This window comes from Pleurodeles waltl, chromosome 7, assembly GCF_031143425.1.
Source record: "Pleurodeles waltl isolate 20211129_DDA chromosome 7, aPleWal1.hap1.20221129, whole genome shotgun sequence".
NCBI lineage: Eukaryota > Metazoa > Chordata > Amphibia > Caudata > Salamandridae > Pleurodeles > Pleurodeles waltl.
In genome coordinates, this window is record NC_090446.1 from 565,437,575 (window position 1) to 566,591,007 (window position 1,153,433).

Consider the following 1,153,433-nt stretch of genomic DNA (forward strand, 5'->3'; position numbering starts at 1 on the left):
GGAGACGAGGAGGAGGGGGACTCAGTGGAGGCAGTGGATGTTGGCGTGTCTGCATGTGTGTGATGCTTGCGTGAGTGCCTGTGGGATGTGTGGTGCTTATGTTTGCCAGAGCTTCCCTTGTGTGTTGACGTGTGTGCATGCTGGTCTGATGGTGTGCTTGGGGTAGGCTGAGATACAGGGGTGTGGGTCTGGGTGGAGGAAGTTGGAGGGGGGAGGCTAGAGACAGGGACAATAGCTGCCATCAGTGCTGAGGCCAGAGTCTGAAAAGCTCGCTGTTGAGCTTCCTGACCAGAATGAATGCCCTCCAGGAATGCATTTGTTTGTTGCAACTACCTCTCTACACCCTGGATGCCATTCAAAATGGTAGGCTGCCCAACAGTGAGGGACTTGAGGAGGTCAATGGCCTCCTAACTGAGGGCAGCAGGGGTGACTGGGGCAGGGCCTGAGGTGCCTGGGGCAAAGGTGATGCCCACCCTCCTGGATGAGCGGGCACAGGGCAAAGGCTGAGGGGCTGCTGGGAGGGTGGTGCTGGTAGGGGGGGTGGCGGCTGTACCTGTAGATGCAGGGGGCACAGATGTGGCCACCACCACAAGGGAGCTCCCATCAGAGGACGAGTCTGTATCACTGGTGTCAGCTCCTGTCCCCGCCGTGGAGCTCCCTTTGGCCTCCGTCCCACTGGTGAATTCCGAGTCCGTAGTCTCGCCCTCCAGGGCCATGTGGGATGCAGATCCCTCCTGCTCCGGGGCCACTGCTCCTCCGCCTGATGATGCTAATGCACACTAGAACAGGGAGACCACAAAAAGGGGGGGATGATAGAAGAAAGACATGTTGAGTGCATGCATTACCGCTACCGTTGGCGGACACAACAGACACAGAAGCCCCCTGCACTACGCCGCGCACTTGGGATCCACTGTTCAATCCCTGGGACATGGCCTACAAGGCTATGGCCGACATCTGCACACATGGATGTCACAGGAGCCTGACTAGGTGTAGTTGGCACTGTACACAGGTGGGGTGGGGTGCCACAGGGTCTGCCAGAAGAAGGGGACCTAACTAGCACACTCGCCCTGGCCTAGGGAAAACACAGCCCACCTCCCCCACCCAGACACCTCCACTGCGTGCTGAATTAGCAGAATGAGAGTGTACTCACCCCCTTGTGGCTGCTGTGATGCCCTCAAGCGCCCATCCAACTCCGGGTACGCCACCACCAGTATCCTGAACATCAGGGGAGTCATGGTGCGACGGGCACCCCTCCCACGTTGGGAGGCCATCCCCAGCTGGGCCTCCGCCGTCTTCTTGCTCCAGCGGTGAATGTCCTCCCATCTCTTACGGCAGTGGGTGCTCCGTCTGTGATAGACCCCCAGGGTCCGGACGTCCTTGGCGATGGCACGCAAGATGTCCTTCTTCTGGTGGGCGCTGACCTACATGAATTGTACAGGGGAAAAAGAAAAGTTGTTACCAACTGCACCGTCACAGTCATTGGCCCCCATCCCTACCCTTGCCATGTGGCACATGCACTCACCGTCGTTTTATGCACGCCTCAATCTCCCCCCCCATCTTTCATCCAACCCACTCCACACAGGCATAGCCCATACAGCATGCTCCCAGTGTAATTACCTGTTTGTCTGGAGGACCGTAGAGTAGCGTGTACTGGGGGAGGACCCCATCCACGAGTTTCTCCAACTCCTCCGTGGTGAAGGCAGGGGCCCTTTCCCCAGACGCACAAACCATTGTCTCTTCCAGACTGAGGTCACAGCAGCACTTGCATGGAAGGTCCTCTCCTGTCGAAGATCAGGTATCGAGTGATTGAACAGGTAGAAAATGGCAGTCACGTCCGCGGCGCTACGTACCGTCACCGCCGGCGTACATCGTCAATGGTTCTTGGGACCCATAGGGTCCAATGTTAACCAATGCAGAATTGTGCTGCGGTCTCCGACCGTCTACCACAACGGTGTACAACGCCAGCTCAGTTACCTCACATCCCATTGTCCCACTTTACAGGTCAGGCAGCCACCATTTCAGGGGCCCACATGGCTTAATTTTTAACTGCGTCACACATACCTAGGCCTTGCCTCAACACTCATACATGCAAATTTCAGATTATGAATCGTGTTCTGTGTAAGCTGTGGGTACGTACCTCTGAGTTGGTTGACTCTGTGCTCGCTGTTGTCCTTCATAGGCACTGTCCGCTGGGACATGTGAGGAGATGGCGGCATCCTCCTGTGTACAGACCGCTGGTGGACCTGTCGACGATGGAGGAAGGACATGTGATCATCACCTACAGGCTTGATCGTGCCACAATCCTGAAACTGTGTGCCCAGTTGGAGCCAGACCTGATGTCAGCTATCCGCCATCCCACAGGAATCCCTCCTCAAGTGCAGGTGCTGTCAGTACTCCATTTCCTAGCAAGTAGGTCATTTCAAACAACAGTGGCCCTAGCATCAGGGATGTCCCAGCCTATGTTTTCCAACGTGTTGTCCAGAGTGTTGTCTGCCCTGCTGAAACACATGCGGAGCTACATCGTTTTCCCTCAGGTGGAGGATTTGCCTACAGTGAAAGGTGATTTCTATGCCCTGGGACATATCCCCAACATCATAGGTGCCACTGATGGGACACATGTGGCTTTGGTACCCCCTGCAGGAGTGAACAGGTGTACAGAAACCGGAAGAGTTATCATTCGATGAATATGCAGATGGTGTGTTTGACAGACCAGTACATCTCCCATGTGAATGCCAAATTCCCCGGCTCAGTGCATGACGCTTACATCCTGCGGAATAGCAGCATCCCTTATGTGGTGGGTCAACTCCAGAGGCACTGTGTGTTGCTATTAGGTGAGCACCTGGAACCAAGTCAGTGGCAATGGTTGTCTGGGTCTGGGGATATCCCTACAGGTAAGTGTGTGTCTAACAGTTGTCCCTCGCCATTTGCAGGTGACTCTGGTTACCCCAACCTGTCATGGCTACTAACCCCAGTGAGGAATCCCAGGACAAGGGCAGAGGAACGCTACAATGAGGCCCATGGGCGAACTCGGAGGATTATAGTGCGGAACTTCGGCCTCCTAAAGGCCAGGTTCAGGTGCCTCCATATGACAGGTGGATCCCTATTCTACTCACCAAAGAAGGTGTGCCAGATCATCGTGGCCTGCTGTATGCTTCAAAACTTAGCTTTGCGACAACAGGTGCCTTTTCTGCAGGAGGATGGTCCAGATGGAGGTGTTGTGGCAGCTGTGGAGCCTGTGGACAGTGAAGACGAGGAAGCAGAAGAAGAGGACATCGACAACAGGAACTCGGTGATCCATCAATACTTCCAATGAGACCCAGGTAAGAATACAAACCTGCCTACTACATGTACTTTAACACTACTAACTCTCTACTGTCTGTCGTTTTCACCCAGTGTATGGTTACTGAGTTGTCACTTTCCCTTACGATTTCACAGATGTGGGTCCCACTGTGTGACATCTGCTTTGTTTCCTCATGGACTAGAGCTGTGTGACATAGGTATGTTGACATTACAATTGAAAGAGCATTTTGACACTGTAATTGCTAACACACTATTTCGATATCACAGACAGACTCCAGATTGCTTTGTGCTTTAAGGGTGTTTATTCAAGTGCTCAATATTGGAGGGTGCTGTAAAATGGTGAAGGGTGATGGTGGAGGAATGTCCATGGCAGAGTCCAGTCTATTAGTCTCACAGGTGCATTGCCCAAATGGGCATAGGAAGTGGAGCTGGGGCAGTTTGAGGATGGACAGGGTGACATGGTGGGACAGAAGGATGACAATCAGGGTGGTCTCATTTCTTGGCAGGGATCTTGGCATCGTTCTCTGTCTTTGTCCTGGATCTCAGGAACCGTTTGCGGGGTGGTTCTACCTCTGCAGGGGGTGGGGTGCTGGTGTGGTGGTCCTGTGGCGGTGCTTCCTGTCCACTAGCGCCGGCAGAGGTGGTGGGCAGTTCATCGTCCAGGCTAGTGTCAGGGGCCCCTTGTTGTGCCACAGTGTCCCTCCTGGTGTTGAGGACTTCCTTCAGCACCCCTACGATGGTGCCCAGGGTGGAATTGATGGATCTGAGTTCCTCCCTGAATCCCAAATACTGTTCCTCCTGCAGCCGCATGAGTCTCCTGAAACTTGGCCAGTACCGTTGCCATCGTCTCCTGGGAATGGTGGTAGGCTCCCATGATGTTGGAGAGGGCCTCGTGGAGAGTGGGTTCCCTGGCCTGTCCTCCCCCTGTCGCCCAGCAGCCCTCCCAGTTCCCCTGTGTTCCTGGGCCTCCGTCCCCTGGACCGTGTGCCCACTGCCACTGCCCCAGGTCCCTGTTGTTGTTGGGGTGGTGGGTTAGCCTGGGTTCCCTGTAGTGGTGGTCACACTGCTGCTTGACGTGTCCTGGGGACACAGGTATGGGCCCGTTGGGTGGGTGCTGTGCTGGTGTTTCCAGAGGGGGGAAGCTCTGTGGTGGCCTGTGACTGTGTCAGGTGAACCGACTGTCCAGTGGTCCCAGATGGGCCGGGTTGGTCATCTAGATCCAGTTGGACAGAGCTGCTGTCATCACTGTGGGCCTATTCTGTTGGTGATGTGGACATGTGTGGACCCTTCTGTCCGGTGACATTGGGTAGGGGTCCTGCAGGGGTATAAAAGGATGTTTATTGCATCTGTGTGTGCCATGGTGTGCAATGGGTTGGTGACCATGTACCTCAGTGCTTGCATTCCTGTGTGGGACCTTGTGTGATGGTGGTTTAGGGGGGTGTATGGGTATGTGCAGTGGCCACGCTTTGGTAATGGGTGTCCATGCTTTGTTGTTGCATGCAGGGCTTGGTGTTGGGATGTCTGGTTTGTGATATTGGGACATTTGTGAGGAGTTTGAGTGATGGGGGTGAGGGCGAGGGTGGGGGTATGTGATAGCATGCAAGTATGGTGGGGGATGTAATAGTTAAGAGTTGACTTACTAGAGTCCATTCCTCCATCTACTCCTGCGAGGCCCTCAGGATGGAGAATCGCCAAGACTTGCTCCTCCCATGTTGTTAGTTGTGGGGGAGGAGGTGGGGGTCCGTCGCCAGTCCGCTGAACCGCAAGGTGGTGTCTTGAGACCACGGAACGCACCTTCCCCCGTAGGTCATTCCACCTCTTCCTGATGTCATCCCTATTTCTTGGGTGCTGTCCCACTGCGTTGACCCTGTCCACTATTCTTCGCCATAGCTCCATCTTCCTAGCTATGGAGGTGTGCTGCACCTGTGATCCGAATAGCTGTGGCTCTACCCGGACGATTTCCTCCACCATGACCCTGAGCTCCTCCTCAGAGAACCTGGGGTGTCTTTGCCGTGCCATGGGGTGGCGTGGGTGATGTGTGGGGTGGTGTGTGTAGGGATAAGTGGGGTGAGATTTAGTGGTGTGTTGTGTGAGGTGCGTGGAAGTTATGTGGGTGATGGTATTGTGTGCCTGTGGATGCTTGGTAGTAGTTTGTAGTGTCTCTCTCTGGCCTTCTTTCGGTATTTTGGTCGTAGGTTTTTTTTGGGTGATGTGGGTGTGTGTTTTATATTGTAATGGGTGTGTGGGAGTGGTGTGTGTATGTGTATCAGGTGCGTGTATTTTGATTTATCCAATGTGGCTGTGTTTTGTAAGAGTGTGTGTATTTTGAGCGCAGCGGTGTGTACCGCCAATGGAATACTGCGGTTGAAAGACCGCCACGTGGATTCGTGGGTCGTGATAGTGTGGGCGTATTTCTGTTGCCGCGACAGTGGAGGTTTTGTTTTCGCCAGTTTATCACTGACCTTTGGTGTGGCGGACTTGTGTGGGTGTCTCCATTTTGGCGGATTCCGAGCGTGGTCATAATGACCGTGGCGGAATTCCGCTGCCGCGGCGGTGTTTTGGCGGTCTTCTGCACGGCAGTAAGCAGCTTTTGCCGCCACTGTTGTAATGAGGGCCTATGTGTCATAGGATGAGTGCAAAACAAAATTGAAGAGGTGAAGCAGTCTCCAACGTGATTCCAAAAATCTTGGGATTTAATGTCAATGTCCCAATTCAATCCAGTCAATCATTCAGTAATATTACCAATAGTCATAATCTTGATGTCTCTTTGTTCTGTTCAGACCCCACAGCCAACACGTGTTTTGTCCAGGGGACACCACATCGACTTCATCAGGGCTGAGAGGCAAATCCGCCGTAACTCACATATCCTGAAAAGTCTATTCTATAAGTCTCCTATTTGAGAGGAACTTTAATGCTCCCATCCGAACACCGCATCCGTTAAATAGCCATTTGAGTCTGCTGAGAATATGACTCCGTAAGAGAAGCTGCGGTAGCGGGCCGAAATTCAAACAATATGTTATAGTTGCGAGTACGCAGCTGCACCAGGTCACTATACGTCACCCCTATGGTAGGCCCTCTCAGTCCAGAGGGCAAGGTGCCTGTACCTGTGTTTGAGGGCACCCCTGTACGAGCATAGGCACCACCACAAACTCCAGACCCACTTTCCTGGATGTTGTGAGTGCGGGGATGCCATTTTATGTGTGTACTGGACATAGGTCACTACCTATGTCCAGCTACATAATAGTAACTCTGGACCTAGGCATGTTTGGAATCATACCCCAATACTTTTGCAAGTATTGGTTGTATGATTCCATGCACTCTGGAGGCTCCTTGCATTGCTCATACAGCCTTCTGAGGTTTTCCAGGCAGCCCAGGCTGCTGCCACCTCACAGAGAGGTTTCTGCCCTCCTGTTGCTTAAGCAGCTCAAGCCCAGGAAGACAATACAAAGGATTTCCTTTCAGAAGGGGGTGTTACACCCTCTCCCTTTGGAAATAGGTGTAACATGGCTTAGGAGAGGTAGCCTCCCCAAGCCACTGGTATGCTTTGAAGGGCACATTTGGTGCCCTCCATGCATAAACCAGTCTATACCAGTTCAGGGATTTCCAGTCCCTGCTCTGGCATGAAACTGGACAATGGAAAGGGGAGTGACCACTCCTCTGTCCATCACCACCCCAGGAGTGGTGCCCTGAGCTCCTCCAGAGGGTCCCTAGGTTCTGCCATCTTGAATCCAAGGTTGGCAGGGAAATCTGGGAGCATCTGAGTGGCCAAGCCAGGCAGGTGCTGTCAGAGCCCCCTCCTGATAGGTGGTCACCCAGCCAAGTGACAAATTCCCCTTTCAGGGATATTTAAAATCTCTCGTTTGGGTGGTTTCTCAGATTCATCTTGCAAGACTCCAGCAGGATTCTTCTGCAGCCCTTACTTTGACTTCTGACCAAAGAAACTGCATCTAAACTCTCCAAGACCCGAAAATCTGCAACAAAGACAAAGACTTCACCTGCAACATTGTTTCTACGGCTCCTTTCAGCTTTTGAAACATTTCCCCCATCATGCATCTTCTGAGGACAGCCCATCTTCAGTCTGCATAGGAAAGAAGAAGGAATCTCCCTTGGAGGAAAGGATTCACTCCCTGCATCTGCAGGTGCCAACAGCAATAACGACTGGCTGCGTGGATCCCCTCTCCTGCTGAGCTGCGTGGATCCTGCAACACGGTTGGTGGTTGGAAGTGGTCCAGATAGTCCTCTCTACCAGCTGTCCAACTTGGGTGGAGGTAAGGCTTTGCCTTCCCAAGCAGGACAGTACCCCTGTGCATCGCGTCCTTTGCAGCTGTCAAGGGTTGTTGGCACTTCATCCAAGGGGTCTTCGGTCTTCATGTAGCTCCAGCCCACAGCACTCCTTCCTGCAATGCACTGCTCCCTGTGTGACTCTCCTGTGGCTTGGGACTCTTTTTTGTAGTGCTGCATGAGCTCCATTTGCACCTTCTGTGTCCCAGTCCTGTGGGACTCCTGTGTGTGCTCCCTGTGCTTCTGTGGGCTCTCTGCGATGCTGAGGGCCCCCTCTGTGTTCTTCTCCTAGGTTGAGTCCTCCTGATCCTTGCTGGTCCCTGGCAGCAGCACTTTCCGCCAAACGCAAGTTTTGCCTGTGCCAAGGCTTGTTGGTGGAATCCAGACACGCAAACCTGACTGCAATCTTCCTTCCAAAGTGGGTCATCACCTGCATCCTCCAGGAACTCAACTCCAACTCCAGGACTGCAGTGCTGACTTTCCTTGTTTACCGTCTACGACTCCTGCAATTCTCAGCTTGGTGGGTAGGGGCTCCTGCCCCCACTGGACTCTGCTGTGTTTTCTGAACTTGCTCCCTTCTTCCCAACAGGTCTTTCTCCTCTGGAATCCACTGTTGGTTTCGTGCAGTCATCTCTGGGTTTTGCAATTCTCTTGTTTTCTTCTAAGTGGGTGTTCTGGGGAAATTCTAGTAATTTGCTCCTGCTTTCCTGGTTGCTGGGGGTATTGTGTTACTTACCTTTGTGCTTTCCTGGTACCTCCAGCGACCCTCTACACACTCCACTTACCTGGGTGAGGGTGACACTCTTGCATTCCTTTTTTAGGATATGGTTTGTGCTCCCCATAGGTCTACAATTCTCTATTGTGTTTTACACTATTTGTACTGTTTTCTAACTATTCTTATGCCTATTTCTGACAACTAGTGTATATAACTTGTGTATTACTTACCTCCTAAGGTAGTATTGCCTCTATAGTAATTTTAGTGCTGTGTTACCATAATAAAGTACCTTTAATTTTGTAAAACTGAGTGTATTCTTTCATGTGAGTACATGCTTTGTGACTACAGTGGTATTGCATGAGCTTTGCATGACTCCTAGATAAGCCTTGGGTGCTCATCCACAGATACCTCTAGAGAGCCTGTGTTGGAAATGGCCTTTCTGCAGGGTCATCCCCAGACTTTTTGCCTTCCTCCTTCTCTTTTTCTGACCTCATTTTTGCTGGCTTTACGACTCTGTGCACTGTACCACTGCTAATCAGTGCTAAAGTGCATATGCTCTCTCCTTAAAACATGGTGACATTGGCTCATACCCAATTGGACTATTTCATTTACTTATAAGTCCGTAGTAGAGTGCACTATATGTGCCTAGGGCCTGTAGATTAAATGCTACTAGTGGGCCTGCAGCACTGGGTGTGCCACCCAATTAAGTAGCTCCTTAACCTTGTCTCAGGCATGCCATTGCAAGGCTTGTGTATGCAGGTTCACTGCCAATTCGACTTGGCATTTAAAAATACTTGCCAAGCCTAAAACACCCCTTTTTCTACATATAAGACACCCCTAAGGTATGCCCTAGGTAACCCATAGGGCAGGGTGCTGTGTAGGCAAAAAGCAGGATGTGTACCTGTGTAGTTTACATGTCCTGGTAGTGTAAAACTCCTAAATTCGTTTTTACACTGCTGTGAGGCCTGCTCCCTTCATAGGCTAACATTGGGGCTTTCCTCATACACTGTTTGAGTGGTAGCAGTGGTAGCTGCTGATCTGAAAGGAGTAGGAAGGTCATATTTAGTATGGTCAGAATGGTGATACAAAATCCTGCTGACTGGTGAAGTTTGATTAAATATTACTATTTTAGAAATGCCAGTTTTAGAAAGTGAGCATTTCTCCGCACTTAAATCTTTCTGTGCCTTCCAATCCATGTCTGGCTAGGTTTAGTTGACAGCTCCCTTGTGCATTCACTCAGAAACACCCCAAACACAGGATACTCAGCCTCACTTGCATACATCTGCATTGTTTTTGGGTCTTCCTGGGCTGGGACGGTGGAGGGCTTGACACTTACATGTCAAATGACAATAGCCTGCACTCAGACAAAGGACTGCCACACCCCCTACTGGGACCCTAGCAGACAGGATGGAACTGAAAGGGGACCTTGTGCACTTCTAAGCCGCTCTTTGAAGTCTCCCCCACTTCAAAGGCACATTTGGGTATTTAAGCAAGGTCTCTGACCCCACCAACTTAGACACTTCTTGGGGTAGACACTCTACCTCACAGACACTTCCTGGAGAAGAGAACCTGAACTAGAACCTGCATCCTGCCACGAAGACCTGCCTGGCTGCTCAAAGGACTCACCTGTCTGCTTTCTGTGAAGGACTGCTGCCTTGCTGTTGCCCTGCTGCCTTGCTGCTCTCTGGCTGTGGTGAAGAAGTGCTATCCAAGGGCTTGGATAGAGCTTGCCTCCTGCTCCCTGAAGTGTCAGGACCAAAAAGACTTCATCTCTACACAAAGGACGCCTTGTGCGGTGAAATTCGACGCACAGCCTGCACCGCAGTGAAACATTTCACCACACGCCAAACCGGAATGGCACAGCCCGACTTCACAACAAGAAGATCGACGCAGCACCAGCGTAGCGACTGGAAATTCGATGCATGGCCTCACCAGATCGACGCACAGCCAAGCAGGAACGACGCAGCCCGACTTCCAGAGAGGAATCGACGCAGAGCCTGCCATGAGGTAGAAAATTTGATGCAACACCTGCCGGATCGACGCAGCTCCTGTGACTTCATCCTAGCAGCGCCGGAAATCCACGCATCGTCCCTGGGGCATCTGAAAACCCGCAACCCGTAGAGGATCTAAGACCGAGCGCTGGAAATTGACGCACAGCCGTCCCTGCGTGAAAACTAAACAACGCATCGCCGTATGAGGCCCAAGAAATCGACACACACTCCTTTGTTTCCACACATCTCTACCTCTGCGGTCCTTTGCAGAGATTTTTCAAGCGAACCAGGTACTTTGTGCTTGAAAGAGACTTTGTTTTGCTTTTGAAAGACTTAAGACACTTTGGGGGTTATTCCAACTTTGGAGGAGGTGTTAATCCGTCCCAAAAGTGACGGAAAAGTGACGGATTTACCACCAGCCGTATTACGAGTCCATTATATCCTATGGAACTCGTAATACGGCTGGTGGTATATCCGTCACTTTACCGTCACTTTTGGGACGGATTAACACTCCTCCAAAGTTGGAATAACCCCCTTTATATCACTTTTCAGTGATATCTCAACATATACTTATTGCATTTTAATAGTTTTGACCTGAATTTATCCAGATAAATATTATATATTTTTCTAAACACTGTGTGGTTTATTTTTGTGTTGCTATATGGTGTTATTGTATGTTTTATTTCACAAATACTTTACACATTGCCTTCTAAGTTAAGCCTGACTGCTCAGTGCCAACCTACCAGAGGGTGGACAGGATAATTTGGATTGTGTGTGACTTACCCTGACTAGAGTGAGGGTCCTTGCTTGGACACGGGGTAACCTGACTGCCAACCAAAGACCCCATTTCTAACATTGGTGGCAGCGGTGGGATAGGACTTGTAATTGTGCAGTGACATACAGTAGCTAAGTATTTTACTACCTACCCAAAGTTGAAGGTCAACTTGATTTTTTTCCTTTTTCTACAATTTCCTTTTTCTGCCTGAATTTTAACTAAATCCTCACTCAACATGTCTCTGGCTGGGTCTCAAGCAGGAGCTGAAGATTTTGACCTAGCCAAGCTGGAGACATATACTGTCAAACAGCTGAAGGGGTTCTGCAAGGAGATGGGAGTACCCACTCAGGGCACCTCCAGAAAGGAGGAATTTCAAAAGGCACAGAGGGACTGGGCAGAAGCCCATTCAGAGGAGGATGTTGACATAGAGAGTCCAGAGGATGGCCACTCAGATGATTTCTTGCCAGTAGTGGGGGGTGTTCCCCCTGGAATTGTGCCTCCTGGTAAACCAGGGAGCAGTGTCTCTGACCGTGTCCTGACCGTAGAGGAAAGGAGGGAGGAGAGATCATTTCAACTGCAAATGGCAAAGTTAAGCATGGAGGCAGAGGAAAGGAAAGCTTAAAGAGTGGCAGAGGAGAGGAGAGCTGCGGCTGCAGCTGTCACGTACTGCGCTGGACTTCTCACCTCTGGATTTCGGATTGGCGAATACACCAAGTCTTCTACAGGTCCTGGATGCTCCCAGATAAGGGCGACCCCTTCTAGTAGCCACGGTGCCGCTTGAAAGGCTACGCCAAAGCAGACCGTACCCTCCAGAAGGAGTCCCAGAGGGAAAAAACCCCAACACTGGGGAAAAAACCTCTAACAGGAACTCCAGAAGGAAAACAAGAAAAAACAGGACTTGACAACAGGAAACAAAAATAGGCAATATCCAGGGTACAAGGCAGGAAAAAAGGAACAGGCAAAAATATCCCAAGGAAAAAGCAGGAACAAAGAACAGGCAAAAATCTCCCAAGGCAAAAGCAGGAACAAAGAACAGGCAAAAATCTCCCAGGGCAAAAAAGCAGGAACAAAGAACAGGAGCGAACAGCACAACCAGAAGGAAGTGTTTGCAACGCAAGGAGGAACAAGACTGACTGACTTATATACTGAGAAAAGGGAAGTGACATCACAGGAAAGGGAAGTAACACCATCTTGGATTGGGAAAAGCCCATAGACCAGTATAGGAAAAAGGAAGTAGTATAAAGAGAAACAGAGCATGCTGGAACAAAAACACGAAGAAGACAAGATGGACACAACATGGATAGAGACAGGCAAAGGCCCAACAAAAAACCCACCACCAACAAGAAAAGAAGAAAAAAGGCTACACGTAAGTGTAGCGCGACCGGTAGCAAAATATATGCTTCCCAGAAAGCTTAGTCAAAAAACGAGGGGAACGGCGCCCCGAATATCGGTAGCACGTTCCACCCGCGAGGACAGAAAGAGACGCCGCGTCAGAGCGCGGCGTTACAGTAGGTCCCCTCCCCGAGGCTCCAGGTTTATCAGGATGATTGTCAAAAAACAGGCGAACCAAACGGGGAGCATGGACGGAGGAAGCATCTTCCCACGAACAGTCACTGAGGGGGTATCCTTTCCAGTGGACGCTGTAGTTTGCGTCGGAAAATTCTGGAATCACAGATCTCCTGGACTTCATACTCAGGCTGTCCGTTGATAGAAAGAGGAGGTGGACGTTGGAACTGGCGATGGTAAGGATCAGGAACGAAGGGTTTTAACTGGGACACATGGAAAACAGGATGAACCCTCCAGGTATGAGGTAAGCGGAGACGCACAACTACAGGATTCAGGATGTGCGAAATTCGAAAGGGTCCATAAAAACGTGGTTTGAACTTATTGGTGGAAAACCGGGATGGTAGAAATCTGGAAGAAAGCCATACCTTGTAGCCCACTTGATACAAAGGTGCGGCTTGCCGATAACGATCCGCCTTTCGCTTCATAGCTTGTTTCGAAGCTAGGAGAGTAGTGTGAAGTAGGCCCTGGATTCGACGGATCTGTCGTGAAAAAGAAGTGACTGCAGGCACAGAAGAGGATGTTCGAGAAACAGTAGTGAAAGTCCTCGGATGAAATCCATAAGTACAATAAAAGGGTGTGGTCTTAGTCGCACTATGTATTGTGTTGTTATAGGAGAACTCGGCAAGAGCAAGATATTCTGACCAATTGCTTTGTGTGGCAGTACAGTAACATCTCAGATACTGCTGAAGTTCTTGATTCACTCGTTCAGTTTGCCCATTCGTTTGTGGATGGAAACCCGAGGATAAAGAAATCTCAATGTTAAAGAAGGCACAAAATGCTCTCCAGAAACGTGAAACATATTGAGGCCCTCTGTCCGAAATGACCTCAAGAGGAAGACCATGGAGGCGAAAAATATCTAGTAGAAAAATGCGACTCATTTCTGGGGCCGTTGGTAGTTTCTTCAAGGCTGAAAAATGGGCCATCTTGGTGAATGAATCTACGGTTACCATGATTACTTGGTTACCAGAGGAAGTAGGTAGAGAGCATATGAAATCAGTGGATAGAGTACACCAAGGAGCGGAAGGAACAGGTAAAGGTCTTAATAAACCTGCCACCTTAGTTCGGGGTGTCTTAGTCTGAGCACAGACTGGGCATGCTGACACATAGTTTTCAGTGTCTGTCTTTAGCGAAGGCCACCAAAAAGATCGCTGAAGCAGTTCCTGGGTCTTCCTGATACCTCGATGACCGGCTATAGGAGAATCATGGCACATTTGCAGGGCTTCTGTCTCCACTTTCTTGGTAGGTAGGAAGAGAGCATGTTGATGATAGAAGTAGTTGTCCTTCTTCTGCAAAAAAGGAGTCACTTTATCCCATTCTGAAGCAGACAGAAACTGGTACTCGGATTGAATGCGTTCTTGAAAAGATTGAGTAGCTCCGATGATTCTGCTAGACTCAATAAGATGTGGAGAGGAGTTCTGGGCTATGTCAGGATATCTGCGGGATAAGGCATCTGCCACTAAATTCTGGGAACCAGGTATGTAAGTGATCACGAAATCGTACTGGCTAAAGAAGAAAGCCCATCGAGCCTGACGACTGTTGCGACACTGAAAGCTCCGAAGACACTGGAGATTACGGTGATCAGTCCTAGCTTCAAAAGGCTCTCTGGAACCCATCAGGAAATGCCTCCATTCCTTACAAGCTACTTTGAGAGCGAGTAGCTCTCGTTCCAGTACAGAATAATTTCGTTCAGCCTCTGATAGAATAAGCGACAGATAAAAGATTGGATGTTCCAATCCATCATTGTCTTGCTTCTGCAGCAAAACTGCTCCAATAGCTCTGTCTGAGGCATCAGTCACGACGATAAATTTTTGGGTATTGTCAGGATGACGCAACACGGGTGCTTGGGTAAAGGCTGTCTTTAATTCTTGAAACGCGTGTTCAGCCTCCTTGGTCCAAATGAAACCCTTCTTCAGGTTCTCTTTCTTAATTGTTTGTGTTATGAAACTTTGTAGGTGGGCAAAGTTCTGAATAAACTGACGATAAAAGTTTGATTATCCAAGAAAACATTGTGTTTCTTTAATGGACGTTGGAGAAGGCCAATCTAATATGGCACTGACCTTGTCACGATCCATGGATATTCCGTGTTGATTAATACAAAACCCGAGATACCTTACTTCAGATTTATGGAACTCGCACTTCTCAGGTTTACAAAACAATTGGTTTTTCTTGAGTCTTTCCAGGACTTGCAGGACATGATCTACATGGTGCTCAGGATCACAGGAATATATCAAGATATCATCCAAATAAATGACCACATATTGATTGAGTATATCAGAGAACACTGAATCCATAAATCGTTGAAAAACAGAAAGGGCGTTGGTCAGTCCAAAGGGCATAACACGATACTCATAATGCCCAAAAGGGGTACGGAAAGCAGTCTTCCATTCATCTCCTTCCTTGATCCGAAGGAGATGATAGGCACCCCGTAAATCTAATTTAGTAAATATCTTGGCTCCTTGAATAGCATCCAGTATATCTCTGATTAAAGGCAGTGGATATCGATCCTTAATCGTTATTCTGTTAAGTTCACGAAAGTCCACACAAGGACGCAGATCCTGAGTCTTCTTTGGGACGAAGAAGAGAGGAGCCCCAGCGGGAGACGTGGAAGGAGCAATCAAACCGTTGTGTAAGTTGTCGTCTAAATATTCCCTTAACACCTTCTTTTCTTGGTCTGTCAGAGAATACATTCGACCGAAGGGAGCGACTTCATCAGGAATTAAAGGAATAGCACAGTCATAACTGCGATGAGGTGGCAAAATAGGATTACTGGGTTTCTGAAAAATCCTGATATATTTCTGATAACAATCTGGAACCCCCTGGATAATATTGATAGAGTTAGTGTTATCCTGAGTTGACTGACAGGACCTTTTTGGAGTCCAATAAGAAGTAGTAGAATAACAATTCTGTTGACAAAATGAAGACGTTAGGGATATAGTTCGTGTTTCTCAATTGATATAGGGGTTATGTCGAGCTAACCAGGGCATTCCCAAAATCATGATGTGATTTGGTGAGGCTATGAGATCGAAGGCAACGTGTTCTTGATGCCCCCCAAATGTCAAACAAAGAGTAGGAGTTGAGGCCACCACAGGTCCTGCGGTTAACGGAGAGCCATCCACTGTGTGAACCTGCTCAGGGGTTTCTTTAGGAATGCGGGGAATTCCTTTACTAGTAGCCCAGGTCTCATCCAGATAGAGTCCACTGGCTCCACAATCAAGGAGAGCCAGAAGATGTTCTTCTTGATCTTGTGAACTCTGTAACTTGACCGAGAGGATAAACAGGGTGGACATGCTTTCTTTGGAGGAACATATTGATGGTACTTCAGCTCCTCCCGTCTCCTTCCTCCTTACAGGGGACGGGAGCTGGCGTTTCCCGCAGGCCTTGAGGGACGTACCGGACAACTGCGGATCAGGTGGCCAGCCTTACCACAATATAGGCAAAGTCCCCTTCGTCGTCGTTCCTCCCTTTCTGATTCCGTCAATGGCCCACGAACCAGATCTATCTGCATGGGCTCTTCATGGGGAGGTGGAGAGGCTTCAGATGGACTATCTTCCGTTCGCCGACTGCTAGCACGGAAGGTACCGGGCTGGTATGGAGCTCTAGTTCTACGTCTTTCCATCTTGCGCTCTCGAAGTCTATACTCGATGTTCATAGATTGATCCATTAATTCTTTCAAAGAACAAGCTGGGGAAGAGTGTACAAGCTCATCTTTAATTTCTTCACACAGGCCTCGGCGGAAAAGGGTTACGAAGGTGCGTTCTACCAAGGAGGTTTCAGCTGCCAGCTGTTTGAAGCGGGTTATATACTGTAGTACATCCTGATTACCATGCTGAATGTCACATAAGGCTTCTTCAGCTGCTGCTTCTACCCCAGGTCTCTCAAACATTTGTTTGAAAACAGTCAGGAAAGCAGAATAGTTAGCCAGGACTGGGTCATCTGCAGAAACCAGAGGAGTCGCCCAAGCAAGCGCTGGACCAGACAAGGCGCTGATCAGATAGCCCACCTTAGTCTTATCCGAAGAAAACTGGAGTGGACGAAAGGCAAAGTAAACCGTCAGGGCGTCCAAAAATTCCTTTATCTTTAAAGGATCTCCGGAATATCGAGGAATAGTAGCAGATACGGGTGGTATGTCCATTGATCGGGAAGACAAGACCTGTCGTAGCGCAGTGTTCTCTGCCCGTAACTGTTGTAACTCTTGGGCTTGTTGTTGGACAGTCTGCAACATAGCTTGAGCATTTTCTGACACCTCTCCCTGTGGATCTTCCATGGCGCTCTCGCAACGCAGAATCTTTTGGCGTTGCAATCTGTCACGTACTGCGCTGGACTTCTCACCTCTGGATTTCGGATTGGCGAATACACCAAGTCTTCTACAGGTCCTGGATGCTCCCAGATAAGGGCGACCCCTTCTAGTAGCCACGGTGCCGCTTGACAGGCTACGCCAAAGCAGACCGTACTCTCCAGAAGGAGTCCTAGAGGGAAAAAACCCCAACACTGGGGAAAAAACCTCTAAGAGGAACTCCAGAAGGAAAACAAGAAAAAACAGGACTTGACAACAGGAAACAAAAATAGGCAATATCCAGGGTACAAGGCAGGAAAAAAGGAACAGGCAAAAATATCCCAAGGAAAAAGCAGGAACAAAGAACAGGCAAAAATCTCCCAAGGCAAAAGCAGGAACAAAGAACAGGCAAAAATCTCCCAGGGCAAAAAAGCAGGAACAAAGAACAGGAGCGAACAGCACAACCAGAAGGAAGTGTTTGCAACGCAAGGAGGAACAAGACTGACTGACTTATATACTGAGAAAAGGGAAGTGACATCACAGGAAAGGGAAGTAACACCATCTTGGATTGGGAAAAGCCCATAGACCAGTATAGGAAAAAGGAAGTAGTATAAAGAGAAACAGAGCATGCTGGAACAAAAACACGAAGAAGACAAGATGGACACAACATGGATAGAGACAGGCAAAGGCCCAACAAAAAACCCACCACCAACAAGAAAAGAAGAAAAAAGGCTACACGTAAGTGTAGCGCGACCGGGAGCGAAATATATGCTTCCCAGAAAGCTTAGTCAAAAAACACGGGGAACGGCGCTCCGAATATCGGTAGCACGTTCCACCCGCAAGGACAGAAAGAGACGCCGCGTCAGAGCGCGGCATTACAGCAGCTGAGAGAGCCTTGGCTGAAAATAAACTTTTGTTGGCTCATGAACTGAGTCTCAAGGAGCTGGATCTGAAGGCAAAGCAGTCCGAGTCCAGCAGTAATGGTGGAAGTATACATGCAGAGCCTGCTGCAGAAAGAAAGGTTTGTATACCTAAAAACGTTGTGCGCAGTTATGTGGTGGGAGATGACATTGATAAGTGGCTGGCTGAGTACAAAAGTGCACTAAGGGCTCATGGGGTAGAGCAATGGGGGGCAGCCTTGTGGTGGTATGTACCAGCTGTGGGGAGGGACACACTTCTTACACTGGATCCTAGGGATCAGAACATATATGCACCCATGAAGACCGCTTTACTTGCCAAGTTTGGGCTGACTCCTGAGAAATACCGTCAGAGGTTCAGGGACAGCACCAAACTCTCCACACAAACTTGGGTAGACTGTTTTGATTTCTCTGGTAAGACACTGAATAGATGGATGTGGGGCATTTAATTTAATTCTGAGAGAGCATATGCCCAGTCTTTGTTCTACAGAGTTGTGCCAGCACTTGGTTGACAGCAAAGTGACTGATCCTAGGAAGCTTGCTGAGGAGGCGGACCTCTGGACTAGTACCAGAGTGTCCAAAAAGGTACCTGGGATTGACCCCAAGAAGGGTGGTTCCAGTTCCCCCCCAACAGAGTGAGGGGGGGACTAGAGATGACCCAGACAAGTCCCAGAGTAAGGGGGAGGAAAGGGTTCCCATGCCCCATCTTAGAAACAGGGTGGTAGTTCTGGAGGGCGGTGACCCAAAGCATCCCATTCCCAACCCCGCTGCTATGAGTGTTCCCAACTAGGATACAGGAAAGTGGACTCTGTCTGTCTAAAGAAATCACCCACTATTGGGACCTGTAGAGGGGAGGCCCATGTGGCCTCAGGGGAAAATAGTCTCCAGGGGAAAGTCGTAGACCATGCCTTCATCTCCTTTAGTTGGGAGGTAGCCTCAGAGGGTAGACTGGTGATCCCTGACGGTGGAGTCATCACTTCCACCAGGTGGGAGTGAATGGGATCCCAGTCACCGCTCGGAGAGTCACAGGGGCTAGTCTTACCATGATGGTTAAGAGACTAGTGTCACCAGAGCAGTACACCAGACAGGTGTGTAGAGTGACTCCAGCCATTGGGGAGGATTTCTTCCGCCCCATGGTCCTGGGGTCCCTATAGTGGGGTGGGCAGGTGACCCAGAGGTGGGTCATAGTTAGTCTCCAGCTGCCCATTGACTGCATTCTAGGGAATGAGTCACCCCTAGTGTCAGGAGAACTGAGAGGGTTGACCCCTAGGGGCGCCCTGACAGTTCAGATGTCTGGCAGTACCACTCCCCAGAGGAGGGTATGTGAGCCGAGATGTGGAGGCAAGGTGAGGAAGGACTCACCCTGGTCCTCTGTTCAGCCTCAGGGTACAGATGCTGGGCTGAGTGACCAGTATCAGGGACCCACCCCTGAACTGGTGAGAATAGAGAAGGGGTGCAAGACCCCTTGGGCTACTGCCCACCATTCTGGGATGCTTCAGGAGCCCCTTGGGAGCTCCTTACCAGTCCCCCAGCTAGAGGAGAAGCTCACCCAACGGCCCCCGTCAGGGTCTCAACTTAGCAGTGGATGGTCTGGGGCCTGGCTCTTGATACTGACAGCTGTCAGTAGCGTCTGTTGGTTTCTGTACTTGTGGACAGAGTTTTCCCTGGGTTGGGGACAGACATCAGGCCCAAGGAATGGAACGGTCCACATCACTTTGTTGGCCATGGTGGTACTTTCTGCATACTGGGATGCATCTGTGCACAAATTAAAGTTAGGAGCTTCACAGATGGGGTCCTCAGGTGATGAAAAGGTTTCCCCATGGGTCAGTTCAGTGGCCCCAGAGAGTATAGACAGAGGAGCCTCACTGAGTCAGAAAGCGTAGAACTGGCAAGTGCCACTACAGTAGTGGGCCATTGTCCATGTTCTATTGCCTTAAGCAGGGAAGTCCATGAGTATTGATTAGTCTACCATGGCTTTAGGTTGGTAGGGGGATATGTTGGAAATGGCCTTTCTGCCGGGTCATCCCCAGATGTTTTGGCTTCCTCCTCTTTTTCTGCCCTCATTTTTGCTGGCTTTAGTACTCTGCGCACTGTACCACTGCTAATCAGTGCTAAAGTGCATATGCTCTCTCCTTAAAACATGGTGACATTGGCTCATACCAAATTGGACTATTTAATTTACTTATAAATCCCTAGTAGAGTGCGCTATATGTGCCCAGGGCCTGTAGATTAAATGCTACTAGTGGGCCTGCAGCACTGGGTGTGCCACCCACTTAAGTAGCTCCTTAACTTTGTCTCAGGCATGCCTTTGCAAGGCCTGTGCATGTAGTTTCACTGCCAATTCGACTTGGCATTTAAAAATACTTGCCAAGCCTAAAACTACCCTTTTTCTACATATAAGACACCCCTAAGGTATGCCCTAGGTAGCCCATAGGGCAGGGTGCTGTGTAGGCAAAAGGCAGGACGTGTACCTGTGTAGTTTACATGTCCTGGTAGTGTAAAACTCCTAAATTCGTTTTTACACTGTATTGAGGCCTGCTGCCTTCATAGGCTAACATTAGGGCTTCCCTCATACATTGTTTGAGTGGTAGCTGCTGATCTGAAAGGAGTAGGAAGGTCATATTTAGTATGGTCAGAATGGTGATACAAAATCCTGCTGACTGGTGAAGTTGGATTTAATATTACTATTTTAGAAATACCAGTTTTAGAAAGTGAGCATTTCTCTGCACTTAAATCCTTCTGTGCCTTCCAATCCACTTCTAGCTAGGTTTAGTTGACAGCTCCCTTGTGCATTCACTCCCCAAACACAGGATACTCAGCCTCACTTGCATACATCTGCATTTTTTGGGTATTCCAGGGCTGGGAGAGTGAAGGGCTTGACACTTACATGTCAAAGGACAGTAGCCTGCCCTCACACAAAGGACTGCCACACCCCCTACTGGGACCCTGGCAGATAGGATGGAACTTAAAGGGGACCCTGTGCACTTCTAAGCCACTCTTTGAAGTCTCCCCCACTTCAAAGGCACAGTTTGGTCTTTAAGCAGGGTCTCTGACCTTACCAACTTAGAGACTTCTTAGGGTAGACACTCTACCTCACAGACACTTCCTGGAGAAGACAACCTGTACCAGAACCTGCATCCTGCCAAGAAGACCTGCCTGACTGCTCAAAGGACTCACCTGTCTGCTTTCTGTGAAGGACTGCTGCCTTGCTGTTGCCCTGCTGCCTTGCTACTCTCTGACTGTGGTGAAGAAGTGCTATCCAAGGGCTTGGGTACAGCTTGCCTCCTGTTCCCTCAAGTGTCAGGACCAAAAATACCTCATATCTACACAAAGGACTCCTTGTGCGGTGAAATTCGACGCACAGCCTGCCAGAAATGACACGCAGCCTGCACCGTGGTGAAAATTTCACCGCACGCTGAACCGGAACGATGCAGCCCGACTTCGCAACAAGAAGATCGACGCAGCGCCAGCGTAGCGACTGGAAATTCTATGCACAGCCTCACCGGATCAACGCACCGCAAGCCGGAATGACAGAGAGGAATCGACGCAGAGCCTCGACGCAACACCTGCCAGATCGACGCAGCTCCTGTGACTTCATCCTAGCAGCGCCGGAAATCCACACATCATCCCCGTGGCGTCTGAAAACTTGCAACCTGAAGAGGATCCAAGACTGAGCGCCGGAAATCAATGCACAGCCATCCCTGTGTGAAAACTAAACAACGCATCGCCATGTGTGGCCCGAGAAGTCAATGCACATCCCTTTGTTTCCACGCATCTCCTCCTCTGCGGTCCTTTGCAGAGATTTTTCACGTGAACCAGGTACTTTGTGCTTGAAAGAGACTTTGGGGGTCATTACAACCCTGGCGGTCGGTGTCAAAGCGGCGGTAAAACCGGCAACAGGCCAGCGGTAAAAAAAATGGAATCACGACCGTGGCGGAAACCTCAGACGGCCACGGCGGTACAAACAAACACCGCGGCGCTAACTGCCAACAGATAAGCGTAAGACAAGGTTCCGCCCACTGTATTACAACAGGCCAATCCTCCACCTTTTCCGGGGCGGATTCACCGCAAACAAAAACATGGCAGAAACAGGACTTGGAAGGGAAAACGCTCACCTCTACACAGCCCACGAGGAACCAGGACGCCACGACGCCACGGAGCCCGAGCTCCAGATACTACCAGCCTTTATCTTCCTGCTCCTCTACCAGGAACAACAAAGACGGCGGCGAAGACCACGGTGAGTACTGCACCTATGACACAGGGGAGTGGGGAGGGAAAAAAGAGTGACATACACACGCAACACGCAACACTCCCACCCTCACCCTCACCCACTACAACACACACACAAGTACATGTAGATACATTACATTTACAACTCCCAACCCTCCCTGGAAGAATGCAAGGACAAAAGGAAATGAGTCTAACGTTTGTAATCTATTCAAATACAGTAATCAAAAAATATATATATATATATATATATATATATATATATATATATATATATATATATATATATTTACACTATAAACAAATATATACACCAAGAATACAAGTCCAAGGTATTCTACCATCATAGTCCGTGGACCACTGGGCCCAAAATGCATGGGCGAGGCCCACACTCAATACCTGATCAAAACTGAGAGAGCACTGCTGGGGCTTCAGACAGAAATACAACAGGCACCTCAGGAGGAAGGGAAGGGGGGGCACCTCAGCCGGATGAGTGCACGACACCAGATCCACAAGGGGGCTCCATGCCCACTGCTGTATCCTGGGGAGTGCAAAGCCACAGTCTCACAAGTCTTTACAGTGGGTGGGTTGCCCACTGCTTTATCCTGGGGAGTGCAAAGCCACAGTCTCTCAAGTCTTTCCAGTGGGTGGGTTGCCCACTGCTTTATCCTGGGGAGTGCAAAGCCACAGTCTCACAAGTCTTTACTGTGGGTGGGTTGCCCACTGCTGCATCCTGGGGAGTGCAAAGCACAGTCTCACAAGTCTTTACAGTGGGTGGGTTGCCCACTGCTGCATCCTGGGGAGTGCAAAGCCACAGTCTCACAAGTCTTTACAGTGGGTGGGTTGCCCACTGCTGCATCCTGGGGAGTGCAAAGCCACAGTCTCTCAAGTCTTTCCAGTGGGTGGGTTGCCCACTGCTGCATCCTGGGGAGTGCAAAGCCACAGTCTCACAAGTCTTTACAGTGGGTGGGTTGCCCACTCCTGCATCCTGGGGAGTGCAAAGCCACAGTCCCTCAAGTCTTTCCAGTGGGTGGGTTGTCCACTGCTGCATCCTGGGGAGTGCAAAGCCACAGTCCCTCAAGTCTTTCCAGTGGGTGGGTTGCCCACTGCTGCATCCTGGGGAGTGCAAAGCCACAGTCTCACAAGTCTTTCCAGTGGGTGGGTTGCCCACTGCTTTATCCTGGGGAGTGCCAAGCCACAGTCTTTCAAGTGGATGCCTTACTCCACTGGTTCTGGAGGGGGCCTTGTGCCCAGAGTGCTTCATCCTGCCAAGGACTGAGGTAGTGGATGTAAATCTCCACTGGTTCTGGAGGGGGCCTTGCGCCCAGAGTGAATCATCCTGCTCGCGGCGGCCTCAGTAGTGTCGGAAGCTTTGGCGCTCATTGGCCTGCGGTGCTGGTGGCGGTGGTGTCCTTGGCAGCGGTGCTGGTGGCGGCGGTGTCCTGTTCAGCGGTGCTGGTGGCGGCAGTGTCCTGTTTAGCGGTGCATGTGGCGGCGGTGTCCTTGGCAGCGGTGCTGGTGGTAGCGGTGTCCTTGGCAGCGGTGCTGGTAGCGGCGGTGTCCTGTTCAGTGGTGCTGGTGGCGGCGGTGTCCTTGGCAGCGGTGCTGGTGGTGGCGGTGTCCTGTTCAGTGGTGCTGGTGGCGGCGGTGTCCTTGGCAGCGGTGCTGGTGGCGGCGGTGTCCTGTTCAGCGGTGCTGGTGGCGGCGGTGTCCTGTTCAGCGGTGCTGGTGGCAGTCTTGTCCGCTGTGCAGGTTTTCGCCGACATGCCTGTTTTTCTGTGCCCCTTCCCCACCTTGGATGGTGGCGCAGCTGTCTTCCCACTCCCAGCTGTACCCCTGGGAGAGGCTTTGGTGGTAGATGTTTTGCTCTCTACCGCCGGGCACTGGCCAACTTTTTGTGCTTTTGAGGTGGGGGACTGTCCGTGGTCTGGCTCCTTGGCACACTGGCTGCCTTGCTGTTTGGCGCACTCCAGAAGCCGGTTACTACTGGCACCAATGTTCCCGCAGATGTTGTGGCTGAGGTGCTGGGTTGGGACCTGGAAAGGTGGGCCCTAGGAGACTGAAGGGGTGGGGGAGGTGAGGGGAAGAGGTCAAGGTTGGACAGGAAAAGTTTTTGGGACACACTGGGATGGGTAGATGGAGGGGGTTTGGGAGTGGAGGAAGAGGTAGTGGTTGTAGGAGGTGTACGTTTGCTGACTTTGGGTGAAGGTGCATGGGCTGGAGGCTGTCGTGAGAAGGATCGCTGTTGGGTGGGTGTGTGGCTGCATTTGTGTACCTTGGGAGGTGGGCTCACAGACACACAGGGAGAGGACACAGGGGATGTGTGAATGGTAGTGGGGGTGGTGACTGCACGTGAGCGGGGTGTGGTAGTGGGTGTGCTGGTGATGGAGGTAGTGGCTGAAGATGTAGTGCATGCAAGGTGTGAGTGGAGATGAGACTGGGAGGGAGGAGGGAGACGAGGAGGGGGGGACACAGTGGAGGCAGTGGATGTTGGTATGTCTGCATGTGTATGATGCTTGCGTGAGTGCCTGTGGGATATGTGGTGCTTATGTTTGCCTGAGCTTCCCTTGTGTGTTGACGTGTGTGCATGCTGGTCTGATGGTGTGCTTGGGATAGGCTGAGGTACAGGGGTTTGGGTCTGGGTGGAGGAAGTTGGAGGGGGGAGGCTAGAGACAGGGACAATGGCTGCCATCAATGCTGAGTCTGAAAAGCTAGCTGTTGAGCTTCCTGACCAGAATGAATGCCCTCCAGGTATGCATTGGTCTGTTGCAACTGCCTCTCTACACCCTGGATGGCATTCAAAATGGTAGACTGCCCAACAGTGAGGGACCTGAGGAGGTCAATGGCCTCCTCACTGAGGGCACCAGGGCTGACTGGGGGCAGGGCCTGAGGTGCCTGGGGAGAAGGAGATGCCCACCCTCCTGGGTGAGCGGCCACGGGGCACACACTGAGGGGCTGCTGGGAGGGCGGTGCTGGTGGGGGAGTGGCAGCTGTATCTGTAGATGCGGTGGGCACAGAGGGGCCTGCCACTGCAAGGGACCTCCCATCAGAGGAGGAGTCTGTGTTGCTGGTCTCAGCTCCTGTCCCCGCTGTGGAGCTCCCCTCACCCTCCGTCCCACTGGTGGCTTCTGACTCCGTTGTGTCGCCCTCCAGGGCCATGTGGGATGCAGCTCCCTCCTGCTCCGGTGGCACTGCTCCTCCACCTGATGATGCTAATGCACACAAGAACAGGGAGACCACAAAAAGGGGGGAAGACAGAAGAAAGACATGTTGAGTGCATCCAGTACCGCTACCGTTGGCGGACACTACAGACACAGAAGCCCCCTGCACTACGCTGTGCACTTAGAGTTCCCTAATTAATCACAGGGACATGGGTTACAAGGCCTATGCCCGATTGCTGCACACATTGAAGTCACAGGAGCCTGACTAGGTGTAGTTGGCTCTGAACACAGGTGGGGGTGACTTAAGAAGGGACCTTGCCTACTAAACTCGCACTGGCCTAGGGGAACCCACAGCCCACCTCCCCCACCCGGACACCTACAATGCGCGCTGAATCAGCAGAATGAGAGTGTACTCACCCCCTTGTGGCTGCTGTGATGCCCTCAAGCACCCATCCAACTCCGGATAAGCCACCGCCAGGATCTGGAACATCAGGGGGGTCATGGTGCGACAGGCACCCCTCCCACGTTGAGAGGCCATCCCCAGCTGGGCCTCCGCCGTCTTCTTGCTCCAGCGGTGAATGTCCTCCCATCTTTTACGGCAGTGGGTGCTCCGTTTGTGGTGGACCCCCAGGGTCCGGACTTCCTTGGCGATGTCACGGCAAATATCCTTCTTCTGGTGGGCGCTGACCTTCAGGAATAGTATAGGGGAAAAGGAGAAGATATAACCGTCCACACCGTCACAGTCATTGGCCCGCATCCCTACCCTTGCAATGACGCACATGCACTCCTCGTCGTATCATGCACGCCTCATTCTCCCCCCCCTATCTTTCATCAACACCACTCCACACAGGCATTGCCCATTCGGCATTCTCACAGTGTACTTACCTGTTTGTCTGGAGGACCGTAGAGTAGCGTGTACTGGGGGAGGACCCCATCCACTAGTTTCTCCAACTCCCCCGTGCTGAAGGCAGGGGCCCTTTCCCCAGACACATGAGCCATTGTCGCCTTCAAGACTGAGGTCACAGCAGCACTTGCAGTGTAGGTCCTCTCCTCTCGAAGATCAGGAATCAAGTGAATGAACAGAGAGAAAATGGCTGTGACATCCGCGGCGGTGCGTACCATCACCGCCGGCGTACATCATCATTGGCTCCTGGGACCCATAGGGTCCAATGTTAACCAATGCAGGATTGCGCCACGGTCTTCGACCGCCTACTGCGACGGTGTACAATGCCAGCGCAGATACCTCATATCCCCTTGTCCCACATTACAGATCAGGCAGCTGCCATTTCAGGGGGCCACATGGCATTAATTTTGACTGCGTCACACATAGCTAGGCCTTGCTTAAACACTAATACAGCCATATATCGATTTTCAAACGTTTTGCTATAAAGTTGTGTTTACGTACCTCAGTGTTGGTTGACTCTCTGCTCGCTGTTCTCCTCCATAGAGCACGTCCGCTGGGGCAGGTGAGGAGATGGCAGCATCCTCCTGTGTACAGACCGCTGGTGGACCTGTCAACAATGGTGGAGCGACATGTAATTGTCACATACAGACTTGATCGTACCACAATCCTGGAACTGTGTGCCCAGTTGGAGCCAGACCTGATGTCAGCTATCCGCCATCCCACAGGAATCCCCCCTCTAGTGCAGGTCCTGTCAGTACTCCATTTCCTAGCAAGTGGGTCTTTTCAAACAACAGTGGCCATTGCATCAGGGATGTCCCAGCCTATGTTCTCCAACGTGTTGTCCAGAGTGTTGTCTGCCCTGCTGAAACACATGCGCAGCTACATCGTTTTCTCTCAGGTGGAGGATTTGCCGACAGTGAAAGGTGACTTCTATGCCCTGGGACATATCCCCAACATCATAGGTGCCATTAATGGGACACATGTGGCCTTGGTCCCCCCCCTGCAGGAGTGAACAGGTGTACAGAAACCGGAAAAGCTACCATTCTATGAATGTGCAGATGGTGTGTTTGGCAGACCAGAACATCTCCCATGTGAATGCCAAGTATCCTGGCTCAGTGCATGATGCTTACATTTTGAGGAATAGCAGCATCCCTTATGTGATGGAGCAACTCCAGAGGCACCCTGTGTGGCTAATAGGTGAGGCCAAGGTCCCAACACAGTTGACATAGGTGTCTGGGTGTGGGGTTGTCCCTAAGGGTTAGTGTGTGTCTAACAGTTGTCCCTCGACATTTGCAGGTGACTCTGGTTACCCCAACCTGTCATGGCTACTGACCCCAGTGAGGAATCCCAGGACAAGGGCAGAGGAACGCTACAATGAGGCACATGGGTGAACTAGGAGGATTATAGAATGCACCTTCGGCCTCCTGAAGGCCAGATTCCGGTGCTTCCATCTGACAGGTGGCTCCCTATACTATTCACTGAAGAAGGTGTGCCAGATGATCATGGCCTGCTGTATGCTGCACAACCTGGCTTTGCGACGCCAGGTGCCTTTTCTGCAGGAGGATGGGCCAGATGGTGGTCTTGTGGCAGTTGTGGAGCCTGTGGACAGTAAAGAAGAGGAGGCAGAAGAAGAAGATGTCGACAACCGAAATAGCATCATCATGCAATACTTCTAGCTTAAGTCTATCATTTTCACTCAGTGTATGGACCCTGACTTGTTACTTTGGCTTTCCATCTCACAGATCTGGGTCCCACTTTGTGCCCTCTGCTATGTTTACTGCTGGTATGTGAACAACTACATTGAAATTGCTATATCCCAGAGATGTTGCAATTACACATTTGTGAAAGCACAGACTGACTCCAGCTTGTTTTGTGATTGAAATGTGTTTATTTCTGGGCAGGGGGTTGTAAAATGGGCTGGGGTGATGGTGGAGGAATGTCCATGGCAGAGTCCAGTCTATTTGTTTCACAGGTGCATTGTCCAGTGGGGCATAGGAAGTGGAGCAATGGCAGTTTCAGGTGGACAGGGTGTCAAAGTGGGACAGAAGGGTGACATTCAGGGGGTCTTATTTCCTGGCGGGGGTCTTCGCAATGTTCTCTGTCTTGTTCCTGGATCTCAGGGACCATTTGCGGGGTGGTTCTCCATCTGCAGGGGGTGGGGTGCTGGTGTCCTGTTGTTCCTGTGGCAGTGCCTCCTTTCCACTAGCGCTGGCGGAGATGGAAGGCTGATCATCGTCCAGGCTAGTGTCAGTGGCCTGTTGGTATGCCACTGTGTCCCTCCTGGTGTTGAGAAGGTCTGCCAGCACACCTGCAATGGTGACCAGGGTGTTGTTGATGGACTTCAAGTCCTCCCTGATCCCCAGGTAGAGTTCCTCCTGCAGCCGCTGGGTCTCCTGAAACTTGGCCAGTACTGTGCCATGGTCTCCTGGGAATGGTGGTAAGCTCCCATGATGTTGGAGAGTGCCTCGTGGAGTGTCGGTTCACTGGGCCTGTCCTCCCCCTGTCGCACAGAAGTCCTCCCAGCTTCCCTGTTATCCTGTGACTCTGTCCCCTGAACCGTGTGCCCACTGCCACTACCCCCAGCTTCCTGATCGTCCTGTGTTAGTGGGGTTGCCTGGGTTCCCTGTAGTGGTGGACATACTGCTGATTGACGTGTCCTGGGGACAGAGGGATGGGCCCGCTGGGTGGGTGCTGTGGTGGTGTTTCCTAGGGGGGAAGGTTCAGTGGTGGTTTGTGACTGTTTCAGGGGAACCGACTGTCCCGAGGTCCCTGATGGGCCGGGCTGGTCATCTTGATCCAGGCGTGCAGAGCTGCTGTTGTCACTGTGGGCCTCTTCTGTGGGGGGACTGGATATGTCTGGAACCTCCTGTCCAGTGACGTTGGGTAGGGGTGTAAAGGCATAGTTATTGTATGTGTGTGTGACATCTTGTGCAATGGGTGAGTTACCCTCTACTCCTGTGCTTACATTATTGGCTTGGCCCTTGTGTGATTGGGGATTTTGGGGCATGAGTGAGTCTCTCTACTGGACATGCTTTGGTGATGGGTGTCCATGCATTGGTGTTACATGCAGGGCTTGGTTTTAGGATGTGCGGGTTGTGTTAGTGGGGTATCTGTGGGTTGTTGAGGTGATGGGTGTGAAGGTGAGGATGGGAGTATGTGATGACATTCAGTGGGGTGGGGGGATAAAGTAGTAAAGATTTGCCTTACCAGCGTCCAGTCCTTCTGCTACTCCTGCGAGGCCCTCAGGATGCATAATTGCCAAGACTTGCTCCTCCCATGTTGTTAGTTGTGGGGGAGGAGGTAGGGGTCCACTGCCGGTCCTCTGTACAGCTACTTGGTGTCTTGCAACCACGGAACGCACCTTCCCCCGTAGGTCGTTCCACCTCTTCCTGATGTCATCCTTTGTTCTGGGGTGCTGTCCCACGGCTTTGACCCTGTCCACGACTCTCCGCCATAGCTCCATCTTCCTAGCAATAGATAAATGCTGTATCTGTGACCTGAATAGCTGTGGCTCTACCCGGAAGATTTCCTCCACCATGACCCTTAGCTCCTCCTCAGAGAACCTGGGGTGTCCTTTTGGTGCCATGGGTGTAGTGTGAGTGGTATGTGTGAGAGTGTGTGGGTTGATGTGTTGGGGTATGTGCTGTGAGGTACGTGGATGGTGTATGGGTGATGGTGTTCTGTGGCTCTGATTCAGTGGGTGCTCCTGGCTTGTCTCTCTCTCAGTAGTCAAATCTTTTGGGTCGTAAAGGGTTGTGGGTAATGTGGGTGTGTGTTTTATAGTCTTGTGGGTATGGTGTGTGTATGTGTGTCAGAAGTGTGTAGTTTGAATTGTCCAATGTGGTGCTGTTTTGTTAGTGTGTGTGTATTATGAGCGCAGCAGTGTGTACGGCCAATGGTTTACTGCGGTTGAATGACCGCTGCGGTGATTCATGGGTCATGATGCTGTGGGGGTATTTCTGTTGGCGTAACAGTGTGGGTTTTGGTACCGCCAGTTTATCACTGACCTTTGGTCTGGCGGACTTGTGTGGGTGTCTGTATAGTGGCAGATTTCTCTGTGTGGGTCATAATACCCTTAGCGGTATACAGCCGTCAGCACGGCGGTAGGCGGCATTTACCACCAATGTCTTAATGAGGGCCTTAATCTCCCCATGCCTGAAACCAAAATGAATGTGTCCTTTTGCAATGTAACTGATGCTCATGTAAAGTACTCCAATACCTTTCCAGTGTGCGCTATATAAAACTGCAAAAAAACAAAACAATTAAGTGTCTTGCACACGTCTGTTATTGGGCTATATGTGGGCTATATTTGGATGATATTTGTGCTACATTTGGGCTCCTTTTTCTCTGGTGGCCATCTTGAGAGACTTATTTGTTATGAAGCTTCCTAATATCCTCATTTACTACAGTATCCTTAACAGAAAGTGCTTTCAGTTTTTCACTTCAATTCCATCATGGTGTTTAGATGTGCCACACTTTTGGTATAAATTCAGAATGTTGGCACTCCAGTTGCACATTAGAACTCTGTAGAGAAACTGCTGATCACTAGGGAGTTAACTAGCAGCCTGCTGCAGGTGTTGAAAGTGAATATTTCAGTCTCCATGTCAGAATGTTTTAAAGAAACAAAAGAGGAAGATATTTAGGAACTCACTTAAAATGTGTCCTAATTTTCTTTTTACAGCATTAACCATAATTTCTATGACAAAATGAACCCCCTCATTTTGTTCCTTTCTAAATTAAATGTTGTAAGTTTTACCAGTTTGATTCAACCAAGAGGGCTTCAGTTGTGCCACAATTTTGTCATAAGTAAGACTGTTAGCGTTCTAGTCGTTTTTTAGAACACTCTGGGAGGCTGTAGTACATCACAAGGGAATCAAATGACAGGTTGCTCCTATTGGAAGTACATTTTTTACTGAGAATGTCAGACTTCTTTCTCATGTGGCAGTGAAAGATAGTGTGAATTTACAGAAATGATGCTGTCATTTCAGCTTCTGGAGCACCTTCTATAACATATGTGGGGGAATCATGAGAAAACAGTTTTCTCTCAAACATGATTCATGAAATCCTAGCAGAAGGCTTTTCCACATGGTAAAATCACTTTAGCAACAAATGATTAATATGGTAATTAAAATCTGTTATAGCCCTTTATACATTCTCCTTTTTGTGACCCTCAAAACCTGCCATTTACTCCAATGTATTTCAATTTCTTTCATTGGGAGCTATCATTTATATTGGTCCCAAGATGGCTCCTGGCAATTTTGGTTGAAGTGCTGACAGCCAATCAGATCTCACTATGAGATCTGTGCTTAGGCTCCAGCCTAGATATCTATATTTCTTTGTCCTTTAATATCTCAAAAACTATTGAACAAATTTACACCACATCAGAAGAGCATGCTTTCTGGACCAAGAGCTAGCTTTCTGACAAATTTAATGTAATTCCATCCAATGGTTTAGGCTGTAGTCGTGTTCAAAATCCCCATGGGAATTAACATGGGGAATGAACTTTTTTGACAGCCCCTTTCTCTCAGTCCCCCGCTTGACAGGTCACCCTGAAACTTATCATGCACAATAAGACACAGTAGGACACTTTTTCTGGAAAATGTTGTGAAGGTTTGTGAAATGGTACCAAAATGATAGACAAGTCCAAAAACGCTTTTTCTATGGAAACTAGGTTCTAGCTATAACTTCCTACTAGTGACCGCCAGTAGGTAATACATATGTGTGGGCATGTGGACTACATAATGGAATCTCATGCCACGTCTGATTGAGTTTGTGCGGTATGTACTGGTATCACAGGACACACCTTTACAAATGTGGCACTCTTACAGAGATGACATTCAACATACCAAGTTATCTTTTGTTTGATTGGTTGAATGTGACAATGCTAGTGGTTCGCATGCAATGATCTCTCCAGAATTAACCAACTATGTGCACTGTACGTTTATCACTTGTGCAATAGGCCTGTACGGTGCAAACATGACTTATGGAAAAGTGACAACAGAACTGTGGGACTAAGGAACCTGTCATTAGGAAAAGTCACACATTGTTAATGTGGGTGAATGGGAAGATGTTCCAGGTCCGGGGGTTACCTTAGTCACCATTCCAAATGTAGTCTATGTAAAAGCATTCAGGGCTACTATTGGTTCAGAACACTTATTTTGGGAACATCCAAGGATCTGCAGATCTACAAGGAGATTACCCTGTGCATCAGTTCTATTGCCACCTTCTGCGGCCCAGCCTGGCCCATGGCTCATAATGGACAAAACTCATTGTCAGGCCTTGCTCTCTGCTGGCTGATCATGCTGACCCCACATATACATCATTTTTCTGCCACTTCAGTATATAACAGTACATCTTGTGGCCATCGTATATGTGAGCTCAAGGTTGTGGGGCACTCTGAAAGGGTCAGTGAGGTTTAGCTAGCTCTCAGACAACAGTTTCACAAGGCCTGATCTGGGCTGAGTGATATGTGGGGCTGTACACATTGCTGCCATCATCCTCAACTGCTTCTAACAGCATACATACACAGCTCATGCTGTAATGCAAATATATTCTTTCTCATGTACCATCATCTGATCATCAAAAATATAATTGATACCCTGAATATTTTACTTGCATAGATATGTTAATGTAACACAAGGATGATCTAGGGCGTATCACACATCACACAACAAACTGGTGGTTTGAAATACGCAGAGTACAGGGCTCAACAATCCATAACATTTTCATCCTATGTATGGACCACAAAATGTAACTACAGTCACCCAAAAAAACTCTCTGGGCCTCAGAGGCAGATTGTAGCATGTGAAAAAGGAAAAGATGGTGTTGAACAGAGTCAAATATTTATATGATGTTGTGAAAGCTGAATTAATTACTAATAAATTTGCTTTGATTAATGGCTAAGGATTTACATGAATTAGGCTAACATATGAAAATGGTGTGTCTTCGAAAATGTACCCACTTGAGTTGCCACCATAAAGTATAAGACAATTAATTAAAAAAATCACAATTGTGAAATCTGAATCAATTACTAGTACATTTTTTAATGATTAATGGTTAAGAATTTACATGAATTAGGCTAACATAGAAAATAATGTGCGTCTTGGAAAATGTGCCCACTTGAGTGGCCACCATTACACGTATGAAAATTAATTTTGAATTCACATGTATAGTTTAAATAATGTGTTCATGTAGAATGAAATGTATTAATGGATTATATTAATATATTAATATAATGTATTTGCTTAAATACTATTGAGCTCTAATTAATTTCGAGGTTGGGCCTAGTCGCGAAAGCCTCATGTTACGTTCCATGGCCTAATAAATGTTCGTAAATGTCTTGTGAAAGCAGAGAATTAATATTGTTCATTGTTAACACTCCACTGACCAAGCGATTTGTAAACATCTTAAACTTTCTCATGAGAACTGCTTGTTGAAATGTTCTGCACTAGAAGTTGATACTTTGTAAACTTGATGCATGAGACGAAGACGTTCCCAGGAAATAACAATGGACGCACCGACTGCAGCTAGGATTGCAACTAAAAAGTTGCCTGGCGAAGCTGACCATGGGAACAGGAGAAGAGAAGCCAATCATTGACATGCGAAAGACTGTCTAGTTTTATTTTAGATTTTGAATTCAGAGACTATTGGTCCTACTATAAACGTACAATTTTCTGACCAATGACGGCACGAGAAAATGCTTTATAAATTTTGATATCTCCAAACCACACTTTACAGAAGAGGAGTTCATTTCTTTAGTGTAGCATGGGCAGATGCTTTTCCATTCTAGTCCTGTTAGAACCTATAACCCACCCTTTGTCTGATAGTTTGGTAGTTCTATCCCATTCTCTACCCCTTAGAAATCCTGTTCATGGAGCTGAGCAGTTCCTGATGTTTTCTTCTTAACTTTAGCTTTATTGATTAGTCTGATAATGGTAGATGTTGATTCCTTCATTTAACGGTCCCTGAGTGGTTCAATTAACTTAGAACCCAACCGTGGTTGAGCAAAATCATTTCATTGTCCTTTGCTGAAGCTGACCAGGTGGATGTCCAGCTGACGAAGAAGTCACAGCTTGCTGATCGATGCAGGACAGGTATATGAAATGTTATGTTTTTGTTATAGATTTGTGTTCTTTTCTTTCAGGTACCAACCACTAGTTTGATAGAGCCCTAGTTAGATGTTTTCCAAATTAACGTTTGACTAAATTGTTTTGCATGAAGCCCAAACATGCTATTCTAATTGGAGGGATAATTTGTATGCCCAAATGTTGAAAATGTTATTATCAAAGAGTTAATTTTGTTCACATGTTGTGTCTAGATGTATGCTATCTATATTGTTCAGTTATTGATGTTATTAATTAGAACTGTAACTCTCGAATGTTTGATAATAACGCTTTAGTTTCTTTCACCGCTTTAGTCAACCTGTGTTGTTTGTATATGCTTATCATCTAGTGTTGAGATTAATTTACATGATATTAGCATTGTTAATATAGGGAAATAAACTTTCTAATTTTACTAAAAGGTGTAGTTATTTATGGCCACATGATTCATCATGATATATAAAGATTACTGACTCAAAGTTTCTAGTAATTGATTTGTTGAACATGTTATGTTGTTGCTGGTTAGATTATGGGTAAAGATTGGATACATGGTGGAATCACTCTAAGCATATACAAAAGATCCATTGAACCTCTAAAGCGTTTCCTTATAAATAAATTACCAGAGATCAAATAAGGCCAAAAGCTCTCACAATGCAGTTACCTGTTCCTCTGGTGAGCCATAGAGCTGACCATACAGGGAAAGGACCTCTTCAACAAGTTTATCCAACTCCTCTGGAGAAAAGACAGGGGCCCTCTCACCTACATGGCCTGGCATGACAGCTCACTGAGTTCGCAGACAGTAGTTAAAGTGGCAGAGGTATTGATGGCAGCAGTGTCAGGAGGCAAGAGAGGTTTTATCAAACCATGGTGTACATAAATGCCACATACATGCCACGTACACAGTCATCAGCATAGAAGGGCACAGCCATTGGGCTGCGACTGTTACAGTCAACAACGTTAACCTATGGTTGTGTCCATCATGGATGAAACTGCCGCCTCCCGGCTCTTTCAACATGTGCCGTCAGCCTCCAAAAGTCGAATGCATGAGATCAGGCACCCACCATTTTAGCAGTTGACACTACAGTATTGGTGACTGGTAAATATGTCAGCACCACTATAAATGTGTTGGAACATGTTTACGTATGCACTACTTCATTGATCTGTAATGTCTTCTATACAATCATCAGTGTAGTGTGTTACTGGTCATAAATGCCATATAACATCAGTACACTGTACACCACCGGTGACCGTATTTTGGGAGAATCCAACATGTATACCACCTGTTGTGAGACTCATGGCAGTATTATGCTTTCTGGCCACAGGATTCTTTCAATATACAGTAGCTATATCTGGTGGTATGTCACAACCTATGTTCAGTGGTGCAAGACGTGCTATCAGCAAAGATGAAAAACATTGACAGCTATATCAGATTCCCTAGACATGAGGAATTAGCCAATGTTAAGGTTGACTTCTATGAATTTGGTCACCTCCCACATGTGGTGGAAGCCATTGATGGCATCCATATTGCATTAGTACTACTGCAAGCCAGTGAACAAATCTATCGAAACAGGAAGCTCTTCCATTTTATCAACGTGCAAGTTGTCTGATTTGTATATTTCAAACATCAATTCCCGGTTCCCAGGTTCAGCCCATGTATCCTTTGTAACGCAGAGCGACACCATAACCCAGCTCATGTCACAACTACAACCAGAGAGAGCCTGGCTTGCTGGTAAGTAACATCTGTCCTAACTTTGTGTGTGCAATGTCAGGTACTATAATCAGGAAGTCTGTGACTCATTGTAGCACTTATGTCTTAATACAAAACAAGAGACTCAGCATGTCCCAACCATCAGGGGTGGCTCCTCTATTAGGGTGGAGGAGCATCGCCCCCCACACCACCACCAGCAGCAGAAGCTGCTAACCTTTCACCACGAAGGGATAATAAACTAGGTTGAATATCCCTTCGTGGTGTATGGGGTGGGGCCATGGAGGTGACGGGCAGTGAGGGGAGTGCACAGAGCACTCCCCTCAGAACGCATGTGTGTGTTGGCCGGCCGTCTCCGGCTGGCCAAAGACACATGCGCAGTAGGCTCTCTCCAGCCCGGCACTGTGTTTACGGGCTGGATAGAGCCTGCACAGGCTCCCAGTCTGTCTGGAAGCACCCTGTCTGGGAACACCCAGCCAATCCTGATGCTGCTCTTAGCAGTCAGGACTGGCTGCAGGGCAGGCTGGGAGCTTGGGCCTGCCTGCAGCGACGACGAGGGAGAGAGGAGTGCGCAGCAACAGAGGAGTTACGTTTTTATTTTTTTAAATAAAATGTTACCCCTGTAATAATGTGAATCCACACGAGATGAAGATATGTGGTAGGAGGTATTTATTACAGCCTCAACCAACAGCCAGCATATCAACTGTCATGCAGAGAACCCTGCATCACAGAACCTCAGAACAAGCTGGTTCCATGCCATGGCTCCATGCCAGAACACTGGGAATGGAACCAGCTTGTTCTGAGGTTCTGTGATGCAGGGTTCTCTGCATGACAGTTGATATGCTGGCTGTTGGTTGAGGCTGTAATAAATACCTCCTACCACATATCTTCATCTGGTGTGGATTCACATTATTACACTGGCGACGAAGGTGGGATAAAAAGGAACCCAGAGGAAGGGACAGCCTCAACAACAACAAAGAAGGAAGAGCTTGGATTATTTAAGAGAAAAACTGAGATAACTTACAGAGACGTGCTGGGAGAGGATCGAGCGTCTTGCAGCATGTTCTAGCGGAGAAAAGTGTGAAATTGCGGTTGTAGGGGCTTTGTGGAAAGCTGTTTGAGCATTTACTAAGGATCAAAGTGGTCTCTGGATGCTTCACGACGTCAGAAGGACAGTGAGCAATTGAAAAAGGACTGTAAGCTGTGGGAATTGTTGGCGGCCATCTTGAGTGTGGTGAAAGGAGAAAAACAAGCCAGATTGACTGAAGAAAATAGACTGGATGTTTGGTTGCGGCCATTTTGAGTGAGGAAAACGATCCGAGATTGCTCAAAGAGAAAGCAAGCCCAACTGCCTGAAGAAAACAGACTAAATGTTTCGTGGCGGCCATCTTAGATGAGGAAGAAGGAATTTTTTTGTATTTTAAAAAAAAAAATTTTTTTACAGCGCAATTGTTGGAGGACATCGAAGAAGAACATCGACGGTCTATCGGAAGTTGAAACTTAGACGGAGACTGGATAAGGATCACTATATTGGTTTGTGGTCACGGGAATATACATTTCTTTGGAAACTTTATTGCACTTGTGGAATACAAGTATTGGGCGTTGTAAAATGAAGTAAACTGAAAAGGTCGTCTCTGCGGTGACAAACACACCTGAAGACCCGTGTTTCATATAGCGGCATCGTGCTGGGACATACGGTGACTGGGAAACCTTTTGGACTTTAAGTACTTTTAGCAACTAGTAGGGTTTGGAATATATTGTGGGGAAGAAGTGTTTTACACCTCTTGTGAGTATGCAGAATGTTACGGCGCCGCCGTTTTTCTTGTCAGATCCAGGAGAACCGGTTATTAAGTGGAAGAAATGGAAAAAGATTTTTGAGAATTATGCCAGGGTGTGTGGTACGAATTTGAGTGGTGAAAGGAAGCAGGCACTTTTGTTACATTGTTTAGGGGGTGAAGGACAGGAGGTGTTGGAAAATCTACCTCCATTGTCGCAAGCTGATCAGAGGGGGTTGAATGAATATGAAATATGTGCAAGACAACTAGATTTACATTACTTGCCAAAGATTAGTACTATTATGGAAAGGTACCATTTTGGTTTGCGGAAGCAAGGGAAAGAGGAGAGTGTTGAAGAATATATTACAGCGTTACGGAAGTTGGCTTCAAGTTGTAAATTTGGGGCGTTGGTAGAAGAAAGGATTAGAGATCAGTTTGTGCTGAGGTGTTGCAGTGATAAAGTGAGGGAAGAACTCTGGCTAAAGGACGAGCCACCGTTGGATGAGGTTGTTAGTATTGCAAAAAGGGTAGAGCATATGTTAAAGTGTGTTGGAGAACTAAGTAAAGCACATAAAGAAGACAAGGTCAGTGTAAAAGCGCAAGAAGTGGAGTGTCAAGTCATACAAAAGGATGAGAAGAAAAAAAAGTATGAGGGTGTCCGTGAGAAAGGTGTTGTAATTGAAAATAGCGCAGAAAAGACACAGGGGAATAGGAGGTTTGCAACACCTTTTCAAGGAAATTGCTACAGATGTGGAAGATTTGGACACATGGCTAATGCAAGTGAGTGTCCTGCTAATAGGATTACTTGTAATGTTTGCGGAAAAAGAGGACATTTTGGGAAAAATTGTAGGATGAGGAATAGGAGAGATTCTAGATCAGAAATAAAGGAAGTCAGTTTTCAAGTTAGTGAGAGTGAGGTGGAACATCCCTCTGAATGGGTTTTGGTGGGGGATGTTAGAGTCAAAATGAAATTTGATTCATGCTCTCACATCACGTTTCTCTCAAAGGATCTTTTTATGAAGAATTTTCAAGGAAGGAAGAAACTGTTCAAACCTAATATTAAACCTACGGGTTATGGTGGGTTGCCAATTAAGTTATTAGGTTATTTTGATGACTGCATTGAGTACAATGGTAGGTTCACTGATGCTAGGATTTATGTTGCTGAGAGGGGTGATAATTTGTTGAGCTGGAGTCATCAAGCACGTTTGGGTGTCATTCTCAATCCTAATGCACATCCATCGGTTCAGGTACAATCTATTGAGGGTGACGAAAACAAGTTTGTGAGAGCTTTTGGGGAATTGTTCAGTGACACCTTGGGGTGTTTAAAGGGGTACAATCACCATATTAAGTTGAAACAGGGCGCAGTACCAGTTGTGGCAAAAGTTAGACGCATTCCCATTTGTGTCCAAGACGCTGTACAAAAAGAGATAGATAAATTGTTGTCCACTGGTGTTATACAGCCTGTAGAGGCAACGGAGTGGTTAGCTCCCATTGTTGTGGCACGTAAACCAAATAATGAAATCCGTCTATGTGTGGATCTTCGTGCCTTAAATAAAGAAGTGGTGGTTGACAAGTTCCCACTTCCCAATATTGAGGAATTAGTATCATCGTTGGATGGTGCTTGTTATTTTACCACTCTGGATATGGTATCAGCATACCATCAGGTTCCGTTGAGTAAAGAGTGTCAAGAATTAACGGCTTTTATTACGCCAATGGGGGCCTTCAAGTTTTTGCGTATGCCGTTTGGGCTGGTTTCTGCGGCCTCAGTATTCCAGAGGATTATGGAAGATCTTTTTAAAGGCATTTCAGGCGTAAAGTGCTACCAGGACGATGTATTAATATGTGGGAGAGACGTGAGAGAACATGATGAGAGGTTGCATGCGGTGCTTAAAAGGATGCTTGATGCTGGGTTATCTCTTAGGCGAAGCAAATGTAAATTTGGAGTCACTGAACTGGACTATTTGGGTCATCATATTTCACGGCAGGGGGTGAGTCCTAAAAAGGATTTGGTGGACACTATCGAAATGTTAAAAGAACCGTGTACAAAAGATGAGGTTTCTTCATTCTTAGGTATGGCAGAATTTTATAACAAATTTATACAAAATTTTGCAGATAAGACAGTAAATCTAAGGAAGTTGATGTGTAAGAATGCAGAGTTTGTTTGGACGGAAGAGTGTGGTACAGAATTTAAACAAGTAAAAAATGATCTCAGGAATGCACCAAACTTACAAGCTTTTGTACCTGGGAATCCCACTTTCATTGTTACTGATGCGAGTATAAAGGGGCTGGGTGCTCTTCTTTTTCAGATCAGGAAGGGCCAAGAGGTGCTAATAGCTTGTGCTTCAAGATGCTTGAAAGGGGCAGAGATAGGGTATTCTGTTATAGAGAAGGAAGCGTTGGCAATTTTCTGGGCCATAAACAAGTTCAGAAAATTTGTGTGGGGATCTTCTTTCGTAGTCAGGTCTGATCATAAACCCCTGAAAGAAATTTTTGAGAAGAAGGGTTTGGACTCAATTTCCTCGAGGATCAGGAGATGGGTCATTTCCTTACAGGAGTATAACTTCATGTTTGAATACATTCCGGGAAAGACAAATGTAATGGCAGACTGTCTGTCGAGATTGGTGGAGGTGGTAGGGAATGATAAATCTCAGGATGAAAATGATCAATGTGATGCTGAGTGTGGCATAAGAGTTTGTGATGTTACGCTGGGGGCTGTAAAGGAAGATGAATGAAGGGATGAGTTGCAAAAGGATAGTGAATTGTGTTCTGTGATGTCTCTTTTGGAACAGCATAAGTCTCGAAGTCTGGTTAAACCTTGGTCGTTAGTTGCGAATGAGTTAGCCGTTGTTGATGGTATTCTAATGAGGGGCACAAGAATGATTCCCCCATTGAGTTTGAGAGAAGTCATCGTGAACATGGCTCATGAAGGGCATATGGGCATTTCTAAAACCAAAGAGCGCATCCGTCAGGATTTCTGGTGGCCTGGATTAGATTTGATGGTGGAACGTACTGTTAGGGAGTGTACACCTTGTCAAGCTAGTGATAAGGTGCTCAAACCAAGATGTTCACCTATGGTTTGTAGAAGTTTACCAAAAAGTCCATGGGATAAATTAGCTATCGATATTGTGGGGCCATTGCATGGAGAACATCAGACTCCTTACCTGTTGGTGTTGCTGGATTTGTATTCACGATGGGTGGAGGTGAGTTTGGTGAGAGAGATCACTTCTCAATCTGTGATCAGTTTTTTGGAATCTGTGTTCAAATGCGAGAGTTTTCCTAACTCTATTCTTTCTGACAATGGTCCGCAGTTCTGTTCTGCTCAGATGGACGAGTATTTTGTAAAATGTGGAATTGTACATAAAAAAATTGCGTTATATCATCCAGAGGCGAATGGTGCTTTGGAGAGATTTAACAGGACTTTAAAAGAGAGTATACAATTAGCAAAGGTAAACTGTTTAGATTGGAGAAAAGAACTGCAGGATCGTATAACAGCTTACAGGTACACTCCTCATGCATCAACGGGGAGGACTCCTTTTGAACTGCTCAGGGGAAGGTCTCCAAATACTTGTTTGTGTCCTGGCTGGATGGTTGCTGGGAAGGGTTTGAAAAACAATGGTATTGGGGAATGGGGAGACAAAGAAGTGTCTCTGCAAAGCAAAAGGAAGATTTATGTTGATAAAAGGAATAATGCGAAAGTTACAAATTTTGAGGTTGGAGATAAAGTAAAGGTCAAAACTCCTGTTGGGTGTCAAAATTGGTCAAAATATACCTCTCCAAAAACTATCATTAAGCTGTTTAAAAATGCTGTCAAGACGGATGATGGTTGCATCTGGAATCATAGTCGTGTAGCACATTTTGGGGGCTGTGGTGTGGCCGACAGGAGAGATGATACTTCTTATCGTTTTCCCTCTGACATTGATTTAAGGTCTGATCATACTTGTAGGAGTGTCAGAACACGCAGGTTTCCTTTACATTTGCGTGATTTTGTGTAGTTCTTTCTACCCTCTTTTTCTTTCTGTTCAAATGTGTTTTTGTTCTCATGTTACTTCTGTTCTAATGTAAAGAGGAAGAAGTGTAATGATGTAACATGGCTCCATGCCAGAACACTGGGCATGGAACCAGCTTGTTCTGAGGTTCTGTGATGCAGGGTTCTCTGCATGACAGTTGATATGCTGGCTGTTGGTTGAGGCTGTAATAAATACCTCCTACCACATATCTTCATCTGGTGTGGATTCACATTATTACAACCCCGCCCTCACGAGCGCTGCACCTGCCCCGCCCTGCCCCTTTACAGGTCAGTGAGCCGCGACTGCCATCAATCAATCAATCAATCAATCAGTTTTTATAAAGCGCAACTACTCACCTGTGAAGGTCTCAAGGTGCTGGAAGTGGATCTGGGCCTCATTCGAAAAGCCATGTCTTGAGGTCCTTCCTGAAGATGGTAAGTGATAGGCTTTGTCTGAGGTGGGTGGGTAGGTTGTTCCAGCTCTTGGCTCTGAGGTAGGTGAAAGGTCTTCCTCCGGCAGTGGTTTTCCAGATGCGTGGGATGGTGGGTAGTGCCTGCTGGGTGGATTGGAGGGGTCTGGCAGGGTTATGGAAAGAGATGCGATGATTCAGGGAGGCCAGTAGGATGTTGGGAAGGGCCTTGTAGGTGTTGGTGAGTAGCTTGAAGTTGATTTGCTTCTCCACCGGGAGCCAAGAGGAGTCTCAGGTGTTGGGAGATGTGTTCCTGGCGGGGGAGGTTCAGGACGAATCTGGCGGAGGCGTTTTGTATGAGTTGTGGTTTCCTGATCTTCTTTGTCGTGGTGCCAGCGTAGAGTGCGTTGCCGTAGTCAAGCTTGCTTGTGACTAGGGCATGGATGACTATCTTGCGGCAGTGATCCGGGATCCATTTAAAGATTTTGCGGAGTTGGCAGAGGGTGCGCCAGCAGAAAGAGGTGATCACGTTTACCTGTCGGGTCATTGTTAGGGAGTAGTCGAGGTTGATTCCCAGGTTACGGGTGTGATCAGACGGGGTAGGTGGGACGCTGAGCGATGTGGAGTTTCCGAGGATGATGAGCTTGGTCTTGTCTGAGTTGAACTTGAGGCAGCTCTCCCTCATCCAGGCAGCAACGGCTTCCATTCCAGTGTGAAAGATCATCTTGGCTTTGTCTGGGTCTTCAGTGAGGGATATGATGAGTTGTGTGTCATCCGCGTATGACACGATGTTCATTCTGTGGCCTCTGACGATGGCTGCAAGTGGGGCCATGTAGATGTTGAAGAGCATTGGGCTCAGGGAGGATCCCTGAGGGACTCCGCAACTGACTTCTGTTGGTTTGGGTATGAAGGGTGGGAGCCTGACTCTCTGTGTTCTTCTGGTGAGGAAGGAGTGAATCCATTGCAAGGCTTTTCCATGGATTCCTGCATCGTGGAGTCTGGTGCGTAAGGTGCTGTGGGAGACCATGTAGAAGGCTGCTAAGATGTCAAGGAGTATGAGTGCTACGGTGTGGAGTCTGCAGATGTTATCGGTGGCTGCAAGAAGAGCTGTCTCAGTGCTGTGGTTGCTGCGGATGCCAGACTGGGAGGTATCCAGAGAGCTGTTGTCTTCACTGAATTGTCACCGCTGTGACTTGATGGCTTTTCCCAGGACTTCAGCCAGGTAGGGTAGTAGCGAGATGGGCCGGAAAGTTTTGCGCTCTGATGGGTCGGCTGTGGGTTTCTTCAGGACAGGGCAGACTTTGGGGTGTTTCCAATCATCAGAGAAGGTGGCTGTTTTGATGTTCAGTGTCTTGCAGAGTTCGAGGGCTATGGATGCACTGGCTTTGTTGTAAATGTGGTGAGGACAGGGGTCTGTGAGAGCTCAGGGAGGAATGCTGTTTATGATGATTTCAGGCTCTTCTGTGGTGAGAGTGGACCAGCTGTGGACAGTTTGGGTGGGTTTTGGGGTCTGGGTCGGTCGTAGATTCTGATGTTGGGTGGGTTCTACAGGAGGAAGCTGTCATAGATGTCCTTAATCTTGTGGTGGAAGAAGGTGGCCAGTTTGTTGCAGAGGTCTTGCGAAGGGGGGAACAATGGTGGCTTCGGAGGAGGATTGGTGAATTTGTTGATTACCGTGAAGCGTTCTCTTGTGTTGTGCAGGGAGATATTGATGCGTTCCCGGAGTGTGACCTTTTTTGCATTCTTGATGCGTCAGTGATAGGTGGCAGTGGCCACTCTGAAGGAGGTGAGGTCTTCACTGGTTTTACAGTTTCTCAATTTCTTCTCTAGGTACCTGCAAGTGCGCTTGGATTGTTGGAGTTCGGTGGTGAACCAACTGGCTCTTTTTGGGATGCGATTGACTGAAGTGGATCAGAGGGGGCTATGGAGTTGGTGCATTCGGTGATCCATGCATTGAGATTGCGTGCTGCGGTGTTGGCATCGTCAGTGGGGGTGATTTGGCAAGCGTTGTGGTGAGTTGCTCGTCTGTGATTTCGTTCCATTTCCTGTGTGTGGCCCTGGGGTCACGGAGGCAGCTGTTGGGTGTGGTGATGGCAAAGTGTAGGTAGTGATGGGCGGTTCAGTCCGGGATGGAGATATTCTTGATGGTAATCCGGTTTCTGGAGGTGAAATTGAGGTCTAGAGTGTGCTGCGGAGTGCGTGGCGCGGTGATTAGTTGGAATCCGAGGGTGGTGAGATTGTCAAGTGGGGAAATGGTGTTTTGGTTTTTGCGGTCCTCGAGGTGGAAATTCAAGTTGCAGAGGAGGAGGTAATCGTCTTGGATTGCGATCGGGATGTCTGGTCCAGAGCTAGGGTTGATCCAGGTCTCGGTTAGGAATGGAATGTCCAGATGGGTGGAATCGATCAGGTCCCAAAGTTCTGTGGTGTGCTTATGGAGGTAGCATATATTTAGAAAGAGGCAGTTGATGAGGTCGTGGCAAGGGTCGGTGGTTTCAGGTTTGGGGTGTTCTGGTTATATGTTTTGGCTGGACCTGAGGTTGCAGTTCCGGCAGGAAAAAGGTCAGCGGATGTCTTTAGGAGCACTGCAGTGAGGGACCAATCCTGCACACCTGGAAATTGACACATCACCTTGCCGTGTGTAAGGAATCAACACATTATTTCTGCTGTGGCAGAAGAAACAATGTATCGCTTTATTTTCCGATGCATCTCCTCTGCGGCCCCATCTGTGTCGTTATTTGTGACACATCCCAGATACTGTGTCTTAAAAAGATACAACCACTGATTCTTATAGAATAAGACCCATTGAAACCTTTAAAAAATGATATCTTGACTTGTGCAATTAGATTTTTGTCATTGTCGTCATATTTTAGTCGGATAAATATTATCTATTTTCCTAAACTGGTGTGGAGTACCTTTTGTGGTGTTTTCAATGTGTTACTGTATGAGGTATTGCATAAATACTTTACACAGTGCCTTCTGAGTTAAGCCTGCCTGCTCCTTGCCAAGCTCCCACAGAGTGAGCACAGGATAATTTAGGTTGTGTTGTGACTTACCCTGACTCGGTTTGGGGCCCCTACTTGGACAGGGACACCAGTTGTGACATGGAAAATAACTGAATATAGGCAAGAGCACAATGGCATTTTGTTTTGAGTTACAGAACCAGAGCCTCATGATAGTTGTAGTCATGTCACTTTCGAACTCCCAAACCTAGACAAATGGTAAACTCCATGATGAGTAAACATCAGTCGCAACGTGGCAAACAAGTGGACATAGGAAAGAGCACAATGGCCTCTGGTTCTGAGTTACTGAAACAGGGCCTTGTGGTAGTTGTAGTTATGTCACTTTCTAGCTCCCAACACCAAATAAATTGTAAACTCCATGATGAGTGAACATCAGTTGTGATATGGCAAAAAAGTGAATATGGGCAAGAGCACAAAAGCCTCTTGTTTTGAGTTATTGAAGCAGGGCCTTGTGGTGGGTGTAGTCATGTCACTCTCTCTTCTTCCCAACACTTGACAAATGGCTCTCTTATATACCTGTTTCCACACTGCAACTAGGTTGGACTATACATTTACATACTGACACATATAATGGGTCCTGGGATGATATTTTGATAATAAAACACTTACAAACCCCATTCCAACATATAGCATGTAACAGAGATGAATACATGTGCTGTTATGTATGACAATACACATTGACAATCTAGCGTCTCTGGTATTTTGAGTATTGCATGCTAGGAAAGTAGAAGGACAACACAATGGCAAAAGTTGAGACGTGAGCATACAGGACATTGAAGTTTTGTGACAGTTCCTATGGTATAACTTACCAGACTCCACTCCCCCCAGTGGCATAACAAAGGCCCCCGCAGCACCTGCGGTGCAGGAGGGGTCCGAGTTCCAGGTGGTCCCCTCAGCACAGAACATTGTGTACAGATAGCAGGCCCCTTTTCTGAGTCCAGGGGGTGTGGGCGCCCTCCACGTACTTTGCAGGGGGACCCGCTCAAGTTTTGTTACACCATTGGCTCCCCCAGATATTCCTGTCAATCCCTCAGGATGCAGGATGTCCAAGACCTTCTCCTCTCACTGAAAGAGTTGTAATGGGGTGCTGTGAGGACCACCACCAGTCTTCTGCACCTCCATGTTTTGCTTGGAGGCAAGAAAACACACACCTTCTCCCTCAGGCCATTCCACGTCTTTCTAATATCCTCCTTTGTGTGCAAGGTGCTGCCTACAGCATTCACTATGTTGACTATCCTTTGCCACATTTCCATTTTCCTACTGAGAGGAAACTTGGGCTCCAAGCAATTGTGGCTCTACTCTTATGATTTCATCCACCATGACTCTCAACTCTTCCTCAGAAAAACATTGATTTTTAGAACAGGACATGACTGTAAATTAAAGTAGGTGACAAGAACTAAAATAAACAAGGACAAGTAATATTGGGAAAAAATTAGAAGAAGTGTGTGGAAAGCATTAAATGGGATGGGAAAAAAGAGTTGCCTTATCTCACAGAAATAAAACAATGATGTGTGGTCTCTCTCTTGCTGTGCTGCAGTAGTGAGGCTAAGGATCATGGTCTGGGATGGGATGTTTTATAGTGTGATTTGCAGGTGTGTACACTTGGTCAATGGATGTCAGCTGGTTTCATCCAATGGGCACTGTTCTGGTGCTTTGGTGAGAGCGTATCGCGACAGCCTACCGCTGTCAGCAAACATCTGCAACGGGTCCACCGGTACAACTGTGGTTTTGTAATCAGCTCGGCGGTTAGCCATGGCCATAATGGCGAGAAAGTATGCACCTCCAACATTGCACCTGCTGTGCTGCTGACAGGTAGTACTCCGATGGCGAAGTTGACGGTTCAGCCTTCATACATCGTAATACACCATATGGAAGTCTGCGGGCGCAGAGGTCTTCTTGGACCACCGCCATGGCGGACTGGCAGCCCAACCACCAAACTCATAATCGGGCCCTTAGTCTCCTATATTCTAAAGTTCTGCCATCCTAAATACACAGTCCCATTATCTTAGTAGGAACCATATGACATGCTGCTTCCAACATATTAAAGTCAGGTGCTTATTTAATGAGTCTCCTGAGTAGTTTCCCTTGTGTGCCCAAGGTGCCCTATTTACCTTATACGGAGACTTCCGTGGTGAGAGGGATCAAATTCTCCTCAGCAGCAAAGGAAGCACCTATATTTGTCTGCATGTTGTTCAAGCTTGAACCTCTAAAAGGATACCCTATTTTAGTATTTCCTTCCCTGAATTACATTAACAAAGATGGTGAATCTAGTTGATATTCTTGTCTATTGTAGACATGCTTTTACAAAAAATTTACTCCAAAATAGGCTATCTAATGGGGGAGGAGATGTTACGTTCATGGTAAAGGCACAGGATGCATACAGAATTTAGGGGGTCATTCTAAGTCTGGCGGGCGGCGGAGGCCGCCCGCCAGACTTCCCCCTCCGAAATACCGCTCCGCGGTCGAAAGACCGCGGAGGGTATTCTAAGTTTTTCCCTGGGCTGGCGGGCGGTCGCCAAAAGACCGCCCGCCAGCCCAGGGAAAAACTCCCTTCCCACGAGGATGCCGGCTCGTAATCGAGCCGGCGGAGTGGGAAGGTGCGACGGGTGCTGTTGCACCCGTCGCGTATTTCACTGTCTGCCAAGCAGACAGTGAAATACTTGTAGGGGCCCTCTTACGGGGGGCCCCTGCAGTGCCCATGCCAGTGGCATGGGCACTGCAGGGGCCCCCAGGGGCCCCGCGACCCCCCCTACCGCCATCCGGTTCCCGGCGGGCGGACCGCCGGGAACTGGATGGCGGTAGGGGGGGTCGGAATCCCCTCGGCGGCGCAGCTAGCTGCGCCGCCTTGGAGGATTCAATAGGGCGGCGGTACACTGGCGGGAGACCGCCAGTGTTGCCGGTCTGACCGCGGCTTTACCGCCGCGGTCAGAATGCCCTGCGGGGCACCGCCGGCCTGTCGGCGGTGCTCCCGCCGACCCTGGCCCCGGCGGTCTAAGACCGCCGGGGTCAGAATGACCCCCTTAATGTTTTACTCATGGGTCACCTTTCCTGCAGTTGATGCCAACACATACGTAAGCAGTGGCCAACCCACCAGGCCAATACAGACCATATCAATACTTAGAAATACCTTTAACATTTCAGGAACATCAAAATTGGTTCCAAGGTGCCTATCCATAAGTTGTTGAACATATTAGATTGACTTCCCTGAGTAATGACGGGGACACATGGCCAGTTCTAGCTGCCTTCTCATCATATCGAAACATACAAAATTTAGCAGCAGACGATTTACGCCCCATACACTAATCTAGTAAGATTATGCAGACACTTAACACACTTTGTTAACCCCTTCGCTGCCAGGCCTTTTCCACCTCAGGTGCCAGGCCTTTTTTTGGTTATTTGGGGCAGGGCGCGCTTAGGCCCTCAAAGCTTTTTGTCCACATAAGCTACCCACGCCAAATTTGCGTCCTTTTTTTCCAACATCCTAGGGACTCTAGAGGTACCCAGACTTTGTGGGTTCCTCTGAGGGAGACCAAGAAATTAGCCAAAATACAGTGATTTTTTTTTCTTCTTTTTTTTTAATTGGAAAAAAGGGCTGCAGAAGAAGGCTTGTGGTTTTTCCCCTGAAATTGGCATCAACAAAGGGTTTGCAATTCTAAAATCACCAGCTTCCCAGCTTTCAGGAACAGGCAGACTTGTATAAGAAAACCCAATTTTTCAACACAATTTTGGCATTTTACTGGGACATACACCATTTTTACGATTTTTTGTGCTTTCAGCCTCCTTCCAGTCAGTGACAAAAATGGGTGTGAAACCAATGCTGGATCCCAGAAACCTGAAAAGTAGACAAAATTCTGCATTCAGCAATGGGTAATTTGTGTAGATCCTACAAGGGTTTCCTACAGAAAATAACAACTGAAATAATAAAAAAATATTGAAATTGAGGTAAAAAAACAGCAATTTTTCTCTACGTTTTACTCTGTAACTTTTTCCTGCAATGACAGATTTTTGAAAGCAATATACCGTTACGTCTGCTGGACTCTTCTGGTTGCGGGGATATATGGGGCTTGTAGGTTCATCAAGAACCCTAGGTACCCAGAGCCAATAAATGAGCTTCAACTTGCAGTGGGTTTTCATTCTATACCGGGTATACAGCAATTCATTTGCTGAAATATAAAGAGTCAAAAATAGGTATCAAGAAAACCTTTGTAATTCCAAAATGGGCACAAGATAAGGTGGTGAGGAGCAGTGGTTATTTGCACATCTCTGAATTCTGGGGGTGCCCATACTAGCATGTGAATTACAGGGCATTTCTCAAATAGACGTCTTTATTTACACACGATCTTGTATTTGGAAGGAAAAAATGTAGAGAAAGACAAGGGGCAATAACACTTGTTTTGGTATTCTATGTTCCGCCAAGTCTCCTGATAAAAATGGTACCTTACTTGTGTGGGTAGGCCTTGCGCCCACAAAAGGAAATGCCCCAAAACACAACGTGGACACATAAAATTTTTCCACTGAAAACAGAGGTTTTTTTACAAAGTGCATACCTGTGGATTTTGGCCTCTAGCTCAGCCGCCACCTAGGGAAACCTACCAAACCTGTGCATTTTTCGAAACTAGAGACCTAGGGAAATCCAGTATGGGGTGGCTTGTGGGGCTCTCACCAGGATCTGTTACCCAGAATCCTTTGCAAACCTCAAAATGTGGCTAAAAAAACATTTTTTCCTCACATTTCGGTGACAGAAAGTTCTAGAATCTGAGAGGAGCCACAAATTTCCTTCCACCCAGCGTTCCCCCAAGTCTCCCGATAAAAATGGTACCTCACTTGTGTGGGTAGGCCTGGTGCCCGCGACAGGAAATGGCCCAAAACACAAAGTGGACACATCACATTTTCTCAAAGAAAACAGAGGTGTTTTTTGCAAAGTGCCTACCTGTGGATTTTGGCCTCTAGCTCAGCCACCACCTAGGGAACCTACCAAACCTGTCCATTTTTTAAAACTAGAGACCAAGGGGAATCCAAGACGGGGTGACTTGGGGGCTCTCACCAGGTTCTGTTGCCCAGAATCCTTTGCAAACCTCAAAATGTGGCTATAAAAACACCTTTTCCTCATATTTCGGTGACAGAAAGTTCTGGAATCTGAGAGGAGCCACAAAATTCCTTCCACCCAGCGTTCCCCCAAGTCTCCCGATAAAAATGGTACCACACTTGTGTGGGTGGGTCAAGTGTTTGTGACAGGGAAGAGCCAAAAACACGTCAAAATTGAGGGAGCACCAAAGTGGGTCCAAAAGGGCAGTTTTAAAAAAAACATTTTTAGGCTGACAAGTGCAGCAGAAATGTTATCGATATAGGTGAGACAATGCTGGGTGGTAGGAATTTTGTGGATTCCTGCAGATTCCGGAAGGTTCCATCACAAAAATGAGGGAAGAATGTGGGCTTTCCAGCAAAGTTGCAGGTTTGCAGGGCATTGTGGGTAAGGAAATGGTGCGGGGTGCATGTGAAGCACACCACCCTGGAATCAACTAGATGTTTAGTTTTCAGATGTGTCTAGGTCTTGTGGATTTTTCTCCATGGCAGCCTCCCAAGGAAAAAAAGTGCAGCCCTCACCATTCCAAGTGGGACGATTTTGAGAGTTACCAAGCTCTCATGACCCAAATGTAAAACAAGAACCAAAAATAATCAAATGTCCTCTTGCTTGCCATGGGATAAGATGTTTTAGTGTGCGGGGGAGAGCTGAATGACTGTTAGCCCCTTCAGTTCGGGCCGGGGCACAACCAGGCCCATACTGGTTGGTAGCCACCACCCCACTATTTTCTTTTATTGTTTTTATTCCCTGGCATCTAGTAGACTTTCTGACCCCCTGGGGTGTGGATCGAGGGTAATTGCCCAATCTGCCCACTGGTGGGCAAAACAACTTTGGCCCAATTTATTTGGGGTGGGGGTATGGCCATACCCTCGACCTCTTATTTTGACAAAAAAATCTTCCCTGGTCTCTGGTGGGCTTTCTGGGCCTTCCAAAGGGGGGCTGTTATGGCCAACAGTAATGTGCTCCCATGAGAGACCCTTGCCCAAGGGGCTGCCCCCCCAAAGCAAAACACACACATACACACACACCAATCCATGGTGTCTAGAGGTTTCTGCCCCCTTTGAGGGCAGATTGGCCTAACAAAAATAGGCCGATCTGCCCCTGGGGGGGAGGCAGAAATGGCCGAATAATAATTTCCTCCCCCCCCCCCCCCCGGGAGCGACCCTTGACCAAGGTGTCTAGTGGTTTTCTGCCCCCAGGAGGGGCAGAAATGGCCTAAAAGTAATTTGCCCCCCTGGGGAGTGGCCCTTGCCCAAGGGGCCACTCCCCTTATGCGCAAGTACAAAAAAATAAATCCCTGGTGTCTAGTGGTTTCTGCCCCCCCCCCGGGAGCAGATCGCAAGGCCGATCTGCACCCAGGGGGGGCAGAAATGGACTAATAATAAGTTGTCCCCCCCCCCGGAGCGACCCATGCCCAAGGTGTCGCTCCCCAAACATAAAAAAAAAAACAATAAATACAATGATCCCTGGTGTCTAGTGGATTTCTGCCCCCAGGAGGGGCAGAAATGGCCTAAAAGTCATTTGCCCCCTTGGGGAGTGGCCCTTGCCCAAGAGGCCACTTCCCTTATGCGCAAGTACAAAAAAAAAATCCCTGGTGTCTAGTGGTTTCTGCCCCCCCCTGGGGGCAGATCGCAAGGCCGATCTGCCCCCAGGAGGGACAGAAATGGCCTGATAATAATTCTCCCCCCCCCCCCCGGAGCGACCCTTGCCCAAGGGGTCGCTCCCCAAACATTAAAAAAAACAACAACAAAAATGTATACAATTTTCCCTGTTGTCTAGTGGATATCTGCCCCCCCCCCGGGGGCAGATCGGCCTAATAATATTAGGCCGGTCTGCACTGGGGGGGGGGGGGGCAGAAATAGCCAAGAAATAAATTGCCCCCGAGGAGCTGCCCTTGCCCAAGGGGCCGCTCCCCTTATTTGAAATAACAAAAAAAAACCCTGGTGTCTACTGTCATTTCTGCTGCCCGATCGCATCACGATCGGGCAGCAGAAATGCTCAGAGAGACATGAAAGGAGAGGCAAGGCTTTTCCTCTCCTTTCATGCCTCTCTGCCCCCTCCACGTGATTGGAGGAGAAATGGTTTTGCATTTCTCCTTCGATCGGCGCTGGAATGTGCTGACGTCATCAGACGCCACAGGGGAGTTACGGGGGTGGGGGTGGAAGGGGAAGCGATTCCCCTTTCACCTCTGCCCAGCGGAGGGGGGTGCACGGCCATCTGGGGGAGCGCTAGCGCTCCCCCCGGGGGTCTATAGCCGGACGAGGTGGTCTCATCCTCGGCACCGGGCAACCAGTGCCGAGGACAAGACCACCTTGTCCGCGGCACCCAAGGGGTTAAGCACACCCTAAACACTGTCCCGATGAGGGCTGCTCAAGCTGTCCAACCACATTTGGCTACACCTGGGATTAACCCAGTAACTATTAATGCTATTATTGTTAAAGTACCCACCAGACGGGAGGAAATGTCTTTCTGGATAGCTCAAAAAACAAGGCAGCTTGGAGCAGTGTTCCCCCATAAGGGCCCCCGAGACAAAGATAGAATTTTCACAATGTGCTTGCCACTTCGGATGGTACCCTCTGTTGATGACTGGGCAACATGGGGAACAGTCTTTTCTGCAATTTATACCATAACCCATGATACACAATTTTTGCTGTTTTACCAGATGGGTTGAAACAGATTCAAAATGAATATGGAGCTGCCCCTGCCCTGGATTTGTGGATGAAGTTAATTGGAAATTTTGCCACAGTATCCTCAATTATTTTAGGAAACATGAAAGAGGAAGCAGCAACATTGACAGTCTGCCAACATCTTGCACACGTTTCTTTAATAGATCAGGAGTGCGAATTACCAAAACTTATTGTAAAAACATATACATCAATAGGTCATGGAAATTTGAGGTCCAGACCAAATAAGCCAAAGCTTAAAGGTAATCCTGAAAAGGATAATGCCAAGCAAGCACAAGAGTCTTCTGAAAATGCTGGGGCAAACAAAGATCAAATAAACAGTGGTGGCTCCTCTGAAATGGTGGCGGAGCATCACCCCCCCCCCCCCCCCCCACCAACAGCAGCAGCAGCTGCAAACTTAAAAAATAAAACTATAATAAATAATGTTTAATAATTTTTTATTTTAAAGAGCCGGGCCATGGGGGAATGACAGCCATAGAGAGGAGCGGTGTGCACTTCCCCAGTGCGCATGTGTGTTAGGGCAGCTGTCTCAGGACGGCCAAACACACATGCGCACTGAGCTCTCTCAAACCCAGCACTGTGTTGCTTGATTGGAGAGAGCAGCCAAAGCCATGGCACTCAGGCCAATCCTGATGTTGCTCTCATGCTGCCAGCAGCAGAGAGCAGAAGAACGGCAGTAACGCAGAGTCAAGGTAAGTTTTTGTTTCAATTTTTTATTGCTTTTGTTTTGTTCCACCCACCGCCCTGCCATTTTGCCTTGTCGCCAGCCGTGACTTCAAATAAAGACAAAATAAAGTCACAGGGAGGATCTCCGTAGCTGGACAGCTCTGAAAAAACATTACAATTAATATAACTGTGATACTTTAAAACAGCCCGACAGGTATCAGTACACTGATACACTCCCTTCTAGTTCCTTTCAGGACTCATCTGAGAAGTGGTCCGAGAGAGCAGGGTGTTCAGAGCGCAGATAAAAAAAATACACTAAATTGAAAAATGACTCACAACGGTCATCTGATATCATCATAAAAAAGGAAGAGAAACTTCCTGAACAAAAACCCCAATTTAAAAAGAAGAAGGTTGCAGAACGTTCGGTGAAATATGCCACATATACTGAGACCATTACTGAGGAACAGGACATGGGCAGTAACTCTGCTAGACACATGGCGGAGGTAACATTAGTCTGCCAGAATCTTTGAGCGATTCTGGATGCGAAAGCAACTAATGATTACTTAGAAGAAGTAACACCAGATAGGTAAAATCCCCCCTCCAGACAGAGTATACAAATTAAACATTCAAATTGAGGGGGGCATAATGCGCACAATTAAATTAATAATCTGGGAAAGATCAACCTTGTTCCAGCACAAGTAAAACAAGCATACGCTGCAGACTGAGCTGTTGCACAAGCCCCTGTGTTATACCGCACCATGTGAGCTGGGATAAGGACTTGCCTTATCATGTAATACCCATAACACTCTGTGAGCACGTCTGGCCTTATTTGATCTCTGGTCATTAATTTATAAGGGGACGCGTTAGAGGTTGGATGGACCTTTTGACTACAGTTAGAGTGATTCCACCATGTATCCAATCTTTACTCATAATCTAACTAGCAACAACATAAAATGTTCAACAAATCAATTATCAGAAACTTTGAGTCAGTAATCTTTAAGTATCATGACCCACGTGGTCATGAATAACCACACCTTTTAGTAAAATTAGAACTTTTATTTCCCTATATTAACAATGCTAATATCACGTAATTTAATCTAAAAAAAAAATGTATAGGCATATACAAACAACATAGGCTGATTAAAGCAGCAAAATAATCTCAATTTAACGAAATCACTTATCATCAAACATCCGAGAGTTACAGTACAAAATTAATAACAAAATAATCTCAATTTAACGAAATCATTTATCATCAAACATCCGAGAGTTATAGTACAAAATTAATAACATCAATAACTGAACAATAGAGATACCATACATCTAGATTCAAAAGGTAAACAAAATCAATTCTTTGTTATTAACACTTGTCAACACACTGGGTATACTAACTAACCCTCCAATCTGAATAGCATGCTTGGGCTTCATGCAAAAGTTTAGTCAAAAGTTAATTTGGAAAATATCTAACTAGAACTCCATCAAAATAGCAGTTGGTACCTGAAAGAAAAGAACAAAAATCAATAACAAAAACAATAGCATTTCATATACCTCTCCTGCATGGATCATCAAGCTGTGACTTCTTCGTCAGTCGGACATCCGCCTGGTCAGCTTCAGCAAAGGACAGTAAAAGGAAATGGCTCAGTCACGGTTGGACTCTAAGTTAACTGAACTAACTTAGAAAGGGCATCAAGCTAAGAAACTGCATCAATAGCATTTACAATATATCTATAAGGCTACAGTTGAGAAATGGGACATCAGGACATGCTGTGCTCTTTGCATGAGACTGAAACAAGAACAGGATAGAAAAGAACTGAACTGCAACACCCTAGGAAAAAGACTAACTCCTGTCTGCCAAGTGTAGTCAGGATAACTAAAATTCATAAAGTTCTTTCTCACTTCGCCATTGGTCAGAATATTATGTTTTCACAGTAAAACCAATAAACACTAATTTCTAAATCTACTATATAACTAGACAGTCTTTCACACATTGATGATTGGCTCCTCTTCTCCCGTTTCCAGCTTCATCAAGTAACTTTTTAGTTGCAATCATAACTCCAGTCAGTGCGGCCACTGTCCTGGCCTGGGAACATTCGCTTCTCACACATCAAGGTAACATTTATATCAATTCATAGTACAGTATATTTCAGCAGACAGCTCTAACAAGAAAGTTTAAGACATTTACAAATCATTTGGTCAGCACCGTGTGAACAATGGACAATATTAATTTCCTGCTGTCCCAAAACATTTACAAACATTTACTTATGCCATGAAACTTATCATGATGCTCTGTCGACTATGCCCAAATCCCGAAATTAGCAATGCCTAATACTTTTAGGCAAATACATAACATTAATACATTAGTATGATCCACTAATACAATTTATTCTACGTGTGCACATTATTTAAACTATAAGTTTGAATTATTTATTAGTTGTTGTACACGTTATGATGGCCACTCAAGTGGGCACATTTTCCAAGAAACACCATTTTCACTGTGTTAGCCTAACTCATGTAAATCCTTAACAATTAATCAATGCAAATGTATTAGTAATTAATTCAACTTTTACAGTTCCAGTCCGCATGTACAACCAGAATACCCAATAAAGCATGATGTAAAAGCTCCAGTGAGAGAAGTTCTCTCACAACCTGAGTACCAGGGAGTAACTGAAGCCTGTGTTTCCACTATGAACAACGCCTTGTTCTCAGTAGCTAATCCGGATCACTCCTGTAGAATAGTCTTAGATTACAGACATTTGAATAGCCACACACGCACATTTGTAATAGACAACTCACACAGTATAGCATTAATTAACAATATTGTTCGTAAAAAATACAAAACTATCCTGGATATTTCCAATGTGTTATTTTGCCAAAACACAGAGCCTGAAAGCAGTGATCTAACCACTTTTTCAAAGCTCGGCGCACAATACAATTTTTACCAGCTCCCCCAGGGGTATGAGAACAGTCCTGAGCTGTTCTGTGGAATGTAACACCAATATTACATGATATTGATCCAGAAGCATTGTCCTATGTCGATAACATTTATCTGACAGATGATAACTTAAACACTCATTTAGCCAGAGTAGATCGCATAGTTTTGAAATTTGCAGAACATGGCTACAAATTCAACTTTAAAAAAATTAAAATTGCCTTCCTCAGTGTCCTGTTCTTAAGATACGAGCTATCAAATGAAGGGAAGAGCCTTGCATCACACTTCCTTTGGAAGTGTGCTCGATTATAACCACCAAATGCCGTAAAAAACTACAATCCTTTTTACGGTTCTTCAATTTTGGCAGAACCTACATACCATATTATCCACAATGCATTGAACCATTGTATGATTTAATATGCCCCGATTTTTCCAGCAAACATTGCACACCAGAACACACACGAATACTCAGATCACTACAGACCGACATGCTTGAAGCAAAACACACACATGTAAACAAAACAAACTTGATCATCCAGATAATGCCAGGTGCCACTGGCCTTTACCTACATCACATTTAATGAAGGTGACACAGTGTTGATTGCATATAAATCACATTTATATTCCAGTGCTGAAAGACCACTAGCTCAGGAAAAATGCATCATTGTTACTCCCGTTCCAGCCTTAGAGGCTGTAACAAAGGCTAGCATCCCAAATGCAAAAGCCTTACATCCTAGATGGCTACAATAAGCCACTTTGCCGCTGATGTAGATTATGTGTTTGACCCTAAATTACAAACTTAAGAATTTCTCCAGTGTGAACTGGAATACCCCATGCCCATTAACATTTTGCCTCTTGATCAGTATAAGTATATATATATATATATATATATATATACACTGATGGTTCAGTTCAGTCTGCTAAACACTAAACACCAATACTCCCTGGTTTGCGTATTGAGGGATGGAGAGTTCCCCCATCAGCAAATTTTCATGCAGTCCCTAGGGGATTGCACTGCACAACTGGCTAAACTGAAAGCTTTGTTCCAGCACTGGAGCACATAGATCCTGAATTTCCCACTCTTATAGTGTGCAATTCGAATTACTGTCTCCAGTCTTTTAATGAAAACGTCCATTACTGGTACCTCAATGGATTCAGGGACTCTAAAGGAAATATTATCAAGCATAAAGTGTTTTGTGGAAAGGTGGCCCAGAACTTAAAGATAATCTGCCACAGGTTCATGTCTACATACACTGAGTCACTAACGTGTAGGAATACGTTCTAGGGAATTAATTGGCTGATGTAGCAGCCAAATCTGCAGTCATTACTGCTACTTTAGCTGCGATTACTTGTTCCCATATGAAGGTGGATGAAGAAATACTGGCTACTTTGTAAGCTTCAGGTGACAGGACCCTTTTACCAAAAGCATGTCCAGCAAAATATTCATACTATTTAGGTGCCAAAAACTTTCCTTCTGTAACCCATCCAGGGGTGGGTGATCAGGTGTTCCCCAACCAAGACGGCAGGTTAGAATTAATCACAGCAGCACATGAGGGGATAGCATCTGCCCATGCTGGTGTGGGGGCTACAGTTTCATTGCTGCAAAAATGCACTTTTAATTACCCCACAATATATGACACTCATGATATCTTTGATAACATCATTGATAATATCAATGTAATACTTGCAGTAAAAGTTTTAAAAGTTTTGATGAAAAAACTGTGCATGGCAAGGGTGCAAGTTATAGTTACCTTAGGGCACAAGTTATAGTTACTTAAGATAACTATAACTGATGAATTTCTATGGTTTCATACCTTTAAATTGTGAGCCTAGCTATAACGTCCCTGCAACCTTTAGTTTTTTAAGTAAACATATATGTATATATACATGTACACACACTCCACAAACAAGTTACAGTGCCCTCGTCCACCTGCAGCAGTGTTCTACGGTGGGGTTCGGATAGCCCAATTAAATCCACACCAACAGTTCCTTAATGTAGAAAGAACAGCCACAGACCCAAATTGCCAAAGCAAAGTAATTTAATGAGTGGATAAACACTGAATGAGACAATTGAATGACCACAGATGTTACCAAATGGTGACTCGCCAACAAATCACACAGTACAATGGTACCTTATATGAGATGCTTGTAACAGGAACGTTATAGTTAGGTTCATATTTTACTCGCAGAAAACCATAGAAATTTAGAAGTTAAAGTTATAATTATCTCAAGTAACAATAACTTGTGCTCTAAGGTAACTACAACTCGCGCCCTCGCCATGCATTGTTAATTACTCCACATATTACATCACTCATAACATCTTCTATGACATCATTAAGAACATCACTGCAATAGTTATATATATACATAAAAAACAATATGTTGCCCTATTAAATAAAGGGCTATGCAACGTGTGTACCCCTTCAATATGTTTTTGATATGTGATTCTGTACACCAGATTAAATTATCCTACGAGATGATATAAGAACTTGCTCTCCCTAATCCTTCTGTGGTTAGGTCTAGGGTATTGGGCGACTGAACACATATTTTTATATAGGTTCTCTTGCAGAGGCACCATGTTGTTGCTGTCTAACTCCCTAATTGCAGGCTTCTTCCAGATTTTTTGCAGTCGGCAACAGATCTCTCCTGCAGGTAAAATTATTAGTGACAACTTCCTGTCCCTGGAGACTTTTGCAGCATAGGACCACCAGTCGCAGAAAGGAAAGTACTTGTGAGAATTCTGAAATGGGAATGTGTGGAGCGCTTTTCAAGTCCAGAGACAAGAGTGATCTGAACAAGTCTGCAAATACCCGGCTGGGGTAGAGGGAGGTCACCCGCTATATCCTTTCCCCTCCTTAGCTCTCCCATGCCTGTATGATCTCTTCCCCTCCAGAGTGGACACATCTTGTCCAGAGATAACCCCTAACCAGAACTTCCCATTTCCCTTATGTCATTAAACACTGGCCTTTATTGTGGCGGTACTGTGAAAACTGCAGTAGTAATGCCCTACCGCTTCCTCCATGATTTTCCTACGTTCCTCAGCCTTTTCTTCACGCACATTTCTCCAGGTTTTCCCGAGCAACATGTGCACACGGAAAGGAACTCGGAAGTGCGTTTTCTGCGCAACTCTGAATCCAGATTTAGCCTTAAACTGGAGTTTATGGCTAAATCACTGCCCCTGGCCCGACAGTCTACTCTTCACCTTTCCCAATGATAGCATCTTCCTGGGGTCCGTGCCTCCTTCTCAGAGCTCCCTAGCTCTCGAGCTAGACGTACGCTCTACAAATCCCAACACATTCATGCGGAATAGGCATTATCACAATTCTTATAACGAGGTATTTGTATTTTGTCGGTATTAAATGAATGCTCACCACTTCGGCCCTCTGCACAGTACCCAGTATGAGATTCAAGGTATTAGCACCGCGAGGTCAAAGGTCGGTCAAGCTCTGGAGCTTGACTCATCCTAGATACTAATGCCCACCGAAGCTTATATTTGGGACTATTCTTTATTATCCTCTGATATATAGGATATAACATACTTTAACAATGTGGTAGCAGCACGTGGCCTATGGGTTCGTTTTATGGCACCACTGATGTTTCCAGGGAACTGTATTAGAGAAGGGAAGTAGGTTGTGACCTTACATAAGCACTTCGGATTCGCAGCAGCTGCCTAAACTTCACCATAGACTATCACATTGCACAGAAAGGGGAGGGGGCATTTCTGAAATTCATTTCTATTCATGGACATAACTGCTTTGGTCCGCCCTCCGTACGTGTAAACATGCGCACGCTTGAACTTAGAAGACATATATAAGCAAATTATAACTTTAGTAGCAATGCATGTGCAGAGCTGTCAGTGTAATGAGACGCACAGCTCCTTTTCTTGCTGGCACTAACAGGAAGCTATGTACATGGTAACTAACTCAATCACTTCCTAAGTCATATCCAAGATGAAAAAGATAATTTCTTTGCAGCTGCCTCCCATACCAAGGCACTCAGTTAATTGTTTAGAAATAGTCATACGTTTAAGTTATTTAGGAAGAAAATGTTGAAGGTAAAGTGTGAACAAGAACATGTGATTTTTTATTTTTCTTATTTTCACCTGATTCACGGATCCTCCTCGATTTTCAGTTAGCCTTTTTAGAAAATGTTTTTTTGCCCTGGCAGGGTGCCAGGGGGCCCCAGCACCAATGCTAGTAGATCAGGGTATTCATACCCTGCCAGCCTTTCTCTTTTTTTTTTACACATATTTTTGGGGAATCAGCTGAGACAAAGTCCCAAAATGGCTGGCAACACTTCCGGGTTGAAGTGTTGGCAGCCAATCAAATCTCACTATGAGATCTCTGGGATCCTCAGAGCCTCTGGGTCCCTATATATCTATATTTTTAACCTTTAATAACTCCAAAACTACTGAACAGTTGTACAACAAATCACAATCTGCGCACCAAGATATAGCTTCCTGCCTAATTTCATATGATTCCGTTCAGTGGTTAGAGCAGTAGTCGTGTCCTAAGACCCTTTGGGAAAATGCACTGGAGAAATGCGTTTTGTGTCCCCCCTTTTACTTAGCCCTTTCTTCAGAATCACCCCAAACTTTCAAGACAGAAGCTGAAGTGAGTGGCACACTAATTTTGAAAATTTCGTAAAGATTCATCAAACGCACCAGAGCTATTGGCAAACAAAAAATGCCTTTCATATGGAAACTAGGTCCTAACTATAACTTCCTACTGGAGACCAACAGTAAGTTATATATATATATATATATATATATATATATATATATATATATATATATATTTTTTTTTTTTTTTTCACAAAAAAAACAGGTTGGCTGAAGGTTTAAGTTAGGTTCAGATTTTCCACACATAAATCCATAAAAATTCAACAGTAATGGTTATAGTTATCTCAAAATACTGTAACTCGTGCCCTATAACTATAACTGCCATGCACTGCTAATTACCCCACAATTTCCCGCACTCATGACATCTTTAATAACATAATTGATAGTAGCAATGTAATATCTGCAGTAACATTTTTGGTGACAAAACTGTGCATGGCGGGGCACGGGTTATAGTTACTCTAGATAACTCCAACTGTAACAGGTGAATGTCTATGGTTTTGTATGTTTAAAATGTGAGCCTAACTATAACATCTATTTCCTAACTATAATGTCCCTGTAACTTTATGTTTTTTTCAGTGGAAAAAAGTATATATATATATACATATATATATATATGTATATAAATATATATATATATATATATATATATATATATATATATATATATATATATATATAACTACACACACACACACACACATATATATATATATATATATATAGTACACAAGCTCTATGTGGGCCCCCAACTATATATATATATATATATATATATATATATATGTATATATATATATATATATATATATATACAAATACATATATATATAGTACACAAGCTCTATGTGGGGCCCCCGACTCTGCAGGGCAACCTCAGCTACAAGGGCAAAGCATCCCATTGTAACATCAACCAGCACAACAATGCCGAGGCACCAGTTCAAAAAAACATCCAAGCGTTTATTCACAATATAAGCAGCAACTCAGAACAAATTATGATGTGTTTCTGCTGGAATGCCTTGATCACAGGTAAGTAATTGCAGGTGTTCTCAAAGCTAGTGCTGATAACGTGTAACCCACGTGGCTTATTAATCACAAAATGTATTTCCCATAATGCACCGTAATGTTATATCCTTTTACTGCATAATGTAATCTTAAAAATGCTGAGTGTCAAAGATACCACGGTTCCAGCTTGTATTCTTTGTAGTGCACTTGGTTTGCAAAGCTGCTGCCCTTATTACATTATTAGCCGCAAGGAAGTTTAGAACTGATAGAAGACAGGTGAAATACCTCCCTCCCATCCCTTGCTCACCTCAGTATTTTAATGTCTCTGATAACTGCCTTATTTTCAAGAAGGCAAATGGGTCGTGTCCCCTCCATTTTATGATTCAGTCCACAAGCTCTGCGAAAGGAGCCCCTGATCCCACAGGGCAGCCTCAGCTCCAAGGGCAAAGCATCCCCCCTCCCTTGGGCACTTTAGGCCTCAGGGTCCCCAGATCCTGACAACATATTTCAATATGAGGGGGGCACGTGGCACCAAACTCAGGCCGATTTTGGCCCCATGGACCTCAATCGCTGGGGCCTGACCCCTTATTTAATGGGGAGTGAGGCATACAGACTACCTCCCAGGGCTGATTTTGCCCCCCAGGGACCATCTCCAGGGCCCTCGATCTATGGGTTTTTTAATGCTATTTTCTTACTATAACACCCATGTAACCTTTGTTTTTTAGTGAATTTCTAGGGCTTTTTAACGGAAAGTAATGTTTAATTATCATACATTATTCCAACTGCCACTGTGCACAGCCTGCGGCCAACACTCCACATGCAGCCAATCTGAGGGCTATTGATAACTTAAAGAGAGGGGGCCATGCAACTCCTCCAGCCTCTATGTATGCGTGGCTGGACCCTGGGGGATGGGTTCCACAAGGTCAAAGTCAGCTGGGGGGGGTGGCTGTGTGCTTCCATCTCATTTTTCAATAAAGATGGACCCCAGGGGATGGGGTCCCTGGGCCCAAAATTGACCTGCGATGGGGCCCTCTGCCCCTCTCCCACTTGTTAATAAGGCTGGGCCCAAGGGATGCGTTCCCTGGGGACAAAATCAGCCTGTGTCAGGTGGCTGCATGGCTCCCCTCCCTGTCTCAATTTCACCTGGGCCCCACAGCTGAAATCGCCCTGGGGAGGGGACCATGCACTGTCCCTCCCACCAAATAGAGATTAATGTTCCTCCCGGGACCGGATCCACCCAGGTGGCTTAAAAAATGAACAAGCGAAGGAGACCTTATTTTTTTGTGTTTTTTTTTTTATTTTGACACGGATCCTCCATGAATTTCTGACAAAATAAAAAAAAAATGTTTTGGCCCCAGGTGGGATCTCTGTGGGACCCCACCAACAGGTCTAGGGGTCAGCATAATGTCACTCTGCCCCCTTGTATTTTTTTTATTTTTTTTGGAACTCAGGTTAAGTCCTGAGTCCCAAAATGGCTGCCACCCCTTCCTGGTTGAGGTGGTGGTAGCTAATCATGGCATTGCTGTTGGTACGTGGATCCGCTGATACACCACTCTGGATCCCGATCTCTAGATATACATACAACTTTTTTCTTTAATTTTGCCTTAGTAACTTGAAAGCTACTGATCATATTTACATAAAATTACAAAAAGCACTCTTGGGACACTAAGTTTTGGCTTCCTCTTGACAAATCACCTGGAAACTTTCCAGCCAGAAGCTGAAGTGAGTGTCAAAGTAGTTTTGAAAATGTATATGTGTGTGTGTGTGTGTGTGTGTATATATATATATATATATATGTATATATATATATATATATAATAACTTAAAAAAACAAAGGTTACAGGAATGTTATAGTTAGGTTCTGAATTTACTTGTGCAAAACTGTACAAATTCCACAGTTATAGTTATCTCAAGTAACTATAACTCGTGCCCTCAGGTAACTGTAACTCACTCACACACATAGGCCCTTATTACAACCCTGGCGGTCCAAGACCACCAGGGCTGTTTTGGCTGAAGCACCACCAACAGGCTGGCGGTGCTTCAGAGGGGATTACGACCGCGGCTTGCAGTGCTTCCCAGGGGATTACGAGTCCCCGACCGCCAGCCTTTTCCTGGCGGTTTGAACTGCCAGGAAAAGTCTGGCGGTACGGGGAGTGGCGGGGCCCCTGGGGGCTCCTGCACTGCCCATGCCACTGGCATGGGCAGTGCAGTGGCCCCCTGACAGGGCCCAATGCAGGTTTTCACTGTCTGCTATGCAGACAGTGAAAAGCGCGACGGGTGCAACTGCATCCGTCGCATGGCCGCAACACCGCCAGCTCCATTTGGAGCCGGCTCCTATGTTGCGGCCGAGATCCCCGCTGGGCCGGCGGGCAGAAACCAGGTTTCCGCCCGCCGGCCCAGCAGGGATCTCATAATGACCGTGGCGGTGGTGCAGCCACATTTGTGGCCGCCCGGCATTCACATCTTGGCGGGCGGCTGTAGCCGCCTGCCAAGGTCATAATGAGGGCCTTAGACTTGAACCCTCAACCTTCAGTGTGTGAGGGACCAAGAAGGTAACCAATAGGCTATAGGTGAGCTGTTACACCTTACTAGTGTGATGGTATGATATCATTGAATGGAGAGGCTATTGCAATAACAATCTCTCTGTCTCTCTCTCCATTCCATTGTAGAATGGAAGAGTGAGAGATTGAGAGAGATAGAGACATTTAGAGAAAGAGATTGACAGAGAAAAATTAAGAGAGAGAGAGAGAGAGAGAGAGGGAGGTTTTTTTAGGCTTTGATGAATGGTATACTTAAAATGAGATAATTCTGGACAAATTGAAAAGAAAAATGTATTTATCAAGTAAAATGAGCGAGATCACCTTTGGTATGTAGGTGAACATTTTGAAGTTGAAAAGAAATTTAAGCAGGGCAATGACCACTGACACACCTAGATTGGAACCCTTAACCTTTAGTGATAAGGTTTAAGACATACTTGTTAGAGAAAATGTAGTGGGTGGCCGCGTGGATCTCTGGGACCCCGGGACCAGCATCTTCCTGAGGTAAAATATTCATCTTAAATGGGAGAAGGGCCACAGAGCCCACCAACCCTATGCCCATTTTGGTCCCAGGGACCCTATCGTCTGGGGTCTGTCCACGTCTTCCTGGGTGCCCTGGCCCCACCAGGGCACCTAGAATAGTGTGATGGGGACCGCGGGGAGCCTCAAAGCCCCCACTGTCCCAGCTGACTCCCGTCTCCTGCGATAGCTAGCATTGCACCCGCATGCAAAGATCTGCTGCAAAATGTGACTCCCTGTGTGTGGGAGCAATACTTTCATCTCTTGCATTTCTGTTGATAGGGAAAGAGATTAAGGGGGTCATTCTGACCCCGGCGGTCTTAGACCGCCGGGGCCAGGGTCGGCGGGAGCACCGCCGACAGGCCGGCGGTGCCCCGCAGGGCATTCTGACCGCGGCAGTAAAGCCGCGGTCGGACCGGCAACACTGGCGGTCTCCCGCCAGTGTACCGCCGCCCTTTGGAATCCTCCAAGGCGGCGCAGCTAGCTGCGCCGCCGAGGGGATTCCGACCCCCCCTACCGCCATCCAGTTCACGGCGGTCCGCCCGCTGGGAACCGGATGGCGGTAGGGGGGGTCGCGGGGCCCCTGGGGGCCCCTGCAGTGCCCTTGGCATGGGGCATGCAGTGCCCGTGGCATGGGCACTGCAGGGGCCCCCGTAAGAGGGCCCCTACAAGTATTTCACTGTCTGCTTGGCAGACAGTGAAATACGCGACGGGTGCAACAGCACCAGTCGCACCTTCCCACTCCGCCGGCTCGATTACGAGCCGGCATCCTCGTGGGAAGGGAGTTTTTCCCTGGGCTGGCGGGCGGTCTTTTGGCGACCGCCCGCCAGCCCAGGGAAAAACTTAGAATACCCTCCGCGGTCTTTCGACCGCGGAGCGGTATTTCGGAAGGGGGAACTCTGGCGGGCGGCCTCCGCCGCCCGTCAGGGTCAGAATGACCCCCTAAATCTCTGCTTCCAGGAAGCGGGAGCAGTTTCTCAAATCTCACTTGTTGGAAGCGGAGTGTTTGCTTCTGCTTGGCAAGAGCTGTCACAACTCCTGACAAACAAAAGGAAACAGCTGTCTTCCAAGGGTGGGCACCTCAAGAGACAATAGGAGCTGGCCCATGAGGGTGGCAGTTCCCAGGGCCATAAATGGCCACCCTCCTTTGTTTAGCGCGAACTGGCCTCAGGGAGGTGGTAGTCCGCGGGGCTGTATATGGTCCTGGTGGGAGGCCACCTGGCCCACTCTTTCATTTAAAATAACTCATTGGACCTGGGGAGGGGGTGGTCCTAGGGGCCAGAGGGGTCCGCATGGAAGCCCTCTTTAATATTCAATGTAGGCCCAGGGAGGTGATGGTATCAGGGCCCAAGGGGGGTCCACGCTGCCCCCTAGCTTTTTTTTATATATAGTCCCGGCAAGGTGGTGGCCATGGGGCCAGGGGGGTCCGCACAGCCCATGCATAGTTGTCAAATGTAGCCCCGGGGAGGTGGTGGTCCCTGGAGCTTTTAAGAACCCTAGGAAGGGGGGCTCCATGCACCCCCTCCTTTTTTTTTTTAAACTAACCATGCCCCCGGAACCTGGCTTATCCAGGGGCAAAATTATCAGCAAGCCCGGGAGACCACTCTTGGTTGATTTAATTCATATCAACATTTTTGAATATTCTCAAATTTTGTCGTGAATTTAACAAAAAAATGCTTTTTCTTTTTACCTAGTATGCTCCCAGGAGGATACCTGCTCCAAGGCTAGGGTGTTATGGTATTCATACCCTGCACCCTTTTCTTTTTATTCAGTTTTTTTTGGGACTCGACTGAAGCTCAGTGCCAAATTGGCTGCCAACATTTCCTGTTTGAAGTGTTGGCAGCCAATCACTTCTCCTCACGCGATTGGCAGCATTTGCAAAGTCATCACGACCCTAGATATACAAATTTGGATTTCCTTCAATTTCTCAAAAACTGCTGAGAAGGATTTAATCCAAATAACAAAAAGGGCACTTTGTAGACAAAGAGCTACCTTTCTGCCACATTTGGTGCAATTCCATCCAACAGTTTGGGCTGTATTTGTGTCTAAAATCCCCTAAGGTAATTAACATAGGAAACACAATTTAATTTCCCCCCCTTTTTTCTCAGCCCCTGCTTGACGGCTCGCCCCAAAACTTTACATGCATCCCCTACGAGACCCAATGTGACACTTTTTTAGAAAAAATTCATGAAGATTCATCAAACGGCGCCAAACATATAGCCAAGTCAAAAAAATGCTTTTTCTATGGAAACTAGGTCCTAACTATAACTACCTACTGGCAATCGGCAGTAGGTTATATATATATATATATATATATATATATATATCACCAGGTCCTTGTGGTCACAGCAATGGATGGTGAATGTATATCCAGCAAAATTTGGATACATGCACCTTACCAACTTAGAAGAGCAGTCAGCTCAGCTGTTGGTAAATGTTTTTCCCCCCTTTTGTTGTCCTGCAGGTTCCAGGAGAGATCAAACAAAAGGAGCAGAAAAACACCAGGAGATCAGTAGCACAAGGAACAGCAAGTGAAGAAACCTACAAGATCCAGATCAGTGGGAGAGAGGAGAACCAGAAGAGTAACCATTGTGGAAAAAGACACATTTCACAAGTTTTAATTTGAATTACAGGCAAATGGGGACTCTTGAGTGCAGTTTTTATAGTGCCGTACTGGAGAATACTGACAAAGATTAACGCTGTCTCCAGTAAGCCAGGTTGATGCAGAGGAATGCAGGAAGACTAGGCTGTGCCTTCCGCTCCAGCCTCCTCCTCACTTCCTGGGAGTGGGCTGTGCTGCGCGGCCCTGTTCAGACACGCAAACACAGCTGTGACATTGCAGCCCTCCTAAGATCCTTCCCATTGGTTTGGTTTTGCCAGGATATTGCACATGAAACCTTCTAACAAGCCGAGATGCATGCAGATACCCAGCATGTTCCTAGGATCTAATCTCTGGACCATAACCTTTCTAGTTTGTGAGATAGAAAATGTGTCCTCTCACTCTTTTGAATCTAATATTTCTTTTACCTTATATTCTGGTTTGTCCCCAACCTCCACCGGTGGTGTTACCGTATTCAGGTGAATGTCATACATAACTGGTTTGATCAAAGACACATGAAAACTGGGTATACTGATTAAGTAGTAGGCAGGGCTAGTTTAAGAGCTACAGGACTGATTATTTTACAAACCTAAAAGGGCCTCACAAATTTGGCTTGGAATTTATTTCTTGCCTTAGAAGACATAAATATTTTGTGGATAGGTATACCAATTGGAACTATCTTGTAAAGTTTGGCACCTAATATGCTGTTCCAGACACTGATTCTCTCTCTCAGTTTGACCATCCGTTTGTGGGTGATGGCTAGAGGAAAGCCTTAACTCAATGCCTATCAAGTAACACAAGGTCCAGAAAAAGTAAGAAATGAGCTGTGACCCATGACCCAAAATGAGGACAGAAGGCACCCCATTTAACCGGATAATGGCCTGTGTAAATACCTCTGCCTATCTTTTAGCTGTAGGGAGACATTTTAAGGAAGTTAAGTGTGCCATCTTAATAAATGATCCACTGTTAACAGAAATGTATTTAGTCCTTCGGGTGTGCACTGTAATTCCACAATAAAATCTAAAAATAGAGTCTGCCAAGGCCTAGGGAGATCATATATAGGCAGAAGTAATCCCATAGCACTGCCTGTGTAACGTTTCCCTAAGCATATATAGCACTTTTCCAAAAAACCTTGAGAGTCTTTTATCATGGTGGGCCAACAGAAATGTTGTCGTACAAGGTCTAGTGTTCTCTTCCCCCTAGATGACCAGTTAACTTACTTGAATCACTTGAATCAAGAACATGTTTTTGTAGCCTAAGAGAAGGCAAATATAGACCCTCATTTATGTAGTGGAACTGATTCTTTTCTGCACTGGCATATCGCTGTAGAACTGTTTTACTTTCTTTTGTGCTTTGTTCTTCTTGGACTATGGTAAAAGTCTCAGTGGTTACAATCCCTAAAACTTTGTCAGCAGGTATTATGTATGGAAGATCAAGCGTACGTTCACATGGTTCATAACCATATCTAGAGAGGGCATCTGCCTTACCATTTTTCTTCCCAAATTGGAAAGTGATAACTGACATCTGCTCCCTTCTCAACTGCAGCCAAACAGCAGCCCTCATTCTACTAGATCTTTCAGCCGCCTTCGATACAGTGTACCACCGCACCCTATGCACTAGACTCCACACAGCAGGCTTACGCAGCAAAGCCCTTCGGTGGATACACTCCTTCCTGACAGGCAGAACACAGAAAGTCAGGCTCCTGCCACACCTGTCGAAACTTACAGATATCAGCTGATGAGTACCCCAAGGATCCTCGTTGAGCCACATGCTGTTCAACATCTACATGACCCTGCTTGCCCCAGTCGTCAGGAACTACGGTATGAACATCGTCCTACACTGATTACACCTAGTTGATCCTCTCCCTGACCAAAAACCCCTCAAACAAGAAGAATTTCAAAGTCGGGATGGAAGCGGTCGCCACCTGGATGAAGGAGAGCTGCCTTAAGATGAACTCTGACAAGATCGAGATTCTCATCCTAGGATCTTCGTCCTCAGTCTGGGACGACTCCTGGTCAACACTTGGCAGCCCCTCCATCCCCACAGAGCACACACAAAACCTCTGCGTCATCCTCGACTCAGCACTCACCATGACCAGACAGGTCAACTCTGTGCATCTACCTGCTTCCACAACCTCCAACTCCTACAGGAGATTGATAACAACTGACTGCCCAAAATCCATGACATACGCCCTGATCATGAACAGACTTGACTATGGCAACGCCTTCTATGCTGGAACCTCCAAGAAGAACCTGCAAAAAATCCAAAATGCCACCACCAAACTCGTCTTGAACATCCTCTGCTGATAACACATCACAGGATACCTGGGAGACCTCCGCTCGCTCACCGTCGAGAAGAGGATCAACTTCAAACTCCTCGTACATGCCTACAGAGCCCTCCAAAACATTGGACCCAACTTCTGCCTCACCTGGTACTCCTCTTCCAGACCTCTCCGCTCCTTCCAGCAGTCGCTCGCCAACGCACCCACATAAAGAAGTCCTCAACTGAAAGAAGGTCTTTCACCTACCTGGTATCAAAAGGTTGGAACACCTTACATCTTCACCTCAGACAGTCGCCATCATTACCTAATTTCAGGAAGGACCTCAAGACCTGGCTCTTCGACTGAACCCTGAGGACATACCCCACAGCTCCTTGAGACCCCATGGGTAAGTAGCGCGCTCTAAAATAATTGATTGATTGATTGATCCTTTTTATGGATTGTTGAATCCAAATAACCTTGTATTTGACATTTGACTTGACCTTCTCCCAGATCTCCTGTCCCACAATGCAAAGGATGAATCAGTGAAGGGAGTAGTGCTCTCCCCACACTAACAGAAGAGCAACAGAAAGACTGTCACCAATTGGACTGTTCTCCCCAACACCTGGACTGACACAGTGGTGTGTCCACACCATTGTCACTGGTGACAGCTTACTTGTCAATATGAAAATCTACAAGTTGTCAAAAAAGGTAAAAACCAGCATCCACGCAGAAGTGGAGGAGATGCTGTCCTGGGGGTGACTGAGCCCAGTGGTGCTGGTACCTACGGCCAACCCCCAAGAAGAAACCCCAGGACGGAGGTTCTGTGCAGACTGCATGGGACTCAGTGCCATACCCAAACTAACGCACACCCCATCTCTAGTGCTGATGAGCTCATTGATCAGTTAGGGGCTCCTGGATATCTCAGTACATTTGAGTTAAACTCTGGGTGGGGCAGATTGTCCTGACTGTGGGAGCCAAGGAGAAATCCGCATTTGTAATTCCTGAGGGTCTCTTCCAATTCAGAGCCATACCCTTTGTCAGGGGTGTGGAATTTAATAATATATCTACTTGTCTATGGGACAAGTTGCTTCTTAAATCTTCTTGTCCTGTAAAAATATCTGCTTGTCCCTTTGGTGCCATGCAATGTGGCAACGAATTATGGGAGCAATCTCAATGTACAAGAGCTCTGATAATAGCGCCTCTAGTTACTCTAGTTATGCCAAAGCTAATACTATAGTAGAGCTTTAATACTAGCAGTTTCCTCATGTTTCCACCTTTCCGCAGATCTACTTACTGGGGCTGAAGGTAGCAGAAAGCAAAAGTTCCACGGTTTGAATGCCCTTTTGAGTCTGTGCAGACCTACTAACTTACATGTTTGGAATTTTTTTCCTGACAAGGGCGAAAGTAAAGCTTCTTCTTTGGTTGGGGAAAAAGTACATAGAGAGAAAGTAAACTTGTAAATGCTCAACTGATTTTCACATGAGTAAATCTACACATGCATTCTTTGCTCCTGCTAAAATACAGTTTACAAATACTTTCTAGAAGTATGATTTCCTGGTCTATTTCTGTAAATTCTTGTGAGTTCATGAAATTCGTTGACCTGCACTAATGCAAAGACATTATGGGCCTGATTCTAACTTTGGAGGACGGTGTTAAACCGTCCCAAAAGTGGCGGATATACCACCTACCGTATTACGAGTCCATTATATCCTATGGAACTCGTAATACGGTAGGTGGTATATCCGCCACTTTTGGGACGGTTTAACACCGTCCTCCAAAGTTAGAATCCGGCCCTATGGGTGCACTTTTGTGACTTTCTTTAGGAATTGGGCTCCTAATTAGGTCTGGCGTTAACCAAGATCTTTTGTTTTTATTAAAATTCTATCTCCCTCTATCAATCTATCAGCTGGCTTCACTGTGAGTGGTAGCAATCTGTGAATTTACAAGAAACATGGCACACATGTTCAGTGCCAGAAATTACTGTGTTAATGTGTGCTTTTTGAGACCAAACAATATTTTTGCTTTTTGCCACTGTTTGTTATGATGGTGAGGGCTTGGCAGCTCCCCCAACAATAAAGTTTTACAAAAGCCATGTCAAAAGAAGAGGCACGTTTACAAAACCAAAAGACTGACCACCAGTGTCAGACCCATTGGATTTGCAAATGCTTGTTTATTTTCATGTTTCCCATAATCTTCAAGAAACTGGTTACACTGATTTTGCATTAAGAATATTTTTGGGAAATACTAGCATGCATCAATACACTTTACTAAATTATGCTTCAAAGAAATGCTACCTAAAATTTCACAGTATTAGCAAAACATTTTTTCCAGTTTTTGTGAACATTTTATTTTGAAAGCAATGAATCATCAATCTTGCTTTCAAGCTTCTGCACATACTTGCATTTAATCAGAGAGCATTCTCTGCGCATTATACATAGCCTTGTATTGTTAAACTTTGTAAATGTGTATACAAATGTTTTTTTACTGGAAGCACAATCAGTAACATTTATTTAGAGTGCTCACCCTAATTAATGAACCATGAACACAATTTTGACGAGCATTAACACATGGACACAAAGATTACCTCAAATGCAGAGAATTCCCTTCCCTGCTCCATAATGTGATACTGTAAACTGTCAGCCAAAGGGTATGAGCTGCAGGGACTTGGGGCTACTTATCCCAAGCACAAAATAAACATGATAATCTGCTGTTCTTCACTTCAAATTATACATCTTGGGTGTCGGGGAATTGGAATTCGACACTCCTGCCTTTGGGATGTGCAATGCCCCTGCACCTTTCAGAGGCTGGTCAACAGGGAACTGTCGAGGCTGGAGACCTTTAGTGCAGCATATTTGGATGGTGCTGCTATCCTTAGCTCCACTGGGGAGGAACACCTGACTCACCTCAGGGAAGTGCTTGAAGTCCTCTGCCAGGTGTGATTCTCCATCAAGACTAGCAAGTGCCAGATATAGCTGGGGCTACCTAATTGGTTTGGAACATGTGCAGCCTCCCCAGTCCAAGATCCAGACTGTCATGGCTTAGGTGCCTCCCAAAACCCAGACAAGGGTTTACAGGAGCTTTGTCAATGGTTATGGCACCATTGTGACCCCCTGGCAGAGACCACTACTAAGAAGCAGCACAAGAAGGTCATATGGACAAGAAGTATCAGACGTCCCTTCACAGCCTGAAGGAGGCTCGCTGCATTGCATCCATGCTCACGACACTAGATTTAATCAAGGAGTTTGTTGTCCAAACAGGTGCCTCAGATTATGGCGCTGGAGCAGTATTGTCACAGCTGAATGAAGAGGGTCAGGGGCAGCCCATTGCCTTTGCCTTTATTAGCAGATCTCTGCTCTATAGACATCAGCATTGGAATGTCATATATTGGGAAGCCTTTGCTGTAATTTAGTCCCTGAAGAAGCTGAGACCCTACCTGTTTGGAAATCACCTCTGAGTTCAATTTGACTACAGACCTCTCAGGTGGCTTATGCAGATGAGAGGGGAGAACCCACAACTGTTGAGGTGGTCTGTCTCCCTGCAGGACACAGACTTTACAGCACAGCACAGACCTAGAACCAAGCAACCAAATGCAGACAGCCTTCCCAGCTTATTCCACTTAGATGAACAGAACTGCCAATAGTATAGCTGAATTGCTCCTCATCTTTTGTTGCGGGGTGGGGACTATGTGAGAAAGTGCATTGGGACACTGCTGACAAGGCTCCAGTCCACGTGACATGACCCCGAAAACATGTCAAAATTGTCTAAAACCTAATTGGCATATTTAACTTTCCTACAAGTCCATAGTATCTGGTGCCCAAAATAAACCGCTGGCAGGTAAAGTTAACTTTTAGTGTGAAGATCAGCCAAAGGCTGATGCTTGCACTCCCTCCCCAGTGTATCTGTTGACCTTTGGCCAACACTGAGGAGAGTTTAAAGGAAACCTTCGGGGCTAGCACCAGAGGGTTCCTTCTTTTTTTTTAACTGGGTGGGAGCAAAGAGTAATCACTCTGTTTCAGGCCCCCGAATCCATCCCACTCATCAGCAATGCAACACACCATCACAGATTCCCCACCAGATGGTGAGGAACAGCAGGTGAGTGTTGTCTCGTGTTCTGGTGGGGGAATTTAGGCTGAAAATGGGATTCCCATGGTTGAGAGAGATAGTCTAGAGAGTCTGCCCTTTCCACTGATGCCTTCCTCAATCAATTTCCTGCTTGTGGATTGCAGTCACGCTGCAATCCACAAGCAGGAAACCACTAGATCATCAGGGATTATCTGTGTTTGGGTGGGGGTTTACTCACCTTGGAAATTGGGCTGACCTCCTCCCCTCCCCCGGGGGCATAAAAGTCATTTTGGAATATGTTTTTCCCTGTGGGGCATTATCGTGACCCACAGCAAAATGGTAAGCATATTTTTTTGAATCTGGAGGAGCAGGACCCTGTTGGGAATTGGCCGACCTGCCTTGGGAGGCCATAACAAAAAAATAAAGCATGTTTTCCCCTTGGGGGGTGTACTTGCTCCACCAAGGATTGTACACTTGTGACCGCAAGTGAAAAACAAAATGGTAACCATAATGTTTGGATTTTCGGAGTAGTGACCCGCCCCCACCCCTCCGGCAAATGGGCTGACTTCCCATTGGAGATTAAAAATTGTATAGTTTCCCCAGGGGGAGGCATAATCACACCCCAAGGTGGGTACGATTGTGCCACTCAGGGGAAATTAATGGTAACCATTAGTTTATGTTGTTTGGGCAGTGGATTGGTCCCACCTAGAAAATGTGCCAAACTTCCCCGAGGGGGAATAATTATTTATTTAGAAGTATGATTTTCCCGGTGGAATCACATCCACCAGGGACAAAATGGTCATTGTCCACTGGACCACCAGGGAGTATGATAGCCCTTGTAATAGGCATGTTTTTAGTGTTGTCTATTGAAATTAAAAACTACCACAATGTCGAAATGTGAGCTACTTTTGATTTTGCCATGATAAAGGCCAGACTGACAAAGATTTGTGCCATGTTTGTGTGCCTATTTTCACGCATACCCAAAGCAAAGTCTGTCTTCAAATTTTATTTATTAACCAATGCAAAAGGCTATTTAAGTTGCAAAAAAAAAAGTAACCACGCATTGTGCTGCCTTGTGTTACTTTTCCATGGGTAGTGCATCCACACTTGGTTTTTGACACAAAGCCATATCTACATAGACTTTTAGACATCGCCTGCCTGAGGCTGGCATAACAAGGAGTTTTTTTTAAGGAAGAGAATACTTCCTGTGCAAAAACAATCTTGACCATAACATACACACTCTTGCACTATGACACAAGGGTGCCTGTGTTGGGGCAAGGCAGCACACAGTGCACCGGAGCAGGGAGAGAACAGAACTGTATTATGTCTTTAAAGATTTGGTCCAGCTCTGCTCACACCAGGTAATACAACGCAATAACTATGCTCAATGCATTGCAACACTTGGCGCAAGTAGTATGTTGTGGTACTGCTTATGTGGCATGTTCAAGCATACATTTTTAGTGTTTGTGCAAAAGCTACTGCAGCTTCAATAAGCTAAGTGTTTTATTTACTTTTTTGCCTTTGCACTTTGTCACAAACTCACAGACACAGACCCCCACCCGTGGATGAGCTATGTGCTTTTACAGTTTGTCACACACATCTCACAGACACACCCACCCACCCATCAATTTAGAATCATATATATGCCTTCTTAATATGACAAGTATTTTGGAGGTAAGGTTATATACAGTAAGCAGAGATGGCATCTCAGCAGATGGCTGCTGTCCAGGCCCTAACTTGAGTTAAGGAGGACATCTCTGAGGCTGGATCAGACCAAATACTGAGACAGCATACGAGGAAGAAAAAATGGAGCAGAATCTGGAAGCAATTTTTCAGGCGGCAGAGTTCCATCTGATGACTCACCTTCCAGTGATTGTGAGGAATATGGTCCCTGCAGTCATAATGACAATCTGTGCATCGAAGAGACTGTAGCAAGGTAGATCAGCCCAAAGAGCAGGCTCGTACAGCAGCAAGAACAGACTGAGTGTACTCCTAGCGGTCCCTGAATTTAGTGCAGCCCCTAAAACCCCTGTTCACTGCTCTACATTCTTCTCTTTGTGGATCAAACAAATTTGTATGCCAAACAATTTTTTGGGGAGCAAGGAATCACTCTTAGGCCTCATTCTAGGCCACACGGGAGCGTATGATCCAGAAGAAATTTCTGGGCCTTACACTGAAAATGTGTATAGAACATAAAACAAACATACAGTCCTGCTGGTCTACTCACATGGTTTCGGTAACACCAATCTTCGCACTGGTAATGAGCAGACATCAGTGATGAAGTAGAAATGTTAGTACTGCCCCTGACGTCGCAGTAATCATCTATACGTGACAATCTATGCATTTTGTTAATCAAAGTGCTAATAGTTTTGTTGTAAAGTGATGCACTGTAAGCTATAATTAGTGTGCATTCACTGTAGGCTGTTAGTTGAAAGTGATGTGGTACATCCTTTACATTTCATGTCTAACAAATGAATTTGCTTCCATGTTATAATTCATGATGTAAATGTACAGTCTGTGCTAAATGACAAGAAAATTCAAGAGAGAAATGTTTTAAATGTTACATGTAAGAGTTCAAGTTTATAGTTTTGTGTCATCGTTACATGAATGGGTTAACAGAGTTGTTTTGTTTTAAAGCTTTTGTAGCATGAACACTGGAAAAAAACATTAATATTGAATTCATAATTTGAATGTTATATGCAGATTAATTGCATAAATGAATCTGCTGTTTTATTTTGTTTGCTTAGCCAGAGTGAGGCCTGCAAGGCCCTGTTTTCTTGATTGTGCAGAAAACGTTTAGTCATTCTTGCTAACGTGAACTTTTCTTTCAGACTTCATTCCCATGAGTTGCTAGTTTGGTAATAGATGCCCTATTGTTTTACACACAGAGTAAGCTTGGGAACTAACCTTGTGTACAGTACATTCAGGAACTGTGGAATGAAGTGTGTATACAATTGTTTCAACCCGCACAGACTAGCCAAGATGCAAGCCTTTTTTCATGATGAACTTGGGAATCTACAGTGATGTTGCAGTCTATCTCATATGACTGCCTTCTATTGGACAATTGCACCTTTTGTGTCATGTGGAATGATGGATGAACTAATCATCTTGCACTATGAGCTTTAATATATCGTTCCCCAGAAGGATTTGCAGCATTCTTCTTTCAGAGATCTTTCCTGCTCTCCGCGGATTGGCAAACCCTTGGACTCTGAAAGGTACAGTCCGCTCTACCCATGTCTCTTTGAAATGCCTTTCTAAGACTTAAAGATTTTTCCCCGACCTATAAAAGAAGACTCTTGACTAAGCTTCTGAAATGCTGACGCCTTCCCTTTTTACTTTTAGTTTTTGCCAACCTTAGTTAGCAACCTGTTACCCCAGATTTCCTTTTTGCAAATTCTTTTTGTGTTTTTTGCTTTTTTGCCCACATGTTTAACCCAGCACTTTAACATGGAATAACCAAATCACAGAACGGTGAGTTGCTGCGAGGTGCATATTTGACATTATTATGTGTTTGCGCTTGTATAGGGTGGTTGGTGGGAAGCTGCGCTCAAATTGGTGGACAGTGCTGTGTTGTGGGATTTAAATTGCTTCCTAATTTATACAAAAACGTTATTGAGATTTATTGAATTTGATTGCAAATCAAGTTCTTTAAAGCATTAAAAAGTGCATTAAGAGGAGATTAATTTATTCCAGTGAGAAAGGGTATAGAAACACCACTGAAGGTACTCCAGATAAATTATGTTATGTTCAAAAAAAGGTCCTCATGCATGTTTGTGTCTTGAATAATGGTGCAAAATAACAGATACAAAAGGTGCATTAGCATTTCCCTGCATGTGTAATTTTTAACATAAGAATTCTTGAGAACCTGAGGCCTGTACTTTATGAGATGAAGCTGCCTCCAAGACCTGCACAATTTGAAACACTTACTATGTGGGAACACATAGCCCACCCAAAACTGAAAGACAAATATCAAAATAGACTGCAGAGAGCATTAAGGACAATTGCAGAGGCTAGATGGGATGATCAGCAGAAAGCATTGAGGAGATTATTGAGCAAACTTGATTGTATCCAGGTGCGACTAGTGAAGAAGGAGAAAGCATTAAACTAAAGAGTAAGAGTAAGGGCTTCATTACTACCCTGACGGTCTTAAGACTGCCAGGGCTGCGGTGGTGGTTGTACCGCCGCCAATATGGCGGCCTGACTGCCACATTAAGACTGTGGCAGAAGTGCCACGGTTGGACCGCCAGCACCACCAGTGTTCCTCCATAGGAGGGACTGGCGGTGCTGGTGGTCCTAATCTGCCAGGGCTGCGCTGCAAGCAGCACAACCCTGGGAATTTCAACCCCCCTTCTCCGCCAGAGGTTACATGGCAGTAGCACTGCCATGTAACAGTTGGCGGAGACAGGGTGCAGGGTGCCCCCCTGGCCAGTCCATTCATTCCTTTTATGAGAGATTGTTTCAAACATTACAGTGGAACTGAAACCATAGGAGCTAAAGATATAGGTAATTTTGTGTTCAGATTCATGCAAGGATTAAAACCAGAGATAATTGACATGAAACTGCAGCATTTGATTTGTTGGCAAAACAAACTAGTTGACGTAATCCTGCAGTATGCAAAGTAATGCAGTGATGAGTTCGAATTGAAGCAGAAAAAATTGAAAAAAAGGTGATGGTGATGCAATTAAAAGCTGCACAGAAAACTAGCTAGAGTCCGCAGTTGGTGGTAAATACTAGTGGTATACAAGGATTGCAGCAGCAGGGAACTAAAGTTTTCAAGCGCAATGGTAGAGGACGTGGTGTTTGGCTTGAGCAAGGTGTTTATGATGTCCAGGCTTTCAAGAGAACTAATCCATGTCACATGTGCAGAAATGTGGGACAGTGGAAGAGAGAGTGTTTTCTTAATGTGAAAAATAATGAGATGCAAAATGAAAGTGTCATGCAGGTTCAAAGACCCAGAGTGCAAAATGTAAATGTGCCCCAAGGACAGCAGATGCAGATACCTCAAGCCCCAGTGGCTCAATAGTGGCTGAATTTGAATCAGGTTGCAAATGTGGATGTAAATCAGTTGGCATCACAGTATCCATTAATTGATCTGAGTGATCAGGATTTTTCGGAGGTTCTTCAACTGGATTGTTTAGACAATGTAGACTGACTGCTAGGTGCTTCCGTAGAAGTAGATCAGCATAGTCCATGTGTAGATGCAGTTTTAATGGGTTACCATGTATCATTTCTTGCTCACACTGGGGCTATGCGGTCTACTGTTAGGCCAGCAGAAGTATCAAGTGTACCCCTTTCAGGAAGAAAAATTCAGGTTGTAGGAGTCACAATTAAACCATTGTCCAACCCAGTAACAGAGTCTGTCCTTATAAAAATAGGTTCATTTGAAGATGTGCATCAAATCGTGGTGAGCTATTCAAGTCCTGTGAGCTTGTTAGGTCATGACCTATTGTGTAAATTAAATTGTTCCAGTAGGTGCACACCCCGTGGGATAGAAATTCAAATAAATGATGAAGTGTACCATCTAAAATTGTAAATCACTAACCGAGTGTACCCAATGCTGATATGTAATGATTTGCCCGAAGATTTAAAAGACATTGGCCCTCATTACAACCTAGCAGTCGGTAATAAAGCGCCAGTATTACCGCCAACAGGCCAGTGGTAAAAGAAATGGAATTCTGACCACGGCGGAAACCGCCCATACTGACAGCCACTTTAACACACCGACCGCCACGGCGGTAGCAACAAGCACCACAGCAGTAACAGCCAACAGCCATCCGGAAGACACTGTACCGCCCACAGTATTACAACAGGCCTATCCGCCACCTTTTCCGGGGCGGTACCAACGACATCAAAAGCACAGCAGAAACAGTACACAGAAGGCAAAGGACCCACATCTGGAGACTCTAGGAAGAACCACGACGCCATGCAGTCCGAGTTGCATATTTTCCCCATGCTTATATACCTCTTCATGTATTACAAATAGCAACGCCAGCGAAGACGACCACAGTGAGTACTGCCACCTAGCACACAAGGGAGGGGGGAGGAAAAAGAGAGTGACACACACACAACATGCAACACCCCCAACACCATACACACAAGCAGATGTGATAATATCACATATCTACCCCGTACCCTTCAGGAATAATTGAAGGACAAAAGGAATTGATTAAAGTGAATGTAATAAGATAAAATAATAGAAATTTGTGCTTCAAAATCAAAACAGTATATATAAATTTGCAAATAGAGGGATACTGACCAGTCCTTAATGTCCGTGGGCCACAGGGCCACATCACATAGGCCAAAGCCCCACTTGACTCCTGCAACAACACGGAGAGAACACTGCAGGGGCATCAGGCCTTGTGCCCAGTGTGCTTCATCCTGGCAAGGATGCGGTGGGGGGATGGCTTCTTCCACTGGTTCTGGAGGTGGTCTTGTGCCCAGTGTGCTTCATCTTGGCAAGGATGCGGTGAGTAGATGGCTTCTTCCACTGGTTCTGGAGAGGGTCTTGTGCCCAGTGTGCTTCATCCTGGCAAGGATGCGGTGAGTGGATGGCTTCTTCCACTGGTTCTGGAGGGGATCTTGTGCCCAGTGTGCTTCATCCTGGCAAGGATGCGGTGAGTGGATGGCTTCTTCAACTGGATCTGGAGGGGGCCTTTTGCCCAATGTGCATCATCCTGGCAAGGATGCAGTGAGTAGATGGCGTCTTCCACTGGTTCTGGAGGGGGCCTTGTGCCCAGTGTGCTTCATCCTGGCAAGGAGGGGGGGAGTGGATGACTTCTTCCACTGGTTCTGGAGGGGGCCTTGTGCCCAGTGTGCTTCATCCTGGCAAGGAGAGGGTGAGTGGATGGCTTCTTCCACTGGTTCTGGAGGGGGCCTTGTGCCCTGTGATGCAGCACTTGGGGAGTGCAAGGTCACAGCCTCTCACCTGGGTGTCACTCCTACAGGATTTGCAGGGTCCAGGACACACAACAGCCCATGGAGGCAGGACTACACACTGGCCGCCGACGGTGATGGCTGCTCAGTAGTGGCAGTGGTGGTGCTGGTGTTGGGGATGCCAGTGGTGGGGGGAGGTTCCAGCCCACCACCTGCAGCCTCAGATGGCTGCCCACTGGGGCTGCTGCTGCTGGCAGTGGTGCTGGTGGCGGTGCAGGCAGTGGTGGGGGAGGCTCCAGCCCTTCCCCTGCAGCCTTGGACGGCTGCCAACTGGGGCTGCTGCTGCTGGCAGTGGTGGTGATGGCGGTGCTGATGGCGGTGCTGGTGTCGGGATGCCAGTGGTGGGGGGAGGCTCTAGCCCTTCCCCTGCAGCCTCAGGTGGCTGAACCACCATGGTTGGTGGTGGGGGCTCAGAATCAGTCCCAGCACCAGTCCTCCTGTCCTTCCTGCCTCCATCGTGGTGCTCCCCTCGCCCTCCAGCCCACTGGTCGGTGGGTTCGGCCTCCTGGGCCCTGTGGGAAGCAGCTCCCTCCATCACAAGTGCCTCTGCTCCTCCGCCAGATGATGCTAATGAAGGATAGGGTGACAAAACAAAAAGGGGGGGAAGAGACAAAGGATACACTTGGTCATTGGAAGCAACAACACCACCGCTGGCGTACACGACACCCACACACACAGGGAACAGCCCTATGCACTAGGCAAAGCACTACCAGTCACAATGCTAGTCACCAACATGGTACCTACCCTGCAATGTCCGGCCTGGCCTAGGGGCACCCACAGGCCCACACCCCACCACGCGCAAGTAGTATGTTGGGAAACTGTACTCACCCCCTTGTGGCTGCTGTGATGCCTTCAAACGCCCATCTAGCTCCAGATAGTCCACTGCCAGTATGCGGGCCATCAGGGGGGTCAGGGTTCTACGGGTACTCTTTCCTCATTGGGAGGCCACCCCCAACTGGGCCTCTGCTGTCTTCCTTGCCCAGCGTCTTTGGTCCTCCCACCGTTTGCAACAGTGGGTGCTCCGCCTGCTGTAGTCCCCCTGGGTCCGCAAGTCCTTGGACGATGGCACGCCATATACCCTTTTTCTGATGGGCGCTGGCCTGCCGAAAAAGAAACATAGAAAAAGGTATCAGTCATACCGTCCAGCCTGTTACACGCATGGCCCACCATAGTCCTCACATCGCACGCACAGACATTGCCCACCATACATGTATCACACTGCCCAGAACCCTTCCACCAACCTCCCCTACACGAGGCCCTCACACACAGCACTCCATGCATCCATGCCCCTTGCATCGTGCTCACAGTGTACTCACCTGTTGGTCTGGAGGCCCATACAGCATTCGGTACTAGGGTAGAACCCCATCCACCAATCTCTCCAAATCCGCAGCGATGAAGGCAGGGGCACTTTCCCCTTGACACCAGCCATGGTAGGTTCCAGGCACAGGTTACAGCAGCACTTGCAGTGTAGGTCCCCTCCTGTTGAAGGTCAGGTAGCAAGTGAGTGAACAGATAGAAAATGGCGGTCACGTCCGCAGCGGTGCGTACCGTCACCACCGGTGTAAATCACCATTGGCCACTGTAACCCATAGGGTCCAGTGAGGAGTTGCACAGCGGTACTCGACTGCCTCCTGCAACGCGCACAATGTCAGCTGCATTACCTATTTTCCACATGTCCATCCACACAGGACAGACGGATGCCATTTCGGGGGGGGGTATGAAGCCATGGCACCTAACTGTATCACAGTACACATAGGCACCATTTGGGCCTATACAACTACATACTGTTACAGTCACAACATGCAATGCAGTGTAGTGTTTGGAAATGTGGAATACTGACCAGCTGCTCACCGTTTTGCCCCCTAGATTACAACCGCTGTGGATGAATAGGAGATGGAGACATCCCCCCGTGTACAGACCCCTGGTGGACTTGGCAACATTGAAGGACAGGCACATTATCCTCACCTATGGACTGGACAGGGCCACAATCACAGAGCTGTGTGCCCAATTGGAGCCTGACCTGATATCTGCTATCCGTCACCCCACTGGGATCCCCCCTCTTGTGCAAGTCCAATCTGTGCTCCATATCTTGGCAACTGGCTCCTTCCAAGTGACAGTGGGCTTGGCAGCAGGAATGTCTCAGCCAATGTTCTCAAAAGTGCTGACCAGAGTGTTGTCTGCCCTGATTAAACACATGTGCACCTACATTGTTTTCCCCCCGGTGGAAGATTTGGCCATGGTGAAAGCTGACTTCTATGCAATGGGACACATCCCCAACATTATTGGGGCTATTGATGGTACACATATTGCATTTGTGCCCCCCCCCAGATAAATGAACAGGTGTTCAGAAATCGAAAGAGCTTTCACTCAATGAATGTGCAGATAGTGTGCCTGGCAGACCAGTACATCTCCCACGTCAATGCAAAGTATCCTGGCTCTATGCATGATGCAAATATCCTGAGGAATAGCAGCATCCTATATGTGATGGCTCGACTCCAGAGGCACCGGGTGTGGCTAATAGGTGAGCCCTGGTTCCCACCCAGTGGATATTGGTGTATGGGTATGGTGTGGGCCCTAAGGGTTAGTGTGTGGCTAACAGTTGTCCCTCGATATTTGCAGGTGACTCTAGTTACCCTAACCTCTCATGGCTACTGACCCCTGTGAGGAAGCCCAGGACAAGGGCTGAGGAACATTACAATAAGGCACATGGGCGAACAAGAATAATAATAGATAGGGCATTAGGTCTCCTGAAGGCCAGGTTTCATTGCCTCAATCTAACAGGTGGATCACTGTACTACTCACCCAAGAAGGTCTGCCACATAATCGTGGCATGCTGCATGTTGCATAACCTTGCCTTGATACGCCAGGTGCCTTTTCTCCAGGAGGATGAGGCTGGAGATGGGTGTGTGGCAGTAGTGGACCCTGTGGACAGTGAAGATGAGGAGGCAGAGGGTGAGGATGAGGACAGAACAGCTATTATACAACAGTACTTCCCGTGACACACTGGTAAGATACTGTAACTTCACTTTGCATTGACAGTTTTGTATTTGACATTGTACTTGGCAGGCAGATTCTCCCAATTCTTTGACACTTACTGTACCCTTTGGCATATCTATTTTCAGATTTCTGTGCCCCACTCTGGCACCTGGTGTGTTGACTGCAGCCAACTACAGGTCATTCCTATGTATACATTACTGTACAGTTGTATTGCAGTGTTTAAACCTTGTTAAACAATTACATAGCTAAATCATTTGACATACTCCATCATTGTATTTTTTCAAAGTGTGTTTATTTAAGTGCTAATAGGTAGAGAGGTTTGTGCAGTGGGCTGGGGTGATCGTGGTGGAAAGTCCAGGATAGAGTCAAGTCTATTTGTATCACAGGTGCATTGTCCAAGGGGGCATAGGAAGGGGAGCAATGGCAGTTTAAGGTGGACAGGGTGACAGAGTGGGACACAAGGGTGACAATCAGGAGAGTCTTATTTCCTGGCGAGGGTCTTGGCAATGTTCTCTGGCTTCTGCCTGGATCGCAGGGACCGTTTGCTGGGTGGTTCTCCTTCTGCAGGGGGAAGGGTGCTGGTGGCCTGTTGTCCCTGTGGCGGAGCCTCCTGTCTATTAGTGGCAGCGGAGGTGGAAGACTGTTCATGGGTGTGGCTAGTGTCAGGGGCCCGGTGGTGTGCCACTGCCTCACCTATGGTGTTGGCCATGTCTGCCAGCACCCCAGCAATGGTGACCAGGGTGGTGTGGATGTACTTCAGGTCCTCCCTGATCCCCAGGTACTATCCCTCCTGCAGCCGCTGGGTCTTCTGCAACTTTTCCAGTATCTGGCCCATCGTCTCCTGGGAATGGTGGTATGCTCCCAGGATGTTGGTGAGTGCCTTGTGGAGAGTCGGTTCCCTGGGTTTGTCCTCTCCCTGTCACACAGCAGTCATCCCAGCTTCCCTGTTGCCCTGTGCCTCTGTCCCCTGAAGCGTGTGCCCAGTGCCACTGACACCAGGTTCAGGATTGTCCTGTGTTTGTTTGGTTACCTGGGGTCCCTGTAGTGGTGGACACACTGCTGATCGACGTGTCCTGAGGACAGAGGTATGGTGCCACTGGGTGGGTGCTGTGCTGGTGTTTCCTGAGGGGGGAGGCTCTGTGGTGGTATGGGACTGTGCCTGGTTAACCAACTGGCTGGAGATCCCTGATGGACCAGGTTGGTCATCCAGCTCCAGGAGACCAGAGGTGCTGTCAATACTGTGGGCCTCTTCTGTGGGGGGACCGGATGTTGCTGGCACCTCCTCTCCGGTGACGTTGTGTGGGGACCTGTGGGGATGTAAATGCAGTGTTATGGTTTCTGTGTGTGACATCATGTGCATGGGTGTGTTGCCCTGTATGGTTGTGATTGCCCTGTCAGATTTGCCTTGTGTGAGTAGTGATTTTGTGGGCTAGGTGGTTGTCTCTAATGTGCATGCTTTAGTGATGGGTGTCCATGCAGTGTTGTGAGTGGTGTCCATGCATTGGTAGTGCATGCAGGGCTTGGTATTAGGATGGGAGGGTTGTGATGGTGGGGTGTTTGTGAGGTGGTGAGGTGATGGGGGGAGGGTAGGGGTAGGGGTATGTGATGTCATGCAGGTAGGGGGGTGATAGTAATAGAGATTTGACTTACCAGAGTCCAATCCTCCTGCTACTCCTGCCAAGCCCTCAGGATGCGGTATTGCGAAAACTTGCTCCTCCCATGTTGTTAGTTGTGAGGAAGGAGGTGGGGGTCCACCGCCATTCCTCTGTACAGCTATCTGGTGTCTTGCAACCACGGAATGCACTTTCCCCATAGGTCATTCCACCTCTTCCTGATGTCATCCCTTGTTCTGGGGTGCTGTTGTCAGGAATCCCCAAGGTGCCTCCTGCGTTATCTGTCAGCATCCCCAGGGATTAGGGTTAAATCATATCTCTGTTCTTGGTTAAATCTTCATGTTTCTAAGTAGACATAGGCCCTCATTCTGACCCTGGCGGTCAAAGACCGCCAGGGCGGAGGACCGCGGGAGCACCGCCGACAGGCCGGCGGTGCTCCAATGGGGATTCCGACCGCGGCGGTAAAGCCGCGGTCGGACCGGCACCACTGGCGGGCTCCCGCCAGTGTACCGCCGCCCCATTGAATTCTCCACGGTGGCGCAGCTTGCTGCACCGCCGCGGGGATTCCGACCCCCCCTACCGCCATCCAGATCCCGGCGGTCTGACCGCCGGGATCTGGATGGCGGTAGGGGGGGTCGCGGGGCCCCTGGGGGCCCCTGCAGTGCCCATGCCACTGGCATGGGCATTGCAGGGGCCCCCGTAAGAGGGCCCCTACATGTATTTCAAATACGCGACGGGTGCAACTGCACCCGTCGCACAGCTTCCACTCCGCCGGCTCGATTCCGAGCCGGCTTCATCGTGGAAGCCTCTTTCCCGCTGGGCTGGCGGGCGGTCTGAAGGCGACCGCCCGCCAGCCCAGCGGGAAAGTCAGAATTACCGCTGCGGTCTTTCGACCGCGGAACGGTAACCTGACGGCGGGACTTTGGCGGGCGGCCTCCGCCGCCCGCCAAGGTCAGAATGAGGGCCATAATGTGCTGTGTTACACAATTGGTTTTATCAATGCATTTTTTTTTTACCGATGCTTGTTTGCTAATGCGAGCAGGTGTAGACAGGTGCTTCTAATTGGGTGTGGAGTAGACATGTGCTTCTAATTGGGTGTGGTGACTCATCCACATGTGGAAACTCAACTGCTTTCCCGATTGGCTATAAATAACAGAGTGAAGCATGCCTCCCTGCTTGGCTTTGTTTTGCTTCCTGATCTCAGCATCTGATTTGGCAGTCCAGCCCCTGCTGTCATCCTCGTATTCAGGACTTTTGAGGCAATTCTTTTCTTTGTTCCTGTACCAGATGACACCAGGCATTCCTCTAGCACTCCAGAAAAGACTGCAGCTAAGTGACTAGTATTCTCCAGGGAGTTTGTTCTTTGAGTGCCACGCTTTCCTAGCACAGCTGGTGTATTTCAGAACTTGTATTTTGGCAAAGTGCTCATCTTGAAGAGACAAATGCATTTCTGAACATTCTACATTATTATTGTAGTTACTTGCCTAAATGTGCTTCAGGAAATCAGCTTGAGCTCAAGTACTACAAAAAGTGACAGTGCAATTTTAAAAGAGCATTTAAGCGACCTTTCTTTCTCTAATAGCATAACTCTTGGATTTAAATTGTGTCATCCATGCCTGTGTTTCAGGTTTGAGGAATTTGCTTTTGAAGGGGTTTTCACACACACATTGAAACCAAACCAAACTGTGCCCCCCTAACTGTTTTAACCCAAAATGGACATTTGTATTTCTTGGATTGTTTTTGCTCCTTTTAGTTTAACCCTATGCACGCAGGAAAGTTATACGTGATATCATTAATGCCCTTGTTTGTCTTTCTTGTGCATGATAAGTGCAACCACAGTTCTAATTGTAGAGTGCAACAGTGAATCTCTGTGAAGCCAGCCCTAGTGTTGCAGTACTTATTGTTATGGAACTCAGTTTGGGTTTTTGGTAATGCAGTGTTAGTAATTGTGCCAACAGTTATTATTATCCAAGAAAAGTGCTGGAGCATCCAGGTGTTTTTCCACCGCTCCTGTGCCCATATCAGAAAGAGAGATTCAGTTTCAAGGAAGTTGAGTGCACTAACTCTACTATCACTCTGTCAACAACGACCTGCCCCCGAAGATACAGGGTGCCTGGCTGGACCGGCAAGACGTGGCAGTGTTTTGTCTTTCTCTTCCACTCGCCCTTTCCTTTTGGGACACCTGCCGGGGTTTCTGTGTCCACCAGGAAGTGCCGAGAGGTGTTCCAGGAGGTCGGGGGCATACCATCGCCCCTGCAGACATCCTGCTTTTCAGGTGAGTGGCTCCGTCTCAACATTTGTCCCATGGCGTTGACCCTGTCCACGATTCTCCACCATAGCTCCATCTTCTAGCAATGGATGTCTGCTGCCCCTGTGCTCTGAACAGCTGTGGCTCTACCTGGATGATTTCCTCCACCATGACCCTTAGCTCCTCCTCCTCAGAGAACCTGGGGTGTCTTTGTGGTGCCATGTGTGTAGTGTGTGTGGTGTGTGTGAGGGTGTGTGAGGTGATGTGTTGGGGTCTGTGCTCTAAGGTGTGTGGATGGTGTATGGGTGATGATGTTCTGTGGCTCTGGTTCTGTGGATGCTCTTGGTGTGTCTCTCTCTCAGTTGTCAATTTTTTTGAGTCGTAAAGGGTTGTGGGTAATGTGTGTGTGTTGTATAGTGGTGTGGGTGTGTGGGTGTGGTGTGTGTATGTGTGTCAGGTGTGTGTAGTATGAATTGTCCAATGTAGTGTTGTTTTGTATGTGTGTGTGTGTATTTTGAGCGCTGTGGTATGTACTGCCAATGGTTTACCGCGGTTGAATGTCCACTGCGGTGATTTGTGGGTCATAATGCTGTGGGCATAGTTCTGTTGGCGTAACAGTGTGGGTTTTGCTACCGCCAGTTTATCACTGACCTTTGGGCTGGCGGACTTGTGTGTGTGGCTGTATAGTGACGGATTGCTATGTGTGGGTCATAATATGGGTAGCAGTAAACCGGCATGGCGGCGGTATGTTGGCGGCAGTCGGCATGGCGGCAAGCGGTACTTACCGCAAATGTCATAATGAGGACCATTGTGTCACCTCAAGTGTGGGATTTTTCAGGGAAGGTCATAGGACTCATTAAATGAGTTGAACCTGTAAAAATAACAGTGAAGCCAAATGCAGTGTATCAGAAAATCCCCCTGTATAGCATGACAACTGATACAATTGCAGGAATTACTCCCTTGAAAAATTGTTTAATCAAACAGGGTATCACGCAGGAGATAATGGGAAGTCGATGCAACTCTCCCACTAAGGGACTTTGGAAGTCCAATGGAAAATACTGCATAGTCCAAGACCTTAGAAAGATAAACAAGATAGTTGTTCCATGTTGTCCCCTGGTATCAAATCCAGCAGTAATTTTATTCCAAATTCCATGTGAAGCAGAGTGGTTCACAGTGATAGACATTTTCTGAGCATTTTTTCATATTGTTGCATGAGGAGGGCCAGTTTCTCAGTTGGCAGTCGTTTGGCACGGTGCTGAGTTCCATAAGGGTATACTGAGAGTCCATTGATTTTCAACTAGAACTGAAAAAGAATCAGGAATCACTTAAAATGCCCTACCATTCAGTCTTGGTACAGTACATTGATGACCTATTTGTGGCATTAAACACTCACGAAACATGTAGGAGAGACACATGCCCTTTCAAACTATTTAAGAGAGAATGGACATAAAGTTTCCCTGGCAAAATTACAGTATTGTAAGAATGAAGTTCTGTACCCAACTCACCACATTGAAAAAGGTGTTAGGAAGGTTTTACAAGAAATAATCTCTCTACAATCCTGAAAATGAATCCCCCTACCACTCAGAAAGAAGTCACAATGTTTATAGGAATGGCTGGCTACTGTTGTCAGTGAATTCCAAACTTTTTCCTTTTGGTCAAGCCTTTACAGAGGCTGACACACAAGGATGTGTCTGATCCGGTACCATTGGATGACTAGTGCAAATGGCCTTCACAGAGCTGAGAGAAAATCTGTTGTGCCCCAGCTCTGGGAAGGCCTGATTATAATAAATGTTTTTCTTTATACTGCTGTGAGTGGGAGGGATGGGGTATCTCAGTTTTGACTAGGTTGCAGTGAAATGCAAACAAACCTGTTGCCCATTTTTCGGCCACTCTTGATTCTGAGGGTCCACCATTGCCCGGCTGCCTTAAAGCCATTGCAGCCATGAGCGTTGGCATACAACAGTGTGAAGGCACTGTCATGGGTCATCCCCTGAATGTTTTTGTTCCCACCAAATAAATTGTTAACCTGAACGAAAACCCAGCATCTTACATGTACACATTTGACCCGTTATTAACAGGTGATCCTCGCCGCACCTAATGTGAATCTGAAGCGATGTCCTGTGTTGAACCCTGCCGACCTGTCATCTACCCTTGTTGAAAATGTCAGTGATTGTACTGATGAGGTTGAGCATGACTATCTCAATGTTACTATACCGTGTACCAAGCCAAGACCTGATATTTAAGACATTCCCCTAACTGAAATTGATTATGTCATGTTTTTTTATGGTTCCTGTTTAAGAGACAAAAGTGGAACACTGAGAGCTGGATATGCAGTTTGCACAGTCTCAATTGTTATCGAAGCTTCATAGCTTCAAGAATTCTTTTCTAGCCAAGTAGCTGAATTAGTTGCTCTTACTAGAGCATTCTGTGTTTTCGAACAGCTGAAAGTGACAATTTTCTCTGATAGTCAGTATGGCTTTGGTGTCGTTCACAACTTCAGTCAGTTGTGGTCCCAGAGAGGCTTTATGACCTCTTCTGGATCACCCATCAGGAATGAAGACAAAAATTACAACTTGTTGAATGCATTACAGTTGCCTTCTCAAATTGCAGTTGAGAAGTGCGCCACACATCACAAATCTACTGATTATGTAATATTGGGAAATACGTATGCAGACAATATGACGAGATACTGTGAACCAAGCTAAACTTCCTTTAAGGGAGAGTGGTGTAATGAAGCAAGTGATGAGACAAGTCAACATTTCCTGCTAACTGCTGTTAATTCATGGGAATAAGTTAAGAGATTGCAGCAAGAAGTGAAAGAAGAGGAGCAGCAGAGTTGGAATACAGCTGGATGTGTCAAAAGAGATGAAGATGATATTTGAGTTGCAAGTGATGGAGGAGCTGTGTTACCAAACAGTCTTTTAATCACCTATCGCTAGACCTTATCATGGACAGGCTCATTTAGGTCATCATGCACTTATTAGAACTTTTAGACAGGCATGGTTTAGCCACAGATTCAGATTAATAGCAGAAGCTGTGTGTCACAGATGTATCACATGCCAGGAGATGAATGTAAGGAAACGTACAATAGTCACACTGGGTCACATAGGTAGATCAGGAGGACCATTCAACAGAACGCACTTGGACTTTTTTGAGCTATCTGTATGCAATAGCTTGAGATACATCTTGGTTATTGTGTATGTTTTCTCTTGGTGGATTGAAGTTTACAAGACCGGGAGAAATTATAGTCTCACAGTAGCAAAGTTATTACTTAGCAAGTTGATTGCATGCTTTAGATTCCTGACTTCATTAGAGTCAGACTGAGGGACACACTTCAACAGTGAGGTCCTAAAATTATTATGTGCGGCATTGCAGGTTGAGCACAGACTACATTGCAGTTACAGACCTGAGGCCTTCTGCACTGGTGGACAAGTTAATGGCACTCTGAAGTCTAGACTTGCAAAAGTATGTGCATCCAGCACTCTGAAATGGTCAGACACATTGGCCCTCATCACAATCCTGCCAGTAAATTCCACTTTCCGCCATGCTGAAGACCGCCAACATACTGTTGCAGCGGCGGAATTCCGATACAGATATCATGACCCACAGCTCGAAATCCGCCACAATACAGACACCTACAAAAGTCTGCCACACCAAAGGTCAGTGATAAACTGGCAATACCAAAACCTACACCGTCAAGCCATAAAGAAAACGCCCACACTATCACGACCCACAAATCAACGCGGCTGTCTTTCAACCGCAGTAATCCATTGGCGGTACACACCGCCGCCCTCAAAATACACACACATTTACAAAACACAACTACATTGGACAAATCGAAATGCACACACCTGATACACATACACACACCACACCCAGAAGAAGATGGAGCTATGGTGGACAATTGTCGACAGGGTCAACGCAGTGGGACAGCATCCAGAACAATGAATGACATCAGGAAGAGGTGGAGCGACCTACGGGGGAAGGTACGTTCCGTGGTATCCAGACACCAGATTGCTGTACAGAGGACTGGTGGTGGACCCCTACCTCCTCCCCAACAACTAACAACATGGGAGGAGCAAGTCTTGGCGATCATGCATCCTGAGGGCCTCGCATGAGTAGCAGGAGGACTGGACTCTGGTAAGTCATATCCTTACTACTACATCCCTCCAACCCCACCTGCATGCCATCACATACTCCCACTCTTACCCTCACCCCCATCACACCATCAACTCCTTATGGCCCACTATCACAACCCATACATCTCAATACCAAGGCCCTGCATGCAACACCTATGCATGGACCACTCTCACCAAATCATGTCCAGTACATAAACCCACACAGACCCCAAGCCAACTATCACAAAACGGCAAACACAATGACGCAAGCACAGGAGTAGAGGGTACCGTACCCAATGTACAAGACGGCACACACTGATACTAAAATTATGCATTTACACCCCAACAGGACCCATACCCAATGCCACCGGATAGGAGGTGCCAGACATATTCAGTCTCCCCACAGAAGAGGCCCACAGTGATGACAGCAGCTCTGCACACCTGGATCAAGATGACCAGCCCGGCCCATCAGGGACCTCTGGACAGTTGGTTCCCCTGACACAGTCCCAAACCACCACAGAGCCTCCCCACTCATGAAACACCAGAACAGCACCCACCCAGTGGGCCCATCCATCTGTCCCCAGGACACGTCAATCAGCAGTGTGTCCACCACTACAGGGAACCCAGGCAAACCCACCAACCCAAGACAATCAGGGACCTGGGGTCAGTGGCAGTGGGCACACGGTTCAGGGGACAGAGGCACAGGATAACAGGGAAGCTGGGAGGACTGCATTGCGACATGGAGAGGACAGGCCCAGGGAACCCACTCTCCACTAGGCACTCTCCAACATCATGGGAGCATACCACCATTCCCAGGAGACCATGGGCACGGTACTGGCCAGGTTTCAGGAGACCCAGCGGCTGCAGGAGGAACACTACCTTGGGATCAGGGAGGACTTGAAGTCCATTAACACCACCCTGGTCACCATTGCAGGGGTGCTGGCAGACCTTGTCAACACCATGAGGGACACAGTGGCACACAAATGGGCCCCTGACACTAGCCTGGACGATAAGCAGCCCTCCACCTCCACCGGCGCTAGCGGACAGGAGGCACCGCCACAGGAACAACAGGCCACCAGCACCCCACCCCCTGCAGAAAGAGAACCACCACGCAAACGGTCTCTGAGATCCAGGAACAAGACAGAGAACATTGCCAAGACCCCCACCAGGAAATAAGACCCTCCTGAATGTCACCCTTCTGTCCCTCTTTGTCATCCTGTCCACCTTAAACTGCCATTGCTCCACTTCTTATGCCCCACTGGACAATGCACCTGTGATACAAATAGACTGGACTCTGCCATGGACATTCCTCCACCATCCCCCCAGCTCATTTCACACACCCCCTCCAATTATTTGCACAGAAATAAACACCCTTAAATCACAAAACAATCTGGATTCAGTCTGTGCTTTCACAAATGTGTAATTGCAAAATCTCTGGAATATAGCAATGTCAATGTACTTGTTCACATACCAGTGTTACACAGCTGTAGGCCAGGAGTAAACATAGCAGAGGGCACAAATTGGGAGCCAGATCTGTGAAATGGAAAGCCAAAGTGACAAGTCAGGGTCCATACACAGAGTGAAAAAGGCATACTTATGCTAGGTCCTACAATAATATGAGATGTGGGAAGCAGTTCCATCTTCTTACCTGTGTCTCACTGGACGTATTGCATGATGATGAGGTGTCTACATCTTCTTCTTCTGCCTCCTCTTCTTCACTGTCCACAGGCTGCACAGCTGCCACAAGACCAACATCAGGCCCATTCTGCAGAAAAGACACCTGGCGTCGCAAAGCTAGGTTGTGCAACATACAGCAGGCCACGATGATCTGGCACACCTTCTTCGGTGAGTAGTATAGGGATCCACCTGTAAGATGGAGGCACCGGAATCTGACCTTCAGGAGGCCGAAGGTGCGCTCTATAATTCTCCTAGTTCGCCCATGTGCCTCATTGTAGCGTTCCTCTGCCCTTGTCCTGGGATTCCTCACTGGGGTCAGTAGAAATGACAGGTTGGCTTAGCCAGAGTCACCTGCAAATATCGAGGGATAACTGTTAGACATCATCCAAACATTAGGGAATCTCCCATACCCAGACACCAAATGAAACTGTGTGGGGACTTTAGGCTCACCTATTAGCCACACACGGTGCCTCTGGAGTTGCCCTATCACATAAGGGATGCTGCTATTCCTCAAAATGTAAGCGTCATGCACTGAGCCAGGATACTTGGCATCCACATGGGAGATGTACTGGTCTGCCAAACACACCATCTGCACATTCACTGAATGGTAGATTTTGCGGTTTCTGTACGCCTGATCATTCCTGCGGGGTGACAAATGCCTTGTGTGTACCATCAATGGCACCAATGATGTTGGGGATATGTCCCAGGGCATAAAAGTCACCTTTCACTGTGGGCAGATCCTCCATCTAAGGGAAAACGATGTAGCTGCGCATGTGTTTCAGCAGGGCAGATAACACTCTGGACAACATGTTAGAGAACATTGGCTGGGACATCCCTGATGCCATGGCTACTGTTGTTTGAAAAGACCCACTGGCCAGGAAATGGAGTACTGACAGGACCTGCACTAGAGGGGGTATTCCTGTGGGATGGCGGAGAGCTGACATCAGGTCAGGCTCCAACTGGGCACACAGTTCCTGGATTGTTGCACGAATAGTCTGTAAGTGATAATAATGTGTCTCTCTTCCATTGTCGACAGGTCCACCAGGGGTCTGTACACCGGAGGATGCCGCCATCTCATCACCTGCCCCAGCGGACGTGCCCTATGGAGGAGAAGGGTGAGCAGAGGGTCATACAACACTCAGGTATCACAATGTTCTTTTGCAAACACGTTACAAATTCTCCATGTGCCTTTGTCTGTCCATATTCCTGTCCTAAATAGGTGTTACACAGTTATTTTGCCTGCCATGTGGCCCCCTGAAATGGTGGCTGCCTGACCTGTAAGGTGGGACAAGGGGAAATGAGGTAACTGCGCTGGCGTTGTGCACCGTTGCGGTAGGCGGTCGAAGACCTCGGTGCAATTCAGCATTGGTTAACATTGGGCCCTATGGGTTCCAGGAGCCAATGACGATGTACGCCGGTGGTGACGGTACGCACCACCGCGGACGTGGCCGCCATTTTCTAACTGTTCCCTCACTTGATACCTGACCTTCAACAGGAGAGGACCTACACTGCAAGTGCTGCTGTGACCAGTGTCTGGAAGCAACGATGGCTACAGTGTCTGGGGATAGGGCCCCTGCCTTCACTTCGGAGGAGTTGGAGAAACTAGTGGATGGGGTCCTCCCCCAGTACACGCAACTGTACGGTCCTCCAGACAAACAGGTGAGTACACTGTGAGCATGGTGGATGGCACATGATTGTATGGAGTGTCGTGGATGGAAGAGGGTGGGGGGGGGGAACAGGCCAGCATGTGAGGATAGTGTGTGTGTATGTATGTCTGGGCCAGGGTGAGAGGTTTTTAGGCAATGCATGAGAAGAACTGTACGGGATAGTAACATCCATTCTTACTTCACTTTTCCTCTAGGTCAGCGTCCACCAGAAGAAGGGTATTTGGCGGTCCATCGCCAAGGACGTCTGGACCATAGACGGAGCACCCACTGCCGGAAAAGATGGGAGGACCTGCGCCGTTGGAGCAAGAAGACGGTGGAGGTCCAGCTGGGGATGGGCTCCCAACGTGGAAGGGGTGCCCGTCGCACCATGACCCTACTGATATACCGGATCCTGGCAGTGGCCTATCCGGAGTTGGATGGGCACTTGAGGGCCTCACAGCAGCCACAAGGGGGTGAGTAGAGTCTCATTCAGCTGACTCTGCGCGCTTTACGAGGTGTCTGGCTGGGGGAAGTGGCCTGTGGGTTTCCCTAGGCCAGGGAGAACTTGGTAGGGTAGGTCCCTTGTTAGGCAGGCTCTGTGGCACTGCTACCCAATCGTGGTAGTAGCCATCTACACCTAGGCAGGCTCCTGTGGGTTCCAGGTGTGCAGCAAATCGGCTTAGACATCGTCCCCATGGGCAGGTGATTCTCCTAAGAACTGTTAGTGCACTGGGCTGCTCTCTATGTGTTGTGTCCGCCAACAGTAGTGGTGTTGCATGCACTGACCATGTGTATCTTCTGTCTTCCCCCCCCTTTTTGTTTTGTCACCCTGTTCTTGTGTGCATTAGCATAATCTGGCAGAGGAGCAGTGGCACAGGAGCAGGAGGGAGCTGCATCCCACATGGCCCTGGAGGGTGAAGTAACAGAGTCTGAAGGCACCAGTGGGATGGAGGGCGAGGGGAGCTCCACTACGGGGACAGGAGCATACACCAGCGACAACGACTCCTCCTCTGATGGGAGCTCCCTTGCGGTGGCGGGCACGTCAGTGCCCACCGCATCAACAGGGACAGAAGCCACCCCCCCACCAGCACCACCCTCTTAGCAGCCCCTCAGCGTGTGACCCGTGCCCGCTCACCCAGGAAGACGGGCATCTCCTTCGCCCCAGGCACCTCAGCCCCTGCCCCAGTCAGCCCTGCTGCCCTCAGTGAGGAGGCTATTGACCTCCTGAGATCCCTCACTGTTGGGCAATCTACCATTTTGAATGACATCCAGGGTGTTGAGATGCATTTGCAACAAACAAATGCATACCTGGAGGGCATTCATTCTGGGCAGGCAGCCCAACAGAGAGCATTTCAAGCACTGGTCTCAGCACTGATGGCAGCCATTGCCCCTGTGTCCAGCCTCCTCCCTCCAACTTCCTCCACCCAAACCCAATCCCCTGTACCTCAGCCTATCCCAAGCACACCATCAGACCAGCATGCACACTCATCAACACACAAGAGTGGACATGGCAAACATAAGCACCACACATCCCACCGGCACTCACACAAGCACCATACCCATGCAGACACAGAAAAATCCACTGCCTCCACTGTGTACCCTCCTCCACGCCCTCCTCCTCCCTCCCTGTCTTGTCTCCACTCACACCTGCATGCACTACATCCTCAGCCACTACCTCCATCACCAGCACGCCCGTCACCACACACCGCTCACGTGCAATCACCACTCCCACTACCATTCACACATACCCTGTGTCCTCTCCTAATGTGTCTGTGAGTCCTCCCAAAGTACACAAATGCAGGCAAACACCCACCCAACAGCCATCCACTTCACAACAGCCTCCGGCCCATGCACCTTCACCCAAATTCAGCAAACGTACACCTCCTACAACCACTACCTCTTCCTCCACTCCCAAACCCCCACCATCTTCCCATCCCAGGGTGTCTAAGAAACTTTTCCTGACTAACATTGACCTCTTCCCTACACCACCCCAACGTCCTTCCCCTAGGGCCAGGCTTTCCTGGTTCCAGCCCAGCACCCCAGCCACCAAATCCCCAAGCACAGTGGTGCTAGCAACTCCGGTCTCAACGCGTGCGCCACCCACCAGGGCTGCCAGTGTGCCACCTAGCGAGGCCAAAGAGCAGGCCCTTCTGCACCTACCAAGATGAAGAAGGTGCCCACATCCTGGAGGGAGAAGCCGCACCACCAGCAAGCAAGGGCTCCTCCAAACTAAAAGGGGACAGTGGCAAGACACCAGCAGCAACATCAAATGGGGGAAGAGACACAAACCGAAGAGTAGGTCAGGACAGGGCACGTGGCTCCGACTGAGGAACCAGAGTCACCCCTTCCGTCAACCACTACACCAACCTGTACGGCTGTGGACACCGCCACCTGCACCGCCACTAGCACCGCCACCAGCACCGCCACCTGCACGGCCACCTGCACGTCTGCTGCCTCAGCAACAGTCCCCAGCATCATCCCTAGTGGGCAGCCATCCAAGGCTGCAGGAGACATCCTGCTGTGTCACTCAACAGGTGCAGACACATGCACCACCGCCAGCACCTCCACCACAGACACCGCCGCAAGCACTGCCACCAGCCCAGCGACGTGCTCAGACAGTGCCACCACAGCTGACATGGCAATCATCCCCAGTGGCCAGCTGTCCGAGGCTGCAGGAGACGTCATGGACCCTGCCCAGCATACACGAGGCATGACTCTCAGCACTGTTTGCACCTGCAGGTGGCAGGCGAAGTCGCAGCAGGGTGGAGTGTGTCTCTGCCTCCATGGCGTATCATGCTACCTGTTCCCTGGCAATCTCGTGGCACACACACCCAGGTGAGGGAATGGGACCTGCCACACTGCATGTGAAGCCCTCTGGGCACAAAGCCCCCTGCAGAACCAGTGGAGATTGACATCCACTACCTCAGTCCTTGGCAGGATAAAGCACTCTGGGCACAAAGCCCCCCCCCAGAACCAGTGGAGATTGACATCCACTACCTCAGTCCTTGGCAGGATGAAGCACTCTGGGCACAAAGCCCCCTTCAGAACCACTGGAGATTGACATCCACTACCTCAGTCCTTGGCAGGATGAAGCACTCTGGGCACAATGACCCCTCCAGAACCAGTGGAGATTGACATCCACTACCTCATTCCTTGGCAGGATGAAGCAATCTGGGCACAAATCCCCTTCCAGAACCTGTGGAGATTCACATCCACTACCTCAGTCCTTGGCAGGATGAAGCACTCTGGGTACAAATCCCCCTCCAGAACCAGTGGAGATTGACATCCACCACCTCAGTCCTTGGCAGGATAAAGCACTTTGGGCACCAAGCCCCCTCCAGAACCAGTGGAGACTGTTATCCACTTGAGAGACTGTGGCTTTGCACTCCCGAGGATAAAGCAGTGGGCAAACCACCCACTAGAGAGACTTGTGAGACTGTGGCGTTGCACTCCCCAGGATAGAGCAGTGGGTAAACCACCCACTAGAGAGACTTGTGAGACTGTGTCTTTGCACTCCACAGGATAGAGCAGTGGGCAAACCACCCACTGGAAAGACTTGTGAGACTGTGGCTTTACACTCCCCAGGATAGAGCAGTAGGCAAACCACCCACTGGAGAGACTTGTTAGACTGTGACTTTGCACTCCCCAGGATACAGTAGTGGGCATGGAGCTCCCTCGTGGAGCAGTGGCGTTGTGTGTAGAACTTGCACTATCTGATTTTTATTGATTACAACCGTTACAATCATTTCCTTTTGTCCTTGCATTCTTCTAGGGGGTGAGAGCGTGTATATGTTATGTTGCTGCATGTATTTGTGTGTATGGTGTTGTGGGTGAGGGTGGGGGTATTGCGTATTGTGTGTGTGTGTGTCACTCTCTTATCCCTCCCACCCTCCCCTGTGTTGTAGGTGCAGTACTCACCGTGGTCGTCGACGGCATCTTTCCTGCTCCTGATACAGAAGGAGGAAGACCAGCATGGGCAGGACGTGTAGTTCGGGCTCCATGGCGTCCTGGTTGTTCGTTAGGTGTCGAAAGGTGAGTGGTTTCCCTTGTGTGTACTGTTTCCGCCGTGCCTTTGATATCGTTGGTTCCGCCCCGGAAAAGGTGGCGGATCGGCCTCTTGTAATAGTGTGGGCAATACATTGTGTTCCGCCTGTCTGTTGGCGGTTACCGCCGCGGTGTTTGTTTCTACTGCCATGGCAGTCGGAGTGTTAAAGTGGCTGTCTGTGTTGGCGGTTTCCGCCATGGTCGTGATTCCATTTTGTTTTCCGCCGGGCTGTTGGCGGTATTACCGCTGTTTTAACACCGACCGCCAGAGTTGTAATGAGGGCCATTGTCTCTTGTTTTGATGAGTATGCATATTACTTCTGACAGAAAGACTGGTTTGTCGTCCCATGAAATCATCATGGGAAAATCCAAGAGATTGCCAACTGTGCCTGCCCTTGTGAATATCATAGATGATTTGGTACTGAATTATTGCAAAGGCCTAGCTGACGTGGTTCGAGCTGTGTCTCATCAGGTTGGACAAGCTAGCGCACAACCGAAACAGGAACTTTGCCATGACCTATGTCCAGACGACTGGGCCATGGTGAAAAAACACATGATGAAATCCAGCTTGGAATCACATTGGAAGAGGGCTCACCAGGTAGTGTTGGTCACTACTGTGAAGTGTGCTGGTCTCTCTAACTGGGTGCACACTAGTTACACTTCCAAAGTGCCAGGTCCCCTAGATAATACAGCACCTGTCCCTGAAGGGTCAGTTACACTGAGTGAGAGGGATCAAGTTAGACAAGCTGTTGGGACTGGACAATTGGCTGATACAGCATAATTGCAGTCTAAGGGGAGTCTGAGCAAGCCAACAGTTGTGGTTGGTACAGAAGTGTTGAGGCCGAGTCAGCTTGCTTCACAAAGCTCAGATGCTGACGAAGGACCAGATGCTGTAACAAACAAAGTTGTACTTGGAGACAGTTGGTCAAGTGAGCAAACTCTGCCAGCTGTACAAGTGCCCCCAATGATTGCGGAGGAAATTAAAGATTCAAGTCAAAGTGACAGTGAGGCAGAGAGTCTTTAGTTTAACAATTTGAATCCAGTTCAACATTCCTGAGTTTGTGGTTGCGTTAGAGCTGAACTTGAAAATCTCATTACGCTTGATGAACAAAGACATTATGGTGGCCATTCTGACATTGGTGGTGAGTGTTAAAGTGGTGGAAATACTGCCAACAGACTGGCGGTAAATACCGCCAAATTATGACCATGGCAGTGATCCCTCCCATAGACAGCCAATGTAACTCACCAACCGCCAGGGTGTTAGCACCACAGACTACAGCAGTAGCTATCAATAGCTCACCATATTATGATGTAGCAAACCGCCAGGATTTCCGGGTCAGAACCAACGCCATCAAAAGCCTGGCAGAAACACTGCACACAAGAGGAAAGACTCACCTTCAGGGACACAGAGGACTCTGCTGGAGTCTGGAACCGGAACATCAATTTTTTCCGATGCTCTTCTACGCCATGGCCCTCCTGGAACACCAACTCCGACGGAGACGATGACAGTGAGTACAGGGAGAAAAAGGAGAGTGACACACACATAACACACACCATTCACACACACACACCATACACAGAACCAGCTGCAGAGTAAAACCAATGCCACAGGACCCACGTCTAAATTAAAACAAGGACCACAGTGAGAATCAAGGAACACTGTAATTTGATGCCAGCATCCACCATATTGTCTATTCGAAAGCAAATGCAGGCGTTAATGTCCAGAATGGGCCAATGGCCAGTCCAAAGTACAGAGTTGGGCACAGTCCAAGGCCCAACTTGACTCCTGACACAATCCGGAATCCACTGTGCAGGGGCATCATGTTGGAAATGGGCAGGCACTTCAGAGGGAATGGGGGGCACCACAGCTGAAGTGGAGCACATGCCCACTGGTTCTGGAGGGGGCTCCTTGCCCAATTGTCTCTGGTGGGGAGTGTAAGGCCACAGTCTCTGAAGTGGGGAACATGCCCACTGGTTCTGGAGGAGGCTCCTTGCCCAATTGTCTCTAGTGGGGAGTCTAAGGCCACAGTCTGTGAAGTAGGGAACATGCCCACTGTCTCTGGAGGGGGCTCCTTGCCCAATTGTCTCTGGTGAGTAGTGTAAGGCCACAGTCTCTGAAGTGGGGAGCATGCCCACTGGTTCTGGAGGGGGCTCCTAGCCCAATTGTCTCTGGCAGGGAGTGTAAGACTACAGTCTCTGAAGTGGGGAACATGCCCACTGGTTTTGGAGGAGGGTCCATGCACAACAGTCCCTGGAGGGTGGCCTACATGCCCTCTGCTGGAGGTGTGGGCTGCTGTGCCTCTGCTGGAGGTAAGGTCTCCTTGCCCTCTGCTGGTGGAGGGGGCCTCTTGCCTCTCTTTGGTGGTGGAGTGGGAACCTTCCCTTTCTTTGGTGGTGGAGTAGGATCCTTTGCAATCTTTGGTGGTGGAGGGGGATCCATGTGTCTCCTCTTGTGATGGGTCCCTTTAGCCTTTGACATGTCACTGTTGTTCTTGTCTCCAGGGCTAGGAGGTGCCTCCACTGTCCCCGTCTCATATCCCTTGGTTTTCACCACCCTAGTCCTCCCTTTCTGAGGCGGAGGTGTGCTCACAGTAGGAGTGGCAGCCATCACACTCTGGGGCCCCTTTGTGCCCGCAGCTGAAGATTTGATGGGAGCAGTGGCAGACTGTTTGGTTGAGGTGCTGTGCTGGGTTGTTGGGACCCTGCACTTACAGGCAGGACGGGTGGGTGGAGGGGAGGGAAGAGGTCAAGATGGGCAATTAAAAGCTTCTTAGGGATGTTGGGGCAGGATGTGGAAGGAGGGATGGGAGTGGAGTTTGAGGGAGTTTTTGTCGGAGGTGTACGTCTGCTGGGCTTGGTTGCAGGTGCATGGGCAGTGTGTATGTGTGAGGTGGATGGCTGTTAGGAGTCTGAGTGTGTGCGTTTGTGTCTCCAAGGAGGGGGCAGACAGGGTGGAAGAGGACAAAGGGATTGCGTGGATGGATGTTGTGGCGGTGTCTGCAAGTGAGATGTGGGTGCCGCTTGACGTTGTGATGGTGGTGGTGGCTGTTGATGCAGTGCATGCAGGTGTGAGTGCGGATGTCACTGTGAGGGAGGAGGAGGGGGAGACAGTGGAGGCAGTGGATGTTGTTGTGTGTGCAACTGTCTGTTGTTTGTTTGAGTGCCTGTGGCCTGAAGTGTGCTGCCTGTGTTTGACTATGCTACTCTTGTGTGATGTTTTGTGTACATGCTTGTCTGTATGTGTGCATGGGATGGGTTGGGGTTGAGGAGACTAGGACTGGGAAGTGGTAGTTGGAGGGGGGACGGTAGGAACAGGGACACTTGTTGCCAGGAGAGAGGAGGCCATAGCCTGAAAAGATCTCTGTAGGGCCGCCAACCCACTGTGGATGCCCTCCAGGTATGCATTGCATTGCTGTATAATGGATGCCAGCCCCTGGATGGCATTCACTATGGTTGACTGCCCTACAGAGATGGATCTCAGGAGGTAATTAGCCTTCTCACTGAGGGCAGCAGAGCTCACTGGGGAAGGGCCTGAGGTGCCAGGGGCAAAGGAGATGCCCACCCTACTGGGTGAGCGGGCACAGGCAACTCTGTGGGGGGCTACTGAGAGGACGGTGCTGGTACGGGGGTAGCAGCTGTACCTGTAGCTGGGGTGGTTCCAGAGGTGTCCGCCACCACCAGGGAACTCCCATCGGAGGAGGAATCAGAGTCAGTGTTGTCACCTCCTGTCTCTGCCGTAGTGCTTCCCTCGCCCTCTGTCTCACTGGTCCTCTCGGCATTGGTGGACTCTGCCTCCTGGGTCCTGTGGGATGCAGCTCCCACAGTCGCCGGTGCCCCTGCTCCTCTGCCAGATGATGCTAATGCACACATGGACAGGATGACACAAGAAAATAGGGGGAGGGAGGGACAAGGGAGCACTGGTTCAATTATAGCAGCAACACCACAGATGGCATACACATTACCATCACACACAGGGATCAGAATTGAGCACTAAGCATCGCAGTGGCATTCCATTGGCTAGGTACCACAGCAATATGTGAGCCAAACACCGCCAACTGCACCCCTCCTGGGACCAACTAAGCCCTGTCTGACATGGAATGCCACCTAGCTAGGTTACAAGATTTTGCAATACACCCATTTACCTTGAGCTGGACCACGCAGCAATGTCTGAGCTGGCAATAAGGGGCACCCACTAACTTACACCCACCACCAGGATCCCATGCCAGGCAACAAAATGGTTGTCATGCTCACTGTACTCACCCCCTTATGGCTGCTGTGCTGCCCTCAAGCGCCCATCCATCTCTGGGTAGGCCACCACCAGTATGCAGGCCATCAGGGGGGTCAGGTTCCGACAGACACCCCGCCCTCGTTGTGAGGCCATCCCCAGCTGGGCCTCTGCAGACTTCCGGGACCAGCGTCTCAGGTCCTCCCATCTTTTCCTGCAGTGGGTGCTCCGCCTGCGATAGACCCCCAGGGTCCGCACGTCCTTGGTGCCACAATCCATTCTTCTGATGGGCGCTGAACTGCAGAGGTAATACAGACAGGAGGACACCATTAACCATACAATCCAGCCTGTCACACATATGGCCACTAAATTACATTTCCATCTCCATTGGCATACACATCACCCGGCGCTCTGGTTGTAGACTGCCACCAGACATACCCCCACCCAAATGACACACTACCAGCACACACATCTCCATGCAACCTTGTCGTATGCATCGTCCCCATGGTGTACTCACCTGGTGGTCTGGAGGCCCATACAGCTATCCATACAGGGGTAGGACCCCATCCACAAGGTGTTCTAACTCCTCCGAAGTGAAGGCAGGGGCCCTTTCCCCATCACACAAGCCATGGCAAGATCCAGGCACGGGTCACAGCAGCACACGCAGTGTAGGTGTTGTCCTGTGGAAAGTCAGGAATCAAGTGAGGTTATAGACAGAAAATGGCGGTCACGTCTGCTGCGGTGTACACTGTCACCGCCGCCGGTGATCCACATTGGACACTGTACTCCATAGAGCCCCAAAATAGCACAGAGGTGCAAGACTGCCTTCCGTCATGACACCCAACGCCGGCAGAGTTACATCACTTCCACCTGCCCATACTTACAGGACAGGCGGTCGCCATTTTGTGGTGGTGGACGACAATCAGACATTGGAAACTGCGTCATTGCTGTAAATTGTACATACATTGCTATTCACATTGTCCGATTACATACATGCTCAGTTACACTAGGGTGGCGGTTCCATTGTTCAGTTTGTGACACTCTTCTCACTCTTGTGTCCCTTAGATACCTACCACTGCGGAGGAATAGGACGAGGAGGCAAGACCCCATGTGCAGACCCCTTGTGGACTTGGCTACACTGGAGGACAGGCATATAATACTGACCTATAGACTGAACAGGGCCACAATCACAGAGCTGTGTACTAGAATGGAGACTGATCTGATATCAGCTATCCGTCATCCCACTGGGATTCCATCTCTTGTGCAAGTTCTATCAGTGCTCCATTTCCTGTCAACTGGTTCTTTCCAAGTGACAGTAGGCTTGGCAGCAGGAATGCCACAGCCAATGTTCTCAATAGTGCTGGCAAGGGTTTTGTCTGCCTTGCTCAAACACATGTGCAGCTACATAGGTTTCCCCCAAGTGGAAGATTTGGCCACTGTGAAGACTGGATTCTATGGAATGGGACATATTCCTAATATTATTGGGGTGATTGACAGAACACATATTGCATTAGCCTCCCCCACCCACAATGAACCGGTGTTCAGAAATCAGAAGAGTTTCCACTCACTCAATGTGCAAATGGTGTGCCTGCGGACCGGTACATCTCCCACGCCACTGCCAAGTATCCTGGGTCGGCGCATGATGCCTTTGTCCTGAGGAATAGCAGCATCCCAAATGTGATGGCACAATTACAGAGACACAGGGAGCGACTAATAGGTGAGCCAGAGTTCCCACCCAATATATGTCCGTGTATGCCTTCTGGAGTCATCCCCCATGTCATTGTGTAAGCCTAATGTTTGTCCCTCTATTCTTGCAGGTGACTCTGACTACCCAAACCTGTTGTGGCTCCTGACCTCTGTGAGAAATGCCAGGACAGGGGCTGAGAATCTGTAAAATGAGGCATATGGATGAACCAGGTGGATCATAGAACATACCTTCTGCCTCCTAAAGACCAGGTTCAGATGCCTCCATCTGACAGGTGGATCCCTGTGCTACTCCCCTGAGAAGGTATTCCAGATAGTTGTACTATGCTGAATGTTGCACAACCTGGCCCTCAGACGGCATGTGGCTTCTCTGCAGGAGGAGGATATTGGAAATGCCCCTGTGGCAGCAGTGGACACTGAGGACAGTGAGAATGAGGAGGCAGAGGATGTGGACAACAGAACATCAGTAAAACGTCAGTACTTCCAATGACACACAGGTAAGACAGTGGAACTGACCATTCCTCTAATTATTTATGTTTTCTCTGTGGCTGTAGCAGGATGGCAGTCACTCCCTTTGCATCTCAACTGACTGTCACCTATGCCTTCTCAATTTGCAGATGTTGGTGGTGTACTGATGTGATGACTACAGACAGCTACAGGTCATTATTTGTATACTATAACAAAGTTCATGTCAATTGCACAAGATGTAACTGGTAACATAATTGCACATTTTCATCACATAAAGCACTATCACTCCAGTTGTGTTCAAGGGTGTTTATTGTAGTGAAATTCATAGAAGAAATAGTGCAATGGAATGGGGTGATGGTAGAGGTAAGTCCAGTGTATTGGTCCAGTCTGTTTGTAGCATAGCCCAAGTGTTGAAGCGGCCATAGGAATGGTAGCAATGGCAGTTAAAAATTAGACAAGGTGAGACAGTAGAACAGAAGGGGCGCATTCATGAGGGTCTCATTTCCTGGTGGTGGTCTTGGCAAGTGTCTCTGGCATCTGTCTGGGTCGCAGGGACCATTTGCGGGGTGGTTCAACTTCTGCAAGGGGAGGGGTGCTGGTGGCCTTTGGGTACTGTGGCAGGACCTCCTGTCCACTAGCTGCAGCAGATGTGGTGGGCTGTTCAGTTGACTGGCTAGTGGAAGGGGCCCGCTGGTGTTCTGTATAGTCCCTCATTATGTTGGCCATATCACCCAGCACCCCTGCCACCATGATGCTGTTGAGGGCCTGCAAATCTTTCCTGATCTCCTGATGGAGTACCTCCTGCAGCCACTGGTTCTCCTGCATGTTCTTAATAATCTGGCCCATCTTGTCTTGAGATTGTTGGTAAGTCCCCAGGACATTAGTTAGTGCCTCCTGGACAGTCGGTTCCGTGGGCCTGTCCTCCCCCTGGCGTACAGCTGAACTCCAAGTGTCCCTGTCCCCCTGTGCCTGTGTCCCCTGAACAGTGTGCCCACTGCCACTGGCCCCAGAACCCTGATTGTCTTGGAGGTGAGGTGTGGACTGTGGTCCCTGTACAGGTGGGCACACTGCTGATTGATGTGTCCTGGGGACAGAGGTATGGGGACGCTGGGTGGCTGCTGTGGTGTTGGATACTGAGGGGGGGAGGCTCTGTGGTGGACTGGGAGTGGGCTGGGGTGACCGACTGACCAGTGGTCCCTGATGGGGGACTGGATAGTCATGGCACCTCCTCGCCGCTAGGATTGGCTGGGGCACTTACTGTGAATGTAAGTGATGCATTATGCTTCATGTCCGTGACATATTCTACATCCCTAGCTTACCCTATATTGTTGCTGTTGCCCTGCCCCCTTTGTTTGTGTATTTTGATGTATTGTGTGATTGTTAGTTCTCCATGCTGTGCATACATTAGTGGTGGGTATACATGCAGGGCTGGGAGGGCCTCACACACATTGGCATGGCATGCAGGGCTTGGCATTGGGGTTAGTCAAATGTGTAGGTGCACTGTGTGGGATGGAGTGGAGTGATTGGAGTCAGGGTGAGGGGGTAAGATGGCATGCAGGAATGGGGGTGATAGGTAGTAAATATTGACTCACCAGTGTCCAGTCCTCCGGTAACTCCAGTGAGTCCCTCAGGATGCAGTATTGCCAAGGCTTGCTCCTCCTATGCTGTCAGCTGTGGGGGAGGAAGTAGGTGTCCACCACCAGTCTGCTGCATGGCGAGCTGGTGCCTTGCTGCCATGGAACGTACCTTCCCCGTGGTTCGTTCCACCTCTTCCTGATGTCATCCCTTGTTCTTGGCTTCTGTCCCATGGCGTTCAACATGTCCACGATTCTCCGCCATAGCTCCATCTTCCTGGCAATGGAGTTGTGCTGTACCTGTGCTCCAAAGAGCTGTGGCTCTACCCTGACTATTTCCTCCAACATGACCCACAACTCCTCATCAGTGAAACAGGGGTGCCTTAGTGGGGACATGGTTGTTGTGTGGTGTGTGTTGTGCAGTGGGTCTTGAATAATGCGTTGTGGTGTGGCTTGCATGATGGATGGATGGGTGTTAGTGGTGTGTGTAGTTGTTGTTGTGATTTGTGTGGCTATCTCGTGCCTATTTTTCATGTTCGTAAAGAGTAGTGGGTAATGTATGTGTGTGTGTTTTATAGTGCTGTAGGTTGGTGTGTGTGGTGAGAGGGTGTGTGTACCAGTGTCAGGTATGTTATATTAGTTTTGGCCAGTGCTGTGTTGTTTTGTATTTGGGTGGCCATTCTGACCGCACCGGTGTGTACCGCCAATCATTAACCACTGTTGAATGTCCACCGTGGTGATTTGTGGGTCATAATGTGGTGGACGTTGTTTGTTGGCGTAACAGTATAGGTGTTCATCTGACACTTTACCACTAAACTTTGGTCTGGCAGATATGTGTTTGTGGCAGTATTCTGTCGGTTTCGTGTGTGTATGTCATAATATGGCAAACGGATGTCCGCCTCTGCAACGGTATGTTGATGGTAAGAGGGATTTACTGCCAGTTTCATAATGAAGGCCTATATTTTGGAAGTGATGACAAGTGACTACGAGCTGTGCTTTCATTAGAGACATTTGAACTTTTATTTGAGGCTTTTTAAACATTTGCTCATAGAAAACACTTGATGAACTTTCTAGAAGATCAAGGAACATTTTGTATATAATTTGAAGTTTTTGGAAAAGAGATTATTTAGATTTTTTTGCTTTGCTCCAAAATAATAAAAACGACTGAAAGAGACAGTTGATATTTTTGCTTCCACATTTGTATTTTTGATTTCTGCATTTTTAAATTCCTGGCCTGAAATTAGCGAACTCATGGAGTCTAGTGGACACATGTGTAGGATCAATAAGTTGTAACAGTCATAATGATTATATTATTGCTTATTGGATTGTGTTTACCAACACCTAGTAGTTCAAAGAAGGTTAAATCAATAATTGCCCGAGGTTTGCAAACCCCATAGCAAATCAAAAGTCTTTGCTGAATGAGAAAGAGTTGCGTGCAGATGGATCCAGAGGTGATTTGTCTAGGAATGTTTATTACAAAATAATAAATGAGTATGTATAAACAAGGGACGATACAGATTGTTATGTGGGCACCTTGTTGCCTTCATCATTGAGTGAAGGAATTGATTATCACAGTATACCCTTAACCTATGGAATTTCCTGTAGCTATTGCTAACATTTTTATATCAGAAGGAATATTATCGATAATATTACTCAACCATGATCTTGTTTTCTCGATTGTCCCTATTATGAATCATTTGAGCAGCATGGAAAAGGTGAAAACATTGCCACAGCGGGAGGTTTCTTTGAACCAACCCTGAATTTTGGTACAACTTTTTTCCCACAGAAACAACCTGATCTGTATTCTTACTCCAGTAGAAATGGAATTCATTAGGCAAGTTGAGGACAGAAGAAGATGAATGAAAGCTAAAGTAGAAAAGGAAATACTGCTACCAAGTTGGGAAAAAGAAAAAGAGATTCTTAGCATTAGATTGGCAACCTGTAGCGAAATTATGTGTATATAGAAGCAAGTCAAAGACTGACACACTTTTTGTAGGGACTAGTGAATCTAGACATATTTTCGTTTAAAAGTGTGTTGGCATTTATGTTGAATGGACAAGACCCCACCATACCCGGTTTTTATTTCATTTGTGGGAAAAACGGGTGTTACAAACTGCTGAAAGACTGCTATGGTACATGTTATCTAGAAGTAGTCTTTCCAAAGATTTAATAAGAGGAGCATTTTAATGATTGTGCATGGGCTGAGAAGTCAAACTCTTGAATCAAGAGAGATGCCAGTGCTTCAGAAGTAGTAGGTGATATTTTTGGTGCCATAATTCCATCAGTGAGTGTAATATTGAATGATCACACGATAAGGAAGTTATTGACTACAGTAGATACGCTTTCTACAGATACAGCAGGTGCTTTTTTGTTAGTTGACAGAGAAATTGTTGCCTTAAAATCAATGACAAAAGAGGGTGGAGTTTGCAAAATGTTACAAGTCCAACATTGATGGACCTTTATTCCTGATAATAGTAAGGAGTTGAGGAAATATATTTCAAACATGACAGAATTGGAAAAGGACCTGAAGGAGTTAGAAGCGAAAGGTGCCTGGGAAGCAATAGGTAGTGGTCTTTCAGCAGTTGCAAAGTGGTTTAGAATTTTAGAAAAAGGACTTATTGAAACCATCATGAGACCTATATTGATAATAGCCCTAAGGCCCTCATTCTGACCCTGGCGGTCGGTGATAAAGCGGCGGCCAAGCCGCCAACAGGCCGGCGGTCTAAAATATGCAATTCTGACCCTGGCGGGAACCGCCAACACAGCCCGCCAACTTAACACTCCGACCGCCACAGCGGTACAAACAAACAGCGCGGCGGTTCCCGCCAACAGCCCGGCGGCAGACAAAGTACCGCCCACCCTATTACGACCCACCAATCTGCCACCTTTTCCGGGGCGGGAGCACCGCCGATAAGAACACGGCGGAAACAGACTACGAACGGGAAAACGCTCACCTCTACGCACTCCACGCGAGATTCCGGCAGTATGGAGCCAGAGTTGCAGGTCATCCCCGCACTCCTATTCCTGCTCATATACCAGGAGCACGCCCGGCGGCGCGGAAGACATCGGTGAGTACGGCACCTACGACACAGGGGAGGGAAAAGATTACCGGCACACACCCACCCACCCACACCCACTACAACACACACATCAATGCATTCCCACAGATCACTGTCACAACCCACAAACCACCCCCCTCCGAAATAATGCAAAGACCAAAAGAAGAGATCATAAACGGGCAGATATATTGAAATATGTACACCAGTAATCCCAATAAATAAATAAACTATGTACAAAATATATACAGCTACTAAATGTAGTCCAACCACTGTCCGTGGATCACAGGGGTCCTGTGCAAAGGGGCAAGGCCCAGTCCCACGACAAGAACTCCACGGAGAGAACACTGCAGGGGCATCAGAAAGAAAATAGGACAGGCACCTCAGGGGGAAGGGAAGGGGGGGCACCTCAGCCACTTGAGTACACGTCGCCAGATCCACGAGGGGACTCCATGACCACTGGCCCATCCTGGGGAGAGCAAAGCCACAGTCCATACAGTCCATACAGTGGGTGGCCTGCCCACTGGGCCATCCTGGGGAGAGCAAAGCCACAGTCCATACAGTCCATACAGTGGGTGGCCTGCCCACTGGGCCATCCTGGGGAGAGCAAAGCCACAGTCCATACAGTCCATACAGTGGGTGGCCTGCCCCCTGGGCCATCCTGGGGAGAGCAAAGCCACAGTCCATACAGTCCATACAGTGGGTGGCCTGCCCACTGGGCCATCCTGGGGAGAGCAAAGCCACAGTCCATACAGTCCATACAGTGGGTGGCCTGCCCACTGGGCCATCCTGGGGAGAGCAAAGCCACAGTCCATACAGTCCATACAGTGGGTGGCCTGCCCACTGGGCCATCCTGGGGAGAGCAAAGCCACAGTCCATACAGTCCATACAGTGGGTGGCCTGCCCACTGGGCCATCCTGGGGAGAGCAAAGCCACAGTCCATACAGTCCATAACAGACCCCACTGCCACTGGAGGAGGCAAGTTGGCCAGAGGACATCCTGCAGCCCTGCCCGAGATAGATCCTGCCCTGCCACGTCTGCCAAAGGGCCAGCGGTTCTTGCCCTGAAGGGCCCAGTTCAGCGGTTCTTGAGACGGCGGGGCCCAGTTCAGCGGTTCTTGAGACGGCGGGGCCCAGTTCAGCGGTTCTTGAGACGGCGGGCCCAGTTCAGCGGTTCTTGAGACGGCGGGGCCCAGTTCAGCGCTCCTTGCCTTGAAGGGCCCAGTTCAGCGGTTCTTGAGACGGCGGGGCCCAGTTCAGCGGTTCTTGAGACGGCGGGGCCCAGTTCAGCGGTTCTTGAGACGGCGGGGCCCAGTTCAGCGGTTCTTGAGACGGCGGGGCCCAGTTCAGCGGTTCTTGAGACTGCGGGGCCCAGTTCAGCGGTTCTTGAGACGGCAGGGCCCAGTTCAGCGGTTCTTGAGACGGCGGGGCCCAGTTCAGCGGTTCTTGAGACGGCGGGGCCCAGTTCAGCGCTCCTTGCCTTGAAGGGCCCAGTTCAGCGGTTCTTGAGACGGCGGGCCCAGTTCAGCGGTTCTTGAGACGGCGGGGCCCAGTTCAGCGGTTCTTGAGACTGCGGGGCCCAGTTCAGCGGTTCTTGAGACGGCGGGGCCCAGTTCAGCGGTTCTTGAGACGGCGGGGCCCAGTTCAGCGGTTCTTGAGACGGCGGGGCCCAGTTCAGCGCTTCTTGAGACGGCGGGGCCCAAATCAGCGGTTCTTGAGACGGCGGGGCCCAGTTCAGCGCTCCTTGCCTTGAAGGGCCCAGTTCAGCGGTTGTTGAGACGGCGGGGCCCAGTTCAGCGCTTCTTGCCTTGAAGGGCCCAGTTCAGCGGTTCTTGAGACGGCGGGGCCCAGTTCAGCGGTTCTTGAGACGGCGGGGCCCAGTTCAGCGGTTCTTGAGACGGCGGGGCCCAGTTCAGCGCTCCTTGCCTTGAAGGGCCCAGTTCAGCGGTTCTTGAGACGGCGGGGCCCAGTTCAGCGCTTCTTGCCTTGAAGGGCCCAGTTCAGCGGTTCTTGAGACGGCGGGGCCCAGTTCAGCGGTTCTTGAGACGGCGGGGCCCAGTTCAGCGGTTCTTGAGACGGCGGGGCCCAGTTCAGCGGTTCTTGAGACGGCGGGGCCCAGTTCAGCGGTTCTTGAGACGGCGGGGCCCAGTTCAGCGCTCCTTGCCTTGAAGGGCCCAGTTCAGCGGTTCTTGAGACGGCGGGGCCCAGTTCAGCGGTCCTTGCCTTGAAGGGCCCAGTTCAGCGGTTCTTGAGACGGCGGCCAGTCTATGGCCAACTGCTAATTGCCTGGTGGTGCCCTCCTGGGCAGCGGGGATGGTGCTCCTTCACTGCCCACCTGGGCTGTGGGTGGTGGGGCCCTCCTGGCCAGCTGGGCTGGGTCCTCCCTGGGCAGCGGCTATGGGGGTGGTGGGCTCTCCCGGGGCAGCTGTGCCGGTTCCTCCCGGGGTAGCGGCTATGGGGGTTGTGGGCTCCTCCTGGGCAGCAGGCCTGCTGCCTGACCTCTCCAACTTGCTGCCCTTGCCCTCCTTAGTCGTCGGCCTGTGGCCCTTTCCTCCCTTTGGAGCTGTGGCTGGTGACTGTCTCTGGGTGGTGTCCGGGGGGGATGTAGAAGGCGGGCTCCTGCGGCGCCCCTTCCGCCTTCTGCTCCTCTTCCCAGGGGGTGGGCTGGCTGTCCCCTTGCTGCTGGGCGAAGATCCAGACATGCGGGCTGGCGGGCTCCAATACCCCTGCACCCTTGTCAAGGGGGCTGCAGGGCTGGTGGTGGCTGAGGTGCTCTTCTTACCCCGACGAGAAGGAGGGGGGGGCTCAGGGTCAGGAAAGAAGTTAGTAGTGGCGAGGAAGAGCTTCTTGGGACAATGGAGAGTGGTAGGTACAGTGGGAATGGGAGTGGAGGGAGAGGATGTGGTTGTAGGTGAGTCACGTTTGCTGTCTTTGGGTGCAGGTGTAGGAGGGATAGGCTGTCGTGAGGTGGATGGCTGTTGGGTGGGTGGGTGGCTGCGTTTGTGTGGTGTGGAAGAGGGGGTGACAGACACAGTGGGAGAGGACACAGGGGACGTGTAAATGGCAGTGGGGGTGGTGACTGCACGTGTGCGGACTGGAGTGGAGGGTGTGCTGGTGATGGAAACACTGGCTGATGGTGAGGTGAATGGAGGTGTGAGTGTAGACGTCACAGGGAGGGAGGAGGGAGACGAGGAGGTGGGGGTCACAGAGGTGGTAGTGACTGTTGGCATGTCTGCATCGGAATGTTGCATGTGTGAATGTCTGCGTGATCTGTGGTGCTTATGTTTGGATGAGCTTCTCTTGGGTGTTGAGGTGTGTGCAGGCTGGTCTGATGGTGTGGGTGGGACAGGCAGAGGAACAGGAGACTGGGAGGAGGGAGTTAGTAGAGGCAGGCAGGAGACAGGGACAATGGCTGCCGTCAGTGCTGAGGCCAGAGCCTGGAACGATCGCTGATGGGCAGCCTGACCCGAATGAATGCCCTCCAGGTACGCATTGCTGCGATGAACCTCCCTCTCCACCCCCTGGATGGCATTCAAAAGGGTAGTCTGCCCAACAATGAGCGTCCTCACGAGGTCAATGAGCTCCGCACTGAGGGCAGTGGGGGTAACAGGGGCAGGGCCTGAGGTGCCTGGGGCGAAGGAGATGCCCGGCTTCCTGGCAGAGCGGGCACGGGGCGAACGCGGAGGGGCTGCTGGGAGGGCGGAGATGGTGCGCTGGGTGGCGGCTGTACCTGTAATGGCGGGGGGCACGGATGGTGCCACCCCCGCAAGGGAGCCCCCTTCCGAGGACGTGTCCGTGTCGCTGCAGGGTCCAGTCGTCCCCGTCGTGGAGCTCCCCTCGCCCTCCGTCTCACTGGTCCAGTCTGACTCTGTGGCATGGCCCTCCTGGCCCATGTGAGATGCAGCTCCCTCCTGCCCCGATGCCACTTCTCCTCCGCCTGATGATGCTGATGCACACAAGCACAGAAAGACAAACAAAAAGGGGGGGGGAGAGAGAAATAAAGGCATATTGAGTACATGGATCTCCGGTACAGTTAGCGGACATGACAGACACAGATGCCCCCTGCACTAAGTTGCGCACTTGGGGTACGCTACGCATTCCGTGGAACATGGCCTACACGCCTAGAGTTGACAACTGCACCCATGGATGACACGGCCCAGGGATGGCTGTACTGACAAACTACTGAGGGTGGTGGCTGGGGACACAGGGGCTTACGGGGGTGCCCAGCCTACAGATATCGCCCTGGCCTAGGGGGACCCCCAGCCCTCCTCCCCCACCCAGACACCTCCACTGCGCGACAACAGAGTAGATAATGCTTGTACTCACCCCCTTGTGTCTGCTGTGCTGCCCTCACGCGCCCATCCAATTCAGGGTAGGCCACCGCCAGGATCCGGAACATCAGGGGGCTCAGTTGACGGCAGGCACCCCGCCTACGTTGGGAGGCCATCCCCAGCAGAGACTCGGCGGTCTTCTTGGTCCCGCGGCGGATGTCCTCCCACCTCTTGCGGCAGTGGGTGCCCCGTCGATGGTGGACCCCCAGGGCCCGGACTTCCTTGGCGATGGCACGCCAAATCCCGATCTTCTCATGGGCGCGGACCTATGTGACACGTACAGGGAGGGAGAAATACCACGTTCAAGTTTCTCAGCATTTTCCTTTCCAGTGGCCCAACGCCCCCCATCCCCGCCAGGCCCCCCGCCATGCCCAACATGCCCCCCATCCCCGCCATGCCCCCCGCCATGCCCAACATGCCCCCCATCCCCGCCAGGCCCCCCGCCATGCCCCCCGCCATGCCCAACATGCCCCCCATCCCCGCCAGGCCCCCCGCCATGCCCCCCGCCATGCCCAACATGCCCCCCATCCCCGCCAGGCCCCCCGCCATGCCCCCCGCCATGCCCAACATGCCCCCCATCCCCGCCAGGCCCCCCGCCATGCCCAACATGCCCCCCATCCCCGCCATGCCCCCCGCCATGCCCAACATGCCCCCCATCCCCGCCAGGCCCCCCGCCAGGCCCCCCGCCAGCCCCAACATGCCCCCCATCCCCGCCAGGCCCCCAAGCCAGCCAGTGGCCCCAAATCCATATTGAATTAAACTCACTTGTTGGTCTGGAGGACCGTAGAGTAGCGCATACTGGGGGAGGACCCCATCCACAAGTTTCTCCAACTCCTCTCCAGTGAAGGCAGGGGCCCTTTCCCCAGTCGCAGCAGCCATTGTCCCTTCCAGACCGAGGTCACAGCAACACTTGCAGTATAGGTCCTCTCCTGTGAAAGTTCAAGTCGCAAGTGGATAAGTAGATAGAAAATGGCGGTCACGTCCGCGGCGGTGCGTACCGCGGCGGTGCGTCCCGCCACCGCCGGCGCCCTTCGCCATTGGCTCCTGAAACCCATAGGCTTCAATGTTAACCAATGCGGCTTCGCGCCGCGGTCTTCGCCCGCCGCCCGCCGCGGTGTGCCACGCCAGCGCATTGACCTCACATCCCATTGTCACACTTCACAGGTCAGGCAGCCGCCATTTCCAGGGCCCACATGGCTCAATTTCAACTGCGTCACACAGGCCTAGGCCTTGCATAGCCACTCAGACACGCCATTCACTGCATAGAGAATCGTATACTGTGCTAGCTGTGAGTACGTACCTGTGGGTTGCTTGACTGTGTGCTCCATGTTGTCCTTCCTAGGCACCGTCCGCTGGGTTGGGCGAGGAGACGGATGAATCCTCCCGTGTACCGACCGCTGGTGGACCTGTCGACAATGGAAGAACGCCACATTATCCTGACCTACCGGCTTAACCGTGCCACTATCCATGAACTGTGTGCCCAGCTGGAGCCCGACCTGATGTCCCCCATCCGCCAACCCACAGGGATTCCCCCTCTGGTGCAGGTCATGTCAGTACTACATTTCTTGGCAAGTGGGTCATTTCAGACAACCGTGGGAATTGCTTCCGGAATGTCTCAGCCCATGTTTTCGAAGGTGTTATCCAGAGTGTTGTCTGCCCTGATGAAATCCGTGAGGAACTACATCATTTTCCCTGAGGTGGGCGAATTGGCTACAGTGAAGGGTGATTTCTACGCCCTTGGACATATTCCCAACGTAATTGGTGCCATTGATGGGACCCATGTGGCTTTGGTTCCCCCAAGAGACAGGGAGCAGGTGTACAGGAACAGAAAAAATTACCATTCAATGAACATCCAGGTGGTGTGTTTGGCTGACCAGTACATCTCGCATGTAAATGCCAAATTCCCAGGGTCAGTGCATGACGCCTACATCCTCAGGAATAGCAGCATCCCTTACGTGATGGAACAGCTACAGAGACACCGTGTATGGCTAGTGGGGGACTCTGGGTACCCCAACCTGTCGTGGCTACTGACCCCAGTAAGGAATCCCCGGACCAGGGCAGAGGAACGGTACAATGAGGCCCATGGGCGTACTAGGAGGGTGATCGAACGCACCTTTGGCCTCCTAAAGGCCAGGTTTAGGTGCCTGCATATGACCGGTGGATCCCTAATGTACTCACCTAAGAAGGTGTGTCACATCATCGTGGCCTGCTGCATGCTTCACAACCTGGCTTTGCGCCGCCAGGTGCCTTTCCTGCAGGAGGATGGTCGAGACGGTGGTGTTGTGGCAGCGGTGGAACCTGAGGAGAGTGACGAGGAGGAAGACGACGGGGCTGAAACAGACAACAGGGACAGAATCATTGAACAGTACTTCCAATAGGACACAGGTAACATTTCAAAGATAATTTAGTAAATGTTAACTACTCTGCAGCATCTCTGCTGCCTGTCTATTTGCCCCAGTGTATGATGACTGAGTTGTGGCTTTTCCCTCCCTATTTCAGATCTGGGGTCCCCACTACGAGTCCTGTGCTTCGTTTCCCCATGGACTACAGCTTTGTGGCAGCTGTTTGTTGACTTCACCATGTACAAGGACATATTTGCACTGTCATGTCAATTACAATCTATTGAAATCACAGCCAGACTCCTGATATTTTGGTGCAAAATAGGTGTTTATTGAAGTGCTCAAAATGGGATGGGTGGTTTCAAGTGGGTGGGGGCTATGGTGAAGGAATGTCCATGGCAGAGTCCAGAGTAACAGTCACACAGGTGCATTGTCCAGAGGCCTGTGGAGAGATGGAGCATGGGCAGTTCAAGGATGGACAGGGTGACAATGTGGGACAGTGGGATGACATCAGGTGGTATCCTTTGCTGGCGGGGGTCTTGACATCCTACTCTGTCTTCTTGCGAGATCTCAGGGCCCTCTTGCGGGGTGGTTCTTCTCCTGCAGGAGGTGGGGGTCTGGTGGGCTGCTGCTGTGCGGGGGCCTCCTGTCCACTAGCGCCGGCGGAGGTGGATGGCTGTTCTTGGTCCAGGCTAGTGGCAGGGGCCCTTGGGTGTTGTTCAGTGTCCGCCCTGCTGTTTACGAGGTCCTGCAGCAGCCCTACCATGGTAACCAGGGTGGTGTTGATGGCTCTGATGTCCTCCCTGTACCCCCGATAGTGTTCCTCCTGCAGCACCTGGATCTCCTGGAACCGGGCCAGTACCGTCGCCATCGTCTCCTGGGAGCGGTTGTATGCTCCCATGATGGTGGTGAGGACCTCGTGGAGAGTGGGTTCCCTGGGCCTCTCCTCCCCCCCCTGTCGCACAGCTGCCCGCCGAGTTGCCCTGTTTCCCTGGGCCTCTGCCCCCTGGCCGGTGTGCCCACTACCACTGCCCCCAGGTCCCTGTTGTTGTTGGGGTGGTGGGTTATCCTGGGTGCCCTGCACCGCAGATTGACGCGCCCTGGAGACAGAGGCATGGGCCCGCTGGGTGGGAGCTGTGCTGATGTTCCCAGAGGGGTTTGGGTCTGTAGTGGCCTGGGCCTGTGTGAGGGGAACCGACTGTCCAGAGGTCCCCGATGGTCCGGGCTGGACATCGGTGTCCAGGTCGACAGAGCTGCTGTCATCGCTGACGGCCTCTTGGGTGGGGGGTGTGGAGAATTCTGGCCCCTCCGCCGCGGTGTGTTGACGGTCGGGTCCTGCAGGGGTATAGAGGTATGGTTATAGTTTAAATGTGTCGCATATGGGTGTATCTGTGGGTTCTCGTGTCCCCAAGTGCTGGCATTCGTGTGTGGGGGCTTTGGTGAGGGTGGCTTGTGGGGGGGATGTGTATATGCATTGGGCATGCTTTGGTGATGGGTGTCCATGCTTAGTGGACGCATGCAGGCCTAGGTTTTGGGATGTGTGGGTTGTGATGGTGAGACATTGGCGGGGAATAGGTGTGCTGGGGGTGGGGGTGAGGATGGTGGTGGGGGTGAGGATGGTGGTGGGGGTGAGGATGGTGGTGGGGGTGAGGGTGGGGGTGAGGATGGGGGTGGGGGTGAGGGTGGGGTTCGAGGATGGGGGTGAGGGTTGGGGTCTGATTTGGCATGCAGGTGGGGGGGAAGCAGTATTGAAGCTTCAACTTACCAGTATCCATTCCTCCGCCGACTCCTGCGAGGCCGTCAGGATGCAGGATGTTCAAGACTTCCTCCTCCCATGATGTGAATTGTGGGGGTTGAGGTGGGGGTCCTCCGCCAGTCTTCTGCACGGCGATGTTGTGCCTGGATACCATGGAACGCACCTTCCCCCGTAGGTCGTTCCATCGCTTCCTGATGTCTTCCCGATTTCTGGGGTGCTGTCCCACTGCGTTCACCCTGTCGACAATCCTCTGCCATAGCTCCGTCCTCCGGGCAATGCTGGTGTATTGTATCTGTGTGCCGAACAGCTGGGGCTCTACCCGAACGATTTCCTCCACCATGACCCTGAGTTCTTCGTCTGTGAAGCGGGGTTGTCTTTGGGGTGCCATGGGGTGGTGTGTATGATGTGTGGGGTGGAGTATGTGTATTTAAGTGAGTTGAGTGTGGTGGTGTGTGTTGTTTTGTGTGTGGATAGTGTGTGGGTGATGGTGTTGAGTGGCTGTGGCTGTTATGTTTTGGATGCTGGTGTCTCGCTCTTGTCTTCTTTACGAATTTTTAAGCGTAGGGGTTTGTGGGTGATGTGGGTGGGTGTTTTATATTGTATTGTGTGTGTGGGAGTGGTGTGTGTATGTGTATCAGGTGTGTGGGATTCAAATCGTCCAATGTGGCTGAGTTTTGTTCGTTTGTGTGTATTCTGACCGCGCCGGTGTGTCCCGCCAATGGAATACCGCGTTTGAATGACCGCCGCGTGGATTCGTGGGTCGTAATGGCATGGGCGTATTTCTGTTGGCGTGGCGGTGGAGGTTTGGTCACCTCCACCTTTCCGCCGACCGCTGGTCTGGCGGTCTGTTGTGGCGGTCGGATTTTCGGAGGTTTGCCTTCTGCGGGTCAGAATGACCGTGGCGGGTTTCCGCGACCGCGGCGGGATTATGGAGGATTTCTGACCGGCGGTAGGCGCCTTTTACCGCCGAGGTCAGAATGACCACCTAAGTGTCTTAGTTGCAGTTGGTCTTTATAAGTTGATCAAAAAGCTGAAAGAAGTCAGAGCAAGGAGATTGGAAAGAGAAGAGGGTGTTGAGATGGAGACTGGGCAATGCATATATTACAGTGAGCAGTTAGAGGAGTCTTGGAATGACCTTTGAAATTTTGAACTGTCTGATTGAAAATGAGACATTGATGTTCATGTGATGGCCTGATTTACCATCTGAGTGGGGACTGATGTAGCAGGAATTTTAGTACTGCCCCTGACTTCACAGTGATCATCTATATGTGACAATTAGTGTGCATTCCCTGTAGGCCAGTAGTTGAAAGTGATGTGGTGTAGCCTTAAAATTTCATGTCTAACAAATTAACTTATTTTCATGTTATAATTCATGATGTTAATTAACAGTCTGCATTAAAACAATAAGACAATTCAAAAGAGTAATGTCATAAATGTTACATGTAAAAGTTGAAATTTGTCTCTCTGTGTCGTTACATGAATGGGCGAACAGAATACATTCATTGTAAAGCTACTGTAGCAAGAACACTGGCAAAGTTTATTAATATTGAATTCATAATTTGAATGTTATATGCATATTAATTGCATAAATGTATGTGCTATTTAATTTAATTTGTTTAGCCTAAGTGAGGCCGGCAAGGCCCTATTTTCTTGATTGAGCAGAAAATGTTTAGTCATTCATATAATGTGAACTATTCTTTAAGACTTCATTCCCATGAGATGCTAGCTTGGTAATAGATGCCCTATTGTTTGACACATAAGGCATTATTACGAGTATGGCAGTGTTTTGGCAAGACAAAAAACAGCTAGATTTCAGAAACTGCCAGGACATGGGAGGACGGAAAAGAGTCAGCCCCACCATCAGCCCAACAAAAATCCACACAACAGATTACGATCCGCAAATCACAACAGCTGTTCTTCCATTGTGGAAAACCATTGGTGGTGCGAACCGCAGCAGTCTCAACTCACACCAAACTGAACACAACACCACATTGGATAGTTTGAATACCCCAGACCTGACACACATCCTCACACCTGACACACCTACACACTCCACTATAAAACAGACCCCTATACAACCCACAATCCTTTGCAACCAAAATACCACACACAGCCACAGACAAGCAACAGTTTAGAGAGAAACAAAAAGCAAAATTAGGTACCCATTTACATTTCACTACGCAGAGATCACACACCTGCACAACATACACAACACACATTTTACTACCACACACAATCCACAACAAACGTCAGCCACTCACATCACCTACACCTCAAAATGTACCTTTTTCTGCAGTCTTTTTTCTTTGAACACTACAACACTGTTTCACCACCAATACCATGTCCCCAAAAAAGCACCCATGTTTCACAGATGAGAAGTTGAAGGTCATGGTGGGCGAAATTGTTAGGGTAGAGCCACACCTGTTCTGAGCACAGGTCCAGCAAACGTCAATTGCCAGGAAAATTGAGTTGTGGCAAAGAATAGTTGCCAGGGTCAATTCTCTAGGCAGTTATCCATGCACAAGGGAGGACATCAGGAAGAGGTGGAACGACCTCAGGGGGATGGTATGTTCCATCACATCCAGGTACTAGCTAACGGTAATGAAGACTGGCAGTGGGCCCCACCCTGACAGAAATACCTGGGGGAGTTGAGTTGGGTAAGATCCCACAAACTCCATGTCACCCAATTGTCATGTCCTGCATGCTCCCTCACCACCTTAACCCACCACAATTAACATACCACCCACTACACCTCTGTCCAAATGTTCGTATACCCCTCTCTGGCATGCCACATGTCCACTAAACTTACCTGGCTCCACAGCCCTTGAGAATGTCACATGAAGTACAGGCAACTCCTAGCACTACTACTCCCAGAATGCAATATCCCACCATTGTGAAAATCTGATCAGTTCACCAAATATGAGATGTCATGCATGTGAAACTAATTACCAATCTAACCCAACTTGTATGGACAAGTGTGAAATAGTAAATGCCAATGACAGCAATGAAATGACCCACTCCCACTATAATCACAAGCAAAACACAGCAATAGCTGAGTGCCTGTAATGCTATCTCTATTTAACCACTGATTCTATCTTTGATTACTGATTCCATTTTGTGCTTAGCTTAGCTTCAAATGCTGCCACATCAGGGTTGGAAGTATTTTTTCACGCACAGCTTGTTTTCTACATTGAACATGTTTCCGCTCTTCTCACCAGAGCAGGGAACATATTGTGGGGGATGCGGAGGTGATAAGAGTGTACCAGGATGAGAATGTTTATAGCAGAGAAAGGTACGCTCTGTCATGGGGATGCACATTGGGATCTGGCCAGTTCTTTTGTGTGTTTTCAACAAAGCAATTTCACAACTTACTTGAAGGAAGGGGGAAGGTTACCAGAACCTTGCGTTTGTTTAATGTACATAAGGTGGGAAATCTTGGCGCTGAGGCGGAAGGAACTCATTTTGAGGGTAGACGCACTGCTCAAATGTCCCATTGAGGAATGTTTCCCCTGTCTAGGCTGTCCAGGGTTCCACAGCTTGACGTTGGCAAGGACGAGGAATATGTTGGATTCAATCCCCATGATGATGCATTTTTAATTCTTAGTTATCTAGCTTTGCTGTGTGAATGCATAAATATATATATATATATAATCACTGCATACAAATTCATTGTTGATGTATTGCACTTTTTCTGCCTATTATTGTTCAACTGCAGTGATTATTTTAGTATCTGCACGTGTTTTGCTGCATTCAAGTTAAATTCTCACGTTAGTATTCTTGTATGTCCTCGTTTGAGATCTGGGAAGTGCCTCAATAAATTCATTACTCAGACTAAGAGTACTGCATTCTTTAGCCTTGTTCCCTTTTAATTTGAAGCTAAACAGAATAATGTGGCGTAGTCGTTTATTGGATACAAAGTGAAATATTTAATTGTGAAAAATGTTTGGCAAAGAGTCAAAGGCAGTTTCCCAGGTGCCAAATAACATACCAGGGTGGGAAAGACCCCCTATTGTATATTTGCAAATTAATGGTCTTGTGGAGAAGAATTATGTGAAAACTGGGTAGGATGTGTTATTGATGCTGAACCAAAAAATAGTTTTACTCTGTTTGCAGAAAGTGCCAGTAGAACAGGGATGCTATTTATCTATTTTAGGGAGATGGGGCTGGATTCTGTTGTCTGCATATAGGAAAATGCATAAAACGTATGCACAGTTAGACCAAGAAAATCAGCAATTGGAGAGGCAGTTAGTTGACTCTAGAAATAACATAACCATGCAGGCTTGTCAGAATAAGTTATTGCAAGATAAAATAGATACTGTCGCAGATATGGCAGCCGTTCCCGTTGCCCAATACAGATATCATAAACGTAGGGGTAGAGTAAATCAAAAGAAAGTTCATTTAGCTATTGCTAAAGCAGGCTTAAATTGAGGGACAGAAAACTGGGACGCTAATATCTGGGATTCCATAGATTTTTCCAATTCCACTGATGAGTCATTTGAAAAAGATGGGGGCCAGCTTGAGCCAAACGAACAGAAAGTGATTTGTGCACAGCCTATATTTAGACGGAAAATACAGGGCACCTCACAAAACCGAGGGGCGGGGTTGAAATGCACTCACTAGAATATTATACATAACAGGAAGTCAATTATATCATAGACAGATTCAAGCAGAGATCTGGCGAAACATTACTTATATGGATGGTGTGATTATTTGCACAAGAGCCTCTGGAGTAATGTTAGATATAGGAGACACTCCTAAGTTTTGTACTCTTTGCACTGACCCCATAATACAGGAGCAATTTAGGGATTAATAGGATAACCAACAAATCACCCTACTGTAGCTAGCTGTAGTGGTGTGTAACCATACGCACGGACCTCTCTGTGTCAGTATAAAATACAATTATTTGCCTTGCTCCTCCAGCTTACAAGCAGTTAATAATGACTCTCCTAATTCATCAGACATAGCAGGCATTGAAAGATGTACTGGAGGCGGTTCGTGAGTTAGGAGAGCTTGGAAACTGGATAAAACCAGAGAGAGCCTCAAAGGTCTGAGAATCGCACAGATAATAACAGAGTATCTAGGAGAGACACGATCATGGCATTACTGAAGGATGATGTCAACAAGAAGCAGATTGATGGGATAGATACCAAAAATTTGTGGGAGATGTACCATAAGCGAGGGCTGGACAGAAAGAAGGGCAGCAGGAAAATGAACAAGCAGGATAATAAACTGAGTGAATCGAGGCCAGCCACAGATGCAGGAGGAAGAAAAAGAGAGGGAGAAAAATGTTTCTTCACAAGGCAAAGAGGAAGAAGATTTGGAAAGCGATTGATTAACTATCAAAAACAGGGAAGGAGGAATCTCCTCGCAGATATGAGAGCATATATCCAGACCTGACTTGGGCAAAAAATTGACGGGTTCAAATCAGATTAGGAAACAGGCGAAACTCCAGTACATGGATGGGCTTGTAAAGATAACAGACTGGATGTTGATTTAGAAATTCACTGGAAGCATAAAAAAGTTCAAAGGGCCCTGGCCTTAGTTGACACCGGAGTGGAGGCCCTTTTTATTTATCGAAATCTAAAAAAGTGTACAGGTCAGCACTACACCATCATAAGGTTGGGTGGAAAGCAAATCCCTGCAGTGCAGGCTACTGTTCAAATTAAAATAGGGAGAATGCCAAAAAGAGAATATACTGTTTTGATTGTGCAACTCCTGGAGTATATACTGGGAACTGACATTCTGAAGGGGATGACTTTATACTTGGATGATTGTTGTTATCGGTTTGGATCAAAGAGATACATTTCAGTGGCAACAGTGAGGGTGAGTCATCTGAAGATACCCCCAGTGAAGGTGCCCCCAGCAACCAAGGTGGTTAGTTTGAAACATTACTGATTCCGGGAGGACATGAGGAAATAAGTGAGACTATACAGGAGCTGATGGAGGCAGGTGTGGTGGCTCCAGTCACCGCTGAGGGGAACAATCCTATGTGGCCTGTGCGCGGAGCAGATTGGCGCTATAGAATGACGATTGACTATCACAAATTGAAGAAATAAATGCCCCCTTTGACTGCTGCAGTCCCCAACACCATCACTCTGATTGAAAGAATACAAAAACATTACGGGACCTGGTATGCAACCATTGATGTTGCCAATGCTTTCTTTTCTATAACATTGGCCCCTGAGAGTCAGGAGCAATTCAGTTTCTTGTGGAACGGCAGACAATTCAGAATGCTAACACTCCCCCAAGGGTATGTACATAATCCCACCATTCCTCACTGGCTGGTGGCAGAACACTTGGATGAAGTATCTGTCACTTCATGGGTGCAATTATCTCATTATATTGATGATGTACTGACTAAGGGAGAGACACAAGAACAGGTACAGACTCAATTGGACAGGTTTGTGGAACTCTTGCAGAGCAAAGGGTGGATGATCAATCCAGATAAGACACAAGGACCCTCTCAAAATGTAAAGTTTCTAGGAATTCAGGTCAATAAGGGACATTTAGAGGTGTTGCTGCCGGCAAAACAAAAGATATTAGAATTTGCCACTCCCCGTAATAAGCAGGAGACTAATGCGGTCATTACAACATTGGCGGTAAAAGCCGATTACCGCAGTGCAAAAGACCGACAACACTCCGCCACGGCCGTGGAAATTCGCCACAGCTATTATGACCCACAGCTCGGAATCCGCCAAAATTCAGACACCCACACAAGTCCGCCACACCAAAGGTCAATGATAAACTGGCGATAACAAAACCTCCACCGTCACGGCAACAGAAATACGCCCACACTATCACGACACACGAATCCACGTGGTGGTCTTTCAACCGCAGTATTCCATTGGCGGTACACACCGTCGCGCTCAAAATACACACACTTTTACAAAATACAGCCACATTGGACAATTGGAAATACACACACCTGATACACATACACACACCACTCCCACACACCCAATACAATATAAAACACACACCCACATCACCCACAAACCCCTACAACCAGAATCACTGAGAGAAGGCCAGAGAGAGACACCACACACAACTACCAAGCATCCACAGGCACACAATACCATCACCCACAGAACTTCCACGCACCTCACACAACACACCACTAAATATCACCCCACTTATCACCACAAACACCACCCCACACCTCACCCACACCACCCCATGGCATGGCAAAGACACCCCAGGTTCTCTGAGGAGGAGCTCAGGGTCATGGTGGAGGAAATCGTCCGGGTTGAGCAACAGCTATTCGGAGCACAGGTGCAGCACACCTCCATAGCTAGGATGATGGAGCTATGGCGAAGAATAGGGGACAGGGGTAACGCAGTGGGACAGCACCCAAGAAATAGGGATGACATCAGGAAGAGGTGGAACGACCTACGGGGGAAGGTGCGTTCCGTGGTCTCAAGACACCACCTTGCGGTTCAGCGGACTGGCGGCGGACCCCCACCTCCTCTCCCACAACTAACAACATGGGAGGAGCAGGTCTTGGCGATTCTGCATCCTGAGGGCCTCGCAGGAGTAGATGGAGGAATGGACTCTGGTAAGTCAAATCTTAACTATTACATCCCCCACCCTACCTGCATGCTATCACATACCCCCACCCTCGCCCTCACCCCCATCACTCCAACTCCTCACAAATGTCCCAATATCACAAACCACACATCCCAACACCAAGCCCTGCATGCAATAACAAAGCATGGACATCCATCACCAATGCATGGCCACTGCACATACACATACACCCCCCTAACCCACCATCACACAAGGTCCCACACAGGAATGCAAGCACTGGGGTACACGGTCACCCACCTATTGCACACCATAGCGCACACAGATGTAATAAAACATCCTTTTATACCCCTGCAGGACCCCTACCCAACGTCACCAGTCAGAAGGGTCCACACATGTCCACACCACCAACAGAAGAGGCCTACAGTGATGACAGCAGCTCTGTCCAACTGGATCTAGATGACCAGCCCGGCCCATCGGGGACCTCTGGACAGTCAGTTCCCCTCACACAGTCACAGGCCACCACAGAGCTTCCCCCCTCTGGAAACACCAGCACAGCACCCACCCAGTGGGCCCATACCTCTGTCCCCAGGACACATCAATCAGCAGTGTGTCCACCACTACAAGGAACCCAGGCTAACCCACCACCCCAACAACAACAGGGACCTGGGGGCAGTGGTAGTGGGCACACCATTCAGGGGACAGAGGCCCAGGGAAACAGGGGAACTGGGAGGGCTGCTGTGCGACAGGGGGAGGACAGTCCAAGGGAACCCACTCTCCACGAGGTCCTCTCCAACATCATGGGAGCATACCACCACTCCCAGGAGACGATGGCAACGGTACTGGGCAAGTTTCAGGAGACCCAGCGGCTGCAGGAGGAACAGTATTTGGGCTTCAGGGAGGAACTCAGATCCATCAATTCCACCCTGGGCACCATCGTAGGGGTCCTGAAGGAAGTACTCAACACCAGGAGGGACACTGTGGCACAACAAGGGACCCCTGACACTAGCCTGGACGATGAACTGCCCACCACCTCCGTCGGCGCTAGTGACAGGACTGCCATCCACAGGACCACCACACCAGCACCTCACCCCCTGCAGAGGGAGAACCACCCCGCAAACAGTCCCTGAGATCCAAAACAAAGACAGAGCATGATGCCAATACCCCGCCAAGAAATGAGACCACCCTGAATGTCATCCTTCTCTCCCACTTTGTCACCCTGTCCATCCTCAAGCTGCCCCAGCTCCACTTCCTATGCTCATTTGGGCAATGCACCTGTGAGACTAATATACTGGACTCTGCCATGGACATTCCTCCACCATCACCCCTCACCATTTTACAACCCCCTCCAATATTGAGCACTTAAATAAACACCCTTAAAGCACAAAAGAATCTGGAGTCAGTCTGTGATTTTGAAATAGTGTATTAGCAACCTCAGTCCTTGGCAGGATAAAGCACTTTGGGCACCAAGCCCCCTCCAGAACCTGTGGAGACTGTTATCCACTTGAGAGACTGTGGCTTTGCACTCCCGAGGATAAAGCAGTGGGCAAACCACCCACTAGAGAGACTTGTGAGACTGTGGCGTTGCACTCCCCAGGATAGAGCAGTGGGTAAACCACCCACTAGAGAGACTTGTGAGACTGTGTCTTTGCACTCCACAGGATAGAGCAGTGGGCAAACCACCCACTGGAAAGACTTGTGAGACTGTGGCTTTACACTCCCCAGGATAGAGCAGTGGGCAAACCACCCACTGGAGAGACTTGTTAGACTGTGACTTTGCACTCCCCAGGATACAGTAGTGGGCATGGAGCTCCCTCGTGGAGCAGTGGCGTTGTGTGTAGAACTTGCACTATCTGATTTTTATTGATTACAACCGTTACAATCATTTCCTTTTGTCCTTGCATTCTTCTAGGGGGTGAGAGCGTGTATATGTTATGTTGCTGCATGTATTTGTGTGTATGGTGTTGTGGGTGAGGGTGGGGGTATTGCGTATTGTGTGTGTGTGTGTCACTCTCTTATCCCTCCCACCCTCCCCTGTGTTGTAGGTGCAGTACTCACCGTGGTCGTCGACGGCATCTTTCCTGCCCCTGATACAGAAGGAGGAAGACCAGCATGGGCAGGACGTGTAGTTCGGGCTCCATGGCGTCCTGGTTGTTCGTTAGGTGTTGAGAGGTGAGTGGTTTCCCTTGTGTGTACTGTTTCCGCCGTGCCTTTGATATCGTTGGTTCCGCCCCGGAAAAGGTGGCGGATCGGCCTCTTGTAATAGTGTGGGCAATACATTGTGTTCCGCCTGTCTGTTGGCGGTTACCGCCGCGGTGTTTGTTTCTACTGCCATGGCAGTCGGAGTGTTAAAGTGGCTGTCTGTGTTGGCGGTTTCCGCCATGGTCGTGATTCCATTTTGTTTTCCGCCGGGCTGTTGGCGGTATTACCGCTGTTTTAACACCGACCGCCAGAGTTGTAATGAGGGCCATTGTCTCTTGTTTTGATGAGTATGCATATTACTCCTGACAGAAAGACTGGTTTGTCGTCCCATGAAATCATCATGGGAAAATCCAAGAGATTGCCAACTGTGCCTGCCCTTGTGAATATCATGGATGATTTGGTACTGAATTATTGCAAAGGCCTAGCTGACGTGGTTCGAGTTGTGTCTCATCAGGTTGGACAAGCTAGCGCACAACCGAAACAGGAACTTTGCCATGACCTATGTCCAGACGACTGGGCCATGGTGAAAAAACACATGATGAAATCCAGCTTGGAATCACATTGGAAGAGGGCTCACCAGGTAGTGTTGGTCACTATTGTGAAGTGTGCTGGTCTCTCTAACTGGGTGCACACTAGTTACACTTCCAAAGTGCCAGGTCCCCTAGATAATGCAGCACCTGTCCCTGAAGGGTCAGTTACACTGAGTGAGAGGGATCAAGTTAGACAAGCTGTTGGGACTGGACAATTGGCTGATACAGCATAATTGCAGTCTAAGGGGAGTCTGAGCAAGCCAACAGTTGTGGTTGGTACAGAAGTGTTGAGGCAGAGTCAGCTGGCTTCACAAAGCTTAGATGCTGACGAAGGACCAGATGCTGTAACAAACAAAGTTGTACTTGGAGACAGTTGGTCAAGTGAGCAAACTCTGCCAGCTGTACACGTGCCCCCAATGATTGCGGAGGAAATTAAAGATTCAAGTCAAAGTGACAGTGAGGCAGAGAGTCTTTAGTTTAACAATTCGAATCCAGTTCAACATTCCTGAGTTTGTGGTTGCGTTAGAGCTGAACTTGAAAATCTCATTACGCTTGATGAACAAAGACATTATGGTGGCCATTCTGACATTGGTGGTGAGTGTTAAAGTGGTGGAAATACTGCCAACAGACTGGCGGTAAATACCGCCAAATTATGACCATGGCAGTGATCCCTCCCATAGACAGCCAATGTAACTCACCAACCGCCAGGGTGTTAGCACCACAGACTACAGCAGTAGCTATCAACAGCTCACCATATTATGATGTAGCAAACCGCCAGGATTTCCGGGTCAGAACCAACGCCATCAAAAGCCTGGCAGAAACACTGCACACAAGAGGAAAGACTCACCTTCAGGGACACAGAGGACTCTGCTGGAGCCTGGAACCGGAACTTCAATTTTTTCCGATGCTCTTCTACGCCATGGCCCTCCTGGAACACCAACGCCGACGGAGACGATGACAGTGAGTACAGGGAGGAAAAGGAGAGTGACACACACACACACACAACACACACCATTCACACACACACACCATACACAGAACCAGCTGCAGAGTAAAACCAATGCCACAGGACCCACGTCTAAATTAAAACAAGGACCACAGTGAGAATCAAGGAACACTGTAATTTGATGCCAACATCCACCATATTGTCTATTCGAAAGCAAATGCAGGTGTTAATGTCCAGAATGGGCCAATGGCCAGTCCAAAGTACAGAGTTGGGCACAGTCCAAGGCCCAACTTGACTCCTGACACAATCCGGAATCCACTGTGCAGGGGCATCATGTTGGAAATGGGCAGGCACTTCAGAGGGAAAGGGGGGCACCACAGCTGAAGTGGAGCACATGCCCACTGGTTCTGGAGGGGGCTCCTTGCCCAATTGCCTCTGGTGGGGAGTGTAAGGCCACAGTCTCTGAAGTGGGGAACATGCCCACTGGTTCTGGAGGAGGCTCCTTGCCCAATTGTCTCTAGTGGGGAGTCTAAGGCCACAGTCTCTGAAGTAGGGAACATGCCCACTGTCTCTGGAGGGGGCTCCTTGCCCAATTGTCTCTGGTGAGGAGTGTAAGGCCACAGTCTCTGAAGTGGGGAGCATGCCCACTGGTTCTGGAGGGGGCTCCTAGCCCAATTGTCTCTGGCGGGGAGTGTCAGACTACAGTCTCTGAAGTGGGGAACATGCCCACTGGTTTTGGAGGAGGGTCCATGCACAACAGTCCCTGGAGGGTGGCCTACATGCCCTCTGCTGGAGGTGTGGGCTGCTGTGCCTCTGCTGGAGGTAAGGTCTCCTTGCCCTCTGCTGGTGGAGGGGGCCTCTTGCCTCTCTTTGGTGGTGGAGTGGGAACCTTCCCTTTCTTTGGTGGTGGAGTAGGATCCTTTGCAATCTTTGGTGGTGGAGGGGGATCCATGTGTCTCCTCTTGTGATGGGTCCCTTTAGCCTTTGACATGTCACTGTTGTTCTTGTCTCCAGGGCTAGGAGGTGCCTCCACTGCCCCCGTCTCATATCCCTTGGTTTTCACCACCCTAGTCCTCCCTTTCTGAGGCAGAGGTGAGCTCACAGTAGGAGTGGCAGCCATCACACTCTGGGGCCCCTTTGTGCCCGCAGCTGAAGATTTGATGGGAGCAGTGGCAGACTGTTTGGTTGAGGTGCTGTGCTGGGTTGTTGGGACCCTGCACTTACAGGCAGGACGGGTGGGTGGAGGGGAGGGAAGAGGTCAAGATGGGCAAGGAAAAGCTTCTTAGGGATGTTGGGGCAGGATGTGGAAGGAGGGATGGGAGTGGAGTTTGAGGGAGTTTTTGTCGGAGGTGTACGTCTGCTGGGCTTGGTTGCAGGTGCATGGGCAGTGTGTATGTGTGAGGTGGATGGCTGTTAGGAGTCTGAGTGCGTGCGTTTGTGTCTCCAAGGAGGGGGCAGACAGGGTGGAAGAGGACAAAGGGAATGCGTGGATGGATGTTGTGGCGGTGTCTGCAAGTGAGATGTGTGTGCCGCTTGACGTTGTGATGGTGGTGGTGGCTGTTGATGCAGTGCATGCAGGTGTGAGTGCGGATGTCACTGTGAGGGAGGAGGAAGGGGAGACAGTGGAGGCAGTGGATGTTGTTGTGTGTGCAAGTGTCTGTTGTTTGTTTGAGTGCCTGTGGCCTGAAGTGTGCTGCCTGTGTTTGACTATGCTATTCTTGTGTGATGTTTTGTGTACATGCTTGTCTGTATGTGTGCATGGGATGGGTTGGGGTTGAGGAGACTAGGACTGGGAAGTGGTAGTTGGAGGGGGGACGGTAGGAACAGGGACACTGGTTGCCAGGAGAGAGGAGGCCATAGCCTGAAAAGATCTCTGTAGGGCCGCCAACCCACTGTGGATGCCCTCCAGGTATGCATTGCATTGCTGTATAATGGATGCCAGCCCCTGGATGGCATTCACTATGGTTGACTGCCCTACAGAGATGGATCTCAGGAGGTAATTAGCCATGGACAGGATTACACAAGAAAATAGGGGGAGGGAGGGACAAGGGAGCACTGGTTCAATTATAGCAGCAACACCACAGATGGCATACACATTACCATCACACACAGGGATCAGAATTGAGCACTAAGCATCACAGTGGCATTCCATTGGCTAGGTACCACAGCAATATGTGAGCCAAACACCGCCAACTGCACCCCTCCTGGGACCAACTAAGCCCTGTCTGACATGGAATGCCACCTAGCTAGGTTACAAGATTTAGCAATACACCCATTTACCTTGAGCTGGACCACACAGCAATGTCTGAGCTGGCAATAAGGGGCACCCACTAACTTACACCCACCACCAGGATCCCATGCCAGGCAACAAAATGGTTGTCACGCTCACTGTACTCACCCCCTTGTGGCTGCTGTGCTGCCCTCAAGCGCCCATCCATCTCTGGGTAGGCCACCACCAGTATGCGGGCCATCAGGGGGGTCAGGTTCCGACAGGCACCCCGCCCTCATTGTGAGGCCATCCCCAGCTGGGCCTCTGCAGACTTCCGGGACCAGCGTCTCAGGTCCTCCCATCTTTTCCTGCAGTGGGTGCTCCGCCTGCGATAGACCCCCAGGGTCCGCACGTCCTTGGTGCCACAATCCATTCTTCTGATGGGCGCTGAACTGCAGAGGTAATACAGACAGGAGGACACCATTAACCATACAATCCAGCCTGTCACACATATGGCCACTAAATTACATTTCCATCTCCATTGGCATACACATCACCCGGCGCTCTGGTTGTAGACTGCCACCAGACATACCCCCACCCAAATGACACACTGCCAGCACACACATCTCCATGCAACCTTGTCGTATGCATCGTCCCCATGGTGTACTCACCTGGTGGTCTGGAGGCCCATACAGCTATCCATACAGGGGTAGGACCCCATCCACAAGGTGTTCTAACTCCTCCGAAGTGAAGGCAGGGGCCCTTTCTCCATCACACAAGCCATGGCAAGATCCAGGCACGGGTCACAGCAGCACACACAGTGTAGGTGTTGTCCTGTGGAAAGTCAGGAATCAAGTGAGGTTATAGACAGAAAATGGCGGTCACGTCTGCTGCGGTGTACACTGTCACCGCCGCTGGTGATCCACATTGGACACTGTACTCCATAGAGCCCCAAAATAGCACAGAGGTGCAAGACTGCCTTCTGTCATGACACCCAACGCCGGCAGAGTTACATCACTTCCACCTGCCCATACTTGCAGGACAGGCGGTCGCCATTTTGTGGTGGTGGACGACAATCAGACATTGGAAACTGCGTCATTGCTGTAAATTGTACATACATTGCTATTCACATTGTCCGATTACATACATGCTCAGTTACACTGGGGTGGCGGTTCCATTGTTCAGTTTGTGACACTCTTCTCACTCTTGTGTCCCTTAGATACCTACCACTGCGGAGGAATAGGACGAGGAGGCAAGACCCCATGTGCAGACCCCTTGTGGACTTGGCTACACTGGAGGACAGGCATATAATACTGACCTATAGACTGAACAGGGCCACAATCACAGAGCTGTGTACTAGATTGGAGACTGATCTGATATCAGCTATCCGTCATCCCACTGGGATTCCATCTCTTGTGCAAGTTCTATCAGTGCTCCATTTCCTGTCAACTGGTTCTTTCCAAGTGACAGTAGGCTTGGCAGCAGGAATGCCACAGCCAATGTTCTCAATAGTGCTGGCAAGGGTTTTGTCTGCCTTGCTCAAACACATGTGCAGCTACATAGCTTTCCCCCAAGTGGAAGATTTGGCCACTGTGAAGACTGGATTCTATGGAATGGGACATATTCCTAATATTATTGGGGTGATTGACAGAACACATATTGCATTAGCCTCCCTCACCCACAATGAACAGGTGTTCAGAAATCAGAAGAGTTTCCACTCACTCAATGTGCAAATGGTGTGCCTGCGGACCGGTACATCTCCCACGCCACTGCCAAGTATCCTGGGTCGGCGCATGATGCCTTTGTCCTGAGGAATAGCAGCATCCCAAATGTGATGGCACAATTACAGAGACACAGGGAGCGACTAATAGGTGAGCCTGAGTTCCCACCCAATATATGTCCGTGTATGCCTTCTGGAGTCATCCCCCATGTCATTGTGTAAGCCTAATGTTTGTCCCTCTATTCTTGCAGGTGACTCTGACTACCCAAACCTGTTGTGGCTCCTGACCTCTGTGAGAAATGCCAGGACAGGGGCTGAGAATCTGTAAAATGAGGCATATGGATGAACCAGGTGGATCATAGAACATACCTTCTGCCTCCTAAAGACTAGGTTCAGATGCCTCCATCTGACAGGTGGATCCCTGTGCTACTCCCCTGAGAAGGTATTCCAGATAGTTGTACTATGCTGAATGTTGCACAACCTGGCCCTCAGACGGCATGTGGCTTCTCTGCAGGAGGAGGATATTGGAAATGCCCCTGTGGCAGCAGTGGACACTGAGGACAGTGAGAATGAGGAGGCAGAGGATGTGGACAACAGAACATCAGTAAAACGTCAGTACTTCCAATGACACACAGGTAAGACAGTGGAACTGACCATTCCTCTAATTATTTATGTTTTCTCTGTGGCTGTAGCAGGATGGCAGTCACTCCCTTTGCATCTCAACTGACTGTCACCTATGCCTTCTCAATTTGCAGATGTTGGTGGTGTACTGATGTGATGACTACAGACAGCTACAGGTCATTATTTGTATACTATAACAAAGTTCATGTCAATTGCACAAGATGTAACTGTTAACATAATTGCACATTTTCATCACATAAAGCACTATCACTCCAGTTGTGTTCCAGGGTGTGTCGATTGTAGTGACATTCATAGAAGAAATAGTGCAATGGAATGGGGTGATGGTAGAGGTAAGTCCAGTGTATTGGTCCAGTCTGTTTGTAGCATAGCCCAAGTGTCGAAGCGGCCATAGGAATGGTAGCAATGGCAGTTAAAAATTAGACAAGGTGAGACAGTAGAACAGAAGGGGGGCATTCATGAGGGTCTCATTTCCTGGTGGTGGTCTTCGCAAGTGTCTCTGGCATCTGTCTGGGTCGCAGGGACCATTTGCGGGGTGGTTCAACTTCTGCAAGGGGTGCTGGTGGCCTTTGGGTACTGTGGCAGGACCTCCTGTCCACTAGCTGCAGCAGATGTGGTGGGCTGTTCAGTTGACTGGCTAGTGGAAGGGGCCCGCTGGTGTTCTGTATAGTCCCTCATTATGTTGGCCATATCACCCAGCACCCCTGCCACCATGATGCTGTTGAGGGCCTGCAAATCTTTCCTGATCTCCTGATGGAGTACCTCCTGCAGCCACTGGTTCTCCTGCATGTTCTTAATAATCTGGCCCATCTTGTCTTGAGATTGTTGGTAAGGCCCCAGGACATTAGTGAGTGCCTCCTGGACAGTCGGTTCCCTGGGCCTGTCCTCCCCCTGGCGTACAGCTGTCCTCCAAGTGTCCCTGTCCCCCTGTGCCTGTGTCCCCTGAACAGCGTGCCCACTGCCACTGGCCCCAGAACCCTGATTGTCTTGGAGGTGAGGTGTGGACTGTGGTCCCTGTACAGGTGGGCACACTGCTGATTGATGTGTCCTGGGGACAGAGGTATGGGGACGCTGGGTGGCTGCTGTGGTGTTGGATACTGAGGGGGGGAGGCTCTGTGGTGGACTGGGAGTGGGCTGGGGTGACCGACTGACCAGTGGTCCCTGATGGGGGACTGGATAGTCATGGCACCTCCTCGCCGCTAGGATTGGCTGGGGCACTTACTGTGAATGTAAGTGATGCATTATGCTTCATGTCCGTGACATATTCTACATCCCTAGCTTACCCTATATTGTTGCTGTTGCCCTGCCCCCTTTGTTTGTGTATTTTGATGTACTGTGGGATTGTTAGTTCTCCATGCTGTGCATACATTAGTGGTGGGTATACATGCAGGGCTGGGAGGGCCTCACACACATTGGCATGGCATGCAGGGCTTGGCATTGGGGTTAGTCAAATGTGTAGGTGCACTGTGTGGGATGGAGTGGAGTGATTGGAGTCAGGGTGAGGGGGTAAGATGGCATGCAGGAATGGGGGTGATAGGTAGTAAATATTGACTCACCAGTGTCCAGTCCTCCGGTAACTCCAGTGAGTCCCTCAGGATGCAGTATTGCCAAGACTTGCTCCTCCTATGCTGTCAGCTGTGGGGGAGGAAGTAGGTGTCCACCACCAGTCTGCTGCATGGCGAGCTGGTGCCTTGCTGCCATGGAACGTACCTTCCCCGTAGGTCGTTCCACCTCTTCCTGATGTCATCCCTTGTTCTTGGCTTCTGTCCCATGGCGTTCAACATGTCCACGATTCTTCGCCATAGCTCCATCTTCCTGGCAATGGAGTTGTGCTGTACCTGTGCTCCAAAGAGCTGTGGCTCTACCCTGACTATTTCCTCCAACATGACCCACAACTCCTCATCAGTGAAACAGGGGGTGCCTTAGTGGGGACATGGTTGTTGTGTGGTGTGTGTTGTGCAGTGGGTCTTGAATAATGCGTTGTGGTGTGGCTTGCATGATGGATGGATGGGTGTTAGTGGTGTGTGTAGTTGTTGTTGTGATTTGTGTGGCTATCTCGTGCCTATTTTTCATGTTCGTAAAGAGTAGTGGGTAATGTATGTGTGTGTGTTTTATAGTGCTGTAGGTTGGTGTGTGTGGTGAGAGGGTGTGTGTACCAGTGTCAGGTATGTTATATTAGTTTTGGCCAGTGCTGTGTTGTTTTGTATTTGGGTGGCCATTCTGACCGCACCGGTGTGTACCGCCAATCATTAACCACTGTTGAATGTCCACCGTGGTGATTTGTGGGTCATAATGTGGTGGACGTTGTTTGTTGGCGTAACGGTATAGGTGTTCATCTGACACTTTACCACTAAACTTTGGTCTGGCAGATATGTGTTTGTGGCAGTATTCTGTCGGTTTCGTGTGTGTATGTCATAATATGGCAAACGGATGTCCGCCTCTGCAACGGTATGTTGATGGTAAGAGGGATTTACTGCCAGTTTCATAATGAAGGCCTATATTTTGGAAGTGATTACAAGTGACTACGAGCTGTGCTTTCATTAGAGACATTTGAACTTTTATTTGAGGCTTTTTAAACATTTGCTCATAGAAAACACTTGATGAACTTTCAAGAAGATCAAGGAACATTTTGTATATAATTTGAAGTTTTTGGAAAAGAGATTATTTAGATTTGTTTGCTTTGCTCCAAAATAATAAAAACGACTGAAAGAGACAGTTGATATTTTTGCTTTCACATTTGTATTTTTGATTTCTGCATTTTTAAATTTCTGGCCTGAAATTAGCGAACTCATGGAGTCTAGTGGATACATGTGTAGGATCAATAAGTTGTAACAGTCATAATGATTATATTATTGCTTATTGGATTGTGTTTACCAACACCTAGTAGTTCAAAGAAGGTTAAATCAATAATTGCCCGAGGTTTGCAAACCCCATAGCAAATCAAAAGTCTTTGCTGAATGAGAAAGAGTTGCGTGCAGATGGATCCAGAGGTGATTTGTCTAGGAATGTTTATTACAAAATAATAAATGAGTATGTATAAACAAGGGACGATACAGATTGTTATGTGGGCACCTTGTTGCCTTCATCAGTGAATGAAGGAATTGATTATCACAGTATACCCTTAACCTATGGAATTTCCTGTAGCCATTGCTAACATTTTTATATCAGAAGGAATATTATCGATAATATTACTCAACCATGATCTTGTTTTCTCGATTGTCCCTATTATGAATCATTTGAGCAGCATGGAAAAGGTGAAAACATTGCCACAGCGGGAGGTTTCTTTGAACCAACCCTGAAATTTGGTACAACTTTTTTCCCACAGAAACAACCTGATCTGTATTCTTACTCCAGTAGAAATGGAATTCATTAGGCAAGTTGAGGACAGAAGAAGATGAATGAAAGCTAAAGTAGAAAAGGAAATACTGCTACCAAGTTGGGAAAAAGAAAAAAAGATTCTTAGCATTAGATTGGCAACCTGTAGCGAAATTATGTGTATAAAGAAGCAAGTCAAAGACTGACACACTTTTTGTAGGGACTAGTGAATCTAGACATATTTTCGTTTAAAAGTGTGTTGGCATTTATGTTGAATGGACAAGACCCCACCATACCCGGTTTTTATTTCATTTGTGGGAAAAACTGGTGTTACAAACTGCTGAAAGACTGCTATGGTACATGTTATCTAGAAGTAGTCTTTCCAAAGATTTAATAAGGGGAGCATTTTAATGATTGTGCATGGGCTGAGAAGTCAAACTCTTGAATCAAGAGAGATGCCAGTGCTTCAGAAGTAGTAGGTGATATTTTTGGTGCCATAATTCCATCAGTGAGTGTAATATTGAATGATCACACGATAAGGAAGTTATTGACTACAGTAGATACGCTTTCTACAGATACAGCAGGTGCTTTTTTGTTAGTTGACAGAGAAATTGTTGCCTTAAAATCAATGACAAAAGAGGGTGGAGTTTGCAAAATGTTACAAGTCCAACATTGATGGACCTTTATTCCTGATAATAGTAAGGAGTTGAGGAAATATATTTCAAACATGACAGAATTGGAAAAGGAACTGAAGGAGTTAGAAGCGAAAGGTGCCTGGGAAGCAATAGGTAGTGGTTTTTCAGCAGTTGCAAAGTGGTTTAGAATTTTAGAAAAAGGACTTATTGAAACCATCATGAGACCTATATTGATAATAGCCCTAAGTGTCTTAGTTGCAGTTGGTCTTTATAAGTGGATCAAAAAGCTGAAAGAAGTCAGAGCAAGGAGATTGGAAAGAGAAGAGGGTGTTGAGATGGAGACTGGGCAATGCATATATTACAGTGAGCAGTTAGAGGAGTCTTGGAATGACCTTTGAAATTTTGAACTGTCTGATTGAAAATGAGACATTGATGTTCATGTGATGGCCTGATTTACCATCAGAGTGGGGACTGATGTAGCAGGAATTTTAGTACTGCCCCTGACTTCACAGTGATCATCTATATGTGACAATTAGTGTGCATTCCCTGTAGGCCAGTAGTTGAAAGTGATGTGGTGTAGCCTTAAAATTTCATGTCTAACAAATTAACTTATTTTCATGTTATAATTCATGATGTTAATTAACAGTCTGCATTAAAACAATAAGACAATTCAAAAGAGTAATGTCATAAATGTTACATGTAAAAGTTGAAATTTGTCTCTCTGTGTCGTTACATGAATGGGCGAACAGAATACTTTCATTGTAAAGCTACTGTAGCAAGAACACTGGCAAAGTTTATTAATATTGAATTCATAATTTGAATGTTATATGCATATTAATTGCATAAATGTATGTGCTATTTAATTTAATTTGTTTAGCCTAAGTGAGGCCGGCAAGGCCCTATTTTCTTGATTGAGCAGAAAATGTTTAGTCATTCATATAATGTGAACTTTTCTTTAAGACTTCATTCCCATGAGATGCTAGCTTGGTAATAGATGCCCTATTGTTTGACACATAAGGCATTATTACGAGTATGGCGGTGTTTTGGCAAGACAAAAAACAGCTAGATTTCAGAAACTGCCAGGACATGGGAGGACGGAAAAGAGTCAGCCCCACCATCAGCCCAACAAAAATCCACACAACAGATTACGATCCGCAAATCACAACAGCTGTTCTTCCATTGTGGAAAAACATTGGTGGTGCGAACCGCAGCAGTCTTAACTCACACCAAACTGAACACAACACCACATTGGATAGTTTGAATACCCCAGACCTGACACACATCCTCACACCTGACACACCTACACACTCCACTATAAAACAGACCCCTATACAACCCACAATCCTTTGCAACCAAAATACCACACACAGCCACAGACAAGCAACAGTTTGAAGAGAAACAAAAAGCAAAATTAGATACCCATTTACATTTCACTACGCAGAGATCACACAGCTGCACAACATACACAACACACATTTTACTACCACACACAATCCACAACAAACGTCAGCCACTCACATCACCTACACCTCAAAATGTACCTTTTTCTGCAGTCTTTTTTCTTTGAACACTACAACACTGTTTCACCACCAATACCATGTCCCCAAAAAAGCACCCATGTTTCACAGATGAGAAGTTGAAGGTCATGGTGGGCGAAATTGTTAGGGTAGAGCCACACCTGTTCTGAGCACAGGTCCAGCAAACGTCAATTGCCAGGAAAATTGAGTTGTGGCAAAGAATAGTTGCCAGGGTCAATTCTCTAGGCAGTTATCCATGCACAAGGGAGGACATCAGGAAGAGGTGGAACGACCTCAGGGGGATGGTATGTTCCATCACATCCAGGTACTAGCTAACGGTAATGAAGACTGGCAGTGGGCCCCACCCTCCTCCCCCTACTTTCACATCTTGGGAGGAGAAGGTCTTGGACATACTGCATCCTGATGGCCTGACAGAAATACCTGGGGGAGTTGAGTTGGGTAAGATCCCACAAACTCCATGTCACCCAATTGTCATGTCCTGCATGCTCCCTCACCACCTTAACCCACCACAATTAACATACCACCCACTACACCTCTGTCCAAATGTTCGTATACCCCTCTCTGGCATGCCACATGTCCACTAAACTTACCTGGCTCCACAGCCCTTGAGAATGTCACATGAAGTACAGGCAACTCCTAGCACTACTACTCCCAGAATGCAATATCCCACCATTGTGAAAATCTGATCAGTTCACCAAATATGAGATGTCATGCATGTGAAACTAATTACCAATCTAACCCAACTTGTATGGACAAGTGTGAAATAGTAAATGCCAATGACAGCAATGCAATGACCCACTCCCCCTATAATCACAAGCAAAACACAGCAATAGCTGAGTGCCTGTAATGCTATCTCTATTTAACCACTGATTCTATCTTTGATTACTGATTCCATTTTGTGCTTAGCTTAGCTTCAAATGCTGCCACATCAGGGTTGGAAGTATTTTTTCACGCACAGCTTGTTTTCTACATTGAACATGTTTCCGCTCTTCTCACCAGAGCAGGGAACATATTGTGGGGGATGCGGAGGTGATAAGAGTGTACCAGGATGAGAATGTTTATAGCAGAGAAAGGTACGCTCTGTCATGGGGATGCACATTGGGATCTGGCCAGTTCTTTTGTGTGTTTTCAACAAAGCAATTTCACAACTTACTTGAAGGAAGGGGGAAGGTTACCAGAACCTTGCGTTTGTTTAATGTACATAAGGTGGGAAATCTTGGCGCTGAGGTGGAAGGAACTCATTTTGAGGGTAGACGCACTGCTCAAAAGTCCCATTGGGGAATGTTTCCCCTGTCTAGGCTGTCCAGGGTTCCACAACTTGACGTTGGCAAGGACGAGGAATATGTTGGATTCAATCCCCATGATGATGCATTTTTAATTCTTAGTTATCTAGCTTTGCTGTGTGAATGCATAAATATATATATATATAAACACTGCATACAAATTCATTGTTGATGTATTGCACTTTTTCTGCCTATTATTGTTCAACTGCAGTGATTATTTTAGTATCTGCATGTGTTTTGCTGCATTCAAGTTAAATTCTCACGTTAGTATTCTTGTATGTCCTCGTTTGAGATCTGGGAAGTGCCTCAATAAATTCATTACTCAGACTAAGAGTACTGCATTCTTTAGCCTTGTTCCCTTTTAATTTGAAGCTAAACAGAATAATGTGGCGTAGTCGTTTATTGGATACAAAGTGAAATATTTAATTGTGAAAAATGTTTGGCAAAGAGTCAAAGGCAGTTTCCCAGGTGCCAAATAACATACCAGGGTGGGAAAGACCCCCTATTATATATTTGCAAATTAATGGTCTTGTGGAGAAGAATTATGTGAAAACTGGGTTGGATGTGTTATTGATGCTGAACCAAAAAATAGTTTTACTCTGTTTGCAGAAAGTGCCAGTAGAACAGGGATGCTATTTATCTATTTTAGGGAGATGGGGCTGGATTCTGTTGTCTGCATATAGGAAAATGCATAAAACGTATGCACAGTTAGACCAAGAAAATCAGCAATTGGAGAGGCAGTTAGTTGACTCTAGAAATAACATAACCATGCAGGCTTGTCAGAATAAGTTATTGCAAGATAAAATAGATACTGTCGCAGATATGGCAGCCGTTCCCATTGCCCAATACAGATATCATAAACGTAGGGGTAGAGTCAATCAAAAGAAAGTTCATTTAGCTATTGCTAAAGCAGCAGGCTTAAATTGAGGGACAGAAAACTGGGACGCTAATATCTGGGATTCCATAGATTTTTCCAATTCCACTGATGAGTCATTTGAAAAAGATGGGGGCCAGCTTGAGCCAAACGAACAGAAAGTGATTTGTGCACAGCCTATATTTAGACGGAAAATACAGGGCACCTCACAAAACCGAGGGGCGGGGTTGAAATGCACTCACTAGAAGATTATACATAATAGGAAGTCAATGATATCATAGACAGATTCAAGCAGAGATCTGGCAAAACATTACTTATATGGATGGTGTGATTATTTGCACAAGAGCCTCTGGAGTAATGTTAGATATAGGAGACACTCCTAAGTTTTGTACTCTTTGCACTGACCCCATAATACAGGAGCAATTTAGGGATTAATAGGATAACCAACAAATCACCCTACTGTAGCTAGCTGTAGTGGTGTGCAACCATACGCACGGACCTCTCTGTGTCAGTATAAAATACAATTATTTGCCTTGCTCCTCCAGCTTACAAGCAGGTAATAATGACTCTCCTAATTCATCAGACATAGCAGGCATTGAAAGATGTACTGGAGGCGGTTCGTGAGTTAGGAGAGCTTGGAAACTGGATAAAACCAGAGAGAGCCTCAAAGGTCTGAGAATCGCACAGATAATAACAGAGTATCTAGGAGAGACACGATCATGGCATTACTGAAGGATGATGTCAACAAGAAGCAGATTGATGGGATAGATACCAAAAATTTGTGGGAGATGTACCATAAGCGAGGGCTGGACAGAAAGAAGGGCAGCAGGAAAATGAACAAGCAGGATAATAAACTGAGTGAATCGAGGCCAGCCACAGATGCAGGAGGAAGAAAAAGAGAGGGAGAAAAATGTTTCTTCACAAGGCAAAGAGGAGGAAGATTTGGAAAGCGATTGATTAACTATCAAAAACAGGGAAGGGAGGAATCTCCTCGCAGATATGAGAGCATATATCCAGACCTGACTTGGGCAAAAAATTGACGGGTTCAAATCAGATTAGGAAACAGGCGAAACTCCAGTACATGGATGGGCTTGTAAAGATAACAGACCGGATGTTGATTTAGAAATTCACTGGAAGCATAAAAAAGTTCAAAGGGCCCTGGCCTTAGTTGACACCGGAGTGGAGGCCCTTTTTATTTATCGAAATCTAAAAAAGTGTACAGGTCAGCACTACACCACCATAAGGTTGGGTGGAAAGCAAATCCCTGCAGTGCAGGCTACTGTTCAAATTAAAATAGGGAGAATGCCAAAAAGAGAATATACTGTTTTGATTGTGCAACTCCTGGAGTATATACTGGGAACTGACATTCTGAAGGGGATGACTTTATACTTGGATGATTGTTGTTATCAGTTTGGATCAAAGAGATACATTTCAGTGGCAACAGTGAGGGTGAGTCATCTGAAGATACCCCCAGTGAAGGTGCCCCCAGCAACCAAGGTGGTTAGTTTGAAACATTACTGATTCCGGGAGGACATGAGGAAATAAGTGAGACTATACAGGAGCTGATGGAGGCAGGTGTGGTGGCTCCAGTCACCGCTGAGGGGAACAATCCTATGTGGCCTGTGCGCGGAGCAGATTGGCGCTATAGAATGACGATTGACTACCACAAATTGAAGAAATAAATGCCCCCTTTGACTGCTGCAGTCCCCGACACCATCACTCTGATTGAAAGAATACAAAAACATTACGGGACCTGGTATGCAACCATTGATGTTGCCAATGCTTTCTTTTCTATAACATTGGCCCCTGAGAGTCAGGAGCAATTCAGTTTCTTGTGGAACGTCAGACAATTCAGAATGCTAACACTCCCCCAAGGGTATGTACATAATCCCACCATTCTTCACTGGCTGGTGGCAGAACACTTGGATGAAGTATCTGTCACTCCATGGGTGCAATTATCTCATTATATTGATGATGTACTGACTAAGGGAGAGACACAAGAACAGGTACAGACTCAATTGGACAGGTTTGTGGAACTCTTGCAGAGCAAAGGGTGGATGATCAATCCAGATAAGACACAAGGACCCTCTCAAAATGTAAAGTTTCTAGGAATTCAGGTCAATAAGGGACATTTAGAGGTGTTGCTGCCGGCAAAACAAAAGATATTAGAATTTGCCACTCCCCGTAATAAGCAGGAGACTAATGCGGTCATTACAACATTGGCGGTAAAAGCCGATTACCGCAGTGCAGAAGACCGCCAACACACCGCCACGGCCGTGGAAATTCGCCACAGCTATTATGACCCACAGCTCGGAATCCGCCAAAATTCAGACACCCACACAAGTCCGTCACACCAAAGGTCAGTGATAAACTGGCGAAAACAAAACCTCCACCGTCACGGCAACAGAAATACGCCCACACTATCACGACACACGAATCCACGTGGTGGTCTTTCAACCGCAGTATTCCATTGGCGGTACACACCGCCGCGCTCAAAATACACACACTTTTACAAAATACAGCCACATTGGACAATTGGAAATACACACACCTGATACACATACACACACCACTCCCACACACCCAATACAATATAAAACACACACCCACATCACCCACAAACCCCTACAACCAGAATCACTGAGAGAAGGCCAGAGAGAGACACCACACACAACTACCAAGCATCCACAGGCACACAATACCATCACCCACAGAACTTCCACGCACCTCACACAACACACCACTAAATATCACCCCACTTATCACCACACACACCACCCCACACCTCACCCACACCACCCCATGGCACGGCAAAGACACCCCAGGTTCTCTGAGGAGGAGCTCAGGGTCATGGTGGAGGAAATCGTCCGGGTTGAGCAACAGCTATTCGGAGCACAGGTGCAGCACACCTCCATAGCTAGGATGATGGAGCTATGGCGAAGAATAGGGGACAGGGGTAACGCAGTGGGACAGCACCCAAGAAATAGGGATGACATCAGGAAGAGGTGGAACGACCTACGGGGGAAGGTGCGTTCCGTGGTCTCAAGACACCACCTTGCGGTTCAGCGGACTGGCGGCGGACCCCCACCTCCTCTCCCACAACTAACAACATGGGAGGAGCAGGTCTTGGCGATTCTGCATCCTGAGGGCCTCGCAAGAGTAGATGGAGGAATGGACTCTGGTAAGTCAAATCTTAACTATTACATCCCCCACCCTACCTGCATGCTATCACATACCCCCACCCTCGCCCTCACCCCCATCACTCCAACTCCTCACAAATGTCCCAATATCACAAACCACACATCCCAACACCAAGCCCTGCAAGCAATAACAAAGCATGGACACCCATCACCAATGCATGGCCACTGCACATACACATACACCCCCCTAACCCACCATCACACAAGGTCCCACACAGGAATGCAAGCACTGGGGTACACGGTCACCCACCTATTGCACACCATAGAGCACACAGATGTAATAAAACATCCTTTTATACCCCTGCAGGACCCCTACCCAACGTCACCGGTCAGGAGGGTCCACACATGTCCACACCACCAACAGAAGAGGCCTACAGTGATGACAGCAGGTCTGTCCAACTGGATCTAGATGACCAGCCCGGCCCATCGGGGACCTCTGGACAGTCAGTTCCCCTCACACAGTCACAGGCTACCACAGAGCTTCCCCCCTCTGGAAACACCAGCACAGCACCCACCCAGTGGGCCCATACCTCTGTCCCCAGGACACATCAATCAGCAGTGTGTCCACCACTACAAGGAACCCAGGCTAAGCCCCCACCCCAACAACAACAGGGACCTGGGGGCAGTGGTAGTGGGCACACCATTCAGGGGACAGAGGCCCAGGGAAACAGGGGAACTGGGAGGGCTGCTGTGCGACAGGGGGAGGACAGTCCAAGGGAACCCTCTCTCCACGAGGTCCTCTCCAACATCATGGGAGCCTACCACCACTCCCAGGAGACGATGGCAACGGTACTGGGCAAGTTTCAGGAGACCCAGCGGCTGCAGGAGGAATAGTATTTGGGCTTCAGGGAGGAACTCAGATCCATCAATTCCACCCTGGGCACCATCGTAGGGGTCCTGAAGGAAGTACTCAACACCAGGAGGGACACTGTGGCACAACAAGGGACCCCTGACACTAGCCTGGACGATGAACTGCCCACCACCTCCGTCGGCGCTAGTGACAGGACTGCCATCCACAGGACCACCACACCAGCACCTCACCCCCTGCAGAGGGAGAACCACCCCGCAAACGGTCCCTGAGATCCAAAACAAAGACAGAGCATGATGCCAAGACCCCGCCAAGAAATGAGACCACCCTGAATGTCATCCTTCTCTCCCACTTTGTCACCCTGTCCATCCTCAAGCTGCCCCAGCTCCACTTCCTATGCTCATTTGGGCAATGCACCTGTGAGACTAATATACTGGACTCTGCCATGGACATTCCTCCACCATCACCCCTCACCATTTTACAACCCCCTCCAATATTGAGCACTTAAATAAACACCCTTAAAGCACAAAAGAATCTGGAGTCAGTCTGTGATTTTTAAATAGTGTATTAGCAATTACAGTGACAAAATGCTCTTTCAATTGTAATGTCAACATACCTATGTCACACAGCTCTAGTGCATGAGGAAACACAGCAGATGTCACACAGTGGGACCCACATCTGTGAAATCGTAAGGGAAAGTGACAACTCAGTGACCATATACTGGGTGAAAACAACAGACAGTAGAGAGGTAGTAGTGTTAAAGTACATGTAGTAGGCAGGTTTGTCTTCTTACCTGTGTCTCACTGGAAGTATTGCAGGATCACAGAGGTCCTGTGGTCGATGTCCTCTTCTTCTGCTTCCTCGTCTTCACTGTCCACAGGCTCCACAGCTGCAACAACACCGCCATCTGGACCATCCTTCTGCAGAAAAGGCACCTGTCGTCGCAAAGCTAAGTTGTGAAGCATACAGCAGGCCACGATGATCTGGCACACCTTCTTTGGTGAGTAGAACAGGGATCCACCTGTCATATGGAGGCACCTGAACCTGGCCTTCAGGAGGCCGAAGGTCCGCTCTATTATCCGCCGAGTTCGCCCATGGGCCTCATTGTAGCGTTCCTCTGCCCTTGTCCTGGGATTCCTCACTGGGGTCAGTAGCCATGACAGGTTGGGGTAACCAGAGTCACCTGCAAATGGCGAGGGACAACTGTTAGACACACACTAACCTGTAGGGATATCCCCAGACCCAAACAACCATTCCCACTGACTTGGTTCCAGGTGCTCACCTAATAGACATACACAGTGCCTCTGGAGGTGACCCATCACATAAGGGATGCTGCTATTCCACAGGATGTAAGCGTCATGCACTGAGCCAGGGAATTTGGCATTCACATGGGAGATGTACTGGTCTGCCAAACACACCATCTGCACATTCATGGAATGATAACTCTTCCGGTTTCTGTACACCTGTTCACTCCTGCGGGGGTACCAAAGCCACATGTGTCCCATCAATGGCACCTATGATGTTAGGGATATGTCCCAGGGCATAGAAGTCACCTTTCACTGTAGGCAAATCCTCCACCTGAGGAAAAATGATGTAGCTCTGCATGTGTTTCAGCAGGGCAGACAACATTCTGGACAACACGTTGGAAAACATAGGCTGGGACATCCCTGATGCTATGGCCACTGTTGTTTGAAATGACCGACTTGCAAGGAAATGGAGTACTGAAAGCACTTGCACTTGAGGGGGATTCCTGTGGGATGGGGGATAGCTGACATCAGGTCTGGCTCCAGCTGGACACACAGTTCTAGGATTGTGGCACGATCACGCCTGTAGGTGATGATCACATGTCTTTCCTCCATTGTCGACAGGTCCACCAGCGGTCTGTACACCGGAAGATGCTGCCATCTCCTCACGTGTCCAAGCGGACGGTGCCTATGAAGGACAACAGCGAGCACAGAGTCAACCAACTCAGAGGCACGTACCCACAGCTTACAGAAAACAAGAATCATAATCTGAAATTTGGCCTGCATGAGTGTTGAGGCAAGGCTTAGGTATGTGTGACGCAGTTAAAAATTAAGCCATGTGGGCCCTTCAAATGGCGCCTGCCTGACCTGTAAAGTGGGACAATGGGATGTGATGTAACTGCGCTGGCATTGTACACCGTCGTTGTAGGGGGTCAAAGACCGCGGCGCGATCCTGCATTGGTTAACATTGGACCCTATGGGTCCCAGGATCCAATGACTATGTACGCCGGCGGTGACGGTACGCACCGCCGCGGACGTGACCGCCATTTTCTATCTGTTCAATCACTCGATACCTGATCTTTGACAGGAGAGGACCTACACTGCAAGTGCTGCTGCGACCTCAGTCTGGAAGAGACAATGGCTCGTGCGTCTGGGGAAAGGGCCCCTGCCTTCACATTGGAGGAGTTGGAGAAACTCGTGGATGGGGTCCTCCCCCAGTACACGCTACTTTATGGTCCTCCAGAGAAACAGGTATGTACACTGGGAGCATGCTGTATGGGCTATGCCTGTGTGGAGTGGGGTGGATGAAAGATGGGGGGGGGAGATTGAGGCGTGCATGAAACGACGGTGAGTGCATGTGCCACATGGCAAGGGTAGGGATAGGAGCCAATGACTGTGACGGTGCAGTTGGTAATAACTTTTCTTTTCCCCCTCTACAATTCATGTAGGTCAGCGCCCACCAGAAAAAGGATATTTGGCGTGCAATCGCCAAGGAAGTCCTGACCCTGGAGGTCCACCACAGACGGAGCACCCACTGCTGTAAGAGATGGGAGGACATTCGCCGCTGGAGCAAGAAGACGGCGGAGGCCCAGCTGGGGATGGCCTCCCAACGTGGGGGGGGTGCCCGTCGCACCATGTTCAGGATCCTGGCGGTGGCGTACCTGGAGTTGGATGGGCGCTTGACGGCATCACAGCAGCCACAAGGGGGTGAGTACACTCTCATGCTGCTGATTTTGCGCGCAGTGGAGGTGTCTGGGTTGGGGAGGTGGGCTGTGGGTTTCCCTAGGCCAGGGCGAGTGTGCTAGTTAGGTCCCCTTGTTCTGGCAAACCCTGTGGCACCCCACCTGTTGACAGTGCCAAGTTCACCTAGTCAGGCTCCTGTGTCATCCATGTGTGCAGATATCGGCCATAGCCTTGTAGGCCATGTCCCAGGGATTGAACAGTGGAGCCCAAGTGCGCGGCGTAGTGCAGGGGGCTTCTGTGTCTGTTGTGTCCGCCAACGGTAGCGGTAATGCATGCACTCAACATGTCTTTCTTCTGTCGTCGTCCCCCTTTTTGTGGTCTCCCTGTTCTTGTGTGCATTAGCATCATCAGGCGGAGGAGCAGTGGCACCGGAGCAGGAGGGAACTGCATCCCACATGGCCCTGGAGGGTAAGACTACGGACTCGGAGTTCACCAGTGGGACAGAGGGCGAGGGGAGCTCCACGGCGGGGACAGGAGCTGACACCAGTGACACAGACTCGTCTTCTGATGGGAGCTCCCTTGTGGTGGCGGCAACATCTGTGCCCCCGCACCTACAGATGCAGCTGCCTCCCCCCTACCAGCACTGCCCTCCCAGCAGCCCCTCAGCCATTTCCCCGTGCCCGCTCACCCAGGAGGGTGGGCATCACCTTCGCCCCAGGCACCTCAGGCCTTGCCCCAGTCACCCCTGCTGCCACCAGTGAGGAGGCCATTGACCTCCTCAGGTCCCTCACTGTTGGGCAGTCTACCATTTTGAATGCCATCCAGGGTGTACAAAGGCAGTTGCAACAAACAAATGCATTCCTGGAGGGCATTCATTCAGGTCAGGCGGCCCTTCAGCAAGCTTTTCAGACTCTGGCCTCAGCACTGATGGCAGCCATTGTCCCTGTCTCTAGCCTCCCCCCTCCAACTTCCTCCACCCAGACCCAATCCCCTCTACCTCAGCCTATCCCAAGCCCACCTTCAGACCAGCATGCACACACCTCAATACAGAAGGGAAGCTCAGGCAAACATAAGCACCACACATCCCACAGGCACTCACGCAAGCATCACACACATGCAGACACACCAACATCCACTGCCTCCACTGTGACCCCCTCCTCCTCATCTCCCTCCTCCCTCTCTGTCTCATCTCCACTATCACTTGCATGCACTACATCTACAGCCACTACTTCCATCACCAGCACACACACCACCACACCCCACTCACGTGCAGTCACCACCCCCACTACCATTCAAACGTCCCCTGTGTCCTCTACCAGTGTGTCTGTGACGCCCCCTCCCAAGATACACAAACGCAGGCACACACCCACCCAACAGCCATCCACCTCACAACAGCCTCCAGCGCATGCACCTTCACCCAAAGTCACCAAACAAACACCTCCTACAACCACAACCTCTTCCTCCACACCCAAACCCCCTGCAGCTACCCGTCCCAGTGTTCCCAAGAAACTTTTCCTGGCCAACCTTGACCTCTTTCCCTCACCTCCCCCACCCCGTCCGTCTCCTAGGGCCCGACTCTCCAGGTCCCAACCTAGCACCTATCCACAACATCTCTGGACCAGTGGTGCCTGTAGTCACCGGAATCTGGAGTGCACCGGCCACCAGGGCAGCCAGTGTGGCACGGAGCCACAGCACGGACAGTCCCCCACCTGTCAAGCATCAAAAGTTGGCCAGTGCTGGCGGGAGAGGGGGAAGACTCCAGCCACCAAAGCCGCTCCCAGGGTTACAGGTGGGAGTGTGGAGTCAGCTGCGACACCTTCCAAGGTGGGGAAGGCCCACAAGAAAGTCAGCAAGTCTGGGAAGAGCAGCATGGCGGAGAAGACCGCCATCATCCCCGCTGCCCAGGAGGCCACTGCCACCCGCCCAGCTGCCCAGGAGGCCACCGCCAGAACCAGCCCCGCTGCCCAGGAGGCCACCGCCATCATCCCCGCTGCCCAGGAGGCCACCGCCACCCGCCCAGCTGCCCAGGAGGCCACTACCATCATCCCCGCTGCCCAGGAGGCCACTGCCAGCACCAGCCCTGCTGCCCAGGAGGCCACTGCCATCATCCCTGCTGCCCAGGAGGCCACCGCCAGCACCAGCCCTGCTGCCCAGGAGGCCACCGCCATCATCCCCGCTGCCCAGGAGGCCACCGCCAGCACCAGCCCTGCTGCCCAGGAGGCCAGCTCCAGCCCTGCTGCCCAGGAGGCCACCGCCAGCACCAGCCCCACTGGGCCATGAAGGACCGCCAGCACCAGCCCCGCTGGGCCAGACAGGACCGCCAGCACCAGACCCGCTGGGCCATGAAGGACCGCCAGCAGCTGAGTCGCTACAAAGGACCCCTCCGCCACAAGCACCGCTGAACATAGCACCGCCGCCACAAGCACCGCTGAACAGGGCACTGCTGCCACAAGCACTGCTGAACAGGGCACCGCCGGCACATGCACCGCTGAACAGGGCACCACCGCCACAAGCACCGCTGAACAGGGCACTGCTGCAACAAGTACCGCTGCCAATGACACCGCTGCAACAAGCACCGCTGGCCCATGAGCGCCAAGGGCACTGACGCTACTGAGTCCATCATGATTAGGATGAAGCACTCTGGGGACAAAGCCCCCTCCAGAACCAGTGGAGAATCACATCCACTACCTCTGTCCTTGGCAGGATGAAGCACTCTGGGCACAATGCCCCCTCCAGAACCAGTGGAAACAAACATCTACTACCTCTGTCCTTGGTAGGATGAAGCACTCTGGGGACAAAGCCCCCTCCAGAACCAGTGGAGAATCACATCCACTACCTCTGTCCTTGGCAGGTTGAAGCACTCTGGGCACAAAGCCCCCTCCAGAACCAGTGGAGACAAACATCTACTACCTCTGTCCTTGGTAGGATGAAGCACTCTGGGCACAAAGCCCCCTCCAGATCCAGTGGAGAATCACATCCACTACCTCTGTCCTTGGCAGGATGAAGCACTCTGGGCACAATGCCCCCTCCAGAACCAGTGGAGTATCACATCCACTACCTCTGTCCTTGGCAGGATGAAGAACTCTGGGCACAATGCCCCCTCCAGAACCAGTGGAGACAACATCCACTACCTCTGTCCTTGGCAGGATGAAGCACACTGGGCACAAAGCCCCCTCCAGAACCAGTGGAGACAAACATCCACTACCTCTTTACTTGGCAGGATGAAGCACTCTGGGCACATAGCCCCCTCCAGAACCAGTGGAGAATCACATCCACTACCTCTGTCCTTGGCAGGATGAAGCACTCTGGGCACAAAGCCCCCTTCAGAACCAGTGGAGTATCACATCCACTACCTCTGTCCTTGGCAGGATGAAGCACTCTGGGCACAAAGCCCCTCAAGAACCAGTGGAGACAAACATCTACTACCTCTGTCCTTGGTAGGATGAAGCACTCTGGGCACAAAGCCCCCTCCAGAACCAGTGGAGAATCACATCCACTACCTCTGTCCTTGGCAGGATGAAGCACTGTGGGCACAAAGCCCCCTCAGATTCAGTGGAGTATCACATCCACTACCTCTGTCCTTGGCAGGATGAAGCACTCTGTGCACAATGCCCACTCCAGAACCAGTGGAGACTGTTATCCACTTGAGAGACTGTGGCTTTGCACTCCCCAGGATGGAACAGTGGGCAAACCACACACTTGTGAGATTTGAGAGACTGTGGCTTTGCACTCCCGAGGATGGAACAGTGGGCAAACCAGCCACTTGTGAGACTTGAGAGACTGTGGCTTTGCACTCCCCAGGATGGAACAGTGGGCAAACCAGCCACTTGTGTGACTTGAGAGACTGTGGCTTTGCACTCCCCAGGATGGAACAATGGGCATGTGGCCGGCCCCCTCGTGGATTTGGCATCGTACACTCAACCGGCTGAGGTGCCCCCCCTTTCCCTTCCCCCTGAGTTGCCTGTTTTATTGCTATCTGATGCCCCTGCAGTGTTCTCTCCGTCATTTCGGGGATTGAGTGTGGGCCTCGCCCATACCGTGTGGGCCCAGTGTTCCACAGACTTCAATGGAGCACTACCTGGACTACTATTCTTGGTGTATATTTTGTTTATAGTGTATATATATATATATATATATATATATATATATATATATATATATATATATATATATATATATTTCTGCATACTGGATTTTAATATATTACAATGGTTAAACTAATTTCCTTTTGTCCTTGCATTCTTCCCGGGGGTGTTGGGGGTAACTGTTATGCATCATGCTGTATTAGTGTGTGTGTTGTCGTGGGTGAGGGTGGGGGTGGGGGTGTTGCGTGTTGCGTGAGTGTGTCACTGTTTTTTCCCTCCCCCTCCCCTGTGTCGTAGGTGCAGTACTCACCGTGGTCTTCGCCGCCGGCGTTCGTGCTCCTGGTAGAGGAGCAAGAAGATAAGGGCTGGCAGGATGTGGAGTTCGGGTTCCATGGCGTCCGGATTCCTCGTGGGGTGTGTAGAGGTGAGCGTTTTCCCTTCGAAGTCCTGTTTCCGCCGTGTTTTTGTTCGCGGTAAATCCACCCCGGAAAAGGTGGCGGATTGGTAAATTGTGATACTGTGGGCGGTACATTGTCTCCCACCTGTCTGTTGGCGGTGACCGCCAAGCTGTTTGTTTGTACCGCCGTGGCGGTCGGAGTGTTAAAGTGGCTTTCTTTGTTGGCGGTTTCCGGCATGTCGTGATTCCAATTATTTTCCGCCGGCCTGTTGGCGGTCTTACCACCGCTTTAACACCGACCGCCAGGGTTGTAATGACCACCTAAGCAATATATTGGACTCTTTGGTTGGGACAGTATATCCCTCACTTAAGTCAGATTTTGGCCCCTTCGAACAAAGTGACAAGAAAGAAACAGGAGTTTGAATGGGGAGGGTAGAGGCAGTGTGTGTTTGATTTGGCAAAGGAGGCAATTCAACAGGCTTTAGACTTCTGGCCAGTACAGGAAGGAGAAATTGAGTTACATGTAACCGTTTAGGGGCAATATGTAAATTGGAGCATGTGGCAAAAAAAGAAAAAGGGTGCCCCTGGTATTCTGGACCAAAAAGCTACCAGATGCTATAGAGTGAGATACTCCCTTTGAGAAACAGTTACTTGTGTGTTACACAGCTCTAGTGGATACTGAGCAGGAGCCTGTGGTAATGTGATTCTGAGACCTGAGATTCCAATAATGCAGTGCATGATGAGTTCACTTAAAACTCACTGAACAGGACATACACAAGAGGCCAGTATAATTAAGAGGAAGTGGTACATACAGGATAGGGCCCAAGTGGGACCAGCAGGGACAACAGCCCTGCATGAACAGGTGGCACAGGCCCCCGTGAAGGATGATGAGAGGGTGCAGGAGATACCACAGATAAAAGAGTCACCAGTGAAGTGGGGTGAGCCATTTGAATCCTTGTCTCCTGGGGATAGAAAGCATGTATGGTTTACCGATGGTTCAACCAAATATGTGGGGGCCAAAAGACATTGGACGGCAGTGTCATATAATCCAGTAACCAAGAAAGTTGCTATCCACTACAGAAGAAGAGAAAGGTAGTCATTATGCAGAATTGTATGTTGTATATCAGGTGCTGAAACAAGAATTGCCTGGCACCTGGCACATTTATACTGATTCTTGGTCTATCACCAGTGGGTTAGCCACCTGGCTTCCCACATAGCCTGCACATAACTGTCAAATACATTCCAAAGTGGTGTGAGACAAAGAATTGTGACAAGCAATTTGGGAAATGCAAGAGCAAAGTAACATTATTGTGTATCATACAGATTCCCACTATTAGAAATGGGGTCTCTAGTTGGCAGTCAGTTTACACCCTGTCCAAGATGGGACCCTCACTCTAGGCAGATAAGGGAGATGCCCAGCTTAGATATCCCCTGCTCACCCTCTTGGTATCTTGGCACAAGCAGTCAGACTTATCTAGGAAGCAAGGTGGAAAGCATTTGCACATAACACACAGTAATACGGAGAAACACTACAAAAGGACACCACACCAGTTTTAGCAAAATAGCCAATATTTATCTGTGAAGACCAAGACCAAAGGGAGAAAAATCCAACATACAGTAATAAAGATATGATTTTTACAAGGATTACTTAACAATACACTTCCTTGAAGTCCAAACCTCCATCTGGGGCTATCACGGTGCCGTGGACAACAAATCCAACAGTTTCAGGCCAACCGCTGCATCGCGGGCCAGCTACAGTGTCGGGAAGACCCACAAACAGAACCTTGGAAATGTAGGGCATTGTGATCCCTGCGATGAGATCTTGACTGCGGCGTCACTGGCGTCACTGGCGTCACAGGTGTCGGTTCTGGAGGTCGGTGCAGGGGTCATTGGGCCCTTGAAGTCATACGTGTTGCAGATCAAACTCCGGGCTGATGACAAAGTCAGGAGCGCTGGCATGCATGCCGCCTGGGCTGCGGTGCGAAGCGGGATGATGTGACGTGCGGTGCTCACAGGTCATGGTACAGACAGTGGCTGGGTGACGGTGTCCTGCGGCGATGGTGAGACCAGGGCTGCAGGGTGAAGCACGGCGGTACGATGTGTGGTGCCTCCAGGTCACAGAGTAGGCAGCGGTGTCGTTGTTGCTGAAGTGCTGTCGCTACTAGGCTCAAGGCGGCGGCACGGGCGGGCTCTGTGTGGTGTCCACGAGTTGCGGTACAGACAGGGAGTCGATGGCACTGGCCTCAGTGGACCAGGGCTGCAGTGCGGGATGGCACCCTGACCCTGGTCTGTACCCTGAGGCTGGACCGGGAACAGAGGTGAATCTCTTCCTCCCCTATCCCTACTTCCAGGGTTCAGAACTTCCCCACCTTGGAGAGTACCCCTAGAAGTCACACGGGGTCTGTACCCGTAGAATGGACCACACCCTGGTGAGCCCGGACTTCTGGGACAGTAACCATAGCCCTCCCTCCCAAGGGAAACACATTCCCTTGTGTGGTGGGCAAGAGTCTGTCTGGTGCAGGTTTCCAGCCTCCTGTCCATATGACAGTGCATGAAAGTCCCAGGCCAGAAGTGATATCACCAGGGTCATTCCTCGGAAGCTCTGACCTCAGAGGTGACCCCTGGCCCTCCAGGTTTTCCACTGGAGATCGTCTACCCCCTCACCCCTCTGTCTCGTCTCCCGTACCCTCCACTCTGGAGTGGTACTTCTAGACACTAGAACTGGCGGGATGTTGGTGACAGCCGCCGCCCAAGTTACCGACACCATGGGGGCCACTTCAGTAGATGGCCTCCTGGTACAGGCTAGGGCCTCCCCCCCTGGTGTCCCCTCATGGAACACCCATCCCATGGGACTGGGTGTCGCGCAACCTGGGCCTCTGCCCACCCCCACTCCCTCTCTCCTGAGACAGGACATGGGATCCCTCACCAATCCCACTACATGGGGACCTACCCGGCTCACTACAAACCTCCCCCACCTCCCTTGGTTGGGAAAACCTAAGCCACTTCCTTCAAATGCCTCTTCGGAGTCTCTGGTACTCACCCAGAGGTCTGCCTCCAGTGCCAGTTCCGTGAGGTCAGAGAACTCACACTCCACATGGTGTTGGCATAGCTCTGGAAAACAATGACTGAATATATGTTCTCCAGAATTCACATCACATAGTCCCTCACATGTGTTAACCAAACTACCCTCCACCTCACCATTCAGTGCATCGAAAAGGTACCCCAAATCATCCTCCTGAGACTGGTGAGACAGTATATGACTGTACCTGATACTCAACCCACACTCTTCCAGTGTGTCTCCATACTCTCCTACTAGGGCTTCTACTGGGGGGAACCCTTCTACCTGTCACTCTCACCTAGAACCAAGAGAGCGTCAAACCCATCACTAGGAATATGATTCCCCGTGTCAGTATCCCAATCCACCTCTGGCCCTACCACATAAACCTGAACCTCCTGGTGTATGTCCCCCCCCTCTTTTAAGTTGGGCACCAAGTCTCTGAGCATGTGAGCTTCTTCCTCAGTACCGGATGCAACACTTTTGCTGCCACCAACTGAACTGGACTCAGCCCTCATGACTTCCAGCTTCAGCTCTCCAAAGCTCAGTTCATGAGCTACAAACATTTCTTTTTCCTTGGCTAAGGCTCTCTCAGCCTCAGCTCTCTCGAGCTCTTCATCCAACTCTCTTAGCCACTGCTCCTGAGCGAGGAGCCACCCCTATCCCTATTGTTCCCTTTCAGGGCCACTTCCCTCACTTTCAGAACAGTCCTCCTCCTCGGAATAATCTACTTGTGTTGCTTGCCAGCGTTTCAGCTCATAAGAAAACAAGACAGACTCAAGATCCTACCGTCTGTACATTCTCTTCACAGCCAGTTCCCTTTCCTTGCAGAAAACCTTTAGCCCCCTCATTGTATAGATGAACAGGTGCCAGAAGTTGATTTCCATTCTGCCATGGCCTCACAGGTGCAACTCCTAACCAGATTCCAAGTATCAACAATATATTCATGAGGACACCAAAGAACAAAAAAGGAAAAACAGTATTTGGTTTGTAGTGGTTTGTGATATGGTAGTAGTGAACACCAATCACTGTAGGTCAAGTGCAAATGCAAATCCTGTCCTCACTGCTGACAACCAATGTTAGAAATGGGGTCTCTAGTTGGCAGTCAGTTTCCACCCTGTCCAAGTAGTGACCCTCGCTCTAGTCAGGATAAGGGATATACCCGGCTCAGATAACTCCTGCTTATCCCCTTTGTAGCTTCGCACGAGCAGTCAGGCTTGTCTCAGAAGCAATGTGTAAAGCATTTGCTCATAGCAAATAGTAATACAGTGAAAACACTACAAAAGGACATCACACCAGTTTTAGAAAAATAGCCAATATTTATCTGTGCAAAACAAGACCAAATCAAGAAAAATCCAACATACAGTAAAATAGATATGAATTTTGCAAGAATAACTTAAAAATGCAGTTCCTTGAAGTCAATAGCTCAGTCTGGGGCTATCATGGCATTGTGAACAACAAATTTTAAAGTTCAGGCCGATTGCAGTGGCCCGGACCAGGTACGGTGTCGGAAAGACCGGCAAACAGTAACTTGGAAATGTAGGGCGTTGTGATCCATGCAATAAGATCCAGAATGCAGGTGTCGCTGGCGTCGGTTCCGAAGGTCGGTGCAGGAGACGTCAGGCCCTTGAAGTCACACGCGTTGCAGATCGAACTCCGGGCTAATGAAAAGTAAGGAGCGCTGGTGTGAATGGCGTCAGGGCTGCGGTGCGAAGCGGGATGATGCGACATACGGTGCCCACAGGTCACAGTGCAGGCAGCGGCTTGGTGAGGGTGTCCTGCAGCGTCGGCGAGAGCTGGGCTGCGGTGGGAAGCAGGGTGGTGCAATGTTCTGTGTCTCCAGGTCACGGAACAGGCAGCTTTGTTGTTGTTTTTGCTGAATTGCTGTCGTCGGTAGGCCCAAGGCGGCGGTGTAGCGTGGGGAGGGCTCTGTGCAGAGCCCACAGGTCTCGGTGCAAACAGGGGTGTCTGTTGATGATGCTGGAGTCAATGGCACTGGCATCAGTGGACCAGGGATGCGGTGTGGGACGGAACTTTGTGCACCACACAAGGGGTGTCCACAGGCCATCAGCGTGTTGCGTCGTCAGGGATGCCAAGGCTGTGGTGTGAGCAAAGCGGAGTGCGGGCCCACAGGTCATGGTGCCAGCAGCGGCCCGGTGTTGGCATCAGGTGGTGCCATCGGTGAGACCAGGGTTGTGGAGCAATGTGGGGCACGGCTCTGTGTGACGTTGTCAGGTCACGGTGCAGGCAGCGGGCATCATTGATGGCTCGCGGAGGCTTTTCTTCTGTTGCAGTAAAAAACCCACAGTTCTCAGTGCTGTAGGCAGATGAAGCTGAAGTCAATGATATTCCTAACACTTCTAACAGGAGGCAAGCTCTACTTCAAGCCGTTGGTGTAGGAAAGTACCATCTTGCCTGGCATGTTACCCCCATTTTTCACTGTATATATGTTGTTTTAGTTGTATGTGTCACTGGGACCCTGGTAACCCAGGGCCCCAGTGCTCATAAGTGTGCCTGAATGTGTTACCTGTGTAGTGACTAACTGTCTCACTGAGGCTCTGCTAATCAGAACCTCAGTGGTTATGCTCTCTCATTTCTTTCCAAATTGTCACTAACAGGCTAGTGACCATTTTTACCAATTTACATTGGCTTACTGGAACACCCTTATAATTCCCTAGTATATGGTACTGAGGTACCCAGGGTATTGGGGTTCCAGGAGATCCCTATGGGCTGCAGCATTTCTTTTGCCACCCATAGGGAGCTCTGACAATTCTTACACAGGCCTGCCACTGCAGCCTGAGTGAAATAACGTCCACGTTATTTCACAGCCATTTTACACTGCACTTAAGTAACTTATAAGTCACCTATATGTCTAACCTTTACCTGGTAAAGGTTAGGTGCAAAGTTACTTAGTGTGAGGGCACCCTGGCACTAGCCAAGGTGCCCCCACATTGTTCAGAGCCAATTCCCTGAACTTTGTGAGTGCGGGGACACCATTACACGCGTGCACTACATATAGGTCACTACCTATATGTAGCTTCACAATGGTAACTCCGAATATGGCCATGTAACATGTCTATGATCATGGAATTGCCCCCTCTATGCCATCCTGGCATAGTTGGCACAATCCCATGATCCCAGTGGTCTGTAGCACAGACCCTGGTACTGCCAAACTGCCCTTCCTGGGGTTTCACTGCAGCTGCTGCTGCTGCCAACCCCTCAGACAGGCATCTGCCCTCCTGGGGTCCAGCCAGGCCTGGCCCAGGATGGCAGAACAAAGGACTTCCTCTGAGAGAGGGTGTTACACCCTCTCCCTTTGGAAAATGGTGTGAAGGCAGGGGAGGAGTAGCCTCCCCCAGCCTCTGGAAATGCTTTCTTGGGCACAGATGTGCCCAATTCTGCATAAGCCAGTCTACACCGGTTCAGGGGACCCCTTAGCCCTGCTCTGGCACGAAACTGGACAAAGGAAAGGGGAGTGACCACTCCCCTGACCTGCACCTCCCCTGGGAGGTGTCCAGAGCTCCTCCAGTGTGCTCCAGACCTCTGCCATCTTGGAAACAGAGGTGCTGCTGGCACACTGGACTGCTCTGAGTGGCCAGTGCCACCAGGTGACGTCAGAGACTCCTTCGGATAGGCTCCTTCAGGTGTTAGTAGCCTATCCTCTCTCCTAGGTAGCCAAACCCTCTTTTCTGGCTATTTAGGGTCTCTGTCTCTGGGGAAACTTTAGATAACGAATGCAAGAGCTCAGCCGAGTTCCTCTGCATCTCTCTCTTCACCTTCTGCCAAGGAATCGACTGCTAACCGCGCTGGAAGCCTGCAAAACTGCAACATAGTAGCAAAGACGACTACTGCAACTCTGTAACGCTGATCCTGCCGCCTTCTCGACTGTTTTCCTGCTTGTGCATGCTGTGGGGGTAGTCTGCCTCCTCTCTGCACCAGAAGCTCCGAAGAAATCTCCCGTGGGTCGACGGAATCTTCCCCCTGCAACCGCAGGCACCAAAAAGCTCCATTACCGGTCCCTTGGGTCTCCTCTCAGCACAACGAGCGAGGTCCCTCGAATCCAGCGACTCTGTCCAAGTGACCCCCACAGTCCAGTGATTCTTCAGTCCAAGTTTGGTGGAGGTAAGTCCTTGCCTCACCTCGCTGGGCTGCATTGCTGGGAACCGCGACTTTTGCAGCTACTCCGGCCCCTGTGCACTTCCGGCGGAAATCCTTTGTGCACAGCCAAGCCTGGGTCCACGGCACTCTAACCTGCATTGCACGACGTTCTAAGTTGGTCTCCGGCGACGTGGGACTCCTTTGTGTGACTTCGGGTGAGCACTGTTTCACGCATCCTCGTAGTGCCTGTTTCTGGCACTCTCCGGGTGCTACCTGCTGCTGAGAGGGCTCCTTGTCTTGCTCGACGTGCCCTCTCTCTCCTGGTCCAATTTGCGACCTCCTGGTCCCTCCACGGCCACAGCAGCGTCCAAAAACGCTAACCGCACGATTTGCAGCTAGCAAGGCTTGTTGGCGTTCTTTCGGCGGGAAAACACTTCTGCACGACTCTCCACGGCGAGAGGGATCCGTCCACCAAAGGGGAAGTCTCTAGCCCTTTTCGTTCCTGCAGAAACCGCAGCTTCTTCTGTCCAGTAGAAGCTTCTTTGCACCCGCAGCTGGCATTTCCTGGGCATCTGCCCATCTCCGACTTGCTTGTGACTTTTGGACTTGGTCCCCTTGTTCCACAGGTACCCTAGATTGGAAATCCACAGTTGTTGCATTGTTGGTTTGTGTCTTTCCTGCATTATTCCTCTAACACGACTTCTTTGTCCTTAGGGGAACTTTAGTGCACTTTGCACTCACTTTTCAGGGTCTTGGGGAGGGTTATTTTTCTAACTCTCACTATTTTCTAATAGTCCCAGCGACCCTCTACAAGGTCACATAGGTTTGGGGTCCATTCGTGGTTCGCATTCCACTTTTGGAGTATATAGTTTGTGTTGCCCCTATCCCTATGTTTCCCCATTGCATCCTATTGTAACTATACATTGTTTGCACTGTTTTCTAAGACTATACTGCATATTTTTGCTATTGTGTATATATATCTTGTGTATATTTCCTATCCTCTCACTGAGGGTACACTCTAAGATACTTTGGCATATTGTCATAAAAATAAAGTACCTTTATTTTTAGTATAACTGTGTATTGTGTTTTCTTATGATATTGTGCATATGACACTAGGTGGTACTGTAGTAGCTTCACACGTCTCCTAGTTCAGCCTAAGCTGCTCTGCTATGCTACCATTATCTATCAGCCTAAGCTGCTAGACACCCTATACACTAATAAGGGATAACTGGGCCTGGTGCAAGGTGCAAGTACCCCTTGGTACTCACTACAAGCCAGTCCAGCCTCCTACAGTTGGAGAAACTTCACAGTCAGGATACATAGATAAGTCCAGTTTTTGTCCTCCTTAAGGCAGACGCAGCAGCTGCAGGTCAACCCAGCAAAGCACACACAGCAAAGGGGCAGTATTCCTTCTCCAGCTCTTCTCCTTGGCAGAGGTTTCTCTTGATCCAGAAGTGTTCTAAAAGTCTGGGGTTTTGGGCCGACTACCTATACTCATTTCAGCCTTTAAAGTAGGCAAGCTTCAAAGGAAAGTCTCTGTTGTTCACAAGATCCTGCCTTACACAGGCGTGGCTACAGACACACCCCAGTGGGGTGGAGACTGCATTGTGTGAAGACAGGCACAGCCTTTTCAGGAGCAGATGTCAGCTCCTCCCTTCCCAACCTAGCCTAGGAAGACTCATCAGGATATACAGGATACACCTCAGCTCCCTTTGTGTCACTGTCTAGAAGAAATTCACAAATAGCCCATCTGTCAGTCTGACTCAGACATGTATTCCACAGCAGACAGAGGCACAGAATGGTTAAGCAAGAAAATGCCTACTTTCTAAAAGTGGCATTTTCAAACAAACAATCTAAAAAAACAACTCTACAAAAAAAATGATTTTTAAATTGTTTGGAGACCCCAAAATCTAAAGCTCTATCTGCTCCCAATGTGAAACTGCATTTAAAAGATATTTACAGGCAGTCCCCATGTTAACCTATGGGAGAGGTAGGCCTTACAATAGTGAAAAACGAATTTGGCAGTATATCACTATCAGGACGTGGAAAATACACCAATAAATGTACTAAATTTTAAATGCATTGCACACTGGCCATGGGGCTAACTAGGGCCTGCCTTAGGGGTGCCCTACGTGTACATAAAGAGAAGGTTTGGGCCTGGCAAGTGGGTGCACTTGCCAGGTCGACATGGCAGTTTAAAACTGCACACACAGATACCTCAGTGGCAGGCCTGAGACATGTTTACAGGGCTACTCATATGAGTTGCACAATCAGTGCTGCAGGCCTACTAGTAGCATTTGATTTACAGACCCTGGGCACACATAGTGCACATTACTAGAGACTTGCTAGTAAGTCAAATAGGCCAATCGTGGATAACCAATCAGAATCACAATTTACACGGACAGCATATGCACTATAGCACTGGTTAACAGTGGTAAAGTTCCCAGAGTCCTAAAGCCATAAAAACAGGTCAGACAAAATAGGAGGAAGGAGGAAAAAAGTTTGGGGATGACTCTGCAAAAAGGCCAGGTCCAGCACCCACTGTCTCACCGACTCACTAGAATGATGGTTTAATTCCCTTGTAGACAACAAAGCTAAAATCTCAGAGGCAGAAGTAGGGAACAGGATTCTGACTAGGTGGGGATATCTAAGTGGGCGCACCAACAATTGGATTTGAGAGAGAAAGCCACTAACAGGTGGGCAGAGATTAGAGAGATGCACATTCCCCTAGATTTGATGAAAACAGTTATCATGCAGTGTCTTATTTGTTAACGCACACAGCAGAGATCTGTCACACAAACTGTCAAAGGTCAGTTGGGGATAGGGAAGTTGCAGGGCAGATTGATTACATTGGGCCACTACCGACTAGTAGAGGGTGTCAATACGCCTGCACAGTAGTGGACACTTATTCTGGTTACCTGATTGCCGTCCCTTACAAACATACCACTCAGTTCAACACCATCAAAACTCTGAACTTGTCAGTGTTGTATTACCAAGTCCCACTCCACGTCCAGAGTGATAACGGGTCACATTTCAAAGGAAAATTGGTGCAAGATTATCGTTCACAACACAATATTGAGTGGATTTATCATATTGCATACTGTCCACAAGCTGCAGGACTGATTGAGAGAATGAACAGCTTACTGAAAGCCCAATTATGAAAATTATCAGATGGAACTTTGAGAAACTGGAGAGAGCATTTAAATGAAGCCCTCCAAATTTTTAATAACAGACCTTTGACAAATGCAGAGACCCCTTTCATGCAAATGTTGACCCCAGTGTTACAGATACAACCCCATGTAGCGACCAACACCATCATGTATTGGTAAATAAAACCAGGAGCCTTAGCTCCTTACCGAGCCACACCAGAATCTGCAGGTCTTGATTTACATGCTTTGAATATGTACAGACTGAAACCAAGAGACATGGCACTTCTTGAAACAGGTATTGGAATACAGATTGCCCCGGAGCATTTCGGATTGATCGCTCCCTTATCTGGGTTGGCACTCAAAGGTATTCAGGTCTTGGGGGGAGTGATCAATGCAGGCTACCAAGGAGAGCTTACAATTATTCTTTTGAACAGTGGAGACATTGACTTGATAATACAACCTGGAGATAGAACTGCGCAGATTGTAATAATTCCAGTGTATGGAGGAATAGTGAAGAAGTGGACTGCCCCAGCCCTTTTTACAGTAAGTGGGGAGGGAGGGTTTGGCTCAACTGACAAAAACCCTGGTGCTAAGGTATGGGTAGAATCCCCAAATCATTCTCCTGACGTTATAGTGAAGGGCAGGGACAACATCCTAATAATCATGAAACCAGGAAAGGACAAGTAGGAATGTGTACCAGCTGATAAATGTTATTTGAGAGAACGAGCATACTTGTCTCTTTTACAAATCATACTTCAAGGTGTTTTTGTGCTAGCTGGTCTACGTGGTCTCCCTTCAGTCTTTGCGAGTGGGGTCAGGAGGGACTGAAAGCCCCCAGCTCCGAAATGAATGACCAACCACGCTGGTCGACACCTTTACTGCATCAGACCGATAATGTTTTGGTCTATCTAGTCCAAGCAGCGCTCAAGAGATCGGATTACTGTATGACCAATATGAGATGTAATATCAACATGCTTGGTCGCCCGACCAACTCCTGCCAGGGTTTTGCTGCAAATCTTTCATGACACCAACAAGGATGGAGCAGTTCAAGAAAGTGACGTGTTGTCACACTTCACATTACATGAATATTGCAGGTTTTACCAAGACGTAACGGATGAGAAATGGGATAACCTAACCCAAGTGATTACTTACAATATTACTACAGGTGATGTCTGCTACAACGTAATATGTGATACTTACAAAATCAAATAATGTGCTCAAATGTGCCTTGAGATAACCACAGAGTCTCCTCAAGAGATCAAGTGGGAACAACAAGTACTGCATCAGCATAGAAACGATAACACTTGTAAGAATATGGACAATACCATGTTTTGCCAACATATTGTGACTGCTACTAGCCACATCAAGCATGTCAAACTACCAGTAGTGTGGTTGTTCTCTTGTGGAAATAACACTTATGCATACATTCCTGCCAATATAACAGGTGGACTGTGTGCTTTTACGTGGTTAGGACTCCTGATCTTTCCATTTAATTCTGTCCATACTCGCTATCCAAGGGAAACAGTTCAATTAAGCGAAGACTGTGACTCTGAAATTCAGTTATTATCTAAATCAGAATATGTGAGTTTCAGTATTTCTATAGTAGGTGTTCAATGGTTAACTAGTTATAATACTCGAGTTATTAATAAGTTAGCATGTTTGATGGTTAAAAACATCAATCACACATCCATCGCATTAGCAAAATTACTCCTTGATATACAAGGCACAATAAAAGCAGCATTGCAAAACAGAGCAGCCATTGACTACTTGCTCTTGAAGCATGACCATGGCTGCTCAGAGTTTGAGGAAATCTGCTGTTTTAATCTATCAGACCACTCTAATTCTACCCAGTCTTATTCTGACGCTTTACATAAAGTGGTGAAAGGAGTAAGACAAGATGTTGACAAATGGTGGTGGGACTGGTTAGTTAGGGCAATTACACAATATTTTAGGTGGAATACTCGTAGTGATTTGTATTATAATAATACTATGTTGCTGTGTACAATGCATATCTAATCTACTTACGATGTTTAGACCGAAAAAGGTTACTTTTGGACCTGATTTTAACCACCGATTTGATATTGACCACTGACTCCATTTTGTGCTTAGCTTAGCTTCAAATGCCGAAACATCGGTGTTGCAGGTATTTTTCCAAGCACAGCTTGTTTTCTACATTGAACATGTTTTCGCCCTGCTCAGCAGAGCAGGGAACATACCGTGGGGGATGCTGAGATGATAAGAGTGTACCAGGATGAGAATATTTATAGCAGAGAAAGCTCTGTCATGGGAATGCACATTGGGATCTGGCAAGTTTTTTTGCGAGTTAGAACACAGACCACGTACAGCAATTTCACAACTTACTCGAAGGGAGGGGGAAGGTTACCAGAACTTTCCTCTTGGGTTTGTTTAAGGTATATACAGTGGGAAAGCTTGACGCTGAGGCAGAAGGAACTCATTTTGAGGGTGGAAGCATTGCTCAAAAGTCCCATTGGGGAATGTTTCTCCTGTCTCAGCTGTCCAGGGTTCCACAGATTGACACTGGCAAGGACAAGAATGATGTTGGATTCATTCCCCATGGTGATGCATTTTTAATTCTTAGTTATCTAGCTTTGTTGTGTGTGTACATAAATATATATATTCACTGCATAAATATTCATTGTTGATGTATTGCACTTTTCTGCCTATTATTATTCAACTGCTGTGATTATTTTAGTATCTGCAGACGTTTTGCTGCATTCAACTTAATATTCTCGTACGTCCTCGTTTGAGCTCTGGGAAGTGCCTCAATAAACGTATTATTCAGACTAGGGGGGTCATTATGGAAAAGGCCATCTTCCAAACTGCAACGGTCAGGTTGCCGAAACAACTGGTAGCAAAAGAGTTTCTGCCCGCTGGCCCAGCGGGAAACAGCCCACAACATTGACGCAACTCATAATTGAGCCGGACGGCAATGCTCCAGTGCGTAGGGTGCACCAGCATCCATCGCGCTGTTCACTGTCTGCATAGCAGACAGTGAACAGCATGACAGGGCTTGCCATGGAGGCCCCTACACTGCCCATGCCAAGTGCATGGGCAGTGCAGGTGCCCCCCTGCACGCGGTGTCCACCAGCCTTTACATGGCAGTGCTACTGCCATGTAAAAGCTGGTGGAGAGGGGGGTCGTAATCCCCAGGGCGGCGCTGCTTGCAGCGCCGCTATGGAGGATTAGGACCCCCAGCACTGCCAGTCCCTCCTGTGGAGGTAATGGCGCAACCGCCACAGTCATAATGTGGCAGTCAGGCCGCCGCCTAAACGGTTGGACCAAAGCTCTGGTGGCAGTGTGACTGCCACCACGACCCTCGTGGTCTAAAGACAGCCAGGGTCGTAATGAGGCCCTGAGAGTGCTGTATTCTTTGCATTCTTTAGTCTTGTTCCCTCTTAATTTGAAAATAAGCAGAATAGTGCCCAATCCTTATGCCATTAAAATAAAGATTCCTAAGATTGTTACTCTCCTGGGCTGGAAATGTAGATGCCAAAGTGGATACACGTGCAGTTCATCCAGTTACAGGCCAATGTCTCTTGCTCACTCCCATACTGTGTCCCTACTCTGACAGTATAGTGGATTGTACACTTCTTTTTGTACCATGTATCATGTCAAACACTTCACTAGACAATAAAGATGAACACCCATGTCAATAATCAGACAACATAAAATGGTATCAGCAGTCCAATCACTACCAACATCGTTTAACAGCTTCAAGCATGGTGTATGGTATTGAAATTACAGAGTCACGTGTTGAACTAAATAAGATTGTGCAGCAGCTGTCATTGTCACTTCTGGGGATCATGTTAAGGCACTGTCCCACAGCAACTCTGTGGTCCACTTCTCCCAATGGCACCATGGACAGAATACCAGAGACTATCACTACCCCTCTGGATGGAGGCCCCAGTGAGAACAACACCCCTGGATGTGTGGATACTGAAGAAGAAGCTGGCCCATCAGGGACACCTAGTCAGTCAACAACTTTCAGCCTCACCCTGCCCACATGGACTCCTCCAAGCCCTTTTGCATCTACATCACAGGCAACCATTCACCCCAAACCTGTGTCCCATCATCCATTGTCTGCCCCACGATACAGGTACCTGAGTTTCCCCTTGTCACCCCTGACAATGATGGTCCTACCACCATTTAGAGTTGGCATAATGTGCCAGAGGCACGTGCACATGGGAGTAGGGTACGTGGGAGGGATGGTGTAGGCCAGAGGATGGGGGCTCAAAGGGACAATACTGACCAGGAAACCATCTCCCAAGTCTTGAGAGCATACCAAAATTCCTCAGCATGATGGGCCAGGTAATCACCATGATGGGGGAAATCCAATAGCTGCAGAGGGGGGACTACCACCAGGAAGTCATGCAGCAGTGGCAGGCACAAAATTCCTGCCTGGCGTCCATTGCTTGGGTGCTAAGGGACATCAACACTACCCTGGGTAGGTCTGAAGCACAACATCAGGTCTCTTCCACTAGTAATGACTATTCAGGCCCTTCAACATCTGCTGCTGCTAGTGGAATTGAGGCCCTGCCATGGGAGGGACAAGCCTCAGAAACACTACCCTCTGTAGCAGAGGATCCTCCTTGCAAAGTGGTCGTCCACCCAGAAATCCAGGAGGAGCAGATGCCAATACCAAACCCACTGCTAGGAAGGGAACCTCTCCTGACTTGTTCCCCTTGTGTGCCACAGATACACCCTGTTGACTGTCTGAAACCAATCTCAATTTTCCCATGGTACAAAGACACTGGACTTGTGTACCCTAATGTTGTAGCATCTACCCTCATGATCCCAGCCACCATGACTGAACTCTTCACTGATTATTTTGTGTTTTTGTAAGGTACTAGTCACACATATTGTTTATGTTTCACAATAATTACACTTCAACACAGTGTCATTTATCAACCATGTACAACTGTAATGCGTGCCAACTCTGCTATCTATATGTCCCCCTGTACTGTACAACCTATGTTATAGGCATCACACGTGGACTCTATCAGCAAGATACTCATTACATTAGGATTCCAATATGACAGATTCAAAAGCAGTTGTATACTACATTTACACACATTTATTAGTAGACATGCAAACAGCACATAGAGTATAACTGATAGTAACATCAGGAATGTTTGCTAAGGCATCAGACACTGCTAAACCACAGGATACAGAAGTTAGGGAAATGTCAGTCTTCCTAGAAGCCAGAAGGCATAAAGATTGGTTCTTTGTATAATTCGGTAAAGCCTTATCTCATAACCATAACTTTGCTTCCCAATATTCATACCCCATGGTACAGACAGATATCAGTACTGATGTCCCAAGTCCAGGGATCTTTCCCTTACACTGGTCACATACCTGTTTGCTTGCCACTCACCTATGTCAGTCCACAGGGACATGTTTATTGGTCTGCAAAGTAGGAACATACTGACAGCTAGGTTCAGGGTAGGTTGCATCAACAAAAACCATTGTGATGGGAGAGGCTATGGTTCTACATTTTCACATGTGCCAGACACATACAGACACAAAGATGACACCATTTGACCACCTCCAGTACCATACAGGTTATCTTGATGGGAAAACACAATTTCACCCCGGTGTGCTGACAGTCTGGCCATGTTAGTTACACTCCACATACTCATGACAATTATTACCTGGTTTCAGCTTTGTCCACTTCTCATGTCTGCCTGCAATTCCCATCTGCTTTTACAACTGTCTGTGACTTGCAAAGGATGAGGAGCCAAACTGGAATTCGGCAAATCTGTGATTGACATAGATAAGAGATAGGACACATCAGAAAACATTCCTCAATTCAGACAAGGCATGTCCACAAGAGTGCCTTTGCATGTGCATTAACAAAACATGACACTGTAGATCACTGTTCTGTCCACAATACAAAATTGCAGTCTGCATGTACAATTCACTCATAGGCATTGGAGCTACCTAAAATCTCACAATTGAGGTAAAAAGGATGTGACATGCTACCCATCAACTCTAGGTTACAAATTAAAATCACTGCGTCAAGAATACATCACATATCTTGAGTCAGTTGAAGTACTGATTGATTAAATCTGCAATGAAGTCTCCTGCTTCATTCTCATCTGGCTCATCATCACTTGGCAAATCTGCATTTCCACCCACAGGTTCTGCTGGCTCACCCTCATCTGGTAGGAATGGTATCTGACGTCTCAGGGCAAGATTGTGAAGCATGCAGAAGGCAATAATCATTTGACATACCTTGTTGGATGAGTAGAGGAGGGCTCCTCCTGATTTGTCCAGGCAGCAAAATCTTGCCTTCAAGAGCCCAAAAGCCCGCTCCACGACACGCCTTGTCCTTCTGTGGGGTTCACTGTAGCGGATTTCCCCTGGTGTGGTTGGGTACCTCACTGGTGTCAACAACCAAGGACGGTTTGGATAGCCAGAAGCAAATAGGTAGAAATACACAAACATACTTGGAGAACAAGCACAATTGTGATAGCAGGAGATAATGTTTGCAAACACATATCAAATCTGACTTACCAACCAGCCAGGCCCTCTCTGTGTTGATTCATCGGCAGTGGGATATTGCTGTTCCGCATCATGAAGGAACAATATACTGATCCTGAATACTTTGCACTGATTTGTGAAATGTACTGGTCTGCCAAACACACAACTTGAACATTGATGGAGTGGTAGTTTTTCCTGTTCCTATATACTTGTGCATTGGCACTGGGGAGAACCAAGGCTACATGGGTGCCATCTATGGCTCCAACCACATGTGGAATGTGTCCCATTACATAAAACTCTACCTTCACATAGGCCAAATCTGCACGTTGGGGAAACCTGGTGTAGCTGTCCAGGTGTTTCAACAATGCTGAAAGTACATCCTTCAAAACCAGACTGAACATGGGCTGAGACATTCCTGCAGTTAGGGCCACTGTATTCTGAAAGGACCCAGTGGCCAGGAAGTGTAGCACTGACATCACTTGAAGGAAGGAAGTATGCTATAGGGATTGCAAATGGCAGGCATCAGATCTGACTCCATCTGATTACAAAGATCCATGATTGTATGACTATTCAGGTGATGTGTCTGGATAGTATGCCTCTCCTCCATGGTGTGCAGGTCTACTAGTGGGCAATACACTGGAGGTTGTCTTCCTCTCCTCATGCTAGGGTAACTACGTGGAAACGTATACATTTTGTATATGACAAGAAAAATGCATAATAATGAACATTTACACATACAACTCAAACATATCTGAATCAAGGTTGGTTACAACATCTGACATCTACAATACAGCATATTTCTATGCATCCTATGACACTCCCCTTGGTGCACATTCCCTCAATTACCACAAATTCCTCTGTTGTACAGCTTTAACTACTCTCATGCACAAATTGAATATTTAACATGAAGGCTGTGCTTACAGATATTTAACACATTATAGTTATTTGTTAATGATGCAGATTCCAATACTTTTCCATACATGACATGTACTCAAAATGACAGCCGCCTGACATACTGTACTGGACATGTGGAAGTGATCTAACTGCCAGCGGATATCAAAATGGAGGTAGGCAGTCACAGCCCAGGAGAAATTGCCATTGGAACACATTGCTGCCTTTGATGGTTTTGGGCCAATGGCGATGTCCGCTGGTGGTGACGGTCCTGTACATGGCGGACGTGACCGCCATCTTCTGCAGTATTGCTCACTTGACTCCTGACACTGCTGTCAACTAGACCTCCAATACCTGAGCTCCTGTGTACAGCCTCTAGGAGCTATCATGCCACGTCCTGCAGGTGATAGGGCCCCAGCCTTCACCACAGAAGAGCTGGGCAAGATCTTGGAAAAGGTCCTACCCCTGTATGAACAGCAATATGGTGCATCAGAGGAGCAGGTGAGTCAAATGGTATACCTATGTTTGAAAGGCGGGGTGTTTGATGGTGTACCTGAAATTTAAAGTTGTGAATGTGTTGATGCATGCCAATGCTAAATTGTGCATGAGTATGTACTGAGAGGATAGAAATGTTTGCCTACTTACTTTCACTAAAGTGTTCTGTACACTTGTGTTGATATGGTGCATGTGGACATGACTTTTTCGTTTCTCTGTGACATTCATGCAGTTTCGCTGATTGCTGAACCTTTTGGGCTCTGAGAAGTACAGTCCTCTCTACCCATGCCCCTTTAAAATCCCTTGCTTAGACTTAAATATTTTTTCCGACCCAGAGGAGAAGACTCTTGACTGAGTTTCTGAAATACTGATGCCTTCCCTTTTTACTTACTTTTTGCCAACCTTAGTTAGCAACCGGTTACCCCAGATTTCCTTTTTCCAAATTCTTTTGGTCCTTTTTGTGCCTTTCCCTTTTGCCCACATGTGTTTAACCCAGCACATGTTAACATGAAATAGCCTAATTGTAGAGTTACCCTATGTTTAGGTTACTAAAATTGTAGAATTGAACTAGCTAAATGATAAACAGAATTAGTCAGTGTCTGTTTCCACCTTTTCAAAATTTTCTGTTTCTGCTATGTGTTGCATTAATCGAATGTTTAATATTTTTTATGTTAATTTGTTTGAACTTCTGTAGGAGGTTTGGACAGCCTATCATAATTTTGTATCTTTACAGTTTTGTCTTTAGCATTGTCTATGCTACTCTGAGCCTTCATTTGTAATTTTTAGAAATGGGGTCTCTAGTTGGCAGTGGTGTACACCCTGTCCAAGTAGGGACCCTCGCTCTAGTAAAGGTAAGAGAGTCACATAGCGAAGATAACCCCTGTTCACCCCTTGGGAGCTTGGCACACACAGTCAGGCATATCTCAGAGACAATATGTAAAATATTTGTACACACACACACACACCCACACACGGCAACACAGTGAAAACACCAGAAAAGTACTCCACAACAGTTTAGAAAAATATCCAAAATTTGTCTGAGCAAAACAAGACTAAAACAAGAAAAATCCATACACATGTGAAGATATCACTTTTCAAAAGTTGAAATGAGTCTTAATCCTTAGCAATCAATGATTGTATCTTTTTAGCACAAAGTACCTGGAATGTGTCCAAAAAAAAAGACGATGTGGGCCACAGGGGAGGTGATGCACTGAGAAGCAAAGCGATGCGTTGGTTCCTTACTGTAGAGGGGTGATGCGTCAATTTTTTCTTCACAGGAGACTGATGTGTCGGTACCTTAGTGGCAGGGGAGGTGATGTGTTGATTCTCTCTTGGCACTAAAGGTGATGCATTGATTTCCGTACACGCAGCCTCAGTTCGTTATTGCGGTGTGAGTCAGTCAGAAATTGACACCCTGTGGAAGATGCATGGAAAATCCAGATGCTCTTGGTTGGTGCAGCCGTGAAACAGGCACTGCGTCGATTCTTCAGCCGCGGAACAGGCACTGCAATGATTTTTCAGCCCGAGGCATCAGAGCGTGGATTTTCTTCTTCAGGTCACCAGCTTACGCTTCCAAGTGCCCAGGGACTAGAGTTGGCACCACTTGCCAAGTCAGGGCTCTCAGCAGAAGAGCAAAGGCACTGGCAGATGAAGTCTTTGATGTCCCTGACAGAAGGCAAGCTCAGTTCAAGCACTTGGAGAACCTTGGAAAGCAGGATGTAGAAAGCAAAGCCCAGTCCTTTCACTTCCAGGACAGAAGCAGCAAGCAGTAGGCCAGCACAACAAAGCAACAGACAGAGTGGCAGTCCATCCTACGGCATCCAGCTCTTCTTCCTGCAGAATGTCCTCAGTTCAGAAGTGTTCTAACTCTGTGGTGTCAGAGGTCCAGTAATTATGCCCATTTCTAACTTTGAAGAAGGCAAACTTCAAAGAAATGTCTTTGTAGTGCACAAGACCCTGTCTTTGCTGCCCTGGCCCCAGACACACTCCAGGGGGTTGGAGCCTGCTTTGTGTAAGAACAGGGACAGCCCTATTCAGGTGCAAGTGTCAGCTCCTCCCATCACTCTAGCCCAGGAAGACCCATCAGGACTGTCTAGAGTGAATTCAGAAACTGTCATCTGACCCAGATGTGTATTCCACAGACAGGCAGTGGCACAGAGTGGTCAAGCAAGGAAATGCCCACTTTCTAAAAGTGGCATTTTCAAACTTACAATTTAAAAAATAACATCACCAAAAGTGTTCAGAGATCCCAAACGCCAAATCTCTCTCTGCTCCCAATGGGAGATAACACTTAAAAGATATTTCAAGGCAATCCCCTTGTTACCCTACGGGAGAGATAGTCCTTGCAATGGTGAAAAAATAATCTAGCAGTATTTCACTATCAGGACATGTAAAACACACCAGTATACATCCTACCTTTTAAATACAGTGCACCCTGCCCATGAGACTGCCTTGGGCCTCCCTTAGGGGTGACATACATGTAGTAAAAGGTGGGGTTTAGGCCTGGCAAGTGGGTGCACTTGCCAGGTCGAAATGGCAGATTAACACTGCCCACACAGACACTGCAGTGGCAGCTCTGATACATGTTTACAGGGCAACTTATGTGGGTGGTGCAATCAGTGCTGCATGCCTACTAGTAGCTTTCTGTTTTATGTTCCCTGGGCACACATGGTGCACTTTACTACAGACTTACTAGTAAATCAAATATGCTAATCATGGATAAACCAGTCACCAATACAGTTTAAACAGAGAGCACTTGCACTTTAGCACTGGTCAGCAGTGGTAAAGTGCCCAGAGTCCAAAAGCCAACAAAAACAAGTCAGAAAAAATAAGAGGACGAAGGCAAAACGTTTGGGGTAACCCTGCGTAAAGGGCCCTTTCCAGCAGTAATAAACACCCTTGGACTTTATTTCAGCTTGGAGTATTCTTTGTGTGGCTAAATGAGGCATACTTTTAATTTAAATTGATTGTTGTGAAGTTTTGATCCTCTTGTCTCAACACCCTTATGCTGGCTGAAAAGATCTATCAACCTTGTCCAAGCATACTCCTGAGAAGGAATATGCTACAACATCAGTTTATGCTATTGCAGCATATGCTGCATTTCATTGATAGTTCTGCTGCATTGCTCCAGGACTATTCAAGTTGTTCAAAATTCTGCCTGCCGTGGAACATTTGGCTGCCAGGTTTCAAGAGATATGTCCTCTTGGAAAGAATACAGCCATTGATGAGGGCTGGATGATGTACAAAGAACGGCTGCTTTTCAGACAGTATATAGCTAGCAAAAGAGATTGCTATAGCATTAAAATGTACATGTTCTGCGAAAGCTCTACCTGTTACATATACAGCCTGAGAGTGTATACAGGGAAGAACTCAGCTGTAAGTCCTCTAAGTTGACCTTCCATGCTAGGACTCACAGCAAATATTGTATTGGAGCTTGTCTACGATGCTTTAGAAAGGTTATAACCTTTATGTGGCAACTTCCATACATGAGTAAAACTGTTCCGTGAGCTGTACAAAGCTGGTACTGTGGCATGCGGTAGAGTTCAATGTTGCAGCAAAAGATTCCTGCAGGAGCTTGTTTGTAAGGCGCTCCAAAAATCCTAGAGCATTGTATTGCGTTTCAACAACCTGCTCCCAGTCAACTTCTCTGATAAGTGGGATGAGAACATGCTTACTACAGTCTATGATGAGAGAAGTTTCCTAGTCATGGTTTTGAGTCAGTTGGCTAAAGTTCACCAGCCTACTTGTACACTTGATTACAATATGTACATGGGCGGAGTGCATAAGCATGACCAGGTACTTTAGCCATACAACGCACATCATAAAACCCACATATGGTTTAAGTAGCTGTTTACCCACCTGATTCAATAGGCAACATACAATGTGTATGTCGTTTACCATCAGACCACCATAGAAAGACAGATGCCTTTCCTTGACCTTCAGTTGACCTTCATTGAAAGTCTTACTGCTGAAGAAGCAGTAGTCTGCAATCCCTCTGCTGTAGAGAACAAGGCAAGGCTGCAGGATCAGTATTTTAATGGTGTCATAACCGCAACATCACTCAACTCACATCCATAAACTGCAAATAGTTTAGCACAGCGATTGCCCTAAAGATGCATGAAATACATATTCTTAAACTTCAGGTACCTGTAATGCAAGGCGTTAGTAATAGTTCACTTGGCAAGTATACAGGATTAGTCAGAACTTTGAAGGAGAGAGAGACATGAACAGGTAGGAGGTGCTATTGCATATGTACAAAGCAGATCGCGAAGGTAGTAGAACTAAGCATGGCATCATTTAATCTTTTCCAAAGGACTCAACCCTATCTGCGCCACACTCACCCCAATGCTAAATTACTCCCTCACTCAACAAACCAGATGACTCCAAACCATACAGAATGCAGCAGCCCGGCTTATCCTCAAAATCCCACTACTCACACCCTGGACCTCAAATAGCTTCACTGGCTCCCCATCTACATGCGAGCCCTCTTAAAACTCATAAGGCACACTTTGAAAACCTTACACAACACTGGACCAGCATACTTCAACAACAATCTCAGATTTCAGAAACCTTCCAGACACTTCCACTCAGTCAGACTCCTTCCTACTCATTCACATCCCATGCATATGCAGCACCAGAACAGGCAGAAGTACCTTCTAACTTACTCTGAAAGCCTGGAACAGCATGTCATAACACATCTGCACAGCCTCTAAAATTCTTGAATTGCGCAAGAAGCTGAAGTTTTGTATAATCAAGTACTCAAGTTCATGGCTCAGCCCAGAGTGATCAGTGGCAGGATACCTTCCCACGTGATAGCCCACTTTACCGATACACATAACACTACATGGAACTTTGCACCCCACACTACACATGTGGGAAATAATTGTGGCCTGCTTGACATGTTCATCCTCCATCAGAATGTGGGGATGTTCAGTTCACCATACAATTGCATTACTGTCCCAGCATTGTACATAACTGTGGACAGGACACAAGCCACATTGTCACTGAGTCCCCTGTGTGCAAAAAACTAACATCCTTAGTGTAGGAGGCTGGCCTGCCTTGTAGTGGGTACCTTGGGTACTTACACCTTATCCCTTATGAGTGAAATGTAGTAGTGTTCTGGCAGTTTAGGCTCATAGAGGTAGCTATAGCAGAGCAGCTTAGGTGGAACTAGGAGACATGCAAAGCTCATGCAATACCACTTATAGTTACACAGTACTTATACACAAGTAAAGACAATACTCTGTGTTACCAAAAATAAAGGTAGTTCATTTGGGTGACACAGTACCAAAAATATCTTAGAGGCAATACTCCTTGGAGGTAAGTATTATACACATATATACAATATATACACTAGACACCAAAATAAGGTAAGTAATTAGACATAGGATAGTGCAAACAATAGGATATGCTATAGAATGCAATAGGAGAAAATAGGTGTAGGAGCAACACAAACCATATACTAAGAAAGTGGAATGCGAATCACAAAGTCCCCCCTAGACAAGTGTAGTGTGTGCAGAATCGCTGGGAGAGTAAGAATACAGTAAAGGTAAGTAAATTACCCCACCCCAGATCCTAGAAAAGCAGGAGTAAAGTACTGCAAGTTTCCTTAGGACACACTACACCTCATGATTAGAATTATTGCAAGAACCAAACAAGTCTGCAAACAACAAACAGTGGATTCCTGGATCTGAAGACCTGCAAAGGAAGGAGAACAATTCCAGAAGTCGAAAGAAGTTCCAGGAAGGACAGGAGCCCCTGCCAACCCAGAAGAGGGTGCAAAAGAAGAGTCCCCGGTTGGACAAAGACTGCAGAAATGCACCCTAGGAAAATGCCAGCGGGTTCCTGCATGATGCAAAGGATGTCCCATGTCGTGCAGTTGGATGCAGGCGAGCTTTGGTGCTGTATTCCTCCAACAAGCCTTGGTTCCAGCAAAGTTGCGTTACGCGTCAAGTAGGCACTGTCTGAACCCAGGGGTGTGAGGAGGAAGAGGGGTCTCTCAGAGAGCCCTTAGAGCTCTAGATAGCACCCACAAGAGTCCCAGGACACTGTAAGAAAGGAGGTGCAAAATGTGGTTCGGGCAGCACTACAAAGGAAGGTCCCACGCTGCCGGAGAACAACTCAGTGAGTTGAGCATTGCAGGATAGAGTGCTGGTGACCTGGGCCAGGCTATGCACGATGGAATTTTGCAAATAGTGCACAGAGGCCTCAGGAGGTGAAGAAGACACGGTGGACAAGGGTACTGTCGTTCTGGGGGAAGGCAAGGTCTTAACTCCTCCAAATTGCGACAGCAGGACCTCAGGACAGTCTGTGTCGATGGGGTCCACCCTCTGTGTTCTAAGGATCACGCTTGTCGCTAGGAGAGGAGTCCAAGAGAACCAGTCGTCCACTTAGAAGGTGCCTGCGTGAGCAGGGGAGTGACTCTGTCACCCCACAGGAGATTTTTTCGGTCCTTCTGGTGCAGGGTAAAGACAGGGAGTCCTCAGAGCGTGCACACCGTGGAAACTGTTACAGTTGCTGGCTGGAGTTGAAGTTGTAGAGGAAAAGTATCCCTTGTGGATACTTTGTTGCTGTTACAGATGTTCCTGGAGCAGGCTGCAGTTGATCCGAGGTCAGAGGATGAAGTAGTAGTTGCAGAGAATTCCTGCTGGAAACTTGCAAGTAGAATCCAAAGAGAACCTACGGGAGAGACCCTAAATAGCCCTGAGAGGGGGATTGGCTACCTTATCAGGTAAGGACCTATCAGGAGAGGTCTCGGACGTCACCTGCTGGCACTGGCCACTCAGAGCACTCCAGAGTGCCCCCTTGCAAAGCAAAATGGCTGAAGTCTGGGACACACTGGCTCTGGGCACCACCCCTAGGGTGGTGATAGATAGGGGTGTGGTCACTCCCCTTTCCTTTGTCCAGTTTAGTGCCAGAGCAAGGGACAATGGGTCCCTGAACTGGTGTAGACTGGCTTATGCAAGGAGGGCACCATCTGTGCCCTTCAAAGCATTTCCAGAGCCAGGGGGAGGCTACCCCTCACCAGCGTGTAAAACCTATTTCCAAAGGGACTGGGTTCCAATGTATTGAAGCGTGTATACTGCTCCTATGTATGTAATGATTATATTACCCACAGAGCCTACGGTTGCTTAACAAATCTCTTCATAGATTTTAAGTGGTATCCACAATTTGAACCATACCTAGATACTATTCCCGACATTTTAGGCAAAAGCTTATATGCCAGATTCCGCTTTGGGTCGCTGCCGCTGAAGTCATTGGTGTGCAGATGGGGTACAAAAACAGTTACAGATATATGCCCTGTCTGTGGCGTAACACCTGAGACAGTTGAACATTTTATGTTCTTTTGCCCCGCTTACTCTCTTCCCAGGTCTAAGTGGATTTGTAACATTTGCCGTGAAATGGGGATAAGAGATTGTGCTTCTACCTTGAGGATTTTAAAAAGTCACCACTCTATGATTTTAATACACGCTATCAGCAAGTATTTACTGGCAGCATGGCGTATACGCAATTCCGTTATCAGGACTGTGTCTTAATCACAAGTGGTCTATATTTTTATTTCTTAAAGAATTTTAGGAGGGGTTTGTAGCTTCATTGTGTATTGCTGAGGAATTTTTTAACTGAATTGTATTTTATGTATTTATGTCTATATATTACTTTGGATTGTATTATTATTATTGTATATTCGCTTTGATGATCGATTGATCGAATAAAGCATGTTTCAAAATCAATCTCTCATTTTTTTGGGATTTGAACACCCCGAGGTGTAACTTACATTGATTCAACTCACTTTCCCTTAATACCCAGCAAAACCTGAAAGAGCTTAATTGGCTAAGATCCTCATTTATTTACAATTTGTGTTGGAAATTTCTGGAATCTGTTGTGATCCACAAATTGACAATCACTGAGTTTTCTCACGTGTCTTCAAATAAAAATAAAACTTAGTTGTTGAGGGTGGGTTAGGACCTCAAAAGGAAAGGACACAAAACACAACATGGGCACATAAAAAAATTTACACTGAAAACCACCTTATTTTCTCAGTGTGGCTGACTGTGGATTTTCGCTCTAATGTAACTATAACTCGTGCCTTCGCATTGCACTGCTACTTACCCCACAAATGACATCAGTACCGACATCTTCTATGACGTCATTTATAATATATCTTCAATATTTGCAAAACAGTTATTGGTGAGAAACCTATGCATGGTGGGGGATGAGTTAAAGTTACCTTAGAGCATGAGTTATAGGCCCTCATTACAACCCTAGCACTAAATCCCGCTTTCCGCCATGCTGAAGACTGCCAACATACCGTTGGGGTGGCAGAGTTCCAGTACAGGTATTATGACCCACATCTCGGAATCCGCCACAATACAGACACCCACACATGTCCGCCACACCAAAGGTCAGTGATAAACTGGCAATACCAAAACCTACACCGTCACGCCAACAAGAATACGCCCACACTATCACGACCCACGAATCAACGTGGCGGTCTTTCAACCGCGGTAATCCATTGGCGGTACACACCACTGCACTCAAAATACACACACATTTACAAAACACAACCACATTGGACAATTCAAAATACACACACCTGATACACATACACACACCACACCCACAACACTATAAAACACACACCCACATTACCCACAAACCCTTACAACGAACAAATTTGGAAGAAGCCCAGAGAGAGAGATTATCAAACACAACACCAGCATCCGCAGACACACAACACCATCACTCATACAAGATCCACGCACCTCAAACAACACACACCAATACATCCCCCCACACATAACAACATTCAGCACCTCACACATCACCCACACCACATCATTGCACCTCAAAGACACCCCAGGTTTTCTGAAGAGGAGCTCAGGGTATTGGTGGAGGAAGTCATCCAGGTCGAGCCACAGCTTTTCGGATCACAGGTGCAGCACACCTCCATTGCAAGGAAGATGGAGCTATGGCGGAGAATCGTCGACAGGGTCAACGCAGTGGGACAGCATCCAAGAATACGGGATGACATCAGGAAGAGGTACGTACGGGTGAAAGGTGCATTCCGTGGTCTCAAGACACCAGATTGTTGTACAGAGGACTGGCGGTGGACCCCCACCTCTTCCCCCACAACTAACAACATGGGAGGAGCAAGTCTTGGCAATACTGCATCCTGAGGGCCTCGCAGGAGTAGCAGGAGGACTGGACTCTGGTAAGTCATATCTTTACTACGATATCCCCCACCCCACCTGCATGCCATCACATACCCTCACTCTTACCCTCACTCATGTCACCCCTTCATCTCACATATGTCCCACTATCACAACTCACACATCCCAATACCAAGGCCCTGCATGCAACACCTATGCATGGACCACCGTCACCAAAGCATGTCCAGTACAGATACCCACACAGACCCCAAACCAACTATCACAAAAGGGCAAACACAGTTATGCAAGCACAGGAGTAGAGGGTGCCTCACCCAATGCACAAGATGGCACACACAGATACTAAAACTATGCATTTACACCCCAACCCCCTGCAGAAGGAGAACCACCCCGCAAACGGTCCCTGAGATCCAGGAACAAGATATAGAACATTGCCAAGACCCCCACCAGGAAAGAAGACCCTCCTGAATGTCACCCTTCTGTCCCACTTTGTCACCCTGTCCACCATAAACTGCCATTGCTCCCCTTCCTATGCCCCATTGGACAATGCACCTGTGAGACCAAGAGACTGGACTCTGCCATGGACATTCCTCCACCATCACCCCAGCCCATTGCACACCCCCTCCACTTATTAGCACAGAAATAAACACCCTTGAATCATAAAACAATCTGGAGTCAGTCTGTGCTTTCACAAATGTGTAATTGCAACATCTCTGAAATATAGCAATGTCAATGTACTTGTTCACATACCAATGTTACGCAGCTGTAGGCCAGCAGTAAACATAGCAGAGGGCAGACATTGGGACCCAGATCTGTGAAATTGAAAGCCAAAGTGACAAGTCAGGGTCCATACTTAGAGGTAAAAAAGCAGATTTATGCTAGGTCCTACCATAGTATGAGATGTGGGAAGCAGTTCCATCCTCTTACCTGTGTCTCACTAGAAGTATTGCATGATGATGTTGTTTCGATTGTCTACATCTTCTTCTTCTGCCTCCTCTTCCTCACTGTCCACAGGCTCCCCAACTGCCACAAGACCACCATCAGGCCCATCCTCCTGCAGCAAAGGCACCTGGTGTCGCAAAGCCAGGTTGTGCAACATACAGCAGGCCACAATGATCTGGCACACCTTTGGTGAGTAGTATAGGGAGCCACCTGTCAGATGGAGGCACCGGAATCTGGCCTTCAGGAGGCCGAAGGTGTGCTCTATCATCCTCCTAGTTCGCCCATGTGCCTCATTATAGCGTTCCTCTGCCCTTGCCCTGGGATTCCTCACTGGGGTCAGTAGCCATGACAGGTTGGGGTAACCAGAGTCACCTGCAAATATCGAGGGACAACTGTTAGACATCCTCCAAACATTAGGAAATCTCCCATACCCAGACACCAAATGAAACTGTGTGGGGACTTAAGGCTCACCTATTAGCTACACACGGTGCCTCTGGAGTTGCCCTATCACATAAGGGATGCTGCTATTCCTCAAAATGTAAGCGTCATGCACTGAGCCAGGATACTTGGCATTCACAGGGGAGATGTACTGGTCTGCCAAACACACCATCTGCACATTCAAAGAATGGCAGCTTTTGGGGTTTCTGTACACCTGTTCATTCCTGCGGGGGGACAAATGCCACATGTGTACCATCAATGGCACCAATGATGTTGGGGATATGTCCCAGGGCATTAAAGTCAGCTTTCACTGTGGGCAAATCCTCCACCTGAGGGAAAACGATGTAGCTGCACATGTGTTTCAGCAGGGCAGATAACACTCTGGACAACACGTTAGAGAACACTGGTTGGGACATTCCTGATGCCATGGCTACTGTTGTTTGAAAAGACCCACTGGCCAGGAAATGGAGTACTGACAGGACCTGCACTAGAGGGGGTATTCCTGTGGGATAGCGGATAGCTGACATGAGGTCAGGCTCCAACTGTGCACACAGTTCCTGGATTGTTGCACGATCAAGTCTGTAAGTGATAATTATGTGTCTGTCTTCCATTATCGACAGGTCCATCAGGGGTCTGTACACCGGAGGATACCGCCATCTCATCACCTGCCCCAGCGGACGTGCCCTATGGAGGAGAACGGTGAGCAGAGGGTCATACAACACATAGGTTTCACAAAGCTGTTTACCACAAACATTACATTTTCTCTGTGTGCCTTTGTCTGTCCGTATTCCTGGGCTAAATAGGTGTGACGCAGTTATTTGGCCTGCCATGTGGCCCCCTGAAATGGCGGCTGCCTGACCTGTAAGGTGGCACAAGGGGAAATGAGGTAACTGCGCTGGCATTGTACACCGTCGCGGTAGGCGGTCGAAGACCGCAGCACAATTCAGCATTGGTTGTCATTGGGCCCTATGGGTTCCAAGAGCCAATGACGATGTACGCCGGCGGTGACGGTATGCACCGCCGCGGATGTGACCGCCATTTTCTATCAGTTCCCTCACTTGATACCTGACCTTCAACAGGAGAGGACCTACACTGCAAGTGCAGCTGTGGCCTGTGTCTGGAAGCGACAATGGCTACAGTGTCTGGGGAAAGGGCACCTGCATTCACTGCGGAGGAGTTGGAGAAACTGGTGGATGGGGTCCTCCCCCAGTACATGCAACTGTACAGTCCTCCAGACAACTAGGTGAGTAAACTGTGTGCATGGTGGATGGCACATGATTGTATGGAGTGTTGTGGATGGAAGAGACGTGGGGGGACAGGCCAGCATGTGAGGATGGTGTGTGTATGTATTTCTGGGCCAGGGTGGGAGGTTTGTGGCCAATGTGTGAGAAGAACTGTACGGGAGAGTAACATCCATTTTAACTTCCTTTTTCCTCTAAGTCAGCGCCCACCAGAAGAAGGGGATTTGGCATGCCACCGCCAAGGAAGTGCGGACCCTGGGGGTCTACCATAAACGGAGCACCCACTGCCGGAAAAGATGGGAGGATATGTGCCGCTGGACCAAGAAGACGGCGGAGGCCCAGCTGGGGATGGCCTCCCAACACGGAAGGGGTGCCCGTCGCACCATGACCCCCCTGATGTACCGGAACCTGGCGGTGGCATATCCGGAGTTGGATGGGCGCTTGAGGGCATCACAGCAGCCACAAGGGGGTGAGTACACTTTCATTCAGCTGACTCTGTGCACATTATCAGGTGTCTGGGTGGGGGAAGTGGGCTGTGGGTTCCCCTAGCCCAGGGCAGACGCGCAAAGGTAGATCCATTGATTTGCAGCCTCATTCCCTGTCCAACCCCAAAGGTGGTATTTGCCCTCTTCACCTAGTCAGGCTCCTATGGCTTCCAGCTGTGCATAAAATGGTTCTCAACAGAGTCCCCTATGGGCATGTGCTTTTCCCCTGCGCTGTCAGTGCATGGCTTAGTGCATAGGGCTGCTCCCTTTGTGTTGTGTCTGCCAATGGTAGTGGTGTTGCAGGCATTGACCATGTTCCTCTTCTGTCTTCCCCCCCCCCTTTTGTTTTGTCACCCTGTCCTTGTGTGCATTAGCATCATCTGGCGGAGGAACAATGGCACAGGAGCAGGAGGGAGCTGCATCCCACATGGCCCTGGAGGGTGAAGTAACAGAAGGCAAGGGGAACTCCACGATGGGGACAGGAGCAGACACCAGAGACAGCGACTCCTCCTCTGATGGGAGCTCCCTTGCGGTGGCGGGCACCTCTGTGCCCACTGCATCAACAGGTACAGCCGCCACCCCCCTACCAGCACTGCCCTCCCAGCAGCCCCTCATCGAGTTTCCCGTGCCCACTCACCCAGGAGGGTGGGCATCTCCTTCGCCCCAGGCACCTCAGCCCCTGCCCCAGTCAGCCCTGCTGCCCTCAGTGAGGAGGCTATTGACCTCCTAATATCCCTCACTGTTGGGCAATCAACCATTTTGAATGCCATCCAGGGTGTTGAGAGGTATTTGCAGCAAACAAATGCATACCTGGAGGGCATTCACTTTGGCGAGGCGGCCCAACAGAAAGCATTTCAGGCTCTGGCCTCAGCACTGATGGCAGCCATTGTCCCTGTGTCCAGCCTCCCCCCTCCATGGACATGGCAAACATAAGCACCACACATCTCACAAGCACTCACACAAGCATCATCCCCATGCAGACACAGCAACATCCACTGCTTCCACTGTGTCCCCCTCCTCCACGCCCTCCTCCCCCGTCTCGTCTCCACTCACACCTGCATGCACTACATCTTCATCCACTACCTCCATCACCAGCACGCCCATCACCACACACCGCTCACGTGCACTCACCACCCCCACTACCATTCACACATCCCCTGTGTCTCCTCCCAGTGTGTCTGTGAGCCCTCCTCCCAAAGTACACAAACGCAGGCACACACCCACCCAACAGCCATCCACCTCACAACAGCCTCCGGCCCATGCACCTTCACCCAAATTCAGCAGACGTACACCTCCTACAACCAGTACCTCTTCCTCCACTTCCAAACCCCCTCCATCTTACCGTCCCAGTGTGTCTAAGAAACTCTTCCTCCCAAACTTTGACCTCTTCCCTAAACCTCCCCCCCTCCTGTCCTTCCCATAGGGCCAGGCTATCCAGGTCCCAGCCCAGCACCTCAGCCACCAAATCCCCCAGTACAGTGGCCTCAGCAAGTCCGGTCACATCACGGGCGGCACCCATCAGGGCTGCCAATGTGCCACCTAGCGAGGCCAAGTAGCAGGCCATTCCGCCACCTGCCAAGGTGAAGAAGGTGCCCACATGCCAGAGGGAGAAGCAGCACCTACCAGCAAGCAAGGGCTTCTCTAAGCCAAAAGGGGACAGTGCAAGGCACCAGCAGTGACATTAAAGGTGGGAAAGGGACACAAGCCGAAGAGCAGGTCAGGACAGGGCACGGAGGCTCCAGCTGAGGGACCAGAGTCACCCGTTCTGTCAACCACAACATCAACCAGTATGGCGGTGGACACCGCCACCTGCACCGCCACCACCACCAGCACCGCCACCTGCACGTCTACTGCCTCACCAACAGTCCCCAGCATCATCCCCAGTGGGCAGCCGTTCAAGGCTGCAGGAGACGTCCTACTGTGACCCTCAACAGGTACAGACACATGCACCACCGCCAGCACCTCTGCCACAGACACCGCCGCAACCACCGCCACCAGCCCTGCGACGTGCTCAGACAGTGCCACCACAGCTGACATGGCAATCATCCCCAGTGGCCAGCTGTCTGAGGCTGCAGGAGACGTCGTGGACCCTGCCCAGCATACATGAGGCATGACTCCCAGCACTGTTTGTACCAGCAGGTGGCAGGCGAAGTCACAGCAGGGTGGAGTGTGTCTCTGCCTCCATGGAGTATCATGCTAACTGTTACCAGGCAGTCTCGTGGAACACACACCCAGGTGAGGGAATGGGACCTGCCACACTGCATGTGAAGCACTCTGGGCACAAAGCCCCCTCCAGAACCAGTGGAGTAAGGCATCCACTACCTCTGTCCTTGGCAGGATGAAACACTCTGGGCACAAAGCCCCCTCCAGAACCATTGGAGTAAGGCATCCACTACCTCAGTCCTTGGCAGGATGAAGCACTCTGGGCACAAAGCCCCCTTCAGAACCAGTGACGACTGTTATCCACTTGTAAGACTGTGGCTTAGCACTCCCCAGGATAAAGCAGTGGGCAAACCACCCACTTGATAGACTTGAGAGACTGTGGCTTTGCACACCCCAGGATAAGGCAGTGGGCAAACCACCCACTTGAGGGACTTGTGAGACTGTGGCTTTACCGTCCCCAGGATAAAGCAGTGGGCAAACCACCCACTTGAGAGACTTGTGAGACTGTGGCTTTGCACTCCCCAGGATAAGGCAGTGGGCAAACCACCCACTTGAGAGACTTGAGAGACTGTGGCTTTGCACTCCTCAGGATAAAGTAGTGGAGCAGTGGCATCGTCCGTTCATCCGGCTGAGGTGCCCCCCTCCCCATGAGGTGCCTGTTTATTTTCCAACTGATGCCCCTGCAGTGTTCTCTCCGTTTCGAGTCAGGTATCTTGTGTGGGCTTCGCCCATGCATTTTGGGACACTGATCCATGGACAATCATTTCATTAATATCCAGACTTGTATAGTTAGTGTACATATTTGTATATACTGATATTTGAATTTGGCCTATCTGATATTTAAATGATTACACTTGTTACAATCATTTCCTTTTGTCCTTGCGTTCTTCCTGGGGGTGATGGGGTGTATATGTAATGTTGCTGCATGTATTTGTCTGTATGGTGTTGTCAGTGATCTAGAAAAATTGCAGCCTTCTCAAAAACAAGAGAAAGAGAACTTGACGAAAGATCAATGGGAAGCATTGAAGGGCCTGATGGATAATCAGTCAATAGTGATTAAACCTGCGGATAAAGGAGGCAACATTGTAATTTGGAACAAGGATGATTATATAGAGGAAGCATATAGACAATTAAATATGAATTTGAACTGTTGCAAACTGACGGAGAATCCCATTAATGACCTAATATGGGACCTAAATGAAAGATTAGAGAAGTGGTATTCAGAAGGATTGATCAGTTGTGATGAAAAATTATTTATGATGAATGATAATGCAATTATGCCAACGATATGTTTCTTGCCAAAGATCCACAAAACCTTAGATAAACCTCCAGGCAGGCCGATAATATCAAGCTGTGGCTCATTATATGAAGGTGTTTCAAATTATGTAGATCATTACTTGGCCCCAATGGTAAAAGATCTGAACTCATATATTCAAGATCCTGGAGACTTTTTAAGATCATTGGATGGTGTAGTATGGCAGTCTGATTATTTGTTGGTAACGATAGATGTGGTTTCACTGTACACCTCAATTTCACACCAAGTGGGGATGAACGCAGTAAAATTCTTTTTGTGGCAAAAAAGCATTCATTTTTTGAAACATTCTGAGATGTTATTGGAGATGATAGAACTGTGTCTCAATAATAATATTTTCATGTTTAACCATCAGATTTACAAACAAATCTGTGGGACAGCGATGGGAGTATCCTTTTCTCTAAGCTATGCAAATCTCATGATGGGGTGGTGGGAGAGATGCATAGCTTGGGGTAAAGAGAATGACAAATACATGGATAAAGTGGTGATGTGGTTGCGGTACATAGATGACTTGTTCTTGATCTGGCATGGAACTGAGGAAGAATTTGAGGAATTTTTCAGCAGATTGAGTAGGAATGATGCTGGATTACAATCTACCTATAACACAAGTAAGAGTTTGATTTAATTTTTAGATGTATTAGTGTATATTGAAGCAGGAAAATTACAAACTACATTACATAGGAAACCTACAGCAACCAGTAGTATCCTACATGGAACTAGTTTTCATCCTAGAACACTGATTAAAAGTATTCCTTATGGGGAGTTTATTTGCATTAAAAGAAACTGTTCAAATAAACAAGATATGAATGAGAAATTTGATGAGACTAGACAGAGATTCATGAATAGGGGATACAAATTGAAATCAATAAAACATGGTGAGATGAAGGCAAGGGAAAACACATGAGAACAGGTGTTGGTCAAGAATAGATATGCATCAGAGCAATCAATGATGGAAAAGAATGAGATTAGACTGATCTTGGATTATAGTAAAGAGAACCAACAAATAGTGAAAATATTGAACAAATATTGGCATCTGATTCAAAAAGATAGCGATATTGGACAAAGAGTGGGCATTCGCCCCTCAATTACATATCGGAAAGTACCATCCTTGAAAGACATGTTAGTAAAAAGTCACTTAGAGACGTCTAAAATTCCTAATTGATTATCAGAGGGGAACAAAGGTTTCTTTTGCTGTAGAAAATGTAAAGCATGCAAGATTGGATGTAACAAAAAGGTCATAACAGACTTTAGAGGAAGAGAAATTGTGATTAGAGAACAAATCACATGTGAAACATCTTTTGTTGTATATGTTTTGGAATGTCGATGTGGTCTTAGATACATAGGGAGTACTATATGCCCCCTGAAAAAGCGTATTTTAGAACATATAAGGGTGGTGAAAAATGAGGACACTACGTATGCTATGACCAAACATTTGAAAACTCACTCAGCACTAGATTGGTTGTCCATGAAATATTATGGCATTGCGACAATACATAAACATGAACGAGGAGGTGATGGGTTCAGAGATTGAGACGTTTGGAGTCCAGATATATCATTAGATTGAAGACCAAGATGCCATTTGGGATTAACTATGACGAATAATTATATTGTCATCTTTAAGTATGGTTGTATAACATGAACTAGATTATACTGTCGATGCAAAAATCAATGTAGTATATTAATTGAAAAAATTGAATAGTTATAATTTAGAATAACTGGGGTACTAAACCCTATAGGTAAATGACTAAATATGAGCTGAAATATTGTTTGAAAAAATTGGACAAATGGACCTGGATATCTGTGAGGATGGGACTTAAATATTGAGAACAGTGTAATATTATAACAAATTGAAATGATGTGTAGAGTAGATGTTGTTATGTTTATTTTATTTTGTTTTTACTAATCTGTTACACAGAGTTGTTTGCTGGTTTTCTTTGCTATTAGCATACACTGGGGTTAATAAGGTTATTGGTTTGGTGTTAATAGTAGCGCATATTATGAAGACTACATATCCCAGAATGCCACATAAGGGCATGGCTTAGAGGACTAGTATAAATAGTGCACGTAATGGACTGTATAATTACCGTGATCAATACCGGGAAGGTCGAAACGCGTTGGTGTTAGTTTGTTTGGGGTCTTTTCATGTAATAAAAGAAGATTGATGTAATCCTGTGAGTGCAGCATCCTTGACATAATTGTCAAACTGGTGTGAAGATTATTCATGGGATCAGGTCCTTCCCTGGTGCAGGCACCGACACAAAGTGAGTGCGCCCTTTCTGGACCTTGTAGAGTTGATATCTATATATATATCTATATCTATTACTATATATATATATATATATATATATATATATATATATATATATATATATATATTTATATCACTCCCACGCCTCTTGGGAAACGTTCAATATTGTCGATCCTCCGAAAAAGGAACAAATTGCCAAGGCCACAAACGTCTTGTGAGCAAATAAACACTTTAATGTTGTGGCAACACCCAACGCATTTCAGAAAGCTACGTTTCCTTGTTCACAAGTAAATACAATGCCCATTTCTACCTTATTTGAATCAAACAGTGCTTCTGTGTACAATATCACAACATAGACGATGGACTTCTCTGACTTCATACTATTTTAAGAAATAACATCGGCCATCTTAAAACATGTTCTTATCTATTACATTTAACTATCAATGCCCCGCAATAGTGGCCACCAAAAAAAATTGCCCTACATTCTTTCATAATTATTCAACAAATATCTTTACCCAAGTGGGTTCACTAAGTCCAAATCTAATTCATAATATAAAACACCATTTTAGCTCATATGTTATCGCCACCGCAGGAGGGGATGGAGTCTAAATAGTCACAATTTATGACAATAAATTGATGACATGCCACTTATGACCATATTTTAACACTGGTGGAGACTGTGCTCACAGCAGAGACTCCGCACTCGTGGCAGAGATACTGTATGGTTGTGAATAGCGGACTCAGCACACAAGGTGAAATCTCTGCACACAAAGATCTTGCCATGGTAGCGAATAGGAGACCTACACATGGCAATTCATAGGAAAATGATGTACACCCAAAATCAGTCAGGCATACATTCACTTACAAACACATATGTACTGCGCAAAACCTACCAACTGTTTCTTTCCTCTTCAGCATTTGCCTCCTGCTCCTTACTGTGGTGCTTACTACAGGACACTTGCTGAACCAGAGATGTTGCCTGTGCTGAAGAGGAAGCAAAATTTCACTGAGGAGGAGCCAGGCCTTGTAGTTAAATTTGTGGTGCAACACTAAAAAAACATACACGGGTAGCCTCCATTCTCCTTCAGTGGTACCCTGAACACAGTCTTGTGGCAGAAGGTAACTGATTCAGTCAACGCACTGGGAGAGGGGGTCCAGACCGGGGGATGGAAAGAAAAAATGGAAGCATGAAAGGTGGTGGATGAAGGAGAAGTTCTCCAGGATTCAGCTTGCTAGACTTCTTCCTGGATGACCAAATAGAGCCCATCTCCTCCTCACCCCTTTGGGAAGGACGTCCTCTTTACTGTGTACCCACACCTGCTTTATGGACATCCCCTTCCAAATACCACAAATGTGGTACCATGTAAGAATATACGCCCAATCCCCATACTTTACCTAACTTTAAACCTTCTCTGTGAAATCTGCCAGACAGTTGGTTCACTTATTTATATTGATTTTTAATTTCAATATGAATTTTGACAATGTAAGGGTAAGAATTTAGTTTATGTCTGGCCTAGTTCAAGGTAGCCTAATATCATTTAGTGTCTTTCAAAATGAGTGAGCAAACTTGTACCTAGCATAATATTGTTTGACTCACAATGACTTATTCCAATTTGTATGTCTTTCTTTCCTAAAATCTTCTGTCATACAACACTATTGGTTTCAACTTGCGAAAAACATCAACTGTGACATCAGGGGACATATTACCAGCAGCTTTTAGGCCCTCTATCATCCATTCGTCTGGTAAGTCTGGGACCTGTGATATTAACTTTTGCATCTCATAATACAGATAATCATTAAGGGGGTTATTCCAACTTTGGAGGAGGTGGTAATCTGTCCCAAAAGTGACGGAAAAGTGACGGATTTACCACCAGCCGTATTACGAGTCCATTATATCCTATGGAACTCGTAATACGGCTGGTGGTATATCCGTCACTTTACCGTCACTTTTGAGACGGATTAACACTCCTCCAAAGTTGGAATAACCCCCTAAGTCTTTGTTATCTTATTAGAAAGTATAGTAACATGTCTCAAAGCATTTCATGGTGGTTTCTGTAATAAATCTGCTTTTGTGTTCATGAAGAAATGGTAAGGTTGACTATATCAATTGCACTTACATTTTCTTTCTCTACTTGCAGCATCTAGGCATTATTTTTCTTGTACAGCTACAAGGACCCAGGAACAGCAGCTGACATCATGGGGGATCTCCAAAGTACTCATCCGTGTGACTTGAGTTGGTGCGTTCACATTTTAAATGATAAATCCTTCATACCACATGTTGATTTAGCTTAACATGTTTATAATTTCAATTTATTTAGAAGGAAATATATTTATTAAAGTATTGTGTAATGGCATTATAAATGGAATATGATGTATTTCATCTATTGCAATTTTCTTCTTGCAGGTACTGAGGACACTGATCCGGACAAGGATGCTGAAACACCTACAAGTGGAGAATGGCAGGCAATCCCGGAAGAGAAACTAATCCTTCTCCAAGCTGCAATATCTGTGGCCAGCACAGAAGGATGACAGCGACTCGGAGCTGGACAAAGAGGAGGACACTGATGAAAAGGAGGGCATTGTTGCCTCAAAACCCAAAATACTAATTTACACCCAAAAGACCACTTTAAGGCTAAGCAGTAGTATTCCTCGTACATCCCTTCTGAGGAATGCCAGTCTCATCCCATCAGCCATGGAGGTTATGTCTGCCTGCACAACAATCATCTCAACACAGCCCTCACTTCCCAAGTCTCTCTGTACAACCTCCTACACACTCTTTCCATGAAGGTGTACCTCAGGTCTTATCTCAATCATCTGAAGGAGGGAAGACTCCTGGCGCGGAGCAGGTAACCCTAATCTTGGGCTATCAGTCAGGCAACCATTGAAGCTAAGTCCACCCTGTGCAACAATCACCTTAACACAGCCCTCACTTCCCAGTTCTCTTTGTACAATCTCCTACACACTCTTTCCCTTTCACATCCCCCACCTGTACCACCACCTGCCTCACTTGCACCAACACCACCTGCCAACCATCATCACCACCTGCACAATCTCAGCACCAACTTAAGTACCACCTATACAACGACCCAGAATGCGTTCACAGTTACAAAGACTCACACCATAGGCATTGCCTAGGCATAGTAGTAGGAGAAAACCCACATAATAAGTGTGTTCAATTATTTGTGTAACAATTTTCTTTAAATAAAAATATGAGCACATTTAACACTATAATCTGGTGTCAACCTTTCATTTGGGTGAATGTTTTTACTTTATTTCCACATCTGATATTTGTATTTATGTTTTCTTCTTTGTACATTTTTATAGGCAAATCATTTTAGAATAGAATAAACATATAGAAAGCATTTTCAGAATGACAATACATTTTATTTGGAGGACATACAATGCATTATAAATTATATTTACTGCATTAAAAAAGAGATTTTGTTTGTTTTAAAATTGTTTATATCTTTTTGGATCAAACCTAGAAAAAATGAACCCTTGTTGATCAAAAAACTGTTCTTGGGAAAAAGGACAAAACTAAAAACTAAAACTAATAAACTTTTAAGGTAGAAAGAAAAAGCTAGCTTGTGCACATTTTTTTTAAAAAGGCAGGAATTGTCAACGGAAACCAGTCTACACACAAAAGTATTAAAAAAAAGTTTATAGTCCCAAACAAATCCAAAATCAAAAGTCCACTGTCCCTTATGAAATTAGATATTGGAATCTGACTCCACAAGCCAAATGATGTGTCAAAACTCAGGGTCCTGTTTGGGGGCAAAATTCACTGACTTTCCTCAATTTTTTATTTTTATGATGATGTTTAGATACTCCTCTGACACAGGTGTAAATTGGCTGGCCAGGGCAGGACCAGACACACCAAGGGAAGAAAGAACATGAGGGGTTGCAGGGAAAACAGTGAGGACAGACATACTGAGAACAGATTACAGGAGGTGGGGCAGTTTGAGAAGGCAGACAAGATATAATAGCTGTAGTTAAGTTGGTGATGTCGCCAGTTAATATTTGTAGCTGCCCATAAAAGGTCTCTCAGAGAATCGGATTGCTCCCATAAAGTCCCAGATATCCTCGGAGAGTGCTTCCTGGGTCTCTCCAATTAACACCATCACCTCCTAAGGCAGCAGCTGTAACAGACTCAGTAGGAAGGGATTAGACATCATAAGAGCAGACTCTGGGGGTCATGACAACCCTGGCGGGCGGTGTTAAAGCTGCGGTAATACCGCAAACAGGCCGGCGGACAAAAAAAGGGAATTACGACCCTGGCGGAAACCGCCAACTAAGACAGCCACTTTAACACACCGCCCGCCACGGCGGTACAGACAAACAGCGCGGCGGAAACCGCCAACAGACAGGCGGAAGACAATGTACTGCCCACACTATCACAACACACCAATCCGCCACCTTTTCCGGGGCGGATTCACCGTGGATAAAAACACGGCGGAAACAGCTTTTGCAATGGGAAAACGCTCACCTCAACACATCCCACGAGGAATGAAGACACCATGGAGCCGGAACTTCAAATACTCCCAGCCCTTGCATTCCTGCTCATCTACGACCAACAGCGACGTAGGCGCAGAACATACCGGTGAGTACTGCACCTACGACACGGGGAGGGGGGAGGCAAAAGTTAGGGGGACACCCACCAAACACCCCCACCCCCACATATCACAACATACACACCAATGCAGCCACAAAAATCACAGTTACAACCCACAATCCCTCCAGAAGAATGAAAACACAAAGCGAATTGCGGTCAAACTTTGTATGGTGCCAATATACTACTCATAAAAAAATATACTGATATATATCACGAAATCTGTCAAAAATAAATGTACAATACAAGAAGTAGTGCAGATATGTACACAACAATGTCCGTGCACAAACAGTCCAAAAATGCATGGGCGAGGCCCACAATAGATACCTGACCAAAATCCGAGAGGACACTGCCGGGGCATCAGATTGAAACACTACAGGCACCTCAGGGGGAAGGGAAGGGGGGGCACCTCAGTCACATGAATGCGAAGCCAGATCCACGACGGGGCTCCATGCCCATTGGTGTATCCTGGGGAGTGCAAAGCCACAGTCTCTCAAGTCTTTACAGTGGGTGGGTTGGCCACTGGGCCATCCTGGGGAGTGCAAAACCACAGTCTCTCAAGTCTCTACAGTGGGTGGGTTGCCCACTGTGCCATCCTGGGGAGTGCAAAGCCACAGTCTCTCAAGTCTTTACAGTGGGTGGGTTGGCCACTGGGCCATCCTGGGGAGTGCAAAGCCACAGTCTCTCAAGTCTCTCAAGTGGGTGGTTTGCCCACTGTACCATCCTGGGGAGTGCAAAGCCACAGTCTCTCAAGTCTTTACAGTGGGTGGGTTGCCCACTGGGCCATCCTGGGGAGTGAAAAGCCACAGTCTCTCAAGTCTCTACAGTGGGTGGGTTGCCCACTGTGCCATCCTGGGGAGTGCAAAGCCACAGTCTCTCAAGTCTCTCAAGTGGGTGGTTTGCCCACTGTACCATCCTGGGGAGTTCAAAGACACAGTCTCTCAAGTCTTTACAGTGGGTGGTTTGCCCACTGTACCATCCTGGGGAGTGCAAAGCCACAGTCTCTCAAGTCTTTACAGTGGGTGGTTTGACCACTGTACCATCCTGGAGAGTGCAAAGCCACAGTCTCTCAAGTCTCTACAGTGGGTGGGTTGCCCACTGTACCATCCTGGGGAGTGCAAAGCCACATCTTCGCAAGTAGATGCAGTTCTCTACTGGTACTGGGTGGGACTGGTGCCCAGACTGGATGAGTCTCCCCGTGAAAGTACATGTCCTATCACAGTCCCAGCTGCACATGGGAGAACGATGCCTGATGTGCCGGACTATTCATACCCACACGGTCTTTGGCCTGTTCAGCGGTCTTCACCATGGCAGTCTTTGCCCTGTTCAGCGGTGCTTTGACATGGCAGTCTTTGGTCTGTTCAGCGGTGCTTTGCCATGGCGGTCTTGGCCTTGTTCAGCAGTCTTCACCATGGCGGTCTTTGCCCTGTTCAGCGGTGCTTTGCCATGGCGGTCTTGGCCTTGTTCAGCGGTCTTCACCATGGCGGTCTTTGCCATGTTCATCGGTGCTTTGCCATGGCAGTCTTTGGCCTGTACAGCGGTGCTTTGCCATGGCGGTCTTGGCCTTGTTCAGCCGTCTTTACCATGGCAGTCTTTGGCCTGTTCAGCGGTGCTTTGCCATGGCAGTCTTTGGCCTGTTCAGCAGTGCTTTGCCATGGCGGTCTTGGCCTTGTTCAGCGGTCTTCACCATGGCGGTCTTTGGCCTGTTCAGCGGTGCTTTGCCATGGCAGTCTTTGCCCTGTTCAGCGGTCTTCACGATGGCGGGCTTTGCCCTGTTCAGCGGTGTTTTGACATGGCGGTTCTGGTACGGATATTGGTGTGTGGCATGACGAACTCCACACTGGACGTTGGTGTGTGGCATGACGATCTCCATACTAGACATTGGTGTGTGGCATGACGAACTCCATACTGGACATTGGTGTGTGGCATGACGAACTCCACACTGGACATTGGTGTGTGGCATGACGGACTCCACACTGGACATTGGTGTGTGACATGACGAACTCCATACTGGACATTGGTGTGTGGCATGACGAACTCCACACTGGACGTTGGTGTGTGGCATGACGATCTCCACACTGGACATTGGTGCGTGGCATGACGAACTCCATACTGGACATTGGTGTGTGGCATGACGATACTGGACATTGGTGTGTGGCATGACGAACTCCACACTGGACATTGGTGTGTGGCATGACGAACTCCATACTGGACATTGGTGTGTGGCATGACGAACTCCATACTGGACATTGGTGTGTGGCATGACGATCTCCACACTGGACATTGTTGTGTGGCATGACGAACTCCATACTGGACGTTGGTGTGTGGCTTGACGTTTCATCATTGCCCAGCGGGGCTGTGGGATTCTGGACCCTCCTGGACACTGACTCCGGTGGTGGCGGTGGTCTCCTGACCAGTGACAATACTTTGGCCCTCCTGGGCTATGACTCTGGCGGTGGTTTCTGGACCAGTAACAATACTTGGGCCCTCCTGGGCTGTGACTCTGGCGGTGGTTTCTGGACCAGTAACGATACTTGGGCCCTCCTGGGCTGTGACTCTGGCGGTGGTTTCTGGACCAGTAACGATACTTGGGCCCTCCTGGGCTGTGACTCTGGCGGTGGCGGTGGTCTCCTGACCAGTAACGATACTTGGGCCCTCCTGGCTATGACTCTGGCAGTGGTTTCTGGACCAGTAACGATACTTGGGCCCTCCTGGGCTGTGACTCTGGCGGTGGTTTCTGGACCGGTAACGATACTTGGGCCCTCCTGGGCTGTGACTCTGGCGGTGGTTTCTGGACCAGTAATGATACTTGTGCCCTCCTGGGCTATGACTCTGGCGGTGGTTTCTGGACCAGTAACGATACTTGGGCCCTCCTGGGCTGTGACTCTGGCGGTGGTTTCTGGACCAGTAACGATACTTGTGCCCTCCTGGGCTATGACTCTGGCGGTGGTTTCTGGACCAGTAACGATACTTGGGCCCTCCTGGGCTGTGACTCTGGCGGTGGCGGTGGTCTCCTGACCAGTAACGATACTTGGGCCCTCCTGGGCTATGACGCTAGCGGTGGTTTCTGGACCAGTAACGATACTTGGGCCCTCCTGGGCTGTGACTCCGGCGGTGGCGGTGGTCTCCTGACCAGTAACGATACTTTGGCCCTCCTGGGCTATAACTCTGGCGGTAGTTTCTGGACCAGTAACGACGGTGCTGGCGGTTGTGTTTGGACTGCCAGAAATGATGGCGCACTTCTCCGCCGTGACACTCACAACAGGTTGGGGAGACTTCCTCGGGACCTTCCCCACCTTCTTTGGAGTTACAGATGACTCACCAATCGCCTTCGATCCCATTTCACTTTTTGTCCCACCAGGAGTCTTGACACGGTCCCGTCGTCCACTCTCCAATTTCAGAGCCTTTACAGGGGGTGGGCTGACAGTGCCTTGGCTCCGGGTCCTACTGCCTGCCCTGGTGGACGGGGCACTCCAAAAACCTGGTACACGCACCACTGGTACTGGAGGCTTTTTGGCTGAGGCGCAACGACTGGACAGATGAACTGGAAGGGGGGCGGGGTGGGGGCAAAAAGGTCAATTTCACAGAGGGCCAGTTTCTGACGGACACTGGGATGGGTGGCTGGAGGGGGTCTGGGAGTGGAGGAAAAGGAGGTGGTTGTAGGAGGTGTCACTTTAGGTGTTTTGGGTGCAGGTGCAGGTACTGGAGGCTGTCGTGAGGTGGATGGATGTTGGGTGAGTGATTGCCGGCGTTTGGGTACTTTGGGAGGGGGCGTCACAGACACACTGGGAGAGGACACAGGGGACGTGTATATGGCAGTGGAGGTGGTGAGTGCAGGTGAGCGGCTTGTGGTGCTGGGTGTCCTGGTGCGAGTCCTAGTGCCTGTAGATGTGGTGCATGCAGGTGTGTGTGTAGACGACACTGGGAGGGAGAAGAGGAGGAGGGGGACACAGTGGAGACAGTGGATGTTGCTGTGTCTGTATGGGTGTGATGCTTTTGTGAGTGCCTGTGGTATGTGTGGTGCCTATGTTTGCTTGAGCTACTTGTGTGTGTTGACTTGTTGGTCTGTAGGTGTGCTTGGGATGGGCTGGGGTACAGGGGATTGGGTCTGGGTGGAGGAAGTTGGAGGGGGGAGGCTAGACACAGGGACAATGGCTGCCATCAGTGCTGAGGCCAGAGATTGCAGGGTTCGCTGAAGGACAGCCTGACCAGAATGAATGCCTTCCAGGAATGCATTACTGTGTTGCAACTCTCGTTCTACACCCTGGATGGCATTCACAATGGTAGACTGCCCAACAGTGAGTGACCTGAGGAGGTCAATGGCCTCCTCACTGAGGGCAGCAGGGGTGACAGGGACAGGGCCTGAGGTGCCTGGGGCGAAGGTGATGCCCACCCTCCTGGGTGAGAGGGCACGGGGCGAACGCTGAGGGGCTGCTGGGAGGGCCGTGCTGATAGGGGAGGTGGCGGCTGTACCTGTAGAAGTGGGGCGCACAGATGGTGCCGCCACCACAGGGGAGCTCCCATCGGCGGACGAGTCTGTGTCGCTGTTTGGTGATCCTGTGGCCGACGTGAAGCTCCCCTCGCCCTCTGTCCCACTGGTGAATTCCGAGTCTGTGGTGTGGCCCTCCATGGCCATGTGGGATGCAGCTCCCTCGTGCTCCGGTGCCACTGTACCTCCGCCTGTTGATGGTGATGTACAGAAGGACAGGGAGAGCAGGAAAAGGGGGGAGACAGAAGAAAGAGAGTTTTAGTGCATGGCATACCGCTACCGTTGGCGGAAAAGACAAACGCAGCAGCCCCCTGCATTACGCCGTGCTCCTGCCCTCTGCACATGCAATTTCTGGGATGTGGCCTACATGGCAATGGTAGAAATCTGCCCACATGGATGGCAAAGGGGCAACTATACATCAATTTGGCTTATTTTAGAGCTGGTGTAGAGTGCCACATGGCCTACATAACGTAGGGGCCTTGCCTACCTAACTCGCCCTGGCCTAGGGACACCCACAGCCCACCACCCCCACCCAGACAGCTCCACAGCACGCAAAGTCCATAGGCTGAGGTTGTACTCACCCCCTTGTGTCTGCTGTGATGTCCCTAAGCACCCATCCAACTCCGGGTAGGCCACCGCCAGGATCCTGAACATCGGGGGGTCATGGTGCGACAGGCACCCCTCCCACGTTGGGAGGCCATCCCCAGCTGAGCCTCCGCCGTCTTCTTGCTGCAGCGGCGAATGTCCTCCCATCTCTTACGGCAGTGGGTGCCCCGTCTCTGGTGGGCCCCCAGGGTCCGGACTTCCTTGGCGATGGCACGCCAAATGTCCCTCTTCTGGTGGGCGCTGACCTACATGACATGCACAAGGAAAGAGGAACAGTCATTACCTACTGCACCATCGTTGTAATTGGCCCACTCCCAAATCTATCCCTATGGCCCATTCATCCCCATGCATGACTGTTCTATGTACTCTGCCCCCTTCCCTCATCCACCCAGCCCTCTCCACCCAGGCCTAGCCCATCCAACGTGCTCCCTGTGTACTAACCTGTTGGTCTGGAGGACAGTAGAGTAGCGTGTACTGGGGGAGGACCCCATCCACAAGTTTCTCCAACTCCTGTGCAGTGAAGGCAGGGGCCCTTTCCCCAGACGCAGCAGCCATCGTTGCTTCCAGACCGATGTCACAGCAGCACTAGCAGTGTAGGTCCTCTCCTGTCGAAGGTCAGGTATCTAGTGATTGAAGAAATAGAAAATGGTGGTGACGTCCGCAGCAGTGCGCATCATCACCGCCAGCGCACCTGTTCATTGGCTCCTGGGACCCATAGGGTCCACTGTTAACCAATGCAGCATTGCGCCGCGCTCTACGACCGCCTACTGCGACGGTGTCCAACGCCAGCGCAGTTACCCCACAATTCCATTGTCCCAGTTTAGGGGTCAGGCAGCCGCCATTTCAGGGGCCCACATGGCTTCAATTACTACTGCGTCACACATACCGAGGCCTACACTCAAAACCTTTCCCGGATGGGTTAATTGTCTGTTGTAGTCTTGTGTGTAACTGTGGGTACATACCTGGAGGAATGCTGACAGTTTCTTCGCTGTTGTCCTTCGTAGGCACTGTCAGTTGGGACATATTGGAAGATGGTGGAATCCTCCGGTGTACCGACCGCTGGTGGACCTGTTGACAATGGAAGAGCGACATGTCATCGTGACCTACCGGTTTGACTGTGCCACTATCCAGGAACTATGTACCCAGTTGGAGCCAGACCTGATGTCACCAATCCGCCATCTGACTGGAATCCCCCCTCTAGTGCAGGTGCTGTCAGTACTCCATTTCCTTGCAAGTGGGTCATTTCAGACACCAGTGGCCATGGCATCAGGGATGTCCCAGCCTATGTTTTCCAACGTCTTGTCCAGAGTGTTGTCTGCCCTGCTGAAACACGTAAGGAGATACATCGTTTTCCCTCAAGTGGAGGATTTGCCTACAGTTAAAGGTGACTTCTATGCCCTTGGACATATCCCCAACGTCATAGGTGCCATTGATGGGACCCATGTAGCTCTGGTCCCCCCCGCAGGAATGAACACGTGTACAGGAACAGGAAGAATTATCATTCGATGAATGTCCAGATGGTCTATTTGGCAGACCAGTACATCTCCCAGGTTAATGCTATGTTCCCTGGCTCAGTGCATGACGCCTACATCCTGCAGAATAGCAGCATCCCTGATATGATGGGTGAACTCCAGAGGCACCGTGTATGGCTATTGGGGGACTCTGGTTACCCCAACCTGCCCTGGCTACTGACCCAGTGAGGAATCCCAGGACCAGGGCAGAGGAACGGTACAATGAGGCCCATGGGCAGACTAGGAGGGTGATCGAGCGGACCTTCGGCCTCCTTAAGGCCAGGTTCAGGTGCCTCCATATGACAGGTGGATCCCTATTCTACTCACTGAAGCAGGTGTGCGACATCATCATCGCCTGCTCCATGCTCCATAACTTGGCATTGCGACGCTAGGTGCCTTTTCTGCAGGAGGATGATCCAGATGACGGTGTTGTAGCAGCTGTGGAGCCTGTGGAGCCTGTGGACAGTGATGAGGATGAAGCTGATGAAGAAGAAAACGACAACAGGGAGTCAGTCATACAGCAATATTTTCAGTGAGACACAGGTGAGTACAATTTCATGTATCACATAATATTACATTTCACACATCTACCTCTATCCTGTACCTACATTTCACTCCCTATTTGTTAACTGAGTTGTCCCCTTCCATTTCAGTTTCAGTAATGTGGTAACCTACGTGTCAACAGCTTGCACCCTTGAAAGGCTTGTGATGTGTGACATTGGTATGTTGGCCTTCCAATGGATAACCTTTTTTAACACTGTAATTGACAATACAAAGTTCACAATCATTGACTGACTCCAATCTTATTGAGGTTTCAAGGGTGTTTACTGAAGTGCATAAAAATTTAGGGGGGTTGTGAAATGGGGATAGGTCATGATGGAAGAATGTCCATGGCAGAGTCCAGTCTATTAGTCTCACAGGTACATTGCACATCTGGCCATTGAAAGTGGAGCTGGGGCAGTTCCAATGTGGACAGGGTAACAAAGTGGGACAGTGGGGGGACAATCAGGGTAGTCTTATTTCCTGGCGGGGGTCTTGCCATCTTGCTCTCTCCTGTTCCTGGATCTCAGGGACCGCTTTCGTGGTGGTTCTCCATCTGCAGGGGTGGGGTGCTGGTGTGTTGGTCCTGTGGCGGGGCGTCCTGTCCACTAGCGCCGGCGGAGATGGTGGGCAGTTTGTCGTCCATGCTGGTGTCAGGGGCCCCTTGGAGTGCCACGGTGTCCCTCAAGGTCTTTTGAATGTCCGTCAGCACCCCTACGATGGTGCCCAGGGCGGAGCCGATGGTCCTGAGCTCCTCCCTGAACCCCAAATACTGCTCCTCCTGCAGACGCAGGGTCTCCTGCAACTTGTCCAGGACCGTGGCCATCGTCTCCTGGGAGTGGTGGTATGCTCCCATGATGGAGGAGAGGGCCTCGTTGAGAATAGATTCCCTTGGCCTGTCCTCCCTCTGTCGCACAGCAGCCCTCCCAGTTCCCCTGTGTTCCTGGGCCTCTGTACTCTGGACCGTGTGCCCACTACCACTGCCCCCAGGTCCCTGTTGTTGTTGGGGTGTTGGGTTAGCCTGGGTGCCCTATAGTGGTGGACACACCGCTGATTGACCTGTCCTGGGTAGGGAGGTATGGGCCCGCTGGGTGGGTGCTGTGCTGGTGTTCCCAGAGGGTGGCAGCTCGGTGTTGGGCTGTGGCTGGGCAAGGGGAACCGACTGTCCTGAGGCCCACGATGGTCCGGGCTGGTCATCAGGATCCAGTAGGGCAGAGCTGCTGTCGTCACTGTGGGCCTCTTCTGGGGGTGGAGTGGTGTTGTCTGGACCCTCTGGTGTGGTGACGTTCCTTCGGGTTCCTGCGGGGGTATAAGTACATGATTATTGCATGTGTGTGTTTCATGGTGTGCAATGTTTGGGTGTGCGTGTACCCCAGTGCAAGCATTCCTGAGTGGGAGCTTGTGTGGTGATGGTTGGGGGGTGTTGTGGGTCTGTGCACTGGGCATGCTTTAGTGATGAGTATCCATGCTTTCCATGCTTAGTTAGGTCATGCAGGTTTTGGGGTTGGGATGGTTGGTTGGTGTCATGGGTAGATAGGTGAGGATTTGGAGTGATAGGGGAGGGTGTGAGGGTGGGGGTGTGTGATAGCATGCAGGTAGGGTGGGGGATATGATAGTTGAAATTTGACTTACCAGTGTCCGTTCCTCCAACGACTCCTGCGAGGCCCTCAGGATGCAAGATGGACAAGACTTGCTCCTCCCATGTTGTTAGTTGTGGGGGAGGAGGTGGGGGTCCGCCGCCAGTCTGCCACACTGCGATGTTGTGCCTGGATACCGTGGAACGCACCTTACCCCGTAGGTCGTTCCACCTCTTCCTGATGTACTCCCTATTTCTTGGGTGCTGTCCCACAGCGTTGACCCTGTCCACTATTCTTTGCCATAGCTCCATCTTCCTGGCTATTCATGTGTACTGTACCTGTGAGCCAAATAGCTGTGGCTCTACCCTGATGATTTCCTCGACCATGACCCTGAGCTCCTCTTCGGAGAAGCGGGGGTGTCTTTGGCGTGACATGGGGTGTTGTGTGTGATGTGTGGGGTGGTGTATGTGTTGATGAGTGTGGTAAGTGTAGTGGTATGTGGTGTTTTGTGCGTGGATGTTGTGTGGGTGATGGTGTAGTGTGCCTCTGTGTGATGGTATTCTCTATTCTGTGCTGTCTCTCTCTGGCCTTCTCTCAGAAATTGTGGTCGTAGGGGTTTGTGGGTGATGTGGGTGTGTGTTTTATATTGTATTGGGTGTGTGGGAGTGGTGTGTGTATGTGTATCAAGTGTGTGTATTTGTAATTGTCCAATGTGGCGGTGTTTTGGAGCTGTGTGTGTATTTTGAGCGCGGCGGTGTGTACCGCCAATGGAATACCGCGGTTGAAAGACCGCTGCGTGGATTCGTGGGTTGTAATAGCATGGGCGTGTTTCTGTTGGCGTGGAGGTGGAGGATTTGTTTCCGCATGTTTATCGCTGACCTTTGGTGTGGCGGGATTGTGTGGGTGTCTGAATTTCGGCGGATTCCGTGATGTGTGTCATAATGGCTGTGGCGGTCTCCCGCAGCGGCGGTGGTGTATTAGCGGTCTTCTGCACGGCGGTAAGCGGCTTTTACTGCCAATGTTGTAATGACCCCCTCTGTGTTGGGGCAGAATTGTCCCTTGACTCTTATTCTTCCAGACGAGCACTTGGAGGGAAAGTGGATACAGCTGGAGGTCCTGATGGTATTAGAGCGGGGTCCCTGGAGTAGAGGGGCCTGTGGCAGTCGGGATGGTGTTGGGGCCTGCTCTAGGGATACTGCTACTTGTTCATGTAAGCCAGGAGGAGAACCTATATCTTCTTTCCTCTGGCTGGTAGTGCCCAGTTCCACTGTCCCCCAGCAGAATCTTAAGCCTCCACCTGGAGCAAGGCGGTAGCCCCTTGAAGCTTGCTGCTTGGGCAGTGAACATTCCCGAGGGAGGGAGTGTCAGCACCTCCAACCAGGAAAAGCATTGTTCTACAAACCAGAGAGATGGATCACTCCCACAAGGTTTGTAGATTGGGTGTCTGGAGGTGGCAGGCTCGATAGGACCAGTCAGCAACCATGCCAGGGTAGTTAGCTTTTGCAGGGGGCAGCTCTAATGTGACCCCTGGGTGCATTTAGGGATAAATCCAATACTAGTTTGGATTTATCATTCTGAGTTGTTTGATACCAAACAACCCAGGGTTCAGAGTGGCCATCATGTAGCTGGGGAAACTCGTATTGACCAGTGTCTTGCACATGTATTAAAATGGCTACTCTGTTTACTCACTATGTGCCAGGTTTGGCAAGGACACAGTGGGGGCATATTGCTCATGCAGCTATGACCTCACATATAATGTGGGGCACCCTGCCTTAGGGCTGGAAGGCCTGCCAAATGTGTGTCTTATCTCCATTGTATGCATTGTATGGTGGACAGGGCACACAGGCAGTGTGCCATGTTGAGGTTGTGTTTTGGGCTTGCACCAGGACACCTAGCCTGCCAGGACAGTGCTGGGTCCATCTGGATGCATGGCCCAAGAGGGTGGCACAGAATCAGTGCTGTTGCCCTCAGGAGCCTACCCTTAGTACGCCATGCCCTGGGTATCTAAGTACCTTTTACTAGGGACTTATAGTGGTAGCTAAAGGTGTATCTAATTGTGCCAATGTATCAAAACAGTTTTAGGGAAAGAGCTCTGGTGCAGGGAACCTGGTTACCAGGGGCCGTGGGCACTACAATTTTTAGGCTACAACATACATCAGGCAAAAAGTAGGGGCTATCCATGTCAAAAAGAGAACTTTTCTCACACTCAGTACTAAAATAAAGACAGGCATGGTTTATGCACCTAATATATGTGTGGTTATATAAGATATTTTCATGTTTGACCTAAACTATGAGGGCCTGATTCACAAAGGTAACTTACCCTTTTGAGTAGGTTTAATAGTTTTGGTATTCACAAACTCCACGTTCGTAGTAATTTACACTTTTGTAGTAGGTCCAACACTCCACATTGCCTACCCTTAGTTCCTCAAGACCCTCCCATTGAAAATAATGGATGTAGAGACACAAAATAAAACACCATAGAAAATAATGCTAAATTAGATAACAAGTCAAAAGTTACAAATATAAATAAATTAAACTTAATGTTAAAATATTTATATAAAAAGTAAACTTGTACTATTTAATTATAAAATATTTAATAACGTGTTTCAACTTTAAAAAATAATGTAACAATAAGGGTAACATATACATGCTATTTTATAGAGCTTTCATATTAATTTATGTTTAATTATTTTAAATCATTTAACTTAATGTTATTTCCTATTGAGCTTTATTTTAAGTCCCTAACTCCATTATTTTCTGTGAGATATTGTTCTGTAATGTTGATCTGGCTAAGTGAGATGGGTATCAAGTGAGCATGAACTAGTGCTATGAATCAGTATGTTGATATCTGTGTCGGTTAACAGATGTTTAGATGGCTTTATTTGTTATTCCTGTAGCCTTGAAGAAGTGGTTTTACTGTGAAACACGTGTTAGCTATACTTTTTAATTAATGGCCACTGGACTCAACTATTGTTTATTTGGCTGTACCTTGTGATTAATGGCAACTGGACTTACTTGCTGTTCATTTGGAGTAGATTAAAATGCTCGGCGTTTTTAAGCCATATGTATATTTTTTTAATTTCTTCCGTAGTGTTTAAAGATTGATGTGAATAATACAATTATCTGTAAAAAATGTAACAAAAAGATACTGTCACAAAAGTGTATTAGATAAGCTCCCCAAAAGGGAAATGGCTCAGCGGGTTGAGCAGTGCAGGACCATTGTTATCACATAACCCTGTTGTAATAGTAGATATTCATAAACTGGGCTGATGACTGATTGGGTGCTGGTTGTGGTCGCCACCTTTCCAACAGAAAAATACTGACCAATTGTTGTTGTTTTAAGTCTTGAAAGTCCTGGAACTTCTACTAAACAGTGCTGTAATCAAAATAAAAATCATATGCATTAATTTGTAACATTACTTTCCTACTTTGTTTACTTTAAATATTATTCCTGGATCATTAACGCAGCTCTAGAACACATTTCAAAGTGCTTTTTATGTATCTTTGCTGTTTGAAGTGTGTACAGATGGAGGCTAAAAAATACTGTCTTAATGTGGTTTTGTTTATTTCTGTACCGGCTGGGACATCAAAATACCGGTGGTGAAGGTAGAAAATCTGGCAACCCCAGTGCTGGTTAAAGGAACACCTGGCGTGTCAAGACAACGTTTTATTCACTTTTCTCATACTAAAGCTCGTTTATTTGCTCCATCGCGGTCAGTGAAGTCTGTCTTCTGTGTCTTTATGCCACTGACAATCTATGGTGGCTGTTTAACATCATTGGCTGTGTAATAGATATGAAGGAGGGACAACACGGCACTCGTGGTATGACTCTCCCTACTTCCAGTGGGTGTTGACGCACAAGCCACTTTAAAGTTATTGACTTTATATTTTTATTACATTTCATTACGTCTGCATGTAAAGTCAAAATCGAATTAGTTATTTTTATTTATACGTATCGAGGAATACCGTTCAGAACCCTATGCGTTATGTCATTGTTTTTCAGCTTTTACATTATTCAAAATATTGCACAATGTAATGTGGCAGGTACTTTCTGAAATTGCAAATCTATTTATCCTGTTTATGAAATGTGTGCTTGAGGCTACTACGACGGGATCTTTGCACTGTTACGATAAACTCACCGTTCTTCAATCAAGCTTTTTTTTTTTTTTTTTTTTTTGTATTAGAGTCGACAGCGTCGTGGCGCACAGACGTCACCGAACGGCTGCCTCGCGATGGTAGAACGCGTGTGTAGTGAGCGTGCGCGGCTGTCGTTTCACGCCTCGCGCCGCGTTACGTAGAACGCGTGAGGGAGGGCGCGAGTGTGGCGCAGTCTGTGTTAGTGACTGAGAGCGAAGAAACGAGCACCGAGTCCTTTAACGTGCGGAGGAGGCGGCACCCGGGGGCGGGAGGCCACCCCCCCCCCCCCCCCCGTGGAGGTGAGAGCTGAGGGAGAGTTACTTAGGAGTAAACGTCGCACGGGCCCTGTGGAGGGACTTTCTTTTGGGACCGTAAGGTTGTCATGGCCTACATTTGGATATAGGCAGGTTGATCACCGGTAGGTAACAGGTCTGGGGTTTTGGTTTTAGAGCTGGTGAGTGGTAGCCCACACGGGGGAAACGTCAGTGCTGGAGAGTGAGTGACAGCCTACATGCAGGAAACGTTTTAGTTATGAACCGTTCACCGCACAAATGAATGTTTGACCGATATAATGTATTCGTAGAAACTCTTTTAAGCTTAGACGTTTGAGTAGGTTTCCTCATACTGTGCACATCACCCTACTAAAGTAGAGTATTACTCGACTGACCCCGTGACTGGGATGCAAGTGATTGTTAGAGTTGGAGACAGTTGATACTTTCTACTCCTTCAGAATTGAATGTGTTGTTACCCTTGGATCACAGTACTCCTTCCTGAAATATTTATTTTGCGGTTCATTTAAAGAACTATAACAACACTTAATGAAAGAAGGGCTATATATATATATATATATATATATAGCAAAGGTGTTGCAGAAGCCAGCTTTAAAATAAGCATTTTTGGTTGGTAATGTTAGACGTTTAATGTTACGAGAGCTGGTAAGTGTGAATGCAAGGCATTGGGTATATTACATAACTATGTTTCAATATTTATATTAGACGAGGATTCAGTTGACATGGAGGCATGAGGTTGAAATTCGAGATTATGATGTTTAGTATATTTTAATTTTCTTTAGGAAGATATGTATTTTAGGGCAATTTTATGCCCTAGGAGTTGCTAGGAGTGAGTTCCTATGGCCCGCCTCAAGCAAGTTCAATTAAGTCTTTGGTTTGCTTTGCAGTAATCGACGTGGTAGGGGGAGTAAATGATACACTTAAAAGGATATTAGTTTGGTAATTAGTGGGTGGTGTGTTCATTTGAAGAAGATTAGGGCTAATAGCTCATACAGTGCTCTAATTTTGACAGACCGTTATTCCGTTTTGTGGTGATAGTTTGAGGCGGTGTGTGTGTCTGGGTATTGAGAGGTCTAGTGGCAAACATGTATTGCTATACCCAGTTGATAGATGGTCTAGACTTAATGGCTGCCAAATGCCATAACTCACGTGATAGCAGCCTGCATTTTGGATTTTTTTTTATTAAATTTATTCCAGACTGTCGCAGGTACTTGGCTAAAAACTACTGCCACCTATGAGGGGGTAAATATTTATCATAAGTTTGAGTATGCAGCACTTAACAGAGATGGCTTTCCACAGAAGTGTCAGTGACTAGTCTCTCTAAAGCCCAGTTAGTAGACTGAAGTGAAAACCTCCAATTTTAAGAAAGTGATAACCCCGCCGCACCTCCATTCTTTTAGATGGGCATTCTTTCTTTTTGGGTTTGGTCTAACAAGAGGCGCAAGCTTTCCGGTTGCAGAAGATCTATTGTGTGCTCACCACAACTCAGACAATGAGTTTGTGCCCCACCCATTGCTTGTGTTCCATTTGCTTTATTGTCACTCATTTCGTTATTTGATGGCCTGTCTTGCCCATCATATTTGTCCCTGGACACTAGTATAGCCTCTTTCAATGCTTTTACTTGGCTGGATTATATTCTTCCATTGCTCACTTTTAGGGAACTACTTTTTTTTCAGCACTCCATAATAGTGCACCTTGACTTCGTGTTGTGTGCCTGCCCAACATCTGACACCCCCCCCCCCCCCCCCACCCACATGCCTCATATTGCACTCCTCCTTGTGTACAGCTTTTCCCAACTGCCTGCAACTTGAGTGTTCGTTTTCTATTTTATTTAAGCCACCCGCTGCGTGATCTTACATCCCTCAATATTATTAGAAGACAAATCATTCACATTTTTTTCCATTTCCGATCTAAATGGTGTCTGCCGTGTTATTTCCTTCAAAAAAAGAAAATCACGTGCACCATGTCTTCCAACCCCCCCACATGCTCTACAACATTATCAAAGCCAATTGATCCAAAGGGTGTGAGACCCGTTGGCTTTGCCAAAGCTTGTTTGAGGTGTAAGAGTGCGTAGACCTCTCTGGGGTTTTGAGAGAGAATATCCTCAACCCTCCTTTTGGGATGTAGACATCACTGCTTCCAATTGAGTAAGTAGATATTGTCAGCTGTACTTAGGAGCCATTCATTCCATTGGGTAGGGGCAGAGAATGCCAAAAAGTAACTATCACCCCACAACGTTTCCAAATGTTGAAAACTGAGCAGCAGAAACAATTTTGTATAAGTGTGAGGTTTGACCCCCCCCAAGCCTAAGGTATGAAGGTAATCTTCCTGTATATTTAGGAAATGGGTGTTGTCCCTATTAGAAGAGTTTGAAGGTCCCTAGCCCACTTTTGGAAACTATCTTCAGTCAGTTTGGCAGAGGCTCCTTACATTGACTGCTAATGGCCTGCAAAAATGTTCTTCATACATTTAATTTTAATGTTTTATTTTTTTGTACGCTTACATTGCATGATAGTGGAAGCATAAGTTGTATGAAGTAGACTGTTATCATCATACCTAATGTAGCATTCTTTGAAATTGACCCTTTGTTTAAATGAGAAATAGGAGAGTCTTCATTGTATGTGTGCGCTGAAGTTATGTTTTAAAGTGTATTTGTAGTTTTCACTGGCAATTCTCTAAGTTAATCCGAAGTAGGCCTAGAAGCCGTCCACTTTCAGGAGGGAATCGCCTGATTTGCTTGGAGTACAACCACCATTGGTATTAGGACAATGTTTCAAATATGAAGTATTTACCATTTGCTTTTAAGGGGCAGGGAAGTTGGGGTGTTTATATGGTTCGAGGTGCATTGTAGAGTCTAGCTGTAGCTCTTTATCACAATAAACAACATTAAGTTACCAGTGATCTTAAAGGAAATAACATTTTAATAATTTTGATTCTTGCTTTTATTTTATTTTCAAAAGGGTATTCAACTGTTTTATTCTTCACAACAATGAGGCAATATGTTTTGTTTCATGGTATTAAGTGTCTATATTAAGATAGTCAGTCACCCAATGAATTACCACCCTTCTGGTGTTAAGGGTACAATATCATGGTAGCAAATACAAAGTGCTTGCAAGAAACATAATTCTGCAATGAAGTGTGGTGCAAAAAATGTATTCTACAGCACCTAGAAATTCTAGGCAGACATCCATTCATGTACTAACCAGGCCTGGACCTGCTTAGCTTCTTAGATCAGGCAAATTTACTTGCTTTCTCAGTAGTGTGACTGTATGTCCTCCTGCCTGGAGAATGGATGACCAGTTCCCATATTGCTTGCAATTTAGTGCCAACAGAGGAGCTCTTCCCTCATCTCTGTCGTAATCAGAGTGGACTGACTCTGCAAACAAGGCGTTCATTATCCTTTTCCCCTCTCTACGAATAAACTGATTGGGGAATTTTTATAGATGCCTTCTATGTCTGTTGCTGGACACCACTTACACTTGCCAAGGACCTCTGATTGTTACCAGGGACTCTCATCACTTATGAGATCCTAGACTGTTCAGAGTATGTCATCACAGAGGGCGAAGGTGTGAAATGGGGAATTAGGAGTTTAGTCCTACCGCCCATAAATGGTCGGGTTTATCGACCCATCTTAAGGACGTTATCATTATTCTAGGTCTTACATGTTATGGCCAATCCTACTATGACTTAGCATGTGTTCATGGCTTCAGCCGGGCCAATCAGACTAGCAGAATAGATTATATAATATTTGATCTCAATCTTTCCCCATATATGAAGGGGATGGCGATCCTAAAGAGAGAAGATGGTGATCACAATGCCATCCAACTCCTGATGTGAATGTATTTAATATCAAGGTCTAGTGGACCAGTATTTATCTGTACTATACAGAAAATTATCTCTCTTGAATATTAGGCATATGTCAAAATTGCCCCATGTCAATGGTCATCCTCTGCTAATGTCCTAAATCTATATTAATGTTGCAGAGGCGTTAGATATTTTGATAAACAGTACTCAAATGGCTAGTTAAACCTATTAGGACTCTAACAGTTGATGAGAAACTTTATGATGTCCTAAGAGAAATGTTCAATAAGGCAGCTAAGATCAAAACTAACTACAGAGCTTAACAGTCCTGGATTAATTAATAGTGTAAGGAGCTTAAGTCTGTTCTTACGGCATCTATCAAAAGCAAAAACCAAGAGAAGTTCTAACTATATAGAAAAAATTACAAATGTACACAGGGAGTTCGGAATAGGAGAATGCACTGCAACACGTTTTGACTGTATTCGAAAACTAATGAGACTAATGGAATATTTAGACCTTGAATGATATGAGATACCAGGAATATCAAGTTCACTAGTGATAACAATAGAAGAAATCCGATGCTATCAGTAAGAAAGTGCCACTTTTTGCATGGTTACACCCCCCAACTTTTTGCCTAGTGTTGATGCCCACTTTGATTGAAAGTGTTCCGGGACCATGCTGACCATGCCCCAGCACCAGTCTTCTTTCCCTAAAACTATACCTTTGTTTCTACAAATGGCACAGCCCTGACCCACAGTTAAGTCCCTTGTGAAAGGTACCTATGGTACCAAGGGCCCTGTGGCCAGGGAAGGTCCCCAAGGGCTGCAGCATGTATTATGCCACCATGGGGGACCCCTCACTCAGCACATGCATACTGCCTTGCAGCATGTGTGTGCTGGTGGGGAGAAAAAGGCAAAGTCGACATGGGACCCCTCTCAGGGTGCCATGCCCACAAAGCACTGTCTGTGGCATAGGTAAGTCGCCCCTCTAGCAGGCCTTAAGCCATAAAGCAGGGTGCACTATACCACAGGTGAGGGCATAGCTGCTTGAGCAATATGCCCCTACAGTGTCTAAGTCCATTCTTAGACATCATAAGTGCAGTGTAGCCATATTAAGTAAATGGTCTGGGAGTTTGTCATTACGAACTCCACAGCACCATAATTGCTTCACTGAATACTGGAAAGTTTGGTATCAAACTTAGCACAATAATCCCCCACTGATGCCAGTGTGGTATTTATTGAAACATGCACACAGAGGGCATCTTAGAGATACGCCTGTATGTTAGCCCAACTGCTAGTGTAGTGATGACCGGTCTGTGCCAGCCTGCCTGACGAGTTTCTGACCATCTGGGGTGAGTGCCTTTGTGCACTCTGTGTCAGAAACAAAGCCTGTCCTGGGTGGAGGTGCTTCACCCTGCAGGAACTGTAACACCAGCTAGGGGAGATGCCCCCCTGCCCTCCCCCACTCCCCTTGGACAAAACCCAACTTTTGGCGGCAAGTCTGGCAGGAAAATTAGGCAAAACAGGGAGGAGTGACCAACCCTAAGGTGTCCAGAGTAAAGGTGAGCCCCCTCTCCCCCATCCCTGCAGAATCCTCTATCTTGGTTTGGAGGACAGGGACCAATAGGGATAGGAATGTGCCCCAACCCACAAAGGGAGTGGACACAAGGAGGGTGTAGCCACCCTCGGGGATAGTAGCCACTGGGGCTTCTGCCCTCTGAATCCTGACACACCCCTAAATCTAAGATTTGAGGGCCTCCTGGAATCCAGCCCAGTGGGTTCCTGATGACCTACAAAGAGAAGGACTGCTTAGCCTAAAAACCCAGCAGACCCTAAGGAAGACAACAACTGCTTTGGCCCCGACACTACCGGCCTGTCTCCTGCTTCAAAGAACCTGCAAGAAGAACAGCAACACATCCAGTAGGCCCAGCGACCTCTGCCGATTCCAGAGGACTGCCCTGCACCACAATGGGCCAAGGACTCCCAAGGACAGCGGCTCTGTTCAAAAGACACTTTCAACTAAGGACTCCAACCTCACTCTGGATGCGTGAGTCCTGACCCCTTTGCACCTGATGCTCACGGCCCGTGTCCAGGTGGTCCACCCAGCAAGAAAGGGTCCCCAGACAATTGGTAACAAGAGCCCACCCTGGGTCGACCCCTCCAAGCATCCACAATGACACCTGCACCTGCAGAGGGACTCCAGAGGAATCCCTGACCGCGAGCTCCGGGCAAAGATATCCAACGCCTAGAGGGTTCACTGCACCTGCATCTCCCTGGCTTGGGAGAACCTGACCCCTGGTGCAGCGTCGACCTGCAGGAGGCCATCTTTACCTGTCTGACCAGTGGTGTATACAAGAGACCCCTTACACCCCCCCCCCCCCCCTCTGTCCGACCTCACCTGCAGCCTCTAAGTGACCACTGGGTCCCCCTCATAGAGTTGCATTGGAAACCAGGCACCCCTAGTGCAGCTGATGGTGTGTGTTTGGTGCCTACTTGGGGCCCCTCCAGCCCTCTCTTGATCCACCCCCTGGTGTGCTGTCTGAGTCGGGGGTAATTTAACCTGCTGGCTGACTGGATACCCCCCATCTCCATAGGAGCCCACGTTAACTGGACTGTCCTTTGACCTGCACCCGACCGGCCCCGTGTTGCTGGTGGTGGGTCTTTGGGGTTAACTTGAACCCCCAATGATGGACTACCTAAAACACAGAGATATGAACTGTAAGTTGAGGACTTACTTGTAAAACTGTACAATCTTTTCTTCCCCCATGAACTGTTAAAAATTGCACAGTCCGTTTTTAAAATAGCTTTTTGCCATTTTAAAGAAAACTGTATACCTTGTTGATTCCATTCAAAGTTCTGATTATAACTATGCGAAGTACCCTACATTTTATGTACTTGCCTGCAAACTGAATCTTGTGGTTCTAGAAATAAATTAACCAAACATATAAAATCCTATTGGTCTGGAGTTAAGTCATTGCGTGTGAGTTTCTTCTATTGCTTTTGTGTGTGTGTGTGTGTGTGTACAACAAAGGCTTATCAGAGGGTAGTGTTAAGCAAAACTGCTCGACCACACAGCGACAAATAGAGAATTAGCATTATCTATTATTCCCTTTGCCACGTCTCTGGGGAACCCCTGGACTCTGTGCCCACTATATCTCATTTTGATATATGCAGAGCCAGGTTCGTACACTATTGGTGGAATAATATTTAAACATAACATAATCTGCATATGTAAAAGCTATGTTGCACCAGTTAAGCTTTGCAGCTCTGCAGGATTCTTCAGCAGAGGCCCATTAAGCCACAAAGTCAGTCTTAAAAGAACACTTTTTTGGCTTTTTTCATGAGGGTCACAAAAGTGTAAGCCTAGAAATATTTCAGACAGGTTTCTGGCCCACAAATGCATGCCATTATTTGAGCCCTTCCTTGGCAACTTAGTTTGTCCAACATCTGGTCTGACTCTTAATGGGTTCTTAAAAACGTAATTGTTTTTGCATGCGTTTGAGCAAGAACTTCTGTGACAATGAAAAGTAGAGATTGAATACGTACCACTCGTGTTTAGGTCGAGCCTAGGCAGTGCACATGTGCTGTGTCTCAACATGTTGTAATCTACATCTGTGGGCTTGCACCATGCCCATGACTTTCATTCGTTCCTTGGGCTGCCTTTCAAAATTCCCTTGATTTCATAGGTAAATGCTTTACCTTTGTCACGCCTTGAGGCTGCTTTGTTACCGCCTTGGAGACTGACCCTGTTACATGGATTATTGCATGACCGGCCATATACTTTACCTAGTGTGGCACATTAGTTTGTTTTCTTCTTTTGCCTCACTGCTTTGTGCTGCACAGCTGTATTTCTTCCTCTTCCTTCTTTTGGGCATGCAGGTGTTTCTTTGTGGTGCCTGCGTACAAAAGCTGCAAGCTTTAGGGGCGTTCTTTTTAAAAAATGTATTTACATTTTTTTAAATGTTTATATAGATTTTGATTGGAGGAGCGCCCTGCATGAGGATGCGAAGTTTCATATAGCATAACTTCGATCTGAGGAGTGCTTTACATGAGTGCAACTTACGTACACGTTTTTAGCAGTTGAAAAATATACAAACTGGAGCATTTAAAACAAAAATTACCAGAAATCCTCAAAGTGGCTCTCCTGGCACAGCAGGAGAGCAGGTAAAACATTACTGCACTTGTGGAAACTTGCCCCATAATCAGGGCTTTCAAAATCATAAAAATGTTTCTAGGCCTGCAGGTCGAGTAACTTAAATAATCTACTCAACCTAACTGTACCGTATTTGACCCGTAAAAACATCTCAAATTGTGTGATCCTAGGCAAATAGTTTACATAGTCACCTCTTACTTAATTCTCACATATGAGTGCACCTTCAAATATGTGAGCTCAGCATTTCTGCAATACAAAAAAACCTCTTTTGTTTGATTAAGTAGACAAGTTTGCTGCATGCATCACAAGAATCTACCCCACTTACCCATGAGGTCTAGCCCACAAAACCTAGGACTTCTTTTAGTTTACTAACACCATTACCATCGGGGATGTAGTGTTTCTCAGTTTGTTTAAACACTCCATTTTAATAAATATATTACTAAACCATGATGTGGTAACATATTGTCATTTACACACAGTAACTGTCCAAGAAATGTCCAAAAAACACTTCACTAACTCACAGCTTTACTTAAGTATGTTGTGTCTTAACAATATGTGAAAATTGGGTTTCAGAAAACAAATCCTTTACACATCAACATGTAAAGTATTCTGATTAGTTTTCATCCTACTAAAATAATTTTCTCATCACACAAATATACAAAAGGGCTTTCACAACTACTGAAATATATTTTGAAATGTTTGCACAGTTGACTTTGTCATTTAAATGTTGTGTGTTAAGAAAAACCTGACGCCCTATATCGTTTCATTTAACATTCTAAGCAATAGGTCACACAGTTCACCTTACAGAGTCCTGGAATTCTGCAGTCAGAAGGAAAATTAATTGTAAGAAAAACTGACTTTTGACCTCTGTCTGTGAACACAGAGCAAATGTGACCTAAGATCAAGATTTAAAGGCATCTTTTATTGACCCTGCACTTTTCAACTGAACAGAACACCTGTTTAGTGTCAACTCCAGAAGGGATGAGTGCGTATTAAAAATTGCTCGACCTGATCAAATAAGACTCGCCAATTGGATTGGTCGAGTGGATTTGTTGAGCCCTGATAATGCTTTGTGGGGCATTTCCTTTTGAAAACATTTTTGCCGTTCCTGTGGTGGTCCTGAGACAATGAGACCACCAAATCGTTTGACACTACATGCTCTTTCTGTCGAGGTCATCAGTGGGTCCCCACATTAGGTTGGGACCCCAAAATAGTAATCCCTCCCACTATTCAATGTGTTTTTAAGCTCTCATGCCTGGAACTTTTGTTTCACAGCCAGGAATTGTTTGGGCTTTAAGGGTCTTGTTTGTAATAGTATTGAAGTAGGCCTGCAAATGTGTAAAGTACTACTCCCTCTAGGGGATACACATATGATTACACCGCATTGCTTTCTGCCATTCTGTTTTCATGTCAGTATGCCCTCTAGGGGCTAACTACTTGTTTTACATGCCCTTGTTTGTAATATTATAGGCTTGCTAGGCCTGAAAATGTGTATTGCGCTAAGTCGGTGGTTTCTAACCTATGTCCCCCGGATTCCAATAATGATTCAGTGGGGGTCCACGGAAGTTAAAAGGTTGGGAGCCATTGCACTACATCCTTTAGGGGCTAAATATATTGTTGTGTAGCCATTTTAGTTGTAGCTCCATGCACGTTATTTTAACACACTAGGCCGCTGTGCACTTTAACCTAGATATATTTTATTCAGCTTTGTATTAGTATTATTACAATAACCATTTCTACGGTCTTGTTTTATTTTCATCTGTTTTTGCCTAGGCCAGCACTCAGTTCTCAAACAAGACATTCTTGACCACTCTGTGCTTCTTTCAAGGCTGCAGTTCGGTACATTGCCGGTGAACGTGGTAGAAGTTTAGTCTCCAACATTTGTAGAAAATACACATCCTTACATAGGGACATTTTCTCAGAACATCAGCTGTGTTATTATATAAACACTTCCTTGTCCCTTATGTGTTAGAGGGAGATTCCAGCCAGGGAACCACGACTGTATGCTGATAGCTTCGCTGCAGATGCTAACGCAGACCACAGGCCTTTGCTCAGGTTTGGGGGTTGATATCTTCCCATGGGAACCTGAAAGGCAGAACTAGAGCTTAACATGCTGTACTCAAATGATAACTTAGATAGGAAATAGTCCATCGATCATAGTGACAATATGATAGTGTTGTTTTTATGCTTCACTCTTTTCATCACAATTTTAATACTGTCATGTTGGGTCGTTCTGGTAATTGCAGCTCACGCTTTGCTATCCAAGATGCAGTCGTTTTATTAAAAAAATGATTGAAACCTATACTGCCTCTGTTTGTCATTTATATATGAGACTGAATTATAAATGAGAGAACCGGATGCGACCTGAGTGAACACGACTTCCCTGAGAAGCCTAATCTGTCATGCGCTCAGCTGCCCGATCATCACTATCCTTCGGTAGAGATGAGGCACTGCCAGTTAGTGGGAGCAAAACCCCGATTAGAGCAAAAGGTGTCACCCGCAGTGGGTTAGACTCCGTCTCCCACACCATGGTCGATTCTGCAGCTCAATATTCAGTAGTCTCATTAGAATAATGAGAGTCTACACAACTATATGATTACACTGCATTACGTTCTGCTGTTCTGTTTTTCATGTGGTTATGCTCTCTAGAGGCTGATATTCGCTGCACTCGGAAACTCTCCCCATAATGGTTTGCGGGGCATTCTTTTTACATAACATTTTTGCCCATAAATCACCGAACGCCGTGCTCTTTCTGTCTAGGTCATCTCTGGGTCCCCACATTAGGTTGGGGAGGAGACCCCAAAAATAATATGACCAATATAATAAAAGATGGCAACATTTACATTTGTTTGCTGCCGGTAGCGGAAGAAGGTAGATGGCAGTGCCTTACTTAAATGCAGGGCCACTGGAATTGTGTTGGAGAGGACCAAATACGCCCAGGCAGGTTTGAACAATTTATGGGGCAAGAAAAGTTATGCATTTCCAACACCAATAGCTCTAACTCGAGCAATTGGGAGACCTATTGCATTGCAAATGCTGATTTTCTTTTGCATTGTGTGTGTTTGTTCCCTGGAAGAAATGGATTCTACCTATTTGTTGTATGTCAGGGATTGGATAGCTTTTAGAAGCTCTCAGAATTTTAAGAACTAGTAGATGGATTAATTGTCCATAGTGTGGCTAAAGTTTTGACCACCATGTGTATGAGATGAAACTTCTGTGGTGCAGGCACATAAAAGCTAGATGCAGAACAGAGGGATTGATTTTTTTTTTTTTTTTAGTATTTCTGTTCATGTTATATGATTAGTCGTCATAGCTGGCCTTGGATTTATATTGTTTATGAACTGTGAATTTGACTTTTTATACTTTTAATCTGATAGTATTTTATGTTGTGTTTTTTTTAAAGTGTAAGGGTATTTTTATGCAACATAAACAAGATTTATTGAACGTGTATCCTTATTCTTTAAGAAATACTTCTCAAATTACCATGTACAAGGATGTGGAATTCCTCTAGCCTGACCCCAGAACATATTGTCTGCTTTGTCCTTAAGGCAAGTAAGCCCATCCCCCTGCAGCACAAATCTTTTTGCTGCTGATTTACAGTGCCACATTATGGATCAGGAAAGGGCACTGTCTGCAGTTAATATTTGAGCCCATATGTCAATGATAGAACTAGTATTTAAGGTTCATAAATGCAAAACCTTTATTAGGGCAAGTGCGCTAAGGAAATGTTGTAAGCCATGGAGTGCGCTACTGACAGTGGTGCCAATATAATAAAAAGTATGCAAACATTTACAAAGTTTAACAATATGAGGCTACGTTTAGTGCTCCCATAACGAGCTCTGATTAGATGCAAATATTTGCAGAGTTTTGAAAGTATAACTCCTAATTCTTAGCTTTCAAAATAAATTGTTCACAAAAATGTGCTTAATAAAAAAATGTTTTGGCAAGCTACTGTAAAATTTTAGGTACCATTTCTTGGAAGGATCATTTAGTAAAATGTGTTTTATGCTAGTATTTCCCAAAAAATTTCTTAATTGAGTATCTGGGTAACAAGCTTCAACAGGATTATGAAAATAACCAAGCATTGGCAAAGCCTAAAGGTCTGATGTTGGTGTTAAGCATTTTGATTTTGTTAATGCATATGTTTTGGCATTTTTTTTGGTACAACTTCATAGCTGTGGGAGCTGTCGGTCCCTCAACACTATAACAAGCATTGACTAAATGTTTTTTTTTTTTTTTAATTGTTCTCAGAAAGCACACTAACATCCTGGCACTGGATAGAACTTTGTGTACTGATTTGCTCATTATGAAAGAGCAGAATTCAGTCACTCATTGAAGCCAGTCTATAGATAAAGACAGACATTTAATAACAACAAAAGGTCTTGGTTAACACCAGACTTAATTAGGGGCCCAATTCTTAAAGGAAGTCACAAAAGTGCGCCCATGGTACGTCCTTGCATTAGTGCAGATTTAAGGCTTTCTTTAATTCACGACAATTTACAAAAGTAGGCCAGGAAATCGCACTACTTGATAATATTTGTGAATCGCATTTTAGCACAAGTGAATATCCATATGTAGATTGTCATGTGAAAATCTGTTGAGCTTTTACAAGTTAATTTTCACTCCCTCCCCCCCCCCCCCCCCCCCCCCCAAAAAAAAACCCTGGAAGAAATTTCCCTTCTGCTCTATCAGTACATTTCCAACCTTTCTCAGTATGGGAAAAATTTTGAGAGAGGCTGGTGAAAACCCCTAAAAATGAAGTTAGGTTTGTACAGACTCAAAAGAGCATTCCAACCCTAGAACTATTAGTTACCCATACTTACAGGCCCAGTACATAGAGCTGCAGAAAGGTGGCAAAATAAGGGAATTGCTGGTATTCAAACCCATCTATATTATGAGCCCTGGCATAATCAAAGAGGCTATAATCAGAGCTATTATATAATGGAATTGCTGCCATAGATGGTACCAGAGGGACAAGTGGATTTTTGTTCTTACTGGCCAAGTAGATTTTATGTAGCAACCTGTCTTATGGAAAAGTAGATATTTTATAAAATTCACACCCCTGCATGTAGAACAAACATAATGTTTCAACTGTCCAGTGTTTTTTTTTTTTTTTTTAGCAGTTGAGCTAGCTTCCGGACCTAAACAAAATACCTTACACGCTAATCACTCCAGCCTCTATGATTGATGTATTTTTTATTTTAAATATAAATTCCTAGCATCCCTTACTCATATAAACACAAGAATGACATCCTATATATCAATTATGCTAATTGTTGTTCATTGGGATTCCTAAAACAAGCAATAAATCAATCATTTTTAGGGAGCCTTTTATTGAACTTGTACTTTTTTTTTTTTTGCATGTCTGCTTGAAAGAACTTGTAGTATTCAGATATCACTTCGTGTGTACAAGCTTTTCCAGATGATCTCTACTGATAGAAGGTACTGTAGTTGTTGCAGTAGTCATACATGCATTCCTTGTATGTCAGTCTTAGCATTGGTTTCATAGTGTAAAGGGTGACAATAAGAATAATTGGAACTTTGATGACATAAGTGTTTAATGTGTTGGTGCTCATGGAACGATGTTGATTAGTATATTGGCCTTAACTATGCATTGAGGAGATGAGAATAATTTAAGTTGAGCATGGTTATGCTGGCGCTATGTGTTAGATGCATGATGTAGTCGCTAATCGCTCACATGCGAGGTATACTCGAGAAAGTGAACGTGTTCATGTGTCAAATTGTTCAGTGTTGTTGGTGGAGATTTATAAACAGAGCTGAGATAAATAAATAAGATGGCTAAGTGACTTCTTAGCCCCATGCAGGTTGAGTGCAACAAATGGGATGTATTGGTTCTTGTTGTAGTCTGTTGTGCTTGAAATATGGGAATAAAGTGTTGTTTTGGGGAAGAGCATTGAATGTGGCAACCAGTTTATCCAGTTTCAGGAAGCTCCCGTTGTTGCTGCGCCCTCTAGCCTCCTTATTTCTGAGGGCTGTACTTTTCAGATTTAACCTGTGAAAGAACTTAACTGTACCATTCAACTGCCAATGGGACCAGGGGTATAGACCTTCCAGCAGTGAGTAATGCAGTGTGTTGCCAACAGCAAGACAAAGACTGGGAAGCAAACCAAGGCTTTGTCTTTTTTAGGGTGCTTGAATAGCCCCAGTGCACCCTTGCGCTTTAGGTAAGAATAAATGTAAATTAGTCAGTGTGGTGTATGGCAAGTAGCTCATTTCAAGTATTTTGTGTACAATTAGTCATGAATATTTTCCGCTGACCCAGTGTAAGAAATTGGGCTATTGGTTAAGGGGTGGAAGCTCCATTCTGGCAACAACCAAAGGGTGAACCACAAGGCTTAGCACAAAACAGTCAGTCTTGTCTTAGAGGCACTGTGTAAAGTGTTTATGCAGAACACATACAGTAGTTAAGTTTTAAATGACCACACAAGAAAAATCTTAAGTTTAGAAAAATAGGTCAAACTGTACTAAGTGATGCCAAAATGCACAAAGTGCCAAGATTGAGCTTATCTGGTCGTACAGGACTGAGACAAATTCGCAAGTTAAAACAGAGTGCAGGCAGGACACAGTACCACATTTAACCTGGTAAGAGTTTTACCTTATGTCCTTGATTCAAGGTCTGCTCAGTGTTTGTTTGCAAGACTTTGCATCAGTTCTGATGAAGCTCTCAGTGGTGTGGCAAGCCTTTGAGGGGCCTTATGACGCTTCACACCGGAATTTATGGAACTGCAGTAAGGCAAGGAGGAGTTCTCTGATACCAGTGAAGGGTTTAGGGCCTGTGGAGGCACCTCTTGGGAATTAGGGACTCCAGTAGAGGCCAGCAGGGCTTTGGCAGATCTTGAACTCTTGGCTGGCATCGGTACACCTCCTTTCCTAACTGAAGGTTCCATCAAATCTGTCATGATGTGAAGCCCCACAAAGCCTCTCCGTTTAAGCTGAGAGTTTCATCAGAACTGACTCCAAGCTCTCTCTGCTGCCGCCTCCTGCACTCTGAAATGAATTTTTCACGCTAGGCTTTGAGAAGGTCATTTTTTTCAGAGGGATTAACGTGGTCCCTGTATCCAGCCAGCACTCCATTGTAGTCTGCCTGAAGTTGTGATCAGATGACCTCAAGTTGCACTTTGTGCTGTTACGTACTGTATCTGCTTGAGGCTTTATAGTTCTACTGACTGTACTTGTTGCTCTGGTATAATTTTATTAAAATTTACTGAATTGGTGTGAAATTTGTAATCTTTTGTGTTTTCACTTTTACTGTTTGTGTGTAATAAATGTATGATTGAAACAGCCGTTGGCCAGCACTTTATTGAAGTCTATTTGCCTGAAGAAGTCTTGATTGTTCTTCCAACAGTGTATTTTTTATACTGTTGTTAATTAATTGAGTTAACAGATTTAACAATCTCCATTATTGTGCAGAAACCTCTAATTCACACGAGGTGTCTTACCTTAAATGATTCCTACGTATTGTTTGAGAGAACCATAAATGCAAGCGTGAACAACAAACCTGGACACACATACTACCTCAACTGTGGACAATTCCTTTTCCTTCTCCACAATTTGGTCCTTCAAACTGGCAATCAAAGGGTTTGTGCTGCAGGGGGGGTGGGCATCTTGTACCATGGACAAAATAAACATAATTTGTTTTACTTGACTCCAATCAACATATACTGTGCGTCGGGCTATAGGAATTCCACACCTTTTGTTCCTTAGAGGCACTTGAGGAAGAAGACGTTCTTGGCCTATCCTATTTAATGCTAATTTAGAAGGTGCTGCTGCTTGAACTCTGTACAGTCTATTAGTAAAGTAGTCTGCTACTCCTAGTAGCACTGCATTGCAGTAGTCCTACCTGCTCAGGATGGCACTCTGCACAGCCAGTGCTCTGGCTTGGAAAGGTAACATAGGCAGGAACTTCCTTTACTTCCAAAGAAGTACAGGGCAGGTAGCTGCCGTCTTATTAACATGGCTCCCCATATATAATTATCAAAAGTAACCCCCAGATTGCAGACTTTCCTTGAGGCTTTTAGATCATCATCCTTTGACAGTGGCCAGAAATCAGTTGGAGGTTTCATGGAGACTTTAATGGCTGAAAAACAAGGAACTGCTGTTTTGTTCCCATTTATTTTTAAAGCATTATTGCCTGGCCAATTGACTTCTCTTTCAGACAAATGTAGAAATAGTCCAGTAAATCATGCTTATTGCTTTCTAAAGACCGCGTCAAATGTGTATTATTTTCATACTTGACAAACCTGATATTGTGGGATTTAATACATGCCATCAGAGGCCACATATAAACATTACAAAGAATTGGACTAAACTTGACAGCATTCTGTTGGTTATGATCTAATCCAATTCAGTACCATACTGCCAATGCCACTCTTTACTGGTCTTGCCAGTAGTGTTTTTTGATTAACCTTGTCAGAAACGGTTGACAGGTCAAGAAGCATCAAAAGCGCCGATTGGCCTCTGTCCCCACTCGTCTGGAGTTTATTCAGGTCCAGTAACCCTGCAGATTCAGTTCCACGTCCAGGTCTAAAGCCAAACTGTTTCTCCTTTGTGAAGTTTTAGTCTTTCAAATGTGTAGACAGTTTTTCTTACATAGCGTTTTAAAATGTTTACAGGTAAAGGGAATAAAGATAGTGGTCTGTAATTACTTAGCATGGAGGGCTTTTTCAGTAAGAGGTGATGGGGTGACTATTGCTTTAAAAAAAAAAAAAAAAAAAAAAAATTCAAGTCTGGAGGACTAGGCCTGATTCCAGTGATTGATTACAGAACTGCAAAAGCTAAAAGGAAAAAAAAAACTCCTTGCCCACATTTTTCCAAATTCTATGCATAAAGGATCTAAGGGAGAGCCTGACTGTTATGCTTTGCCTCAGACCATGAGGGAACGAAGTGAAAGGAATGCAGGACTCTTAGCCTGAGCAACAAATTTATTAACGCACTCCCCAGGTTACACGAAGATAACGTGAGCACTAGATGTGAATGCAGCAACACACATGCAACTCTTGAAATAATCATAGCCGTGGAATAATAATCAATGAAAATGCTATACAGATCATATTCATGCATCACCATGGAGCTTGAATCCAGCATCAGCCTTTGTCTCCCAACGTCAAGTTGGGTAACTCGTGACAACTGAGACAAACGAGAACCACCCCAAAAGGGATTTACTCTGAGCAGTGTGTCCACCCTCCGAGATGATTTCCTTCTCTGTGTCAAGCTTCCCACCATATACCCTTAAACTTAAGAGGAAGGTTCTAGAAACCACCTCTCCCTTTGAGTAAGTTGTGAAATTCACACGTTGGCCGTACCAGGTCGTTGTTGAGAAAACACGCTAGAGGCTGGCCAGATCTCACGGTGTATCTCCAAGACCGAGCTCTACCCTGCTCCACCATAAACATTCTTAGCCTGGTGCATCCTTTTCAGTATTGTCTCACACGTTGTGTTCCCTTCCCTGGTGAGAAAAACAAAAACATGTTAACGGACTGTAAAAAATACATGCACCAGCTGTGTGACTGCTTTTGAAGCAAAGCACAAAATGGAGTCAGTGGTTAAGATGTAGACGGTTATATACAGATAGCATTACACTGATGTAGTAGACAGAGCTATTCCACGAAAGTAATCCTTGGTCATCGTTCAAAGACTTCTAGCTTATTGGGATTCTGCCTTCAAAGTATCAAACTGCTATTAGGCAAATACCTTTCCTTATGTTGGCCTGTGTTGTTTATGCCAGTCTCTGCTTCGTCTCATCCTGGCTAATTTCTCATTCTGGAAGTTAAATTCCTTTACATAGTGGATTATTGCCTATATGAAATGTTTTTAACAAAACATTCATAGGCCTGTGGTGAATGGTTTCCTAGAGGGTTTTGAACATGTTTTCTGACTTATTAGTAGTCCGGTTTCACCTTGAGAACTTATGGTGCTTTCTAAACTGATCAAACCTCCCTTTCAACTGATAGACATCTTTCTTGGAACAGTAGATACAGCAATTGCTGTGAGAGTTGTATTCAGACCTTGTACTACCACACTCATCCCAGTTTTCTTCCCAAAAGTAGTGGTGGACTTTCATGTCAGATTTTATTACTGACTTTATTTTAGAATCCTTCAGAGATACTCCTTGACATTATTATTATGGATATAAATAATGTTGGAATTCTTTCTAGGTGAAGCAGTTTATTCAATTAATGTATGTTAGAATGGATTTAGCCACTTTGTTTCTAGGTGGGTAGCGTGTCATTCTTTACTTTCTCACCAAGTTCACAAAACTCTAGAACAGACCTAAGCCCATTCTACAGGGGACACATCAGTTAGATTTCTTATTTTTAGTAATGTCCTCCACGTATGAAAATGTAAAACTGTCAGTTGAAGGTCTGTACATAGCTTTACAACACACTAGTTGGGGTAAATGAATGGGATAACGCCCTTAAGTAATGTTTGGTTAGAACACATTATCGATCCACTTTAATTTGAGGTTTGATAGCTTTTCTAATCGTTTGGATCTTTTGAGAAACCCCTGGAGGCTATTTGTAACTGTAGTTATCCCTGAGAGAGGAGTGCTCATTAAAAGCATACACAAGGCTACCACCTCCTTGGTTGCATGATAAACCTTTTTCTTTCCTAATACCCCAGAATCTACCTTTACTGTAAAAATTAACTAACCTAATGTCCACTGACAGAGGATGATGGAATACTAGAAGACTGATTCCTTGAACAAGTGATGCCAGCTATTTAGGGTTGAGCACAAAGCGCTCCGTCCCTGGTGCATTCTCTCTGTGGGCTTGTAACCATGCCCATCAGTTTGGTTGGTTCGTGGGCTTGCCTTTTAAAATTAGCTTGATTTAATTAGTGAAAGGCATGCACGTGTCATGCCTTTTTGCGTGTTTAGCCTGCCTCAAGTACACAGGTAAACTGCTGAAATCATACGAGGCTCGGTGTTTTCAGCATGGTTTCTGAACTATTTTTTTTCTCTTTATTTCGTTGGTAGGGTGATCTCGCTGGGCAGTAGTAGTGCTTTGCATGACATAGATCCTGTTACATGGAAAATTACGCTTTTGCAGATAAGTTTCACTGCGAGCGAACTTCTGTTTCTGTTTGTGTGTTTACTTTGCGCTCTTGGTGGCCGTCGGCTCTCTTATGTGAAACTGTTCTTACTTTTCAGTCTGTGGCAAGAAAAGTCCTCCGTTCTATCATGTTTGTATTCTTTCCGTACTCTTTTGTATGTTTCATTGGTGTTTATTTTGGGGGGTTTTTGTTTCCACCTTCTGTGGCTTGGGGTAACTGTCTTGGGCTATCAGACCATCTGATGATAGTGATGAATTTATGAATCCCATATTTGATTCTGAGGGGGCATCTTGGTCCTGTAAAAGGAAAAATGTCCACCTGCAATTTTGGTAAAAGAAAATAGTTTGTTTGAGGATATACAACAGTGATATTAGTTTTTAATCCATGATGTAAAATTTGTAAATTTAAAACTATCATGCCCTTATTTCATTTACTAAACATCTATGTTGTACCATTAGCAGTGTAAATAGGTAAAAGTGGGATCGTATTGGTGGAGATTACAGTATGTGTGACACAAGCTGTTATTGGAAATAAGTAAGCTTTAAAATGTACTTTAGGTATTTTTCCGGTCTTTTGGGATGTTGGGCAAATTGTGAGCAGAAAATACAATTTTAAACCATTATTTGAATGGCTGTTTGTATTTTTTTTTAAAGATCAATCATTTGTTAAGCGCGCTACTCACCTGTTAGGGTCTCAAGGTGTTGGGGGTGGGGGGTTGGGGGAGGGGTCAGGTAAAGTACTTGGGATTCTTATGAGCAACTTTGAAAAGTGTTCTGCATTGTAGGATCTTCATTGGCAATCCTACATTTTAGAATAGTGTGTGTGTATACACCCCAGCGCAGTTTTATAGCGGTAGTGACCACTGGAACATCACAGAACGTTGTCAGACTTTCCATAGATAAGCAGCACCCTGTGTGCCTATTAAAGGCTATTTGCTCCTGGAAATAAACTGATTAGACAACTTTTGAGCCATTTCAAGACTGAATTGCAGTATCTGATGCTTAAAAAGGGGTGAAATGTTGGAAGAAATGCAGTTTCGTAGGCTTAAATTGAAAGCTGAGGAAAAAGTGTCTTGCCCTTACGGCTCCAGGGGCTTCCCCTTATACTCTATTGGGAGTTGCCACACTTCATTGATTATCATAACTGCTAGAGGTTTTGGCTATTTGGCAGCATGAAAAAATGAAACAAAATTCTCTCGAGTGTGGAGAGTGTACTTTGGGGTGGGGGGGGGAATTGTTTCTCTATTTAGAGAGTTTGCTCAGTGTTTGAATATTTGTAATCCATGCTGTAATAGCTGCTTTCTCTCTTATCTAGTGACCTTTAGGCTTCTTGGAAGAGGTTTATTCACTAATTGATGACATTGCATAGGCTAAAGGGGAGGTGTCTCAGGAGTCATAGTTAACAAAAACAACAAATCTCACCAAAGGGTGGTTTTTCTCTATGAACTTAAGTCCCTCCTTACTAGAGGCAACCTTGCTCAAACCTTTTCGTGTAACCCTTACTCTTTTAGAGACCACCACTTGGCAGTGCAACATTCCTAGACACATTTCTAGACACAGTCTCCAAACTTTTTATAATATATTGAAACCTATGTATCTTTGGTGACTTGAACATATGGTTTTACAAACCTAATACGCACACCCCAGAATCATTCTCACTGGGCTAGACACACACAGCCTACATAAGCTCATGCTGAATATCACATATCACATGGCATAATTTACAATCCATTTTTGCCACCCAAACAGTCACATTCTAAAAGATTACTCTGGTCACATGGTGAGACCATTACTTGGTTGCCTTCCAAGTTGTCTTGCAAGTTGTGGATTCTGAACAATCCACAAATGTTAAATAATTGTTTATGGGGCAGAAACAATTAAACGATATTAAGGAGTTTCAGAGAACAAATAAGAATTAGAACAGGCAGGAAGAAGTTGCCAGCACTGCAAGGACAAGAAAACTAGAAGTCATTTGTTATGTTAATTTTTTATTTAATATGGTCGTTCAGTTGTACATAATGTCTTATTGGTTATATAAGGTAACAAAAATGCTTAACACTTTAACTTCTCAACATGCTGCACAGCAGCCACGCTTCTCCACAACAGCTTAAAGACATTAAAAACCAATAGCTCCGGCTAAGCACTTACACGGTACCAAAGGCGTGACCCATTGGCTGTTCCAATGCTTGTAAATACCTGTTGGTCTTTTTGAAAAAGCTCATTATTTCCTCCAATTAGAGGTCCACCATCCGCATTGAACATTGTTCTGTCTTAACTGATTGGTTTCCCTGTTGCTCTTGTATACATGGCTACATTGCAGCATCTATCCTAAAAAGCAGTTTTCCTCGTTGCCATCACCTATGCTCAAAGAGCGAGATAGTTGTAAGCTTTATCGGATATAATGCTTGCACTTTTTTTCCAGTCTGATAGTGTTAATGAGAATGCACACTCCATCCAAAGGCTATTTCAAGACACTTACATTTTTCAAACTATTACTCAGCCCACTTTCTTCACCAAGCCTTCTATGCAGTAGCACGTGCCCTCCAGACATTAGTAGAGTCCTTTGCTTCTATCGTGACCAAACCAAGGACCTGAGAAAAGTAACTTTGTATTTACTGTTGTCAACTAGGGCAACATCTAGTATCGTTTGTCACATGGTAGTAGTCCGCAGACCCGTCAAGCAGGGAATCTTAAGGCTTTCTCTACCAGAGACAAAGCAGCTACTACAGCATGAGTTTCTTCTCTGGCTATCAGGACTATTTGTAATACTCTGTCCTTCAATTCTTTAGCTGAGCACGGTATTACATCTGCTGGGGGTCTTGGCAAAGTTGATTTTACCTCAGGGTAGCTATGAATTAATCACAAAGGTCTGTTCCTGCTCTTCTTGCTTTCGCTGAAAATGGTGGTGTTTTTTCCTTCTGTTAACCCTATATGTGCGGAAAAGATGGAGGGGTATCAAACATGTTATGGGATTGAAAGAAACAGTTTTTTGGGAGGAGGTTTTCAATAGTGAAATGGATTGTAGATTAATTCTTACAATTTTCCCCATCAGTTATTCTTAATTTTATGATGTTACTTTCAATATCCAGACTTTTGCCCAATTGTCAGGTGACTTGCCTGTAGCATTTTGTTAAATGGAGCAGTGCTGTACACATTCTTTTTACAACTTTGTAGTGTTGTGTCTCCATGTTGCCGCCTTGCATGTTTTATGTGGGGTTTACTGAGGTAATTATCTAACCTGCATTTGCATATTCCATCTTGGAGGACTTTGATTTTACCTTTTCTCATGCTATTTGTTTCTATTGTGGTCTGCTGTTCTTTAATCAGTCGTGTAGGGCAACTGGCAAGCATTTAGGTGCAGCTGTATCACAGATGTGCACAGCTCCAGTTTTCTTGTTTGCTGTCTGACTTCTGAGCAGCTTTCCTATCTTAAACTAATGTTGTCCATATTGGCTAACAAACATAGGCTTTGAATTGCATATGTGTTTTATTGCTGTGCTGTAGACTTTGCAGGTATAATGAAAAGTCTGCACAGCTCCTAGATGAACCGGTTTGGAAGGATTATAGATACCTTCACTGTAATAAAGGTAGCTGCTTTGTGGGGGACAAACAGTGATAATTTACCATACTTTAGAAGCCTCAGTTGACATAACACTCTGTGACTTACAATGGCATCTTTGGCATCTCTTAAAGTTAACATCAGGCTACATTTTATGTTGCTGTACTACTCACCGATATCCCACCCCCTCTCACCTGCTGTAAATAGTAGATGGTGTTGGGGTTTTTGCCTGGAAAACTGACTGTTCCTGGTCACTTCACTCTATGGCTTGAAGCACCTTCATTCATTGGAGACAGTTCTTTGAATGATTTACAAGTTCATTCTAAACCTGCTCAGCTCAACCCCACTTTTAGTGGGTTAATTCCTGGACCACATTTAAGATACTTTGCTCTACGTTTACTGTAAATGATCATTTTTTTGCTTGGGCGGCCCATTTGAGCTAACCCGGAGTAACCCAGACCGTGAATTACCTATCCCCTTTAATTATCCTTTGTGACAATGGCTTGAATTATGTCTTGAAATAACTTTTGTTCTCTCAGGGACAATCCCCTTTAACGAGAGGAGTGTACTAGCCGGGCCTTCTTTAAAAGAAAAAAAGAAAAATAAATTAAGTTTGTCAAGGAGAAAGGAAATACCAGTATTACTCTTATGAATCCTAATGCCATTTGTTAACCACATGGCAGACTGCAAAGCCAAACTGCAGCTGTTCCTTGGTGGAAGGCCTATAGATATAGTATATCAACTAGTCCTTAATTTATGCCAAACCAGCAGTATCTTCAAACTTTTGAGTGAGGTAGCCAGGTTCACTCATACGGTTTCAGTCCCCAGGGAATCAGCCATACAAGTCACCCCGTAGGACCTGGGTTTCTCAGCGGGAAGTCTAGGCCAGTCCCATTCACATGCCCATTTCGAAACCCCAGGTCCGTTGTGCCTAGTAAGTTCATCTCACAATGGACCCCAGATGGCCCTAGGTGGAGGCAACAGGCCGCAGTAATACATAGGTGTCACGCCCCTGTTGCATGGTCATGCATCTTTAATCTGTGCCTGCACAGTAAGCACCATCTGTTCCTCTGTACCACGACTTAGCAACTCATTGCTTAGCCAAAGCCAGCACTGTAAAATACCTTCTTGCACGAGGTCTTTATTTCATGTTGCACAAGAGAGCTCGGTAGGGAGTATTAGTTGAAACTGGAGGATTGTTAAAGTATGCTTTGCCAGAATTCATGTGTTGACTGACACAACAGAGCAAGGTGTATAAATTCAGTGTGTGTGGCGTGACACCTAAGACACTTGGGTCGATCTGTCCTCTGCATTTTTCTGGGTGTGTTACATGTTGTTTTTCAAAACTTAAAATTTAGTATTATGTACCTGTAATTTGGGGAAATGTGCTGTCTGAGCACAGCAGTATCTTCAGCAGTCTTCAGAAATCACACTGCTGATGTCTTGCTCCCATGTCAACCTGCTGTGGTCTGTGCCTGCCTAACCTTGGAGAATTTGTGTTTTTGGAAGTCAGGACACTAATCCCTCTGCCTGAAATGAACGGTTATAAAATTCCTGCCAGTATGTAGATGGCTAATCCTATTATTTTTTTTCATCACTCCTAGTCTCTTGGATATCATAATGGTTGCACTCACCACGCTAGATATCCACAACAAAGACAAGTTTCCTGTAGTGTGTCTAGGCAGGGAATCTAGGGCCAGATATACAAACCTATTTTGCCATAGACCCAAGATGAGTAAAACTGCTTAGTACATATGTCCCCTAATTTCTTAGGCTCATTAGACGCAAAGTTTTGTGGTCCAGACTTTTTGCTTTGTACACTTTGCCTTTTTGTATGCAAGCTTCACACAATCTTTTTGGCACTTACTTGAAAATCTTGAAAACCATTAAGGGTAGCTTGCAGTTTAATCAATCTTGCATTGCACATTTCCACTGATTGAGCTAGTAATGTTGAAAATTAGGTCTTGCAAAATACACATGTTTTAGTTACCCTTGAGTGTATTAGGCATCCTCTGAACCCATAAGTATTTAACTGAGTCTTGTGCAGTTATTCCCCATTTTAAAGAAGTGGAATTGTCTCCTGCAGTAAAAGTCAAATTATGCACTTCAAACGCCTCATCTTCAATCTGATGGGAACTTAAAAAGGTGCCTTAGATCTTTTATGCTTTCATTCTGAAGTGGCGTAGAGATGCTCCTTGCAATTAGCACACTTTCTGCATGGACAGTATATTCTGATAGATGTGTTTTCTCAAGGTAATGATGCCAAATCTCCTCAGCCCCTTCAGGTGGAAATGGAAGAGTATACATGATGAATGATGGTCTAGCTGTGCTTAGCTATCTCATCCTACATCTGTTTTCCAGGCAAGTGTTTTCTAACTTTATGCTACCAGTGTGGTGTTTAATTTAAAACAAGATTCTACCTACACTTAAGTGAGAATAGTTGGGGAGCTACAAGCTTTCTTCTCCTGATGAATACTTTTTTCTGCATATTCATCTCTTTTTGCAGATGGTAGACTGGATACAGAAAAGCACTCTTGCGTTCACTCATCTGTACCAGCACATGTCGCCATTGAGCTCTGTGACTCAGTCCACCCCAGACTTGACAGAGCAGTTTATAGGTTCGACCCCTGCACACTGTCTTGTCACTTACTCTGCACTAAGGGTTGATCCAGAGCTCCCCTACAGATTTCGGTGTTTACTGATTACATAATTTTTGCCACTGACTATTGCATGGTTCAAGGTGTATTGTGTTACAAACAGATGTCTGTCACAGACCTACACAGTAGCTGTCTGATGTTTTGGAAGCAAGCGTGGCTCCAAGTTCTGTGACCGAACCTCCTTTATGCCCCAAAAGGCAGTCTGGGTGCAGTGGGAGCCAAGTTTACATGACTGAGCATAAGAAACAAGGCCCTTCCTGTTCATCCTTGACAGGCAGGTTCAGGTGTAAGGAAAATTCAGATTGGAAGATAAACAAGCGTAAGTGAAGCTCTGCAAAGTCAATGTGCTCCCACACTGGGGATGTCACATAATTGGCATTTGTGGAAGCTAACCCATACTACTTTCCTCTTCATCGTGATGTCTCATCTGTAGCTGATGTGCCAGAGGCTTTAACAGGTTGCAGATTTTATGGACTTACGGAGTTTTTCATTTTGGGTGCATTGTAGATACTTACTGTTGGAGGCTGGTCTGGTGTGTGGTGGACACTTATGGTGTAGGCACCTTAGACCAGGTCCAGGGAACCCTCATTAGTAAGTGTTAGTGTCTAGGAAGCTAGGGCTCTCTAGTGGTAGCTGTGGTGAACAGCCAAGACTTATCTAGGAGAAGTGTGAAGCACTTGGAATACTACACCGGGCTCGAATTTAAAAAAAAAAAAAAAAAAATGTTACTAGACCTGCAGGTCAAGTAACTTAAATAATCTGCTCAACCTAACAGTAATGTACTTGACCCATAAACAGGTCTCACATTGTGTGATCCTAGACAAATAGTTTAGAGTCGCCTTTCACTTAAATTGCACCTTCAAATATGTGAGCTCAGCATTTCTGCAGTACAAAAAAACCTCTTTTGTTTAAGTAGACAAAAGTTTGCTGCATGCATCACAAGAATCTAGCCCACATACCCATGAGGTCTAGCCCACATAACCTAGGACTTCTTTTAGTTTACTAACAATATTGCCATCAGGGCAGTTTTTTTAAACACTCCATGTTAATAAATATATTACTAAACCATGATGTTTTAATATATTGTCACCTACACAGTAACTTTCCAAGAAATGGGCAAAAACCTCTCCCCTAACTTGAAGCTTTACTGAGAAGTATATTGTGTACTAACAATCTGTGAAAATTAGGTTTCTGAAAACATATCCTTTGCACATCAACATGTAAAGTTTTCTGATTTGTTTCCATCCTATTGAAATATTTTTCATCACACAGAAATATAAAAAAATATTTTAAAAAAGGCTTTCGCAACTACTCAAAATATATTTTGAAATGTTTGCACAGTTGCCTTAGGCCCTCATTATGAACACGGCGGTCATTCCACTGACCGCCGGCCCCCCTGGGACTCTGCCGGCCGCACTATAAACATTTTGCTCGGCCGGGACATTGCCGGCGGCTCCGGTCAATGCCTCTGTGCGGTGGGGGCAGCTCCACCCATTGTGCAGATCACTGCCCGTAAATCGGGTAGTGACCTGCGTGATGGGGCACTGCACAGGGTCCCTGCAGTGCCCAGCCCTTCGGTGGGCCCTGGAGCACCTCTTCTGCCAGCCTTTCCCCAGTGGGGGAACCCGCAAGGCTGTGGGCAGTAGGGATCAATATACTTTTGGGCTGTCTTTGCCTGTGTCCATTACATGGCGGTTCAGCCCGCCATGACCGTGGTGGGCTTTCCACCTGCTGCCGACATGACGGGCTGAACTGCCGGGGTTCATTATGACCTCCTAAGTCATTTAAATGTTGTGTGTTACGAAAAACCTGACACCCTATATCCTTTTATTTTACATTCTAAGCAGCAGGTCACACAGTTCACCTTACAAAAGTTCTGTAACTCTGCAGTCAGAAGGAAAATTAATTGTAAGAAAAATTGACTTAACCTCTGTCTGTGAACACAGAGCAAATGTGACATAAGAACAAGATTTAAGGGCGTCTTTTATAGCCCCCTCCACTCTTCAACTGAACAGAACACTTGTTCAGTCTCAACGTGCAAGATTGGACAAGTAAGTATTGGAAATACCTTGACCTGATCAAATAAGAGTCGACAGTGCAAGTGGTTGAGTAGATTTTTCGAGCCCTGCCACAGTAGTCACACAGTAATATATCACACATGAAAGGAGCCACACAGTGTTGCAAAAATAAAAGTACTTTATTCTTATGGATACAACTACCTGTGGATTCCTCACCTAATGAATTCTCTCCATGCGTAGCATTCGGCTGAAACTTCTCCCTAGCTCTGTTCGTCGGCGAGGACTTCACAATTGCCCGACTCCACGTGGCTCCGTCGGACGTCATCGTGTCAATAAGAGCCCTCGCTGACGTCAGTTCCCTTTTTTCCGTGCCGGATAACGGTTACTTTTCTGGCTACCTGTATCGTTTGCTCTTCGGAAGGGATACTTTGTATTTTTCCTCGATGTTGGCTCCAAAGAAATCGGGTTTTAAGTCCTGCAGAGAGTGCGGAGGTTGGATGTCGATGACTGATCCTCACGACGACTGCCTTTGGTGCCTCAGTTCAGATCATGACGTCCAGGAATGCGGGTCATGTCAGAAGATGAATCCAAAGGCATTGGAGGAGCGTGAGGCTAAGCTATTTTTAGCCAAGTCGAAGGAGAGGGAGCGGCACCATGGATAGTCTTCAGGGAAGTCGACTCATAAGAAGCGGCGTCACTACTCCGACCGACACAGAGTCACAGAGGTCTCCGTCGACTCGCCGCCGTAAGTCTTGGGAACGGAGTCAGATGGTGTCCCCACAGCCAGTGACTCCACAGACGCCCCCGGCGGGTCAGTCTTCGAGGTTGTGGAGCCTCAAAGTCCTCAGGCTTCTCCAGCGCATCCAGGCGCGCAAGAGTCCAGTCCGGCGCCGGCTCCTCGGGGCTATCTGGCGAGGGGACGGATCCGGTGGCATTTCTCATTGCCTTGTTTACCATATTCTAAATTATGGCTCTGGGAGGTGGTGTGCTGGCTGGCTCCGCCGGTCCCCTGGCATTCAATCTCGGCATTCCCGCTCCATACAGGCCGACGCCGTTTATGCTGTTCTGTCTGGCTGGAGACTCTAACCAGGCCCCTTTGCCGGCAGCGCAGCCGTCGAGGGAGAGGCCTTTGACGCTGTTGTCGGAGGAGATGGAGCCTTGAGGCCGGATGGCGTCGTTGGATGCAGGGGCTTTGTCCAAGGCTCCGGTGAATCAATCTACGGCGTCAGGAGGATCCGGAGATTCTGTCATGATGCCTTCTCAGCGCCATTCACAGACGTCGTTGCACTCCATGTCGATGCCAGGGCTGGAGGCCAAGTTGAGATCCAGGCGGAAGGCCCTCAGGTTGCTGGAGGAAAGGGAATGCCGGAAACAATTGCTTGAAGAGGGGGAGATTGCTGATCCCCAGAGTGAGTTCCCAGGACTGGATACAGTGAGTGGGCTTTATACTTCCCCTTAATGGGATCTGGCCTCCCCAGGGAATATACGGAGGAGGCAGCCACCTTCCACTCAGTCATTAGAAAGGCTGTGACTTTTTTTTTTTTGAACTTCCGTTACCTACAGCTCAGGTTAAAACCAACCTGTTGATGGAAGTTCTGCACCCTGCTTCAGCCATGGCGGATCCTCCTTTGCCATTTAGTGAGGCTCTTTTGGAACCAATAGAAGAGGTGTGGAAGAAGCCTGTGACCTCTTCAACTGTCAGTGGTCAGGCGTTATAGGTCTGCCCCGGGGGACCCTGAGTTTTTGTCGAAACATCCTTCGCCAGAGAGTCTGGTAGTGCAGGCATCCTGTTCTTAGAGATCTGCCCTTGGTTCTTTTCCGGTTGTTCCATCGGACCGAGAATCCAAGCGCATGGAACAATCAGCCAAGAAAGTGTTTTCGTCGTGTAGCATGGTTCTAAAATCTGCTTGTATTCTTGGCAGATACATACATGCTATAATGGACGCGCCAAAGACCTTCTACCAGACATGCCCCAGGACTTGCATGGCCTACTCTCTGATGCCCAGGCGGCGGTTACGCAAGTTATTCTGTCCAGGCTGGATACCACGGACTATGTTGCAAGAGCCATGGGAAATTTTGTTGCCACCAGGCATCATGCGTGGTTGCGCACTTCAGGATTTTCTTCGGACGTTCAGGCCACATTGTTGGATTTGCTTTTTGATGGGGCGAAACTGTTTGGATCTAAAGCGGACTCTGCGCTAGAGCGCTTTAAGGAATGTAGGACCACTGCTGGGTCATTGGATATGCAGGCTGCTTCCACCCCGTTTCGATCATTTAGGCGGCTGTGAGTTTTTGGAAGAGGAGCTTCCTTTTGTGGGAGATCACAGCAGCCGGGACAGCAATCTTTGAGCCTCCCTTATCGATTGTTTAGGGGGAGGGGTAGGGTCTGCACTAGAGGGGGCACCCAGCAGCAGCACCCTTGCTCTCCCTGTGGAGGGTTGCCACAAGGAAAGCAGCGCTAGTCCTCTTGCCATCGTCTCCCATGTCTCTCCGGTAGGGGGGGAGGCTTTCTCTTTTTCTTCCCATGTGGGAATCCATAACATCAGATTCCTGGGTCATCAGTATGGTGATCGAAGGCTATGCTCTAACCTTTCGTTAGATTCCCCGTCCCTTCCTTTTGTTCAGAAGATCATCTCCTGTTGCTAGAACAGGAGGTTCTCTCCCTATTGTTGAAGGGCGCAGTGGAGTTGGTTCTGGAGCAGGAGAGGGTTCAGGGGTGCTATTCCAGGTACTTTCTGATTCCCAAAAAGGATGGTCATCTGAAACCTATCTTGGATCTGAGGATTTTGAATTGGTTCCTCAAACAGGAGAAATTCAAAATGCTGACTCTAGCACAGGTACTTATGGCGTTGAATAAGGAGGAATGGATGGTGTCGGTCGACTTGCAGGATGCTTATTTTCCCATTCCCATTCTCAAGTCGCACAGGAAATATCTCCGGTTTGTGGTAGGATTGCAGCACTACCAGTTTGCGGTTCTTCCTTTTGGTCTTCCTTCCGCACCTCGGGTATTCACAAAGGTGATGGCGGTTGTTGCAGCAGACCTCAGGAGGAAAGGGATAGCAGTATTCCTTTACCAGGACGATTGGTTGATCAAAGCCGAGCCTCCGGTGCATCTGCAGCTGACAACCCAGTTGTTGTTCAGTCTGGGTTTTTCAATAAATGTGCCCAAATCTCACCTAGAGCACTCAACGCCTTCTGTTCATAGGGGTACTGGGCACGACAGTGAATTGGACCTTTCCTCCGCCACAGCGGATCCAGGACATTCAGGCGTTGATTCCGATGTTTCAAGAAGGAGTGGTGGTTCCAGTCCTCAAGGTCCTTCGTCTGCTCGGCCGGTTTGCTTCTTGCATTCTGTTGGTCACTCATGCACGCTGGTACATGAGGGCTCTTCAGTGGTGCCTCCGAAGGAAGTGGTTTCAGCACAGAGGAGATCTCGGAGTCGATAAGCATCTCCAGAGACACTGCAGCGGATCTCCGATGGTGGGCTGCAGACAGAAACCTTTCTCAAGGAAAGCTATTTTCGCTGCCTACTCCGGTGATAACGGATGCCTCCACTTTGGGGTGGGGAGCTCATCTGGGGGATCTGGAGATCAAGGGTCGTTGGTCTCCAGTAGAGCAGATGTTTCATATCAATCTGCTGGAACTTCGGGTGATTCGTTTGGCCCTCAAGGCCTTCCTCCCTTCCCTTCGCGGTCAGTCGGTTCACATCCTAACAGACAACACGAATTCAATGTGGTATATCAACAAGCAGGGAGGTGTAGGATTGTACCTTCTTTGCAGAGAAGCTCTGTGACTCTGGTCATGGACTCGGGACCATCAGCTTTGCGTAATAGCAAACCATCTGGCCGGGGTTCAAAACGTGCGGGTGGACAGTCTCAGTCGCTTCTTCTCAGATGACCACGAGTGGCGTCTGCATCCGGATCTGGTTCTTTACATATTTCGGATGTGGGGTTTTCCCTGAATAGACCTGTTTGCCACTCAGGAGAACGTGCACTGTCCGTCGTTCTGCAGCCTTCAGTATCCAATGGGGGGGGCGCGTTTCAGATGTCCTGGTGCGAGCAGTTGCTTTATGCGTACTCTTGAATCCTCGGGTTTTGAGGAAAATTCGCCAAGACCGGGCCCAAGTCATTCTAATAGCTCCGGATTGGCCACGAAGGGTGTGGTATGCAGACCTACTCCAACTCTTGCTGTGCCCTCAGCTCAGTCTCCCTCTCAGGGCAGATCTCCTCATGCAGTCGCAGGGGCTGGTTCTACACCCCCACCTCCAGAGCCTGCACCTTCATGCCTGGAGATTGAACGGGGCTTTGTCGTTAGCACAGCGTGGTTGTGCTGTGGCTACTACTAAAGGCAATTTTTCGGCCTTCTTATGTCTTCCTGATCAACCCTCTCTGTTAAAATCTCCTTTTGGTTTTAAGATTTTTGAAGGGGCTTACTAATAGGTTTCCTCCCACTCCTTTCGTCAGTACCCAGTGGGACTTGAATCTGGTGTTCACTTTCTTTTGATGGGCTCTCCCTTTGAGCCTCTTCATTCTTGTCCCTGGAGGTATTTGTTTTTAAAAACTGTGCTTCTGACAGCCATTACGTCGGCTAGATGTGTAAGTGGGGACAATCCATCACTCTCTCGACGTTCTACCCTCCTCTGCATCCATCTAAGGAGGAGGAAAGACTCCATCCTCTGGACCCCAGGAGGGCTCTCTGCTTTTATATTGACAGGACGAGAGTTCCGCTTGGATGACCAACTCCTTATTGGATACATGGGGAAGAGGAAGGTGAAGGCCGTCCGCAAGCGAACGCTCTCCAGGTGGGTCGTTCTTTGTATTAAAATAGGTTACTCATTAGCGAAGAAGGATCCTCCTGGGGGGATCAGAGCCCATTCCACCAGGGCCAAGTCGACCTCATCGGCTCTGGCCAGAGGTGTTCCGGTGGCGAACATATGTAAGGCTGCGACTCGGTCTTCCCTCCACACCTTTTGTAAAGCATTATTGTCTGGATTCGGAGGTGCGGAGAGAGCCATTTTGCGCGGTCTGTGCTGCAGGAGTTCCTGATGTGACCAGACAGGCACCCTCCTCCGAGGTGGTACTGCTTTGGGACTCTATTCATTAGGTGAGGAATCCACAGGTAGTTGTATCCATCAGAAGAGCAAGTTACTTACCTTTGGTAACGCTTTTTCTGGTGGATACACTAGCTACCTGTGGATTCCTCGTGATCCCTCATGCCTCCCTGTTGTCAGTCCGGTTATATCGGGATCGCATTGGGTGTGCACTTCAGTGTATTCATTTCTATATATGTGCATATATACATAGTTGCATTTCTGGTTATTTGCAAGTTTTCAATCTGTTCATGATGGTATGCACCTTTTACAGAGGTCTGTAAAAGTTCTATCTAAAGGTTTTATTGTTTATGATCATTGAGTGTTTAGATTGTCGATCTTTTTCTATCCGTCTCAAAGGCAAGTAAAAAATGGCGTAAACTGACGTCGGCACGCCGGCGAGGTCCTCTTACTGCCACGATGGCGTCAGGCGGGGCCGCGTGGAGTCGGGCAATTGTGAAGTCCTTGCCGACGTGCAGAGCTGGAAAGAAGTTTCCGTCTAATGCTAAGCATGGCGAGAACTCATTAGGTGAGGAATCCACAGGTAGCTAGTGTATCTACCAGAAAAAGCGTTACCGAAGGTGAGTAACTTGCTCATTTAGCATCCGAACAGCAACCGTACACAAATGTACCTCATCCCGGAGTGAACAAACCTGTCTCGGAAAAGGCAACAAACATCCATGGAAGCAAACCAGAACATAATGAGACGCGAAAAGGAACAAACCGACTTTAAAACCTGCAAACATGGCACTACAACAAAAAACCTACTTCATCTTCTCTAAAAGGCACAATAACTCATCAAGGCATGACATTGACATTCAAACAGTCCCAGGCTAGTCGTCTCTTATTCAACTGCCTACCAAGGAAAGTGATGGTTCAGGCAGACAGATTTATGATTATAGCAGACAACGCGCCTTAAATAACTCCTGCACTGTGTAGGAAAGTACCATCTTGCCTGGCATGTTAACCCATATTTCACTGTATATATGTTGTTTTAGTTGTATGTGTCACTGGGACCCTGCCAGCCAGGGCCCCAGTGCTTATAAGTGTGCCCTGTATGTGTCCCCTGTGTGATTAACTGTCTCACTGAGGCTCTGCTAACCAGAACCTCAGTGGTTCCAAATTGTCACTAACAGGCTAGTGACCAATTTCACCAATTCACATTGGCATACTGGAACACCCGTATAATTTCCTAGTATATGGTACTGAGGTACCCAGGGTATTGGGGTTCCAGGAGATCCCTATGGGCTGCAGCTATTCTTTTGCCACCCATAGGGAGCTCTGACAATTCGTACACAGGCCTGCCACTGCAGCCTGAGTGAAATAATGTCCACGTTATTTCACAGCCATTTACCACTGCACTTAAGTAACTTATAAGTCACCTATATGTCTAACCTTTACCTGGTAAAGGTTGGGTGCTAAGTTACTTAGTGTGTGGGCACCCTGGCACTAGCCAAGGTGCCCCCACATCGTTCAGGGCAAATTCCCCGGACTTTGTGAGTGCGGGGACACCATTACACGCGTGCACTGTACATAGGTCACTACCTATGTACAGCGTCACAATGGTAACTCCGAACATGGCCATGTAGCATGTCTAAGATCATGGAATTGTCACCCAATGCCATTCTGGCATTGGGGAGACAATTCCATGATCCCCCGAGTCTCTAGCACAGACCCGGGTACTGCCAAACTACCTTTCCTGGGGGTTTCACTGCAGCTGCTGCTGCTGCCAACCCCTCAGACAGGTTTCTGCCCTCCTGGGGTCCAGCCAGGCTTGGCCCAGGAAGGCAGAACAAAGGACTTCCTCAGAGAGAGGGTGTTACACCCTCTCCCTTTGGAAAAAGGTGTGAAGGCAGGGGAGGAGTAGCCTCCCCCAGCCTCTGGAAATGCTTTCATGGGCACACATGGTGCCCATTTCTGCATAAGCCAGTCTACACCGGTTCAGGGACCCCTCAGCCCTGCTCTGGTGCAAAACTGGACAAAGGAAAGGGGAGTGACCACTCCCCTGACCTGCACCTCCCCTAGGAGGTGCCCAGAGCTCCTCCAGTGTGCTCCAGACCTCTGCCATCTTGGAAACAGAGGTGCTGCTGGCACACTGGACTGCTCTGAGTGGCCAGGGCCAGCAGGTGACGTCAGACTCCTTCTGATAGGCTCCTTCAGTTGTTGCTAGCCTATCCTCTCTCCTAAGTAGCCAAACCTCCTTTTCTGGCTATTTAGGGTCTCTGCTTTGGGGAATTCCTTAGATAACGAATGAAAGAGCTCATCAGAGTTCCTCTGCATCTCTCTCTTCACCTTCTGCCAAGGAATCGACTGCTGACCGCGCTGGAAGCCTGCAAAACTGCAACAAAGTAGCAAAGACGACTACTGCGACATTGCAACGCTGATCCTGCCGCCTTCTCGACTGTTTTCCTGGTGGTGCATGCTGTGGGGGTAGTCTGCCTCCTCTCTGCACTAGAAGCTCCGAAGAAATCTCCTGTGGGTTAACGGAATCTTCCCCCTGCAACCGCAGGCACCAAAGAACTGCATCACCGGTCCTCTGGGTCTCCTCTCAGCACGACGAGTGAGGTCCCTTGAACTCAGCAACTCTGTCCAAGTGACTCCCACAGTCCAGTGACTCTTCATTCCAAGTTTGGTGGAGGTAAGTCCTTGCCTCCCCACGCTAGACTGCATTGCTGGGAACCGCGTGTTTTGCAGCTACTCCGGCTCCTGTGCACTCACCGAGGTTTACCTTCGTGCACAGCCAAGCCTGGGTTCACGGCACTCTAACCTGCATTGCACGACCTCCTGGTTGTCCTCCGGCGGCGTGGGACTCTCTTGTGCAACTTCGGGTGAGCACCGTTTCACTCCACTTCGTAGTACCCGTTCCGGCACTTCTGCGGGTGCTGCCTGCTTCTGAAAGGGCTCCTTCTCTTGCTGGACGCCCCCTCTGTCCCCTCACCAATTGGTGACATCCTGGTCCCTCCTGGGCCACAGCAGCATCCAAAAACCCTAACCGCGAGCTTTGCAGCTAGCAAGGCTTGTTTGCGGTCTTTCTGCGGGAAAACACTTCTGCACGACTCTTCACGACGTGGGACATCCACCCTCCAAAGGGGAAGTTTATAGCCCTTGTCGGTCTTGCAGAATCCTCAGCTTCTACCATCCGGTGGCAGCTTCTTTGCACCCAAAAGCAGGTGGCATTTCCTGGGCATCTGCCCACTCCCGACTTGATTGTGACTTTTGGACTTGGTCCCCTTGTTCCACAGGTACTCTCGTCTGGAAATCCATTGTTGTTGCATTGCTGGTGTTGGTCTTTCCTGCAGAATTCCCCTATCACGACTTCTGTGCTCTCTGGGGAACTTAGGTGCACTTTGCACCCACTTTTCAGGGTCTTGGGGTGGGCTATTTCTCTAACCCTCACTGTTTTCTTACAGTCCCAGCGACCCTCTACAAGGTCACATAGGTTTGGGGTCCATTCGTGGTTCGCATTCCACTTCTAGAGTATATGGTTTGTGCTGCCCCTATCCCTATGTGCCCCCATTGCATTCTATTGTGACTATACATTGTTTGCACTGTTTTCTATTGCTATTACTGCATATTTTGGTCTTGTGTACATATATCTTGTGTATATTTGCTATCCTCATACTGAGGGTACTCACTGAGATACTTTTGGCATATTGTCATAAAAATAAAGTACCTTTATTTTTAGTATATCTGTGTATAGTTTACTTATGATATTGTGCATATGACACTTGTGGTACTGTAGGAGCTTCACTCGTCTCCTAGTTCAGCCTAAGCTGCTCTGCTAAGCTACCTTTTCTATCCGCCTAAGCTGCTAGACACCCCTCTACACTAATAAGGGATACCTGGGCCTGGTGTAAGTACCCCTTGGTACTCACTACAAGCCAGTCCAGCCTCCTACAGTGTACATGTGTAAAGAAATGTGTCCCTGTTGCAGTTACCCCCCACTTTTTGCCTGATACTGATGCTGACTTGACTGAGAAGTGTGCTGGGACCCTGCTACCCAGGCCCCAGCACCAGTGTTCTTTCACCTAAAATGTACCATTGTTTCCACAATTGGCACAACCCTGGCACCTAGGTAAGTCCCTTGTAACTGGTACCAAGGGCCCTGATGCCAGTGAATGTCTCTAAGGAATGCAGCATGTCTTATGCCACCCTAGGGACCCCTCACTCAGCACATGCACACCGCCTCACAGCTTATGTGTGCTGGTGGGGAGAAAAAGACTAAGTCGACATGGCACTCCCCTCAGAGTGCCATGCTAACCTCACACTGTCTGTGTTGGATTTATTAAAAAATGCACACAGAGGGCATCTTAGAGATACCCCCTGTATTTTACCCAATTGTTCAGTGTAGGACTGACTGGTCTCTGCCAGCCTGCTGCTGAGACACGAGTTTCTGACCCCATGCGGTGAGAGCCTTTGTGCTCTGAGGACAGAAACAAAGCCTGCTCTGGGTGGAGGTGCTTCACACCTCCCCCTGCAGGAACTGTAACACCTAGCAGTGAGCTTCAAAGGCTCAAGCTTCGTGTTACAATGCCCCAGGGCACTCCAGCTAGTGGAGATGCCCGCCCCCTGGACCCAGCCCCCAACTTTTGGCAGCAAATCCAGGAGAGAGAATGATAAAAACAAGGAGGAGTCACTGGCCAGTCAGGACAGCCCCTAAGGTGTCCTGAGCTGAGGTGACTAACTTTTAGAAATCCTCCATCTTGTAGAAGGAGGATTCCCCCAATAGGCATAGGAATGTGACCCCTCCCCTTGGGAGGAGGCACAAAGAGGGTGTAGCCACCCTCAGGGCTAGTAGCCATTGGCTACCAACCCCCCAGACCTAAACACGCCCTTCAATTTAGTATTTAAGGGCTTCCCTGAACCTAAGAATTTAGATTCCTGAAACTACAAGAAGAAGAGGACTGCTGAGCTGAAAAACCCCTGCAGAGGAAGAACAGAAGACACCAACTGCTTTGGCTCCAGACTTACCGGCCTGTCTCCTGCCTTCCAAAGACACCTGCTCCAGCGACGCTTTCCAAGGGTCCAGCAACCTCTGAATCCTCTGAGGACTGCCCTGCTTCAAGAAAGACGAGAAACTCCTTAGGACAGCGGCACTGCTCCAAAACCCCCCTGGTCTGCGCTCCGAAGACGCGGGTACTTACCTGCTGGCAGACTGGAACCGGGGCACCCCCTTCTCACCATTGAAGCCTATGTGTTTTGGGCACCTCTTCGACCTTTGCACCTGACCGGCTCTGAGCTGCTGGTGTGGTAACTTTGGGGTTGCTCTGAACCCCCAACGGTGGGCTACCTTGGACCCAAAACTGTAACCTGTAAGTGACTTACTTACCTGTTAAAACTAACAATACTTTACCTCCCCCAGGAACTGTGAAAATTGCACTGTGTCCACTTTTAAAACAGCTATTTGTGTTTTATGTAAAAAGTATAAATGCTAATGTAATGATTCAAAGTTCCTAAAGTACTTACCTGCAATACCTTTCAAATGAGATATTACATGTAGAATTTGAACCTGTCGTTCTTAAAATAAACTAAGAAAAGATATTTTTCTATAACAAAACCTATTGGCTGGATTTGTCTCTGAGTGTGTGTTCCTCATTTATTGCCTGTGTGTATGTACAACAAATGCTTAACACTACTCCTTTGATAAGCCTACTGCTCGACCACACTACCACAAAATAGAGCATTAGTATTATCTATTTTTGCCACTATCTTACCTCTAAGGGGAACCCTTGGACTCTGTGCATGCTATTCCTTACTTTGAAATAGCACATACAGAGCCAACTTCCTACAACATGAATCTCCAAATATCGAACAGCATCAGCTGTCCATTCCAACGGGTATTCCATTTGCACCGGTAGTGTTGTTCGTGTGAGTGGATAAACAGTAGACTCCTCCCAGTTTACGCAAAGCCTGGAGTGCCCACCTAAGCAGTATTATCTCCCTTAGGATCAGATATAGATTGTGGGCCAGATTCCAAATGTAGAGCTATGTGTCATCAGCATAAGCAGAGACGTCAAGTTGTGCTCAGGGTATATTAGCCCCTGGTGTTAGTGGTATTCCCTCAGCACACACAAGTGGCTCTACCACCAAAGCCTATAGCAGAGGAGGGTGGGCATCTCTGCCGATGGCAATGGGCTCCAAAATTAGTGTGGACCCCCACAGTGAGTTGCGTATATTGAGCGTTAACCAATTTGAGAAAATCCTTGCCGACTCCTACCCTCTTCCATAGAGCGCACATGAAGCCCCATGCCGCCAAGTCGAATGCCTTTTCTGTAACCATAAAGATCGCTAAGGCACATCTGACTGTGAAGTCCGTGCTACCCCAAAGAAGGTTCAAAGATTATACGCTAAGGAGCAACCTGGAATAAACCTGGTCTGCTCCGGTCCCACCCATGTGGCATGAGCCGATTGGCTGTTTTTTTGGTGTATAGTTAAGTGTCAACTTTCAACAGGTACAGTGGTTGGTAGGATGGACACTCATCTGCTGGTTTGCCTAGCTTCAGAATCGTAGCAATTAACGCTTCTCTCATAGTAGGCGGCATTGTGACATCAGTGGCCATCACAGTAAACAGTGTATTTAGATGAGGTATTGGTATATTCTAATCAGCTTTGTAGAAAGCTACCGTGAGGTCACCCGTGCCTGGTGCTCTCCCCGCCATCTTGTCAATGGAGCCACTAGCCTCTCTACTCATTCGAGAGTCATTTCATGGCTTTATGAGCCATATAGTCTGTGGTAGCATCAACGTCCGATGTGTGCTGAGCATTGTATAGTGAGGATTAGTTCCTGCCAAAGCAATCAGCTGTTGCTTCTGTAGTGGGGACCAATTGACCCGTTTCATCTTGCCCTTCTAATATAGCATCATTGTCCCGTTTGGGACCGAACTCTGCTGCCAAAGTGGCATCTGGACGCTGTCCTTCACCGTATGCCTGAACAGTTGCATATTTTCCAAGATGATTGACTTCACAGTGAGCAAACTAATGGTATTCATCAATCTCGGCCCTTATGGGAGTCAGGAGATCCCTGTCTCTCTGGACTCTGTGTTTCTATAGGGCAGCAAATTCCTGCTATAGGTTAGTTAGTCGAGTGCAATAGAGCGAAGCACTCCTGCATGCTTTGATTTGGCAATATCTATGAAATAGACCTTGACGATTTCCCAGATTGTTGCAAACTTATCAACTGAATCCAAGGTAGTTCTGAAACATTCTTCTATCGCTATACACAAGTCTTCTGTGAAGGCTGCATCCAGCAGTGACTATGGTGGGACATGCCATGTAGTGGTTTTTTAAAGTTTTATATTTATATAGTGTGTGTGTGTGTGTGTGTGTATATATATATGTGTGTGTACATTTTTTTTGTTATATTTTTTTTTAAAAAAGTGCCAGCAGCACCTCTGTTTCCAAGATGGCAGAGGTCTGGAGCACACTGGAGGAGCTCTGGGCACCTCCCAGAGGAGGTGCAGGTCAGGGGAGTGGTCACTCCCCTTTCCTTTGTCCAGTTTCGCGCCAGAGCAGGGCTGAGGGGTCCCTGAACCGGTGTAGACTGGCTTATGCAGAAATGGGCACCATCTGTGCCCATGAAAGCATTTCCAGAGGCTGGGGAAGGCTACTCCTCCCCTGCCTTAACACCTTTTTCCAAAGGGAGAGGGTGCAACACCCTCTCTCTGAGGAAGTCCTTTGTTCTGCCATCCTGGGCCAAGCCTGGCTGGACCCCAGGAGGGCAGAAACCTGTCTGAGGGGTTGGCGGCAGCAGCTGCAGTGAAACCCCTGAAAAGGCAGTTTGGCAGTACCCGGGTCTGTGCTACAGACCCGTGGGATCATGGGATTGTGGCAACAATGCCAGGATGGCATAGAGGGGGCAATTCCATGATCATAGACCTGTTACATGGCCATATTCGGAGTTACCATTGTGAAGCTACACATAGATATTGACCTATGTGTAGTGCACGTGTGTAATGGTGTCCCCGCACTCACAAAGTCCGGGGAATTTGCCCTGAACAATGTGGGGGCACCTTGGCTAGTGCCAGGGTGCCCACACACTAAGTAACTTAGCACCCAACCTTTACCAGGTAAAGGTTAGACATATAGGTGACTTCTAAGTTACTTAAGTGCAGTGGTAAATGGCTGTGAAATAATGTGGACGTTATTTCACTCAGGCTGCAGTGGCAGGCCTGTGTAAGAATTGTCAGAGCTCCCTATGGGTGGCAAAAGAAATGCTGCAGCCCATAGGGATCTCCTGGAACCCCAATACCCTGGGTACCTCAGTGCCATATACTAGGGAATTATAAGGGTGTTCCAGTATGCCAATGTAAATTGGTGAAATTGGTCACTAGCCTGTTAGTGACAATTTGGAAAGAGATGAGAGCATAACCACTGAGGTTCTGGATAGCAGAGCCTCAGTGAGACAGTTAGTCATAACACAGGTAACACATACAGGGCACACTTATGAGCACTGGGGCCCTGGCTGGCAGGGTCCCAGTGACACATACAACTAAAACAACATATATACAGTGAATTATGGGGGTAACATGCCAGGCAAGATGGTACTTTCCTACACTAAACCACCGCTTTTTGGGGAGATTACTGCTTGTTAGCCTATGCACAGCATTTGTATCTGCACCTACACATGCCACTGAACGGAAAATGTCACTTACCCAGTGTACATCTGTTCGTGGCATGAGACGCTGCAGATTCACATGCGCCCTCCCACTTCCCCGGTAGCCTGTAGCCGTTCTTAGTTGAATGAAAATTGTAAATATGTAAATAAATATTCTTTTGATACACGTTAAGTACATACATAACTACTCCATTGCATGGGCACCTCTAATATACTCACAACTCCTACTTCACCCACTGTGGGGAAAACAATCTAAGATGGATTTGACGCCCATGCGCAATGGAGCCGAAAGGGAGGAGTCACTCGGTCTTGTGACTCAAAGACTTCTTCAAAGAAAAACAACTTGTAACACTCCGAGCCCAACACTAGATCGCAGGATAATGCACAGCATGTGAATCTGCAGCATCTCATGCCACGAACAGATGTACACTGGGTAAGTGACATATTATATATATATATATATATACACACACACACACACACACACTATCTCCAACTTTCATCATTGCATACATGACTGTTACATGTTAGCTTATAACGTACAATTACACTTTTCATACAGTTCAAAATTGAATTGCTTACTCTCCTTCCTCAACTGCCCCAGGATGCATATCTCTTTCTACAGCGGGAATATAGTACAACAACCACCTAGAAAATAAAGTAATCTTTTTAAAATTGGCCCCACTAAGTGCTTTGTGCAACACCTCGTTGTGTTCTCTCCAATGCTGTATCTCTTACATCCTGGCATAGTGGTTATTCACACCAAGAGGTGGACGGTTATCTTAGATGCCCCTGCATCCTGAAGTAGTTTATACCATTTCCCAATACCTAGTTGGTTATCATAGAAAGCCTGAGCGATGGGTTTATTTGCGTAGCTCAATGGTTGTCGCACTAGGTGCAAAAGGTGTTGAATTTGACAATATGAAAATTTTAAGTTTTCTGGAACATTGCGCCCATTACACAGTGTACCCAGGTTTTCAAGCGATCCACTATGTAAAAATCCTCTAAGGTCTTAAAACCTAGCTCTTCCCATAGCAGTATAGTGCTTTGGCTTAATTCTACTCCCAAACACCCAATGTCCCTTACTCGAAGGAACGAAAATGCCTTGTCAATTTGATATTTACGCTTTACCTGTGACATAATTGTTTGAATCATAACTGATCATTTATATCTGACCCTTTTTGGTAGGCGAGGAAATTAAAAAGAAATGCGAGAGACGGACATTCATTTCTAACATCATCTGATTGAGATAGGAATTACATATTGGCTTTTGTGCTACCCTCGGCACCCAATCAAGTACAGCTGCTTCGTAATAAGCTACCATATTGGGAAAAGCTAACTCTCCGTCTTCCACTGAAAGAGATAACTTAGCCAATCGGAGCCCTGGCTTCTTGTGATTCCAGATAAATTGTCTCATTAATACGTTTAAGTTATCAACACTTTTTTGGAACCCACAGAGTCACGCTTGAAAAGACAAATAACCGTAATGGAAGGATCGACATTTTGACCAAAGCAGGCCTTCCTATAATAGACCTAGGAGTCTCCTGCCATTTAAGTAACCATCATTTGTATGTTTTTGGAGAACATTCATATGATTCAGTTGAAACAAATCTGCTGAACTCGGAAATACGTATATAACAAGATATCTAATGGGATGCAAGGCTGAGTATGCAACACATATCTTGCGGCAGGACCGACACCCCTGTTTTATACAACAATGCCCCTGATTTAGATTGATACATTTTGTAGCCCCCTAGCTCGGAGAATACCCTGATTTTTGCAAATGCTCTATCGATATTCTGATGTTACGCACTAAGATATAGGATCATATCTTCCGCAAATAATTTTACTCCGGGAGGTAGAGGGGTTAGAATATTTGAGTCCTGTCGAATCGCTGCAGCTAGCGGCTCAATGAAAAGTACGAACAAAACTGGAGAGAGAGGGCAACCCTGTTGCGTGCCTCGCGTTACTTGTACTGATCCTACGGTCTGGTCATTGACTGAAATTATTGCTTGAGCCCCTGCATAGAGAGTATGTATAATCTGAATAAGTTTCCCAGGAAAATCAAACTTTGCAAGCACCATGAATAGCACATGCCATTGTAGTAGGTCAAACGCCTTTTCGGCGTAAAGCTTCATAATTACTGCCGGATGACAGCTATGCAATAGATAATCCATAGTTTGTATTAAAAAATTAGTACTGGTGGATAGTAGCCTACCCGGCAGAAATCCGCACTGATCCTCATGTACCAGTGCTTGAGCAACCTGAGCTACGCGAACTGCCAGAATCTTAGTAAAAAGTTTGTAGTCCTGGTTTAGCAAACTAATTGGACAATATGAACAAGGATATTCCGGTGGTTTATCTTTTTTAATAAAACTAACCACAATTGCGTTTGAAAATACGGAGGGAACCTCCATTTCTAGTATCACATTAAATACATTTTGTTCATATATCAGCAATTTGATCTTCTAGAATCTTGCAAATTTCTGCTGGGAGGCGATCCTCACCTGAAGCTTTACGGTTGGAAGCTTCCCTTATTACTCTAATAACTTCTTGAGAGGCGATAGGAGATAGTAATTAAGTCTGTGCCTCCGCATCTAGCCTAGGTAGAAGTATTGCATCTAGATATTTTGGGATTTGTGAATCATTTACTTGTTTCTCCTCTGTAATAGCTTAACGTAGTGTGAGAGAAATACTTTTTCAATCTTGTTAGAATGCATGACCATCCTACCCTGCTCTTCATCAAAGATGGCTTTTACTAAGTTAATACTGGCACGCTTTTTGATTGACTAAGCAAGAAATCTACCTGCATGCTCACTTTCTTCATATTGACGTTGATAACTAGTATGTCTATCAAGTATTTCCTTAGAAAAAAAGAAATTTCTTAGATTGGCCTGGGCCCTTGCCAACCCTTGTAGTGTCTCCGGACTAGAAAATAGTTGTTTTTGTTTTTAATGCCTTTTCCAGCTCATTTTGCAGTTTAGCGCTCTTTTCACAAGCTGTTCTACCTAGATGGGCTTTGAATGAGAGAGCCTTCCCTCGTATGAAGACCTTGACTGCCCCCCAAATGTAAAAAATAGTGGCGGATCCCTTATTTATCTTCAGAAAATCAGTTACTAATACTTTGAGGTTAGTTACCCAGTCTTCATCTGCCAAAAGCGACCTATCAAGGAGCCATTGTGAACGACGATGCTGATTAGCCGAATCCTTGAAATCATCAAAATCGATCCAAGGAACTGAATGGTCTGAAAAAGAGTTTGCGAGTATTCCTGTTATATGCCATTTTAATCTAAATGAGACCAGAATAAAATCAATTCTTGATGCCGTATTATGCCTTTTAGAATAACACGTGTACTGTTTAACATACAGATGGTCAGCTCACCACGCATCTACTAGACCTAACTCTTGTATCAGTTTTGGCAAAAATTGCGCTGTTTTTGGTTTCTTATGTGTTTTATTCTTACGTGATGAGTCCCACTAGGTATTTGGCATAACATTAAAGTCCCCTCCTATTATAAAATACAGTTGAAGGGAAAGATGCGTATATAGTGTCTCCATTGGCTTTATATCATCCTCTATTGGACCATAATAGTTTATGAAATGGGCCTCCTTATCTGCTATTGTTGTGGAGACCATTATCCATCTCGCCTGTGGGTCTTGAATAACCCTATTTATTTTCCCTACGAATCTCCTGGAGAACAAGATTGCCACACCTCGTACGCGGCATCTACTGAAGCATAAAAAGAATAGGCAATATATGGCAGAAGTCTTGGTAACTTAGTGTTAAGCTTTAAATGTGTCTCCTGTACAAAAAGCACTTGAACCTGTGCTGTTTCCAGCCAACTAAGCGCAGCACAAAATTTCACATTGTTATTGGCCCCATTCAAATTACAGGAGGCTACTCTTAATTTAGATTCCATCCTTATGCAAAATGTTGTTCCTTCCTGCTAAATCCCATCACCCGCGTACTACTGATTTCACCAAACTTTTATCTTTTTCTTTTTTTTTTTTTCCCCCTCAGGCAAGCAATCAAGTTGGATGGCTAGCACCTGCATTTTTCGTTCTAACTCCCCTTTGAACCCCCCACCCCCGTGAAACTCTCCCCTCCCTACCCCGACCGATCCAACCCGTCATGAATCCATCGGACAGTGCACCACCCCCTCCCTGAGGCCAAAAAAAACAACATTAGGGTGCATTGACGTGGCACCTGATAGAGCCTTGGCCTCGAAAGAGCAGCAAGGCGGAGGATCCACACTGTCACCAGCATACAAAAGCTAATTGTCCAATTGAAAAAATACCTTGAACGACTGGCACTCTTCCCCCCCCCCCCCCATACATTTCACATTCCCTACACCTCATGTCAATATGTGCTGTCCTTGTTCCCTAGCTTATGAAGGGGAACAGATGTAAGTTCCTACTAAACCATGAAAAGCATACAATATTGAAACATCTAAATATCAATATGTAATTTGTAAAATATGGCCGGACGCGCCAAACACAGACTTCTAACTATTTCTTTTTTTTTTTTTAACATGCTGCTAAAAGTTCCTTGCTTCCGGGACATTTTGAAAGACTTTCGCTTGACCCTTGTACAGTACTTTGTTTTGCTAGTTGCACTATACCAGCCGGGGCCCCCAATCTTTTGAAATCATCAATTAGTCTGACAAACTCCCGATGCCGATGGGCTGCTGCAACTGATATGTCTAAAAAACACATGAAATCTAGAACCATCGTCCAATTTAAATTCACGTGCTTTCCTGGCTTTAGAAAGAATTTGCTCCTTTATTCTAAAATTGCCAAAATTAACCAGAATAGTACATGGATACTTTGAATTAACCGGACGCACAAAGGGTACCCTATGAGCCCTCATGCTGGATAAATCTCCTTCCGTGTTTGACCTGTCCGGAAGGATGATTTTACCAATAAGTTCAGACACCACCTTAGTTACAGATGAACCAGCTTCCATCTCGTCCAGAACCTCTACAAATCTAAGGTTGGAACGTCGTGATCTGTTTTCTATCTCATCTAGCTTATTTTGTAAATCTTCTAGTTCGGATTGGACTCGAGATGTTGTCGTCTCCACTTGGTTATTGGTGTCCTGCGAAAGAAGAGTTAAATGAGTATTACATTGGTTCAACTGTTCCTTTGTTTCCCTACAAGTTTCTTCCTGAGAATTTTATGGATCGAAGTTCTGCTAAGATCTGGCCCATCAACTCCTCCATTGTTGCAGTAATATTTGTGGTGCCTTCTGTATTCACTGTAATGAGGGGGTTCTGTAAAGAGTTAGGTGTCGAAAGCAAAGTGTTGGTTGCTAGGTTCTCTGAAGTTAGATTAAGTATCCTTGATCCCCTTGATACTCCAGCAGCGGTGGGAGGTGCTGTAATGCTAGTTGTAGCTTCTTCTGGCAGAATTGTACTCTTGGATCCTCCTTTTAATGAGCCTCCTGCGGTCGCTTTAGTTGGTTCTTTAGCATTACTGGCAAAAAAGCCGATAGGCTTTCCCCTTGTATTGAGAGGATGTCATAGAGTGAGAAGGAGGGAGATTGTTTGATAATACTAAGGTTGGTGATAAAGAGGGAGTCACACCTGTCGAACAATCTTGAAAATGCAGGTCGGCCGACCGCACTGCTGATTTATACAGAGTCTTCCCCTATGCCGAGCTTGGGCATGACAGAGAGACCTGATAAGGAGGATGTAGAGTCCTGGCTCCTTGCAGAATCTCTGAGAGACTGATCCGTCTTGTTGATGAGAGCTATGCCTATACCTACCCAAGGCAGGAGTGAAGAGTTTAGATTTTGCTCCTTTCATGTGTTTTTGCCACTGTCCGGGGGGGGGTCATACATTTCATCGTACTCTGAGAGGGGAAGGAGCCTATGACTGGGCTAAGTCGAGATGAGACTGAAGTGGAGTAAATAAGACTATAGGGAGTGGCAGCCAGATAGGTAACTTGACTGTCTTAAGTACGGGAGGTGTAGGATCCACGAAAGTGAGTGACAGGGGTGGCAGGAGTAGCAGGAGCAGCAGGGGCTACCAGGGAAAACAACTGCATCCACATAACTGCAAACCGCTCCTGGCGTGCTCCCCAGACCCCTGTTCATTTTAAAGGAACATCTGACGGCTTTTTTTTTTTGGCAGTCTTTTTCACTCCTTCCAAACATACAAAGTATCCATGCAAAGTTTCTTTATACTGGCTACCACAACATCTTATGCTGCCACCCCTATTCACCCAAACCACATGTCCCACTCCAGTGCTCCACTTATCTGGCTGACTGTTGCGATCTGTGTCATTCGTCTCCCTCCTCTCCTCTCTGCTTGCCCATGCTTCCTGCCTTCTTAGGTGTCCTTAAGATGTACAGCCAGTAATTGAAAATGAGGCAATACTAACAAATGCTGGAGACCTCAGACTCGTGCCGACCGCGCTACACCCCTTCAATAAAGAATTTCATTCGGAGCCATCTCCCAACCTCCCGATGAATCTCGAACAGGGAGTGGGGGGGTGCACCGACAGCCGCTCAGTGCCAGCGCGGCGCAATCTTCCGCGCACGGCCGGCCGCCATTGCTACTCCATGCGGAAGCTCGTTAATCATGGAGCATGACGGGAGCTCCACGTGACCGCTTGTGGCTTGTATGTATAGTCTGTGGGGGAAGAGCCAAAAACATGTTGAAATTGAGGGGGAACCAAAGCACGTCCAAAAGGCCGGCTTGGAAAAAAAAAACATTTTTAGGCTGACAAGTGCAGCAGAATTTTCATCCGTATAGATGAGACCATGCTGGGTGGTAGGAATTTTGTGGATTCCTGCAGATTCCAGAAGGTTCAGTCACAAATGTTGGAAAAATGTGATTTCCAGCAAAGTTGGAGGTTTGCAGGACATTGTGGGTAAGAAAATGGTGCGGGGTGCATGTGAAACACTCCACCCCGGAATCACCCAGATGTTTAGTTTTCAGATGTGTCATGGGCTTGTGGATTTTTCTACATGGCAGCGTCCCAAAGTCCAAAAAGTGCGTCCCTCACCATTCCAAGTGGGACGATTTTGAGAGTTAGCCAAGCTCTCATGGCCCAAATGTAAAACCAAAATATTCAAATGTCTTCTTGCTTGCTGTGGGATAAGATGTTTTAGTGTGCGGGGATGAGCTGAAAGACTTACACCCTTCAGTTGGGGTGGGGGCATAACCAGGCCCATACTGGTTGGTAGCCACCACTCCACTATTTTATTATTATTTATTTATTTTTTAAATTCCCTGGCATCTAGTAGACTTTCTGACCAACTCCGCCCCCCTTGTGTGGATCAGGGGTAATAGCCCCATCTGCCCACTGGTGGGCAGAACATCTTTGGCCCCATTTATTTGGGATGGGGGTTTGGCCATATCCCCGTTCTCTTATTTTGGGGTAAAAAAAACACTTCCCTGGTCTCTGGTAGGCTTTCTGACCCCCTGTCTAAAATGCATTTATCTGTATTCAAACCAGGTTTCACAGAAGAGTTCTGCATACTAACAAGCTCTTGAGATCAAAGCGATGAGAGGCTTGCGTAGATTGTAGGTCGTGAAAATTAATAACATATTATAATTGTATGTAAATAGCACTGATGATCAATTCTACACATGCATATTTGCTTGTGCTAAAATGCATTTGTCAAATATTTTTAAGAGTGCGATTTCCTGGTCTAGTTTTGTAAATTCTTGTCCATTCATGAAAGCTGTAAGCCTGCATAAGTTGCATGGACATGTATTTTGTATGCACCTTTGTGATTTTATTTAAGAGCTGGGCCTCTAATTGTTTATCCGAGACACTTCGTTTTTGTTTGAGAAAAATCTGTCCCTTTGTTGCAGCTCTTCACTGATAGACAGCTTTCTACTCTCTCACAGGGAGCACGTTAGCATGTAAAGTAGTTTTGTTCAGTGCCCTGAACTACTGTAGGAGGGTGTGCTTTTCGAGACCAAAAATATTTTTTGCTTTTTGCCAGTTTTTGTTATGATGGTAAGGGCCCGGCAGCTCCCCAACAGTAAAAGTCTTACAAAAACCATGCCAAAGCGAGACACGCATTGACAAAACCAAATGTCTGACCACCAATGTCAGACCTATTGTCTATGCCAAAGCATATTCATCTCATGTTTTCTCTAATCCTTTTGGAACTGGTTACTATGAATTTTTTTTTTTTTCTTCCCAATATTACCATTTTTTGGAAATATTAAAATGCATCAACAAGTTTTACTGAATGATTCTTCGAAGAAATGGTACCTACATTTCACAGTATTTTAGCAAAACTTTTTTTTTTCGTTGTTGCATTTCTTTTTGTGGACATTTTATTTTGAAAGCAAAGAATCACCAATCAAGCTTTTGCAAATATTTGCGTCTAACCAGAGTGCATGCTGGGAGCATTATACATAGCCTCATATTTTTAAAATTTGCAAATAAGTATACACATTTTTATACTGGAACCACTGTCCGTACAGTCCGAGCTTAGAACATTTTGTTAGTGCTCACTCTAATAATCAAGACTTTGCATTAATAAACCATAATTACAAATTCGAACAGCAGTAACATGTGAACACACTTTACCTTAATTGCTAACAATGCCCTTTCCTTGTCGATAATGTGGTACTGTAAACAATCAGCTAAAGCGTTTGTGCTGCAGGGGGCTGGGCCTTCTTGTCCCTAGGTCAAAATAAACATGCAAACTAGTTGTCCCTTGACCCCGAAAAGAATGTCCTGGGCTTGGGGCTATAGGAATTCCATACCTTTTAGTGCCACTAACCAAATTAATACTCCACCACAGTGCCTTTCAATTCCACCCCACACAATGCCACTCCACAGTTCTGCTTCACGTCACACAGCGCCCTTCCACTCACTGCCACCTCACTCTGTTCCACTCAGTTGTAAATTTTTATTATATAGTGCTTACTACTCCTCACAAAGCTTTGAATCACTTTTCAGTATGCCATGCTTCTCCACTCAGTGCCACTCCAATCAAGGCCATTTCTCATCCACTCTGACCCTTCACTCCACCTCATTCCACTCCCCACCCCTCCACTCTATAGTATTTTTATGTATATAGTGCTTACCGTGGTGAGATGTTGAAATTCTTCAGCATGCCGAGCCTCTGCACTCCATGCCACTCCACTCTCAGCACCACACCACACATTGCTACTCCATGGTGTACGGTGCCACTCCAAGCCTCTCCAACAAAGCCAATGGATCTCACACAGGCAAAAGCTACTAACTTTGCCAGTGCTTGTTGCAGTTTGCTGCAGGTCCTTTTATTTCCTTTCGGTACATGTTTTTTTATGCACTTTTACATTTTTGGCTGAATGCATGATTACGCTAGGGCTGCTGTGAGCGGCATGCATGTGTGATGATACATTAACATATACACATTGTTTTTTTATTTTGTGTTGCTGTACAACAGAATAAAAAAAAAAGCTCAAAGTGAAAAGGGGCACCATGTAGCCTAAATCTAATTGTTTAGTACCTGTATTGTGCTAATTACTACTTGCTGTGATACTGGTTATTAATGGTTGTGTAAAAGCACAAGATTTACGAGCAAATCATTTACATCTGCTTCTGGAATTCTTTATTGTTTTATATTATTTTCTTTTTTTTTGCTAACAGATTTGATCACACAAGCCTCTTCATCCAGTCATGTACAACGGTATTGGACTTCCCACCCCCCGGGGCAGTGGCACCAACGGATACGTGCAGCGTAACCTGTCTGCGGTACGTCACAAGAAGGATCGCACAGACTACAAGTCTGAGGAAGAACTGAGGAAGCTGGAGTCCCTCCTGGTCAAGAAACCCAACCAGGACATCCTGGACCACGAACGAAAACGCAAGGTGGAACTGAAATGCCTGGAGCTGGAAGAGATGATGGAGGAACAGGGGTAAGGGCTATTGGGACGTAGTCTCTTTCATAATGCAGATCTTAAAACCGTGAGCATTGTCTATTTTTGTGATTTCTTTTTTCCTTTCTTACAGTCATTGGGAGGGTATGCATGTGGCTTTCGGTGAGGCATTAGTTGGGTAATTTATTGAATTTCCTGGATATGCTTGTTCTGTTTACATCTCCTTGATGTAGATATGCGAGTGGAGTTTAGCTTCTCTGTAACTGTAATTACCTAGTATGTGATGGATATAGATTTTTTGTTTTTTAATATTAAAGTGTGCATATCAACCTAAGTCAAACAAGCATGTTCTAAAATTCAAAATCCCCCCATTAATTATCCCTGCAGCAGTCTAGGTTCATCTAGGCTTTATCAATAAGGCTCATATTATCTCATTTATGAGGACTAACATCTTTGGCAACACTGGATACACCATTGTTAAAAAAATAAGACAAAAAAAGCATTTTATAACCCACTCCTGTGTGCTTTCTCAATATTACTTATTGTCCACATCCTGTCCTGATGAAGGTAAATTTTTTCCTTCATTCAAAATGAAATTAGAAGAGAATCTTATTTTTTTGCTTCCTTTCCAACAACAGTCAAGTAGCGCCAACATGTTAGGCAGCATCTGTACTGCGTGTGGTGATAATGCCTTATTTGTGGAGCGAGGTGTTGATAGCATGATGTCAGTTGTGCATTAAAAGAAAAGGTTAAACGGTGTGATAGATGGTTAAAGTAGGGGTTCAGATGGGTGACCGGTGTAATGTTGGAAGTAGTCGGAGGGTAGGGAAAGGTATTTATGTTTTAAGGTAAGAGTTTGTGAGATTGTGGGTTTTCTGTTTTATAGGTAAGCAAGATAAACGTGAATTTGGTTGTACTGTATTAGAGTAGTGAATGTGGTGTAGTTTGTGGGAGTCGGAATGTAAGGGTTTGTAAGTGACCTAGTACTGGATTGAGTTTGAGTGAAGAGTGGATTGACAATGCTTTTTATAGAGTGATATGTTTGTTGTTTGTGTGCATGGCTGTGTTTGTGGCTCTGTCTTAGAAGGTAGTTTTAAATAATGAAAAGTGCAGTATCTCTGTCCCTAGGCCTGATGTGGCCCAAACAGGTGATTTATCTTGTCCTTTCCATCTGGGTTGAGACACTCTGATCACTAGGACTATTTAACCTTGGAGCTCAGAGGACATTGGACCAATGGGAACTCCAGGTTAGCCAGCCAGCACCCTACCCACCAGTGAGAACACTAGCCCTATCAAACAATCAAAACCCAAGCCCTACTTCCAATACAAGCCTAAGCAAGCAATCACAACCCTAACCAGATCAACCAATCTGACCCTAAGCCCTAGGTCTATTACAAACCCTAGCAACTAATTCAGGCTTGGGTGTAATAAAAATAAAAACGGTTTTAAGAGCGTGTCATTTTAATCTTAAGAGGCTGTGTAAGCTGTGAGTGGAGGAGGAGGAGGAGGAGGAGGTGGCCTGTTCAGGTGGCTGCCCTCTGTATCCTGCGGTGACAAGTGGGCCAGAGGCAGCCTAGTAGATGGGGGAGCCCGTTCTGCCTGGGACAGCGGAATACACTTCCTCCTGGAATCCAAAGGGACCCCTGTGAGAGCCAGAGCCCCACAGAGGAGTCGCAGGCACAGCAGCAGTAGGATAGCGGGCTGGGGTTGGCGGCTTGCGCTGGATGGCCTGGCCACTGCAGCACTCCCTGGTGGTTGGGCACTTGATGCCAGGCCGGTGTGCACTGATGGAAGGTGCACAAATGATGCAGACTGGACACCCCCCTCTTAAGCATCTCCCTGACTGAAATGGGCAGCTGACTGGCATGGAGCTGGCAGTGCAGCCACTGCAGAGGCCCAAGTTCTGCGTGCGATGGGGTCGACCGTTACCAGCGCGGGTCATTGCTTTCCAGATTTTGCAACAAGCATCTCCAGTGTGGCATAGTGGAGGCAGGAGCTGTGGAGGGGGCAGGCCTGCCGTGGAGGTTTGCAGTGGCAGGTGGACTCTGTCTCCTCTCACTCACACAACCCTTCCTGCCCCCACACCTCTTCCTTCCCCTGAGCCAAAGTCTGAACACCATAGGTACTTGCACGTTAGGCCAACAATGAAGCCTGGTGCCCAGAGGGCATTAACACTATTTGAAAAATGGCTGTTTAAAAAACTTGTGAACAAAGGCATGATTTCAGATCTCTACTGCGTATTACTTACAGCACTCCCATTCCCGAAACCGTTAGGGCAAGTGCGATGGGATCAAGAAATCAGTTGGGTACTGAGGCCTAGAGACTGGGAGGAGATCAGTTACAGAGCCAAGGCTACGGTTCGTAATGTAACTAGAATCAAAACCACTGTGAAAATCTCCACATACCCGTACCACACACCCCTTCTTCGTCTGCACAAATGTTAGCCAACACGCTCAGCTGATGGTTGGTAACAGCATGGCCACAAAACATTCCTCCATATACCTTGGGAGTGCCCCAATATCTCGCAATTCTTGGACCAGGTACTCCAAGACAGTGATACACACCTGGAGACACGACTACCCCACTTACCAGCCTACACAATCTTAGGCTTGTCCAATCCACTTACATACCTGCTTAAATCCCATAAGGACTGGTGCATTGGTCTAGCTTTGGGTGCGGTGCATCAAGTGATCTGAACACACTTTGACACAGCCACGATACCCAATTACTTAGTCTGGCTTCACAGACTCTGGTACATTTTGGGAACTGAGAAGCTTTTCTAGGTTCTTACACAACAGAGAGACATTGACTTGGAACTATGCAAACAATTTTCCACACTATTGTCTCAGGAATTTCGGGAACTTACATGCCCCAAATATCTAAGGGTACTGAGACTCTTGGAAATAAATCCGGCGAAGGGAGCCCACCACACTAAGACTTAGCTTTCATAGACACTTTACCCTTTTCTCAGTCATAGGTCTGAGTGGCCCTGGGAGGGTGGGCGCAGATGAGAAAGAGGGATGTTTTCCATGTTTCTTAGAATTGTTGAACAACGCTGGACTTACACCTGTGATAGAATCTTGATTTGCTGGCATGTTACCTACCTTTCCTAATAAAGATTTAAACCATTAAAAAAACACAAAAACTGAATTTGTAGATACAGACACTCTACAGACACTCGCAGGCACACTTTAAACCACAAACCAGATTAAGCAGTCTTTTAAACATTCAGGTTAGGCTTAGGGGAGTGTATTTGTTTGCATATTTGGAGTCGATTTGGTTTTGTTGGGTGGGGTTGTTGCCTTTACTAGCCTTAGTTCAGTTTAGGAAAATCAAGGAGATGTAACCTGTCTCCCTGAAGAGAAAATATGCAGTTTTAAAGGTAAGTTGTAAAGTATAAAAGGAGAAGATCTAAAAAATAAAGTGGCTGAATTACAATTAGCCAGCTAATCAGGGTAGCCTCCCTCTTACAGTTGTTAAAGACCCCTCAATCTAGCCTCATTCTGACCCTTCTTTAACCACTCTAGTGGGATTAGTAATATCTCTACATCTTTAAAGGTAGAAGGAAATCATAAATGACGTGTGGGTGCATATTATTGTAAGTGATGGACCAGTTTCAAGGCTCCTCCATTAGTCGACCCAAAACCAGAATTGAAATGAAAACTAGCCAACGTGCTAAAGGAGTCTTCCATGTTGCTCACAAAACATGCAGAAAAGCCATTCCCTGCCTCACTTTGTGGGTGAGGCACGGATTGAAGATATTTTCTGGGTAAAGACCAAAAGAAAGTATTTGGACTAACGCAGAGTCTCAAGCTATGAAATTAGATATCTGCTGTGGCTCTTCAAGATGTCTGGTCTCACCCCCTAATAGCAGAGAGAGAGTATGTAGGAAGTTGGCTCTGTATGTGCTATTTCAAAGTAAGGAATAGCATGCACAGAGTCCAAGGGTTCCCCTTAGAGGTAAAATAGTGGTAAAAATAGATAATACTAATGCTCTATTTTGTGGTAGTGTGGTCGAGCAGTAGGCTTATCCAAGGAGTAGTGTTAAGCATTTGTTGTACATACACATAGACAATAAATGAGGTACACACACTCAGAGACAAATCCAGCCAATAGGTTTTGTATAGAAAAATATATTTTCTTAGTTTATTTTAAGAACCACAGGTTCAAATTTAACATGTAATATCTTGTTTGAAAGGTATTGCAGGTAAGTACATTAGGAACTTTGAATCATTTCAATTGCATGTATACTTTTCAAGTTATTGACAAATAGCTACTTTAAAAGTGGACACTTAGTGCAATTTTCACAGTTCCTGGGGGAGGTAAGTTTTTGTTAGTTTTACCAGGTAAGTAAGACACTTACAGGGTTCAGTTCTTGGTCCAAGGTAGCCCACCGTTGGGGGTTCAGAGCAACCCCAAAGTCACCACACCAGCAGCTCAGGGCCGGTCAGGTGCAGAGTTCAAAGTGGTGCCCAAAACGCATAGGCTAGAATGGAGAGAAGGGGGTGCCCCGGTTCCGGTCTGCTTGCAGGTAAGTACCCGCGTCTTCGGAGGGCAGACCAGGGGGGTTTTGTAGGGCACCGGGGGGGACACAAGCCCACACAGAAATTTCACCCTCAGCAGCGCGGGGGCGGCCGGGTGCAGTGTAGAAACAAGCGTCGGGTTCGCAATGTTAGTCTATGAGAGATCAACGGATCTCTTCAGCGCTGCAGGCAGGCAAGGGGGGGCTTCCTCGGGGAAACCTCCACTTGGGCAAGGGAGAGGGACTCCTGGGGGTCACTTCTCCAGTGAAAGTCCGGTCCTTCAGGTCCTGGGGGCTGCGGGTGCAGGGTCCTTTCCAGGCGTCGGGACTTAGGTTTCAGAGAGTCGCGGTAAGGGGAAGCCTCGGGATTCCCTCTGCAGGCGGCGCTGTGGGGGCTCAGGGGGGGACAGGTTTTGGTACTCACAGTCAGAGAGTAGTCCGGGGGTCCTCCCTGAGGTGTTGGTTCTCCCCCAGCCGAGTCGGGGTCGCCGGGTGCAGTGTTGCAAGTCTCACGCTTCTTGCGGGGAGATTGCAGGGTCTTTAAAGCTGCTCCTCGAAACAAAGTTGCAGTCTTTTTGGAGCAGGTCCGCTGTCCTCGGGAGTTTCTTGTCTTTTTCGAAGCAGGGCAGTCCTCAGAGGATTCAGAGGTCGCTGGTTCCTTGGAAGGCGTCGCTGGAGCAGAGTTCTTTGGAAGGCAGGAGACAGGCCGGTGAGTTTCTGGAGCCAAGGCAGTTGTCGTCTTCTGGTCTTCCTCTGCAGGGGTTTTCAGCTAGGCAGTCCTTCTTCTTGTAGTTTGCAGGAATCTAATTTTCTAGGGTTCAGGGTAGCCCTTAAATACTAAATTTAAGGCGTGTTTAGGTCTGGGGGGGTTAGTAGCCAATGGCTACTAGCCCTGAGGGTGGGTACACCCTCTTTGTGCCTCCTCCCAAGGGGAGGGGGTCACAATCCTAACCCTATTGGGGGAATCCTCCATCTGCAAGATGGAGGATTTCTAAAAGTCAGAGTCACCTCAGCTCAGGACACCTTAGGGGCTGTCCTGACTGGCCAGTGACTCCTCCTTGTTGCTTTCTTTGTTCCCTCCAGCCTTGCCGCCAAAAGTGGGGGCCGTGGCCGGAGGGGGCGGGCAACTCCACTAAGCTGGAGTGCCCTGCTGGGCTGTGACAAAGGGGTGAGCCTTTGAGGCTCACCGCCAGGTGTCACAGCTCCTGCCTGGGGGAGGTGTTAGCATCTCCACCCAGTGCAGGCTTTGTTACTGGCCTCAGAGTGACAAAGGCACTCTCCCCATGGGGCCAGCAACATGTCTCTAGTGTGGCAGGCTGCTGGAACTAGTCAGCCTACACAGACAGTCGGTTAAGTTTCAGGGGGCACCTCTAAGGTGCCCTCTGGGGTGTATTTTGCAATAAAATGTACACTGGCATCAGTGTGCATTTATTGTGCTGAGAAGTTTGATACCAAACTTCCCAGTTTTCAGTGTAGCCATTATGGTGCTGTGGAGTTCGTGTTTGACAAACTCCCAGACCATATACTCTTATGGCTACCCTGCACTTACATTGTCTAAGGTTTTGTTTAGACACTGTAGGGGTACCATGCTCATGCACTGGTACCCTCACCTATGGTATAGTGCACCCTGCCTTAGGGCTGTAAGGCCTGCTAGAGGGGTGTCTTACCTATACTGCATAGGCAGTGAGAGGCTGGCATGGCACCCTGAGGGGAGTGCCATGTCGACTTACTCGTTTTGTCCTCACTAGCACACACAAGCTGGCAAGCAGTGTGTCTGTGCTGAGTGAGAGGTCTCCAGGGTGGCATAAGACATGCTGCAGCCCTTAGAGACCTTCTTTGGCATCAGGGCCCTTGGTACTAGAAGTACCAGTTACAAGGGACTTATCTGGATGCCAGGGTCTGCCAATTGTGGATACAAAAGTACAGGTTAGGGAAAGAACACTGGTGCTGGGGCCTGGTTAGCAGACCTCAGCACACTTTCAATTGTAAACATAGCATCAGCAAAGGCAAAAAGTCAGGGGGCAACCATGCCAAGGAGGCATTTCCTTACAGAGTACCTGAGATTTATAGTATAAACCTGTCTACCAATATACATTACTAATGCGTGAAGAACATATGGGGGACACATATATGGCAGTAATAGCATTGACATTGGTGAATATTCATCTACCCTTAACTACATGACTAAAAAGCCTCATACCTTTTGAAAAGTAGAACACCACTACATACTGCTGTGATTCCCACGCTCCATGGGGGTTCCCGGTATGTTGAGGTTGACTTGGTAAACGCCAAAGAATGAGGCACATCCCATTGTGCCCTCTTACTCAGACAGTGTACCATGGCTGCACCCGGTGTCCTTTGTGCTGCAGCCCTTGACCAATTAACTTGAGCCTCATAACATTCCTCTTCCACCAAACAGGCCTCACTCTTCATTGCTTATTTGGAATAGACTCAGACGATGAGTATGAAGCAAGAGAAGTGGAAAATAGGTTTGATGATCTCCAGGATGCTGGTGGCTCAGATAAATCTGGATACTGGCTCCTCACTCCCAGGCCCTACCAGTGAGGAAAATTCTTTAGTTGCTGTGGCTGTGTGGAGGGTGGCTAAGGTCCTTGATCTCTAGCTCCCCATCTTGGCCGTAAAAACAAATGCAATAACTAAAGTTGATCAATCAGGGCAGACCAATACTGGGCCCCTGTTTTCCTTTATTGAGGCCCTCACTGATGCTCTTTTAGGCGCTGGGCTGAACCTTGCTCTTCTCCAGGTTGTGATGAATCTTTTGACAGGGCTCCAGCATTTGCTTCCTCCTTCTCCCTTTGTTACGGCACAGTGGAATCTTAACTTTGTCCTCACATATTTCATGTGCACTTACTTTGAGCCTCTGCACAGCTGTCCACAGAAATACAGCTTAAGTTACCATTTAAAGTGAATTGAGACAAAACAAATGTATTTATGATTTTCTATTTAAACAAATGCTGTGTCTGGCTGTACGCAACAAAACACAGCTCTACAGCACCCCAAGGCATAAATAACAAAGTCCTCCCTGAGCTGGCATGGGTGCAGTCAACACTCTTACTGTGGAACCTCAATTTGCCAATGATGCACCCAGTAAGAAAAAATATTAATGCAGCAACCTTTAATAAACACTGGTGCATTACTTCTGCCTTCTGTTTTATCCTTGCTTTTAAGTACCCGTTACTTTTTATAAAAAAATAAACTATTGCCCTTTTCCCCACATCCTATACAGGCATGCTGCGATCTAAAATCTCATTGCTCAAACCTTCAGTAAAAGCTTGGAAGAAAATAGTGTTTGACCATTGTAGACAATTATATATATTTTTTTTTAAACTAGGACATGTATATTTTAACGCTTTGCATGTCCTGCCAGTGAAAAAACCTAAAAGTCCTTTTTAACTGTGGCAAGCAGGTTCACCCATAGGTAGATAACTTATAATGCTTAATTTCAGTTTAAGAGCAGCTACGAAAAAAACTATTCAACAGCACATTTTAATAATAATTTAAAATCCGACTTACTGCTGGAGTCAAAGCACACTTTCAAAAAGTTTTTTGATTTTCCAGCCTAAGCCAAATGTGCTTTCCTGCTAGTGTTGAGTATTCATTTACTTGTTAATGCCTCCCCTGTGGTGAGATGTGTATTGCTCTCAGTGCACAATGGCCTTGGAAGTGGCGAAATGCTTTTGCTCCCTGAGAAGTATCAGTGTTGCTCAACTTCAAAGGGTGTCTACCCTGTCACTGGGAGATATAGGTCACACCTAGGCCTGCCTCCCTTTTTGTCTTGCTAGTCAGCCTGGCTCTGTACACAGTAGAATGTTGATCTGCCCCAGGACTGGTTTGGCATGACCACAAAGGGAGGATTTGACCATTCTCCTAACCATTCCTGTGGGTGAGCACAGGGAGCTCATCAGGCAAAGGAAGCTTCTGCCATGTTGGATTAGGTAGAGGAGGGCCGTGTGGTATGACTTTTATTGAAGCACACAGAAAGTACTGCAAAAATAGGTACGTTCACTCCTAGGAAGGAGAAGAGACCCCATTGTCTATACCTCAAGAGTGCTGAGCTTTTGTATTGATCGTAGAAAACACTACAGTGGATGATCAGCTCTTTGTGGGTCACACAGTGCAGGCCCGTTGCATTTGACCACTAACCTGTTCATAGCTGGTGATCAAGGCTTCTTCCATACAGTCAACACCCTGTCCAATAAGGCTTCATTAGCAGGACCGCAAATGACCAGTACAAGATATCGTGGTGGCCTACATGTTGATGGACACCATACAGAAGTGATTCTTAACCTTTTTAACTTCTGTAGCCGCCACTTAACCATTACTAGAACTAGAGGACTAACTGAAATCCCGGGATCCCTAGTTAGATATCATTGGAAGCCCGGGACTCTGACCTAAACATTTTCGATGATGTGAACCTCAAAACACATGCACTAAAAATATAGAAACGAGCAATAGAACAAATGATGAAATGTTCACAAACATATAAAAGAACAAAAATGTATTTTAATGGGGAAAGCTGAAGCTTTTCTGATTAACTGATGGCACTCATTGTCCACACTACATTCTTTTTGATGAAATTGCACTTCTTCCAAAAATCAGTCTGAGGATATTAACATTTTTTGCCTCCAATTTCAAATTTCTTCACATTTTACAGAACGTTTTACATTTTTCTAGGACAGGAAATGTACAATTTCATGTTCTGATCATTTTTTAAGCAGCTACGTTGGAGTTCATAAGGTAGCATCAGGAAATGAGTAAGATACTTGGAACTGCCCCTCCCGTTTATTGAATCAAACATCCTTACTGAGGTGCTCCAGCCATCCAAAGTCACCTGAATCAGTCTTGCTCTTTAATGAAGCCTTATTGGACCAGATGTTTGCTGCATTGAATAAGCCGCCTTCATCACCAGCTGTAAGCAGGCTAGTGGTCAAATCTTAGAGGCCTGCACCGCATGACTTTTTAATTTTTATTTTTTATTTTTGGTGTCAACTCACAACCTCAGAGTCTAGTGGTGCAGAGTTCTAGTTCTAAGCTGTCGCTGAGAGCTTTTACTGCAGTGGACAGAGAATCCCCAAAAAAAATAAGGCAAGTGTTCTCAGTTGACAGCCTGTCTTTAAAGCTTTTAAACATAACATGTGTAGGAAGTTGGCTCTGTATGTGCTATTTCAAAGTAAGGAATAGCATGCACAGAGTCCAAGGGTTCCCCTTAGAGGTAAAATAGTGGTAAAAATAGATAATACTAATGCTCTATTTTGTGGTAGTGTGGTCGAGCAGTAGGCTTATCCAAGGAGTAGTGTTAAGCATTTGTTGTACATACACATAGACAATAAATGAGGTACACACACTCAGAGACAAATCCAGCCAATAGGTTTTTATGTAGAAAAATATCTTTTCTTAGTTTATTTTAAGAACCACAGGTTCAAATTCTACATGTAATATCTCATTCGAAAGGTATTGCAGGTAAGTACTTTAGGAACTTCAAATCATCAAAATTGCATGTATACTTTTCAAGTTATTGACAAATAGCTGTTTTAAAAGTGGACACTTAGTGCAATTTTCACAGTTCCTAGGGGAGGTAAGTTTTTGTTAGTTTTACCAGGTAAGTAAGACACTTACAGGGTTCAGTTCTTGGTCCAAGGTAGCCCACCGTTGGGGGTTCAGAGCAACCCCAAAGTCACCACACCAGCAGCTCAGGGCCGGTCAGGTGCAGAGTTCAAAGTGGTGCCCAAAACACATAGGCTAGAATGGAGAGAAGGGGGTGCCCCGGTTCCGGTCTGCTTGCAGGTAAGTACCCGCGTCTTCGGAGGGCAGACCAGGGGGGTTTTGTAGGGCACCGGGGGGGACACAAGTCCACACAGAAATTTCACCCTCAGCAGCGCGGGGGCGGCCGGGTGCAGTGTAGGAACAGGCGTCGGGTTCGCAATGTTAGTCTATGAGAGATCTTGGGATCTCTTCAGCGCTGCAGGCAGGCAAGGGGGGGATTCCTCGGGGAAACCTCCACTTGGGCAAGGGAGAGGGACTCCTGGGGGTCACTTCTCCAGTGAAAGTCCGGTCCTTCAGGTCCTGGGGGCTGCGGGTGCAGGGTCTCTCCCAGGCGTCGGGACTTTAGGTTCAAAGAGTCGCGGTCAGGGGAAGCCTCGGGATTCCCTCTGCAGGCGGCGCTGTGGGGGCTCAGGGGGGACAGGTTTTGGTACTCACAGTATCAGAGTAGTCCTGGGGTCCCTCCTGAGGTGTCGGGTCTCCACCAGCCGAGTCGGGGTCGCCGGGTGCAGTGTTGCAAGTCTCACGCTTCTTGCGGGGAGCTTGCAGGGTTCTTTAAAGCTGCTGGAAACAAAGTTGCAGCCTTTCTTGGAGCAGGTCCGCTGTCCTCGGGAGTTTCTTGTCTTTTCGAAGCAGGGGCAGTCCTCAGAGGATGTTGAGGTCGCTGGTCCCTTCGGAAGGCGTCGCTGGAGCAGGATCTTTGGAAGGCAGGAGACAGGCCGGTGAGTTTCTGGAGCCAAGGCAGTTGTCGTCTTCTGGTCTTCCGCTGCAGGGGTTTTCAGCTGGGCAGTCCTTCTTCTTGTAGTTGCAGGAATCTAATTTTCTAGGGTTCAGGGTAGCCCTTAAATACTAAATTTAAGGGCGTGTTTAGGTCTGGGGGGTTAGTAGCCAATGGCTACTAGCCCTGAGGGTGGGTACACCCTCTTTGTGCCTCCTCCCAAGGGGAGGGGGTCACAATCCTAACCCTATTGGGGGAATCCTCCATCTGCAAGATGGAGGATTTCTAAAAGTTAGAGTCACCTCAGCTCAGGACACCTTAGGGGCTGTCCTGACTGGCCAGTGACTCCTCCTTGTTATTCTCATTATTTTCTCCGGCCTTGCCGCCAAAAGTGGGGGCCGGGCCGGAGGGGGCGGGCAACTCCACTAGCTGGAGTGTCCTGCTGGGTTGGCACAAAGGAGGTGAGCCTTTGAGGCTCACCGCCAGGTGTGACAATTCCTGCCTGGGGGAGGTGTTAGCATCTCCACCCAGTGCAGGCTTTGTTACTGGCCTCAGAGTGACAAAGGCACTCTCCCCATGGGGCCAGCAACATGTCTCGGTTTGTGGCAGGCTGCTAAAACTAGTCAGCCTGCACAGATAGTCGGTTAAGTTTCAGGGGGCACCTCTAAGGTGCCCTCTGGGGTGTATTTTACAATAAGATGTACACTGGCATCAGTGTGCATTTATTGTGCTGAGAAGTTTGATACCAAACTTCCCAGTTTTCAGTGTAGCCATTATGGTGCTGTGGAGTTCGTGTAAAACAGACTCCCAGACCATATACTCTTATGGCTACCCTGCACTTACAATGTCTAAGGTTTTGCTTAGACACTGTAGGGGCACAGTGCTCATGCACTGGTACCCTCACCTATGGTATAGTGCACCCTGCCTTAGGGCTGTAAGGCCTGCTAGAGGGGTGTCTTACCTATACTGCATAGGCAGTGAGAGGCTGGCATGGCACCCTGAGGGGAGTGCCATGTCGACTTACTCATTTTGTTCTCACCAGCACACACAGGCTTGTAAGCAGTGTGTCTGTGCTGAGTGAGGGGTCTCTAGGGTGGCATAAGACATGCTGCAGCCCTTAGAGACCTTTCTTGGCATCAGGGCCCTTGGTACTAGAAGTACCAGTTACAAGGGACTTATCTGAATGCCAGGGTGTGCCAATTGTGGATACAATGGTACATTTTAGGTGAAGGAACACTGGTGCTGGGGCCTGGTTAGCAGGGTCCCAGCACACTTCTCAGTCAAGTCAGCATCAGTATCAGGCAAAAAGTGGGGGGGTAACTGCAACAGGGAGCCATTTCTTTACAACATGCCTTTTGGGAAGCTTTACACCTGCCATATGGGATATGTCACAGCTGCTGTTTGCTTCAGTTATCGGACTATCTCTAGGGACACTTTTTTTTTCTTAGCAGGCGTGGGATTAAAAAGTAGCTTCCAGCAGGTCACTCAGTCTGGGCTCAGCAGACTCTGTAGCAAGGGTTATAGGTCCAGGGGTGTGTAATTCCTATTGCCCGATGTCCAGGACCTATTGCTTAGGGTCAAGGGCAACACGTTTTCATCTGTTTTGTCCTTTGTCCACGTTGTGGAGCAGGGAAAGGAATTGCCCTCAGTTAAGGTAATACTTGTGTCCATATTTTGTCGTTTGAGCTTGTATTTATGGTTCATTAATGCGAAGCTTTTATTAGGGTGAGCTCTCTAAATACATGGTGTAAGTTTGGACTGCACTACCTACATTGGTTCCAGTAAATTGTGTTAATTTTTGCATGGTTTAACAGTAGGAGGTTACATGTAGTGCACTCCGAATGCTCTGATAAAACAAAAATGTTTGCAGTAGTTTGAAAGGAAGAGTGATGATTTTTGCTTTCAAAATAAACTAATCACAGAAAATGCATCTAGGAAAATGTATTTTCTCTTCAGCCACTTTTTTCCCCAACCCTGGAGGAAGTTTTACCTCTGCCATTATCAGGAGTAAACCCAACGTTTCCTAGTATGGGAAAAGCTTAAAGAAGAGCTGGTGAAAACCAATAAAACATGCAAGTTAGTAAGTATGCACAGACTCTCAGGGCATTCCTAGCCTGGACCTTTTGCTTACTGCTACCTCCAGCCCCAGTAGATCTGTGGGAAGGTGGCAACATACGCAAATTCATATTCAAGCCCTACTGTAGTACTAGCCCTGGCATAGTCAGACTATTAACAGAGCTCTTGTATATCAAATTGCTGCCATAATTTGTTGCCGCTCTACATGGCATCAAAAGGGACAAGTAGATCTATGAAGGAACATGTCCTATGGACAAGTAGGTAATATATAAAATTCCACACACTTGTGGGTCCTTCAGTCTGCCTCTGCCTTTTTACTGGCTCTGCATGATATGGTTCTCATTGAACGTTCAGACTGCTTCAGTGGCTCTGTCTCTGTCATTTAACTGAGTGAGGCTGTGAGAACCAGGCTGACTCATCCATGAAGTGGTTTGAATTCAGCAGAGCAGCAGTATGCTCTTTAGGACCCCAGACTCCTCAAAAGGTCTATGTGTAGCTTTATTGTTTTGTGTCAATCTTTAACTTCCAGCAGAGACAAACTGCAGCCCCAGCAACAACTCAGGAATTCACTGCTTGGACACCACATGGCACAGTAAATGGCAGTGACCGTACCATTGAGACAATCCCCTCCTTTCCTGCCTCAACTAGAAAGTATTTCTAGCTCTTTAATGGAACATGAGACTGGTCGGAGGTCTGGTGTCATCCTTCTTACAGGCCTGGAAGACAATAAATTAAGACCAGTGGGGTTAATCCGATTGTAGAAAGGGGGTATCCATGACCCTTTCCCCATCTCCTCCCTTTATTTCTCTACCCAAAGTTCTGCCAGTCAGAAACCTTTCTTCATATTCTACAGCTTGTGGTAATGACCCTGCTGCTGAAAGGAGCAGTGGAGTTTGTGTCTGAGCAGGACATTGAAGCCTGGAAGTGCCATCAGTAGAAACTCTCAAAGGCCTGCTGTATGTGTCCATTCCTAGCCCTCAAGATCTTGAGCCTCTTCCTTTAAAGTGAGACATTCAAAATGATGTCCCTGGGCCAGGTTCCTTTTGCGCTGGAAGCAGAAACTGAATGGCAGTGGCTCTTAACCTGTGATCTGGGGACCCCTGTCTGGGGTCTTCGAAGCCTACTCTCAAGGGGTCCATGACTGCTAAAGAAAATTAAATAGATTAATGGAGAACATATAAATTAAGAAGCAAAATGTAAAAAAGAAAAATGTTAAAGGTTCTGTAGATAATGAAGGACTTTGATTTTGGAGGCTAAAAAGTGTTAGCATGCTCAGATTGATTCATGGGTGAAGTGCAATTGCATCACAGATTATAGTATGGACAATGAATGCCATCAGTTGAATTATTTAAAAAAAAAAAAAAAAAAAAAAGTTTTAACCTCCCCATTAAAATATATATTTTTTGTTTTTTTTGTGTGTGTTTTTTTCACCATTTGTTTGAATGCTTATTCCTATATTTGTGGTGTGTTTTTGTTTTAAGGTTAACCATCAAAAAATACTTAGGTTGAGATCCTGTGCTTCTGGTAATAACTCATTGGGGTCTGCAGCTTCCAGCAATAACTAATTGGGGGTCCCTGGATTTCAGTAATGATTCAGTGGTAGTCTTCGGGTTTACTCACTACCAGTTTCCAGTTGTCTGAGTTTTTCCTTAATTGGACAACCAGCTCCTCAAAAACATGTTGCTGCACATGTAGTTGCCTCTTTTGCAGGAAAGAGCAGCCTCTCTTTTTTTTATTTAGGTTTTTCATTTAGTATGTTCAAGATCAACCTGGAGACCTCCCTGGCTTCTGTTCAGGGGCAGTCCTGGATAGGACATCACTTCAAAGAATCATTCCTCCCCAGAGGAACTTCCCTGCTCAGGTCGTGAATCTGTTTCGAGAAGGAACTCTGATTCCAAAACTGATGCTTATCTTGTATCTTCCTTGTCAGTTATGCATCCTGGCAGATTGAGGACTCACTAGTGGTGCTACCTCAGGCAGTGTTTCATCATGCTGGAGCACCTATTTGACACAGTTTTGTTCTCTGTGCACTTCCCCTGTTAGGGGACAACCGATCAACGGAATTTCCTTCCAGCCCCCCTGAGCCCTGGCAGCAATGGTGACTGACACTTGCACTCTAGTTTGGGGGACATATCTGAAGGGCCTGGAGAGCAGAGACCTGTGGTCCTCAGAGGAGCAGTTTCTGCATATCATCCTCCTTAGGGTTATTAGGTTGGTGCTCAAGGCATTCCTTCCCTTTCTTTGTGGTCAGTCTGCCGATAACTTGACAGACCACATGAATACTGTGTGGTGTATTAATAAGTAGGGAGGGGGGGGTGGTGGTTGGGATTGCTTTGGGTTGAGGTGGTGAAGTGTTTCGGGTGAGGGGGGAGGTTTTGGGGGTGAGGAGGGGGGGGGAAATTGGGGTAAGAGTGAACTTATTTTCTCTCTTGGCAAGACTGAGGTTCTGGTCTTGGGCGGACCAGCATGGAACCTGGATGGTAGCCAACAATCAGACCAGGGCCAGTGGCCTCAGTTGGTGTCAGACCCATCCACTATCCCTCTTTGATGCCCTCTAGTGTCTGTTGCAGGGATTATTGGATTGGATTATTGGATGATTTGTTTTGTTGTGGTGGAGTTTTCCAAAGAGTTCCTTCCACACTCTGGATTATGAGTGTTTGGCAAGACTGGGCCCATGTCTCTCATTACCCTGTATTAACTGAGAAAGATGTTCTATGCATTCCTTTTTCACCTCTGTGCTCCCCTGCTCTGCCTACCTTTCAGTTTGGATCTCTCCTCTCAGTCAGAGGGACAGGTTCTTGGCACCTCCACCACCATGTCTCGAGATTGAGCATGGGACAGCTGCAATCAGAGGAAGATGGCTTTTTGTTTGTTTGTTTGTTTGCTTGCTGTGATTCAGCCATTTGTGTACTTGGGGCAGTGGAACAGATTTTCTACTTTGTGGACTGATAGTTATTGATCCCTTGTAGACTCGCCTGTCAAACTTCCCCCAGGTTTGCACTCCTGTTAGCACAACAAGAGTGTGCTGTTGGAATGGTCAAAGGAGAAAACCTGGGGAGATTGGGGGAGGGAGTGGAGGCTGTGGCTATGGCTCAGATAGGTAAAGCTGCACCATGGGCACCCCCTCACACCTTTGGAGAACATTACTACTTTAATTTGGAGGTGAGAAGGATTGGCCATTTTGCTTATTCTGTTCTCCCAAGATTTCCTTGTCTAACCATCCTTAAAGGCCCTCCACCTTATGGGGTACTGCTTGGGCAATTTATTCAGAAGGTCAGGAAACTGTGGAGATAAGGATCCACCTGAAAGATAGTTACAGAAGGTAAGTAACGTTTTGTTTAGTAGTACAGATGTGCTTTATGTACTGTGGAGCCCTCCAAAAACAAAAAATGAAATGAAAAAACGTTGGGTTGTGCAGGGTTTTTGAGGCAGCAGGGGTCAGTGGGAGAGCAGTTGGTGAGAGGCAGCTGGCAAGAGCAACAGAGGCCCTTGAGAGTGGGCTCAAATATCAGACGGGAAGGGGGGTGAGGAAATCGGTGCTCAAGCTTGGTGCAAGGGATGAAGGAGCAACGTAGCACACTGGGGAGGCAAGGAAGCAGCAGAGTAGAGAGGGCATGAGAACACTTGCAGTGTCCATCAAGCCAGAAAAAGCGTAAAGAGGCAATGCTTTACGGCAGGGATACACAAGTTGTCTGGTGACCCAAAGTCACTTAAAGTGCAAAACAACCAGTGGCTAAAGTTGTCTGACCCATTGTCCCATGCTGAGGTGGGAGAGATGTTAATGGCAATTAAATAGCTCAGTAGATGAGTGTGACCAAAACCCCCTTTAATTGGGTAAATATGTATTTTTATTAAGAATTTGTTGAAATTTTGTTTAGAGATAGGAAGGGGGAAATAATGGCCTATGAAGAATTAAGTGGCGTTTGGTAAGAGTGTGAGGAAGACCATAACATGCAGGAGGATCCTATTATATTGTTGGAGATGTATGCCTGATTGCAGGTGGCAAACGTAATGTTTTGAGTTTATGGGATGGCAGTGGAATATTCTTGTGAAATTTAGGGTGTGCCTAATTAAGTACCATTGTGTGTTGCTTTGGACTGTAAGGTTAGGTGGTTTTGTTTGGGGGGGGGGGGGAGAGAAAATGATGATAAAGGGCTAGATAATAGTTAGAAGAGGGTACAGTGATTAATTTACTTTTTTATTTTTTTTATTTTTATTTTTTTTTCCTTTTTTTTGGTCATTTGATCTGGGGGTTGAGTGGAATAGTTGAGGGAATGTTCCACAGCAGTGAAGACAGAAGAAAAATCCTACCTTATTTTTTCTCTGTTAAGAGTTTGAGCTGCAGATATTGGGGTCTTTTACCATAGTAGGCACTGTAAGTGATGATTAGGTACTATTCAGATGGTAAGTATTACCATTACTCTGTTTTGTTCTCCATTGTTCATCCTTACCATAACTTGATATCCACTCACGATATCTTGTGTAACACAGGTATGCAGGACCAGAGATCCAGGAGAAGGTTGCCACGTTCAGACAAATGCTGTTGGAAAAGGACCTAGCTGTGGGAAAAGAGGAAGAGAAAACAAAGCCAAAGTAAGCAATATGACTCTGGCACCATAACCGTATTTTGCTATAAATGGTAGACTTCATGAAAAATGCTGCATCTGATGTGAAGCCACACATTACATCAATGTCTCATCAGTTAGTACCCTGTGTCTGTTAAGTATTCCTTTCACTGACCTTTCCATCAGTCAGTATTTAAGGTACCAGCCAAGTTGTCCTCTGATCTTGCATTACTGTTTGTACAGAGTACATCTTGCTGGATTGACAGCTGTCACGGCATGCAGTTTTGAGTACTATTTGTAGTAAGCTGATTTAGCTACTAAAATGTAAAGTATTAAGCCAGGTTTTAGTGTGTTAAGTGCTGCCTGAATGTACGTCCTCTTAATAAGGGTATTCTCTTCTGTGTGTGTGTGTATATGTGTGTGTATATGTGTGTGTATATGTGTGTGTATGTGTGTGTGTGTGTGTGTGTGTGTATATATATATATATAATCTCTATCTCATGTCTAATTTTCATTGAGCTTTCCTTTTAATATAAAACAAAATCAAGAATTTCTGTAACTCAAAGAAAGGAGGCATAGATAACAGTACTATGTTTCATTGAAGAGAAAACTGTAATGAAAAGCACAGACGTTTTTTAGCCAATAGGCTGCATTCAGATTAACATGGTAAAGCAAATGTGACCGTGTCATTAAGGCCTCAGACCTCCCAGTATCCCACCATGCCTCAGAGGTCAAAGAAAGGAGATAGGTGGCAGTTAAATCAGTTCTTCTTTCTGCCTCCTTCAGAAAGGATCCCTGAGCACTTTCTCTTCATTTTCTATTTATTTTAATTTTAATAAGTGATCTCTCATAAATTCAAAAGAACTCAACCTCAAAATAACTCAACCTCACTCAACATTTATAAGTACATTTGGTACTTCTCAACACTTTATCTGACTGAAAACGAACATTTTTATCAGTCAAAATGCCATCCCTCTTTTACAGATGCCCTTCCTGTGGGAGGAAGATGGCAGTCTCGGACCCTCATTCAATCTTCATTGCTTGTTTACCAACTTCTCATAATCCTGAAACATGTCATCATTATAAAACCCTCTCAAGAAGAACTTTCAGGTACAGAGGGAAGAACCGACTTCATGCACTTACAGAGAGAGGAAAGGTGAAACCTTCAAGTGGCCTAGGGGATGGGCATGTCAAAAACCTCCTTTACATAAGCCCTTCTCAATGGAACATCGAGGAAGGTCAAAAGAAAAATGACGTTCCTCGCCTCAATCATCGGGTTGGAGAAAAGAAGTGCCTATCTGTTCCCTGTTGGCATCAATGTCAACAAGTCACCGGCAAGACATGGGCGATAGACGTCAGAAGCTCCAATCCAGTCGACATCTACGTGGCCGACATTGCATAAGTCTGTCGAAACATGGTCACTCGACGTCAAGACAACCTATATCGACAGCGGCAGGTTCACTGTTGACTAATCCGACGCCACAAGATATGTGGATGGCACAGGATTCAATGTCAAGGCAACTGACGCTGACTCCACCTGCCGAGGTTCCAATATTGCTGTTGGGAGAAAATCGACGTTGAGTCAGAGTCTGCAGAGAAACAGGCCCAGGTCGATGTTGCAACCAAGATTCTCGACGTCAAGAAGCAGATTTCTTTCATCAGATATGTTCATGAAGGGACTGCAACAGGGAGAAGGTAAGTCTCCACTAGAATCTCTGTGTCTCCCCCCCCCCCCCCCCCACGACATCTTACTCCCGGTTCGGATTATTCATGGATCTATTCCTCATCCAGAATGCCTACGCCTGCGCATACACAATCAATAACGTCACGCAGGCCTAGGAGTTCACTCAGAGGGAAAACACCAAGTAAACACCAACAACCTTATAGATCTCCATCTAGATCTACACATACAAGGTCTCGGTCCAGTTCATGTCACCACTGCCGTTCCAGGTCTTGATGAAAACACAGATCACCCTCTTGGTCTTGGAGTTCTGGTTCCTCCTTAAGGGACTACTCCTCACTGCTGTTGGACTCCCCTCCCCTTAGAGTTCCCATGTGGGCGACCTGATTACATTAAATGATGTCCTCATCAGAGGGGCGACGAAGCAAAACATTGACATTGCAACACCTGTTTTTACTTCGTTGATCATGTTTGAAACTCCTCGTCACAGGTCTTCTTCCAGAGCACTGCTCCCTTTAGTAGCCGGCCGCCTTGAACCTGCCATGCAGCCTTTTCTTGATCCAGCATCTGTTCGAGCTGTACCATCAAGACTCCAGAAAGAAATATAAGGCACCTGATCAAGACCGTTTTTCTCTGATCAGCTCCTCCCCTAGATTTGGTGAGTGTGGCAGCTGCAAAAAAGAATCATGCCACTGCTTCATAGTCAACGGCACCACCGGATAAAGATAGTAAACAATTTGACTCCAAGAAATGTGTAATACCTGTAGGAAGTTGGCTCTGTATGCACTATTTCAAAGTAAGGAATAGTATGCACAGAGTCCAAGGGTTCCCCTTAGAGGTAAGATAGTGGCAAATACTAATAATACTAATGCTCTATTTTGTGGTAGTGTGGTCGAGCAGTAGGCTTATCAAAGGAGTAGTGTTTAGCATTTGTTGTACATACACAAGCAATAAATAAGGAACACACACTCAAAGACAATTCCAGGCCAATAGGTTTTTGTATAGAAAAATCTCTTTTCTTAGTTTTATTTTAAGAACCACAGGTTCAAGATTTACATGTAATACTTCAAATGAAAGGTATTGCAGGTAGGTACTTTAGGAACTTTGAATAATCAAAATAGCATACACAGTTTTCAAATAAATCACATATAGCTATTATAAAACTAGACACAGTGCAATTTTCAAAGTTCCTAGGGAAGGTAAGTAATTGTTAGTTTTTGCAGGTAAGTAAACCACCTACGGGGTTCAAGTTTGGGTCCAAGGTAGTCCACCGTTGGGGGTTCAGAGCAACCCCAAAGTTACTACACCAGCAGCTCAGGGCCGGTCAGGTGCAGAGTTCAAAGTGGTGCCCAAAACGCATAGGCTTCAATGGTGAAGGGGGTGCCCCGGTTCCAGTCTGCCAGCAGGTAAGTACCTACGTCTTCGGAGGGCAGACCACGGGGTTTTTGTAGGGCACCGGGGGGGGACACCAGTCCACACAGAAAGTACACCTTCAGCAGCGCGGGGGCGGCTGGGTGCAGTGTGCAAACAAGTGTTGGGTTTGTAATAGGAATTAATGGGAGACCAAGGGGTCTCTTCAGCGATGCAGGCAAGGGGGGGCTCCTCAGGGTAGCCACCACCTGGGCAAGGGAGACGGCCTCCTGGGGGTCACTCCTGCACTGGAGTTATGATCCTTCAGGTCCTGGGGGCTGCGGGTGCAGTGTCTTTTCCAGGCGTCAGGATCTGGGAGTCAGGCAGTCGCGGTCAGGGGGAGCCTCTGGATACCCTCTGCAGGCGTCGCTGTGGGGGCTAAGGGGGGACAACTTTGGTTACTCACAGTCTCGGAGTCACCGGGGAGTCCTCCCTGAAGCGTTGTTTCTCCACCAGTCGAGTCGGGGTGCGTCGGGTGCAGAGTTGCAAGTCTCACGCTTCTGGCGGGAAATGCTATTGTCTTGAAGTTGCTTCTTTGGAAACAAAGTTGCAGTCTTGGGTGAACAGGGCTGCTGTTCTCGGCAGTCCTCTGAGGATTCAGAGGTCGCTGGTCCTGGGGAAAGCGTCACTGGAGCAGTTTTCTTCCGAAGGGAGGAGACAGGCCGCTAGGGCTGGGGCCAAAGCAGTTGGTGTCTCCGTCTTCTCTGCAGGGTTTTTCAGCTCAGCAGTCCTCTTCTTCTTAGGTTGGAGGAATCTGAGTTCCTAGGTTCAGGGGAGCCCCTAAATACAGAATTTAGGGGTGTGTTTAGGTCAGGGAGGGCAGTAGCCAATGGCTACTAGCCCTGAGGGTGGCTACACCCTCTTTGTGCCTCCTCCCCAGGGTAGGGGGGGTCACATTCCTATCCCTATTGGGGGGATCCTCCATCTGCAAGATGGAGGATTCATAAGTCAGTCACTTCAGCTCAGGTTGCCTTAGGGGCTGTCCTGACTGGTCAGTGACTCCTTGTTTTTCTCATTATCTCCTCTGGCCTTGCCGCCAAAAGAGGGCCGTGGCCGGAGGGGGCGGGCAACTCCACTAGCTGGAATGCCATGTGGTGCTGGAACAAAGGGGGTGAGCCTTTGAGGCTCACCGCCAGGTGTTACAGTTCCTGCCTGGGGGAGGTGATAGCATCTCCACCCAGTGCAGGCTTTGTTACTAGCCACAGAGGGACAAAGGCACTCTCCCCATGTGGCCAGCAACATGTCTCGAGTGTGCCAGGCTGCTACTACCAGTCAGCCTAGACAGGTAGTCGGATAAGGTTTCAGGGGTCACCCCTAAGGTGCCCTGTGGGGTGTATTTGACAATAAATTCCACACTGGCATCAGTGTGCATTTATTGTGCTAAGAAGTTTGATACCAAACTTCCCAGTTTTCAGTGTAGCCATTATGGTGCTGTGGAGTTCGCGTTTCACAGACTCCCAGACCATATACTCTTATGGCTACCCTGCACTTACAATGTCTAAGGTTTGGCTTAGACACTGTAGGAGCACAGTGCTCATGCACTGGTGCCCTCACCTATGGTATAGTGCACCCTGCCTTAGGGCTGTAAGGCCTGCTAGAGGGGTGACTTATCTATACTGCATAGGCAGTGTGAGGTTGGCATGGCACCCTGAGGGGAGTGCCATGTCGACTTACTCATTTTGTCCTCACCAGCAGACACAAGCTGGCAAGCAGTGTGTCTTTGCTGAGTGAGGGGTCGCCAGGGTGGCATAAGATATGCTGTAGCCCTTAGAGACCTTCCCTGGCATCAGGGCCCTTGGTACCAGGGGTACCAGTTACAAGGGACTTACCAGGATGCCAGGGTGTGCCAATTGTGAAAACAAAAGTACAGGTTAGGGAAAGAACACTGGTGCTGTGCCTCAGCACACTCAATTCAAAACATAGCATCAGCAAAGGCAAAATGTCAGGGGGGTAACGATGCCAAGGAGGCATTTCCTTACAAAATGGTACAGTCCAGCCAAGACCAACTGCCAAGCCATGTCCTCCCTGAACCGGATTACATGCAACCTAGAAGTCGTTTTGCCTTGCTAAGGACTCAACAGCCAGGTATAGCTTAAGTCCAATCTCACAGTGACTGCAGGACCCATATCTGGTCATACCGGTTCCACTTAAGATTAACTGCAACAACAACAAGGTGATGGATGAAATTCTTGAATTAATCTCAGCTCCTGGCAATCCCTCTGATGCCTTCTTTTAAAGTCTGACTTGCCTCCAGTGTATTGCTAGAGGTGCGTTGTTAGATATGAACAGTGTTGCGAAATGACCTATTTTTGGGTGGTCACCCCCAATGTTTCATATTTTTGCCTGCTGGTAATCTTGAACTCCTAACACTGGTGTCTAGCGCTCAAAGTATGTGTTTGTCCCTGAAAACATTTTGAAAGTTGCTTAAAACTTGATAGGTGCACTTACCTTTCCTATAAGGTCTTACTATATGGTGCAGAAATACATCCAGAACTTGCAGAATGCTGTACCTATGTGCCATCCATTACAGTGGCAGTGAAAGTTTGGCTTCAGACCTATCCTATGTTGCCTGACAGCAGCAGCTTTAACCCTGCCACCCAGCAACTAGACCTGAACTTGACTTAGCTGTGTGCCTCAGCCTCCCATATATTCATGTGGTTATTTGGGCACTAGAGAAGGTTTAGCATAGTTTGAAAATTGGCAAAAAGAGATAATACTAATGCTCTATTTTGTGGTAGTGTGGTCGAGCAGTAGGCTTATCCAAGGAGTAGTGTTAAGCATTTGTTGTACATACACATAGACAATAAATGAGGTACACACACTCAGAGACAAATCCAGCCAATAGGTTTTTGTATAGAAAAATATATTTTCTTAGTTTATTTTAAGAACCACAGGTTCAAATTCTACATGTAATATCTCATTCGAAAGGTATTGCAGGTAAGTACTTTGGGAACTTCAAATCATCAAAATTGCATGTATACTTTTCAAGTTATTCACAAATAGCTGTTTTAAAAGTGGACACTTAGTGCAATTTTCACAGTTCCTAGGGGAGGTAAGTATTTGTTAGGTTAACCAGGTAAGTAAGACACTTACAGGGCTTAGTTCTTGGTCCAAGGTAGCCCACCGTTGGGGGTTCAGAGCAACCCCAAAGTCACCACACCAGCAGCTCAGGGCCGGTCAGGTGCAGAGTTCAAAGTGGTGCCCAAAACACATAGGCTAGAATGGAGAGAAGGGGGGTGCCCCGGTTCCGGTCTGCTTGCAGGTAAGTACCCGCGTCTTCGGAGGGCAGACCAGGGGGGTTTTGTAGGGCACCGGGGGGGACACAAGTCCACACAGAAATTTCACCCTCAGCAGCGCGGGGGCGGCCGGGTGCAGTGTAGAAACAAGCGTCGGGTTTTCAATGTTAGTCTATGAGAGATCTCGGGATCTCTTCAGCGCTGCAGGCAGGCAAGGGGGGGATTCCTCGGGGAAACCTCCACTTGGGCAAGGGAGAGGGACTCCTGGGGGTCACTTCTCCAGTGAAAGTCCGGTCCTTCAGGTCCTGGGGGCTGCGGGTGCAGGGTCTCTCCCAGGCGTCGGGACTTTAGGTTCAAAGAGTCGCGGTCAGGGGAAGCCTCGGGATTCCCTCTGCAGGCGGCGCTGTGGGGGCTCAGGGGGGACAGGTTTTGGTACTCACAGTATCAGAGTAGTCCTGGGGTCCCTCCTGAGGTGTCGGTTCTCCACCAGCCGGGTCGGGGTCGCCGGGTGCAGTGTTGCAAGTCTCACGCTTCTTGCGGGGAGCTTGCAGGATTCTTTAAAGCTGCTGGAAACAAAGTTGCAGCTTTTCTTGGAGCAGGTCCGCTGTCCTCGGGAGTTTCTTGTCTTTTCGAAGCAGGGGCAGTCCTCAGAGGATGTCGAGGTCGCTGGTCCCTTTGGAAGGCGTCGCTGAAGCAGGATCTTTGGAAGGCAGGAGACAGGCCGGTGAGTTTCTGGAGCCAAGGCAGTTGTCGTCTTCTGGTCTTCCGCTGCAGGGGTTTTCAGCTGGGCAGTCCTTCTTCTTGTAGTTGTAGGAATCTAATTTTCTAGGGTTCAGGGTAGCCCTTAAATACTAAATTTAAGGGCGTGTTTAGGTCTGGGGGGTTAGTAGCCAATGGCTACTAGCCCTGAGGGTGGGTACACCCTCTTTGTGCCTCCTCCCAAGGGGAGGGGGTCACAATCTTAACCCTATTGGGGGAATCCTCCATCTGCAAGATGGAGGATTTCTAAAAGTTAGAGTCACCTCAGCTCAGGACACCTTAGGGGCTGTCCTGACTGGTCAGTGACTCCTCCTTGTTTTTCTCATTATCTTCTCCGGCCTTGCCGCCAAAAGTGGGGCCTGGCCGGAGGGGGCGGGCAACTCCACTAGCTGGAGTGTCCTGCTGGGTTGGCACAAAGGAGGTGAGCCTTTGAGGCTCACCGCCAGGTGTGACAATTCCTGCCTGGGGGAGGTGTTAGCATCTCCACCCATTGCAGGCTTTGTTACTGGCCTCAGAGTGACAAAGGCACTCTCCCCATGGGGCCAGCAACATGTCTCGGTTTGTGGCAGGCTGCTAAAACTAGTCAGCCTACACAGATAGTCGGTTAAGTTTCAGGGGGCACCTCTAAGGTGCCCTCTGTGGTGTATTTTACAATAAAATGTACACTGGCATCAGTGTGCATTTATTGTGCTGAGAAGTTTGATACCAAACTTCCCAGTTTTCAGTGTAGCCATTATGGTGCTGTGGAGTTCGTGTTTGACAAACTCCCAGACCATATACTCTTATGGCTACCCTGCACTTACAATGTCTAAGGTTTTGTTTAGACACTGTAGGGGTACCATGCTCATGCACTGGTACCCTCACCTATGGTATAGTGCACCCTGTCTTAGGGCTGTAAGGCCTGCTAGAGGGGTGTCTTACCTATATTGCATAGGCAGTGAGAGGCTGGCATGGCACCCTGAGGGGAGTGCCATGTCGACTTACTCGTTTTGTCCTCACTAGCACACACAAGCTGGCTAGCAGTGTGTCTGTGCTGAGTGAGAGGTCTCCAGGGTGGCATAAGACATGCTGCAGCCCTTAGAGACCTTCCTTGGCATCAGGGCCCTTGGTACTAGAAGTACCAGTTACAAGGGACTTATCTGGATGCCAGGGTCTGCCAATTGTGGATACAAAAGTACAGGTTAGGGAAAGAACACTGGTGCTGGGGCCTGGTTAGCAGGCCTCAGCACACTTTCAATTGTAAACATAGCATCAGCAAAGGCAAAAAGTCAGGGGGCAACCATGCCAAGGAGGCATTTCCTTACAGTTGGGCTTTCTCTGTTTTTTCAAAGTATGGGTTTAGAACATTTTCTGAAAAATCTCTAAATCGCCAGAGGCACCAGCCTTCTTCAAGTATAGGGCCTTCAGTTCCATTGTGTTTGCGGCCCTAGAAGGGGGGGTTTACCTTCTCAAAAGATGAAAAGTTCCTTTCTGAAGTAGAATTTGCAAACATTTTCGAACTTTTGACTTTCAGATGTTTTACTTGAAGCAATCCACTTAGTGGATCAGACCAGGCCTCCATCTCGGTCAGCCTCACATCGTGACTAGGTCCCAGTCTAACGCTTCATAGACTATAATTGACACCTTGCACTCTTTCGTGTGATTTTCACTTGTCTTAAAAAATTCTTATATTGGCTGTGGTGTGTGACTTTTCCTAATGCGTAGCACTGGCTAAAACCTTTACATGATACCTTTAATTTAAGCCTAAGTGCTTCATGTTGCATTTTCCAAGACTGAGTGTAGGTTAATTTAATTGCATTTGTGCAACATTTAGCCAGTTTTTTTTGTTGTTTTTTTTGGGTGGGGGGGGGTGGGGGGGGGGGGGGGGGAGTGGTTCCGGTCCTCAGGACACATGAGAACGACCAAGGGTGCCACAGAAAGGGTAAAAGCATGACTCCCACAGAACTGTCTCAGCTCCAACTGGAAGTCCAAGAGCTGTTACAAAAACAGCCCGTAGAAAGAGCACACACAGAAAAGATGAAGAATTACAAACTGTGGATATTTACTGGTGTCAAACATGGATCAGTCACTATAACCAATAGTGCACCTACAGATACTAAACAGGTGTAAGGAAATGCCTCCTTGGCATGGTTACCCCCTGACTTTTTGCCTTTGCTGATGCTATGTTTTGAATTGAAAGTGTGCTGAGGCCTGCTAACCAGGCCCCAGCACCAGTGTTCTTTCCCTAACCTGTACTTTTGATTCCACAATTGGCACACCCTGGCATCCAGATAAGTCCCTTGTAACTGGTACCTCTGGTACCAAGGGCCCTGATGCCAGGGAAGGTCTCTAAGGGCTGCAGCATGTATTATGCCACCCTAGAGACCCCTCACTCAGCACAGACACCCTGCTTACCAGCTTGTGTGTGCTAGTGAGGACAAAATGAGTAAGTCGACATGGCACTCCCCTCAGGGTGCCATGCCAGCCTCTCACTGCCTATGCAGTATAGGTAAGACACCCCTCTAGCAGGCCTTACAGCCCTAAGGCAGGGTGCACTATACCATAGGTGAGGGCACCAGTGCATGAGCACTGTGCCCCTACAGTGTCTAAGCAAAACCTTAGACATTGTAAGTGCAGGGTAGCCATAAGAGTATATGGTCTGGGAGTCTGTCAAACACGAACTCCACAGCACCATAATGGCTACACTGAAAACTGGGAAGTTTGGTATCAAACTTCTCAGCACAATAAATGCACACTGATGCCAGTGTACATTTTATTGTAAAATACACCACAGAGGGCACCTTAGAGGTGCCCCCTGAAACTTAACCGACTATCTGTGTAGGCTGACTGGTTCCAGCAGCCTGCCACACTAGAGACATGTTGCTGGCCCCATGGGGAGAGTGCCTTTGTCACTCTGAGGCCAGTAACAAAGCCTGCACTGGGTGGAGATGCTAACACCTCCCCCAGGCAGGAGCTGTAACACCTGGCGGTGAGCCTCAAAGGCTCACCCCTTTGTCACAGCCCAGCAGGGCACTCCAGCTTAGTGGAGTTGCCCACCCCCTCCGGCCACGGCCCCCACTTTTGGCGGCAAGGCTGGAGGGAACAAAGAAAGCAACAAGGAGGAGTCACTGGCCAGTCAGGACAGCCCCTAAGGTGTCCTGAGCTGAGGTGACTCTAACTTTTAGAAATCCTCCATCTTGCAGATGGAGGATTCCCCCAATAGGATTAGGGATGTGACCCCCTCCCCTTGGTAGGAGGCACAAAGAGGGTGTACTCACCCTCAGGGCTAGGGGCCATTGGCTACTAACCCCCCAGACCTAAACACACCCTTAAATTTAGTATTTAAGGGCTCTCCCTGAACCTAGAAATTAGATTCCTGCAACTACAAGAAGGACTGCCTAGCTGAAAACCCCTGCAGAGGAAGACCAGAAGACAACAACTGCCTTGGCTCCAGAAACTCACCGGCCTGTCTCCTGCCTTCCAAAGAACTCTGCTCCAGCGACGCCTTCCAAAGGGACCAGTGACCTCTGCATCCTCTGAGGACTGCCCTGCTTCGACGACGACAAGAAACTCCCGAGGACAGCGGACCTGCTCCGAAAAGACTGCAACTTTATCCAAAGGAGCAGCTTTAAAGAACCCTGCAATCTCCCCGCAAGAAGCGTGAGACTTGCAACACTGCACCAGGCGACCCCGACTCGGCTGGTGGAGAACCAACACCTCAGGGAGGACCCCCGGACTACTCTACGACTGTGAGTACCAAAACCTGTCCCCCCCTGAGCCCCCACAGCGCCGCCTGCAGAGGGAATCCCGAGGCTTCCCCTGACCGCGACTCTCTGAAACCTAAGTCCCGACGCCTGGAAAAGACCCTGCACCCACAGCCCCCAGGACCTGAAGGACTGGACTTTCACTGCAGAAGTGACCCCCAGGAGTCCCTCTCCCTTGCCCAAGTGGAGGTTTCCCCGAGGAAGCCCCACCTTGCCTGCCTGCAGCGCTGAAGAGATCCCTTGATCTCTCATTGACTTCCATTGCGAACCCGACGCTTGTTCTAACACTGCACCCGGCCGCCCCGCGCCGCTGAGGGTGAAATTTCTGTGTGGGCTTGTGTCCCCCCCGGTGCCCTACAAAACCCCCCTGGTCTGCCCTCCGAAGACGCGGGTACTTACCTGCTGGCAGACTGGAACCAGGGCACCCCCTTCTCTCCATTGAAGCCTATGCGTTTTGGGCACCACTTTGAACTCTGCACCTGACCGGCCCTGAGCTGCTGGTGTGGTAACTTTGGGGTTGCTCTGAACCCCCAACGGTGGGCTACCTTGGACCAAGAACTGAACCCTGGAAGTGTCTTACTTACCTGGTAAAACTAACAAAAACTTACCTCCCCCAGGAACTGTGAAAATTTCTCTAAGTTTCCACTTTTAAAATAGCTATTTGTGAATAACTTGAAAAGTATACATGCAATTGAAATGATTCAAAGTTCCTAATGTACTTACCTGCAATACCTTTCAAACAAGATGTTACATGTTAAATTTGAACCTGTGGTTCTTAAAATAAACTAAGAAAAGATATTTTTCTATACAATACCTATTGGCTGGATTTGTCTCTGAGTGTGTGTACCTCATTTATTGTCTATGTGTATGTACAACAAATGCTTAACACTACTCCTTGGATAAGCCTACTGATCGACCACACTACCACAAAATAGAGCATTAGTATTATCTCTTTTTACCACTATTTTACCTCTAAGGGGAACCCTTGGACTCTGTGCATGCTATTCCTTACTTTGAAATAGCACATACAGAGCCAACTTCCTACAACAGGCATATGACCATTGTAGGAAGTTGCCTCTGTATATACTATTTCAAAGTACGAGATGGTGTGCACAGAGTCCAAGGGTTCCCCTTCGAGGTAAGATAGTGGCAAAAGTAGATAATTCTAATGCTCTATTTTGTGATAGTGTGGTCGAGCAGTAGGCTTATCAGAGGGTCGTGTTAAGCATTTGTTCTACACACACAGGCAATAAATGAGGAACACACACTCAGACTTACTCCAGGCCAATAGGTTTTTATATTGAAAAATATATTTTCTTAGTTTATTTTAAGAACCACAGGTTCAAGATTTACAGTTAATACTTTAAATGTAGGTACTTCACTTAGACACTTCAGGAGCTTTGAAAATAGCTTATTGCCATTTTTACAAAGACTGTTATATTGCTTTTATTCAAAGTGGACACAGTGCAAAAATCAACAGTTCCTTGGGGGAGGTAAGTAAAGGTTAGTTTTGAAGATAAGTAAAACACTTACAAGTCTCAGTTCTGAGGCATAGGCAGCCCACTGTTTGAGGTTCAAGGCAACCCCAAAGTTACCACACCAGCAGCTCAGGGCCGGTCAGGTGCAGAGGTCAAAGTGGTGCCCAAAACACATAGGCGCCTATGGGGAACAGGGGTGCCCCGGTTCCAGTTTGCCAGTAGGTAAGCACTTGTGTCCTCTGGAGGCAGACCAGGGGGGTTTTGTAGGGCACGGGGGGTAACACAAGCAGGCACAGAAAGTACACCCACAGGGGCGGCCAGGTGCAGTGTGCAAACAGGCGTCTGGTTTTAGATTGAAAACAATGGAGGGAGAGGGCGTCACTTCAACGATGCAGGCAGGCACGGGGGGGACTCCTCGGGGTAGCCACCACCTGGGCTAGGCAGAGGGTCGCTTGGGGGGTCACTCCTGGACTGGAGTTTGGTTCCTTCAGGTCCTGGGGGCTGCGGGTGCAGTGTTGGTTCCAGGCGTTGGGTCCCTTGTTACAGGCAGTCGCGGTCAGGAGGAGCCTCTGGATTCTCTCTGCAGGCGTCGTGGTGGGGGCCCAGGGGGGTCGTCTCTGGTTACTCACGGGCTCGTAGTCGCCGGAGAGTCCTCCCTGAGGTGTTTGTTTTCTGCAGGTCAAGCCGGGGTGTCCGGTGCAGAGTGGGAAGTCTCACGCTTCCGGCGGGAAACGTGTGGTCTTTAAAAGTTGCTTCTTTGTTGCAAAAAAGTTGCAGGTTTTTGAACAGGGCCGCTGTTAACGGGAGATTCTTGGTCCTGGGGGTCAGGGCAGTCCTCTGAGGCTTCAGAGGTCGCTGGTCCCTGTCTGTGTTGCTGGAGTAGGTTTTCGAAGTTGGAGACAGGCCGGTAGGGCTGGGGCCAAATCAGTTGTAGTCTTCCTCCTTCTGTGCAGGCTTGTAGGTCAGCAGTCCTTCTTTCTTCAGGTTGCAGGAATCTACATTCCTTTGTTCTGGGGTGCCCCTAAATACTGAATTTAGGGGTGTTTAGGTCTGGGAGGGCAGTAGCCAATGGCTACTGTCCTTGAGGGTGGCTACAACCTCTTTGTGCCTTCTCCCTGTGGGGAGGGGGGCACATCCCTTATCCTATTGGGGGAATCCTCCAAACTCAAGAGGGAGGATTTCTCAAGGCAGGGGTCACCTCAGCTCAGGACACCTTAGGGGCTGTCCTGACTGGTGGGTGACTCTTCCTTGTTTTTCTCATCATCTCCTCCATCCTTGCCGCCAAAAGTGGGGGCCGTGGCCGGAGGGGTGGGCATCTCCACTAGCTGGGATCCCCTGGGGCGCTGTAACAAAGGGGCTCACCGCCAGGTGTTAGTTCCTCCAGAGGGAGGTGAGAAGCACCTCCACCCAGTACAGGCTTTGTTCCTGGCCACAGAATGACAAAGGCACTCTCCCCATGTGGCCAGCAATATGTCTGGTGTGTGGCAGGCTGGCAGGAACTAGTCAGCCTACACTGGAAGTCGGGAATGTTTTCAGGGGGCATTTCTAAGATGCCCTCTAGGTGTATTGTACAATATATTGCACACTGGCATCAGTGTGCATCTACTGTGCTGAGAGGTTTGATACCAAACTTCCAGTTTTCAGTGTAGCCATTATGGTACTGTGGAGTTTGTTTGACAAACTCCCAGACCATATACTCGTATGGCTACCCTGCACGTACAATGTCTAAGGTTTTGCTTAGACACTGTAGGGGCATGGTGCTCATGCACATATGCCCTCACCTGTGGTATAGTGCACCCTGCCTTAAAGCTGGAAGGCTTGTTAGAGGGGTGACTTCCCTCAGAGTGCCATACCAACCTCACACTGCCTGTGGCATAGGTGAGTGCCATGTCAACTTATTTTCTCCCCACCAGTACACACAAGCTGTGAAGCAGTGTGCATGTTCTGAGTGAGGGGTCCCTAGGGTGGCATAAGACATGCTGCAGCCCTTAGAGACCTTCCCTGGCATCAGGGCCCTTGGTACCAGGGGTGCCAGTTACAAGGGACTTACCCGAGTGCCAGGGTTGTGCCAATTGTGGAGACAAAGGTACAGTTTAGGGAAAGAACACTGGTGCTGGGGCCTGGTTAGCAGGGTCCCAGCACACTTTCCAATCATAACTTAGCATCAGCAAAGGCCAAATGTTACGGGGTAGCCATGCCAAGGAGGCATTTCCTCACAACCATACTCCAGGAGGCCCTACTGCAGCTCAGAAGCGGACACTAGATAACCACTATGGAACTGAAGGGCACTTGTTAATGAACGAATAACAAATGCATGTCCTTAGGTTTGTTATGGACAAGGTACACTATCAATTCAGTCTTATTTCCTTGGAGACCAGGTGTTCACAAACCTCCTGTCTGTAGTGGCTGCACGCTTAAGAACGAGAAGGATGCCTCTAGCTGAACGACTGACTAGTGAAGGCGAGTTGACAAAAAGGATGCTGGAGGGACAGTCCTGCTTATCTTTACGGGATGGGGTTCTTCATGAAGGCAAACTCAAACCCTGTACACAAACAAGCCCTGCTATTGAAAAATAAAAATCAAGCTCTCCTCTACCAGGGAAGAAAGTCTGACGGTGATGATTGTGAAGAAACTCTGGGCATGGTGGTGTCCTGCTCATTTCATGCCAAGTTATGCATGTGACCCAGAGAGGAGTGGCTTTGAAATAAATGGTTTCAGGCTACAGGGAGTAGAGAGAATCTAGTGGTTTTCACACAGGCAGTGCAGAAATTGAGAGTGGTGGAACCCAGATAACAGTAGGGAGGCCACTCAGGACTCCAACTCCAACAGACACCACAACAGATGCATCCCACACGGGTTAGGTGGCACACAGCACCTAATCACCAGCTGGACATGGAGCCAAACAGAAGCTGTGATGCATGTGGGAAGCTGGTCTGGAGTGTATGGTGAGCACTTATGGTGTTATCACCTTCTACCAGGTCCAGGTATACCCTATTAATGAGGTGTAGTCTGTGTCTAGGAAGCCAGGCTCTCTAGAAGTAGCTGTGGATGAGCAGCCAAGACTTATCTAGGAGACATGCAAAGCTTATGCAATACTACTGTAGTCACACAGCACTTGCACACATGGAAGAACCACAGTGTTAAAATATAAAGGTACTTTATTATGGTAACACAAACGCCAAAATTCTATATAGGAAATACCCCAACTGGAGGTGAGTAAAGACACTAATATATACACGTTTGGAGTCAGGAATTAGCATAAAAGGCCATAGAAAACAGTGAAAGCAATAGTAAGTACTGAAGACCTGGGGTTAGGGTGAACAAACCATATACTAAGAAAGTGGAATGTAAACGTCTGACCCCACTCAAGGAAGAGGTAGAGAGGAGTTGGAGGAACTAGGAACCCCAGAAGGTAAGTACAAGAGTAATATCACCCCCAGAGCGACCAGTAAAGAGTAAGATTAAGTACCAGGTTCTTCTTAAACCCATCAAAAGGACCCCAAAAGAGGATTTTGCAAGACTGCAAGAAACAAATGGTGGAATCTTAGTAGAGGAAGACCTGTAATGGAAGAGGACCAAGTCCATTTCATGTTGGAGTGTCTGGTGGTGGCAGGAGCCACTTCCCACCTGTCTGTGGCTGCAGGACCAGGTTAACGGTGGACGAAGACAGACAGCAGTGCAGTACTGGAGCAGCTGAAGAGTTTCTGAAGTGATGCAGTTGACGTCCTATGCTGGAAGGATTTCAGCCTCAGTGGTGTGTGAAAACCACCAAGTCTTGGCAAAGGCAAATGTCGTGGAAGAAGAAATGCGAAGCTGGAGGAGATGAGCAAGGTCCAGGAGGACTCAGCCCACGGAGGGGAGTCCTGGGTGACCCTCAGCAGTGAGGAGTCACAGGAAGAGGAGGCAGCTGCAACAGGCTGCCCACAGGCAGCAAGCACAGGAGTCGTGGTGAGGCCCACGCAGTGCACCTAGAAAGGAATCCCTCTTCACTGGAGAAGCACGCAGAGGGCTCTGCGTCGCAGGGAAGAGTGCTGGAGGCTGGGGCTACATGCAGCCTGAAGATCCCTTGGAGATGCCAAAAAGTCTTCATAGCTACAAGAGATGTAGTGCACAAGGGTACTGTCCTGCATGGAGAGGCAAGGGCTTACTGTCTCCAAGCTGGACAGCTGGTGGAGAGGACCATGGGGACCACTCCAGACCACCACCCGTGATGCAGGATCCACGCAGCTCTGGAGGAGGGGAGATCCACGCAGCCAGTCATCGTTGCAGCTGGTACGTAAGCACTCGGGGGGGGAGTGACACCTTAATTCCAAGGGAGATTCCTTCTTTCTTCGTGTACAGACTCATCCCCCTTCGAGGATGAACAGTCAGGGAAATGTTGCAATTGCTGGATGGAGCAGAAGAAGTAATGTTGCAGAGTTGTTGCTGTAGGTGCAGATTGTTGGTTCCTAGAGGGTCCAGTTGCAGTTCCATTGGCCAGAAGGTGAAATAAACGTTGCAGAGGCATTCTGCTGGAATCTTGCACATCGAATCAGAGGACCATCCAAGAGGGATACCCTAAATAGCCCTGGTAAGAGGGATTGATCACCTAGCAGGGTGACCACCTATCAGGAGGGGGCTGTGACGTCACCTGCCTGACCTGGTCACTCCGATGCCCCCAAAGGCCTCTGCCCACCTTAGATTTAAGATGGTAGAATGAAGTGGCCACCTAGAGGAGCTCTGGGCACCACCCCAGGGTAGTGATGGACATTAGAGTGGTTGCTCCCCTTTCCATTGTCCAGTTTCGTGCCAGAGCAGGGACTGGAGGTCCCAAGACTGGTGCAAACCGGTTTATGCAGGGAGGGCACCAAATGTGCCCTTCAAAGTACACCAGTGGCTTAAGGAGGCTACCCCTCCCAAAACAGTTAACATCCATTTCCAAAGGGAGAGGGTGTTTGCCTCCCTCTCCCAAAAGAAATCCTTTGCTCTGCCTTCCTCTGCCTGGACTGGTCAGGCAGCAGGAAGGCAGAAACCATTCTGTAGGATGGCAGTGTGGGCTGTCTGGGGAAAACCCTTCAATCTGGTAGGAGCGAAGCTGGGGGTCCTCTAAGGAGCCCCTAGTATGTCAACAGTATTGGGGTATGATTCCGGCATGTTTGATAACAAACATGCCTAGTTTTGAAGTTACCATTATGTAGCTTTCCACAGGAATTGATCTTTGTCAGTATACAGGTAAAATGGCTTCCCCGGACTTACGAAGTGGAGGAAAATGGAGCTGGCGTTTGTAGGGGCACCTCGACTCATGCAGCGGTGCCCTCACACAGTTACTTGCCCCCTGGGTAGGAGGTCCTGCCATAGGGTGACTTAGTGTGACCTGGTGCAGTGACCTGTAGTGAAAGGGTGCATGCACCTTTTCATATAGGCTGCAATGGCAGGCCTGCAGAAACATTTTGCATGGGCTCCCGTGGGTGGCATAATACATGCTGCTGCCCATGGGGGGGGGGAACCCCTGGTGCCCTGGGTACCATATACTAGGGACTTAAATGGGGACATCAGTATGCCAACTGTGGAGTGTTTTAAGTCATGGACAACCGAAGTGAGGGGGAGAGAGCACAGTCACTGGGAACCTGATTAGCAGGATTCCAGTGAACACAGTCAAATCAGGCAAAAGGCCCTGGGGGTAACCATGCCAAAACAGGGTGCTTTCCTACAAAGCATCTAAATATGTTGAAGCTAAAGATGTTGTTCTAACTCCCTCCCCCCGCCACCAAACACCTATCGTAGTACAGACAACATTGCCACTATATGTTCTACCTCAGCAAGGTAAGGTGTGGAGGGGAGGAGGGTGGGGTAGGAACACTGATATGTACCTTCAAAAGTACCACAGGAAATAAAGCGATGGCCCAACAAGAGACGCACAGATATAGTACATAGCAAGAATACAAAAGGTAAAGGCAGATGCCCTAAGGAGGAACGGAAACCGCTTGCACGAATGGGAGCTAAGACCATTTTGTTTTTCAGTGTTTTGAAGATGGGGGCGATCCAACATTATATCTGTTTGCAACATCAGACAAATTACAAGCCTTTGTGTTGGGTATCCGCACTAGCAGTCAGAGGGGAATTCCGTTGATGGACCAGTTGGGGTTATCTGCATATGCGTTTCACCCAATCCCACTGGTGATAAAGCAGAGCAAGCAGTCATCAGTAATGCTAATCCTTGTTGTTCCCCATGTCAGACCTGGTTCTCGGACCTAAAAAATTCTCCCAAAGAGAAATACCGAAGATAACAAACTTTCAGGTCCTCTTCACAATGCAGAAGGGACAGATGCGCAGAGGGGAAATGCTACGCATCTAAGTAGAATATATATGCTCACTGCTGCAATAGAGGAGGGTTGCCTAGTACTGGAACACAGGAAACTGCAGGTTTAGATATCGAAAATGTCTTGGACAACAAGTTGACCTATGCATCCATTAAGGCACACTTTGTGGCCACTATTTCAGATGAGTAGAATTTTCTTTGCTGCATCCATAATCCGATTCCTAGGATTTGCAAAGAGTGGTCCACCACATGCCATACACGCACTGATGTGGAAGCTAAACTTCATGCTCAGCAAGCTGATGACGGAACCTTTTAAAAAATGTTTGAAAACTAGACACCCGCTGGATTCCAGCGAGGTGTGGCTTGTGTGGATTCCCCCATTTTTTCTAGGCCAGAATCCCTTGCGAACCTCAAATCTGGCTTTAAAGTCACATTTTCCTCACTTTTCTTTGTAGGATCACTGCGCTGGGAGAAATTTCCTAACAGCCAGTGTTCCCCTCGGTCTGCCGATTATAAACGATACCTCACTTGTGTGGGTGTCTGTTTTACTCTACTTTTGAATGAGCCAAAATATGCACACTGAAAGGAGTCACAAGCCAATGACCCCGTTTGACTACGAGAAAGAGTCCTCTATCCCCACGGGAAATATCAGGCATTCAATGTCTAAAATCATGATTAAGGTCTCTGAATCTCCTACTGTCGATCAGGGTCTCTTTTATCGCTTAAAAAAACAAAACAAAGAAGCTTTATTAAAAATAAAAAAAAAAAGCCTGCTTGTGCAAGAAGTACTAAAAAAAAAATGCTGACTATTTTAGATCAGGGTTGGAAGAAACAGGTTGGAACTGGCCAGTTTCCCAAGGTCTCTCTCCCAAGCCTAAGCTGTTCCCTGCTGTACCATCCTTATGCTGACTAACTCCTCCATATTATGTCCTAGCTCTTCGGTGAGAAAGAACACGCAGAATAGAAAACACGTTGCATGACATGTTTGTACAGAAAACTACTCGTACCCTTAACGTAACAGTGAAGCTAAGTCTAAACTGATTACAAAATGGAGTCTGTAACTGGTGATCACTAATGTGAGGTGATGGTGGACAGCTAAGCCAAGTGTAAAGTGGTGTGACACGAAGTCAGTGGTCAAAATAAAAGTATCACTACAGTGGCCCAGGTGCTTGCACAGAGAAAGGCCCAAAACATGGAGAGATTGTGGGGAATAGCACAGCGAGTTGATAAACACAATTTTATTTTTTAAATACATTTTTAGGCTGACTCTGCTTTGGGGACCCACACAAGTGAGGTATCCTTTCCCTTTGGAGACTTAGGGGAACGCTGGGTGGTAGGAAGTTTGTGCCAGCACAGTTGTTCTACAAAAGTGAGGAAAATGTGTGTTCGATGGCATCTGTCGCTGTAGATACACATGGTTTGCATAGCTCGCCATCTGGTGTTGGGTCGGAGTGTTACAAGTTGTTTTTCTTCGAAGAAGTGTTTTCGAGTCACTGGACCGAGTGACTCCTCCTTCTGTGCTCATTGCGCATGGGCGTCGACTCCATCTTCGATTGTTTTCTTTCCGCCATCGGGTTCGGACGTGTTCCTGTCGCTCCGAGTTTAGGAACGGAAAGATAGCTGAAAACGGAAGATTTTCGACAGTATCGTTGCGATCCGGTTCGAGAAACACATACGACGACGCATTGAACATCGAAGCGCTTCGGTGCCCTTCGGGGTAGATTTCGGCACACCGTCGGGGCCTAGTCGGCCCAACCGCGTGGAGAACGCCGATGGAACGGACCCCGTTTCGATTCTGCCCTGAATGCCACAACAAATATCCCTATACGGACCAACACTCGGTCTGTAACCTGTGCCTGTCACCCGCGCACAGCGAAGAATCCTGTGAGGCCTGTTGGGCGTTCCGGTCCCGAAAAACTCTGCGCGACCGTCGAGCGAGAAGACTGCAGATGGCATCCACGCCAAAAGGCAGTTCGAGACAGAAGAGGAACAGGAGGAATCCTTTTCCATCCAGGATTCAGACTCCGACGAACTCGACAATACAAAAACTGTGAGTAAGACGTCGAGATCAGAAATTAAAAAAGGCAAAAAGGCCCAGGGGACGCCACTGCCAACCGGCCATGGCTCAACCCAAATTCACGGTGACCAACAATCGGCACCGAAAAAGGCCCATTCAGTGTCAAGATCGTCCGACTCCGGTCGAGACACCGGCACGCAGCCTCCTCGGGACCGAGAGAGTGCTAAAGAGAAGCATCGACACCGAGAGTTCGGTGTCGACACGGATCGACGCCGAGACAGTGGCGCCGAAGACCATAGAGGCCAAGATTTTTCGGCACAGAAGAAGAGGAAGGTTACCTCGGAGCCGAAAAAAGCACCAACAGACCCAGTTTCAGGCTCCTATACTGAAGAACATTCTATGTCTTCACAAATGAAAAGACACAGATTCGAACAAGAACTGCAATCCACTGAAGTGGATCACACGCAAAAGCGTATCTATTCAGCAGGGGACAGGGAAGATCAGTACCCTTCCACCTGTAAAAAGAAAGAGAACACTTCAGTTTGGAGCACGAGAGGCTCCTCAGCAACAAACAGCAAAGACGGTAACACCTCCTCCCTCGCCTCCACCTGTAACTCCGGCTTCGCCACTTTACACCCCGTCACATTCGCCAGCTCACACCGCCATGAGCCACAACGACCAAGATCAAGACGCGTGGGACTTGTACGATGCACCAGTGTCTGATAACAGCCCAGACACATACCCAACTAGGCCATCACCACCTGAGGACAGCACAGCCTATTCACAAGTGGTGGCTAGAGCAGCTCAGTTCCATAATGTGGAACTACACTCTGAACAAGTAGAGGATGACTTTTTATTTAACACCCTCTCCTCCACCCACAGCTCCTACCAAAGCCTGCCTATGCTCCCAGGCATGCTACGCCATGCAAAGGAGATCTTCAAGGAGCCAGTTAAAAGTAGGGCAGTAACGCCTAGAGTGGACAAAAAGTATAAGGCGCCTCCTACGGACCCTGTATTCATCACCTCTCAGCTGCCACCAGATTCTGTGGTGGTAGGGGCTGCCAGAAAACGGGCAAATTCACACACTTCTGGGGATGCACCTCCCCCAGATAAAGAAAGCAGAAAGTTCGATGCAGCCGGGAAGAGGGTCGCTGTCCAGGCAGCAAACCAGTGGCGCATCGCAAACTCACAAGCGCTGCTAGCGCGATACGACAGAGCCCACTGGGATGAGATGCAGCACTCATTGAACATCTCCCAAAAGATCTACAAAAAAGAGCAAAACAGGTTGTTGAGGAGGGTCAAAACATCTCCAACAATCAAATATGCTCCTCTATGGATGCAGCAGACACAGCCGCAAGGACCATTAATACGTTGGTTACCATCCGTAGGCACGCATGGCTCAGAACGTCTGGATTCAAGCCAGAAATTCAGCAGGCAGTACTTAACATGCCAGTAAACGAAAAACTTCTGTTCGGTCCGGAGGTCGACACAGCCATAGAAAAGCTCAAAAAGGACACTGACCCTGCCAAGGCCATGGGCGCGCACTACTCCCCGCAGAGCAGAGGATCTTATACCACCTTCCGCAAAACACCTTTTAGAGGAGGGTTTCGGGGTCCGGTCACACAAGCCAGTACCTCACAGTCCGCACCGTCCACCTACCAGGGACAGTACAGGGGAGGCTTTCGGGGCCAGTATAGAGGAGGGCAATTCCCTAGGAATAGAGGAAGATTTCAAAGCCCCAAAACCACTATCAACAAGCAGTGACTCACACGTCACTCACCTCCCCCCACACAACACCAGTGGGGGGAAGGATAGGTCAATATTACGAAGCATGGGAGGAAATAACTACAGACACATGGGTCCTAGCAATTATCCAACATGGTTATTGCATAGAATTCCTGCAATTCCCTCCAGACATACCACCAAAATCACAAAATGTATCGAAACACCATTCACAGCTTCTAGAGATAGAAGTTCAAGCACTACTGCAAAAAGATGCAATAGAATTAGTACCAAGCACACAAATAAATACAGGAGTTTATTCACTGTACTTCTTGATACCAAAAAAGGACAAAACACTGAGACCAATTCTAGACCTCAGAGTAGTAAACTCATTCATCAAATCAGACCACTTTCACATGGTCACACTACAAGAAGTGTTACCATTGCTCAAAAAACACAACTACATGACAACCCTAGACCTCAAAGACGCATATTTCCATATACCAATACATCAATCACACAGAAAATATCTAAGGTTTGTATTCGGAGGAATACATTACCAATTCAAAGTATAGCCTTTCGGTTTAACAACCGCTCCAAGGGTATTCACAAAATGCCTAGCAGTAGTCGCTGCACACATCAGAAGGCAGCAAATACATGTATTCCCGTATCTAGACGTCTGGCTAATCAAAACCAGTTCGCTCATACAATGCTCAAACCACACAAATCAAGTCATACAAACCCTCTACAAACTAGGGTTCACCGTCAACTTTGCAAAATCCAACATTCAGCCAAGCAAAGTACAGCAATATCTAGGAGCCATAATAGACACGACAAAAGGAGTAGCAACGCCAACTCCACAAAGAATTCACAATTTCAACAGAGTCATTCAACACATGTCTCCAAATCAAACAATACAAGCAAGAACAATACTACAGCTCCTAGGCATGATGTCCTCATGCATAGCCATTGTCCCAAACGCAAGACTGCACATGAGGCCCTTACAACAGTGCCTAGCCTCACAGTGGTCTCAAGCACAGGGTCACCTTCTAGATCTGGTGTTAATAGACCGCCAAACTTACCTCTCGCTTCTATGGTGGAACAGTATAAATTTAAACAAAGGGCGGCCTTTCCAAGACCCAGTGCCACAGTACATAATAACAACAGATGCTTCCATGACCGGGTGGGGAGCACATCTCAATCAACACAACATAAGAGGACAATGGAACATACATCAAACAAAACTGCATATAAATCATCTAGAATTATTAGCAGTTTTTCAAGCACTAAAAGCTTTCCAACCAATCATAACCCACAAATACATCCTTGTCAAAACAGACAACATGACAACGATGTATTATCTAAACAAACAAGGAGGAACACATTCAACGCAGTTAAGCTTATTAGCTCAAAACATATGGAAGTGGGCAATCCACCATCAAATTCGCCTAGTAGCACAGTTTATTCCAGGGATCCAGAATCAACTGGCAGACAATCTCTCTCGATCACCAGCAAGTCCACGAATGGGAAATCAACCCACAAATTCTGAACACCTACTTCACACTCTGGGGAACACCTCAAATAGACTTATTTGCAACAAAAGAGAACGCAAAATGCCAAAACTTCGCGTCCAGATACCCACACAAGCAATCCCAAGGCAATGCCCTATGGATGAACTGGTCAGGAATATTTGCTTACGCTTTTCCTCCTCTCCCTCTCCTCCCTTATCTAGTAAACAAATTGAGTCAAAACAAACTCAAACTCATTTTAATAGCACCAACGTGGGCAAGACAACCCTGGTACACAACACTGCTAGATCTATCTGTAGTACCCCACATCAAACTGCCCAACAAACCAGATCTGTTAACGCAACACAACCAACAGATCAGACACCCAGATCCAGCATCGCTGAATCTAGCAATCTGGCTCCTGAAATCATAGAATTCGGACACTTACAACTTAACCAAGAGTGTATGGAAGTCTTAAAGCAGGCCAGAAGGCCATCCACTAGACACTGCTACGCAAGTAAGTGGAAAAGATTTGTTTGTTACTGCCATCATAATCAGATACAACCACTAGACGCAACTCCAAAACATATAGTAAATTACTTGCTCCATTTACAACAAGCAAAGCTAGCCTTCTCTTCTATTAAAATACACCTTGCAGCAATATCTGCATACCTGCAGACTACCTATTCAACTTCCTTGTATAGGATACCAGTCATCAAAGCATTCATAGAAGGTCTTAAAAGAATTATACCACCAAGAACACCACCTGTTCCTTCATGGAACCTAAACGTGGTCCTAACAAGACTCATGGGCCCACCTTTCGAACCCATGCACTCTTGCGGAATACAATTCCTAACCTGGAAAGTTGCCTTTCTCATCGCCATTACATCTCTGAGAAGAGTAAGTGAAATTCAGGCGTTCACAACACAGGAACCTTTTATACAAATACATAAAAATAAGGTCGTCCTACGACCTAATCCAACATTTTTACCAAAAGTTATTTCACCGTTCCATCTAAATCAAACGGTAGAACTACCAGGTTCGATGGCATCTGTCGCTGTAGATACGCATGTTCTGCAATAGCTCGCCATCTGGTGTTGGGCCGGAGTGTTACAAGTTGTTTTTCTTCGAAGAAGTCTTTTGAGTCACGGGACCGAGTGACTCCTCCTTTTGTCTCCATTGCGCATGGGTGTCGACTCCATCTTCGATTGTTTTTTTTTCCGCCATCGGGTTCGGACGTGTTCCTGTCGCTCCGAGTTTCGGAACGGAAAATTAGCTAATTTCGGAAGATTTTCGTCGGTATTGTTGCGTTCGGGATCGGCGTACTTAGATTCCACACCGCATCGAAGATCGAAGAGCTCCGGTGCCCTTCGGGGTAGTTTTTCGATCCTCCGTCGGGGCCTGTCGGCCCGACCGCGTGCTGAAGAACGCCGATGGAACGGACCCCGTTCCGTTTCTGCCCCAAATGCCACAATAAATACCCCTACACAGACCAACACTTGGTCTGCAACCTGTGCCTGTCACCTGAGCACAGCGAAGACACCTGCGAGGCCTGTCGTGCGTTCCGGTCCCGAAAAACACTCCGAGACCGTCGAGCCAGAAGACTTCAAATGGCGTCCGCACCGACAGCCCAACGGGAGTTCGAGGAACAGGAAGAAGAAGGTACCTTCTCGATCCAAGACTCAGACTCCGAAGGATTCGACGATACACAAACCGTGAGTAAGACGTCGAAAACCACACAAAGAAACATTTACAAGGCCCAGGGGACGCCACTGCCACCAGGCCATGGCTCGACCCATAAATTCGGTGACCGACCGTCGGCACCGAAAAAGGCCCAAACAGTGCCGAGATCGTCCGACTCCGGTCGAGACACCGGCACGCAGCCTTCTCGGGACCGAGAAAGTGCTGGAGACAAGCCTCGACACCGAGATGCCGGTGTGGACACGGCTCGACGCCGAGACAGCGGCACCGAAACAGATCGACGCCGAGAGGTTTCGGCCCCGAAAAGGAAAAAAGTCACCTCTGAGCCGAAAAAACACGCAGACAAAGTTTCGATGCCGAAACAAACTGCAAGCGACCCAGCTTCAGGCTCTTATACAGAAGAGCACTCGCTAACCTCCCAAATGCAAAAGCATAGGTTTGAGGAAGAGCTACAAGCAACTGATGTGGACCATACGCAAAAGCGTATCTTCATTCAGCAGGGGACAGGAAAAATAAGCACCCTTCCCCCCATTAGGAGAAAGAGAAGGTTGGAGTTCCAGACGGAACAAGCACCACAACCAAAAGTGGTGAAAAGAGTTACACCACCACCCTCTCCTCCGCCCGTGATTAACGTTTCACCAGCACAAACTCCATCACACTCCCCAGCTCACACCACCATGAGCCAGGGTGACCAAGATCAGGACGCATGGGACCTATACGACGCCCCAGTGTCAGATAACAGCCCGGAGGCATACCCTACAAAGCCATCTCCACCAGAAGACAGCACCGCGTACTCTCAGGTGGTGGCTAGAGCAGCACAATTTCACAACGTAAGCCTCCACTCAGAACAGGTCGAGGATGATTTCTTGTTCAACACACTCTCCTCCACCCACAGCTCCTACCAAAGCCTGCCTATGCTCCCTGGTATGCTCCGGCACGCAAAAGACATATTTAAGGAGCCGGTCAAAAGTAGGGCAATCACACCAAGGGTGGAAAAAAAGTATAAGCCGCCTCCTACGGACCCGGTTTTCATCACTACACAGCTGCCACCAGACTCTGTTGTTGTAGGAGCAGCTAGGAAAAGGGCCAACTCTCACATCTGGAGATGCACCACCCCCAGATAAAGAAAGCCGCAATTTCGATGCAGCTGGTAAGAGTCGCAGCACAAGCTGCAAACCAGTGGCGCATCGCGAACTCCCAGGCACTACTTGCGCGCTATGACAGAGCCCACTGGGACGAGATGCAACATCTCATTGAACATCTGCCCAAGGACTTCCAAAATAGGGCAAAACAAGTGGTTGAGGAGGGACAGACCATCTCCAACAACCAGATACGTTCCTCCATGGACGCTGCAGATACAGCTGCACGGACAATTAATACATCTGTAACTATCAGAAGGCATGCATGGCTCCGAACGTCTGGATTTAAACCAGAGATTCAACAAGCAGTTCTCAATATGCCTTTTAATGAAAAAGAACTGTTCGGTCCAGAAGTGGACACAGCGATTGAGAAACTCAAAAAAGATACGGACACTGCCAAAGCCATGGGCGCACTCTACTCCCCGCAGAGCAGAGGGAATTACAGCACATTCCGTAAAACGCCCTTTCGAGGGGGGTTTCGGGGTCAAAGCACACAAGCCAGCACCTCACAAGCAACACCGTCCACTTACCAGGGACAGTATAGAGGAGGTTTTCGGGGACAATATAGAGGAGGGCAATTCCCTAGAAATAGAGGGAGATTTCAAAGCCCCAAAACCCCTACTACTAAACAATGACTCACATGTCACTCACCCCCTCCACACAACACCAGTGGGGGGAAGAATAGGTCATTATTACAAAGCATGGGAGGAAATCACTACAGACACTTGGGTTCTAGCAATTATCCAACATGGTTATTGCATAGAATTTCTACAATTCCCTCCAAACATACCACCAAAAGCACAAAATTTAACAACACACCATTCCAATCTCCTGGAGATAGAAGTGCAGGCACTATTGCAAAAGAATGCAATCGAATTAGTGCCAAACACACAAATAAACACAGGAGTTTACTCACTGTACTTTCTGATACCAAAGAAGGACAAAACGCTGAGACCAATCCTAGACCTCAGAGTAGTGAACACTTTCATCAAATCAGACCACTTCCACATGGTCACACTACAAGAAGTATTGCCATTGCTAAAACTGCACAACTACATGGCAACTTTAGACCTCAAGGATGCTTATTTCCATATACCAATACACCCATCGCACAGGAAATACCTAAGGTTTGTATTCAAAGGAATACATTACCAATTCAAGGTACTGCCTTTCGGATTAACAACCGCACCAAGAGTCGTTACCAAATGTCTAGCAGTAGTCGCAGCACACATAAGAAGGCAGCAAATACATGTGTTCCCATATCTAGACGACTGGCTAATCAAGGCCCATTCGTTAATAGAGTGCTCAAATCACACAAATCATATCATATAAACCCTCTTCAAACTAGGGTTCACCGTCAATTTCACAAAATCCAAAATTCTGCCACGCAAGGTACAACAATACCTGGGAGCCATAATAGACACATCAAAAGGAGTAGCCACTCCAAGTCCACAAAGAATTCAAAATTTCAACACCATCATACAACGCATGTATCCAACACAAAAGATACAGGCAAAGATGGTATTACAACTCCTAGGCATGATGTCATCATGCATAGCCATTGTCCCAAACGCAAGACTGCACATGAGGCCCTTACAACAATGCCTAGCATCACAGTGGTCTCAAGCACAGGGTCACCTTCTAGATCTGGTGTTAATAGACCGCCAAACTTACCTCTCGCTTCTGTGGTGGAACAACATAAATTTAAACAAGGGGCGGCCTTTCCAAGACCCAGTGCCACAATACGTAATAACAACAGATGCTTCCATGACAGGGTGGGGAGCACACCTCGATCAACACAGCATACAAGGACAATGGAACGTACATCAAACAAAACTGCATATCAATCACCTAGAACTTCTAGCAGTTTTTCAAGCACTAAAAGCTTTCCAACCAATAATAGTTCACAAATACATTCTCGTCAAAACAGACAACATGACAACAATGTATTATCTAAACAAGCAGGGAGGGACGCACTCCACGCAGTTAAGCCTGCTAGCACAAAAAATTTGGCATTGGGCAATTCACAACCAAATTCGCCTAATTGCACAGTTTATACCAGGGATACAAAATCAACTCGCAGACAATCTCTCTCGAGATCACCAACAAGTCCACGAATGGGAAATTCACCCCCAAATTCTGAACACTTATTTCAAACTCTGGGGAACACCTCAGATAGACTTGTTTGCGACAAGGGAGAACGCAAAATGCCAAAACTTCGCATCCAGATACCCACACAAACAATCCCAAGGCAATGCCCTATGGATGAACTGGTCAGGGATATTTGCTTACGCTTTTCCTCCTCTCCCTCTCCTTCCTTACCTGGTAAACAAACTCAGTCAAAGCAAACTCAAACTCATATTGATAGCACCAACTTGGGCAAGGCAACCCTGGTACACAACGCTGCTAGACCTATCAGTGGTACCCTGCATCAAATTGCCCAACAGGCCAGATCTGTTGACACAGCACAACCAAAAGATCAGACACCCAGATCCAGCATCGCTGAATCTAGCAATCTGGCTCCTGAAATCCTAGAATTCGGGCACTTACAACTTACCCAAGAATGTATGGAAGTCATAAAACAAGCAAGAAGGCCATCCACCAGGCACTGCTATGCAAGTAAATGGAAGAGGTTTGTTTGCTACTGCCATATTAATCAAATACAACCATTACACACAACTCCAGAACATGTAGTGGGTTACTTGCTTCACTTACAAAAATCTAACCTAGCTTTCTCTTCCATTAAGATTCACCTTGCAGCAATATCTGCATACCTGCAAACTACCTATTCAACTTCCCTATATAAAATACCAGTCATTAAAGCATTCATGGAGGGCCTTAGGAGAATTATACCACCAAGAACACTACCTGTTCCTTCATGGAACCTAAATGTTGTCGTAACTAGACTTATGGGTCCACCTTTTGAACCCATGCACTCCTGCGACATACAGTTCCTAACCTGGAAGGTGGCATTTCTCATCGCCATTACTTCCCTGAGAAGAGTAAGCGAGATTCAGGCGTTTACTATACAGGAACCTTTTATACAACTACACAAAAATAAAGTCGTCCTAAGGACCAATTGTAGGAAGTTGGCTCTGTATGTGCTATTTCAAAGTAAGGAATAGCATGCACAGAGTCCAAGGGTTCCCCTTAGAGGTAAAATAGTGGTAAAAAATAGATAATACTAATGCTCTATTTTGTGGTAGTGTGGTCGAGCAGTAGGCTTATCCAAGGAGTAGTGTTAAGCATTTGTTGTACATACACAAGACAATAAATGAGGTACACACACTCAGAGACAAATCCAGCCAATAGGTTTTTATATAGAAAAATATCTTTTCTTAGTTTATTTTAAGAACCACAGGTTCAAATTCTACATGTAATATCTCATTCGAAAGGTATTGCAGGTAAGTACTTTAGGAACTTCAAATCATCCAAATTGCATGTATACTTTTCAAGTTATTGACAAATAGCTGTTTTAAAAGTGGACACTTAGTGCAATTTTCACAGTTCCTGGGGGAGGTAAGTTTTTGTTAGTTTTACCAGGTAAGTAGGACACTTACAGGGTTCAGTTCTTGGTCCAAGGTAGCCCACCGTTGGGGGTTCAGAGCAACCCCAAAGTCACCACACCAGCAGCTCAGGGCCGGTCAGGTGCAGAGTTCAAAGTGGTGCCCAAAACACATAGGCTAGAATGGAGAGAAGGGGGTGCCCCGGTTCCGGTTTGCTTGCAGGTAAGTACCCGCGTCTTCGGAGGGCAGACCAGGGGGGTTTTGTAGGGCACCGGGGGGGACACAAGTCCACACAGAAATTTCACCCTCAGCAGCGCGGGGGCGGCCGGGTGCAGTGTAGGAACAGGCGTCGGGTTCGCAATGTTAGTCTATGAGAGATCTCGGGATCTCTTCAGCGCTGCAGGCAGGCAAGGGGGGGGATTCCTCGGGGAAACCTCCACTTGGGCAAGGGAGAGGGACTCCTGGGGGTCACTTCTCCAGTGAAAGTCCGGTCCTTCAGGTCCTGGGGGCTGCGGGTGCAGGGTCTCTCCCAGGCGTCGGGACTTTAGGTTCAAAGAGTCGCGGTCAGGGGAAGCCTTGGGATTCCCTCTGCAGGCGGCGCTGTGGGGGCTCAGGGGGGACAGGTTTTGGTACTCACAGTATCAGAGTAGTCCTGGGGTCCCTCCTGAGGTGTTGGATCGCCACCAGCCGAGTCGGGGTCGCCGGGTGCAGTGTTGCAAGTCTCACGCTTCTTGCGGGGAGCTTGCAGGGTTCTTTAAAGCTGCTGGAAACAAAGTTGCAGCTTTTCTTGGAGCAGGTCCGCTGTCCTCGGGAGTTTCTTGTCTTTTCGAAGCAGGGGCAGTCCTCAGAGGATGTCGAGGTCGCTGGTCCCTTTGGAAGGCGTCGCTGGAGCAGGATCTTTGGAAGGCAGGAGACAGGCCGGTGAGTTTCTGGAGCCAAGGCAGTTGTCGTCTTCTGGTCTTCCGCTGCAGGGGTTTTCAGCTGGGCAGTCCTTCTTCTTGTAGTTGCAGGAATCTAATTTTCTAGGGTTCAGGGTAGCCCTTAAATACTAAATTTAAGGGCGTGTTTAGGTCTGGGGGGTTAGTAGCCAATGGCTACTAGCCCTGAGGGTGGGTACACCCTCTTTGTGCCTCCTCCCAAGGGGAGGGGGTCACAATCCTAACCCTATTGGGGGAATCCTCCATCTGCAAGATGGAGGATTTCTAAAAGTTAGTCACCTCAGCTCAGGACACCTTAGGGGCTGTCCTGACTGGCCAGTGACTCCTCCTTGTTATTCTCATTATTTTCTCCGGCCTTGCCGCCAAAAGTGGGGCCTGGCCGGAGGGGGCGGGCAACTCCACTAGCTGGAGTGTCCTGCTGGGTTGGCACAAAGGAGGTGAGCCTTTGAGGCTCACCGCCAGGTGTGACAATTCCTGCCTGGGAGAGGTGTTAGCATCTCCACCCAGGGCAGGCTTTGTTACTGGCCTCAGAGTGACAAAGGCACTCTCCCCATGGGGCCAGCAACATGTCTCGGTTTGTGGCAGGCTGCTAAAACTAGTCAGCCTACACAGATAGTCGGTTAAGGTTCAGGGGGCACCTCTAAGGTGCCCTCTGTGGTGTATTTTACAATAAAATGTACACTGGCATCAGTGTGCATTTATTGTGCTGAGAAGTTTGATACCAAACTTCCCAGTTTTCAGTGTAGCCATTATGGTGCTGTGGAGTTCGTGTTTGACAGACTCCCAGACCATATACTCTTATGGCTACCCTGCACTTACAATGTCTAAGGTTTTGTTTAGACACTGTAGGGGTACCATGCTCATGCACTGGTACCCTCACCTATGGTATAGTGCACCCTGCCTTAGGGCTGTAAGGCCTGCTAGAGGGGTGTCTTACCTATACTGCACAGGCAGTGAGAGGCTGGCATGGCACCCTGAGGGGAGTGCCATGTCGACTTACTCGTTTTGTCCTCACTAGCACACACAAGCTGGCAAGCAGTGTGTCTGTGCTGAGTGAGAGGTCCCCAGGGTGGCATAAGACATGCTGCATCCCTTAGAGACCTTCCTTGGCATCAGGGCCCTTGGTACTAGAAGTACCAGTTACAAGGGACTTATCTGGATGCCAGGGTCTGCCAATTGTGGATACAAGAGTACAGGTTAGGGAAAGAACACTGGTGCTGGGGCCTGGTTAGCAGGCCTCAGCACACTTTCAATTGTAAACATAGCATCAGCAAAGGCAAAAAGTCAGGGGGCAACCATGCCAAGGAGGCATTTCCTTACACCAATCCTAAATTTTTGCCAAAGGTTATTTCACCGTTCCATCTAAATCAAACAGTGGAACTTCCAGTGTTCTTTCCACAGCCAGATACCGTAGCTGAAAGGGCACTACATACATTAGATGTCAAAAGAGCATTGATGTATTACATTGACAGAACAAAGAACATCAGAAAGACTAAACAACTCTTTATTGCATTTCAAAAACCTCATGCAGGAAACCCAATTTCAAAACAAGGTATAGCCAGATGGATAGTTAAATGCATCCAAATCTGCTACCTTAAAGCTAAACGACAGCTGCCCATTACACCAAGGGCACACTCAACCAGAAAGAAAGGTGCTACCATAGCCTTTCTAGGAAACATCCCAATGCAAGAAATATGTAAGGCAGCCACATGGTCTACGCCTCACACATTCACCAAGCACTACTGTGTAGACGTGTTATCCGCACAACAAGCCACAGTAGGTCAAGCTGTATTAAGGACATTATTTCAGACTACTTCCACTCCTACAGGCTGATCCACCGCTTTTGGGGAAATAACTGCTTACTAGTCTATGCAGAACATGCGTATCTACAGCGACAGATGCCATCGAACTGAAAATGTCACTTACCCAGTGTACATCTGTTCGTGGCATCAGTCGCAGTAGATTCGCATGTGCCCACCCGCCTCCCCGGGAGCCTGTAGCAGTTTGGAAGTTACCTTCAATTATTTATATATGTATCATCTCAACCTTAAATAGGTGCATACTTAGTCACTCCATTGCATGGGCACTATTACTACAATTCAACTCCTACCTCACCCTCTGCGGGGAAAAACAATCGAAGATGGAGTCGACGCCCATGCGCAATGGAGACAAAAGGAGGAGTCACTCGGTCCCGTGACTCAAAAGACTTCTTCGAAGAAAAACAACTTGTAACACTCCGGCCCAACACCAGATGGCGAGCTATTGCAGAACATGCGAATCTACTGCGACTGATGCCACGAACAGATGTACACTGGGTAAGTGACATTTTCATTTTTTTCCCACAGCCAGATTCCGTGGCTGAAAGAGCACTACATACATTAGATGTCAAAAGAGCATTAATGTACTACATTGACAGAACGAAGAACATCAGAAAGACTAAACAGCTATTTATTGCATTCCAAAAACCTCATGCAGGTAACCCAATATCAAAACAAGGTATAGCCAGATGGATTGTTAAATGCATCCAAATCTGCTACCTTAAAGCAAAAAGACAACTGCCCATTACTCCGAGGGCACATTCAACAAGGAAAAAAGGTGCTTCAATGGCCTTTTTAGGAAACATCCCAATGCATGAAATATGTAAGGCAGCCACATGGTCTACGCCTCACACATTCACCAAACACTACTGTATAGATGTGCTATCCGCACAACAAGCTGCAGTAGGTCAAGCTGTATTAAGAACTCTATTTCAGACAACTTCTACTCCTACAGGCTAAACCACTGCTTATGGGGAAATAACTGCTTACTAGTCTATGCAAACCATGTGTATCTACAGCGACAGATGCCATCAAACTGAAAATGTCACTTACCCAGTGTACATCTGTTCGTGGCATCAGTCGCTGAGATTCACATGGGCCCACCCACCTCCCCGGAAGCCTGTAGCAGTTCAGAAGTTACCTTCAATTTTGTACATTTGTATATATATTATTTAAACCTTTAATAGGTACATACTTACACATTTCATTGCGCGGGCACTATTACTATAGTACAACTCCTACCTCACCCTCTGCGGGGAAAACAATCGAAGATGGAGTCGACGCCCATGCGCAATGAGCACAGAAGGAGGAGTCACTCGGTCCAGTGACTCGAAAACACTTCTTCGAAGAAAAACAACTTGTAACACTCCGACCCAACACCAGATGGCGAGCTATGCAAACCATGTGAATCTCAGCGACTGATGCCACGAACAGATGTACACTGGGTAAGTGACATTTTCATTTGAGGTTTCCAGACGAGTCTTGGTAAGAAAATGTTGGGAGATTCACGCAAGCCACACCTCCCTGGACTCCACCTGGTTATATATTTTTTTATTTTAAATGTCTGGGTTTGGTATGTTTCCCTAGATGACTGCCGCACACGGAACCAGAAACGCAGGTTCGTCACAATTGCACGGCTCCACGCGACTCCATCTGACGTCACTGTGCCAATGAGAGGTCCTCGTTGGCGTCAGTTCCCTTTTTTCTGTGTCTTCGAAGCGAACGGTTTTCTCCTAGCTCTAGCTACTGTTGAAGGTGTTCCATCTTGTTACTAGTTACAATCCTGTTTCTGGTTACAATGTCTCCTTCTTGGAAGTCTGGTTTTAAGCCGTGTTGAGAGTGCGGGGGTTGCATGTCTGTTACTGACCAGCATGATGATTGCCTTTGGTGTTTGCGCTCCGAGCATGATGTCGAGGAGTGTGTATCCTGCTATAGCATGAATCCTAAGGCTCTGAAGAAGAGGGAGACCAAACTCTTTTTGGCCAAGGCGAAGAAGGGACATAAGAGTCATCGCAGGTCCTTTCTTACACTTCGTCTAAGAAACACAGGAGGCGACGTCATGACTCTCGGCGTCGCTCAGCTCCGAGCAGTTCAAGATCCTGGTCTCCATCTCAGCAGCGCCATGCGATGTGGAAGGTTAGACTGTGACTCCGCAACCTCAGAGCCCTCAGGCTTCTCCGGTGCCATCGGTCTTCGAGGTAGTTGCACCTCCAGAGTCTCCTCGATTTTTCACCTGCGGCACAGGATTCGGATGTTCAGCAGGTGCAACATGGAGACCAGCAGTATCCTCCCTTCCAGGCTCCAGGAGCGGATCCAGCTGCATTTTTAAATGCCATGTTTTCTATGTTTAATGCTATGGCCCCTGCTGGTGCACCGGCTGGTCCCACGGGTCTGTTAGCATTTTCGTAGGGCTCCCCAGCTCCTTAGAAGGTGGTGCCGTTTATGCCATTCTATCTGGCTGAGGGTGCCGGTTCGGCGCCGATGACGTCGCCTCGAGGTCCTGCAATTCTGATGACGTTGCCTTCTAGACCTAGGGTGCTGATCTTATCGCCCCGTCAATCGATGCCGATGATGGAGCCTCAGGTGTCCACGGCGCTGATGGTATCTGATCCGGATGCTAGATTAGACCGAAGTCAGCCTTCTCCTGTTCCGCTCCTTTCAGTTCTGAATCCGGTGTCATTGACGCTAATTCTACGTTGACTCCGAGGTTCGAGGCCAGGCTGAGGTCGCATTGAAGGGCTTTGAGACTTTGAGAAGAAGAGTACCAGAGGCAGTTGCTGGAAGAAAGGGAGTTTGTGGAGCCCTTGGGAGAATATCAAGGGCTGGATTCGGCCAGTGGGCTTGACACTTCCCGGGAATGGGACCTTTCTTCACCAGGGGAGTTTAGGAAGGAGATGGCCTCTTTCCATTCTGTAATTAGGAAGGTGGCAAATTTTTGGGATCTTCCGTTGCCTGCTGCAGAGGTAAAACAAATATTCTGACTGAGGTCCTGCACCCTTCTACTTTGGCAGATCCATTGCTTCAGTTTAATGAAGCTCTTACGGAGCCTATCTTACAGCTATGGAGGAAGCCTGTCATCACCTGCTGTCAATAGGTCTTTGGCAAGGAGGTACAGAGTGGCGCCTGGGGATCCACCAAAACATCCTACCCCGGAGAGTCTGGTTGTTCAGGCCTCTTGTTCCACACGGTGTGCACCAGGCTCCTTCCTTGTGATTTAGTCGGACAGGGAATCCAAAAGGATGGCACAGTTGGCGAAGAAAACCTTTTCTTCTAATGGATACAACTACCTGTGGATTCCTCACCTAATGAATACACCCATTGCGCCAGCACTCGACGGAAATCTTCTTCCTAGCTTCTGCACGTCGACGAGGACGTCACATTTGCCCACGCGACGCCGTCTGACGTCATACAGGCAATAAGAGGGCCTCGCCGACGTCAGTTCCCTTTTTTCCGTGCCATTTGAAAGTTATCTTCGAGGGATCTACTGTTGCTGTTCGGCAGTTAGTGTTTTTTTTTTTTTTTGGGCTGTGTTTTTCTCTGAAGTTACTATGTCTCAGAGGAAGTCCGGTTTTAAGCCCTGTCGAGAATGTGGGGGCAAAATGTCGGTAACGGACCCACATTCTGACTGTTTGTGGTGTTTAAGTTCCGATCACAATGTGGCCAGGTGTGATTCATGTCAGCACATGAATCCGAAAGCCCTGAAGGAGCGAGAGGCCAAACTTTCTATGGCAAAGTTGAAGAAAAAGGAGAAGAGGCACCATCGAAAATCCTCCTCACCGAAGTCTCATCGTTATCGAGACTCCCGGCGCCGTCGAATCACGGCACCGGTTGAGTAAGGAGAGGTCCCGGTAGAGGTCGCCATCGTCTCGGCGTCTGAAGACTTGGGAGGTCAGTCCCCACAGTCACTCCACATCCGTCGACGCCGTTGCCTTCTCCAGCCTCTCCGACTTCGCCCGGATCTTCGGGCCAGCCGCCTTCAGTATTTGAGGTTCCACAGCCTCAAATGTTCTCGCAGACGTCTAGGTCGGTGTCACCTTCGATCCAGGCACCCCAGTATCCGGCTTTTCCGGCCCCTGGAGCCAATAATACCGCATTTTTAAATGCAATGTTTTCCATCTTTCAGCAGATGGCTCCAGGTGGTGCACCGGCTGGGCCTTCGGGTCCTTTGGCTTTTAACTTGGGTGCTCCGGCTCCGCTGCGACCAGCACCCTTCATGCCCTTTCTCCCCCTGGGGAACCTGGGCTCGGCTCCGGTGGCGGCTCCGGTGGCTCCAGAGTCTTCGGCTTTGGTGTTTCGGCCCGTGACGCTGTCTGGGCCTTCTGTGACTCCGAAGCAGTCTTCTCTTCATCCGACTCCTGGTTCGGCGCCGAAGTTACCTGTGGCTCCTGTTGACCCGGTGTCGGACGGATCCAGTGATTGAGGAGAGGCTGCATTCGAGGAGACGTGCTCTCCGTCTCTTGGAAGAACAAGAGTATGAGCAGATCCTGGAGGAAGGAGAAATTGAAGACTCTGTTGAGGGTCTTCATGGGCTGGACACCGCTAGTGGCCTTGATCCTTCCACTGAGTGGGACTTGTCATCTCCGGGGGTGTATACTGAAGAGGCGGCCACTTTTCATGCTGTGATAAAGAAGGCCGCTAACTTCCTGGAACTGCCTTTGCCAGTGACTGAGGCGAAGCAGAATCTGCTGACAGAGGTATTGCATCTGGCCTCTACATCAGCAGAACCTCTTTTGCCGTTTAACGAGGCGCTGCTGGAACCTGTGTTGGAGGTCTGGAAGAAGCCGGTATCTTCTTTGGCTGTCAATAGGTCTGTGGCCAGGAGCTATCTAGCTGCACCGACTGAACCTGGCTTTCTTACCAGACACCCTACGCCTGAAAGCTTGGTGGTCCAGGCTTCCTGCTCCGCAAGGTCTGCACCTGGGTCTCTTCCATCAGTGCCATCGGATAGGGACTCCAAGAAGATGGACATGCAATCCTGAAAAGTGTTCTCGTCATGTTGCATGGCGTTAAAGTCCACCAATGCTACGTGTATTTTAGTGAGGTACATTTATGCTCTGATGGACGAAATAACATCTACGCATACAGAGGTTCCTCAAGGGCTGTTGAATCACGTGTCTGACGCTCAAGCTGCTGCAACCCAGGTTATCCAATCTGGGTTGGATACAACTGACTCGGTGGCTAGAGCGATGGGCACGGCTGTGGTTACGAGAAGACAGGCTTGGCTTCGTAACTCAGGATTTTCATCAGATGTGCAGTCGACCCTGTTGGACCTCCCTTTTGATGGAGACAAGCTCTTTGGTGCCAAGGCAGATTCGGCCTTGGAGAGGCTTAAGGAGAGCAGGGCCACGGCCAAGTCGTTAGGATTACAAGCCACTTCGTCTGCCTCCTCCAGATTTTTTTAGGAGGTTTCGAGGAGTTTGTCGTGGCTCATCCTCCTCCTCCTTTCGGGGGAAATTCCAACAGCCTACCTCTTCTCTCGCCTATAGATCTTTTAGAGGGAGGGGTAGGGTTCGTACCAGGGGAGCCTCTCAGCAGCACTCTGCCTCTTCCTCTGGAGGGGTGCAGCAGGGGAAGCAGCCTTAGGCTTCCACCAATTCCCACTCCTCTCCTGTAGGGGGAAGGTTACTGTATTTTCTTCACAAGTGGGAGGTCATCACATCAGACGCCTGGGTTACCAGCATTGTGAGAAGGCTACACCCTTCCTTTTCGGGAGTTTCCGCCCCCCATCCCGCCCCGCCCATCTTATTGTTCAGAAGAACACCTCCTGTTAGAACAGGAGGTTCAAGTTCACCTTTTAAAGGGCACGGTGGAGTTGGTTCCAGAGCAGGAAAGGGGTCAAGGTTGTTATTCGAGGTACTTCCTGATTCCCAAGAAGGATGGTCGGTTGAGACCAATCCTGGACCTAAGGATCTTGAATTGGTTCCTCAAACAGGAAAAGTTCAAGATGCTGACCCTAGCTCAGGTGCTTTTGGCGTTGAACAAGGGAGATTGGATGGTGTCTGTCGACTTGCAGGATGCTTATTTTCATATCCCGATACTCAAGTCGCACAGGAAGTATCTCCGGTTTGTGGTAGGGTCGCAGCACTATCAGTTTGCGGTCCTCCCATTTGGTCTTACTTCAGCACCTCGAGTCTTCACAAAGGTGATGTTGGTGGTTGCGGCAGAGCTCAGGAGGAAGGGGATAGCAGTATTCCCTTACCTGGACGACTGGTTGATCAAAGCCAAGTCCCCGGAGCTTGTGTTGCATCATCTGCAGTCGACAACCCAGTTGTTGTTCGACCTGGGCTTTTCGGTGAACATGCCCAAATCTCACCTAGAGCCCTCTCAGCGCCTCCTGTTCATAGGGGCAGTACTGGATACAACATTGAATCAAGCCTTTCCTCCTCCTCAGCGGATTCAAGACATTCAGGCGTTGGTTCCAATGTTTCAAAGTGGAGCGGTCATTCCAGTCCTCAAGGTCCTACGTCTGCTCGGTCTGTTTGCCTCTTGCATACTGTTGGTCACGCATGCTCGCTGGCACATGAGGGCTCTTCAGTGGTGCCTCCGAAGGCAGTGGTCTCAACACAAAGGAGATCTCGAAGGTTCGGTCAAGATCTCCAGAGATGCTGCCACGGATTTGAAGTGGTGGATTGCGGACGACAATCTTTTCCGGGGAAGGCCGTTCACGCAGCCTCCACCAGTTACCACGGTCATAACGAATGCTTCCACTCTAGGATGGGGAGCTCATCTGGGGGACCTGGAGATCAAAGGGCTTTGGTCTCCTGAGGAACAGATGTTTCATATCAATCTGTTAGAGTTACGGGCTGTACGTCTGGCTCTCAAGGCCTTCCTCCCATCCCTTCGCGGTCAGTCGGTTCAGGTCCTGACGGACAATACTACCGCGATGTGGTATATAAACAAACAGGGAGGAGTGGGGTCGTACCTTCTCTGCAGAGAAGCTCTTCGGCTATGGTCCTGGGCAAAGGACCATCAGATTTGCTTGGTAGCAAATCATCTGGCCGGAGTCTTGAATGTACGTGCGGACAGTCTCAGTCGCCATTTCTCAGCCGACCACGAGTGGCGTCTCCATCCAGTCCGTCTAATCTTCCAGATGTGGGGGTTTCCTCGGATAGATCTGTTTGCCACCCGGGAGAACTCGCACTGCCCGTTATTCTGCAGCCTCCAGTATCCGGTGCAAGGAGCTTTGGGGAACGCGTTTCAGAGAACCTGGTGCGACCAGTTGCTTTACGCATTTCCCCCCATACACTTGATTCCTCGAGTGTTGAGAAATTCGCCAAGACCGGGCCCAAGTAATCTTAATAGCTCCGGATTGGCCAAGGAGGGTGTGGTATTCCGACCTTCTCCAACTCTCACTGTCCCCTCTGCTCCGTCTCCCTCTCAGGGCAGACCTCCTCTCGCAGGGGCAGGTTTTACACCCCAACCTCCAGAGGCTGCACCTTCATGCCTGGAGATTGAGCGGGGCAACCTGAGTTCCTTTTCTCTCCCGCCTGATGTAGTGGATGTTATCTTAGCGGCCAGGCGACACTCCACTAAATCTATCTACGCTAATAGTTGGTTTAAATTTGTGGTATGGTGTGGAGAGGAACAGATTGATCCCTTACGTGCTCATTTGTCAGACGTTTTATCTTTTGCTTTGTCTTTAGCACAGAGGGGTTGTGCAGTGGCTACTGTTAAGGGTTACTTGTCTGCTTTGTCAGCCTTCATTTGTCTTCCAGACCAGCCTTTGTTATTTAAATCTCCTATAGTACTTAGATTTTTGAAGGGCCTTATGAATAAATTTGCTCCAAATCCTTTCGTTATGCCTCAATGGGATTTGTCCTTGGTCCTAACTTTCCTTATGGGGTCCCCTTTTGAACCTATGCATTCTTGTCCCTTAAGATTGTTAGTTCTTAAAACAGTTTTCCTTGTTGCTATAACATCTGCAAGGAGAGTGAGTGAGTTGCAGGCTTTATCGGTAAAACCCCCTTATACAACTTTTTACGGGGATAAGGTGGTGTTGAGGACCAAGGCTGCTTTCCTTCCAAAGGTTGTTTCACCATTTCATTTGGCCCAGACAATTACTCTGTCCACGTTTTACCCTCCGCCTCATCTTTCAAAAGAAGAAGAGACTACACCGCTTGGACCCAAAAAGGGCGTTAAGCTTTTACATAGACAAGACGAAGGATTTCAGGCTGGAGGATCAGCTTTTCATCGGATACGTGGGAAAGAGGTGAGGAAAGGCAGTCCACAAGAGAACACTCTCCAGGTGGGTTGTTCTTTGCATTGAAATGCGTTACTCTTTAGCAAAGAAGGATCCTCCTGATGGTATTAGAGATCATTCCACCAGAGCTAAGTCGGCCACTTCGGCCTTGGCCAGGGGTGTTCCGGTGGTCGACATCTGCAAGGCCGCAACTTGGTCGTCCCTTCACACTTTTGCGAAACATTACTGTTTGGACTCTGAGGTCAGAAGGGACGGCCATTTTGCACGGTCAGTGCTGCAGGATTTCTTGGTTTGACCATTCAGGCACCCACCACCGAGCGTGGTACTGCTTTGGGACTCTATTCATTAGGTGAGGAATCCACAGGTAGTTGTATCCATCAGAAGAACGAGTTACTTACCTTCGGTAACGACTTTTCTGGTGGATACATTAGCTACCTGTGGATTCCTCACGGTCCCACCCGCCTCCCCGTTGCCTGTTTGGGCAAACCAAGTAATTCTTGAGTGTGCTCCTCTTGGTTTTGAGGATTGGTATATAGTGTGTATGTGTGTGTATTTTTTTATATATAGTTCATATATTTATTTACTTGTTTCTAATAAAAAAAAAAAAAAAAAAAATTGGTAGGCCAACTTTTCAGAATGATGTATTTATTTGAAATGTCATTAAATATTGCTATTGTTCTTTCATCTCAATGGATTATTATTCTCAGGCACGTAAAAAATGTTGGTACTGACGTCGGCACGTCGGCGAGGACCTCTTATTGCCTGTATGACGTCAGACAGCGTCGCGTGGGCAAATGTGACGTCCTCGTCGACGTGCAGAAGCTCAGAAGAAGATTTCCGTTGAGGGCTGGCGCAGTGGGAGTATTCATTAGGTGAGGAATCCACAGGTAGCTAATGTATCCACCAGAAAAGTCGTTACCGAAGGTATGTAACTCGTTATTCTTGCAGTATGGTACTCAAGGCAGCAAATGCTACCTGTGTTCTCAGCAGATACGGGCACGCCCTGATGGATTCAGCTAGGGCTATGGTTCCTGACCTGCCGCAGGAGGTGCAGAGACAATTTGGAGAACTCCTATTAGATGCTCAGGCTGCAGCAAAACAGATAATCCAGTCTGGCCTGGATTCCACAGACTTAGTGGCCAGGGCGATGGGTACCTCTATTGCTACCAGGAGGCACGCATGGTTGAGGTCCTCTGGTTTTTCCTTTGATGTACAGACTTCTCTCTTGGACTTGCCCCTTGATGGGGAAAACCTTTTTGGCGATAAAGCTGACTCTGCCCTAGAGCGCTTCAAAGACCGTCTGGCCACAGCAAAGTTTTTGGGTCTGTAAGCCTCCTCTACTACTCCTTTCTGATAGATACAACTACCTGTGGATTCCTCACCTAATGAATACTCCCATGGCGCCAGCATTCGACGGAAATATTCTTACTAGTCTCTGCACGTCGACGAGGACGTCACTCTAGCCCACGTGACGCCGTCTGACGTCATACAGGCAATAAGAGGTCCTCGACGACGTGCGGACGTCAGTTCCCTTTTTTTCCGTGCATTCGAAACGGTTATCTTCGAGGGAGCAACTGTTACTTTTGTAGTTACAGTGTATTTTTGCTGCGTAGTCTTTCGCTGTGGTAATAATGTCGCAGAGAAAGTCTGGATTCAAGCCTTGTCGTGAGTGTGGAGGCAAGATGTCGGTGACGGATCCTCATTCCGATTGCCTTTGGTGTTTGAGCTCCGACCACGACGTCTCGACTTGTGATTCATGCCAGCACATGAATCCGAAGGCCCTCAAAGAACGTGAGGCGAAGTTGTTTATGGCAAAATCGAAGGAGAAGCATCACAAGAAGTCTTCTTCTCCAAGACATCGGCGTCATCGAGACTCCCGGCGCCGTAGAGAATCTCGGCGTCATTCGAAGGAGACTCGTTCCAGGCCTTCGGATCGGCGCCGAAGGACATGGGAGATTAGTCCCACGGTTACGCCGCATCCTTCGACGCCGTTGCCCTCTCCAGCGTCTCCAACTTCACCTGGACAGGCGTCGGTGATTGAGGTATTGGAGCCTCAGGTGTTTTCTCCGGCGCAGACGTCGAGGCCGGCGTCTGGGTCGCCTCCGAGACGGGCACCTCAGTATCCGGCTTTTCCCACCCCTGGAGCCGATAGTTCCGCATTCTTGAATGCGATGTATGCCATCTTCCAACAGATGGCTCCAGGGGGTGCTCCGGCTGGGCCTTTGGCCTTTTCTTTGGGTGATCCTGCGCCTCTTCGGCCGGCACCCTTTATGCCCTTTCTCCCTTTTGGGAACGTGGGCTCGGCGCCAGTGTCGGCGCCGGTGGCCGCTCCGGTGGCTTCACAAGGATTGGCCCCGGGGATTTCCATCCCGTCGACGTCGGGATTTCGGCCTGTGACTCCGGTGGGTCCATCTGCTTCAGCTGCTCTTTCGTCGGCGCCGAAGTTACCTGTGGCGCCGGACGCGGCGTCGGTGGCTTCTGAAGATCGGCGCCGATCTTAGACTTCGGCGGAGGCATTGTCGACTCCGCGTATTGAACAACGCCTTCATTCGAGGAGACGTGCTCTCCGTGTATTAGAGGAGCAGGAGTACCAACGAGCCCTGGAGGAAGGAGAGCTAGAGGACTCGGGTGATGGGCTGCGTGGTCTGGAGTCGGCCAGTGGGCTGGACACTTCCCCTGAGTGGGATCTTTCGTCCCCGGGAGAATATACTGAGGAGGCTGCTTCCTTTCATGCAGTGGTACGGAAGGCAGCTAGTTTTTTTGGACCTGCCTTTGCCGGTGGTGGAGGCTAAACAAAACCTTTTAACAGAGGTGTTACATCCGGCCTCAGCTGCGGCGGAGCCTCTTTTGCCATTTAATGACGCTCTGCTGGATCCGGTGTTAGAGGTGTGGAAGAGGCCGGCATCTTCCCCAGCAGTTCACAGAGCCGTGGCCAGGAGGTATCGGGCGGCTCCGACTGACCCTGGTTTTCTATCTAGGCACCCTACGCCGGAGAGCTTGGTGGTGCAGGCCTCCTGTTCATCCAAGTCAGCGCCTGGTTCTTTCCCGACGGTGCCTGGGGACAGAGATTCTAAGAAACTAGAGGCGCAGTCCCAGAAGATTTTTTCGTCCTGCAGTCTGGCGTTAAAAGCCACTAATGCAACCTGTATCCTGGGGAGGTATATTCATGCTCTGATGGATGACATTTCCTCATCGTTTACAGAGCTTCCCCAGGGTCTTTTGGATCTTGCTTCAAATGCCCAGGCTGCTGCGACCCAGATTATCCAGACGGGACTGGATACCACCGACTCGGTAGCCAGAGCAATGGGCACAACTGTGGTGGCAAGGAGACAGGCCTGGCTCCGTAACTCGGGCTTTTCTGCGGATGTACAGTCCACATTGTTGGATCTCCCGTTTGATGGGGACAAACTGTTTGGGGCCAAGGCTGATTCGGCCTTGGAACGTTTTAAGGAAAGCAGGGCCACGGCTAAGTCGTTAGGGCTCCAAGCTCCTTCTGCCACGGCCTCTTCCAGATTTTTCAGGAGGTTTCGTGGATTTGGGCGTGGCTCTTCCTCCTCTTCCTTTCGGGGAAGATATCAGCAACCTGCCTCTTCCCATCCCTATAGATCTTTTAGGGGGAGAGGTAGGGTCCGCACCAGAGGAGCCTCTCAGCAGCACTCTGCCTCTTCCTCATCCTCTGGCGGGGTGCAGCAGGGGAAGCAGCCTTAGGCTTCCGCCATTTCCCACTCACTCCTCTCCTGTAGGGGGAAGATTACAGCATTTTCTCACGAAATGGAAGACTGTTACAACGGACACGTGGGTTCTCAGTATTGTGGGAAAAGGCTACACCCTTCCCTTTCGGGAGTTCCCGCCCCTCATCCCGCCCGCCCTTCTTATTGTTCAGAAGAACACCTCCTGTTGCTAGAACAGGAGGTACAAGTCCTCCTTTCAAAGGGCGCGGTGGAGTTGGTCCCAGAGCAGGAAAGGGGTCGAGGATGTTACTCAAGGTATTTCCTGATTCCCAAGAAGGATGGTCGTTTGAGACCAATTCTGGACCTGAGGATCTTGAATTGGTTCCTCAAGCAGGAAAAGTTCAAGATGCTGACCCTAGCACAGGTGCTTTTGGCGTTGAACAAGGAAGACTGGATGGTGTCTGTCGACTTGCAGGATGCTTACTTTCATATCCTGATACTCAAGTCACACAGGAAGTATCTCCGGTTTGTGGTGGGATCGCAGCACTATCAGTTTGCGGTCCTTCCGTTTGGTCTTACTTCAGCACCTCGAGTCTTCACGAAGGTGATGTCGGTGGTTGCGGCAGAACTCGGAAGGAAGGGGATAGCAGTATTCCCTTACTTGGACGACTGGTTGATCAAAGCCAAGTCCCCGGAGCTTGTGTCGCATCATCTGCAGTCAACAACCCAGTTGTTGTTCGACCTGGGTTTTTCGGTGAACGAGCCCAAATCTCACCTAGAGCCCTCTCAGCGCCTCCTGTTCATAGGGGCAGTACTGGATACAACATTGGGTCGGGCCTTTCCTGCGCCTCAGCGGATTCAAGATATTCAGGATTTGGTTCCAATGTTTCGAAATGGAGCGGTAGTTCCAGTCCTCAAGGTCCTTCGTCTGCTCGGTCTGTTTGCCTCCTGCATTCTGTTGGTCACGCATGCTCGCTGGCACATGAGGGCTCTTCAGTGGTGCCTCCGAAGGCAGTGGTCTCAGCACAAAGGGGATCTAGAGGGTACTGTCAAGATCTCCAGAGATGCTGCTGTGGATTTGAAGTGGTGGATTGCAAGCAACAATCTTTCACAAGGAAAGCCGTTCCAGCAGTCGCCACCAGTGGCCACAGTCATAACGGATGCTTCCACTCTAGGGTGGGGAGCTCATCTGGGGATCTGGAGATCAAAGGTCTTTGGTCTCCAGAGGAACAGATGTTTCACATCAATCTGTTAGAATTACGGGCTGTACGTCTGGCTCTCAAGGCCTTCCTCCCTTCCCTTCGTGGTCAGTCGGTACAGGTCCTAACGGACAATACTACCACGATGTGGTACATAAACAAGCAGGGAGGAGTGGGGTCGTACCTTCTCTGCAGAGAAGCTCTTCGACTATGGTCCTGGGCAAAGGACCATCAGATTTGCTTGATAGCAAACCATCTGGCCGGAGTCTTGAACGTGCGTGCGGACAGTCTGTCGCCATTTCTCGGCAGACCACGAGTGGCGTCTCCATCCAGATCAAGTCCGTTTAATCTTCCAGAGGTGGGGGTTTCCTCGGGTAGATCTGTTTGCCACTCGAGAGAACGCGCATTGTCCGTTATTCTGCAGCCTCCAGTATCCGATGCAGGGAGCGTTGGGGGACGCGTTTCAAATAACCTGGTGCGGCCAGTTGCTTTACGCGTTTCCTCCCATACCCTTGATTCCTCGAGTATTGAGAAAGATTCGCCAGGACCGGGCTCTAGTCATCCTAATAGCTCCGGATTGGCCAAGGAGGGTATGGTACTCCGACCTTCTCCAACTCTCAATGTGCCCTCCGCTCCGTCTCCCTTTCAGGGCAGACCTCCTCTCGCAGTCGCAGGGGCAGGTTCTACACCCCAACCTCCAGAGTCTGCACCTACATGCCTGGAGATTGAACGGGGCAACCTGAGTTCCTTCTCTCTCCCGCCTGAGGTAGTGGATGTTATATGAGCGGCCAGGCGACACTCCACTAAATCTATCTACGCTAATAGATGGTCTAAATTTGTTGCGTGGTGTGGAGAGAGGCAGATTGATCCTTTGCATGCTCATCTATCGGACGTGTTGTCTTTTGCTCTGTCTCTAGCGCAGAAAGGTTTTGCAGTGGCTACCATTAAGGGTTATTTGTCAGCCTTCATATGTCTTCCAGACCAACCATCTTTATTTAAATCCCCTATTGTTATTAGATTCTTGAAAGGTCTTCTAAATAAATATCCTCCAAAGCCATTCATTATGCCGCAATGGGATTTGTCCTTGGTCCTGACTTTCCTTATGGGGTCCCCTTTTGAACCTATGCATTCTTGCCCCTTAAGGTATTTGGTTTTAAAAACAGTCTTCCTGATAGCTATAACATCAGCAAGGAGAGTGAGTGAGTTGCAGGCCTTATCAGTAGAGCCCCCTTATACAAATTTTTATGGGGATAAGGTGGTGTTGAGGACCAAGGCTGCTTTCCTCCTGAAGGTTGTTTCACCCTTCCATTTGGCTCAGGCAATTACTTTGTCCACGTTCTATCCTCCGCCTCATCCTTCCAAAGAGGAAGAAAGACTGCACCGTCTGGACCCAAAGAGAGCGTTGAGCTTCTTTATTGATAGAACAAAGGATTTCAGGCTGGAGGATCAGCTGTTTATTGGATACGTGGGCAAGAGGAGAGGAAAGGCAGTCCACAAGAGAACACTATCCAGGTGGGTTGTTCTTTGCATTAAAATCTGTTACTCTTTGGCAAAGAAGGATCCTCCTGAGGGCATTAGAGCTCATTCCACCAGAGCTAAGTCGGCCACTTCGGCCTTGGCCAGAGGTGTTCCTGTGGTCGACATCTGCAAGGCCGCAACTTGGTCGTCCCTTCACACGTTTGCAAAACATTACTGTTTGGATTCTGAGGTTAGAAGGACGGCCATTTTGCACGGTCAGTGCTGCAGGATTTCTTGGTTTGACCATTTAGGCACCCACCGCCAGGCGTGGTACTGCTTTGGGACTCTATTCATTAGGTGAGGAATCCACAGGTAGTTGTATCCATCAGAAGAACGAGTTACTTACCTTCGGTAACGACTTTTCTGGTGGATACATTAGCTACCTGTGGATTCCTCACGGTCCCACCCGCCTCCCCGTTGCCTTTCTGGTCTTACCAAGTAATCCTTGAGTACGCTCCTCTTGGTCTTTGAGGGTGCAATAGATGTTGTATTTATATATGTATATATCTTTGTGTATATACTTGATGTGTATATATATTTTAAAAAAGAGAGAGTTATATATATGTGTATATAAAAGATTTACAGTTATTCATGCAATGTTGTGTATTTTTACAATATAATGGGATGTTGCCTTGCTCTTTCATTGCATTGCCTGGTTGTTCTCATGCACGTAAAAAATGATTGGTACTGATGTCCGCACGTCGTCGAGGACCTCTTATTGCCTGTATGACGTCAGACGGCATTGCGTGGGCTAGAGTGACGTCCTCGTCAACGTGCAGAGACTAGTAAGAAGATTTCCGTCGAATGCTGGCGCCATGGGAGTATTCATTAGGTGAGGAATCCACAGGTAGCTAATGTATCCACCAGAAAAGTCATTACCGAAGGTAAGTAACTCGTTCTTCAGGTCCTTTCGGAGGTTCAGGGGGTTTGGACATGGAGCCGTTTACCGTGGGAGACCCCACTCCACAGTCCAACAGCCTGCCAGCCTCCCTTATATGTCCTTTAGAGGACGAGGGAGGGTTTGGATAAGAGGGGACACCCAGCAGCATCCTGCATCCTCCTCTTTCTCTGGCAGACAACAAGGGAAACAGCCCTAGTTTTCTGCCCATTTTCAACCACACTTCTCCTATAGGGGGAAAATAACGTTTTTTTTTTTCTCCATTAGACTCCTGGGTTCTAAACATTGTGAGGAAAGGCTATGCTTGCCATTTTCAGGAGATTCCACCCCCCCCTCCCCCCAACCACCTCCCATCTCTCCCCATCCCTCGTTTTGTTCAGAAGACCATCTGTTGCAGTAGGAGGTTCAGATCCTGTTGTCAAAAGGTACAATGGAGTTGGTTCCATAGCAGGAAAGGGGTCAAGGTTGTTGTTCAAGATACTTCCTGATTCCCAAGAAGGACGGTTGTTTGAGACCAATCCTAGACCTGAGGATTTTGAATTGGTTCCTCAAACAGGAAAAATTCAAGATGCTGACTCTAGCGCAGGTTCTTCTGGCGTTGAACAGAGAGGATTGGATGGTGTCTGTCGACTTGCAGGATGCTTACTTTCATATCCCTATACTCCAGTCGCACAGGAAGTGTGTAAGGAAATGGCTCCCTGTTGCAGTTACCCCTACTTTTTGCCTGATACTGATGCTGACTTGACTGAGAAGTGTGCTGGGACCCTGCTAACCAGGCCCCAGCACCAGTGTTCTTTAATCTAAAATGTACCATTGTCTCCACAATTGGCACAACCATGGCACCCAGGTAAGTCCCTTGTAACTGGTACCCCTGGTACCAAGGGCCCTGATGCCAGGGAAGGTCTCTAAGGGCTGCAGCATATCTTATGCCACCCTGGGGACCCCTCACTCAGCACAAACGCACTGCTTGCCAGCTTGTGTGTGCTGGTGAGGACAAAACGAGTAAGTCGACATGGCACTCCCCTCAGGGTGCCATGCCAACCTCACACTGCCTATGCAGTATAGAAAAGTCACCCCTCTAGCAGGCCTTACAGCCCTAAGGCAGGGTGCACTATACCATAGGTGAGGGCACCAGTGCATGAGCACTATGCCCCTACAGTGTCTAAGCAAAACCTTAGACATTGTAAGTGCAGGGTAGCCATAAGAGTATATGGTCTGGGAGGCTGTCATGCACACACTCCACAGCACCATAATGGCTACACTGAAAACTGAAGTTTGGTATCAAACTTCTCAGCACAATAAATGCACACTGCCAGTGTACATGTTATTGTAACATACACCCCAGAGGGCACCTTAGAGGTACCCCCTGAAACCTTAACCAACTACCCGTGTAGGCTGACTGGTGTTAGCAGCCTGCCACACTCGAGACATGTTGCTGGCCACATGGGGAGAGTGCCTTTGTCACTCTGTGGCTAGTAACAAAGCCTGCACTGGGTGGAGATGCTATCACCTCCCCCTTGCAGGAACTGTAACACCTGGCGGTGAGCCTCAAAGGCATTCCAGCTAGTGGAGTTGCCCGCCCCCTCCTGCCACGGCCCCACTTTGGCGGCAAGGCCGGAGGAGATAATGAGAAAAACAAGGAGGAGTCACTGACCAGTCAGGACAGCCCCTAAGGCAACCTGAGCTGAAGTGACTCTGACTTTTAGAAATCCTCCATCTTGCAGATGGAGGATTCCTGGGATGGGAATGTGACCCCCTCCCCTTGGGAGGAGGCACAAAGAGGGTGTAGCCACCTTCAGGGCTAGTAGCCATTGGCTACTACCCTCCCAGACCTAAACACACCCCTAAATTCTGTATTTAGGGGCTCCCCAGAACCTAGGAACTCAGATTCCTGCAACCTAAGAAGAAGAGGACTGCTAAGCTGAAAATCCTGCAGAGAAGACGGAGACACTGACTGCTTTGGCCCCAGCTCTACCGGCCTGTGTCTCTTCCACCACCCCCTCCCCCCCCCACCAAAGACACTGCTCCAGCGACACTTTCCCCAGCGACCTCTGAATCCTCAGAGGACTGCCCTGCTCTAGAAGGACCAAGAAACTCCCGAGGACAGCGGCTCTGTTCACCTAAGACTGCAACTGTTTCAAAGGAGCAACTTTAAAACAACTTGCGTTTCCCGCCGGAAGCGTGAGACTTGCTACTCTGCACCCGATGCCCCCGGCTCGACTGGTGGAGAAACACTTCAGGGAGGACTCCCCAGCGACTGCGAGACTGTGAGTAGCCAGAGTTGTCCCCCCTGAGCCCCCACAGCGACGCTTGCAGAGGTAATCCCCAGGCTCTCCCTGACCGCGACTGCCTGACTCCCAGATCCTGATACCTGGTAAAGACTCTGCACCCGCAGCCCCCAGGACCTGAAAGATCAGAACTCCAGTGCAGGAGTGACGCCCCAGGAGGCCCTCTCCCTTGCCCAGGTGGTGGCTACCCCGAGGAGGCCCCCCTTTGCCTGCCTGCATCGCTGAAGAGACCCCTTGGTCTCCCATTGAAACCTATTAAAAACCCGACGCATGTTTGCACACTGCACCCGGCCGCCCCCGTGCTGCTGAGGGTGTATTTTCTGTGCTGACTTCTGTCCCCCCCAGGTGCCCTACAAAAAACCCTTGGTCTGCCCTCCGAAGACGCGGGTACTTACCTGCTGGCAGACTGGAACCGGGGCACCCCCTTCTCCATTTAAGCCTATGCGTTTTGGGCACCACTTTGACCTCTGCACCTGACCGGCCCTGAGCTGCTGGTGTGGTAACTTTGGGGTTGCTCTGAACCCCCAACGGTGGGCTACCTTGGACCCCGTAGGTGGTTTACTTACCTGCAAAAACTAACAAACTCTTACTCCCCCCCCAGGAACTGTTGAAAATTGCACCGTCTAGTTTTAAAATAGCTATATGTGATTTATGTGAAGTGTATATGCTATTTTGCTAATTCAAAGTTCCTAAAGTACCTACCTGCAGTAACTTTCATTTAAAGTATTACATGTAAATCTTGAACCTGTGGTTCTTAAAATAAACTAAGAAAATATATTTTTCTATACAAAAACCTATTGGCCTGGAATTGTCTGAGTGTGTGTTCCTCATTTATTGCTTGTGTATGTACTACAAAAGCTTAACACTACTCCTTTGATAAGCCTACTGCTCGACCACACTACCACAAAATAGTGCATTAGTATTATCTCTTTTTGCCACTATCTTACCTCTAAGGGGAAACCCTTGGACTCTGTGCATACTATTCCTTACTTTGCATACAGAGCCAACTTCCTGCATTTGGTATCAAACCTCTCAGAATAATAAACCCACACTGATGCCAGTGTTGGATTTATTACAAATGGACACAGAGGGATTCTTAGAGATGCCCCCTGTATTTTACCCAATTGTTCAGTGCAAGACTGACTGGTCTGTGCCAGCCTGCTGCTGAGAGATGAGTTTCTGACCCCATGTGGTGAGGGCCTTTGTGCTCTCTGAGACAGAAACAAAAGCCTGCTCTGGGTGGAGGTGCTTCACACCTCCCCCCTGCAGGATCTGTAACACCTAGCAGTGAGCCTCAAAAGCTCCGGCTTCGTGTTACAATGCCCCAGGGCACTCCAGCTAGTGGAGATGCCCGCCCCCTGGACACAGCCCCCACTTTTGGCGGCAAGTCCAGGAGAGATAATGAGAAAAACCAGGAGTCCCCACCCACCAGTCAGGACAGCCCCTAAGGTGTCCTGAGCTGAGGTGACCCCTGCCTTTAGTAATCCTCCATCTTGATTTTGGAGGATTCCCCCAATAGGATTAGGGATGGGCCCCCCCTCCCCTCAGGGAGGAGGCACAAAGAGGGTGTAGCCACCCTCAAGGACAGTAACCATTGGCTATTGCACTCCCAGACCTAAACACACCCAGAACCTAGGAAATCAGATTCCTGCAACCTAAGTGGAAGAGGACTGCTAAGCTGAAAAAACCTGCAGAGAAGACTGAGACATCAACTGCTTTGGCTCCAGCTCTACCGGCCTGTCTCCCTCCTTCTAAAGACACTGCTCCAGCGACGCTTTCCACAGGGACCAGCGACCTCTGAAGCCTCCGAGGACTGCCCTGCTTCTAGAAGGACTGAACTCCCGAGGACAGCGGCGCTGTTTACCAAAGACTGCAACTTTGCAACAAAGAAGCAACTTTGAAACAACACGCGTTTCGCGCCGGAAGCGTGAGACTTGGCACTCTGCACCCGGCTCGACTTGTGGAGAACAATCACTTCAGGGAGGACTCCCTGGCGACACTGAGACCGTGAGTAGCCAGAGTTGAGCCCCCACAGCGACGCCTGCAGAGGGAATCCCAAGGCTCCCCTTGACCGCGACTGCCTGCTTCTAAGAACCCGACGCCTGGTAGGGACACTGCACCCGCAGCCCCCAGGACCTGAAGGATCCGACCTCCAGTGCAGGAGCCATCCCCAGGTGGCCCTGTCCCTTGCCCAGGTGGTGGCTACCCCGAGGAGCGCACCCCCCCCCCCCCCCCCCCCTCTCCCCCTCCCCCAAGCCTGCATCGCTGAAGAGACCCCTTGGTCTCCCATTGATTTCTAATACAAACCAGATGCTTGTTTGCAGACTGTACCCGGCCGCCCCCATGCCGCTGAGGGTGTACTTTCTGTGTGGACTTGTCCCCCCCCCCCCCCCCCCCCCTTGGTGCCCTACAAAACCCCCCTGGTCTGCCCTCCGAAGACGCAGTACTTACCTGCTGGCAGACTGGAACCGGGGCACCCCCTTCTCCATTGAAGCTTATGCGTTTTGGGCACCACTTTGACCTCTGCACCTGAGCTGCTGGTGTGGTAACTTTGGGGTTGCTCTGAACCCCCAACGGTGGGTACCTTGGACCCAAACTTGAACCCCGTAGGTGGTTTACTTACCTACTAAAACTCTTACTCCCCCCCCAGGAACTGTTGAAAATTGCACTGTCTAGTTTTAAAATAGCTATGTCATTTATGTGAAAACTGTATATGCTATTTTGCTAATTCAAAGTTCCTAAAGTACCTACCTGCAATACCTTTCATTTGAAGTATTACATGTAAATCTTGAACCTGTGGTTCTTAAAATAAACTAAGAAAAGATATTTTTCTATACAAAAACGTATTGGCCTGGAATTGTCTGAGTGTGTGTTCCTCATTTATTGCTTGTGTATGTACAACAAATGCTTAAAACTACTCCTTTGATAAGCCTACTGCTCGACCACAATACCACAAAATAGAGCATTAGAATTCTCTATTTGCCACTATCTTACCTCTGAGGGGAACCCTTGGACTCTGTGCATACTATTCCTTACTTTGAAATAGTGCATACAGAGCCAACTTCCTACAAAGTATCTCTGGTTTGTGGTGGGGTCGCAACACTACTAGTTTGCGGTCCTTCCGTTTGGTCTTACTTCAGCACCTCAAGTCTTCACAAAGGTGATGGCAGCAAGTCTCAGAAGGAAAGGGATAATCCCTTACCTGGACGATTGGTTGATCAAAGCCAGGTCTCCAGAGCTTGTGTTGCATCACTTACAGATGACAACTCAGTTAAGTCTGGGTTTTACGATAAATGTACCAAAGTCTCACCTGGAGCCCTCTCACTGCCTCCTGTTCATAGGGGCAATACTGGATACTACATTGAATCAGGCCTATCCTCTGCCTCGGCGGATTTATGACATCCAGACGTTGATTGCAGTGTTTACAAATGGAGCAGTTGTTCCAGTCCTCAAGGTCCTACGCCTGCTCGGTATGTTCGCTTCTTGCATTCTGTTGCCAACTCATGCACGTTGGCACTTGAGGGCTCTCCAAAGGTGCCTCCGCAAGCAGTGGTTTCAACTCAAAGGGGATCTCGGAGTCTAACGATATCCAGACACGCTGCAGCGGATCTTCGATGGTGGGCTGTGGATGGCAATCTTTCTTAAGGAAGGCCGTTTTCACTGTCACCTCCGGTGGCCACGGTCATGACGGATGCTTCCAGTCTAGGGTGGGGAGCTCATCTGGGGGCTTGGAGATCAAGGGTCGTTGGTCTCCAGTGGAACAGACTTTTCATATCAATCTTTTAGAATTGCAGGTAATACGTCTGGCTCAAGGCCTTCCTCCCATCCCTTCGTGGTCTGTCAGTTCAGGTTCTGACAGACAACACTACAGCAATGTGGTATATAAACAAGCAGGGAGGAGTAGGGGTGTATCTTCTCTGCAGAGAAGCTCTGTGGCTCTGGTCCTGGCTTCGGGACCATCGGATTTGCTTGATCGCAAATCATCTGGCCGGAGTGCTCAATGTACGTGTGGACACTGTCGCCATTTTTCAGTCGATCACGAGTGGCATGTCCAGCCGATTCTGGTCCTGCACATCTTTCAGATGTGGGGGTTTTCAAGGATCGATATCTCTGTCCCCCAACCAAATACCCTTGATTCTTTGGGTTCTGAGGAAGATTTGCCAAGATCGGGGTCAGGATCATTGATCCTTTGAGGGCCCACCTTTCCGATATTCTGTTATTTGCTTTAGATTTAGCACAGAAGGGTTTTGCAGTTGCTACTGTTTATTTTTAAAAAAAAATATATTAACATTTTGTTTTTACACAGTTTCATGCTTGTACATATTACATGCATTTTTGCGTACATTGTTGTATTCTACTTTTTTCTCATTGTTTGCATCTTTTATTATCATTAGACTTAATGATTTTTATTCAGTAGATTATGTACATTTACTCTATTAAGTTACCTTTCGTTACTGCAATTCGCTGTGCTGTGTATTAAACAATCCAACATCAAACCTGACCCCTTTCTTCTTTATAACTTGGGAGAGTGGTGTTTGGGGCTAGGTGTGGGAGGGTAGGGGTGATGGAGGGGAGATAGAGGTGAGGTGAGGGGAGGGGGAACCCGAGGTGCTCGGTGTATAGTCTCTGCTGACAATCGGATTAATTTAGTTGGGCGTAGGGAAAGGAAGAAGGGGAGAAAGAAAGGAGAACAAAGGACCATAAACGGTCAACCTTTACGACTTCGTGCGATTGGCTTTCGTGGTTGCTAGTTTGGAGGCACTGTAATGTGCTCGTTTTTGAATGAGGGAGGACGGGGGTCCGGGGCGCATCGGCATTCGGCGAAGGTGGCGGGTCGCTCACCACGCCCACTGGTTATGTCAGTGGTTCAGGGGTCAGGGATTCAACTATCCACCCACCTTTATTCTTTATGCATTCTATGTGTGGTTTGGGTCTGATTTTGGGTGCCTATCTATATGTTTCCACCATTTGGTTCCGTCCTCAATGTGATTTGAGTTGCACTGGTTTCTCCTACTGAGTTTACCATTCTCCTATTTATATTCTCCCAGTTCGTCATTCTATTCTCCCACCCCGGGGCTATAGGAACCTGGCGAATATTTCTGGCTTCTTCCGCCTTTAGGACCTGCAGTTCAGCTCTGGACCATGTTGATATATCCCTTTTCCAGTCAGATAATTGAGGGTGAGCCGCAGCCTTCCAGCCCCTCGAGATTAGCTGCTTATAAAGGGCCAAGGAAAGGTCCAAAAAGCGCCATTCCACTTTTCCGCATAGTGCCGCTGGTCTGAGACCCAGCAGGCACAGTTCAGGGGTGGGTCTCAAGTCAATTTCAAACAATTCAGACAGGGTAGGCAATATTTCCCTCCAGCCCGTCTGGATCACAGGACAATTCCAAACCATGTGGTCAAAGTCTGCCCCTCCTCCTCCACATCTCGGACAACTCCCCAAAGCCCCTCCGTATATACGGAACAATCTGTGAGGCGTGAGGTAGGTTCTATGCAAATAATTATACTGGATATATCTTAACCGTGTATTACGTGATATTTTCTGAGGGTAGGCAAGTGTCCTCCTCCATTCGGAGTCAGTTAATTCCCGCCCTATTGTTCCCTCCCATTTTCCTCTCAGCGACCGTAATGGATCCAAGGCTGCCCCTGCTTGGGCCCGATATATTTTAGTGATCAGATGTGATTCCTCTCCTAATGTCAACAGCGAGTGCAGAACCTCGTGTATTGTAGGCTCCGCATTCACTGTGCCCCAGTGAGTCTTAAGAGTATGTATTAATCTCCCATAAAGCAGGAACTGCCCACCGGGAACCCCTTTTTCCATTAATTCAACAAATCCCCTCAGCACTCCCTCCTCGAAGAGTCCTCCCACTACTTCTATTCCAGTTGACAACCAGGGGCCAAGTCCGGTGTTTCCCGGCCCTTTCCCCTTGGGTTCTATGGCAAGCACCGCTAGTGGTAGAGCTGGGGAGTATGGAGGGCCCACTCCCACTCTCTTCATGCATCTTTTCCAGCATGCCAGCGCCACTTTTATCATTATATTGTTCCCAGGGGGGGGTTTATCTTCCTGTTTGTCATGCATGTCGCAATCCATGCCGAATCTATTGGTCCTTGGGCTGTGTATAGATCAAGTTGGCCCTGGCCCACTAGCCAGCCGGATATCCACTGTAGTTGGGATGCTAGATAGTATGCTTCAAAGTCGGGGGCTCCCAGGCCACCCGCATTGGGTGGTCTGCAAATAGTTGCAAGTGTAGTTCGTCTGCGCCCATTGTCCCATATTAGTTCTCCGAGTAGTGCATTCAGGTCGCGGAACCATGCTCGGGGTAATAGTATTGGTAAGTTGGCAAAGTAGTAGAGGAGTCGGGGGAGCATGATCATCTTGGACAGCGCCACCCTGGCCATCACAGACAGCTTCAAAGAGCGCCAAAATTCTACCGAGGGTCTCAGGGATCGGAGCGCGCTACCAAGATTGCCCTCTCTTAAGTCTCCCACGTCATGATAAATCTGGATCCCCAGATATTTAAATGTCTGTGGGGCCCATTTCAGATCTATTTGGCATGTTGCTGGGCAACTATATCCGGGCACCAGGGGGAACACATATGTTTTATTACGATTAAGGCGCAATCCCGACACTACCCCAAATTCCTCCAGGGCGGACAGGGCCCAGGGGAGGCCACTCGCCCCGTCTCTAAGATAGATCAGGATGTCATCTGCATATAGCGATATAATATGGTCAGTAGGCCCTCACTGAATCCCTCTATCAGCTCCCTCCCCTCGTACCCAGGCCGCCAGGGGCTCCATCGCTAGGGCGAACAACAATGGGGACAGGGGACACCCCTGTCTGGTTCCTCGATGTACTGGGTAGGCTCCAGAAACTGTCCTACCTGTCTTGACCCTTGCCAGCGGGGATGAGTATAGCAGGTCCACCCATTCAACCCAGCCCTCCCCCAGGCCCATCTTCAGCATTGTCGCCCTCAGGTAGTCCCACCTAATTGAGTCAAAGGCCTTTTCAAAGTCCACTGCTAGCAGGGTCCCGGTTGGCGGCTTCGATTCACTAGGCATATGTATGATAGAGTAAATACGCCTAAGGTTTAGGGAGGTGCTGCGACCGGGTATGAAACCGTTCTGATCAGGATGTATCAGGGTGGGCATAAGGGGCAACGGGCGATTGGCAAGGATCTTACTGAGGATCTTAAAGTCGCTATTTAGCATTGATAGCGGGCGGTAGTCTGTCACCGATGCTTCTTTGCTGTTTGTTTTAGGAAGTGGCACTACCAATGCCTCGCGCAATGTGCGTGGGAGTTCTCTGTTCTTTGCCGATTCCCTATACATTTCTAACAGTCTGGGGACCAGTAAGGTTTTATATTTTTTATAAAAGTCCATAGGAAGACCATCTGTTCCCGGGGTCTTCCCAGGGGCCAATTGTGTAATTGCCTCAACCGTCTCTTCCGCAGTCACTGGGCCCCCCAAGCCGACCCTGCCCTCTGGACTCAATACTGGCAGTGGAATCGTAGCTAGAAAGTTGTCAATGGTCCCCCTTTCCATGTCAGCGGGCCTCCTATATAGGTGTGTGTAGTAATCTCTAAATGTGTCATTTATGGATTCTGGGCTGAGTCTACGTGTACCTCCCCTGTCTAATACGCTTGCAATAGGGTCACTATCTCTATTCGGGCGCACCAACCATGCCAATAGTCTACCAGACCTTCCCTCCTCTGACTGTATGGATGCCAAGTGTCTTTGCATATTATGACATCTAAGTCGCTCTTCAGCCTGGGAGCACTCTCTACGTGCACGATCGTATTCTTCGTCCACTTGCCCTGCGGCGCCCTGTTTCAGCTCCCCCTCGTGTATGACTCTCTCCAACGCATTTAATTCTCTCTCGAGCGTGCGTTTTATCCCTACTGACTGGCCAAGACAGTGACCCCGTGTCCCCACTTTAAGTGTCTCCCACTCCATGCCTCTGGAGGAAGTGGATCCCTGGTTAGTTTCTATAAGTTCTGTTAGGTAGCATCTTAATTCCTCCCTATATGCCTGATCTTCAAGCGCTGTCGGGAGCATTCTCCATGCCGGTATGGGGGGTCTGTCCTGTGATGCTCTCCACGTCAGTAATAGAGGGTTGTGGTCTGATATTGTGCGGGCAAGGTATTCAGCATGGGTCACTCTACGAGCCAGTCCCGGAGTACAAACTATCCTATCTATTCTGGTATGTACCTGGTGGAGACCCGAATAAAACGAGTAGTCCCTAGTCACTGGGTGTTGTAACCGCCAAGCGTCCACTAGGCCCCAGGCGTCTAGCCACCCAACTAAGTTTTTAGCTGTTTTGGTTGATGCTGCTCCCAGCAGTGGGGGGGTAGATCTATCTAGGTCTGTGTCGAGCACTGCGTTAAAGTCTCCACCTATCAGTACTTCCCCCATGTGTTGTCGGGTAAGGTGCCTAGACAGTCATCATAAATGTTGTTTGGTCCTGGTTGGGGGCGTATATGCAACTCAGGGTCAACTGGAGCCCCTGTAATCTCCCTTCCAATATGACAAACCTTCCCTCATTGTCAATGTTGGAGGAATCAATCGTGAAGGGGACCCCCGCCCTAATCCAGATCAAGACTCCCCTTGCGTAAGCTGAATATTCTGTGGCGAACACCTGCCCCCTCCACCTCCGCCTTAGCTTCTCTCCCTCTCCGAATGCGAGGTGGGTTTCCTGTAGCATAGCTATTTGCACCCCTCTCCTTTTCAGAAAGGAAAGGATCCTATGTCTCTTAGCAGGAGTACCCATCCCCCTGACGTTCCAAGTTATGATATTATAATTCGCCATCCTATTCTAAAAGCCTGTTGCATGAAGGGCCGGCACACCCCAGGCCCCAATCGAGGCCCCCACAAGTATGTACCTTCCACATGTTCGTACCATTTCGCACGTGTAGCCGATATAACTAATAACTGCAAACCCCAACTCCCCATCCCCAGGGCACCTTCGGAACTGTAGGCTGCCCAATAAGTACTGCAACACAGCAAATTATTCAAACACATCACTTCAATACTCGCCAGTCAGGACTGACAGGCAAGAGTCAGGTTCGGGGGGCGGCCAGGTCCGGAGGGGCCATTTCGTTTCTTATCTTGTCTCGCCTTTCAGCGCCGGTGCGGGGCCAATCTATGCAAGATCATCAGCGGTCTGCGGGGTCACTTTTGGCGCATAAGTCGAGTCCCCAGAGCCGTCGGGCGAAGACACTACCGTGTCTTCCGATTCTTCTTCAGATATCTCCCGGGTCGGCGATTCTCCACTCACTTTGGCCGCTGCCTCCAGAGCCTCCCTCCTGCCAGTTTCTCTCTGTGTCCTCGTTGGTGCTGGTCTCTGGCGGTCTCTGAGCCTTTTCCCCTTCGGGGCCCGCCGGGTCCCGTTCTTCCCACGACTTTCCGGTGTCACTCGCGTCGACCGTGTCCCCGACCTTTCGAGCCATTCCCATGCCTCCTCGAGCCTGGAAGAACGTGGTCTTCCCTTCCGCGATCACTCGTAATCTTGCTGGGTAGAGCAGCGAATACTGTATCCCCTCTTCACGCAATGCTCTTTTAACGGCTAGGAAGGAGGCACGCTTGTTTTGGACCTCTAAGGTGAAGTCAGGAAATAGTGTCGCTTCACCATTGGCTATTTTAAACGGGCCCATTTCCCTGGCTTTCTGTAAAAGAATGTCTCTGTCCCTGTAGTGCAGGAGCCTAGCTATTACTGTTCTCGGTGGCCTGCCAGGAGCCAGTGGACTAGCCGGTACCCGGTGTGCTCGCTCCAATGAGTAGAAGGGGGTCAGACATCCCGGTGCGACAACTGTGCGTAGCCATTTCTCCAAAAACTCCAACATATTCGGCCCCTCGGCTCCTTCAGGGAGGCCCACCATACGTATGTTATTCCTTCTGTTCCTGCCCTCTGCTTCTTCAGCTCGCTGTTCAAGCTTCGCCACTCTGCCAACCAACGAAGTCACCTCCGCTGATACATCATCATGTTTTGGGACTACTTCCGCTAGCGTTGCCTCCGCTTCTTTTACTCTATCCGCCAGTTTGTGATGATCAGCTCTCAGGAGGCCCACCTCTATCGCCACCTGATTGATGTCGCGCTGTAATGTGGATTTGGTGTCCTCAATGGCGCCCAGAATTTTGTCAAGAGTGTCTTGCATTTTGTTTTGCGGCTGGCTTTGCGTGGTCTGTTCATTCTCCCCCAGTGGTGCATGTGCCGGGGTATCCATGGTCTTACTCTTATGCTTGCCCTTGGGGGGCATTTGCAAGGCAAGTAGGGGCGACTCAGCGAGGCTAGCGCCCAGTGCGCTTAGGCCCAGAACCACTAGCGGTCCCCCGCAAACCGAATGCTCTCAAGTGCGCCTTGCTCAGTCCCCCCCCTTCGCACAATTTCTGCTCCATAGGCAGGGGATCAGTTTTTGGCTAAAACGGAGCTGACACTCTATTATGGTTCTGCGTTGCTGTATGCATAAGTGTTTGGTTCAGCAAGGACCTTCGATCCGGTTCGGTCCGGTCCAGCAAAGGGAGCCCCGTACCCGGCAACACGGGTCCCCGACCTCCAACACAGGAAGATGGCAGTAGGTGACGTCAGGTGAATCCCCGTTGTCTCGCCCCACAAAAGACAGCCAGCGCTCAGCCCAGGGCACCCGGGGCGCGGTAGTTTGCGTTGTGGGCCCCCAGTGGTTCCCGGGCAGCAGACCCCAGGGCTCCGGCCATGTGTTCCCCAGTTGGACACGCTCGAAGTGGACTCCTTACCGGGTGGTTCCGGAGGGCCTCTCACCTCCGTTTCTCACAGGTCTGCGTAGACTCTCAGTCAGGGGAGGGCGTCAGGCTCCGTCCTCCAAGCAGAAGGCCGGCCGATGCTGACAGGGGCCTCCAGCAGGCGCTCCGGGCCTCACCCCATCCTCCGGGCGGCACCGCCCTCGAGGCCAGCGCCGGGCGCCGAGCCCCGCTTTATTCGAGGCCGCGCCGACGCGCGTAAGTCAGTCCAAGGCCGCCCCTCAGGGCCGCGGCCGCACCCCGGTCGCCCCGCCCGTGACGGCCGCTGCTCCCCTGCTCGGGGAGCTCTCTGGCTCAGTGCGTCAACGCTTCACCCGCCGGCCGGCCGGGCCGCGGCCTCCTCTCCGTCCCGATCAGCCCGGGACACTCAGGGACCCGCTCCGGGGGGGTAAGACCGCACCTCCGCGATCTCCCCTTCCACGGCAGCCGCCGCTTACCGCTCCGCACACCGGAGCACCCGCCTCAACGCCTCCAGGCACCGATGCAGAGTCGGCCCCTCCGGAGCCGATCCTTCAAGCGTGCGCCATGCTCGGCTCCGTGGCCACTGCAGTTGCTACTGTTAAGGGCTATTTGGCAGCACTGTCAGCCTTTCTTTGCCTCCCGGATCAGCCCTCCTTGTTTAAATCACCTATTGTTGTTGGGTTCCTAAAAGGTTTAACTAATAAGTTTCCTCCCATTCTTTTTTTTTTATATGCCTCAGTGGGATCTGAATCTCGTTTCAACTTTTTTAATGGGGTCACCGTTCAAACCCATGTATTCATGCCTGCTAAGGTTTCTAGTACTTAAGACGGTTTTTCTGATAGCTGTAACCTTGGCTAGGCGTGTTGGTGAGCTTCAGGCTCTTTCTGTTAAACCCCCCCCCACCTTATTTTTTTCATGATAAAGTGGTGCTGAAAACCAGGATTACTTTCCTACCAAAAGTTGTTAATCCTTTACCCTTCCATCTTTCTTCACTGCTCCTCACCCCTCGGAGGAAGAGAGGCTTCACCGTTTGGACCCCAAAAGGGCTCTCAGTTTTTATATTGAGAGGACGAAAGACTTTAGCCTGGAGGACTAGCTGTTCGTGGGGTATATTGGACTGAGGAAGGGCAGAGCAGTCCATAAAAGAATGATCTCCAAGTGGGTCATTTTCTGTATCAAGGTTTGCTACTCGTTGGGAAAGAAAATTCCCCCTGAGGGTATTGGAGCCCATTCCACTAGGGCGAAGTCCGCCACTTTGGCCCTGGCGAGGGGGGGTTCCGGTGGTGGATATTTGCAAGGCGGCAACTTGGGCATCCCTCCACACCTTCGCAAAGCATTACTGCTTGGACTCTGAGGTTAGGAGGGACAGCCATTTTGCCTAATCTGTGTATTGCAGGATTTCTTAGTGTAACCAGTCAGGCACCCACCTCAGAGTGCGGTACTGCTTTAGGACTCTAATTATAAAGTGAGGAATCCACAGGTAGTTGTATCCATCTGAAGAACAAGTTACTTACCTTCAGTAATGCTTTTTCTGGTGGATACAATAGCTACCTGTGGATGCCTCACAGTCCCACTCGCCTACCTGTTGCCTGTCTGGTTACACTAAGTTGTTTGTTTTTTACAAGTGTATGTAAATGTTGGTATTTGTTTACATAAAAACAATAGTTTTGATTCTATCGCATCATTGTGGTTTTATGTATATATGTATTCATTGGAGCTATTGCGAGGTCGGTTTTCACCTGTTCGCATCTAAGGCATGTAAAAAGAAATGGGTGAAACTGATGTCAGCACGCCGGCGAGGACCTCTTATTGGCACGGTGACGTCAGACGGAGTCGCGTGGAGCCGTGCATTTGTGTTGTCCTCGTCGACATGGAGAGCTGGGAACAAGATTTTCTGTCGGATGCTGGTGCATGGGAGAATTCATAAGATGAGGTATCCACAGGTAGCTATTGTATGTACCAGAAAAAGCGTTACCGAAGGTAAGTAACTTGTTTGTTACGCTCACGTTAGTTCCCAATAATTTTGGGTGTGGTGACTTATGAAACAGCCGGTCATATACAGCCCAGGCTTAGGTCAATTGGGGCAGTACATACAAGTCTCCTCCAGATAACTCTTTGGGCACAAACTCTACATTTCCTTTTTTTTTTTTTTTTTTTTTTTTGCATGGGAGGAAGGTGATCAGGAAAGTGGCGATGTTTCAATCTAGCCACATCCTCCACCACTGTTTCTCTAGGAACTCTTGTCTGTTTAACCACAACAAGGCTGTCTATCAGACTCGTGAAATTTAACAGATTTCATCCTTGACTTATTGGAACCATCCTTGAACACACAAGCATCAAAAGTTGCTAAATGGAACAAATGTATAGCCAACTTTTCAAACCAAACGGAAGACTTAAGATGAGCAATGTAAGGTTTCAACCTCTGATCTACTCAATCCCTGGCACCTTAGTGGCCTTGGCATAAAACATGTTGCCCCTCCCAAAAAAAATTTACATCTACAACAAACAAATCCCTGCTGTCTAGTGGGCATTCCTGCTGCCTGACCGCGGTGCGATGGGGCAGCAGGAATGCTGAAAGACATTGATGGAAAGGAAAAGCCTTCCCTCAATAGCTCTTTCGAATAAATCGCTCCCCACCCCAAAGCCAGGGGAGAAACTTAAGTGTGTGCTGACGTGATTAGAGGCTTTTTGGGGGGGGTTATAGTGGGGTAGTAGGGGTCAGGATGTGGTAGGGGAAGTGCTCCCCCACCCCTTTCAATCCCTGCCATCAGGGGGTGGGGGGGATGGGGGGTGTTGGGGGCAGCCCACAGCTTGCACTCCCCTGTGGGCTGGGTGCAGGACATAAGTTACCTCATCGGCAGTGCTATAGCCAAGGACGTAACTGGTGCTTGTATATGGCAGGTTTCATCAAAAATATGATTAGCTTTCAGTTGGATCATTAGATTCAGTTAGGCAGATGACAGTTCACGGAGGCCAGTTAGAAACACAAATGTTGTTATTATTAACCTGTTCTAGCCTTTTGTCGAATTTGTTTATTGAATGTACTCATCTACTCACGTAAAAACGGTTGTTTAACAGTAGCAGCTGTCACACACACTGATTGCAGCATGAACAAAATGTTATTTTGTTAGCAGCCCTTTTGGACACAGAATGTTGCACATGTATGTTGAGGCGCATCCTCAATATGAGACTTGGGTAAAGTGTGATGTAAATGATTAGTTTGCAAATTCTTAACAGAATTTTAGAATTGCAAGGCACATGTGGCTTTCACATTGTTTCGTATCACTATTCATGTATGTCATGATTCATATGTTCAGGATTCCTCGTTATTCTACAATCCTACTGTCTGTTTTCCATATGTATTGCACACCCACATTGATATCAGGTTTACACTACATGGTGTTTAAAGACACTAATGGTGCTGGTTATGGGTTCACAGCATGTTTAATGGTGGCATGTTGGAAAGCAGAGCACGTTGCTTCCATAATGTATCTAAACTTGCAAATATTCCTTTGTTTAGCTTTATTTAGACCATTCTACAAGACAAAAGGAAAACAGAGGCTACACAGAAGGAAAAGTACAATGACTTTCCAGAGCAAAAAGAAAAGGGAGGAGCAAAGCAATGAGCAATAGACAAGATAAGGGAGGGATCATTTGAATGGGGGTGGGTGGAAAATGACATAGGCTTTAAGCATATGTGGGAGAACATCTAGCAACAAGGAGTATACAGGACGGTGGAGCCATAGCATCAGGAGTAAAAAAAAACATTGAGCAAGGTAGGAATCATCAACATTATGGAGACAGATATTTCCGTCATCCTCTGTATCCGAGGTTAATGTTAAGTCTCGGAGTGGTCCCCATATATCTTTCGGCCAAGGAGTAGGAGGTTGTAGTTAGGCATACAGCTCACTTTGGGTATATCAGTAAGCCTGGTCTTGTAACCAAGTCGCCACGGAAGGTAGAGTATCACTGCCCCAGTGGAGGGCTACCTGACGCGTAGCAATGCAATGGCAGCAAAGCGTTGTAGGCCAGTAGGAAAGGGCTTAACATAACCCAGGAGGGCCATTGGCAGGTTTGGGCTAAGTGCTTGTTTGGTCATGTGAGATGAAGTGGAACAAAGGCCTTGCTAATATGTTTGGATCTAAGCTCTCTTCGAGAAAATCAACATGTTCTGCTTTGCATTTAGGATAGTGGTGTGATATAGCAGGGTCCAGTTTAGCCAGCGCTTTAGTTGTATAGGCGCAATGCATTTACTTATGCTGCAGTTTGAGACGGTGATTATTAGAAGTCTGTTTAGTTTACATGCAACAGTTCCAGCTTTTGTCAGGTATTGGGTACCCCAAATAGTTCTCCGTTATAAGAAATATAGTATAATCGGGAAATCAGGTAGGGGGTGTTGAGGGGAGGGAACGCCCTCGGTTCTTCAGGATAAGCAGGCAAAACACTGCGTAAGGTGCTGTGTAAGCGGTGAAGTATAAACCTATCCGTTTGTGGTAGTTCATCCGTCTGTCATGGCAGAGACAGATTGCAGGGTGTTGTTAGCAAACAGGTCACCCATAGTTTGGAGTTGATGTGTGTTAAGCGAACATTGAGTCAATCTCTCATGTAAGTGGGAGCCAAGGGTTGTTGAGAAAAATCTACGGGGAATAAAGCTTATCATAACCTACATACCGGAGGAGTTTGGGCCATACCTAGCATGTAGTACGAAGTGTTTGCATCTGACAGGTTTCTGGGTAATCCCTGTAGTAGGATAGTAGAGAAGGGCAGAGTGAGGGCTTGTGTTTTTTTTTTTTTTTTTTTTTTTTTTTTCTAGCCTTAGAATCTGGATGGTACCATTAGTAAGCAAAATATGATTGGGTGACCAAATAGAAACGTAGGTCAAGGACCCCAAAGCCGCCGCAACCATAAGGAAGTATTAGTGTCCCACCATATACTGGTGCAGTGGGCAGCCCCTATGAGCTGCGTAAGTACGCTGCACAGCATGGCGAAGAAACTATTAGTCAGGGCAATAGGTATATTTAGGAACTGGTCTAAAAAATTTGGGGAAATCACCATTTTAATTATGACGATGTGCCCTGCTATCTAGTGCCTAATTTGGATTGAAAGTTTGTCCACAGTGGGACATAGCTATGCCGAATCACATAAGAGCTATCTCTATGCAGATAGATATCGAGATATTTGGGGGAGTCTGCACACTACTGTAGAGGCTAATCTGTAACACAGGGTGCCATTGCATCAGTCAGTGGAAAATGTTCAGACTTATTACAGTTAATGGACAAAACCGAAAAGGTCACGAAAGGCACCACTTCCCTTATTGGGGGGTGGGAGGGGCGCATTCACCGCAAGGCCCTGAACAAATAGTAATGTATCAGCACATAGTGAATCCAGTAATGGACTGTGGTGAAACCTGAGGTCCCGATCCAAGTGATATACTTGAAAGTTTCAGGCAAGGGGGTCTATGGCAATAATGAATAAAAGTGGGAAAAGTGGCATCCTTGTCGGGTCTCTTGTGTTGGGGGAAATCTCAGGTAGTGTGCTGTTGACCAACAGATGCGCTGGTTGGGGACTCTTAGCAGTTTAATCAGGTCTCTGAATCCCCTGGGATCCCCTGTTTCGCCAGTGTTAAATGTAAAAATGACCACTCCAGAGAATCTCATGCTTCTTCAGCTTTTAATAAAGCAACCACTGCAGGGATATGTGGGGAAATCTGACACTACCGCAAACACTGTGCGGTGATTAATCGAGATGGATCAATGTGGGACAAACCCTGACTGCCTGGGGCACAATAAATACGATCCATCAAGAGAGAAAGGTATGTAGCAATATTTTATGGTTGTGGTTTAGTAATAACAAAGGCTTATAAGAGGTGCAGAGGTGGGGAATTTTCCCGGTTTAGGAAGCAAAGAAATAACTTCCAAAAGATGGGTGCAGGTTGACATACCTAGCTCTAAGTTGCCAGTAAGTGTGGAGTTAATGTGGTTTTATATGCCTTATAAAAGTTGCCTGTGAATCCATCCAAGCCAAGTGCTTTGGAGCCACTCTACGCACCAATAGCTCGAGATCACCTTGCAGGTGATGGGAGATGCTAAGAATTGTTGTTGATCACCATGACAGTTTTGGATAGGTAGTCTGCCAAAGCTGCCTCAGGCATACTTGTGCGGGAGGTATATGATGGTTTATAATAAGTAATGAATTCAGTCACAATGGTGGCATTATCAATAGTTACTGTCATTATGCAGGAGTAAGCTTGATACATATGACCTTCTAAGGCAGGCGTAATAGCTGAGCTGAAGTTTGACCAGGTCTCTCCCTCACACCATATCTATGTGCCCTGGTGTATTTACCCAAGTATGCAACCTCCCGGGAGGCCAACTTTTGAAATTCTTGTAGTGTGGATCTAGTGCTCAGTGATGGCTGGTGCGTGGGGGACATGGACTGGCAGTCCAAGTTGTGATGTTTTCCCTCTACTTTAGCTAGGTAATTTCTAATGCTGTAGAGGACTCTAGCATGTTCAGCTATACATACCCCCTTATGTATGCCTTGAAGGCTTCTCACAGTGCTGAGCATTTCAGCACTGACCCTGTGTTTATCGGAATAATTGTATCACAGTGCTGCAGAATGTTTTGTCATACGGGGCATTTAAAGGGAAACGGTAAGTTCTCACTGGTGGATTTTGGCATGGGACTTGCAGTGTGGCCATCATTGGGGAGTGACCTTAAAGAGTGTGGGTATTGTGAGTAATGTTGGAGAGCCACAGAAGTATCCCAGGAGACATGTACCAATACTACATGCAGGTCCAGACGTGTGGAGCAGAATAAAAGGTGGCTGTTGTGTCTGATCAAGGTTATCATAGCGTATAATGTTGAATTACTCACCTAGGAGAACTTTAAAACTACCCATACGGCCTGAAAGTGTCCAGAAGAACCCCAATTAATCAATGTTGGGCACATAAATGTTTACTAGTAAGATGGTCTCGCCCACCAGTACCCTGGATGCTAGGAGATATCTCCCCTCTGGATCAGAGACAGAGTTGTTACTCGCAAAGGGGATGTTTTTGTGGATTAATAGGCACCCTCCTCAGGAGTATGAACTGTAGTACACAAAAAAGGGATTGGTGCCGCGTAAGCACTCGGAGCGAGGCAATAAGTTAGCATTTCTACAAGAGACTCGCTTATCATAGTGTCTATCTGGTTAAGAAAGGACTTGTTTTCCTTTTGAGTTATTGTTAGGGCAAAAGTATGATCCCAGGCATCCTGAGGCATCATTTAAGCAGTGGAGTGTGTTTTGCAAGTAGGCAGGTTGAGACGCTTGGAATGTCATGCGAGAAAGAGGAGCGTAGCATGTGTAGATAAACACAATGACAACAAGTCCCATAATCCCCTCTCATACTGGGGTAGTCAGCCACTAGTGGATCCATTTAACTAACCAGCAACTCAGTAAACAAACATTGATGGTGTACACCTAGACGTATGACAATGCTTGGGTGACGTCACCAGTGTATATAGTTGACCTGTAGAGGTGTCAAGTTGAACTGGAAATATAAATAACGCCTTCAGTGTATGTGAAGTTTCATTGTGCAGCACGTTATCAAGGCTATTGCAGGGTTAGCGTCAATAGTGAGGGGGCCGGGGAGCTGGCAGAATGACAGCATTCAGTTGAGGATGGGCTAAGCTTGTGTTGCTTACCTGACCATAGAATCCAATATACCAACCTGCAGACAACATATCTACCTAATATCTTGTATACAAGATGAGTGCTAGGAAGCTGCGGTAATATTCCTGTTGAGGCATGCTCTTTGATAAGCTTGGGGCTGAGCCCTGGGCCTGTCACTATCAGCTCAGTATATGCAATGATTGGAGAATACAAGTTATAATTTAAATGTACTTTGTTAAAATGCCAATAAAATAAGTGTTTAAAAAAAATTGTTACTTGCAGAATAGTTTAGCATCCGCAGGGGCTTTGAACACATGGTGGTTACTGTTCATCTCAACCCGTAGCCGTGTAGGGTACAGCAGCATATCGGAGGCCACATTCCTGAAGGGTAGATTTAAATTCAGAAAACTTCTGCAGCACCTCTTGGACATCTGTGTGAAATCTGGGAAGATAGACATGCCCTGATATTGTAAGGTCCCCTTCTCTCGGACCAGGCATGGTGCAGTATCCCAAAAGATGAGCAATTATTGGGTGTGGGGGTACACTTATAACAGGCCTCAGACCAAGTGTCCTGTGGGCTCTTCCCACAACAATTGTGTCAGTAAAAGGCTCCCTGACAAACTCCTGTAATGCGAATATTATTGCGGCGGGAGTGTGCCTCCAGGTCTTCATTTTTTTGTGGCAACAGTTTTCAACAGGTGCTCCACTCTATAAAACTGCTTTCTGGTGTCAGCATTTTCATCCTTCATTTCTAATATTCGTTACGCCCTATCCAATCTAGTAGCATGACGATCAGTTTGTTCACCTTTCAATCAACTGTAACACAGGCTTTCCTTTTGTTAGTACCAGGCCTGCTTTCATTCTTATTCTCTTTGCTCCAGTTAGAACTGTTATCTTTTGTTCTCAGTGTGTCAGAGACCCACCAGCTGGCAGAGGCCAATGAGAAGAAAAACGAGAAGCTCCGGGCAGCCTTTGGCATCAGTGAGAGTTATGTGGACGGAAGTTCCTTTGACCCAAACCGTCGCACAGCTGTGACTGCAGCTGCATCAGCAAAGCATCAGGAGCAGCAGAAGCAGTACAGGTAATAAATGGTCTTGTGTGGTTGAAGTCTTGTGTCTTGCTACCACAAACAATTCTGACTACACCATGTTGGTGGTGATCATTTATGGGATCAGTCTGTGAGGTGTTGTGGATCCTGTTTTTCATCCTTTTTTGTTTCTCTGCTGTGACCGTGCTGCATTGCTGGTATTTTACCAATATTTATTGTATTTGACCCAGAATGCTAATTAAGTCTTCTCTTTAGTTTGGCATTTTCTCTATTCAGCAGTCCTACTTTAATTTGTTAATCTTTAACTGAATACAAATCAGCCATTTCGTCTTTTGTATCCTGAAATGTAGTCTCGATTCACATGCTTTCCACAATGCTCCCATCTAGTGGTTGTGCCTCGATGTGTCCTGTCAAGATGTTTTTGGTTAGCGAGTGGTGGTGGGGGGGGGAGGTGAGGGGGGGGCTCTTGCATGATGTCTGTAATCACACAATGCCCCTGTGAATGCTCACCATTTGAGGTACTTCCGTTTTCCTACTGTTGGTTATGTAGGCGCATCATTTGAGCTCCTGTGTTTTTTTTTTTTTTTTTATAACTAAAGATCTAATACCTTGAGGTACTTAAAGAGCTTAAGAGTGGCCAACAGGATCGAGGCTGGGGAGAGTTTGTTTGAGGGTTCTGTTGAGGAGGGTTTCAACTTATTTTGAGGAAATCTGGCTTGCATGGGATTCCTAAGTTCCTCAATGCCACTTTAGAGCATGTCTAATTTCAGAAGATCTCTCAAGAACTAGTTAATCCTGCTGTTCCAGCTTTTCCCTGCTCTGCAATGTCACACCGAAAAAAGGACTTCAGGCCATGTGGGACATGGACACAAAGATCACAATCAGAGGATCCACACAGTGTATTTCCTCCATCCGAACCATATACCAAAGGACTGCTAGGTATAATCAAACCTTTTTTCCTAAGACCCTAAAAGTTTTACTGAGAATGCTTCTAATTTGGCTACAGAGACTTGAAGCTAAAGAGAATCTCCTTTTTGAGGAAGACTGATTCTTCCAGGGTGCAAAAATCCAGGACAGGGATAGATCCCCCTGAATGGGCTTATTGAATCACCGAAAACATCCCACAAAGGGTCTGTGAGGCATTGTAGAAAATTCAGAGGAACATGCACACACTTCAAAAAGGGGCAACAGCTCCACAGAAAAAGTACTTTAAGAACCTGCACACCATCATTACATTTTCATTCAAGAAAAAGGACATCCATGTCTCTCCTGTTGGTGACCAAAAAGCCTAAAATGACTTCTGAGGCAATTTCTTTCATTGACGATGTGGTTGTTCGTCCTCATTGTCCGTGTTCAGTGCCACCACTGTTGCTTGCACTTTATCCACAGTGACGTCTCCGATGCTGATTGGCGTTACCTCTATCAATAAAGACTGTCACCTGCAGAGACAATCTTGCCAATCCCTACTTCTCCCTGTATGGTTCTGCCTTTTCCTCCATTACATCTATTGGATGTATGTTGCACAAAATCATTCAGAACTTCTAGTCTAATATCAGGAGGACGAGGAGGCAGGTGGCCAATATTAGTTTTACAGAGGGGACCAGCAGCAATATGGTGAGGCCTAATCACCTTATGATCCACAACAGGAGCAGTCGATTCAAATGGCATTAGACTTCGTTAATAACCTAAAACATATGCTTCAGGATTATTACAGGAGTTTCCATGATCCAGCATCTTTGGAACCTCCACCTGCATCCCACACGTCTCATATAATGGGTACTACCATTGCCCGTCCGTTTTCCTCACCCTTACCCGTTACCCCTCTACCTACACTGGCAAATACCATAACGGATCCGGCAGAGGGTGAACATCCTTCCTCGGTTGAGGACTGAGAAAAGGGAGAAGTAAGGGACGCTGCTTCTCTTCCTAATGAATGTGATTACTTGATCCAGAGGCTCTCCTCCACCAGTGGACTAACCACCTCACGACATAGGTAGCTTTCATGATATGGAAGGAGCAGCAAAAAGGTTTCATTTGCCTAAAACACCAAGTAATCTGATTACTTTCTTTATGATTTTCTTAGACCCAACAAAGAAAAATTGATAAGCTCTGTCACATACTGGATTTGATATCGCCAAAAGGACTAAAGGCAATGAGAAATCCAGCAGCCGTAGCTGCTGTTACCTAAACTTGACAAGAATTTTAAAGCGCCGGAGGATTCCCCTGGTTTAGTTGGCCAGTCCCAGCCGGATTCCGCTAAATCACAAGCATCTCAGACACTTTATTGAAACCTGTCAATTTAGATTACTAGACCACCTGACAGAGGGCTGCGGACTGGACAACATTCGCAAGCGTTTTACCACCATGGCAGCCACTACAGTTGGAGCGGCAAATTTCCTGGCAGCACTAGGGCATTACATAAGGCAGATGTGGTCGGGCATTGCACCATATCTCAACCTATTGCTATAGGAATCAAAGTTGGAGGCTAAGAAGATTTTTCAAGAAGGTGAGAACATCTGCAGAAATTATAGACTGCCATTGATGTCTCCTCTACAGGTTTTAGATAGCTGGCAGGAGCTGTAGTGCTCTGCAGGCAAGGCTGGCTTAAGGCAACAACCTTCAGACCTGAGGTTCAGGCAAAGATCCTGGATATGCCATTTAATAGCGAGGAGCTTTTCGACAAACATGTTGATGACCCACTACAAATCATTAAATCACATAGTGACACTGCTAAGTCACTGGGCACCTTGCAGATGCATAGAAAGCCCTTTCGTGTAGTGAGAGGAAGAGGCTGTTTTTCATGCGGGGGGGGGGGTAAAATCAACCTTTCAGACAGCAGCAGTCGTTTTTGGGCCAATACTGTCCGCAATATATTCAACCGTATTGTCAACCTCCCCCGGCAGCCTACTAACACCTGGCTAGAGGAAAATCTTCAAGAGGCAGAGATTCCACCAGGGTGGCCATTACTTCTCCCAAATTCAAGCAGAAACTTGGAAGCTGCATATCCATTTTTCTTCCACAATGGTCCAAAATAACTATAGACAAATGGGTCCTGGATGTTGTAGCTCGAGGACACAACCTCAGTGTTACACCAAAATGGGCACTGCCTCCCTATTTCAAGTAACTTCTGCTACAGATATCAATTGTGCTGGCAAAGGCTGCAATAGATGAGTCCTGAAGACTCAGTGGGGAACCTGCTTCTACTCATGTTTCTCCCTTGTACGGAAAAAGTCTGGAGACTGGCACCCTATGTTAGACCTTCAGGAACTCCACAAAACAAATGTACGTATTTTCTCTTCATTCATGCTATTTAAGCTAAAAGTTCTGGTGCACTGAGAAGATTCTTCAAGTACTTTGGACTACTACAGACAAGGAGTGTTCTCAGAGGTAGAAAAACGTAAGCAGAGTGCTCAGCTGATAGAAGTGATGGATCTCTCCAACCATTCCAAGTAAGCTCAGGGAGAGCAGAGACTTCAACCTTGAAGATGTTTCACAGAAGATTGAAGAGCAAAGACTTTACCATAAGTTTACAGGTCCCCATAGACGAAAGCTCACTGACGGAGCCAAAGATAGGGCACCCAGCCTACTGCTTAATATGCTGAAGCAGAAGTCTCTGATCACTTTAGTAACAACAAAAAATCAAGCCCTTGAAGCTTAAAAACACCACCAGTCAGAGGAGCTTGTGACAGTTGCCTTACTTCCAGGTGAGAGAAGTACCTGTAAGGATCTTGCTAGAGGGTGTCGCCTTGACTTTAGAAGACCATTGAGAGAGAAAGGAGGAGGACAGGCACCCTTAACTGGAAACATCCCAAGGGGATGACCAAACCTTTGTTGTAGAAGTCAAGGAGAAGAGGGCATTTGAGGCCAAGATACAAATTCTGGTTCAAAAGAAAAAACCCTTTGAGGAAAGTTTGGCTCCTTGCAGGTATCTGAAGTTGTTGGTTATGGTTTTAGGTATTAAGAGACAAGCACATGACACAAAGATTATAGAACAAGAGTTAAAATACTCATTTGGGACACTCTTCCATGAGTCAGATGAGCTAGGTTTTCACAGGCCTGTGATAGAAACTTTGTAGCAGAATGTCAAGGTTGACACAACACAGGAAGAAACAGACTTGTAGATGTCTATGCCTGCTCCAGTTCAACCCCCCCACTGTCTTTTGAGTGCAGATCTGTTTTCTCCTGAACCCAGCCTACAGGAATAATTAATTCATGCCTGTGCTCCCAAGTCCAGCAACCCAAAGATGTTTTTGCAAGAGTATAACTAATAAAGCTGTGACAGCTCATTGGGGAAAAAAATAGAGCTTCGAAGCAGACTCACTAACCACACTGCAAGTAAAATCGCTTTGCCACTGGCATCTATGGGGAATCTGCCTCATAAAGAAAGTAACAGGCTAGAGGCAGCAGGAGAAACATGTCAAATGCAGCTGCGACACAGTAGCGCATAGCTAGCTCTGATGTTCTTTTAAGCAGATATGCACCCAAACAATGGGAGAACATGGAGGACTACATGTCACACTTCCTGGAGAACTGTCGGAAAGAGCAAAACACCTAATGGGATAAGTAACAAATATTGCTGACTCCTGCCTTGAGTCGGTATTAGACTTTGCGTCTTATCACAGGCTTTAAACCAGAGCTGCAGTCCAATACCATTGATGTGCCACTGACAGGAAATCAGCACTTAGGCCCAAAGTAGGAAACACTACGGAGGTAATGAAAAAGGCAAATTAAATGGTATAAGGCAGCAAACCTGCAGACTAAACTTAGAAGAGGGCAATGAGAGCAGGCTGGCATAAGTCCGTATTTAACATCCTCAGAACAGGCTTAGCTTAAGTAGTGAGATGGGGCCGTTTAGTAGCCCAGACCCAGCAGCAGCCTCCCATGTTCGGGGGTTTGGTGGTTGGGGGGGGTGGAATATTGCAAAATACCTCGCCGTGTGTTCTGACAGGCAACACCTAAAACTCCAGGCAAGTTTGAAACTATCTGGACCATAAAACCCTTATCTACCATTTTGATCCAGGGTCAAGGAACCAGTGATATTTCTCCTTTCTAATACATTATGCAGAAATGGTATCACAAAATTAAAGATGAGATGATTATGTGCCTGGGTTTTTGTGCTGAGTGACGTTGTGATTTCTTTATTCTTCTTGGGGTATAGTTGCCCATTGCTCAATGTCAGGTTGAGATTTGAGGTACCTTTACTAATTATGACTTTGATGCCATTGATGTAGGCTTAATCTAACTTTTTTACAGTGGCAATGTTGATGATGGAATATGATTTGCTGGTAAGTACACTCTTTTTAGCATACTTACCCCCACTTTTTGCCTGGTCTCAGTATCCTTTGACTGTTTTTCACTGGGACTCTAACAAGAACCCCAGTGTTTGTGCTCTCTCCCTCAAAAATTGGTTGCTTAGGTCTTTGCACACCCCACAGTTGGCATACTGGTGTCCCCATGCAAGTCCCTAGTATATGGTACCCAGGCATTGGGACACCAGGGTTTTCCCCATGGGCTGCAGAATGTATTATGCACCCATGGGAACCAATGCAAAATGTATCTTCAGGCCCGCCATTACAGCCTGCTTGACAAAGGTGCATGCACCCTTTCACGGTAGGTCACTGCACCAGGTCACTGTAGGTCATCCCAATGGCAGACCCTCTTAGCCCAGAAGGCAGGTAGCTGTGTGAGGGCACCCCTGCACAAGCAGAGGTGCCTCCATTTTCATGGACTTCAGTGCAGAGAAACCATTTTAGCTGTGCACTGGCGTTAGGTCACTACCTATGTCCAGCTACATAATGGTAACTCCGAACCTAGGCTTGTTTGGTATGAAACATGCTAGAATCACATCCCAATACTGTTGCCAGTATTGGCTGTATAATTCCATGAACTCTTGGGGCTCCTTAGAGGACCTCCATCTTTACTCCGACTAGCTTGCAGGGATTTCCTGGGCAGTCTGTGCTGCTGCCATCCTACAGATTGGTTTCTGCGCTCCTGCTGCTTGATCAGCTCAGGCCCACGCCAGCAGAACAAAGAATTTGCTTTGGGAGAGGAAGGCAACACCCTCTCCCTTTGGAAATAGGTGTTACATGGCTTGCGGGGAGGGGGGGTAGCCTCCCCGAGCACTGGGATGCTTTGAACAGCACATTTGGTGCCCTTCTTGCATAAACCAGTCCCTGCTCTGGCATGAAACTGAAAAATGGAAATGGGAGTTACCACTTCCCTGTCCATCACTACCCCAGGAGTGGTGCACAGAGCTCCTCCAGGTCGTCACTTGATTCTGCTATCTTGAGTCCAAGGTGGACACGGGCCCCATGGGAGCATCTGAGTGGCCAGGTCAGGCAGGTGACGTCACAGCCCCCTCCTGGTAGATGGGGACCCTGCTAGGTGACCAATCCCTCTTAGGGCTATATAAAGTCTCCCTCTTGGGTGGGTCCTCAGACCCGACTTGCAAGATTCTAGCAGGACTCCTCTGCAATGATTACTTCGACTTCTGGCCACTGCAACTACAACTGGACTTCACTGGAACCTACAATCTGCAGCTCCAGCGACGACTTCGCTCTTCACTATTGTTTCTCCGGCTGCTTCCAGCAACCAACATTTACCTGGCTGCGCATCCTCCGATGGCGGCAAGTCTTCAATCTGCAGCAAGAAGGAATCTCCCTTGGAATGAAGGAGTCCCTCCCCTGCATCCACAGGCACCAAATGCAATGATGACTGGCTGTGTGGATCCTCTCTCCTGCAACTCTGCTTGGACCCTGCAACACAAGTGGTGGTCTTGAGTGGTCCCCTTGGTCCCTTCTACCAGCTGTCTAACTTTGAGGTGGTGAGTCTTTTCCCCTCTGTGCACTATAGTATCCCTGTGCACCGAAACGTTTGCAGCTACCAAGGCTTGTTGGCTCTTCTTCCAAGGGATCTTAAGGGTCTGCGTTGCCCTGGCCTCCAGCACTCTTGTCTGCAGCGCATAGTCTATCTGCTGCTCCAGCGATGTGGGACTCCTTTCCAGGTGTGCTGAGTGGGCCTCACTGCGACTCCTGTGCCTGCTGCCTGTGAGTTCACTGTGGGGTCTGCTTCCTCAACTTCTGGCTCTCCTCACTGCTGAGGGTTGCTTGGAACTCCCTTCCTTGAGCTGAGTCCCCTCGGACCTTCCTGGTTTCCAACAGCTCTGCAACTTCTCTTCTGCAACTCTTGCATTTGCCAAGACTTGTTGGTGGTTTTTCCACACCACTGACTGACTCTTCCTTTGACGTGGGACATTGACTGCATCACCTATGGAACTCTTCCTTTGCTCCTGTGCTGCATAGCTGAATCCTGGTCCTCACCGTCTATGTGGCCCTGCACCTCCAGGAGGGTGGGTAGTGGCTTCTGCCCCGAAACACTCGAACTGGACTTGGCCCCCTTCTGTAGGCCCTCATCTGTCTGGATCCATCTTCTGTTTCTTGCAGTCTTGCTTGGGTCTTGCACAGTCCTTTCACAAAGTTTCTCTGTGGGTTTGGGAAAACACAGGTACTAGTCTCTTCTCTCCTGGTCGCTGGGGTTGCACTCTGGTACTTAACTTTTGGGGTTCCTAGTTTCCCTTCAGCTCCCCTCTACAGATCCCACTTACCTGGGTGGGGGTCCATTATTTGCATTCCATTATTTTTTTTGCTTATGGTTTGGGCTCCCCCTAGGGTCACTGTTATTGTACTGTTTTCTGTTACTTTCCATGCTCATTCCTGACAACTAACGTGGATATATTCTACTGTACTAGCAAGTGTTTACTCACCTGCTGGTAGAGCATTGCCTGTAGAGTATTTTAGTTTTTGTGTCACTAAAATAAAGTACCTTTATTTTTGTAACGCTGTACGGTTCTTTCATGTGTGTAAGTGCTGTGTGATAAGTGGTATTGCTTGAGCTTTGTGTGTCTCCTAGATAAGCCTTGGCTGCTCCACCACAGCTACCGCTAGAGAGCCTGGCTTCCTAGACACAAACTACACCTCACTAATAGGGGATTCCTGGACCTCGTATAGGTGCTAACAATTCACCAGGCCAGCTTCCTACATCATGCAATTTCTTTCAGGCCCATCATAAGATCCTAGATCTCCCATTCAATGGGGCAGACCCTGTTTGGCAAACAAATAGATGGCGTCCTGCAAGGGATAATTTCAATCACAGCAAAGCCCCTAGGGACTCTTCAATTCATAAAGCAGCCCTTTCGAGGTCCCAGAGGGGAGGCTTTCCATCACGCAGGGGAGCCTCTCAGCAGTACAAATATCCGCTTACTCCTCTTATTTCCAGTCATTCAGACCACAATACTCTCAAACAATCTCTACAGGCTGCCTACAGACCCATGTCTACAGGTAAAGCAGGACGCCAAAGAAAGGACAAGTCATCAACAGTGACTTTACCCAAGGTCTGGCTTCCTGGATTTCCTTGAATTCCAAACTTGGAGTAAAGATTTCCCAATACATTCGGCGTTTGCAGCACAATAATTCGGACCAGTGGGTTGTAGATCTTGTACAATTTGGTCACATCCTGGAGTTTTTGCAGATTCCATCAGCAAGACCTCCTCATGCCCCCAACCAAAAGCACTTCTTCCTCCTCAAACAGGAGGAAGTGGCTACGCTCCGAAAGGGAGTGATCAAAAGAGTTCCTATTTTAAAGGTTCTACTCCTTTGTAGCTCGCAAGAAGTGGAAGGAATGGCTTTTTCTTTTTTTCTTCTAGATCTCGGGGACAAATTGCATACCTCAAAAGTAGTTGTTCTGTAGAACACTGCAGGAAATCTTCCCACTTTTAAATCCTGGATATTTAAGATCGATACAACTACCTGTGGAATCCTCACCTTATGAATTCTCCCAACGCGCCAGCATTCAGTGGAAACTTGCTTCCCAGCTCTTCGCGTTGATGGGGATGTCACAATTGCACTGCCCCGCACGCGACTCAGTCTGACCTAATCGTGGCAACAATAAGTCCTTGTCAATGTGCTGATGTCAGTTCCCTTTTTTCCTCGCCTTCGATGCTGTTTTTTCCTGTTTCTCGAGCAGCTACTGTTTCAAAGGTGTCCTGTTGTGCTTGTTACAATGTCTCCGCCAAAGAAATCCGGTTTCAAGCCTTGTCCTGAGTGCTGGGGTTGTATGTCAGTCACAGACCCTCATGAAGACTGCTCGTGGTGTCCAAGTTAATTCAATTGGTATATATCACCTTACCACAGTAAATAGTAAAAGTACTTCTACTAGTGTAAGGCGCACGAGGAGTGATACTAGGGAGATCACTTTGGTCCTGAAGAGGAGTTTAGGGGCAAACTCCAAAACATGTAGACCACTAAGGAGGACAGGTACATATTATACCCACCCTCCTGACACCCCTTTTTAATCATACCACCCCTGTGAGACATATTAAACTAGTAATATTATCCGGAGGGGGGGCATTTTTAATTTACCAAGACCCCACTACTATCCTTTTCTAGTATCCGCATCGCTGATACCAGTAGTGCTCCTATGTATTCTGTTGATTGCAGTACACCTCGTTCTGCAGCAGAACGGGAAGAAACCCAATGATGAAACATGCCTTCAAGGGGTAACCCTGGTGGGTGAGGGTTATTCTCATAAACCTATTTTCTGTTGAAGTTTTTTCCCTCTGGATTGGGTCTCTAAATACGTTTGGTGAAATGCAGAAATAGGATCAGGCTGGTGGAACCCAAGGGTGGATTCTGGGCGAGAAGGACCTGCAAAAGAAGGGGACAGAGTCCAGACAAGCTGAAGTGTCCAGGTGAGGGAGGAGGCAATGCCCACCCTTCTGTAGCTGAAGTTCTGGGGCATTGGTGATGGATGAAATCCAGCTGCTAGGTCCAGTAGCTGTAGAGGAGTACCTTAATGTAAGGAAATGCCTCCTTGGCATGGTTACCCCCTGACTTTTTGCCTTTGCTGATGCTATGTTTTGAATTGAAAGTGTGCTGAGGCCCGCTAACCAGGCCCCAGCACCAGTGTTCTTTCCCTAACCTGTACTTTTGATTCCACAATTGGCACACCCTGGCATCCAGATAAGTCCCTTGTAACTGGTACCTCTGGTACCAAGGGCCCTGATGCCAGGGAAGGTCTCTAAGGGCTGCAGCATGTATTATGCCACCCTAAGAGACCCCTCACTCAGCACAGACACACTGCTTACCAGCTTGTGTGTGCTAGTGAGAACAAAATGAGTAAGTCGACATGGCACTCCCCTCAGGGTGCCATGCCAGCCTCTCACTGCCTATGCAGTATAGGTAAGACACCCCTCTAGCAGGCCTTACAGCCCTAAGGCAGGGTGCACTATACCATAGGTGAGGGTACCAGTGCATGAGCACTGTGCCCCTACAGTGTCTAAGCAAAACCTTAGACATTGTAAGTGCAGGGTAGCCATAAGAGTATATGGTCTGGGAGTCTGTTTTACACGAACTCCACAGCACCATAATGGCTACACTGAAAACTGGGAAGTTTGGTATCAAACTTCTCAGCACAATAAATGCACACTGATGCCAGTGTACATTTTATTGTAAAATACACCACAGAGGGCACCTTAGAGGTGCCCCCTGAAACTTAACCGACTATCTGTGTAGGCTGACTGGTTCCAGCAGCCTGCCACACTAGAGACATGTTGCTGGCCCCATGGGGAGAGTGCCTTTGTCACTCTGAGGCCCGTAACAAAGCCTGCACTGGGTGGAGATGCTAACACCTCCCCCAGGCAGGAGCTGTAACACCTGGCGGTGAGCCTCAAAGGCTCACCCCTATGTCACAGCCCCGCAGGACACTCCAGCTAGTGGAGTTGCCCGCCCCCTCCGGCCCCGGCCCCCACTTTTGGCAGCAAGGCTGGAGAAAATAATGAGAATAACAAGGAGGAGTCACTGGCCAGTCAGGACAGCCCCTAAGGTGTCCTGAGCTGAGGTGACTCTAACTTTTAGAAATCCTCCATCTTGCAGATGGAGGATTCCCCCAATAGGATTAGGGATGTGACCCCCTCCCCTTGGGAGGAGGCACAAAGAGGGTGTACCCACCCTCAGGGCTAGTAGCCATTGGCTACTAACCCCCCAGACCTAAACACGCCCTTAAATTTAGTATTTAAGGGCTTCCCTGAACCTAAAGATTTAGATTCCTGCAACTACAAGAAGAAGGACTGCCGAGCTGAAAGACCCCTGCAGAGGAAGACCAGAAGACACCAACTGCCTTGGCCCCAGACTTACCGGCCTGTCTCCTGCCTTCCAAAGAACCTGCTCCAGCGACGCTTTCCAAGGGACCAGCGACCTCTGAATCCTCTGAGGACTGCCCTGCTTCGAAAAAGACCAGAAACTCCCGAGGACAGCGGCACTGCTCCAAAAGAACTGCAACTTTGTTACAAGGAGCAGATTTAAAGACCCCTGCAATTCCCCGCAAGAAGCGTGAGACTTGCAACACTGCACCCGGCGACCCCGACTCGACTGGTGGAGAACAACCAACTCAGGAAGGACTCTCCGGCGACTCTACGACTGTGAGTAACCAAAGTTGTCCCCCCTGAGCCCCCACAGCGACGCCTGCAGAGGGAATCCCCAGGCTCCCCCTGACCGCGACTGCCTGAACTCCATTTCCCGACGGCTGGAAAAGACCCTGCACCCGCAGCCCCCAGCACCTAAAGGAACGGAACTCCTGTGCAGGAGTGACCCCCAGGAGGCCCTCTCCCTTGCCCAGGTGGTGGCTACCCTGAGGAGCCCCCCCTTTGCCTGCCTGCATCGCTGAAGAGACCCCTTGGTCTCTCATTGAAAACCATTACAAACCCAACGCGTGTTTGCACACTGCACCCGGCCGCCCCCGCGCTGCTGAGGGTGTACTTTTTGTGCGGACTTGTGTCCCCCCCCCGGTGCCCTACAAAACCCCCCTGGTCTGCCCTCCGAAGACGCGGGTACTTAGCTGCTGGCAGACTGGAACCGGGGCACCCCCTTCTCTCCATTGAAGCCGGTGTGTTTTGGGCACCTCTTTGACCTTTGCACCTGACCGGCCCTGAGCTGCTGGTGTGATAACTTTGGGGTTGCTCTGAACCCCCAACGGTGGGCTACCTTGGACCAAAAACTGAAACCTGTAAGTGACTTGCTTACCTGTTAAAACTAACAATAACTTACCTCCCCCAGGAACTGTGAAAATTGCACTAAGTGTCCACTTTTAAAACAGCTTATTGTTTTATGTGAAAAGTATACATGCTAATGAAATGATTCAAAGTTCCTAAAGTACTTACCTGCAATACCTTTCAAATGAGATATTACATGTAAAATTTGAACCTGTGGTTCTTAAAATAAACTAAGAAAAGATATTTTTCTATAACAAAACCTATTGGCTGGATTTGTCTCGGAGTGTGTGTTCCTCATTTATTGCCTGTGTGTATGTACAACAAATGCTTAACACTACTCCTTTGATAAGCCTACTGCTCGACCACACTACCACAAAATAGAGCATTAGTATTATCTCTTTTTGCCACTATCTTACCTCTAAGGGGAACCCTTGGACTCTGTGCATGCTATTCCTTACTTTGAAATAGCACATACAGAGCCAACTTCCTACACACGCCCTTCAAGTACTTGTAGGACCTGAGATTATCCTCTCCTTCCTCCTGTGCTCACCATTTTAACCTATGCACAGCTGCCCTCTTAGACTGCTGACCATGAAAACTGTCTTCACTGTGGTTGATCAAATCTGCTAGGAGGGTTAGTGAATTGCAGATGCTTTCTGTCCATCCCATGCACACTTCATTCTTCCCAGACAAGCTGGTTCTTATAACCTCTGTGAAAAACGATGCCTTATTTCTGATACTACACCTTTTCACATTGGACAGAACATCACACTGTCCTTCTTCCTGCCCTCTCATCAAACCCAGTAAGAGGAGAGATTCTACCTCCTGGACCCAAAAAGATTGTTGTCATTCTACATAGATCGTACAAAAGAACCTCAAGTTAATGACAAACGCTTTCTTGGGTTTATGGGGGCGAAGAAAGGGAAGTATTTTCAGAAATGAACCTTCTCTTGGTGGATTATCTTCAGTATTCAGATTCGTTATACAGTGGCAAAGAAACAACCCCATGAGGGTGTGAACTCCTTCTATAAGAGCTAAATCTGTGACTACTGTTAGCTAGAGGAGTCGGATTTCTGGGCATCTGTCAGGCAGTTCCCATGTAGCTGCTGCACATGTTTGACAGACCCCAGTGTCTGGACAGTTCACTTCAGAGAGAAAGGCATTTTGCCAGCTAGGTTCTTCAGGATGTTTTAATGTAAATAGTCTGAAGACCCATTTCCAGGAAGAGCTGCTTTGGGATCTATTCTAAGGTAAGAAATCTGTGTCTAGAAGTCTGAGGTAAGCAAGTTACTTTCCTTCGGTAACACTTTATCTGGTAGAGACTATCTAGCCACAGATTCCTTATCAATCCTCCTCAGTTCTTGAATACAGAGATCCTTCAGGACCTTATTTGGCACACTAGTCATTACTTCCTCAGCTTGACTCGCTGGGGCCATATCAGTATAAGTACTACATACAACAGTTCTTGGGTGGATGATGCCTACGACGCCACACTGAGTTGAACGACTGCACCTACAGGCATGCACAGGGATTGCTAAAAAAAATTCTGGGCCCTTTGTGATGCCTGGGCATTAGTCTGAGGTAAGGAATCTATGGCTAGGTAGTATCTACTAGATAGGATGCTGCGCATGCTTGACATCAGAAGAGCAATTTTGTACTACATCCACGAAGCAAGAGAAATAAAGGCAGCCAATTCTTTGTCTATCAGCCCCGCTTCCATAGTGCACCAGTAAGCAAGGCAACCATAAAAAGATAGATAGTACAGAAAATATAGAAGTGCCATGTAACAGCAGGAGGTGCCTTGGAAGAAAAGCCAAGACCCATTCTAGGGCAGTTCTTGCATTTATCGACAATGTCCATTAAGGATGTATGCAAGACAGCCACATGGCTATATACACACACACACCTTTTCCAAACACCACTTTCTGGAAGCCCGAGCAAAGAAGGAATCAGGTGGGCCTGCGTTCTAAAGAGCCCTAAAGTACCGGTTTTCAAATACAAGCTCTTTGTAGACGTTTGTGTGTCCTTGTGGGAGATTGGACTACAGAGTCAGTGCACAGCATGAAATGAAATGGTTGCTTACCAGTAGGAGTATTTTCGCATCTTGAAGAGTTTCACATGTGACCCATCCGCCTCCCCAAAATGAAACCTTTGCAACTACATATAATAGTGTTACTCACTTTGGACCAGTGAGTCTTTGATCTTAGAAAGGGGGTACACCATACCTTTCCTTCAGGCTTCACCCTCCATACCATCCTCCCTTTCACAAAGCCATCTCTTCATCTTGCAGCAAGAAGTGGCAGTACTACTCTTCAAGGGGACTGTGGAGTTAGTGCCGGAGTAGGACATGGAATAAGGGTGTTGCTGCTGTGTATTGCTGGTTCCAGAAAAGGACAGTGTTTTTGTTGGATCTGTAGGGAAATGTGTGGTTTCTGGTGTAATTTCGACTGAAAGTGCCCTGGGTTCCTGCTGACCAGGTCCAGATCGTTCCCCAAAACTGCAGTCGTTTTTCCCTGCTTGGCAGAACCTTTAGCAACCACACAAGTCCCTAGTAAAAGATACCCTGGGGTACTAAAGAGACCCTAAGGGCTGGAGCATGAATTGTGACACCTTAAGGGACCCCTCATCAAGCACATGACAGGCTGCCATTGCAAGCTGTGTGTCTTGGTGCAGACAAAAGTGAAAACATGACATGGCACAGAGCCTGTTTGCCATGTCTCCTAACACTGCATGCAATATATGTAAGTCCCCCCTCGAGCAGGTCTTACAACCCTAAGGCAGGGTGCATTATATTACATGTGAGGGCATATCTGCCTGAGCAGATATACCCCTGCCATGTCTTTGTCGATCCTGAAACATACTAAGTGACCAAGGAATCCATTTTAAATGCATGTGCTGGACACTGGCCAGTACGAGTTTCCCAGCTACATGATGGCTTCTGAGTATGCACCTGATGCCCACGACCTGTGGTGAAGCTTTCAACGGTGCCAGCCAGGTTTCCTAGCTGTCTAGAGTCCGCGTCCACCCGGGTTTCACCCCTCTTGGATTCCCACAGGTTGCTTCTGCACCTAGGCCCCATTTCCCGGGCCTTGTGGTGGGAGGAAAAACCAGACACCTCTGGCATCCACTGCACCTGTTTCCCCTGACTGTCTGAGGTGGGTCACTGGTGCCAACGATGTCCTTCTTCAGATCCACCATGGGTCCCACCTTGCTGGAGTCCCGTTGATGTCGGCAAGCCTCAACACACAGGAACCCTTGACAGCGGGTGCTCCCGGACTGAGAAATCCGATCCCTGCGAACATTTATCGCCCCTGGGCCTTGGATAAATGGACCAAAGGTGCACCTACGTCCCCGAGACCCCCATGCCTACAACCTATCTATTTGTTGTCCCTGACTTGCTTCCTGGCCGGAGCCTCCAGCCTGTTTCTCACAACCAATTCCCATTGAAAACCATTGGGTATCTGCCCCAGTGCTGCCCTGGAGTGACCTGCTGGCGTGGTTCTGATGAGTGCCCAGTACTTGCCTCAGCTCTCTGAGATTGGCCTAGTAAGTTGCTGTTGACTGGGTGTTTCCTCCATAGGTTAGCATTAAACTCTGAAATTGCACGGTCTGTTTTAGAAACTGGAAAGTATTTGTTTGAAAACTTACTTACCTTGTATCTAAGTTCTTGGGTTTAAAGTGTGTGTTTGTGTGTGTGTTTGTGTGTGTGTTTGTGTGTGTGTTTGTGTGTGTGTTTGTGTGTGTGTTTGTGTGTGTGTTTGTGTGTGTGTTTGTGTGTGTGTGTTTGTGTGTGTGTTTGTGTGTGTGTGTTTGTGTGTGTGTTTGTGTGTGTGTGTGTGTGTTTGTGTGTGTGTTTGTGTGTGTGTTTGTGTGTGTGTTTGTGTGTGTGTGTGTGTGTGTTTGTGTGTGTTTGTGTGTTTGTGTGTGTGTGTGTGTTTGTGTGTGTGTGTGTGTTTGTGTGTGTGTTTGTGTGTGTGTGTGTGTGTGTGTGTGTGTGTGTGTGTATGTGTGTGTATGTGTGTGTATGTATGTGTGTATATATGTGTGTGTGTGTATATATATATATATATATATATATATATATATATATATATATATATTTATATATATATATACACACATACACACACACACACACACACACACACACACATACACACATACACACACACACACACACTAGTATTTTTCTAAATTGGTCTTGGATGAATTCTTCGAGTATGTCTCATTTATTGTCTCTCAAAGGCTTAGCATTACTCTGTTAAGCCTCACTGCTCACCCACACTACCACAAAATAGAGCATTAGTCCTATCTTTTGCCTCTGCAAACCAACTGGGGAATCCACTGGACTGACTCTATTTAGTGCACCATATAGAGAGCCAGCTTCCTACAGTATCATAGACTTCAGGGACTTGAATTTCTTCCGCAGGGAAGAGAGATTTAGTGTGTGTTGAGCCCTGCTGAGGTGTTGCTGGCTTTGGAAGCTGGGGACTGGATGGTGTCACTTGATCTGAAGGATGCGTATCCACTTTCTAGCTTTGCAGCAGGAATCTTTTCAGGATTCCTATGCTGTGCAGTATTCTGCCATCTAGTGATTGGGTCTGGAATATTTCCCTTGTTCCTGTAGTACTTTTTTTTTTTTTTTTGTGTTGTGCTTCGGGTCGACCATTGGGTGCTTTGTCTAGTGTCCTGTGATGTTTTACGCCCTCTTCTTACACTGTTTTTGTGGTTGAATTTTTGTTGTCGTCGTTTGGTCTGGATGCACCTCTGAAATGTCCCCAGCTTGTGAAGAAAAAGTAAGATTGCGTCTAATTTTGTTGGAGTTGGAGGAAATCCATGCAGCATCCTCAAAGGTACATCACCATTGCCAACTGCCACCACAAATTTGCTCAAAAAGATGAACACTAGGTCTGTAATTGTTGTCTCTGAGAGCTGTGAAGCGTGCATAGCGTTCAAGTAAGACTTAGAAATTGAGAGTAAAACAAAGGCAGGCACACCACGCAAAGCAGGGACCGAAGCCTGCACCTTTCCTGAAAGATCTCAGTCTCTCAAGCAACAAAGTTAACATTACCCAGGGGGCTGAATGTGGAAGCTTGGACGTAGAGCTAAAGTTTGAGCTGAAAAAAACTAAGGAAAAGACAACCCTGGGAGCCCTGGAAAAAAAAAACTCTGGCGGTAATCCATATGTGGGGAGTTAAAGTAGATGAAACTTACATCAGGAAAAAAAAAAAGTTGACCAAAGGCAAGGTCTACCAAAACGACACCCTTGAATCCTATCCTAGGAATACTGCAAGAGGGAAACAAAAAAAGACCAAGATGTCTAAGGACTAATAAGGTTGAGATGCTTTCACGTCAAGACTTGAGGGTGACAAACGAAAAAGATGATGATCGAGACCCTGAAAAAAGACAATTCGACGTCAAAGAGAAAATCGTAGATGACTGTCGACATAGAAGATTGGGCTGCTGAATTAGAAGAAAGAAACGTTTCAAAGCAGAAATGGAGGCTTTACTCTAGAAAAAAAAAGATTTCAACGTTTCACTTAAGAAATACAGAATCCCACATAAAATTCAACCAGAAAGGGAAGAACATCAAATAGATCTTGAAGATTTAGAACCACCATTAACTCCTGAACCCTAGGAGGAGGAAGACTAACAACAAATTTTCTTTAAAGAAGAGGCGGGTGAGAGCCTCCAAGTCACCCAGGATGAGGCGGGCTCAGTTTACAGAAATGCAGTGGCAGGATTGGGTATTAAGTTACCCATCAAGACCATTCCCCATCTGATTACATTACCATGTATGGGCAGGTAATAGAGAGCAGCAGACAAATACGGTGTACAGCTGGGAGAAGGACAGCTCAAACCTGTTTATTATCAGAAACTTTTACACACACAAAAAGCGAAATTTGCTCATGTTTCCTAGTATTTTAGATCAAGGTAGAGAAGCTTTTAAGGAGCCTGCAACTTGCAGAGCCATAACACCACGAGCAGAAAGGAAGTAGAAGCATTCTAGCAAGCTTACGTTAAGGGCAGAGTACCTGTTGATTCGGTACTAGCAGCAGCTGCTAGGAAAAGAGCAAATATCCTAGCAACATCAGGTCCACCCCCTGATAAAGAAAGTAAAAAGTTGGACTTGGTTGGAACGAAATTTGAAAGTGGTGCAGCTAATCGCTGGAGGATTGCTAATTCAGATACCTTCCTGAGCAGATATGCTTATCAGCAATAGGAAGAAATTGCAGAATTTATGGTGCATCTTCTACAGCAATATAGAAAGAGCAGCAGCAATTACTGAGGAAGGCAAAAGTATTGCTAGTATGCGCTTAATCGGCACTAGATGCTGTCACAGCAAGCAGACAAATGATGGCTGGAAATACTCTTAAGATGGCACGCATTGCTAAAAATTTCAGGTTTCAAGCCAGAGGTGCAGGCAAATATAAACTCATCTTTTAACGGGGAAAAACTATTTGGAAGATGATGGAGCAAAATCAATGGGAGCATTACGATTTAGGGCAATATAAGAAGAGGAAATAATGTTAACAGAATACCTTCAGAAAGAGGAAGGTGCATTTCTGCAGCATCCCATACAGGATTTCAAACCACTCCACAAACAGCGATCTTCGCATCATTGGTAGTTCCAGACAGTCACTGCAACCCTTTCGAGGTCGAGCATGAAGGAAGACTCTATCACACAGAGGAGGAACAACCTCCTCAAAGTGACTGCATAACTCAGATAAACCTCTCGCACAACACCTGTGGAAGGAACAATAAAGAATTTTCTTATAAGTGGAGGAAAAGAAAATCAGACAAGTGGACTGCAAATATAAAATTCGGATATTGCACAGAATAATTAAAGTTGCCTCCAACAAGACCACAGAAAAAAACACTCAAAAGAAGAGACTACAAAATTAATAAAGGAATAAAAAAAATATTTCAAAAAGATGTAACGGAGCGTTCCTCAGAAAGAAGTCAACAAACAAAACTACTTGACTTATTTCCTAATTCCAAAACCAGATTCGGTCTTTGGTCTAAAATTCATAAACAAATCCATCCAAACCTAAATTTGAAATGACAATTCTACAAGAGATCATTTCACAAATTCAAAAGGACGACTACTTGCCAACAATAGATCTAAAAGATGCCTACTTAAATATTCCAGTGAACCGCTGTCACAAATAATATCTAAGGCTCGCGCTGAACAAGCATTACCAATTCAAAGCCTTAGCTTTCGGCATTAAATCTGTACCAAGAGTGTTTACCAAATGCTTGTCAGAAGTGGCATAAATATCTGAGAAGATAGGCCATACATGTATACCCATAGCCAGACAACTGGCTTATAAGAGCAAACTCTTATTTAAAAAAATGCTAAGCTGATGTTCCTAAAGGTGTATCTACTCCATGCAAGATAAGATTTTCAATAAATGTTGAAAAATCAACAAAACCAGAACATGAAAAGTTGTTTCAAGGAGCAAGAATCAACACAATAGAAGGAAGTGCATCCCTCAGTGGAAGGAGAATAGAAGCTTCAGGAGACTATCTACTAGAAGGGCCAGTCTCTGACAGTGTGTACTTTGGGGAATACTAGGAAAGATGGGATCTTGCATACCTTTAATAACACATGCAAGATTACGTGAAGTTGGAAAGATCTAGTGTTAGTAACTCAGAAGATACAGGAGGAAATGACCTGGTGGAACAGAATTAATTTAACAGAGGGAAAACTATTCAGCAACCAACTCAGCAGTAATCATCGCTACAGATGCTTCTCACTTGGGTTGAGGTGCTCACATGGGCACTTTGAAGATTGGAGGAATTTGCAAGGAACAAGAGGCAGTACAAAATATCAACGTCTTCGAATTATAAAGAGTGTTTTTAAAAGCCTTTAAGAAGCAGTTGTGGCGAAAGTTCACTAATTCAAACAATCAATACAACAGTAGTGTTTTATATCCACAAAGGAAGTGGGGGCAGACCACTCACTTACCCCTTATCAAAATGAGTGCAAGATACTTGGTCTTTCTCTGGAAGTTGAATGGCTATTAAGTGTATCTTCCTGTGTAGTGCCCAAATCCATGTTCAAGCTGGCAGATAAGCAGAAAGGCTGCATCCGCTCATGAGTTGGTGTTGAATCAATCAGTACTCCGATTAGTCAACAGTGGGGGAACACCAGAAATACATCTATTTGCAATATGCAAGCACAAAATGCCAAAATGTTACGTCCATGCACCCACCAAACTAGTCTCTGGGGGAATGCTCTATCGATAAATTGGTCAGGGAAATTTGTAAATGCATTTCTGCCAATTCCTCTATTACACAGAAAAAACAACAAATATAAAAAAAAACAAGCTAAAAAATAAGGTAAGAAACCCTTTCATTCTGTGCTCTCTCTCCTTGGAAGTGCATCCTTACATACTACCAATTTACAGTCCTCCCTTTTTTATTGTTTGACATCGGCACCTCCCGTCTTCTCCAAGGTGATGAAGGTGGTTGCGACCCTTCTCAGAAAGTTGGGCATCCCAATCTTCCTGTCCCTGGATGACTGGCTAATCAAGCCCGGTTTGCTTGATCAGTGGTAACAAGCCATCTGTAGTTGAGCCTCGTTACTGTTTAACCTGGGCTTTTCGATCAAAGAGCCCAGAGTTTACTTGGAGCCCTTCCAGCATCCCCAGTTTTTTTTAGTCTGTCCCGGGCACGACCCTTCTCAGCGCTTTCCCTGGCTCAAAATTGTTGGCATCCAAGAAATGGACCCTTTTCCAGAGGATGCATGAGTTCCAGTCCTGAGGGTGCTACCTGGTTTGTTTTTCTGGCTTCCTGCTTTTTCCTGGTCACGTTAGGGGCGTTGGCACTTGAGAAGCTCTGCTTTGCTGCACTGGAAGTGGCTTGGTGGGGGGAGTGAAGCAAACCAGCACTGTGGGATGGCTCCGTCCCCCTTTGACCATGATCATGGCAGTGACTCATACTTACACTGCAGGGTTTGAGAGGCTTATCTGGAGGACCTGCAAATAAAGCCTTTGTTCTCCAGTGGAACAGGTGCTTCACTTCGAACTACTGGATCTGCATGTTATTCAGTTGTTGTCCAAGGTCTTCCTCACCTCCATCCAATGACGGTGCACCTAGATCTTAACCAGTAGAAAGTGAGATGTGGTACATAAGAAAACAAGGAGGAGTAGAGTTTTGTAGGAAGCTGGCTCCATATAGTGCACTAAAATGAAGTGCATTGTGCAGAGAGTCTAGGGGATCCCCAGTTGGTATTGCAAAGGCGAAAGTAAATAAGACGAATGCTCTATTTGTGCTAGTGTGGGCGAGCAGTTAGGCTTATCAGAGGGTGGTATTGTGAAGCATGTGTTGTACTCAGAGGCAATAAATAACACACTCAAAGAATATATATCGGAGAACCATTTCGAAAAATAAAAAATCTTTTCATATGTTTTAAACCCAAGAACTTTGTATTCCGATTAGTAAATGTTTTAGCATAAATACTTTGCAGCTTCAGAAATCAACACTTAATGCAATTTTCAGTTCTCCCATTGTTATACTGTGGAGGAAAAACTGTTTAGCAAACACAAGGTGAACAACGACTTTCGAAACTAATCTCAGGGAGTTAAGGTAAGTACTGGGCACTGGTTTGAACCACACGAACAGGTCAGGCCGAGGGAGGAGGTGCAGTAAAGCATCAGGTGCCCAATTGTGAAGACAGACTGCAGGATCTGGCTTGGAAACCAGTCAGGGACAGCAAGCAGGTAACTAGACTTGGGTGCTTGGTGTCTTTAGGTGTTGGGTTTTCACGCCCGCGAGCACTCACGGTCATGGGGTCCTTTTAGTTGAGGCTGCAGGAGTAGTTTGGAAGTGTGGCAGAGGTGGACCCAGGGTGGGCTTTAGATCATAGGAGCCTAGGGACATTGTTGGCACCGATGACCAACCTCAGCTGGGGTTAGGGTTCACAGGTGTAGTGGTTGCTGGAGATGTCAGATTTTCTCCCTTCACAAGCCTGTGGGGGAGAGGGCCTGCGTGCAGAGGCTGCAGGTTTTTCAGAAGAGTCCAATATGGGTGAGAATTACTGGATTCGGTCTCTGGTCAGCTGGGGGCCAGAATTGGCACTGTTGGCTGGCTTCACCTCAGGTTGTGGACATCGGGTGCAGTAGTCACTTCTGGTTTCTGGGGTTCCAACAGCTGCAGAGTCCTCTTAGGAGTTTCTTCTTGTAGGGCAAGTCTGCTGCCTACTGGAGACTTGAGTGTTTATTGAAGGCTGGACGAGTTGGCTTCTTGTGCTGGATCCTTTGCGGTCAGCAGTCCGGCCAGAGGCTGGTACCAGGTCAGCTGCTTCTATTTTTCCTTTTCTGCAGGTGCAACTCTTCTTTGTCCTGGTGGTCTTAGGTTGTCGATCTGAGTTTTAGGGTTCAGGGGTGCCACCTGAATAGTTAAGTTAGGCGTGTTACAGGGAGTGCCAGGCAGTAACCAATGGACTGACCACCAGTAGGGTGACTACACTTCTTATGACCACTTCTGCTGGGAAGTGGGCATAACCCTAGTGGCCTAATTCCTTCCAAGCAAGATGGAGGAATTTGAAAAGTAGTGTCCACTTGAGATCATCCACCTTAGGGATGGGGACTGACATGAAGTGGGCTCTTGTCCTAATTTAACTAATATTCTGCCTGGGCTGCCACCAAAAGCGGTGTCTAGACAGGGCTGTTGATTTCTGCCATCTGCGCATTACAGAGGAGACCTGGCCTTTGAAGCTCTGTGCCCTGGAATGACCATCCTGCCTGGGAGAGGTCACACTTCTCCCAGGGCCCAAGGTGTCTGTGGTGGCTGAACTGGTGAGGACTTGTCAGTAAGCATACTAGTAGTTAGGAGGTTTTCTGGTGCCCTCTGTGTGCAATTTTTAATAAATCCATTAGTGGGATCAGTGAGGGTGTTTTATTCTGCGCTGTTATATATCCAACATCCCAGGACTTAGAGGAGACCTGTAGTTGGGGAGCTCGTGATGACCAGTGACCAGCATGTGTACTTACGTTTTCCCTGTCCACTTACTATGTCTGAGAATTGGAGGAGCCATAGCAGAGTCATAGCTGCTCATGTATTAATTGTAGGAAGCTGGCTTTTTATATACTATACCAAAATGGGGTATAGTGTGCACAGTCCAGTGGATTCCAGAGATTCAACAGAGGCTAAAATAGATAATACTAATGCTCTCTTTTGTGGTAGTATGGTCGAGCAGTGAGGCGTATCAGAGGGTAGTGCAAAATATTTGTTGCACACAAAAAGGCTGCTGGCTGGGTCCAGGCAGTCTGTTGTGGAATACCAGACTGGACAGGTAGGAGAGTAGCCTGATGGACCGTCTGTCGGATTCCCCAAGGCCAGGGGGCTGACGAAGCAGGGATACCTTTGGGTCTTCGTGGATCCTTTTGCGGTCAGGAAGGTCCTCTGGATTTAGGCTGCATGTGTCAAGTTGGTCAGGAGGGCTCAAGGTCTGAATCGCCTAGGGACCTCTTCTGGTCCAGTGGGCCACCTGGACACGGCCGTGGGCATTGTGTGAAGAGTGGGCAGGACTCGTGGATCTGAGGAGGCTCTGAAGTCCTTTTGGAAGGGTTCTTGTGGATGGGGCCACTGTCCTCTGGATTTATTGGTCCTCTGCTGGGCAGGCAGCCCTCGGAGTTTGTAGAGGTTGCTAGTTCTGCAGGATGTATCACTTTTTTGTAGCAGGAGTCTTGAAGCGGCAGTCAGGCTGGTAGGGCTGGGGCCAAGTCAGTTGTTGTCTGGAGTCTTCATTTCTGGGTTCAGCTCTTCAGTTCTCGTTCTTGAGGTAGTCCTGAATCTGAAGAGCAAGGTTCAGGGGTCCCCCTCAATACAAGATTTAGGGGCATTACAGGGGTCAGAGGACAGTAGCCAAAGGCTACTGTCCCTGAGGGTGTCTACACCCTTCCTGTGCCCACTCCCTTGGGTGTGGTGGGGGGGGGGGGCTGGGCACAGTCCTTTCCCTGTTTGCTACTATCTTCCAAAGCAAGATGGAAGATTCTGCAAAGAGGGCGTCACTTCAGCTCTTGACACCATATGGGTGGTTCCAGCTGAAGTGATCACTCCTTGTTTTTCCTAATTATTGTTTGACCATGTCAAAAGGGCACTTGCCTAAAAGTCTCAACTCCTTTTCCTAGACAACATATCTCTTCATTCAAGATTCCAGTTATCAAAGCCTTCATGGAAGGCCTCAACAGTCATTCCACCCAAGGTTTCCCGAGCCCCATCATGGAACTTTAATATTGTACACATTAGTCTCATGGCATCACCTTTTGAGCCTATGCCGTCCTGTCCTTCGCAATTCCTTTTTGGAAGGTAGCCTTTTTAGTAGCCATCTCCTCTCTAAGATGTGTAAGTGAAATACACGCTCTAACTTTAGAAGAACCATTCTTCCAGTTACATAAAGACAGGTTAGTTCTTAAGGCAAACCCTAAGTTCATTCCAAAAGTAGTTTCACCATTTCACATTAATCAATCGAGCTGCGTGTCTTTTTTTTTCCACAACCAGACTCCGTTACAGAGAGAGCTCTTCACACACTAGCTGTTATAAGGGCTCTTATGTATTACACTGATAGGACTAAACAGTTTAGGAAATCCAAACAGCTTTTTGTGGCATTTTCCATGCCTCACAAAGGCAATCCAATTTAAAAATAAAAAAAAATAGCATAGGCAGATGGATAGTCAAGTGTATTCAAACTTGCTATCTTAAAGCCTAAAGGCAGTTGCCTATTACTCCCAGAGCACATTCCACTAGAAAGAAGGGTGCTTCTATGTCTTTTTTTAGGCAACATTCCAATAGCGGACATTTGTAAATTTTGCTACGTGGACTACACCACATACATTTACTAAATACTATTGTGTAGTGGTGCTCAGAACAATTTTTCAAGCAACTCCTACAGGCTAGCCACTGTTTATGTGGACGGGTCTGCTTTTACAGTCCACGCAAAGCATGTGTATCTACAGCCACATATACCATTGAATGGAAAATGTTACTTACCCAGTAGACATCTGTAGGAAGTTGGCTCTGTATGTGCTATTTCAAAGTAAGGAATAGCATGCACAGAGTCCAAGGGTTCCCCTTAGAGGTAAGATAGTGGCAAAAAGAGATAATACTAATGCTCTATTTTGTGGTAGTGTGGTCGAGCAGTAGGCTTATCAAAGGAATATTGTTAAGCATTTGTTGTACATACACACAGGCAATAAATGAACACACACTCGGAGACAAATCCAGCCAATAAGTTTTGTTATAGAAAAATATATTTTCTTAGTTTATTTTAAGAAGCACAGGTTCAAATTCTACATGTAATATCTCATTTGAAAGGTATTGCAGGTAAGTACTTTAGGAACTTTGAATAATCACAGTAGCATTTATACTTTATACATAAAACACAATAAGCTGTTTTAAAAGTGGACACAGTGCAATTTTCACAGTTCCTGGGGGAGGTAAAGTATTGGTAGTTTTAACAGGTAAGTAAGTCACTTACAGGTTTCAGTTTTGGGTCCAAGGTAGCCCACCGTTGGGGGTTCAGAGCAACCCCAAAGTTATCACACCAGCAGCTCAGGGCCGGTCAGGTGCAAAGGTTAAAGAGGTGCCCAAAACACATAGGCTTCAATGGAGAGAAGGGTTTCCCCGGTTCCAGTCTGCCAGCAGGTAAGTACCCGTGTCTTCGGAGGGCAGACCAGGGGGGTTTTGTAGGGCACCGGGGGGGGACACACAAGTCCACACAAAAAGTACACCCTCAGCAGCGCGGGGGCGGCCGGGTGCAGTGTGCAAACACACGTCTGGTTTGTAATGGTTTTCAATGGGAGACCAAGGGGTCTCTTCAGCGGTGCAGACGGGCAAGGGGGGGGTCTCCTTGGGGTAGCACCACCTGGGCAAGGGAGAGGGCCTCCTGGGGGTCACTCCTGCACAGGAGTTCCGTTCCTTCCGGTGCTGGGGGCTGCGGGTGCAGGGTCTTTTCCAGCCGTCGGGACTTTAGGTTCAGGCAGTCGCGGTCAGGGGGAGCCTCGGGATTCCCTCTGCAGGCGTCGCTGTGGTGGCTCAGGGGGGACAACTTTGGTTACTCAGTCTTGGAGTCACCGGAGGGTCCTCCCTGAGGTGTTGGTTCTCCACCAGTCGAGTCGGGGTCGCCGGGTGCAGTGTTGCGGGGAGTTGCAGGGGTCTTTAAATCTGCTCCTCTGTAACAAAGTTGCAGTTCTTTTGGAGCAGTGCTGCTGTCCTCAGGAGTTTCTTGTCTTTCGTGAAGCAGGGCTGTCAGAGGATTCAGAGGTCGCTGGTCCCTTGGAAAGCGTCACTGGAGCAGGTTTCTTTGGAAGGCAGGAGACAGGCCGGTAAGTCTGGGGCCAAAGCAGTTGGTGTCTTCTGTTCTTCCTCTGCAGGGGTTTTTCAGCTCAGCAGTAATCTTCTTGTAGTTTCAGGAATCTAAATTCTTAGGTTCAGGGAAGCCCTTAAATACTAAATTTAAGGGCGTGTTTAGGTCTGGGGGGGTTAGTAGCCAATGGCTACTAGCCCTGAGGGTGAGTACACCCTCTTTGTGCCTCCTCCCAAGGGGAGGGGGTCACATCCCTAATCCTATTGGGGGAATCCTCCATCTGCAAGATGGAGGATTTCTAAAAGTCAGTCACCTCAGCTCAGGACACCTTAGGGGCTGTCCTGACTGGCCAGTGACTCCTCCTTGTTGTTTTCTTTGTTTCCTCCGGTCTTGCCGCCAAAAGTGGGGGCCATGGCCGGAGGGGGCGGGCAACTCAACTAGCTGGAGTGTCCTGCGGTGCTGTGACAAAGGGGTGAGCCTTTGAGGCTCACCGCCAGGTGTTACAGCTCCTGCCTGGGGGAGGTGTTAGCATCTCCACCCAGTTCAGGCTTTGTTACTGGCCTCAGAGTGACAAAGGCACTCTCCCCATGGGGCCAGCAACATGTCTCTAGTGTGGCAGGCTGCTGGAACCAGTCAGCCTACACAGATAGTTGGTTAAGGTTTCAGGGGGCACCTCTAAGGTGCCCTCTGGGGTGTATTTCACAATAAAATGTACACTGGCATCAGTGTGCATTTATTGTGCTGAGAAGTTTGATACCAAACTTCCCAGTTTTCAGTGTAGCCATTATGGTGCTGTGGAGTTCGTGTAAAACAGACTCCCAGACCATATACTCTTATGGCTACCCTGCACTTACAATGTCTAAGGTTTGGCTTAGACACTGTAGGGGCACAGTGCTCATGCACTGGTGCCCTCACCTATGGTATAGTGCACCCTGCCTTAGGGCTGTAAGGCCTGCTAGAGGGGTGTCTTACCTATACTGCATAGGCAGTGAGAGGCTGGCATGGCACCCTGAGGGGAGTGCCATGTCGACTTACTCATTTTGTTATTCACTAGCACACACAAGCTGGTAAGCAGTGTGTCGGTGCTGAGTGAGGGGTCTCCAGGGTGGCATAAGACATGCAGCAGCCCTTAGAGACCTTCCCTGGCATCAGGGCCCTTGGTACCAGGGGTACCAGTTACAAGGGACTTACCTGGATGCCAGGGTGTGCCAATTGTGAAAACAAAAGTACAGGTTAGGGAAAGAACACTGTTGCTGGGGCCTGGTTAGCAGGCCTCAGCACACTTTCAATTCAAAACATAGCATCAGCAAAGGCAAAAAGTCAGGGTTAACCATGCCAAGGAGGCATTTCCTTACAACATCTGTTTGTGGCATGTAGTGCTGTAGATTTACATGCACCCTCCCGCCTCCCTGGAAGCCTGTGGTCGTTGTAGTGGCATTTTTATTTAAATATTGTATACATGCAAATACACTGCATGGACATCTTTTCGTACTCTATATACTCCTTACCTCACTGCCTGTGGGAAAATAGTCTAACAAATGACTTTATGCCCATGCGCAGTATGACCGAGAGGAGTCGTCACTCGATCTTGTGACTCAAAGATTTTTCGAGCAAAAACTTGCAACACTCCAGATCCAACACTGGATGGCGGACATATGTAAATAATGTGTATCTAAAGCACTACATGCCATGAACAGATGTCTACTGGGTAAGTAACATTTTCTTTCCTGCATGTCCAGGTGCGAAATGGGCCGTGGGGCAGGGGTGTCGACATTAGTTCTTTGAGTAAAGCCAGATCTGCATTCCGAAGACAGTAGGCTTCTCTGAAGCCCTTCTGCCTTGGAATGCAGATTTGCAGGTCATTGTTTTGGGTGGGGTGTGTAAACTCCTCAGGTAGAACAATCTTTGTTTCTGACCATCCGAGAGCACAGGCTCTCATCCGAGCGCTCAAACACATCTGATGGTGGCAGGCTGGCTAAAACTAGTCAGTCCGCAGACTGGTAGAATTGACCAGTGTCCAGCACCTGTACTTAAAATAGCTTCCCTGTTCAGTCACTGTCTGAGAATCATCAGACGTAGAAGGGGCATATCTGCTGTTGCACATGATATAATGCATACTGCCTTAGGGCAGTAAGGCCTGATATAGGGGTGACTTGGATATATTGCATGCATTGTTTAGGGGACGTGGAACATAGGCTGTGTGCCATGTTGTGTTTTTACTTCTAGCTGCACCAAGACACACAGCCTGCAATGGCAGTCTACATGTGCTAGTTGAGTGGTCCCTGAGGGTGGCACAATACATGCTGCAGCTCTTTGGGATCCTCTTTGGCACCCGTGCCCTAGGTCCCAGAGGTACCATTCACCAGGGACTTGGGGGCAAACAAATTATCAATTGTGGGACAATTCTACAGATTTAGAGAGAGAGATGTGGCACTGGGAACCTGTTTAGCAGGAACCCAGTGCAGTTTCAGTCGAAATTGCATGATGCACCAGGCAAAAAGTGAGGGTGACCATTCCGAAAAGGGACACTTTCCTGCACAACTCCCCCACCAAATGAATGAATGAGACTGCCTTACTGGGGTCTTCCCCTTAGACTGAGACTCTCTTGGGAAAGGTTAGTCTGGTTTGGCATAGTCAGTACAGATCTGTTCCACTATAAAGTCCATTCCCTGCAGGGAGATAGACCACCTTAGCAGTTTCCGGTTTTCACCTTCCATTTGCCTCAGCCATCTGAGAGGCCTGTGGTCAGTTTGAACAAAGAAGTGAGAACCAAACAGGTATAGTTTCAACTTCTTAAGAGACCAGACTAAATCAAAGGCTTCCCTTTCAATGTCACTCCAACAGTGCTGTCTGGGGAGTAAACTACTGCTAATGAAAGCAACCGGTTGGTCATGGCCATCATCATTTGGTCTTGGATAGGACCTACTCCTATCCCATGTTCAGAAGCATCTGTTGTGCTTCCTTCTGTGTCAAAAACCTTTTGACAGCTGTCAAGTTCACTTTCTTTGTCATCTTTTTGGAGGTCAATTCTGTGAGGGGTGCTACAATGGTACCACACCTCCTCTAGTACCCAGTCAAGCCAAGGAATGTCCTTACTTGGGCCTGGGTGGTTGGAGCTACCCAGTCCAGAATTCTCTGGATCTTGGGTTGTAGTGGTTGAATTTGGCCTCAACCTACAAGGTGGCCCAAGAATTCAATCTTGCCCTACCCTATCAGGCACTTGCTGCCCTTGATAGTGAGGCCTGCACTTCACAGCACTCCATTACCTTTGCCAAGGTGGATCAAGTGATCCTGCCAAGTGGATATAAAGACAGTAATATCACCAAGAAATGCTGCACTAAAGACTTCCAACCCTGTGAGGACTTCATTCACCAGCCTTTGGATGGTGGTGGGGCATTCTTTAAACCAAATGGCATAACAGTGAACCGGTAATGTTCATCTGGGGTAGAGATTATTATTATTATTCTTTTTTTTATTTTTTTGCTCCAGGGTTCAGACAAGACTGCCAGTACCCTGATGTCAAATCAAAAGTATTGAGAAACTTAGCTTCCCCTAACCTGTCAGCGTTCATCTGCTCTTGGGATAGGGTGTGCATATGTCTTGGTGATAGAATTGAGACCTTTTATATCCCACACATAACCTCATCTCTGGTTTCCCTCCCTTGGAACGGGGTTTGGGGGACTAAGACCACTTGGCTAACCTAGGGGGTGTCAGAGGGCCCAATTACCAGCATCTTGCTTACTTCAGCTCTGATGCTACCCTTAAATTGGTCAGTTATCCTGTATATTTGCCTTTTGACAGGCAGATGGTCACCAGGGTCTTCCATCATGGAGACACCAGTTATTCTGACCATGGGAGAGGGAAAAGAGCTCAGCGTACTGCTGTTGAAATTGCCTGCAGTCCTCTTGCTGCTGGGCAGTGAGGATGTCTGATAAGACCACTCCAACTGATCCTTCTTTGGGGCTGAGAGGAGATCAGGGAGAGGCTCACTCTCCTTCCTTATCCTTATCCTCATCAGTGACCATCAGCATGGCCACATCACCCCTGTCATGAATGAGCTTTAGGCGGTTTACATGTACAACCCTAGGGTTCCTAGGAGTGCCTAGGTCAATCAACTAGGTGACCTCACTCTTCTTTCAAAGATGGAGTAAGGGCCACAACATTTATCCTGGAGTTCCCTGAGAGCCACAGGCTCAAGTTCCCACACCTTCTGCACTGGTTGAAACTACACTATGGTAGCCTTTTAGTTGTACCAGAGCTTCTGGAGCTCTTGGTAGCCCGCAAGTTTTTGCATACTTTTTCCATGTACTTGGCCATTCTGAGCGTAGGCCGCGCGCATAGTCCGTTTTCTAGGCTCTTTGAGAGGTCTCTCCATCCTTCCCTCTCTAGACACAGTGGTCCCCTTACAGAATGAGCAAACAGAAGTTCAAAGTGTGGGTGGGGAAAGCCTACTCCTTCTGTGGCACTTCTCTGTTGGCGAAAAGTAGACATGGTATCAGGATATCCCATCTCCTTTTGAGTTTTTCAGGGATACTTGCAATCATGGTTTTGTTAAATCTCTAAACCAAACCATATCCTTGTGGGTGATATGGGGTAGTGAACTTAAGTGTCTCCACATCCATTCAATATTCCAGGTTCCAGCACCTCATTTTCACCCTGGACTTTGGATTTTGCTGCGATTTTCACACACACCCATTCAACTATATCCAGTAGCTGCATTTCCCCCCCCCCAATCTTATCCCATGCTGAGGACTAAAGATCATTTCTTAGAAGACATGCCACAGGAATTGGAGGATACCACCACCTTTTTCTGGCCAGTAACCACAAAGGTCACCATTGCCATGGGATGGTCTTTATCTTGGTTGTCAGCATTGATGACTGTGTAAGTTTCACCATTCAGATAATGTTCTGGGGAATATCGGTTTTTCATTCACCATGGTGACACTTGCACCTGTATCCCTCATTGCTTTGTCTCTGATCCCATTTATATGAGGCTGTTATCTGTACTTTTCCAGGTAGTGGGGCAGACAGCCAGGGCAGCTACATCCACACCACTCTCAGACTAAAGCTGCTTGTGTGAGCTCTGGCATGGACAGGGCTTTTCTAGGATCCCATATTGGCACCTATCACTGCAGCAGGAGCTGCATGTGCTCTAGGGGGAATTCTTTTTGGGACAGGCATGGTCTCCAGTTTGGTGCCCATTCACTTTCCAATTAAATCACCAAGACTTTTTAGTGTCCCAGTTCTTAGCCTGGTACCCACCCTTGCTCTGTATCTTGTCTTTCGGGCACAGCCTCCTGAACAGGTTTTTGGCGGCCTTTAGAAAACTTTGCTTTTATTTTTAGACTGGTGGTTCCTTGGTGGTACTTAGCAACCCCTTTCTTTTTGGTCAACCCCACCATGAGTTGTCTTGGATACCATACTCTTGACCAAGTGGGCTGCCTTCTTTCCCAACTCTTGCGGATAAAGTGGACCTAGGTCTACCAGATACTGATGTAACATCCCCTTGAGCACAATTACTCTTCAGGTGCTCTTTCATTATTAAATTATGAAGCCCTTTATAACTGTGCACCTTGTTCCCTTTCAACTAGCCACCCAGTGTCTTGACTGAGGTCAGCAAAATCTGCTACTCCGCGGGCGTTTTCTGTTGCTCGGGTGGAGACGGACAGTCTTTCTACGCTTTTCGAAGTTTAAACAGCTTTACGACAAGACAACTTTGGCACGATCGTCTTAGTCGGCTGGCAGGGTTTGCGGCGAGTCATTCACCAGCCTTCTGTACTTTCTTTTGTGTCCAAGTGTCCTTCTTGAAGTCAGTGGGAGTTGCTTTTCTGGTGTCAGGGGATTCCCTAAAGAATGAAATGAGGGTTTTGTGTAGGGTATTAGCCAATGGATTCTTACTATTGGGGTTACTGCATCCCATAAATGACCACTTCCTGTGGGAATTGGGCATAACCCTGTCCCAGCGATCCTAAATCCGGCAACACCAAAATTAGAGATTTCTAAATATTATGTCCAATGGGGCATAAATTCCATGCCTGTCTGGTTGTCATCTCTTTTGAGTGAAGCCAGATCTGCATACCAAGGGTGGTAGGCTTCTGTGAAGCCTCCTGACTCAGACTCAGAATGCAGATTGGGTGGGGTGTGCTAAAACGTCTCCTAGTTCAGAGTTTGTTTCTGACCGTCCGAGACCAAAGGCTCTCACCCCAGGGGGTTAGAAGCATGTGTGGTGGTTGCAGGTTGTCTAAAACCAGTTAGTCCGCGCACTGGTAGTTGGTAGGTTTTCAGGGGGCTTCTCTAAGGTGCCCTCTGGGTGCATGTATTAATAAATCCATCACTGGCATCAGTGAAGGATTAATAATACCATGTGTTTGATGCCAAACATTGCTATTTTCAGTGAAGCCATTATAGGAAGCTGGCCTGGTGTGTACTGGACATCTATGTTGTTGTCACCTCATACCAGGTCCAGATATCCTCTATTAGTAAAGTGTAGGGTGTGTCTAGGAAGCCAGGGCTCTCTAGAGGTAGCTGTGGATAAGCAGCTAAGACTATGTAGGAGACATGCAAAGCTTATGCAATACCACTAATGTCACACAGCAACTTTTCACACATCAAAGAACCCCATTGATACTTTATTCTAGTGTTGTCAAACTATAATAACTTATAGGCAGCACGCCCCTCCACCCACCCAAACTAGGGGAGGGCTAAACCATACATTAAAAGTGGAATGCGAGATAGTCCCTCACCCAAGAATGTGGAGTTGTTAGAGGGGAGCTGGAAGATCTAGGGATCCCAAGAGGTGAGTACCTGGGTAACCCCCGGCAACCAGGAGAGCAGAGGTAAGTACCTGGTCTCCCGAAGGACTAACAGGAGGACTTGGAAAAAAGATTGTACAGGAACAGGACCAGACTAGAAGAAACCAAAGGTGATTCCGGTAGAAGACGACCTGCTGTGGGGGGGCAGGAGCTACTACCCACTCTACTGTGGATGAATAACCCAGTCAACAAGGGAAGAAGACCAGCTGTGGAGCCCAGGAGCTGAAGATGAGTCCTTGAGCGGTGCAGATGGTGTCCATGTTGGTTGTTAGGTTGCAGATGATTAGTGGTGTTGGAGAACCACCAACAAGCCTTGGCAAATGCAAGAGGAGCAAAAGACGAGTAAGGAGTACCAGCAAGATCCAGGGGACTCAGCCCTTGGAGAGTCCGGGGTGACACTCAGCAGTTGGGAGAACCAACAGACTCATTCGCAGCCCCCACAGGCAGCCCACTGGCAGCAGGCACAGTAAGTAGCAGTGAGGCCCAGTCAGCACACCTGAAGAGTTTCACGTCGCTGGAGCAGCAGAGAGGAGACTGCTTGGCAGGAAGAAGTGCTGGGGATACTTGAAGCCTGAAAGCCCCTTGGAGCAGGAGACAACAAGCCTTGGTAACTGCACAAGTTGCAGTGCACAGGGTTACTATCCTATAAGAGGCAAGGGCTTACTGAGTCCCAAGATGGGCACCTGGCAGAGGACCAAGGGGACCACTCCAGACCACTGCCTGTGATGCAGGATCCATGCAGTTAGAGGAGAGCAGATCCACACAGCCGGATGACGTTGCAGCTGGTGCCTGTAGATGCAGGGGAGTGACTCCCTTACTCCAAGAGATTCCTTTTTGCTTCTTGGTGCAGGCTGAAGTCTTGACAACCTCAGAGGATGCACAGTTGGGGAACTGTTGCTGGAAGAAGCTGGAGAAACAATGTTGCACAGCAAGGTTGCAGCAGAAGTTGTAGACTTGTCGGATCCTGAAGACCCCAGTTGCGGTTCCAATGGCTAGAAGTGGAAGTAAATGATGCATAGGAGTCCTAGTGGAGTCTTGCATGTCGAATCTGAGGACCGACTCTCAAGGGAGTCCCTAAACAGTCCTAAAAGGGGTCTTGGTCACCTAGTAAGGTGACCACCTAGAGGAGGGGTCTTTGACATCTCCTACCTGACCACTCAGAGGCTCCCAGGGCCCTTTGCACATCTTGGTTTCAAGATGGCATAATTAAGTGGCCACCTAGATGAGCTGTGGGCACCAGCCCTGGAGTGTTCACTCCCCTACCTTTGTCAAGTTTTGAACCCAGACAGGGACCGAGGGTCCCTGGACTAGTGCAAACTGGTTTATGCAAGGAGGGCACCGTGCGAGCCCTTCAAAGCAAACCAGTGGCTTGGGGAGGCTACCCCTCCAAGTCTTGTAATACCTATTTTCAGTGGAGAGGGTGTTGCCGCCCTCTCCCAAAGAGTGATTTGTCCTGCTTTCCTCTGCCTGGGCTTGTCAAGCAGTGGGAGGTCAGAAACCTATAGTGGTGGCAGCAGTGCGGGCTGCCCTGAAAGCCCCTCGAGACTGTTAGGAGCAATACTGGGGGTTCTCTAAGGGCCCCCCAGGGTGTATAGAATTATACAACCTATACTGGCAACAGTATTTGGGTATGATTCAGACATGTTTGATACCAAAAATGCCCATTATGTTGCTGGGCACTGGTCCTGCACACTGGTAAAATGGCTTCCCTGCACTTTCGAAGTCAGTACAATGAGTCTTGAGGTAGTAAGGGCACCTCTGCTCATGCGAAGATGCCCTCACAAAAGGGTGCTTCCATCTTTTACGAAGACTGTAATGACATATTGCATGGGCTCCCAGGGGTGGAATAATACATGCTGTAGCTGTTTGGGGATTCCCTGGTGCCCCAAATGCCCAGAGTACCTAAGTATTATATACTAGGAACTTATAAGGAGGCACCAGTATGCCAATTGTAGAGTGCACAAAAGGCCTAGGCAACCAAATTTTGATGGAGAGCCCACAATCACTGAGGTCATGGTTAGTAGGATCTCAGTGTTAAATAAACTAAGCATGCACATAGGCAAAAAGTGGGGGTAACCATGCCAAACAGAGGGTACTTTGCTAAAGCCATCATGGGCAGACCTAGTAGCGGCATAGCTGCTCCTGTGGATATGTCCTCACATGTAATTTGATAAGGCCTGCTGTAGGGTTGACTTGCAAATGCTGCATGCAGTGTTCTGTTTTTAGTATTAACTGCACGCAGCCTGACTTGCGGGGGGGAAAAAGGAATTTCCAATTGGTGCACAATTGTACACCTTCACGGAGGGAGATCTGGCACTGGGGACCTGGTTAGCAATAACCCAGTGCACTTTAAATCAAAAATGCATCTTGTGAAGGCAACAAATGGGGTTGGTGAGGTCAAAAAGGGGCACTTCCCTACACAAGACCCGACAAGTCCTTCTAATTGGTCTGGATTGGCCAAAGAAGGGTATGGTATGCAGACCTTTGATGCTTCTCCCTAAGTACCCGCTCAAGCTGCCATTCAGACTGGACCTTCTTTGTATGTTGGTGCATCCAATCTCCGAAACATCCACATTCATGTTTGGAAATCGAACTGTACATTTAGGTTTCTTTAAGCTTCCTCTGGAAGATGTCCACTTAATTGTATCAGCTTGTTGTGCCTCCACAAAATCTGTTTATACTAGGATATGGAACAGCTTTGTTCATGGTGCCCTTACAACCACATTGACCATCTTCATGTGCATTTGTAGCAAACCCTCCTGTTCACACTCACTAGCATAGCAGTTGATGCCGTAAACTGGGTATTTGACTGCATTGTGTGCACTTCTGCCTCTTTTGTCCTGAGCAATCTGAGACATTGGCCCATTTTGTTTTTTTTGTCCTAGGTATCTGGTGCCCAGGAAGAAGTGGATAATCGCCTTCTACAGATCAATGGGGATAAGGAAACATAATATATCCTTGCGAATCCTTTCTAGTGGCACAAGTGATAAGGTGGCCTTTGCCAAGTACTTACAAAACGCTTGGGCCATAAGAACTAGAGAATACACTGCTGATTGATTGGATTAGCTATAATTACCCTAGGCCTCTGTTGACCATTATGGGCATGAAACCACGAAGGCTTTCTGTTAAAGAAAAAGGAAACTTGATGTTAGATCTATAAAATCAGATAGTTGTTGTAAAGAAATGGCTCCCTGTTGCAGTTACCCCCCACTTTTTGCCTGATACTGATACTGATGCTGACTTGACTGAAGTGTGCTGGGACCCTGCTAACCAGGCCCCAGCACCAGTGTTCTTTCACCTAAAATGTACCATTATCTCCACAATTGGCACAACCCTGGCACCCAGGTAAGTCCCTTGTAACTGGTACCCCTGGTACCAAGGGCCCTGATGCCAGGGAAGGTCTCTAAGGGCTGCAGCATGTCTTATGCCACCCTAGGGACCCCTCACTCAGCACAGACGCACTGCTTGCCAGCTTGTGTCTGCTGGTGGGGAGAAAATGACTAAGTCGACATGGCACTCCCCTCAGGTGCTTGTGGCATAGGTAAGTCACCCCTCTAGGAGGCCTTACAGGCCTAAGGCAGGGTGCACTATACCACAGGTGAGGGTATAGGTGCATGAGCACTATGCACCTACAGTGTCTAAGCAAAACCTTATACATTGTAAGTGCAGGGTAGCCATAAGAGAATATGGTCTGGGAGTCTGTCAAAAACGAACTCCACAGCTCCATAATGGCTACACTGAATACTGGGAAGTTTGGTATCAAACTTCTCAGAATAATAAATCCACACTGATGCCAGTGTTGGATTTATAAAAAAAATGCACACACAGGGCATCTTAGAGATACCCCCTGTATTTTACCCAATTGTTCAGTGCAGGACTGACTGGTCTGTGCCAGCCTGCTGCTGAGAGACGAGTTCCTGACCCCATGCGGTGAGAGCCTTTGTGCTCTGAGGACAGAAACAAAGCCTGCTCTGGGTGGAGGTGCTTCACACCTCCCCCTGCAGGAACTGTAACACCTAGCAGCGAGCTTCAAAGGCTCAAGCTTCGTGTTACAATGCCCCAGGGCACTCCAGCTAGTGGAGATGCCCGCCTCCTGGACCCAGCCCCCACTTTTGGCGGCAAGTCCAGGAGAGATAATGAGAAAAACAAGGAGGAGTCACTGGCCAGTCAGGACAGCCCCTAAGGTGTCCTGAACTGAGGTGACTCTGACTTTTAGAAATCCTCCATCTTTTAGAAGGAGGATTCCCCCAATAGGGATAGGAATGTGACCCCCTCCCCCCTGGGAGGAAGCACAAAGAGGGTGTACCCACCCTCAGGGCTAGTAGCCATTGGCTACTAACCCCCCAGACCTAAACACGCCCTTAAATTTAGTATTTAAGGGCTCCCCTGAACCTAAGAATTTAGATTCCTGCAACTTACAAGAAGAGGACTGCTGAGCTGAAAACCCCTGCAGAAGAAGAAAGAAGACACCAACTGCTTTGGCCCCAATCCTACCGGCCTGTCTCCTGCCTTCTAAAGAAACTGGCTCCAGCAACGCTTTCCCCAGGACCAGCGACCTCTGAATCCTCAGAAGACTGCCCTGCTTCAAGAAAGACTAGAAACTCCTGAGGACAGCGGCCCTGTTCCAAAAAGACTGCAACTTTGTTTCAGAGGAGCAGATTTAAAGACCCCTGCAAATCCCCGCAAGAAGTGTGAGACTTCCAACACTGCACCCGGCGACCCTGACTCGACTGGTGGAGAACCAACACCTCAGGGAGGACCCTCCGGCGACTCCGAGACTGAGTAACCAAAGTTGTCCCCCCTGAGTCCCCACAGCGACGCCTGCAGAGGGAATCCCGAGGCTCCCCCTGACCGCGACTGCCTGACTCTAAAATCCCGACGGCTGGAAAAGACCCTGCACCCGCAGCCCCCAGCACCTGAAGGATCGGAACTCCAGTGCAGGAGTGACCCCCACGAGGCCCTCTCCCTTGCCCAGGTGGTGGCTACCCCGAGGAGCCCCCCCCTTGCCTGCCTGCACCGCTGAAGAGACCCCTTGGTCTCCCATTGACTTCCATTGGAAACCTGACGCTTGTTTCTATACTGCACCCGGCCGCCCCCGCGCTGCTGAGGGTGTACTTTTTGTGTGAACTTGTCTCACCCCCCCCCCCCCCCCCCCCGGTGCCCTACAAAACCCCCCTGGTCTGCCCTCCGAAGACGCGGGTACTTACCTGCTGGCAGACCGGAACCGGGGCACCCCCTTCTCTCCATTGAAGCCTATGCGTTTTGGGCACCACTTTGAACTCTGCACCTGACCGGTCCTGAGCTGCTGGTGTGGTGACTTTGGGGTTGCTCTGAACCCCCAACGGTGGGCTACCTTGGACCCCAATCTTAACCCCGTAGGTGGTTTACTTGCCTGCAAAACCTAACAATACTTTACCTCCCCCAGGAACTGTGAAAATTGCACTGTGTCCACTTTTAAAACAGCTATTTGTGTTTTATGTGAAAAGTATATATGCTACTGTAATTATTCAAAGTTCCTAAAGTAATTACCTGCAATACCTTTCAAATGAGATATTACATGTAGAATTTGAACCTGTGGTTCTTAAAATAAACTAAGAAAATATATTTTTCTATAACAAAAACCTATTGGCCTGGAATTGTTTCTGAGTGTGTTCCTCATTTATTGCCTGTGTGTATGTACAACAAATGCTTAACACTACTCCTTTGATAAGCCTACTGCTCGACCACACTACCACAAAATAGAGCATAAGTATTATCTCTTTTTGCCACTATCTTACCTCTAAGGGGAACCCTTGGACTCTGTGCATGCTATTTCTTACTTTGAAATAGCACATACAGAGCCAACTTCCTACAGTTGTCCTGTAATTGATCTAACAAATGAGTTTTTATATTTTAATTCAGTATAATTATTTGTTCCTTTTTTTAATGTTTCATGTGGAAATTGTGCTTTTGATCATTTATAATCCTGTTGCATGGTAATTGACTGTTATTTATTGGATACTTTTATGGCTTCAGCCGAAATAAAGTTATTTATTGATATTGACTGCATTGTGTGTGTTCCTCTGTAACCTAAAGACCACCTCTGTGCAGCTGAACTTCTCTGATCATCTCCCCTCTCATAATGCTTTTTCTGAAGCCTTTGACTAATTTGTTTCTGCCAGCCACCTTTGTTGTTCCCCAGTGGGACCTTAATCTTATGTGCACGTTTTTGATGAGGTCTCTGTTTGATCCACTTGTCATTTGCTTGTTACAGATGTTAACTTTCAAGACAGGCAGTTTAATGCGGCTCCCATTTCACCTCATTTTTCCAGGGCAAATAGTTTTTTTGACCAGGGCTGCTTTCCTTCCTAAAGTGGTGACTCTCTTACTTAGGCAAGTCCATCACTCTACTGACCTTATATCATCCACCCCCGTTTTTCAAAGGCAAAGGGAGGAACTGCAGAAGCAGCGGTTCTAGGAGTAATTGAAAATAGGAAATTACCTTGAAGCAGTGGGCTCGCAGTTGAGAATTATGGTTATCCTAGGGCAAGACTGTTTTTATGCTCTGGTTGACAGCGCAGCTGTTGCCAGACCACTAAATCACCAGGAAAAGGACTTTGGATGTACCCACATATTGGGAGCTAAGAGTACATGTTTTGATTGGACAGAAATTGCCTGCTCCACAAATCCCTCTTAACAACTGAAAACATAGTGATCAGTTATCCAGTTGCCTGAGGTTTAACTTTCAGGGGGACAGAAGTGACATTCTAATGCTATTCAAGTGTCTTCGATAACTAGATAATTTATGGTGTTTTTCTCTTATAAGAGGTCAGTTACTAACCTACTTAGATTTTGAGGTCTGCCTTGACAGTAAAACTGTCACCTGACGTTTTAACCAGTATTCTACAGTTCTTCGCTTCAGCACAAATACTTATCCTTTCCTATGCTACCTACATGTAATGCTTCACACTACCATACAGTATTCTAATAAAGGCAGACCTACTGGCTTTGCCAATGCTTGTTCAACATATGAAACTAAGCATGCATTTCTTAAAATACAGCGATCAGTTACAAGTATTAATGCAGACATTGGTACCAAAATTGTAGGGGCATGATTTTTCCAAGCACCTCAGATATAATGCTCATGCAATCTCTCTTGCAGTATGGTTAAAGAATCTGCCAGTTCGCGCTCACCTTCTCCAGCGATTGCCAAACAGAAGAAAAAGAAGAAAAAGAAAGACAGAGGCCGGTAAGTACACGTGGAGTTAGGATTCTGTGGTGTAGAGTGGTTACTCCCATTTTCCTGTATAATTTACCTTTTCTGATTGAAATTATTTAGCTTTGGCTCTGTTCACGATACTCGTGCATGACTTATTTCTCTTCACATAGCTGGCAATCCTTTGAAAAGGGTTGAATGCAATAATTTGAAAATGGACGATTTCACATACCCTATCTCCATAATTTGTGATAATCTGAGAGGTCAGTAGTGGATTATTTCGTAGGCTTTCTTTATGATTTAAGTTTTGTGGGTGCAGTTTTATTTAGCCTTTATTATATTTTGCACTGTCTGTTCCTTGTAGGGCGTGGCTCAGTAATACCTAATTGTCCAATATTGGATTTTTCATAGATTCACATGCTTGAATTGTTCACCATTGTCGAAGCGGGAGTCCCACAGTACCATAATAAAGCAGAATGTAAGAAATATAAAAGTCTGTAATGCCAGTAGGCCATCTATCGTTGTAAAAAAAAACAAAAAAAAACAAAAAAAAAACCTTGAGCTATGACCATTCAGGCCTTGGCACCGTCTAGAATACTCCCAAGAGGCTGATTTCCACAGATTTTTCAACTGCACCTCTTGTGATGATAGTCTCCTTGAGCCCTGCTCAGTTTCTTTTCCCAGTTTTCAGCTTTTAGAATGCCTGAGTCTACCAAGAAATGTCTGTTTTGTTCCTGCAAATCCTGTGGGAAGAGAGAGCTGCATGTGGATGACCCTCAGAAACTGTATCTGCTGCCTTTACCCACAACATTTGGCAAAGGAGTGTAACATTTGCTGATCTTTCTCTTCAAAAGGTTTGAGAGACAGAAGATTACTTCTGTAGCTGCAGAAGTCAAGATCCCAGAGTTCCAGCTCTTCGGATGAGAACAGTGATTCAACTGTAAGGCCCCATAAAAGGCCAAGATCCTCTGAGCAGGGGGTTTAACGAGAGTAGGAAGGCCTTGAAGTCTCACCACAGAGACCCTCACATTCCTCTTATCTCTGCAGGGTCGGCCTTCTCCCAACCATACACCATCTCTTAAAAAAGGAGCTTCACTGCTCACCCTCATCTTTTCTGTTGATCTAAAATCCCTCTCACACCCCGGCAACAACCCCACTGTTGACAATAGTGTCCACAGCTACCATCACTACTGACTCGTAGACATCATCTTCGAACATAGTTGTCAACAGGTATTACTGCTTCCATATTGTCCACTAAGATATTTGCCTCTAAGTCACCATCGATGGTGGATTTGACATCACTACCACCGTCAATACCATTGATGAAGCCAACATCATTAAAGACAGCTGAAGACTGCTGCACCACCATTGATGGCAGCACCACTATTTACATCTGTCGTTGACGACACCGTTGACTAACACGTTATCAACTGATGCATCCACTACTATAAAAATGACAAAAATAACAGATTGCCTTGCGCTTTGAGGTGATGTCTCCAAGCAGAATTTCAGCTTTGCTTCCAAGCCATTTGTTAGACTGCCAGCAGTCTGAAGATGAAGAACATTTTGGGGACACAGACAGACCCTCAGAACTTCGAGTGAAGTATCAAGAGGACGATGAGGAAGACTACCAGCAAAGCTAAAAGTCTTATTACACCCTGCATAGCAAAGACTGACTATCCTCAGCCTAGGCAATATGTTATGCAAATGCCCACCTCCCTGGTTCAGGATTTGCAGGCCATGCTGCACTATTATGGAAGCTGGTTTCCAGACACTAACCAACAACCACAGCCAACACAACCCCAAGCTGTTTCTCCTACCACACCAAGAAACATCCCTCGGCCACCAATGCCCAAGTTCACACCAGCCTCACCTATTGTTCAACCTTCTAGGAAGGATGATGCTTCTACAGAAGATGAACGGGAAGAGGGAGAAATCCTTTGTCCACATCAACTGCAGGACGATTGTGACAATTATTTAGTCCGTACTGCATCTCCTCCACCTCCTCACCCCTGAGACTCTTCCCCTTGAGGACATTGAGGATTTCCACAACTTAACGGGCCGAGCTGCTGCATGTTTCCACCTACCAACCTCTGTTACGCAGTCGAACAGTTATATCCATGACTTTATAGAGCAGGCTCGAAAGTCAGTAAGAGCCATCCCCATCTTAGATTACGTCTGTAGTGAAGGGCTTAAAATCCTGAAAACTCCAGCTACGGTTCCTCCAGTTCCACCTCGCCAGGATAAAATATATATATGGCCACAGAGGAGAAGATTCCCCTGCTATTATCATCGCCCGCCCTAAGCCTGCCTGTCATCTCTCAGAGCTCAGATGCTCAAAAAACCCTTTGATTCCCCTATCTATTCCACCAGATAAGAAAGGCAAACGTCTGGTTAATGAGGGTGAAGAGTTTTTCGTGCATGTTTGCCATTACTGTCTGTACAGCCAACACTCTTGCAGTCCTAGGGTGTTACGACCACCAGATGTGATCAGATATCAGCACATTGCTCGATTTCATCCCTGAGGAAAGTAAGTTTGAAGTGAAGAAGATACTGCAGGAGAAAGAGCATACTTCATAGATTGATTGTACCCACACCATCACTTCCACAGGTTTCCGCCAATTAGCTGGAGCAGCAGTTTTAAGGTGCATTGGATGGCTAATGGCTACATCTTTTAGACAGGAGGGCCAATCAAAAATCTTGGAGGTGGCCTACAATGGCAAAAGTTTATTTGGGAAGCACATTGACAACACCTTTTTGGCACCATAAACTGACAGACTGCCAGGTATTCCGGCACTTTACAGCTCAAGAAATAGCCCTTTTGTGGTGCCAGTGGGAGAGGTTTCTCTTCTTACAGATGTGTAAGGAAATGCCTCCTTGGCATGGTTGCCCCCTGACTTTTTGCCTTTGCTGATGCTATGTTTACAATTGAAAGTGTGCTGAGGCCTGCTAACCAGGCCCCAGCACCAGTGTTCTTTCCCTAACCTGTACTTTTGTATCCACAATTGGCAGACCCTGGCATCCAGATAAGTCCCTTGTAACTGGTACTTCTAGTACCAAGGGCCCTGATGCCAAGGAAGGTCTCTAAGGGCTGCAGCATGTCTTATGCCACCCTGGAGACCTCTCACTCAGCACAGACACACTGCTTGCCAGCTTGTGTGTGCTAGTGAGAACAAACCGAGTAAGTCGACATGGCACTCCCCTCAGGGTGCCATGCCAGCCTCTCACTGCCTATGCAGTATAGGTAAGACACCCCTCTAGCAGGCCTTACAGCCCTAAGGCAGGGTGCACTATACCATAGGTGAGGGTACCAGTGCATGAGCATGGTACCCCTACCGTGTCTAAACAAAACCTTAGACATTGTAAGTGCAGGGTAGCCATAAGAGTATATGGTCTTGGAGTCTGTCAAACACGAACTCCACAGCACCATAATGGCTACACTGAAAACTGGGAAGTTTGGTATCAAACTTCTCAGCACAATAAATGCACACTGATGCCAGTGTACATTTTATTGTAAAATACACCACAGAGGGCACCTTAGAGGTGCCCCCTGAAACTTAACCGACTGTCTGTGTAGGCTGACTAGTTCCAGCAGCCTGCCACACCAGAGACATGTTGCTGGCCCCATGGGGAGAGTGCCTTTGTCACTCTGAGGCCAGTAACAAAGCCTGCACTGGGTGGAGATGCTAACACCTCCCCCAGGCAGGAGCTGTAACACCTGGCGGTGAGCCTCAAAGGCTCACCCCTTTGTCACAGCCCAGCAGGGCACTCCAGCTTAGTGGAGTTGCCCGCCCCCTCCGGCCACGGCCCCCACTTTTGGCGGCAAGGCTGGAGGGAACAAAGAAAGCAACAAGGAGGAGTCACTGGCCAGTCAGGACAGCCCCTAAGGTGTCCTGAGCTGAGGTGACTCTGACTTTTAGCAATCTTCCATCTTGCAGATGGAGGATTCCCCCAATAGGGTTAGGATTGTGACCCCCTCCCCTTGGGAGGAGGCACAAAGAGGGTGTACCCACCCTCAGGGCTAGTAGCCATTGGCTACTAACCCCCCAGACCTAAACACGCCCTTAAATTTAGTATTTAAGGGCTACCCTGAACCCTAGAAAATTAGATTCCTGCAACTACAAGAAGAAGGACTGCCTAGCTGAAAACCCCTGCAGAGGAAGACCAGAAGACGACAACTGCCTTGGCTCCAGAAACTCACCGGCCTGTCTCCTGCCTTCCAAAGATCCTGCTCCAGCGACGCCTTCCAAAGGGACCAGCGACCTCGACATCCTCTGAGGACTGCCCCTGCTTCGAAAAGACAAGAAACTCCCGAGGACAGCGGACCTGCTCCAAGAAAGGCTGCAACTTTGTTTCCAGCAGCCTTGAAAGAACCCTGCAAGCTCCCCGCAAGAAGCGTGAGACTTGCAACACTGCACCCGGCGACCCCGACTCGGCTGGTGGAGATCCAACACCTCAGGAGGGACCCCAGGACTACTCTGATACTGTGAGTACCAAAACCTGTCCCCCCTGAGCCCCCACAGCGCCGCCTGCAGAGGGAATCCCGAGGCTTCCCCTGACCGCGACTCTTTGAATCCAAAGTCCCGACGCCTGGGAGAGACCCTGCACCCGCAGCCCCCAGGACCTGAAGGACCGGACTTTCACTGGAGAAGTGACCCCCAGGAGTCCCTCTCCCTTGCCCAAGTGGAGGTTTCCCCGAGGAACCCCCCCTTGCCTGCCTGCAGCGCTGAAGAGATCCCGAGATCTCTCATAGACTAACATTGCGAACCCGACGCTGGTTTCTACACTGCACCCGGCCGCCCCCGCGCTGCTGAGGGTGAAATTTCTGTGTGGGCTTGTGTCCCCCCCGGTGCCCTACAAAACCCCCCTGGTCTGCCCTCCGAAGACGCGGGTACTTACCTGCAAGCAGACCGGAACCGGGGCACCCCCTTCTCTCCATTCTAGCCTATGTGTTTTGGGCACCACTTTGAACTCTGCACCTGACCGGCCCTGAGCTGCTGGTGTGGTGACTTTGGGGTTGCTCTGAACCCCCAACGGTGGGCTACCTTGGACCAAGAACTGAACCCTGTAAGTGTCTTACTTACCTGGTAAAATTAACAAAAACTTACCTCCCCCAGGAACTGTGAAAATTGCACTAAGTGTCCACTTTTAAAACAGCTATTTGTCAATAACTTGAAAAGTATACATGCAATTTTTATGATTTGAAGTTCCTAAAGTACTTACCTGCAATACCTTTCGAATGAGATATTACATGTAGAATTTGAACCTGTGGTTCTTAAAATAAACTAAGAAAAGATATTTTTCTATACAAAAACCTATTGGCTGGATTTGTCTCTGAGTGTGTGTACCTCATTTATTGTCTGTGTATGTACAACAAATGCTTAACACTACTCCTTGGATAAGCCTACTGCTCGACCACACTACCACAAAATAGAGCATTAGTATTATCTATTTTTACCACTATTTTACCTCTAAGGGGAACCCTTGGACTCTGTGCATGCTATTCCTTACTTTGAAATAGCACATACAGAGCCAACTTCCTACAAGATGTGAATACAAAAAACACCAACAATTTCAAATTCAATCTCAAAGGTTCTCCTGCCATCATGCCTATCGCCAGCCACCTTCAGTAGCCTACAACAAACTTCATGCCGAAAGCATCCCCCCACCCCCAGGATAGAGATACAGGCTGCAAACAATGACCTAGATCATGTACTGGCTACACCCACTCCTTCCTTCCATCCATGTGGGTGTGAATATCTCAAACTACCTCTGCCACTGGAAGGAGATGACATCAGACAAATGGGTGTTGGTACTGGTAAATTACGGCCATATCTTGGAGTATGTGTAGAGACCACTAACCCATCCTCCGAAAGTAGTGCACCCACCCTCTCTTCACTTACTGAGGTAAGAGTCATTGATAATGATTTCCAAAGGTGCTATGGACAAGGTTCCCCCTCATCAAAGAAGTTGAGTATTTTACTCCTGTTTTTTTTCCTTGTGCGAAAGAAGACCCATACTGGACCCTGACTAAAGAGGAGACCGTTGCAAGAGGAGCTACAAAAGCAATGGATCTAGTCTCAGAGCTCCTTCAATAGACTTGATCAGCATTACCTCAAGGATGGTGGAAACGTTAGCATGATGGTTTTGCATAGATCACATCCCTCACGGCCTAACGGTCCTGACTCCTGTTCTAGACTTCGTCATCACGATTGATGCTTCCCTATTGGGCTGAGGGTGGCAATTTACAGCACCTGCAGATTCAAGGGAAATGGTCCAACCTTCAAAAAACTAATGCACATCAATAGCCTGGAACTAAAAGTGATATTTCTCACGCTTCAAGATTTTCTGCCATGAATAATGGGCTCCTCCATCCTGGTCTGGACAGACCACATAACCAGCATGTGTTACATCAACAAACTGGGAGTAACCCGGTCTCTGTCTTTCTCAAGCAGCCCAAGCTTTTTGGGGTTGGTTCAATAAAAAAATAAACATTCTCTGTGGCCCAGACAACACAGGTTTATGGAGCAGATTCTCCTGTCTGTGATGAACCCCTCCGTCTTCCTAAGAAACAAACACTTCTAATGAGGAACCAGGGCCAAGTTTTAGAATGGAGCCAGCTTCTCTCCAGTTGCACGCATGGCTCCTGAGTTTTGGAACGTAAACAACAATTCATAAAAAGGCTATTCAGAACTTATCCACCAGTGCAAGCGCCTCCCCTGGAATGGCATCTCAACGTTGTCCTCTCGCAGTTAATGAAGTCCCCTTTCGAACCAAGACTGAACTGAAGTTCCTCACATGGAAGGTCACTATACTTCTCGCTCTCACTTCCACCAGAAGAGTCAGTGTGATACAGGGCTTCACGATCCTGGAGCCCTTCTTACGCTTCAGACAAATTTGGTCGTCTTGGAAGAAATCTGAGGTTCATTCCTAAGGTTCGTTCCCAGTTTCACCTCAGTGAACCTATACTTTGGATATTTCTTCCCAGCCCTACCAAACGTTGTCTAAAGTTCTTCCTCCACCGTACTAAACAGATTTGCAAAACGGATCAACTGCTAGTCCTTACAGTCAAGGGAATTGGGTGACTGCAATGATGAAAGCCACAATAGCGCAGTGGATCTCAGCAACTGTTCAGTTTTGACATTCGAAGGGTGGCAAACCCCTGATGAGAAAAGCGAAGGCACATCCCACAAGCAGTATCCTTTTCAGCTGCTCTCTTCGCAGGCATCTCACTAGGGAAAATATGCTTAGCTGCTACATAGGAGAGCACCCACTTGTTCACAAAGCACTACTTCCTAGAGTCAACAGTGTGGTGACTCTACTGTGGGGCAGGCTGTGTTACGTCATCTAATTCCAAAAAGTTGAGCCTCTATAAATAGGTGTCTATTCATATTAATTCTAATGCTTTCAGTCAGTTGTATATTGTCACTTTCTTCTTCTGTTATTGTTTATTGATCTGAATGTTTATATATGAATGATTACAATTTCAAATGTATGTTGTATTGGCTATTATGAAAAATGTTCTGCATTTACCCATCATCCTCTGAGTACTTCAGTTGCCTACACTACGGCTTGCTATTCTAATTCAAGCATGTGAATCTATTAAAGATCCAATACTGGATAAGAAAATGTGTTACCTATCTGTAGCTGCAGTTATCCAGTATGGTTATCTTTCATTGATTCACATGTGACCCACCCTCCTCTCCTGAGAGACTCCCCTTAGAATTAAAGATGTTATTTCCACTTGTATTCGAAAATCTGATGGAATCAACCTCTTATGGGTATTCTAGAGGGTGCAGGCATCTGATTGTTCATAGTTGAAGTTTGGCCCTTTTTAAAAAAAGGACATAGATTGGATATTTAAACAGGTGGCCTACTGCCATTGTAGCCTATTATAGTTGTCACATACTGCTTTATTATGGTACTGTGGGACTCCCACTTTGACGTCTGGGAATGATTCAAGCATGTGAGTGTATGAAAGATACCAATACTGGATAACTGCAGTTACAGGTAAGTAACTCGTTTTCTTTTTCCTCTAAATTTACCTATTGATATGCGTATACTTTAACAAAAGTTTTTTTTCCTTTGTAGGAAAGTGGTTAACCTCCACTTTTTGCCTGGTATCTGATCCAATTTTGACTGAAAGTGCATTGGGTCATGCTAACCAGGTCCCCAGTGCCAGATATTTTTCCTAAAACTGCACACCGGTTTTCTCAATTTACAGAACCTTTAGTATCTTCTCTAAGTCCCTAGTAAATGGAACCCTTGGTGCCTGGGTGTAGGAAGTTGGCTCTGTATGTGCTATCTCAAAGTAAGGGATAGCATGCACAGAGTCCAAGTGTTCCCCTTAGAGGTAAAATAGTGGTAAAAAGAGATAATACTAATGCTCTATTTTGTGGTAGTGTGGTCGAGCAGTAGGCTTATCAAAGGAGTAGTGTTAAGCATTTGTTGTACATACACATAGACAATAAATGAGGTACACAAACTCAGAGACAAATCCAGCCAATAGGTTTTGTTATAGAAAAATATATTTTCTTAGTTTATTTTAAGAACCACAGGTTCAAATTTTACATGTAATATCTCATTTGAAAGGTATTGCAGGTAAGTACTCTAGGAACTTTGAATCATTACTTTAGCATGTATACTTTTTACATAAAGCACAATAAGCTGTTTTAAAAGTGGACACAGTGCAATTTTCACAGTTCCTGGGGGAGGTAAGTTATTGTTAGTTTCAACAGGTAAGTAAGGCACTTACAGGTTTCAGTTTTTGGTCCAAGGTAGCCCACCGTTGGGGGTTCAGAGCAACCCCAAAGTTATGACACCAGCAGCTCAGGGCCGGTCAGGTGCAAAGGTCAAAGAGGTGCCCAAAACACACAGGCTTCAATGGAGAGAAGGGGGTGCCCCGGTTCCAGTCTGCCAGCAGGTAAGTACCCGCGTCTTCGGAGGGCAGACCAGGGGGGTTTTGTAGGGCACCGGGGGGGACACAAGTCAGCACAGAAAGTACACCCTCAGCAGCGCGGGGGCGGCCGGGCGCAGTGTGCAAACACGTGTCTGGTTTTCAATGGAAGTCAATGAGAGATCAAGGGATCTATTCAGCGTCGCAGGCAAGGGGGGGGGCTCCTCGGGGTAGCCACCACCTGGGCAAGGGAGAGGGCCTCCTGGGGGTCACTCCTGCACAGAAGTTCCGTTTCTTTAGGGGCTGCGGGTGCAGGGTCTTTTCCAGCCGTCGGGAAATGGAGTTCAGACAGTCGCGGTCAGGGGGAGCCTGGGGATTCCCTCTGCAGGCGTCGCTGTGGGGGCTCAGGGGGGACAACTTTGGTTATTCACAGTCGTAGAGTCACCGGAGGGTCCTCCCTGAGTTGGTTGTTCTCCACCAGTCGAGTCGGGGTCGCCGGGTGCAGTGTTTCAAGTCTCAAGCTTCTTGCGGGGAGTTGCAGGGGTCTTTAAATCTGCTCCTTGTAACAAAGTTGCAGTTCTTTTGGAGCAGTGCCGCTGTCCTCGGGAGTTTCTTGTCTTTTTCGAAGCAGGGCAGTGCTCGGAGGATTCAGAGGTTGCTGGTCCCTTGGAAAGCGTCGCTGGAGCAGGGGTCTTTGGAAGGCAGGAGACAGGCTGGTAAGTCTGGGGCCAAGGCAGTTGGTGTCTTCTGGTCTTCCTCTGCAGGGGTCTTTCAGCTCAGCAGTCCTTCTTCTTGTAGTTGCAGGAATCTAATTTCTAGGTTCAGGGAGAGCCCTTAAATACTAAATTTAAGGGCGTTGTAGGAAGTTGGCTCTGTATGTGCTATTTCAAAGTAAGGAATAGCATGCACAGAGTCCAAGGGTTCCCCTTAGAGGTAAAATAGTGGTAAAAAGAGATAATACCAATGCTCTATTTTGTGGTAGTGTGGTCGAGCAGTAGGCTTATCCAAGGAGTAGTGTTAAGCATTTGTTGTACATACACATAGACAATAAATGAGGTACACACACTCAGAGACAAATCCAGCCAATAGGTTTTTATATAGAAAAATATCTTTTCTTAGTTTATTTTAAGAACCACAGGTTCAAATTCTACATGTAATATCTCATTCGAAAGGTATTGCAGGTAAGTACTTTAGGAACTTCAAATCATCAAAATTGCATGTATACTTTTCAAGTTATTCACAAATAGCTGTTTTAAAAGTGGACACTGCAATTTTCACAGTTCCTGGGGGAGGTAAGTTTTTGTTAGTTTTACCAGGTAAGTACGACACTTACAGGGTTCAGTTCTTGGTCCAAGGTAGCCCACCGTTGGGGGTTCAGAGCAACCCCAAAGTCACCACACCAGCAGCTCAGGGCCGGTCAGGTGCAGAGTTCAAAGTGGTGCCCAAAACACATAGGCTAGAATGGAGAGAAGGGGGTGCCCCGGTTCCGGTCTGCTTGCAGGTAAGTACCCGCGTCTTCGGAGGGCAGACCAGGGGGGTTTTGTAGGGCACCGGGGGGGACACAAGCCCACACAGAAATTTCACCCTCAGCAGCGCGGGGGCGGCCGGGTGCAGTGTAGGAACAGGCGTCGGGTTCGCAATGTTAGTCTATGAGAGATCTCGGGATCTCTTCAGCGCTGCAGGCAGGCAAGGGGGGGGTTCCTCGGGGAAACCTCCACTTGGGCAAGGGAGAGGGACTCCTGGGGGTCACTTCTCCAGTGAAAGTCCGGTCCTTCAGGTCCTGGGGGCTGCGGGTGCAGGGTCTCTCCCAGGTGTCGGGACTTGGGATTCAAAGAGTCGCGGTCAGGGGAAGCCTCGGGATTCCCTCTGCAGGCGGCGCTGTGGGGGCTCAGGGGGGACAGGTTTTTGTACTCACAGTCTTAGAGTAGTCCTGGGGTCCCTCCTGAGGTGTTGGATCGCCACCAGCCGAGTCGGGGTCGCCGGGTGCAGTGTTGCAAGTCTCACGCTTCTTGCGGGGAGCTTGCAGGGTTCTTTAAAGCTGCTGGAAACAAAGTTGCAGCTTTTCTTGGAGCAGGTCCGCTGTCCTCGGGAGTTTCTTGTCTTTTCGAAGCAGGGGCAGTCCTCAGAGGATGTCGAGGTCGCTGGTCCCTTTGGAAGGCGTCGCTGGAGCAGGATCTTTGGAAGGCAGGAGACAGGCCGGTGAGTTTCTGGAGCCAAGGCAGTTGTCGTCTTCTGGTCTTCCGCTGCAGGGGTTTTCAGCTAGGCAGTCCTTCTTCTTGTAGTTGCAGGAATCTAATTTTCTAGGGTTCAGGGTAGCCCTTAAATACTACATTTAAGGGCGTGTTTAGGTCTGGGGGGTTAGTAGCCAATGGCTACTAGCCCTGAGGGTGGGTACACCCTCTTTGTGCCTCCTCCCAAGGGGAGGGGGTCACAATCCTAACCCTATTGGGGGAATCCTCCATCTGCAAGATGGAGGATTTCTAAAAGTCAGAGTCACCTCAGCTCAGGACACCTTAGGGGCTGTCCTGACTGGCCAGTGACTCCTCCTTGTTGCTTTCTTTGTTCCCTCCAGCCTTGCCGCCAAAAGTGGGGGCCGTGGCCGGAGGGGGCGGGCAACTCCACTAAGCTGGAGTGCCCTGCTGGGCTGTGACAAAGGGGTGAGCCTTTGAGGCTCACCGCCAGGTGTCACAGCTCCTGCCTGGGGGAGGTGTTAGCATCTCCACCCAGTGCAGGCTTTGTTACTGGCCTCAGAGTGACAAAGGCACTCTCCCCATGGGGCCAGCAACATGTCTCTGGTGTGGCAGGCTGCTGGAACTAGTCAGCCTACACAGACAGTCGGTTAAGTTTCAGGGGGCACCTCTAAGGTGCCCTCTGTGGTGTATTTTACAATAAAATGTACACTGGCATCAGTGTGCATTTATTGTGCTGAGAAGTTTGATACCAAACTTCCCAGTTTTCAGTGTAGCCATTATGGTGCTGTGGAGTTCGTGTTTGACAGACTCCCAGACCATATACTCTTATGGCTACCCTGCACTTACAATGTCTAAGGTTTTGTTTAGACACTGTAGGGGTACCATGCTCATGCACTGGTACCCTCACCTATGTTATAGTGCACCCTGCCTTAGGGCTGTAAGGCCTGCTAGAGGGGTGTCTTACCTATACTGCATAGGCAGTGAGAGGCTGGCATGGCACCCTGAGGGGAGTGCCATGTCGACTTACTCGTTTTGTCCTCACTAGCACACACAAGCTGGTAAGCAGTGTGTCTGTGCTGAGTGAGAGGTCTCCAGGGTGGCATAAGACATGCTGCAGCCCTTAGAGACCTTCCTTGGCATCAGGGCCCTTGGTACTAGAAGTACCAGTTACAAGGGACTTATCTGGATGCCAGGGTCTGCCAATTGTGGATACAAAAGTACAGGTTAGGGAAAGAACACTGGTGCTGGGGCCTGGTTAGCAGGCCTCAGCACACTTTCAATTGTAAACATAGCATCAGCAAAGGCAAAAAGTCAGGGGGCAACCATGCCAAGGAGGCATTTCCTTACAGGCGTGTTTAGGTCTGGGGGGTTAGTAGCCAATGGCTACTAGCCCTGAGGGTGAGTACACCCTCTTTGTGCCTCCTCCCAAGGGGAGGGGGTCACATCCCTAATCCTATTGGGGGAATCCTCCATCTGCAAGATGGAGGATTTCTAAAAGTTAGTCACTTCAGCTCAGGACACCTTAGGGGCTGTCCGGACTGGCCAGTGACTCTTCCTTGTTGCTTTCTTTGTTCCCTCCAGCCTTGCCACCAAAAGTGGGGGCCGTGGCCCGAGGGGGCGGGCAACTCCACTAAGCTGGAGTGCCCTGCTGTGCTGTGACAAAGGGGTGAGCCTTTGAGGCTCACCGCTAGGTGTTACAGCTCCTGCCTGGGGGAGGTGTTAGCATCTCCGCCCAGTGCAGGCTTTGTTACTGGCCTCCGAGTGACAAAGGCACTCTCCCCATGGGGCCAGCAACATGTCTCTAGTGTGGCAGGCTGCTGGAACCAGTCAGCCCACACAGATAGTCGGTTAGGTTTCAGGGGGCACCTCTAAGGTGCCCTCTGTGGTGTATTTTACAATAAAATGTACACTGGCATCAGTGTGCATTTATTGTGCTGAGAAGTTTGATACCAAACTTCCCAGTTTTCAGTGTAGCCATTATGGTGCTGTGGAGTTCGTGTAAAACAGACTCCCAGACCATATACTCTTATGGCTACCCTGCACTTACAATGTCTAAGGTTTTGCTTAGACACTGTAGGGGCACAGTGCTCATGCACTGGTACCCTCACCTATGGTATAGTGCACCCTGCCTTAGGGCTGTAAGGCCTGCTAGAGGGGTGTCTTACCTATACTGCATAGGCAGTGAGAGGCTGGCATGGCACCCTGAGGGGAGTGCCATGTCGACTTACTCATTTTGTTCTCACTAGCACACACAAGCTGGTAAGCAGTGTGTCTGTGCTGAGTGAGGGGTCTCCAGGGTGGCATAATACATGCTGCAGCCCTTAGAGACCTTCCCTGGCATCAGGGCCCTTGGTACCAGAGGTACCAGTTACAAGGGACTTATCTGGATGCCAGGGTGTGCCAATTGTGGAATCAAAAGTACAGGTTAGGGAAAGAACACTGGTGCTGGGGCCTGGTTAGCAGGCCTCAGCACACTTTCAATTCAAAACATAGCATCAGCAAAGGCAAAAAGTCAGGGGGTAACCATGCCAAGGAGGCATTTCCTTACACTGGGGTACTAAAGAAGGCCCCTTAGGGCTGCTGCATGAATTTTGCCACCCTCAGGGACCCTTCACCAAGTACATGAAAGGCTGCCATTGCAGGCTGTGTCTTGGTGCAGACAAAAGTAAGACACGACCTGCATGCAATACATTTAAGTCACCACATGGACCTTGCAGCTCGAACGCACGGTGCATTATATTACACATGTGGGCATATTTGCACAAGCAGATATGCCCCTGTTATCTCTGTCTGTTATCAGATATAGTAAGTGACCAGGGAAGCCATTTTAAATGCATGTACTGGACACTGGAGTTCCCCAGCTATAGGATGGCTTCACTAAAGATACGGATGTTTGATACCAAACATCTCGTATTGGTGAACATACACTGATTTCAGTGTTGCTTTACCAATGCATGCACCCGGAGGGCAACTTACAGGTTTCCCATGAAACCCTACCAACCTCTGGTATGCTCGGGGACTAGTTTCTGCCAGCCTGCCACCTGAGACCCCTAAGGTGAGAGCCTGCTGCTCTCAGGGGTCCCAGAACAAAAGCCTGTTTGGGAAGAGAGTGCAACACCCCTTCCCACAGGATGATCTACTGATTAGGCTTCCTCAGATGGCAAGCATCAAAGGGCTCCCACCTTTCAAATGCAAATCTGGCTCCCCTCACAGGAATAGAGCTCCTTTGGCACCTGGACAGGTGGGAAAAGTAGCTAGTCAGATAGGTGTGCCACCTGCGGGCTAGTACCACCCCTAAGGTGGGCTACCTCAAGGTGAACACTATTTTGCAGAAGTAGCCATCTTGGCAGTAGCATACTTGGGAGTTTTGGGACAAGGTTATGCCCACTTTCCACAAGAAGTGGTCCTATAGGGGGTGTGGTAATCCCAAGGGCCAGTAGGGAATTGGCTGCTACCCTACATACCCCTAGCACCTCTAATTTCAGTATTTAGAGAAGCCCCTGTCACTAGAGAAGGCGATCCTGATGACCTAAGAAGACCAAGGACACTGAAGAGCCACGACAGCAAAAGAGGAGAAAAGAAGCAACTGACTTTGTACTGACCCCACCGGCCTGTCTGCATTCCTTGTTGAAATTTGCACCACTGACGAGTCATCCTACAGCTGGGACTCGAGAAAACTAGGAGGACTTCCAGCCTTCGATACAGGCTCGACCTCCTATGAACACCAGACTTACCACATCCCCTACACCCCCAAAAAACCTCCAAAGAATGGACTCTGAGGCCTCTAACTGCCAAGACCCGACACCTGAAGTCACCCCTGCACCTACTATCTCCGATCAGAGGTGGAGTGGTCCACCAGTGCCAACAAGCTTCCCTAGAGTCTGAGTCCATTGTGGTTTCCTCCCATCTAGCCCCCCGCCTCCCCCCCAATGACTCTCCGTATTTGCCTGCAGCCCACCTCTCCGACAGCCTCTGAGGTAAGAGAAACACAACACTTAAAAACCAGTCAAATCCAGCTCAAGTCCCACAGCACCCCCGTTTATAACCTACCTTTTGGTTTTCCTCCACTGGTTTCCTAGCCAGAGCCTGCAGTTTTTCTATGGAGACTGCTCCCCATTGAAATACATTTTGCACCCAACGCCATAGTGCACCTCTGCACCCAGCTGCCCCAGTGCTGCCTTTAGTAACAAGTTGATGTGCTTCTGACCCTTGCCCAATACTCACCTTAAGTCTGGGAGATTGGTCCCGTAAGGTGTCTGACAGTCCCTAATTGCAGAACTTGTTTTTCCTCCCATAGAATATCATTGCAGAACTCAAACTGCAGTGTGTCCACTTTTTAAATTGTAAAGAATTAAAAAAGTACTTATCTGAATGATTTTTTGTATACTGCCTAAACGTATGTAAATCTACTTGTCATTTTTATAAATTGATGTGAAGATCCTTGAGTTGTCTCGTTTGTTGTTTTTTTTTTTGTTTTTGTGTGCATTTGTAGATGTGTTACACTTGTGTGTTAAGCCTAAGGCTGCTCGGCCACACTACCCCTAAATATACCACTTTGGGGTTGCATAGCATGCACTGCTCACTCACTGGGAACCCTTGGACCCTCTACACAGTATTCACATACCACATAAAAGGCCAGCTTCCAACATTGGTGGTGCAGCGGCTGGGATGCAAGACTTTACGTTTACTGTAGCACTTGGTTGATAAGCGAATCCACAGAGGAATCCAAAAATTGTCTTTAGATAAGTATTTGTTCGATGGCATCTGTCGCTGTAGATACGCATGTTTTGCATACCTCGCCATCTGGTGTTGGGCCGGAGTGTTACAAGTTGTTTTTCTTCGAAGAAGTCTTTCGAGTCACGGGACCGAGTGACTCCTCCTTTTGTCTCCATTGCGCATGGGTGTCGACTCCATCTTCGATTGTTTTTTTTTCCGCCATCGGGTTCGGACGTGTTCCTGTCGCTCCGAGTTTCGGAACGGAAAGATAGCTAATTTCGGAAGATTTTCGTCGGTATTGTTGCGTTCGGGATCGGCGTAGTTAGATTCAACACCGCGTCGAAAGATCGAAGAGCTCCGGTGCCCTTCGGGGTAGTTTTTCGATCCCCCGTCGGGGCCTGGTCGGCCCGACCGCGTGCAGAAGAACGCCGATGGAACGGACCCCGTTCCGCTTCTGTCCCAAATGCCACAATAAATACCCCTATACAGACCAACACTTGGTCTGTAACCTGTGCCTGTCACCTGAGCACAGTGAAGACACCTGCGAGGCCTGTCGTGCGTTCCGGTCCCGAAAAACACTCCGAGACCGTCGAGCCAGAAGACTTCAGATGGCGTCCGCGCCGACAGCCCACCGAGAGTTCGAGGAACAAGAGGAAGGAACCTTTTCGATCCACGAATCGGACTCCGAAGGATTCGACGATACACAAACCGTGAGTAAGACGTCGAAAACCACTCAGAAGAAGATTTACAAGGCCCAGGGGACGCCACTGCCACCAGGCCATGGCTCGACCCATAAATTCGGTGACAGACCGTCGGCACTGAAAAAGGCCCAAACAGTGCCGAGATCGTCCGACTCCGGTCGAGACACCGGCACGCAGCCTTCTCGGGACCGAGAAAGTGCTGGAGACCAGCATCAACACCGAGATACCGGTGTAGACACGGCTCGACGCCGAGACAGCGGCACCGACGAAGATCGACGCCGAGAGGTTTCGGCCCCGAAAAAGAAAAAAGTCACCTCAGAGCCGAAAAAAGATGCAGACAGGGTTTCGGTGCCAAAACAAACTGCAACCGACCCAGTTTCAGGCTCTTATACAGAAGAGCAATCGCTAACCTCCCAAATGCGAAAGCATAGGTTTGAGGAAGAGCTACAATCAACTGATGTAGACCATACGCAAAAGCGTATTTTCATACAGGAGGGGACAGGAAAAATAAGCACCCTTCCCCCTATTAGAAGAAAGAGAAGATTGGGGTTCCAAACTGAACAAACACCACAAACAAAGGTGGTGAAAAAGGTTACTCCACCACCCTCTCCTCCACCTGTAATTAACGTCTCACCAGCACAAACTCCATCACATTCCCCAGCTCACACCACCATGAGCCAGGGTGACCAAGATCAGGACGCATGGGACTTATACGACGCCCCAGTGTCGGATAACAGCCCGGAGGCATACCCTACGAAGCCATCTCCACCAGAGGACAGCACTGCGTATTCTCAAGTGGTGGCTAGAGCAGCACAATTTCACAATGTAAGCCTCCACTCAGAACAGGTCGAGGATGACTTTTTATTCAACACCCTCTCCTCCACCCACAGCTCCTACCAAAGCCTGCCTATGCTCCCTGGTATGCTCCGGCACGCAAAAGAAATCTTTAAGGAGCCGGTCAAAAGTAGGGCAATCACACCAAGGGTGGAAAAAAAGTATAAGGCGCCTCCTACAGACCCGGTTTTCATCACTACACAGCTGCCACCAGACTCTGTCGTTGTAGGAGCAGCTAGGAAAAGGGCCAACTCCCACACATCTGGAGATGCACCACCCCCAGATAAAGAAAGCCGCAAGTTCGATGCAGCTGGTAAGAGAGTCGCAGCACAAGCTGCAAACCAGTGGCGCATCGCTAACTCTCAGGCACTACTTGCGCGCTATGACAGAGCCCATTGGGATGAGATGCAACATCTCATTGAACATCTGCCCAAGGACCTACAAAAGAGGGCAAAACAAGTGGTTGAGGAGGGACAGAACATTTCAAACAACCAAATACGCTCCTCCATGGACGCTGCAGATACAGCTGCACGGACAATTAATACATCTGTAACTATCAGAAGGCATGCATGGCTACGAACGTCTGGATTTAAACCAGAGATTCAGCAAGCAGTTCTCAATATGCCTTTTAACGAAAAAGAACTGTTCGGTCCAGAAGTGGACACAGCGATTGAGAAACTCAAAAAGGACACGGACACTGCTAAAGCCATGGGCGCACTCTACTCCCCGCAGAGCAGAGGGAATTACAGCACATTCCGTAAAACACCCTTTAGAGGGGCGTTTCGGGGTCAGGGCACACAAGCCAGCACCTCACAGGCAACACCGTCCAGTTACCAGGGACATTACAGAGGAGGTTTTCAGAGACAATATAGAGGAGGGCAATTCCCTAGGAATAGGGGAAAATTTCAAAGCCCCAAAACCCCTACTACTAAGCAGTGACTCACATGTCACTCACCCCCTCCACACAACACCAGTGGGGGGAAGAATAGGTCATTATTACAAAGCATGGGAGGAAATCACTACAGACACTTGGGTTCTAGCAATTATCCAACATGGTTATTGCATAGAATTTCTACAATTCCCTCCAAACATACCACCAAAAGCACAACATTTGACAACACACCATTCCAATCTCCTGGAGATAGAAGTGCAGGCACTATTGCAGAAGTTTGCAATCGAATTAGTACCAAACACACAAATAAACACAGGAGTTTACTCACTGTACTTTCTGATACCAAAGAAGGACAAAACGCTGAGACCAATCCTAGACCTCAGAATAGTAAACACATTCATCAAATCAGACCACTTTCACATGGTCACACTACAAGAAGTGTTACCATTGCTAAAACTACACGACTACATGACAACTTTAGACCTCCGACGCGTATTTCCATATACCAATACACCCATCGCACAGGAAATACCTAAGGTTTGTATTCAAAGGAATACATTACCAATTCAAGGAATTGCCTTTCGGATTAACAACCGCACCAAGAGTCTTTACCAAATGTCTAGCAGTAGTCGCTGCACACATCAGAAGGCAGCAAATACATGTGTTCCCATATCTAGACGACTGGCTAATCTAGGCCCATTCGTTAATAGAGTGCTCAAACCACACAAATCAGATCATACAAACCCTCTTCAAACTAGGGTTCACCGTCAACTTCACGAAATCCAACATTCTGCTGTGCAAGGTACAACAATACCTAGGAGCCATAATAGACTCAACAAAAGGAGTAGCCACTCCAAGTCCCCAAAGAATTCAAAATTTCAACAACATCATACAACGCATGTATCCAACACAAAAGATACAAGCAAAGATATTACCTAGGCATGATGTCTTCATGCATAGCCATTGTCCCAAACGCAAGACTGCACATGAGGCCCTTACAACAGTGCCTAGCATCACAGTGGTCACAAGCACTTCTAGATCTGGTGTTAATAGACCGCCAAACTTACCTCTCGCTTCTATGGTGGAACAACATAAATTTAAACAAAGGGCGGCCTTTCCAAGACCCAGTGCCACAATACGTAATAACAGATGCTTCCATGACAGGGTGGGGAGCACACCTCGATCAACACAGCATACAAGGACAATGGAACGTACATCAAACAAAACTGCATATAAATCACCTAGAACTGCTAGCAGTTTTTCAAGCACTAAAAGCTTTCCAACCAATAATGGTTCACAAATACATTCTCGTCAAAACAGACAACATGACAACAATGTATTATCTAAACAAACAAGGGGGGACACACTCCACGCAGTTAAGCCTGCTAGCACAAAAAATTTGGCGTTGGGCAATTCACAACCAAATTCGCCTAATAGCACAATTTATACCAGGGATTCAGAATCAACTCGCAGACAATCTCTCTCGAGATCACCAACAGGTCCACGAATGGGAAATTCACCCCCAAATTCTGAACACCTATTTCAAACTCTGGGGAACACCTCAAATAGACTTGTTTGCGACGAAGGAGAACGCAAAATGCCAAAACTTCGCATCCAGGTACCCACACAAACAATCCCAAGGCAATGCCCTATGGATGAACTGGTCAGGGATATTTGCTTACGCTTTTCCTCCTCTCCCTCTCCTTCCTTACCTGGTAAACAAACTCAGTCAAAGCAAACTCAAACTCATATTGATAGCACCAACTTGGGCAAGGCAACCCTGGTACACAACGCTGCTAGACCTATCAGTAGTACCCCACATCAAATTGCCCAACAGGCCAGATCTATTGACACAACACAACCAAAAGATCAGACACCCAGATCCAGCATCGCTGAATCTAGCAATTTGGCTCCTGAAATCCTAGAATTCGGGCACTTACAACTTACCCAAGAATGTATGGAAGTCATAAAGCAAGCCAGAAGGCCATCCACCAGGCACTGCTATGCAAGTAAATGGAAGAGGTTTGTTTGCTACTGCCATATTAATCAAATCCAACCATTACACACAACTCCAAAACATGTAGTGGGTTACTTGCTTCACTTACAAAAATCTAACCTGGCTTTCTCTTCCATTAAAATACACCTTGCAGCAATATCTGCATACCTGCAGACTACCTATTCAACTTCCCTATATAGGATACCAGTCATTAAAGCATTCATGGAGGGCCTTAAAAGAATTATACCACCAAGAACACCACCTGTTCCTTCATGGAACCTAAAAGTTGTCCTAACTAGACTTATGGGTCCACCTTTTGAACCCATGCACTCCTGCGAAATACAGTTCCTAACCTGGAAGGTTGCATTTCTCATCGCCATTACTTCCCTAAGAAGAGTAAGCGAGATTCAGGCGTTTACAATACAAGAACCTTTTATACAACTACACAAGAATAAGGTCGTCCTAAGGACTAATCCTAAATTTTTACCAAAGGTTATTTCACCGTTCCATCTAAATCAAACAGTGGAACTTCCAGTGTTCTTTCCACAGCCAGATACCGTAGCTGAGAGGGCACTACATACATTAGATGTCAAAAGAGCATTAATGTATTACATTGACAGAACAAAGAACATCAGAAAGACTAAACAACTATTTATTGCATTTCAAAAACCTCATGCAGGAAACCCAATATCAAAACAAGGTTTAGCCAGATGGATAGTTAAATGCATCCAAATCTGCTACCTTAAAGCTAAACGACAGCTGCCCATTACACCAAGGGCACACTCAACCAGAAAGAAAGGTGCTACCATGGCCTTTCTAGGAAACATCCCAATGCAAGAAATATGTAAGGCAGCCACATGGTCTACGCCTCACACATTCACCAAGCACTACTGTGTAGACGTGTTATCCGCACAACAAGCCACAGTAGGTCAAGCCGTATTAAGAACATTGTTTCAGACTACTTCCACTCCTACAGGCTGAGCCACCGCTTTTGGGGAGATAACTGCTTACTAGTCTATGCAAAACATGCGTATCTACAGCGACAGATGCCATCGAACTGAAAATGTCACTTACCCAGTGTACATCTGTTCGTGGCATCAGTCGCTGTAGATTCGCATGTGCCCACCTGCCTCCCCGGGAGCCTGTAGCAGTTCGGAAGTTACCTTCAACTATTTGTATATATATCATTTCAACCTTAAATAAGTACATACTTAGTCACTCCATTGCATGGGCACTATTACTACAATTCAACTCCTACCTCACCCTCTGCGGGGGAAAAACAATCGAAGATGGAGTCGACGCCCATGCGCAATGGAGACAAAAGGAGGAGTCACTCGGTCCCGTGACTCGAAAGACTTCTTCGAAGAAAAACAACTTGTAACACTCTGCCCCAACACCAGATGGCGAGCTATGCAAAACATGCGAATCTACAGCGACTGATGCCACGAACAGATGTACACTGGGTAAGTGACATTTTCATTTTCATCCTTCGACATTTTTGTAAATTGTTTCAAAATGGCTGTAGGGCCTTGGTTAAGTCCCTGTGTAGAACGGTTTAGAACCTCAAGTTATAAAGTAAGTTGGGTCCTTACAAGTACACATTTTTTGTAAGTCCTTTAAAAGTTCACAACTACTTTAAACACCATGCCTGCGCTAGGGCCTTCCCAGTAACTCAACCTGGCACCTTATCAACATCTTAAGGTACCCCATGTTAAGGAGCTCTGTAACGCATGGAAAATTGCAACAGGGTCTAAATCCTCAAATGTCTATCTGCAGCAGTTGCTGGCAGAGAATTAGTATTTGGCAAACAAAAATCCCCCGACTGGGGAAGAGGGGAAAAGGCAGAGGTGGTTGAGGATGACTGACTCCATCTTACCCCTTCAGACAAAATAACTCCACTGAGAACACTACTAGTAGTGTGTCAGAAGATTTAGATAAGAAAAAGCTTAGATGGGCCTAGAATCCATCTCTGGTGACAGCATACTTATAACTAGGGAGGAAATGTGTAACCCTTATAAAGGCCTCAAATTCCTCATAGAAATGTGGGCCCGGAGGCTCTTCCCAATCAAAGGGATCCCTAAAAGGCTTCAGTATCCAAAAGCCTTGCAGTCTTGACGCAAACTTAAGACCCTACCTGTCCCCACAAAAGAATGCCCTTTAGTGCACCTGCAGTAAATGAAGTAGTAAGTCTCCAGATGGGTCCTGACCATGTCAGTTAACCCTCTCAGGCAACTACAGTTTCATAGGGTGGGTGGATGTAGCTGCCCAGGCTGTCTGACCCAGTTATCTGGAGAAATAGACAGCCTTATATTAATGGGATTAAGGTTTAAGCCCTAAGAGACACTGGTACCAATGTCACCATCATTCTCTCGTAGGGGATTTCCATGTATAGTCATAAGCACTGAATAGTTCCGCGCGCCTGCGGGGACCCCGGAGCACTGTTGTGTAGTATATTCTTAAGTGCAATCATCAGCTCCTTGACAAAAAAGGTCTGTGAAAAACACTTAAGAATAACAATGTGCAGCCTATGTGAACAACTACACAGACCAAATTGTTAGAAGAAAAAAACAGTTGTAGTGTAAATTCACGTTTAAACCTCTATTTATTCTATAAATACATAAATAAATACATTCTCATTTTATTTACACCTCTCATGAGAATAAAACAATGTAGGGCAGTGTAGCCCATAGGCTGCCATTATACAGAATGAAAATAGAGCTGTGCCTTTAAGAAAGTAAAGTCTTCCTGTTTCCCATCATGCACAGCAAAAGGCAGTTGCCTCAGTTCTTTTTTCCGGCTCCTTTCTGACAGGACCCTGAAGCATTGAGCTCTACCTCACAAAATCCTTTTGTGACAGAAATTCATTTAAAATCTTTTGAATTTCATTTTCACTCGACGTTTTTAACATTGAGTGATCATTTTCTGCTTTTTTCTGTTAGATTCTGACAGAATTTTGAGGTTTTTCTACTTACAGAAATGCCTTCACTGTTTGACAAATGTCCTTCTTGTGGCAGAAAAAAGGCCAAAACAGATCCACATCGGGTCTGCATAATTTGCCTTCCATCCAGCCACAAACCGGAGTCGTGTGACATCTGCAAAACCTTCTCCAGAAGGACCCTTCGTGACAGGGAGAAGATCCGACTCCAGGCGAAAGAGGACAGGAGGAAAAGTGGTCATTCTACCACAGAGCGAGGAGAAGGTCAGTCTTCTACCAGGGCTCACACTGGTTCCTCTATAACTCCGACCAGACCGGCTCAAAGACGGCACAGGTCTCCGTCGAGGCACGGAACGGCGCCAACATGCTCGCCGTCGAGGAGTGGTTCGCCGGCGAGAAAGACATCGCTCGCCGTCGACGACGATTTCGCCGTCGAGACGGCGTGGACTTTCGCCGTCGAGATCTGGGTCACCGTCGACACGGCGAGGACGTTCCACGTCGAGGAGATCTGAATCCGGTTCGCCGTCGAAACGGCGAGATCGATCAACGCCGAGGGGTGCTCGACGTCGTAGACGTTCACCGTCATCACGGCGACGTCGAGGGTCGTCGTCGAGAGATTCTCAACAACGAGAAGAATCGACGGCGAAGGGCACTCGCCGTCACCGTACTTCGTCGAGGAGTGTGTCGACGTCGAGACAATCAAAAAGACCTAGGAGGGTTTATACAACCTCAGAATCCTCGGCTTCACTCATCCTCCTTCCAGCGTCTCCACAACTCTCTCCTCGACAATCACCATTGCCACAGACGCCGGTAACACCTACGGCGCCTCTTCCGGCTCCGCCTTCAGAGTCTGTTTTGAGGACTCCATCGCGGTCTGTAAGACGTTCGGGACATTCCTCTAGACGCTCTTCTTCCTCTCGGCACCGTCATGACTCAGAGATCTCAGCATTCACATCACAGGCGTTCTTCTTCGTCTACACGGGACTACTCTCCAACCCTATCGGACTCACCGGCCCCGAGAGTGTCCCCCATAGATGATGTGAATACGTTCCAGGAGGTCTTAGTACGAGGGGCAACCAAGCTGAACATCCCGCTGGCGGTACCTGCCCCATCGACGTCAGTGATCTTCGAGACCTTGCATCACAGGACATCTTCCAGACCTTTGCTTCCACTGGTTCCAGGTCTCCTTGAACCAGCAATGGATATTTTCCTTGCACCGGCCGCAACAAAGTCTGCTCCTTCCAGACTTATTAAAAAATATCGTCCACCAGAACAAGATCCTCTATTCTTGAGGTCGGACCCAGTTCCTGATTCGGTGGTCATAGTAGCGGCAAAGAAACTGCATTCAACCTCACCATCTTCTTCTTCACCTCCAGATAAAGAGAGCAGAAAGATAGATGCTGCAGGACAAAAAGTATGCTCTACTGCAGCCGTCACGATGAAGGCAGCCAGCGCTACTGCGTTATTAGGGCGGTACGACCGTGCCCTCTGGGACTCTTTAATGCAGTTTGCGGAACAACTTCCTAAGGATAAAAGGGAAGATTTCCTGGAGGTCGTGGGTGAGGGAGCCATGGTGTCTAACCAAATTATAAGTGCTGCAGCTGATTCTTCGGTGCTATCCGCACACAATTATGCACACGGGATAGCGCTCAGAAGGCATGCATGGTTGAGACTTACATCACTCAAACCTGAAGCGCAGCAGAGAATACAAAACCTGCCTTTCTCGGGCTCCACCTTGTTCGGTTCTCATGCCGATGACGAGATGGCTAGAATGAAAGCTGAACTAGATACCTTGAAAGCGGTAGGCATGGAAAGACCGAAAGAACAAAGAAAGGTTTTCCGGCCATATCAACGACGACTTTTCACCCACCGGTATCAGTCGCCACACTGGATGTCTTCGCGCCCCCAGCAGCAGCAACAGCAGTATCAAAGGGGTTTCTCTACTCAGCGAAGGTCGACAAGGGGTCGTTCAACACCTCAAACTCAGGCAACTCGACAGGCTCCCACGTCTAAGCCCTGAATCTTTGCTTCCCCCTCCTCCGTTATCCACTCCGGTAGGGGGAAGTATCTCAAATCATCTGGACGAGTGGCTACGCATCACAACAGACGCCTGGGTATTGAATATTGTGAGACATGGTTACGCTCTCAGATTCACCAGTTCTCCACCATCTGTTCCACCCAAAACAGCCAACCGCTATCTCGAAGCTCTACAGTTAGAGGTCAATATCCTATTGCAAAAAAGAGCCATAGAACCCGTTCCCATCAGCCAACAAGGGAAGGGGATTTATTCGAGATATTTCCTTGTACCGAAAAAAGACAAACGAGAGTTTCGTCCCATCTTAGATCTGAGGACAGCAAACAAATGGATTCGCAAAGAAAAATTCAGGATGTTAACCTTACACCAAATTTATCCACATCTACGTCAGGGCGACTGGCTATGTGCGATAGATCTTTGCGACGCTTACTTTCATATCCCAGTAACCAAGAAACATCGAAAATTCCTAAGGTTCACCGTCGGAAAACGCCATTACCAATTTGCAGTTCTACCTTTCGGCCTAAAATCAGCGCCAATAACTTTTTCCAAATGCATGGCGGTAGTAGCCGCCCATTTGAGGAAACAGCGAATATTCGTCTACCCCTATCTAGACGATTGGCTCATAAAGGCCTCCAGTTGTCTCGAGACACAGCAACATTTCGAATGGACTCTACAACTGCTGCAAAAACTTGGTCTTCAAGTCAATCTCCTGAAATCTACAGCAACACCTGTTCAGAGGTTGCATTACTTAGGGGCCATTGTAGATACCAGGCTAGGAAAGGTGTTTCCTTCGGAGGAACGACGGTTATCGATTCTCCAGAAGTGCAAACAACTGCAGGAAAGACCTCAAGCCACTGCAAGAATAATAGCTTCTCTACTGGGCTCGATGGCGTCTTGTATCCATCTGGTTCCCAATGCTCGCCTCCATATGAGACCATTGCAGGAAAATCTGGAGGATCAGTGGTGTCAACTGAGGGACGATTGGGAGAACAAAGTCCTTCTTTCTCCTCACACCCTACAATCCCTCAAGTGGTGGTGTTTACCCAGCAATCTCTTGGTGGGGATTCCGTTCCAACAACGGCCTCCATCTCAAACCATCGTAACAGATGCGTCACTAATCGGATGGGGGGCGCACATGGAACATCTTCGAGTCCAAGGCGAGTGGTCACAGAGAGAGAGTCTCTATCACATCAACCTGCTGGAACTTCGCGCAGTCCACCTTGCGCTCAAAGCCTTCCTTCCCTCTCTGAGAACGGAAACTCTCCTTCTCCAGACAGACAACGTGGCCACTATGTACTACGTGAACAAACAAGGAGGCACCCGGTCCAGAATTTTATCCAGAGAGGCTCAGACAATCTGGCATTGGCTTCTAGCCAGGAACCTGTCACTAGTGGCAACTCACCTGCCCGGCATCCAGAATGTTCAAGCGGATGCCCTCAGTCGGGTAATGGACGAGAACCACGAATGGGTACTACACGACGACGTCGTTCATTCCATTTTCGCACTCTGGGGTACCCCCTCTACAGACCTATTCGCAACCCCAGAAAACAAAAAATGCCAAAACTTCGCCTCCAGATATTACCATCCAGGGACACTGGGGAATGCCCTGTGGATAAGCTGGTCAGGAGCATTTCTTTACGCCTTTCCACCGCTTCCCCTGATTCCGGCGGTCCTCCAGAAGCTGTCCAATGTTCAGACCAAAATGATCCTAATTGCTCCGGAGTGGCCACGCCTGTGGTGGTTCCCAGACCTTCTTCACCGGTCACTCAAACCACACATCAGGCTACCATATCGTCCGGACCTTCTCACGAAGTTCAGAGGGCAGATATCTCATCCCAACCCCTCATCGTTGAGTTTGGCAGCATGGCTCCTGAGCTAGTGCAATATGGACACTTGAACCTACCTCAGGACTGTATGGAAATTCTGAAGGAAGCAAAGCGCCCTTCCACACGATCAGCCTATGCAAGCAAGTGGAAGAGATTCTGCATTTGGTGTTTACACAACAACATTGACCCGGTTTCCTGTGGGGAACAATCTATCCTGCCATACTTGTTAAGTTTGGCAAAATCGGGCTTACAACTGTCGTCAATAAAAGTTCACTTGGCGGCGATAACGGCATACAGAAAGAGTCCTTCACAAACTTCCTTTTTTCGGATTCCGATTATTAAGGATTTCCTAGAAGGTTTAAAGAAGGTTTTTCCTCCCATTAGAAAGCCTTCTCCTCCATGGGAACTGAACGTTGTCTTATCACGTCTGATGCTGCCGCCATTCGAGCCGATACATAAGGCATCGCTGCAGCATCTCACATGGAAAGCTGCTTTTCTGGTGGCAATCACTTCAGCGCGTAGGGTCAGTGAAATCCAGGCCCTTTGCGCTCAGAAACCCTACACGGTTTTTCATTCTGTGAAAGTGGTAATGAGAACTCATCCAAAATTTTTACCTAAGGTAGTCTCCGACTTCCATGTGAACCAAACAATTTCATTACCGACTTTCTTTCAGAATCCAGCTACCCCTGCTGAGAGAACTCTGCACTCTCTGGATGTAAAGAGAGTCTTGAAATTTTACTTGGACAGGACAAAAAGCTTTCGAAAATCACAACAGCTTTTTATTAACTATGGCCCAATCAGAACAGGTTTGGGCACATCTAAACAATCGTTATCCAGGTGGATTGTTTCATGTATAATGTTATGTTATCAGTTAGCAAACAAATCCCTTGGTGGTAGGCCAAAAGCCCACTCTACCAGAGGGAAAGCAGCTACTGTAGCCTTGATGAGAAATGTCCCTTTGGCAGAAATATGCAAGGCTGCCACTTGGAGGTCGGTCCATACCTTTACTAAGCATTACTGCCTTGATACAGACGCTAGGGCAGATGCTCAGGTTGGGCAGGCTTTGCTCAAGAATTTGTTTGCATGATTCATGTTTTTCTCAGTATTCTTATATCTACTCCACCACGGTTATGGGGATGGGCTTGCTACTCTATTCAGTGCTTATGACTATACATGGAAATCCCCTACGAGAGAAGGAATGGTTTCTTACCTGTAACTCCAGTTCTCTCGTAGGGGTATTTCCATGATAGTCATAAGCAACCCTCCCTCCTCCCCGGTGGAGTTGACATAGAACATGAATATTATGGAGGTTGGTACTCCAACAAATGTTTTGTTTTTCTTCATGTCGGGTTAATAGCCTCCAAAAAAGAACTGAGGCAACTGCCTTTTGCTGTGCATGATGGGAAACAGGAAGACTTTACTTTCTTAAAGGCACAGCTCTATTTTCATTCTGTATAATGGCAGCCTATGGGCTACACTGCCCTACATTGTTTTATTCTCATGAGAGGTGTAAATAAAATATGAGAATGTATTTATTTATGTATTTATAGAATAAATAGAGGTTTAAACGTGAATTTACACTACAACTGTTTATTTCTTCTAACAATTTGGTCTGTGTAGTTGTTCACATAGGCTGCACATTGTTATTCTTAAGTGTTTTTCACAGACCTTTTTTTGTCAAGGAGCTGATGATTGCACTTAAGAATATACTACACAACAGTGCTCCGGGGTCCCCGCAGGCGCGCGGAACTATTCAGTGCTTATGACTATCATGGAAATACCCCTACGAGAGAACTGGAGTTACAGGTAAGAAACCATTCCTAACTGAGCAACTAGTGTCCTCAGGTCAATACTTAAGTGAGACGTATACAGTCTTCAGTGCTGAAAATGAGGGTAAGGTAAATCCCATGGCGAAGGTTTCCTTAGAATGGGAGGGGTTACTGGCCAAAAGAAGGTTATTGTATCTCCTGCAGACCCTGTACAATGTCTACAATGCAATGATCTGGAGTCCTCTGCTTGGGCTGAGGTCGAAAGAAAGACTCATGAAGCTATGCTGGGTATCCCTGAATGGTTGTGTGACAACACGAGCACAGAGCAGAGTGGAAAAAGTAGGGGTGGAAGGTTTGGAAACCAGCTTCCAAACAGATGTTCTCTCCTCGGGGAGAAACTGGTGAGCCTCGGAGGGAGCTGAGTCCCAGGATCTTAGGCATTAATAGGCAGAGCTGTTGGGCTGAGGGGGGACCCTCGAAGGAAGATCTGTGCCAAGGGCAGAGGACCTGTCCCACTCTTAAGGGCCTGGGACAGCAAGCTACTGATCAGGAAAAGGGAGAAGTCAGTGGCTACCACAGAACGTTTTTGGACAAGGGACGACTTTACACTGATGCCAGAGACCCCAAACCTGGTGAAACTAGGAGTGGCAGTGCCTCAGTAGTTCTGAGAGTTTATCCTCACTTTGGCCTGTGATATCTGCCTAGCTGGGCATCTTGGCCAGACTAAAACGTGGAGTAGGTTGGTGAACAGAAGGTCAAGGAGTTTTGTAACTCCTGTCGCCAGTTAAGCCATTGGCAAGACAGATGGCCACCCAAAGGCCCCCTTCATTCTACTTCCAGTGGTTGAGGTTCCCTCTAAGAAGTTAGGATTTGCCATTGTTGGTCCCCTAGATCCTCCAACTGCATCAGGAAACGGACGTTCGATGGCATCTTGTAAGGAAATGCCTCCTTGGCATGGTTGCCCCCTGACTTTTTGCCTTTGCTGATGCTATGTTTACAATTGAAAGTGTGCTGAGGCCTGCTAACCAGGCCCCAGCACCAGTGTTCTTTCCCTAACCTGTACTTTTGTATCCACAATTGGCAGACCCTGGCATCCAGATAAGTCCCTTGTAACTGGTACTTCTAGTACCAAGGGCCCTGATGCCAAGGAAGGTCTCTAAGGGCTGCAGCATGTCTTATGCCACCCTGGAGACCTCTCACTCAGCACAGACACACTGCTTGCCAGCTTGTGTGTGCTAGTGAGGACAAAACGAGTAAGTCGACATGGCACTCCCCTCAGGGTGCCATGCCAGCCTCTCACTGCCTATGCAGTATAGGTAAGACACCCCTCTAGCAGGCCTTACAGCCCTAAGGCAGGGTGCACTATACCATAGGTGAGGGTACCAGTGCATGAGCATGGTACCCCTACAGTGTCTAAACAAAACCTTAGACATTGTAAGTGCAGGGTAGCCATAAGAGTATATGGTCTGGGAGTCTGTCAAACACGAACTCCACAGCACCATAATGGCTACACTGAAAACTGAGAAGTTTGGTATCAAACTTCTCAGCACAATAAATGCACACTGATGCCAGTGTACATTTTATTGTAAAATACACCCCAGAGGTGCCCCCTGAAACTTAACCGACTATCTGTGTAGGCTGACTAGTTCTAGCAGCCTGCCACAAACCGAGACATGTTGCTGGCCCCATGGGGAGAGTGCCTTTGTCACTCTGAGGCCAGTAACAAAGCCTGCACTGGGTGGAGATGCTAACACCTCCCCCAGGCAGGAATTGTCACACCTGGCGGTGAGCCTCAAAGGCTCACCTCCTTTGTGCCAACCCAGCAGGACACCCCAGCTAGTGGAGTTGCCCGCCCCCTCCGGCCAGGCCCCACTTTTGGCGGCAAGGCCGGAGAAGATAATGAGAAAAACAAGGAGGAGTCACTGACCAGTCAGGACAGCCCCTAAGGTGTCCTGAGCTGAGGTGACTCTAACTTTTAGAAATCCTCCATCTTGCGGATGGAGGATTCCCCCAATAGGGTTAGGATTGTGACACCCTCCCCTTGGGAGGAGGCACAAAGAGGGTGTACCCACCCTCAGGGCTAGTAGCCATTGGCTACTAACCCCCCAGACCTAAACACGCCCTTAAATTTAGTATTTAAGGGCTACCCTGAACCCTAGAAAATGAGATTCCTGCAACTACAAGAAGAAGGACTGCCTAGCTGAAAACCCCTGCAGCGGAAGACCAGAAGACGACAACTGCCTTGGCTCCAGAAACTCACCGGCCTGTCTCCTGCCTTCCAAAGATCCTGCTCCAGCGACGCCTTCCAAAGGGACCAGCGACCTCGACATCCTCTGAGGACTGCCCCTGCTTCGAAAAGACAAGAAACTCCCGAGGACAGCGGACCTGCTCCAAGAAAAGCTGCAACTTCGTTTCCAGCAGCTTTAAAGAACCCTGCAAGCTCCCCGCAAGAAGCGTGAGACTTGCAACACTGCACCCGGCGACCCCGACTCGGCTGGTGGCGATCCAACACCTCAGGAGGGACCCCAGGACTACTCTGATACTGTGAGTACCAAAACCTGTCCCCCCTGAGCCCCCACAGCGCCGCCTGCAGAGGGAATCCAGAGGCTTCCCCTGACCGCGACTCTTTGAACCTAAAGTCCCGACGCCTGGGAGAGACCCTGCACCCGCAGCCCCCAGGACCTGAAGGACCGGACTTTCACTGGAGAAGTGACCCCCAGGAGTCCCTCTCCCTTGCCCAAGTGGAGGTTTCCCCGAGGAATCCCCCCCTTGCCTGCCTGCAGCGCTGAAGAGATCCCGAGATCTCTCATAGACTAACATTGAAAACCCGACGCCTGTTTCCACACTGCACCCGGCCGCCCCCGCGCTGCTGAGGGTGAAATTTCTGTGTGGGCTTGTGTCCCCCCCGGTGCCCTACAAAACCCCTCTGGTCTGCCCTCCGAAGACGCGGGTACTTACCTGCAAGCAGACCGGAACCGGGGCACCCCCTTCTCTCCATTCTAGCCTATGTGTTTTGGGCACCACTTTGAACTCTGCACCTGACCGGCCCTGAGCTGCTGGTGTGGTGACTTTGGGGTTGCTCTGAACCCCCAACGGTGGGCTACCTTGGACCAAGAACTGAACCCTGTAAGTGTCTTACTTACCTGGTAAAACTAACAAAAACTTACCTCCCCCAGGAACTGTGAAAATTGCACTAAGTGTCCACTTTTAAAACAGCTATTTGTCAATAACTTGTAAAGTATACATGCAATTTTTATGATTTGAAGTTCCTAAAGTACTTACCTGCAATACCTTTCGAATGAGATATTACATGTAGAATTTGAACCTGTGGTTCTTAAAATAAACTAAGAAAAGATATTTTTCTATATAAAAACCTATTGGCTGGATTTGTCTCTGAGTGTGTGTACCTCATTTATTGTCTTGTATATGTACAACAAATGCTTAACACTACTCCTTGGATAAGCCTACTGCTCGACCACACTACCACAAAATAGAGCATTAGTATTATCTATTTTTACCACTATTTTACCTCTAAGGGGAACCCTTGGACTCTGTGCATGCTATTCCTTACTTTGAAATAGCACATACAGAGCCAACTTCCTACACATCTGTTGCTGCAGATACACATGTTGTGCACAGTCTGCCATCTGGTGTTGGGTCGGAGTGTTACAAGAAGTCTTTCGAGTCACGAGACCGAGGGACTCCTCCTCTTTGCTTCCATTGCGCATGGGCGTCGGCTCCATCTTAGATTGTTTTTTTTCCGCCCTCGGGTTCGGACGTGTTCCTTTTCGCTCCGTGTTTCGGGACGGAAAGATAGTCAAAACTTCGAAAAAATTACGTCGGTATTGTTTCGCTCTGGATAGTTAGAATCGACACCGAATCGTGAAGAGCTCCGGTAGCCCTTCGGGGTAATTTCGATCCCCCGTCGGGGCCTGGTCGGCCCGACCGCGTGTAACGTCGACACCGATGGAACGGACCCCGTTCCAATTCTGTCCTAAATGCCACAATAAATATCCATATACGGACCAACATTTGGTCTGTAACTTGTGCCTGTCACCCGAGCACAAAGAAGAAACTTGTGAGGCCTGTCGTGCGCTCCGATACCGAAAAACGCTCCGTGACCGTCGAGCCAGAAGACTACAGATGGCGTCCACGCCGACAGAACACCGAGAGTTCGAGGAACAAGGAGAAGAGGAGGAAGCCTTCTCCATCCATGAAATGGACTCGGATGAATTCGACGTAGACGAAACTGTGAGTAAGAGGTCGAAAAGCACACAGCACAAGAAAATAGACAAGGTCCAGGGGACGCCACTGCCAACTGGCCATGGCTCAACCCATAAAGGTGACCGTCCATCGGCACTGAAAAAGGCCGAACTGGTGCCCAGATCGTCCGACTCGGGTCGAGACACAGGCACGCAACATTCTCGGGACCGAGAAAGTGTTGCCGAAAAAGATCGACACCGAGAAGGCTGAGCCGACGCTGCTCGACGCAGACAGCGGCACCGAGGATGATCGAAGCCGAGAAGGCTCGACTCCGAAAAAGAAGAGATTCGCCTCTGAGCCGAAAACGAAAAAGGACACAGTTTCGGTGCCAAAACAACCAGCAACCGAAACCACTACCGGCTCATATTCAGAGGAACATTCATTGTCCTCTCAAATGCGTAAACACAGGTTTGAAGAGGAGCTACAGACTACTGATGTAGACCATACACAAAAGAGGATCTTCATCCAGAGTGGAACGGGGAAGATTAGCACTCTTCCACCAATCAAGAGAAAAAGGAGACTAGAGTTCCAAACTGAACAACTAACACCACAAGCAAAGGTGGCAAAGAAAGCAACTCCGCCACCCTCTCCTCCACCTGTAACTCAAATATCACCGGCACAAACTCCGTCACATTCACCGGCTCACACCACCATGAGTCAAGATGACCAAGATGCTTGGGACCTATACGACGCACCAGTGTCAGACAATAGCCCAGAGTCATACCCTACCAAGCCATCACCACCCGAGGACAGCACAGCCTATGCGCAGGTGGTAGCTAGGGCAGCAGAATTCCACAACGTGTCGTTACACACAGAACCTGTCGAGGATGACTTCCTTTTTAACACCCTCTCCTCCACCCATAGCAACTACCAAAGCCTGCCTATGCTTCCGGGAATGCTAAGGCATGCGAAGCAAATCTTCAAAGACCCTGTCAAGAGTAGAGCAATCACTCCAAGGGTAGAGAAGAAATATAAAGCACCTCCCACAGACCCTGCTTTTATCACCTCTCAACTGCCACCAGACTCAGTCGTGGTAGGAGCAGCTCGCAAAAGAGCCAATTCACACACATCGGGCGATGCACCACCCCCGGATAAGGAAAGCCGAAAATTCAACGCAGCTGGGAAAAGAGTCGCTGTACAAGCTGCAAGCCAGTGGCGCATCGCCAACTCTCAGGCGCTCCTAGCGCGCTATGACAGAGCCCATTGGGACGAGATGCAGCATCTCATCGAGCATCTACCCAAGGAATTTCAGAAGCTGGCAAAACAAGTGGTTGAGGAGGGACAAAACATCTCCAATAACCAAATACGCTCCTCTATGGATGCAGCGGACACAGCTGCAAGAACAATAAACACTGCAGTAACCATCAGAAGGCACGCATGGTTACGCACATCTGGCTTTAAGCCAGAAATACAGCAAGCAGTACTCAATATGCCGTTCAACGAACAACAATTGTTCGGACCAGAGGTTGACACGGCGATTGAGAAGCTCAAAAAGGACACTGACACAGCCAAGGCCATGGGCGCGCTCTACTCCCCGCAGAGGCACTTTCTGCACCTTCCGTAAAACAACATTCAGAGGAGGGTTTCGGGGTCAGGCCACACAAGCCAGCACCTCACAATCAACACCGTCTACCTACCAGGGACAGTACCAACGGGGAGGTTTTCGGGGCCAGTACAGAGGAGGACAATTCCAGAGAAACCGGGGGAAATTTCAAAGCCCCAAAACCCCAACAACCAACCAGTGACTTACAAGTCACTCAACCCCTCCACATAACACCAGTGGGGGGAAGACTAAGTCAGTTTTATCAATCATGGGTGGATATAACAACAGACACTTGGGTCTTAGCAATTATCCAACATGGTTATTGCATAGAATTTCTACAGATCCCTCCAAATATCCCACCCAAAACACAAAAAATGTCAAAACAGCATTTAGACCTCCTAGAAATAGAAGTTCAAGCACTACTGCAAAAAGAAGCAATAGAACTGGTACCATGTACAGAAATAAACACAGGAGTCTATTCACTGTACTTTCTAATACCCAAAAAGGACAAAACACTGAGGCCAATCTTAGATCTAAGAATACTAAACACCTACATCAAATCAGACCACTTTCACATGGTCACGCTACAGGAAGTGTTACCACTGCTAAAGCAACAAGATTACATGACAACCTTAGATCTCAAAGACGCGTATTTCCACATACCGATACATCCTTCGCACAGGAAATACCTAAGGTTTGTATTCAAGGGAATACACTATCAATTCAAAGTCTTACCGTTCGGTATAACAACCGCACCAAGGGTGTTTACCAAATGCCTAGCAGTAGTAGCCGCACACATCAGAAGGCAGCAAATACACGTATTCCCGTATCTAGACGATTGGCTAATCAAGACCAACTCGCTAACAAAGTGTTCACAACACACAGAGTATGTCATACAAACCCTCTACAAACTTGGGTTCTCCCTCAACTACACAAAATCAAACATTGTGCCGTGCAAAATACAGCACTACTTAGGAGCGGTAATCAACACAACAAAAGGATTAGCCACTCCGAGTCCACAAAGGGTTCAAAATGTTCACAAGGTCATACAGGCCATGTATCCAACACTAAAAATACAGGCAAAAGTGGTTTTAAAACTCCTAGGCATGATGTCCTCATGCATAGCCATTGTCCCAAACGCAAGACTGCACATGAGGCCCTTACAACAGTGCCTAGCATCACAATGGTCACATGCACAGGGTCACCTTCTAGATCTGGTGTTGATAGACCGCCAAACATACATCTCGCTTCTATGGTGGAACAGTACAAATTTAAACAAAGGGCGGCCTTTCCAAGACCCAGTGCCACAATACGTAATAACAACAGATGCTTCCATGACAGGGTGGGGAGCACACCTCGATCACCACAGCATCCAAGGACAATGGGACGTACATCAAACAAAACTGCATATAAATCACCTCGAATTACTAGCAGTATTCCTGGCGCTAAAAGCATTTCAACCCATCATAACCCACAAATACGTTCTTGTCAAAACAGACAACATGACAACAATGTATTACCTAAACAAGCAAGGGGGAACACACTCGACACAGCTAGGTCTCCTAGCACAAAAGATATGGCAATGGGCAATTCACAACCACATTCGCCTAATAGCACAGTTTATTCCAGGGATCCAAAATCAACTAGCAGACAATCTCTCTCGAGATCACCAACAGGTCCACGAATGGGAGATTCACCCCCAAATCCTAAACACTTACTTCAAAATTTGGGGTACACCGCAAATAGACCTATTTGCAACAAAGGAGAACGCAAAATGCCGAGACTTCGCATCCAGGTACCCACACAGACAGTCTCAAGGCAATGCTCTATGGATGAACTGGTCAGGGATATTTGCGTACGCTTTTCCCCCTCTCCTTCCATATCTAGTAAACAAATTGAGTCAAAACAACCTCAAACTCATATTAATAGCACCAACATGGGCAAGACAACCTTGGTACACAACACTACTAGACCTGTCAGTAGTACCACACGTCAAGTTACCCAACAGGCCAGATCTGTTAACACAACACAAACAGCAGATCAGGCATCCAAACCCAGCATCGCTCAATCTAGCAATCTGGCTCCTGAAATCCTAGAATTCGGACATTTAAACCTCACTCAAGAATGTATGGAAGTCCTAAAACAAGCTAGAAGACCATCCACTAGACACTGCTATGCAAGCAAATAGAAAAGGTTTGTTTGCTACTGCCATAATAATCAAGTTCATCCATTACACGCATCCCCAAAAGATGTAGTGGGATACTTACTACACTTACAAAAGTCAAATCTAGCCTTCTCTTCCATAAAAATACACCTTGCAGCAATATCTGCATACCTGCAGATTACCCATTCAACTTCACTGTTTAGGATACCCGTCATTAAAGCATTTATGGAGGGCCTAAGAAGAATAATACCACCAAGAACACCACCAGTTCCTTCATGGAACCTTAACATCGTCTTAACAAGATTCATGGGACCACCTTTTGAACCCATGCATTCTTGTGAAATACAATTCTTAACCTGGAAAGTTGCATTTCTCATTGCCATCACATCTCTAAGAAGAGTAAGTGAAATTCAGGCATTTACAATACAAGAACCTTTTATCCAAATACACAAAAATAAGGTTGTACTAAGAACCAATCCTAAATTCCTACCAAAGGTTATTTCACCGTTCCACTTAAATGAAACAGTAGAGTTACCAGTGTTCTTCCCACAGCCAAACTCAGTAGCTGAAAGGGCACTATATACATTAGATGTCAAAAGAGCACTAATGTACTACATCGACAGAACAAAGGAGGTTAGGAAAACAAAACAACTGTTTATTGCATTTTAAAAACCTCATACAGGAAACCCAGTATCAAAACAAGGTATAGCCAGATGGATAGTTAAGTGCATCCAAACCTGCTATCTTAAAGCAAAGAGACAACTGCCCATTACACCAAGGGCACACTCAACCAGGAAAAAAGGCGCTACCATGGCATTCCTAGGAAATATTCCAATGCACGAAATATGTAAGGCAGCCACATGGTCCACGCCTCACACATTTACTAAACACTACTGTGTAGACGTGCTATCCGCACAACAGGCCACAGTAGGTCAAGCCGTACTGAAAACTTTGTTTCAGACTACTTCCACTCCTACAGACTGAGCCACCACTTTTGGGGAGATAACTGCTTACTAGTCTATGCACAACATGTGTATCTGCAGCAACAGATGCCATCGAACTGAAAATGTCACTTACCCAGTGTACATCTGTTCGTGGCATTGGTCGCTGCAGATTCACATGTGCCCACCCCGCTCCCCGGGAGCCTGTAGCCGGCGGAAGTTATCTTCAACATTTGTACATTTGTATATATATATATTACTTAACCTTAATTTGTACATACTTATTCATTCCATTGCATGGGCACTATTACTAACACACACAACTCCTACCTCACCCTCTGCGGGGAAAACAATCTAAGATGGAGCCGACGCCCATGCGCAATGGAAGCAAAGAGGAGTCCCTCGGTCTCGTGACTCAAAAGACTTCTTCTTGTAACACTCCGACCCAACACCAGATGGCGGACTGTGCACAACATGTGAATCTGCAGCGACCAATGCCACGAACAGATGTACACTGGGTAAGTGATATTTTCATTATGCTAGTTGTAGTGGATCATGGAACCAAGTATCCTGAAACAATATCCCCGAGGAGTACTACTGCCCCTGCAGTAGCTAGGGCCTTCATTGGTATATTTACCAGTGGGTTTTCCAAAGTAGGTGGTATCAGACAGAGGTGCAAACCTCATGCCTGGCTACCTGAAACACATGTGGGCTGAATGTAGTGTGGCCTCGAAGTTCACTACCCCATATCACACACAAACCAGTGTCCTTGTTGAGAGATTCAGCAAGACATTAAAATGTATGATTGGTGGACTCCCTGGAAAAACTCAGGAGATGTCTTATTCCATGCCTGCTTTTCGTTTACAGGGAAGTGCCACAGAAGGGATTAGATTTTCCCCCTTTGAAATTCGGTTTGGACATCCTGTGAGGGGACCACTTTGTCTTGTGAAGGAAGGATGGGAGAGACCGCTCAGAGAACCTAAACAAGATATTGTGGGCTATGTTCTTCACCTTTGCTCTCAAATGGCTGAGTACAGGAAAGAAGCTTGCAAAAACCTTGAGGCCACCAAGAGCTCCAGAAGCTTTGGTACGACCAAAAGGCTCCACTGCTGCAGTACCAACCAGGACAGAAGGTATTGGTGTTTGAGCCTCAAGGACAAATGGAGTGGACTCTGCCCTATCCTGGAAAGAAAAGGGAAAGTCATCTGCCTGGTGGACTTTTGGCTCTTGCAGGAACCCCAAAAGGGTTATCCATGTTAATAACCTTAAACCCTATCATGACAGAGCTGAGTTGACTGTGCTTTTGGTCACTGATGAGGGACAGGAAGCGGAGAGTGAACCTCTCCCTGATCTCCTCTCCAGTAACCCCAAAGGTGGCTCAATTAAAGGAATGTTTTTTCAGACACCCTCACTAACCAACAGCAGACTGACTCCAAGCATGTCTTGCATCAATATGCTGAGCTCTTCTCTTTGACTCCTAGTCAGACTTCCTGATGTACATGTTGATGAGGTAGTGAAAGAATGGGCTTCCTTAAAGTAAAACGGATATTTGAGATTTCCAGCCTTTGGAAGGCTATGGATTATCGATCGACAAAGTCCCTAATTTAATTAGACTGTCTCATCATGTCAAAGAGCTTCAAAGCTAAAGTAAGCAAGATGCTGGAATTAAGAGTCATTGAAAACTCTGCAAGCCCCTTGACCAGCCCAGTTGTCTTAGTCTCAAATGCTTATTCCCAGGGTGGAAATACCGAAATGTGGTTTGTGTGGACTATAGGGGCCTCAGTATTGTGACCAAAACAGTTGCACATCCAATTCCTAAGGCCAATGAACTAATTGACAGGTTAGGGGCAGCCAAATCTCTCAGTACTTTTGATCTCTCATCAGTGTACTGGCCGATAGGTCCAACCCCTGGAGCAGAAGACTAATCGGCTTTCTTCACTCCTGAAGGGCATTTCCAGTTTACTGATATGCCCTTTGGATTAAAGAATGCCCCTGCCACATTCCAAAGGTTGGTGAATAAAGTCCTGACTGGAAGACTTTGGTGCAGGGTATCTTAATGATATTGCTCTCCTTAGCTCCTCCTGGAAGGATCATCTTGATCCATCTGGGGGGAGGGACCTAGAGGCTCTGAAAAGTACAGGCCTCACTATCAAGGCAAACAGGTGCCAGCGAGGGCAGGGTCAGGTTGTGTTCTTGTCACCTTGTAGTTGGAGGCCAAGTTCAACCACTAAAACACAAGATCCAGATAATTCTGGACGGAGTAGCTCCAACCACCCAGACCCAGTTCGGGGGCATTCCATGGCATTCCATGGCTTACTACAGGAAGTGAAAGGAAATGGCAATATTGTCGCAACTCACAGAATTGACCTCCAAAAGGATGCGCAAGAAAGTGAACTGGACAGTGAGCTGTCAAAAGGCCTTTGACGCTCCTGAAAGAAGCAATGTGCTCAGCACCTGTTCTAAAAGCTCCAGATTACACCAAAGCAGTTTCTAGTGCAGACAGATGCCGCTGAACATGGATGAGGAGTAGTCCTATCCCAAATCAAGGATAACTGAAGGAAAGTGCCCCCTTTTGCCCCCCTCCCGCATCCCCCAAAAAGTCACACAGCTAAGTCCCTTGTAAAAGATACCAGTGGTACCAAGAACTCTGTCGCCAGGGAGGTTCCCTAAGGGCGGCAGCATGTATTGACACCCTAAGGAACCCCTCACCAAACACCTGCACACTGCCATTGCAGATTTTGTGTGTTGGTGGGGGGGGGGGAAAAAAAAGGTAGTCGACATCGCATCCCTCCCAGGGTGCCATGCCCACAAAACACTGCCTGTGGCAGAGGTAAGTCACCCCTCTAGCAGGCCTTGAAGCCCTATGGCAGGGTGCACTATACAACAGGTGAGTGCCTAGCTGCATTAGCAATATGCCCCTACAGTGTCTAAGACATTGTAAGTGCATTGTGTCCATATTAGGTACATGGGCTGAAAGTTTGTCATTACAAACTCTACAGCATTATAATGGCTTCGCTGAATACTGGGAAATTTGGTATCTCACTTCTCAGCACAATAAACTCACACGGATGCCAGTGTTTGATTTATTGTAAAATGCACACAGATGGCAGAGATGCCCACTGTATTTTACCCAACCCTTTAGTGTAGGGCTGACCAGTCTGTGCCAGCCTGCCACTAACAGGCAAGTTTCTGACCACATGAGGTGAGATACTTTGTGTTCTGAGGGTCAAAAACAAAGCCTACTCTTGGTGGAGGTGCTTCACATCTCACCGCTGCAGGAACTTCAACACTTTGCTGTGAGCCTCAAAGGCTCAGGCCTCCCGTTAGTGCCCCAAGACACTCCAGCTAGTAGAGATGTCTGCCCCCTGGACCAAGCCCCACTTTTGGCGGCAGGCCTGGCAGGAAAGTTAGAAAAAACAAGGAGTGACCACTTCAGCTGAGACCACCCCTAGGATGTCCAGAGCTGAAGTGACACCCTCGTTCCAGAATCCTCCATCTTGTGTTGGAGAAGTGACCAATAGGGGTAGGAATGTGTGCTCTTTCCCAAGGGAGTGGGCACAGGAAGGAGTGGCTACCCTCAGGTTAAGCCATTGGCTACTGCCCTTTGACCCTTATAACATCCCTAAATCTAGTATTTAGGGCCACCCGAACCTTTCTCTGCAGATTCCTGGTGACCTCAAGGAGGAGGACTGGGGAGCTGACCCCAGCAGTGAAGACTCCAGATGACAACTGACTTGGCCCCAGCCCTACTGGCCTGTCTGCAAGCCTAAGACTCTTGCTAAAAAGGCGACACATCCTGCAGGACCAGCAACCTCTAGACACCCCCAGAGGACTGCCTGCCCATCAGAGGACCAGGAATTTGAGGGGACAGCAGCTATGTCCGCAAGAAACAGCCCAGAAGAACTATAGAACCGCCCAGACCCATGAGCCCTGCACATGATGCCCATGGCCTGTGTCCAGATGGTCCACCGGTCCAGAGAAGGTCCCCAGGTAATTCTGACCTTGTCCGCCCTGGGTGGCTCCTCCTGGCCAACATGACCCCTGCAGCCTAAATCCAGAGGACCCCCCTGACTGACTGGATCCGATAAAGATTTCTGACTCCTAAAGGTACCCGCAGCCCCCTGGCCTTGGGGATTCTGACTGACGTGCCAGCAAGATCCAACAGGCACCTCTCCTCCTTGTCCAGCCTTTAGTTTTCTGCAACTGACCCTCTGGACTCAGCCTGCGGTATCTTTGTGTCCCTCTGGGTGTCCCTCATTGAAAAGCATTGGGTGCCCGATGCTGTGTTTTAACCATGCATCTGGCTGCCTCTGTGCTGCTGAGGTTGTGTGTGTTTGGTGCTGACATGTGGACCCTCTCGTGCTGACCTAAACTCCCTGGTCTCTACCCTGAAGTTGGTTGTACTTACCTGCAACCTGTTTTCTTCTGAGTTCCACCAGTTCTTATAGAATTCCATTGAAAACCTCTGCACCTAGCTGGCCCTAAGTTACTGGTGGTGCACCTTTGGGGTCAACTCTAACTTTGACCTGTGGACGTTCTAACCCCCGAAGACTGGTATATTAAGTTGCAGTCTTATCTATAAACTGTGCTAACACTTCCTCCCCTAGGACTGCATTGGTTCCTATGAGAAATTGCTACTTTTTTAAATTGAAAAGTTAATGTGTTTTACCTGCAAAACCCAAACAACGTGCATTTGATATAAAAGCTTGATAGAAACTTACAACTGTACTTACCTGCAGCAAAGATCCATTTGGTTCTAGATATAAACACATTTTTTTTTTTGCTATTTAAAAACATCTGTCTGGAGTTAGTCATTGATTGTGTGGTTCATTTCTTGACTTTTAGTGTACAACGAATGCTTTCCACTACCCTCTGATAAGCCTAACTGCTCTACCTCACTACCACAAAAGAGAGTATTATTATTCTCTACTTTAGCCTCTGTTAAGCCTTTGGGGGATCCATTGGGCTCTGTGCACTCAATACCTCATTTTGCTTCCTACAGTGACCATGACCAACCTGTTGGTTTCATTAGCAGGAGGTTACTCCCCAGAGAGCAGCATTAGAGTGCCATTGAGATGGAAGCCCTTGCTGTGGTCTGGTCCTTGACGAAGCTGAAGCCATACTTGTTTGGCTCGTGCGTCCTAGTTCAAATTGACTACAGGCCTCTCAGATGGCTAATGTGAATTAAATGTGAAACCCCCAAACTGTTAAGGTGGTCCATCTCCCCATGGGGAATGAACCTTCCATTAGAACACAGACCTGGTAGTGACTATGCCAATGCAGATGGACTTTCCAGGTCCTTCCACTTAGTAGATGAATACTCTCTTGGGAAAGGTTGGTTTTATCCTCTTCCGTTTGGGAGGGGATCATTAGGAAAATGTCTCTTGATGACATTGTCGTCGCCCCCCCCCCCCCCAAACACACACTTTTGGCCTGGCATCTGATAAAATGTCTGAGTGCACTGGGTCCCTGCTAATCAAATCATGTCCCCAGTGCCAGCTCTTTTTTAAAATTGCACTTGGCAAATCCTTTAGCGTCCTGTGTAAGTCCCTTGTAAATGGTACCTCTGGTTCCTGGTTCATAGGACTAGGGTCCCTAAGAGCTGCTGCATAACTTGTGCCGCTCTAAGGGACCCAGCATCAACCTCAAGCACACTGCCATTGTAAATTGCGTGACAAGGTGCTCCCAAAAGTGAAAACAAGAGATGGCTCAGTGTCATGTCCCCTAAACACTGCATGTAGTGCTGGTAAGTCTGCCTTACAGCAGGCCTTACAGTGGTAAGGCAGGGTGTATTAAATTAAATGTGTAGGCATATCTACACAAGCAGATATGCACTTGCTAGGTCTTTCTTGATACTCAGACATAGTAAGTGTACAGGTAATGTTTTAAATGCATGTACTGGACACTGGTGAATATGGGTTCCCCAGCTACTACATGATTGATTCACTGAAAATAGGTATGTTTGGTATCAAACATTTCATATTAATAAACCCTCTGTGATTAGTGATGGATTTATTAATACATGCACCCAGAGGACACCTTAGGGTTGCCCCCTGCAAACCTACCAAAGGCTGGTGAGCTCACTGACTTGTTTTAGCCAGCCGGTCATCAATGGATGATATTTTCTCCCCAAGAGGGGAGAGCCTTTGCTCTCTCGAGGTCAGAAAGAAAGCAGTTCGATGGCATATGTTGCTGCAGATACACATGTTTGGCACAGTCCGCTGCCTGGTGTTGGGCTCGGAGTATTACAAGTTGTTTTTCTTCGAAGAAGTCTTTTTTGGTCACGGGACCGAAGGACTCCTCCCTCTTCGGCTCCATTGCGCATGGGCGTCGACTCCATCTTAGATTGTTTTTTTTCCGCTGTCGGGTTCGGACGTATTCCTTTTCGCTCCGTGTTTCGGTTCGGAAAGTTAGTCAGAATCTCGGAAGAAAGCGTCGGTATTGTTCCGTTCGGTATCGGGATAGTTAGGTACATCGACACCGATCATCGGAAGACTTTGGGGTAGTTTCGATTCCCCCATCGGGGCCTGGTCGGCCCGACCGCGTGCGACATCGAAGCCGATGGAACGGACCCCGTTCCGTTTCTGCCCAAAATGTCACAGTAAGTATCCTTATACAGATCAGCACTTGGTCTGTAACTTGTGCTTGTCCCCCGAGCACAAGGAGGATACCTGTGAGGCCTGTCGAGCCTTCCGGTCCAGAAAAACACTCCGGGACCGAAGAGCCAGGCGTCTACAAATGGCGTCCACGCCGACAAAACAACGTTTCGACGACGAAGAGGAAACATTCTCGGTTCCGGACTCAGAATCCGGAGACTCCGACGTCGAACAACAGCAACAAACTGTGAGTAAGACGTCGAAAAGTAAAACCATCGAGAAAACGAAAGCCCAGGGGACGCCACTGCCAACAGGCCATGGCTCGACCCATAAAACAGGCGACCCGTCTAAGGCGCTGAAAAAGGGCACGCCCATAGCGAAGACACCCGACTCCGGTCGAGGGACCGCCATGGAGCAACCTCGGAGCCGAGATAGCGGCTCCGAGAGACAAAAACAAGATACCGGCACCGAAAAACATCGGCACCGAGAATCCATGCCGAAAGGAACAAAAATTCTGTCGGTGCCGAAACCGAAAAAAGATTCTCTCTCGGCGCCGAAAAATACCACACCTTCATCCTACACAGAGGAACAAGGAATGAGTGGCCAGATGCACAAATTTGGACAAGAGCTCCAAAGTGTAGAATCAGACTACACACAAAAGAGACTGTACATCCAGCAAGACACAGGGAAGATATCAACCCTTCCCCCAATAATGAGGAAAAGAAGGATCAGTCTCCTCAAGGATGACGCACAACCACAAGCCAAAGTGGTTAAAAAAAGTCACGCCTCCGCCCTCTCCACCACAACAGGCATCGCCGGCACAAACACCGCCACAAATGCACTCACCAGCGCAAACTACCATAAGTCAAGATAATCAGGATCAAGACGCTTGGGACCTATACGACACCCCAGTGCCGGACAATGATCCAGATTCATACCCCACAAAGCCGTCACCGCCAGAGGACAGTACCTCATACTCACAACTGGTGGCTAGGGCTGCAGAATTCCACAATGTCCAACTGCATTCCGATCCTATAGAGGATGATTTTTTATTTAACACCCTCTCGGCTACACATAGCCAATATCAATGTCTCCCAATGCTACCAGGGATGTTACGGCACGCAAAACAAATTTTTGAAGAGCCCGTAAAATCAAGAGCCATCACCCCAAGGGTGGATAAAAAATACAAACCACCACCCACAGATCCAGTGTTTATTACTTCGCAGTTACCACCTGACTCCGTAGTAGTAGGGGCAGCTCGCAAAAGAGCAAATTCCCATACATCTGGCGACGCCCCACCTCCGGACAAAGAAAGCAGAAAATTTGATGCGGCAGGAAAAAGAGTAGCATCACAGGCAGCCAACCAGTGGCGCATCGCAAATTCTCAAGCGCTGCTGGCCAGATATGACCGCGCTCACTGGGATGAGATGCAACTTCTCATAGACCATCTTCCCCAAGAATACCAAAAAAGGGCGCAGCAAATAGTTGAAGAGGGACAAACGATCTCAAACAATCAAATCCGCTCTTCACTGGACGCAGCCGATACTGCAGCGAGAACAGTCAACACTGCTGTCACCATAAGGAGACACGCTTGGCTCCGCACTTCAGGCTTCAAACCTGAAATCCAGCAGGCTGTCCTTAATATGCCCTTCAACGAAAAACAACTTTTTGGCCCTGAAGTGGACACAGCCATTGAAAAACTTAAAAAGGACACAGACACGGCCAAGGCCATGGGCGCACTCTACTCCCCGCAGAGCAGAGGCTCTTTTAGAAAAACTCCATTTAGAGGGGGTGTAGGAAGTTGGCTCTGTATGCACTATTTCAAAGTAAGGAATAGTATGCACAGAGTCCAAGGGTTCCCCTTAGAGGTAAGATAGTGGCAAAAAGAGATAATACTAATGCTCTATTTTGTGGTAGTGTGGTCGAGCAATAGGCTTATCCAAGGAGTAGTGTTAAGCATTTGTTGTACATACACATAGACAATAAATGAGGTACACACACTCAGAGACAAATCCAGCCAATAGGTTTTTATATAGAAAAATATCTTTTCTTAGTTTATTTTAAGAACCACAGGTTCAAATTCTACATGTAATAGCTCATTCGAAAGGTATTGCAGGTAAGTACTTTAGGAACTTCAAATCATCAAAATTGCATGTATACTTTTCAAGTTATTCACAAATAGCTGTTTTAAAAGTGGACACTTAGTGCAATTTTCACAGTTCCTAGGGGAGGTAAGTATTTGTTAGTTTTACCAGGTAAGTAAGACACTTACAGGGTTCAGTTCTTGGTCCAAGGTAGCCCACCGTTGGGGGTTCAGAGCAACCCCAAAGTCACCACACCAGCAGCTCAGGGCCGGTCAGGTGCAGAGTTCAAAGTGGTGCCCAAAACACATAGGCTAGAATGGAGAGAAGGGGGTGCCCCGGTTCCGGTCTGCTTGCAGGTAAGTACCCGCGTCTTCGGAGGGCAGACCAGGGGGGTTTTGTAGGGCACCGGGGGGGACACAAGTCCACACAGAAATTTCACCCTCAGCAGCGCGGGGGCGGCCGGGTGCAGTGTAGGAACAAGCGTCGGGTTCGCAATGTTAGTCTATGAGAGATCTCGGGCTCTCTTCAGCGCTGCAGGCAGGCAAGGGGGGGATTCCTCGGGGAAACCTCCACTTGGGCGAGGGAGAGGGACTCCTGGGGGTCGCTTCTCCAGTGAAAGTCCGGTCCTTCAGGTCCTGGGGGCTGCGGGTGCAGGGTCTCTCCCAGGCGTCGGGACTTTAGGTTCAAAGAGTCGCGGTCAGGGGAAGCCTTGGGATTCCCTCTGCAGGCGGCGCTGTGGGGGCTCAGGGGGGACAGGTTTTGGTACTCACAGTATCAGAGTAGTCCTGGGGTCCCTCCTGAGGCGTCGGATCTCCACCAGCCGAGTCGGGGTCGCCGGGTGCAGTGTTGCAAGTCTCACGCTTCTTGCGGGGAGCTTGCAGGGTTCTTTAAAGCTGCTGGAAACAAAGTTGCAGCTTTTCTTGGAGCAGGTCCGCTGTCCTCGGGAGTTTCTTGTCTTTTCGAAGCAGGGGCAGTCCTCAGAGGATGTCGAGGTCGCTGGTCCCTTTGGAAGGCGTCGCTGGAGCAGGATCTTTGGAAGGCAGGAGACAGGCCGGTGAGTTTCTGGAGCCAAGGCAGTTGTCGTCTTCTGGTCTTCCGCTGCAGGGGTTTTCAGCTGGGCAGTCCTTCTTCTTGTAGTTGCAGGAATCTAATTTTCTAGGGTTCAGGGTAGCCCTTAAATACTAAATTTAAGGGCGTGTTTAGGTCTGGGGGGTTAGTAGCCAATGGCTACTAGCCCTGAGGGTGGGTACACCCTCTTTGTGCCTCCTCCCAAGGGGAGGGGGTCACAATCCTAACCCTATTGGGGGAATCCTCCACCTGCAAGATGGAGGATTTCTAAAAGTTAGAGTCACCTCAGCTCAGGACACCTTAGGGGCTGTCCTGACTGGCCAGTGACTCCTCCTTGTTTTTCTCATTATTTTCTCCGGCCTTGCCGCCAAAAGTGGGGCCTGGCCGGAGGGGGCGGGCAACTCCACTAGCTGGAGTGTCCTGCTGGGTTGGCACAAAGGAGGTGAGCCTTTGAGGCTCACCGCCAGGTGTGACAATTCCTGCCTGGGAGAGGTGTTAGCATCTCCACCCAGTGCAGGCTTTGTTACTGGCCTCAGAGTGACAAAGGCACTCTCCCCATGGGGCCAGCAACATGTCTCGGTTTGTGGCAGGCTGCTAAAACTAGTCAGCCTACACAGATAGTCGGTTAAGTTTCAGGGGGCACCTCTAAGGTGCCCTCTGTGGTGTATTTTACAATAAAATGTACACTGGCATCAGTGTGCATTTATTGTGCTGAGAAGTTTGATACCAAACTTCCCAGTTTTCAGTGTAGCCATTATGGTGCTGTGGAGTTCGTGTTTGACAGACTCCCAGACCATATACTCTTATGGCTACCCTGCACTTACAATGTCTAAGGTTTTGTTTAGACACTGTAGGGGTACCATGCTCATGCACTGGTACCCTCACCTATGGTATAGTGCACCCTGCCTTAGGGCTGTAAGGCCTGCTAGAGGGGTGTCTTACCTATACTGCATAGGCAGTGAGAGGCTGGCATGGCACCCTGAGGGGAGTGCCATGTCGACTTACTCGTTTTGTCCTCACTAGCACACACAAGCTGGCAAGCAGTGTGTCTGTGCTGAGCGAGAGGTCTCCAGGGTGGCATAAGACATGCTGCAGCCCTTAGAGACCTTCCTTGGCATCAGGGCCCTTGGTACTAGAAGTACCAGTTACAAGGGACTTACCTGGATGCCAGGGTCTGCCAATTGTGGATACAAAAGTACAGGTTAGGGAAAGAACACTGGTGCTGGGGCCTGGTTAGCAGGCCTCAGCACACTTTCAATTGTAAACATAGCATCAGCAAAGGCAAAAAGTCAGGGGGCAACCATGCCAAGGAGGCATTTCCTTACACAACCCCCCCCCAAACGAAAGAGGATGAGACTAACCTTTCCCAAGAGAGTCTTCATTTTCTAAGTGGAAGAACCTGGAAAGGCCATCTGCATTGGCATGGGCAGTCCCAGGTCTGTGTTCCACTATAAAGTCCATTCCCTGTAGGGAGATGGACCACCTCAACAGTTTAGGATTTTCACCTTTCATTTGCATCAGCCATTTGAGAGGTCTGTGGTCAGTTTGAACTAGGAAGTGAGTCCCAAAGAGGTATGGTCTCAGCTTCTTCAGGGACCAAACCACAGCAAAGGCCTCCCTCTCAATGGCACTCCAACGCTGCTCCCTGGGGAGTAACCTCCTGCTAATGAAAGCAACAGGCTGGTCAAGGCCATCATCATTTGTTTGGGACAAAACTGCCCCTATCCCATGTTCAGAGGCATCAGTCTGCACAATGAACTGCTTAGAATAATCTGGAGCTTTGAGAACTGGTGCTGAGCACATTGCTTGTTTCAGGGTGTCAAAGGCCTGTTGGCAGTCCACAGTCCAGTTTACTTTCTTGGGCATTTTCTTGGAGGTGAGTTCAGTGAGGGCTGTCACAATGGATCCATATCCCTTCACAAACCTCCTGTAATACCCAGTCAAGCCAAGGAATGCCCTGACTTGAGTCTGGGTTTTTGGAGCTACCCAGTCCAGAATAGTCTGGATCTTGGGTTGGAGTGGCTGAACTTGGCCTCCACCTACAAGGTGTCCCAAGTAAACCACAGTTCCCTGCCCTATCTGGCATTTGGATGCCTTGATAGAGAGGCCTGCAGACTGCAGAGCCTTCAAAACCTTCCTCAGGTGGACCAGGTGATCCTGCCAGGTGGAGCTAAAGACAGCAATATCATCAAGATAAGCTGTGCTAAAGGACTCCAAGCCAGCAAGGACTTGATTCACCAACCTTTGGAAGGTGGCAGGGGCATTCTTTAAACCAAAGGGCATAACAGTAAACTGATAATGCCCATCAGGTGTGGAGAATGCTGTCTTTTCTTTTGCTCCAGGTGCCATTTTTATTTGCCAGTACCCTGCTGTCAAGTCAAAGGTACTTAGAAATTTGGCAGCACCTAATTTATCAATGAGCTCATCAGCTCTTGGAATTGGATGGGCATCTGTCTTGGTGACAGAATTGAGCCCTCTGTAGTCCACACAAAACCTCATCTCTTTCTTTCCATCTGTGGTGTGAGGTTTGGGGACTAAGACCACTGGGCTAGCCCAGGGGCTGTCAGAGCGCTCAATTACTCCCAATTCCAGCATCTTGTGGACTTCCACCTTGATGCTTTCCTTAACATGGTCAGACTGTCTGAAGATTTTGTTCTTGACAGGCATGCTGTCTCCTGTGTCCACATCATGGGTACACAGGTGTGTCTGACCAGGGGTTAGGGAGAAAAGCTCAGGAAACTGTTGTAGGACTCTCCTACAATCAGCCTGCTGTTGGCCAGAGAGGGTGTCTGAGTAGATCACTCCATCTACTGTGCCATCTTTTGGGTCTGATGACAGAAGATCAGGGAGAGGTTCACTCTCTGCCTCCTGATCCTCATCTGTTACCATTAACAGATTCACATCAGCCCTGTCATGGAAGAGCTTAAGGCGGTTCACATGGATCACCCTCTTGGGGCTCCTGCTTGTGCCCAGGTCCACCAGGTAGGTGACCTGACTCTTCCTCTCTAGCACTGGGTAAGGGCCACTCCATTTGTCCTGGAGTGCCCTGGGAGCCACAGGCTCCAGAACCCAGACTTTCTGCCCTGGTTGGAACTCAACCAGTGCAGCCTTTTGGTCATACCAAAACTTCTGGAGTTGTTGGCTGGCCTCAAGGTTTTTGGTTGCCTTTTCCATGTACTCTGCCATTCTAGAGCGAAGGCCAAGTACATAGTCCACTATGTCCTGTTTAGGCTCATGGAGAGGTCTCTCCCAGCCTTCTTTAACAAGGGCAAGTGGTCCCCTTACAGGATGACCAAACAGAAGTTCAAAGGGTGAGAATCCTACTCCCTTCTGTGGTACCTCCCTGTAAGCGAAAAGCAGACATGGCAGGAGGACATCCCATCTCCTTTTGAGTTTTTCTGGGAGCCCCATGATCATGCCTTTTAATGTCTTGTTGAATCTCTCAACTAAGCCATTAGTTTGTGGATGGTAGGGTGTAGTGAATTTATAAGTCACTCCACACTCATTCCACATGTGCTTTAGGTATGCTGACATGAAGTTGGTACCTCTGTCAGACACCACCTCCTTAGGGAAACCCACTCTGGTAAAGATACCAATGAGGGCCTTGGCTACTGCAGGGGCAGTAGTCGACCTAAGGGGAATAGCTTCAGGATACCTGGTAGCATGATCCACTACTACCAGGATATACATATTTCCTGAGGCTGTGGGAGGTTCTAGTGGACCAACTATGTCCACACCCACTCTTTCAAAGGGCACCCCCACCACTGGAAGTGGAATGAGGGGGGCCTTTGGATGCCCACCTGTCTTACCACTGGCTTGACAGGTGGGGCAGGAGAGGCAAAACTCCTTAACCATGTTGGACATATTGGGCCAGTAGAAGTGGTTGACTAACCTCTCCCACGTCTTGGTTTGTCCCAAATGTCCAGCAAGGGGAATGTCATGGGCCAATGTTAGGATGAACTTCCTGAACAGCTGAGGCACTACCACTCTCCTAGTGGCACCAGGTTTGGGGTCTCTGGCCTCAGAGTACAGGAGTCCATCTTCCCAATAGACCCTATGTGTTCCATTTTTCTTGCCTTTGGACTCTTCAGCAGCTTGCTGCCTAAGGCCTTCAAGAGAGGGACAGGTTTCTTGTCCCTTACACAGCTCTTCCCTGGAGGGTCCCCCTGGGCCTAAGAGCTCAACCTGATAAGGTTCAAGCTCCAAAGGCTCAGTTCCCTCAGAGGGCAGAACTTCTTCCTGAGAAGAGAGGTTCCCTTTCTTTTGCTGTGTTGCAGTTGGTTTCCCAACTGACTTTCCTGTTCTCTTGGTAGGCTGGGCCATTTTTCCAGACTCCAGCTCTACTTTTTCACCCTGTGCCTTGCACTGTGCTCTTGTTTTCACACACACCAGTTCAGGGATACCCAGCATTGCTGCATGGGTTTTTAGCTCTACCTCAGCCCATGCTGAGGACTCCAGGTCATTTCCAAGCAGACAGTCCACTGGGATATTTGAGGAGACCACCACCTGTTTCAGGCCATTGACCCCTCCCCATTCTAAAGTAACCATTGCCATGGGATGTACTTTTCTCTGATTGTCAGCGTTGGTGACTGTGTAAGTTTTTCCAGTCAGGTATTGGCCAGGGGAAACCAGTTTCTCTGTCACCATGGTGACACTGGCACCTGTATCCCTCAGGCCCTCTATTCTAGTCCCATTAATTAAGAGTTGCTGTCTGTATTTTTGCATGTTAGGCGGCCAGACAGCTAGTGTGGCTAAATCCACCCCACCCTCAGAAACTAGAGTAGCTTCAGTGTGGACCCTGATTTGCTCTGGGCACACTGTTGATCCCACTTGGAGACTAGCCATACCAGTGTTACCTGGATGGGAGTTTGGAGTGGAACCTTTCTTGGGACAGGCCTTGTCTCCAGTTTGGTGTCCATGCTGTTTACAGCTATGACACCAGGCCTTTTTGGGATCAAAGTTTTTACCCTTGTACCCATTGTTTTGTGAAGAGGCTCTGGGCCCACCCTCCTGTGCAGGTTTTTGGGGGCCTGTAGAAGACTCTTTACTATTTTTAGTTTTGGTTGTCTCATCACCCTTCTGCTGGGGAGTCTTTGTGACCCCTTTCTTTTGGTCACCCCCTGTTGAAGTCTTGGACACCCTTGTCTTGACCCAATGGTCCGCCTTCTTTCCCAATTCTTGGGGAGAAATTGGTCCTAGGTCTACCAGATGCTGATGCAGTTTATCATTGAAACAATTACTTAACAGGTGTTCTTTCACAAATAAATTGTACAGCCCATCATAATTACTTACACCACTGCCTTGAATCCAACCATCTAGTGTTTTCACTGAGTAGTCAACAAAGTCAACCCAGGTCTGGCTCGAGGATTTTTGAGCCCCCCTGAACCTAATCCTGTACTCCTCAGTGGAGAATCCAAAGCCCTCAATCAGGGTACCCTTCATGAGGTCATAAGATTCTGCATCTTGTCCAGAGAGTGTGAGGAGTCTATCCCTACACTTTCCTGTGAACATTTCCCAAAGGAGAGCACCCCAGTGAGATCTGTTCACTTTTCTGGTTACACAAGCCCTCTCAAAAGCTGTGAACCATTTGGTGATGTCATCACCATCTTCATATTTAGTTACAATCCCTTTGGGGATTTTCAACATGTCAGGAGAATCTCTGACCCTATTTATGTTGCTGCCACCATTGATGGGTCCTAGGCCCATCTCTTGTCTTTCCCTCTCTATGGCTAGGATCTGTCTTTCCAAAGCCAATCTTTTGGCCATCCTGGCTAACTGGATGTCCTCTTCACTGGAGTTATCCTCAGTGATTTCAGAGTTGTTGGTCCCTCCTGTGAGGGAACCAGCATCTCTGACTATTATTTGTGGAGTCAGGGCTTGAGAAGCCCTGCTCTCCCTAAGTAGGACTGGAGGGGGGGAATTTCCCTCCAAGTCACTATCTTCATCCTCTGAGTTGCCATCCTCAGAGGGGTTGGCCTTTTCAAACTCTGCCAAAAGCTCCTGGAGCTGTACTTTGGTAGGTTTGGGGCCCATTGCTATTTTCTTTAGTTTACAGAGTGACCTTAGCTCTCTCATCTGTAGATGGAGGTAAGGTGTGGTGTCGAGTTCCACCACATTCACATCTGTGCTAGACATTATGCTTCTAAAAGTTGGAATACTTTTTAAGAAACTAAAACTGGTTCTAGAATCTAATTCAAACTTTTAACAAACTTTTAAACTCTAAAAGAAATGCTAAACAGGATCTAACACAAGGCCCTAGCAGGTCTTTTAAGAATTTAGAAAACTTTTCAAATTGCAAAAATCAATTTCTAATGACAATTTTGGAATTTGTCGTGTGATCAGGTATTGGCTGAGTAGTCCAGCAAATGCAAAGTCTTGTACCCCACCGCTGATCCACCAATGTAGGAAGTTGGCTCTGTATGCACTATTTCAAAGTAAGGAATAGTATGCACAGAGTCCAAGGGTTCCCCTTAGAGGTAAGATAGTGGCAAAAAGAGATAATACTAATGCTCTATTTTGTGGTAGTGTGGTCGAGCAATAGGCTTATCCAAGGAGTAGTGTTAAGCATTTGTTGTACATACACATAGACAATAAATGAGGTACACACACTCAGAGACAAATCCAGCCAATAGGTTTTTATATAGAAAAATATCTTTTCTTAGTTTATTTTAAGAACCACAGGTTCAAATTCTACATGTAATAGCTCATTCGAAAGGTATTGCAGGTAAGTACTTTAGGAACTTCAAATCATCAAAATTGCATGTATACTTTTCAAGTTATTCACAAATAGCTGTTTTAAAAGTGGACACTTAGTGCAATTTTCACAGTTCCTAGGGGAGGTAAGTATTTGTTAGTTTTACCAGGTAAGTAAGACACTTACAGGGTTCAGTTCTTGGTCCAAGGTAGCCCACCGTTGGGGGTTCAGAGCAACCCCAAAGTCACCACACCAGCAGCTCAGGGCCGGTCAGGTGCAGAGTTCAAAGTGGTGCCCAAAACACATAGGCTAGAATGGAGAGAAGGGGGTGCCCCGGTTCCGGTCTGCTTGCAGGTAAGTACCCGCGTCTTCGGAGGGCAGACCAGGGGGGTTTTGTAGGGCACCGGGGGGGACACAAGTCCACACAGAAATTTCACCCTCAGCAGCGCGGGGGCGGCCGGGTGCAGTGTAGGAACAAGCGTCGGGTTCGCAATGTTAGTCTATGAGAGATCTCGGGCTCTCTTCAGCGCTGCAGGCAGGCAAGGGGGGGATTCCTCGGGGAAACCTCCACTTGGGCGAGGGAGAGGGACTCCTGGGGGTCGCTTCTCCAGTGAAAGTCCGGTCCTTCAGGTCCTGGGGGCTGCGGGTGCAGGGTCTCTCCCAGGCGTCGGGACTTTAGGTTCAAAGAGTCGCGGTCAGGGGAAGCCTTGGGATTCCCTCTGCAGGCGGCGCTGTGGGGGCTCAGGGGGGACAGGTTTTGGTACTCACAGTATCAGAGTAGTCCTGGGGTCCCTCCTGAGGCGTCGGATCTCCACCAGCCGAGTCGGGGTCGCCGGGTGCAGTGTTGCAAGTCTCACGCTTCTTGCGGGGAGCTTGCAGGGTTCTTTAAAGCTGCTGGAAACAAAGTTGCAGCTTTTCTTGGAGCAGGTCCGCTGTCCTCGGGAGTTTCTTGTCTTTTCGAAGCAGGGGCAGTCCTCAGAGGATGTCGAGGTCGCTGGTCCCTTTGGAAGGCGTCGCTGGAGCAGGATCTTTGGAAGGCAGGAGACAGGCCGGTGAGTTTCTGGAGCCAAGGCAGTTGTCGTCTTCTGGTCTTCCGCTGCAGGGGTTTTCAGCTGGGCAGTCCTTCTTCTTGTAGTTGCAGGAATCTAATTTTCTAGGGTTCAGGGTAGCCCTTAAATACTAAATTTAAGGGCGTGTTTAGGTCTGGGGGGTTAGTAGCCAATGGCTACTAGCCCTGAGGGTGGGTACACCCTCTTTGTGCCTCCTCCCAAGGGGAGGGGGTCACAATCCTAACCCTATTGGGGGAATCCTCCACCTGCAAGATGGAGGATTTCTAAAAGTTAGAGTCACCTCAGCTCAGGACACCTTAGGGGCTGTCCTGACTGGCCAGTGACTCCTCCTTGTTTTTCTCATTATTTTCTCCGGCCTTGCCGCCAAAAGTGGGGCCTGGCCGGAGGGGGCGGGCAACTCCACTAGCTGGAGTGTCCTGCTGGGTTGGCACAAAGGAGGTGAGCCTTTGAGGCTCACCGCCAGGTGTGACAATTCCTGCCTGGGAGAGGTGTTAGCATCTCCACCCAGTGCAGGCTTTGTTACTGGCCTCAGAGTGACAAAGGCACTCTCCCCATGGGGCCAGCAACATGTCTCGGTTTGTGGCAGGCTGCTAAAACTAGTCAGCCTACACAGATAGTCGGTTAAGTTTCAGGGGGCACCTCTAAGGTGCCCTCTGTGGTGTATTTTACAATAAAATGTACACTGGCATCAGTGTGCATTTATTGTGCTGAGAAGTTTGATACCAAACTTCCCAGTTTTCAGTGTAGCCATTATGGTGCTGTGGAGTTCGTGTTTGACAGACTCCCAGACCATATACTCTTATGGCTACCCTGCACTTACAATGTCTAAGGTTTTGTTTAGACACTGTAGGGGTACCATGCTCATGCACTGGTACCCTCACCTATGGTATAGTGCACCCTGCCTTAGGGCTGTAAGGCCTGCTAGAGGGGTGTCTTACCTATACTGCATAGGCAGTGAGAGGCTGGCATGGCACCCTGAGGGGAGTGCCATGTCGACTTACTCGTTTTGTCCTCACTAGCACACACAAGCTGGCAAGCAGTGTGTCTGTGCTGAGCGAGAGGTCTCCAGGGTGGCATAAGACATGCTGCAGCCCTTAGAGACCTTCCTTGGCATCAGGGCCCTTGGTACTAGAAGTACCAGTTACAAGGGACTTACCTGGATGCCAGGGTCTGCCAATTGTGGATACAAAAGTACAGGTTAGGGAAAGAACACTGGTGCTGGGGCCTGGTTAGCAGGCCTCAGCACACTTTCAATTGTAAACATAGCATCAGCAAAGGCAAAAAGTCAGGGGGCAACCATGCCAAGGAGGCATTTCCTTACAGGGGGGTTTCGTGGCCAACCCACAGACACCACCAGCCAACAAACAAGAACCACACCATATCAGGGTTCCTTCCAAAGGGGAGGTTTCAGGGGATATAGAGGGGGTCAATTCCCAAGGAGTAGGGGAAGATTCCAGACTCCAAAAACACCTCCACCTAAACAGTGACTTTCAAGTCACGCAACCCCTTCACTCAACACCAGTGGGGGGAAGACTAAGCCAATTCTACCAATCTTGGCAACAGATTACAACAGACAATTGGGTATTAGCAATAATCCAACATGGCTATTGCATAGAATTCCACAAATTCCCACCAAACATCCCTCCCAAAACACACAAAATGTCACCACAACATTTAGAACTTTTAGGACTAGAAGTTCAAGCACTACTGCAAAAGGATGCAATAGAGTTAGTACCAGTACAACAAAAAAACACAGGAGTTTACTCCCTGTACTTTCTAATTCCAAAAAAAGACAAAACATTAAGACCAATATTAGATCTCAGGACACTAAATACCTACATCATATCGGACCATTTTCACATGGTCACACTACAAGACATCATTCCACTGCTCAAACAGCAAGATTACATGACCACATTAGACCTAAAGGATGCGTACTTTCATATACCAATACACCCTTCTCACAGAAAGTACCTACGGTTCGTATTCAAAGGAATACATTACCAATTCAAAGTGTTGCCATTCGGAATAACAACTGCACCAAGAGTGTTCACAAAATGTCTAGCAGTAGTAGCAGCACACATCAGGAGACAACAGATACATGTGTTCCCTTACCTAGACGATTGGCTAATCAAGACCAACACAGTAAAAAAATGCGCAAACGACACCACATGTGTCATACAAACCCTTCACAAACTGGGGTTTTCCATCAACTATACAAAATCACACCTAGAACCGTGTCAAACACAACAATATCTAGGAGCAACCATCAACACATCAAAAGGAATTGCCACTCCAAGTCCACAAAGAGTGCAGGCATTCCACAAGGTAATAAGTGCTATGTTTCCAAACCAAAAGATACAAGCAAAATTTGTGCTAAAACTTCTAGGCATGATGTCATCATGCATAGCCATTGTCCCAAACGCAAGACTACACATGCGACCCTTACAACAGTGTCTAGCATCACAATGGTCACAGGCACAGGGTCAACTTCAAGATCTGGTGTTGGTAGACCGCCAAACATACCTCTCGCTTCTATGGTGGAACAGCAAAAATTTAAACAAAGGGCGGACATTTCAGGACCCAGTGCCTCAATACGTTATAACAGATGCTTCCATGACAGGGTGGGGGGCACACCTCAATCACCACAGCATTCAAGGACAATGGGATATACACCAAACAAAATTTCATATCAATTACCTAGAACTGTTAGCAGTATTTCTAGCGTTAAAAGCCTTTCAACCCATAATAACACACAAATACATTCTTGTCAAAACAGACAACATGACAACAATGTATTATTTAAACAAACAAGGAGGAACACACTCAACACAATTGTGCCTCCTAGCACAAAAAATATGGCAGTGGGCGATTCACAACAACATTCGCCTAATAGCACAATTTATTCCAGGAATACAAAACCAACTAGCAGACAACCTTTTGCGAGACCACCAACAAGTCCACGAATGGGAAATTCACCCCCAAGTTCTGAACAAGTACTTTCAAATTTGGGGAACACCCCAGATAGATTTGTTCGCAACAAAAGAAAACTCAAAATGCCAAAACTTCGCATTCAGGTACCCACACCGCGAATCACAAGGCAATGCTCTATGGATGAGTTGGTCAGGGATATTTGCGTACGCTTTTCCCCCTCTCCCTCTCCTTCCATATCTAGTAAACAAGTTGAGTCAAAACCAACTCACTCATACTGATAGCACCCACATGGGCAAGACAACCTTGGTATACAACTCTACTAGACCTTTCACTATTACCGCATGTCAAACTACCCAACAGGCCAGATCTGTTAACACAACACAAACAACAGATCAGGCATCCAAACCCAGCATCATTGAATCTGGCAATTTGGCTCCTGAAATCCTAGAATTCGGACACTTAGACCTCACACAAGAATGCATGGAGGTCATAAAACAAGCTAGAAAACCTTCCACTAGACACTGCTATGCATCTAAGTGGAAAAGATTTGTTTACTACTGCCATACCAATCAAATACAACCATTACATGCCTCTACGAAAGACATAGTAGGATACTTACTACATTTGCAAAAAGCAAATCTCGCTTTTTCATCTATAAAAATACACCTCGCAGCAATATCTGCTTACCTACAAACTACTCATTCATCGTCTCTATTTAGAATACCAGTTATTAAAGCATTCATGGAAGGGCTAAAAAGAATTATACCACCAAGAACACCACCAGTTCCTTCATGGAATCTTAACATCGTCTTAACAAGACTCATGGGTCCACCTTTCGAACCCATGCATTCCTGTGAAATGCAATATCTAACCTGGAAAGTCGCATTTCTCATTGCAATCACATCCCTCAGAAGAGTAAGTGAAATACAGGCATTTACCATACAAGAACCATTTATTCAAATACACAACAATAAAATAGTTCTAAGAACAAATCCAAAATTTCTGCCAAAAGTAATCTCACCATTCCATTTAAATCAAACAGTAGAATTGCCAGTGTTCTTCCCACAACCAAATTCTGTGGCTGAAAGGGCACTACATACATTAGACATCAAAAGAGCACTAATGTACTACATTGACAGAACAAAGCTAATCAGGAAAACAAAACAACTGTTCATAGCTTTTCAAAAACCACACATAGGAAATCCAATCTCTAAACAAGGCATTGCTAGATGGATAGTCAGATGTTTTCAAACATGCTATCTTAAAGCCAAAAGAGAATTGCCTATTACACCAAAGGCACACTCAACCAGAAAGAAAGGTGCTACAATGGCCTTTCTAGGAAACATTCCTATGAGCGAAATATGTAAGGCTGCAACCTGGTCTACGCCTCATACGTTTACTAAACACTACTGTGTAGACGTACTAAATGCACAAGCTACAGTGGGCCAAGCTGTACTAAGAACATTATTCCAAACTACTTCAACTCCTACAGGCTAAACCACTGCTTTTAGGGGAGGTAACTGCTTTATAGTCTATGCCAAACATGTGTATCTGCAGCAACATATGCCATCGAACTGAAAATGTCACTTACCCAGTGTACATCTGTTCGTGGCATTAGTCGCTGCAGATTCACATGTACCCTCCCACCTCCCCGGGAAGCCTGTAGCCGTTTAGAAGTAGATCATAAATCTTAAACATTTGTACATTTGTAAATAATTATTATAAACTCTTAACGTACATACATATTCACTCCATTGCATGGGCACTATTTATAGCAAACAACTCCATCCTCACCCTCTGCGGGGAAAACAATCTAAGATGGAGTCGACGCCCATGCGCAATGGAGCCGAAGAGGGAGGAGTCCTTCGGTCCCGTGACCAAAAAAGACTTCTTCGAAGAAAAACAACTTGTAATACTCCGAGCCCAACACCAGGCAGCGGACTGTGCCAAACATGTGAATCTGCAGCGACTAATGCCACGAACAGATGTACACTGGGTAAGTGACATTTTCATTCTCTGGCAGGGGTGTTGCACACCCCTCCCAACAGGAGCACTTGCAAATATGCATTCCAAAGCAGGAGGCTCCAAGAAGCCCCACCGCCTTTGGTATGCATTTATGGCCTTCTTCAGAGGAAGCTCCTGCCTCCCCACCTGACCAGGCAGGAAAATAATCAAAGCAGGAGGTATGTTGCATTTCCAGGCTGGACACATCACTAGGGTGACAAGCCTGAAATGAACACAGCCTTAGGAATTCTGCCATTTTGTATGTGGTGGAATTAGGAATTCTGGGACAGGGTGATGCCCACTTTCCAAGGGAAGTGGTCATCTAGGCGGCGTAGCGACCCCAAGGGTAAGTAGACTATAGGCATTTGCTTTAAGGCCCCTAAATTGTGTATTTAGGGGACCCATTGATACTCGGATCTTGGATCTTTGCTGGAAGACTGGTGTCCGAAGAACAGAGGCGTATGTCAGGCTTTGCGCCATTCCTGCCAGTCTGCCTGCTGCACCTGACCCTTGTGTATCCAAGAAACCGGAATAACTGCCAGTGATCGACAAATCACCAAGAACTCTCATGGAGCAGAGGGGCTACTTATCTGCATCTGCAGGCAATGAAAGAGAACTGTGATGACTGGGACTGCAAAATCCGACGCCGGACATCCGCACTGCACCGAGCTGCAGTTGGCCAGTGGTGTCATTGTGGTTCCCAGACCCTCTAGAGATGAAGCCCACCATGAATTTGCCCACTGACTTCTGGACATCGTCTACAGGTGTTAAGAGCTCTGTCAGGTGGACTGTTGATTCTGCCATCTTGAAAATAAGATGTGCAGAAGCCCCTTGGATCATCTGACTGGTTAGGCCACCTAGATGAGGTCTCGGACCTCTTCTGATTGGTGGGTCACTTCAGACTGACCAACCCCCTTTTAGGGTTACTTAAAGCTCCCCCTAAGGGTGGGGCGTAAGATTCATTGAGCAAGGCTGTTCAAGGAACACTCTGCCAGACATCTTCTGCTTCTGGCCTCTGGAGTGGCTGCTGGTCCAATTCTGGAACTTAAACAAGACTGTATCCAGTTGTTAGGGCTCCCACTGCATCATTGTTTCTCCAGGTCCTGCAAGATTTCTGCAACATACGTGACTGTGCATCCTCCAGGCTCTGCCTGCATCCGCAATCAGCACCTCACAACAGCAACCGGCTGTTGGACCCTGCTGTCCCATGGAAAGCATAGAGGCTCTGCTCACAGGTGGTGGTTCTGCGGTTCTCTCCGTGTCCAACTTGTCTTCTGACCAACTTGGGAGACTTGTTACTCCTTACTGCAACCACTGGAATGTAACCCCTGTGCACCGCAACTGTTGCTCTTGCCAAGGTGTTAGCTCTTCCTTCAAGAAGATCTTTGAGCTCTTAGAAGCCCCAGCCTCTAGCACTCAGCAACTCCAAGTTCAGGTTTCTCTCTGTAGTTCCTGCAACATGGGACTCCTGTGTTGTTGTGCTGCTGAGGCCTACTTGCGACTTCCTGTGCCTGCTGCCAGTGGGTCACTATTTGGGGCCCCTCCAACTCCGGCTGGCTTTCCTTACTGCTGAAGGTCTGCCCCCCCACCCCCACACACCCCAAAACCAAGGGTCGATTACTAGGACCTTTCTAATCCTCCAGAATCTGCAAACTTCCTTGCAACTGCTATTTGCCCTGGCATGTTGGTGACCTTGCTGGCTACTGACCATTCTGCAATCTGACGACTGACACGGGACAGCTGGTAAGCGACTCCAAGGATCTCCTGCTTCCCCTTGGACTCGTAGCTGGACTTTTTCTTTCACCGTCCTGTAGGAACTTCACATCCAAGAGGTTTGGCATTGTCTACCTGCACCGCCTGGATATCTGTGTGGTCTGGACACTATCCTCTTCGTTTTCAGGTTCTTCTCGTCTGGTCTCCCCCTTTTGGTTCCACAGCCTGGTCCACGGGTCATTACAGCAGCTGGACAACCAAGGCTTCTTTTGACTCCATCTAGGGTTTCCGTCACAGTTTCACCTCTATGCACCTGGGCTCCCTGGTGTAGGTACTACGGTCTTCTGGGTATCCATGTGTATGGGCACTCTCCAACCTTCTTTGTGCTAATTGTTTTCCTCAGGGTCCACTGGGAAGGGTCTTGAATCCAACTGTTTGACACCAGGCTCAATATCAGCTCTGCACCTGTGGGATTTCTAGTACTTAACTCTGGTAATTTACTACTCTCCCCTATCCCTTGGGATCATAACTCTTACCTTGGTTGGGCACCTCCATTCTTGTACTGCTTTCTTAGTTTATGGTTGGGCCCCAACGTAGGGCCCTATGTATTTTTATGCTTTTTCTGTTATTACGAAGTGTATATTTTTGTGTGGATATATCTAGGTGGAGATATATCAATTTTAGAGTAACTTTAGTGTTGTAATAAAGAAACCTTTTATGTTTGCCATGTGTGGCTGTGGATACAAATGCCCAGCATAAGTCCACCATCTTGTGTTAGGTCTGGAGTGTTACAAGTTGCTTTTGTTTGAAGGATCCTTTTGAATCACGCGATCAAGTGACTCCTCAGTGATACTGTGCATGGGCCTGGAGTGCTTTGTTTTTCTCTCCGCCATACTCTCCGGTATTTCCTAGTCTCTGTCTACTCTGAACTGTTTTTTTCCGTCTTTCTTTCAGCGACGATATTGTACTTCGATCAGGGTTTCTATTTATCTTGTGGTCGGTCCGATTTTCCACACCAGTAGCTGACTAACTGCCATTCGGGGCGTCTGCGCCCATCTTGGGCCTAGTCCTCCACATGGTTTCGGACTATATAGGGTTAATAGAACATACTCCATTTTGGTTCTGCTGTTGATGCAACTCTAAATTCCCACACACTGACTAATATCTGGTGTGTATTTTGTGTCTCTGTCCGGACCACAACGAACAGAGTTGTGATGTCTGCCATTCCTTTTGGTCAAAAAAGTCACTCTGGGACACAAGAGTTCGTCTATTGGAGATGGCGTTCAGAACACCAGATAACACTCTAGATACCTTCAGGGAAGCGCTTGCGCACGAGGAGCTGGACGATTAGGAGGCCTTTTCTATCGAAGACTCAGTCTGATGTCCAAACAGATATTGAGAGCCAGCCTATCAATGCTGAGTAACTAGTGAGTAGGACATCCCCCTACTCCCCTTACAAAGACTCTAAAGAAAACCCAGAAGCAGGTCCTCGGACCACCCCTGCCTTCGGGCCATGGTCGAATCTGAAAATCACCTTCGGTGCCCCACCTTCTGGCCCGACACTACAAACTGGCAAGACCAAGTCATCTTCATCCTCGACCTTCAGCTCTGAAATATCACAGGCACCTTTGGGGTTGAGCAGATCCATCAAACCGAGCACTTGGGCACTGAGCACAAAAAACCTCTGCAACCACTTTGGAGGCGACAGCTTCAACCCGACCGAAGATTCTGGCTCTGAAAATTTCAGAACATATGACTGTTTCTTCTAGAGACTCCAGTCATTCCTCCGAAGCAGCTTCACCAGTTGGAGCCTATTCTAGAGATAATGGACGCTCGCCAACTCCATATTCAAAAAGTAACAGGGAGAATAATTGCTCCCCACACCAATTCCTATTAAAAGGAAGCTCACTTTGGACACTGCTCCTTCCCCTAAAAAGGTCTCCAATGACAAGGCTGTAATCAGACCTCAGCCGTCACCACCACACTCGCCAGTGCTTCCTTCTGCCCCTCCAATCTTCAACACCACTTACTGAAACACAGTGTTCGATGGCATATGTTGCTGCAGATACACATGTGTGGCACAGTCCGCTGCCTGGTGTTGGGCTCGGAGTATTACAAGTTGTTTTTCTTCGAAGAAGTCTTTTTGGTCACGGGACCGAAGGACTCCTCCCTCTTCGGCTCCATTGCGCATGGGCGTCGACTCCATCTTAGATTGTTTTTTTCCGCTGTCGGGTTCGGACGTATTCCTTTTCGCTCCGTGTTTCGGTTCGGAAAGTTAGTCAGAATCTCGGAAGAAAGCGTCGGTATTGTTCCGTTCGGTATCGGGATAGTTAGGTACATCGACACCGATCATCGGAAGACTTTGGGGTAGTTTCGATCCCCCATCGGGGCCTGGTCGGCCCGACCGCGTGCGACATCGAAGCCGATGGAACGGACCCCGTTTCGTTTCTGCCCAAAATGTCACAGTAAGTATCCTTATACAGATCAGCACTTGGTCTGTAACTTGTGCTTGTCCCCCGAGCACAAGGAGGATACCTGTGAAGCCTGTCGAGCCTTCCGGTCCAGAAAAACACTCCGGGACCGAAGAGCCAGGCGTCAACAAATGGCGTCCACGTCGACAAAACAACGTTTCGACGAGGAAGAGGAAACATTCTCGGTTCCGGAATCAGAATCTGGAGACTCCGACGTCGAACAACAGCAACAAACCGTGAGTAAGACGTCAAAGTAAATCCATCGACAAACCGAAAGCCCATTGGACGCCACTGCCAACAGGCCATGGCTCGACCCATAAAACAGGCGACCCGTCGAAGGCGCCGAAAAAGGGCACGCCCATAGCGAAGACACCCGACTCCGGTCGAAGGACCGCCATGGAGCAACCTCGGAGCCGAGAAAGCGGCTCCGAGAGACAAAAACAAGATACCGGCACCGAAAAACATCGGCACCGAGAATCCATGCCGAAAGGAACAAAAATTCTGTCGGTGCCGAAACCGAAAAAAGATTCTCTCTCGGCGCCGAAAAATACCACACCTTCATCCTACTCAGAGGAACAAGGAATAAGTGGCCAAATGCACAGATTTGGACAAGAGCTCCAAAGTGTAGAATCGGACTACACACAAAAGAGACTGTACATCCAGCACGACACAGGGAAAAAATCAACCCTTCCCCCAATCATGAGGAAAAGAAGGATCGAACTTCCAAAGGATGACGCACAACCACAAGCCAAAGTGGTTAAAAAAGTCACGCCTCCGCCCTCTCCACCACAGGCATCGCCGGCACAAACACCGCCACAAATGCACTCACCAGCGCAAACTACCATAAGTCATGACGATCAGGATCAAGACGCTTGGGACCTGTATGACACCCCAGTGCCGGACAATGATCCCGAGTCATACCCCACAAAGCCGTCACCGCCAGAGGACAGTACCTCATACTCGCAACTGGTGGCTAGGGCAGCAGAATTCCACAATGTCCAACTGCATTCCGATCCTATAGAGGATGATTTTTTATTTAACACCCTCTCGGCTTCACACAGCCAATATCAATGTCTCCCAATGCTACCAGGGATGTTACGGCACGCAAAACAAATTTTTGAAGAGCCCGTAAAATCAAGAGCCATCACCCCAAGGGTGGATAAGAAATACAAACCACCACCCACAGACCCAGCGTTTATTACTTCGCAGTTACCACCTGACTCCGTGGTAGTAGGGGCAGCTCGCAAGAGAGCAAATTCACATACATCTGGCGACGCCCCACCTCCGGACAAAGAAAGCCGAAAATTTGATGCGGCAGGGAAAAGAGTAGCATCACAGGCAGCCAACCAGTGGCGCATCGCAAATTCACAAGCGCTGCTGGCCAGATATGACCGAGCACACTGGGACGAGATGCAACTTCTCGTAGACCATCTTCCCCAGGAATACCAAAAAAGGGCGCAGCAAATAGTGGAAGAGGGACAAACGATCTCAAACAATCAAATCCGCTCTTCACTAGACGCAGCCGATACTGCAGCGAGAACAGTCAACACTGCTGTCACCATAAGGAGACACGCTTGGCTACGCACTTCAGGCTTCAAACCTGAAATCCAGCAGGCTGTCCTTAATATGCCCTTCAACGAGAAACAACTTTTTGGCTCTGAAGTGGACACAGCCATTGAAAAACTTAAAAAGGACACAGACACGGCCAAGGCCATGGGCGCACTCTACTCCCCGCAGAGCAGAGGCTCTTTCAGAAAAACTCCATTTAGAGGGGGGTTTCGTGGCCAACCCACAGACACCACCAGCCAACAAACAAGAACCACACCATATCAGGGTTCCTTCCAAAGGGGAGGTTTCAGGGGATATCGGGGGGGTCAATTCCCAAGGAGTAGGGGAATATTCCAGACTCCAAAAACACCTCCACCTAAACAGTGACTTTCAAGTCACGCAACCCCTTCACTCAACACCAGTGGGGGGAAGACTAAGCCAATTCTACCAATCTTGGCAACAGATTACAACAGACAATTGGGTATTAGCAATAATCCAACATGGCTATTGCATAGAATTCCACAACTTCCCACCAAACATCCCCCCCCAAAACACGCAAAATGTCACCACCATTTAGAACTTTTAGGACTAGAAGTTCAAGCACTACTGCAAAAGGATGCAATAGAGTTAGTACCAGTACAACAAAAAAACACAGGAGTTTACTCCCTGTACTTTCTAATTCCAAAAAAAGACAAAACATTAAGACCAATATTAGATCTCAGGACACTAAATACCTACATCATATCGGACCATTTTCACATGGTCACACTACAAGACATCATTCCACTGCTCAAACAGCAAGATTACATGACCACATTAGACCTAAAGGATGCGTACTTTCATATACCAATACACCCTTCTCACAGAAAGTACCTACGGTTCGTATTCAAAGGAATACATTACCAATTCAAGGTGTTGCCATTCGGAATAACAACTGCACCAAGAGTGTTCACAAAATGTCTAGCAGTAGTAGCAGCACACATCAGGAGACAACAGATACATGTGTTCCCTTACCTAGACGATTGGCTAATCAAGACCAACACAGTAAAAAAATGCGCAAACGACACCACATTTGTCATACAAACCCTTCACAAACTGGGGTTTTCCATCAACTATACAAAATCACACCTAGAACCGTGTCAAACACAACAATATCTAGGAGCAACCATCAACACATCAAAAGGAATTGCCACTCCAAGTCCACAAAGAGTGCAGGCATTCCACAAGGTAATAAGTGCTATGTTTCCAAACCAAAAGATACAAGCAAAACATGTGCTAAAACTTCTAGGCATGATGTCATCATGCATAGCCATTGTCCCAAACGCAAGACTACACATGCGACCCTTACAACAGTGTCTAGCATCACAATGGTCACAGGCACAGGGTCAACTTCAAAATCTGGTGTTGGTAAACCGCCAAACATACCTCTCGCTTCTATGGTGGAACAGCAAAAATTTAAACAAAGGGCGGACATTTCAGGACCCAGTGCCTCAATACGTTATAACAGACGCTTCCATGACAGGGTGGGGAGCACACCTCAATCACCACAGCATTCAAGGACAATGGGATATACACGAAACAAAATTTCATATCAATTACCTAGAACTGTTAGCAGTATTTCTAGCGTTAAAAGCCTTCCAACCCATAATAACACACAAATACATTCTTGTCAAAACAGACAACATGACAACAATGTATTATTTAAACAAACAAGGAGGAACACACTCAACACAATTGTGCCTCCTAACACAAAGAATTTGGCAGTGGGCGATTCACAACAACATTCGCCTAATAGCACAATTTATTCCAGGAATACAAAACCAACTAGCAGACAACCTTTCGCGAGACCACCAACAAGTCCACGAATGGGAAATTCACCCCCAAGTTCTGAACAAGTACTTTCAAATTTGGGGAACACCCCAGATAGATTTGTTCGCAACAAAAGAAAACTCAAAATGCCAAAACTTCGCATCCAGGTACCCACACCGCGAATCACAAGGCAATGCTCTATGGATGAGTTGGTCAGGGATATTTGCGTACGCTTTTCCCCCTCTCCCTCTCCTTCCATATCTAGTAAACAAGTTGAGTCAAAACCAACTCAAACTCATACTGATAGCACCCACATGGGCAAGACAACCTTGGTATACAACTCTACTAGACCTTTCACTAGTACCGCATGTCAAACTACCCAACAGGCCAGATCTGTTAACACAACACAAACAACAGATCAGGCATCCAAACCCAGCATCATTGAATCTGGCAATTTGGCTCCTGAAGTCCTAGAATTCGGACACTTAGACCTCACACAAGAATGCATGGAGGTCATAAAACAAGCTAGAAAACCTTCCACTAGACACTGCTATGCATCTAAGTGGAAAAGATTTGTTTACTACTGCCATTCCAATCAAATACAACCATTACATGCCTCTACTAAAGACATAGTAGGATACTTACTACATTTGCAAAAAGCAAATCTCGCTTTTTCATCTATAAAAATACACCTCGCAGCAATATCTGCTTACCTACAAACTACTCATTCATCGTCTCTATTTAGAATACCAGTTATTAAAGCATTCATGGAAGGGCTAAAAAGAATTATACCACCAAGAACACCACCAGTTCCTTCATGGAATCTTAACATCGTCTTAACAAGACTCATGGGTCCACCTTTCGAACCCATGCATTCCTGTGAAATGCAATATCTAACCTGGAAGGTCGCATTTCTCATTGCAATCACATCCCTCAGAAGAGTAAGTGAAATACAGGCATTTACCATACAAGAACCATTTATTCAAATACACAACAACAAAATAGTTCTAAGAACAAATCCAAAATTTCTGCCAAAAGTAATCTCACCATTCCATTTAAATCAAACAGTAGAATTGCCAGTGTTCTTCCCACAACCAAATTCTGTGGCTGAAAGGGCACTACATACATTAGACATCAAAAGAGCACTAATGTATTACATTGACAGAACAAAGCTAATCAGAAAAACAAAACAACTGTTCATAGCTTTTCAAAAACCACACATAGGAAATCCAATCTCTAAACAAGGCATTGCTAGATGGATAGTCAGATGCATTCAAACATGCTATCTTAAAGCCAAAAGAGAATTGCCTATTACACCAAAGGCACACTCAACCAGAAAGAAAGGTGCTACAATGGCCTTTCTAGGAAACATTCCTATGAGCGAAATATGTAAGGCTGCAACCTGGTCTACGCCTCACACGTTTACTAAACACTACTGTGTAGACGTACTAAATGCACAACAAGCTACAGTGGGCCAAGCTGTACTAAGAACATTATTCCAAACTACTTCAACTCCTACAGGCTAAACCACCGCTTTTAGAGGAGGTAACTGCTTTATAATCTATGCCACACGTGTATCTGCAGCAACATATGCCATCGAACTGAAAATGTCACTTACCCAGTGTACATCTGTTCGTGGCATTAGTCGCTGCAGATTCACATGTACCCTCCCACCTCCCCGGGAAGCCTGTAGCCGTTTAGAAGTAGATCATAAATCTTAAACATTTGTACATTTGTAAATAATTATTATAAACTCTTAACGTACATACATATTCACTCCATTGCATGGGCACTATTTATACCAAACAACTCCATCCTCACCCTCTGCGGGGAAAACAATCTAAGATGGAGTCGACGCCCATGCGCAATGGAGCCGAAGAGGGAGGAGTCCTTCGGTCCCGTGACCAAAAATACTTCTTCGAAGAAAAACAACTTGTAATACTCCGAGCCCAACACCAGGCAGCGGACTGTGCCACACATGTGAATCTGCAACGACTAATGCCACGAACAGATGTACACTGGGTAAGTGACATTTTCATTTCACCGCATGGTTCACCACCACCTCAGTAAAATTTGGGTGACATTCCATATTACATAGACCCTTGTGATTCATATGAACCAGATACTGCCCTGCCAAATGACCCAAATTTATATCCAGCACAGCCATCTCCTCCAGAAAACACAACATCTTATCAGCAGGTCATAGCAAGGGCTGCAGCATACAGACCCTATTGGAGAGGATTTCCTCTTTGACACCTTGACTACCATAAAGTCAGTTTCTCCTTATGTTACCCAGCATGCTTATACATACTAAAGATATTTTTAATGAACCCGTAAGATCTCTGGTTATCACCCCAAGGGTCGATTTTTTTTTTTTATTATTTTTTTTTAATTTTTTTTTTTATTAATATTTTTTTTTTTTTAAATTAAAAAAAAAAAATCTAAGCCCCACCTACTGATCCTCTATTTATATGGGATCAAATCCCTCCAGACTCAAAAGTGATAAGTACAACACACAAATTTGCTAGTAGTAAATCCACAAGATATTCGCCCCTCTCCTGAGAAGAAAAGCCAAACATTAGATGTAGCAGGGAAAGGAGTACCTGCACAAGCTACCAATCATTGGTGTATCGCCTATACTCAAGCATACATCCGGCAGTCCTCAACATGCCATTTGACAGAACACTTATTTGGCCAGGAAGTGGCTAACAACCTTAAAAAAAAAATAAAAAAAAACTTAGACTCGGAGATAGTAAAAGCTATTGGAGGCTTTACTCACCACCACACAATGTGGTAATTTTCATTACCTACAATTCAGGGGAGGCTTCGAACCACCCTCTGAGCCTTCCAGCTCTAAAAACAAAGCTCCCATTTGTGCAATAGAGGTTCCATTAGGGAATCTGTAAAGAAATGGCTCCCTGTTGCAGTTACCCCCCACTTTTTGCCTGATACTGATGCTGACTTGACTGAGAAGTGTGCTGGGACCCTGCTAACCAGGCCCCAGCACCAGTGTTCTTTCACCTAAAATGTACCATTGATTCCACAATTGGCACACCCTGGCATCCAGATAAGTCCCTTGTAACTGGTACCTCTGGTACCAAGGGCCCTGATGCCAGGGAAGGTCTCTAAGGGCTGCAGCATGTCTTATGCCACCCTAGAGACCCCTCACTCAGCACAGACCCACTGCTTGCCAGCTTGTGTGTGCTAGTGAGAACAAAATGAGTAAGTCGACATGGCACTCCCCTCAGGGTGCCATGCCAGCCTCTCACTGCCTATGCAGTATAGGTAAGCCACCCCTCTAGCAGGCCTTACAGCCCTAAGGCAGGGTGCACTATACCATAGGTGAGGGTACCAGTGCATGAGCACTGTGCCCCTGCAGTGTCTAAGCAAAACCTTAGACATTGTAAGTGCAGGGTAGCATAAGAGTATATGGTCTGGGAGTCTGTTTTACACGAACTCCACAGCACCATAATGGCTACACTGAAAACTGGGAAGTTTGGTATCAAACTTCTCAGCACAATAAATGCACACTGATGGCAGTGTACATTTTATTGTAAAATACACCACAGAGGGCACCTTAGAGGTGCCCCCTGAAACTTAACCAACTATCTGTGTAGGCTGACTGGTTCCAGCAGCCTGCCACACTAGAGACATGTTGCTGGCCCCATGGGGAGAGTGCCTTTGTCACTCTGAGGCCAGTAACAAAGCCTGCACTGGGTGGAGATGCTAACACCTCCCCCAGGCAGGAGCTGTAACACCTGGCGGTGAGCCTCAAAGGCTCACCCCTTTGTCACAGCCCAGCAGGGCACTCCAGCTTAGTGGAGTTGCCCGCCCCCTCCGGCCACGGCCCCCACTTTTGGCGGCAAGGCTGGAGGGAACAAAGAAAGCAACAAGGAGTCGTCACTGGCCAGTCAGGAAAGCCCCTAAGGTGTCCTGAGCTGAGGTGACTCTAACTTTTAGAAATCCTCCATCTTGCAGATGGAGGATTCCCCCAATAGGGTTAGGATTGTGACCCCCTCCCCTTGGGAGGAGGCACAAAGAGGGTGTACCCACCCTCAGGGCTAGTAGCCATTGGCTACTAACCCCCCAGACCTAAACACGCCCTTAAATTTAGTATTTAAGGGCTACCCTGAACCCTAGAAAATTAGATTCCTGCAACAACAAGGACTGCCCAGCTGAAAACCCCTGCAGAGGAAGACCAGAAGACAACAACTGCCTTGGCTCCAGAAACTCACCGGCCTGTCTCCTGCCTTCCAAAGAACTCTGCTCCAGCGACGCCTTCCAAAGGGACCAGCGACCTCTGAATCCTCTGAGGACTGCCCTGCTTCGACGACGACCAGAAACTCCCGAGGACAGCGGACCTGCTCCAAAAAGACTGCAACTTTGTTTCAAGGAGCAGCTTTAAAGACCCCTGCAACTCACCGCAAGAAGCGTGAGACTTGCAACACTGCACCCGGCGACCCCGACTCGGCTGGTGGAGAACCAACACCTCAGGGAGGACCCCCGGACTACTCTACGACTGTGAGTACCAAAACCTGTCCCCCCTGAGCCCCCACAGCGCCGCCTGCAGAGGGAATCCCGAGGCTTCCCCTGACCGCGACTCTCTGAAACCTAAGTCCCGACGCCTGGAAAAGACCCTGCACCCGCAGCCCCCAGGACCTGAAGGACCGGACTTTCACTGCAGAAGTGACCCCCATGAGTCCCGCTCCCTTGCCCAAGTGGAGGTTTCCCCGAGGAAGCCCCCCCTTGCCTGCCTGCAGCGCGGAAGAGATCCCGTGATCTCTCATTGACTTACATTGCGAACCTGACGCTTGTTCTAACACTGCACCCGGCCGCCCCGCGCCGCTGAGGGTGAAATTTCTGTGTGGGCTTGTGTCCCCCCCGGTGCCCTACAAAACCCCCCCTGGTCTGCCCTCCGAAGACGTGGGTACTTACCTGCAAGCAGACCGGAACCGGGGCACCCCCTTCTCTCCATTATAGCCTATGCGTTTTGGGCACCACTTTGAACTCTGCACCTGACCGGCCCTGAGCTGCTGGTGTGGTAACTTTGGGGTTGCTCTGAACCCCCAACGGTGGGCTACCTTGGACCAAGAACTGAACCCTGGAAGTGTCTTACTTACCTGGTAAAACTAACAAAAACTTACCTCCCCCAGGAACTGTGAAAATTGCACTAAGTGTCCACTTTTGAAATAGCTATTTGTGAATAACTTGAAAAGTATACATGCAATTGAAATGATTCAAAGTTCCTAATGTACGTACTTGCAATACCTTTCAAACAAGATATTACATGTTAAATTTGAACCTGTGGTTCTTAAAATAAACTAAGAAAAGATATTTTTCTATAACAAAACCTATTGGCTGGATTTGTCTGAGTGTGTGTACCTCATTTATTGTCTATGTGTATGTACAACAAATGCTTAACACTACTCTTGGATAAGCCTACTGCTCGACCACACTACCACAAAATAGAGCATTAGTATTATCTATTTTTACCACTATTTTACCTCTAAGGGGAACCCTTGGACTCTGTGCATGCTATTCCTTACTTTGAAATAGCACATACAGAGCCAACTTCCTACAGAATCCTACATAGGTTCAAACAACAAAGGCAGAGGGAAGACCTGCACCGCCAGAGGATCTGCTTCCATTGCACGACAGTGACTTACCTTCTACCACCTCACCCCTCTCAAGCAGGAGGAAGACTCCAATTTCTACCCACAATGATCCGATATCACCACATACTTGGAGCTCACTTCCACGCCACCAAACATTCCCCCTCTCACTTAAAAATTCTCACAAGAGCATCTTTCTCTTCTCAAAGAAGATACAATCCCTTCTTCTCAAAGGAGCTAAAAAGAACCAGACCCCTTCCCACAGCAAGGGTCAGGAGTATACTTCCTATACTTATTTCAAAGAAGGATGTTACTCCGGCTAATCCTATATCTCAGACACTTAATTTCTACATTCTCTCAGAGCGTTTCTGTGGACGGGAGGACGTGGACTACCCTCCCCCAGTAGGATCCCCCGTGCCGATGAGTGCCCCTGGGGCACCGAGGAGAGTGGTCTCAGCACGAGGGGTCCTATAGGAAGAGCAGAGTGCCCCAGGGCACCAGGCAGAGCCGGAAGCACCAAAAGGAGAGGACCCAAAAGCCAGGACTCACGCAACTGCTCCAGCCGTGCCCCAGGAGGGATGTGGCTTAGCCAGGTACAGGCTCAGGGCTAGCACTGGGTACAAAAGAGCATGGGGAGAGAAAAGGGGCAGGGATGGTGGTGCTGAGGGGAAAAGTTGCACTATAATATATTCAGTCATCACAAGGTGCAAGTGGAATTAAGGAATTGGTGTGGTGTCACTACTACTTCCCAGTCTTACTAACACAGGCCTATTCATTCCCCCCCCCCCCCTCCCCCACACCATTAGTTCTACAAGCAGTTAATACTCTAAAACCACCTACCTGACCACAAATCTGTTGTTGTCTCCTCTTGCTCGGGGGTCTTACATCAGCCAGAACACTGTCGTCACAATGCCTAGGAAGGAAAGAAGAGGAAAGATAATACAAAGACACTAATCACCAGCAAGTTTATCCTGGGTCTCAAAATATGCGAATTAGACAGTAAAAACATAACTATATTCCCTGAACTGACTTTTGTGTGCTAAATTAATTTCCTGTACTACCACCACTCTTATCCCAACCTTTAACAATTTCAATATGGTCCTGCTCCAAGATGTCATTCCACTGTTAAAACAGGGCAACTTTATGACAGCCTTACATTTAAAAGACGCTGACTTCAATATTCTCATTCACCCAGCACACCACAAAAATTTCAAATTCATAATTGCAGGGAAACATTCAAGGTCTTTCCTTCCGGGGTCATAACTGCTCTCAGGGTCTTCACAAAATGTCTAGCAGAAGTTTCTGCATTCTCAGACTTCAACACATTCATGTATTCCCTTGCTTGGATGACTGGCTCATCAAAGCCAGTAGTTTACAACACTGTTAGCATCACACAACTCAGTGGATCTCCTCCAAACTCTGATTTATCAGCTTTCTCAAATCCCATCTCCAACCTTAGCAGATTTAGCCCTATCTAGGAGCGGTGCTCAATGCACAGATATGGTTAGCATATCCAAGTCCAGCTTGGATTCAGACTTTTCAAACCTTCATTTCCCAACTACAGGAAGACTAAACTTGCACAGTAAGGTCAGTGATGCGCCTATTGGGGATGATGCCTTGCATTGCCATTGTACCTCATGCCGGACTGCACATGCATCAACTGCAGCAATGTCTGTCTTATCAATGGTTTCAGTCACAGGGTTATCTCCAAGATAGTGTTGTTGGACTGCCAAACTCGCTGCTCTCTCCAATGGTGGAACCCCACCAACCTCTCTAACAGGCTTCATGTATCTATTACTTGGAAGTGCAAGCAGTTTCCCTAGCAAATAAAGCTACTGTTCCACAAACTGCTTCTAGTCTGTACCGACAATATGACAACTATGTATTATCTGCAAAACCAGGAGGGGACATGTTCTTAGTGGTCTCATCTTGCTCAGACAATATGGAAATGGGCAATTCACCACCACGTTCACTTAGTGGCAGAGTATCTCCCAGGCATGGACAACCAGATTGCAGACCTCCTCAGCAGGATGCAGCAACAAGTCCACAAATGGCAACTCCAACCAAAAGTCCTTCACCAATACTTTCAGAAGTGGGGAACACCCCAAAAGGACCTCTTCGCCACCGCAGAAAATATAAAATGTCATAACTTTGCATTCACAAACCCACTCGCTCAGTCCACGGGCAATGCTCTATGAATGAATTGGTCAGGGATATTTTCTTATGCTTTTCTGCCTCTGCCACTCATTCCGTCTCTAGTTCGCAAATTGAGACACAACTCAGTCCCCTTGATCCTTGTACCTCGATCCTTGTACCTTGCACATGAGCACGTCCAGCTTGGTTCACAACAGTTCTACACAAGAAGCTCCCCAACAGGCTGGACCTTCTCACTCAAAATCAAGTACAGATAAGGCACCCAGACACACACGCTGAACCTTGAGATGTGGCTCCTGATGTCATAAGGTTTAGTTACTTAATCCTACCGCCATAATGCATGGACATTTTAAAAGAGGCACTTAAACCTACAACCAGACAGTCTTATGTTTCAAAATGGGAAAGGTTTATATGCTACTGTCACCCTTAACACATTGACCCACTCAAAGCCTCAGTCCAATGCATGAACTTCTACATTTACAGAAAGCAAATTTAGCATACTCCTCTTTGTCTTCATTTAGCAGCTATAGCTGCTTACCTCCAAAATGGACAACACATCCCTTTATTCGGTATTCAAGTTATCAAAGCCTTCATGGACGGTCTCAAGAGCCATTCTACCAATGGGACCTCCAGCGCCATCATCAAACCTTAAAGTTGTCCTTTTTAGGCTCATGGGTACACCTTTTGAGCCAATGCTTGCATGCCCTTTACAGTTCCATTCATGGAAAGTGTTTTTTTTTTTTTTTTGTAGCTACCACTTCCCTAAGACATGAACGCCAAGCTCTAGCCTTAGAAGAACCATTCTTACAAATACAGAGATAAAGTAAGGTTCGATGGCATCTGTCGCTGTAGATACACATGTTCTGCATAGCTCGCCATCTGGTGTTGGGTCGGAGTGTTACAAGTTGTTTTTCTTCGAAGAAGTCTTTCGAGTCACGGGACCGAGTGACTCCTCCTTCTGTCTCCATTGCGCATGGGCGTCGACTCCATCTTCGATTGTTTTCTTTCCATCGGGTTCGGACGTGTTCCTGTCGCTCCGAGTTTCGGAACGGAAAGTTAGTAAATATTGGAAGATTTTCGTCGGTATTGTTGCGTTCGGGATCGGCGTAGTTAGACTCAACACCGCATCGAAGATCGACGCGCTCCGGTGCCCTTCGGGGTAGTTTTCGATCCCCCGTCGGGGCCTGGTCGGCCCGACTGCGTGTCGAACAACGCCAATGGTACGGACCCCGTTCCGTTTTTGTCCCAAATGCCACAACAAATACCCGTATACAGACCAACATTTGGTCTGTAACCTGTGCCTGTCACCTGAGCACAGTGAGGAGACTTGCGAGGCCTGTCGCGCGTTCCGGTCCCGAAAGACACTCCGTGACCGTTGAGCCAGGAGACTTCAGATGGCGTCCACGCCGACAGCGCACCGAGAGTTCGAGGAACAAGAGGAAGAAGAAACCTTTTCGATCCACGAATCGGACTCCGAGGAATTCGATCAAAGAACCGTGAGTAAGACGTCGAAAACAACACATAAGAAAAGTGACAAGGCCCAGGGGACGCCACTGCCACCAGGCCATGGCTCCACCCATAAATTCGGTGACCGACCATCGGCACCGAAAAAGGCCAAAACAGTGCCGAGATCGTCCGACTCTGGTCGAGACACCGGCACGCAGCCTTCTCGGGATCGAGAAAGTGCTGGAGAAAAGCAACAACACCGAGATAGCGGTGTAGAAACGGCTCGACGCCGAGACAGCGGCACCGACTAAGATCGACGCCGAGAGGTTTCGACTCCAAAAAAGAAAAAAGCCACCTCGGAGCCGAAAAAAGATACAGGCAGGGTTTCGGTGCCAAAACAACCCGTAACCGACCCAGGTCCAGGCTCTTATACAGAGGAGCAATCACTGTCCTCTCAGATGCGAAAGCATAGGTTTGAGGAAGAGCTGCAATCCACCGAAGTGGACCATACGCAAAAACGTATTTTCATACAGCAGGGAACAGGAAAAATAAGCACCCTTCCCCCTATTAGGAGAAAAAGGAGACTGGAGTTTCAAACAGACCAGGCGCCACAAACAAAAATGGTGAAAAAGGTGACTCCGCCACCCTCTCCTCCACCTGTAATTAACGTCTCACCAGCGCAAACTCCGTCACATTCCCCGGCTCACACCACCATGAGCCAAGGTGACCAGGATCAAGACGCTTGGGACTTATATGACGCCCCAGTGTCGGACAACAGTCCGGAGGCATATCCAACAAAGCCCTCGCCACCAGAAGACAGCACAGCATATTCTCAAGTGGTGGCTAGAGCAGCACAATTCCACAACGTAAACCTCCACTCAGAACAAGTCGAGGATGACTTTTTATTCAACACCCTCTCCTCCACCCACAGCTCCTACCAAAGCCTGCCTATGCTGCCAGGTATGCTTCGGCACGCAAAGGAAATCTTCAAGGAGCCGGTCAAAAGTAGGGCAATAACGCCAAGGGTGGAAAAGAAATATAAGGCACCTCCTACAGACCCTGTTTTCATCACCACACAGCTGCCACCAGATTCCGTCGTAGTAGGAGCAGCTCGGAAAAGAGCCAACTCCCACACATCTGGGGATGCACCACCCCCAGATAAAGAGAGCCGCAAGTTCGATGCAGCTGGGAAAAGAGTTGCAGTACAAGCTGCAAACCAGTGGCGCATCGCTAACTCTCAAGCACTACTTGCGCGCTATGACAGAGGCCATTGGGATGAGATGCAACACCTCATCGAGCATCTACCCAAGGAACTACAAAAGAGGGCAAAGCAGGTGGTTGAGGAAGGACAGAACATATCAAATAACCAGATACGATCCTCTATGGACGCAGCAGACACAGCTGCAAGAACAATTAATACATCTGTGACCATTAGAAGGCACGCATGGCTAAGAACGTCTGGGTTCAAACCAGAGATACAGCAGGCAGTGCTCAATATGCCATTCAACGAAAAACAACTGTTCGGACCAGAAGTGGACACGGCAATCGAAAAACTAAAAAAAGACACTGACACTGCTAAAGCCATGGGCGCACTCTACTCCCCGCAGAGCAGAGGAACCTACAGCACCTTCCGCAAGACACCCTTTAGAGGGGGGTTTCGGGGTCAGGCCACACAAGCCAGCACCTCGCAGGCAACACCGTCCAGCTACCAGGGACAGTACAGGGGAGGCTTTCGGGGCCAATACAGAGGAGGGCAATTCCCTAGGAATAGAGGAAAATTTGAAAGCCCCAAAACCCCTACAACCAAGCAGTGACTCAGATGTCGCTCACCCCCTCCACACAACACCAGTGGGGGGAAGAATAGGTCATTATTACAAAGCATGGGAGGAAATAACTACACACACTTGGGTCTTAGCAATTATCCAACATGGTTATTGCATAGAATTCCTACAATTCCCTCCAAACATACCACCAAAAGCACAGAATTTATCAAAACAACATTCCGAACTTCTGGAAATAGAAGTTCAAGCACTATTTCAAAAGAATGCAATCGAATTAGTACCAAACACACAAACAAACACAGGAGTCTATTCACTGTACTTCTTAAAACCAAAAAAGGACAAAACACTGAGACCAATCCTAGACCTCAGAATACTAAACACCTACATCAAATCAGACCACTTTCACATGGTCACGCTACAAGAAGTGTTACCATTGCTAAAACTACAGGACTACATGACAACCTTAGACCTCAAAGACGCGTATTTCCATATACCAATACATCACTCGCACAGGAAATACCTACGGTTCGTATTCAAAGGAATACATTACCAATTCAAAGTATTGCCTTTTGATTTAACAACCGCACCAAGAGTCTTTACAAAATGTCTAGCAGTAGTGGCTGCACACATCAGAAGGCAGCAAATACATGTATTCCCGTATCTAGACGACTGGCTAATCAAAACCAATTCACTAACAAAGTGCTTACACCACACAAATCAAATCATACAAACCCTCTACAAACTAGGTTTCACCGTCAACTTTGCAAAATCCAACATTTTGCCGTGCAAAGTACAACAATACCTGGGAGCCATAATAGGCACAACAAAAGGAGTAGCCACTCCAAGTCCACAAAGAATTCAAAATTTCAACAAGATCATACAACGCATGTATCCAACACAAACAATACAAGCAAAGATGATATTACAACTCCTAGGCATGATGTCTTCATGCATAGCCATTGTCCCGAACGCAAGACTACACATGAGGCCCTTACAATAGTGCCTAGCATCACAATGGTCACAAGCACAGGGTCACCTTCTAGATCTGGTGTTAATAGACCGCCAAACTTACCTCTCGCTTCTATGGTGGAACAGTATAAATTTAAACAAAGGGCGGCCATTCCAAGACCCAGTGCCACAATACGTAATAACAGATGCTTCCATGACCGGGTGGGGAGCACACCTCGATCAACACAGCATACAAGGACAATGGAACGTACATCAAACAAAACTGCATATAAATCACCTAGAAATGCTAGCAGTTTTTCAAGCATTAAGGGCTTTCCAACCAATTATAACTCACAAATACATTCTTGTCAAAACAGACAACATGACAACAATGTATTATCTAAACAAACAGGGGGACACACTCTCGACGCAGTTGAGCCTTCTAGCACAGAAGATATGGCGATGGGCAATTCACAACCACATTCGCCTAATAGCGCAGTTTATTCCAGGGATCCAGAATCAACTTGCAGACAATCTCTCTCGATCACCAACAGGTCCACAAATGGGAAATTCACCCCCAAATTCTAAACACTTACTTCAGACTCTGGGGAACACCTCAAATAGACTTGTTTGCAACAAGAGAACGCAAAATGCCAAAACTTCGCATCCAGATACCCACACAGGCAGTCCCAAGGCAATGCCCTATGGATGAACTGGTCAGGGATATTTGCCTACGCTTTTCCTCCTCTCCCTCTCCTTCCTTATCTGGTAAACAAATTGAGTCAAAACAAACTCAAACTCATATTAATAGCACCAACTTGGGCAAGGCAACCCTGGTACACAACACTGCTAGACCTATCAGTAGTACCCCACATCAAATTGCCCAACAGGCCGGATCTGTTAACACAACACAACCAACAGATCAGACATGCAGATCCAGCATCGCTGGATCTAGCAATCTGGCTCCTGAAATCCTAGAATTCAGACACTTACAACTTACCCAAGAATGTATGGAAGTCATAAAGCAAGCCAGAAGACCGTCCACTAGGCACTGCTATGCAAGTAAATGGAAGAGGTTTGTTTGCTACTGCCATCATAATCAGATCCAACCTTTACACGCAACTCCAAAGGATGTAGTGGGTTACTTGCTTCACTTACAAAAATCTAACCTAGCCTTCTCTTCCATTAAAATACACCTTGCGGCAATATCTGCATACCTGCAGACTACCTATTCAACTTCCCTATATAGGATACCAGTCATTAAAGCATTCATGGAAAGCCTTAAAAGAATTATACCACCAAGAACACCACCTGTTCCTTCATGGAACTTAAATGTTGTCTTAACAAGACTCATGGGTCCACCTTTTGAACCCATGCACTCTTGCGAAATACAGTTCCTAACCTGGAAGGTTGCATTTCTCATCGCCATTACATCTCTAAGAAGAGTAAGCGAAATTCAGGCGTTTACAATACAAGAACCTTTTATACAACTACACAAAAATAAAGTCGTCCTAAGGACTAATCCTAAATTTTTACCAAAGGTTATTTCACCGTTCCACCTAAATCAAACAGTGGAACTACCAGTGTTCTTCCCACAGCCAGATTCCGTAGCTGAGAGGGCACTACATACATTAGATGTCAAAAGAGCATTAATGTACTACATTGACAGAACGAAAAACATCAGAAAGACTAAACAACTATTTATAGCATTCCAAAAACCTCATGCAGGAAACCCAATATCAAAACAAGGTATAGCCAGATGGATAGTTAAATGCATCCAAATCTGCTACCTTAAAGCAAAACGACAACTGCCCATTACACCAAGGGCACACTCAACCAGAAAAAAAGGTGCTACCATGGCCTTTCTAGGAAACCTCCCAATGCAAGAAATATGTAAGGCAGCCACATGGTCTACGCCACACACGTTCACCAAGCACTACTGCGTAGACGTGCTATCCGCACAGCAAGCCACAGTAGGTCAAGCCGTGTTAAGAACATTATTTCAAACCACTTCCATTCCTACAGGCTGAGCCACCGCTTTTGGGGAGATAACTGCTTACTAGTCTATGCAGAACATGTATATCTACAGCGACAGATGCCATCAAACTGAAAATGTCACTTACCCAGTGTACATCTGTTCGTGGCATCAGTCGCTGGAGATTCACATGTGCCCACCCACCTCCCCAGGAGCCTGTAGCAGTTCGGAAGTTAGCTTCAACTTTGTACATTTGTGTATATATATATATTATTTTAACCTTAAATAGGTACATACTTAGTCACTCCATTGCATGGGCACTATTACTACAACACAGCTCCTACCTCACCCTCTGCGGGGAAAACAATCGAAGATTGAGTCAACGCCCATGCGCAATGGAGACAGAAGGAGGAGTCACTCGGTCCCGTGACTCGAAAGACTTCTTCGAAGAAAAACAACTTGTAACACTCTGACCCAACACCAGATGGCGAGCTATGCAAAACATGTGAATCTCCAGCGACTGATGCCACGAACAGATGTACACTGGGTAAGTGACATTTTCATTATTTGAACAAACACTAAATTCCTTCAAAGTAGTTTCACAATTCCATCTCAACCAATGAGTTGAATTACTAGTTTTCTTCCCACAACCAGGCTCGGTTGCAGAAAGAGCTCTTCACACAGGAAATCTAAACTCTGTTGCTTTTTCAGTACCTCATAAAGGCAGCCCGATATAAAAAAATGGTATAACCAGATGGATAATCAAATATATTCATATTTGATATGCTAAATCTAAACGTCAGTTACCTGTTATCCCCAGAACACACTCAACTAGAAAAAGAATGCTTCTTTGGCTTTTCTAGATAACATCTCCATAGCCGATATATGTAACGCTGACTCTTGTTCTACACCACATACATTAACTTAAGACTATTGTGTAGATGTATTAGCATGCCAACAAGCGAATGTTGGCCAGGCAGTACTCCAAACACTTTTCAGTCAACTCCTACAGGCTAGCCACTGCTTATATGGAGGAACTGCTTTAGTCTGTGCAAAGCATGTGTATCTTCAGCCACACATGCCACTGAACGGAAAATGTTACTTACCCTTTAGACATCTGTTCGTTGCATGTAGTGCTGTAGATTGAACTACACCCTCCCTCCTCCCCGGGGGCCTGTAGCTGTTAAAGTTACATTAACATATAAATATTGGACATAAGTAAATACATTGTATGGTCATCTTTTTCTTTACTCTATATACTTAACTCACCTGCCTGCGGGAAAACAATCTTATAAAGGACTCGATACCCATGCGCTGCATCACGGAGTAGTCGCTTGATCCTGTGAATCGAAAAAAGTCTTCAAGCAAAAACAACTTGTAACATTCCGGACCCAACACTAGATGGCAGAATTATGCAAAGCATGTGAATCTACAGCACTACGTGCCACAAACAGATGTTTACTGGGTATGTAACATTTTCCTTTTGCAACACCTGGTGTGGTTCCTTCTTGTGATTGAAATAGCACATACAGAGCCAACTTCCTACACCAAAGTAAGGAATAGCATGCACAGAGTCCAAGGGTTCCCCTTCGAGGTAAGATAGTGGCAAAAAGAGAATACTAATGCTCTATTTTGTGGTAGTGTGGTCGAGCAGTAGGCTTATCAAAGGAGTAGTGTTAAGCATTTGTTGTACATACACACAGGCAATAAATGAGGAACCCACACTCGGAGACAAATCCAGCCAATAGGTTTTGTTATAGAAAAATATCTTTTCTTAGTTTATTTTAAGAACCACAGGTTCAAATTCTACATGTAATATCTCATTTGAAAGGTATTGCAGGTAAGTACTTTAGGAACTTTGAATAATTTCATTAGCATGTATACTTTTTACATAAAACACAATAAGCTGTTTTAAAAGTGGACACTTAGTGCAATTTTCACAGTTCCTGGGGGAGGTAAGTTTTTGTTAGTTTTGTCAGGTAAGTAAATCACTTACAGGTCTCAGTTTTGGGTCCAAGGTAGCCCACCGTTGGGGGTTCAGAGCAACCCCAAAGTTACCACACCAGCAGCTCAGGGCCGGTCAGGTGCAGAGGTCAAAGAGGTGCCCAAAACTCATAGGCTTCAATGGAGAGAAGGGGGTGCCCCGGTTCCAGTCTGCCAGCAGGTAAGTACCCGCGTCTTCGGAGGGCAGACCAGGGGGGTTTTGTAGGGCACCGGGGGGGGACACAAGTCCACACAGAGTACACCCTCAGCAGCGCGGGGGCGGCCGGGTGCAGTGTGCAAACAAGCGTCGGGTTCTCTGTAGATTTCAATGGGAGACCAAGGGGTCTCTTCAGCGGTGCAGGCAGGCAAGGGGGGGGCTCCTCGGGGTAGCCACCACCTTGGCAAGGGAGAGGGCCTCCTGGGGGTCACTCCTGCACAGAAGTTCCGTTCCTTCAGGTGCTGGGGGCTGCGGGTGCAGGGTCTTTTCCAGCCGTCGGGACTTTAGGTTTCAGGCAGTCGTGGTCAGGGGGAGCCTCGGGATTCCCTCTGCAGGCGTCGCTGTGGGGGCTCAGGGGGGACAACTTTGGTTACTCACGGACTCGGAGTCGCCGGAGGGTCCTCCCTGAGGTGTTGGTTCTCCACCAGTCGAGTCGGGGTCGCCGGGTGCAGTGTTGCAAGTCTCACGCTTCTTGCGGGGAGTTGCAGGGGTCTTTAAATCTGCTCCTTTGAAACAAAGTTGCAGTTCTTTTGGAGCAGTGCCGCTGTCCTCTGGAGTTTCTTGTCTTTCTTGAAGCAGGGCAGTCCTCTGAGGATTCAGAGGTCGCTGGTCCTTTGGAAAGTGTCGCTGGAGCAGGTTTCTTTGGAAGGCAGGAGACAGGCCGGTAAGACTGGGGCCAAAGCAGTGGTGTCTTCTGTTCTTCTGCAGGGGTTTTTCAGCTCAGCAGTCCTTCTTGTAGTTTCAGGAATCTAAATTCTTAGGTTCAGGGGAGCCTTTAAATACTAAATTTAAGGGCGTGTTTAGGTCTGGGGCTTTAGTAGCCAATGGCTACTAGCCCTGAGGGTGGGTACACCCTCTTTGTGCCTCCTCCCAAGGGGAGGGGGTCACATCCCTAATCCTATTGGGGGAATCCTCCATCTGCAAGATGGAGGATTTCTAAAAGTTAGAGTCACTTCAGCTCAGGACACCTTAGGGGCTGTCCTGACTGGCCAGTGACTCCTCCTTGTTGTTTTCTTTGTTTCCTCCGGTCTTGCCGCCAAAAGTGGGGGCCGTGGCCGGAGGGGGCGGGCAACTCCACTAGCTGGAGTGTCCTGCAGTGCTGGGACAAAGGGGTGAGCCTTTGAGGCTCACCGCCAGGTGTTACAGCTCCTGCCTGGGGGAGGTGTTAGCATCTCCACCCAGTGCAGGCTTTGTTACTGGCCTCAGAGTGACAAAGGCACTCTCCCCATGGGGCCAGCAACATGTCTCGGTTGTGGCAGGCTGCTGGAACCAGTCAGCCTACACAGATAGTCGGTTAAGGTTTCAGGGGGCACCTCTAAGGTGCCCTCTGTGGTGTATTTTACAATAAAATGTACACTGGCATCAGTGTGCATTTATTGTGCTGAGAAGTTTGATACCAAACTTCCCAGTTTTCAGTGTAGCCATTATGGTGCTGTGGAGTTCGTGTAAACCAGAATCCCAGACCATATACTCTTATGGCTACCCTGCACTTACAATATCTAAGGTATTGCTTAGACACTGTAGGGGCACAGTGCTCATGCACTGGTGCCCTCACCTATGGTATAGTGCACCCTGCCTTAGGGCTGTAAGGCCTACTAGAGGGGTGACTTATCTATACCTGCATAGGCAGTGAGAGGCTGGCATGGCACCCTGAGGGGAGTGCCATGTCGACTTACTCGTTTTGTTCTCACTAGCACACACAAGCTGGTAAACAGTGTGTCTGGGCTGAGTGAGGGGTCTCCAGGGTGGCATAAGACATGCTGCAGCCCTTAGAGACCTTCCTTGGCATCAGGGCCCTTGGTACCAGGGGTACCACTTTCAAGGGACTTATCTGGATGCCAGGGTGTGCCAATTGTGGAATCAAAAGTACAGGTTAGGGAAAGAACACTGGTCCTGGGGCCTGGTTAGCAGGCCTCAGCACACTTTCAATTCAAAACATAGCAGCAACAAAGGCAAAAAGTCAGGGGGTAACCATGCCAAGGAGGCATTTCCTTACAATTGGTTACTGACTGACCGTTGTGGTGTGGCAAGTGCTTTACACTCCTACTGGCTAAGCTTTAACTGCTCACAACAGCTACCCCTAGACACCTTTAGCTATTTAGACACCTAACACCATCACTTTGGGTTGCCGGGACACTGTATAAGGTGCCACATAAGAGGTATACACCATAAACTGAGAGCCTCCTGCACCCAACACCTGAAGTCACCACTGCTCCCCTTGTCTTCAAGTTAAAGTGGATCACTGGTGCCAACAAGGTTCCCCAGCTCTCCCGAATCAGTCTATTGTGGTTTCACCCCTCCTGGCCTCCCCTATGATGCCTGCAGCCTCTGCATGCAGCCCTTCCTCCACCGTGACCTCGTTGGTAAAGAAAACCTGACACCTAAGGATACCTCTGGACCTGTTGCCCCTGAGCTGTGGAGAAGAGGACCAAAGGTGCCTACCTTTGCCCGAGCTTTGGGAGGCCTGAGCCCTGCTGTTGGTTCAGCCTTACTGGCCTCCTGGCCAGAGCCTGCAGCCTCTTTTCACAGTGACATATTTCCATTTAAAAGCATTGGGCACTCAATGCTGTTTGTCACTTTGCACCTGGCCGCCTCTGTGGTGCTGGTTGTGTACTGCTGGTTTGTCTTGGACCCTTCCCACTACTTAGTTAATTCCTGCAGATTGGTCTTGTAAGTCGCTGTACTTAACCAGTTTGCAGAACTTGTTTTTCCTCCCATCGGATAACATTGCAGAATTCACAAATTGCACAATTGTCTATATTTTAAAGTAAAAGGAATTCCTATTCAAACATGTACTTCACTGAATGATTTGTCTCTGATGCCTAAACATATATAAAGATACTTGCTATTTTTCTTTTTGTAAATTGATGTGGAGCTCCTTTGTGTTGGCTCATTTATTGACTATTTTGTGTATTTGTGTATGGCTTTCACTCCTCTGTAGTAAGCCTAAGGCTGCTCGACAAAATTACCCCTAAATAGAGCACTTTGGATTGCACAGCAAGCCCTGTCAACGTACTGGGAACCCCTGGATCCTTTACATATTATTTGTATGAGGCAGGCTCAGTTTATGATGTACATCTATAGAGTGGAACCTTATACTGAGTCCAGGCAACCCTTAGTGATAGTGACTAGGCATCCAGATGGCAAAAACTCTCTAGGTCTAGCTGAGGCGAGCAGCGGAAGCCTATCCTGGAGGCATGTAAAGGACTTACAGTACAACAGTAGTCAGACATTAACTCACTCTCACAAGAAAGAACCACGCAAGTGTTGCAAAAATGAAGGTTACTTTATTAAAGCAATACTACTAGACTAGCATTGGTAATTCTTCTTTTGGAGAGATCTAAACACAATGTATGCACAAAATAACCAACAGAAATAGCATAGAATATACAGGGCCTTATTGGGGGTGGTGGGGTTGGGTGGGGGGTGACGGGGACAAACCATATACTAAGAATGTGGAATAGTGAACCCAATCAAGGTAAGAGGGGTAGTGGGCTAGGGGTAGATAACGCCAGAGGTAAGTACCAGTACATGTCCCCAGTGACCAGATGCGAGGTAGTTACCCACTCAGTCGTCCCATAGGCTAACACAGAGGGTAATGTTTGGAGTTCATGTAATTCAGGACCCTTCCCAGTGAAACCAGCAGATGAGGATATCTGGAGTGTCCCCGCCCCAGGATACCCAGAAAACAGAAGTACCTACGCACAGGACCTGGATGCAAAAGAGAAAAGGGACTCTGAACTCAGTAGAAGCCTCTGATTCCAGTTGTTGTCACCACTCGTGGAACCCAAGGACGGTCACACCTCTTCCTTGCAGGAAATCCTTTGTTCTGACTCTCTGGTCAGTGCCAGGCTCACCTGCAGGTGTGCCGATTAGTGTTTGGGGTCAGCAGCAGCGTTGGCTGGCAGCTAGAGCTTGTAAGACTGCACAGACAGAACTTTGGGGATCCTCTAAGGAACCCCCAGAGCACATGGTATCATTCAGCTAGCAGTGGAATGTAAATAGGTGCAGGATTCCAACATGTTTGATACCAAACATGCCTAGGTTCGGAAAAAGCCATTATGTAGTTGGACCACTCATGTTGACCAGTGTCCACTACATAACCTAAAATGGCTTCCCCACACTTGGGAGTCCAGGAATTCGCCTGGGGGTGTGTAGGTGCACCCTGCTCATGCAGGGGTACCCTCACACTTGGGGACACCCACCCTGCCCTTGGGCTGAAGATCATACCAGAGGGGTGACTTAGTGTCTTAATTGCAGTGACCAGGTTAGGTGGTGAAAGGGTGCCTGCAGCATTTCACGCAGGCTGCAGTGGCAGGCCTGCAGACCATTTACAATGCCTCGGATACCAGAGTACCATATGCTAGGGCCTTGGTTGAGTGCACCAGGATGCCAATTGAGGGTGTGAAGTTTACCAGCAACCGAATTTATAGGAGAGGGTCCGTCGCTGGGCTCCTGATTAGCAGCATCTTAGTGATCTAGTCTAAGCACACTGACAGCAGGCAAAAAGTGGGGGTAACTATGCTAGAAAGATGGTACTTTCCTACAGTATTTACGTACCACATAAAGGGTCAGCTTCCTACAATATGTATTTATTGCACTTGCAAAAAGTGAGATTAATGTGCACTTATATTTATTTACAAATAGCTGTAGTGGCAGTTTACATGCAGAACAGGCAACATTTTTGTCTGCCTTTAATATGCTTGTGGTCACAACCTTCGTGGTATATCTGAAGAGGAAGATTACTCCAAGAAATCTTTAGGCACCAACCTGGAGCACCAAGTATAGATTTTTTAAAATCTTTTTTTATTATTTTCTGCACAGATACTTGACAATAAATTCTACCATTTCAGTGACAGGATTTAGCTGATCTGTGATACAATGATACATTAACAACAACTTAGGTCTAATTACATCTGTCAAGGTTCCTCTTCTTTAGTTCACTGCTGAATCAAGAATTGTAGGTGGTGCTATGGACAACAGTTTTGACTGAATCAGTTTCCCATTTTTTCACATTCAGTGTGGTGGTGGGGTATTGTGTAATATTGCCCTCTATGATGTGTGCTCAGACTGTTTGTTTGTTTTTACTTCCTTTTGGAACGCATGAGGCCTGATCTGTTCCCCATTATGTCCGGTGTTGTGGGTGCATGATCCCGCAGTGTGTTTAGGGCCCGTTGGCATTCCCCCATAACCCTGCCATTTTAACCCTTGCTGTATGCTGGGTCAATATCAGTCTGTTTGTGCATTCACAATGGGTGTGTTCTGTGTGATTATTTTCCCATGTGTGCAGGGCAGTGTTCAGGATATCCTCCTCCCACGGTCTTATGTTATTATAGGGGTTCATGGTGGACGCGCATCATTTTTGACCTCCACCCTAGTGACAAATGTTTCCCAAGCATCGCTTCCAGTGTGTGTCTGACCTCCGTCTAGGAACCTACGTAGTACTTGATGCTCTGTTCGCGCCCAGCGCAATGTCAAGGCCCGCCACGCTTTCAATTCTGGTGCTTTAGGGGCTTTCCAGTGCTAGGTCTGCAAACCTATGGATATATCTGTGCTTTTTTTCACTTATCCTAACACCCAATAAGCAGGATCTGGGGTCCAGCGGGAATAAATAGTCTGTTTCTGAGATGTCAGCTACTGCTCCCTGCCACACAACCTCCAGGGGACCACCCTCCCAAACCATGTGATAGAAGTGGGCTGACGGGGAACCGCAGAGAGGGTCGGACCCAGGGAACATGCGCCTCAGCTGAGCAGGTGAGAGGTACGTCTGTGTATAATTGACTTGGATGTACCGGAACCTGGGGTTTCTTGACACCCTTCGAGTGTGATATAGGGCCTGCGACCAATCCTCAGGAGATAGCTGGTTCGGTAGAACAGCCTTCCATCGGCCCCTTACATTCTCCAATCCAGTTTCGGGGAATCTGTTTAAAACTTTATAGAGATTTGTTATGACTTTAGTTTGACTGTCATATAGCAACATATGGTGTAGTGCGGGGGAGATAGTTGGTTCCCGGTCACCTGACGACCACGCCTTCTTAAGTGGCATATAGAAAAATATGCTATAATTTGACCCGGTCCCACTGACGTAATGTCTTTTATGGATTCAAATGACATTAGTACGCCTTCCTAAAGCAATCTCCTGCCGTTAATATCCCCGCTTCTGCCCAAGCAGCAGTGGAGTACGTTCCAGACATATTACCCCTTCCCGGGATTTGTCCTAGGGGGATAAGGGGAGAGTATGGGGACCTCATGTGACCCTTTTGTATATACAGTTTCCAGCATTCATGTGCAGCTATCATTAATGGATTACCGGAGGCACCTTTTGCTAAATTATTCGACAGCCATGTAATCAGCGGCACGCCGTGCAGCTGTGCATTGATCCTTGCAGATTCTGCTGATCCGGTCTGTGTATCCAATTTAGTATCCATTGCAATTGCGCGGAAGTAAAGTTCAAAGTTGGGGGCACCTAGTCCACCCTCACTTAATGGACGATGCAGGTTGGCAAGTGCCATATAAGTCCCAGTAGTACTGTATTTAATTAGCGGAAAAAGCTTTTAGGCACTGCGACCGGCAATGTCTCAAAATGGTAGATAAGGCGGGGGAGTAATAACATGTTTGCCACCGCCACTCTGTCTAGTGGCGACAGTGGCAGTGAACACCAGAAGTGCAGGGATCCCTTCATGGAGTTCAGCGCGCTCCAGGTTGCCATCCCTCAAATCTCCAGGCTTATGATAAATGTGAACTCCTAGGTATTAGGATGTATCAAAGCACCACCTCAGTCTCCCTCATCTCCATAGGCCAATCAGTCAGTGGGAACACACAGGATTTATCCCAGTTCACCACCAATCCCAATATTCTCCCATACTCATCTAGCAGGGAGATCACCAAAGGCATTGTTTCACACCCCCTTCCCACATATATCAATGCATAGTCCGCATATAAGAAGACAATGTGGCGAATTCCAGTTCAGAACACCCCCCATTGCACCCCCACCGCTCGCAGCTTAGACGCCAATGGTTCCATCGCAATGGCGAACAATAAGGGAGACAGTGGACACTTCAGCCTGGTACCCCTGCTATTGGGGAAGCTGTCAGATACAATGCCTCCCGCTTTCACTCTGGCCCTGGGTTCAGCATATAATGTCGAGCACCAAGTATAGTTATTAGAAAACTGATGGATCCTCCTTTCAAACCACTATACTTGTGTAGAATGTATTTGTCCTATTATAAAGTAGCCTTTCTGGTTGCTGAACATCTCTAAGTTGAATTAGTGTACTAAAAACATTAACTGTGGCGGAACTATGTGTACAGTTACACAAGGAGTGATATTGAGGATAAACACCGAAGATTCTAGCAGTGGGAGTCTGCATGCCAACCAAGCAATTACATTGCTGATCTTCTTACCAAACCCAGAAGATTTGGTGGAAAGGACATTTAGGAGAGAATCTTTAGGATTGACATGTTGTGGCTTATTTCGCCTGCTAGCGGTACACTCGCCCATTTCCCCCCTTCCCCCCCGGCCGTTTTTTTTATTTTTTTTATTAACATTATTGTTGAATATTTGGTGCTAGATGCCATTTGATGTGTTGTAAGATGTATGGCACAGAAACTCATCTGCATGGCCACTATTTTTTTTTTTTTTGCAGTTGGGTAAACTAAAATGCTCCAGGGGAATTGAGGGCCCACCGAAAGTCGAGCAAAGTTTCCAAAATCTTTGAAAATCCATTGATGGATTGAGGAACAATGAAGATTTAGGGATAACGCTGGCAAAAAATAAATAAAATAAAAATCCTACATTAGAATTACCACTATAGGGATCCTGAGACTATTAAAGGAGATGGAGAACACTCCCTTTAGATTTTGCCCAGTGTCACCACACGTTTACTCACAAGGATACACTGGATCTGGCACCTCTGCCTGCCAAAAGATCCTAGCACCAAAAGCTGCAGAGTGCATACCAAGTTCAGCCCCAGACCCAGGAAGCAAGAGAAGAACAAAGATGGGTGAATTACACCCTGATGTAGACTGCATTCAAGGCCCTCTGCATATCTAGAGAGAGGGAAACAGTTAGTAAAAAAAAAAAAAAGAGGAATCTGACACAAAGGATAGTGTTGTATATCTGGAAAAGCAGTGATCTTCGAGGAAGATACTGAAGAAAGGTGAACCTAGGATGTTCCTGCAGGTAACACCACAAAACTGCAGTGGGACCGAGCTGATACTATGAGTCGAAGTCTTTGAGGGAGTTTTCAATGTCAAAGCTCTGACTGAATGGTGGCAAAGACAGAAGAACTCCACAGATCCAAAGAAAATGATACTGTAGAGCAAGCCCTCAAACAAGCTCAGTGAGGAGAGGTGATTGATTTTATCCCTTCCCTGTCTCAAAGGACAAGAACGTCTTTGAAGAGAAAAATAGTGGATGCTTGATGCTGAACAGGTGCTAAATGTTGAGAAGAAGCAGAGATGGTTTGAAGCCGAAATGGTGGCCCTCTTGCAAAAGGACTTCGATGGGTCACTCAACGGTTTTCACATCCCAACCTGTGGAGCTCAACAGGCAGGAAGAGTGGCATAAAGGATGATTTTCTCTTTAACCCCACTTTTTTTTTTTTTTTTTTTTTTTTTTTAAGCAGAGCCTCTATGCGGAAGAGAATGAAGACCTTGTCTGAGTAAGAGAATCAAGTAGAAGAAAACTTTCCATGACAGCTTGGCCCAGAAAATGGATTGGCAAGATCTCAATGCATATTTGCCAGAAACATTAGTAGAATCATGCTTCTTTGATGCCTTTGCTGCCTGATGATCTTGCAGTGTGCAATGCAGTCCTCTAAAGAGCTGAAGATGGAAGAGAAACAGAATGTCATGTTTTTTCTGGACAACCTGTTGCTCTATTAAATAACAGCTAAATGCTACTAAACCAACCGTTAAGGCCACCAACAGTAGTAAGAAATTGAGAAACTCGTACAACAATACAGGGAGGGGCAAAACTGTCTCACAGAAGGGAAAGCAATCTCTAACACCTGGCTAAAGTGAGAACAATATACCTCAGACAATGCAAGCAGGCAGATATGAACGGGCACAACCCTGAAGAGGCGGTCTTGGCTGCAGGTTTAAAATCCAGTGTAGGAAGTTGGCTCTGTATGTGCTATTTCAAAGTAAGGAATAGCATGCACAGAGTCCAAGGCTTCCCCTTAGAGGTAAAATAGTGGTAAAAAGAGATACTACTAATGCTCTATTTTGTGGTAGTGTGGTCGAGCAGTAGGCTTATCCAAGGAGTAGTGTTAAGCATTTGTTGTACATACACACAGGCAATAAATGAGGTACACACACTCAGACAAATCCAGCCAATAGGTTTTGTTATAGAAAAATCTTTTCTTAGTTTATTTTAAGAACCACAGGTTCAAATTTCACATGTAATAGCTTGTTTGGAAGGTATTGCAGGTAAGTACTCTAGGAACTTTGAATCATTACATTAGCATGAATACTTTTGTCATAGAACACAATAAGCTGTTTTAAAAGTGGACACTTAGTGCAATTTTCACAGTTCCTGGGGGAGGTAAGTTATTGTTAGTTTTCACAGGTAAGTAAGTCACTTACAGTTCTCAGTTTTTGGTCCAAGGTAGCCCACCGTTGGGGGTTCAGAGCAACCCCAAAGTTATCACACCAGCAGCTCAGGGCCGGTCAGGTGCAAAGGTCAAAGAGGTGCCCAAAACACATAGGCTATAATGGAGAGAAGGGGGTGCCCCGGTTCCAGTCTGCCAGCAGGTAAGTACCCGCGTCTTCGGAGGGCAGACCAGGGGGGTTTTGTAGGGCACCGGGGGGGGACACAAAGTAGCACAGAAAGTACACCCTCAGCAGCGCGGGGGCGGCCGGGTGCAGTGTGCAGACACGCGTCGGGTTTCCTTCAGGTTTCAATGGGAGACCAAGGGGTCTCTTCAGCGATGCAGGCAAGGGGGGGGCTCCTCGGGGTAGCCACCACCTGGGCAAGGGAGAGGGCCTCCTGGGGGTCACTCCTGCACAGAAGTTCCGTTTCTTTAGGGGCTGGGGGCTGCGGGTGCAGGGCCTTTTCCAGCCGTCGGGAAATGGAGTTCAGACCGTCGCGGTCAGGGGGAGCCTGGGGATTCCCTCTGCAGGCGTCGCTGTGGGGGCTCAGGGGGGACAACTTTGGTTACTCACAGTCGTAGAGTCGCCGGAGGGTCCTCCCTGAGTTGGTTGTTCTCCACCAGTCGAATCGGGGTCGCCGGGTGCAGTGTTGCAAGTCTGACGCTTCTTGCGGGGAATTGCAGGGGTCTTTAAATCTGCTCCTTGTAACAGCAGTCCTTCTTCAGGTAAGTTGCTGGAATCTAAATCTTTAGGTTCAGGGAACCCCTTAAATACTAAATTTAAGGGCGTGTTTAGGTCTGGGGGGTTAGTAGCTAATGGCTACTAGCCCTGAGGGTGGGTACACCCTCTTTGTGCCTCCTCCCAAGGGGAGGGGGTCACATCCCTAATCCTATTGGGGGAATCCTCCATCTGCAAGATGGAGGATTTCTAAAAGTCAGTCACCTCAGCTCAGGACACCTTAGGGGCTGTCCTGACTGGCCAGTGACTCCTCCTTGTTATTCTCATTATTTTCTCCGGCCTTGCCGGCAAAAGTGGGGGGCCGGGGCCGGAGGGGGCGGGCAACTCCACTAGCTGGAGTGTCCTGCGGGGCTGTGACAAAGGGGTGAGCCTTTGAGGCTCACCGCCAGGTGTTACAGCTCCTGCCTGGGGGAGGTGTTAGCATCCCCACCCAGTGCAGGCTTTGTTACTGGCCTCAGAGTGACAAAGGCACTCTCCCCATGCTGCTGGAACCAGTCAGCCTACACAGATAGTCGGTTAAGTTTCAGGGGGCACCTCTAAGGTGCCCTCTGTGGTGTATTTTACAATAAAATGTACACTGGCATCAGTGTGCATTTATTGTGCTGAGAAGTTTGATACCAAACTTCCCAGTTTTCAGTGTAGCCATTATGGTGCTGTGGGGTCCGTGTAAAACAGACTCCCAGACCATATACTCTTATGGCTACCCTGCACTTACAATGTCTAAGGTTTTGCTTAGACACTGTAGGGGCACAGTGCTCATGCACTGGTACCCTCACCTATGGTATAGTGCACCCTGCCTTAGGGCTGTAAGGCCTGCTAGAGGGGTGTCTTACCTATACTGCATAGGCAGTGAGAGGCTGGCATGGCACCCTGAGGGGAGTGCCATGTCGACTTACTCATTTTGTTCTCACTAGCACACACAAGCTGGTAAGCAGTGTGTCTGTGCTGAGTGAGGGGTCTCTTAGGGTGGCATAATACATGCTGCAGCCCTTAGAGACCTTCCCTGGCATCAGGGCCCTTGGTACCAGAGGTACCAGTTACAAGGGACTTATCTGGATGCCAGGGTGTGCCAATTGTGGAATCAAAAGTACAGGTTAGGGAAAGAACACTGGTGCTGGGGCCTGGTTAGCAGGCCTCAGCACACTTTCAATTCAAAACATAGCATCAGCAAAGGCAAAAAGTCAGGGGGTAACCATGCCAAGGAGGCATTTCCTTACATCCAGTATCCAAGCTTCAGTGATCCACTTGCCCTCCACAGAGGAAAACCTTTTTGGTTCTTCGGTGGAGGAGGCACTGCAACAAATCAAATAAGCAACTGCAAAGTCTGTGGTGTCCTTGTAGTTTCTAGGATCTTTCACTGGGGCTTTAACAATAGTCATAACCATTGAATATTTCCACTTGTGGAATCCTGAGCACTTTTGAAAGTACGTTAACATGCAAGAACTCTTCATTGGAGAAGGCGTTTCTTATAATTTTGGCAGCTAGTCTGTGGGGTCTGGTGGCCAGTTTTTCATTTATTTTTCTTTAAAATAATCCTAAATAAAATATGTATAGATACAGTCTCTAGAATAGAAGCCAGAAAATGGCATACACAACTTATATTATTTTTTTAAATTTAATTAAATTAGGGACTTTGTTGATAGATAATCCATAGCCTTCCAAAGGCTGGAAATCTCAAATATCCGTTTTACTTTAAGGAAGCCCATTCTTCCACTATCTCATCACCATGCTGTGTGAGTGGCAGTTGGGCAGTTTTAACATTCTATTATTGTATTCACCATCTTTGGTGTCTTTCTTTGGGTTTAATCCATTTCCTGGGGGGGGGGGGGGGGGGGCAACTATTTTTCATTTTTGTTGTTAAACACCCTGACCGTAGTAAAAGGAACACTTGTACAGATGCAAATGAAGTGCATCTTATGTCTGCAAATCATCCTTGTCTTGGACAAGTTTAAGCAAGGTTTTATTTTATTGACCATCCCAAAAGGAAAGAGGGGAAGATGAGGCTTCATGGTCACGAAAATAGGTGACTTGAAGTGACCTCAGGAAACAGGCAGACATGGATAAAAATGATCTCATCTGGGGTTATGATCTAACGATTCCCATAAAAAAGGCTCAAACAGCAGACATCATTGCAATTATTGTTCATGTTATCAGTGTTCAAGACTAACATGTTGGTAATTTACGGAGGTGCCATTTCTTTCCATCATGGGCTGCCTCACTGTTGAAATTCCACTTGATGTTGGTGAGATCTAGGATGTTAATGTCGAAGAACATCTTCATTAAAGCACAGCTGGATGTCTCATCAAAGGGCAGTCCTCCGTCCTCAGGACCCCTTGAACCTGACTTTGGTTCAGCACACATTTTGGAACCAACTTAACATCTGGCTCCAAAACCTGCGCATGTCCCTCTTTTGTTCATGCCAGTACCAGCTTAGCCTGTGCAGGAGGGTTCCAGTGCCAAATCTGATGTGAGATGCAGAGTCCACCTCGACTGAGATTGCGCCTCAACTCCACTCCAGCTCTCCCAACCCCTATACAGTATACCTCAGATAATACACCCTGCTACTCTGGATCTGTCCTCAGAGGCTTCCTCGCTGTGTGTGATTCTGCCATAGTTCGCTGCCACCTGCAAATGACAGTGTCCCCACATTGTGACAACAGTTTATACATGGTCCTTCAGGAGGCTAATGGGCTTGATTCTTCCACTGAGAGTTCATTTCGCTTCTTGAACCCCCAATTGAAGAGTGTGCTTCCTTTGCTGTTGTGATTGGACTAGCGTAAGAAATTGGGTGGCTGGTTGAAGGTGTTAAAACCTATTCTTGATAAACTACAATCTGTGTCAGGGTGAAGTCAAAAGTGAACTCCAAATTACCGTATGCTCAACCTCCTGGTAGCTTGGCACAGAGCAATCAGGCTGAACTTATTGCCGCTGTTGAAACCCAAGAAAAGTTTAGAAAAACAAAATCACTTCCGGGTGTAACTGTTACAGGGTAGATTTGTGCCATACATGTTGATCTAAAAGTTGTAAGCTTTAAAAATGTAACAGGTAAATGACTGGTTTCTTACTTGCCAAGTCATACTGACTGCATTTTTCCCATCCTCCTGGCATTACCCTTGTTTGCTGACTTAGAGCATTGTATACATTATTTTTATTTTTTTTATTGCTTGGCTAGTTAGCTAGATTGTTATTATTGTGGCCATGGTACACGATTGCATATGAGTGACCTCAAAGTATAGAGCCCTTTAATGAATGCCCCACCTCCTCAGTAGGTTTCACTAGCACATGAGTTGTAAATGTAAAACACTGACTGGGCATTGGCACTTTAAAAAAAAAAAAAATCTTTTATTCTCTCTGCTTCATCAAATTGCAGGGGGTAGTAAGTTCTATGTAAGTGCGATTTCAATACTCATTTTTCAGTTAATGAGCACAAATATGTGAACTGAAGCTGTCCTTCTACTTAAACTTTTAAGCGTGCCCTTATTTATAAAATCAATTGTACAGATTTGATTTCCCCCCTTTTCTGGACCACTTCTATTGTGAGCGTTAAGTGTTTTACAAAATCTTAACTTCTATTCCCTTCTGCTTCTTGCACTTAATCTTGATTGCACAATAGGAGTAGTTTGGTTATCCAGGGGGGTGGATTAGTATTGTTGTCCTGGGACACCATGGAGTCAAAAAATAACTGCCAAGAACTGACTGCCCAGTACCCAAAGTAAAGGCGTCCAACTGTGGCTTAGAGAGAGAGAATCCTTAGCAAAGGCCTTTCTTTTTGCCATGCTGCCCACAAGTTTATTTCCTTGAGAGTTTGGGCATGAACCTTTTGACTACCGGGAAACCTGTTCCTAGTAAGGAATTGAAAGTAATTCAATTAAACTCCTTTTAATCTTAAGCATGAAGGAGAGTTGAAGAACATGCTGTGGAAATTAGCAAAGAATATCTGCAGTCTTAGTTTGAGAACCCTTTCATTTGTTCCAGTCAGTTTATGCACGTTTATCTTTGTCTAAAAATATCATCTTTTCATTTAAATAACTGTCGATCTGCCCATTTTTAACTCCACACACTAGTATCATACTAAACAATCTTAGTATTCTTTTAATCTGAAAAGGGCTTTGAGATGATATTTTAACTGAGAGTAGGCCTTGAGACTAGATTGTTCTAAGTCAAGGGCATTTTGTCCAACTTTAAAATCACTCTTGGTTAGATGGAATACTTTTGTGTACACGTCTGATTTTCAGCATGCAAAAAGGCACTTGCCTAGTAAATCAAGTACTCATTTTATTCCTGGAAAGGTAAATACAATGGTTTTGAGATTACAATGATTGATATTAGAATATTTCACTTAAAGATGAGCTGGTTGATTCTGGACCTTAGTATCATTTTTGACAGGTGTCTGCTTTTTTATTTTTAAGGTTTTCATGATGATGATTCCATAACTAGGAACAGAGTATTTTACCTGTAATTATGGTGAACTCTCATTGTTAACTTACTCACGACCCTCCCCTTTTATAGAGTCTGTGCCTTGGTGTGCCTGAAAATAGAGCATGTAGCTTTCATGCGTTACAGTAAATGATTTAAGGCTGATGATCCTAAAATGGATGCACCTGATTGTGCAATGCTTAAGATGTTTGGACCCTTCAGGATTTGATTTATCTATTAAGGTCCTCTAGATGACTTTGTGGAGCTTACAACACCCTGCCCTTCTATCATTTTTGAACTGCATTGCCCCCCCCCAAAAAAAAAAAAGAATCTCCCCACCACCTGTCAATGGACCTTCTGGCGTAAGTGATTTTTGTGACACTAGTTTGTCTGCAGTGGTTGTTATACTCTTTTAGGAGGGGCAGCCAACGTTTTCCACTATTCTGAGTGCAGTGGCTATTTCCCTCTCGTCCATTGGCTGTACCATTACTGAATGGTAATAAGTTTGGCGCAAAGTTCTTATATGCCATATTTCTTCCTTTTATTTTGGTTGGGGGTGTTGGAGAACCTCTGACTGGCTCCTCCTTGTAACTGGGGTATTTTGCCTTAATGTCTAGAGCATGTGTAAAGAGTGTTTTCAAGTTATGAATGGAGTGGTGGGTGCCTTCTGGAAAAGCAGTATGTGTAGTTTGCACATTATGCTTAGCTGGTGACTTCCATATCAGGCATCAAAGGATTTATTTACATAACTGTCTGCTGTATGAAAGCCCCCTCTTTCTATCAAGGTTACCTCCACTTTTTGCCTGATGCCAGTATGCTTAGACTGTTTTCACTGGGATCCTGCTAATCAGAATCTTGGTGATTGTGCTCTCTCCTCCGAATTTGGTTGTTTTGGTACTTCATACACTCCACAATTGGCATACAGGTGTACCCCTGTAAGTCCCTGGTTGATGGTACCCAGGGCGTTGGTACACCAGGGGTCCTCCATGGGCTGCAGCATGTACTATGCGACTCATGAAAGCCCATGCAAACTGTCTATGCAGGGCTGCCATTTGCAGCCTGCTTGAAAAGGTGCATGCACACTTTTACTACTGGTCACTACACCAGGTCACTAAGTCACCCCTTTGGTAGGCCCTCTCAGCCCAAAGAGCAGGGTGCAGGTCCCTGTGTGTTTGGGCACCCCTACATGAACAGAGGTGCCCCATCTAACTCCAGTTCCCTGAACTTCATACGTGCGGGGAAACCATTTTATCTATGTACTGGCCACTGTTCACTACCTTTGGTCCAGCTACATAATGGTTACTCCGAACCTGGGCAGATTTGGTGTCTAACATATGAATCATATCCCAATACTGATTATAGTATTGGTGGGATGATTCCATGCACCCTGGGGGTTCCTTAGACGATCCCCTAGTTGTGCTCCTCCCAGTCTTTCAGTTTGGCAGCCCGCGCTGCTGCAGCCCCGCTGACATGATTTTGCCCTCCTACTCCTTGACCAGCTGAAGCAGGGAACTGCAGAACAAAGGGTTTACTGTAGGAGAGTGGTGAAACCTCCTATCCTTTAAATTAGGTTTTACTAGGCTGCGAAGGGGGTAGCCTCCCCACGCCACTGGGCTGCTTTGAAGTGCACATTTGGTACCCTCCTTGCATAATCCAGTTTGTACCAGTCCAGAGACTACTGGTCCCCCGCTCTGGCACAAAACACAAAGAAAAGGGGAGTGACAACTCCCCTGTCTAGCGCCACCCCTAGGCTGGTGCCCAGAGTTGCTCTCTGCAAAGACCTCTTCTGCTCCTGGGCTACACAAGAACTGAACAAGACTGCACCGATTGATGACCTCTCCTTGCAGCATTGTTTCCGCGGCTCTTGTCAGCATTCTGCAACATCTCCACATCTGTGTATCCTCTGGGGTCAGCAAGACTTCAGTTGCAGCAAGAAGGAATCTCCCAGCGACGTCCAGCTGGTGGGGGGGGGGGGATCTTCCGTATTCTGGATCTTAGAAGATTTTCCAACACAGGTGGTGGTTCTGAGGGATCCCCTGGGTCCTCTCTGCCTTCTGTCTAATGTGGGAGACAGTCAGCCACTAGAACAGAATCCCTGTGCACCTCAACTGTTGAACCAACCAATGCTTATTGACTCCTGCTCTGAGGGATCTTCATGCTCCAAGTAGCCCCTGCACTCTACCTCTGCAAGGACAGTCTCCTCTATTCTTGTCCAGCGACGTGGGACTCCTCTTGAGGCGTGCTGTCTGGGCCTCCCTGAGACTTACTGTGCCTGCTGCCAGATGGTTAATTGTGGCGGCTCCGACTGCTTTTGCTGCCTCTCCTGCATCCTGAGGGTCAGCCTAGATTCCCCTCCAATGGTCGAATCCCCAGGACCTTGCTGGTCCTCTACAGCTGCACAATCTCCAACAGATCTTCATGCATTTGCCTGTGCTTGTTGGTGGTGCCACTGACCTGTCAGCAATCTGGCAACCATCCAGGGACAGCTTGTAGGCCACTTCAGGGACTCATCTGCAGCAGGGCTTCATCCATCACTGTTGACTCAGATCTTCAGGTTCACAAGGGTGGGCATTGGTTCTCTTCCAGGGGATCCTCATCATTAGTCATAAACATTGAATATTCCCGCCCTTGTGCAGGGACCCCGGAGCATATATAAAATACACACATATTATACATGTGTAGAACAGCAATGCAGGCTATAATGTTAAACAGGCTAAAATGCTTTATTTCTATGAAGTTTTTTTTTTTTTATATTCTAAAATTACAATAGAGAATAAATATCTACCCAAGCCCCCAAAACTGGACTTGGGGAAGTAAGCAGCAGTAAACTCTAGAGAAAGAGAAAAAAACTGCATTGAAAAACAATGGAGCATTCTTAGCCAATAGGCTGCATGCAGGTTAACCCAGGAGAACAATAAAAACTTTGGCACTGTGCCTTTAAGACCCTGAGCACCTCCAGTATCCCACCATGCCTCAGGGGTGAAGGAAAGGTGACAGTTGGTTCACAGTTAGGTCAGTTCTTTTTTCCGGCTTCTTCTGAGAGGATCCTGGAGCATTGAGCTCAGTTTTTTCTGAGAAAAATCCTTTAAAAAGCGTTTTTTTCCTGTTTCATTCGACAGATAACATCTTTGTCTGTGTTTGGCAGTTTTTTCCTGACAGAAAAATGCCTTCACTTTTTGTCAAATGCCCTTCTTGTGGGAAGAAGGCCCAGTCAGACCCACACTCTTTGTATTGTGTGCCTGCCTCAGAGTCACTGCCCTGACACTTGCAAGCACGGCAAGAATATGTCAAAGAGGACTCTAAAGGACAGAGAGAAGATCAGGCTACATGGGCTTCATGAGAGGCAGAAAACATCGTCCTCCTCTCTTCCCATGCAACCAGCAGGCCATTCTCAGGAGAGAATGGCTAGGTCGACGTCAGCAGGTAGGAAAGTACCTGTTTGTTTCCCATCGACGACGTTGCTGCCACCGTCTCACCGGCATAGATCGCCGTCGACGGCGAAAGACACGACGTCGAAGGATACGGCGTTGAGGGAACACCATCGCAGGGGCAGATCTCCGTCGACGGCAGCCCGCCGATCGACATCGAGCCATCGCCGGCGTGCCCGGTCTCCGCCAAAGGCCGTACGCCCCCCGTCGTCAAAAGACGCAACACCGAAATCGCCACGACGGCATGAGACATTCGCCGTCGACTTCCCACCGCTCCACGTCGAGGCACACGACGGCGAGGTCCAAAGATCGCCGTTCGACATCGAGACACTCTACGTCGAGGCAAGAGCAACCGATGGGGCGCCCTTCGTCGACACAGGTTTTACCTGTCCCGCAGGGAGTAGAACATCGCCCTTCGCCAGCAGACAAGGCCGCACCATCTCCCGTGGTCTCCATACCGAGCGACTCATCTCGTTCAAGAGCGGCATCATCTGGGCATGTTTCGCCCATCAACCTATCTCCAAGATGGCTAGAGAGCCTTAACAGACCAGCGGCCTCCCCGGATTCGCAGTATTCGCGAATGTACTCGCCTACTGCCTCCCTTCCAAGAACGCCATCACAGACAGCAAGGGCAGGACGGGCTCGTTCTGCTCCTCGTCAACCGACCGCGAGGCCTGGGCGTTCTGCTACAGCGTCTCGCAGCAGGTCTTGTTCTCAACGACGATCCAGGTCTCGTTCACGAAGATCACCCTCTTGGTCGTCGTCAGGATCATCTGTCTGGCGTTACTCCCCCACCCTAACAGATTCTCCACCTGCTAGGGTCTCACCGGTGGATGACATTACCACGTTTAACGAGGTGCTGTTAAGGGGAGCGCAGAAATTAAACATAGAGGTTCCAGAGCCATCTACCTCCTCGTCAGTCATCTTTGAGACTCTGCTGCATAGATCAGCGTCAAAAAAGCTACTGCCTCTAGTGCCTGGTTTGTTGCAGCCAACCATGGACACTTTTCTGGCCCCAGCTATGCTCAAATCTGCCCCGGCTAGGATTCTGAAAAAATATAAGGCTCCCGAACAGGACCCTTTGTTCCTAAGAAAGGATCTGCCACCGGACTCTGTAATATTGTCCGCAGCCCGAAAAACCCACTCGGTGGCATCATCCTCCACGGTCCCCCCGGATAGAGAGCAGGCATCTAGACTCTCTGGTGAGAAAGATGTGCGGTACGGCGGCTTCGGCAATGAAAGTCTCCAGTGCTTCTGCACTCCTGGGCAGGTATGACCGTTCTCTGTGGGACACCCTCAATAGATTCACAGAGAAATTGCCCAGAGAAGACAGGCAAGATTTTCAAGAGATCCTGCAGGAGGGATGCCTGGTATCCAACCAGGTTATCAGCGCGGCGGCAGATGGGGCGGATCTAGCTGCACATGGGTATGCACATGGAATCTGTGCAAGAAGGTCTTCCTGGCTGAGACTGACTGGGTTAAAACAAGAAGCACAACAGAGCATCCTGAATCTCCCATTCTCCGGGAACTCGCTGTTCGGTACCCATGCAGACGAGGAAATGGCCCGCATGAAGACCGAGGTGGACACCATGAGGGCTGTAGGCCTGGAGAGAAAGAAAGATTTCAGGAGAAGGTATAGGCCTTATGCCAGGCACCCTTTCCAGCAGAGGGTTCAATCCCCTCACTGGTCCCAGAGGCCACAACAACGGCAGGGACGCCCTCTCTTTCAGCGAAGGAACACAAGGGAGCGAGGGTCAAGTAGACCTCAGCAGTCCACACCGAAAGCGCCGGCCAAACAATGAGATCTCGCTTCCCTCGACACTGTACACCACTCCGGTGGGGGGAAGTATTGCAGGTTTTCTTCACGAGTGGCACTCTATCACAAGAGACAAATGGGTGCTCAATATTGTCAAATGGCTACTCTCTCCTTTTCAAACAGCCTCCACCACACTTGCCACCAGCCAAATGCAATCCATCTCATCTCAGCCTGCTGCGCAAAGAGGCTCTCGCCCTCTTACAAAAGAATGCCATAGAAAGGGTTCCACCTGCGCACAGAGGAAAGGGAGTTTACTCCCGTTATTTTCTGGTGGCGAAAAAGGGCCGAGAGGGCGTCTTCAGACCAATTCTGGACTTATGGCTGCTGAACAAATACATAAGAAAACAGAAGTTCAGGATGCTAGCGCTTCACCAGATTTTCCCTCAACTACATCAGGGAGACTGGATGTGCTCCATCGACCTGCAGGATGCATATTTTCACATCCCAATAGCTCCCAAGCATCGGAAATTCTTGCCCTTCCAAGTAGATTCAAAGCATTATCAGTTCAGAGTTCTACCATTTGGCCTGAAATCTGACCCACGCGTCTTCTCAATGTATGGCGGTGGTAGCGGCACATCTTCGGAAACAAAAGATATTCATCTACCCATACCTAGACGACTGGTTACTGAAGGTTTCTTCTCCGGAGCAGGCGAGAAGCCATCGGGACATTGTGCTCAGGGTTTGCGAGTCTCTAGGTCTTCAGGTCAATTGCCAAAAGTCATCCTTGATTCCAACACAGAACCTTCACTACCTGGGAGCTATAATAAACACAGAACTCCAAAGAGTGTATCCTTCGGAGGAACGACTATCCTCAATAGACAGGAAGTGTCAGGACCTGTTGAAAGCCAACGCACCTACGGCACGTCAGGTGACATCGCTGCTGGGCTCCATGGCATCATGCATTTTCATTGTCCCAAATGCCAGACTGCACATGAGGCCCCTCCAAGAGGCATTGGAGAGCAACTGGAGCCAAAGGACAGGTCGCTGGGAGGACAGAGTGCGACTACCGGCAGCGGCACTTCAGTCATTGAAATGGTGGATGCACAGACCTCACCTGTCAGTAGGTGCTCCGTTTCACCAGGTAGTTCCATCCGACTCTCTGGTAACGGATGCGTCTCTTTAGGGATGGGGGGCTCATCTGGGTCCCCTTCAAGCTCAGGGCCTGTGGTCAGACAAGGAAAAGCAGTACCACATCAATCTGCTGGAACTCAGAGCGGTCCATCTGGCTCTCAAGTCTTTCACACCATTAATTCAGGGGAAAACTCTCCTAATACAAATGGACAATACAACCACGATGTATTATTTGAACAAACAGGGGTAGGGATCTCGTTCCTCCCTATCTCGAGAGTCCCAAACGATATGGCATTGGCTCCTGGCCAGAGGAATGTCACAGCGGTTCACCTGCCAGGACAACAAAACGTGGAAGCAGATTTCCTGAGCAGACACCTAGAGGACGCACACGATTGGGTCCTACACGGCGAAGTCGTCGAATACATCTTCGCTCAATGGGGTCGGCCTCAATTGGATCTCTTCGCAGACGAAGTAAACAAGAAATGCCCAGACTTCGCATCCAGGTTCTACCGTCCGGGATCTCGAGGTAATGCCCTGTTGATCGACTGGTCAGGGATATTTCTCTACGCCTTTCCACTGATTCCCCTCATACCGGCAGTGATCAACAAACTTTACAGATCCAGAACCAGAATGATTCTCATAGCGCCACAATGGCCCCGTCAATTCTGGTACACAGATCTCCTCAACCTATCCGAAAAACCTCACAGGAGGCTGCCGTGCAGACCGGATCTTCTGAGCAGAATGGAGGGCAGGATTCTACATCCCAACCTACCCTCTCTGAGCTTAACAGCATGGCTCCTGAATTCCTGCAGTATGGGCACCTAGGGCTCTCACAGGAGTGTATGAACATCTTGAAAGAGTCCAAACGACCTTCCACGCGGCGTTCTTACGCTTTTAAGTGGAAAAGATTCTACATATGGTGCTGTCAACAAGGCCAGAATCCCATACGGGCTCAGGAGGATGTCATACTGTCCTATTTACTTCATCTGGCAAAGTCCGGTCTGCAGGTATCCTCCATTAGGGTACATTTGTCTGCCATTACAGCCTATCGTAAGTCACCTTCTCAGGAATCCTTCTTTACGAAACCTGTAGTCAAGGATTTCTTAGAAGGTTTGAAAAAAGTTTTTCCGCCCATTCGGAGACCATCTCCTCCATGGGAACTGAACATAGTATTGTCAAAACTTATGGGCCCTCCTTTTGAGCCTATACACAAGGCCTCTTTACAACACCTTACGTGGAAGACGGCTTTTTTGGTGGCCATTACTTCGGCGAGGAGGGTCAGCGAAATTCAGGCTTTGTGTTCCAAAGAACTGTACATGGTTTTTCACGACAATAGTGGTTCTGCAAACTCACCCATCTTTCCTTCCGAAAGTGGTGTCAGAATTCCATATCAATCAGACTATATCTTTACCAACTTTCTTTCCCAATCCGGAGACTCCGGCAGAGAAAGCATTGCACTCCTTAGACTTGAAAAGAGTGCTGAAATTTTATTTGGATAAAACAAAATCGATTAGACATTCCAACCGCTTGTTTGTAAATTATGGTCATTTGAGGACAGGAGAGGCAGCGTCTAAACGAACTGTATCAAGATGGATAGTTTCTTGTATTGTTAATACTTACCAGCTGGCTAATAAACAATTACTAGCTAGGCCTAAAGCGCATTCCACAAGGGGAAAAGCGGCTACTGCTGCCCTCCTTAACAATGTTCCAATATCTGAGATTTGTAAGGCTGCTACATGGAAGTCTGTACATACGTTTACTAGACATTACTGTTTGGACTCAGATGCAAGAGCGGATGCCCAAGTGGGGCAGGCCTCTCTGAGAAATTTATTTGCATAATATGTATCTATTCCTGCACTTCTATTAGACCGTCCGCACAGTTTAGGGATGGGCTTGCTAATCTATTCAATGTTTATGACTATTGATGAGGATCCCCTGGAAGAGAAGGAGACCTGTAAATCCTAGTTCTCTTCCAGGGGTATCCTCATCAAAGTCATAAACAACCCACCCTCCTCCCCAGACTCACGTCTCCTAGAAGTGCAGGACAGACTGTCTTTCGAATCAGTTACACAGATTGTCACCGTAAAAAAGTACTGACCTAACTGTGAACCAACTGTCACCTTTTCTTCACCCCTGAGGCATGGTGGGATACTGGAGGTGCTCAGGGTCTTAAAGGCACGGTGCCAAAGTTTTTATGGTTCTCCTGTGTTAACCTGCATGCAGCCTATTGGCTAAGAATGCTCCATTGTTTTTCAATGCAGTTTTTTTCTCTTTTTCTCTAGAGTTTACTGCTGCTTACTTCCCTAAGTCCAGTTTTGGGGGCTTGGGTAGATATTTATTCTCTACTGTAATTTCATAATATAAAAAAAAAAAAAAAAACTTCATAGAAATAAAGCATTTTAGCCTGTTTAACATTATAGCCTGCATTGCTGTTTTACACATGTATAATGTGTGTATTTTATATATGCTCCGGGGTCCCCGCACAAGGGCGGGAATATTCAATGTTTATGACTTTGATGAGGATACCCCTGAAAGAGAACTAGGATTTACAGGTAAGTAACTTATCCTTCCTGCCTCACCTGGACACTCCTGTGTGGACGGAACTCTGTCTCCTTCTTTTGCAGGTCATTCTTCAACCGCAATGTCCCCATATTAGCCTATGGAATGACCAGGTAACTTACCTCTCTGCACTGGCTGCTGGGGTTCTTCTAGGTTCTTATATTTCAGGGTCCCTCTCCCTCAGCTCTTATTTAACTACTCCATACACTCTGGTTGGGGGAAGGGGGCTTGCTAATTTATGCTTTTCCTGACTATTTACCAGTGCATATTTTGTGTTCATACATCCAGAGGGAGGTTTACTAATGGTAGTCTAGTTTGGTGTGCCTAATACTAAATTACCTTTATTTTTGCAGCACTGTGTGGTTCCTTTCATGTGGGATATGTTACTGTGTGCCTACTGTGTATTGCATGTGATTCACATGCCTTCTAGATAAATCTTGGCTTCTCAACAGCTACCCTAGCTCTCTAGACACTAACACTATCTAATCAGGGTTGCCTGGACCTAGTATAAGGTGTAACACCATAGGTGTCCACCACACACTGGACCAGCTTCCTACATCTTCCTATCTTAAAAGACCTTTGGGTGGAAGGGGTCTCCTGCCCATTCCTTTTGTTTCTGGTGATGGTACCAAACTGTAGCTGTCTTCCTCAATTTCCTGTGTTGTGCCGCCATCTTTGGTGCCAGCACTCTAGTGGAAGGCAGTGCACAAGACCCCTGAGCCAGCTTGAACTGGTCTTGGTGTGAAAGCTGGACTGTGAGCCTGCAAACCCTGGTGAGGAACCGAGATGCTCCTCTACTATCGTGTTTGACAATGTTTGTTTTTTAGCAGTTCTAATAGTCTTTTCTCAGTTTTCTCCCACCTTAGCTCCTAGCTGATTTTTCTACTCAAGGGTTTATGAATTTTAATGAAGGTCTTAGGAGGGATGACTACGTACCTCCTTCTAATCCTAGTTCCCCATTAAGGGTATCTTCATGAAATTCATAAATACCCCAGCTATTTCTATGAAGATAGTGCTATTACGAAAGTTCAGAGAAAGCAAATTAGAGCCATACTACCATTAGATGAGAAAATTATGCTGTTGGTCCACTGCATTGTTGATCTTAAAAACATCTTGTATGCCTTAAAGTAACTTTTATTTAACAAAGGCTACTTGCTCAACTTTTTACTTCAGTCTTTTCTTACAGAAATTAAATTGAGAAAAGTAAGGCAGCAAAATTGTTCACTTTTAATGTTCGGGCACATATTGTGTGTTCAGTGGTTCTGCTGGTAGGTGACAATAGCGCAGTACTCCTGATTTTAATGAGCAATCCCCATAATAGAGAACGCGTATCAAAATTAATTTTTTCTTAAACCAACCAATCCAGAACTTGCCTGGGTCCATGAAATCTTGGATTTAATTAACTCCTGTCTCAAATAGTTTTTGACTTCTCACTAATTTTCACTTTAGGTCTGAAAGCAGCTCATCGTCTCGCAAAGAAAAGAAGAAAAGCTCTAAGAAGAGCAAGCACAGGTATGATGTCCTTTACCTATACTGTGCCTCTTCTTAGCTGTGCTCATGTTGTTCCAAACCCCTTTGCGTCCAGTGAGCATGGCAGTAATAGGTGTCTGGTTGCCGTTCTTTGTGGCTTAGTCCCAGCCGCCTGCAGTCCTTAGTGTATCTCATCTTGGCGTGTCAGCTGTTCTTGCTGCTGTGAGGTCATTCCTGTGCAGGACAAGTGTAGATGCTTGATGTCATATTTGAGTGACAGGTCATGCTGTTCTTCCAGTTAGGAAGGTGCGAAGTCCTGGCAGTTTGCTGACCTTGCTTTGGCTGGCAGTACTGTGTCTTGAGTCAGGGGCAGCTCTGGATGCTTGTCTGGTGTATGTAAACAAAAATGTTCCTGAAGGAGTCACTTACACTTAAATTTAATGTGGTGTATTAATCCAACTATTTAACTTAAATCACAAACAGGCCACCAAGCATTCTTTTTTCACAGTAAAGATATGTTTGAGGCATGTGTTTATGAAAATAGCAATGCTTTGCATTCTCCTGCGTCCAGTGTTGGGTCCGGATGTGTGCAAATTGTTTTTCTTCCAAGAAGTCTTTCGAACGAGGAGTTTGAGTGACCCCTTTTCCTAGTGGTAATGCGCCTGAGTATCAACTCCGTTGTTAGATTATTTTCTTTCTGACGACTGGTTCGAGCGTGTGTACGTGTGCTGTGGTTCCAGACTGTTATGGTGCTCTTTTCAGTTTGTGCTATACTCTTCCTTGTTGGTATTGTTTAGTTCATGCTATCCTATTCTGTGTATCGAAGTACAGCTGCATCGCTTGGGTGGATGTGCTTCGACTGCAGCCCCTAAAGGGCTTCGTCCTTCTGGGGGTTCTTTCTCTGTCTCCATCTGGTTCCCCAGAGAATGTGATGCTGGTGTTGGAACAGACACTCTTCTGTTACTGCCCTCGCTGCCACGTAAAATATCCCTGCACCGAATTACATCAGGACTGTAACCTGTTTTTGTCACCAGAACAGAGCCAGATTGCGAGGCTCGTCGCTCCTTCCGCTCCAAGAATACCCTCAGAGACCATCTAGCTCATCGGCTTGAAATGCAGCAGAGAGAAATCAAGGACACTTCTGGCATATTCAGCCGTGAATAAGTCTGTGAAGAACACCACCCTGAAGCATCCATTGTGGCGGTGTTCTCTCTTTAGGGCAGTTCTGGCTCCGACCTTGAGGTTGGCTTGGAGATGCAGGACGTTACACCGGCTCAACAGTCCGTAGGTATAGTACCCCCTGTCTCAACGCAGTCTTCAACACTCTAGGAGACATGCAGCTCCTTTTGATAAAAAGGCCCTCGATCCACCACTGCCCCCTGGCAACGGTGAGCACCAGGTGACTGCTTCATGCTCCCTGCCCCACCGGCTCGGTACTGAAACACCAACCTAAGCTGGAGCCTTCACTGTCAGCACCTCAGTGCTGAGCCGACCGTCGAGGCCCGTTGCTTCTCTACAGAGTGGAACACCGAAACAAAAGCATGGGTTGGATCTGAAAGCCTCAAAGCAGTCTCTGAACACTGATTCCTTCAAACCAGTGGTGCCTAGCCTCCATAGACTGCAAGAGAAGCTGGAGGATCGACAAAAACAGATCCACATCCATCCTCATATTAGCTGTATCCTTACCAAGCCTTCAGCTTGGTTTTCTCCAAAGGCATCTGTCTTTCCAGGAGGATGTTGACACCCCAATACCAGCAAAACAGAAGAAATTGGACAAAGCCACAAGCCCTTTCCCAACACCCTCACCACCTACACAACCACAACTTCCACCAGACTCTCCTTCTCCACCACAGTCTGTTGGAGATCCCCTAAATATCTTATCTCAGGGTCCCCCGGGAGATGATACAGGTGGCACAGTGCAGGACATGACACTTTGGGACACCACCATATACTGACCCCTGGGACACCTATGATATTGACCTTCTAGGAGACACTGACCCAGTTTTATATCACACCCTCACTTGCTGACACTTCAACAGCATATCGGGAGCGAATAGGTAGGGCTGCATTCTTTCATGGTGTACAGCTCCACAAGGAACCTTTGGAAGAGAGTTTCCTATTTGAAACCCTTTCGTCTACCCATAGGGCCATTTAGTATTTACCCTTGTTAAAACTCATGTTATGCCACACATTTTTTAAGGACCCTATTAGGGCTGGAGTAATAACACCCAGGGTCTGTTATTTAAAAAAAAAAAGTGTATATATGTTGGATGGCATGTGTAGCTGCAGATACACATTCTATGCATAGGTCCGCCATCTAATGTTGGGCTCGGAGTGTTAAAAGTTGTTTTTCTTTGAAAATGTCCATGTATTTTCTTATCTGGATGACTGGCTGCCATACTCAAGCTACCATAGATCTACTCCATTGCTTAGGCTTCACCATCAGTATCGCCAAATCTCACCTTCAACTTTTACAGGTTCAGCTGTATCTAGGAGCTATTCTAAACACACAAGGAGCCTTAGCCTATCTCAGTGCTGCAAGATTCTCTTCCAGGGGATCCTCATCAATAGTCATAAACATTGAATATTCCCGCCCTTGTGCGGGGACCCCGGAGCATATATAAAATATATACACATTATACATGTGTAACAAACAGTCATGCAGGCTATCATGTTAAAAACAGGCTAAAATGCTTTGTTCGATGGCATCTGTCGCTGTAGATACGCATGTTCTGCAATAGCTCGCCATCTGGTGTTGGGCCGGAGTGTTACAAGTTGTTTTTCTTCGAAGAAGTCTTTCGAGTCACGGGACCGAGTGACTCCTCCTTTTGTCTCCATTGCGCATGGGCGTCGACTCCATCTTCGATTGTTTTTTTTCCGCCATCGGGTTCGGACGTGTTCCTGTCGCTCCGAGTTTCGGAACGGAAAAAATTAGTTAATTTCGGAAGATTTTCGTCGGTATTGTTGCGTTCGGGATCGGCGTACTTAGATTCCACACCGCATCGAAGATCGAAGAGCTCCGGTGCCCTTCGGGGTAGTTTTTCGATCCTCCGTCGGGGCCTGGTCGGCCCGACCGCGTGCTGAAGAACGCCGATGGAACGGACCCCGTTCCGTTTCTGCCCCAAATGCCACAATAAATACCCCTACACAGACCAACACTTGGTCTGCAACCTGTGCCTGTCACCTGAGCACAGCGAAGACACCTGCGAGGCCTGTCGTGCGTTCCGGTCCCGAAAAACACTCCGAGACCGTCGAGCCAGAAGACTTCAAATGGCGTCCGCACCGACAGCCCAACGGGAGTTCGAGGAACAAGAAGAGGAAGGTTCCTTCTCGATCCAAGACTCAGACTCCGAAGGATTCGACGATACACAAACCGTGAGTAAGACGTCGAAAACCACACAAAGAAACATTTACAAGGCCCAGGGGACGCCACTGCCACCAGGCCATGGCTCGACCCATAAATTCGGTGACCGACCTTCGGCACCGAAAAAGGCCCAAACAGTGCCGAGATCGTCCGACTCCGGTCGAGACACAGGCACGCAGCCTTCTCGGGACCGAGAAAGTGCTGGAGACAAGCCTCGACACCGAGATGCCGGTGTCGACACGGCTCGACGCCGAGACAGCGGCACCGAAACAGATCGACGCCGAGAGGTTTCGGCCCCGAAAAGGAAAAAAGTCACCTCGGAGCCGAAAAAACACGCAGACAAAGTTTCGATGCCGAAACACACTGCAAGCGACCCAGCTTCAGGCTCTTATACAGAAGAGCACTCGCTAACCTCCCAAATGCAAAAGCATAGGTTTGAGGAAGAGCTACAAGCAACTGATGTGGACCATACGCAAAAGCGTATCTTCATTCAGCAGGGGACAGGAAAAATAAGCACCCTTCCCCCCATTAGGAGAAAGAGAAGGTTGGAGTTCCAGACGGAACAAGCACCACAACCAAAAGTGGTGAAAAGAGTTACACCACCACCCTCTCCTCCGCCCGTAATTAACGTTTCACCAGCACAAACGCCATCACACTCCCCAGCTCACACCACCATGAGCCAGGGTGACCAAGATCAGGACGCATGGGACCTATACGACGCCCCAGTGTCAGATAACAGCCCGGAGGCATACCCTACAAAACCATCTCCACCAGAAGACAGCACCGCGTACTCTCAGGTGGTGGCTAGAGCAGCACAATTTCACAACGTAAGCCTCCACTCAGAACAGGTCGAGGATGATTTCTTGTTCAACACACTCTCCTCCACCCACAGCTCATACCAAAGCCTGCCTATGCTCCCTGGTATGCTCCGGCACGCAAAAGACATATTTAAGGACCCAGTCAAAAGTAGGGCAATCACACCAAGGGTGGAAAAAAAGTATAAGCCGCCTCCTACGGACCCGGTTTTCATCACAACACAGCTGCCACCAGACTCTGTTGTTGTAGGAGCAGCTAGGAAAAGGGCCAACTCTCACACATCTGGAGATGCACCACCCCCAGATAAAGAAAGCCGCAAGTTCGATGCAGCTGGTAAGAGAGTCGCAGCACAAGCTGCAAACCAGTGGCGCATCGCGAACTCCCAGGCACTACTTGCGCGCTATGACAGAGCCCACTGGGACGAGATGCAACATCTCATTGAACATCTGCCCAAAGACTTCCAAAATAGGGCAAAACAAGTGGTTGAGGAGGGACAGGCCATCTCCAACAACCAGATACGTTCCTCCATGGACGCTGCAGATACAGCTGCACGGACAATTAATACATCTGTAACTATCAGAAGGCATGCATGGCTCCGAACGTCTGGATTTAAACCAGAGATTCAACAAGCAGTTCTCAATATGCCTTTTAATCAAAAAGAACTGTTCGGTCCAGAAGTGGACACAGCGATTGAGAAACTCAAAAAAGATACGGACACTGCCAAAGCCATGGGCGCACTCTACTCCCCGCAGAGCAGAGGGAATTACAGCACATTCCGTAAAACGCCCTTTCGAGGGGGGTTTCGGGGTCAAAGCACACAAGCCAGCACCTCACAAGCGACACCGTCCAGTTACCAGGGACAGTAAAGAGGAGGTTTTCGGGGACAATATAGAGGAGGGCAATTCCCTAGAAATAGAGGGAGATTTCAAAGCCCCAAAACCCCTACTACTAAACAATGACTCACATGTCACTCACCCCCTCCACACAACACCAGTGGGGGGAAGAATAGGTCATTATTACAAAGCATGGGAGGAAATCACTACAGACACTTGGGTTCTAGCAATTATCCAACATGGTTATTGCATAGAATTTCTACAATTCCCTCCAAACATACCACCAAAAGCACAAAATTTAACAACACACCATTCCAATCTCCTGGAGATAGAAGTGCAGGCACTATTGCAAAAGAATGCAATCGAAATAGTGCCAAACACACAAATAAACACAGGAGTTTACTCACTGTACTTTCTGATACCAAAGAAGGACAAAACGCTGAGACCAATCCTAGACCTCAGAGTAGTGAACACTTTCATCAAATCAGACCACTTCCACATGGTCACACTACAAGAAGTATTGCCATTGCTAAAACTGCACGACTATATGGCAACTTTAGACCTCAAGGATGCTTATTTCCATATACCAATACACCCATCGCACAGGAAATACCTAAGGTTTGTATTCAAAGGAATACATTACCAATTCAAGGTACTGCCTTTCGGATTAACAACCGCACCAAGAGTCTTTACCAAATGTCTAGCAGTAGTCGCAGCACACATAAGAAGGCAGCAAATACATGTGTTCCCATATCTAGACGACTGGCTAATCAAGGCCCATTCGTTCATACAGTGCTCAAATCACACAAATCAGATCATACAAACCCTCTTCAAACTCGGGTTCACCGTCAATTTCACAAAATCCAAAATTCTGCCACGCAAGGTACAACAATACCTGGGAGCCATAATAGACACATCAAAAGGAGTAGCCACTCCAAGTCCACAAAGAATTCAAAATTTCAACACCATCATACAACGCATGTATCCAACACAAAAGATACAGGCAAAGATGGTATTACAACTCCTAGGCATGATGTCATCATGCATAGCCATTGTCCCAAACGCAAGACTGCACATGAGGCCATTACAACAATGCCTAGCATCACAGTGGTCTCAAGCACAGGGTCACCTTCTAGATCTGGTGTTAATAGACCGCCAAGCTTACCTCTCGCTTCTGTGGTGGAACAACATAAATTTAAACAAGGGGCGGCCTTTCCAAGACCCAGTGCCACAATACGTAATAACAACAGATGCTTCCATGACAGGGTGGGGAGCACACCTCGATCAACACAGCATACAAGGACAATGGAACGTACATCAAACAAAACTGCATATCAATCACCTAGAACTTCTAGCAGTTTTTCAAGCACTAAAAGCTTTCCAACCAATAATAGTTCACAAATACATTCTCGTCAAAACAGACAACATGACAACAATGTATTATCTAAACAAGCAGGGAGGGACGCACTCCACGCAGTTAAGCCTGCTAGCACAAAAAATTTGGCATTGGGCAATTCACAACCAAATTCGCCTAATTGCACAGTTTATACCAGGGATACAAAATCAACTCGCAGACAATCTCTCTCGATCACCAACAAGTCCACGAATGGGAAATTCACCCCCAAATTCTGAACACTTATTTCAAACTCTGGGGAACACCTCAGATAGACTTGTTTGCGACAAGGGAGAACGCAAAATGCCAAAACTTCGCATCCAGGTACCCACACAAACAATCCCAAGGCAATGCCCTATGGATGAACTGGTCAGGGATATTTGCTTACGCTTTTCCTCCTCTCCCTCTCCTTCCTTACCTGGTAAACAAACTCAGTCAAAGCAAACTCAAACTCATATTGATAGCACCAACTTGGGCAAGGCAACCCTGGTACACAACGCTGCTAGACCTATCAGTGGTACCCTGCATCAAATTGCCCAACAGGCCAGATCTGTTGACACAGCACAACCAAAAGATCAGACACCCAGATCCAGCATCGCTGAATCTAGCAATCTGGCTCCTGAAATCCTAGAATTCGGGCACTTACAACTTACCCAAGAATGTATGGAAGTCATAAAACAAGCAAGAAGGCCATCCACCAGGCACTGCTATGCAAGTAAATGGAAGAGGTTTGTTTGCTACTGCCATATTAATCAAATACAACCATTACACACAACTCCAGAACATGTAGTGGGTTACTTGCTTCACTTACAAAAATCTAACCTAGCTTTCTCTTCCATTAAGATTCACCTTGCAGCAATATCTGCATACCTGCAGACTACCTATTCAACTTCCCTATATAGAATACCAGTCATTAAAGCATTCATGGAGGGCCTTAGGAGAATTATACCACCAAGAACACTACCTGTTCCTTCATGGAACCTAAATGTTGTCCTAACTAGACTTATGGGTCCACCTTTTGAACCCATGCACTCCTGCGACATACAGTTCCTAACCTGGAAGGTGGCATTTCTCATCGCCATTACTTCCCTGAGAAGAGTAAGCGAGATTCAGGCGTTCACTATACAGGAACCTTTTATACAACTACACAAAAATAAAGTCGTCCTAAGGACCAATCCTAAATTTTTGCCAAAGGTTATTTCACCGTTCCATCTAAATCAAACAGTGGAACTTCCAGTGTTCTTTCCACAGCCAGATACCGTAGCTGAAAGGGCACTACATACATTAGATGTCAAAAGAGCATTGATGTATTACATTGACAGAACAAAGAACATCAGAAAGACTAAACAACTCTTTATTGCATTTCAAAAACCTCATGCAGGAAACCCAATTTCAAAACAAGGTATAGCCAGATGGATAGTTAAATGCATCCAAATCTGCTACCTTAAAGCTAAACGACAGCTGCCCATTACACCAAGGGCACACTTAACCAGAAAGAAAGGTGCTACCATGGCCTTTCTAGGAAACATCCCAATGCAAGAAATATGTAAGGCAGCCACATGGTCTACGCCTCACACATTCACCAAGCACTACTGTGTAGACGTGTTATCCGCACAACAAGCCACAGTAGGTCAAGCCGTATTAAGGACATTATTTCAAACTACTTCCACTCCTACAGGCTAATCCACCGCTTTTGGGGAAATTACTGCTTACTAGTCTATGCAGAACATGCGTATCTACAGCGACAGATGCCATCGAACTGAAAATGTCACTTACCCAGTGTACATCTGTTCGTGGCATCAGTCGCAGTAGATTCGCATGTGCCCACCCGCCTCCCCGGGAGCCTGTAGCAGTTTGGAAGTTACCTTCAATTATTTATATATGTATCATCTCAACCTTAAATAGGTGCATACTTAGTCACTCCATTGCATGGGCACTATTACTACAATTCAACTCCTACCTCACCCTCTGCGGGGAAAAACAATCGAAGATGGAGTCGACGCCCATGCGCAATGGAGACAAAAGGAGGAGTCACTCGGTCCCGTGACTCGAAAGACTTCTTCGAAGAAGAACAACTTGTAACACTCCGGCCCAACACCAGATGGCGAGCTATTGCAGAACATGCGAATCTACTGCGACTGATGCCACGAACAGATGTACACTGGGTAAGTGACATTTTCAATTTCTATGAAGTTTACCGCATGTAGTACCGCATGAACAACTTCACAAGGGTCCGTTAGAGGAATGCCTATTGCAACAATGGTCTCTGGAACAATTTGCAGATCTAGTGTTGATAGATAGCGGCACTCATTGAGCTCTACAGTGGTGGAACACAAAAAGCCTGTTACGAAGGACACCTTTCCTCAACCCTGATCCCCACATCACTCTGACAACAGATGCATCACTCACAGCAAGGGGTGCACACTTGGAGGATTTTGCCATATAGAGTCCCTGGGACACCAACTACCAGAATCTCCAAAGAAACTACCTAGAGCTTCATGCTGTTCACCTAGCATTGGAAGTGTTTCTACCTCACTTGGCTGATTAGTTTGTCCTAGCCCAGACGGACAATAGAACAGCTTGGTAGTATCTATAAAAACAGGAAGGGGATGGGGCACATTCTCCACCGCTGTTATGCCTATTCAGAGCTTTTGGCACCCAGCTCTACATTATTAATCTTTAAGCGGAACACCTTCTGGGATCCAACAATGTTTTTGCCGACCTCCTTAGCAGGATGCAGCAGCAAGAGTGGGAACTCAATCTGCAGTCCCTCTTCCCTTACTTCCACAACAGGGGATTGTAGGAAGCTGGCTGCTTCTCCAGTATTGGATCTTTCAAAGATTCCCATGCTTGAATAATTTGTCATCAAAGTGGGAGCCCCACAGTGCTATAACAAAGCAATGTGTATTACTATAATAGATAGACTAGCATTGGGCCGTAGCTTTTATAGCCTGTATGTATTTTTAAAAAAAGGACCAAACCACAGCCTTAACCAGTCAGGTGACTCCACCCTCTAGAACACTCCACACAGAGGCTGGTTCCCTCTGATTTTCTACCGTAAGTTGTGTGGTGGGAGTCTCCTTGAGCTCTGCTCAAATTACTCGTTTCTCTCAGCTTTTTCAATGGAATTTATTTCTAAACATCACTTCTACTGCCTCCAGGTTCTGACTGGACACTGTCCCAACTCACTAAAAAAGGACTTTCCAGAACCTGTGACACCTGTGGGAAGAAAAGGCTCCATTTGTATGACATAAAGATGCATATATTGCCTCCATCCAGAGCATAAGGTGAGTGTAAAATTTGTTGCCCCTTTTTTCAGAAGACTCTGAAAGACAGGGAAGGCAAACGTTTGCTCTGGCTACAGAAGCTAAAGACCAAAGAGTGCCCTTTATCTGCGGAGGGTAGAGATCAGTGTTCAGACTTCATCTTCCCCTAAAACACTTCAAACTACAGAAAAAGTGCCTCAGAACCACCTGCAAAGGTAACTAAAAAAAAATCCAAACATACCACTACTGGGCACGAGAAGAGATATGAGGACCTACAAGAATTAAAAAAAAATAAAAACTTGGCAGAAAAGGTTTGCTCCTATTCTACCAGTGGTTCCCTGAAAGAAGCTCTCCCCAAGTGGTGTTCAGTCTGTGCCGTCGACAAAACACAAGAAAAAAACACTAGGCTCCACAGATGTACACTTGTCGACAGACACAGTTGACAGTGTGCTAGCCAACCAGGTCTACATAATGACGTTGACGTTTACTACAGTGGTGTCTCATATGATGATCTCCTTGTCACCGCGGTATTCGATGAGTATCACAATGAGGATAGTGAAACGCCAGTTGACAGATTCAATCGACTACTTCCTTACTCAACTTACCATTAACAACGGTATCCTCGCTGGTGCTCTGTTGCCTTCGATGCTGTGCTAGAGGATACTGTCAACAATGAACTTTTCGACAATGACACCATCGTCGATAAAGCTACTGTCGACTACCTTCTCATCTGGGTAGAGGACATCAACAATGGAACAATCAAAGGCTGGAGCAAAAACACCTACAAAGATGTTTCCTCTGTTGTGTTTGATTCCTGTAAGGGATAAATCGTCTGCATCTATGCTTCTGCCAATTCACACCTCCCCCGAGTAAGGTGTTGCCCTATGTGCTTGCACACCTCTTATACGAAGATAAAGGCTCAGAGGATGGAGGTCTCTTTGGAGTACCTGGTAGTGCATTCCTACTACATGTAAAGTGCCAGGACTTTGAGGATGATGGTGAACACTATCTCTGTGTGAGAACACTCAAACATACCATCATGAAGATTCAGTGCAAGACCAGCAGGAGTCTTATACTTCAATGCCTATGCCGCTGGTAACAAATGTACTCTGTAAAAGACTCTTTTGCTACAAGCGCCACAGCATGTACATTTGTTGCAAACGCCTTCACTGTTGCCCTAACTATCATGTGTGATTGAGGCACCTGCTGCCCCTATACAAGAGTTGGCAGATACTTTAGCTCACACGCCTGCTGACGATGCTCCGTCTACTGAGGAGGATAGAGAGGGAGAGTTACGAGACATTACCTTAGAACCAAATGAGTGGGACAATTATATCATCCCCACTCCATCCCCACCGGTGGCGGCACCAGTAGAATCTCTGCCAGAGGACATTGGTGGCTTCAATAATTTAGTGGAGAGGGCAGCCAAGTGATTTTAACTTCCACTGCTTACCAAAGAAACAAACTTCTTCCTATATGATTTAAAGGAACCGCCAAGAAATAATTGAGGGTTATCCCGATTTATAGATTTTATTTGACAATTTCTTAAAGCCATGAAGCACCAGCTACGGTTTCAGCAGTCCTCCCATGATTAGGTAAGAAATACAAAAGTCTTGATGACTCAGCAACTTGTCTTATTGGGCTGCCGAAACCAGACTCCATGGTATAGCAAGCAGCACAACATTGCTCCAAGAACCCCTCCACACTAATTTTCTCTCCTCTGGACTGAGATGAGCGTCAGCTCGATAATATAGGCAAGAGATTCCCCTCCATGGTAGCCTCAGTCAATCAGTATTTGTAAAGCTCACTACTCACCTGTGAGGGTCTCAAGGCGTTGAGAGGTGGGTGAGGGGCTGCTACTGCTCGAACAGTCATGACTTGAGATGTCTCCTGAAGGTAAGTAGGTCCTGTGTCTTAAGCAGGTAGGTGGGAAGAGTGTTCCACGTCTTGGCGGCAAGGTGGGAGAACGATCTGCCACCGGTGGTCGTTGTATGGATGCATGGGACGGTGGCGAGGGCAAGGTCGGTGGAGTGAAGCGGTTGGGTTGGGGTGTAGATGGAGGGCCATCTGAGGTATTCTGGTCTGGTCTGGTGTTGTGCAGTGCCTTGTGAGCATGGGTGAATAGTTTGAATGTGATTCTCTTGTTGATGGGGAGCCAGTGTAGGTCTCAGGTGGGCTGTGATGTGGTGGGGGATGTCCAGGATGAGGCATGCAGAGACATTTGGTATGCATTGCAGTCTTCCTTGTAGCTTGGCCGTGATTCGGAACAGTAAAAGCGGCAAACTCACTGCTATATTGGACGATTACGACTGCCAGATGTGGTCAGGTATGTCCACTTTAACTTTCTGACAGAGGACACCAAGTTGGGAGCTTGAAAGATTCTCCAGGAGAGGGAAAGGATACCTACAGAGATTTTTGTGTGCCATTGATGTGGTGACTGAGTTCAGGCAACGTGCAGATGCAGCAGTTCTCCACAGACGGATGGTTAAAATCCACTTCCTTCTGCCCAGAGATCCAGAGTACTATACTGAGCATGCCATTTGATTTTGAATTGTTGTTTGGCACACACCTGGATGGTGCCGTACAATCAAGGCTGACACAGATACAGCAAAATTCCGGGGACGCTCCTGTCTCCCCCGCCCTGTGGCGCAACTCAACACATCCTTCAATCATTATTGGATCGGGTGGCAGCCCAAACCTGTAAAAAGCCAAATTTTACTCTCCTTGGTGATTTCAATATTCACGCAGAGGATCAGGCTAATGCCTCCGCCAAGAGACTGATTTCTGATATGGTGGCCTTAGATCTTACCCAACGAACCATAGGCCACCCCCATGTTAAAGATCGTACCATTGACCTTGTCTTTAGCAACATAACCGATTTAACGGTTCTGCCCCCTTCCCTCTTGGTTTGGTCGGACCGCTCTTTAATCTTTTTCTCTTCCGGTCCGAGGAACCAAAAAACCCTCCCAAAGCACCACGCAATCCAATAGGCGCAGGCGAAAGCTTAGGGCCAAGGAATGGATGGGCTCCCTAGAAATAACCGTTCCCACATTGGATGACAATATGGCCACATTAGAATTATTTAACAATTGGAAGCTTAGACCTAATACTTCCATTTACATCCAGGCCAAGGGGGGTTTCATAGGGGAAAAAAAAGTGCCCCTTGGTTCTGAATTTGCCTTAGCATGATAAAGAGGGACTGTATAGGCAGCTTGAGCGGAAATGGAGGAAAACCTATGATATTTCCTCCAAGGAGGAATATAGGAAGGCGATCAGAAGGTTTCATGCCGAAATTAAAAAAGCTAAAATTCTCTTCCAGGGGAGCCTCATCAATAGTCATAAACATTGAATATTCCCGCCCTTGTGCGGGGACCCCGGAGCATATATAACATACACACATATAAAGTATGAAATATGCACAAAAAATATATATAGCATTTTTTGTAGACAAATTTTCATACTAAACTCGTATATACATGTGTAAAACAGCAATGCAGACTATAATCATAAACAGGCTAAAATGCTTTATTTCTATGGAGTGTTTTTTTTTTTTAAAGTCCTTTTCAAAATTACAATAAGAGAAACAATATTTACCAAAGCCCCACAACTGGGCCTAGGGAAATAAGCAGTAGTAATCATCAGAGAAAAAAGAGAAAAAACATTGAAAAACAATGGAGCATTCTTAGCCAATTTGCTGCATGCAGGTTAACACAGGAGAACCATAAAATTCTGCCACTGTGCCTTTAAGACCTTGAGCACCTCCAGTATCCCACCATGCCTCAGGGGTGAAGGAGAGGTGACAGTTGGTTCACAGTTAGGTCAGTTCTTTTTTTCGGCTTCTGAGAGGATCCTGGAGCATAAAGCTCTCCGTTTTTCTGAGTTTTTCTCAGAAAAATACTTCAGAACAGTATTTTTCCACCTTTACTCGACATCTAACATTTTTGTCTGAGTCTGGATGTTTTTTCCTGATTGAAAAATGCCTTCCCTTTTTGTGAAGTGCCCTTCCTGTGGGAAGAAGGCCCAGTCAGATCCACACACTCTCTGCATTGTGTGCTTGCCTCAGAGTCACTGCCCTGACACTTGCAAACACTGCAAGAACATGTCAAAAAGAACTCTGAAGGACAGGGAGAAGATCAGGCTTCATGGGCTTCATGAAAGGCAGAAAACATCATCCTCTTCGCTTCCCAGGCAGCCAACAAGCCATTCTCAGGAAAGACAGGCTAGATCGACATCAGCAGGTAGGAAGATGCCTGTTTGTTCCCCGTCGACGTCGTTGCTGCCACCATCTCACCGTCATAGATCGATGGCGACCCGACTGACGTCGAAGAATACGGTGTCGCAAGAACATGGCCACCGCCGGGGCATATCTCCGTCGACAGCAACCCATCGATCGACGTGGAGTATTCACCGGCGTGCCCATTCGCTGCCAAAGGCCTTGCACCCCTCGACGCCAAGGAAGGAGACGTCGAAATCGCCTCAGTGGCGAGAACGAGGACATCCGCCATCGGCGGCCCACCGCTCGACGGCGAGCAGGTTGCGGTCCAAGGATCGCCGGTCAAGGTCGAGGCACTCCACGTCGAGGCACTCAACGTCTAGGCAGGAACAACATGCGGCGCTCCCTTCGATGTCGTTACAGCTGTCGACGTTGACACAGGTTTTACCGGTCTTGCAGGGAGCAGAGTATCTGCTTCCGCCGGTGGATAAGACCACTCCATCTCCGGTGGTCTCCATAAGAAGTGGTTCATCTCGGTCGAGAGCTGCATCGTCTGGGCATGTCTCGCCCATCAATTTGTCACTGAGGTGGTTGGGGAGCCTTAATAGACCGGCCTCCCCGGACTCGCAGTATTCGCTGGACTCAGTCATATTGGCCGCAGCCCGAAAAACACACTCGGTAGCATCATCCTCCACGGTTCCACCTGACAAGGAGAGCAGACATCTAGACTCTCTGGGGAGGAAAATGTGTTGCACGGAGGCCTCTATGATGGTCTCCAGCGCTTCTGCACTCCTAGGCAGATATGACCGTTCACTTTGGGACTCACTGACGAGGTTCGCAGACAAATTGCCTAGGGAGGACAGGCAGGACTTCCAGGAGATCCTTCAAGAGGGATGTCTGGTCTCCAACTAGGTCATCAGCGCAACGGCAGATGGGGCAGACTTAGCTGCACATGGATACGCACATGGAGTTTGTGCAAGAAGGTCTTCCTGGTTGAGACTGACCGGATTAAAGCAGGAAGCACAACAGCGTATCTTAAATCTTCCGTTCAACGGAAACTCGCTGTTTGGTACCCATACAGACGAAGAGATGGCACGCATGAAGACTGAAGTGGATACCATGAGGGCAGTAGCACTGGAGAGGAAAAAGGACTTCAGGCGAAGGTATAGGCCTTACGACAGGCGCCCTTTTCAGCAGAGGGTTCAAACCCCTCATTGGTCCCAGAGGCCACAGCAGAGGCAAGGACGCCCGCTTTTTCAGTCTTGTAAGGCCACGAGGGACCGAGGGTCAAGAAGACCACAACAGTCCACACCCAAAGCGCCAGCCAAGCAATGAGAACTCGCTTCCCTTAACACTGTGCACCACTCTGGTGGGGGGGAAGTATCACAGACTTTATTCACGAGTGGCGTGGTATAACAAAAGACAAATGGGTGCTCAACATTGTCGAGAATGGGTACTCTTCTTTTCCGACAACCTCCACCGCACTTGCCACCAGCCAAATGCGATCCGTCTCACGTCAGCCTATTGCGCAAAGAGGCTCACGCCCTTTTACGAAAAAAAGCAATAGAAAAAGTTCCAGTCGCACACCGAGGGAAGAGGGTATACTCCCGTTATTTTCTGGTAGCGAAAAAAGGCCGAGAGGGTGTTTTCAGACCGATTCTGGACTTACGACTACTTAACAAGTACATAAAAAAGCAAAAGTTCAGGATGCTGGCCCTTCACCAGATTTTCCCTCAGCTACATCAGGGGGACTATGTGCCCCATCGACCTGCAGGATGCGTATTTTCACATCCCGATTGTTCCCAAGCATCGGAAATTTCTGCGCTTCCGGATAGCCTCACAGCACTATCAGTTCAAGGTGCTACCATTCGGCCTGAAATCTGCCCCTTGCGTTCTCAAAATGCGTAGCAGTGGTAGCGGCACATCTACGGAAGCAAAAAATCTTTATTTTCCCATACCTAGACGACTGGCTACTGAAAGCCTCCTCTCCGGAACAGGCGAGAAGCCATCGGGACATTGTGCTCAAGGTTTTTAGGTCTCTAGGTCTACAAGTGAACTACCAAAAGTCCACCTTGATTCCAACGCAAAATCTCCACTACCTGGGAGCAATATTAGATACAGAGCTCGAAAGAGTGTATCCTTCGGAAGAACGACTATTATCAATAAAGAAAGTGTCAAGACCTGTTGAAGTCCGACGCACCTATGGCCCGTCAGCTGACATCTCTACTGGGTTCCATGCATTTTCATTGTCCCGAATGCCAGGCTACATTTGAGGCCCCTCCAAGAGGCGCTGGAAAACTGGAACCAGAGCACAGGCCGCTGGGAGGACAGTGCGGCTGCCGATAGGAGCACGACAGTCGTTGCAATGGTGGATGCACAGACCTCACCTGTCAGTAGGAGCTCCGTTTCACCAGGTAATTCTATCGGACACTCTGGTAACGAATGTGGCTCTTCAGGGATGGGGGGCTCATCTAGGTCCCCTTCAAGCTCAGGGCCTGTGGTCCGACAACAAAAGGGAGTACCACATCAACCTGCTGGAGCTCAGAGCGGTCCATCTGGCTCTCAAGTCTTTTGCTCCATTGATTCAGGGGAAATCTCTCCTAATACAAACGGACAATACGACCACAATGTATTATTTGAACAGACAAGGGGGGAATGAGATCCCTACCCCTATCTCGGGAGTCTCAAACAATCTGGCATTGGCTCCTGGCGAGAGGAATTTCGCTTACAGCAGTTCACCTACCAGGTCAACAAAATGTGGAGGCAGACTTTCTGAGCAGACCCCTCGAGGACGCCCACGATTGGGTCCTGCACGTCGAAGTCGTCGAAGACATCTTCGCTCAATGGGGTCGGCCTCAATTGGATCTCTTCGCAGACGAGGTAAACTGGAAATGCCCAGACTTCACGTCCAGGTTCTACCGTCCGGGATCTCGAGGGAATGCCCTGTTGATCGACTGGTCAGGGATATTTCTCTACGCTTTTCCACCGATCCCCCTCATACCGGCAGTGATCAACAAACTCTACAGATGCAGCACCAGAATGATTCTCATAGCTCCGCAATGGCCTCGTCAGTTCTGGTACACAGATCTCCTCAACCTATCGGAACAACCTCACAGGTGGCTGCCGTGCAGACCGGATCTCCTTTGCAGGCTGGAGGGCAGGATACTTCACCCCAACCTTCCCTCTCTCAGCTTGACGGCATGGCTCCTGAATTCCTGCAGTATGGGCACCTAGGGCTCTCACAGGAGTGCATGAACATCTTGAAGGAGTCCAGACGACCTTCCACGCGGCGTTCTTACGCGTTCAAGTGGAAGAGGTTCTACATATGGTGCCGTCAGCAAGGTCAGAATCCTATACTGGCTCAGGAGGAGGTCATACTGTCTTACCTACTCCATTTGGCAAAATCCGGTCTGCAGGTATCATCTATTAAGGTACATTTATCTGCCATTACAGCCTATCGTAAGTCACCTTCTCAGTAATCCTTTTTTACGAGACCAGTAGTCAAGGATTTCTTAGAAGGTTTGAAAAATGTTTCCACCCATTCGGAAACCCTCCCCTCCATGGGAGCTGAACATAGTGCTATCAAAACTTATGGGCCCTCCTTTCGAACCTATACACAAAGCCTCTTTGCAACACCTTACATGGAAGACAGCTTTTTTGGTAGCCATTACTTCCGCAAAGAGGGTCAGTGAGATTCAGGCTTTGTCCTTCAAAGAACCGTACATAGTCTTCCACGAGAATAGAGTGGTTCTACAAACTCACCCATCATTCCTACCGAAGGTGGTGTCAGAATTTCACATCAATCAGACTATTTCTCTACCAACTTTTTTCCCCAATCCGGAGACTCCGGCGGAGAAAGCTTTGCACTCCCTAGATTTGAAAAGAGTGCTAAAATTTTATTTGGATAAAACCAAGCTAATTAGACATTCGAACCACTTGTTTATAAATTATGGTCATTTGAGAACTGGGGAGGCAGCATCAAAACGAACCATATCTAGATGGATAGTTTCTTGTATTGTTAATGCATACCAGTTGGCTAACAAACAACTACTTACTAGACCTAAGGCGCACTCGACAAGAGGAAAGACGGCTACTGCTGCTCTGCTTAATAATGTTCCAATCTCTGAAATTTGTAAGGCTGCTACATGGAAGTCTGTACATACATTTTCTAGACATTACTGTTTGGACTCTGATGCAAGAGCAGACGCCCGAGTTGGGCAAGCTTCTCTGAGAAATTTGTTTGCATGATACATATCTATTCCTGCACTTCTATTGGACAGTCCGCAGAGTCAGGGGATGGGCTTGCTAATCTATTCAATGTTTGACTATTGATGAGGATCCCCTGGAAGAGAAGGATGAGTTACTTACCTGTAAATCCTAGTTCTCTTCCAGGGGTATCCTCATCAAAGTCATAAACAACCCACCCTCCTCCCCGGACGCACGTCTCCTAGAAGTGCAGGACAGACTGTCTTTCGAATCTGCTGCACAGCTTGTCACCGTAAAAAAGTACTGACCTAACTGTGAACCAACTGTCACCTCTCCTTCACCCCTGAGGCATGGTGGGATACTGGAGGTGCTCAGGGTCTTAAAGGCACAGTGCCAGAATTTTATGGTTCTCCTGTGTTAACCTGCATGCAGCCTAGTGGCTAAGAATGCTCCATTGTTTTTCAATGTAGTTTTTTCTCTTTTTTTCTCTGACTACTGCTTATTTCCCTAGGCCCAGTTTTGGGGATTTGGTAAATATTTTTTCTCTTATTGTAATTTTGAAAAGGACTTCCCAAAAAAAAAAACTCCATAGAAATAAAGCATTTTAGCCTGTTTATGATTATAATCTGCATTGCTGTTTTACACATGTATATACGAGTTTAATATGAATTTGTCTACTAATACTATATATATTTTTTGTGCATATTTCATACTTTATATGTGTGTACTTTATATATGCTCCGGGGTCCCGCACAAGGGCGGGAATATTCAATGTTTAGGACTTTGATGAGGATACCCCTGGAAGAGAACTAGGATTTACAGGTAAGTAACTTATCCGTACTTACTATGCAGAAAAAAATTGAACAGAGCTCCAACTCGTCGAAGGACTTTTTTCGTGTCTTAAATGATTTTACCACCCCCAGGCGTACACCAAAGCCATAGAGGGCACTCAAAAACATAGCAATGACTTAGCTTAATTTGTTCAGAAAAAGATGTCAAATATTCATGCAGCCTTTCCGATAAGCCTTAACCGCTCCCCAGTCTTAGACAACCATTGTAGCAATGGCCCAGCAAGGTTCACGCAGATTCCCCCTCTTTCCTCTGAAACAATCCTGTCAGTAATGACCACACAAGTCTGGATCCCCGCCGTAAATATTTGGACTAGGAGCCTCCACAATAGTACCAGTGTTAATAGTTAGTAAACCTGTGTAAGGAAATGCCTCCTTGGCATGGTTACCCCCTGACTTTTTGCCTTTGCTGATGCTATGTTTTGAATTGAAAGTGTGCTGAGGCCTGCTAACCAGGCCCCAGCACCAGTGTTCTTTCCCTAACCTGTACTTTTGTATCCACAATTGGCACACCCTGGCATCCAGGTAAGTCCCTTGTAACTGGTACCTCTGGTACCAAGGGCCCTGATGCCAGGGAAGGTCTCTAATGGCTGCAGCATGTCTTATGCCATCCTGGAGACCCCTCACTCAGCACAGACACACTGCTTACCAGCTTGTGTGTGCTAGTGAGGACAAAATGAGTAAGTCGACATGGCACTCCCCTCAGGGTGCCATGCCAGCCTCTCACTGCCTATGCAGTATAGGTAAGACACCCCTCTAGCAGGCCTTGCAGCCCTAAGGCAGGGTGCACTATACCATAGGTGAGGGCACCAGTGCATGAGCACTGTGCCCCTACAATGTCTAAGCCAAACCTTAGACATTGTAAGTGCAAGGTAGCCATAAGAGTATATGGTCTGGGAGTCTGTCAAACACGAACTCCACAGCACCATAATGGCTACACTGAAAACTGGGAAGTTTGGTATCAAACTTCTCAGCACAATAAATGCACACTGATGCCAGTGTACATTTTATTGTAAAATACACCCCAGAGGGCACCTTAGAGGTGCCCCCTGAAACTATATCCAACTATCTGTGTAGGCTGACTGGTTCCAGCAGCCTGCCACACTAGAGACATGTTGCTGGCCCCATGGGGAGAGTGCCTTTGTCACTCTGAGGCCAGTAACAAAGCCTGCACTGGGTGGAGATGCTAACACCTCCCCCAGGCAGGAGCTGTAACACCTGGTGGTGAGCCTCAAAGGCTCACCCCTTTTGTCACAGCACCGCAGGACACTCCAGCTAGTGGAGTTGCCCGCCCCCTCCGGCCACGGCCCCCACTTTTGGCGGCAAGGCCAGAGGAAACAAAGAAAACAACAAGGAGGAGTCACTGGCCAGTCAGGACAGCCCCTAAGGTGTCCTGAGCTGAAGTGACTCTAACTTTTAGAAATCCTCCATCTTGCAGATGGAGGATTCCCCCAATAGGATTAGGGATGTGACCCCCTCCCCTTGGGAGGAGGCACAAAGAGGGTGTACTCGCCCTCAGGGCTAGTAGCCATTGGCTACTAACCCCCCAGACCTAAACACGCCCTTAAATTTAGTATTTAAGGGCTTCCCTGAACCTAGGAAAACAGATTCCTGCAACTTACAAGAAGAAGAGGACTGCTGAGCTGAAAACCCCTGCAGAAGAAGAAAGAAGACACCAACTGCTTTGGCCCCAGTCCTACCTGCCTGTCTTCTGATTTCTAAAGAAACCTGCTCCAGCGACGCTTTCCCCAGGAACAGCGACCTCTGAATCCTCAGAGGACTGCCCTGCTTCAAGAAAGACTAGAAACTCCTGAGGACAGCGGCCCTGCTCCAAAAGAACTGCAACTTTGTTTCAAGTAGCAGATTTAAAGACCCCTGCAACTCCCCGCAAGAAGCGTGAGACTTGCAACACTGCACCCGGCGACCCCGACTCGACTGGTGGAGAACCAACACCTTAGGGAGGACCCTCCGGCGACTCCAAGACTGTGAGTAACCAAAGTTGTCCCCCCTGAGCTCCCACAGTGACGTCTGCAGAGGGAATCCCGAGGCTCCCCTTGACCGCGACTGCCTGAACTCCATTTCCCGACGGCTGGAAAAGACCCTGCACCCGCAGCCCCCAGCACCTAAAGGAACGGAACTCCTGTGCAGGAGTGACCCCCAGGAGGCCCTCTCCCTTGCCCAGGTGGTGGCTACCCCGAGGAGCCCCCCCCCCTTGCCTGCCTGCGATGCTGAAGAGATCCCTTGATCTCTCATTGAAAACCATTGTAAACCCGACGCGTGTTTGCACACTGCACCCGGCTGCCCCCGCGCTGCTGAGGGTGTACTTTTTGTGCTGACTTGTGTCTCCCCCGGTGCCCTACAAAACCCCCCTGGTCTGCCCTCCGAAGACGCGGGTACTTACCTGCTGGCAGACTGGAACCGGGGCACCCCCTTCTCTCCATTGAAGCCTATGTTTTGGGCACCTCTTTGACCTTTGCACCTGACCGGCCCTGAGCTGCTGGTGTGATAACTTTGGGGTTGCTCTGAACCCCCAACGGTGGGCTACCTTGGACCAAAAACTGAGACCCGTAAGTGACTTACTTACCTGTTAAAACTAACATTACTTTACCTCCCCCAGGAACTGTGAAAATTGCACTAAGTGTCCACTTTTAAAACCGCTTATTGTGTTTTATGTAAAAAGTATACATGCTAATGTAATGATTCAAAGTTCCTAAAGTACTTACCTGCAATACCTTTCAAATGAGATATTACATGTAGAATTTGAACCTGTGGTTCTTAAAATAAACTAAGAAAAGAGATTTTTCTATAACAAAACCTATTGGCTGGATTTGTCTCTGAGTGTGTGTTCCTCATTTATTGCCTGTGTGTATGTACAACAAATGCTTAACACTACTCCTTTGATAAGCCTACTGCTCGACCACACTACCACAAAATAGAGCATTAGTATGATCTCTTTTTGCCACGATCTTACCTCTAAGGGGAACCCTTGGACTCTGTCCATGCTATCCCTTACTTTGAAATAGCACATACAGAGCCAACTTCCTACAACCTGTCACTATCAGTTGGCACTGTTCCTCATCAATGGAAACATTGCAATTGTAAAACCACTGCTTAAAAAGCCCAATCTCGACCCTGCTTCACTCAACAACTATAGACCCATCTCCATGCTTCCAGCCCCTGTAAAGATACTGGAAAAACGCATTAACACTCATCTTTCAAGTTTCCTGGAGGCAAACAACCTACTGCATCACTCTTACATGGGTTTTAGACCGTTACATTGCACAGAATCTGCATTGATTGCAGTCACTGAAGAAGCAAGATAACACATGGATCAGGGCATGGTATCTGCAATAGTGCTATTAGATCTTTGTGCTGCATTCGATACGGTTGACCACCGGATTCTACTTCAAAGAATAAGGGAAACCGGAGTTACAGAAAATGCTCTATGCTGGTTCTAATCATCTTTGGATGCACAATCATTTCAAGTGCTGGACCAGTCATTTTAGTCCGGCTGCTTTGAGTAGCTGGGGCGTGCCTCAGGGCTCCTCTTTGAGCCCTATGCTATTTAACATATATATATGAGTCTGCTGGCTAAAGTAGTGGAACCCTTTGGTCTTTCTCTAGTGTCTTACGCCGACGACAGTCAGCTTGTGGTCTCCTTTTCCACTGACTAGAACTCCTTCAATTCTCAACTTATTCCTTGTCTTCAGGCGATAGCCAAGTGGATGTTGGATTCTAAACTGAAGCTGAATGGAGAAAAGGCTGAGGTCATGTTTTTGGGTCCTCACTCTAACCCAAACCCAGCCTTTCCAATTGACCGTCTATTAGGAGACCTTCCTGCACCCAAACTAAACATCAAGAGTTTAGGAGTATGGTTAGACCCTTGGTTGGCCATGGAGTACCAGGCAAAAATATTCTCCTCCTGCTTTGGTTTACTCAGACTGCTCAGGAAATCTCGAAAAATAGTCCTATTCATCGCAAAAAGGCTTATCATACAGGCTTTAATAATAATATTGCGATTAGACTATGGGAATGCCTTGTTTCTTGGAGCACCGACATATGTGGTGAAAAAACTACAGGTGGTTTAGAATGCTGCCGCCCGCCTTCTCTTTAAAATACCAAGCTATGAATCTGGCAGGTCTGCTCTATCCTCTCTGCATTGATTCCCCATGGAGCAAAGGATAAAATTCAAATCTCTGTGCTATATTCATAGAACCCTACAAGGCAAAGGCCCACTTATATTGAAAACCTTAGCCTCCTTCCATGTCCCTGCAAGACAACTGAGATCATCCTCTGCTGACCTTGCATCCATTACTCGAATTTAAAAAAAAAGCTAAATGGGGAGGACGATCATTAGCCTATATTGGATCTAAACTGTGGAACTCTTTACCACTGAATCTTTGACAAACCAGTCATGAACTTGCATTTCGAAAGCTATTGAAAGCCTGGCTGTTTCAGTTGCCCTTCCCTAAGGTTGTCTTAGAAGATTTCTGTATAGCGCTGGGAGGCCTTTGGGTAGCTATGCGCTTTACAAATATTCATAACCTATCCATCATGCTTTAAAAAATAAATTAAAAAAATTGAGCAATAGAAGTTGTAAAACTTTAGAAGGAATTGGTGTTATTCTCCCATTTATTTCTAATCAAAACACCATCTGGGTTTGGCGTCCCATTCTTGACCCCACAAAGGTTAAACAAGTTTCTAAAGAAGCAATCTCTGCAAAGCTCCGCTTCAGGATATATTACACCTCCAAAACACGGAAGATCATATGACATCACTGGACCTCCAAGACACTAACCTGCACGTCCTAATACACCCAAAACACCACAAATTCCTCCACTCCACTTCTAGGTAGCTGGTACCCACTTACAATAGCTGCTCATCTCAGATGAAGAATGTCTTTCCATACTTGGGCGATTGGATCATATGTGTCTACACATAAACAACGAGCAACATCCACATTCATCTGCCTCTCATTGTTCACCAAACTCCGTCTCATTTTCAACTGTCAGAAATCTCACTTACGACCCAAAACAAGGTTAACATTCTGGGGGTCTCTAGTGAAAAACAAAACATTTCCCTCCCAAGACAGGCCGAGGAAGATTTGACAACTAGCTCACAGGCTGTCCACAAGAAAGTCAGTTTCTGTTATGCACATCATTCATTGGAATGATTTCTTCCTGCATCCCTCTTGTCCCAAATTGCTGACTACACATGTCCACTTCAAGAAGAACTGGACAAACAATGGCTCCAGATGCAAGGTTCTCTTGTAGGGGATTTCCATGTATAGTCATAAGCACTGAATAGTTCCGCGTGCCTGCGGGGACCGCGGAGCACTGATGTGAAGCATATTCTTAAGTGCAAATACCAGCCCTTTGAAAAAGGTCTGTCAAAAAACACTTAAGGATAACAATGTGCAGCCTATGTGAACGGCTACACAGGCCAAATTGTTAAAAAGAAAAAAAAAAACAGTTGTAGTGTAAATTCACGTTTAAACATCTATTTATTCTAGAAATGTAATAACAAATACATTCTCATATTCTATTTACACCTCTCATGAGAATAAAACAATGCAGGGCAGTGTAGCCCATAGGCTGCCATTATACAGAATGTAAATAGAGCTGTGCCTTTAAGAAAGTAAAGTCTTCCTGTTTCCCATCATGCACAGTGTAGGAAGTTGGCTCTGTATGTGCTATTTCAAAGTAAGGAATAGCATGCACAGAGTCCAAGGGTTCCCCTTGGAGGTAAAATAGTGGTAAAAAGAGATAATACTAATGCTCTATTTTGTGGTAGTGTGGTCGAGCAGTAGGCTTATCCAAGGAGTAGTGTTAAGCATTTGTTGTACATACACATAGACAATAAATGAGGTACACACACTCAGACAAATCCAGCCAATAGGTTTTGTATAGAATAATATCTTTTCTTAGTTTATTTTAAGAACCACAGGTTCAAATTTAACATGTAATATCTTGTTTGAAAGGTATTGCAGGTAAGTACATTAGGAACTTTGAATCATTTCAATTGCATGTATACTTTTCAAGTTATTCACAAATAGCTATTTTAAAAGTGGACACTTAGTGCAATTTTCACAGTTCCTGGGGGAGGTAAGTTTTTGTTAGTTTTACCAGGTAAGTAAGACACTTACAGGGTTCAGTTCTTGGTCCAAGGTAGCCCACCGTTGGGGGTTCAGAGCAACCCCAAAGTTACCACACCAGCAGCTCAGGGCCGGTCAGGTGCAGAGTTCAAAGTGGTGCCCAAAACGCATAGGCTTCAATGGAGAGAAGGGGGTGCCCCGGTTCCAGTCTGCCAGCAGGTAAGTACCCGCGTCTTCGGAGGGCAGACCAGGGGGGTTTTGTAGGGCACCGGGGGGGACACAAGCCCACACAGAAATTTCACCCTCAGCGGCGCGGGGGCGGCCGGGTGCAGTGTTAGAACAAGCGTCGGGTTCGCAATGGAAGTCAATGAGAGATCAAGGGATCTCTTCAGCGCTGCAGGCAGGCAAGGGGGGGGCTTCCTCGGGGAAACCTCCACTTGGGCAAGGGAGAGGGACTCCTGGGGGTCACTTCTGCAGTGAAAGTCTGGTCCTTCAGGTCCTGGGGGCTGCGGGTGCAGGGTCTTTTCCAGGCGTCGGGACTTAGGTTTCAGAGAGTCGCGGTCAGGGGAAGCCTCGGGATTCCCTCTGCAGGCGGCGCTGTGGGGGCTCAGGGGGGACAGGTTTTGGTACTCAGTCGTAGAGTAGTCCGGGGGTCCTCCCTGAGGTGTTGGTTCTCCACCAGCCGAGTCGGGGTCGCCAGGTGCAGTGTTGCAAGTCTCACGCTTCTTGCGGGGAGATTGCAGGGTTCTTTAAAGCTGCTCCTTTGGATAAAGATGCAGTCTTTTTGGAGCAGGTCCGCTGTCCTCAGGGGTTTCTTGTCGTCGAAGCAGGGCAGTCCTCAGAGGATGCAGAGGTCGCTGGTCCCTTTGGAAGGCGTCGCTGGAGCAGAGTTCTTTGGAAGGCAGGAGAGAGGCCGGTGAGTTTCTGGAGCCAAGGCAGTTGTTGTCTTCTGGTCTTCCTCTGCAGGGGTTTTCAGCTAGGCAGTCCTTCTTGTAGTTGCAGGAATCTAATTTCTAGGTTCAGGGAGAGCCCTTAAATACTAAATTTAAGGGCGTGTTTAGGTCTGGGGGGTTAGTAGCCAATGGCCACTAGCCCTGAGGGTGAGTACACCCTCTTTGTGCCTCCTCCCAAGGGGAGGGGGTCACATCCCTAATCCTATTGGGGGAATCCTCCATCTGCAAGATGGAGGATTTCTAAAAGTTAGTCACCTCAGCTCAGGACACCTTAGGGGCTGTCCTGACTGGCCAGTGACTCCTCCTTGTTGCTTTCTTTGTTCCCTCCAGCCTTGCCGCCAAAAGTGGGGGCCGTGGCCGGAGGGGGCGGGCAACTCCACTAAGCTGGAGTGCCCTGCTGGGCTGTGACAAAGGGGTGAGCCTTTGAGGCTCACCGCCAGGTGTTACAGCTCCTGCCTGGGGGAGGTGTTAGCATCTCCACCCAGTGCAGGCTTTGTTAGTGGCCTCAGAGTGACAAAGGCACTCTCCCCATGGGGCCAGCAACATGTCTCTAGTGTGGCAGGCTGCTGGAACCAGTCAGCCTACACAGATAGTCGGTTAAGTTTCAGGGGGCACCTCTAAGGTGCCCTCTGTGGTGTATTTTACAATAAAATGTACACTGGCATCAGTGTGCATTTATTGTGCTGAGAAGTTTGATACCAAACTTCCCAGTTTTCAGTGTAGCCATTATGGTGCTGTGGAGTTCGTGTTTGACAGACTCCCAGACCATATACTCTTATGGCTACCCTGCACTTACAATGTCTAAGGTTTTGCTTAGACACTGTAGGGGCACAGTGCTCATGCACTGGTACCCTCACCTATGGTATAGTGCACCCTGCCTTAGGGCTGTAAGGCCTGCTAGAGGGGTGTCTTACCTATACTGCATAGGCAGTGAGAGGCTGGCATGGCACCCTGAGGGGAGTGCCATGTCGACTTACTCATTTTGTCCTCACTAGCACACACAAGCTGGTAAGCAGGGTGTCTGTGCTGAGTGAGGGGTCTCTAGGGTGGCATAATACATGCTGCAGCCCTTAGAGACCTTCCCTGGCATCAGGGCCCTTGGTACCAGAGGTACCAGTTACAAGGGACTTATCTGGATGTCAGGGTGTGCCAATTGTGGAATCAAAAGTACAGGTTAGGGAAAGAACACTGGTGCTGGGGCCTGGTTAGCAGGCCTCAGCACACTTTCAATTCAAAACATAGCATCAGCAAAGGCAAAAAGTCAGGGGGTAACCATGCCAAGGAGGCATTTCCTTACACTACTCCTTTGATAAGCCTACTGCTCGACCACACTACCACAAGATAGAGCATTAGTATTATCTCTTTTTGCCACTATCTTACCTCTAAGGGGAACCCTTGGACTCTGTGCATACTATTCCTTACTTTGAAATAGTGCATACAGAGCCAACTTCCTACAAGGGTTTTGAAATTTTACTTGGACAGGACAAAATGCTTACGTAAAACACAACAGCTCTTTGTTAACTAGGGCCCAGTTAGAACAGGGTTGGGCACGTCTAAGCAATCTTTATCCAGGTGGATTGTTTCATGTATAATGTTATGTTATCAGTTGGCGAACAAATCCCTTGGTGGTAGGCCAAAAGCCCACTCTACTAGAGGGAAAGCAGCTACTGCAGCCTTGATGAGAAATGTCCCTTTGGCAGAAATATGCAAGGCTGCTACTTGGAAGTCGGTCCATACCTTTACTCAGCATTACTGCCTTGAAACAGACGCTAGGGCAGATGCGCAGGTTGGACAGGCCTTGCTTAAGAATTTGTTTGCATGACTCATGTTTTTTGTCAGTATTCTTCTGTCTACTCCACCGCGGTTATGGGGATGGGCTTGCTACTCTATTCAGTGCTTATGACTATACATGGAAATCCCCTACGAGAGAAGGAATGGTTTCTTACCTGTAACTCCAGTTCTCTCGTAGGGGTATTTCCATGATAGTCATAAGCAACCCTCCCTCCTCCCCGGTGGAGTTGACATAGAACAGGTTGCCATAAATATTATCGATGTTGGTACTCCAACAAATGTTTTGTTCCTTCATGTCAGGTTACAAGCCTTCAAAAAGAACTGAGGCAACTGCCTTTTGCTGTGCATGATGGGAAACAGGAAGACTTTACTTTCTTAAAGGCACAGCTCTATTTACATTCTGTATAATGGCAGCCTATGGGCTACACTGCCCTGCATTGTTTTGTTTTATTCTCATGAGAGGTGTAAATAGAATATGAGAATGTATTATTACATTTCTAGAATAAATAGATGCTTAAACGTGAATTTACACTACAACTGTTTTTTCTTTTTTTTTTTTAACAATTTGGCCTGTGTAGCCGTTCACATAGGCTGCACATTGTTATTCTTAAGTGTTTTTTGACAGACCTTTTTCAAAGGGCTGGTATTTGCACTTAAGAATATACTTCACATCAGTACTCCGGGGTCCCCGCAGGCGCGCGGAACTATTCAGTGCTTATGACTATCATGGAAATACCCCTACGAGAGAACTGGAGTTACAGGTAAGAAACCATTCCTTCCTCATTCAGATACTATCAACAATGAAAGCTGCCATGTTTTGGTGGACGCACGCTTCACATCTGGTCAGAGGGCTCTCATATCAACAACAAATTCCCAGCTATATCTTAACAGATGCTTCCCTAGAAGGTTGAGGTACCAACCTCCAGGACTTGCAGATCAGCGGCAATTGGAGTCCAGGCGAAACAAAATTTCACATTACTCAACTGGAGCTCAAATCTATCACATTGGCACTGGTAGGTTTTACTCCACAAACGAGGCACATGCTCAACAGCGCTATCTCGTCCGGCGCAGGTCATCTGGAACTGGGCTCTTCATCATCAAATATTGCTTAAAGCTGATCATGTACCAGGAGTGTCCAACCTGATTGCAGGCTCGCTAAGCAGGACCAGCATTCTGTACCATGAGTGGGAGCTAGACCAGCACATTTTTGACAGGCTCTTCCACATGTGGGACAAGCCGAACTTAAACGTATTTGCTACAAAGGAGAACAAGAAATGTCTATTTTTTTTGTGCAAGTTGGCATCCCCAAGCGGGATTGTGGGGAATGTTTTCGGCAGTCAGGAATCTATGCTTACACTTTTCCCCTGATCACAAGGTTGCGCAACAAATTGAAAACAGCCTTGTCTACTTCTCCTCATAGCCCCCAAGTGGCCCCCACACAGCTCTGGTTCACAGAGCTCCTGTTCCTTTCGGAACAACCCCATGTCCAGCTCAAGCGAGCACCAGTGTTGACAGTGAACCAAAGTTTTACTTACACAGGACCGATCACATCTGCAAAGCATACAATTGTTGATGGCGTTTTGTGGTATCAGAAAAGGTCTTCCAGTAACCAAACTGACTATCAACAGATGGATTGCATCAACTATGCATTTTAGTCACCCACAAGCTGGAAAGCCATTGCAGGATAAAGCCCATTCAACCAGAAGTGTTTCCACATCTGATGCTTTTGCTGAGCAGCAATGTGGTCCAGCAGATAGGTTTACAAAGCATTATTGCCTGGATGAAACTCATAAGACTGATGCAGCTGTGGAACGGGCAGTGTTAAGACATTGGTTTCAATAACATCGGACTATTTTACTTTTTCCCCACAGTCTGCCAAATGTATGTTACAATGATAGGATTGTTCTTCTTTTCCTTCATTGCTTTTTATTCTGATTCAAGCATGTTAATCTATGAAAGATCAAATACTGGAGAAGAAAATGAGTTACCTGTAATTGTAAATCTCCAGTATTGGTATCTTTCATAGATTCACATGCGACCCACCCTCCTTCCCTTAGACAGAAGAATTAATTCACACTTATGCTAAAAAAATATGAGGGGACTCAGCCTCTTGTGAAGAGTACTGTCGCCTGATTTGCTAAGGTTTGTGGTTTGGTCTTTTTAATTTATTTTTATTAAATAAATTGATAGGCTATGATATTTAAGCATAAATGCCAGTCTATTATAGTAATACACATTGCTTTATTATAGTACTGTGGGACTCGCACTTCGACTGGGAATGATTCAAGCATGTGAATGTATGAAAGATGCGAACACTGGAGAACTACAGTTACAGGTAAGTAACTCATTTTCTTATATATTATACCAGTATGAGGTATAATGTGCAAAGAGTCCAGGTATTCCTTTATAAGAAGGCATGGGCTTGCTTTAGCAATGCCAAGGAACTCTTTGTGTTGGTAGTGTGGTTGAGCAGCTTTAAGCTTGTCAGAGAGGAGTGTTATACATTTATCATAGAAAGTTAATAAATGAGATACACAACTCCATAAGGAAATCCACGCCAATTTACAAAAATAACCACTATCATTATATATGTTTAGGCACCAGAATCAGTACGATCATGTAAGTATGTTTTGCAATAGAAATGATCACAGTTATGAAAAGTCAACATTTGGTGCAATTTTACTGCAAACAGGTACTCCACAGCAACGTACAGGATCAATCTTTCAGACTTAGTGTGTATAGGGCCAGGTCCTAGGCTGCACCAACAGGTCACCATGGGCAGCACTAGGGTGGCTGGGAGCAGTTGTGCAGGACAGTATCAGGTGCCCTGTTGAAGCCAAAGTGGATCAGTCTGGTCAGAAAGGCCCTGTCGGTAGGGGCAGGGTTCTAGTCCCACCGAGCCAACACGTGAGCTCAGGTCTCATGAGACTCTGACGTGGGGGACACCTTAGGTCCTCTTCTTGGTCCAGGGCAGCCAGGAGCAGTGGACCATCTGGATTCCGTCACCTGAGGTGGTGGAGAGGGTGCTGCAGAAAGATGCTGCATGTTTCATCAGGAAGTTCAGTGGGTGATCTCAAGGTGGCCTTCGTCCCTTGAGGGACTGGGAACAACGCTGACACTGTTGGCTCCCTTTTAGCTCGATCTAGGGTGCAGTGGTAGTGTCTTCTGACAGGTTGTGGCGGTATGGGGTCATCTCAGTTCTTTTTGGGGTGCCTGCAGGATGCAGGGGAGCCGGTCTGCTGTTCAACAGGAGTTCCTGGTTCTTGGGTGAAGGCTGGCAGCCCTCCCTGGCTCTTTGAGGTACAAGCAGCTGCAGGACGAGGTGTCTTCGGCACGATTGTCGAAGCAGCTGGCAGGGTTGGTGTTGAGTCAGTCACTGGTCTTCAGTTCTTGCTTTTGCATCTATTCAGTGTCCTTCTTTCAGGTCGTCAGGATCTGGTTTTCTGGTGCCAGGGGCTCCCCTAAAGACTGAATTTAGGGCCATTAGGGATGTGAAAGGAAGTTGCCAATTTGGTTACTTACCCCTGGGGTCACTATACCCTCTATATGACCACTTCCTGTGGAAGCAGGGCATAACCTTGTCCCAGAGTTTCTAGTTCTGCCATAAGCAAGATAGCAGACTTTTAAATTTTGTGTCCACATCCGGCAGCTCACCTGAAAGATGGAATAGACCTGACAGGTGGACACACCTTTTTGGCTACTAATTTTCCTGCCTGTCCAGGTGCCATATGGGCTTGGGGTTGGGGGGTTGACATCTCTCTGAGGGAAGCCAGATCAGCATATCTAGGCCGGTGAGCTCTTTGAACCCCCCTGCCTTGGCATGCAAATTTACAGGTTTTTCATGGTGGGAGGGGTGTTTTAACACGCCTGCCAGAGTAAGCTTTATTCTTGATCCCTCGAGAGCAGAGGCATCACCCTTTGGGGTCAGAAACCTGTCTGTTGGTGGCAGGCAGGCTAAAACTAGTCGGCCAGTACACCAGGAGTTGGTAGGTTTTTCAGTGGGAACCTCTAAGATTCATTGGAATCACTGAGGGGTTATTAATGCAAGATGTTTGATTCCAAATATTCCTAGTTTCAGTGAAGCCATCGTGTAGCTGGGAAACTCTCAATGACCATTGTCCAGCGTATGTATGTAAAATGGTTTCCCTGATCACGGTCTAAGAATCGACAAGATATAGCCGGGCCATATCTACTCTTGCAGATATGTCCATAGATGTAATATAATGCACTGTGCCTTAGGGCTGGAAGGCCTGCTGTAGGGGTTACTGCTATATGTTGCATGCAGTGTTAGTGGGCATGGCACACAACTGTGTTTCTTTGGTGCACCAAGACATGCAGCCTGCAATGCAAGTCTGCATGAGCTAGGTGAGGGGACCCTGAGGGTGTAACAATACATGCTGCAGCTCTTGGGGACTGTCTTAGGTAGCCATGCCCTAGGCACCTAGGGTACCATTTACTAAGCCTCTTAAGCAGGACAAAACAAGTACACGATTGGGAGATAAATCCACAGGTGATTCAACAATACTTCCAAATGTGGAGAATACCAGAAATAATAGACCTTTCCCCCCGCAAAGGAAAACTCAAAATGCCAAAACTTCGCGTCCAGGTACCCACATCCTCAATCCAAGAGCAATGCTCTATGGATGAATTTGTCAGGAATATTTGCTTACTCTTTCCCACGTCTCACTAATTCCGTTCTTAACCAGAATGATGAAGCAAACCTTGCTCACTATGATACTCATAGCTCCCATGTGGGCACGTCAATATTGGTATACAACACTATTGGGCCTGTCTGCAGTGCCACATCCCAGTCTACAAAACAGACCAGATCTGTTATCTCAAAGTGGAGATCAAATCACACATCCAAATCCCAGCATACTCAAGCTTGCGAGTTGGCTTCTGAAATCGTTTGGGTCCCAACTGAATGTATGGAGATTATAAAACAGGCATGTAAACCCACAAATAGTCAGTGATTTCCAACTAATTGGAAACATTTTGTCTACTATTGTCAACCAAAAAACATTGACCCACTTAAAGCTTCTGTACAGGATATTGTATGCTACTTGCTCCACCTACAAAAAGCAAACCTCAAATATTCCTCTATTAGGATACATTTACCAACTTTAGCTGCTTACCTCCAAAACAGACAACATACTCACCTGTTTAGGATTCCTGTTACAAAGGCTTTTATGGTGGTTCTTAAAAGGGTTATTCCACCTAGAGTTCCGCCAGCCCTGATCTGGAAACAGAATAATGCACTCAAGACTTATGGGTCCACCATTTGAACCCTTGCTCTCTTCAGTTTCTGTCATGGAAGGTTGCATTGTTAATAGCAATCACTTCTTTAAGGAGAGTTAGTGAAATTCAAGCATTCACTTTAGAAGAACCTTTCTTTCAAATTCATAAAAACAAAGTAGTTCTTTGGACAAACCCACATTTTTCTACCAAAGGTGGTTTCACCTTTTCATAGGTCAGTGGAATTACCATTCTTCTTTCCACAGCCAGATTCAGTTGCTGAAAAATCTCTTCACACTCTTGATAAGAGCTCTCATGTATTTTATATAGAGCAAAGGATTTAAGAAAGTCCAAACAACCTTTTGTGTGTCTTTCACAACCTCACAAAGGTAATCCTATCTCCGAGTGGGTTAGCAAGATGGATAGTCAAATGTATCGAAACTTGCTATCTTAAAGCTAAAAAAAAGGTAGCAGTAACTCCTAAATGTCATTGAAGGTCATTTTTTCCACTAGGAAAAAGAGCTTCAATGGCATTCTTAGGGAATATACCAATAGCAGACATATATGTAAAGCAGCCACGTGGTCTACACCACACTCCTTTACTAAACATTACTGTGTGCATGTACTATATCGCCAACAAGCAAATCTTGGACAAGCAGTGCTTAGAACACTATTTTAAACTACCCCAACAGGCTATCCACTGCTTATTTTAGGAGGGAAATGCTTTACAGTCTATGCAAAGCGTGTGTAAATGAAAACGGTTTGTATACTACTGTCAACCTAAAAATATAAATCCACTTAAAGCATCAGTACAAGATATTGTGTTTTTTTTATTTACAAAAGCAAATCTTACCTTTTCCTCTAAGATTAATCTAACGGCCATATCGGCTATCAGCCTACCTACAAACCATACAACATACCTCTCTGTTTAGAGTTCCTGTCATAAAAGTATTTATGGGAGGACTTACACGCATTATTCCATCCAGAACTCCTCCAGCTCCATCATGGAATCTTAATATTGTACCCACAAGACTTAAGCATTCCCCATTCGAGCCCATGCACTCTTGTGCTATTCTATTTCTAACATGAGAGGTTGCTTTCTTGGTAGCAGTTACTTCCTTGAGACGAGTAAGTGAAATTCAGGCATTTCATTTACTCTAGAAGAACCTTTCTTCCAGGTACACAAACACAAAGTAGTACTTAGGACAAATCCAAACTTTTTGTCTAAAGTGGTTGCACCTTTTCACATTAATCAGTCAGTGGAATTGCCAGTCTTCTTTCCACAGCCATACTCTACTACTGAAAGAGCTCTACACACTCTTGATCTAAAAAGAGATCTAATGTTTTATGTAGACAGAACAAAGGATTTAGGGAAACTAAACAACTTCTTGTTGCTTTCCAACAGCCTCATAAAGGTAGTCCACATTGTCTTGTTCGCAACAAGGGAATGGTTACACGCGGTTACAGCCCTTGTGTTCTCTATCTATTCAGCTGCCTGGGCTAGCAGCCGCCTGAGTGCTGTCACATATTTTGCACGTCTTGCCAGCGCCCATGGAGCGAAGTGAGAAAAACAAAGGTTCGATACCTCCATACAGGACCATGCTCCCTGAGCCAACGCCAGTGGTATTATTGTCTTATTTCAGCTGCTAAACTGGGACAGCAGCACAGCATGTGTAGGCAGGCTTCTCGGGGGTAAGAGCAGAGCCTGCAGGCACTTTTTTGCCTGTGTACGTACCAAGAAGGATTGAAGTCCTTAATTGGGAGGACTAGTGTTCGCATGTAAAGATTTCGGTGCCGAATGCCTGCATTTATTGCTGCTAGGAGGTTGGATGTGTTATCTAGATAACAAGCCAATGTTGGACCAGCAGTGCTCAAAACACAATTTCAGACTACTTCAATTCCTACGGGCTAACTACCGCTTACTTGGGAGGATAACTGCTTTTTAGTCTATGCAAAGCATGCGTCTCTACAGCTACACAAGCCATCAAACTAAAAATTTTACTTACCCAGTAGACATCTGTTTGTGGTGTGTAATGCTGTAGATTCACATGCACCCTCTCCTCCCTTGAAGCATGTAGACCTTGTAGTAGTAGATATTATAGATATGTATATACATTTCGTGGACAACAATCTAACAAAGGACTCAATGCCCATGCGCAGTATCACTGAGAGGATGAGTCACTCGGTCCCGTGACTCAAAAATATTCTTCGAAGAAAAACATAACACTCAGAGCCAAACACTAAATAGTGGACTTATGGGTAAGTAATATTTCCCTATATATATACACGTATGCATGCAGCCTATATAATAAAGGTAAAAAGCATGTCTAATTTTCGTTGCATTTTCCTTTCATAAATATCAAAAAGAACTCCTTAATTTGTGAAACTCCGAAAGAAATGAGGCATAGATAACAGTACTGTTTTTTATTGAAGAGAAAACTAATAAAAAGCACAGACATTTTTTAGCCACTCAGCTGCATTCAGACTAACATGCTAAAGCAAACTCATGGCACTGTGCCTTTAAGGCCTCAGACCTCCAGTATCCCACCATACCTCAGATGTCAAAGAAAGGTGGCAGTTAAACCAGTTCTTTTTTTTTTTTTAATGGTGAAGTAGAGCATGAGAAAAGTCCACTAAAACATGAACTGCAGTGTGACTTTGAGGATTCCCCTCGACCAGAAATAGGCTTCTTGCCAGAAGCTTGACAATATTGGTGGTTCACCTACCAGGATCTTTGAACACCCTAGTAGATTTTCTGAGTGCACATCTGCAGATCATCACAACTGGGTTCTAAACGACAACGTCTTTAAACTGTTTTTCAGGAATCAGGGCAACCGCAAATATACCTATTCGCAGACGAAGCAAACAAAAAATGCCAAAGCGTTGCATCCAGGTTTTACCGTCCAGGGTAAAGGGCAGTGCCCTTTTGATCAACTGGTCAGTTTTCTGTATGTTTCCAATTCCTCTAATTTGGAAGGTCATCAAGTTCAACAGAGCCAGGACATGGATGATCCTAATGGCTCCTGCGTGGCCTCACCAGTGGTGGTACACGGACCTACTTCATCTCTCAGAGAAACCACACATGAGATTGCTGTGCAGACTGGATCTCCTTCACAGATTTGGGGGTGGGGTGGGAAGGAATAGTCCATTCCAACCTTCCTTCCATGAGCCTAACAGCATGGCTCCTGAATTCCTCCAATATGGCAGTTTAGGTCTTTCGCAGGAATGCATGGACAATCTCAGAGTTCAAAAGACCATCAACGAGACGCACATATGTGCTTAAATGGAAAAGATTTTATATGTGGTGTATCCAGAATAATTTCCATCTGATTATGGGGCAGGAGGATTCATTTTACATTACCTGCTTCATCTGGCAAAATCAGGTTTGCGTTTTTCATCGAAAAAGGTACATCTTGCAGCTATAACTGCTTATAGAAAATTGCCTCGGACATCCTTCTTTCAAATGACTGTTAAAGATTTTTTAGATGGTTTAAGGAAAGGTTCCCAGTTGCCCCCCATCCCTCCCACCACCATTTATACCCCCTCTACTTCCTGGGAGCTGAATGTGGTACTTTCAAAACTGCTGGGTTCTAATTTTTAGCCCATATGTCTTCCCTACAGCATATCACATGAAAAAATGCATTTCTTGTAGCTAGTACTGTGCGCAGAGTAAGTGAAATTCAGGCTCTCTGTACAAAAGAGCCTCACACTCTTCCATGCCAATAGGGTAGTTATGAGAACCCATGCTAGTTTCCTGCCAAAGGTGGTTTCTGACTTCCATATTAACCAAACGATTTCACTCCCTAAGCTCATCCCCAAATCTTCCACACCAACAGAAAGAGCTCTACACTCTTTAGATCTAAAGAGTTCTAAAATTCTGTTTTAATTAAACGAAAGACATTAGACAATCTGATCACTTATTTGTGAACTATAGCCCAATGAGAACAGGCCTGGCTGCTTTCCAAACAAACTATTTCTAGATGGATAGTTTTTTGCACTGTATTTTCCTGTCAGATAGCCAATAAGCAATTGACTGCCAGGCCCAAAGCCCATTCTACCAGGGGCAAGGCAGCAACAATAGGTCTCCGGAAAAATGTACCCAATTTCCAAAATCTGCAAAGCAGCGATGTGGAGATTGGTACATACTTTCACAAGACATTACTGCCTCGATTCATATACTAGAGCAGACACCCAAGTGGGACACTCCTCTGTACAAAACCTGTTTAAAAGAACTGATCAACTGCTGTTGTTTAATCTAGCTTTGTCTGCAAGGGTATGGGATGGGCTTACTACTCTATTCGGTGCTTATGACTATTGATGAGGATCCCCTGGAAGAGAAGGATAAGTTACCTGTAATCCTATTTTTCTTCAAGAGGAATCCTCATCAAAGTCATAAGCAACCCTCCCACCTCCCCAGATGAACCGTCTGATACAGCAGTTCATGTTTTAGTAGAGTTTTCTCATTCTCTACTTCACCGTTAAAGGGCTGGTTTAACTGCCACCTGTCACCTTTCTCTGACCTCTGAGGCATGGTGGAATACTGGAGGGCTCTGAGGCCTCAAAGGTGCACGGTGCCATTTATTTCCTTTACCATGTTAATCTGAATGCAGCCTATTGGCAAAAAAGTCTGCTTTTCACTACAGTTTTCTCTTCAATAAAACATAGTACTGCTATCTATGCCTCTGTTCTTTTTGAGTTTGAGAAATTCTGGAGTTCTCAGACAAGTTTATTACCTTTGTAATATAGGCTGCATACATACGTATGTGTATGTATATATTTGTGTGTATATATATATATATATATAATGTTCGATGGCATGTGTAGCTGCAGATACACATGCTTTGCACATCCTGCCATCTAGTGTTGGGCTCGGAGTGTTACAAGTTGTTTTTCTTAGAAGAAGTCTTTTCGAGTCACAAGATCGAGGGACTCCTCCCTTTTTGGCTCCATTGTGCATGGGCGTCGACTCAATCTTAGATTGTTTTTTTTCCGCCATCGGGTTCGGACGGGTTTCTTTTCGCTCCGTGTTTCGGTTCGGAAAGATAGTTAGAATCTCAGAAAATTTGACGGTATTGTTTGCGTTCGGTATCGGGTTAGTTACAACAGATCGACACTGACTTTTTAAGAGCTCCGGTGGCCCTTGGGTTTTTTTTCGATCCCCCGTCGGGCCTGGTCGGCCCGGCCACGTGTCTCTTCAAGGCTGATGGAACGGACCCCATTCCGATTATGCCCCAAATGTCACAACAAGTATCCGTATACAGATCAGCACCTGGTCTGTAACTTGTTTGTCTCCAGAACACAGAGAAGCTACTTGTGAAGCCTGTCGAGCGTTTCGGTCGAGGAAGACATTAAGAGACCGAAGAGCAAGAAGACTGCAAATGGCGTCGGCGCCGACAGGACAAAGGCACTTGGAGGAAGAAGAAACCTTCTCCTTACAGGAGTCTGACTCTGACGAGCTCTATCCAGAAGAAACGCCTAAAACCGTGAGTAAGACGTCGAAACATAAAACTCACGAGAAGACCACAAAAGCCCATGTGACGCCAGCAGGCCATGGCTTAACCCGAAAAATAGGTGACTGATCGGCACCGAAAAAGGGCACGCTTGTGTCAAAGTCATCCGACTCCGGTCGAGATACCGGCACACAGCAAACTCGAGCCCGAGACATCGGGTCCGAGCAAGTTCAGCACCGAGAAGGCGGCTCCGAAACGAGTCAGCACCGAGAGACCGGGACGCCGAAAATAAAGAGTGTCGTCGGAGCCGAAAAAGGCTACCGAAAAGGTTTCCATTCCAAAACATCCAGCCTCGGAACTGAAATCAGGTTCCTACACAGAGGAACAAGGACTGTCCTCTCAAATGCAAGGACATAAGTTCGAACAAGAACTACAATCAATGGAGCCAGACTACACTCCAAGAAGGCTCCACATCCAAAAGGACACAGGGAAGTTAAGTACTCTTCCACCAATTAGGATTAAAAGAAGACTTGCCTTTCAAGAAAAGGACAAGCAGCCACAGGCAAAGGTGGCAAGACGAGCAACACCGCCACCATCTCAACCGCCATCAATGCACACATCACCGGTGCCACTCCACCACTGATGCAATCCCCAACTCATACTGGAAGGAGTCAGGATGATCCCAACGCATAGGATCTTTATGATGCGCCAGTGTCGGATAACAGCCCAGACTGTTACCCAGCAAGGCCGTCGCCACCTGAGGACAGTACAGCCTACACACAGGTGGTGTCAAGAGCAGCAGCATTTCATAATGTCACCTTGCATGCAGAACCGATTGAGGATGACTTTTTGTTTAATACACTATCCTCCACTCATAGCCAATACCAAAGCTTATCTGTTCTACCTGGAATGCTAAAACACTCCAAACAGGTGTTTCAGGAGCCTGTGAAGGGCAGGGCCATAACTCCAAGGGTGGAGAAAAAGTACAAGCCACCGCCAACAGACCCTGTGTATATCACGCAGCAATTAACACCAGACTCCGTGGTAGTAGGGGCAGCTTGCAAGAGAGCAAACTCTCACACCTCGGGAGACGCAACACCTCCAGACAAGGAGAGTCACAAGTTCGACCCTGCGGGGAAAAGGGTTGCAGCACAAGCAGCAAACCAATGGCGCATTGCCAACTCACAAGCACTGCTGGCTAGATATGATAGGGCTCATTGGGACGAAATGCAGCATTTCATTGAACACTTACCCAAAGAGTTCCAGAAAAGGGTACAACAAGTGGTGGAGGAAGCACAAAGTATCTCAAATAATCAGATACGGTCGGCAATGGATGCAGCAGATACAGCTGCTAGGACAGTAAATACTGCAGTAACCATAAGGAGACACGCATGGTTGCGTACGCCAGGATTCAAGCCGGAAATACAACAAGCCGTGCTGAATATGCCTTTTAATGGACAGCAGTTGTTTGGGCCGGAGGTGGACACTGCTATCGATAAACTTAAAGACACAGATATGGCCAAAGCCATGGGCGCACTACTCCCCACAGAGCAGAGGCACATTTCGCAAAACGCACTTTAGAGGGGGGGTTTCAAGGACAAGCTAGAGAACCCACAACCAAGGCCCACTTATCAGAGCCAATATCAGCGGGGAAGTGTTCGGGGACAATATAGAGGGGGACAATTCCAAAAGAGTAGAGGGAAGTTCCAAAACTCCTCAAAACAAGCAGTGACTTCCACGTCACAAATCCCCAACACACAACACCTGTGGGGGGGAGACTAACCAAGTTTTACAAACATTGGGAGGAAATAACAGACACTTGGGTCCTGGCAATTATCCAGCATGGTTATTGCATAGAATTTCTCAAATTCCCTCAACGTCCCACCGAAAACACACAATATGTCAAAACAACACATGGATCTTCTAGGACTATCCAAGCGTTGCTACAAAAAGGAGCAATAGAATTAGTACCAATTCAACAGAAGGGAACAGGAGTTTACTCTGTATTTTCTCATACCCAAAAAGGACAAAACTCTAAGACCTATATTAGATCTCAGAACATTAAATACCTACATCAAATCAGATCACTTTCACATGGTGACATTACAGGTCGTAATCCCACTGCTCAAACAACAAGACTACATGACAACACTGGACCTAAAGGATGCATATTTCCATATACCGATGCATCCTTCACACAGAAAGTACTTAAAGTTTGTATTCCAAGGGGTACATTACCAATTCAAGGTGTTGCCATTCGGAATAACAACTGCGCCAAGAGTTTTTACAAAATGCCTGGCAGTAGTGGCCTCACATATCAGAAGGCAGCAAATACATGTGTTACTGTACCAACACGCTAGAACGGTGTTCACAACACACAAAGTACGTCATGGAAACCCTCCACAAACTAGGTTTCTCAATCAACTGCACAGTCACACCTTCAGCCGTGTCACACAGCAATACTTAGGGGCGACAATCAACACAGCAAAAGGGATTGCCACTCCAAGTCCACAAAGGGTACAGGCATTTCACAATGTAATACAGGCCATGTATCAAAGACAAAAAATACAAGTCAAAATGGTGATGAAACTCCTAGGCATGATGTCCTCATGCATAGCCATTGTCCCAAAAGCAAGGTTGCACATGCGGCCCTTACAACAGTGCCTAGCATCACAATGGTCACAGGCACAGGGTCAACTTCTAGATCTAGTGTTGATAGACCGCCAAACATACACCTCGCTTCAATGGTGGAACAATATAAATTTAAACCAAGGGCGGCCTTTCCAAGGCCCAGTGCCTCAATACGTCATAACAGATGCCTCCATGATAAGGTGGGGAACACACCTCAATCAACACAGCATCCAGGGTCAATGGGACACTCGGCAAAGACAGTTTCACATACATCACTTAGAACTAATGGCAGTATTTCTAGCGCTAAAGGCATTTCAACCCATAATAAGCCACAAACACATTCTTGTCAAAACATGACAACGATGTATTACCTAAACAAACAGGGGGGAACACACAACACGCTTGTGTCTCCTGGCACAGAGAATATGGCATTGGGCGATTCACAACCACATTCGCCTAATAGCACAGTTTATTCCAGGGATTCAGAATCAGTTAGCAGACAATTTCTCTCGGGATCACCAACAGATCCACGAATGGGAGATTCACCCCCAAATACTAAACACTTCCAAAGTTGGGGAACACCACAAATAGACCTATTTGCAACAAAAGAAAACGCAAAATGCCGAAACTTCGCATCCAGGTACCCACAAGATCAGTCTCAGGGCAATGTGTTATGGATGAGTTGGTCAGGGATATTTGCATACGCTTTTCCCCCTCTCCCACTCCTTCCATATCTGGTAAACAAATTGAGTCAAAACAAACTCAAACTCATACTAATAGCACCAACTTGGGCAAGACAACCTTGGTACACAACACTACTAGACCTCTCAGTAGTGCCTCATGTCAAACTACCAAACAGACCAGATCTGTTAACTCAACACAACAGATCAGGCACCCAAATCCAGCATCTCTGAATCTAGCAATTTGGCTCCTGAAGTCTTAGAATTCGGACACTTCGACCTTACACAGGAATGTATGGAAGTCCTAAAACAAGCAAGGAAACCAACCACTAGACATTGCTATGCAAATAAGTGGAAAAGATTGGTTTATTATTGCCATAATAATCAAATTCAACCTTTACACGCATCTGCCAAAGACATTGTAAGCTACTTACTACATTTGCAAAAGTCAAAGCTAGCTTTTTCATCCATTAAGGTACATCTTACCGCAATTTAAGATTATCTGCAAATTACGCACTCAACTTCACTATTTAGGATACCAGTCATAAAAGCGTTTATGGAAGGCCTAAAGAGAGCTATACCACCACCACAAACACCACCACCAGTTCCTTCGTGGAACCTCATCATTTTCTTAACACGACTCATGGGTCCACCTTTTGAACCCATGCACTCATGTGAAATGAAATACTTAACATGGAAAGTTGCATTTCTAATCACCATCACATCTCTAAGAACAGTAAGTGAGATACAAGTATTTACCATACAGGAACCATTTATTCAGATACACAAGCATAAAGTAGTTTTACAAACAAATCCCAAATTCTTACCGAAAGTCATATCACCGTTCCACTTGAATCAAACAGTGGAACTACCAGTGTTCTTCCCAGAGCCAGATTCTGTAGCTGAAAGAGCACTACATACATTAGACATCAAAAGAGCGTTAATGTACTACATTGACAGAACAAAACAAATTCGGAAAAAAAACAATTATTTGTTGCTGTCCAAAAACCTCATGCAGGAAATCCAATTTCAAAACAAGGCATTGCTAGATGGATAGTTAAATGCATTCAAACCGGTTATCTCAAAGCAAAAAGACAACTGCCTATTACACCAAAGGCACACTCAAATAGAAAGAAAGGTGCTACTATGGCCTTTCTAGGAAACATTCCAGTGACTGAAATATGTAAGGCAGCCACATGGTCCATGCCTCATACGTTTATCAAGCACTACTGCGTGGATGTGTCAACAACACAACAAGCCACAGTAGGCCAAGCAGTACTACGAACTTTGTTTCAAACAACTTCAACTCCTACAGGCTGAACCACCGCTTTTGGGGAGATAACTGCTTACTAGTCTATGCAAAGCATGTGTATCTGCAGCTACACATGCCATCGAATGGAAAATGTCACTTACCAGTGTACATCTGTTCGTGGCATGAGACGCTGCAGATTCACATGCGCCCACCCGCCTCCCCGGGAGCCTGTAGCCGTTTCGAAGTTGATCTTGAACATTTGTAAATTTGTAAATATCACCTTGTACTACATTATGTACATACATATTTACTCCATTGCATGGGCACTATTACTATAATACACAACTCCTACCTCACCCTCTGTGGGGAAAACAATCTAAGATGGAGTCGACGCCCATGCGCAATAGAGCCGAAAGGGGAGGATTCCCTCGATCTCGTGACTCAAAGACTTCTTCGAAGAAAAACAACTTGTAACACTCCGAGCCCAACACTAGATGGCGGGATGTGCAAAGCATGTGAATCTGCGTCTCATGCCACGAACAGATGTACACTGGGTAAGTGACATTTTCCATATATATATATATATGTGTGTTCGGTGGCATGTGTAGCTGCAGATACACATGCTGTGCACAGTCCGCCGTCTGGTGTTGGGCTCGGAGTGTTACAAGTTGTTTTTCTTCGAAGAAGTCTTTTCGAGTCCTGAGACCGAGGGACTCCTCCCACTTCGGTTCCATTGCGCATGGGCGTCGACTCAATCTTAGATTGGTTTTTTTCCGCCATCGGGTTCGGACGTGTTCCTTTTCGCTCCGTGTTTCGGGTCGGAAAGTTAGTTAGAATCTCGGAAAAAATCGTCGGTATTGTTGCGTTCGGTATCGGGTTAGTTAGAACAAATCGACACCGAATCTTGAAGAGCTCCAGTGGCCCTTTGGGGTAATTTCGATCCCCCGTCGGGGCCTGGTCGGCCCGACCGCGTGCGACTTCAAGACTGATGGAACGGACCCCGTTCCGCTTCTGTCCTAAATGCCATAATAAATATCCGTATACGGATCAGCATCTGGTCTGTAACTTGTGCCTGTCCCCCGAGCACAAGGAGGATACGTGTGAAGCCTGTCGAGCGTTTCGGTCGAGGAAGACGCTCAGAGACCGAAGAGCCAGGAGATTGCAAATGGCGTCCACGCCGACAGGACAACAACGGTTCGAGGACGAAGAGGAAGCGTTCTCGATCCATGAGTCTGATTCGGGGGAATCCGACGCCGAAGACATAGCAACCGTGAGTAAGACGTCGAAAATTAGGACTCACAAAGTCCACAAAAGCCCAGGGGACACCACTGCCAACAGGCCATGGCTTAACCCTAAAACTAGGTGACCGAGCCAAGGCACCGAAAAAGGGCATGCTGGTGTCGAAGTCATCCGACTCCGGTCGTGATACCGCCACACAGCAACCTCGGAGCCGAGACACCGGCTCCGAGAAACTTCGGCGCAGAGACAGCGGCGCAGAAGATGTTCGGCACCGAGATACCACGCCGAAATCAAAGAAAAGTTCTTCGGAGCCTAAAAAGACTACCGAAACGGTTTCGGGACCGAAAAAAACCTCGGAACCGAAAATTAGTTCCTATACAGAGGAACAAGGACTAAACACCCAATTGCATAGATTTGGGGAAGAGCATCAAACTGTAGAAACTGACTACACTCAAAGGAGGCTTCACATCCAGGAAGATACAGGGAAGATAACCTCTCTTCCCCCAATCAAGATGAAAAGGAAACTTGCCTTCCAACAAGGGGACAAGCAACCACAAGCAAAGGTGGTAAAGAAAGTAACGCCACCACCACCTTCTCCACCACAATCAACACATGCATCACCGGCGCAAACTCCACCACTAACGCACTCACCAGCTCATACCACAATGATCCAGGATGATCCCGATGCATGGGACCTCTACGACGCTCCAGTGTCTGACAATAGCCCAGACTCGTATCCAACTAAACCGTCACCACCCGAAGACAGTACATCATATGCACAAGTGGTAGCAAGGGCAGCCGAATTCCACAATGTCTCACTACATTCGGAACCTATTGAGGATGACTTTCTCTTTAACACCCTGTCCTCCACCCATAGCCAGTATCAGAGCCTTCCCATGCTCCCAGGAATGCTAAGGCACTCAAAACAAATATTTCAGGAGCCAGTGAAAAGCAGAGCCATAACTCCAAGGGTGGAGAAAAAATATAAGGCACCGCCCACAGACCCTATATTTATTACAGCACAACTAACACCGGACTCAGTAGTTGTGGGGGCAGCTCGTAAGAGAGCCAACTCTCATACATCAGGCGACGCACCACCTCCAGACAAGGAGAGCCGCAAATTTGATGCAGCAGGGAAAAGAGTTGCAGCACAAGCAGCAAATCAGTGGCGTATCGCCAACTCGCAAGCACTCTTGGCACGATACGACAGGGCTCATTGGGATGAAATGCAACATTTCATCGAACACCTACCCAAAGAGTTCCAAAAAAGAGCGCAACAAGTGGGGGAAGAGGGACAAAGTATCTCGAACAATCAGATACGGTCTTCCATGGATGCAGCCGATACAGCTGCAAGGACAATAAACACTGCAGTCACAATACGGAGGCACGCATGGCTGCGCACTTCTGGGTTCAAACCCGAAATCCAACAGGCTGTGCTCAATATGCCGTTTAATGAACAGCAATTGTTTGGGCCGGAGGTAGACATTGCCATTGGAAAAACTAAAAAAGGACACCGATACAGCCAATGCCATGGGCGCACTCTACTCCCCGCAGAGCAGAGGCACATTTCGGAAAACACCTTTTAGGGGAGGGTTTCGGGGTCAACCCACAGAAACCAACACTTCAGACAAGACCACCTACCTACCAGGGTCAATATCAAAGGGGAGGTTTTCGGGACAATATAGAGGAGGCCAATTCCCAAGAAATCGGGGAAAATTTCAAAGTCCCAAAACCCCTCAAAATAAACAGTGACTCACAAGTCACACAACCCCTTCACACAACACCTGTGGGGGGGAAGACTAAGCCAATTCTAGAAATCTTGGGAAGAAATAACAACAGACACTTGGGTCTTAGCAATTATCCAACATGGCTATTGCATAGAATTTCTCAAATTCCCTCCAAACGTCCCACCGAAAACACACAATATGTCAAAACAGCATATAGATCTTCTAGGACTAGAAGTTCAAGCATTACTACAAAAGGACGCAATAGAATTAGTACCAAGCCTACAGGAAAACACAGGAGTTTACTCACTGTACTTTCTAATACCAAAAAAGGACAAAACTCTGAGACCAATACTAGATCTCAGAACACTAAATACCTACATCAAATCAGACCACTTTCACATGGTCACATTACAAGATGTAATCCCACTGCTCAAACAGCAAGACTACATGACAACATTAGACCTAAAAGATGCGTATTTCCATATACCGATACATCCTTCCCACAGGAAATACCTAAGGTTCGTATTCAAAGGAATACATTACCAATTCAAAGTGTTGCCATTCGGAATAACAACTGCGCCAAGAGTCTTTACAAAATGCCTGGCAGTAGTAGCTGCACATATCAGAAGGCAGCAAATACACGTGTTCCCTTACTTAGACGACTGGTTAATCAAGACCAACACGCTAACAAGGTGTTCACGTCACACAAAGTATGTCATACACACCCTTCACAAGCTGGGTTTCTCCATCAACTATGCAAAGTCACACGTTTTGCCGTGTCAAACACAGCAATACTTAGGAGCGACAATCAACACAACAAAAGGGATAGCCACTCCAAGTCCACAAAGGGTTCAAACATTTCACAAAGTAATACAGGCCATGTATCCAACACAAAAGATACAAGCAAAAATGGTATTAAAACTACTAGGCATGATGTCCTCATGCATAGCCATTGTCCCAAACGCAAGATTGCACATGCGGCCCCTACAACAATGCCTAGCATCACAATGGTCACATGCACAGGGTCAACTTCTAGATCTGGTGTTGATAGACCGCCAAACATACATTTTGCTTCTATGGTGGAACAGTACAAATTTAAACAAAGGGCGGCCTTTCCAAGACCCAGTGCCACAATACGTCATAACGTATGCTTCCATAACAGGGTGGGGAGCACACCTCAATCAAGACAGCATCCAAGGACAATGGGACATACATCAAAGGAAGTTTCACATAAATCACTTAGAACTGTTAGCAGTATTTCTAGCGTTGAAAGCATTTCAACCCATGATAACCCACAAATACATTCTTGTCAAAACAGACAACATGACAACAATGTATTATTTAAACAAACAGGAGGGACACACTCGACACAGTTGTCTCCTAACACAAAAAATATGGCATTGGGCAATTCACAACCACATTCGCCTAATAGCACAATTTATTCCAGGGATCCAAAACTAGCTAGCAGACAATCTCTCTCGGGATCACCAACAAACCCACGAATGGGAAATTCACCCCCAAATACTGAACACTTACTTACAAATTTGGGGAACTCCTCAAATAGATCTATTTGCAACAAAAGAAAACTCAAAATGGCAAAACTTCGCATCCAGGTACCCACACCATCAATCCCAAGGCTATGCTCTATGGATGAATTGGTCAGGGATATTTGCGTACGCTTTTCCCCCCTCTCCCTCTCCTTCCATATCTAGTAAACAGATTGAGTCAAAACAAACTCAAACTCATACTAATAGCACCAACATGGGCAAGACAACCTTGGTATGCAACACTACTAGACCTGTCAGTAGTACCTCATGTCAAGCTACCCAACAGGCCAGATCTGCTAACACAACACAAACAACAGATCAGGCATCCAAACCCAGCATCGCTGAATCTAGCAATTTGGCTCCTGAAATCCTAGAATTCGGACACTTAGACCTCACACAGGAATGTATGGAGGTCATAAAACAAGCTAGAAAACCTTCCACTAGACACTGCTATGCAAATAAATGGAAACGATTTGTTTGTTACTGCCATAATCAAATTCAACCATTACACGCATCTCCAAAAGATATAGTAGGATATTTACTACATTTGCAAAAATCAAATCTAGCTTTTTCTTCCATAAAAATACATCTCACCGCAATATCTGCTTACCTGCAGATTACTCATTCAACTTCCCTATTTAGAATACCAGTCATTAAAGCGTTTATGGAAGGCCTAAAAAGAATTATACCACCAAGGACACCACCTGTTCCTTCATGGAACCTCAACATTGTCTTAACAAGACTCATGGGTCCACCTTTCGAGCCCATGCATTCTTGTGAAATGCAATACTTCACGTGGAAAGTTGCATTTCTCATTGCCATCACATCTCTAAGAAGAGTGAGTGAGATTCAGGCATTTACTATACAAGAACCATTTATTCAAATACACAAGAATAAGGTAGTTCTAAGGACAAATCCAAAATTCTTACCAAAGGTTATCTCACCACTTAAATCAAACAATAGAATTACCAGTGTTCTTCCCACAGCCAGATTCGGTAGCTGAAAGAGCACTGCATACATTAGACATCAAAAGAGCTCTAATGTACTACATTGACAGAACAAAACTAATTAGGAAGACAAAACAACTATTTATTGCCTTTCAAAAACCTCCTACAGGAAATCCAATTTCAAAACAAGGCATTGCTAGATGGGTAGTTCGGTGCATTCAAACCTGCTATCTTAAAGCAAAGAGGGAGCTGCCTATTACACCAAAGGCACACTCAACCAGAAAGAAAGGTGCTACCATGGCCTTTCTAGGAAATATTCCAATAAACGAAATATGTAAGGCAGCAACATGGTCTACGCCTCATACATTTACTAAGCACTACTATGTAGATGTGTTATCTGCACAACAAGCCACAGTAGGTCAATCTGTACTAAAAACTTTATTTCAAACTACTTCAACTCCTACAGGCTGAACCACCGCTTTTGGGGAGATAACTGCTTACTAGTCTATGCACAGCATGTGTATCTGCAGCTACACATGCCACCGAACGGAAAATGTCACTTACCCAGTGTACATCTGTTCGTGGCATTAGTCGCTGCAGATTCACATGCGCCCACCCGCCTCCCCGGGAGCCTGTAGCCAGTTAGAAGTAGATCTTGAACATTTGTACATTTGTAAATATATTACTTCAAACCTTTATTTTGTACATACGTACTCATTCCATTGCATGGGCACTATTACTAGCATACACAACTCCTACCTCACCCTCTGCGGGGAAAACAATCTAAGATGGAGTCGACGCCCATGCGCAATGGAACCGAAGTGGGAGGAGTCCCTCGGTCTCGTGACTCGAAAAGACTTCTTCGAAGAAAAACAACTTGTAACACTCCGAGCCCAACACCAGACGGAGGACTGTGCACAGCATGTGAATCTGCAGCGACTAATGCCATGAACAGATGTACACTGGGTAAGTGACATTTTCCATATATATATGTGTGTGTGTGTGTGTGTGTGTGTGTGTGTGTGTGTGTGTGTGTTTGTAAGGAAATGCCTCCTTGGCATGGTTACCCCTTGACTTTTTGCCTTTGCTGATGCCAAGTTATTTGAAAGTGTGCTGAGGCCTGCTAACCAAGCCCCAGCACCAGTGTTCTTTCCCTAACCTGTACCTTTGTCTCCACAATTGGCACAACCCTAGCACCCAGGTAAGTACCTTCTAACTGGTACACCTGGTACCAAGGGCCCTGATGCCAGGGAAGGTCTCTAAGGGCTGCAGCATGTCTTATGCCAGCCTGGCGACCCCTCATTCAGCACAGAGACACTGCTTGCCAGCTTGTGTGTGCTGGTGGGGAGAAAATGACTAAGTCGACATGGCACTCCCCTCAGTGCCATGCCAACCTCACACTGCCTATGGCATAGATATGTCACCCCTCTAGCAGGCCTTACAGCCCTAAGGCAGGGTGCACTATACCACAGGTGAGGGCATAGGTGCATGAGCACTATGCCCCTACAGTGTCTAAGCAAAACCTTAGACATTGTAAGTGCAGGATAGGCATAAGAGTATATGGTCTGGGAGTCTGTCAAATACGAACTCCACAGCACCATGATGGCTACACTGAAAGCTGGGAAGTTTGGTATCAAACTTCTCAGCACAATAAATGCACACTGATGCCAGTGTGCACTTTATTGTAAAAATACACCCAGATGGCATCTTCGAGATGCCCCATGAAAACATACCCGACTCCATTGTGGGCTGACTAGTTTTTGCCAGCCGGCCACACACCAGACATGTTGCTGGCCACATGGGGAGAGTGCCTTTGTCACTCTGTGGCCAGGAACAAAGCCTGTACTGGGTGGAGGTGCTTCTCACCTCCCCCTGCAGGAACTGTAACACCTGGCGGTGAGCCTAAAAAGGCTCACCCCCTTTGTTACAGCGCCACAGGGCATCCCAGCTAGTGTAGATGCCCGCCCCTCCAGCCACTGCCCCCACTTTTGGCGGCAAGGCTGGAGGAGATGATGAGAAACAAGGAGTCACACACTCCCCAGTCAGGACAGCCCCTAAGGTCTTAAGGTATTTCATTCAGGTATCTTAGGAATGGATAAGTTACTTACCTGTAAATCCTAGTTCTCTTCCAGGGGTATCCTCATCAAAGTCATAAACATTGAATATTCCCGCCCTTGTGCGGGGACCCCGGAGCATATATATATATAAAATACATACATATCATGTGTAAAACAGCAATGCAGGCTATAATCATAAATAGGCTAAAATGCTTTATTTCTATGCAAGTTTTTTTTTTTTCATATTATAAAATCACAATAGATCATAAATATCTACCTAAGCCCCAAAAACTGGACTTAGGGAATTAAACAGCAGTAAATAGCAGAGAAAAATAGAAAAAACCACATTGAAAAACAATGAAGCATTCTTAGCCAATAGGCTGCATGCAGGTTAACACAGGAGAACCATAAAAACTTTGGCACCGTGCCTTTAAGACCCTGAGCACCTCCAGTATCCCACCATGCCTCAGGGGTGAAGGGAAGGTGACAGTTGGTTCACAGTTAGGTCAGTACTTTTTTACGGTGACAATCTGTGTAACTGATCAGAAAGATAATCTGTCCTGCACTTCTAGGAGACTTGAGTCCGGGGAGGAGGGTGGGTTGTTTATGACTTTGATGAGGATACCCCTGGAAGAGAACTAGGATTTACAGGTAAGTAACTTATCCTTCTCTTCCAGGGGATCCTCATCAATAGTCAAACATTGAATAGATTAGCAAGCCCATCCCTAGACTCTGCGGACTGTCTGAAAGAAGTGCAGGAAAGAATACATATTCATGCAAATAGATTTCTAAGAGAGGCCTGCCCCACCTGGGCATCCGCTCTTGCATCCGAGTCTAAACAGTAATGCTTAGTAAAGGTATGCACAGACTTCCATGTAGCAGCCTTACAAATCTCGGAAATTGGTACATTGTTAAGGAGGGCAGCAGTAGCCGCTTTTCCCCTTGTGGAATGTGCTTTTGGCCTAGCCAGTAATTGCTTATTAGCCAGCTGGTAAGTGTTAACAATACAAGACACAATCCATCTTGATATCGTTCGTTTAGACGCTGCTGCTCCTGTTCTTAAATGACCATAATTCAGAAACAAATGGTTAGAATGTCTAATCGGTTTTGTTTTGTCCAAATAGAATTTCAGCACTCTTTTCAAGTCTAAAGAATGCAATGCTTTCTCAGCCGGAGTCTCCGGATTGGGAAATAAAGTCGGTAAAGATATAGTCTGATTGATATGGAATTCTGACACCACCTTCGGAAGGAAAGATGGGTGAGTTCGCAGAACCACTCTATTATCGTGAAAAACCGTGTACGGTTCTCTGCAAGACAGAGCCTGAATTTCGCTGACCCTCCTCGCTGAAGTAATGGCCACCAAAAAAGCCGTCTTCCACGTAAGGTGCTGTAAAGAGGCCTTGTGGATAGGTTCAAAGGGAGGGCCCATAAGTTTTGACAGGACTACATTCAGTTCCCATGGAGGAGAAGGTCTGCGAATGGGAGGAAAAACCTTTTTCAAGCTTTCTAAGAAATCCTTGACTACAGGTATCGTAAAGAAGGATTCCTGAGAAGGCGACTTACGATAAGCTGTAATTGCCGACAAATGTACCTTAATAGATGATACCTGCAGACCAGACTTCGCCAGATGAAGCAAATAGGACAATATGACATCCTCCTGAGCTCGTATGGGGTTTATACCTTGTTGAGAGCACCAGATGTAAAATCTCTTCCACTTAAAAGCGTAAGAACGCCGCGTGGAAGGTCGTTTTGACTCTCAAGATGTTCATGCACTCCTGTGAGAGCCCTAGGTGCCCATACTGCAGGAATTCAGGAGCCATGCTGTCAAGCTCAGAGAGGGAAGGTTGGGATGTAGGATTCTGCCTTCCATTCTGCTCAGGAGATCCGGTCTGCACGGCAACCTCCTGTGAGGTTTTTCCGATAAGTTGAGTAGATCCGTGTACCAAAATTGGTGGGGCCATTGTGGCGCTATCAGAATCATTCTGGTTCTGGAGTTGTAAAGTTTGTTGATTACTGCCGGTATGAGGGGAATCGGTGGAAAGGCGTAGAAAAATATCCCTGACCAGTTAATCAACAGGGCATTCCCTTGAGATCCCGGACGGCAGAACCTGGATGCGAAGTCTGGGCATTTTTTGTTTACTTCGTCTGCAAAGAGATCCAACTGGGGTCGACCCCATTGACCGAAGATGTCCTCGGCGACTTCGTCGTGTAGGACCCAGTCGTGCGCGTCTTCTAGATGTCTGCTCAGGAAATCTGCCTCTACGTTTTGCTGACCTGGCAGGTGTACCGCTGTGCTAGACATTCCCCTGGCCAGGAGCCAATGCCATATCGTTTGGGACTCTCGAGATAGAGGTAGTGATCTTGTTCCCCCCTGTTTGTTCAGATAATACATTGTGGTTGTATTGTCTGTCTGACTTAGGAGAGATTTCCCCTGAACCAATGGAGAGAAAGATTTGAGAGCCAGATGGACCGCTCTGAGCTCCAGTAGATTTATGTGATAGTTCTTTTCCTTGTCGGACCACAGACCCTGAGCTTGGAAGGAACCCAGATGAGCACCCCAACCCTGAAGAGACGCATCCGTTACCAGAGTGTCGGCTGGAATTGTCTGGTGAAACGGAGAACCTATCGACAGGTGAGTTCTGTGCATCCACCATTGTAGTGATTGAAAAGCCGCTGCTGGTAGTCGTACTCTGTCGTCCCAGCGACCAGTCTTTTGGCTCCAGTTGTTCTCTAATGCCTCCTGAAGGGGCCTCATGTGTAGCCTGGCGTTCGGGACAATGAAGATGCATGAAGCCATGGAGCCCAGAAGCGATGTCACCTGACGAGCAGTAGGTGCATCGGCTTTTAATAGTTGTTGACACTTCCTGTGGATCGATAAAAGTCGTTCCTCCGAAGGATACACTCTTTGGAGCTCTGTGTTTAGTATAGCTCCCAGGTAGTGGAGGTTTTGTGTTGGAATCAAGGTTGACTTGTTGTGGTTGATTTGAAGACCTAGAGACTCGAAAGTTCTTAGTACAATGTCTCGATGTTTTCTCGCCTGATCCGGAGAGGAAGCCTTCAATAACCAGTCGTCCAGGTAGGGGTAGACGAATATTTTTTGTCTTCGAAGATGTGCCGCTACCACTGCTACACATTTTGAAAAGACTCGGGTGCAGACTTCAGGCCGAATGGTAGGACTCTGAATTGGTAGTGCTGTGACGCTATTTGGAAACGTAAGAATTTCCGATGTTTGGATGCTATTGGGATGTGAAAATATGCATCCTGTAGGTCGATGGAGCACATCCAGTCTCCCTGATGCAGTTGCGGAACAATCTGGTGAAGGGCTAGCATCCTGAACTTCTGTTTTCTTATGTACTTGTTCAGGAGCCGTAAGTCCAGAATTGGCCTGAAGATGCCCTGTTGACCCTTTTTCGCCACCAGAAAGTAACGGGAGTACACCCCTTTTCCTCTTTGTGCCGGTGGAACCTTTTCTACAGCTTTCTTTTGTAGGAGTGCAAGAACTTCCTTGCGTAGCAGGCTGAGATGAGAAGGAAAACATCTTGCTGGTGGCAAGTGTGGAGGAGGTTTTTTGAAAAGAAGAGAATAGCCATGTTCGACAATATTGAGCACCCATTTGTCTTTTGTGATGGAGTGCCACTCGTGAAGATGATGCGTAATACTTCCCCCCACCGGAGTGGTGCACAGTGCTGAGGGAAGCAATGCTTCATTGTTTTGTTGGTGTCTTTGCTGTAGACTGTTGAGGTCTACTTGCCCCTCGGTCTCTTGTGGGTCTACGCGCCTGAAACAGGGGACGCCCCTGTCGTTGCTGTGGCCTCTGAGACCAGTGAGGGGTTTGAACCCTCTGCTGGAATGGGCATCTGTCGTACGGCCTGTACCTCCGCCTGAAGTCTTTCTTACGTTCCAGGCCCACTGCCCTCATAGTGTCCACCTCTGTTTTCATTCGGGCCATCTCTTCATCCGCGTGGGTACCGAACAACTAATTCCCGCTGAATGGGAGGTTTAAAATACGTTGTTGTGCTTCCTGTTTCAGACCAGTGAGCCGTAGCCAGGAAGACCTCCTAGCGCAGATTCCGTGCGCATACCCATGCGCAGCCAAATCCGCCCCGTCCGCCGCCGCGCTGATGACCTGGTTAGATACTAGGCCCCCTTCCTGCAAGATTTCCTGGAAGTCCTGTCTCTCTTCCCTGGGCAACTTCTCTGTAAATCTGTGGAGTGAGTCCCACAGAGAGCGGTCATATCTGCCCAGAAGTGCTGAGGCGCTGGAGACCTTCATAGCAGATGCCGCCGTACCGCACATCTTTCTCCCCAGGGAGTCTAGGTGTCTGCTCTCCTTATCCGGGGGGACTGTGGAAGATGATGCCACAGAGTGTGTTTTTCTGGCTGCGGCTAAGATAACAGAGTCCGGTGGCGGATCCTTCCGCAGGAATAAAGGATCTTGCTCCGGAGCTTTGTACTTCTTTTGAATCCTAGCCGGGGCAGACTTGAGTGGCTGGAGTCAGAAAGGTGTCCATAGTAGGTTGCAGCAAACCCGGTACTAGTGGCAGCAGTTTTCTCGAGACCGATCTGTGTTGTAGAGTCTCAAAGATAACTGAGGATGAGGTGGCCGGCTCCGGTACCTCAATATTTAGTTTCTGCGCTCCCCTTAAAAGAACCTCATTAAAAGTGGTGATATCTTCCACCGGTGAGATCCTAGCAGGTGGAGAATCTGTCAGTGTGGGGGAGTAGCGCCCAACAGACGATCCTGAAGAAGACCAAGAGGGTGATCTTCTGTGTGGTGTTCGCGACCTGGTTCTCCTTCGGGAACGAGACCTGCTACGAGAAGCTGTAGCAGAGTGTGCAGGTCTTGTGGTCGGCTGACTAGGAGCAGAACGAGCCCGTCCTGCTCTAGCTGTAGGCGATGGCGTTCTAGGTAATGAGGCAGTAGGAGAATACATCCTAGAGTATTGGGAATCCGGGGATGCTGCCGGTCTATTCAGGCTCTCTAACCATCTAGGTGATAGAGTGATGGGAGAAACATGCCCCGATGAGCCCGCTCTGGAATGGGATGATGCACTCCGTATAGAGACCACCGGTGAGGGAGCTTTATCCGCTGGCTCTACTGCCTGTGACACAGCTGAAGGTTGTGTCGACATCGATTGCATCCTCGACGTCGAAAGATGTGATGGCTCGGCTGTTCTCGACGTTGAAGGTCTTGATGTCGAAAGCCTTGACGTTGAATGTCTCGACGCCGAGCGTCGATCGCGGGATCTGGACCTACTCGCCGTCGTGTGCCTCGACGTTGAGTGGCGAGTGGTCGACGGCAGATGTTCATGCCGTCGTGGCGATTTTGACGTCTTGTCCTTCGACGCCAAGGGGCGAGACGTTCTCGACGGCGAACGGGAGCGCCGGAGATGGCTCGACGCCGAACGGCGGCCTGCCGTCGACGGAGACGTACCCCTGTGCTGTCCATGCTTCGACGCTTTGTCCCTCGACGTCGGTCTGGACACAGTCGACGGCGATCTATGCCGGTGAGACGGTGGCAACGATGACGTCGATGGAGAACAAACAGGCACAATCCTACCTGTCGACGTCGATCTGGCCATTCCTTCTGTTGGAGGCCTGGGAAGTGAAGAGGATGTTGACTTTTTCCTCTCCTGAAGCCCATGCAGCCTGATTTTCTCTCTGTCTTTGAGAGTCCTCCTTGACATCTTCTTACAATACTTGCAGGTGTCAGGACAGTGACTCTGTGGCAGGCAGACTATACACAGAGAGTGTGGGTCTGACTGGGCTTTCTTCTTCCCACAAGGACATTTTACAAAAAGAGATGGCATTTTCTGTCAGAAAAGACTGCCAAACTCAGACAAAAGATGGTTCGAGAGTAAACAGGAAAAACACTATTTTTAGGGATTTTTCTGTAGAAAAACTCAGAAAAAACTGAGAGCTCAATGCTCCAGGATCCTCTCAGAAGAAGCCGGAAAAAAGAACTGACCTAACTGTGAACCAACTGTCACCTTCCCTTCACCCCTGAGGCATGGTGGGATACTGGAGGTGCTCAGGGTCTTAAAGGCACGGTGCCAAAGTTTTTATGGTTCTCCTGTGTTAACCTGCATGCAGCCTATTGGCTAAGAATTATTGTTTACTTCCCTAAGTCCAGTTTTTGGGGCTTAGGTAGATATTTATGATCTATTGTGATTTTATAATATGAAAAAAAAAAAAAAAAAAAAAAAAAAAAAAATTGCATAGAAATAAAGCATTTTAGCCTATTTATGATTATAGCCTGCATTGCTGTTTTACACATGATATGTATGTATTTTATATATATATATGCTCCGGGGTCCCCGCACAAGGGCGGGAATATTCAATGTTTATGACTTTGAGGATACCCCTGGAAGAGAACTAGGATTTACAGGTAAGTAACTTATCCATTCCTAAGATACCTGAATGAAATACCTTTCATTTAAAGTATTGTTTGTAAATCTTGAACCTGTGGTTCTTAAAATAAACTAAGAAAATATATTTTTCTATATAAAAACCTATTGACCTGTAATTCTTTTGAGTGTGTTCCTCATTTATTGCCTGTGTGTGTGTGTACAACAAATGCTTAATACTACCCTCTGATAAGCCTACTGCTCGACCACTCTACCACAAAATAGAGCATTAGAATGATCTCCTTTTGCCACTATCTTATCTCTAAGGGGAGCCCTTGGACTCTGTGCACACTATTTCTTACTTTGAAATAGTATATACAGAGCCATCTTCCTACAGTCGCCTACAAACAAAATTGCTGTTATCCCTAAACCAGCAGTCCCGTCTAGGAGCGACAGTCCAGCTACAATAGAAGCATGGGTTTTTATATTATATCGATATGACCAAGTCCTTCTGTTAAATATAATGTTTTTTTGTTACCTTTTACAGCCTCAAAGGTCACACCGTATCAGAAGCAGATATTGGTAGGGGGATTCAGACCTTGTCCACCCAAGGTCCCAACTGCACTGGCTAACAGGGTGCCGCCATGGCCTTTCTTTGAAAAATATGTTTTAACTCCACATATCTTCAAAAAGCATTACTGTTTGGATGTTCTTGAAAGGCAACAAGCTTGATTAGATCAAACGGTCCTAAGGACTCTGTTTCAGACCTCTGCAGCGTCCACTGCATAGCCAGTGCTTAAGAGAATTGTTTTACAATTGATGCAGAGCATGTTTAACTACAGCCAAACATGCCATGAAATGTTATTACTTACCTTGCAAGCATCTGTTTGTTGCATATAGTGCTTTAGATTCACATGTGCCCACTATCCTCCCTGGAAGCCAGTGTTTGCTACTGATATTTTCAACTTACTTAATTTTTATATTTACATGTATAGTCACTATCCCTTGCTGCTCACTACTCTATACTTACATCTGCTGTACAAAAAACAGTAACAATTGGGGCCATGCCGCACCCTTTCAGTGCCAAGAGAAGTTACCAAAGCTTTGACACTCAAAAGACACCTTTGAAGAAAAACAAGTTGCAAGAGTTCCAGCCCAACACTATAATTACAGGAGTATTCAGAGCATGTGAATTTACTGCACTACATGCTTCAAACAAATGCTAACAGGGTAATATAATACTTGTCTTTTGTTTGCAATGTAGTACTGAGCATTAGCTACCCTGCTACTGTCACTCTAAAATTGGTTTTGGTTAGCCTTTATGTTGGACATATTTGCTGAGGGGGGAAGAGCAGCACTTGCTGATGCTCTGTTGTCTGTTCCTTTTATAGATCTGAATCGGAGGTTAAGAAGCGCAAGCACAGGTGAGCCATTAATCTTAACTATGAATTATTTTATATAATGGATGTAATTCAGTTCGGAGTGTTCCTTTTCTGTAGAACAGATAGAGCTTTTCTCTATGCTAATCTGGTTTGGTTTCCGTGTTAACTGAACCTATATTTAAATAAATGTCACTCTGCATTTCCTTAAAAATATCAGTTTAACGTTTTTTTCACCAACTATCTTTAGTTGTGTTGTGCAGGGGGGAAAAAACTTCTTTTTTAAATTGTGCTTATACTTAGTTTTAAGATCACTGTTTTAAATACTGATTGCACTTACACTTTTGGTGCAGCAGTGAGATGCCATTTTTGTTAGCACTTCGTTTGCCTTCCCTCTAAAATGACAGCAGTGCGTGGACACCCACGGCGGGCATGCCGAAGGCAAGCCTATGTGCGCGTCCAAACGGGACCAGGAACTCTGCCTTCTCCTCAGTAAGTAAGGTAGTCTACTTCCTGCATAAATAATCGTTACTAGGAAATCCTAAATAGAACTGTCTTCACTCTATTAACGTCTATAATGGAGGAACATCTTCTAACAACTCTTCCATCTCCTTGCTGGGAGGACGGGGTGTTGAGGAACACACTTCTGATAAAGCCAACCGGGGCATGTTACTAACTATTTGTAGATCTCTCCCAGCAAACAAGTTATATATTTTTGCCCTGATACGTTAAGAAACTGGATGCTCTCTTCCTTATGGATCCATGGTGTGTAGGGCTTGCCCAGGCTTTGCCCTTCAAATACTACGTTACACGCTAGGACCGTGAGTTCAAGAAGGGAGGAGAGCTAGCTATCATCCTCAATGATGAGTTCAGTTGCATTACTGACTGCACATATAGCTGACTGCGAAAGCATGGCCTTTGCTATACATTTCTCCCATACAACTACTTTCTCTGGTATTCTGTTACATAGACCTCCTGGTCCAACTGTTTTCTCTCCCTGCCAGAAGTAGCAGGACACATGGCTAGTACTAGAGCAAATGTGTCTATTTTAGGGGATTTGAATCTTCTCCTATAAGACATAGCTAATGCCCAGGTAGTTTGTCTTTGGGATTTGAAATCTGTGCAGTTATCACAGAGGGTGTTGGGACCCACTCGTGAGAAGGACCATCTGCTAGATGAGGTCTTTTTCTACTGCTAATATGCAACCGGCCCTTTAACCTCTTCCTGTTATTTGGTGAGATCATTTCCTGATCCCGTTTACTGTGAAACTTGGACACTCCTAAGCAAACCCCAAACTTGCCTGTGAGACAAGTGAGTCAGGTTGAAATAATCTACTGATGCCTTGAGACCTGCGCTTCAGTAATCTAGACTTTTTCTAGGGTCCAATCCAGCCCTAGCAAATGACAGAATCTCTGAATGGTTGGAGTCCACGCTCGATTCAGTACTCCGGAATAAAATTTTTAAAGCCCCCCCCCCCCCCCCCCCCCCCCCCCCCCCCAATGACTGGCACCAATTTGGACAAACTTAACACACCTTTAACTTCGGGCAGCTTTACTCAGCTCTCAGGTCCTTTGGGGAGCCTGATTTAATTTTACTTGATACCCCAGACTATTCTAAGTAAAGTAACTTATGTGATCTTCCCCTTGCTGCTTGATCTGGCTAACCTTTCTTTTATCAAGGGTATGGTCCTAAGTTTGTGGAAATATGTTATAATTAAAGCACTACTGAAAAAACCTTGACCCTCAGGAGCTAGGGAATTATCGTCCTATTTATCTCTTGCTAGGGATATGCAAAACCCATGAAAAACGTGTTCATATTCAGCTTTCTGACTTTTTAGAGAGCTTTTTTCCTACATGTTACACAAATTGGATTCTGCCCCTTTCATGATTTGGAGGTACTCTTTTGGCACTGACTGAAGAAGTTAAAAAGTGTTTAGGTGTGGGAGGATTAGCTGCAGTTATTCTTTTGGAGCTCAGTGTTAAATACTGTAAATCATAATATATTCATGGACAGAATACAGGTTGCTGGAGTCACTGGCATTGCTTCAGCATGCTAAAATCCTTCCTCTGAGACAGGACTTTTCAGTTTTTTAAGCGAGATTGTACATTTGACTTGTTCCCCCTCATGTGGTGTACCCTAGTGCTACTCTTTGAGCCCAACCTTATTTAACTTTATATATTAAACAGTTGGCTGATAACGTCCTTTCCTTTGGGTTTTCAATATTATCATATGCAGACTGTACGCAAGTGTTCTCCCCCCCCCCCCCCCCCCCCCCCCCCCCCCTTGACTCAGAATCATGACTCTGCATCTCCTACCCTGGCCCCTGTTTTGAATTGGTAGTCAAATGGATGGAAAGCTCCTTTCACTAATTGATTTCAGGCAAAACAGAACTGGGGGAAGAACATGACCACTTCAGCTGATCGGGTGTCTAGGTCTTCCCCTGGTTTCTGAAGCAGCCATAAAAAGTCTAGGACTGTGGCTGGACATATCTTTAACACTTAACACTTGACACTCAGGTTGTAAAACTAGCTGCCACCTGTTTTGGAATTCTGAGGATGTTACTTAAGATTCTCCCTTTTCTCTCCTCTATCTCAAGGAGATTGTTGGTCCAGGTGCTTATTTTGTTGTGACTGGACTACGGCAATTCATTGTATCTGGGTGCTCCTAAGCCACATTAAACAAACTTTAGGTAGTTCAAAACTTGGTGGCACAGATTATGTGTAACATACCAAGACATCAATCGGCCCTCCAGGCCACACATCTACACTGTCTCCCCATAGCACAGATGATATTTAAGTAATTGTATATTGCCCACAAGACAGGCCTTACAAGATAAAGGACCCTTAATTTCTCGACCCCTGTTAGCCCTTTTTTTTTGTTGCAAAGATTTCTGTCATCAGGGAAGTGAAATATGGAGGGTGCTCATTTTTCTATAATGCCACTAAACTGGAATTGCCTCACTCGCTTCTCCCTTTCGAGAAGGAACTCGCTTTCAGAAAACAAAGATATAGCTCTTCTAAAATGATTGAGTTCCTTTCTTTTGCTTGTTGGTTTTGTATTGGTAGTTTTGATGTGTGAATCTTCTCTGGACTCACTTGCTGTATATTATTTCATCATTTTGCCGTTGGGTCCAAAATTAGTAGTCTTAAGCATGTCCTCATTTTTTTTTCCTCTTCTCCTGGGTTCATTGAAGTTGTTGACCATTTGGTCACTTGTCCCTCTAACATATATGAAAAGAAGAAAAACCACGGCACATTGCAGGATCGTAGTGAAATCCATTTAGTCCCCTGATCCAGTAAAACACACTATGCATGTTTGAAAGCCAATACAGTTCTCATGATTGTAAGGAAACAGCCGACACGTGTTTCGTCAACATTGACTTTTTCAAGGCTGTGGACATATACAGATAGAATGCGTCAGTCACAAAAACTGTTGGTAAATTAAATTAATAAGAGATTAAATTCTAGTGTGAGCTGGAGCTATACCCAAGAGTTGTGAGTTAGAATGAGAGGCCCGGTACCGCAAGGTAATAGTGTGCTATAGATGTACCACGAAAAGAAAAATACCCTATTATACTGCCCCTAAACGGTGAAACATTCCAGTGATGGTGAAAAACATTTTGTGTTGGCAAAAAGAATGCCAGTGCAAGTGTGAGGACAAACATTTCACTAGATAGAAAGCCGTAAAGATTGCATAAAACCTGAGAAGAGATATCATAGTTGGTGCCCAAAAATTAGCAGATGTCACCCGCGTTGTGTGGAGATATAGTATGTGCCAACAAATTATGTCCAGAAACAAGGCACAGATGCATGTGCGCTAGAGAGGGAAAACGTACATACCTCCTAAATTATGGGAGTTACAGATGTATTGAAAGGCTCCAATTCTCAAAGATGTTAACAAATATACGTATCTTAGCATGAATTAAAGGAGAGTCCAAAGACCATGGTAAGTCTGAAATATAAAAAAGGAAAGAGCATGCCAAGAGGGTAATACAGCATAATTAAGCATGGCTCTAAAAGTAATTTGTCAAAGTCCGAAACAATTTTATGATAAGTTATTCTACTTACGACGAGAGGGACAGGTTTTAACCTTCTCCCTTAGAAAGAAATTGTTGCTCTGTTATCGATACTATAGCTGGCCATGAAAAACAAATAACGTGCAATAGCACTGCCAGCTCCAGCTATCGTGCAGATAGATGTCCTTTAAGCAAGAAAAGCCATATGTCATGTGTGTTTAATAAATAGGAAGGATACTATATAATTAAGGCGAATAGAGAAAAAGAGAAAGAATCGGCACGCTCTGTGAAGCGTAAGCCATTCTCAGAAATGCTGTATGCTCAAAACCATTACCACACTATAGTTTGAAACTTAGTGCTCCAAAAAACTTTTTTCTTTGGATGCAGAGCGAATAAGCGATCACCGCATGAACAAGTAAAAACCGCGGTGAAAACAAGCACCCAGCCGCTTGTACGTTCGAGTGCTGTCTCACCATATAGATGGAGACCGCTGTAATTATAAAAGCGTGTCTCCAAAAAGGGGTCTAGAAAAAGTATAAACCAGGGCCCTCTTACCTTCATAAGGCCTGGCGTCTAGTCAGTGAGCGGCGTCGCATCTGAAACGCGCGCCGGTACACAGCTGTTATTTAAGTTTAAAAAAAAAAAAATAGAAATAGAGAACGGACTCACACCGACCAATTGCAATGTCTGCTATCTTGCAAGGGGGGGAACCAAAAGTGAAAGGATATAAGTAAAGAGATGGTGCATGTGGGACAAAGGGATGAAAACAATGGCATGCAGAAGTACAGTAAAGCAATATATCAAGAAAAGAAAGAACATATGCCCCAAAGAGCATGCACAAGTAAACATATATGCATTGGAAACTTGTTGTCAAGATTGCTTAGGATGACAAGAATAATCACGTTTAGATAATCGGACACGGTTACATAGGACATACAAATTGAACAGTCTTATTTCATGGTTGCAAGGTCTGCTGTAGGGGTGAAATACAAGTATTATATGCAGTGTCTAAGGGACATGGTTCACAGAGTTCCATGTCATGGTTTCACTTGTTGGGAGCACCTGGTCACGCAGTCTGCAATTGCTATCTGTAGGAAGTTGGCTCTGTACATACTATCTCAAACAGGCACACAAAATTCAGCGGCACAGGGGCGGCCGGGTACTGTGTGAACAAAGCGTCTGGTTTCAGGTTGAAATCAATGAGGGACCCAGGGGGTCACTGATGGTGCAGGCAGGGCACAGGGGGGCTTATTGGGCCAGCGACCGACTGGGCTAGGATGAGGGTCGCCTGCTGGTCATTCCAGCACCGATAGTTGGTTCCTTTCGGTCCTGGGTGCTGCAGGTGCAGTGCTTTGTCCAGGCGTCACATTCCTTTTACTGGGCAGTCAGTCAGAGGGAGCCCCTGGATACTCTCTGCAGGTGTCGCTGTGGTGGTGCAGGGAGGTCAACTCAGGGTGTCCACGTTGTTGGAGTCACCTGGGTGTCCTCTCTGCAGTGTTGGTTTCTGTGGTCAAGGGCCTGGGGCGTCTGGTGAGTGTGTGAAGACTCACGCTTCCGGAGTGAGGCTGGAGTCTTCTTTAAAGTTGGATTCTTGGTTGTAGTTTTGAACAGTGTCGCTGTCCTCTTGAGTTTCTTGGTCCTTTAGGTACAGGTCAGTCCTCGGAGGTCGCTGGTCCCTGTCGGATGCGTCGCTGTGCAGGTTCTTTGAGTCTGGAGACAGGCTGATAGGGCTGGGGCCAAGTCAGTTGTTCTCTCTGCTGGGTGTTCAGGTCAGCAGTCCTTTCTTCAGGTTGCAGGAATCTGATTTCCTGGGTTCAGGGTCGCCCCTAAATACTCAATTTAGGGGTATGTTCAGGTCTGGGGGCAGAAGCTAATGGCTACTGTCCTGGAGGGTGGCTACACCCTCTTTGTGCCTCCTCCCTGTGGGGAAGAGGCACATCCCTAATCCTATTGGGGGAATCACCAAAAGAAGATAGAGGATTTCCTAAGGTAGGGGTCACCTCAGGACACTTTTGGGGCTGTCCTGACTGGTGGGCGGTGACTCCTTGTTTTCTCAAGATCTCCTCCGGACTTGCTGCCAAAAGTGGGGGTTGTGTCCAGTGGGGCGGGCATCTCCACTACCTGGAGTGCCCTGGGGTGTTGTAACACCAGGCTTGAGCCTTTGAGACTCACCACCAGGTGTCACAGTTGCTTCAGGGGGAGATGAGAAGCACTTCCACCCAGTACAGGCTTTGTTCCCGGCCACAGAGTGACGAAGGCACTCACCCCATGTGGCCAGAAACTCGTCTGGATGTGGCAGGCTGGCAGGAACGGGTCAGCCTAACACTGTTTGGGTCTGGTATACAGGAGGCATCGCTAAGATGTCATCTGGGTGCATTTTTCAATGAATCCCACACTGGCATCAGAGTGGCTTTATTATGCTGAGACGTTTGATACCAAACTTCCCAGGTTTCAGTGTAGCCGTTATGGAACTGTGGAGTTCGTGTTTGACAAAATCCCAGACCATATACTCTTTACGGCTACCCTGCACTTACAATATCTAAGTTTTGGCTTTGCCCCTGTAGGGGCATAGTGCTCATGCAACTGTGCCCTCACCTATGGTATAGTGCACCCTGCCTTAGGGCTGTAAGGCCTGCTAGAGCGGTGACTTACCTATGCCATGGAGTGGGTTGTGGGCATAGCACTCTGAGGGGAGTGCTATGTCGACTTAGTCATTTTCTCCACATCAACACACACAAGCTGTGAGGCAATGTGCATGTGCTGAGTGAGGAGTCCCCAGGGTGGCATAATACATGCTGCAGCCCTTGGAGCTCTTCCCTGGCCACAGGGCCATTGGTACCAGGGGTACCACTTACAAGGGACTTATCTGTGTGCCAGAGCTGTTCCAGTTGTGGAGACAAAGGTACAGTTTAGGGAAAGCACACTGGTGCTGGAGCCTGGTTAGCAGGGTCCCAGCACACTTTCAATCATAACTAGCATCAACAAAAGGCAAAAGGTTGCCATGAGAGGCATTTTCCTGCACCATCTGACATGAGTTTGGCCCTGGGTACCTTAGAGTGGCACAAGTTGTGCTGCAGCTCTTTGGGACCCGCTACAGCATCTGTGCCCTAGGTACTAAAGGTACCACTTACTAGTGTCTTACTAAGGTGCTAGAGGGCCTGGTCATTTGGGGGATGAAGTGACTAGGTGTTTCCTTTTGGGAAGGGAACACTGGCACAGGAAACCTGGTTAGCAGGAACCCAGTGCTCTTTAGTCAAAGTTGCACCAAAAACCAGGCAGAAAGTAGGGGAATACTGCAACCAAGACACCGCTTCCTCCAGAAGGGACCTTCTGATAAGGAAATTTAAATGAAAAAAAAAAAGAAATAGGGACTGTAAACATTGACTTGAAATACATTGAAAGACTGCTCTTGGTGTAGCAATGTGGGTCTTGATAAGAAAGAAGGCAGCAGTTAGACTGCTTTCTTAAGTACAAGTTCTGCATCTACCAAAGCTCAAAGTTTTTTTGGGTAAATAACCTTGTTGAGGTATAAGCCTTTGTTTTCTCCATCTCCTTGAACGCTCATCATTCGGTCTAGTGTCTTCTGATTTATACCTTGGCCCCACTTGTCTTTTGCCAATTTATCTCTAACCCCACTTATACCGAGGGTCACACCATTGACCTCATTTTCTCTATCACCTTATGTACATCCAATCCCCCTCCCTTTTCCATGGCCGGATAATCTAATCCATTTTGTCTGGGAAGTATCTCACCAGGGTTGTCCGAAAACTCCTACCCCCATCGCCTAACTTCGGCTTCTTTCAAAGATCTCCCAAGACAATTTGCTAACTGCCTTGGAAAAATCGCTACATTACCTTACAGTTGTATATCTGGCAGAACTAAGCCCTCCTTCCTGTTCCTAGTTCCATGAAAATCTGAGGCAGGCCAAGAAAATGTGCAAGAAGGCCGAAAGAGCCTGGCAGTCACTACAGACTAGAGGCTAAAATAAAATACAGGTTAGCAGTCAAAAGCAAGAAACAAAAGAAGGGGGACCGGGAGGTTAATGGTCCAGTGTACAGTCTCCCATACGAAGTTAATAGAAATTAAAGGTACACTGTTCCAATAATTAGGGCTGCGAAGGACCTAATATTAACAGGAGCAAGAACCCTCAAGCATCACATTGGATGACTGGCTTCATCATCGGGACAGCTCCTCATTAGGCCGGTGCTGCAATGCCTAACGGGCTCCCCGAAGAGGGGGGCTCTTAACCGTATTGTTCAAAGCGGTGAAGTTTCAAACAATGAAGGAGAGTATAGAGATATTAAAATTGGTTATCCATCAAAAGATATGAATTATAAATTTTAATAAGATTGATAAGATGGAGACCAAGATTAAAAACCGAAGTGGGAGTCTAAAAATGAGATATAATGCTCACATACTCCCAACAATAACGCAAGAGGATAGAACCTTTTATGGTACCTCTGGTCAAGTCTACATGTTTCGCGTCTAATGGTCCAGCCGGATCCAGCGACGCTTCATCAGGACCAACAAAAGAATTATAACTTCTCCAAAAATGATTTTAACTATGAGCCCAAATAGGGGAAGAAATGCAAAAACAGTCACTTACTTTCTATGTTTATGCTATGTCAAAAAAGGTCGCCCTAAAAATTAAAAATCAAAATACAAGTAAAGTGCGGGTAATCCAAGTGTAGCAAATAATTGCAATAATACTGTGCGTAATTTAGCGAAGCAATATGTACAAGATAAGCTTACCATCCCCGGTAATCGGATAGGCTCCTTAGAATCACCTGTCAGGGACTGGAACTGACAATCTAGTATTATGGTAGTCATAAAAAAACAATGTTTGGCAATAATGTTATTGTTAGAAAAAACTCTAAACAAAAGCAACTCTGATAGACAAGTGTCACTTCAATAGTTAAAGTCCAAGATAATGGAAATAATGTAACAATGTAGAGAAGAACAACGTCGTGATGGATACCTCTAGTTATAAACGTGGTTTAAAAGATGTAAAAATAGGTAGGCAGCCCATTCCTAAAGAGTCTGCATTTCCTAATACATGATGCGACTAGGCTTTACAATATCTGTTAAATAAACCCATAAAATCGGTAGCGCTCGTGTCGAAGTTAGGTGCAACCGCGGGGATGCGCGGTCAAAAATAAAGAGGTTTCACTTACTCGTATTTGCCGTTCGTAGGTTGTTTAACCTACCCGTCTGACAGCGTCCTTTTAGACAATGGCTGGGCGCTCGGCGGGCGTATTTATGTGTTGTAGCGAGACCGGAAAGCTTTTCCGGCTCGCGCGGCCAGCAAATAATAGAAATAGAAAGCGGACTTTACAGCAAGCCACTAAAAATAATGAAAGGACAATTGTTTGAAGTGTGCAGTCAAAAAAGATGCAAGAGAGACACAGCCTTTACAGATGATGCTCATAAGATGATTGTAAACGGGGAAGTTAGTCCTCTGAACATTAAGAGTGACATAAAAAAACCTTTTCTGTAGAATTGCTGTAGATGATAAAAACGTTGAGTCCATCAAGGGTCTTTTTTTTTTAATTGAAAAAAAACTTTATTACTGCAGAGAAAATCTTAGTACACCGCTATCAGCCTAAAAGATATTTCATCAGGTTAGTGGAATTAAACTGAAAGTGTAGTCCACGGAATGTCATCGTTTAATCCCCTGATGGAAGTCCCTAATTTAAAAATCCAACGTTGTTCAATTCTGAAGAGAGCATCAGAAGCATTGGAACTAAGTCTTGGGACTTCCAAGATTGTCCACCAAAGGTCATCTGGGGTATGTGGAGTGTCTAAAAAATGTGCACATAGTTTGGTAGTGACCCTATGGCATCTGATGTTGCTCCTATGTTCATTTATACGTATCTTAACGGGGCGTGTCGTCATCCCAATATAGCGTAGTCCACATGGGCAAGTGATCATGTATATGCAATTCTTAGAGTTGCAGTTTGTGTGTTTTCTTAAGTACCACTTCCCTAAAGGTTCAAGATCTAGCGATGTTTGTTTAGTCAGTTTACAAACATTACAATTACCACAAGGGTAGTGGCCTTGAACTGGGGGAAGGTCCCACAGTGATCTCTGTGTGAAAATGTCGTAAGTAACCTTTGGACGAGTATGGACCACTATATCTTTGATATTTGAAGTTCGTTTAAAGGCAAATAGTGGTTTTGGCATTACCATACCACCACTCTCCAAGATAGACCAGCGTTTGTTAATACATTTTTTGATATCATTGGACAGTGGAGTGAAAGTAGAAACACAGGTAATTCGTGTCTGGGGAGCCTTATCCTTGGGTGCCAGAAGACTCTCCCTGTGATTATTTCTAGCTCTTTTGCGAGCCACATTCACAAGTTTATTAGGATAGTGACGTTCATGGAGTTTTACTTGTAGTGAGTTAGCTTGATGATCAAAATCATGTGTGGAACTGCAATTGCGTCTAATACGCAAAAACTGTCCCACGGGTAAATTGTCTCGTAGGGCTTTGGGATGGTGACTTTCGTATAACAGGCTGTTACGATCTGTTGGTTTATGGTACATACTGGTTACCAATTGACCATTATGATCAATGGTAATCATCAGATCAAGAAAAGGTAGGCCAGATGCTGACACTGTAGCTGTGAAGTTCAAGTAAGGGTCAAGGGAATTTACCCAGCTAGTGAATTCATCTGCTTTTGACAACGGTCCTTGCCAAATGACCAGTATATCGTCTATATACCGCCTCCATAGTTTGATGTCAGTATGAAAAGGATTAGATTGAGAGAGAATATATTTTTCTTCAAAATCATACATGTAGAGGCAGGCTAGACTGGGCGCAAAAGTGCTGCCCATTGACGTCCCCCTGATCTGATGGAAAAATTGTTCTTCAAATTCAAAATAGTTCTCAGTGAGAGCCAAAGTGGCACATTGCATGATGAAAGGTACAGGGGTGGAAAGGGGGGTTGTGGTGTTGAAAAGAGCTGATTCCACCACCTGCAAAGTAGCCTCCTGCGGGATATTTGTATACAGGGCTTCTACGTCTAAGGTAATAATACCTTGTTGTGAGAAAACAGGGCTGATTGCAGAGGCCCCCTAACTTTTTGCCCCCATTTTCCCCTACTTGCTGGTGTTTTCCTGACTCTGATGGTGCCCTGGGTACTGCTAACCAGTCCCAGGGCCTGTGCTCTGTGTAAAATGGATATGCAAATTAGGCTAATTATAATTGGCTAAGTTAACCTACCTATAAGTCCCTAGTATATGGTAGGGCATGTAGGTTTAGGGACCACAGCATAGGTGGTGCACACCTAGGTGCATTGCTGAGGTGCCCAGTGTCATTTTAAAGGCAGGCCTGCCTTGCTGGCTGCTTTTAAATTAAAGTTATATGCAAATTCGACTTTGGAATTAAAAGTACTTCCAAAGTCTTAAACTACCTTATTTTTACATATAAGTCACCCCTAAGGTGTGCCCTATGTGCCCCTAGGGCTGGGTGCCATGTAACTATAAGCAGGGACTTTATAAAAATAGATTTATAAGCCCTGGTGAGGTAAAAACCGCCAAATTCGTTTTTCCATCATTGAAGTAAATGGCCTTCATAGGCTAAAATGGGCAGACTTTATTTTAAATTTTAAAGTCTCCTTAAATGTTACATACCAAGAATTTGGTATCAAATTAATTGTTGTAATAAATCCCACAACTTCCAGTTGTTGGATTTAATATAACTTGTTCAGGTAAAAAGTTTAGACTTTACCTAAAAAGTTGCCAATTTCAGCTCTGCATTGTTTTTGCTGCTGTGCTCTGATTGGCCAGCCTGCAGCAGCTTCTGCCAGGCTACCTTGATGAGGTGTGAAGTGGCCTGACTTCACACAAAGGAATGTGCTTGGGGGAGAGAATCTCCCCTCAGCAGATGGTGAGGCAGGAAGGGGGAGGGCGGCCAAACTGGTCTTCAAAGGCAGAGAAGGACATTTGGAGCACCCAGCAACACCCCCACATCCTGCAACCCCAGACAATTAGGTGCCCCCTTGATTAGATTAGGAGAGGGCAGGAGAGGGGTGTGTTTATGATTTTTAGCCACACCAGTGGGTGGGCTCAGCCAGATGTAACCTCCAAAAATCAGATTCATCCATGTTGGATTTTTAGAGACTGTTGCCTTCTGGGATGGATTTTTGCCACACTTCCCAGGAAGTAGTCATCACAGGGGGACGACCCTGTCCCTGATTGGAGAACCAGGACCCCCCTGCTTTTCACCCAGGAGCAAGGATAAAACTGGCAGACCTGCACCCACACCTCAGATCCCCTCCAGAATTCAACAAGAAAGGAACTACAAGGAGAAGGACTGCCCTGCTGGACCCCTGGCCTGCACCTGGACCCTGCACTCAGAAAGACTGCACCAGCTGCACACTTGGGCTTCACCACAAGAAGGACTTTGCCTGGCTTCAACTGGTTCAAGGAGGGACTCCCTGTTTGCTACAGGTGAAAAATTGCTAAACCAGAGTCCCCTGCACCAACTCCTGAAGAAAGCGACCAGCTGACCACTGTCCAGTGGCCAAAAAGGAGTTTGCGCCAGGTGCATTCTGGGAGTTGAAGTCCGCACCCCCCAAGGACCATCACAGAACTTCTGGACCCTTGGGGTGAGCTGTGGACCCCAAAATAACCTTAAAAGAACATCTGGGTGAAGCCCCAGAAGTTTGGAAAAGATTGGAGAATTTTTGAAAAAAAGCTCCATAAAGTGACTGACCCGACGCGGAAATTCTAGCCGGCTTGCCTCAACCGCGACCCGGCCTGACTTCGTGGTTCGTCCCGGTAAAGAAAAACATCCAAAAAAGAGACTAAGTCCGAAGGTAAAAAGTTGACCGGGACCTCCCAGCCATCGTATCCGAGAAGGGCTCCACGGACGTCGGATCAAGATCCAGGTTTACCCCGGTCGAAGGATTTTCATCTAAAAAAAAACGACTAAGTCCGAAGGTAAAAATCACCACCGAGGAAACCGACTTCGCGTATCCGGACAAGGGCTCCAGGAGGTCAGATTCAACTGGCAGGTTCGTCCCGGGGAAGAAAAACATCAAAAAAGAGACTAAGTCAGAAGGTAACTTTTTAACCGAGGCCTCCTGCGACTTGTAGCCGAGCAGGGCTCCATCGCGGTCGGCCTGAAAGTTTGACTTTGCCCCGGTCCTGGGGCAACCAGATGACCCGATTGGCGCTTTTTGTTTCTAAGCGCTAGAAAATAATAATACTTTAAAAATTCATATCTCCGGTTCCCCTGAACCGATTTTAATCGTTTTTGTGTCATTTTAAAGATAAAAATATAAGCTATTTTTATAAATTGGTTTTGGATTTTTAAACTGTTTCCTGTGTTTTATTTAATTACTGTTTTGTGATATTTGAATGCTTTACACTTTGTCTCCTAAATTAAGCCTTGACGCTCGTTGCCAAGCTACCAAGGGTTGAGCTGGGATTAATTTACTGAGACCTAACTGTACCTATGTGGAGGTTAGTGGCTTGTTGCTAGGTGTAGGTACCTACCTGCCCTACCAATAACCCATTTTCCAACACTTGTATAATCCCTGTACCATTGATGGATTCAATCAAGTTGAGAACGTCTTTTGTATCTTGTAGAAAGGTAGAAAAATTTCTTACTAAGGGCTGTAAAAAATGGTCACAAAAAAATGACAAAGGTTCAAGGACCGAACCTATACCAGATACTATAGGTCGTCCTGGTGGAGGTCTTATGCCCTTATGAATTTTGGGTAAACAATAAAAGTAAGGAATTCTAGGGTGAGCTGTGTCAAGAAACTCAGCCTCCTTAGGAGAAATCCATGAATTGTTCTTAGCTTCTTCAAGGAGGTATCTGATCTGAGTTTGTAGTCTCCTAGTTGGATCGCTGGTAATCTTATTATATTAGGTGGTGTCGCTTAAAAGACGTAGACACTCACATCTAAAATCCACCTTGTCCATAATCACAATAGCACCCCCTTTGTCAGCCTGTTTGATCACAATATCTGGATCAGTGGCTAAGCGTTGTAAAGCTTGTCTCTCTTTGGTGGGGATATTGATATAAGGGTGTTTAGGGCTCAGCCGAGATATATCGGCTAATACAGCTTTTTCAAAAGTCAATATTTCACTCGGCATCATGGTTAGTGGTGGTACGAAAGATGAAGGTTTCTTTAGACCCGAATCCAGCACTTGTGGTTCATGAGGTCTGTCTTTGAAGAATATGTGCAGGCGAATTTTCCTAAAGAATTGGGCTAATTCTATATGTAACCGGAAAAAATCTTCACTGGGAGTAGGTACAAAACCTAAACCCTTATTGAGAACACTAGATTCATCCACTGTAAGTGTCCTCTTGGACAGATTAACAATTAGGTTCTCTGCACTGGGCTCTTTGTTTGGCTTCGGGTTATCATTTGTGGTTCTTCCCTTGACCACTGTACCTGTCTCCCTCTTACTCTTCTTCTGCCTCTGCCGCTGCCTAAAAAAGGCACATATGGCATCATGGGGCGAGGTTGGAAGAAGGGGTACGGTGGTTGCCAAGGCATAGAATGACTCACTGGATAGGGAGGATAACCATAGAAAGGTTGTGGTGTACTTTCGTCAGTACTCCAACCGTCCGATGATGAGCCGCTAGAAAAATTACGTGACTTCTTGTAGGAAGCGGTTGATTCATCAGAGGACCGGGACTGGTTATCTAGTTCGTAATCGTCCTTAATATAAGGGTAAACCTTCTTCTTATTGAACTTGACTATATCCTTCTGAAGTTTAGTGATCTTCTGCTGAGTCAGAAATTCTTTCGTATCATTTAGTTCAGAGGTGATCTCTGCAAGGCGGCTTTTAAAGGTAGTTAGTGTGACAGTCGTCTTCAGAGTGTTTTCCATAGCACTAATTTGCACAGTGATGGAGTCGGCAATGCGTTTGGAAGTATTAATGATCAGTACCAACCAATCTCTGGTACACTTCCATGCAATTTGTGCCCAATCTTTTCTAAAAGCTAGATCTTGTAAAAAGATTCTAGGCATATTCGACACTACCAGACCATTAGGTGCTATGTTGGCACGTAAATAATATTCAGTCATGATGGTGCCATGCATGACTGTTTTAATAAGTTCTCGTTTCAAGGATGAAAGTTTGTTCCAGTCCTCCTTGAGACTACCTGATGGAGCCGATCCATCATTATCAAGGATAGAAGGTGCCTGTAATATGGCTGACACCATATCATCATCATAACTCAGGCCCTGGAAGTCATCCATATTGCGGGTCTTCACAGGGTCTGCTGGTTAATAAAAGACGTTTCTGATTGGAAACACCTAAAGGGTCCCACAGCAAAGCTGCTGTACATACATCAAGAAACAAAAGAAGGGGGACCGGGAGGTTAATGGTCCAGTGTACAGTCTCCCATACGAAGTTAATAGAAATTAAAGGTACACTGTTCCAATAATTAGGGCTGCGAAGGACCTAATATTAATAGGAGCAGTCAAAAGCTACACTTAATAAAATGAAAACGTCTACGATGATTAGATTGAAAAGGTAGATAACAAGCCCACTGAAATTTTTAAGACTTCAAAGATTTCTCGATCCCACTGCATGCTACCACAATGTAGAACCTTCAGCCACACATTGTAAACAATTGGCTTCTTTTTTAAAAATAAGGTTGCAGACATTCAAAGTAGTCTTGCAGCAACAAAATCTTTTGGCTCGTGTTTTCCCCATCCTGCTGACACAAATTGTGCTCTTTCCTCCCTTCACCCAATATCCCTAGAGGAGTCCAGCCTTGCCATACTTTATCTTTAAGATCAGGATCTCCTGCTGACCCCTGCCCTCCATCAGTCCTAGCGAAGGGAGTGGGTGCCATCAACATAGTGTTAAACTCCCTCGTTAACAGATCTCTGGCATCGGGTATCGTCCCTTCTACCTCAAGCAAGGCAAGATTCTGCCAGTCTTGAAAAGGCCACCGCAAGGTTCAGACCCAAATTGGGCATAGGAAATACCCTTTTAGAACTATCTGAGGAGATTAAACACACTGTAGTTGCAGGAGGCAAAGCAGTCCTGGTTTTGTCAGATCTCTCTGCTGCGTTTGACATGGTTCCGCATTCCAGGCTGCTCGCCTGCTTCTGCGAGATTGGCAATAAGAGCTTAGCACTAAATTGCCATCTTTTCTTGAGGACAGATTCCAAGAGGGTTTGGTGCCTCCATTCTCCTCTATTAAGAGCAGGGTCTCGTGGGATTGCCCCATGACTTGGCCCTCAGTCCTACAGTGTTTAACATCTGCATGACCACTCTGGCTATTTTGGTCGAGTCTTTTGGGGCTAAGATTGCGTCTTATGCTGTCCTATACTGATAACACTTTGCCACTCATTTAGTTTAGAAAAGAGGAGACATTGGACCAAGGGGCTATCAAACTTTACCTGTCTACGGGCTTTGTGTTTGGGTTTTAACCAACTCCACTTAGAGCTCTGCAGTCATCCTCTTTTCACTTAGCTAAAGTTCCCAGGTTAATAAAAGCGGGAGGTGGATCTTTTTCCCCTCCTGGGCCTGCATGCCTAGAGTAGCTTGCTGGTCGAGTTATGTCAAGTAGCCAATGAAGGATCTTTAAAAAAAAAACTTAAAAAAAAAAAGCAGTTGAAAACCTTTAGTTCCCTAATCCGAATTCCTTTTCTCTTACTGTTCTTCCAGCGCATGACACTCCCAGGAGTCGCTGCGCGCTCTAAAAATCCCACTATTTGTTCATTCAGAAACTGATACCCTGAGCCTAGCAGCATGATTCTAGAGGACACCAAATTTGGTCTTGGTCTTCCACCAAGATCCATGGAGAGTTTTAAGGAGGCATACAACAAGGAAGTGTTATATGGACAAGTTTAACAGGTTTATACGCTGGGGTAACAGGAAAGGCCTTGGTAGAGGCTGTACACAATACATTGCAGTGATCAAGTATCTTATGCATCTGCTAGACAAAAAGTTGTCTTATACATCACTGAAGGTCCTATGCAAAACCTCAATTTTGTGTAGACCCAACTAATGAAAGCACCTTTTTTGAACCCATGCTTAAGGCTGAACTCGTATCTAATGCGGAAAATTGCATTCTTGGTTGCCCTCACATTAAGTGGAGCAATTGAAATGCAGGCACACAGAACACAGTAACTATATTTACAAATTCATAAGGATAAAGTAGGGAGCAGAAAAAGTTAATAAAAAAGTGATATCAGTTTCGTGTTAATCAAGGGATGCACTTACCCACTTTTTTCCAACAACCAAAGACGAAGGCTAAGAAAGCCCTACATACGCTGGCTTTGACGCTAGCAATTCTTTATCAATTGCAAAAGACAGGCAATCGGGAAGGGTGATCATTTTTTTTTGCATCCTTTGCACAAGCAAGGAAAGACTATCCAGTTGCAAAGAAACTATTGCAAGATTGATAGTTCAAACAATTCGAGACTCACACAACAGAGGAGTAACATTGGGAGAGAGGCTACGGTGCCAATAAGGAGGCTTAATTAGGACAAAGTGTTAAAACACTTATTTGCAAATACTCATTTGCAAATTCTTATCCAAATGGTTCTGTAGGAAAGTGCCCGTTTTGATATGTCAACTCCCGACTTTTTGCCTGATATCTGATGCTAACTTGACTCTGTGTGTGCTGGGATCCTGCTAACCAGGCTCCAGCACCTGTGTTCTTTCCTTACACTGTACCATTTCTTCCACTATTGGCACACCTCTGGTGCACAGCTAAGTCCCTTGTAAAGGTACAAGCGTACCAAGGTCACTGTGGCCTGGGAGGGTCCCTGAGGGCTACAGCATGTATTGTGCCACATTGAGACCCCTCACCAAACACATGCACACTGCCATTGCAGATTGTGTGTTGATGGGTAGAAAGACAGTCAAATGGCATCCCTCCCTCCCCATGCTCACAAACCACTGCCTGTAGCATAGGTAAGTCACCCCTCTAGCAGCCCTTACAGCCCTAAGGAAGGATGCACTACATCACGGGTGAGGGCATAGCTGCATGAGCAATATGCCCCTACAATTTCTAAGGCCATTCTTAGACTTTGTAAGTACAGTGTAGCTGTATTGAGTACATGGTCTGGAAGTTGGTCATTAACGAACTCCACAGCTTTATGATGGCTTAACTGAATGCTGGGAAGTTTGATATCCAATTTCTCAGCTAAATAAACCCACAATGATGTCCGTGTTGAATGTACTTGGAGATGAGCCTCCTGCATTTTGTTCTGCTGCCTCAGGGCACGCAGCTAGTGGAGATGCCCGCTACAACGGTCCAGGCCCCACTTTCGGTGGCAGGTCTGGTGATAAAATTAATAAACACCAAGAGGGGTGTCCACCCCAGCTGGGACCACCCCTAGGGTACCCCAGAGCTGAGGTGAACCCCTTCTGGCAGAATCCTCCCTCTTGTTTTGGAGGGAGACAGCCAGTAGGGTTAGGTATGTGCCCCACTCCCCAATGTGAGTGGATACAGGGAGGGTGTAGCCACTCTCGTGGTCAGCCATTGGCTACTGCCCTCTGACCCCTGTAACACCCCTACATTAAGTATTCAGGGGCACCCCTGAGCCTTGCTCTTCGAATTCCTGGCAACCTTAAAGAAGACACACCAGCTGACAAGACTCCAGCTGACTTGACCCCAGCCCTACCAGCAGCTTCAAGACTCCTGCTACAAGAAGCAGGCTCATCCAGCAGGACCAGCGACCTGTGCAAAACCTAAAAGGACTGCCTGGCTTCCCTCGACCAGATCTCCCGAGGACTTCGACCCTATCTTCTTAGAAACCTCCAGCAAGGACTCCACAGCACTCCGGATCTGCATGTCCTGCCCTGGCCCACTGTGCACCGGACAACACGACCAAAGGCCAGGTGGCCCACCTGACCAGAGATTCCTCAGGTGATTCAGACGTTGCCACTATTACGACTGAATCCAGAGAGAAACACATCAACCCCCCTCTCCCCCCATCTCCAGATGAGCCTCAACTTACCTGTCTATCTGTTGGTCTTCTTCAGCTGACCCTCAGAGCCAAGCCTGCAGCCTTTGTTAACCCAGATTTCCTCATAGGAAAGCACTGGGTGCCAGACGCTGTATGCACCCTGCACCCAGGGTGTTTGGTGCCTATCTGTGGCCCCCCCTCCCATGGTGAACTAAACTCCCTCTGGCCTGTGACCCGACCCATGCAGGTACTTACCTGCAAACTGTTCTCTTTTAAGCGCCCCAGTCTCATTAGTTTCCATTGGGCGCCTGACACTTTGAGCTCTGCACCCTGCCGGCCCTGTGTTGCTGGTGGTGCGCACTTGGTGTCAAATCGAGCCTTGTTTTGTGGACAACCCAACCCCTGAAGACTGGGACCGTAAGTCTAATACCTACCTGTAAACTGAATGCACTCCTGCCCCTCTCCCACCCCTCAGACTGCATTGCCTTCGATGAAAATTGCACTGTGTCCACTATTGATATTGGAAAGTGCTACTTAAACTGTTTTTACTGTGGATGTTGAAACTGATGTATCTACACCAGAAATCCTTTTGGTTCTATAAATAAAGTAACAAAGTATATTTTTTGGATACATAAAACATTGGACTGGATTTAGTCATTCTGTGCCTCTTTTCTTGACTGTGTACCACAAAGGCTTAGCACTACCCTCTGATAAACATAACTGCTTGACTACACTACCACAAAAGAGAGCATTAGTATTATCTAGTTTAGTCTCTGTGAAGCCTGAGGAGCCCTTCGACTCTGTGCACCATGTACCTCACTTGGCAATAGTACATACATAGCCAGCTTCAATCAGATAGTGCTTAAAAAACATCTATGCTCAGCGAGTGAATCCATTAAGATTAACGCTGCAAAATGAAAGGTTAATTACCAGTAGGAGTAGCTTTGCAGCTTGAAGAATTTTCTGGATAAACATGTAACCTGCCTACCTCCCTAGACGATGTGCATTAACAGAGGAACCTATACAAAGGGGTAACAAAGAACCTAACAATGGAGACTGGTGAAGTTTCCAGGATGTGCATATGACTTCAGAAGGGGGACAAGAGGCCAAATTGTCTGACTTGATGTCCAAGAGAGAAGCCTTAAAGACTTATCTATTAAGGACCTAAGTACTATATTTGGAGATAATGTACAGCATGTGAATCCAGAACAACTTGAAACTCAAAACTACTTGTACTGGAAATGAACCTTTTAAAAAAAAAAAAAAAAAATTGTGGTTTGAATTTCTTTAGATAGACATTTTATAAGTTATTTCATGATGAAAAAACTTGTCCAATAAAGGCCTATTATGTTTTTTAATCATGGGATACGAAAGACTGGCAATCCGGTTCCTCGGAAGAGTGGCTAAGCCATCCTGCTGCTCAATTCACTCCCTTGACCAGTGGTAAAAACAGGGACTGACCCAGAGGGTCTGCTTGTTTTCGCTAGGCTTCTCATCGGTGGCAGGGTGGCGAGTGTGGGTTCTGTCTATGCGCTGATTGGGGCCAAAACGGCTTTCTTTCTTCAGCTTAGTCCCATACTGACCTAACTAGGCACTTCACTAATGTTGATTGGCTGTGACTTTAACCAGGCCCTTGATGCTGTTTTGAACCATACCTGCCTGATTGAGGCCCACAGTTTAGGCATTTTAACTGACCAAGGCCTTCTTGACGTCTGGCACCTCCTCCCCTCAGCTGAGAGGAAATACTCTTAGCTCTCTCTCCTGTTGACAGCCCTTATGGGGAGTGTGCATTCAGATCACTCACCGACAAGCTTAAAGATCACTTTGGGATTAACACAGACGGTCCCCTGGGGGCGGAAGCCTATGGTCCTTTTTGATATGGCTGAGTGTTTCTTTCCTCGTTGTAGCTGAGCATGACCACCATATATGGAAGAAATCTCCTGGAGCCATGCTATAAAGCCAGCAGAGGTAAAGAGTTGGAGAAGATTGAACAGGGACGTACCAGTGTTTGGTACCAGTGTGTCATTTCTTTGTACACCGTCTCACGTTGAGCTATGCTTCTATTAATCCGAGGCATAACAAGCCATAGTTGCTTCCATTGATTCTGTGAAATGTCTTCAGATATGGCCGCATGCCATTGTGTTTTGTAGGGGTGTGGGTGAGGTAGTGTTGGAGCACTTGATGTGTGATAGATGGGGTAAAATTCAGGATGTGCATATTCAGGCATGTGTACTGTATCCATCGCCTCTCTGTGCCAGGCATGTTTCAGCTGGAGATATTTATATTGTGTGCTACTGAGCTGGTATTCTCTCTACAGTGTATCAAAGGGGAGTCCCGTTGTCAGTAAGGTCTCCCACTTTGGAGCTCCCCAGGGTGTCCTGGGTCTTGAAACCCATCAGTTTCCCAATTTCATTCAGTTGAGTACACACCCATAGAGGAGTTTCTCAGGTGACCCATCCGTTCCCATTTCATCCACCTTGTTTCCCCATTCCAGGCGCCTGCTGTCCTTTGTTTCGCTAGAAGTAGTTTATCTGTTCCTTTTATCTCAGTCAGTCAGTCAAAATAACTTTATTCGGCGTATTGCCATAAAAGTACACATACATACATAAAAATCATCATAAAATGCAGTACTTATGGCAAAATTCGAAGGCAAGTCTCTTTGATCTACAAGTCTATAAAATCTAAGCTTACCACTTAAGCCTACTAAATCGATATAAAATAATAAATACTTATAAAATCGTATACAACAGTAAAACAATATCTGATTTCCCTTGATAAATAGTCACGTTACTAATTCATATCAGTTCCTAATGGTGATAGCGGATTTAATGAAACTTAAAATAGAGCTGCATCTTTGTTTGGATGAAAGGCTTTGAATGCCTATCAATCCTTTATAAGAAAAGGTGTGCAAAAGGTAGTAAAAAGGTTTCCCTAGGAGCTGAGTAGTGTACAAAATAGAATAAAGTGACAAGTACTTTGTTTTGAAAAATTGTCGCAAGGGCATGGCGGTAATGTTTTTTTCTCACACGCATTTTGTCGGAAACGCCACTCTAAAATGGATCATGTTAAATCTAAAAAGTACAAGTAAAGAATATAGAGAAGGGATCGGGAACCAAACAAAATAAGGTTCTAATGAATCTGATGATGGAATTTGTACATATGAATTAAAAGAACTCAATTTCTCTGCCACTTGATATCTAAGGTTCATAACGTGCTCTTTGTATCGGAGTTTAACAATTTCTTTCGCATTGGCGGGCAAAAGCTCTGGTTTGAAATACATAAACTCCAAATCCAAGTTTCAAAAACCACTGTGAACAAAATTTAGCCTTGGAATTTTGTTAGTTTGCTAATGAAATAGTCTTTTACACAATCATGTTATAAAGTGGCCGCCGGATTTGACCATACTTTAATCCATAACAGAAGGGGGGCAATATCTATCAAATCTGTAATGGAACAGATTCCCAGCTCCTCATGGCATATAATATTCGCTACGTTCTTGGGTACCATAAGTAGCTGATGGAGAAATGTATTCTCTGCCAGTTGTAATATACTTGAACTGGTATATCCCCAGAGGCCACCCCCATAAATCGCCGCCGAAACACATTTGGATTTATAGAGCATAATGATCTGGTGGACCGGTCTATGCCCTAATCTACGGGCAAAGCGAAAGATTGCTTCAACATTTCTTTCCAATTGTTGGAGCTTAAAATTCAAATGAAATTTCCATGACAGAGTGGAGCTTAGGTACAGACCTAGATAACCGAAGTCTTTTACCTTTGTTAAGGTGTCCTCCCCCACCCCCTTCCCCCCCAATTATAAAACATTTGGTGCGTGTAGTTTTAGGGCCGCAAGTCATGACGTGACTTTTTAAAATTGACTTTCAGATCAAGCGCTTGTGTGGGTGTTAAAAAAAAAAAAATAAAAAAAAAAAATTGTAGACCATTGGCTGTGCTGGCAATTAAAACTGCGTCATCAGCATATAATAAAATTGTCAATTGTCTAGAAATCATCCTTGGGAAATCCTTACCATTTTGGGCTAAATAACTATACAGGCCATTTATGTACAACAGAAATAAAAAAAGGTGCCAAAGTGCAGCCCTGTCTAACACCCTGATTGGATGCAAGGGGATGGGATCTTTCGTCGTGTTGTCCAAACTGAATTATAATAGTAAGGTCAGAGTATAAGCGTTTAATCAAATCCAACAAATCTTGCTCGCTCCCCATTGTGTCCATTCTTTCCCACAATTTTGCTCTATTCACCATATCAAATGCACTGGACAGATCTATAAAGGCTAAGTGGATAGATTCCCTTTTTGCAATAACATATTTGCTAAGAATGAGGTGTAAGTTTAGGGCCTGATCCACTGTGCCTAATCCAGGCCTAAACCCATACAGGATTGGCAATAGAATATTTGTCCTTGCAACCCACTCCTCAAGCCGGGTCAAAATGACGCTCCCCAGAATCTTGCCGTGGAGTCAATGAGAGGGATGGCTCTATAGCAGAAGGGGTCAAGCCTATTACCCTTTTTAAATATCGGGACGATTATTGCCATGAGGAAGGGATAGCACTATTCAGAACATTTGTGATTAGTGGAACCCACAAATCAGGTAAAGATTTAAATAAGTCCACTGGAACCCCGTCGGAGCCAGGGGCTTTCCTTAATTTCATTTTATTTATTGCTGCGCTGATCTCATATGCCTCAAGATACCACTCTTGATTGGAATGGGAGTAGCCAAATGTAGGAGGCCACGTACCTCCACACCATAATTACGATTATTTACGGATTGAAATACAGATGAGAAATGTTCTACCCAGACCCCCTCTGGTATCAGTCATCCTCCCTATTTACCTGTCCTGAAAAATATGGATTACTAACCACCTTCCAAAATTGAGAGGGGTCCGTAGTTCCGTGGCTGCCATGAGATCTTCCCATGCGCTAGTGCGTATTTCATTCTTTCTTTCCTCAAGGACTGACTTGTATTGGCCCCTAGCCAGATTAACTAAATCGCGACTAAACTGAATAGTTTTAATGGCTGTCTTTAAATCTCTGAGCAGCCGTACAGGCCGAATTAAACCACAGTTGAAGTTTTACGCCTTTGGGATATTGGGCACACGTCAGTGCCTCAGAAATAGCACAGCTTAAAGACTCAAAGGCAGTTATAAGATGGACACAAGTGGATTGCAAGGACAAACAAATATTAATGTGGACCTTATTTTGAGTTATAAGGTCCTCATGAAAAGTGTTAGGGTTTACTCTCTCCCATCTCATGTGGGGGGCAGAATTTATTTTAAGAACCTCTTTCCCTTTGTAAGGAAATGCCTCCTTGGCATGGTTACCCCCTGACTTTTTGCCTTTGCTGATGCTATGTTTTGAATTGAAAGTGTGCTGAGGCCTGCTAACCAGGCCCCAGCACCAGTGTTCTTTCCCTAACCTGTACTTTTGTATCCACAATTGGCACACCCTGGCATACAGATAAGTCCCTTGTAACTGGTACCCCTGGTACCAAGGGCCCTGATGCCAGGGAAGGTCTCTAAGGGCTGCAGCATGTCTTATACCACCCTGGAGACCCCTCACTCAGCACAGACACACTGCTTGCCAGCTTGTGTGTGCTGGTGAGAACAAAATGAGTAAGTCGACATGGCACGCTCCTCAGGGTGCCATGCCAGCCTCTCACTGCCTATGCAAGTATAGATAAGTCACCCCTCTAGCAGGCCTTACAGCCCTAAGGCAGGGTGCACTATACCATAGGTGAGGGCAACAGTGCATGAGCACTGTGCCCCTACAGTGTCTAAGCCAAACCTTAGACATTGTAAGTGCAGGGTAGCCATAAGAGTATATGGTCTGGGAGTCTGTCAAACACGAACTCCACAGCACCATAATGGCTACACTGAAAACTGGGAAGTTTGGTATCAAACTTCTCAGCACAATAAATGCACACTGATGCCAGTGTACATTTTATTGTGAAATACACCCCAGAGGGCACCTTAGAGGTGCCCCCTGAAACTGTATCCAACTATCTGTGTAGGCTGACTTGTTCCAGCAGCCTGCCACACTAGAGACATGTTGCTGGCCCCATGGGGAGAGTGCCTTTGTCACTCTGAGGCCAGTAACCAAGCCTGCACTGGGTGGAGATGCTAACACCTCCCCCAGGCAGGAGCTGTAACACCTGGCGGTGAGCCTCAAAGGCTCACCCCTTTGTTCCAGCACCGCAGGACACTCCAGCTAGTGGAGTTGCCCGCCCCCTCCGGCCACGGCCCCCACTTTTGGCGGCAAGGCCGGAGAAAATAATGAGAACAACAAGGAGGAGTCACTGGCCAGTCAGGACAGCCCCTAAGGTGTCCTGAGCTGAAGTGACTCTAACTTTTAGAAATCCTCCATCTTGCAGATGGAGGATTCCCCCAATAGGATTAGGGATGTGACCCCCTCCCCTTGGGAGGAGGCACAAAGAGGGTGTACCCACCCTCATGGCTAGTAGCCATTGGCTACTAACCCCCAGACCTAAACATGCCCTTAAAGTTAGTATTTAAGGGCTCCCCTGAACCTAAGAATTGAGATTCCTGCAACTTACCAGAAGAAGATGACTGCTGAGCTGAAAGACCCCTGCAGAGGAAGAAAAGAAGACACCAACTGCTTTGGCCCCAGACCTACCGGCCTGTCTCCTGCCTTCCAAAGAAACCTGCTCCAGCGACGCTTTCCCAAGGACCAGGGACCTCTGAATCCTCAGAGGACTGCCCTGCTTCACGAAAGACAAACTCCAGAGGACATCGGCACTGCTCCAAAAGAACTGCAACTTTGTTTCAAAGGAGCAGATTTAAAGACCCCTGCAACTCCCCGCAAGAAGCGTGAGACTTGCAACACTGCACCCGGCGACCCCGACTCGACTGGTGGAGAACCAACACCTCAGGGAGGACCCTCCGGCGTCTCCGAGACCGTGAGTAACCAAAGTTGTCCCCCCTGAGCCCCCACAGCGACGCCTGCAGAGGGAATCCCGAGACTCCCCCTGACCGCGACTGCCTGAACTCTAATTTCCCGACGGCTGGAAAAGACCCTGCACCTGCAGCCCCCAGCACCTGAAGGATCGGAACTTCTGTGCAGGAGTGACCCCCAGGAGGCCCTCTCCCTTACCCAGGTGGTGGCTACCCCGAGGAGCCCCCCCCCTTGCCTGCCTGCACCGCTGAAGAGACCCCTTGGTCTCCCATTGAAACCTACAGAGAACCCGACGCTTGTTTGCACACTGCACCCGGCTGCCCCCGCGCTGCTGAGGGTGTACTTTCTGTGTGGACTTATGTCCCCCTCCCCCCCCGGTGCCCTACAAAACCCCCCTGGTCTGCCCTCCGAAGACGTGGGTACTTACCTGCTGGCAGACTGGAACCAGGGCACCCCCTTCTCTCCATTGAAGCCTATGTGTTTTGGGCACCTCTTTGACCTCTGCACCTGACAGGCCCTGAGCTGCTGGTGTGGTAACTTTGGGGTTGCTCTGAACCCCCAACGGTGGGCTACCTTGGACCCAAAACTGAGACCTGTAAGTGACTTACTTACCTGTTAAAAATAACAATACTTTACCTCCCCCAGGAACTGTGAAAATTGCACTTAGTGTCCACTTTTAAAACAGCTATTTGTGTTTTATGTAAAGAGTATAAATGCAACTGTAATTATTCAAAGTTCCTAAAGTACTTACCTGCAATACCTTTCAAATGAGATATTACATGTAGAATTTGAACCTGTGGTTCTTAAAATAAACTAAGAAAATATATTTTTCTATAACAAAACCTATTGGCTGGGAATTGTCTGAGTGTGTTCCTCATTTATTGCCTGTGTGTATGTACAACAAATGCTTAACACTACTCCTTGGATAAGCCTACTGCTCGACAACACTAGCACAAAATAGAGCATTAGTATTATCTCTTTTTGCCACTATATTACCTCTTAGGGGAACCCTTGGACTCTGTGCATGCTATTCCTTACTTTGAAATAGCACATATAGAGCCAACTTCCTACACCCTTTATGTACTATCCTAGGTAAAATTACCCTAGTTTTAAGAGCTAATTGTGTGCTCAAGGGGTTATGGTCACTGGCACAGTGAGATTTAATTTTAAAATCCACCTTTGAACGTGAGAGTGACTAACAGATAAGGATAAAATCAATAATGCTACCATACATGCTCCCTGTGTAGGTGGGTATTTCCCTTGTCTGACTATTTGTCATATCCCTTGCAAAGGCAAGACCAAATTTATAGATGGGGGTATTCAGGGCATTACCTAAATTAGAGTGGATAAAATGAGTAAATGACTCTGCCTTCTGTGGAAGCACCACATAAATGAGGTGATTCATGATTACACAATTGAACATTAAAATCTCCAACCCAAATCATATCAAATTCCCGGTCCTGGAGTTTCCCAGCAGAGTCTAACAAATCTGTGAGCTCATCGAGACTTCCTGGCAGGGCGGTACTCGGAATATTGTTATAAAAATTTAAGAGTAAGATATCTTTCCGCCCGGTCATTGATAGTAAAACCAACAAGAAAAAAGCAGAGGACCAGATCAAAGAAACCTCGATTTTTGGAAGTAATAATGACACAAGTACCAGGAGCCCGCCACTTGCTCTGCCGGCTCTAGATGGAAGAGCTGGCTGGGACACAGAATAGTAACCATCTAAATAAAAGGGTGCCGTATGCCGAGTTTCTTGAAGGCATATGATATCAAATGTAGATATAAATTCCAACCATTCGGAGTTTTCAGCTTTGGAACGGAGCCCAGCGATATTCCAACTAATTAAGGATAAAAGTTCATTACTTTGCTGGGTCATTATCCCAGGCTCCTTAATTATGGCCGTATCTGTTACTTTCTGTGGTAAGCTAACTGGCTCATCAAACCCTGTAGGCAATTCCAAAGGTATATGCCCTCCCACCAACTCGGTTTCCTGTGAAGTATCATTTGGGAGCCCCAACCCCTCCATTTGTCAATCAATTGCATCGAGGGAGGACTGATTTTGGTTGCCCTCAAGGTCGAGGGTGGGGTTCCATAAAGGTGCCTTTGGCAGAGCTATATTTTGCCCGTGGGAAGCCTTCGTAAAAGTAAGTGATAAAGTGGGCGGCCCATAGAAAGCTTAATGATTACATTTTGATCCCACCATCCCTATTTGCACACGATGGTAGAGTCGCCAACAAGTAATTAACAAAATGAGAATTTGCAAAATTGATCACTATACAATCACCTTCATATACTTTTTTAGACAGACCTACCCACTTCACCCTTCTTGCCATGATTATTCTATTAGTTAGATCATCTTGATATCTAAGTGTTCGATGGCATCTGTCGCTGTAGATACACATGTTCTGCATAGCTCGCCATCTGGTGTTGGGTCGGAGTGTTACAAGTTGTTTTTCTTCGAAGAAGTCTTTCGAGTCACGGGACCGAGTGACTCCTCCTTCTGTCTCCATTGCGCATGGGCGTCGACTCCATCTTCGATTGTTTTCTTTCCGCCATCGGGTTCGGACGTGTTCCTGTCGCTCCGAGTTTCGGAACGGAAAGTTAGTTAATATCGGAAGATTTTCGTCGGTATTGTTGCGTTCGGAATCGGCGTAGTTAGATTCAACACCGCATCGAAGATCGACGCGCTCCAGTGCCCTTCGGGGTAGTTTTTGATCCCCCGTCGGGGCCTGGTCGGCCCGACCGCGTGTCGAACAACGTCGATGGAACGGACCCCGTTCCATTTTTGTCCCAAATGCCACAACAAATACCCGTATACAGACCAACATTTGGTCTGTAACCTGTGCCTGTCACCTGAGCACAGTGAAGAGACTTGCGAGGCCTGTCGTGCGTTCCGGTCCCGAAAGACACTCCGTGACCGTCGAGCCAGGAGACTTCAGATGGCGTCCACGCCGACAGCGCACCGAGAGTTCGAGGAACAAGAGGAAGAAGAAACCTTTTCGATCCACGAATCGGACTCCGAGGAATTAGACGATCAAAGAACCGTGAGTAAGACGTCAAACAACACAGAAGAAAAGTGACAAGTCCCAGGGGACGCCACTGCCACCAGGCCATAGCTCCACCCATAAATTCGGTGACCGACCATCGGCACCGAAAAAGGCCAAAACAGTGCCGAGATCGTCAGACTCCGGTCGAGACACCGGCACGCAGCTTTCTCGGGATCGAGAAAGTGCTGGAGAAAAGCAACGACACCGAGATAGCGGTGTAGAAGTGGCTCGACGCCGAGACAGCGGCACCGACGAAGATCGACGCCGAGAGGTTTCGACTCCAAAAAAGAAAAAAGCCACCTCGGAGCCGAAAAGAGATACAGGCAGGGTTTCGGTGCCGAAACAACCCGTAACCGACCCAGGTCCAGGCTCTTATACAGAGGAGCTATCACTGTCCTCTCAGATGCGAAAGCATAGGTTTGAGGAACAGCTGCAATCCACCGAAGTGGACCATACGCAAAAACGTATTTTCATACAGCAGGGAACAGGAAGAATAAGCACCCTTCCCCCTATTAGGAGAAAAAGGAGACTGGAGTTTCAAACAGACCAGGCGCCACAAACAAAAATGGTGAAAAAGGTGACTCCGCCACCCTCTCCTCCACCTGTAATTAACGTCTCACCAGCGCAAACTCCGTCACATTCCCCGGCTCACACCACCATGAGCCAAGGTGACCAGGATCAATACGCTTGGGACTTAGAACGCCCCAGTGTCGGACAACAGTCCGGAGGCATATCCAACAAAGCCCTCACCACCAGAAGACAGCTCAGCATACTCAAGTGGTGGCTAGAGCAGCACAATTCCACAACGTAAACCTCCACTCAGAACAAGTCGAGGATGACTGACTTTTTATTCAACACCCTCTCCTCCACCCACAGCTCCTACCAAAGCCTGCCTATGTTGCCAGGTATGCTTCGGCACACAAAGGAAATATTCAAGGAGCCGGTCCAAAGTAGGGCAATAACGCCAAGGGTGGAAAAGAAGTATAAGGCACCTCCTACAGTCCCTGTTTTCATCACCACACAGCTGCCACCAGATTCCGTCGTAGTAGGAGCAGCTCGGAAAAGAGCCAACTCCCACACATCTGGGGATGCACCACCCCCAGATAAAGAGAGCCGCAAGTTCGATGCAGCTGGGAAAAGAGTTGCAGTACAAGCTGCAAACCAGTGGCGCATCGCTAACTCTCAAGCACTACTTGCGCGCTATGACAGAGCCCATTGGGATGAGATGCAACACCTCATCGAGCATCTTCCCAAGGAACTACAAAAGAGGGCAAAGCAGGTGGTTGAGGAAGGACAGAACATATCAAATAACCAGATACGATCTTCTATGGACGCAGCAGACACAGCTGCAAGAACAATTAATACATCTGTGACCATTAGAAGGCACGCATGGCTAAGAACGTCTGGGTTCAAACCAGAGATACAGCAGGCAGTGCTCAATATGCCATTCAACGAAAAACAACTGTTCGGACCAGAAGTGGACACGGCAATCGAAAAACTTAAAAAAGACAATGACACTGCTAAAGCCATGGGCGCACTCTACTCCCCGCAGAGCAGAGGAACCTACAGCACCTTCCGCAACACACCCTTTAGAGGGGGGTTTCGGGGTCAGGCCACACAAGCCAGCACCTCGCAGGCAACACCGTCCAGCTACCAGGGACAGTACAGGGGAGGCTTTCGGGGCCAATACAGAGGAGGGCAATTCCCTAGGAATAGAGGAAAATTTCAAAGCCCCAAAACCCCTACAACCAAGCAGTGACTCAGATGTCACTCACCCCCTCCACACAACACCAGTGGGGGGAAGAATAGGTCATTATTACAAAGCATGGGAGGAAATAACTACAGACACTTGGGTCTTAGCAATTATCCAACATGGTTATTGCATAGAATTCCTACAATTCCCTCCAAACATACCACCAAAAGCACAAAATTTATCAAAACAACATTCCGAACTTCTGGAAATAGAAGTTCAAGCACTATTGCAAAAGAATGCAATCGAATTAGTACCAAACACACAAACAAACACAGGAGTCTATTCACTGTACTTCTTAAAACCAAAAAAGGACAAAACACTGAGACCAATCCTAGACCTCAGAATACTAAACACCTACATCAAATCAGACCACTTTCACATGGTCACGCTACAAGAAGTGTTACCATTGCTAAAACTACAGGACTACATGACAACCTTAGACCTCAAAGACGCGTATTTCCATATACCAATACATCCGTCGCACAGGAAATACCTACGGTTCGTATTCAAAGGAATACATTACCAATTCAAAGTATTGCCTTTTGGTTTAACAACCGCACCAAGAGTCTTTACAAAATGTCTAGCAGTAGTGGCTGCACACATCAGAAGGCAGCAAATACATGTATTCCCGTATCTAGACGACTGGCTAATCAAAACCAATTCACTAACAAAGTGCTTACACCACACAAATCAAATCATACAAACCCTCTACAAACTAGGTTTCACCGTCAACTTTGCAAAATCAAACATTTTGCCGTGCAAAGTACAACAATACCTGGGAGCCATAATAGACACAACAAAAGGAGTAGCCACTCCAAGTCCACAAAGAATTCAAAATTTCAACAAGATCATACAACGCATGTATCCAACACAAACAATACAAGCAAAGATGATATTACAACTCCTAGGCATGATGTCTTCATGCATAGCCATTGTCCCGAACGCAAGACTACACATGAGGCCCTTACAACAGTGCCTAGCATCACAATGGTCACAAGCACAGGGTCACCTTCTAGATCTGGTGTTAATAGACCGCCAAACTTACCTCTCGCTTCTATGGTGGAACAGTATAAATTTAAACAAAGGGCGGCCATTCCAAGACCCAGTGCCACAATACGTAATAACAGATGCTTCCATGACAGGGTGGGGAGCACACCTCGATCAACACAGCATACAAGGACAATGGAACGTACATCAAACACAACTGCATATAAATCACCTAGAAATGCTAGCAGTTTTTCAAGCATTAAGGGCTTTCCAACCAATTATAACTCACAAATACATTCTTGTCAAAACAGACAACATGACAACAATGTATTATCTAAACAAACTGGGGGACACACAACGCAGTTGAGCCTTCTAGCACAGAAGATATGGCGATGGGCAATTCACAACCACATTCGCCTAATAGCGCAGTTTATTCCAGGGATCCAGAATCAACTTGCAGACAACCTCTCGAGATCACCAACAGGTCCACGAATGGGAAATTCACCCCCAAATTCTAAACACTTACTTCAGACTCTGGGGAACACCTCAAATAGACTTGTTTGCAACAAGAGAGAACGCAAAATGCCAAAACTTCGCATCCAGATACCCACACAGGCAGTCCCAAGGCAATGCCCTATGGATGAACTGGTCAGGGATATTTGCCTACGCTTTTCCTCCTCTCCCTCTACTTCCTTATCTGGTAAACAAATTGAGTCAAAACAAACTCAAACTCATTTTAATAGCACCAACTTGGGCAAGGCAACCCTGGTACACAACACTGCTTGACCTATCAGTAGTACCCCACATCAAATTGCCCAACAGGCCGGATCTGTTAACACAACACAACCAACAGATCAGACATCCAGATCCAGCATCGCTGAATCTAGCAATCTGGCTCCTGAAATCCTAGAATTCGGACACTTACAACTTACCCAAGAATGTATGGACGTCATAAAGCAAGCCAGAAGGCTGTCCACTAGGCACTGCTATGCAAGTAAATGGAAGAGGTTTGTCTGCTACTGCCATCATAATCAGATCCAACCTTTACACGCAACTCCAAAGGACGTAGTGGGTTACTTGCTTCACTTACAAAAATCTAACCTAGCCTTCTCTTCCATTAAAATACACCTTGCGGCAATATCTGCATACCTGCAGACTACCTATTCAACTTCCCTATACAGGATACCAGTCAATAAAGCATTCATGGAAGGCCTTAAAAGAATTATACCACCAAGAACACCACCTGTTCCTTCATGGAACTTAAATGTTGTCTTAACAAAACTCATGGGTCCACCTTTTGAACCCATGCACTCTTGCGAAATACAGTTCCTAACCTGGAAGGTTGCATTTCTCATCGCCATTACATCTCTAAGAAGAGTAAGCGAAATTCAGGCGTTTACAATACAAGAACCTTTTATACAACTACACAAAAATAGTCGTCCTAAGGACTAATCCTAAATTTTTACCAAAGGTTATTTCACCGTTCCACCTAAATCAAACAGTGGAACTACCAGTGTTCTTCCCACAACCAGATTCCGTAGCTGAGAGGGCACTACATACATTAGATGTCAAAAGAGCATTAATGTACTACATTGACAGAACGAAAAACATCAGAAAGACTAAACAACTATTTATAGCATTCCAAAAACCTCATGCAGGAAACCCAATATCAAAACAAGGTATAGCCATATGGATAGTTAAATGCATCCAAATCTGCTACCTTAAAGCAAGACGACAACTGCCCATTACACCGAGGGCACACTCAACCAGAAAAAAAGGTGCTACCATGGCCTTTCTAGGAAACATCCCAATGCAAGAAATATGTAAGGCAGCCACATGGTCTACGCCACACACGTTCACCAAGCACTACTGTGTAGACGTGTTATCCGCACAGCAAGCCACAGTAGGTCAAGCCGTGTTAAGAACATTATTTCAAACCACTTCCATTCCTACAGGCTGAGCCACCGCTTTTGGGGAGATAACTGCTTACTAGTCTATGCAGAACATGTGTATCTACAGCGACAGATGCCATCGAACTGAAAATGTCACTTACCCAGTGTACATCTGTTCGTGGCATCAGTCGCTGGAGATTCACATGTGCCCACCCACCTCCCCGGGAGCCTGTAGCAGTTTGGAAGTTAGCTTCAACTTTGTACATTTGTATATATATTATTTTAACCTTAAATAGGTACATACTTAATCACTCCATTGCATGGGCACTATTACTACAACACAACTCCTACCTCACCCTCTGCGGGGAAAACAATCGAAGATGGAGTCGACGCCCATGCGCAATGGAGACAGAAGGAGGAGTCACTCGGTCCCGTGACTCGAAAGACTTCTTCGAAGAAAAACAACTTGTAACACTCCGACCCAACACCAGATGGCGAGCTATGCAGAACATGTGAATCTCCAGCGACTGATGCCACGAACAGATGTACACTGGGTAAGTGACATTTTCATTTCGGCTCATCCAATGTGCACATTTCCTTATTAGAGCGTGAGTATCTTCCTTCTGAGAACGGTCAAGAGGGGGCACGTTAGCTAAAACTAAAACATATGGCAAGCTATCCGGCGTAAGCTGTAGAGCCTCCTTTGTACTGGTAAAAGATCTAAGTTTAGAAACTGTATCAGGCTTCAATAAGGCAGTCACACCACCAGTCAAAGTGGGCGAAGAATTGATTGATGAATCATAAGAGCCACGAGTGGATATACAGTGGGATGAGAGTTGATTATGATTTGTTTAACAATTAGCCTGCAGTGAGGCTTTGGGATCAGACGCCAAGTTCTGAATAAAATAAATGGAATTTGTATCAGTTTTTATAGTAGACTGCTGAGACAAAAATGTTAAAACAGTTTCTTGTAGCTCTTCAAATTTGGAATTAATTAATAATGTTAGTTTCTCCTCTAAAGTCACAAAAAGGGGTTTGAGGATTGAGTCCAAATTAGTCAAGGGGTTATCTATTAAATTCCTACAATCTGAGCCTAGTTTGCCAAATGATAGACTTGTCTTAGAAAGAGGATCAGCCGGGGCGTCCAATAATGAAGTAAATTCCTTGGCCTTCGACGGTTGTTTTAACAACTTGGTACACTTGCGATGTCCTCCAGCTTTCCTTTTTTTTTTGGAGGAGGGGGAATGTCAACTAAATGTTCATTGATGAGTGCATTAGAGGCCGGTAAGGAGTGCAAAGCATTAACATTGACTTCAGGCAGAGGTGAGTCAGAGTTATGGAGGGTGTAAGGAAATGCCTCCTTGGCATGGTTACCCCCTGACTTTTTGCCTTTGCTGATGCTAAGTTTTGATTTGAAAGTGTGCTGAGGCCTGCTAACCAGGCCCCAGCACCAGTGTTCTTTCCCTAACCTGTACTTTTGTTCCCACAATTGGCACACCCTGGCATCCAGGTAAGTCCTTTGTTACTGGTACCCCTGGTACCAAGGGCCCTGATGCCAGGGAAGGTCTCTAAGGGCTGCAGCATATCTTATGCCACCCTGGGGACCCCTCACTCAACACACACTGCTTGCCAGCTTGTGTGTGCTGGTGAGGACAAAATGAGTAAGTCGACATGGCACTCCCCTCAGGGTGCCATGCCAACCTCACACTGCCTATGCAGTATAGATAAGTCACCCCTCTAGCAGGCCTTACAGCCCTAAGGCAGGGTGCACTATACCATAGGTGAGGGCACAAGTGCATGAGCACCGTGCCCCTACAGTGTCTAAGCAAAACCTTGGACATTGTAAGTGCAGGGTAACCATAAGAGTATATGGTCTGGGAGTCTGTCATGCACGAACTCCACAGCACCATAATGGCTACACTGAAAACTGGGAAGTTTGGTATCAAAGTTCTCCGCACAATAAATGCACACTGATGCCAGTGTACATTTTATTGTAACATACACCCCAGAGGGCACCTTAGAGGTGCCCCCTGAAACCTTAACCAACTACACGTGTAGGCTGACTGGTTTTAGCAGCCTGCCACACTCGAGACATGTTGCTGGCCACATGGGGAGAGTGCCTTTGTCACTCTGTGGCTAGTAACAAAGCCTGTACTGGGTGGAGATGCTTATCACCTCCTCTTGCAGGACTGTAACACCAGCACACAAAAGCTGGCAAGCAGTGTCTGTGCTGAGTGAGGGGTCCCCAGGGTGGCATAAGACATGCTGCAGCCCTTAGAGACCTTCCCTGGCATCAGGGCCCTTGGTACCAGGGGTACCAGTTACAAGGGACTTACCTGGATGCCAGGGTGTGCCAACTGTGTAAACAAAAGTACAGGTTAGGGAAAGAACACTGGTGCTGGGGCCTGGTTAGTAGGCCTCAGCACACTTTCAAATCAAAACATAGCATCAGCAAAGGCAACAAGTCAGGGGGTAACCATGCCAAGGAGGCATTTCCTTACAGATGGGCTGTACAATTTATTTGTGAAAGAACACCTATTAAGTAATTAATTGATAAACTGCATCAGCATCTGGTAGACCTAGGACCAATTTCTCCCCAAGAATTGGGAAAGAAGGCGGACCATTGGGTCAAGACTAGGGTGACCAAGACTTCCACAGGGGGTGACCAAAAGAAAAGGGTCACAAAGCCTCCCCAGGGGAAGAGTGAGACATCCAAAGGTAAAAATAGTAAAGAGTCTTCTACAGGCCCCCAAAACCCTGCACAGGAGGGTGGGCCCAGAGCCTCTTCACAAAACAATTTTGGGTACAAGGGTAAAAACGTTGATCCCAAAAAGGCCTGGTGTCGTAGCTATAATCAGCCTGGACACCAAAGTGGAGACCAGGCCTGTCCCAAGAAAAGTACCACTTCTAACTCTACTCCAGCTAACACTGGAATGGCTAGTCTCCAAGTGGGATCAACAGTGTGCCCAGAGCAAATCAGGTGTCACACTGAAGCTACAATAGTCTCTGAGGGTGGGGTGGATTTATCCACACTGGCTGCCTGGCCCCCTAACATGCAAAAATACAGCCAGCAGCTCTTAATTAATGGGACAAGTGTAGAAGGCCTGAGGGATACAGGTGCCAGTGTCACCATGGTGACAAACTGGTTTCCCCTGGTCAATACCTGGCTGGACAAACTTATCCAGTCACCAACGCTGACAGTCAGACTAAAGTACATCCCATGGCTATGGTAACTTTAGAGTGGGGAGGGGTCAATGGCCTGAAACAGGTGGTGGTCTCCTCAAATATCCCAGTAGACTGTTTGCTTGAAAATGACCTGGAGTCCTCAGCATGGGCTGAGGTAGAACTGAAAACCCATGCAGCCATGCTGGGTATCCCTGAACTGGTGTGTGTCAAGACAAGGGCACAGTGTAAGGCTCAGGGTGAAAAAGTAGAGCTGGAGCCTGGAAAGAAGGCCCAGTCTACCAAGAGAAAAGGAAAGACAACTGGGAAACCAGCTGCAACACAACAACAAAAAGAGAACCTCTCTTCTCAGGAAGAAGTTCTGCCCTCTAAGGGAACTGAGCCTCTGGAGTTAGAACCTTATCAGGTTGAGCTCCTAGACCCAGGGGGACCCTCAAGGGAGCAGTTGTGTAAGGGGCAAGAAACCTGTCCCTCTCTTGAAGGTCTTAGGCAGCAAGCTGCTGAAGAGTCCAATGGCAAGAAAACTGGAACACATAGGGTCTATTGGGAAGATGGACTCCTTTACACTGAGGCAAGAGATCCCAAACCTGGTGCCACTAGGAGAGTGGTAGTGCCTCAGGAGTTTAGGGAGTTCATACTGACCTTAGCCCATGATATTCCTCTTGCTGGGCATTTGGGACAAACCAAGACGTGGGAGAGACTAGTCAACCACTTCTATTGGCCCAACATGTCCCAGAAGGTCAAGGAGGTTTGTGTCTCCTGTACCACCTGTCAAGCCAGTGGTAAGACAGTTGGACACCCAAAGGCCCCCCTCATTCCACTTCCAGTGGTGGGGGTCCCCTTTGAAAGAGTGGGTGTGGACATAGTGGGTCCACTTGAACCTCCCACAGCCTCAGGGAACATGTACATACTAGTAGTAGTGGATCATGCTACTAGATACCCTGAAGCAATTCCCCTTAGGTCGACTACTGCCCCTGCAGTAGCCAAGGTCCTCATTGGTATTTTTACCAGAGTGGGTTTTCCTAAGGAGGTGGTGTCTGACAGCGATACCAACTTCATGTCAGCATACCTGAAACACATGTGGAATGAGTGTGGAGTGACTTACAAATTCACTACACCATACCATCCACAAACTAATGGCCTTGTTGAGAGATTCAACAAGACATTAAAAGGCATGATCATGGGGCTCCCTGAAAAGCTCAAAAGGAGATGGGATGTCCTCTTGCCATGTCTGCTTTTTGCTTACAGGGAGGTGCCTCAGAAGGGAGTAGGGTTTTCCCCCTTTGAACTTGTTTGGCCAGCCTGTAAGGGGACCACTAGCTCTTGTGAAAGAAGGCTGGGAGAGACCTCTTCATGAGCCTAAGCAAGATATAGTGGACTATGTACTTGGCCTACGTTCAAGGATGGCAGAGTACATGGAAAAGGCAAGTAAAAACCTTGAGGCCATCCAACAGCTCCAGAAGATTTGGTATGACCAAAAGGCTGCAATGGTTGAATTTCAACCAGGGCAGGAAGTCTGGGTTTTGGAGCCTGTGGCTCCCAGGGCACTTCAGGACAGATGGAGTGGCCCTTAGCCAGTGCTAGAAAAGAAGTCAGGTCACCTACCTAGTGGACCTAGGCACTAGCAGGAGCCCCAAGAGGGTGATCCATGTGAACTGCCTTAAGCTCTTCCATGTCAGGGCTGATGTGAATCTGTTGATGGTAACAGATGAGGACCAGGAAGCTCGGAGTGAACCTCTCCCTGATCTCCTCTCATCAGACCCTAAAGATGGTTCAGTTGATGGAGTGATCTATTCAGACACCCTCTCTGGCCAACAGCAATCTGACTGCAGGAAGGTCCTACAACAGTTTGCTGAGCTCTTTTCCCTAACCTCTGGTCAGACAATCCTGTGTACCCATGATGTGGACACAGGAGACAGCATGCCTGTCAAAAACAAAATATTCAGACAGTCTGATCAAGTTAAGGAAAGCATCAAGGTGGAAGTCCCAAGATGCTGGAATTAGGAGTGATTGAGCACTCTGACAGCCCCTGGGCTAGCCCAGTGGTCTTAGTCCCCAAACCTCACACCAAAGATGGAAAAAGAGAGATGAGGTTTTGTGTGGACTACAGAGGACTTAATTCTGTCACCAAGACAGATGCCCATCCCATTGTAAGGGCTGATGAACTGATTGACAAATTAGGTGCTGCCAAATTCTTAAGTACCTTTGACTTAACAGCAGGGTACTGGCAAATCACAATGGCACCAGGAGCAAAAGAAAAGACAGCATTCTCCACACCTGATGGGCATTATCAGTTTACTGTTATGCCTTTTGGTTTAAAGAATGCCCCTGCTACCTTCCAAAGGTTGGTGAATCAAGTCCTTGCTGGCTTGGAGTCCTTTAATGCAGCTTATCTTGACGATATTGCTGTCTTTAGCTCCAGCTGGCAGGATCACCTGGTCCACCTGAAGGTTTTGAAGGTTCTGCAATCAGCAGGCCTCTCTATCAAGGCATCCAAATGCCAGATAGGGCAGGGAACTATGGTTTACTTGGGACACCTTGTAGGTGGAGGCCAAGTTCAGCCACTCCAGCCTAAGATCCAGACTATTGTGGACTGGGCAGCTCCAAAAACCCAGACTCAAGTCAGGGCATTCCTCTGCTTGACTGGGTACTACTGGAGGTTTGTGAAGGGATATGGATCTATAGTGACACCCCTCAAGGAACTTACCTCCAAGAAAATGCCCAAGAAAGGAAACTGGACTGTAGAATGCCAACAGGCCTTTGACACCCTGAAACAAGCAATGTGCACAGCACCAGTTCTAAAAGCTCCAGATTACTCCAAGCAGTTCATTGTGCAGACAGATGCCTCAGAACATGGGATAGGGGCAGTTTTGTCCCAAACAAATGATGATGGCCTTGACCAGCCTGTTGCTTTCATTAGCAGGAGGTTACTCCCCAGGGAGCAGCGTTGGAGTGCCATTGAGAGGGAGGCCTTTGCTTTGGTTCCTGGAGAAGCTGAGACCATACCTCTTTGGTACTCACTTCCTAGTTCAAACTGACCACTGACCTCTCAGATGGCTGATGCAAATGAAAGGTGAATATTCAAAACTGTTGAGGTGGTCCATCTCTCTACAGGGAATGGACTTTATAGTGGAACACAGACCTGGGACTGCCCATGCCAATGCAGATGGCCTTTCCAGGTTCTTCAACTTAGAAAATGAAGACTCTCTTGGGAAAGGTTAGTCTCATCCTCTTTCGTTTGGGGGGTGGGGGGGGGGGGGGGGTTGTGTAAGGAAATGCCTCCTTGGCATGGTTACTGTAAAGAAATGGCTCCCTGTTGCAGTTACCCCCCACTTTTTGCCTGATACTGATGCTGACTTGACTGAGAAGTGTGCTGGGACCCTGCTAACCAGGCCCCATCACCCGTGTTCTTTCACCTAAAATGTACCATTGTTTCCACAATTGGCACAACCCTGGCACCTAGGTAAGTCCCTTGTAACTGGTACCCCTGGTACCAAGGGCCCTGATGCCAGGGAAGGTCTCTAAGGGCTGCAGCATGTCTTATGCCACCCTAGGGACCCCTCACTCAGCACAGACACACTGCTTGCCAGCTTGTGTGTGCTGGTGGGGAGAAAATGACTAAGTCTACATGGCACTCCCCTCAGGGTGCCATGCCAACCTCCCCCTGCCTGTGGTATAGGTAAGTCACCCCTCTAGTAGGCCTTACAGCCCTAAGGCAGGGTGCACTATACCACAGGTGAGGGCATATGTGCATGAGCACTATGCCCCTACAGTGTCTAAGCAAAACCTTAGACATTGTAAGTGCAGGGTAGCCATAAGAATATATGGTCTGGGAGTCTGTCAAAAACGAACTCCACAGCTCCATAATGGCTACACTGAATACTGGGAAGTTTAGTATCAAACTTCTCAGAATAATAAACCCACACTGATGCCAGTGTTAGATTTATTAAAAAATGCACACAGAGGGCATCTTAGAGATGCCCCCTGTATTTTACCCAATTGTTCAGTGCAGGACTGACTGGTCTGTGCCAGCCTGCTGCTGAGAGACAAGTGTCTGACCTCATGCGGTGAGAGCCTTTGTGCTCTCTGAGGACAGAAACAAAGCCTGCTCTGGGTGGAGGTGCTTCACACCTCCCCCCTGCAGGAACAGTAACACCTAGCAGTGAGCTTCAAAGGCTCAAGCTTCGTGTTACAATGCCCCAGGGCACTCCAGCTAGTGGAGATACCCGCCCCCTGGACACAGCCCCCACTTTTGGCGGCAAGTCCAGGAGAGATAATGAGAAAAACAAAGGAGGAGTCACTGGACAGTCAGGACAAGCCCCTAAGGTGTCCTGAGCTGAGGTGACTCTGACTTTTAGAAATCCTCCATCTTGTAGAAGGAGGATTCCCCCAATAGGATTAGGGATGTGCCCCCTCCCCTTGGGAGGAGGCACAAAAAGGGTGTACCCACCCTCAGGGCTAGTAGCCATTGGCTACTAACCCCCCAGACCTAAACACGCCCTTAAATTTAGTATTTAAGGGCTCCCCTGAACCTAAAGATTTAGATTCCTGAAACTACAAGAAGAGGACTGCTGAGCTGAAAAAAAAACCCTGCAGAGGAAGAACAGAAGACACCAACTGCTTTGGCCCCAGACTTACTGGCCTGTCTCCTGCCTTCCAAAGAAACCTGCTCCAGCTACGCTTTCCAAGGGACGAGCGACCTTTGAATCCTCTGAGGACTGCCCTGCTTCAAGAAAGACCAGAAACTCCCGAGGACAGCGGCCCTGCTCCAAAAAGACTGCAACTTTGTTTCAAGAAGCAGATTTAAAGATCCCCGCAAGAAGCGTGAGACTTGCAACACTGCACCCGGCGACCCCGACTCGACTGGTGGAGAACCAACACCTCAGGGAGGCCCCTCCGGCGACTCCAAGACCGTGAGTAACCAAAGTTGTCCCCCCTGAGCTCCTACAGCGACGCCTGCAGAGGGAATCCCGAGGCTCCCCCTTTCCGCGACTGCCTGAACTCTCCTTTCCTGACGGCTGGAAAAGACCCTGCAACCGCAGCCCCCAGCACCTGAAGGAGCGGAACTTCTGTGCAGGAGTGACCCCCAGGAGGCCCTCTCCCTTGCCCAGGTGGCGGCTACCCCGAGGAGCCCCCCCCTTGCCTGCCTGCACCGCTGAAGAGATCCCTTGGTCTCTCATTGAAAACCATTGAAAACCCGACGTGTGTTTGCACACTGCACCCGGCCGCCCCCGCGCTGCTGAGGGTGTACTTTTTGTGCTGACTTGTGTCCCCCCCGGTGCCCTACAAAACCCCCCTGGTCTGCCCTCCGAAGACGCGGGTACTTACCTGCTGGCAGACTAGAACCGGGGCACCCCCTTCTCTCCATTGAAGCCTATGTGTTTTGGGCACCTCTTTGACCTCTGCACCTGACCGGCCCTGAGCTGCTGGTGTGGTAACTTTGGGGTTGCTCTGAACCCCCAACGGTGGACTACCTTGGACCCAAAACTGAAACCTGTAAGTGACTTACTTACCTGTGAAACCTAACAATACTTTACCTCCCCCAGGAACTGTGAAAATTGCACTGTCCACTTTTAAAACAGCTATTTGTGTTTTATGTAAAAAGTATACATGCTAATGTAATGATTCAAAGTTCCTAAAGTACTTACCTGCAATACCTTTCAAATGAGATATTACATGTAGAATTTGAACCTGTGGTTCTTAAAATAAACTAAGAAAATATATTTTTCTATAACAAAACCTATTGGCTGGATTTGTCTCTGTGTGTGTTCCTCATTTATTGCCTGTGTGTATGTACAACAAATGCTTAACACTACTCCTTTGATAAACCTACTGCTCGACCACACTACCACAAAATAGAGCATTAGTATTATCTCTTTTTGCCACTATCTTACCTCAAAGGGGAACCCTTGGACTCTGTGCATACTATTCCTTACTTTGAAATAGCACATACAGAGCCAACTTCCTACAGTTACCCCCTGACTTTTTGCCTTTGCTGAGGCTAAGTTTTGATTTGAAAGTGTGCTGAGGCCTGCTAACCAGGCCCCAGCACCAATGTTCTTTCCCTAACAGGTACTTTTGTTCCCACAATTGGCACACCCTGGCATCCAGGTAAGTCCCTTGTAACTGGTACCCCTGGTACCAAGGGCCCTGATGCCAGGGAAGGTCTCTAAGGGCTGCAGCATGTCTTATGCCACCCTGGGGACCCCTCACTCAGCACAGACACACTGCTTTGCCAGCTTGTGTGTGCGCTGGTGGGGAGAAAATGACTAAATCGACATGGCATCCCCTCAGGGTGCCATGCCAACCTCACACTGCCTGTGGCATAGGTAAGTCACCCCTCTAGCAGGCCTTACAGCCCTAAGGCAGGGTGCACTATACCACAGGTAAGGGCATATGTGCATAAGCACTATGCCCCTACAGTGTCTACAGGTAGTGCAGAATTATTAGGCAAGTTGTATTTTTGAGGATTAATTTTATTATTGAACAACAACCATGTTCTCAATGAACCCAAAAAACTCATTAATATCAAAGCTGAATATTTTTGGAAGTAGTTTTTAGTTTGTTTTTAGTTTTAGCTATGTTAGGGGGATATCTGTGTGTGCAGGTGACTATTACTGTGCATAATTATTAGGCAACTTAACAAAAAACAAATATATACCCATTTCAATTATTTATTATTACCAGTGAAACCAATATAACATCTCAACATTCACAAATATACATTTCTGACATTCAAAAACAAAACAAAAACAAATCAGTGACCAATATAGCCACCTTTCTTTGCAAGGACACTCAAAAGCCTGCCATCCATGGATTCTGTCAGGGTTTTGATCTGTTCACCATCAACATTGCGTGCAGCAGCAACTACAGCCTCCCAGACACTGTTCAGAGAGGTGTACTGTTTTCCCTCCTTGTAAATCTCACATTTGATGATGGACCACAGGTTCTCAATGGGGTTCAGATCAGGTGAACAAGGAGGCCATGTCATTAGATTTCCTTCTTTTATTCCCTTTCTTGCCAGCCACGCTGTGGAGTACTTGGACGCGTGTGATGGAGCATTGTCCTGCATGAAAATCATGTTTTTCTTGAAGGATGCAGACTTCTTCCTGTACCACTGCTTGAAGAAGGTGTCTTCCAGGAACTGGCAGTAGGACTGGGAGTTGAGCTTGACTCCATCCTCAACCCGAAAAGGCCCCACAAGCTCATCTTTGATGATACCAGCCCAAACCAGTACTCCACCTCCACCTTGCTGGCGTCTGAGTCGGACTGGAGCTCTCTGCCCTTTACCAATCCAGCCACGGGCCCATCCATCTGGCCCATCAAGACTCACTCTCATTTCATCAGTCCATAAAACCTTAGAAAAATCAGTCTTGAGATATTTCTTGGCCCAGTCTTGACGTTTCAGCTTGTGTGTCTTGTTCAGTGGTGGTCGTCTTTCAGCCTTTCTTACCTTGGCCATGTCTCTGAGTATTGCACACCTTGTGCTTTTGGGCACTCCAGTGATGTTGCAGCTCTGAAATATGGCCAAACTGGTGGCAAGTGGCATCGTGGCAGCTGCACGCTTGACTTTTCTCAGTTCATGGGCAGTTATTTTGCGCCTTGGTTTTTCCACACGCTTCTTGCGACCCTGTTGACTATTTTGAATGAAACGCTTGATTGTTCGATGATCACGCTTCAGAAGCTTTGCAATTTTAAGAGTGCTGCATCCCTCTGCAAGATATCTCACTATTTTTGACTTTTCTGAGCCTGTCAAGTCCTTCTTTTGACCCATTTTGCCAAAGGAAAGGAAGTTGCCTAATAATTATGCACACCTGATATAGGGTGTTGATGTCATTAGACCACACCCCTTCTCATTACAGAGATGCACATCACCTAATATGCTTAATTGGTAGTAGGCTTTCGAGCCTATACAGCTTGGAGTAAGACAACATGCATAAAGAGGATGATGTGGTCAAAATACTCATTTGCCTAATAATTCTGCACTCCCTGTATTTTCTCTTCTGCATTATCATGTTTCTTCAGTGATTCTGGTTATAGCTGAGGGATAGCTAGCTGAGAGAGAGGGATGGCTGAGAGAGAGGGATGGCTGAGAGAGAGGGATGGCTGAGAGAGAGGGATGGCTGAGAGAGAGGGATGGCTGAGAGAGAGGGATGGCTGAGAGAGAGGGATGGCTGAGAGAGAGGGATGGCTGAGAGAGAGGGATGGCTGAGAGAGAGGGATGGCTGAGAGAGAGGGATGGCTGAGAGAGAGGGATGGCTGAGAGAGAGGGATGGCTGAGAGAGAGGGATGGCTGAGAGAGAGGGATGGCTGAGAGAGAGGGATGGCTGAGAGAGAGGGATGGCTGAGAGAGAGGGATGGCTGAGAGAGAGGGATGGCTGAGAGAGAGGGATGGCTGAGAGAGAGGGATGGCTGAGAGAGAGGGATGGCTGAGAGAGAGGGATGGCTGAGAGAGAGGGATGGCTGAGAGAGAGGGATGGCTGAGAGAGAGGGATGGCTGAGAGAGAGGGATGGCTGAGAGAGAGGGATGGCTGAGAGAGAGGGATGGCTGAGAGAGAGGGATGGCTGAGAGAGAGGGATGGCTGAGAGAGAGGGATGGCTGAGAGAGAGGGATGGCTGAGAGAGAGGGATGGCTGAGAGAGAGGGATGGCTGAGAGAGAGGGATGGCTGAGAGAGAGGGATGGCTGAGAGAGAGGGATGGCTGAGAGAGAGGGATGGCTGAGAGAGAGGGATGGCTGAGAGAGAGGGATGGCTGAGAGAGAGGGATGGCTGAGAGAGAGGGATGGCTGAGAGAGAGGGATGGCTGAGAGAGAGGGATGGCTGAGAGAGAGGGATGGCTGAGAGAGAGGGATGGCTGGCTGAGAGAGAGGGATGGCGGGCTGAGAGAGAGGGATGGCGGGCTGAGAGAGAGGGATGGCGGGCTGAGAGAGAGGGTTGGCGGGCTGAGAGAGAGGGTTGGCGGGCTGAGAGAGAGGGTTGGCGGGCTGAGAGAGAGGGTTGGCGGGCTGAGAGAGAGGGTTGGCGGGCTGAGAGAGAGGGTTGGCGGGCTGAGAGAGAGGGTTGGCGGGCTGAGAGAGAGGGTTGGCGGGCTGAGAGAGAGGGTTGGCGGGCTGAGAGAGAGGGTTGGCGGGCTGAGAGAGAGGGTTGGCGGGCTGAGAGAGAGGGTTGGCGGGCTGAGAGAGAGGGTTGGCGGGCTGAGAGAGAGGGTTGGCGGGCTGAGAGAGAGGGTTGGCGGGCTGAGAGAGAGGGTATGTGTGGGTACATACTATACAATGTGCTTTATTTAATGCTTGCTATTCTGGTTCAAGCATGTGAATCTATGAATGTTCCAATACTGGAGTAAGAAAATTTGTTACTTACCTGTAACTTTAGTTCTCCAGTATTGGTATCTTTCATAGATTCACATGCGACCTCCCTCCTCCCCTGGGAAGCTCACCGTTACCTGTCTTCAGATACTGTCACTCTTGCTTTGGGAAAATCTGAGGGAAAGGAACTTCTCACAGGAGGGTTCTAGAGGGAGAGGAAGCCTGTTTGGCTGGGACTTGCTTTGGTCAATTGTACTCCTAGAGACAAGGATAGCCTACTAAAGTGAAAGCCTTTGGGCCTTTATTCATTGCAGTTGCTTATATATTGCTATTTTGATGTACCGGGACTCCCATCGCGATGATGGGGAATGATTCAAGCATGTGAATTTATGAAAGATTCCAATACTGGAGAACTACAGTTACAGGTAAGTAACTAATTTTCATCCTCTGCAAACCTCAGTATTTGGCAAAAAAACAAACCAACAAAAAAACCTTTTTTCTCCTAACATTTCGGCGATGAAAAGTTCTGGAATCTGAGTGGACCCACACATTTCTTCCACCCAGCATTCCCCTAAGTCTCTGGATAAAAATGGTACCTCGCATGTGTGGGTAGGCCTAGTGTCCTCAACAGGAAATGCCCCAAAGCACTACGTGGACACATCAAAATTATCATCTACAAAACTACCTGTTTTTGCAGGAGGGGTGAAGGGGGCGGGGGGGGGGGCAGCTGTGGGAAACCTACCAAAACTAGACACCCAAGGAAGTCCAAGGAGGTGTGACTTGCATGAATCCCCTAGTGTTTTCTTACCCAGAATCCTCAGCAAATCTCAAATGTAGCTTACAGAATTCACATTCTCCACATTTGTGTGGTTTCACCACACCGGTACAAATTTCGTACCACCAAACGTTCCCATCAGTCTCCTGATAAAAATTATACCTCACTTTTATAGGTGGGTCAAGTGCCTGTGACAGGGAAGAGCCAGAAACATGTTGAAATTGAGGGGGAACCAAAGCAGGTCCAGGAGGGCAGTTTGAAAAAAATACTTTTGTAGGCTGACAAGTGGGGCAGAATTTTTATTGGTATAGATGTGACAATGCTGGGTGGTAGGAGATACCTGCAGGTTCCCTCACAAAAATGGGAAAATGTGTGATTTCAAACAAAGTTGGAGGTTTATAGGGTATTCTGGGTAAGACAATGGTGAGCTGTGCATGTGAAGCACACCACCCTGGACTCAACCAGATGTCTAGTTTTCAGATGTGTAAGTCTCGTAAATTTTTCTAGATGCCAGCGTCCCAAAGTCCAAAAAGAGCAGCCCTCCCCATTCCAAGTGTGATGATTGTGAGAGTACGCCAGGCTCCTGGCCCAAATGAAAAATCAAAACCCAAAATAATCAAATGTCCTCTTGCTTTCAGTTGGGATAAGATCTTCTAGTGTGTGGGGTTGGGGGTTAGAGGCTAGCTGAAAGACTGTTACCCCCTTCAGTTGAGGGAGGGGCATAACCATGCCCTTACTGGTTGGGAGCCACCACCCCCACTATTTATTTAAATTCTCTGGCATCTAGTAGGCTTTCTGCCTAAACACACAATACTGCTATATTTTACAACTAAACAGGCAGTCGCAAGTGCAGTTACCTTGCAGGCAATTGGGTAATGATTTGTCTGGTGCAGCAGGTGCAATGAAACTGGGGGCCACAGGTGCCAGAACCCCTCTAAACAGATTGGTGCTAAATTTTTACTACTAAACAGAAGGTCACAAGTGCAGTTATCTTGCAGGTGATAGGAGTTGATATTAAAGGGGTAGCAGGTGCAGTGACACCGTGGCCAAAAGCTCTAGGAACCCCATTAAACACAAATGATTACTACATTTTGCTAAACAGGATGTCACAGGTGCAGTTATCTTGCAGGCAGTAAGTCATAATTTAATTGTGCAGCAGTTGCAGCGGCACCGGAGTCAGAAGCTCTAGGAACTCCTCTGAACACCAAATATTGCTTTATCGTGCTACTACCAAACAGACAGTCACAAGTGCAGTTACCTTGCAGGAAATATGGTCATGATTTGAATGGAGCAGCATGTTCACTGGCACTGGAGCCAAAAGTGTGCAGAACTCCTCTGAGCTCCAAATATTGCTATATTTTATTTTACTAATAAATGGGCAGTCACAAGTATAGTTATCTTGCAGGCACTAGGGTCATGATTTGAATGGTGCAATAAGTGCAGTGGCACCAGGCCCAAAAGTTGTCAGAACTCCTAAAAAGCAAATATAGCTTTATTTTACTACTAAACATTCAGTCACAAGTGCAATTGTGTAGCGGGCTCTGGGCATATGCTTCCATTGTTGCAGCAGGTGCAGTGACACTGGGATAAAAAGCTCTAGGAACCCCTCTTGGCAACAAATATTTCTATATTTTACGACTAAGCAGGCAGTCACAAGTGCAGTTACCTTGCAGGCAACATGGTCATGATTTGAATGGTGCAGCAACTGCAGTGGCACCGGAGCCAAAAGTTGTCCTATTTCATATAAGCACCAAATATCACAATAATTCACTACTAAGCAGGCAGTAACCAATGCAGTTTACCTTGCAGGTATTAGGGTCATGATTTGAATGGTGCAGGAGGTGCAGTGGGACCATGCCCAAAAGCTCTAGGAACCCGACTAGAGACAAACAGGCAGTCACAAGTGCAGTTGTTTTACAGCCAGTAAGGTTATTATTTTAATAGTGCAGCTGGTGTAGTGGCACTGGAGCCAAATGTTGTCATACCTCCTCTAACCTCCAAATGTTGCTTAATTTTACTACTAAACAGGTAGTCCCAGTTGTGGTTACTTTGCAGCTAAAAGGGGCATGATTTGAATGGTGGAGCAGGTGCATTGGCTCTTTAACTGCAGATTACTATACTTTAACACAGAGCATATTAAACATGGCACAAATTATGAGTTTTTAGCCCTGTGATATTAATTCAACACATTATTACAGAGGGACCTATTAACAGTTTATCAAACTTAAAAGACATTGTAACCTTTTTTTAATATTCATAATCCATTTAGAAAGATAGACTGCAAAAGAAAAAAAACAAAGACGAAACCTTTTGGCCTGCCGGTGCTTGTTAAAATCCATGTGATCAAAGCTTTCAAGAAGGGCCCAAAAAAAGATTATACCTCCCAAAAGACCCAGCTCCTGTCTTGAACTTAAATGTAGGTCTCAAACATATCACGATTCCACACTGAGTCCATTCACTCCTGTGCTCTGCAGTTGTTGTCATTGAAGGTGGCCTTCTTAATAGCAGTCACCTCTTCAGATAAATCACTGAATTTCAGTTTTTAGCCATAGAAGATAATTTCATTCAGGTCCACAAGGACTTAAGACTTCAAGGCCCTATAATGACCTGTATGAAGTCAAAATCAACAGCTATGCTGCCACCAGCATCTAATCTATTAAAGCCTCCCTCGACCAGAGATAGGACACCACTAAGGTGCATCAGCACTCCCTTTATGCACCTTTTGACAGCGAGCATCTGTTCAGTCTTCAGGTGCACTGGATGCTCAGGAAAATCAAAAAAGGCTCAAACATTAGGTAAATCCAATGGGTACCATGCAATCCCTTAGTGAACCGCCCTGCCTTTTTTGCAGACAGAGAAGGGATGGCATTAATGGTGTGATCTCTGGTCAAGGAACACCTTACCAGTAGCCTTTTCAAGGCCTCCAGCAGACATAGACCTTCCAGAGGGTGTCCACAGAGGTAACGGCTGTGGCAGAGGTGGCTCCAGTTGAAGTACCTCATATGATAAGCAGTGTGATAAGCAGCATCTTCACCCCTCCCCACAATCGTGCATCACCTGTCGGCAACTTATTTTTTCTTCTCAGTGGAACTATATCCCTTAAAATCCATGGATATTCACTATTGCACACAAAGTATACTGTCTCAAATGCCACACCGAGCCACCCAGTATCCCACTCTGCCACCATGTCCTCAGCTCAGATCTCACCTAGGAAGTTGTTCGTATACTGCTTACCAAGGTTACTATCGAACCAACACACTGTGCCCAAAGAGGCAAAGTGGTTTACTCCTGCTACTTCCTCATTTACCATGAAGGAAGCATCTCTCCAGCTGATAGTAGACCTTTGTACTTTCTAAACACTTTAACATGGTTATCCTGCAGTACATCATCTTACGGTTCCACCAAGGCTTCTTAATGTCTGGGCTGTGTCTGAATAATTGATATTTTTACAACCCTATCCTTTAATCTGTGTTAAATTGACAACACTACCAGTTAAGGGTGTTAGTGTTCAGCGTCACTATGGCTTCTCAGGTGTTCTCAAAATGCTTGCCAGTAGTAGAAGTACACCTACAAAGACCACATAAATGTTTCCATACCTGGACGACTGGCTAGTCAAGAGCAGCTGCAAGTGACCATGCCTGCGGTGTGCACAAACACAGCAGGCTATGGTTCAACATCAAGATGTCAAACATTCAAACCTTGGATATACCTTCATAGGCTCCATTCTAAAAGCTGAATCAGGAAAATGATACCCCAAAGAAATGAAGGTGATGGCATCCCGACAGCTCTCTTTCAGATAGTATATAATTATTGTAAAACCAGTAAAACAACTGAGGGTAATGGCTTCCTGCATAGCATAATATGCCAGGTTGCACATGCGCCCACTACAGGAGTGCCTCACGAGGCAACAGGTACTTGTGGAAGGTACTGGGAAGATCTAGTGTTGGGATTGACCAGTGTACTGCACTCTACTTCACCTCTCTGCCTGGCATATTTGCTTTACAACACCTTTTTAGCTACACTACTTACCAAATTCCTTGCTAAAACCACTGTTGATTTCCATCCTCTGATATCAAAATCTCTATTTGTAAATGGACTCCATTGAGTGACTGAAATATGGTATGCTGGAGTGCAAGATTGGACTTGCAGAAAAGCTGCTGTTTTGAGGTTGGTTCTGTCCCTACATGAAATCCCATTTGTAAGACTGAAGACTTGGAAGGGCTAAGAATATGGTCATCACCTCAAAAAAACTTTACTTTTACACACATTGTGTTTTTAACTATATGTACATTCACACAGAACAAACTGAAAATAATCAAAACATAGGATTACTAAATAATACAGCAATCAATAATTAATGCATTTATATGGCAGTTGAGAGACAGAAATCCCATCACGGTTTGGAAAAGTGCCTTGTTAAAAGTTTCTGAACTGTGTTACTTTTTTCCTTGACTGACTTGACTTAGCTTGCTAGGTCACAATTTCTTTTTGATTCGGTCAGTGTTCTGCAGTATTGTGCAGCCTAAAATGGAAGTGGGTTAGATCTAGTGCACCCTCCACCAGATCAGACTACATAGTGTTTGTCATTTGGTGGCATCTGTATGGTAGTTCAGTTATGCAGGCCTGTTTTACCTGACACTCCCATGGTAGCATACCCTTTTTAAAATCCATGCCGTGTCCATACATGGTATCCTTACCTTTTGGAATGTATGAGGTGCAGGACATTTTGCAGGGTTGTTGAGGTCCATGGAGGGAGCCCAAGTCAGTACATTGCCTCTGGCGCGCAGAGGCTGGAAGTAAAATCTCTGGATCCAGTCTGACGCCTGGGGAAATTCAAAGGTAAGGAATCTGCAACTAGAATATGTCTCTACCAGATATATAGTAACCAAAGGTAAGTAACTTGTACCACATGTGAGGGCATACCTTAATGAGCAGGAATGCCATTGCTATGTCCGATTCTCAAGCGTAGTATGTGAACCGGGAAGCCGTTTTAAGTACATGTGCTGGACAGTGGTCATTACGAGTTCCCCAGCTACATGTTGGCTTCACTGAAGACAGGGATGTTTGGTATCAAACATCTCATATTAATAAACCCTCACTGACACCATCCTAGAGGTGCCCCCTGAAAACCTACCAACTTCAAGCAATGACACTGACTGGTCAAAACTAGCCCAACCACGTTAGACAGAGTTCTGGCCCCCTGAGGTCAGAGCCAACTTTCTTGAGGGCTCAGAAAAAGGCCTGCTCTGGGCCGAGGTGCTAACATCTCGTCCAGTTAGGATGGATATTCCAGGGTGGTGAGCTTCAAAGACCTTGCTGCCTTTATAATGCAACCCAGGCCTATCCAAATACTAAAGAAGGCCGACCCCCAGTTCTTGACGCAGCCTTTTTCTGCAGGACTGGCGGGAAAATTAGATAGCTTAGGCGGTATACCCACTTCATGCCAGTCCCAGCCCTAAGGTGGATGAGCTGAAATGGACACTACCTTGTTGGCCACTAGGGTTAGGGTTATGCCCACTTCGCAACGGAAGTGGTCATAAAAAGGGTGTAGTCACCCTAAAGGTGAGAAGCCCATTGGATAACATCTTGAACTCCCTGAACCCTAGAACTCAGATTCCTTACAACCTAAGAAAAGACGGACACTACAGTGTCATTAGCAGAGAAGACGTTGAACACCAGCTGACTTGGCTCCTGCTCTACCAGCCTGTCTACAGCCCTTAAAGATCCTGCACCAAAAGATGACCTATCCTGCAGCCTAGCGACCTCCACAGCTTTAGGAGGACTGTCTGCCTTCGACAGAGATCAAGATCTCCAGAGCACAGCAGACCTGTTAAATAAGAAGCCAACTGTAAGGAAATGGCTCCCTGTTGCAATTACCCCCACTTTTGTTTTGCCTGATACTGGCTTGACTGAGAAGTGTGCTGGGACCCTGCTAACCAGGCACCAGCACCAGTGTTCTTTCCCTTAAAATGTACCATTGTTTCCACAATTGGCACACCCTTGGCACACAGATAAGTCCCTTGTAAAAGATACCAGTGGTACCAAAGGCCTTGTGACCAGGGAAGGCCCCTAAGGGCTGCAGCATATGTTGTGCCACCCTAAGGGACCCCTCACCTCCACAAAGGTAAGTTAGGAACTTTGAATTAGAGCAGTAACATACAGTTTTTGTTAAAATGGCAATAAGCTATTTTAAAAGTGGACACGGTGCAAAAATCAACAGTTCCTGGGGGAGGTAAGTAATGGTTAGTTTGTCAGGTAAGTAAGACACTTACAAGTCTAAGTTCCTGGGCATAGGCAGCCCACTATTGGGGGTTCAAGGCAACCCCAAAGTTACCACACCAGCAGCACAGGACCGGTCAGGTGCAGAGGTCAGAGGGGCCAAAAACACATAGGTGCCTATGAAGAACAGGGGTGCTCTGGTTCCCTTCTGCCAGCAGGTAAGTACCTGTGTCTTCAGAAGGCAGACTAGGGGGGTTTTGTAGAGCACTGTGGGGGGGACACAAGTAGGCACATAAAACACACCCTCAGCGGCACAGCAGCGGCCGGGTGCGGTGTGCAAAGCAGGCATCGGATTAGTGATAGCAATCAAAGGAGGGACCCGGGGGTCACTCCAACGGTGCAGGCAGGGCACAGGGGGGGGGGCTTCTTGGGCCAGCCACCAACTGGGCTAGGCAGAGGGTCACCTGATGGTCACTCATGCACTGATGTCCAATTCCTTCTGTTCCTGGTGGCTGCGGGTGCAGTGCACGGTCCAGGCGTCGGATTCCTTGTTACAGGCAGTCGTGGTCGGGGGGGCCTCTGGATTCTCTTCTGCATGCGTTGCTGTGAGGGTCTAGGGGAGTCGTCTCGGGTTACTCACGAGGTCGCAGTCGCCTGGGAGTCCTCCCTGTAGTGTTGGTTTCTAGAGCTCAAGCCGGGGGCGTTGGGTGCAGAGGGTGAAGTCTCACGTTTCCGGCGGGAAGAATGAGGAGTACCTATTGGGGGAATCCTCCAATCTCAAGATGGAGGATTTCTAAAGGCAGGTTTCACCTTAGCTGTGGACACCTTAGGGGCTGTCCGAACTGGTGGGTGACACCTCCTTTTTTTTTTCTTATTATCTCCTCCAGCCTTGCTGCCAAAACTGGGGGCAGTGGCCGGAGGGGCGGGCATCTCCACTAGCTGGGATGCCCTGGGTTGCTGTAACATAAGACATGAGCCTTTGAGGCTCACCAACAAGTGTTACAGTTCCTGCAAAAAAAAGGGGGTGGTGAGAAGCACCTCCACCCAGTACAGGCTTTGTTCCTGGCCACTGAGTCCAGGCAACCCTTATTGATAGTGAATAGGTGTCCAGATAGCAAAAGCTCTCTGGGGGTACCTACGAGAAGCAGCTGAAGCTTATCCATGAGGTATATAAAGCACTACCACAGTAGTCAGACAGCGGGTCGCAAGCCATATACTAAGAAAGTGGAATCTGAAATAGTGAACCCAACTAAGGTAAGTGTGGTAGGTAGCTAAGGGTGGAAGGTAGATAGAAACACCAGAGGTAAGTAAAGGTAGTGTCCCCTGTGAGCAGGTGCAAGGTAGTTTCATTCGTCCCGTACGCTAACACTGGGAGTATTGGTTGGAGTTTGTGGGATTCTGGACCCTTGACAGTGGACCCCGAGAAAACAATAGACAAGAGGAAGGATGGAGCGTGGCCTGAGGATACCCAGAAGACAGGTACACCTTCACCAGGGGACCCAGATGCAGAGGGGCGAAGGGAGACTGACATTAGTGCAATTTTCAGATTGTTCAGCTGATGTCATGATCTGTGGACCAGGTCGGCGCAACACAGGAATGGATTGCGGATGTAGAGAACCTGTAAAGAAAGAGGGTAAAGTCCAGCCCCCTTGAAGGTGCCCAGGTGACAATGCCCACCCTCCGAGAGGTGAAGTTCCTGCAAGTGGGTGGAGGAAGAAGTCCAGCTGTGGGGTCCAGGAGCTGCAGAAAATCCCAGGAGTCGGCTACGAGCTGTCCCTCAACGGTTGCCTGATTGTAGGATGGTCAGGGATCAGCCAGGTCACCAACAAGCACTGGTAAATGTGAGCAGGAGCTGAAGAGCAGTTTGCAGAGTTATGGGGACCAGCACAGCCCAGGAGAGACTATCCTTGAGGGGGAGTCAGGGCTGGTCCTTGGCAACCAGGAAGACCAGCAGAAGTCGTTGGAGCCCCCATGAGTGACCCACATGTCATGAACACAGTCACATGGAGGCCACAGCAGCAGAAAAAATCCCAAGTTGCAGGATTTGCAGGACAGGGACTGATCTTTGAGTTGCAGAGGGCTGGAGGCCAGGGCTTCTTGATGTCTGAGTTACTGGAGGAAGAGTCAACAAGCCTGGGCAAGTGTAACTGTCGCGCTGCTCAGGGGTTCCAGTCCAGTGGCAGGAGCAGGGGCCCACAGTCTCCCATGTTTGTCAGAAGACAACCAGGACCCAGAGAAAGCCACAGACCCACCACCTGTGAAGCAGAGCCTTTTGATGTCTGTGGAACTGCATACCCCACCAGCTGGTTGATGTTGTCTTGAGGTGCCTGCAGATGCGGGGATTGACTCCTTCACTCCAAGGGAGATTCCTTCTTGCTTCAAGGTGCAAACAGTCTCCTTGTGACCCGGGACAATGCACAGCCTTGGATGTTACAGGATTCTTGTAGGATCCGGAGAAACAATGTTGCAATGGGAGCCTTTCCACCAGAAACAGACTTCTTTCCTTTCCAGAGGCCAGGAGCAAAAGATGTCTTACAGAGAGTTCATTGTAAAGTCTTGCTTGACAATTCTGAGGACCAACCCACGGGGGAGCCCTTAAGTAACCCAAAAAGGGTTTGGTTACCCTCTGAAGTGACCCACCTATCAGTGGGGCTCAGGAACGTCATGTGCCCGGCCTAACTAATCAGATGCTCCCAGGGGCCTCTGCCCATCTCGTTTCCAAGATGGCATAATCAAGTGGCCACCTGGCATAGCTCTGTTTACTTCCCTAGTTGAGGGATGGTCACTCCCCTGTCATTTGTGCAGTTTTGTGCCAGAGCGTGAACTGGGGGTTCCTGAACTGGTGCAAACCGGATTATGCAAGGAGGGCACCAAATGTGCCCTTCAAAGCAGTGTGGTGGTGCTCAGGGGCCACCCCATCCCTTAGACACCTAATACATAGCGGGGGAGGTTGTCACACCTCTCCCTTGCAGAAAATCTTTTATTCTGCCTACCTGGCCTGAACCAGGCTCGCCAGCAGGAGGTCCGAACAGTGTCTGTGGTCAGCAGCAACCTAGTCTTGCAGCTAGACCGCATACGGCTACACAAGCAGAACTGGGGAATCATCTAAGGAACCCCAGAGTACAGGGGATCATGCAACTAACACTGGAATCAGTGTAGTTGCATGATTCCAACATGTTTGATACCAAACATGCCTAGCTTCGGGGAAGCTGTTATGTAGATGGACCACTCATGTTAACAAGTGTCCACTACACACCTTTAGATGGCTTCCCTACACTTAGAAAGCCCAGGAAATCAGGGCCTGGGGTCTGCAAGGCATCCTTACACTCTGAGACATGCACCCTGCCCTTGGGCTGAAGAGGGGTGACTTAGTGTCCAAGTGCAGTGACCAGAATATAGGGGAAGCCCTATCTGTGGTTAAAGGGTGCATGGAACATTTCACTCGGGCTGCAGTGGCAGACCTGCAGACTGTTTGCATGGGTCCTCATGGGTGGCACAATACATGTTGCAACCTTGGGCGGAGGGTGGGGGAGGGGTGTACCAATGCCCTGGGTACTTAAATACTATATGTTATGGACTACATAGGTGCACCAGTATGTCAATTGTGGGTGTAAGACGTTACCCAGCAAGCAAATTTAGAGTGTAGAGCATAGACACTGGGGTCCTGATTAGCAGGATTCCAGTGAATTATAGTCTAAACACTGAGATCAGGCAAAAAGTGGCTGGTAACTATGCTAGAAATATGGCCCTTTTCTACACCTAGCACTAACCTCTGATAAGCCTAACTGCTAACCAATACTTCCACAAATAGAGCATGTAGGTAAGTACCCTCTTTTCTGCATGGTTATCCCCACTTTTTGGCTGCTGTCAGAATGCTTACACTTTTCACTGGGATCCTACTAACCAGGACCCCAGTGATTGTGCGCTCTCCCTAGAAATTTGGTTGCCTAGGACTTTGCATACCCCACAATTGGTTACTGGTGCCCCTTGTAAGTCCCTAGTATATGGCACTTGGGTACCCAGGGCATTGGGGCACCAGGAATTCCCCACGGGCTGCAGCATGTATTGCGTCACCCATGGGAGCCCATGCAAAATGTGTCTGCAGGCCTGCCATTGCAGCCTGTGTGAAAATGTGTATGCACCCTTTCACTACAGGTCACTACACCAGGTCACTAAGTCACCCCATGGTGCACCCTCCTAGCCCAGAGGGCAGGGTGCAGGTCCCTGTGTGAGGGCAGCCCTGTACGAGCAGAGGTGCCCCTATGAACTTCAGCTGCATTACACTGGACTTTGTACGTGCAGTGAATCTATTTTACCTGTCTACTGGACACAGGTCACTACCTCTGTCCAGTTACATAATGGTAACTCCGAACCTGGGAATGTTTGATATCAAACGTGTCAATCATCCCCCAGTACTGTTGCCAATATTAGTTATATGGTTCCATGCACTCTGGAGGGGGCTCCCTAAAAGACCCCCAGTGTTGTTCCTACCAGTATTCTCGGGCATTCTGGGCAGCCTGTGCTGCTGCCACTCTGACAGGTTTCTGCCTTCCTGCTGCTTGACAGTTCAGGCAGAGGAAGGCAGAACAAAGGATTTCCTGTGGGAGAGGAAGGTAACACCCTTGCCCTTTGATATAGGTGTTACATGGCTTGAGAGAGGTAGCCTCCCCAAGCCACTGTAACGCTTTGAAGGGCATATTTGGTGCCCTCCTTGCTTAAACGAGTTTGCACCAATCCAGGGAACCCTGGTCCCTGCTCTTGTGTGAGACTGGACAATTGAAAGGAGTAACCACTCTCCTGTCCATCACCACCCCAGTGGTAGTGCCCATAGCTCTCTCAGGTGGCCACCTGATTCTGCCATCCTGAATCCAAAATGAGCAGAGACCACTGTAAGCATGAGTGGCCATGTCAGATAGGTGACATCACGACCCCCTTCTGATAAGTGGCAACTTTGTAGAGGACCAAGCCATCTTTAAGGGCTATTTAGGGTCTCCCTCTTGGGTGGGTCCTCAGAATTGACGTGCAAGATTTCACCAGGACTCCTCTGCATCGTTTAGTTCATCTTCTGGCCACTGGAAACACAATTGGACTCTTCAGGAACGGACAATCTGCAACTTCAGCGACTCCGCTTTGCAACATTGTTGCTCCGGCTCCTTCCAGCAACTGCAACATTTCCCTGGCTGTGCATCCTCTGAGGTAGATGAGATTCCAGACTGCACCAAGAAGATGGAATCTCCCATAGCATGGAGTCACTCCCCTGCATCTGCAGGCACAAACTGCAACGACGACGGCCTGCATGGATCTGCTCCCCTCCAGAACTGAATTTATCCTGCATCACAGGTGGTCTGGAGTGTTCCCTTGGTTCTCTCTGCCAGCTGTGCAGCTTGGGAAACAGGAAGCCCTTGCTTCTCCTTACAGGACAGTACCTCTGTGCACCACAACTCTTGCAGCTACCAAGGCTTGTTTACTCTTGCTCCAAGGGATCTTTAGGCTTCATGTAGCCCATCACTTCTTCGTGCCGAGCGCAGTCTCCTCTGCTGCTCCAGCGACTCCTCTCCAGGTGTGCTGAGTGGGCCTCATGGCGGCTTGTTGTGCCTGCTGCCAGTGGGTTACGGTGGGGGGGGGGCTTGCCTCCTTTTCTGGTGACTCTCTTGATTTCTGAGGGTCACTCCGGACTCCCCTCTTTGGGTTGACTCCCTGGGCTTTGCTGGGCCTTTTCAGCCTTGCAACTCGTCTTCTTTTGTGTTTGCCGAGGCTTGTTGATGGTTCTCCAGCATCACTGACCAGCAGCAACCTGAAGACACCAACTGCATCACTTCAGGACTCCATTTCCGCTCCTGTGCTGCATAGAAGATTGTCTTCTTCCCCCTGTTGACCTGGTCCTGCATCAACAGAAGGGTGGGTAGTGGCTCCTGCCATGACCGGACACTCCATCACAAACTAGACTTGGTCCCCTTCCTTTCGGTCCTCTTCTGCAAAAATCCACCTTTGGGTTCTTACAGTCTGGTCTGGGTCTTGCACAATCCTTCTCCAAAGTCCTCCTGTTGGTTTTGGGGAAAACCACTTACTTACCTATGCTCTCCTTGTTAGTAGGGGTCACTCTGGTACTCACGTATTGGGTTCATAGTTCCTCCCGCTCCCCTCTAACTATTCCACATCCTCGGCTGTGGGACTGTATCTCACTTCCCATTATTTAGGGTATGGTTTAACCCTCCCCTAGGGCCTGCACTGTTTCCTCATACTTTTGCCAGTGCTTGTTGTTTTTATCCTTCTTACTGATTACTATTGTATATGTAATTAGTGTGTTTACTTACCGCCAGTAGGGGAGACTGCCTATTAGTATTCGTGTTACTGTAATAAAGTATATATTTAGTATATAAATATAAAGTTTATATTTGTAACACTGGTTCTTTCATGTGATAATGCTGTTCGACTGTAGTGGTGTTGCATAAGCTTTGCATGTCTCCTTGATGAGTCTTGGCTGCTCATCCACAGCTACCTCTAGAGAGTACTGGTTTCTTAGACACTGCCTACAGTCCGCTAATAGGGGATACCTGGACCTGAAATAGGGTGGTAACACCATAGGTGTCCACCACACACCAGGTCAGCTTCCTAAAGAGCATTAGTCCTATCTACTTTTGACTCTGCAATACCAATTTGGGGTCCACTGGAATCCCTGCACAGTGTACTTCATTTTAGTGCACTAATATAGGGAGCCAGCTTCCTAGAATCAAGCATTCAAGTCCAATATTCAGCTGCTAGATCACACTTCGCAGGATAGACAATAATTTGCTATATTTGTTTTGTGGTTCTTTAATGACAGCACCTGGAGGGACCAGACATACAGAAAATGACTACTGTCCTCATGTACTGGCAGCTGCTGGAGGGACCAAGTTGTACTATTCCTATCACATGTACCTGGATGTACTGAAAGTGACTCTAATGATGAGCATCAGTTCCTTTGATCAGACATTATAGTAGGTTAATTAAGTAGACATGTATGCAGGATACAAATGATGGCAATTACCTTGGCCATCATGGCTTTGAAGTTGTCATAAGGACTGTCAATGCAGCATGGGTGATCCATACCTTATTTTATGCCTGCTGCCTTAATCCAGGAAATTCTATCTAAATTTGTTCCTTTGTTTTTACACGTTGTGGTTTACCAAGCACTGACAACATTTCTTATTTGTATGTAGGGAACTGTTAATGGACAGGGGGCACCAGGCCAAAGGTTTAATTGGGTCATGGTAGCTTAGCCAATTAAAATCCCATCCACCAACTCCACTCATCTGAGCCTTGCTGATTCCCATCTCCATTTATAATGAAGTTAACAAGTATTTTGCTCTACTAGCTGACCATGGCCTAGAATGAAGGCCAAATTTGTCTTTGTGGCTGCTAGGGATGGTTAGTGGGAGTCCCAATTCAAGTTATATCTACGATTTATAGCAATATGCTTGTTTCTTAGGAAGGCAACTGTTTCTCCAGGTGAGGATATACCAGTGGTAGAGCAACTTTAGTGTTCTAATAAATGTTTATTTTTGCAACACCTGGTGAGGTTCTTTCTTGTGAACAGTTACTGAGTGACTATTGTGGTATTGCAAGTACTTGACACTCCTCTTAAATAAGCTTTAGCTGCTCACCAGAGCTACACCTAGAGAGCTTTTCCTATCTGGTCGCCCCAACACTATCCCGAAGGGTTGCCTGGACTCAGTATACGGTGCCACATTATAGGTTTACACCATACACTCTCCTTACCACAGAATTGTCCCAGGCATTAGACTGGATCCAGAAGATTTTTTCGTGAGCAGTGTAGGAGGCTGGCAATCTGCAGCCAGATATAGTCTCTCCTGGGTAAGGCGTTACTGAAGGTAAGTAACTTGTTTGTTAGGACCGTGAGGATGGGCACTTTGCCCAGTCAGTCCTGCCAGACTTTCTAGTGTGAATTTGTTTTTCAGACCCACCTCTTGGGAGGTATTGCTTGGATATCTATGCAGAGGTAAGGTATCTATGGCTAGATGTTGCTATTAGATATAAAAGTTACTTCCGTTTGGTAGCCTTATCTGGTAGAGACTCTACCTAGCTGCAGATTACTTACGATCCTCCCACCTCTTCTACCAGATTTTTAGATTCAGGACTATATAGCCACAGCACATTTCACAGAGCTGATAATATCACTACACAGAGCTGAACGATGCCACCTACCAGCATGAAGGGGTACTAGTCACAAAAAAATTATAGTTCCAGACTGATGCCTGATGCTATGTAATGTTATTTCCTGCAAAGTTAGCAGTGTAGAACTATTAGTTGCTGTGATTTAGATTCTTAAGTACTGTGCTTACTTTACATTTTCCTAAGCCCTCTGAGCAGACATTCTTAAAATGGTTTATTGATACCCGCAGGTCTCCCACACCGAAGGGCAAACATAAAAGTAAAGAGAAGAAGCGACGAAGGTAAGCTGTGCTTGCTGCACCAGTTTCAACTGATTTCAGTAACCATTCTTAATTTTCCAGTGTGAATCTGTTAAAGATTTACATGATGTGAATTCAGAATTTGAGTCTGGAATTGTATCTTGTATTTACTCCAGTATTGGAACTTTCATAGATTCACATGCTTGAATCATTCCCCATCATCGAGATGGGAGCCCTCGGTACATTTAATCAAGTAGTGTTGACATAGATATAACCTAAGGGCCCTAGGCCTCTTAATTTAACAGTCTATCAGTCACTTTAAGAAAAGGACCAAACTTGAGCATCCACCAATCATAAGACACCACCCTTTAGAACCCTCCTGAGAAGCTCCAGTTCCTCAGATTTTCTGCCACACGTCGTGCTAGGGAGTCTCCTTAGAGCTCTGCTTTCTTCACACTTTTGGATTAGCTTTAAGCTGATTTTCTTGTGATAAACTTTTTTTTGACTGATTGAGGGTAAGCCCTACAGCATGTCTGGCGAGGAAAATAAGGGTTTATTCAGACCCTGCAAGACGTGTGGCAAAAAGAGACTACACTCTGAAGTCCCCCATCAGGACTACATATACTGCCTCTATCCAGACCACTCAGCCAAGGACTGTAAGGTCTGTTGTACCTTTTCTTCAAAGACAAGGATAGAGAAGGCAGATTGTTGATGTGGCTGCACAAACCTAAGTTCAGAGATAATCCAGTCTCAGATTCAGATAGTGATGACTCCTCAGCATCATCCAAAAAGTCATCAAAAAGGGCTAGATCACATTCAAGATCTTCTTCAAGGCAATGAAGGAAAGCCCACAAAAAGACCACCTCAGGGTCTTACAAGGGCCGCAGCCCATCCACTTCACCTCATAGATTCTCCAAGAAAGGGCAAAGAGGTCATGCCAGCAGCTCTGAAAGGCACAAAAAGTCCTCTTCTGTTCCTCCATCTGTCTCTGCTACACCTTTCAAAAGACCCTAATCTGCTCCTGGGGCAAAGATTGTACCGTTGATGACATTGGTGAGTGCCTTTTCACTGTTGACTTCCACTTTTTCAGCACCGACGGCAGTCCTGACGGCGACATTGTCTACGACGAGGATCCCACCATCAAGGACTTCATCGACTAGAATCTACACGTCCTCATCGTTGATGCCAGTAATGATGGTGTCCGCATTGCCGTCGTCATCCTAGACTACCTCGACTGTAGACTTTTCAGTAAGTCTGTCGACGATTAAGATCTCTACGCATTCGTCGTCGTCAACTCCACCGTCAATAAAGGCTATATCTGCGCCGGTAGTGACTGAAAAACGGCACAGAAGCCAGAAAGAACTTACCACATAGCATACTTCACCTAGTCAGGTAACCCCTCTCATGCATGTACATCTGCTGGAGGGGGATGATGAATCAGACGAAGAGGGACTATTTGGAACAGCACATAGCCCCTCAGTTAAATGTGAAGTATCAATAGGAGGATGAGTATGGCGAGACCAATGACCCGCAGTATTATGTAGGGGATCGGGCATACCAGGAGGAGGCATACATGCCAAGCTGTTTGCTGCCTGATCTACGAGCAATGCTTGCTGATTACAGAAAGCCTTTTCCACCTCAGGAACAGACAACCTCCTTTGTTGCCCGTTTCAAGGGTTACCACTCCACGTTAGAGGCCAACTTCTTTGCCGCTAGCAAATGTGGCCATGCCGGCTATGGCCATGCCACGGGACACTGATGTTTCGGAAGGTGATCAAGAAGGAGAACTCCTTAACACTGTCTGAGTAGGACAAATGTTATTCCTGCTCCTCCTCAGCTGAAAGTGGATTCCCCTCCAGATGACATAGGGGGATTCCATAATTTCCTAAAGAGAGTGACTAAGCGGTTTGCTCTTCCAATGCTGTCCAAGCAAACAGATTGCTTCTTATGATTTTAAGGAGCCATTCCAGAAATCTGTACGTTCCATACCATTAGTCAACTTCCTATGGGAAGAGGGGTTGAAAGTCATGCGCAATCCTGCTACGGTCACTGCTGTACTTCCTCTAATAGACAAAGTACAAAGCACTGGAGTATGCCCCAGCATGTCTAACTGGTCACCCTCATCCAGATTCAGTGGTCGCTCAGGCGGCACAGAGAAGGTCCAAAAATCCCTCTGCTCTTATTTCCGCACTTCCGGAAAAGGAGGGTAGACGGTTGGACAATATTGGAAAGAGGTTTTCGTCAATGGCTAGCCTCGTTACAAGAGTGGCTAACTCTCTGGCAGTGTTAGCCAGATATGACAGACAACTATGGGCAGACATCGCCCCACATATTGACCAGCTGCCGGAGGAAGTTAAGTCGGAGGCGAAGACTACGTTATATGAGGGAGTGCGTACATCAGCGGAACTGATAGATTGTTCTATGGCTCTAGCCACGACTGCGTTTTGTCAGCTTGCGGCTGCAGCAACTGAAAAGGGAGATCAACAAAATGCTGCTCAAAGGAGCAATGGAGAGAGTACCTCCATCACTAGGAAGGGGTTTTTATTCAAGGTTCTTTCTCATTTGCAAAAAGTAGGACTGGAGGCCGATCCTCGACCTCAGAGAATTAAATGCCTACTTGAAAAAACAACCCTTTCATATGGTAAGCCTACAGGGCGTCCTTCTGTGATTGAACCAGGGAGATTTTAGGTCTACACTAGACCTAAAGGATGCATAGTTTCCACATCCCCATTCACCCAGCCCACAGACAATACCTGAGATTCATGGTAGCCGGAAGACATTTTTAATTTTGAGTACTCCCTTTTCACCTAAAGTCAGCTCCCAGGTTATTTAAGAAGTGCCTAGCACCGATTGCAGCCTTTCTGAGGAGAAGACATCTGGTATTCCCATTTCTAGATGATTGGCTGATAAAGGCAAACACGCAGGAGCGCGCAGGTCAACAAGAAAGTGCATTTCCTTGCTCAACAGCTTAGGCCTGACCCTCAACTGGGAGAAATCCAAACCCTACCTTCATGCAAGATCACCTTTTTAGGAGCAAAACTGGACACTCATTCCACCATTGCATGTCCCACTGTGGAGAGACAACAAAAAATGTTGGCTCTAGCAAAGTCAGAGAAAGGTCTACATTTCAGTTCGCCTCTTCAAAACTTTACTGGCCATGATGTCATCATGCATACCTCTTATTCCTCTCTGCAGGCTCAAGATGCGGCCCCTGCGAGAGCAGCTCAATCTACAATGGCTCCAGGTTTCAGGATGCTTCATAGATCAGATAAACCTAACACCAGCAATAGTCCAAGCTCTGGTATGGTGGTCTCGGAAACATCTGTCAGCCTAACGTTTCTCCATCGCCCAGCACCTTGGACTATCACCACAAACGCTTCCCTTGAAGGTTGGGGAGCTGTTTTGCAAGACCCTACGAGTAAGTGGCAGGTGGCCACTAGAGTTGAGGACAATGCACATCAATGTGCTGGAGCTCAAAGCAGTTTATCTGCCATAACAGGCTTTTCTCCTAAAGATTGCCAGACCGGAGGTGGTAATAAGAACGGACAACACCACTACGATGCATTACCTCAACAAACAGGGAGGCACAAGATCTTATACTCTCCAGGGAAGCTCAAATAATATTGAACTTGGCGTCACAGCAAAAAACATCAGGCTCACAGCGGTGCACCTTCCAGGTATACAGAACAAGATAGCGGACTCGCTCAGCAGGCAAAAATTGAGGTGTCATGAATGGGAATTGACCCAGTCCACTGTCTACCACATTTTTTTCCCCAGTGGGGAACGACCAAATTCCAGCAGGTTGAACGCCAAATGCCAATACTTGGCAAGCTGGCATCACCAAAGGGGGATCATGGGGGAATGCGTTTTCCATAGCTTCGTCGAGAATCTTTGCATACATATTTCCTCCAATACCATTGATCCCAAGAGTCCTGACAAAGATGAAGAGGAAACCGTGCACTCTTAGCTCCTTGCTGGCCTCACCAACATTGGTTTGCAGAGCTTCATCCTCTGTCAGTGAAGCCTCACATCCCACTCAAACCATCTCCTCACTTGCTGACAATGTGCAGGGGGCAGATATTGCATCAGGATCCTCCGTCGATGTGATTATCAGCATGGCTCCTGAGCACAGGGAATTTGCACATTTAAATATTCCACAGGAGGGCAGAGACATTCTGTCCAAGGCCAGAGCAGCTAGCACCATAAGGCTTGCTCTTGTAAGTAGAAAAGGCTTTGTGGTGTCACTGACAGCAAATCAATCCTCTTTCGTGATCATGGAGCAAATATTGCCTTATTAACTGCATTTATCACAATCGTGACTTGTGAATTCCACTAATGGTGCAGCGATTGCATCGGACAGGCGTTCAGACGCTTCACCTTGTTATGGTCCTCTAGACTGGTGAAACGATTCCTGAAAGGACTTTTCAGAGTCTTTGCTCCATTCAGACCACCTCCTCCCTCGTGGAATCTGAATATTGTTCTTGCGCAACTGATGAAGCACCCATTTGAGCAGACGAATCGAGCTTCTCTAATTCCTCTTCTGGAAAGTTACCCTACTTGTGGCCCTCACATCTGCCAGACAAGTCAGTGAGATACAGGCTCTTTCCATACAAGAGACATTTTTACATATCATACAGGACAGACTAATCTTGTGCATTTTATCCCACAGGTCCCTTCGGATTTTCGTCTGAATGAGGACTTCATTTTCAAGACATTTTTTCCAGATCCGTCAACTCCTGCTGAGAGTTTTGCACTCTTTAGACATTAAAAGGTGTTAAATTCTATTTGGACAGGACTAAATCTTTTCGCAGATCCAATCAACTGTTTGTGGCTTACAGTGCACCCAGGCGAGGTTAATCGATCTCCAAACAGAGCATAGCTAGATGGATCGCATCAGCAATTCATTTCTGCCATCTGGCAGCGGGCAATCCACTGCATTCATCTGTATGTGCACATTCTACGAGGGCAGTTTCTTCCTCAGCAGCGCTGTTTGCTAGGGTACGCCTGCAAGACATTTGTAGAGCAGCGACGTGGAAAAGCTGCCATATGTTTACATGACATTACTGCTTGGAAGCACTATCTCAAGGAGAGGTAGCAGTGGGTCAAGCAGTCCTCAGGAATCTCTTCCAGTGAAGATGAGCCACCTCTTTTATCCCACCATCCTGATTCAGGTATGCAGATTGTTTTTGGCTATTAGTTTCGGAATCAGATCCAATTCTCATTATGATTTGGGAATTAAAAAAAAAAGAGGTGGGGGAACAGACAATTTGATTTGAAATTTCGTTGTATATTAACATGTTTTTTTCTGTGTCTCTTGAATAGATGGCTAGTTGTAGGAAGTTGGCTCTGTATGCACTATTTCAAAGTAAGGAATAGTATGCACAGAGTCCAAGGGTTCCCCTTAGAGGTAAGATAGTGGCAAAAAGAGATAATACTAATGCTCTATTTTGTGGTAGTGTGGTCGAGCAGTAGGCTTATCCAAGGAGTAGTGTTAAGCATTTGTTGTACATACACATAGACAATAAATGAGGTACACACACTCAGAGACAAATCCAGCCAATAGGTTTTTGTATAGAAAAATATCTTTTCTTAGTTTATTTTAAGAACCACAGGTTCAAATTCTACATGTAATATCTCATTCGAAAGGTATTGCAGGTAAGTACTTTAGGAACTTCAAATCATCAAAATTGCATGTATACTTTTCAAGTTATTCACAAATAGCTGTTTTAAAAGTGGACACTTAGTGCAATTTTCACAGTTCCTAGGGGAGGTAAGTATTTGTTAGGTTAACCAGGTAAGTAAGACACTTACAGGGCTTAGTTCTTGGTCCAAGGTAGCCCACCGTTGGGGGTTCAGAGCAACCCCAAAGTCACCACACCAGCAGCTCAGGGCCGGTCAGGTGCAGAGTTCAAAGTGGTGCCCAAAACACATAGGCTAGAATGGAGAGAAGGGGGTGCCCCGGTTCCGGTCTGCTTGCAGGTAAGTACCCGCGTCTTCGGAGGGCAGACCAGGGGGGTTTTGTAGGGCACCGGGGGGGGGGACACAAGCCCACACAGAAATTTCACCCTCAGCGGCGCGGGGGCGGCCGGGTGCAGTGTAGAAACAAGCGTCGGGTTCGCAATGTTAGTCTATGAGAGATCTTGGGATCTCTTCAGCGCTGCAGGCAGGCAAGGGGGGGATTCCTCGGGGAAACCTTCACTTGGGCAAGGGAGAGGGACTCCTGGGGGTCACTTCTCCAGTGAAAGTCCGGTCCTTCAGGTCCTGGGGGCTGCGGGTGCAGGGTCTCTCCCAGGCGTCGGGACTTTAGGTTCAAAGAGTCGCGGTCAGGGGAAGCCTCGGGATTCCCTCTGCAGGCGGCGCTGTGGGGGCTCAGGGGGGACAGGTTTTGGTACTCACAGTATCAGAGTAGTCCTGGGGTCCCTCCTGAGGTGTCGGTTCTCCACCAGCCGGGTCGGGGTCGCCGGGTGCAGTGTTGCAAGTCTCACGCTTCTTGCGGGGAGCTTGCAGGGTTCTTTAAAGCTGTTCCTTGAAACAAAGTTGCAGTCTTTTTGGAGCAGGTCCGCTGTCCTCTGGAGTTTCTTGTCTTTTTCGAAGCAGAGCAGTCCTCAGAGGATTCAGAGGTCGCTGGTCCCTTGGAAGGCGTCGCTGGAGCAGAGTTCTTTGGAAGGCAGGAGACAGGCCGGTGAGTTTCTGGAGCCAAGGCAGTTGTTGTCTTCTGGTCTTCCTCTGCAGGGGTTTTCAGCTAGGCAGTCCTTCTTCTTGTTGTTGCAGGAATCTAATTTTCTAGGGTTCAGGGTAGCCCTTAAATACTAAATTTAAGGGCGTGTTTAGGTCTGGGGGGTTAGTAGCCAATGGCTACTAGCCCTGAGGGTGGGTACACCCTCTTTGTGCCTCCTCCCAAGGGGAGGGGGTCACAATCCTAACCCTATTGGGGGAATCCTCCATCCGCAAGATGGAGGATTTCTAAAAGTTAGTCACTTCAGCTCAGGACACCTTAGGGGCTGTCCTGACTGGCCAGTGACTCCTCCTTGTTGCTTTCTTTGTTCCCTCCAGCCTTGCTGCCAAAAGTGGGGGCCGTGGCCGGAGGGGGCGGGCAACTCCACTAAGCTGGAGTGCCCTGCTGGGCTGTGACAAAGGGGTGAGCCTTTGAGGCTCACCGCCAGGTGTCACAGCTCCTGCCTGGGGGAGGTGTTAGCATCTCCACCCAGTGCAGGCTTTGTTACTGGCCTCAGAGTGACAAAGGCACTCTCCCCATGGGGCCAGCAACATGTCTCTAGTGTGGCAGGCTGCTGGAACCAGTCAGCCTACACAGCTAGTTGGTTAAGTTTCAGGGGGCACCTCTAAGGTGCCCTCTGTGGTGTATTTTACAATAAAATGTACACTGGCATCAGTGTGCATTTATTGTGCTGAGAAGTTTGATACCAAACTTCCCAGTTTTCAGTGTAGCCATTATGGTGCTGTGGAGTTCGTGTAAAACAGACTCCCAGACCATATACTCTTATGGCTACCCTGCACTTACAATGTCTAAGGTTTTGTGTAGACACTGTAGGGGCACAGTGCTCATGCACTGGTACCCTCACCTATGGTATAGTGCACCCTGCCTTAGGGCTGTAAGGCCTGCTAGAGGGGTGTCTTACCTATACTGCATAGGCAGTGAGAGGCTGGCATGGCACCCTGAGGGGAGTGCCATGTCGACTTACTCATTTTGTTCTCACTAGTACACACAGGCTTGTAAGCAGTGTGTCTGTGCTGAGTGAGGGGTCTCTAGGGTGGCATAAGACATGCTGCAGCCCTTAGAGACCTTTCTTGGCATCAGGGCCCTTGGTACTAGAAGTACCAGTTACAAGGGACTTATCTGAATGCCAGGGTGTGCCAATTGTGGATACAATGGTACATTTTAGGTGAAGGAACACTGGTGCTGGGGCCTGGTTAGCAGGGTCCCAGCACACTTCTCAGTCAAGTCAGCATCAGTATCAGGCAAAAAGTGGGGGGTAACTGCAACAGGGAGCCATTTCTTTACACTAGTGTTTCAATGTGCATAGATAAACTGCTTGCTACTCTGATACAAGCATGTTAATCTATGAAAGTTCCAATACTTGAGTAAGAAAATTACTTACCTGTAACTTTAGTTTTCCAGTATTGGAATCTTTCGTAGATTCACATGCGACCCACCCGCCTCCCCAGAGAAGCTCACCTTCACCTCTTTCTGTTCTCATGTTATACACACTTGTGCTCTGACAATCTGAGGTACTGGGGCTGCTCTCAGGAGGGTTCTAAAGGGTGGTGTCTTTTGATTGGTGGATGCTCAAGTTTGGTCCTTTTTCTTAAAATGACTCTGATAGACTATTAAACTAAGATGCCTAGGGCCCTTAGGTTATATCAACACTACTTGGTTAAATGTACCGGGGGCTCCCATCTCGACAACAGGAAATGATTCAAGCATGTGAATCTATGAAAGATTCCAATACTGGAGAACAGGTAACTAATTTTCTTTTAAAGTATTTGAGGCATTGTCTGTTGGTGTACTTGTGGCTGCTCAATATGACTGTTCACCCAATAGATGACCCCTGGTTAAGATCATTTTCCATTGGTGGCTTAAAGTGACTACAATGAAGATAAAGAAACATTAGATTGTGATATCAATAAGTCCGGTTTGTGCTTTGATCTTCAACTGATTGAGGACTTGTTCTTTTGTCTGAATTGTGTTTATGATTTTGCATTTGCTGTAGAAAGCTGTAGTTTATTAACAGCAACTGCAAAATTACAGGACTACATCACGTAAGATAAAAGGCTAACATCAATCGAGGGAGGTGATAGGCTTCATCCATGACGCTGCAACACTGATAAGGTAGCCACAGTCATTATTAAACATTCACATCAGGTCCTGGGAAATTAGTGCAGCTGTCTTCTTGTAGTGAGCACAATATGAATACCCAAAACCTCTTCATTTTTAAATGGTGTGAACTTTTAAGGTTTTCGAGGGTGGATAGGCAGCATGGCAGCCAGTAAAAAAAAAAAAAAAAAACACTTAAGCACAGAGTAGCCTTGCCTACCCTACCACCCAAAAAAGGCACATACTCTGTGAAATACTGGATTTACTACAAAGCAAAAAGGTGAGAGCTTAACTGGTCAAGGGGTGATGGATGTAGGGATCAGGTGATTCCATGACTATTTGGAGTTTAATTATTAGCAACCTTTTTGCTGGCTAAAACACTATTACTCTAAGCTCCTAAGCTGCTTCTGTAGGAATTCTAGTTTAATGTTTAAAAGCTTTGGTTAATGCTGCATTTCATTGCCTCATGTTTTGAGGCTGGCTGTTGTATTGATGCCCAAGCCAGTCTTCAGATTGGGTGGTGCAATCTGCTGTGTTAGTGAGGGTTCAAGTTCCTTCATATATCAGACTGGAATCCAAAAAAGTTTTTTTGTAATAGAATAAGTTGCTTTTGATTTAGAAATATGTCTGATTACCCTGGTAAGATCCTATCCTTCCTACCATTTTGATTAATAATAGTAATAAAGACTTCCTGCATCTTAAGATTTTCACTTATGTTCTTAAAAGTGTAATAGTCCCTCATGGTTCAGCTTCTTCAAACAGTGACATTTCACCCCTGCACTCCCTTCAGTCAGTAGGTCCTCCATCACATGGTAGGGTTACTGTCTAAAACTCACTGCAACCCCTTCTCATGTAGGCTTATGGTCCCTCATTTTGAACCATTTCACTTATGCCCTTTACAGTTTCTCTCCTGGTAAGTAGCCTTCCAAGTAGTCTTCACTGCGCTCCGGCATTTATGTGAGCTTCAGCCTTTAAACTGGGTGGAACCTTTCTTTCAGTCCTATAAAGATAGGGTAGTCCTTTGAATAAACTCCAAGTTCCTCCCTGAAGTTTTCTCTTCCTTTCACTTCAAAGAATCGAACTACCAGTGTCCTTTCCACACCCACACCCATATCCATTGGACAGAGAGAGATCTTCACACCAGATGTCAAGAGAGCCCTCATGTATTACATTGATAGGACTAGATCTTTTCATGAAACTCAACAACTGTTTGTCTATTTTGCTAAACCATAGAAGGGCCACACTCTTTACAAAGCGAGCGTAGCCAGGTGGCATGTCTGGTGCATCTAAGCCTGTTAAACAAAAGCCAAGACGCCTTTGTTGACCCCTCCCAGATCTTACTTTACCTTCAGAAAGAGAGCCTCTGTGCTTTCCTAGATAACATTCCCATTGCTGACGTTTGTAAGGCACTCCACACTGTCAGCAAGCGCTACTGTGCAGATGTCTTAGCATGCTAACAAACTAACATTGGACAGGATGTGCTCAATACACTTTTCCGGTCTTCTGAGACACCCTCCGACTAGCCACCGCATAGGGGATAACTGCTTTACAATCTGTGTGTAATACAAAAAATAAACATATATATGTATATATGTTCATTGGCATGTGTAGCTGCAGATACACCTGCTGTGCATATCCCGCCATCTAGTGTTGGGCTCGGAGTGTTACAAGTTGTTTTTCTTCAAAGAAGTCTTTTCGAGTCAAGCGATCGAGGGACTCCTCCCCTTTCGGCTCCATTGCGCATGGGCGTCGACTCCATCTTAGATTGTTTTCTTTCCGCCATCGGGTTCGGAGGTGTTCCTCTTCGCTCCGTGTTTTGGTTCGGAAAGTGAGTTAAATCTCGCAAAATTCGACTGTATTGTTTGTGTTCGGTATCGGGTTAGTTGACTCAGATCGACACCGGATTAAAGAAGAACTCCGGTAGCCCTTCGGGGCTTCTATCCCACTGTGGGGCCTGGTCGGCCCGACCACGTGTGTCTTCAAGGCTCATGGAACGGACCCCATTCTGCTTCTGCCCTGAATGCCACAACAAGTATCCTTACACAGATCAACATGTGGTCTGTAATTTGTGTTTGTCCCCCGAACACAAAGAGGATACTTGTGAGGCCTGTCGGGCATTTCGGTCGAAGAAAACGCTAATGGACCGGAGAGCACGAAGGCGTCAAATGGCATCGGCGCCGTCAGGACACCACGATGTCGAAGAAGAGGAGACTTTCTCCATTGCTGACTTGGATGAGCCTGAAATGGAGCAGCCGGCGAAAACAGTGAGTAAACCAGCCCCGGCCAAAACTCACTCCAAAATCATGAAGGCCCAGGGGACGTAACCGCCGGCAGGCCATGGCTTAACCTGTAAAATCGGTGACCAACCATCGTGTAGGAAAGTACCATATTGCCTGGCATGTTACCCCCATATTTCACTGTATATATGTTGTTTTAGTTGTATGTGTCACTGGGACCCTGCCAGCCAGGGCCCCAGTGCTCTTAAGTGTGCCCTGTATGTGTTATCTGTGTTATGACTAACTGTCTCACTGAGGCTCTGCTATCCAGAACCTCAGTGGTTATGCTCTCTCATTTCTTTCCAAATTGTCACTAACAGGCTAGTGACCAATTTCACCAATTTACATTGGCATACTGGAACACCCTTATAATTCCCTAGTATATGGTACTGAGGTACCCAGGGTATTGGGGTTCCAGGAGATCCCTATGGGCTGCAGCATTTCTTTTGCCACCCATAGGGAGCTCTGAAAATTCTTACACAGGCCTGCCGCTGCAGCCTGAGTGAAATAATGTCCACGTTATTTCACAGCCATTTACCACTGCACTTAAGTAACTTATAAGTCACCTATATGTCTAACCTTTACCTGGTAAAGGTTGGGTGCTAAGTTATAGTGTGTGGGCACCCTGGCACTAGCCAAGGTGCCCCCACATTGTTCAGGGCAAATTCCCCAGACTTTGTCAGTGCGGGGACACCATTACACGCGTGCACTACACATAGGTCAATACCTATGTGTAGCTTCACAATGGTAACTCCGAATATGGCCATGTAACAGGTCTATGATCATGGAATTGCCTCCTCTATGCCATCCTGGCATTGTTGGCACAATCCCATGATCCCACGGGTCTGTAGCACAGACCCGGGTACTGCCAAACTGCCTTTTCAGGGGTTTCACTGCAGCTGCTGCTGCTGCCAACCCCTCAGACAGGTTTCTGCCCTCCTGGGGTCCAGCCAGGCTTGGCCCAGGATGGCAGAACAAAGGACTTCCTCAGAGAGAGGGTGTTACACCCTCTCCCTTTGGAAAAAGGTGTTAAGGCAGAGGAGGAGTAGCCTCCCCCAGCCTCTGGAAATGCTTTCATGGGCATAGATGGTGCCCATTTCTGCGTAAGCCAGTCTACACCGGTTCAGGGACCCCCTCAGCCCTGCTCTGGCGCGAAACTCGACAAAGGAAAGGGGAGTGACCACTCCCCTGACCTGCACCTCCCCTGGGAGGTGCCCAGAGCTCCTCCAGTGTGCTCAAAACCTCTGCCATCTTGGAAACAGAGGTGCTGCTGGCACACTGGACTGCTCTGAGTGGCCAGGGCCAGCAGGTGACGTCAGACTCCTTCTGATAGGCTCCTTCAGGTGTTGCTAGCCTATCTTCTCTCCTAAGTAGCCAAACCCTCTTTTCTGGCTATTTAGGGTCTCTGCTTTGGAGATTTCCTTAGATAACGAATGCAAGAGCTCATCCGAGTTCCTCTGCATCTCTCTCTTCACCTTCTGCCAAGGAATCGACTGCTGACCGCGCTGGAAGCCTGCAAAACAGCAACAAAGTAGCGAAGACGACTACTGCAACTCTGTAACGCTGATCCTGCCGCCTTCTCAACTGTTTTCCTGGTGGTGCATGCTGTGGGGGTAGTCTGCCTCCTCTCTGCACTAGAAGCTCCGAAGAAATCTTCTGTGGGTCGACGGAATCGACCCCCTGCAACCGCAGGCACCAAAGAACTGCATCACCGGTCCTCTGGGTCTCCTCTCAGCACGACGAGCGAGGTCCCTTGAATCCAGCAACTCTGTCCAAGTGACTCCCACAGTCCAGTGACTCTTCAGTCCAAGTTTGGTGGAGGTAAATCCTTGCCTCCCCACGCCAGACTACATTGCTGGGAACCGCGTGTTTTGCAGCTACTCCGGCTCCTGTGCCCTTTCCGAGGGAATCCTTTGTGCACAGCCAAGCCTGGGTCCACGGCACTCTAACCTGCATTGCACGACCTCCTGAGTTGTCCTCCGGCAGTGTGGGACTCCTTTGTGCAACTTCGGGTGAGCACCGTTTCACTCCACTTCGTAGTGCCTGTTCCGGCACTTCTGCGGGTGCTGCCTGCTTCTGAGAGGGCTCCTTGTCTAGCTGGGCGTCCACGCTGTCCCCTGACGCAATTGGCGACATCCTGGTCCCTCCTGGGCCACTGCATCACCCAAAAACCGCGAGCTTTGCAGCTAGCAAGGCTTGTTTACGGTCTTTCCGCAGGAAAACACTTCTGCACGACTCTCCACGGCGTGGGACATCCATCCTCCAAAGGGGAAGTTTCTAGCCCTTGTCGTTCTTGCAGAATCCTCAGCTTCTACTGTCCAGTAGCAGCTTCTTTGCACCCACAGCTGGCATTTCCTGGGCACCTGCCCACTCTCGACTTGATCGTGACTTTTGGACTTGGTCCCCTTGTTCCACAGGTACCCTCGTCTGGAAATCCATTGTTGTTGCTTTGCTGGTTTTGGTCTTTCCTGCAGAATTCCCCTATCACGACTTCTGTGCTCTTTGGGGAACTTTAGTGCACTTTGCACTCACTTCTCAGGGTGGGCTATTTTTCTAACCATCACTGTTTTCTTACAGTCCCAGCGACCCTCTACAAGGTCACATAGGTTTGGGGTCCATTCGTGGTTCGCATTCCACTTTTGGAGTATATGGTTTGTGTTGCCCCTATCCCTATGTGTCCCCATTGCATCCTATTGTAACTATACATTGTTTGCACTGTTTTCTAATACTATACTACATATTTTTGGTATTGTGTACATATATCTTGTGTATATTTGCTATCCTCATACTGAGGGTACTCACTGAGATACTTTGGCATATTGTCATAAAAATAAAGTACCTTTAATTTTTTTTAGTATATCTGTGTATTGTGTTTTCTTATGTTATTGTGCATATGACACTAGTGGTACTGTAGGAGCTTCACTCGTCTCCTAGTTCAGCCTAAGCTGCTCTGCTAAGCTACCATTATCTATCAGCCTAAGCTGCTAGACACCCTATACACTAATAAGGGATACCTGGGCCTGGTGCAAGGTGTAAGTACCCCTTGGTACTCACTACAAGCCAGTCCAGCCTCCTACATTGGGTGCAGCGGTGGGATAAGTACTTTGCAACTACTTACCACTTTTGTCATTGTACTTTTCATAAGAGAAAAATATACAAAACAAGTTCAGTGTATGTACACCTAACCAAAAAGTTTTGCTTTTCTTCTCTCACTTCTTTTCTAAAGTGCTGAAAAGTACCTCTAAAATTTTCAAAAAGTTCTTAAAGTTTTTAAAGTTTTTTTTTCCTGTTCTTTAAAAAGTTCTAAAAACTTTTTCTCACTTTTTCTATCAATTAAACACTTTCTAAAATGTCTGGCACAGGCCAAACTGTTGACCTGTCCAAACTTGCTTATGATCACCTTAGCTGGAAAGGAGCAAGGAGTCTCTGCATAGAAAGAGGTTTAAGTGTAGGGAAGAATCCCTCTAGAGAACTGTTGGTTAATATGCTTGTTGAACAGGATAAGGCCAGAGGTGCCACTTCTGTTGAGAAATTAGCTGATGGTTCCCAATCTGACCCTGGGGCACCCCTAGCAAAAGATGTAGAAAGGAAACTTCCTAGCCTGCCCATTATCAGACAACCTAGCATAGCGGGTACTGATGTAGAGTCACACCATACTGATAGTGTTGTCTCATTGTAGGAAAGTACCATCTTGCCTGGCATGTTACCCCCATTTTTCACTGTATATATGTTGTTTTAGTTGTATGTGTCAATGGGACCCTGCCAGCCAGGGCCCCAGTGCTCATAAGTGTTCCTGAATGTGTTACCTGTGTTATGACTAACTGTCTCATTGAGGCTCTGCTATCCAGAACCTCAGTGGTTATGCTCTCTCATTTCTTTCTAAATTGTCACGAACAGGCTAGTGACCAATTTCACCAATTCACAGTGGCATACTGGAACACCCTTATAATTCCCTAGTATATGGTACTGAGGTACCCAGGGTATTGGGGTTCCAGGAGATCCCTATGGGCTGCAGCATTTCTTTTGCCACCCATAGGGAGCTCTGACAATTCTTACACAGGCCTGCCACTGCAGCCTGAGTGAAATAATGCACACATTATTTCACAGCCATTTTCACTGCACTTAAGTAACTTAGAAGTCACCTATATGTCTAACCTTTACCTGGTAAAGGTTAGGTGCAAAGTTATTTAGTGTGTGGGCACCCTGGCACTAGCCAAGGTGCCCCCACATTGTTCAGGGCAAATTCTCCGGACTTTGGGAGTGCGGGGACACCATTACACGCGTGCACTACACATAGATCACTACCTATGTGTAGCTTCACAATGGTAACTCCGAATATGGCCATGTAACATGTCTATGATCATGGAATTGCCCCCTCTATGCCATCCTGGCATTGTTGGCACAATCCCATGATCCCACTGGTCTGTAGCACAGTCCCTGGTACTGCCAAACTGCCTTTTCAGGGGTTTCACTGCAGCTGCTACTGCTACCAACCCCTCAGACAGGTTTCTGCCCTCCTGGGGTCCAGCCAGGCTTGGCCCAGGATGGCAGAACAAAGGACTTCCTCAGAGAGAGGGTTTTACACCCTCTCCCTTTGGAAAATGGTGTGAAGGCAGGGGAGGAGTAGCCTCCCCCAGCCTCTGGAAATGCTTTCATGGGCACACATGGTGCCCATTTCTGCATAAGCCAGTCTACACTGGTTCAGGGACCCCTCAGCCCTGCTCTGGCGCGAAACTGGACAAAGGAAAGGGGAGTGACCACTCCCCTGACCTGCACCTCCCCTGGGAGGTGGCCAGAGCTCCTCCAGTGTGCTCCAGACCTCTGCCATCTTGGAAACAGAGGTGCTGCTGGCACACTGGACTGCTCTGAGTGTCCAGGGCCAGCAGGTGACATCAGAGACTCCTTCTGATAGGCTCCTTCAGGTTTTGCTAGCCTATCCTCTCTCCTAAGTAGCCGAACCCTCTTTTCTGGCTATTTAGGGTCTCTGCTTTGGGGAATTCCTTAGATAACGAATGCAAGAGTTCCTCTGCATCTCTCTCTTCACCTTCTGCCAAGGAATCGACTACTGACCGCGCTGGAAGCCTGCAAAACTGCAACAAAGTAGCAAAGACTACTACTGCAACTCTGTAACGCTGATCCTGCCGCCTTCTCGACTGTTTTCCTGGTGGTGCATGCTGTGGGGGTAGTCTGCCTCCTCTCTGCACTAGAAGCTCCGAAGAAATCTCCCGTGGGTTGACGGAATCTTCCCCCTGCAACCGCAGGCACCAAAGAACTGCATTACCGGTCCTCTGGGTCTCCTCTCAGCACGACGAGCGAGGTCCCTTGAATCCAGCAACTCTGTCCAAGTGACTCCCACAGTCCAGTGACTCTTCAGTCCAAGTTTGGTGGAGGTAAGTCCTTGCCTCCCCACGCTAGACTGCATTGCTGGGAACCGCGTCTTTTGCAGCAACTCCGGCCTCTGTGCACTTCCAGCGGAAATCCTTTGTGCACAGCCAAGCCTGGGTCCACGGCACTCTAAACTGCATTGCACGACTTTCTAAGTTGTCCTCCGGCGGCGTGGGACTCCTTTGTGCAACTTCGGGTGAGCACGGTTTCACTCTTCTTCGTAGTGCCTGTTCCGGCACGTCTGCGGGTGCTGCCTGCTTCTGAGAGGGCTCCTTGTCTTGCTCGATGCCCCCTCTGTCCCCAGACGCAATTGGCGACATCCTATTCCCTCCTGGGCCACAGCAGCATCCAAAAATCCTAACCCCACGATTTGCAGCTAGCAAGGCTTGTTGGCGGTCTTTTGGCGGGAAAACACTTCTGCACGACTCTCCACGGCGTGGGGGATCCATCCTCCAAATGGGAAGTCTCTAGCCCTTGTCGTTCCTGCAGAATCCTCAGCTTCTACTGTCCAGTAGCAGCTTCTTTGCACCCACAGCTGGCATTTCCTGGGCATCTGCCCATCTCCGACTTGCTTGTGACTTTTGGACTTGGTCCCCTTGTTCCACAGGTACCCTCGACTGGAAATCCATCGTTGTTGCATTGCTGGTTTGTGTCTTTCCTGCAGACATCCCCTATCACGACTTCTATGTCCTTTGGGGAACTTTAGTGCGCTTTGCACTCACTTTTCAGGGTCTTGGGGTGGGCTATTTTTCTAACCCACACTATTTTCTAATAGTCCCAGCGAAGCTCGACAAGGTCACATAGGTTTGGGGTCCATTCGTGGTTCGCATTCCACTTTTGGAGTATATGGTTTGTTGCCCCTATCCCTATGTGTCCCCATTGCATCCTATTGTAACTATACATTGTTTGCACTGTTTTCTAAGACTATACTGCATATTTTTTGTATTGTGTATATATATCTTGTGTATATTTGCTATCCTCATACTGAGGGTACTCACTGTGATACTTTGGCATATTGTCATAAAAATAAAGTACCTTTATTTTTGGTATATCTGTGTATTGTGTTTTCTTATGATATTGTGCAAGTGACACTAGTGGTACTGTAGGAGCTTCACTCGTCTCCTAGTTCAGCCTAAACTGCTCTGCTAAGCTACCATTATCTATCAGCCTAAGCTGCTAGACACCCTATACACTAATAAGGGATACCTGGGCCTGGTGCAAGGTGTAAGTACCCCTTGGTACTCACTACAAGCCAGTCCAGCCTCCTACACTCATATCACAGTAAGAGTATTCCTTCTCATCATAGTAGAAGTGATGTTTGTTAGCCAACCTGTTAGGATGCCATCTGTTAGGGACAGGTCTCCTTATGTTCATTCTCACCATACTTCTGTTTCAAGGCATGCCCCACCCACCCACCCTGATCACCGTGTGTTAGAAAGGGAGCTCAATAGATTGAGAGTGGAACAAGCCAGGCTGAAGCCCTGGGGGGGGGGGGGGGGGGGGGGGGGGGGTTTACTGGTCCAAAGAAAGTTGTGGTTGCCTCAGATTTACCTGTAGACTGTCTACTAGGAAATGATTTAGAGACATCAGCTTGGTCAGATGTGGAGTTGGAGGCCCATGCAGCAATGCTGGGCATTCCAGGGCATATTTTTGCTTTAACCAGGGCTCAGGCCAAAAAGCAAAAAGGACAGGGTGACTTGGATCCTGGAAGAATGGACCAAGTGCTCCCTAAAGCTAGGGCTAGTAGAAGTAAATCACTACCTACTATCCCTCCCTCTACGGTGGATTCTTCTGAGGAAGAAGAATTTCCACCCTGTGCAGAACCTACACCAGAGGAGCTGGAAGCAGACACTGCTGAGCTTTTGGGTGAAGGGGGGCCTGCCAGGGAGGAGCTAAGTGTGGCACAGCATACCTGTCCCACACTAGAGGGTCTAAGGCAGCAAGCTGTCAAACAAGCTAATGGGGATGTCAGTGACTCTCAGAGTTTACTGCGAGGACAACCTCTTGTACACTGAAGCAAGGGTTCCAAAACCTGGAACTGCCAGGAGGTTAGTGATTTCTCAGGAGTACAGAAAGTTCCTCCTAACTCTAGCCCACGACATTCCCTTAGCTGGACATTTGGGGCAAATGAAAACTTGGGACAGGCTTGTTCCCTTGTTTCATTGGCCTAGAATGTCTGAGGACAAAATAATTTTGTAAGTCCTGTGAAACCTGTCAAGCCAGTGGCAAGACAGGTGGCACTCCAAAGGCACCCCTTATCCCACTGCCTGTGGTTGGGGTTCCCTTTGAAAGGGTAGGGGTTGACATAGTTGGCCCCCTTGACCCTCCTACTGCTTCAGGCAATAGGTTTATCTTGGTGGTAGTGGACCATGCCACCAGATATCCGGAAGCAATTCCTCTAAGGACCACTACAGCTCCTGAACCGAAAAAGGGCACACACATGTCGAAGTCATCAGACTCCGGTCAAGATCCCAGCACAGAGAGTACTCAACACCGAGAACCTGGCTCCGACCAAACTCGACATCGAGATACCGGGTCTGACCAAAGTCGGCACCCTGAAACCAAAAAAAAAGTATCTTCAGAGCCGAAAAAGACAGTTGAAAAGGTTTCGGTACAGAAGAACGAGTTACTTACCTTCGGTAACGACTTTTCTGGTGGATACATTAGCTACCTGTGGATTCCTCACCTCATGAATACTCCCATGGCGCCAGCATTCGACGGAAATCTTCTTACTAGTCTCTGCACGTCCACGAGGACGTCACTGTCGCCCACGCGACGCCGTCTGACGTCATACAGGCAATAAGAGGTCCTCGACGACGTGCGGACGTCAGTACCAATCATTTTTTACGTGCATGAGAACAACCAGGCAATGCAATGAAAGAGCAAGGCAACATCCATTATATTGTAAAAATACACCACATTGTATGAATAACTGTAAATCTTTTTATGTATATGTATATATATATATATATATATATATATATATATATATAACTCTCTCTTTTAAAATATATACACACACCAAGTATATACACAAAGATATATACATATATACATATATATATATATATAAATATATTATATATACATCTATTGCACCCTCAAAGACCAAGAGGAGCGCACTCAAGGATTACTTGGTAAGACCAGAAAGGCAACGGGGAGGCGGGTGGGTCCGTGAGGAATCCACAGGTAGCTAATGTATCCACCAGAAAAGTCGTTACCGAAGGTAAGTAACTCGTTCTTCTGATGGATACAACTACCTGTGGATTCCTCACCTCATGAATAGAGTCCCAAAGCAGTACCACGCCCGGCGGTGGGTGCCTAAATGGTCAAACCAAGAAATCCTGCAGCACTGACCGTGCAAAATGGCCGTCCCTTCTAACCTCAGAATCCAAACAGTAATGTTTTGCAAAAGTGTGAAGGGACGACCAAGTTGCGGCCTTGCAGATGTCGACCACAGGAACACCTCTGGCCAAGGCCGAAGTGGCCGACTTAGCTCTGGTGGAATGAGCTCTAATGCCCTCAGGAGGATCCTTCTTTGCCAAAGAGTAACATATTTTAATGCAAAGAACAACCCACCTGGATAGTGTTCTCTTGTGGACTGCCTTTCCTCTACTCTTGCCCACGTATCCAATAAACAGCTGATCCTCCAGCCTGAAATCCTTTGTTCTATCGATAAAGAAGCTCAACGCTCTCTTTGGGTCCAGACGGTGCAGTCTTTCTTCCTCTTTGGAAGGATGAGGCGGAGGATAGAACGTGGACAAAGTAATTGCCTGAGCCAAATGGAAGGGTGAAACAACCTTCGGGAGGAAAGCAGCCTTGGTCCTCAACACCACCTTATCCCCATAAAAAGTTGTATAAGGGGGTTTTACTGATAAGGCCTGCAACTCACTCACTCTCCTTGCTGATGTTATAGCTATCAGGAAGACTGTTTTTAAAACCAAATACCTCAAGGGGCAAGAATGCATAGGTTCAAAAGGGGACCCCATAAGGAAAGTCAGGACTAAGGACAAATCCCATTGCGGCATAACGAATGGCTTTGGAGGATATTGATTTAGAAGACCTTTCAAGAATCTGATAACAATAGGGGATTTAAATAAAGATGGTTGGTCTGGAAGACATAAGAAGGCTGACAAGGCCGATAAATAACCTTTAATGGTAGCCACTGCACAACCTTTCTGCGCCAGAGATAGAGCAAAAGACAAAACGTCCGATAGATGAGCATGCAAAGGATCAATCTGCCTCTCTCCACACCACGCAACAAATTTAGACCACCTATTAGCGTAGATAGATTTAGTGGAGTGTCGCCTGGCCGCTAATATAACATCCACTACCTCAGGCGGGAGAGAGAAGGAACTCAGGTTGCCCCGTTCAATCTCCAGGCATGTAGGTGCAGACTCTGGAGGTTGGGGTGTAGAACCTGCCCCTGCGACTGCGAGAGGAGGTCTGCCCTGAAAGGGAGACGGAGCGGCGGGCACATTGAGAGTTGGAGAAGGTCGGAGTACCACACCCTCCTTGGCCAATCCGGAGCTATTAAGATTACTAGAGCCCGGTCTTGGCGAATCTTCCTCAATACTCGAGGAATCAAGGGTATGGGAGGAAACGCGTAAAGCAACTGGCCGCACCAGGTCATTTGAAACGCGTCCCCCAACGCTTCCTGCATCGGATACTGAAGGCTGCAGAACAACGGACAATGCGCGTTCTCTCGAGTGGCGAACAGATCTACCCGAGGAAACCCCCACCTCTGGAAGATTAAACGGACTTGATCTGGATGGAGACGCCACTCGTGGTCTGCCGAGAAGTGGCGACTGAGACTGTCCGCACGCACGTTCAAAACTCCGGCCAGATGGTTTGCTATCAAGCAAATCCGATGGTCCTTTGCCCAGGACCATAGTCGAAGAGCTTCTCTGCAGAGAAGGTACGACCCCACTCCTCCCTGCTTGTTTATGTACCACATCGTGGTAGTATTGTCCTTTAGGACCTGTACCGACTGACCACGAAGGGAAGGGAGGAAGGCCTTGAGAGCCAGACGTACAGCCCGTAATTCTAACAGATTGATGTGAAAAATCTGTTCCTCTGGAGACCAAAGACCTTTGATCTCCAGATCCCCCAGATGAGCTCCCCACCCTAGAGTGGAAGCATCCGTTATGACTGTGGCCACTGGTGGCGACTGCTGGAACGGCTTTCCTTGCGAAAGATTGTTGCTTACAATCCACCACTTCAAATCCACAGCAGCATCTCTGGAGATCTTGACAGTACCCTCTAGATCCCCTCTGTGTTGAGACCACTGCCTTCGGAGGCACCACTGAAGAGCCCTCATGTGCCAGCGAGCATGCGTGACCAACAGAATGCAGGAGGCAAAAAGACCGAGCAGACGAAGGACCTTGAGGACTGGAACTACCGCTCCATTTCGAAACATTGGAACCAAATCCTGAATATCTTGAATCCGCTGAGGCGGAGGAAAGGCCCGACCCAATGTTGTATCCAGTACTGCCCCTATGAACAGGAGGCGCTGAGAGGGCTCTAGGTGAGATTTGGGCTCATTCACCGAAAAACCCAGGTCGAACAACAACTGGGTTGTTGACTGCAGATGACGCAACACAAGCTCCAGGGACTTGGCTTTGATCAACCAGTCGTCCAAGTAAGGGAATGCTGCTATCCCCTTCCTTCTGAGCTCTGCCGCAACCACCGACATCACCTTCGTGAAGACTCGAGGTGCTGAAGTAAGACCAAACGGAAGGACCGCAAACTGATAGTGTTGCGATCCCACCACAAACCGGAGATACTTCCTGTGTGACTTGAGTATCGGGATATGAAAGTAAGCATCCTGCAAGTCGACAGACACCATCCAGTCTTCCATGTTCAACGCCAAAAGCACCTGTGCTAGGGTCAGCATCTTGAACTTTTCCTGCTTGAGGAACCAATTCAAGATCCTCAGGTCCAGAATTGGTCTCAAACGACCATCCTTCTTGGGAATCAGGAAATACCTTGAGTAAACTCCTTGACCCCTTTCCTGCTCCGGGACCAACTCCACCGCGCCCTTTAAAAGGAGGACTTCTACCTCCTGTTCTAGCAACAGGAGGTGTTCTTGTGAACAATACGAAGGGCGGGGCGGGATGAGGGGCGGAAACTCCCGAAAAGGAAGGGTGTAGCCTTTTCCCACAACACTGAGAACCCAATTGTCCGACGTAACAGTCTCCCATTTGGTGAGAAAATGCTGTAATCTTCCCCCTACAGGAGAGGCGTGAGTTGGAAATGGTGGAAGCCTAAGGCTGCTTCCCCTGCTGCACCCCGCCAGAGGATGAGGAAGAGGCAGAGTGCTGCTGAGAGGCTCCTCTGGTGCGGACCCTACCTCTCCCCCTAAAAGATCTATAGGGATGGGAAGAGGCAGGTTGCTGATATCTTCCCCGAAAGGAAGAGGAGGAAGAGCCACGCCCAAATCCACGAAACCTCCTGAAAAATCTGGAAGAGGCCGTGGAAGAAGGAGCTTGGAGCCCTAACGACTTAGCCGTGGCCCTGCTTTCCTTAAAACGTTCCAGGGCCGAATCAGCCTTAGCCCCAAACAGTTTGTCCCCATCAAACGGGAGATCCAACAATGTGGACTGTACATCAGCCGAAAAGCCCGAGTTACGGAGCCAGGCCTGTCTCCTTGCCACCACAGTTGTGCCCATTGCTCTGGCTACCGAGTCGGTGGTATCCAGTCCCGTCTGGATAATCTGGGTCGCAGCAGCCTGGGCATTTGAGACAAGATCCAAAAGACCCTGGGGAAGCTCTGTAAACGAAGAGGAGATGTCATCCATCAGAGCATGAATATACCTCCCCAGGATACAGGTTGCATTGGTGGCTTTTAACGCCAGACTGCAGGACGAAAAAATCTTCTTCGACTGCGCCTCTAGCTTCTTTGAATCTCTGTCCCCAGGCACCGTCGGAAAAGAACCAGGCGCTGACTTGGACGAACAGGAGGCCTGCACCACCAAGCTCTCCGGCGTAGGGTGCCTGGACAGAAAACCAGGGTCAGTTGGAGCTGCCCGATACCTCCTGGCCGCGGCTCTGTGAACTGCTGGGGAAGATGCCGGCCTCTTCCACACCTCTAAAACCGGATCCAGCAGAGCGTCATTAAAAGGTAACAGAGGCTCCGCCGCGGCTGAGGCCGGATGTAACACCTCTGTCAAAAGGTTTTGTTTCGCCTCCACCACCGGCAAAGGCGGGTCCAAAAAACTAGCTGCCTTCCGTACCACTGCATGAAAGGAAGCAGCCTCCTCAGTATATTCCCCCGGGGACGAAAGGTCCCACTCAGGGGAAGTGTCCAGCCCACTGGCCGACTCCAGTCCACGCAGCCCATCACCCGAGTCCTCTAGCTCTCCTTCCTCTAGGGCTCGTTGGTACTCCTGCTCTTCTAGTACCCGGAGAGCACGTCTCCTTGAATGCAGTCGTTGCTCAATCCGCGGAGTCGACAATGCCTCCGCCGAAGTCGGAGATCGGCGCCGATCTTCCGAAGCCACCGACGCCGCATCCGGCGCCACAGGTAACTTCGGCGCCGACTGAAGAGCAGTTGAAACGGATGGACCCACCGGAGTCACAGGCCAAAATCTCGACGTCGACGGGATGGAAATCCCTGGGGCCAATCCTTCCGAAGCCACCGGAGCGGCCACCGGCGCCGACACTGGCGCCGAGCCCACGTTCCCAAACGGGAGAAAGGGCATAAAGGGTGCCGGCCGAAGAGGCGCAGGATCACCCAAAGAAAAGGCCAAAGGCCCAGCCGGAGCACCCCCTGGAGCCATCTGTTGGAAGATGGCATACATCGCATTCAAGAATGCGGAACTATCGGCTCCAGGGGTGGGAAAAGCCGGATACTGGGGTGCCTGTCTCGGAGGCGACCCCGACGCCGGCCTCGGCGTCTGCGCCGGAGAAAACACTTGAGGCTCCAATACCTCAATCACCGACGCCTGTCCAGGTGAAGTTGGAGACGCCGGAGAAGGCAACGGCGTCGAAGGATGCGGCGTAACCGTGGGGCTGACCTCCCATGTTCTTCGGCGCCGATCCGGAGACCTGGAACGAGCCTCCCTTGAATGACGCCGAGATTCTCTACGGCGCCGGGAGTCTCGATGACGCCGATGTCTTGGAGAAGACTTCTTGTGATGCTTCTCCTTTGACTTGGCCATAAACAGCTTCGCCTCACGTTCTTTAAGAGCCTTTGGATTCATGTGCTGACATGAATCACAAGTCGAGACGTCGTGGTCAGAGCTCAAACACCAAAGGCAATCGGAATGAGGATCCGTCACCGACATCTTGCCTCCACACTCACGACAAGGCTTAAATCCAGACTTTCTCTGCGACATTATTTCCACAGCGAAAGACTACGCAGCAAGATATACACTGTAACCGCAAGAGTAACAGTTGCTCCCTCGAAGATAACCGTTTCGAATGCACGGAAAAAAGGGAACTGACGTCCGCACGTCGTCGAGGACCTCTTATTGCCTGTATGACGTCAGACGGCATCGCGTGGGCGACAGTGACGTCCTCGTCGACGTGCAGAGACTAGTAAGATTTCCGTCGAATGCTGGCGCCATGGGAGTATTCATGAGGTGAGGAATCCACAGGTAGTTGTATCCATCAGAAACGTCCAGCTTTGGAGCCAAAAACAAGCTCCTACTCGGAGGAACAAGGCCTTTCAGAACAACTACAAGGCCATAAATTTGGACAAGAGCTAGAAGTGGGGGAGCCAGATTATACACAAAGAAGGCTCCATATTCAAAAGGAAACAGGAAAAATAAGAACTCTCCCTCCTATTAAGATGAAAAGGAAACTTGCTTTCCAAGACACAGAAAAACAACCGAAAGCAAAAGTGGCAAAAGCAGTAACTCCACCTCGTTCTTCGCCACAACCATTACCAAACCACTCAACGCAACTGTCACCAATTGCAACCCCCCCCTATGATGCAATCTCCAACACACACAGGGATGAGCCAGGATGACCCAGATGCATGGGATCTATGATGCACCAGTATCAGACAATAGTCCAGACTGCTACCCAACAAGGCCATCACCACCTGAAGACAGTACTGCTTACATGCAGGTGGTGTCCAGAGCAGCTGCTTTTCACAATGTGGCACTGCACGCTGAACCCATTGAGGATGACTTTTTATTTAATACTTTGTCGTCAACACACAGTCAGTACCAAAGTCTTCCGATGTTACGAGGGATGTTGAAACATGCATAACAACTATGTTCGATGGCATCTGTCGCTGTAGATACGCATGTTCTGCAATAGCTCGCCATCTGGTGTTGGGCCGGAGTGTTACAAGTTGTTTTTCTTCGAAGAAGTCTTTCGAGTCACGGGACCGAGTGACTCCTCCTTTTGTCTCCATTGCGCATGGGCGTCGACTCCATCCTCGATTGTTTTTTTTCCGCCATCGGGTTCGGACGTGTTCCTGTCGCTCCGAGTTTCGGAACAGAAAAAATAGTTAATTTCGGAAGATTTTCGTCGGTATTGTTGCGTTCGGGATCGGCATACCTACATTCAACACCGCATCGAAGATCGAAGAGCTCCGGTGCCCTTCGGGGTAATTTTTCGATCCTCCGTCGGGGCCTGGTCGGCCCGACCGCGTGCTGAAGAACGCCGATGGAACGGACCCCGTTCCGTTTCTGCCCCAAATGCCACAATAAATACCCCTACACAGACCAACACTTGGTCTGCAACCTGTGCCTGTCACCTGAGCACAGCGAAGACACCTGCGAGGCCTGTCGTGCGTTCCGGTCCAGAAAAACACTCCGAGACCGTCGAGCCAGAAGACTTCAGATGGCGTCCGCACCGACAGCCCGACGGGAGTTCGAGGAACAGGAAGAGGAAGGTACCTTCTCGATCCAAGACTCAGACTCCGAAGGATTCGACGATACACAAACCGTGAGTAAGACGTCGAAAACCACACAAAGAAACATTTACAAGGCCCAGGGGACGCCACTGCCATCAGGCCATGGCTCAACCCATAAAATCGGTGACCGACCGTCAGCACCGAAAAAGGCCCAAACAGTGCCGAGATCGTCCGACTCCGGTCGAGACACCGGCACGCAGCCTTCTCGGGACCGAGAAAGTGCTGGAGACAAGCCTCGACACCGAGATGCCGGTGTGGACACGGCTCGACGCCGAGACAGCGGCACCGAAACAGATCGACGCCGAGAGGTTTCGGCCCCGAAAAGGAAAAAAGTCACCTCGGAGCCGAAAAAACACGCAGACACAGTTTCGACGCCGAAACAAACTGCAAGCGACCCAGCTTCAGGCTCTTATACAGAAGAGCACTCGCTAACCTCCCAAATGCAGAAGCATAGGTTTGAGGAAGAGCTACAAGCAACGGATGCGGACCATACGCAAAAGCGTATCTTCATTCAGCAGGGGACAGGAAAAATAAGCACCCTTCCCCCCATTAGGAGAAAGAGAAGGTTGGAGTTCCAGACGGAACAAGCACCACAACCAAAAGTGGTGAAAAGAGTTACACCACCACCCTCTCCTCCGCCCGTGATTAACGTTTCACCAGCACAAACGCCATCACACTCCCCAGCTCACACCACTATGAGCCAGGGTGACCAAGACCAGGACGCATGGGACCTATACGACGCCCCAGTGTCAGATAACAGCCCAGAGGCATACCCTACAAAACCATCTCCACCAGAAGACAGCACCGCGTACTCTCAGGTGGTGGCTAGAGCAGCACAATTTCACAACGTAAGCCTCCACTCAGAACAGGTCGAGGATGATTTCCTGTTCAACACACTCTCCTCCACCCACAGCTCCTACCAAAGCCTGCCTATGCTCCCTGGTATGCTCCGGCACGCAAAAGACATATTTAAGGACCCGGTCAAAAGTAGGGCAATCACACCAAGGGTGGGAAAAAAAGTATAAGCCGCCTCCTACAGACCCGGCTTTCATCACAACACAGCTGCCACCAGACTCTGTTGTTGTAGGAGCAGCTAGGAAAAGGGCCAACTCTCACACATCTGGAGATGCACCACCCCCAGATAAAGAAAGCCGCAAGTTTGATGCAGCTGGTAAAAGAGTCGCAGCACAAGCTGCAAACCAGTGGCGCATCGCGAACTCCCAGGCACTACTTGCGCGCTATGACAGAGCCCACTGGGACGAGATGCAACATCTCATTGAACATCTGCCCAAAGACTTCCAAAATAGGGCAAAACAAGTGGTTGAGGAGGGACAGGCCATCTCCAACAACCAGATCCGCTCCTCCATGGACGCTGCAGATACAGCTGCACGGACAATTAATACATCTGTAACTATCAGAAGGCATGCATGGCTCCGAACGTCTGGATTTAAACCAGAGATTCAACAAGCAGTTCTCAATATGCCTTTTAATGAAAAAGAACTGTTCGGTCCAGAAGTGGACACAGCGATTGAGAAACTCAAAAAAGATACGGACACTGCCAAAGCCATGGGCGCACTCTACTCCCCGCAGAGCAGAGGGAATTACAGCTCATTCCGTAAACCGCCCTTTCGAGGGGGGTTTCGGGGTCAAAGCACACAAGCCAGCACCTCACAAGCCACACCGTCCAGTTACCAAGGACAGTATAGAGGAGGTTTTCGGGGACAATATAGAGGAGGGCAATTCCCTAGAAATAGAGGAAGATTCCAAAGCCCCAAAACCCCTACTACTAAACAGTGACTCACATGTCACTCACCCCCTCCACACAACACCAGTGGGGGGACGAATAGGTCATTATTACAGAGCATGGGAGAAAATCACTACAGACACTTGGGTTCTAGCAATTATCCAACATGGTTACTGCATAGAATTTCTACAGTTCCCTCCAAACATACCACCAAAAGCACAAAATTTAACAACACACCATTCCAATCTCCTAGAGATAGAAGTGCAGGCACTATTGCAAAAGAATGCAATCGAATTAGTGCCAAACACACAAATAAACACAGGAGTTTACTCACTGTACTTTCTGATACCAAAGAAGGACAAAACACTGAGACCAATCCTAGACCTCAGAGTAGTCAACACTTTCATCAAATCAGACCACTTCCACATGGTCACACTACAAGAAGTATTGCCATTGCTAAAGCTGCACGACTACATGGCAACTTTAGACCTCAAGGATGCTTATTTCCATATACCAATTCACCCATCGCACAGGAAATACCTAAGGTTTGTATTCAAAGGAATACATTACCAATTCAAGGTACTGCCTTTCGGATTAACAACCGCACCAAGAGTCTTTACCAAATGTCTAGCGGTAGTCGCTGCACACATCAGAAGGCAGCAAATACATGTGTTCCCATATCTAGACGACTGGCTAATCAAGGCCCATTCGTTAATAGAGTGCTCAAATCACACAAATCATATCATACAAACCCTCTTCAAACTAGGGTTCACCGTCAATTTCACAAAATCCAAGATTCGGCCACGCAAGGTACAACAATACCTGGGAGCCATAATAGACACATCAAAGGGAGTAGCCACTCCAAGTCCACAAAGAATTCAAAATTTCAACACCATCATACAACGCATGTATCCAACACAAAAGATACAAGCAAAGATGGTATTACAACTCCTAGGCATGATGTCATCATGCATAGCCATTGTCCCAAACGCAAGACTGCACATGAGGCCCTTACAACAATGCCTAGCATCACAGTGGTCTCAAGCACAGGGTCACCTTCTAGATCTGGTGTTAATAGACCGCCAAACTTACCTCTCGCTTCTGTGGTGGAACAACATAAATTTAAACAAGGGGCGGCCTTTTCAAGACCCAGTGCCACAATACGTAATAACAACAGATGCTTCCATGACAGGGTGGGGAGCACACCTCGATCAACACAGCATACAAGGACAATGGAACGTACATCAAACAAAACTGCATATCAATCACCTAGAACTTCTTGCAGTTTTTCAAGCACTAAAAGCTTTCCAACCAATAATAGTTCACAAATACATTCTCGTCAAAACAGACAACATGACAACAATGTATTATCTAAACAAGCAGGGAGGGACGCACTCCACGCAGTTAAGCATGTTAGCACAAAAAATTTGGCATTGGGCAATTCACAACCAAATTCGCCTAATTGCACAGTTTATACCAGGGATACAAAATCAACTCGCAGACAATCTCTCTCGAGATCACCAACAAGTCCACGAATGGGAAATTCACCCCCAAATACTGAACACTTATTTCAAACTCTGGGGAACACCTCAGATAGACTTGTTTGCGACAAGGGAGAACGCAAAATGCCAAAACTTCGCATCCAGATACCCACACAAACAATCCCAAGGCAATGCCCTATGGATGAACTGGTCAGGGATATTTGCTTACGCTTTTCCTCCTCTCCCTCTCCTTCCTTACCTGGTAAACAAACTCAGTCAAAGCAAACTCAAACTCATATTGATAGCACCAACTTGGGCAAGGCAACCCTGGTACACAACGCTGCTAGACCTATCAGTGGTACCCTGCATCAAATTGCCCAACAGGCCAGATCTGTTGACACAGCACAACCAAAAGATCAGACACCCAGATCCAGCATCGCTGAATCTAGCAATCTGGCTCCTGAAATCCTAGAATTCGGGCACTTACAACTTACCCAAGAATGTATGGAAGTCATAAAACAAGCAAGAAGGCCATCCACCAGGCACTGCTATGCAAGTAAATGGAAGAGGTTTGTTTGCTACTGCCATATTAATCAAATACAACCATTACACACAACTCCAGAACATGTAGTGGGTTACTTGCTTCACTTACAAAAATCTAACCTAGCTTTCTCTTCCATTAAGATTCACCTTGCAGCAATATCTGCATACCTGCAGACTACCTATTCAACTTCCCTATATAAAATACCAGTCATTAAAGCATTCATGGAGGGCCTTAGGAGAATTATACCACCAAGAACACTACCTGTTCCTTCATGGAACCTAAATGTTGTCCTAACTAGACTTATGGGTCCACCTTTTGAACCCATGCACTCCTGCGACATACAGTTCCTAACCTGGAAGGTGGCATTTCTCATCGCCATTACTTCCCTGAGAAGAGTAAGCGAGATTCAGGCGTTTACTATACAGGAACCTTTTATACAACTACACAAAAATAAAGTCGTCCTAAGGACCAATCCTAAATTTTTGCCAAAGGTTATTTCACCGTTCCATCTAAATCAAACAGTGGAACTTCCGGTGTTCTTTCCACAGCCAGATACCGTAGCTGAAAGGGCACTACATACATTAGATGTCAAAAGAGCATTAATGTATTACATTGACAGAACAAAGAACATCAGAAAGACTAAACAACTCTTTATTGCATTTCAAAAACCTCATGCAGGAAACCCAATTTCAAAACAAGGTATAGCCAGATGGATAGTTAAATGCATCCAAATCTGCTACCTTAAAGCTAAACGACAGCTGCCCATTACACCAAGGGCACACTCAACCAGAAAAAAAGGTGCTACCATGGCCTTTCTAGGAAACATCCCAATGCAAGAAATATGTAAGGCAGCCACATGGTCTACGCCTCACACATTCACCAAGCACTACTGTGTAGACGTGTTATCCGCACAACAAGCCACAGTAGGTCAAGCTGTATTAAGGACATTATTTCAGACTACTTCCACTCCTACAGGCTGATCCACCGCTTTTGGGGAAATAACTGCTTACTAGTCTATTGCAGAACATGCGTATCTACAGCGACAGATGCCATCGAACTGAAAATGTCACTTACCCAGTGTACATCTGTTCGTGGCATCAGTCGCAGTAGATTCGCATGTGCCCACCCGCCTCCCCGGGAGCCTGTAGCAGTTTGGAAGTTACCTTCAATTTGTTATATATGTATCATCTCAACCTTAAATAAGTGCATACTTAGTCACTCCATTGCATGGGCACTATTACTACAATTCAACTCCTACCTCACCCTCTGCGGGGAAAAACAATCGAGGATGGAGTCGACGCCCATGCGCAATGGAGACAAAAGGAGGAGTCACTCGGTCCCGTGACTCGAAAGACTTCTTCGAAGAAAAACAACTTGTAACACTCCGGCCCAACACCAGATGGCGAGCTATTGCAGAACATGCGAATCTACTGCGACTGATGCCACGAACAGATGTACACTGGGTAAGTGACATTTTCATTCAAGAGCCCGTCAAAGGCAGAGCCATCACACCTAGGGTGGAGAAAAAATACAAGCCTCCCCCTACAGACCCTGTGTGCATCACGCAACAACTGACACCTGACTCTGTAGTAGTAGGCGCAGCACTTAAAAGGGCTAATTCACACACCTCTGGAGATGCACCACCACCCGACAAAGAAAGTCAAAAGTTTGATGCAGCAGGGAAAAGAGTTGCAGCACAGGCAGCCAATCAATGGCGCATTGCCAATTCACAGGCTTTATTGTCAAGATATGACCGAGCTCATTGGGATGAAATGCAGCACTTTATAGAACATCTTCCCAAGGAGTTTCAAAAGCGTGCACAACAAGTGGTGGAGGGGGGGCAAAGTATCTCCAACAACCAGATACGATCGGCAATGGACGCAGCGGATACAGCCGCAAGAACTGTGAATACAGTAGTCACCATTCGGAGACACCCATGGCTACGCACCTCCGTGTTTAAGCCAGAGATCCAACATGCTGTGCTTTAATTTGCCTTTTAATAGACAGCAGTTGTTTGGGCCAGAGGTGGACACCGCTATAGAGAAGCTGAAGAAGGACACTGATACGGCCAAGGCCATGGGCGCGCTCTACTCCCCACAGAGCAGAGGCACATTTAGGAAGACTCAATTTAGAGGGGGGTTTCGGGCCCAAAGCACAGAACCCTCAACCTCACAAGCCAGACCCACATACAAGGGCCAGTATCAAAGAGGAGGCTTTCGGGGACAATACAGAGGTGGACTGTTCCCTAAAACCAGAGGAAAGTTCCAAAGCCCAAAGACCCCTCAAAATAAACAGTGACTTCAGTGTCACAAATCCCCAACACAACACCAGTGGGGGGGAGACTCACAGATTATTAAAAGAATTGGGAGGAAATAACAGACTTGTGGGTCCTAGCCATTATCCAACCTGGTTATTGCATAGAATTCATACAATTACCACCAAATGTTCCTCCAAGGACACACATGTCCAAACAACACTTGGATCTATTAAAACGAAGTCCAAGCATTATTACAAAAAGAGGCAATAGAACTAGTACCCAAACATCAGAAAGGAACAGGTGTCTACTCCCTGTATTTTCTAATACCGAAAAAAGGACAAAACTCTGAGGCCCATATTAGATCTCAGAACACTAAATCTTTACATCAAATCAGATCACTTTCACATGGTGACACTTCAAGACGTAATTCCATTGCTCAAACAACAAAACTACATGTCAACAGTAGACCTCAAGGATGCTTACTTCCATATACCTATACATCCTTCCCACAGGAAATACTTAAGGTTTGTAATCCAAGGAGTACATTACCAATCCTAAGTGTTACCATTCAGGATAACAGCAGCACTAAGGGTATTTACAAAATGCCTCGCAGTAGTAGCTGCACATATCAGAAGACAGCACGTACAGGTATTCCCGTATCTAGACGATTGGTTAGGTTAATCAAAACTAATACTCAGGAACAGTGTCTTCAACACACAAAATACGTCCTAGAAAGCCCTCACAAATTAGGGTTCTCACTAAACTACCAAAAATCACACTTACAGCCGTGTCAAATACAACAATACTTAGGAGCAACAATCAACACAAAAAAAGGGATTGCCACTCCAAGTCCACAAAGGGTACAAGCATTCCAAAACGGAATACAAAGCATGCACCCAATGTCCCATGCATAGCCATTGTCCCAAACGCAAGATTACACATGCAGCCCTTACAACAGTGTCTAGCAACACAATGGACACAAGCACAGGGTCAACTTCAAGATCTAGGGCCAGATGTAGCAACAAACCAAATTGCGAGTTGCAATTTGCGAGTCCATCCGACTCGCAAATTGCAACTCGCAATTTGGTATGCAGTACGGTGTCTCAGACACCGACTGCGACTCGCTATGGGGTCGCAATGACCCACCTCATGAATATTCATGAGGTGGGTCGCAAATTGCGGCCGCATAGCGAGTCAAGGCACTCGCAAACATGGAGGCCTGCTGTAGTCAGCAGACCTCCGTGTTCGTGACTGCTTTAAATAAAGCAGTTTTTTTTTTTAAGTGTAGCCCGTTTTCCTTAAAGGAAAACGAGCTGCACTTAAAAAAAAAAAAAAAAAAAAAACCTTTAGTTTCGGTATTTTTTCAGGGCAGGGAGTGGTCCCTTGGAAAAATATTTTTGGGTCCATTCACAAAGTGGAAGGGGTCCCATGGGGACCCCTTCCAATTTGCCCTGAAAAAATATTTTTGGGTCCATTCACAAAGTGGAAGGGGTCCCCTGGGGACCCCTTCCAATTTGCGAGTGGGTTACCATCCACTTGAAGTGGATGGTAACTGCGATGCCATGGTATTGCATCCCACTGCGAGTCGCAAATAGGAAGGGAACACCCCTTCCTATGTGCGAGTCGGAAATGCATTTTGCGAGTCGGTTCCGACTCGCAAAATGCATTTCTGCATAGGAAACTGCGTTTTGCGACTCACAAACGGCAAATTTTGCCGTTTGCGAGTCGCAAACAGTTTCCTACATCTGGCCCCTAGTGTTGATAGACCGCCAAACACACACCTCACTTCAATGGTGGAATCCTGTAAATTTAAACCAAGGGCTGCCTTTCCAAGACCCAGTGCCTCAATACGTGATCACAACAGATGCTTCCATGGTAGGGAGGGGAGCACACCTCAACCAACACAGCATCCAGGGACAATGGGACACTCAGCAGAAACAACTTCATATAAATCAACTAGAACTACTAGCAGTGTTTCTAGCGTTGAAAGCATTTCAACCACTAATAGCCCACAAACACATTCTTGTCAAAACAAACACGACAACAATGTATTACTTAAACAGGGAGGGACACACTCATCACAACTGTCTCTTAGCACAGAAGATTTGGCATTGTGAATCGCCCAATCACATTCGCCTAATAACGCAATACATTCCAGGAATTCAAAACCAGTTGGCAGACAATCTCAGTCGAGATCACCAACAAATCCACGAATGGGAAATTCATCCCCAGATACTACAGACCTACATCCAAAAATGGGGAACACCGCAAATAGACCTATTTGCAACAAAAGAAAACGCAAAATGCCAAAACTTCGCATCCAGGTACCCACAGCCTCACTCCAAGGGCAATGCGTTATGGATGAGTTGGTCAGGGATATTTGCTTACGCTTTTCCCCCCTCTCCTTCCGTATCTAGTAAACAAATGGAGTCAAAACAAACTCAAACGAATACTAATAGCACCAACCTGGGCCCGACAACCTTGGTACACAACAGTACTAGACCTGTCAGTAGAGCCTCATATCAAACTACCAAACAAACCAGATTTGTTAACTCAACACAAACAGATCAGAAACCCTAATCCAGCATCGCTCAATCTAGCAATCTGGCTCCTGAAGTCTTAGAATTCGAACATCTAGACCTTACACAGGAATGTATGGAGGTCATCAAACAGGCTAGAAAACCTACTACAAGACATTGCTATGCAAATAAGTGGAAAAGATTTGTTTATTATTGCCATAATAATCAAATTCAACCCTTACACGCATCTGCCAAAGACATCGTAAGCTACTTAATACATTTGCAAAAGTCAAAGCTAACTTTTTCATCCATTAAGATACATCTTACCGCAATTTCAGCTTATCTGCAAATTATGCACTCAACTTCACTATTTGGGATGCCAGTCATAAAAGCGTTTATTGAAGGCCTAAAGAGAATTATACCACCAAGAACACCACCAGTTCCTTTGTGGAACCTCAACATTGTCTTAACACGACTCATGGGTCCACCTTTTGAACCCATGCACTCATGTGAAATGCAATACTTAACATGGAAAGTTGCATTTCTAATCACCATCACATCTCTAAGAATAGTAAGTGAGATACAAGCATTTACCATACAAGAACCATTTATTGAGATACACAAGCATAAAGTAGTTTTACAAACCAATCCCAAATTCTTACCGAAAGTCATATCACCGTTCCACTTGAATCAAACAGTAGAACTACCAGTGTTCTTCCCAGAGCCAGATTCTGTAGCTGAAAGAGCACTACATACATTAGATATCAAAAGAGCGTTAATGTACTACATTGACAGAACAAAACAAATTTGGAAAACAAAACAATTATTTGTTGCTTTCCAAAAACCTCATGCAGGAAATCCAATTTCAAAACAAGGCATTGCTAGATGGATAGTTAAATGCTTTCAAACCTGCTATCTCAAAGCAAAAAGACAACTGCCTATTACACCAAAGGCACACTCAACTAGAAAGAAAGGTGCTACAATGGCCTTTCTAGGAAACATTCCAATGACTGAAATATGTAAGGGAGCCACATGGTCTACGCCTCATACGTTTACCAAGCACTACTGCGTGGATGTGTTAACAGCACAACAAGCCACAGTAGGCCAAGCAGTACTACGAACTTTGTTTCAAACAACTTCAACTCCTACAAGCTGAACCACCGCTTTTGGGGAGATAACGGCTTACTAGTCTATGCAAAGCATGTATATCTGCAGCTACACATGCCATTGAACGGAAAATGTCACCCAGTGTACATCTGTTCGTGGCATGGGATGCTGCAGATTCACATGCGCCCACCCGCCTCCCCGGGAGCCTGTAGCTGTTTAGAAGTTGATCTTGAACATTTGTAAATATATCACCTTAAACTACATTATGTACATACATATTTACTCCATTGCATGGGCACTATTACTATAATACACAACTCCTACCTCACCCTCTGTGGGGAAAACAATCTAAGATGGAGTCGACGCCCATGCGCAATGGAGCCAAAAGGGGAGGAGTCCCTCGATCTCGTGACTCGAAAAGACTTCTTCGAAGAAAAACAACTTGTAACACTCCGAGCCCAACACTAGATGGCGGGATGCGCAAAGCATGTGAATCTGCAGCGTCCCATGCCACGAACAGATGTACACTGGGTAAGTTGAACTGTTTGTGTTTACATTTTTACGGTGTGTGCGGCACAGTGATCTGAGGAAGGCAGAGCACTGCAGAAATGCATAGTTATTCTATGTTTGGTGGCCAGTACTCAGAAGTGCCCTCCAGTTCCAGAGCACCAGCCCCACAGGCGGTCCAGCAGCCTTGGCCTGAGAACTGGATAATTTTGTAAGCTAAGCCGAATATGGGTTTTTGGTGAGCTGAGGCTGGCAGGCTGACGTTTAAGAAGTCAGCTGTTTATTTGGGGAGTAAGATGTATTTTCTATTGGGCTATAGTAGCTATAGTAAATGTCTTCAGTAGCTGCATTACCCCTTTTTTTTACGCAATTGAGGACCGGCGTCTTGTAATATCATGGTAATATCATCTAGAAAAATACATTTAATATTTTGAGTTGGTAAGAGGGCTGAAGTGACCTTTTAAGTTTCTTGAGAAGAATACAGTTCAGAGATAGTGGAAGAGTTCTTTTGCCAGATTGGATGCCTGTCTGAAAAGAGACTTGTAACTCAGCTCTGAACTTTTCCTATTAGTGCAAAGTAGCTTTATCTCATAATGATGATCTTGTCTTGTCTCCATTTCCTTTTAGCCCTTTATGTTGGCAGTTTGTTTTATTTTCTGCTTCTGACTCAAATTTTTGCTTTACAAATGGGAGGGTTTTTTCAGAAGTTAAGGATAATTCTTGGGTAAATACTTGGAGCTGCGTCTCAGGTTTGCTGTCAGTGTGTGTGTTATTTTCCTGACTATTTGCTTTTTCCAACACTGAATACTGATTCAAGGCTTGTCAAGTTGTGAGAAAGGTGAAGGGTGAGATAGTCAGACTGCTGAAGTTCTTTTGATTTTAATGGAAAATAGGTTTTAGCAATGGTCAGTCAATGCAAATAGGAATTGTCATTATTAGTGCTGAAAAGTGTCTGGCAGAGAGAATTCTCTCAGGTGGAATGGTAAAAATAACAGTTGACTGGGATTCGTCCAAGTAATTACTAGTGGTGGAGATTAACTCAAGCATTCCATCAATCACTTTTTTGTATATTTTAGTGTGTTTCCCTAGCTGGATGGGGTGCCCAGACGTCAGTCCTATCCACACAGTGCCACTGGAACCAAGCTCTACCAGATTGATTTACCCTAATAATGGCGAAACTGGCCTTGGGTTGCTTGTGTTCTTCAGGGAGGGCCTGACCTTGTAGTTTGGGCTGGACTGTTATCATTGGTGTAGGGTCAGGTTTGATTTTTATATGGCTGAGTAGACTGGGATGGCATAGTATGCATAATGACAGACTGCAATGTACTCATAGTAATTACCAGTGGCTACGTTTAATTCAAGCATTGCATCAGTCACTTTTCTGTATATTTCAGTGGGGCAGAATTTTAATGACACGTTAATTAAGATGTCCAGAAATTGAAAGCTGCTCCCTTAAGGCCCTTTAGCTAAATATCAAGGTCTCACAATAAGTATGTTAACTTTTTACATGGGTTGATATTTCTACTTTTAGACTAGTAGTGGTGGACTAATCTTGCAATGACAATGGATAGATAGACCAAAATAAAAGTAATGGTTGAGTTCTGAATTGAGAGAAAGAGAATGTTTAGTGTAGGAAGGTGGGTCATCAGCTGATGGGGTTTGGAGACCTTGTCAAGTACTGCCACAGTTTACTGTAAGGTCCAGTTAGATCTCAATAAATTAAAAGTTGGCTCATTCATGGTTGGGAGCTTGTTACAGAGCACTCTGTTCAGAGAAACCTGCGTAAAGCAGTTAACACCAAAAAGGCTAACAAAAATAGGAAACTCAACACAAGTCTCTCCAGTTTACTAAGTAGTATACATTTTATTCTTTAAAATAACACTAAAATGACAGTCTGTTAATAGGTAACCAGAGAGTTGATTTTTAGAAGAATTTCTCTTTTAAACTTAAATCTAGCTCCAAAAAAAGCAGAAAGTGCTAACTGCAGGTACCTGGTTGTGCTAGACCGGGTCAATGTTAAGGCCAAATGTAATGGAGCATGGATCAGCTACAGGGACCGGATGTGTCCTGGTCAAATCTTTATCTTTGGACTTGGTCTTTGCTTTAAAGCAATTTTCTCATCAACTGTGAGGCTTTCCCAGGGGATCCAGTGGAAGGCTTGACGTCAGTGCCTTGCTCCTCAGCATTGGTCCTGTTGAAATCTACCACGAGGAAGGGAACTTAAACTTTTTCCTGGAAATTGAGCTGCTCTAGTTTCTCAAATTGGTAAGTTGAATCCAACTGGCCAAATACCTTAAGCGGACCACCCTACAGGTTGGTTGTAGTCTTCTCTCTGTCCTCGTGTCAAAAATACTTGAAAAACTAGACAGGAGAACTCCACTCTGACTTCATTTTAAGGACACCACTTAGTAATCAGGCCTCACTCTCCCCAGATGCACCAGCATGATCAAGTGCCAAACCAGTGAACTGGTCAGCTGGGATTTACTTTTCTTTGGGTTGCAGATTACTTTTTGCAACCCTGTAGCTGCACAGGAGGGTAGCCAACTTATCTTAGGAGAGCAATCTTCTGACCTGGTAACAAGTGGGACCAGCTGCAGCTCATCAGGTTATTCCTTCAGCAGGCAGTTTCGTCTTTGTTGAAATGCTTGGTGCAGGAGGTTGTTGTTCTTGTTGCAGCTTTTCTTTGTGCAGTCCAGCAGGCGCAGTCATTGATTTCCCCCTGACCCTCCTCATCTCTTCCCCCCCCCCACACCCAACACCACTGCCACAGCAGTGATAAGAGTTATCTTGTCTGAGTTGCCAATGTCATCTTTTGCGTAAGGTTGTGGAAGAGAACACCTCCTAAACTAATACTGTTTATGCTCCCCTGGGCAATCCCAGTTCCCTTGTAACTAGCTCCTGAGAAGTGACATCTAACTATCCCAGAATTCACTATTCCGCCCACTACTAACATGGCCAGACCCTTCCTTCCCCATATTAAAAACCCTAGCCCACCCTAGAGGTGTTGCTACCTGGGCACTACAACTCAGCCAACACGTTTCGCCCTATGAGGTGCATTCCCCAGGGCTTTCTCAAGGCATAATTGTAGTTTGTTTTCGCTTCTAACAATGTTCAGAATACTAGTGGGATAATGATCAATCCGTACTAATAACTGCTGTAATAGCTGAACAGAGAAATTCAATCAGTCGCGTCCACCGCCATCTTAGAGGATTATGCCTTGAGCAAGCCCTGGTGAACGCACTCCATAGGGTGATACACGTGTTGGCTGAGTACCCACTATGTTCTACGCTTCATCTACTTGTAGCACGATATGAAGTTATTCACAACTGCTTAATAAACTCCAAGTTTGATCATAAGTCTCGGAGTACGTAACATCATTGTATATTTGGCAATTGGATGCTTACAAATCATCGATATGTAAGCGGGAACTTACCATTTATCCTTAAGTTTACTCTATAAATGGGGGACTAGGGTCCATTTCCCCAGGCTTTAAGCTCCCACGTCTATCTAATTTCTTCAGTGAACTGGCAGTTGTTGCGGGAAGTCACAAACTGTACCCTTACCTATGTTTATCAAGCTCACAGACTTACAGGTAAGGAAGTTTACAATTAGGATTTCCAATTCAGAGTATCTTTGTACTTGCCATCTAGTCTGCAAAACAGGCCTAGTGCTAAATCTTTACTTTACATTTTTGTGGTGACAGTGTTGCAGTCCAGTAAAGGCACCTTAATTTACAAGCCCTAGGTACTCTTAGTGCCCTTTACTAGGGACTTACTTGCAGGTTAGCCGTGCCTGTAGGAAAGTAGCTTGGTTAATCCCACTTTTGGCCTGTTTGTCAGTGTTCATTAGGATCCTTCTAACCAGGACCCCAGTGACTGTGCTCTCTCCTCTAAATTTGGTCGCCCGTAACTTTTTCTCTTCACAATTGGAATACTGGTGCCCCATGTAAGTCCCTAGTATCAGGGCATTGGGGTTCCAGGGGATCCATATGGGCTGCAGCAGTTACTCTGCCCCCTTTAAGGAGCCAATGCAAAGGGTTCTGCAGGCCTGCCATTGTAGACCACCTGGTTTCACTACAGGTCACTGCACCAGGTCACTAAGTCATCCCTATGGTAGGCCCTCTCAGACTAGAGGGCAGTGTGCAGGTACCTATGTGTGAGGGTCCACCTACACTAGAGGTGCCCCCACAACCTCTAGACCCATTTTACTGGACTTTGTGAGTGTGGGGATGTCATTTTATATATGTACTGGACATAGGTAACCCACCCCTCCCCCACCCCACCCACCTAGACAGGTTTCTGCCCTCCTGCTGCTTGATCTGATCAAGCCCAGGAAGGCAGAACAAAGGATTTCCTTTGGGAGAGGGAGGTAACATCCTCTCCCTTTGAAAATAGGTGTGACTGGCTTGGGAGGGGTAGCCTCTCCATGCTACTGGTTTTGCTTTAAAGGACACATTTTTTGCTCTCCATGCATAAACCAATCCACACCGGTTAAGGGACCCCCCTGTCCCCTGCTCTGGTGCGAAAATGGACAATGGAAGGGGGAGTGATTACTCCCCTGTCCGTCACCACCCCAGAGGTGGTGCTCTGAGCTCCTCCAGAGGGTCCCTGGGTTCTGCCATCTTGATTCAAAGGTTGGCAGGGAACTCTGTTAGCATCTGAGTGGCCAGGCGGGTGGCGTCAGAGGCACCCTCTGATAGGTAGTTACCTGGTTAGGTGGCTAAGCCACCTTTTAGGCTATATAGTCTTTGTTGGAAGTTGGCTCTGTATGTACTATTTCAAAGTAAGAAATAGCATGCACAGAGTCCAAGGGTTCCCCTTAGAGGTAAGATAGTGGCAAAAAGAGAATTCTAATGCTATATTTTGTGGTAGTGTGGTCGAGCAGTAGGCTTATCAGAGGGTAGTGTTAAGCGTTTGTACACACACAAGCCATAAATGAGGAACACACACTCAAAAGACAATTCCAGGCCAATAGGTTTTTATATAGAAAAATATATTTTCTTAGTTTATTAGGTTCAAGATTTACAAGTAATACTTCAAATGAAAGGTATTTCACTCAGGTGTCCTAGGAACTTTGAATCAACACAATATCATGTACAGTTTTGGCAAAAATGGCAATAAGCTATTTTAAAATTGGACACAGTGCAAAATTCAACAGTTCCTGGGGGAGGTAAGTTTGTTAGTTTTTCAGGTAAGTAAAGCACTTACAGGGTTCAAAGTTGGGTCCAAAGTAGCCCACCGTTGGGGGTTCAGGGCAACCCCAAAGTTACCACACCAGCAGCTCAGGGCCAGTCAAGTGCAGAGGTCAAAGCGGTGCCCAAACGCATAGGCTTCAATGGAGAAGGGTGTGCCCTGGTTCCAGTCTGCCAGCAGGTAAGTACCCGCGACTTCGGAGGGCAGACCAGGGGGGTTTTGTAGGGCACCGGGGGACACACAAGTCAGCACAAAAAGTGCACCCTCAGCGGCACAGGGGCGTCCGGGTGCAGAGTGCAAACAGGCATTGGGTTTGCAATTGGTTTCAATGGGAGACCCAGGGGTCTCTTCAGCGAAGCAGGCAGGCAAGGGGGGGGGTGCTCCTCTGGGTAGCCACCATCTGGGCAAGGGAGAGGGCCAGCTGGGGGTCGCTCCAGCACTGGAGGTCTGATTCTTCAGGTCCTAGGGGCTGCGGGTGCAGTGTGTTTACCAGGCGTCGGGTTGTTTGTAGCAGGCAGTCGCGGTCCGGGGGAGCCTCTGGATTCCCTCTGCAGGCGTCGCTGTGGGAGCTCAGGGGGGTCAACTCTGGCTATTCACGGGCTCGCAGTCGCCGGGGACTCCTCCCTGTAGTGGTGTTTCTCCGCAGGTCGAGCCGGGGGCGTCAAGTGCGGAGTGGAAAGTCTCACGCTTCTGGCGGGAAACGTGTAGACCTTTAAAAGTTGTTTCTTTGTTGCAAGTTTCAGTCTTTGTGGAACAGGGCCGCTGTCCTCAGGAGTTCTTGGTCCTTTTAGATGCAGGGTAGTCCTCTGAGGCTTCAGAGGTCGCTGGACCCTGGGGGACGCGTCGCTGTTGCAGTTTTTCTCGAAGTGGGGAGACAGACCGGTAGGGCTGGGGCCAAAGCAGTTGGTGTCTCCGTCTTCTCTGCAGGGCTTCAGGTCAGCAGTCCTTCGTCTTCAGGTTGCAGGAATCTAGTTTCCTAGGTTCTGGAGAGCCCCTAAATACTGAATTTAGGGGTGTGTTTAGGTCTGGGAGGGCAGTAGCCAATGGCTACTGTCCTTGAGGGTGGCTACACCCTCTTTGTGCCTCCTCCCTGAGGGGAGGGGTGGACACATCCCTATTCCTATTGGGGGAATCCTCCAAAATCAAGATGGAGGATTTCTAAAGGCAGGGGTCACCTCCGCTCAGAACACCTTAAGGGCTGGCCTGACTGGTGGGTGACTCCTTGTTTTTCTCATTATCTCCCCTGGACTTGCTGCCAAAAGTGGGGGCTGTGTCCAGGGGGCGGGCATCTCCACTAGGTGGAGTGCCCTGGGGCATTGGAACACGAAGCCTGAGCCTTTGAGGCTCACTGCTAGGTGTTACAGTTCCTGCAGGGGGGAGGTGTGAAGCATTTCCACCCAGAGCAGGCTTTTGTTTCTGTCCTCAGAGAGCACAAAGGCCCTCACCACATGGGGTCAGAAACTCGTCTCTCAGCAGCAGGCTGGCGCAGACCAGTCAGTCCTGCACTGAACAATTGAGTAAAATACAGGGGGCATCTCTAAGATGAATGTTTTAATAAATCCAACACTGGCATCAGTGTGGGTTTATTATTCTGAGAAATTTGATACGAAACTTCCCAATATTCAGTGTAGCCATTATGGAGCTGTGGAGTTCGTTTTTGACAAACTCCCAGACCATATACTTAATATGGCCACAGCTGTACTTACAATGTCTAAGAATAGACTTAGACACTGTAGGGGCATATTGCTCATGCAGCTATGCCATCACCTGTGGTATAGTGCTCCGTCCCTTAGGGCTGTAAGGCCTGCTAGAGGGGTGACTTACCTATGCCACAGGCAGTATTTTGTGTGCATGGCATCCTGAGGGGGATGCCATGTTGACTTTGCCTTTTTCTCCCCACCAAAACACACAATCTGCAGTGTGCATGTGTTAGGTGAGGGGTCCCTTAGGGTGGCACAACATATGCTGCAGACCTTAGGGACCTTCCCTGGTCACAGGCCCTTTGGTACCACTGTTAACTTTTACAAGGGACTTTTGTGTGCCAGGGGTGTGCCAATTGTGGAAACAATGGTACATTTTAGGTGAAAGAACACTGGTGCTGGGGCCTGGTTAGCAGGGTCCCAGCACACTTCTCAGTCAATTCAGCATCAGGCAAAAGTGGGGGGGTAACTGCAACAGGGAGCCATTTCCTTACACTTGGCATCAGCAAAGGCAAAAAGTCAGGGGTTAACCATGCTAAGGAGGCATTTCCTTAGTCTTCCTCTGGGGTGGGGGTCCTCAGATTGTGCTTGCAAAGCAGGACTCCTAGGCAACCTCTACTTCGACTTCTGGCCTCAGGAACAGTGACTGGACCCTCCAGGAACCTACAAGCTCCAGATCCACGAGGAAGACTCTTTGTATCAGGAATTCCTGCCAGCTTTGCAGTTTTCCCCCGCTGTGTATCTTAAGACGAATGCAGCTCTTCAGCCTCCACAAGGAGTAATCTCCCTTGGGGTGAAAGCATCACACCTCTGTAACTACAGGTACCTGGCTGCATCGACAACAGGCTTCGTGGATCTCACCTCATCCTGAGTGGTGTGGGTTCTGTAATACGGGTGGTGGTCCGGAGAGTCTCCCTTGGTCTTATCTACCAACTGTCGCATTTTGATGGTGGTAAGTCCTTTCCATTCCATGCAAGACAGTACCCAGTGCACTGCATCCTTTGCGCTGCCAAGGCTTGTTTCTTCACCTCCAAGGGGAACTTCAGGTGACGTGTAGCTCCAGCCCCCAGCACCCCCTCCTGCAACTTCTGGACCTCTGCGTGGTCCTCCGGCGACATGGGAGCAACTTCTGTGGTGCTACTTATGTGACCCTGCCCTATGGTATACCTGTAGGTGCTGCATCTGCTACTGAGGGTCCCCTGTGATTCCCCCTCCTGGGCAGTGTCCTCCTGGACCTTGCTGGTCCCTGGCAGCACCTTTTCCTCCAACCTCAACAATCACAGCTTACAAGGTCAATGGGACGGTCAGCGAAAACTACTTCACATAAATCACTTAGAACTGTTAGCAGTCTTTTTAGCACTAAAAGCCTTTCAACCCCTTCTAGGCCACAAACACATTCTTGTCAAAACAGACAATATGACCACAATTGTAGGAAGTTGGCTCTGTATGTGCTATTTCAAAGTAAGGAATAGCATGCACAGAGTCCAAGGGTTCCCCTTAGAGGTAAAATAGTGGTAAAAATAGATAATACTAATGCTCTATTTTGTGGTAGTGTGGTCGAGCAGTAGGCTTATCCAAGGAGTAGTGTTAAGCATTTGTTGTACATACACATAGACAATAAATGAGGTACACACACTCAGAGACAAATCCAGCCAATAGGTTTTTATATAGAAAAATATCTTTTCTTAGTTTATTTTAAGAACCACAGGTTCAAATTCTACATGTAATAGCTCATTCGAAAGGTATTGCAGGTAAGTACTTTAGGAACTTCAAATCATCAAAATTGCATGTATACTTTTCAAGTTATTGACAAATAGCTGTTTTAAAAGTGGACACTTAGTGCAATTTTCACAGTTCCTAGGGGAGGTAAGTTTTGATTAGTTTTTCCAGGTAAGTAAGACACTTACAGGGTTCAGTTCTTGGTCCAAGGTAGCCCACCGTTGGGGGTTCAGAGCAACCCCAAAGTCACCACACCAGCAGCTCAGGGCCGGTCAGGTGCAGAGTTCAAAGTGGTGCCCAAAACACATAGGCTAGAATGGAGAGAAGGGGGTGCCCCGGTTCCGGTCTGCTTGCAGGTAAGTACCCGCGTCTTCGGAGGGCAGACCAGGGGGGTTTTGTAGGGCACCGGGGGGGACACAAGTCCACACAGAAATTTCACCCTCAGCGGCGCGGGGGCGGCCGGGTGCAGTGTAGAAACAAGCGTCGGGTTTGTAATGGAAGTCAATGGGAGATCTAGGGATCTCTTCAGCGCTGCAGGCAGGCAAGGGGGGGGTTCCTCGGGGAAACCTCCACTTGGTCAAGGGAGAGGGACTCCTGGGGGTCACTCCTCCAGTGAAAGTCCGGTCCTTCAGGTCCTGGGGGCTGCGGGTGCAGGGTCTCTCCCAGGTGTCGGGACTTTGGATTCAAGGAGTCGCGGTCAGGGGAAGCCTCGGGATTCCCTCTGCAGGCGGCGCTGTGGGGGCTCAGGGGGGACAGGTTTTGGTACTCACAGTATCAGAGTAGTCCTGGGGTCCCTCCTGAGGCGTCGGATCTCCACCAGCCGAGTCGGGGTCGCCGGGTGCAGTGTTGCAAGTCTCACGCTTCTTGCGGGGAGCTTGCAGGGTTCTTTAAAGCTGCTGGAAACAAAGTTGCAGCTTTTCTTGGAGCAGGTCCGCTGTCCTCGGGAGTTTCTTGTCTTTTCGAAGCAGGGGCAGTCCTCAGAGGATGTCGAGGTCGCTGGTCCCTTCGGAAGGCGTCGCTGGAGCAGGATCTTTGGAAGGCAGGAGACAGGCCGGTGAGTTTCTGGAGCCAAGGCAGTTGTCGTCTTCTGGTCTTCCTCTGCAGGGGTTTTTCAGCTAGGCAGTCCTTCTTCTTGTAGTTGCAGGAATCTAATTTTCTAGGGTTCAGGGTAGCCCTTAAATACTAAATTTAAGGGCGTGTTTAGGTCTGGGGGGTTAGTAGCCAATGGCTACTAGCCCTGAGGGTGGGTACACCCTCTTTGTGCCTCCTCCCAAGGGGAGGGGGTCACAATCCTAACCCTATTGGGGGAATCCTCCATCTGCAAGATGGAGGATTTCTAAAAGTGAGTCACCTCAGCTCAGGACACCTTAGGGGCTGTCCTGACTGGCCAGTGACTCCTCCTTGTTGCTTTCTTTGTTCCCTCCAGCCTTGCCGCCAAAAGTGGGGGCCGTGGCCGGAGGGGGCGGGCAACTCCACTAAGCTGGAGTGCCCTGCTGGGCTGTGACAAAGGGGGGAGCCTTTGAGGCTCACCGCCAGGTGTCACAGTTCCTGCCTGGGGGAGGTGTTAGCATCTCCACCCAGTGCAGGCTTTGTTACTGGCCTCAGAGTGACAAAGGCACTCTCCCCATGGGGCCAGCAACATGTCTCTAGTGTGGCAGGCTGCTGGAACCAGTCAGCCTACACAGATAGTCGGATAGGTTTCAGGGGGCACCTCTAAGGTGCCCTCTGGGGTGTATTTTACAATAAAATGTACACTGGCATCAGTGTGCATTTATTGTGCTGAGAAGTTTGATACCAAACTTCCCAGTTTTCAGTGTAGCCATTATGGTGCTGTGGAGTTCGTGTTTGACAGACTCCCAGACCATATACTCTTATGGCTACCCTGCACTTACAATGTCTAAGGTTTTGTTTAGACACTGTAGGGGTACCATGCTCATGCACTGGTACCCTCACCTATGGTATAGTGCACCCTGCCTTAGGGCTGTAAGGCCTGCTAGAGGGGTGGCTTACCTATACTGCATAGGCAGTGAGAGGCTGGCATGGCACCCTGAGGGGAGTGCCATGTCGACTTACTCGTTTTGTCCTCACTAGCACACACAAGCTGGCAAGCAGTGTGTCTGTGCTGAGTGAGAGGTCTCCAGGGTGGCATAAGACATGCTGCAGCCCTTAGAGACCTTCCTTGGCATCAGGGCCCTTGGTACTAGAAGTACCAGTTACAAGGGACTTATCTGGATGCCAGGGTCTGCCAATTGTGGATACAAAAGTACAGGTTAGGGAAAGAACACTGGTGCTGGGGCCTGGTTAGCAGGCCTCAGCACACTTTCAATTGTAAACATAGCATCAGCAAAGGCAAAAAGTCAGGGGGCAACCATGCCAAGGAGGCATTTCCTTACACAACCCCCCCCCAAACGAAAGAGGATGAGACTAACCTTTCCCAAGAGAGTCTTCATTTTCTAAGTGGAAGAACCTGGAAAGGCCATCTGCATTGGCATGGGCAGTCCCAGGTCTGTGTTCCACTATAAAGTCCATTCCCTGTAGGGAGATGGACCACCTCAACAGTTTAGGATTTTCACCTTTCATTTGCATCAGCCATTTGAGAGGTCTGTGGTCAGTTTGAACTAGGAAGTGAGTCCCAAAGAGGTATGGTCTCAGCTTCTTCAGGGACCAAACCACAGCAAAGGCCTCCCTCTCAATGGCACTCCAACGCTGCTCCCTGGGGAGTAACCTCCTGCTAATGAAAGCAACAGGCTGGTCAAGGCCATCATCATTTGTTTGGGACAAAACTGCCCCTATCCCATGTTCAGAGGCATCAGTCTGCACAATGAACTGCTTAGAATAATCTGGAGCTTTGAGAACTGGTGCTGAGCACATTGCCTGTTTCAGGGTGTCAAAGGCCTGTTGGCAGTCCACAGTCCAGTTTACTTTCTTGGGCATTTTCTTGGAGGTGAGTTCAGTGAGGGCTGTCACAATGGATCCATATCCCTTCACAAACCTCCTGTAATACCCAGTCAAGCCAAGGAATGCCCTGACTTGAGTCTGGGTTTTTGGAGCTACCCAGTCCAGAATAGTCTGGATCTTGGGTTGGAGTGGCTGAACTTGGCCTCCACCTACAAGGTGTCCCAAGTAAACCACAGTTCCCTGCCCTATCTGGCATTTGGATGCCTTGATAGAGAGGCCTGCAGATTGCAGAGCCTTCAAAACCTTCCTCAGGTGGACCAGGTGATCCTGCCAGGTGGAGCTAAAGACAGCAATATCATCAAGATAAGCTGTGCTAAAGGACTCCAAGCCAGCAAGGACTTGATTCACCAACCTTTGGAAGGTGGCAGGGGCATTCTTTAAACCAAAGGGCATAACAGTAAACTGATAATGCCCATCAGGTGTGGAGAATGCTGTCTTTTCTTTTGCTCCAGGTGCCATTTTTATTTGCCAGTACCCTGCTGTCAAGTCAAAGGTACTTAGAAATTTGGCAGCACCTAATTTATCAATGAGCTCATCAGCTCTTGGAATTGGATGAGCATCTGTCTTGGTGACAGAATTGAGCCCTCTGTAGTCCACACAAAACCTCATCTCTTTCTTTCCATCTGTGGTGTGAGGTTTGGGGACTAAGACCACTGGGCTAGCCCAGGGGCTGTCAGAGCGCTCAATGACTCCCAATTCCAGCATCTTGTGGACTTCCACCTTGATGCTTTCCTTAACATGGTCAGACTGTCTAAAGATTTTGTTCTTGACAGGCATGCTGTCTCCTGTGTCCACATCATGGGTACACAGGTGTGTCTGACCAGGGGTTAAGGAGAAGAGTTCAGGAAACTGTTGTAGGACTCTCCTACAATCAGCTTGCTGTTGGCCAGAGAGGGTGTCTGAGTAGATCACTCCATCTACTGTACCATCTTTTGGGTCTGATGACAGAAGATCAGGGAGAGGTTCACTCTCTGCCTCCTGATCCTCATCTGTTACCATCAACAGATTGACATCAGCCCTGTCGTGGAAGAGCTTAAGGCGGTTTACATGGATCACCCTTTTGGGGCTCCTGCTTGTGCCCAGGTCCACCAAGTAGGTGACCTGACTCTTCCTCTCTAGTACTGGGTAAGGGCCACTCCATTTGTCCTGGAGTGCCCTGGGAGCCACAGGCTCCAGAACCCAGACTTTCTGCCCTGGTTGGAACTCAACCAGTGCAGCCTTTTGGTCATACCAAAACTTCTGGAGCTGTTGGCTGGCCTCAAGGTTTTTGGTTGCCTTTTCCATGTACTCTGCCATTCTAGAGCGAAGGCCAAGTACATAGTCCACTATGTCCTGTTTAGGCTCATGGAGAGGTCTCTCCCAGCCTTCTTTAACAAGGGCAAGTGGTCCCCTTACAGGATGACCAAACAGAAGTTCAAAGGGTGAGAACCCTACTCCCTTCTGTGGTACCTCCCTGTAAGCGAAAAGCAGACATGGCAGGAGGACATCCCATCTCCTTTTGAGTTTTTCTGGGAGCCCCATGATCATGCCCTTTAATGTCTTGTTGAATCTCTCAACCAAGCCATTAGTTTGTGGATGGTATGGTGTAGTGAATTTATAAGTCACTCCACACTCATTCCACATGTGCTTTAGGTATGCTGACATGAAGTTGGTACCTCTGTCAGACACCACCTCCTTAGGGAAACCCACTCTGGTAAAGATACCAATGAGGGCCTTGGCTACTGCAGGGGCAGTAGTCGACCTAAGGGGAATAGCTTCAGGATACCTGGTAGCATGATCCACTACTACCAGGATATACATATTTCCTGAGGCTGTGGGAGGTTCCAGTGGACCAACTATGTCCACACCCACTCTTTCAAAGGGCACCCCCACCACTGGAAGTGGAATGAGGGGGGCCTTTGGATGCCCACCTGTCTTACCACTGGCTTGACAGGTGGGGCAGGAGAGGCAAAACTCCTTAACCATGTTGGACATATTGGGCCAGTAGAAGTGGTTGACTAACCTCTCCCACGTCTTGGTTTGTCCCAAATGTCCAGCAAGGGGAATGTCATGGGCCAATGTTAGGATGAACTCTCTGAACAGCTGAGGCACTACCACTCTCCTAGTGGCACCAGGTTTGGGGTCTCTGGCCTCAGTGTACAGGAGCCCATCTTCCCAATAGACCCTATGTGTTCCATTTTTCTTGCCTTTGGACTCTTCAGCAGCTTGCTGCCTAAGGCCTTCAAGAGAGGGACAGGTTTCTTGTCCCTTACACAGCTCTTCCCTTGAGGGTCCCCCTGGGCCTAAGAGCTCAACCTGATAAGGTTCAAGCTCCAAAGGCTCAGTTCCCTCAGAGGGCAGAACTTCTTCCTGAGAAGAGAGGTTCCCTTTCTTTGGCTGTGTTGCAGTTGGTTTCCCAACTGACTTTCCTGTTCTCTTGGTAGGCTGGGCCATTTTTCCAGACTCCAGCTCTACTTTTTCACCCTGTGCCTTGCATTGTGCTCTTGTTTTCACACACACCAGTTCAGGGATACCCAGCATTGCTGCATGGGTTTTTAGCTCTACCTCAGCCCATGCTGAGGACTCCAGGTCATTTCCAAGCAGACAGTCCACTGGGATATTTGAGGAGACCACCACCTGTTTCAGGCCATTGACCCCTCCCCATTCTAAAGTAACCATTGCCATGGGATGTACTTTTCTCTGATTGTCAGCGTTGGTGACTGTGTAAGTTTTTCCAGTCAGGTATTGGCCAGGGGAAACCAGTTTCTCTGTCACCATGGTGACACTGGCACCTGTATCCCTCAGGCCCTCTATTCTAGTCCCATTAATTAAGAGTTGCTGTCTGTATTTTTGCATGTTAGGCGGCCAGACAGCTAGTGTGGCTAAATCCACCCCACCCTCAGAAACTAGAGTAGCTTCAGTGTGGACCCTGATTTGCTCTGGGCACACTGTTGATCCCACTTGGAGACTAGCCATACCAGTGTTACCTGGATGGGAGTTTGGAGTGGAACCTTTCTTGGGACAGGCCTTGTCTCCAGTTTGGTGTCCATGCTGTTTACAGCTATGACACCAGGCCTTTTTGGGATCAAAGTTTTTACCCTTGTACCCATTGTTTTGTGAAGAGGCTCTGGGCCCACCCTCCTGTGCAGGTTTTTGGGGGCCTGTAGAAGACTCTTTACTATTTTTAGTTTTGGTTGTCTCATCACCCTTCTGCTGGGGAGTCTTTGTGACCCCTTTCTTTTGGTCACCCCCTGTTGAAGTCTTGGACACCCTTGTCTTGACCCAATGGTCCGCCTTCTTTCCCAATTCTTGGGGAGAAATTGGTCCTAGGTCTACCAGATGCTGATGCAGTTTATCATTGAAACAATTACTTAACAGGTGTTCTTTCACAAATAAATTGTACAGCCCATCATAATTACTTACACCACTGCCTTGAATCCAACCATCTAGTGTTTTCACTGAGTAGTCAACAAAGTCAACCCAGGTCTGGCTCGAGGATTTTTGAGCCCCCCTGAACCTAATCCTGTACTCCTCAGTGGAGAATCCAAAGCCCTCAATCAGGGTACCCTTCATGAGGTCATAAGATTCTGCATCTTGTCCAGAGAGTGTGAGGAGTCTATCCCTACACTTTCCTGTGAACATTTCCCAAAGGAGAGCACCCCAGTGAGATTTGTTCACTTTTCTGGTTACACAAGCCCTCTCAAAAGCTGTGAACCATTTGGTGATGTCATCACCATCTTCATATTTAGTTACAATCCCTTTGGGGATTTTCAACATGTCAGGAGAATCTCTGACCCTATTTATATTGCTGCCACCATTGATGGGTCCTAGGCCCATCTCTTGTCTTTCCCTCTCTATGGCTAGGATCTGTCTTTCCAAAGCCAATCTTTTGGCCATCCTGGCTAACTGGATGTCCTCTTCACTGGAGTTATCCTCAGTGATTTCAGAGTTGTTGGTCCCTCCTGTGAGGGAACCAGCATCTCTGACTATTATTTGTGGAGTCAGGGCTTGAGAAGCCCTGCTCTCCCTAAGTAGGACTGGAGGGGGGGAATTTCCCTCCAAGTCACTATCTTCATCTTCTGAGTTGCCATCCTCAGAGGGGTTGGCCTTTTCAAACTCTGCCAAAAGCTCCTGGAGCTGTACTTTGGTAGGTTTGGGGCCCATTGCTATTTTCTTTAGTTTACAGAGTGACCTTAGCTCTCTCATCTGTAGATGGAGGTAAGGTGTGGTGTCGAGTTCTACCACATTCACATCTGTGCTAGACATTATGCTTCTAAAAGTTGGAATACTTTTTAAGAAACTAAAACTGGTTCTAGAATCTAATTCAAACTTTTAACAAACTTTTAAACTCTAAAAGAAATGCTAAACAGGATCTAACACAAGGCCCTAGCAGGTCTTTTAAGAATTTAGAAAACTTTTCAAATTGCAAAAATCAATTTCTAATGACAATTTTGGAATTTGTCGTGTGATCAGGTATTGGCTGAGTAGTCCAGCAAATGCAAAGTCTTGTACCCCACCGCTGATCCACCAATGTAGGAAGTTGGCTCTGTATGTGCTATTTCAAAGTAAGGAATAGCATGCACAGAGTCCAAGGGTTCCCCTTAGAGGTAAAATAGTGGTAAAAATAGATAATACTAATGCTCTATTTTGTGGTAGTGTGGTCGAGCAGTAGGCTTATCCAAGGAGTAGTGTTAAGCATTTGTTGTACATACACATAGACAATAAATGAGGTACACACACTCAGAGACAAATCCAGCCAATAGGTTTTTATATAGAAAAATATCTTTTCTTAGTTTATTTTAAGAACCACAGGTTCAAATTCTACATGTAATAGCTCATTCGAAAGGTATTGCAGGTAAGTACTTTAGGAACTTCAAATCATCAAAATTGCATGTATACTTTTCAAGTTATTGACAAATAGCTGTTTTAAAAGTGGACACTTAGTGCAATTTTCACAGTTCCTAGGGGAGGTAAGTTTTGATTAGTTTTTCCAGGTAAGTAAGACACTTACAGGGTTCAGTTCTTGGTCCAAGGTAGCCCACCGTTGGGGGTTCAGAGCAACCCCAAAGTCACCACACCAGCAGCTCAGGGCCGGTCAGGTGCAGAGTTCAAAGTGGTGCCCAAAACACATAGGCTAGAATGGAGAGAAGGGGGTGCCCCGGTTCCGGTCTGCTTGCAGGTAAGTACCCGCGTCTTCGGAGGGCAGACCAGGGGGGTTTTGTAGGGCACCGGGGGGGACACAAGTCCACACAGAAATTTCACCCTCAGCGGCGCGGGGGCGGCCGGGTGCAGTGTAGAAACAAGCGTCGGGTTTGTAATGGAAGTCAATGGGAGATCTAGGGATCTCTTCAGCGCTGCAGGCAGGCAAGGGGGGGGTTCCTCGGGGAAACCTCCACTTGGTCAAGGGAGAGGGACTCCTGGGGGTCACTCCTCCAGTGAAAGTCCGGTCCTTCAGGTCCTGGGGGCTGCGGGTGCAGGGTCTCTCCCAGGTGTCGGGACTTTGGATTCAAGGAGTCGCGGTCAGGGGAAGCCTCGGGATTCCCTCTGCAGGCGGCGCTGTGGGGGCTCAGGGGGGACAGGTTTTGGTACTCACAGTATCAGAGTAGTCCTGGGGTCCCTCCTGAGGCGTCGGATCTCCACCAGCCGAGTCGGGGTCGCCGGGTGCAGTGTTGCAAGTCTCACGCTTCTTGCGGGGAGCTTGCAGGGTTCTTTAAAGCTGCTGGAAACAAAGTTGCAGCTTTTCTTGGAGCAGGTCCGCTGTCCTCGGGAGTTTCTTGTCTTTTCGAAGCAGGGGCAGTCCTCAGAGGATGTCGAGGTCGCTGGTCCCTTCGGAAGGCGTCGCTGGAGCAGGATCTTTGGAAGGCAGGAGACAGGCCGGTGAGTTTCTGGAGCCAAGGCAGTTGTCGTCTTCTGGTCTTCCTCTGCAGGGGTTTTTCAGCTAGGCAGTCCTTCTTCTTGTAGTTGCAGGAATCTAATTTTCTAGGGTTCAGGGTAGCCCTTAAATACTAAATTTAAGGGCGTGTTTAGGTCTGGGGGGTTAGTAGCCAATGGCTACTAGCCCTGAGGGTGGGTACACCCTCTTTGTGCCTCCTCCCAAGGGGAGGGGGTCACAATCCTAACCCTATTGGGGGAATCCTCCATCTGCAAGATGGAGGATTTCTAAAAGTTAGAGTCACCTCAGCTCAGGACACCTTAGGGGCTGTCCTGACTGGCCAGTGACTCCTCCTTGTTGCTTTCTTTGTTCCCTCCAGCCTTGCCGCCAAAAGTGGGGGCCGTGGCCGGAGGGGGCGGGCAACTCCACTAAGCTGGAGTGCCCTGCTGGGCTGTGACAAAGGGGGGAGCCTTTGAGGCTCACCGCCAGGTGTCACAGTTCCTGCCTGGGGGAGGTGTTAGCATCTCCACCCAGTGCAGGCTTTGTTACTGGCCTCAGAGTGACAAAGGCACTCTCCCCATGGGGCCAGCAACATGTCTCTAGTGTGGCAGGCTGCTGGAACCAGTCAGCCTACACAGATAGTCGGATAGGTTTCAGGGGGCACCTCTAAGGTGCCCTCTGGGGTGTATTTTACAATAAAATGTACACTGGCATCAGTGTGCATTTATTGTGCTGAGAAGTTTGATACCAAACTTCCCAGTTTTCAGTGTAGCCATTATGGTGCTGTGGAGTTCGTGTTTGACAGACTCCCAGACCATATACTCTTATGGCTACCCTGCACTTACAATGTCTAAGGTTTTGTTTAGACACTGTAGGGGTACCATGCTCATGCACTGGTACCCTCACCTATGGTATAGTGCACCCTGCCTTAGGGCTGTAAGGCCTGCTAGAGGGGTGTCTTACCTATACTGCATAGGCAGTGAGAGGCTGGCATGGCACCCTGAGGGGAGTGCCATGTCGACTTACTCGTTTTGTCCTCACTAGCACACACAAGCTGGCAAGCAGTGTGTCTGTGCTGAGTGAGAGGTCTCCAGGGTGGCATAAGACATGCTGCAGCCCTTAGAGACCTTCCTTGGCATCAGGGCCCTTGGTACTAGAAGTACCAGTTACAAGGGACTTATCTGGATGCCAGGGTCTGCCAATTGTGGATACAAAAGTACAGGTTAGGGAAAGAACACTGGTGCTGGGGCCTGGTTAGCAGGCCTCAGCACACTTTCAATTGTAAACATAGCATCAGCAAAGGCAAAAAGTCAGGGGGCAACCATGCCAAGGAGGCATTTCCTTACAACAATGTATTATCTAAACAAACAGGGGGACACACACTTGTCACAGCTGTGTCTCTTAGCACAAACAATTTGGCATTGGGCAATTTACAACAACATTGGCCTCATAGCACAATATATACCAGGTATTCAAAATCAGTTAGCAGACAATCTCAGTCGAGATCACCAGCAAACTCACGTGGGAAATACATCCCCAGATTCTACAAGATCACTTCCACCACTGGGGGACACCAAGCATAGATCTGTTTGCAACAAAAGAAAACACAAAATGCCAAAACTTTGCATCCAGATACCCCCACCCTCAGTCCAAGGGCAATGCTCTATGGATCAGCTGGTCAGGGATATTTGCTTACGCTTTTTCCCCCACTCCCGCTCATTCCTCTGGTCAACAAACTGAGTCAAAACGAACTCAAACTAATACTTATCGCACCAACGTGAGCTCACCAACCCTTGTGCAGCACACTGTTGGACCTATTTGTGGTACCCCACGTCAAACTACCAGAGAGACCAGATCTGTTAACACAACACAAACAGATCAGACACCCGAATCCAGCATCGCTCAACCTAGCAATCTGGCTCCTGAAGTCTTAGAATTTGGATATCTAAACCTTTCTAAAGAGTGTTTGGAGGTCATTAAACAAGCAAGAAAACCCACAACAAGACATTGTTACGCTAACAAATGGAAAAGGTTTGTTTGCTGCTGCCAGGCTAATCAAATTATGCCATTAGACGCCTCCACACAAAACATTGTAAGTTATTTACTACACTTTCAAAATTCCAATCTAGCCTTCTCTTCCATTAAAATACATCTCACTGCAATATCTGCTTATCTGCAGATTAAACATACAAAATTGCTTTTTAGAACCCAGTTATTAAAGCCTTTATGGAAGGACTAAAAAGAATCATACCCCGAGGACACCACCAGTACCTTTGTGGAATCTTAATATTGTATTAACACGACTCATGGGCCCACTATTGAACCCATGCATTCTTGTCAAATCCAATTTTTACCTCGGAAAGTAGCTTTTCTAACCGACATCACTTCACTTAAGAGTTAGTGAAATACAGGCGTTTACTATTCAAGAACCCTTTATACAAATACATAAACATAAAGTGCTTCTCCCTACAAAATCACAATTTTTACCAAAAGTCATATCACCGTTCCATCTAAACCAAACTGTGGAACTCCCAGTCTTCTTTCCACAACCAGACTCAGTAACTGAAAGGGCATTGCATACATTAGACATAAAAAGAGCGCTAATGTATTACATTGACAGAACGAAACAATTTCGTAAAACAAAACAAGTGTTCGTAGCTTGCCAAAATCCTCATGCAGGTAACCCTATATCCAAACAGGGCATTGCTAGATGGATAGTTAAATGCATTCAAACCTCTTACCTTAAAGCTAAAAGAGAATTAACCATTACACCAAGGGCACATTCCTCTAGACAGAAAGGCGCCACAATGGCTTTTCTTGGTAATATACCAATGACTGAGATTTGTAAGGCAGCCACCTGGTCTACGCCCCATACATTTACTAAGCATTACTGTGTAGATGTGTTAGCAACACAACAAGCCACAGTAGGACAAGCTGTATTAAGAACATTATTTCAAACAACTTCAACTCCTACAGACTGACCACTGCTTTTGGGGAGATTAGTGCTTTGTAGTCTATGCACAGCATGTGTATCTGCAGCTGCACATGCCATTGAACGGAAAATGTCACTTACCCAGTGTACATCTGTTCGTGGCATGATACGCTGCAGATTCACGTGCGCCCTCCCACCTCCCCGGGAGCCTGTAGCCGTTTTAGTTGCATGTAAATTGTAAATATGTAAATAAATATTATTTTACTACACATTATGTACATACATTTCTACTCCATTTCATGGGCACCTCTAGTATCCTTACTTTACCAACTCCTACTTCACCCTTTGCGGGGAAAACAATCTAACATGGAGTCGATGCCCATGCGCAATTGAGCCGAAAGGGTGGAGTCACTCGGTCCCGTGACTCGAAAAGACTTCTTCAAAGAAAAACAACTTGTAACACTCCGAGCCCAACACTAGATGGCAGGAACAGTGCACAGCATGTGAATCTGCAGCGTATCATGCCACGAACAGATGTACACTGGGTAAGTGACATTTTCCATTGAAAGTGTGCTGAGGCCTGCTAACCAGGCCCCAACACCAGTGTTCTTTCCCTAACCTGTACCTTTGTCTCCAAAATTGGCACACCCTGGCATCCAGGTAAGTCCCTTGTAACTGGTACCCCTGGTACCAAGGGCCCTGATGCCAGGGAAGGTCTTTAAGGGCTGCAGCATGTCTTATGCCACCCTGGGGACCCCTCACTCAGCACATGCACACTGCTTGCAGCTTGTGTGTGCGCTGGTGGGGAGAAAAGTAGTAAGTCGACATGGCACTCCCCCCTCAGAGTGCCATACCCACCTCACACTGCCTGTGGCATAGATAAATCACCCCTCTAGCAGGCCTTACAGCCCTAAGGCAGGGTGCACTATACCACAGGTGAGGGCATATGTGCATGAGCACTATGTCCCTACAGTGTCTAAGCAAAACCTTAGACATTGTAAGTGCAGGGTAGCCATAAAGAGTATGTGGTCTGGGAGTTTGTGAAACACAAACTCCACCGTTCCATAATGGCTACTCTGAAATCTGGGAAGTTTGGTATCAAACTTCTCAGCACAATAAATGCGCACTGATGCCAGTGTGGGAGTTATTGTAAAATACACCCAGAGGGCATCTTAGAGATGCCCCCTGAATACCAGTCCGACTTCTAGTGCTATGCTGACCAGTTTCTGCCAGCTTGCCACAACCAGTTGAGTTTCTGGCCACATGGGGTGAGTGCCTTTGTCACTCTGTGGCCAGGAACAAAGCCTGTACTGGCTTCTCACCTCCCCCTGCAGGAACTGTAACACCTGGCGGTGAGCCTCAAAGGCTCAGGCCTTTTGTTACAGCACCCCAGGGTATCCCAGCTAGTGGAGCTGCCTGCCCCTCCTGCCACTGCCCCCACTTTTGGCGGCAAGGCAGGAGGGGATAATGAGAAAAACGAGGAGTCACCCACCAGTCAGGACAGCCCCTAAGGTGTCCTAAGCTGAGATGACCCCTGCCTTTTAGAAATTCTCCCTCTTGAGTTTGGAGGATTCCCCCAATAGGATTAGGGATTTGCACCTCCCTCCCCTCAGGGGGGAGGCACAAAGAGGGTGTAGCTGCCCTCCAGGACAGTTGCCATTGGCTACTGCCCCCCCCCAGACCTAAACACACCCCTGAATTTAGTATTTAAGGGCACCCCTGAACCCAGGAAATCAGATTCCTGCAACCTACTCCACGAAGGACTGCTGACCTGAAAGCCCTGCAGAGACGATGGAGACAACTGACTTGGCCCCAGCCCTACCGGGTTGTCTCCAGGCTCAAATAACCTGCACAGTGATGCATTCCACAGGGACCAGCGACTTCTGAGGACTGCCCTGAACCCAAAGGATCAAGAAACACCCGAGAACAGCGGCCTTGTTCAACAGCAACATCTTTGCAACTCAGCAGCAACTTTTAAAGAACTCACTATTCCTTCCGGAAACGTGAGACTTCACTCACGGCAACGATGCCCCCGGCTCAAGCTCCAGAGAACAAACACTGCAGAGAGGACTCCCAGGTGACTGAAACTACGTGAGTAACATGAGACGACCCCCCTGCACCCCCACAGTGACACCTGCAGAGAGGATCCAGAGGCTCCCCCTGACCACGACTGCTGGTAACAAGGAACCCGAAGCCTGGACCAAGCACTGCACCTGCAGCCCCCAGGACGGGATGGAGAGGAACCAACCTCCAGTGCAGGAGTGACCAGCAGGCTGCCCTCTCCCTAGCCCAGTCGGTGGCTGGCCTGAGAAAAGCGCCCCCCGTGCCCTGCCTGCATCGCCTAAGTGACCTCCAGATCCCTCCATTGTTTTCTATAGCAAACCCGACGCCAACTTTGCACACAGCACCCGGCCGCCCCTGTGCCGCTGAGGGTGTGTTTTTCAAGGCAACCTCAAACGGGGGGCTGCCTATGCCCAGGAGCCTGAACTCGTAAGTGCTTTACTTACCTCAAAAACCTAACCATACTTACCTCTCCCAGGGACTGTTAATTTTTGCACTAAGTGTCCACTTTTACAATGGCTTATTGCCATTTTGACTAAAACTGTGTGTACTACTGCTTTGAATCAAAGTTCTATACTTACCTGTGTGAAGTACCTTGCATTTTATGTACTTATGTACTTTTATGTACTTAGCTCAAATCTTGTGGTTCTAAATTATATTTTTCTATATTAAAACCTATTGGCCTGGAGTAAGTCTTTGAGTGTGTGTTCCTCATTTATTGCCCGTGTGTACAACAAATGCTTAACACCACCCTCTGATAAGCCTACTGCTCGACCACACTACCACAAAATAGAGCATTAGAATTATCTTATTTTACCACTATCAACCTGTAAGGGGAACCCTTGGACTCTGTGCACACTATCTCATTTTGAGATAGTATATACAGAGCCAACTTCCTACACCATCACCTTTACAGTTTTCTCCACCACATTCACCACAGCTTTCTCTCCAGCACCATTGCCCTCACCGGCATATACACATACAGAGACAGTGGACCCCTGGGACTTATATGACCCAGACCTTATACCGCTAAATGACACAGACCTCGATCTGTCGAAACCTTCACCACCAGAGGGTAAGACGGCATATATTCAGGTCATTTCTAGAGCAGCTGCATATCATGGAGTTCAAATGCATGCTGAAGCTCTAAAGGAGGATTTCCTTTTTAACACATTGTCCTCCACTCACACTACCAGTGCTGCTTGGTATGCTTAGACATGCTGATGACATATTTAGGGAACCTGTCAAGGCTAGGGTTTTAACCCCAAGAATAGACCAAATATTCAAGCCTGCGCCAACTGACACAATTTATATCACACAACAGGTACCACCAGACTCTCTTGCACTCAGTGCTGCACGGAAAAGTGCTAATAGCCAATATTCAGCGGATACCCCTCCCCCTGACAAAGCAGAAAGTTTGATGCAGCTGGTAAAAGGGTAGCTACCAATGGTGTATTGCCAATTCCCAAACCCTGTTAGCAAGGTATGACCGGGCACACTGGGATGAAATGCAATAATTCTTGCAATATTTACGAAAAGAGGGCACAACAGATTGAGGAGGGTCAAGCAATCGCCAATAACCAAATCAGATCTGCTGTTGACACAGCCGATACTGCAGCTAGAAGTATAAACACTAGCATAACAATTCGTAGGCATGCATGGTTAAGATCTTCCGGATTTAAACCGGAAATACAGCAGTTAGTGCACAACATGTCCTTTGATAGGGAGCATCTATTTGGACCTCAGGTTGACACAACTATTGGGAAACTAAGGAAAGACCCTGACACTGCAAAAGCCATGGGAGCCCTATATACCACACCTTACCGGGGTTCCTTTCGTAAACAGCAGTTTAAGGGGAGGTTTTAAACTACAGACTCTTCCATCTCAGTCTAAAGAAACCCAGCAGTACTATCAAAGAGGATCATTTAGAGGCTCTTATAGAGGTCTACACTTTAGAGCCAGAGGCATATACGAAACCTCAGTGTCACCACTCCCCCTATGCAGACTTCCTCAACATCCCAAAATCCCACACATCTCCTGTGTAAGGCAGACTGCAACAATTCCACTATCAATGGCAAAACATCACCACAGATCAGTGAGTGCTTTCAATGATCTGCAGTGGTTACTGACTAGAACTTATTTCTACTACTCCAAACATTCCCCCTCACACTCTGACTATCCCCAGAACATAATGTTCTGTTACAGCAAGAAGTGCAATCTCTATTAATAAAAGAAGCAATAGAAACAGTCCCAAAATCGGAACAGGGGAATATTCACTATTTCCTCATACCAGAAAAGGATAGTACTGAGATCTTTTCTGGATCTCAGACCTCTAAAGCTATATATTCTGTCAGAACATTTCCACATGGTAACTCTACAGGATGTAATTCCCCTACTACAAAAACAAGATTACGTGACTGCCTTAGACCTCAAAGATGCTTACTTTCGTATTCCCATACATCCAGCTCACCGCAAATACCAAAGATTTGTAATAGCAGGAAAGCACTACCAATTCAAAGTACTTCCTTTCGGCATAACAGTCCCAAGGGTTTTCACAAAATGTTTAGCTGTAGTAGCAACTCACCTAAGAAGACAACACATATATGTCTTTCCTTATCTAGATGATTGGCTAATAAAATCAAGCAACATTATACAATGCCAGCAACACGCTCAATACGTAGTAGATACCCTACACACATTAGGGTTCACAATCAACTACCAAAAATCTCATCTTCACCCAGCACAGGTTCAACCATACCTAGTTGCTATTCTCAATACCCAAAAAGCCTTAGCCTACCCAAATACACAATGGATGCAGGCTTTTCAAAATCTCATATCACAGATACAGCCCAATCAATGTTACACAGTTAGATTTATCATGAAACTATTGGGAATGGTAGCATCATGCATAGCAATAGTACCGCGTGCCAGATTAAACATGAGAACACTGCAAGAGTCTCTCACAACAATGGTCTCAAGCACAGGGTCAATTGCAAGATCTAGTGTTCGACTACCAAACTTTCAAATCTCTAAAATGGTGGAATCGCAACAATTTAATAAAAGGGTGGTCATTTCAGAACCCTGTGCCTCAGACCATAATAACAGATGAATCAATGACAGGTTGGGGAGCTCACCTCAAAAACCAAACCATACAAGGTGAATGGAATTCAACGCAGTTAACTTACAAATAAACCATTTAGAATTGTTAGCTGTGTTTCTCGCCCTAAAAGCTTTTCAACTGTTACTCAAGAATAGAACAGTCTTAATAAAAACTTACAATATGACGACCGTGTATTACCTGAAAAAACAAGGAGGAACATATTAATCTCAACTGTCCCTCCTAACCCAAACAATATGGACAATTTTACAATCAGAATAACCTGCTAGCGGAATACATCCCAGGGATGCACAACTAGCTGGCAGACCTACTAAGCAGGATGCAGGAACAAATACACAAATGGGAAATTCACTCACAGGTACTTCAACAGTACTTTCAAATGTGGGGAACACCAGACATAGACCTTTTCGAAACAAGCGAAAACGCGAAATGCCAAAACTTCGTATCAAGGCACCCACTCCCTCTATCCAAGGGCAATGCTCTATGGATCAGTTGGTCAGGGATATTTGCTTACGCTTTTCCCCCTCTCCCATTAATTCCATTTCTGATCAACAAACTGCGCCACACCTCTCACCATGATACTCTGCTTCTACCTGGGCACGAATACCCTGGTACACAACACTCCTAGATCTGCCAGTAGTACTGCATCGCAAACTTCAAAACAGACCAGATCTGTTAACACAGAACAAGGTCAAATCAGGCATCCCAATCCTAGTATACTCAATTTAGCGATTTGGCTCCCAAGTCATAGAATTTGGATATTTACACCTTCCATTAGAATGTATGGAAGTTCTAAAACATGCACGCAAACTAACAACTAGACAATGCTATGCTAACAAGTGGAAACGTTTTGTTTACTTCTGACAGCCCAAAAATATAGATGCACTTAAAGCATCAATACAGGATATTGTATGCTACCTGCTTCCTTTACAAAAAACAAATTTAGCTTTTTCTATTAAAATTAATCTTACTGCTATATCAGCGTACTTCTAAACTATACAACATACTTCTCTCTTCAGAGCCCCTATCATAAAAGCTTTATGGAAGGACTTAAGCGTATTATTCAACCAACAACCCCACCAGTTCCTGCATGGAATCTCAATATTGTACTCACAAGATTAATGGGGCCACCATTTGAGCCCATGCATACATGTGAAATTCAATTTCTCACTTGGAATGTTGTTTTCTTAGTAGCAATTACTTCATTAAGAAGAGTTAGTGAAATATAAGCATTCACTCTGGAGGAACCATTTGTCCAAGTGCACACACATAAAGTAGTACTTATGACTTGTTGTACATACACACAGGCAATAAATGAGGAACACACACTCAAAGACTTTACTCCAGGCCAATAGTTTTTATATAGAAAAATACATGTTCTCAATTTACTTTAGAACCTCAAGATTTGAGATAAGTACATAAAATGCAAGGTACTTCACACAGGTATGTAGAGAACTTTGATTTAAAACAGTAGTACACACAGTTAAGGTTAAAATGGCTATAAGCTATTTTAAAAGTGGACACAGTGCAAAAATCAACAGTTCCTGGAGGAGGTAAGATTTGTTAGGTTTTTCAGGTAAGTAAAGCACTTACAAGTTCAAGATCCTGAGCATAGGCAGCCCACCGTTGGGGATTCAAGGCAACCCCAAAGTCACTGCAGCAGCAACACAGGGCCGGTCAGGTGCAGAGGTCAAAGGAGGGTCCAAAACATATAGGTGCCTATGGAGAACAGGGGTGCCCTGGTTCCGGTCTGCTGGCAGGTAAGTACCAGCGTCCTCTGGGATCAGACCAGGGGGGTATTGTAGAGAACTGGCGGGGGGGTACAAACAGGCACACAAAACTCATCCTCTGTGGCACAGGGGCGGACGGGTGCTGTGTGCAAAGTAGGCGTCAGGTTTGCTATTGAAAGCAATGGAGGGGACCCGGTGGTCACTTACGCGATTCAGGCAGGGCATAGGAGGGCTTTTTGGGCCAGCCACCGACTACGCTAGGTTCAGGGCCGCCTGCTGGCCACTCGCGCACTGGTGGATGGTTCCTCTTGGTCCTGGGGGCTGCGAGTGCAGTGCTTGGTCCAGGCGTCGGGTTCCTTGTTACCAGGCAGTCGGGGTCAGGGGGAGCCTCTTGATCCTCACCGCAGGCGTCGCTGTGGAGGTTTGTAGGAAGTTGGCTCTGTATGTGCTATTTCAAAGTAAGGAATAGCATGCACAGAGTCCAAGGGTTCCCCTTAGAGGTAAAATAGTGGTAAAAAGAGATAATACTAATGCTCTATTTTGTGGTAGTGTGGTCGAGCAGTAGGCTTATCCAAGGAGTAGTGTTAAGCATTTGTTGTACATACACATAGACAATAAATGAGGTACACACACTGAGACAAATCCAGCCAATAGGTTTTGTATAGAAAAATATCTTTTCTTAGTTTATTTTAAGAACCACAGGTTCAAATTTGACATGTAATATCTTGTTTGAAAGGTATTGCAGGTAAGTACATTAGGAACTTTGAATCATTTCAATTGCATGTATACTTTTCAAGTTATTCACAAATAGCTATTTTAAAAGTGGACACTTAGTGCAATTTTCACAGTTCCTGGGGGAGGTAAGTTTTTGTTAGTTTTACCAGGTAAGTACGACACTTACAGGGTTCAGTTCTTGGTCCAAGGTAGCCCACCGTTGGGGGTTCAGAGCAACCCCAAAGTTACCACACCAGCAGCTCAGGGCCGGTCAGGTGCAGAGTTCAAAGTGGTGCCCAAAACGCATAGGCTTCAATGGAGAGAAGGGGGTGCCCCGGTTCCAGTCTGCCAGCAGGTAAGTACCCGCGTCTTCGGAGGGCAGACCAGGGGGGTTTTGTAGGGCACCGGGGGGGACACAAGCCCACACAGAAATTTCACCCTCAGCGGCGCGGGGGCGGCCGGGTGCAGTGTTAGAACAAGCGTCGGGTTCGCAATGGAAGTCAATGAGAGATCAAGGGATCTCTTCAGCGCTGCGATCAAGGGATCTCTTCAGCGCTGCAGGCAGGCAAGGGGGGGGCTTCCTCGGGGAAACCTCCACTTGGGCAAGGGAGAGGGACTCCTGGGGGTCACTTCTGCAGTGAAAGTCCGGTCCTTCAGGTCCTGGGGGCTGCGGGTGCAGGGTCTTTTCCAGGCGTCGGGACTTAGGTTTCAGAGAGTCGCGGTCAGGGGAAGCCTCGGGATTCCCTCTGCAGGCGGCGCTGTGGGGGCTCAGGGGGGACAGGTTTTGGTACTCACAGTCGTAGAGTAGTCCGGGGGTCCTCCCTGAGGTGTTGGTTCTCCACCAGCCGAGTCGGGGTCGCCGGGTGCAGTGTTGCAAGTCTCACGCTTCTTGCGGGGAGATTGCAGGGTTCTTTAAAGCTGCTCCTTTGGATAAAGTTGCAGTCTTTTTGGAGCAGGTCCGCTGTCCTCTGGAGTTTCTTGTCGTCGTCGAAGCAGGGCAGTCCTCAGAGGATTCAGAGGTCGCTGGTCCCTTTGGAAGGCGTCGCTGGAGCAGAGTTCTTTGGAAGGCAGGAGACAGGCCGGTGAGTTTCTGGAGCCAAGGCAGTTGTTGTCTTCTGGTCTTCCTCTGCAGGGGTTTTCAGCTAGGCAGTCCTTCTTGTTGTTGCAGGAATCTAATTTCTAGGTTCAGGGAGAGCCCTTAAATACTAAATTTAAGGGCGTGTTTAGGTCTGGGGGGTTAGTAGCCAATGGCTACTAGCCCTGAGGGTGGGTACACCCTCTTTGTGCCTCCTCCCAAGGGGAGGGGGGCACATCCCTAATCCTATTGGGGGAATCCTCCATCTGCAAGATGGAGGATTTCTAAAAGTCAGAGTCACCTCAGCTCAGGACACCTTAGGGGCTGTCCTGACTGGCCAGTGACTCCTCCTTGTTTTTCTCATTATCTCTCCTGGACTTGCCGCCAAAAGTGGGGGCTGGGTCCAGGAGGCGGGCATCTCCACTAGCTGGAGTACCCTGGGGCATTGTAACACGAAGCTTGAGCATTTGAAGCTCACTGCTAGGTGTTACAGTTCCTGCAGGGGGGAGGTGTGAAGCACCTCCACCCAGGGCAGGCTTTGTTTCTGTCCTCAGAGAGCACAAAGGCTCTCACCGCATGAGGTCAGACACTCGTCTCTCAGCAGCAGGCTGGCACAAACCAGTCAGTCCTGCACTGAACAATTGGGTAAAATACAGGGGGTATCTCTAAGATGCCCTCTGTGTGAATTTTTTAATAAATCCAACACTGGCATCAGTGTGGGTTTATTATTCTGAGAAGTTTGATACTAAACTTCCCAGTATTCAGTGTAGCCATTATGGAGCTGTGGAGTTCGTTTTTGACAGACTCCCAGCCCATATACTCTTATGGCTACCCTGCACTTACAATGTCTAAGGTTTTGCTTAGACACTGTAGGGGCATAGTGCTCATGCACATATGCCCTCACCTGTGGTATAGTGCACCCTGCCTTAGGGCTGTAAGGCCTACTAGAGGGGTGACTTACCTATGCCACAGGCAGTGGGAGGTTGGCATGGCACCCTGAGGGGAGTGCCATGTCGACTTAGTCATTTTCTCCCCATCAGCACACACAAGCTGGCAAGCAGTGTGTCTGTGCTGAGTGAGGGGTCCCTAGGGTGGCATAAGACATGCTGCAGCCCTTAGAGACCTTCCCTGGCATCAGGGCCCTTGGTACCAGGGGTACCAGTTACAAGGGACTTACCTAGGTGCCAGGGTTGTGCCAATTGTGGAAACAATGGTACATTTTAGGTGAAAGAACGCTGGGGCCTGATTAGCAGGGTCCCAGCACACTTCTCAGTCAAGTCAGTATCAGGCAAAAAGTGGGGGGTAACTGCAACAGGGAGCCATTTCTTTACAGGGTTCAAGGGGGTCGACTCAGGGTACTCAAGTCATCGTCGTTTCCTGGGACTCCTCTCTGTGGTTTTTTTGTTCTCTGGAGCTCGAGTCGTGGGTGTCGGGTGCAGAGTGAGAAGTCTCATGCTTCTGACGGGAAGAGAAGAGTTCTTTGAAAGTTGCAAAGTTGTTGCAGTTTTTGAACAGTGTTGCTGTTCTCTGGAGTTTCCTGGTCCTTTGGGTTCAGGGCAGTCTTCAGAGTCCTCAGAGGGTCGCTGGTACCTGTTGGATGTGTCGCTGTGCAGTTTCTTTGAATCTGGAGACAGGCGGGTAAGGCTGGGGCCAAGTCAGTCGCCATCTCCGTCGTCTCTTCGGAGCTTTCAGGTCAGCAGTCCTCCTTTTAGTTTGCAGGAATCTGATCTCCTTTGTTTATTAACACCCCTAACTACTCAATTTAGGGGGGTGTTTAGGTCTGGGGGGGCAGTAGCCAATGGCTACTGTCTTGGAGGGTGACTACACCCTCTTTGTGCCTCCTCCCGAGGGGGGAGGGGGGGGGCAAATCCCTAATCCTATTGGGGGAATCCTCCAAACGCAAGATGGCGGATTTCTAAAGGCAGGGGTCACCTCAGCTCAGGGCACCCTAGGAGCTGTCCTGACTGATAGGTGACTCCTTGTTTTTCTCATTATCTCCTCTGGGTTATTGTAACACACAGCCTGAGCCTTTGAGGCTCACTGCTAGGTGTTACAGTTCCTGCAGGGGGAGGTGTTACGCACCTCCACCCAGTGCAGGCTTTGTTTTTGTTCTCAGAGAGCTCAAAGGCTCAAAACCCAGGGGGGGACAACTTTGGTTACTCAGTCTTGAAGTCGCCGGAGGGTTCTCCCTGAGGTGTTGGTTCTCCACCAGTCGAGTCGGGGTCGCCGGGTGCAGTGTTGCAAGTCTCACGCTTCTTGCGGGGAGTTGCAGGGGTCTTTAAATCTGCTCCTTGAAACAAAGTTGCAGTTCTTTTGGAGCAGTGCCGCTGTCCTTGGGAGTTTCTTGTCTTTCTTGAAGCAGGGCAGTCCTCAGAGGATTCAGAGGTCGCTGGTCCCTTGGAAAGCGTCGCTGGAGCAGGTTTCTTTGGAAGGCAGGAGACAGGCCGGTGAGTCTGGGGCCAAAGCAGTTGGTGTCTTCTGTTCTTCCTCTGCAGGGGTTTTTCAGCTCAGCCGTCCTTCTTCAGGTAAGTTGCAGGAATCTAAATTCTTAGGTTCAGGGGAGCCCTTAAATACTAAATTTAAGGGCGTGTTTAGGTCTGGGGGGGTTAGTAGCCAATGGCTACTAGCCCCGAGGGTGGGTACACCCTCTTTGTGCCTCCTCCCAAGGGGAGGGGGTCACATTCCTATCCCTATTGGGGGAATCCTCCTTCTACAAGATGGAGGATTTCTAAAAGTCAGTCACCTCAGCTCAGGACACCTTAGGGGCTGTCCTGACTGGCCAGTGACTCCTCCTTGTTGTTTTCTTTGTTTCCTCCAGCCTTGCCGCCAAAAGTGGTGGCCGTGGCCGGAGGGGGCGGGCAACTCCACTAAGCTGGAGTGTCCTGCGGTGCTGTGACAAAGGGGTGATCCTTTGAGACTCACCGCCAGGTGTTACAGCTCCTGCCTGGGGGAGGTGTGAAGCACCTCCACCCAGAGCAGGCTTTGTTTCTGTCCCCAGAGAGCACAAAGGCTCTCACCGCATGGGGTCAGAAACTCGTCTCAGCAGCAGGCTGGCACAGACCAGTCAGTCCTGCACTGAACAATGGGGTAAAATACAGGGGGTATCTCTAAGATGCCCTCTGTGTGCATTTTTTAATAAATCCAACACTGGCATCAGTGTGGGTTTATTATTCTGAGAGGTTTGATACTAAACTTCCCAGTATTCAGTGTAGCCATTATGGAGCTGTGGAGTTCGTTTTTGACAGACTCCCAGCCCATATACTCTTATGGTTACCCTGCACTTACAATGTCTAAGGTTTTGCTTGTACACTGTAGGGGAGAGTGCTCATGCACCTGTGCCCTCACCTGTGGTATAATGCACCCTGCCTTAGGGCTGTAAGGCCTGCTAGAGGGGTGACTTACCTATGCCACAGGCAGTGTGAGGTTGGCATGGCACCCTGAGGGGAGTGCCATGTCGACTTAGTCATTTTTTCCCCACCTGCACACACAAGCTGGCAAGCAGTGTGTCTGTGCTGAGTGAGGGGTTCCCAGGGTGGCATAAGATATGCTGCAGCCCTTAGAGACCTTCCCTGGCATCAGGGCCCTTGGTACCAGGAGTACCAGTTACAAGGGACTTACCTGGGTGCCAGGGTTGTGCCAATTGTGGAGACAATGGTTCATTTTAGGTGAAAGAACAGTGGTGCTGGGGGCCTGGTTAGCAGGGTCCCAGCACACTTCTCAGTCAAGTCAGTATCAGGCAAAAAGTGGGGGGTAACTGCAACAGGGAGCCATTTCTTTACAAAAAGTATATAGAACGTAATACTTTTTCAACTATGTAACAGTTTTAGACCAGTCTTTGGAAGAAAACAAAATGATAATCCTCTTGCATAACCTTGTGGTTCATTCGCGTCAATGAGTCATTTAGAACTTCGCTCATTCACATGAGACCATTGGCAATAATTATTTGTAGTCAACCCAAACAATAAGAGCCCGTAGTCAGTCCATACAATAATAGCCAACACGTGTTTCGTCCCAAAGTGACTTTTTCAAGGCAGAGAAGTTAAAGTGGAGTCCTTTTTAAATGCAAATCAGTCGTGTGTGAGAAAGCTGTGTTATAGCTGTATGTTACGATATCAGTAATTAAGTATGGTCCAAAGACCGTTTCTTCCATAATGTCCCCAAAAATTGCTGAGTTCCAAACTTCCAAAAGTATACAGCATTAATACCTGTTTACAGGACCCCATGATAAGTCCTTCATCTGATGTGTCGAGCGAAGTATCAGCTCTCAACGTTTATTCCCTTTAACGCCATTGGCCGACACATTCACTGATAGGGTTAATGTTTTGTTTTCTTTCAAGATGAAGAGAAATTTTTTTGCCTCCTATTTGCTTTTATTTTCCTTGTGAAATTTTACGATATCCTACAGATGTTTTCTAATATTTATGAATTTACTGAAGACTATGATCATCTGGTAATACAGGTAACCATTTATTTCCCTAGGAATGGGCCCTTGGTGTCAAAGCTATGTACAGAGTTTGTTGAACAAGAAAACCTTTCAACTTGTTTTCCATCATAGACCAGATTATTTCTTGGCAATCTAGGTCTACTTTTCTTTTTAACTGAAAAGAAAAAAATCCTTCAGTCCCCAAAAAATTGTTTTCATTTAGGTGGGCTTACGCTAGACATCCATATGGTGAAAGTGTTTTTACGTGGCTGATAATTACTTACATTTGTGAATACCATAAAAGTAGGTATAGTTATATGGTTTGCCTCCTACAAATTCTTGCTCATTCTTCCAGAACAAAGTCTGCTTCATTTGCTCTCATCTTTGGTGATGCCAGTCTACGTTCTACTGCTATGGTGGGAGATAAAATATCAGGAGTACTGGGTGGCACAGGTTCTGAGACCCATGTCCTCTTTTAACCTTTGTACTACTCTCTAACATATTAGTGTGGTATTTAGTGACTTTGTTTCTTGTGTGTTTGCAGGTCGCCAAGCAAATCTCCTCCTCAAAAGAAGCATCGGGACCGTTCCTCTTCCAGCTCCTCTTCGTCTTCTGGCGATTCCCGAAGCAGGTACCCTCTATTCTAGACTTCAGGCTTTGGCAAAGAAGGGAGATAATCCAAACACAGAGAGCTCTGCCACAAAAGCCTTGAGAATCACATCCTTCGCCTCTGTCCATTCCTTGTGAGGTCCATAGTACAAACAATCCCCTCGGCTGTTTTTTGTTGCTGTTTCTGTGAGCTATTAATAAAGGATATGTTGTGCAACTACCAGTTTGTAACTGTAATTTTAAATATATTCACTACTGGGGACTTTTCTCTTGTTGATTTGATTTAATCCTCTTGCACCATGTTTCTCTTCATCCTCAGTTATGTTGTCATTGAATCGTCTTGCTCTGCTTGCAACCTTCATTACAGGCCGCCTTAGTCTTGATTTTAGGTGCTGGATATGTACTATTTCACCAAGGTTAGGGGTTCAAGCCAGGTACTCATTTTAAATGAAATGTTGAACTGTATGACCTGTCCAGCTGTGAGGGCAAACTAATTTTACCTTAGATATGTTGATATGGGAGAATGGAGCAACAATGAGGCAGGTGGTTGAGCTGTTTGTCTGACTGCCTCCCTTCTGTCTTGAGGTTTGAAGGTGGTTCACTGTGAGTGCTGAGCAGTGCCCTGGGTCTTGCCTTACTAAAAATGGGGGTTTGAAAACACTGTGATGAGTTGCTGAACTATTTTAACAAGGCTTCAACCGATGATGTGAAAGAAGCTGTGGCACAATAGAGGACCTGCACATGCAGTGCTGGGAATTTCTGGTCCTTGCCCTGTAAAGGTGTGACAGTAATTGAATTGGAAGTGAGCTACTGACCTGTGCATGACAGATGGGAAACTACATAGGGTAAGGAGAACAGTGTTCAGGTGTAGTAAGTGGTTGCCAATCCCTCCATCACAGAAGCAGAGTTAAGAGGTGCAAATATTCTTTCCCCTTCCCTTGGAAGTCTGGATGTAACACAGACAACACTGGAGGGTTTGAACTGTTGTGATCACAGCCTACAGGGGCGGTATGATGCAAAGTAACACAATTGGGGCAATATGGCTACCCCCTCCACATATTAACATTTGGAAAAGATCTGGAATTATGAACGGAAGTAGGAGTGCTGAGCCTGTGCTTGGGTCATCAACTACTAGAAGGCTATCATAAATACAAGGGTGCAAGTAGAGCTATGCCTTGTATGTCCCTGCCCTACAAGTAAAATGGGGGACCATGATGTAATGAAGTTAGTTTTATAGTTCCCCTCCCACATCATCCATAAATATTTAATTTTCATAGTCAGAAAGCATTTAATAGTGTATGATTTGCCTGTCCTATTTGAGAAGTAGTTGATTGGTGACAGTGGGATTGGTTCTGTTTTAGACCCCTCTAACTCTTGAGGGTTTCTCCATCAGTACAAACATGGTTTTGGAGCCACGTAGACAATGCCCGCCCAACAACAGGTATTAGACGCTATGAATGGAGATTTTTATTTTCAATCCACTGACCTGGTCTCCGGTTTGCCAGATCCAGAAGTGTGACCAACACAGCAATACCCCAGGGAGGGCGCAATGTTTCCCCTCCACCACCACTCCCGCCTCCACCACCGCCACCACCTCCTCCTCTGCAGCAGCGGAAGAGGACAGAAACTGAGAGCACCAGAGATGAGAGGCAGCGGTCTGCATCCCCACCGTCTAAGAACACAGTGGGCAGGAGTCCTTCAAGAGAGAGCAAGGACAAGAGAGATGTAAGTATCACATTCTGGTAGGATGGTTTAGCCTCTGACCTGACATTTTCTAAGTTAGAACTTGGAACGTCATTGTCAGGAAGTACTAAGTTTGCTCTGTTATCCTCGCAGCGACTGTATTGTGTGGGCTGGCTGCCTTCAGTAATAATGTTAAAGAATGTAATGCGGTGACAGCCCAGTGTATGCTTGATAGGCCCTTTGTTTTGTCAGTATCTATATATGTAAGTGAAATTCCGAGACCTAATAAAGTAGTAGCTTTTGTTTTTGACCAGGATTGTGAATCCAGTTGCAGGATGACTAGAGTACACAACATTTTTTATTACAAAAGTAGGTCTGTAGTATCACTAGGTTCCTCCTCAATAGGGATTGGCAGAAAGTCTACTAGATGCCAGTGAATTAAAAAACACACTAAAACATCTTATCCCACAGCAAGCAAGAGGACTTTGATTATTTTGTGTTTTGGGTTTACATATGGGCCATGAGAGCTTGGCTAGCTCTCAAAATCATCCCGCTTGGAATGGTGAGGGTGCACTATTTGGACTTTGGGATGCTGCCATTTAGAAAAATCCACAAGATCTAGACACATCTGAAAACTAAACATCTAGGTGAGTCTAGGGTGGTGTGCTTCACATGCACCCGCACCATTTTCTTACCCACAATGCCATGCAAACCTCCAACTTTGCTAGAAATCAATTTTTTTTCTCCCCATTTTTGTGATGGAACTTTCCGGAATCTGCAGGAATCTACAAAATTCCAACCACCCAGCATTTTCTCACCTATACCGATAAATATTCTTCCTCAATTGTCAGCCTAAAAATCTTGTTTTCCCAAACTGCCCTTTTGGACCCGCTTTGGTTCCCCCTCAACTTTGACATGTTTTTGGCTCTTCCCTGTCACAGGCACTTCGCCCACCTACACAGGTGAGGTATCAATTTTACTGGGATACTGAGAGGAACGTTGACTGGTAGGAAATTTGTCCTGGTGCGGTGATCCCACACAGAAATGTGGGAAAAATGAGTTTAAAAAAAAAAAAATATATTATAAGCTAAATCTGAGGTTTACTGAGGAATCTTGGTAATCAAACACTGGGGGATCCACGCAACTCACACCTCCCTGGACACACTCTGGTGTCTAGTTTTCAGAAATGTCTGGGTTTGGTAGGTTTCCCTGTATGGCTGCTGAGCCCAGGAAAAAAAAAATACACACACACACGTTTTAATGTGCCGGTACCATTTTTATCTGGAGACTTGGGGGAACACAGACTAGCAAAACAACTGTTATTGCCCCTTGTCTTTCTCTACAAGTATAAGACAGTGTGTAAAAAAAAAAAAAAAAGACATCTATTTGAGAAATGCCCTGTAATTCACATGCAAGAATGGGCGAACCGGAATCCAGAGATGTGCAAATAACCACTTCTTCTCAACACCTTATCTTGTGCCCATTTTGGAAGTACAAAGGTTTTCTTGATGCCTATTTTTCATTCTTCATATTTCAGCAAATGAATTGCTGTATACCTGGTATATAATGAAAACCCATTGTAAGGTGCAGCTCATTTATTGGCTCTGGGTACCTAGGGTTCTTGATTAACCTAAAAACCCTATATATCCCTGCAGCCAAAAGAGTCCAGCAGAAGTAACAGTATATTGCTTTAAAAAAATCTGACATCGCAGGAAAGTTAGAGTACAACATTGAGAAAAATGGCTGTTTTTTCACCTTCATTTCTATTTTTTTTATTTTTATTTCAGCTGTTAATTTTCTGTAGGAAGACCGTGTAGGATCTACACAAATGACCCCTTGCTGAATTCAGAATTTTGTCTACTTTTCATAAATGTTTAGCTCTCTGGGATCCAGCTTTGATTTCACACCTATTTCTGTCACTAACTGGAAGAAGGCTGAAAGCACAAAAACTAGTAAAAATGGGCAATGTCCCAGTAAAATGCCAAAATTGTGTTGAAAAAATTGGGTTTTCTGATTCAAGTCTGCCTGTTCCTGAAAGCTGGGAAGATGGTTATGTTAGCACTACAAACCCTTTGATGGCATTTTCAGGGGGAAAAAACCACAAGCCACCTTCTGCAGCCTTTTTTTCCCCCCTTTCGTTTATTAAAAAAAAAAAAATGAATTTTGCGCTGTATTTTGGCTCATTTCTTGGTCTCCTTCAAGGGAACCCACAAAGTCTTGGGTACCTCTACACTCCATAAGATGTTGGAAAAAAAGGACGCAGATTTGGCGTGGGTAGCTTATGTGGACAAAAGGTTATGAGGGCTGTAGGAAGTTGGCTCTGTATGTGCTATTTCAAAGTAAGGAATAGCATGCACAGAGTCCAAGGGTTCCCCTTAGAGGTAAAATAGTGGTAAAAAGAGATAATACTAATGCTCTATTTTGTGGTAGTGTGGTCGAGCAGTAGGCTTATCCAAGGAGTAGTGTTAAGCATTTGTTGTACATACACATAGACAATAAATGAGGTACACACACTGAGACAAATCCAGCCAATAGGTTTTGTATAGAAAAATATCTTTTCTTAGTTTATTTTAAGAACCACAGGTTCAAATTTAACATGTAATATCTTGTTTGAAAGGTATTGCAGGTAAGTACATTAGGAACTTTGAATCATTTCAATTGCATGTATACTTTTCAAGTTATTCACAAATAGCTATTTTAAAAGTGGACACAGTGCAATTTTCACAGTTCCTGGGGGAGGTAAGTTTTTGTTAGTTTTACCAGGTAAGTACGACACTTACAGGGTTCAGTTCTTGGTCCAAGGTAGCCCACCGTTGGGGGTTCAGAGCAACCCCAAAGTTACCACACCAGCAGCTCAGGGCCGGTCAGGTGCAGAGTTCAAAGTGGTGCCCAAAACGCATAGGCTTCAATGGAGAGAAGGGGGTGCCCCGGTTCCAGTCTGCCAGCAGGTAAGTACCCGCGTCTTCGGGGGGCAGACCAGGGGGGTTTTGTAGGGCACCGGGGGGGACACAAGCCCACACAGAAATTTCACCCTCAGCGGCGCGGGGGCGGCTGGGTGCAGTGTTAGAACAAGCGTCGGGTTCGCAATGGAAGTCAATGAGAGATCAAGGGATCTCTTCAGCGCTGCAGGCAGGCAAGGGGGGGCTTCCTCGGGGAAACCTCCACTTGGGCAAGGGAGAGGGACTCCTGGGGGTCACTTCTGCAGTGAAAGTCCGGTCCTTCAGGTCCTGGGGGCTGCGGGTGCAGGGTCTTTTCCAGGCGTCGGGACTTAGGTTTCAGAGAGTCGCGGTCAGGGGAAGCCTCGGGATTCCCTCTACAGGCGGCGCTGTGGGGGCTCAGGGGGGACAGGTTTTGGTACTCAGTCGTAGAGTAGTCCGGGGGTCCTCCCTGAGGTGTTGGTTCTCCTCCAGCCGAGTCGGGGTCGCCGGGTGCAGTGTTGCAAGTCTCACGCTTCTTGCGGGGAGATTGCAGGGTTCTTTAAAGCTGCTCCTTTGGATAAAGTTGCAGTCTTTTTGGAGCAGGTCCGCTGTCCTCAGGAGTTTCTTGTCGTCGTCGAAGCAGGGCAGTCCTCAGAGGATTCAGAGGTCGCTGGTCCCTTTGGAAGGCGTCGCTGGAGCAGAGTTCTTTGGAAGGCAGGAGACAGGCCGGTGAGTTTCTGGAGCCAAGGCAGTTGTTGTCTTCTGGTCTTCCTCTGCAGGGGTTTTCAGCTAGGCAGTCCTTCTTCTTGTTGTTTCAGGAATCTAAATCTTTAGGTTCAGGGAAGCCCTTAAATACTAAATTTAAGGGCGTGTTTAGGTCTGGGGGGTTAGTAGCCAATGGCTACTAGCCCTGAGGTTGGGTACACCCTCTTTGTGCCTCCTCCCAAGGGGAGGGGGTCACATTCCTATCCCTATTGGGGGAATCCTCCATCTGCAAGATGGAGGATTTCTAAAAGTTAGTCACCTCAGCTCAGGACACCTTAGGGGCTGCCTGACTGGCCAGTGACTCCTCCTTGTTTTTCTCATTATTTTCTCCGGCCTTGCCGCCAAAAGTGGGGGCCGGGGCCGGAGGGGGCGGGCAACTCCACTAGCTGGAGTGTCCTGCGGTGCTGTGACAAAGGGGTGAGCCTTTGAGGCTCACCGCCAGGTGTTACAGCTCCTGCCTGGGGGAGGTGTTAGCATCTCCACCCAGTGCAGGCTTTGTTACTGGCCTCAGAGTGACAAAGGCACTCTCCCCATGGGGCCAGCAACATGTCTCTAGTGTGGCAGGCTGCTGGAACCAGTCAGCCTACACAGATAGTCGGTTAAGTTTCAGGGGGCACCTCTAAGGTTCCCTCTGTGGTGTATTTTACAATAAAATGTACACTGGCATCAGTGTGCATTTATTGTGCTGAGAAGTTTGATACCAAACTTCCCAGTTTTCAGTGTAGCCATTATGGTGCTGTGGAGTTCGTGTAAAACAGACTCCCAGACCATATACTCTTATGGCTACCCTGCACTTACAATGTCTAAGGTTTTGCTTAGACACTGTAGGGGCACAGTGCTCATGCACTGGTACCCTCACCTATGGTATAGTGCACCCTGCCTTAGGGCTGTAAGGCCTGCTAGAGGGGTGTCTTACCTATACTGCATAGGCAGTGAGAGGCTGGCATGGCACGCTGAGGGGAGTGCCATGTCGACTTACTCATTTTGTTCTCACTAGCACACACAAGCTGGTAAGCAGTGTGTCTGTGCTGAGTGAGGGGTCTCTAGGGTGGCATAATACATGCTGCAGCCCTTAGGGACCTTCCTTGGCATCAGGGCCCTTGGTACCAGAGGTACCAGTTACAAGGGACTTATCTGGATGCCAGGGTGTGCCAATTGTGGAATCAAAAGTACAGGTTAGGGAAAGAACACTGGTGCTGGGGCCTGGTTAGCAGGCCTCAGCACACTTTCAATTCAAAACATAGCATCAGCAAAGGCAAAAAGTCAGGGGGTAACCATGCCAAGGAGGCATTTCCTTACACTGTCATTATCGTCAATGTAGTTGTCTGTGTGGATGTCCATGCCAACGTCGTTGCTGGTGTTGAAGTCGACTATGTTGCAGTCTATGATTCAGGTTGATTTGCTAGTTGTCACCATGGCAGATTTTTCTGTCTGCATGAGGGTGTCTTCCATTGTAAAGCCAGACTAGGCAAGTGGTAGTCTCCGATCTGTTTTTTTTTTTTCCTGAGGAGACTGTCTTTTTCTGTTTGTGAGAGTGATCTCCTGCTGTTCTATTCTCTCCTGAAGACTCATGGGTGTTTATTGCCTTTTTGCCAATTCTGATGATGAAGTTTCCTTGAACGATGAAGTGGAAATCCCTTTGCAAACAGTCAACACCCAGTGAATAAGATTACTTAATTCCAGCACCATCTCCAGTGGCATCACCAGATGATATTGAAGGATTTTATAATTTGATGGATAGAGTAGTGAAGAGCATTCAACTACCACTATCAAACAGAATTTGTTTTATATGGCTTTAAGGAGCCTGCTAAAAAAGAAATCATGCAAGGCCATCCCAATCGTAGGTTTTATTTGAGCAGGAAGATGTTAAAATAATGAAGAACGCAGCTCCAGTCTCTGCGGTTTTAACTACACTAATTTTTAAAAATAAGCACCAGAAAATTCAGTGGCATGCTTGATTTGTCATCCAAAGCCAGATTCTTTAGTAATTGCAAGCAGCTCAACCTCAAAGAATCCATCCATCCATGCCTGTCAACACCACCTAAATGAGAAGCCCAACGCTTGGATAACGTTTTTTCACTGTCGACAACTGCTTTTCGTGCTGCCAATTCATTAGCTATTCTTGGCCGATATGACAGGCTAATGTAGTCATATATTGCCACATATGTAGATCTCTTGCCGAAAGATGTTAGAAAATAAGCAGAAAAGATCCTACAGGACGGGAAAAGAACTTCCTTAGAAATGATTGACTCTGAGCTGAATATTTAATCGACAGGTTTTCACCAGCTGGCAGGAGCTGCTTTTCTTGAAAATCAAGGATGTTTTGAAAGCCACAACGTTAAGATAAGAAATTCAGAGTAAAATCTTGGACATGCCATATGATGGTGAAGCTTTGTTTGGGGAGCACGTGGATGATGTCTTACAGGTGATTAAAGCAGACACAGAAACCACAATCTTCTGGCACCATGCAAATGTCAAAAATACCTTTACGAAGAGCAAGAGGTTTATTTTCATACAGGGGAGGATATCAACCATATAGATATCTGCAATATCATCCCTTTCAACTGCAGTATCGACTGTTGCATCCTCAACAACAATTGAGACAACCGCCAACAGCTGCTTATAACAAACAAGTTCCATGAAGGATGCAAACTTCTCAAGCAGGGGGACACTGGTTGAAGACCGTGACAAATGGTGCCGGTTACACACGCTACCCCTCCAACCACAAAATAAGTCTCAGAAGGGGGTTCCCCTGCCTTGCCTATACCTGCTGCATAAAATAGGAACAATGCTCAGCAAATGAGCAATAGCAAGAGTGCCCACATGTAGAAAGGAACGAGGTTCTATTCCTAATTCTTCTTAGTAAAAAAAAAAAAACAGGAAAATGGTGACACATTTTTGATCTGCGGAAGCTAAACAAATACCTAAGAAAACAATCCTTTTACATGGTCACCCTTCAAGACCTAACTTTTCTCAATCACGGTGATGACATGTCAACTTTGGATCTACAGGATGCCTACTTACACATCCCATAATGTCACAAGTTCCTAAGATTCAGGGTGGCCAGTGCTCATTCCCTATTCAAGGTTCTCCCTTTTTGATCTTAAATTAGGTCCTATTGTTGCAAAATGCTTAGCTCCAGTAGCAGCTCATTCAAGACCGATCAGTGTTCAGGTATTCCCATAGCTCGACGATTATATGATAAAGGTGCAAACTTAATATCAAGCAATGAAAGCAGCAAGACCCTGTTTACACTGTTCAACAACCCCAGTCTTAGCATCAATCAGAAGAAATCGTTGCAGTCCTTCAATGAAAATGCTCCTGGGAGCAGTTCTGGATACAATTCAAGACAAACCATTCTTGTCAGTAGAGAGGTGAATAAGACTCAAACTGTTGCTGTGGAAATTACTGAAAGTCCGTTTTGGTTGGCCTATTCAAATCACTTTAGGGGATGCTGTGCTTTTCCATTTCTCTGCCTTCATTGAAGACTGAGCAAGTTCCAGGGACAAGCAAAATTCTAGCAGATACGCTGCGCAGAACCAGCAACAGCTGTCATGAATGGGAGCTCAACCAGGAAATTCTCGACAATTTTTAGTTGTTGGAGCAGACAAAATTTAGTTCTATTTGCCACGCAGTAAAATAAAAAAAATGCTGATTTTACTCAATTTGCAGGGATTGTGTAGGAATGTGTTTTGATCAGATGAACAAGGATCTTTGCTTCCACTTTTCCCCCGATCACATAGGTTCTGCGATTTCTCAGCAATCGAAAAGAGAACTGTGATGAATAATATGGATTACCCCGAGATGAGCCAGACATCATTAGTTCTCTAAACTACTACTCCTGTCGGAGAAGTCTGGCTTTCAGCTGAAGTGTCTATCCACATTACTGAAAATAAATCACAACCAGGTGCTTGATCCTGAACAGATAGATGTTCTTGCACTTGTCAGTTTGGGTCCTGAATACAGGGAGTTTGCAAGTTGAACAAGTTTGTAGATAAATTCTTGTGAAAGCTAGAGGTGATACCAATAGGACAAATAAGCTGAAATGGAAACATTTCTGTTTATGGTGCCAAAACAAAAATCGCCCTATATCAGCACCATCGGAACAGATTCTAACTTATACGTGGTGTACTACTGTTGGACCAAACCTGATTTTGTTTAAAGTAACATGTTTGCAGCCTAGGCAAAGGCTAAAATAGGCTGTTTCATTTAATTGTAATTTTAAAACAGAAGCCAATTACATAAAAATGAGTTACTGATTGTATATGTGACCGTATTAGAAGGTAGGCTTCAATTCAAAGTATAGGAGAGAAAAACTCATTGTGCCTTTGCGTATCTCACTATAATAAAAGGAACAGGCGAACCCGTAAAGCCAAATTAGACCTGGGTAAATTGTAATAATAGAAGGTAGGAGTAGAAAAGAGAGAAATGTACTATAAATACCTTAATTATAATTAAAAGGAAGAGAAACAGCATGACACCAAAACTGTAAAAACCTATACCTATATGTTCGGTGGCATGTGTAGCTGCAGATACACATGCTGTGCATTATCCTGCCATCTAGTGTTGGGCTCGGGGTGTTACAAGTTGTTTTTCTTCTAAGAAGTCTTTTCAAGTCACGGGACCGAGCGACTCCTCCCTTTCGGCTACATTGCGCATGGGCTTCAACTCCATCGTAGATTGTTTTCTTTCCCCCATCGGGTTCAGAAGTGTTCCTCTTTGCTCTATTTCGAATCGGGAAAGTTAGCTAAAGTATCAAATTGGACAGTATTGTTATTGTTCGGTACCGGGTTAGTGTTAGTGTATCGGCACCGACATCAAGACCGCTCCGGCGGCCCTTCGGGGCCTCTACTCTTCACCGAGGCCTGGTCGTCCCAAACACACCCGTCGTCCCAGACTAATGGACCGGACCCCCTTTCGTTTTCTGTCCTAAGTGTCACGCAAAGTATCCTTATACAGACCAGCACTTGAGGGATCGACGTGCAAGAAGACTGCAAATGGCGCTGAAACCGAAGGAACAGCTCGACGTCGAGGAGGAGGAAAGAATCTCCATCCAGGAGACGGACTGATGAATCCAAAAGTGAACGACGCTCAACGGTGCAACGAACTGTGAGTAAACCTGCCCCGTCCAAAACTCAGGGTCACTCCAAAACATTTAAGGCCATGGGGACGCCACCAGGCCATGGCTCAACCCACTGAAAGGAAGGTGACCAAACATCGGCACTGAAAAAGGCCAAAGAATTGCCGAAGACTTCTGACTCCGGTCGAGAATCCAGCACTGAACGATCTCAACACCTAGAGTTTGATTCGCCCAAAACAAGGAAAATATCTTCGGAACCGAAAAAGACTGTAACCGAAACCTCGGAGCCGAAAAGAAACTCTTATACAGAAGAGCAAGGACTTTCCAGCCAATTCAAGGAAAGACATCGATTTGAGCAGGAGTTAGATATGGAAGAACCTGACCATACACAAAGGAGGTTACATATCCAGAAAGACACTGGAAAAATACAAACTTTACCTCCACTCAAATCAAAAAGGAAACTTGCATTTCAGGAGACAGAAATGCAACCTAAAGCAAAAGTGGTTAGAGACAAATCTCCACCACCAATGTTCTCAGCACAACCGTCCCCACCACACTCACCACAGCTGTCACCAGTGGGAACACCTAAAATGCGGTCACCCACACATACTGGGATGACGCAGGATGATGCTGAGGCATGGGACTTATATGATGCACCAGTATCGGATAACAGTCCGGATTGTTATCCAACAAAGCCGTAACCTCTAGAAGACAGTACTGCATATACGCAGGTACTATCCAGGGCAGCTACGTTCCACAACGTAGCAGTGCACACAGAGCCAGTGGAGGATGATTTCCTGTTTAACACTCTGGCATCCACCCACGCCTCCTATCAGTGTCTGCCAATGCTCTGGGCATGCTCAAGCACGCAAAACCGGTCTTCCAGGAGCCTGTAAAGGGAAGGGCTATCACGCCTAGAGTTGAGAAAGTACAAACCTCCCCAACAAGTTAGTGTTCATAACACAACAACTTACACCGGACTCAGTGGTTGTAGGGGCGGCAAGAAAAAGAGCAAACCCTCAATCGTCAGGAGACGCTCCACCGCCTGACAAAGCAGAAAATTCGACGCAGCGGGCAAGCGCGTGGCAGCACGAGCAGCCAATCAGTGGCGGATTGCAAATTTGCAAGCCCTACTTGCACGCTATGACAGGGCTCACTGGGACGAGATGCAACACACCATACAGCACTTGCCCAAGGAACACCAAAAACGTGCCCAGCAAGTAGTGGAAGGAGGACAGGCCATATCTAACAACCAGATAAGGTCCGCACTAGACTCTGCAGACACAGCAGCACGAACTGTCAACACGGCTGTAACCATTCGCAGGCATGCATGGCTGAGAAGTTCTGGATTCAAGCCAGAGATTCAACAAGCGGTGTTAAATATGCTGTTTAATCAACAACAGTTGTTTGGGCCGGAAGTCAACACAGCCATTGGGAAATTAAAAAAAGACACGGACACGGCTAAAGCTATGGGCGTGCTCTATTCCCCACAAGTCAGTCACCTTAAGAAAACCACAATTTAGAGGAGGTTTTCGGCAACAAACATCTGAGCCTTCCACCTCTCAAACCAGACCCACTTATCAGGCACAATACCAAAGGGGAGAGTTTCGTGGTTCCTATAGAGGACAATTCCCAAGAGGAAGGGGAAAGTTCCAAACAACCAAACCAGACCAAACAGTGACTTCAGTGTCACAACACCCCAACACTTGTCACCAGTGGGGCGGAGGCTAACCACATACTACCAAAACTGGACACATATCACAGACGCATGGGTCCTATCAATTATCCAACATGGTTATTGCATAGAATTCACAAATTTCCCACCAGATGTGCCACCCAAAACGCACTATCTGTCCCAGCAACACTTACACCTATTACAAATTGAGGTCTAAGCACTACTACAAAAACAAGCAATAGAGCTCGTACCCAATCATCAGAATGAACAGGCGTCTACTCACTATATTTCCGGATTCCAAAAAAGGACAAAACTTTAAGACCTATCTTAGATCTCAGAACACTGAATCCCTTCATCAAATCAGACCACTTCCACATGGTAACACTTCAAGACGTAGTTCCCTTATTAAAAAAGGAGGATTACATGACAACATTGGATCTCAAGGATGCGTATTTCCACATACCCATCCATCCTTCTCACAAAAAATACTTAAGGTTTGTAATGCACAGCATACACTATCAATTCAAAGTCCTACCGTTCGGAATAACAGCCCCAAGGGTATTCACAAAATGACTAGCAGTAGTAGCCGCTCACATAAGGAGACAGCACAGGCACGTATTCCCATATTTAGACAACTGACTAATAAAAACCAACACGCAACAACAGTGTCGTCACACGCAATACGTCATAGAAACTCTACACAAACTGGGGTTCTCTATAAATTACCAGAAATCACATCTGCAACCATCCCAAATACAATAATACTTGGGAGCAACACTCAACACACAAAGGGCAATTGCCACTTCCTAAATGTAACATCAAGCATAATATCAAACCAACACTACACAGTAAGGTTTGTAATGAAACTTCTAGGCATGATGTCCTCATGGATAGCCATTGTCCCAAATGCAAGATTACACATACGGCCCTTACGACAGTGCCTAGCAAAACAATGGACACAAGCACAGGGTCAACTCCAAGATCTAGTGTTAATAGACCGCCAAACACACTCCTCGCTTCAATGGTGGAACCCATTAAATTTAAACAAAGGGCGGCCATTCCAAGACCCAGTGCCTCAAACTGTTATCACAACAGATGCTTCCATGATGAGGTGGGGAGCACACCTCAACAATCACAGCCTACAGTGTCAGTGGGACAATCAACAAAAACAACTTCACATAAATCATTTGGAACTGCTAGCAGTTTTTCTAGCATTAAAAACATTTCAACCACTAGTAGCCCACAAACACATTCTTGTCAAAACGGACAACATGACAACAATTATTATCTCAACAAACAAGGGGGACACACGTCACAACTGTGTCTCTTAGCAAAAAAGATTTGGCATTGGTCAATTCACAACAACATTCACCTAATAGCACAATACAGTTAGCCGATTATCTCAGTCGAGATCATCAGCAAACTCACAAATGGGAAAAACATCCCCAGAAAACGCAAAATGCCAAAACTTCGCGTCCAGGTACCCACATCCTCAGTCCAAGGGCAATGCACTACGGATCAGTTGGTCAGGGATATTTGCTTACGCTTTTCCCCCTCTCCCACTCATTCCTTATCTGGTCAACAAACTAAGTCAAAACAAACTCAAACTAATACTCCTAGCACCAACCTGGGCTTGCCAACTGTGGTACACAACACTGTTGGACTTATCAGTAGTACCCCACATCAAACTACCAAACATACCAGATCTGTTAACACAACACAAACAGATCAGACACCCAAATCCAGCATCGCGCAATCTGGCTCCTGAAGTCTTAGAATTCAGACATTTAAATCTTGCACAAGAGTGTATGGAGGTCATTAAAGAAGCCAGAAAACCTGCAACAAGACATTGTTATGCAAACAAATGGAAGAGATTTGTTTGCTACTGCCACACTAATCAAATTCAACCACTACATGCCTCCACAAAGGACACTGTAAGCTATTTGTTACACTTAAAGTCTAATCTAGCTTTTTCTTCCATCCCACTGCAATATCTGTCTATCTGCAGATTACACATACAAAATCACTTTTTAGAATCCCAGTCATTAAAGCATTTATGGACGGACTTAAAAGAATCATACCCCCAAGGACACCACCAGTACCTTTGTGGAACCTTAATATTGTATTAACACGACTCATGTGCCCACCATTTGAACCCATGCACTCTTGTCAAATTCAATTTCTAACTTGGAAAGTAGCCTTTCTAATAGTTATCACATCACTTAGTGAGTGAAATACAAGCATTTACTATCCAAGAACCCTTTATACAAATACATAAACATAAAGTGGTTCTACGTACAAATCCAAAATTCTTACCAAAGGTTATATCACCATTCCATCTAAACCAAACTGTGGAACTCCCAGTCTTCTTTCCACAACCAGACTCAGTAGCTGAAAGGGCCTTTCATACATTAGACAAAAAAAGGGCACTAATGTATTACATTGACAGAACGAAACAATTTAGTAAAACAAAACAATTGTTTTGTAGCTTTCCAAAAACCTCATGCAGGTAATCCTATATCCAAACAAGGCATTGCCAGATGTATAGTTAAATGTATTCAAACTTGCAACATTAAAGCAAAAAGAGAATTACCTATTACACCAAGAGCACATTCCACTAGAAAGAAAGGCACCACCATGGCTATTCTTGGGAATATACCAATGACAGAAATGTGTAAGGCAGCCACCTGGTCTACGCCACATACATTTACTAAGCATTACTGTGTAGACGTGTTAACACAACAGACCACAGTAGGACAGGCTGTATTAACCTCTTAAATGCGGGCGTCGGCCACTGGCCGACGCCCACACACCCTCCCTGGTGCGGGTCACGACCAGTGGCCGACACCAGGAAGGGCATTAATAAATCCTCGGGTGCGTCGCACCCGAGGATTTATTTTTTATTTTTTTTCCCCCCCCGGGAGACACGGAAGCTACCGTGTCTCCCCCCGCCCCCCACCCGCCCCTTTGTGACGCGCTGACGTTGCAAAGGTGTTTTCCCCATGAAAGCAGGAAGCAGCCTTGCGGCCGCTTCCTGCTTTCATGGGGAAAACGGCCTTTTTCACGTTCGGGAAGGCCTCGTAAGAAAGGGGAGAGTCTCCCCTTTCTTACGAGGCCTTCCTGAAAGTGTTTCCTGGCCCCCGATCGCAGCACAGCTGCGATCGGGGGCCAGGAAACACTTTCAGGAAGGCCTCGTAAGAAAGGGGAGACACTCCCCTTTCTTACGAGGCCTTCCTGAAAGTGTTTCCTGGCCCCCGGTCGCAGCTGTGCTGCGATCGGGGGCCAGGAAACACTTTCAGGTTTCCTGGCTCCCCCGATCGCAGCACAGCTGCGATCGGGGGGGTCAGGAAACATTTTGAAAAGGCCTCGTAAGAAAGGGGAGACTCTCCCCTTTCTTACGAGGCCTTCTGAAACTGTTTCTGGCCCCCGATCGCAGCTGTGCTGCGATCGGGGGCCAGAAACAGTTTCAGAAGGCCTCGTAAGAAAGGGGAGAGTCTCCCCTTTCTTATGAGGCCTTCTGAAACGGTTTCCTGGCCCCCGATCGCAGCACAGCTGCGATCGGGGGCCAGGAAACCCCACTAGACACCAGGGATTTCACTTTTGGGGGGCAGCCCCCCCCCGGAAAACGGGCCGCCCCCCCCGGATAATTTTCCTAAAAAAATAAAAAGGTAGGTGCCCCCTGGGGAGGGGGGGGGGGGGCGATCGCGCCCCCCCCCCCCCCCCCCCCCCCAGGGGATTTTTTTTTTTTTTCAAAAAAAAAAAAAAAAATGAAATGACAGGGGGTCGCCCGTGGGCAGGGTGACCCCCTGTGGGGGCATTTTTTTTTTTAGATGTTGTAGGGTTTCCCTGGGGGGCATTTTGGCCCCCAAGGAAACCATACAACAACTAAAAAAAAATATATGTATATATCTATATATATATATCTATGTAGATAGATATATCTAGGTACATGGATATATCTATAGATATATCTATGTAGATATATATTTATATATATATATATAGGTAGATCTGTATCAAAGAGATTTATAAAGCGCGCTACTCACCTGTGAGGGTCTCAAGGCGCTGGGGGGGGGGACGGGGGGGAGGGAAAGGGGCTAGGAGGTTCACTGTTCAAAAAGCCAGGTTTTGAGGCCCTTCCTGAAAAGAAGTAGGTTTTGGGTCTTGCGAATGTGGGTTGTGAGTGCGTTCCATGTTTTGGGTGCAATGTAGGAGAAGGATCTGCCCCCGGTGGTGGTGTGTTTGATGCGGGGGTCAGAGGCGAGAGAGAGGTCAGCTGAACGGACGTTTCGTGTGGGGGTGTGGAAGGTGACTCTCGTTGAGGTAGGCAGGGCCTGTGTTGTGGAGTGATTTGTGTGTGAGGATGAGGATCTTGAAGGTGATCCTTTTGTCAATGGGGAGCCAGTGGAGGGATTTGAGGTGTGGAGAGATGTGTTCGTGTCGGTGGAGGTCGAGGATGAGTCGTGCTGCTGAGTTCTGGATGCGTGTAGTTTGCACTTGAGTTTTAGAGTGGTGCCGGTGTAGAGGGCGTTTCTGTAATCAAGCCTGCTGCTGATGAGTGCGTGAGTGACAGTTTTTCTGGTCTCTGTGGGGATCCATTTTAATGTTTTTCAGTATACGGAGTTTGTTGAAGCATGAGGAGGTAAGAGCGTTGATTTGTTGGGTCATAGAGAGGGAGGAGTCTAGGATGATGCTGAGGTTGCGTGCGTAGTTGGCGGGGGTGGGTGCAGGGCCTAGCGTGGTGGGCCACCATGGGGGGTCCCAGGTTTTTTTGGTGAGGGCCAAAGAGGATTATTTCGGTTTTGCTTGAGTTGAGTTTCAGGTGGTTGGCTGTCATATATACATCACTTTTGTCAATATGTGTGTGGTTTCCCTGGGGGGAAAAGGGTCCGACTTGTCTAGTGGCAGTTTTAGTGCCATAAAGAAGCGCAGAAGGTTTATATGCCTACTGCAAAGAGCACATCTGTATTTTATGTAAATAGCTGAGTACATTAGTAAAGTCTATGGAGAGATGAAGGGCACTTTTGCTGGGTGGTAATGAGGGAATCCGAGGAGGAGGGAGTGGGAGCACCAATAATGATTGTTGGACTGGGCGCAGGAGGTGCTAAAGACTGTGACGAATGGTATGTGACAAGGTGTTTTTTGAGTGTCTTGAAAGTACATGCTGATTGAGGGAAGAAGCGCAGGTAAGGTGGCCTCTACTGTTGCACGTATCTCACACACACCATCGATTTTGTGACTGTCTACGTAGGCTAGTGTTTTAGAGCAACAGTTTAGCCAATAGCAGAGATGGCATCTTGATGGATGACTGCTGCCTGCACTCGGGTTATAGAGGACCGCTCTGACATAGGATCAGAGACTGAGACATCAGATACTGAGACAGCATCTGAGGGATAGGACAATGGCGCAGACTCTGGGAGTGATTTTTCAGTCAGAGGAGTCCCATTCGAAAACTCCTCTTCCAGTACATTATGAGGGAGGTGATGAGGACAGTCCTGCTGTCCCTTCGCAAGCTGTTCGTGCAACTGGGTAATAGTGGGTTAGGCCAACCCAGAGAGCAGGTGAATGCGGCGGCAAGCAGAGAGAGAGTGCTCTCTTGGGAGCTCACCAATTTAGTTCAGCCCCAAATTCCACCACCCAAATCATATTGTGGAGACATCAAAATTGTCTATGGCAAAACAAACTGGTTTTGTAAGGCAGGCACCTGTGTTTTTGGTCCTGGATTCGGCGGCCATATAGAGAAACACACTAAACCCAAACATTTCTGGAAACTAGACATTCGGGGGAGTCCACAGAGGTGTGACTTGTGTGGATTCCCCAAAGTTTTCTTACCCAGAATACCCTGCAAAGCTGAAATGTTGAGAAAAAACTCTATTTTTCTCGCATTTCTGTCACACAAACTACAGGAATATGCTGGGATCCACAACATTCCTACCACCCAGTGACTCCTCACCTGTCCTGATAAAAACACTACCCCACTTGAGTGCCTACACCTAGTGCCTGTGTCAGGAATGGATCACCCCAGGGTCAACAGCTGCCTCACGTAAGGACCAACATTGACCGTTGTGTGATCTATTCCTGTCGCAGGCACCAGGCCTAACCACACAAGTGAGGTATCATATTTATCGGGAGACTTGGGGGAACGCTGGGTGGAAGGAAATTTGTGGCTCCCCTCAGATTCCAGAACTTTCTGTCACCGAAATGTGTGGAAAACGTGGTATTTTAGCCACATTTTGAGGTTTGCAAAGGATTCTGGGTAACAGAACCTGGTCCGAGCCCCACAAGTCACCTCATCTTGGATTCTCCTGGGTTTCTAGTTTACAAAAATGTGCTGGTTTGCTAGGTTTCCCCAGGTGCCGGCTGAGCTAGAGGCCAAAATCCACAGGTAGGCACTGTTTTCTATGAAAAAATGTGATGTGTCCACGTTCTGTTTTGGGGCATTTCCTGTCGCGGGCGCTAGGCCTACCCACACAAGTGAGGTATCATTTTTATCGGGAGACTTAGGGGAACGCCGGGTGGAAGGAAATTTGTGGCTCCTCTCAGATTCCAGAACTTTCTGTCACCGAAATGTGAGGAAAACTTGTTTTTTTAGCCACTTTTTGAGGTTTGCAAAGGATTGTGGGTAACAGAACCTGGTCCGAGCCCCGCGAGTCACCCCTCCTTGTATTGCCCTAGGTCTCTAGTTTTCAGAAATGCACAGGTTTGGTAGGTTTCCCTAGGTGCCGGCTGAGCTAGAGGCCAAAATCTACAGGTAGGCACTTCTCAAAAAACACCTCTGTTTTCTTCCAAAAATTTTGATGTGTCCACGTTGCGCTTTGGGGCGTTTCCTGTCGCGGGCTCTAGGCCTACCCACACAAGTGAGGTATCATTTTTATCGGGAGACTTGGGGGAACGCCGGGTGGAAGGAAATTTGTGGCTCCTCTCAGATTCCAGAACTTTCTGTCACCGAAATCTGAGGAAAACTTGTTTTTTTAGCCACTTTTTGAGGTTTGCAAAGGATTCTGGGTAACAGAACCTGGTCCGAGCCCCGCGAGTCACCCCTCCTTGGATTGCCCTAGGTCTCTAGTTTTCAGAAATGCACAGGTTTGGTAGGTTTCCCTAGGTGCCGGCTGAGCTACAGGCCAAAATCTACAGGTAGGCACTTCTCAAAAAACACCTCTGTTTTCTTCCAAAAATTTTGATGTGTCCACGTTGCGCTTTGGGGCGTTTCCTGTCGCGGGCGCTAGGCCTACCCACACAAGTGAGGTATCATTTTTATCGGGAGACTTGGGGGAACGCCGGGTGGAAGGAAATTTGTGGCTCCTCTCAGATTCCAGAACTTTCTGTCACCGAAATCTGAGGAAAACTTGTTTTTTTAGCCACTTTTTGAAGTTTGCAAAGGATTCTGGGTAACAGAACCTGGTCCGAGCCCCGCAAGTCACCCCTCCTTGGATTCCCCTAGGTCTCTAGTTTTCAGAAATGCACAGGTTTGGTAGGTTTCCCTATGTGCCGGCTGAGCTAGAGGCCAAAATCTACAGGTAGGCACTTTGGAAAAAACAGCTGTGTTTTCTTTAAAAAAAATAGGATGTGTCCATGTTGTGTTTTGGGGCATTTCCTGTCGCGGGCACTAGGCCTACCCACACAAGTGAGGTATCATTTTTATCGGGAGACTTGGGGGAACACAGAATAGCAAAACAAGTGTTATTGCCCCTTATCTTTCTCTACATTTTTTCCTTCCAAATATAAGAGAGTGTGTAAAAAAGACGTCTATTTGAGAAATGCCCTGCAATTCACATGCTAGTATGGGCACCTCGGAATTCAGCGATGTGCAAATAACCACTGCTCCTCAAAACCTTATCTTGATCCCATTTTGGAAATGCAAAGGTTTTCTTGATACCTCTTTTTCACTCTTCATATTTCAGCAAATGAATTGCTGTATACCCAGTATAGAATGAAAACCAACTGCAGGGTGCAGCTTATTTATTGGCTCTGGGTACCTAGGGTTCTTGATGAACCTACAAGCCCTTTATATCCCCGCAACCAGAAGAGTCCAGCAGACAAAACGGTATATTGCTTTCAGAAATCTGACATCGCAGGAAAAAGTTACAGAGTAAAACATAAAGAAAAATGGCTGTTGTTTTCAGCTCAATTTCAATATTTTTTTATTTCAGCTGTTATTTTCTGTAGGAAAACCTTGTAGGATCTACACAAATGACCCCTTGCTGAATTCAGAATTTTGTCTAGTTTTCAGAAATGTTTAGCATTCCGGGATCCAGCATTGGTTTCACACCCATTCCTGTCACTAACTGGAAGGAGGCTGAAAGCACCAAATATAGTAGAAATGGGGTATGTCCCAGTAAAATGCCAAATTTGTGTTGAAAAATTCGGTTTTCTGATTCAAGTCTGCCCGTTCCTGAAAGGTGGGAAGATAGTGATTTCAGCACCAGAAACCCTTGGTTGATGGCATTTTCAGGGAAAAAACCACAAGCCTTCTTCGGCAGCCCTTTTTTCCCATTTTTTTGGAAAAAACAAAATTTTCACTGTATTTTGGCTATTTTCTTGGTCTCCTCCAGGGGAAACCACCAACTCTGGGTACCATTAGAATCCCTAGGATGTTGGAAAAAAAGGACGCAAATTTGGCGTGGTTAGCTTATGTGGACAAAAAGTTATGAAGCCCTAAGCGCGAACTACCCCAAATAGCCAAAAAAGGGCTCAGCACTGGGGGGGGAAAGGCCCAGCAGCTAAGAGGTTAAGAACATTATTTCAGACAACTTCAACTCCTACAGGCTAAACCACCGCTTTTTGGGGAGATAACTGCTTAGTAGTCTATGCACAGCATGTGTATCTGCTGCTATACATGCCACCGATCCGAAAATGTCACTTACCCAGTGTACATCGGTTTGTGGCATGAGACGCTGCAGATTCACATGCGTCCTCCCACCTCCCCGGGAGCCTGTAGCCATTTTTAGTTGCATAACAATTGTAAATATGTAAATAAATAATATTTGAATAGACATTAGATACATACATTACTACTCCATTGCATGGGCACCTCTAGTATACTCACAACTCCTACCTCACCCTCTGCGGGGAAAACAATCTAAGATGGAGTAGTCGCCCATGCGCAATGGAGCCGAAAGGGAGGAGTCACTCGGTCCTGTGACTCAAAGACTTCTTTGGAGAAAAACAACTTGTAACACTCAGAGCCCAACACTAGATGGCAGGATAATGCACAGCATGTGAATCTGAATCGTCTCATGCCACGAACAGATGTACACTTGGTAAGTGACATTTTCCTTTTTTAACATAATTTAAAGCACCGCATCGCAGTATGTTTAGTGCATAATGGACACAGAGTGCTTGTGAAGGGGAAAGTAAACAGTGTTCACACGCTGACATATTTGCACGCATGTAACCAGTTCCCTGGAGTTTTTCAGCAATCCTATATTTGGTGATGCTATGCTTTAAATTATGTAAAAGATATATAGGTATGTTTAAACAATTTTGGTCCCCCATGCTGTTTTTCTTCATTTTCATTATTATGTTATTTATAGTAAATTTCTCTTTTCTGTGGCTACGTTGATATTTTTTTCAACTTTTTTTTTCTTTTTTTTTCTCATTTGTGTATTCAAAGGGCTAAGGGAGCTCACCAATGGGTTATAGAGGGGGTGACCTTCACCCACCTTATGAGCTCATGAGCCAAACCAGGCCTGTCAATGTGAAATCTTTCTATGGAAACAATCCACTCAGCCTCCCCTTTTACAACAAAGCTCTCAATGCTGATACATAATCATTGGACATTCTGCTTTATTCTCCAAAGCCTAAGACCTCTTACTCCCACCTATGGGCTATACCATCTTTCCCATACTGCCTAAAGTTTTGATCTTTGAGGGACTACATCGGTCTGATCTTTGACTGATAGAATCCACTCCCCTGCTGTGGAGGCAAATGGAAGGAGTACCCATTTCCTACACATTTCACGAAGAGCTGATGCAACTAGTAGGGAGAGTAGATGCTCTTAAGTTTTATGCATTTTTAGTGGAAAATACCCTTCATCCAAAAGTTGCCAAGGTCAAGCTTAAAAAAAAAAAAAAAAAAAAAAATGCTGACTCCATCAAAAGCTTTGGCTGTCAAATGTTAGCACTGCCAGAGGGAGATTATCCTTAACCACCAAACCTATAGCACAAAATAAGCCATGTGTCAGCTTGTACAATTTACTCCCTTTAATTAATCCCCTTTGATCTCAATGTGCTAATAGCCCCTTTCTTTTTTCCATTTGCTTTACCAAATCTGGTGGTAAATATTTGTAGTCTGTTTTTCGGAGGGAAACGAAGTCTATATGACTCTCATAGTTGAGGATCTTTGGTAGGTTTTAAAACTAGTCTGATGATGGCCTCATCCCAGGAATTTGGTGCATCTAATCATCTAGGAAAAGCTAGCTTTTACTTCTGCAAGCACTGGTGTCAACTCAGATCTCCGTGTGATATATAGTTCATTCGGAAGACTATCGGGCCCCACTGCCTTCTCCTTTCTCGATCTCTCTATTGCTTCTTGCACCTCACCTACATTAATCTCTGTATCCAGGGCTTGTCTTAGATCATCGTGCAGAGAGGGAATTGCAGCTTCATCAAGGTAGTTCATGATTAGCTCGTTTGATGCTTCACCGTTCTCCATATATTATGTCTGGAAAAAGAGTTAAAGGCGTGAACTAACTCCTCCTCAGTGCAAATAATAACCGTATCATCATTCAGCAACCCTGATGATATTTCTGGTTTGCCCCACTTTTTTTTTCCAAGCTGATAATTTACGGCACTCCTCCCCATACTCGTAACGGGCCAGCTTACTAGTTTACCATTTTTTCCTCAATTAAGTTTCTAAATGATTCGCTAGGTCTGCCCTCACCCCCTTAATCTGTTGTTGAATCTTTGCCAGATTTTTAGCATTGGTCTGCAGATAGGCTTTCCTTATCTTTTCCTTTACCTTACTGGTGTGTGCAGCAATATTAATTAACCTGGCCCTTGTGAAGGCCTTATAACTATCCCACTCAACATGGATGGGGGCAGTACCGTGCTTTAGCTTGAAAAATTCCCTAGTCTCTTGCTTCAGACAATCGGTAACCTGTTGATCTAAAAGCAATACACTATTGACTGTCATTCTGGGAGAGACATGTTGTTCATCTATGCTAAGATAAAGTCTTACAGCATAGTGATCAGAGAGATGTTCAGAGATGAGCAGCCTGTAGGGGGAACATGGGGTGCTGCCTGAGAGTTCCAATCGGAGCACCAACCCCCTGGATAACAGCACACTGTTTTGTTCTGCAGAAGAGATGGGAACCTCTGTATTTCAGTCTGAATAGCTTGACAATGTACGGAGTCTGCATTGCACTTAACGTTTTTTATCGACCCCTGGTGGAGTTGCGAGGCGGCAAGTGCTGGACTGCACAGATTGAAGGTGGCTAGTGTGGCGAAATTGGGTTGCGGGCGGAGGCATCATCGAAGCTTCTCAGGCATTGGCGTGCCTAGGCACGCATTTGCTTCCGGGGCCTCTTGGGTAGCATCAGCAGCACTGGCAGCTTCAGGAGAAGTAGAGAAGAGCTGCCTTTGGTGCAGGTAAAGTTTGCAGTAAGAAGGCAGTATCCCGGGCAGCAAATGACTCTAGGAAGAGACCAAAGAAGCAGAATTTCACGACCGTCTCCCAGCCTGGACTGCTATAAACCAAGGATTTCATGTGAAGGGCAAGCGCTCACTAAGCCTGGTCTGGGGCAGAAATAACAGAGTAGAGTGTTAGTGAACTCCCCACTAAAAACTGTACAAAAAAGTACACCCTCAGCGACACGGGGCGGCCGGGTGCAGTGTACAAACAAGTGTCGGGTTCGCAATAGGAATCAATGGGAGACCAAGGGGTCTCTTCAGCGATGCAGGCAAGGGGGGGGGGGGGGGGGGGCGGCTCCTCGGGGTAGCCACCACCTGGGCAAGGGAGAGGGCCTCCTAGGGGTCGCTCCTGCACTGGAAGTCGGATCCTTCAGGTCCTGGGGGCTGCGGGTGCGAGTCTTTACCCAGCGTCGGGTCTTTGAAGAAGGCAGTTGCGGTCAGGGGGAGCCTCGGGATTCCCTCTGCAGGCGTTGCTGGGGGGGCTCAGGGGGGTCAACTCTGGCTACCCACAGGGTCGTAGTCGGCGGGGAGTCCTCCCTGTAGTGTTTCCTCCGCAGGTCGAGCCGGGGGCGTCGGGTGCAGAGTGCAAAGTCTCACGCTTCCAGCTGGAAACGTGGAGTCCTTTTTAAAGCGGTTTCTTGTTGCAAAGTTGTTTCTTCTTTGGAGCAGAGCCGCTGTCCTCTGGAGTTCTTGGTCCTTTTAGATGCAGGGTAGTCCTCTGAGGCTTCAGGGGTCGCTGGACCCTGTGGAACGCGTTGCAGTTTTTCTTGAAGTGGGAAGACAGGCCGGTAGGGCTGGGGCCAAAGCAGTTTGTGTCTCCGTCTTCTCTGCAGGGCTTTCAGGTCAGCAGTCCTCCTTCAGGTTGCAGGAATCTATCTTGCTATGTTCTGGGAGCCCCTAAATACTCAATTTAGGGGTGTGCTTAGGTCTGGGGGGGTTAGTAGCCAATGGCTACTAGCCCTGAGGGTGGCTACACACTTTGTGCCTCCTCCCTGTCAAACACGAACTCCACAGCACCATAATGGCTACACTGAAAACTGGGAAGTTTGGTATCAAACCTCTCAGCACAATAAATTCTCACGGATCCCAGTGTACATTTTATTGTAAAATACACCCCAGAGGACATCTTAGAGATGCCCCCTGAAAACATACCAGACTTCCAGTGTGGGCTGACTAGTTCTAGCAGCCTGCCACACACCAGACATGTTGCTGGCCACCTGGGGAGAATGCCTTTGTCACTCTGTGGCTAGTAACTACGCCTGTACTGGGTGGAGGTGCTTCTCGCCTCCCCCTGCAGGAACTAACACCTGGCGGTGAGCCTCAAAGGCTCACCCCCTTTGTTACAGTGCCCCAGGGCACTCCAGCTAGTGGAGTTGCCCGCCCCCTCCGGCCACGGCCCCACTTTTGGCGGCAAGGCCGGAGGAATTAATGAGAAAAACAAGGAGTCGTCACTGGCCAGTCAGGACAGCCCCTAAGGTGTCCTGAGCTGAAGTGACTCTAACTTTTAGAAATCCTCCATCTTGCAGATGGAGGATTCCCCCAATAGGGATAGGAATGTGACCCCCTCCCCTTGGGAGGAGGCACAAAGAGGGTGTACCCACCCTCAGGGCTAGTAGCCATTGGCTACTAACCCCCCAGACCTAAACACGCCCTTAAATTTAGTATTTAAGGGCTCCCCTGAACCTAAGAATTTAGATTCCTGCAACTTACAGAAGAAGAGGACTGTTGAGCTGAAAAACCCCTGCAGAAGGAGAAAGACACAACTGCTTTGGCCCCAGTCCTACCGGCCTGTCTCCAGCCTTCAGAAAACTGCTCCAGCGACGCTTTCCCCAGGACAAGCAACCCCTGAATCCTCAGAGGACTGCCCTGCTTCTAAGAGACCAAGAAACTCCCGAGAACAGCGGCCCTGTTCAACAAAGACTGCAACTTTGTTACAGAGGAGCAGATTTAAAGACCCCTGCAATCCCCGCAAGAAGCGTAAGACTTGCAACACTGCACCCGGTGACCCCGACTCGACAGGTGGAGAAACAACGCTACAGGGAGGACCCCCAGGCGACTCCAAGACTGTCAGTAACCAAAGTTGTCCCCCCCTGCGCCCCCACAGCGACGCCTGCAGAGGGAATCCCGAGGCTCCCCCTGACCGCGACTGCCTGACTCTAAAATCCCGCAGCCCCCGGCACCTGAAGGATCTGAACTCCAGTGCAGGAGTGACCCCCAGGAGGCCCTCTCCCTTGCCCAGGTGGTGGCTACCCCGAGGAGCCCCCCCTTTCCTGCCTGCACTCCTGAAGAGACCCCTTGGTTTCCCATTGAAACCTATTGCAAACCCGACGCTTGTTTGCACACTGCTCCCGGCCGCCCCGCGCTGCTGAGGGTGTACTTTTTGTGTGGACTTGTGTCCCCCCCCGGTGCCTTACAAAACCCCCCTGGTCTGCCCTCCGAAGACGCGGGTACTTACCTGCTGGCAGACTGGAACCGGGGCACCCCCTTCTCTCCATTGAAGCCTATGCGTTTTGGGCACCACTTTGAACTCTGCACTTGACCGGCCCTGAGCTGCTGGTGTGCTAACTTTGGGGTTGCTCTGAACCCCCAACGGTGGGCTACCTTGGACCCCAATCTGAACCCCGTAGGTGGTTTACTTACCTGCAAAAACTAACATTACTTTACCTCCCCCAGGAACTGTGAAAATTGCACTGTCCACTTTTAAAACAGCTAAATGTGTTTTATGTAAAAAGTATATATGCTATTGTGATTATTCAAAGTTCCTAGAGTACTTACCTGCAATACCTTTCAAATGAGATATTACATGTAGAATTTGAACCTGTGGTTCTTAAAATAAACTAAGAAAAGATATTTTTCTATAACAAAACCTATTGGCTGGATTTGTCTCTGAGTGTGTGTTCCTCATTTATTGCCTGTGTGTATGTACAACAAATGCTTAACACTACTCCTTTGATAAGCCTACTGCTCGACCACACTACCACAAAATAGAGCATTAGTATTATCTCTTTTTGCCACTATCTTACCTCTAAGGGGAACCCTTGGACTCTGTGCATGCTATTCCTTACTTTGAAATAGTGCATACAGAGCCAACTTCCTACAAGTTCTAAGTAGACTTGTGGCTCCTTAGAACCCTCATGCCCTCTTCAATCCCTTTCTTGAAAAGTAGCTTTACTCATAGCCATGGCATCCCTTAGACACATTAGTGAAGTGTAGGCCCTCATGCTCCAAGAACTCCTCGTTCAGGTGCAGGGAGGACAGATTTGTACTGAGAACCAACTTAAAATTCCTCTCTAAAGAGGTTTCCCCCTTTACCCTCAACCAAACCATGGAGATCGGTCTTCTTTTCTCAACCAGACTCTGTAGCAGGGAGAGCTGTACACACCCTAGATGTCAAATGGGCTTCAGTGTGTCCTTTCGCTAAGCTGACCACTCTGTGTAATGTGCCCCAAATTCTATAAGGGCCAACATATTTCGGAGGCTGGTATTGCAAGATTGATAGTCAAATACATCCTCTCTTGCTATCACAGTGCCAGTAGAACCCTCCCTGTAAAATCCTGGGTATACTCTGCACACATAAAAGCAGCAGCCATCCTCTTTCTTGGCAATATCCATCTAGCTATGTCAACCCCACACACCTTTATTAAGCACTGTTGTGTAGATGTTAGAAGTAGTGGTGGGTCAGCGTCTGCATCTAAACTCTAGCCACTCCTTGTGGGGGATACTGCTTTACGGTCTGTGGAGAGCAGCAGAGCATTTGTATCCACAGCAACACATGCTAGTAACAGAATGTTATTTGCCCTCTAAGCATCCCTTTGTGGTGTGCAGCGCTTTACATTCACATGTGCCCACACTCCTCCCTGGAAGTGTGTAGCTCTATTTGCAGATCTCTTCTTTACTTATTATTTCCCCTTTAACAATGGGCTTGCACTGTACTACGTTCACTGGCCACTCCATACTACTCTCACTGCTGTGTGACGAACCCGCTAACATGGAGTCTGGGCTCATATTCATTGCCTACTAAGGATGTAGTCATAGTGCATCTTGTGACTCGAAAGACTTTCTTTGAAGAAAAACAACTTGCAAGCATCTGAGCTAAACACTATAGGGCAAGAGTATGCATAGCATATGAATCTGCTGCACTATGCACTATGAACAGATGTTTAGTGGGTAAGTTTTTGCTTTAAGAGCCCTGTTCCAGCATAAGAACAGATGCTTCCATCCTGTAAGGAAATGCCTCCTTGGCATGGTTACCCCCTGTTTTTTTGCCTTTGCTGATGCCAAGTTTTGATTTGAAAGTGTGCTGAGGCCTGCTAACCAGGCTCCAGCACCAATGTTCTTTCCCTAACCTGTACCTTTGTTTCCACAATTGGCACACCCTGGCATCCAGGTAAGTCCCTTGTAACTGGTACCCCTGGTACCAAGGGCCCTGATGCAGGGAAGGTCTCTAAGGGCTGCAGCATGTCTTATGCCACCCTGGGGACCCCTCACTCAGCACAGACACACTGCTTGCCAGGTTCTGTGCTGGTGGGGATAAAATGACTAAGTCGACATGACACTCCCCTCAGGGTGCCATGCCAACCTCACACTGCCTATAGGTATAGATAAGTCACCCCTCTAACAGGCCTTACAGCCCTAAGGCAGGGTGCACTATACCATAGGTGAGGGCATAAGTGCATGAGCACTATGCCCCTACAGTGTCTAAGCAAAACCTTAGACATTGTAAGTGCAGGGTAGCCATAAGAGTATATGGTCTGGGAGTCTGTCATGCACGAACTCCACAGCACCATAATGGCTACACTGAAAACTGTGAAGTTTGGTATCAAACTTCTCAGCACAATAAATGCACACTGATGCCAGTGTACATTTTATTGTAAAATACACCCCAGAGGGCATCTTAGAGATGCCCCCTGAAACCTTAACCGACTACCAGTGTGTGCTGACTAGTTTTAGCAGCCTGCCACACACCAGACATGTTGCTGGCCACATAGGGAGAGTGCCTTTGTCACTCTGTGGCTAGTAAAAAAGCCTGTACTGGGTGGAGGTGCTTCTCACCTCCCCCTACAGGAACTGTAACACCTGGCGGTGAGCCTCAAAGGCTCACCCCCTTTGTTACAGCACCCCAGGGCACTCCAGCTAGTGGAGTTGCCCACCCCCTCCGGCCACTGACCACTTTTGGCGGCAAGGCCGGAGGAGATAATGAGAAAAACAATGAGGAGTCACTGGCCAGTCAGGAAAGCCCCTATGGTGTCCTGAGCTGAAGTGACTGACTTTTAGAAATCCTCCATCTTGCAGATGGAGGATTCCCCCAATAGGATTAGGGATGTGCCCCCCTCCCCTTAGGGAGGAGGCACAAAGAGGGTGTAGCCACCCTCAGGGCTAGTAGTCATTGGCTACTAACCCCCCCAGACCTAAACACACCCCTTAATTGAGTATTTGGGGGCTCCCAGAACACAGCAAGATAGATCCTGCAACCTAATACGAAGGACTGCTGAGCTGAAAAACCTGCAGAGAAGACTGAGACACCAACTGCTTTGGCCCCAGCTCTACCGGCCTGTCTCCCCACTTCTAAAGACACTGCTCCAGCGACGCGTTCCAAAAGGTCCAGCGACCTCTGAAGCCTCAGAGGACTACCCTGCATCTAGAAGGACCAAGAACTCCCAAGGACAGCGGCTCTGCTCCACAAAGACTGCAAATTTGCAAAAAAGAAGCGACTTTGAAACAACACATGGTTCCCGCCGGAAGCGTGAGACTTTGCACTCTGCACCCGACGCCCTCCGGCTGGACTTGTGGAGAACAAACACCACAGGGAGGACTCCCTGACGACTACTAGACCGTGAGTAGCCAGAGTTGACCCCCCTGAGCCTCCACAGCGACGCCTGCAGAGGGAATCCCGAGGCTCCCCCGGGCCGCGACTGCCTGCTTCAAAGACCCGACGCCTGGTAAAGGCACTGCACCCGCAGCCCCCAGGACCTGAAGGATCCGACCTCCAGTGCAGGAGCGAGGGCCCCCCCCCCCCCTTGCCTGCCTGCATCGCTGAAGAGACCCCTTGGTCTCCCATTGAAACCTATTGCAAACCCGACGCTTGTTTGCACACTGCTCCCGGCCGCCCCGCGCTGCTGAGGGTGTACTTTTTGTGTGGACTTGTGTCCCCCCCCCGGTGCCTTACAAAACCCCCCTGGTCTGCCCTCCGAAGACGCGGGTACTTACCTGCTGGCAGACTGGAACCGGGGCACCCCCTTCTCCATTGAAGCCTATGCGTTTTGGGCACCACTTTGAACTCTGCACCTGACCGGCCCTGAGCTGCTGGTGTGGTGACTTTGGGGTTGCTCTGAACCCCCAACGGTGGGCTACCTTGGACCCCAATCTGAACCCCGTAGGTGGTTTACTTACCTGCAAAAACGAACATTACTTTACCTCCCCCAGGAACTGTGAAAATTGCACTGTCCACTTTTAAAACAGCTAAATGTGTTTTATGTAAAAAGTATATATGCTATTGTGATTATTCAAAGTTCCTAGAGTACTTACCTGCAATACCTTTCAAATGAGATATTACATGTAGAATTTGAACCTGTGGTTCTTAAAATAAACTAAGAAAAGATATTTTTCTATAACAAAACCTATTGGCTGGATTTGTCTCTGAGTGTGTGTTCCTCATTTATTGCCTGTGTGTATGTACAACAAATGCTTAACACTACTCCTTTGATAAGCCTACTGCTCGACCACACTACCACAAAATAGAGCATTAGTATTCTCTTTTTGCCACTATCTTACCTCTAAGGGGAACCCTTGGACTCTGTGCATGCTATTCCTTACTTTGAAATAGTGCATACAGAGCCAACTTCCTACAAGTTCTAAGTAGACTTGTGGCTCCTTAGAACCCTCATGCCCTCTTCAATCCCTTTCTTGAAAAGTAGCTTTACTCATAGCCATGGCATCCCTTAGACACATTAGTGAAGTGTAGGCCCTCATGCTCCAAGAACTCCTCGTTCAGGTGCAGGGAGGACAGATTTGTACTGAGAACCAACTTAAAATTCCTCTCTAAAGAGGTTTCCCCCTTTACCCTCAACCAAACCATGGAGATCGGTCTTCTTTTCTCAACCAGACTCTGTAGCAGGGAGAGCTGTACACACCCTAGATGTCAAATGGGCTTCAGTGTGTCCTTTCGCTAAGCTGACCACTCTGTGTAATGTGCACCAAATTCTATAAGGGCCAACATATTTCGGAGGCTGGTATTGCAAGATTGATAGTCAAATACATCCTCGCTTGCTATCACAGTGCCAGTAGAACCCTCCCTGTAAAATCCTGGGTATACTCTGCACACATAAAAGCAGCAGCCATCCTCTTTCTTGGCAATATCCATCTAGCTATGTCAACCCCACACACCTTTATTAAGCACTGTTGTGTAGATGTTAGAAGTAGTGGTGGGTCAGCGTCTGCATCTAAACTCTAGCCACTCCTTGTGGGGGATACTGCTTTACGGTCTGTGGAGAGCAGCAGAGCATTTGTATCCACAGCAACACATGCTAGTAACAGAATGTTATTTGCCCTCTAAGCATCCCTTTGTGGTGTGCAGCGCTTTACATTCACATGTGCCCACACTCCTCCCTGGAAGTGTGTAGCTCTATTTGCAGATCTCTTCTTTACTTATTATTTCCCCTTTAACAATGGGCTTGCACTGTACTACGTTCACTGGCCACTCCATACTACTCTCACTGCTGTGTGACGAACCCGCTAACATGGAGTCTGGGCTCATATTCATTGCCTACTAAGGATGTAGTCATAGTGCATCTTGTGACTCGAAAGACTTTCTTTGAAGAAAAACAACTTGCAAGCATCTGAGCTAAACACTATAGGGCAAGAGTATGCATAGCATATGAATCTGCTGCACTATGCACTATGAACAGATGTTTAGTGGGTAAGTTTTTGCTTTAAGAGCCCTGTTCCAGCATAAGAACAGATGCTTCCATCCTGTAAGGAAATGCCTCCTTGGCATGGTTACCCCCTGTTTTTTTGCCTTTGCTGATGCCAAGTTTTGATTTGAAAGTGTGCTGAGGCCTGCTAACCAGGCTCCAGCACCAATGTTCTTTCCCTAACCTGTACCTTTGTTTCCACAATTGGCACACCCTGGCATCCAGGTAAGTCCCTTGTAACTGGTACCCCTGGTACCAAGGGCCCTGATGCAGGGAAGGTCTCTAAGGGCTGCAGCATGTCTTATGCCACCCTGGGGACCCCTCACTCAGCACAGACACACTGCTTGCCAGGTTCTGTGCTGGTGGGGATAAAATGACTAAGTCGACATGACACTCCCCTCAGGGTGCCATGCCAACCTCACACTGCCTATAGGTATAGATAAGTCACCCCTCTAACAGGCCTTACAGCCCTAAGGCAGGGTGCACTATACCATAGGTGAGGGCATAAGTGCATGAGCACTATGCCCCTACAGTGTCTAAGCAAAACCTTAGACATTGTAAGTGCAGGGTAGCCATAAGAGTATATGGTCTGGGAGTCTGTCATGCACGAACTCCACAGCACCATAATGGCTACACTGAAAACTGTGAAGTTTGGTATCAAACTTCTCAGCACAATAAATGCACACTGATGCCAGTGTACATTTTATTGTAAAATACACCCCAGAGGGCATCTTAGAGATGCCCCCTGAAACCTTAACCGACTACCAGTGTGTGCTGACTAGTTTTAGCAGCCTGCCACACACCAGACATGTTGCTGGCCACATAGGGAGAGTGCCTTTGTCACTCTGTGGCTAGTAAAAAAGCCTGTACTGGGTGGAGGTGCTTCTCACCTCCCCCTACAGGAACTGTAACACCTGGCGGTGAGCCTCAAAGGCTCACCCCCTTTGTTACAGCACCCCAGGGCACTCCAGCTAGTGGAGTTGCCCACCCCCTCCGGCCACTGACCACTTTTGGCGGCAAGGCCGGAGGAGATAATGAGAAAAACAATGAGGAGTCACTGGCCAGTCAGGAAAGCCCCTATGGTGTCCTGAGCTGAAGTGACTGACTTTTAGAAATCCTCCATCTTGCAGATGGAGGATTTCCCCAATAGGATTAGGGATGTGCCCCCCTCCCCTTAGGGAGGAGGCACAAAGAGGGTGTAGCCACCCTCAGGGCTAGTAGTCATTGGCTACTAACCCCCCCCCAGACCTAAACACACCCCTTAATTGAGTATTTAGGGGCTCCCAGAACACAGCAAGATAGATCCTGCAACCTAATACGAAGGACTGCTGAGCTGAAAAACCTGCAGAGAAGACTGAGACACCAACTGCTTTGGCCCCAGCTCTACCGGCCTGTCTCCCCACTTCTAAAGACACTGCTCCAGCGACGCGTTCCAAAAGGTCCAGCGACCTCTGAAGCCTCAGAGGACTACCCTGCATCTAGAAGGACCAAGAACTCCCAAGGACAGCGGCTCTGCTCCACAAAGACTGCAAATTTGCAAAAAAGAAGCGACTTTGAAACAACACATGGTTCCCGCCGGAAGCGTGAGACTTTGCACTCTGCACCCGACGCCCTCCGGCTGGACTTGTGGAGAACAAACACCACAGGGAGGACTCCCTGACGACTACTAGACCGTGAGTAGCCAGAGTTGACCCCCCTGAGCCTCCACAGCGACGCCTGCAGAGGGAATCCCGAGGCTCCCCCGGGCCGCGACTGCCTGCTTCAAAGACCCGACGCCTGGTAAAGGCACTGCACCCGCAGCCCCCAGGACCTGAAGGATCCGACCTCCAGTGCAGGAGCGAGGCCCCCCCCCCCTTGCCTGCCTGCATCGCTGAAGAGACCCCTTGGTCTCCCATTGAAACCTATTGCGAACCTGACGCCTGTTTGCACACTGCACCCGGCCGCCCCGTGCTGCTGAGGGTGTACTTTTTGTGCTGACTTGCCCCCCCCCCCGTGCCCTACAAAACCCCCCTGGTCTGCCCTCCGAAGACGCGGGTACTTACCTGCTGGCAGACTGGAACCGGGGCACCCCATTCTCCATTGAAGCCTATGCGTTTTGGGCACCACTTTGACCTCTGCACCTGACCGTCCCTGAGCTGCTGGTGTGGTAACTTTGGGGTTGCCCTGAACCCCCAACGGTGGGCTACCTTGGACCCAACTTTGAACCCTGTAGGTGGTTTACTTACCTGCAAATCTAACACACACTTACCTCCCCCAGGAACTGTTGAAAATTGCACTGTCTAGTTTTAAAATAGCTTATTGCCATTTGTGTGAAAACTGTATATGCTATTTTGCTAATTCAATGTTCCTAAAGTTCCTAAGTGAAATACCTTTCATTTAAAGTATTGTTTGTAAATCTTGAACCTGTGGTTCTTAAAATAAACTAAGAAAATATACTTTTCTATACAAAAACCTATTGGCCTGGAATTGTCTGAGTGTGTGTTCCCCATTTATTGCCTGTGTGTGTACAACAAATGCTTAACACTACCCTCTGATAAGCCTACTGTTCGACCACACTACCACAAAATAGAGCATTAGAATTATCTCTTTTTGCCACTATCTTACCTCTAAGGGGAACCCTTGGACTCTGTGCATGCTATTTCTTACTTTGAAATAGTGCATACAGAGGCATATTCCTACACATCCTTATCAGCCTTGGAGGTTTCTAAATCCTTTATGGCAACTGAAACATCAGCAAAGGCAACCTCCGCAAAGGCATCAGTGCCAAACAACCCATTCATGTCGATGTTGAATGTCCCAACAGCGCCAATCTGATTGGGGACGCAAGTCCCTAGGCCACTCATGACAATGCCCTCCCCCTCTCTGTTTGCCCATCTGGTGGTGGTAAGTATTTCTACACGTCTTGAAGTGTGGCAGAGCATTACCAAAGACCGGTGCTGATCATTGTGCATTATTGTTAACTTGCACATTTCAAACCAATCCCTCCTTCAGTTCCATCAAAGAAACCTTTACGTTTCAACTCCACTGACTAAGGAACATGACTCAAACTTTACTCCAGAAGTAAGACATAGAGGGGGATACCCCCTCACTAAAAGTTAAAGAATCTATTCAAGATTTTGTTGGTGAAGAAGGATCCCAGGCAAGGACTTCAGACCAGAGATCTCAGACAAGCCAACAAATACATAAAGATAGAAATGTTTTGCATGCTGGTTGTTTATCAGATTTCTCCTCACTATAGAAAGGAGACTGGATTTTTTCTGTGGTCTTGAAGGATGCACATGTTCACCTTCACACACATCTGCAGCGGTTCCACACTCTGAGATTTGTATTAAATCTAACTCGTTACCAATACAATGTTCTTCCATTTAAGTTCGAAATCCTCTTCAGGAAAGCGATCAGATGTGTACTTTGAATTTCATAGATGACAATTTTCATGTCTAAAAATTCAAGTGTCACAGATTTTCCTAAAAATAAGAATTGGCAAGAAACATTTCCAGCACTTGCTTATGGTCTGAAATCTGCTTCTAGATGTCAAGTTGTGTCGTAGTTGCAGCTTATGTTTGCAGAAATGCAGTTTTAGCCCATACCTAGGTGATCCTCTCATCAGTCTTTAAGACCTGCAGTTGACAGTAGACTGCCTCTTGATGTTGAGTCTTCAACTAAACGTAAAATAAACTTTGTTTGCTCCTACTCAACCAGCTCCATAGTTAGGAGTGGGCAGGAATAAATAACTAGCCCTTTTCGCAAATGTTTCCTTCAATTCATCAGAAGTATTTTTCATTCCAGCTTTTCCGGCATCCTTAGATTTGTCAAGATGTCATCACTTCTCACATCACTGACTTAATGCATCTGTTTCTCTTCAGCTTCTTTCCCCTGATAAATGGGTTCTTTCACAAGTGTAATTCACATACCGATTTAGCTCCCTGCCCTTGTGATGGTAGCTCTGTACATACAACTTTGCATATTATGTTTTTATGTCCTTAATATCTCACTCCTAGTAAAAAGGTCCTGTGCCTGCTGCTCAAAGTTATGACTTAGTCATTGTAAGACAGAACTGACTTTTCTACAGCCGCTGCAGTCACCTTTGGTGTGCTGCACTGTTGCAAATTGTATTTGGCAGGCAGTAGTTTTGAGAAGCTTTGCCCAGTTGATTTCTGCCATTGATGGTTTCTTATTTTTTTTGTTGCTGGTGGTTTTTTAAGGTTAACATGTTTTTTCTTTTTAGCTGTTTTTACATATTGCCCCCATGTTACCCTGCCCCCCCCTTTGATGGTAATAACAAGCGCCTCCATGAAAGGCTGGGTAGCCCGCATAGTCCTTCTGGCACTGTGTTCTCCTTCGAAGAACGGCTATTACATCAACACGTTGGACTCTCTGATCTACTTGGGACTTGCTATTTTAGGGATGGGCTCCAATGTCATAATCGGAGTTCTCACAACTCTTAAAGGCTTAAAATGTGAATCAGATGAACTCCTCCTGCGTCCAGCAGAACTAGAGCTTACACCATGGATGGAAACAGCAGACCCCCCTCCATTCTCCCCCACCCCCATGTTGGTAAGGGTAGATAAATACAAGCTCAAAAGAACCCCAATCTTTCTTCCTGGGCAGCACAGTCCATCTCTTCATGCAAGAAGGTATGTTTGATACTCTTATTGCACCAGCAGAAAGGCCTCACTCTGACACAAACCCAGTATGGAGGGCAAATGGCAGCCATGCAGATGTTCCACTTATTTTCCAGAATCTTGTCTGCTGTGCTGTTGCACACACATCTTCTGTGCCAAGGAGAGATCAAAGTACTTGTAGATGAGCAGTTTTTATATCTTTTTAGTGGCAAGTTAGGTTGCTGCACTCCTCGTTTATTTCTAACTGCTAATATATGAGATCTGGATTGTGCTCAGGAAAAATCCTCCATTTGTTTTCTAATGACAATGAGTGATGGCAACATCACAGCTAACAAGTGATGGACGGAATGCTGAACATTGTCAAACACTCACCCCAGTCATAGATCTGGGTTTAATCCATCGTTCTTTTGCTCACCATGCCACCCCAGTTTGGACCCAGCCATATGCAAATCAGTCTTGACCCTGTTCCTTATGGGAACAGTCCAGACCAAACTGCCAAGCCAGGTCCTCACTGGACCGGAAACAAGCATCCTGGGACCGGTTTCGGGGTTTCACCCCTCATCAGCCAGGCTAGCTTGAATCCAGTGGCATGGGAAGCACGGGACCCACGTCTGGGCATACCCTTCCCACTTAGGGCGACAAAGCAAAAACAACAAGTGATGGACGGAATGCTGAACATTGTCAAACACTCACCCCCAGTCATAGATCTGGGTTTAATCCATCGTTCTTTTGCTCACCATGCCACCCCAGTTTGGACCCAGCCATATGCAAATCAGTCTTGACCCTGTTCCTTATGGGAACTGTCCAGACCGAACTGCCAAGCCAGGTCCTCACTGGACCGGAAACAAGCATCCTGGGACCAGTTTCGGGGTAACTTCATGATTTGGTTTCAAACACTGCAAATTAACCTACCTGTTAGAAAGGAAATGTGTTGAGAAATGCCATTATCCCTCTCCCCTCTGAACAATCCAGTACATACCATTTTTGGAGTGGTAATGGGAATGTGTAGAGAATAGGCATAGTTCATATGTTTGAAAGAAATTACCTTCTTCAGCTTGTATATGGATCCAAATTATCCTCACTATTTTTCTGACTGTGACATACTTCCTTCATAGCTGTCTTTCAAGATAATGTTAAAGTATTTGTTACTGAGGGCGTGAGAGAAGTGGGAGCGCACACACTTCATTAATGTCCCAGTCATGAAGAAGGCAAAGTGATCTAATTATGGGGACTGAATTTACTTTTTCCTGGGGAGTGCCAGCAGGTACACCAGTTCTTTAACTTGAATTAGCATAATTAGATCAATTGTAGAACCACAGGGTTATCCAGAAAAACACTGCTGGCATAACAGCATAGATGTGCCAAGCTTAGCAGGAGTGTCCTAGTGCGATTGCACATCATCTTGCAGGGATTACATATAAGGACATTTGAGATTCTCTCTCTCTTTTTTTCCTCCTCCTCTCTCCCCCCCCCCCCCTCCCCCCCCCCCCCCCCCAAAAAGAAGAGAACTAGCACACTTTCTTTCTTCATCTCCTTTCAATTGTTTTTAATTTATGTGCAAATAAGACATTTTCTTATTTGAGGATATTTTGTTATGCTATAGTTTGACTTTTTAGCTTCTCCACACTCTTAAAGTAAGTCTTGATTGCTCTTTATATACTTGGTAAGTGCAGAGGGATTAGCAATATTATTTGGAACCTGGGCCTATTATTTGGTAAATGACTGCACGCCACATATTACTCAGTTGCCAATGGTTGACCAGAACTCCACTGAAAGCATAATATGGGATATACTAATTTTTATCTTGCAGAAGACTTAAGCACAGAAGTTTCAAGTATTTTCTGAAATTAACTTTAGGGTAGCAAATCATGTCCATTTGTAAGTGCCAATTAAATTTACTTGAGCACTGTATGTTTCTGAAATACAGTAGTCAGCAATTTGCTTATGTGCAAATTTTTTTTTTTTGGGCTCTGCACAAATTCTGAAATGAGATTTATCGGTATAGTAATTTTGTATTTCTTTTGCAGAAGTCATCCAAAAGAACAAAAGAAGCTAGGCAAAGGTCTTTATCCCCTGTGAGAAAAGACAAAAGCTCTGCCAAAGTTACAGATCGGAAAGAGCCTTCATCTCCTGGAGAGCTAAACCGGCGTTCTGAAAATGAAATGCAGAAAGAGTCTGACAGACGCTCACCAAGCAATACTTTACCATCTCAGAGGAAAAGAAGCAAGGATAAAGGTGAAGCCCTGAAAGCATCATCTGGCAAAAACAGATCTCCTAGTCCAGACAGGGCCTCTCCAGAGAAGATGTCAAAGGAACCTGGAGGTTCTCTTTCAGGAAGGAATAGATCACCAGAGCAGAGAAAGTCTGCTCCCCAGAAAGAGTGTGACTCACTAAAACATCATGAAAAATTGCAGAATGCAGCTAAAACCTTACCCACTTCAAAGTCTTCACCAGGAAAGAGGTCGGCTGCAAGGAGGACATCTCCTGATGAAAACTCTGTCAAAAGAACAGTTTCACCTGCGAAAAGTGAAAGAGTTGCATCTCCCAGTAGTGAGAACTCTTCTTCAGAAAGTGAAGAATCTTCTAGAGATCGAAGCCATTCATCAGATAAAACGAAAATGAAATCTAAGGCTGCTTCCCCAGGAAGAAGCAGATCACCTTCTCGACCATTGGTTTCCACCACAAATGAGGGAAATTCAAGGACTTCCCAAAGACTTGCAAGATCTAGATCTCCTTCTGAGAAGGAACGAGCAAAAACACCCCCTAAAAAGACCTCTAAAATATCCTCTAAACGTGACAGATCAAGCAGTTCTCCAAAGCGTGCTCGTTCAAAGACTCCAAGGAAGGGAAAGTCTAGATCAAGAACTCCAAAACGTGGAAGGTCTAAAACTTCACCGAAAGGCGCTAGATCCAAGTCTTCTCCCAAACGAGGTCGGTCAAAGACCCCCCAAAAACGCAGATCTAAATCAAAAACACCACAAAGGTGGAGAAAGTCCAGGTCTCCACAAAGATGGGGAAGGTCTAGAACACCACAGAGATGGGGAAGGTCCAGGTCTCCCCAGAGGTGGGGCTGGCGCAGGTCTAGGTCTCCACAGAGATGGGGTCGCTCTGGATCCCGCCAGCGATGGGGCAGGTCAAGATCTCGCTCCCCAAAACGCTGGGGTAGGTCTAGGAGTAGATCTAGGTCTAGGTCTCCAAAACGCTGGGGTAGGTCTAGATCTAGGACCCCACAAAGAAGAGGCAGGTCAAAGACACCCCAGAAAAGAGTACGATCAAGAACCCCTCAAAAAAGAGTTAAGAGTAGGTCCAAAACACCTCAGAAACGTGGTAGATCAAAATCACGAACACCTAAGAAACAAATTGTATCTAAAACCAGATCACCCCAGAAACGTGGGAGATCCAGGTCAAGGACCCCTCCAAAGCGAGGTCCTTCTAGATCCAAGACACCCCCAAAACGTGACAGGTGTCGGTCTAGAACTCCAAAACGGAGAAGGTCTAAATCTGTAACTCCACAAAAGCGTGGAAAATCTGGGTCTTCTCCAAGAACTGTCAAATCTCAGATAATTGCACGGAGAAGTAGCTCCATCTCTTCTCCAGAGGCGAGAGCAAAATCAAAAACTCCCCTAAGGGGTCGCGAGACAGGGTCTTCTCCCAGAGCCAAAGAAAAGTCTGAAACTCCTCCAAGGAGACCTCGATCAAGATCCTCTCCATTCATGAGAGTGAAATCTAAAACCCCACCAAGGCGAGATCGTTCTGAATCTCCTCCAGGAATGAAAGAGAAATCAAAAACTCCTCCTAGACGAAGAAAACAAAAATCAAAAACTCCCACAAGGCAAGATCAGTCTGGTTCTTTAGGACGAAAAGAGAAATCTAAAACACCTACTAAGTGGCACAGGTCTAGTTCTTCCCCAGAGATTAAGACAAAATCAAAAACCTCACCAGTGCGGCGTAGGCCTAGCTCTTCACCCGAGATCAAAACAAAATCTAAGTCTTCTCCTAAACCTCAAAAGTCTAGCTCTTCCAGGGTGAAAGAAAAATCTAAATCACCTCTGCGATGCAGGTCTGGTTCTTCTACAGGGGTGAAAGCCAAGTCAAAGTCACCTCTTACGCGAGACAGGTCTGGATCATCTCCCAGACTAAATGTAAAATTGAAAACACCCCCCCGGCAAAGGAGGTCTGGCTCTTCTCAAATGAAAGACATATTGAAAGTTTCTCCAAGACGACACCGGTCTGGTTCTTCAACTCAGAAAGAGAATTTGGTGTTGCCAATAAGAAGACTTGATTCTGAAGCTTCCCCAAACCCTAAACAGAAATCTAGAACTGTTCTGAGGCGTGATAAGTCAAGCTCATCTCCAGAAGTAAAGGCCAAATCAGAAACTCCTCCAAGGCGGCACAGCTCTGAATCGTCACCTGAGAGAACTTTTAAAGGGAAAACTCCACCACGGCGACTGAAATGTGCTCCTTCACCAGAGAGGAAAGACAGACTGAGAATTTCTCAACGGCATAGTAGGTCTGACTCTTCTCCAGAACAAAAGAGGAAATCTGTCACACCTCCACGACGCAGTAGACACAGTTCTTCTGTAGAGATGGAAAAATTGAAATCATCTATAAGGCAAAGCCAGTCTCATTCGTCTCCTGAGGTTAAGGAAAACCAGAGATCTCCCCCTAGAAGAAACAGATCAGATTCATCTCCAGAACAAAAAGAGCCATTGAAAGCACATCTAAGACGTGGGCGGTCTCGAGGTGCAAAATCAAAGACACCTTCCAGGAAAAGCACATCTCAATCATCTTCAGATAGTAGCAGTTCAGACTCTTCACCAGATGGGAGAGGATCAGCAAGGATATTTGCTTCTCGTAGCAGATCTGCATCTTCTCCTGATGTGAGAAATACATCAAGAAGTCCTCCAAGGCGCCCGAGATCTGTCTCCTCTCCTGAAATTAAAGAAAAATCAAGCACACCCCCACTGCAAACCCCTCCAAGGAACAGAAGAGGTTTATCTCCTGATCAGAAAGGCAAATTAAGGACTCCCCCAAGCCAAAGCTGCTCTGATTCCTCTCCAGAACGGAATGAGAAATCACGAATGCCTCCAAGACGTAGGGATTCTGGGTCTTCTCCAGAACTGGGAGTAATATTGAAATCCCCTTCCAGGAAAAGCCACTCAGCATCCTCTCCTGAATGTAAAGAGAAGTCAAGAACTCCAAGACGAAGGAGATCTAGCTCATCTTTAGAACCAAGCAAGGAGTCAAGAACACCAAGGCATAGTAGTTCTGATTCTTCACCTGAACCACTTGAGAAATCCAAATCTCCTCCAAGGCGAAACCAGCATAGGGTTTCTCCATCCCTGAAAGAGAAAGCCAGAACCCCACCAAAAAAGAAAAAGCCTGAGACTTCATCGGGGGGGAGCAGTTCAGATTCATCTCCAGAGCTGAAAGGGAAGACAAGATTACCTCGGCGACGAAGTCGGTCTGGGTCAGCAGAAAGAAAAGACACATCTAGATCTTCCCCATTAAAAGCTCGTAGTGGGACTTCATTAGTGACCAAAAAAATACCCTCTTCACCAAGAAGCAAATTGGCATTGTCTCCAGAGTATAAAGAAAAATCTGGGAACTTCATAAGGCGCCTGCAATCCAATTTATCACCAGAACATAAAGAGAAATCAAGAGAAATGTTGCAGAAAACAAGAGCTGGGTATTCTCCAGATAAGAAAGCCAAATCTAGAATATCACCATTACACGGCAGAGCTGCGTCAGCACCAGAACATTTAAATTTACCAATAAAAACACACATATGTAGCAGATCGCCCATAATAGCTGATAAGTTACAGACATCACCAAGGCACTCGGCTGCAACTTTGCAAGAACAGAAAGGCATTCCTAAATTTTCCCCACAGGGAAGTGGTAGTTCTACAACTCCAGCCTCAAAAGTAGGATTAAAATCAGTTTCTTTGAGAAGTGGGGCTGGTTCATTACCAGAACAAGATGCTAAATCAGAGCCAGCCTCTAGTCTTAGCCTACTTGGCTCCATTCCAGGACACACTGAGAGGCACAGCAAGTCCGGTTTATCTTCAGCAGTTAAAGTGAAAACACCACCCCAATTGTATAGTCCTGAGTCCTCTCCTGAGAAAAAGTTAACACCCCCACATCACGAAAAGTCTAGCTCATCCTCTGCATTGAAGGAGGTATTGGGTACATCTCAGTTGAAAATCAGTGCTGTACCCATTCCAGAAAAGGGAGAGAAAACCCCCAAATCTCTAAGCCAAAGGTCTCGATCCCCAAGAAAAGAGAGACAAAGAACACCACCTAGGCGTGGTGGTTCTAGCTCATCCACTATTGAGAGAGAAATGACTAAAATGCAGCCAAGGCAAAACATGTCACAATCACCATCAGAACAAACTTCTAAATCCAGAAGCTCCCCAAAGCCGGAAAGAACCAGGTCCCCAGTTCAGTCAAGAGCTTCCTCAAGCGGCAGTAGTTCTGGTTCATCTCCTGATCGTGTGAAATCTGCAGCCCATGTTGGACGAAGCAGATCACGTTCACTCCCTGTACAAGAAGAAAGAATACAAACTCCTCCAAGGCAATGTGGGCCTGAGCCATCTATGTCCAAGGGTAAATTTGACACATCACCACGTCAGAATAAGTCTAGCTCTTCTATACTTCATGACAAGACTTCATTGCCAGTTAGGCGAAGCAGGTCTATTTCGTCTCAAAGGAACATGAGAAGTGCATCATCTGGGCAGTGCACTACCACATCATCAGAAGATAGTGGTTCTGGATCATCAACAGACAGAAGCCGGTCTAGGTCATCCCCTCGGCTTAGGAAAGCACGTTTGGATACAAATCGAAGCCGGTCTGGATCCTTTCGAAGGAGTCGCTCTGTGTCTATTGAACAGGTATCAAAGAAAGCTCTATCACCTTTAAGACGTGCAGATTCTTCACCAAGGTCTGAGAAATCCGTGGACTATTCAAGACCAGGGTTTCCTGGGTCATTCACTAAACAGGAGAAACCTAAAGGACTTTCAAGAAGAAGCAGATCTTCATCCCCTAGAAGGAAATTAAAATCCTCTATCCAAGAAAAGTCTGAGGTGTCCAGAAGGCCAGAAAAGAGTGAGACGACAAAATCAAAAGGCTGGCCCCGTTCTCCGAGGAGAGATAAATCTGAATCTCCTCGTCGAAGACCTGAAAAATTGAGAGCTTCCCCAAGGCAAAGATCAGGCTCTTCTCCTAGGCGAGGCCGATCTAGGTCTCCATCCAAAAGAGACACTTTTAGATATTCTCGGAAGAGGTCTGGGTCTTCCACAAGAGGAAGATCTAGGTCAGCCTCCAGGCAAGATGCTTCCAGATTTGGTCAGAGGCATCGGCGTAGGTCGGTGTCCTCTCCAAGAGGGCGAAGGTCTAGATCCTCCTCAAGGCAAAGACTTCAGCCCTCTCCATATCGAGGAAGGTCTGGATCATCTCCTCGGCGAGCCCGATCCAGCTCAAGATCAAGAGGAGATAAATACAAATATTCTCGAAGGAGGTCTAGATCCTCCTCGAGGGGACGTCTGTCTAGGTCTACATCCAGACAGGAGAAATACCAAAGTTCTCCAAAAAAAGGTGCTGCCTCATCTGTGAAGCGTGGCAGATCCAGGTCCCCACCTAAACTTGATATGTCCAGGTCATCATCTAAAAAAGGCAAATCAAAGCTTTCTCCAGGTCCTGTGAAATCTAAAGCATCCCCAAAAAGGCGATCAAGATCGTGTTCAAGGCCAAAACAAAAACAAGCCTCGCCAAAGCAGGATTCCTCAAGAACTCCAACAAAACAAGTGCAGTCTCGTTGGTCTCCAAGGAAAGACCGAGGCGATTCTCCAGGAAATAAAAAATCAAGGTCACCTCCACTCTTAGACAAATATGCAAAATCGAATGTGCAAGAAAAACTGCTACCCACACGGCAGACCAAATCTAAGTCCTCTCCAGACAAAAAGATTGTGTCCAGCACAAAAAGACGATCCTCAAGAGAGAAACTTCTTTCCATTGCTGCAAGATCTTTGTCCAGGGACAGCAGCTCACCATCACCATCAAGAGAAGAGTCTCCAAAGCAGATGCCGGTGGCTTTAAAAAAACAGAGGGTCGGCCCTGGTCGCATGTTGCCATCCAATAGATCATCTTCAGAAAGGAGTGTGTCCCCACCTGGGTTAGTGAGAGTTTCTCCAAATGGTGAGCAGTCTTCTCAGAGTGGTAATCCAGCCAAAAATAAATCTCCTGCATTTGTGAAAAAAGACAGTTCTCCTACCGAAATAGAGAGGGGGCGAAAGGCACAGGTACAACCTATTAGAAGTCCTAACAGATCTGCTCTGAGAAGGAATAATTCTCTGACTGGTTATTCTTCCAGCAGTTCACGTTCCAGTTCTCCTGCAAGCCATGCCTCCCCTGGTAAGTCTCCTCCGCGTTTGCCTGTGACAACTAGGAGCTTCACTGCATCTGAACAGTTAAAATCACAGCTGACGTCTACAACTGGTGGACTAAAGCTCCAACCATCATCCACCACGGGTGATTTTAATTCCCAGCTTTCTTTGTCTCGTGAATTACAACCAAGCGGAAATTCAACAAAATCTGTGGAGCAGATTAAATCATTGCAACACTCTGCAAAGTCTGAGCGATCAAAATCCTTGCTATCCTCCACAAAGCCTGCAGTGCAGCCAAAATCATCTGTGTACTCTATAAAGCCCACAGAGACGCAGAAATCTTCACTAAGCTCCCTAAAACCTGATGAGCAGCCAAAGCCTCCATTACCTTTGACAAAATCTGAAGAGCTGCCAAAGTCACTTCCACTTTCCACAAAGCATGAAGTGGATATGAAATCCACACAAGAGGACAATCAGCCGAAGGCATCACTATCACTGACAAGATATGAAGAGCTGGTAAAGCCTTCAGCTAAACAGGAACAGAAAAAGTCAATGCTTCCTTTATCAAGACATGAAACAGATGTGAAATCTCCACCAGCCTTAAGACTTTCAGAGCAACCAAAATCTCTTCCTTCCTTGGTAAAAGCTACAGAGCATTCAAAGTCACTTCTGTCCACAAGAACTGAAGACCAGGTGAAATTTCAGCCATCTCCATTGATACCTATAGAACAGTCAAAATCTTTGCTAACGTTAAAACCTTCAGAACAACCAAAGGTTTTGTTAACCTCCTCAAAACCTCTTGAGCCATCAAAATTCCAGTTCCACTTGCCCTCTGCAAAGTCTGAGCCATCGAAACCCAAATTCCAATTTCAGATGTCCTCAACAAAATTGAACGAACAATCAAAATCCCTGCTCACTTCAAGACCTATTGAGCATTTTAAAAATCCACTTTCTTCAGCAAGATCTGTAGAAAAAACAAAACACCCATTATCAACAAGATCGAGTGAGCAACCACCAAAGCTTCAATCTCATCCACACACCATAAAAGCTGTTGAACCACTGAAATCTTTGCCGTCTGTAGAACCTGTTCAGCATCTAAAACCCCAGCCATCTTCAGAGCTTGTTGTACAGCAGAAATCTTCACTGTCTGGAGTAGAGCCTATTGAGCAAATTAATTCTCAGCTGACCTTGGAGAAAGTTGAACACACCAAAACACAGTTATCAACAAAACATCTAGATCAGAGGAAGGATAGTCTGTTTTCTGTGGATTCTACTTCACAATTACTTCCTTGTGTGACCGCCAAGGATTCTGTTGAGCAGCTGAAGGGCCAACTTTCTCTCACTGAACCTGCTAATCAGCTGAAGACACTGCATCCTCACACTGAATCTGTAGAGAAGCTTAAGGTCCACCTGTCATCGTCAGAGGTTGCTGAGAAGACTCAGCCCAACCTCTCCATGCTTCTTGAGGAACAGAAAACCCAGTGCTCTTCAATGGAATATGTTGAGCAAACGAATGCACAAGTTTCATTCACACAGCCTGAAGCGGAGCCGAAGACCCAGTTATCACTAGATTTTGTTGATAAAGTGAATGCCAGAATGACTTCTATGGAGCCAGTTGACCAACTAAAGCCCCACATGACTTCTCCGGAGCAGTCTGAAGAACGGAATTCCAGACAGATGACTGTGGATACTGAAGAACCACCAAAGCCCCAATTGCCGTTGGAGTCCTCTGAGCCATTAAAAGCCTGTCTGGCCTCAGAAGACCCTTTCCTGGAGCCAAAGCCCCAACTGGCCTCAGGAGATCCCCAGGAACACCTAAAGGTCATAATAACTTCAGCAGAACCATCTGAGCAACTGCAAGACCGTCTTGCATGTGTGGGTTCTGTTGTGCACCTGAAGCCAAGTGTGTCAGTAGAACTTGGTGAGCAATTGAAACCCAGTGTGTCTTCAACAAATATGATCGAGCTGCCCAAATCCCATTTATCTTTATTAGTACCCTCTGAGCAGCAGAGATGCAGTTCAGCTAGCCCAAAACACTTACAGGCAGTTGAACATGTGAACCAACAGTTGTCTCTGTTGCCATCGACTGAGGAGGGCCACCTTGCTGACAGTGGGAGCCCAAGAAAAAGTCCTCAGTACCCAAACAAAGGTGAACATTCTGGTGAATCAAATCTTGGCCTAAAACTATGTCGACGTCCTTCACCGCCTGAAGACGCTCAAACAGATTCTCGAGATAATAATAAAGGTTCTTCAAAGTCTCCATCTGCAACCATTTTGTCTCCAACTCTGCCTGAGGAAAATAGAACTCAACGAAGGAGAAGGAGCTCATCATCCTCGTCATCATCTTCTTCATGCTCCTCTTCCTCTTCTTCCTCTTCCTCTTCCTCTTCCTCCTCCTCTTCGTCCTCTTCAGACTCCAGTTCATCTGATTCTTGCCCACCCTCACCACAGAACAAAGAGCATGTGCAGAAAAGGTAAAATGAACATTCTTGTACGATGTTTATTTTAACAATTGGCATAATCGGAGTCCTGTTCATTTATAGCTTCTTATTCATAACTGTTGACATTTTCTCATTGCTTCAAAAAATGTTAAATATAACTATTTTTTTCTTTATCTGTAAAAACATTGCAATATTAAACAACTTCCGGTCCTTTTATACCTTCCAAGTAAAGATAATTGTTTCATAGTATGAAGATATTCTGTATTCATGCTTTGTGTATTTTGCCATTGAGTGTTGGATGTGGAAATTTTACCAAATAAGCATAGTATGGTGTTCATTTAGTCTTGAGGGCTTGTTTGGAATCCATCAACTTAAATGAACTAGATCAAACCCTATTTTCCACCTCACTGCCCCAGTTCATAGGTTTTTTTTCTGCTCTATCGGTCAGCCTGGGGTGATGCTGCTCTGATGACAGTTGTCCTTGTGCTTTAATGATCTTTGAAATTAACATCATAGCAACAAAACATTGATTTGGGGAATTATGCTGGGCTGTTGCGGTCTTCCACTTGAGTAAAAATTGTATCCGTAAACTAGTACTCTATTCCCACCTAAGTTGGAATTTCTGCAGAAAGTGTTCTGATAGTCTTATAGTTGCAGATTCCTTACCTTTGAATTTCCCAGGCATCAGGCTGGATCCAGAAACTTTTGTGTGAGTAGTACCCCTGCGTGCCGTCAGGTCGGTTCCGTGCAGTACCACGCGTTGTTGGAGCTGAAGTGATGCCGCAATCACCTATATAGGCTCCACCCAGGCAGGCAGATGCCAGCTACTTATGACTTTCCACACCAGTAGCACAGAGCCATAAAGTGAACTGACAAGTGTTTCCAAACTAGGGCCCTGTAAGGGGCGTAACCCTAGCCCTAGAAATTTGTCTGCAGAGTGGTGAAGCAGGGAGGGGGCCTGTAAGGAAGACTCAGCTGGTTATTGTCTCTACCAGATAATGGGTTACCAAAGGTAAGTAACTTGTTCATCTGATAAAGACTTCTAGCTGCATATTCCTTACTTTTGAATAGATACCCAAGCCATACCATCCTGGAGGTGGGCTGTGAATAGATTTACCTAGACAATGAAATCCTGCAGGACCGAATGGGCAAAATGCCAGTCTCTGCAGACCAGACTATCTAGGCAGGTGTGTGGCAAATGTTTGCAGGGACAGCCACGCTGCTGCCTGTCAGATGTCCAGGACTGGAACTCCACAAGCCAATGGTGTGGTCGCATCTTTTGCTCTGGTGGAATGGACACTTAAGCCCTCAGGCAGCTGCTTTTTAGCCAGGACATAGCAGATCTTGATAACTGAACAACCCCGGGTGAAATGGTTAGTTTCTGTACTCAACCTTTCTTATCTCCTACATAGCCCAGAAAGAGTGACCTGTCCTCCCAGCGCTCTTTTGTGTGGTCACCTCGGGGGCCAACGGCACCAAAGCATGGAACTGAATGAAGCCACCCGACGGCATGCAAAAGTTTCTGTATCCAGTCTGACATCTGAGAAATCCAAAGGTAACGAATCTGCATCTAGATACTGTCTCTACCAGATAATGTGTTACTGAAGGTGAGCAACTTGTTTTTCTGCATCTCTTCAGTCCTATAGATAAAATGTACTAATGTGCCATGGTTGACAAGAACAGGTCCTCGGGCAGGTTACTACATTTCTAAGCTTAAGCTGTTGGATGTCTGCTTCTGATGGATACTTCTAACTCTAGATTCCTCACCTTCTAAATATTCCCCAGGCGTCAGACTGCTCCCAGAAACTTGTACAGCAGTTCTGTGATGTCATGCTGCTTAATGAAACTGTTCTCCTCTGTAAGTGATCAACAAAGGCGCATATATGTGCCGCCAATGGGCACTGTCTCTTTCTGCCTTGTCAGATGTGGCGGATCCAGAGCTTTGACCAGACATTTTCAAATATTTTACCAGTATGAAAACTACTAAAATGTTGCCCCTTAAAACAGGATTTAACCTCTGCAAGGATTGTAGCAAGCAGATGTCTGTGATGGTCCCTCACAATGTCTGTCTGTGATGCCTTGGGTTATATCTCTACTTCAGGGCCTGTAGCATGTGTGCCAAGATGTGCTTGGAGGCCATAGGATACCGCAAGGCCAAACAAAGAAAGCAGTATGCCTTGACCAGTTAAAGTGAAAGGTCCTGTTCTGCTTCGAAATTTGTTCCAGTGGTAGATCGTTGTTGTTCCAAGTCTTCATATAATTCAGAGGAAAAGCGCAAGAAATCCAAGTGGAAATCTGTTACTTTGTTACTCCCGATCTACAGAGAAGGGACAAGGGTGTCATCTTGCTTCTTAGTCTAGCTCCCAGACTTCATTGGAGCAGATTCAGAGTTTGGTCCTAACACACCCTGAATTCCCAGGTCTGCCTGTGGCACTGCAGCACGTAGTAGCCTTCAGGTAGGGCATGCTACGCATATTTGGCCATTGACCAGCATCTTCTGTTGCTCCTTGGGTCCTTAAGTATCCACATCGGCCTATGCTTACTCCCGAATGTGCCCTTTGCATCTACATCTGGTTCAGCACCACCTTCAGTGCAGACTCTGGTCTCTGCGCCACCCTGTGTGGATTCTTCTTGCATTGATGCCAGTGCAGAATGAGAATGCACAGACCATAGTGCTATCTGACAACAGCAAAGAATCCACCACATCCTTCACCAAAGTTGCACACATTGCTCAGACCTCAAAATGCTCCAAGGAGAGCAGAGTCAAGGGCGTCATTTGGACCGGTTTGCTAGACAGTCAGGTCAGCAATTTCTCTCCCCTATGGCTAAAGTAGAGGCTTCCCATTAAGCCACTACCGGGTACCCCCTCACACTCAGTCCAGCCCTGACAGCCTTTCAGCCCTTTTGTGGCATAAATCTTTTGGGAGTTCCTAGACGTAAGACTGGTATTGCAGGCCTTTCTGCTGTATAGCAAGGGAAGGCAAGTGCAGAGTCTCACAGATAACTCCACCTTCATATGGACCAAAATGCCGTTTGTTTATTTACTTAGATGATTGAGTGGAAAAAAGTCAACAGTCACCATAGGACCTACTCATGCCACAGTGTCTGTTCATCAAGCTGGATTTCACAATAAGTGGCAAAAGTCGCACCTTGTGCCACAGCTTGGCTAACCTTTTTCTAGGAGCGATCTCTAAATGTAATCAAACTGCTGCCTCTTTTTCAGAACTCACATACCATTATGTGTAGGACAGAAAGCACTATACGCATTGTCCTCTGTTCCTGGTGCAGGAATTGTTTTTTGGTCTTTTCAGTAATCGTACTGCATATTATGGTGCAGTAGAATAATGTCCTGGAAAGATTTAATTCCTGTGGCGTGTATCTTTCGCCTTGTCTCACTTTTGAGGCACAAGTCCCCTACATAGCTTAGAAAAGCTAGGATGCCCTCAGCCTGCTAATGTTGACTGCCCTATGTTCCCTCAAGTGACCATGTTACATTCATCAGCCCGCTCCATGTTGCTTTTGTTTGGGTTTTATTGACATGAGAGCTGTCCTTACTGTCAGACACCTGAGGTATCTTGTTTAAATGAAGGTGGCTGCTCCAGACCAGATCCACAGGAAGATTAGACAAGACCCGTTTGATTTGAAGAGATGCTTGAGTATATCTCAATGGACTGACACTGGTGAGGAACCACAAGGTTGCTGCTGCTTAAAAGTAGAGCAAAGCCGGATAGGCTTCATCTGGATCAAGGTACTGTAACGTTGCCTTATGTCCATTTGAGGATGAGCCTGCACAGTTCCCGTTCATTTGCCCCTCACATGTTATTTGAGGCTAGCTTCTGTGTGATGGAGGAGAGTACCTCTATTAGGTAACCTTTTAAAATATCTGCCCTTACAGTTCAGCAAATATCAATATTTTTGAGTCTGGGTCAAAAGCTTATTCTCAAAAACACAAACTAGGTTCTGCCCAGTCAAACTAGTGACTCCTGCAGCTAGTTAATTCTCACAGACATCCACTGAAAGAAAAAGGCACTCAAGGTCCGAACTAGAGGATACTGGCTTCCTAGTTTCTGTTGTCCTTAGACACACCAAGTCTTGCAGTTGAGCCCTGCACTGGTAGTTCGGTCAATGACTTGGGGGGGGGGGAGGGGGGGGGAGAGAAGCCAGAAAGAGAAGACTTTCCTACACAGGATCGTGGTTCAGAGACATGGCTAGTTCAACAACAAATGGCAGGATCTTGACGCCCAATTACCTGAGGATTGTCGACAACTACCCCTCAAGGTCCTCACTCCAGGGCAACCTGGTCTTGTACAGTGGACTAATCAAGAGGGTGGCAGACATGTATGGAGTCCAGCTGAGGGAGGGAGAGAGAAATCATGCTTTCTTCTGGAAACCCTGACGCTATCACAGAAGACAAATCTGTATCTCCCAGTACTCCCCTGCATACTAGAGCATGGTAAGGAAGCCTTCAAGGAACCTATTGCAGCCATGGCTGTCACTCAAGTGGAAAACAAATATATACACTCCAGTCCGGACCGCCAATAAATCAAGGGCAAAGTGCCAGCAGTCTGAATCATAGTGGCAACAGCCAGTAAGAGGAATAATACACCCACATCAGCAAGGCTGCCACCAGAGAAGGAGTGCAAAAGCCTGGACCTGATGAGCAGAAACATGGAAAGGAAAGTGGCAACATGATGAAGTATTGCAAACTTGAGTGCCCTTCCGGGGGTGTTCAAGAAAACAATGGTAGTCATCCAAGAGGGTAAGAACATTGCCAACTCTTGCCCCAAATCGGCTGTAGGTGCTGCTGATAACACCAGCAAGCAGAATTGTGCAGACACCACCCTCAAATCGTCTCTGGCTCAGGATTCAAGGCTGAGGATCAGGTATCTGTCATTTACATGTCGTTAACAGGAGATATTATCTTCAGGACTTCTGTGGATGAAACATTTAAAGAACAATGAAACAGCCAGTGCCATGGGAACCTTAGAGTTCAGAATTTCCTTCGGGGAGAGAGATGGGGCCCAACAGAAGAATAGCAGGCAGAACTGGGTTCTCACCAGCCCAGCACCAGTAGGAGGGCTTCAAACAGCAAGCTGTGTAGCAGCCCACTTAACAGCAGTGGCATCACAGGTGATAGTCCTTTTGCAGAAAGCCTAGAGGACAACCTGCAAGGGGGGGTGGGGGGGGGGTAACGAGCAACTCATCAAAAAATGAGCCATAGAGGACCCTCCAAGGTAAATGGGCAGCAGTGTCTATTCAGCGTACTTACTAGTACCAAAACAAGCCTGGACATTGAGACCAGTTCTGGACCTCAGGTAAATAATCAAATTCATACAAACTTCAAAATGACAACTCTACAAGAAGTGATCCATTCCTGAGGGAGATAAAATGCCCACCCTAGATGTAAAGGACACTCATCTACTTATCCCGATGAACCAGAGACATAAGTACCACATCATTTTCATCATGGACAAAGCACACCACCAGTTCAGAGTGCTTCTCTTTGAGATAAAACCAGAACCACTGGTGTTCACAAAATGTCTGGCAGTGGTGGCAGCACACCTTAGAAGATAGGGTGTACACTTCGACCCATATCTAGGCACCCTAATGGAAGGTGCAGTCTCTTATTGTGAGAACTTTCATGAAATTGATGGGTGTATTGGCTTCATGCATACATTCCCCTCTTATCGTATACCAGACTGCACATGTGACCCATTCAGGAATGGCTTTTGTAACAGATGGTCACAAGCCATGGAAACTTGGAAGGATCTAGTGTTTGCCACATCAGAGGTTCAGAAAGTAGATAAGAGTGAAACCGAACAAATATTGAGGTAGGGAGACCTTCATGCTAAGAGCTTCCATTGTGACCATAACAACGGATGCATCCTAGAAGAACTAGAGTGCACTTGGGCAACCTGAAGGTCAGAGGTTTCTGGAACCATACAGAAGCCGTGAAAACTATCTGGAATGAAAGACTGTCATCCTAGCTCTGAAAGCATTCCACTCTGACCTGAAGGGACAGACAGTGCTTATCCAGACGAACAACACAAGTATGTTTTAGTTCCATAAGCAAGGGGAAACAAAGTTGTTCCATTGTCAAAACTAGTGCAAGAGACATGGAATTTGGTGGTCCAGAGGTACACAGCCCTGGTAACAATACACACCTTCCCAGGAAGCAGAACACAGAAGCAGACATGTTGAGTAAGCAAGAAAACACCTCCTACGAGTGTTAGGTAAAGCAGGATGGTACTGGACACTGAGTTCAGATGGTGAAGAACTGTAGGAAGCTGGCTATCTCTGTAGTGTACCAGTGTAGGGGTACACCATGCAAATCATTCAGATGATCCTTATTGCCTTATAGGGCTTAAATTAATAATCCCAATGCTCTTTGTTAGTAGTGTGATCAGAGGAGAGAGTTAAGCATTTGTTGAACACAATCAGTAAATGAGACACACTCAAAGAAACTCAAGCCCAATTTATAAAAATAATAGATTTTTTAAATAATTTTAGACACCAAGTGTAGGATGCTGGCTCTTTATATATTGCACTAAAATGACGTACACTGTGCAGAGAGTCAAGTGACTCCCCAGTTAGTATTGCAGAGGCAAAAGTAGATAGGGCCAATGCTATATTTGTGGTAGTGTTGGCGAGCAGTTGGGCTTATCAGAGGGGAGCCCTAAACATTTGTTGTGCTCGTAGGCAAGAAATTACTCTCTCAAAGAATAAACCAAAGACCAATTTAAAAAAAGTAATAAATGTATATGTATGTTCGATGGCATGTGTAGCCGCAGATACACATGCTGTGCACTGTTCCTGCCATCTAGTGTTTGGCTCGGAGTGTTACAAATTGTTTTTCTTCGAAAAAGTATTTTCGAGTCATGGGACCGAGTGACTCCTCCCTTTCGGCTCCATTGCGCATGGGCGTCGACTCCATCTTAGATTGTTTTCTTTCCGCCATCGGGTTCGAACGTGTTCCTCTTGGCTCTGTAATTCGAATCTGGAAACTTAGAAAATCATCGAAAATCATCGGTATTGTTTACGTTCGGGACCGGTTTAGTTTAATCACATCGGCACCTACAACAAGACTGTTTCGGCGGCCCTTCAGGGCTTCCACACTTCACTGAGGCCTGGTCGGCCCGACCACACCCGTCGTTGAAGACTAATGGACCGGACCCCCTTCCGCTTCTGTCCCACGTGTCACCCAAGTATCCTTATACAGACCTGCATCGGGTCTGTAACGTGTGTTTATCACCCGAACACAGAGAGGGTACTTGTGAGGCCTGCTGAGCGTTTCGATCCAAGAAGACTAAGGGCTCGACGCGCAAGACTACAGATGGCATTGAAGCCGAAACAACATCTCGACGTCGAAGAAGAGATGCGGATATCCATCCAAGGATCGGACTCTGATAAATCCGACGGTGATCGACCTTCGGCGGTGCAAAAAGGGAGTACACCTGCCCCGTCCCTCACCCAAGGTCATTCCAAAAAACTAAAGGCCACGTGGATGCCACTGCCTGAAGGCCATGGCTCCACCCACAGAAAAGAAGGTGACCAAGTAACATCGGCACTGAAAAAGGCCAAAATTGTGCCAAAGACTTCTGACTCTGGTCGAGAAACCGGCACCGACAAAAGTCGGCATTGAGTCGAGCAAGCCTCGAAAGAGCTTACTGGAACCAAAAAATACAATTTAGATGGAAATTTCGGTACTGAAAAAAAACGGCTTTGGAGCCGAAACAGTCTTCCTACACTGAAGAGCAAGGGCTCTCTCTGCAGCTCAAAGAAAAGCACAGATTTGAGCAAGAACTGGATTTCGAAGAGCATGACCAAACACAGCTAAGGTTAGAAATCCAGAAAGACACAGGAAAGATACAAACCATCCCTCCGCTCAAGTCAAAAAGAAAACTGGCTTTTCATGAGACTGAACAACCAAAAGCCAAAGTGGTTAGAGAAAGGTCACCACCCCCATATTTCTCACCACAAGCATCCCCACTCCTATCACCCACAATTGTCACCAGTGGGTACACCAATGGCACAGTCACCCACACATACTGGGATGACTCAAGACGATGCGGACCCATGGGATCTATACGACCCACCTATATCGGACAACAGCCCAGAGTGTTATCCAACAAAACCTTCACCACCAGAGGACAGTACGTCCTACACACAGGTACTGGCTAGAGCAGCAACATTCCACAACGTAACAATGCACTCGGAACCAGTGGAGGATGACTTCCTGTTTAACACTCTGGCATCCACGCATGCATTGTACCAAAGTTTACCTATATTACCGGGCATGCTTAAACATGCACAACAGGTCCCCCTTCCATTCCAAGAACCTATAAAAGGGAGAGCCATCACGCCAAGGGTCGAAAAGAAATATAAACCGCCCCCGTCAGACCCAGTGTTTATTACTCAACAGCTCCCTCCGGACTCAGTGGTTGTGGGGGCTGCAAGGAAAAGGGCAAATTCACAATTAGGGGATGCACCACCCCCTGATAAGTAAAGTCGAAAATTCGATGCAGCAGGGAAAAGAGTGGCATCGCAAGCAGCCAATCAGTGGCGAATTGCAAACTCACAAGCCCTACTTGCCCGCTACGACAGGGCGCATTGGGACGAGATCTAAGACATCATCTGGTACTTGCCTAAAGAACACCAAAAACATGCCCAACAAGTGGTTGAAGGACAGGCCATATCAAACAACCAAATCCAGTCTGCCCTGGACTCTGCTGATACAGCAGCACAGACTGTCAATACAGAAGTAACAATTAGAAGGCATGCATGGCTGCGAAGTTCCGGGTTTAAACCAGAGATACACCAGGCGGTATTGAATATGCCATTTAATCAACATCAGCTATTCGGGCAGGAAGTGGATACCGCTTTAGAGAAAATGAAAAAAGACACGGACACGGTCAAAGCCATGGGTGCGATCTACTCTTCACAATACAGAGGGACATTTAGAAAACCACAATTTAGGTGAGGGTTTAGACAACCATCAGAACCATCCACCGCCAAACAAAACTCACCTACCAGTCTCAGTACCAGAGAGGGGGGTTCCGTGGTTCCTACAGAGGACAGTTCCCAAGAGGAAGAGGGAAATTCCAGCCTGCCAAGCCCTAGCAAGCAGTGACTTTAATGTCCCACTTCCCCAACACATCACCAGAGGGGGGAGATTACCCAAATACTACCACAATTGGACACACACGTGTGTCATATCAATTATCCTGTATGGTTACTGCAAGAGTTTACAACATTCCCTCCAGATGTTCCCCCAAGACCGCACAAAATGTCTCTACAACACTTAGACCTATTACAAATAGAGGTCCAAGCACTGCTAACCAAAGAAGCAATAGAGCGAGCACCCTATCACCAAAAAGGAACAGGCGTTTACTCCCTGTATTTCCTTATCCTGAAAAAAGACAAAACGTTAAGGCCTCTGTTAGATCTCAGAACACTGAATCTCTTCATCAGATCATTTCCACATGGTAACACTTCAGGACGTAGTTCCCTTACTAAAACAAGGGGAATACATGGCAACACTGGATTTCAAGGATGCGTATTTTCACATACCCATCCATCCATCTCACAGGAAATACCCCAGGTTTGTAATACAAGGCAAACATTACCAATTCAAGGTGTTGCCGTTCGGAATAACAGCCCCCAGGGTATTTACAAAATGCTTAGCTGTAGTAGCAGCTCATAAGGAGACATCACATGCACATATTCCCATATCTGGACGAATTGCTAATAAAAGCCAACACTCAACGACAATGTCACGTTCACACGCAATACTTAATAGAAACTCTCCACAAACTAGGGTTTTCTATAAATTACCAAAAATCACATTTACAACCATCCCAAATACAACAATACTTGGGAGCAACACAACACACAAAGAGCAATTGCCACTCCAAGTCCACAAAGAGTTCAGTCGTTTCAAAATATAACATCAAGCATGCAACCAAACCAACACTACACGGTCAGGTTTGTGATGAAACTACTAGGCATGATGTCCTTATGCATAGCTATTGTCACAAACGCAAGGCTACAAATGCGGCCCTTACAACAGTGCCTAGCAAAACAATGGATGCAGGCACAGTGTCCACTCCAAGATCTAGTGTTGATAGACCGCCAAACACACCCTTCGCTTCAATGGTGGAACCCTGTAAATTTAAACTAAGGGCGGCCTTTTCGAGACCCAGTGCCTCACGCCATTATCACAACAGACGCCTCCATGATTGGGTGGGGAGCACACCTCAACAATCCCAGCATACAAGGTCAATGGGACCTTAGAATTGTTAGTCTTTTTAGCACTAAAAGCCTTTCAACCCCTTCTAGCCCACAAACACATTCTTGTCAAAACAGACAATATGATAACAATGTATTATCTAAAACAGGAGGGACACACTCGTCACAGCTGTGTCTCGTAGCACAATAAATTTGGCATTGGGCAATTCACAACAACATTCGCCTCATAGCACAATATATCATTCAAATTCAGTTAGCCGACTATCTCAGTCGAGGTCACCAGCAAACTCACGAGTGGGAAATACATCCCCAGATTCTACAAGATCACTTCCACCACTGGGGGACACCAAGCATAGATCTGTGTGCAACAAAAGAAAACACAAAATGCCAAAACTTCGCGTCCAGGTACCCACACCCTCAGTCCAAGGGCAATGCTCTATGGATCAGCTGGTCAGGGATATTTGCTTATGCTTTTGCCCCGCTCATTCCTTATCTGGTCAACAAACTGAGTCAAAACAAACTCCAACTAATACTTATCGCACCAACGTTGTCTCGCCAACCGTGGTACACCACACTGTTAGACCTGTCTGTGGTACCCCACATCAAACTACCAAACAGACCAGATCTGTTAACACAAACAGGTCAGACACCCAAACCCAGCATCGCTCAGCCTGGCAATCTGGCTCCTGAAGTCTTAGAATTTGGATATCTAAACCTTTCCAAAGAGTGTATGGAGGTCATTAAACAAGCAAGAAAACCCACAACAAGACATTGTTACGCTAACAAATGGAAAAGGTTTGTTTGCTACTGCCAGGCTAATCAAATTATGCCATTAGACGCCTCCACACAAAACATTGTAAGTTATTTACTACACTTACAAAAGTCCAATCTAGCCTTCACTTCCATTAAAATACATCTCACTGCAATATCTGCTTATCTGCAGATTAAACATACAAAATCGCTTTTTAGAATCCCAGTTATTAAAGCCTTGATGGAAGGACTAAAAAGAATCCTACCCCCAAGAACACCACCAGTACCGTTGTGGAATCTTAACATTGTATTAACACCACTCATGGGCCCACCATTTGAACCCGTGCATTCTTGTCAAATCCAATTTTTGACTTGGAAAGTAACTTTTCTTATAGCCATCACTTCACTTAAGAGTTAGTGAAATACAGGCATTTACTATTCAAGAACCCTTTATACAAATACATAAACAAAGTGGTTCTCCGTACAAATCCACAATTTTTACCAAGTCATATCACTGTTCCATCTAAACCAAACTGTGGAACTCCCAGTCTTTTTTCCACAACCAGACTCAGTAGCCGAAAGAGCCTTACATACATTAGACATAAAGAGAGCACTAATGTATTACATTGACAGGACAAAACAATTTTGTAAAACAAAACAATTGTTTGTAGCCTTCCAAAAACCTCATGCCGGTAATCCTATACCCAAACAAAGCATTGCCAGATGGATAGTTAAATGTATTCAAACTTGTTATATCAAAGCAAAAAGAGATCTACCTATTACACCAAAAGTGCATTCCACTAGGAAAAAAGGCGCCACAATGGCCTTTCTGGGGAATATACATATGACTGAAATTTGTAAGGCAGCCACCTGGTCTACGCCTCATACATTCACAAAACATTACTGTGTAGATTTGTTAACACAACAAGCCACAGTAGGACAGGCAGTATTACGAACATTATTTCAAACAACTTCAACTCCTACAGGCTAAACCAACGCTTTTGGGGAGATAACAGCTACACATGCCCTCGAACGGAAAATGTCACTTACCCAGTGTACATCTGTTCGTGGCATGAGACGCTGAAGATCCACATGCGCCCTCCCACCTCCCCGGGAGCCTGTAGCCGTTATAAGTTGATGATAATAATAATAAACTTGTAAATTTGTAAATATATCACTTTTAGTCACACTATGTACATACATACTTATTCCAATGCATGGGCACTATTACTTTATACACAACTCCTACCTCCCCCTCTGCGGGGAAAACAATCTAAGATGGAGTCGACATCCATGCGCAATGGAGCCGAAATGGGAGGAGTCCCTCGATCTCGTGACTCGAAAAGACTTCTTCGAAGAAAAACAACTTGTAACACTCCGAGCCCAACACTAGATGGCGGGATATGCACAGCATGTGAATCTGCAGCGTCTCATGCCAAGAACAGATGTACACTGGGTAAGTGACATTTTCCATATATATATATATATATATATATGTGTTTGATGGCAAGTGTAGCTGCAGATACACATGCTGTGCACAGTCCGCCGTCTGGTGTTGGGCTCGGAGTGTTACAAGTTGTTTTTCTTCGAAGAAGTCTTTTCGAGTCACGAGACCGAGGCACTCCTCCCATTTCGATTCCATTGCGCATGGGCGTCGACTCCATCTTAGATTGTTTTTTTTCCACCATCGGGTTCGGACGTGTTCCTTTTCGCTCCGTGTTTTGGGTCGGAAAGTTAGTTAGAATCTCGGAAAAAAACGTATTGTTGCGTTCGGTATCGGGTTAGTTAGAACAAATCGACACCGAATTTGGAAGTGCTCCGGTGGCCCTTCGGGGTAATTTCAATCCCCCGTCGGGGCCTGGTCGGCCCGACCGCGTGTGACTTCAAGACTGATGGAACGGACCCCTTTCCGCTTCTGTCCAAAATGCCATAACAAATATCCGTATACGGATCAGCATCTGGTCTGTAACTTGTGCTTGTCCCCCGAGCACAAGGAGGATACGTGTGAAGCCTGTCGAGCGTTTCGGTCGAGGAAGACGCTGAGAGACAGAGGAGCCAGGAGATTACAAATGGCGTCCACGCCGACAGGTCAACAACGGTTCGCGGAGGAAGAAGCTTTCTCCATCCACGAGTCGGATTCAGAAGAACTCGACGCCGAAGAAACAACAACAACGTGAGTAAGACGTCGAAAATAAGGACTCACGAAAAGTCCACAAAAGCCCAGGGGACGCCACCGCCAACAGGCCATGGCTTAACCCAAAAACTAGGTGACCGACCCAAGGCACCAAAAAAGGGCATGCTGGTGTCGAAGTCATCCGACTCCGGTCGTGATACCGGATACAGCAACCTCGGAGCCGAGACAGCGGCTCCGAGAAACTTCGGCACAGAGACAGCGGCACCGAAGAGATTCGGCACCGAGACACCGCGCCGAAACCAAAGAAAATTTCTTCAGAGCCTAAAAAGACTTCTGAAAAGGTTTCGGTCCCGAAACATCCAGCCTCGGAGCCGAAAACTAGTTCCTATACAGAGGAACAAGGGTTAACCACCCAATTACATAGATTTGGAGAGGAGCTTCAAGCTGTAGAGCCTGAGTACACGCAAAGAAGGCTTCATATTCATGAGGACACAGGGAAGATAACCACTCTTCCCCCAATCAAGATAAAAAGGAAACTTGCCTTTCAACACGGGGACAAGCCACCACAAGCAAAGGTGGCAAAGAAAACAACCCCGCCACCTTCTCCACCACCACCAACACATGCATCACCAGCAACAACTCCATCACTGATGCACTCACCAGCTCATACCACAATGAGTCAGGATGATCCCGATGCATGGGACCTTTACGATGCTCCAGAGTCTGACAACAGCCCAGACTCCTATCCTTCAAAACAGTCACCACCTGAGGACAGTACATCCTACACACAGGTGGTCGCAAGGGCTGCCGAATTTCACAACCGTCACCTTACATTCGGAACCTATTGAGGATGACTTTCTCTTTAACACCCTATCCTCCACCCATAGCCAGTACCAAAGCCTTCCCATGCTCCCAGGAATGCTAAGACATTCAAAACAAATATTTCAAGATCCAGTTAAAGGCAGAGCCATAACTCCGAGGGTGGAGAAAAAATACAAGCCTCCGCCCACAGATCCAATCTATATTACTACACAACTAACACCAGACTCCGTAGTTGTCGGGGCAGTGCGTAAGAGAGCCAACTCTCATACCTCAGGAGACGCACCACCTCCAGACAAGGAGAGCCGCAAATTTGATGCTGCGGGGAAAAGGGTTGCAGCAGAAGCAGCAAATCAGTGGCGTATTGCCAGTTCACAGGCACTTTTGGCAAGATACGACAGAGCTCATTGGGATGAAATGCAACATTTCATCGAACACTTACCCAAGGAGTTCCAAAAAAGAGCACAACAGGTGGTGGAAGAGGGACAAAGTATCTCAAACAATCAGATACAGTCTTCCATGGACGCAGCAGATACAGCTGCAAGGACAAACACGGCAGTCACAATAAGAAGGCACGCATGGCTGCGCACTTCAGGGTTCAAGCCGGAAATCCAACAAGCTGTGCTCAATATGCCATTTAATGAACAGCAATTGTTTGGGCCGGAGGTAGACACTGCCATCGAGAAACTCAAAAAAGACCGATACAGCCAAAGCCATGGGCGCACTCTACTCCCCGCAGAGCAGAGGCACATTTAGAAAAACACCTTTTCGGGGAGGGTTTTGAGGTCAATCCACAGAAACCACAGCCGCACAAACAAGACCTACTTACCAGGGTCAGTATCAGAGGGGAGGTTTTCGGGGGCAATATAGAGGGGGCCAATTCCCAAAAAATCGAGAAATTCCATGGCCCAAAAACTCCTCAAAATAAACAGTGACTCACAAGTCACACAACCCCATCACATAACACCTGTGGGGGGAAGAGTAAGCCATTTTACAAACTTTGGGAGGAAATAACAGACACTTGGGTCTTAGCAATTATCCAGCATGGTTATTGCATAGAATTTCGCCAATTCCCTCCAAACGTCCCACCGAAAACACACAATATGTCAAAACAGCACATAGATCTTCTAGGACTAGAAGTTCAAGCATTGCTACAAAAGGACGCAATAGAATTAGTACCAAATCTACAAAAAAACACAGGAGTTTACTCACTGTACTTTCTAATACCCAAAAAGGACAAAACTCTGAGACCAATACTAGATCTCAGAACACTAAATACCTACATCAAATCAGGCCACTTTCACATGGTCACGTTACAAGACGTAATCCCACTGCTCAAACAGCAAGACTACATGACAACATTAGACCTAAAAGACGCGTATTTCCATATACCAATACATCCTTCACACAGGAAATACCTAAGGTTCGTATTCCAAGGAATACATTACCAATTCAAAGTGTTGCCATTCGGAATAACAACTGCGCCAAGAGTTTACAAAATGCCTGGCAGTAGTAGCTGCACATATCAGAAGGCAGCAAATACATGTGTTCCCTTACTTAGACGACTGGTTAATCAAAACCAACACGCTAAGACAGTGTTCACAGCACACAAAATGTCATACAGACCCTTCACAAGCTGGGTTTCTCCATCAACTACGAGAAATCACACCTTTTGCCGTGTCAAACACAGCAATACGTAGCAGCGACAATCAACACAGCAAACGGGATTGCCACTCCAAGTCCACAAAGGGTTCAAACATTTCACAGAAAATACAGACCATGTATCCAACACAAAAGATAAAAGTCAGAATGGTAATGAAACTCCTAGGCATGATGTCTTCATGCATAGCCATTGTCCCAAACGCAAGATTGCACATGCGGCCCTTACAACAGTGCCTTGCATCACAATGGTCACAAGCACAGGGTCAACTTCTAGATCTGGTGTTGATAGACCGCCAAACATACATCTCGCTTCTATGGTGGAACAGTACAAATTTAAACCGAGGGTGGCCTTTCTGAGACCCAGTGCCACAATACGTCATAACGACAGATGCTTCCAGGACAGGGTGGGGAGCACACCTCAATCAACACAGCATCCAAGGACAATGGGACATACATCAGAGGCAGTTTCACATAAATCACTTAGAGCTGTTAGCAGTATTTCTGGCGCTGAAAGCATTTCAACCCATAATAACCCAAAAATACATTCTTGTCAAAACAGACAACATGACAACAATGTATTATCTAAACAAACAAGGAGGGACACACTCGACACAGTTGTGCCTCCTAACACAAAAAATATGGCATTGGGCGATTCACAACCACATTCGCCTAATAGCACAATTTATTCCAGGGATTCAGAACCAGTTGGCAGACAATCTCTCCCGAGATCACCAACAAACCCACGAATGGGAAATTCACCCCCAAATAATAAACAATTACTTTCAAATTTGGGGGACACCTCAAATAGATCTATTTGCAACAAAGGAAAACTCAAAATGCCAAAACTTCGCATCCAGGTACCCACAAGATCAATCCCAAGGCAATGCTCTGTGGATGAACTGGTCAGGGATATTTGTGTACACTTTTCACCCTCTCCCTCTACTTCCATATCTAGTAAACAGGTTGAGTCCAAACCAACTCAAACTCATACTAATAGCACCAACATGGGCAAGGCAACCTTGGTACACAACACTACAAGACCTTTCAGTAGTACCTCATGTCTAACTACCCAACAGACCAGATCTGTTAACACAACACAAACAACAGATCAGACATCCAAATCCAGCATCTTTGAATCTAGCAATTTGGCTCCTGAAATCCTAGAATTCGGACACTTAGACCTCACACAAGAATGTATGGAGGTCATACGACAAGCTAGGAAACCTACCACTAGACACTGCTATGCAAATAAGTGGAAAAGATTTGTGTATTACTGCCAGAATAATCAAATTCAGCCATTACACGCATCTCCAAAAGATATAGTAGGATATTTAGTGCATTTGCAAAAATCAAATCTAGCCTTCTCTTCCATAAAGATACATCTCACCGCAATATCAGCTTACCTGCAAATTACTCATTCAACTTCACTATTTAGAATACCAGTCATTAAAGCGTTTATGGAAGGCCTAAAGAGAATCATACCACCAAGAACACCACCTGTTCCTTCATGGAACCTCAGCATTGTCTTGACAAGACTCATGGGTCCACCTTTCGAGCCCATGCATTCCTATGAAATGCAATACTTAACGTGGAAAGTTGCATTTTTGATTGCCATCACATCTCTAAGAAGAGTGAGATTCAAGCATTTACCATACAAGAACCATTTATTCAAATACATAAAAATAAAGTAGTTCTAAGGACAAATCCAAAATTTTTACCAAAGGTTATCTCACCGTTCCACTTAAATCAAACAATAGAATTACCAGTGTTCTTCCCACAGCCAGATTCTGTAGCTGAAAGAGCACTACATACATTAGACATCAAAAGAGCACTAATGTACTACATTGACAGAACAAAACTAATTAGAAAAACAAAACAACTATTTATTGCCTTTCAAAAACCTCATACAGGAAATCCAATTTCAAAACAAGGCATTGCTAGGTGGATAGTTAAGTGTATTCAAACCTGCTATCTTAAAGCAAAGAGAGAGCTGCCTATTACACCAAAGGCACACTCAACCAGAAAGAAAGGTGCTACCATGGCCTTTCTAGGAAATATTCCAATGAACGAAATATGTAAGGCAGCAACATGGTCTACGCCTCATACATTTTCCAAGCACTACTGTGTAAATATGTTAACTGCACAACAAGCCACAGTAGGTCAAGCTGTACTAAGAACATTATTTCAAACTACTTCAACTCCTACAGGCTGAACCACCGCTTTTGGGGAGATAACTGCTTACTAGTCTATGCACAGCATGTGTATCTGCAGCTACACATGCCATCGAACGGAAAATGTCACTTACCCAGTGTACATCTGTTCGTGGCATGAGTCGCTGCAGATTCACATGCGCCCACCCGCCTCCCCGGGAGCCTGTAGCCGTTTAGAAGTAGATCTTGAACATTTGTACATTTGTAAATATATTACTTTAACCTTTATTATGTACATACGTATTCATTCCATTGCATGGACACTATTACTAACATACACAACTCCTACCTCACCCTCTGCGGGGAAAACAATCTAAGATGGAGTCGACACCCATGCGCAATGGAATCGAAATGGGAGGAGTCCCTCGGTCTCGTGACTCAAAGACTTCTTCAAAGAAAAACAACTTGTAACACTCCGAGCCCAACACCAGGCGGCGGACTGTGCACAGCATGTGAATCTGCAGCGACTCATGCCACAAACAGATGTACACTGGGTAAGTGACATTTTCCATATATATATATATATATATGTGTGTGTGTGTATATATGTGTGTGTGTGTGTGTGTATATGTGTGTGTGTGTGTGTGTATATATATGTGTGTGTGTATATGTGTGTGTGTGTATATATGTGTGTGTGTGTATATATGTGTGTATATATATATGTGTGTGTATATGTATATGTGTGTGTATATGTATATGTAGGTATGTTCGATGGCGTGTGTAGCTGCAGATACACATGTTATGCATATCCATTCCGACATCTAGTGTTGGGCTCGGAGTGTTACAAGTTGTTTTTCTTCGAAGAAGTCTTATCGGAGTCACAGGATCGAGTGACTCCTCTCGGTTCCAATGCGCATGGGCATTGACTCCATTGTTACATTGTTTTCTTTCCGCCGTTGGATTCGGACCTGTTTCCTCTCGCTCCGAGATTTCGATTCGGAAAACTTTAGAAAACCTTCCCTTTCGTGGGTATTGTCTCAATCGCGTTCTCCATCTAGTGTCGAACCGGTAGTACAGTCGGAAAATCACTTTGTTCGCCCTTTGGGGCGTGTGTGCCCAACTCGGGCCTGTTCGGCCGCCTGCATGGAGAACCTGATGGATTGAATTCCGTTCCGATTCTGCCCTCGGTGCCATGCCAAGTACCAATACACAGACCAGCATTTGGTTTGCAACCTGTGCCTTTCTCCAGACCATCGGGAGGAAAACTATAAGGCAAAAAGACTGTTAAGGATCGAAGAGTAAGAAGGCTTGAAATGGCGTCGAAGAGCAGTGCATATCTCAATGTCACCGAAGAAGTGCAGGTGCAGACAGCAGTCTCTATCTGAGACACAGACTCCGAGTAGGAATCCAAAGACGACCGACCCATCACAGCATGTGAGTGTCTGCCCCTGTACCCCCACACAAACATCTCCAGGCCTTGAGTACACCACTGCCGGAACGCCATGATTCGGCCCCAAAAAAGACTGTTGGCGACCGACCTCCGGGTTTGGCGCCCAAAAAGGCCACTCCGACTACTTTGAGTCGACTAAAACTATAAAGGGCTCCATTTCGGACTCCAGGAAGAAACACCAAGTTTTGGAGCAGAGACCTTCCACAACATTTTCGATACCACAAACTTCGGACCCGAAAAAAACATTGTATACAGAGGATCAAGGACTTTAAAAAAAATAAAAAATAAAAATACTAGAAAGCCATAAAACCTCTGAGGAAGAGTCAGACATTGAGCCCATTCTACAAATTATGGATGAGACAATCTAGAATACACATCCATAAAGAGAAAGGGAGAATTATTACAGCACCTTCTCTAAAAACAGAGAAAGCTGGCATTCCAAGAAGAACTGGACACTGCACAGCCCCCAGCTAAAGTGCAAAAGCAAAAAGAGAAGCCAGTACCTCCTTCTCCTCCTCATTCTCCACAGCTATCTCTCTCCTCACACCAGCCCTCCACCAATGTCTTCTCCAACACACTTATTATTCGGAAGAAGACATAGTAGATCCATGGGACCATTATGAACCTGATCCAATCCCAGATAACAACCCAGATACCTACCATTCTCTTCCAGGGGATCCTCATCAATAGTCATAAACATTGAATATTCCCGCCCTTGTGCGGGGACCCCGGAGCATATATAAAATATATACACATTATACATGTGTAACAAACAGTCATGCAGGCTATCATGTTAAAAACAGGCTAAAATGCTTTATTTCTATGAAGTTTTTTTTTTTTTTTTTAAATACTACAATAGAGCATAAATAAGTACCCAAGCTCCTAAAATTAGGCTTGGGGAAGTAAGCAGTAGTAAACTCTAGTGAAAAAATAGAGAAAACTGCATTGAAAAACAATGAAGCATTCTTAGCCAATAGGCTGCATGTAGGTTAACACAGGAGAACCATAAAAACTTTGGCACTGTGCCTTTAAGACCCTGAGCACCTCCAGTATCCCACCATGCCTCAGGGGTGAAGGAAAGGTGACAGTTGGTTCACAGTTAGGTCAGTTCTTTTTTCCGGCTTCTTCTGAGAGGATCCTGGAGCATTGAGCTCTCAGTTTTTCTGAGTTTTCCTCAGAAAAAATTCTTTAAAAAAGCGTTTTTTCACTTTTCACTCGACAAGTAACATCTTTGTCTGAGCTAGGAAGGTTTTTTCTGACAGAAAAATGCCTTCTCTTTTCGTCAAATGCCCTGCTTCTGGGAAGAAGGCCCAGTCAGATCCCCACTCTCTGTGCATAGTGTGCCTGCCTCAGAGTCACTGCCCTGACACTTGTAAGTACTGTAAGAACATGTCTAGGAGGACTCTGAAAGACAGAGAGAAGATCCGACTTCATGGGCTTCAGGAGAGGAAAAGAACATCGTCCTCCTCACTCCCCAGGCATCCAGAAGGCCATTCTCAGGAGAGAATGGCCCGGTCGACGTCGACAGGTAGGAAAATACCTGTTTGTTCACCGTCGACGTCGTCGCTACCACCGTCCCACCGGCATAGATCGCCGTCGACGGCGACGCACCCGACGTCGAAGGGAACGGCGTCGAGGGAACATCAGAGCAGGGGCAGGTCTCCGTCGACGGCAGCCCGCCGATCGACGTCAAGCAATCGCCGGCATGCCCGGTCGCCGCCAAAGGCTGTGCGCCCCCCGACGTCAGGACACACGACGTCGAGATCTCCACGACGGCACGAGAAACATCCGCCGTCAACCTCCCATCGCTCCACGTCGAGGCACACGACGGCGAGCAGGTCGAGGTCCAAGGAACGCCGTTCGACGTCAAGGCACTCAACGTCGAGGCAATCCACGTCGAGGCAGGACCAACCGACTGGGCGTCCTTCGACGACAAAGCAGCCATCGACGTCGACGCAGGTTTTACCTGGCCAACAGGGAGCAGAACATCGCCCCTCGCCAGACAAGGCTCAGTCTCCAGTGGTCTCCATACCGAGCGACTTCTCGGTCAAGAGCATCTCCTGGGCATGTCTCGCCCATCAACCTATCTCCGAGATGGCTGGAGAGCCTCAACAGACCAGCGGCCTCCCCAGATTCGCAATATTTGCGAATGTATTCACCCACTGCCCCCCGCCAAGAACGCCATCGCCGACAGCCGGGGCAGAACGGGCTCGTTCAGCTCCTCGACAGCCGACCGCGAGGCCTAGGCGCTCGGCTACAGCGTCCCGCAGCAGATCTCGCTCTCAACGGAGATCCAGGTCGCGCTCAAGAAGATCACCCTCTTGGTCTTCATCAGGTTCTTCGGTCGGGCGTTACTCACCTACTCTTACAGATTCACCACCTGCTAGAGTCTCACCAGTGGATGACATAACCACTTTCAACGAGGTGTTGCTAAGAGGAGCGCAGAAACTCAATATAGAGGTTCCAGAACCGTCTACCTCCTCATCAATCATCTTTGAGACGCTACAACAGAGATCAGCGTCGAAAAAGTTGCTGCCTCTAGTGCCTGGTTTGTTGCAGCCGACCATGGACACTTTTCTGGCCCCAGCCTCGCTTAAGTCTGCCCCGGCTCGGATTCTTAAAAAGTACAAGGCTCCAGAGCAAGACCCTTTATTCCTTAGGAAGGATCCGCCACCAGACTCAGTGATCATAGCTGCCGCCCGAAAGACCCACTCGGTGGCATCTTCATCCACGGTACCCCCGGATAAAGAGAGCAGGCATTTAGACTCTCTGGGAAGAAAGATGTGCGGGACAGCGGCTTCAGCAATGAAGGTCTCTAGTGCGTCTGCGCTCCTGGGCAGGTACGATCGTTCTCTGTGGGATTCCCTCAGTAGATTTACAGAAAAACTGCCCAGAGAAGACAGGCAAGATTTCCAAGAGATTCTACAGGAAGGATGCCTGGTATCTAAGCAAGTTATCAGCGCGGCAGCGGATGGGGCGGATTTGGCGGCTCATGGGTACGCACATGGTATCTGTGCGAGGAGATCTTCCTGGCTGAGGCTCACTGGCTTGAAACAGGAGGCACAACAACGTATCCTGAATCTCCCATTTGCCGGGAATTCTCTATTCGGTGCCCATGCAGATGAAGAGATGGCCCGCATGAAGACCGAGGTGGATACCATGAAGGCGGTAGGCCTCGAAAGAAGGAAAGATTTCAGGCGGAGGTACAGACCGTACGATAGACGCCCTTTCCAACAGAGGGTTCAAACCCCTCATTGGTCGCAAAGGTCTCAGCAACGACAGGGACGCCCTCTGTTTCAGCGAAGAAACACAAGGGAGCGAGGGTCAAGTAGACCTCAACAGTCCACTCCAAAAGCACCCACTAAGCAATGAAGTCTCGCTTCCCTCGACACTGTACACCACTCCGGTGGGGGGAAGTATTATTGCTCATCTTCACGAGTGGCACTCTATCACAAGAGACAAATGGGTGCTCAATATTGTCGAACATGGCTATTCTCTCCTTTTCAAGCAGCCTCCACCACACTTGCCACCAACCAAACACAATCCGGCTCATCTCACCTTGCTACGCAAGGAGGCTCTCGCCCTCCTAAGAAAGAATGCCATAGAAAGGGTTCCACCTGCCCACAGAGGAAAGGGGGTCTACTCCCGTTACTTTCTAGTAGCAAAGAAGGGTCAAGAGGGCGTTTTCAGGCCAATCCTGGATCTAAGACTGCTGAACAAATACATAAGAAAGCAGAAGTTCAGAATGCTAGCGCTTCACCAAATTTTCCCTCAACTGCATCAGGGAGACTGGATGTGCTCCATCGACCTGCAGGATGCGTATTTCCACATCCCAATAGCTCCAAAGCATCGAAAATTCCTGCGCTTTCGAGTAGCGTTACAGCATTACCAGTTCAGGGTTCTACCCTTTGGCCTGAAATCTGCTCCAAGAGTTTTCTCGAAATGTATGGCAGTGGTGGCGGCGCATCTACGAAGACAAAGGATATAAATATTTCCATACCTAGACGACTGGCTACTAAAGACTTCTTCTCCGGAGCAGGCGAGAAGCCATCGGGACATTGTACTAGGAGTTTGCGAAGCTCTAGGTCTTCAGGTCAATTACCAGAAGTCAACCTTGACTCCAACGCAGAGTCTTCACTACCTAGGAGCTATCATAAACATAGAACTGCAAAAAGTGTATCCTTCGGAGGAACGACTGTCCTCAATAAACATGAAGGGCCAGGACCTGTTGAGAGCCAGCGCACCTACGGCACGTCAGGTGACATCACTACTGGGCTCCATGGCATCGTGCATCTTTATTGTCCCAAATGCCAGACTCCACATGAGACCCCTCCAAGAGGCATTGGAGGCCAATTGGAGCCAAAGAACGGGTCGCTGGGAAGACACAATGCGGCTACCGGAGGTAGCACTGCAGTCATTGAGATGGTGGATGCACAGACCTCACCTGTCAGTGGGCGCTCCGTTTCACCAGGTACTTCCATCCGACACTCTGGTAACGGATGCGTCTCTTCAGGGATGGGGGGCTCATCTGGGTCCTTTTCAAGCGCAGGGTCTGTGGTCAGACAAGGAGAAGCAGTACCACATCAATCTGCTAGAACTCAGAGCGGTCCATCTGGCTCTCAAGTCTTTCACACCGCTAATTCAGGGGAAAACTCTATTGATACAGACGGACAATACAACCACGATGTATTACTTGAACAAACCAGGGGGAACGAGATCCCTACCCCTTTCACGAGAGTCCCAAGCGATATGGCATTGGCTCCTGGCCAGAGGAATGTCAATCACAGCAGTTCACCTGCCAGGTCAGCAGAACGTAGAAGCAGACTTTCTAAGCAGACACCTGGAGGACATTCACGATTGGGTCCTGCACGACGAAGTCGCAGAATACATCTTCGCGCAATGGGGTCGGCCTCAACTGGACCTCTTCGCAGACGATGTAAACAGGAAATGCCCAGACTTCGCATCCAGGTTCTACCGTCCAGGATCTCGAGGGAATGCCCTGTTGATCGACTGGTCAGGGATATTTCTTTACGCTTTTCCTCCGATTCCCCTCATTCCGGCAGTGATCAGCAAACTTTACGGATCCAGGACCAGAATGATTCTTATAGCGCCACAATGGCCTCGACAATTATGGTACACGGATCTCCTCAACCTGTCGGAAAAACCTCACAGGAGGCTGCCGTGCAGACCGGATCTTCTGAGCAGAATGGAGGGCAGGATTCTGCATCCCAACCTACCCTCTGTGAACTTAACAGCATGGCTCCTGAATTCCTGCAGTATGGGCACCTAGGACTATCGCAGGAGTGCATGAACATCCTGAAAGAGTCCAAACGGCCTTCCACGCGGCGTTCCTACGCTTTTAAGTGGAAGAGATTCTACATATGGTGCTGTCAGCAAGGCCATAATCCCATACGGGCGCAGGAGGACGTCATACTGTCCTATTTGCTTCACCTAGCGAAATCCGGTCTGCAGGTATCATCTATTAAGGTACATTTGTCTGCTATTACTGCCTATCGCAAGTCACCTTCTCAGGAATCCTTCTTTACGAAACCTGTAGTCAAGGATTTCTTAGAAGGTTTGAAGAAAGTTTTTCCGCCTATTCGGAGGCCTTCTCCTCCGTGGGAACTGAACATAGTCCTAGCAAGACTTATGGGCCCTCCTTTCGAGCCTATCCATAAGGCCTCCTTACAACACCTTACGTAGAAAACGGCTTTTCTGGTGGCCATTACTTCAGCGAGGAGGGTCAGTGAGATCCAGGCCTTGTCTGCAAAAGAACCGTACACGGTTTTTCATGACAATAGAGTAGTTCTACGAACTCACCCATCTTTCCTTCCGAAGGTGGTGTCAGAATTCCATATTAATCCGACCATAACTTTACCGACGTTCTTTCCCAATCCGGAAACTCCGGCTGAGAAAGCATTGCACTCATTAGACTTGAAAAGAGTGCTGAAATTTTATCTGGACAAGACAAAATCGATTAGACACTCTAACCGCTTGTTTGTGAACTATGGTCATTTAAGGACAGGAGAAGCAGCATCTAAGCGAACAATATCAAGATGGATAGTCTCTTGTATTGTTAATACTTACCAGCTAGCTAATAGACAATTGCTAGCGCGGCCTAGAGCGCATTCCACAAGGGGAAAAGCGGCTACTGCTGCTCTCCTTAACAATGTTCCTATATCTGAGATTTGTAAGGCTGCTACATGGAAGTCTGTCCATACTTTTACAAGACATTATTGTTTAGACTCAGATGCAAGAGTGGATGCCCAAGTGGGGCAGGCCTCTCTAAGGAATTTATTTGCGTAAGACATGTCTATTCCTGCACTTCTATCGGACAGTCCGCTGGGTTTAGGGATGGGCTTGCTAATCTATTCAATGTTTATGACTATTGATGAGGATCCCCTGGAAGAGAAGGATAAGTTACTTACCTGTAAATCCTAGTTCTCTTCCAGGGGTATCCTCATCAAAGTCATAAACAACCCACCCTCCTCCCCAGACACACGTCTACTGGAAGTGCAGGACAGACAGTATTTTGATTCAATTATACAAATTGTCACCGTAAAAAGAACTGACTTAACTGTGAACCAACTGTCACCTTTCCTTCACCCCTGAGGCATGGTGGGATACTGGAGGTGCTCAGGGTCTTAAAGGCACAGTGCCAAAGTTTTTATGGTTCTCCTGTGTTAACCTACATGCAGCCTATTGGCTAAGAATGCTTCATTGTTTTTCAATGCAGTTTTCTCTATTTTTTCACTAGAGTTTACTACTGCTTACTTCCCCAAGCCTAATTTTAGGAGCTTGGGTACTTATTTATGCTCTATTGTAGTATTTAAAAAAAAAAAAAAATACTTCATAGAAATAAAGCATTTTAGCCTGTTTTTAACATGATAGCCTGCATGACTGTTTGTTACACATGTATAATATGTATATATTTTATATATGCTCCGGGGTCCCCGCACAAGGGCGGGAATATTCAATGTTTATGACTTTGATGAGGATACCCCTGGAAGAGAACTAGGATTTACAGGTAAGTAACTTATCCATCCAAACCATCTCCACCTGAGGATACCACAGTATACAATCGGGTCATAGATGGGGCTGCAGCTTATCCTGGGGTAACAATGCACACTGAACCTTTGTAGGACGTTTTTTGTTTAATACATTATCTTCAACACATTCTAGGTACCAATGCCTCCCAATGTTACCAGGCATGGTAAAACACACAGACCAAATTTTTAATGAGCCTGTGAAATCCAGAATAATCACACCTAGACTAGAAAACAAATATAAGCCTGCACCCTCTGACCCAAATATATTACTCATCAGGTGCCTCCAGATTCAGTGGTGGTTAGTGCTGCACGAAAGAGGGCAAATAGCCAGACTTCAGGAGATGCACCCCCTCCTGATAAAGGGAGCAGGACATTTGACACTGCAGGGAAAAGTTGCATCCCGAGCAGCAAATCAATGGAGAATAGCTAATTCTCAAGCACTACTAGCCCGCTATGATACAGCTCATTGGGATGACATGCAGGATATCATACAGCATCTCCCAAAAGAACACCAAAAGCAGGCACACGTAGTAGAAGGGCAAGCCATCAGTAACAATCAAATAAGGTCTGCCCTTGATGCTGCTGATACAGCTGCAAGGAGCGATTATCTTCAGAAGACATGCATGGCTGCGCTCCTCTGGTTTTAAACCAGAAATACAGCAGGCTGTGTTAAACATGCCTTTTGATAAAAACGCCTCTTTGCCCAGAAGTGGACACTACAATAGATAAATTATGAAAAGACTGATACAGCAAAGGCAATGGGTGCTCTGTATACCACACCATATGGGGGTCATTTTGTAAGCCTCAGTTTCAAGGAGATTTTGGAGCACAATCCTGAGGCTTCTACCTCACAAACAAAACAACCTTATCAAACCCAGTACCAGCGAGATGGGTGTAGAGGAACATACAGAGGCCAGTACTCTAGAAATAGAGGTAAATTCCAAACCTCTAAACAACCAACAACACAACCAAAGCAGTGACTTCCTGCCTGCCCACTCCACACATCTCCTGTGGGGGAAGACTACAGCAGTTCCACTTGAATTGGCAAAATATCACCACAGACAACCCGGTATTATCAATTATCTGCAGTGGCTATTGCCTAGAATTGATAAACACCCCTCCAAATATTCCACCAAGATATCACAAGTTATCCCCGGAACATACAGTTCTGTTACAAGAGGTTCAATCTCTACTACTGAAACAAGCAATATAATTAGTTCCACAGTCTCAACAGGGAACAGGGGTATACTCACTTTCTCTTCCAGGGGATCCTCATCAATAGTCATAAACATTGAATATTCCCGCCCTTGTGCGGGGACCCCGGAGCATATATAAAATATATACACATTATACATGTGTAACAAACAGTCATGCAGGCTATCCTGTTAAAAACAGGCTAAAATGCTTTATTTCTATGAAGTTTTTTTTTTTTTTTTTTTTTTAAATACTACAATAGAGCATAAATAAGTACCCAAGCTCCTAAAACTAGGCTTGGGGAAGTAAGCAGTAGCAAACTCTAGTGAAAAAATAGAGAAAACTGCATTGAAAAACAATGAAGCATTCTTAGCCAATAGGCTGCATGTAGGTTAACACAGGAGAACCATAAAAACTTTGGCACTGTGCCTTTAAGACCCTGAGCACCTCCAGTATCCCACCATGCCTCAGGGGTGAAGGAAAGGTGACAGTTGGTTCACAGTTAGGTCAGTTCTTTTTTCCGGCTTCTTCTGAGAGGATCCTGGAGCATTGAGCTCTCAGTTTTTCTGAGTTTTCCTCAGAAAAATTCTTTAAAAAAAGCGTTTTTTCACTTTTCACTCAACAAGTAACATCTTTGTCTGAGCTAGGAAGGTTTTTTCTGACAGAAAAATGCCTTCTCTTTTTGTCAAATGCCCTGCTTGTGGGAAGAAGAAGGCCCAGTCAGATCCCCACTCTCTGTGCATAGTGTGCCTGCCTCAGAGTCACTGCCCTGACACTTGTAAGTACTGTAAGAACATGTCTAGGAGGACTCTGAAAGACAGAGAGAAGATCCGACTTCATGGGCTTCAGGAGAGGAAAAGAACATCGTCCTCCTCACTCCCCAGGCATCCAGAAGGCCATTCTCAGGAGAGAATGGCCCGGTCGACGTCGACAGGTAGGAAAATACCTGTTTGTTCACCGTCGACGTCGTCGCTACCACCGTCCCACCGTCATAGATCGCCGTCGACGGCGACGCACCCGACGTCGAAGGGAACGGCGTCGAGGGAACATCAGAGCAGGGGCAGGTCTCCGTCGACGGCAGCCCGCCGATCGACGTCGAGCCACCGCCGGCATGCCCGGTCGCCGCCAAAGGCTGTGCGCCCCCCGACGTCAGGACACACGACGTCGAGATCTCCACGACGGCACGAGAAACATCCGCCGTCAACCTCCCATCGCTCCACGTCGAGGCACACGACGGCGAGCAGGTCGAGGTCCAAGGAACGCCGTTCGACGTCAAGGCACTCAACGTCGAGGCAATCAACGTCGAGGCAGGACCAACCGACTGGGCGTCCTTCGACGTCGAAACAGCCGTCGACGCAGGTTTTACCTGTCCAACAGGGAGCAGAACATCGCCCCTCGCCAGACAAGGCTCAGTCTCCAGTGGTCTCCATACCGAGCGACTCTTCTCGGTCAAGAGCATCTCCTGGGCATGTCTCGCCCATCAACCTATCTCCGAGATGGCTGGAGAGCCTCAACAGACCAGCGGCCTCCCCAGATTCGCAATATTCGCGAATCTATTCACCCACTGCCTCCCCGCCAAGAACGCCATCGCCGACAGCCGGGGCAGAACGTGCTTGTTCAGCTCCTCGACAGCTGACCGCGAGGCCTAGGCGCTCGGCTACAGCGTCCCGCAGCAGATCTCGCTCTCAACGGAGATCCAGGTCGCGCTCAAGAAGATCACCCTCTTGGTCTTCATCAGGTTCTTCTGTCGGGCGTTACTCACCTACTCTTACAGATTCACCACCTGCTAGAGTCTCACCAGTGGATGACATAACCACTTTCAACGAGGTGTTGCTAAGAGGAGCGCAGAAACTCAATATAGAGGTTCCAGAACCGTCTACCTCCTCATCAATCATCTTTGAGACGCTACAACAGAGATCAGCGTCGAAAAAGTTGCTGCCTCTAGTGCCTGGTTTGTTGCAGCCGACCATGGACACTTTTCTGGCCCCAGCCTCGCTTAAGTCTGCCCCGGCTCGGATTCTTAAAAAGTACAAGGCTCCAGAGCAAGACCCTTTATTCCTTAGGAAGGATCCGCCGCCAGACTCAGTGATCATAGCTGCCGCCCGAAAGACCCACTCGGTGGCATCTTCATCCACGGTACCCCCGGATAAAGAGAGCAGACATTTAGACTCTCTGGGAAGAAAGATGTGCGGGACAGCGGCTTCAGCAATGAAGGTCTCTAGTGCGTCTGTGCTCCTGGGCAGGTACGATCGTTCTCTGTGGGATTCCCTCAGTAGATTTACAGAAAAACTGCCCAGAGAAGACAGGCAAGATTTCCAAGAGATTCTACAGGAAGGATGCCTGGTATCTAACCAAGTTATCAGCGCGGCAGCGGATGGGGCGGATTTGGCGGCTCATGGGTACGCACATGGTATCTGTGCGAGGAGATCTTCCTGGCTGAGGCTCACTGGCTTGAAACAGGAGGCACAACAACGTATCCTGAATCTCCCATTTGCCGGGAATTCTCTATTCGGTGCCCATGCAGACGAAGAGATGGCCCGCATGAAGACCGAGGTGGATACCATGAAGGCGGTAGGCCTCGAAAGAAGGAAAGATTTCAGGCGGAGGTACAGACCGTACGATAGACGCCCTTTCCAACAGAGGGTTCAAACCCCTCATTGGTCGCAAAGGTCTCAGCAACGACAGGGACGCCCTCTGTTTCAGCGAAGAAACACAAGGGAGCGAGGGTCAAGTAGACCTCAACAGTCCACTCCAAAAGCACTCACTAAGCAATGAAGTCTCGCTTCCCTCGACACTGTACACCACTCCGGTGGGGGGAAGTATTATTGCTCATCTTCACGAGTGGCACTCTATCACAAGAGACAAATGGGTGCTCAATATTGTCGAACATGGCTATTCTCTCCTTTTCAAGCAGCCTCCACCACACTTGCCACCAACCAAACACAATCCGGCTCATCTCACCTTGCTACGCAAGGAGGCTCTCGCCCTCCTAAGAAAGAATGCCATAGAAAGGGTTCCACCTGCCCACAGAGGAAAGGGGGTCTACTCCCGTTACTTTCTAGTAGCAAAGAAGGGTCAAGAGGGCGTTTTCAGGCCAATCCTGGATCTAAGACTGCTGAACAAATACATAAGAAAGCAGAAGTTCCGAATGCTAGCGCTTCACCAAATTTTCCCTCAACTGCATCAGGGAGACTGGATGTGCTCCATCGACCTGCAGGATGCGTATTTCCACATCCCAATAGCTCCAAAGCATCGAAAATTCCTGCGCTTTCGAGTAGCGTTACAGCATTATCAGTTCAGGGTTCTACCCTTTGGCCTGAAATCTGCTCCAATAGTTTTCTCGAAATGTATGGCAGTGGTGGCGGCGCATCTACGAAGACAAAGGATATACATATATCCATACCTAGACGACTGGCTACTAAAGGCTTCTTCTCCGGAGCAGGCGAGAAGCCATCGGGACATTGTACTAGGAGTTTGCGAAGCTCTAGGTCTTCAGGTCAATTACCAGAAGTCAACCTTGACTCCAACGCAGAGTCTTCACTACCTAGGAGCTATCATAAACACAGAACTACAAAAAGTGTATCCTTCGGAGGAACGACTGTCCTCAATAAACATGAAGTGCCAGGACCTGTTGAGAGCCAGCGCACCTACGGCACGTCAGGTGACATCACTACTGGGCTCCATGGCATCGTGCATCTTTATTGTCCCAAATGCCAGACTCCACATGAGACCCCTCCAAGAGGCATTGGAGGCCAATTGGAGCCAAAGAACAGGTCGCTGGGAAGACACAATGCGGCTACCGGAGGTAGCACTGCAGTCATTGAGATGGTGGATGCACAGACCTCACCTGTCAGTGGGCGCTCCGTTTCACCAGGTACTTCCATCCGACACTCTGGTAACGGATGCGTCTCTTCAGGGATGGGGGGCTCATCTGGGTCCTTTTCAAGCGCAGGGTCTGTGGTCAGACAAGGAGAAGCAGTACCACATCAATCTGCTAGAACTCAGAGCGGTCCATCTGGCTCTCAAGTCTTTCACACCGCTAATTCAGGGGAAAACTCTATTGATACAGACGGACAATACAACCACGATGTATTACTTGAACAAACAAGGGGGAACGAGATCCCTACCCCTTTCACGAGAGTCCCAAGCGATATGGCATTGGCTCCTGGCCAGAGGAATGTCAATCACAGCAGTTCACCTGCCTGGTCAGCAGAACGTAGAAGCAGACTTTCTAAGCAGACACCTGGAGGACGTTCACGATTGGGTCCTGCACGACGAAGTCGCAGAATACATCTTCGCGCAATGGGGTCGGCCTCAACTGGACCTCTTCGCAGACGATGTAAACAGGAAATGCCCAGACTTCGCATCCAGGTTCTACCGTCCAGGATCTCGAGGGAATGCCCTGTTGATCGACTGGTCAGGGACATTTCTTTACGCTTTTCCTCCGATTCCCCTCATTCCGGCAGTGATCAGCAAACTTTACGGATCCAGGACCAGAATGATTCTTATAGCGCCACAATGGCCTCGACAATTCTGGTACACGGATCTCCTCAACCTGTCGGAAAAACCTCACAGGAGTCTGCCGTGCAGACCGGATCTTCTGAGCAGAATGGAGGGCAGGATTCTGCATCCCAACCTACCCTCTCTGAGCTTAACAGCATGGCTCCTGAATTCCTGCAGTATGGGCACCTAGGACTCTCGCAGGAGTGCATGAACATCTTGAAAGAGTCCAAACGGCCTTCCACGCGGCGTTCCTACGCTTTTAAGTGGAAGAGATTCTACATATGGTGCTGTCAGCAAGGCCATAATCCCATACGGGCGCAGGAGGACGTCATACTGTCCTATTTGCTTCACCTAGCGAAATCCGGTCTGCAGGTATCATCTATTAAGGTACATTTGTCTGCTATTACTGCCTATCGCAAGTCACCTTCTCAGGAATCCTTCTTTACGAAACCTGTAGTCAAGGATTTCTTAGAAGGTTTGAAGAAAGTTTTTCCGCCAATTCGGAGGCCTTCTCCTCCGTGGGAACTGAACATAGTCCTAGCAAAACTTATGGGCCCTCCTTTCGAGCCTATCCATAAGGCCTCCTTACAACACCTTACGTGGAAAACGGCCTTTCTGGTGGCCATTACTTCAGCGAGGAGGGTCAGTGAGATCCAGGCCTTGTCTGCAAAAGAACCGTACACGGTTTTTCATGACAATAGAGTAGTTCTACGAACTCACCCATCTTTCCTTCCGAAGGTGGTGTCAGAATTCCATATTAATCAGACCATAACTTTACCGACGTTCTTTCCCAATCCGGAAACTCCGGCTGAGAAAGCATTGCACTCATTAGACTTGAAAAGAGTGCTGAAATTTTATCTGGACAAGACAAAATCGATTAGACACTCTAACCGCTTGTTTGTGAACTATGGTCATTTAAGGACAGGAGAAGCAGCATCTAAGCGAACAATATCAAGATGGATAGTCTCTTGTATTGTTAATACTTACCAGCTAGCTAATAGACAATTGCTAGCGCGGCCTAGAGCGCATTCCACAAGGGGAAAAGCGGCTACTGCTGCTCTCCTTAACAATGTTCCTATATCTGAGATTTGTAAGGCTGCTACATGGAAGTCTGTCCATACTTTTACAAGACATTATTGTTTAGACTCAGATGCAAGAGCGGATGCCCAAGTGGGGCAGGCCTCTCTAAGGAATTTATTTGCGTAAGACATGTCTATTCCTGCACTTCTATCGGACAGTCCGCTGGGTTTAGGGATGGGCTTGCTAATCTATTCAATGTTTATGACTATTGATGAGGATACCCTGGAAGAGAAGGATAAGTTACTTACCTGTAAATCCTAGTTCTCTTCCAGGGGTATCCTCATCAAAGTCATAAACAACCCACCCTCCTCCCCGGACACACGTCTACTGGAAGTGCAGGACAGACAGTATTTTGATTCAATTATACAAATTGTCACCGTAAAAAGAACTGACCTAACTGTGAACCAACTGTCACCTTTCCTTCACCCCTGAGGCATGGTGGGATACTGGAGGTGCTCAGGGTCTTAAAGGCACAGTGCCAAAGTTTTTATGGTTCTCCTGTGTTAACCTACATGCAGCCTATTGGCTAAGAATGCTTCATTGTTTTTCAATGCAGTTTTCTCTATTTTTTCACTAGAGTTTGCTACTGCTTACTTCCCCAAGCCTAGTTTTAGGAGCTTGGGTACTTATTTATGCTCTATTGTAGTATTTAAAAAAAAAAAAAAAAAAAAAAACTTCATAGAAATAAAGCATTTTAGCCTGCTTTTAACAGGATAGCCTGCATGACTGTTTGTTACACATGTATAATGTGTATATATTTTATATATGCTCCGGGGTCCCCGCACAAGGGCGGGAATATTCAATGTTTATGACTTTGATGAGGATACCCCTGGAAGAGAACTAGGATTTACAGGTAAGTAACTTATCCATACTTCCTAATTCCCCAAAAAGATGGCACCCTCAGGCCGATATTAGACCTCCGGCCCCTCAATTTTTATAACTTATCAGAACAGTTTCACATGGTAACTCTGCAAGATGTTAGCCCACTGCTCCAAAAACAAGATTTTGTGACAGCCCTAGACCTCAAAGATGCGTATTTCCACATACCCATCCACCCAGCTCACGGAAAATACCTCAGGTTTATCATACAAGGAAAACACTACCAGTTCAAAGTGTTACATTTCGGCATAACAGCTCCAAGGGTGTTCACAAAGTGTCTAGCAGTAGTAGCAGCATACTTAAGACAACACATCCATGTCTATCCATATCTAGATGATTGGCTAATAAAATCAAACCGTCGTACACAATGCCAAAAACATACACGTTATGTGATACAAACTCTGCACACTAGGTTTTTCTATAAACTACCAAAAGTCACACATTCAACCAGCACAAGTACAACTGTATTTGGGTGCCATGCTAAATACTCCACTAGCTCTAGCGTATCCAAATACACAAAGGATACAAGCTTTCCAAAATCAAATTCCACTTATACAGCCAAATCAACAATACACTGTAAGATTTATCATGAAAATCTTAGGAATGATGGCATCTTGCGTAGCAATAGTCCCACGTGCAAGATTAAACATGAGGCCCTTACAACAGTGCCTTGAACAACAATTGTCACAGGCACACGGTCAACTTCAAGATCTAGTGTTGATAGACCGCCAAACACATATGTCTCTTCAGTGGTGGAATTGCAGCAATTTAATAAAGGGGCGGTCGTTTCAAGACCTTGTGCCTCTGACCGTAATCGCAACAGATGCATCAATGATTGGTTGCGGAGCTCACCTAAACAATCACACATTCAAGGCCAATGGGCTGTCAACCAGAAATGGCTACACATAAACCACTCAGAATTATTACTGTGTTCCTTGCCCTAAAAGCATTTCAGCCTCTTCTCAAACAGAAGAATGTTCTTATAAAGACAGACAACATGACAACCATGTATTATCTCAACAAACAGGGAGGGACACATTAATCTCAACTGTCCCTTCTAGCTCAAAGAATTTGGAAATGGGCAATTCAGTCAAATTCACCTAATAGTACAGTACATTCCAGGGATAGACAATCAGTTGGCAGATGTCCTCAGCAGAAATCACCAACAAACACACGAATGGCAAATTCACCCCCAAGTACTTCAAAAGTACTTTCAAAGGTGGTGAACACCAGACATAGATCTATTCTCAAAAAGCAAACACAAAATGTCAAAACTTTGCATCCAGACTCCCACATCCCCTATCCAGGGGCAATGCTCTATGGATCAGTTGGTCAGGGATATTTGCTTAAGCTTTTCCCCCCTCTCCCAGTCCTTCCATTTCTGGTCAACAAGTTTCGTCAAACGTCACCCAACATGGTACTCATAGCACCAACATGGGCACGTCTGCCTTGGTACACAACACCACTAGACCTATCTGTAGTACCTCACTCCAAACTACCAAACTATCCAGATTTGTTAACACAAAACAAAGGTCAAATTAGGCATCCAAACCACAATGCTCTCAATCTAGCGATTTGGCTCCTGAAGTTATAGAATTGGGATACTTAAGACTTCCATCACAATGTATGGACGTCCTTAAACCAGCACAAAAACCCACTACTAGACAGTGTTGCACAAACAGGTGGAAAAGATTTGTCTACTATTGTCAATCTAAAACCATTGATCCACTTATAGCATCAATGCAAGATATTGTATGTTACTTCATTTACAAAAATCAAATTTGGCTTTCTCCTCTATAAAAATACATCTTACTGCAATATCTGCATACTTACGAACTATTCAACATAGTTCTTTATTCAGAGTTCCTGTTTCTAAAGCCTTCATGGAATGATTAAAACACATCATTCCACCTAGAACACTACCTGGTCCATCATAGAATTTAAATATTGTACTTACAAGACTTATGGGACCACCCTTTTAACCCATGCAGTCTTGCCAAATTAAATTTCTAACATGGAAGGTTGCCTTCCTTGTGGCCATTACTTCTTTAAGAAGTTAGTGAAATACAAGCATTCACTCTTGAAGAATCCTTTTTCCAAGTACACAAACAAAGTTGTACTAAGAACAAATCCAAAATTTCTACTAAAAGTAGTATCTCCTTTTCACATTAATCAATTAGTGGAATTGCCAGACTTAGTTGCAGAAAGAGCTTGTCATACCCTAGATCTCAAAAGAGCTCTTATGTACTACATAGACAGAACTAAACAGTTTAGGAAAACAAAAAAAACTTTGTAGCTTTCCAACAACCACATACAGGCAATCCTATATCAAAACAAGGTTTAGCAAGAGGAATTGTTAGATGTATACAAACATGTTATTTCAAAGCAAAAAGACACATTTTAGTCACTCCTAAAGCACATTCTACAAGAAAGAAAGGTTGTAAGGAAATGCCTCCTTGGCATGGTTGCCCCCTGACTTTTTGCCTTTGCTGATGCTATGTTTACAATTGAAAGTGTGCTGAGGCCTGCTAACCAGGCCCCAGCACCAGTGTTCTTTCCCTAACCTGTACTTTTGTATCCACAATTGGCAGACCCTGGCATCCAGATAAGTCCCTTGTAACTGGTACTTCTAGTACCAAGGGCCCTGATGCCAAGGAAGGTCTCTAAGGGCTGCAGCATGTCTTATGCCACCCTGGAGACCTCTCACTCAGCACAGACACACTGCTTGCCAGCTTGTGTGTGCTAGTGAGGACAAAACGAGTAAGTCGACATGGCACTCCCCTCAGGGTGCCATGCCAGCCTCTCACTGCCTATGCAGTATAGGTAAGCCACCCCTCTAGCAGGCCTTACAGCCCTAAGGCAGGGTGCACTATACCATAGGTGAGGGTACCAGTGCATGAGCATGGTACCCCTACAGTGTCTAAACAAAACCTTAGACATTGTAAGTGCAGGGTAGCCATAAGAGTATATGGTCTGGGAGTCTGTCAAACACGAACTCCACAGCACCATAATGGCTACACTGAAAACTGGGAAGTTTGGTATCAAACTTCTCAGCACAATAAATGCACACTGATGCCAGTGTACATTTTATTGTCAAATACACCCCAGAGGGCACCTTAGAGGTGCCCCCTGAAACTTAACCGACTATCTGTGTAGGCTGACTAGTTTTAGCAGCCTGCCACAAACCGAGACATGTTGCTGGCCCCATGGGGAGAGTGCCTTTGTCACTCTGAGGCCAGTAACAAAGCCTGCACTGGGTGGAGATGCTAACACCTTCCCCAGGCAGGAATTGTCACACCTGGCGGTGAGCCTCAAAGGCTCACCTCCTTTGTGCCAACCCAGCAGGACACTCCAGCTAGTGGAGTTGCCCGCCCCCTCCGGCCAGGCCCCACTTTTGGCGGCAAGGCCGGAGAAAATAATGAGAAAAACAAGGAGGAGTCACTGGCCAGTCAGGACAGCCCCTAAGGTGTCCTGAGCTGAGGTGACTCTAACTTTTAGAAATCCTCCATCTTGCAGATGGAGGATTCCCCCAATAGGGTTAGGATTGTGACCCCCTCCCCTTGGGAGGAGGCACAAAGAGGGTGTACCCACCCTCAGGGCTAGTAGCCATTGGCTACTAACCCCCCAGACCTAAACACGCCCTTAAATTTAGTATTTAAGGGCTACCCTGAACCCTAGAAAATTAGATTCCTGCAACTACAAGAAGGACTGCCTAGCTGAAAAACCCCTGCAGAGGAAGACCAGAAGACGACAACTGCCTTGGCTCCAGAAACTCACCGGCCTGTCTCCTGCCTTCCAAAGATCCTGCTCCAGCGACGCCTTCCAAAGGGACCAGCGACCTCGACATCCTCTGAGGACTGCCCCTGCTTCGAAAAGACAAGAAACTCCCGAGGACAGCGGACCTGCTCCAAGAAAAGCTGCAACTTTGTTTCCAGCAGCTTTAAAGAACCCTGCAAGCTCCCCGCAAGAAGCGTGAGACTTGCAACACTGCACCCGGCGACCCCGACTCGGCTGGTGGCGATCCAACACCTCAGGAGGGACCCCAGGACTACTCTAAGACTGTGAGTACAAAAACCTGTCCCCCCTGAGCCCCCACAGCGCCGCCTGCAGAGGGAATCCCGAGGCTTCCCCTGACCGCGACTCTTGGAATCCTAAGTCCCGACACCTGGGAGAGACCCTGCACCCGCAGCCCCCAGGACCGGAAGGACCGAACTTTCACTGGAGAAGTGACCCCCAGGAGTCCCTCTCCCTTGCCCAAGTGGAGGTTTCCCCGAGGAATCCCCCCCTTGCCTGTCTGCAGCGCTGAAGAGATCCCGAGATCTCTCATAGACTAACATTGCGAACCCGACGCTTGTTTCTACACTGCACCCGGCCGCCCCCGCGCCGCTGAGGGTGAAATTTCTGTGTGGGCTTGTGTCCCCCCCGGTGCCCTACAAAACCCCCCTGGTCTGCCCTCCGAAGACGCGGGTACTTACCTGCAAGCAGACCGGAACCGGGGCACCCCCTTCTCTCCATTCTAGCCTATGCGTTTTGGGCACCACTTTGAACTCTGCACCTGACCGGCCCTGAGCTGCTGGTGTGGTGACTTTGGGGTTGCTCTGAACCCCCAACGGTGGGCTACCTTGGACCAAGAACTAAGCCCTGTAAGTGTCTTACTTACCTGGTTGACCTAACAAATACTTACCTCCCCTAGGAACTGTGAAAATTGCACTAAGTGCCCACTTTTAAAACAGCTATTTGTGAATAACTTGTAAAGTATACATGCAATTTTTATGCTTTAAAGTTCCTAAAGTACTTACCTGCAATACCTTTCGAATGAGATATTACATGTAGAGTTTGAACCTGTGGTTCTTAAAATAAACTAAGAAAAGATATTTTTCTATACAAACCTATTGGCTGGATTTGTCTCTGAGTGTGTGTACCTCATTTATTGTCTGTGTATGTACAACAAATGCTTAACACTACTCCTTGGATAAGCCTACTGCTCGACCACACTACCACAAAATAGAGCATTAGTATTATCTATTTTTACCACTATTTTACCTCTAAGGGGAACCCTTGGACTCTGTGCATGCTATTCCTTACTTTGAAATAGCACATACAGAGCCAACTTCCTACATTGGTGGATCAGCGGTGGGGTACAAGACTTTGCATTTGCTGGACTACTCAGCCAATACCTGATCACACGACAAATTCCAAAATTGTCATTAGAAATTGATTTTTGCAATTTGAAAAGTTTTCTAAATTCTTAAAAGACCTGCTAGGGCCTTGTGTTAGATCCTGTTTAGCATTTCTTTTAGAGTTTAAAAGTTTGTAAAAGTTTGAATTAGATTCTAGAACCAGTTGTAGATTCTTAAAAAGTATTCCAACTTTTAGAAGCAAAATGTCTAGCACAGATGTGACTGTGGTGGAACTCGACACCACACCTTACCTCCATCTTAAGATGAGGGAGCTAAGGTCACTCTGTAAAATAAAGAAAATAACAATGGGCCCCAAACCTACCAAAATACAGCTCCAGGAGCTTTTGGCAGAGTTTGAAAAGGCCAACCCCTCTGAGGGTGGCAACTCAGAGGAAGAGGATAGTGACTTGGAGGAAAATTCCCCCCTACCAATCCTATCTAGGGAGAACAGGGTCCCTCAAACCCTGACTCCAAAAATAATAGTCAGAGATGCTGGTTCCCTCACAGGAGAGACCAACACCTCTGAAATCACTGAGGATAACCCCAGTGAAGAGGACATCCAGTTAGCCAGGATGGCCAAAAGATTGGCTTTGGAAAGACAGATCCTAGCCATAGAGAGGGAAAGACAAGAGATGGGCCTAGGACCCATCAATGGTGGCAGCAACATAAATAGGGTCAGAGATTCTCCTGACATGTTGAAAATCCCTAAAGGGATTGTAACTAAATATGAAGATGGTGATGACATCACCAAATGGTTCACAGCTTTTGAGAGGGCTTGTGTAACCAGAAAAGTGAACAGATCTCACTGGGGTGCTCTCCTTTGGGAAATGTTCACAGGAAAGTGTAGGGATAGACTCCTCACACTCTCTGGACAAGATGCAGAATCTTATGACCTCATGAAGGGTACCCTGATTGAGGGCTTTGGATTCTCCACTGAGGAGTACAGGATTAGGTTCAGGGGGGCTCAAAAATCCTCGAGCCAGACCTGGGTTGACTTTGTTGACTACTCAGTGAAAACACTAGATGGTTGGATTCAAGGCAGTGGTGTAAGTAATTATGATGGGCTGTACAATTTATTTGTGAAAGAACACCTATTGAGTAATTGTTTCAATGATAAACTGCATCAGCATCTGGTAGACCTAGGACCAATTTCTCCCCAAGAATTGGGAAAGAAGGCGGACCATTGGGTCAAGACAAGGGTGTCCAAGACTTCAACAGGGGGTGACCAAAAGAAAGGGGTCACAAAGACTCCCCAGGGGAAGGGTGATGAGACAACCAAAACTAAAAATAGTAAAGAGTCTTCTACAGGCCCCCAAAAACCTGCACAGGAGGGTGGGCCCAGAGCCTCTTCACAAAACAATGGGTACAAGGGTGAAAACTTTGATCCCAAAAAGGCCTGGTGTCATAGCTGTAAACAGCATGGACACCAAACTGGAGACAAGGCCTGTCCCAAGAAAGGTTCCACTCCAAACTCCCATCCAGGTAACACTGGTATGGCTAGTCTCCAAGTGGGATCAACAGTGTGCCCAGAGCAAATCAGGGTCCACACTGAAGCTACTCTAGTTTCTGAGGGTGGGGTGGATTTAGCCACACTAGCTGTCTGGCCGCCTAACATGCAAAAATACAGACAGCAACTCTTAATTAATGGGACTAGAATAGAGGGCCTGAGGGATACAGGTGCCAGTGTCACCATGGTGACAGAGAAACTGGTTTCCCCTGGCCAATACCTGACTGGAAAAACCTACACAGTCACCAACGCTGACAATCAGAGAAAAGTACATCCCATGGCAATGGTTACTTTAGAATGGGGAGGGGTCAATGGCCTGAAACAGGTGGTGGTCTCCTCAAATATCCCAGTGGACTGTCTGCTTGGAAATGACCTGGAGTCCTCAGCATGGGCTGAGGTAGAACTAAAAACCCATGCAGCAATGCTGGGTATCCCTGAACTGGTGTGTGTGAAAACAAGAGCACAGTGCAAGGCACAGGGTGAACAAGTAGAGCTGGAGTCTGGAAGAATGGCCCAGCCTACCAAGAGAACAGGAAAGTCAGTTGGGAAACCAACTGCAACACAGCAAAAGAAAGGGAACCTCTCTTCTCAGGAAGAAGTTCTGCCCTCTGAGGGAACTGAGCCTTTGGAGCTTGAACCTTATCAGGTTGAGCTCTTAGGCCCAGGGGGACCCTCAAGGGAGGAGCTGTGTAAGGGACAAGAAACCTGTCCCTCTCTTGAAGGCCTTAGGCAGCAAGCTGCTGAAGAGTCCAAAGGCAAGAAAAATGGAACACATAGGGTCTATTGGGAGGATGGACTCCTGTACACTGAGGCCAGAGACCCCAAACCTGGTGCCACTAGGAGAGTGGTAGTGCCTCAGCTGTTCAGGAAGTTCATCCTAACATTGGCCCATGACATTCCCCTTGCTGGACATTTGGGACAAACCAAGACGTGGGAGAGGTTAGTCAACCACTTCTACTGGCCCAATATGTCCAACATGGTTAAGGAGTTTTGCCTCTCCTGCCCCACCTGTCAAGCCAGTGGTAAGACAGGTGGGCATCCAAAGGCCCCTCTCATTCCACTTCCAGTGGTGGGGGTTCCCTTTGAAAGAGTGGGTGTGGACATAGTTGGTCCACTAGAACCTCCCACAGCCTCAGGAAATATGTATATCCTGGTAGTAGTGGATCATGCTACCAGGTATCCTGAAGCTATTCCCCTTAGGTCGACTACTGCCCCTGCAGTAGCCAAGGCCCTCATTGGTATCTTTACCAGAGTGGGTTTCCCTAAGGAGGTGGTGTCTGACAGAGGTACCAACTTCATGTCGGCATACCTAAAGCACATGTGGAATGAGTGTGGGGTGACTTATAAATTCACTACACCATACCATCCACAAACTAATGGCTTAGTTGAGAGATTCAACAAGACATTAAAGGGCATGATCATGGGGCTCCCAGAAAAACTCAAAAGGAGATGGGATGTCCTCTTGCCATGTCTGCTTTTCGCTTACAGAGAGGTGCCACAGAAGGGAGTAGGATTCTCACCCTTTGAACTTCTGTTTGGTCATCCTGTAAGAGGACCACTTGCTCTTGTTAAAGAAGGCTGGGAGAGACCTCTCCATGAGCCTAAACAAGACATAGTGGACTATGTACTTGGCCTTCGCTCTAGAATGGCAGAGTACATGGAAAAGGCAACCAAAAACCTTGAGGCCAGCCAACAGCTCCAGAAGTTTTGGTATGACCAAAAGGCTGCACTGGTTGAGTTCCAACCAGGGCAGAAAGTCTGGGTTCTGGAGCCTGTGGCTCCCAGGGCACTCCAGGACAAATGGAGTGGCCCTTACCCAGTGCTAGAAAGGAAGAGTCAGGTCACCTACCTGGTGGACCTGGGCACAAGCAGGAGCCCCAAGAGGGTGATCCATGTGAACCGCCTTAAGCTCTTCCATGACAGGGCTGATGTCAATCTGTTGATGGTAACAGATGAGGATCAGGAGGCAGAGAGTGAACCTCTCCCTGATCTTCTGTCATCAGACCCAAAAGATGGCACAGTAGATGGAGTGATCTACTCAGACACCCTCTCTGGCCAACAGCAAGCTGATTGTAGGAGAGTCCTACAACAGTTTCCTGAACTCTTCTCCTTAACCCCTGGTCAGACACACCTGTGTACCCATGATGTGGACACAGGAGACAGCATGCCTGTCAAGAACAAAATCTTTAGACAATCTGACCATGTTAAGGAAAGCATCAAGGTGGAAGTCCACAAGATGCTGGAATTGGGAGTAATTGAGCGCTCCGACAGCCCCTGGGCTAGCCCAGTGGTCTTAGTCCCCAAACCTCACACCAAAGATGGAAAGAAAGAGATGAGGTTTTGTGTGGACTACAGAGGGCTCAATTCTGTCACCAAGACAGATGCTCATCCAATTCCAAGAGCTGATGAGCTCATAGACAAATTAGGTGCTGCCAAATTCTTAAGTACCTTTGACTTGACAGCAGGGTACTGGCAAATAAAAATGGCACCTGGAGCAAAAGAGAAAACAGCATTCTCCACACCTGATGGGCATTATCAGTTTACTGTTATGCCCTTTGGTTTAAAGAATGCCCCTGCCACCTTCCAAAGGTTGGTGAATCAAGTCCTTGCTGGTTTGGAGTCCTTTAGCACAGCTTATCTAGATGATATTGCTGTCTTTAGCTCCACCTGGCAGGATCACCTGATCCACCTGAAGAAGGTTTTGAAGGCTCTGCAATCAGCAGGCCTCTCTATCAAGGCATCCAAATGCCAGATAGGGCAGGGAACTGTGGTTTACTTGGGCCACCTTGTAGGTGGAGGCCAAGTTCAGGCACTCCAACCCAAGATCTAGACTATTCTGGACTGGGTAGCTCCAAAAACCCAGACTCAAGTCAGGGCATTCCTTGGCTTGACTGGGTATTACAGGAGGTTTGTGAAGGGATATGGATCCATTGTGACAGCCCTCACTGAACTCACCTCCAAGAAAATGCCCAAGAAAGTGAACTGGACTGTGGAATGCCAACAGGCCTTTGACACCCTGAAACAAGCAATGTGCTCAGCACCAGTTCTCAAAGCTCCAGATTATTCTAAGCAGTTCATTGTGCAGACTGATGCCTCTGAACATGGGATAGGGGCAGTTTTGTCCCAAACAAATGATGATGGCCTTGACCAGCCTGTTGCTTTCATTAGCAGGAGGTTACTCCCCAGGGAGCAGCGTTGGAGTGCCATTGAGAGGGAGGCCTTTGCTGTGGTTTGGTCCCTGAAGAAGCTGAGACCATACCTCTTTGGGACTCACTTCCTAGTTCAAACTGACCACAGACCTCTCAAATGGCTGATGCAAATGAAAGGTGAAAATCCTAAACTGTTGAGGTGGTCCATCTCCCTACAGGGAATGGACTTTATAGTGGAACACAGACCTGGGACTGCCCATGCCAATGCAGATGGCCTTTCCAGGTTCTTCCACTTAGAAAATGAAGACTCTCTTGGGAAAGGTTAGTCTCATCCTCTTTCGTTTGGGGGGGGTTGTGTAAGGAAATGCCTCCTTGGCATGGTTGCCCCCTGACTTTTTGCCTTTGCTGATGCTATGTTTACAATTGAAAGTGTGCTGAGGCCTGCTAACCAGGCCCCAGCACCAGTGTTCTTTCCCTAACCTGTACTTTTGTATCCACAATTGGCAGACCCTGGCATCCAGATAAGTCCCTTGTAACTGGTACTTCTAGTACCAAGGGCCCTGATGCCAAGGAAGGTCTCTAAGGGCTGCAGCATGTCTTATGCCACCCTGGAGACCTCTCACTCAGCACAGACACACTGCTTGCCAGCTTGTGTGTGCTAGTGAGGACAAAACGAGTAAGTCGACATGGCACTCCCCTCAGGGTGCCATGCCAGCCTCTCACTGCCTATGCAGTATAGGTAAGCCACCCCTCTAGCAGGCCTTACAGCCCTAAGGCAGGGTGCACTATACCATAGGTGAGGGTACCAGTGCATGAGCATGGTACCCCTACAGTGTCTAAACAAAACCTTAGACATTGTAAGTGCAGGGTAGCCATAAGAGTATATGGTCTGGGAGTCTGTCAAACACGAACTCCACAGCACCATAATGGCTACACTGAAAACTGGGAAGTTTGGTATCAAACTTCTCAGCACAATAAATGCACACTGATGCCAGTGTACATTTTATTGTCAAATACACCCCAGAGGGCACCTTAGAGGTGCCCCCTGAAACTTAACCGACTATCTGTGTAGGCTGACTAGTTTTAGCAGCCTGCCACAAACCGAGACATGTTGCTGGCCCCATGGGGAGAGTGCCTTTGTCACTCTGAGGCCAGTAACAAAGCCTGCACTGGGTGGAGATGCTAACACCTTCCCCAGGCAGGAATTGTCACACCTGGCGGTGAGCCTCAAAGGCTCACCTCCTTTGTGCCAACCCAGCAGGACACTCCAGCTAGTGGAGTTGCCCGCCCCCTCCGGCCAGGCCCCACTTTTGGCGGCAAGGCCGGAGAAAATAATGAGAAAAACAAGGAGGAGTCACTGGCCAGTCAGGACAGCCCCTAAGGTGTCCTGAGCTGAGGTGACTCTAACTTTTAGAAATCCTCCATCTTGCAGATGGAGGATTCCCCCAATAGGGTTAGGATTGTGACCCCCTCCCCTTGGGAGGAGGCACAAAGAGGGTGTACCCACCCTCAGGGCTAGTAGCCATTGGCTACTAACCCCCCAGACCTAAACACGCCCTTAAATTTAGTATTTAAGGGCTACCCTGAACCCTAGAAAATTAGATTCCTGCAACTACAAGAAGAAGGACTGCCTAGCTGAAAAACCCCTGCAGAGGAAGACCAGAAGACGACAACTGCCTTGGCTCCAGAAACTCACCGGCCTGTCTCCTGCCTTCCAAAGATCCTGCTCCAGCGACGCCTTCCAAAGGGACCAGCGACCTCGACATCCTCTGAGGACTGCCCCTGCTTCGAAAAGACAAGAAACTCCCGAGGACAGCGGACCTGCTCCAAGAAAAGCTGCAACTTTGTTTCCAGCAGCTTTAAAGAACCCTGCAAGCTCCCCGCAAGAAGCGTGAGACTTGCAACACTGCACCCGGCGACCCCGACTCGGCTGGTGGCGATCCAACACCTCAGGAGGGACCCCAGGACTACTCTAAGACTGTGAGTACAAAAACCTGTCCCCCCTGAGCCCCCACAGCGCCGCCTGCAGAGGGAATCCCGAGGCTTCCCCTGACTGCGACTCTTGGAATCCTAAGTCCCGACACCTGGGAGAGACCCTGCACCCGCAGCCCCCAGGACCGGAAGGACCGAACTTTCACTGGAGAAGTGACCCCCAGGAGTCCCTCTCCCTTGCCCAAGTGGAGGTTTCCCCGAGGAATCCCCCCCTTGCCTGTCTGCAGCGCTGAAGAGATCCCGAGATCTCTCATAGACTAACATTGCGAACCCGACGCTTGTTTCTACACTGCACCCGGCCGCCCCCGCGCCGCTGAGGGTGAAATTTCTGTGTGGGCTTGTGTCCCCCCCGGTGCCCTACAAAACCCCCCTGGTCTGCCCTCCGAAGACGCGGGTACTTACCTGCAAGCAGACCGGAACCGGGGCACCCCCTTCTCTCCATTCTAGCCTATGCGTTTTGGGCACCACTTTGAACTCTGCACCTGACCGGCCCTGAGCTGCTGGTGTGGTGACTTTGGGGTTGCTCTGAACCCCCAACGGTGGGCTACCTTGGACCAAGAACTAAGCCCTGTAAGTGTCTTACTTACCTGGTTGACCTAACAAATACTTACCTCCCCTAGGAACTGTGAAAATTGCACTAAGTGCCCACTTTTAAAACAGCTATTTGTGAATAACTTGTAAAGTATACATGCAATTTTTATGCTTTAAAGTTCCTAAAGTACTTACCTGCAATACCTTTCGAATGAGATATTACATGTAGAGTTTGAACCTGTGGTTCTTAAAATAAACTAAGAAAAGATATTTTTCTATACAAACCTATTGGCTGGATTTGTCTCTGAGTGTGTGTACCTCATTTATTGTCTATGTGTATGTACAACAAATGCTTAACACTACTCCTTGGATAAGCCTACTGCTCGACCACACTACCACAAAATAGAGCATTAGTATTATCTATTTTTACCACTATTTTACCTCTAAGGGGAACCCTTGGACTCTGTGCATGCTATTCCTTACTTTGAAATAGCACATACAGAGCCAACTTCCTACAAAGGTGCAACAATGCATTTTTTAGGAAACATACCAATGGCTGATATATGTAAAGCAGCTACATGGTCAACCCTTCATACATTTACTAAACACTACTGTGTTGACGTTTTCTCACAACAACAAGCCATTGTAGGACAAGCTGTCCTAAGAACTTTATTTCAAACAACTTCAACTCCTACAGGCTAGCCACCGCTTTTTGGGAGGACTAACTGCTTTATACTTTATGCATAGCATGTGTATCTGCAGCTACACATGCCATCAAACGGAAAATGTCACTTACCCGGTGTACATTTCTTCATGGCATGTTGTGCTGCAGATTCGCATGCACCCTCCCTCCTCCCCGGAACACAGGTTTAATGACAACCTACAAAGCCAATCTCATGGAGTTAAGGTAACTACTAGGCACTGTTCAGAACCACACCAACAGGTTACACCATGGGCAATGAGGTGCAGTATGGCGTCTGGTGCCCAATGGTTTTCTATGGGAGTTTGGTCCTCATGAAGACAGGCTGCCAGCTCTAGGTGTGAAGCCAGTCTGGGACAACAAGCAGATAGGTCGAAGGCTTGATGTCCAGGAATGTAGGTTCACCGTTGGTCCTTGTCTCCAGGGCCTAGTGGTGATGGATGCAGGGGAATCCTTTGGCAGCAAATTCACTGTCCGGGAGTTCTCGCAGTCAGGGGGTCCTGTGTGTTGAGACTGCAGGTGTTGGGGAGTCCAGCAGGTGGTCAACCAAGGTGACTCAAGCTCAGGGGAGCTGGGGTATGTCAGTGACCCTCCTTAGTTGGGTTTCGAGGGCGACTGGTGCAATGGTTGCTCTAGGTGTTTGATTTTCTCTCCCCACCAGGCTGTGGAAGACAAGGCCTGTGTGCAGAGGCTGAAGATGACTTGGATAAGTCCTGGAGAGGTGATACTCAGATGGACTCTGGCTCAGGGCAGCTGGGGAGCCCTGCGTAATCCGTTGGTGGGCTTCTCACCTGAGGTAGTCTGGTGCGGTGGTCACTTCAGGTGTCGTGTCTCCAGGCTGTAGAATCCTTGTTGAATACTTAGTTGCTGAGCAACTCCACTGCTCACGGGAGCTTTTTAGAAGGCAGGCAGGCTTCCTGGGTTTCTTGAAGCTGCAGGGACGTGTCTTTGTGAAGAATCCAGTGAGGTCAGCAGGCAGGCTGGAAGGGTTGGCACCAGTTCAGCTGCTGCTGCTTCTTCTCTGGGGGCGACTTTTCTTTGTCTTTCATTTTCGTAGGTAGTCAGGATCTGAGTTCTAGGGTTCAGAGCTGCCACTTAAATACTCAGTTGAGGGGCTTGTGTTGGTCATCTCCACCATCTGGAGAGACCTAGGTTGCTTTACAAAGGTGCCTAGGCCTTTGAAGCTCCCCATCTGGAGTGTCAGTTCTGCCTGGGAGAGGTCACACCTCTGCCCACTACAGGCTTTTGTCTCAGGCCTCAAGAGTGATTGTCTGTTGTGGCTGAACTGGTCTGTAGCAGTCAGTCAACACACTAGTAGTAAGTAGATTTTCAGTCTGCACTGGGGTCAGTGAGGGTTTATTATGCTGAGATGTTTGATAACAAACTTCCCAGGATTCAGAGAAGCAGTCATGTAGCTGGGGAACTCGAGATGAGCCGTGCCCAGTACAGGCATTTAAAATGGCTTCCCTGTTCACTTTCTATGTCTGAGAATCAACAGACCTAGCAGGGGCATATCTGCTCATGCAAGTATGCCTTCACATGTATTATAATACACCCTGGCTTTAGGCTTGCTAGAGGGGTAACTTATGTTTCACATGCAGTGTAAAGGGGACAGGGCACACAGGCTGTGTGCCATGCCTTGTTTTCATTTTAGTTCTGCACTAAGACGCAGCAGGCGAAAGCGGCACTGTGTGCACTGAGGGTGGCACAATTCGTGCTGCAGCTTTCAGAGTCCTTCCTTTAGTACCCCATTCCCTAGGTACCAGGGGTACCATTTACTGGGAACTTCGTGGTATCCAAAGGTTTTGTCAATTGTACAAATAAACTGTGCAGTTATGAAGAAAGAATTCTGGCACTGGCGACCTGATTAGCAGGGACCCTGTGCCCAAACAGTCAATCACACCAGATTGACTGACCGGGGGGTGGGGGGGGAGACAGGCAATGTCTAAAGGGGCGCATTGCTACACCTGACTCAGCTCTTCAGGGTTTCTGGGGCATGGGTGTCCTGTTGGTAGACTTGGACTCTGGCTTTGGGGCTTGGCTGCAGATGTGTTTTGTCTGGGGATGTCACTTTTGTTGGAGGCTCTCACCGTTTTTAGGTGTCCTGAAAAGAGGAAACAAGACAAAGTAGCAGGGCCATCTTGATAAAGCCTTTGTGGATTATGAAGTTCCTCGTCGGTAGGTCGGTCTCCACGGTGTCCCAACTGGACACACAACCAGCTTTAGTTGCCACAAATGCTCCAGTACTCAGGGTATTGGTGCTGGGTGGCTCCTGGAAGTCCTGACACCTCCAGTTTTGGTGGGAAGAAGGATCTGACCTCTTAGAGCAGCAGAGACCTCTTTCTGGAGTGCTGCTTCTTTAGTGGACCCGATGGCCTGCAACACGGTGGACCAGGCAGATGCTTGTCTGTGCCTGCAGCTGCAAGGGGATGGCTTCTCCACCTCAAGGGAGATGCTGACTAGTGGTTTAAGTGCTGGCCAGTCCTCCCATCTTTGGAGATGGTTCATAGCTTTTGGTTGAGCCAGATCTTTGCAATGGTTGAGGTTCCATCAGTTAGGCAGGGTTTTGTGCAGTCAGTCCTCAGTTCTTGCGGTGACAGCTCTTCTTTCGTCGTCTTCATTTCCCAGGAAGTTGAATCTAAGTTCCTAGTGTTGGAGTTCACGTAAATACTGAATTTAGTGATGTTAAGAGGGAGTGTAGGGTAGTAGTCAATTGTCTAGGTACCCCTAGGGTGACTACATCCCCTAGATGATCATTTCCTTTAGAGTGTAGGGATTTTCCTAACCCAGGGTTCCTAGTTCCACCAAAAACAAGATTGTGAAACCCTTCCTCGACTTTCCACTTTAGGAGGCCCACCTTAGGGTTGTGTCCAGTCTGTGTGACACTCCTGACTAGCTAATTCCCCACCAGTCCTGGTGCCAAATGGGCCTCAGGGCAGATGGTGGCATCTCCCAGGTCTGGGGGAAGCCGGGATTGCATTTCAAAGATGGCAGTGGCTTTAAAGAGACTGGCCTTCACATGCAAATTTATTAGCCATCCTGCTTAAGGAGGTGTGAACACCTTTTTCTGGAGCAGGCATTGTTTCTGGCCTCTGAGAACGCATTCACCTGCAGAGGGGTTAGAAATTTACCTGTGGTGCCAGGCTGGTCGGTACCAGTCAGCCAGCACCCTAAAAGACTAGTAGGTTTTAGGTGGCTCCTCTGAGGTGCCCTCAGGGTGCATATCATAATAAATCCAATACTGCCATCAGTACGGATTTTTTTAAGATGCAGTGTTAGATACCAAACACCACAGGTTTCAGTAAAGCCATCATGTAGCTAGGGATGTGGAATGACCAGTACATACCTTAAGATGTCTTCCCTGTTTAATTGTAATATCTAGTAATCAAACTAGACATCACAGGAGCAGATCAGCTCATGCAGATATGTCCTCCCATTGGAAAATAATGGACCCTGACTAAGGCCTGCTGTAGGGGTGGCTTACATGTAACACATGCAGTGACTTTGGCATGGCACAAAATGAGTGTGCCATGTCATGTTTTCATACATCGCGTGCACCATGTCACACAGCTTGCAATGGGAGTCTGCATGCACTGTGAAAGGGGGTGGGGAGGGCAGTCCTTTAGGGTAGCATAATTCACGCAGAAGCTCTTAAGTACCTTCTTTAGTACCCATGCCATAGGTACCATTTACTAGGGACTTACAGGGGTGCCAGGGTGTAAATTGCACACAATTAAACCATTGTTCTCTTCCAGGGGATCCTCATCAATAGTCATAAATATTGAATATTCCCTCCCCCGTGCGGGGCAGATATAAAAACACACATGTATAAGTATGAAATATATATGAAAAAATAACATTAGTAGATAATGTCCATACAAGAATCATGTATACATGTGTATAATAGCAATGCAGACTATGTTGATAAACAGGCTAAAATGCTTTATTTCTATGGAGGTTTTTTTTAATACATTAACACTCTCCCTTATAATTACAAAAAACTTTCTGAAGCCCCACTGGAGGGCACAGAAAAAATACCAGCAACACATGTGAAAAGAGAAAAAACTACATTGAAAATAACAGAGCACTATTAGCCAATAGTCTGCGTGCAAGTCAATACAGCAGAACCACAAAATTTGGCACCATGCCTTTAAGACCCTGAGCACCTCCAGTATCCCACCATGCCTCAGGGGTGAAGGAGAGGTGACAGTTGGTTCACAGTTAGGTCAGTTCTTTTTTCCGGCTTCTTCTGAGAGGATCCTGGAGCATTGAGCTCTGTTTTTCTGAATTTTTCACAGAAAAATATTCAAAAACCTTGTGTTTTTTTTCTACCTTCACTCGACGTTTTTCACCTTTTTCTGAGGGGATTTTTTCCTGTCTGGAAAACGCCTTCTCTTTTTGTGAAGTGCCCTTCCTGTGGAAAGAAGGCCCAGTCTGATCCACACACTGTCTGCATTGTGTGTTTGCCTCAGAGTCACTGCCCTGACACCTGCAGACATTGTAAAAACATGTCTAAGAGGACTGAAGGGCAGAGAGAAAACACGACTTGATGGGCTTCATGAGAGGCAGAAAACATCATCCTCTTCTCTTCCCAGACATTCAACAAGCCATTCTTATGAGCGACAGGCTAGATCGACGTCAGCTGGTAAGAAAATACCTGATTGTTCTCCGTCTACGTCATTGCTGCCGCCGTCGCATCATCGGACCTTATCACCGGCGACCCGACCAGCGTCGAAGGATATGACATCGAAAGCTCACCTCCCTCATCGGGGCAGATCTCCGGCGACTGCAACCCACCGATCAACGTCGTGCCAGCACTGGAGTGCTCATAAGCCGTCGAAGGCGTTACCACCCTCGACGGCACGAAAGAAGACGTCTAGGTCACCGCATCATGTAGAGCAGACACTTCCGTCGTCAGCGGCCCATCACTCAACGGCGAAGCAATACGACTTTGAGACGTACACATGGAAAGGACCATCAGTCGCTGTCGAGACCTGAGCAGTCTAGGATACATTCTGGGCTTCCTTCGACGTCGGTACACCGATCGACGTCGAGACAGCTACCGCCTGTCTCTCAAGGAGAAGAGCGTCGGCAACCACCGGCTGACCAGAATCTCACTCCACCAAGTCCAGTGGTCTCCATAAGGAGTGGATCGTCCAGACGGTCAAGGACCTCATCGCCAGGGCACAACTCGCCCATAAACCTATCACCTAGGTGATTGGAGAGCCTTAACAAGGCACCGGCTTCTCGAGACTCATGCATGTACTCACCATCAGCGTCGCTACCGAGGACACCATTGCCGACGGCGCATACAGAGCGGGCTCGCTCTACGTCTCGCAAGTCTATCCCTAGGCCTCGACGCACTCCCACAAGATCTCTGAGCAGGTCACACTCCCAGAGAAGGTCTACGTCAAGGTCGTGCCATCAGAAAAGGACCCCTTCTTGGTCCACATGGTCGAGGTGTTCTATAAGAGGTTACTCCCGACTCTGACAGACTCTCCACCAGCTAGAGTTTCCCCGGCGGATGATAGAACAACTTTCAATGAGGTGCTGCTCAGGGGAGCACAAAAGCTTAACATTGATGTCCCGGAACCTTCAACTTCCTCATCAGTGATCTTCGAAACCTTGCAGCACAGAACAGCTTCTAGGAATTTACCACTCGTGCCTGGTCTTCTCCAGCTGACCATGGAGACTTCTTTGACACCAGCAAGCCTCTGTTCAGCTCCTGCTAGGATCTTGAAAAAGTACAAGTCCCCGGATCAGGATCCTTTATTTCTCAGGGCTGATCCACCACCAGACTGCGTCATATTAGACGCAGCCCGCAAGACTCATTCGGTGGCGTCGTCGTCAACTGTACCGCCAGACAAGGAGAGCAGACATCTGGACTCTCTGGGTAGGAAGATGTGTGGCACAACGGTGTTGATGATGAAGGTCTCCAGTGACTCAGCACTCCTGGGCAGATATGATCGATCCCTCTGGGACTCGCTAAACAGATTTGCGGAAAAGCTGCCTAGGGAGGACAGGCAGGACTTCCAGGAGATCCTTCAAGAGGGGAGTTTGGTGGGCAATCAAATCATCAGCACAGCTGCAGAAGGTGCAGACTTGGAGGCCCGTGGATACACGCATGGGGTTTCTGCAAGAAGATCTTACTGGCTGAGGCTCACAGGGTTAAAGCAAGAGGTGCAACAGCATATCATGAACCTTCCGTTTAACGGAAACTCGTTATGTGGTGCCCACACAGACGACGAGATGGCACGTATGAAGGCGAAGGTCAACACAATGAGGGCAGTTAGTCTGGAAAGAAGGAAAGATTTCAGAAGAAGGTATAGACCTTATGACAGGTGCCCATTCCAACAGAGGGTTCAAACCCCTCATTGGTCCCAGAGACTGCAACAGGAGCAAGGGCGTCCCCTCTTCCAGTCTCGCAAGGCCACGAGAGACCGAGGATCAAGCAGACCTCAGCAGTCTACCCCCAAAACCCCCGTCAAGCAATGAGGGTTCACTTCCCGTGATACCGTCCACCACTCCGGTTGGGGGGGAAGTATCAGAGTTCACTCACGAGTGGCATGGCATAACAAAAGACAAATGTAGAGAATGGATACTCTTCTTTTCCTACACCCTCCACCTCATTTACCACCAAACAGATCGAAGCCTGCTCACATAAACTTACTACGCAAAGAAGTATGCGTCTTGTTAAAGAAAAGAGCGATCGAAAAGGTGCCAGCCGCCAAAAGGGGAAAAGGAGTATACTCCAGATATTTTCTAGTAGCAAAAAAGGGTCGGGAAGGAGTCTTCAGACCTATTCTAGACTTGAGGCTGCTCAACAAGTTCATACGGAAGCAAAAATTCAGAATGCTGGCTCTTCAGATTTTCCTCAGCTGCATCGAGGAGACTGGATGTGCTCCATAGATCTGCAGGATGCATATTTTCATATTCCGATTGTGGCCAAACATCGAAAATTCCTTCGGTTTGTGATAGCCTCTCAACACTATCAGTTCAGAGTGCTGCCTTTCGGCCTCAAATCTGCCCCTCGTGCATTCTCCAAGTGTGTAGCAACGGTAGCGGCACATTTAAGGAAGCAGAAAATCCTCATATATCCATACCTAGACAATTGGCTACTGAAAGCCTCCTCTCCGGAACAGACGAAAAAACATCTAAGCATGGTTCTGTGTTTTCCGCTCTCTAGCTCTAAGTCAACTTCCAAAAGTCCACTCTCATCCCAACTCAAACCCTCCACTACCTGGGGGCAATACTGAATACAGAGCTAGAAAAAGTGTATCCTTCGGAGGAACGACTATCAATAAGGAGGAAGTGTCACAATTTTCTTGGTTCCCCCATGCCTACGGCACGTCAGGTGACATCTCTGTTGGGCTCCATGGCCTCTTGCATTTTCATTGTCCCGAATGCCAGACTGCATATAAGACCTCTTCAAGAGACTCTAGAAGAGCAGTAGAATCAACACACAGGCCAATGGGAGGACAGGATACTTCTTCCTATCAGAGTACGGCAATCCTTGCAGTGGTGGACGCGCAGACATCACCTGTCAGTAGGGGTTCCGTTTCACAAACCAGTTCCTTCAGACACTGGTAACGGATGCATTGCTACAGGGATGGGGGGCTCACCTGGGTTACCTTCAAGCTCTGGGCTTGTGGTCCAGCAAAGAATATACTTACCATATCAACCTGCTGGAGCTCAGACCGGTTCATCTGGCTATCAAATCATTTGCACCATCGATTCAGGGAAAGTCTCTGCTGGTACAGACGGACAATACAACAACAATGTATTATCTGAACAAACGAGGGGAGACGAGATCCCGCCCCCTGTCTCGAGTCTCAAACCATTTGGCACTGGCTGATAGCGAGGGGAATGTCTCTTACCGCGATCCACTTCCCAGGGCAACAAAACGTAGAGACAGATTTCCTAAGCAGAACCCTCGCGGACTCCCACGACTGGGTTCTTCACGACGAGGTTGTCGCAGACATCTTCTTTCAGTGGGGTCAGCCTCAGTTAGATCTGTTTGCAGATGCAGTAAACAAGAAATGCCCAGACTTAGCGTCCAGGTTCTACCGTCCGGGGACTCGAGGGAATGCCCTGTTGATAGACTGGTCAGGGATATTTCTCTACGCTTTTCCACCGATCCCCCTGATACCAGCAGTGATAAACAAACTCTACAGATCCAACACCAGAATGAAACTCATAGCCCCGCAATGGCCTCGACAATTCTGGTACACGGACCTTCTCAACTTGTCAGAGCAACCGCACAAGAGGCTGCCGTGCAGACCGGATCTCCTTTGTAGGCTAGGAGGCAAGGGTCTTCACCCCAACCTTCCCTCTCTGAGTTTGACGGCATGACTCCTAAATTCCTGCAGTATGGGCATCTAGGGCTCTCCCAGGAATGTATGAACATTTTAAAGGAGTCCAGAAGGCCATCCACTCGACGCTCCTACACGTTCAAGTGGAAGAGATTCTACATGTGGTGTCGACAACAGGGTCAGAATCCTAGTCTGGCTCAGGCGGAGCTCATATTATCTTACCTGCTCCATCTGGCGAAATCAGGTCTGCAGTTTTCATCTATTAAGGTGCATTTATCTGCCAATACAGCTTATCGTAAGTCACCCTCTCAGAAATCCTTCATCATGTCAGTAGTCAAGGATTTCTTAGAAGGTTTAAAAAAGGTTTTTCCACCCATTCGAAAACCCTCGCCTCCATGGGAGCTGAAAATAGTGATATCTAAACTCATGGGCCCTCCTTTGGAGCCTATCCACAGAGCTTCTTTGCAACACCTTACGTGGAAGACAGCTTTTCTCGTAGCCATTACTTCGGCTAGGAGGGTCAGTGAGATTCTGGCTTCGTCCTCCAGGGAACCATACACGGTTTTCCATGATAAGAGTTGTCCTGAGAACTCATCCATCATTCTTACCGAAGGTGGTGTCTGATTTTCACATCAATCAGACTATATCACTCCCAACTTTTTTTTCCCAATCCGGATACTCCGGCGGAGAAAGCGTTGCACTCTGGATCTTGAGAGTGCTAAAATTGTACCTGGATAAGACCAAATTGATTGGAAGATCTCACCACATGTTTGTGAACTATGGACACATGAGGACAGGCGATGCTGCCTCAAAACAAACTATTTCTAGGTGGCTAGTCTCATGTATTGTAACTGCATATCAATTGGCTAACAAACAGTTATTGGCTAGCCCTAAGGCTCATTCAACAAGAGGAAAAGCGGCTACTGCTGCCCTCCTTAACAATGTTCCAATCTCTGAGATCTGTAAGGCCTCTACATGGAGATCTGTACATACGTTTACTAGGCATTACTGTTTAAAATTCAGATGCCAAAGCAGACGCACAAGTTGGTCAAGCGTCTCTGAGAAATGTATTTGCATAGTGTATGACTTTTCCTGCACTTCTATTAGACAGTCCGCAGAGATAAGGGATGGGCTTGCTAATCTATTCAATGTTTAGGACTATTGATGAGGATCCCCTGGAAGAGAAGGATACGTTACTTACCTATAAATCCTAGTTCTCTTCCAGGGGTATCCTCATCAAAGTTATAAACAACCCACCCGCCTCCCCGGACGCAAGACTCCTAGAAGTGCAGTACAAACCATCTATCTAATCTATAAGGTTCTTTGTCACCGTAAAAAAGTACCGACCTAACTGTGAACCAACTGTCACCTCTCCTTCACCCCTGAAGCATGGTGGGATACTGGAGGTGCTCCGGGTCTTAAAGGCATGGTGCCAAATTTTGTGGTTCTGCTGTATTGACTTGCATACAGCCTATTGGCTAATAATGCTCTGTTATTTTCAATGTAGTTTTTTCTCTTTTCACGTGTATTGCTGGTATTTTTTCTGTGCCCTCCAATGGGGCTTCAGAAAGTTTTTTGTAATTATAAGGGAGAGTGTTAATGTATTAAAAAAACAAAAAAAAACTCCATAGAAATAAAGCATTTTAGCCTGTTTATCATCATAGTCTGTGTTGCTATTATACACATGTATACATGATTCTTGTATGGAAATTATCTACTAAAAATGTTATTTTTTATATATATATTTCATACTTATACATGTGTGTTTTTATATGTGCTCTGGGAACCCCGCACAGGGTGGGAATATTCAATGTTTATGACTTTGATGAGGATATCCCTGGAAGAGAACTAGGATTTACAGGTAAGGAACTTATCTTTCCTTGTTTGTAGGGAAAGAGCCCTGGTAATAGGGCTTGGTTAGCAGGGACCTCCAGTGCACATCAGTCAAACATCAGTACCAGAGGCAAAAAGAGGGGGTGATCATAACAAAAAGGAGCACTTTCCTACACCCCACCTCATCGAAAAGGAATAACACTAACCTTTCCCAAGAGAGTCTTCATTGTTTAAGTGCAAACATCTGGAAAGGCCATCCACATTGCCATGGTTATTCCCTGGTCTTTATTCCACTGTGAAGCCTATCCCCTTTAGAGATATTGACCACCTCAACAGTTTAGGATTTTCCCTTTTCATTTGCATCAACCGTCTGAGAGGCCTGTGATCAGTTTGAACAATGAAGTGAGTGCAAAACAGGTATGTTCTCAGCTTCTTCAGAGACCAGACCACAGCAAAGGTGTCCCTCTCAATGGCACTCCAGTGCTGTTCTCTGGGGAGTAACCTGCTAATAAAAACAGGCTTGTCCTGGTCATCGATGGTCTGTGATACGACTGCTCCTATCCCATGCTCAGACGCTTCTGCTTGCACAATTACCTGCTTAATATAATCTGGAGCTTTTAGAATGGGTGCTGAGCACATTGCTTCCTTCAGAGTGTCAAACGCCCTTGACAGCTCACTCTCCAGTTTACTTTCTTGTAGGTGATTTTGTGGGGGGTGCCACAATAGTGCCATACCCCTTCGGAATACTCTTGTAATACCTAGTCAAGCCAAGTAATGCTTGACTTGATTCTGGGTGGTTGGAGCCTTCCAGTCAAAAATAATCTGGATCTTGGGTTGTAAGTGTTGAACTTGGCCTCCTCCTACAAAGTGGTCCAAGTATGCAACTGAGTCCTGCCTTCTGCAGGGCCTCATGGGCCTTTCCTAAGTGGAACAGATGATCTTACCAGGTGTAGCTTTAGACAGCAATATCCTCAAGATATGCTGCACTAAATGTTTCAAGCCAGGACTTTTCAACAGCCTATGGAAAGTTTCATGGGCATTCGTTAGTCCAAATGGCGTTATAGTAAACTGGTAATGTCCATCTTGGGCCAAGAATGCTGTCTGTCCTTGGCTCCTGGGGTGAGACAAATCTTCCAGTACCCTGATATTAAATCAAAGGTACTGAGAAATGTTGCTGCACCTAGCCAGTCAATTAGTGTGTCTGCTCTTTGGATAAGGTAAGCATCAGTCTTGGTGACTGCATTGAGTCTCCTGTTGTCCACACAACAAATCAGCTCTGTTTTGCCTCCCACTAGGAATGAAGTTTGGGGACTTAGACCACTAGACTATCCTGTGGGCTATCTGGGAGCTCATTGACCCCCTAAGTGTGGCATTTTGCTGACTTCAGCTCTGATGCTTTCCTTAACTTAGACTGTTTGTAGATTGTCTGTTTTTTTTCAGTCATGCTGTCCCCAGTGTCCTAAAGTGTGCACCAGGTTGTCTGACCAGAGGTTAGGGAAAAGAGCTCAGAATACTGCTCCAGGACCTGCCTGCAGTCAGACCGCTGTAGGGAAGTGAGGGTGTCTGAAAAGACAGATCCTTCAACAGTCCCATCTGCAGGGTTATATAAGAGGTCTAAAAGAAGTTTATTCTTTTCTTGCTCCTCATCAGTGACCATAAGCATGGTCTCTTCAGTGCTGCCATGGAAGGGTTTAAGGATATTCACATGGATGACCCTGTGTGGGCTCCTGGGACTGGCTTGACAGGTGACACAAGCTGCAAAGCTTTATCTTTTGGGTCATACCTGGCCAGTAGAAGTGGTTGACTACCCTTCTACATGTTTTTGTCTGGCCAAGGTGCCCAGCTGGAGGGAAATCATGTGCTAAGGTAAGAACTCTTTATATTGCCTGGGTACTACCACTCTCAAAGTGGCACCAGGTTTGGGGTATCTGGCCTCCTCAATAGGTCCTGTGGGAGTCACTGACAGCAGCCCTTTACTGGTAAGCAGCTTGCTGTTTCAGGCTCTCTAGAGTACCACAGGTACTGTCCTTGGCAAAGTTCTTCCACAGATGCCCCCCTCTCCCACCCAGCCCATGAGCTCTGCCATGTAAGCCCCAAGTTCTGTGGGCTCAGTGTCCTCAAGGGCTAACAGGTCTTCTCCCTTGTTGAGAGGGACTGGAGCTTGTGACTGATTAGATGTTGATTTGCCAGCCTTCTTGCCTTTTCTTTTGAAGGTTTGTGTTGTCATTCCAGGCTCCAACACCTTTTTCACCCTGGGCTTTACACTGTGCTCTGGTTTTGAAACACCTCTTTAAGGTATTCCCAGCATGGCTGCATAAGTGTTTATCTCTATCTCAGCCCATGCTGAGGTCTCCAGATCATTCCGTAGCAGACGTTCAGCTAGAATTGAAGAGGACACAACCACCTTCATCTGGCCAGTAACCCCTCCCCACTCTAAAGTCATCAGAGCCATAGGATGAAGCTTAACAATATTATCAGTATTGATAACTGGATATGTTCTATTTATGTTCTGCTTTGGGGACACCAGTTTTTCAGTCACTGTGGTGGCACCTGTATTCCCTCTGTGCTTCTACCTCAACCCATTTGATATGTGGCCTTTGTGTTTCTCGAGGTTATTGGGTCAGACAGGCAGTGAAGCCATATCCACCCCACCCTATGTGACTAGAGAAGCTTCAGTATGCTCTCTGACCTGGTCAGGGCACACCACCTGAGGTTGCTGCACTAATGGGGGCCCTTTTGGGACGGAAAGAGTCCCCAGTTTGGTATCCATTCTGCTTACACTTGAAACACCAAGGCTTTTTGGGATCCCAGTTTCACTCTGGTACCCACCCTTTTGATTGCGAGAAATCTCAAGGCCCACCCTCCTGCGTAGATGTTTGAGAGCCTTTGGAAGACTTTCAGTGCCTTCTGAAGACTTTTTGGAGTTTTCCCCATTGTGTCCCATGTCTTTCTATTGTGGGGGAGTAGCAACCTCTTTCCTTTGGTCACTTCCCCATGGGCCTCTCCAAATGCCCTTGCTTTGACCCAGTGATCAGCCTTCTTCACCCAACTCTAAGGAGACACCAACCCTAAGTCCACTGGGTACTGATGACATTTCTCAGAAGTACAGTCACTCAGCAGATGCTCTTTCATTATCACATTGTAGAGCCCTTCATACTCTTGCACCTTACTGCCTTTCAACCAGCCTCCTACTGTTTTGACTGAAGTCAACAGAATTTACACAGGACTTGAGGTTTTGCAAGACTCATTGAAATTAATTCTGTACTCCTCAGTGGTGATTCCACAGCCCTTAATCAGGGTATCTTTCATGAGGTCATAGGACTCCATCTTCCTCACGAAGTGTCAAGAGGCTATCCCTGCACTTAGCTGAGAACATCTCCTAGAGAGCCCTAATATGTTTGTTGAGTTTTCTCATTTTACAAGTCCCCTCAAGGGCTGTGAACGAATTGGTGATATTGTCACCCTCAGCATATTTGGGGACAACCCCTTTGGGAATTTTAGGGTCAGAAGATTAATCTCTCTCCTGGTTTACTTAGTTGCTGTCCCAATTCATGCGTGCTAGACTCAACTCAGCCCTTTCTTTTTAGGTTGAGCGTTAACATTCAACTTGGTCTATACTGTGGGTAAAAAGCAATTTCATTTGTCGGTTGCCCTATCCTTTAAAAATTCTTGTTCGCTAGTGGTCAGTTCTGGCTTTTTCTCCCTCCTTTTTCTGTTTCAGAGCAGTAACCTGCTACTGCATCCTTCCACTTTCATTTCTTTATCGGTTGCTGTGACGGACTATTTTTGACATTTCTTTGCTGCTCACTTTTAGGCTTATCTGCGTTCTATTGCAGCATTCCGTTCCTCCCGTGTTGCTGACATTTGTTTTGGCTTTATTCCAATACTGTCCTCTACCCTGCTCCTAAAATAAGCTTATTTTACTAAATAAAAACACCATGTTCCCTTGCATCACTTCGCAGTCTTTCTTTCTTTCTCTTTTTCTCTCTTTCTCCACCCTGCCAGCACTCATAACATCACACACACAGGGCATTGCTCATCTTTAATGCCATAAAACATATGCTGCTCTGCTAACTTTATTAGAGCTTTGTTTTTTCTTGTTCGAAATGTGTGAAACCTTTTGCAGTGCAAATGCTTGTTGCTATGGCCAGGAGTTTGGCCACAAGAGCTGCTCTTTTGGTTAGTCTCTCCAGCTCCTAAGTCTGGATCTCCTAGTTCTTCCATGAGCCTGGTCTACCTCCAGCTAAATTTTTAGGGTAGAGGCTTCTGTTGGTTTCCTCTCCCTCCGGGGTATTAGAAGGAAAGCCCTCCCCATTTGTATGTTTGTCAGTCTCCTCTTCACTGACTGGGTCTTCAATATTGTCAGTACTTTCTTCTCTTGCCTGGGCCTTATCAAACTCAGCAAGCAACTCCTGGAGTTGTGCCTTGGTTTAAGCCCTGCTTTAATTTTTCAAGCCTTACAATGGTCCTTTAACTGCTTCAACCTAAGATGTAAGTGGGTCAACTTGAGTTCCTCAACTCTCTCCTCTGAGGTGGACATGTTTTCATGTAGTTGGGGCCATTTTAGAAGTTTGAAAAAAATCTAAACAGACTTTTTAAGGCCTAACTATTACACCTTCTTAAAATATCTAATGTCAAGGACTGGGTAACTTAACACAAGACTCTAACAGTTCAGATTACCAGTTTGGATAAATAGAAAAATTGATATGCAAAAAATATATATATTTTTGTTTTGACTTAGTCAATTGTGGGTTTCTTCGTGGAATCTCCTATTGACTATAAGTAGTATCAGCCAATTCACAGTCTTGAACCCCACTGTTGACCCACTAATGTTGCAAGCTGGCTATCTTTGTAGTGTAACACTGTAGGTGTAAGCCATGCAGATAGTGCAGATCACCCTTATTAGCCAAATACTCTTTGTGACCGTGTCAGTGAGCAGAATCCAATTGGGGGCAGGTGAGACCCAGCTCTTGAGTGTCCCAGGACCAAAGAAACATCGGTTTCTATGGACTCGGGCTAGGGGGCTCGGGTGCATAGGTTGTGTTTTTTTTTTTTTTTTTTTTTTTTTTTTTTTTTTTTTTTTTTCCTCCAGCCTGTCAGCAAGTTTGAGGTTCTCACAGTACAGTTCAGTGCACCTGCAGGATAGGGAAGAACACAACAAAACTATTTCTGGTGTGGTGCTGGCGGCTCTCGGCATGCAGGTAAGTTTTGGAAGCAGTGGTGTTCGGACTGAACACAAACAAGCCTTGGTGCTTACAACTGGTGATTGTACCGCTGGGTATTGTTGCAGGGAGGCTCTGGGCAGGTTCAACTTCTCGAAGACTGGATGGGTCAACGAGGCAGACTTGGACACTCAGTATCTTCTTCCTGGCAAATTGCTCCCTCAGTGGACCAGATGGTGAGCAAAACGGGGGAACAGACAGTTTCACTTGGTGCCTGCTGGTGCAGGAAAGTGGCTCATCCTCTCCAAGGGAGATACTTGCTGTTTGACGAAGTGCTGGCAGGCCTCCAAGGCTTTGGGAGGATGCACATCTGCAGGACGAGTCAGTCCTTTGTATTTGTCGGGACAGGAGCAGGCAGTACTTTGGCGCCAAAGTCCACAGCTAATCCACAGTTATTTCACCGGTCAGCTCTTTGGCCTTCTTCTTGTAGTCAGACAAATCTAAGTTTGTGGTGTCAGGGGGCCACCTAAATGCTGAGTTTAGGGGTATTAAGGGGAGTATAGGGTTGTAGTCTATTGGCTATTTACCCCTGGAGTGAGTACACCCTGTATAAGACCACTTCCTATGGGGTGTGGGCCTCATCTTGTCCCAGAGTTCCTAATTCCGTTAAAAACAAAATGGTGGCACCCTTCTTTCGTGGAGCACATTAGGTAGTCCACCTTATGGCTTTTACTAGCTTCGTGGTGCAACACGCCTACTGTATATCTATTGTCCTGGATCTACTAGTGCCAAATGGGCAGGAAGTGCCATTTTCCAGGTCTGGAGGAAGCTGGGGTCGCATATCAAAAGCGGCAGAGGCTTTGAAACCTCTGTCCTTGGTATGCACATTTTCTAGCCATCTTGCAGGAGGAGGTGATAACAGCTTCCCAGGAGCAGGCATTGTTTCATGACCTCTGAGAGGGCTGTCTCTCACCTACAGGGTGTCAGAAACCTGTCTGTTGCAGGCTGGTCGAGACCAGGCAGTTAGCACACTAAGACAAGTAGGTTTCTGGGAGCACATCCAAGGTCCCCCTTCTGGGTGCATGTCATAATAAATACAATAATGTAATTAGTATGGGTTTATTAAGTCTAGGAATTTGATACTAAACACCATAGGTTTCAGTAAAGCCATCATGTAGCTGGTGACAAGTAAAGACCAGTGCCCAGTACATGTACTTAAAATGGCTTCCCTGTTCACTTGTACCATCTAGTAATTGAACCAAACAGCACTAGGGCATATCTGCTCATGCATTTATAATGCAACCTGCTTTAATGCTATAAGGCCTGCTGTAGGGGTATCTTACAAATATTAGATCCTGTAACTTAGGCATGGCACACAGTGAATGTGCTGTGTTGTTTTCACACATGGTTTGCACCGTGTCAGGCAGCCTGCGATGGCAGTCTGCATGCAGTTTGTACGGGGGTCCCTTATGGTGCCATAATATATGCTCCAGCCTTTTTAATAGCCATGCCCTAGTTACCAGAGGTACCATTTATTTGGGACTTGCAGGGGTGCTTAATTGTGTGCCAGTTGTAACACAGACCATTTTAACTTGTTTTTAGGGAAAGGTCACTGCACTAGTACTGGGGCCTGGTAAGCAGGGAACCAGTGCACACCAGTACTAGGGGGAAACAGTGGGGTTGACCTGAAAAAATGGGGCACTTCAAATTCATCACTTGTGCAAGTGGCTGGGTTTAAAATTGGGTGGATGGTCCTGCAAGATATTGACTGCATTTTGATATGGAAGAATTCTAATTTAGGAAGCAATCAGTGATGTTGTCAAGCGTTAAACGTGAAATGCAAGCCCCTAGAAGAAGTGCAGAAGTAAGAAGAAAACTCATGAAAAGAGCAGTGTTTGGGTAAGTGGTGGAGACATCAGGTGGAAGGGGAACTATTGGAAGAGACCTAAAGAACTAAAGTTCCTCATGGAGGGTATAGAGAAGCCAAAGGTGGTACAGGTGTGCTCAGATTAAATCAGCAGCACCATTATCAGGGTTATTTGAAGAGTACTGGCTAATCTTAACCAAGAACCTTACAGAGGACTTTGGAGGGTAAAGGGAGAAACTAATAGGCAAGCAGCACTCTGACCTGACAATCTTGAATATTCTTGCAGCTAACGTCTTAATATGTAGAAAAATGTGATTTTTTTTTTGTGTTTTTATTGCTTGCAGGAGTCCTAGTCCAGAGGGGAAGGAAACAGTTAAAGTTAATGAGTCATCTGTAGTGGTGAAAGCGACACCTCTGATGCAGGATAATTTGATTGTGGTGGAGAAGACAGTTCAGTCAGCTGTTCCTGCTCTGGAGAAGAGTTTTGAGTTTATGCCCCTGGCATCTGAAAAGGTGCCATCTCCTTCTACAGAAAGAGTGGCTTCCCCCTCTACAACCTCTTTAGAGAGACTATTGCCAGAGAAAGTGGTGCCTGTGTTGGAGAAACCAACATCCTCTCTAGAAATGGCAAACCAGTGTATGGAAAAGGATGTGCCAGCTTTCAGAGGAATGGCTCCTGTAGAAGACCAGACTGTGGCAGTGTCTTCTGTGGGTGAGAGTGAAACTCCCCCTTTGTTTGACATTGGTTTGAAAGAAGCAGCGCCAAACGTGCCCGAAAAGACTGCATCTGTTGTGATGGAGAAGATGGCACCTCCTGTAGTGGAAAAGGCAGTAGCAACTTCATCAGTGGCGGAGAAAGCAACAGTGCAGCCTGCTGGTGAAAAAACAGGGACTGATAAAACACTGCAGATTCCCAAGGATAAGAGACGGTCCCGTAGTTCCAGCAGTTCCAGTTCCAGTAGTAGCAGCTCCTCTTCCTCCTCAGACTCATCTTCCTCTTCTAATTCCTCTTCTTCTTCATCCTCCGGTTCCACTTCCTCCTCTTCCTCCTCTTCCCAGTCTAGGGTGCAGCCCCAGCCAAAGGCTACTGCCAAGAAAAAGCCCTCTCCTGTGCAACAAAGGTAAGTGTGGTACTGTTTTATATTATCACATGCCTTTAAAGTAAATTAGCAATTCATAATGTATATATGGCTTTTGTCTTATGTCTGCTTTAGCAAACAGCAATAAAAACGGTAGTCGTACAGGAATCTGATGTGCAGTGGTTGCATGACCCAACCTACCAAATAGCCGGTCCTCCAGTGTGGTTGCGGAGAGTCTCAGTAGAGTTAGAGGAGTTCCACTGTTTGGGCTTCAGACACCGTGAAAATTTGTCTTTCCTACTAGATGTTCTCTCGGATAATCATAAATAATGTAATACATCCACCTCCTTGTAGGACTTCTGTGTCATTTGTTTTAAATAATTCCACCTTAATGAGACCATTGCAATTTTGGTGTTCTCCCCACAGACTTCCTTCATAGTAGAGGGATCTCTAAACACTAGATGTTGAGTGTTCCCGGACATATTAAATCAACAGGACTAAGCCATTTTGCAAAACTCAGCTGGCACCTTCAATAAACCACACAAATGCCATGGTCTCTCTAAACCAGGCATAGCCAGGTGGCTTATGACATGAGTTCAAACTTGCTATGCTAAAGCCAATTGCCAATTGCCTGCAACACACAGGCCCCATTGTACCTGCAAAAGGGGAGCCTCTGTGGCCTTCCTTGTCAACATCATCATAGCTGACATATGTAAAGCAGTTAATTAGTGCACTCCACATGCGTTCACCAATAACTAGATAGATATCTTAGTGCTCCAACAAGCAGGGGTCAGCCAGACTGTCATACGTGCACTTTTTCAGTCTTCCGCAACATCCTCCAGCAAGCCACCAGTTATGGGAGAACTGCTTCGCAGTCTCTTCAGACCATGTTTCTACATCTACACATGCCACAAACGATATGTTACTTGACCAGTAAACATCTGTTTATGGTATGTAGTCTCGTTCATTATCATGCACCCAATCCCCATCACTGGAAACCACTGGTTGATGCAGTTTTTTTCTTTTCTTTCTATTTCGCACTGTCATTTTTGGTATGCTCTTTATCCTCGCCTGCTGTGCGGAAAACAGTGTTTGAGACGTGGTTTTAAATACGCAAGCTCTACATACTCCTGCCATCTTGTTTTGCATATGTGCAGGTTGTTTTTCTTGGAGTCACAGGGTAGACTGACTCCTTCCCGGTAATACTGCGCATGGGCTTCAACTCCATTGTTAGATTATATGATAGAGACTTATAGCTGCAGATTCCTTACCTTAGATTTTCCCCCAGGCGTCAGTCTGGATTCAGAGATTTTTCTTGAGCACTACCCTTGTACTCCTGCTAGTTGGCGTTGGTTTGCTCCGCATCTGTCGTCGGCATTGTGGTAGCCAGATATGTCTTTGCGGGTCTCATAAAGGCGCCACCCTGGCATACTGATGTCCGGTCTTTTATTTCTGCCCAGCCTACGCACAGATCAGAGGAAGAAAAAACTCTACAATCACTTTTTGACTGGACTTATCAACTTCAGTCGAAGCTTTGTTTGACATTCTGGTGCGTCAAGATGTTGTCACGGAAGACTGGATTCAAGCCTTGCAGGTCCTGTCAACAGATGCCCGTGATGGATCCATACCTCCTGTGCCTCTTGTGTTTGGAGCGCAACCATGACCCAAAGTCAGGCTCAGAGTGCCAGGCCGTGAACTTGAAGGGTTTAAGGGTGCAGTCTGTAGGAAAGAAGCACCTTTCTGACAAAGTTATCCCAACTTTTTGCCCGGTCTCAGTGTGTTTTGACTGTAGTAAACTGGGATCCTGCTAACCAGGACCCCAGTTTCGGTGCTCTCTCTCCTAAATTTAGCTGGTAAGTGTTTCACACCCCAAAATTGGCATATTGGTGTACCCCTGTAAGTCACTAGTATATGGTACTTAGGTACCAAGAGCATTCGTACACGAAGGGTCCCCCATGGGCTGCAGCATGTATTATGCTACCCGTGGGTGCCCATATAAACTGCAACTAAATGCACTTTTCACTCAATATATAAGGCTTCCCTGATAACATGGCCACTACACTCTGACTCTGTTAGTCACCCATTAGATATGCCCTTAAGCCCAAGGGAAGGGTGCATGGTTCCAAGTGTGAGGGCACCCTTGCATGAGCAGAGGTGCCCCTACAAACCCCAGACTTCATTTGCTGGGCTTTGTAAGTGCAGGGAGGCATTTTAGGATATATAGTGGACACTAGTCAACACAAGTTGTCCAACTACAAATGGCTTCGCCAGACAGTCATGTTTGGTATCAAACATGTTGGAATCATGCAACTACACCAATTCTAGTCCTAGTTGCATGTACTATGAGGGCTCCCTAGGGGATACCCCATGTCTGCCTGTACCACCTTGCAGGGTCTGCATGGCAGCCCGTGCTGCTGCTGACCCCTGACACTGTTCTGCCCTCCTGCTGTTGAGCCTAACTCGGGCAGGGAAAGACAGAACAAAGGATTACCTGTAGAGGAGAGGTGTGACCACCACTCCTTTAGAGATGGGTGTCCCTGCGCTGGGGTGGGGTTGCCTCAGAGTGCCACCAGACTGCTTTGAAGGGCACATTTGGTGTCCTCCTTGCATAAACTGACTAGAGGTCCTTGGAGCATCCCCCCGCACCACACAACTCCCCCCCCCCCCCCCCCCCAACCCCCTTCCTGGGTTACTTAAGGGCTCCCCAGAGGGTGGGACTCTAGATTCGTCTGTGGAGCCATCTTAACTCTTTCTGCAAGACACTTTTGCAAACAGGACACTGAAGCCTCCGCTGGCTTTCTCTGGGAACTGAGAACAAGACTGTAACCACTAGGAGGGCTCCCATTGCAGCTTTGTTTTCAGGTTTTGCAAGACTTCAGCAACCTCCGTGGCTGTGCATCCTCCAGAGTCACAAGGACTCTCCCTTGAAGTGAAGGAGTCACTCCCCTGAATCTGCAGGCATCACATTTTCGATGACCGGTTTGTAGATCCTACTGTCCCACAGACTATTTGAGGCTCTACAATACAGGTAGTGGTTCTGTGGCTCTCCAGAGGTCTAGCCTGTCTTGTAATATGAGGTCGGTGGTCCATCGCTGTAGCTGCCTGACTGGAACCCCTTTGCACAGTGTCTGTTGTTGCCAAGGCCTGTTGGCTGTTCAGTCAGAAGACCTCCTAACTCTAAGAAGACCCAGTCTCCAGTATTCTACAGCTCCAAGAACGACATCCTCCCTGCAACTCCTGCAGCCTGGGCATCTCTATTTGCTGTGCTGCTGAAGTCTCCCTGCAACTCCCTGTGCCTGCTGCCAGAGTGTCCTCATGTGTGCTCTAACGATTCCTGCTGGCTCTCCTGCTTGCTTAGGGCTGGCCCTGACTTGCTGCAAATGTTGGCTGGACCTTGCTCGTCCCCAAAACCTGCACCAGTCTGCATCGCTTTCTTGTGTTTGTTGAAGCTTGTTTGTGGCCCTACTGACTACTGATCAATCTGCAATTAGACAACCGGCATGGGACATCCTGTGGACAACTACTGGGGTTTTCCTGCATTGCCTGGAGTCCATGGCTGCACTTCCTGGACCACTGTCTATAGGAAAAGCATCTCCAAGGAGGCTGGGCATTGCCATCCAGCACCACCTGGGCATCCCCTGAAGATCTGGACTCTTTCCCTGCTTTCCTTAGGTCCTCTTTGGGAATCCATGCCTGGTTTGCACCAACCTGGTCCATGGGTCACGATAGCAGCTGGACAACTGAGGTCCTCATTTACTTCAACTGGAGGTTCCGGCATAACTTCACCCCTATGCACCTGGGCTCCCTGGTGTCACGTACTCCACTTCTCAAGGTATCCACCATTGGGGGTACTCTTGAACCTCTTGTCCCAACGGGTTTCCTCTGGGTCCTCTGTGAAAGGTCCTAAAACTCAAAAATCGATGTGCAAGATTCCAGCAGGACTTCTCCGTAACATTTACTTCGGCTTCTGGACATTAGAACCACAGATGGACTTCACAGGAAGCTACAATCTGCAGTTCCAGCGACGCCTCTTGTAGGAAGTTGGCTCTGTATGCACTATTTCAAAGTAAGGAATAGTATGCACAGAGTCCAAGGGTTCCCCTTAGAGGTAAGATAGTGGCAAAAAGAGATAATTCTAATGCTCTATTTTGTGGTAGTGTGGTCGAGCAGTAGGCTTATCAAAGGAGTAGTGTTAAGCATTTGTTGTACCTACACACAGGCAATAAATGAGGAACACACACTCAGACAATTCCAGGCCAATAGGTTTTTGTATAGAAAAATATATTTTCTTAGTTTATTTTAAGAACCACAGGTTCAAATTCTACATGTAATACTTTGCATGAAAGGTATTGCAGGTAAGTACTTTAGGAACTTTGAATAATCACAATAGCATATATACTTTTTACATAAAACACATATAGTTATTTCAAAAGTGGACACTTAGTGCAATTTTCAACAGTTCCTGGGGGAGTTAAGTTATTGTTAGTTCTTGCAGGTAAGTAAACCACCTACGGGGTTCAAATTGGGGTCCAAGGTAGCCCAACGTTGGGGGTTCAGAGCAACCCCAAAGTTACCACACCAGCAGCTCAGGGCCGGTCAGGTGCAGTGTTCAAAGTGGTGCCCAAAACACATAGGCTTCAATGGAGAAGGGGGTGCCCCGGTTCCAGTCTGCCAGCAGGTAAGTGCTCGTGTCTTCGGAGGGCAGACCAGGGGGGTTTTGTAGGGCACCTGGGGGGGACACAAGTTAGCACAGGAAGTGCACCCTCAGCAGCACGGGGCGGCCGGGTGCAGTGTACAAACACACGTTGGGTTTGTAATAGGAATCAATGGGAGACCAAGGGGTCTCTTCAGCGATGCAGGCAAGGAGGGGGGGGGGGGGGGCTCCTCGGGGTAGCCACCACCTGGGCAAGGGAGAGGGCCTCCTGGGGGTCACTCCTGCACTGGAGTTCCGATCCTTCAGGTCCTGGGGGCTGCGGGTGCAGGGTCTTTTCCAGACGTCGGGATCTTAGTCAGGCAGTCACGGTCAGGGGAGCTTCGGGATTCCCTCTGCAGGCGTCACTGTGGGGGCTCAGGGGGGACAACTTTGGTTACTCAGTCTCGGAGTCGCCGGAGGGTCCTCCCTGAAGCGTTGTTTCTCCACCAGTCCAGTCGAGTCGGGGTCGCCGGGTGCAGTGTTGCAAGTCTCACGCTTCTTGCGGGGATTGCAGGGGTCTTTAAATCTGCTCCTCTGGAAACAAAGTTGCAGTCTTTGTTGAACAGGGCCGCTGTTCTCGGTAGTTTCTTGGTCTTTTGGAAGCAGGGTAGTCTTCTGAGGATTCAGAGGTCGCTGGTCCTGGGGAAAGCGTCGCTGGAGCAGTTTTCTTCTGAAGGAGGGAGACAGGCCGGTAGGGCTGGGGCCAAAGCAGTTGGTGTCTCCGTCTTCTCTGCAGGGGTTTTTCAGCTCAGCAGTCCTCTTCTTCGTAAGTTGCAGGAATCTGATTTCCTAGGTTCAGGGGAGCCCCTAAATACAGGATTTAGGGGTGTGTTTAGGTCAGGGAGGGCAGTAGCCAATGGCTACTAGCCCTGAGGGTGGCTACACCCTCTTTGTGCCTCCTCCTAAGGGGAGGGGGGTCACATTCCTATCCCTATTGGGGGGATCCTCCATCTGCAAGATGGAGGATTCCTAAAAGTCAGTCACTTCAGCTCAGGTTGCCTTAGGGGCTGTCCTGACTGGCCAGTGACTCCTCCTTGTTTTTCTCATTATCTCCTCCGGCCTTGCCGCCAAAAGTGGGGCTGTGGCCGGAGGGGGCGGGCAACTTCACTAGCTGGAATGCCCTGTGGTGCTGGAACAAAGGGGGTGAGCCTTTGAGGCTCACCGCCAGGTGTTACAGCTCCTGCCTGGGGGAGGTGATAGCATCTCCACCCAGTGCAGGCTTTGTTACTAGCCACAGAGTGACAAAGGCACTCTCCCAATGTGGCCAGCAACATGTCTCGAGTTTGGCAGGCTGCTAAAACCAGTCAGCCTACACAGGTAGCTGGTTAAGGTTTCAGGGGGCACCTCTAAGGTGCCCTCTGGGGTGTATTTTACAATAAAATGTACACTGGCATCAGTGTGCATTTATTGTGCTGAGAAGTTTGATACCAAACTTCCCAGCTTTCAGTGCAGCCATTATGGTGCCGTGGAGTTCGTGCATGGCAGACTCCCAGACCATATACTCTTATGGCTACCCTGCACTTACAATGTCTAAGGATTGGCTTAGACACTGTAGGGGCACAGTGCTCATGCACTGGTGCCCTCACCTATGGTATAGTGCACCCTGCCTTAGGGCTGTAAGGCCTGCTAGAGGGGTGACTTATCTATACTGCATGGGCAGTCTGAGGTTGGCATGGCACCCTGAGGGTGGGAGTGCCATGTCAAATAACTCGTTTTGTCCTCACCAGCACACACAAGCTGGCAAGCAGTGTGTCTGTGCTGAGTGAGGGGTCCCCAGGGTGGCATAAGATATGCTGCAGCCCTTAGAGACCTTCCCTGACATCAGGGCCCTTGGTACCAGGGGTACCAGTTACAAGGGACTTAGGGGATGCCAGGGTGTGCCAATTGTGAAAACAAAAGTACAGGTTAGGGAAAGAACACTGGTGCTGGGGCCTGGTTAGCAGGCCTCAGCACACTTTCTATTCAAAACATAGCATCAGCATCAGCATCAGCAAAGGCAAAAAGTCAGGGGGTAACCATGCCAAGGAGGCATTTCCTTACACCTCTGCTCTGCAACATTGTTCCTCCGTCTGCTTCCAGCAACTGCAACATTTCCCTGGGTGTGCATCCTCTGAGGGCGGCAAGTCCTAAGTCTGTACCAAGAAGCAAGATGGAATCTCCCTGGAAGTGGAGTCACTCCCTTGCATCAGCAGGCTCCAACTGAAACGACGACCAGGTGCGTGGATCCTCTCTCCTGCAACTCTGTGTGGATCCTGCAACACAGGTAATGGTCCCCTCAGTCCTCTCTACCAGCTGTCCAACTTGGGTGGTGGTGAGTCTTTGCCTCTCCTTGCAGGACCGTACCTCTGTGCACTGCAACTCTTGTGGCTACCAAGGCTAATTTGCTTTTCTTCCAATTGATATTCAGGATCCATGTAGCCCCGGCCTCCAGCACTCTTCTCTGCAACACGTGGTCTCCTGCCTGCTGCTACAGCAACGTGGGACTCCTTTTCAGGTGTTTGAGTGGGCCTCACTGCAACTCTTGTACCTGCTGCCTGAGTTGCCTGTGGGGGCTGCATCCTCGAATTCTGGCTCTCCACTACTGAGGGTCGCTCGGGACTCCCATCTTTGGGTTTAGTCCCCTCAGACCTTCCTGGTCCCCAGCTTCTCTGCAACTCATCTGGTGGGGGGCACTCTGGTACTTACCTTTTGGGGTTCTTCTAGCTCCTCTCTATAGGTTCCACTTAGCAGGGTGCGGGCCTGCCTTTCACATTCCATTTTTTTTGTGAATGGTTTGTCCTCCCCCCTAGGGTCTCTATTAAGTGTTATTTCACTGTTTTCAATTGCTTTGTATGCCCATTCCTGATTACTAAAATGTATATAATGGTGTGTTTTGCAGCATGAATCCTGTTTTGGATTCACATGCTGTGCATCATTCCGCCATCTAGTGGTTGGGTCCAAAATTGTCTTTGGTTCTTTTTTTTTTTTCTCTCTCCTCCTTTTCCTGGGCATCGTCTACCACCATTTGGTGTTTGGTCTGTCCCTGTATGTCAGACGGTGCCCCGAAAGTTCTGGTGCGTGGTAGCCATCTTCAGATTCTTTTTTCGGCCATTGGCCCGGGAAGCAAAGGAAGAAGCTCCGAAGTTGTGAACAGAGGACGCTGAAAAGACTTGGACAACGATTTCGGCCACCGAGACCAACACAGAGGCAAGGAGAAGGACACAAATGCATGACTGACTGGAAACGCCGATGGAAATCAGCAGGACAGAAAAATTAAGCAAGGTAGGGGTCATGAAAAATATCCCCTTTAAATTCTGCCCGAACTACCACTAAGTTCCCCACAGCGGTACTCACACGAGGCCTGCGATCTCTGCCTCCTTAGTCATCAGAGATAAGGACTGCAAAGCTTGTGCAGCATTCATTCCAAAGACGCTCAAGGCACGCCGAAAACAAATGGAGGAACACCATGCCCGATGCAGAGCCAAAGACAACAGGAGTCGCTGAAAGGAGCTGGACTTTCCAGCGATGAGAAAGATCAAGCGGGAGGTACAGAGTCCACTCACGGAGGGTCGTTCGTCGAATTCCTTGAAGGAACTGCAGAGGAAGGACTCCTGAAAAAGAAGAGGGTAAGAGACTTTGAAAAGAAGCAAGAAAAAAACAGACCCCAAAGATGGGTGGGAAGCACAATAAAGGCAATACCTCAGGGCAGCCCCTATATCAAAGAAAAGGATGATTGAGGGTCAGCCAGTAATAAGAGTCCACGGATCACACACCAGGGATACAGAAGAGGACTGACCTCAAACTGTCGAGACCACAGTTGGCGAAGGGCACCCCGAGACCATCAGGAAAAGAGGTGCCAAAGACTGTGGACTGATGCCCAGCATGTGAATCCAGAAAAATCTTCAAGCTGCAAAACTACTCCTACTGGTAAATAACCATTTTGTTTACTCACCTGCTAGTAAAGTATTGCCTATACAGTATTTTAGTATTTCACTAAAATAAGGTGCCTTTATTTTTGTAACAATGTGTGATTTATTTGTTTGTGTAAGCAGTGTGCAACTATGTGGTATTGCCCAAGCTTTGCATGTCTCCTAGATAAGCCTTGGCTGCTCACCCACAGCTACCTCTAGAGAGCCTGGCTTCCTAGACACTGCCTACACTTTACTAATAGGGGATACCTGGACCTGGTATAGGGTGATACCATAAGTGCTCACCAGGCCAGCTTCCTACATTTAGCTGTTTATTTTTCATGCACCAGCCCATAGCTTCCACAAATGTGATCTTGTTTTAGTGACAGAAATGACTGCTTTTATATTTCATGTAGTGATGTGCTCATATCTGGCAGGTCTCGAAGTCCCCGGAAACCAATTGATTCATTGCGAGATTCCCGATCCCTCAGCTACTCTCCAGCAGATCGAAGAAAAACATCACCAGCAGCACCACCCCACAACCGGAGGTGGGTTCTCAAATTATTAATTACAGAGAGCTGAATAGTACCTGTGCTTTTCATGTATTTATAGCATTGAGCAGGTGTGTTTGGGCAGCCACTAAATATTGTAAATGCTTCCTGCCTAATCTCCATTATGTATTCAGTCCTTTCCAGCTGACCCAGAAGGAACGTATGAGGCTCTGCGTGCATCATAGGACAACATGCTTTGAATATTTCACTTCCTAAGACAGTCTCATAGATACTGAAATGTTGTCTTCCAGGGGTTTCTCCAAAAACTTTGGAAATGCTGACTTGTATGGGCAAAATGTAGTAATAATAAAAAACAAAAAGCAAATGAACTTAGAAGGGGCCTAGGGGAACTAGCTCGCTTCGCCACATGTGACCTCTGAACCCATCCCACATGGCGATGCACAGCCTTTCACCTGTTATTGTCCTATGATGGCATCCTTATCCCACATTAATTTCACGTCCTTATCTCATATTCATTTCATGTATTATGATGTTACTTCCTCTGTCAGATGTGTTCGTGAAAAAATAAGACTCAGCAGAAAATGGCATGGAAACACTTAACTACTAGTCATGTGGGGCACAGTCTCAGTATTTCTGGAGGCATGATCCAGTATATACTTGAGTGACATCATAGTTGGGGGGGGGGACCATCAAAGTAGTTTCCCATTTACTCAGTGAACCCTCCTCCACTGGTAAGAATATCAGGTGGTTTGGTCTAACCCCAAAACTTATCACTAAATTGGTCAGCTCTTGCAGGTCATGCCAATTCAGTGTATGAGTGTGAGAAAATTGATTATTAGTTATGAGACCTCACTAACAATTTCACTATTCTATATCTAACCCAGTTAGGTTACTGAAGTTTAAACTTTAGCTCAACCCTGGATAATTTATTCACAAAGCAGTCATGCTTAATTCAAAGGAAACAAGTGTTAGGCATTTATCTTTACCATGCACTTAATAATTTGAAACCACAACACAAAATGTCAGTTCCACTTTAAAAAAACAAATAGTATACATTTTACTGAGCAGATAGATACCAAATGTAAAGAAATGGCTCCCTGTTGCAGTTACCCCCCACTTTTTGCCTGATACTGATGCTGACTTGAAGTGTGTTGGGACCCTGCTAATCAGGCCCCAGAACCAGTGTTCTTTCACCTAAAATGTACCATTGTCTCCACAATTGGCACAACCCTGGCACCCAGGTAAGTCCCTTGTAACTGGTACCCCTGATACCAAGGGCCCTGATGCCAGGGAAGGTCTCGAAGGGCTGCAGCATGCCCTATGCCACCCTAGGGACCCCTCACTCAGCACAGACACACTGCTTGCCAGCTTGTGTGTGCTGGTGGGGAGACAATGACTAAGTCGACCTGCCACTCCCCTCAGGGTGCCATGCCAACCTCACACTGCCTGTGGCATAGGTAAGTCACCCCTCTAGCAGGCCTCACAGCCCTAAGGCAGGGTGCACTATACCACAGGTGAGGGCATAGGTGCATGAGCACTATGCCTCTACAGTGTCTAAGCAAAACCTTAGACATTGTATGTGCAGGGTAGCCATAAGAGTATATGGTCTGGGAGTCTGTCAAAAATGAACTCCACAGCTCCATAATGGCTACACTGAATACTGGGAAGTTTAGTATCAAAATTCTCAGAATAATAAACCCACACTAATGCCAGTGTTCGATTTATTAAAAAATGCACACAGAGGGCATCTTAGAGATGCCCCCTGTATTTTACCCAATTGTTCAGTGCAGGACTGATTGGTCTGTGCCAGCCTCCTGCTGAGAGACAAGTTTCTGACCCCATGTGGTGAGGGCCTTTGTGCTCTGAGGACAAACAAAAGCCTGCTCTGGGTGGAGGTGCTTAACACCTCCCCCCTGCAGGAACTGTAACACCTAGCAGTGAGCCTCAAAGGCTCAGGCTTCGTGTTACAATGCCCCAGGGCACTCCAGCTAGTGGAGATGCCTGCCCCCTGGACACAGCCCCCACTTTTGGCGCCCCCACAGCAATGCCTGCAGATGGAATCCCAAGGCTCCCCCTGACCGCGACTGCCTGCTCCTTAGATCCCGATGCCTGGTAAAGACTCTGCACCCACAGCCCCCAGGACCTGAAGGATCCGAACTCCAGTGCAGGAGTGACCCCCAGGAGGCTCTCTTCCTTGCCCAGGTGGTGGCTACCCCGAGGAGCCCCCCCCCCTTGCCTGCCTGCATCGCTGAAGAGACCCCTTGGTCTCCCATTGAAACCTATTGAGAACCCGACGCGTGTTTGCACACTGCACCCGGCCGCCCCCGTGCTGCTGAGGGTGTACTTTCTGTGTGGACTTGTGTCCCCCACGGTGCCCTACAAAACCCCTCTGGTCTGCCCTCCGAAGACGCAGGTACTTACTGCTAGCAGACTGGAACCGGGGTACCCCCTTCTCCATTGAAGCCTATGCATTTTGGGCACCACTTTGACCTCTGCACCTGACCGGCCCTGAGCTGCTGGTGTGGTAACTTTGGGGTTGCTCTGAACCCCCAACGGTGGGCTACCTTGGACCCAAACTTGAACCCCGTAGGTGGTTTACTTACCTGCAAAAACTAACAAACTCTTACTCCCCCCCAGGAACTGTTGAAAATTGCACTGTCTAGTTTTAAAATAGCTATATGTGATTTATGTGAAAAGTGTATATGCTATTTTGCTAATTCAAAGTTCCTAAAGTACCTACCTGCAATACCTTTCATTTGAAGTATTACATGTAAAATATGAACCTGTGGTTCTTAAAATAAACTAAGAAAAGATATTTTTCTATACAAAAACCTATTGGCCTGGAATTGTCTGTGTGTGTTCCCCATTTATTGCTTGTGTATGTACAACAAATGCTTAACACTACTCCTTTGATAAGTCTACTGCTCGACCACACTACCACAAAATAGAGCATTAGAATGATCTCTTTTTGCCACTATCTTACCTCTAAGGGGAACCCTTGGACTCTGTGCATACTATTCCTTACTTTGAAATAGTGCATACAAAGCCAACTTCCTACACCAAAGCAACACATTTTCAAAGAAGTAATGAAAAATCAGACCTTTCCACTTTGTATTTTAAAATACTATTAATTTCAGTGGTTCAACCATGGTTTTAGCTATTCCCAAATTGAAGTTATACATACTAGTGTTATAATGTGACTCAGTGCTTTTCTATGGGGGAGCGAGCCTTGCCTCTGTGAAAAACAAATTTGGAGATTTTTCACTGTCAGGACATGAAATACTTAAATACACATGTCCTGCTTATTTAATACCATGGGTAGGAAGATGGCTGTCTTTGTAGTGTACCAGTGTAAGGGGACACTGCAGGTAGTCCAGGGCAACCCTTTTTGTCTGACAGGGGTTAAAATAATAACCTTAAATGCTCTTTTTGTGGTAGCGTGGGCAACCTGTTTAGGCTTACTTGAGGATAGTGTTAAGCATTTATTGCAAACACAGAACCAGCATGCAAGATGCACACTCAAGTAAATCCAACACTAATTTATAAAAATAACACTTTTATATTAATCTAGACACCAAGATCATCGTAATAAGTACTTTTCAACGGTTTTTATGGACTTAAGGTGAGTATGGGGCAAAGTCCAAGGCAGCACCAACAGCTCCCCTCAGGAGGCTCTGGGACATCTGGGTACAGAGATTTGTTTCAGAGTCCGGTATCTTGTTCGTTTGGGAAGTGGTCCTGTGACAGGCTGCAGATGGTGGTTGACTGGGTGCCAGTCTAGGTGAACCTAAAGAGGGGCTTAGGTCTTGAGGGTCTTTGTCACAGAGTCACACCATCTGTACACTTGCCCTCTGGCTGAGGGCTTATGTGCAGTGGTGCTTTGAGGCTTTAGGTCATGCTGCTGAAGACACTTATGGTTCCTGGTCCCTGCACAAAGATGCTGCAGGTGGCAACGGGGGAGGGGTGCAGTCTGGCCAAACCCTTGGGTTGGCTCAGCTTCTGATTGTCCTAGAACTCTGTTGGCACTGTCGCGCTTACTTTGGACTAGAGGTGTGGGCCACTGGTGCTTTGAGGTGTCTGGTTCCGGTGTTCGGAGACTCAATCTGTGTCTTGCTGACCTGGTGAAGAGGAGAAATAGGGCAGTGCGGCCACTGTAGGCAGCTGGGTTCTGGTTGAAGTGTGCCCCCCTCCCTTTTTGCCTGTTTTTTGGATCTTCAGGCAACTTTGACAAAAGTGCACTGGGTTCCTGCTAACCAGGCCCCCCAATGCCAGTGTTCTTTCCCTAAAACTGCACAGTTGTTGTACCCAATTGGCAAAACCTTTGGATGCTACTAAGTCCCTAGTAATGGTATCCCTGTTAACTAGGGCATGGGGTACTAAAGGAAGGCCTCTGAGGACCGAATTTTGTGGCACCGCCACAGACCCTCCCATTAAGTGCACACTGCTGCTTTATCAGGCTGTGTCTTGGTGCAGAACTAAATTTAAAACATGACATGACACAGCCTGTGTCATCTCGCCTAAACACTACATGCAGTATATGTAATTCATCCTTTTGGCAGGCCTTACAGCCCTAATGCAGTGTGCATTATATTACATGTTAGGGAAAATCTGCATAAGCAGATATGCCCCTGCTATGTTTTTGTCGATTCCCAGACAGTGTTTTGGGAAGCCATTTTAAGTGCATGTGCTGGACACTGGCTATTACAAGTTCTCCAACTATATGGTGGCTTTTCTGAATCCTGGGATGTTTGGTATCAAACGTCTCAGAATAATAAACTCTCACTGACCCCAGTGATGTATTTATTACAACCTGCACACACAGGACACCTTAGGTGCCCCCTGAAAACCTACCAACTCCCTAGCGTGGACACTGACTGGTCAAACCCAGTGCAGCCACCTTAGAGTTCCAGCCCCCTGAGGTGAGAGCCAACACTGAGGGCTCAGAACAAAGGCCTGTTCTGGGAAGAGGTGCTAACACCTTGTCCAGGCAGGATGGACATTCCTTTGCAAGGACCTTCGAACGTCTTTTCCTGACCTCACCTTTGGTGGCAGGACTGGCAGGAAAATTGGGCATATTAGGTGTGCCCACTCCATGTCGGGCCCACCGCTATTGTGGACAAGTTGAAGCAGACACCACTTTTTAAATTCCTTCATCTTATTTGGAAGGAATTCAGGCCACTAGGGGTAGGACTATGCCCACCTCCCAACAGAAGGGGGTCTTAAAAAGGGTGTAGTCAACCTAAAGGTGAGTAGCCCATTGGCTACCACCTGGCACTACCGGTAACTCCCCTAAATTCAGTGTTTAGCTGGGACCTCTGAACCCTAGAACTCAGATTCCTGATGACCTAAGAAGAGCCAGACACTGATTCCCATCAGCATGGAAGACTGCAGGCATCAACTGACTTGGCCCCAGCCCTACGGGCCTGTTGCAGCCCTCGATGATCCTGCGCCAAAAGACCACCTGTCCTGCGGCCCAGCGACCTCCAAAGCTTTGGGAGGACTGCCTGCCTTTGGCAAAGATCAATATCTCCTGAGAACAGCAGACCTGTTTAAGAAGAGATTAACTAAAGGAAAAAGGAACTCTGCCCAGGGGAACTGCGAGTCTGCCTCCAGACCCAACGCTGCATTCCACCTGTCCTGTGAAGGTTCCTCAACCATCATGAGCCAGAGTTCACCGTGGGCTGGTCCCTGCTAGACTCTCTCGAAGCCTTCAGTCTCAAACCCATATCCAAGATGTGTTGCCACTCATGACACGGCCGCCCCCATGCTGCTGAGGGTGTCAGTTTGGTGCTGCCTTGTGGCTCCTCTTGTGCTTACCTCAGCCCCAGGAGATCGACCCCTGACACCACTTTACTCACCTGTGAGCAGTGCATCTTTGTTCACCCCCAGTCTCCATTGGCTAGCATTGGGCACCTCTGCACCCGGCCGCCTCTGTGCCACTGTGGGTGCAATCTTTTTGTACTGGTTTGAACCGTTCCCAATGGTGACCTGAAACAGACTGGATTTGTAATTAGTGGTGTTGACTACAAAACTGCATTTTTGTTTTCCTCCCATAGGTTAACATTGAGAGCTCTAAAAATTGCACTGTCGACTTTTGAAACTGCAAAGTAACTATCATTTAAAAAGTGCTTATCTTATAACAAATTTCTTCGGTTCTAAGTATATATAAAAGCAAAGGTTATTTTTCTAAATTGGTCTGATTTATTCATTTAGTGTCTCTTACTGGCTCTGTGAGTACCACAAATGCTTAACACAACTCCTTGGTAAGCCTAACTGCTTGCTCACACTACCACAAATAGAGCATTATACCTACCTACATTTACCTTTGCAAACTAATTGGGGATCCATTGGATTCTCTCCACATAGTGCTTCATTTTCCTGCACTGTATAGAGAACCAGCTTCCTATAGCCACTCTCCTGACTGGCCTTGTGGATCCTGAATCCCTCAACAGTAGGTTTGCTTTGGTGCTGTTGGAGTGTGGACTGGGCCACCAAAAAGCCTTAGATGCTGCAAGGGATCAGTACCCCAGGTATAGGTGTAGGGAGACTCCAGGAGGGGTCAGTACCTTGGGATTTCAGAGAAGTGACCAGGCTGAGCTCCAACAATCTCTTCCTGACTTTTTGATCCCTCTGTGGGCCTGATGGCTGACAGGACAAGAGTACCAGACTTTGCGAGTGGTGCTTGCAGATGCAGGCAAGCAGCTCCTTTGCTCCAAGGGAGGTTTTTTTTTCCCCAGTTGTTGTGGTGGTGGCAGTCCTCCAATCATTTGGGGAGGTTGTCTAGCTCTTTGTGAAGTTGGTCCCATCAATTGTCAAAGTGCAAGCAGCCTGGCAGGGTTTGGTGCCAATCTTTACAGGTCTTCAGTTCTCGCTCTCTTGGTCTTTCTTTCTTCCTCTGTACCTAGTAGTCGAATCTTCACTTGGTCTGCTTTTCTGGTGTCGGACCCCCTAAATACTCAATTTAGGGGCTTTAAGAGGAGGGAAGGGTAATGGCCATTGGGATACTCACCCTTGAGGTCACTACACCCCATAAATGACCCCTTCCTATGGGGAGTGGGTATCACCATGTCTGAGTTCCTAATAACACATCACGCAAGATGGTGGAATTCTCTTTTTGTGTTAACTTGAGGCTGCCCACCTTAGGGCTCTGTTCAGCCTGTAAGTGCTACTCGCCTCCTGACTAGCTAATTTTCCCACCTGTCCTGGTGCTAGATGTCCCCAATGGGTGGGGTTGCCTCTTCCAACTCTGGAAAAAGCCTGAGTCTCATATCAAAGGTGACTAGGACTTTGAAATCCTTGGCCGTGGTATACAGATTTACTATCCATCCTGCTGGAGGAGGTCGTAACATCTCCTGCCAGAGCAGGCATTGTTTCTGACCTCCGAGTGGGGGCAGTCATCTGCAGGGTGGTCAAACACATCTGTAGTGGCAGGCTGGTCGATACCAGTCAGCCAACACACCAGATGACTTGTTTCAGGGGGGTACCTCTCAGATACCCTCTGGGTGCATGCTTCAGTTACAACACTGGCATCAGTGTGGATTTAAGACGAGCTGTTTGATACCAAATACCACTGTTTTCCGTGTAGCTATTATGTAGCTGGGTTACTTGTGATGACCAGTATCCAGTTAATGTTCTAAATTGGCTACCCTGTCACTTGAAATATCTGATAATGAAACCAAACATCACATGGGCATATCTGCATCAGGCAGATGGATCCTCGCATAAAGTATAATGCACCCTCCCTTGGGGCTTCAAGACTTGCTGTAGGGGTGACTTACATATATTAGATACAATGAATTTCGCATGGCTCACAATGTGTGCACCATGTTGTATTTTCACTCCTGATTTGCACCATGATATGCAGTCTGTGATGGAAGGCTGTGTGCAATTTGTGTGGGGGTCCCTTTGGGTGGCATAAGGTATGTTGCAGCCCTTAGGTACTCTTGGCACCCACGCCCTAGGTAACAGGGGTACCATTTTCTAGGAATGTACAGTAGGTATAAGGGGGGGGCAAGAAGTAGGGGGATATCTGCAAATAAGTCTAGTTACCTCCTCAATGTACCCTACCCTCTGGACTTTAAGGGTGTCATGTGGTTCTATTAAGGTAGTAAGATTCTGTTTTAGGGTGGCAGCACCACCGTATGTGGGAGACTGAGTCAGTCCCACACAACACTGTCAGGCTAACTCATGGCTAGCCTGAAGTGCCTCCCCCAACCCTGGAAAGGAGAAGGTGCTATGTGGCAACCTAACACCTCAGGGAAGTTGTGGAAACGGATCATTCCCCTTTCACTTAGCTACACAGTGACTCACATGCCAAGGCAGGACACGAGATGCAAACTGGATTTCAGTATATTTATTGAAGCAATAGCATCCTAGTATAAAAATCATGAGCTGTGATAGGGCAGATGAAACATAAGATGTAAAGTAGATAAACAACTCAACCATTTTGTATGATGTCAGAGTGTAGAAATTCCTGCCTGAACCCTGTGTCTAAGTTGGAGAGCATAGTGGTTGTAACCCTTCTGCCTTTCCCAATCTAAGGGAGTAACTCAAACCCCATACCTGAATACGATGGCAAGGGCCTGCCTGTTGTCTGGATGGTAATCCTCTTGGTAAGCTGAAGTCAGCGCCAAGATCAGCAAAGCTGCCTGTGTTGTGGTAAGAGTAACAGGACAATCATGAATGGAATGCCCTCTGCCTCTTTAGGCCTGTGTTGTTTATATAATACACCGTACAGAGTCTGTGGAACAGGCCTGACGTACCGATGTGTCTATTGAATAGGGACTGGCTCCTACACTGGCAGTACAAGTTAGCATATCACGTGAGCATGGCACAGAGTGCACTTTGTACAATGGTTTAATAAAATGTGCAGCACAAACTCTGTCTTCCTAGAAAGAGGCAGCTGATTAAAATATGAAAACAAGCTAAAAGCAGGTTATGCTAACAAATATGAAAATGATTAAAATGCATGAGTGTAAAAAGCACAGGCTGCAAGCCTAATGCTAAAACAAGTGTGCCCACCCTAGGTGCTAGAGTGGTGCTACAACCAGGGCTTGCCTTACAGGTTACATAGCAGTACCTAAAATGCAGTTTTAGGTCTTGCATAAGGTTTTGTTGTCCAGGTGAAATTTTCAGTGTTACATCTGCATGCTAGGCTGCATTGGTAGGCCCAGAGTCATGTATTCCCTGTAGGGGTGGAACAATCAGTGCTTTAGACCACTTGTGACATTTAACTTCTAAGCCATGGGTACACAGACTAGGGATGTATAGGTAAATTAAATATGCCAGTCATTAAATACCGTCTCCTGGGTACCAACAGGAGACCTTAACCTAAATTTGGCCAACTGCCTCAAAAGAGATGGCATTGCACAGAATATTGACGCAAAGTGGGGGATTCCAGCCCTGGTATCTAAATGTAGCAACTGTAGGAAAGTAGCATCTTTCTGACAGTTACCCCCACTGTTTGCCTGGTGTCAGTGTGTTTGTACTGTAGTGCACTGGGATCCTGCTAACCGGGACCCTGTGTGTGTGATTTCCTCTAAATTTGGTTGCTTGGTAACTTTCTCACCCCACAATTGGCATATGGTGCATTCACGTAAGTCCCTAGTATAAGCTACTTAGGTACCCAGGGCATTGGTACACCAGGGGTCTCCCATGGGCAGCAGCACGTATTATGCCACCCATGGGAGTTCATGCTAACTGTCTGTAAGCCTGCCATTGCAGCCTGTGTGAAAGGGTGCATGTACCTTCCCTTTAAATGTAAGGCTTGCCTTATATCAGTCACTGCACTTGGGCACTAAGTCACCACTCTAGTAGGCTCTTCAAACCAAGGGCAGGGTGCATGTTACTAAGTGTGAGGGCACCCTTGCATGAACATAGGTGCCCCTATAAACCCCGGACTCCACTCCCTGAGCTGCATAAGTGAGGGGAAGCCATCTTAAGCTAAGTAGTGGACACCGGTTAACACAAGTAGTCCAGCTACATAATGGCTTCTCCAAACCTAGGCATGTTTTGTATCAAATATGTCACAAATTCCAGTGCTAGTTTCATGATCCCATGTAGCCTCGGGGTTCCTTAGAGTACCCACTCCCCCCCCCCAGTTCTACAGGTACATCCTTGCAGGGTCTGAATACCACCCTGCGCTGCTGCTGCCCTAACTCAAGCTGGGGAAGGCAGAACAAAGGATTTCCTGTAAGGTAGAGGTGTGATCACCTCTCCCTTTGAATTGGGTGTTGCTGAGCTAGAGGGGCCTCTGGGCGCCACCAGACTGCTTTGAAGGGTGCACATTTGGTGCCTTCATTGCATAAACTGGCTTGCACCAGTGCTGGAACCCTCGGTTCCCACTCTTGTGTGAAACCACACAAAGGACAGGGGAGTGAACACCCCCTGTATAGCTCCTCCCCTATGGAGGTGCACAGAGCTCTGCCAGGTGGCAACCTGATTCTGCCATCTTGGAAACAAGATGTGAAGAGGCCCCTGGGAGCATCTGACTGGTTAGGCTAGATAGATGAAGTCCCTGACATCCCTCTGATAGTTGGGTCAGTGACCAACCCCCTTTTAGGATTACTTAATGCTCCCCCAAGGGTGGGTCCTCAGATTTGTTGAGCAAGACTCTACATGGCAGTCTCTGCAAGACATCTTCTGCTCCTGATCTCCGGAACCGCTGCTGGTCTGCTTTTGAAACTGAAACAAGACTATCTAGTTGGGGATGGCTCCCACTGCAACATTGTTTCTCCAGGTCCTGCAGGATTTCTACAACATCTGTGGCTGTGCATCATCCAGGGTCACAAGGACTCGGTTTGCATCCTAGAAGCTAAAAGGAATCTTCCTTGGAGTGAAGGAGTCACTCCCCTGCACCCGCAGGCACCTTAAGATGAAATGTTGGTGGATCCTGCTGTCCCACGGATATCGAAAGGCTCTGCAACACAGATGGTAGTTCTGTGGTCCCCTCCAGGTACTACTCGTCTTCTATCTAACTTAAGAGACAGTGGTCCTTTGCTGCAGTCACTGGAACAGGGCCCCTGTGCACTGCGACTGTTGCTTTTACCAAGGCTTGTTGGCTCTTCCAGGAGATCTTCAAGCTCTAAGAAGCCCCAGCCTTCAACACTCTGCAAGTCCAAGCTTAGCTTCCACTCTGCAGCTCCTGCGATGGGGGTGGGGGGTCCTGTTTTGTTGAGCTGGTGAGGCCTCCCTGTGCTTGCTGCCAGAGTGGATCACTTGCGGACTTCAACTATTTCTGCTGGCTTTCCTTCCTGCTGAGGACCAGCCTGGAGTCCCCCCCAAGGGTAGAGTTGTGGGACCTTGCTTGTTGGTGGTCCTACTGACCCTCATGCAATACGGTGACCCACATGGGACAGCTCGTGGGCGACTCAAAGTATCTTCCTGCATCCCCTAGACTCCATAGCTGGACTACATCCTTCACCAACCTGCGGGAGCTTCACGTCTAGAAGGTGTGCACATTGCCTACCTCCACTGCCTAGATAACTGAGTGAGATGGATACTGTCCCCTTCTTTTTAAGGTTCTTCACATCCAGAATCCACACTTGGTTTCCACCGACCTGGTCCACGGGTTGACTCCAACAAGGGTTTCTGACGTCACTTTATCCCTATGCACCTGGGCTCCCTGGTTTAGGTACTCCAGTCTTCTGGGTACCCACAGGTGGGGGTACTATCCAACCTTGTGTGTGCCAACTGGTTTCCTCTGGGAAGGGTTCTGAATCCTAGTCTATGGGACACCCGGCTCGATAACTGCACCCAGGCGTCTGTGGGATTTCTGATTCTTACCTTCAGTAAATCGTAACACCTTGGTTGGGCACATACATTCTTATACCACATTTGTAGTGTATGGTTTGGTCCCCACATAGGGTCCCAGTTATTTCTATGCTTTTCCTGCTTGTTGCTAAGTGTATATTTTGTGTACAGGTATATTCAAATGGAGAAATACCAATGTTAGTACAGAAGTAGTGTTGTAATAAAGAATACTTTATTTTTGCAACACCTGGTTCTTTCTTGTGTTACAATCGCTGACTAACTACTGTGAATCCTTTTCTGAATTCACATGCTGTGCATCATTTAGCCATCTAGTGGTAGGGTCCAGAATTGTCTCTTTTTTTTATTTTATTTTTCCTCTTTTAGACGTTGTCGACCACAGTTTGGTGTTAGGTCCACCTCCTTATGACGGAACCCCGGAAGTTCCTGTGCATGGTAGCCATCTTCAGATTCTTTTTTTCCGCCATTAGGTCTGTGTAAAGAAATGGCTCCCTGTTGCAGTTACCCCCCCACTTTTTGCCTGATACTGATGCTGACTTGACTGAGAAGTGTGCTGGGACCCTGCTAACCAGGCCCCAGCACCAGTGTTCCTTCACCTAAAATGTACCATTGTATCCACAATTGGCACACCCTGGCATTCAGATAAGTCCCTTGTAAACTGGTACTTCTAGTACCAAGGGCCCTGATGCCAAGGAAAGGTCTCTAAGGGCTGCAGCATGTCTTATGCCACCCTAGAGACCCCTCACTCAGCACAGACACACTGCTTACAAGCCTGTGTGTGCTAGTGAGAACAAAATGAGTAAGTCGACATGGCACTCCCCTCAGGGTGCCATGCCAGCCTCTCACTGCCTATGCAGTATAGGTAAGACACCCCTCTAGCAGGCCTTACAGCCCTAAGGCAGGGTGCACTATACCATAGGTGAGGGTACCAGTGCATGAGCATGGTACCCCTACAGTGTCTAAACAAAACCTTAGACATTGTAAGTGCAGGGTAGCCATAAGAGTATATGGTCTGGGAGTCTGTCAAACACGAACTCCACAGCACCATAATGGCTACACTGAAAACTGGGAAGTTTGGTATCAAACTTCTCAGCACAATAAATGCACACTGATGCCAGTGTACATTTTATTGTAAAATACACCCCAGAGGGCACCTTAGAGGTGCCCCCTGAAACTTAACCGACTATCTGTGTAGGCTGACTAGTTCTAGCAGCCTGCCACAAACCGAGACATGTTGCTGGCCCCATGGGGAGAGTGCCTTTGTCACTCTGAGGCCAGTAACAAAGCCTGCACTGGGTGGAGATGCTAACACCTCCCCCAGGCAGGAATTGTCACACCTGGCGGTGAGCCTCAAAGGCTCACCTCCTTTGTGCCAACCCAGCAGGACACTCCAGCTAGTGGAGTTGCCCGCCCCCTCCGGCCAGGCCCCACTTTTGGCGGCAAGGCTGGAGGGAACAAAGAAAGCAACAAGGAGGAGTCACTGGCCAGTCAGGACAGCCCCTAAGGTGTCCTGAGCTGAGGTGACTCTGACTTTTAGCAATCTTCCATCTTGCAGATGGAGGATTCCCCCAATAGGGTTAGGATTGTGACCCCCTCCCCTTGGGAGGAGGCACAAAGAGGGTGTACCCACCCTCAGGGCTAGTAGCCATTGGCTACTAACCCCCCAGACCTAAACACGCCCTTAAATTTAGTATTTAAGGGCTACCCTGAACCCTAGAAAATTAGATTCCTGCAACTACAAGAAGAAGGACTGCCTAGCTGAAACCCCTGCAGAGGAAGACCAGAAGACGACAACTGCCTTGGCTCCAGAAACTCACCGGCCTGTCTCCTGCCTTCCAAAGACCCTGCTCCAGCGACGCCTTCCAAAGGGACCAGCGACCTCGCCATCCTCTGAGGACTGCCCCTGCTTCGAAAAGACAAGAAACTCCCGAGGACAGCGGACCTGCTCCAAGAAAAGCTGCAACTTTGTTTCCAGCAGCTTTAAAGAACCCTGCAAGCTCCCCGCAAGAAGCGTGAGACTTGCAACACTGCACCCGGCGACCCCGACTCGGCTGGTGGAGATCCAACACCTCAGGAGGGACCCCAGGACTACTCTAAGACTGTGAGTACAAAAACCTGTCCCCCCTGAGCCCCCACAGCGCCGCCTGCAGAGGGAATCCCGAGGCTTCCCCTGACCGCGACTCTTTGAATCCTAAGTCCCGACACCTGGGAGAGACCCTGCACCCGCAGCCCCCAGGACCGGAAGGACCGAACTTTCACTGGAGAAGTGACCCCCAGGAGTCCCTCTCCCTTGCCCAAGTGGAGGTTTCCCCGAGGAACCCCCCCCTTGCCTGCCTGCAGCGCTGAAGAGATCCCGAGATCTCTCATAGACTAACATTGCGAACCCGACGCTTGTTTCTACACTGCACCCGGCCGCCCCCGCGCCGCTGAGGGTGAAATTTCTGTGTGGGCTTGTGTCCCCCCCGGTGCCCTACAAAACCCCCCTGGTCTGCCCTCCGAAGACGCGGGTACTTACCTGCAAGCAGACCGGAACCGGGGCACCCCCTTCTCTCCATTCTAGCCTATGTGTTTTGGGCACCACTTTGAACTCTGCACCTGACCGGCCCTGAGCTGCTGGTGTGGTGACTTTGGGGTTGCTCTGAACCCCCAACGGTGGGCTACCTTGGACCAAGAACTAAGCCCTGTAAGTGTCTTACTTACCTGGTTAACCTAACAAATACTTACCTCCCCTAGGAACTGTGAAAATTGCACTAAGTGTCCACTTTTAAAACAGCTATTTGTGAATAACTTGAAAAGTATACATGCAATTTTGATGATTTGAAGTTCCTAAAGTACTTACCTGCAATACCTTTCGAATGAGATATTACATGTAGAATTTGAACCTGTGGTTCTTAAAATAAACTAAGAAAAGATATTTTTCTATATAAAAACCTATTGGCTGGATTTGTCTCTGAGTGTGTGTACCTCATTTATTGTCTATGTGTATGTACAACAAATGCTTAACACTACTCCTTGGATAAGCCTACTGCTCGACCACACTACCACAAAATAGAGCATTAGTATTATCTATTTTTACCACTATTTTACCTCTAAGGGGAACCCTTGGACTCTGTGCATGCTATTCCTTACTTTGAAATAGCACATACAGAGCCAACTTCCTACATTGGTGGATCAGCGGTGGGGTACAAGACTTTGCATTTGCTGGACTACTCAGCCAATACCTGATCACACGACAAATTCCAAAATTGTCATTAGAAATTGATTTTTGCAATTTGAAAAGTTTTCTAAATTCTTAAAAGACCTGCTAGGGCCTTGTGTTAGATCCTGTTTAGCATTTCTTTTAGAGTTTAAAAGTTTGTAAAAGTTTGAATTAGATTCTAGAACCAGTTGTAGATTCTTAAAAAGTATTCCAACTTTTAGAAGCAAAATGTCTAGCACAGATGTGACTGTGGTGGAACTCGACACCACACCTTACCTCCATCTTAAGATGAGGGAGCTAAGGTCACTCTGTAAAATAAAGAAAATAACAATGGGCCCCAAACCTACCAAAATACAGCTCCAGGAGCTTTTGGCAGAGTTTGAAAAGGCCAACCCCTCTGAGGGTAGCAACTCAGAGGAAGAGGATAGTGACTTGGAGGAAAATTCCCCCCTACCAGTCCTATCTAGGGAGAACAGGGTCCCTCAAACCCTGACTCCAAAAATAATAGTCAGAGATGCTGGTTCCCTCACAGGAGAGACCAACACCTCTGAAATCACTGAGGATAACTCCAGTGAAGATGACCCCCTGTTAGCCAGGATGGTCAAAAGATTGGCTTTGGAAAAGCAGCTCCTAGCCATAGAAAGGGAAAGAAAAGAGATGGGCCTAGGTCCCATCGATGGTGGCAGCAACTTAAATAGGGTCAGAGATTCTCCAAACATCCTAAAAATCCCCAAAGGGATTGTAACAAAATATGAAGATGGTGATGACATCACCAAATGGTTCACAGCTTTTGAGAGGGCTTGTGTAACCAGAAAAGTAAACAGATCTCACTGGGGTGCTCTCCTTTGGGAAATGTTCACTGGAAAGTGTAGGGATAGACTCCTCACACTCTCTGGAAAAGATGCAGAATCTTATGACCTCATGAAGGGTACCCTGATTGAGGGCTTTGGATTATCCACTGAGGAGTATAGAATTAGATTCAGGGGGGCTCAAAAATCCTCGAGCCAGACCTGGGTTGATTTTGTAGACTACTCAGTAAAAACACTAGATGGTTGGTTAACTGGAAATGAAGTGTGTGACTATGTTGGGCTTTATAATTTGTTTATGAAAGAACACATTCTAAGTAACTGCTTCAATCAAAAGTTGCTTCAGTATCTGGTAGACCTAGGTCCAATTTCTCCCCAAGAATTGGGAAAGAAGGCAGACCACTGGGTCAAGACTAGGGTAACCAAAACTTCCACTGGGGGTGACCAAAAGAAAGGGGTTACAAAAACTCCCCAGGAAAAAGTGGGTGACACTAGAAACAAAGAAAAAGAGTCCTCTGTAGGCCCCCAAAAACCAGAACAGGTGGGTGGGCCCCAAGACATAACCCAAAACAAAGGTGGGTACCAGGGTAAGAACTGGGATGCCACTAAGGCCTGGTGCCACAACTGTAAACAGTCTGGGCACCACACCAAGGACACTTCTTGTCCCAAAAACAAACCCCAGAACAAAATTCCTGGGGTAACCAGTGTAGCCATGGGAGATGACTCCTCAGATGAGGAGGTCTTCCTAGCCTTCAACTGGAAACAGGGCCCAACAGGTGAGTTGGAGATTCCAGAGGGAAGCAGACACTTCCACCACCTACTGGTGAATGGAATCCCAACCACTGCCCTGAGAGACACTTGTGCCAGTCACACTATTGTGCATGACAGGCTGGTGCTCTCAAACCAGTACATCCCAGGTGAGACTGCCAGGGTAAGAGTTAGCCTAGACAGGGTCACTAAGAGGCCTATGGCTTTAGTACCCATAGAAGTGGGTGGCACTCTTAGCTGGAGAAGGGTAGTAGTCAGTACAGACCTCCCCCTTGATTGTCTCCTTGGAAATGACTACCCAGAGGTTAGTCAGAGCCCAAGAGAGGAACTGGTCCAGTGCCAGTCCTCTCCCAAGGATTCTGGAAGTCCTGCCTCTGCAGTAAATGCAAGCAGGCCCCAGAAGAAGAAGAAAAGAAAACAGAGTAGGAAGGGTGGACAACCTTTAGCCAAGGTTACAGCAAGCCAAGGAGATTCTGCTCCAGTAGGGGAGAACTCCAAAAATGGCCCTAATAAAGTCCAACCTGACCCACAAGAAGTCCTGGCTAGTCAGGCAACTGTTAAACCTGAGTGGGTGGCTCCTCAGCTAACAGAAGAAAGAGTGGAAGAAGGGTGCTTACTACAAGATGTGGTAACCCCCCACTCCAATACAGCAGACAGGCAACCTGAACCCAAAGAAGCCTGTAACTTAGCCCCTTCCCTTTTAGGTGAAGAGCTAAAGGTGTGGTTCTGGGCACTGACAGCTGTCAGTGGCCTCTGCTGGGTGTTAGCCTTTATGGCTGCACTATCCTTAGCATGGTGGTCTGACCCCATGCCAAATAGCAAGTTAGGCCCCCTGACCCTATTGGTCATGGTGGGGTTACTCCAGCTCTGGGTAACCTCTCTGGGTAAGCTAGGGGTGACCCTGGCCAAGATAAGGTTAGCAGAGGTGGACACCTCTAAGACCAAAATAGAAAGAATGGGTGGAGACATTGAAGAGGCAGACAAGAGGCAATTCAGACTAGGTCCTATCACTGTGGAAGTGGGTCAGTTCCCCAAAGGGAATGACCTGAACAGAAGGATGTAAGGCAGAGTAGGCCCTGCAACTAACCAGCCTATTTCTCCTACTCTTCCTCGCCTGACAGACTAGGAAGACTCTCCCAGCTTGGGCTGAGTCTCCTGGCCTGTAGGCTGGGGGGGGCTTGTGTAAAGAAATGGCTCCCTGTTGCAGTTACCCCCCCACTTTTTGCCTGATACTGATGCTGACTTGACTGAGAAGTGTGCTGGGACCCTGCTAACCAGGCCCCAGCACCAGTGTTCCTTCACCTAAAATGTACCATTGTATCCACAATTGGCACACCCTGGCATTCAGATAAGTCCCTTGTAAACTGGTACTTCTAGTACCAAGGGCCCTGATGCCAAGGAAAGGTCTCTAAGGGCTGCAGCATGTCTTATGCCACCCTAGAGACCCCTCACTCAGCACAGACACACTGCTTACAAGCCTGTGTGTGCTAGTGAGAACAAAATGAGTAAGTCGACATGGCACTCCCCTCAGGGTGCCATGCCAGCCTCTCACTGCCTATGCAGTATAGGTAAGACACCCCTCTAGCAGGCCTTACAGCCCTAAGGCAGGGTGCACTATACCATAGGTGAGGGTACCAGTGCATGAGCATGGTACCCCTACAGTGTCTAAACAAAACCTTAGACATTGTAAGTGCAGGGTAGCCATAAGAGTATATGGTCTGGGAGTCTGTCAAACACGAACTCCACAGCACCATAATGGCTACACTGAAAACTGGGAAGTTTGGTATCAAACTGCTCAGCACAATAAATGCACACTGATGCCAGTGTACATTTTATTGTAAAATACACCCCAGAGGGCACCTTAGAGGTGCCCCCTGAAACTTAACCGACTATCTGTGTAGGCTGACTAGTTCTAGCAGCCTGCCACAAACCGAGACATGTTGCTGGCCCCATGGGGAGAGTGCCTTTGTCACTCTGAGGCCAGTAACAAAGCCTGCACTGGGTGGAGATGCTAACACCTCCCCCAGGCAGGAATTGTCACACCTGGCGGTGAGCCTCAAAGGCTCACCTCCTTTGTGCCAACCCAGCAGGACACTCCAGCTAGTGGAGTTGCCCGCCCCCTCCGGCCAGGCCCCACTTTTGGCGGCAAGGCCAGAGAAAATAATGAGAATAACAAGGAGGAGTCACTGGCCAGTCAGGACAGCCCCTAAGGTGTCCTGAGCTGAGGTGACTCTAACTTTTAGAAATCCTCCATCTTGCAGATGGAGGATTCCCCCAATAGGGTTAGGATTGTGACCCCCTCCCCTTGGGAGGAGGCACAAAGAGGGTGTACCCACCCTCAGGGCTAGTAGCCATTGGCTACTAACCCCCCAGACCTAAACACGCCCTTAAATTTAGTATTTAAGGGCTACCCTGAACCCTAGAAAATTAGATTCCTGCAACTACAAGAAGAAGGACTGCCTAGCTGAAACCCCTGCAGAGGAAGACCAGAAGACGACAACTGCCTTGGCTCCAGAAACTCACCGGCCTGTCTCCTGCCTTCCAAAGACCCTGCTCCAGCGACGCCTTCCAAAGGGACCAGCGACCTCGCCATCCTCTGAGGACTGCCCCTGCTTCGAAAAGACAAGAAACTCCCGAGGACAGCGGACCTGCTCCAAGAAAAGCTGCAACTTTGTTTCCAGCAGCATTAAAGAACCCTGCAAGCTCCCCGCAAGAAGCGTGAGACTTGCAACACTGCACCCGGCGACCCCGACTCGGCTGGTGGAGATCCAACACCTCAGGAGGGACCCCAGGACTACTCTAAGACTGTGAGTACAAAAACCTGTCCCCCCTGAGCCCCCACAGCGCCGCCTGCAGAGGGAATCCCGAGGCTTCCCCTGACCGCGACTCTTTGAATCCTAAGTCCCGACACCTGGGAGAGACCCTGCACCCGCAGCCCCCTGGACCGGAAGGACCGAACTTTCACTGGAGAAGTGACCCCCAGGAGTCCCTCTCCCTTGCCCAAGTGGAGGTTTCCCCGAGGAACCCCCCCCTTGCCTGCCTGCAGCGCTGAAGAGATCCCGAGATCTCTCATAGACTAACATTGCGAACCCGACGCTTGTTTCTACACTGCACCCAGCCGCCCCCGCGCCGCTGAGGGTGAAATTTCTGTGTGGGCTTGTGTCCCCCCCCCGGTGCCCTACAAAACCCCCCTGGTCTGCCCTCCGAAGACGCGGGTACTTACCTGCAAGCAGACCGGAACCGGGGCACCCCCTTCTCTCCATTCTAGCCTATGTGTTTTGGGCACCACTTTGAACTCTGCACCTGACCGGCCCTGAGCTGCTGGTGTGGTGACTTTGGGGTTGCTCTGAACCCCCAACGGTGGGCTACCTTGGACCAAGAACTAAGCCCTGTAAGTGTCTTACTTACCTGGTTAACCTAACAAATACTTACCTCCCCTAGGAACTGTGAAAATTGCACTAAGTGTCCACTTTTAAAACCGCTATTTGTGAATAACTTGAAAAGTATACATGCAATTTTGATGATTTGAAGTTCCTAAAGTACTTACCTGCAATACCTTTCGAATGAGATATTACATGTAGAATTTGAACCTGTGGTTCTTAAAATAAACTAAGAAAAGATATTTTTCTATATAAAAACCTATTGGCTGGATTTGTCTCTGAGTGTGTGTACCTCATTTATTGTCTATGTGTATGTACAACAAATGCTTAACACTACTCCTTGGATAAGCCTACTGCTCGACCACACTACCACAAAATAGAGCATTAGTATTATCTATTTTTACCACTATTTTACCTCTAAGGGGAACCCTTGGACTCTGTGCATGCTATTCCTTACTTTGAAATAGCACATACAGAGCCAACTTCCTACAGTCTGGAAGCAAAGAAGGAGCGTTGAACTTTAGGACAGATGATGCCGAAAACTTAGATTCTGAAGTTTTATACAAAGCAGAATGCAGAGATCCACAAAGCAGAGGCAAGGAGATATCTGGACACACTTCCTGACAGGGGACACCAGAAAAATCCATGAGGCAGGAGAATGAAGCCATGTAGGGGTCATGGAAAACACCCTGTTTAAATTCTGCCTGAACTGCCACCACAAGTTTGCCCAGCGTGACCCACACAAGGTCTGCAACCTGTGTCTCCAGAGGGATCATAGACGAGTGCTGCAAAGCCTGCTCCACATTTGTCACCAAGACACTAAAAGCACGCCAAAAGCAGGGGGAAGAGCACTGCTCAACGATGCAGAGCCAAAACCACCACGAGTCGCTGAAGGAGTTAGGACTATCCAGCGATGAGGAATAGCAAGTGGGAGGTGCAGTATCAACTCACCAAGGGTCAGATGTCAAATTCCTTGAAGGAGACACACAGGAGAAACTTGGTAAGACGCTGAAAAGAGCCCTGAAAAAGTGAATAAAAAAAAAAACACTACCAAATAGCTCAGAGGAGAAAGTCCTCCAAGAAACAATACCACAAGGTAGCCCTGACGTCCAAGAAAAAAAAGACTATTGAGGGCCAGCGACAAGCAAGAGATTACCACTGATCCCACATCAGGGATACTGAAGAGTGCCGGCCACTGAAACAAGCAAGACCCCAGTCGGTGAAAGAGACCCCGAAAACATCGGGGCAAGAGACCCCAAAGCTATTGGGGGGAACATAGGTCGAAAAGACTACCTTCAACAGAGCGAGGCGTCAAAAAGGTGATGGAGAAGAAAATAAATCCGTCATCTAGAGGCTTTAAATGACAGCATGCCTACAAAGGAAAAAGGAGTTCTGCGACACGCTGAAACAAAATTGAACCCCACCAAAGCCCTCTGACCTTCACAGACCCAGAGGCCAGATAGGGAGAAACCGTCCTCGAAGCTACAGCAACCTCCGAAACACATGACGAGGCAGAGGAGTTCTATGAACCAGAGGGGGAGGCAGCCACAGGGAGTTCTAAGAAAGATTGTCATGACCTTGAAACAGAGCCCAGAATAGGATATACAGCTACCCCTTGAAACCTTCAAACCCCCCCCCCCCCCCCCCAAACCCAAATCCATATTACAGTAGCCTGGTGAAGAGGGCAGCGGACACATACAGGGAGGGTACCCCAGAGGCAGGAGACCCTCATACCAACAAATAAGGGGAACCTATGCCTTCCCATGTTACCCAGCATACCGGACCAGGGTAAGGAGGCCTTCAAGGAACCACCAGCAGCAGCCCAAGGGAGTTACACCAAGAGTGGAAAAGAAATACAAACCGTCCCCAAAGGATCCCAGATACATCCAGGGAAATACAGTGACTGACTCCATCTTAGTCTCAACAGCGAGGAGGAGGAACAATGCACATTCTTCCACAGGCCCCCTCCAGAAGGAGAGAGCAAAAGACTGGACATAGTGAGGAGGAAAGTAGAAAAAGAAGCTGCAACACAGTGGCTTATAGCCAACTCCAACGCCCTCCTGAACAGGTACGGTCACCAGCAGTGGGACAAAATTGAGGAACTTAAGAAAAAGCGCCTAGAAGCAGATAAAAATAGTGCAAAAGCCATCAAGCCCTTTCTATTATTCGAAACAAATGAAAGGTGAAAATCCCAAATTGTTCAGATGGTCCATCTCCCTACGGGGAATGGACTATACAGTGGACCATAGACCTGGGAGTAACCACTCCAATGCAGATGGACTCTCCAGATAGTTCCACTTAGACAATTAAGACTCACCTGGACAAGGTTAGCCTTATTGTCCTTCGTTTGTTGGAAAGTACCCTCTTTTTGGCATATTTACCCCCACTTTTTGCCTGCTGTCATTCTGTTTTGACTGTGTTCAGTGGGATCCTGCTAACCAGGACCCCAGTGACTTTGCTCTCTGTCTACATTTAATTGTTCTTGACTTAGTTCACACCACAAATGGCATACAGGTGCCCCTATGTAAGTCCTAGTATATAGTACCTAGGGCATTGGGGCACCAGGGTTTCCACATGGGCTGCATCATGTATAATGCCACCCATGGGAGCCCATGTAAAATGTCTGCATGCCTGCCATTGCAGCCTCAGTGAAAAGGTGCATGCACTTTCACTTCAGATCACTGCACCAGGTCACTAAGTCACCCCTGTGGTAGACCTTCCTAGTACAGGGTGCAGGTACCTGTGTGTGATGGCACCCCTGCATGAGCAGAGGTGCCTCTACGAACTCCGGCTCCATTTTCCAGGGCTTCATAATTGCGGGGATGCCATTTTGTGTCTACTGGACACAGGTCACTACGTGTGTCCAGCTACATAATAGTAACTCCAAACCTGGGCATGTTTGGTTTCAAGCATGTCGGAATCATACAACCAATACTAGCAACAGTATTGGGGTATGATTCCATGCACTCTGGGGGCTACTTAGAGGACCCCTAGCATTGCTCCTACCACTTTGCAGGGTTTCCAGGCAGACCGCACTGCTGTCATTCTACAGACAGCTTTCTGCCCTCCTGCTGCTTCACCAGCTCAAGCCCAGGAAGGCAGAACAAAGGATTTCCTTTAGGAGAGGGAGGCAACACCCATGCCCTCTGGAAATAGGTTTTACATGGCTTGGGAGGGGTAGACTCCAAAAACCACTGGTATGCTTTGAAGGGCACATTTGGTGCCCTCTTTGCATAAACCAGTTTGCACCAGTCCAGGGACCTCCGGTTCCTGCTCTGGCACGAAACTGGATCATGGAAAGGGGAGTAACCACTTCTCTGTCCATCACCACCCCAGGGATGGTGCCCAGAGCTCCTCCAGGTGGCGACTTGATTCTGCCATCTTGAATCCAACCTGGGCAGAGGCCTCTGGGGGTATCTGAGTGGCCAGGGCAGGGAGGTGACATCATAGCCCCCTCCTGATAGGTGACCAATCTCCCTTTATGAGCTATTTAGGGTCTCCCTCTAGGGTGGATCCTCAGATTCAAAGTGCAAGATTCCAGCATGTCTCTTCTGCATTGTTTACTTCACCTTCTGGACACTAGCACAGCAACTTGGACCCTCCAGGAACCAACAATCTGCAAGTACAGCAATGACTCTGCTCTGCAACATTTCCCAGGCTGCGCGTCCTCTGAGGGTGACAAGTCATCAGTCTGCACCAGAAACAAGAAGGAATCACCCTTGGGGTGATGGAGTCACGCCCCTGCATCCGCAGGCACCAGCTGCAACAAGGACTGGCTGCATGGATCGCCTCTCCTTCAGAGCTGCGTGGATCATGCTTCCTGTGACTCTCCTCACTGCTGAGGGTAACCTGGGACTCCCCTCTGTAGGTTGAGTCCCTCTGGAACTTGCTGGGCCCCGACAGCTCTGTGTTTCTTCTCCAACATCTGCCTTTGCCAAGGCTTGTTGATGGTTTTTCCACACCACTGACCGACTGTAACCCTTATTCCGGCGTCTGATGTAGACTGCATCACTTCAGGAACTCCTCAGCTGCTCCAATGCTGCACTACTAACTGTCTTCATTCACTGCCGACCAGGTCCTGTTTCCATAGACGGATGGCTAGTGGCTCCTTTCAAGACCGGATACTTCTTTGTGAACTGGAGTTGGTCCATTTCCTTTACAGGTCTTCCTCTACCAGAATCCATCTCTGGTTTCTTGCCATCGTGTCTGAGTCTTGCAAAATCCTCTTCAGAAGTCCTTCTAATGGGTTTGGGGAGAACAAGGTACTTACCTCTTTTCTCCTGGTCGCTGGGGGACACTCTGGTACTTAGCTTTTTGGGGTTCCTAGTTCCTCCAGCTAACCTCTACAGATTCCACTTCCTTGGGTGGGGTCCCGACTTTTGCAGTCCACTTAGTAAATTATTTGGTCTCCCCCAAGGCCTTCAGTACTTAGTATTTTTTCCAGTGTTTTCTCTTGCCTTTTCTGCTAATTCTAGACTTCTAATGTGTATATAATAGTGTGTTTACTCACCTGCTAGTAGAGTATTGCCTATACAGTATTTTAGTGCTTGTGTTACCATAATAAAGTAACTATTTTTGTAACACTGTGCTGTTCTTTCAAGTGTGTAAGTGCTGTGTGACTACAGTGGTATTGCATAAGCTTTGCATATCTCCTAGATAAGTTTTGGCTGCTCATCTACAGCTACCTCTAGTGAGCTCTGGCTTCCTAGACACCTCACTAATGGGGGGATACCTGGACCTGGTATAGGTGAAAACGTCATAGGTGCTCACCACACTCCATGCCAGCTTCCTACAGTTTGGTCTCCCACTAGGACAGTGGTTCCCAAACTTTTTCGATCCCCGGCTCCTTTGACCTATTGGCCGTGTTGGCCACGGCTCCCCATTATGTTACTTTTCTTTGGCGGGTGGGAGAACGTAATCCCAGCCTGTACCTGTACCTACACTATTTACAGTTTGACTTTTTTATTCTCTCGTTCAGGTTCCTGAAAACCATTTATTGGAAACTATTTCTGTTCTTTTGTCATAGGGATATTATTAATGGTACTTTGGCGCCCTCCGCTGGTCACAATAATTAATGCAGGGGATTTTGTTTCCAATACCACGGTTAAAAGCTACCAATTAAAAGCAACTCCGAGTGGTTTCCAGACTGTGTGCGGCGCCCCTGGCTAATTTTGACGGCGCACCAAGGAGCCGCGGCGCACAGTTTGGGAACCACTGCACTAGGACCTTCACTTTTTTTCTAATTTTTTACTATTTGCTATTGCTTTCTATGCTAATCACTGACTTCTAATGTGTACATAAGGAGTATTGCCTATACAGTATTTTCGTATGTGTTACCATAATAAAGTACCTTTATGTTCGATGGCATCTGTCGCTGTAGATACGCATGTTTTGCAATAGCTCGCCATCTGGTGTTGGGCCGGAGTGTTACAAGTTGTTTTTCTTCGAAGAAGTCTTTCGAGTCACGGGACCGAGTGACTCCTCCTTTTGTCTCCATTGCGCATGGGCGTCGACTCCATCTTCGATTGTTTTTTTTTCCGCCATCTGGTTCGGACGTGTTCCTGTCGCTCCGAGTTTCGGAACGGAAAATTAGCTAATTTCGGAAGATTTTCGTCGGTATTGTTGCGTTCGGGATCGGCGTACTTAGATTCCACACCGCATCGAAGAGCTCCGGTGCCCTTCGGGGTAGTTTTTCGATCCCCCGTCGGGGCCTGGTCCGCCCGACCGCGTGCTGAAGAACGCCGATGGAACGCACCCCGTTCCGTTTCTGCCCCAAATGCCACAATAAATACCCCTATACAGACCAACACTTGGTCTGTAACCTGTGCCTGTCACCTGAGCACAGTGAAGACACCTGTGAGGCCTGTCGTGCGTTCCGGTCCCGAAAGACACTCCGAGACCGTCGAGCCAGAAGACTTCAGATGGCGTCCGCGCCGACAGCCCACCGAGAGTTCGAGGAGCAGGAAGAGGAAGGTACCTTCTCGATCCAAGAATCGGACTCCGAAGGATTCGACGATACACAAACCGTGAGTAAGACGTCGAAAACCACACAGAGAAAGATTTACAAGGCCCAGGGGACGCCACTGCCATCCGGCCATGGCTCCACCCATAAATTTGGTGACCGACCGTCGGCACCGAAAAAGGCCCAAACAGTGCCGAGGTCGTCCGACTCCGGTCGAGACACCGGCACGCAGCCTTCTCGGGACCGAGAAAGTGCTGGAGACAAGCCTCGACACCGAGATGCCGGTGTGGACACGGCTCGACGCCGAGACAGCGGCACCGAAGAAGATCGACGCCGAGAGGTTTCGGCCCCGAAAAAGAAAAAAGTCACCTCGGAGCCGAAAAAACACGCAGACAGGGTTTCGATGCCGAAACAAACTGCAAGCGACCCAGCTTCAGGCTCTTATACAGAAGAGCACTCGCTAACCTCCCAAATGCAAAAGCATAGGTTTGAGGAAGAGCTACAAGCAACTGATGTGGACCATACGCAAAAGCGTATCTTCATACAGCAGGGGACAGGAAAAATAAGCACCCTTCCCCCCATTAGGAGAAAGAGAAGGTTGGAGTTCCAGACTGAACAGACACCACAACCAAAAGTGGTGAAAAGAGTTACCCCACCACCCTCTCCTCCGCCCGTGATTAACGTCTCACCAGCACGAACTCCATCACACTCCCCAGCTCACACCACCATAAGCCAGGGTGACCAAGATCAAGACGCATGGGACCTATACGACGCCCCAGTGTCAGATAACAGTCCGGAGGCATACCCTACGAAGCCATCTCCACCAGAAGACAGCACCGCGTATTCTCAAGTGGTGGCTAGAGCAGCACAATTTCACAACGTAAGACTCCACTCCGAACAGGTCGAGGATGATTTTTTATTCAACACACTCTCCTCCACCCACAGCTCATACCAAAGCCTGCCTATGCTCCCTGGTATGCTCCGGCACGCGAAAGAAATCTTTAAGGAGCCGGTCAAAAGTAGGGCAATCACACCAAGGGTGGAAAAAAAGTATAAGGCGCCTCCTACAGACCTGGTTTTCATCACTACACAGCTGCGACCAGACTCTGTCGTTGTAGGAGCAGCTAGGAAAAGGGCCAACTCTCACACATCTGGAGATGCACCACCCCCAGATAAAGAAAGCCGCAAGTTCGATGCAGCTGGTAAAAGAGTCGCAGCACAAGCTGCAAACCAGTGGCGCATCGCGAACTCCCAGGCACTACTTGCGCGCTATGACAGAGCCCACTGGGACGAGATGCAACCTCTCATTGAACATCTGCCCAAGGACTTGCAAAATAGGGCAAAACAAGTGGTTGAGGAGGGACAGACCATTTCCAACAACCAGATCCGCTCCTCCATGGACGCTGCAGATACAGCTGCACGGACAATTAATACATCTGTAACTATCAGAAGGCATGCATGGCTCCGAACGTCTGGATTTAAACCAGAGATTCAACAAGCAGTTCTCAATATGCCTTTTAATGAAAAAGAACTGTTCGGTCCAGAAGTGGACACAGCGATTGAGAAACTCAAAAAAGATACGGACACTGCCAAAGCCATGGGCGCACTCTACTCCCCGCAGAGCAGAGGGAATTACAGCACATTCCGTAAAACGCCCTTTCGAGGGGGGTTTCGGGGTCAGAGCACACAAGCCAGCACCTCACAAGCAACACCGTCCAGTTACCAGGGACAGTATAGAGGAGGTTTTCGGGGACAATATAGAGGAGGGAAATTCCCTAGAAATAGAGGAAGATTTCAGAGCCCCAAAACCCCTACTACTAAACAGTGACTCACATGTCACTCACCCCCTCCACACAACACCAGTGGGGGGAAGAATAAGTCATTATTACAAAGCATGGGAGGAAATCACTACAGACACTTGGGTTCTAGCAATTATCCAACATGGTTATTGCATAGAATTTCTACAATTCCCTCCAAACATACCACCAAAAGCACAAAATTTGACAACACACCATTCCAATCTCCTGGAGATAGAAGTGCAGGCACTATTGCAAAAGAATGCAATCGAATTAGTGCCAAACACACAAATAAACACAGGAGTTTACTCACTGTACTTTCTGATACCAAAGAAGGACAAAACGCTGAGACCATTCCTAGACCTCAGAGTAGTGAACACTTTCATCAAATCAGACCACTTTCACGTGGTCACACTACAAGAAGTATTGCCATTGCTAAAACTACACGACTACATGGCAACTTTAGACCTCAAGGATGCTTATTTCCATATACCAATACACCCATCGCACAGGAAATACCTAAGGTTTGTATTCAAAGGAATACATTACCAATTCAAGGTACTGCCTTTCGGATTAACAACCGCACCAAGAGTCTTTACCAAATGTCTAGCGGTAGTCGCTGCACACATAAGAAGGCAGCAAATACATGTGTTCCCATATCTAGACGACTGGCTAATCAAGGCCCATTCGTTAATACAGTGCTCAGATCACACAAATCATATACAAACCCTCTTCAAACTAGGGTTCACCGTCAATTTCACAAAATCCAAAATTCTGCCGCGCAAGGTACAACAATACCTGGGAGCCATAATAGACACATCAAAAGGAGTAGCCACTCCAAGTCCACAAAGAATTCGAAATTTCAACACCATCATACAACGCATGTATCCAACACAAAGGATACACGCAAAGATGGTACTACAACTCCTAGGCATGATGTCTTCATGCATAGCCATTGTCCCAAACGCAAGACTGCACATGAGGCCCTTACAACAGTGCCTAGCATCACAATGGTCACAAGCACAGGGTCACCTTCTAGATCTTGTGTTAATAGACCGCCAAACTTACCTCTCGCTTCTATGGTGGAACAACATAAATTTAAACAAAGGGCGGCCTTTCCAAGACCCAGTGCCACAATACGTAATAACAGATGCTTCCATGACAGGGTGGGGAGCACACCTCGATCAACACAGCATACAAGGACAATGGAACGTACATCAAACAAAACTGCATATAAATCACCTAGAACTTCTAGCAGTTTTTCAAGCACTAAAAGCTTTCCAACCAATAATAGTTCACAAATACATTCTCGTCAAAACAGACAACATGACAACAATGTATTATCTAAACAAGCAGGGGGGGACGCACTCCACGCAGTTAAGCCTGCTAGCACAAAAGATTTGGCGTTGGGCAATTCACAACCAAATTCGCCTAATAGCACAATTTATACCAGGGATCCAAAATCAACTCGCAGACAATCTCTCTCGAGATCACCAACAGGTCCACGAATGGGAAATTCACCCCCAAATTCTGAACACTTATTTCAAACTCTGGGGAACACCTCAGATAGACTTGTTTGCGACAAGGGAGAACGCAAAATGCCAAAACTTCGCATCCAGATACCCACACGAACAATCCCAAGGCAATGCCCTATGGATGAACTGGTCAGGGATATTTGCTTACGCTTTTCCTCCTCTCCCTCTCCTTCCTTACCTGGTAAACAAACTCAGTCAAAGCAAACTCAAACTCATATTGATAGCACCAACTTGGGCAAGGCAACCCTGGTACACAACGCTGCTAGACCTATCAGTAGTACCCTGCATCAAATTGCCCAACAGGCCAGATCTGTTGACACAGCACAACCAAAAGATCAGACACCCAGATCCAGCATCGCTGAATCTAGCAATCTGGCTCCTGAAATCCTAGAATTCGGGCACTTACAACTTACCCAAGAATGTATGGAAGTCATAAAACAAGCCAGAAGGCCATCCACCAGGCACTGCTATGCAAGTAAATGGAAGAGGTTTGTTTGCTACTGCCATGTTAATCAAATACAACCATTACACACAACTCCAGAACATGTAGTGGGTTACTTGCTTCACTTACAAAAATCTAACCTGGCTTTCTCTTCCAGTAAAATACACCTTGCAGCAATATCTGCATACCTGCAGACTACCTATTCAACTTCCCTATATAAGATACCAGTCATTAAAGCATTCATGGAGGGCCTTAGGAGAATTATACCACCAAGAACACCACCTGTTCCTTCATGGAACCTAAATGTTGTCCTAACTAGACTTATGGGTCCACCTTTTGAACCCATGCACTCCTGCGACATACAGTTCCTAACCTGGAAGGTGGCATTTCTCATCGCCATTACTTCCCTAAGAAGAGTAAGCGAGATTCAGGCGTTTACAATACAGGAACCTTTTATACAACTACACAAGAATAAGGTCGTCCTAAGGACCAATCCTAAATTTTTGCCAAAGGTTATTTCACCGTTCCATCTAAATCAAACAGTGGAACTTCCAGTGTTCTTTCCACAGCCAGATACCGTAGCTGAAAGGGCACTACATACATTAGATGTCAAAAGAGCATTGATGTATTACATTGACAGAACAAAAAACATCAGAAAGACTAAACAACTATTTATTGCATTTCAAAAACCTCATGCAGGAAACCCAATATCAAAACAAGGTATAGCCAGATGGATAGTTAAATGCATCCAAATCTGCTACCTTAAAGCTAAACGACAGCTGCCCATTACACCAAGGGCACACTCAACCAGAAAGAAAGGTGCTACCATGGCCTTTCTAGGAAACATCCCAATGCAAGAAATATGTAAGGCAGCCACATGGTCTACGCCTCACACATTCACCAAGCACTACTGTGTAGACGTGTTATCCGCACAACAAGCCACAGTAGGTCAAGCCGTATTAAGAACATTATTTCAGACTACTTCCACTCCTACAGGCTGATCCACCGCTTTTGGGGAGATAACTGCTTACTAGTCTATGCAAAACATGCGTATCTACAGCGACAGATGCCATCGAACTGAAAATGTCACTTACCCAGTGTACATCTGTTCGTGGCATCAGTCGCAGTAGATTCGCATGTGCCCACCCGCCTCCCCGGGAGCCTGTAGCAGTTTGGAAGTTACCTTCAATTATTTATATATGTATCATCTCAACCTTAAATAGGTGCATACTTAGTCACTCCATTGCATGGGCACTATTACTACAATTCAACTCCTACCTCACCCTCTGCGGGGGAAAAACAATCGAAGATGGAGTCGACGCCCATGCGCAATGGAGACAAAAGGAGGAGTCACTCGGTCCCGTGACTCGAAAGACTTCTTCGAAGAAAAACAACTTGTAACACTCCGGCCCAACACCAGATGGCGAGCTATTGCAAAACATGCGAATCTACTGCGACTGATGCCACGAACAGATGTACACTGGGTAAGTGACATTTTCATTTTGTAACACTGTGTGGTTTTTTCATGTGTGTGTAAGTGCTATGTGACTGTAGTGGTATTGCATTAGCTTTGTATGTCTCCTAGATAAGTCTTGGCTGCTCATCCATAGCTACCTCTAGAGAACCCTGGCTTCCTAGACACTGTCTATATCTCACTAATATGTGATACCTGTACATGGTATAAGGCGATAACATCATAGGTGCTCACCACACACCAAGCCAGCTTCCTAAAAGATGCAGTAAAACAAAACAGTTTCCCTGGACTGAAAACAATGTTTCTGGCCCTGAAAGAATTCCAATTGCAGATAGCAGGGAAACAGTACTGACAGACAATACAACAACGTTATCTCTGAACAAGCGGGGGGTACAAAATCGCTAACCTTAAGCAGATTGGCTCAAATATTGAAATGGCCATACCTCAAGGGATCAACCTACAAACGATACACTTACCAGGAAAGGACAACATAGAAGCTTACAAGCTAAGCAGACAGGAAAAGAGTACACACAAATGGGAGATAAAACAAGGGAGCCTCAAAAAAATTCAGGATCTGGGGCACACCAACAATCGACTTGTTTGCATCAGCTGAGAACAGAAAATGCCAACGCTTCACCTCCAGGTTTCCACCCCACCAATCAGAAGTGATTTCCCGGTCACTAAACTGGTCAGGGATGTTTGTGTACACCTTTCCACAGATTACCCTGATACCAAAGGTACTGGAGAAGGCTAGGAGACTAGGGAGGAGCCTCATCCTTACAGCCCCTCAATGGGCCAGACAGGCATGGTACTCAGACCTACTCTAACTGTCCAGGGGACAGAATATAAAGATCAAACCAGAACAAGACCTACTCGCAATATAGGGGGGCAAGTGTTACACCCAGAAAGAGCTACACTCAATCTAACAGCATGGCTCCTGAATATGTAGAATTTGGACACCTAAATCTACCACGTATAACCCAGGAGATTTAAAGGAAGCTGGGAAACCAACAAGGAGATGCAACGCATCAAAATGGAAAATATACCTAATGGTGTGCGCAGGAAACCATATCTCAACACAATATCTAGACAGGAGACAGTAATAACCCATGTCACCCACCTAATGGACAGTGGAAGCAACTAATCTTCACTCAAAGTACCCCTTGCGGCTCACACCAGAGGGGCATTATGTAAAAGGTTCCTCACAGCACCCGTGATACAGGTTCCTGGAATAATGTAAAAGAATTGCCCCTCCAAGAAAGGCACCAGCCCCAATGTGGCGCTTAAACACCATGCTCACACAACTCATGACAAAACTATTTGAACCCATGCACAAGGCTGAATTGCACATTAAACACAGCCTTCCTAATATCGATCAGGTCGCTACGGAGAATAAGCGAGATCCAAGCTTTAACACTAGAAGAACCATACATGCAAATCCACAAGGTAGTTCTCTTAACACACCTCCAGTTCCTACCCAAATTGGTCTCCAAATTTCACGTCAATCAGACTATACAGTTACCAGTTTTCTCCAAAAACCTGCAAACCAAAATGGATGAAAAGCTACATTCCCTGGATGGAAGAAGGGTACTAATATACTACATGGAGGAGACAAAGTGAGTCTGCAAGGGTAACCAATTATTTGCTGCATATGCTAAATCCAACAAAGGAACCCCCGTCACAAAGGGGATCATTGTATGATGGATCATGGAGACAATCCAAACATGCTACGAAGCAGCAGGCAAACAACTGCCACACTAACCCAAAGGCACACTCCAAGGAAAAAGAGTGCAACCCTGGCATTCATAGCAAACACGCCCATAGACACTATTTGGGCAGTAGTAACATGCGTATCCCCCCACACTTTTACAAAACACTATTGTGTGGACATCCAAATGCACAATGAAGCCCAGGTGGGGCAGAAGGTACTACAGCATCTGTTTTCAAGTTCATAATTTCAACCCAGCCAACCCAATTGAAGGGGAGAAACTGCTACACAATCTGTTGCACAGCATGTAAATCCAGAAATGGATTCTTGTTGCAAAACAAAATGGTTACTTACCAGTAAGAGCAGTTTTGCAGCCTGAAGAGTTTTATGGATTCACATGGGACCCACCTACCTCCCCAGAAAAGAGAACAGGACAAACTGGTGGGCAAGAGGCCAAAGGAAAAGAAAAAGGAGGAAAAACCAGAAAGCAAAAATAATGGTAAGAAGAATCCAAAGATGTACAGGAACTTCCAGGGCTCCATCTGACATCATGCGGGGACGGGCTGTAAAGAAATGGCTCTCTGTTGCAGTTACCCCCCACTTTTTGCCTGATCCTGATGCTGACTTGACTGAGAAGTGTGCTGGGACCCTGCTAACCAGGCCCCAGCACCAGTGTTCTTTCACCTAAAATGTACCATTGTCTCCACAATTGGCACAACCCTGGCACCCAGGTAAGTCCCTTGTAACTGGTACCCCTGGTACCAAGGGCCTTGATGCCAGGGAAGGTCTCTAAGGGCTGCAGCATATCTTATGCCACCCTGGGAACCCCTCACTCAGCACAGACACACTGCTTGCCAGCTTGTGTGTGCTAGTGGGGATAAAATGATTAGGTCGACATGGCACTCCCCTCAGGGTGCCATGCCAACCTCACACTGCCTGTGGCATAGGTAAGTCACCCCTCTAGTAGGCCTTACAGCCCTAAGGCAGGGTGCACTATACCACAGGTGAGGGCATAGGTGCATGAGCACTATGCCCCTACAGTGTCTAAGCAAAACCTTTGACATTGTTAGTGCAGGGTAGCCATAAGAGAATCTGGTCTGGGAGTCTGTCAAAAACGAACTCCACAGCTCCATAATGGCTACACTGAATACTGGGAAGTTTGGTATCACACTTCTCAGAATAATAAACCCACACTGATGCCAGTGTTGGATTTATTAAAAAAAAAATGCACACAGAGGGCATCTTAGAGCTGCCCCCTGTATTTTACCCAATTGTTCAGTGCAGGACTGACTGGTCTGTGCCAGCCTGCTGCTGAGAGACGAGTTTCTGATCTCATGCGGTGAGAGCCTTTGTGCTTTCTGAGGACAGAAACAAAGCCTGCTCTGGGTGGAGGTGCTTCACACCTCCCCCCTGCAGGAACTGTAACACCTAGCAGTGAGCCTCAAAGGCTCAAGCTTCGTGTTACAATGCCCCAGGGCACTCCTGCTAGTGGAGATGCCCGCCTCCTGGACCCAGCTCCCACTTTTGGCGGCAAGTCCAGGAGAGATAATGAGAAAAACAAGGAGTCGTCACTGGCCAGTCAGGACAGCCCCTAAGGTGTCCTGAGCTGAGGTGACTCTGACTTTTAGAAATCCTCCATCTTGTAGAAGGAGGATTCCACCAATAGGGATAGGAATGTGACCCCCTCCCCTTGGGAGGAGGCACAAAGAGGGTGTACCCACCCTCAGGGCTAGTAGCCATTGGCTACTAACCCCCAGACCTAAACACGCCCTTAAATTTAGTATTTAAGGGCTCCCCTGAACCTAAGAATTTAGATTCCTGCAACTTACAAGAAGAAGAGGACTGCTGAGTTGAAAGACCCCTGCAGAGGAAGAAAAGAAGACACCAACTGCTTTGGCCCCAGACCTACCGGCCTGTCTCCTGCCTTCCAAAGAAACCTGCTCCAGCGACGCTTTCCCAAGGACCAGCGACCTCTGACTCCTCAGAGGACTGCCCTGCTTCAAGAAAGACCAGAAACTCCAGAGGACAGCGGCACTGCTCCAAAAGAACTGCAACTTTGTTACAGAGGAGCAGATTTAAAGACCCCTGCAACTCCCCGCAAGAAGCGTGAGACTTGCAACACTGCACCCGGCGACCCCGACTCGACTGGTGGAGAACCAACACCTCAGGGAGGACCCTCCGGCGACTCGGAGACTGTGAGTAACCAAAGTTGTCCCCCCTGAGCCCCCACAGCGACGCCTGCAGAGGGAATCCCGAGGCTCCCCCTGACCGCGACTGCCTGAACTCTAGTTTCCCGACGGCTGGAAAAGACCCTGCACCCGCAGCCCCCAGCACCTGAAGGATCGGAACTTCTGTGCAGGAGTGACCCCCCAGGAGGCCCTCTCCCTTGCCCAGGTGGTGGCTACCCCGAGGAGCCCCCCCCCCCTTGCCTGCCTGCACCGCTGAAGAGACCCCTTGGTCTCCCATTGAAACCTACAGAGAACCCGACGCTTGTTTGCACACTGCACCCAGCCGCCCCCGCGCTGCTGAGGGTGTACTTTTTGTGTGGACTTGTGTCCCCCCCGGTGCCCTACAAAACCCCTCTTGTCTGCCCTCCGAAGACGCGGGTACTTACCTGCTGGCAGACTGGAACCGGGGCACCCCCTTCTCTCCATTGAAGCCTATGTGTTTTGGGCACCTCTTTGACCTCTGCACCTGACCGGCCCTGAGTTGCTGGTGTGGTAACTTTGGGGTTGCTCTGAACCCCCAACGGTGGGCTACCTTGGACCCAAAACTGAACCCTGTAGGTAATTTACTTACCTGCTAAAACTAACAATACTTTACCTCCCCCAGGAACTGTGAAAATTGCACTGTCCACTTTTAAAACAGCTAAATGTGTTTTATGTAAAAAGTATATATGCTACTGTAATTATTCAAAGTTCCTAAAGTACTTACCTGCAATACCTTTCAAATGAGATATTACATGTAGAATTTGAACCTGTGGTTCTTAAAATAAACTAAGAAAATATATTTTTCTATAACAAAACCTATTGGCTGGATTTGTCTCTGAGTGGGTGTTCCTCATTTATTGCCTGTGTGTATGTACAACAAATGCTTAACACTACTCCTTTGATAAGCCTACTGCTCGACCACACTACCACAAAATAGAGCATTAGTATTATCTCTTTTTGCCACTATCTTACCTCTAAGGGGAACCCTTGGACTCTGTGCATACTATTCCTTACTTTGAAATAGTGCATACAGAGCCAACTTCCTACACGGGCCTAATACAAAATGGTGGTCGGCACCCAAAAGAAAGACAATCCTGGACCCAACCACTAGAAGGCAGAATGATGCACAGCATTTGAATCCAGAAAACTCTCCAGGCTGCAAAACTACTCCTACTGGTTAATACCCATTTTGTTATCGAGGCACCAAAACACTGTCACTAAGCTTTGCCTGGACTCACTATAGGGCACCACACCACAGGTGTACACCATAAAATGAGCCAGCCGCCTAGCAACCTTGATTATTTGGACCATCCTTTCGTCAGTAGTTTAGAAGCTTTAGGGTTCAGAGTATTAAATGCCATATTCCTCCAGGCAAACCATTGTCGCAGACACACACATTGCCAGTAAGTCTCAAACGATGCTAGATTCCACCATTGTGTCTTTCATTATTTTATGAACTTGAAAGCTTGACAGTGACACCCAGATGTGAAAGTGATCACTATCCCCAGGAAATGGTCATAAGTAATAAAGATAGTCTGGCAACGCCAACAAAAGTAGCTGGGTGTGAAGCTCCACTTTATTGCTGGAAAAGCATCAGATGGAGCCTATACTCTGCCAAAATTATATCAAGTGGAAATTTGCCAAAAATGCTGTTGTCTGGAAGGATAGAAAACACAGTAACAACTTGGGATACAACTCAAAGAATGAAGGTTACCTTCTACCTCTGTGCAACAAGAACACTTCACACACTACTCAAAGTAAATATAACTAGTACTTGAATACCCTAATAGCTCTGCACTACTTCCTGGATAAAGAAATGAGAAAATCCAAATATCCTCATGTAGGTAAGTGCCTCTTGACATGGTCAACCCCACCACCACTTTTTGCCTGGTTTCTGGTGTGATGTCGACTGAAAGTGCACTGGGTTCCTGCTAACCAGGTCCCTAGTGCCAAAACCCTTTCCCCAAAACTGCAGTCATTTTTCCCCAGTTGGTAAAACCTTTAACACTCACGAAGTCCCTATTAAATGGTGCCCCTGGACCACTCACTAAGCACATGACAGGCTGCCATTACAGGCTGTCTTGGTGCAGGCAAAAGTGAAAAAAACGACAATCTGTCTCACTCCAATCTGCCCCACCCCACTCCCATCCAATCCACTCTAATACAATCTGACCCACTCCAGTTTACCCCATTCCAATCTGCCACCCCAAAACAATTTGCCCCCATCTAGTCTGCCCCCACTCCAATCTAAAACAGTGTTTCTGATGGATACAACTACCTGTGGATTCCTCACCTAAAGAATTTTCCCCATGCGCCAGCATTCGGCAGAAATTTTCTTCTAGCTCTGCACGTTGACGATGACATCACAATTGCCCGACTCCCACGCGATGCTGTATGATGTCATCCAGGCAATAAGAGGTCCTAGTCGACGCAGTTCCCTTTTTTCTGTGCCTTTGAGTGACGCTTTTTTCTTCGAGGCTACCAGGGAACTACTGTTTGACTTTGTGTGTAACAATGTCGCAGCCAAGGAAGTCGGGTTTTAAACCCTGTAAGGAGTGCGGAGGTCAAATGTCGGTCACAGACCCACATGAGAATTGTTTGTGGTGTCTGAGTTATGACCATGAGGTCGAGGCGTGCGGTTCATGTCAGCGCATGAATCTGAAGGCCCTTAAGGAGCGGGAGGCCAATTTGTTCCTGGCAAGATCAAGAAGCATCATCGCTGTGAGTCTTCTAAGTCCTCGAGATCTCACCGGTGTCATCGGGACTCCCAGCATGGATTGCGGGGCCGGTCAAATATGGACCGCTCCCGCTCGAGGTTGCCATCGGCTCGGCGTCGACAGACTTGGGAAGTCAGTCCAACTGTTACACCTCCACCTCCGACGATTACAGCTTCTCGGACGCCGCCACTGTCTGTCTTTGAAGTTGATCCACATCAGGAGCTGAGGGCTTCTCCGGTGCAGATGGAGATGCCTGAGCCGACGCCAGCTTCGCCTCATGCACCGGCTCCACAAAGTTATCTGCCGTTCCCAGCGCCAGGCACAGACCCGGCCACATTTCTCAATGCGGTCTTCAACATCTTTGCAACCATGGCTCCGGGAGGTGTGCATTCGGGCCCTTCAGGTCCATTGGCCTACAACATGGGTGTTCAGGCTTCATGCAGACTTTCGCCCTTCATGCCTTTCCTTCCTTCGGGAAGTGCTGGTTCGGCACCGGTACCACGACGTCCACCGCCCCGGTGCCAATGAGTTAGCCACAGCTTCAATCAACCTTGAAGAAGCCTATGGTGCTGATGGATCCGGCGTCGGATGACTCCGATGGTCGATGCCGTCCGAGGTCTTCGGTGTCAGCTGATGCCTTTTCGACACCAGGGATTGAATCCAGGCTCGGCTTCAGAAGGTTGGCTCTGAAGCTGCTAGAGGAGCAGGGGTATGAGAAGAATCTCTTGGAGGAGGGAGAGATTGTGGAGCCAGTAGGAGACCTGCAAGGCTTGGACCCGGCGAGTGGTTTGGACACTTCCCCGGAGTGGGACTTGGCTTCTCCGGGGGAGTACACTGAGGAGGCTGCCTCTTTTCATTCGGTGGTCCTGAAGTCAGTGGATTTTCTGGACCTTCCTCTTCCAGCTGCAGATGTCAAGACAAACATTCACACTGAGGTTTTGCATCCATCATCAGCTGTGGCAGAGCCGCTTCTTCTGTTTAATGAGGCACTTATTGACTTAATTGTGGAGGGGTGGAAGAAGCCTGTGACTTCAGTGGCTGTGAACAGGTCGGTGGCGAGAAGGTTTCGGGTGGCTCCAGGTAATCCAGCGTTCTTATCCAGACACCCGACTCCGGAGAGTTTGGTTGTGCAAGCTTCATGCTCCTCTCGCTCTGCTCCGGGATCTTTCCCAGGGGTTCTCGCAGACAGGGAGTCTAAGAGAATGGACCAGTCTGCTCTTCGTGTAGCATGGCCCTCAAGTCTATGAATGCTACTTGTATTCTAGGATGGTATATTTATGCTCTTATGGACGAGGCTAAGACGCACTCTGAATTGCCTCAGGAGGTGCTTAAGCTGTTGGCAGACACTCAGGCGGCAGCGACCCAGGTTATTCAATCTGGGTTTGACACATCGGACTCTGTGGCCAGGGCTATGGGCACGTCCATAGAGACAAGACGACCTGCCTGGCTATGGTCTTCAGGATTCTCTCCCGATGTGCAGACAACCCTGCACGACCTGCCCTTTGATGGGGACAAACTATTTAGAGCAAAAGCTGACTCTGCCTTGGAGCAGTTCAAGGAGAGTAGGGCCACGGCAAGATCTTTGGGACTGCAAGCAGCCACCTCCTCTTCCTTAAGATCATTTAGGAGTTTAGTGGGTTTGGGTGTGGCTTTTCCTTTCGATAGAGGTTCCAGGCAGCAGGACAGCACTCTTCAGGAGCTCACCCTTATAGATCTTTCAGTGGCAGGGGTAGAGTTCGTACTAGAGGAGCCGCCCAGCAGCTCTCTGCCTCTTCCTCCTGAGGGGTGCCGTAAGGAAAGCAGCCTTAGTCCTCCGTCACTCCCTTTACACGCATCTCCTCTAGGGGTGAGACTGTCTCAATTTCTTCACATGTTGGAGTAAATAACATCGGACTCCTGGGTCACCGACATTATGGGGAAAGGTTATACTCTTCCCTTTCGGGAGTTTCCCCCTCCCATCCCTCCCCGCTCATCTTTCTGTTCAGAAGGCCATCTTTTACTAAAGCAGGAAGTGCTAATCTTTTTGCTGAAAGGCGCAGTGGAGTTGGTTCCAGAGCAGAAGAGGGGTCAGGGCTGCTATTCAAGATACTTCCTGATCCCCAAAAAGGGTGGTCGGTTGAGGCCAATCCTGGACCTGAGGATTTTGAATTGGTTCCTCAAGCAGGAAAAGTTCAAGATGCTGACCCTGTCACAGATTCTTTTGGCGTTGACCGAAGGAGATTGGATAGTGTCTGTCGACTTGCAGGATGCTTGCTTCCATATCCCGATCCTCAAGTCGCACAGGAAGTATCTCTGGTTTGTGGTAGGGTCGCAACACTATCAGTTTGCGGTCCTTACGTTTGGTCTTACTTCGGCACCTCGAGTATTCACAAAGGTGAAGGCGGTGGTTGCGGCAGAGCTGAGAAGAAGGGGGATAGCTGTATTCTCTTATCTGGACGATTGGTTGATCAAAGCCAAGTCTCCGGAGCTCCTGCTGTGTCACCTGCAGTTTACAACTCAGTTGTTGTTCGATCTGGGCTTTTCAGTGAACGTGCCCAAATCTCACCTGGAGCCCTCTCAGGGCCTCCTATTCATAGGGGCAGTACTGGACACAACATTGAATCGGGCCTTTCCTTCACCGCAGCGGATTCAGGACATTCAGGCGTTGATTCCAATGTTCCAGAATGGAGCGGTTGTTCTGGTCCTCAAGGTCCTTTGTCTGCTCAGTCTGTTCCCTTGTTGCATTCTGCTGGTCACTCATGCACGCTGGCACATGAGGGCTCTTCAGTGGTGCATCCGCAGGCAGTGGTTTCAACACAAAGGAGATCTCAAGGAATGGATAAAGATCTCCAGAGATGCTGCAGCGGATCTTCAATGGTGGGCTGCGGACGGCAACCTTTCCCAAGGAAAGCCGTTCTCGCTGCCACCTCCAGTGGCCACAGTGATAACGGATGCCTCCACTCAAGGGTGGGGTGCTCATCTGGGGACCTGGAGGTCAAAGGTCATTGGTCTCCAGGGGATCAGAGGCTTCACATCAATCTGTTGGAATTGCAGGCGATACGTCTGGCTCTCAATGCCTTCCTCCCTTCCCTTCCTTTCACTTCGCGTTCGGTCGGTTCAAGCCCTAATGGACAACACTACCATGATGTAATATATAAACAAGCAGGGAGGAGTGGGGTCGAATCTTCTCTGCAGGGAAGCTCTACAGCTCTGGTCCTGGGTTCAGGACCATCGGATTTGCTTGGTAGCAAACCATTTGGCCGGAGTTCTGAACATGCGTGCAGACTATCTCGTTTGGCGCATCTTGACCGATCACGAGTGGCGTCTTCATCCAGACATGGTCCTTTACATCTTCCAGATGTGGAGGGTATCCACAGATAGATCTGTTTGCCTCTCAGGAGAACGCGCACTGCCCGTTGTTCTGCAGCCTCCAGTATCCGGTGCAAGGAGCTTTGGGGGATGCGTTTCAGATGTCCTGGAAGGGTCAGTTGCTTTATGCATTTCCCCCCATACCCTTGATTCCTCTGGTCCTGAGGAAGATTCACCAAGACCGGGCTAAAGTCATCTTAATAGCTCCGAGTTGGCCAAGAAGGGTGTGGTATTCATACCTTTTCCAACTCTCTGTGCCCTCCGCTCCATCTCCCTCAGAGGGCAGACCTCCTCTCGCAGTCGCTGGGGCAGGTTCTACATCCTACCTCCAGAGCCTGCACCTACATGCCTGGAGATTGAACGGGGCAATCTAAGTGCTTTTTCTCTCCCACCTGAGGTGGTAGAAGTTATATTATCGGCCAGGCAACACTCCACCAAATCTATCTATGCAAGCAGGTGGGCTAAATTTGTAAATTGGTGTGGAGAGAATCAAATTGATCCCTTGAGTGCCCACTTACCTGACATACTGTTGTTTGCATTGTCCTTGGCACAGAGGGGTTGTGCAGTTGCCACTGTTAACGGTTATTTATCCGCGCTGTCAGCCTTTCTGTGCCTTCCAGAACAACCCTCCTTGTTTAAGTCCCCAATAGTTTTGAGGTTCATTAAGGGTCTCACTAACAAGTTTCCGCCCACTGCATTCGTTATGCCACAGTGGGATTTGAACTTAGTATTGACCTTTCTTATGGGTTCACCGTTCAAACCGATGCATTCTTGCCCATTGAGGCTTTTAGTTTTAAAAACTGTTTTTCTGGTTGCCATAACATCAGCTAGAAGAGTGAGTGAGCTCCAGGCTCTTAGTGCGGAACCCCCATATACTTCCTTTTACAGGGACAAAGTAGTGTTAAGGACCAAGGCGGCTTTCCTACCGAAGGTTCTTACACCCTTTCATTTAGGACAGTCCATCACGCTTTCTTCCTTCTATCCTCCACCTCATCCATTCAAGGAGGAAGAGAGGCTTCACCATCTTGTCCCAAGAAAAGCGTTGAGCTGCTTCGTCGACAGGACCAGGGAGTTCAGACAGGACGATCAGCTCTTCGTCGGTTACGTGGGGAAGAGTAGAGGCAAAGCTGTCACAAGAGAACACTTTCCAGGTGGTTCATTCTTTGCATCAAATTTTGTTATTCTTTAGCAAAGAAGGAACCTCCTGTGGGGCTACGTGCCCATTCCACCACGGCTAAGGCGGCTTAATCGGCCTTAGCTAGAGGTGTTCCTGTGGTTGACATCTGCAAGGCAGCAACTCGGGCATCCCTCCACCCTTTTGCCAAGCATTATTGTTTGGACTCTGATGTTAGGAGGGATGGCCATTTTGCACGCTCAGTGCTGCAGGATTTCTTGGTTTGACCGTTCAGGCACCCATTACCGGTGGCGGTACTGCTTTGGGACTCTATTCTTTAGGTGAGGAATCCACAGGTAATTGTATCCATCAGAAGAACGAGTTACTTACCTTTGGTAACACCTTTTCTGGTGGATACACTAGCTACCTGTGGATTCCTTACAGTCCCACTCGCCTACTTGTTGCCTGGATGGTCTTACCAAGATTTCCTTGGGTAAGTACCCGTAAGGAAATGCCTCCTTGGCATGGTTACCCCTAACTTTTTGCCTTTGCTGATGCCAAGTTATGACTTCAGTGTGCTGGGACCCTGCTAACCAGGCCCCAGCACTATTGTTCTTTCCCTAAACTGTACCTTTGTCTCCACAATTGGCACAACCCTGGCACCTAGGTAAGTCCCTTGTAACTGGTACCCCTGGTACCAAGGTCCCTGATGCCAGGAAAGTCTCTAAGGGCTGCAGCATGTCTTATGCCACCCTAGAGAGAGCTCACTGCTTCACAGCTTGTGTGTGCTGGTGGGGAGAAAATGATTAAGTCGACATGGCTCTCCCCTCAGAGTGCCATGCCAACCTCAGACTGCCTGTGGCATAGGTAAGTCACCCCTCTAGCGGGCCTTACAGCCCTAAGGCAGGGTGCACTATACCACAGGTGAGGGCATAAGTGCATGAGCACTATGCCCCTACAGTTTCTAAGCAAAACCTTAGACATTGTAAGTGCAGGGTAGCCATAAGAGTATATGGTCTGGGAGTCTGTCAAACACGAAATCCAAAGCACCATAATGGCTACACTGAAAACTGGGAAGTTTGGTATCAAACTTCTCAGCACAATAAATGCACACTGATGCCAGTGTGCAATTTATTGTAAAATACACCCAGAGGGCATCTTAGAGATGCCCCATGAAAACCTACCCGACTTCCAGTGTAGACTGACTAGTTTTTGCCAGCCTGCCACACACCAGACATGTTGCTGGCCACACGGGGAGAGTGTCTTTGTCACTCTGTGGGCGGGAACACCTCCCCCTGCAGGAACTGTAACACCTGGTGGTGAGCCTCAAAGGCTCACCCCCTTTGTTACAGCGCCACAGGGCATCCCAGCTAGTGGAGATGCCCACCCCTCCGGCCACTGCCCCCACTTTTGGCGGCAAGGCTGGAGAAGATAATTAGAAAAACAAGGAGGAGTCACCCACCAGTCAGGACAGCCCCTAAGGTGTCCTAAGCTGAGGTGACCCTTACTTTTAGAAATCCTCCATCTTGTGGATGGAGGATTCCCCCAGTAGGATTAGGGATATGCCCCCCCTCCCCACAGGGAGGAGGCACAAAGAGGGTGTAGCCACCCTCAAGGACAGTAGCCATTGGCTACTGCCCTCCCAGACCTAAACACACCCCTAAATTCAGTATTTAGGGGCCCCCAGAACCTAGGAAACTAGATTCCTGCAACCTAAAGAAGAAAGACTGCTGACTGGAAGCCCTGCAGTGAAGACTGAGACGACAACTGCTTTGGCCCAGCCCTATCAGCCTGTCTCCCAACTTCGAAGAAAACTGCAACAGCGACGCGTCCAACAGGGACCAGCGACCTCTGAAGCCTCAGAGGACTGCCCTGCACCCAAGGACCAAGAAACTCCAATGAACAGCGGCTCTGTTCAACCATCTGCAACTTTCTTGCAACAAAAACAACTTCAAGGACTTCACGTTTCCTGCCGGAAGCGTGAGACTTTCCACTCTGCACCCGACGCCCCCCAGCTCGACCTGCAGAAAACCAGCACTACAGGGAGGACTCCCCAGGAACTGTGAGCCCATGGGTAGCCAGAGTTGACCCCCCCCTGAGCCCCCACAGCAACGCCTGCAGGGGAAATCCAGAGGCTCCCCCTGACCGCGACTGCCTTTAACAAGGGACCAGACACCTAGAACCAACACTGCACCCACAGCCCCCAGGACCTGAAGGAACCGAACTCCAGTGCAGGAGTGACCCCTAGGTGACCCTCTGCCTAGTCCAGGTGGTGGCTACCCCGAGGAGCCCCCGTGCCTTCTTGCATCGTTGAAGAGACCCCCAGGTCTCCCCATTGCTTTGAATACAAAACCCGACACCTGCTTGTGTTTCCCCTCCCCCCTGCTCCCCCCCCCCCCCCCCTCCCCCCAGTGCCCTACAAAATCCCCCTGGTCTGCCCTCCGAGGACGTTGGTACTTACCTGCCGGCAGACTGGTACCGGGGCACCCCTGTTCTCTGTTGAAGCCTATGTGTTTTGGGCACCTCTTTGACCTCTGCACCTGACCGGCCCTGTGCTGCTGGTGTGGTAACTTTGGGGATGCCTTGAACCCCCAATGGTGGGCTGCCTATTCCCAGGAAACTGAACTTGTAAGTGCTTTACTTACCTCAGAAACTTAACCTTACTTATCTCCCCCAGGAACTGTTGATTTTTACACTGTGTCCACTTTTAAAACAGCTTATTGCCATTTTAATCTATACTATTTTACTGCTCTAATTCAAAGTTCCTTACTTACCTGTGTGGAGTACCTTGGATTTTATGTATTTGCTTCAAATCTTGAATCTTGTGGTTCTAAAATAAATTAAGAAAATAAATTTTTCTATATAAAAACTATTGGCCTGGAGTTGCCTGTGTGTGTGTACACCAAATGCTTAACACTACCCTCTGATAAGCCTACTGCTCGACCACACTACCACAAAATAGAGCATTAGAATCATCTCATTTTACCACTATCAACCTCAAAGGGGAACCCTTGGACTCTGTGCACCCTATCTCTCACTTTGAGATAGTGTGCAGAGCCAACTTCCTATGGGGCTCAATAAAAAAAACTTACCACATAAACCACTTGGCATTATTAGCGGTGTTCTTGGCCATCAAGGCATTTCAACCACAGATCATACACAAAACAGTCTTAAGAACAGACAACAGAACAATGTATTATCTGAAAAAACGGGGGTGGGGGGGCACACTCATCCCAGTTGTCCCTTCTAGCTGAAACAATATGGAAATGGGCAATTCACAATCACATTCACCTTCTAAGCCGGATGCAGCAACAAATAAACAATTGGGAGATTCACCTCACAGGTAGGTTCAATATTACGTTCAGATGTGGGGAACACCAAACATAGACCTTTTCTCAACAAGCAAAAATGCAAAATAAAACTCACACCCTTAGTCCAAGGACAATGTTACAATGTTCTAGTCTGGGGATATTTCCTCCCATAGAACGACGCACGTCTCCCCGCGTGAAAAATACACCACACAGTGTTTAGAAAAATATATATTTATCTGGGTCTTTGCAGGTCAAAACGATCAAAGATGCAATATGAATTTGTAAAGATATCACTGAAAAGTGATATAAAGTGTCTTAAGTCTTTAAAAAGCAAACAGTCTCTTTCAAGCACAAAGTACCTGGTTTCTGGTGGAAAATCTCCGCAGAGGGCCGCAAAAGAGGAGATGCTTGGAAAAATGGTGTGTGCATCGGTTGCGCCCCTTCACACACGGACTTGCGTCATTGTTTTTCACTCGGGGAAGACGTGCGTCGTTTTCCGGCACGCAGACCGTCTCCTTCTATGGGTCGAGGGGGATTACCAGATGTCCCGGGTCTGTGCGTGGATTCTCCTGCTTGTTTTCCGGCTGCGTGTCGTTCCGCGGGGCTGTGCGTTGAAATTTCACACGCGTCGTGTCAATCAGCGTCGGTGTGCGGCGTTTTTCTCGCCGGCGAACAAGCTGTGTGTCGAAAATTTCAGCGCACAAAGCGTCCAAGTGAAAGAGAGAAGTCTTTTTGGTCCTGAGACTTCACGGAACAGGAGGCAAGCTCTATCCAAGCCCTTGGAGAGCACTCTTACACCCAGACAAGAGTTCAGCAAGGCAGCAGGCCAACAGCAAGGCAGCAGTCCTTTGTAGAAAAGCAGACAGGTAAGTCCTTTGAGCAGCCAGGCAGTTCTTCTTGGCAGGATGTAGTTTCTGGTTCAGGTTTCTTCTACAGCAAGTGTCTGCTGAGGGAGGGCAGAGGCCCTGTTTTATACTAAGTTGTGCCTTTGAAGTGGGGGTGACTTCAAAGAGTGTCTAAGAAATGCCCCAAGCCCCTTTTCAGTTCAATCCTGTCTGCCAGAGTCCCAGTAGGGGGTGTGGCAGTCCTTTGTGTGAGGGCAGGCCCTCCACCCTCCCAGCCCAGAAAACCCATTCAAAATGCAGATGTATGCAAGTGAGGCTGAGTACCCTGTGTTTGGGGTGTGTCTTAGTGAATGCACAAGGAGCTGTCAACTATAAACCTAGCCAGACGTGGATTGAAGGGCATAGAAAGATTTAAGTGCAAGAAATGCTCACTTTCTAAAAGTGGCATTTCTAGAATAGTAATATTAAATTCGACTTCACCAGTCAGCAGGATTTTGTATTACTATTCTGGCCATACTTAATATGACCTTCCTGCTCCTTTCAGATCAGCAGCTGCCACTTCAACAATCTATGAGGGCAGCCCCAATGTTAGCTTATGACGGGAGCAGGCCTCAAAGTAGTGTAAAAACGAATTTAGGAGTTTTACACTACCAGGACATATAACTACACAGGTACATGTCCTGCCTTTTACCCACACAGCACCCTGCTCTAGGGGTTACCTAGGGCACACATTAGGGGTGACTTATGTGTAGAAAAAGGGGAGTTCTAGGCTTGGCAAGTACTTTTAAATGCCAAGTTGAAGTGGCAGTGAAACTGCACACACAGGCCTTGCAATGGCAGGCCTGAGACAAGGTTAAGGGGCTACTGAAGTGGGTGGCACAACCAGTGCTGCAGGCCCACTAGTAGCATTTAATCTACATGCCATAGGCACATGTAGTGCACTCTACTAGGGACTTACAAGTAAATTAAATAGCCAATCCTGGATAAACCAATCAATAGTACAATTTACACAGAGAGCATATGCACTTTAGCACTGGTTAGCAGTGGTAAAGTACCCAGAGGTCAAAAGCCAACAACAACAGGTCAGAAAAAATAGGAGGAAGGAGGCAAAAAGTTTGGGGATGACCCTGTCAAAAAGCCAGGTACAACACTTATGCTATTCAATTTCTAACATGGAAGGTTGCTTTCTTGGTAGCAATTACTTCCATGAGAAGAGTAAGTGAAATGCAGGCATTCAGTCCAGAAGAACCTTTCTTCCAAGTACACAAAGTAGTACTTAGGACAAATCCAAAAATTTTCCCTAAAGTGGTTTCACCTTTTCACATTAATCAGTCAGTGGAATTGCCAGTCTACTTTCCACAGGCAGACTCTACTGCTGAAAGAGCTCTACACACTCTTGATCTTAAAAGAGCTCTAATGTTTTATGTAGACAGAACAAAGGATTTAGGGAAACTAAACAACTTCTTGTTGCTTTCCAACAGCCTCATAAAGTAGTCCCAGTTCAAAACAAGGATTAGCTAGATGGATTGTAAAATGTATTCAAACATGCTACCTTAAAGCAAAAATACAGCTATTAGTAACTCCAAAAGCTCATTCATCTAGGAGAAAGGGTGTCATTGTCAATTTATTGATCAGTTAATTCAAATCATTACAAATACAAGTAATAAAACTCATATGATGCAAAATCATTTTAAAACAAACTTAAAGCGGGGGGGGGGGGAAACAAGTGGTTACAGCCCTTGTGTTTTCTGCTATCTATTCAGCTGCCTGGGCTAGCAGCCTCCTGGGTGCTGTCACATATTTTGCACATCTTGCCAGCGCCCGTGGAGTGTGAAAAGCAAAGGTTAGATACCTCCATACAGGACCCTGCTTCCTGAGCCAATGCCAGTGGTATTAGTTGTCGTCTTTCAGCTGCTAAACTGGAACAGCAGCACAGCTGGTGTATCCAGGTTTCTCGGGTAAGAGCAGAGCCTACAGGCACTTTTTTGCCTGTGTACGGTCTAAGAAGGATTGAAGTGCTTAATTGGGAGGACTAATGTTCGCATGTAAAGAATTTGGTGCCGAATGCCTGCATTTATTGCTGCTAGGAGGTATGGTTGAGGGGCTCCAACCAAATAATCGTTTAGCGCAGGCACAGTTGAGGGTGATTTAGTTAACGATAAATCAGACTCTCGGGTGAGTTCCTTTGCTCTTTTGTTAATGTTTTACAGGCAGAGTAAGTCAATGACTCTGATAGCTGGATGGAATCGCCCATTTCGAAAGTCTTCTGCGGAAAAAGGGTTCCTCCGTGGCATTCTTAGGAAATATACCAATTGCAGATATATGCAAAGCAGCCACATGAGCCGCAGCACATACATTCACCAAGCATTGTGTGGATGTGTTATCTAGACAACAAGCCAATGTTGGACAAGCAGTGCTAAAAACACTATTTCAGACTACTTCAACTCCTACGGGCTAACCACCACTTACTTGGGAGGAGAACTGCTTTTTAGTCTATGCACAGCATGTGTATCTGCAGCTACACATGCCATTGAACGGAAAATGTCACCCACTGTACAGCTGTTCGTGGCATGTAGTGCTGTAGATTCACATGCATCCTCCCTGGGAGCCTGTAGTCTTTGTAGTGCTTATTTGTATATATGTATATACATTTGCATGGACATCTTATTTACTTTTTATACATCTATAATTGTACATACAGTCTTTCACTCCTTACTTCACCCTCCTGCGGGAAAACAATCTAACAAAGGAGTTGAAGCCCATGCGCACTATCACCTAGAAGAGGAGTCACTCGATCTCGCGACTCGAAAAAAGACTTCTTCGAAGAAAAACAACTTGTAACACTCCAAGCTCAACACCAGATGGCGAGATAGGCACAGCATGTGAATCTGCAGCACTACATGCCACAAACAGATGCCTTTTTCACAATTGTAGAAAGAAAAGGCCTCAAACATGCACCCAAGTTGCTTTGCTCAAATATCTTCAGTTTGTTGTGACCTGTTTGCAATGTTTTCTTACTTGTATTTCAGGGACCGGGACAGAGATCGTGACAGAGACCGAGACAGGGACCGGGAAAGAGATAGAGACCGAGAACGGGATTCTGGTCGAAGTCGTCGCCCACGCAGCCGGTCTCTTTTGAGGAATCGACGGCGAGACTCCCCTTACCGTGGCTATCCTCGACGGAGAACTTCAAGGTAATGACTGCAGAATTATATTCTCTGTTTTCATGTCTGTCATGATTGCCCTCCACTACTATAGATTATTTATACCTATGTACTAAATTAGTGTGTTGTAAAGGGTAAAGCTTGTTAAAAGGCAGTGGAGAGCTGTAGTGTTAAAGGTAGAGTATAATTTGATGAGTGAGTTGTCATAGAGTTGTATTGTTGGTGATGTAGTAAAGAGTTTTTGCTTTTCTGAAATTGTAGTAGTTGTGATGGTCCTCATAGATAAGGGAGTGTCTTTCCAGATCCTCGGTGTAGAATTAGAGAAACCTGTTGACTAGTTTTGGGGTTTTTTCTTCTTTTTTTTTTTGCCCTTTGTCTCATGTCTGATATAAAGGTGCTGGTAGTCATGGCTTTGCACTTGCTGGGTTTTAAATATGGTGCACTCTGGCAAAGGTAGCAGATTGAGTTTTATCAAGGTTGTGTTTGTCATATTTTTTCTAGCCCTTGAATGAGGTGTACTACAACTTGTACTGTGCCCTTAAGAAGGGCCATTACGCAGTTGGAGGAAAATTTGTGGTGTTTAAGTGCATTGCGTAGAACATTGGCGCTATCCCCAGGCAAGAATGAGGACTTCAGCAGTAGTTCTGAAGATGCTTTCTTGTATCATTGATTTCTGTCTTCTATATAAATTCTATGTATTAGGCCATCTTGGTTTTCTTGGCAATTTGCTCATTAAAGGTGAGATGGGTGGTGACTACAGACTCCTGCACCTCTTTTGTATGAAGCCAACATTTGGTGCACCCTACTGCCACTACAGTTCTACCTCTGTCTTTATCAAAATCGGAGCACGATGTAGTGGGTCTTGTTGGTGAGTCAATGGTCACAGAATTTTATATATATATATATATACACACACACACACACACACACACACACACACACACGTGTGCTCTTTTGGAAAAGGAGCCAATATTATGGAACCATTCTTTGAGGTAAGTAAATTGTTCTTGTGCTAAGGCGCGACTTTGTAGGTCATGCACATTATGCTATTGAGTCTTATTAGCCTGCAGACAATTTCCTTTTTTTGATTCATAGATGAATGGGCAAAGGTAAGATGCTAAAGAAAAAAAAAAAAACACTTATTACACTAGCAGAGACGTGTATTTTAAACACCAGTCAAGTTTCCCTTGTATACTTGGGTTTGGATTCCACTCCTGTTGGTTTCAAAAAAGGCCGATTAAACCCTGTGTAGTATAAATGGTCATCTGTTCAGCTTAAGCTCTCTATCCATCCTCCTGAGGCTTCGGTCCGTTGAAATCGGTGTTTTTCCTGTTCTGTCCCTCAAAGATTTTCTAGTTGGAGCCGGTTCGCAGAGCCACCTCTCAAGAGGTATTGCATGGGCATCTCTACTCCAAGGTGAGGAATTTGCAGTTGGCAGTCTCTATTAGAAGTTAAAGTTACTTACGTTCAGTAAGGCTTTTTCTGGTAGAGATTCTTTTTGTTTAATCATCTTTATTGTAGAATACATATTTTGTAAACCTTAATCAGTATGACAAATATAAGTAATACAAATATAGAACTGCTAACAATCATAAAAAATAAAAGCTGTTTACAATTTGATGCAAACAGGAAAAGAAATGGAGTATTAAAAAAAGAAACAAAAAGAAAAGGGGGAAGAGATGAAAATCTGCATTTGGCGATGGGGTAGAAAGATACAGTAATACATAATTATAATGGGAATAACAATCATGTTTTTGGAACAAAAGAACAGACAAATTACAGTTGTTTAAAGTTTCCAGAAATTATGGATTGAAAATTGTTCAGTATTCTCTCCAAAAAATTTATGGAGACAAATATACATCTCTATTAACATGAAGAAGCAAAGGTAGTATCCAATTGATTATAGTGGCATGCATTATTCCACCAAGCTGTAAACGATATGTTAGAGTAAGATTTTCCAATTAATTCTAACTTGCTGAAAAGCTAAAGCCAACGTGAGATCAAATAACCCTTTTTCATGTGTTTTTAATGTGATAGTATCTGATAATCTACCTAAAAAAATAAATAGGACAATTTAAGTAAAAAATTGTAAGCTGTAAGTTTAGACCACATTTTCTGCCAAAAAGCAGCAGTAGAGGGACATAAAAAGAGAGCATGATGAAAATCTTCATCTGGGCCATCCACATAACCAACAATCAGGACGTATTCCAAAATGTTGCCAAGGATGCGGGTGTATGATGCAATCTTTGATAAAGAAAAAACATAGATTGAATAACAATAGTTTCAAAAGTCAATTGGGGGGGAAGATGGGGATGAGGAATGGAATCTGGTGAAATTTAATTAAAAAATATTTTACAGTCTTCATAAAAATTGAACATTTGTGCCAAAAAGATCAAGGTCAAGCAAAAGCTGCTTCAAATTGAGGAAAGTAGGAAGGATTTAGGCCATCCCATAAATCTTGAACCAAAACCATCACCCTTTGCCTCCATATTCTCCAATATAAGGCTCCATAATTTATAGTAATAAGGCGGTTATACCAAAGGGGAGGGGGGAGTGTAAAAAAAATAATAAAAAAATAAAAAAATCTGGATGACATTTTTATTTGGTGATAATGTTTCAATAGAAAACAAGTATGATTAAATAGTGGTGAAGAAATGTTCTTTAGTAGAGAAAGGTGCAAGTAAGGAAAGTTCAATATCGAGCCAAAAGGGTGTAAAGTGGGAAGGAACAGAAGATAACCATTTGGCAGCTTGTTTCAGGCAAAAAGCTTTATGATGTACTTGCAAATCTGTGAAATTCGCACCTCCACTAGCCTCAGATTTTTTTAAGATGTGAGGGAAATTTGTGATTTCTTTTTTTTCTTATTACATAGAAATTTAGAAAGAAGTGAATCATTTTTTTAAAGTACATATCTGGTATATGAACTGGAATTATAGACAAAATATATAATAAAAGGGCGTACTAATTTTTATAGAATCCATATTACCCCACCATGATAAAGGAAGGTGGTTCCAGGAGGACAGTAATTTATCAATTTGATTTAAACATTCCTTCATATTTATTGTAACTGATTCTATAATTGAGTTAGTGAACCAGATGCCTAAATATTTGATCTTAGAATTATTCCAGAGCAAACCCAGAGGTGTCAAAGAATTGTTTGGTGCAAAATCTAGTAAGAGGCAACATTTCTGTTTTCCCCGAATTTTATAACTAGAAACTGGCAGTTTGTCATCTCATTGAGCACAGCAGTGATTGAGGTATCAGGATTGGAAAGAAATAAGAATATCATCCGTATGAGCAGATCATTTTAAATATCACTATTGAAAACCTGATATAAGATTATTTTTAAGAATACAAGAAAGGAAGGGTTCAAAAGTTAAAACAAGAGGGGATAAATGACAACATTGACACCATGTTGCAGGTAAAAATAGTGGTATACATGATCAATACTAATACAGCAGATTTTGGAAATTATTAAAAGGAAGTGTAATAATAGTAACTTATGTCTCGATAAGATTAGTGATTGGATCATCTGTAGTATATACTTTTTCATAAAATGTAGTGAATTCATCGAAAATATCACCATCTTTAAGTAAATATTTTCTGCCTGAATGAATTGATTAAATAAAAGAACGATCTTCTTGGATCTTCTATAATTGGCTAAGAGTTTCCCTGATTTATTACAGCCACCATAGTAATGAGCACTACAATGTAATAAGATCAAGAAGGCTTGATCAGTTGATTTCTCAATACATTTTAATTTAGCTTGAACAAGTCATGTAAGGAGGAGACCGAGGATGAAGAATAAAATGTATGTTCTAAACGTTTGATATTAGATAACAAGAGTTTCTGCTGGTGAGCAAACTATTCTTTTTAGAAACAAACTCTACAATAAAGCAACGTGCTGAAGCCTTAAAGGAGTTCCTTGACATTTGGGGGTTATATCTGAAGTAGTATTGAAGAGGAAGAATTCATTAACAAAAGAGGTGTAAAGGAGGTGGAGAAATTTGGGCCTCACAAAAGGGAATTATTAAATCTCCGTCTAGCTGATTTGGGATGTGATAGTACCAGGTTCGATGGCATCTGTCGATGTAGATACGCATGTTTTGCAATAGCTCGCCATCTGGTGTTGGGCCGGAGTGTTACAAGTTGTTTTTCTTCGAAGAAGTCTTTCGAGTCACGGGACCGAGTGACTCCTCCTTTTGTCTCCATTGGCATGGGCGTCGACTCCATCTTCGATTGTTTTTTTTCCGCCATCGGGTTCGGACGTGTTCCTGTCGCTCCGAGTTTCGGAACGGAAAATTAGCTAATTTCGGAAGATTTTCGTCGGTATTGTTGCGTTCGGGATCGGCGTACTTAGATTCAACACCGCATCGAAGATCGAAGAGCTCCGGTGCCCTTCGGGGTAGTTTTTCGATCCCCCGTCGGGGCCTGGTCGGCCCGACCGCGTGCTGAAGAACGCCGATGGAACGGACCCTGTTCCGTTTCTGCCCCAAATGCCACAATAAATACCCCTATACAGACCAACACTTGGTCTGTAACCTGTGCCTGTCACCTGAGCACAGTGAAGACACCTGTGAGGCCTGTCGTGCGTTCCGGTCCCGAAAGACACTCCGAGACCGTCGAGCCAGAAGACTTCAGATGGCGTCCGCGCCGACAGCCCACCGAGAGTTCGAGGAGCAGGAAGAGGAAGGTACCCTCTCGATCCAAGAATCGGACTCCGAAGGATTCGACGATACACAAACCGTGAGTAAGACGTCGAAAACCACACAGAGGAAGATTTACAAGGCCCAGGGGACGCCACTGCCATCAGGCCATGGCTCCACCCATAAATTCGGTGACCGACCGTCGGCACCGAAAAAGGCCCAAACAGTGCCGAGATCGTCCGACTCCGGTCGAGACACCGGCACGCAGCCTTCTCGGGACCGAGAAAGTGCTGGAGACAAGCCTCGACACCGAGATGCTGGTGTGGACACGGCTCGACGCCGAGACAGCGGCACCGAAGAAGATCGACGCCGAGAGGTTTCGGCCCCGAAAAAGAAAAGTCACCTCGGAGCCGAAAAAACACGCAGACAGGGTTTCGGTGCCGAAACAAACTGCAAGCGACCCAGCTTCAGGCTCTTATACAGAAGAGCACTCGCTAACCTCCCAAATGCAAAAGCATAGGTTTGAGGAAGAGCTACAATCAACTGATGTGGACCATACGCAAAAGCGTAACTTCATACAGCAGGGGACAGGAAAAATAAGCACCCTTCCCCCCATTAGAAGAAAGAGAAGGTTGGAGTTCCAAACTGAACAGACACCACAACCAAAAGTGGTGAAAAGAGTTACCCCACCACCCTCTCCTCCGCCCGTGATTAACGTCTCACCAGCACGAACTCCATCACACTCCCCAGCTCACACCACCATAAGCCAGGGTGACCAAGATCAAGACGCATGGGACCTATACGACGCCCCAGTGTCAGATAACAGTCCGGAGGCATACCCTACGAAGCCATCTCCACCAGAAGACAGCACCACGTATTCTCAAGTGGTGGCTAGAGCAGCACAATTTCACAACGTAAGCCTCCACTCAGAACAGGTCGAGGATGATTTTTTATTCAACACACTCTCCTCCAACCACAGCTCATACCAAAGCCTGCCTATGCTCCCTGGTATGCTCCGGCACGCGAAATAAATCTTTAAGGAGCCGGTCAAAAGTAGGGCAATCACACCAAGGGTGGAAAAAAAGTATAAGGCGCCTCCTACAGACCCGGTTTTCATCACTACACAGCTGCGACCAGACTCTGTCGTTGTAGGAGCAGCTAGGAAAAGGGCCAACTCTCGCACATCTGGAGATGCACCACCCCCAGATAAAGAAAGCCGCAAGTTCGATGCAGCTGGTAAAAGAGTCACAGCACAAGCTGCAAACCAGTGGCGCATCGCGAACTCCCAGGCACTACTTGCGCGCTATGACAGAGCCCACTGGGACGAGATGCAACATCTCATTGAACATCTGCCCAAGGACTTACAAAATAGGGCAAAACAAGTGGTTGAGGAGGGACAGACCATTTCCAACAACCAGATCCGCTCCTCCATGGATGCTGCAGATACAGCTGCACGGACAATTAATACATCTGTAACTATCAGAAGGCATGCATGGCTCCGAACGTCTGGATTTAAACCAGAGATTCAACAAGCAGTTCTCAATATGCCTTTTAATGAAAAAGAACTGTTCGGTCCAGAAGTGGACACAGCGATTGAGAAACTCAAAAAAGATACGGACACTGCCAAAGCCATGGGCGCACTCTACTCCCCGCAGAGCAGAGGGAATTACAGCACATTCCGTAAAACACCCTTTCGAGGGGGGTTTCGGAGTCAGAGCACACAAGCCAGCACCTCACAAGCAACACCGTCCAGTTACCAGGGACAGTATAGAGGAGGTTTTAGGGGACAATATAGAGGAGGGCAATTCCCTAGAAATAGAGGAAGATTTCAGAGCCCCAAAACCACTACTACTAAACAGTGACTCACATGTCACTCACCCCCTCCACACAACACCAGTGGGGGGAAGAATAAGTCGTCATTACAAAGCATGGGAGGAAATCACTACAGACACTTGGGTTCTAGCAATTATCCAACATGGTTATTGCATAGAATTTCTACAATTCCCTCCAAACATACCACCAAAAGCACAAAATTTGACAACACACCATTCCAATCTCCTGGAGATAGAAGTGCAGGCACTATTGCAGAAGAATGCAATCGAATTAGTGCCAAACACACAAATAAACACAGGAGTTTACTCACTGTACTTTCTGATACCAAAGAAGGACAAAACGCTGAGACCAATCCTAGACCTCAGAGTAGTGAACACTCATCAAATCAGACCACTTTCACATGGTCACACTACAAGAAGTATTGCCATTGCTAAAACTACACGACTACATGGCAACTTTAGACCTCAAGGATGCTTATTTCCATATACCAATACACCCATCGCACAGGAAATACCTAAGGTTTGTATTCAAGGGAATACATTACCAATTCAAGGTACTGCCTTTCGGATTAACAACCGCACCAAGAGTCTTTACCAAATGTCTAGCGGTAGTCGCTGCACACATAAGAAGGCAGCAAATACATGTGTTCCCATATCTAGACGACTGGCTAATCAAGGCCCATTCGTTAATACAGTGCTCAAATCACACAAATCATATCATACAAACCCTCTTCAAACTAGGGTTCACCGTCAATTTCACAAAATCCAAAATTCTGCCGCGCAAAGTACAACAATACCTGGGAGCCATAATAGACACATCAAAAGGAGTAGCCACTCCAAGTCCACAAAGAATTCGAAACTTCAACACCATCATACAACGCATGTATCCAACACAAAGGATACACGCAAAGATGGTACTACAACTCCTAGGCATGATGTCTTCATGCATAGCCATTGTCCCAAACGCAAGACTGCACATGAGGCCCTTACAACAGTGCCTAGCATCACAATGGTCGCAAGCACAGGGTCACCTTCTAGATCTGGTGTTAATAGACCGCCAAACTTACCTCTCGCTTCTGTGGTGGAACAACATAAATTTAAACAAAGGGCGGCCTTTCCAAGACCCAGTGCCACAATACGTAATAACAGATGCTTCCATGACAGGGTGGGGAGCACACCTCGATCAACACAGCATACAAGGACAATGGAACATACATCAAACAAAACTGCATATAAATCACCTAGAACTTCTAGCAGTTTTTCAAGCACTAAAAGCTTTCCAACCAATAATAGTTCACAAATACATCCTCGTCAAAACAGACAACATGACAACAATGTATTATCTAAACAAGCAAGGGGGGACGCACTCCACGCAGTTAAGCCTGCTAGCACAAAAGATTTGGCGTTGGGCAATTCACAACCAAATTCGCCTAATAGCACAATTTATACCAGGGATCCAAAATCAACTCGCAGACAATCTCTCTCGAGATCACCAACAGGTCCACGAATGGGAAATTCACCCCCAAATTCTGAACACTTATTTCAAACTCTGGGGAACACCTCAGACTTGTTTGCGACAAGGGAGAACGCAAAATGCCAAAACTTCGCATCCAGATACCCACACAAACAGTCCCAAGGCAATGCCCTATGGATGAACTGGTCAGGGATATTTGCTTACGCTTTTCCTCCTCTCCCTCTCCTTCCTTACCTGGTAAACAAACTCAGTCAAAACAAACTCAAACTCATATTGATAGCACCAACTTGGGCAAGGCAACCCTGGTACACAACGCTGCTAGACCTATCAGTAGTACCCTGCATCAAATTGCCCAACAGGCCAGATCTGTTGACACAGCACAACCAAAAGATCAGACACCCAGATCCAGCATCGCTGAATCTAGCAATCTGGCTCCTGAAATCCTAGAATTCGGGCACTTACAACTTACCCAAGAATGTATGGAAGTCATAAAACAAGCCAGAAGGCCATCCACCAGGCACTGCTATGCAAGTAAATGGAAGAGGTTTGTTTGCTACTGCCATATTAATCAAATACAACCATTACACACAACTCCAGAACATGTAGTGGGTTACTTGCTTCACTTACAAAAATCTAACCTGGCTTTCTCTTCCATTAAAATACACCTTGCAGCAATATCTGCATACCTGCAGACTACCTATTCAACTTCCCTATATAAGATACCAGTCATTAAAGCATTCATGGAGGGCCTTAGGAGAATTATACCACCAAGAACACCACCTGTTCCTTCATGGAACCTAAATGTTGTCCTAACTAGACTTATGGGTCCACCTTTTGAACCCATGCACTCCTGCGACATACAGTTCCTAACCTGGAAGGTGGCATTTCTCATCGCCATTACTTCCCTAAGAAGAGTAAGCGAGATTCAGGCGTTTACAATACAGGAACCTTTTATACAACTACACAAGAATAAGGTCGTCCTAAGGACCAATCCTAAATTTTTGCCAAAGGTTATTTCACCGTTCCATCTAAATCAAACAGTGGAACTTCCAGTGTTCTTTCCACAGCCAGATACCGTAGCTGAAAGGGCACTACATACATTAGATGTCAAAAGAGCATTGATGTATTACATTGACAGAACAAAAAACATCAGAAAGACTAAACAACTATTTATTGCATTTCAAAAACCTCATGCAGGAAACCCAATATCAAAACAAGGTATAGCCAGATGGATAGTTAAATGCATCCAAATCTGCTACCTTAAAGCTAAACGACAGCTGCCCATTACACCAAGGGCACACTCAACCAGAAAGAAGGGTGCTACCATGGCCTTTCTAGGAAACATCCCAATGCAAGAAATATGTAAGGCAGCCACATGGTCTACGCCTCACACATTCACCAAGCACTACTGTGTAGACGTGTTATCCGCACAACAAGCCACAGTAGGTCAAGCCGTATTAAGAACATTATTTCAGACTACTTCCACTCCTACAGGCTGATCCACCGCTTTTGGGGAGATAACTGCTTACTAGTCTATGCAAAACATGCGTATCTACAGCGACAGATGCCATCGAACTGAAAATGTCACTTACCCAGTGTTCATCTGTTCGTGGCATCAGTCGCAGTAGATTCGCATGTGCCCACCCGCCTCCCCGGGAGCCTGTAGCAGTTTGGAAGTTACCTTCAATTATTTATATATGTATCATCTCAACCTTAAATAGGTGCATACTTAGTCACTCCATTGCATGGGCACTATTACTACAATTCAACTCCTACCTCACCCTCTGCGGGGAAAAACAATCGAAGATGGAGTCGACGCCCATGCGCAATGGAGACAAAAGGAGGAGTCACTCGGTCCCGTGACTCGAAAGACTTCTTCGAAGAAAAACAACTTGTAACACTCCGGCCCAACACCAGATGGCGAGCTATTGCAAAACATGCGAATCTACTGCGACTGATGCCACGAACAGATGTACACTGGGTAAGTGACATTTTCATTATCTTCCAGGGGATCCTCATCAAAGTCATAAACATTGAATATTCCCGCCCTTGTGCGGGGACCCCGGAGCATATACAAAATACACACATATTATACATGTGTAAAACAGCAATGCAGGCTATAATCATAAACAGGCTAAAATGCTTTATTTCTATGAAGTTTTTTTTTTAAAATATATATTATAAAATTACAATAGAGAATATCTACCCAAGCCCCCAAAACTGGGCTTAGGGAAGTAAGCAGCAGTAAACACTAGAGAAAAAGAGAAAAAACTACATTGAAAAACAATGGAGCATTCTTAGCCAATAGGCTGCATGCAGGTTAACACAGGAGAACCATAAAAACTTTGGCACCGTGCCTTTAAGACCCTGAGCACCTCCAGTATCCCACCATGCCTCAGGGGTGAAGGAAAGGTGACAGTTGGTTCACAGTTAGGTCAGTTCTTTTTTTCGGCTTCTTCTGAGAGGATCCTTGAGCATTGAGGTCTGTTTTTCTGAGTTTTTTCTCAGAAAAATCCTTTAAAAAGCGTTTTTTCCTGTTTCATTCGACAGATAACATTTTTGTCTGTGTTTGGCAGTTTTTTCCTGACAGTAAAATGCCTTCACTTTTTGTCAAATGCCCTTCTTGTGGGAAGAAAGCCCAGTCAGACCCACACTCTTTGTATTGTGCCTGCCTCAGAGTCACTGCCCTGACACTTGCAAGCACTGCAAGAATATGTCAAAGAGGACTCTGAAGGACAGAGAGAAGATCAGGCTACATGGGCTTCATGAGAGGCAGAAAACATCGTCCTCTTCACTTCCCAGGCAACCAGCAGGCCATTCTCAGGAGAGAATGGCTACGTCAACGTCAGCAGGTAGGAAAGTACCTGTTTGTTCCCCGTCGACGTCGTCGCTGCCACCGTCTCACCGGCATAGGTCGACGGCGACCCACCCGACGTCGAAGGAGACGGCGTCGAGGGAACACCATTGCAGGGGCAGATCTCCGTCGACGGCAGCCCGCTGATTGACGTCGAGCCATTGCCGGCGTGCCCGGTCGCCGCCAAAGGCCGTACGCCCCCGACGTCAAGAGACGTGATGTCGAAATCGCCACGACGGCATGAGACATCCGCCGTCGACCTCCCACCGCTCCACGCCGAGGCACACGACGGCGAGCAGGTTGAGGTCCAAAGATCGCCGTTCGACGTCGAGACACTCAACGTCGAGACACTCAGCGTCGAGGCAAGAGCAGCCGATGGGGCGCCCTTCGACGTCGACACAGGTTTTACCTGTCCCGCAGGGAGTAGAACATCGCCCTCCGCCAGCAGACAAGGCCGCATCATCTCCCGTGGTCTCCATACCGAGCGACTCATCTCGTTCAAGAGCGGCATCATCTGGGCATGTTTCGCCCATCAACCTATCTCCAAGATGGCTAGAGAGCCTTAACAGACTAGCGGCCTCCCCGGATTCGCAGTATTCGCGAATGTAGTCGCCTACTGCCTCCCTTCCAAGAATGCCATCACCAACAGCAAGGGCAGGACGGGCTCTTTCTGTTCCTCGTCAACCGACCGCGAGGCCTGGGCGCTCTGCTACAGCATCTCGCAGCAGGTCTCGTTCTCAACGGCGATCCAGGTCTCGTTCACGAAGATCAACCTCTTGGTCGTCGTCAGGATCATCTGTCGGGCGTTACTCCCCCACCCTAACAGATTCTCCACCTGCTAGGGTCTCACCGGTGGATGACATTACCACGTTTAACGAGGTGCTGTTAAGGGGAGCGCAGAAATTAAACATAGAGGTTCCAGAGCCATCTAATTCCTCGTCAGTCATCTTTGAGACTGCAGCATAGATCAGCGTCAAAAAAGCTACTGCCTCTACTGCCTGGTTTGTAGCAGCCAACCATGGACACTTTTCTAGCCCCAGCTACGCTCAAATCTGCCCCGGCTAGGATTCTGAAAAAATATAAGGCTCCCGAACAGGGCCCTTTGGTCCTGAGAAAGGATCAGCCACCGGACTCTGTAATATTGGCCGCAGCCCGAAAAACCCACTCGGTGGCATCATCCTCCACGGTCCCCCCGGATAAAGAGAGCAGGCATCCAGACTCTCTGGGGAGAAAGATGTGCGGTACGGCGGCTTCGGCAATGAAAGTCTCCAGTGCTTCTGCACTCCTGGGCAGGTATGACCGTTCTCTGTGGGACTCCCTCAATAGATTCACAGAGAAATTGCCCAGAGAAGACAGACAAGATTTTCAAGAGATCCTGCAGGAGCGTTGCCTGGTATCCAACCAGGTTATCAGCGCGGCGGCAGATGGGGCGGATTTAGCTGCACATGGGTACGCACATGGAATCTGTGCAAGAAGGTCTTCCTGGCTGAGACTGACTGGGTTAAAGCAAGAAGCACAATGGCGCATCCTGAATCTCCCATTCGCCGGGAACTCGCTGTTCGGTACCCATGCAGACGAGGAAATGGCCCGCATGAAAACCGAGGTGGACACCATGAGGGCAGTAGGCCTGGAAAGGAAGAAAGATTTCAGGAGAAGGTATAGACCTTATGACAGGCGCCCTTTCCAGCAGAGGGTTCAAACCCCTCACTGGTCCCAGAGGCCACAACAACGGCAGGGACGCCCTCTCTTTCAGCGAAGGAACACAAGGGAGCGAGGGTCAAGTAGACCTCAGCAGTCCACACCGAAAGCGCCGGCCAAACAATGAGATCTCGCTTCCCTCGACACTGTACACCACTCCGGTGGGGGGAAGTATTGCAGGTTATCTTCACGAGTGGCACTCTATCACAAGAGACAAATGGGTGCTCAATATTGTCGAAAATGGCTACTCTTCTTTTCAAATAGCCTCCACCACGCTTGCCACCAGCCAAATGCAATCCATCTCATCTCAGCCTGCTGCGCAAAGAGGCTCCCGCCCTCTTACAAAAGAATGCCATAGAAAGGGTTCCACCTGCGCACAGAGGAAAGGGGGTTTACTCCCGTTATTTTCTGGTGGCGAAAAAGGGCCGAGAGGGCGTTTTTACAGACCAATTCTGGACTTACGGCTGCTGAACAAATACATAAGAAAACAGAAGTTCAGGATGCTAGCGCTTCACCAGATTTTCCCTCCGCTACATCAGGGAGACTGGATGTGCTCCATCGACCTGCAGGATGCATATTTTCACATCCCAATAGCTCCCAAGCATCGGAAATTCTTGCGCTTCCAAGTAGCTTCATAGCACTATCAGTTCAGAGTTCTACCATTTGGCCTGAAATCTTCCCCGCACGTCTTCTCGAAATGTATGGCGGTGGTAGCGGCACATCTTCGAAAACAAAAGATATTCATCTACCCATACCTAGACGACTGGTTACTGAAGGCTTCTTCTCCGGAGCAGGCGATAAGCCATCGGGACATTGTGCTCAGGGTTTGCGAGTCTCTAGGTCTTCAGGTCAATTGCCAAAAGTCATCCTTGATTCCAACACAGAACCTTCACTACCTGGGAGCTATAATAAACCCAGAACTCCAAAGAGTGTATCCTTCGGAGGAACGACTATCCTCAATAGACAGGAAGTGTCAGGACCTGTTGAAAGCCAACGCACCTACGGCACGTCAGGTGACATCGCTGCTGGGCTCCATGGCATCATGCATTTTCATTGTCCCAAATGCCAGACTGCACATGAGGCCCCTCCAAGAGGCATTGGAGAGCAACTGGAGCCAAAGGACAGGTCGCTGGGAGGACAGAGTGCGACTACCGGCAGCAGCACTTCAGTCATTGAAATGGTGGATGCACAGACCTCACCTGTCAGTAGGTGCTCCGTTTCACCAGGTAGTTCCATCCGACACTCTGGTAACGGATGCGTCTCTTCAGGGATGGGGGGCTCATCTGGGTCCCCTCCAAGCTCAGGGACTGTGGTCAGCCAAGGAAAAGCAGTACCACATCAATCTGCTGGAACTCAGAGCGGTCCATCTGGCTCAAGTCTTTCACACCATTAATTCAGGGGAAAACTCTCCTAATACAAACGGACAATACAACCACGATGTATTATTTGAACAAACGGGGGGAACGAGATCCCTACCCCTATCTCGAGAGTCCCAAACGATATGGCATTGGCTCCTGGCCAGAGGAATGTCACTTACAGCAGTTCACCTGCCAGGGCAACAAAACGTGGAAGCAGATTTTCTGAGCAGACACCTAGAGGACGCACACGATTGGGTCCTACACGGCGAAGTCGTCGAATACATCTTCGCTCAATGGGGTCGACCTCAATTGGATCTCTTCGCAGACGAAGTAAACAAGAAATGCCCAGACTTCGCATCCAGGTTCTACCGTCCGGGATCTCGAGGGAACGCCCTGTTGATCGACTGGTCAGGGATATTTCTCTACGCCTTTCCACCAATTCCCCTCATACCGGCAGTGATCAACAAACTTTACAGATCCAGAACCAGAATGATTCTCATAGCGCCACAATGGCCCCGTCAATTCTGGTACACAGATCTCCTCAACCTATCGGAAAAACCTCACAGGAGGCTGCCGTGCAGACCGGATCTTCTGAGCAGAATGGAGGGCAGGATTCTACATCCCACCCTACCCTCTCTGAGCTTAACAGCATGGCTCCTGAATTCCTGCAGTATGGGCACCTAGGGCTCTCACACGAGTGTATGAACATCTTGAAAGAGTCCAAATGACCTTCAACGCGGTGTTTTTACGCTTTTAAGTGGAAGAGATTCTACATATGGTGCTGTCAACAAGGCCAGAATCCCATACAGGCTCAGGAGGATGTCATACTGTCCTATTTACTTCATCTGGCAAAGTCCGGTCTGCAGGTATCATCTATTAAGGTACATTTGTCTGCCATTACAGCCTATCGTAAGTCACCTTCTCAGGAATCCTTCTTTACAAAACCTGTAGTCAAGGATTTCTTAGAAGGTTTGAAAAAAGTTTTTCCGCCCATTCGGAGACTATCTCCTCCATGGGAACTAAACATAGTATTGTCAAAACTTATGGGCCCTCCTTTCGAACCTATACACAAGGCCTCTTTACAACACCTTACGTGGAAGACTGCTTTTTTGGTGGCCATTACTTCGGCGAGGAGGGTCAGCGAAATTCAGGCTTTGTTTTCCAAAGAACCGTACACGGTTTTTCACGACAATAGAGTGGTTCTGCGAACTCACCCATCTTTCCTTCCGAAAGTGGTGTCAGAATTCCATATCAATCAGACTATATCTTTACCGACTTTCTTTCCCAATCCGGAGACTCCAGCAGAGAAAGCATTGCACTCCTTAGACTTGAAAAGAGTGCTGAAATTTTTATTTGGATAAAACAAAATCGATTAGACATTCCAACCGCTTGTTTGTAAATTATGGTCATTTGAGGACAGCAGAGGCAGCATCTAAACGAACTATATCAAGATGGATAGTTTCTTGTATTGTTAATACTTACCAGCTGGCTAATAAACAATTACTAGCTAGGCCTAAGGCGCATTCCACAAGGGGAAAAGCGGCTACTGCTGCCCTCCTTAACAATGTTCCAATATCTGAGATTTGTAAGGCTGCTACATGGAAGTCTATACATACGTTTACTAGACATTACTATTTGGACTCAGATGCAAGAGCGGATGCCCAAGTGGGGCAGGCCTCTCTGAGAAATTTATTTGCATAATACGTATCTATTCCTGCACTTCTATTAGACAGTCCGCAGAATTTAGGGATGGGCTTGCTTATCTATTCAATGTTTATGACTATTGATGAGGATCCCCTGGAAGAGAAGGATAAGTTACTTACCTGTAAATCCTAGTTCTCTTCCAAGGGTATCCTCATCAAAGTCATAAACAACCCACCCTCCTCCCCGGACTCACGTCTCCTAGAAGTGCAGTTCAGACTGTCTTTCGAATCAGTTACACAGATTGTCACCGTAAAAAAGTACTGACCTAACTGTGAACCAACTGTCACCTTTCCTTCACCCCTGAGGCATGGTGGGATACTGGAGGTGCTCAGGGTCTTAAAGGCACGGTGCCAAAGTTTTTATGGTTCTCCTGTGTTAACCTGCATGCAGCCTATTGGCTAAGAATGCTCCATTGTTTTTCAATGTAGTTTTTTCTCTTTTTCTCTAGTGTTTACTGCTGCTTACTTCCCTAAGCCCAGTTTTGGGGGCTTGGGTAGATATTTATTCTCTATTGTGATTTTATAATATATATAAAAAAAAAAAAAAACTTCATAGAAATAAAGCATTTTAGCCTGTTTATGATTATAGCCTGCATTGCTGTTTTACACATGTATAATGTGTGTATTTTGTATATGCTCCGGGGTCCCCGCACAAGGGCGGGAATATTCAATGTTTATGACTTTGATGAGGATTCCCCTGGAAGAGAACTAGGATTTACAAGTAAGTAACTTATCCATACCAATCTAAAACAATTAGGGCATGATCATATCTAACAAAGGGCTCAATCGTGGAAGAAATAAGGGTTTTTGTTAGTGATTTACTGAAAAAAATGTGATCTAAGCGAGAGAGAGTGAACAATGTTGGGAGGAATAGAAAGAATATTCTTTAGCTCTGCCATGCATCAACTAAAGAATTTTAGGAAAGAGTGGAGTTGAATTGCTTGTGAGATATATGTGGAGAAAAAGAAAATTGAGATTTTTGGTCAATAAATGACCCATAATCAGATTAGTCACCACCTAAAATAAAGACCTAATTTCTTAGTCATATAAGGCCAGAATCAAAAATCTGGTTGTTGGACCATATACATTGAAAACAGTACAATCAACCATCTACTTTCAGAATCATTTTCTTGAGATAACAATACAGTTTAACTTTTTATGGCAAATAACTCAATTTTTCTTAGAGGTAGGGGGAACAAAAACTTTTCCCGCCAAGTTTTAAAACCTCTTTCTGTAAGATGCCTCTTGTAAGAGTACTAAATCTGTATTATAAGAGACAATATGGGATAATATTTTGTATTTTTACAAGGTTAATAAAACCTTTCATATTCCAAGGTATTACCCTGAATGTAATCAAGAAATAAATATAAAACTATATAACAATAATGCCAAACTTAGAAGTAAAAACAAGAGAACAAACAGATAAAGAATGGAAAGAAAAAAGAAACAGAAGAAACAAAAAGAAGAGGGAAGATTAAAAAAAAGACAATCAAATACAATACAATATGAGATGATAGTCCATGTCAAACGACGACTGATCAACATACCTTAACGGGGAACAAGGAAGAAACAGGGAATGGCAACACACAGTAGATAGCACAACTAACAGGAAGGAACGTGCCACACCAGAACTCCATAGGGGAACAAATGGGAAACGGGTACATGAGAGATTACGATGTTCCTTAAAAAGATGTGGGTTAAACCAGCAATAAACAATCTATAGTTACTAATCTATGACAAATCAACAAAAGTAAAGACATTGGAAATCTGCTTTAATTCATCCTGGAGAGGAAGGGCCAGCAATGTCCATCAAATCAGTTGAATGAGATTGAATACATTTTCTGAGATCTGCAGGATCTTCAACAGAAGATGTGGTGCTCTGGAATGTAACTTTGAATGTACATGGATGAATTAAACCATAACTAAGGAACGTAATGCAGGACGAAGCTCAAGGAAATATTTTCTTCCTTTAGCAGTAGCTGTAGAAACGTCCTTTGTCAAGAACAGTTTGTCACCAGACCATACAAGTTGTTTTTTGGTGTTGGCTGCATTTAAAACATGCAAAAGATTTGGGAACTTCAGAAATAAACGGATCACACCATGGAGTTTTGTCGGAGCAGATGACTATGTAAGTCGGGGTATCAATCTGTGTGCTTGTTGAATACTTAAGTTAGAGGTTGAAGGCAAATCCAACAAATTTGGGTGAAAAGAAGTGAAGAAACTGGATCTCCACCCTCAATGCCCTCTAGAAAACCATATAAACACAGGTTATTGTGCCTATTCCTGTTTTCAAGATCTTCAGCTTGTTTATTCAGCATTAAAATGTCCTTCTCTAAAGCTACAATTTTAGGGGAAGACTCCTGTATGCTACTAGCACTCTGTTCAACTACTCATTCTATATGCCATGAAGGACCATTTATCATCAAGATTTTGAATACAAGTGTTTGTTTCTTCAATAAATGGTTACAAGGCTCAAATCTCCTATATTACAGTATCCAGAGGAGAGGTAGATTTCGGAGGAGAATGAGGGTCCTGTTTCTTTTATTTGTCGATGATAATCATGGCGGCTTCAAGGGTGGAAGAGTAGAAGTTGTTGAACAAGAGGAATTAGTTTGAACCATGTCAAAAGAAGAAATTGAAGCTTCCATCAAAGGAATCCTAAAAGACAGTTCCGAATCTGAGATAACATTCGAAGAAGCTTTAGTAGACTGTAACATTTTCTTGGGTTTTTTCATGTATGACAGAATTACGGAAAATTCTGAGTGAAGTGGTGTGTGAAACAAGCCAACAAGACCCCAAACTCAGTTTTGAGAGAAAATGACTGAAGATCACAGAAAATTATTCTTCTATTAACATTTTAGATTTAAGAAGAATCAAAAAAAAAATATCTAACCTTCAAATGTCATTGCTTATATAGAAACATCAGAAAATAAAGGAGGAGCATCAAAATGATTATCTTGTGAGTAAAATGCTGTTCCGTGAGGCGCTGAGAGAAAAAATGTGCGATGGGGAAAAAACAAAACAAAATGGCGGCTGCAGTAATCCAGTCAGCAAATTTGCAATATTTATGCTTAAAAGTATCTTTAAAAGACTTTAATTTGATCATAATCCACTCCAGACACTTTCCTCTGTAATAGACATTCGTTTGAGTGATGTTGCAGAACGGAGCATTGCGACAGAAACCTCCCGAAGTTCCGGTGTGGCACGGAGATCCACATCTAGGCGTCCATTTTAGGTGGTGTCCTAGCCACTCCCCTTTTGCTAGAGATTCTAACTGCAGTTTCCTCACTGGCCTCTCCCATCCTCTTTGCTCTATGAACTGAGCTCTTCACCGTAAATATTCCATTAGATTCTGCATGCATCTAATGCTGACGCTACTACTTACCAGCACGCGGAAGTACTGCTCATGATTTTCTGGCTCCATTCAGACACCTAAGGAATATTTTAAGGTGAGTAATCAGGAGTTAGTCTCTACTTGAACCATCCTCTTCTTCCATGGAGGTCGATCAGCTCTCCTGCCTGCATACATCTTTTTCCCCAATGAGTTACCTCCTATCAATAGCTGCAAAATGTGGGGAATCAAGCACCAACACTGGAACAAATGGCATGGCAACTGTTGGTTGTGCAGCTGCAAATACAGAGTTCAAATACATTGGCAAATCAGGCAGAAAACCCATTGCACAGGCTATTTTATCCAATATCAATGCCAATGATGCTTAACTGAAAGGGGTACTGCTGTCCACCCTCCTCAAATTCTTCTGTAGTCAAAAGTAACCAAGAGCCACTCAACTTCATTCCTAATACGTATATTCTATTGTATTGTCATAATGTTTATCCTCTAGGAATAATCCAACAATATTGTTCAATATTTTTAGGCTTGTCAAAAGAAATTCTGCTTCAAGCTTCAGATGTAGAAATTTTTCTTTATTGATAATTCCTATATGATCTTCATACACATTGAAATGCCAGCCCAGCCAACCCTTTTTGTCCCTATACTAGCACTTAATCGGGGTTCATATTATCCATGGTCAGTTATGTATAACAAAAGCCATTGTAGGCAACCTATGGATCTCTTGCAGTAGGTAGTGTGCATGGCAGCTCTCCTCAGTCTGGCAGAGTCAACAAAATGCAAAATGTACAGGTACACTGACTGAATAGTGAGGTCCTTTGAGTCTGCAGGATACAAATACAGCTTCTCTTGGTCTGCTGTTCGAACGTGGGCATTTTTGAAAGGAAAAAGGAACTTTTTTAAAAATTATTTTTAAATATACCTGCATGACTTTGCCAAGTTGACTGGCTTGTGCAAGATGAATCCTAGAGTACCCTGATATGCTGCTCGTATTCACTCACCCAGCACAATCAGCCTATCCTTGTATTAAAGGCAGACAGCAACCCTGAGCCCCCTGCCCCCACCAAATTGCCTTTCTTTGGCTTCCTTCACTGAGCTGAGTGGCATAAAATGATCTGCTCAGTGCTGATGTTTTCTGACAGTCTCATTATCTGTCTATGGTGTTTTTTTGTCAGTTTACTTTTCTGAAACTATTCCATGCTGACATAGGCATTGTGCAAAATGATATGAAGTGAACATTAAATCTGTAGGTGGAACGGCTCATTCAAACCTGTTAACCACCTAGCTAAATCTGTAGGATTGGTTAAGTAGCTCATCCATTTGACAACATAAGGCCTGAAATGTGAGCTGCTGCCAGGAGTTGAATATGTACCAAATTGATGAGCGGTTTTGGAGACAGTGGATTGAGCTTTATCTTACCATCCTTTGTACGAATGGATTGGTCAAGCATCACCAAGCCCTTATGAATGCACATTACTGTAAGTAACGACGAAAGTTGTGGCAATTGTGCTAGTATGTCATTACGTCACAAGAATTTGGAAACTGAGGTGGCAAAAGAAATTGCTCTAATTCCCCTGCAACCGTGAGGAGAGGGGAAACTATAAGGAACAAGAATTACTGAAATGCATTGCAAATCGATAGCGAGTTGATTCCTGTGCCACTGGAGTGGTGTAGCAGTTGAGGACCACATTGTGTCAGGGTTGTCCCAGCAGACTTCCTGGATTTATTCTGTATCACGTTTGAATTGGTAATGCAATATTTACACTATCAAAGCCATACTGTCATCTTTTAGTGCCACGCCACACTAAACAGATAGCTGAAATATGACCAGTAATCTTAGTTGTTATAACCTATATTCGCCCCTTTAGGGACTTTAAAATAAAAGGCATGTCCCAAACCTTTGCTTATGGCACTTGTCTCCCCATCCCGAATGAATGAAAGGTAGGTTAAACTCCACTGTATTGACCCTGTTGTGCTTTCAAACACCACACAGGAGCCACACCAAGCTCCCTACCATCTCATCCTTAATCCTTGCGTGCAGGTAGGGAGAAATTGGGCAAATTGTTTTTGATTGGTTTGCTAACTTGGAGTGTTCAAATGTTGGTCATCTTGGCCATGTAATTCATAAAAACTCCTATGGCACTGTGAATTCTGTGACTGAGGCTTGGTGCCCTTGTACACAAGAAGGGTTGGCTTCACCTACAGGTAATAGAGAAGAGGTCTGGCACTACTGTCCATAGAAGGTCTGTAGGGAGAGAATGACGAGCTCATGTCAATGAAGACATCTAAAATGCTGCATATAAGCAACACTCCAGTAAATCCCAATGTAGACTGGTCTCTTTGCCTGGAGCCCAGCTGTGCACCTCAGCTTCCCTTGAACTCTGCTTATAAATTTGCTAAGTATTGTCCCGTTGAGAACTTAATGGAAGACAGTGGAGTGGATTAGGGCCAGTTAATGACTGGCGCAGAACTTCTGCTATAACTTCAATATTTGTCTTTCCTGTTTCTTCATTTTTAATTAAGAGCATTCTACCCCAAGTGGGTGAAATTTAATAATGGTAATATAGCCCTGCCTGGGCTTAACTGGTTAAAGGCTCTTACTTGGGGCCCTTTACAGTCGTTATTGCCCCTTGACGCAGTGGTCTATAATGTTTAATAGTATTCCTTTCAAGACACATTCCCTAGTGTGCTAGGTCTCCCTTGGTAAGCTGATTGCTCAATTTACCAGCTTTTTCTTCCTTTCTAGGATGTCCTTGGTTCTTCGTACAAGGCGTAGTTTATTCTTTAAGATTCTACACCATTCTGTTTCTTATGAATATTGAAGACGATCTTGTGAGAGAAGGAAAAGTAGTAACCTATAAGCCTAGTTCTAAGTCATGTGCATTCTCTCTGAATGCGTAGACGCTCCCCCCTCATCCCCCTCCATTCCCCCAACCAATCATCCTAAACTTCAAAGCATAGTTGGAAAAGACCTTTACACTGTGTTCACTTCAAAAATAACAGCGTGAGGGGAAGGCTCACGGCACCTGGAATTGTCTTTTAAAGTTTACCAAATTTGGCGCAATGCATACAACCCTTGTTAAAGGTTACGTTTTTATTTTACAAAAATTATTACTATTTTTCCAGTCAAACTTTCTAATCATATGATTGCTATGGCACATGAATGCATTGTTCTAAATAAAATATAATTTAACACATGTTGCCTCTTGGCATGCTTTCTTTTGTCTAATATTTTTTCAAATGAAAAAATCTGTTCTAAACTAAAAATTGTTTAGGGGCTCTTTCATCTGCACGGAGATTTACTCATTAAGTATTCAGAGAGAATATCCATGGCCGAGAACCAAGAGGTATCTGAGTGTGCATTTTCTGCTTCAACCTGGTAGAGCTGTTTTAAGTCGAATTTAGTTAGTATATTTCCTTCACCTTAGCTGATAAAGGATCTGTGCTTGTTAATATTTCCTGCTCTAATTTGTTTTCTAGGCAGGGCATGTATGTGCGTGTCATCAGGCTTATCTGGGTCAGTAGCTGCACAGTCAAATTTTCTTGCTTACTGCCTGCATGTGTGACTTTGAAAGTTCAGTTTTGAAGCACCAGTTTTGCAATTTTGATAGCTGTTTTGGGGAACTGATAGGGTGAACTCTCGGGTGGTGCCCAAGATATCAATTCATTTTAGTATTGGTTTAATTAGTATATGGTGATGAATTCCGTTGTAATCTACTACGAGGCACTATGGCATGACACTTCCTGTCTTTGCAGACTCATTTCTGTTAGAGATTTGGCGTGCCACAGAGCAAGTTGTTTTCATGTATATTGTAGAATACATCTGTTCAGCCTCCATTTCCTTTGTTTTGATGATTTATAGAAAGTTTAAGAAGGGGCAGTAGATTGTTAGGACTTTCGGGATCTTGGGTTTCTTCAGTGTGATTTTGTGCAATTCTTGACCCTGTTCTCCAGATGAATTGGAAGCTTGTGTTTGGTTAGTGACACTTATGTTGACTTAGAACGTGGGTAAAGGACAGCCAGGCATGCATGTCAGGTGGGTTTGTGTGCTTAGGATGGGGTTGGAGGTTTGAAGAAGGAATAAATATCTACCAAGAAGGGTTCTGGGCTACTCTGTATGCAGTGGGAATTTTCAATAATTTTGTGGAAAATTAAGTCCATACAATTTCCCTAGTGTTATGTGGTGGAAGGAACTTTGAGATTTCAGTGTTCGTCAATGAATCGATGATCTTTTAAATCATTCAGCTGGTTGCCTGATAGATCAGAGTAGTGCAGTATGACTTTTTTGCCCTTTTAACTGCTTTATGATACTCCCCTCATGTATATTTTGCAGTGTGTATTGTCCTCACCGGTGTTGGATCTGCGCCATTGAAGTTCCAGATTCCGGCCTGTTCTTTTAAGGTTGGCAAGCTCTAGGATGTTTAATTTGTTGGATGCTTTAACCTCTGGTATATGTTTTATTTTGTTTTGGGGAGGGGCTATTTCTATCAAGTGTCCCGTTTAAATGTAGAGTTGAATCCTACTATCTTTAGTCTTTAACTGTTTTGATATTCATCTGTATTTACTTTTTTGGTAGGAGAGGACCTTATGGACAGTCTTGTAAAGTTCCATGTTTTAGAGGTTGGAAGTGAAGCGTGAATGAGCTGATCTGTGTAGGAGCTGAGCTGTACACCTAGGTTGTTGGCTTAAGTGGTTTGCTAGACTAGACACATCTTTTCGCTAACTGCTTGAAGGGAACCGCTTTTACAGTTTAAAACCAAATGCTTTTCTGTTCTCCAGAGTGTGCTGTGTGTGTTCTATAAATCACTGTTAAAGTCTGAGTAGAAAGATTTTCTGGACAATGGTTTCTAGCTGAAGCACCTAATAAAGTTCCAGGAAATCCATGGTTGCTGTAATAATGTTTTGTTTGCCGGCTGTTATGTGAATACAGTGTAAATAATTTAGATATCTGATTACTTACTTTGCTACACCAAACTGTAATCTATTTTGTAGAGAAGTTTGTAGCCCCATGGGACCATATGTTTAACATATTCATCAAATAATAGGGCTTCAGAGAATCAACGTTTTAACATTGTTTCAGACATTAAGCTGATTTAAAAAGTGTTTAGGTACTGCTTGGTTGTTAATACAACCTGATAATATTTCAAAGAACCTAGTTACTGTTAAGCGTGCCACTGATGGTTTGGCTACCAGTGCTTATGGTTGAGCTTTGAGCGATACTAAGGGCTTTCTTAATTTTTAAGTTACATCTGTTATGTGCCATGAAATCGAAGGTCAGTGCGGGATTGGGGGGGGGGGGGTGTTGATGTAGGTGGAGGGTGGCTCCGCAATGCTCCTGCTGCAGCTTGCCCACTTTCTCTGAATTTGTGAATATAAAGTTACAGAACCTTGTAATACACTCTGACGTTGCTACTTTTTTCTGTTCCGTGACATTGTCCTGGTCACCCCATCTAAATTTTTCCAATAACTTAAATGATTTTCAGCATTGTACATCCTTTTCAAAGTGTTGTGTAAGCCCCACCCCGAAATTTTCACAGTTTGAAGCTTTCCCTTATCTAAGGTTGATGTCACTTTTGTATTACAATAGTGTATGTCAGTGGTGCCTTGACTTCAAACAAAACTCATTCCTGTGAGGACGTTTAGCTGCATGCATTCTATGGTCATCAAGGAGATGGGAAGCCAAGCCTACCTGGTTAGGACTGTAGGTGGCGAGAGCAATCCCTCACTAACTCTGTCCTGAAAGTCTAAGTTAATATTCATAAGACATGTCCTCCCATAAAAGCACAAATAACATAATCCAGTCTCTACCTCTGCCCAGATTTCTCTTTTGTTAGGGACCTTCCTGAAAGTCTGCAGCATCTTCCCAGGCGCTAGCCTCGGAGTCCTCTTTGGAGCCAGCATATGTACTTCATAAGCTGCACCCTGGCTCTCCAGTGCAGTTGGCATATACCCAGCAAGTGGGACCCTTCAGTTTCTCCACACACACTACATGGTATTATTGGGCTGGCTGAACTGTCCTGAGCTTGAGCCAGATGACCCTTCCAGGACTTTGCAATGAGGAGATAGAATACATTTTTGCAGCAAGGCTATGAAGTAGTGAGACTTCATCTTCCAGCCCAGGAGTCCAAGGTAACTTACTGATTGATACACTGCAGCCTGTTATATCATTTTTGGACCATTTGCATCTCTCCTAGAGTCGTTGTTCGCAAAATGGGACAAACTTTTTTTCCTTTGGTAGTTTAATGTTATATTGCTAGGCCCCATAGAATTTAACCAAGTGAACCTCCAATTTCCTTTCTTGCCATCTGTTGCCTTAACATTTGGTGGTGCAGGACTCTTTGTCCATGTTGAATCCAGTGCGCTCCCCTTCTACTGATTGTAAGTTCAAATGCATTGATGCTGTTCTGCCAAAAAAAAGGCCTTCACTTACAGGATGCTGTGACTGTGTTCCTCCAGTGACACTTTTGTTTGGATGCTATTCTCACACACCATAGGAGATGTTGGCAAGTAGCATGCATGAATACACGCAAAGTCCTTAGGCACAGCTGGTCAGACATGGCCAGGATGCATCCAAACTAACTTTCAGTTCATATTTGGACAGATCTAACGCTGTGGGCACAGTCCTCTCCTTTCAATATTTCCCTGGGCGGGTTTGACCATTTTTTTGGGGCGATATCTAAGCAAGCCTTCTTAATATACCATTTGAATCTGCATGTCTTTTTGGAAATAAGGCTGATATGATGCTGGAGCACTTTCTGGCTTCACAGGTATGCCAATTTCATCAGCAATACCAGAAGTTCAGGAGTTTTCTCAAGTCATATCCTTTTACCAGAGACTGCCTTCTTAGGCAGTACAACATGCACAATTGTTTCATTGTGGCCTAAGTGGTACCAAAGACTAGCACTAACAGCAGCATAAGTTTCCCTTTACCACCTTTGCTCCTGCTGTGAAACCTCTTTAGCTTGCTCTCAAGTGAACACAAGCATCTGGTGGGGGTTTGTGTAGTTATGGGTTTGGAGTGGCACTTTACAAAATGTTTTGAGCTTCCTTGCCATTATTTTAGACTGTGAGGTTCCTAAGATTGTGACGAAGGCTCATGCCTCTTGTTTCAGGAAACCTTCTCTTATACCACCATCTGCTCATCCACATGGTTAACCATGTCCAGATCCTTTCCAGTGAGGTGCCTTTCTGTGCTTTAGTAGCAGACCCTTAAAGGTGAGCCTGCTACACCTATGATGTCATTCCCCCTTCACAGCATGTCTGTTATTTGGCCCATGGTTTTCAGTTGTCTTCAAGTCCCACATCTAATCTGCTCAGCATTTATTTTTCATGAAGCAGATTGTGGACAAAATAAACTCTGAGGGCTTTCCCTCCTGCGCAACAGGTGTGGGACATTGAGGATATGATCCCAGTTTTTCTGTGTAGTGGTCCTCTGGTTCTTATCATTTTGTGGGTGCTAAGCCTCCAGCGTTCTTCTTATCCCTAATGTGTGGTGGTACACACAAGTGCTTCAGTGTTGCCTCTGCTTTCAGTGAGCTTAACACTACAGAAACTTTCTCACAGGATTTAGACCTGATGAAACTTGCACTGGTGTCTGCTGCCATATAGTCTGACCTGCAAAAAAAGCATTTTGTCTTCCTGGCAGCCGTTGCCACTGTTGTGACTTGCACGTATTTCCATGCTTTGGGTGGTGTAAGGAAATACCTCCTTGGCATGGTTACCCCCTGACTTTTTGCCTTTGCTGATGCTATGTTTTGATTTGAAAGTGTGCTGAGGCCTGCTAACCAGGCCCCAGCACCAGTGTTCTTTCCCCAACCTGTACTTTTGTTTACACAATTGGCACACCCTGGCATCCAGGTAAGTCCCTTGTAGCTGGTACCCCTGGTACCAAGGGCCCTGATGCCAGGGAAGGTCTCTAAGGGCTGCAGCATATCTTATGCCACCCTGGGGACCCCTCACTCAGCACAGACACACTGCTTGCCAGCTTGTGTGTGCTGGTGAGGACAAAACGAGTAAGTTGACATGGCACTCCCCTCAGGGTGCCATGCCAACCTCACACTGCCTATGCAGTATAAATAAGTCACCCCTCTAGCAGGCCTTACAGCCCTAAGGCAGGGTGCACTGTACCATAGGTGAGGGCACCAGTGCATGAGCACTGTGCCCCTACAGTGTCTAAGCCAAACCTTAGACATTGTAAGTGCAGGGTTGCAGGCTACTGCCCTCCCAGACCTAAACACACCCCTAAATTCTGTATTTAGGTGCTCCCCTGAACCTAGGATCTCAGATTCCTGCAACCTAAGAAGAAGAGGACTGCTAAGCTGAAAAACCCTGCAGAAGAAGACGGAGACACCATCTGCTTTGGCCCCAGCTCTACCGGCCTGTCTCCCCACTTCGAAAAGACTCCAGCGACGCTTTCCCCAGGACCAGCGACCTCTGAATCCTCTGAGGACTGCCCTGCTCTAGAAGGACCAAGAAACTCCCGAGAACAGCGGCCCTGTTCACCAAAGACTGCAACTTTGTTTCCAAAGAAGCAACTTCAAGACAACTGCGTTTCCCGCCAGAAGCGTGAGACTTGCAACTCTGCACCCAACGCCCCCGGCTCGACTTGTGGAGAAACAACACCTCAGGGAGGACTCTCCGGCGACTCCGAGACTGTGAGTAACCAAAGTTGCCCCCCCCCTTTGAGCCCCCACAGCGACACCTGCAGAGGGAATCCCGAGGCTTCCCCTGACCGCGACTGCCTGCTTCCCAGATCCCGACGCCTGGTAAAGACTCTGCACCCGCAGCCCCCAGGACTTGAAAGATTGGAACTCTAGTGCAGGAGTGACCCCCAGGAGGCCCTCTCCCTTTCCCAGGTGGTGGATACTCCGAGGAGCCCCCCCCCCCCCCCCCCCCCCCCCCCCCCTTGCCTGCCTGCATCGCTGAAGAGACCCCTTGGTCTCCCATTGATTCCTATTGAAAACCCGACGTGTGTTTGCACACTGCACCCGGCCGCCTCTGTGCTGCTGAGGGTGTACTTCCTGTGCTAACTTGTGTCCTCCCCCCGGTGCCCTACAAAACCCCCCTGGTCTGCACTCAGACGCGGGTACCTACCTGCTGGCAGACTGGAACCGGGGCACCCCCTTCTCCATTGAAGCCTATGCATTTTGGGCACCACGTTGAACTCTGCACCTGACCGGCCCTGAGCTGCTGGTGTGGTAACTTTGGGGTTGCTCTGAACCCCCAACGGTGGGCTACCTTGGTCCCAAACTTGAGCCCCGTAGGTGGTTTACTTACCTACAAAAACTAACAAATACTTAACCTCCCCCAGGGACTGTGAAAATTGCACTGTCTAGTTTTAAAATAGCTATATGTGTTTTATTTGAAAAGTATATATGCTATTGTAATTATTCAAAGTTCCTAAAGTACTTACCTGCAATACCTCTCATGAAAAGTATTACATGTAGAATTTGAACCTGTGGTTCTTAAAATAAACTAAGAAAATATATTTTTCTATACAAAAACCTATTAGCCTGGAATTGTCTCTGAGTGTGTGTTGCTCATTTATTGCCTGTGTGTATGTACAACAAATGCTTAACACTACTCCTTTGATAAGCCTACTGCTCGACCACACTACCACAAAATAGAGCATTAGTATTATCTCTTTTTGTCACTATCTTACCTCTAAGGGGAACCCTTGGACTCTGTGCATACTATTCCTTACTTTGAAATAGTGCATACAGAGCCAACTTCCTACAGGTGGTCATCTGGGCAAACGCATGATTATGAAATACACCTTCAAGCCAGGTGGCCTTGGCTCTCTATGCTTGTTTCTGGAGGTGCGTCCCTGGACCACTCCGCATATCTCCCAGTGTGATAGTCATGTGGCATGCCCTCAACGCGAAGGTGAGCATGCATTTATCTTGCTGCTCACGTTTGGAGTCTCCATCCAGACGTTGCTTAATCAGTCTTCACCCTCGGTTGCCAGCCGCGGGTAGACCTTTTTTCATTCTAAAGAGTGCTCAGTGCCTGGTGTTACATGCATTGCTATAGTAATTGCATAGGCCTTAAGAGATTCTTTATGAATGACTTGCTCTTTCATTCAGCATTATGCATACCATCCCATTTCTCTAGTTGCTTTGTTAGTCCCAATTAGGGCATGGACGGTTTAGTATACAGAGATGTTATTTCTCTTCCTTTGCCTTCACTTTCACTTCAGATGGATCTATAGTAGGAGCAATATGGAATTGGTGTGGGGTCTGAAGAATTTGGGCAGGGGTTATCTAGGGAATCTTGGGAGTGTGGGTGGGAATCTGTGCTAAACCCGAATATTCACAACCTCCAACTTCAACCTGGGATATTGAGAAGGGCAGTTTGAGTGCTTTTGATCTGCTCTGAGGTTTGGGCAATTTACCTTGCCAAATATTCTCCCTCCACCAGATCTATTTATTCCAGCTTTGGAATGTGGTGTGCCAGGGAGCTCATCCACTTAAGATGCATCAGCCTTCATTGTTTAAATCACCTGTGTTCGTACGGGGTTTGAATGGTCTGACCCAAATGTTTACTCCTAGTTCATCATGCCACAACCGGACCAGAATGTGTTGTCACTTTTTGATGGAGATACCCTTTAACTCTACTTGCAGCTGCTCTAAGGGTTCGAACTTTAAAGACTTTCTTATTGTTCTCAGCTCAGCAAGTGATCAAACTGAAGGCTCTTTTGGTTCAACCTTTGTACACATTATTTCTGTAAGTTGGTTCTTCGGACGCATGCCTCCTTTCTGCCAAAGGTGATTTCCTCATTTCTTGATGAACTACACATCACCCAGCTGATGTTCCTCCCTCTTTCACAGCCAACCAAGAAGCTGGATTGCTTGGACCTACAGCAGTCTCAGAGCTGTTGTCACACCCTGGGAGTATAGTGGTGGTGTTCCACATTTCCTTTGCTTTATGGGTCATAAGAAGGGGCAGGCTAGTTAGAAGGCTTTGTTTGATGGCATGTGTGGCTGTAAATACACATGCTCTGCATACTCTTGCCGTCTAATGTTGGGTCCAGAGTGGTACAAGTTATTTTTCTTTGAAAAAGTTTCAAGTCACAAGATCAAGTGGTGACTCCTCTCAGCGATACTGTGCATGGACATTGACTCCTTTGTTAGATTTGCTCTCTGCTGTCTGGTTTGGACATGTGTGCCTTTGCTACCAGTCTTCGACTCTGGTACTTTTCTTTTTCTTACTTCTTGAGCCTACCTTCTGTGTGGCAACAGTATCAATAAGAATGTTCCTCTGATGGAACGTACACCTTTTCGATTTTGTCTCCAGTGCCACAGTAAATACCCGCACACCGATCAACACCTCGTGTGCTACCTTTGCCACTCTCCAGATCAGGAGGCCAACTGCAATGCTTGTAAGTTGTTTAGGTCCGAGAATGCCCTTCGAGAATGAAGGGCTGACAACTTGAAATGGCGCAATAAGTGACTGATGATACCCCAGATTTCTTTGGGGATGAGCACGGTCAGGAGTAGCCATCTGCCTTGGAGAAAAAAACCTCCATTAAAGACAGCTCAGATTCGGATGTGAAGAATGAAATCAAGAACCAAGACTTAACTTCTGCCAAGGGTGATTAATGTGGCCCCTGCTCTCCCATTGAAATCCTCCAAAAAGTCCCCACTGCCTATTTTAGAGGTCACTGGTCCACTGCTGAATGACGGCCATGGTTGGTACCAAAAGACGTTTTCAGCAGCACCACCTTTTGCTCAGCACCAAAAATTGCTGAAAAACCGAAGACCTCTGCTTAGACCTTGGGTTCTTCGGACCGAGAAATTGCTTTAGCATTGAGTCGTACTTCTGGAGCAACCCAGCAACTGCCTCCTTCAACCTTAGCGCCGACTAAGATCCACAAACACAGGCCTTTGTGCCGAAACGCTCTGAACCAAAAGGCTCGGCCCACCTTCCACTACTCCTTCACTTGTGGAGCTGATCGTCGAAAAATGGACGCTAGACAGCAAAAATGTCATATTCAAAAAGGAACTGGTAGAATTATTGTGATTTCTTCCTCTTACACCTCCGAAGAGGAAGTTAACATTTGAGGTGGCCTTGGACATACCTGTCCCTTCAAGGAAGAAAAGGGACAATGCCACAAGCTCATCATCCTTCACCACCACCCCCTGCTGCACAACCACTACCACCTCCTTCCTCTTCTCACTCTCCACCACAGTCCCCTTTACAGGGCACAATTGATGACACTTCTCAAGGGTCTCCACCCACCCTGGGGGGAGATGGGGTTTATGGGCCCGGTGGAGGATACTGACCATTGGGATACTTAAGAGCCAGATCCCATCACTCCCAGTGACCCGGACATTTATCTTGCTCATCTCTGCTCCAGAGGATACCACCTTAACAGGTCATATCCAGGGCAGCAGAGTTCCATAATGTGCAGTTACATAGAGAACCTATAGAGCAGATTTTTCTGTAAATTATTATTCAACACCTCAATTCCTCCCCATGCTCCCTCACATGAAAATTGCAGAGGATATATTCAAGGAGCATGTCCGCTCTAGTGTTCTCTCATACGCTGCCCCACCACCACCGCCACCACCACTCACATGTGGATAAAACATTTTAAAAAGTGGCCCCCATTGGATCCTCTTTATATAAGAACTCCAGGCCTGCCTGACTATTGGTACCACCACTGCCTACAAGCGGGCAAATAGTCAAGCCATTGAGGAGACTTCTCCTCTTGAAAAGGAGAGTAAACCTAATAGATGCAACCAGGAAGAGGGTAACAGCGCAGGCTGCAGATCATTGGCACATTGCTAACTCCCAGGTCCTTTTAGCTTGTTATGGATCGGGCACATTGGGATGAAATGGAGGAACTGCTGCTGTACCTTCCTAAGGAACACCGTGAAAGGGGACAGCAAATTGTCTCTCAGGGATTATTCATCACTAATAGTTCTATACAGTGTGCCCTAGCTGCAACAGACACAACAGCCAGGGGTATAAACACCAGCATCCTCTTACGAAGCCATGCATGGTTTTGCTGTTTTGGTTTCAATCAGTGGTGCTGAGGCCTATTTGGGCTCTGAAGCACTGAGCCCCACCACCACCTACCTCGGCACCAAATGCCACTATCGCTCTTAATGCCTTCCTGGACACTCAAGCTGACGTTGGCCTTGATGTTGATAATCAATTCATGATTGTAGAAGGAACTAGAGCCAAAACCTTATTGAGGCCCCAGGGAAAATAATGAACACAACACTTCAACACCCCCAGAGGATAATGTGGAGGCTGCAGTAGTAGAACAGGTACAACAAGAGTTGGACACTAGTCGGCAGGGCCTTTTTATTGAAGTGGCCACCTGCCCTGCTCCTTTTCTATTCACTTCAACCCCCTGCCCCCCCCCCTCCCTCCCCCCCCCCAACCACCACCACCACCCAGCTCTCCATCACAGCCTCAACTAGGCTGTCTAGAGCAGCCTCTCTATTTAGCTTCTCCTCAGGGCCGCCCCATGGGCCTTTTGATCTTTATGCTTAAAGACTCCTCCAAGTTAAAGCAGTTTTTGGATATCATTGAAACCAGTCTGGCTAGGAAACTCTGTATTTTTCACGCACAAGTGGGCTAGTGCAGGTCCAGAAGAGGAGCAAATCTGTCTGGCATGGCGTGTGGCTTGCCCAGTTTTTTTTGCACACAGTATGAAGTAGCCAGGGCCAAATGGCTGAGTTGAGATTGTACAGCATATGGAGTTGTATAGAAACCTCAAAGCAGAAACCAGCGGAAATTTTGCATCTGCTGTATCAAGGTACTTATTTGCAATGTGTTGTCTAAGGCATTAATTTGCACTGTTAGTTGGGGATGTTTATAGCATGATCCCCTCATAATTGCTGCAAATAGTGTTCTGCTGTGGGCAAGAGTAGGAGTGCAATAGTTCTGTGAATGTTTAATTGGCCTATGGGACTTTTAAATTGAAGTATTGCTAAGTTCTAAGCTCTCATTTTGTAATGTATATATTGTGCAATTGTCAGAAGGACTTGGATAGGTTATGTTGGAACAGATATAGCTTTTAAAATCTCTAATTTTATCATATCAATGATCATTTTTATTAGTGTTTTTAAAAATGTATTGATTTTGATTTTATATCTTTTATGGCGAGCAGCTGAAATAGAGAGACTTAACTTTATGACCAGCTAAAAGGAAAAGGGCCCACTGGTGAAGCAACAGACATTTATAAACGGTGGGAATCCTGATATAGACCATTAACCCGCAAGGGCCTTCTCCCCCAACCCCCTCCCGCCTGATGACACCTCAGCATACCAGAAAGTATTCAGCAGGCACAAAGGCATGCACATGATGTAGGAGGGAGATTGTTTCTTTGTGAAACATTCCGCAAGTCCGATAGCTTAGTCCACTTCTTTTCTGTGTTAAAGGGGATGCTAGAATCTGCCCCTGAGAATTTTAAAAACCCTGTCAAAGTTAGAGTACTCGCCCTCACTCAGGGTGGGAAAGAAATGTAAGCCCTCCCTCAGTAATTTGATGTATATTAGGGGACAGGTCCCACCAGAGTCCATAGTAGCCAGTACTACCCTCAAGCATGCCTCACCGCCCAACCTGCTGGCGATATTCCTCCTCTAAATGAGGGAAGCAAAAACGCTAAGTGCAAGAGGGTGGCGGTGGAGACAGCTATCCATTAGCGGAGAGCCAATTTGGTTGCTCGCCTATTTATAATGCAATGGTAGAGGAAATGCTGGGCCTCCTGAAAAAACACGTGTAAGAGGAGTGGGTATTGTCAGAGGGCAAAATAATTTCCACTGATATCTGTTGAGCATTGGCTGCGCAATTGACAGCTGATAGATTTCACTGTTATGCTCCCTGTTGGAAGCACTATTCTTTTCTTAGCATTGCAAGATTTGGGGGGGAAACGCAAGAGTGGAAGTAGGTTTTTAATCTTTGGAATTCCTTTCCCCTTCATCAGCGAATGGGATCAAACTTCTTGATCTTCAGAAAAATCTGTAGACTTGGTAATTTTAAAAAGGCATTAGTCTAGTTTATCTTCTTGTTGGATGATTGCCTGAGCGCAAAGATACAGTTTAGTGTATGTGCGCTAAAGAAGTACAGTTAACATATGCCATCAGCAGAGCTTCCTTGGAAGTCAAACAGCATCATACCATGACGCCATGCCTGGCTCCGTCACTGGTTTAAACCCGAGGTGCAGCAGCAGCCTTTCATTTGAAATGAAACACTTTCAGCCTCAGGTTGAGGAGATGCTTGAAAAAAAATCAAGAGATACAGAGACAGCCAGATCCATGTGGCTCTCCAGGGAGAAACATTTAGGGGCTTCTTTCAGAAGCCAAAATATCTACTCCCCACCAGCCCCACTTATACCAGAGACAGAATTTGTCTTACCACTGTCAAGCCAGGCAAGAGAGATTTTGCCATTTCCTCCACCAGTGTCCACAGATCACCTCAGACGGATGAGTACTAACCACTCCTGACTACATTCAAACCCTCCCTGTATTCCACCTCTATCACACATGCTGAGAAAAGCGCAGCCCTCTTAAGGACGAGGCGCATGCACTTCTGGAAAAAGCGGTCATAGAAGCAGTAACCCCACAACATCAGACGTGAGTGGTATACTCATCGTACTTCCTCATTCCCAAGAAAGGTGGCACCCTCCTATCCAGCATCTGAGGCCCTCAATTGCTACATCTGATCAGAACAGTTCTGAATAACAATCCTACAGGAGGTCATCCTCTCCTTCAACAAGGGGATTTCATGACTGTGCTAGATCTCGAGGACCCTTACTTCCATATTCCCATCTACCCTGTCCATTGGTAGTAACTCAGCTTTGTGGTAAATGGACATCGCTTCCAATTCAGAGTACCCCCTTTATAGGTCCTCATGGCCCCAGGAGTGTTCATGAAGTCTGGCAGTGGTGGTGGCGGCAGCAGCAGCATATCTCCACTAGGTAAGAATCCACATCTTCCCATAGCTAGACGATTGGCTGATCCAGAGCTGCAGCAGGCCACAATGCCTCACCTTCATGCACCATCTGCTTCATGCATTAGCTTTACCATAGACACCACCAGAAACTACAACCCTTTCAGATACACCTCTTCCTCAGCAGTAAATAGTCTTACTTGCAAAGCATACCCCAATTAGCAAAGTGTCTTAGCTTTTCAGCACTGTCTTTCTCTTTTTCACCCCGGCCATTAAATCAGTGCACACAGTTATGCATATTTTTGGGATAATGGGATCTTGAATTGAAGTAGTTCCCCATGCAAGGTAGTACATTCTATCCATGTCAGAATGCCTGCCAGTTGCATTGTGAGGGAAGCTGACTATCTGTGCAGTGTACCAATGTAGGAGTACATTGTTTTGCTTTCACTAATGACTGAGCTGACAATCTCTGGAACGCACTTCATTTCAAAGAAGACATTTATTATTTCACCAGGAGGTTCCTAAAAGGAGGTTAGCATGTTGAAAGCACACGTTTAAAAATAGTCACAGCAATTTGAAAGGAAAACATAACAAAATGATTCTCAACTGCAAAGTACACAGCGAATATATGTATTTATAATTATACCGCAAAGCAAATAATGAAGTAAAAATTCATCTCCTTAGGGCCTGCCAAGCTCTTCATCTTTCTAATGGCAGCAAGACGATGACCCTGTTTGTCCACGAGAAAGAGATTACCACCCTCACGGGACAGATATCAGGCATCCGACGTCCAGAATCCTGAGTGAGGCCACAGTCGCTCTCACTGTCGCACTGGGTCTTTTTAGATCTTTAAAAAACCAGAAGGAGCTTTCTGGAAACCCTCCTCATTTAGCAATTCAAACATGCTGGCTAGTTAAGGTCTGCTTTGAAAATAACATGTTGGGGTTTGGCCACAATCCCAAGATGCTAAATGAAAACAAGGCCATTCCCTGCCATCTGAGTACATCCTTATCAACAAAAGCCCACGGTGAGAAAAAGCACGAAAACAAGCGCAGTTTACAATGTGGAAAAGTACAAACAGATTTAACATAGCAGTGTCTATAACACTGACGATAGTCAAAAGGCAGCTAAACTGAATACAAAATGTAGTCTGCAACTGGTAAACACTAGACTGCTAATCCAGGTGCAAAGTGGGGAAACGCAGTCAGTGGTCAAAAAAACATTTCACTACAAATATGCAAATAGTATAGGAGACCCTTATTAGCTGACACAGTTTAAAGTAATAACCTTAAGTGCTCTCTTTTGTGGTAGTGTGGACGAGCAGTTTAGGTGTTTCAGAGGGTAGTGCTGAGCATTTAACACAGTCAATAAATGACACTCAAACCCAAGACCAATTTTAGAAAAATAACTTTTTATATTTTGAACACCAGAAACCTTCAGAATTAGGTAAGTACTGTTTGCATTATTTCTTTGAACAATGAGGTAAGTAAATCACACACATGCGCTTTTATGTGGTATTGCTTTTAAGTGGAAAAAGAACATGTACTGTATACTAATATTTGCAGAGGTATCTTGGGGGTCTTCTTTAGGTCTTATGATGCTAGGTTAAGGTCAAAAGAACCACCAGCAGTTCGGTTTTACCTGCCCTGGGGTGTCCAGTTGCAGCATTGTTGGACGATGGATGAATAGGGTGCCTTTTGCACTGCAAGGTAGGTGAGGAGAGCACCTAGAAACAGGCTGCTGAGGGGGGAGGGGGGGGGGGGACGTGGAGACAAGTCCCATAGCTCAGTTCATGAAGGTCGTGGGAGCAAGGGCCACAGACTATAGTCGTGGACCTGGGCCGGAGTGTTAGGGTTCAGAGGGTTTTGGTTGGCTGGTCCTGTATGTCGAAGGCACTCACAGGTCTTAGCTAGACCTGCAAAAGGGGAGGGGGTGGGGGTGGGAGAAGGCCTCTTGTGGTCAGCCTCGGTGGTCAAGGTTGCCTTTAGCGGCGGGGGTGTCTGATCCAGATACAAACAAGCCTTGTTGCTTGCAGCCGCTCTGGTTACTGGGATTTTGGTGTGGGGTGATTCCTGATGGGCTTGGAGTTTCCAAACTTTATGGGGAAATGTCAGTTCTCCTTGAGCATGGTGACCTCCTCCTGGGGTTAATGCTGCATCTTTTGACCCAGTAGTCAGCATATCAGTGGACTGGACTTCATGGTCAGTGCCTGCAGGTTGCAGGGAAGTGCCTCCTCCACTCCAAGGTAGATGCTGGCTGGTTGGCGAAGTACTGGCAGCCCTCCGAGGTTTTTGTGAGTTGCACTGCTGCAGGACGCGTTGGGTCTGGGCTATTGTTTGGGTAGAAGCAGGTATATATAGTTTGGCTCCAAAAGTCCAAGCTGGTCTACAGTTCTTGCACTGGTTGGCTGTTCTCTGTTCTTTTCATTGTAGTCAGACTTATTTAAGTTCCTGGTTTTTGGGGGCCACCTAAATCAATTTAGTGGTGTTTAGGGGAGTGTATGGTAGTAGCCAGGGGACTCTTACGGTGACTACCCCATATATGACCTCTTCCTTTGGGAAGTAAGCATAAACCTGTCTGAGAATTCCTAATTCCACCAAAAACAAGAAGGTGGAACCCTTCCTTTGAGGAGCACACCAGGCTTGCCACCTTAGGAGTGTGACTAGCCTGGTAGTGCAACACATCTCCTTGCATAGCTAATTGCCCACCTGTTCTGGTGCCACATGGGCCTTAGGGCAGGGGGTGGCATCTCCCAGGTCTGAGGGAAGCTGGGGTCGCATATCATAGGTTGCAGGAATTTTGAAGTCCTTGGCCCTGGTATGCAGATTTGCTAGCCATCCTTTCGGAGGAGGTGACAGCATCTTCCTCCAGAGCAGACATTGATTCTGGCCTCCGAGTGCAGGTTCTCACCTCCAGGGGTTAAGAAAAACTAGTCTGTGGTGGCAGATGAGTCGATGTCAGTCAGCACGTTAGAATATTAGTAGGTTTCAGGGAGCATCTCTAAGGTGCCCTCTGGGTGCATGTCATAATAAATCCAATACGGGCATCAGTAAGGATTTATTAAGACAAGGTGTTTGATACCAAACACCATAGGGTTCAGTGAAGCCGCTATGTAGCTGGGTAGCTCGTGATGACTATTGCCCAGTACATACCTTAAGATGGCTTTCCTGTTCACTTGAAATACCTAGTAACAGAACTAGACATCACAGGGACATATCTGCTCACACAAACACTCTCAAATGTATTATAATGTACCCTGCCTTAGGGCTCCAAGGCCTCCTTTAGGGGTGACACATACATATCAAATGCAGTGAGTTTGGGGCATGGCCCATGAGTGTGCCATGTCTTGCTTTCACTCATGGCTTGCACCATTACTATTCTAATGAGACTACTGGATTTTGAGCAGCAGAATCGGCTGCGGTGTGGAAGATGGAGTCTTACCCACTACAGGTGACGCCTGTCGCCATAATCTGGGTTTTGCTCAGGCTAACTAGCAGTGCCTCCTCTCTACCCAAGGGCAGGGATGATTAGGCAGCTAAGTGCATGACATAGTTGATTTCTCAGGGAAATCGTGGTCACTCAGGTCTCATCTCTTTCTCTGTTACATTAGTCTCACATACACAATGACAAACTGAGGCAGTATATGTTTCAATAAGGTTTTAATGAAGAAAATGCATCTTAGATAGCAAAGCATGTAGTGCAATAACCAGGATGATACAGCATGACAAGATTAGAATGGTGACCAGGAGAGTGAAGCATAGAAATAACACTACCATATTGTGACTATAGTCAATAGACTAATTCCTAGCTAGGCTATAATAGAGCAGAGCATGTTAAGCTCTAATTCTGCCCTTCAGCTTGCCTTGGGAAGACATCATCTCCCATACCTGAGCAAAGGGTTGAAGTCTGCTTAGGCAGCTGTTGCGAAGTGTTCAGCAATCCGCATACAGTCGTTGTTCTCTGGCTTGAATCTCTAACGTGTAAGGGACAGGGAAGTGTTTATATAATAAAACAGCGGATGTTCTAAGAAAATGTCCCTACGCAAGGATGTGTGTTTTTCTATGAATGTCAGAGACAAAACATGTACCACGTTCACCAGCAGCCTTTCTCACTGTAGCCTTGAAAGAAGCAGAGTGAACAAGAATGACTTGTTTAAGAACATAGTGCTAGCTTATGCAAAAACAGCTAGACAGAAATAAATAAAACAAGACAGCAAAAGTGGCTATTGTTAAAATAAATGAAGCTGAATAAAATATATCTAGGTTAAAGTGCACAGCGGCAGACGTAGTATGCTGAAATAACATGCATGGAGCTATAACTAAAATGGCTACACAACACTGCAGTGGTCGGCTTAATGCAATTTGTATGGGGGTGTCCCTTCAGATGGCACAGTACTTGCTGCAGCCGTTTGGATCCCTTTTTAGTACCCAGGATCTAGGTACCAGGGTTACCATTTACTAGGGACTTGCAGAGGTACTAAAGGATGTTCCAATTGTGTACTATTATACCTTTTACCTTGCTTTGGGCAAAGAGCACTGGAGACCTGGTTAGCAGGAACCCAGTGCACCTTCAGTTGAAAAACCTCAGTACCAGTGGCACAAAATGGGGGTGACCATGACCAAAGGGGCACTTTCCTGCCTATGGTCACAAGCCCAGTATCAGTGAGAAGATCGAATGTTGAGTCAGGCCAAAATGCACTGTTGTCTGTGGTAGTGGTTGTCGTAGTTCGACTCTTGCTCTGGGCAAGGCTGCTGGTTTAGGGATGACCACACTTGTGTTTGTAGGCAACTAGGCCAATCCTACAGCAAGTCACAACTGTTGACCCAACCGTCTCGGCTCACAAGCAGTACCTTACCAAAAAACCCAAAACAGTAAAAGGTGATTTGTGGCAGCCTTTTCACATGGACTCAAGAGTGCGACATCACAGGGAGGTCTGTGGTTAAATTGAGATTACTCTTTTCTCACATGAGCAACTTATCTCAGTCATACACAGGCAATTAAAGAGATGCAGTAAAGTTTTCAATAGGTTTTATTACCACAACTGCAATCAACTGTAAAATGTCCCCGGATGCCTTAGAGGCAAAAGCAGGGCCCTGCTCCGAATGGAATGCTGCAACCTCATATGTACGGATAAAGATCCGCAAGTCTTTTGTAACAGAGTGTCAGCTGACCTCTGAGGCCATACCCACAGGAATCTAGAACAAGAATCTACAGTGACTAAGATGTATCTGTCAGGTTGTAGGGGACCACAATGGTCCAGACACACACATTGTAGTGGCCTGTTGGACTCTAAGAGGGATGTTTTCGGTGGGCGTTTGATGTTCGAGCCATTTATCTGCTGGCAAATGTCACAGCAAAGGACATATTGCTTGGTCTGCTTCTATAGATCTGGCCACCAGAAGTGTTTCTGTAAGTGTTGTGGCCACAGTGCCAGCATATGCAGATGCAACACCCTCATGCGCTGCTTTTATTAGATCTTATCTCCGGTCACACTATCTCCAACCCAGAAAGTGTTGCATAAGCAACATGTGGTAAGAGTATGTTCGGTGGCATGTGTAGCTGCAGATACACATGCTGTGCATAGTCCGCCATCTGGTGTTGGGTCGGAGTGTTACAAGTTGTTTTTCTTCGAAGAAGTCTTTTCGAGTCACGAGACCGAGGGACTCCTCCCACTTCGGTTCCATTGTGCATGGGCGTCGACTCCATCTTAGATTGTTTTTTTTCCGCCATCGGGTTCGGACGTGTTCCTTTTCGCTCTGTGTTTCGGGTCGGAAAGTTAGTCAGAATCAACGGAAAATTTGTCGGTATTGTTTCGTTCGGTATGGGGATAGTTAGGGCAAATCGACACCGAGCCTTAAAGAGCTCCGGTAACCCTTCGGGGTATTTTCGATCCCCCGTCGGGGCCTGGTCGGCCCGACCGCGTGCAACATCGAGACTGATGGAACGGACCTCGTTCCGATTCGGTCCTAAATGCCACAGTAAATATCCTTATACAGACCAACATTTGGTCTGTAACTTGTGCCTGTCCCCCGAGCACAAGGAGTCGTGTGAGGCCTGTCGCGCGTTTCGGTCCAGAAAAACGCTCAGGGACCGAAGAGCCAGGAGGTTGCAGATGGCTTCCACGCCGACAGGACAACAAGGGTTCGAGGAGGAAGAAGAAGAAACTTTTTCCATCCGCGATTCGGATTCCGAAGAATTCAACGTCGACGAACAACCAACCGTGAGTAAGACGTCGAAAGAAAGAACACACGAAAAAACAGACAAAGCCCAGGGGACGCCACTGCCAACAGGCCATGGCTCAACCCATAAAGTAGGTGACCATCCATCGGCACCGAAAAAGGGCGAGCTGGTGCAGAGATCGTCCGACTCAGGTCGAGACACAGGCACGCAGGAATCTCGGGACTGAGAAAGTGCCGCAGAAAAGGGTCGACACAGAGACAGCGGCACCGAAGCTGCTCGGCACAGAGACAGCGGCACCGAAGCTGCTCGGCACAGAGACAGCGGCACCGAAGCTGCTCGGCACAGAGACAGCGGCACCGAAGCTGCTCGGCACAGAGACAGCGGCACCGAAGCTGCTCGGCACAGAGACAGCGGCACCGAAGCTGCTCGGCACAGAGACAGCGCCACCGAAGCTGCTCGGCACAGAGACAGCGCCACCGAAAAAGAGAAAGATCTCCTCGGAGCCGAAAACAACAAAAGACACGGTTTCGGTGCCAAAACGCCCAGCAACCGAACCGAAAGCCAGTTCCTACTCAGAGGAACAATCACTGTCCTCCGAACTACAAAGACACAGATTTGAGGAGGAATTACAAACAACAGATGTAGATCACACGCAAAAGCGGATCTTTATACAAAGTGGTACAGGGAAGATCAGCACTCTTCCCCCAATCAGAAGAAAAAGGAAACTAGATTTCCAACAAGACAAGACACCACAAGCAAAAGTGGTAAAGAAGGTAACTCCACCACTCTCTCCGGCATCTCATATATCGCTGGCACAGACTCCGCCACAATCACCAGCTCATACCACCATGAGCCAAGATGATCAGGACGCATGGGATCTCTGACGCTCCAGTATCGGACAATAGCCCTGAGTCGTACCCCACTAAGCCCTCACCACCTGAGGACAGTACGGCATATGCACAGGTGGTAGCTAGGGCAGCAGAGTTTCATAATGTATTGCTACATTCAGAGCCTATCGAGGATGACTTCCTCTTTAACACCCTGTCCTCCACCCATAGCAATTATCAAAGCCTTCCTATGCTCCCGGGAATGCTAAGGCACGCTAAACAAATTTTTAAGGAGCCAGTTAAAAGCAGAGCAATAACTCCAAGGGTGGAGAAGAAATACAAGGCACCGCCCACAGACCCTGCTTTTATTACATCACAACTGACACCAGATTCAGTTGTCGTAGGAGCAGCTCGTAAAAGAGCCAATTCGCACACATCAGGCGACGCACCACCTCCTGACAAGGAGAGCCGCAAGTTTGATGCAGCGGGGAAAAGGGTTGCAGCACAAGCTGCAAATCAATGGCGCATCGCTAACTCGCAAGCACTCCTAGCGCGATATGACAGAGCCCATTGGGACGAGATGCAGCATCTCATCGAGCACCTCCCCAAAGAATTTCAGAAACGGGCAAAACAAGTGGTTGAAGAGGGACAGAATATATCCAACAACCAAATCCGTTCTTCTATGGATGCAGCAGATACAGCTGCAAGAACAATAAATACTGCTGTAACAATAAGGAGGCACGCATGGTTGCGCACATCCGGCTTCAAACCTGAGATACAACAGGCAGTGCTCAATATGCCGTTCAATGAACAGCAATTGTTTGGCCCAGAAGTGGACACTGCAATTGAAAAATTAAAAAAGGACACTGACACAGCTAAAGCCATGGGCGCACTCTATTCCCCGCAGGGCAGAGGCTCATTTGGTACATTTCGCAAAACTACTTTCAGAGGAGGGTTTCGAGGTCAAGCCACAGAAGCCAGCACCTCACAATCAAGACCACCTCCCTACCAGGGACAATATCAAAGGTGTGGCTTTCGGGGCCAATACAGAGGGGGCCAATTCCCAAGAAACCGGGGAAAGTTTCAAGGTCCAAAAACCCCTCCAAATAAACAGTGACTCACAGGTCACACAACCCCTTCACACAACACCAGTGGGGGAAAGACTAAGCCAGTTCCACAAATCATGGGAAGAAATAACAACAGACACTTGGGTCTTAGCAATCATCCAACATGGTTATTGCATAGAATTTCTCCAATTCCCTCCAAATGTCCCACCGAAAACACACAATATGTCAAAACAGCATATAGACCTTCTAGGACTAGAAGTTCGAGCATTACTGCAAAAAGACGCAATAGAATTAGTACCAAAAACACAAAAGAACACAGGAGTTTACTCACTGTACTTTCTAATACCAAAAAAGGACAAAACTCTGAGACCAATATTAGATCTCAGAACACTAAACACCTACATCAAATCAGACCACTTTCACATGGTCACGTTACAAGACGTAATACCACTACTGAAACAGCAAGACTACATGACAACGTTAGATCTAAAAGACGCGTATTTCCATATACCGATACATCCCTCGCACAGGAAATACCTAAGGTTCGTATTCAAAGGAATACATTACCAATTCAAAGTGTTGCCATTCGGAATAACAACAGCACCAAGAGTCTTTACAAAATGTCTAGCAGTAGTAGCTGCACATATCAGGAGGCAGCAAATACACGTGTTTCCGTACCTAGACGATTGGTTAATCAAAACCAACTCGCTAACAAAGTGTTCACACCACACAGATTGTTATACAAACCCTTTACAAACTAGGTTTCTCCATCAACTATGCAAAGTCACACCTTTTGCCTCGTCAAACACAGCAATACTTAGGAGCGACAATCAACACAACAAAAGGGATAGCCACTCCAAGTCCACAAAGGGTTCAAAATTTTCACAAGGTGATACAAGCTATGTATCCAACACAAAAGATACACGCAAAGATGGTATTAAAACTCCTAGGCATGATGTCCTCATGCATAGCCATTGTCCCAAACGCAAGATTGCACATGCAGCCCTTACAACAGTGCCTAGCATCACAATGGTCACATGCACAGGGTCAACTTCTAGATCTGGTGTTGATAGACCGCCAAACCTACATCTCGCTTCTATGGTGGAACAGTACAAATTTAAACAAAGGGCGGCCTTTCCAAGACCCAGTGCCACAACACGTAATAATAGATGCTTCCATGACAGGGTGGGGAGCACACCTCAATCAACACAGCATCCAAGGACAATGGGACGTACATCAAAGAAAGTTTCATATAAATCACCTAGAATTGTTAGCAGTATTTCTAGCGTTGAAAGCATTCCAACCAATGATAACCCACAAATACATTCTTGTCAAAACAGACAACATGACGACAATGTATTATTTAAACAAACAGGGGGGGGGACACACACTCGACACAGTTGTGTCTCCTAACACAAAAAATATGGCATTGGGCAATTCACAACCACATTCGCCTAATAGCACAGTTTATTCCAGGGATCCAGAACCAGCTAGCAGACAATCTCTCTCGGGATCACCAACAGGTCCACGAATGGGAAATTCACCCCCAAATCCTGAACACTTACTTCCAAATTTGGGGAACACCTCAAATAGATCTATTTGCAACAAAACAAAACGCAAAATGCCAAAACTTCGCATCCAGGTACCCACACCGCGAATCTCAAGGCAATGCTCTATGGATGAATTGGTCAGGGATATTTGCGTACGCTTTCCCCCTCTCCCTCTCCTTCCATATCTAGTAAACAGATTGAGTCAAAACAAACTCAAACTCATACTAATAGCACCAACATGGGCAAGACAACCTTGGTATACCACACTACTAGACCTGTCAGTAGTACCTCATGTCAAACTACCCAACAGGCCAGATCTGTTAACAGAACACAAACAACAGATCAGGCATCCAAACCCAACATCGCTGAATCTAGCAATTTGGCTCCTGAAATCCTAGAATTTGGACACTTAAACCTCACACAAGAGTGTATGGAGGTCATAAAACAAGCTAGAAGACCATCCACTAGACACTGCTATGCAAGTAAATGGAAAAGATTTGTTTGTTACTGCCATAATAATCAAGTCCAACCATTGCATGCATCTCCAAAAGATGTAGTAGGTTATTTACTACATTTACAAAAATCAAATCTAGCTTTCTCTTCCATAAAAATACATCTCGCAGCAATATCTGCTTACCTGCAGATTGCTCATTCAACTTCCCTATTTAGAATACCTGTCATTAAAGCGTTTATGGAGGGCCTAAAGAGAATTATACCACCAAGAACACCACCTGTTCCTTCATGGAACCTCAACATTGTCTTGACAAGGCTCATGGGTCCACCTTTCGAACCCATGCATTCTTGTGAAATGCAATACTTAACATGGAAAGTTGCATTTCTCATTGCCATCACATCTCTAAGAAGAGTAAGTGAAATACAGGCGTTTACCATACAAGAACCATTTATTCAAATACACAAACATAAAATCGTTCTAAGAACAAATCCAAAATTCTTACCAAAGGTTATCTCACCATTCCACTTAAACCAAACAGTGGAATTACCAGTGTTCTTTCCACAGCCAGATTCAATAGCTGAAAGAGCACTACATACATTAGACATCAAAAGAGCGCTAATGTACTACATTGACAGGACAAAAGAAATTAGGAAGACAAAACAACTATTTATTGCCTTTCAAAAACCTCATACAGGAAATCCAATTTCAAAACAAGGTATCGCCAGATGGATAGTAAAGTGCATCCAAACCTGCTATCTTAAAGCAAAAAGAGAACTGCCTATTACACCAAAGGCACACTCAACCAGAAAGAAAGGTGCTACTATTACCTATCTCGGAAATATTCCAATGACCGAAATATGTAAGGCAGCAACATGGTCTACGCCTCATACATTTACTAAACACTACTGTGTAGATGTTATCTGCACAACAGGCCACAGTAGGTCAAGCCGTACTAAGAACTTTATTTCAAACTACTTCCACTCCTACAGGCTGAACCACCGCTTTTGAGGAGATAACTGCTTACTAGTCTATGCACAGCATGTGTATCTGCAGCTACACATGCCACCGAACGGAACATGTCACTTACCCAGTGTACATCTGTTCGTGGCATTAGTCGCTGCAGATTTACATGCGCCCACCCTCCTCCCCGGGAGCCTGTAGCCATTTAGAAGTAGATCTTGAACATTTGTACATTTGTAAATATATTACATTAAACCTTCATTTTGTACATACGTATTTATTCCATTGCATGGGCACTATTATTAGCATACACAACTCCTACCTCACCCTCTGCGGGGAAAACAATCTAAGATGGAGTCGACGCCCATGCGCAATGGAACCGAAGTGGGAGGAGTCCCTCGGTCTCGTGACTCGAAAAGACTTCTTCGAAGAAAAACAACTTGTAACACTCCGACCCAACACCAGACGGCGGACTATGCACAGCATGTGAATCTGCAGCGACTAATGCCACGAACAGATGTACACTGGGTAAGTGACATTTTCCTTTGTAGGATATTCTTTTGGGAGAGGCTTGTCAGCTTAGGCTTTCTCAGTAGCCAAAGTTTCATTATCCAGTCTTGTCTGGAAACGAGTCACTGCAGCCACAGAAGCCATAGCTGCTGCTGATTTGGCAGCTCCATCAGCCGAAGTGTTTCCTATAATGTGTACTCCTACATGTTGATGGCCCAATGTATGGACTACATGAGCACTCTGTAGCCTATCCTTTAGATCAGCCGCCCTCTCCCACGGAGGTCTGTGTTTTATGGTGTTCCCTTTGGAGTCTCTACCTTAATCATTGGCAAATGAACAGGTTCAATCATTGTTGGACTGGACGCAGTAGTGTGAGTCACAAAGTGTGTTGTCCTGGGTCCGTATGTTCTAGCGCTAGGATAAGGGCTTTGAGTTCAGCAAGCTCAGCTGTACAGTACCCCAGGGTCTGTGTGTAGGTATTCCTAGGGTGAAATACATTGTCCTTCATCACTCCGTTCACAGCTGCTTAAGCAGCTGAGTATTGATGTTTTGTCCCTACAGCTGGTTGTGCTGAACCATCAGTGTAATTGACTGTGTGATATGTCAAGTGGCAAGATATGTAGAGGTGTGGGGTACTCCTATTCATTTTGAAGAAATTCTTGTGTCTGATGTTTTCGATCAAAGATGTAATCAGCATTGGTGGCAGTCAGGGGGGTTGCCTATTGAATCCAACATGAATGTAATGCTTTCGTGTTAGGAATACTTGCTTTGGTGACAGGCACTGGGGTAATGACAAGTAATGCGTTTCCCTTGGGCATGAGGTGTCTCCTTAATGACAGCCATCTGAACTGCCGTTGGAATTTTTTCTGTGGGTGCAAAACTTTGTTCTGCATTGGAGTGTAAGTGTGATTTATAAGCTATAGGCACGGTCTCCTTCATTAAAGGTGACATAGGTGAACCCAATGGCACCAGCAATTATTCTGATGACCAAATTTGTTTTATCACGGGTGTGTGTTTTGCTTTTAGCATGTCCTGTTTCAATCCTCTAAGAATGCGTGTGTGTTCTACTGTCCAGTGTCTGCTAGAAAAATCAGGGCGTATCAAGTCATAGAGTGGCTTGATCCGTTGTGCAAAGTCAAGAATGTGTGTTCTGCCAAAGTTAAAAAAAAAAAAAAGTAAAGACTAGTTTCTTGATAGTATTTGGTGGATGGAGTTGAGCACACTTATCTAACAAGTACAGAGCCAGGCTGTTGCCCTCCTTTGATAGCTCATATGCCAGGAAGAATAAGCTGAGAAAGGCTATTTTAGTTTTCCTGAAATTACATTTGTAACCTAGGGCTGTGAATACAACGATCCGATCGACCCTGGCAAGATAAATGTTGAGGTCATCATCTGTGAGATATGTCATCCACATAGGACAATGCCTCGGGAACAATATTGATGTTACACAGGCTGAGAACAGCCCAGGGCTGTTCTGGTAGCCTAGGGGCAAACGGCAAAAGTGTTTTTGAGCCAAATGAGCATGCACTCAGGTCTTGACTTATGTGAGCTAAGTTTTGGCAGAAAAAAAGTTTGAAATAGCCAAGGTTGTTTTGTATTTTTTATGCACTGTTTTTATTTGTGCTGTGCTGTGAGTTTTGTATTGCGTATGTGTGTGTGTATGACTATGCAGGGGTCTATAATCTAAGACTAATCTGTATGACTGCTCGGGTTTTGCAACGGGGAATAACAGGTTATTCATTGCAGAGACACAGGGCTGGCTCAGCTACTACCTGGTACTCTAGATGAGTGAGGATCTCCCTCACTGGACCTTAAGCTTTGTGTTTAACAGGATATTATGGCTGGGGTGTAGCCCTAATAGGTATTACATGGCAAGGAGAATACTTTTCCCAAACTTAAACGGTTGTGGTATATGCAGGTGCCTACACTAAAGCCCAATTGACAGTGTAGGCTAGTTTCACCGCCTCTGGAACAAGATCAGAGAAAGAAGGCAAAATTACTTCTTCCCCATGTGGGAACTTAAGGACGTGCTTAGTTGGCCTGTCTCTCTTGGCCAGCTAGATATCACTACTAAGTTCATCCCAGAAGATCACACTAATAGTGTGCTCTGTCTCCCTCAATTTGGATTCTTAAATCATACACCCTGTTGGGTTGGAGAACTCGCCCGTTGCAGTCTCAACTGCGATAAAATAGCTTGTTGCTGTTTCATCCAGATGATCTTTCAGACTATGGCAACATATTGTGACCTCTGCCGCGCTGTCTAGCAATGTCACTGCCCACGTCTTGTTCTTCAGTAATGTTCTTAAGTGTACTAGCATTTTTAATTGACAGTTCTGCCACCTTTTGTTGTGGGGACTTCTTTTTTTGTCTGAAGACTGGTGAGTTTTTCCTCTGTTTCTCATAGTCAGGACGTTGCTCTGACCGCCCATTCCGTCACAATGTCTATCCGGTGTGTCCTGAAAGGAATGAGAGGGATGTGAATCAGAATATAAAAGTTCCTGACAAATATGCTCTCTCTTTCTGAGATGATATCTCCTGTCTAAGTTCTGCGGGTGTGGACAGTCTGCTTTCTGACTTCGTCTGTCTTAAATTTGTTTTTGTTTATCACAACGCTTTTAAGAACCCTCCTGTGCTTGTTTTGTACCTTCCTTAGGGGTGGTACACTGAATTTCAGTCTTTATCGGTTTGGCTCCCAAACTATCCCGTCCTATTCTGGTATGGGTGTCAGAAATTATTTTCTGTAGCTGTTTTTCCTGATCTAGGTGTGAAATCTCTCGGCGCCACTGGCGTATGGCCAACACTACCGCTTCCCCTTTAATGCTACTGAGTATTCTTAAGGAGACTGCGTCAAAATTACAAATTAATTTAATCCCCAAATCTAGGACTGGTGCAGCTCCGTGCTCATTCTGTATTTGTTTTAACACTTCCGGTAAATTGGCAAGTGTTGGGGTACCATGTGTGGTAGTATAAATCGCAGCGAAGACTGTACCCCATGTGGCGCAGTTATCCACTGAGGGAAGGGCAAACACAATGTGAGAATTCTGTTTCCTGTGGTCCTGTATGGAGGGAAACAGCTTCCAGCAGATTTGTTTTCTGAGCTATCCAGAACGGGAGTTTCTCTTGTTCCGTGGGTACTTTACCCATGATAGAATGTACTGTTTGTGGATTAATCCCATTAGTAGCCAGTTGGCACCCTGCAGTTGCTGGTGGTGCTGGATGCTCTGGTGCTGTTTGAAGTTCGCATTATGAGCTGAACAAATTTATAAAGTGTTACTAGCTCAATGTATAGACTGTGCAGATCAGCTGCCTGCATGTTTTGTATACCTGGGTGAGGTGTATATGTGGCAAACATAGGCCATGTTGGGCCTTCATTACATAAGGGTCCTAATCTCACAGGTTGTATTACGTGTGGTAGGGCGCATTAAACCAGTTGTGATGTTCTTGATAATTGATTGGAATTTCAAGATACTGGTATGCGTGGTACTGTTGTGGTACATTTGCAATTCTGTATGTGTGGAATGTGAATGATGTAGGGTCTTCTTCAGGAAATGTGACCCAGGAGTAGAACATTTCTGTTTGGTAGGCCTCATTAGCTTCTACGATGAATGTGACATCCCCGCCCTCTTCGGTTAAGCCATACGCTACTGGGTGTAGGGTTAATGCTTGTCTAGCATTCTCAGGAATGTCTATGGTGTTAGCCATGTTGTGTAATGGGTAAAGGGATGGAACACCAAGTGGGGGTGAAGTCCTTTTAAGAGTTCGAGCTCGAACAGCCTAGTTAGGTGCTCCCTGTTCAGCTGAGGAGGATCTTCCCCAAGACCGCAGACGTTTCCGTATAATGGTACTTTGGGTACCTGTTCTGTGTGAGACAATGAAAGGGTATTTGTAAATTAGTGCCCAAACACTACGTTGGGCACCATGTTGTAGTTTGACTCTTGCTCTGGGCAAGACTGCTGGTTTAGGGATGACAGCACTTTTGTTTGTAGGCGACTAGGCCAATCCTAGTTGCAACTGTCAACCTAACCCTCCTGTCTCACAAGCATTACCACGCCAAAAACCCAAAACAGTAAAAGGTGATTTGTGTCAGACTTTACGCGTGGACTCAAGATTGCAACATATCATAGAGGTCGTGGTTAAATGGAAATTACTCTTCTCACCTGAGCTACTTGTCTGTCATACACAGGCAATGAAAGAGATGAAGTAAAGTTTTTAATAGGTTTTATTAACAAGACTGTAATCTACTGTAAATTGCATGGCCTGCAATGATTAGGATAATGAACAATACAAGAAACAAAATGGAAAAAACTAGTCATGAATACATAGACCCCCACCATCTTGCAATAACATACAATATTAAGTAGATGTAAAGTAAGTCCTAATACCCTATGAATCTAATCTCTAACCTAAAGAGAGCTAGGTGTGTTAAACCTAATCTGCCAGTACCATGTCCATGAGAAGAACCCCTCAACCCTCGTTACATTGGAATGAGGTCTCTAGATCAGACTCCATGGTGATACGAAGCTCGGGTCAGCATCAAGGCAACATGTAGCATAGATAGGGTTGATGGCATCTGGTAGGAATCCCTCTGATAATCTTGTCTGTGAGATGCATTTATACTGATCTTTTAGGACCCCTGACTCAGATATGTTCCCAAACAATAGATATGATGGCATGCTTGGAGCGGCAACTATATAAACAATTCCCTGAAAAGGTACATTATGTTACTGTCACACGAAAGGGGGAAAGTACATGATGTGAATACCTACGTATCGCATTTATCATTGACACTGAGTGATGCCTTTACAGAGTGGCACTGATAACGTGAAACTAAAACTTTCTTCCTAACTATAAACACAGCAGCCATTTTGGAAGAAATCATTAAATAAATGTGTTAAAACAGAGCAAGGTAATTAGGTTAAAAGTCACTAGATGACGGGGGCACAGGCTTGCAAGCCAAGGGCTAAGCTGAACTCCTGATTCCCATTAAAACTAAATAGGATCCACTACATGGTCACACACCCCCCCCCCCCCCCAATCCTGGTGCAAGGCAGGCCTTTTGCAGACCTAGTACTGCATGATACCTTTACCACAGACGCCTTTCACAGGGCTGGGTGTTTATCAATCACAGTATGAAATACCAGGAACACTGCATCAATTTCTACAAGCCATACCGATACCTCTCAAAGCCTTTCTCAGTCTTATTCATGGAAGGGTAGTTCGAGACCGACAATATGACAGCCAAGAATGACATCCAAAAACAAGGTGCCACACATTCTCCTCAGCTGTCTCAGAGCTTTGGCATAGGGAGCTCTGCCACAATGATCACATTCTTTAGAAGGACCTGCAGGGTTAGCCAGCCATTTTGCCGACCTCAGCAGGACACGTCACAAAGTCCTCAAGTGAGAACTCCACCTCCTGGTCCTCCACAAATACTTTCAGCGTTGTGGCATTCCACAAATAGTCCTAAGCTGCACAAAATGCTTAAGCTTTGCTACCAGATGCACACACACACTAGTCCATGAGAAATTCACTATGGAAGAACTGCTTAGGGATATTTTGCTATGCTTTTTCCTTTCTCTTACTGCTTCCATTCGTGGTTATGAAGCTTAGACAAACATTTCTAACTTTCATCCAGGATGTCTCAGTTTTGCAGTTCGGCACTGGAGGTCCTAGATTTCAGTTACCTCTGCCTTCCCAACGAATGTATGAACATCCTGAAAGAGGTCTGACGGCCTATAATACGTGTATGCTATGCAGGTAAATGGAAGAGGTTTGTCCATTACTGCATTTCCAACATATCTGATCCTTTAAATACTATTGTGCAAAAATGGTCTCCTACTTTCCCCACTTGCAGAAGGTGGAATTGCCCTACTTATCCATTCATTTCCACTTAACTGTTCTCAGAGCTAAAATGCAGAAGAGGCAACAGGCATCCTTGTTCAGGATACCATTGGTTAAAGCATTTATGGGAGGGACTCAAAAAGGTAGTAACCCCAGGGTACCTTTATCTTCGGTCTGGAACCTCAACATAGTCCTTACCAGACCTTTCAGGGCTACCATTGAGGCCATGCACTCCAACTCTGCAGTTCCTTTACTGGAAGATAACCTTCCTAGTCATTTTCTCAGTAAGGCACATTAGCAAGCTGCAAGCCATTACAATTCAGGAGTGTCTCATATGGGTTCACAGTAATAGGTGGTTCTCAGGACCATCCCTGAGCTCCTACTTAAAGTAGTGTCATCCTTCCATCTTAATCAGACGTTAGAATTTCCAGTTTTCTTTCCCCAACCTGATTCTTTAGTAGGAGCATTGCTTACCTTAAATGTTAGGTCTCTCATGTACTACCAAGACAGGACCAAACCATTCAGTAAGTCAGACCAGTTCTTTGTCTCCTTTGCTAAATGTTATCAGCCTATCTCGAAGGCTGCTACGACGAGTTGGCTTGTCAACTGTATTTAAATTTGCTACCTCAAGGTGAAGAGTATCCTCCTCCCCTTCCTTCGGGGTGCATTCCACTTGCTAGAAGAGGGCCACTATTGCCTTTCCGGGCAGCATCCCTTTAGCAGATGTTTGCAAAGTAGCCATCTAGTCAAGCCCACACACTTCTATTAAGCCTTGTGTGTGGACATCTTGGTCTGTCAGCAAGCTTTAGTTGGCCAAGCAATGTTAAGAACATTATTCCACGCATCTGCATCACCCAGGCACTAGCCACTGTTGTTGGTGGGTATTGCTATGCAGTCTATGCTGAGCATGTAGATCTACAGCCAGACATGCTATGAATGGAAAGTTATACTTACCATGTAGGTAGTTGTTTGTAGCATATAGATGCTGTAGATTCATAACTGTAGATTGACGTGCACTGGCCCTCCTACCCAGATGCTTGTGCATTTTCCCAATCATTTCACATTTAGACAATAATGCTTAGTGAAAGTATGTGGGTTGACCATCTAGCAGCTTTCCATATAATCCAGAATAGGGACAGTCGTTAGGTGTGTGTGACCCCCTTTTGCCATGTACAGCACACTCTTAGGAGTACTTTTACAGTGTACTTAGCCTTAGCATAACCTGTTTGGATACATGTAGCTTTCAATCTGACCGTGCTGGCTTTGGAAATAGTAGATCCCTTATGAGGTTTGGCAAATGCTACTAAAAGGTGCATTTGCATTTTCAGATGTTCTGAATGGTTTAGTATAGTCTATTATACAGATTACTCTTTTAAAAAAAGTGTGATGCTCCCTTCCAGCTGCTGACTCTGGCTGTGAGATGAAATACCTGGTAGCTCAATAATTTGGTTGATACGAAAAGATATACTACTTTGGGTAGCAGTTTAGGGTTAGTAAAGAACTAACCTATCTCTGTGAACCTGAATGCATGGTTCCTGAATTGAGATCTTGGAGCTTACTAATGAGCCTAAGTGAGGGTATTGCTATGAGGATATTCACCTTCCAAGATAAACATTGATAAAAATGTAAAGCACGTGAATACAGAGGTGCAAAAGAAGGCCCCATAACTTGTGTGATATCAATGTTGAAGTTCCGCACAGGAGTCATTTTTGGAGGAATAACCCTTTTAACACTTAGGAGAACAACTGTATTGATGGTATGCGACAACTGCAGGGAGCTGTAGTCTTTTTGAAGTGTCTGTTAGACCTTTGTTGTAAAGGTTCATCAGGTCAGAAATAAAGTCCTGCACGGAAACTGTAAAGGGGTAACAGTAGCGCATAAATCTGTTCCACTTGGCTGCATATTAAGCCAGAGTAATTGGTTTCCTAACCTCCCACAGAATTAACATGCATTCCTATAGGAGGTTAAGGTATCGAATTCGAAGCGCACAGATACCAGATTACTAGATTATCTGTTTGGGGTGGGGTGTATAGTGTGAGCTTCTCTTGAGGACTGATTGAGATTTATAGAAGCAGTGAGTACCATGGCTGTATTGCCCATGTTGGTGCGAATAGGATTCGAGTCCTGGACAGTTGCCACATCTTCCTGATGGCATATGGTATTTTTGGGAGAGAGGGGGGGTGGAAGAGGCAGAAAAGTGTAAGCAAATATCCCTGATCAATTGATCCATTACACATTGCCCTTGGATTGAGGGTGTGGATGTTTGGCATTGCCATTTTACATTTTCAGGAATAGTGAAAAGGTCTGTTGTGGGAGTCCCCCAACGGTGGAAGTACTTTAGGAGGACTTGTGTGTAGGGTTCCCACTGGTGTACTTGTTGCTGCGTCCTGCTGAGCAGGACTGCAAAGTTGTTGTCCACCCTCAGTAAGAGGTGTATTTTGTGGTGGACTGCAATTGTCGGATCTCCTGTACCAGTTGAGAAAGCTAGAGAGTGAGTCTCTCCCTGCTTTCGAACATAAAACATGGCAGTCATGCGTGTGTATATAAGGGCAGTGTTCCCTCTGGAGAAGCAGGAGAACCGTTTCAGGGCTAGTCTGATGGCTAGCAGTTCCAAGTAGCTGATGTGGTGACCCTGGTGCTGTAGAGGCCAAGTGATTTGGATCGTTATGTGGTGATGTTGAGCACCCCACCCCTTGAGAGAGGCATCTTTGGTACTGATCAACTCTGGAAGGAAGTCTAGAATGGTCCTGCATATAACAAATTGTTGCTGTCCCACCGTGAGAGAGAACGATTGGGCCCTTGTCATTACCAACACTAGATCCTCTCATTGCCCTTCTGTCTGTGCCCATTGCCTTGATATGCTCTGTAATGATAAAATGTGCAACCTGGCAGGCCAGATAACTACAGTGCAAGAAGCCATTGTGCCCAACGGTTTCATCAACAGTACAGAGGGTAATGGGATGTTGGTGTGTCTGAAAAAGAGGTGAAAACTGTTGGAAAGCCATCACCTCTTCGATTTGGGAATGCCTTGCTTGCTTCTGCTTCGAAGACTAATCTTGGGTAGGGCTGAATTGACTGGGATTGGAGATGTGATTTTTTTTTTTCACATTGTTGATGAATTCCAGATTGTATGTACTAGACATTGGTTGTTGCTGCTAGTACTTTTCAGCCAGTCACTAAGGAATTGAAACTTGTGAATTGCATGTCTGTGCACATGGTATGTTACGACTGCTAAGAACTTTGTATATCCTCCTGGGGCTGTAGTAACACTGAAAGGGAGAACCTTTAACTAGCAGTGTTTCAATTTACCATGAAATGAAGGTACTAATGGTGCGCTGATTGTGAGGTGGGGAGGTGGAGATGAAATTACACTTTAGATAACACAGTGGCCATGAAGTTGCCTTGCTAACAATGGGTTGAAGTCAATGGTGTACTTTGCTAGTCACACCTGCACCTCTTCTTAGTGTAGATGGTCTGAACTGAGTACATGAGTCTGCAGTGGGACATTGGAAGGGGGTGTGTTTGGTATTAGAGACAGTACCTTTCACGGATAATGAAAGGGCTCACTGGTCAGATGTGATGTGTTCCAGTATGACAGAAATGTGGTTATCCTTCCCCTGACCCTGTGTGAGATCAGGGGAGGGGAGCTTCAGTTTGGTAGTCAGGGAGCCCTGGGTGGGACTGCCTCTGTCTTTTCCATTGACTTGGCCATATCTCATCTTTTTTTTATTTTTTTTTTTTTTTTTTTTTTCTTTCAAGCATCTGATCGGCCTGTGAACTAAAATACTCCCCATCAAAGGGTACATTTAGAAGGTCCTGTTGCATCTCTGGCCTAAATCCCAACACCCTAAGCCAGGAATAATTGCCTGGTGTTAATTCTCCTAGCTGCTGTGTCCGCCACATCAAGAGTGCACCCAAAGTCTCTGATTTGAATGTTGTCGGTTTTGAGGTTGACCTCGAGGCTTTGGCCTGCAGGATCTTGGAGGTCAACTTTTGCTTCAAAGTGGGCTTTTGGCCTCAACAACCTGGGGCTGAGATATCAGTCTTCGGCACCAAATGTATCTGAGCTCTTGTGCAGATGAGGAAAGTGGCTTCAATGCCGAATGCGGCATGCATGTGCCAGGACTACTAGTTGACGATGGAGCGTGATCTAGGTCGATACCAATTATCTTGCTCAGTATAGTGCTGGCCTTCAACGGAACATTTCTGGAAGGCTTTAACTTCTTGTGTCTGGGTTATGACTTGATCATAGACTCCCTGGTGGAGTGGTGCTCTGCCTCTACAGCTGTGCACTTGGGGACACAAGATTGACTTGGAAGTGCCACCGGGGCATGCAGGGTCAGTTTTGTCTTGGGTTTTGAAGCTGCTGCAGTAGTGGTTTGCAGAACTCCACCGCTCCCATTGCGTCAGAAATCTCCCAGAAGCAGGCCTGAACCTTTTTCAGTTCCTGTCCCAAGGGAATGTGAGAAGGGACAGCCTATTCTTCTGCCCCTTGGATACCTTCAGTTCCAAAGATTTTGGGAGTCTTTGATTACTCACACTGTAACCTGTAGTGGTTTCTGTTTGGTTCATATTGTCAGATGAAAGTATGACCTGTCCTTGCCGACAAAGGGCTGAAATTCATGAGGGACACATGCATTTGATCAAAATGGAAGAGAGGCATTCTTTTCATATCTTCTATAAGGAGAAAGAACGACTGTTGGTTTTCGAAAGAACACCACTAATGTTTATTTACTGTTTGGAAAAACAAACACCAACCGAGGTGTAAGACGGGTGCATATTGACCCCGTTTTTATTTTTATTGTACATTAACATGGTGGAGTACCATTTATACCTCTGTGGAAAGGACCTACCTAAACTGGGAAATCATCGCATATCAATCTTGTAATACGTAGACAATGCTGTCTTTGTATCAAGAGCAGCTAATGGGATTCAGTTGCTTCTTAATAGTTTTCGTTTTTCCTTCAAACTAGGGATAAACTGAATGATGAAATAATCCAGATTTAAATAGTACATTTTTACCGATTTGACTCTACGGAGAGGAAATATGGGGCTACAGTAATCTGGCTCTTTGCAAAGGGTTGTGAATGGCTTTGCATGTAGGGCTTTCAGGACCCACATGGAACAGGAACCCAAATAGTTCATGCTGAGCTCGGCTTACTGTTCTTGGAAGAAGTAGCTGCCCTAGCTCCAGTTTTCTGGGTTAATATACTGAGCAAACTGGAAGCCGGACTGGTCCGCCTGTTTTTGACTGATTGTCTTGGCCTTGATAATAGGAACTCCAATCCATGGTTAGTCTAAGGGAAACATTTTATAAATTGTCCTTTTCAGCAATGTTTCTTAATCCACTAAACACAGCTTAAAACGCTAAGAATATTATTAAATCATCTTATTTGTTGCGATTAACTGAGTGCAATAAGAAAGCCCAAAGCATGATACCAGTATTAAATTACTTAGCTGTTTCCACCACTGGTAGATAAGAATCTTATTTAGACTTGAAATCAAACATTACATATAGATTCTACCTCACTCGCTTTTGCACAGGCATTCTGCATTTTGAGGTAGTTTCCTGTCTCAGAGACTTAGGGCAAATTCTCTTCCAAAATGTCCTTGTGACATATATGATCAATGTACGATACAGTTTTTGCAGTTAGGCTCCTTATACTGTCTCAAGGAAATTCATTTTAGTGCCCAGTCTAATATCAGTCAACATTAGTTGGAGATTAATAATCTGCACCAATTAAGATCCCTACAAATTTGTTATGCTATGATTCGTTTTGTGAGAGCTGCCAATATAAAAGCGTTGGGGTGATACATGAAATTATGCCCATGGGATGTTTTATTTTATGCTATATCAGAGCCTTTTTAAAAAAAAAATATATAGTTCTAAGTATGCCTTTAACTGTTGCTATATGCATGGAGTTATGAATGAAGTAAGCTTTCTGTGAAAATGTTTTTATAATTTGTGTATTTGTTCGTTTATGGCAACTTGTCAAATTGATCGCAAACCGAAATTAATTGCAATTAGTATCTTGAAGCTGTACTTTGGATTTGTCATTGTAGGAAGCTGGCTGTCTATGTAGTGTACCAATGTTAGGGGTACATAATGCAGATAGTCTGGATGATCCTTTTTGGTTTACAGGGTTTAAATTAATAATCCCAGATGCTCGTTTTATGGTAGTGTGGGCGTGCAGTTTAGGGTCATCAAAGGGTAGAGTTAAGCATTTGTTGAACACACTCAAAAAATGAGACAAACACAAGAAGAAACTCGAGACCAATTTAGAAAAATAATGGATTTGTATATTAATTTAGACATCAAGATGTTCAAGGTCAGGTAAGTACTTTTAGAGTCGATGAGGAGCAGCGGCCTAGGGTGAAAAGCTGCAAGTGAGCAGGCAGCAGAATGGAGGCTGACTGGGTCTTGCAACTGCCCTCCTGGCGAGAAGGCGCGCACCTTGGAACTCAAGCAATGTGGACCTTCACCCACTGATGCCGATGGCTGGACAATAAAGTGAAAACCTCCCCACCTGTAATGCAAAGTTGCAGACTTGCCAGGCAGAGTTGGGCACTGGGTGCTGTGCCGGAGGAGGACGGGCATGGCCATTTTGAAAGGTAACATGCAGGCAAGTCATTAAGCGGCACAGTATGCCCTCTTCATTCCCTCCCCTTGTTTCCTAATCAGCAAGAATTTTTGGGCAGGGAGTGGAAGCAACTGCCCACTAGATGCAGCAAATATTTTCAAACTTCGTGACCCGCTATAGCAGGCTACCGGAAGGGGAAATTAGCATCAAGCAGTGACTCATTCGTGCCGCACTGCTGCATAACCACTGATAAAGTATCCAATACCATTCCTGCACTGACTGGGCCGCAAGGTAACGTGAGAGAGCCCTTAAAAAGAAAGACAATACTATGATTTTTTTTATTTTCTGCATATTTTCATCTTGGGCTGAGAGTGGGAAAGCAGTCTGAATTTCCCAAACTGCTTCTAACCGCCAGAACTTTGGACATATAATTTCTAGATTTGGGTGGGAGAAGGAATTGCTGACCTGCTAGAGGTACATACCTCTTCTACTTGCCGCTGATGCACCCATACCATCATATGTTCTTAGCCGCTCTGCCTGCCAAATTGTAACTGATCCTCATTGGGGAGTGGGGCCTAGAAACAGGAAAACAGGCTGCTATTTGGACCATACCCCACTTGAGACAGGTGGTGGTGACTGACACGCAAGCATCAGACTACAATGACAGGTGGTAAAGGTACCCGTGGCACCCACCAAACCAAATTAGAGAAATACGTACTGACTCTGCGGCCCTAGCACGTCCCCAAACAGCAACTCTCACCAACATTAACTAGTAGTCTCTCACGCTCCACTGCCCCATGGCAGCGATCTAGGGTGTCTGCAGTTCTTTGGAATGCAAAATCAATTCAGTGTCCACAGAGGTCACAATAGTCCGGGTGGACCTCTGTAATCTTGGGGGGAGGTAACAGAAATAAAGGCTACGCTCACCGTACTCCAAAACAGTTAACTCAACACAAAAAAGCAAGTCAGTGGGCTGTGCACTTCCACAAGTACTTTGGAAGACCTCATGGAAGGCTTTAAAGGTCGCTCGAGACACAACCACATCTGTATCATTGGGGTCCCAGAGTTCTCCAAAGAACCAGCAGTAGACTTCTTTGTAGAAGATCTCATACTCGTGGCACTACAACCTAGCGGACTCTCCAAATACTTCCCGGTGGAACAAGCCCACCGAATTCCTGGCACCCCACCAAAACCAGGTGCACCACACAGACAGATCACCACCCGCATATTCAGCTACTGAGATCAAGACAATAACTTGCAACCCGCACGTAGTGCTCCACCATTCACCCATGAAAATGTGGTAATAACCCTCTTTCCAGACTTTACACTAAAGGTCCACAAGCTGCAATGAAGTTTTATGGAAGTTTAAAAAAAAAAAAAAAGCCTTGAGAGACAAATTAAATATTCCACGATTTTCCCGGAACAATTGAGAATAGGGGCAGAGGGCAAGACCTGGTACTTTACGGGCCCCAGCGATGCTTGGGACTAGCTGGAGGGTTGGAGAAAAGTAGGCAAACACAGATCACGGCTCAAACAAGGCCAAAGCGAGAGCTGGGTTGATGCGCCTGCAACGCTAGCTAAACTGAAATTCTGCTGTGATCCCGGACAGTGTGCCAGAAAGAACACTGATCTGCTGTGCTGAACGTACGACTGACTGAACCCTAGCACACGCCACCTGTGCATGTAACACATCTTTGATACCTGGGGAATTTTTTTCCCCCCTCCTGTGTTAACCTGCATGCAGCCTATTGGCTAAGAATGCTCCATTGTTTTTCAATGTAGTTTTTTTCTCCTTTTTTCTCTAATGATTACTGCTGCTTATTTTCCTAAGCCCAGTTTTGGGGCTTTGGTAGATATTTATTCCCTTATTGTAATTTTGTAAAGATTAAAAAAAAAAAAAAACTCCATAGAAATAAAGCATTTTTGCCTGTTTATGATTATAGTCTGCATTGCTGTTTTACACATGTATATATAAGTTGAGTATGAAAAGTTTGTCTACTAAAAATGCTATATATATATTTTTCGTGCATATTTCATACTTTGTGTGTATTTTATATATGCTCCGGGGTCCCCGCACAAGGGCGGGAATATTCAATGTTTATGACTTTGAGGATAGCCCTGGAAGAGAACTAGGATTTACAGGAAAGTAACTTATCCTTCTCTGCTTTGGTATTAGCAGGGAACAGTGGTCTCCGAGCTGGTGGCCTAAAGGGTGTGGCACTACTTTTTGATGACCATTTATCTTTCAAACCCCAGGTCAATCAGACCGTTAACCTGTATGTGGATCTTGAAGAAACTGAAGAAAATGTTTCCCTATATTCAAAAACAATGGAGAATCACAGCTACCTTGGCCCTTGTCCTGTCCAGATTGGATTACGGTAACACCCTTTTGCTCAATCTGGACAAAGGATCCCTTAATAAACTGCAGCTGATGCAGAACACAGCTGCCAGAATGTTATTGAACCTTCCACGATCGGCTTCTGCTAAGGATAGCCTTAAACGTTTACACTGGCTCCTGGTAGCCCAACGGATCAATTTTAAAACTCTCTGTATTACCCATAAAGCCACCCATGGGATCAGACCTAAGTATTTGACGTCCAAATTACAGTGGTACAGACCCGGAAGACTGCTGCGTTCTCCCAGCACCCATCAAATTCAAGTCCCCTGCACCAAGAAAGCGAAGTGGGGTGATAAAGCCTTCACTATGGCAGCTGCAAAGAATTGGAATTTACTCCCTCTGGAACTTAGGAGAGAGCACAACTACCTCACTTTCAGAAAACGGGTCAAGACTTGGCTTTTTCCACGATAAGTCTGGACCTTGATTATTTTTTCCTGCAGAGTTTGCACAGTCTCACCTTAGTCAGCGCTTCCATGCCTTCGGGCCGGAACGCGCTTTATAAATACAAAAAAAAATACACATCAGATTTAGCATTTTCTTCAATAAAAATACACCTTACTGCAATTTCTGCATATTTACTAAATATACAACATAGCTCTTTATTTAGATTTCCTGTCATGGAAGGCTTGAAAAGCATCATTCCACCCAGAACACCACAAGTGCCATCTTGGAATCTAAATATAGTGCTTAGAAGACTTATGGGCCCACCATTTGAACCAATGCACTTGAGTCAAATTAAATTTCTAACATGGAAAGTTGCCTTCCTAGTGGCATTTACTTCTTTAAGAAGAGTAAATGAAATCCAAGCCTTTGCTCTTGAGGAACCTTTCTTCAAAGTACACAAACAAAGTTGTACTAAGAACAAATCCAAAATGTTAACCAAAAGTTGTATCACCATTTCATTTTAAGTAAACAGTCGAACTGCCAGTCTTCTTTCCACAGCCAGATTCTGTGGCAGAAAGAGCTCTACATACACTAGACATCAAAAGAGCTTTAATGTACTATATAGACAGTACTAAACCATTTAGAAAGACTAAACAACTATTTTTAGCTTTCCAGAAACCACATACAGGCAATCCTATATCAAAGCAAGGATTAGCACAATGGATTGTAAGGCGCATCCAAACATGCTATAATCAAAGCAAAAACACATCTTTTAGTTACTCACAAAGCACATTCTACACAAAAAGAAAGGTGCAACACTAGCATTTTTAGGGAATATACCAGTGGCTGAAATATGTAAAGCAGCTACATGGTCGACACCACATACATTGACTAAACACTACTGTGTAGACGAATTATCACAACAAGCCACAGTAGGCCGAGCTGTTGTTGTTTCAGACAACTTCAACTCCTACAGGCTAGCCACCGCTATACAGTACTGCTTTTTAGTCTATGCACAGCATGAGTATCTGCAGCTACATATGCCATCGAACGGAAAATGTCACTTACCCAGTGTACATCTGTTCGTGGCATGTTCTGCTGCAGATGGAACCGAAGATCCATGACTCAAAAAAGACTTCTTTGAAGAAAAACAACTTGTAACACTCCGAGCCCCACACTAGATGGCGGACTAATGCACAGTATGTGAATCTGCAGCAGAACATGCCACGAACAGATGTACACCTTTTTTTTTTTTCAAAAACTTGACAGATGAACTCCCTCTCTTTTTACCACAGCCCGAATCATTAGTGGAAAGATCCCTTTATACTCTGGATATTAAGAGGGTGCACATATATTATACTGACAGAATAAACCCTCGTAGAATGTTAGAAAGAAGTGCAATCAGCTTTTTGCAGCTTCCATCAAACCCCACACAGTCATTCCATCTTTAAATCTGGCATTGCGTGGTGGATAGTTAGGTGCACCCAGGCTTGCTATGCTGAAGACAAATGCATGATCCCTGTGCCTCCTAGAGCCCACTCATAATTGCAGGAAGTGGGCCACTCTAGCCTTTTTTTGGCAATTCATGGATAGCAGCAAGACTCCTACTTGGTCAGTGCTGCACACCTTCATGCCTTGTTGACATTCTAGCACATCAGCAACTGTTGGCTGGCCAACCTTTCCGAAGAACACTTTTACATCTCCATTGTATGCTTGCTAGACACAACTTTGTAGAGGGACTAAATGCTATGAACTGAAAATTTTACCCTATAATTCGCTTGTAGCATGTAGTGCTGTAAATTTGCATGTACCCACCCTTCTCCACAGAAGCTAGTAATGATCACAGGTGTCTGTCTGTTTTTTACTCTTATCATGCACAGCTCTCCACATACACTACTCGCCTGCTGAACAGAAAACAATCTGAGATGATAGTGGGCTGGTGCATTGTGGACCAGGTGTAGAGTAACAGGTCATGTGACTTAGACCAGGCCTAACAGTACATGGCTGTATGCAGAGAATGTGAATCTAAAGCACTACATGCTACAAACAGGTGTTCAAGGTAGCATTGTGTGTGGGTATAGTATGCAGATATGCTGAATGTAATAGGCCATTTGTTACCATTAAGTGTGGTGGCGGGGATAAGAGAAGCAAAGTTTAAAATGGGTCCTGATGTCTCTTCCCTCCCTCGTGGTTTTGTTTAGTTAAAGGTTATTTAACCATACCAGGATATATACAGGTTTGTTCTTCAAAGGAGGTAAACTCTGATAGAGGTCTCAAAGCTATTGACATTTTTTTCCCTGTGTATAGTCGTTGTAACATGCAATCTGAGACAGTAAACTGTCTTCATCAAGCCATTTCACCAGATGTGTGTGAATGTATTTATTAGTGATGTTGCAATAGTCATTCGTTATTGAGGCACATTTGTCGTCAGTGGCATAAATATATTTCTCTTCCAGGGGATCCTCATCAATAGTCATAAACATTGAATATTCCCGCCCTTGTGCGGGGACCCCGGAGCATATATATATAAAATACATACATATTATCATGTGTAAAACAGCAATGCAGGCTATAATCATAAATAGGCTAAAATGCTTTATTTCTATGCAAGTTTTTTTTTTTTTTTTTTTTTTTTTTTTTTATATTATAAAATCACAATAGATCATAAATATCTACCTAAGCCCCAAAAACTGGACTTAGGGAAGTAAACAGCAGTAAATATCAGAGAAAAATAGAAAAAACCACATTGAAAAACAATGAAGCATTCTTAGCCAATAGGCTGCATGCAGGTTAACACAGGAGAACCATAAAAACTTTGGCACCGTGCCTTTAAGACCCTGAGCACCTCCAGTATCCCACCATGCCTCAGGGGTGAAGGGAAGGTGACAGTTGGTTCACAGTTAGGTCAGTTCTTTTTTCCGGCTTCTTCTGAGAGGATCCTGGAGCATTGAGCTCTCAGTTTTTCTGAGTTTTTCTTCAGAAAAATCCTTTAAAATAGTGTTTTTCCTATTTACTCGACAGATAACATCTTTTGTCTGAGTTTGGAAGTCTTTTTTGACAGAAAATGCCATCTCTTTTTGTAAAATGTCCTTCTTGTGGGAAGAAGAAAGCCCAGTCAGACCCACACTCTCTGTGTATTGTCTGCCTGCCACAGAGTCACTGTCCTGACACCTGCAAGTATTGTAAGAACATGTCAAGGAGGACTCTCAAAGACAGAGAGAAGATCAGGCTACATGGGCTTCAGGAGAGGAAAAAGTCAACATCCTCTTCACTTCCCAGACCTACAGCAGAAGGAATGGCCCGATCGACGTCGACAGGTAGGATTGTACCTGTTTGTTCTCCATCGACGTCATCGGCACCACCGTCTCACCGGCATAGATCGCCGTCGACGGCGACCAGACCGACGTCGAGGGACAAAACGTCGAAGCATGGACACAGGGGTACATCTCCGTCGACGGCAGGCCACCGTTCGGCGTCGAGTCATCTCCGGCGCTCCCGTTCGCCGTTGAGAACGTCTCACCCCTTGGCGTCGAAGGACACGACACCAAAAACACCTCGACGGCATGAACATCCGCCGTCGACCACTCGCCACTCAACGTCGAGACACACGACGGCGAGTAGGTCCAGGTCCCGCGATAGGCGATCGGCGTCAAGACACTCGACGGCAAGACCTCCGACGTCAAGACCTTCGACGTCGAGAACAGATCAGCCATCGCAACATTCGACGTCGAGGATACAATCGACGTCGACACAACCTTCAGCTGTGTCACAGGCAGTAGAGCCAGCGGACAAAGCTCCCTCACCGGTGGTCTCTATAAGGAGTGCATCATCCCATTCCAGAGCATCGGGGCATGTTTCTCCCATCACTCTATCACCCAGATGGTTAGAGAGCCTGAATAGACCGGCAGCATCCCCGGATTCACAATACTCTAGGATGTATTCCTCATTACCGAGAACGCCATCGCCTACAGCTAGAGCAGGACGGGCTCGTTCTGCTTCTCGTCAGCCGACCACAAGACCTGCACACTCTGCTACAGCCTCTCGGAGCAGGTCCCGTTCCCGAAGGAGAACCAGGTCACGAACACCACGCAGAAGATCACCTTCTTGGTCTTCTTCAGGATCGTCTGTTGGGCGCTACTCCCCCACACTCACAGATTCTCCACCTGCTAGGATTTCCCCGGTGGATGATATCACCACTTTTAATGAGGTTCTTCTAAGGGGAGCGCAGAAGCTAAATATTGAGGTACCGGAGCCGGCCACCTCATCCTCAGTTATCTTTGAGACCCTACAACACAGATCAGTCTCGAGAAAACTGCTGCCACTAGTACCGGGTTTGCTGCAACCGACTATGGACACTTTTCTGTCTCCAGCCACTCTCAAGTCTGCCCCGGCTAGGATTCAAAAGAAATACAAAGCTCCGGAACAAGATCCTTTATTCCTGCGGAAGGATCCGCCACCGGACTCTGTGATCTTAGCCGCAGCCAGAAAAACACACTCTGTGGCATCATCTTCCACAGTCCCCCCGGATAAGGAGAGCAGACACCTAGACTCTCTGGGGAGAAAGATGTGCGGTACGGCGGCATCTGCTATGAAGGTCTCCAGCGCCTCAGCACTTCTGGGCAGATATGACCGCTCTCTGTGGGACTCACTCCACAGATTTACAGAAAAGTTGCCCAGGGAAGATAGACAGGACTTCCAGGAAATCTTGCAGGAAGGGGGCCTAGTATCTAACCAGGTCATCAGCGCGGCGGCGGACAGGGCGGATTTGGCTGCGCATGGGTATGCGCACGGAATCTGTGCTAGGAGGTCTTCCTGGCTACGGCTCACGGGTCTGAAACAGGAAGCACAGCAGCGCATTTTGAACCTCCCATTCAGCGGGAGTTCGTTGTTCGGTACCCACGCGGATGAAGAGATGGCCCGAATGAAAACGGAAGTCGACACGATGAGGGCAGTGGGCCTGGAACGTAAAAAAGACTTCAGGCGGAGGTACAGGCCGTATGACAGACGACCATTCCAGCAGAGGGTTCAAACCCCTCACTGGTCTCAAAGGCCACAACAACGACAGGGACGTCCCCTGTTTCAGGCACGTAGACCCACAAGAGACCGAGGGTCAAGTAGACCAACAGTCTACAGCAAAGACACCATCAAAGCAATGAGGCATTGCTTCCCTCAGCACTGTGCACCACTCCGGTGGGGGGAAGTGTTACGCATCATCTTCGCGAGTGGCACTCAATCACAAAAGACAAATGGGTGCTCAATATTGTCGAACATGGCTATTCTCTCCTTTTCAAAAAACCTCCTCCACACTTGCCGCCAGCAAGGTGTTTTCCTTCTCATCTCAGCCTGCTACGCAAGGAAGTTCTCGCACTCCTACAAAAGAAAGCTGTAGAAAAGGTTCCTCCGGCACAAAAAGGAAAAGGGGTGTACTCCCGTTACTTTCTGGTGGCGAAAAAAGGTCAACAGGGCCTCTTCAGACCAATTCTGGACTTACGGCTCCTGAACAAGTACATAAGAAAACAAAAGTTCAGGATGCTAGCCCTTCACCAGATTGTCCCGCAACTGCATCAGGGAGACTGGATCGACCTACAGGATGCATATTTTCACATCCCAATAGCAACCAAACATCGGAAATTTTTACGTTTCCAGATAGCGTCACAGCACTACCAATTCAGAGTCCTTCCATTCGGCCTGAAGTCTGCACCCCGAGTCTTTTCAAAATGTGTAGCAGTGGTAGCGGCACACCTTCGAAGACAAAAAATATTCGTCTACCCCTACCTGGACGACTGGCTAGTGAAGGCCTCATCTCCGGATCAGGCAAGAAAACATCGAGATATCGTTCTAAGAACTTTCGAGTCTCTAGGTCTTCAAATCAACCACGACAAGTCAACCTTGATTCCAACACAAAACCTCCACTACCTGGGAGCGATACTAAACACAGAGCTCCAAAGAGTGTATCCTTCGGAGGAACGACTTTTATCAATCCACAGGAAGTGTCAACATCTATTAACAGCCGATGCACCTACAGCTCGTCAGGTGACATCGCTTCTGGGCTCCATGGCTTCATGCATCTTCATTGTCCCGAATGCCAGGCTACGCATGAGGCCCCTTCAGGAGGCATTAGAGAACAATTGGAGCCAAAAGACTGGTCACTGGGAGGACAGAGTTTGACTACCAGCAGTGGCTTTTCAATCACTACAATGGTGGATGCACAGACCTCACCTGTCAATAGGTTCTCCGTTTCACCAGACAATTCCAGTCGACACTCTGGTAACGGATGCGTCTCTTCAGGGTTGGGGTGCTCATCTGGGTTCCTTCCAAGCTCAGGGTCTGTGGTCCGACAAGGAAAAGAACTATCACATAAATCTACTGGAACTCAGAGCAGTCCATCTGGCTCTCAAATCTTTCTCTCCATTGGTTCAGGGGAAATCTATCCTAATTCAGACAGACAATACAACCACAATGTATTACCTGAACAAACAGGGGGGAACAAGATCACTACCTCTGTCTCGAGAATCCCAAACGATATAGCATTGGCTCCTGGCCAGGGGAATGTCTATCACAGCGGTACACCTGCCAGGTCAGCAAAACGTAGAGGCAGATTTCCTGAGCAGACATCTGGAAGACGCGCACGACTGGGTGCTACACGACGAAGTCGTCGAGGACATCTTCGGTCAATGGGGTCGACCTCAGTTGGATCTCTTTGCAGACGAAACAAACAAGAAATGCCCAGACTTCGCATCCAGGTTCTGCCGTCCGGGATCTCAAGGGAATGCCCTGTTGATCAACTGGTCAGGGACATTTCTCTACGCCTTTCCACCGATTCCCCTCATACCGGCAGTAATCAACACATTTTACAACTCCAGAACCAGAATGATTCTGATAGCGCCACAATGGCCCCGCCAATTCTGGTACACGGACCTACTCAACTTATCGGAAAGACCTCACAGGAGGTTGCCGTGCAGACCGGATCTCCTGAGCAGAATGGAAGGCAGAATCCTACATCCCAACCTTCCCTCTCTGAGCTTGACAGCATGGCTCCTGAATTCCTACAGTATGGGCACCTAGGGCTCTCACAGGAGTGCATGAGCATCTTGAAAGAGTCAAAACGACCTTCCACGCGGCGTTCTTACGCTTTTAAGTGGAAGAGATTTTACATCTGGTGCTCTCAACAAGGTATAAATCCCATACGAGCTCAGGAGGACGTCATACTATCCTATTTACTTCATCTGGCGAAGTCTGGTCTGCAGGTATCTTCTATTAAGGTTCATTTGTCTGCAATTACAGCGTATCGTAAGTCGCCTTCTCAGGAATCCTTCTTTACGATACCTGTAGTCAAGGATTTTTTAGAAGGCTTGAAAAAGGTTTTTCCTCCCATTCGGAGACCTTCTCCTCCATGGGAACTGAATGTAGTCCTGTCAAAACTTATGGGCCCTCCTTTTGAACCTATACACAAGGCCTCTTTACAGCACCTTACGTGGAAGACGGCTTTTTTGGTGGCCATTACTTCAGCGAGGAGGGTCAGCGAAATTCAGGCTCTGTCTTGCAGAGAACCGTACACGGTTTTTCACGACAAAACAAAACCGATTAGACATTCTAACCATTTGTTTCTGAATTATGGTCATTTAAGAACAGGAGAGGCAGCGTCTAAACGAACGATATCAAGATGGATTGTGTCTTGTATTGTTAACACTTACCAACTGGCTAATAAGCAATTACTGGCTAGGCCAAAAGCGCATTCCACAAGGGGAAAAGCGGCTACTGCTGCCCTCCTTAACAATGTACCAATTTCCGAGATTTGTAAGGCTGCTACATGGAAGTCTGTGCATACCTTTACTAAGCATTACTGTTTAGACTCGGATGCAAGAGCGGATGCCCAGGTGGGGCAGGCCTCTCTTAGAAATCTATTTGCATGAATATGTATTCTTTCCTGCACTTCTTTCGGACAGTCCGCAGAGTTTAGGGATGGGCTTGCTAATCTATTCAATGTTTATGACTATTGATGAGGATCCCCTGGAAGAGAAGGATTAGTTACTTACCTGTAAATCCTAGTTCTCTTCCAGGGGTATCCTCATCAAAGTCATAAACAACCCACCCTCCTCCCCGGACTTAAGTCTCCTAGAAGTGCAGGACAGATTATCTTTCTGATCAGTTACACAGATTGTCACCGTAAAAAAGTACTGACCTAACTGTGAACCAACTGTCACCTTCCCTTCACCCCTGAGGCATGGTGGGATACTGGAGGTGCTCAGGGTCTTAAAGGCACGGTGCCAAAGTTTTTATGGTTCTCCTGTGTTAACCTGCATGCAGCCTATTGGCTAAGAATGCTTCATTGTTTTTCAATGTGGTTTTTTCTATTTTTCTCTGATATTTACTGCTGTTTACTTCCCTAAGTCCAGTTTTTGGGGCTTAGGTAGATATTTATGATCTATTGTGATTTTATAATATAAAAAAAAAAAAAAAAAAAACTTGCATAGAAATAAAGCATTTTAGCCTATTTATGATTATAGCCTGCATTGCTGTTTTACACATGATAATATGTATGTATTTTATATATATATGCTCCGGGGTCCCCGCACAAGGGTGGGAATATTCAATGTTTATGACTTTGATGAGGATACCCCTGGAAGAGAACTAGGATTTACAGGTAAGTAACTAATCCTTATGTAGTACTTATGCCGATGCACAGTTTGTAATATGGAAATTCTTTCCATTATGATGTTTCATATCGGACCTTGACCCACAAGAGGCAGTCATATACATAGTAATGCACCTCCCTCAACTCATTCAAAAACAGATTTTGCCTCAATTTAATTATGACCCATATTTGTAAATAATACCCTGAAAAGCTCTGAAGAGGGAGCTGGAATTCTCCATGCCATTTATTTCTGCCAGAGTGTGGCCCTATCCAGATTATTAAAAACCTTTTTTATAATCTAGAAAACAGGTGTTAACTTTGTCCTGAAACCTGATCAATACATTCAAAGTAGATTGTTCAGTCTCAGGCCAGTCTTCCAATCGATAGTTGAAAGATTTTAGTATCACAGTTTAGGTCTGGCATTAGCTAACACCTTTTGATTTTACTAAAGGTATATGTATAACATAACCTTTGGGCTTTCAGCCAGCCCATTTTCATCCATTTGGTCTAAAGTCCTTCACATTTTTTCTAACCTGCACCACCATACGGCAGAAGGCCAGTCCATTTCAGCCTTCACTGAAAGTAACTGCATTCTGCCTTTCACAAGGAGTACATCCACACAATGTAGTTCCCTCAAGTGCCATAGAATAACTACTTATAGCAATATCTGATTCTTAAGGGCAGAAAATGTTGCTTTTAACATCTTTTTAGGGCCTAGTAGCCCATCCCTAGCAACCATGACAAAACAAACCCTGTCAAAGCCAAAAGACTGGCAGCCAGTACCAGACCGATTGGCTTTGTAATGCTTATAATCTTGGTGCAGGATGGAACCCTTCCAAGTACCAGGTAAAACCAGGGTCTGAAAGGTCAGTTGAAGAAGCGAAAACAAGCACTTTGCTCATTAGTCTACAACGTATTTTACCAGGTAAATGGCAATGTAGTATAAGGCCCTGGAGCGCCACTGGCTCGTAAATCTCTATCTGATACAAGATTAGGAAGGCCCAAGGAGGAATCTGCTTTTTCGTTTGAGAGGTTCTATAATGTATCCACTGGTTTGAGTTTGCTAGAATCCCTCACATAGGCAATGCTAATACTATGTGACCATAAAAACCTGGTATCTGCACTTTTATTCTGATTCTCTCCATGATAAGGTAGTATCCCCCAAATCGCAGTAATATAGAATCTTTAATCAACTTTTTCACTAGTCTGAAACTTAAGGGAAATCCATTTTAGACCTTTGTACAATTAAGTACCTTAAAAAAAAGTTTATCATGGTGTTGCAAGAGATTCTTCTGCTTTTATTTATGGAAATGGCCTATTGACATTAATGGTTGAAGGTACTTGCCTTTGGCTTCAAGCCTGTCCCAAGAATCTTTTCAAAGTTTATGGCAGGAGTGCCAGCTTACCTCATATGCCGTGTAAAAATGGTGTTTCCCTTCTGGTATGATGAAAGACTCCACATTCTAATTTGCCAACCTATCCACAATTGTCACCTTTTCCATAAATAGGGTCTTTCTCACTACAAAATAAAATTGTAATTGCTCAGTCTTGTAATTTCTCAGAGCCATTCTGATGCCAACAGAGAAAAGGCCCGTACTTTGTAGAAGCAAATTCTATTTTTATATGGCATGGCCTGCTGACTGAAGATAAAATAGCATGGGCATGCCTTCAGATCTTGGCTAGGGATTATATTTTTCTGCATCCCACTCATTCTGTTCTGCTACCTATGAATGAGATAACTTCAAGACTGACTAGACAAGCAGTAGATCCAAAGTAATGACTACTTAGTGAATCATGTCAGTCACACCTTAATTGAAAGCATCCTTACTCGGGTAGATGCCAAAGGAAAAGTTAGCAGTAGGTGCAAACAGATTTTTGTTTTGGCTATGAAAGTGCTCATGAAAGGGCGGGGACACATCAGCAAGAGCTAACCAGGAGTAGCAGGTGGGTACAAGTAGTCAAACCTCCACATAAATGTATTGAGACTAAGATCCGTGAGACAGACATCTCAGTCCTCCTTCCCCTCAATCATGAGAGCTGTTGGGACCGACAACACAACCTCCATGTTTTCTTTAAATGGAGGGAAAATATCATGTCCTATTATCAGAAGGCTAGATGCTGTAGGACTGGGCCCACAACATTGGGTTTTGCTCATAGTGGACATCCTTCCAGTTACACACAAAACTGGGTAGACACCCCAAATAAAGATTTTCAAGAATGGAAACTGTTCTAAACTCAACTCTGCAAGCTCTCCACGAACAGCAACAAGAAATGTTTGTTTTACACCAGCAGGATTGCTCAACCATGGTAATAGGGTAATGTGTTTTCCACTGCAAAGTTGGGGATTTCTTGCCTTTTGTCCTCTACCACTCATGCAAAAGAGTCCATGAACTAAGATTAGGAGAGAACTGCCATCTCAGTCATAGCCCCACCATGGCAGAGGCAAAACTAGTTTGCAGACCTTCTTTGCCTCTGATGTACAACATCCAACTGCCTCCGATTCAAAATCTTCTATTTTGTTGCAGTGGCCATGTTCTGCAAAACAGCCAATCATCCATGAGTTTATCAGCATGGCTCTAGTACACAAGTTCTTCTATTTTGGCATTCCAAAGGCTTTCATAGAAATAACTATATAAAAGCCCGACAGTGTCAACAAATTGACTTAAGGACTCAAATTGAAAAGATTCAGTGCATGGTGTTCTGGTCGAGGTCTTCATCCATAGTCTGCCCTGCCTCACCAAATCCTGCTGAATTTACCAAACTTGTCATGGACTGGAATGACCCACGTTTCTATTAAAGTGCATATTTCTGCTATTTCCTGCTTTAGAATTACCTTCACCAGACCATCTCTGTGTACTAGCAGATTGAAAGGCCTCTTGGGGGTACACACTGTGTGGCACCTGAATAATGTACTTTATCAACTGATAAGTCTTTCTGAGCTGGTACACAGGGGAGAGTTTGAATACGTCTTCTGCAAGTTTGCACTACTGGTAGTGTGTGCATCCGCAAGGTGAGTTTGTGAAGTACAAGTCTTCACCTTAAAGAATCAGTTAGGAGATTCTACAAACACCTACTCACTTCATAGAGAAATCCTTGCTTATTACTAATGTTCCCACTGTTTTCCTAGGAGTTAGTTATATCTTATGTGTCCAGAAGTGGCTTGAGTTCTATAATGGCAGGACAAAATACTTTTGCCTTTGGGGTCAGCTTCTAGTTGCCTTAGGAAATTATGAAAAAGTGCATCTCCTAAAGAAACAAGATTTCCCCTATTGGCTGTCAACTGCTATTACTTTGTCACACAAAAACAGACCAGCCTCTCTAAGGAACGGTTACATTGCATTGTACAAAAAACATTTTAAGTTTAGCAGCCCAATGTGCTAAGATATCGAAATTGATAGTGACAGGTTCTGTGACATGCAAGAATCACAACACCTTGATCTATTACTTCTGCCTGCTGACGGAGGCGCAGAGACACAAAAGTGGGACAGGTGCTGTGCTGGCATCTTTTATTAAGGTGTTAATTCTTCGTAGATAATTACAGTGTACAGCTTGTTCTGGTAGACACTTCTAACTGCAGATTCATCACATATTGACTATTTCTGCAGGCTTTAGACTGGATCCGTAAAAATAGGAGAAATTCCTCAATGCAGCGGTAGGTGGTGCTGTGCGGCTCTGCCTTGATGCTGTTCCACTCCAAAAATGTTGCACCTAAATATCGGCATCACTCCTATGTGATGTCATTTCTTTACTTCCGTGCCACCAAATGCTGATCCAGAGCTACCGCTTTTCTCTTCAAAACTACTGTACCTCAAAAATTATTAACTAAAACCAGTTTGTAAGAGAAACGTTCACCTCCCAGACAACCAGGTTAAACCTTGTAAAGATTGTCACAGCCAAATGTCTGGGACTGATCCCGGTCATATTTGTCCTCTGTGCCAGTTGGGTACTCTGAGCCCTCTTCTAGGCACGAACTACTGCCTTTGTTGACTCCCACCTCTTGCTTCACTTTCCACACTGGTCCCTGGAACATCAACTTCAAAGGCATCAGTGCTGGAGGATGAGGCACTACCCATTGTGCTGCTCGGCTCTAGTCTGTGCTGTCATGACCTCAGCTGTGCTCTGAGCCCATTGAGCAGCAGCCCTTGCCCTCTCCACCTGATCTTCCCCACGTTCCAATTCTATGGGATAGACCTCAGACGTTACACTACCTAGTTAGGACAAACCAGCTCGGACAAGGACTATGATTCTGGAGACTATATTGGGCATCCCTACCATGAAGATAACTGGTAGGAGGACCTCTGATGCCAGTGGCCTCAATACCTCTTCTGATACTGGCCTAGTCTCCCCTCCGTGCCCTGCCATTGAGGAAAGTGTCTCCATCAGAATGGTCATGCAGAGTGTGGCCGAAGATCTTGACCTCCAGCTCCTCACCTTGGAGGTCAAAACTAATCTGATAACTAAGGTTTTACAGCTAGGCCACAGACCAATAATGAGCCCTTCATACCCTATAATATAATGAGGCCCTTAGCAGTACTGTTTTAGGGACCTGGGCCAAGTCTTTGTCTAGTCCATCAATTGCCACGTTATGCAGTGCCCTGGCCCTAGCCCCAGCGACACTGTTTTTCTGGATCAACACCCTTCTCCCAAGAGCCAATTGGTGCAAGCCTCCACAAGCAGTACAAACCTGAATGCCCTTGTGACGGATTGAAAGTCTTAGGAGAATGGAGACCTCTGGGAAGAGGCTATTTTCTTCTACATGTTTAGCTGTCCAGTTGGCCAGTGCCATCTGTCTTAGGCTGCTATCCCCACACTTTATGGGACTCTAACTCTGAGGCTTGGAGTTCTCCCAGGTGTTCTGGAAGGCCTTCCTCCTGTACTGACCAAAGCCATCCAAGATAGCTGAGGCACTGAAAAGTTTACTATCCTTTGCGGCCTGGATACCACATATTCCATTAGTCAAGTAACTTACACTAATGTTGCTATCTGTTGCTAAGCCTGGTTAAGATCTGTGGGTTTCTCCAGCAATGTACAGTCGGTCCTTATGGGCATGTCCTTTGACTCCTTTTTGGGGAGAAAGCTGGCTCTGTCCTACAGTATTTAAAAGAAAATGGGACCACAGCACGCTCCACGAGCTTGTCTGCCCCACCCAGCCAATCACATCAGCCTTTTCAAGTCTCCGTAACTCTGGCAGCGGCATCCCATAAAGACCACCACTTAAGCCACCACAAGGTTCCCAGCCCTTTCGAGGCCACAACACCCACTTATTCCACGGTTCGGGACAGTGCCGTCTGTCCATCTTACCTCAGGAAGTGCAAACCCTTTGTCCAAATACTGTATAGAGGATGATGGCATCGAAATTGTTGTGTTTGTCACTTCTGCTACTTACTTGTGCTAAAGAGCGAAGGCTTTTGGCCCATTTTAGATCTGCACTCAACACCTTCCTTCAAACTGACCTATTCAAGATACTCACTGGCACAGTTCTATCTGTCCTCGACTGTGGAGATTAGACCTGCAGGTCACCTATTTTCACATTCTCATTTTGCAGGTCCACAAGTGCTTTCTACGATCCATGGTGGGACAGGAGCATATTCGGAGTGCTGTGCTCCTCTTTGTTCTGACCAAAACCCCTTGGTTGTTCACAAAAGTGATGGCAGTGGTTGCAGTACATCTTAAGAGATCTCATTATTCCCCTATGTTGACAACTGACTGTTGAAGGCAGACTGGCCCCAGGCAGTCACCCACCTTCAGACTACTGCAAACGTCCTGATGTCTGAGGTTCACTATCAATGTGATGGTCGCACCTGACTCCTCAGAGGCTTCGCTTTCATATGAGCCATTCTGGTTGGAGTCTGGTTTTGTGCCTTTTCCCCAGAAATGAGAATACAAGACATTCAGGTTATGATCCTGGTCATACAGTGTCTGCCTTATTTCAGTGAAGCTGGCTTTGCTGCTTTTGAGACTGATGGCCTCCTGCATCATGCTAGGAGATCTCACTAAAAATGTCCAGATCTAAGAGGAGACTTCAAAGAAACCTGCAGAAGGTCTACTGCAATTGGGCCAGTGGCAAACTCCCTATCCCACCCAGAGCTGACAGCGGTGACAGATGCATCACTGCTACATTCAGGCAGCTGCCTATGAGAAGTGGAGATCAGAGGTCTGTAGTCCTGGAAGGAAGCCAAGCCCGACATCAGCCTTCTGGAGCTGAGGGACATCTGCTTGGTGTTGAAAGACTTTGTGCTCTCAATCAAGAAAAGGCTGATGCTGGTGATCACATACAAAATCACCAGCATGTGGTATTGCAATAAACAGGGCGAGGGTGGGTTGTGGACCATGTGCCTCGAGGCTGTGAGTCTCTGGAACTGGGAGCGCCATCAAGCAGTCTTACTGGTGGTAAACAATCTGGTGGGATCTTTGAACACCACAGTGGATGAACTCCGCTGTTGACACCTAGCGGATGATAAGTGATATTTACACCCAGAGGGACTGCAGGGTCTGTTCCATGCATAGGGAGAACTTTGGCTCAATATCTGTGTCACCACTGAGGACACGCAGTGAAAACAACTCTGTGCCTTAGAGTGTCCAAGGCATCTCTTTATTGATCTGTCTCTCTGAGATGCTTCTGCCTATGTTAAGGCTCGAGACATCAGTATGCCTTACTGCTAATACTTATCTTGTACAGAGTTCTGAAGATTAGCACCAACGGCTGGGCCGGAGTCTTTCTAGTGGCCCCGGATTGGCCACATAAAGTATGGTATCCAGCACTCCTTGAAATGAGCATCTGTCCTTCGAACAGGCTGCTGTTGCAACAACAGGGCAGGGTCTTACACACGGCCATCTGCAAATCACACTTTCATGTTTGGAGTTTGAGAAGTGATAGCTTCTCAAACTCCTTCATGTGTCGTTGATGGCATCTTAGCTTAGGCAAAGTGCCCCGGAGGGGCAATGGGCTTTTGCACCCCCCTGAGCACTCTGGTATTACAGAAGGAGTGGCAGATGCTTGTGAGGCCCCTTCCTTCCTTCATACAGATAGTGCTGGCACAAGAATATCACCAATGCCATCATCACAGGCCTTTCCCTTATTTGCTTCCTCGCCGTATTAAAGACTTGGACACAAAGGCAAAGAAGCTTCCAGAAGGCTCACTGTCAGTGTGCCAGTAAAAGGTGAAGCTCTTTGTGCACCCCCTACTAGCAGTCCTCTGAAGAGGGTCCTGTGAACCCCCAAGCATCCCCTTGCAGAAGGTGGGTGCTGTCACTCACTGCACCCCCCCTGCAAGGGGATCTCTCTCCCCTCTTAATAGTGCAGGCGCGTTGAGGCCTGCACACTGAAACAGAGTAGCTGCTTTAAAGCTGCTCTGTATTTAATTTGAAGAGTTTGCGGCTGCCTTGGGGGCAGTGCATTAATTCCAAAATGGTGCATTTTCCTTGTTTGCACAAGGCGCACCTTTTGAAAGGTGCGCCCTGGTCAGTTAGAAACAAACCCCACCCCAAAAGGCCAAGTTGTATTTGAAACATTGGGCTTGTGAAGTAATCGGCTATTTGATAGTAAAGATGAAAGATTGGAAGAGCAGTGGTAGCCTTAAAAAAGCGAAAAATGATTGAGGAAAGGATTATGGACACTGTAAATGTGTCCTCTATTTTGAATGGAGGATATTGAGTTTTGGAAGGATTGCTTAGTGAAGAAGGAGATGAATATTTATGGTGGTTTTTGACTCCTCTGTCTCAGTCCTGATGAAGACCCTGATGGAGCATTGATTTGGCCCAGGAGCGTTAAGGGGTCGAACCGTCGACGATATTGCTCTTGCCTGGATTGGTTTGGATTTCTTGTGGAGAGAATTGAGAATGGGGGATGGGACTCCGTGTTTGGTTTCTGGAAGAAGTAATATGTTGATTCAATGTGGTGAAAAATTGAACCAACAGGCGTTTTGTCTTTTAAGTGTTTTTAAAAAAAAAAAGTTGTTTCTTGGAATGCTTTGAGGGTTTAATTTCCTCTTTTTTTACTTACTATTGCACACAAGCACTTTGTCTTTTACACTGGTCTTTTCTTTTCTTTTTTCTGATAGAATGGGGGGGTTATGAACTGTATTAAATGAATTTATTTATGTGATAAATTATGATTAAAAATTAATTTTTGGAAAGAATTTGAAGGGTAATGGTGTGTATGTATATGTGAGTTTTTTTAGTTGTGTGCCTAGGGGTGTTTTGAAATCAACTTGTCTAATCTGGAGCTTCTTCCTCAGAAATGTATTAACTCACTTCATAAATTATAGCAACGCTGGAGAGCTGTAGTTATAGATAAGTAACTTTTTATCTTCTTTAGTATTGAATCCTTCATTTATCTTTCTTAGTCCCACCTCAACGACTGGAATGATTCAAGGATGTGAATCTGGCAGATGCTGACACTAGGCTGCCGTAGTTACAGCAAACATTTCTTCTTTGAGACTTGAGTCTCCAGGCACTCTGTTTAGGAAGAGTCACTTAGATGTCATCTTACAAAGCAAAAAAGTATACGTAGGAATTGGTCAGATCCTCATCCTCTGACTCTTGTGAATCCCTCATCTCCCACCTCAAAACAACTTGTGTTTGCCTTTAAGTTGCAGATTCTAGTGGCAAATACCTGGAAGGTCCAAAATGCCCTGTTCTGTGGTCATTTTCTCCGATGGCTGCTCCTTAAGCTTTTTCATCTTCAGATCTGTTAACAGCAGTAATGCAAGCATGATCTGTCAACCATCTCCCAAAACCGCAACTTCCATGTCCCTGTTGACAACATTGTTGAAGGTTCATTTCTGGTCGACTGCTAAAATTGCCTTTAAGTAATCTACCTGGTCCATGCTGTCCACCCAGTTGAAAACTACATAGTACAGTTGTTAATTACTCTCCATTTCTTATCAACAATCCGTATTATGCCAATCTTTTTCAACCCCTTCTCACAGGAGGATGTATAATTTAGGTAGAATTGTTGAAGCAGACAATCCAATATCCGCATTTCTCAATTTGAGTTCAGTTGACTGCTGTTTACAGATTTCTAAAAACCTCTGTTTTACCACCTTTATTTGCCAGAAGGAGGATGATAGAGTTAATGTGCTAACTTTTTCACATGTATTTTCCCAAATGCCCAGTAGCATGGGAGCTCACCAGTTTTTTTTTTAATTTATTTTTTATTTTTATGGTGCTCTCTTGAAAAGCCTTTCCCAAACCCTTTCAGAGAAGTTTTCTACAGATGCATTCTCGGGATAACTTCAGCTTGACGCATTAGTGAAATAAAAGTTCTTTTCATTCAACTCCCTTGTATCAAGTTTAAAAGATAGAGTAACAATATCCACCAATCTTAGTTTAATTCTGAACATCTTTCCACATTTAGAAGAAAATTAACTTTCCAGCTTACTTTATTCAACCCTGTTTTCTGGTAGAGAAGGCTCTGCATTCTTTAGGTACTAAATGTCGCTTAAAATTATACAATAAGAAAAGAGAATTTCACAATTCAGACCAAGTATTGATTTCATTTAACAGTCCAATGCAGTTATTCCTCTTTCGAAGCAGGGTATTGCCCGTAGATCACAGCAGTGCACCCTCTTCCGCCATGTGAGCACTGTTTATCAGAGTATCTCCCAGGGACATCTGTGAGGCAGCAATGGGGTATTTACCCATATTTTCATGAAGCACTAATGCATCTGCCTTAGTTTAAGATCTAGAACAGCCCATGGACAGGAAGTGCTATGTAACCTATTTCATTAATGTTAGTGTAAAGTCTGTCTTTTTATTATGATTGCCTTTGCTTTAATTATTAATAAAGTATGTGAATCCATGAAGGAGCCAAAGCTGAAGAAAATTGCATACCTAGAGGTCCAGTGCTCCAGAGTTGATATCTTCAATAGATTTGTTAACAGCATGTCCCTTTTTATGAGGGTACAATTTATTTATTTGAACATCTGACAGTAGTTGTCTTTGTGGGGAGTGTGGATTTTGGAGTTGTAGGAAGTCAGCTCTGTATATACTATTTCAAAGTAAGAAATAGTGTGCACAGAGTCCAAGGGTTCCTCTTGGAGGTAAGATAGTGGCAATAATAGATACTCCTAATGCTCTGTTTTGTGGTAGTGTGGTCGAGCAGTAGGCTTATCAGAGGGTAGTGTTAAGCATTTGTTGTACACACACAGGCAATAAATGAGGAACACACTCAGACTTACTCCAGGCCAATAGGTTTTTATATTGAACAATATATTTTCTTAGTTTAAGAACCACAGTTTCAAGATTTACATTAAACACTTTAAATGTAAGGCACTTCGCTTAGATACTTTAGGTTCTTTAAATGAAAACAATATCATGTACAGTCTTAATAAAAATGGCAATAAGCTATTTTCAAAGTGGACACAGTGCAAAAATCAACAGTTCCAGGGGGAGGTTAGTAAAGGTTAGATTAGGAGGTAAGTAAAACACAAGTCTCATTTCTGGGGCATAGGCAGCCCCCTGTTGGGGGTTCAAGGCAACCCCAAAGTTACCACAGCAGCAGCTCCGGGCAAGTCAGATGCAGAGGTCAAAGAGGTGCCCAAAACACATAGGTGCCTATGGAGAACAGGGGGTGCTCCGGTTAGTCTGCCAGCAAGTAAGTACCTGCGTCCTCGTGGGGCAGACCAGGGGGGTTTTGTAGAGCACTGGGGGGGACACAAGTAGGCACACAACACACCCTCAGCGGCAAAGGGGCGGCTGGGTGCAGTGTGCAAAGCAGGCGTCTGGTTTCAGATAGAAAAGAATGGAGGGACTGGGGGGGTGGGGGGGGGGGTCACTAGCAGTGCAGGCACAAGGGGGGGGGGGCTTCTCAGGACAGCCACCACTTGGGCAAGGCAGAGGGTCGCCTGGGAGTCACTCCTGCGTCGAAGTTCGGTTCCTTCAGGTCCTGGGGGCTGCGGGTGCAGTGTTGGTTCCAGGCGTCTGGTCCCTTGTTGCAGGCATCTGTGGTCAGGGGGTGCCTCTAGGTTCTCTCTGCAGATGTCGCTGTGGGGGCTCAGGGGGGTCGTCTCTGGTTACTCATGGGCTCACAGTTGGCCGGGAGTCCTCCCTGAGGTGTTGGTTCTCTGAATCTCGAACCGGGGGCGTCGGGTGCAGAGTGTGAAGTTGCTTCTTTGTTGCAAAGAAGTAGCTGGTTTTGAACAGTGCCGCTGTTCACGGGAGTTTCTTGGTCCTTTAGTCCAGGGCAGTCCTCTGAGGCGTCAGAGGTCGCTGGTCCTTGTCGGATGCGTAGCTGGAGCAGGTTTTCAAAGTTGGAGACAGACCGGTAGGGCTGGGGCCAAGCCAGTTGTCTTCTTCCTCCTTCTGTGCAGGCTTTAGGTCAGCAGTCTTTCTTGTTTCTTCTGGTTGCAGGAATCTGATTTCCTGGGATGTGGGGAGCCCCTGAATACTGAATTTAGCAGTGTGTTTAGGTCTGGGAGGGCAGTAGCCAATGGCTACTGTCCTTGAAGGTGGTTACGCCCTCTTTGTGCCTCCTCCCTTTGGGGAGGGGGGCACATCCCTAATTCTATTGGGGGAATCCTCCAAACTCAAGATGGAGGATTTCTCAAGGCAGGGGTCACCTCAGCTCAGGACACCTTAGGGGCTGTCCTGACTGGTGGGTGACTTCTTGTTTTTCTCATTCTCATTCAGCGTTGCCGCCAAAAGTGGGGGCAGTGGCTGGAGGGGCGGGCATCTCCACTAGCTGGGATGCCATGGGGCGCTGTAACAAAAGGGGTGAGCCTTTGAGGCTCACCGCCAGGTGTTACAGTTCCTGAAGGGGAAGGTGAGAAGCACCTCCACCCAGTACAGGCTTTGTTCCTGGCCACAGAGTGACAAAGGCACTCTCCCCATGTGGCCAGCAGGCTGGCAGAAACTGGTCAGCCTACACTAGAAGTCGGGTAGGTATTCAGGGGGCATCTCTAAGATGCCCTCTGGGTGTATGTTACAATAAATTGCACACTGGCATCAGTGTGCATTTATTGTGCTGAGAAGTTTGATACCAAACTTCCCAGTTTTCAGTGTAGCCATTATGGAACTGTGGAGTGGAGTTCGTGTTTGACAAGCTCCCAGACCATATATGGCTACCCTGCACTTACAATGTCTAAGGTTTTGCTTAGACACTGTAGGGGCATAATGCTCATGCACATATGCCCTCACCTGTGGTATAGTGCACCCTGCCTTAGGGCTGTAAGGCCTGCTAAAGGGGTGACTTACCTATGCCACAGGCAGTGAGAGGTTGGCATGGCACTCTGTGGCGAGTGCCATGTCGACTTAGTCTTTTTCTCCCCACCAGCACACACAAGCTGTAAAGCAGTGTGCATGTGCTGAGTAAGGGGTCCCTAGGTGGCACAAGACATGTTGTAGCCCTTAGAGACCTTCCCTGGCATCAGGGCCCTTGGTACCAGAGGTACCAACTACAAGGGACTTACCTGAGTGCCAGGGTTGTTCCAGTTGTGGAGACAGAGGTACAGTTTAGGGAAAGAACACTGGTGCTGGGGCCTAGTTAGCAGGGTCCCAGCACACTTACAAGTCTTAAATTAGCATCAACAAAGGCAAAATGTTAGGGGGTAACCATGCCAAGGAGGCATTTCCTTACAGGAGTCTATCCACCTCATTTGACAGAATTGAGTTCATAGTAAAATGGATGGACTTACATAGTATGTTGCAGTTTAATGTTAAATGCATGCATACACAACTATGTTAATGTTGACTAGCAGGAGGCTCAGAGACTGGGAATGATGCAGTCATGTAAGTCTATGAAGGATGCCACTGCTGGAGAACTGTAGCTACACATAGGTAGCATTTTCATTTTGAAACCTGGTAGTTAACAATCTGCCAAGTTACTTGTATTGAAATTCAAGGTTTTCATGTTTTATGAACTGAAGTGGTCTATGGTGATTTTAATTAACCAAAAACAAAGTATGAACTTAAACTGATGGAGAATTGTCGGGAATGCTGTAAGGGGTTGGGGCCAGTGGGCAGAAAAATGCCATATCTGCACTTGGGATTTCTCATTGGCAGATGTCCGATGTGCCTTGAAGGTGTAATGATTCAGTACAGATCTCTCCTAATTGAGTAACTTGTAACTCTTGGGATAGCTTTCCTCACCTTACACTCCCTTGCTTTGTATTTAATTTGTTTGTTCAGCTTTCTCAAAGTAATCTCTCTTTCTCTCTCCTCATAGGTCACCTTAAAAGCCAATGGGAAAATGTCAAGCTCTGTTTCACATCGAACGTGTTCGCCCTCCTCCGCTCTCCTCTTTGCCGCTGTTGTGTAATATAATAAAACAGACTGAGCAGTGGAAAGAGGTTTAATCATCCGTGTCCCACTCCCCTCTCTAAAACCTCTACTTTACCATCTGAATAAAAGCCTCTGACCAAGCTGGATTACGATGAGACTGTTTTATGCCTTCTCCCTTCTGATCTACCAATGGGAGGACTTCAATGTGAATAATGAACTCTGAGGATTGTGCATAAATGGGTATTTTGGGGTGGAGGGTTACATTTTTGTTTAGTTTAAGGCTCCGTTACGCATTTGTCTCTAGAGCAACAGGCCCACTAATGTTGCTGTTGCCAGTCAAACGAAAGTAGGGTTTGGGATATATTGCTACGGTGTTGTCTTGCTTTTTCTATGTACTTTCCTGATCTTTCTGTCTTTAAGATGCTGCTTTAGACAAAAGCAAACCTTGGCTGGTAATGAATTGCCAGGTGTGGGGGAGCAGTAGGTTGCTAATGGTTATCACATTCAGATTTTTGGTAGACAGGACATATTCAGTGAGCAGCGAAGGCTGCAGACCGAAGCAAGGTTTTTTTTTCTCTGTATATATCGGTTTCAATCTACTGACTTTTCATAACTGCTTGCTTTTGAAAATTTAAAATGGAAAGAAATGGGTTGAAGGTCAGCTGTTCAGTGATTGTTCCGAATTTGCTATGGGCAGAAATTGTAGAGCGTGAATTGTCATTAGGGAGAACTTGCACCTATATTCCGTCCCTGTCCCATTGCCAATGGCTTCAAAGCTCCCAGTGAAGATACACTTTTATGAAAAAGTCCTGCAAAGTTTCTTTCCAGACTGATCAACAAAAGGATTTGTTCCAGGCTTTTGCGGTACATAAAATGCTCTGCATTCAAGATCTGGACTATCAAAAGAGAATGTCCTTTCATAACATTTATGGACTTCGTGCAGTTCTTTTATTGTTAATATAAATCTCTGATTTCTACAATAAGCTTGCAAATAGGCCTGTTTTTGTAGGTTCAGTGATGTAAACGTATAGTGGTGCCTGTGCAATACCAGCATTCAGAACAATTGACCTACATTGTGGACTTAATCAAAAGAGACTCATCAAAACTATTGACGATCCGATCCACACTTCGCTTCATCTGTTTCAACTTTGAAGGACTATATTGTCAGTTTTTGCAGCGCTTGCAAAATCTCACCCAGGTCCACACTTATAAGAATATCTGGTTTCTCAGCCATGGGGGAACAATCTTGTGGGCTTTCAAGTGGGGAGTACATGCTTAGAAGGAAGAAGTAACCATTTCTTTCCCTTTCTAATAAGTACCCTTTAAACCCCTAGAAGGGCAATCTGCAAGTGGTTACCAGTCACATCAAACACCATGGAGTTTAAGTGTACATAGTAGTTTGAAACTGAGCCAACCAATCCAGTAAAATCAAATGAACATGTTATACTGTATATTTTTTGTGATTGTTATACCATTTGAGACCAACTTATTTCAGGCTTTAAAAATAACTGATCTGAGATGCCGTCCACAAGTTGACTTCAATTTCCTTTCTATCTTTTTGCTAAAGAACACTTAGAAAATATTCCTTTTGAACTCTTTTCTTTGACTTTGCACCCAGTATTGAAGCTCTAGGAATGGCTTGCCTTCTCTAAAGGCCACAGTACCAGGTCACCCTTTTTCTTCAATGTAAAGAGAAATTATTTGAAAGATTTGCACTTTAACCTGTCTGTTTGCAATGACATGCAAGGATACAGCAGTCTTGTTATATTTAACTGTAGTGCATCCTGTGATTTGACATTATGCTCAGTTATTTTACTGATGGTGGGATGTGGCTGCTGACTGAGTTACGTCCTCCTTGAGCTTGTTTATCTTAGCACTGGTGCTTTAGGCGTTTAACATCAATAACCAAAAGGCAATATTACCAGCTATGTTTGTATAGACTATCATTCTAAGAATAGCTAGATTGGTCTAGCTTATTTTCCAGCGTGTTTTCTTTATTACTTCTTTAAATGATATGATTTATTGCCCTTCAGACAATGCCATTTTGCCTACCTATTGGGAAACATGTTAAGCTCTACTTTAGCATTGTGACGTAGATTTAAAAATTGCCTTGCAAGAAGCTTTTCATTAGCCAGTGAAGAATGAGGGTGTTGTATCAGTCAAAGCTTCAGTTGTACGAAATAAAACTAATGCTGGAAATCAAACTGTTAGGCCAAAGAGTGGCATTGATTTTGTTACTAGGACAGATTTAGACCGTACAGACATAGCTATGTAAGGAAAGAGTAGTCTTTGTTTACCTCTATCGTAATTTGACACTAAGTCCGTTTTAGTGCCACAGACAAGACAATGTAGTATCTCAGTTAGATGTCCACAGTAAAAACAAGCATGAATGTTGATTTGGATCCAAGTCCCTGCTACCCACTTGTCTAAGGCATGCTATGGAAAACGTAACGGAAGCTTTTGATCTGGTCAATGAAATATCTTCACTTACAAAATGAGATTGAAAGATGTCATGACAGATTTACTTAGAAGTGAAACAAGTATTGTTTTCTTTAGATTTTTTTTCCTTTCTGGGTTCTCTAGATGTTTGTTGTGAGTTGGGGGTTCATTTGTTTGTGTGCAAGTTTTATTTTTTCCTGTGAGAGGCATCCAATGGCTGCAGATTTTTCCTGGATGGCATTGTAGAAACACCTCGTGATGGTTTTAGGGACAGTGGTAATTTGTGCGGGGAGGCAATTGTGATTCCAACACCTATTTGGGGAGTCCTAAAAATGATTTTTTTTTCCTCTTCGAGAAGGGTTTTCATACTATCAAGTATGTAACTTGACATTTCTTAAAAAATAAGAGAAAAAAAATCATTTATTTTTTTTTAATATGTACAGCAAGAATTCTTTTCTGTCAATAAATATGCTAAAAAAATATCTTGTCTTGGTTCATTGCTACAATATTTGCACCTGAATGTCTCTTAACAGCCTCAAAAGGAAAGTAAAATTACTATGCAAGGTTCGCTGAGAATGTCTTACTGCAAGTAGTGTCTGATGTAGACTTCTAGCTGCAGATTACTCACCTTTTGAATATTCCCCAGGCTTCAGTCTGGATCTGATAACCTTTCAGAAGTACCTCTGGATGACAATAGGTGGTGCTGTGCAGCTTCGCACTGGTGCCGTTCCAATCCAGAAATGTCATGCGGAGCCAGTATAAACCCAGTTTCCACAAGCTGGCATCAGTTCATCCTTTTCCGTGCCACACGATGCAGATCAGGAGTTACCTTCCATCTCTCGTAGACCCTTACTACTACCAAAATTTTTAGTGTGCAAGAGGAATGTCCCATCCCAAAATAACAGGTTTAAAGCCTAAAAGGCCTGTTGCAAACATGTCTGTGATTGATCCTCATCAGTTCTGCCTGGGTTTGAGTCACTACATGCTAAGGCCTGCAGTGATTGCGCTTCTATGAACTCATAGGCCATACAAGACTGCAAGATCACCAAGCACCAGAAAATTCCAGGGCAAAACCATTCCAAGTCCAAAGTTCGGACCTGGCCTCCATTTCACATCTAGAAGTCACAGGAGTCTTCGTCTCGATAAAGTTGTTGGGTAAATTAAAAAAACACACAAGAAATCGAAGCAAGACTTTTCCGCTAGTCACGTTCTCCTGAGAAGATGCAGAGTTGGCACCATACATCTGTCTCACTCCTGAAGTCGATCTACATTGGAGGCTATCATGCAACTTGTTCCGGCACAGCCCTCGTTTTCAGGGCTGTCAGCCACTCTGAAACAGATTGAAGATTTCTATATGGGCCCACTCACTCTGCATCCTCGTCAACTAACTCTGGCACGGCTTCGGGCCTCCACGGAGCCAAGAGGCTCTTTATCAGGCATACAGCCAGCAGTTTGCCATCAGCATCAGATATACCCACTATGAAATCATCACAAAGCCATCTCTGGCTCCAATTCAGATACTGCCTCTGGTGCAACAGTCCATGCCAGTTCCCAGAACTTCAATGCCGCTTCACACTGCTTCAACGGCTGAAGTCAAGGTACTTAATGTACTCTGACTATGAGCCTGTACTGACCTGATAGACTTCAAGCTGCAGATTTTACCTTCAAATATTCACCAGGCATCAGACTGAATCCTGATATTTTTTTAGCAGAACCCCTGGGCCCTGGTAGATGTCATTGTGCTCGGTGTAGTCTGTGCTAGAAATGATGTATGTGGTACTTAGGTAGTAGACATCCCGGGGTGCTGGCGTCAGTTGTTTCCTTCCCACGCCAAATAGTTCTGATTCGTGAAGTGCTGCCCTCTGTCTTTTTTTATTTATTTTTTTGTTAGAGGTTTTCTCCTTGACTTTTTAAAACCATGTGGTGTCTGTCACAAGCAGATGTCTGTGGCAGGCCGACACTTAGTTTGTTTTTGAGAACATGACTCCAAGACCTGCGAGGACTGCCATGCACCAGAAGGCACTGAGGGAGCTGTCCCTCACGTTTCTCGCCACCCAACATCCAGTGACACCTTGACGTTCAATATTCCGGTTGCAGCGAAGGTCCTAGGACTGATCGTAGACCCACATCTGACAATTGTCGTCCCACTCAGTTGTCGGGAAAGTTCCACAAACATGAGGAGTCGAAGAGGTCTTTGACTTTGCTGCACCTATCAAAGTCTCCTGACTCTTGCATCGGTTTTTCTCTGACTTTCCCACCAGAGTGACCTCCGCCCATCTTAAAGAATTTCAGGAGGCTATGCACCTCATGTGGGTAGCCCGGTCCCACTGGAGAGCCTTTGGGCCCCACTGACTCAGAAGGGGCCTCCACTGGATCCTCACTGGTGGGTTCTCCCTTGGTGTCAGGTGGACCCCATGGATTCCATGTTTGATCCAGAGCGGAGCCGCCAGCATGGCCGGAACCTTCCTCAGCACCTAGTCCACTGCTTACGCCCCTGGCGTGCCAGTGCTCTACAGTGGCACCATTCCCATTACTGACATGGAGCCAGAAGGGCTTCATCCGATGCAGATTCTGGCACCCACCAGAACTATGCTGTCTGGATCAGAGGCAGTGCCTTTTGACTGGCCTGGAGAGAGCGAGACGAATAGTGTTTTGGGGAGGTGGGGGGGGGGAGGTTTAGGACCCTTATGCATACCAGCAGTCCCCTAGGTGAGAATAAGTAAAACTGGTATGAGGAACTGGCAGGTTCCAGTGAGTTACATACTTCACCTGGCACTGGCTTAGTCTTTCCTCCTAGAGTGGCTATAGAGGAGGGAGCTTCTTGGGCTGTAGTGCAGCTGAGGTTTTAAACATCAGCTACCCTCGTTGGCAGTAAAGACGAATGTCTTGACCGGTGCTTCAGCCTTAGAGTGGCCCCTTTTTAGCATTTACTCCCTTTTAATGAAGCCCTTGCAGGGTTCCTACTGGGGGCCTAGTCCAAGCCCTGCACAGGGACTCCAGTGCATAGGACAGTTGCCTGCCACCATCACCCCCACTCCTGGAGACCAAATTTCCTTACTCCGCACCCTACCCCAGAGAGCTTTGTGGTCCCAAGCATCCACCTTTAGGATCAACCCTGGCGTGTTCCATACCACTCCACTGGATAGGAAATCCAAGAGGCTGGATACCTCTGGCAAGAGAACGCTCTCTTCTGACAGCTTTGTACTGTCAGTGAGCACCCATTGCTTTTGGGCTGATATTCCCTTACGATCTGGGATTCGGTTGTGCAAGTACTTATGGTCTTGGAGGAGGCTCGAGCCATACTCTCCCAAGTTATTGCTCACATGAAAGATTCAGCAAAGTTCGCTATACAATGTGGACTGGACCTGACTGACTTGTTGGGTAGTGCAATTTAATCGTTGGCAGCCTTGCAGCACCACGTCTGGCTGAATACCCCTGGCTTTCCAGGGGAAATCCAAGCCTTGCTTATGGACCTGTGCTGTGATGGTTCATCTTTTTGGAGAGAAGGTGGACTCAGTGCTGAGGCGCTTTAAGGACTGCAGAGCTACAGCCAAGTCCTTGAACTTGTCTATGGCCCCTCATCACACCTAGTCTGCCAAACACCCCTGGCCACGGAAGGGGTTTCCAACTGCATGCATACCCTTCCTTTTTGTGGCAGAGTACATGGGTCCCATTGGCCACGTGGGACGGGAACCACTCCTTCACACATGCCACCCCCTTATGGCAGGCTAATGGGACCACTTCTTGCTCCATCAGGAAGTGCTGGCTGTCTTGTCCGAGGGAGCCATAGAGAAAAGTGCAGGCATTAGAAGTAGGTCATGGGTGTCATCCCCTCACATTTCTGGTTGCTCTTGTCCCATCCTAGACCTTCTTCTCAATATCTTCCTGAAAAAGGAGAAATTCAACACAGTGGCTCAAGGTTTTTCTGCCCTGGATCGGGATGGAAGTGCTGGACTTGCAGGGCATGTATTTGCATATCCCTGTCCTGCCAATCCCCAGATCCTACTTGTGGTTCGCAGTGGGCCAGGAGCACTTTGTTTGCTGTGTTCCCTGTTGCCATGACAGTACTCCTCAGTAGTTCACGAAAGTAATAGTGGTTGCACCTCATCTGCAGAGGTCCGGTGCTACAACCATCCCCTACCTTGATGGTTGGCTGTTGAAGCCAGTCTCCCCTAGGCAGTCATCTCCCACCTCCAGACTTTGGCCAGCTTTTTGCACTTTCTGGGGTTCTTATCAGTGTGTTGAACCCCCATCTGACTCGCTTTGACACTCCTTTTCATCAGAGCTGTTCTAAACACAGTGCATTTTCGGGCCTATCCTCCCGAGTGGATAGTTAGCCATTGATACCAATGTTTCAGCCTCTATCCTGTCTTTCAGTGAGAAAGACCCTGAAGTTATTGAGCCTCATGGCATCCTGCTTGTAACCCTTATCTGTTGGCATATACAAGCTCTGCAGCAGACTTTTAAGTCCCAGTGGGTGCAGCATCAGGGAAGTCTCTCCACCATGGTCCAGATCTCTGTGAAATATCTGCAGTGGTGGCTAACAAACCCAGATTGGATAAGTGGCAGACCCCTCTCCCTTCCTCAACTAGAGCGGATTATGATGACAGATGTCACTCCTGGGATAGTACCGCCATCTGTCAGAGGTGGGGATTTGAGGACTCTGGTGTCCGACAGAGTGAAAGCTCCACAACAACCATTGGAGGTTGTTGCAGTTTGCTTGGTATTTAAAGCCTTTCTTTCTTCGATCAAGGAAAGGCTGGTGCAGATGTTTACAGAAGAGCCACTGCCATCTGGTACTGCAACAAACAGGGCAGGCTAGGGTGGGGTCGTGGACCCTTTGTCAAGAGAGACTGCATCTCTGGACATGGATGGAATGTCTGGGCAATTCCCTGATGGTTCAATACCTAGTGGGCTCTCTGAACACCAGGGTGGATGAACTAAGCCCAATCTGCCTATTGGATCATGTATGGCAACTTCACCTGGTGTGGTGCAAGGCCTCTTTCAGCAGTGGAGAGAGCCTTGGTTAGATCTATTTGTCACCACTGAGAACACGCAGTGTCCAATATCAGCAGTTTTGCGCACTGGAGTTTTCAAGGTGACTCTTGCTCGTAGATGCTTTTTGTCTTGAGTGGAACTCTGGTCTCCTGTACACTTTTCCACCTATACTACTTCTGCCCTGATTTCTAAACGATCAGAGACAACTAGGCCCAAGTTCTTATTGTGGCTCCCGATTGGGCACAGAGAGTCTGGTATCCTGAGCTGTTGAGCATGAGCATTAGCCCCCTGCTCAGGCTGCTTATTCAAGAGGATCTTCTGTTGCAGCAACAGGAGAAGTTTCTGCACCTTAACCTGTGCACCTTTCACCTTCATGTGTGGAAACTGAGCTGCAACAGTTCGCATCCTTAAACCTTCTTCCCAAAGTCTGTAATGTTATTCTGGCAGCCAGGCACCCCCCCCCCCCCCCCCCTCTACCAAGTCGGTATATGCCTGCCTTTGGGGTAAATGTGTGACCAGGCGTAATTCCTAAAACATGGATTCTATTGTTGGCCCAGCTGAGCTCTGCTCTAGACACAGTTCAAAGTTAGTTATCAACCATTTTGGTATTTTTGCAGTTGCCAGACTAACTTTCATTCCAGTCACCTATTGTGGCTAGGTTTCTTAAAGGCATGCAGTACATTTCCCCTCCCAAGCCATTTATCATGCCCCAGTGGGCTCTCAATCTTGTTTTAAACTTAATATGTGCACCTTTTGAGCCTCTGCACAATTGCCTTTTTAGGCTATTGACTATGAAAACTGCATTTCTAGTGTCCATTACATCAGCCAGAAGCGTCAGTGGATTACAAGCACTCTGTGAACCCTCCCTATGCCACATTTTACCTGAAAGAGCTAGTCCTCCGAATACCTGCCTCCTCCCTTCCAAAGGTTGTAACTGCCTTCCATATAGGCCAGAACATCACCCCCTGACATTTTTTGTTCCACTTCACCCCTCCAAAGGGAAGTAGAGACTCTGCCATCTGGGCCCAAAAAGAGCATTGATCTGACTTGATTACATAAGAGTGCTGGGTGAACTATCAACTTGTCTTGGAGTATGTAGGAGCCAAGAAAGGGGACGATGTGCAGAAACTGACTATCTTAAGATGAATAGTGGTCTGCATCAAGATCTGCTTCGCAATGGCCAAGGAGCAACCCCTGAGGGGTTGTATGCTCATTCCACCAGAGCTAAAGCTACAGTCTGTTAGCCCACAGTCTCCTTGTCCTGGACACCTGTCAGGCAGCAACATGGGCTTCCTTGCACATGTTTACCTCACTATTGTCTGGACAGTCGGGTTTGTTGCGATAGGCATTTCTGCCTTTTGGTCCTGCAGGACTTTCTGGTTTAAATGTGCTTCGCATATCCACCTCGGGTGAAGCAATGCTTGTGTATCTATAAGAAGGTAATACATTTGTGGCTAGAAGTGTCTTATATGAACAAGTTACTGACCTTTGGTAACGCCTTATCTGGTAGAGACTGTCTAGCTGCAGATTCCTTACCAGCTCTCCTAACCTCTCCACTCTGCAGGCTGATTGCAGATTAGGGGACACCCTTCACACCAGTAGTCAGTTATCATTGGCTCCTGGTATAGAATGTCGTGCACTGACGTCAGTGTGCTGGGGTGGCTCCTATATAGGTATCTTGCTTGTCATATCTAGATGACGCCAGTGCGGAGCCGTATGACTCCAACTACCAGCATGCAATAGTACTGCTCAAAAGCTTCCATATCCAGTCTAAGGCCAGGGGAGTAGTCAAAGATAAGGAATTTGCGGCTAGATAGTCTCTACCAGATAATGCATAACCAAAGGTGTAAATAACTTGTTCCTTTGGTAGCTCTTGTGACTCCACTTGACCTGCCATCTTTCGAAGAGAGAACATAGGCCCTGCATTCCCTGTTGGCACAGATTCAGACAATTATGACACAGGTGACTAGATTGATCAACCTTAACATGAAGAGATGGGATGATGACCTCCAAGAAACTTGTGGCGTTGGTAACTCCTATGAGTTGTGGTTCCTCTCGCCCCTCCACTGAAGAGAGCATTTCTTATGCCATGGTGATGTGTTGGTGGCTAAAGTCCTTGACCTCCAGCTCCCCACTTTGAAGGTCAAGTCCAAATTCCTAACAGACATCCTCCAGTTGGGTTAAACATCCACTGAGCCCCTTTTGCCCTTCAATGAGGTACTTACTGATGCCTAGTTCGGTGAGTAGGCCAAGCCTTGATTTGCACCCCAGTCATCTGCCTGATTTCATTGCGCAGGTCATTTGCAGTAGAGTTGCCATTTGCAGCAATGCTTGTCTGTGTTCAGCCAGCTTTTTAGGGGAGGGGGGAGGAGGAGGAGGAGGAGGAGGGGGGGGGTGGGTGGATGTTTATCGACACCAGCAAGGTCATCAAGAACCGTTACCTTCTCAGAAGATGCAGTCCTTCAGCAGTGCCAGGCTTTTTCGTTTTGTCTGTGTTGCAATGGATTCCTATGATGTGGTCCTGATGAACAGGATTAAGGGAAGATGCTCTAAGGATTCTGTGGATGTGATGCGGTTGACAGGGTCTTTCTGCAGGTATTCCTTGGTCCACGAAGATGGTGAGGGGGTCCTGGTTGCAGGATTGATGCCCCATGAAGCTCTCCAGTCTGGTCGAAGTCAAGTTGCCATTGGACTACCAGTCGTCTGTTGTTGAGGTCACAGGCCAATCCTTTGTGGGTCAATAACTCACCTTCTGAAGGTCCTAACAACTTTCTGACCGCACTCCTGGGCTCAGTGAACTCATTTACAACTCTGTGTGCCTTGTCATTGGTGCTGCACAGTGGCGGTGGTCAGCTGTTGTGTCCCTGTGCGGCAAATAGGCCAGTCAGCTGGCACTTGGAGATCAGTTGGCTTGACTGGACTCTGGAGACAGTTTCCCCTTGAGCAGGGCATGACAGGTACAGTATTTCTCTTTTCTAGGCACCAGGTGTGGTTGTCCATAGGGGCAGCCTCTTTGGTTATCCCTCTGTGCAGCAAGGCAGTCCTTCCAAGTCAGTCGAGATCCGAGGGCTGGGTGCCTCTTTAGTGCTCTTAGGGCAGAATGCAGTTGTTGGCTAATGGGCTACCAGGTTTCTTTCCTCCGGGTCACAACTTCCTGTGGAGTGTGGCATCTAACTATTCCAGGATGCACAATGTTGCCCACTCCCAAGATGGCAAGACCCCTCTCTTGGTTTTTCAAACTTCACTATCCCACCCCAGGGGTGTGGATACCGCAGATCTACATGCCCCTGGGGAAACCGGGTGGGCAACTGGTTTCCTTTCTGCTACCCATGCCGGCCTGTCTGCCTGAATACTGGGGCAGCCCTCCTCCCCAGTGCAATACATCTGGCCTTCTAAGACAGCTTCCCCTTTAAAGCCTGCCTTTTGGGCTAACACCTAAGAGGCTTCCTGCAGGAGGGTGGTGACACCTTCCTGGCCTGCTGTCACTCATTGTTCTCCTTCCTAAGAGTTGTTGGCACATCTCTCCAGGAGGCCAGAAAGCGGTCTCATGGAACTGCCTCCAAGTGTGCCTGTGAAGGCACAGTAGTTTTAAAGGCATCAAGGGTCAAGACTGATTTGCATATAGCTGGGTCCAAACTAGGGTGGCATGGTGATGAAAAGAAGTGATGGATTAAACCCAGATCTGTGGCTGGGGGTGAATGTTTGATTGGTTCTGCATTCTGTCCATCATTTGTGTTTGTTTGCTTTTGTCTCTAAGTCCGCCGGGTATGCCCAGACGTGGGTCCCGGGCTCACTGTGCCACACGATTCAAGCTAGCTGGGCTGATGAAAGGTGATACCCTGAAACCGGTCCCAGGATGCTTGTTTCCGGTCCAGGCAGGACCTGGCCTGGCAGTTCAAGCTGGGGAACAGGGTCGAGACTGATTTGCATATGGCTGGGTCCAAATTGGGTTGGCATGGTGAGCAAAAGAATTGATGGATTAAACCCAGATCTGTGACTGGGGGTGAATGTTTGATTGGTTCCGCATTCTGTCCATCATTTGTGTTTTTTTTTTTTACATCGCTCCTGGAAGCCAGAAAGCTGTCTCATCTAACTGACTCCAAGTGTGCCTGGAAATGCACAGTAGTTTAAGGCAACAAGTGACCACTTTTGCTAAAGCTGCACACTGCAGCAACTTACATTAATGTTGAGTTGAGATACAAGTTGGGCTTAATGTAACCAGTTGTTTGCTACTGTGGAGTCCCCACTTTGGTCGTACCTTTCAGGAGTTAGCAAAGCTTAGGGGTCAGCATGTAACCCTATACTTACCAATCGGGCAGGCAAATCTTTCCACAGTAAAAACAGTGTTTGCGTGTGTAGTATCTGGACATGTAATGTTCATCTTGCCTGTATCATATGTTGTACCATGCCTTTAGTACTCTGTAGGCCTGTCAGGTGATGTGCACAGATGTACTGGGAAATTGGTGGCTTTGCCATTGTTTTCAGTGGTAAAGTAGTACTAGCAGTGCATGACCGCTTTACCAGTCTGCAGTGGTAGACTCAGGGACTCCGTTTATTTGGGGGTGGGAGGGACCTCCTGCGTGGCACAACCAGTGCTGCAAGCCCTGTTGTACCCCTCTAACGTGCATGCCCTGGGTTTCAGAGTGCCATTTAATTTAGTCCTACAAGGAAGTTAGCCTTTTCCAGTTGGGTACTGGCAGTTGAACATACACTTTTGGGTCAGATCACTGAGGTCTGGTAGAGACTAGGCACAGATTCCTCACCGATGCCCCAGTCCACCCCTTTCTATGATTGGACTCTATCCATTAATAAGATATAAAGTCTAGGAATCTGCAGACTGCTCACAACCAAATTGCTGTTGGGGCTCTGCATCTGAGGGCCTTGACATCCTTGAAAGCAACTGATGTCAGTGTGACAGAGTGACGCCTATATAGGCTCAACATGTCCTTTCCAGAGCCGCCTGACAGCATGTTGAGGTACTGCTGAAAAGTTTCTGGATCTAGTCTGGCTGTGGAATATTCATTAATTGAGGATTCTGCAGCTGGATAGTCCACCATAGAAAGCTTTACCAAAGGTAAGTAACGTGTTTGTCATACTGGAAAATATTTAAAAAAAATACACTAAATTAGATTTTACTTAATTTAAAAACTTTTAAAGGCTGCAAACAAAGCTGCACTGTAGCCTAATTGTGCTGTTCTGTTGGTTGGAGGATCCATAAATCCCTTAACTCCTTATTTTTTTTATTTTTTTTTATAAACATATATCATTTTTCCCCACTGAAACGGCCCCCAATTCATAAGCCTAGAGTTTGCAGCTTGTGCTGCTGTTCATGTTCCTGTCATCTAGTGTTGGGCTCAGAGTAATACAACTTGTTCTGCTGTGGCTTCCTGATTTTGATATCAATCTTCCCTTAACAGGGTTCAGGACCCCGAAGCACAAAGGATCGATCTTGCAAAGGAATCTCGTCTCCACATTAGGAGACTGCCTTCGAATCGAGGGCATGCATGCTAAGAAGACCCTCCCCGTAAGTCTTGACTTCTGCACTGGTAGTCAACGTCTATTGTGCCTATTGAAGAGGTTTGGTGTTGAAAAGCCCCTTCAACTTCAAGAGAAGACTGCTCCAAGAACAACCACCGGTTTGAGAAGACATTTATGGAAATTAACTTATTGTCAGACTTCTACCAGGCAGGATTTACCCTGGCAGGAGTACCTGACCTAGCAATAGTTTCTGAACTAGCTTTGGTATAATCTCCTAACTGGAGATATAAGCACACAAAAAATATAATTCAAAACAGGTAGGTAAAAGCATAAAAAACATGGGCTTTTATGGTGGAGGAGTGGGGGGTTAAACCATATACTAAAAAAAATGGGATAAGAACAGTACAACCAGACAAGACTACTATTCAAGAATCCTAAGGACAGGGAAGTACTAGGAAACCAAAGTTAAGTAGCAGCAATTCCCTGAGAACCTGTGTGCAGGAATATTACTTCGCGTCGGTGACCCTGGGATAGTTGCTGTTGGAAAAAGGTTGCAGAAAGATCCTACCCAGTGGTCCCAGTGGAAGGCCGTTGGGGGTGGGGGCAAGGAAGGTTCAAGAGTGCCCCCACCTGTGAATACCCAGAGAAGTGGAGTACCTAAACCAGGGAGCCCAGATGCAGAAGGGTGAAGTTGAGTTATAATCTCCTGTTGAAGTCAGTGGGGACTTAGACTGTCCAGCTGCTGCAGTGACCCATGGACCAGGTCGGTGGAACCCAGACGGAGATTCCAGACAGAGAATCTGAGGAAACAGGTGACAGTCCAAACTTCCCAGAGGGTGAAGGAAGGCGCAGTGACTCTGCTGGATGGTTGTCGTGGAGGGACAGCTGAGGTGTCCAGGAGATGCAGAACGATCCCCGGAGCTGTCTATGAGCTGTCCCATGCTTGAATTGCAGGGGGGGGGTTCAGTGACCAGCCGAGTCACCAACAAGCCATGGCAAATGCAAGGGGAAGGATGCACGAATAGTTGCAGAAATAGGGACCAACAAGGTCTAAGGGATTCCACGTTTGCAGGTAAATCAGGGCCAGCCCTCAGTAAGGAGAAGAGCCAGCAAGAGTCAATGGGGACCCTCTGGCAGCAGGCACAGGGAGTCGTGAGGAGGTCTCAGCAGCACATAGGTGATGTCTGCCCATGTTGCAGGAGGTGCAGGGAGGACTGCAGTCTCGGAGTTGTGTGATGCTGGAGGCTTGGGCTTCTTGGAGCCTGGAGGTTTTCAGACTGAAGAGCCCACAAGCTTTGGCAGCAGCAAACAGACATTGTACATAGGGGTTCCGTTCCAGCAGCTCCAACGAGGGACCACTGCCTTCCCAGTTGCAAAGAAGACAGGTCAGACCTCTGGATAGCAACAGAACCACCACCTGCATTGCAGAGCCAAGAGGAGTCTGGGACAGCAGGATCCACAAACCAGATGTTGAAGTGCCTGCGGATGCAGGGGAGTGACTCCTACACTCCAAGGAAGATTCCTTCTGGATGTCCTTAGTGCAGGGAGAGTCCTTGTAACTGTGGAGGATGGACGGCCATGGAAGTTGCATAGGCTTGCAATACCCAGAGACAAAGTCGCTGTAGGGAGCCCTCTTACCCATTGCAGTCTGGCCTTGGTTCCTGGTGATGCTGAGCAGCAGAATCTGGTGTCCAGGTCACAGAAGTGCCTTAAAATATCTTGCAGACAAATCTAGGGTCCCACCCTTGGGAGAGCCCTTTCTACTGGTCTGACCAGTCAGATGCTCCCAGGGGCCTGTGCTCATTTTGTTTCCAAGATGGCAGAATCGAGTGGCTGCCTGGCAGAGCTCTGGGCACCTCCTGAGGGGAGGAGCTGCATGGGGGGGTGGGGATGGTCACTCCCCTGTCCTTTGCGTGGTTCGCACCAGAGTGGGAGTCTGTGGGCTCCTGCACGGGAAGAAACCGGTTTTGCAAGGGGGACACCAAATGTGCCCTTCAAAGCAGTCTGGTGGCGCTCAGGAGAACCCCCACCCTAGCCCAGAGGCACCCATTTCAAAAGAAGAGGTGGTAACGGCTTTCCTCTACAGGAAATCCTTTGTTCTGCCTTCCCCAGCCCGAGTTAAGCGCAGCAGTAGGAGAGCAGAACAGTGTCTGGGGTCAGCCCCAGCACTGGCGTGCACGCAGACCTCACAAGGCTACATAGGCAGACATGGGGGAATCCTCCAAAGAACCCCCTTAGCACATGGTATCATACAACTAACACTGGAAACAGTGTAGTTACATGATTACAACATGTTTGATACCAAACATGACCAGGTTCGGTGAAGCCATTATGTAGTTGGACATCTTGTGATGACCAGTGTCCGCGACATACCTTAAAATGGCTTCCCCGCACCTACAAAGCCCATAAAATGAAGTCTGGGGTTTGTAGAGGTACCTTTGCTCGTTCAGGGGTAGCCTCACACTTAGAACCATGCACCCTGGCCTTGGGCTGAAGGGCTTCCCTCAGGGGTGACTTATAGTGTCAAAGTGCAGTGACCCCGATATAAGGGGAACCTTATATCTGGGGTGAATGGTGCATGTACCATTTCACACAGGTTGCAGTGGCAGGCCAGCAGACAGTTTGTATGGGCCCCCCATGGGTGGCACAATATGTGGTGCAGCCCATGGGGAGCCTCTGGTGTACCAATGCTCAGGGTACCTAAGTACCATATACCAGGGACTTGCAGGGGTACACCAGTATGCCAATTTTGGGTGTAAAATGGACTCGCCAACCAAATTTAGGGATGAGCACTGACACTGGGGTCCTGATTAGCAGGACCCCAGTGTACTACAGTCAAAACGCACTAACACCAGGTAAAAAGTGGGGGTAACCATTTCAGAAAGACCCAACTTTCCTGCACCCTTCAATACCATTGATCCTGCCATTCTGTAGGAAAGGAGCCTCTTTCTAGCTTGGTTACCCCCACTTTTGGCCTGTTTGTCAGTGTGTTGACTGTGTCTACTGGGGTCCTGCTAACCAGGACCCTAGTAGTTATGCTCTCTCCCTTAAATTTGGATTGTTGGTTACTTTTCAGACAGTATTTCACCCACAATTGGCATACTGGTGCCCCCTTATAAGTCCCTAGTATATGGTACATAGGTACCCAGGGCATTGGGGTTCCAGGAGATCCCTGTGGACTGCAGCATATATTTTGCCACCCATAGGGAGCCCATGCAAAGGCTTCTGCAGGACTGCCATTGCAGCCTGTATGAAAAGGTGCAAGCACACTTTCACTGCACCAGGTCACTTATAGGTCACCCCTGTAGCATGCTCTCCAGCCCTGAGGGCAGGGTGCAAAGTACCTGTATGTGAGGGCACCCCTGCATTAGCAGAGGTGCCCCCACGAACTCCAGGCCCATTTTCCTACACTTGGTGAGTGCGGGGACACCATTTTACACGTGAACTGGGAATAGATCACTACCTATGTCCATCTACATAATGGTAACCCCCGAACATAGACATGTTTGGTATCACATATGTTGAAATCATACCCCAAAGCTTTTGTAGGCTTTGGTTGTATGATTCCATGCACTCTGGGGGCTCCTTAGAGGACCCCCAGTATTGCCATTTCTGACTTCTGATGTTTTCCAGGCTGCCACCTACCAGACAGGTTTGTGCCCTCCTGCTGCTTGAGAAGCTCAAGCCCAGGAAGGCAGAACAAAGGATTTCCTTTGGGAGAAGGGTGTTACACCCTCTCCCTTTAGAAATAGGTGTTACAGGCTGGGAAGGGGTAGCCTCCCCAAGCCACTGGAAATGCTTTGAATGGCACATTTAGTGCCCTCCTTGCATAAACCAGTCTGCACCAGTTCGGGGACCCCCAGTCACTGCTCTGACACGAAACTGGACAAAGTAAAGGGGAGTGACCACTCCCATGTCTATCACGACCCCAGGGGTGGTGCTCAGAGCTCCCCAGAGGGCCCCTGGGTTTTGCCATCTTGGATTCAAGGTTGCCAGGGAACTCTGGGAGCATCTGAGTGGCAACTGCTAGCAGGTGAAGTCCGAGCCTCCCCCCTGATTGGTGCTTACCTGGTTAGGTGACCAATCTCTCTTTTAGGGCCATTTAGGGTCTCTCCTTTGGGTGGTTCCTCAGATTCGGATTGCAAGACTCTAGCAGGAATCCTCTGCATCTCCCACTTCAACTTCTCACTGAAGAAACTGCATCTCGACACTCCAGGAACCTACAAGCTGCAACAAAGAAGCAAGATGCCGCCTGCAACATTGTATCTCCGGCTCCTGCCAGCAACTGCAACAGTAACAGTTTCCCGGTCCTGCATTCAGCCTGCATCAGAAGGAAGAAGGAATGGAAGAAGGAACCGAACCTCCCTTGGGGTGAAGGAGTCACTCCCCTGCTTCTGCAGGCACCAACTGCGATGACAACCAGCTGCGTGGATCCTCTGTTTTGCTGAGCTGCGTGGATCCTGCATCATAGGTGGTGGACTGAAGGTGAAGGTAAGACCTTGCCTCCCCACGCAAGACAGTACCCCTGTGCACCCGCGTCCTTTGCATCTGCCAAGGCTTGTTGGCGTCTGTCCTCCAAGTCCTTTGTGCATCTTGTATCTCTGGCCCCCAGCACTCTATCCTGCGACGCACAGTTTACCAAGTGGTCCCCAGCAGCATGGGAGCCTTTGTCGTAGTGCTGCGTGGGCCTCTTCTGCAACTTTCTTGTTCCCATCCTTTGGGATTTGTGTGTGCTACCTGGTGGTCTGTGGCCTCTGTGTCGCCGAGGGCCCCTTCCGACTCCCCCTCCTGGGTACAATCCACTTGGTCCCGGGCAGCGCCATTTTCCAATATCCACGAGCTTTGCATGTGCCAAGGCTTGGTGGACTCAGACGACGCAGACCCGACTGCAATTCTCCATCTGGCATGGAACATCACTTGCACCCTCCAGGATCTGACTTAGTCTTCTTGGGTGCAGTACTGACTTTTCTTCTCCCCCAGTGATTTTCCTTTTGCACCTTCATCTGGGTTAGCAGGGGCTCCTGCTCTTTCTGCACTCTTCTGTGCTTCTTGGACTTGGTCCCCTTCTTCCATGTGTCTTCGTGTCCAGGAATCCACTGTTGGTGTCTTGCAGTCTCTTCTGGGTTTTTCATAATTATTCTTGTTTCTGTGTGTGTTCTGTGAACATTACTGTGATTTACTCCTTCTTTCCTGGTCACTGGAGTGGGTTGTGGTACTTACCTAGTACTCCCAGCTCCCCCCTACACACTGCACTTGCCTACGTGGGGGACCAACGTTCGCATTCTACTTTTAGTTTATGGTTTGTGCTCCCCGTGGCGCATTTCTAACTATTGTGATTTTCACTAATTTCTAACTGTTTTTATGCCTATTTCTGCATGCTAGTGTATATAATTTGTGTATTACTTACCTCCTAAGGGAGTATAGCCTCTATGGTATTTTTGGTATTTATGTCACCGAGATAAAGTACCTTTATTTTTGTAACAGTATTTTTTTCATGTGTGTGCGTACTGGGTGACTAGGAGAAATGTAAAGCTCATGCAATACCACTGTAAATCAGCCTTGGCTGCTCACCCACAGCTACCTCTGGGGAGCCTGGCTTCTAGACAATGCCTACACTACACTAATAAGGAATAACTGGACCTGGTATAAGCTGTAAATACCATAGGTACCCACCACACACCAGGCCAGCCTCCTACACATTCTCATTGCCATAATGTCAGAATCCAATATAAAAGGGATCTCCTTCAAATGACTATTTTGTGACCTCTTGCTACCATTTATTATTCCCAGCTCCAACCCTAAAGTCCCAAGTGCAGCATTTGACAGGGACCTTTGCTCTTCCCCCCCCCTGGTTTCTTCTGGCTTACCTGCTTCATAATCTGGGGTACACATTTTACACATAAACAAATGATGTTCAACTGAGTGATTATCTCATTCATCTAAAATGTAGACTACCTCCTTCATGGCAGAAAATCTGTTTCTAAATGTCTGCCAGCTTTGACGCTCAGCCCTACTAAGACTGAGTCTACCTTTCTACAAGAACTGTGTTGACCAGCTGTGATTAGTCAACTCCAGCACAATCTGTTAGCAACCTGTGCATTTACAGTCTGCTGTTTAAAGATATGCATCTTTTACTAATGAGATGCCATCTATGTTGCAGCTCCTGAAACATTCCTTAACCACATTCAGCTCATTCAGTGGTCTATGGCATCATCCGAGCAGAGCTCTGTGTAGGATGCTGGCTCAGTTTGTTGTACACCTGTGGTGTGGCACTCTATAGTGAGTCCAGACAGCCCTTAGTGATATTGTTTAGGTGTCCAGATAGCTGTATAGGGGTAGTTATGGTGAGCAGCTAAAGCGTATCTAGGAGTGTAAAGCACTTGGAATACCACAATAGTCAGTAACTCTCACACATAAACCAGGTGTTGCAAAAATATTCTTCATTACAACACTCCTGCTATACTAACATTTATATATCTTTACTTGGAGAGATCTACACACAAAATATACACTTAGAAACAAACAGGAATAGCATAGAGATACTATGGGGCCCTATTTGGGGGTGGGGGTAAAACATATACTAAGAAAGTGGCATAAGAATGGAGGTGCCCAACCAAGTTGTGTGTTAGAATTCCAGGGGCTGGGGGAGTAAGAAGTTACCAGAGGCAAGTATAAGAAATTCCACAAGCACCCAGGTGCAGAGTTTTTATTGAGCCAGGTGTCTCATAGGCTAACACAGGACCTTCACAGTTTGATTTTTATGGATTCAGGCTCCTTCCCAGTGGACCCAGAGGAAACCATTTGGCATAAAAAGGTTGGATAGTGCCCCTACCCGTGGCTACCCAGAACACTGGACTGCCTACACCAGGGAGCCTAGGTGCATAGGGGTGAAGTGCAGTCGGAAACCCTAGTTGGAGTCAGTGGAAGCCTCAGTTGTCCAATTGCTGTCGTGACCCGTGGGCCATGGCAGTGGAGCCCAAAGGTGTATTCTAGTTTGAAGAACATGAAAAAGAAGACAACAGTGTCCGGACCACACTTGGTGATGTCCAGACAGTGCAGGTAGGCAATGCCCACCCTCTTGGAGGTGACGTTCCTATAGGACAGTGAAGGAAGAAGTCCAGCTGCGGAGTCTTTAGGGATGTAGGAGATTCTTGGAGTCGCCTACGAGCTGTTGGTCACCGAATTGCAGGAGGGTCAGTGGCCAGCAAGACCACCAACAAGCCTTGGCAAATGCAAATAGCTAATGCAGGGAAGGTTGCAGGTTTATGAAGACCAGCAAGGTCCTAGTGACTCGACCCTTGAAACAGTGTCAGGGCAGGCCTTCAGCAGGAAGGAAAGCTAGCTGGAGTTGGAGGAGCCCCCACGAGTGACACACTGGCAGCAGGCACAGGGAGACAGAGAGGCCTTAGCAGCACAACATAATTGAAGTCCGAGCGGGAGCTGATCTTGAAGTTGCAGTGTGCTGGGGCTTCTTGGAGCTCAGGATCTCTTGGAGGAAGAGTCAACGAGGCTTGGCAAGAGCAACCGTCACGATGCACAGGGGGTTCCTTTCCAGTGGATGCAGCAAGGGTCCACCGTCTCCCAAGTTTGTCAGCAGACAAGTTGGCCATGGAGAGGACCATAGAATCGCCATCTGTGAGCAGAGCCTTTTCGATGTTCTTGGGACATCAGGGTCCACTAGCCAGTCATTGTCCGGAGGTGCCTGCGGATGCCAGGGAGTGACTTCTTCACTCCAAGGGAGATTCCTTCTTGCTTCTTGGATGCAGGCAAAGTCCTTGTGACCTTGGAGAAAGCACAGCCACGGACGTCGCAAAAGTCTTGCAGGAGCTTGAGAAACAATGTTGCAGTAGTAGCCCTTCCAAATGGATACAGTCTTGTTTCAGTTCCAAAAGCAGACCAGCAACGGTTCGGAGGCTAGGGGCAGGAGATGTTTTGCAGAGAGTTCCTTGAAGAGTCTTGCTCAACGAATTGGAGGACCCACCCTTGGGGAGCCCTTAAGTAACCCTAAAAGGGGGTTTGTCACCCTTTGTAGTGACCCTCCTATCAGAGGGGGTCAGGGACATCATCTACCTACTCTAACCAGCCAGATACTCCCAGGGGCCTCCGCCCACCTTGTTTTTAAGATGGCAGAATCAACTGCCCACCTGCCAGAGCTCTGTGCACCTTCCTAGGGTAGGATCTGGACGAGGGGGTGGCTACTCACCTGCCCTTTGTGTGGTTTCGTGCTAGAGCGGGAACCTGGGGTTCCTGATTTGGTGCAAACTTGATTATGCAGAGAGGGCATCAAATGTGCCCTTCAAAGCAGTCTTGTGCTACTCAGATACTCATTTCAAATGGAGAGGTGGTCAACCCTCTCCCTTGCAGGAAATCCTTCCCCACCAACCTCCCCTCACCGCTCTACAACTTCTTCCAAACCTTCCTAGCCTGACTCGTCCCCAACAGGGACCAGTCTGAGGGAAGATCCTTCATCACCTGCTCCGCTGGTAATCCATCATGTCAGACAGGTGGGTTTTGCAGATAGTTCGATGAGGCTAGTACCCCTCCCCTTCAAGACTACCGCTCCATCCATGCCACCATCCTACAATTGGATGACAGGATTACTTGCCACTTCTTCCAGAGGAAGTTACGGCTCTCTTGGCCAAGGGAGCCATAGAGAGGGTTCCTGTGGCAGAAGTAGGTCATGGTTGCTATTTCCCACTACTTTCTGCTACCCAAAAAGGACATGGGTCTCCGCCCTATCCTAGACCTTTGGTCCCTCAATCTCTTCCTCAAGAAGAAGTTCAAAATGATCACTCTGGTTCTGGCTCTGGTTCTTTCCTCCCTTGGACCCAGGAACTGAATGGTAGTGTTGGACTTGCAGAACGCTTATTTTCTCCTGAATGCCCTCAAAGGTTACTTGCAGTTCACGGTGGGCCATGAGCACTTTCAGTTCACTGTGCTCCCTTTTGGCTTTACCATCGCCCCTCGGGTGTTCACCAAGGTGATGGCAGTGGTTGCATCTCATCTGTGCAAATCAGGGGTTCCAGTCTTCCCTTAACTCGATGATTGGCAGTTGAAGGCGGGCTCGCCCCAGGCTGTGGTTTCCCCCCACCAGACTACGGTAGACCTCCTGCATTTCTGGGGCTCACGATCAACGTGCTGAAGTCACACCTGACTCCTCAGATGATCCCTTTCATCAGAACTGTTCTGGACATTGCAGCTTCAAGCTTATCCTCTAGAGCGGCTAGTCCAGGATATTCAGATCATGATACTGATGTTTCAGTCTCTATCGTCTATTTTTGTGAGAATGACTCTGAGGCTGTTGGGCCTCATGGCCTCCTGCATACTTTTGGTGACAGACCAGTTGGCATATGCGGGCTCTGCAGTGGGACCTGAAGTGCCAGTCGGGCAATCTTTACGACATGGTCCAGGTCTCGGAGGGAACTGTGCGACATCTGCAGTGGTGTCTAATAAACCTCAATTGGGTCAGAGGCAGATTCTTCTCACTTCCCTAAACAGATCTGAGAGTAGTGACATGCATCTCTTCTGGGATGGGTCGGCCATCTGGGAGCGGCAGAGTCCGGACTCCACATCAACCTGTTGGAGCTCCGTGCAATCACACTAGCATTGAAAGCACTTCTTCCCTCTCTCAAGGTAAAGATAATGCAGGCGTTCAGACAACACCACCACCATATGGTACTGCAACTAGTGGGGTGGGGTTGTGGAACCTTTGTCAGGAGGCACTGTGCCTCTGGACTAGGCTGGAACAGGGAATGTCCCTGGTGGTTCAACATCTGGTGGATTCTCTGAATGTCAGAGCAGACACTCAGACAACAGTGCTTAGTCAACAGTTGGCCATCACCATAGCCCACTCCCAGGAAACCCCAGTTTCCTAAACGCAACACCCTACACCGGAGTGCCTAGTGATCCACACCTCCACTTGCTGTTTAAATCCTGATGCATTCCTTACCACCCCACTGTATAGGGAATCCAAGAGGCTGGACACCTTAGGCAAGAAAATGTTTTCTTCCACCTGCCTGGCACTGCAGTCCATGGACACCACATACCTTTTGGGCTGTTATACCCATATACAGTGGGATTTGGTTGCGCAGGTGCTGCTGATCGTCCTAGAGGAGGCCCGGGCCACACACACTCAAGCTACGGCATACAGGAGAGATGCAACCAAGTTCACGATCAGATGTGGGCTGGACACAACTGACTTGCTAGGCAGAGTGGTTTCTTTGTCGGTGGCCTTACTGCGCCAAGGCTGGCTTTTTAGGGGATGCCGAAGACCCACTTCTGGACATGCTCTTTGATAGCTCCGGTCTCTTCTGTGACAAGGTACACTCAGCGATGGAGCGTTTCAAGGGTAGCAGAGCCCCTTCCATTGCCCCGCTAACTTCTGTCTGCCTTTCATTGCTACAAAAGTAGCTTCCAGCCACGTCCTTACCTGCCCAACCCCCACTGCACACAAGATACCCAGCCTCTGCGTGGCCAAAGACATGACACCCCCTGGGTTGGGCCAGTCCTAGACCCAACCCCCCCCACCGTCCCCCTGCAGCAGCCTCCAAACATTTTTAGTTCACACTCCAACCATCCTAGGCAAACACTGGGAAGCAGTGTACGACATCACCTGCACCACTGGAGGTCGATAACATCAGACCACTAGGTTCTCCAGATTGTGTAAAGGAGCTACTTCCTTCCCTTTGTGACTACCCTTCACCCATGCCACCCACTTGCGACAGGCTGACTGAGGACCTTTTCTCCTTACTCAGCCAGGAAATGACAGCTCTTGGCCAATGAAGTCATAGAGAGGGTGCTGATGTCTGAAGTAGATCATGGTTGTTATTCCCACTGCTTTCTGGTGCCCAGAAAAGATTGAGGCCTTTATCCTACCCAAGACCTGTGCCCTCTCAATTTCCTCAATAAAGAGAAATTCGATATGCTCCCACTCCCTCAAGTCCTGTCTGACATGGACCTGGGAGACTGGATGGTAGCGCTGGACTTGCATGATGCATATTTTCACAGCCCCGTCCTGCCTACCCAGAGATGTTACCTGCAGTTCTCGGTAGGCCACATGCACTTTCAGTTCCCCTTGCTTATTTTTGGCTTTACAAGTGCCTCTCGTGTATTCATCAAGGTGATGGTGGTTGCAGCTCTTCTGCGATGATCAGGGGTACAAGTCTTCCACTGTCTTAATGACTGGCTGCTAAAGACAGGCTCGCCACAGGCAGTCACCTCCCACTTCCAGACTATGGTGGACCTCTTGCATTCGCTAGGGTTCCATATCAACTTGTCAGTCACATCTGACCCCATCTCAGACACTCCCTTACATCTGAGTTCCTCTGGACACACTGTGGTTTAGGGTTTTATCGCCTGCAGCATCAGGAGAATCTCCAACATGGTCTAGATCTTGGAGGGAACTGCAAAAGATCTGCAGGGGTGGTTTATGAACCGCATTTGGGTTAACGGCAGACCCCTCTCCCTTCCCCAACCAAATCTGACAGTGGTGACAGAAGCGTAGAGGTTTAGATCATAGGCCTCTGGTCTTCAGCAGAATCTGGGCTCCACATTAACCAACTGGAGCCCCAGACGAACAGGCTGATATTGAAAGCCTTTCTACCCTCCATCAAGGGAAGGCTAGTGAAGGCTAGTGCAAGTGTTCATGAACAACACTACTACATGTGGTACTGCAACAAACAGGGCAGGATGGGGTCCTGGACCCTTTGACAAGAAGCCCTGCATCTCTGGACATGGCTGAAATGTCAGAGCATATCTGGTACTGCTTGGGTATCTATTGCAAGGTAAGTAATCAGTGGATTGAAGCCTTTATCAGATGAACAGGTTACATACCTTCAGTAACACCCTGTTTGGTAGAGACTCTATCCAGCTGCAGATTCCTTACTGACCCACCCAACCTCCCCACTTTGCAAATGTATTTCTAGGGACAGGGTTCTTCCCCTTTCAGAGTGCTAGTTTTCCACACCAGTGGTTAGTGTTCTTCATGGCCCTGCTCTCCTGGTGTGGTAAGACACAAAAAAACTGACTTCAGCTCACTGGGGTGATGCCTATGTATGCACCACGCACATCACGTCTGCCACCTGGAGCTGAACACCACCACCTACAGGCATGCAGGAGGTACTGCTCAAGTAAAATGTCTGGATCCAGTCTGAGGCCTGGTGATATTTCTAGAGTAAGGAATCTGCAGCTATATAGTCTATAATAGATAAGGCCTCACTCAAGGTAAGTCACTTGTTTTTGTTTTGTTTAGCTTTTCACTATGAAAAATGACATTTGAGGGTTAAAGATTGAAATTCTTTCTCCTTTTGTACTTCGAACTTGTTGTGAATACCTTTTTACTGATCTGTGCTCTCCCTTTAACAAAACCATTGTTCTTCTCATTACAGGGCAAACAAAAATAAAACAGTCAGGGTTCTTTTCACCAAATGAAAATGCTGCAAATAACCTTCTCCAAGGTAACTCAAGCTTCTTTTCTCAATCCCTTTGAGCTTCTCTTATGTTTCTTCACCAGGAGATTCATAACCAACCAGTATACCTTAATAAACAGAATGGTGCTGTCAAAAGTGTCTGCAATTAGTTTTGTGGCTTGACCTGAGCTGCCTCAATCCCCTAATGACTGTGCTTACCTTGCAGTGTCTGTTTTTTGGGTGTGACCAAGAGCTGCTGTCTCCTTTCCTTCCAAGGTCCGAAACTGCATTGATTGGTGTTTAGATTACAGTTTGTCTTTCTTTTTTTCAGACTAGCTGTGCCCTTTAGTGATCACATCTTGCAAAATTCAAGAAGACTGCTGCAAAAACTGACCACTGCATCAAGTTCCTTACGTCCTCTCCTTGAGCGGCTAGGAACCAAGCTCCTCACAAGAGGTCCACAGTGCTTTAGGCCACCAACGAAGGTGTGCTTGCCCAATCTGCTGTTTAGTTGACAAAGTACAGGTTGGAGCCTGTACGCTCCACTTTCTCCAGACTGGTTCAACACATGATCACTCAAGCCCCCACATGGGATCTCAATGTAGTCCTTACCAAATTATTGGGTGTGCCATTGGAGCCACTTTATTCTTGGTTGCTATTTCTTCCCTACGAAGTGTTGGTGAGCTTCAAGCTCTATCAGCTGATGTTTCATGAGTATTCAGGGGAGGGTTGCACATGCCTTGTTTTCTACCAAAAGTGGTCCTTTCCATGTCGGTCCATAGACTTCTACTTTCTGAAAGCCATACTCTTGTTGAGAAGTGTTAACATTTTCTTTAAACAACATTGGCACAATCGGGATAACAAAATAACTTTTTTTGTCTTTGTACCACCTTGTCTTGGCAATGGTCTCTAAAGTGGCTTTTTCATGGTAGTTGACAGATGTACTCATGTATTTATAAAGCTAAATGAACACTGCAAGTTTTCACTCACGTACATTTAAATCACAAAACGGGAGCAACAATGGCTTACTTATACACCATTAGAATATATATATTTATATTTGCAGGTTTTCTACTTGTGCTTTACTACAAACCTTTACTGAAGATTACTGTATTAATATTACATCCTACAGGCAGGCGAGTCACAATTCCTAAAATAGTCCAGGCAACTTATTTTCCTGCAAGCCAATGCTAGAGTGGGAATACTGCATTTCTGTTTTATAATAGCATGTTATGTACAGTATTGAACGCTGACAATGCAAACATTTAGCTGTTTTTGACAATCTGCTTGTGACTTCTACTACTGATGCGTCTGCCATGTCACATCCCCCGATGCTACACAGAAGATGGTTTCCTACTCTCCCAGCTGTGCTGTACTCTGTAATGTTATCATGTACACCGTTTTTGACTACTACTTCACCTCAGTTTCTTCCCCTCCCACCCAAAGAGGGTGATGGAATGATATGAAGTCTGTCCTGGTGCATTGTGGGTTGCCAAGGAGGTATCACAAGTCACCTCAAAACGGAACGCTTAAAAGATATGTATGTTGTATTGTTCCAAACTCAAAACGTATTGGAAGGAGTGTTTACATCAAATTAATCTAAATCTACAGCACTACAAGCAAGTAACATTCTTTCTGATAGGAACTTCTAGCCGCATATTCCTCTTTTTTCTGAATATTCTCCATGTGTCAGACTGGATCTGGAAACTTTTCAGCAGCACCTCTGCATGCAGGTTGGTGGCACAGTGTAGCTCCGCACCAATGTCATTTTGCTCCAGAAATGATGTGCAGGGCCTGTATAGATATTTATTACTTGTGCATGATGACATCAGTTCCCTTCTTTGGGCACCACAAGGTGCTGATCCAGAGCTCCCTCCCTTCTCTGAGACACTTAACTTCACAAATTTTCTCCAATGGGAAGGGATGTAGCCTCCTAAAGTGACTGGTTTCAAGCCCTGTAGGGACTGTTGCACCCAAATGTCTGTGATGGATCCTGTAGAAAGGTGGCTGTTTATATGATCTATCAAAATGATATATCGCTCAAAGAAGGGGGATTGAACACTTCCTCATATCACAGCACAGTTCCCCCTTGTGGTAAATGCAGTACAGAGTTTGCACTTACTTGAATATTACCCATAGTTTTTCACCAGAGTTGGTGCAGATAGTGCTGTGCATCTCTAGAAACATGCTTCTGGATTTTATCCTTGATCAGTAGAGATCAAAACATGAATTCCATCAGGGGTTGCTAAGAATGGTGCCACAGTGCCAAAAATCCAGGGGTTCCTTTACCAGTGGACATTAGCTTGCTCTACAAATCTGAAGTTGCTCTTTTTAGGAGGTAGTGTGGTCGAGCAGCCTTAGGCTTATCAGAGAGGAGTGTTAGACATGTGCAAATACACACACAGTCAGTAAATGAGACGCACGACTCAAGGAGATTCACACCATTTTACAAAAATAGCAAATATCTTTATATATGTTGAGGCACCAGAATCAATACGATCAGCTAAGTACCTTTTGCAAGAAAAATCTTTACAGTGGCCAGGTGCAGAGGTGTATTGTGGCGTTGGGTGACCAATGTTAGTCAATGGGTATTGGTCCGGTTGAAAAGAGGCTGCAGGTTTGGACAGGGAGACCACTCAAGGAGAACCAACAGGTCAGTTTGAGTCTTGAGATGCTGAGGGATGGAGGGACACCTTCGGTCCTCTTCTCCAAGGGCTAGGAGCGATGGGTGCAGAGGTATCCTGCGGCATTGGGTTTTCTCCAACAGGAGCACTCGTGGTTGAGAGGGCCTCCATTCAGAGGCTGCAGGTGGTGGCGATGAGTCCACAGTGGGCAAATCAAAGGTGGGCGTTACCTCTGGAGGGCTGGGGGACTACGTTGGCACTGTTTCCCCACTTCACCTAGGCGGCACAGGTGCAGTGCTGCTTTCATGTGTCGAGTTCTTGTGTTCAGCAGTCCTCTTGGGTTTCTTGGGGTGCTTGCAAGATTTAGGGAAGCAGCTGTGCTGCATCATACAAGTTCCTCGGTCTTTATTAAAGTCAGACAGGCCTACGAGACGTTTGGAGGCACAGCAGCTTCCAGGACGAGCAGACTGATGCAAATCAGTGGGAAGCAGACATGCCGGCAAGGCTGGGGCAAATCAGGTGCTTCTTCCTCAGGCTTTGCTCTTGCAGCTCTTAAGTGTCCTTTATAAGTCAGTAGATGTCTGATTTCCTGGTGCCAGAGGCTCCCTAAATACTGAATTTAGGGGATTGTAGGGTAGTAGCCACTGGGCTACTTACTCCTGGGATCACTATGCCGCCTATATGACCACTTCCTTTGGGAAGTGGGCATAGCCCTGTCCCAGAGTTCCTACGTCTGCCAAAACCAAGATGGCAGATTTCTCTGTGTGGTGTCCACATCAGGCAGCTCAAGTTAGGGGTGAGGGGGGGGGTCAGCATCTCTGCTTTGAGTGAAGCCAGATCTGCATACCAAGGGCAGTGGGCTTCTTTGAAGCCCCCTGCCTTGGACTGCAGACGTGCACGTCATCCTGTTTGGTAGGGTGTGTAACCACCTCTCGCTGAGCAGGCTTTGTTTCTGACCACCCAAGAGCAAAGGCTCTCACCCTGTGGGGCCAGAATCTTATCTGGTGGTGACAGGCTTGCTTAAACTAATCAGCCCCCACACTTGTAGCTGGTAGGTTTTCAAGGGGGCACCTTGAAGGTGCTCTCTGGTTGCATGTAATAATAAATAAATCACTGACATCTATGTATTAATATGAGATTTTTAATACCAAATATCTCGGTTTTCAGTGAGGCCATCATGTAGCTGGGGAACTTGTAGTGGCCAATGTCCAGCTAGTACTTAAAATGGGTTCCCTGTTCACTCACTATGTCTGACTTGACAAAGACCTAGCTGGCAAATATTTGCCCTTGCACATATGCCCTCTCATGCAAATAATGCACCCTGCCTTAGAACTGTAAGGCCTGCTTTAGGGTCTTATATATATTGCACACAGTGTTAGGGGACAGGGCACGCAGGCTGTGTGCCATGTTGTGTTTTCACTTTTAGCTGCACCAAGACAGGCAGCCTGCAATAGCAGTCTGCATGTGCTAGGTGAGGAGTCCCTGGGGTTGTCAGAATACATGCTGATGCCCTTGGGGGCCCTGTTTGGTACCCATGCCCTAGGTACCAGGGATACCATTTACTGGGGACATAAAGGGGGATCAACGGTGTTGCCAATTGCACAGTGTTGGGGAAAGAGATGTGGAACTGGGGATCTGTTTAGCAGGAGCCCAGTGTACTTTCAGTCAAAAATGCATCACATACCAGGCAAAAAGTGGGGGTGACCGTGTCAAAAAGGGGCACTTTCCTACACACACAACCCCAATGAAAGAGATTGAGGCTAACCTTTCCCAAGAGAGTCTTCATTGTCGAAGTGGAAAAACCTGGAAAGGCCATCTGCATTGGCGTGGTCAGTTTCAGGTCGGCTCTTATCCCATGTTCAGGCATCTGTCTGCGCTACGGACTGCTTAGAATAATCCGGAGCTTTTAGAATAGGTGCTGAGCACATTGCTTCCTTCAGAGTGTCAAAAGCCTTTTGACAGCTCACTATCCAGTTTACTTTCTTTGGCATCTTTTTGGGGACCGGTTCTGTTAGGATTGCCACAATGATACCATACCCCTTCACAAACCTCCTGTAGTACCCAGTCAAGCCAGGGAATGCCCTGACTTGGGTCTGGGTGGTTGGAGCTTCCCAGTCCAGAATTATCTGGATCTTGGGCCTTAGTGCTTGAACTTGGCCTCCAACTACCAGGTGGCCCAAGTATACAACCTTTCCCTATCTGCCACTTGCTTGCCTTCATAGTGAGGCCTGCAGTTGGAAGAGCTTCAAGAACCTTGCCAAGGTGAATCAGGTGATCCTGCCAAGTGGAGCTTACACTGCAATATCATCAAGATGATGACCCAACCCTGGAATGACTTTATTTACCAACCTTTGGAAGGTGGCAGGGTCATTGTTTAAGCCAAATGGCATAACAGTGAACTAGCAATGTCCATCTGGGGTCAAGAATGCTGGTCTTTCTTTGGTTCCAGGGTCAGACCAACCTGACAGTACGCTGACAGGTTAGGGACAGCCACATTTCTCAGTAATTTTGATTTGACATCAATTGGCTCATCTGTTCTTGCAATAAGGTGTGCATCTGTCTTGGAGACAGCATTAGGACCTCTATAGTCCATGCAAAACTTCAGCTCTAGTTTATCTCCCTTGGGATGAGGTTTGGGAAATGAGACCACTGGGCTGGCCCAGGCACTCCGAGTGCTCAGTTCCCCCTAAATCCAGTGTCTTGCTGACTTCAGCTCTTATGCTGTCCTTCACTTGGTCAGACTGTCTAAATATTTTGCTCTTGACAGGCATGTGGTCACCAATATCCACACCAGTTAGTCTGACCAGGGGTGAAGGAAAACAGCTCAGCATACTGCAGTAGGACTTGCCTGTGGTCAGCTTGCTCCTGGGCAGTGAGGGTTGTTAATATTAGATATGTGCATCATGATACGTTCACATATAAAAATGAAATTGCATCACTGTTAACAAATTCACACATGAACTCTCCAGCAACCCTGACCTAGAAATATGTGTTCAGCTATATTACCGCGGCCCTGCATTCACTATACCCACAATTCCCAGATGAGACACCTACACTCGCTGCTCTACAGGTGTTACTGACTAGCACAACCTGGCAGCACCTCATCCCCAACCTTTGCAATGCTGCACAAGCAGACAGATAGGGCAGATGTACAGGTAGGCACTGGTGGGCTGAAGTGATGATTTTCACAGCCACTAACGGACATGGACTGGAAATTTTGCTGTCAGCAATTACACACACTCGCATTGCAATCTGAGAATAATACATTTTAAATGTGTACACCAAATGTATTATACTCCTGTGAAACTTCATAAATGTGGATTAAAAGACTATGCAAATTGCATGAGATGTGGGACTTGGGAGGCAGATTTTCTACATCTGGCCTGGACTTGTCCTGCAATCCTGGCTGCAGATTAGGGAGGCCTGAACAAATATGATGTTAAAGTGTGTTAGATGTGATCCAGCAGTTTGCCTCTTGGGATTGATTAATGACCTCCAGACTGCAAACCAAAGATTTGTCTCGGTGGTCCTCCTGTTGGCAAAGAGAAGGGTCACACTTCATTTGTGCAGTAGGGTCAAGCCCACCAAGAAGGCCTGGATATCAGATATGGCTTATTGTCAGTCCTAACTAGAACTTTATGCAGAGGAACTGACAAAAGTATTGTGGCCTAAAGACTTATGGAGACTTATGGAGCACTCTCTGACTGCATACGTATTGTCAATACCAGTTGACACTCGTGAAATAAATGCCACTGGAGATTTGTAAATGTATGCGTGGGTGGATTGCGGGTGAAATGGGGACAACCTTCCTATTAAAATGTTCCTTTTTCGTGTGCTTTTTGATGTAGGGATGTGGGAATGGGTACTAAGAAAGTTTATATCTGATACTGCTCACCTGCATGTAAGTTATCTATTTGCAAAACAACATTTAAAAAAAAAAGCCCAATGAATTTAATATTGGCAACAAAAGGTCACTGATTGACAGGTCACAGGTGGGGCGGCATGTAGCCGGCAGACAAACGTGTGTCAGGAAACTCAGATCAGTCCCACAGATAGGCACAGCGACACCCCAATTGTTCCAGGAGATTGGCCCCAATAATGCAGTCATGGCCAGAGGGGTGCATGCATTCTCAAAACACCATAAAGTCAGATGCAGCATGAAGTTAAGAACACCCAGCCAATCAGAAACCAGCACGCACAGTAACGCCGCGATCATGCACCCCTTATGTCTAACATCTGAGCATGTTACCCACTGGCCCTCATTGTGTTGTTGTCATTGTGCAAGGTTGAGGCCCACCTGCATTTGTTATCAGGGACCTTATTAACGATTCCAAGACAACTGCTCACATTCTTCACCTGGAAAGGATTGTTAAAGTTGTTTTAGGGTACCCAGAGAAATGTATAAAATACCGCCCAGATCAATTGTACTTTGAAACAGTCCTTAGACTTCATTTCTGTAACTGTTCTCCCAGCCATAATGTTATATTAAACTGTTCCTGTTTGCCAAATGCCTCTTGTCTTTTTTTTTTTTCTTTCTTTCTTTTTTTCAAGCAACATTTTGGCGAGCCAGCCATGAGCTGTTTGGTATCTCAGACCCAACTGCGACTGAAAGAAGGGGACCCCATCAGGAAGGATTCACATTTGGGCAATAAGGAAGGCAAGTGGACCACACATTTGATTGGAAGTTCTGCTGAATAGGCGGAGTGTCCTTCGATTGGACCGCTGGGGGTGACACAGATGGTATGCTTGTCTCCTGGGTGTGATACAGGGTTGAGGCCTCACCGCTTAGACCCCTGGGCGTGACACAGATGGTATGCATAGGCCCTTGGGTGTGATATATATGGCCAGCACATCAATCTTATTTATTTTATTTTTTTGTTTAAAAGGGTTTTCTCAGTGCTACTGGTTTCTTGACACTGTTGGTATCTGAAATAAGTGAGAAGTATTGTTCACTTGGACTGCTGTATATGAACACAGATGGTATGCATGACCCCTGGGTGTGATATACGGTGTGATCCAGATGTTAGTGAAAAATATTTAAATCTGGGGAATTAGGTGTAGCTTGTGTTTGGCCAAGAAGGGCCTGTGGTAGTTGTCAGGTTGCTCATTTTTCCACATAAATTAGTATCTTTTGTCCCTGAGACGATATTGACAGAGTACTGGGATCACATAGTCCCATGTACTGCGCAGAACTTCCCCTGGTCACAGGATAGCATACGCTGGAGCTGGCTAAGGTATTTTTGACAAATTCATCCGTTTTTTCTTTGTCATTATTTTCTTTATTATAGTTGAAAATTGATGTATCTGGGATGTTGTGGTGCTGGTAAATTAAGGCAACTGTGTTTTGTCTAGAGTATTCTGTTTTGTTGATGACTCAATGTGCTATATGAAGACATTGCTATTTCTCACAATCACTATTTAATACCAAATAAAGTTTGCTGTTTGGTGCCAAATTTCATGACATTTGAATTAACAGTTGTAATTTCTTCTAGGTTATGACCCCTCATATGCATTGCTATTTGTGTTTGTGAAATGTTCAGGTTGATGCATCTGTAAATAATGCTGAGCTCATAGTAAAGTAGTTAGAACAAGCAACCCCTGTGTATATATTTCCCTATGACCAGAGTAGAACTTAAGATTCCATAAAACTAGAAAAAGCTAGAAGGGTATCTGTCCCTCAAGAAACTGCCCAACTTGTCATGGAGTCACCACTAAAACACAAGCAAACCACGTTCCCCACACAGGCTAATAAACTTAATGAGTTTTGCCAAGGATGGCACAAACACACTAAGGTGCACGTATTTCCCTGGCCAAAGGAGGGAACATTTCACACTAACTTAATCAAACATATGAGGACACACATGCGGACCAAATATGTAGGGCAAAAGGACAGGAGGGAAGCACTATTAGATCTATCGGCCATGTGCCAGGAGGCCCAAACTGATAATTCTACCCCACAATCAGCAAGCAAGGTGTCCACATCTCCCCGGCCATTTGCAGGAATGGAGGTGCTCTATCCAGTGCCTGCCCTCCCAACATTAGATTATACCAATCCGTCGGTCAAGGGAGCCAGAAGGTTCCCTACAGAACAAAAAACTGTTAAGTACAGTCATGACAGAATAACAGGCCAGCAGGCACAGGCAATTCCAGCACCACCCTAGTCCAGCGCTAGAGCTCCCTGAGGTTTGGCACCCCCATCTGTCGCGTTCAGCCCACCAAACCTCAGCGGCACAGAACATGTACTCCCACTGGTTCCGGTGAACACAATCGTGTGACAGCGAGATTCAAAGCAGGTCTGGATAGTGACACAACTAGTGGGGTTAAGGAAAGGGGTCCCAGTCTCTTGGGATCCGATGACAAGGGGGTAGCAACAGGGTTTGCTGAGGTGGCAGAAGAAATAAGAGTTTAACAGCAAGTCCCTAGCAAAAAGAACAGTGCATATCCCAGAACGAATGAGGCAACCGAGGTGGGATTTAAAGGAAAGGCACAAACTAAGGAGAGAGAGAGCTTGCACCTGGCAAGCACAATGAAAAAGTAGAGTGTTGCGCCCAGATCATCAACATAGGAGAGGGACTGAAAAAGAAAGGAAACCAAAGTAGCCTGGTGCAAACTCAGCTTAGACGTAGGAGAACCAAGATGGAACCTTTGCGTGCGCACGAGGGGAGAAGCGACGAAGACTTCTACTTCCCCTGCCAAAAGCACAGGATAGACAAACTAACCCCAAGGGAGATAGTGGCTCAAGAGGAAGGCGGATCTTTGTGCGACCATTTTGTCACCTGCTAGCCCCTTGGACCGAAGGAAGAGACTAGTACGATAGACCCTGGCGAGAGGAGGGATCCTTTGAACCAGAGGACATGGCCTTTGCGGAAGACTGCATCCAGCACAGAGGGGGAGATCCCCAGTGGAACTTCCTGTACATGCAGGATTGTCTTAGAAAATGAGAACGCTATGTCAGGGAGAAACCAGTGGAGCTATCCAAAGGCAAAATATACCTGTTACTGCAAAAGGGCATGTCAGGGATCATCTATGTACCATGGGCTCAGATGGATAAAGAAGGGCTAAGAACCAAATTGCCACCATTGTTGGGTGGGGTGAAGAAATAGATCTCATTCTTTGAGAAGAAGACCATTGGAATAAACCTAGTGATAGGCGATGTCAAAAGTCTGCTAAATAGTCTTAACGGAGAGCAGACTTACACAGTATTCACCAGAGATTGCATCCCAGAAATCACACTGACAAACACCGATCATGAAGGGGCCATATTCAGTTTGTACAGACACCAAATATAGATGGCCTTAAGGGAAATGTTCCCTGACTGCCCAGATGTCGTGTTTAATGGTAGAAACTATGAACCCTGGGGAGACCATAGCCAATTTTTCTGGATCGGATGAGGAAACGATATAGACAAGAGACAGGACAGCCATGGACTGATACGGATCCCCAGGTCTTGTTTTTTACAATGTCATACTGAAATACAAAGCGTATTGGACAGTGTAGTAGGGATAGACACCAAACCGTATACAAGAAAGGGGGTGAGTAGTGGTGGTTGAAAGGGGTGCACTTCCCACATGTTGAGCAAGTATAATCAATAGTAATTCATGTCGGTAATCATGCAGAAATAGGGTGGACTATGGTGCTATGCGGTAAAAATGCCCCACTACCCAAGAGCATAAAGTAGTGCTTCAAAGAAACACTATATGTGAAATTTATCACAGAAGCCGCAGCACTCAAAACAAAGTTTGTAATAAAAACGTCCTCCAGTTGAGTTGGTTGTAGTGGACTCCTTTAATTAGTAGAAATGGGCATCAAAGTAATCGGATGAGCATTGTGCCATAAACACAGCCAAGTAGTCAGTTGAGCATTGTTCCATAAACACAACCAACACGTTTTGTCACAACAGGTGACTTTTTCAAGGCTCCTTATGTAAACAGGCTCGAAAGAAGTAGAACTCACATCTATGAGACAGCACAGTAAGTAGGGAAGTAAATGAGGTCATTCACTAGTAAACTAAACAGCATGATGGGTAAACCATGCTTACCATGACCATGGTAAGTCTTGTGCCTGGTTTGAGGCGACTGCACCTGTGCAGGAAATAGTCTGCACCAAACAGATTCCAAACCGTGGCGGGAGATACAAGCTCATATATTACATGATCACAAAAAGAAACACGAAAAGAACAGAAAGACAGGAGCAGTCCCAGAGAGACACCGCTAAGTTGGTCCAACACAAATTGAAAGACTGCCGTAGAGGTGACTGCATTGGCCATGAGTGTGCAAATGGCACCACTTCTGGGAGCTCCACCACAAAATCCCAGAGGGTTTCAACCTAGCTATAATGACAGAAGCCAGGGAGGTTGGCAGCAGCCAGTTCTTCGAGAATGTGACTATTGCCACAGGAATGGGTCACATTGCCAACAGATGTGGGCTAAAGGCATATCACTAACAGAGGTCGATGAGCCTGGGCCACTCCCCGCAAAATCTCCATATACAAAACCAAGCCTAGTGAAACCCGAATGCACCTTGCACGCAGCCACAGGGAGGTCCGTCCACTGCCGCATCACCGCAACAGGAGTCAGGTAGTTGGAGAAACACGTAGCAGCAGCAACCACAGACTGGGAACCCAGCACAACAAAGACATGGCCACAACCACAGCAGAGAGGGGTAACTGTTTGTGGAAGTAATGATTTCACACAAATGCAGAACCCAAATGTGCAGTAAGTTTAAAAACACCAATGCAAAGCATCCATTTCATGCACACCTCAAAATTCGCTGTACTAAAACTCAAAAGAAGGACAAACTAGACAGCGTTAGGGATTTAAGCTTTTACTTGGGTTCAGTAAGGTCAGGGCTGCTGTATGTTTGTCAATCAGGTATCCTCACTAGAGTCTGCTATTCAGGGTACCTGCGGGAGCTTAGGTCCCAGTCTGCTGCTGATTCCCCAGGGTGGAGTCAGTGGGTCACACCCCAGGGGGAAGGACAGTCTGTCGAGGGGGGTCAGGGTGGCTCCTCAACCAGTGCTTAAAAGGAGGCACCTAGGTCCCATACCCACAAGTCAATTGGGACAGGTCCCTATTCCTGGGCTTCCAGCATGGGACCACATTCCTTCATGGCTTCTCCCAGAAAGTTATTGTCCTCCAGGCAAATGGAGGCCCCTTTAGTTCCAAAATTAAGTTGTCCTATAGTGACTAGAGCCTGGTTTCCCATACGCTTGGGATAGTGAAGACCCCATAACCTCCGCAGTGCACGCACAAAATCAGTCATATTGTGAAGCACCGCATGGTGCTGAGTCAGTAGAGTGAGTTTGCCGGAACAACCAGCCGTCCCGGTCCATTACCAACATTTGGGCAAATTTAGACGAGTTATTGGCTTTGTGCCAGACCATCCATGTAGCGACATTTTGCCTCCTCCTCCTCCCCCTCAAAGTTGTACAAGTAACCTAAGCCTGCTCGCCAGGTCAAGCCCCTCCAAAATAGCGAAAGAAGCATGTTGCTGGTTAAAAGTTCCTGGCCACAGTTGGGAGCCACAGGTCCAATTCTCCTGGGATAGATGTGGTCCGAGGGAGAGGGGGTGCAGCGGAAAAGGGAGTCTGAAAAGATCATTCAAAGCTCCGAGCAGAATAGATCAGAGATATGCTCACACCTGTATCTGGCCTACCAATAAACAAACACACATGACCTTACGCACATCGTCTGGAGGAAGCAATAATCCCAATCTCAGACATCACAAAAACAGATGCACATAGGGGCCGCATAACCACTCTCTGACCCTCTCTGGTTCATGACAATTGAGATAACACATCATGTGAGTATCTAGGGAAGTGCCCAAAGACTAATGAAAAGAACCCCAAAGCTAGCACAAAAGAAGTCTATAGAAAAAGGGTGTAGAGAAGACATCTGGTGCCACTAGGAAGGGTCACGTTGCGTGCCACATGCCAGGACTAGAGGGGTATACATGTGAACCCAGGACATGTTTCGATCGCCAGAGTTCAGTTGTGACACACCTCCCTCTTATACATCGCACTGCGCATGTGTCAGTCTAAGGACACCACCCACACCAATAACATCCCCATGCACACACTAGGATACTGCAGGGTTGACGATGGACACAGAGCACTAGTTAGTAACTAAAATCACCCACATGCTCACAAGATCACTTCGTAAAAAATGCTTTACCGCTGTGCCTCCAGTCAGTCACGGAGTGGGGAGGCCCAACAACCGATAAAAAATAATGTGCCCATAAACAATAACCCATGTTTTACACAATAGATGCCTCAAGTTGGGCCACCCTATCGTGCCTCAGTAAAAACTGCACAAATGAAGTGTGGAAGAAAACACCCCCCACCTCCCCCAAAAGAAGCACAGGATCCCTAATAAATAATTGTTGACAACACATACAAGAATGCAGTGTTTTCTAAAATAACAAACCAAATCTAGCTGTTATCCAACATGTCTGCAATCGAGCCTCCAAGTATACAACCTTTACAGAGGACCTTCACTTTTTTAGCAGCCACATCAACAATCTCAACAGGATCAAGAACTACGATCTGCCCAGTGAACTTATTTGAACTGTTAAAACCAAGAAACCCCCATCACCAGAGGACTACAGTGACTACATACGTCTCCCCTGGATTCATCTCAAGATCTCCAATGCTCTATAACGTATGTATTTTTGCATGTTTGTATACCCTCTGTTTACTATGGGTGCTGCTGCATCTATTCATTGCCAAAGAAGTGCCCAGTCTAATGGAATCCATCAAGAAATTGTCACAGCGCTTGCGTAGGGATCTCTCCTTTGTCACCTATAATTAAACTGCACCCTGCACTAGCATTCCACATGCAGTACACAGCGCTCTGTTAAACAGCACATGGTATCAGCACATGACCAGCGTGGGTGTCAAGACATTGTTGTAGAGCCATTTAGTGATACCTATGTCCATGTTATTTAATCAACTAGGCCTGCTGCCTGTGCCTTTTAGACTAGTAACATTTCACTTTATTCTTTTAGAATCCTCCACATTTGTGGTGGTATTTCATTTTTCTTTATTTTGTTGTCCTTTCGCCTAGGAAAACATTACATTTCTTAGCACGGCATTCTTTCACTCTGTGGTACACTACATCTCTAATATTCACAGAAACACGCATATTTTTACGTTGGAACACTTTCTCGGAACACCAATTGTTTCATTAAAAAAACATTTCCCCGTCCCAAGCACCTTAGAGGGAGGTTCCAGCTAGATGACCATGACTGCATGCTGTCTGACTTTGTTACAGCTGCTCGCTGAGGCCACTGGTTCCCTGGCCCACATGGGAATGGTGTTTCTATAGATAACAGGCTTCTCCACTACTGTCATACTCTGGTATGGGGATGATGTCTTCCCAGGGGAAAATCCTGAAGGGCAGTTTAGGGCTTATCCTCCTGTGCTCTAACATAGCTTAGGTAGGAATTACATATGTCGTGCATAGTGACAGTATGGTGGGACGTTTCCCTTGTTTCACTTTTCTTGTCAATATTTTGCTCCTAGTATGTGTCATCATTCTAATTATTGCATTTCATGTTATTTTATCTAAGATGCAGCTGATTCAGTACATCTTATTGAACCATTCCCTGCCTGTAGGAAAGTACCCTCTTTTTGGCATGTTACCCCCAATTTCTGCCTGATGTCAGTGTGTTTCACTGTGTCACTGGGATTCTGCTAACCAGGACCCCAGTGCTTATGCTCTCTCTCCTCTAAATTGTCACTGCATACTGGTAACCCAGTATTTCATCCCAAATTGGCATACTGGTCACCCCTTATAAGTCCATAGTATATGGTACCTAGGTACCAAGGGCATTGGGGTTCCAGGGGATCCCTATGGGCTGCAGCATTTATTTTGCCACCCATAGGGTGCCCATGACAAGGCTTCTACAGGACTGCCATTGCAGCCTGTGTGAAATGGTGCATGCACCCTTTAATTGACATTTACACTGCACCAGGTCACTTATAAGTCACCCATATACTAGGCCTTCCAACCCTGAAGGCTGGGTGCAGAGTACCTGTGTGTGAGGGCACCCCTGCACTAGCAGAGGTACCCCCACTCCGTCCAGGACCATTTCCCCAGACCTCGTGAGTGTGGGGACGCCATTATACACGTGCCATATACATAGGTCACTACCTATGAACAGCTTCACAATGGTAACTCCGATTATGACCATGTTTGTTATCAAACATTTTGGAATCATACGCCAAGGCTTTTGCAAGCATTGGTTGTATGATTCCATGCACTCTGGGGGCACCTTAGAGGACCCCCAGTACTGCCATTACAGCCTTCTGAGATTTTCCAGGCAGTCCCAGCTGCTGCCACCTCACAGACAGGTCTGCCTTCCTGTTGCTTGAGCAGCTCAAGCCTAGGAAGGCAGAACAAAGAATTTCCTTTGGGAGAGGGATATTACACCCTCTCCCCTTGGAAATAGGTGTTACAGGCATGGGAGGGGTAACCTCCCAGAGCCTCTGGAAATGCTTTGAAGGGCACAGATGGTGCCCTCCTTGCATAATCCAGTCTACTCCATGTTCAGGGACCCACAGCCCCTGCACTGGTAAGAAACTGGACAAAGGAAAGGGGAATGACCACTCCCCTGTCTATCACCACCCCAGGGTGGTGCTCAGAGCTCCTCCAGAGGGTCCCTGGGTTTTGCCATCTTGGATTCCAAGTTGGCAGGGCACTCTGGGAGCATCTGAGTGGCCAGTGCCAGCAGGTGGCGACAGAGCCCTCCCCTGATAGGTGCTTACCCATTAGCTTACCAATTCGCCCCCCCCCCCCCCTTTCAGGGCTATTTAGCATCTCTTTCCTGGGTGTTTTCCTCAGATTCGGATTGCAAGTAGGAATCCTCTGCATCCTTTACTTCACCCAAAGAAACTGCATCTGGACCTTCCTGGAACTCTAGAACTACAACAAAGAAGCTAAGTCGACTTCTGCAACATTGTATTTTCAGCTCTTGCCAGCAACTGTTTCCCGATTGTGCATCCTCAGAGGACAGCCAGATTTCGACCTGCACCAGAAGAACAAAGGAATCTCCCTTGAAGTGATGGAGTCACTTCCCTCCTTCAGCAGGCACCCCTCTAAAGTGACGACCAGTGGCTTGGGTCCCCTCTCCTGAAGAAGTGCGTGGATCCAGCAACACGGGTGGTGGACTGATGAGGTCTAGGTGGTCCTGAAGTCCAACTGTTCAAATTTGGTGGAGGTAAGAGCTTGCCTCCCCATGCAAGACAGTACCCCTGTGCACTGAGTGTTTTGCAGTTCCTAAGGCTCGTTGGCATCCTTCCATGAAGTTCTACGTGCAGCTCCTGCCTCCTGCGTGGTTCTCCAGTGGCGTGTGATGCCTTTGCGTAGTGCTGCGTGGGCCTCCTTTTGCACCTTCTTCGTCCCTGTGCAGGTGGAGTCCTGTGTGCGCTACCTGGTCTTCTGAGGGCTCTCTGAGCTGCTGACAGCCGCCTCTATCTCCCCCTTCTGGGTAGAGGCCGCCAGGTCCCTCCTGGTCCCAGGCATCGCCGTTTTCCGCTAACTGTGAGCTTTGTGTGTGCCAAGGCTTGTTGGCAGAACCAGCGACGCAAACCAGACTGCAGTCATCCATCCGGTGTGGGACAACATCTGCGCCAATCAGGAACCCGCATCGGTCTTCTTGGGTTCAGTACTGACTGTTCTTCACTGGTGGTTCTTCTTTTTCACTTTCATCCAGGTTAGCAGGGGCTCCTGTTCTCCCTGGACTCTTCAGTGCCTTTCTGGACTTGGTCACCTTCTTCCACAGGTCTTCAGGTCCAGGAATCCATTGTTGGTGTCTTGCAGTCTCTTCTGATTCTTGCAAAATCTTCTATCATGTGTTCTTGTGTGTTCAAGGAAAGTTACTGTGATTTACTCCTGATTTCCTGGGCTCTGGGGTGGGTTATATTACTTATCTTTGGTGTTTTCTTACAATCCCACAACCCCTCTACACACTACACTTGCCTAGGTGGGAAACCGACTTTCAAATTTCACTATTTTAGTATATGGTTTGTGTTCCGCCTAGGCCTATTTTTAACTGTTGTGATTTTCACTATTTGCACTTTTTTCTAACTGGTTTTACAGCTATTACTGCATTCTAGTGTATATACTGTGTATATTATTTCCCTCCTAAGGGAGTATAGTCTCTAAGGTATTTTTGGCATTTGTGTCACCAAAATAAAGTACCTTTATTTTTGTAACACAGTATTTTCTTTCATGTGTGTGAGTACTGAGTGATTGTAGTGGTATTGCATGTCTCCTAATTAGGCCATGGCTGCTCATCCACACTACCCCTAGAGACACTGGCCTCTAGACACTAACTACATTTTACTAATAAGGGATAATTGGACCTGGTATAAGGGGTAAGTATCTTAGGTACCCACTACAAACCAGGACTGCCTCTGTTTGTTTTTGCATGTGTGAAACTAAAACTGAGAGAAAAGGATGAGATCTGATCCACCACGATTTCCCTGAGAAGTCAATGTCATGTGCCCAGATGACACAAATCATCCCTGCTCCTGGGCAGAGATGAGGCACTGCTAGGTGGCTGGAATTGAATTAGGCTGACAGTTGTCACATGGTGTGGGATTTGACTCCGTTCCCCACAATTCAAGTGATGCTGCCATCCAAATCCAGCAGCCTCATTGGTACATTGAGAGCCAACTGTCTGTCTGGTGATACTGCATGTGGTAGGCACAGACAGGCTTTACTTGTCCCAACAGGTAGCCCCTGGGAAAGCAAAATGCCTTCTCCACCAATACATATGTCGGATTAGGGCCAAGATAAAATTCAACAGAGTAGAACCCCATGGAGTAGTAGTGAATCTGACCTGATATGGGACCGATTCCACAGCATTGTATCTTTTCACCAAGCCTAGAGATATTCAACCCAAGCTAGATAGGCTGTATAGGAGTGTCACCATAGAGAAGGATACTGTTTGGCCCCTAGGCTTCTGAGAAAAGAGATTCGTTGAGCTAGCAAAACCACCAAACCAATGCACAAGCACATCTGCTCCCGCTTCCATCTGTGGTCGGCCCTTAGTGTATCTGGCACTGTCTTAACAACAAGGGGACCCCTGGCATGGAGTTTCATTGCAGACAAATCCACCTCATTGATAGGAAAGGAAATAAGTCTAATAGGGGAGGGTTGAATGACAGCATTGATACTCAATGTCAGGAAATCTGGGATAGATATACACGTGCTTAGAAATGAAGGGGCAACTCCTAATTGTATGGAAATGCACACTGTATTCCTTGTGTTTCAGAGGTAAAGGAACAATTCAGCTGAAAACAAATAAACTGTGGCACAATCTTGCACATTTGAGACATGCAATGGGGCACCTCCATGCTGATGGACACTTACTTGAAAGGCAGCGACTTTGCCTACACTCAGGTCCATGGATGGCGTGGCCTCTGCACCCTCGTCACCATAAACCCAGGACCCTGGTCATTCCCGGAGAAGATCTGACAGTTGTACCAACACCTGCTAAACAAGAAGACAACTGTTGCATCAGGCTTGAGAAAAAAGAACTGCTGATTACTTTGGCTGAGCTCAGTACAAGGATATTCGAGAAGTCAAACTGTTCTCTGATGCACAAATATCTTCGGGACAATCCATACCTTTGTTCGCCATGCAGAGGAAAGCTAACGCCTGCCAGTTCCAAATAACCTGGTGGGAAATGATCAAGATGATTAACAGCAGTGACCTCAGCCTTATTTTGATCAAGGAAGAACTGTGAGCTATCTGCCTCTTGGTAATGCAACATCCATATGTGTTGAACTTAATGACCGCAGTGAAGGGAGGGGTGTGTACCACGGTTGGTGCCTCCTGCTGCACATTTATACCAGGCAATGACATGGACAACGCGACTCTGATTCCTGCCATCCAAGCATTGCACTGTTTACAAAGAGACATGTGTGAGGAGGGAGGTGCCTCTGAGCAGGAGTGGTTCGCAAACTGGGTCTCTTGACTCCCTGGTGCTGACTATTGTTTTTGGTTGGTTTTCCTGCTATAAAAATGCAGTCCTCAAATTAGGTAGAATGTAAGCAGCTAGAGAAATAGTTAGTCAAGACTGGAGAAGAACAACCCCCTAATAATGTGACTGACATGAAGTATGAGTTAGTGTAGTTGAAAATTCAACTAGAGGGGGGAATGTTAATATTGGAAAAGTCGATGTTGATGTTCACCATGATACGTTCACATAGAAAAACGAAATTGCATCACTATTATCAAATTCACCCGTCATGAACTCTCCATCAATCTAGACTCAGAAATAAGTGGTCAGGCAGGCTCTGAGACCTAGGCCTGAGGTTAATGACAAGTCACAGGTGGAGCAGCATGTAGCCGGCAGACAAACTTGCGAACAAGAAACTCAGATCAATCCCACAGACAGGCGCAGCGACACCACAATGGTCTCTAGAGATTGGCACCAATAAAGCATACATGACCGGAGGGGTATGCGCATTCCCAAAACACCATAAAGTCAGATGCCAAATGAAGTTAGGAACACTCAGCCAATCAGAACACAGCACGCACAGTAACATGTTGTGATCACACTCCCACCATGCCGGACATCTGGACATATTACCCTCTGTCCACGCAAAGTTGACCTTATTTACAACCCCAATACAACTGCTCACATTCTTCACCTAAACAGGAATGTCAAAATCATTTCATAGTACCCAGAGAAATGTATAAAATACTGAGCAGATCAATTATACTTTGAGACAGTCCTCGACCCCCGTTTGTGTAACTGTTTTTCCGGCTGTAATGTTTAATTATACAAACTGTTCCTGTTTTGCCAAACGCCTCTTGTCTTTTGCTTTTTTTGCAAGGGAAATTCACATTTGAGCAACATTTTGGTCGGATGATCCTCATCAGTGCCCATCAGCATGGCCACATCAGCCTTGTCATGGAAGAGCTTGAGGCGGTTCACATGGATAACCCTGTGAGGATTCCTGGGAAAAGCCTATCTCAACCAGATAGGTGACCTCACTTTTCTTTTCAAAGATAGGATAAGAGCCACTCGATTTGTCCTGGAGTACTCACACCTTCTACCCTGGTCGGAACTCCACCATGGCAGCCTTTTGGTCATACCAGAGCTTATGGAGCTCTTGGCTGGCCTCAAGGTTTTTAGATGCTTTTTCCATGTACTCAGCCATTCTTGTACGTAGGTCAAGCAAGTAGTCTACAACATCATGTTTGGGCTCTTTGAGAGGTCTCTCCCAGCCTTCCCTCACTAGACACAGTGGTCTCCTTATAGGAGAACCAAACATAGGTTCAAAGGGAGAAAACCCTACTCCCTTGTGTGGCACTTCTCTGTAGGCAAAAAGCAAGCATGGTAACAATGAAGGAAAGTGCCTCTTTTGACATGGTCACCCCCCATGGTTTGCCTGCTTTCTGGTGTGATTTTGACTGCTAGTGCGCTGGGCCCCTGCTAACCAAGTCCCCAGTGCCAGATCTCTTTCTCCAAAACTGCACTATTAGCAAAGTCTTCAGATCCCACTGTAAGTCCCTAGTCAATGGAACCCCTGGTACCTAGGGTTTGGGGTACTAAAAGGCCTCTGATGGCTGCAGCAGGAATTGTCACCCTCAGGGACTCTCTCACTAAGTGCACATAGAGCTGCTTTTGCAGGTTGGGTGTTGGTGCAGAACCAAAATGAAAACATGACATGGCCCACAGCCTGTGTGCCCTGTCCCCTTTGAACTGCATGCTATATATGTAAGCCACCCCTCTAGAAGGCTTTCCAGCCCTAAGGGCAGGGTGAATTATATTACATGTGAGGGCATATCTGCATGAGCAAATATGCCCTTGCTATGTCTTTGTCAATTCTCAGACATAGTAAGTGAACAGAAAAGCCAGTTTAGGTATATGTGCTGGACACTGGTCATCACGAGTTTCCCAGCTCCATGATGGCTCCTCTGAAGATAGAGATGTTTGGTATCAAACATCTAATAATAAACCCTCAGTGAATCCAGTGATGGATGTATTAATACATGCACTCAATGGGCACTTTGGAGGTACCCCCTGAAAAGCATGGACACTGACTGTTCAAAACCAGTGCAGCCACCTTAGACAGAATTCTGGCCCCCTGAGGTAAGAGCCTACGTTCTTAAGGGCTCAAAACAAAAGGCCTGTTCTGGGCGGTGGTGCTAACATCTTGTTCAGGCAGAATGGACATTCCAGGATGGGGAGCTTCAAAGGCCTTGCTGCCTGTAATGCGACCCAGGCCTTTCCAAATGGTAGAGAAGGGCGACCTCCAGTTCCTGACCCCACGTTTGGTGACAGGACTGGCTGGAAAATTAGGCCTATTAGGAATGTGTGCCCACTTCATGTCACTCCTATCCCTAAGGTGGATGAGCTGAAGTGGACACTACCTTTTAAATTCCATCATCTTGTTTGGAAGGAATGCAGGCCACTAGGGTTAGGGTTATGCCCACTTCCTAACGAAAGTGGTCATAAAAAGGGTGTAGTCATCCTTAAGGTGAGTAGCCCATTAGCTACCACCTGGCACTCCCTGTAACACCCCCTAAATTCAGTATTTAGGTGGCACCACTGAACCCTAGAACTCAGATTCCTGATGACCTAAGAAGAGCCAGACACTACAATCGTATCAGCAGAGAAGACTGCAGACACCAACTAACTTGGCCTGAGCCCTATTGGCCTGTCAGCAGCCCTCAACAATCCTGCGCCAAAAATGACCGGTCTTGCAGCCCAGTGACTTCCAAAGCTTTGGGAGGACTACCTACCATCGACCCAGATCAAGCTCACCAGAGAACAGTGGACCTGTTTAAGAAGAAACAACTTTAAAGAAAAAGAACTCTGCCCTGAGTAACTGTGAAACCGCCTCCAGACCCACCTCTGCACCTGACACCCACTGCCCGAGTCCAAGTGGCCTACCAGTCCTGTGAAGGGTCCCCAGTGATTCTGAGTCCACAGCGGGCGGACCCCTGCCGGACTCTGCCTCAAAGTCTGCAGCCCAAAACAAAGACTCCCCCTGATCACGACCTCTCCGGTAAGCTGTTTCCGATGCCATGGGACACCCCTGCATCCGAAGCCCCTGGCCTTGGGGAGCTGGAACATCAGTGTCCCTAGAATCACAACTTACCTGGACAGCTGTGGGATTTTTTTGTTCAGCCTCATGGCCTGGGCCTGCCGCCTTTTTCCAAAACTGATCTGGCCCATTGATTTGCATTGGGAGCACCTGGCTGCCCCTATGCCGCTGAGGGTGTAAGCCTGTTGTTACCTTTTGGCCCCTCTTGTGCAGGAGATCGACCCCTGACACCGCTGTACTCACCCCTGAGCAGCGCATCTTTGTTCACCCCCAGTCTCCATTTGTTAACACTGGGCTCCTCTGCACCCTTTGTTTTTATGTTTAGCCTGGTCACCGGGGGGGGGGGCACTTTCTTTTGGCCACTCCCACCATGGGTTATCTTGAATACCCCAGTCTTTACCCAGTGGTCTGCCTTCTTTCCCAATTCTTGAGGAAAAAGTGGACCTGGGTCTATGAGGTACTGATGCAATTTTTCAGAAACACAGTTGGTTAACAGATGCTCTATCATAAGTAGTTTATAAAGCCCATCCTATTCTTGCACCTGGTTTCCTTCTAACCAGCCACCCAGTGTTTTACCTGAAGTCAACAAAATCTACTAAGGATTGAATAGAGGTTTTTCTAGTTTCCCTGAACCTGATCCTATACTCCTTAGAGGTGAGTCTAAAACCCTCAATCAGGGTATCCTCTATGCAGTCATAGGACTTAGCATCTGCTTCAGTCAGAAGTCTACCCCTACACTTTCCTGAGAGCGGCACCCAGAATGGAGAGCCCAATAGTGCTGGCTGAGATTCCTCATGGTACAAGCCCTCTCAAAAGCAGCAAACCATTTGACAATATCACCCTCTGAATATTTGGGGACAATCCCTTTAGGAATCTTAGGGTCAAATGCTTCTTCTTTCTACCTATTCAAAATGTTGCTGTCACCAGAGATGGGTCCTAGGCCCATCACAGCTCTTTCTTTTTCTATAGCTAAGAGTCTAGAGACTAATTCTATTCTCTTAGCTAGCTTCTGGAGTTTAGTACCCTCAGTGTCTCCATCTCCTGGGGTACTATCAAAAGTGCCTACAGTGCTGTCAGTGGAGTTGTGGAGGGATTCATTATCCTCTTCCACCCCTTTCTCCTCCTTACTCTCAGGAGGGGCTACTTTGCTTGCCACATCTCTCTTTTTCTGCAAGCAGCTGCTGCAGATAGGCTTTTTGTGTACTTTAGCCATACCAAGTTTCCATGCTTGGCAGAGAGCCTTACGTTGGGTAACTGTAGGTTTTTGGAGGGGCCCAGGTTGAGCTCCTGGGATGTACCTGCTGACTCCATTGTGGTTTTAAAGTAGTTGGGATTTTTTTAGAACCTTAAGAAATAATCTAAGTTAACTACTAAAAGGCCTAACTAACTAAAGTTTTTAACCGAGTGATACAGCAAATGTCAAGTCTTGTACCCCACTGTTGCACCACCAATGTAGGAAGTTGGCTCTTTATATGATATAACAAGATGAGATATGTCATGCAAAGAGTGCAGGGATTCCCTTACCAGTGAACAGCGGCATGCTCTGGCAATCCCAAAATGCTCTGTTTAGGGGGTAGTGTGGTCGAGCAGCCAGGCTTAACAGAGAGGAGTGTTAGAAATCTTAAAATACACATGCAGTCAATAATTGAGGCACAAGACTCAAGGAGATCCACATTAATTTTAAGATAAGTATGTTTGTGTGTGTGTGTGTGTGTGTGTATAGACAAGAGAAACAATATGATTGGGTAAGTATGTTTAGTAAGAAAAATCTTTGCAGTTGTGAAGTCGAGACAGTGGAATTTTTGGCAGCTGCAATGTTATCCTATGGAGAGGAAAAACAAGTACTGCATTCAGATATAATGCACTGACTTACAGGACCAATCTCCCAGACTTAAGGTAAGTACTGGGCAAGGATCGGGATCATACCAACAGGTCACACCGGGCAGCACTGGGGCGGCCTGGTGCAGAGGTGTAGTGGGGCGTCGGGTTCCCAATGTTGGTCAATGGGGATTGGTCTGGTTGAAAAGAGGCTGCAGGTTTGGAGAGAGTCCAGTCGAGGAGAACCAACAGATGCGTTCAAGTCTTGGGATGTTCGGGGAGTAAGGGGCACCTTCGGTCCTCTTCTCCACAGGCCAGGAGTGACATGTGTTGAGGTGTTCTGAGGGATTGGGTTTTGCCCACCGGGAGCACTTGTGATTGAGGAGGTCTGCGGGTAGAGGCTGCAGGCGGCATCAGTGAGTCCACAGGGGGCAAATCCAAAGTGGGCTTTGTCTCTGGAGGTTTGGGGGATCACGTTGGCACGATTAGCCCACTTCAACTCAAAGATAGTCGGCACAGGTACAGTGGTGCTTTCTGGTGTTGCCTGCAAGATGCAGGGAAGCAGCGCCGCTACTCTACGGGAATTCCTGTGTCTTTTTTGATGGCAGGCCGGTCTCCTGGGCTTTTCAGTACAGTTGACTGGCACATTTCGGCAGGAATAGCAGACAGGCCTGCAGGGCCGGGGCCAAGCCATTTGCTTCTTCTGGCTTTGCTTTTGCACCTCTTGAATGTCCTCCTTTGTAGGTCAACAGGAATCTGATTTCCTGATGCCAGGGGCTCCCCTAAATACTGAATTTAGGGGTGTTTATGGGAGTGTTGGGTATTTAGGGGAGTGTAGCCAATGGCCTACTTACCCTTGGGATCACTGTGCCCACTATATGACTACTTCCTGTGGGAAGTGGGCATAACCTTGTCCCAGAGTCCCTACTTCTGCCAAAAACAAGATGGCATATTGTTAAATGTGGTGTTCTCATCAGGCAGCTCACTTTAGGAGTGGGACTGACCTGAGGGGTGGACAGACTTCTATGAATACAACATTTGCCACCTGCCCCGGTGCTAAATGGGCCCTGGGGCAGAGGTAAGGCATCGCTCCTTTGAGTGAAGCCAGATCTGCGTACCGAGGGTGGTGGGCTTTGAGGCCCCCTGCTTTGGAATGTGTTTCGCAGGCCATCCTGTAGAGGTGGGGGGGTGTAAACACCTCGCCCAGAGCAGGCTTTGTTTCTGACCGCCCAAGAGCAAAGGCTCACACCCTGGGCCCAGACTCTTGACTGGAGGTGGCAGACTGGCTAAAACTAGTCAGTCCCCACACTCGTAGTTGGTAGGTTTTCGAGGGTCACCTCTAAGGTGCTCTCTGTGTGCATGTATTAATAAATCTATCACTGGCACCAGTCAGGATTTATTAATATGGGATGTTTGACACCAAACATCCCTATTCAGTGAAGCCATCATGTAGCTGTGGAACTTGTAGTGACCACTGCCCAGCACATGTACTTAAAATCCCTGTTCAATCACTATGTCTATGAATCAACAAAGACATAGTAGGGGCATACCTACTCTTGCATATATGCCCTCACATGAAATATAATCCACCTTGCCTTAGGGCTGTAAGGCTTGCTGTCGGGGTGACTTACATATATTGCACCCAGTGTTAGGAGACAGGACACACAGGCTGTGTGCCATGTCATGTTTTCAGTTGCATTAAGACAGGCAGCCTTCAATGGCAGTCTGCATGTGCTAGGTGAGGTGTCCCTGAGGGTGGCACAAAACATACTGTAGCTCTTGGGGACCCTCTTTGGAACCCATGCTCTAGGAACCAGGGTTACCATTTACTAGGGACTTACAGGGGGGCCAAAGATATTTCAAATTCGGGAACAATTGCACAGTTTTAGGGAAAGAGATCTAGGACGGGGGACCTGTCCAGCAGGAACCTTCTGCACTTTCAGCCAAAATTGCATCATGTACCAGGCAAAAAGTGGGGATGACCATGTCAAAAAGGGGAACTTTCCAATAGATCCCCATTAGGTGTGCCTTTGGTGCCTGGGATCGAACCATGATTCCAAGACCTGCAGTGACTGCACATCAATGAACCTGAAGGCCATTAGGGAGCACAAGGTAAAACTTTGTTACCAAGCATAAGAAGAATCTGTGCGCCCAAACCGTTCCAAATCCTGCTTCACATTTAAGGTTCGATTTCAGTCCTGTTCATGGAGTCGACGGAGCCACTCCAGAGGTTGGCCTTCATCGCGCCACAGTTCCTTAGTTAAACATAACAAAAACAAGAAATTGAAGCCGGATTTTGCTCCCTTGTGTCACTACCCTGAGCAATTGCCAAGGCAGCGCCACCATTCTCAATCTTGCTCCCAAAGTTGGCTGACTTTGGAGCTGATCCCACATATTGTTTTGGCACAACTAGATTATCCGGGGCCTTCAGCCACTCCAGTCAGATCGAAGAGATCCACTCAGCCCTGCTTCCTGCTCTTTGGATTCCTACCGACTCCCTGGTGGATACTTTTTGGGGGCTTGGGCCAAATCTTTTACTGGCCGCCCAGTCCATCAACAGATTGCCCAACACCATCTCCCTGATCCTGGCGCCCTTGCTTTTCTTTTGCAGCATCCATTAACAGAAAGTCTGGTAGTGCAGGCTTCCACCAGCCACTCTAATCTGAACACAGTTCCCACCACTCCCCAGGAATATTTAGCAAAAGTGTATTTTCTTCTAGCAGCTTGGCCTTCCAGTTTGTTAACGTAAGCTGTTTGTTGGGACAATTCTTTCAGATTCTGTGGCAAAAGTCCTCCTTAGTGAGCCCAAATACCTTTGTCCTCTACTCCTTTAAATGATTCAAAATTGTCATAATGCTGCCAAGTTCACAATTTGGTGTAGCTTGGACACCACGGATTCCTCTGGGCAGGCCATAGCACTAGCATTTACATTAGATGCCATGTATAGCTGGGATTGACTGGGTTTTCCAACAATGTGCAGCCCTCTGTGATGGACAAGCCCTTTGATGGGACCTATCAGTTAGGGTACAAATCTGATTCTACCTCTGAGCGTTTTAAGGAGAGAAGGGCTGCTGCTTGCTCTTTGGGCCATTCCACTCCACCTCGCCAAGCACAAATGTTCCATTGCTCCTTTCATATCTTTGGCCGAGGCATCCTTACCACCAGCCTGTCTAGTCCCCACAGGGAACCAAGCAGTGTCGCAGTAGTGGCCAAGGCCAAAGTCAGTGTGCTGCCGAGCCTACTGTTCCCCTGCAGCCCCACTTGCCAACCCTCTGGAAGCGACCAGCCACCACATGGGTGACAGAAATTCTTACCAGGTTGGCAAGCAATCACATCAGACAAGTGGGTCCTACATATTGTTCGCCGGAGATACGTGTTACCCTTCCTTTCTTCTCCACTGCACCTTCTGCCATCCCCCTGTAGCTGATGGTGTACCCTCTATCCATTTTGAGCCAGGAAGTGCAAGCCCTGTTGGCCAAAGAGTCTGAGAGGGTGCCAGACCTAGAAGTAGGGTGTGGTTGTTATTCCCACTACCTTCAGGTGCCAAAGAAGGATTGACGGCAAGTTCTGTCATATACACCTAGCAAACCACTTGTGGTCACACCCGGAGGTGGCGCAAGGTCTCTTTTGTAAATGGAGAGAACCTTTGCTCAATCTTTTTGCTACAGCAGAGAACATCCAAGGTTAGCACATCTGTGAATTGGCGCTGGCGAGGCAGCTCTTGCTCAGAGACGCACTCCAACTTGAGTGGAACTTGGGGCTTCTGTATTCCTTTTTAACAATATCACTCTTACCTCAAGTTCTCAAGAGGTTCTAGGCAGACATGGTCCAAGTCATCCTAGTGTCCCTGTAGGGAGCTGGTTATGGTTGCAGTACCCCCTCACACACTTTGTGCCTGGTTTTTGATGCAACTTTGACTGAAGTGCACTGGGTTCCTGCTAACCAGGTCCCCATGCCAGTTTTTCTTCCCCCAAAACAAGACACCCTAGTCACTTGATTTCCAAGTGGCAGGCCCCTTGAACACCTCTGTAAGTCCCCTAGTAAATGGTACCTCTGGTACCTAGGGCCTATGTACTAAAGAGGGTCCCTAATAGCTGCATCACAGTTTGTGCTACTGTAAGGGCCCCAGCACCAACCTCATACAGACTGCCATTGCAGGCTGCGTGACAAGGTGTTCCAAAAAGTAAAAACACAACATGGTACACAGCCTGTGTGCCATGTCCCTTAAACACTGCATGTAATATTGTTAAGTCACCCCTACAGCAGGCCTCACATAGTAAGTGAACAGGGAAGCCATTTTAAATACATGTGCTGGACACTGGTCAGTACAAGTTCCCCAGATACAAGGTGGCTTCACTGAACATAGGGATGTTTGGTATCAAACATCTCATATTAATAAACCCTCAGTGGTTCTAGTGATGGATTTGTTAATACATGCACACAGAAGGCACGTTGGACGTGCCACCTGAAAACCTACTAACTGCTGGTGGGCTCACTGACTAGCTCTAGCCAGCCTGCCACCAACAGACACGATTCAGATCCCCAAAGGTGAGAACTTTTGCCCTCTGGAGGTCAGAAACAAAGCCTGCTCTGGCACATCCCTTCCAACAGGATGACCTGCAAATCTCCATTCCAAGAAAGGAGGCTTCAAAGAAGCCCATTGCCATGGTATGCAGATCTGGCCTTCCGCAGATGCTGACTCACAGCCCATCTGGCACCTGGACAGGCAGGAAAATTAGCTATACAGGACGTGTGTTGCATCTCCAGGCTGGGGACACCCTAGGGTGTCCAACCTGAAATTAACACAGCCTTAGAAATGCCGCCATCTTGTGTGTTGTTAAATTAGGAATTCTGGGACAGGGTGATGCCCACTCACCAAAGGAAGTGGTAATCTAGTAGGTGTAGTGACCCCAAGAGTAAGTAGTCCACTGGTTACTACCCTTCACTCCCCCTAAATTGAGTATTTAGGGGGCCTTCTGATGCCAGGATCTGAGATCTTTGCTGGACACAAAAGGAGTGGACAAGAAGCCTCCTGAACCTGGTAACTGAGGAGAACGACAGACTTGTCACCAACCCTGCTAGCCTGCCTGCTGCACCTAACCCTCAAGGAGCAACGGACTGGTCCTGCCACTGCAGCATCCAAGAAACTAGGAGAGCTACCAATGCTTGGCAAATCACCAAGAAGAACTCCCTTGGAGCAGAGGAGAAGCTTCCTTGCAGCGGCAGGCACCTAAAGACAGAACTATGAACACCAGTACCACCAAAAACCTGATGCCAAACACCACCACTGCACCCGCGCCTCCTCGTCTGAGCTGAAGTGGGCCAGCAGTGCCAGCGTCATTCCCAGGCCCTCCAGAGATGAAGCCCACCTCGAGCTTTCCCACTGTGGACTTCCCGATGGCGTCTGCAGCCTGTTTCTGCAGACTCCTCTACCATGGATGACCTGGGGACAAAGGCTTGATGCCTCAGGACACTTCTGTACCTGTCTGCCCTGGACCGAGGAGAAGCGAACCAAGGGTGACCCCACATCTCCCAGCCTTGTGAGACCTGAGACCACTTGTTGGCTTGGTCAGACTGGAACCCCCCAGTCCACACCTGCGGCCTGGTTCTGTGGGCTCCCCTCCAACTGCGAGTAACTCCAGCGCTGGACCCGATGCGAAAAACGCCACTGCATCTGAGTCCCATAGCCCAAGGAGAAGTGGACCAGTGGTTCCCCACATGCCCAAGGACCGCGAGGGTCGAGCCCCCCCATGGGTTCCCTGGGACTGACCTTACAGTCCCAGCTTGTAGCAACTTCCTGACCGGACTGTTTCCCATTGTAGTGAATGGGACACCTGACACCATAACACACCTCTGCACCTGGAAGCCTTAGAGCCTCCTGAGATGACCTGTTGGTGTGGCCTTGGAACCTGCCCCATACTCACCTTAAGTCCTGGAGAACAGTCCTAAAAGTCACTGTGAAGTGTCCAATTGCAGTAGATATTTTTCCCTCATAGGATTACATTACCGCACCCAGAAATTGCACCGTCGACTTGTGAAAACTTTAAAAATTCTCATCTCGAAAAATACCCCCCTGACTCTGGTGACCTTGGTATCTAAATATATATGAGTAGGTGTTATTTTTATAAATTGGTGTTGGATTTCTTTGAGTGCGTGTCTCATTTACTGTATGTTTGTGTGTGTGTGTTTCGCATGCTTAGCACTACCCTCTGATATGCCTAACTGCTTACCCACACTATCACAAAAGAGAGCTTTTGGGTTGTCACTTGTGTCTCTGTGATACCTCTGGGATTTGATTGGACTCTTTGCACAGTGCACCTTAGTTTGGTCCATTATATAAAGAGCCAGCTTCCTAAAGCCCCTCATTGGCCATGGCAAGTGTGGTATCCAGAACTCCACGACTTGAGCATATGTCATCTGATGAAGATACCCTTCTGGGATGATCTGCAGTTACAGCAAAAGGGGAAGGTTCTGCATCCAGGCCTTCGAACTCTCCAACTTCATGTTTGGAAATTAAGTGTTAACAGCTGAACACCTTTGACCTTCCTCTGGAGGTATATGACACCTTGGCATTGAGAAGTCCCTTTTTTTAAACTGTATATGCCTGTTGTGGGGACATATTTGTGGCATGATGCAGCACATGTCAGATTCACCCCCTCAAGTCCAAGTTATCTGTCATTCTGTTTTTGTCCAGCAAGGCTTTGCTTTTGGCACAATTGGAGATTATCTTTTGGCCTTCACAGGGTTGCCAGATCAGCCCTCAAGTCACCAGTTGTGATACAATTTTTGAACAGGCCTTCTCACTTTGTCGCACCCCAATGGGCCTTACTTTAGTTCTACCTTATCTGATGAGCACTCCATTCGAGCTGCTTCACAGCTGCCCTTTATGGTGCCTTACTAGTGAGACTGTTGCTCATCACCATCACCTCAGTGTGAGGGCAAACTTCAGGCTCTTTGTCAATCAATAATGCATTTCCTTTTTCCCCAGACAAATTGGTTCTGTGGAATCTGGCATGCTTCCTGCTTTAAGTTGTGATGCCATTACACATTGATCAAACCCTCCCTCTGCCAACATTTTATGCTCTTCCTCACCCCCATAAGGAGGAGGAGAGTACTCCATTCCTTGGATCCCAAGAGAGCACTGAGCTTCTGCATAGATGGTACTAAAGACCTCCAAGTGGACAATCCGCTCTTTGTGGAGTTGTCTGGAGTGGAGAAAAGCAAGGCAATGCACATGAGAACCATCTCCTGTTGGGTCATGCTCTCTGCATTAAGATCTGTTATTTATTACCCATAAAGCAGCCTCCGGAAAGGCTGTGTGCCCATTCTACCAGGGCTAAAACTGCTCCCACTCCACTGGCACACAGAATCCCTGTCCTGATATTTTCCAGACTGCGATGTTGGTGTCCCTCCGTACATTCATGAAGCTCTATTGCTTGTGTTGTCAGGTTCTCCTGGAGGGGCATTTTGCCCAGTCTGTCCTGCAGGACTTTCTGCTTTCAGTCCATTCACAGACCCACATACAAATAGGTCTTGATTTGGTATCTCTTCAAAATGGAGGAATCTAAAGCTAGAAGTCTGTATCAGAAGAACAAGTTACTTACCTTTGGTAACACTCTTTCTGGTAGAGAGACTATCTAGCCGCAGATGCCTCAGAGACTTCTCTCCTCCCCTTTCTGTAACAAACTGTATCCATTCATAAGATCCCAAGTCTAGAAATCTGTACATTGTCTACCAATTTGCTTTTGTGGTTTTGCTTCTGGGGGCACAGATAGTCTGAAAAGTAACCATACCTGTGTTGCCTGCTGGTGACTCAGCGTCCCACAACTCACCGGACCTGCAAAGGGGGTGGAGCCTAGGCACGAGCACTACATAGTGCGTCGCGCCCCCCGCAACGCGGGGATCTTCCTGCTATACCTGTGTTGCCTGCTGGTGACTCAGCGTCCCACAACTCACCTGACCTGCAAAGGGGGCAGAGCCTAGGTGCGAGCGCTACATAGCGCGTCGCGCCCCCCGCAACACGCACGGGCAGCGACCGGAAGAGTCCGGGCCGGGCTACATCTCTTGGCCCAAAGGTAGTCGCTTTCTTGTCTAATTCTTCAACAGTGTTTGCATATATTTACCGGCTCCTTTGTTAACTTCTATAAGATAGGAAAGCGCAAAGTGCAAGGCAGTCCTGTGGTGGTAGCCACATCATACAAAATTCCCAAGTCCCACAAATTGCGCTACTGATGAAATTGATACTTTAATTGAGGAGGTGGAATCATTGCTAAATGGGGAAAGAGAGGCAAACTTCCAAAGAACAATCCAGAGTCCCCTCTCCATCTTTTTTTAAGCCTAGAGCACCAAAAAGGCCAACTGCAGTGGGTTCCATGGACCCTGCCCCAAATCTGGTATTTAAAACTGGGCTGGGTGGTGTAGTCGATCAAGTGGCTCCAAGTAAAGACCTTAACCAAACTGCAGTAATGGGTGTTGCTGATGGAAGCAATATGGTCCATGACATAACCAGTTCAAATCATTCCTCTGTCAAAGGGGACCTCAATTGAAATATAGAAGAATGTTCCCCAATTCCAACTTACGAATGTCCGCTAGTCAGCCTACGGGTGAAAATTTCCAGGCAGAAGTGGTTAATCTAATTGTAGATCTAAAGCAAGAAATAAAGGTCCTTAAACGGATGCTGACAGGCTCTTACTTTACTTCGCCTGGAGGCCAGAAAGAGGGTTGTGGTGTCTGCGGACGGGGGGGAAGTTTTAAATCCCCTCTATCAAGAGCCAAAGATGAAAGTAAGGAATCCGACTTGGGGGCTGGAAAACTATTGTCTAGTAAGGGCCCATTTTTGGGTCCTATGGGAATCTCTAGAGCACCCAGCTGTAGTAACTGTTTTTTTCTCCAGTTTAGCTCTCCCACTGGAGATCTACGGAATATTCCCATCAGGCAACGTACAGGGAAAATCCACAACCATAAATGTGGTTATTATATATATATATATGTGCAATGTTCCGAAATTAGCATCAAACTCGTATGAAGACAGCCTCTCATTAACGAATAAGGCTATTCATTGGATTAGACACGTCAGGAATTGAGCTTCTATTATTCATTCAGATGTTATCTTTGCAAAGCGTCATATAGGAAATACAGGCCATGTGGATACAGTTGAGCTAGTATTAGCAACTCCTGACTTGGTTTATGGCCTGTTATCCATAGAGGCACGAAACCCACTACGGAACAGATCGAATATCATTCTCTAACAAAATTGTCCTCCTGGGGATATTTCTGCTAAGGAACCTGTGGCCACCACGGGAAATGGGGTGGCCAACATGGGATTTTCTGAGTTACCTACTCTTACCCCATTGGCCCCTTCTTCGGACATTCCTCAGAGGGAGTTGAGACCTTGGCTAAGCGGTTTAAAACTCCATGTAAAAGACTAGGTTCAAATCCATTATAAACTGATTGACTCAAAGAACTAGCTGTGTGGAATACTGTTTTATTGTATGAGGGTGGGAATTCATTCAAGAACAAGGAGGGCAGTCTCCAGGGGTCATGCTAGAGGGGTGGCACACTGGAAAAGAATCCAAGTATACAAGATGGTGTACTATCCTTGCCTTTGGTGTCTTGTTGGGGGGCCTCCAATGATCCTAGGCCTATCCATTCTACTGTAATTTTCTGGAATATAGCTGGTTTACGAAACAAGATTAATGATCCAGACTGGGGCTCCCTTATTGATTCCTGTAGCATTCGCCTCTTCCAGGAAACATGGGCTATTACAAATATATACAGGTAAGGGTTTACATCACTCTGCAAAGAGGCCATCCCCTCATCTGCAGGGAGGGCAGGGGGTCTTATTACATGGATAAAGATAGCCAAGGTAAGGGAAGTGAAGGAAATCACTGTTAATTCTCCTGACATTCTGGCTGTTTCAATCAAACCAAAACTGGGTCCTTTACCCTTGTGCGTAAATCTTTACAATAGGTTAGGTCCCCCTAGTAAAACTTCAGAAACTATATCCTTGCTAAACACTCCTGTGGCTGATTTACTCCCTTCACATTTTCTTATTATAGCTGGCGATTTTAATGCTTTACTAGAGCCCAATTCACTTTTTGCAGAAGCTAGCTCAGGAAGAAGATGAAATATGGGGAATTCCATCCTTTCATACGTTGACAAATCAGTCCAAATCTAATCCGAGGGTGCAACAGGTTATCAAGCTAATGCAGTCACACGGTCTACGGCCAGGAAACGGGTGTTTTCCTTCGGACATTCCAACACATTCTACTTTCTCTAGAGGGACCTATAGTAGTTTGATTGACTATTTCCTTATTGATATCAGGATATGGCATGAAATTAAGGATATTAAAGTGGGAGATCATCGTTATAATTATCATTTTCCCCGTTTTGTTGGAGTGGGACAGGTGGTTTGTGGAGTTTGAGCCAACAAAGCAAGCCGAGAGAGCCATGCCCGTCCTGGAGTTGGCTAGTAACCAGCATGCATTAAGATGGGAGACTTATATGAATAAAGGCGCTTTGCTAGCCAAAATGTCTGATTTGGTTTTGAGGTATGTACTTCCGAATATTTATTCTGCCGATCAGACCATGGCGAAACATACCGAGTTTTTTGTTTCTCTGAAGGCTCTTTTTATTAGCGAAAACAAGGAAAGAGGGAGTCTCAGGCCAGTAAATCGAATCCATGGTTTAAGAATGCTTGCAGGAAAGCCAAAAGCGCCCTTCTGGAAGCACTTAAACTATGGGGTAGACCTGCTATAGTAACGGCAAGGCGTGACTATACTGATGTAATCAAGTTTAGCATGGCGCAGTGGGTAGAGGAAATATGGCAAGAACTGTTGGTAGCAGCCAGACATTCAAACACATGGTGTTTTTGGACACTAGTCTCTAATGAAGGAAGAAATTCGAGCCCTAGGCCTGACTGCCATATTCCTGCAAACACCTGGGTCTCCTATTTTACCAAACTCTATAGCCAGGATTTTGATTCTTTAGTGTGTGCAGAGGAGGAACTTGTGGCTGGGATTGACTGGGCAGGTGCTATTGCACCTTTCATTATGAAAGAAACTGAGACGGCTATTAGGGCCCAAAAACTAAGGGAAGGCTCCGTAATTAGACAGGATTCCATCTGATTTGTATAGGTCTGATCTGACATTATGGGGCCCTTATATTAATAAGGTTTCAAATGCTATCTTGGAGACCAACATCCTTCCTCACTCGTAGAAGGGTGCAATAATTGTCTCTGTTTATGAAAAAGGGGAAAAATCGGCCCGGGGAATTATAGACTGATTAGCCTTCTAGACAACCTCCAAAAAATCTTTTCTTTTCAGGTGTTGGGAAGGCTTAGAATCTGGATCGAAGAAAATGGGGCCTTGAGTCATTTCCAGGTGGGCTTTAGGCATGGGATGGCCATGATGGACCAGGTCTTTCGCTTTCTCGCAATAAAATGGAAGGTGGCGGACCTGGACGGTTGCAGGCTCTTATTTGCCTTTGCTGATCTTAGATCTGGTTTTGCCCTGGTCTCCCATTGTAAGTTGTGGGAGACCTTGGCCAAAATTGGAGTCCCGGGTCCATTGTTACATTTGATTAGGGAATTGTACACAGATAGCTTTGCCAAAATAAGGTGGGGTAGGGATGGAGAGCTATCTGATGAGTTTCCCCTGCAGAAAGGCGTTAGACAGGGATGTGTGTTTGCGCCAACCCTTTTCTTGCTTTTTATAAATGCATGTATCCCATACTTGCTTGATACCCAAAATGATGCACCGAAATTGGGTGGTGTCAAGACAACATGCCTGCTGTTTGCTGATGACACCTTGCTCTTATCCCAAACTGCCCCGGGATTATCTAGGCTTTTGGAAAAATTCTCAGATTTTTGCAAGGACTACGGCCTGCAAATAAACTGCACCAAAACCAAATGTATGGTATTTATTGACCCAAAATTTAGGCAATAGAAAAAAATAGTCCTCGATGGGGAGGTTCTTGAACGTGTCAGTGATTTTGATTATTTGGGAATTAGGTTAGACAGCTCCCATAACTGGACATCACACCTGTCAAAGTCCGTTATGTCCCTGAAACAAAAGACAGGAGGCATTGTGAGATTTGCTGCTAAAATGCCCACCTTTTTCATCGCACCCGCAATGGATATTTACAAAGTGCAAGCTAGAGCAGGTATTCTATATGGCGCCGAGCTCTGGGGTCATGTCAAGCTCCATGATATAAGAGCAGAAAATCTCTTTATTAAAGCCCTGCTAAAAGTTCCATCTAGTTCTCCCACCTTTCCCATCCGAATAGACTTAAATTTGCACTCAATTATGGCTCTTGCAGCTTTGCGACAGCTCCAATATTGGATTCCGATTTGGTCCACAGTAGCGTTAGATCCTTATAGGACATGGCTAACAGCACTTTACGAGATCCTCAGGTTGATAAAATCCCATGGTGCAAGTATGTAAAAAGGTTTTTTTTCAAACTTGGGTTGGGGTCTTACTGGGCAGACCCCTTGCACCTCCCATAAAATGCCCCCCAGATTTTGAAGGATGCACACTGGGAAAATGTACATATGTTAACTCTAGCAGCTGTCTCGTCGGGTAGTATGACAGACAGCCTCTTATCTTCAAGTGTCACTATGAGTTTGTGCACTTTTTAGACACTATTACACACCCAGTGGCACATGCACTTTAAAGACTTCGACTGGGATCTTTACCAGAGCACGATCTTACCGCTATATGGAAGCAATCTACTAGTTCGTCATTCTTGCCCGATGGGATGTAACACCAGAGAAACTATTAGTCACCTTCTATTTCACTGTCTAGCATTTAAAACGCAAAGGGCCTGTTGGATAAGACTCCTTTGTAAGACAATGGGCATTAGAGACCGTCATTCGGCCCTTATAATTTGTAGTACAAATACCCATGGGCTGGTGACGTGTGCTGTGGCAAAGATTTTAGCAGTTATTTGGTAGCATATAGCAGGTTTCATAAATTGATATAATATGTACTTAAGGGTAGCAAATGCATTTTCGATTGCCTATTACTTTCATTTTTAGATTTTGAAAACATGTTTTTAATATACTAAACCTTTTAACATTGGGAGGAGACTCAGTTTTGAGAACTTTTAGATGTATTAGCTCAAGTCTTATCTTGTTTTATTTGTTTGAGAAACAAATTTAGGTCAATCACCTAGTATAGACCCTCAAAATTATAAGTGAACAAGTCATACTTATTCTCGATAGAGACTTTTGGCGTGAGATTTCTACACTCCGGATGTTGCTAACGTGAAATACTTTTTAACTTGAAGATCCCACCATTTTTACTGTTATTATTTATTATTCTGTTTTTATATACGTTCTTGTGAACTTGGTCTTATGTTTGTATTTGTTGCTTTTATGGTACAGGTGCCGGAATAAATCTTGCATTAAATTGAAAAAAACTGATCTATGCGCAGAGTGGCACAAATGTAGGCCCTGCACGTCATTTCTGGAGCAGAAACTGCGCCAGTGCAGAGCTGCACACACGCTGTCACCTTATGGCATGCAGAGGTACTGCTGAAATATTTTGGGGTCCTGTCTGATACCTGGTGAAAATGCAAACATTGAGGAGTCTGTGACCAGATAGACTCTACCAGAAAGAGTGTTACAGAGGGTAATTAACTTGTCATAGTTTTTTCTCTGATACCCTTATCAGATATGCCTTTTGAAAGCAACATTTTCTAAATATTCCCTTTTTCTTTTATAATCTCTTGTTGTTTTTAAAAGTAAATCTGGTTTGCCAAATTGACAATATGATACATTTGGCTGAAGACACCACTGTATTAGCCCTTTTTTGAAAACCCCCAAAATAAAGGGACACTGAAGTATCTATCTGATAGAGACTTCTAGTTGTAGATTCCTTACCTTAGAATTTCCCCCCAGGTGTCAGAATGGATCCGTAGAATTTTCTTCGAGCAATACCCTTGCGTGTCAGTAGGTGGTGTCCGTCGACTCCGCGGGCGTTGTTGGCGTCATAGTTGCCATGATGACGTTGGGAGTAGTACTTAGATGTGGCACTTGCGCAGTGACGTCAGTTCTTTTCTGTCCACGCCACACGCTGATCCAGAGAAGAGCTACACTGGCTATTTTTTGGGCCAAACTCGACCGTTTTGTCGAGTTTTTCTGTGAAACTTTGGTGCGATGAGGATGTCACCGAAGACCGGTTTCAAGCTGTGCGAGGACTGTCATTGTTCGATGTCGGCGACTGATCCTCATCGGGTTTGTCTGTGTTGGCTCGAGCACGACCACAACCCAAAGTCGTGCTCCGAGTGACGGGCCATGCAACGAAGGCTTTGAGGAAGCGGTCCCTAAAGCTCCTGGCGTTCCGGCACTCAACTCCGCGTAGGTCCTGGTCTCGCTCGAGAGGAAGGTCTTGTGATGGGTCGCAGAGTCATCACCACTTGTCTTCTTCAAAATCCTCGGGTCAAGGTAAGAAGAAGAAGAAGTTGTCGAAGTCCCATCGCTCTCCGACTTCGCCCCGTTGCTCGGCCAACGCAACATGGGAGGAGCGTCCATGCACAAGGCCTCTATCCTCGGAGCCTGCGTCTGGGTCGGCTCTGCGGTTCCCAGAGTTTCCTGGAGCGACCCCCCACCCAGCTTAAAGACTTCTATGAGGCCATGTGCCTCATCTTTGGGTGTTCCAACCCTGATACGGCGCCTTTGGGCCCCAGGGTTTTGGCTGAGGGGCCTTCGGGTTCCATGCTGGCAGCTTCGGCTCCGTCCACTGAGGTCACCTCCGGATACGCACCCGCACCTGTCGCACCCTTGAGACTTTCCCCGGCGCTGGGTCGATTGTCGACGCTCCCGATGTTGGTAGAACCCTACTATCAACGTCGACCCAATTCTTATCCCCGACGAGTCGGAGTGGTGTCGCCCGACTTCGACTACGATGGGGCCTATTTGCCCCAGGTCGGATTCGGACCCTTTATCTTGTTGGTACGAATATGGGGAGGGATTGGCGGGGTCCCTGGACCCTAACGAATACCAGGATGACCCTTCTGTGGACTGGGCTCAGGAATTGGGCGAAGCCAGTGGTCTGGATACTTCTCCTGACGCTTGCATGCTGTCTCCTCCTACTGTGGCTACGGCAGAGGGAGCAACTTATGGCATGGTGGTCAGTAGGGCAGCTGAGGTCCTTGGTCTCGAGCTTCCCACTGTTGAGGTCAGGTCTAACCTCCTGACGGAGGTGCTTCAGCCTGGGGCTTCTACTTCAGAACCCCTTTGCTGTTTAATGAAGCCCTCACCGATGTCATTTTGGATACCTGGTCCAAACCCAACACAGGGGCTCCTGTGAGTAGGGCTGTCGCACGGAGCCTTCAGCCCGCTCTGAACGACCCTAAATTCCTCTCCCAACATCCCACGCCTGAGATTCTTGTTATCCAGGCTTCCTCTTCTTCAGGCACATTCCCTTCCGCACCCCCAGATAGGGAATCCAAAAGACTGGGACAGTTTGGCAAGAAGTTGTTTTCTTCCTCCAGTCTCACGCTGCGGTCTGTGAACACTGCATGCCTTTTGGGATGCTATACTGTAGGAAAGTAACATCTTGCCTGGCATGTTACCCCTATTTTTACTAGTGTGTCAGTTTGTTTGTGCTAGCCGGGACCCCAGTGCTCATAGTTTGTGGCCTATATGTGTTCCCTCTGTGGTGCCTAACTTTATCACTGAGACGCTGCTAACCAGAATCTGTGTTTATGCTCTTTCTGCTTTTAAATTTCCACTGCAGGCTAGTGACTGGTTTCACCAATTCTGATTGGCACACTGGAACACCCTTACATTTCCCTAGTATAAGGTACGTAGGTACCCAGGGTATTGGGGTTCCAGGAGATCCCTATGGGCTGCAGCATTTCTTTTGCCACCTATAGGGAGCCTAGACAATTCTTACACAGGACTTCCACTGCAGCCTGAGTATAACAACTTCCACGTTATTTCAGACATTTTACACTGCACTTAAGTAACTTATAAGTCACCTATATGTCTAACCCTCACTTAGTGAAGGTTAGGTGCAAAGTTACTAAGTGTGAGGGCACCCTGGCACTAGCCAAGGTGCCCCCACATTGTTCAGGGCAATTTCCCAGGACTTTGTGAGTGCGGGGACACCATTACAAGCGTCAACCTCATATAGGTCAATACCTATGTGTAGCTTCACAATGGTAACTCCGAACATGGCCATGTAACATGTCTAAGTTCATGGAACTGTCCCCCCTAGCCAGATCTGGTATTGGGGTGCCAATCCCATGCATTCCCGGGGCTCCAGCATGGACCCGGGTACTGCCAAACTAGCTCTCTGGGGTTTTCTCTGCAGCTACCGCTGCTGCCAACCCTCAGACAGGTTTCTGCCCTCCTGCGGTCTGGGCAGCCCAGTCCCAGGCAGGCAGAACAAAGGATTTCCTCTGAGAGAGGGTGTTACACCCTCTCCCTTTGGAAATAGGTGTTAAGGGCTGGGGAGGAGTAGCCTCCCCCAGCCTATGGAAATGCTTTGAAGGGCACAGATGGTGCCCTCCTTGCATAAACCAGTCTACACCAGTTCAGGGAGCCCCCAGCCCCTGCTCTGGCGCGAAACTGGACAAAGGAAAGGGGAGTGACCATCCCTTGTGTATCACCACCCCAGGGGTGGTGCCCAGAGCTGCTCCAGTGTGTCCCAGACCCCTGCCATCTTGAATGCAGAGGTGTGAGGGCGCAATGGAGACCTCTGAGTGGCCAGTGCCAGCAGGTGACGTCAGAGACCACTCCTGATAGGCTCTTACCTGGCTAGGTAGCCAATCCTCATCTGAGGGCTGTTTAGGGTCTCTCCTGTGGGTTCCTCTTCAGATAACGAATGCAAGAGCTCACCAGAGTTCCTCTGCATCTCTATCTTCGTCTTCTGCCAAGGATTGACCACTGACTGCTCCAGGACGCCTGCAAACCCCCAACAAAGTAGCAAGAAGACTACCAGCAACATTGTAGCACCTAGTCCTGCCAGCTTTTTCGACTGTTTCCTGGTGTTGCATGCTCTGAGGGCTGTCTGCCTTCACCCTGCACTGGAAGCCAAGAAGAAATCTCCTGTGGGTCGATGGAATCTTCCCCCTGCTAACAGAGGCACCAAACTTCTGCATCACCGGTCCTCTGGGTCCCCTCACATCTTGACGAGCGTGGTCCCTGGAACACAGGAGCTGGATCCAAGTGACCCCAACGGTCCAGTGGTCCTCCTGTCCGAATTTGGTGGGGGTAAGTCCTTGCCTCCCCACGCCAGACATTAATCCTCTGTACTGCATGATCTGCAGCTGCCAGGGCTTCTGTGCACTTTTGCAAGGATTCCTTTGTGCACAGCACAGCACAGGTCCCCAGGATCCCGTCCTGCATTGCTCAACTCGCTGAGTTGACCACCGGCTTCGTGGGACCCTCTTTTGTTGTGTTGAGACAACCGCTGTGCTCAGATTCCTTGAACGCCTGTTCAAGTGCTTCTGTGGGTGCTGCCTGCTTCTGCATGGGCTCTCTCTGTTGCTGAGCGCCCCCTCTGTCTCCTCTTCCAAGGGGCGACCTGGTCCATCCTGAGCCCGGGCAGCACCCATTATCTTCAAACGCTACTCTTGCAGCTAGCAAGGCTTGTTTGCGGTCTTTCTGCGTGGAAACATCTCTGCATCCTCCAGTACACCGTGGGACATCTTCTGACCAAAGGGGAAGTTCCTGGTACCTTCCGTTGTTGCGGAATCTTCGGCTTCTTCCACCCCGAGGCAGCCCTTTTGCACCTTCATCCGGGGTTAAGTGGGCTCTTGCCCCCCGGACACTTGTGTGACTCTTGGACTTGGTCCCCTTCCTTTACAGGTCCTCAGGTCCAGGAATCTGTCTTCAGTGCTTTGCAGTCCGTTGTTGCCTTTGCAGAATCCCCTATCTAGAATTTACTGTCTTTCTGTGGTAGTAGGGTAACATTACTCCTACTTTTCAGGGTCTTGGGTGGGGTATCTTGGACACCCTTAGTGTTTTCTTACACTCCCAGCGACCCTCTACACACTGCACTAGGCCTGGAGTCCATTCATGGTTCACATTCCACTTTTGGAATATATGTTTTTTGTTGCCCCTGGGGCTATTGTCTCCTATTGCATCCTATTGTATTCCACAGTATTTGCACTACTTTTCGAACTGTTTACTTACCTGATTTTGGTTTGTGTGTATATTTTGTGTATTTTACTTACCTCCTAAGGGGGTATATCTTCTGAGATACTTTTGGCATATTGTCACTAAAATAAAGTACCTTTAATTTTTGGTAACTCTGAGTATTGTGTTTACTTGTGGTATAGTGCTTTATGATATAAGTGGTATAGTACGAGCTTTGTATGTCTCCTAGTTCAGCCTAAGCTGCTCTGCTATAGCTACCTCTATCAGCCTAAGCTGCTAGAACACTAGTAATCTACTAATAAGGGATAACTGGACCTGGCACAAAGTTTAAGTACCATCAGGTACCCACTATAAGCCAGACCAGCCTCCTACATATACCCACTCTTTGTGGGATACTGCTGCGCAAATCCTGCCGCAGATACCAGAAGAGGCCTGTGTTGTCACCCAAGCTGTGAATGATGGGAGAGATGCGGCAAAGTTCACAATCCATTATGGGCTGGACACAACCGAATCTCTGGGCATATCGGTTGCTACAACGGTGGCCTTACGACGCCATGCCTGGTTACGTACTTCTGTTTTTTCAGGGGATGTCCAACAGTCACTCATGGACATGCCCTTTGATGGCTTATGTCTCTTTGGAGACAAAGCGGACTCGGCCTTGGAGAGTTTCGAGGATTCCTAGGCTACGGCTCAGTCCCTCAGTCTTTCCTCTGCCCCTCACCCCCCACAGTCCACTTTTTGCCCCTTTTGTGGCCACAGAAGGGGCTCCCTGTCGCGTCCTCCACCCAACCACTGTGCCGCCCATGCTGTTCAGCCTCTGTGTGGCCGGGGAGGCGGAATCCCACGTGGTCGTGGGACAGGGAACCAGAGGTCTGCCCAGTCCACCTCTGCCCCCGCTGCAGCCTCCAAACCCTCCTAGTCCGTCCCCTCACTCACGTCCACTTGGGGCAGGATTCGCCATCACCTGCCCCACTGGAAAAACTTCACCACGGACAGGTGGGTTTTGCAGGTAGTTCAAAAGGGCTACTCCTTCCCTTTCGAATCTGCTCCACCAACCATGCCACCATCCTTCAGTCCCCTTCCAGAGGATCACTTGGCGCTTTTCCACCAGGAAGTCGCAGCTCACTTGGCCAAGGGAGCTATAGAAAAGGTCCCTGTGGCAGAAGTAGGTTGTGGTTGTTATTCCAGCTACTTTCTGATACCAAACAAGGACAAGGGCTTACGTCCTATCCTAGAACTTTGGCACCTAAACTACCTCCTCAAGAAGGAGAAATTCAAAATGCTAACCCTGGCTTAGGTTCTCTCTGCCTTGGACCCAGGAGACTGGATGGTAGCGTTGGACTTGCAGAACACCTATTTCCACATCCCCATCCTGCCTGCCCACAGACGTTACCTACAATTCGTGGTAGGTCGCGAGCACTTTCAGTTTACCATGCTCTCCTTCAGCCTTACCAGTGTCCCTCTAGTGTTCACGAATGTGATTGCGCTGGTTGCAGCTCATCTGCGCAGGTTAGTGGTCTCAGTCTTCCCCTACCTTGACGACTGGCTGTTGATGGCAGACTCGCCCCAGAATGTCATCTTCCACCTTCAGACTACGGCAAACCTCCTGCACACGCTGGGGTTCACCATAAATGTGCCGAAGTCACACCTGACTCCCTCTCAGACGCTCCCTTTCATCGGAGTGGTTCTGGACACAGTGCAGTTTCGGGCTTATCCTCCCGAAAAGCGAGTCCTAGACATTCAGGCTATGATTCTGATCAGTCAGCCTCGGTCTTGGGTTTCGGTGAGACTGACTCTGAGGCTGCTGGGCCTCGTGGCCTCCTGCATCCTGCTAGTAACACATGCCAGATGGCATATGCGGGCTCTGCAGTGGAACCTGAAGTTCCAGTGGGCGCAGCATCAGGGGAATCTCTCCGACATGGTCCAGATCTCGGGGGGACTGCAAAAAGACCTGCAGTGGTTCCTTTCGAATCTGCATTGGGTCCACAGCAGACCCCTCTCCCTTCCCCAACCAGATTGCTCTATAGTGACAGATGCTTCACTTCTGGGTTGGGGTGTCCGCATAGGAGAAGCGGAGATCAGAAGGGCTCTGGTCTCCGGTGGAGTCTGGGCTCAATCAATCAATCAATCAATCACTGCATTTGTAAAGCGCGCTACATACCCGCGAGGGTCTCAAGGCGCTGGTAGTACTGCAACAAACAGTGGGGAGTAGGGTCCTGGACCCTTTGTCAGGAGGCACTATGCCTCTGGACATGGCAGGGCATTATCCTGGTGGTTCAACATCTGGCGGGTTCCCTCAACGCAAGAGCGGACTAACTCAGCCGTCGATGCACAGCCGATCACGAATGGCATCTCCATCTGGAGGTGGCGCAGGGTCTCTTTCAGCAGTGGGAAGAGCCTTGGTTAGATTTATTCGCCTCCGCAGAGAACGCGCAATGTCAGCTGTTTTGCGCGTTGGAGTTTTCAAGGCGGCACTTGCTCGGAGACGCTTTTCGTCTCGAGTGGAACTCCGGCCTCCTTTATGCCTTTCCGCCTATACCTCTTCTGCCCAGAGTTCTCAGGAAAATCAGGAACGACCTGGCCCAAGTCATCTTGGGGGCTCTGGACTGGGCACGGAGAGTATGGTATCCAGAGCTATTGAGCATGTCTATCGATCCTCCACGCAGACTGCCTCTTCGGGTGGATCTTCTGTTGCAGCAACAGGGGACGGTTCTTCACTAGAACCTGTCCAACCTCCGCCTTCATGCGTGGAAGTTGAGCTGCAACAGTTGACGGCTTTTGCCCTTCCACCTGAAATCTGCAATGTTATCTTGGCAGCTTGGTGTCCATCAACGAGAACTGTATACGCCTGTCGTTGGAATAAATTTGTGGCATGGTGTACTAACAAATCTGTTGATCCCCTTTCTGCCCCTCTGTCCCAGGTTCTTCTGTTCATTCCTTCTTTGGCCCAGCATGGCTCTGCTTTGGGCACCCTTAAAGGGTATTTATCTGCCATTTAGGCCTTTCTTAGGCTACCTGATCAGCCCTCACTCTTTAAATCTCCTATTGTGAGTAGATTCCTAAAAGGATTCACCTATTTATTTCCTCCCACTCCATTTATTATGCCTCAGTCGGACCTCAATCTTGTATTTACTGATTTGATGCGTACTCCCTTTGAGCCAATGCATAATTGTCCCTTGAGGCCCCTCACCTTCAAAACTGTCTTGCTTGTTGCAATCACCTCTGCTTGCAGGGTGAGTGAGCTTCAGGCCCATTCCTCAAAACCTCCATACTAAGGTGGTTACACCCTTTCATGTAGGCCAGTCCATCACTCTGCCTACTTTCTATGCACCCCCACGTCCTTCCCATGAGGAAAGACTCCTCCTTCTGGACCCAAAAAGAGCATTGGCGTTCTACCTCAATCGTACTAAAGATTTCCAGGTGGACGATCAAGTCTTTGTTGGGTATATTGGTGCGAAAAAAAGGGAAGGCGGTGCAAAAGCGTACCATCTCTCGATTGGTGCTTCTTTGCATCAAAATGTGCTATGCTTTGGCCAAGAAGCAACCTCCTGAGGGCTTGCGTGCTCATTACACCAGAACAACTGCTGCTTCCACTGCATTAGCACGCGGAGTCCCTGTCCTGGATAACTGCCAGGCAGCTACTTGGGCATCCCTGCACATGTTTGCTAAGCACTATTGTCTGGACAGTCAGGTCTGTCGGGACGGCTACTTTGGTCGTTTGGTCCTGCAGGACTTCCTAGTATGATCTTGGTTCGCAGCCCACCTCCAAGGATGGCATTGCTTGGGTATCTATTCTAAGGTAAGGAATCTGCAATTAGAAGTCTCAATCAGATATACAAGTTACTTACCTTGGGTAACAACATATCTGGTAAAGACATTCTGGTTGCAGATTCCTTACCGCCCACCCATCCTCCCCGCTTGTGAACTGATTTCTAGGGACAGGGGTTCCCCCTTTCAGATCCTTAGCTCTGGCGCACCAATCTCAGTGTTCTTAGCGGCTCTGCGCTTTGGCGTGGAAAGTCGTTAAAAGAAACTGATGTCACTGCGCCAGGGCGGTGCCTGTACACTACTCCAGATGTCATCATGGCGACTATGACTCCAATGACGCCCGCGGAGTCGACTGACGCCACCTACCGACGCGCAAGAGTATTGCTCGAAGAAAAATCTCCGAATCCAGTCTGACACCTGGGGGAAATTCTAAGGTAAGGAATCTACAACTAGAATATGTCTCTACCAGATATGTTGTTACTGAAGGTAAGTAACTTGTACATTAGGCTGGGCACACTCACTATGCTAATTGGACTTTGTACCCTTTAACCAACCTCAGAGGCTTGCAGCCTTCTTATCTAGAAGATGTCCTATCTAGGATCAGGTAGGCAGTTTTATTTTCTAGCTCGAAAAAGAATGATCCCTGATGGCTGAAAAGCTCTTTTTCATGTGGGATTTGTAACTTCATTTGATGTCTTTAGTCGTTTTCTTTGGGTTCTAGCAATAACTGCCCTTTTCTCCCATCTTTATTGGAGATGTGTTTCTTCTTACCTTCTCTGTTCAAAGCATCGTTCTGTTTTTTTTGTTTTTTTTACATGTGTCTCGTGGAGAGGTATGTCAGTCTTGCTTTTACAGGAGGGCCTAGGTTGGACCTATTGAGTGATGTCTGCAGGCTGTGGGCTGAGACCAGCGTCCAGTGTGCACCCGTGCAGGGTCTTAGTGATGTGGAAGAAAACTGGAGCACGGGAGCTCTGGAAAGTCGAAGTTCTGTGTAGCCTCGTGATACAGCAGCCATCTTGCTTAGGGTATTGTTTAAGCATGAAGGAAGCCAGAAATGACGTTTGTTGTCCCAGTCTTTCGCTGCGCTTGCCTTTTGGATTGCACTCACCTGATTCTCGGATCCCTCAGCGTTCCTGGCTGTGATTCTCTGGCAGCTTTATCGCATTGTAGCTCCACAGCAATCTATGTCTCTGAAACCTGAAAGAGAAAGAAACCAGGATCAAAACTCTTCTATATTTTGAAGACTGCAATCTCGCTCATACGCTAGTGATACTTATCGATGTTGGTGGATGTTCTTTCTCTCAATTTCTGAAAAGCTTTTACTACTTAATGCGGGAAACATTCTTATCTTCAATGCTGCAACAAAAAGATACAAAGGAGTGTGACAATTGAATTGTGCACATAAACAAAGAAATTCTGATATTGTTTATGATATATATGTGGCATGTAAAAGGTTCTAAAATATTTATGACAAGACTGCTATTGCCATGAGTAAATGTTTTTTTTAATAATATTGGTATACTATGTGATTGGTGGGTGAAGTAACTTAACTATTTACTGTTGCCTTGTTCAAAGAACGCTGAAGGGTCACAGTTTGCATGTACACTAGGGAATGTGAGAAGCTATGTCTAGATTTTATGATCACTTACCTTTATTTATTTTTTGTTGATAAGACACCTTGCATTAGGTACAGGGTGATTCCTGCTAGGCTTTAGGGTATGTCCATTGTTTCATATTGCCTTCAGAGAACGTACAGTTCAGCAAAGTGTGTCTAGCTCACTCGAGTGGGCACATTTGGTGTGTGCTGTCACAAGGTAAGCATTCCTGGCAGGATTATGACAATGTTTGTGTCATCTGTTGACCAGATGCTCACTGTATCAAAGTGTGTGTAATCTGTCTGGAGAAGCTACTGAAATATAAGGAGGCAGTTTGTCAAGGCATCATGGGGGGAATTTGGGCATTCAGCCTTGCTGTCTACCACCTCCAGAAGGGCAAAGGGGCCTTCAACCTCTTAATCAGTCACTGTTGTGAACAGATCGGATTCCCCTTCGGGACCCTCAGACTGCTGCTCGAGTCCCTGGTGCTCCTGCTTGATGTCAATGTGTACTTTGAGACGCTAATTGCGACACTGTCAAGACAGTCCACGTTAAGATTGTAAATATTTAGGCTTTCCATATTGGATTTTTGGAATTTCCACATGAGCTAGTGGCTCTTAGTCAGTGGGTCAGCGTTTGTGTGAAAGGCCATAAGTGCTACAAGGAATCCTCCCAGAATTGGGAGGCCAGGTGTCACAAACCCAGTAAAAAGATGAGAACATGGAAACAAATTGCTGATATTCCATCTTCTCCAGAGCCACAACCTTCTTCGGAGGAGCTCCTACCAGTATCATTGATTAATGATAACGCAACTGCCTAGACCAGTGGTTCCAACCTTTTGACTCCTTGGACCCCCCCCCCCCAATGAATCATTACTGGAAGCCGGGGACCCCCAGCAATTTGTACAATTTAATTTTCAAACATTAAAACAGTAATTTGCAAAAAATATAACAAGTACACACCAAACAAATACTCAAATTACTAAAGATAAAATTATTTTATATTGAAAAAATATGCAACAATCGAAACATTTTATTGGGAAGGTTGGCGCTGCATTTCGGCAACTACCTTTTCAATGTTTGGTTTTTATTTAGGAAAGGTGAATCCTCAGGTCAGACTCTACATTTCCAGAGCGATTTCTGTATTTATTTTTTAGGTATGCAAGATCTGAGAAAGCTTTTTCACATAAATAAGTGAAGGGGAAAGGAAGTATATCATAAGGGCCTCTCAGCTCTTCCTAGCCTCTCTGTCACACGTACTTCATTTGTTTGATTGCACCTCTCATACCACTGTAGGATTTCGGGGCATTTTACAGGGGACTACAAGGTGTAGGATTCGCATCTCATCCACTCTGGTAGGCATTTTCTAAGAGTGCTTGGTCCGGAGAAGCACAAACTTAGGATTCAGAATACAGCACAGTAATTAGTGATGACGTTAGCACATTGCTTAATTTGTAAATAAAAACGTGCCGGTGCCCAAAGCCGTCCTCTTAAACATGTGACTACTGCAATTAAATGTGGGAACACGGAATACTGAGGCAGCGTAAGCCTGAAGCCATCTCTGACCTCTTCAATCCATATAAAGCCACTCCCTGCCACTTCAGCTCACTTTAGCAGCTTTCTACTTTCTCCCTTTGTGATGCTTTTTCGTTTTTCCCTTCCTCCGTCTTTCCCATATGTCTTTTACTCGCAGCAAATGCTTGAGGCAGAAGAATAAGCCCCGGCAGTTCACAGCTCACTGTGCTAGATTACGATTATGAACTGCACAGTAACAAAAGAATCTCTGTGACAAAAGTAGTACTCCACTGTGCCATGCACATAAAATACTGTTCTTTGCATGATACATGTTCTTTGCAGCAGGCATATTAACCATCTGCGCAAAATTTGAGTCAAAACTGCCACTGCACAAAACCCCCACCTCTCTCCAGCAGATACAATAATCACTTGAGTTAGCTTGACGGTTTTATTTTTGCAGTACAAGGAGCTTTGCAGTGCGTATAAAAATGCTCAACAAAGGAAGTAATAAATATGAAAACATGCACGCTCATTTTTGTCAGAGACCCCATCTGGATAAGTGTCTTCCTCCCAGCCCAGGCCTGTGGACCCCTGGGAATGTGTCACGGACCCTTGGGTGTCCGCGGACCACAGGTTGGGAACCACTGGCCTAGACATCTGGACTTGAATTACCCCAGTAGATAATGTGGTCTATTTTCATGAGGTTGCAGATCGAGCAGCACAAAAATTCCATTTGTGATTGATATTTCTAATTGTAGATTCCTCGCCCTAAACTATCCTCCAGGTGCCAGGCTGAATCTGCAGATTTTTTTTTAACAGCACTGGTAGCATAACCCCTGCAGTGTGACAGTCATCACTCCTGTGTGGTGACATCAGCTCATTTATTTCTACCTTCCGATTGGGATCCAGAGCTCCACCCTCTCCTTGTCAGTCTTCCGACAACTCTTTAAAACAACTCTTGAAGACTGTTGTAGGGAGTTATGTCTCCACTAACAAGATTCTAGCTATACTGCGGCTGCAAGAAGCAGATGCACTGTGCTTGTGCCCTAATGTAGCCAGTAGTGATTTGAGGCAAAGTTGTATGTCACTGAACACAAGGAGTAGTCGTGGGCTTGACACCTTCCCTGAGACCGAACTTGACTCACCACATGGGCCACTAAAGGAAGAAAGTTCCTCCTTTGCAGTGGTGGTTTGGAGAGCAGCTGAAGTACTAGAATTACAGTTGCTCTCCACTGTGCCCAAAATGTTTTGACAGGAGTTGTGCAGCCTGACCCAGCAACATTTGAGCCCTCACTCCATTTAATGATGTCCTCAGTGATCATCTGATGGCTACCTGGTCAAAACTATATTCTTGCTCACCTGTTAGCTGCCAGGTGGCCAGATCGCATAGCCCAGCCCCGGGTGAGACAGATGTTCTCACTGAGCACCTTACTGTGGAAAAACATATTGTACAGGCCTCGACCAGTGAGGTGAACCCTAATTCATTTCTGACCAATCTCCTGGAAAGAGAATCCAAAAGGATTGATTCTTTTGGTGAAAATGTGTTTTCTTCTGGCAGCCTAATAGTGCAGACTGTAATCAGTGTATTGGGTCAGTACACACATGCTCTTTGGGACATGGCGGGTGAGATGTTGCCGTCATTCTATAGGATCTTAGTGCCTCTGGTCAAACCACGATCGGTAGAATGCAGCCAAGCATGATATCCGCTCTGGTTTGGAAAACACAGACTGCACTAGCAGTGCATTCGGTACTATTATTCTCTTTCATAGACATGCCCGGATTCTCTGGTCATGCTCAGGCATCAGTCATGGATATGAAAGTAGACTCCACTTTGTAAAGTGTATAGACAGTGGTATGCTGTGAAGACAACATAACTACAGCATGTTCTTTGGGGCTGTTGGGTCTTGCAAAACATTTTTCACACCAGTTCTAGAACTTTAGGGGCTATTCTAAATGGCTTGCATATAGGCAGGGACAATCTTCCCAGCCAGTGATGCAGTGGACACCCTAGTTCTTTCAGCGGTGGCAGGCTGTCAGAGGCACGAGTCTGCCAACCTGTTTCCTTGCCACAACGGCCAACAACTGCTTTAGTTTTTCCCTCCACAGCGCATGCCCAACCACTAAGGGACAGAATTCATCACTTCTTCCTGGGTTCACGACCCATTGCATCTGACAGATGGGCCTTGCAAATCACTCATATTGGTTACACTCAACCGTTTCTCTCCTCCCCTACCCTCCCAGTACCCCTGCCATACTGGAACAAATTTCAGAACAGCATCTGGCCTCCCTCCTACCAGAGTTATTCTTCTTGCTGCTTGAGGGTGCAATGGAGAGGCTACCATAGAGAGAAAGGGGTGGGGGGTAAGGGGTTATTATTCCCACTATTTCCTCATCCTATAAAATGACTAGTGCCTCAGGTTCAACTTAGTCCTTCAACCCCTAAATGACCATCCTCGTGAAGGACAAATTCAGAAAGCTCACATTGGCTCCGATCCTTTCTGCTCTGAACCCGGAAGACTGGATGGTGGCATTCAATTAGGCTACCACTTTGGAAGGATATCATGTCTCACCAGTAGGAAAGGGCCTTCTACCTAAATTTGTGGAACTTACACCTCTAAGTGTGGAGATTGAGCAGAAGCAATTAGCTGATATTGATCTGTTGTCTGTAGTGGCAGATGACATCCCGGTTGCCAGATCCCCCATTTTGCAATCCATTTATGCTAGGCAATGAGAAATGTTTGTAACATAGTGTGGTGCCCTGGATACTAACACTCTTACAGGCAACGCTCTTGGGAATCCTTTTGTTTGTTTTGTCCTTGGTCCAGCAAGGCCTTGCAGTGGGCACTGCAAGAGGTTAGTTGACCCTTACAGCCTTTCTGTGTTTAGTGGACCAACGATCCTTGTTTGGATCACCTGTTGTGATGAGGGTTATAAAAGGTTTAACACATGTTGCCTCCCAAACAGTTTGTGCCACAGTGGGATCTTAATTTGGTCTTGAAATGAGGTCCTCAAGTGTACGCTTTTCGAGGCTAGGTATGGCTGCTCGCTACATTGCCTGACATTGAAGACAGTCTTCCTTATTACGATAATGTCAACTTCTTTCATGATTGTAGGAAAGTACCATCTTGCCTGGCATGTTACCCCCATTTTTCACTGTATATATGTTGTTTTAGTTGTATGTGTCACTGGGACCCTGGTATCCAGGGCCCCAGTGCTCATAAGTGTGCCTGAATGTGTTACCTGTGTAGTGACTAACTGTCTCACTGAGGCTCTGCTAATCAGAACCTCAGTGGTTATGCTCTCTCATTTCTTTCAAATTGTCACTAACAGGCTAGTGACCAATTTTACCAATTTACATTGGCTTACTGGAACACCCTTATCATTCCCTAGTATATGGTACTAAGGTACCCAGGGTATTGGGGTTCCAGGAGATCCATATGGGCTGCAGCATTTCTTTTGCCACCCATAGGGAGCTCTGACAATTCTTACACAGGCCTGCCACTGCAGCCTGAGTGAAATAACGTCCACGTTATTTCACAGCCATTTTACACTGCACTTAAGTAACTTATAAGTCACCTATATGTCTAACCTTTACCTGGTAAAGGTTAGGTGCAAAGTTACTTAGTGTGAGGGCATCCTGGCACTAGCCAAGGTGCCCCCACATTGTTCAGGGCCAATTCCCCGGACTTTGTGAGTGCGGGGACACCATTACACGCGTGCACTACATATAGGTCACTACCTATGTGTAGCTTCACAATGGTAACTCCGAATATGGCCATGTAACATGTCTAAGATCATGGAATTGCCCCCTCTATGCCATCCTGGCATTGTTGGCACAATTCCATGATCCCAGTGGTCTGTAGCACAGACCCTGGTACTGCCAAACTGCCTTTCCTGGGGTTTCACTGCAGCTGCTGCTGCTGCCAACCCCTCAGACAGGTTTCTGCCCCCCTGGGGTCAAGCCAGGCTTGTCCCAGGATGGCAGAACAAAGGACTTCCTCTGAGAGAGGGTGTTACACCCTCTCCCTTTGGAAAATGGTGTGAAGGCAGGGGAGGGGTAGCCTCCCCCAGCCTCTGGAAATGCTTTCTTGGGCACAGATGTGCCCAATTCTGCATAAGCCAGTCTACACCGGTTCATGGGACCCCTTAGCCCTGCTCTGGCGCGAAACTGGACAAAGGAAAGGGGAGTGACCACTCCCCTGACCTGCACCTCCCCTGGGAGGTGTCCAGAGCTCCTCCAGTGTGCTCCAGACCTCTGCCATCTTGGAAACAGAGGTGCTGCTGGCACACTGGACTGCTCTGAGTGGCCAGTGCCACCAGGTGACGTCAGAGACTCCTTCTGATAGGCTCCTTCAGGTGTTAGTAGCCTATCCTCTCTCCTAGGGAGCCAAACCCTCTTTTCTGGCTATTTAGGGTCTCTGTCTCTGGGGAAACTTTAGATAACGAATGCAAGAGCTCATCAGAGTTCCTCTGCATCTCTCTCGTCACCTTCTGCCAAGGAATCGACTGCTGACCGCGCTGGAAGCCTGCAAAACTGCAACATAGTAGCAAAGACGACTACTGCAATTCTGTAACGCTGATCCTGCCGCCTTCTCGACTGTTTTCCTGGTGGTGCATGCTGTGGGGGTAGTCTGCCTCCTCTCTGCACTAGAAGCTCCGAAGAAATCTCCCGTGGGTCGACGGAATCTTCCCCCTGCAACCGCAGGCACCAAAAAGCTGCATTACTGGTCCCTTGGGTCTCCTCTCAGCACGACGAGCGAGGTCCCTCGAATCCAACAACTCTGTCCAAGTGACTCCCACAGTCCAGTGACTCTTCCGTCCAAGTTTGGTGGAGGTAAGTCCTTGCCTCACCTCGCTAGACTGCATTGCTGGGAACCGCGACTTTTGCAGCTACTCCGGCCCCTGTGCACTTCCGGCGGAAATCCTTTGTGCACAGCCAAGCCTGGGTCCACAGCACTCTAGCCTGCATTGCACGACTTTCTAAGTTGGTCTCCGGCGACATGGGACTCCTTTGTGTGACTTCGGGTGAGCACTGTTTCACGCATCCTCGTAGTGCCTGTTTTTGGCACTTCTCCGGGTGCTACCTGCTGCTAAGAGGGCTCCTTGTCTTGCTCGACGTCCCCTCTACCTCCTGGTCCAATTTGCGACCTCCTGGTCCCTCCTGGGTCACAGTAGCATCCAAAAATGCTAACCGCACGATTTGCAGCTAGCAAGGCTTGTTGGCGTTCTTTCGGCGGGAAAACACTTCTGCACGACTCTCCACGGCGAGAGGGATCCGTCCACCAAAGGGGAAGTCTCTATCCCTTTTCGTTCCTGCAGAAACCTCAGCTTCTTCTGTCCAGTAGAAGCTTCTTTGCACCCACAGCTGGCATTTCCTGGGCATATGCCCATCTCCGACTTGCTTGTGACTTTTGGACTTGGTCCCCTTGTTCCACAGGTACCCTAGATTGGAAATCCATCGTTGTTGCATTGTTGGTTTGTGTCTTTCCTGCATTATTCCTCTATCACAACTTCTTTGTCTTTTGGGGAACTTTAGTGCACTTTGCACTCACTTTTCAGGGTCTTGGGGAGGGCTAATTTTCTAACTCTCACTATTTTCTAATAGTCCCAGCGACCCTCTACAAGGTCACATAGGTTTGGGGTGCATTCGTGGTTCGCATTCCACTTTTGGAGTATATGGTTTGTGTTGCCCCTATCCCTATGTGTCCCCATTGCATCCTATTGTAATTATACATTGTTTGCACTGTTTTCTAAGACTATACTGCATATTTTTGGTATTGTGTACATATATCTTGTGTATATTTCCTATCCTCTCACTGAGGGTACACTCTAAGATACTTTGGCATATTGTCATAAAAATAAAGTACCTTTATTTTTAGTATAACTGTGTATTGTGTTTTCTTATGATATTGTGCAAGTGACACTTGTGGTACTGTAGTAGCTTCACACGTCTCCTAGTTCAGCATAAGCTGCTCTGCTAAGCTACCATTATCTATCAGCCTATGCTGCTAGACACCCTATACACTAATAAGGGATAACTGGGCCTGGTGCAAGGTGCAAGTACCCCTTGGTACTGACTACAAGCCAGTCCAGCCTCCTACAATGATTGAACTGCAGGCACTTTTAGTGTAACCACCATACACCACATTTTGTTTTAGAAAATTGGTGGTGAGGACTTGAGCAGGCTTCTTACAGAATGACGAGATTACTTTCCACATTGGGGTGTCAATCATTCTACCAGTGTTCTTTTCTCCTACTCATCTCTCAAAAGAGGAGGAGAGGCTCCATTTGTAAGGGCTTTAAGCTTTCACATGAATTGTAACATGGACCATTGAGTGGATGAACAACATTTTGTGGGGTACCCTGGAGCAAAGAAAGGGAAAGGTGTGCATGAGAGAAAGAACCATGTTGAGTCGTGTAGTCCTTTGCAATAAGATCTGCTACACACTGGCCAAGAAGCACCCACAGAAGCTCTAAACTCCCATTCTACAAGGGCCAGGGCCACTACAACTGCTTTGGCACAAGGAGGGGTAGTCTGTCGTTGGTATCTTCCAGTCTCCAATGTGAGTGTTGTACATACAATCTAATACACTGCAATTTGAGCTTTGTGCATACAATCTGATAGAGACTTCTATCTGCAGATTCCTTACCTTTGAAAATTCCCCAGGTGCCAGACTCGATCCAAAAACGTTTGACTCGCGTACTCCTTCGCACCTGTAGGTGGCATTGTTTGGCTCCACATGGCATCATCTGCACTGGAAATGGTGTGCCCCATGCCCATATAAGTGCCACCTCAGCGCGCTGTCAGTTCTTTTCTTTCTGAGCCAGTTAGCACATGTACATATAGCGCTACTCCCAGTGAATTTTTTTTCTGATCTTTTTTGCCCTTTGTTTGAATATTTTTTTTACCATGGCGGTGATAGCTGCCATAGACAGCCAATGTACCACACCAACCGCCATGGCAGAAACAACAGTCACCACGGCGGTAGCCATCAACAGCCAGGCAGGAGACAAAGTACCGCCCACCATATTATGATACAGTAAACAGACACCTTTTCCAGGGCGGTACCAATGCCATCAAAAGACTGGGGGAAACAGAGCTCATAAGTGAAGGACACCATTGGAGACACAGAGAAGAACCACGCCACCATGGAACCCAAACTGCAAGTCTTCCTGATGATCTTCTATGTCATGGTCCACCTGGAACACCAACGCCGACAAAGATGGCGATGGTGAGTACAGCCGCCTAGCACACAAAGGAAGGTGGGAGGAAAACGAGAGTGACACACACACACACACACACACACACACGCACAACACACACCCGACACACACACAACCAGCTGCACACATAAACCAATGACACATGGTATAATAAAACACGGACTATAATGCTGGATTAATGACAATGTATTAGCATCGCAAAATCCACCACACGAACCAAATATATACGAATGTCCATAAAGGGCCAATGCCCAGTCCAAAATCATGAGGGCATGCAAGGGCACAGTTCAAGGCCCAACCTGTTTCCTCACACAGCCAGAGGGAACACTGCAGGGGCATAATTTTGCAAGTGGGAAGGCACCTCAGGGGGATCGGAGAGGCACCTCAGCCGAATACGGGAACATCCCCACTGGTTCTGGATGGGGCAACATGCCCATTGCTTTGTCCTGGGGAGTGCAAGGCCACAGTCTCTCAAGTGGGGGACTTGCCCACTGGTTCTGGAGGAGGCAACATGCGCATTGTTTTGTCATGGGGAGTGCAAGGCCATAGTCTCTCAAGTGGGTGACTTGCCCACTGGTTCCGGAGGGGGCAATATGCCCATTGCTTTGTACTGGCAAGCGCAAGGCCACAGTCTCTCAAGTGGGTGACTTTGCCCACTGGTTCTGGAGGGGGCAGCCCGCACAGCAGCCCCTCGAGGGTGGCCTACATGGCGTCCGCTGGCAGTGACTGCTGCACTGTGGTGGTGGTTGGAGCAGACCCTGCACTGTATGATGGCTGCATTGTGGTGGTGGTTGGAGGAGCCTCCTGGGCAGCCCCTGATCTGTCTGATAGCTGCATTGTGGTGGTGGTTGAAGGAGCCTCCTGGGCAGCCCCTGCACTCCCTGATGGCTGCATTGTCGTGGTGGTTGGAGGAGCCTCCTGGGCAGCCTCTACACTGACCGATAGCTGCATTGTGGTGGTAGTTGGAGGAGCCTCCTGGGCAGACCCTGCACTCCCTGATGGCTGCATTTCCACAGCTGGCAGTGTGGGCCCGTGAAAGCTGGTGGTGGTGGTGGCGGTGTTAGCCTGACAGCTTCTGCTGACATAGAGTGCCTCGTCTCCCCCTGTCCGTGGGTCGTGGATACCTTACCCTTCCTGGCAGGGGTGGATGGGCTCTTCCCCTCTCTGCCTGGTGGTGCAGGCTCCTTCCCCTTCTTCACAGCTGGTGAAGGCCCCTTCCCCTTCTTCACAGCTGGTGCAGGCCCCTTCACACTCTTCCCTGGTGCTGCAGGACTCTTCACACACTTCCCTGGTGGTGCAGGCCCTTCCCCTTCTTCCCTGGTGGTGCTGGCTCCTTCCCCTTTTGTGTTGTAAGTCTGGTATCCTTACCACCATGAGTAAGTGGTGCTACCACTGTCCTCGTGTACTGTTTGGCTGAGGTGCTGGGCTGTGTCCTTGGTACCCTGACCATACATGCAGGACGGGTGGAGGCTTAGGGAAGAGGTACATTTTGAGAAAGGAAAAGCTTTTAAGGGACGCTGGGGTGGGAGGAGGGAGGAATAATGGGAGTGGAGGATGAGGGAGTGGTTGTTGGTGTATGTCTGCTGGATTTGGGTGCAGGTGCATGGGCTATATGCTGATGTGAGGTGGATGGCTGTTGGGTGTCGGAGTGCTTGCATTTATTTCTCTTAGGAGGGGGGGACAGACATGGTGGGAGAGGGGACGTGTGCATGGTTCTTGTGGAGGTGTCTGCCAGTGACGTGTGTGTTCTGCTTGGTGTCTGTGGGATGAAGTGTGGTGCTTGTGTTTGCCTGTGCCACTCTTGTGTGTTGCCATGTGTGCCTGGGATGGGTTGGGGTTGAGGTTAGTGGGACTGGGAAGTGGTAGTTGGAGGGGGGGGTGGTAGAAATGGGGACAATGGCTGCCATCAGAGAGGAGGCCAGAGCCTGAATCGATCTCTGTTGGGCCGCCAATCCACCATGAATGCCCTCCAGGAATGCATTGCAGCGCTGCATCAGGGATGGCAGCCCCTGGATGGCATTTACAATGGTTGACTGCCCTACAAAGATGGATCTCAGGAGGTCAGTATCCTCCTTACTCAGGGCAGCAGGGCTCACTGGGGCTGGGCCTGGGGTGCTTGGGGCGAAGGAGATGCCCACCCTCCCGGGGGTGAGCGTCACGGGCAACTCGCTGAGGAGATGCTGGGAGGGCGGTGCTGGTACGGGAGCTCCCGTCGGAGGAGGTATCAGAGTCTGTGTTGTCCCCTCAGTTCTCTGCTGTGGTGCTCCCCTTGCCCTCCATCTCACTGGTTCCCTCGGCATCAGTGGAATCTGCCTCCAGGGTCATGTGGGATGCAGCTCCCTCTGTCACCAGTGCCCCTGCTCCTCCGCCAGGGGATGGTAATGCACACAAGGACAGGATGACAAAACAAGAAAGGGGGAGAGAGAGACAAACGATACACTGGGTGAATGCCTGCACCAACAACACTGTTGCCATACACAGCACCCTCACACACAGGGAACAGGCCTACACAATCTGCATTGCACTACCAGAGATATGGCTAGTCACCAAGGCATGATGAGGAGCACACTCCGCCAACTGCAGCACACCTGGGACCCACGATGCCCTGCCTGCAAGTGACTACTAACAAGCTAGGTTACCTTTATTTGCCATGCAACCATTACCCTTCAGAGAACCCACACTGCAGTGTCTGGTCTGGTGTTAGGGGCACTCACTAACACACAACCACCACCCGAATACCACCCCACCAGCCAAAATTTGTAATGATACTCACTGTTCTCACCCCTTGTGGCTGCTGTGATTCCCTCAAGCGCCCATCCAGCTCAGGGTACGCCACCGCCAGTATGCGGGCCATCAGATGGGTCAGGGTCCGACGGGCACCCCTTCCACGTTGGGAGGCCATCTCCAGCTGAGTCTCCGCAGTCTTCTGTGCCCAGAGTCTCAGGTCCCTCCACCATTTTTGACAGTGGGTGCTCCACCTGCCATAGACCCTCAGAGTCCGCACCACCTTGGTGATGGGACGCTGACCTGCAGAGGCAATACAGACAGGAGAACACCATTAAACTAACAGTCCAGGATGTCACACACATGGCCCACCGTACCCGTTTCCATCACCATTGACATACACATTGCCCAGCGCACGACATGTACACCACCAACAGATAATCCCCCCTTTCACAATGCCTTCACACACATCTCCATGCATCCATGCCACATGCACCGTGCCCACAGTGTACTCACCTGTTGATCTGGAGGCCCATACAGCAGTCCGTACTGGGGTAGGACCCCATCCACCAGTCACTCCAACTCCTCCGAAGTGAAGGCTGGGGCCCTTTCCCCAGTCACACGGGTCATGGTAGGTTCCAGAGACAGTTCACTGCAGCACATGCAGTGTAGGTCTTCTCCTGTTGAAGCTTTAGGAAACAAGTGAGGAATGATTTAGAAAATGGCAGTCACGACCGCGGCAGTGTACACCGTCCCCGCTGGCCTACATCTCCATTGGCCACCGTACTCCATAGGGCCTAATATTATCCAATGAAAAATTGCACGAAGGTTCATGACCGCCTACTGCCACAACGTCGGCGGAATTACCTCACTTCCACCTGTCCCTTCAAACAGGACAGGCGGTCACCATTTCGGGGGGGCAGCGGGTGAACAGGCCTATCGAAATAGGAACATACTTTGAAATATACACTGTCCCAATACCTAATTGCACAATGTGGACTGCTGTTGTGGTTTAGTTGTTCAAATTGTGGCAGCCTTCTCACTCTTGTGTCCCTTAGATATCTATCGCTGCGGATGAATAGGAGATGGAGACATCCCCGTGTACAGATCCCTGGTGGACTTAGCTACACTGGAGGACAGGCACATTATACTCTCCTATGGACTGGACAGGGCCACAACCACAGAGTTGTGTGTACAGTTGGAGCATGACCTGATATCAGCTATCCGTCATCCCACTGGAATCCCCCCTCTTGTGCAAGTGCTATCAGTGCTCCATTCCCTGGCAACTCGTTCTTTCCAAGTGACAGTGGGCTTAGCAGCAGGAATGTCACAGCCAGTGTTCTCAATCTGTTCTCAATCATGCTGGCAAGAGTCTTGTCTGCCCTGGTAAAACACATGTGCAGCTACATTGCTTTCCCCCAGGTGGAAGATTTGGACACAGTGAAGGCCGGATTTTATGCAATGGGACATATACCCAATATTATTGGTGTGATTGATGGGACACATTTTGCTTTTGTCCCCCCCGCCAGAATGAACAGGTGTAAAGGAATCGTAAACGTTTCCACTCCATGAATGTTCAGATGGTGTGCCTGGCGGACCAGTACATCTCCCACATCAATGCTAAATATCCTGGGTTGGTGCATGATGCCTTTGTCCTGAGGAATAGAAGCATTCCAAATGTGATGGGCCAACTACAGAGAACAGGGTGTGGCTTATAGGTGGGCCTTGGTCCCCACCTGGTATATATTAGTGTATGTCTCTGATGTTAACCTAATAGGATAGTGTGTGGCTAAATGTTGTCCCTCAATGCCTCCAGGTGACTCTGCTTACCCAAACCTATTGTGGCTGCTGACCCCTGTGAGGAATGTCAGGACAAGGCCTGAAGAATGTTATAATGAAACACATGGGCGAACCAGAAGGATAATTGAGAGGACCTTCGGACTCCTGAAGGCCAGGTTCAGGTGCCTACATTTGACAAGTGGATCCCTGTGCTACTCACCCGAGAAGGTCTGTCAGATAGTAGTGCCATGCTGCATGTTGCACAACCTGGCCCTCAGACGCCATGTACCTTTTCTGCAGGAGGAGGTGACTGGAGAAGCCCCTGGGGTAGCAGTGGATCCTAAGGACACTGAGGATGAGGAGGCAGAGGATGAGGATGTGGACAACAGAACATCAGTTATCTGTCAGTACTTCCAATGACACACAGGTGAGACAGTGCAACTTCACATTTCTATGACTATTGGTGTATTCTGTGTGGCAGTGGCATGTTACCACTACTTACTGTCACCTATAGATTATCATTTTACAGATGTTGGTGATATCACAACAACATCCTGATGTGATCACTACAGCCAGCTACAGGTCATCCTTTCTATGCTCTCACTATGTATAGTTCATTTGCAATGGATGTAGCTGTTTCCATCAATACAAATTTTCAATACATGAAATACTAGTAGTCAAGTTTTTTCCAAGGGTGTTTATTGTAGTGCTAAGAAATAGAAGGGAAAGTGTAATGGAATGGGGTGAGAATGGAGGAAAGTCCAGTGTATTCTTCCAGTCTGTTTGTAGAACAAGTGCAGTGTCCAAGGGGCCATAGGAAGGGAAGCAGTGGCCGTTCAAGGTGGACAAGGTGACTGAGTGGGACACAAGGGGGCAATCAGGAGAGTCATTTCCTGGCGGTGGTCTTGGCAAGTGTCTCTGGCTTCCGTCTGGGTCGCAGGGAACACTTGCGGGGTGGTTCACCTTCTGCAGGGGGGGTGCTGGGGGCCTGTGGGTCCTGTGGCGGGGCCTCCTGCCCACTAGCGGCAGCAGAAGTGGAGGGCTGGTCGATGGACTGGCTAGTGTTAGGGGCCCGCTGGTGTGCTGTTGCCTCCCTCATGATGTTGGCCATGTTTGCCAGCACCCCTGCTATGGGGTGTTGTTAATGGCCTGCAAGTCCTCCCTGATCCCTTGCTACTGTCCTTCCTGCAGCCTCCTGTTCTCCTGCACGTTGCCTAGGGTCTAGCCCATTGTGTCCTGGGAATGTAGGTAGGCTCCCAGGATCTCGGAGATTGCCTCCTGGAGAGTTGGTTCCATGGTCCTGTCCTCCCCCTGGTGCACAGCAGTCCTCCCCCTGGCAGAGAGCAGTCCTCCCAGTTTCCCTGTTGGCCTGTGCCCCTGTCCCCTGAACGGTGTGCCCACTGCCACTGACCCCAGGTCCCTGATTGTCTTGGGGGAGAGGTGTGGCTTGGGGTCCCTGTGCAGGTGGGCACATTGCTGACTGACGTGTCATGGGGTCAGAGGTTTGGGTACGCTGGGTGGGTGCTGTGGTGTTGAGTCCTGATGGGGGAGGGTCTGTGGTGGTCTTTGAGTGGGCTTCGGTGACCGGCTGTCCAGTGGTCCCTGATGAGCCAGGTAGGTCATCTAGATCAGAAGTCCAGAGTTACTGTCAGTCATCACTGAGGGCCTCTTCTGTTGGGGGGCTGAAAAGTGGTGGCACCTCCTCTCCACTGACATTGGCTGGGGTACCTGTGGGGATGTAAGTGATGTATTATGCTTCAAGTGTATGACATTTGTGCTTCCCCTCTATGGTTGGTGTTGCCCTGACAGCTTTTGCTTGCGTATGGTGATGTATTGTGGGATTGTTAGTTTCCCTATGCTGTGCATGCGTTAGTGATGGGTGTCCATGCAGGGCTGGGAGGGATGCCCATGCATTAGTATGGCATGCAGGGCTTGGCATTGGGGTTAGTGAGATGTGTAGGTGCAGTGTGTGTGATGGAGTGGAGTGATGGGAGTGAGGGTACGGGTGTGAGATGGCATGCAGTTTTTGGGTGGGGAGGTGGTAGTAAATATTGGCTTACCAGTGTCCAGTCCTCCGGCTACTCCAGCAAGTCCCTCAGGATGCAGGATTGCCAGTGCCTGCTCCTCTCATGCTGTGATGCTGTGAGTTGTGGGGGAGAAGGTGTGGGTCCACCGCCAGACCTCTGTATGGCGAGCTGGTGTCTTGCTGCTACGGAACGTACCTTCCCCTGTAGGTCGTTCCACCTCTTCCTGATGCCTTTGCAGCCTGCGTGAAATGGGTAATGCACCCTTTCACCACCTAACCTGGTCACTGAACATAGACACAATAAGTCACCCGTCTGGTAGGCCCTTCAGCCCACGTGTAGGGTGCATGTCCCTAAGTGTGAGGGTATCCCTGCATGAGCAGGGTACCCCTACAGATCCCAGGCCAATTCCTGGATTCTGTAAGTGTGGGGAAGCCATCTTAAGGTATGTAGTAGATACTGATCAACATGAGTGGTCCAACTACATAATGGCTTTTTCGAACCTAGGCATGTTTGGTATCAAACACATTAGAATCATGCAACTACACTGATTCCAGTGTTAGTTGCATGATACCATGTACTCTGGGGGTTCCTTAGAGGATCCCCCAGTTCTCCCTGTGCAGCTTCAGGGTATCTATCTGCCAGCCCATGCTGCTGCTGACCCCAGACACTGTTCTGCCCTCCTGCTGGTGAGTTAGGCTCGGGTTGGAGAAGCAGAACAAAGGATTTCGTGCTAGGGGAGAGGTGGTCACACCTCTCCCTGTGTATTAGGTGTCTAAGACCTGGGGTGGGGGTGTCTGAGCACCTCCAGACAGCTTTGAATGGCACATTTGGTGCACTCCTTGCATAATCCGGTTTGCACCAGTTCAGGAACCCCTGGTTCCCTCTCTGGTATGAAACTACACAAAGAACCGGGCAGAGACCGCCCTCTAGTCTGGCTCCTCCCCTAGGGAAGTGCACAGAGCTCTTCCGTGGGGCCAATTGATTTTGCCATCTTTGAAACAAGATGAGCAGAGCATCTGGGAGCATCTGACTGGTTAGGCCAGGAAGATGACGTCCCTGACCCACCTCTGATAGGTGGGTCACTCCAGAGAGTGACTAACCCTTTTTTAGGGTTACATAAGGGCTCCCCTGTGGGTGGGTTCTCAGATTCATTGAGCAAGACTCTCCAATGAACTCTCTGCAACACATCTTCTGCTCCCGGCCTCTGGAACCGCTGCTTGTCTGCCAAAACATGTCTACTTCTGGTGGGAAGGTTCCCATTGCAACATTGTTTCTCCAGACCCTGCAAGAATTCCGCATCATCCAAGGCTGTGTCTCCTCCAGGGTAACAAGGACTCTCTTTGCACCTGGAAGCACAAAGGAATCTCCATTGGAATAAAGGAGTCACTCCCTTGCAACTGCGGGCATCTCAAGACAATGTCGACCAGCTGGTGGAGGCTGCTGTCCCACGGACATCCAATGACTCTGCAACACAGGTGATGAGTCTGTGGCCTCCTCTGGGTCCTGCTTGTATTCTAACCAATGAGGGAGACTGTGAGCCCCTCCTTCTTCCACTGGTCTGGAACCCCTGTGCACTGCAACTGCTGCATGTGCCAAGGCTTGTTGACCTATCCTCCAGGAGATCTTCAGGCAACAAAAAGTCCCAGCCTCTAGCACTCTGCAACATAAAGATCAGCCCTTGTCCTGCAACTCCAGAGACCTGGGACTTCTGTTTTGTTGTGCTGGAGAGGCCTCCTTGTGACTCCCTATGTGCATCGCCTGTGGGTCACTCGTGGGTGCTCCAACAACTTCTGCTGGACTTCCTACGTGCTGAGCACCAGCCCTGACTCCCCCTCCTGGATAGAGTCTTCTGGACTTTGCTGGTCCCCAAAACTTTGCAAACTCTTTTCTAGCTCCTATTTGCATTTGCCAGTGCTTGTTGGTGACCTCGCTGGCCACTGACCCTCCTGTAATCTGGTGACCTTCGAGGGACAGCTCATAGATGACTCATAGGATCTTCTGCAGCTCCTGGACTCCGCAGCTGGACTTCTTCTTCCACCAACTTACAGGAACTTCACCTTCAGGAGGGTGGGCATTGCCACTTGCACCACCTGGGCACCTCCAAGGGTGCTGAACTCTGCCCCCTTCTTTTGCAGGTCCTACACATCCAGAGTCCATCCCTGGGTTCCACCGGCCTGGTCCATTGATGGTGACAGGAGCTGAACAATCCAAGGCTTTCCATGACCAGAGGGAGAACCTTCTCCCCTCTGAATCCGTGTCCCTGGTGTAGGTGCTCCTGTCTTCTGGGTATCCTAGAGTAGGGGCACTCTCCATACATCCTCTTGTCTGCTAGTTTCCTCAGGATCCACCGGGAAGGGTCTTGAATTCCACAATTAGCCTTTGAGACAACTGGGTGGGTAACTACCTTACACCTGGTTGCTTGGGACACTTACTGTACTTACCTCTTGTGTGTCTAACTGCCCCTAGCTAACTATCACACTTATCTTGGTTGGGGGTCACTATTTCACATTCCACTTTTTTTTTTGTATATCGTTTGGCCCTTCCATAGGGCCCTATGTATTTTTATGCTATTTCTGATGGTTATTTTGGATACATATTGCGTGTAGACATCTCCAAAGGGAGATGTAACAATACTAGTCTAGTAGTAGTGTTGTAATAAAGTATCCTTTATTTTTGCACCACTTGTGTGGTTGTTCCTTGTGAGTGAGCTACTCTCTGACTACTGTGGTATTGCAAGTGCTTTACATTCCTCCTGGATAAGCTTCAGCTGCTTGCCTCAGCTACCCCTAGAGAGGTTTTGCTATCTGGACACCTATTCACTATCACTAAGGGTTGCCTGAACTCAGTATAGGGTGCCACACCATAGGTGTTCACCCTAAACTGAGCCAGCCTCTAATAGTTATTCCCTCCCCTTTGTGACCACCCCTCTATTCATGCTACCACTTACAATAGGCTGATGGAGGACCACCTCTCCATAATCTATCAGAAAGTGTTGGCTCGCTTGGCCAAGGGAGCCATAGAGAAGGTGCCAACATTAGAAGTAGGCTGTGGCTGCTATCCCCGCTACTTTGTTGTGCCAATGAAAGACAGATGCCTCCGTCCTATAGGGGATCCGCGCCTCCTCAATCTCTTATTCAAGAAGGAGAAATTTAAAATGCTCACAATCGCCCAAGTTCTGTCTGCTCAGGACCCAGGAGACTAGTTGGTAACATTGGACTGATGATGCATATTTCCACTTTCCCGTCCAGCCTGCCCACAGACATTACCTGCACTTCACGGTGGTCCAAGAGCACTTTCAGTTGGCCGTCCTTCCCTTTGGCCTTAGCAGCACCCGCGGGTGTTCACTAAGATGATGACAGTGATTACAGCTCATCTGTTGAGGGTTCAAGTCTTCTCCTAACTAAACGACTGGATGTCGAATGCGGGCTTGTCCCAGGCAGTCGATTTCCACCCACAGACTACAGCCAACCCTGTGCACTCGCTGGGGTTCACTATCAACATCCTGAAGTCACACTTGACTTTCTCTCAGATGCTCCCTTTCATTGGAGTTGTTCTGGATACCTTGCAGTTTTGGGCGTATCCTCTTGAGCAGTGAGTCCAGGATATTTAGGCTATGATATCGATGTTTCAGCCTCTAGCCTGGATTTTGGTGAGACTGACTCTGAGGCTGCTGGGCCTCATGGCCTCCTGCTTCCTACTTGTGATGCATGCCCATTAGCATATGCAGGCTCTGCAGTGGGATCCGAAGTTCTAGTAGGTGCAGCATCAGGGTCCAGATCATGGAGAAACTTCAAAAGACCTGCAGTGGTGGCTATCAAACAATGATTGTGTCAGTTGTAGACCCATCTCCCTTTCCTTCCCTTCCCCAACCACAGCTGACTGTAGTGAAAGGATGCATTACTCCTGGGATAAAGCAGCCATTTGGGAAAGCTGAAGATCAGAGGACTCTAGTTCCTCACATCAACCTGTTGGAGCTTGGGGTGATCCGTTTGGCATTAATTCTTTCTTCCTTCAGTTACGGTAAAGCTGGGACAGGTGTTCATGGACATCACTACTGCCATGTGGTACTGCAACATTCATGGTGGGGGTCCCGGACCCTTTGTTACGAGGCACTGCAGCTCTGGATGTCCTTGAACCTTAGGACATATCCCTAGTGGTTCAACATATGGTGGGCTCTCTGAATACCCGAGCAGACAAACTCAGCCATCGATGTCTAGCAGATCATGAATGGCATTTCCATCCAGAGGTGGTGCAAAGCCTCTTTCAAGAGTGGGGAGAGCCTTAGTTAGATGTGTCACCACTGTAAAGAATAGCAGTTTTGCGCACTGGAGTTTCCAAGGCAGTTCTCTCTCTGAGGCACTTTTTGTCTAAAGTGGCGCTCCAGTCACCTGTACACCTTTCCGCCAATACAACTCCTGTTCAGAATACTAAAGAAGGAACAACAGGGTCCTAGTCATTCTTGTGACTCTAGATTGGGCATACAGAGTCTGGTGTCCTGAGCTGTTAGGCATGAGCATCGGTCCTCCGATCAGGCTGTGTCTTCCCTGCATGCAAAGAGATTGAGCAGTGAGAGTTGACAGCTTTTGATCTTCCGCCCAATGTCTGCAATAATATTTTGGAAGCGAGACGTCCCTCTGTCAAGACGGTATATGCCTGCGTTAGAGCAAGTTTGTGTCATGGAATACAGAAAAACACGTTGATCCCCTGTCTCCACCCTTTTCCCCAGTTCTTCTGTTCATACTTTCCTTGGGGCAGCAGGGCTCTGCTTTGGGCATATTAAAAGGTTACCTTTTTGCCGTTTCGGCATTTCTGCTGTTTCCAGAGCAGCCATCTTTTATCAAGTCCCCTATTGTAAATAAGTACCTGAAAGGCCTACAGCATTTGTTCCCACCAGTGCCATTTATCAGTGGGACCTAAATCTGGTTGTTATGTTCTTGATGTATGCTCCCTTTGAGCCACTCCACAAATGCCCACTCAGACTTCTCACCATCACAATGACCTTCCTAGCGGCAACAATGTCTGCAAGAGGGTTAGTGAGTTATAGGTACTCTCAGCAAATCATACATACCTTACTCTCTCTCTCTACTCAAACAAGCTGATCCTCCCAATTCGAGCATTCTTTTTACAGACCGTGGTAATCCTTTTCACATAGGCCAGACCATTGCCCTGCCTACTTTTTACACTCTGCCTCATTCCTCTAAAGAAGAGGAGAGACTCCGCTGGCTGAACCCAAAAAGAGCATTGTTGTATTTTGATAATTCCCGGTGGGCGATCAACTATTCATGGGGTATGTTGTGGCCAAAAAAGGAAAGGCAGTGCAGAAGCATACCATCTTGCGATGGGTAGTGCTCTGCATCAAAATCTTCTACACATTGGGGAAAAAAGCAACCTTCATTAGGATTTGCGTGCTCCCTCTAACAGAGCCAAGGCTGCGACCACTGCATTAGCTCGTGGAGTTCCTGCCCTAGAAATCTGTTGGATAGCAACATGGGCTTCATTGCACATGTTTATGAAACACTACTGCCTGAACAGTCATTTGGCCCATTTGGTCCTACAGGACATTTTAGTCTAATCCATATTGAAGCCCAACCATTCGGGAGGTATTGCTTGGATATCTATTCTAAGGCAAAGAATCTGTGTCTATAAGTCTCTATCCATTTAACAAGTTACTAACCTTCAGTGACACCTCATCTGGTTGCGACTTTATTTAGCTGCAGATTCCTTACTGATCCTCCCTACTCTGTGTGGATTGTAGTGTAAAGGGTAAACCCTTTTAAGGGCCCTAGCTTCGCACACTAGTGTTCAGTGTTCGTGACTCCATGTTTCTGGTGTGGAAAGTTGAAAAAAGAAACTGACAGCACGCTCAGGTGGCGCCTATATAGGCACTGGTAATGTCATTTCTGGCGTGGACCCCGCCGACACCATATGGAGTGGAATGACGCTGCCTACTGACGCGCAGATGTACTGCTGGTCAAAAGTTTCTGGATCCAGTCTGATGACTGGGGAATAATCTAAGGTGAGGACTCTGTGACTAGATATCATGTCTACTAGATAAGGCGTTATCAAAGGTAAGTAACTTGTCCTTCACAAGCCACAACTTCCTTGACAGCCACGCCTGATGGAATGGATGCTTTGTCTCCTCTGTTTGGCAAGACTTTTTGGTTTAAGTCCAATACACAGACTTTCCACCTTGAGGAGGTAATGCTTTGGTGAGAAGGGAGCAAACTCTGTTTAGAAGTATCCATCAGAAGAACAAGTTACTTACAACTAGCAACACATTTTCAGGTGAATACTCTAACCTGACATTCTTAACACCTGTGCCATCTCCTCTTTCTGTGGAGTCTCATCATTTTAACTTCTAAAAAGGCCCCAGTTTTGTACTAAGCACACTTATTAAAAATGGTTAATGCTCCACGTCAGAAGGGGGGAAAAAAGGAAAGGACAAGAAACTGACGTCAGCTTACAAGGGTGGTGCTTATAAGGCCTGGGTATAGAAATCCACTTTGTCGGCGGAGTTTGGTCACTTCACCGAGTAGTGCGGAGTTCCCGAATTCCGCAATCCATCACTGATTCGAGTTTGTTCATGTGAGGTTGTGTTTTGCTGCTCTCGCAGACTCCACAATACTCCTGGGCTGCTAGCGAGCATGCACAAACTTTGGGTTCGCCTGCGCTGTTTCCAGGCCCACAAGCGAGACTTGGAGTTTACTTGGGCTTCTTCTAACCGTTATGGAGGCCCAAACAGTCCTGCTCGCGACCGTGAATGCACCTGGAGTAGATTTTCTACTCCACATACATCTAAATGTACTAAAAGAAGTGTTTTTGAGAGGATTTTCTTCTCATGTGGGCCCTTCAAGTTGTTTTTTGATTGCAAAGACTATTTTTTTCCCAAACAGGAAGGCAGTTCCCCAGAAACTCCAACTTCCTGTCCAGCAGTCTCCTCCCAATGCTTTGTCCATCTCCTGGTCACTTTTCATTTGGATTTCAGGGTGGAAGGATTACTCTGTCTCCTGGATATACTTTTTGATTTAAGGACTTTGGGGGTCATTATGATCCCAGCGGTCGGTGGTAATGTGGCGGTAGTGCTGCCATGGCGGTAGCAGGCGCTAGGCTGGAGATAAGAATCTCCAGCCCGGCGGCCGCTATTGTACCATCTCAGACATTTTGACCCTGCCTACTGCCATGGTTTTGCCATGAAAACAATGGTGTTAGGCCCTATCAGTGCCAGGGAATTCCTTCCCTGTCACTGATAGGAGGTCCCCACCCCTCCTCCATCCATGCTCCCCTTTCCAATCCCCCACCTCCTACACACACGCACATGCAGACACGCACCACACATTCACACACCCACTCACACAGGCATACACGCATTCATATATACATGCAGACTTACATGCATTCTCACACATGCATACACGCACGCAAACAACACTACACATTCGCATTCACTCACACTCATGCACACACCCACACACACACAACACCCCCACCCCCCCTGCCCTTTCGGAAAACCGACTTAACTACATCCAGGGGGTCTTCCAGCAGGTGATGGGACGGGGCACTGCTGCCGCCAGCAGCACCTGCCAGCAGGACACAGCCACCCCGTATTATTTTTCATAATACGGCTGGCGGCGGTCTATGGTGTGGCGCTGCTGGTGGTAGTAGCGCCGCCAATCGCCAGCTTGGCCACAGCCGGATTTCTGCCCTTCTTGTGGCAGAAATCCAGTTTTGGTCATAATTCGGCGGACGGCTGTTAGCCGCGGCAACAGTCTTTTGGCGGCCTTCGCCACGGCGGTAGGTGGTACTTACTGCCAATGTCATAATGTAGGCCTCTGTTTTTGTGAAATCACACAAGTTCAAAAACGTTTGTACAAGGGTGTTGTTTGTTTGTTTGGGCATGTATCAGTATTTCTTTGTACTTTAACCCGTTCTGTGCCTTGGACGAGGTCACCTCGTCCAAGGCTACAGTTCCTGTGTGCCTTGGACGAGGTCACCTCGTCCAAGGCACGGGAACTGGGGGGAGCGCTAGCGCGCCCCCCCTTTCTACCCCCCCCCCAAGGCGGGGATGGAAGGGGAAGACCCCCGGCAATCTGATGACATCAGCGCGTGCACAGCGCACCAACGTCATCAAGTGTTGCCGGGACGCGCTGGAAGCTATTTGCTTCCAGCGCATCGAGGAGAAAGGACGGTAAAAGGTGAGTCCTTTCCTTTTTTTGGGGTTTTGGGGGGGGGGGGAAACCAGACACGGGGGGAAAGGAAAGGGTTTTTCCTTTCCCCCTGTGCCTGTTTTCACTAGATTCCTGCTCCACGATCGCAGACAGGGCCTGCGATCGTGGAGCAGGAATCTCCACTAGACACCAGGGATTTTTTTATGTCTGTTTCTTTTGGGGGTGACCCCTTGGGCAAGGGTCGCCCCCCTGGGGGGCTATTTTTTTTAGTAGTTGGCCCCCCTGGGGGCAGATTGCCGATTCTTCGGCGGATCAGCGCCCGGGGGGTGGGGGTGAAATCACTAGACACCAGGGATTTTGTTTTATTTGTGTATTTTGGGGGCGACCCCCCGGGCGTTCCTTTTTTTTAGTGTTTTGCCCCCCCTGGGGACAGATCGCCGTTTTTTTTGGCCGATCTGCCCCCGGGGGGGGGGGGGGTGGGGGGGGGGGGCAAATCCACTAGACACCAGGGATTTATTTCTAGAGAAAAGTCCTGGGGGGCTATTTTTTTTTTAGCATTTTGCCCCCCACCTGGGGGCAGATCGCCGATTTTTGGGCTGATCTGCCTCCGGGGGGGGGGGGGGGAAGGGGGCGAAATCCACTAGACACCAGGGATTTTGTTTTTATTGTTTATTTTGGGGGCAACCCCATGGGCAAGGGTCGCTCCCCTGGGGGGCTATTTTTTTTTTCTGTTTCGGCCCCCCGATGGCAGACCAGCCATGTTTTTGGACGATCTGGCCCCTGGGGGGTGGAAGCACACTAGGCGCCAGGGATTGTGTGGTGCGTGTGTGTGTGTGGTGTGTGTTTGGGGGCACCCCTTGGGCAATGGTCGCCCCCCCAAAGTGGGGAAAGTTCGTATTGGCCATCTCTGCCCCCTTTGGGAGCAGATGGGCCTATTTTTGTAGGCCCATCTGCCCCCAAGGAGGGCAGAAACCACCAATACGCCAGGGATTTTTTATTTTATTTTTCTCTTTTTTTGGTTTTGTGCTGGGGGTGCCCCCTTTGGGAAGGGTCGCCCCCTAAAGGGGGCACTGAGGTGTTGCCCATTTCTGCCCCCTCGGGGGCAGATTGGCCAATTGTTTTACGCCCATCTGCCCCGAGGGGGGCAGGATCCAATTAGGTACCAGGGACAACTTCTAAGTTCTTGGTGGTGGGGTGTTTGTCAACTGGCGAAGTATTTGTAGTTGTGATTACAACAATTTATTTCTCCTTTTTCTTCTAGTTCAACGCTTTTGCTTCCTTTGCTGTGGATCCTTGCGGTTTTGGCAGTAGTTGTCCTGCGGTTTGCATAGTTGCATGTTTTAGGTAAGTGAAAGCAATTTACTCCAAAGGAGTATTGTTGACATGCATGAATGACATGTTTGTAGGTGGTGTACTAAATGCAGTATTGTGTGTTTGAAATTGTCCTTAGATTTGAGCACAATGATATTTGTCTAATTAGCTTTTTTCTTTTTTCTTTTTAGTGGGATATCATTGGTGATTGCTCTGTCTGTGCAGAGTAGTCGCTTGGTGAGTGGCTTTTTCAGGCAGGTGAGTGGTATAGTTTTTTAGTACATAACTCTTTGTGATAAATCTACACTTTGTTTATTACTTATTTTAGTGCTAGTTGTTGTTGGCAATCCATTTGTTGTTGATGTGGATCATGGCTAGCCACAGAGTGACCGCTCAGCAGGTTGTTCGCATGCTCTTTGAGTCGTCTTCAGACCGACCATGATTACGAGACTGACTCTGCATCTGAGGCAGAGGAGGAAGCGAGAGATTCTGGAAGTGAGTTTTCTGTCCGAGAGTATTCTTCTGATGAGGAAGCTACTCTCAGTGCAGATGAAGGGCCTGTGTTAGAGAAGGACATTGATGTGCCAAGAGTGCAGCAACCTGGGGCTGAAGGGTTTCCCATTAGAAGACCTGACACCTGGATTGCCCCAAAAATGGAGCAGCCACAGTTACTGCATTTACTGGTCTCCCAGGGTGTAGAGTTAATACGGAAATGTTTTTGCCTGTCCATTTCTTTCACTTGTTTATGGATGATGTATTTTTGGAAGAGATTGTAGAGCAGACAAATGTGTATGCAGAGCAATATTTGCGGGACAACGCTGCCAGACTTAAGCCTCAGTCTAGAGCTACTCAGTGGGTTCCCACATATCTGTAAGAGATGAAAACGTTTTTAGGTTTGTCTTTTTTGATGGGGTTGATCAGGAAGCCGTCACTGGCTTCTTATTGGTCTACTAGTCCCTTGATGGCAACGGCTATATTTCCTGCAACTGACACGTAATCAGTATTTGCTTCTTCTTCGAATGCTGCATTTTGTAGACAATGCTTTAGCCTTGCCACGAGATCACCCTGATTGTGACCGTCTTTTTAAGATTAGGCCTGTCCTTGATCATTTTGTAGATCGGTTTTCAGAGGTCTATGTTCCAGGCAAAGAGATAAGTGTGGACGAGCCTTTTGTCCTTTTCAAGGGGCGTTTAGTTTTTAAGCAGTACATTCCTAGTAAGAGGGCACGGTATGGGATTAAATTGTATCTGCTATCAGAAAGCAGTACAGGATAGGTGTATAATTTCCGGGTCTACACTGGTAGGGATTCCAGTATTGACCCTCCTGGTTGTCCGGCCACTTTTGGATTTAGTGAAAAAATTGTGTGGGAACTTGCTAGACGGCTGTTTAACAAAGGTCACCATTTGTACGTAGATAATTTCTACACTGGAGTGCAGTTGTTCAAGGAGTTGTTTAGAGTGGACACTGTTGCTTGTGGCACAATCCGTTCTAACTGGAAAGGCTATCCAAGGGAGCTTGTCTGTAAAAAACTTGAGAGGGGACAGTGCAGTGCCTTGCGGAATAATGAGCTGCTAGCTCTGAAATTTTCAGACAGGAGGGATGTGTACATGCTATCTACCATCCATGATGAGAGTACTTCCCCTGTGACTGTTTGGGGTCAGGTTGCGGAAGTGTGCAAACCTGCGTGCATTTTGGACTACAATAGGCACATGGGTGGTGTTGATAGAGTAGATCAGAGGTTGGAACCTTACACTGCTCTTCGTAAGTCTTACGTGTGGTATAAAAAGTTGGCCCTACATTTATTTCATTTGGCAACTTTTAATGCCTTTATTGTATACAAGGATTGCTCACTTGAGTCAAGGATGACATTTGTTAAATTTCAGGAGTCGGTGATAGAGAAAGCCTTATTGTGGTGGAACTGGCAAGAGTTCCTAGAGTAGAAGTGGTGGAGGATGTGGCTAGATTGAAAGATCTGCACTTTCCAGATCACATTCCTCCCACTCCCAAAAAAGACTTGCCCACAAAGAAATGTAGAGTATGTGCCCGGAGATTAATCCAGAGGGAGAGCCGGATGTACTGCCCCGAATGCCCTTCAAAGCCTGGGCTGTGTGTGCCCAGCTGTTATAGAAGTTACCACACAAAGAAAAACTTCTGGGAAATACCGTGAGCGTAAGCTGTCTGTTTTATATTTTCATATGTTTCACCGTTGGCATCTCTGTCATGTATTTAGTTAGAGCTTTTGTGTTTGTAGTTTTGTGCTTATTTTATAATTAGTTAGTGGTTTCTTTGTTGTTTATAAACAAAAAAAAAGTGATGGCAGTGTGCGTGAGGTGGCGCTTGGCTGGCGGTGTACGTGGGGTGGCACTTGGCTGGCGGTGTGCGTGGGCTGGCGCTTGGCTGGCGGTGTGCTTGGGGTGGCGCTTGGCTGGCGGTCTGCTTGAGGTGGGGCATGGCTGGCGGTGTGCGTGGGGTGGGGCATGGCTGGCGGTGTGCTTGGGGTGGGGCATGGCTGGCGGTGTGCTTGGGGTGGGGCTTGGCTGGCGGTGTGCGTGGGGTGGCGCTTAGTTGGCGGTGTGCGTGGGGTGGTACTTGGTTGGCGGTGTGCGTGGGGTGGCACTTGGTTGGCGGTGTGCGTGGGGTGGGGCTTGCCTGGCGGTGTGCTTGGGGTGGGGCTTGGCTGGCGGTGTGCTTGGGGTGGGGCTTGGCTGGCGGTGTGCTTGGGGTGGGGCTTGGCTGGCGGTGTGCGTGGGGTGGCGCTTGGCTGGCGGTGTGCGTGGGCTGGCGCTTGGCTGGTGGTGTGCGTGGGGTGGGGCTTGGAAGGCGGTGTGCTTGGGGTGGGGCTTGGCTGGCGGTGTGCTTGGGGTGGGGCTTGGCTGGCGGTGTGCGTGGGGCTTGGCTGGCGGTGTGGGTGGGGTGGCGCTTGGCTGGCGGTGCCAGCCAAACACCAGTCCACACTCCCATCATCTGGTGTGATTCTTGTATCAGGCATGTGGGTGTATGTAAGTGATGGGCCCTTGAGTGGCGCGGTCTGTCGATGTGAGTGTTGTAATGTGCTGGGCCTGTGGCTGGCGGTGTGAATGGTCTTGTGCGTGTCATGTATGAAAGGTGTGTGAATGGACTGTAAAGCGGTTGGTGCCTTGTCGCGGCTTTACAGCTCACGAGCTGTGAGTCATTGGTTCAGTTTTTTTGCCATTCAGTTATTAACAGTGCATTTCATTTTTGTGAAATCTCTTGTTAATAAAATTTTATCCACTGAACCATCACTCACCCTCGTGCCAAATCCAACCAGTATGTGTGGTAAAAATGACAAAACCTGCTCCGCTGTAATCAGGTGTCTCAGCACACCTGTGACACGCTAGGTGCCTCGGGTGGGACCCCGATGATGAAGCATGCCACCAACTTGGTTGGTGGGTGAGGGGTCTTTTTCACATAACCTAAGTGCGTTTCTTTTCACAATTTTAGTGTTTGGCACATCACGGACGTATGTGGACACATCAAAATGATATATTACAAAACTACCTGTGTTTGGGGGGCGGGGGCCACCTATGTTTTTGGTCCTGGGTGCGTCCTTCATCTAGGGAAACCTACCAAACCCAGACATTTTTTTAAACTAGACACCCCAAGGAGTCCAGGGAGGTGTGGCTTGCGTGGCTCCCCCAACATTTTCTTACCCAGACTCCTCTGTAAACCTCAAACTTTGCTTAAAAAAGCATATTTTCCTGACTTTTCTTAGTAGGATCACCGCTCCAGCACAAAATTCCTACTCCCCAGTTTTCCCCTCAGTCTCCCAAGTAAAATGACACCTCACTTATGTGGGTCCCCAAAGCAGAGTCAGTCTAAAGATGTATAAAAGAATATGTCCTTATAAACTCTCTGTGCTATCCCCTCTATCTCTACAAGTTTTGGACCTTATTCTATTGCAGGCACCTGGCCCACCCACACAAGCGAGGTATTATTTTTATCGGGATACTTGGGGGAACGCTGGGTGAAGGAAATTTGTGGCTCCTCTCAGATTCCTGAACTTTCTGTCACCGAAATGAGAGGAAAAGGTGTTTTTTTTAGCCAAATTTTGAGGTTTGAATCAGGGTAACAGAACCTGGTCAGAGCCCCACAAGTCACCCCTTCTTGGATTCCCCTAGGTCTCTAGTTTTCAAAACTGCACAGATTTGGTAGGTTTCCCTAGGTGCTGGCTGAGCTACAGGCCAAAATCCACAGGTAGGCACTGTTTTCTATGAAAAAATGTGATGTGTCCACGTTGTGTTTTGGGCCATTTCCTGTAGCGGACGCTAGGCCTACCCACACAAGTGAGGTATCATTTTTATCGGGAGACTTGGGGGAACGCTGGGTGTAAGGAAATTTGTGGCTCCTCTCAGATTCCAGAACGTTCTGTCACCATAATGTGATGAAAATTAGTTTTTTAGCCAAATTTTGAGGTTTGCAAAGGATTCTGGGTAACAGAACCTGGTCAGAGCCCCACAAGTCACCCCATTTTGGATTCCCCTAGGTCTCTAGTTTAAAAAAATGCACAGGTTTGGTAGGTTTCCCTAGGTGCCGGGTGAGCTAGAGGCCAAAATCTACAGGTAGGCACTTTGCAAAAAACAGCTCTGTTTTCTTTAAAAAAAATGGGATGTGTCCACGTTGCGTTTTGGGGCGTTTCCAAGTGTTATTGCCCCTTGTCTTTCTCTATGTTTTTTCCTTCCAAATGTAGGAGAGTGTGTAAAAAAGACATCTATTGGAGAAATGCCCTGTAATTCACATGCTAGTATGGTCACCCCGGAATTCAGAGATGTGCAAATAACCACTGCTCCTCAACACCTTATCTTGTGCCCTTTTTGGAAATACAAAGGTTTTCTTGATAGCTATTTTTTACTCTTTATATTTCAGCAAATGAATTGCTGTATACCCGGTATAGAATGAAAACGCACTGCAGGGTGCAGCGCATTTATTGGCTCTGGGTACCTAGGGTTCTTGATGAACCTACAAGCCCTATATATCCCCCCAACCAGAGGAGTCCAGCAGACGTAACGGTATATTTCTTTCAAAAATCTGACATTGCAGGAAAAAGTTACAGAGTAAAACGTAGAGAAAAATTGATGTTTTTGCACCTCAATTTCAATATTTTTCTTTTTCAGTTGTTATTTTCTGTAGGAAACCCTTGTAGGATCTACACAAATGACCCCTTGCTGAATTCAGAATTTTTTCTACTTTCCAGAAATGTTTAGGTTTCTGGGATCCAGCATTGGTTTCATGCCCATTTCTGTCACTGACTGGAAGGAGGCTGAAAGCAAAAATAAAAGTAAAAATGGGGTATGTCCCAGTAAAATGCCAAATTTGTGTTGACAAATTGGGTTTTCTGATTCAAGTCTGCCTGTTCCTGAAAGCTGGGAAGCTGGTGAGTGTAGCACTGCAAACCCTTCGTTGATGCCATTTTCAGGGGAAAAACCACAAGTCTTCTTCTACAGCCACTTTTTCCCATTTTTTTGAAAAAAAACAAAATTTTCACTGTATTTTGGCTAATTTCAGGGGAACCCACAAAGTCGGGGTACGTCAAGAGTCCCTAGGATGTTGGAAAAAAAGGACGCAAATTTGGCGTGGTTAGCTTATGTGGACAAAAAGTTATGAGGGCCTAAGCGCGAACTGCCCCAAATAGGCAAAAAAAGGCCTGCCACAGGAGGGGAAAAGGCCTGGCAGCGAAGGGGTTAATGTGATTTTTAAATTTTATAGTGGTGGGTGGCCTGGAGTTTAAGTATAGGCATAGTTATTATTTATTTTGAATGTCATTGAATATTTACTTTTTGTAAAGTAAAATTGTGCACAACTCAGAATAATTTCTACATGTTTGTAACATTGTAATTTTTTTTCAGGTCGAGCATTGCAGCGCACAAGCGCTGCGTTTCCAAAGTGTTGGTATGTATCTGGGCTTTTAACCAGGCCCACCGCACGCCCAACACTGTCACTTGTTCGTGTGCTTTCCTTTAAAAAATCCTTGGTTTTTGTTGGTTACTACTTTACAATTGTCCCTCCTTAGGCGGTCTTGTTACTGCCTTGGCCACCGACCCTGTTACATGGATAATTGTACTTTTGTCGATAACTTTGACTGCGGGCAAACTTCTTTTTCCTTTTGTCTCTCTCTTCGCACTTACGGCAGCGCTTTGAATTGGCTCGCTTATGTCAACTGTTTTACTTTTTATTTGCAGTTTGTGTGACAAGAAAAGTAGAGCTAGGAATTTACAACGCTAATAGCTCTACCTCGAGCAAATGCGAGACCCATTGCATTGCAAATGTTTGTTCACTTTTTTGTCTGTACCCTTCACGCTTCATGGGCACTAGCGACTGCCTTGAGTGAAGCAACCCGGAAATATGTGATGATCCGAGTGCCTCGCAAAGTGGATTGAAGTATGTTTATTTTTCATTATGTCTTTACAGGGAGAGCAGTGGGACAGGACTGGTTGGGTTAATGCAATCTCAAAAGAAATGACTGTTTCTTTTCAAGCTGCTGCTTAATTCCTCAAAACCATGTATTTGCTCCTTTGCCCAACAGAATGTCTCTCAGAGCCAGTGACTTTGTGCATCTCAACACAATGTTGTATTCCCGACGAACTGTATTGTGCTGAATTAGTGTTCTGTTGCCTTCATGTCCATTCAGAAATGCAGAAAATAACTTCTGCGTCAAACCTCCACTGAAACAAGGAGTCTTGTCTGTTTTTGTACAGAATAGTTTCTCTTCACGACGATTGTAGGAGATACAAGTATGCACGTGGAAGTACTGCTGAAGAGTAAGTGAACAAGAAAGGCATCTACTTGCTCTTGGCATTTTACGAAAGGTTACACTAACAGATGACATCAATTTGGAGCTTCTGTTCTTCAAGATCTGCAGGAACTCCCAGATCGTGGCCTGGCTGTAGCCTGAGAGCAGTTGCCATGGAGTTTGGCTGAAATAATGACAGGAACATGGTTTTTTTCTTCCAAATAAGAAATAGAAAGTAAAACAGAACTAATGTTGGGGAAACCAATAGATCTCAGCCCTGAAACCTACTGACGTGGGTAATGTTTTTTAGATCGAGACTAGCACCTCACAAGCGCTGCTTTTCCAACCTTTTGCAGTATATTTGTAGCTTTTAGCCACACCCATGTCACACCCATCACTTTGACTAGTTTGTGGGTTTGCCTTTCAAAAATCCCTTGAGCCCTTTAGTTATATGCAGGGCCACTGGAATTATGTAGCAGAAAGGACCAAAATATGCGGCAGGGTTGACCAATTAATGTGGGAAAAATGTCCAATTATGCATTTACAATGCCAGTAGCTCCAACTCAAGTAAATGCTATCTGGCCTAGATTTCCAAAGGGCCATCTAGCCAGTAGGAGCCATTACTAGTAGTCATCAGCGTATGAAATAAATGTTTCAGTGGTATATGGTTTTTAAACTTCGTTTAGGGCAGGGATGGTATTGGATTAAATCATAAATGTTGGCTACTGTTTGCATTTCATGTGTTTTATTTTTTTTGCAAAAAGTATATGTTGTGGGGTAATGTTTGATGGCATAGGAGGATGTCTGTTGTGATATTTTTAGGTTTTGTGTTTTTCATTGCTGAATTAATGTTTTCTTCAGTGTTACCACCATGCCTCCTTATGGCTAGTGTGTGTGTGTGTGTGTGTGTTTGTACACCATTTGTCTTTGTTCTCCATGCCTTGTGGCCAGTTGCCTTGTGTGTAGTCTATGTCCATAGGCTTGCATGTATTCTTTGTTCCCCATGCCGCCTTGTTCAAAGTTGGGGTTTGACCATCTAGCTGGCGGGCATTTTGTCCATGCAGCCAGAATTCCTTTGCCACAGGCTTAGATGTGTTTTTTCTTTGTTCCCCATGCTTCCTTGCTCTCTTGTTGTTTGACCATGTAGCTGGCGGCCATTTTGTCCATCCAGCCAGTGTCCCTTTTCCATAGGCTTGCATGTGTTCTTTCTTTGTTCCGCATGCTTCCTTGTTGTTGTTTGCCCATGTGGCTGGTGGCCATTTTGTCCATCCAGCCAGTATTCCTTTGCCATAGGCTTAGTTGTGTTCTTTCTTTGTTCTGCATGCTTCCTTGCTCCTTGTTGTTTGACTATGTAGCTGCCGGCCATTTTGTCCATCCAGCTAGTGTCCCTTTTCCATAGGCTTGCATGTGTTCTTTGTTTGCCATGCCTCCTTGCTTTTTGTTGGTGTTTTACCATGTTGTTGGCAGCCATTTTGTTCATCCAGCCAGTGTGTCTTTACCATAGGCTTGCATACAAACATCAGCAATTATTGATCATTTTATTTGTTTATTTACATTTTTTTGATTTTAACTTTTTATTCCATTTTTTATTTTAAAATTTTTATTTTTTGTATTTCTTGTTTTTTAATCTTAATTTTTACTTTATTTTTTATTCATTTTTTAAAATTAATTTATTTCATTTTATTTAATTCGGCAATGTGCATTGTTCCATCCATCCATTCCTCCATTCATCTATCCTTCCACCTAAGGCACATAGGCCGCGCTACAACATTCGGTTCTGTTAGGTGTATATACAATTCCATTTCCTCCTGCACACCTTGGATGCAATGCAGACACATCAGCAGCATAATTCATTTTTAAAATAATTATTCCATTTCCCCTGTACCACCTTGCCACCATACTTTTTTTAAGGATTATTCTATTTACCAAGCACCTCTCTCTGACTACCATGGGTGTCTTCTTTCAAAAACAGATGGAGCTAAAGCAAAGAGCTATATGTATAAGTGCTGCCTGATTTGAAATGAAATTTTCCGGTGTGGTGGTGTGGTTTTACTTTACAGCTTGATAACCAACCGCACTAATATTGCCTTTCTCTGTACTAGTTCAACCTGCAACAATGCCACGCTTCACTGATTACATGTTTTTCTCTCATGGTTGCTTTTAGGTGCACAAGAGAAGAGACGTCACATCACCCGCAGTACTGCCAAAGAGAAGGCCTGTACAGTACCTTAGGTTGTCCAAACTCTTTTGCTTGTGCATCTTAGTGCCACTGCCAACTGAGAGCTTAAGATGGCCACAAACACAGTTGCTCCCAAGAAAGAGGTCAGTGAGAAGAATCAGCTTTCCAATAGTGGCGTGCCTATGGAAACCATTTTTGTGAAAAGTGCATGCCACACTGGCCTCTGGGGAGGAACCTGGGAGCAGCACTCCCACATCAACAGCACCATCCCAGCCTAAGCCCAAGACCATGTCTGTCAGTGAGGCAGCCACTGCAACCATGGCAACACTGACAAGCAGTGACGTTGAATTGTATTTGTCCCTTTCGCAAAGTTGTACCCAATCATTTCAGGAAACAGAACAAAGTAGACAGTAGCCACAGTCAGCAATAGTGGATCTTCCCGAAGTTGGAGCAGAACAGGAGGTCGAACTTCCTGCTGAGCAAAAACCTCCTCTTTTAGAATCAATGGCTCCCAGATCCCCAGCAAGAAATATGAAGGGTACTACTCCACCATCTTCTCCAAGCACCACTTCTGATGATGATGATAGGGACATGGAGTGGACCATGGCAGAGTACGGGAGACGCCAGGAGAGTCAAGGAAAAATAAATATTCCAGAAAGCTTTAGAATCATGGAAGGGGATGATAATTAGGAGGATGACGACAAGCTAGTCATCGTGGAAGGTGGCACAAAGGAGTCCAACATTACTATCCAACCTTCGCAGAGGGATGTGGCAGAGGCAGCACCACCAGCTCCATTATTTGTAAGGCCCCAGCAGAGACCTGCACAACCACTTATCTCATTAAAAGTATGTACTGCAGAGAGGCAATCAACACACCCACCTACCTCCAGTTCTTCTTCAGGCATTGGCAGTGGCCCAATAAGAAAGTACTCCTCCCCAGTTTGGGACTTGGGGATTAGCAAACAGGAAGGGAACATTGTGATATGCTCCATTTGCCACACGAGTGTTCGTCGAGGTAAGGCTCGTTCACACTATGGTACTGGAGGCCAGACAACCCATATGAAAAATCATCACGCAATCCAGTGGGAGAGCACCTTAAAGAAATGGCTGAACATGGTCGCTTTGGTGAAGGTGGGAAACATCAGCTACAACTAGTCAAGTCACAATGGAAGGTGAGGAAGAAGAGATTGGCATCCTCACACAAAGCAGCCTTGTCACCAGCAGTGCGTCAGAATCACCTGCCTCAGCAACTTCACAGTGGCACAGGAAGTCTCAGAGTCAGATAGAGACACCATGGCATATGGGGACTGCATTACAACGTACATTGAGTCTACCACCACCTACATCTCAAAAGTCACCTGCGTCAGTGGACTCGGAAAAGAAGAAAATCCAGGCTACAATTTTGGGCATGTTTCAGCGGGAGAGGCTCCACGATCGCAAGCACCCAATGGCAAGTTTGTACAGTGGGAAGCTGGCAAAAATGTTAGCACTGGTTTCCTCTCTTTTTCTTTCATGGAAGGATTGGAATTCTTAGTGGAAGCCATCTGCCAGAAATGGCAGGTTCCAAGTCAGACCTATTTTGCCAGAGTTGCTGTTCCAGCACTGTATCACGATGTGCTGCAGTTGGTTGGACAAGCTTTGCAGCAAAGTGTTGTCCACATTATTCACCTAACGACTGACATGTAGACCACTTGTCAGGCTACTGATTACATGTGCATCATCACTCACTGGAACTCTTGTGGGGGTAAAGCCAGCTACAGGTCTTGGCCGTAACGAAATGTTTAATATCATTTGACGGCATGCAACAGTAGCCATGTTCGCTATGGAGAAATCACATACAGCTGCAAACATCTTGGTCGAATTTAATAGCAAAGTGTCTGAATGGCTGTGATCCAGAGGTCTCTGAATTGGACTTGTTGCCACAGACAATAGCAGTAACATAGTCAAGGCCATGGAAGACAGTGGTTATTCCAGGTTCTTCTGTTTGGCGCACTGCATCAACCTGGTTGTGCAAGAGTGTCTCCAGAAAGAAGGCATAGTCAGAAACATACCGACCACCTGCAGATGAATCTGCACTCATTTCAGACATTGTTTTACAGCCCATAAGCAGCTGTGCATTATTGAGCGTTGTAAAAGATTACTACTTAAAGCTTTGATTCAGGAGGAGCCAACACTTTGGAATGCAATTGCAAAAGCTATGACCATGGATGTGGACAAATGGGGTATAGTCAAATGCCTGACACAGATGCTGCTCCCTTTTTAGGTTTTCACAGGGGAAGTTAGCAAATAAGACAATATGATGGGACAAGCTATTCTGTTGTTGCATCTGCTACAGGAGCAGCTAAAGAAGGTGTCTGAAATGTGACAAACTCAGAAGCACATGCCTTAGTTCAGAACTTAAGCCTTCGCTTGGCTTGTAATGCAAGGCTACAAAATGACATTATCTCCACAGAGAGTACATCTGTGTCACCCACTTGATCCATGCTACAAAAAATGTATTTCCTCTTTCATTCCTTTTTCTGAAGGGGACGTTTTGAAATACAAGGGGTGGATTGTTGAGCAAACCAGAGATCTGGAAGAAGAATGGCTGGAACTTAGAGTCCCACTCTGCAGTTCTGAGGTGCTGCTTTCAACTTCCAGAGAGGACAGTTTTGTCTCACAGCAGCCAGCACCAGCAACAAGAACACCGGCAACAACAGCATCAGAAGAACCTGACCCAACCTCTGCATTGGTTTGGTTCCAAGTGGCAGGTCTCAAGTCCAGTACAGAGGTGAAGGCAAAAGAGGTTGAGCAAGTGGTAGCACCAATGACAATTTAGAGGATGTTCCAGGAGTATTTGGATCACCCAAAAGAGGTGTATGCGGATTAAAACCCATTGATGTATTGGCATAGGAAGATGCGCCAATGGCTACAGCTCTGCAGGCTGGCAAAGTATCTGGACTGTCCTGTTGTCAGCGTGTCTGCTGAATATGTGTTTAGTGCAGCTAGAGCAGTTGTAACAGTGAGAAGGACCAGTCCCTCACCTCAAAATGAGGAGAGATTAACCATGTTCAAAATGAACCTGCATTTTATAAGACCTAATTAAACCATTCCCGAAACACCACAGGAGGAGCAAGAGGATGGTTGGTCAGAATCAAGTGTTTGCTGACCAACTTCTGGGTGGACCACCTGAGTTTGAGGACAAACTCTAATTCCTGGACAGAGTAGGACGGTGTCATCAAAGAACTTTTTAATTAATTCTTGTTGAAATTCTTTCTTTCTTTCTCTCTTTGCAAGAAAAGAAAATGCTTGTGGGACATTTGTGTTGGGTTTATGCCGCCCCACCATTTTTTAGTCACCTATTATATGGCCGGATTACAGTTGAACCCATGTGCAGTGAACAAGCCCCCAGATAACCTTCAGGTCATTGGAGGCGATGTCTGCCTCCCTCACATGCCATTGTCTATCCTTTTCTTTACATCACCTTGCAGGGCTGCCCCAGAAGATTATTGATGAAAAGACTGCACATGCCAAATTCCAATGTGTTGCTACTTTCTACCAACAGAGGAGATAATATTTTGTTCAACCACCATTCTCAGATTGGAAGAGGTAACTACTAACTATTGCACCAAGGAGTGGTGATATGATATTGAGTGATTGTAAATGATATTTGATGATGTATGTGGTGGCTGACAGTGAGGGACAGAGTTCAACAAATTTGTAAACTTGATTCTGATGATTTGCAATGTTTGGGGGCTGAAGGGTGATCATATTTTCCTGGACGTGATTGGTCTTGCAAAATTAGTGAACTTTACCTGCAGGGTCTACTCCTTTTTTCCGGTTAGTCGGACCAGTCACTTTAGTTACCAAACACAAATCTACACACAATACTCCAGTTCTGTTTCTGTATTTGTTCTTCAACAGTAGTGCACTTGACCACACAGGTCTACCTCGCTCAGTTTGAGACTGGAATGGAGTTCTTCCGAATCAGGACTAGGAGTGGGACTACCTCAACAGCAAGAAGGAGAAAGTTATCACCTTCAAAGAGAAACCATGATGATAGCGAAGACTCTGAGGCCTAGTACTCACTCAGCTCTGTGGACTGGAGAGAGGTGCATTGTTAGAAAATGCTGCTGAGTATGTTTGCTGCATTGCTGGGTCAAACCTCAAACTCCTCTTATGTTCTTGCTCTGCCTCTGAGTCTTCTTGGTACAGTCCTGACTCTTCATGAAGTTTACTTTGCTTCATTTGTCCTTCTCCTTTAGTCTATAATGCAGTTACTGATTTTTTTAAATACGTAGGATTTCTCCTAATCCTCTCCTGTACAAGGTTCAGCCAGCGTCACCCAAGAGTGACGGACATTCCAAGAAGAATAGAGATTCACTGCCAAATTTGGCAATACAGCATCATTTCATTTTCCTTTCAACAATCATATTTTGTATTTTTCAAACCTTGAAGACATAACAGTTCGACATAGAGGCCCTCAATATGACCCTGGCGGTCTTCTTACTGCCACGGTGGCAGTTTCCCCGTCAAAAGGCTGGCCAACCCGCCACATCCCCACTCATACTGCCAAGGCTGTTGGACCCGCCGGACAGGAGATGAGCAACTCCGACTCGGCGGTCCTCAGAAGACTGCCGGCAGTATTCTGAGCTGGCTTTCCACTAGGTTTTCCATGGCGGTAGCACTGCCATGAAAACCCTGATGGAAAGGCTACAGGTGACAGGGAATTTCTTCCCTGTCACCAGTAGATGACTCACCCCCCCATTTCCCCCTCTAGGTACAACACCCCCTCCAGGTAAAGTGCCTCCCACCCCTCCTCTGTGCATACATGCACACACCCACACGCACCCCGCATACACTCATTTACCAAGACTGACATACACGCATTCACTCACATGCATCCATACTCGCATTCACTTCAGTACTCATACACACATTCACTTCAACATTCATACACGCATACACACATGCAGAGACAATCATACACACAAGCAGACAGATACCCATTCACACATGTAAACACACACGCAGACAAACATGCACTCACACATGCACACACACAACACCCCCCACCCTACCACCCCCCCTCCCCTGTCGAACGCCTGACTTACCTTATCCAGCGAGAACGTCGTCCGTCAGGGAACCAGAACAGGCGCTTCCACCTCCGACAGCGCTGTGCCATCAGGACACCACCAGGTCGTATTACAACGCCGTAATACGGCTGGTAGTGTCCTTTTGGCAGGGCGGGGACAGTGGTAGAACCGCCCATGCGCCTCTGCCCGCCAGCATGACTACTACTGGATTTACGCCCAAAATGTGGCAGAAATCCAGCAGTTCTTGTAATATGGTGGGCGGCTGACTGCCAGCGCTGGCGGTCTTCTGGCTCTCGCAGCTTTAGCGGTCTTTAAAAAAGACCGCCAAAGTCAAAATGAGGGCCATTCTATCTTTGGTCTCTCTCGTGCAGAAGGACTGCTTGCAGTGCATGTAACTGAAATATGTCATACTTATACCCTCATTGTTTCCCTCTACAACAGATTGATGATGGTGTGCTGCTCAGCACCCCGATTGATACAGTTGGGATTTATTTTTGTGTAGTGTTTCTTTGTCACACTTTTCCCCAAATCCCCTTTCGCATCCATTTATAGAGACACTAACTCTCTTCCCTTGGGCTTTGTGATCTATTGAGGAATGACTTAATTTTACACCATAAAAGGATCACACGCTTGCTGCGGTGGATGTGGTGAAAGCAACACCAACTCACTGCATGACCTGCTATTACCAGCAATATTCTACTCTGGCCCCATAATCATTCCTGCCTTGTTTTGTTGTGTGTTGCATAAACACTTAACCTTGCCCAACCTCTCTTGACTCTGAGCCCACTTCTCCTGACTCCGTGATTTCATTTTTAAAGTTTAAATACTAGCTCCCCACCACTACTCAGAAAACGTTGATATTGCTATTTTTTTATCATCATATCAGGTCTTCTTTGTTGTGTGTGAAATACTGTTTTTGTAGTTGTTAGCCTGCTTGCAGCCGTCCTAAAGTTATGATATAATATTATTGCCCACTACCTCTTTTTTTTTTTCTTTCAATCTAGGTAACAGTGATGGATAACCCTTTGATTAATCCTGCAGATGGACTTAGCATAGGTGGGAGGGGCACCTTCTGTCTTCCTTGTTAGTGTGCTAGCCTGCTTCTTCTACAAGATGCCACCTTTGAAGAAACACTGCAGTAAGAAGACTCTCTTGCATCATTTATTCAGGTAAGAGAAGAACTATGGATTGAAGCAAACTTGTTTAGTTAGTAATTAACTTCTACTGTAGAGGATGTTTGTGTGTATCAAGGTTTTTCGAGGCAAAATAGGCAATGACATTCATCCCCTAGTGTCAAGCTAGTTCCAGAGAGCAGTAGAGCAAGGGTACTAGAAAATGACATACACTTTTCTTTAGCAGATTTTTAAAAAAACAGCTACACTAAGACTGCAGTGAAAACAGAAACACCAAAATAAAATTTTGAGGCATAAATCAAGTTTAATAAATTACCCCCTTTTTATTTTTAACAAGGAGAAGAACCTACCTTTTCACCTGCAACAGGCCCACGCCTCTCCCCGAGCAAATAGCCCCACCCCCCAACAAAACCAAATCAAAGTCCAATGTGAAAAAAACCAGTCCCAACTCCCTCTCCACCCTCAAAAAGTCCCTCCAACCAAAATAAAAAAATAAAAAATGGCTTAGAAAAGGGCACTGTCTATATGGGCCCGAGCTGGTCCAGACTCTGCTCATTCCTGGTGAGCCGGCTCTCCATCTGGTCTATCCGCTGCAGGATATGGTGGAACAATGCCCTGTCAGAGCGGGAGGGGGAGGCAGCAGGTGCATTCAGGGACACCGGCAGCTGGTGGAAGGTGCCATTGATGTAGTGGCCAGGAGGCTAGGGCTGGTGTGCTGATGAACTGTGTCCTGGGTCTGGAGCAGCCATCTCACCCTCTTCCTCCGCCAGGACCACCAGCTAACGGTATTCAGCCTGGATGTTCTCCAGCCTCTGCAGACGGGCTGCTATCTCCTGCCTGGTTGGTGGTTGAGCAGCAGGAGTAGCTATCTCGAGAAAAACACAATTAAAAATGACAAATTTTGAACAATGCTCTAAACAAAGACTTCTTCAAAAGTAGGTTGTGGGTGGCACAGTAGCAGTACATTGGTGGTCCGCTAGGGACACTGGAATTTGATGTAATTATGATTGGGAGAGTCACAGGGCCAATTTTATTTTTTACCCACACATGCCTCACAAAACACTGACTGTCTGGTAGAAATGAATTAAGGCAGAATAACCAGATTAAAAAAACAGGGATTTCATATTTTTCCTTTTAAAGGCTTTTCTAGTAACTAAACAGACAATCTTAGTAGAAAAATATAAATGAATTACCTTTCAATCACGGGTGAGGCATTATGCACTATAGAGTACAATTTGTGTCATATTAATGGAGGCATGCTAGCCAGCGCTTTGAGTAGTTTGCTACTATCTGCAGCTAGGGCAGCTGTAGTTGACAATTAACTAACATAACCTAGCATGACATGATTTGTAAAGTGCAAATTAACCCAGATGGGTATCTTGGCTCTGAAAAACAGATGTTTATCATTATCCAACTCACTGGTACTCATGTTATCGACCTCAGAAAGAGGTAAGGCTGAGTTGACCTGTCTGGAATTGAACTGTGATCATGAGTCAAACCCAGGTCCATACAGTGGACGCATTAGTCCACTAAGCCACCAGACCTGTCTAGCTTTAACTTCCAATGGCCATGTTCTTCCCCAAATGCCTTTCACTTATTTTCTACCCTGACTCCAAGGCAGATGAATAAATAAGAAACGTCACACATGTGTATAAAATGCATATATATATATTTATCCTATCTGCCGTAAGTAGACAGTGGGGAAAATGATGCACTACAATACAGGGAAAGTAGCGGGCTAGATAGACTGTGTTTGGCGCGTTCGTCACAGAGTATCCCTTACACCAAACTTGAAATCAAATCTGGCATTTACTAGTCGCACTTTACTCACTGGCCTCGTCCACCACCACAAATTCTCTCCAACAAATTAATTTCCTGGGCAGTAAGGAAAGGAATCTTGACCTACTCTACTGCAGAGTAAGGCAGAGTGGTTACGTGGGTATGTAGAGCTTTTGCTGTAGAATAGAGGGGTGTCAACATTCATCGATTCATCATGTGCCTAAGCTTTGGATTATTTGGTCACTTTGTAGACTAAAGTTTTTAAAGGGAAAAATCTGAAGAAGCGTAAAATAAACCTGTTATGGGAAACCATGAAATATATTTTGAAAGCGCTTCACATAGCCATAAAATGTGGCACATGCCAGAATTTGTTTGGTAGGCTGCGACTTTTTAAAGACTAAAGGAGTGAAGTACTAAGAGGTGACTGCGTGGGAGAAGGGAAAACGACATACCTTGTGTGGTTGGTTTGAAATGCATTGAAAACGCTGTAAATGCTGCATTAACCGAAGCAGCCTCACATTGCACAGCCAACACTTCCTCAGTCCTGGGTGGCGAAGTGCCATGGGCAGGAAGGAGATGATGAATGATGATGATGGGTGGGATACATATCTGCCTCATTTAGCAAATACAATGAGTCAAGGGATTAGAACACAAATACCCTGCACTTTGAACCATAGCTTTGATAACCCTAAAACATAAAGTAACGAGGTAGCTAAGCAACATGTCCCTTGTTTAATCATACAAGCGATTATTCAATCATCCTTTCATTCTTCTACTATATTATTCACCAACAGCCACTGTGATGTAAGCATTACCTTCTATCATCCAGTCGTTCACCAAAATTCACAATCCATTTTCCATCCATTTAGTATCCACTATCCACCCTTTCTTTCAATCATCCTTTCACCCATCCATCCATTTACCCAATACTCACCCAAGCATCCTTCAACCACCCACCATCCCTTCCTTTCTCTCATTTCACCCATCCTTTCTTTTAACGTTCAGTTCTTTCCCGTTTCATCAAGTAATCATTTTTAGCGTACATTGTGTGCTTTTGCTGAGTTGCAGATAGAAGAGGGTATAAGTAACCCAACCACCGCTGTAGCTATAACATTGGGGAATCACAAGCATGACGACACCCTTGTATCTAGTTAGATATAGTAATTGTCACTAAGCAAGCAATGTGACTTATCACCACCCGTCCCTGCGGCTGCTTCTTCCCCTGCTTCATCTCTACCTGCAGCAGAACTTGAGAAGGGTCCACTGGTGGGTGGTGTGGCTTGAACAAACACCATTATACAGTTTTTAGATTCCAGGTACATCTCCCCTTAATATCAAAGAAGTGGAACCAAAATATATTGTTACAGTTCAGTTAGCACTGCAGTATCTTCTATGAAAAATATAATTCTGGGCATTTTGTAGGTTCACAGTGTTAGAAAAGCCAGGTAGTCAAGCCAACCAAAATCTTTGCATAATGGAGGGGCATAGCTATAGCTTATGATGATGCTGACTTGGAATCATTGAAGCTCAATGAAGGGGTAGAATAAAAATGGTCAATGAAAGATAGAAAAAAGAAAGATGATGCAAGGATAACAGGAATTAAACAAAAATTGGATAGGGGTGTTGGAAAAAGGAAGCAGTATAAAAAAAATTAAACCAGACAAAAGGAAAAGTATCATAATAATGGGCAGAGGTAAAAGTTAGGAAAATAATAATAACATTAAATGATAGGACTTACTGGGATGAGCAGAGACTGCAGCATTGGCACTGGTGGTCGGTGCCTCCCCAGCTCCTGCTGGACCAAACTCTATGGTGCCCCTCTTCTTGCCTTTGGGTGCTGATGTAAGAAATAAAGAAGATTTAAAAACATTAGTAGTACAGATAATCACCACAAAATTATTATAACAGGCAAACACAGTGACACTGTAATTATTTAAATCAGATCGCCTGTTTTACTATGATCAACTATCGTTAATCTGCCTATACTTGGTTGGTTGAAAAACTTTATTCCTCAATTGCCATAAAAGTGCAAGACAAAACACATATTAAGGATCTATAAATAGTATAAAACACAATTAAAACTATAAAACAATTTCTAAGAACATCATATAAGCATCCAATCTAAAACCCCTTGACATATGGCAGATAAATACACTAAAACATAATTAAAAATCACAAAAGCACAAAAATAAATGCCTATACTCCTAAAATCCCTATTCCAAATTTCCTTAACAAAAACTTCATTTGGAACTAATGCATTGCAATGAATGATCTTTCATTCTATTCTCAAGTCAACTCATACACTTTATTTGGTCTAATATAAAAGCACAAACATAAATACGTCTTTGCAATAAATAACAAAATAAAATCATAACAATAAAAGATTACACTAGAAATGACAATTTCAACCCTCAAACTTTGGACAGCGGGGACCGCCTCATAAAAAATATAATTCCTAAAAACCCTAAGAACTCAGTATAATAAGACCACTATAAATCACAGTTTCACTGGCATAGTTTCCTTGTAAATTAATAGCTGCTCTAATGTAGCTCAAAACCAAACCACAAATTTCCGGGGAAGCTGCAGATTGCAAATATCCAAGACCGTTTTTAGGAGACATAAAGTGCTTTTGTGCCACAATAGGATGTGAAAACTTGATCCTGGCAGGGTGATACAATTTACAAAATAACATGAAATGGCCAGTTGATTGCTGGGAGACAGCTTCACACAGGCGAAGAGAGAAAAAAGTTATCCATGATCCATCTATAGCAAAGGCCACTAGGTGATGGATCATATTAAGCCTAAACCTTGTCAGATAAATTCTGGGCTAGGGGTTAGTTAGCCAGGATAAGTAAGGTTTTAGTCTATAAACCTAACAACTTGCATATAGTTCATCACTGAACCCATACTCAGACTTTTCAATTCAACCTTCCTCCCTGTGGGACAAGAAGCACTCTTTGACTCTATCCTCTATCCTCTATTTGGAAGCATCAAAAAGAGAGCTCAGACCTAACCTGTAAAAAGTATTCTCAAAATAGGCCAGCCACAGGATTGTGTGTCTGTTATCAAAAGCTAAACAGTCCTCTAAACTTTTCCGACAAAATCCAGCCTTATGGGTGATCCAGATTTTAATCCATAGTAACAAAGGAACCATGCCCATTAAGTCCTTCAAGAACCCCAATACCAGCTCCAAAGTGGAAATGAAACTTGACGTACACTGGGGTAATGCTATCAGATGACAAATTTGTTTTCCACTACCTACAGCTTCTCTGGTGTGACATAACCCCAGACACCCGCCCCATATGTGCCAAGGGAAAGACATTTGCTCCTGTATAACTGTAGCATCTCCCTTATTGGCTTGCAGGCTGACCTAGTAGGAAATATGAACATCATTTCCCAAGCTGCCCCCATCTTCTCTGCTCTTAAATTAATTAACCTCTCCCAGGACCCTCTGGCATCAAACAGAATACCCAAATAATAAAAAAATAGACATTCGCTATCGGGGTCCCCGCAATATTAAAACATTTAGATGTAATATTGTTTAGGCCACAAGTCAATACAAACAATTTTTGAAGATTTACTTTCAATTTTAACTCGTCATAAAATTATTAACCCCATTTAAAAGGTGTTGTAAACCATTTGCAGTCAGTGCCAAGAGCATGGCATCGTTCACATATAAAAGGACAGGAACAGTCTGAGAGCCAACTCAGGGGATATCTTTGCTATATGGTTCTAAAGAAACACCTAAAGAATTAATATATAATAAAAACAAAAAGGGGCTAAAATGAAGCCCTGCCACACTCCTCTAACAACCCTTATTGATTTTGTACATTCCCCTTTTAGCGTAAAATGCAGTTTTGTGGTTGAACCCTTGTGCAGGCGTTTTACTAGGTCCACCAGGGAGTGATTGATCCCTGCCTGGTCCATTAACTCCCATAATGAATCCCTGTCCACAAAGGTGCAGGAGAGGTCCATGCATGAATGCCATATGAAGGGCATCTCTCTGGGCCTTGACATGCTTCCCCCAAATAAGGGACTAATTGAGTGGCTGCTCTACAATCCCTACTCAAGGTCTAAAGGCAAATTGTAGTGGGGAGAAAAAGGAGGAAGATTCTGCCCAATCTTCCAATTAGCCAAATATTACCTACCCGAGAATCTTTACTGTAGAATCTACTAATGAAATCCGGCGGTATTATGAAGGAGAGTTACGATCACCCTTTTTAAATATCGGCACAATAACAGGCCCTCTCCAAGAATCCCATCAAATTACCTCTAAGTGCTGCCTCAAGACATTAGTCAGTTGGGGAGCTCAAAACTTTACATTAGATTTAAAAAGGTCCATGGGAACTCCATCTGGGCCTTGGGCATTACCACATGCTGCTCGCTGGATCGCATTAACAACTGATGGATATCTATCATGTCTGCTAACCACTCCTCATTTGGGGGTAAAAGTGTTAGTCTAAGGTAATTTCCTGGGTCCCGTGCCTCTAATTCAGGGTTAAAAATGGAAGAAAAGTGGTCAGCACATTCTTGATCGCTAATATGGCACTCAATGCCAGTGGCTGAATTGTTTGTAAAAAAAAAAAAAAAAAAAAAAAAAAAAGTCTGATTTACTATTTTCCAGAAAAGTGTATTATCATTTAAATACGCACCTTTTTCTAAGTCCTCCCAGGCCTTAATTCTCACTTCCTGCTTCCTTTTCTCTTTTACGTGATATGCTAGCTTGTGCTGCCCGTTCAGGAGACAGCTTCTACCACCTAGACATAGCATTGCACCAGAACTTCCATTCCATTGTGGTTTGGTTTATTATATAAATGATGCACTGATCCAAGGAGGGCAGAGGGCTTTCCGGCCATGACTATCCTGGTATGTATGATATGTGACATGCAGCTCAGCTGGCGCTGATCTACCAGCTTCCTGAGAAGATTGCCATATACAACACAGGCTGATCCCTGACACCCTTTTCAGGTATGGGGCTGGGGTTAATCCTTTAGAACTGGCCAGGCAGAGGTATACAACCACTATGCTCTCAAAATACACAATATTAGGTAGGAACATCTAGCATGTCTAGAACCACATACATCCTGGTCGGATTGTTCATCTTTTTCACCATGTTCATAATGCTGATTACTTTGCTTTGTTTCATCTGCCTAATTATTGCAGCTCACTCTTTATATGCTAGATTGTGATAGGTTTTACATAAATTTATTGAAACAATCTCACATCTTTTTGTCTCGCCTTGGTATACATGGGTAATAATACAAAAGGGGTAAGACTCTGTTTCCACTACTTCACTGGGGAGTCGGAGTGTCATGTTCAGGTTGCCATAATCACCTTTTACCCCAGTTGGTTTGAAGGTTTGAATGAGGCATTGTGAGCTAGCCAGGAGTTAGGTCAGTAGTTACTAACAGCTTGGATAGACTCAGGTCCTCATTATGTCCCTGGCGGTGAGTGATAAAGAGGCGGTAATACCGCCAACAGGCTGGCGGTAATTACCGCCAAATTATGACCATGGCAGTGATAACTCCCAAAGACAGCCAATGTACCACACCAACCGCCAGGGTGGAAACACCGCTCACGCTGGTGGTCGCTATCAACAGCCAGGCGGGAGACAAAGTACCGCCCATCATATTATGACACAGCACACCGCCACGTTTTCTGGGGCTGTACCAACGCCATCAAAAGCCTGGTGGAAACACATCCCTGAAGAGAAAAGACTCACCATCGGAGACACATGGAAGAACAACACCGCCATGAAACCCGAACTGCAAGTCTTTCCGATGATCTTCTACGTTATGCTCCACCTGGAACACCAACGCAGATGAAGACGACGACGGTGAGTACAGCCGCCTAGCACACAAGGGAGGGAGGGAGGAAAAGGAGAGTGACACACACACGCACAACACACACCGACACACACACATCATACACACAACCAGCTGCAGCCGAAAAACAATTTGCACCCAATACACACTGCAGATTAATGCAAAGACAACAGGAATGCACAAAGGTGAATGTATTAATATCAACAGCTAATAAATAATCAAATTGTCCAAGAAACAGATATGTACAATGTACACAAAGGGACACTGCCCAGTCGAATGTTCAAAGGGCCCATATGGCCACAGGGCACAGTCCAAGGCCCAACTCGAATCCTGGCTTCATCCGGATAGAACTGTGCAGGGGCATCAGTCTACAAGTGGGCAGGCACCTCAGGGTGATGGGGAGGGCACCTCAGCCAAAGTCGGGAAGAAGCCCACTTGTTCTGGAGGGGGATCCATGCCCATTGCTCTGTCCTGGGGAGTGCAAGGACACAGTCTCTCAGGTGGGTGACTTGACCACTGGTTTTGGAGGGGGCTCCATGCCCATTTCTCTGTGCTGGGGAGGCTGGGGAGTTCAAGGCCACAGTCTCTGGAGTTGGGTGTCTTTCCCACTGGTTCTGGAGGGGGCTCCATGCCCATATCTCTGTCCTGAGGAGTGCAAGGCCACAGTCTGTGGAGTGGGTGACTTGCCCACTGGTTCTGGAAGGGGCCCCTCGTACAGCAGCCCCTGGAGGCTGGTCTACATGGCTGCCGCTGGTGGTGATGGCTGCACATTGGTGGCAGACGGAGGTGCCTCCTGGGCAGCCTCTGCAGTTGGTGATGGCTGCAGTGTGGTGGCAGATGGAGGTGCCTCCTAGGCAGCCTTTGCAGTTGGTGATGGCTGCAGTGTGGTGGCAGATGGAGGTGCCTCCTAGGCAGCCTTTGCAGTTGGTGATGGCTGCAGTGTGGTGGCAGATGGAGGTGCCTCTTAGGCAGCCTTTGCAGTTGGTGATGGCTGCAATGTGGTGGCAGATGGAGGTGCCTCCTGAGCAGCCTCTGCAGGTGGTGATGGCTGCAGTTCCTCAGCTGGCGGTGGGGGCCTCATGACTGCTGGTGGTGGTGGAGGTATCACCCTGACAGCCTCCGCTGGAGTAGAGGGCTTCATCCCCTCCATGACATGGGAGATGGATTCCTTACCCCTCCTGGCAGGGGTTGATGGCTTCTTCCCCTTGATGGCAGGTTGTCCGTGGTCCTTAGCCTTCCGGGCAGGAGTCAAGGGCTTCTTCCCCTTCAAAGCAGGAGTTGCAGGCTCCTTCCCCTTGTTGCCTGGAGGTACAGGCTCCTTCCCCTTCTTGCCTGGAGGTGTGATATCCTTTCCACCACGACTAGGTGGTGCCGCCACTTCCCCGTGGACTCAAGTTGGACAGGGAAAAGCTTCTTAGGGACAGTGGGGCAGGAGGAGGGAGGAGGGAGGAGTGATGGGAGTGGAGGTTGAGGGAGTGGTTGTAGGAGGTGTATTTCTGCTGGATTTGGGTGCAGGTGTGTGGGCAGTATGCTAATGCGGGTGGCTGTTGGGTGTGTGAGTGCTTGCGTTTGTGCCCTTTAGGATGGGGGGGACAGACAGGGTGGGAGAGGACACAGGGGACACATGTATGGATGTAGTGGAGGTGTCTGCTAGTGAGGTGTGTGTGGTGATGCTGGTAGTGGATGTTGATGTAGTGCATGCAAGTGTGTGTGTAGATGTGACTGGGAGGGAGGTGGAGAATGAGGGGGAGACAGTGGAGGCAGTGGATGTTGTCGTGTCTGCAACTGTCTGGTGTTTGCCGTGCGCCACTCTTGGGTGTTGTCTTGTGTGCATGCTTGTCAGTATGTGTGCCTGGGATGGGTTGCGGTTGAGGAGAATGGGACTGGGAAGTGGTAGTTGGAGGGGGAACAGTAGAAACAGGGACAATGGCTGCTCTCAGAGTAGGCCAGAGCCTGAATTGATCTCTGTTGGGCCGCCAATCCACTGTGAATGCCCTCCAGGAATGCATTGAATTGCTTCATCTGGGATGCCAGCCCCTGGATGGCATTCACAGTGGTTGATTGTCCTACAGAGATGGATCTCAGGAGGTCAATAGCCTCCTCATTCAGGGCAGCAGGGCTCACTGGGGCAGGGCCTGAGGTGCTTGGGGTGAAGGAGATGCTCACTTTCCTGGGTGAGCATGCATGGGCAACTCACTGTGGGGCTACTGGGAGGGCAGTGGCTGTACCTGCAGCTAGGGTGGTCACAGAGGTGTCTGCCACTACCAGGGAGCTTCCATCGGATGAGGTATCTGAGTCTGTGTTGTCACCTACCGTCTCCGCCGTGGTGCTCCCCTCGCCCTCTGTCCCACTGGTTCCCTCGGTGTCGGTGGACTCTGCGTCCCGGGTCCTGTGGGATGCAGCTCCCTCTGTCGCTGGTGCCCCTGCTCTTCCGCCAAATGATGCGAATGCACACAAGGACAGGATGACAGAAAAAAAAGGGTGGGGAGAGAAACAAAAAAAAACTCTTGGTCAATGACTGCACCAACACCACTGTTGGCATTCACAGCACCATCACACACAGTGAACAGGCTTAAGCACTATGCAATGCACTGCCTTGATATGGCTAAATGGTAAGGCCGCACACCGCCAACTGCACCCCTCCTGGGACCCACAATGCCCTGCCTGAAATGGACTGCTGACTAGCGAGATTGCCTGTATGTGATATACACCCATTAACCTAGAGTTGACACACGCTGCAATGTCTGGCCTGGCTTTAGGGGCACCCACTAACTCACATCCACCACCCGGATCCCACCCCACCTGCCAATTTTTGTAATGATACCCACTGTGCTCACCCCCTTGTGGCTGCTGGGATTCCCTCAAGCGCCCATCCAGCTAAGGGTAGGCCACCACCAGTATGTGGGCCATCAGAGGGTTCAGGTTCCGATGGGCATCCCTTCCTTGTTGGGAGGCCATCCCCAGCTGGGCCTCCGTGGTCTTCTGTGCCCAGCATCTCAGGTCGTCCCACTGTTTCTGACAGTGGGTGCTCCGCCTGCCATAGACCCCCAGGGTCCACACGTCCTTGTCGATGGCAAACCATAATTCCTTCTTGTGATGGGCACTGACCTGCAGGGGCAATACAGACAGGAGAATATCATTAAGTAAACAGTCCAGCCTGTTACACAAATGGCACCCCCATACCCGTTTCCATCACCATTGGCACATACATCGCCTGGTGCAAACCATGTACACCACCACAAGACATTCCCCCCCCCACCTCTAGATGACACGATGCTTGCACCCACATCCCCGTGCATCCTTCCCACATGCTTTGTGTATAATGTGTGCTCAACCTGTTGTGGGACCCCATCCACCAGTCACTCTAACTCCTTCAAAGTGAAGGCAGGGGCCCTTTCCCCGGTCACACAGGCCATGGTGGGTTCCGACACAGGACACAGCAGCACACACAGTGTAGGTGCACTCCTGTTGAAGGTCAGGAAACAAGTGAGGAATCAGATTGAAAATGGCGGTCATGTCCGCGGCGATGTGCACCATCACCGCTGGCGCAGGTCCCCATTGGCCATGTAACTCCATCGTGCCCCATATTATCCAATGAGGAATTGCACGGCGGTGCAAGACCGCCTTTCTCCTTCACTCCCAACGTTGGCGGAATTACCTCACTTCACCTGTCCCTACATACAGGACAGGCGGTCACCATTTCAGGGTGGGGGGGAAACAGTCACAGATTATATTGGCACATACTTCACCATTAACACTGTCCCATTACATAAGTGCACCAAGTATACTGAAGTTATCCAGTATTGGACCTTTCATAAATTCACATGCTTGAATCATCCCCATCATCAAAGTGGGAGTCCCACGGTACATGAAAAGCAATAAGCACCAACATTTTTTTCCATAGGCTAGAATGGTAACCCAAATCACTCTTATAGCCTATCTCAGTCCTTTTGTGAAAAAAACCCAAACCTGGCTGCTGGCCAATCAGGCATCAGCACCCTCTAGAATACTCTCCAGAGAGGCTCTTTCCCTCAGATTTTCTACTGCACGTCGTGTGAAGGGAGTCTCCCTGAGCTCTGCTCAGTTTTCTACTTCTTCAGAAGATTTTCTCTCAGAAAACCCCTAAAAGATGTCAGATTCTTCTAGAAAAGGCCTTTTCCGCCCTTGTAAGACCTGTGGCAAGAAAAGGCTCCATGTGGATGATCCACATAAAAACTGCTTATACTGCCTGTATCCAGAACACCAGGTGAAAGACTGCAAGATATGCCGCACTTTCTCTACAAAGACCCTCAGGGACCGTGAGGGTAGACTTTTAACATGGCTACAGGCAAAATCCTGTACTTCAGGTGAGGAGAGTGAGTCTGAAAGGCCACATAAAAGGTCCAGTTCTGAGGACCTGGGTCAGGCTAAAAGGTCCCAAAAGCGTCAAAAAATGCATCATAAGGAAGGTGCAAAAGGCATACAGGGCTCAATTTCATCTTTGAGCCATCCTCTCCTCGACGAAAGGAGTCATCTCACCGTTCTCCTTCATATGAGCCTTTTACCTCTAGAAAGGTATCTATCAAAATCAAGTCGACGACGACACCACCGTTGACGACAATGACGACGACGACTGTGTTCACATCTACCGTCTCCACCACCTCGTTGGCGAGACTGTTGTTGGCTACGACTACGTTGACGTCCGTGGTAAAGTCTCCTATTACTTCCATTAAACAACCGTTGATGAAGCCTCCAGAAAAGACTTTGTCGCTCAAGACAGCGTTGATGCTATGGTCGACGAGAACATCATCGTTGATGACCTTGTCTATGAAAGTCCCGTCGACTGCAACACCCCCGCCGAGAGCTCTGTCGGCTACATCACCGTCGACAAGGCCACTGTCGAGACTGTCGTAGATAGAAAACACAGCTACGATATCAGTGCCGTCGACGGGACCATGGTTGTCGACACCATCAATGATGCCACTGGTAGCTTTTAGTCAAATGGATATTATTCCTAGTTCTTCTGGGTCTCCTGATCTTCGGGCCACAGTTAAAATTACAGCAATGTCCAGATCAGTGATATATCCTCGAGATACTTCACCAAGTAAGGTGACAACTTTGCTGCCTAGTCATCTCCTGGACTGGGAAGAGTCAGATGAGGGTCCATTTGGGGATGCACACAGCCCATCCCAGTTGCACGGCAAATATCAGGAAGAGGATGATGATGATGATGTGTATGACCAATATCAGCCTTATTACTCTCATCAGGGACGCTATTATCAACCTCTGCCTCAAACAAGAGATACTGTCCAGATGTTTGCCTCTGATTCAGGACTTGCAGTCAATGTTGCAGGATTATAGGAGGAGGTTCCCAGCTGCGGCAGAGGAACAACCGCTGCTTCCAACTTCTCCTGTTACACCAAGGAATGTACCTCTACCTCCAGCTACTCCTAGGATGACTCTGCAAACTGTGTTAGCCGCTCCCCCTAGAGATGAGGTTTCGACATCTGGGGAAGAAGAAGAAGGTGAAATATCAACGGCACAGCATCCTATTGAGGAATGGGATGACTATCTAGCCCCTACTCCTTCTCCACCACCTCCTTATCCTTCAGATTCTCCACCGGAAGATATAGGTGGTTTTCACAATTTAATGGATAGGGCCGCCACGCGTTTCCACTTGCCAACATCGGTCTCGCAGTCTGAATGCTTCCTCCATGACTTTAAGGAACAAGCAAGGAAGTCTGTGAGGGCCATCCCTATCATTGACTTCATATAGAGTGAGGGGATCAAGATCATGCAGAACCCGACAACAGTTCTGCCAGTGCCACAGAAGCTCGACAAGAAATATAAGGCAACTCAGGACTCTCTGGTATGTTTTACTGGCCATCCAAAACCAGACTCTGTCATCCCTCAAGCTGCTCTAATGCGTTATAAGAACCCGTCAGCACCTATATCTACTCCTCCTGATAGAGAAGGAAGGAGGTTAGATAAAGTGGGCAAGAGATTCTCATCCATGTCAGCCATAACTGTTCGGGCAGCAAATTCCCTAGTGATTTTGGGTTGATATGACTAATGTGGTTGCATATGCAGGCTTTCATGGACCTCATTCTGGAGAGCAAACAAGCAGAGGCACGAAAGATCCTACAAGAAGGAGAGCGTACGTCTGAAGAGATAATTGACTGCGCCCTGGATATAGCCTCCACTGGCTTTCGCCAATTGGCGGGAGCTGTGGGATTATGCCACCAGGGTTGGTTGAAAGCCACCTCTTTCAGACCAGCGGTACAGTCTAGAATTCTTGACATGCCGTACGACGGAGAATCTCTCTTCAGCAAGCACGTAGACGACGCTTTGCAGACCATCAAGGCTGACACAAATACTGCTCGGTCCCTGGGTATTTTGCAGTACCGGAAGCAGCCCTTTCGGGGTGCAAGGAGAAGGGCATTTACGACATTTCGAGGTTCCTACCACAGGCAGTATCAACACCCTGCTTATAGACCAGTCTATAAGCAACAGTATAGGCAACCATCCACCGCCTCATATGCCAGACAGGGAGGAAGGAGAAAACAGAGTTCCCAAACCCGGGATCAACCTCGAAAACAATGATTCTTATCAGGCACCGGCTACCCTTCCCCATTATTTACAGAACCATCAAGTGGGAGCGAACATCTCCAATTACCTCCAGAATTGGAAAAGTATGACATCGGACAAATGGGTGCTCGATATAGTGGCTCGAGGTCATACGTTGGAATTTTTACAAAAACCACCATACCATCCTCCAGGAAAATCCAAACCGCTCCATCTTCGCCTGCTTCAGCAGAAGGTGTTCCTTATGCTTGCCAAGGGAGTGATAGAGGAGGTTCCGGTTCAGCAAAGAGGACTCAGGTTCTATTCCCGGTTCTTTCTAATAAGGAAGAGGTCAGGGGAATGGAGACTGATCCTAGATCTCAGGAAGCTGAACATGTTCCTTTGGAAGCAATCCTTTCGTATGATCACGCTGTTGAATGTCCTACACCTTTTGAATCCTGGAGACTATATGACAACAATGGATCTTCAGGATGCTTATTTCCACATACTGATACATGTAAAACATCACAAGTATCTCCGTTTTACTGTGGCTGGTGCCCATTATTAATTCAAAGTTCTATCATTCGGCTTGAAGTCAGCTCCACAAATTTTCATGAAATGTATTGGCCCAGTAGCAGGCTCTCTCTGCAACAGGGTTTTTCAGGTGTTCCCATACCTGGATGACTAGCTGATAAAAGCTCCTTCATGACAACTAGTGTCCAAGGCTACAAACGCCTGCCTAGAATTATTTCACAGTTTGGGACTAACAGCGAATTTCCAGAAGTCAGTCACTCTTCCCACATGCAGGATAGTCTTTTTCGGTGCAGAACTCGACACCATCGAAAACAAGGTGTACCTCACTCTGGCACAGCAGCAGAAACTAGCTAACGTGGCTGTCAGCATCTCAAGAAGAAGGTCCGTTTCAGTACGACTGTTCAAGTCGCTCCTAGGCATGGTTTCCTCATCCGTCGTCCTAATTCATCTAGCAAGGTTGAGAATGAGACCTTTGCAAGAGGAGTTACAGCTCCAATGGACCCAGTCGCAAGGATCCTTCGAGTGTTACACCAAGGATAGTGGGGGCTTTCCGATGGTGGTCTCAGGTCAACCGTCTCTCTCAAGGGCTCACCTTTCTCACGCCAATGACAGACTTTATCATCACGACAGATGCTTCCTTGAAAGGTTGGGGAGTTCATTTACTGAACATGCGCATTCAGGGAAGAAGGTCAGATGCGCAAAGAGGAATGCACATAAATCTATTGGAATTAAAAGCAATTTGTCTCACACTCAAAGCGTTTCTTCCACTCATTGCAGGGTCATCTGTGTTGGTCCGGACGGACAACACAGAAAGCATGTTCTAAATCAACAAGCAGGGAGGAACAATATCCCTCTCCCTCTCAAGGGAAGCTCAATCTCTTTGGGACTGGCTCATGCTGCACAACATTTGCCTCAGGGTGGAGCGCCTGCCAGGTGTCAACAACGTCCTGGCGGACTCGCTCAGCAGGATGGACGACAACTGCCACGAATGGGAACTCAACCAGAGTGTACTGGACAGCGTCTTCCAATGCTGGGGACGACAGACCCTGGATTTTTTTGCCACCAATCAGAACGCCAAATGCCAATTCTATGCCAGTCGGTACCCACTCCCGGGGTCATGGGGAAATGCTCTTTCGATGAGATGGTCTGGGATGTTGGCGTACGCTTTCCCCCCATCCCATTGATCTTCAGACTCTTGAGGAAGATGAAGTCGGAGGGCTGCAAGACCATACTCACAGCGCCCAGGTGGCCCAGGGAGTATTGGTACACGGAGCTTCTACTCCTGTCCGTAGCCAATCCCATGCACCTTCCCTGCAACTACAACCTTCTCACGAAGACTCAAGGTCAAATTCTTCATCCGGATCCAGAACTCTGCAATTGCACGCTTGGCTCCTGAGTTCTGTGAGTTCCAGGGTATGAACATTGAAGAGGAATGCAGACTGATTTTATCTAGGGCACGAGCGGACAGTACAAATAAGACGTACAAGCTCAAATGTAAGAGATTTTGTGTCTGGTGTTTGCAGAACAAGTTCCATCCTTTAAAGATTGAGCTGGAGCAAATTCTCTCATATCTCCTCACTCTGTCAAAGGCTGGGCTATGTCATGCATCCGTTAAGATCCATTTGGCAGCTATAGCTTCCAATAGACGCTCAGCTGATATGCCCTCACTTGGCTCATCCAGAATTATTAAACAGTTCATGAAAGGCCTCTTCCACACTTTTCCTCCGGTGCGTCCACCTCCGCCAGAGTGGCATCTGAATGTAGTCCTGTCCCAGCTAAGGAAAGCTCAGTTCTAACCCATTCACAGAGCGGAACTCAAATACATCACATGAAAGGTGGCAACTCTGCTTGGTTTTACTGCCACCAAAATAGTCCGCGATATACAGGCCTTTACTATTAAGGAACCTTTTCTGTTTTTTCCCAGATGACTTTGTCCTTCTTAGGACTAATCCCAGGTACATTCCTAAAGTGCCCTAATCATTTCACCTGAATGAGCCAGTAATACTAAGACATTTTTTCCCAAATCCGTCGACAATCGCAGAAAAGACTCTTCATTCCTTGGACATCAAGAGATGCCTTAAATTTTACCTTCAAAGTACCAAGCAGCTTAGGAAGACAGATCAGCTGTTGGTATCTTATGCTCATGGACGGCAACGGGCAGGGGTCACTAAGGCCACCATAGCCTGGTGGATTGCATCTACAATTCAGTTTTGCCACAGGAAAGCAGGAAAACCGTTGACTAAGCGCCCGAGAGCACACTCCACAAGAGCAGTCTCCACATCGGCTGCTCTGTTCCAGGGCATTACTCTGGATAAAATATGTCAGGCTGCGACGTGGAAGACTACACACTCCTTTACACAACACTACTGTTTGGAATAGGTACAAAGAACTGACTCTCTCATTGGACAGGCTGTCTTATGTAATCTCTTTCACTAAGGTGAGATCTTTCCTTTAATATGTAGACACAATTCTATATGCAATAGTCTATAGTTGCTATGCAATATGGTTTGATATGATTATATATGTATATATATATATATATATATATATATATATGTATATTTGTTTTATGCTCATAATACAAGATTTATAGGCTTGTTATTTGGTAGTATGTTCTAGAGGATTTCTATGCTCGCACCCACTATCCACAGCGGGCATGAGGTTTATTAAGAGTACTGCTGGCTATTCAGATTCAAGCATGTGAATTTATGAAAGATCCAATACTGGATCAGAAAACAAGCTACTTACCTGTAACTACAGTTATCCAGTATTGGTATCTTTCATAAATTCACATGCGACCCACCATCCTCCCCTTAAATGCTCGCATTTCCTTCTCAGGTCACGGTCTTCACTCTTGTGCTAGAAAATCTGAGGGAAAGAGCCTCTCTAGAGAGTATTCTAGAGTGTGCTGGTGCCTGATTGCCCAGCAGCCAGGTTTGGGTCCTTTTCACAAAAGGACTGAGATAGGCTATAAGAGTGATTTGGGTTACCATTCTAGCCTATGGAAAACATTTTTGGTACTTATTGCTTTTCATGTGCTGTGGGACTCCTACTTCGCCGACTGGGATGATTCAAGCATGTGAATTTATGAAATATACCAATACTGGATAACTGTAGTTACAGGTAAGTAACTTGTTTTCTTGTGGTTCCATTGTTCCAATTGTGACAGCCTACTCACGCTTGTGTCCCTTAGATACCTACCGCTGCAGATGAATAGGAGGTGGAGACATACCCCAGTGTACAGACCCCTCGTGAACATAGCTACACTGGAGGACAGGCACATTATCCTCACCTATAGACTGGACAGGGCCACAATCACAAAGCTGTGTGCCCAATTGGAGCCAGACCTGATCTCCTCTATCCGTCATCCGACTGGGATTTCCCTCCTTGTGCAAGTGCTATCAGTGCTCCATTTCCTGGCAACTGTTTCTTTCCAAGTGACAGTGGGCTTTGCAGCAGGAATGTCACAGCCAAAGTTCTCAATCATGCTGGCAAGAGTCTTGCCTGCTCTGGTAAAACACATGTGCAGCTACATTTCTTTCCCCATGTGGAAGAACTGGTCACTGTGAAGGCCTGATTCTATGCAATGGGACATATCCCCAATATTATTGGAGCAACTGAAGGTACACATATTGCATTTGCACCCGCCAGAATGAACAGGTGTTCAGGAATCGGAAGAGTTTCCACTCACTGAATGTGCAGATGGTGTGCCGGGCGGACCAGTACATCTCCCACATCAGTGCTAAGTACCCTGGGTCGGTGCATGATGCCTTTGTTCTGAAGAATAGCAGCATCCCCAATGTGATGGCCCAACTACGGAGGCACAGGGTGTGGCTGATAGGTGAGCCATGGTCCCCGCCACTGTATGTTAGTGTATGCCTTCTGGTGTTAACCCCATAGGATTGTGTGAGGCTAAATGTGGTCCCTCAATACTTTCAGGTGACTCTGGCTACCCAAACCTATCGTGGCTTCTGACCCCTGTGAGGAATGCCAGGACAGTGACTGAGGAACGTTATAATGAGGCACATGGGCGAACCAGACGGCTCATCGAGAGGACCTTTGGCCTCCTGTAGGCCAGGGTCAGGTGCCTCCAATCTGACAGGTGGATCCCTGTGCTACTGACCCGAGAAGGTCTGCCAGATAGTGGTAGCATGCTGCATGTTGCACAACCTGGCCCTCAGACGCCACATAACTTTTCTGCAGGAGGAGGAGACAGGAAATGCCCCTGTGGCAGCAGTAGACCCTGAGGACAGTGAGGATGAAGAGGCAGAGGATGAGGATGAGGTTATGAGTTATCCCTCAGTACTTCCAATGACACACAGGTGACACAGTGCAACTACACATTCCTATGACTATTGGTGTATTCTGTGTGGCTGTAGCATGATGGCATTAATTTCCTTTGCATCTCAACTTACTGTCACCTATGGTTTGTCATTTTACAGATGTTGGTGATAAACAACTGTGTACTGATGTGCTGACTACAGACAGTTATAGGTCATAATTTCTATGCTCTCACAGTGCACAGTTCATTTGCACTATATGTGACTGTTTCCATAAATACACATTCTCAAAACAATAAAATACTAGTAGTCAAGTTGTGTTCAAGGGTGTTTATTGTAGTGCTAAGAAACTGAGGGCAAAGTGCAATGGAATGGGGTGATGGAGGTAAATCCAGGGTATTGTTCCAATCTGTTTGTACCACAGGTCCAGTGCCCAAGGGGCCATAGGAAGGGGAGCAAAGTCAGTTCAAAGTGGTAAAGGTGACTAAGTGGGACACAAGGGGGATAATCAGGAGAGTCTCTTTTCCTGGCCGTGGTCTTGGCAAGTGTCTCTGGCTTCTGTCTGGTTCGCAGGGAACGTTTGCAGGGTGGTTCACCTTCTGCAGGGGGAGGTGTGCTGGTGGCCTGTGGCGGGGACTCCTGCCCACTAGCTGCAGCAGAAGTGGATGGCTGGTCAATGGACTGGCTAGTGGTAGGGGCCCGCCGGTGTGCTGTTGCCTCGCTCATGATGTTGGCCATGTCTGCGAGCACCCCTGCTATGGAGATCAGGGTGTTGTTAATGGCCTGCAAGTCCTCCCTGATCCCCTGATACTGCCCCTCCTGCAGCTGCCTGATCTCCTGCACATTGTCAAGGATCTGGCCCATTGTGTCCTGGGAATGTTCGTAGGCTCCCAGGATCTCGGAGAGTAGCTCCTGGAGAGTCTGTTCCCTGGTCCAGTCCTCCCCCTGGTGCACGGCAGTCCTCCCAGTGTCCCTGTTGGCCTGTGCCTCTGTCTCCTGATCGACCTTGGTATGATGTGTGGCCGGGGGTCCCAGTACAGGTGGGCACACTGCTGATTGCATGTCCTGGGGACAGAGGCGTGGGTATGCTGGGTGGGTGCTGTGGTGTTGGATACTGATGGGGGAGGCTCTGTGGTGAACTGTGATTGTGCTTGGGTGACCAGCTGTCCAGTGGTCCCTGATAGGCCAGGTAGGTCATCCAGATCCTGAAGTCCAGAGTTACTGTCATCACTGGGGGCATCTTGGGCTGAGATACTGGAAGCTTGGGACAAGCGTATATTGAAAGTGGGTATTGTCCCGGAGAATTGGGTGGGGGGGGGGGGTGCTGACATAGCTCATACAGCCCCTGGTGAGGGTGGCGACTAGAGTTGAAATATGGCGCATGGGAGAGGGCGGGGAATGCCTCTGGTGTCGATGCAACATGAGGGCCATACAACGATGCTGTCAGGAGCGCCCTGAATCTGCTGCATATCATACTGAGACACTAGCCACTACACGCTGCGACCAGACCCCAGCGGTGTGGCTGCGGGGAGGGACAGCGGTGGTGGGGCACCTCTCCCTGGCCCGGCGGGCGGTCCTGCCTGCCCTGACCCCCCCACCAGTATTAAACTATCTCACTAGCGCACTGTTATGTTTTCTAGTTATAACAGTTTATAAGACATAATGATGTTACCGTTTCAGAATGTGAAATCCTACGGACTGGAAAGAGACAGGGGTTGCAATATCATAGGACTGGGGAGCTACCATGCTGTGTACATTCATTATGCCTGCTACCATTACAACCAGTCGACTGTCCTGTATTCTTACTGTTACTGCTTTTGATATGAATGTACCGCACTGTTCATTATCTGTAATATGATATGTTAATCCTATTATGTCAATAAACAGTTTAAAAAAAAAAGAAATCCCTGGGGGCATCTTCTGTTGGGGGACTGGATGGTCGTGGCACCTCCTCTCCACAGACATTGGCTAGGGTACCTGTGGGGATGTAAGTGATGTATTATGCTTCATGTGTGTGACATATTGTACATCCCTGGTTTCCCCTGTATCGTTGGTGTTGCCCTGCCACCTTTTGCTTGTGTATGGTGTATTGTGGCATTGTTAGTTTCCCTATGCTGTGCATTTCTTTTGTGATGGGTGTCCATGCAGGGCTGGGAGGGGTGTCTTTGCATTGGAATGGCACGCAGGGCTCGGCATTGTGGTTAGTCATATGTGTAGGTGCAGTGTGTGAAATGGAGTGGAGTGATGGGAGCGAGGGTGAAGGGGTGTGATGGCATGCAGGTATGGGTGTTGATAAGTAGTAAATGTTGACTTACCATTGCCCAGTCCTCCAGCTACTCCAGAGATTCCCTCAGGATGCAGAAATGCCAAGACTTGCTCCTCCCATGCTGTAAGCTGTGGGGGAGGAGGTGGGGGTCCACCACCAGACCTCTGTATGGCGAACTGGTGCCTTGCTGCTATGGAACGTACCTTCCCCGTAGGTCGTTCCACCTCTTCCTGATGTCGTCCCTTGTTCTTGGATGCTGTCCCACGGCGTTCACCCTGTCCACGATTCTCCACCATAGCTCCATCTTCCTTGCAATGGATATCTGCTGTACCTGTGCTCCAAACAGCTGTGGCCCTACCTTGACAATTTCCTCCACCATGACCCTTAAATCCTCATCATTGAAATGGGGGTGCCTTTGTGGGGACATGGGTGTTGTGTGGTGTGTGCTGGTGAGAGTGTGATGAGTAATGTAGTGGGGTGTGTGATGTGGTGTGCATGAGGGATGTATGGGTGTATGTGGTGTGTGTGTCTAGTTGTCACAGTGATCTTGGTGTCAGTCGGGTGGCAATGATTTGTATTCGTGAAGGGTTGTGTGTAATGTGGGTGTATGTTTTTATAGTGCTGTGGGTGTGGTGTGTGCATGAGTGTCAGGTGTGTGTTTTTAGTATTGGCCAATGTGGTGGTGTTTTGTATGTGGGTGTGCAGTCTGAATGCGCCATTATGTACCGCCGATGGTTTACTGCTGTTGAATGTCTGCCATGGTGATTCGTGGGTCATAATGTGATGGGCATTGTTTTGTTGGCGTAATGATATTGGTATTGGGATCGCCACTTTATCAACGACCTTTGGGCTAGCGGATTTGTGTATGTGGCTGTTTTCTGTCGGATTAGTGCATGTGTGTCATAATATGGCAAACAGATATTCGCCACTGCGGTGGTATGTTGGTGGCTGTCTCCGCAGCGGTAAGCAGGATTTACTGCCAATGTCATAATGAGAGCCTCAGTCTCCCATACTTTGCCATTCTGCCTTTCTAAACATGCAGTCTTATTACAAAAGTAGGAACTGCATAACATGGTGGCACCAACGTCTCAAGGTTGTCATGACTCCTTCTTGTGCCCTATGTGTGGTAAGGATTACTCGCTGGCCTCATGTCATTCCTTAACTGTAGCACCTTTCCGTCTAGAGTACTCCATGGATTCTCCTCCCATAAAGCCTGAACCAATAACCTTTTGTTCTGTTGCTATGCACGTTTAGTCTAGTTTGCACCTGCAGATATCACAGTCCTATTTAGTATAGTCACGTTTCCACTGTGAACCATTGGATTGTACCATCATGCACTTGGGGCTCTGTTATTTTTATTGTTGCCAATCACTGTTTGCACCTGCTACTTGCTAGGCCTCATATCCATTGTATGTAACACATGATTTTTTCCAGGTTCATTGGAAAGGTCCATGCTGCCACATACCTTTCCGGGACACTCTTGACTTCCTCTATAAATAACCTGCATTGGGGCTTGGCCTTGTACCCATACCTGTCTTGCTCAAGCAACGTCCCTGCTCTCCCATCCTGAGTCACCCGGATCTTCCTGCGTTCCTGTCCAACACAAGCTTCGTCCCTGCACTCACCTCCTGAATCGCCTGGACCTTCAGCATTCGGCCTGCACAAGCCTCATCCCTGCAAGTTGCTCAAACTCCCAGCGCTCTAGTCTTGTAAGCCTTCCTGATGATTCTGACTTTTGTGAGGCTTCCAGTGTCTCCCTTCCTGAGCTACGATTACACTTCCCCTTGAACTTCTTACACCAAGCCGCCTGCGGTGTTTGAACTCCGGTAAAAGTACTAGACAAGGCTAGGTACTTTTCCTTCAGGTTAGTGCACACTAATCCTTTATAGTAGTAGTATGCCTGTCTGTCAACCTTTTTCAAGACTAGACTTTGCCCCAGCTCCTTCTCCATAATTTGCCTTCAGCGTTCCTTGCTTGTCCTTGCTCTGGACCCTCTTCTCAAAACTTGGGACTTGAACTGTGTTGCTCATGGACTAGAGGCTGAATTCTGAATGAGCCTTGTAACTTCAAACTATGTACTGAGTGTAACCTTGTTTTCTAGCATACATTGAGAGGGTGTCAGTATCTCCAACCTTGTTCTGAGTATAACCTTGTTCTGACTTTAACCTTGCTTATAGTCTAACCTTCCATTGAGTGTAACCTTACTTCGAGTATAACTTTGTTTTGAGTGCAACCTATGTACTGAGTACAACCTTGTGTGACAGTAACTCCAACCTTGTTCGGAGTATAATCTTGTTCTGAGTAGAACCTCGGTCTGAGTGTAACCAATGTATCAAGTGCAACCTATTTGAGTGTAACCTGGTCTCTAGCATACCTAGAGAGTTTGTATTAACTCCAGCTTGTATACCGAGAGCAACCTTGTTTATAGTATTCCTTCGGAGTGTTCATGACTCCAATCCATGTACTGCGTATAACCTTGGGAGTGGAAGTAACTCCAGTCTATGTTCTGAGATTACCTCAGGAGTGTCATAGGCTCCAATCCATATTTCAAGTTCATCTTCGAGATTCCCAAATGATTCTCTTTCAAGTACCTGCCTATTCTGCTCCTATGCTGTGATTAAGAAGAAATCTGGAAGTGTTGGTTATTGAGGCAGTGCATTGTAAATTGTGTTAAGGCTTGTAATGTATTGATGGTAATTGCCTCCTCTTGTTGTTGCTAATGTTTTGCGTCTTCATGAAATCAGAGATGCTGGTTCTGTAAACGTCCATCTTCACATACCTAGAAGGTCCCAGGAGTGCTGCATCCTGCTAAGCAGAGTAGTACTGTCGCTGAGCAGAAACTGTACTTAAAGTTTTAATTTTTTTTTTCTCACTCCCCCTGCCCCCTTCTGGAAGTCGGCTGGATCTAGGTGTACCGTCCCTGGGTCCTGCAACTTCATGAGAGGGAGTGGAGTGCAGGTCAAGCATCGGCTCCAGTGTTGTCCCTGTGGTTGGAACCAGGTGAGTGCGTGACAAAGGTCAGGTACTAATTTAACAGATGTCCTGATTAGTTTTCTCTTAAAAGCCTAAGGTGCCCTATTTACCCTTATACAGAGATGTCTGCGGTGTTAGGGAAATATCTTCCTCAGCTCTATAGGTAACCCCTATATTTGTCTTTAGGTTGCTCATGCTTGAACATTTAAAAGGATACCCTCCTTGGTGTTTCAATCTCTGAACTCTGTTTTCAAAAAATGGTGGATCCAGTAGTTATACCAGCAAATTGCAGACATGCTGTCACACAACATGTACTGTTGAATAGGTTTCCTAATCGGGGTGGTGATGTTACGTTCATGGTAGAGGCACACAAAGCGTACAAAACAGAAATGTTTTATTTATGGGTCAGTTTTCCTGCAGTTGATGCCAACTGAAATACCTTTCACACATACATGGTAGCTAACACACCAGCACAATATAGAGCATACCAATATCTAGAAGTAACTCTAACGCATCAGGAACATCAACATTGGCTCTAGGGTACCTTAACACATGTTGTTGCACACTTTAGATTGGGTCCCCTCAGTAATGATGGGGCCACATGGCCAGTCCTTACTGTCTACACCCCACACCCAGACATGCAAAATTTACAGGCAGCAGACCTGCGTCCATTATATAATAATATAGTAAGACTATACAGATGCCTACGACAGTTCAAAATGCGAACATTAAATACTGCCTCAGCACAAGATGCTCCAGTTGTCCAACCACAATTGGCTGCAGCAGGAATAAACCCAGTGACTATTAATGCTATTATGGGTAATATACCCACCAAACGGGAGGAAATTCCATTTTGGATTGCTCAATAATCGAAGTAGTGTTTCCCCATATGGGACCTCAAGATAAACATAGAATTCTCACAATGTACTTGCCATTTGGGATGGTACCCCCCCATAGGTTGTTGCTACTTGGGGCACAGTTTTTGCTGCAAAATATACCATAACACATAGTACACCATCTCTTGTGGGGGCCCGTGATGTAAAGAGACCTAGCGCCTAGCTGTGGCCTGCCTGGACAAGGGAAGTTCCCCTTCTCTAGGCCTTTGGACACTATCTGCCCTCATCCTGTGGTGTTGGGTAAGGAAAGCTGTTATGACCGGATCCTCTGCGGCCATATCGCCTGCTCCCCCCGTGGTTGTTTGGCCTTTCCCTCTGACCTTGGGAGAGGAGTCTAGGCTCTGAGAGATTGTCATCATGACCTGGGATGTGTCTGGCCTGGCACTGCAGTGTTGCACCAAAACCGTTTAGGCCTAGTGTAGGGCTAATATATGTTAGGTAACTACAGGGACTAATAGTCAAGTACTCCTCAGGATAGACATTGCCTTGGTCTCCTGGAACGAAACACGATCTGTACCCGCAATGGTGAGAGACAAGGGATCTAAACTCAATCAATTAAACAAGATAGTCATCAACACACAACCAGTTCTCCCCGGAGGGAACTTTATCCCTGGAGGATTTATTGGCAGCAATCCATAACTCACAAGATTAAATTATTCATAAAGTAGACTTTGTTGCAATAGATGTTACCCTGTTCCGTACAGATCTTCCTAGGGTGGTAGACCGTGTGACAATAGCGGAGCAACAAGTGGATTCATTGCAGCAGGAGGTCAGTGCTCTCAGGGACACAGTTGTTAATCTGCAGAAATTGCCAACCACCTTGATAACTGAATGGAAGACTCCAAGAGCCCTCCCGTAGGTATAATTTAAGAGTTGTTGGATTCCCTGAAAAGGCAGAGGGGCCTTCTACTGAAATTTTCCTAGAAGGGGGATCACATTGGTCCTTATACCCAAATGACTCTTGAAGTCCTTTACCTGTGGAACTCCCCCCCCCCCCCCCCCCCCCAGGGCGATCATCGGCCGTCTGTTTAAATACGGGACTTTAACGCCATCCTACAATGCAGCCACACAAAAGGTCTGCTTCTGTTTGAAGGACACCCTATTTCAATATTCTCAGGTAATACGCAGAGGGTGCAGGGTCAACTAAAAATATTTCTTGTGGTCAAAAAGAGATCTTAATATGACATACAGTCTGCTGTACCAGGCAAAACTAAAGATTCAACATGCAGGCAAGGCTTTGTTCTTTTTTATGCCAGGAAAGGCATGTGACTTGGTTGGACACTCTGGACAGTTCTTCATTGAAGGCCTCAGATCGGCTGGGCATGTCTTTGGTGAGTACATCATGCCAATCAACTCACCGTCAACAACGTGGGCAATGGAAATGCACAGGGGATTCCTAGAGGACGTAGAGAACACTGTTAAGACCAGATGGTACTGTCCAAGCTGTGGAGGAGATCCCTGATTTAAAGGGGGTCTCTCAGGAGCAACAAGCTGAGGACACAACCGAGGATGGTTCTTCTGGCTCTTAGACTCCGTGACTGGCCAGATGCATGCCAGGGGATGAATGCTACATGGACCTACACTCTTCAGTGGAGCACCTGATTCTTCCTTTCCAGAGGGGTTATTTCTGAGACAATTGATGTATGGCAGTGTTGATGTGGTGTGCTGTACCATTTCTGCCCTCCTGTATGCCTCACTCATGTGAATCTATTCTCTAAGTGTTTCAGATTCTCTCAGCTACTACCACAGGGGCACCAGCAACTCAGAGGCTGGTGGTCTTGAGTAGGGAGCTTGAGTTCCTAGACCATGCACCTTCCTTGCAGATCTAGCCTCTAGCATTGAATTACGTTTGGAGAGGGTGGGGGAATGTGGGTGTTCAGTTTGTACTGTGTGGGTTTCTTTTTCATATTTACACTGTTTTATATTTCTTAAAAGAGGAATTGTAGTATGGGGCGGCGTCCACTGATTTCAGACTTGTCTTTCTCTAGGCAGGAAGGGCTGAATACACTGCCCAGGGGGTGAGGGAGTTACGGGGAGCTCGCATTCTTATGTTTGCATTATAGTGGGGTTATTGGTTCTGCTCCTGTGTGTAATGGTCCTGTCTGATATTCATCGATACTCCAGGATGGGTGGAGGGGTTGGTGGATTGCACCACTTCTCAGGAGATTCAGGTGCTGCTGTGAATGTATGGCTACTCCCGTAATCAAACTTTTTACTTGGAAAGTTAGGGGTATCGCCCAATTCGAGAAACGTAGGTGGTTGTTTGACTATCTGATGCACTGTAAAGGCTCAATCGCATTTTTTCAGGAAGCGCATGTCGGGTGGGACTGTATTTCTTGTTTATGGAAACGGTGGAGGGGACATGTGTACTTTGTCTCCTACTCTGGGTATGCAAGGGGAGTGATGATCTGGGTGGCTCCAGGAGTCCCATTTCACTATAAACACCACATTGCTGACCCCTGAGGGATGATACATCATATTCTTGGGAGTCCTCTAGGGCAGGGGGATATATTTTATCAATCTCCACCCCCAAATCTTGATTGCCCAGACTTCTTCTCATGGCTTATGAAAACAACCTCTCCCTAATTAGGTACGGACATTGTCCTAGGAGGGGACTATAATTGTAAGTTGGATGGCACCCTGGATAGGGAACCTCAAGGGTGCATACTAAACCTCAACTAATGGGAGCACTCCGTGATGTGTTGAAGGTTTTACAGCTTTGTGACGTCTGGAGAGACAGGCATCCATTGAAATTGCCATTCTCCTGCTATACACCTGATTATTGTTTTATTTCTACTGTAATTACCCCTATGGTAACAGGAGTCTCTTATTTAGCCCGCTACCTTTTGGACCATGTTCCATTGCCCCTGAGACTTAGAGGACAACAGAGACGTCCAGTGATCCCACTACATTGCCTCTGCCCGGAGGCGTTACTTGACTCTCCCACCCCCCCCCCGTTTGCAACAGTAATCAGCAAGTCACTGATGTAATATTTCACTGATAACTGGGGCTGGGTGAGTGTCAGGGCACTGGACTGGGACGCTACGAAGGGGTCTGTAATAAAATAACTTATAGGTTGTGTTGTCAATTGGAACTAGTATTAATGCACATGAGAAACAACTCAAGGATTTGAAGGCACTGCTCCCTTTTGACCCACAGCAATTGCCACTATGGCGTGATGCCAGGGCGAAGTTGTTGGAGGATTGGCATAGACTGGAGAAACATACCTACACTGTGCACCGACAATGACTTCATATGGAAGGTGATAAGACAAGGGCACTGTTGGCCTGGCTGGTGCACCAGTAGGTATTCAGGTCTCCCGTGATGTTCCTTTATGATTACTCTGGCACATTGGTCTACTTGCAAAAGGCTATTATTGGCTTCTTCCGTTCTCACATGCATCAACTATATAAGGAACGGTTGTGCCCTCCTTTCCATAGAATGCAACACTTCTTAGCGGACATGCTGCTTCTGAGTCTCGACCATGTGGCCTGGGAATATCTGGATAGCCCCTTTCCAGGGAAGGAATCCTTGCCGTGAATCGATGACTAAGACGACAAAACCCCCAGGTAACAATGGTTTTCCTTTGGAGTTTCATCAAAAATATGCGGACCTCCTGGCGGATAAACTATTGGAGTTGTAAAACGAAGCCAATGCAGGTTGGGAGCTTGCTGACTGGTATGCAGGAGACCCTAATAGGTATGGTGCCAAAACCAGGCAGTGATCCAAAGTATACCTCAGTGGATCAGCTATCTCTCCTAAAAGTTGATATTAAACTTCTGAGTGATCTGCTAGTAGCGCGCTTGCTGCAACATCTGCCGGTTCTCATCCATGCTGACTAGTTGTGCTTTATCATAGACGAAACACTCTTCACAATCTATGACGATTGACCCATGTCTACTATGCCCCACACTTGCAAGATGATGCTTATGTTGTAGCTCTGTTAGACATCGAGCAAGCATTTGACTCCCTCAATTGGACCTACATCTGGCAAGTCTTATGAAAAATGGGTCTGGGCCCTAACTTTGTACAATGGGTATGTGACGGGCTGGAACCTGTTCGCCCGCACTCGGACTTCGCTTGTGCTGACGCTGCTACTGGTGGCCCCAGGCAGCCCGGCTTCCCATCCTGGGATTGGCTGGATGATCGGGAGTGGCGGGATGTCAGGAAGTCAAAACCGCTGCTACCCGAACGTACGGCGTTCGGTGGTTGTGAGGAAGGAGTTGGAGGTGAGAGAGGAACCGTGAACCATTCCTCGAAGGAGGAGTCTGGAGGAAGCAAGGCGGACGATGAAAGCAGAGAATTGAGCCCAAGTAGTAGCCGGAGACAGTGGGAACATTCGTATACTGGAGGAGACGGCTGGAGACGATTGCCGAAAGCCCCGATACCCAGCAACCGGGAGGACGAGCCGCTGCATCCCACGACCACTGGACCACGACCCTGAACCCGAGTGAAAGATTGGAGTGAGGGGGGGAAGAGAGAGAGAGAGAGAGCGACAGACAAGGGCACGAGCACAACACAAAAAAGGGAGAGGGGGGGAAAGGATCGGAATCGAACTGGGGTTGACATAGAACTTACCACTGAACACCGTAGAGCACAATAGCCAGAATAGGCCACCGAAGGCACCGCGCACAGGATAATGAGCACTGCAGAGGAATAACAAGACAGGAAGCACATATGTTAAAAGTAAGAACCACCCGGAGAAATATACCCGTGAACAGAATAGTGAGAGAGGAAAGAAACAAATGGAAGCCTTAAAAGTAATGAGCAAATAGACAAGAGTACCTAGTCCACTTACCGATATTGTTCTCTTCTCTCCACATGTGGCTCCCAGGGAGCACCCTACAGAAAGGGAACAGAAAAGAGAAGATTAAAGACCAGACCGCGGAAAACACCCCACCACCCTATATCCAGCATTCAAAGACTAAGAAATACGTACCTGCTCATTTTCACATCAATTACTCCAAATAAAACTTCTTTGTTGTCACAACTGGAACTCGGTCAGAGTGTTTCATCTACTACCATCCGGTCACAAGTGGTGTCAGAAGTGGGATTGAAGGGGAAACCGCTACCATGGAAGAGAAGGCGACAATGGCCGATGTAATTGCCCAGCTGGCTGAGGGGCAACGGCATCTCCAGTTGATATGGGAACAACAAATGAAAGAAGCCAAAGAAGAACGGGAGGCGTTGCAGACTGCACTCAAAAGCTAGGCAACAATTATGGCCAATAACCAGCTGGTACATGAAACAGCACTAGGCAAGCTCACTGATACCATTTCCCATACCAAAGTACATCCTACGGTACCAAGTAGTGTGTTGCAAAAGCATCAGGAACAGGAAGATCCAGACTCTTTCTTCACAAACTTTGAAAGAGTGGCCAGCACAGCTAATTGGCCTGAGGACAAATGGGGTCAGTATATCGCCCCCCTGCTCACTGAACACCTACAAACAACATACCAAGCCATTAATCCAAGCGGTACCTTGCCGTATAAGGACATTAAAAAGACTATTCTAGAACAAGTGGGCTTAGATAATGAAAGTTATCGCACCAGGTTCAGACAGATGAAATGGCAGCATCAGGAGATCCCCTGCACCTTATATTACAGAGTCCAACATGCTGCCGGGAGGTGGTTACAACCCACAGAAAACACAAGAGAAGACATGTTTGATGTCATAGTCTTAGAACAGTATTTGGATGCTTTACCACCTACCACCCGGAATTGGGTACATCAACATCCCGGGCTCACTAATGAAACGGCTGTAGATCTTGCCTGTACCTATCATAGAGGTTCAGACTTCCGTGCTACCGCTAGTCGGGCTCCTCCCCCTCCTATCAGACCGGCCATACCTAGAAATAATCCCCAGCGACCAGTACTGAATCACGGTACAGATCGATCACAATCAGCGGGCCCAGCGCCCTCCGGATACTCGGGTCCTGGTCCCCAGTGCTACAACTGCTCAGAGTGGGGTCATATTGCCTGGTATTGCCCGCATAAGAAAGAGACAGAGGAACCCATGGAGATAGGTCTGACCAAGGGAAGGGTGTTCTGGACTGGAGGAGAAAAAACTAAATATATCCTTCCCATTGTCGTCAATGATGTAGAAAGAACAGCCCTCATCGATTCCGGTTGTAGCCAGAGCGTGATTAGGGGAAATTTGGTATTGCCAGGACAAGCAGATGAAGAAAAACAAGTCCTAATCACCTGTGTACATGGCGATCAGCTGTACTATCCCATAGCTACTATAAGGTTGAAGTGGAGAGACAGGAACGAGAGCCTCCGGGTTGGGGTACTCTCTACCCTCGATGAGGACATAATCCTCGGTACGGATTATGAGGATTTTAGCTCATTATTTGAGCGAGCCGGGCAAGAATACGTTTTGAGGTCTTCGTGGACGGAGGCTCCCAAAGGAGTAGTTACGGAGGAAACAGGAAGCGTATGAGTTACCCTCGGTAAGAAACAAAAAAGAGAACAAAGACGTTTGTATACGCAGAACTACCCATCCAGAGATGGTCCTACTGTATCTGGGAAGGTTTGCACGATTACTGGAGATTTCCGGCAAAATCAGAATGAGGATCCCTCCTTAAAACACGCATGGCAGCAGGCGCAGTCCGGGGCAACACAAGGGGTAGGTCCCAGGTTCCTAATTCGTAACAATCTACTGTACCGCAATCCCACACCCACTCGGGGAAATGACCTTCAGTTAGTGGTACCCAGAAGTCATCGTCAACAAGTGTTACAACTAGCACATGGGGATAATGGGGAAGGACACTTGGGAAGGGAGAAAACTGAGGAGGCAGTACTTAGACGGTTTTATTGGCCGGGGGTTTATGGAGAAATACGAAGACATTGTTCCGAATGTCCCAAATGCCAATTGTACAATCCTTCTTCCCAAAGCCCTGTTCCCTTTCAACCCCTTCCGATTATTGATATTCCCTTTACCAGGGTTGGGATGGATCTCATTGGTCCCCTCACACCTTCCACTCTGGGTAGACAATAAGTCCTTGTTTTGGTGGACTAAGCTACACGGTATCCGGAGGCCATACTTCTTCCCAGTATACACACTAAAGCTATTTCCCAGGCAATGATCGAGTTTTTTTCGAAGGTGTGTTTCCCGAAAGAAATATTGACTGACCGAGGGACCCCGTTCATGTCTAGATTGATGGCTGAAGTATGCCGCTTACTAGGAGTAAAACAAATTCGTACCTCAGTGTATCATCCGCAAACAGATGGGCTGGTGGAAAGATATAATAAAACAATTAAATCCCTACTAAGAAAAAGCATATCTGATGCTGGCAAGGATTGGGAGAAGAAGTTACCGTTAGTTTTATATGCCATCCGTACCCACATACAGGCTTCCTTAGGACACAGCCCCTTTGAGATGCTGTTCGGCCGACAACCTCGTACATTGTTGGATATGTTAGCAGAACAGTGGGAGGATACGGAGGAAGAAGTAAAAGATATGTTAATCTATACCCGAGATTTAAGAGAGAATCTCCATACAGTATGGGAAGAAGCCCATACTGCTTTACGTGGGGCCCAGAATAAACAGAAGCGACTATATGATACCCGAAGTACAGTTCGGACCTTAACAGTAGGAGATAAAGCGCTGGTTTTACTCCCTAGTACAGATAATAAGTTGTTGGCCCGATGGCAAGAGCCATTTGAAGTGACAGCTCAGATAAACCCCACCACCTATAGGCTGGCCATACCCCACGGAAGTGGCAGGGAACAGATTTATCACATCAACCTGCTTAAAAAATGGTTAGATTCTACAGGGGACCATACTATTCGGTACATTAATTCTGATGTTACTGAAGACATCCCGTATCTCATGCTGTCGAGCCCTGAACTGCCCAATCAGTCATTACCTTGGATCAATCCCGATCTTACTGGGTCATATCACAACCAACTAACTCATCTAGTACATCACAATCACGATGTCTTCTCAAAATATCCAGGGAGAACCCCCCTAGTCCAACATCCTATTCGCCTTAAAATGAATACTGTCTACCGCCAGTGGCCATACCGCATCCCAGAAGCCATACAGAAGATTATTGAAGAAGAAGTCCAAGCCATGTTAGCAGCAGGTATTATAGAACCTTCAGCCAGTCCTTGGTGCTCGCCAGTCTTATTGGTACCAAAGCCAGACGGCAGTACCAGGTTTTGTGTAGACTATAGGGGGGTTAACAACTTAACCTATTTTGATGCCTATCCCATGCCGAGAATTGATGAGCTCATTGAGAGATTGGGCCAGGCCAAGTATTTATCCACTCTAGATCTCACGAAGGGTTATTGGCAAATACCCTTAAGAAAGGAAGACAAAGAAAAAAACAGCGTTTGCTACCCCTTCTGGGTTATATCACTTTACTGTCCTCCCTTTTGGGCTTCACGGGGCTCCCGCCACCTTCCAAAGACTCATGGACGAAATCTTACGACCCTTTAGGCAATATGCTGCTGCCTATCTGGATGACATTGTTATCTATAGCAATACCTGGGAGGATCACATGTCACATCTAGATGCAATATTACAGGCTCTAAGAAAGGCCCAGTTAACTGCCAATCCTGAGAAATGTCGCTTAGGACAAACTAGCTTCAAATACCTGGGTTACATTGTAGGTGGTGGTAGGATTTGCCCCCAAGTCGAAACAGTTGAAGCTATCTCCAACATGACGTTCCCTAAAAGGAAGAAAGATATTAGGGCTTTTCTGGGATTGATTGGCTATTATAGACGCTTCGTTCCCCATTTTTCCACAGTGGCAGAACCCCTTACTAATATGCTAAAAAAATCCTATCCCAACACCCTTGGTTCCCCTTCGGTGACTGCGTTACGTAGCTTTGACAGTCTCAAAACCGCTCTCATTTCTGAACCTGTGTTATGTTGCCCAGATTTCCATAAGCCTTTTGTGTTACTGACTGATGCCTCCGGCGTGGGTCTTGGGGCTGTATTATCCCAACCACAGGATGATGGGGCTCTCCATCCCATCTTATATATCAGCAGGAAATTACTGCCACGTGAATCGCATTATCCGGTTATTGAGAAGGAGTGCCTGGCGATTAAGTGGGCTATTGAATCTCTCCGATACTATCTGTCCGGCAGGACCTTTACCCTCATCACTGATCACGCTCCTCTTACCTGGCTCGCCCATAATATGGACACTAACTCCCGCGTTCTCCGGTGGTTTCTTTCCCTACAGCCTTTCTCTTTTCGGATTCAACATCTTCCAGGAAAACAAATGGTGACTGCTGATTTTCTTTCCCGCTATCCGGTCTCTGAGCGTCTCGACAGGCCGCTCTCTAGGGGGAGTGTATGTGACGGGCTGGAACCTGTTCACCCGCACTCGGACTTCGCTTGTGCTGATGCTGCCACTGGTTGCCCCAGGCAGCCCGGCTTCCCATCCCGTGATTGGCTGGACGATCGGGAGTGGCGGGATGTCAGGAAGTCAAATCCGCCGCTACCCGAACGTACGGCGTTTAGTGGTTGTGAGGAAGGAGTTGGAGGCGAGAGAGGAACCATTAACCATTCCTCGAAGGAGGAGTCTGGAGGAAGCAAGGCGGACAACGAAAGCAGAGAACAGAGCCCAAGTAGTAGCCGGAGACAGCGGGAACATTCGTATACTGGAGGAGATGGCTGGAGACGATTGCCGAAAGCCCCAATACCCAGCAACCGGGAGGACGAACCGCTGCATCTCGCCACGCTTCCGGAGAAGCGTGGCAGTACAGATACGTGGGACCACGACCCTGAACCTGAGTGAAAGATTGGAGTGAAGAGGGGGGGGGGGAGAGAGAGAGAGAGCGACAGACAAGGGCACGAGCACAACACAAAAAAGGGAGAGGGGGGAAGGATCGGAATCGAACTGGGGTTGACATAGAATTTACCACTGAACACCGTAGAGCACAATAGCCAGAATAGGCCACCGAAGGCACCGCACAAAGGATAATGAGCACTGCAGAGGAATAACAAGACAGGAAGCACATATGTTAAAAGTAAGAACCACCCGGAGAAATATACCCGTGAACAGAATAGTGAGAGAGGAAAGAAACAAAAGGAAGACTTAAAAGTAATGAGTAAATAGACAAGAGTACCTAGTCCACTTACCGATATTGTTCTCTTCTCTCCACATGTGCCTCCTGGGGAGCACCCTACAGAAAGGGAACAGAAAAGAGAAGTGTGAAGACCAGACCGCAGAAAACACCCCACCACCCTATATCCAGCATTCAAAGACTAACAAATACGTACCTGCTCATTTTCACATCAATTACTCCAAATAAAACTTTTGTTGTCACAACTGGAACTCGGTCAGAGTGTTTCATCCACTACCATCTGGTCACAGGGTACTCCAACCCTACAACCAGAGTTTGGTCAGGTACTATGCTTTCAGAATTGTTTTAGCTGAGTAAAGGCACCAGGCAGGGGTGTCCTCTGCCACCCCTCTCATTTGCTCTTGCTATGGAACCACTGACGGAGACACTACTTAAAGTGATTGGCCCGTGGGGGATCACATTGTGGGTGACCACTCATGTCGCGTCAGTCTAGCGGATGACACCTTGGTCTATCTGAGACAGCCAACTTACTCAGCACCAATTCTACTCAATCTCATGCTTGAGTTTGGGGAAATGTCTGGACTCCAGATTAATCCGGAGAAATCAAAGTTGTTACCCTTGGGGAAATTGGTTAGAGTTCTGTCTGCTGAGTTACCTGTGGTGGGATTTTCCTGGACAACTGAGGAGGGTATGATACCTCGGTGTCCACTTGACACACAAAGGCACATCCTATCTCGCTAAAAATGTGGGGAGAGTGGTGGAGGGTCTTCAAGCCTCAGCGCGGTTCTGAAAGAAATTACCCCTTTCCCTTTTGGGCTGCATAGCCATCTTTAAAATGATCATCCTACCGTGATGCCTATATTCATTTTAGAATTCCCTTTGTGCAATTCCTCAACATTACTTTTGTATGCTGGATTGCCTAATAGGTCTTCTTTAAGGCAACAAAAGGAGATGTGTTAAACGGACCATCTAACGAGGACCTGGTTTCAAGGGGGAATTGAGGTGCCACATCAGGAACTTTACTACATGACTGCTTACTTGCAGCACGCAGCGCACTGGTTAGACCCCAAGGCTAATTGGGACAAACAGCTCTCACATGATACATATCAAAGGACGTCCCTACCGGTTCTACTCATGAAGGGCTCATGAGTTCCCTCCACAATTTCTTATATTATTTGGCAAGTTGCCATAATTTAGGAGGTTGTGGTCTGGCGGGTGATTTGAAATGCACCTGATGCACCGGATATGCCTCAATAAGTCATGCAGCCCTTTCTATAAATTGTCGGTCCAGAAGTGGAAGAATGGAGGCTGCAATACCATGGGGGACTTATATCCCGGAGAAGATTTCATCACCTGGGATGCTGCTATAGAATCTTTTCCCCTGGGTTTGGGACAATACCTCCAATTCATGAAAATCTCATCAGTGACCCACATTGTCTGGCCGACATTCCACAGTGACAGCTGTAAAAGGGGCTGGTATAGCAGGCAAAACATTAGAACTTGTCCAAGAGGACACTACATCCCACCCAAACTTTATTAAAAGGAAAACAAATGAGTCCAACCTGTGGGAAAGAATGAACAATAAAGTAAACACCATTGAGTCTCTTCAGATAGTCTGCAGTATATGATGAGTGAACAGGTTCTGCTAGGAGCACCCCGCATCATGGCACACATCCGTGGTTTAACCGGATGACTCTGAGCATGAAATGCAGTGCGGATGGAGTCCAGATCTCTCAATCACATGTCAACTGGGTTTCGGGCCACCTGGGTGATGTAGTTCGGTGCCACCTGGTCTCACGGTGTTGCATCAGGAGCAGTGGTGGAGTCAGCTACAGAGATCTCTTTGGAGGCGCTCTGACTCCCTGAAAGTCAAACTTTCAAAGACGGGGACAGCAGTGCGGTGGTAGGACATCTCCCTCTGAGGATTTGGTGCCTCCTGGTACCTGTTGTTGAAGCAGCTTCTGATTTATCCATTGTGCTGGGATTGTCTCATACCAGAATTCCCTTGAGGCTCTTTGCGCTGGGTTGCCACAGGAATGGGTGGGCTGTGCAGGGCCTCTCGCAGGCCATGCAAAGGGGTCACTGGGAACTCCCCACTGGGCCACACCCAAGTCGCTTGCACAATCACAAGGGTAGCTAATACAATGGTCGGGTGTGCTCTCTTTAGCAGGACTCGGGTGCATGTGGGGTCTAACAGATGATCCCAGGGTGATGAGTCTCCCATGGCTTCAGGAATGCCTTGTTGGTCTCTGGATGATTCACAGGCAGAAGGTTCCACTCTGGTGGTGCAGTGCTCCGTAAGTGGTTCTGGTGATGCACCTGGTAAGGATGAAAATTTTACCATTTGACAACTTGTTCTACCAGTGGTGATGTCTTGCTTGGAGTGAGGGTGACTGGAGGGACTTTGTGGCCACTGGACTTGTTACATTGTTGTGCTGTTCTTCTTTGGCATGTGCAGTCGCTGGCAGGGATGCCATCTCTCTCAACCAGCTGATGACAGGTGTCTGGATGGTCGCAATGTAAAGCGTTGGCCAGCAACACAGTTTGCGTACTCTGGCGTCTTACTTTTGGCACTCCCTTTGTGCTGTCTCCAGTGATATTGCTACGCCCGGTGGCTGGCTTGGGTTGCTGGATGTACTCTCTGGTAGTCCTTGGCCTTGTCGCTCTTCTTCCTTCCTCTTGGGCACTTGTGGTTATCGCTATCTTCCATGTGACGGGTCTGTCACACATATTTCTCTCCTCTTCTTTCCTCTTTTTCTTTGCTATGTGGCATCGGGCCACACTTTTCCAATCACCAATGTTTTCGTGTGATGTGGCGTTGTACTACTCTCTTCTCCTCAACTTGTCAGCGAGGTGGCATCATACCACGCTCTTCACTCTTCTGACCAGGCCTCTTGTTGGGATGCTCTTTTCACAGGGACCTCCCTGGTCACATCCTGTTCATAGGACTTTCTTTTCTTTGCTGTGGACCTCTCACAGGTCCTGTCCTGTTGGTAGGACTTGACTCTCCAGTTCCTCGTGGACCTACCACCCTTCCTCAGGGATCTTCTTGGCACTCTGCTCCCTGGATGGGGGGTTGCCTTTCCTCCATCTTCTCTTCTTCACTCGAGGGCGTAGTGCTTGCATCTCAAGGCTACGCCGTCGTGGCACTTGGTCCGACCTAAATGTGGGCATGCTTGGCACGGTTGGTCATTCCATGTGACATGCTCAATGATAGTCTGACGGTGGCTGTTTGGTGCTGGGGAGGCCGGCTGGAGCGGCCATATTCGTTCAACATTACTTCTCACTCTCACTGTTCTATCTCTTGCGATGGGTGCCATTCACCACTTGGGATGTGCAGCTCTATCTCCTCACTTGCGGTGGCATCTGACAGCCACTGGGGTGTGTCGCGTTTGAAGTGCACGTTCTCTTTTCATCGGGCTGTCAGATCCCTTGGCTGTGGCAGCTATGGGCTTCTTAGAGCACTCTGCTGGGGTTCACTGATGCACTGCCTTGCAGGGACACAATGACTCTCCTTATCCTGTGTTGGCACTGGCAGCACATGCCCGCTAGGAGGCGCTGCAGCCACCTCTACTCTCAGGCTGTGGCAGCTTTCCTCAGCTGTGGGTCATAAAGCACTCATGTGGGTTCTGTGCATAGAGGTGCTGGGGTCAGTTCATTCGTATGCAGCCTCTGGACGTTCAGAGCAGGTGAGGCTCGGTCCTATTGTTATTGAAGTGCTGCACTGGCACAGCAGCTGTCAGTTTGCTTTACTGTTCTGTGTGAGGCCGCAGGGGCATTACAGGCTTCTCTCTGTGGGGCGGTGCAACTGCTATGATCTTGGAGGCACTGCTTCATCCAAGTCATGCAGGTATGCTGTCACTTTAACTGCAGGCCACAGCAGTCTTGCCAGTTCTGCGGGCCATTTCTGTGTAAGCTGTTCACTTTGCACTGGCGCAGTAATAGCCAGTGGCCACTAGGAAGTACTGCAGTGCTATTGTTCACAGGCTGTTACAGCCTTTCCTCCTACTGTGGGCCTTGAGAGTCGCTGAAGATGCTGGTGCTGGGATTCCCTCACTGTGGGTGCTTCCACCCACTGCACCTCTACGCTGGACAGGCTGAGGGCAGCCACCTCAGCAGGCAGCTGTAGGGTACCACTTGAGTTCCGGCCTGCAGGACCTGCTTCTATGTGCTGCAAGCAGTCTGCCTCACCTGGAGGGTGCTTCTCCCTCTGTTTCTCGTGGGACAGACTGCGGCAGGTGGGGCAGCTGTTGGGCATCTCTGCAGGTAGGGGCCACTTCAAGTGCAGGAGGGTCTCTTTCAGTAAATCGACGCAGCTCAAATGTAACTGACACAAACCACACACTGACCACCTGGAACATCCTCTCCACCCAGGACATCACCTCCACCAGAAAATCCACCCACCCGGGAACTCCCATAGACCCATCTTCAACCTTGAAAAACAAAGGCTCGGCCAGGAACTCGCCACCCTGCTCAACACCTCTATCATCACCGCAACATTTCTCGATGCCTGCAAATACGTCAGACCACTACTCAAAAAACCCTCCACTGACCACAGCAAACCCAAAAACAGCCAATCACCATGCTTCCATTCCCAGCGAAGGTACTGGAAAAAGTGATCAACAAGCAACTCATGACATACCTGGAGCAGAACTAGCTACTCAATGCCTCCACATTCAGCTTCTGCAGCAGTTAAAGCACCAAAACCACCCTGGGGACGCGCTCAGATGGCTCACCTCTTTTTCCTCACCTTTGAACCCAGAGGATCCACCTCCCACCTTTCACCTCCGAACCCAAGGAGATCACCTGCAGTATTCCCCAGGGCTCATCCCTCAGTTCCACGCTCTTCAACGCATATGTGACCCTGCTGGCCAACATTGTCAGATCCCCCCCCCCCCATCTCAACACAATTGCCTACGCAGACAACACCCAACTCATCCTCTCACTCTCGGACAACCCCTCCACCACCAGAACCATCATCCACAGATGAATGACAAGCATTGCTGACTGGATGAAGAACAGCTGCCGGGAGCTGAACACAGACAAGACTGAAGTATTGATCCTTGGTGTAAGGAAATGCCTCCTTGGCATGGTTACCCCCTGACTTTTTGCCTTTGCTGTTGTTAAGTTTTGATTTGAAAGTGGGCTGAGGCCTGCTATCAGGCCCCAGCACCAGTGTTCTTTCCCTAACCTGTACTTTTGTTTCCACAATTGGCACACCCTGGCATCCAGATAAGTCCCTTGTAACTGGTACCCCTGGTACCAAGGGCCCTGATGCCAGGGAAGGTCTCTAAGGGCTGCAGCATATCTTATGCCACCCTGGGGACCCCTCACTCAGCACATACACACTACTTGCCAGCTTGTGTGTGCTAGTGAGGACAAAACGACTAAGTCGACATGGCACTCCCATCAGGGTGCCATGCCAACCTCACACTGCCTATGCAGTATAGATAAGTCGCTCCTCTAGCAGGCCTTACAGCCCTAAGGCAGGGTGCACTATACCCTAGGTGAGGGCACAAGTGCATTAGCACTGTGCCGCTACAGCATCTAAGCAAAACCTTAAACATTGTAAGTGCAGGGTAGCCATAAGAGTATATGGTCTGGGAGTCTGTCATGCACGAACTCCACAGCACCATAATGGCTACACTGAAAACTGTGAAGTTTGGTATCACATTTCTCAGCACAATAAATGCATAATGATGCCAGTGTACATTTTATTGTAACATACACCCCAGAGCGCACCTTAGAGGTGCCCCCTGAAACCTTAACCGACTATCCGTGTAGGCTGACTAGTTCTAGCAGCCTGCCACACACCAGACATGTTGCTGCCCACATGGGGAGAGTGCCTTTGTCACTCTGTGGCTAGTAACAAAGCCTGTACTGGGTGGAGATGCTTATCACCTCCCCTGTAGGAACTGTAACACCTCCAAGGCTCACCCCCTTTGTTACAGCACCCCAGGGCACTCCAGCTAGTGGAGTTGCCCGCCCCCTCCAACCACGGCCCCACTTTTGGCAGCAAGGCCGGAGGAGATAATGAGAAATACAAGGCCCCTAAAGTGTCCTGATCTGAGGTGACTCTGACTTGTAGAAATCCTCCATCTTGCAGATGGAGGATTCCCCCAATAGGGATATGAATGTGCCCCCCTCGGGAGGAGGCACAAAGTGGGTGTACCCACCCTCGGTTCTAGTAGCCATTGGCTACTAACCCCCCAGAAATAAACATGCACTTAAATTTTGTATTTAAGGGCTCCCCAGAACCTAGGAACTCAGATTCCTGCAACCTAAGAAGAAGAGGCCTGCTAAGCTGAAAAAACCTGCAGAGAAGACGGAGACACCAACTGCTTTGGCCCCAGCTCTACCGGCCTGTCTCCCTACTTCTAAAGACACTGCTCCAGCGACGCTCTCCCCAGGGACCAGCGACCTCTGAATCCTCAGAGGACTGCCCTGCATCTAGAAGGACCAAGAACTCCCGAGGACAGCGGCTCTGTTCACCCAAGACTGCGACTTTGCTAAAAAGAAGCAACTTTGAAACAACGTGCGTTTCCCGCCGGAAGCGTGAGACTTGGCACTCTTCACCCGACGCCCCCGGCTCGACTTGTGGAGAACAAACACTTCAGGGAGGACTCCCCGGTGACTGTGAGACCGTGAGTAGCCAGAGTTGCCCCCCCCCTGAGCCCTCACAGCGACACCTGCAGAGGGAATCCCGAGGCTCCCCCTGACCGCGACTGCCTGCTTCTCAGAACCCGACGCCTGGTAGGGACACTGCACCCGCAGCCCCCAGGACCTGAAGGATCCGAACTCCAGTGCAGGAGTGACCCCCAGGAGGCCCTCTCCCCTGCCCAGGTGGTGGCTACCCTGAGGAGCCCCCCCCTTGCCTGCCTGCATCACTGAAGAGACCCCTTGGTCTCCGATTGAAACCTATTGAAAACCCGACGCGTGTTTGCACACTGCACCCGGCCGCCCCCGTGCTGCTGAGGGTGTACTTTCTGTGTGGACTTGTGTCCCCCCCGGTGCCCTACAAAACCCCCCTGGTCTGCCCTCCAAAGACGCGGGTACTTACCTGCTGGCAGACTGGAACCGGGGCACCCCCTTCTCCATTGAAGCCTATGTGTTTTGGGCACCACTTTGACCGGCCCTGAGCTGCTGGTGTGGTAACTTTGGGGTTGCTCTGAACCCCCAACGGTGGGCTACCTTGGACCCAAACTTGAACCCCGTAGGTGGTTTACTTACCTGCAAAAACTAACAAACTCTTACTCCCCCCAGGAACTGTTGAAAATTGCACTGTCTAGTTTTAAAAATAGCTATATGTGATTTATGTGTAAACTGTATATGCTATTTTGCTAATTCAAAGTTCCTAAAGTACCTACCTGCAATACCTTTCATTTGAAGTATTACATGTAAATCTTGAACCTGTGGTTCTTAAAATAAACTAAGAAAATATATTTTTCTATACAAAAACCTATTGGCCTGGAATTGTCTTTGAATGTGTGTTCCTCATTTATTGCCTGTGTGTGAACAAATGCTTAACACTACTCCTTTGATAAGCCTACTGCTCGACCACACTACCACAAATTAGAGCATTAGTATATCTCTTTTTGCCACTATCTTACCTCTAAGGGGAACCCTTGGACTCTGTGCATACTATTCCTTACTTTGAAATAGTGCATACAGAGCCAACTTCCTACACTTGGCAACAAAGCAAAACACATGGAATGACTCCTGGTGACTAACAGACCTATGACCCGCACCCACTCCCTCCGACCACGCCAGAAACCTCCATCATTGACAACAAGCTCACCATGAAATCACAAATCAACTCCGTCACTTGTGCCTGCTTCCTCACTTTTACATGCTACGTAAGATCTTCAAGCGGCTACCCCTACACATGAGATGCTGACACGTGACACAGGCCCTCATTACCAGCCGACTGGATTATGGCAAAACCCTCTATGCAGGACTAGCTGCTCACCTCCTACAGAGAATTCAGACCATACAGAACACCGCAGCCAGACTCACCCTTGGCCTTCCCCGACGAACCCACATCACACTCCACCTCAGGCAACTCCACTGGCTCTCTGTACAGAAGAGATGCCAATTCAAGCTGCTGAACCACACACACAAGGCTCAACTGCCCATACGCCCCACATCTACCAAAGCAGAAGTGGAGGACGCTCCTTCTCTCACATCACAGCAAAAACCTGGAAGAGCATCACCACACACTTTTGGAACATTGCCTCACTTCCAGAATTCCGAATGGTCCTCAAGACCTGGCTGTTCGAATAAGCCTCTGGGACCTGCAAGCAACTGGATAACCTATTGAGTGATTAGCCGCATTTTATAAATCTTTTTTGCTTGATTGACTCCCTCTCACTGACCAAACTATGCCCAGCTTCAGTCTTTTTGACCCATTCGCTCACCTCATGCCCAGGGGTTGCGCAGGCACTGCTCCAGGTCTGCTACTTCCTTACAGGGGTCACAGCAAGCAGGCAGCTGCCAGGCATGGAGTCTGGACGCCGTCCTCTTTCCTCATGCAGTGGCTGTCGTGCTGGCAGCAAGTGCGTGAATACCTTGAGGTCAGGCTATACTACCCCCACAAGTAACAGCAGAGTTCTGTGCTGCCGGCACACACATAGGGTGAGAACCACTAGTCGCCATTGTAGGGTCTTGGACCCTAGGCCCACATGCAGAGATAGGGACGACACAGACACATGGCATATGGTCAGTATATAGCCTGAGGGCACATGCACCCGGACCCTTATATTGGCAGGGTCACATGACTGGTGACACCTGTGATGGATGGGTGTGGGGTGAGTAAATCAGGAAAAACACTAGAATGTGCCCAGCAGGACACTACATCTGGGTCAGGGGTCACTGCTCAGGGGACAATTAAGGTCCTCCAGGGCCAGGGGGTCAGTTGGGTTGGGGTGAAATGACATGGCAACGTGGGCAGGAGGCGTAATATGCACTAAACTTACAATGCAACTTTACCACCTTGGAACACTCGCTGGGGAACAAACAGGTTGCCAGGCACAAAAGACTACCACCAGGACAAAGTGATGTTTTGATTTTTTGGCAGCGAGAAGTCAGCACTAGCTTGGTGCTCCGTCACCATGCATGGATGAGATACACAGGCTTTTTTAGTTTTGCGCAGCAGACCTTCCAACTTGAACAAAAAGCTCAGGATGCGAGGAGAGGATGGGGCCGTGGAGGGGACAAGGCCTTGTGCCAAAAGTGCCCCCACCTGGCCCCCAAGCTACCCTCGTCCTGCAAAAAAAAGCTTTCTGAGGCTGGTGCTGATGTCCTTGGGTGTTTTCACACCCCTTAGTGGATGTCGGCAGCCCAAAGCCTCGGAAAACAAGCTACAAATCCACTATTTACAGTGATTTACGGCTTGTTTTACCTACCACTGTGTGATATCAGCTCCTCACTAGGTGACTATGTGATAGGAGCCAATATTTTGTGTCACACAGTGGTACCACGTGAGTTGGCAGGTCTGGTGCAGGCATCCTATAAGGATATGCCTTTTGATTGGGCCACCCTTTTTGGCAATACAGTTGATTCCACCCTAGAGTGCTTCCAGTAAAGCTGGACAATGACGTTCTTCTTCGGCTTTTTGATACCTGCCAGTCACTTCCCTCATCAGTTTTGTCCTTTCCAAGGCTAATCCAGAAGTTTGGCGTAAAGGGAAAGCCAGCACCCCCATTCCCTCCTACAGCCTGCATACTTCTCACACACCAGAGCAGCTTTCGGAGGAGCCCCTGCCTTTCTCGTTGCAAGAGGAGGAAGCTGTATTCTCCAAAGGAGCCATAGAGAGGCTCCTGGATTCAAAAATATAGACTGGTTGTTTCTTCAGCTACTTCCTTATGCCTGAAGAAGACGGATGCCTTCTCCTATTTTAAATCTTTGCCCTCTGATTATCTTCCTATGGAAGGGAAAATTCATAATGCTCATGCAGGCCAAAGTTCTGTCTGACCTGGATCCCAGTGTATGAATGGGTGCCTCGGACCTGCAGAACGCATACTTTCATGTGCTCATCCTGTGGTCCCACACACTTATTAACCTGCAGTTCAAGGTCAACCAGAAACATTTTCAGTTTACTGTGATTGGTGTTCCCAAAAGGGATGGCAGTGGTCGCTGCCCATCTTCGTGGTGGGGGATACCAGTTTTCCCCTCATTTCAAAGCTAGTTGCTCAATGGGGGCTCACCAAAGTCAGTTGTAGACCATCCTCAATGACGGTGAATCTCATAAGAACCTTCTGACACCATTGGGGACTCGATTAATGAGCTGAAGTCACACCTAACTCCTTGTCAAAGACTTCCTTTTATAGTAGCTATCTGTTGGCTACTTATAAGTGCAGATTCCTCACCTTTCAATTATTCCCCAGGTGTTAGATTGGATCCAGAAAATCTTTAGCAACACCTCTGCTCTCTGCTCCTCACTGACATTATTCTGCTTTGGAAGGGACTTGCAGAGCCACATATAGACACCAACTATGAGCTCTGACATCAGCTCCTTTCTTTCCACCTACCAAAAGTAAGATCCAGAGTTGCTCCTCTTTTCTTTGAGTCTACTTTTCCAAACAATGTAGACATACTAAATTATAAGTGGGCAAGGGACAATGCCACCCCCAAAACTACAGGGCTCAAGACTTATGGGGACTGTTGGAAGCAAATCTCTGTGACAGATCCCAACTAAATGTCTTTGGTTCTTGGGGTTAGACCGTTACTCCAACGCCTGTAGTGACTGTCCATTGATAAATCTGAAGGCCAGCCAGGAATGTGAGGTGAAGCTGAATGTTGCCAAACACGAAGGGAAGATCTTGGTCCCACTCCCAAAGTTCTTCCCACCACAGATCGTCATTGTGGTCAAAGTCCTCAGGTAAGTCTAAAAACAAGCACAAGACGTCCAAGGGGAACTTTGCCACTTCCCAGCACTTTCAAACTCTTGAGAAGGTACAAGAGCATAAACATGCTCCCCTTTTGAAGCAGATTCCTACTCGTCCTGGGGCAATCCGAGTTTCCAGCTCCTTTGGTAACACCTCCGAAAATCCAAGCATTACCTGAAGCTATATTGCATCTCTTTGAGATGCTGCTGGCCCCCTCTGGTTTGAATTCAGGACCCAGGAGCCATGAGGTCCTCTAACTAACACTTCCACAGCAACAGCTTGAACCTCTGAACCCATTTCGGTCACTGCACCGGCTTAGGTGCTGACATCGGTCTTGGCACTACAGTCTATTCCAAAAACCAGAGCATTGACGCTGAAAACCGATAGTGCTCTCCTGCTCTGAGTTGACTCTGATTTGACTTCCATCAAGACCACGTCCTGATCCCACTAGGCCACACCCTTTCAGCAACCATGGGACAGACACTTTGCCCCTTGCCTCAAGGAGGGGACAAGATTATTCATTATTTTTCAGCACAGATTCTGATAATGATTGCTCCATGGTGAGTCTGCTCAATCATACACTGAAGGTAATTGGTACGAGCTGCAAAATGTCAGTGGGCTGGATTTTTCCCCAGACACTTGGCTGGTCTCTCCACCTGGACCAGCTATTGAGGAAAGTGCATCCTGTGCAGTTGTGATGCAAGGGGGGCTGAGTTTCTTGACCTCCAACTGTCTACTGTGGAGGTGAAAAACTTATGCTTGTCACGTCCTCAAACCTGGATAGGCCACTACTGAGCCCCTGTTGCTTTTTAATGAAGCCTTCTGAGATACCCTATTTGGAACATGGGGAATGCTATGTTTCAGATCACTGGTAAACAGGCAGATCGTGAAGAGTCACATCCCTGCCCCAGGTGACCCTTCTTTATAAATGCAGCACCAGACTGCAGAAAACTGCGGTGGTGTGAGAATCCAGAGCAGGGTCAACCCAAATGCCTTTAACACACAACAGGATAGAGAGTCCAATCGCCTCAAATCTTTTGGAAAATGCATGTTTTCCTCAACCAGCCTGACATTGAGCCCCATCATCAACAGCTGCCTACTGGGCCAATATACTCCGGCCTTTTGAGACTCTGTCAACCAGGTACTTCTGACTGTTCCAGAGGACTTGCACCCGATCCCTATGCAAGCCATTCAGAATGGGCGAAATGCAGCTAAATTCACCCTTTGCTGTGTGCTACAGATTACCATGGTCAGGTAACGTGTGACAGTGTGACATTCAAGATATGTGCATAGATGAGATCTACAGGCTTCTCTTGGGATGTCTAATCATCCATAATGGACAACCCATTTGATGGCTGTCACCTCTTTGGCGAGAAGGAGGACTCAGCCTGTGAATGCTTTAAAGACAGTAGGGCCACAGTGCACTCCTTGTGACTGTTTGCCCTAACACATCAGTTTTGCACTTTCTATCGATTTGGTAGGGGCTTTCAATATCACCAGTTCCCATTCACAAAGTGGGCCACACAGACCCTACAGACCTTTCATGGACAAGGCCATGGCACCTGCACACAAAGTAGACCAGGGCTGTTCAATCCATAGCACGTCCAGCTACCGCAGCCGCAAAACCTTTTAAATGTGTCCTTCCAGGCACACAGCCACTGTGTTGCAAGCAGGATCCATCATTTTCGCCCACGGTGGCAAGCAGTCACTTCTGAGAAGTGGGTCCTGCCATTTGACCACCAGGATATTGCCCCTCCTCTTCATTGCCACCCCACTGCACTTTCGACCTCCCTTAGGACAGATGAATGAGGGCCAACTGTCTGTCTTGCAACAGAAAGTACAGGCCCTTCTGGCTAAAGGTGTCATACAGAGGACGATGGCATCAGATGTGGAGACTTGCTATAACTCCTGCACTGTCTGGTGCTGAAGAAGAACCTTTGTCCCATACTAAATCTTCGCCCTTTCAATGTCTGCAGAGGGACAAGATGCTCAACATGGTTCAGGTCTTGTCTGCTCCCGATCCTGGAGACTGGATGGTAGCGCTGGACCTGCCTGATGCTTATGTTCATATCCCTGTCCTGTAGGCCCAAAAACGCTGCCTATATTTCACAGTAGGGCAGGAGCAAATTCAGTTTGATGTGCCTCACCAGTGCCCCTCAGGTCTTCATGAAAGTAATGGTGGTGGTTGCAGTACATTTTTGGAGGTCAGGTTTTCCAGTCTTCCCTTACCTAGACGACTGGCTTCCTGAAGGCGGGCTTGCTGCAGGTAGTAGTCATCTACCTCAACACTTTGTCAAAATTTCTAACATCACTGGGTTCACTATCTACATGTCATATTCACACCTGACTCCTTTGCAGATACTCCATGCATATTCTATGCATTTCATGCCTCTCTCCCCCAAGAGCAGAGAGTCCAGGGCATTTGCACTATAATCCTGATGTTGCTGCCTCAGTGGGGATGAACTTGCAGCTGTTGGGAGCTAGGCCTTCTACATGCTGTAGGTAAAGCATGTCAGATGGCATAATGGTGCTCTGCAGTGGGATCTGAAGTCCCATTGGCCACAGCGTAAGCGCAGATCTGTCCGACTATGTTCAGATTTTGGAGAAGACTGCAAAAGGTCTGCAGAGGTGGCTGTTGGACTGCTGTGATTGGGTTAGCAGCTCACTTCTTGCCCTAACAAACCCAGAGCTAACAGTAGTTGACTAATGCACTGCTCTTGGCTTAGGGAGGCCATTTGAGATAATTTGGAGATCAGAGACCTCCTGTCTTCAGCAGAGGTCTTGCTTCACAGTAGCCTCCTGGAGTTGTGGGTCATCCACTTGGCAATGAAAGCCCTCCTGCCACCCATCAAAGGGAAGCTTGTGCAGGTGCTCACGGGCAACACCTTGGCCATGGGGCACTGCAACAAGCAGGGATGGATGAGGTCGTGGACCGTGTGTCAGAAGGTGCTATCCCTCAGGAAGTGGCGGGAACACCAGGGAATTTTCCTGGTGGCACAGCAACAGGTGGAATTGTTGAACAACAGGCAGACAAACTCAACTGCTGACACCTAGTGGATCATGAATGGCAGCTACAACCAGCGGCTGAGTAAGGTCTCCTGCAAATTTGTGGAAACCTTGACCCGATCTCTACCACTGCTGAGAATGAACTATGGCACCATATTTTCCCGTTGGAGTTTCCAAGATGGTGCCTCTCAGAGACTCGTTCACCCTAGAGTGGAACTCCAGACTCCTGTCCGCCTTTCCATCACTACCTCTCCAGCCCACATTTCTGAAGATCAGAAATGACCAGGATCAAGTCTAATACCCGAAGCTCCTGGACATGAGCATCTGTCCTCCAATCAAGCTGCCGCTTCAGAAGGATTTTCTCTTGCATCAGCAGGGCAGGGTCCTGTAGCTGGGCCTTTGCAATATTCATCTCCATGCTTGAAGATTGACCAGAGGCAGCTGACTTCATGTGACCTTCCTCCTGAAGTAGTTAATGTCCTTCTGGGAGCCAGGCATCCCTAGATGAAATCAGCATATGTGTGCCATTGGTACAAACTTATGATTTAGTACTCAGCCGATTGACCCACGCCAAGCCAACGTATCTGAAGAGTTGTTCTTGTTTGTCTGTAGCACAGCAAGAACTTGGTGTGGGCACAGTGAAAGGAGGTTTGTCGGCTCTTGATGCGTTCTTGTCATTGCCTAACCCTCCTTTTTTTATTTAAATCACCTCTTGTTATGTATTTTTTTTTAAGGGATTGCAACCTATTGAAAACTGAACCTAGTACTCTCCTCAAACTACTGCACAGCTGTCCACTGCAGCTCCTTGCTCTAAAGAGAATTTTCCTCATCGCCATAACACTGGCCAGGTATCTGAGTGAACTACAAGCCCTCTTTGTCATTCCATCATGCATAGCATTCTTTCCAGACAAGCTGGTGTTGAGAACCAGAGCCCCCTTTCTCCGAAGACGGTACTCCTTTTCATGTCTGACTAAACATCACCCTCCCAGCATTCTTTCCTCCACCTCCTCACTGTAAGGAGGAGAAGAGACTCCATCAGCTGAATCCCAAAAGAGCTCTCAGCTTCTCAAATGATCTTATCAGGAAACATCATGTGTCGATTAGCTCTCTGTTGGATTTGCTAGAGAAAAGAAGGGCAGAGCAGTGCAGGAAAGAGCATTTCTCACTGGTCTGTTCTCTGCATCAAAATCTGCTATGCACTATATAGGAAAAAGCCCCCAGAAGGCCTGATGCCTCATTCCACCAGAGCCAAGGCTGCTACACCTGCGTTGTCACAAGGAGTGCCTGTTCTGGACATTTGTAAGGCTGCTACCTGATCACTGCTCCACACCTTCATGAAACGCTACTGTCTGGGCCCAGGTCCGACGAGAAGGGTAATTTGCCTGCTCAGTCCTAAAGGACTTTCTGGTTTGAGTCAGATCACTGACCTACCACCTGGAATTAATTATTTTGGTATCTGTTCAAAATATGAGGAATCTGTGGTTAGAAGTATCCATCAGAAGAGCAAGTTACCTACCTTTAGTAATGCTCTTTCTGGTTGATAATCTTACCACAGATTCCCAACTGACCCTCGCACCTTTCTGTTCTGTGAACTGAATTATTTTCCATTTAAAAGGATTCTAAGCCTAGTCATCTGCACAGTGGTCAGGACCAATCTGCTGTTGTGATCTGCATCTTGGGTGGAGAGAGCTTTGAAAGCAAAAGAGGTAGGTATTCATGGGTGTTGTCTATATGCGACTCAGCAAGTCACATCCTGAACAGAATGTCGGCACAAAGCAGCATTACACCACCTATTGGTGTGCAGGGCTACTACTAAAGATTTTCCACATCCAGTCTGATGCCTGTAAATATTCCTGAGTTGATAAACCTGTAGTTAGAGTATGCACCAGAAAAGCATCACTGAAGGCAAATGACATTTTCTTCTTGGACGTGGTGCAGTTCAGGCCTTTCCTCTCATTACTGCGACAAGTCCAAGACTCAGGCTATGATCCTGATATTTCAGCCTTGGTCCAGGATCTCGATGAGAGCAGCTGTGAGGCTTCTTGGCCTGCTGGCCTCGCACATCATGCTAATCCACTTCGCTAGGTGGCATATGAGGACTCTGCAGTACAATATGAAGCATCAGTGGGCCCAGCATCATAGAGACTTGTTGGATGTCATCCAGGTTTCGAAAGAGTGTGCATGAGATATGCTGTAGCTGCTAAACTGCAGTCTGATGAGCTGCAGAACCCTCTCCCCACATAGAGTTGACACAGCAGCAGGGCAGGGCTCTGCATCTGAACCTGCACAGTGTATACCTCTATGCATGGATACTGAAAAGCAGCAGTTGACTGCATTAAGTCTACCACCGGAGGTTGTTAATGCTCTTCCTCACTGTTAGGCGTCTCTCTGTGACTGTTGTCCAGAATTGTGGACATGTGTGGAACCCACCACACAGTCCCATTACAGGCCAACTTAATCCATGATTTATTGTTTTGTTTTTGGCTCAGCTAGGACCTGCAATGGGCACAGTTAAGGTTTATTTGTCGATCCTTTCACCCTTTTTTCATTTACAGGAGCAACCGTCCTTGAGGGAATCACTTGGAGTGATTTTTGTTAATGAAGGTTTGAAACATGTTCCCTCTCAAACCCTTTGGGATGTCACAGTGAGATCTTAATTTGGTCCTAAATTTTATCATGTGGACTCCGTCTGAGCCACTGCACAACTGTTCTCTGCATCTTTTGACTCCAAAGACTATGTTCAGGTCATCACGTGAATGAGCTCCCAACTCTTCCATGCAACCGCCCTTTACTACCTGTTTTCCACGCCAACTAGTGCTGAGAACGAGAACGGCCTTCTTTCCAAAAGTTATGACTACATTTCACGTTGAACAAAAACACTGGTCCCACAGATTATAATATCACAATCAGCGCAAATAAAACAAATGGTTGCTTCAATCAGTAGTTACGATAAGTTATTCAAACAATTCAACAGTGACAGCACAGTGGGTGTTTAGGTGAAAACATGCTTGTTGCTCTCATAAGCGTGATACACATGAAAAGATCAATGATGTATATGATAAAACAAGAACAACACCGCCCATTTCTATGTACAATCAACCAAGGGTGCGTAGTAGTAGCTGACGTTTTAACCCCTAAGAAGCGGGGTCATAATCATCAGAGCTTGCAGAATAAATGAGCCTAAGACAGGGAGAACAAAACTGAAAGAGAGAATAATGAACATCCATAACTTAGAATTATAGAAGAGGTACTGTTGAGGTGTGAGGTTCAAGCGCATATAATTTAGTTATTACTTACAGGAGAGAGAGCATAAACTTCTACGAAAGAACGAGGCGGTTGTCCCTAAAAAGCAGGAAAATATTCAGAGTGTGGCTGGCAGATTGGCAAAAAGTAACAACAAGTATTACTTTAAGGTGGGCAAACTCTATCTGAATACAAATAGTCAGGATGAAGTGTCAAACATGTCCAATAATAACCTGCTAGGGTATACCTGAAAAAATAACAATACTGGTAAGCAGTGCTCAGGTACCCAAAGGGAAGAAGTATGGGCAATGAATAGAGAATATGGATTAAGTCTTACCTTCCTAGCTTCCCAAAACCCCTGCAACAAATGAGGAAACATTGGGCAGGAAAATACCACCTGATCCTTGGCTCTGATGGGGTGTTGAAAGGAGTCTAAAGTCCCAGCACATACAAGCACGAAATGCTTGGCTGCGGGCATCTCAGAAAGAGTACTGGGCTGTGGTGAATGGACAGGGTGGGTGGGAAAGAATGCTAAGTGGGTCTGCAAGTTGAGTGGGCAGTTTCCGGAAAAGGGAGGGCTGGTTCAGCCGATTAAGAGAAGAGTCTCCACAACATTAGGTGTACATATGCTCTCTAAAGGGGACACTTACCAGAAAGGGATATAATGGAAAAGAGAAAGGCCTAAATGTAGAATGGGAGACTAGCGGCTGCCACGGTAGATGATGTGGTGTTCCAGGGAAGCGGTTAATGGCAACAATAATACACACAGATACCAATGGATCAGTTAACAACTGGCCACACCTAGAATGTGCCTGCTCTTCAATAGGCCACTGACAGCAGGACACCAGACTGTACTGAAAGCTGGATGCCCGCAGCATGCAAGAGATGTTATGTAGAACAGCTTTCCCCTCAGCAACACAACTACATGGGTGAGTCTAAGCAACCCACAACTCTGCACCCCTACCTTATTCAGGAGTAACAAAAACCCTAACAGATGATATAACCAACATCCAAATAGTTTGCAGGGATCAGCATGAAAACAGTGGCTAGTCTGACACAAAGTCCTTGAGTCGTACTGAATTTGCCCTGAGGTGATACTGAATTGCCCTGAGGTGATACTGACCAGCAGCCCCCCCCCCATTGGGTCAGAAACAAGGAGGTGGTTCTGTCGGCAGTGGGTGGCATTGCCTGTAGGCTTTGTGCCTGGACGAGAGATAGCAGAGCAGACCCTGGCAGGGGTGGGGTGTCTGGCTTTAGGCTCCACACTGTTTTGAAGCTGGTACCACCGAGGGTGACTCTAACTTGCCTTTCTAGCGGCTATACAGAAGGTACTGGTCATGCAAACCACTGAGAGAAGTCACATTTTATTAACATATTACTGGCATTGAAGTTAGCATATGGTGACTAATTAACCTACATTTAAAAGACTAATGGAGAAAATAACATGAATTGTAAAATGTGCACATTTGAAATATGGTGGACCATGTGGCACCATTCGTATTAAACACTACATTTTAACATGAAAGATATTTTACATTTATATTAAATGAAGCACTAAATGAATTAACGTTAACAGTGTTTTTATTTTTATTAAGATAAATATTAGAATTGAGGTATTAAATGAACATGAACTAATCGTACCTATTTTGATTTAAATGGATTTTATTAATGTGAATTACATGTGTGCAGAAAAATTAATGCACGTTTAAAACTGTTCTAACATGTCATAAATAATGTTTGCAATTAAATAAATTGCATTTGCTTATTTGATTTAAATTGTAAGGTGCTCAATAGGTTTTATGTATGCCTTAATTGTATTAATGTGTGTTAAGGCTAGGCTTTCTTAGCTTGACTAGGCCTGAAAGATTTTTTTTTGCAGCAGTAGATGAAAATTATTTGCATATTTTGTTCCCTGTGACCTGAATTATTTCCCTAGGTTGTTGTGTATTGAATGCCCTATTGTATTGAAGGTGAAGAACATGTTTCATTGTTAACTATGTATCAATATTTGTTCTAACTGTCGAACAAGACAGGAAACTCATGATTCTCATGTGAGCTGTTAGTTTATTTTGTGTATCGTGAGAAAGGACTCAAAGTAACAAAAAATGAGATAATGTGATATTTTGATGGAGCTGTAAGAAATCATTGAGATGACAATGCACTGTTGCTGAGAAAATCCAGAATTGTTGCAACCTTGATGGTGCCACCAGCAATCATTGGATGCTGAATTTTGTACGTAATGATGAACCCACCTGACGGACCAATCAACAGACTGTAAATATTTTAATTAGTGAGGAACTTTGGAAACCTGGAGTTAGTTTGTGTTACTCTACTCCTGACTCAAGTCTGTCCAAAACTCTGTCAGAGTCCGTTTACCTCTGTCTTGAGTCTGCTGCTGTCATCTTTTACCCTCTCCAAGTTCTGATGAATTTCCTCTTAGTCTTAATTGCCCCATCGGTTTATGCTGTTCAGTACAAATATGCCCAACTAATTGTGAACTGCTGTCTTGTCCTATGTGCAGCCAGTGTTCTGCACAGTCCCAATGCTGCTGTCAACTGACGTCAGAAGAAAGTGACCTCTCTAGATGATAAAGTATTGCTGTCCGCTGTCCCATGAGGAGAGATATAAATAGATGTGGTTCCTGTTTCCTTTTCAGTTTAGAGATTTACACCAGCATATTTTTATAGTGCGTTATCCTAGTTAGATGATTTTTCCAAATTATTTTTGTCTTTCGTTTTATCTTTTATTAACCTACATGTGTTAGTCCATTCCCACACATGCAAGTCTGAATTTGTGTTAGTGACAGGAATGGCCCAGCACGGAAATCTGCATGTTAAAATTGTATTTTGATTATTTACATACGTCACCATCATCTGCTATGAAATCTGAAAATAATGTGCATATTGTGTGATTGTCAATATGTATTATTCTTTTGGAGTGTTTAACAGCATTGATGTTTAGTAGGTTAAATATTTTCAGATGTTTCAGTCAGCCTATGGTATTCATGTATGTTTATAATATAGTTTTGTGCACCATATACGTGACAATGGTTTGGGAGTGTAGTAAAGATTTGAAACTTTAATTAGTTTGGAGATTGATTTAGTGCTAAATTGTTCATGGTTTCCAGAATTGTAGATGGTTTTATGTTATTGATTTGTGATTGAATGAATTTGACTACTGCACTCTTCTCCATGTCCAAAGATCTAGTCAACCCCAATTGGTGAAAATAGGGATGGTGTCTCACCTGTGCATTTGTGGTTTCTGAACCCGAGGTGGGTAAAGGACCTCTGTGAGTGCGCCAGGCAGCAGTAATCCTGTTCCCTCTCAACTCCAGGATGATTCAAGGAGTTGTTTCAAAATGCAAACAGAAATCCCTTCTCTGGCTGTCGATCTTACACAAGCACAAAATCTCCAGGTGAGATGTGGCATTGTTTTGTGCGTCTCCTCCTTGTGGCATATCTGTTGTTGCTGGCCCGGCGTTCATCAGATTGATTCGGAGGGTCTGGGTGCTCAGCCCACAGAGAGTGATGGTGAATGGAAAAATTGATTGTTTGTCCTAGGCATAGCCGGCTTGGAGTGTTGCGTCACACTGTACTCCTGCAGAATACAGTAGATGGCACCTTCTACATTTCTGCCTTGGGCTGTCGACAGCTGGATGACTTTGGTTGCAGTCCCTATGAACCTTTCTACTACCCCATTGGTGTTGCAGGACCAAAGATATTCAGCCCACTCATGGTTGTTGAAAGGGGATCCATTGTGTGTGTGTGTGAAGTTCGCCTGTCAGTCCATGAGTAGCCATGACCTTTTTCATTTTGGGTATCACCTCGGATGTGGCGGTTACCTTTTCCACTTCCGAGTAGCGGGAGAAGTCATCTATTATGATGAGCATGTGCGTGCCATCAGGGAGGCTTTTACAAGCGGCACTCGCCCACTGCCACATGGTGGTTGGGCCTTCCTTTTTAATGACTGGAGCTGATGGTTCCAGGGGATTGTTTGCTTGACAAACATTGCAGTCTCTCACAGCTGCTTCCATTCTCTGGTTCAACCCAGGAAGCCAAACTTTGCTTCTGAGCCTTCTTTGTTTTTACTATTCCTTGGTGCACTCCATGAGCTAACTGAATCGCTTGCTGTTGAAGGCTGCGCAACAAGTCTAGGTGTGGGTCTCGCATCAGGCAACCCTCTGCAGTCACAGAGAGTTCTTGCCTCATTAGGTAGAGAGCTTCCAGCCTCTGTTTGGCATCTTCAGTCCTTTGGGGCAAGGTGTTGTGTAACACCTTCCACTCACTGGCCAGTTGCAGACCGTCATCTTGTTCAATGGCTGCCACAGCGTCCAACAGGGACAAAGGTGTAGTGCCTTAAAAATGTCAACTAACAAACGGGTGTATTTTTCTGTGTCTTGCACCCCCCCTTCGTTTCCGTCAGAGTGGCTGGCCTGGCATGTTGTGACAGGAAGTCTACTGAGTTTCAGGTGCCAGGTCTGTACACAACGTTGAAGTTTAATTCCTGCAACTACAGGATCCATTTTTCGATCCAGAGGGCGGCTTGGATACTGATCCTTTCAAGAGCAATGTCAGTGGTTTGTGGTCTGTATAGACGTTGAAGGGGTGGCCATAACCCCCAGTGGATCTCAATGATTTCCCTCTCTGTTTGTGAGTATCGCTGATCCGTGGGTGTCAGGGTTCTGTTCACATAGGCAACTGGTGCCCATTCTCCACAGCTCTGACATTGCCTCAGCACCGCTCCCAGGCCTGTGGGGCTTGTATCCACTGCTAGTTCAGACTCTTTTTGCGGGTCAAAATACACTTGGGTAGTCTTGGCTGACAGCACATCTTTAGTGTTTTGAATGCTAGTGCTGCGCAGTGTCTCATATCCAGGGGCAGAATGGTTTTGGCAATTGCAGGAGGAGCCCAGTGAGTTCGGACAGTTGTGCATAAAACAGTTCCAATAATTGACCATGCCTAGGAAAGTCTGGACCTGGCTAATGAAGTTGGGGTGAATGCCTCCTGAACGTTTTGTACTTTCACCGGGTCCAAACCAATGCCTATCTCTGAAAACTGATAGCCAAAAAACTGATGCTCTTTTACAGAAACTCACATTTTTCCTGATGAAGCGTCAGGCCTTTGTTTCTGAGTCTTATTAACATTTTGCAGAGGCGCATGAGTTGACTGTCGAAGATCGTGCATGGACTAAAACATTGTCACTCATGTTGAGGACAGCAAGGAGGCCAGCTAGCACATCCCTTATAAAGTTCTAGAAAGCTTCTGCAGCAGTCAAGAGGGCAAAATTCAGTCTGGTGTATCTCTGGTGGCCAACATGGATCGAAAAGGTGGTTATGGGTCAAGAATCCGGATGGAGGGGAATCTGTGGTATCCGACTTAAAATCCATCTTAGAAAACCACTGCAAAACTGCAGGGTCCTCAATGATGTCATCTGTAGTTCCCGTCAGGTGGCATTCTCTCTTGATAGCCACATTTGGCACACTCATGTCTACGCAGATCTGAACTGGGTCTGGCTCTTTAGGCTTTTTGGGGACAACAACGGGGGGGACTCATGGGGTGGGACCTGTAACTCTTTCAATGATGTCCTCTTTGTCAAGGTATCGAAGTTCTTGCTACACCTTGGGGCCAATGTTCCCTGTAAGGCCTCTTTCCCAAGCGTGCACTTTTCAGCCACGTCACTTCCTGTATAACGTGAGAGAGTGAAACCGTATGTCAGCGCTGCGCTTGAAAAACAAACAGCGCAAAATCATGGTCACTCTTTTCGCAGCAGGACAAGGTGGCACCAGCAGTTCTGGAAATCAGCGTGGCAGGTTTGAGGGGAGTGGTGTGGGGTGGCTTAAAGAGGCAGTCCCCATTGACTGAACCATGGGCTACAGGTGGGCACCGTTAATGTCTGGTTGGGGCCATGTAATGAACAAGCCCCTGAAGTGAACTGTGGATTACCACAAGGCTACCAGAGATATATGCACTTTGACTTGTTTAACTGAGTAAACACATGCCTCCCTATCATATGCTACATGGCAGGTCACCCAAGCTTGTATGTTGAAAAAACAGTCTGTTCGTATTTCCAGCCCAAATACTTTCAGAAAAAAAGAATGTTGAGCATGAGGAACATGGCACAGCAAATGATTCAGAAGGAAATATAACTTGTCTACATAAAAAGCAAAGAGCTGTCTTTCTGGTTAGCTCTTCCTGGCTCAGTTATTTCTGTGGATTCCAGACCTCCTTCCTAGCCCTCCTAATTACTCATTCCACAGGCACTTTCACCTGCAACGCTGCTGCTGTGAACAGTATTAAAGGGATTTGCATATTATACTTTCATTTCATCTGCACTAGAGCTAGGAAAATCGTGATTATTCTGTGAGATTTGTACATACTAATATATAAGAAATGTTTCTGCTTTTTTATTTGGCTATATATTGGGGCATTTGTTTTTGCTGTCTTTAGCGGATAGTATTTTACAATGCTGTATTTTAGGTTATTTGTCTATTTGTAAGCTTGTTCCATGGGGTGGAAATGGAATTTAAAATGGCTCAATACTTTTATGTGCGAATACTCTGACTCCTCTCAGTTGCGCCAGCTCCTCTTTCATATCTGGGTGATGATGGGAATGTTCCCTGTAAGGTGCGTGTAGGGTGCGTGTGAACCCTTCCTTCCCCCACCGCGCAGGCCTCTTTGCCAAGCGTGCACTTTTCAGCCACGTCAGTGCCTGCAACATGCAAGAGAGTGAAACCGTATGTCAGCACTGCGTTTAAAAAACAAACAGCGCAAAAACACGGTCACTCTCTTCGCGGCAGGACAAGGTGGCATCACACAGTTCTGGGAAGCATGGTGGCAGGTATGAGGTGAGTGCGGTAGGGTGGATTAAAGAGGCATGATATGGAGTCATGACTATGCAGCCTTGGTATTCGGTGCGCCGACAGTTAATTCCACTGGCTGCATACAGGTTCCAGAGCAGAGTTTTGTGCACCGGCAAACATTCTATTACAAATTAAGGACTGCATGTAGTACTTAGAGCACCTGCTGCAACATGCCCAGGAGCAAAACACAAGCTACTTTAGGTCCTCCTACAAGAATATGTTCAGCACATGGATGTGAAGCTACTAGACAGGCTGCATGTAGCTGTTACAGAAAAACCCACACACATGAGTTAATATATGGCATGGAAAACAAGTGCAGTTAATATCTTGCCCAGTGAATAAACTGTGGAGTTTAGATTAAAAAGTCCCAATTTTTAATATCGACCGGTCCACTTGATGACGGTGTTAAGATCTTAAAAAATACTGAGAACAATTGGAAATATGAGAAAAAACGGACATTATCTTACCTCTAGGCCTTTCTGCTGAGACTGCTTGCACCTGAGGGCAGGGAGCCTGGAGTCCGATCTCAGTCACTTACAGGAGCTACAGTTGCATCTGTTCAGCAGTGGGGAGGCACCTTTTTATACCTGGGCAGTAAGCCTCAGACGGGTAACATCTGGGAGCCCCCTGATTGGTGGACACTGCATCTAAACAAAGCTGTGCTGCCTTAGAAAGCCCCTGTCAGGCCCACACCCACCGGATGTAGCTTTGGGAGATGGGACCACCACTCCATCACCATGCTCCTCTTAAAGGGATTAAAGCTAGGCCATGGAAAGGGGGCCCTGTTTGCACGAGGCTGAGGTCTGTTATACCAGGACACACGGGTCACAGGAGGCATGGCAGGGGTGTTCGATTAGGAATGCTTGGTATTGTGGGGTCAATTCTGCCATTCACAGCCACACACAAAAGAGTTTATACCCAGCTGTGATGAAGAAAACAGTCAGAGCCACCAACCCAAATGAGCCCGACGTACGCATAGTTCGGCTCCAGCTCCTAATGACTTCCTGTAACATACCAGTCCAAAGCCCTCGTTGGCAAGTTAAAAAAAAAACAAAAAACATTCCGACACTCTCTAGACCCTATCCCAACTGAGCACCCCTACGTCCACTATATTTTCCGCTCGCTCACCCACTGCCAACTTGGACTCCATCTTGTCTCATTTTGTTCATCCGCAAAGGCCTCTCTGTACCCCAGACACCCTCATCTGTCTAGAGTGCCCTTCAAACACCACCAACCCTGGAAACTTTTTGAGCATCCTCCTGCCCTCGTTGGAGGTGCCAAGCCCACTCCTTGCCCCCATGGCGCCCGAATGTCCCATGCTTCTATCAGCCCTACTCGACATTCCTATGTGCCTTCAGCAACCTTGACAATCTCAAGCACATTCTGACCCCTCCCCCCACTCACACCATCCATGGCTGTCCTTAGCATACTCCAGACATCCCGCAGGACACCTCCCTCAACTCACAGATTCCCTTGGCCTGTCCTATCTGTCATGCCATTCATGGCATGTCCATAACTATTTTTGCACCCTCTGCATGCCCCCGTCATGCTCCAGGACTGCTTATCCCAACTACTCCACATATAATTTGGTGCCCTCTGTACCAACAACCTTGCATGTATTATCCTTTTTCAGATATTTCTGGCAATCCTGGTGCCAACATTGACTACACGTTAAACTTTCAGAAACGGGGGCACAAAAAAAAAACTGAAAGCTGAGACTGCCCCACATCTGCTGGCCATCTAGAAACAAAAGAAACATTGAACTCGCGTTAATCAATTATTATTATATTTTTGCATTTTGATCTAAATGCTTTTTTTCTTGCCAGGGGAAGAGAGACACATATGGACAGATTTAAGAGCCCCTAGTGCCTCCTTGCGCCACATTAATGTCATTTTTTTTTTTTTACAATAAGGTGGCCCAACAACGCCAAAATCGCCACCCCGAATTTACAATGTGGTGCAATGCATGCATTGTGTCACTTTGTAACCCCACTACATTATGTCTGCGCCAGACATAATAGATTTAAATGGGGCGTTCCCCGGTTAGGGGGGGCTGAAAAAATGGCACAAAAATGCTTATAAAATCTGATTAGTCATGGCGAGTGGGTGAGCAGATAACTTGAGCCCTGTAAAGGCTTCACCATCAAAGGTCTAGCGCATTGCATAGGTTTGCAAACGGATGATAATATGGAACAGGAGTTCAGCTAAACTGAAACCCCAGGGAACTATTCAATTGCTCTGGAACTGTCATGCATAATGTTTTTGTAACTCCTATAACCTATGCTAAATATCTTCTTCCCAATTACAGATGGTCTACATTTGGATTTGAATGGGCAGGCGTGAGTACCAAGGAAGCCCAGGTAATTCTGCAGACGTTCCAGGTGGGATTAAGGGTCTCTAGATAAATCACATTCATAATCCACACCTTTGCTTCTATTACAGGTTCGTCAGACTGAGCACATTATCGATTTGAATGGACCGACATGCGAAGAAGCATAAGGACCAGGGAATTATTTGCTCAGTACCCCATCTGGGTCACCTGGCACATTATAATATGACAGCATGCTGTAACCAACTGTTAACCATCTTTTCTTTTGTTGCAGGCATCTCAGACAGAACTGTTCATAGATGAGGACGGGCAGACTGGAGTAGCAGCAGAAAGAGAGGGTTATTATTTGCTAGTTTTTCCTTATGGTGCATCTGAGACATTGAAACGATCAGGTGCTTTAATCATGTTTTCTGCTTTTACAGGCATCCTAGACCCTGCTTCACAGAAATTTGAACAGGCATACGTGAGTAGAAGCAGAAAAACAAGGTAATAATTTAGCAGATTTTCATTGTGGTGCACCTAGTTCAGTGGAATATGACAACCTACTTTAATCACCTTTTCTTCTGTTGCAGACATCTCCGACAGCACTACTCAGAGTACAAAAGGCACATTTGAGTAGAAGCAGAAAGACAAGGTGGTTATTTGGTTGATTTCACTTGTGATGCACCTAGTACATTATAACATAACAACATTCCTCAACCCTTTTTTTTGTTACATCTACAGGCAGGTGTGAGAAAAAATAGAAAGGCCCAGGTAATTACTTACTACATTTTCCAAGAGATAGCTCAGACTTGTCTGATAGATTGCATTCAATAGCATAAGAACCAACTTTAAATAATGTTCCTTACTTTACATAATGTTCCTCTTTTTTGATTTTTGTTTTTTTGCAGGCTTTGCAGCATAGTAGGCTCAGACTGATTGCCACCAAAATGTTCAAGCACAAAGCTGTGACTTCTGCAGAGAGCAGTGCTACACCACAAAGGAAGAAATGCTGTCTTGTGTTCAAAGATGAATGGCTGAAAGAAATCGTGGTGACTGAGACACAGAAGTCACAGAGCAAGGTTCGCGTACAACTGGGAGAGATATTTCTATACAATCCAGAAGTAGGCCTAATGTGCAAAGTATGTGCAGAAGCAAAGACTGCAGGGTACTTTTCTACTGGGAAGAAATGGAGTGATGGCTGGAAGCTGGACTACTTGAAACGCCATCTATTTAGCAAAGTTCATGAATCTACTTTGGTGACCCTAAGAAATAAGTGCTGCTGCCACGCTGGGTTTTGGAGTGCGCACCATGCTGACGGAAACCACCAGTGACAGAGCAAACAGACTAGAAGTGGTTGAATGGCAAAGATCCATGCCTGAAGAGATAAAGATTCTCATCAACAATGTGTTGCTAACAGTCAAAATGAACACATCAATGTTATCTGTTCAAGACATCCATGACCACGTCGCATTGTATGTGAAGATACCAGACAGCTGGAGGAGCAAGAACTATGCCTTTGAGTTTTTGGAGGCCATCAACAGCGTGATATGCTCTGACTTCATGGCAGAACTTCGCAGTGCTCGGTATCACACATTGATAATTGTTGAGAGCACAGATATTTCAGTTACAAAAATGCTAATCCTCTACTTCAAATTCCGATCTGTAACATCAACAGAGCACAAAACAGTGTCTGGGGGAATTGTAACTCTGAGTACATGCAATGCAGAGGCTATCACTGTAGCTGTAAAAGACTCCTACACTGCCAATAAACTGGACCTTATGAAAATGGCCATGTTTACATCAGATGGTGCATCAGTGATGCTGGGAAAGAACAATGGTGTTGCTACCCACCTCAAACAATCCATTCCCCATCTAGTTGAGCAGCACTGTGTTGCGCACAAAGACGATTTGGGTGTTGATGATGCCTGGAAAAAAGTGCAGATGATCAAGGAAATGGAAACATTACTGAGGACTGTCTACACTGTATTCTCCCGCTCACCTGTAAGGATTTCCAAGCTGGACGAAATTGCTTTGGTCACTGAATGTGAAGTGGTCTCCTTTTGGCCACTCCATGAAGTACGGTGGCTTTCAAGGCATTTTGCTGTTGGTGCACTCTTGCATAATTATGAGGTTGCTCTCAAATACTTTGATCATGAAAGAGTTGAGGAGAATGACCCAATTGCTAAATATTGCTACAAAAAACTATCTGACTCAAACTACCATATTTCCTTTGCAGCACTGAATGACATTCTGGGTGAACTTGCATCTTTGTGCACGTTGTTTCAAAAAAGCTCTTTGACCACTGTTAAAGCTGTACAGTATGCAAGAGCAAAAATTGGCCAAATGAAGTGACAGTACTTGGGCAACACTGTCTTTTGGAGCAACACAGTAAGGGATCTGGTTGCTTTGAACAAAGAGGACAGAGAGTATGATAGTGAGCTGATGTTATCTTTCATTAAACTTCTTTGTGAGCACATGAAAAGAACATTCCCAGAAGATGAGTCGAAGGAATGGACAAGCTTTGATTTCCACGCAGTAATAACACAATCACAGTTTGGTTTTGGGACTGAGAATGTACAAAGACTTGTTGAAAAGTATAAGAATGTCTTGGTCCTGGGTGATTGTGACACCCCTGATGATGATGTTCAGCAATACCGAGATTATAAATATGTTGTGGCAGAACATGTAAAAAGCGGATTGTTTAGGACCTTTCAAGACATGGTGAATTTCACACTGCGGAATGCTGCACAATATAGTGTTGTATCTCAGCTTATTGATGTCTGTGCAACTTTCCAGGCTTCAAGTGCAGACTGCGAATGAGGATTCAACCTCATGAACTCAATCAAGTCCAAATTAAGAAACAGACTTGAAGAGAGTCACCTAGATATGCTGATGAGGACAAAGGCCTACATCTCAAATTGGAAAGTTGACTTGGAACGAGTTTATCAGCACTGGAAGAATGGCAAGGACCAGCGAGAAAAACAAACATGTCACACATCTAATGTTGTCACCTGACTTGTCTAAACTCTGATGCGGCTTCTCCTACAGTCCATGTGTGGGTTGGGTAAGAACATCTCTCAACCTGTCTCTTGGCAGGGGCATCATGGCATTCATCACTAGTGTGTTCATCAAATTGTAAATGTTAACTAATTGTACAACGTGCTTTATTTAATGTGCATGGCCCTCTGCAGCACTCTGAGAGTATTCATTAAAGTTTCACAATGATTTCTGTTTTCTCTAACTGGGGTGTAGGTGGCACTTAACAGGTCATGTCCTTGGGGTGTGCCACCAGGTCACAAAACTGCCTTAATGGCCTAATATATGGAGCAATGTTTATACAAATATCCCTTTTTTGCTTTAGTGGTAAAACAAAGCTATGGAGAGACAAATACCAAAGATCTTGGTACTTATGCGCTCCGCTCGCGTGAATGGTCAATTTCGAGGCTCATGTATCCTTGGCTGCAGTGCACAGAGACCTTACACTGCCGCACACAGTGGAAAAAAATTAGAGGGAACATTGCTGGGGGCGGATGTAGAATGCCACCCGTCTGTGGCAGAGGGCCACAGGCTCAATCAAATTGTCAATGGGAGTTTGGATGGCTTGGCCTTTAAGGCACCCTATTCCCTGGAACTCCTGCGTGAAATTGTCAAACCATTTGGCATGGACCCTGAAGGAGAACTTTACTAACCCATGTTCTTTGGCGGTCCTGCAGCTTATCAGAAATCTGCCTTCATGAGACACATAGATCTGGTCCTTCGTGGTGATGTTGTGGTGGTCGATATTGACGTGGAAGAGTCCTGCGAGTCTCAGGAGTGATTGGTTGCCAAAAGCGTAGACCTCAGGGCTGGTGGAGCCAAGCTTGGGTGTGGCGGCAGCTCCTTCTATATATCGGCAGCCATGAGATTGATAGTTGCCCTTGTGTTGATTAGCACAGCAATTGAGTGGTTCTGTCACATTTGGAGGAGCCGTGGGCAGAGGAGCAGGGGTTGATTTGGGGGGGTCAAACAACAGACTTTGGCAAAATAGTTAAATTTTCCACAGGCTCCACACTTTGTATCATGTGCTGGACAGTCATCTTGATGGCGAGACGACTCCCCATTCTCCCCCCACAATCTACAGGGCTCGATGGTCGACCTTGGTGTGGGCATCTCTGACCTTGGCCTACAAAGTTCCTTGCTTATAATGTTAACTGGCTCCGTCTTGATAGGTTGCTGCAGGGACATATCCATGTGTACCGTGCGTGCCTTAGCCAACTCCTTGGACTGCCCCAGAGTGAGAATGTCCTTCATCAACATGTTGAGAACTTGCAGGAGTTGCTCCCAGAATTTTGGGGAGGCACAACCTTGTATAAATTGCACTGTGACTTCATCTTTCTTCTCCGGCAGGATGCATGTGGTAGCGAGGTCTCTCATACTGGTGAGAGACATCTAGAGATTCATCAGGTTTATGGCCTGCCTGCCTAAGGAAGAAACATTCATAGTCTGGATTTGCAAATGGCTCAAAATAGGCAGTGATTGCATTCTTAAGTGTCCTGTACATGTGGGATGGGACGGCCTAGGTTCTGCAACTGTTTTGAAGACTTTATGTACATCTGCCCGTCCTAAGTGGAGGAACAACAGCTGCTTCCTCTCATCAGCCATGCCTACCCCCTGAAAAGGTTTCAAAGCGAATGACCAGGGCTTTCCACCATGTGGCCTGAGTGGGCAGAGGACCAGTCACAGGGAAGTGTTCCAAGGCCGGGATGGACGTCATGTCCCTTGGGGCGCCTGAGTCAAAGACGGGGCTGGCGTGCAGGGGCAGTGGAGGGCAGGCACTGGCAGGTCAAGGGCAGCGAGCCACAGTTGCTGGAATCCGAGTGGGTCGCAGCTAGGCAACACAGCAATCAATCCCCTATGGCAGTGAGGGAATAGGGAGCCCAGGAGCCACTCACTAATCCCAGAAATGGGCTGCTAAGGAGACACCCGCAGCATGAACCAGGAGCCTTACTGCATCCACATTCCTCAGTTGGACGGAGGGGAGGCCTCAAATCAGATAGTGGGCTAAGCAGCACCACCCTGCTTTGCAATTGTTCAGTGTTGGCTCACAGACAAGGTAAATTGCACAAAGGGCCGGACCACAAGTGAAAGGAGGGCATGAGCAACACCTTTGTCATGCCCATCCACATGGTAAAGGAGCAGGCGGATTCTTTGCTCGGCCGACCACCGGGCCTTGATACGCCACATCCCTATTTTGCTGCTGAGGCATCAGGTGGAGACATTGCTGGGTGGGGCGGACCACTGCTTGGTGGAAAGCACTGTTAGCCGCTGCTTGTAGCCGGACCTTGAGAGCAGATGGGGCCACCACTGGGAAAGATGCAGTGGGAGCCTGCTGCACTCGTAAGGAAGTGGGATGACCATAGATAAAACAACAATCAGCAGGAGCAACGACACCACAACAATACATCCTGTTGTCCTTTAGAGCAAAGGTAAATTATTAAGGTCATGCAGACAAAATAATAATTCTGAGACCCACGGCCAAGCATTTTGTGCTTGCACGTGCTGGGGTTTCAGATTCTTATCAACACCTCACTGGACCCCAGGACACAGCAGTATTTTCCTGCTTGATGCTCCTGCTCTTGCAGGGTTTTTGGGGAGCTAACAAGGTATGACTTAATCCATATTCTCCATACATCTTCCCTTGGGGGACCTGAGTGCTGCTTACCAGTATTTTTTTCAGCTGTACCCTTGCAGGTTGAACACTTAAGTTACAGGACATTTTTGATCCTTCATCCTGACTATTTGGATTCAGGTAGAGTTTGCCAACCTTATGTTTATAATTTCTGGCAATCTGCCAGCCACATTCTGTATACTCTTCTTCTTGTTAGGGACTCATTCTTTCTTAGAATCTAATGCTCTCCTTTCTGTAAGTAACAACTACACTGTATGTGCTTGAACCTCACACCTTTACAGTACTTCTTCTGTGATTCCAAATTATGGACGTTCATTATTCTCTGTTTGATTTCTTGTTCTCCCTGTCTTGTACCCATTTATTTTCTGTGTCCTGATGATGATACCCCTGCCTTCTTAGGGGATCAAAACACTGACTACTACTAATGATACTTTGTAGATTGTATATAGAAATGGGCTGTGTTCTTGTTTTATCATACACATCTCACCACACATGCACTGTGCCGTTGTTGTTGAATTTTTTATAACTTATTGTAGCTACTTATTATTAAAGCACCCATTTTGTTTATTTGCATTGATTGTGATATTATTTACAGTGGGACCAGAGTTTTTGTACATAAGCTTACCAAAAGTCACTATTGACTCTTGGGTTCCCTTGTTAACTGTAACTCCACTTTTCACAGTGGGCAATCCATCACCCTCCTAATGTTCTTTGCCCTGCATCACCCATCAAAAGAAAAGGAAAGACTCTATCAGTTGGACCCCAAGAAAGCTTTATACCCATTGTATGACAATCAGTTTTTTTGTAGAGTCCTCTAGGGCACAGAAAGGTAAGGCGGTGCAGAAAAGGGCTTTTCTAGGTGTTTAGTCTTTTTTATTAAGATCTGATTCACTTTGGCAAAAAGCAGCCTCAGTAAAGAATGATCGATAATCCCACCAGGGCAGGGATAAGACTGCTTCCACTGCTTTGACACCCGGAGTGCCTTTCCTTGACATCTGCCAGGCTGCAGCGAGAGCGTCGGTGCACATGGTTTACGAAGCACTACTGCCCTGAGAGCCAAGTTAGTTGGGAAAGACATTTCTCCCACTTGGCCCTACAAAACATTTTGGTCTGAATCCATTTTACAGACCCTCCAACTTTGGGAGGTACTGCTTTGGTATCTATTCTAAAAATGAGGAATCTACAGTTAGAAGTATCTATCAGACAAAATTGCTCATCTTCTGTGAAGCTTTTTCAAGTGGATACTCCTAGCTGCACATTCCTCTTTTCACTCCCAGCTCTGTTCTGTTGAGTGATCTCCTTTTACCATCTAAAAAAGGTATCAAATTGGAGATCTGCACACCAGTAGCTTGAACTATTTTGTGGTCTACTTCTAAAGATGCGGAGGGAGTCCAGAAAGAAACTGATATCAACATGTAGGGGTGCTGCTTATTTGCATACAGAAGAACTGCTGTGAAAGCATCTGAATCCAGTTTGGCACCTGGAGATATTCTAAATGTGAGGAATTAGTTGTTAGATAAAGTATCACTGGCGGCCCTCACGAGGCAGCACCTACAGCATGTGCTGCATTTGTTCAGGCAAGATACTTCACAGTGTGTTGTAAGATAGACATCTAAATCGTACCAGGTTCTAGGCTGAGGATGCTTTCGGAAATAACAATGACAGAAATTAGTTTTTCTTTCTCAGTGTCTCAAGACTAGGGGCCTTATTTAGGTCTTGGCAGAAGAAAATACTCTGTCACAAACATGACAGATATCCCATCCACTGTATTGTGATCCCAATAACTACTATGGGGATCATAATATGGTGGTGGGGGTGTCCGTCATGTTTGTGATGGAATATTACCTCCACCAAAACCTAAATCAGGCCCTTACTGTGGATGCTGTCCTTGTTCTGGTAAATAACTCTTTTTGCATGTTTTCTTAGGACTGGTAATGCTAGCCCATTAGCAGTGAGATGCTCACAGAGGGTCATCTCTGCTCTTTCACCCAGTGAGCTGTTCAACACGTGATAGTCTACAAAAAAAAAAGAAGACAACCTAACTAAACTAAATTTTAGTTTACATTGCGCAAACCTGCACTTCGGCACTATGACATAGGATACCATCATCTATTTTTGTTACTTTTCCCAATCAACAGCCTGTCGCATTGTGGGGCTTGTAGTGTCTTTTAAACAGTTTCACCATGGCCTCAAAACCCCAGCATACAACATAATGTTACCTAAAATATCAGAATTGGCCACTTGTCATTTATGTTTGAAAATGTTACAAAGTTGTCTTTGAGGGTTTACTCTTTCACTTCATCATTCATTAAAGCAAGCAATGGGAATCATTTTATCTTATGTTTAGTGAAAGGTTTTATACCAAGCTTCATAACACAATAAAGGTACAAAATGGTTAGCAGCAGCTCACCCTTCCCTAGCACAAATAGGTAAAGGACAGGTGGCAACAGCAGAAGGGATAGGACACAATTCTCTCAGATATACTGGCCAGGTACAACACAGGTAGCTAACACACTGAAGAGTTAGTGGGATGTGGTAAACAACTATTGTGTGATTTCCATAAACGTAAAACAGGTACAAAACTCTTGAAGGAAAAGCTAAAACTCTTATGGAATTAACGAGCATTTGTGTAGTCGTATTGGATGATGAATGCTCACCTACATAGTGTGGTATGCTTCATCAGTGAGTTCTATATCTTGCATTGGGAAACATTCAAGAGTAGTACTTGTCACTGCTTGTCCAGTCTCCTAGTACAGGTTCCGTAGTTTGGGCGTGGTTATGTCACTTATGTTGACTTTATTTTCTCCCTTTGTTAAACTGTCAGATTTATATTAAAATTGTATGGGCGAGATAAAAATGTGTTTACTGGTGTTTCACTAGCACACGATTAAAAAAAAGACCTCTGAACAACGGACCCTACTTCCGTTTTCCATCAGTATATTTGAGTGCGTGAATATTGCCCTCTGTGGACGAGCGTCTTCCCATGGAATATAGGTATTTCACATCAAGTATTGTGAAACAGATCCTGCTTATTAGGGTATGTTCAGCAGCCTCAGACCTCAGAAGGGAGGAGGGCAATTGGGCAAGTTTTCTCAGGATGCACTACTTGAAGAGGCCCGCTACTGGTGAGGATGTCCACGCATGCAGCATGTTTCAGAGTGTGAATCACTGTAGTCAAAGCACATGCTATGAACTAAGACAAGTCCACATTCACAGCTGTATGGGTGTGGGAAGCGGGACTGCATTGGCCTTGAGACTAAAGAACCACTTGCCCAACACCAAAGCATCTCCTGCTTTCTTGCCAGTGGGGCAGTGGTACTAAGGCAATCTCAGCCGGGCCCCATACCTCTCTGCACCCTTGTCTGTGTTGCATCCTGTCTAGAGAATCAGCATCATGGAGGCTGGGGAGAACAGCCCTTAGCCCACCATCGACCACATGCCCTGCTGAAAGGTTTGCTGGCTGCCTCTTTATCTACAGCTGAGATTCAAACTTTTGCATAAAAAGTATATTTTGTTTGGATTGCTTCACTTTAGCACCTTAGATTGTATCAGTGCACGCTATTAGAATTAGTGAACCGCTTCCTTTCTGCTGGAACAATTTTATTAGTGATTGAAGAGTCAAGTCACTTTTCTTGTTTCCCCTATATAGACCTTTATGTTTTTTTTTTATAGCTGGAGCCACATTATGGTTTATTACACCGCACACAAGAGTGATTGTTGTACAGTGTGGGGCCTGAACTGAAATATTTGAAAATGCTCTCTGCTGTGGTGATCATGAAAAAGGAGGAGCAAGGAAGAAAAATAGTTACCTAGGGTCACCATACTGACTGGTAGAGTTTTGAAGGCAGGGTTGAAATATGAAGACATTGTGCAATTCCGATCCTGGATGCGGTTCACATTATTTTCCCCTTCTGCCCTGATGAATATTTCATTAGTGACCGAAGATGCAAGTCAGTTGTCTTGTGCCATCTATAGAAGGCCTTTATTCAGTTATAGATGAAGCAACATTATGGTCTGTTAAACTGAATGAGATTTATGTACAGTGCACATCCTAAACTGAATTATATCAAGGTGATCACAGAAAAGGAGGCGGAGAGAAGAAAGTAATTGCCCATGGTCACACAGTTTGGTCATGCTGGGAAACTGTGACTAAAACCAGGGTTGGGCCACACAACTAGTTTTTGCCCTGGGTCCAACTAAAGATTCTGACTGGCCTGGGCATGTTAAGCAAGTATATTAAAATATCCTTTGTATTCTTCATTGGCAAGCATGGATAAACAAGGGCATGTTCTACCCCAAACAACTAGGTACACTCTCTAACCCTTCTACCTTTACAAATTTACAGGAATTATACCACATTGAGGACAACAAATTCTATAACTTCCTTAAACGTAAAGTAGCACTGTCCAAAACTCACTCTGTTTGCGAGGACCCATCAATCCTCTCTCTGCTTTTAAATTTATCTGGTCACAGACATCAGGTATCTAGAAGTTACTGCTTCCTTCAACCATTAACTACCAATTATCTTAGAAAGACTTTGGATTTCTGGAAGAACCAGTCTGGGTCAGTGGTTCCAGATTCGGTGTGGCCAAACATCTGGATGTCAGTGACACTACACAAAATCACCCCTATTGTCTCGCAAATTTTGGATACTACATAACATCTTTTGGACACCTTCTTGCCTACACACTATACCCTTAACAGATACTCCAACCTGTTGGAATTGCCGAGAGGAGAATGGAGACCATCTTCATTTGATTTTTTGTACTGCAAACTGGGCCAAAAATTCTGGACTGATGTGTTCCTTTTTATCTCCACTATATTAAACCAAGGAACAATTTCTCATACTTGGTCACTGGCTTTCAAGACACTAATATCAAAACAGAATCGGATCGACTCCTCCTTGACCTTATGCTTACAGCAGCAATCAAGTCCGTTACTGCTAATTGGAAATCTACACACAAAACCAACTTTAAATCATGGATAAACTGGATAACTCACATACGTAGAACAGATAACACTGCTCTTCAGTATTCTCCGTGTAAAGTATACTCACATAATATATGGGACACCTTGGATTATTTCTTTGCTTCCAACAAACCTCCATGAACAACTTCTTTCTTTAGATCTTATTCCAAATACCGTCCAAGTGTTGTTAAGCCTCAACCCTTTCAATACACTCAATCAACTACTTCTCAAAATAGGAAGCATCCATATCTCACTCTTTCTGATATTTACTCCCTAAAGTTTCCTGCTCTCTTCAACTATTTCTTTCTTATAATTCATTATTAAACTAATACAGTATAACTCATGCATGTATACAGTGCCTTGTTCTCACCTACCTACTACTATATGTTGACTAAGGCAACCAATTTACATATGGAATTCTGTAATTATTATTTTCTTTCTCCTGTTTCCTTGTTAAGTATAAAAGAATAAATCTCTTTTTAACTAAAAAAAAATTCTTTGTATTTGTATACATTGGGACAACAGCATTGAACATACTCCTCTTGACTGAACAGGTAATCCTTGGTCAGACACCGTGAACGCTTTCCAACTTCAGAGGACAGGTACTGCTGGGGTTGGATTGACACAAGCTATTCCCATTACAGTACAAGTTCATATTCGGCAACAGCAGTGAAGACTTTACTTCCTCACGGGCCTAGGACTGTATTGCGGTAGCAAGTCAAGCCTTCTTCTCACACAGAAAGCAATAAATGCAACCATCCATTTATTCAGGACAGATCCAGCATGGCAGAGTTGACTACGCTTTCATCACTCACAGAACATGAGCAGTTAAGGCATGAGTTACATATAGGTTACAGACAGATATCTGGAATGGGGGCTTAAGTCATTAAGATGAATGTTTAGGTGGATGAGCGGGTTAATATGCAAGTTTTCACAACATTCTCGCTTAGTTGATATTCCAAGTCATCACCCCTTAAGTCCTTCTGCTGTCAGTGAGAGATCTGCATTTTGTGTCGATTCTGTTGTGTTCCACCTATTAAGAAGTAGACATCACCTAATAGATCATTGCTATTTGGAGCAGCCAACCTACAGTGTACCCAACTATACTCGAAACAGGCAAACACATGCAGACGTCTTCGAAGATGTTTTGAATGCACGTGTCTGGCACTGTGGAATCACAGGCTCAGTGCTGCACCTGTTCAAAATGTTGAATGCTGTCAGTGTAAAGTATTGACCGGAAAGAGCATTACTAAAGGTCAGTAGTTTGTTATTTGACAGGCTCGGGATGCTTTTGGCTTCGGTTCTGATCCCATTCAAATGCCGGGCATTGTATACCGCAATGACTGCAGCAGAGAGATGGCCCATATTCTACAAACTGTCACTGATGCTGATTACTATTAGGTTCTACAGATTGCTGGTGGCCTGGACACCTCTGACCTCCCACTGAAAGTTGCTTTGTTCACATTGGTTCAGTAAAAGCCTGCGGAGGTCCTCAAGCAACCATTGCTTGTAGAAGTGATGGCCAAATTTCTTACTGAGATTTTACAGCATGCTACTTCGATGGTAGAATTATGGCTCCCATAAAATCAGTGATGGACCCCATCATAGTGGCATGGCAAAAGCCAGTTTCTGTTCTGGCCTTCAGTGCTTCGTTTTTTATGACATGGCATGCTTGGCCTTGGAATGATTCAAGCAAGGACGGACTACAGCCCATTATTGTGACTGGTTTCCTCGAATGACAGTTTCACCAGCAGTACCGAATGTTCAGAGGGAATTCTTGCTGTTTGCCTTTACAGCAGCACCAGACTTCTCAGCCAACAGTGAGTGTGACGATTCCAGGAGTCATTGTGGACAGGAGCAACAGTTGTGATTCTCCCTTTCATTCCCCAGCAAAACTTCCCACCAGCCCTTCACGACATGTGCACTCTTGGGGGGGGGGGGGAGGGGTCTCCATCACTTGGCATGCTGGCAGTACATCACATCAGACAGCCGCATCCTGCAGATTGTAAAGCAAACAAGATCCTTCCCTTCCAAGTCGAGCTGCTCCCCAGAGTTTCACCACCTCAGAAAACCATGCTTATTTATTTTTTAGCAGGAGGGTTTGGACCTTCTGAGGAGGAGAGAGGCTGTGGAATTGGTTCGAGAGAATGAGTTAGGTCAGGGGTGCTATTTGTTTGTTCCCAAGAATGATGGGGACCTCAGATTCGTTATGGACCTTAGTGTACTAAACACATTTGTCCACATGGAGTTTGAAATACTGTCTCTAGCAAATGTTCTCTTGACTACATAGCAAGATTAGATATTGTTGCTTTTATTGCTTTTTGGGGTGTTTACCCACTATTAATTTGCAGTCCTACCAATTGGGTTACAATCTGCACCTCAGGTTTTTGTGTTTGCCACACTTCTTTGCTGGTAGGGGGTATGGCATTACCATACCATGACGAAATGTTTCCTAAAGGCAAATCTCTGCATCTGGTGTTAGATCACCTACAAGGTACAATATCTTTGCTCTGTGGTTTTCCATCAACTTGCCTAAGTTGCACCTTTAATCGTCCCAAAGTTCCTTCCCCAAGAGTGCTATGCTGGACACTGTCTGCTTCATGGCCTTCCCAAGTCCTGAATTGATTCAAGACATTCAGGCTATGATCCTGATCCTCCAGCCATGACAGTCCTGTGCTTTATGGGGCTCCTTGCCTCATGCATCTTCTTGGTGCTTTATGATCAGTGGCACATTTGTGCACTCCAGTAGTAGCTGCTTACAGTGGTCCCACCTTTGGGCATTCTCACAGACTCCCGGATTTCCCCAGAGATAGATCAGGAGCTGCTGTGGAAACTAGTGGCAGATTGCATCACATGCAGGAAGCCATTCTGCCCTCCGGCAGCAGAGGTCACATTGCTGACTGATGGTGCCTTCCTAGTTTTGTACAGTCATCTTGATGTGTGGTTATCAGACATTGTTGGTCTCCCTTGAAGTGGAATTCTCATTAACTTGCTGAAGCTTTCTACGATACACCCAACCCTTAAGGCAGTCTTTCCTTCAGTTTGAAGTTGATGAGTTCAGGCCCTAACGGACAACAGAACATCAAAGTGATAAGCAACAAGGAGGATGACATGGGTTCCCATCCTTCATGTCTGGAGCGTTTAGGGCTGAGATCTTGGGCTGAGAACCACAATGTTTGGCTGGTTGGGAAAACAGACTCCCTCAGTTTTGTGCCCAATGCTATCTGATAGAGACTTCTAGTTGCAGGTTACTTACCTTTGAATTTCCCCCAGACATCAGACTGGATCCAGAGATTTTTCTTAAGCAGTACACCTGTGGGCTCTTAGGTGGCGTTGATTGGCTCCGCGTCCGTTGTCGATGTCATCCATGCCGAATATGACATTGCAGTTCCTATATAGGCACCATCCCAGCATGTTGACTTCAGTTCTTTTCTTTCCATGCCAACCTGTGCTGATCTGAAGAGAGCTACCACTTGGTCATTTATTGACTGTCCTTTTTTCGACTTTTGTCAAATATTTTTTCAAGTTTTTCAACACCCAGTGTGTCAAGGATGTCATCAAGGAAGACTGGTTTCAAGCCCTGTGGTTCCTGTCATTGGGCAAAGTCTGTTACAGTTATGCACAGCTTGTGTCTTTGGTGCCTGGAGCATGATCAGGACCCGAAGTCGTGCTCCGAGTGTCGGACCATGCATCAGAAGGCTTTGAGGGAGTGGTCCCTGAAGCTAATGGCTACCCGACACTCGACTCTGCCAAGTCGAGGTCTCGGTCAAGAGGACCGTCCCTGGATCGGTGGTGGAGTCCTCTATCATCGTCATTCCACTCCTGGTCCTCTGGTGACTGGGTAAGTCGCAGCACAAAAAAAATCTAAGCCGTTGAATTGTTCTTCGGCTTCTCCTCATCCATCGACCGACGGTACAAGGGAGCGTCGATGTTCTAGGCCTCACTCTGCGGAGCTGGAGCGACCACTGCCCAATTGAAAGAGTTCCATGAGGCCATACGCCTCATTTTTGGGCAGTCTGTCACCGCTGGAGCTCATTTGGGCCCCGCAGAGTCAGAAGGGGTCCCTTTGGGTTCTGCACTGTAAGTTTTGGCCTCGGTGCAGAAGGGCACCCATCGATCCAGTCCTGATAGGTGCTTACCTGGTTAGGTGGCCAATCCTCCTCTGAGGGCTATTTAGGGTCTCTCCTGTGGGGTTTTCTTCAGATAACAAATGCAAGAGCTCACCAGAGTTCCTCTGCATCTCTCTCTTTGACTTCTGCCAAGGATTGACCGCTGACTGCTCCAGAACGCCTGCAAAACTGCAACAAAGTAGCAAGATGACTACCAGCAACATTGTAGCACCTAATCGTGCCGGCTTTCTCTATTGTTTCCTTGTGGTGCATGCTGTGAGGGCTGCCTGCCTTCACCCTGCACTGGAAGCCAAGAAGAAATCTCCTGTGGGTCGACAGAATCTTCGCTCTGCTAACGCAGGCACCAAACTTCTGCATCACCGGTCCTCTGGGTCCCCTCGCATCTTGACGAGCGTGGTCCCTGGAATACAGAAGCTGGATTAAGTGACCCTGACAGTCCAGTGGTCCTTCTGTCCTAATTTAGCAGAGGTAAGTCCTTGCCTTCCCACACCAAACAATAATCCTGTGTACTGCATGAACTGCAGCTGCTATAGCTTCTGTGCACTTTTGCAAGGAATCCTTTGTGCACAGCATAGCCCAGGGCCCCAGCACTCTGTCCTGCGTTGCTCAACTCATTGAGTTGCCCACTGGCTTCCTGGGACCCTCCTTTGTAGTGTTGAAACGACCACCGTGCTCAGATTTCTTGAACACCTGTTCAAGTGCTTCTGCGGGTGCTGTCTGCTTCTGCAGGGGCTCTCTGTGCTGCTGTGTGCCCCCTCTGTCTCCTCCTCCAAGGGGCGACCTACTGGTCCTTCCTGGGCCCAGGCAGCCCCCATTGTCTGGAACCACAACCCTTGCAGCTAGCAAGGCTTGTTTGCAGTCTTTCTGCGTGGAAACAACTCTGCATCCTCCAGCACACCTTGGGACATCTTCTATGCAAAGGAGAAGTTCCTGGCATCTTCAGCTTCTTCCACCCAGAGGCAGCCATTTTGCACCTTCATCCGGGGTTTAGTGGGCTCCTGCCCCCGCCGGACACTTTCGTGACTCTTGGACTTGGTCCCCTTCCTTTACAGGTCCTTGGGTCCAGGAACCCATCTTAAGTGCTTTGCAGTCAGTTGTTGTCCTTGCAGAATCTCCTATCACAACTTTAGTGTGTTTCTGGGGAAGTAAGGTAACTTTACTCCTACTTTTCAGGTTTTTGGGATGGGGTATCTTGGACACCCTTAGTGTTTTCTTACACTCCCAGCGACCCTCTACACACTACACTAGGCCTGGGGTCCATTCGTGGTTTGCATTCCACTTTGAGTATATGGTTTGTGTTGCCCCTAGGCCTATTGCATTCTATTGTATACTACAGTGTTTGCACTACTTTTCTAACTGTTTACTTACCTGATTTTGGTTTGTGTGTATATTTTACTTACTTCCTAAGGGAGTATATCTTCTGAGATATTTCTGACACATTGTCAATAAAATAAAGTACCTTTATTTTTAATAACTCTGAGTATTGTGTTTCTTATGATATAGTGCTATATGATATAAGTGGTATAGTAGGAGCTTTGCATGTCTCCTAGTTCAGCCTAAGCTGCTCTGCTATAGCTTCCTCTATCAGCCTAAGCTGCTAGAACACTACTAATCTACTCATAAGGGATAACTGGACCTGGCACAAGGTGTAAGTACCATCAGGTACCCACTATAAGCCAGTCCAGCCCCTGACAGAGGGGAACTGCGCAAGATCTACAGTGGTGGTTAACAAACCATACTTGGGTCAGGGTCAGATCTCTTTTCCTTCCCCAACCAGATCTGATAATAGTGACAGATGTGTCACTCTTGGGATGCGGTGGCCATCTGGGAGAAGTGGAGATCAGAGACATCTGGTCTCAAGTGGACACCGAAGTCTACATCAACCTTTTGGAGCTCTGTGCAATCTAGCTAGAATTGAAGGCATTTCTTCCTTCTGTCAAGGGGAAGATGGGGCAGTTGTTCAGGAACAACACCACAGCCATTTGGTACTGCAACAGGCAGGTTAGGGTAGGGTCATGGAACCTTTGTCAAGAGGTTCTGTGGCCCTGGACGTGGCTGGAACTGCAGGGCATATCCTTGGTGGTTCAACATCTGGCAGGCTCTCTGAACGCCTATGCAGACAAACTCAGACAAAAATTCCTAGCAGATCATAACTGGCATCTCCATCCAAAGGTGGCACAATGTCTCTTTCAGCAGTGGGCAAAGCCTTGGTTAGATCTGTTCACCCCTGCAGAGAACGTGCAATGTCAGCAGTTTGTGCTTTTGAGTTTCCAAGGCGGCAATTTCTCGGAGACGCTTTTAGAGCTCAGGCCTCCTGAACACCTTTCTGCCCATACCATTTCTGCCCAGAGATCTCAAGATCAGGAAGGACCGAGCCCAAATAATTCTTGTGGCTCCGGACTTGGCACAAAGAGTCTGGTATCCTCAGCTGCTGAGCATGTCCATTAATCCTCCGATCAGACTGCCCATTCGGGAGGCTCTTCTATCTCAGCAGCAAGGGAGGGTTCTTCACCCAAATCGGTTCACTCTCTGCCTTCTTGCATGGAGATTGAACTGCAACAGTTGACAGCTTTAGTCAACTAATAAGTGTCATGGTGCACAGACAAAGTCTGTTGATCCCCTCTCTGTCCCTCTTTCTGAGGTCCTATTGTTTATCCTTCCCTTGGCCCAGCAGGGTTCTGCTATGGGCACTCCCAATGATTATTTGTCTGCTATTTTTGCATTTTTGAGGTTGCCTGATCAACCTTCTTTGTTTAAGTCCCTTATTTTATGTAAGTTCCTTAAAGGTCTTAAACACCCTTTTCCTTCATCCCCATTCATTATGCCCCAATGGGTTTTTAATTTGGTTTTGACATTCTGATGTGCGTTCCTTTTGAGCCTCTCCATAATTGTCCTGTCAGGCTTCTCACTTTGAAAACAGCCTGCCTTGAGGCCATTACATCTGCCCGCAGGGTGAATGATCTACAGACATTGTCATTTAAGTAGCCCTACCTTTCTGCCTATCCTGACAAAGTGGTGCTTCACACTCGGGCTTCTTCTCTGCCAAAAGTGGTTACGCCCTTTCATGTAGGTCAATTCATCACCTTGTCTACTTTTTTGCACCCCCACACCCAATTAAAGGAAGAGGAGAGATTCCAATGCCTAAATCCAAAAAGAGTGTTGCGTTCTACCTTGATTGTACAAAAGAGCTCCGGGTGGATGATCGACTCTTTGGAGGCTATGTGGGCGCGAAGAAAGGTCGGGCAGTGCAGAAGCAGGCCATCTCCAAATGGATCACACTCTGCATTAAAATCTGCTATGCACTGACCAAAAAGCAACACCTTGAGGGTGTGCCTGCTCATTCTACTCGAGCTACAGCTGTGACCACTGCATTAGCATGCAGAGTTCCAGTCCTTGATATCTGTCGAGCAGCAATGTGAGCATCCCTGCACATATTTACTGAATACTACTGCCTGACAGTCAGGTCCGTCAGAATGGGTACTTTGCCCTGCAGGACTTTCTAGTATGATCTTGGTTCACAGACCCACCTCCGGTGATGGTATTGCTTGGGTATCTATTCAAAGATAAGGATTCTGCAACTAGAAGTCTCCATCAGATGAACAAGTTACTTATCTTCGGTAACACCTTATCTGGTAGTTGCAGATTCCTTACAAACCCACACATCCTCCCCACTCCGCGAACTGAATTTTATGGACGTGGTCTTCCCTTCAGTTCCTTAGTTTCGACACACCGGTAGCCAGTGTTCTTCATTGCTTGTGCTACTTGTGTGGAATGTCTTGAAAAGAAACTGACGTCAGCATGCCGGGGTGGCACCTGTATATGGACTGCAACGTCCTATTTGGTGTGGACAACACTGACAATGGACACAGAGCCTATTGACCTTACCTAATAGTGTGCAGAAGTACTGCTCAAGACAAATCTCCGGATCAAGTCTGATGCCTGGGGTAAATTCAAAGGTAAGGATTCTGCAACTAGATATTGGCCCTCATTATGACATTGGTGGTAAATCCTGCTTACCTCCACGCTGATGGCCGCCAACTTACCGCGGCAGCGGATATCCTTTCACCATATTATGACACACACACACCAATCCGACAGAATTCAGCCACATATAGAAATCTGCCAGACCAAAGGTCAGTGATTAAGTGGTGGTATCAAAACCCACACCGTTACACCAACAAAACAACGCCCATCACATTATGGCCCACGGCAGACATTCAACGGTGGTAAACTATTGGCGGTACATACCGCCACGCTCACAATGGACACCCACAGACAAAACACCACCGGATTGGATAATTCAAACAATGCACACCTGACACCCATACACACACCACACCACTATAAAACACACACCCATATTACCCACAACTCCTTACAAATACAAATCATTGGCACAAGACTGACACCAAAACCACTGACACAACTACATACACACACCACATACACCCATACATCCCTCACACCCCCACTTCACACACCTCAACACATTACCCAACACACCCTCACCAACACACATCACATAACACCCATGGCACTACAAAGGCACCCCCGTTTCACTGAGGAGGAGTTAAGGGTCATGGTGGAGGAAATAGGGTAGAGTCACAGCTATTTTGAGCACAGGTGCAGCAGTAAGATGGAGCTATGGAGAAGAATCGTGGACAGGGTCAACGCCGTGGGACAGCACTCCAGGAGGACATCAGGAAGAGGTGGCATGACCTACAGGGGAAGGTTTGTTCCATAGCAGCAAGACAACAGCTCACTATCCAGAGGACTGGTGTGGACCCCCACCTCCGCCCCCCACAACTCACAGCATGGGAGGAGCAAGTCTTGGCAATACTGCATCCTGAGGGCCTGTCTGGAGTCGGAGGAGGACTGGACTCTGGTAAGTCAACTTTCAACAATTATCACCCCCCATACCTGCATGCTTTCACATACCCTCACATACCCTCACCCTCACTCCCATCACTCCACTCATCCCACACACTCCACTATCACATCTCACTAATTCCAATGCCAAGCCCTGCATGCAGTACCAATGCATGGACACCCCTCACAGCCCTGCATGGACACTCATCACTAAAGCATGCACAGCATAGGGAAACTAACAATCCCACCATACACCAACATACACAAGTAAAAGCTGACAGGGCAACACCACCCGTAGAGGGGAAGCCAGGGATGTACAATATGTCATACACATTACCCATAACACATCATTTACATCTCCACAGGTATCGCAGCCAATGTCACTGGAGAGGAGGTGCCAGCACGATCCAGTCCCCCAACTGAAGAGGCCCACAGTGATGACAGTAACTCTGGTCTTCAGGATCTGGACGATCTCCCTGGCCCATCAGGGACCACTGGACAGCTGATTACCCAAGCCCAGTCACAGACCACCACAGAACTCCCCCCATCAGGAACCAACATCACAGTACCCACCCAGCATCCCCAAACCTCTGTCCCCAGGACACGTCAATCAGCAGTGAGTCCACCTGTACAGGGACCCCAGGCAACACCTCACACACAAGACAATCAGGGACGGGGGTCAGTGGCAGTGGGCACATGGTTCACGGGACAGAGGCACAGGCCAACAGGGACACTAGGAAGACTGCTGTGCGCCAGGGGGAGACCAGGACCAGGGAACTGACTCTCCAGGACACGATGGGCCAGTTCCTCAACAAGGTGCAGGAGAACAGGCAGCTGCAGGAGGGACAGTATAAGGGGATCAGGGAAGACTTGCAGGCCATCAACAACACCCTGATCTGAATAGCAAGGGTGCTGGCAGACATGGGCAACATTATGAGTGAGGCAGTGTCACACCAGCGGGCCCCTGCCACTAGCCAGTCATCTGAACAGCCTTCTACTTCCGCTTCCGCTAGTAGCCAGGAGGCCCCGCCACAGGACTCACAGTGTCACACCAGCACCCCTCCCCCTGCAGAAGGTGAACCACCCTGCAAACTTTCCCTGCGATCCAGACAGAAGCCAGAGACTCTTGCCAAGGCCCCTGCCAGGAAAAGGGACTCTCCTGATTGTCCCCCTTGTGTCCCACTTAGTCACTCTGTCCATCTTGAACTGCCATTGCTCCCCTTCCTATGTCCCCATGGACACTGCACCTGTGCTACAAACAGACTGGAACAGTACCCTGGACAGGTAAAACCATTGCCAATTAAACTGTACATAGAATGAGCATAGAATTAATGACCTATGGCTGGCTGTTGTGATCACACCAGGAGTATTCGTTAAATCACCAACATCTGCAAAATGAATACCCTGAGGGAACAGTAAGTGGGCATAGAAGTGGGAAATATCAGCATGCCAATGCCACACAGAATACCACCAAAGTCATTGAAATGCAAAGTTGCACTGTCTCACCTGTGTGTCATTGGAAGTACTGATGGATTACAGATGTTCTGTTGTCCACATCCTCATCCTCTGCCTCCTCATCCTCACTGTCCACAGGGGCCTCTGCTGCCACATGGGCATCTCCAGTCTCCTCCTCCTGCAAAAAAGGGACATGGCGTCTGAGGGCCAGGTTGTGCAACATGCAGCATGCCACCACTATCTGGCAGACCTTCTTGGGTGAGTAGCACAGGGATCCACCTATTAGATGGAGGAACCGGAACCTGGCCTTCAGGAGGCCAATGGTCCTTTCAATGATCCTTCTGGTTCACCCATGTGCCTCATTATAACGTTCTAACGTTCTTCCGCCCTTGTCCTGGCATTCCTCACAGGGGTCAGGAGCCATGGTAGGTTTGGGTAACCAGAGTCACCTGCAAAAATTAAGGGACACCATTTAGCAACACACTATCCCATATGGCCAACACCGTAGCCATATACCAACATATACTGGGGGGGAACCAGGGCTCACCTATTAGCCACACCCTGTGCCTCTGTAGTTGGGCCATCACATTTGGGATGCTGCTATTCCTCAGAACAAAGGCATCATGCACCGACCCAGAATACTTAGCATTGACGTGGGAGGTGTACTGGTCCACTAAGCACACCATTTGCACATTCATCGAGTGGAAACTCTTAAGATTCCTGTACAACTGTTCAATCTGGCTGGGGGGGGAACAAATGCAATATGTGTTCCGTCAATCACAAAAATTATATTGGGGATATGTCCCATTGCATAAAACTCGGCCTTCACAGTGGCCAAATCCTCAACCTGGGGGAATGCAATGTAGCTGCACATGTGTTTTATCCTGGCAGACAGCACTCTTGTCAGCACTATTGAGAACATTGGCTGTGACATTCCTGCTGCCAAGCCCATTGTCACTTGGAAAGAACCAGTTGCCAGGAAATGGAGAACTGATAGCACTTGCACAAGAGGGGGGCTCCCAATAGGATGACGGATAGTAGATATCAGGTCAGGTTCCAATTGGGCACACAGCTCTGTGATTGTGGCCCTGTCCAGTCTACAGGTGAGTATTATGTGCCTGTCCTCCAGTGTAGCCAAGTCCACCGGGGTCTGTACATGGAGGTATGTCTCCATCTCCTATTCATTGTGAGAAAGTAGCCTCTTTCTAGCCTTGTTACCCCCATTTTTGGCCTGTTTGTGAGTATATGTCAGGGGGTTTTCACTGTCTCACTGGGATCCTGCTAGCCAGGGCCAGTGCTCATAGTAATAACCCTATGTTTTCAGTATGTTTGTTATGTGTCACTGGGACCCTGCTAGCCAGGACCCCAGTGCTCATAAGTTTGTGACCTATATGTATGTGTTCCCTGTGTGATGCCTAACTGTCTCACTGAGGCTCTGCTAACCAGAACCTCAGTGGTTATGCTCTCTCTGTACAAATTGTCACTAACAGGCTAGTGACCAATTTCACCAATTCATATTGGCATACTGGAACACCTTATAATTCCCTAGTATATGGTACTGAGGTACCTAGGGTATTGGGGTTCCAGGAGATCCCTATGGGCTGCAGCATTTCTTTTGCCACCCATAGGGAGATCTGACAATTCTTACACAGGCCTGCCACTGCAGCCTGAGTGAAATAACGTCCACGTTATTTCACAGCCATTTACCACTGCACTTAAGTAACTTATAAGTCACCTATATGTCTAACCTTTACCTGGTAAAGGTTGGGTGCTAAGTTACTTAGTGTGTGGGCACCCTGGCACTAGCCAAGGTGCCCCCATATCGTTCAGGGCAAATTCCCCGGACTTTGTGAATGCGGGGACACCATTACACGCGTGCACTACAGTATACATGGGTCACTACCTATGTATAGCGTCACAATGGTAACTCCGAACATGGCCATGTAACATGTCTAAGATCATGGAATTGCCACCCCAATGCCATCCTGGCATTGGGGAGACAATTCCATGATCCCCAGAGTCTCTAGCACAGACCCGGGTACTGCCAAACTGCCTTTCCCGGGGTTTCACTGCAGCTGCTGCTGCTGCCAACCCCTCAGACAGGTTTCTGCCCACCTGGGGTCCAGCCAGGCTTGGCCCAGGAAGGCAGAACAAAGGACTTCCTCAGAGAGAGGGTGTTACACCCTCTCCCTTTGGAAAAAGGTGTCAGGGCTGGGGAGGAGTAGCCTCCCCCAGCCTCTGGAAATGCTTTGATGGGCACAGATGGTGCCCATCTCTGCATAAGCCAGTCTACACCGGTTCAGGGATCCCCCAGCCCTGCTCTGGCACGAAACTGGACAAAGGAAAGGGGAGTGACCACTCCCCTGACCTGCACCTCCCAGGGGAGGTGCCCAGAGCTCTTCCAGTGTGCTCCAGACCTCTGCCATCTTGGAAACAGAGGTGCTGCTGGCACACTGGACTGCTCTGAGTGGCCAGTGCCAGCAGGTGACGTCAGAGACTCCTTCTGATAGGCTCTTACCTATGTTGCTAGCCTATCCTCCTTCCTAGGTAGCCAAACCTCCTTTTCTGGCTATTTAGGGTCTCTGCTTTGGGGAATTCTTTAGATAACGAATGCAAGAGCTCATCAGAGTTCTTCTGCATCTCTCTCCACCTTCTGACAAGCAGTCAACCACTGACTGCTCAGGAAGCCTGCAAAGACGACTACTGCAACCTTGTATCACTGATCCTGCCGCCTTCTCGACTGTTTTCCTGGTGGTGCATGCTGTGGGGGTAGTCTGCCTCCTCTCTGCACTAGAAGCTCCGAAGAAATCTCCCGTGGGACGACGGAATCCTCCCCCTGCAACCGCAGGCACCAAAATAACTGCATCACCGGTCCTCTGGGTCCCCTCTCAGCACAACGAGCGTGGTCCCTGGAACTCAGCAACTCCGTCCAAGTGACTCCCACAGTCCAGTGACTCTTTAGTCCAAGTTTGGTGGAGGTAAGTTCTTGCCTCCCCACGCTAGACTGCATTATTGGGTACCGCGTGATTTGCAGCTGCTCCGGCTCCTGTGCACTCTTCCAGGATTTCCTTTGTGCACAGCCAAGCCTGGGTCCCCGACACTCTAACCTGCAGTGCACAACCTCCTGAGGTGTCCTCCGGCGTCGTGGGATCTCCTTTTGTGACTTCGGGTGAGCTCCGGTTCACTCCTCTTTGTAGTGCCTATTCCGGCACTTCTGCAGGTGCTGCCTGCTTCTGTGAGGGCTCCCTATCTTGCTGGGCGCCCCCTCTGTCTCCTCACGCATTTGGCGACATCCTGGTCCCTCCTGGGCCACAGCAGCATCCAAAAACCCTAACCACAACCCTTGCAGCTAGCAAGGCTTGTTTGCGGTCTTTCTGCGTGGGAACACCTCTGCAAGCTTCTTCACGACGTGGGACATCCATCCTCCAAAGGGGAAGTTCCTCGTCCTCTTCGTTCTTGCAGAACCCACAGCTTCTACCATCCGGTGGCAGCTTCTTTGCATCCTCAGCTGGCATTTCCTGGGCATCTGCCCACTCTCGACATTGTCGCGACTCTTGGACTTGGTCCCCTTGTTCCACAGGTACTCTCGTCCAGAGATCCATCGTTGTTGCATTGCTGGTGTTGGTCTTCCTTGCAGAATTCCCCTATCACGACTTCTGTGCTCTCTGGGGAATATAGGTGCACTTTACACCTACTTTTCAGGGTCTTGGGGTGGGCCATTTTTCTAACCCTCACCGTTTTCTTACAGTCCCAGCGACCCTCTACAAGCTCACATAGGTTTGGGGTCCATTCGTGTTTCGCATTCCACTTTTGGAGTATATGGTTTGTGTTGCCCCTATACCTATGTGCTCTCATTACAATCTATTGTGACTGTACATTGCTTGCATTACTTCCTTTTGCTATTACTGCATATTTTTGGTATTGTGTACATATATCTTGTGTATATTTGCTATCCTCATACTGAGGGTACTCACTGAGATACTTTTGGCATATTGTCATAAAAATAAAGTACCTTTATTTTTAGTATATCTGTGTATTGTGTTTTCTTATGATATTGTGCATATGACACCAGTGGTATAGTAGGAGCTTTGCATGTCTCCTAGTTCAGCCTAAGCTGCTTTCCATAGCTACCTTCTATCAGCCTAAGCTGCTAGAAACACCTCTTCTCCACTAATAAGGGATAACTGGTCCTTGTACAGAGTGTAAGTACCCCTTGGCACCCACTACAAGCCAGGCCAGCCTCCTACATTCATCCGCAGCAGTAGGAATCTAAGGGACAAAAGAGTGAGGAGGCTGTCAAAAAACTGGAACAATGGAGCCACAACAGTAGTCTGCAGTCTGTAATCATGTTATGGGACAGTGTGATTTGTCAAGTAAGTGCCTATTTATCCTGTGATGCAGCATTATTCCGTAGGCCTGCCCCCCGAAATGGCATCCGCCTGTCCTGTGTGGAGGGACAGGTGGAAGTGAGGTAATGCCGCTGACGTTGTGCGCCGTGGCAGGAGGCAGTCGTGAACAACCATGCAATTCCTCATTGGTTAATATTGGTCCCTATGGGGTACAGTGGCCAATGGTGATCTGCGCCTGCGGTGACAGTATGCACCGCCGCAGACGTGACCGCCATTTTCTATCTGATTTCTCACTTGTTTCCTGACCTTCCATAGGAGAGGACCTACACTGCATGTGCTGCTGTGACCTATGTCTGGAACCTACCATGGTCCGTCTGATCGGGGAAAGGGCCCCAGCCTTCACTTCAGAGGAATTGGAGAGACTGGTGGATGGGGTCCTGCCACAGTATGAACTGCTGTATGGGCCTCCAGACCAACAGGTGAGAACACTGTGGGGATGATGAATGTGGCATGAATGTATGGAGGTATGTGTGTGTGAATGCATTGTGTAAGGGGGGGAGGGATGTCCTCTTGGCTGGGTACACGTTGAGTGCCGGGCGATGTGTGTGCCAATAGTGATGGAAACAGGCATGGTGGGTCATTTGTGCTACAGGCTGGATTGTTTGACTAATGGTGTTCTCCTGTCTGTATTGCCTCTGCAGGTCAGCGCCCATCAAAAGAAGGGTATAAGGTGTGCCATCACCAAGGAGGTGTGGACCCTGGGGTTCTATGGCAGGCGAAGCACCCCTCTCGGAAATGGTGGGAGGACCTGAGACGCTGGGCACGGAAGACCGCAGAGGCCCAGCTGGGGATGGCCTCCCAATGCGGAAGGGGTGCCCATCGAACCCCAAATCCCCCGATGGCCCGCCTACTGGCGGTGCCCTATCCAGAGCTGGATGGGCGCTTGAGGGCATCACAGCAGCCACAAGGGGTTGAGTACACTGGGCATCATTGAAGGAAACGGCTGGAGGGGTGATATCCGGGTGGTGGGTGGGTGTCAGTGGGTGCCCCTAGGCCAGGCCAGATATAACAGCGTAGGTCCTCTAGTGGCTAAGGTTCTGAAGGGGAAATACTGCCTACCTAGCTTGTTAGCATTCCACTACTAGTCAGGGCTGCGTGGGTCCCAGGTATGCTGCAGTTGGCAGTGTCTGCTCCTCCTCATGCCTTGGTGGCGAGCAATATCACTGGTAGTACAATGCCTAGTGCGTAGGCCTATTCCCTGTGTATGAGGGTGCTGTGTATGTCAACGGTGGTGTTGGTGCAGTCATCGACCCAGTGTATCCTTTGTCTCTCTCCACCCATTCCTTGTTTTGTCACCCTGCCCTTATGTGCATTAGCATCATCTGGCAGAGAAGCAGAGGCACCGGCGATAGAGGAAGCTGCATACCACAAGACCCTGGAGGCAGAGTCCACCGACACTGAGGGCAAGGAGCCTGCACCAGCCAGCAAAAAGAGGAAGGAGCCTGCACCAGCCAGCAAAAAGGGGAAGGAGCCTGCACCAGCCAGCAAGAAGGGGACGGACCCTGCACCAGTAGCTGTCACAGAGCCCCCACTGCCAGCCGTGGTTTTGCAGCCATCAGAGGGTGCAGGGGCTGAGCAGGAGCCTCCCACAACCACCACAACAGTGCAGCCGTCACCACCGGCAGACGCCATATGATCCAGCCTCCATGGGCTGCTGCGTGGCATGCCCCCACCAGAACCAGTGGGCTATTCACATACCTAAGCGACTGTGGCCTTGCACTCCCCAGGACCAAGCAATGGGCATGTTGCCCCCTCCAAAACCAATGGGCAAGTCACCCACCTGAGAGACTGTGACCTTGCATTCCCCAGGACAAAGCAATGGGCATGTTGCCCCTCCAGAACCAGTGGGGTATTCACCAACCTGAGAGACTGTGGCCTTGCACTCCCCAGGACCAAGCATTGGGAATGTTGCCCCTCCAGAACCAGTGGGCAAGTCACCCACATGAGAGACTGTGGCCTTGCACTCCCCAGGTCAAAGTGCACAGGGCATGTTGGCCCCTCCAGAACCAGTGGGGTATTCACCAACCTGAGAGACTGTGGCCTTGCACTCCCCAGGATAAAGCAATGGGCATGTTGCCCCCTCCAGAACCAGTGGGCAAGTCACCCACCTGAGAGACTGTGGCCTTGCACTCCCCAGGACAAAGCAAAGGGCATGTTGCCCCCTCCAGAACCAGTGGGGTGTTCACCAACCTGAGAAACTGTGGCCTTGCTCTCCCCAGGACCAGGCAATGGGCATGTTGCCCCCTCCAGAACCAGTGGGCAAGCCACCCACTCGAGAGACTGTGGCCTTGCACTCCCCATGTCAAAGTGCACAGGGCATGTTGGCCCCTCCAGAACTAGTGGTCTTGTTTTTGCATCTGGCTGAGGTGCCCCCCGTCTCGCTGAGGTGCCTGCCTATTTTCCAACTGATGCCTCTGCAGATTTCTCTCTGTATTGGTGCAGGGATAAAGGGGGGCTTGGACTTTGCCCTGTGGCCATGTGGCCCCTGTGGACTGGGCAGTGTCCCTTTTGTTTGTACATTTGTATATATCTGTGGCATTGCCACATCAACTTATTATTTTTGATGTTGATCTTATCACAATCACTTTAGTCAATTCCTGTTATTCTTGCATTATTTAGCCGATTTACGGGGATAAATTGTTTTCTTGTGCAGCTGGTTGTGTGTATGGGGTATGTGTGGTGCGTGTGTGTGTCACTCTCGTTTTCCTCCCCCTCCCTCCCTTGTGTGCTAGACGGCTGTACTCACCGTCGTCATCTTAACCGGCGTTAGGTCCTGGTGGAGGATAATGTAGATCATCAGAAAGACTTACAGTTCTGGTTCCATGGAGGCGTGGTTCTTCCCTGTGTCTCCAGAGGTGAGTCCTTTCACTTCTGAGCTCTGTTTCCACCAGGCTTTTGATGGCATTGGTACTGCCCCGGAAAGGTTGCGGTTTGGCATATCATAATATGGTGGGCTGAACTTTGTCTTCCACCTGGCTGTAGGGGGCTAACGCCGTTGTGACTGTTGTTTCCACCCTGGCTATCAGTGTGGTACATTGGCTGTCTTTTGGAGATATCACTGCCATGATCATAATTTAGCGGTAGTTACCGCCAGCCTGTTGGCGGTATTACCGGAACTTTATCACCGACCGCCAGGGTCGTAATGAGGGCCATTGTCTCTACCAGATAAGGCTTTTCCAAAGGTAAGTATCTTGTTCTTCTGTTGCAAAAAACCTTGGGGAATGCTTTCCTTCTGAGGTGAGACTTCCATCTGCACTACACTTTTCCACTGATTTCTTTGGTGAAAGATATAGCCGAATCATGCACAGTTGATCCTAATAGTGCTTGACTTGCCTCATTGTGTGTGGTGCTCTGATCTGCTGCATCTGTCCTTGTGCTTGCCTCTACTTCCAGTCATGGAGGACCTGCTCTTACAGTGGGAGGATAGGTTCTGCATCCTAACATCCACAACTTCAACCCTTGTTCCTGGAGTTTGAACAAGACAATCTGAGCTGTTTTGACCTGCCTGCAGAGGTGTGGACATCACCTTGTCAAATGATCGCCATTATGGACGCTGGTCATAGATTGATTCTTGGTACACCAACAAGAGAGTCGAACCTCTTAAGTTGCATTTGTCAGATGTGCTGCGCTTTGCACTTTCTTTGACCTGGCAAGGTTTTGCTGTGGGCACACCTCTTTTCTACAGTTAAGCATTTGCAAAAGGGGTTTACACGTTTTTTTCCTCATTCTCTTCCCTTTATTATGCCTCAGTAGAATCTTAACTTGCCCATGTTTTGGATGGGTTCACTTTTTTTAGCCTATGCACATTTGCAATTTTGGCTACTTACTTTAGAAACTATTTTTGTTCACCATTATTTCTGCTCAGCAGTAGTGAGCTGCAGGTTTTGTTTGTTTGCCCTTCTCTTACCGCATTATTTTTAGGACAGGGGCTTTCTTGACAAAGGGTGTAATCCATTTTTACGTGGGTCAGTGCATCACTGAATCCACATTTTATCCGCCTCCTTAGCCCACTAAAGAGAGGAGGAGACAGCACATTCTGGATCTCGTAAGACTCTCAGTTTTTACATCTGCAGATCCAGAGAGTACCATATTTCTCACCTTTACATATGCTATGCTGGTTCGAGGAAAGGCAAGGTGATTCACATGCTGACCATTTTCTGCTGAATTATGCTGTGTCAAGATCTGCTATGCTCTTGCCATGAAGAACCTTCTTGAAGGTACCAGGGCCAATTACAATAGAGTGAAAGCCACTTTTTCAATTTTGTCCAAGGTTGTCCCTGTCATGGATATCTTCTGGACTGCCATGTGCGCTTCAGTCCACACCTCCATCAGTCATTCTCACCTTGGCTTTAAAGTCTACATGGGTGATTCTTTCACCAGTTAAGTCTTACTGGACTTTATGGTTTGACTATCTCCTGAGTCACACTGTCTTGTAGGTACTGCTTAGGAATTGATTCATGATGTGCTGAATCTGCAGGTAGAAGTGTCCATCAGAAGAACAAGTTGATTCCATAATTAGCTTTCAGATGGCGACTGTATCTAGATGCAGATTTCTCACAGGGCTTACCCGCCTCACTTTTCTAGGAAATGGTCATGGAACTGACAAGGTCCCAAGTACGTGTTGATGCACTGCAATTTTTGGGTCACATCAACTCAGACTCCACAAGAATGTGAAAAAAGGACAAGAAACTGACATTAGCCTAAAGGTGTCAGAACTAGGGTAGTGCGCTGTCTAGTGCCCACGCCAAGCAATGCGTTACAAGTTCTTCAACGTACATGTTTGAGACATTGGTGTGGTAAGGCACATGAAGCTGTGCCCAGAGCATGTTGGTGGTGAAATTGTCATTGCATGTGTTAGAGAGTCTGGAGAATCAGTGGAGTATATCTAGTACTCCGCAAATAATCTGAGCTGTATGCATAATATTACCTTTTGCATGAGCCTATGCTTGTTGATTGTCCTTGACATTATTACACAGACTTGTGCTTGTTTTACCTTTTGCATGAGCCTATGCTTGTTGTCTGAAAATAATCTGAGCTGTATGCATAACATAACCTTTTGCATGAGCCTATGCTTGTTGATTGGCCTTGACATTATTATTACCCAGATTTGTGCTTTTTTTATGCTCTATGTAGAGGTTTCAATAGCAACCAGGATGGGTGTGCCCAGACTATAAAGCTTGCCACACCCAGCACCCAGGTGCTCACTATTCCTCCAGAGCTTTCCGTGTTTGGTCCTTTGTCTGGCTGTGGCAGGCCTTAACTCTCTGGGCTTTGAGAGAGTGCTTTTTGGAGGTTGATTTGGAAGTTTATTGACCTGTGAAGTTTATTGAAGAGCAGGTCTGCTCTTAGTGGTGGGATTTTATCTTAAGTAGATAAACAAAGGGCATTTGCTGGAGTTTGCTGGCAGTCTGGCAGATGCAATATTTACAGCTCTTTTCCTGTTTCTAAAGATATGAAGTTACATAACTAAAAGGACACCATGAATAGAACAAAGTGTTTGCTTTCATCTGTGTGTCTGTATTGCAAGGAAAATTCAGAGGAAATGATTTAATCCATGTAAAGGATATTTTTTGTTTTGCAAAGAGGATATTAACTTAAGTATTTTTGGAAGATTACTCTTTATTTAAGAAAGGATATTTTAGAAATGTAGAATATTGATGAATTGTTTAATGAATATCAGCTTTAACAGTATCTTTAGAACTCTTAGCTTGGGGGTATTATTTTTTGTTTCATTTTGTCATCATTCTTGGTGTGATATTCAGTAAATTGTGGTGAGTTTGTGAGAGAAAACAAACTCATGACTGAGAGATTATAACAGTGTTCTAGCTAGTTATAAGATTACATTGCAGTGTTTATTGCTATTTCTTTTTGCAGGTCTCCTTCCTGGCAGTCCCCTGCCTAATTCCCTTCCCCTCGCCTGGCCACTCTAATACTCTGTGCTACAAAGAGTTCCAGAGTTCGAGGTGCCTGGAGTTGGGCCTAACTTGTCTCCCATACAGATCCTGAGGAATAGGAGCTTCACTCTGACAGAATAGTGAGCCCACAAATAAATGTTCCTCCCGATCTGTACGATATTCAACCATGGCCACCTTGGATGATCTTTTAAAAGTTATCACGCAAATGCAGCATGATTTAGTAGATACAAAAAATGCAACCGGTGCTCTAGCAGATAAAGTTGAGCAGTTGCAACAAGGCAGGATACCTAATCCCACTGGAGTTCAAGCCCTGAAAAGAGGGGCCCAACAACCAACATCTCCCACCAGCATATCAGTCAACGTTCCCACTCAAATCCCTCCGCAGCCTCAGAGATATTTTCAGGGGACCCTACCAAGGTACAAATCTTTCTTACTCAAGTAGAGTTGCATCTTACTTGTAGACCAAGTGCCTTCCCAGACCCTCAATCAAGAATCGTTTTCTTGATCTCATACCTTTCTGGAGACGCAGCAGCATGGTCTGTTCCGCTAGTTCGTCAAGATAGCCCCTTGATATATAACTGACGGAGATTTGTGGAAAAATTTGAAAAGGCGTTTGATAGATGTTCAGTAACTCTCTCGGCTGATCGAGAGCTATTAAAGTTAAAGCAAGGGAATAAGGACCTAATCACCATTTGGCTCACTTTCATCATTTGATTGCAGAAACATCTTGGCCGGAAGAGAAGAGGTCAGCTTTATTTTATCAAGGGCTAAAGGAAGAGCTAAAAGATGTTCTGGCTCAAATTGATCCTCAGCCAACCTCATGTCCAGAACTAATTAATCTGACTTTACGCCTTGATCATCGCTTAGCTGAATGTAAAAGAGATCATAAATGACTAGAAAAATCAGGATGGCGAAATGAGAAGCCCAGAGTACAGGCTGTTTCAATGGAATCCTGTGTTGAACCTATGGAGAAAGGCACGATCCGTCAAGCTTTGTCCAAAGAGGAAAAAGAAACTCGAAGACGAAATAGACAGCGTTTGTAATACGGTCGTAAAGGCCATTTTATTAAAGATTGTCCTACCAAACCTAAAACTAAAGTCTTGCCCCAAAAAAGAATGCAGCTATATTAGAATCCAGATCAGAAAACTAAAAAACCCAAGATGTAGAGAAGGGGACCTCTTGGGTACTCTTGACTACCCTTCAGTCAACTCATGTGCCACTACTTTTAAACCTCATTTTCGTTTGCCTGTATCCTTCTCGCTGGAAGGTCATGAAAATGTTGTTCTAGCCCTAGTGGATTCAGGTGCTACAGGGAATTTTGTGGATTATGAAGCAGCTGAGCCGTTACATATGCCTTGTGTACAGAAAGAAAAACTAGAGATTGTATAAACTGTTGATGGAAAAATGCTTTCTGGTGGCTCAGTAACTATGCAAACCATACCTATCTCCATGGTTTGTGAAGATCAGGAACACAAAATACATACAGAAAGCATTCAATTTGATGTAATTCAAGCCCCTCAATATGGGTTCATTCTTGGAATGCCGTGGCTAATACAACATAACCCCATCATAGACTGGCAAAAACAGACATTAATTGTTTCCTCTTCAACCTGTCTTAAACATTGTCCAGAAACATCAGACAAAACCCAGTCAGGCTCTTTTTTGACAAGTCAAATCGCCACAGTGGCAGAAAAGGACATTGAACTACCCATACAGTACAAACAGTTTGCAGATGTATTTAGTGAATCACAAGCTGCAGTGTTACCCTCACAAAGGTGTTATGACTGTCAAATTGATTAAGTACCAGGGTCCAGCATACCAAACTGTCGCATTTATGTACTGTCTGAGAAAGAAAATAAATACCTACGTCAATATCTTGACCAATATTTAGATAATGGATTCATCCATCCTCTAAATCACCAGCCACATCCCCACTTTTTTTTTGTTTCAGAGGCTAATGGAGAATTACAAGCTTGCATTGACTATAGAGCATTGAACAAGATTACAATTAGGAATAAATATCCTTTGCCATTAAACGCTGTCCTCTTAGATCAAGTAAAATCTGCTGTAATTTATACAAAACTAGACCTGAGCGAGGCATACCATCTAGTTAGAACCAAAGAGGGGGACGAATGGAAGACTGCGTTTAAAACACGATACGCCCTCTTTGAATATCTTGTAATGCCCTTTGGTCTTTGTAATGCGCCTGCCGCATTTCAATTATTTTTTTAATGATGTCTTACGTGAATATTTAGACTTATTTGTGGTAGTTTATATCGATGATATTTTGATATACTCCAAATCTGAGAACCTTCATGAAACTCACGTAAAACAGGTATTAAGCAGTTTGTGGAAAACACCAACTATACTGTAAAATGAGTAAATGTGAATTCCATGTCACACAAGTTGAGTTTCTGGGTGTCATTCTAACACCTTCGTGCATGCAAATGGCAGAACAAAAATTTGAAGCAGTATCTGACTGGCCAACACCAACATCAGTTAGGGATGTGCAATATTTTCTTGGATTTGCGAATTTTTATCGGCAATTCATTGAACAGTTTTCCAAGACAGTAGCTCCAATTGCCAAATTATTATGCAAGATCCGATTCTAGCACATCCAGATACTGAAAAACCTTTCATTGTAGAAGCAGGTGCTTCTGATGTAGCTATAGGAGCCATATTGTTACAAAGACACAGTGGATCTGGACAAACTCCATCCTGTAGCATACATGTCCTGCAAATTAAATACGGCAGAACAAAACTATACTATTGCAGAAAAGGAACTGCTGGCCATCAGAGACGCTTTTCGCGAATGGAGACATTATCTTCTGGGAACCAAATATACAATACCTCTATACACAGACCATAGGAATCTGCAATTCATGAGTTCAGCTCGACTAATAACACCTAGGCAACTCCAGTGCATGTTATTTTTTGCTGAATATGACTTTATTGTAACTTTCAGACCTGGTCAAGAAAATCAAAAAGCTGATGCCTTATCCCGGCAAAATTCCATAACAAACCACACCATTGGTGAATCACAACCTATTAACGCTCCTGATAAAGTGATTTGTATATCCACGGTTGAAACATTTTTAGAGGACATTCGAAAGCAGTTTCCTATTACTGAGTGGCCTGACTGGATTAAGGATCCAAAAAATGTGATAGTTCAAGGATTACCTACTCATGAATTTAAAGTATATTTTCCACACAAGAACTTAGAAAACAAGCCTTTCAATAGCTACATATACATCCTATGGCAGGACATCCAGGGCCACAGAAGGCTGTAGAAATAATGGTCAGATATTTCTTGTGGCCATCCCTGAGAAAATATGTTACACAAATGGTTTGGGACTGTGAAACGTGCCAGAAATGAATCAGATCATAGTAAACCTAAAGGTCTTTTGCTACCACTTCCAATCCCATCAACCCCTTGGGATCACATTACCTTGGACTTCATCAGAGGGTTACCTAAAGTAAAGGGACACACAGTTAAATTGGTAGTCACAGACAGTCTAACAAAGTATGCTCATTTCATTGCTTGTAAAGACCTACCCATATCAGATCAACTAACCTTGATTTTATTACAGCAAGTAGTACACATTCATCATTTACCTAAAATAATTCTATCCGATAAGGGGTTCTAAATTTTCGTCGATCCTTGTAAGTGGCGTCCAACTTATCAATCAGTTATCATCCTCAAATGGGCAGTCAAACGGAAAGATTAAATCAGACCCTGAAACAATATCTGCGCTGTTAAGCCGATGACGCTAAAACATCCTGGGTAGGGTGACTATGGCTAGCTGAATTAGCTTATAATAATTCCTATCCTTCTTCTATTGGCACCACACCCTTTGTTGGATTGTATAGTTATCATCCAAAAATGCTGGCCATTACTTTACTTACAAACACAATAAATATAACAGCAGTGAAATACACTTTAGTCCATATGCAAGGTATACATAAGCAGATCAAAACCTATCTTGATAAGGCAAAACAAATATATTAATTCCAATATGATTAACATCACAGATTGGGCCCAACATATAAGCCAAAAGAAAAAGTATGGCTTTCAACAAACATTTTTAACTTCAAACACAAGAGTATATTTCATCCGAAATATATAGGACCGTATGAAGTAATATGTCAAGTGAACTAAGTAACTTATAAACTAAAACTCCCCGGCTCCCTTCGTATTCATCCAGTTTTTCACACTTCACTCCTTAAACCTGCTAACATTCATAGTTCAAGTCTCCCTGTGCCTATCCTGGTAAATGGAGATTGGGAGGACGAAGTACAGGCTATTGTGGATTCAAAGTACAGAGGACACACTTTATGGTACTTGGGCCCTCATTCTGACCTTGGCGGGCGGCGGAGGCCGCCCGCCAAAGTCCCGCCGTCAGGTTACCGTTCCGCGGTCGAAAGACCGCGGCGGTAATTCTGACTTTCCCGCTGGGCTGGCGGCCGGTCGCCTTCAGACCGCCAGCCAGCCCAGCGGGAAAGAGGCTTCCACGATGAAGCCGGCTCGGAATCGAGCCGGCGGAGTGGAAGCTGTGCGACGGGTGCAGTTGCACCCGTCGCGTATTTCACTGTCTGCGCAGCAGACAGTGAAATACATGTAGGGGCCCTCTTACGGGGGCCCCTGCAATGCCCATGCCAGTGGCATGGGCACTGCAGGGGCCCCCAGGGGCCCCGCGACCCCCCCTACCGCCATCCGGATCTCGGCGGTCCGACCGCCGGGATCTGGATGGCGGTAGTGGGGGTCGGAATCCCCGCGGCGGTGCAGCAAGCTGCGCCGCCGCGGAGGATTCAATGGGGCCGCGGTACACTGGCGAGACCCCGCCAGTGGTGCCGGTCCGACCGCGGCTTTACCGCCGCGGTCGGAATCCCCATTGGAGCACCGCCGGCCTGTCGGCGGTGCTCCCGCGGTCCTCCGCCCTGGCGGTCAAAGACCGCCAGGGTCAGAATGAGGGCCATGGTTTCTTGGAAAGGATATGGACCTGAAAACAATTCTTGGGAACCTGTCACTAATATTCATGCCCCTCAATCCATTATTTCTATTGTCACATCTTCAAAAGCCAAGCCCTAGATCGCTCTTGGGAGAGGGGAGTACTGTCAGAACTAGGGTAGTGCTCTGTCTAGGGCCCGCTCCAACCAATGTGTTACAAGTTCTCAACGTACATGTTTGAGACATTGGTATGGTAAGGCACATGAGGCTGCACCCAGAGCACGTTGGTGGTGGCATTCTCATTGCATGTGTTAGAGAGTCTGGAGAATCATTAGAGTATTCTGCAAATAATATGAGCTGTATGCACAATATTACCTTTTGAATGAGCCTATGCGTTTTGTCTGCAAATAATACAATAATCTGAGCTTAATGCATAACATTACCTTTTGCATTAGCCTATGCTTATTGATTGTCCTTGACATTATTATTACACAGATTTGTGCTTGTTTTTTATGCTCTCTTTAGAGGTTTCCATAGCAACCAGGTTGGGTGTGTCCAGACTATAAAGCCTGCCACATCCAGTAACCAGGTGCTCACTATTCCTCCAGAGCTTTTCAGGTTTGGTCGGGTTTGGTCCTTTTTCTGGCTGTGCAAGGCCTTATGTCTGTCAGCTTTGAGAGAGTGCTGACTGGAGGTTGATTTGGAAGTTGATTGACCTGTGAAGTTTATTGAAGAGCAGGTCATGCTCTTAGTGGTGAGACTTTATCTTAAATAGATAAACAAAGGGCATTTGCTTGAGTTTGCTGGCTGCCAAATGCAATATTTATTGCTCTTTTCCTGTTTCTAATGATATGAAGTTACATAACTAAAGGAGCACCCAAAGTATTTGCTTTCATCTGTGTGTCTGTATTGTAAGTAAAATTCAGAGGAAATTATTTCTTTCATGTAAAGGATATTTTTGTTTTGCAAAGAGGATACTAACTTAAATGTTTTTGGAAGATTACTCTTTATTTAAGACAGGATACTTCAGAAATGCAAAATATTGCTGAATTGTCTAACCAATGTCAGCTTTAACAATATCTTTAGAACACTTAGCTTGGGGGGCATTTTTTGTCATCATATTCTTGGTGTGATAATCAGTAAATTGTAGTGAGTTTGTGAGAGAAAACAAACTCATGACTGAGGGATTATAACAGTGTTATAGTTAGTTATAAGATTACATAGCTGAGTGTATTGCTAATTTTTTTTTTCAGGTCTCCTTCCCGGCAGTCCCCTTCTTATTTCCCTTCCCCTCGCCTGGCCATTCTAATACTCTGTGCTACAAAGGGTTCCAGAGTTGGAGGTGCCTGGAGCTGGGCCTAAATTGTCATCTCATACAGATCCTGAGGAATAGGAGCTTCACTCTGAAAAAAGGAGTGTCACCTTGTGACTTTGTCATGTCCAGAGTGGGTTCTGAAACTGAGAGTAGGGGCTCAACCTGTTGACATAAAAGAGCTTATGCAAAGTTGCTATATCTATTCCGGTCCATGCAGGGATTCAAAAGGTGAGGAATCTGAAGGCAGACTATGCACCAGAAAAGTCAAATTAACTTATGCTTCTGGATCTTTTGGGACCCCCAAATAATATCTCCTTGACACCAACCTCCATACAATCCCTTCTCTGCCATCAAGAAAAAGAAATACAGGCCATCAAAAATGGATGCTCCGGTCTTAAAAGAACCCCACCTTCTAAATCCTTGTGTGTGTCTTCCTCCAGATCTACATCACGATCACAGCCAGAAAAAAAGGGGCAAGAGGATGGATGATCTTTGAGGTGCCATGGGGTCCGGAATGTGTACAAATAGTCACAGCCTTGAGGGTTGCAAGGTCTCCTGCACTGTTAGGCTGATACAATATAGAAATATGGAGCTCTAATTCAAGTTTTAGAAGTGGTTTGGGAGAACTTCAAAGACGTAAGAAGGTATAACACCTCAGACCAGACTATTGTTGCTTCCATACTATACCAATGCTGACACATACTCCAACAGAAGACTCCGGTTCTGATGCTGATCTCGCAGTCCAACCCAGCATCTGCACGATACAGACTGATATTGCACTATGAAATTACAAAAATGCAACCGGCTGTGATACAGCCTGACTGATCTGAGACCTCTGCTTCAGTGCCACTGCCAGCAGAGAATCCATTATCTTTTTGGCTCTGCTTCTTACCCAACAAGGAAGGCATATATTGCCCCATGGACACTGATAATAAGGAAAGGAACTGATTGACCTACCCCACATTCTAGCCCAATTATACTGATGATGCACTATATCTAGGCTTGCAAAATGCCATGGGGCTTGATACATCATGTGAAATGGAACTTGTCTTGCCACATGGACCACCAACAGAAGAAAATGCCTAGTTTACAATGAATGGTTGGAGGACAGCTGAAACACTGCAGATGCCCATCATTTAGATGAAAAAGAGCATTCAGACTAAAATTATCCAACCAGTGCTCACTGCATTGGACCTGTTACAACTACTAAACACAGCCCTTACTGTTGCCTTTATGGCTACCTGGTCTAAACTGTGTTCATGTCTGACAGTCAGTTGAGGTCTTGGACATGGCACCTGCTGGAATTGTACAGGCCAGCAGAGTCAGCAGTCTTCCAATTTATCATACTCTGCTACAGCAGCTACCAAGCCACTTTAGTTTGCCGATAGTGACTCATGCCAGGGTGATTGGAGGCAGATCCAGCACTTCCTCCCTGGCTGGTGATCCATCTAATCAGACAAATGGGTCTTAAAGACTGTTAAAAAGGGCTACACCCTATCCTTTATTTCCTCTCCAACCCACCTTCCACTCACACCAGAGCAGATCACAGAGCAGAGCTCTGCAATCCTGATGCATGAGGTCGATCATTTACTCTCCAGGAGTGCTGTTGAACTTGTACGGGACTCAAGAAAGGAGGTGGATGCTATTTGTGCTACTTCCTCATTCCGAAGGAGGATGGGGGCTCTCACATTTATTTTGACCCTTTGCCTGTTGTATGCCTTTCAGCATAAGGAAACATTCAGAATACCCACAATGTGGTTTTCCTTGATACTAGGAGTGGATTAAGTATTTACATCAAGGGCCTACAATGCCATCTGGTAGATAAGCACCTTTTCTTTGTATTTTCAAGTGCAAAGAAAAGTAAGGTGGTGCAAAGGGAATCCTGTCGAAAGGGGGGATAGTCTTCTGTATCAAGATCTGCTATCCACTGGCCAAAGGCAGACCCCTGAGGGTCTAT

At 47.1% G+C, this 1,153,433-nt stretch overlaps 1 protein-coding gene across 5 annotated transcripts; it reads left to right on the plus strand.

Annotated features, from left to right (window-relative positions):
- Nucleotides 1-207,341: 207,341 nt before the first annotated feature.
- On the plus strand, nt 207,342-943,093 carry LOC138304355 (serine/arginine repetitive matrix protein 2-like). Of its 5 annotated transcripts, none has more exons than XM_069244334.1 (16): nt 207,342-207,600; nt 258,160-258,428; nt 275,978-276,079; nt 346,070-346,243; nt 386,521-386,607; nt 495,455-495,517; nt 553,756-553,788; nt 615,155-615,205; nt 685,705-685,791; nt 687,275-687,494; nt 724,080-732,907; nt 797,370-798,146; nt 807,101-807,232; nt 856,610-856,774; nt 879,992-880,059; nt 940,117-943,093. In XM_069244334.1, exons 2-15 carry the CDS (start codon nt 258,190-258,192, stop codon nt 880,056-880,058), a joined length of 11,025 nt encoding a protein of 3,674 aa, XP_069100435.1. In that variant the 5' UTR covers nt 207,342-207,600; nt 258,160-258,189; the 3' UTR covers nt 880,059; nt 940,117-943,093. The 5 variants fall into 5 exon arrangements, with proteins under 5 accessions (XP_069100435.1, XP_069100434.1, XP_069100436.1 ...); XM_069244333.1 differs by having other exon boundaries at nt 207,595-207,719; XM_069244335.1 differs by having other exon boundaries at nt 207,595-207,719; nt 807,122-807,232.
- Nucleotides 943,094-1,153,433: the final 210,340 nt, after the last annotated feature.

Bases quoted from the DNA above. Each gene is read 5' to 3' on its own strand.
- LOC138304355 (XM_069244334.1), top strand. From the start codon at position 258,190: ATGTACAACGGTATTGGACTTCCCACCCCCCGGGGCAGTGGCACCAAC. The intron at 386,608-495,454 runs GTAAGTACACGT...TTTTCACTTTAG, and splicing joins AAAAAGAAAGACAGAGGCCG to GTCTGAAAGCAGCTCATCGT. The intron at 798,147-807,100 runs GTAAGTGTGGTA...TATTTCATGTAG, and splicing joins CCCTCTCCTGTGCAACAAAG to TGATGTGCTCATATCTGGCA.